At 37.4% G+C, this 1,153,433-nt stretch overlaps 3 protein-coding genes across 6 annotated transcripts; 1 reads left to right on the top strand and 2 right to left on the bottom strand.

Moving 5' to 3' along the window:
* Positions 1 to 27,079: 27,079 nt before the first annotated feature.
* On the top strand, positions 27,080 to 68,027 carry PGR (progesterone receptor). Its single transcript, XM_051609106.1, has 9 exons — positions 27,080 to 27,144; positions 27,348 to 28,683; positions 29,984 to 30,135; positions 45,545 to 45,661; positions 54,157 to 54,459; positions 56,904 to 57,048; positions 59,816 to 59,946; positions 63,212 to 63,369; positions 65,956 to 68,027. Exons 2-9 carry the CDS (start codon positions 27,500 to 27,502, stop codon positions 66,109 to 66,111), a joined length of 2,346 nt encoding a protein of 781 aa, XP_051465066.1. The 5' UTR covers positions 27,080 to 27,144; positions 27,348 to 27,499; the 3' UTR covers positions 66,112 to 68,027.
* A 13,891-nt stretch (positions 68,028 to 81,918) lies between these two features.
* Positions 81,919 to 240,220, bottom strand: ARHGAP42 (Rho GTPase activating protein 42). Of its 2 annotated transcripts, XM_051609092.1 has the most exons (25): positions 239,594 to 239,615; positions 210,979 to 211,032; positions 200,535 to 200,630; positions 180,871 to 180,932; positions 152,500 to 152,571; positions 135,463 to 135,564; positions 132,292 to 132,402; positions 126,050 to 126,154; positions 123,573 to 123,702; positions 119,442 to 119,542; positions 117,205 to 117,314; positions 114,255 to 114,333; positions 113,258 to 113,297; positions 111,261 to 111,323; positions 109,501 to 109,575; positions 108,743 to 108,827; positions 106,415 to 106,473; positions 105,494 to 105,599; positions 101,000 to 101,159; positions 98,174 to 98,318; positions 94,992 to 95,372; positions 91,533 to 91,689; positions 90,335 to 90,397; positions 87,197 to 87,276; positions 81,919 to 86,972 (listed from the first exon to the last, which is right to left on the bottom strand). In XM_051609092.1, the coding sequence occupies exons 3-25, from the start codon at positions 200,620 to 200,622 to the stop codon at positions 86,884 to 86,886; spliced, it is 2,463 nt and encodes an 820-aa protein (XP_051465052.1). In that variant the 5' UTR covers positions 200,623 to 200,630; positions 210,979 to 211,032; positions 239,594 to 239,615; the 3' UTR covers positions 81,919 to 86,883. The 2 variants fall into 2 exon arrangements, with proteins under 2 accessions (XP_051465052.1, XP_051465041.1); XM_051609081.1 differs by lacking the exon at positions 210,979 to 211,032 and having other exon boundaries at positions 239,594 to 240,220.
* Positions 240,221 to 344,906: 104,686 nt separating this feature from the next.
* Positions 344,907 to 973,647, bottom strand: CNTN5 (contactin 5). 3 transcript variants are annotated; one of them, XM_051643085.1, is made up of 25 exons: positions 973,493 to 973,647; positions 791,369 to 791,506; positions 685,536 to 685,665; positions 588,139 to 588,357; positions 581,112 to 581,235; positions 576,172 to 576,347; positions 536,301 to 536,396; positions 514,876 to 515,079; positions 497,435 to 497,537; positions 483,268 to 483,449; positions 474,208 to 474,344; positions 471,741 to 471,870; positions 469,649 to 469,799; positions 407,470 to 407,597; positions 406,370 to 406,545; positions 393,750 to 393,870; positions 378,795 to 378,953; positions 378,217 to 378,366; positions 369,352 to 369,422; positions 367,111 to 367,345; positions 358,423 to 358,532; positions 351,334 to 351,520; positions 350,420 to 350,532; positions 348,857 to 349,025; positions 344,907 to 347,759 (listed from the first exon to the last, which is right to left on the bottom strand). In XM_051643085.1, the coding sequence occupies exons 3-25, from the start codon at positions 685,591 to 685,593 to the stop codon at positions 347,656 to 347,658; spliced, it is 3,303 nt and encodes a 1,100-aa protein (XP_051499045.1). In that variant the 5' UTR covers positions 685,594 to 685,665; positions 791,369 to 791,506; positions 973,493 to 973,647; the 3' UTR covers positions 344,907 to 347,655. The 3 variants fall into 3 exon arrangements, with proteins under 3 accessions (XP_051499045.1, XP_051499065.1, XP_051499054.1); XM_051643105.1 differs by lacking the exon at positions 378,795 to 378,953; XM_051643094.1 differs by lacking the exon at positions 791,369 to 791,506.
* Between the last annotated feature and the right edge of the window lie 179,786 nt (positions 973,648 to 1,153,433).

The following is a 1,153,433-nucleotide window of genomic DNA, read 5'->3' as shown; positions in this document are numbered from 1 at the left end:
GTTTATACTGATACAAGAGGATACTATATAATTCCTGAAAGAGAAATAAGTTATTTAAGTATATATGTAAATATGGCTTAGATACAGTTAATATATCAAGAATAAGAGTATACCTGGATTGATGTATATTTGCTATTACTTCTGGAAATTGCTAGATAAATGTGCAGGAGCTCTAAATGGGATGCTGGAAAACTATAACATAAGCATAATTGCTAAAGCAAAGAGGGAATTTGATGTGTACAGCACTAAATGGTACGAACTATTAGCTTGTGATCATCAATTTCTTGTGATTGTTGCATGACTTGGAGAAGTCCCTCTGCTCTTGTGTTTAGCTCCTAGTGAAGTATTTAGCAGCAACTGTAACTAAGTGGTTTTGCTGAATTCTGTGTAGTCCTGAAGTTTTATCTTTCTACTTACCTGGCAGCCTCAATGGAATAGCAGATTCTCTTAGAAAAAAAGACAGGCTGAAGATGAGAGAAAATTACTTGGTCCTTTTGTAGAAAATAATGTTAGGGTTCCAGACTGTCTGTAAATTTTTAATGATGCTTTCAGCAATTTCTGAAGTTTCATTTCTGAACTCATCTCAAAATTAAACCATTTCCAGTGAATTTAATGTTCCATCTACAAAGCACAATTGTCCAAATACTATGTACAGCTCAATGTAAAAATGCCATCATCAATCACTTCTGTTTTAGTGATGCAAGTTGTTAGTGTTAATTACAATAAATTTAACAAGAACTGCAGAATAGAATTACAGTAAAGACAGCTACATTTACAGATGTTGAACTGAATGACAGTAAACTCCTTTTAAATTACATTTCATATGACAACAGTGGAGCACTCCTGTGGCATATTTCAGGGAACTATCATAAGAATATGAATTTTGTGCCCATGATTTTATTTTTGAGCTTTAGTATCAGCCTGTTTTTAGCTTCAAGAATTATAGTTCCCAGCAGAAAACAACATAATGAACATTTTAGAGAAGTCTGAAGTAGCTCTTAGAAATGCCAGCATGACCTCTACAACGCAATAAAAATCCTCAAACTAGGACCATTCTCCTGGAGAAAAATTCTACTCATTTCCTCACTTCTGAAGTGATAAGATGGAATAGAGAGGGGCTGGGGTATTATGCTTACAAAGAACCCTTTGTCACAGGTAATATTCTGTAATGTTAAGGGAGGAAGGAAACCTTTCTTGTTTATTGCCTCTCAGCAGTACATTTTCAGCTTGGTAGGTTTGAATTTGGTCGGAACTATGTATGCATTCTCTTGGCATAGCACAAAAATGTTATTCCAAGACACCAGTTTCTCTCACATGGGCTGCTCACCACAGAATGCTGCCCAAGACCTCAAAGGGGACCATGATGAAAGAAGATGGCATCTCAGTCTTCCTAAAAATCCTGACTAAAAATCAGAAAGCTATTTTACTACCATTTTTGGTCCAAATATTTTAACATAACTACTTCAGCTCATAAAATCATCAGTGTGGAACCGTACTAGAAATAACCATGTGGCAAGGAACAAAATTTAGAAGTTCCTGCTCAAGTCATGACACATAGGGAATCCATGGGGTGCCCAGTGCTGAGACCATTGGCTGTTTGGGCTATTTGTGGAAGGCTGTGCCTAAAGACGAAATTCTTGCAAAAGTAAAAAGAGATCTTCTTTGAATTCCTTCAATCAATCACTGAAAGCCTCTAAATCTACTTTCCTCTCTAGGCTTCAGCTTAAGAATCAGAGAAGTCTCTGAAGCTGCTCAGTTAGGTATCCCTTTGGAGGTCACTTGACAGCAGCCTTGTCCACTTGCAAAACAGAAGTGCAAAAATATACTGTTTCATTCTCTGTGTGCTGTCCAGGAAAAAACAGCTCTGCTCACACTCAGAATGAGAATTTGTTTTGATCAACTGCACGTTGACAGGAAATAGTGTGCTTACACAGTGTGGCTTCCTACCAGCTGTGTCACTGTCATGTCATCCTGAAAGTCCTCACAGTTCCCAACTACGCTGCTGGGTCATCCAAAAACAAAATAACAAATATGATTTGAAGTAATCAGATAAATGTAAACCGATAAGAACACAATCTCTTTTATTTCTTTCAGCCTAATATCTGACTCTGCTAAATGAAGCAAAATATACCACAGCATGATGCAGGACTGACATCAGGTACAGCATCAATAACTGAACTCCCCTTGCTGGTTGCTGGGGCAGGATCTCCTGACTGAACATGGTGGAATCATTGGGGGCTGATCTGCTGGAGAGTAGTGTAGGTGAAAGAGACCTGGGGGTCCTGGTAGACAGGAGGATGACCCTGAGCCAGCAATGTGCCCTTGTGGCCAAGAAGGCCAATGGCATCCTGGGGTGCATTAGAAAGGGTGTGGTTAGTAGGTCAAGAGAGGTTCTCCTCCCCCTCTATTCTGCATTGGTGAGGCCGCATCTGGAGTATTGTGTCCAGTTCTGGGCCCCTCAGTTCAAGAAGGACAGGCAACTGCTGGAAAGAGTCCAGCGCAGAGCTACTAAGATGATTAAGGGAGTGGAACATCTCCCTTATGAGGAAAGGTTGAGGGAGCTGGGTCTCTTTAGCTTGGAGAAAAGGAGGCTGAGGGGTGACCTCATCAATGTTTACAAATATGTAAGGGGTGAGTGTCAGGGAGATGGAGTTAGGCTCTTCTCAGTGATGACCAGTGATAGGACAAGGAGTAATGGGTGTAAATTGGAGCATAGGAGGTTCAAGGTGAATATCTGAAAATTTTTTTTTACTGTAAGAGTGACAGAGCACTGGAACAGGCTGCCCAGGGAGGTTGTGGAGTCTCCTTCACTGGAGACATTCAAAGCCCACCTGGATGCGTTCCTATGTGATGTACTCTAGGTCACCCTGCTCTGGCAGGGGGGGTTGGACTAGATGATCTTTTGAGGTCCCTTCCAACCCCTAGGATTCTATGATTCTATGATTCTATGATTTTTTGGGGTGAACTCCTAGCTCCGTACAGTACAAAATCCAGAGGTGGTTTTAGGGGCATTTCCCTCTGACAGCTGTTTCCCATCAAGAGTGTAGGCCAGTCTGCTTCAGATTTGGCACAGTCTGCCCCAATAGAGTCCTCCAGCATTATCCGAACACATCAGACCCCTCCATGTGTTCTCATACCACATCCCAAGACATGTAATGTGTTCTTGGGGTCAGATTATATAAAGCAACCACTCCGACGTTTTTATAACGTACTTAATACTTGCATAAGTATTTTTATTAAGTACTGTAATACTTGTATAATTACTTAATACTTGTACTGAGTACAAGCAAATAAAGATGTCTTAGACCCCCTGGTGTGCCACAAAAAAGCCAGTGACAAAGGTGAAGTGACATGGAGTATACACACACCTATCCCTGAACCGTGCGGACAAGCACCAGTTTCCACCTCTTGACCAGAGGTTAAATCTGTACCTGCAGTGGATGCTTCTGCAGTATAAGCAAAGCTTATCATACCTGGCCTATCACCACAGGCAGTTGTTTACACCTACACTAGTTTATGGCCAAAGATGATCTATTCACACAGAGTGTCAAACCTATACTCCTTTAGATCATGTTCCACAGTATGTCTTCTTCTGGCATGGCAGAACAGCAGAGACGTGTGAGATCTTGCTTTAGCAGCAGCAAGACCTGGAATTTGCTCACTGATGTCCACCTCATTACTTACCCACCAGGTGTGATTATGCTCCCCTTCACAGCATTACTTGTGTTTCCCTGCATATTAAAGATTGGGAAAACTTCCATATATAGTTCAAATTTGAGTCAGTAATGATGCTACTAGTGTGGAAGCCTACCACCTTCACCCGAGAAATTTAATTAATTTTTGGTATGTTATACTATGCTTTCTTAATTTTGGTAAATCTTGATTTTCTGATTATTTGACAGATCATGATTTTCTGATATTTTTTTTCTCTGATTTTAGGTATGTTGTTACTGCTGCTTATCTGATTTTAGGTGTGCTTTACTTCTGGGAGAACAGTGGGTGTTGTCTACCTGAACTTCATCAAGGTTAAGTTTTAGGATAATAAACATCAATTACTACTAATGAACAAATGAAAGGTAGGAGATAATTTTATCTTAATGTCTTTATTAAGAAACTATCACTGTATAGGTAAGATACATTATACATTAAAGTATAACCTTATTTCTGAAGGGACAAATACCGCAGCAGCAATATTGCTAAATCGTCTCATTGTCGGGTGGCTGGATTTTATTGCCACATTAAATGTCTATATAATCCCACTCCAGTAAAACTGTGGAACAGACTTGAAAGATTTAACTACAAATTAAAATACGCTATATGCCCTTTATCTTCCATTTTTAACACAATTCCTGGCACATGCAGTTTTGCAATCACAACTCCAATAAAAAATTACTAAGATGATAAATCCCAGCTTTTAATTAAGAAAATTGAGTATTTTTAGGGATTGTCTGTGGGGTTAGAGGGGAGGGAAAGGGCAGTACCTAGAATGTAATTTGTATTTTTTTCAATTAGTTTTCATAAATGAAAACTGATTTATAATGTTAGGAAAATACACGTATTAGATAAAAGAACATAATGCAGTACTCTCTAAGGCTTTGCCATTAATGGCAAGGTCAAATGTGGTACTTTTTGCTCCATTGATTCAGCGATTCATGACCCAAGTGAGGTCATTGCTTATGCACAGAGCACAATTAAATCAAGGTTAGACAAGCAGGATTCTTTAGTACAAGATAGTGTGCCAGCAGATTACGTGGTGCTAGAAAATTTGCATTTGAGTTATGCTTGATGAAGATTCTTTATTCATTTTCACAAGTGAAAAACCTACCTAATTTATTACTATCATTAATTCTGTTTATAGAAAACATGTTAATAACTAAAATGTCCACCTGAACCCTAAGGTGATTTTATGTGTACTTCTGTAAGCAAGAAAACAAACAGAAATTGCTTTGTTTGTTGTTCTATGTCTTGTTCACAGTCTTTCAGGATACTTTTTATGTAACAAATAAGTTGGAGTAACTTGACAAGCCATGTAAATATTCTTTCTAATCCTAATTCAGCATAAAACATAAAAGTTCCTTTTTCACACAAAAAAATTCCTGTCCTTATTCTTCACTAAGCACATAGTGTGCAGTCCTTCACATATATGCTTAAATAAATACAAGGCCGTAGCTGAAGTATGACATTAAGAGACTAGAGTAAAAGAATATAATCTGATGTCAGAAGATTACTAATACATGGTGTATTTTTTTCTAACCAAAACCAGTCTGGTTGTAATTCAAAGCTGATATTTCACTGAGTAAAATAATGAATTGGAAGCTTTCCCCCTGAATTATTTACTGAATGCTGATAACATGTTAGTGTGTTTAAGCTCCCAGAAGACTACTAAAGCACAAGGTCCGCAGATCAAAGGCGTAGTATTCAAACAATGCAGGTAGTTTCTTTCAAGTATATTAATGTTTCTTGGTTTGTGAAATCATGGAAAAAGCTAGGTTTGGGAAGTGACCTGGAAAAAAAGGAAGGAATGTCCATGAAGTACACAGGTGTGGAGGTCATGGGGAGGATGCAAAGATGTTAGAAATGTGGGCAGATTTGGAGAGAGTTAGACAAGGCACAGGAACTAGTATGTGGAAACCCAAGGCTAATACTGCAACCTGGACTCACTTTGAGAAGTTAGTACATCACATTATTTAACACTAGAAGAAAATCCAGCCAACTCAGTTGATAAGATTGTGAGGCAATATTGTACATTTTTACAACATCCTTTGCTTTTTACTATTCACAGTAGCCATTGATCCAAACATGCTGAGATGATACAAGGACAGTCTAGTAAAATCATTTATATTTACTTAAATTTATTGCACTGGGTCCCTGAGACCTCATTCAGTGCCTCAGGAACACAGTAATTGGCCTCAGAGATCAGATTACCCATTCATCGAGTTCAGAATCAAGTGTGACAATAGCTCCAGCTCTTTGAGAGGGAAACAGAAAGTCTTTCCAAACGATTCAGGGTTGAGCTTGCAAATGTCTCTGCAGTCTGGATAACAGGTTATAGTCTGAGCTAGTTTAATTATGTCCTGTCTCTTCAGTCTACTTTCACTCAGATTTGCATATAATGTCTAAAATACTACTTGAGCATCTGTACGTCTGAAATTGTCTTGTTCTGAATAGAAAATAAATCTTTTTTCAGCTTCATAATTTTGAACCCACTGCCACTATCACCTGTAAAGCCACTCCATTTTTTTTGCACTGCTTTTCTTAGGCCTGGAAGATGCTAGGTGAGGCACTGTCTCATTTGGAATATGACTATATACATACATACATGAAAAAATTGCAACAGTATTGGTGAGATTTCAGAAGAGACTTGTTCTTAAGACCATAGGATAGTTCAAGTTGGAGATCTCTAGTCTAACCTCCTGCTCAAAGCTGGTTTAACACTGTGTTCAAACCAGGTTGCTCAGGGCTTTTTCTAGTCAGGTCTTGAAAACGTTTGAGGATGCAGACAGCACAGCCTCACTGGGCCACCCATTCCAGTGCTAGCTGTTCTCACTGTGAAAGGCTTTATTTAAGCCCAGTCTGTACCTCTCCTGTCTGCATTTAGAACATTTTTCCCTCACTGTGCCTCTGAATAAAGAGGCTCGTTCTGTCTTCTTGGTAATTTCTTCTTTGATATTATCAGACTACTGTTAGATGTCCCCTAAGCTATCTCTGCTCCAGGCTGATCTAGTCCAGCTCCCCAGTGTCTCCTCATGGGGAAGGTGCTCCAGCCCCACCACCTCAGTGGCCTCTCCTGAACACTCCAACTGTTCTCATTAGTTCTCCAAAGCTTCCAGCAGTTTTTTCCCAGAAGACCAAGAAGATGTAGAAGCATAGCCCCAACTACAAAGGAAACTGCAAGCTCCAACAGCTAGCAGCAGCCCAAGCAGTGTCCCAGACAGACCCCCTGTGCATGCCCTGCCACAGACCTGCCATCTTATCTGCCAGGTCTCTGCTTGTAATCTTGTAGATAGATCACTGCACCCCCTAAGTGCCAGTAAAATAGCAAACGAATGCCAGGCATTGCACCCTGCCCTCTGCACCAGCCTTGTCCTCACCAGCAGGTCCCTTCTTCTAAGACTAGGATGCGCCTCAGGTGCCTTCAGGCCCTGGTACACCTAGCTCGCGGATGCCATCACCACCTCTGCCTAACTGCTCTCCTAGCTGTTTTATTGACTTCGTCTGACTCCAACATGGAGCAGAACTGAAGTGACTTACACTTCTGTGTGAAGAGTTTGTAGACTCTCATTCAGAGTACTGTACAAAAGTACAGGCAGCCACTACTTCTTGAGTTATTAAAATACTGATCCGGAATGGTGCTCAAAGGCTCGACACTGAATATTGGACAGTTACAAACTATGTGAGTGCAAAAGGAGATATTCTCAATACCCATTTTACCACAGAAATGAAACATTTACACTTGCTTATATTGAGTGTGACAAAGACCACATCCCAAAACATCCTGTTCTCAGACACATGAGAAAATCAACATACACAGAACAGTGACTGCTCAGTTAAGGTGAATACACACATAAAATTACTTTCCATCTAGAAAGTTACATTTTCCGAAAAGTTTTCTAGAATTTTTATAGGGTTTTTATTATATTATTTTATGTTATTATATACTGTATAAAATCATACCATGTAATATCACATCATATCATATAAAACAAGTGTTTATTATATTGTTACTTCATATTTTATTAAAGTTTCAATAGTTTTTCCCACAAACTCTCTCAACTTATAAATACACATTTCTCCTACCAGCAGTCCTTTTTGTGGTGGTAGTTTTGCATTCTGGAATGAGTGAAGATATGTGACTATGCCTAGCTCACAAAAATAAGCAATATATGAGCTAGTCATAGATTCAAAGACGCAGGTAGGTCCCCAGCCTACCTTTGACAACCCACACTGCTATTGTTTAGTGAGGAGTATCCTGTTGTTTTTAAAATATTAGCACTATATTCAATCTATTGCTGAATGAGGAAATACAACTTTATGAAAATGCTACAGTATCTAGCATTCTCCTAGAGAAACTGGCTGGTCAGGGCTTGAATGTGCACACACTTTGCTGGATAAAAAAATGGTTGGATGGCCAGGTCCAAAGAGCTGTGTTTGATGGAATTAAATCCAGTTGGTGGCCAGTCACGAGTGGTGCTCTCCAGGGCTCAGTGCTGGGGCTGCTCCTGTTTAACATGTTTAGTGATGATCTGGATGCAGGGATAGAGTGCACCCTCAGTAAGTTTGACACTAAGCTGGGTGGGAGTGTCTGCTTCAGGGTAGGGAGGGTCTGCAGAGGGATCTGGACAGGCTGGATCGATGGGCCAAGGCCAATTGCATGAGTTTCAATAAGGCCAAATGTTGGGTCCTGCACTTGGGCCACAACTATGCCAGGCAGCACAACAGGCTTGGGAAGGAGTGGCTGGAGAGCTGCCCAGCAGAGAGGGACCTGGGGATGCTGATTGACAGCCAGCTGAACATGAGCCAGCAGTGTGCCCAGGTGGCCAAGAAGGCCAACACCATCCTGGCCTGCATCAGAAACAGTGTGACCAGCAGGACCAGGGAGGTGATCCTGCCCCTCTATCAGCCTTGGTGAGGCTGCACCTCAAGCACTGTGTGCATTTTTGGGTGCCACAGTATAGGAAGGACATTGAGGTGCTGGAGAGGCTGCAGAGAAGGGCAACTAGGCTGGTGATGGGTCTGGAGAACAGCTCTTATGAGGAGAGGCTGACGGAGAACCATCCCTGGAGGTGTTCAGAAAAGGGCAGACATGATGTTTCATAAGATAGATTCGTGTTTAGGGGTTGTAGGGTGGATGGTTGGACTTGATGATCTTGAAGGTCTCTTCCAACCTAGATGATTCTATGATTCTATGATTCTATTTTATAATATGTTGTATCAGAGCCAGAACAAGTTAGCAAACACTATTCCTAAAGTTGTATTGATATTATTAATGTTGTTAATGCATAAACAAGCCCATAAATGAAACAAATCCAGCTTGGCCAGTGCTTCAGCTCACTCCTCTGCCAAGTGGAAAAATACACAAGTAATAGAGAACAAAGGTTATATTCAAGGTCCTGGGCAGACAGCAGAGCACTGCTGGCCATGAGGACAGTCCCAGTGTAGAGTTTGCATTTGTATTTATTTAGGGTGTTGGTTTGGAATTCCCTGGCAGCATCAGCTAGGCAAAAGTTATCACCTGGATGGCATGAAATATAAACGATGGGTTATATTTAGTGGGTGACAAGATGCCTGTAATCACCAATCTGTGGGCAAGGGGGAATATCAAAAAGCAGGAAAGACTGCTTGGAATAACACTGGTTTCTGTAAAAAGTGATGTGGGTTTTTTTGTGTTGTGGATGTGGTAACAATTGTCAGTTTTCCCCTGCTGCTGGCAGGTGCTAGGACCCAGGCCTTGCTTTGCTCACATTGCTCCACCATGTGTACACAAGACAGTCCCATTCCTCTCACTAGCCTGCAGTAGAGATGTCCTGAATGTGCCATTTCTTATATCATTATTGATAACACATATTTTCAGACAAGGCATAAGGAAGAATTTTTTTACTCTGAGGCTAGTGAAACACTGAAACAGGTTGCTCAGAGAGGTGTTAGAAACCCCATCCCTGGAAACTTTCAAGGTCAGGTTGGATGGGGCTCTGAGCAACTTGATCTAGTTGAAGATGTCCATGCTTATTGCAGAAGACTGGACTAAATTACCTTTAAAGGTCCCTTTCAACCCAAACCAACCACTAGAAACCAAAGAATCATAGAATCATAGAATTATAAGATGGCTTGGGTTGGAAGGGACCTTGAAGATCATTTAGTTCCAATACCCCTGTGTGAGCGGGGACACCTTCCACTGGATCAGGTTGCTCAAAGCCCCATTGGGCCTGGACTTGAACATTTCCAAGGATGGGGCTTCCACAACTTCCCTGGGTAACCTGTTCCAGTGTCTCACCACCCTCATACTAAAGAATTTCTTCCTCATGTCTAAACTAAATCTCCCCTCTTCCAGTTTAAAGCCATCCCTCCCTCATCCTATTGCTACATTCCCTTGAACAAAGTCCCTCCCCAGCTTTTCTATAGGCCCCTTGATGTACTGGAAGGCCACTATGAGGTCCCCCTGGAGCCATCTTTTCTCCAGGCTAAAAGAAAACATATTCAAGACACGCTAATATCTCAAACAGGAATATTACACCCACTCTTGAAAAAATAGATAAGCACATGTGGTCACACTTATGGGGACAGTCTGATATGGGGATGTTTGCAATGCAGGGATGTTATACAGCAATATGTGATGATGGAGTTTGCACATGGACTTAATACAATATTCTGATACTACTAAATATTTTTATCATACAAGTCTGAGTAGAGCATCAGAGTGATACTGATGTTCTAGCAGGCACAGAGATGAAGGCATGACCTGGTTAACAGCAATCATATAGTTGTGTTTCATTCTGCACCTCAAAATGGAGTGAAAATATAAGTGACCTGGACTGATTGGTGCAAAAATTGTAAAGTGGGGATGGATGATTTGATTTGTATCTGTGCAACGCTCCATTAAGAAAACAGAATGCTTCATTGTGTGTGTATTGCCTTCCCTGCTTCCAAAGCAGTCAGCATTGCTCTTACTCACAAATATGTACTTTGCAAATATTTGTAACTTCATTTCCTACCCTAGCTGTCTTAGTCAATCTCAGAGTTATCAGATCCAAAGAGTTTAGCAGACTAAGTTACCATCAAGAAACAGTGAAAACAGAAGCTCTAACGCATCAGCTGAAAATATGCAGTATCTTCTGACCCAAAAAGTACCTCACATGTTTTAGTAAATAAGGGTTGCCCAAAGAAGGCCAGTCTCCAAAATCACAAAATATAGGCTGCCAAGCTCTCCAAATCGTAAACTTATCTATACTTAACATTTATTAATATATTAATAAGACAAGGGCATATTGTTTTTCTGGTTGGTGAAAATGAACCTAGCCATGCTTTGTGCATATGTTCATATTGTACATGTGCATATGGAGATATCACTACAGCTTATGCAGGTGTAATCAAAACAGCACAAACTATACAGCTCATGGCAGCAGTACTGAAAACAAGACAGTTATGGCTGCCAAGATGGCCAAGGTTAGTTACCAGGTGGTGTTGAGTACACTGTATCTTTACTACAATGTTTGTGTGGTGTTTACACTCAAGATAACTAGATGAAGCCTGTTTTTCTCACAGTGTAGTACTAATTGCTGTATGGACTCACACACAGTGTCTGAGGAATTAAAACACAGGAGCAGACAGGGTAGAGCCTTTCCAGTTAATTCTACTGACACCCAGGAGAGAGGGATGAGTCTGTCCTGAAACCCTAAGTCTCCCTCCCTTTGCTCTGATAGTCCCCCATCTTTTCTACTCAATTGCCAAAACTATAATTCCTGTGGGGCACCAGGTAAGTCCTGGGAGGGCTTATGACCTTGGACTTCACACTGGTGGAACTGGTGGTACTCCTGCAGAACCAGTCTATTCCAGGAAGCAGAGAATTGTGTTTGCTTGGCATTGCACCTCTGTCCATGCCCGTGGACAAGTAAGCTGAATATCCCATCCTTAGAAGACCTGACAGATGGCTGTACAGAATTTTAGCTGCAGCTCATAGCACACTACACAATATGTAAGGACTAATGTAATATTTAAAAACTAAGACAGTAAAAGCGTAAGATCAGCCATAAATAGCAAACCTACATCAATAAAAAGAAAAAAAAAACAACAAAGCAGAGACGTATTTTGATCATAAAATGTCTGTCTTTGCCATGCTCAAATCTTAGCTTTTATGACTAACAAGAGATGAGGGCAAGAACACACATAAATGTTTTGTCTCACAGCAGTCTTTTTAAGATTTGTGCCCAATAAGAGACCGACTAACCAGGATCTCACTTATGAGATGAGAAGATATGAGTCAGATAATACTTATGGAAAAGATGCTAAAAGCAGCAGATCCTTAATTTGGGCATATGTACAAATGGAAAAAAAAAAAAACACCACAATTTTTTATCACTCCCAACCTACTTTTCTCAGATTCAAGCTGGAAAACTTGACAGGGTCATTTTATATTCTCAGTGTTCAAAACACCTACATATTCTCATAATTACACATATGCAGACAGACTGCAAAACCAGCTATGGTTAGCAGAACTGATGACTTCCACAGCTCCTACTGTGAGCATAATTGAGTTTGGTTTATCAGCTTTGCTTACAGTTCTAACCAGGTTATTTTTCAAGTGGCTAACAGAACAAAGGAAATAGCAGACTGCAAAAACATTTAATGTCTAGGCTTTGGAAGGTCTTACTCTTCACAAGACAAATATTTAGCAGAGGAATTTTGGAAGACAATGTGCATTAGCTGATACCACAGGTTCTGGAATCTTGAAGAGCAGACAGAATCTGGCACATTACTTTGGAGTACGTTTTGTGCAAATCTCTAGCAATAAAAGATCTTTTTGGCTACACAGGAGCTGAAGCACAGACAGTAGTTCTCAGGACTAAGCTGTCTTCTGGACAGGACTGAAGTGAATCAGTTTGCATAAAACGGAATACTCCCCTTATCTTTTTCTCTTACTCTCAGCATCTAAGTACTTACAGGTAATTCAAGATCTTATACAAGGGAAAAGACAATCTGTTCAGCAATATGTCTGCTGATCTTCTATATGTGCAGTCTCAGTCTGTGAAAAAAGTTTTTTCTGGTGGCTTCTGTTACATGCTCTTGCAAGTTAAAAGGATCTGAGTTCTCTAATGTGCAATTTGACTTAGAAAAGTGTGCAACAGCAAAAACAGATCATCAACATGAAGAAGAAGCAAAAACAGAAAAACAATTCCAACTATTTCCTTTGGCAAAAGCAGGGAAAGGAAAACTAAACTGTTCATTAAGCCACAAAAGGCTTTTTAATGTAAGCGTTAAAAAAGAATAATATATTTCACTTAGGGAAGCAATTTATAAAAAACAATTGAAAAGTGCAATAACAATACAAAAAGTCAGAGAACCTGTTACTGTAATGGTCTTATTATTTAGCAATAGTATTCAATTCTTTGGCAAAACATCAATTTTTCAATGTAGTATCTCAATCTAATATTTAAGAGGCCTTGGAATTGTCTTTGCAACTTTTTAAAAAGAAAAACAATAATGAAATATTGATATGAGGAAGAACACCCAGTATGGTTTATACCCACAAATAATTCTGCAAACTCCCAGGTTCATCAATTATAATTTTAGTTAATTCATTTGGTTGCTCAGTTCTTCCCAGGAGCTTGCTTACAGAATTTTAATTTCTTTCTTTGCCAGCACTTTTCCATTCTGGAAAAGGGAAGAGATGTGATCTTCCCTCACAGTCCATGTACTCATGTTCCCTGCACTGCATTGAAAAGTGCCATGGTATGTCTCCTAATCTCAGTTTCTTAATCATACTGTGGATCCTTCTCTGCCCACATTCCTGTTTTTTTCCAATAGAAAAAGAGGGCACAGGTGAGTCATGGGACAGACTTATCCTAACATGAACTCAGGATGTATTTAGAGTGAATGAAAGAACCTGAAAGATTATTCTGGATGCCACAGGTTAGGTGTATCTTGACTGATTATCTGATCAAACTTCCACCATAACCTGATACATTTCCCTCTACCTGATGACTTGGATGTTATGATCTATACTGTGGACTTGACACAGAAACACTTCAGCTGAAATAACAGAACTCTAATGGTATTAGAATAATTTTTTTTTTTGTATTGTATTGCAAGTCTACCTGTCCTAAAATATATATATCTGTACATGTAGCCTAAATACACATATTATATATTCATATATATACTGTGTAAATATGCTATCTACACACACACACAATATAACCTCTTTAAAGAAATAAAAGCTTTAATTTATCCCTATTCAAGTGTATCTAGCAGTTATATCCATCTCTGAGATGCTAGGGCAGTCACAGAACCACAGAACCATAGAATAATTTCAGTTGGAAGGCACATCTAGAGGCCACCTAATCCAACCCCCCTCAACTTGTCCAGTGGAGTTTTGAACACCTCCAAGGATGGAGAACCTGCAGCCTCCCAGAGCAAACTGTTCTGGTATCTGGTATCATTTCAACAAGTAGATCTTACTTAATGACTATTTGTGGTCCTGTGATACATGCAGGATTTTCCTGGAGCTTATCCTACATCTTCAACTCCCAGTATGCTCTGTTAAAAAATTTCAGACCTGCTACCAGTTTGGGCAGATCTCCTGCCTAAATGTATTTTTTCAACATGCATTGTGTTCCCTACCACATCATTGCTGGTCTGTGAGTTATGTTTCCACTAACAGGATGCTTTCCCATAGCTCAAAGTGGGTGAGCTCTAACAAAGGCTTTACACCACGAAACACTTAAAATTAAAAGGAAAATATAGCCTCCAAGAAAGGTTTGGGTGGTTTTGTTCAACTTTGAGACAATTACCTTTGACAAGAAAGTGCAGTTTCCAGTGAGATTAATTTCTTGTCTTTTTAAAATAACACAGTCAGTATAAGTAAAAAACTATGGTGACTTCCCAACTGCCATGAACTGTCACAAATTTAAAACTCAGACTATGGTCAACACAGGGCCAGCACTAGAGTGAGAGGAAAACAAGGAAAAACTTCAAGTGTGCTCTCTTCGTTGCATTTCCTTACTGTTATGATAGACCAAATTACCTCTTGATTACTTTTTCCTTGTCCTCATAATTCTTGCATTCTTGATTGTACAAGGCCTGAGAGTGTTAAATATATCTATATAAAAAAAACCTGCAAGGCTTAATCACCATTTTTAATTTTCTCCTTAAAAATGACATTTAACTATCCTCTCCTGCACAGTGTACATATCAACTGAGTCACCATGTCACATCTGTAGTATCAGTCACCATTTAAAAAAATAACAACGAGCTGCTGCTTTTGCATGGGTCAGGGCAGCAGGTCTGTTGCTGTGACCTGTTTCTTATTTGGGTAGTTCCATTCAGTACTATTTGAAAGCTTTTTAATGGTCTGATGATACGGAACATTCTTCACATCCTTTTTTAACGACTGCTAATGCTTTGGAACATTTACTGATTGAGGTTTATACCGGAGACAGAAACCTTTTCTGATGAGCGATATATCAGTCTATGAGAAGCATCTATATATAAGTCACTATCACTTTCTGGTTTAGGACTGATTTCATATTTATGCTTTGTTTAGTCAAAAACTGCTTTTGCTTTGATTTCATAATGATGCCCAAAGCACAGAACTGTGGCTTTTTGGAAGAGACATGGTGACTTTGGTAATGTTCTTTTTCCCCATTTACTTGTAAAAGGTTGGATATAAATAGACACATGACAATTAAATGGTTTTGTAAAGTACATCATATATTACCCTGGAATTTGCCACACTTAATTTTCCAGAATATGATGACTTTTTGATAACTGTCGTATCAAACACATCTTGTCATGCTTTTTGTTTTCTGTCCATCTTGATACAGCACCTTCACACAAATGCACAGTTGATCACTTTCCATTACTTAAAAATCAGGAGTGACCATGGGGTTTTGAAAGATTAGAGAATGAGGAGGGAACTCAGAAGGCAAAGACGTTAAAAGATTGAGCAAATACAGCTCATGGCAGATGGCCATCCAATATAGCTTAGGGTTGAAGACTAATTGAAAAGGCACCACTTACTGATACAAGAACAGATGTGAAGTCTAATAAGGAAAGACTGGTTTATATTTTTAAATTTAAATGTTCGTTTATTTGCTAGTAGATTTTAACATACTCGGTGTATATTGCTGAGTCTGGGATTTGGGACTAGGAGGGAATTATTCTTCTAGCTATTCTCCTATCATTCCTAGAGAGGAATGATACTGTTTGGACATCACTGGATAGAGTCAGGGTAGTAATAACACTCCTTAAATCCAAATAAATATTTTTTGGGGGGTTAATACATTTATGTAATTTATATAAACTGTTACAGAAAATATATAATAAACATATTTATGCAAAAATACAATTTATTAAAATGAATTATTAATGCAATAATAATAAAATATTAAAATATAAATAATAATAATATGTTCTAGGCAACTTCCTGTAGCTATTTCCTGTTCAATTATCTATTGTATTCTATTAGGAATCAAGCTCATACCCTATCTTCAACATAATTTATATCTAATCTGTTTATTCAAATTTGTATGCTAATGTTAGCAGATTTTGGTGGTCTATTTATTAGAAATGTTGCAGAAATCTAGCAGTTCTGTGTTACCATGAGATTTGTGAATAAGTGATGAAGAATAGGATGAACAGACTATAACAAAGCAAAGCCAGCCAGGCTTCTGTCCCTGCAGCAGAGGCTCCTACTGGTGCCCAAAGTGTAATGATGGCACTGGTGTCACTGCCACGCCTTCTCCTTTCTATTCCTCGCTCTCTTCATCCCTCCTGCCACCTGCTGCCACCACTCTGGGCATAGCTCTGGTAAAAGTTCCTACCTCCTTAATCTACTTTTCCATGACCAGTGATAATGGTGTTGGTGTTGTTGTTTTAATTTTATGGCAAACAGCACTACAGACAGCACCTCAATGTGCAAGTTTTTTGTCATTACACTTCCTTGGGAGTGACTGGCTCCTCAGAGTGAAAAAGTAACTATTATTTTTTAGCCTAAAACAAGAAGAGAGCAGAGTGAGTCATGAGAAAATCACACCCTACAATATCTCTGTAAAGATGCTTTATGGCTGGAATTTCAAAGCCAGCATATCTGGAGATTAATTTTAGAGCTGAGTGATTAACAGGTCTAGCAGGCTTCTGGGGCTGTGATTAAATGCACATCTTCCTCACATCTGTCCATATTTCTGTAGCAAACTACACCGTCACCTAATTATTTTTTGTTTTATATAAGATTAACTGAATGCCTTTTTCTGTGAGAGGTTACCAAGACACTTTTTGATCTGTTATATACTTAACATAGAACTGGGGGCTCTGCTCAGTGACAGACACCTCTAGGGATGAACGCAACACCAGCAACTACAAGTAATTACAGAACTAATGAGGATATTTGACAAAGGAACATTTTAGCCAGTTTTACAAAATCAAGGACTAGAAAGTCTGTGCTCTCTCTACTGACATTAAAACATTTGTTTCTTTAGTGTTAGGCTAAAAAAAAATAGAAAAAAAATATCCGTGTCTAGTTAAGGGACTCATCTTCAAATTGTCATTTCAGGGGAACAGAAAAATAGTTTGTGTAACTTGAAGGTTTTACTTTGTAGCAAATAATATGTCCTCAATCTGTTAAACAGCCCAGAATTTATCTTTTACAAGATTCCATTTAATTAAAGTGGTGCCACCTTATTTTTCATATTCCATACAAGTTTCACTGTTGATTTCATTTATAAAGGGCATGTGGTAATGTCAAATTTCAGTAATGAAATTTAATTTGCTCTGACTCACTTGGGAAGCTGAGCAACCACCATATCTCAGGGGTATATCGTCACTTCCTTTCTGTTAGTAAATATCCCACGTCCACATCAGTGCCTAGCAGGCTTGTGGCTTAACTCTGGCTTATTTGATTGAACAGTGAGTAATAAATTCAAATCTCCTGAGTTTTAAATGGGGTGTTTGCAAGGAAAATCTCCACTTCTGGGTTCCTTGACCATCTTTTTGCTTCTCTCAATTCTTAGTCATGCTCCCTTTCCCAATAACTTAGCCCTTTTTCATCAGCCAGATGTGAAACACTGCTTTTGTCTGACACCTTGAGGGCAGTTTACTATTTAGGTAAATATCCAGATCCAAAGGTACAAATGTGAGAGTCATTCTAGGCTTCCTGGCATTTATTATCCTTAAACAACACACTTTAAAGGAACTTTAGAACTGGGAGAATGAAAGAAAATTAGTCTCTTGACAGTTTGTAAGTTGAAATCCTTCACTGGATCTAATGCAGCTGTGCTGATTTATGGAACTGGAGTATCTGATACAAAATGCAGAGTGCAATATTTTCATTCTTTAATGCGTAGCAAATTCTGAAACAATTGGAAAAACTTTGAGTAGATTTCATTGTTATACACCATCTGGATAGAACTACACCTTTCAAAAGGTGAAGGACTTCTACCTTGGTCTTTGCTTAATTTTAACATTGCAGGGTCCCTTCCTTTGCATCCTAAGATTTCTATTGCAGAATTGCCTAAATCATGAGCACCTTTATAGCTAATCCTCATACATTGCACCCCATTCTTCACCTCATGGTTAAATTTGTCTTGTTCTCCTTGAATTAGACGATCTTTTGAGGTCCCTTCCAACCCCTATGATTCTATGATTCTATGATTCTATGAATTATGGAAAAATATTTCCTTGTCACATCACACACAGAATCACAGAATGGTAGGGGTTAGAAGGGAACTCTGGAGATCATCTAGTCCAACCCCCCTGCCAGAGCAGGATCCCCTAGAGCACATCACACAGGAACACGTCCAGGTGGTTTTGAATGTCTCCAGAGAAGGAGACTCCACAACCTCTCTGGGCAGCCTGTTCCAGTGCTCTGTCACTCTCACAGTAAAGAAGTTTTTTCTCATATTCATGTTAAATCTCCTGTGTACCAGTTTGTGACCATTACCCCTTTTTCTGTCACTGGACATCATGAGATAATAATTTGCTTTTAATTCAACCAAGTAACTCAGCCAGTTTAATCGATACACTTTCATGCTGCTGTGCAGCCATAATGCAGGCCTCCTTCCTTCCTCCTCAGATTCTCCTTATACCACATGCCCAGTGATGAAGATTGAGGAGGGTTTAACCATTAAGAAACAAATTTATTTTCTGGAAATACTAATTGAAGACAAACACTGTTTTGCCTATAATTCTTGAAATTAGAAAGCAAGCAAAGGAAATCTTCCTCTTGTTCTCCTAACTGGCTTCCTCAAATGGCACTCTAAAAAGAAAAGATTCTTTAAAATTATCTTATCCAGTGAGAAAATTGGATCCCCTAAATATAGACAGAGAACACTGTAAGACATGATCTGCAAAGGCCGGCCAAGAATGTCAACACACAGCAGAGGGGAAGATAAGAATTGTTTCAACACTGACAATAAGGTGAAGAACTATTTTTCTACAGTAATATATTTATGATGACACAAAAAATAAAAATCCATAAAAAAGGATGATTAGATGAAAGCTTGGTAGCAATGTAAAGTTACATCTCTGGTTGAAACTAGAAGATATCCACCCACCAGCGGTTCCGTATTTGAAATGCACAGTTATAAATAATTGTTTAGGAAAATGGATTTTTCATAAACATACCTGTTTTCAACAAGCAAATCATTCCTACATAGATAAGATAATAACTATTACACAATATAGTTCCTTATATACTGTCTTAACCAGTTTAAGTTCTCATAGTAATGAGTAACTATAGCACAATTTGATTTAGCTGTTTAATTCAGTGTACTTTAGTCAAGTAAACTGATGAATTCATCAGAGGAAACACTGTAAGAAGAGGAAAATACTTATCAAAATACTTTCAAGAGGCTGAGGAGAGCCTATATACACGGCCAGTATAACAGACTGGACGCAGAGTCCAGTACCTAACTCCTGTCACTGGCATCGTCTCATGTCCTCACAGCAGAAGTTTCATTAATGGAGCTCATTCATGCACAGAAAGTAGCTTGGTCTGACCTTTAGGTAGGCAGGATGACCAACAAAACACCCTAATATTTTAAACTAAGAAATGTTAATGCTGAATCTGTTAAAGGTGAGCAGACAAGGAAAATATTTATGCTATTTTAAAATGTACGTATCCATGTAGAACCTTTACTCTCACTAAGGAGTCTGAGAAAGTTTGCATCTAATGAAACAAAGATTCCCAGCTGAGATTTAATATGGTGTAACTTAATACACAAAGAATGCCCCAAAATGCTTCTGCCTTCCTCAGATTGTATGGCAGACTGATTTTATTAAAAAATTTGATCTTGCAGAATGCTAGAACAATTTTTTGAGATTTATTTCATTACATTGATTGTATAGGTTATACCATGACAAAAGGCCATATATATTCTGGAAAACTAGTTATATTTTGGAAGCTTTGAATAATTTTATTGCTGAGCCTTAATTAGGAAGTAAAATGATAAAGGAGATAATTAAAGGAAGAACCCAATGACTTTCTGATTCAGAGACAAATAAAAGAAGAAATGAAAGGAAACTTAGGATCTCAGGTTACATCAATGCAAAGCAGTGCCCTTTTTTGCTATAACTGGTATTACAGTTATCAACTTCACATGAACTTGCCTAATATAAAAGTTTAACAGAGCTTTTGGTTTTGATCCCTCTTTTGTCACCCAAGAGGAATCTAATTCAAGTCAGTTCATCTATAGAAATGTGAAAAAACAATGTGCCCACACCTGGGCACCCAGAACACTTTAATTCCAGCTAAGTCTGAATCAGGAGCTCAAGACTGCAAATGCTTTGACCAACCTCCTCTGCAGTAGTATCAAACCCTGCCTGTGCTTCTGTTTTGAGATAGAAAATTTACTATTCTCTGCCTCTTGTTGCACAGACACCTGTGCAAGAAGTGGGCAGCTAGGTACAGGTACATTGGGTTTCTCTGCTTTCTGAAGTACATCTGTGAAAAGCCACGTGCTTCAGCAGGCAGAGGTAGACAGAGCTGGACCCAGAACAACACGTAAGACAAGAGATAAAGAGTAAATAAAATTACCTGGAACTTGCTAAGAACCAAAACTCTCTGGAAATCTGTGACACAGCCGATGGAGTTTTAAGCAATGTTTTAGTCTTTACCTAGCAGTGATAGGACATAGTAAGATAATAAACTCAGATTGTTTTTTACATTCTTAACATGATGCCATTTAACTTTTTTTCAGTTAATTTTGGGATAGCTAATTATGATCCAACTGCTCAATACTGTATTTAATATAAAAATTAATATATGCCTTTAACCTGAGGTTATTAACTGATAATTTGGATGAGTCTGTAAATATTCTAAGACTGAAGGGTCAACTTTTTGAGTTCATGGGATAACCAAGACTGTGATGGGAAATTAGACTGTGAGTAGGAATAGGAAAAAAACTTGGGAATATAACAAGTAGGTGCAAGGTTAATCCTTGCTAAGACAATTCCAATTTGTATAGGAAGGATGTCTTTTATGAAATTAAAGTTGTCAGCAAAGGCTACTCAAAAGTAAGAGAAAAACATGCCTACTTCCACTTACGGTGCAGCTCAGCTTGAAGGTCAGCTGTATTCCATCCAGCTTATGAAGTGTCATAGTTCAATTCAACCCTTGCTTTTTCTTTGTGTTGAACAGCATTTTCACATCAGTTTGGATATCCAAATTTACTTTTAAGATTCCTGGGGTTCTATCCAGTTTTTATCATCTTTTCTATGATCATTTAGGACACGAAATTTAATAAGAATATTTGTTTTAAGACTTCTGAAGAGTTATCTTATTTCTGAATTTCACAGATGCTAACATCTGTTTAGTATCACTGGTTGAAAATTCCTACTCTCCAACCAGCAAACAAGACTTGTTGCAATACATTGACTATCATGAATACTAAACTGTTTGGAGTCATCTCATTCCACCTAGCACCAGGTTCAGTTGTGTGGGTACAGCCACTTTACATATTTACATGAAATATGTATTGCATGTATACAGATAACTGAATATCATATTTTATATAAGGTAACCTGTATTTCTTTGTCCTGAGGCTAAACAATATAGCCACTTTGAGGTAGATGGTGGGTGTGGGTAAAGATCTCCCAGCTAGGCTTTGAGGGATGGCATGTGTCCTTCGACACCTTGAGGTGATGGATTCATTGAAAGCCACAGGACAAAATATTCAAGAAAGTTTTTGCTGCTGTCATCCAGCAAGCAATGAGCTTAAACCCAGAAAGCATCTTTCTTCTCCTGTTTTCTTCTTGTTTCTCATGCTCCTGCTTATTTTCTCAGCTTCAAGCATCTTATGTTCTGCCAGTCAGTGAGCATTAGTCAAAGTGTAAACAAAGAATCATAAATATAATACATTACTTCTGTCCCAGGAACAGCCATCACTTTAGTGAATATAACTCAATACCCACCTATTTCCCCCATTTGGATCATTTATAAAGATAAAAGTGTCTCAGAGCCCACTTCACCTCCTGTATCAACATTATCCCTGTGGCAACTTTAGCACCTGAGAGAAATACTGTAATGTGCACTGTCATTACCTTCCTTTCCCTCATCTCCTTTAATAACTCTATTGATTACTTTCTTTGCCACATACCATCCTGTTTACAGGTCCCTTTTGCATTTACATTTCTTTTAAAACAGCCTTGTATTTAGCAAGCCAACAATTATTTTTTAATCTGATGGTTTAGTTTAAGCTAAGCAAATACCTGATAACAGACCACAGATATTAATTACATTGTGGCATGCTCTTGCTTGGGGGAAAGAAAGTATGCTTACAGTGCAGTTTCCAAAACTATGACTCCCTCTAATGCTTTTAACCATTGTAGTAGACCACATTGATACTGCATTTTAAGGATTTAGGATTCTATTCAGACCTCTTACTTTAAGTATCAATCTTAGACATCGCACTGCCAAAAAATCACGGCTCATAATAAGAGTGCTTCAGATGGAAGATGTCCTTTGTATCTTTAATAAGAAGATATTAAGTGTCTCTGAAGAGCTCCAGAAGGTAAAATGAACTGTCTCCACAGATATCTATGACTCTTACTTGACTACAGAAACCTAATAATCTGGCTCAGATGTGAACATTTGCTGACTACATCCCTCGTGTTCGGTGCTTTCATGACTTAGCTGGTACTTCAAAATTAAAATCTCTGAGAAGTGCATATTTAATGTCTGCCAGCATCCTAATTTAAGTGAAATGTAGCATGCTCAATATGGGCCTAAATCAAATAGGGATGCAATCACAGAAGTACATCTATTCAAGAACTGTAACATATCAAGACTGTGCTGTTATTTGCACAACACTACTATTTTTTTATTCTCTACACTACATGCTGAAAATGTGTGTGTGGGGGGGTTGGGTGTGTTTTGTTGTGTAGCAACTGGAAAATGCAGTTACAGAGGTCAATTTTTTTTTTTTTTTTAATATTTCTGTGATAGAAGCATAAGCCTCCAGCCCTTTCCTTCCTTGAGGTGCTTTATTATTTTTTTTTTTTTACTATGAGCTTATAAGCTCTTTGAAGCAGTCTCTCTTTTCTTTGTTTATAGAAGGTGAATCACATTTTTGGTTGTATCTTATCCTAAACAATGATAGTACAAAACTGTGAGGCATTGATTAACTGTGAAGAAAACACACATTATTTTTAACTTCTAAGCTCTTTTCTCAAAGAGCCTGTGCATAACAAATTTGTGGTCACTATAAGAAAGGTCTATGTGGACTAAGACACTAATTCAGGTTTTCTAGAATAAACAGTATAGAATCAAAGAATCACGGACAGTTTGGGTTGGAAGGGACCTTGAAGATCATCTAGTTACAATCCCCGTGCATGGGCAGGGACACCTCCCACTAAACCACTAGTGTGTCCTTCCCCAGATTTAAACATTGAGTCACAAACTTAATGGAATTGCTTATATGGAGCGTTCTAGTCACACAAAAGTAAGACTTTACTCTGAGAAATGGAACTTAGATTTTGCCAGTCTTCAGACAATGCTTCAAGATTATTTTAAGAAAAAGTGGTTGTAGAAAAGATTTGTAATTTTGAAATTTGTAGTGTTTGAGAAGGGTGTGTACTTGTCTTGTTTCTCTTACAGCAGTTTTTATTTAAACCAACAAACATGAGAAATATTTTAAATGGTCTATCAAGGAATTTTACTGCATAAAAACAATCAGTTATGGTCAAACAAATACTCAGGGACTACTTAAAAAACTAAATTCAAATCTACATCATCACAATAAGAGTTCTCAATACAATTCTATTACTATCCTGTTGGCACTTTACACAGGAATTTTGTTAAGTGCAGCTTCTACTTGTCCAGTTTTTGAACAGAGCAAGCAAAGAGACACAAAATAGTTTGAACTCTCAAGTATTATATTTTCAAGTTCTGATTGAATTTTTAAAATACAATACTGTTAATAAAACCCTGAAAAGTTTTACTGTTTGGTTCAAAATAGTACTGAAAATAGTACTCTGAGGTACAAATATATTAATGCTGTTTGTTTTTTGAAATTTTTATATTTAGTAAAAGCTTACTGAATTTTAAAAAAATGTCATTTTTTGATATGAATTGAAAAAGTCAGTTTCAGTTTTAATAGCTTGTAAATGAAAATTAGAGAGGGAAATAGCATATGAAAACCTGTTTTTCTGCAATGGTGATTGCCACAACAACAAAACGAATAATTAAAAATTACTAAATAGCAACACTATATATAGAGCATACTTTGAAATGTTCCTGTTGAAAAAAATGTGATTCCATAGCAATATCAGGGAAAACATCCAAAGTATGTGAGAAAATCTGACAGGAAAAGGAAATTAATGAATCACAGAATCATACAATGGTTTGGATTGGAAGGGATCTTTAAAGAGAGACTAGTCCCCTCCCTTCCATGGGCAGGGACACCTTTCACTAGACCAAGTTGCTCAAAGACTGATCCAACATGACTTTGAACACTTCCAAGGAGGGGGTGTGAAGGTTATTGACCAAATATTAAGAAAATAGCAAAAGTTTTCCGTGAAAGTTCATAGAAATAATCTGAAGCCAACATCAAGTCCAATAAAAGTTCTATAGATAAAGAACCCAAAATTTTTTCCTTAAACAACAACAATTCAGCAGAATATTGTTATCATTAAATAACTGAATATAGTTGGCAGGTCGTGCAAATGAAATTAGGAAGGACAACAGAAAACCTGGACAATATTTTACTGTTAACATTGAGACAAATAATGCAAGTAGTAAACATTTATAGTGAATCTACAGGTATTAGCAGTCACATGGCTTTGTTAGTGGAGAATTTTAGCAGTCAAGTCATCATCAGCAGTGAGTTGGTCTTGTCAAAATTCCTCAGTGCTTCTTTCCTTTCAGGACCCTCGCTACTCCTGCAACCTGTCGCTCTTCATCTCTCGGGGTCCTGAAGCAATAGTAAGGAAACTTAAGGAAACAAATCTTTGGAGCATATTTCTGTGAAAATGCAGGTCATAAATACTGCGTGCATTTGGGGAAGTGGAAATGAAAAAGCAAGGCAACTGCAACAAACAGGGATGACAACTAGCTGACTAAGCATGAAACCATCTGGGGAAAACCAAAACCAGCATGGATGTGAGCAGTGCTGGAAAAAAGGAAGGCTTGGCACAGGGAGAAATATTGTAGTATGAAAAACAGAAAATCAGTATCCAGAGAAGCATTTCAAATTATTTATTTTAATGTCATGTTGTAACAAAACTGGCTGGCACAGTTTGAAAGAATCTTTAAACAACAGTTCCACTGATAGGTTTTAGGCAGATACCTTCCATCTTGCCACTTGCTGGTCAAACAGCTCTTTCCCCTGCAATATCAGAAGTGTGAAACACTGATATTCAAGAAATATTCCTATGCATCATAAATATACACTGATGTGTATCATTCTGTTGAACCTCCCAAACGTGTGTAGAGATGCCTACATGACATCTAAGTGTTAAAACGTCAGCTCTTAACACAATGCCATAATTCTTTTTTTAAAAATAAAATTTAACTTTTTTTCTCCTACTTCTTAAATGAATACAAGGCAGACTTCCAGTCTATAAGCCAGTAGTATTTTGTCAAGAATAATGTAGAAAGAACACACAAGACTGAATAATAATGTGAAGCTACTGCTTCTACAAACCTGCCCTGTACAATTTCTGATGTTAGCTTTCAGAACACTGAAATAATTTCAAAAAGTTGTATTTTTCTTCCCAAGAAGCTGCCCTTTTCAGTCTGAAAATATCTGAAAGTAAAATAACAAAAGCAACTATTTTGTGAACAGTTTTTGAAAAAATATGTCTTTTCAAAGCATGTTATACTGACAGATCATAAATAATCATGTAGCAGCTCACATTTCTCTGAATCAAAGATACACTCATCCTACTCAAAGTCACAAGGACTACCCCTACACTCATTTATTTTTTCTATCTTTTAACAGAAGTTCCTTTTCTGAGACTGCTATATAATGCAAATTATATTAAGGGTTGGGTTTTTTGTTTTGTGGTTTGGTTTTGGTTTGGTTTGTTTTTGGGTTTTTTTGGGGTGTTTTTTTTTCCAGCTAGTCATTGTCTTATTGAGCTGAATGTCTCCTGCCACAAAGCTAGCATTTTACACAAAATTCCAGGCAGCAATTAGCTGGTGACAGCTTCTCGGTCAGAACTAACTTGGGCTGGATTGTAACTTGCTATATGCAGGCTGGCCAGGTAGCCCCTGTAAACCAGGTCCATTTAAAATGTCTTCTCACTCAACTTGACAAAGTAATTAAAATATTAGAAGCAAAAAATGTGTCACTTTCCAAACATTTGGTAGAAAAAATGTTGTGCTTTCTTGGTGTACAGGATACTCTGAGGTCCCTCAATGTAATGTAAAGTGCTTTAGAGTGCCTTGGTTTCTTTGCTAATGGAAAGTGGCTGTTGTATCAGGGGAGAAATAGGGACAGAGCTTAATCCCTGAAGTATTGCTGTGAACATCTTAAGGGAATGGTGGAAAACAGACAAATAGAAGACTATACTGTCGTCACTGTGAATAACTAAAGCTTGTCTTGCTCTCTGCTCTCCAAAACAGCTCCAAACCTGCTTGTAGCCTTTGCTCAGTCCAGAGTTGCACTCCTCGGTATGCTGAAGCGTGAGGATGGAGCACCTGCACAAGAGGTGGAGGGAGAGGGATGAGAAGACGGGGAGCCAGGCGGAGGGGAGAGGCCAGAAAGCGCAGACCTGAGAGACGGACGCGAAGGAAGAGGGAGAGGGATGCGGGCACGGAGAGCGATGGGAGGGACGGTCCGGGACAGGCGGAGCGGAGGAGGAGCCGGTGGAATCGCTGCTGGGGGAGCCGCGGCGCCCGGGACCGGCTGCCCCGCGGACGCAGAGAGGAGCGGCGGAAGGCGGGGGAGCCGGGAGGGGCGAGTCCGAGCGCGGCAGCAGCAGCTCAGCCCCTCGGTAAGAGCGCGGCTGGCGGCGGGGAGGGGCCGGGAGGGGCGGGGAGCCGGGGCCAGCCCGCACGGGCCGAGCAGGGACGGCGCGAAGCAGTCGAGGGAAAAGCGGAGCTCGGAGCTGGGGGGCAGCCCGCCGCCGCCGCCGGAGCCTGGCGGGGCACTCCGCTCTCCCACCCGCTCACATCACTTACCCCGGTTCCCTTTCAGCCCCGCGGGGGCCGAGGCCGAAGCCCCCCCCGAAGGCAGCGCCATGTGAGCGGGACCTGCGCCGCCGCCTCCGCGGGCACGTCCAGGATGTGAAGAGCCGCTCGGCCGCCCCCCCGGAGACCCGCCGGCGTCCAGCCCTGCCCCGAGCCAGCATGACCGAGGTGAAGGCCAAGGAGCCCCGAGCGCCTCCGCCTGCGAGAGACGGGGCGGTCCTGCTGCAGGGCCAGCCCGGCCGAGACCCTTTCTGCAGGGAAACGGACGCCATCGACATCTCCCTGGACGGGCTGCTCTACCCCAAGAGCAGTGACGAGGAGGAGGAAGAGGAGGAGGACGAGGAAGAGCCGCGACTGCAGCAGCAGCCGGAGGAGGAGGACCGGGACTCCCTTTCCTACGGGCCAGGGAGCGGCTCCGTCTCGGACAAGGACTCCCTGGACACTGTCCTCGACACCTTCCTGGCGCCCGCCGCTCATGCCAGCTCCGCCGTGGCCTCGGCGCCCTGGTCCTTCTTCGGGGCTGTTGCCGCGGAGACGTCCGAGCCCCCGATGAGCCGCGGCCCGTCTCAGAAGGCGGGCGAAGCCGCCCCGGGGGCGCCGGGACCCTCGCAGCCCCCGCCGCGGCCCGCCCCGCTCTGGCCGGCTGGCCACGCCGTGACCGTCGCCGCTAAACCGCGGCCGGCCGGGGCGGGAGACGGCGCGGAGGGGGCGGCGGCGGCAGCGGCCACCAAGGGCGAGGCCCCGGGGCTGCCGGCGGGGCCCGGCGGGGCCCGGGCGGGGCCGGGGGAGCCGGGGCAGGAGTATCTGCACGTGCCGCTGCTGCCGCTCAACTCGGCCTACCTGGCCTCGCGCACGCGGCAGCTGCTGGACGTGGCGGAGTTCGAGGCAGGCGGCGGCGCCGCGGGGCCGCGCTCCTCGCCCGCCGCCCCGGACCTGGCGGGCTACGTCTACCCGCCGGCGGAGGCCAAGGAGGGGCACTTTGCCTACGGCGACTTCTCGCCCCCTCTGAAGATCAAGGAGGAGGGGCTCGGCCTGCCCACCCCTTACTCGGGCGGCGGGGCTACCCCGGCGGCGGGCTGCGCCGACTACCCGCAGCCCCCGCGGGCCGGGCAGGAGCCTTCCTCGCTGGAGTGCGTCCTCTACAAGACGGAGCCCACCCTCCTGGCCGGGGCCTACGGGCCGACGGCAGCGGCGGCCCCCGACAGCTTGCCCTCCACCTCGGCCGCGCCCCCGGCCCTCTACCCACCGCTGGGTCTCAACGGGCACCAGCCCCTGGGCTTCCCGGCGGCGGTGCTGAAGGAAGGTTTGCCGCAGCTGTGCCCGCCCTACCTCGGATACGTTCGGTAAGGGAGGCGGCGGGTCCCTTCTTGCGGGTGCCCTCGCGGAGGGGACGGGCCGCGGGGTCGCGCTGCTCCGCGGGGTCCTCCCGCGGTTTCTCCTCAGGAGGGGCGGCTGTGCCGCGGGGGTAGGGGCTGGCACTTGGAAGGGCTCCGGGAAGGTGTCGAGAGAAAGACGGGCGAAGTTAAAAGTCCCCCCGTTTGACTTTTTAGGCTGTAACTGCAGCTGCGTTTCCATTTTCTCTGTGTTGCTTGTGGACGTCTGGGTGTCCCAGGTCGGTGTGTTAACTTTCCCAGCACAACGTGAACTTTGCAGCGGGCACCTCTCGCATCATTTTGGCACGATAAAGCTCAGGCAGAATGAAGGTTTTGTCTCTGTGGTGGTTCAGTGCTATCTGATGTCTAAGCAGGTGACCGGCTCCAGGGTGGGGGAGAAGAGCGTTCTCCAGGCTGTCCTGTCAGCGAGACAATATTCACAAATGCCTAGATATTCTGAAAAATATTATCCCCGATGTGGAAAAAAATCCAAACATCTACCAGTTTAATTTCAAACGAAAAAGAAAACTGAAACACTGGCATATTGATTAGTTAGAATAAATTGGCTTACTATGATGAACAAGATGTTATGCATTGCCTAGAAATGTATGCAAAAGTAAGTATATGCAGTGCTACAGTTTCAACATAAATAATTGATTTTTTGTAAATATAATGTTTAAGTATGTAGTTTTGCATCTTTTCGTGGAGAGAAATTTGGAAGTACTTTCTGCTTTTCTCAGTGTGCCCTTCATAGGTATCGATGAGAATACTCTTGAGTGAGAGGCAACAAATATTAAAGATTTTTCTAGCAAAGGTGAAACTTAATTACCCATGTGAAAGGGGCTATTGAAAGTCAATTGGCTTCTGTTTGATTATGTTGCTGTACCATTCTGTCTACAGGAAAAAAAGAGTATCAGTCAGTCTGACTTCACTCACATGAGTTGTTGATTGGAAGAAGATGAACATTTCAACAAAGAGTTCCTAGATTGAACCTATTTTAGATAAAATGGATTAAAATACTACTATGCTGTTTTTCCCTGCTACTTTTCTGTTTATTGACTAGTCAAATGTTACAAATGTGCCTTTCACCCCAGTGGAGATAAACCCTTAAGCAGACAGGCAATCATACTTTATTTTCTTCTTACCCTTCAGTAGCATGATTGCAAATTTAAAAAGGAAGCTTTCAGCATAAACCCAACTAATACAGGTAAGGCGTTAGTTGTTGCAAAACTGGGTATTTAATTTCTCTTAATTCTTTTTTCTTTTGAAGGCCAGATACAGAAACCAGCCAAAGTAATCAGTACGGTTTTGAATCGTTACCCCAGAAGATTTGTCTCATCTGTGGTGATGAGGCTTCTGGTTGCCACTATGGAGTACTTACCTGTGGAAGTTGTAAAGTCTTCTTTAAAAGGGCAATGGAAGGTACTATATAATGCTGTTGTTCCTAATTATCTGAAATACAAGTTCTTAGGCACTGTTAAAGACATCTCTTTCATTTATTGCTGATGTTTAATAATGCTGTTGCTCTAGTAACGTTTTTTGTTTTCACAGAATGATAGAATGGTCTGGGTTGGAAGGGGACCTTAATAATCTAGTTCCAACTCCCCTGCCATGAGCAGTTACCAGGTTTTGGTAACTGTTTAAATACTACAGTGAATGCTAACTACACTCTTTCTTAATTGATATTGCTAGTATTATTTGTTTAACTTCCATTATTTGCTGTTATTTACTGTTTATGAGTTAGTCTTTCCAAGTCAGTGGAGTTTCATAAAAATCTTGTGTATTACACAATTTGTTTTAAAATGTGTAAATGCTATTCAAAGGAAGATTTGTGGGTATGAACTAATGATAGGCAGATAAGAATTTATTTTGGCTTCATCTTGGCTTTGAAGTCTTGGGATTTTTCTTGCTTGCAAGATGCAGAATTTGTCTTCCTGAGATAATATGGAAGTATTTCAAGTTTCACTGAACTATTTCAAGTCATAATAATAATAAAAGGCTTTGACTTTTGTTCCGAATAGCCAAAAAATTGAATAACCAGTAAATTTCAAAGTCAAGTTTCACATTTAATAAATTGGCAGCAATGTCTATGGTGTTATTTTTTCTCTTTTTTGATTCTATTATATGCCTTGTCTGTAAATGCTCACAGAGATTTTAAATGAGTTGATTGCTTTATATAGTTCAACTGATAAAGAGATGAAGCAAATACTTCTACATTTTATGTTTTGTCTCCTTTTTTGTTTTTTATCTGGTTCTGTCAAAACTGGAATTCAAATTTCTGCTGCAAGTACTTAAAAAAATACTGTTGCAGTGTTTAGGGTTCCTTAAAATAAAAAAAAAGCGTAATATATTTTCTTATGATACATAGTTTATTCAGCTTTACAGAGCTTATTACTGTTCAGATGTGAAGGCAAATACTGGAAAACTAAAAGTTTAGCAAAATAATATAGCTCAATTTTTTTGTTTCAGTGTGCTGTTGTTTTTTTGTTACTATGTTCTTTAACAAACTAGTTACTTGCAAAGTGATAACAGTAGACTAGGTGGGTAGATGAACTTTTGATCTAGTGCCTCATTTTTGCTAATGTAATAGAATTAATTAGAAGGCCATTAGAAAAAAATGTGTTATGTTGCAAGGAAAACACTTGTCTCTTAAGGCATGCAGAGGAATACATTTCAATTTCACCAGCTGTGTTACCTGGTCTCTTGGTTTGGTTTTGCAGTTTTTGCTTTGGTTATTTTGGTTAATATGCCATATACTTTTAGAAAAGACAGGGAGCTAAGTTTTAAGAATGAGTCTAGTGTCATTTATGAGTGCTATATTTAAAAATAAGTTTGTTACTCACTTTTCACCCATACAGTAATATGTTAATTTTAAAATTTAATTTAATTCCAGCACTTTTGAATTTCATCTCTTTCCTAAACTAGTAACTGTTTGTGTTTGTGCAGTAGATGAACCTGCTGAAAAATATCTTATTACTGTTCAGCAAAAAAATTTTAATGGTAAATGTTAAGAAGACACATAAATGAAGAAGAATAGCTGAAGGTTGTTTTCATTGACTATTTAGTCAAAGTGTGTATTTGCAGAATCTTACCAGATTAAGAATACGGACATACAGAAAAAGAAGAGGTCTACACAATTACACAAACAAGATGCTTATGTTTTACATAACAATTTCATACTTCTCATTTTTAAATTATTCCAAAGACTGAAAGTATGGTGAGGAGGTGTGTTTAAGTTTTTTAGTAAGAATGTTCAAAGAATGGACAATGACCACAGGCTACGTGGCTGTAATAAGAAAAAATACAGGTTCTTGAGTTGTAGAGAGAAGAGTGACAGGCATGAGCAGTGTGGGCATGAGCAAAACGAACAAATACAGAAGGTGCAACTCGAAAGAGAGTTCCTTGAAGAGATGGACTTCTTATTTTAATGAGAGCATAGGACATCATTGCTGGCATTGGAATTATCCTATTTATGGGTAGATACTTGATTTAGTTTCGACTTAAAGTATTTTTGTTTATTTCTTATCAGAAATAAATGTGAAGAATTACTCTTCTGTAAGAAGAAACAGTATTTTTCTTGTAGGTGCAACAGAAAATAGTGTTTAAAAATTCATAATGGCAATTGTATACATTGATACACTTTTCTTTTGCAAGATGTGCCACTGCCCATCAGTTCTTTGAGTGAGAATGCATTATTTACCTTTTAAAATTTTTAGTACTCCTACAGATACGTGGTTTTATTTTTTTCTAAATAATAATCAATTCAAATAAGATACTGAACTTGTGAGTGCAAATTCACGATCAAACCCTACTTTTCATACACACTCCGTAAAGTACTGGTCGCTATGAGAAATTCAAACATTGGAAATAGATGGATTTTGCTACTTCTTGGATTTTGAGCTCTTTTTCATATGTTACCAGGTTTTCCAGTGTGTAGATAACAAAGTACATAATATAGTGGTATTAAATTTGTTGGAAAATTACTATTTTCTATTTTCTATTTTAATTATTTCTTTCGTCCCAGGTACCATTTTTTAATTTTTTAGAAATGTTTAGTTGCATTTAGACATTGCACCTTTTCCCTTTTTTCCTTTACAAATAACTTATTTACTAGTCCGTTGATTCACTTACTGTAACAAATTACAAGGCTTTAAAAAAGTGTTTTAAAGATTTCCTTTGAGTATAATGAAAACAACATAGCTTGTTTAAGAAATCTAAGTTGGTTATGACATTTGAAAAGACAAAACTGGACTCCGTATGCTGATGGGGTTATGCTGTTCCTCTGAGCTGTTGAGCAGTTTGGAGTGACCAGCCAAAAAAATTTCAGAAGTAGTATTTAAAAGGCTTTCAAATATGTAGAATTTCTATATTTGCAGAGTAGTTTGCTGTTGATGATCAAACATTTTTTTAAGTGCTACCAATATATCTATTTCATTGAAACAAAAATTAGGTATAATGTTTCTAATGTGGCTTTTGGAGAATGAAGATTAAGAAATGAACTCTTAGCAGAAAACTGTCAAATATTAATTAATATTGTCTTCATTAAGATGGCACATCTTACATGAAGGTGATGATACTTCCGTGTAAAACCATGCAGGGCAACCATGATCAAAAAGCTTGTGGAGCACCATGGTCAAATTTCTGTGCTGAACATTAGCCCAATGTGTAGAGTTTTAGGATTCTAGAGTTACTCTGTTGCTGATGTGGTTTATTTGTGGCTTCCATACTTGCCTTTTTCTTGAAAGCTTCTCCTTTGCAGTGGTTTTACTAATGAAAAGATAGATTTCCCTAAATCTTAAAAAAAATTGTAAGTGTGGTGTTTTACTATATGAAGTCCTATTTCTAATTTTAGTTCTATATTTATATGTATAGCATTTGCCTTCCTTTGTACTTGGTTTGTATTATTCACATTTAATGACAAGTAGTTGCCTGAACCAGAAAAATTGAACATAATAGCATCAGGGAACAGCTCAACTGTATGAAGTAGCCAACACTTAACAGACAGAGTTAAGAGAAGTTTTTGTCTCTCTGAGATCTGAATTTGGGCAAACTCAACCTGACAGGAGCAGAAATTTTCACTGTCTGTAGAGGGAAGGATACTTGCGGAGGCAAGTGGAGGAATTAAAGATGAGCTACAGCTATACAGTGAGAAGGCTGACCATGACTGCAACCAAACCTTCTGATGAAGTTTATGTGACTTCTGTGTGTAGGCAGTTTTGTGATGACAGTGCGATTCACTATGTAAGTAGTGAAATACTATGTATAAGGAAAATTCCTGGACTAAACAATTGGCATTTTCCATAGTTTAAGAATGTAAAATGGCACAGCATGCCGAATAATTTAAAAGTTGCCAACTGCTAATAGAAAGTCCTCTTTGAAAACAGAGTGAAATGCAATACTATAGAGACTATAGAGAATATAAATTTCAGCTGTGAAATTTATGAAGCAAATGTAAAAATTTCCTTTTTCTCCTAACTCTGCAGGGACTTGTAATTTTTAATCCAAATTTCCAGGATGGATTTTAGGATTAGAATTTGGTGCAGTGTAAACCCAATAGTGATGGGAGTTTCCCTAAGTACAAGACATACAAACATACAAAGCATACATATGGCAAATAAGAGAGATGAAAATGCTTTTCACTTAATATAACATTTAATATTTTTAATGCTCTCTTATTTTGCACATTATCAAAGTGTTTTCATATACAGTAAGCTAAGTGTATTTCCAAATTCATGTGTACAAATTACTTAATCGAGGGTCCTAAAATTCAAGTGCAAAATGTCAGTTTTGTGAGAACAAATAATTTGCATCATTGAAAGGGAAAGAAGAAAAATCGGTATTGATGCATAATTGTTTATTTCATCATAGTTCTGACTTCAGAAGTATTTGTTGTTCAGCCACTTGACAAACATTAATTTGATTAAGTGATTTGTATGAGGCACAACAACTGAGTGAGCTAGGATTGCATTATATCTGGTGCTTTGGCTTATTGTGATAATTCTGGGCTTCCTGCTGCTCTCATTGTGACTTTAACTGGAGTTATATACAGTGGGTGGCTGGTCATAAGTGGTGTTCTCCAGGGCCAGTAGGCAGTCTTGTTTAAATATCTTTATCAAAAACCTGGATGAGGGGATTGAGTGCATCCTCCGTAAGTATGCAGACAATACTAAGTTGATCTGCTTGAGGGTAGGAAGGCTCTACAAAGGGGGCTGAACAGGCTGGATCGATGGTCTGAGACCAGTTGCAAGAGGTTCAACAAGGCCAAGTGCTGGGTCCTGCAATGATACAGCTGCTCAGAGGAAAAGGACCTGGGGGTATTAATTGACACGCAGTTGCTAGTTGAAGAAAGCTCACTGAAAAGAAAAAAAAGGAATCAGCAAAAGAAAAACTGGCTTTATCCTGGCTCAAACCAGGACATTGCTGAAGATGAGCCAGCAGTGTGCCCAGGTGGCCAAGAAGGCCAATAGCATCCTGGCTTGTATCCGAAATAGTGTGGCCAGCAGGAGAAGGGAGGTGATCCTGCCCCTGTACACAGCACTGGTGAGGCTGCACCTCAAGTACTGTATCCAGTTCTGGGCCCCTCACTACAAGAAGGGCATTGAGGTGCTGGGGTGAGAAGAGCAAAAAAACTGGTGAAGGGTCCAGAACACAAGTCCTATGAGGAGTGACTGAGGGATCTGGGGTTGTTTAGTTTGAAGAGGAGGCTGAGGGGAGATCTTGTTGCTCTCTACAACTACCTGAAAGGAGGTTGCAGCAAGGTGGGGGTTGGTCTCTTCTCCCAAGTAACAAGTGATAGAACAAGAGAAAAGAGCCTCCATTTGCACCAGGGGAATTTCAATTTGGATGTTAGGAGGAATTTCTTCACTGAGAGTGAAGAAGCATTCAAGCATTGGAACAGGCTTCCCATGGAAGTGGTTGAGTCACCATCCCTGGAGGTATTAAAAAAATGTGCAGACATGGCACTTCAGGACATGGTTTAGTTGGCTAGGTGGTATTGGGCTGATGGTTGGACTTGGTTATCATAGAGGTCTTTTCAAACCTTAATGATTCTATGATTCTCTGATTCTGTGATTGTTACTAGTTTACTAGCAGACGTGACTTAGACCGTAATCAGCGGCAGAATTGTGAATTACTAAAATGTTTTGCTTTATGTAGTGTTTTAGAAGCTATCAAATACTGTGTTAAACATCTTTTCAGGTGAAATAGAAACTGTTTCAGATAGCATCAAACTGCATGCATTAAAGGACAGCAGCAACTGACTGCTTGGTGTTGCTGGGTACTCCTCAGTTCTAACTTTAAAGGTGCACGATGTGAGTAACCTAAGCTGCTCATCTGAAATTCACTTTACAGTGAATGGAGAAAAACAGGGACTTCTATAGAGTAATTCACTGACTTATTTTAGTTATCTCTTTCGGATGGAAATAACAGTAATATAACGGTTACTGTTTCACCACTGTTTATAAAGTAGTGTCAGGTGAGGACACACTGTCTGCATTTGGTGATATGAATTCCACCCATATCACCAAGGGAGTTAATAAATTTCTGTAGTATAGAAACTTTTTTTTTTTTTGAGTATTTAATTTTTTACAAGTATTTTAAGTATTATATAGATAATATTATATAAAAAATAGATATAAAAATACGTATACTTATTTTAACTATTAAAATACTTACAAATTATTTAATGTAAGTATATAAAAGTAAAGTGTTCATAGTCAAACTATTACCTGCTGAAAACAGACTTAGATTTGATGGTGTAAATCTCCTTACACTGTATCTGGTCAGAACTGATGGTGTACCAGTAAGAGGTGGTTCTTTAGAAACTACTGAAGGAAAGACTTAACAAATGGTCATTTGTATGATATAATCTGCCATTATGGCTGCACTTCAGAGGTTTCCTGGTTATACCTAGTCACAACTCCTGCTTTTCAAGTGGCTGTTGCTTAATATTACTTAACATCTGAGCATGTTTCAGCAACTTGGAATATTTTGTAGTTAAAAGTGTCGAGTGAGTTACGTGCAAGCATTTAGATCCAGGAGAATATTACCTTATTCGTGTCTAATTGTTACCATCTCATTTTGTCCTGGAAGGCAGTATTTTATGTGGAATTGTTGGATCAAGGTGTAGGCATTTACACTGTGGCCCATATTTTGGCCAGTTACTGTAAACATGCAGCAGACTATTAGAAAACCCAAAATTTAGACATCTCCTCAGGATAAATTGCATCCTACAGTGCCGGTTTTACTCTTGTGCCCGAGAAGGGAGTGTATGCTACTTGTTTTGCTGAATGACTACACTTTAGAATCTAGTTAGTGAAATGAATCCCCTCTTTATTATTTTTTTTGTTAGCAGTTTGCTGTCCATTGGGTCTTCTGATCAATAGGCAGCAATATCTGTTTTTTTGTATGTTGCCTTTTCCTGCTACTAATATTCCTGGGTTTCTACCTTTATTACTCTTAGAGTAAATGTGTGACCCTGTCCCACAAGTTCAGATGTAGGACAAATTAAAGAATAAGAGGAGAACATATGAAAAAGCTTATCATGGCAATGTGCTGTAGTGCTTTCACTAAAATCAGAATGACGATATGACAGAAATACAAATTAAAATGTTGCTTACATTCATAAAAGAATACAACACTCAAGGATGAGAAGAACAACAGATTGTACTTTAATTAGGTATACCTCTGAAGTAGCTGAATTACTTTGAAAGTAGGTTTTGTGTTCAAATCCCATGTTCTATGTTGATAAGAAATAGATGCCTTACTGACAAAAAATCCGTCTGTTCCATCATTTTGCGTATTTATACCACGGATGTAGTTACATTAAAATGGTGACCAAAGAGGAACTGTGACACAGTGCTATTAAAAGAACTGAAAATACTGACTTACAGAAGCCAGAATCTCCTTCTAAAAGCTATTACTGTGGAAAATCTTATACTATTTTTAGTTCCCATATTTAGACTGAATGACTTCATGCCTTTCAAGATGTCACAGTGTTTACTAAACAATCTAAGCAAACCAACTGAAAATCAATACGAAATAGTAATCCAGATTTTGCAGTTCATGATAGTTGAAATAGGAGTAGAGAGGTAATCGTGCCCCTGTACTCGGCACTGGTGAGGCCACACCTCGAGTACTGTGTCCAGGTCTGGGCCCCTCACTTCAGGAAGGACGTAGAGCTGCTGGAGTGAGTCCAGAGAAGAGCTACCAAGCTGGTGAAAGGTCTGGAAAATAAGCCCTGTGAGGAGAGGTTGAGGGAGCTGGGATTGTTTAGTTCAGAGAAGAGGAGGCTGAGCAGAGACCTTATTGCTCTCTACAACTACCTGAAAGGAGGTTTTAGGGAGGCGGGAGTGGGCCTCTTCCATCAGGTGAATAATGACAGGACCAGAGGAAATGGCCTAGAGTTGCGTCAGGGGAGGTTTAGTTTGGATATTAGAAAGAATTTCCTTACTGAAAGAGTGATTAGACAGTGGAAGGGGCTGCCCAGGGAGGTGGTGGAGTCACCATCCCTGAAAGTGTTTAAAAGAAATATAGATATAGTGCTTAGCAGCATGATTTAAGCACTGATTGGGTAGATTAGGTTATGGTAGGGGCAGTTAGGTTATGGTTGGACTAGATGATCTGGGACGATTCTGTCCAGGCTTAGGACTCTAGCATTAAGGGTCAAGGTTTGAGGGTCTAGGCGTAAGCGTCTAGATTAAATGGTCTAGGGTAAGGGTCTACAGTTAAGTGTTGAGGGTAAATGATCTAGCTGATGTGGTGTTAGGTCATAGGCTGGACTTGATGATCTCAAAGGTCTTTTCCAGCCTTGGCAATTCTGTGATTTCTGTGAAAAAGATAATGCATGGTAAGGTCAGCGGGGGATATGTTTTTTTGTTAAGTGTTTAGAGTCTTAAGTTTCAATTCAGAGACTTTTTTAGAGAAAATGTTAGCACAGAAGTTAAATTGGTATTAAATAATGATACAAACATTATATGAGGTGTGTGAAATCTTGGAGATTGTAAAGGCTTGTAATGGCACACAAGGACACAAAGGGCATGTTTTCGGTATTACAAACCGTAATACTTAAGTATTCTGAGTTCTAATAGATTCTGAGTTCTCCAAGACCAGAGCATATAAACCACATAGTAAGAAGCTAATTCAACCCACATTTGCTGTTTTGCACATTCGGACAGTGTAAATAGAAGAATGTTTGATTTAGATAACAGCGCAGGTTGTTAGCTGTGTTTCCCATTTCTGATTATGAACTTGGCTAGACTATTTGCCTGGTTATGGAAAACCTGTCAGAGCAAGAACAGAATAGTCCTTACTCTAATATATTGCCTTAGCTTCCAGAATTGACTTTTTTTTCCCTCAAAAGCTCAATCTGCACCATCATCTTTAGTATAGGTAAACAGGTCAACCTATTTCCCCTTTTGTTTATTTTGAAACAGTTTGTATTTCTGGCTTCCACAAGAACCCCTGACAAGGAGTATCCAATTTAGTTATGTTAAAAGTATAATTCCTTTGTTTTTTTAAACCTACTGATTTAGTTGGTACCTTTGAAAAATATTTTAAGAAGTAAAGCATATTGGGTAGTAGATTATTGAGCAAAACTTGGAGGTTAGCTCTTAGGAAGCAAAATGTCAATATTGAGAGATATTTGGCAATAAAAGAATTTACAAAGAGATGCAATAGGTATCTGCAGTTTTTAGACAGAAATCTAAAACTAGACTAAAGAAAACACTATCATATGTTTTGCAAAGAACAATCCTCCAGTGGTGGGGATAATCCTCCAGTGGTGGGGATAGGATGATTTTATAAGAATATATTGCCAGTTAAGAGTAATAGAGGGAGGCAGAATTGCATATGAGGGAGAGGAAAGATTTGAAAAAGTATTTTTATTTGCAGACAGCAGGAACCGAGTCTGCAAACAAGTGCTTTGCTTTTGTGCATGGTGGCAGCAGTTCAGCACAGATGCACTTAGTACAAATAACTGCTTGCATCTCATACCCCCGGGCTAGATAAAGCCTTATGTTTTCCATATTTTGCACATCTGCAAAGTCTCTGGAACTCATGTTTACTCAAGTGATTTTAAGTCACTTACAGCATGTCACTGAGAGAAAGTTAATAGTGCAGTTTTTAAAGATGCTGTGCGTGCTACTTCAAGCAGTATGTGGATTAAAACTTGTCAGTGCTAGAGTACGATCTGTGCAGCTTTAGTGGTAACACAACCTGTGATTATATTTGTGTGTGTGGACCATTGGCATTTTCACCACTTCCTGATGAAAACCTGCCAGCTTAGCAATGGTCATTACAGTACTTAAAATTGTATTTACCTGTTTGTATTAGGATTTCCACCTTTGCTAACACAATGGACTTCAATGGATGTTAAGAATAGCGCTATCTTACAGGAATCTGGAACGTATGAGTAACAGATGAAAATCCCTCTTTATTTTCTCCATATTCTCGGTCAAATCTAGGCTACAAGTTGGTAAATTTGTATGGTGAGATAGCTACAAAGTGCCATTTCAAAAAGAGATGAAAAGTAAACATGTATAGGAAATTTAGCACTGGGTGAAGACTTCTGAGATAGTGGCAGTTGCGATAAAGTTGCCAGATTCATATTTTTGTTAAAAACACAAATGCCAGGCTTTGCTTTCTTACCTGTGCTCTAACGATTAAACTGCTATCCTGTTTTTTCTCTGGTTGTGGTTGTTGTTTGTTTTTTTTGTGATTGTAATAACAGTAGTAACATAAAATATACTGAATGGCAAGTTACCAATCGATTTAACAGGAATTCAAGACAAGTTTCTTTAGATGCTTCATTAGTGTATGCATTTAATGTCACTGCAATGCTCCCATATCGAAGGCAGGGCTGAGATACGACAAATATATTTTCAAATAAATGATTTAGCATCCCATGGAAACATTCCAAACAGCTTCATCTAGCTAAATATTAACCCATAATTGTGAAATTAACCAAATACCTGGTATGTTTTCAATTTCATACATAATCTGTCCTTCAGATGGTTGCTGCCACTTAAATGTTAATGTCAAGCAAATAGCATTTTCTCAGATGCCAGTTTGGCATAGTAGTAAAAATGGTTTCAGATGAGAAAATTGACTCTGATTTATCTACAGCTATGAGATCCAATCACATGAATGAGATCATAAGAAAATCTCTGACAGATGAGACTATGAAATATACCATATAATTGAACTTAAGTGTTTTCCAAATAAGTTGCTGTTGAATCAGAATGAATGGAGTACACTTTTGGAGAGGAGCTGTTAGAAATTGGATAGAGGTGACCAGACTGAAAAAACTCAAATGAAGGTGTAATTCAGGCTCAGGATATGACTGAGATTTTTTCATAGTCTTGAAAACAAGGAAATGGTCAACAGTAAGAATCAAAAGCTGCCTGAGATTTTATCAGGATAATTTCATGGGAGGGTTGGGTTGGCAGGGTTTGGGCTTTTTAGTGCTTCTTTTTTTAATGCTAATATTGTGGAGGCTTTATAAACTTGGTGAAATCATAATAAAGATTAGGTCATTGGTCATTATTAGATATTTAAATACAATTTATGAAATGAATAGGAATGAAATAATACTCAGTTTTTGAAGATTAAAGCAAAATCTTACTGTGCCTGGATTCCAATAACAGACTTAATTTCTTCCATGATGTGCACCGGCCAGAGAGATCATTTAATCCTCTCTAATCTTAAACTATAGAACTTATTAACATAGAAGATAAGTTTTTATAGTTGTGATTAGTTTAAAAGTTGTTTTGCAGCTATTACATTTTGTTTTCTAAAAAAAACTCCAGCTGTTTCAAAAGTGAATGTTGGGCAATCAGATTTCTTTCAATAAACAGAACAAGTTCTTAAAAGTATGGGAAAAAGATACATTAATTATCTAAAAAAAAATGTTAGCACAGAAACAAATACATTGTCTGACATGGTTTAGCACTAGCTGTTTTGTTAGGACAGAATGTTCTTTCTTCTGCATTTTCATCTGAGTACTTGTTTTCAGTTTGTCTTTTTGCTGTGGAGAGAAGTTATTGGTGAACAGTGTCTCATAGAATCATAGAATGGTTTGGGTTGGAAGGGACCTTGAAGATCAACTAGTTCCAACTGCCCTGCATGGGCAGGGACACCTCCCACTACACCACATTGCTCCAAGGCCCATCCAACCTGGCCTTGAACACTTCCAGGGTGGGGGCATCCACAACATCCCTGGACAGCCTGTGCCAGTGTCTCACAATCCCTCTCAGTAAAGAATTTCTTCCTAATGTCTAACCTAAATCACCCCTCTTTCAGTTTAAAGCCATTACCCCTTGTCCCATCACTACCACACGCTGGTAAAAAGTTCCTCCCCAGCTTTCTTGTAGCCCCTTCAGGCACTGGAAGGCCACTATGAGGTTTCCCCAGAGCCTTCTCTTCTCTAGGCTGAACAGCCCCAACTCTCTCAGCCTGTCTTAATAGCAGAGGTGCTCCGGCCCTCTGATCATCTTCATTGCCCTCTCTGGGCTTGCTCCAAGAGCTCTGTGTCCTTCCTGTGTTGGCAGCTCCACAACTGAACACAGTACTCCAGGCGAGGTCCCATGAGTGCTGAGTAGAGGGGCAGAAACACTTCCCTTGACCTGCTGGTTGCACTTCTTCTGTTGCAGCCCAGGACGTGGGTGGATTTTTGGGCTGCAAGCACACATTGCTGGCTCATGTTGAGCCTTTTATCGACCAACACCCCCATGTCCTTCTCAAAGCTGTTCTCAATCCATTCTCCACCCAGCCTCTATTTATGCTTGGGGTTGCCCCAATCCAGGTACAGAGCCTTTCACTTGGCCTTGTTGAGCTTCATGAGGTTGGCATGGGCCCACCTCTGAAGCTTGTAAAGGTCCCTCTGGGTAGCATCCCTTTCCTCCAGTGTGTCATTTTACGATGTGCAGAAGTAGGACAGAATGGAGTTATAAACTAAGTTGAGTAACAGCATCTGAGTAGAATAATCATCTTGGATTTGCTTGCTCCTGATGACATCAGAAGGCTCAATTATAGTAATACTTATCTAGAAATTGGTGAAAAAGGTTTGGTATTGACGTCTGTTGTATTTAGAGGTCCACATCCACAGTATTTAATGAAGGAAGTATCTATGGTATTGGTATTTCAATAATTTGTCCATACTTTTTTTTGGTAACTTTTGTTGCTTTCAAACTAAATATTTTTTTGTTTGTTTTCATGCCAGGTACTGGTAAGAAAGTGAAAATGCAGAAATGATTAGGAGATAATGAGCACAAACAAGCAGGATGTTAAACCTTATAGGGCAAACCTGGGCTTAAAGGATAGGTGAAAATTAGCTTTGATTTCTTCTTACATATGTATTTTACTTTGTTTATTTCTTCAAAATTAAATCACAGGAATTATCAATATTATACTACAGCATAAAGGTATACTTTTTTCATTCCATTGAAGAGAACTTTGGAAGTATCATCAGTTTATGTTCAAAAGAATGTCAGGATATCAGCTGAATTTCAGTCTTCTCTGGCAAGTGCTCCAACCTCAACACAAAGGCCACAGCAGGTGAAAGCAGGGACTGGTAGAGTGAATTACCCCACACCATAGGTGTAGAGCAGGTTCGTAACCATCAAGGTCCATAAATCTATGGGACCTGATGGGATTCACCCACGGGCCCTGAGGGAGCTGGGGGATGAAATTGCTAAGCCTCTGTCCATCATATTTGAGAGGCCATGGCAGCCTGGTGAGATTCCTGCTGATTGGAAAAAAGGGTACATAGCCCCTATTTTTAAAAGGGGGAAAAAGGAAGAGCCAGGGAACTACAGGCCGGTCAGTCACACCTCTGTGTCTGGCAAGGTCATGGAGCAGATCCTTCTGGAAAGTCTGCTAGGGCATATGGAAAATAAAGAGGTGATTGGTAAGAGCCAACGTGGCTTCACTAAGGGCAGGTCATGCCTGACCAATCTGGTGGCCTTCTGCAACAAGGCTACAGACATGGTGGATGGTGGCAGAAAAACTTATGTCATCTACCTGGATTTGTGCAAGGCATTTGACACTGTTCCACATGACATCCTGGTCTCCAAACTGACAAGGCATGGATTTGTCAGATGGACCACTCGGTGGATAAGAGATTGGCTGGATGGCCACACCCAGAGAGTTGTGGTCAATGGCTCAATGTCCAAATGGAAGCAGGTGACAAGTGGTGTCCCTCAGGGGTCAGTATTGGGACCAGTGCTGTTTAACATCTTTGTTGGAGACATGGACAGTGGGATTGAGTGTCTCCTCAGCAAGTTTGCTGATGATACCAAGCTCTGTGGTGTGGTTGACACCCTAGAGGGAAGGGATGCCATCCAGAGGGGCCTTGACAAGCTGGAGAGGTGGGCTAGTGCCAACCTCATGAAGTTCAGCAAGGCCAAGTGCAAGGTCCTGCACCTGGGTCTGTTCAACCTCAGACAAAAATACAGGCTGGGGGAAGAATGGCTGGAGAGCAGTCCTGAGGAGGAGGACTTGGGGGTGCTAGTAGATGAGAAGCTCGACATGAGCCGCCAGCGTGTGCTGGAGCCCAGAGAGCAACTGCATCCTGGGCTGCATCCAAAGAAATGTGGCCAGCAGGGCCAGGGAGCTGATTCTGCCCCTCTGCTCTGGTGAGACCCCACCTGGAATACTGTTTACAGTTCTGGTGCCCTCAGCACAAGAAAGATAAGACCTGTTGGAGAGGGTCCAGTGAGGGCCACCAAGATGATCAAAGGGCTGGAGCACCTCTGCTGTGAAGGCAGGCTGAGAGAGCTGGAGCTGTTCAGCCTAGAGAAGAGAAGGCTCTGGAGAGACCTTATAGCACCTTCCAGTACTTGAAAGGGGCTACAGGAAAGCTGGGGAGGGGCTTTTCATCAGAGAAGATAGTAATAGGACAAGGGGTAATGGTTTTAAACTGAGAGAGGAAAGATTTAGGTTAGATATTGGGAATAAATGCTTCACTATAAGGGTGGTGAGGAACTGGAATGGGTTGTCTAGGGAGGTTGTTGATGCCCCATCCCTGGAGGTTTTTAAGGCCAGGTTGGATGAGGTTTTGCACAACCTGGTCTAGTGGTAGGGTTCCCTACTCATGGCAGGGGGGTTGGAACTTGATTTTTAAGATCCCTTCCTACCTTTAGTGATTCTATGATTCTGTGATTCTATGATTTAACTTTTTGCTCTGCTTGAAGCTAATGTAATTTAAAATATTCCATTTTAATGCTAGAATGGCAGGCTCTTTGGAGTCCTTTAGAATTAAAAAACCCCTTAAAATGATAAAGCCTTTTTCTGTTTGTCTGTTTTGGCTGTCGTGGCTGCATCTGTTCAGCTGGTATTTCAGCAGGTCTAGGACAGAATTGCTTCTCCATCAGAGTTTATTTATTCTGCTTAAATGGCTTTTTTGCCATTGTCCCAAACTTCTTCATTCAGTTGTCTGTCAGAAACTCCACACCAATCCAAGCAAAAATTGCTTAAATTATTTAAAATCAGGTACAATAACTTAAAAAACTAATTTTGAAAGAAATGGATCAGTCTGACTGCATGCTTGATTTACTTAAGACATGTTGTTAATATAATAATTTAAGAGTTCATCCTGCCTGCTAATTATTTTGAAATTTCATAGATGAGCAGCTTCATTCTTAAACAGGTAAAGTAGATTATTGTATTTAAATAGTAACACGTGACTATTTGAAAGTTAGCATAAAATAAAGGAGTCCTTTAATGGTTCAAGTATATCTTTTTTTAATCTGTTGTTTTTGGAACATTTGTGCACAGAAATAATTTTGTGATGTTAGAAAACATAGTGTTAATCCTGTTTTTCTCTTGTTTACAGGGCAGCACAACTATTTATGTGCTGGAAGAAATGACTGCATAGTTGATAAAATTCGTAGAAAGAACTGCCCAGCATGTCGCTTGAGGAAGTGCTGTCAAGCTGGGATGGTTCTGGGAGGTGAGCTGCTTTTCAAATCTGATGCAGAAAATAAGGCAGTAAGGAACACTACCTTCAACCTGTTGAGTTTGATCAATATTGTTTTGATACCATAAAGGAAAAAAAAATACTAAAATATTATTTCTGGAAGAATTACCTGATATTTTAACATTCCTTACGATTTTTCTTTAATGAGTCTGGAAATCTGAAACAAAAATGTCTTTCTGTAGGAATCTTTCTTTCCTGATGTGTACCCTTATACTCATTTTCTTGAATGGGTAGGAATTTTGGTATTGGTGTGTATTTATTAATAATTTTGGATCAGAAAACGTGATTTAGGTAAGATGTAAAGAAGCAAATTGAGATTGACAGTAAAATCAGGAATTATTACTGTCCCCTTTTCTTTTATCCCCTTCTCACCATCATTGATTTGAGTGCCTGTCAACAAAATCACATCCTCTGTTCCACTGAACAGGGTCAAGCAGTAGTTGCACAAACACTACAGACTTTGCATACTAGATGCTGAGAATTCCCATCTTTGTACTAGTTCTTGCTCTAAGATGATAGAATGAGTATGTTCTCAAAAGGAATTTAAAAAAAAAAAAAAAAGGAAGGACAAAAAACTTCCTTCTTTCTAATATAATCATAAAATCATGATTATATGATTCTGAACTTCCCTAGACCTTCAGATCCTGCCAGATCAGGATTGCCTAGGGCAGGTCACACTGAAACACATCCAGATGGGTCTTGAAATTCTCCTGTGAAGGAGACTCCACAACCTCTGTGGGCAGCCTGTTCCAGTGCTCTGTAACCCTCACAGTTCTTCCTCATGTTGAGGTGGAACTTCCTGTGTTCTGGTTTGAGTCCATTGCCCCATGTCCTATCTCAGGGCATAACTAAAAGGAGATTGGCCCCTCCTTCTTGACACCTACCTTTCAGATATTTATGTACATTAATAAGATCCCCTCTCAGTCTTCTCTTCTCTAGACTAAACAGCCTGGGGTCTCTCAGCCTTTCCTGGTAAGACAGGTGTTCTAGTCCCTTAATCATCCTTGTAGTCCTCCGATGGACACTATCAAGTAAATCCCTACCCTTCTTGAATTTGGGACCCCAGAATTGGACACAACACTCTAGATGTGGTCTCACCAGGGCAGAGTAGAGAACCTCCCTTGACCTGCTGGACACACTTTCCTTAATGCACCCTAGGATACCATAAGCCTTCTTGGCCAAAAGGGCACATTGCTGTCCCATGGATAGCTTGTCTACCAGGACTCCAAGGTCCTTCTCCACAGAGCTGCTTTCTAGCAGGTCAGCTCCTAATCTGTACTGGTGAAACTGGCGTTACTGTCTCTGCCTGCTCTTCCTGCACCTTGGAGGATTGTGTGCTCAGGTGAATGGAAAAGTCCTCCCAGGTTTGGAAGGGAAGAAAGCCAAGGAGACAGATGTCCAGAGTGGGCTGTGGAAAATGTGTGGTAAGAATGGAGACTCAGTAAAGGAGAAGGTGGCAGGTATAGCATCTGTGTTGTAAAGTTTGAGACAACTTGTAAGTTTGTCTAGTAAGGTTTGAGGAATTTGATATATGAAAGTGTCCCTGCACATGGCAGGAGGGGTAGACTAGATGATCTTTAAAGATCCCTTCCAACCCACACCATTCTATGATTCTAACTGGTGTAAATTAATACAGGTAAATATTCATACCTGGCTGTGAGTTTTGCAAAACCAAAATTTTGGTGATCTGACCTGTATTTCCACATATGATAGCCTGGATAGTGCCAATAACTAATTCCCAATTATTTTAACATCCCAAGCATCACAGTTTGAACAAGCAGAAAAGTGAGATGGCTCACAAGCATCATCTACTCCTTTTGCTTCAGCTTTCTTCTACATAGTAATTCTACATAGGAAAAGTAGCCAGAAGGCTTGACATTATTCTACGTTTTGCATATGTTTATGGATGCTAGTTTTCCTGTTTTTTTTTTTAATACATACATTTAGCTCTGGATGTAGGTACCTAAAATGGAAAAAGTTGGATGCTTTTGCTAGCAATGTTTATGAGATGGTGTATCCTCATTATTGTGTCCTTATATGAGGATGTTGTGTACTCATGGTTGAAACCAAACCTGAGGGTAAAGGTGCTCCTATTCTTCATTCTTTACCGTCATGTATAAAGAGAGTAAAAACTTCCTCTTTCTCTTTAGATTACCTTTTTTCTCATCTAGCACTAAGCAAGTGTGAACAATTTATTTGAATTTAGAGCTGAATTGTTCTATCTAAGCAGTTTATTGTGTTTTTGAGCCCTTTTCTCAACATGCTGATTCAAAGCTAACTTCCATTTTTTGAGGAGACTGTTTTAGTCTCATAGGTGCATGGGATCTCATCAGATCTCTGCCCTGGTATTACCACCTACTGAAAAGTACCCAGAAAAACACCAATAAATTAAATATCTACTTTATGTCATAATCAAATATAGTATGATAGGACAGAGTCCTTTGCAACCATCTTCTGGAAATGAGTGATCTGGCAGCAGATAAAAAGAAGAAAACATTGAGGCAATGGAAAAAAGGAAGTATCGAATGGAGCTAGGACTGTGGCATCTCTAGTTTGTTCTTAGCTGTATTGGGTTGAGTGTAGTATTTCAGGTGATCTTAGTGATGTCAACAGTTCTGGGAGGATTAGGAAGCTAAAAAGAGGAAACAGGAGTTGCTTTATATTATTTGCAAATGAGGATGTAAAATTCAAAAGAACAAAAATACTCAAGACAGGTTGTTTAACCACAATACTCTTTCTGCTGTTATTGTCATCTTTCTCACTTCTGTTTTGCCATTTCGTGTGCGTGCTGTATTTTATCGCATGAACAGTATTTCCTACCCATGACTTGCTGTGCTGGTAACAGAATATGATTCATATATGGGATACTACTGAGCATAGATAATTTTCTCCAGGATGTAAGTGTCCGTAACAAAAAATACCCAGTTCATGGAACAAATTACATACTTACATACATCCTTGAATTTTTAACCAATCAGAATTGATAATAATTAAAACCTTTTTGTATGTTTACAGCCTACTGTGTTTTAAGATTTTTATGCATCATCTGGTTTCTGCCATTTAGAATTTACACAGATATCCTTTATTCTTTTCATAGAATCATAGAATCATAGAATCCTAGGGGTTGGAAGGGACCTCGAAAGATCATCTAGTCCAACCCCCCTGCCAGAGCAGGGTCACCTAGAGTACATCACACAGGAAGGCGTCCAGGCGGGTTTTGAATGTCTCCAGCGAAGGAGACTCCACAACCTCTCTGGGCAGCCTGTTCCAGTGCTCTGTCACTCTTACAGTGAAAAAATTTTTCCTGATATTCATCTTAAACCTCCTATGCTCCAACTTGTATCCATTACTCCTTGTCCTATCACTGGTCATCACCGAAAAAAGCTTAACTCCATCGTCTTGACACTCACCCTTTACATATTTGTAAACATTGATGAGGTCCCCCCTCAGTCTCCTTTTCTCCAAACTAAAGAGACCCAGCTCCCTCAGCCTTTCCTCATAAGGGAGATGTTCCACTCCCTTAATCATCCTTGTGGCTCTGCGCTGGACTCTTTCAAGCACTTCCCTGTCCTTCTTGAACTGAGGGGCCCAGAACTGGACACAATATTCCAGATGTGGCCTCACCAATGCAGAATAGAGGGGGAGGAGAACCTCTCTTGACCTACTAACCACACCCTTTCTAATACACCCCAGGATGCCATTGGCCTTCTTAGCCACAAGGGCACATTGCTGGCTCATGGTCATCCTCCTGTCTACCATGACCCCCAGGTCCCTTTCACCTACACTGCTCTCCAGCAGGTCAGCCCCCAACCTGTACTGGTGCATGGCGTTTTTCTTCCCCAAATGCAAAACTCTACACTTGCTCTTGTTAAACTTCATCAGGTTTTTCCCCGCCCAAGTCTCCAGCCTGTCTAAGTCTCTCTGAATGGCAGCACAGCCTTCTGGTGTGTCAGCCACTCCTCCCAGCTTGGTGTCATCAGCAAACTTGCTGAGGGTACATTCTGTGCCCTCATCCAGGTCGTTGATGAAGATATTGAACAACATTTACTCCTGTAAATTAGTTTCTTAATGCTAGCCTTCAGTTACTAAATGTGGACCTCCAATATTGCTTCATCAAGGTGAAAAAGACAAAGATTATACAGGGTATTAACTGTTAATTACTGCTATTGCAGTGATTAAATTTACTGCTATGAGAAGTACACTTCCACTGAATGTTACTGAGTAACAACCATGTAGGTAAAGAATAATATGATAGTACATTGACAACAGTTCCATTTTCCAACCCAAATTTCAAAGTAATTAAATGAACTGGCACTGTTTTAAAATAAATTGTTAGTAGTTGTAAGTATATTATGGGATGGCTTTAGTAACTGAGTTTTACTATATGGACTGTTTCTTCTTCATATATACAAGTATACAAATATAAAAGCAAACATATATTTCATAATACCTGCATTATCATACTGTGTGGGAGTGTTAATTGTCTTCAGAGTTTTATCGTCTCATAACTGGACATGTTAATCTATCACCTTTCTAATCTTCAACCTAATAGGCTAGCAGGTAACTGTGTCAGTTCCTGGAATAAACCAATACCTGGCTTTCTAATTTCCTATCAGAGAATCTAATTTTCCCAGACTAGCTATCACAGATTCTTTGTTCTGCTGTATTTCTAAATTACTGCTTTCTTCATTGTTTCAATCAGCTTTCAGTCCATGTTGCAGTGATTATGTGGAGACAAATTTGAATTAATTTTCCAGGTAGTATTTTCTGAGGTAGCATCAAAGGGCATATTAAAACCAAGATGTATTATTTCTGCTTTGCTGTGTTGTTCCTTTATTTTGTATGCACCCTCCTATGGTGTACACAGCTTGTTCTTCTACACAAAACATGAGAGCATAGTGACCTTAAAGTCAGAGCCATCGTGTTCTGTCAAGAATAATAAATCATTGACATTTTTCACCTCATTACAGGATATGGAGAAGAATGGTGAGATGTTTTACTTTTACTGGAAACCCAGAAATTTTAATATGAAATATCTACTATCAGTACTGTCTGTTTGGCAGTATGGTTCTGTATAGGAGAAAATCATACTGTATTTGATGATGAGATTAAGTACATATTCTTTTTTTTATGTTTCCTGATGTTTTCTAGCTACATATATTACACAAACACTATACACATGCTCTTTATAGTAATCAAGGGTATGGAAACTGTGAGTATTAATAAACTGCTTGAGTAGTTGGCTATCTTAAAAAAATAATGAAAATGTAACAGAGAAAAGGTGTGCTGTCTAAATACACACAGATGGGCTTTAGTATTTAGAAGAATAGTTGCCAGAGAGGATTACTAGCAGTTACACATTATAGGACTAAGTGGAGACATTTGTTTATCTTACAGCAGGAAATTATTTAGCAGCAATTGAAAAAGAAAGTGGTCATTACATTTTTGTTGTTTTCTACATCTCCTGAAGAGTTTTAATTAATTAGACATGGTCTCCTTGTGGTGGATGGTTTCCTGTGGGTTAGTAGTCACCTCTCTGGGAGATGAGGAACAAGTGGAGTTGCTTTACTGGTGGCTGTTAAGCAACATAATTAGAAATAAACACATAAGCAATTCTGCAAGCCAGTGTGACATTAATTCTGATCCATTAAATCACTTGGAAACATGGGTACTTATTAACTACTAACATTTCCATGTGATAAGCACTCTGTTTGGTTTCTTTCTTTACTTGTTCTCTGAACTGTAAAAGTATCTGAAGCCATTATTGCAGAAAATACCTGAAATCATTATTTATGAACTATTAGATGCATTGTTCCTTCTGTTTTCCTTCATGCCTAAACAATAGTTAGTGGGAAATTCCCAGCATGTTTTTTAGGACTATGTATAGTTTGTTGTGATAGGTCTCTTATCATAATATATTGTCTATTCTTTGGGGTGGTTTTTTCAGTTCAGCTGTAGCATAAGGTGTAAATTTGTGTTTCGTTTTTTACTAATCAGAATTATTTATATTCTTACCATGCGTGATAAAATCAGCATAAGATTGTTGGGGGACTTGATGCTAAGCTAATTAAGCTCACAGTTAAGTTACTGGGGGTTCGACCCCTGACTTCGCTGGATGATTAATGTTACTGAAGAGTCCCAACACCCATATTTTTACTACCAATAAAAGTGCACTTCTTGAAATTCTATTTAGTATGAACCCTTTGGATTTTGAACACTTCTTAAATTTAAATTGAAGTTTTTCACTCTGTGTACAACTTGCTTGTTTATATGCAAAATGGATAAACATCTAATTATGATGGGGTAACACAAAATTACATTCTTTTTAAAAGCATATTTTTGCTTTTTAGAATGTATTCATCTGCTGAATCCTGTTATGTTCACAAACAAGAAGTTTGATTCTGCCTCCAGTTATGTTAATATACACTAAGAATAATTAATTGAATTTGTTCTATATAAAATACGTTGAAATAGAATAAGTTTTTCCATGTTTGACATATAATCTTGCTTAAAGTTATACTACCCACGTACTAATGAATATTTTGAAAAGGTCAATGTAATTCTCTAAAGTGTACATCCTAGCTCTTTCAAAACAGAGACACTGCATTTTCATAAAATTTGCTATTCTCTACAATACAGGAGCACCTCAAGAAAATGGAATAGTCATGTTCCTAAGTAAAGATATTTTTGTGGAACCTTCCTGGTTTAGAGCATAGTTTGGAAGACAGGGACTTTCCAAGGAATAAAGTAACAGATGAGTGTGACTATGCTAGCATCTCTCAATTCCTTCCATAAACAGCTGAGAAAGGATTCAGAGCATGTGCTGAAGTTCAGGGGGCTCCCCTAATGCAGTGTCCTAGGGCCTCTTTGGTGCCCTGGTTGCATTCTGACAGCACTTTTAACTAAAATAAGAAGGCAGTAAGAGATGGGGAAGTCTTTGCTTCCTTCAGTATGTAGTAAGTTAGTTCCCTCATGTAACGTTTCACTTGTACATACAAGTACAATTTTTCAAAAGACAATTTTATATGTATGTAATAAGCTGGATTTTATTCAACCAAATGCATATATATGTTATGCTTCTATGACCTTTCACCTCCTGTACTTACAGAGTGTTTTTTGCATATTGCCATTTTATAATGCAATTTCTTAGTGGTTCAGCAATAGGCATGGTTTTTCTTTTCATCCAGTGAAATTTGGTGCATCTCTTTTTCTATCATTGTTAAAGCATGCAAAACCTCAACAAGAAAAAATGCATCTTTTCTTGAAGCAGGACCTTCTTATAGTTTTCTTTAAGGTTGAGACATGTAAAATTTTTATTTTTCAGTGTTGGCAGAATGATTTGCTTTTTGCTGGCAGTCAGACTGCATCTCTCTTACTGTCCCACTGTCATCTAAATCAGACCATAAATACCAGTATCTTTACTAAATTTGTTGTTGTTGTTGTGACACTCTTTTTTCACTAAGCAAAACTTTTGCAGAGCTGAGGAATTTAATGATCCAACAGGGTTTCCATAATATTTGAGGGTTTATTTATAGTGCATGTGTTCCATGCAGCCACCTCCACATGGATTTGCCTTTTTATTGGTAGGTGTAGTATGGTATGTTACTGAGGCATGTGGTCTTTCCCAGTCTCTAAAGGTTAGATTTTCTGTGTCTGTATGGTACACTTCCAGATTGTTTCCATGAAAGAGACTTGAAGAGTTGCTACCTAGAGCTCTGTATGTTTGCATATCCATGACAGATGTATTACCTGTTCATTTTTTGGGAGGACAGTTAAACTATGTAGTTATTTTTCAGTTAGAGTTCTTCAAACCACTACAGTATGGAAATGAGAATTGCAAATACTAAGAAAGATAAATAATTCTCTAGAAAGTGAAGAGTTTTTTATTTGTTGACGTGTGGTTTTACAGTATTTGCTGGCTTTTCACTTGCCCCTGAATTCTATTTTCTTTCAGCTAAACAGGAGGAATTCTACATTACAGCTCATCAAAAAATAATTTAGCCATAAGTCTTTTTGGAACTAGAGGAAAGGATTTTCTGTATGTAGTAATCAATTACTAGCATTTTTGTTTCTGAATATTAGGGAGAAAAAAACAACCAGTATCCTTAATTAACTTTTAATAGAAACTGGATTGTAGACCCAGCTGGCTCAGCTGTCGACATATGATGGAACAGTGGGAACTGACCCATAAAACACTTTATGAGGTTACTGTAACCTAGAATTCATGGCAATAATTTTAATGGGTGGGTACCATTCATCTTGTGTGAAGGGAGGAGGATATGGAGGGAGAAACTCTTAAAAATTTTCCATTATTGTTTCTTAATTATATAAATAGTCAAAAATAGAAAACTCACTCTGAAGACGGTTCTAGTTTCCTTGTATAGATTAAAACTGTAATCCAGCACTACTGGAAAATGTGAATGTTTCTGGTTAATTCTTTTTAACAGATCAACAATTTTCTTCTTCAGGTCGAAAATTTAAAAAATTTAACAAAATGAAGGTTGTGAGAACATTAGATGTTGCACTCCAGCAGCCAGCAACCCTTCAAGATGAAAGCCAGTCTCTAGCCCAAAGGCTGTCCTTTTCTCCAAATCAAGAAATACAGTTTGTTCCCCCAATGATAAGTGTTCTACGAGGCATTGAGCCAGAAGTTGTCTATGCTGGTTATGACAATACAAAACCTGAAACACCAAGTTCCTTGCTGACCAGTCTAAATCATCTTTGTGAGAGGCAACTCCTTTGTGTAGTCAAGTGGTCTAAATTGCTACCAGGTAATAACACTTTTTATTTGTAGTGAATTCTAGTTAAGCAAATATGTCATAGGACTAGCAGTGAAAATACATTCTCATCTACCTGTTAATTAATTCTTAACAAATTCTAAAATATTAAACTTCCACTTCTTATCAGATATATGCACCAGTCAAATACATTTAATAAGAGGGCACTCTAAAAAATGCATTATTTAGACTCACTCCAAAAAACAGAAGCCTAAGGAGTTTCTGTACATGACTGTTACAGCAGCCTTTCAACCCTAATCCCTCCTAGTCTATTATTCATTTTTTGGTATTAAAAAAATTTATGCATATTCTTTATTCGTATTACAATTTTTTTTTGAAAGCAACAGAGAAAAATTGTTACAAATAATGCCAGTTAGGACTTACCAGCTCACAAATAGACTGGTGATGAGAAATAACTGAATTTATGAATATCCAAGACTGTTCCAGAAAAAATGCCTGTTATATATACATTACATGCTTTGTATGGTCAAAGGAATCTGATCCTGGTGTATATAAAAATCAACATATTGACCAGAAAGCCTAGAAATACAGTTTCATGTCAGCTTGGTTTGACACTTCACTGTTGCAGGAAAGGGTAATCCCTATCCCTGCTGTTCCCTATTGTAGCTTGTACTTGGTCACACCTCTTGGTTGAACTGATTCATCAAATTAAGTGATAAAGAAAACAGACTTTTTTTGCTTTCTTTACCCTCTCTAGTTTTCTCATGGCTTCATGAGCTCAACCAGTGAGTTCACTGAGGGATGGGTGGCATGAATGCCAGAGCTTACTTGAAGGAGGTAACAGGGCCAGGTAATGAAGAACTGGACCACTGATTTCAGTGGCAGGAAGCTGTTAAATTGACCCAGGTGCCTCGTAGCAATCATTGAAGTTGTCAAAGAGCAAAAGTTATCAAAGGCAAATGCACAGCTGAATACTCTTCTCTGTAGTTAAATGCAAGAAAGATCACAGAATCTTCACAGAAACTTAGGGGTTGGAAAGGACCTCGAAAGATCATCTAGTCCAACCCCTGTGCCAGAGCAGGATCACCTAGAGCACAGCACACAGGAACTTGTCCAGGTGGGTTTGGAATGTCTCCAGTGAAAGAGACTCCACAACCTCTCTGGGCAGCCTGTTCCAGTGCTCTGTCATTCTCACGGTAAAGAAGTTTTTTTCTGATGTTTATATGGAACCTCCTGTGTTCCAGTTTGCACCCATTGCCCCTTGTCCTGTCACTGGACATCACTGAAAAAAGCCTGGCTCCATCCTCCAGACACTCACCTTTAACATATTTGTAAACATGGATGAGGTCACCCCTCAGTCTCCTCCAAGCTCAAGAGACCCAGCCTTTCCTCATGAGGGACATGTTCCACTCCCTTCATCATCTTTGTGGCTCTGCACTGGACTCTTTCAAGCAGTTGCCTGTCCCCTGAGGGGCCCAGAACTGGACACAATATTCCAGATGCAGCCTCACCAAGGCAGAATAGAGGAGGAGGAGAACCTCCCTTAGCGTACTAACCACACCCTTTCTGATACATCTCAGGATGCCATTGGCCTTTTTGGCCACAAGGGCACATTGCTGGCTCATGGTCATCCTCCTGTCCACCAGGACCCTCAGGTCCCTTTCTCCTACACTGCTCTCCAGCAGGTCAGCCCCCAACCTGTACTGGTACATGGGGCTGTTCTTCCCCAGATGCAAGACTCTACACTTGCCCTTGTTGAATTTCATCAAGTTTCTCCCCACCCAACTCTCCAGCCTGTCCAGGTCTTGCTGAATGGCAGCACAGCCTTCTGGTGTGTCAGCCACTCCTCCCAGTTTAGTGTCATCAGCAAACTTGCTGAGGGCACACTCTTCCCTCATGCAGGTTGCTCATGAAGACACTGAACAGCACCGGTCCCAGTACCGACCCCTGAGGGACTCCACTAGTCACAGACCTCCAACTAGATTCTGTCCCATTGACCACAACTCTTTTACTTCTTTCGTTCAACCAGTTCATGATCCACCTCACTACCTGATCATCAAGACCACACTTCCTCAGTTTATCTACAAGGATGCTGTGGGAGATATTTATATGTGGAGATATTTATATGGGAGATATTTATATGTGGATGTTTATTGTATTACAGTTGTCTCTTGCTAAGGACACTGACGTCCAAGATACCTATATTAAATAAAGAGTTGGTTACAGAGGTCATGTTTCAAACTGCCCTATTTTTACCAAAGGAAAATGAAATGCATTAGTTTTTCCTAATATAGTCACTTCTGACTCGTAATGTTAATTTTCGTTTGACCATTTTGAAATACTGGACCAGAACAAAAAGACAAGGTTAACTGTCAGAGTTCTCAGTTTTATAGTTCAAAGTAAATCTCAGAACAACTTATTACTTCTTGTTTAAATGAGAATTATAAAGTTTTTTTAACTTTTAATTTAATTTCCAGGATTTCGGAATTTACATATTGATGATCAGATAACCCTCATCCAGTACTCCTGGATGAGTCTAATGGTTTTTGCAATGGGATGGAGATCATATAAACATGTCAGTGGCCAGATGTTATATTTTGCACCAGATCTGATTCTAAATGAGTAAGTAGACTCTGCTGTTTGCATAGCATGAATGAGATTTTCTACTTATTTGTGTCAATGAGTATGTAACTTCCTTAAGGCTAAGATTTCATTCATTGTTTGTTCTGTTTAAAATCTAAGATCAGAGGAAAATCCTCTGGTCATAATAAAGTTCAGTAACTTTTTTTAATTATCTAAGAGAAAAAAAATAAAAATGCTGTCAGAAGATTTACCTGAACTAATCTGAATAAGACATGAGTTCACATTGCATAAATGGAGCTAAGTAGTGTTTTCTTTTGTCATTGTTGTTTGGGTGTTTTTTTGCAAATAGTTTGTTTTTAGTCTAAAATAGTTGTTTTTGACATTCTCTGGTAAAATTTTTCTAAAGTGCATTTATTGTTTAAAAATTCTTAATCAGGTTTTCTTTTAAGACATGTCTGTTTCAAGTATTAAGAGGTGGATTTGCAGAAGGTACCTGAATTTGAGATCTATAGATATGCAGCTTCTTGCCAGTGAAGCTCTGTATTAAAAATATCCAGTGGATCTGGCCCTGTAGCTCCTGACCTTTTCTCTTCCAGATGACTGTAAATGACTGTGAGGTTATAGGGTAATGAATCCTTTCCTCTCACATGTGTATTAATTATGCTATACAAGTTGAAAGACTTCCAAGGAAGAAACAGAGTGAGATGACTTCAGGCAGTAATGTCAGGTCTTGGGGTATTAGCCTGTAAGTGGACCACTGCTGCCACCTCGTGAAGAAGACTTTCTGAAGAGTAGGGTTGAGATTTACAAACCCTGATTATAATCCTTCAGACGCAGCTTCTTGTTTACAGCTGTAGCCCATCTGCATTGAGAAAGAGGTGGACTGGCAAAATACCCTTCTTTTGGTTGTAGAGCACCTTCTCAGGGTCATATTAGAAACTTAAACAAAGAGTTAGGCGTGAAAAGTAACTGGCACATTAAATCATAGCTGAAACAATTTATTGGGAAATCAGTTCGCTTTTAGATCAGTAAAATGTAAGCAACTTCGATGTCCACAATGATGTCTAGTATTGTACTTTCCTGATCTCTTTAAGCAAAGGTTAAGTGCTGAACACAGCCAAAAGCTGTATCAAACAGTATCTGCCTGCACTGTCAAGCAAATAAGGAGGTTATATGCTTGAGAAATACCCCAGAAAAATACATTAATTAGCAGATAATCAGGTACTGATGCCAGAGTAGCAGGAGTGCACACCTGGAGGTGGAAAGTGATGATGGAAATTCCATCTGTGGGTCAAAATACACTTCAGTTGTTTCAAAATGACCATGAAACCACAGTCTGAACATTTTTCCACTGCCACTCTGTTATTTAGTGAACTGCAGTTGTACAGTTGTAGTGCTCCTTAGGAATTATTTGCTTGGTAGCATCAATTTTAGACCAATGAAGCCAGAAGTGTTAATTTTACAATGATTTAATCAATTAGTATTAAAACCCTACAAGGATTTACTGCTACTTATACTTTGCAGTGTCTGAAAAATATGACTAAGAACAGTATTTAAGAATACTCTGAGAGCTGCTGTCACCCTTCATAGATATCACTTAGGAACAGAGACTGCCAGAAAGGAATAGCAAGGGAGATTTCAAGTAGCTGTAGGAAAAAAACAGTAGTTTTAGATCTAACAGATCAAATTTCCACATTAAGAGCTGGTGTAAGATACCAGATGTTGAACAAAGCTGAAATAATTTTCTTTAAAGATAACACTAGCACTTTAATTAGTAGAAGAAGAAAATGAACAGTCCATTGAGAGAAGTCTTTTTCACAGAAAATACCTTGTTTTCCTTGTTGAGGGTACTATCTGGAGTCAGGTTGGAACACTGATCTGAACCTTGTAATGGGGATGGGCAAAATTTAATCTTGTAGTTGTTGTACCTGAGTCATTTAGATCAGGATGCAGCTTTGTAAAATTAGCCCATGGTGCTGGATCTTCAGGTTAACGTACAATGCATTCACTTCAGTTTACAAATGTAGAAGTTGTTTCAGTAATTTCCATTGAAAACTGCCTTCCCAGTGACTATGTGCAATAAAATATACTCAGTATACCGAAATCTCAAAGAGAAAAGAAATATTGAAGTGCCACAAAAAACTAAATAGTCTTATGTATTTCCTTGTGTGATTTGTTCTGTTTCGTTCTACAGGACTTTATAGGTAAGACCGAATTACCGTCCAAGTTTACTTAAATACTTTTGTATATATTTACATTTAACATTTTTAATTGTTTCTTTAATGGCATAAAATGCTACAAAATACTATCATTGCTGTTAGCAGTACAGTGTTAGACTTGCAACAAAGTATTTTGATGCAGACATTTTTGCAAAACCTAAGAACAAGTTTTCTATAAACTTGCAGGTTCATCTTCAATTTTATACTTTGAAATAATTTCACAGAAGGTAAAAATCTTTCAATCTCGTAAGAGAAAAATAGTTAATTATTAGGATGCTTTTAATTAATAAAATCCCTTCTTTTTTGGTGGTTAGCATTCAGCTTTGATAATCTCCAAGGTGTTTTTTTTTCTAGGCAGCAGTAACCGATTAAACTTCCAAAATAATAGCACATTCATTACTCTTAAAAAGCTAGTGTAGGTACAAAAAAATCAGAAAATTGTTTATGTGTATAACCTCTTTCTTTAATTTCTGTAATGTGGTAATTAAACGGATAACAAGTCACTTCCTCAAGCAATGAGTACTGGAGCCATTCCTTTTCTTTATTTTCATGTTTTAATTATTTTTTTTACCTTTTCTGGGTGTAAGACAGAGGATGAAAGAATCTTCGTTCTATTCCCTGTGTCTATCCATGTGGCAACTCCCACAGGAATTTGTCAGACTTCAAGTTAGCCAAGAAGAGTTCCTTTGTATGAAAGCACTGTTACTTCTCAACACAAGTAGGTTCTTTTCTTTCTGTCTAACATACCACTAGGAAAAGAGTTTTGAACCATGTTGTTTAACTTGACAATTGCTGAGCTATGCTGGCTTAAGAAATGGAAACTTATTTAGGAGGAATGATAGCATTTCAAGAACTAAAAATATTTTTTTCTAGTGTTTATATGGAACAAATAATTTGTAATTAGGAGTTTGGTTTATTCTGTTTAAAAGCACCGAGGAAATGTTGGATCCCATTTGATGTGTAGCTATACTGTGTTATGCATCCAATCAGATGTGCAGTATATCTGCCTGGAAGCTCTTCGGCTTAAATGACTCTGCACAGATTAAAAAAAAAACCTTTCAAGCATTGGAAATATATTAAAAAATATTTAATAAATTTTCAGGACTGACAGCTTTATCTTGGCCAAGAACTTAAAGCATGCTTACTCAAAATAATTCGTGAACTTGACAAGGCAAACAATACTAAAATTTATTTGACTTTTTATAGTTATAAATAGGTTGAGTTTAACACAGATTTAAACAAATGGAAATGTTTTCCTTCGGTTTGTTTCTTCAGAACAAAATCCATGGTCACTTTTAATCATACCCATTTTTAAGGAACACAGCATACAGCTGCATTGCACTTTATATGGGAAATGTGATAGTTGATGAAGTTATCTTCCAAAACCTTTTTTAAAATAATAAAATGTACATCTTTTGAGGCCATACCTGTTAGTTATGAATCCACAAATAGAAAGTTTTAAAATGGTACATTTGCTATTAGAATAAGAGTGGGTACCTGTGAGAAATAAAATTTTTAAAATGTTGAAGTTTGGTTCTCTACATACTTAGGGAGTCAGAGGAGATGGGCATGTTGCACATAACCTGCTTCTTGATTGGACAAAGTTCAGTAAAAGACAAGGAACGAAAATTTATTCCCTCTTCAGCTATGCTTGGCTAGTATTTGCGTAAGCATCAGCAGAGTATAAGCAATAAAGATTAAATTTAGCTCATATGAACATAAAATTACTAAAATAATAGCAAAATATCATACACTCTGCTGAAGCAATAAAAATAATGTGGACAAAAATCCCTCTCTGATATAACTCCAGTTGCTTTGCTGAAATTTAAACATATTCCTTTTTTAAATGCTTTCCACCTTGTTTTCATCACAAAATTAACACCCTTGTCTATTTGAAGCTTAGAGGGAAGTTTTAAATTGCAGTGAAATTCCAATATGTTTGTGATATTCCAGCTCTATTGTTGTTCCACAAGTTCAAATAGAATTCAAAAATCATTGCAGTAGTCCAATCCCTCTGATGAGTGCATCCGTTTAACAATATTCATCAAGCTACCATTCTTTATCAACTGCACAGCCCTCAGAAACTCATATTTATACATTTATATCTATATATACAATCTTTTTGTTATATATATATATATTTAGGTATTAAAAAATGAGGTAAAGAAAGTATTTCTACCTATGCTGATGAGTTTTGCTTTTTGTTGTCTGCATTTAATGTCTTATAGCCAAAAACAATTAGTCAGATCTTTGGAAAAAGATGCACACCTAGCCATAGTTGCTGAGATGTTTAGTAAATGTTTGGTACTGTGTAAATGTCATTCTGCAAAACTCTTTTCAAAAAATTATGTAACCTTATTGTTACTATGAAGTGTTTTTTAAGACTACTTTTATTTTAGTCATGGTGTTTGTCTTAATCCTCTTCAAATGTGAAAGTATGGTCACTTCAAGCTTTCATATTCTAACACTTAATCAAGTCTGAATTTTTAGTCTCTCATTCTGTCATGTATTTGGTTTATTATTTAGATGCACTGTTTTTTACTTTTTATATAATTTCATAAAACAGTACTTTGTATTAAACATAACATAACTGAATGTCAGCCTTGATACATTTCTACTTCTGAATGGAAACCCAAGTTTAAATTTTAACAATATTTTTATTTACAGTTTTTCTTTGAGTTTGCTGTGGCTTAGATGTTTTCTTTATATTGTACTTGTACTAGTTTTAAAGCTGTCTTGAAATCAGAATTAGTCTTCACAAAAAGTCAATGAACATTTTTATTTTCTGCAGTTGTTTCCATTTTACAGATCATTATGTACTGTATGTAGTATTCAGTCTTGTAGCAGTGCCCCAAAAGATCTAAATAGGGCACTATCTTGCAGAGGCCACATAGATCTAGGAATTAATACTATAAACAGTTCAGAAATACTGTGATTTAGAAGGCAGAGCTATGCAAAAAAAATGAGAGAAATAATCAAACAGCAGGTTCAGCTGTAGCTCTAACACATCCCAGGCTTTAGATTTAGAGGAATTGCACAATCCTGTTGCATAAGATTATGGTTGGGTTCTTGCCACATCCTCATTCTTTACATATGTTTAGGGGGAAGGAGCATTTGGACTACCTGTGTTCAAATTCCATTTGTGTATGTAAGACATAATTCTTCACACAAATCAATAGCTTAGTGGAACCTCCTGTGATTAGATGGCAGTGTGACTGTGCTTTTGCAGAATTCTGGGAAACAGGCCATGCATTGCTAGAAGAGAACTTTTAACTTAATTCACAAGGGAAATGTAAGGGCTTAACTGCTGTTTTGGAGATGTCAGTCGAAGAAAGTATCCACCTAACCCTAAATTCCAACAGAATATTATACTGTATCATATCAAGGGAAGCAGAGTCCAGAGCTTATGTCTGTTTCCTTTCAATGCTACCAGCACTTATCATCAGTGATCAAATATGGTCTTATCATTAGCTGTCACTGCAGGTTCATCTCTCGATGTTCTCTCTGTGTCCTCACTTTGGCCCTCATGGCTGACCATTGAGAGTGAGTTCAACCATTTATTCATATTTAAGACTCTGGTAGTGCATCTGATTTGTGAAGTTGAAGAGATCCAAACGAGAGGCCTGGGTCCTGGGTGTTTTGCTGTCTACACTGAAGAGTTGTTAGTTCGTTCCTTTACTCCATTTTGAAGCATTCCAGGTAGATCTCTCTAAACATGAAACTACTGTGAAGAGGGCTGACCTTTAGCAGTGTGAATGTGAGCTACTCTATAGTATCTTTCCTCAAGGAGAGGACTGGTTCTTTAGGCCATTTTTTCAGCAGAGAGCTATAGCTGAAGCTTAAGGCTCTTTCTGGATGACAGCAATTAGTAGAATTGTCTGATTGTCTGATTGTTGCTGGTATATCCTTCTAAAAAGTTGTTTAATTGTTTCTGTTGAACTGAAAGTAGCTGGCATATAACAATGAATTGCATTCCTTTTCAGTTCCTTTGGAAGGTCTAAGAAGCCAAAGCCAATTTGATGAGATGAGAACGAGTTACATTAGAGAACTGGTGAAGGCGATTGGTTTGCGCCAGAAGGGCGTTGTGGCCAACTCGCAACGTTTCTATCAACTTACAAAACTCATGGATTCCATGCATGATGTAAGTTTACTTGTTAGTGTGTTCTGCTTCTTATGTAAGAAGGAACTAGTATTTCTTTAAAATAATTTTGTGGAAAGTGGCTTGTCAACATTTCTAAACAACAAAAGAAACCCCCTACATATTTCCTTTAGTTTGCATATTTGTGTGAATAGATAACTATATATTCAGCATCTATAGATTGTATATATATTATATGGTATACAAGATTTGAATGCTACATTTTGCTTCGTGATTTCTCTAATGGCACTGGTACAGCTATGGTTTTTGGTAGGAGGCAGCATGTATGTGTGTGTGTGTCTGTATACATGTTAATGAAAATATTTAAATACTATAAAGAATAAGCAATTCAAGTTGCAAAGTCAGTCTTCTAAGAAGAAAGAAAACCAAGACTGCAACCTTCTTTATATGTATATTCCATGCCATTGTTTTCTGTATCTTTCTGTACTTGGAGGATGAGTAATCTTTGAGAACTCTAGTGGTGATATCATAGAGATTTGTAAGAGTCTGAAAAGATGCAGCTGAATCCATTCCACATCTCTGAGAATCCCACATGTATTCCATTGGCTTAACATCCATTAAAACTAACAAATGACATTTCATATAAACCTTTGCCCACGTGAATATAATTGTGTAATGGCTTGTGTATCTTTTCAAGAGAAGCAAAAAGCGGAGGCGCAGGGCCATACCTGGTGGTTTAGCAAGCACTGGGGAAGCGGCACTGGTAGTTTAGGAAGAGTGCTTTTGAGTTCAGTTCTAGTTGTGAGGAACTTGCAGGGAGTTCAGGGATGGATGGGATCTTTGCATGTGTGTATTCTTCTGCAGTCAGCAAATCTGTGATTTATTTTAGTTGTTCAGGAGTAATTACATTTATACATCCAAAACCTTTCATTGTTACTATTCTCTCTTTCTGATGGGAAAAAACAACCAACACCTTTTGAAGATCCCATTTATGAGAGTTAAGAATCATAGAGAGGTTTGGGTTGGAAGAGACCTTAATCATCTAGTTCCACCCCCTCTGCCATGGGCAGGGATGCCTCCCAGTAGACCAGGTTTCTCAAAGCCCCATCCAACCTGGCCTTCAACACTTCCAGGGAGGGCACATCCACAGGTTCCTTGGGCAAGCTGTTCCAGTGTCTCACCACCTTCACAAGAAATAATTTATTCCTCATGTCTAACCTAAATCTTCCCTTTTTCAGTTTTAAGCCATTACCCCTTTTTCTGTTGCTACATGCCCTTGTAAGAAGTCCCTCTCTGGCTTTCTTGTAGGCCCCCTTCAGAGGTCACAATTTGGTAATTATGTGGTTCAGCAGGTGGTCTTTTGGTCCACTGCACTGACCTCTTAATCAGCTTCTGCTAACCACACAACTCACATTAACCATTTAGCTATTACATCATCTGAGATACCAGCAAAAGGAGAATTAGACAAGTATGAAAAGCACCCTTACAGGTAAAGGTAGACATTAGGAAATTCTAAAGGGACAATATGGAGCTTAACTTTCAGTATTGCCTGGTTGTCCAACTGCAGTTGTCTCCTGGGACTGTCAGTGCTAAACTCTTCCCTGAAGTTCAGTCAGTCACCTTTTACTTGTAAAAACAAGTTCTGCCCACTATACTACTACTCATAGTAGCCCTGTCCTCAATGAACCTCTTGGATCTGTCTTGCTTGGGATAGGTCTCCCTGCCTTACATGTAGCAATAATTTGCAATCTGAGTGTAACAGTATCCAGAGGAAAACTCTTTTAAGTACTGGGCTGTAAGGTCAGTCTCTTCATTTCATATCCTTAAACAAAGTAAAATAGCCTCAGTGGAAGCAAGGGAGTGAGGCTTGCTGTGAGATACCCTGTGAAGTGATAGTTTAGGGTAGCGTTTGGTCTATAGGTTATCTTAGTTCAAGTCCCTGTTTTAGCTCAGGCTGGTAAGATGATGGCAGATAACAAGGAAAGGATAATAATGTTGGAGATGTGTGTTGTTAAAGCCTACAGTAACAGAAATAGTATGAAATTCTACAACATAAAAGCAACATTAAAGATCTTAAAGGAAAACTATATCATTATAACTTCTCAGAGAGGACAGAAGAGATGTAGTCACATACATCGAGTAGCTGCTTTGAAAGGACTGGGGCTTACGTAGCTTAATATTTTGCAGCATATCCAGACATGAGCATCATCAGAACCATGGAACAGCACACAAGGAAACAGCAAATGCTGTCATCAGAGCAGGGGTTAAATAGCATAAACTAAACAAGGCATGAAGACGTATTGAATGAGAGGATAAAATCAAAGACTGAATAATTGTTTATTAATTGCCATTATTCATGGTGCTTGTCATGAGTGAGGAGGATAACACTCTAACATTAGTGAGGCACTTTTTATGTGACATACAATTCAGCTGTATTTGTGACTTTTTGGCATGGGAGGATATTTTAATGGGGAATGACAGGTACCCACATTACTGATTCAAGAATAAGAGAGGAAGGTACGTAATTATGTCAGCTGATGGATGTATGAGATAAGTGATTGACAGCGTGTTTATCAGGCTGGATTACTGCTAGCCTGATTCATCATGTTTGTCTTTTATTAAATCCAGCTAGTGAAACAGCTCCATCTCTTCTGTCTGAACACATTTCTCCAGTCCCGTGCACTGAGTGTTGAATTCCCCGAGATGATGTCAGAGGTGATTGCTGCCCAGCTACCCAAGATTCTGGCAGGGATGGTGAAACCTCTTCTCTTTCACAAAAAGTGAAAATGTTGTTTCTCTTATCATAGAGATGATTTCTGGGTCATTTTTGTTTGTTTATTTTGGTCAAGATTTTGCAATGTCAGGACTTCAGTATATTTGTCATACTCTGCCTACTGCTTTATACTTGTAACATACAGAAGCCATTGATGCTTGATGTATATATTGTGGGTTCTGATTCCTTAATTGCAAAAATCACAAGTCATAAGAGGTGTTTTGTAAACTTGGCTAGATTGCTTTTTAGATATGCATAAGAATGACAATTACTAGAGTTTTCAGGTTTCTAAGAACAGTTATACATTTTTCTTACATATTACACACTCTCAAATTTCTGATACGATATGTTGTAAACTTGTTCCTTCAGTACGTTGTGCCTATGGGTACATGGAAGCATGTGCATTACACAAGGTTTTTGAGGAATTAAACGAAATATTGCCCACAGTTTCTCTTGGATATTTCACTTTTTATTAACTCATCTGTGTCACCGAAATATCCTTTCAAACTCAGCATCCAAAAAGAAGTAGATGTTTCTGCAAGACTTTCATGAGTAACTGAAGTTCTAGCCACAAAATATACATTCATATTCTTGTCCGTGCTTATATGGCATTGGAACTCTCAAGTTCCAGGGTACTGCTTCCTGCAGCATTCAGTGCAGCCCTCCTGCAAAAAATGGGAAAGCTTAGGGAAATTTCATTGTACTCCAGAACTAATGTGTATGCAAAGCCACTCAGCTTTGGTTTTCGTTATTTTTGGTAAAAGTTTGGCACTTTTTAAAGCTAAATCACTTAGCTGTCTTAAATTGAGTGACTTGAAAGTTCTGTTTCAGAAGCTTTAAATAGAGATGTTTTCACTGACTACAACTTTTAATAATCTTAATGTTTTGAATTCCAGTGCTGAATACTCATCAGCCATTAACATAAAATTATAGTGTGATTAAATGCAAAAATAAATGGAAAATATTACCAGAAACATTTTTATACACATCAGGCTCATTTCAGTACTACTTAGTGGAGCTACATATTTTATATTTTAAAGGCATGCCATTATAATTGGGGTAACTGTAAAATGGGAATTGGACTAAATTAGCTTTATAAATTCAAGAAGACTGAAAAATTATAGTGTGGTTCTGTTTGTGCACTTGGTATAGATATGAAGCAACCCATGCATTCAAGGCAGTAAATTGCTGATAAATTCAAACAACAGAGAAAAGGATAAAGCCCAAGAAGATTTTATTAGAATACAAGAGATTTTGCATTTCACTAAAAGTGATACACATTCTCCAGCAATGTAGGAAATGGTGAGTCTTTCTTAGGTACTTGCTGGCCATATGCTTTTTTGCTCTTCCCCAAGACACACTAGGTGCATCTGTGGTGTGATGGCAAATGTTGCTGGTGTGTAACTTGGTCTGTGTTCCTGTCACATGAGCGAAGGCTCACTGTGTGTAAGTTCAGTATCCCTGATAAAATTAGGGTGCCCCTCATTAAAAGTGTAAATGGTGTTACTTGTCCATAAAATTTAAGTCCTGAATCTTGACAAACGTGGACAACCAGCAACTAGATCTAAAGGTATCCTACTATTTGTTATTTCCTAAAGAAAATCAAGAAGAAGCTGCATGAGTACTGGGGATAAAAACATTTTTGAGGTTCCCTTATAGCAGTGCAAAACCCACAAGAGCTGGTGCAAAGATGCAGCTCTGGATAAGCAGAATTTTGTGTTAGTTGGCTAGATTTGTCATTTCTAACTGCCCAGAGACAAGCAATTTCTTTCATATCACTTCTAACTGTGATCTTTAAAGTGATTACGTTTTAATAAATAACACAAAGTTCTTTATTTCTACATTTTGAAGTTTTGTTTTCTTTATTTTACTTTGTATTTGCATTCCGTAATTGAGCTTAGTAAAAAAGTCCATTTTAGCCATTCCACTTCAGTATTTTCATGCATTCTTTGGTAATTTAAGCATTGCCACATGATTTGCAATTGAATAAACAGACTGTCTATGTTACTTTTTAGATTAAACTGTTAACAGAAACTTCCAACACTAAAATATATTCCTTGGCACCCTAATTCTGAAATTGGAAAACAGACCAGACAGTATGCTTGCCTTAGGAATGCCTGGGATCAACATACCTCTGTCTTTTACTCAATTCCTAAAGTTTGTGCTAAGTAGGCTGATGTCACTGTGTCCCATAAATATGGTGGACTAGTCTGAAGTGTCATTTCAAAGGCATAATCAAAAAGGAAAAATAGATGTATTCTGGGAATAGATAAAAAAAGTTTAAAAATTGCTTCAATTTGTATTTCTTTAATATCTCTTACTCTTACAGAAGAAAATCCCCAGAACTTCTTGGTCATGATAAATGCACTATGTAAGAGAGAACAAGTTTGGCTAAACATGGTTGCTGTATGAATTTGAAAGTGCTGTGTTCTCTACTTGATTGAAGTTTGAAAAAGCTGTTTTAATTTCAGAACTTCCAGCCTCAAGGCCAGTTCATAAAATGGACTTTAGTCTCCATTTTGATGCTGTCACATTGTTTGCTTTAGACTGCACAGACACGTGAACAGGGATCAAAACACAATATTGTTTCCTTCCCTGTGGAAAGCTCTTGTACTGTGATTTTCAACACTGCAGCAGTGTCCAGAGAGCCACCAGCAAACTAGGGGGTTTTTGTGTTTTTTTGTTTTTTGGTTTTTTTTAAGACAGCACAAGACTTTTTAGGTGCCTGTATTTCTCTGCATTTTTTATTATTTTTTTTTTTAAGATGGTGGCATTTTTTTTAACTGTGCTTTACAAATAGGTCTAAATAAAACATCTTATAGTGCTTCTCAATATGCTGGACAAGGCATAACAATGCTGGATCTTCTTATGTTGCATTTTGAAAACTAGAAAGAAGAGGATGGATTTTGTTTTCTGACATACACAATGTGCCTGATTACATTTTAAAGGTACTAGACCTGTTGTAGTAATTAGAAACCTTGCCATCTTCTGCAGAATGCAGACATAATGTTTTGTCTGAGCTGTCACTAGAAGTTCTTCATCGTACACTAAATAATGCAAGCTGTGCCTGGAGCTAAGCCTCTCCAATTCCCTACAGTTCAGGTATTTTTGACCGAAGGCCCTTAGCGTTGCCTTCTGCTGGTACTTGAGTGAAGCAAACAAACAAAACCATAAAGTCATACATTCCCTTTGAGCTCTACTGTTGTTACTCAGCTTTGTAGAGGCATCATCTTTGTAATTTTAAAGGCTCCTTTGAAGGTTGAAGTGCCTGGCTGTGGTGTCCCAGCTGCATTTGGAGAGCTGTGACAGTGCAGTGCAGAGAAGAGGAGCCCTGGCAGCCCGTCCTGCTCTTTCACACCAAGTTGCTTCCCTGTTGTATCTGCTGTGCTGAAAGAAATACAAGAGGTCAAACACTTGGCTCATGTTTTCAAATATCTTAGCTGGATCAACAGTTTTGACCAGCCTTCAGGGAAAGGGGAATTTGGGTTTTTTAAAACCTAGTCCGTGCCAGAGGGAAACATAGTCTGAGAAACTTTCCATCTATTTCATGGCACTTTGGAATGGTCTGGTCATATGTATGCATAAAAAAATGAAGCTTAGGTAAATTTGAACTCCAGCTGTTCCTCCAGCTGCATTGCAGTTACGTTTTCTTGTTTTACATCTACAGTAGAGAAGCTGAGAGTCCAGTTTGGATTTCCTGACCAGTCAATGCTTCATTAGTACCTTCTGGTTGTTTTTTTTACCTTCAAGGTACAGTACCATGTCTCTCTTACTTGTCTTTATTGGGAGGCTTTCCTGTGTTCCCATCTAAAACCAAATATTTATCTCAATTATCAGTGGCATATCAGTAGCATGGACAATAGTATCTGTAGAGATCCTTCCTCCCTGTACTCTCCTACCTGCACAGATTTAAGGTTAGTGTATTCCCAGAGTAGGAGAAGATGGGGCTGTACTTCAGCCGTGCAGCAGAGCAACTCCAAACACACATTTCTTGCCTGACATGCTGTTTGTGGCACGCTGACCTTTCTTTCCTTCCGATAAGTCAGCTTGCAGCCACAGAGCCAATATCCAAATCCCTCCCAACTTTCCAGGGTTTAAAAGCTTGTGTGCATACTGCCAGGCTAGACTGTCAGCATTGCTGGATTTATTGGTTTGTACTGCTTTGTGTCATGATGACCTGACTTGAACAGAGGGTTTGTTTTTAATTTCTTTCTCTTTTCCCCCTTGGAAGATGAAAAGGGGGAAAAAAAGTCTTTATTTTAGGTGTTTTTTATCTTAAAATTTATGAGAGCTTTTTTCAGTGAATACTAGTAATTCATTAGATTGATGTTATTTGCATGCAGAGGGTACTGTAGGTTTTCAGATGCTTGGACAGACATGTGCAGAAGAAGGCGACTGCACAGATAATAAGAACTAAGTTAAAAATTAGCTGACTGTTTACCTTAAAGAGAAAATAACCCTCAGAAAACAATCCTTCAGTTCTGTTGGAACTAATGCAGCAGTTACGTAAGTTCAAGTACATGAGCAGTGCTGCTCCCCTGGTCTGTTTTTTTTCTCACATTTAAACATGTTTTTTCCTGGGTTGGGCCCAGAGTGCTCTATACAAGGTATTTACAGAATATAAAGCATATCAAGGAGTGGTCAGCTTTCACTTAAAGTAAGTTTATAATTAAAAACTGTCAGCATTTCAGTTCATTGCCAGTGTGAAGTGTGCTCAGTGTAAAAATACTATCACAAGTCATAGATTGTGTTTTTCTGAACATGAAAACTAAATTGCCCTTTCACTTCTACAGGTACAATAGTTTCACCAATTTATCATTCAGGCATATCAGTGAGGAAGTTCTCACAGTGTCATTTAAGTAGTTTTCACTCTATTGCATTTTCCCACAGCTTAATTTAAATACCTACCCAGCTAGTTTAATACTAAAATCCCAATTTGCTATGTTGAAGGAAAAGAAATCCATAATTTACAGGAATCCAGAGCTCTGCATCAGCCAATCATAGAATTGTTCTGGTTGGAAAAGACCTTTAACATCATTGAGTCCAACCATAAGCTAACTCTACCAAACATTAATCTAACTATACCAAGTCCAGTGCTTAAACCATGTTCCTAAGCACCGCATCTACATGTATTTAAACACCTCTGGGGATGGTGATGCAACCACCTCCCTGGGCAGCCTATTCCACTGTCTTACTACTCTTTCAGTGAAGAACTTTCTTCTAATACCTAATCTAAACCTTCTCTGGCACAACTTGAGCCCATTTCCACTTGTCCTATTATTGGTTACTAGGTAGAATAGACCAATCCCCACCTTGCTACAACCTCCTTTCAGGTAGCTGTAGAAGGCTAGACAACCTCAGATCCCTCAGGCTCTCCTCATAAGATTTGTTTTCCAGACCCTTCACCAGCTTTGTTGCACTTCTCTGGACATGCTCCAGCACCTCAATGTCTTTCTTGCAGTGAGGGGTCCAGACCTGAACACAGCACTCAAGGTGCAGCCTCACCAGTGCCAAGTACAGGGGAAGAATTACATCCCTCCTCCTGCTGGCCACACTGTTCCTGAGACAAGCCTGGATGCTTTTGGCCTCTGGGCAACTGACCTGGGCAACTGCTGGCTCATGTTCAGCCAGCTGTCAACCAGCACCCCCAGGCTCTTTTCCTCTGGGCAGCTCTCCAGCCACTCCTCAAGCCTATAGTGTTGCATGGGGTTGTTGTGACCCAAGTGCAGGACCTGATACTTGGCCTTGTTGAGCCTTTGGCCTTGGCTCGTCAATCCAGCTTGTCCAGGTCCTTCTACAGAGCCTTCCTGCCTTCAGGCAGATCAGCATTTCCACCCAACTTGGTGTCATCTGCAAACTTACTGAGGGTGCACTGAATCCCCTCATCCAGATAATTGATAAAGATACTAAACAGAACTGGCCCCAACACTGAGCCCTGGGGAACACCACTTGAGACCAGCCACCAGCTGGATTTAACTGCAGTCACCACAACTCTTTGGGCCCAGCTGTCCTGCAAGTTTTTTACCCAGCAAAGTGTACATCACTCTCGGCCATATTTAGCATCTGGTGCACACAGTGTATTTCCCATCAAATCAGAAATACGTGGGCAGTCCAGTACAGACACCTTTGTGTTATCCAGGTGAGACTTGTCTGAATGTCACTGCAATTTGCTTGTTCTATCTCAGATGTACATTTTTCACATATGCCTATTTTTCTTATACTAGATGAAAATAAGAGTAATGCTTTTACACTTTATGCCCTGTATTTTTGGTTTACATCCAGTCTGACAATCTAATCTGCAAGACTTCCAGTTGAGAACAGTGTTCAAAAAACCTGTTTTATTCTGGCAGGTCCATTGAGTCTATATGGAGCGTGAATAAAGAAAGCAGCAGCCACATCCCTGGCAGTGTGTGTTCAGAAAGATGGGTGAAAGCTTTGACTAGGAGTGCTTGAAAAAGAAACACCCTGTGACCTCCAGTCACTATGCAGTTTTAAAAGTAAATTTTGTTTCAAAGAATGATAACGTTATATTATATAGTGCCTTAGTAGGGCTGATCGAATACTAAAATGTAAGAAGATCTCTAATTCATTTCCAAAAAAAGGAAACTCCAAGGAGTCTTACATAAGTTTAGAAAACCATAAATCCATAAACTACAAATTCCCCACAACGAACACATCTATTTAAAGGGTAGTTGATCGCAGCTATTACCAAACTTACCTAAAAGTAAATTTAAGTCCATCACTGCAATTTACAGTGTTTCACACAGTACTTTTTCTGACATCTAAGGAACACTGGGCATGCATAGCTGAAATACCTAGTTTAAGATTACACATATGCAGGCACACATACAGAAACGTGCAGATGCTGTTAGGCTAGCAGGCCCGTGTCCAACTAGAGCCAGTGTGTGTGAGGACAGCTTAATATATGTCATTTGTATAAATGCATTTATAAAAATATAATTCACTTTTTGCATCATCATGAATCAAAAGCTCTTTGAAAGAAATGAGTTTACACCGGTAGCTCAGAAAAAGGATCAGAACTGAAATGTTTGGTGAAGGAACTGAAAGGTCAGATTAGTGGGTGGCAGTCTTACAAGTAGGAACCTTTTTTTTTTCTACAACTGTTCAGAGATTGTGTATCTAAAATGTGGTATTGCCCTTTCAAAATAGTGACCAAAGAAATGTTCCCAACCATTTTCCCAGATCGCAGCAACATTGGTTAACAGTAAAATGTGGATTTTGCTGTTCTACATAAGCATGTTCTTGTATCAACAAAGTACAACATACTTGCTAGAAATGATACGCTATTAAATAGAAGAAACATGACAGCAGAATCTGATAAAGTTTCACAGTACCTGAAATACCCAAGGAGCTGGGGTGTGGTGGCCATAGGTTATAATCTATCATGATGTCATTATGCACAATGGATGAGAGTATCATCTTTTGGGACTGTCATCACTGCACATGAAGGGTTGGCCAGTTGAGGATGATGAGGCTTTTTACTTAAAGATTTAATTGTAGGTTTTGCATCCCAAAGCTCAGCTTGCAGTACAATCATATTGTGCACTGGCCAATTCCCATCTTACAGTCATCTACACAAAAGTGCCAGCATTGGGTTTGCTGTTATGTGCAGTCACAGCCAGTTTACGTTGTACTGGGGGACAGAAGCCACCATCCTTCCTCAAGGTTAGTAATACAGGTCATGTGTCTGTTTGCTCACAAAGCAAGGTTATAAACTTCTGACACTGAAAAAAACCCAACAAAACCAACAAAACCCTGAAATTCTGAAAACATTAGGCAGGTTTTAATTTAAATTTCCTTAAAGCCTTCCCTGAAGACAGCCATTAATTCAAGAAAAACTACATGATAGAGAAAAGCACAACCTAGGGGTTAAAAATTAGCAGGGGACTCTTGCAGCACAAGAGTCCTCTTGGAGTTTCTGAATTTCACACAAACTTTACATCCCAGTTGCCATATTTGTAGAATATTTATTCTTCCCTCCCTCCTATGCCCTTAACACACTTTCTTGCCCAAGGATTACTTTTCTGTGTAATGCATGAGCACTTTGTAGCTGGAAAATTCTGTAGAAAGCCAAATAATCCTAAACTTTGAGACATACTTGGATTGCCATTACTATTTCTCTTCATTTAATATTCAAGATCATGATGGGCATAATTTACAGTTTTGTTATGATTTTTTTATATATTTTTTTTTAAAGAGACTTGTATAAGGTTTCTGTATTTTCTGGTGAAGAGGAGCTTGCATCTATATATTTGTACATCTGAAACAATAGCTTTCAAGTATTTTTGTAAAGGTGTTGTCTACGTACATTGTGTGATGTCCAATAAATTGGAGATGTGCTTACTTTGTAGTAGTATGAGAAGTGTTTAAGTAACCACTAGATGGAAGGTAAAGGTACAGAACAGCACCGAGTGTAACTGCACATGGATGGGCAGTAACCAGGTCCAGGCTAGTAGACTCCAGAGGTGGAAGATGCAGGACTGCAGGATGTGATGTTCCCACCTTGTGATCTCCAGTCATGGGGGAGAAGGCTCTTCCCCTGTCACCACTGCACAGAGGAGTCACTCTCCACAACTACCTGAAGGGAGGTTGTAGTCAGGTGGGGGTTGGTCTCTTCTCCCAGGCAGCTAGTGGCAGGACGAGAGGGCACGGCCTGAAGCTGCACCAGGGGAGATTTAGATTGGGTGTTAGGAAGCACTTCCTCATGGAAAAGTGATCAGACTGCCCGAGCGAAGTGGTGGAGTCAACATCCCTGGAGGTGTTAAAGGAGAGACTGGATGTTGCACTTAGTGCCATGATCTAGCCAAGGTGTTAGGTCAGACATTGGACTCGACAATTTCAGAGCCCTTTTCCAGCCTCAATAATTCTGAGATTCTGTGATTCTGTGAGTCCTTGACTTGGCCTGGCACAGCCTTTTCTTGGCTGCACCAAGGGAACATCACCTCTGGATTTTGAGGAACTGCCTCCAGCACTCAGGTGATCCTTTCCTCATCCTCAACACATCCCACTTCCCACCTTGCTGCCTTCCAATGTGGTGTGTGCTGGGCAAGGAGCCAGACTTACCCCCCAGCGAGGGGCACGGCTGCCAGGCAGAGGGCTGGGTGGCATGAGAGGTTTCCTTCCACAGGAGAGACCAACTTTCCCCCCTCTTAAGGGAGCACTGGTAATTCAGGTCTGGAGCAGTGGTTTGGATGTCACCCCTTGTCATCCTTTACAGGATGCACTGTGATGTTAGTCACAGATAATGTGCTCTCAGAGAAGCATTAACCATACCAACAGAGACAGTTTTTTTCCACATTATTTCCACAGAACACAGTACATCTTGAAAGTGATATTTTAATTTCATTTCTGAGTGTTCTTGTTCTTGTGAAGTGATCTCTTAGACATTATCAGTACTCCAGGTACACATCATGAACAGTTTGACAGGGCTGGAGTTTATCACATAGATTATTTTAATTCTAAGTAATGTAGGTTTAAACATTCCATGTAGTATTAAACTATAGTGGAAGGCATTTGGTCAATTCAACAACATACATGATTTTTTGAAGTCCCATTACCAGCTAGCACACAGAAGAAAAAAAGTATTTTTTGAAGCACTGAAGAACATCAAGTTGTCAAAATTTAAGACTCTGCTCCTATTTAGGCATTCAGGTGAGGACATCTGCACTATTACCCTTGTTTAATCCCCAGTTATTTATTTATGCAATGATGTTCCTCTGGATTGTGTGGAATGCTTTCATACCAGTATGCTATGTCCAAATTCAGTCTGCATGCATTCCTCTATTGCTTTAAAATGGTTTTGAGGTGTTTTTTTTAAAGCTGTAGTAGCGGAAGGGTATAAAGACCAAAATAATGTTACTCATTACTTGAAATCTGGTGTTTGAGCTCTTTGGGGTAGAAGCCTTTGCTTTAACCTTTAGCTCATACCAACCCTGCCTAAACAAGATGGTTTTCCATTGCAACATCTCAGACTCTGTAATGATACAAGTGCTACAGAGACCGACTCATGTCTGCACAGCACAGGTGAACTTCTTAAACATAATAATGAGTTCATGCAATAATCATCTGCTGCTCTCAGGGAAGATAGCCCTGCCGTTTTGTGTTATCTAAGTGGAACAAGTAAGTGTTGTCAGAGATCCTGCCATGCAGTAATTCAGATGAAACCATCATTTCCTTTTCCATGTGTCAACAATGAAGATGCTGCGGTGCTGGACAAGGCACCAAAGCAATCCAAGGCTGAGGTCCACTGTCCAAAATCACCCACTGTGCTGTGAAAGGTTTTGTGTTACCAGTGTTACCACTGTTTACTCAAACCTGATGCATCCTACAAGGGAAGGCTGACCCAAATGAGTGTTCTGCAAAGTGTGAAAAGCCAAGAGCTGCTGCACTGAGCACATGAGCTCTTCATGAGAGATACACACAAATAACATAATGATAAAGACCCCTTCTTGATTTTCTCTCTGGATAACAACTATCCAGGAAAGCTAAATGTGTTAGCTAAAAAACTGCAACAATACTCATCTGAATTTTTCTTGCTTATGCACTTGTAGATACCTGGACATCTGGCTTTCCTAGAGCATTTAGTCAGGAAATGTTCAAAGGATCATTTAAACAAAGATGAGAAAAAATTATGAAGGAAAGGCTTCAGTGGACATAGAACCTGGAACCTCTTTGTACAACTTGGTTCTGCATTGCTCCAGAGGTGAAATGAATTGTGCTTGTTTGTTTTGCATTGTCTGAACCACAGGGGGATGGGGAGGGAGGAGAAAAGGACCCATTCCAAAACAAAATGGTGCTACAAGTCACAGCTGGAAGCTGAGTGAAGCACTTATGTGGCATTCCCTGCAGATTTCTCTAGGAAGGGCCTGGGGAGATACCTTATATGGAGCCTGTAACAGAGACAGGACATTGTGCAGAATTACTATTTTTCCCATCCAAACCAGGCACAAGTTGTCATAATTACTGAAACAAAATGATACTTTTCAGGGCCAAACCCAAGTATCCCTCAACCAACAGCAACATCAGGAAATAACAAACTTAAAATGACTATTTGAGTTGTGGTTTTATGTAAGGATATATTTGCATCACCACCGCCCAAAACAATTTGCTTGCATGTAAGTCTCTGAGGTCTTCTCTGCTTCCTTCAGGTGTCCCTGGAGGGTGCCACCACAGCCCCCAGATGCAGGTATTTTTTTCGTGGATTTTTTCCTGTGGACAGGCATCCTGCTTGTTTTGTGGTAACTCAGGGCTCAGTCATCACCGCTTTCACAGCCTGTTTCGAGTGTTTTATGTTCAGCTTCCCAGCCAGGCACACTGAAATCTAATCTTTGTTATCTTCTCGTGAGGTCTTTGCAAACAGCATTTGTTTCATTCTAGGAACCAGTTGTATCCTGTGCACCAGTTCATTTATTTGGAGGAACACTGTATAGATTGATCAAGCTCAGGTTTCTTATCTTTCTTCCGCCTGGGTTTGTAAATTGTCCTCTGAAAGGTTTCTCATGGGGCTTCCCAGTGTGCAGCCATCTCACCTGCTTATGGACTATGCTGCCTTTACCCCAGCAATGCCATAAGCATATGAACACCTCTGGACTATAGAGCCCTCAGATGAGCTTGGTTGGAGCCTGTGTCTCCTGCTCTGAGCTATGCTGTGTTGGGACACGTTACACACTCTCCATTCGTCCCCCTGAGCCCACCACCCTTCCTCAGCCCCTAGTCTGTTGGTGGGATGGAGCTCCTGGCCATTTCAAATCTTGTTTTGAAAATACCCACAATTCAGGTAAGGCTCATGATTCCCTTTGTGTTTTTTTTTTTTTTTTTTAGGAAGAAGAAAAGAGCAATGACCATTAACAAAAATAAATCGCTGATGTTTTTCATTCAGATGGGACTCTAATCCCTTCTAAGGGCATCCAAGAGCCATTAACAGTAATTTTAAATGAAATACACCCATGCTAAGTCTAACCAGCTCCTCAATTATACTGGCAGAAAGATGTATTCCAATTACCAAAGTACTTTCAAGTGAATTAAGACTCCTTTCTGTACTGGCTGTGGAGGTCACTCAATGTTCCCATGAATTGCTGCATGTTTACATTAAAAAAGCACACCATGATCTTTGGCAAAGGCACTTGCTCTAGGCTAGTTCAGCTTTTGAGCTTGTTGCCATAAATACAATAGAAAAGCAGCCAACCATTGCAAAAGAAGCCAAGAATATCTTTCAGTTCTTTTTTTTTTCCCCTATCAGTCATCAATCCAAGTCACACAGGAAAAGCTTTATAAATGTGAAATAAAACGTTTAAAGGTGAAAGTGGAGACAACTTATTTACCATAATAAGCATAATGTTGGTGTTAGAAAGGCAGGTAAGTTTTGAAGGAATGAATCATGCTCAGCTCATAAGAGAAGGTTCCCAACTGGGACCTGAACTCACTCTGCAGCCTGCTCAGTCTAGACCTACACCATGTCCGTGGATCACTGAAAAGTCTCCTCTTTACAAGCACGGGGGCTATGGCTGGTGCTGCTGCAGACCCTGCTCACGTCCTGCTGCCCCTGGGATGGGCACTGCAGGGGCCCTGCACTGCTGAGGCTCCCACCCATGTCTGTTTTACACCAGGACTTCTCCACATGTCAACTGCTCTCTAGTCCACATCGTAGGCCTGTCAAGCAATAAAGCTGCAGGCTGGGAGATCCACATGTCAACAGAGGAGAACTACGGGAGGTGCTTTAATGCAACCAAATAATGAAGCCCCTCTTTACCCTTTCTGGTAAGAAACACAGGTAGTGTCTCATCCTTGGGAGTTTTCAGTCATGATAAAGTAACACTGAGTTAGTTTAACATGAATTTATGTCTTTTTACATTTAAATGTTCACTGAAATGTCAAAACAGAGCAAGCCAGAACAATTGTATCCCAGAAATAGAGAAAAATCTTAATTATTCCATGATGCCAAGTAAAATGGCCTAACAGATCCTCGGAAACTGAGTGTTGAGATCTATTTTAGGGTGTAATTTAGACTCCAAACTCATTCACTCCTGCAGATGAGAGGATCTGAAAGCTAAGGCTGTATCCCCATGGGAAACAGCAGAGAGCTCTAAGAAAACCAACCATTTTGTTTCAGATTTTTAACATAAAGCCTGTGATGAACTATCATGTTGGGTGAACAATAAAAATGCACGTATTTTTCGTTCCCCTTATGCCTACTCACTATGCAGAGATGGGCATCTCTGGCAGCTCTTCCCACTTATTCTTGCATGGTCCTCAACAGGAGCAGAGCTGAATTCAGCACAGGCCAATATGGGTACAGGGGCAGGCTGAGAGATCTGTTCCAACCTGCTGGGCATGAGAGAGTAGTGGGACAGGGCAGGTGTCTCCTGGCATCTCTGCTCTAGTTCAGTAAACTGTAAGGGCAGTAAGTGGCAGTTCAGCTTTAACCCCCCCTTGTTGCAGCTTTTCTCCTCAGGGTTTTCCAGCAGAGCTAATACAGCCCAAAGTCACTTCATCAGCCCAGTTGTGTCCCTCAGTCCTGATAAGGAGACTTTTTCCTTCTCCCTCACCCTGTACTGTGTGGGATGCTGGGACATGAGCAAGGTACAGGTTGTGTTTGGTGACCACAGGCTGCAGGTCACTTTTTCATTCCAGAAGTTGACTCCTTATCTCTAAAATCTTAGAGCAGGGAGACCTGTGAAGTATACATTTCACTTAGAAGAAGCTGTTAGAAAGCAACACAACAGCCTGTTTCTCTGCCTGGTCTGTGTTGATTTTTGCTTCTCTATTGACATAATGTTTTATTTATGGCTACAGTATCTATGTTTTGCTTTCAGTTACATCTGAGATCACCTTGAGCAGTGACAGGTGCAGTGCCTGGGTGACAGACAGACATGCCTGGGGTGAGGCTGAGCAGGCAGGAGCAGAGATGGGCAGGAGCCTGGACCAGACAGCCAGGCCTGTGGAGCGGGACCCACCTTCCCTGGGGCTGATGGAGCAGTGTCCTGCACTGGCCCAGCCTAACCACACAGTGAACAGTTTATCAGCTGGCTCTTTTGGTTTTCCTTGTGTAAGATATGTAGTTATTTTTAGTTAACACCATAATAAAGCCTGATTGTTTCCGGGGTATAAAAGCCTCTTGGGTTTTTGGAGAGTCCCTTCAGGAGAAAGGCAGGACACCTCACAGCTCCCCTTGCCTTGGGCACAGTTGGCAATAGAAATAACACCCTTCTGAGGGCTAGAAAAGCTGCATGTCCTGAGGTGAAACACCTTGGAGAAATGCTACGAAAGGGCTGCTATTAAACTTGCAGAAACCAGTCCACTCACATTACTTCCCTCACAGGCAGCCATTTCTCAATTGGGTCACCAAACCCCCCCCTGTGAGCTGCCCACTTGCTAGTGTTTAGAGGCAAATAGCTCCCTAGTGACAATTTGGTGCACCAGAGTTGTGCTTCTTGTCACCTAACGTGCAAAGTTGCAATTTTCTTTTCCTCAAAAGCTACATCTTTGCAGACTTCTGTGTGACCAGGACCACAGGTGACATATACTATTGTCTGGTATTGACACACATGCCCATTGCTCAACCTGAGGTGCAATGTCCTCTACATAAAGCATCCTCATGGGTGAATCTTCACTGAAAAATGCAGGTATGGATGGAAGAAGCACTGAAGTGTTACTTGGAAAAAAAGAAAATGTTTAACCACAGCCCAAATTTGAAAACAACAAAGACACTGGTTTGTGTAGGAAGGCTTTTTATTTTGAAAAACAGTTTTTCAAATTTTTGAAACACAGTGTGAAGTAGAACATAGATTTAAGTCTGCAAGTCAGCTTATGCATGTCATGCCAGTTATTTACATGTAGATATATACAGAGTGCAGATAATTATTGAAACCACACTACAAAATAAACAGAGAGTTCAATAAGATAATTTAGTAGGATCTTATTAAATATATATAGTTATTGATTGTATATAATTTCCTATTAAAATATCATATAGTATCTAAAGCAACCCCAAAATTGTTATAAATATGATTGAAAATTGTGCCCTGTGCAGCTGCTTTGCCCTAGAAACTTGTAGTGCTGAGATCATGGTGCTAATGTAGTGCCAAAACTTTAATGATAATTCCCAACAGAACACTTGCAAAAAGCTCAGATGCAGAATAGCTTTCAGCTGACACATCCAAGGGTTGAATTCCTTATACTTAAAATAACAAGGATAATTCAATGGCTTATTAAATACTGCCACAGTCAGGATAGGAAAAACAATGCTATGATCATCTATGAGTGAATTACAACATGGTATAGTAGCTGTTTTGACACCATGCACCTTATTAAAACAAAACAAAGTGAACTCCCAAAGCTCATGCAAAATCTTATCCAAAAAAGAGACCTCCCAACTTGTACTGAAACAGCCTGACCAACAGTCTGACTTTCACACGAGCAGTACCTGGAAGGGCTGCCACAGCAGCAGCTGTCAGGGCTGTGTGACCACAAAGAACAAGACTGAACTTTGCCTAGAGTTTGATTTCAGTAATGGGATGATTCAGATAGGGAACTCTGCTGAAAAAAATGATAATGCCAAGCTGGATCATATGTTACCCCATTAACAGAATATTCTGTTTACTTTCTGGGGGCCTATGGCCAGCAAACCCTCACTATAAATTGCCAAAGGTCTGTCTTTGACTTCTCTGGAGCTTTGCAAGTTTCCAGCAGTGGAGAAGATCCAACCCAGGCAGGAGGATGTGCTCTCCTGCTGAGATTTCTTGCTGCTCAATCCAAAATTGCACCAACCACTGCCATAGGAAAAGAAGCATGAAGAACAATATGCTTTGTAGTTTATTTATTCTGATGCAATCTAATTAAGTAGAAAATAGGCCAGTGGAGAAATATAACCATATATTTTTTTTAATGTAATTATTGTTCTCAGCTGCTGAATTTTGCAACTTTTCCTCTCCCACCATTGCTTTCCTAAAGGCACGTTACAATTCAATCCAATTACAGGCAAAGAATAGAGATTAGCACCAGACAATATATAAAAGGAAAATAATTTACTATTACTATCACAGAATAGTGCTGGTCAGTAATTCTCTGCATGACTTTTTTCTAGAAATAATCAAACAATGAACTTTACAGATTAGTTTGGGACATAAGTGATAACTATGCCTTAATTTAAGAGTTTTGTGTGATAGAACTCTAAATGCCAAAATAAAGCAAGGACTTTTTAATACTGAATTCATAGGAATTACACCAAAAATATTTTTCATCTTAATCATCATTAATAAAAAGTGTGAATATAAAATATTACTATACTTTACATATTTATTATACAATGTATCAATCCTTCACACTATTAATTTGATTCATGTTGTGCTGCAACATTTATGAAAAGGTTTAACAAAGAAAAAACATGGCTAATTACATAAGTTGTGGGTACAGACATTATTTCCACGAGACAAACAAAAATCACAATGTGTCACCTACCTTGAGTTCTACAGTGATATTTGGGAAAAGCCTGCTGCATCCTTTTAGGAAGGATAATAATAATTACAAAAACTGCACAGTGTCTGCTTGTAGAGGGAATCTGACTTTCATAAAAAAAAAAAAAAAAAATCAATACTATGAACTAATTTAGTTCAGCTTGCCTAATTTTCTGGTAAGGCACTATCAAAATGATATATCTTCATTTAAATGTCATATGGATTTCCGATCCTTTACAATTATCAGAAGGAGTTTTTGGCCTGAGAGTCTCATAATTTGACAAGCTTTGGTGCTGTCTTCTCCCCCATTTCAGTCTTTCAACACCTAGTTACTTAACTTTCCAGTTCATTGTACAGCTTATTGTAGAGATGAACTCCCTCCTGGAAAGCCAGGGAAGAGCTGGGTCATCCACAACCCAGCACTGAGATCATACAGAAAATGCTTGTTACTTATCACAGAAGAGAGGAACAGAAAAAAACAAAACATTAAAAAAAATGACAAGCCCTACTCATTTCACTGGTAGCAGGTGCTTAACTGTAATTAAGAATGGACATAACCTTTTTTCAGATGCAATTGCCATTTTAAAGCTAAGCTGCTTTAAAATTATGTTATTGTCATGGCTGATTCAGAAGAAAGGCCTGAAAAAGTGCCAAGACTCACAGAGGAAAATAGAGATTTGTTTTGTCAGCAGCAGAATTAAAGGCATCCAGTTTCTTATGAAGTTGTCTTCTGCATTTTGTTTTTGTGTCTCGTGTGAGATGAATGCATGGGAATAGACAGAAGGCCTCTCCTCCACAGGGATTCCTCCAGGTCTTTCTACAACCTTTCCCTCAGCACTTAAAATTTCACTTACATGATCTGTAACTGAACTTTGCAAAGTTTTAACAAAGTTTTAAATGAATGCAGCATCTTTTGAGCCCTCTAGCTTGCACACCATTCAGCTGGTTTCAAAACACAATGCTGGAGAATACCCAGCCATATACACAGGCTGTGAGATTACCTAAGATTAGCCTTTCCCCCCTTCTTTTAAAATCAGGCTAAAGCAAAGGAAACAAGAGCAAGCATTTTCTGTTTCACCATTGCTCAAGAATTTCACAAATTCCTCTTAAGCATATAAGAGGTCATCAAAGGATTTTCAACAAAGGTCCTTTTGCCACTGACCCCTGTGCAACAAATAGAAGAAGTGGTTTTATTCTTCCCCAGACCACTGCATTTCTCTGCCTGTGTGAGACACGTTCAGGGCCTTCAACCTCTGCTCAAAGCTCTGTCTCCCTTTTTGCTCCTTTTTGCCTGCAGCAGCACTCCTGGGAAAGGTCACCAGAGGTAACTCTTTCAACATTCTTCAATTCTTAGATTGTGAAACACAGCAAAACCACAACCAAACCATGTTGGTCTTCTCAAGGCAGTGACAGTTTCAGGCATAGCTTACACTAAGAAATCTTGGCTTGCCTTAGAAATAAGAAAGGCTCAGTCTGATGAGAAATGACCTTCACTTCCTTTCACATCTGCTCAGGGCACATTAGACGAGCACATGTGTGTCTGCTTTCACTGCCTGTGACAATGTCTGGAACAACCCTTCATCACAATGTGCTGAACACAGTCTGGTCTTAAGGTGGAGTGAAGCATGATTTGGGACGTAAATGCAACTGATTAGAGTGAAGAAAGAACTCAGTCACTAACTCAAGGGGTCTGTCCTCAACTGCCTGCAGTCAGGTTTACCCAGACTCCCCCTCTGAAAAGCTAGAACATTTTGGTAAGATCCTCTTTCCCTCCCTGGTCACTACTTGATACTTCAAATAGCAAGAAGAATCCTGCAGGCTTTTGCCACCAGCCTGAATTCCAGCACAGAATTCCTCTGCAGAAATCACACACTACACATACAAGTAAAAAGGTTCTGATGTGCTCCTTTATGTTGACAATAAATCTTGTTTTCTAATTTAAACAAGACAAAGGCTATGGAAAGAAAAAAGAAGCAATTCAAAGATTACTGTTGTTTCTAGTTCTAACAAAAGTTCTTCCTTAAACTTTCTGGAAATATTGTACAACTTGGAAAACAACACACGTTCTATATATTGATTCCTATTACTGAAGAGAGGACTCAGCCTTGACAGGTCTATGAAACTAAGCCCAGATAGGTCTATGAAACAGTGAATTATTTCTGTAGCACTGTTAGTGTTGAAAGGTCATTAATGTGGACCTTAAATTGCTTGGTTTTCAATTGGGCATGGTAAGTAGCCAAGCAAGCAGTGCAAGTTTTCCTTCAAGGTGTGCAAGAAAGATGCTCGTATGGTTTGGGGTTGTTCTGAGGTTTGTTTTGTTGTTTTTTTGTGTTTTTTTTTCCCTCAGTCTTAGCAGGAACAATCAATGGGTCTTTAGCAAATCTCTGAAAATAAGGCCTTTTTATTCTGTGGAAGGGGAGAAATCTTTGTCAAATAGTTCAGAAGATGTCAGGAGAACTAATGCTAAACACTTCTATTGCTACATGGAGATTTCAGCATTCATAGCTTATAAAATCAGCTACCTCACAGGCCATTTGTATTATCTGCGACGAAAAAAAGTTGGAAAACGACTCAGTTACAATTCATCTCAGGTTTCATAACACACTGCTGTTTTTCACTGTTTGTTTCACATTACTTCCAATCATTCCAGGTTCAGCATTTCCTTGTTTTCTACAGATGTTGTTCTGAGATACACTAAGAATCTTGTCCTGATGATGGGTATCACAGAAATAAAAGTTATTGATAGTATCTATACTGATACAGAAAGGAGGAAATACATCTAAGAAGTATTTGAATGAAACGTGCTGTTTAACACCTTCATTGGTGACATGGACAGTGGCACTGAGTTCACCCTCAGGAAGTTTGCTGATGACACCAAACTGAGAGGTGAGGTTGACACAGTGAGGGAAGGGATGCCATCTAGAGGGACCTTGACAGGCTTGAGAGGTGGGCCTGTGCAACCTGCATGAAGTTCAGTCAACGCCAAGTGCAAGGTCCTGCGCCTGGGTCAGGGCAACCCCAAGCACAGATACAGGCTGGGTGGAGAATGGATCGAAAACAGTCCAAAGGAGAAGGACTTAAGAAGTGATGGTGGATGAGAAGCTCAACATGAGCCAGCAATGTGAGTGGCCAGCAGGTCAAGGGTCCTTTACTCAGCTCTTGTGAGACCCCACCTGGAGTACTGTGTCTAGTTCTGGAGCCCCCAACATAAGAAGAGCATTGAGCTCCTGGAGGAAGTCCAGAGGAGGACCACGAAACTGATTAAGGGCTGGAGCACCTCTGATATGCGAACAGGCTGAGAGTTGGGGATGTTCAGGCTGGAGAAGAGAAGGCTCCAGGGAGACCTTATAGCAGCCTTCCAGTGCCTGAAGGGGGCCTACAGGAAAGGTGGGGAGGAACTTTTTACAAGGGCTTGTAGTGAGAGGATGAGGGGTAATGGATTAAAACTGGAAGAGGGGAGATTTAGGTTAGACATTAGGAGGGAAGTCTTTAGTGTAAAGGTGATTAGACACTCAAAGAAGTTGTCCAGAGAAGTTGTGGATGCTCCCTCCCTGGAAGTGTTCAAGGCAAGACTGGATGGGACTCTGAGCAACCTGTTCTAGTGGTAGGTGTTCCTGCCAATACAGGGGTTAGATGTAGATGATCTTCAAGGTCTCTTCCAACTCAAACCATTCTATGATTCTATGACAGCACCTTTTGAATGAGTGCTTGATGCTCAGGCAGTGTAGAAACTGATTTCATTATCAGTTACATAAATTCGGTAACATACTGTAATCTCAGTGACTGACAGGAGTTCAAACTTATGATTCATGGAAAACTCATTTCTTACTTGAAATGATTAGAACCAATTTTTCTAAGGGAGTATTCAGATGACAACAGAAATATAACTTATATTATGAAAAAGATTTTTTTTTTTTATATTAAAAACTATAGATTGGAAGAAATATTGAGTGCATCGCTTCTAAATTTCACACTTCTGTGAGCCAAACCCTAGGACCTGAAGGTCTGCAGCTAAATGGTAACTTTTTGATTTTATTGCTGTAGTGTTCCTTACCCATAAAAGAAGAACAGAACAACCTTTTGCAAACAATGGAAGTTATTTAAACAGAGTACCGTCTTCAGCACAGGAACTGTTAACTGTTTCATTACATTCTGTTCCGTTGATAGATAGGGAGCTGCATCACCTGCAGCTGCAGTCTCTGAAGGAAATCTACTAATGGGTTGATCCCATATCTGTGTCAGATAAAAATCACAGTGCTTACTATTTGTTACCATGGATACCATGAAGATATTGCTGTCCACTAAAGATTACTAGAGGAAGACAACATAATTCTCAGGTACAAGTCCTGTTTTGCCTTCATAAGTTGCTTTTAACCAGCCTGGTTCCACTGATGGATATACTGCAAAAGAAACCAAACAAAACACACTTACAATAACTTAAAGCTATTAAAAAATCCTATATATGGTTTATATACTTATTTAGACAGTATTGATTCAAGAGCAACCAAAAAATCTGTGCAAAAAATGAGTGTTGAAAACGGAATTGCTCTCTGTTATCTTGTGGATATAGATCAGTTTTAAAATATTTTTTTAATGTAAAAAGAGAATGTAAAGCATATCTTACCATTGGAAAATATTGCTCCCTGTGGGAAAGACAGCTCGTGACTATGCTCAGCCTTACAAGAATACATGGCTTTTGCTTGTCTGAAAGGAAAAAGATACAGGCTTGCAATGAATAAGGTAACAACGAAAAACATATAAAGAAATGAAATTAAAACCTGGGAAGAGCAGGAACAATCAATTGCACAAATACAGGATGGTAATAAGTAGTAACACCGTAGTTCAGAGGAGTAGAATTACAGCAGACAATAACTTCAAGCTTACTTGGAGTTAACAAGCATGTCATTGCAGAAAAGAGACCAACATCTTACTTAGAAGTTTAAAGAAGTATATAATTTAAAACTTTGAAAAGGATTCTTTCATTCTAGTTTAATTTTTCATTCAAATGAGTACTGAATTGAGGCTATTGCTTGTCACACGTGATGGACTGCCTGGAGACAATTAAAAAACGATCATTGAAGGTCTAAAAGCATGAATTGTAAGAAAATGCAGTTGATCAGTCTACAGCAGAAAATAATACATAGAAGGTAAATATGCGCCCCAAAAAAAGGATAAATTTCTTCTCCAGAATGACTGGGAAAAGGACTTAAATAGGTTAAAATTTCAGCAAGGGAGATTCAAATCAGGTGTCTGGGGTGGGTGTCAGCTTCAGCCACCTAAATTTAGATGTCTATAAAAAACCTACATGCCAAGCTCCACAAACTCTCCAGGTCTGGCTTCTGCCATGGTAGATGCCTACTTGTGAGTGCAACAAATGGCTCTTAGTCAGGTGGGAAGGTATGGCAAGACTGAGATGTCAAAGTACTTCTGGAATCAGAAAAAGAGAGCACAGGTCTTCCCTGTCCAAACCTAAAATGTGTACTTCTCATTCTCTTTTTGCCTAAAAGAAATCTGTTCAGTCTTTTAGGGCCGTGGGGGCATGTACTCATGTATACAAGGAGAGAAAACAGCCAGGTGTAAAATTGTCCCAGCATAAAAAAAAAAAAAAAAAAAAAAAAAAAAAAAAGGGACACAGACACTCACTCATATTGGAGAAACCACATTATACAAAGTCAGAAAGCAGGACGGCAAAAGCTAGTTGGAAGAAGGAATTAAGTATGAGTGGGCCACTGTGGTGGTAAAGCAGAGCACAAAATTATCTGCTGGAATACAGAGGACAATGTGAGACTGCAAAGCCATACAGGTACTTTTGATCTGTCTACTGTACCAATGACCACAAAATGCAACATATGCTTCAAGCAAGAACGAAGCTACTTAGATACTGTAATACATAGGTAAGAAGTAGCTTAACATTCCAAAGCTAGCTATTTTTAGCAGGGTAAACTACCCCTGCACAGAGTTAGGCAGTATCTTGACTTTGATAATTCTGGTATCAAATCAGACAACTTAAAAATAGTTTCTCTGTTTTATAGTCTGTGCTGCATATATTCATTAGTCATTAGAATTTTGAACTCAGAAGGCCGTTCGGTTTGGTGGATCAAGATGTAATTACCACGATTTCTAGATACTTGAGAGCAAAAAAAAGACTATCTTAAATTTTTAAATCAGCCTTCAGGCTCATAACATGCATGAGAGGTAAATAAAAACTGTCTCTGGATTGCAAAAAACTTATTCAGACTTGAGTAGCACTATGAGAACAGCTTGAGCTACTTCTTATTTCTTCCTCAATTTGCCTGCTGACTTCTCGTTTTCCTTCCTCCTTGTTACTGCTGCTCTTCCGCTTTCTTAGGAAGGCTGGAGTAGCTATTAAGCCTTTCAACATTTTTGGCTTTGTTATCTGCTCTTCATATCCATTATCAAACTGCTACATTTTTCCTTTGTCAGATTTTTGCTTCTTACATGCTTTTCATATACAGATACATGTGGCACAGGCTCTGAGGGAACAACAGGGAGAGTTTATAAGAAAGGAGCAATACAAAATAAAAGCAGGAACAGTGGTGGAGCTGAAATGATGTGGGACTCGTGAAGCAGTCCACACACTCTGCTTAGGGCACCAGTTTAAGAACATTCCAGTCTCTTCAATCATACTTTTCTTCCTTAAATTAATGCCCTGCTGTTTCCATCTCCCCTTCCTCCCTGTCACCCTCTTTTTTGGTCTCCTTACAGTTTACATGTAACACAAAGCTAGAACAGCCTTGATTCATGCAAGCTGCTTCCCTTGAATAAATCAACGGGTCTTTGCAGGTCAGCTTTCTTTTTCTCACCGCTGCTGATCTGGCAGAGAGGACAGCCATTTTCTACTGCTGCACATCTCAGCAGACGTTGTCATCTTTGTTTACAGCTGTGCTACTTTAGTTTACTATTTGGATTCATGGATTAACATTTTTGGTTTTTTCCTATCACTTGATAGTTCCAGTAAGCTCGACAGTTCCTGGCACCAGTGAGTAAAGGGATGCACAAAAAGGTATGTTCTGTCTCAAAATGCAGGGACACTTACAAGAGAGACAAGACTTTTTCCCACATCCATTTATTTGATTATCTGCCTTAGCCTACTAAAAGTCGACTGGTTAGTAATGTATAGAAGATACTGCTTCCTAGATGAACACTTAACAGAACATTTTAACTTATAAGAATGAATCAAATCCACGACATAAATGCACGCACTTGTAAATTAAATGTAAATAATTCCTGCTACAAACTATCAAGAAGAAAGGAAAACAGTTTCTTCAGACAGATACGGAAGCATGGAAGGTATGATGGGAAGGAGAGGAATTCTGGTCAAGTTAATCTTGAACTTTCCAAAGCAGCTGGTACTCAGGACTTGTTTACATGAGCAAATTACCACAAACTAGCACTCTACTGAAAGCATGTATATCCAAACAGCTGTATGGAGTAAGTACAGCACACTCATCCTAATTTAAATCCTATTAATTTACTCTTGTAGCTGTGTCCTTAAAGCAGATCACTGACCTGAGCACCTCTAACTGCGATTCCCCCAGATGACAGGACAGATAGGCTGCTGTTCTCTCTTAGATTTAGTTTCCTTCTTGAGTAAGAATGAGTTTAATAAACCACAAAAAAATTTGCATACCAAATGCTATCAAAAAGACACAGAACAAAGCTCCAACACTTCTATTTCAGTTTTTGAAGCCAGCACAAGAGGAAAGATTTTACAAATTGCTAAACACTATGAAGCACTTACCGTCCTGAAGAAATCTGTTTAATTGAACCAGTACTTTCAAACAACTGGGCTCTTGCAGCCACTCTGTAAATAAAGCAAGACCTTCCTTTATACTTTTGCCCATTAATAAAACACACAAACTAACTTCACTTTTAATCATCTGAAGACATGGATATATTTTAAAAAGTTGTTTTAATTATTAACTTAGAGAAAAAGCTGAATTCAACTCCCTATTAAACAGAATTCTTGAGAGGATAACCTAATTGAGGCCTGACTTCCACATGCTCTAGGGCCTTGCTGAGTCAGCAAGGGAATCTCAACACCCTGTATTTAACATACTATTAATGGATGGACAATAGATATATTGGAAATGCTTTTACTGCCAGTCTGACACTATCACAATGGAGCTCTGAGCTGTGCAGGATTTTTTTTTTTTTTTTTGTGCAGACACAACAGTCTGAGAAATAACTGCAGTTCCAGTTTAAAAAGTGGAGTGGCTGAATAAAGTCATGCAGTATTTGGGGAACTTCCCAGTGCTCTGCAGATCTGGAAATCACTCTTGCTCATGGGGACAGAGAAATGCTAGGTCCAAGTCAGGACTAAAGCAAAGATCTTCTGACTCTCAATTTGTGCTAAAAGCACTGAGAAACACTGTGAACCCAGATCTCAACAATCTAAATTAAAAATCTATTACTTAGAACTATCCTCCTTTCAACACAACCCCCCTCCAAAAAAAAAACCCAAAAACAAATGTTAGAAAAACCCAAATATATCAACTATTTAACACGCAGCAACTAAAGGAATTTCAGAGCAGAAGTTTTCGGCTTTTTTTTTCCTTTCTCTAATTTTGGACTTAAATAAAATCTGATGATCTTCTTGACATAACAGCATGGAGAGTAAGCAGCATTTATGCTCCTTCAAACACTAAATTCCAGAGGAACCAGAGATAATACTACTAACTTTCCAAAGATACATTTCTTTGTTATAGACCTTATCTGCAGTCTAATTAAGTCAATGAGAGTCTTTAAACTGACTTCAACAGACTTTGTGCCATGTCTCCTTTGTTTCCAATTTCAATGAAGCTAAATAAATAAATAAAAAATACAGAAATATTCAAATAAAGTAATGATTTTTCATCAACTTATGTAGCTCTCTTGGATCACTTCATAGTAGACGATACTGTAACAACACTTATCTCCAAAGGGTCTTGATGACTTACACAGATCCTGGTCTTTGATAGCCATTACTTGATGCAGTATCTAATCTTAATCTCCTGCACATTTTGGGAGGCAAATCAGGGTTTGGTAGAGTCTTTGGTGTATCTTTGTTATCTGTTGAAGATAAGCTCTGTATAGATCCACTGCAGCTTTTGTTACCTACAGAAAGCAACCAAGTTATAGGGAATATTAGAGCTAATTTGAAGTTGTTTCTCAACAAGTGTAACATGCAAAACAATGTTTTTCTTGTTGTTGTGTGGGTTTTGTTTTGCTTTTAAGCAGCAAAATAGGTAGAGAAAGTACGTACTAAGATAGAAAAGAAAAGCCAGGAGAAAAGGACCAACATCAAGAATGAAGAAATAATATTTAAATTGTGAAGGCTAAAAAACTACATTGTACTTAAATGGCTAGACAGGACATTCAGTAAAAAGTGACAATAAAAATAACATCTTTAAAGTAGTGCACTGCATGGAATTGTAGAAAAAAATCATGTTGGATCGGATCTCAGGAAATCATCTGGTTCAAACTCCTGCTCAAAGCAGCATTCATCATGAAATCAGACTACGTTAATTTGTAAGAAATTATTTCAGTATCCACAGAAGCTTCATGCATTTGCAAAACAGAATAAACAGGAATTAATGATTGTGAGTTACCTAAAACTGAGTTACTGTGAGTTAACTGTGAGTCACCTGTGAGTTACCTGTTTTTGGAATGCTGCCTTTTTGGCATATGTATTCTGCAAGACAATAACTGCATTGCTTCTGTGTTTCTTTATTCCCAAGAACAACAGATGCTTAATAATGCTTAAAAAAGTTGGCATAATACAAAGAGATCCCAAAATATGTATTGCTAATAATGTTATTCTATATATTTGAGGGTTGGAACTAGATGATTCTTAATGCCCCTTCCAACACAAACCACACTATGATTCTATGGTATTATAAACTGTTGATAATGATTATTATTATTTTACATTATTCATACTGTTAATATGACACTAATTAATTTATGGCTGTCTTAGGCAAAATCTTTTATGTCCATGTGGGCAGAGGGGAGAGAACTTTCCTAAACTTTTAGGACTTTGCAGATAATCACATAATTGCCCTACCTGTACTTGTATTAGTTATACAGACTACTGACAACTCAGTGGCAAACTCAGTCCACTCAAGCTCATTGTTTCACTGCTGGCTGTTGATCTTCATAATTCAAAACACTTGCAAATATACTGATTTTTGAGATGTTTCTTCTAAAGTCATTTCCACATAACTGTCATAGAATCACAGAATGGTTTGGGTCGGAAGGGACCTTAAAGATCATCTAGTTCCAACCCCGCTGCATGGGCAGGGAGGCCTCCTGTTAGATCAGGTTGCTCAAGACCCCATCCAACCTGGTCTTGAAGACCTCCAGGGATGGGATATCCACAACCTCCCTGGGCAACTGTTGTGGCTTAGGACAACACGACAACAAAGGAACAGCCACATGGCCACTCACTCAACTTTCCGGCTCCCCCCCCCCCCCCCCACACACACTTTGGGATGAGGACAAAGCTCATGGGTTGAGACAAAGGACAAGGAGGGTTCTTCACCAATTAAGGTCCTGGGCAAAACAGACTGAACTTGGGGAAAAAATAATAAGTTGATTTCACACAAATCAAATGCACACAGGACATAGACAACACAAAGAGCAGGGCTTGCATATGTTACCCCACCCCTCCCTTCTTCCCGGGCACAAATCACTTTGTTCCCGATTTCTCTCCTTCCTTCCCCCCAGCAGCACAGGGGGATGGGGATGGGCTTTAGAGTCAGTTCACAGGCTGGTAGTTCTTGCTGCTCCCTCATCCTCAGGAAGAAGGATTCCTTACAGTCCTTCCCTGCTTCCCCATGGGGTCCCTCCCATGGGAGAGAGTCCTCCACGAACCTCTCCTTCATGAGTCCTTCCCATGAGGTCAGGAGCTGCTCCAGCCTGGGCTGCCCACAGAGTCACGGGCTGCTTTGGGAACAGCTGCGTCCCCTGGCATCGGGGTCTTCCAAAGCTGCATAATCAGAGTCCACAGGCAGCAAATCCTCTGGCCACAAAATCCAAGTCCACTGGCCAAGTTCACCCCTCCCGGCACCTTCAGGGAATGTTCCACCACGTTCCTCCACAAGTGCAGGGGCACAGCTGCCATCTCGCCATGGGTTGCAGGGAAACTTCTGCTTGGGAACCTTCTGCCCCTTCTTCCTCACCAAACACCAGCACCACTCTCCTCCTCCAGCACAGCTCTTCTCCTCCAGCTTCTCTGCTCCCCTAAGTGTTTCTCTGCTCAGGTGTTATAGCTGTTCTTTTGTATGTTAATCCCTGAGGTGCATCTATTGTCCCTCTAATGAACCCTTGGCTGGTTTGGGAGCAGGGGGAGCTTCTCAGCTTCTTCCCAGAGCCCCTCCTGGGGCCCTTCCCCCACTACCAAAAAACCCACCAAACCAAACTAGAATAGCAACCTCTTCCAGCATCTCACCACCCTCACAGCAAAATAACTTTTTCCTGAGTCTCCTCTCCTTAAGCTTTCAACCACTGCCCCTTGTCCTCTCACAATACACCCGTGTAAAAAGCCCTACCCCAGCTTTCTTGTAGGCCCGATATAATGCTGTATCACCTCATGTACTCACAGGGGATTCACAGGCCAACTTAGCATTTAGCAGAACTGTCTAAATTAAGAAGCTATGATTTTAAGCTTCTCTGTCTTGTAAAGGAGCATTCTGTACAGGCATATTTGGAACACAGGCTCAGGTCAGGTGTTTTGAAGCAGCATTCTTCTTGTGCACTTGTTCACTGAAATTGGATTCCTGAAGTTGGGCTTGTAAACTTATGGTTGTTCTTGGACATCATGTCCATACACAGGACCATTCAGCCATAAAATTTCATGCCAGGGATGGCCTTTTTATCCCATCTGACCAGTCCTATCACAACTAAAGGCATTGACTGTAAAATCCATAACTTAAAAAAAAAAAACCCAAAAAAACCAACAAAAAAAATCACCCAAAAGCCAGGGAGATAGACATGGAGTGACAAAACTGTTACTTATTAGACATGCTAAGCCTATTGCTTTTTAAATTTAAATGCTAGCTTTGATCATTATCAATCATGTTGCAAAAAAACACTCCTTTGACACAGTGATAAACCATAGCTACCAACTCCTCTTATAAACCAGCAATCTCCTTTACAGTGGTCTAGGTGAGGCACAGCAGGATAGAGCACTCTATATTCTGAGAAACACTGACAGCTTTTAAGCTGGGTGAACTCTGCAGTTAATAGACAATGGAAAAACATCTGAAGTAGTTTGAAAACTGAAAGACCATGCCACAAAGATAATAAAAAAATCAAACCCATAAAAGATGAATGGATATCATTAAGTTTCAGATGCAGCTCTTATTTTCTAATACCTCATAGTAAACACTGAGGTCCTAAAAGACCTTGGAAATTACCTTCAGCTGATGGAATTGATCTGAGGGAAGAAGCTGAAGACCTTTTCAACCCAGACAGACTGTAAGAACTCTTTTTGGTCAGGTCTGTTGGTGGAGAGGCATTCTCTGGTCCAGTGACAGAAGCTACACTTTGGCAGTCTGACTCCACATCTGTTTTGGTCGCATCCTCCTTTGATGAGGATTCTGGACTTGTAGTCCACAGGCCCGAACTCTTCTGGCCATTAGAAGAAGGGGGCGAGGCAATCCATGGAATCCCTCCTGACTTCTCTCTGGGCTGTGAGGGCACACACTTGCTGGTGCTGTTCTGCTCAGAGGAGTGAGAAGAGAGAGATTCAATGCTGCCCATGGGAGTGCTGTCTGGACTACTGCTGTATGAGTCACCTAGGGAGGAGCGAGAGGAGGGGAGAGGGAAACAAACAAAAAACCAATTACATTCTCTAATCATATGCATTTCTCTCATGCTACCTTCAGTGCCTTTTACCTTACCTGTCATCAAATTAATTAATCTGTGGTTTCAGAGGCAGTGATTCTTAAGACAACATATCTATTTAGTTACTCTGAATTTCACATATATTCTTATATTTAACCTGGAAGAGCTGCATTTGTGGACACTTCTTTAGAGCTGGTCAATATAATGCTCTACAGTTTAAAGTACGTGGCATTTAAAGTTTGCATTTTCCAAGAACTGCTTGCAATATAAATATGCTTAGGAATACGAACAGTTACAATTCTGCAGTATTTTTGTGGTGAGCATCTTGCTGGACTTCCATAAGAAGGTGAATATGATACTTGTCACATTTATATTCTTAAATGCATGACTGCATTGCCTGCAAGCACAAGAATTAAAATTTACTTTGGTTACCAAGGTGCTGAGCATCTCTGCAGTCTAAGACTAAGCCCTAAGTCTATCAATAGATATCCTGTTTCCTGAATTGTCACACCTATCACAAAATATCTATCCTGCAGAAGGACAACTCATTCCTTACAACTTGAATATCTGATTAATTTCTTTAATTAGATTGGTATTACAGAAATGTACCTACCTACACAACAAACTTTTGCAACAAAAAGTGGGAATGCCCTAACAAAATTATCTGATGATATAAAGGAAGGAACACTCATCAGAACTGAGGAAGATCTGGCCTATAAATACAGTGAGGGCCGAATTACCTTGAAGACTGGATTCTGTCCAGTGCGTCATACACCGGTTTACAGTAGGATTTGTTCCCAAAAGCTAGGAGATGTAATTCACAAAATTCACAAGAAGCGGAGACTATATATTCTTCAACCACACAGTAGTTTTAAGATACAAACATGATACAGCTACTTCCATCTACATGTTTCATATAATTATATAATCATAGAATCATTAAGGTTGGAAAAGACTTTAAAGATCACCAAGTCCAACCATCAGCCCTACAACCCTGTGACCACTAAACCTCCCAAGGGACCATGTCTACCCATTTTTTTTAACACCTTGGCAATAAGTGACCATAACCACACAAAATACTACAGGTAAGTCCACAAATACCAGTACCTTGTATAGTGGATCTGCCAAGAGTAGTGCCAGTGGTAGAGTAATCTGAAATATTCTGCTAATTTCTGGCCAGAATTCTTGTATTCCAGATTAGATTGTCCCCTATCTTGTCTCTTCACAGAGCATTAGTCACTTGAAAACTGCAAGACTGGCTGAAGCCTAACTTTGTCAGATAGATTTTTGATTATTCCCCACTGTTTGAAACCTCATTTGAAATCTCGTGTTGCCATGCCATACCAGATTCCTTAATTTCCTGCAATATAATTGTCTATGCTGCCTTTAAATTATGACTTAAAACCATCTAATACTTCAGAATTTGCTACTGTCAGAAGCCAAGGCTCTCTTTTGCCTTTCTCAGCCTTCCAGACATAAGTGAGATCTTAACTGGAACTTGTGTAGAAAGTGTTAAGCTTGAGCTATAAGCAAAGCACATGTGGAGAGCCCCTGGGTCAGGCCTAGTTTCAATCCAAATGCCAGTACAAGACAGCTATCTGAATAAAAAAGTGGGAGCTTGCACATGGTCTACAAAATACTTGCAGAGAAGCCCCTGGGTCAGGCCTAGTTTCAATCCAAATGCCAGTACAAGACAGCTATCTGAATAAAAAAGTGGGAGCTTGCACATGGTCTACAAAATACTTGCAGAGAAATGCCCCTTTTTTATGCTGGCATCCATGGTAGTTACACAGTGGAAAAAAAAGTTGAAACTAGCACGGTTACTCATATGGTGAATGAAACTGATGGTTCCCCTGTAACTTCTTACTCAGGATCCCACACCATTCCCACTGGCAGTTGACATGTAGACAGGCTCTCATTTAGTATTATTAAACTGTCACTGGTAGGAATCATGTAATAAAAACCTATGGAAAATTGCAGACTGAAGAATTACTACAGATCCTCAGGAACAGATGTACCTTAACTGTCGATTAATTTGGTGTACCAGTTTCACATAAATCTTGAGCAACCAAAGGACACAAGTTCTTTTGGAAGTCTGCTGCAGCAGTAAAACTATTAACAACATAATCTTTCCTACTGTTTGGTACAGCCAGTAAATAAAAAAGCAATGTCGAACTAGATGAAAATGAATGAAGTTAAAAGTTTTTAATAGACGTATTTACATTAAAATGAATAAGGACTCTAAGCAGTAAGTAATTACACACATAACTCCCTACTGTTTAACATTAAGTCATATGATAACTATACTGTTTTTCCCCAAAGTATGTAGGTGGAAAAAGCCAAGTAATGGTTTTGGTCTGCTGACATTGACTAAATTACATTTATTACAGGAGGAGATGAAAGCTTCTACTCACGGTTTCCCAAAATTAACAATTATCTTGTAAGAAGCTCCATATAACAAACTCCTTGGAGTTTTAAAGCAGATTACATTTAGATTAGAATATAAAGTCCATAAAGATTTTTGAACACTGTATGAAATACAAGACCTGCCTAAAATGGAACATTCTTCCTCATCTGAGAGCAGCCAGAAATGCAGTCACTCACCAGTGCAGCTGTGACTCACAGAGGTTAAGAAGCTGACAAAACTCCATCTGTTACACTTGTAATTGTTGGAATAAAATACTTACTGGATATTATTCAGGAAACTTAAGACATAAAAAGTAAGATAATGAATCAACAAGGACAAACTTACTGTCAGGATCTGCTAGACATGGTGTATATCTTCCTTTTGGTTTACGTGAACCTGTGGAGAGACAAATTGCTCTTGTCCTTCTTGAACCTGATCGGGACTGAGGTTGGGGAAGAGGAATATTGGGGTCTGGTGCAGTGTGAAATATCTGTATGATTAAGAAAACAGGGAAAAAACATTACATAAACAATACTCTTCTCTTACCAATACTTCCATTACTAATCCATTTGTTTTCCTCACCACTGCACCTGAAATTAATGCTGTCATAGTCTCATACATTACAAAAGAATAAATTCACAGCTTTGCTCTGATCTCATTTTACAATCCAAGAGCCACAATACTGACTTGTACTTAAAATATATACTAATTATATTAAAATATTTGTTTAAATAGCTCTATTTTTTCTAGCCCTTGTTAAGTGTGTAATGGTCTAAATTGTGAAACACACGATATGTGCTTACAACTAACTCTTGTCCAAGAAGCAATACATTTTTATAAATATTATGAAAAGATTGAATTTTTTCTCTATGTTCCTGTGAAAACTTTTGTATGTCACAGAAATTTCTTACAGTTGTAACTTATTAGAATCCATTTTTTTTATTTCAGAAAAGCACTTTATTTTGCCAAATGTGTAAAGTTTGATGAAGAATATCTTTATATTTGGAGCATCTCCTGATTTTAATCTTTTACATACCACTGCTACCACTGGTTAATTTTGGACTTCATTACTGCAGAAAAAAGTAGATTTTGGGGGTTATTTGACTACTGCAATCTGACACAGGTACACAGGAGGTTTTAAAGAACTATTTGCTGACAAGCATGGCAAGCTTGACAGCATGGACAGTACAGAAAGTTCAGTACTTTGGGTGACTTTCATTTGTATCACCTGTTCTACAATATCCAAGATGTGCAGCAGAGGTCTTTAAAGACCCCAAAAGCCCTCTTGGATACTCTAGTAAAAATGATAATTGCTTTAGAGGATGGCCAAAGCAAAAATATAACAAAAAAAAATATGCATGTTTTTCTTTCGGATGTCCTTTCTCATCTATTACTCCCAGTGTAGACTGTAAACTCTATTGAGTATGGTCTTCTGTGGAAAAAAGTAGAATTAGCTCTGAGGAGTGCAGAAGAGATTTTGCAGATGAAGACTGCCTATTCAGTCAAGCTACTGAAGGAATCAGAAGTGTCCAATCTCCAGAGTGTAGACAGGGTCAAGTGTCATAGGTTAAATACCATGCAATGCCAGAATACACTTCTGTGAGGATTTCTGGATCCCCTATCAATATGGCAGTCCCAGGGGAGGATGAAGTGAACAATGAAAAGATACCTCCATGCCACTCAAACAAGTGGAAGAAAGTAAACATACTTGTATGTTAGCAAATACTTTAACGGACATACTGAGATGCTCTTGAAGTACATTAACACTGTATTAGGCATTAGTGAGTAGTACATAAATATAAAAATATGTCTGTAGACAAAGAAATAGTCCAAGAGTTATTTTGGTTGTGTAGCCATGATCTTTGTGTTGAATGGGTTTGTAATTTTCTGGAGGGGAAATTCAGTGTTGGAAACAATGCAATATGTTTTGGAGTTACAGGCAAGGAGGCTACCTGTATCATACCAGTTGGAGGTATTTGAAATATAACTGAGGATAGCAAGCAGTACTGTCAGTACTTACTGACCAATCAGTGCAGGGGATCCTGGTACTGACCAAGAACTGCCCCTTAGGTGAGTAACATGAAATGGAAGAAACCCAAAGGTTTTTGTTTCGGTAGTCATCAGAGAAGGTGATATAAATTAAAAAAAGATCCCACAAATTAAATTTATTTTGATGACCAAGTGAAGGAGGTCTTGACTGTTTTGCTGAGTTCTGAAATAAAATGGTTTAAAATAAAATATCTGAGAAGACTTTTCAGTGAAGCTGATATCTGCAATGGTAGTGACTGGACGTGTTTCAAGATTTCATGGATTTTCCTTCTCAAGGCCTGAAACAGGTCTTATTAAATATTCCAGGAAATAGTTTGAGATGGATCTTTGCAGTCACTGGTCTCTTTGGGGAAAACAAAATAAACCAGGCAGTCACAAACATGCCTTTCTCCAAAGCAAAAGAAGTACCTAGAGAAGTTTTTATGTTCCAGACTATTCAAGAACTTTTAAAAGCTTTTAAATCACAAAGACATGATGGGCTTAAAACTTGCAAACAGGAATAAAACTTCATCTAAGATACTTTTTTTTCTTCTTTTTTTTTCTTTTTTACTTTTGATCTAATACTACACACATGAAAACTGACACAGCACACAGAAATGGGGCTTGTGCTGGAGATCCACATTCATGTTGTTCATGAAAAGAGGAACTGAAGGATAGTTGGGGTTTCATGACATTAGGTGGGACTAGGTGTCCACTGAGCCACCGATGAATCCCAAAAGGGTAGCAGTGCTCAGAAAGTCTGACGTGATGTACTCAGGGGAGAACCCATGCATTCACCCAGAGTGAACCTTCATACACTGCTAGCCAGAGAGAGACAGAGGAGCTGGGAGCAAAGTCATGACCTTTTCATTGTGTTTCTAGATATGAGAAAGACAGCAATCTTCAGAGAGCAACTGAAGATTCAGGGCAACTCCTTCAAAACACAATAGATTAAGCCTTGGATCTGTACCTTGCACAGCCACAAGACTTGCTAGGAATCCAGATCCATAGCATGGGATGAGAGGAAGGTATTCTTCTTGTCAATCACCTTCTACAAATGCTAGTTTTCTTATTTGTAAGATCTCCAGGATGGTAATGAAATTAAGATAAAGCTCTATCACAAAACAGATAATGTCTTTCTACCTTTTCATAATGCTCTATGAGAATTTCAACGACGATATTCTGAAACTTAATGTTCATCATAGCAGCCACGGTTTCTTCTTGGGCTCTCATCAGAGTTGGTCCAAAGATAACACCAAGGTTGGATACAGTCATTAGATTTTGCTGACTGTGTAACGATACCCTTTAAATGAACACAAACAATATACAATTAAATAGTTGTGCTAAATTACAACATCAACAAGCAAAAAACTTGTAAAGACTATTTCTTTAACAGGATCCTAAGTCCATGCCTGCCCTTTAAAAACCTTTTCTCAACTTTTATTAGAGTTAAAATGCAGTGCAGTACAACTACTGTATTTCTGCTATGGATCTCATTCTGCAATAATTGAATAGATAATGAGCACGTTTCCCTAGAGTGTGTATGTTTCTTATTTAATTGACAGGGAAAAGCAACTATCTTTGAAGGTGTCCACAGAGTGATCCAGACAAACTAACGTTTAGGAGTCTTAGGCAGATATATCTCTCCAGTCATTATATAGGAACTTGAATATGGGATGTCAGATTTACTGAAAATACTATGATATAATGGAGGTCAACCATATACCTTAGCTTTCATGTAAAGGCAAGAAATTTAGTCACCGACAACACATGCACTGCAATTTAATAATTCATTGAAAACACCAGAACAATGATATCCATGGAACAAGTGTTTCTGTGGTATAGATAACACTAGGTGATCGTAATGACATATTCTGGCTTTAAAATATATTAACCTTTTGCTTCTGTATATTCTGTTATCACTTACTGTATCTTTTCTTTAATTTTTCTTCTTAATGTATAACTTAAAAACTTATTTTTTCCAATAATTTATCAGGTAGTAAAATGAAAAACATCAATCAGTAATCCTCAATGCCCCTTTTGTCTTCTTATGAATATGATTTGTCAAATAAAAAAATCATATAATCATAAAGCCTTCAAAACAACTACCAGTGATTCCTCAGTTACAGCTGCCCTATTGTCTCATGTCTAAGAAATAACAGGCCAAGTAAAGGTTTGATAACTGTCATAATCCTTATATTTAATGAATCTGCTACCAAATAGTATCAGTTATTGAGGCACTTCTTCATATTTTTCTCTCCTCACTGCTGTCTGCTACTACTGTCACGCTGAGCATTTTTAGACGTTTCCTACATAAAATAACACACCTTTAAAAATTAAGAAAGAGTAAAATCTGTAAAAAACTGGAAGACCAGCAAGTAGGAGAAAAATTTTCTGGTTTTCTCTGACAGCCTTGAGCAATCAGGTTTATTCCTTATAATGAAGTAATGCTCCCTTCATATTTGGAACAGTAACGTTTTTAGCACTCCATTTACATCGAGAAACAGGAAAAATATGGGAAAGGGGTTTGTATGGGAGACAACATGATTATATACTGCAGGAAAAAAAATGCCTATCTTCTTATATGTTTCCTATGTTGCTTCATTAAGTTGTGCAAAAAAATACTTTCCAAAATTTTATTTCAGACAGACGTGGTGGCAGATACTGTTATTTAGAAGTCATATAATGGAAAATTACTACCTTGTTAAAGCGCATTTTCAGCCAATTATCTTAATCTAATTTTCTTTGTAACAGATGTTATGCTTGGCTTAGGTGACTAAGGCATGTTTGGGAAGTCCATTAGTATTCTGTTGAAAATGGAATTCTATGAGTTCTAGGTTCTAGGAGTTCTAGGCTAGATAGTAAAACCTATAAAAAGTATCTCTTTGCAATGTTACTCTGCTTTGTGCTGCACAATAACTGTTAAGGTCTCTTACAGAAACATTATAGTCTCACAGCATAAGGAAGAGCTTAGTGTTTGTCCTGTGCTTGGGTTTCCCTGGTTACAAATTTGGTAGCTTGGTTATAAAAGGAATGGTGATTTAATAACATTGTAACTAGGAAGGACTCCATACAAAGCATTTTGAAGGTTCAATTTCTTGCAAAAGAGAAAAAACCCAGGACTGTGAATGGATCATTTTGAGAAACAATTTCCCCTGACCTCGTCCTGCTGTTGCTTGGCTACTGAATACATACAGGCCGAGGTAAAACTGCATTTCAGGTAGCTGTAAGGCATTAATTAACGTGCAGTTGCTTTCTCCTTAAAATCTCTTCCTTTGATGTATCACCAGTACAGTTTTGATACTGTCCGACTGTGCTGTTAGTGTATCACACCCAAGAATAGTTTATTCATTAAAGCAGACAGGTAATTTGACTAGCTTCCTTTGACTAGGAAGCTTTAAAACAACAAAAAAATTGTTATCTATCTGAAATAACAGAATTTCCCTGTCTGCCAAGCAGCTGACTGAGCTTATACTTGTACAGTATCACCTTTCTGCAAGGTGCTTTTTAGGATATGCTAGTTTTGTTTATTTGTTTTTAGTATGATCTACATCCCACAACATGTAGCTCATATTAAATTTTGCACAGTGACACCTATCTCAAGGTAGGCAAAGACATAAAGACCTTAAGACCTAAACCAAGAAAAAATATTATTTTCCTTACTTTATAATGCATATTTAAAAGCACAGTTTATCATCTAGACACAAAAGCACACATCAAGGAATTGAGCAGCTAAAAGAAAGGATGCACATTTTGAAATTGGATTTTAAACAAAAGAATGAAGCAACAGGAGGCTGTTGTTTTTGTCCTATTTTTCCTTTTATATAAAATTAGGTACTTTATCTGCCATTTGTTCCTTGAAAAATCTCAACACAGTGGTAGGAAAAAGATGAGGAAGGAAGACAACTAATACACTCAAGGCACTAATTTTATTCAGTCTCATTAGAATTGCTAGCATAAACAACAGCTGGCAAATTATATCAGAAATTAGAAGGGGTGAATTGAATGTTGGGAAGAAGAGAACTGAAAGTTTTTAGTACAAAACTGTAAGATTAAATTTATCAGAAATGTGACAGGCAAAGAGTTAAAGAGAACAACTGAAACTGCCAGCATGCTTTTTCCTGGAAATGCATCTAAGGTAATATTGAGAATAAAAAGGCCAGGAACAGAGGTCAAGAAAGAAATGTTTGCCTATAACTAATTCTGTGTAGAAATACATCACTTCCTATGTATACGTATTTCTAATTTTGGGGTTTCCAGACTAGCAGCTTTTTCAAAATAATTAATCCCTCATTAAACAGTTAAACTCTTTAGAGAGTCAGAAAGCAGTAGATACTGTATTTTTTAGCTAATCAAACAGCTCTGTAAGGAAACCTAGGAAACTTGCTTTCACCTTGTTCTCTAGGTTACTCCGTGTGCAACAAGATGCAATGTCTCCCTAATCAGATTTTGCAATGGAAGCATTCACAGCAGCTCCCTATCATGTCAGTGCTCCAGGGGCTAAGGACAAAAAGGGCTAAAAATAACTTACTAGGTCTAAATTATTTCCTATCAAAGAAATTTTCAGAGTTCTCACATTTACAACAGGAAGCAAAACTGCATTAGGTTCCACTGTAGACTGTTTACTGCAGGCTGTAGCTCAAGCTGTGATCAAAAAAGCAAAATTGCTGGGATGTAATGAACGGAATGAAAACAATATGGATCTCTCGTGCCTTCTACATATTTCAGTCATGTGGGCCTTATATGAACAACTATTCACATTCACAGATCATTGGTAAATGTATTAAAAAGTATACAGCATCCTGATTCAGAAAGAATAATATGTATTAAAAAGTATTCAGCAAATACCAGTGAAAACTGACTGAACATTTACTAAAACTTACATGAGTGATGCTTGATGCAGAAACAGGAAAAATTACAATGTAATAAAGCTATATAGTCATAGCTACTGATACAGAGAGACAGAAGAGAATAAAAACTTCCTTGTCTCACAGCACATGCTAAGTGTAATTCAGCGAAGACAAAAGCTCAACAAAAAATGTGAATGAAATGCAAAATCTTTTCCATCTGACATTTAATTAATAGTCAGAGTAGCTGATGAAACAAGGGAGATTCAAAAGTGTGTTTGGACATTTATATAGATACCAAAAATATAAATAATAATACTTCAGATTAGTGTTTTCAAATGATGCTACACTTCAGAGCTTTTAGAGAGAAAAGTAAGATCAAACATGGACAATTATTATCACGTTAGTCTACTTTCCATTTTTGAAACAGTGTGGGACTTTGAGTCAGATTAAAAAGAGCATTTCCTATCAAGCTGAGCATAGTTCTAGACACTTCTTAAATTTAATTAGTGCCAATTCCTGTAGTAGGTAACAATGTGAATGAAAACATTGAGTGAGTTTATTTTATAAACATAGTTGGTATCTTGGTGACTCTTTATGGTGTTATTTTTTATTTTGTTTCTACAGTCAGTATTCTTCATCTATGTTGAGAACAGCATTTTAGAAAGTCAATGTAACTTCAAGTGGCATTGTTTCAACAAAGCAAATGGATTAAGCAACAGTGACAAATTTAAGGCAGAAACAATTACATCTTACAATAATGCCAAAGAGAAAAATAAAAAAGAATTACTTGACCAAGTGCTTGATAAGGATGTCCAGCATCTCTCTGTTCTTCTCTGGTAACTTATGCACAAGTGCATGCACTGCCTCAACTCTGTAATTCTGATCATCTGACTCTATTACACAGAAAACAAATATCATTGATAAATTAGAACACATGCTAAGATGTGACTACAGATAGCACCAGTGCCTCTATGTTAATACACACATGCATTGCAAGGAGCCAAACACAATGAACTTTTAATATGATAAGAACAATCTGTTTATATTTATTACAAGATTCTTAAATTTGTACTTCAAGTAACTTGCTGTAAGCAGTTACCACTGATACCAGAAACAACAAAATTTGTGACAATTATGACCCAATGTGCCACTTCAGTGAAATCCAGGATTTTACCTCTTTGTTTTTAAAGTATCTAAAATTCTCTTTTATTCTTATCAAGGCAAGAGGAAACAGGGAAATAGCTTCAAATTCTAACCTGGAGTAATTACAAAAGGAGCCTTACTATCTCTCTATCTAATTACTCCATTTGTGTAAAGGAGATAATTATCACCCCCTCAAATTTTTCAAGGCAAGCATGGAAAATAAATGTCCTTGGATGAGAAAAATGAATGCTATCAAAGATTTATCCACCCATATAAAACAAACAAATGAACATAAATCACGGCTTAAAATTTAATGCAGAGGGCAGTCCCACAGAACCTCTAAAAGGGTCAGAACCAACCACTGAACAGCTTCATCTACTGTGACATCTCTATTTTGAGGGCTTTCATGTGGCACTGGGCTGTCACATACTGTCACGTGGAAGAACTCGGATCCATGGCTGGATCACTGACTAATAGACCAAGGAGAAAAAAAGGATAATAATGGAGGAGATTAAGGGTTTAAAATAGAATTAATTTAATGAAAATGTATTATTTCTTTACTTACTGACAGCAACAATGAAATCTTTGTGCAGCTTGAAAGTCATCAGCGGTTCTGAAAGACACCTGGTTGTAAACAATATTAAAAAGAAAATTTAAACAAATGCATTACTGAAAGTCTTTTTTAAGTTTTATGGGTGTGATTATGATCGCCTTCAACGTCTGCATAATATATATTGGTATGTTGTAGGAAACTCTATTCAGCGATGAGTGCAAGTAGTATACAACTCAATCATACACATAGTCTGAAAATCTTGGAGTTGAAGCTGGTATTACCATGTAGGTTAGTAAGGGAAATACTACTGGCACTGACTTCAGCGCAGAGACTCACTGTTTTCTGGCTTCCATACTGTAGAACAGGAATAAATGCAGCTGCAATACATGGGACAGTGGGCTGCAGAAGCAATCTTTTGCCCAACGATGAAAACACGACGAAATTCAGGATTAAAATTCTGATCTGATAAATTCTACAAGAAGCATCCTCTGAAAGGCAGACTGTGAATTGCCTTACAGACACAAACACACAGCTACTGCTACATGACCTGCTAATTTCACAAATACAGTATCTTCAATGATTTGTGCTTTTGAAGATGTGTTATAAACTTCTTCAACCAACTATGGTAATTGTGGGAGTAATTAGACTTATGTGGGGAAGAAAAGAACAGTTTCCCACATAGACACATTAGCCTTACTTCGGTCACTGGGAAAGTCATGGAGCAAATCCTCCTGGGGACTATCACAAGTCAACTGAAGCACATGACTGGGAAAAGTCAACATGGATTAACCAGGGGCAAATTGTGCTTGACAAACCTGATCACCTTCTATGACAAAGTAACCTGCTAGTTTGATTCAGGGTGGGCAGTGGACATCGCCTACCTGGACTTCTCCAAGGCTTTTGATATGGTCCCCACAGCCTCCTCCTGGAGAAACTGACTCGTTACAGCCTTGACAAATGGTCTGTGTGGTGGGTGGGGAACTGGCTGACAGACCATACCCAGAGGGTGACAGTAAATAGTTACTCCTCAAACTGGAAACCAGTCACAAGTGGGGTCCCCCAGGGATCCATATTGGGCCCAAGGCTGTTTAACACCTTCATAAGTGACCTGGGTGTTGCGATCAAGAGCACCCTGATGAGGTTTGCTGACAATACCAAGATGACGGGAGAGGTTGACATTCCAGAAGAGAGAGCCACCCTCCAGGATGACCTAGACAGGCTGGATGAGTGGGCTAGCAGGAACCTTATGAAGTTCAATGGGGAGAGTGCAAGGACTTGCACCTGGAAACACATAACCCAGGAGCACAGTTCAGACTGGGATCCACCTGGCTGAAGACCAGCCCTGTGGAAAGGGACCTGGGGGTCTTGGTGGCTAACAGCCTCAACAGGAGCGAACAGTGTGCTACATTAGCAAAGAAAGCCAACAGGATGCTGGGCTGCATTGGCATAGTCTCCCAAGGGAAGTGGTAGATTCCCTTGCATTCTTTAAGTCTCAGCTTGACAGGGTGCTGAGCCATCTCATATAAAGTATAGTAGCACCTAAAAAGGTTGGATCAGATGGTCCTTGAGCTCCCTTGCAACCTGGCATTCTATGAATCTGTGATTCTATGACCAAAGCCAATCTTTTCAATGAAATTCACCTGAGCATCACACTGTAAGTCCTAGGCATATGTTTGAGAGTGAGTAGGGATGTCTGATGGTGCCTTTTGTTAGGTGACTAGTCAAGGAAATCTAGATTTTTAGGAGGCATTGAACAACCATCATCTGGGTTTAATGTTTGTTTTTTTTTTACGTTTCTTTTGACTGTTAATATACTTAGACCCAAAAAAGAGTTATCTCACAAGTCTCATAATTTTTCAAAATTCTGCCTCTTATTAGAAAAAAAAATAAGAGAGAATGATACCCTGGAAGGGATACTGTGTTTGTGAAGATACCAAGAGCCCAGGATAAAAATCTATGGCTTTGCAGAGATTTTTATTCTGCTCCAACAGTGACGCCATGAAACCTCATGGTACAAAGCTTAGAGCTATTCAGAAAAGACAGAGTGAAAAAAACATGCTTTGTGGTTTAAGGAAAAGATTTTAAATAAAAACATGCAATTACTTAAATTCTGGCAAATTTAGATTTATATATAGAAGGCATGACTATCTTAATAAGGCAGAAAGCATGTGACTCATTTTAGATTTATTATTACAGATATTCACAGGGATATTAAGCAAGATAATAATATACTCAATTATTACCACATTAATGGATATAAGAAATGTAATATGATATTAATAAGCAAAAGATTAATGGGCCAGAAAAGGAATATTGAGGTTTGTGTAGGACCAGACTTACCTGAGGTAGTTTTTTAGTCCACTTGTTATTGTTTTATTGTCCCAAAGTTCCATATCAATATCCATATCAGGAGAAGATTTAGGGGCTGGTAGAAATTTGAATTATAATTTTATTATAGTCTGACTAACACACTAACTAGAAAAGCAAATGGGAAGATAATAGATTGGTCATTCAGTTGATGTGATTACTTATCAGACATTAACTACCAATGTGATCTATATGAAACTCTACCAAAGCATTAAAAAAAAATGAATTTAGCACTCATCTTTAGTACATGTAATAATTAATGATATGCACTGTATCAAAGTGAAAGGTAAGCGCAAGTCAACCTAGAATTATGAATATATTTGGCTTAGACATTCAAACACAGGCATCAGAGAGCCAAATTAGCAAGAAAAGTGACAGATTAGAACTATTGTCTATTTAACTTAGCTATGCTGTGTTACAGAACTAAGCCTTGGAACACTTCTGAAATATGCCAAATAAATACCTACAGAGCTTCAAAGCTCAAAGAAGAAATTTTATCAGGACTTTGCTCATGTATATCAATGACTGAATGCATAAATTGAATACTAATACACACAAGGAACTAGTTAGATGGATCATTCATTTTAAGACTGCAAACTCAATTTAGGGGCAGTGAGTGCACATACAAAATTGTCAATATTATGATACACGCTTCTGAGCATAGCAGTTAAGGCAAAAGGGACCACAGCATACACGCTACACACTGACAAAGGTTCACTTCAGGTACTTACAAAATACAGTATTCATCAGCTTTTGCACCTTGGAGTTTACACCACCTATTCTGTACAGTCCCAGGATTGTAATTCCTATATTGGGAAAGCAAGTGCAATGAAAATAATGAAAATATGTTCATATCAATATATGCTGCTGCATGCTTAGGGTATGTTTTCAGAACTTCTTAATGTATTTATGGAAAATTGTACTATTACATTATTAAGTACTGCTTTGTCCTATTGAATTATCTTCTAGAATGTTAACAAACGCATTCCACTGAATCCACACCGTACTGTACAACTCAACCCTTTTGCATAGAAATCACCCATGTGAGCAAACAACAAGAAGATGGCTGAGGAAAGTGAAAAATGAGACTTGAAAGTAGTTTTAGAACATGTTTCATGTTAACAAGTTTATCTTCACTAGACTTCAGTGGAATTACAATGCATCTATTTTTGCTTAGACCATCACCTCTTCCAATTAATATCTGATTGACATTTAGGGGAGAAATGATGATTGTACACAAAATAAAAACACATACTGCTGCAACACTGCAGCTGAGAATGTGTATGTTATGCATGGATCCCCATGCAAAACAGGGACAGTGAAGTCCCAATTTACCCATAAGTTTCAATTCAATTCTGTGCAACCTGATCTAGGTGAACCTGCTTTAGCAGGCGGGTTGGACTAGATGATCTCCAGAGGTCTCTTCCAACCCCTGCTGCTCTGTGATGGTTTGTTTTTTATAATAGCACAGATACTAAAAACAAATAAATTCTGAAGTGTGACATTCACAACGCAATATTTCAGGATTCCAGCTATGATAATTTTAGTGGTTTTAACTGCCTTTTAAAATCAGCAGGAGTTAAAAGTCTCCCCTTCTCTCCACTTCAGGCCTTACCATTTAAAAATTGTCCACTTTTCCTTTGAAAACAACATTCAAAATATGATCTCACTTAGGGACAATCTAGCTGCTTTGTTCTGAAACCTCCCTCTTTACTCCCTCCCCCTGCCAAAAACCAGCAAGCTCTGAGTCAGCAGTGACTCAAAACCTACATAACACTGTCATCTGAGAAACTGAATTCAGGTTGAGCTCAATGTTGCACAGAGAGACCATATAGATTTTGAGTTAGAAGAGAGTTGCACTCCGACAGTTCAGTGCATGGAAATGGAAAGGTTACCTCTTTTAATGGCAGATGATACAGCCATACCTTTTCATTTGAAAGGAGGTAAATAAAAACTTGCTGTGAGTTGCATGATACCACCTCATTATCAGAGTGATTGTTATTTTCTTTTTACACAAAAATGGGTTTCTAAACATTTTTAAAACCATGTGTAAAATGAGTGGATAAAATTACACGAGTTATGCTGTGCAAAAACAATGTTACAACAGAGAGTACTCATGCCACTCTTGATCTTCAGATTTCACACCAGAAACCAAAGCTGGGAGCTGAGGCTCCCAACAGTTTTACCAGGAGAAAGCACAATTTGGTGCATACAGATGAAGATGTTTGCCACTGTGTATTAAGCTGTCTAAACAACACACAATTATAGAAAATGTTTTAAAAAACCCACTTAAATGATATGTTAAGAACTGCTGTCGGAACTTGTGGCAACAGTTTTAAGTGTAAAACACACAAATAATATATTTAAAGTATAAACTAGATAACACACACAAGCCAAAGCACAGCTGTAAAACATGTAGAATTGATCAAAGTAATATTTGAGAAAAAATGCTCATAATAATTTAATACATAATTTGTGATTTAATACACACCTCTTGTTTCTACAGCATGAATACATTTCCTCACAAAGTTGAAACCTGCTTCATTTAAGAACACTATAAAAATAAGAAAAAATTGTAATTATTTTCTACCTTGTCAATACACAAAATTTCCATGTTTAGCTACATTCACGTTACCCAAGAAGGCACACATCTATCCATGGGATTTTGATACTTACTTCCTAATAGTATTTTTGTAGATATATCCTTAGAACTCAAAATCCAGCTTTCTAATCATTAGTGTATCATTAGGAGCAGAATATTCTACTGTCTTTCGCAGAAATCAGTAGCCCCTCTAAACACAGAGCTGAAAGCTTTTGTTTTAAAAGGAGACTTCTTTACTCCCTTCCCTCTGCTAAGGAAAATGCTTTTAAGAGTTCACACCTACATCATGAACCAAATAAAACTATTGGTTTTAGTACAACAACATTCTTTATTCCTTGCATAACTGCTCTAAAATGGTAAAAAACAATCTTTGCTATTAACTTTAATTGTCACGCTTATTTCAAGTGAATGGTTCTCATTAACTTTTTTATCTTCAGTGCTCAGTGCTCTAATTAGCTAAATAAAGAAGATCTTAAAGCTGCGTATTTGTCATCATTAAAATAAACACCATCATATTAAAAAACTGATGTAGTGGCTTAAATTTTTTATTTCCAGTCGCAGATATACCTCCTATGAAGATATATATCCATATCTGAGACACATGTCTCTCTCCCTGAGATACATACACCCACATATATAGCTAAACTCTTTTTATGTGTTTGTGTTAATATAATGTCAATAACCTGTATGTGTTAATAATAATGTTAATACAATTATACACATAAATCTTATAGTATCTTTAAATATACTTATTTTATTACTCAGTGTATGTGTAATTGCTGCATATAAACCTAAAATCAAAAAGATGTGATGAGCTAAGGCCAGTTGTAAGAGATTCAGAAACGCCAGGTATCAAGACCTGCACTTGGGTCACAACCCCATGCAAAGCTATGGGCTTGGGGAAGAGTTCCTGGAGAGCTGCCCAGAAGAAGAGGACCTGGGGGTGCTGTCTGAAAGCTTGTTGAATATGAGCCAGCAGTGTGCCCAAGTGGCCAAGAAGGCCAACGGCATCCTGGCTTGTCTCAGGAATAGTGTGGCCAGCACAAGGGATGTAATTCTCCCCCTGTAATTGGCACTGGTGAGGCTGCATCTTGAGTGCTGTGTTCAGTTCTAGGCCCCTCACTACAAGGAAGACATTGAGGTGCTGGAGCATGTCCAGAGAAGGGCAATGAAGCTAGTGAAGGGTCTGGAGAACAAGCCTTATGATGAACGTCTAAGGGAACTGGTGATGTATAGCCTGGAGAAAAGGAGGCTGAGGGGAGACCTCACCACTCACTACAACTACCTGAAAGGAGGCTGGAGCGCAGGGGGTGTTGGTCTCCTCTTCTAAGTAACAAGTGATAAGACTAGAAGAAATGGCCCCAAGTTTTGTCAGAGGAGGTTTAGATTGGATACCAGAAAAAATCACTGAAAATATTATCAAGCATTGGAAAAGCTGTGGCAAACTGGTTCAGTTACGTTCCTTGGAGGTCTTTGAAAGACATGTAGATGTGGCACCTAGGGATGTGGTTTAGCAGGACTCGACAGTGTTAGGTTTATGGTTGGACTCAATTATCTTAAAAGTCTTTTTCAACCTAAATGATTCTATGATTCTGTATAGGGGTATTATTTCAACACAGTGGCATGTATTATATTTAGTTATACAGACTACTGATGGAAACTTCTTACAGATTTGCTAAATATATTGTAGTTTTGGAGCCAATATTTTTTTTAAGACATTCCCAGTTTGCATAGCTTAGGATATCCTTCCTGTAACCCAATCATGTAGTTCAACAAACATTTATTTCATAGCAATAGAAGGAAAACATAAAATTATTAATCTCTCTCTCAGACACATATCTAGAAACCACGACATTACAGAAATCTAGCAATATTTGGTAACTTACTTTCTTCCTTCTTGCTAATAATGGCTGGCAGTGTGTAGATCTACAAAAAAACCAAAATGATAACAGGTCAATGTTTGTGCTTTAAATTCTTTATCACCAGGTTTGTTGGTAGCTAGCAGCAACATGCTGTGTATTAGCTTGCTGCTAGAAGAAAGCCAACCTTGCCTTCCACCTGCTCTTGACATTTACCCCTGAGCACTCACCTGGGTTATCAGCCCTGTGCTAGGATATGGGCAGGTGGAGAGGGTAACAATCCACTGTTTTTATTGTGTTCACAGTTTTACTCATCTGATCATCTTCACCTCTGGGATGTGCCTATTCAGGTCAGCCTTGAGATTCTAGATTGACTAAAAATTTATTAGCATTGAATGTATAGGCACCTAAAACAGAAGTCAGATTTGCTGTCTCCAAATGGATTAAATTTCAGTGCAACTATTGATTCAATTTCTGTACTGTTTCAGTCAAGCAAGAAGCTTGTAAAAACACTTCTCTAAAACTGATCAACCATTTTTTCCCCCTTGGACACAGGTCTGGATTATCGTCGTTCAGTGACTTAGCGGGAAGAAATCTCAGACAAGCCTGTCTCAGTAGCTTTCAACACATTTTTATGCCCTCTGCAGTGCCTTTCAAGATGGTGCTAATTGTTTACTCCATGACACAGCCCAAAAGATGGTTTGTCTTTATCAGTGCAGAAACTAACACTTTACAAATGTTATCTGAACCATGAATCCTATTAGACAATATGCTATCACATTACTTAAACATTAAATATCCTATGTGACGAAACAGTAATAAATAAATGAAGGCTTAAATTCACTACTAGTTCTGCTTTCTACTTTGTACCTATCTTCACTGTGTATTTGCAATGTACCTCACAAATAACAGGAGTGTATTTGCCTCTATTGTAACAGAGTCTCTGAAATGCATAATAGCTTCTTTCTTTAATATGTGTCCCACAAAACTGTAAAAAGAAAAGAAAATTAAAAACTATCCTTACTGGTTCCTTTCCATCCATAGCTTCCAGCCAAAGTTTTCGGTTGGATTCTGAAAAAGCTTGTAGTGTGATGATTCCAGGTCTGTCAAAAACATGCACATACACTGGTTACTAATTTATTTTTCTCAAACAACATCCGAAGTCAGAATCCAAAATCATAATGACATGAAGTGAAGACACAAAAGACAGAGAGAAGCTAAAGAAAGCTGATTGCTTCTGACCGAACATAGTAACTATGGGCTAGATTAAAAAACAGGTCTATTTTTAAAAAAAGTCTGGTAATGCAACACAGTTTTAGATGCCTAGCAATAAGTGCTACAACCTTCTAATATATATTAGGCACCTCCATATTGCAAGATGAGTTATACACCTGCAAACAGGATCCCATACAACCATTTTTCAGCAGGATGATGTTTAGGTTGGAAAACTTAAGGGCAAGATACATCAGTTCAATTTTAGTAAATATGTCTATGCCTGAGATGATTATCTGTGTTGCTTTCGTAAGAAATGTAAAGAAAGAGGTACTTTTCTAAAAGTCTTCATAAACCCAAAATAGGTATCCAAAGCTGGCGAAAAGAAATGTGCCCTAAAACACTTGCCTAAAAAGAGCTCTTTGAGATAACATCTCAAGTATGGAGATAGAAAAAAAATTGACTATTGCTTAATATTTCATTTGGGAAATTGCATTTGTACTCACAGTGACCGGGTCAGCACATACAGAAAAAACAGAAATGTCTGAGTGTCATTTTAGTTCAAGCTTGGCGGTATCTGCTTTTAGCTTTAGTTTCTGATTTAACCAGTTGGCCAGGCCTGCAGTCATTGTATAGCATGTTTTAACACTGAAATATCTAAGGGTATAATCCTGAAATATTAGTAGTTTCCTAAAAAAAGAAAAAAAGAAAAAAGCCCACGCCAGCTCTACCATGTTTGAACTAATGAAATAGTTGGTAATATCTCAGAAATTAAAATTACATTCAAGGTAAAAAACAATCTTTGATGTTACCGTTTTATATAGCTCCAGTATAAACAAGATGGTACTACCTCCAGAATAATTTTTACAGGAAGTCTGAACTTAATCTAGGTGTGAAAAACACCTAAGCAAATTTTAAATTAATTATGTCAATTAGATGGGCTGGCAGTGTGTGTTCTCTATTAGTTGTTCACAAGGGTTTCTTTCAGATGATATGGCTCTTTCATGAAATGAGATGTGCATATCAGTCTGCATGGGTTTCTAATGTTTTAATAAAATACTACTACATGTAACATTTCATGCAATGCTGCATATAATAATGCAAGGAGAGAATTAGCTCTGTGGGATAACGTGATTGGAAACAGAAGTTACCCATAAAATCTTGCAACAGAATTTTGAAGACTGGTGTAGCTGCACATTTTTAAGAAAGAGTTCTTTTGTGATTACAAGTCATACCCTCACATTACTAACGAAACATCTTTTACTAATGTAAATTACTTTCAAAGTTTTCTATACTTGGCAGGTGATGTCCAACATTATACTTCAAGTAAACAATACTAAGTCTTGAATTCAAAATTATTTCAAGTGTAATCATTATCACAGTCTTTTTGAATCCTCTGTGTTCCAGCACCATGTTTATATTTACATGAACTCGCTCGTATTCCTAGTCATTACTGATATCAGTAAAGGCCACTGCATCTTCTCTCTCTTAACATGACATTCAGAAGAGATTAATGTTTCCCTTGTATATGAACTCCCGCCAAATATTTCTAGGTATTTCTTGTCAATTTATCTCTTCAGCTGACTTGAACAAAAATTCACTGCTTCCCTGCTGAATACCAAATCAATTGGAAAAATGAACCTTCTATGCACCCATGAAATGACCAAATAACTTTATTCCCCTTTCGATCATCTGAGTTTTCAGAATGTCTTTAATTTACAGGCAATGCACATTTGTAATCTATCAAAATGTCTCAAAGGAATAAAATAATATGTAAAAAATGCCCCTCTGATGAGAACTTGAAGAACTGCAGATGGAACTAGTTGTTCTGTGCAGTTTTGTTGAACTGTGGATGTTCTGGTAGAGTAAGAGAGAGAAGGGACAGCACTCACTTGGGAACATGTTACAGTGGTACTGCAACAGATGTTGTCTAATCAATTCTACTTAGAAAGAAACAACTACCAGTTTCAAACTCAACCTGACAACTCAAGCTTAAGGGCTTTCAAAAAATCAATTAGTCCCAACGTTTGTTCATACCAAGTTTCTGTTTCTTAAATCTGAACTCACTCAAAAGTCTATTTTAGAAAATAACTGAAAGCACCAAAGTAGCCTCAAAGTTATAATGTAAATACGATGGTTCTGAACGGAATGTAAAATGACATCAAGAGTCCTAACGTATTTTAAAGAGAATGACTACAAAAATCCATCTGTTTATCATATTTCAAGGGAGAAAACAATTTAAATATTTATCTGTTTTTCCAAGCATGGAACAAATACTCTTCTATTAAAGTATTGTGTATATATACTTCAAATACAGAAAAGCTGTTTTTGCCTACTTGTACAATATCCAGGAATAAGTAAAAAAAAATTGTAGAAGTAATTTTCAAAAAATGATGTGCTATCATACATTTTTTAAAGAAATATAGATTGGTACAGAATATGCTATTAGTAAGTATTTATAAAAATATTTATGATCTATTCCTAAAAGAGGTAAGTCAGTTCTGCTACAGGCTCTATAAGAATCCATCTTGTATCTGCATGCAAACACAATGTAATTTAGGCAACACATAATACAAGGTAGTAAATTTTGGTAGAAAAAGAAGCTTGAACAAACAACTAGTAAGTCTTGGATGCACAGTTTGTCTGGATGAAAGTATATTGAGAAATACGTGTCCCTGTTACAGGATCAATTATTACATATTGCAAGTGATTCTATTTTCAACTATTTTCAATTTGTTAAACAACAAAAAAAATAATCAAACCTCTCAAATACTTCAATATCGAAACAGAAACGTTTGTCAATTGAATCTGTCTTTCTTCTGATGCAAGATTTTAGCTTGAATATTTCTGGCGAGCTTGTAACAAGGCCATTCTATAAAAGAAAACAAAGCAAAATTAGCACAGGCAGTATGCTGATATACCTTGGCATCACATCTTAAATATAATTGTAGAAACAGTCCAAAGAATATGCCTTAAGATAGGGATTAAAATTATTTAAGAACATATACAACAGTGTCTCTGTATGTAAAGCAAGACTATAGTTAATAGCTTTCTGTTGCATATTTGTTATCTAATAATTACATTTCAGAACACTCTCTGAATTCAAGACTTTACAAACATCTGCATACATAAAATTATTGTCTGTCACATGTTAGAATTAATATCATAACTCTGCCAACTCTGACATGTAGAAAACAGAATAAACCTACCAACTCCTAGTTCTGGCCACCACCATTGTGAGGCCACTCTATATAAGGTTGGAGAGGGTAACAAAATAAGGGGAGCTTCTGATGAATGGGAGTAAACAAATGTCACTTCTGTCTACATTCAAGAAGAGCAGGAAGAAGGATAAAGTATGAAAAAGACCTTTAAGATCCTCCAGTCCAACCATAAACCTAACACTGCCAAGTGCGCCACTAAACTATGTCCCCAAGTGCCACATCTACGTGTCTTTTAAAGAACTTCAGGGATGGTGACTCAACCACTTCCCTGGGCAGCCTGTTCAAGTACTTTATAACCATTGCAGTGAAGTAATTTTTTCTAATATCCAATCTAAACCTCCCCTGGCAAAACTTGGGGCCATTTCCTCTCATCCTGTGGGGAACTAGAGGCTAGTCTGCATCACCTTGATCCATGGGAAGATGATGAAGTGGAAAGCATTTCCAGACATATAGAAAGACAGAAAGGTGACTTGAAGTAATGGAAGTATGGATTTAATGAAAAGGAAATCATGCAGGAGCAACTTGACAGCCTTTTACAATGTTATGGATGGTTCAGTGGATGATGGAAGAACAAAAATATCATTTATCTCTACTTTAGCCAGGTTTTCGACATGTCCTACTACAGTAGGATGTTCCATACCACATCCTCATAGACAAACTGGTGAAGTACAGGCTAGTTACGTAGATGAAGTGGTGGACTGAAAGCTGGCCAGACTGCTGAGCTCACTGCAAAAGTCCAGCTGCAGCCAGTCACTACCGGTCTCCCCAGGGTACCAACACTGGGGTCAGCACTGCTAACCACGAACAGGCATAAACCCAGGTACCAGGACAGGCTGGGACTGAAGGGATGGAAAATGGCTTGGCAGAAAAGGATGTGCAGGTCCTGGTGGGCAACAAGTTGACCATGAGCCAAAAATGTGCTCTTGCAGCAAAGAAGCCCAACAACTTCCTGGGCTCCATCAGGCAAGAGCATTGCCAGCACGTGAAGGGAGATGATCCTTCCCCTCTGTTCAGCACTGGTGAGACACATCTGGAGTTCCGTCTCCAGTGCTGGGGTCACCATCACAGGACAGAGTGATGTCTAACTAAGTGCAAGTCCAGCTAAGGGCTAGCAAAGTGATTAGGGACTTGGAGCACCTATCATATGAGGAAAGGCTGAGAGAGCTGGGACTGTTCAGCCTGAAGAAGGGGGATCATATCAGTGATTTATCTATAAACACATGGAAGGCAGTAAAAAGAACCAAGTCAGATTCTTCTCAGTGTACCCAGTGACAGGGCAAGAAGGAATGGGCACAAATTGAAATATAGGTAATGTTATATGAACTTGAGAAAAAGCTTTTTTATGGGAGTCAAACACTGAAACTGGTTGTCCACAGACATTGTGGGGTCTCTATCCTTGGAGGTGTCTAAAACCTGATTAGACACAGGCCTCACTGACCTGCTCTGATCAACCCTGCATTGAGTATGGAGATTAAACTAGTTGATTTTCAGAGCTTCCTTCCAAACTTCTTCCATTCTATTATTCTTTTCAAATGTGATTGATTTCCTATGTATTTGCAACCACCATATTAGAGCATTTATTAAAATGTGTTTTATATATCTGTTAAAATAAATATTTTTATGTAAATATGCATCTATTCTATATGGCATGCATTTCATATATGAAAACACCCTCCTGATTTGTTTACTATTTTTTTTGTCTTTTAACAGCTCCAAAATGACTTATATAGAAGACAGAATATACAATTCATGCATGCATTAATGCGTGTGCAACTCACCACTTTTCCACCAGATTTTGTTTCAGCTATACTCATTGTAAATGTTTTTGTTCCTTTATCATAAGTGCAGTAATGTTTCACCCACGTAAATCCAAGAGGTCCTAGATTAAAGAGAGATTATATTAGAAATAATTATTTCAGCATTTTATTGCTATTTTAGTTGGAGTTGGATAGAGTAGAGAAATGAAACATAAAAGCATCCACATGGAGCCTAGAAAATAAAAATCTCCTTTAATTTTTTTATGTGAACATGTTGTCCATGTATAATTTTCAAATATCGCAGCTTGATGAGGTTGCCCAACAAAATTCCAGCAGACTGATATTATTTGGCAACTGGATGGGTAACAGAATTTTGCCAGGGTAAACAGGCAAGAGACAGGCAGGATCCTGAGGATTTTTCTGCCTAGGAAAGATTTTATCCAAAGAGTGAATATTTTATCAACTTCAGTGAAGCACTAGGATTCTGTATTACATCCCTTCTCTGAGGGAGACTTATTAGATCCAGAAAATTGGACAAAGTCATGAAGTCAGAATGCTTTTAGAGTTCTGGTCAAACGTAACTTTTTGTAGTATCACTGGAACAATATTCTTCCACCTGTTTCCTTAAGGGAGTGGGTAAAACAGCATTGGCTCAGAGATAGATTCAATCTTGGACAGTTGAACGCTGGAGAGTAATTTCATTATGGAAAAGGAAAGGAAGGAAAGGAAGAGTGGACTCTAAAACAACAGTGGTTTAGACATGAAGGGTAAAACGCTGGACAGCTGAGATGGTGCCTTCAGCCAGAAACATTGGCCTTTTATGCCTTGGAAGGGCTCCTGCTGGGGAAGAGGTGGCTGTAACAGTGGTGCACAACTGACATGTCCACAAACTGACAATTGCACACACTCACAAGACCAAAGTATAATGTACTTAGGGACTTACTAGTCTTTGAGTCAAACAACCGTACATGAAATATACAGGGACCCCCAAGGGATGTATGTATGCTTTATCATGGAGAGGTCACACCGCACTACTCTTTAACCTACTGAAAGCCTAGCATTTCTGATGCAGATGATGAGAAGATGTTTTTCCTCCTTGATTACCCAGAGCTTTGCTGAGGCACTGCTATGAAACTTTATTTACTAATCTAAACACAAAACCCTCTTGAGCTTAAGTTCAATGGTATTTTAAAGTCTGGCCGCTAACCTAGCTTAGATACAGGTATTCATTATGTTTTCTTTGCTGTGAGCACACAGAGTAAATCCTCCCACCATTTCCATAATTCTCTCAACCTAGAAGTACAGCCAAGATGTCCCACAATTTTTCTGTGGAAAAAATAAATAAATTTGTTTACTGTAGCACAGAGAACAAGATAAGCTCCCAAGTTTCTTACAGATAAATCTGGAGGGCTAGTGCACCACAGTGGACAGGATAACTCAGGTTTTGCCGTGTGAGTACTCCCCCTTGAGCCAGAACACTATGGCTATAACTGCACTGGTTAATAAAACAGTCAATAGGCAACACACAGTCAACAGGCAACTTAGACAAAGCTTCTGGATTTTTGAGGATAGGAAATTTGGCATAGAGGGTGGGATGTTCTGGGCAAGCTTATCTCAGTGGCAGAGTATAGACCCATTTTTTGTACTATCATTGACACAGCTTCTGGTTACTCAGTCACAGAGACCAAACACAGTAGTTATGTGTGAAGAGATATCGAGAAGGAAGTGGTTTTTTTCTCTTGGACAGCATTATTCTTCAGATCTTGGCATTCGAACATGGTCCCTCCCTGTAGAGCCACCACAAATGTAGGTTCCAAAGTAAAATACATAAATACATAATGCAGTATTGTAAATACTGTGTAAAGTCAGAATGGGAAAGGATTAGATTACATTTTCAATGGATATGTGATTTTCCAATTCATTTCCATGGGATTTATTAATGAGGAAAATATTATATTGATTTTTCAAAGTATAGTGCATCTGGACCTTTTAATTAATTTTAAAATGAAAGACCTCTGAGTTAAAAAAATGTGTTTTAAGGGTTTTGTGTTTGCTTTTTTTTAAAAAAAAATTAAACAGGTAAATAAAAACTGAAGCTGTTAAAAACAAACCTAGTAGTTTTGCTATAGATACAATGACTTTGCCCTCCAAATGTAGCCTTCTACAAAGGTGGTGGATATACAAGAGATTGCATTGGTCATATAAGTCAGATGTCCGGCAATCCACAAATGTAGCTGAGGAAATTCACATAGTCTGTAATGCTGAATTGGAGAAAGTTCTCCCAATGCCTATGTTTTGCAGGAAAGTAATGTCATGAATTAACAAGTCAGCTGGGTAACCAGTCTCAGAAGTTTGCTGTTCAGTTCCTCTTGTTACTTAGTTTCACTTAGCAAAACAAAATCTATAGCAATGCTAAAGCACTATTTCCTTAGATGCCATTTCATTAACTTTTTTGGCCTATGTAAGAAGAATGAGAATTATTAAAGCAGTTTTGGATGAGTTTAAGGAGCAACCTGTTTTTCAGTAAAAATTGTAGCTAGACACCTACACTGGAACTTCAAGTTACTCAAGACCATCCGAAAATAATTCATAGTCTACTGCCATTTAAAAAAAAAGAAATACTCACCACTATGCATATCACGAATAAATACATACTTTTTAGTATTTAGTTTTACTCTCAAAAATAGCTACTATTTAACCCAGTTGTCAAAAAATTTACATGAGCCTATGGGATGATGATTATTGGAAAGTAACACTGCATGACAAGGAAATACACTAGTACCTTCCCCACTGACACAGAGATTACTGATCTTGTTACTCTTACTCCAGAATAAACTCATGAAAGAATTTCTTTTCAGTGAGACGATGTCAAGTTGTCCTCTCACTGTTTAATGAAGCACAGCATGTGCCCAACGCTTCACTCCTTTTCTCCCACCCCCATTAGCAGTGCTCAGTGTAATTTCCACTTCACACAGGTTTCTTTTATTATTACACAATTAAAACATAGACAGTCTTCTTAAAACTTTGAGTGCTGCCGAGGGTAAAAGTGGCTGAGGTTAACTATGATGATCATTGATGTTTACTTCTTTTAGCTTACATACAGAATAAAGATTAATTTCATGATGTTATGCAGAAAATCAGTTATCTGTGACTCCATGTAAACTCTTGAGTTATCATCTAAAAGAGGAGCAATAAGGAAGATATCCTCAAAACTGAGGTCGATTGGGGTAAAGTCTGACACCAGAACTCTATATTCAGATGCCTTCTATTTATTTTTAGAATGAGAAATCAGGCCCAGGATTTTGCATGATCCTGCCTAATGCAGCTAGTTTGGCTTGGTTTTCTACACTGGTTACAGTGTAAAGCACTGGCTGCTGACATTTCAGGTGATATATAGTTTTAAATTATCTCATTTGACTTTTCACTTATTTTCGGGTTCTGTTCTCATTTCTAACACGTTGTATTGCTAAGCTCTTCAAAGTCATTTCAGACACAACAGCTTTAGTTTTATTCCTTCATTTAGTTCAACACTTCATTCTCATGTTTCATGTAGTGAATAAAACATAGGATAGGCTTGCAGCCATTTTTAAGCTGACAGACTATATTTGGATCACTTTTCTTCTTCTTACACCTTTGTTTTCCATTGTGTGCATATTCATTTACTCTTAAGGTGGCTGGGTCAGTGGAGGTCTCTGGTAAAAGGTGAAAGTTGATCCTGCTGGGTGAATATAGGCCCTGTTCAGGCAGCAAAACTACAGGAGACAGAAAGGTTTGGCAGGCAGAGACAAGTCAGCATTCTGGGAGTTTGTAGCTTCTGCAGCAAACTGTAGGGAAGCCAGCCAGGGCAGAGCTTGCTACCAGCCAGACAAAAGGGTGGCCAATAGCAGGCACATACAAATAAGGACACAAAGGAGTTGAGTTGCTTACAAGTGTTTTGATCACCCTTCCATCTGACTGTAGCTACTCTGAGTGCTTGGTGAAAAGTTAACAGTTATTTTTCTTTTGAACCTCTCAATCACTTGGAAAACCACAGCAGAAGTCCGTAGATATTCAAACGCTGCGCTGCTGTGTTGTCCTGCTAACTAAACCATTTTCTCAACTTTGCTGTTGTGTCTTTCAAATAAAATTAAAAGGTCCATCTGTTTTACTCACTTTTCTCCTGCACATAGAGATAGCCTTCCATTGTCCATTGACTTGGTGGTCTGTAATCCTGGTTGGCTGATTTCATTCTTTGCATGAGTCTCTCCACTTCCTGCCTAGTGCTTTCAAAGTTATTCCGGGTCTAACAACCAGAAACAAACAAAACCCACATTATCTCATACAAGTACTAAAAAAATTAAGAACTAAGAACTAATTATGCCAGGGAGACTGTATCAGAGATGAAAAGAAACATTTGCCAGAGACATAAAAAGAAATCAAGAAAAGCAATAAAGAATAATACTCTTCATTACTCCAGAAGCCTAGGAGTAACTTAAGCACACAATGAGAAGCTGCTGATAGCAGAGCCCCAAACCTGAAGTATTAAGTCCCACTGAACCACTTGAAGTACAGTGCAGAAAACATGAGTTTGGGTTAATGTCATGAACATTTTTGATAGGACTATGCAAACACCACAGTTAAGTATAACATAAATAGGCTAGTTAAGAAACATTTCAGAAATGGCAGAACTGTGCCAAAAGCATGAAAGGAGTGTGTCTGTCCTAAATATCATGTGTATAACCAGGCATCTGGCCAAGCAAACAACTAGGTACACAGGTAGGTTATGAAAATTTATTAATATATATATATATGCATGGACATTTTCTCCTACTGAATACAATGAAGACCTTCACACACCTAGCACACACCTAGCACAGTATAGTAGAAGAGAATTAATTTAAGGAGTGGTTTGATAGGTTGCTACTAATATACCAGATGTTGAACACTTTGTTCCTACAGGTAACAGAAAAGAAGATTATTGTAAATTTTTTTGTGAAGTCATCTTATGGACTCTAATCCTGACTAGTCAGAAAGATACTTTCAGACTTTATAAACTGATGAATACTTTTCCCTTCCTGTGGGCCATTCACGGAGTTGCACAGTAGTACCATAATATACATGTTAAAGCTTCTTTTTGAAGACAAAAATTACTACTAGAGAGGGAGGTAAAATTCTTGTGTGAACTTTTCAGATTATATGTTTAGGATGCAGTGTCAGTTCAGACCACATTTAACAGAGATTGTATTGATACCTTCCAGAGGGACATGCCATTGAAGGGAGAAATGTCGACATTTTGAGAGCTTATCTCTATCTAGTTTGATCTAGTTTTTAATTACTACTTTTAAGCAGAACTTTCAATCAAATTCTAGAAAACAAAGCCAAATGAAAATACAAAGTATACCAATGACCAAATACCAACTGAAACAGTGAAAGTAACAATAGGTCATGGTTAGATTAGGTTAGGTTGGATATGGTTAGGTTAAGGACATGGTGACCTGCTAAGAGCTGTTGATCTGCCACTACTCTGCTACTCCTACAATTATTACTGCTCCTGCTCTAACCTGTAGGACAATTTTAAGAACAGAAACAGCAGTTCAGATCAACTGTTCTTTAAGACTTAACACACAATGCAATGGAGAGGAGTACTTTTGACAACTAACAGACAGGCTGAACACAATTTTCCCTGAACACTGTCCTTAATTTGTTTTTCCCCAAAGAAATTATTTCACTTCAGTCTGAGGTTGGATGATGCTCTGAGTGACAAGCTGGTAGACAGCCCAGCTGGCAAAAGGAAGCTGTGAATCTAGGTCTGGAGCCAGAATTTAAACTTCCTTTGCACAGCAGTGAATGATGTACTGTTTCTCAATATATCTTCATATATGTATTTATCTCATGTACAAATAGAATAAAAATATCATAATACCCTGTGCCTTCTGCCTAATATTATATTGCTCTCTACCTCTGCAGTCTGTTTACAACTTCTAGTTGTACTTCTATGATATTTAAGAAGAGATTAAGTTTAACTATTTCTTAATTGACACTGAAATTGAAAAAAAAATCCTTATATAGTTCTGTTTCTGAAGATACGAGCATAGAAAATACTAACATCTTCTGACTCAAACTGTCAGTTTTGGTCTGTGCTGTGGGTTCATCCTCCTCTTGGAACTTGTTATACTGAAGTAAATAAAATTCTAGACTTAAGTACATTTTTCACCTTTTCACAGAAATTGTGCTGTGCAACAACACTGACCCCTTGTGCCTTTATTTGAGAGAATCTTAGTAGCAAATCAAAAGTAGCAAAGTTATTTGAAAGGACAAGGGTCCAATGCACATGTTTAAACCTATCTGGACAATTGTGTTCTCTAATTAAAACTTGGCTCCTATGCTGCTTTTCTGATTCTCATTCCCAACATTTTAACCTGGAAATCACAATTTGACTATCTGAAGATTATTTTTTCCAGTTATTTGTTGACAGGTATCTTCATTACATTAACTTACCAAAAATAACTTTTGTTTATTCGTACATTAATTTTATTTCAGCTTACTAAAACATTGCAAGATTTAGAGCTCAAATAAACTACTACAAGTCTACTTTAATATCCTGAAATTAAATTAGAGAACAAACTGGTGTAAATACAAATCATCCTTACATTCTGCAAATTGAACTGCAGCTGCTGCTTGTATGGTGCAAACTCCTGAGCCAGTTCATATCCTTCATGGTAAAATGTAAATAATCCCTGAAGAAAGGCCAAGAGCTGAAAAGGTAAAATTGAGAAGCATTATATATTTTTAACATGTGCTGTTAATGCTATATAAAATGAATAGAACATACACTAAGTTATAAGAGTAGGTATCACCTGTGATAGTGAAAAATAGTTCTTAGTAACTGTTACACACTTTTTCTATTGAGGTGAATATTAAAAAGAAAAAACTAAGAACAGCTAATTTTCTATTACTTTCAGTAGGAAAATATGGCAAAACAGAAGCAAAAAACATTCTCCATTTTAGCTGCTGGAACATTTTCAGCTTTCCTTACATGCAATAACAAAACTTTGCTAAGCAAGGAATTCATGGCCATACCTTAAGAGAAAGAGGTTTGAAACAGGCTTTTGCATCATGAAACTGTCATTTCTGTAATAATTTCATTCACATAATAGTACTTTCGTTCAGCTGTAGCCTTTGATGGGGTACATTTTCCAAGTTCATACTTTCAGAGTTCAAGAGCCTTTTCTTAAATATATATATTTTTTTACTTTCTGCATAGTAATTGCTTGGGCTATGACCTATTTTCCACAAATGAAACTCCTCAAAGTATGTTTTGGACAGCTCAATACAATACAAGAAATCCAGACTACTTCTTCCTGCTCTGAACAAAATGCAAACTCTATTTGGCATGTCTGTGACTGACTCCAACAGAGCAGTTGAAGTCTGTATGTATCCAGTTGAAAATTCTTTTTAAAGGTTGCTTTAAAATAATGTTTAAGCAGTAAAAAGTGCAATTAAATTTTCTGAACATTTATTTTAGCTGTCGAATGAATGCATTCCTACCACCTATTAGTTTTAAAAGCCTTAAAACTTATTCTGTTCCAAATTTAAAAAAATGTTTTGACATTGCCGTAAGTCTTCTCATCTGCTATTAAATAAGAAGTATTTAATTTTTCATTATGGACTGTTTTCTTTGTATATATATTTTTGCTTACATACAAGTGAGAAAAGAGATATATTAACTTGGATGTATAGTAAAAAACCCTGTAAAAACAGGTCAGATTTATCTTAGTATATTACAGACATTGAAAAGCTAATAATCTAGGCTACATAGCTGGCTGTGCAGGCTGCCCAACTTAGTAAAAAACCACTGGTATTCAAGTGAGTAATTCTTTTTTCTGTTTTCAGACTTCCCTTTCAGGATGGGATGAAAGATCCAATCGAAACATTTATCTCTCTGCATCGACTACTGAAGTAGCCTAGATTCAGGCAACAAAAATGCCATTATTCATATTAAATGCACTTTTCTTTGTGTCAGTAGTACCATAGCTTACTGTAAGTGAACCAGCTTAAAAATATACCTTTTATTATGTTTATATTTTCTTTAAATTTATACTCATCCCTTCCTGAAGAAATTTAGTTAAATTGTTATGCCTCCCTCTTTCCTATTGCTCACTAAGAGACAGCTGTATTAAGGTAACACATATATATTTTAGGAGTACAGCTAAAATAGGATTTTGCAACTTGAGAGCCCCATCCATTCCAGCATCACAAGACATTCCACACGATTTAATGTGCAAAATTCCACAGCTTGAGATGAGAGATCAAGGACGAATTTCTCTGGGCAGAGGAGCTAACATGATGACTTGCAGCTACTAGCTCAAAGCATTTAACACTTTCCTGCATGACAATTGTGGCTAATGGCTTGATGTCCAAGTGGAAATCAGTGACAAGTGGTGCACCTCAGGGTGCACTGACCTCTTTGTCAGTGACAGGGACAATGAGATTGAGTGCACCCTTAGCAAGTTTGACAATGACACCAAACTGTGAGGTGTCATCAGTATGTTGGAGGGAAGGGATGAGGCCAGCCCAAGGGACCCTGGCACCCTTGAGAGGTGAGCTCGTGTAAACCACATGAAATTCAACAAGGCCAAGTGGAAGATCCTGCACCTGGGTCAGGGTAATTCCAAGTACAATTACAGGTTGGGCAGAGAATGGTTTGTGAACAGCCCGGAGGAGAAGGACCCAGGGGTGCTGGTTGATCACAAGCTCAACATGAGCCAGCAATGTATGCTTGCAGCCCAGAAAGCCAACTGGGTCCTGGACTGCATCAAAAGAAGCATGGCCACCACTGAGCCCTTCAGTGAACTCTGCCTTGGGAAGCCTGCTGTTTTGCTGCATTACTAAGTTAAAGTGGTTTGAGGTTAACTCTGTCAGTGCTGACAGAAACAGAAGCATGAAGGCATGGAAGGGAGAAGGACTTCCCCCTTGGTTTTTACTGGTACTGCAGAATCATATGAAACCCTGGCCTCAGGCAAAGGTGGTGAAAACCCATGCCTGCCCTCTAAGTCAGTCATGGAGCCTGAAGAAATGAGAAGATACTTAGGCATAAAAGCCTAAGTGGACCTCTATAAGGAGGCAAACCCGAACTTCGTCCCACAATCAAGCAAACAATGAAGGCAAAAGAGTCAAGTGAAGGGCTCCACTGCCTGTGAAATTTGTCTCAGCTTTAAATGATCATCTGTGCAGCCAAAATCATTATCTCAGCTGAGGACCCGGCTCCGCAAATCTTCCTGGTTATTCAAGTGGTTCTGAAGAGGGTCCAAATACAACAATTTATCTTAAAATCTCCAATTATATAAACAGATGGAAAGGGTTCTATAATTTTAGGGTTTATAATGTAAACCTAGGGATCTAGAAAGAATTACGTAAAAGAAAAGCAAGAACACTAATTTTCCTTTTTTATGAATAAAGTGTAAAAGAGTAAATGATAACCAAGGCTTTGCTCTGGCTCTAGATGTGCAAAGCCCTTCCCACAGGGAAGAAGCAGTTACTCATCCATGTCTCAAACTACAGCTCCTTCAGATAGAGCAGCGTAAGTACTCTTGAGCTTACACTGACTGTTTTTCAGTCAAAAGGACATGGATTAACTTAACCTATAAGCAACGTGCTGCTAAAACCACCCCTTTCAGGTAAAGAAGCACTGCAGGAGGAATATTAGCACTCAGCAGAAGTGCAGCCAGGGCATAATGCTAGAGGACAACAAAATTACAATAAAAGAGTTAGTGGGAAAAAGATTCAGTAGGTCAGCTTAGGCCTGAACTTTAAAGACCAGTTTAAAGGGCATTTCTGGCAAATGTAGTATAAACTGTTAAAATTTCAGCTTCAATGCTTAAAGAAAACAACTTTACACCACACCAAATGAATACAGGGACATGCTGAGGAAGAAAGTATTCAACACAAGATGGCAGCAAAGCTGAATTTATCAGAAAGCAAAAAAACCCTGATGAAAATGAGAATGCCTTTTAGTTAAAGGTAATTCTGTCAGGTATTCTGGCAGTTGTGCATTGCAGAGGATCTGGCCTTGAAGTTATCTTGGTGAAATACTCTCCGAGCACTTAGAAAAAAAGGAATAAAAGTAAAAATATGCTTATTTTATGCAAGTGTTAGACCAGCTTATTCAAATTCTGTGTTTAAACAACTGACACTGAGGATGGTATTTGATTCTGCGTACGTGTCACTAGTGGTGGAAGAACACAGAAAACCCCTGTACCCAAGGGGCTTGGGGCTGTTAAGGCATCTTCATAACCACTTGCATCAGGACATTTACAGACATAGGAAAGCATGGAGCCAAGGACTTTTGCCCTAGGCTTATGCTCACAGTGGGGTTTTCTTGTGGCTGGTGTTACAAGTGGCACTGCTGCTAAAGGCAGGCTCATAAATGTGAAGAGATTTTTATTAAATAATAAAGAAAAGAAAACATCTCTTCTTTCAAAATAGATTTTTGAAGTGTATTTTGAGGTGGTCTTTACATGTAAAAAGGTGATTTGTTTCACAAAACACCATGTACAATGCCTGGTGGGTTCTTAGCAACAATTGTTCATTTCAACAAGTGATTTATAGTTACTTCAATATAAGCATCTAATCAGTCACCTCAATAAAAAGCGAAGTCTGAACTTGGTAATACAATGCTGCTCACTACCCCAGCACCACAAGGATTTCAACACAAAACCTGAAACAAAATCCAACTACTTCTTGAGACTTTATTTATTTTTATGTAGAGATGGTGACCTCAAGACTGCCTGGTCATTGCATTCTCACAGGAAGAAGATTGTACTTAGGTTTCGGATAGGGGAGGAATTTAACCTTTGGCCTGTAGCACATCAGCCAGAAGTCTCTGTCTCCCTGGTTTCACTTTATTTATAAGCAGATAGCACCAGAAGGTACTTATCCATCAGATTAAAGTGAATGCAGTTAATAACGTAGAAAATCCTAGGAAGAGGAAATTGACTTTAACGTCCACAGTGAAGTCTCGCGGAACTGCATGCAATTACAGGCAGGGTTTGTTGGTTGGTGTTTTAAGGTTTTTTTTTTCTTTAAATAAACACTTCTGGGCTTTCGTGACATTTAGCGGACCACCCTCACGTTTCAGATAGTTTATTGCTTATGAGCTCTGTGCCTGGATTCCTATAGTACAAGGAAGTCCTGGTATTGCTGAGGGAAAAAGTGGAGCTCTAGGAAGGAGTTTGTATTCTAACAATTACAACATCCTCAGAAACTTGCATTGGTTTGGACTACCTTCTCTGACACAGGACAGCAACCGATCCACTCAAAAGTAAATTTTACTTACTGGATGCGTACACCTGGTGACAAAAATATCCAGGTCCACAAGACTGAGTTTATCAGTAACCTCCCCTGCTTGATGGCTCAGTATTAGCACTGACAACTGCTAAATTGCTCCTTCACTTTTTGTAATTCAGAGCTGCTGCTGTGATGGCTGACATAGTGTGGCGACAGCTCCTGGTCAAAAGGATAAAGCTCAGCATGTCCATCTAAAACCCAATTTATTTTTCTTCTTTGTCTATCACATTGGATGAAAGATGCCCTATTTTAACTACAAGCAATTGCATAATAATGTTTCCCAATGTACAGTCTTCTCAATACAGAAAGTTTCTATTACTTTAAAGTAGCATAAAGGCTACTATACAAGGGTCAACGCTAGGTCAAGATTACTAGATTTTTCCAGGAAGTAAGAGTTTTGAAGCAGACAGAGAGAGACGCTCAGGATTAATCTGTGACAGGTAGAAAAATGTTCTTATTGAGGAATACGAGCAAAGTTTTAGTCTCTAAGATTTGGCAGCTGTGTGCCGTGAAGATAGGATTTCTGTAAGTACTGCTTGCTGAATACAGCTTCATTAGTTTGCATCAATGTCAAACATTGTCTATACAATACATTCTCATCTTATGGAAAGTAGGCATCCTGAGAAGCTCTTCCTGGTGACACTGGGTGTTAGAGATGTAATTCAACCTGTTTCACAGTCAAGAGTGCTGCTTCAGTTAGTTACAAAGAAGCTGGAAGATGGTGTGGAGAGAAAGAAAAAAGTTATACCTGTCATGTTCCTCTTTCACAACTGCTGCTCTGCTATGCTCAGTATGCTTAATGGGAAGCGACAGATGACATTGCAAGTTCTCTGTCAGGGGCTACAGGTACTATCTAAATAAGGTAATCAGCATGCCAGTCTTGTATGACATGAGCAGTAGTAATATTACTAGTATGCCACAGAAATATGCTAGCACATCATACTGAAGCAGCTTTGTTATTAACTGACACAGAACATAGTTAGGAGTGGGGGGCAGAAAACAGTCTAGGAGAAAATCCCAGATCTAAATGTGGACTTTGAAACACAGCATTATCTTCCTCTTTTATAGCATGACAACATATGCTTTCTTTAATTTGTGAAGTAAACTAAAGACAAATGAGTCCATGGACCAAAAAAATAAGTCTACCAATCCTACAGAAAAACTGAATTTTTCACTTCATATTTAACTCAGAAAACCCTATGTGTACACTGCCTCCATGAAACACTTAAATAAAAAAACTCCAAAAAGATCAACATTTCAGCCAACACATTATGTGTTGCAAAGACACAAAATTACTTTTTCCCATTGAAATGTTATGCGCGTTCATCATGCAAATTCACCAGACATTTCACTTCACAGTAGATATGACACTCTTACACAAACATTTAATAAACATGGAAAGTGCCCAAGCCAAGATCTTAATGTCTGCTGGTGTACAAACAATTTGCAATCACAATTTTAAAAAAGGAGCAAAAAACAGGTATTTTAAATTCAATTTTCATCTTTAAATGCATGCATTCTAGAGAAAATAAACCATCAAACTCACAGGTTCAACAAATTCAAATTTCTTTTTCTCTTGTACTTCTTGAATTTTAAAGACATACTCTAATGATGCTTCATAAAAGTTTTGATGTTCTCTGTCGATTTGTGTATCTGCCTAAAAGACAACAGGAAATATTGACAACATTAATTTACTCTCATGGTTGCTTTAAAAACAGATTTTGTCATTAACAAATAGACCTTTCATAAGACTACTTTAGAAGCTTCACGGGGTTCAGTTTTCTTCCTGAAAATAAGAATACCTACTCAAAATAACAAACTGTAAGTTTAAGAAGCTAACATTACACATTTTAACCTCATGTCTTTTCCCCACGCCTTTTTAATTTCTTCTTCTTTTTGCACTTTAATATTCTATTTTTTAGGAGAGCCTGGAAAGAAACAAAGAAAGGTGGCAGCAGGAACACTGTCCCTGGTATATTAAAAATTTAGAAATAGAGTAAGATATGAATTAAGGAGAGACAAAAAGTTTAAAAGTTCAATTGAAATGTTAGAGTATCACATGCACTGAATTATATATCTTTCTCTGGTTCAAATACCTTCCCAATAAAGGTATTTTCTTCTTAAGTAGGCTGTCTTTAAAATGACATCTTACAACTTAATATTTCATAGTATGAGTCACGTGCTCTTGGAATATAAACATATGTAAGTCCTTAACCTCATAAATCAACTATTTTTCATGTTTTAATTTTCAAATGCAAGAACTACAAGGCAGTAATTGTCAGAAGTGCCTGAATAATACCACCTGACAGGAAGACTTGGTACCAAAACAAAGTATTCTGCCTAAACAACTAAAGAATTAATTCTTATCAGCTGATAAAGAGTAGCAGGCTTTTATCCAAAATTTAAACAAGCCATGGAGGGGGACCTAATAGAAAAACAGTGTAGCATATAGATAATGCCTACAGAAGAGATGCAGATTCCATTTTAATTCTACATAAAAAATTATCTTCTCAAGCAAATCCCTTTTGGGCTGCATTAGTTACATTTTGGTCTTAGGTCAAAAAGAAATTTTATCAAGTATTGGCAGTACGAGTAAAAACAGTGCAGTTGTTTTTTACGTATGCCAGTTAAAATGTAGCAGGATACTTTTGTATACACTCTCATTCAATTCTGGCCTTAAAAAAAACAAATTCAGGAAAAGTGGAAAAGCTAGATGTTGTCTTCCCTAACAAACATTAAAGCAGAAAAAAAATTATAAAAGAGGTTTAGTCCTTTCAGCAGTACAAGTGCAAAAAGTCAGGCAGGACTCGGTCGTCAATAGCACCATATATAATTTGATCCCTTCTTTAGTTACGGACATGCTACTATCATGATTTGGGTGCATGGGCTCTTAACAATATCGATCCACTTTCCTAGCACAGCACTCTAGCAGTACTTCAAAGCTGTGATTTCGACAATATGTTTCAAGTGATTCAGTACTAGCATTTCCTTCCCATGCCTATAAAAAAAAAAATCAGGAAATTAGGTACAAACCCTAATATTATGAAGCAAAACTCAAGCATGCACAATTCTAATAATCAAGTGCTTTAGCACAGAATTATCTGTCATGAGGCCGTTTGTACAGTGTGTTCTGCTACTGTTCTCTGATAGTCTGTGTTAATAGTCTTATTTCACAAAAATACATTTGCAAATGTAGTGCTACATAGCTGAACAGAACCAGTACAGTCAATAAGCACCTCAGCTCTCACATTTAATTGTAAGCAAATAATATAATCTAGTTTTAGAAATTAGCTCTTGCAGGCTCAGAAAACGTATTTAAACATCTAATTAAATCAATCTCTATTCTGAACAGCATTTAAGCAGATCGTAGTTGTAATGATACTTAGGACAACCAAGAGGCATCCTGAATATAGATGGGTTCTGTAAGTCAACAGCTAACACTTAGATTTCGGGACAGGAATTGGTGCTTGGCTTCCTTTTATTTATGGAGGCCATGCAGGCCAAAAGTCTCCCTGGTTGACATTTTTGGCACTCATTTGCTATTGCACCTTCTACTTAATGGTGAGTCTGTGTTGCTGGTTCAACACACCTATAGGTGCATGAAATCAGGAGAGACAGAAATGACAGCCCTAGATGCTTTCAAGTGGGGCATCCAGAAAAGCAAAAAACCTCAGCCTCTGTCTCCAGATTTTAAAATCCAGAGATGCCACTTAAGGACACAGTGGAAAAATTTATTCTGGTTTTCCATCAGTTTATATACTTGAGCCAAATCCATTGTTATTTTACCACAGTTTATTAGATTCACAGTTCTTACTTTTCACTTCAGTTGCTGTTTTTAGACTGTAATTATTCTCATGTCTCAAGAGTAAAATATTTTATTCTATTTACTTTATTTCTATTCTAGACTAAATTGGTGCTTAAGTTTCCTCTTCCACATTCTAGTAAGAAATATTTTTTTTCTCAGCTGGTGCTTAGCCTATTACAGAACTGCTTCTTCATCAATACACAGGATACTTGTCATTGATATCAAATTGGTTTTACTGTAATTTGCCTCAAAGACACACCATAATTATTTCTACCAGCACACTGAAAAGCCCTAGAATCCTCCTGTTAACTTAGGAGTCATCATGGGTTGTGTTTTGGTGGATTTTTTTGTTTGGTTGGTTGGTTTGCGTTTGTTTGGTTTGGTTTGGTTTTTTTAGGAGTTTGTTTTCTTCACAGAGAATTAGCCAGATAGTCTTCAAAATTTAAGCTGTGGATACAATTTCAGGGCATAATGCTGCAATCTCAGAATAAGAGGAAAAAAGGAACAAAATATCAAATTGTCTCAGTTCAGTCTCCCAAATTGAAATTTATGTGAAATTTAATAAATCAAACAGTAAAAAAAAAAACCCCTAAATAATTGACTGACAAATATTCCATATATACCTTATAAAAATACCTTTACTGTAGTAACAATTCTGTTATTGCAACCAATGAACTTTAGCTGTACTTGAAGTACACACAGTTGGGCATGTAGAACATTGCCTCACTAAAATATTTAACTCTCATTAGTCATATTAATCCTACTCAAGAATTAATATTCACAACAAGTGTGACTATAAGTAATCACCACAATTTCACATTCATAAACTAAGTATGTCTCAAAGACAACCATTATAATTATCATTATCTCTATGTTAATGTGATACTGGTTAAGGGTGTGTTTAGTACTTACATCTTGCAAATGAGATTCTTTCTTCTTTGCTGATAAACTTAAGTGCTTCTCTAGGATGGAATAATATTTCTCGCTTTCCTTGTCAAACTTCTTCTTCCCATCCTGAAAAACAAAACATCACTAATTAAAGTATTTGACTAAATATCACAGCTAACTTAAATTAAAAGAAAGAATAGGTACCAAAACACACCTGGTTATAAAGCCATTTTTATTGGTTCTGATGTTTTTAAGGTTTAAATCTGAGCTGGGCCTGAAGATAGTCGGATGACTGATTAAATTATTAAATGCAGCATTAAGCAGGATTTTTCCCATTAATAATAAACCTACCCAACAGACTCATATTTTCCCATAATCAATACACATGATGTTTTATGTAGGTGGTATCTTGATAAGCAGATATTTAATGCAAAATAATCTTCCCCAAGTTTTATAAATGTACCTACCTGTCACACTGCCTTTGCTGAGCAAAGTAACTGTGGAAGAGTGAGTGTTACAAATTTGATAATATAGGCCTATCCTTTGCATTTAAGACTAACATATGGTTATTTTCCACCCAGACTTAAAATATGAGGATGATGGAAAAGTACATACATGGTTGCAAAAGGAAATTGGTCCAAAAGTCTGTTTCAAATAATGTTTTGATGTGTCTGAATATTTAAGCTTCTCATTTAAAAGAGTTATCCTTTTTCCTTTCCCATTCCTTTTAACTTTTTCCCGTCATGTGCAGACAAACCTCACATTTCTACTGTAAGACTACTTTAATACATGGTAATAAAAAGAAAGCTTCTGCTATATGTAAATTAAGAAAAAAAAATATTATCTGTAATCTCATATTTAGAATTTACACTTTAAATTTTTTTACATCAGCTATTCTGAAATTTAAGAAAATGACACCTTCCTCAGAAGCTTTTCCATCTTTCAAGAAGTGTCAAATCCCAGGAAACGGGAGAAGGGATTGAAGTAAATATCCCATCAGAGTATTATTAATGATAAAAATAGATTTATATTAAATTATACATCCTCTAATTAAGAGCAACTCCCTGCCAGTGACTTTTGCAAGCTTAAGTAAGTTCTGATGATTCTTTCTAATGAATAACAAGTTGAATATTTAGAGAAAACAAAACTCAAGACAACCAATCCTACTTGCACATGTGCAAAAGCTATTAATCGTGGAAAAACTAATCACTAGACATAATGCGGTAACATCAGGTCATCTTCAGAATGTAGCAATTCTTTTCCTGACCCCTTTCTCCATAGAAATTTTTATATACAAAACTAATAACTAGCCTGCATTGTAGCACCACCCTGTTGTTCTTTGTCATATCATGGGATAGTCAGGTTAGCCAGAGAAGTAAGAAACAGAAGGAAGAAGTTCATGCCATGAATGAAAATGTATCAACCAGCTGTAACAACAACCCACTTACTGATAAGTTCCAGTGACTAAAGTTCACAATGGTAATTATATTAGATTATAAAACACGTAATATACTTTCTATCCTGCAGAATGTTCAAATATATTTAATGTGAAAAATATGCACCATTTAATGTTCTCATTGCCTCATAATAGAAATATCTTCAAAAGACATCAAAGGGAAAAGAAGACACTTGATCCAACAAAATATTGATTAACAATATAGAAAAATTTCCAATGCCTTCTATATTTAATTGCAGATATGAGGGGGGGGGAGAAATTTAAAAGGAAAAAGGAAAAAATAAAAGCTTGTATTTTGTCTAGCAAGGGAAAAGCTATGTGAATTATCTTCCACAATCTTTTCAAACACATTCTTGAAAGACAAAAGGCAGGACTCGGCAAATGACAAATTAGCCAATAAATCAGCTTCTGTGGGATTGAAATCACAGGTTGGTTTCACAGCCACAGTTTTACTGGGGAATACTCCTGTGCCAGATCTTCATGGTCAAGTAAGTGCAACCTGTGCATCTCAACATCTCCTTTGGTGAGAAACAGAAATTCAGTTCAGTTGATCATGCACCACAGATATGTATCTTTTCAAGAAAAGGTGCAGTTAGTTGCATGCTGTCTTCTGAGACAATGATGTTAAGGTGCTGAACTACAAAAATTAACTGTATTATTTTAAAAACAAAGTGACATAGGTGGCACCATCCTGAGGAAATCCATAAGCTGAGGGCAAACTCAATGGATGCAATGAAAAATGCATAGAGAATTCCTTTTCCATGTCACTGAAAGATGGGATAGGAGTCTGTCTGACTGCAATATTGAAGACCCCTGCCTCAAGCTGCTGGCCAGGAGACCACCTACTTTGGAATGTAACCTGCCACAGCCTTAGCCAATCAGACTGAAGTCTAAACTGCTTGGTGAGCGTCAAAGTGAAAGGTGTGAAAACGGGACTTGGACATCTGAAACAGCTTCTCATACAGCACATGAAATGTACGTCAATGCCAAGAAGGATCCATTCACACATCTAATGTGGCTCCCACTGTACCAAACCCAGTCACTTACATTTTGTGCTGACATCTACAACAAAACCCCTGAATTACGTGTCACATTATCTATTCTCTTTATATGTAAAAATGAAAACACAAAAAGTAACTGATCATATCTAAACAGACATAACTCCCCCAAGAACAAGCAAAAAAAAATAGTCAAATTAACTCATGGTGGTTGCAAGGCATCTTGTATCTCATGTGAGACTTCACAAAGATCTCTATGGAAGTGGACAAAGTAAGAATAAACAGAAGTAGACTGAAAATAAAGATCACTTGGAAGTTTTGACTGCATTACTGCCGTTACTTGGTCATACTTCTGGAAATAACGCTTCAGTGCCAGCAGGACAGTGTTTCTGGCAGTTTCAGACATGTTTCTGGGAAAAGCCTAAAAAATACTGGTCCCAACAGGTGAGTGAGATCCCTTTGTTTGAAACACACTCTGTTATGCCGCTAAAAAGCACGTATTTGAATGTGCTGTGGCCTCTGAAAGTTGTTTACTTCTTAAAACTAACAGAAAGATACACTCAGACGCAGGTGATTCATTTTCTGGAAGAGAAGAAACACTTCAGTTTATGCCAAGAGAGCTCTCACCTCGCACACTCAGCCGGTGACTCACAGCACATAAGCTCATCCTAAGTGGAGTCACAGACTTATCTTATTCCAGCTTTAGACTTTTCTTTTGCAACCTTTAAAACACTCTCTCATCCACAGCTGCTGCCCAAATTAATCATCTGAACCCCGGTTCCAGCCATCTGTGCCCATCAGACTGAGAATCCTGCTTTTCCACAAGCCAGGAGGCTTACAAAGATAAGTTTCCATGCAAAACTATGTCATAAAAGCTCAGAAGACAGAGGATTGCTTCTGCCTCTAGATTCCACATTGGATCAAATCCCAAGGAGAAAAGAGATGCGGCTGGGTAAGAAAGCTCATTTTGTACTGCTACCAGAAGAGACAGCACCAGCCATGACACAAAGCATAAGGCATGTGGCCATTAGGCCTGATCTCTGTGCCGTCTCCTGTTCCCTTCAGCCTCCAGCTACCTTTCCTCCTCAAACATCCTTCCTGCAAGTATTCCTCACCCTTTCTCTTTGCCTTGGAAGTGCATCAATTACTTGTGTCAAAATATCAGCTAGAACATATAAAAAGCCATGTGAGATAATTAAGAGGGTGTGATAAAAAAAAATCTAAACACAGAAAAAGACAAATCACAGAATACTAATCCTTGACATACTTTACACTGATGTGCAAGTCATCAGTGCCTTCTGTATAGATCAAGTTCTGCAGACTATAAGCACTGCAAATGTCCCTCTATCCTTGCTTAACCATTCCCAGGTGTGTCAGGTCACTAAGCCTTAGTTCAAAAATATTTACAATTTTAAATGCCTCAAATTTCTATCAACCCCATTAGGAAAGCCCTTAACCAAATGCTCAGCTTCCAGCATGTAATGGAGTCTTAATAACTTTCAGTACCCTCTTGACAGAGTCATGTAATACTGGATTACGGTTTAATTCCTGTTTGTTTTCTCTCTCTGCTTAGCTTTCTTCTACAGTTTTATTTCAAAACTGATTAGACAATAGCCAAAAGGAGAAAATTATATTTTCAAAAATAAATTTTGCTCTAGACACCACATGCGAGTTACAAGTTCAACGCAAAAGATGTTCTCCTACCTCTCTTGTTTTACAGAAATCTATGGCCATGAAAAATTAGGTATCAGTTACTAAAAAGGTGACTCGATTGAGTCAGACAATTGTTTTTCTTGTTAATAAAGATTTTAGTTCCATGCTGTAACTAATCATATCCATGCAAGAAATCACAGTCATGATTCCTAGAAATTTTAAATTCCATGTAAGACTTAGCTAAGATATGCTAATAGACAAGTGTAGCATCAAAAGCAATTGCAACTAGAAAAAAATTGAAAGAAATGGGAAGAATAGCAAAGGCTGTTACATCAGGCCCTAAATAAAATACTTCTATTCTTTGCTTGTCTAATTCATATTTAAACTTTAACACACTAATCTTTAAAACAAAAAACTCTGTGCATTTAGCCCAGATTCATCTTCAATAACAATATTCTTGTGCAACCATAAAATAAACATATTTTGTAAGAGGTGATTTTAAAAGGATCAAGAAAGGAAATTAAAATAGAAAACATTACAAAAAAACTATTTGGAGAAAAAATTCAATGAGAATCCTTTTCTTGATTAGGAAACAAGTGAACATTGTGAAACATGGCTGTGATGATTTATTTTTTCCCCCACCCAAAATTAGCACATATTTTTCTCACCAACTCAAGCTGAGATGCAGAAACTGTAGAACTGGCAAAAAATTGCAATAGTTATACTTGAATATGAATCAAGTCAGACACATTTGTCAGTGGAAGAAACTGAAGGCAACTGTGAACTTTGCTGAGATCATTAAAGCCACCCCCCTTTTTTTTCTCTCTGACAACAACTGCAAAAAATGTCCCTATAATGACAGACTAGAGATGTTTCACTGCTGGAAATTTAAACTTGAAATATATTTTTCAAAGCCATCCTTTTCATTATTTTCCAAACAAAAATTCAAAATGTATTTCTACAAAGTTATTGGAATTTTGTTTGCAGTTGTAAATTTAGGGGATCATCTCTTATTAGATAGTAGAACAAAGAAAAGTAGAACTGTAGACTAGAAAATAAACTAAACTTAGTGTTAGAAAGAATTATTTGAGCTCAGATCCTATGGATTTGCTGGAAAACGTGAAATCTCACGTCTCAAAACTTCTGAGGAGAAAACAAATAATTTCACCTTCCATTTTATTTTGCTTGAGGTTTTGCCCAGAATTCTCATGGTGGTGGCTGGTAGGTCAGGAGGCTGGTGGTTTTTGTTTGGTATTGCTGAAATTGAAATTACCATAGGCATTTGAGACCCCAGACTGCATTTTCTTAGATGTCTGGATGGAGAGATTTCTTTTTGGTAGAGATTTTGATTTGTTACGTGAACGTTCACAGTTCAAGATAAGGCCAAAAGAGATGTTCCAAAATAAAAGTGAAGAGGAGATATAAAACTCCTTCCCTCTTCCACTCAATCAGAATTTAATTTATCATGAGGGTATAGGGTTTCTCCAAATCTGTGAGAATGAAGTGGGACAAAGTTCTATTGTAGTTTATAAAGAAATTACTCATGCTCAATATAAAAGAGGGTTAATACAGTCATAAATTATGATTTATGTTCCTCATAACTGCTAGTGAAAAAATTTCAAATCGAAGCTGAATGCATTATGTAGAAAATTAAATGTCCTAACAGCTATAAATTTTTAAATCAGTTCTTTACTAAAAAAGAACAACCATATGGCAACTGTGAATATGCAGAAAAAATACGGTGTAAGACACAAATAACTATAATACAAAGAAAATAATGCACAAAACTAAGAACTTATTTTGAAAAAAACAAACCTAATTTAAGTTTAGGATGGAGTTCACATATAACAGGCTGAGGGACTTGGGATTGTTCAGCCTGAACAAGAGAAGGCTCCAGGGGGACCTCATAGTGGCCTTCCAGTAGCTGAAGGTGGCCTACAGGAAAGCTGGGGAGGGACTTTTTTCAAGGGCTCGTAGTGAGAGGAGAAGGGGTAATGGTTTTAAGCTGAAAGAAGAGTGATTTAGGTTAGAGATCAGGAGGAAATTCTTTAGTGTGAGGGTAGTGAGACAGTGGAACAGGCTGCCCAGAGAAGTTGTGGGGGCTCCATCCCTGGAAGCATTCAAGGCCAGGTTGGATGGGGCTCTGAGCAATCTGATCAAGAAGGAGGTGTCCCTGCCCATGCAGAGGGGTTGGAACTCGATGATCTTTGAGGTCCCTTCCAACTCTAACTATTCTATGATTCTATGAAAATATTTCACCTTGAAAGATATTTACTTCCAGGTTCATTAATTCTAAAGAAAATTTTCCCTTTGTAATGTACTTTTTTGAAAGTGCTTCCTGGAAGAGAAGAATCCTACAGCCATGTCCTAACACTTCCCTATTTATTCCATCAGATGTGTGCAGACAGCAGGTACTTAGCAGCGGAGACTAAAAAAACAGGTAAAAAAATTTCACTATTTCTGTAAGATCTAAAATTCTGTTCCAATTAAGAAGCAGTTACTATGAAATGAACAAATGTATTTTTAAGATGTCACTTGTTTCTCTCAATAAAATTCTCTCTTGAAATGGAAAAAAAATATTAAAAGTTCCCAGCACTATTTGAAACACATGCAAACCTGCCAATAACGGCAGGTTGCAAAGTAGGACGTAAGACTCCCTGTTACTCAGCTGAAGAGTTCTCAAGTTTATTTGGCATTTGCAGATTCCAGGAGTAGTTGCTAGATGTCTAGGAATCTGTTAAATCCAAGCCCAAAGAGCAAGACTGGTAAGTCTACACACGTAATCTAGTTTTATTGTTTTTACTGTCTACTAAAGTATTTTTGCCGGACTATCTTACTTAGGTTATTAGCATGTTACTACTTAAAGAGTATGAAGCAGCTCCCTAGAACAGTAGATACTGACTTTTTAAACTCTTCTCTGAAGCAGGCTTAGGATAAGTTTTCTGAAGTTAAAAATGTTTTAGCATACAGCAAGTGGGTCTCCTGTTCCTGTACAAAACCTGGTGACTTTTCATGTTTTAAAAAAAGAAAGTTACCTATATTCTTTACGAATTCAGAAACAAGCTTGAATTAACTCTGTATACTTAATCAAAAGTTATACAGAATAAACTGCTCATGTCATATGCTTTGTTAAGAAATCACTATAGCTACATAGGCTGAGTAGAAAGTAAATGACCACGAAAGACAGAACCTGATACTAAGTCATCACTTAAATGAGAAAAGGAAAGAAGCCAACTCATATATGGGACATGCAAGTCTCAAAAAATAAAAGTCATTTAGCAATAACACATGCTATTATTTAGAATACTTAAAAAGCTGAAGTCACTGAGCTGGCAATATTATCCATGTAAACCTGTTAACATTAACACTTAAAAAACATACAGGAGAGAAGACATTATCTACATGAGTAGTTATCGTATTTGTTTTCCCATTATCTAATTCCAGTGCAAGCTTACAGAGCTTCCTAAAGTAAATTACAAAATATATAAAATACAATGTGTTTTATTGGTTCTGCTACACTTTCATACACATCAAATTCAGTTCAGTTCTGATGACAAAGTGGGGAAAACATAAAAGAAAGTTTGCGAGAAAAGACACACAACACCATTCCATAGGTCTGGTAGGTTGTGACCAACTCCTTGATGCAAACAGTGCCACACATAGACTGCACAGACAGAAGAAAAGCAGCATCTACAGTAGGTGATACTGAAGTGGTCTGGTCTTACTCATGGGGCACAGACAGCTTCAATTTTTGTCTAATCTTCCATGTCACCACCTGGACTAAGCAGGGACAGATCTGTGAGCTTCATGCATGTTTAAACAGCTAGAAGTTGGCCTTTCAAGTTCATCTGTGTAAGCACAACACAGGGCTGGTACAAGCATGACAGATTTTGTAAAACAATCTTTGCACTTGACAGTAAGGCTCATTTTCATTGTAACAGTCAGAACAGTGAACTTCCCAATGACAAAAAGAACATCCAATTTTTAAAATTGTACTACACTAGACAACAACTTCCCTTGGTCTCCAGCATTGTCCCTTCCTGTCATTGCTGCTTCTCTCTTCCTTACTGGCCATCACTCATTTCCCAAGCAGCTGCCTTGTTGGCATCTTGCACGTGATGTTGCTGCTCTCCTCACCCATGTTCTTCCTATCAGCACTGGCTTTCTTACCTCCCCACAGAGGCACACTGCCACCTCAGGTTCTCCATGCCTCCTTTCCTATTCTAGATTCCCTCACAAATGAAGCGTATTTCAGGAACGCACCAGTACAGCAGTAAATTGAAATGTGTATGAAGAGGCCACATCATCTGCACAGGTAGCAACTATCTTCTTTCCTTTGTGCACTTAAAGCAAAGAAAATGCAAACAAGCTGCAGAGAACACAATGCCACTCAAATACAGCAATTCCAGCAGATTAGTTGTAACATCACATACTCACTGCTTTATTTCAAAAGCAGATGATAAAAATAATTTCTTTTTAAAAACACTCCTTGGGAATCTCTCTCCTTCCTATGCCAACCAATGAGCTGTCACTGCTGATTTCAGCGTGCCAGCAGCACCTTCAGCACAGCTCATGATCCCACGCCACCTTCCACGTCATTGCAACGGGACCACAAAACGGATCTGAGGAAGGACTTGAGGAGTGTTATGAGAAAGTTTTTACATTAATACACACAAGTGGAAGCTATGCTGTTTACAGATATAAAAAAAAAAAAAAAAAAAAAAAAGGAAACAGTCTGGGGTTAATGTCAGAAGTGATTTTGTTTTGTTTTGAAAGCATCTATTTTCAGAGTCCATCTTACAACACTGATAAAGGAACACAAATTACCACTTTGGGGTGAAGAGTCATACCTCCCCAGTGGCGCTGTTAAGCTCGACCAGTGCTCTCAGTTTACTTCTTAGGGAGGGATGATTTTCTCATCAAAACAACCATCTGAGACCACCCCTTCCTGGCAAGAACCACAGGAACAAATGATTCTGTGGTGGCTACTGCAGCCTGAAAGATTCTGAATAATGAACCTGGGTCATCTTGTGGAAAGATGGAGCTCTTAATCTCCTGTATCTACACCAAAAACGTTAAAGTTTCAAGTTATGATGGCCATCTTTTGTTACAGTACAGAAGTGATGCTTTCCAGCTACTATGTCCCACTACACTTTAAAACAGAGCTATTTTATACTTTGTTTGCCAAAATCAAAATTGCTACAACTGTAAGAAACTGCAAGTTTGTATATTCCCAGGACCCTGCAGAACCTGCTGCATAGATAGAACAAGATACTGGACGAAGGGAAAACTATGGTGATACAGCCAAGTGTCCCAATCATATGACTTTCCATTTAGACTGGAAAATGCAGCTCTGCCATACGTGTGGAATAAAGATCCACAGGCTCAACACTATCTGAGTAATATGAAACATAACATTATTTTTATGCTGTTAAATGCACCACAGAAGAAAAGGAAGCAATGGAGAAAGTTATTTTTGTTTTCCCCAAGGCTGCTGAAGAAAACCCCAAGATGGGGTCTAATCACCCCACAAGGGTGATTCTGATCAGAATAGGATTAACAGACTAATTTATACCCCTGTCTAAAAAGCTCATGATTTAGGTTTGGTATAGCTGTGACACTGTGCAACATCCATGAGCACAACTTTGAAGTAATCCCTGTAGGGTAAGAGAATACAGCTGCCTTTCTGAAAACGTGATGTATTTGGTTTGATAAAGGATGCCAAAATTCAGGGTGGAGTCTTACTTGGAGCACAGGCAGGGGGCAGGGGAATAGATGCCTCTGACTAGCTGAATGAAGACCGAGATCTTGTGCAAGGCACAGAATACCAAACTCTACTTCCTCTAAGGCTTGTCCTGCTCTGTGCAGTGGGCAATTGCCCACTTCCTGTCTTTCTCTTAAATCCTCCTTGAGATTCTTGAAGAGTCTCATCAACAACCTTGAAACCTCTTTTTCAGGTGTGGAATATAATCCTACGGAGACAAGCTTCCCCCTCCCCTCGAAACTGGTTTCTATTAGCCAGCTAGTTAACCACACTAACTTTAACAATTTATTAAAACAAACTTCGGACAAAATACTAATTGGTTTACTAACAAACACCTGCAGTTAATGAATTGAACCCACAGTTTTTAATCACTGCACCCATAATATTTTAGTTATGAGAGCTGAGTTTTCACTTTTAAAAAAAAAATATATAAAAAAATTCCTGTTTAACTTCTTAAAAGTTTCTCAACTTTGAATGAAACAGATACTGAACTGAAGTAAACTGCAATGAGAAAATAATTTTGCTGCATTTGTAGAATGACAAGAGCTGTCCCAAGTAGATTAGCCACTTCAAAAAAACGCTGGGTCCAGGTGCTGAGCTAGAGATACCTCCCAGCTTAGTGGTTTGGCATTCCACAGAAATAATTAAGACTGCCTGAAAAGATGAAATGTGTGCACACTGGGCTCTGCAACACTATTTTTAAAACTTCCCAAATATTTCACATAAAAATCCATAAAAGAAGCACTGGTTAGTACTAGTAGTTAGTTAGTGAGTACTGTAGCACTACAATTATTTTCTACTTTAAAAAAATAATTTTAATAGAAGCATAGAATTGTGAAGGGTGGAAGGGACCTTAAAGATCATCAGGTTCCAACCTCCCTGCTATGAGCAGGGACACCTCACACTAGACCAGGTTGCACAAAGCCTCATCCAACCTGGCCTTAAACACCTCCAGGGAGAGGGCTTTGACAACCTCCCTAGGCAATCTATTCCGGCACCTTACTACCCTCATGGTGAAGAATTTCTTCCTGATGTCTAGCCTCTTTCAGTTTAAAACTATTACCCCTTGTCCTACCACTACCCTCTCTGGTGAAAAGCCCCTCCCCAGCTTTCCTGTAGGCCCCCTTCAGGTACTGGAAGGCTGCTATACAAAAGCCTTCTCTGGGCTGAACAGCGCAACTCCCTCCCCCTGTCCTCAGAGCAGAGGTGCTCCAGCCCTTGGATCATCTTCTTGGCCCTTCTCTGGACCCTCTCCAACAGTTCCATGACTTTCCTGTGCTGAGGGCTCCAGAGCTGTACACAGTACTCCAAGTGTGACCTCACCAGAATCACCTCCCTGGCCCTCCTGGGCACACATCTTTTGATGCAGCCCAGGACATGATTGGCCCTCTGGGCTCCAGCACACACTGACGGCTCCTGTTAAGCTTCTCATCTACTACCACTCAAAAGTCCTTTTCCTCAGAACTGCTCTCTAGCAATTCTCCCCCCAGCCTGTATTTGTGTCTGGGGTTGCTCCCATCAAAGATGCAGGACCTTGTACTTGACATTGTTGAACTTGAACTTCATGAGGTTGGCGTCGGCCCACCTCTGCAGCCTGTCAAGGTCAAATAGAGATTACCAAATTGATGCAGGTATTTCACAGCTTCCTATTTCCAAAAATTTACTTAAATAGCTGTATTTTAAAGGGAAAAAAAAAGTTTAAAATCATGTTTATACTATACATTTGCATTAAATGCAAATTACCAAGGGAAAAGTAGACAGCTGCAGCAACAATCAAGCTACTCCAGGTTTTAGGATCTGAGTCAATTCACAGAAGACTGTGAACAGAAAATGAAATCCAGAGGGAAAGAGCAAAAATAAAGATAAAATAACAATCATTTTAAAGAATAATCTGAAGAAGTTTCCAAATTTTTAACTTTTCTTACAACTGTCACAAACACCATTTACCATTAAAAAACCAGTATTTTTTTTAACTTAGCCTCCTAATTTCAGTTCTTACATCTGTCAGTACTAGTTTAAATAAGATATTGGACAACACGTTCTGAATTGTTTCTCCATTTAAAATGATCTAGGACCAACACCTTGAAACTGATTGCATTTACAAATGTAATTTACAGCTCTTTCACAGTTCTAAAGCTGAATTAAAAGCCCAATAATTTAAATATGTAAAAGAAAACTTAGGACAGATTCTTTAAGACAATTCTATCTAAAGAGGTTTCCACTTTTTATTGGTAAAGCAGATTTTTTGTTGCAGCTGTAGAGTGACCACCAAGTAGCCTCAGTTCCTCCTGCTCAGTCATTTCATTTTACGCTTTATTTCCAGGCCTGCAGTTCTCCTCTTCTCTTCTGTCTTGGCAATGCCCTCAACCTATGGCAACCCCAATCTCCATCAGAACCACCAGATTTTTTTTTACCTGGTCTTTACTGAAAATAAAACAACAAAGCAACATCAATGCCCCTTGGCATCTTCTAATCAGTAACTTCTCTGTAACCAATCACTCCCATAAATAAAACTCATTTCCCTTTCCCCATTAGTCAGTTTCTTACACAGACTGAGTTTCTCATAGGAACCCCCATCTAAACTAAATTATAATGTATCATGTAGAGTGCTTTAAAGGTTTTGCTGAAATAGAAATAGGTTTGATCCACTGTGTTTCCTTGCCTACAAAACAAGTTATTTTATCAAAAAGATATATCAGGTAACTCTGGTAGTAAGTATTTTTGATGAACTGTTGCATTTTAGCTCAAAATATTGGGCCATTAATTATCCTGGCCTGGCTTTATTTCTGTTCCCTTCCCCTGGCCCATTCCTCTCTATGGTTCAGACAGACATTAAAACATTAAAAAAATAGTGTTCACAAGTACCAAGCCTTGAGTAACAGATGCTGCATATAATGAAACACCATCCACCATACCTACCAGAGCAAGGTCATTAATTTTTCTCACTTAAAGGATAGCAAATGCTGTAATTTAATTAGACCAAGAAAACCAGTTCACAAAATGGGCATTCTGGCATTTCTAACTCATTTTAGATACTTATCAAAAAGTCTGCTTTGACAGATTTCTGGCAAGAGTTTTAAAAATGAGGGTTTTTTTGTTTGTTTTATGCTCCTCAGCTTCCGGACAATACAAATAAAACACAGAGGGAGCGTGCCAGCTCCTGCATGCCTACATCATGTGAGTATGGATGTGAACATAGATGCAGGAAAATTAATCCCAGCAGTGAACATGGATTGATTTTCCAAGTAGAAAGGCATTCACAGCTCTGAATGAATGAAAGTAAATTATAATAAAAAACTAACTCCCCTGGCCAAAATAAATAATTTTATGAAACAAGTAGATGGAATTGTAAGGAGGAAAAAACTCTCTCCTTTTAAGTCTTAAAAACAAAATTGCTTCCGTTGGTTTTGATCTGATTTAAGTTGTACTAAAGGTCAACGAACATTGGAACAAATGCTTCTAAATACTGTACTCAGTGGCTAAATAGAGATATAGAAGTTTGGCTTTATTGTACGTAACACATCACACACTGATCTCACCAAAGTTACCAGCTGGGGACTCGCAAACCACATTTACCAAATAAGGCAAAATGCTTCATGCCTGAAATCCTTTCCCAGTTACCTCACCCAGCTTTTGCTCATGTTTCTACAATAATTGCAGAGGTCATTTTTTTAAAACTCAGATGGAGTAAATCAACAGGCTATCCAATGCAAAGCTGGGTTTGTCTAGTCTCTGGAGAGAACTCCACTTTATTTAAACTGAGTGTATACAGAAAAGGAAGAACTGAAATATGTGCAATAAAAACAGAAGAGCAAGTAGTATAAATTAAGAAGAGCAAGTGATGTAAAACTGTGTATTGCTGGTTTGATAACCAACACTAATGTTTTATGGGGAATGTTACTTTAATTTGTTGGGTATCTTCAGGTCTTTGAAGTGCATGTGAAGAATTGGTTTTTAGTGTTATTCTTGTGACGTTCTAAAAACACTTGAACTTTGCACTCTGGGTTTATGCTGTCCTTGTATTTGAAATACAGCTTTGTAACATTAACAGGATATAACTTATCCACCATATTGTCTTTGATTTCTGCGATCATGTTTTTTGCCTAAACTTGATATGGTTTTGAAGAAAGAATAAAATATTCTCATTATCTGTATTAAACACAACAATGTGGTTCTATGTAGTGGTCCTATGTAGTTCTTCACGGTTGTAAAAATCTCGCCAAGTTACTTATTACTAAAATAAAATTGCAATTTTCATAGTGAAATTTGTCATTTATTTATAACACTTTCATTTAAATTTTTTTTTTTAATTGCATGTGTGTGGTGGGACAGTGGAGGGGATTGTTTTTGTATCCAGCTGAATTTTATCTGGTGGTTTAGAAAAGGAAGAAAAAAGCCCAGTAAGCACTTCTAAGCACTTGTTCTCATAATCTTCCCCTCACTAAAATCTGACAGTAGTACTAAAATAATTTCCTATTATGTGTACTGGAAATACAACTATCTAACAATTTTTTTCTTCCAGAAATTTTGGGGGTTAACAGGGTACTACATTTAATAATTTCAAATCCAGCTATAAGGAAGACAATCCAACACTCACCACTGCTTATAAAATATGCTTTCAGTGTGAGAGTCTTTACCAACCAGAACAAAACTTTGATTCTGTAATACTAGGGGAATAAACAGCTCAAACCAGATTCTTTAGATAAAAAAGTAACAGCTGATACATAGTCTATACAGCCGACGTGTTTAGAGAAGACCTCAAATAAAAAGTGACATTCTCAGTTCTGTGAAACTTGCTGCTTGCTGCTGAAATCCAAGCAACAACAAAGTGTCCACATTTTTTTGCTTGACTATCAGTTCAGATGACCCTAGAGGAGCTCAGAGAGCCAAATCCCTGTAAAAACCTTCATTAACTGCAGATAAATAACTAGCAAGCTCAACTCATCCAATATTTCTAAGAGCCCATCATAAATGCTCAAGGGCTGAGCCCAGTGGACAGAAGTGGAGGTAAGTGATCTGACCTTGTTTGCTACTTTACTGAGTTTCAGAAAGCCCAAATTTCTCTGCTGCTTCATACTGGTCTCATTATTTCTAGACCGCACTTTGCTATTTTGTAATTACTAGAAAATCAGTATTAAATGTAATTAATCTCTCACTTCTTCATGTTGATTCCATTTAGTTAAAGGCCATCTGTAATTGCCTCTGTTGACAAAAATCAATTCAGAGGTGAATGTTTGTATCACAATCTGGGTTATGCAGGCAGTCTGAATCTCTAATTTTTGAGCTTGACAGTTGAACTCAATGAACAGTGCAAGTACTGCTGAGCTTATCTGACATTTTATAAAACATTGAGCTGGGAGAGCTCTCTAAATGGTATCAGTGTGTCAAGCCAGTATCCTGGACTACGCCAAACACACACAGTGCTGCCTAATTATGTACATTAGACACTGGTAAGCTGAGCCAGGCTCTCCTGAACTCACTCAGTACACTGTTGTGTGACCACAGACAAATAAAACCAATAATTTTTTCTACAATTATATAAGATGTACAAATGCCCATATTTTATCTGGAAGGGATATGGAAAGTAAACCAGCTGTTGTAACATACTGAACAGAGAGGACTCAACTTGCCTTGTTGTGCCCTGCCTTCAACATTAATGTTAATGATTAAAAAAACCAAAGGAGTCACTTTCAATTAGATCATGTGTTGACACCTATTGAGTGATATATTCAGAGATATGAATGTCCTATACTATTCTGAAGAGACCCCTGTGAACTGCCTGTGGATCATCTCTCTAATGTACCAGGACAGTCAACAGTAATAATGCAGGTTAGGCTTTCAAACACAGAGCTCTGTAAATAATGATATCCCTTAAATTAAAGGAATATGAAATGCAACAGTAACACAAAGAACTGAGCAATGCAACTAAAAACTACTGAAAACTATAAATAATATTGTGCTGGCATTCAACTCTCATTTGTGTAGCGCGATAAATAAACTCCCAGCGCTGCACCTCACAGGAGCACAGGGGTGGGACACGAGAAGAATGCAGTTGTACACAAAAACATAACAAGAGGGTAAAGAACTACCATTTCAGAGAAATCTGACCTCAAGTTCACAGTAAAAATCCTTCTTGAGCACTTACTTAGTTTCTCTGCAAAAGCAGTCCCATCTGTTTGCTACACATTCACAACAGCAGTACAAAAAGTATAAATCTTTGGTCTCTCCTTCCAATAGCTCTGTTCTTCTTCTGAGGTTGGTTGAGTACAGCAAAAGCACAACCTCAGCTGTAACATCAAAGAAAGATTTTTTTGTACCCATTTAACCTTACAAATGGAAATTTTTCAAGAAAATGTTATGAGTGCTAATACAAGATGCAAAATGCCTCAGAACTAACATATTTATGTAGACAGACAGACTGTTATTAACCATCTCTTTAATTTACTACTGCAGCCTTTATGGATCTCTCAGAGATTTTGATCAAAGCAGTCACTGATAACCACTTAAGACTCCAGGATCAGACTGAAAATAGCTCTCCTAGACTAACAGTTCATTCCAACATCTTTTTCTCAATATATCTGATTTCCTGGGCTGACTACTGAACCCTTGTATAGACAACCTGTGCTGTTTCTTTAACACAGATGTCACACCTAACACCAGAGGTCTGGCTTAAATCACCAATTGGAGCACTTCCACCATGGGAAAATCTCTGGGCAATATGAAGATGAATTATTCTGGTAATAAGAATCATTGCACTGCATCAGTTGTGTGGAGAGGGAAACCAGAGACAGAAAGAGAATATGCCTAAAGCACACTGACTTATTTTGGTTTTCATACAGAACCCATTTCAGGGCCACTGCGCCCATAACAGCTGTTTGAACCCACTGTGCAGTTCTGAGTCAACCAAAGATGCATCCTAACATAAATGCAGACATCAGAAGATAAACAGAACTCCAGATGGTAAGGCTGTGGAATAGCAGCAAGAGCTGCACCCTACTATGCACATAGTCTTAAAACTCCGTGTTTAAATCATCTCCTCTGAAGCAAATAATTTAGCATAATTCACTAGTACATTAATGAGGACGGCATCAAGTCTGTTTGAATACAAATGTCTGTTTTCAGTCCAGCCTTCAAAATGCACTGATAAACTCAAATAAACATGAGAAAGCATTGCTTCCACAGCCACTTACTTTTGCTGCTCCTATTTGCTCTTTGCGAAATTTCTCCAGCGGTGCTATCAGCACATCATTAGCATTCTGGATCTGCAAAGTTAAACATAAAGTATATCTTTTAAAGTATCTGCAAAAAGTGGAGTTCTTGTAACTCTACCAATGTGCAAGACTGAAAAAATTAATGTCCATAACCTTCTAGCAGGAGTATATGGGTAGGAGTCAAATAATTATGTCTTCTTTACATAAAACATACAACACGTGTTCACTGGTCTATTATGGAACATTTCCATTAATAACCCAAGCAATTTTAATGAACAATGTAGTAAGTTTATCTGCAATATACAGAAGGGTTTTCTGGTATTCCAATCCTATTTCTTGCATCTTGCCTAAAACCAGAATAGAAAATGAAAACTTCCAGGAACATGTTTTGGCAGAACAGAAAAGATAAACATAGTAGTACTGACAGCACTGGCTAAAAAAGCCTGTGTTTACAGAATTTGAATCTTTGACAGCTGAATCTTCTGGCTATCTCTTTGGATTATATACCTAATTATACTGAACAGAGGAGAGTAAGACAAATCTAAAAATAAAAATGGACAATTTACAAAATACTGTAGACTAGATTCTTTCACTTTTCCAGTTTTTAAACTAATTTAAGATGTCCTGCAGTTATTTTTATCACTTTAACCTAAACCACGGTTCCTAATGAATCACAGTTTTTCCCTTTTGTCCTTTGTTTATTTAGTATAAGTCCAGTCCTGGGAACCCCTCTCTGAAGATCATTCTCAGTAGCAACCACTCAAACTGGTCCCTCATCATTTGGGCTGGAAACACATATGCAGCAGAAGACAAATGCCAGCCATGCCATCGTGCCACTCATCAAAAAAAAAGGCATGACTTCACCATATGCCTTTTAGGGGCAGGCAGAATCACCAACAAATTCATTTTCATGCTGAAAAATTGTAAGAAACTGCCAACCCATCATAAATAAAGCATAACATAACAATATTCTATTATTCTAACTACAGGCAAAATTTTCAGTTTTCTGCATTAATAGCTTTTTTTCTCCTCTCCAGTCCAGTCTTTACCATACTCATCACATACCACATTTGGTCTTTGGCAGGTTTAGAGGTCTGGGCAAAGCTAACATGTATCTAAGCCAAATGTGAATGAATACAGCTCTTGTGAGTCTTCCATAACAATAATTGATAAGTTACATTGTCAGTTGAGCACGAAAACTTCCCAAAAGTCTGTAATAATAAACATATAGAATAAACCCATTGAAACACAAACACATTTTCTTTCCTCCCAAACCTAACATTGCAATTCAAAAGACCACAGAATCACCACATTTCTCTCAGAAGGGCAGTTTCAGGAAAAGTGGAGACTCTCTCCAACATCCTAATGTAACAAAGTCCAAGACAGAAAAGGCAACACTTGGCATGCTTGATGATACAGTGATCAAAATGGGCAACACTTAAAAATCAGGCGTCAATAAGAAGCTGGGTATTTTCACTGCATTAGAGATACTCCATCAGTTTGACTGATACAGACTACAAAGCTATACACTGTTCTCCAGGTGGACATTTCCCCAAAATATATAGACTTTCAGGCAACATTTAGTATCTGAGACTCAACATTTTCTACAAGGCACAGTGCATGCACTGAAAAGATAATTTCTATCCCAAGAATCACTAAGCAAAGCAGATTAAAATTAACAGAGGTACAAAACTGTTAAGTGACTTGCCCTCAAGCAGCAGTGCATACATCTGGAGGTAGAAGCTGGAAGTTTTGGTAGGTTACAGAGCATGTAACAAGGCTTTTCGCACACAGAGAAATCACAAAGGCTTGCTGGAGTCACTAGTACAGAAGTCTGGATGCGTATTTTCTTTTGTTTTCATGTACAAAATTTTTTTTCTCTGCCTTTTAGCGTCATTGTTATATACAGCAACAATATGTTAAATATGCCACAGGTTAACTAAAAGAGATGTCCATATTACTGAAAAAGTTACTATTGATATCAGCAATTGCTGCTAGTCCTGTGGATAGTCATTGCTAGTCAAATTAACTCCTTGGAGCTGAATATGGCTTTTTCCTTCACTCAACACTATCATATTTAGGCAGCCTCCACACCACACCAGGAGACCTCACTTCATATACTGTCCCCTTGACATCCTTGACAGACTGAAACACAACTACTACCAGTCTTATTCAATGCTGCTGCAAAGTAAATGAAGTATCTTGCTTCAGACATTGTGGAAGAACATATTAATAGGAGGCATATGGCACCGAGAGGAGTTCTCTGGGAATTAAGTGGCATTGCTCCACAATGTTATTCACTCCCATGGTTATATATGCAACTAGGAACGGATAGTGTGTATCAAAAACAGCTAATTAAAAGGTGTCAAACACTTCATCTAGACAGGGTCTGTGCCTTTGAAAATCTGCTGAGCCACATCAACGGAACATGAGGCAATCTCACTCCTGGACTGAAAGCTTTTACTGACAAGAGCCTTGATATGGCAATTCACATACCAGCAAAACTAGAAGCCAGGCAAATAATGAGGTTTTGCTTTGGGAAAGGGGAACACAACAGCAAAGTGCTAGAGAGAATCCCAACGAACGCATTTCAACAGCTGGTATTACAAGATGCAAAACGCTCTGCTGTGAAAACACTCCCAATGATTTCCACCAGGTTGTGCCCTGCTTTTGGAAACTGAAAAGTATAGAAAAAGAATTATTTTTGTCTTACACATGCATTTATTAATTTCCTTTGATTGCCCATTCTTATCACTGCAATGACTTTACAGTTCCCTTGTTAAGTGTTACAAATCAGCATACGGCCCTTTCCTGAACCTCTCCCTTCCCCAACTGGGAATTAAATCCTCCCACAACCATTTCTATAGAAATCTGATTGCTTTAGAAAATCTGAAATTTTCACTGTGTGGTCCTAATAGAGTAAGTTTCTTCCTGCCAAGTCGATGATCCCTCTCCTACTCAGTTTCTGTGCTAGGTTGGAATCACAGACACTTGGAACAGGCAAACAATGTCAAAAAGACAGTAATGGATTCTGTAAATAGCAATTTTAGAAATCCATGTTGTGTTTAAAATACAGATCTTATCCTTAAAAGCTTATTCAGATTAGTCACACCTTTAGAGAAGTTATACTTTCTTGATCCAACAATTATTCAGTGCCACATAGTTCCAGCTCCCAGCATGGCTAATACGTGGCAGTCAATCAAATACTGTGATCACTTCTCTTGTTTGGCAAAAGCACCAGTGCTCCTCCAGAAAAAGAATGCAGAAAGAAAATAAAAAGAATAATGCAGTTTTAACTTTGTGTTAGTCTAATAAGTTTTAATTAAATGCTAGACAAGCATTAGGCAGACATAATTGAAAAATATTGCTTTGACAATTGAGAGCTGTATTAGGTCTAGTAAAAAAGAAATATTCCTCTAAATTAAAGAACTTAATGAACATTTTAACTGTAGTATGTAGAACACTCTCTATTTAGCATAATGGATAAAATAATACTAAAATAAAGACCACAAAAATTACATTGAATTTGCAAAAATATACTTGAAAAAATAAACATTTAAAAAATTGAAAATACTTTTCCTAAGTTAGCTTTCACAAATTATGAGGCCATTCTCTGTTTGAATAACTGCAACATTTCGCTGCACTCTCACAGCCTTTGAGTCAATGTGGTGAAACACCTTAATTTGTCTTTTCTGATTCATGATTTTCCAACTTTCCAACCCACCTTCCGTTCAGAAGTTAGCTGTAAAATTGAATTAATGTACCAATAATGAGATTAAAATGTTGTTTTCACACATAGGAGAGAAACTCCACATCTAAACTTGAAGACATTTTTGGCTAGCAATTTGTTAAACCTTTCTTTTTTGCTATAAGTTTCAGTCATCAATAGAATGAAAAGAATCAATATGATCTAACATATCCTTGTGAGAATCATAATTATTACACTATGTTAAAAAGGGAAGAACAATTTTTTTTACATATCAGAATATTTCAATTTCTAGATTTTCATAAATTTAAGTCAATGTTAATTTTTCTAATGAGTTTTCCAATTAGTTTTCCAGCTCTGAATGTGGGATACTGAACATGTATAATTCTTCATCTTCTTTTACTTAGGCAGGACCAGTGGAAATAAACTGAAATTCATCTAAAATACTGATGCAGCTGCTTATTCATTATTAAATATTAACAATATAAACACAGAGAATTAAGCCCTGAAGCACTTTACACGCTTTGAGCTTCACCTGGTTATCTACACTGTTGAACTGAAGTGGCAAGAACAGGTAATACTGTTTTGAGCTTTATATTTTTACTTGAAGAGCTAAGGACTAGGTAGGTCTCAGAGAGAATAAAGTTAAAAGGATTTAGAATTTCCAGAAGACAACAAGTGAGGCACTTTTGTATTGACAGAATTAGGAATTCAATCAAGCTTATCTGAATTACAGGGAAAAATTTTAACTATGAAAAATTTTTGTTTTATAGATTGTGTCTGTATTTGTTCCAAATCTGTTATGAGTACTTTCCACTGCAACACAGTTATCACACTTGCATATGGAAAATAAAACTAATTTCCCTGAAGTACTGAATGACTGTCGAATTCCAAATGCTGACAAACACCAATTTGCTTCATGTTGGTGTAAGACTTCTAGAAAATACCAATTAAATTAATTCCATGAAGGCAACAAATCTCATAGCTAATATATTCATAGTAATGCATTTCTCATGTAGAAATATATTGCTCTGCTAGACAAAAAGAAACAATTCAATTTTAAATCCTTCTCCCAATCTGTAAAAATTCCTAACATCTGATCTGTTAGAAAAAACCCACTTCTTTCAGTCTGTGGCCTGTATCAATAGTTCCTAATCAATACAGCTTGATATACAACAGCAGAAACTAAATACAGACAACTAGGCATTTGTGTAGCTTTGTTATGTATCAGGTCTACACCCTACAAAGAATATGTCATGTTAAAACATTCATCATGTATTTAAGTCCTCAGCTTCTATTTAAGAAGTTAAAAAGTGTAAATATTACATAAAGCTAATAAAAAGAGTATCAGTGCCTGTAACTATGTGACCTCAGTAGGACAAATATTTTTATAGCTTTGTACTGAAAACACTACAGAGAAAAATCACATACTTACAAAACAAAAAAAAATAATATATTTGAAGTTTATCTTAATCCCTCTCATATTTCAAAAAAAAAAAAAAAAAATCTCAAGCAATAGACAACCTTGTGTTAATTTTCTAAAATTTTGCTACCAATGTCAGTGATTTCTGCAGAGTTTAAATTCAGATGATGTTAAAGCTGGTTCAGAAGATTACAAAGTTTTAAATACGGTCTAGTAATAGCATAGGTGGCCACTTCCATGTACAATGTATAAGGCAATATTCAGTTTCTTAGCTAAAATTTAGTGCTATATCAAAAGATCTTCTTAATGCATTATCATGAGGGGATGCTTATAAATCACATGCCATTCAGGACTGGGAGGAGTTATATATAGACAAATGAAACTGTTTTTTTTAGTTAAGTTAGAGGCAACTGCTACTAGAAAGCACACAACCTCATTTATGCAGAACTAAATTTGATCCTGAAAAGCAGATAATTGGTGAGATTTTAGGATCTGAGACAGTTTAGGATACTTTTGATGGAATTTTGACAATACCATATCCTCATCAAAACCAGATTCTCCTGAAAAGCTCAAATCTTTCTGGCACACAAAAACTTAAGGTAGGGACTGCAGGAGAGTGATCCTAACATAATCAGAGCTCTCCACTGCCACAGTCAGGTTTGCCTTAACTCCACCCGTGCAGGACTCTTGCTCAAGGCACTGGCTCACCACTCCTGTGCTCAGCCAGCCTTCACTCTTCCCCTCCAGCTATGCAGCTTTCCTCCTTCAGGACACTGAATTCCATACAAGCAGGAGATTTCCAACTCTACAGTTTATTTCACTGATATACTCAAATCCCACAACAATTAGACAAGCATTCAATCTGACCTGCTGCCCTTTCTGTGACTCGATGCTTATTCATGGTGACACTGCAGGAATTGAAAAGAAACAAAAATAATAATAATAATTAAAAAAAAAATCCAAGAGGCACGTGCTGTTGAATGAGAGACTGAAGGAAAAGAGACAATCAAGATTTAAAAGCTATTTTTTAAATCAGAGGTCAAGTTCTGTTAAACCCTTCAGTGCAAGAAAGCTGGTGCAGAAATTCATATTATTGTGCTTATTGCAACAGTGCATCTTTCACAAACATCAGGGTAATTATAATGCTCTTTAATATAAGAAGTCCCTGCGCATTTTCATAGTTTTTTCACTACTTTTTGTGAACAACATTGTTCTCCTTTTCCAGACAGAGTAAGATCCTTCACAAAATTAGTAGCCTACCACTGTGGTGTTAATTTTAACTCTGCTTTTTCCTCCACGAGTCTCCAGTACAGGTAAGCTACAAGGCAAGTTAGGTACAGAGTATCACATCAACTGTAACTGAGATAAGTACTAGCAGAAAAAAATTATTCCCAAGTTGAGAAGGAAAAGAAACATTTATTCATTCTTGAAAGCATGATGAGCACCAGGACTGCACTTGTACCATTTTGTGTGCTAATGGAACAAAGAAAAGTCATGGACCTTGCTGAGGGAAGCCAAGTCAAGGATTACTTTCAGGACTACACTTGAAGGGGATAAATAAATAAAAATAAAATAAAAAATAAATAAAATCAAAGAACAAACAGTCCCACACATGCTAAGATATTCGCTAAACAAAGTATAAAAACAAGCAAAGCTTTCAGAGAGTACTGTGACTTTGTGATTACTAACCAGATGTGAGCTTGTCTCAAAAGCTGGGGAGAACATAAAATACCAGGAGGTCCTCTTGGGCTCTCTCTCCCATTTGGTACTTTCTTTTTTTCCTCCCCAAGTATCAGGCAAGGAAGAAAATTTTACAGCTTGCAATCAATACATTTTGTGAGCTCCATGGCAGGAATGAGTGAGTACATATGATTTTAGAATCATTCCATCATACTATATTCTTTTCTTACCCCTATTTTTAAACTAAGCACAACATGCAATTTAAAAGAATTAAGCTTTAAATAGTTTCAATACATCAGTACATGAATCATTAATAAAGTGTTTATATAAAACAGATTCTATTCATTTATTGCCAACAGTCTCCGAGTTGAGGCATACGCTTTCTGAGCCGTATTCTGAAGCTCCTAAATGAGATGATCACCTCTGCTCTCCCAAATGAGGGTACAACTCAGCAACTACCTATCAAATACAGCCCAACCACACTCAAGCATATTGTCTTTTTTGTAGTATCTCCATCTCTATGCCAAACTACAACATTTATGCACTTCAGCGATCAAAGATCCCAAGGTCCAGTACAACCTTTCATAAAAAGAGCAATTTCGTTCTCCTGGAAAGAAAGGAGGCACCAATATTCTCCATGTGTATAACGACTGTGGAGCAGAAGCTCTTTTCTTCCTCCCTGAAGAAAGCCTCACGCTGAAACCTTGAACCCTTGAGACCACTCTGTTCTAACACTAGTTAATTTTCTATGGGGCCAGGTAACAACAGAGAAATATTAAATTTAAGGACTGGTATTAAAGAGAACAGAGAAAGAAAAAACAAATCAGTCCATGCACTGCCAACAGAAAGATCTGACAGAGGACATTACCAGCTCAGTAACGATACCAGGACAAGGAGTTTCAAGAACTTACCAGGCAATGAAGTCAGTCACTCAACATTAGATATCCACAGTCCCTGCACTTGATACAGTCACTTAAATTTCCCTTCCCATTCAGTAGGGAGAAGTAAGTGCATAATTCTCGTGATCTGATGCTTTTTAGACAAGATGCATCACATAATGGAATTGCCAGGTTCTCTGCCATCAAACATAAGTTTGCTCTTGTACTTCCACTAAAAAAATTCTGAGTGATGTATAAAGCCTAAATACAATGTTATTTAGACGTTTCTAAAAGCAAGTAAATGAATGTTTGGGCCACTGGGCCAGAATTCTGCTCTCACTCAAGGATACTGAAAACCCATTTAAAGTTCTGTGGTGTAACCCTAAGAAATCTGGGACTGGGCAGAAGAGCCCCTTTTCATTCAGCAGAAAGCAGCTGGATTCAACAGAGACAGCATAAACATTAAAGACATTACAGGATTCACTAATCATTACCGTGAAGGTTAACTTCACAGTCCTAAGTTACCATCACAAAGGTTTATGGAACTCCTAACATATACCCAATTAGTTGAATTACAAATGCAATCATATTCCCAAACTGAAGAATAAATGACCAAAGTACTACAGTGAAAGAAATAGGTTAACAAATGTCTTGCTTCTAATTTTAAAGGAAAAAGCAGTCAAATACATTTTAACTCTAAAGGGAGGCTAAGTAAGGAATACCTAAATTAAATTTTATTATATCAGGTGATACAGAATATGGTTTATTCTTACATGCAAAATGAAACAGTATTTTTTAACCTAGATTTCCTTTGAATTAATTTATAGCACATTTATTACAGTTATCACCAACTGATATTACATATGTGGAGTGCTGAAACAGGTACATTCAAAACTGCTCATCTGATCTAGGTTTCTTTGCCTGTTAAAACCCAAACCTCCGACTGCCTATCAGTTCCCTTTAACATGGTACTTCATTCAAAAATAAGCATTCTGCCCTACATCACAGAGTCCCATGGCAGCATGCTGCCCCTACTACTCAACCTTTCTGTCATTAATGGGTAGTAAGATACCAGATTAACCAGTTGACACTGGAACACGGCAGCTAACTGATGTATGAAAGAGACAGCTTCATCACTGAAACTGTGTATGGAAACAAACAGATAAAACAGATCTTCAGAAATCAGAAGCTCCCACCATATGACCTTATCCACTTAACAATGCTCCAGAAACATCTGAACATCATTATGCTACCTAAAAGCAAGGTCTTATAGAAGTAGAGGACAAGATCCCAGTGGAATTAACAGAACTATACAGGAAGTAACAGGTCCTACAAATTACTTCATGCATCTTATGATTACTTTTCTTCAGAAGTTGTTAATCCCCTCATTACACAACCATAACAGACAATACTTTATGACTGCCAAACTAGACTGTGATGTTAGTTATGCATTGATCAGTGACTTACAAGACACATAAGGAAAAAAATGCACTTAGATAAGAATACTTGGACCTTGAAGTCATGGCAAGTTTAAGATGCATCTCAACAGTTCTTGTCTTGCGTGACAAGGCCGATTATTTCTGGCAGAATTTATAATTGCAGACAAAAAAGAGTGAAGTTAGCCACAAAATGTTCATATATTAGAAGTTTTTAAGGATGGAAAAATGTTGTTTGGCATATTCTATTATCTACATGTTCATTTAGTATTCCTTTTAATGCTATTTCCCTTTAACTATCTTGCTCACTCAATGCATTTATTGCCTGTGACTTCTCTGGAGGGAAAAGCTAAATATTAATTCCATCTGGTTTAAATTCCACATTTGAGAATTTGCAGTAAGCTTAAAACGTTTTTGTTGCCTTATAAATATTTAAATAGAAAATATAATTATATTTATACTCCCAGAATTGTTATTTTACAGTAGTTAAGTTATAATGTTTGTATGCTAATCTGTTTTGGTCATAAACACAAGATTCCTGGGCATTGTCAGGTCACTAATACTTCAAGCACAACTTTAAACAGCAGCAAGAAGCAGCTACTCAACTCTCACTGTTTGCATGTGGAACAGAAATTGCACTTATTATAATCACGTTCTACTCAATGGTCTGGTTTGACAAACCAAATTTACTGTTAAAGATATGTCAATATCTGATGCTCAAACTGTCCTGCTGAGCTGACAAAGTGCAGTAGATACATACTCTCAGTCACTGCAACTAGCAAGCAGTAAAATCAAGGTTACAAACCTGTCACATACCCAGTGAAAAAAACTGCTTCTGATAACATGTAGTGGCAATGAGATGTCTAATACGTTTTATGGAGAGCCTTAAAAATTATTTACACCATATAATGCAATGCCATCTGTTTTTGGAGGAATATTACACCCCTTTCAAGCACTGTGAACTGCTGTAAGATATAAAAGAGTTCACATAAAGGTGCTACAAACACCTTTATGTTACCTCTATTTTACCTCTTCAAGATGCACAAAACAAAGTCTTATGAAAATGGACTATGGAAAAACAGTCATATTCCTTCTATACATGCACACATTATGTGTACATGTGTATATGTATCAAGTCAGACATTCTTATTTTCTTATAAAACTTTATTTTATTGCAAATCTTAAAAGACTGCAAGTTTTTTTTTTTTTCAGATAGGTGACTGAAGAGGTAGGTTAAGTGAAATAACTCAAATATGTGACCCAAATAAGGTCAGACCGTATCTTTTCCTGCTACTATCCTATTCAACAGTATTTTATAAAATCAGATTACAATAGGAAAATCACATGATACTAACCTCTAAAAATGTCTTTAAGGTTTTACTACAGACTTTAAAAATATCTTTACTCTATGCACAATTGAAGCTGTTATCAACTACAAATAATTAAAATACAAATAAATAGTTTTCAAGAAAGGCAATACAATTCATTTTACAATATAAACAAGGAAATGAAATGGAGAAATGAAAACCAGCAGTTTTCTAAGCAATAAAAATGAGACTGTACTAGTAGTGACTAAAGGTCTCAAGACACTGAATGCCAAAGGTTTGTATTAAGACAAAAAAAACCCAGTCGAATTAAAGGGCATGGCTAGTTTTATGAACATTAATAAACACACACTAGTTACATGTGTTAAACTGAAGGAAATCAAATCGTAGACGTGTTTGCAGAGTGAGCACGTAACTTCCTCTCCCACTCACAGCATGCAAACTGGCAAAGGAGTCTAGTGTTCGTTGAAACATTAGATACTCCCCAGAAGAAACATCTGCAGACAAAAGAGGCCCAAACAAATTCAGATAGGTTATGCTTTATAATGTAGTTGAAGTGGTAGGGTAAAAAATTCCAGTTACCATCATATGAAAAGGATTAATTTTAAAATTTGACTTCTTCCCTACATCTTCATTTATTTCTCCTCTTCTCCCCTTGGTAGCCTGAATAAAATAATAATAATTTTAAAATTGCACAGGTCTTCTCATGTGTCAACGCTCTATTCCAAATGTCAAACACTATCCCAAGCATTACAAGTACTGAATAAAGATGTAAACACTGGCATGTTGTTAATTAGGCTTCATGGGGAAATTAGGATGCAAAGAAACATATCAAGGGAATTGCCAGACATGGGTTTTAACAATGCTACTACTGCCCTCCCACAGTAATTTGTAACAAAATTGACTTTGTTCCTCTCACAGTAAGCCTTGCCAAGAAAGGGATTTGAATAAAAGGCCCTCATTAGCAATAAAAGTTTAGAGGGTGGAAGTGCTGCTTGAACTCTGCATTGCTGAAGTATAGGCAGGGAAAAGCACTTTGCTGAATTTCTGTGCAAGCCAGCCCCTGCCCTACCGTGTCAGCCACTGCTCCCAGGTTTTTAAGCAGCAACAGAAAAATAAACCTGCAGCATTCATGCACTGATAGGAAACCTGAGGATGTCAGCCTTCTCTACAATCATGGAGTTCAGACATCGTGGCTATTCAGACATCGTGGCTATTCAGACATTCTCAACTCCTACCTAGGCTCTATAATTTGCTCTGGGAGATGACATGCAAAGGCTGATAGAATTATGCACTGAGTATGGATGCTCGAACCTTTTTTACATGGTCTCTTGTTAGCTTCCGAGCAAAATTTAAGGTGTTGATGATTCTTGAGTGTAGTGGTTACGGGTAGGAAATTATCTAAGAGTTATTCAGGGTTGCTCAGAAATCTCCCTGCAGGTGTTTAGAGGACTACTACCTTAGCAACAGCGTAAAATATTTGTTTAATTACTGACAGCACCACTGAACCAATCAGAAAAGGAAGCATGTCATGTCTCCTTCAAGCAACCTGTGGATCAACAGAATTGTAAACTAAATTCCTGTAACACAACCTTTATTAAGCCACCTTTAATTCAGGTTCTAAGGCCAAAGCTGTATATCTAAAATAGGGCACCTAGATCCATTTTAGGAAACACACATTATAGTACATTCTAAGAACTGAGTTTTAAATAAACAAGAAAAGCTATAAACCTGTCAGTAATCTTTAACAGCCAGAGAGTTCATACAGCACTAATCTTCTTCTAACTAATGTAGCTTCTGTTGTGTGATAAAGGCAAAATAGCAGAACTCAAGATTCCTAATATTCAAAAAGTAATACTGAACCTAGGATGTATGAACTCATGGTGAAAATACCAAATGTGCCTAGGGAGTGCTTAGAGAGGGACTCGTGATCACTCCTGCAGCTCAGCTACAAAGAGTTAAGATTAGGAATCTGAAGGGCAAGATGTTTAAATCTGTGTCTAATTAATGTGGAGGAAGGACTCTGATGTTGCTACATAAAATTCACAGAAGGGAGAAAACACTTCAAAACAGTTGTTGGCCAATAAGGAGGTAAAGTATATTCATGGTCAGACTCTAAGATGTGTTGATCCACTAGAAAATTCTCCTATGAATACATTTCAGAAAATTCCTGTTCTAGGTACTGATAATAAAAGTTTTATGAAGCATTGAAGTGTCTCATTTTCAGTGCACTCACAAATCAGAAGCCAAAAGGCATGAACTGGTTCTTTTTCACTTACTTCCTTGATTTGGGGTTTTAAATAGACTGACTTAGCATAACACAATGTTAAACATTACCAAATACATTTTCCTGAACAGGCAGTGAAGGACCCTTCTCCCAAGTAAATAATGATGAAACAGCCTGAAGTTGTGCCAGGGGAGGTTTAAACTAGATATTATGATGAATTTCTTTACCATAAGACTAGTCAGGCACTGCAATAGGCTCCAAGGGAGCTGGTTAAGTCACCAAACCTGGAGGTAAAAAACATGTAGACGTGGCACTTCTGGACATGCTCTAATGGGCACGGTGTTTTTTTCTGGGTTGAGGTTGGACTTGGTGATCTTAAAGAGGTCTTTTCCAACTGGGACAATTCCCTGATTCTGTGACTCTGCAGTTCTGGGCACACTGACACCCAGAGACTTCACCAAAACAGTAGGAGCAGTGAGTGGAAACTACAAAGAACCTGGTTCCTTATGAAAACTTGAACACTACACACATTGAACATTGTAAAGTAAAAGTCAAATGCAGAAAGCATTGTAGATTAAGGTTCCCACCCCCCATAATTTTTAATTTATGTGAAAAATATTCACACCTACACCCTACAGGAGTTTTAAACAGATTAACAGAAGCTAATGGCCAATAAGTAAAAAAGGAAGGGGGAAAAACCCAACTGAATTATCCCTTGTAATTGATTATAAAAGCCCTCTAGAGGATAATATACTGCGACAAGTTTGCTGCACACATCTGGGGCTCCATTTTGGTATCTCCTGTGATTTCATTCCACCTCTTTTCAGGATATACTAGTGATTCTTTTTTCTTAAGCACCCTTTCACATAAAGACCATGCATCCCACCTTCTCCTTCACTGCACAAGGACACACTTAAAAAGAACTTCTCATTTCTTTGTGTCCCGTATTCCTTTTTTCCCTTGAGGTGGTAAGTGCTCATTGAGGTTTTTGTTGCTACTGTCACTTACAACATGAGCTGGAAACTCCGTAGCTTCTTTCTGCCTTAGTCTTGCTGCTTAGTTGTGTCAGCAGAATTATCTTCTACATAGATGGGACCATTTTATGACTATCTTGTGTTAAAGAAAAAAACCCCACAAAATAAACAAAAAAACTCAATTTGCTTTCTTCTTTTTTTTTCTTTAGCAAACCTCTGAAAATATTTAGAAGACAGACATAAATCAGCAATGGATACAGTCTAGGAGATGCCATTTCTTTCTCAGGCTTAGTTCATGGATTGCAACGCAGTGAACACTTTAAAAAACAAAGTAATTGCAAGCACAACCACAACAAAGGAAAAACAGTTTAGCTGTGTACTTACAAGCTTGGGTATTTATCTTTTTATCAGTACCATTAATATACAAACAGTGCATGGTTCTTGACTAGGCTGAGAGTTCAAATCATGAAAGCAAACAAGGACTCAAGTACATCATTTCAGAGAGCCACTAGTAAAAAAAACCTACCAAAAACCAAAAAACTTTTCTGGTTTTTCCTCCCTTTATGACTTTCCAAACAAACAAACAAAAATTTCAGCCTCAGTATTTATACTACATATTATCAAGGGGGAAATAGCTATATAAACACAGGAAACAGCATAATTGGAGTACAGAACTAACTAAGAAAAAACAGATCCAGAACTCAAATTTAGCTGTGTTTCAGAGTATCATTAACAATACATTATTCTTTTGAGTACTTTGATAAATGTAGATACTTTACTATGCTACAAGCATCTTTCAGGTCTTAAATTTTTATCACAAGAAAAGTAGTTCTTCCCATGAAGAAGAAGTAGAGCACAACAGAACCAAACCACCTTGTACTGGGCGGGAATCTTCAATTTAAGTGAAGGAATCTCCTTTTTTTGATGGCGAGTTTGGGTGGCTTTTTTCTTTTTACATTTTAAAAAAATTCAACATGTTAACAGTCACAAAAATTATCTAATTAAGATAAATCTTAGCAAATAAGCAACAAGATTTACTTTGAATTTTAAACCTATTTTAAACTTTCCCAGACACTTTCATTCTGGCTGTTAGACCAACTTAAGAGTCAACCTAAATCAGTTTCGTATGTTTATTACTTTGTCTCTTTGCTTTTCCAAATCCTGGTCTGTAAATTTTGCAGCCAGGCCTGTTTCTTCACTGTGCAGATGTCAACAAAACTTCTCCAGAGCGGAGTGAACGCACACCAAAGAGGCCTCCTTGTGAGGTCTGTTACAATGTAAAGGGAAAGTTGGAAATCAGTAAGGGAATAAACACTTAACTAATCAAAGTAAGAACTTCCTGATTTACTATGAAAACTAAACCCAATGTTTTTTAATTAGCACACATTATCCCTTAAGGGACATTGAGCTGTCAGATCCACCACAGCATTTATTTTTAAAAGTTTCATTTGTCAGAATTCCTGAAACTGACTTTAAATACGCTTTCCTCAAAAAAACATAAAGGCAGAGTGTGAGTGCCTTCTTCCTAAGCAGAAGCTGGAGACATTAAGACAGACTGACAAGCTGCTCTTTAGCAACAGACTTACAGAAGAGATCAGCGTTTGAGTGCTCGGATGTTACAAGCAACTTCATCTGAGTCCAAAATAAGAAAAAACACCCCCAAATTTTAACTAAAACAAACAAACAAAAATGCTCTATGGAAGTTGAACAATGAGGGATGAAAATGTTGGCAGAGTTGTTCATTAGAGCTAGGATTATTTTTTTAAATTTTACAAACTGCCAGAAATTATTATATTTTACTTAATTTTATTTTCTTTAAATAAACAAACAAAATATGGTCAGCTACAGAAGTCTCCATAGAAATTTAGGCTCCTAAATACTAAAATCAACCTATTTAGAACCTCACATAAAATAGTCTTGGGAAAATGTCATGGTTAATAAAGTTACTCTTAAATTCAACTGGTAAAGTAGATACTCATTACAGGTTATCCCCTCTTCCCTATAATCCCTCCCTCGAAAAAGGAGAGAGAGCAAGTTGTTTTAAGAAATAAATGTTGTTCTTAGCCCATTATCATGAAGGCATCTTTGAAATAAATTACTAAACAATACCTACCAACAATCTGATTAACCATGGTTCAGCCTAAGAAGGACGCATGATCACTGAGTAATACAAAATACTTACTCTGTATCTACATTACATTTTCCAACACTTTGCTTATTATCAGTTTGTGCCTTAGGCACTTCTGTTTTCCTTGGTAAAGTATTCCACAGTGTGGCTCACCCTGAGGAAGTTTTTTTGACATTCAGCCTAAATTCTCTTCCAGTTTATTCCTGTCAGATGATTGCCTCTTACTAGCTAGATGATGTAATAAGCATACACACTTCCCACACAAGAAAAAAACCCTCAAAAGTTCTGGTAATAATTAAAAATTAAAAATTCCTCTTTTCAGGAGCCCATGCAGAAAAAACCCAAATGAAACCATCTGAAAAAAACTACCAGATCCTGAGCTCACTCTTTCATCAGCTCATTGCTTTTACACTCAACAGGTTCTGAAAATAACTAAGTAACAGGATGAGTATAAATACACATAGAAGCAGGTAAAATTACACATACATCATGTACGTATATCTTTAGGTACCTACAATCTTTTGAACAATTATTCAAACTCTGTGAATGTTTACAGTAGTATTTTATCTAGAACACTAAATAGACTGCATTTTTTTTTACATTTTTTTTTAATTGAGCTAAAAAAAAAAATTTGTAGGCCTATGAAGTCATCAACAACCTCAGTTTTTCCCCGTTGCCTTCTTTACTATTTTGCAACCCCCATTCATTGAGCCCTGTTGAAAATACAGAGTGATAGCTTGACAGGCAAGGTGAACAGTTCAAACTGGAAGTGGTCTTAACTATTAGCACCCCAGACAATTACTTCTGTGTGAGGCAAAAATGCTTTATCAGTGGCTAAGTGGTGGCTATTGAAACTAAGCAACTACATATGCACTAATTTTTAGCAGTCATATAATACCTGCCTGCTGCTCTTAGTGAGGCTGAGAACAGCTTAAGCAGTCAGGTAGGGTTCTACTGGTAGTACAGGTGGCCCTGCAGTCACTATTTGTGACCAATCTGTACTACCTTCCAATATTAAAATGAATTTTCATCTTCACAGACACTGCAGGTCTGCACGGATCAATTTCAGCAACTGCAAAAGTGAGGTTAATAGCTACTAACCTTGACTATCTGTTACGATTAGGAATCACTTTGCACTGTATTGTGCAGCTGCTGTGAAATGAAACACTGAGAAAGGCAAGACTGATAGTTAAATACTGTGTTTCTGTGCCATGTCTGGTTCTTCATACAAGAGCCATGGCAGTATTCAAATGATCCAATATTTGGTATCTCCCCAGTATCAACAAGACTGACCCCTTAACAGCATTGCTTAAAAAATAAATAAATAAAATAAATAAAAAAAAGCTGGTGCTGCAGAAACAAGCTATGCTAAGACATGAATTTAATTGGAAGTTGTATTTTGTTTTAACAACTACTGCATGAATGAATATATCCAGGCATAAAGCCAAAGTCAGCCGAGCTGTTTGTAATGGTACTATGCCCAGGAACTGTTAACTCTGAGACTGGAAGTACGTATCCTCTCAGGAGACAAAAGCACATTATAAACATTGATGATACTTTCTGAAAAAACGTAGGTTAGCCATACATTTGAAATATTCAGATATAAACAAGCTTTTCTAGGCACAGGATTAACAGAAAATCCTCCTATATGTCCATGCTATTGACAACATTAACTCTGTGTGTGCAGTACTTCAGTATCCCAACTGAAATTCGAAGAGTAAATTAGGGAAGTGCTGTGTAGCTGCTCAGGCTAATTCCTTACAACCACAGGGAAAGGTCATGATGTTCCTTTAAAAAACAAGCATGATGATAAATAAGCTAATTTCAAAATGCAAAATATAAAATTACAGAAAAAATCAAACTGACATCATACTGTGAAATACATTTTTATAGCCACATACATGCGAAGCTTTACTGAGAGTTTACACGGTAAAACGTTCACAGGTTATTTACACCTCAAATTCTAAACAAAAATTATAACTTAGATGGTTCTAGCAATGTCAGTGGTGAAGGTGAAGTGGTGAACAAGCATGCTCGGAACAGCACACAAAATTAAGAAAGGGATGCAGTACAAAGGATGAAACATCAGGACAAGATATTCAGAGCAAAAAGGCTAGAAGTAGTATTAGATACAGGTTTCTTGCTCTATTTTTCAGTTCTCATGCAAATATGACAAACAACATAAACCAACTTAGAAAGTTCTCATTTAGCTTGTAAAAAGATACCAGCATAATGTAAGAGCCAGCTTAGGGGAAGTAAAAGGTCTAGCACACTTTGTAAGCGAGCAGGTTCACTTGAATAAACGTACTGGAGGAAGTGGTGGGACAAAATTGGGAGTCTTGTAATGATTACCTTAAACACGACACGTCACTCTGGACCTGATAATAGGTGGATGAACCACACTATTAACTCAGAAAAGGAATGCAGACCTCTGTGTTCAATAAATAGCCTTTTACTGAAGGACAGGTATCCAAAGAAGCAGCTCTCATAGCATTTTAATATTTAAATTTACCACACTCTGTGGCCCCATCATCGGAGTGTTTCTGCAGGACTGTGTGATACAGCTTCTAGGTTTCTGCTACAATTTCCTTATACCACCAGAAAAATAACCTCTTTCCTTGATCACAACTAGTTGTAACAGCAGGGCTGCAGCAAAAGTTGCACGAAGAGCTAGATTTGCAGGCATTTACTTTGGTGGCCATGCCAGCTTCAGCAGGATTTGCTGATCTTGTATTGCTTCTTCATGCTCTGACTTCTTCCTTTGCCCTGAACCATTGTTATGCTGAAATAGTCTGGTTTATTTTGCTTTTAGCCAGGTCAGTTTTCTGAAGTGAGTACATAATATACTGGCACTGCTGCCAAAACAATAGACAAAACAGTTAATCTGTTTCAGTCTAAACTCAAAGTAAAAGCACTTGCTCCAGGAGATGCATTTAACAAAGTTTGTCAAAATAAAAATAATTTGAGCTTCTACAGACATTTGGAAATAATAATAAAAAGCAATCTAAGTGTTCTGCAAAGCTTAAAACAACATCCTAGTAAGAACACTTCAAATAAAACATCTTTGTGTGTAGCTACGGGCCCATGCAGATTACACAGGTTCCCAAAGGGAGAATACTGAGCTGCTTTGACTTTAAAAAACATAATTTACTTGCTTTCTGGTGAAAAGGTGGTTGTTCTTTTTGTTGGTGCTTGGTGATCTTAAATAAACACTCCTTTTTTTCTACATACCCTTTGGTACATAAAGTGCTTGTGTCGATTTTAATTTGTAATCACATTTCACAGAATCACACAGAATTACACAGAATCACCAAGGCTGGAAAAGACCTTTACAATCAAGTCCAGCCTATGACCAACACCACCACATCAGCTAGACCATGGCACTAAGTGTCACATCCAGCCTTTCCTTGAACACATCCGGGGACGGTGCCTCCACCACTTCCCTGGGAAGTCCATTCCAATGTCTAATCACCCTGTCAGTGAGGAAGTACTTCCTAATATCCAACCTAAACCTCCCCTGGAGAAGCTTGAGGCCATGCCCTCTTGTCTTGTTGCTAGTTGCCTGGAAAAAGAGCCCAGCCCCCACCTGACTCATTCCAGTCATATTACTCACTGAATGCCTCTCAAAAGCACCTTTGGCAGTTCCTGTCCTATAATGCAAGATCACATGCATGAAACACAAGGAACATGAAACCAGTATATGAAATTGACAACAAATGACATTTATAAAATAAGAAGTAGAAAGCAACTGTCCATCTAACCCCTTATTTTGAACTTTTACTGAATGGATGATTTCATTACCTCTCTCTTCAAAATTGGGACTAGCAAACAATTGAATTTTGTGAATTTTCCCTCCTAACTGAAAAATGCTGCAAATGGAACCAGAAATTTTCAGAAGTTTGGCCATGAGTTACTGTTTTTACTGGTTTTCCATAATCACTTGTTATTCTTATTGCAGACACTGCTGATAAGTCAATTAAGAATTGCAAGGAATGCTGGCTGAGGCACCCAGCCAGCTCACCAGGGCACTGTAAAGATAATGGGATTGTGTACAGTGCACTGTTAAATCTTTTAACATCTGTCTACCTCTTTAAAATGCTTCATAGACCAAAGATTAAAGATTCCCTGTGATTGTTTTAAATTGTAATAAGGAGCAATCATCCCAGCACCTTCCCAGTCAGATCCACAGGGAGGTAAAGGCTAATAAAAGCACCCTGAATACATAAAGAAGGAGTAACTGTAACAGTTAAATGAACCAATTACATTAATCACACTACTACTGGTGCAACATACATTATTTTTTAAAAATCAATTTATGTTCTTCATTCCCACTCTCTGCAGAAAACTGAAAAGCAAATACTATAAGGACACTAACTAACAAAGCCTTCTTACTAAGGCTTTGTATACTGTTTGTATAAGGTGCTACCGGTATGTGAATGTTAAGAAGTACTGTAAACAAGGACCAGAGCTAGCAAAGCTCTTTATGTCCACTCCCCTTTCCTTTCCTCTTGAACACTCATCCCAGGTCCTGCTCACAGTCTCTTGGCCCCATTAAGATAGACAAGTGCTCCCAGTTTGATGTCAGCTATCCAGTTGACATAAAACAGCAGAGATGACAGATCTACACTTTAACACCTCCGACAAAAAATGAAAGGAACATAACTATGTCACAATTCAACTCTATGACAACTATATTGGAAAACAGCAAAGACTGTCTCTAAAAATGGTCAGATTGCTCTCTTCCTCCACTGGTAGGTTCATAAGGCAACAGAATTATCTAGGACCAAATGGGGAAAGGACAGTGCAAAAAAGCTTTGTGTATGCTATGGTTCTTCACTGTAGACACTCATGTCAATAAGAAACAATTCATATTTTCAAAGAAAAAAGAAAATAGCAGCAAAACACACTTCAAAACATAAACAGTAAGTTCTCTGTTGACTTCATCATCATCATCATCATCATCATCATCAAATTCTTGAGCTAATTCTGTATTAATGGCATTACTTGGTCATAGCAAAATTATTCCAGAAGTACTTTCTGCAAATTTAAAGAAAACAGAGACCTATGTTTTAAATTCCAGATGTCAACAGAAGGGCAGTAAGATGGATATGAGAGGGACTAGTTTCAACTAGCTTCTAGTGAGATCAGTTTCATATTTTAAATATTATCACAACTAAATGTCATAGGATGCCTTTGGGTTTGGTTTTTTTTTCATTTTCACAAAAAAAATATGGAACAAATTATTTTAAAGAATGAAAATTATTAAAGAAGTTAGAACTATACTTTCAACAAATTAGGAATGTGTGTAAAACTGAAAACAGTAAGAGCTTCATATGCATTCCTAGACATTATTATTTGAGAAAATAATGGAAGCTGATGTGGTGTCATCTAAAAGAGCCAGCTAATGTTCTGTACTAAAAGCACCCCAGCTTGTGTAACCTAGGATGCATTTTTCATCTGTGGGAAGTTCAGAAATGTCCATGCATACATACAGATGTCAGAAGTTAAACTACATTAATGATAACAGAACATGAGCTGTTTACTCTTATTACTTTGTTGTGGGTTGTTTTTTTAATTGAGCACAAATGCTACAAAACATTCACTGAACACGTATATTTTTCTACTGAGCAGTACAGAGAAAGACAGCAAACAGGATTCCTTCTGGCCCAAGACACAGCAAGGGGGAAAGCTGCATTGTGAGTTCTCCCCTCTACAAGAACACACCAAAGGATCACATTGCAGCTCTGCGCTCTGGGAAGTCTGCATGACAGAAATATGCCTATCGCTTCTTGATTTCATTTATCAGATACAGTGGTCACAGATAACATCTGCAGTCAAGTGAAGGCATAGTCCAAATACCTTTTTGATCGCAATTTTATAAAATAAATTCCTACCTTCTTGATAGTAATTCTGGCCTTGAGTCATTGTTCTCCTAGCGTGAGGGGAAGGCCAAAGGAATTATTTTTCCAGCTGGATCACTTCTCTAATTATGTTGATTACACAGTCACACAAACACTTGTACCAAAAAACCACAGAAGACTGGACATTTTCTTATATGGCCCATTAAATACTCTACAAATATGCAATTAATGTGAAAAAAAAAAAGACATTCTTCTAGGTGTTGCTGAACTCCTCTTGAGTTACCTCCCAACTTTATGTTGACAGTAGTTGGGACACAAAGCTGACTCCGATTAAGGAAAGAAAGCTGGTTCTGAACACCATTCATTTTAAAAACCATCAGATTTTCTATAGCAGTTACTCCAACCATTCAAGATCTAAAGCACAGCAGAAATCCATACACTGCTGCTGCCTACATCCTCTCCTGCAATACTTTCCAAGGCTAACAGGCAAAAGCCTCAGCAAGAAAGTATTACATGTTTTAAAAGGGATAATACAGATGTTATGTAATGAAAGGCCATCTTTTTCTCCAGAAGAGACAAAAGAAAAACAAGCAAAAAATAATCTATAAACTCAAATAAATTTAATAAATTAGCATCTTCCACAAAAACTTAAAGGTTCACCTTAATTAACCATCTAGAAGGTAAACACTGACACAGGTCCCAAAGAGAAACATATGACCACACTCAGTAAATTTCATTTCAAGCATCTACTTAAGGTTAATAATATTTGAAAAGTTCCCATTTCTCTCCACAGTTTTCATAATGTGAGTTTAGACTGGAAAAAATGTAGATGACTACAGTGTACAAGCAATAATAGGTTAGGCAAATTTCACTTGTATAGACAAAACTTAGGCTTCTCACAGTCTGGGCTCTGAGACAAATTCCAGGAGGATGAAAAGACAGTAGAAAGGCAGTGAGGGCAAAGATGCTCTACTAAGCTCTCCAACACTAGTCCATGCTTGTCCAAAGATTTCCAGGAGCAATTTACAGCAAAAAGTGATGAAGCAGAAACCATGAATCTCTGCACTTTAAAGCACAGCTGTTCTTAAATGTTGCACATTTGGTTTTCTTCTAGCAAACCTTCCCGGTGTCTAGCCTTCCGTGTTGCCTGTCTCACCATCTTTCCTAGTCTATATAATGCTTTCTGACCAGAAATGAGTATAGCATGTATTCAAAATGGGGGGTCACCAAAAGATTATGAAGGCATGCTATTTTTTCAGTAATTTTCACAATGATTTCTGTAACTTAGCTTGACTACCAGTGGACAGTAAGCTGACGGTATTAAAAAAAACCCACCAAACAAACAAACAAACAAACAAACAAAAAAAAAAAAACCAAAAAAAAAACCAAAAAAAACCAAAAACATTCAAACCCATTCAAATCAGTATTTTCCTGTCTTGAAGAATACAACTTACCAAAAAGATTACTTTTTTCTGCAATTAATATCTAACATGTAGCCTACTGTATCTGGAGTAGAAGGAAGTTAAAAGGGGAAGAAAATAATAAATAAATCAAAGTGAAAATAATTTTTATACAAAATAAAACAATTCCATGCTGATTTACTCCTTCTTTAATAGAAAGTGTGTTTTTCCAAATTACTAGTCTAATGCACAAATACAGGAAGTCTTTCCAAAGTTGTTAACAACACTGTACAATATACCCTGATTGCTCAACAGGATATATACAAGCCATCTTTAAGTGTAAGAAAAAAAACTAATGCCCCCAAATCAGCTTTTTTTTTTTGAGGTGCTTTTTAATTAATTTAAAACAGCAAAAAGGGAAAGCAACACAAACATATAAACAACAACAAAAAAACACACAACAAACAAACAAACAAAACCCAGTCCTAATTGCAATGAGAAGAAGCCCTCTTATTTGTGGTGTTGCTCCCTAATTTGTAGTAATATGCTTTCAGACTGTCCCCTTGCAGGCAGGTTGCTACCAAAGAGATTAATCCAAATGTCAAAATTGGTATGAGTGGTGAAGAGCACTGAAAGCAGTTACCAAGTATATCAAAACAGCATTTACACTATTTTTTTTCACGTTAAGAGAGTGTTCACTTGAAACAAAATGCCAGGTGTATGCTCTGCAGTCCCAGGGTGCTAGTATCTGTGATTTTATGATTTCTCCCCTTTATAAATAGAGTAATAAGCAGCACCTGCGGATAGAAGACTGCTTATTCTTCTGATGGAATCTGTAACCCATTTCACACTATAAAGAAAAGGTTAACTCTGCTCAAGAACATGCTGTGTCCTTCAGTATCTGATTTTATGTACCATTCCATGGATAGCTGGGTTTAATAGTTCATTTATTTTTCTTCCAGTGCAGCTTTTGAAACCGAGTATTTTGATGCTTTCCCTGGAAGCAGATAGCATCAGACCCCTTGTGTGAGAGCAAATACAGAACCACAACAAGAACATCCGTTTAATACAAAAGAAATCCTCAACAATGAGATACTTTCTGGAGCATGACTATTATGACATACAAAGAGACAGATACTAGAAAGAAAAATATCCATCAAGCATAGCAGCCAACTATCCACTTCAGAATCTTTGTACAATTCCCTGAAGTATTTAATATTGGTCAGGAATTCAAAGTAACCACACAGATCTCACTGACTCACAAAACCAGAGAGAAAAGCTTTGGGACCACTCATCACTTGCCAACAGACCATAAAAACTTGGGTAAATAGCAAGGAATGTAACACATAAGAGGCCTTTTTCAGTTTGGATTTAGTAAACTTTCAGAAATAATCAGAGAGCTACATTCAAGATCACATAACACTCATGAGAACACATCTGATGCCTCAAATTGATGAGGGACCTCAAGGAAGAGGAAATCAGTAGCATGAACCAATTCATCTGTTTTTGTGTCAACACAGCATAATGCTATGAAAGGAAAAGGAATTAGTATTTTATAATGTCTCCTACTACATTTACAGTTGTTACAAAGTTTACTAAATATTTAAAACTATAGGAAACATAAAGAATGCATGAATCTCTAAATTAAAAAAACAAAACATACCACTTATTTAACAGAAACAATGTAATTTCAGCAATAGCAGAAGGAAAATATTTTAACTAAGTTTCCTTGATAGAGACACAAATATTCACATGAAATTAAATTATATAATCTCTATTCTTCTTCATAAATCACAGGGAAATAGAGGTCATTATTTTATATTCCCTGGTGGCTTGTTACTAAAGTCACTGGGAAAGCAGTGGGGATGAAACTGACTTTTTATGCTGTTGGCATGCTTCTTGTAAAACCCCAGAGTCAGAGCTGTTTGGTTGGGAATTTTTTAATGCATCATTTACCAACAGCATCATTAAATGAACAACACCATGAAATGACAGGTATCAAACATAACGCAGTATATTGTAAAAATGAATTCTGACAAGTTACTTTTCCCTTTATTTGCTTTTTAAGAGAAAATGATTGGTGCATAACCTTTGGTTTTTCTAACACTACTACTCAATTTTTTAGAACCAGGAAAAAAAAGACAAGGATAAAAGAAACTGACTTCTAATAAACATCACATTATTACTACTGCTAAGAATAATAGCTGCAAAGCTTTACACAGCAGATTATTTATCTATGTGATACACAGTTTTATTTAACCTTACACTTCGGTGTTTTTCCCAGTGATACTGTTCACAATATCTCGTTTCATTAGCTTATTCTAAAGAAAACAAAAATGAGTTTCTTTTGGTTCTTTATGCAAGAAGGACAGAAGGTGTGCTCAGCATCTCTCAATCTACTTCCTTCACCACTGGAAGCAAATTATAAATTCAGTGGGCAAGCACTCCAACACACCTCTCTGTGTTCACAAAAAAAAAAAAAACAATTTTACTGATGAAGAATTTAATAGCCATCAGATGAGAAATAAATTGCTGATATATACTTTACACATTCAAATCTAATTCATGCGCTCATATGCACACTCATAAATTAGTAATATAAAACTCAAAGCAGGGAAACAAGACCATTAGCTGGTAAGTAGAAGTAAATCTGTCATTCCACATTCCTATACATCCGGTATTTGCTTATGTAATAACTTTTTTTTAATGTTACGCACTTCATGGCTTAAATAGAATTTTTAATGATAGATTAAATGTATCCATAGTCTCAACAGTGAGTTGCTGTTTTTCTCCAAGCCTTGTAAAAATGTCAAAAAGAACAATTTTTTTTTTTAAAACTTTTGCAGGTTTTCTCTTTTTATGCAGAAGGAAAAGAATTCCAAAAGACCTGCGTGCCCTCTCTTGAGATTTGCAGTCAACTGAGAACTTTTTTTAAAACCACCACTAATCTGCAAATTGGCTGGCTTGAAGTCTTTCTAGTGGAGGCATCAAAGTGTATGCATAATGTTCCATTCCTCAGAAATAGGCAAAGAATGTTCCGAAGATTTCATAGTTAAATCACAAGTTTGTCAGGCAGAAACCTCTTGTTGCTAGCAATCTGTTCAGCATCTAGCACAGCACACTCTGGTCCTCACAGGAAAATCTGGGTTCTAGGATGGCATGCATAAAACTGCAGTAAGAGAACTGGAGGATAAAAAAAAACCTATCTGTACAAAGGTGACACCTTTTGTATTGCTTTTTTGTTTTGTTTTCTTTTTAAGCTTCTGAGCCCTTGTATTAATGACATATACCACAAGATACAAGTAATAGATTCATTCACCAGAGATGGTAGTGATAGGACAAGGGGTAATGGTTTTAAATTGAAAGAGGGTAAACTTAGGTTAGACATTAGGAAGAAATTCTTCACCATGGGGGTAGTAAGGTGCTGGAATAGGTTGCCCACGGAGGTTGTGGAAGCCCTTTCCGTGGAGATGTTTAAGGCCAGGCTGGATGAGGCTTGTGCAGCCTGGTCTAGTGTGAGGTGTCCTTGCTCACAGCAAGGAGGTTGGAACTTGATGATCTTTAAGGTCCCTTCCACTCTTAACCATTCTATGATTCTATTATAGTACAAAAAGCTGAAAATTAATGGGTTGCAGGGGAAAAATGTCAGGAGAACTTGTCTTTTGTCTCTAAATAAAACCAGACACCATCTTTAAGTCTGTACACTGCATCAAATTCTACCAACAGACAGACGCAACTTTTTTAAAACAGAAAAATAAGTCTGCTGAATTTTCTTACTCAAATGTCACTACCGTGGTAACCGTGTGTCCTTGATGCTCCCTGCATGAACATTTAGCTTGAAGAACAAATTGAATGGGGCTATTTGAAACGCAGTAAAAAGCTGGATACAAATGTTTTCCCATCAAAAGTAGATTCTCTACACTGTGAACTTTATTGCCATTTTGTTTACAATAATTTGATTATTTCATTTTACTAAAATCACAGCCACTTGTAAAATATTTTTTTCTGTCAGACTGAAATCTCACTCAAGTCTCTGACTGCACTGTGATCCAAAAGCTCACTATACAATCCATGTATTCCCACTGAAATCACACTGAAATATAAAAAAAAGTATCTGCCTGGTCTTTGTTCACTCAATTAATAGTTTCCCCTCTTTTACTCTAATGGCCTTCCTGCAAGATACAGAGTAAAATACTATATGGAAATATGAAATTATAAACCACAGAAAGGCTCGAAACTTCCAAAAGTAAAAAAAGGAATTACTCCTTTAGCATAAAGTAAAAATCTTGTACAGGTTTAGGTAATATTAATTATGCAACTGTACCATATAAAATGTTATGATTTTGCCACTTCAAAATATTTATATAAACAGAAACAGTGGAAGACCAAATCTGTGGTTGTTTACTCCTAGGAATAAGAAGACTTTATGTAAGCCTCTTCCTGGATTAATAAATTAGCTCCAATCTGAGTCAGAAAATCCTTTTCCTCACCTCCTTAAGTACTACTAAGAGGAAGGAAAACAAGGACAGACACAGTCATTGGATGGATTTGAGCTAGTTATACTTTCACAATATTTAAACACCTCTCTAGTGTGGCTAATCCTTACTTCACTCTTTATTCATTATTAACTTCCAAAGAAGAAAAAAAGTAGTTTCATTGCTTATGTGGATTTTTTTTTTTAAAATGCTTGTACAAGAATACACTTACAACTTCTTTAACAAAGATACATCTCAATAGAAATATAAATGTAAGCATACTGCAGATTCATCTGTCTGGAAAGAAAGAGAACAAGAATACCAGAACAGAGGACATACCTGACAAATCTGATCTATAATGCATTCTGCAAGAGTTTCTCAAAGGTGATTAACCTTGGTTTCTCATCTAACTACTTATTTATCATATTATTGTATTATTAGTATACATTCACTGGGCAACACTCAGTATTTCATTAAATCTAATACTGATCCACATTTCCACTATAAATTCTCTGTCTACAGTTTACTTTATTACTCTGCCCTGTGACTCATATGACCAGATGGGGGAATGGAAAGGTACAGGAGGATTCAAAGGTTATTTTGGGGCGGGGAGTGAGGATGGAGGAGACTGTGACAAAAAAGCTTTTAAATTGATGCAAAAGTATTCTGCACATTTCTGCCTTTGTAGAACCAAGTTATTCTTATTAAATACTTAACATTTACAACACAAATAAATAAATAAATAAATTTAAAAAGCACTTCAAAAAGAGTAGAAAAAAAAGTACTATTTTATATAAAAAAGGGGCCCAACACAAACATTATTGACAGCAGACTTACCAGTCGTCTCCTCTCCTCTTCAACAGCAATGAGGAGCCGAGCAAACTCTTTCAGGGACTGGGCTGAAAAGAAAACAAAGAAAAAGAACATCCTGGTCACCATTATATTTTAAGATCAAATCAGCCTGTTATCTGGATTGAACTTGTAGTGATAAGGTATTATTCTTATATAGTGTGTCACTGAAATAAGTAGTCATTAAAGGAGGCACAGACCAAACTGAGCAGCAGGTCATGAGCTGGTAAAAAACAAAGGAAAAGAACCTGTGTCTTAAGATTCTCGTGTATTTAAAAAAAAAAAAATTTCACAAGCTGACTTTCCTGAAATGTGCAAATATCAGTCTCAAACAAAAAAATTCTTCAATCAACCACAAAATTTACTTTAGTACATGAAGCAGAAAGAAACTGCCCCCAAAAAAATATCTTGTTTCTCCTGTTTAAGTGCAACAACAAATATTTCCAAGAACTATGAAAAATATTAATGTAAAAATTTGAAAGTCAACATATTAGAAGAAATGCATTACTTATGCCAACAGGTTTAGCAGTTCCTTTGCTTTATGTTTTGCAAGGACAAGCTCTAAGGTGATGAGAAGAAATAACTGATTTCTAAGCAAGCTTTGAATTTTGTTACAACTGTGAATGAGTCTTTGCTCAAAACTGCCTTCAAATATAAGCCAAAGAAAAATATTAAGCCATATAAGAGGGAAAGAAAGGGGAAAATATTTTTTAAAATCCTAAGGCTTTATTCTTATTTAAGCAAGTGGTACAAATCTCTCAAGAAAAAGCTGTCTTTCCATTTATGTTACTTTCTCAAGGGCATATGGGTTGTTCAGAATTCAGCATCACGGTTCCACAGACAAAAATGCCAGAAAATAATCATATGGAAAGAGCTAAAGTAGTCATTTTTGCTTTCTCCTGATGCATCTAGCAGTAATTGCTGCCAATGACAGGATGCTAAATTTTGTGGTTTAAAGTTCTGCTTTCAGAATGCAGATTCATAAATGGAACAACTTCTCACAACTAACTTTGGGCAGCCTGAATAATCTTCTAAATAGGAAAAAGTCCAAGAAAGTAAACCCTGTAGAATTTATCAAAATAACAGGCTTCAAAGTCTTCACTGTAAACCAACATATGAAGGTATGCTAACAGAACTCTGGTCCTCTTAGCTATTTTTCCATCTTTCTAAGTGTTTTTACAAAGTGTCACTTTCCAATAATATGGCTTCATCCCCTCTCAACTTCCCTGAAAGTTTCGAGGAAATAAGTACATTTTATAGAGGACCTGATATGTTTTAGTATCTTCTAGAAGGCAACCAGCAGTATCTAACTTTCATTATTTTATTTCTTAGTTTCACAGTGATATCACCCGAAGCATAACAAGAAGCAATCTTTGTCTGCAGAAGACAGGACACAGCCAGTTCATCCCGTACACATGTGGCAGAGTGATTTTTTTACCCACCATTAAAAAAAAAATCAATCTTCTCAAATAAGCTAGATAAACATATTGTTTGAATATTATTACCTATTCAGGGAATTAGGATGTACTTCAGAAAAACATCTGACTTTCCAGAACAGGCAGCAAGAGAAATTGTTTCCAGATTATTTTTGTGAAGTAAATGGTCATTTTCAACTGCAGGATGATGTTGCATTACTGCAGTCACATTTTAAAACAACATCCCCCTTCCTTTTTTTTGCTTTTTTACTGTCGAGTCCCTCATAACGACAGAACTATTTCAAAGATAAATGATCATACCAAGCACTGCATCTTTGTGAGGACAGCAGATCCAGAACCTATTGAAATTTCAGTTTTCCTTACCTGCATCAAGCCTATGGCACTCTTTTCAAGTTTCTGATCACATCATTAATACCATTCTTTATACAACAAAGGCTCAAGAAGTTTCTTTTCCTCATCAGTTGCAATGAGAAAGTTCACACCATTCAGCAGCCAGGCAAAAATATGGCCCATTCCCAGCCCCAAGGTAATGACAGGACTTGATCTAAATCAAATAGAAACAGTGGGAGACAGGCAGGTAAAAGCAAAACAGCCGAAAAGGAAAAAAAAAAAAAAAAAAAATCCTCTCTGGTCAAGCAATATTCAGAATTTTAGAATGAAAAAAATAGTAAAGGAAGAACACCAGGAAACAGAAACTGGGCAGAAGGATGACTGGAAACTGTGGGGAGGAAGGAAAAAAAAAAGCAAACAGAACAAGAGACACTTTTGATTCATCTTCTTAATTTCAAGGCAGAACCAAAGGGTTATTTGGTTTCAAAATCCAAACTTTTGCTTAGGACTTAAATAAAACCAGGACAGAGAATGAACTGCAAAATTTTGTTCTCTAAGTATTCTCTAATACGTCCCCTATTCAGTGCCTCAGCTAAAGACTGTGAAGCTGCCTCTGTCTTAGCTGTTGCCTCCCCTTCTGGGGGAATTATAAAGGTCAAAGTTTCACTAAGTACAGAGAACCTACATTCTTCAGCAGCACTAAGACAAACGATTCCCCTGATCCTAGGGATACATTCCTTGCAGAGACAGCTTTGCATCAGTACTGACTATACCTGCCTCCACTGTTCACTGCCCAACACCTACACCCATCCTTTTTGTGCAGGTCAATGCCCATGAAGCCATAGAGTATCCTTTCCCAGCCTGGAAGGTAGACAGGGAGAACAAGTACTTCATGTGATTAGAACAGTCATGAAGAACGCACACCCAGTACGCAGAAAGAGCTTAGCATTATGTGTATCTCTGGTGACCCCACTGGCTCTTCTGCCCTTGCAAGGGCACCACTTATGTCAAATAAGGATTTACCATCGCCAGCTCTCCTACAATACCAAGTTACCCAAAGCCCCATCCAGCCTGGCCTTGAACACTTCCAGGGAGGGGACATCCACAACTTCCCTGGGCAACCTGTTCCTATGTCTCATCATTCTCACAGTAAAGAATTTCTTCCTAATATTGCATTTAAACCTACACTCTTTCAGTTTGAAACCTTTTCCTCATTCTACCACTACAAGCCCTTGTAAAAAGCCCCTCCCCAGCTTCCTGTAGGCCCTCTTCAGGTACTGGAAGGCCTCCCCAGAGTCTTCTCTTCTGCAGGCTGAACCATCCCAAGTCTCTCAGCCTGTCTTCATAGGAGAGGTGCTCCAGCTCTGATCATCTTCGTTAACCTCTTCTGAACTCGCTCCAACAGCTTCATGTCCTTATGTCAGGAGCCCAAGAACTGGAGACAGTAGTCAGGTGGGGTCTATCAAGAGCAAAGGGGGAGAACCACCTTCCTTGACCTGCTGGCCATCTTTTGATGCAGCCCAGGATACAGCTGGCCTTCTGGGCAACTAGTCATTGCCAGCTCATGTTGAGCTTTTCATCAACAAACATCCCCAAGGTCTTTTTCCTCAGGGCTGCTCTCAATCCATTCTCCACCCGATTTATCTATGCGTGGGATTATCCTGACCCAGGTGCAGGAATTTCCACTTGGCCTTGTAGAATTTAATGTGGCTTACACAAGTCCACCTCTCAAGCTTGCCAAGGTCCCTTTGGCTGGCCTTCCTTCCCTTCAGTGTGTTGACTGCACCTCATGTTTTGTGTCATTGTCAAACTTGCTGAGAATACACTTAATCCCATCGTCCATGTCACCTACAAAGAAGTTAAACAGAGTAGTTCCAATACCCAGCCCTGTGGATTGCCACTTCTCCCTGATCTTCACTTGGACATGAAGTTGTTGACAGTAAGTTTTTTGACTGCAACCTTCCCACTAATTCCTTATCCATCATGTGGTCCATCCATCAAGTCCAATTTAGAGTCAAGGATGTTGTGCATGACAGTGTCAAATGCTTTGCATGAGTCTAGATAGATTGTCAGTTGCTCTTCCCTTGTCTGCTGATGCTGTGACCCCATGGTAAAAAGCTATCAAATTTGTTAGGCATGATTTGCCCTTGGTGAAGACATGCTGGCTGTCACACATTATCTCCTTAATTTCAGTGTGCCTTTGCACAGTTTTCCGGAGGATCTGCCTGACCTGGGGACTGTGCTGGGCAGATGGAAGGATGTACAGCGCAGAGCTCCCCATGGGGAGTTGGGTCTCCCCAGGACAGCTGGTCCGTGGGACTAGGACACCCCACAGAGTTGGGCAGGGGTGATGCTACCCTCCACAACCAGGCCCACCAGGCCCCTCTCAGGAGTTCAGTACCTACTCAAGGCACAGGTTACACACACCAGATTGTGTATACCCAGCTCTCAACAGGAAACAAATGGATACTTCAGCCATAATAATCTGAGGTGCTCTTGCATATTTAAAACCAAAAGATTTAAAAATCAAAACCATTTGTGTCAGACGTAGCCCACTGCCCACAGCCCACTGCAGGAAGCCCGGAAATTACACACAGGCCTCACAACCTTTTCTTACTAACGCTGCAACATTTTTCTTTTGCTTCCTCTGCTCTTTTTAATCAGAAAAGACACAGAAGAATTACAGTGAACTCTGTAAATACAAAAGGGGGTGGAAGGAGGAAGGGTTAAGATTTTACAAGACGGAAATGTCATGGGAATGTGCTGATAAGAAATAAATTCTGAAAACATACCAATAATGTAAAGTACAAAATGTGACCTAGCATATTAAACATGAAGGTATTTTTAAATATTTTCAAAAAGCCCTTCTGTTTTTGCTGCATCATTTTAAGTAAAACGAAGTGCTGCCTTAATACTTTATTCTAAGTCATTAGGAGATACTAGTTTACAAAATCCACATAGTTTTACAGTCTGCTTTTTATTTAAGGGCTATTCAAAGGACTTGGCATCATGATGGAAATGATGTCTCTGAAAAGCAACACCCAACAAGTAAAAACAATTGTATATGTTCCCGGCAGTACACTTGCGGTCTTATTCATCACAATTAGAACAGGTTGCTAGCTGTCTTCTCTGGAGTGTTCCCAATCCAGCAATAATCTGCTGCAAAATTTCTCTTGTTCAGGAGAAATAGCTCCCATTACTCTATTTGAAAAAAGGAAAAAAAACCCACACACCAACAAAAAACCTCACCAAAAAGCCAAAAATAAACCCTCTTTATTAGTAAATTGTCTTTTAATTAATATGCTTCATAAGGAAGCAAACTAACCGTACCAACAGCTTAAACCTTAATGTTGTACATTGACAATGTCCTTTTTCTTTTCCTTTTTTTTTTTTTTCTTGCAAAAAGATGTGTGTGTTTCATTTGCATTTTTATTTGTGTAATTTCAAATGTACTGTATGGCTTCACAAACAGATACAGTTGCATAATCAAAAGGGAAATGAAGCTTGGTGTAGGACTAAGTGAATGAGGGAGGAATGGAAAAAGGTAAGAATTTATTTATCTGAATTTATAGAACGTATTATTAAAAAGATGCCTAATTTATGATCTAGAATTCTGGTTTACTGCATTAAAATTAACCCCTTGGTTCACAGGAAAAAACCCCACATGTACTTAATAAACTTTATGAAGTTTTTGTTATATACTTATAACAAAATCTATCACCTTAAAACAATATGCTATGGACACTATTGAAGCTACTATATCAACAATTAGCTTACTAGTAGTGTTAGCAATGGATTGCTAAATGTTACATACCTTAAGTATGATGTCATCTATATTTAAAGAAAAAAGGAAAGTAACTTGCATGAAACCTAGTAGTTTTATATGACCAATACTGAATTCAAAGACATAATGCCAAGTCTGGAAGGCAGTGTTCAAGCTGAGATAGAAAGGAAAGGTACTGTGGAAGACAGAATAAAAATACATACTCTTTTCTGTGAAATGGAGTGTTGATTTAAGATATACTAACACATATAGTAACAAGCAAACTATATTTATATAATATAAGAAAATATTCTGAAGTACACTAAACATTTTATAGTATTCTAAGCAGGTATCACCACTATCTTCAGATATGTGAATCCCAGCAAGGAAAAAAAAATATACACATAGAAACTTGATCTTACAACATCTTACTTATAAGAGGCAAACATGTGCAAGCTTGACAGATAGTTCCTTATAACTTCCAGAACTGATGGGAGGAAATGCCAGGACTGTGCTGTACATTGCTTCCAGCACATTTTGGCCAAAAGGTCAGTCAAGTATATCCTCTGTCCAGAACTGGTCATATCCAGTAAGTAATATATTACTGATTCAGAATTCAAGATGGATCTAAGACCCATAAAGAAACTTCCTCAGGATTAACACCTGCTTACTAGACTTAGGTGGCAAAGCAGAATAAATATAAGCTCCATAATTTCCAGAAGGACTGGGAGAACAAACTCTCTTTTCCAATTTTAACATTAAAGTAAATATATTATTTAATAGTTATTAATTCAGAGACTTATTTCCAGAGCTCTTAATGATTAGCACTAGTTGCAGCCACAAATGCTAATTCAAGCAGTTTTTCAAGAAACCACAATGTAAAAAAAAAAATTCCACCCTTATTTCTATAGCTTTTCTGTACTGGGAAAGTACAGAAGAAAAGGAAAATGGGAAAAGGAGGACAAGAGGAGCAACAGAAAAATTGCAGATTTCATACTAACACTGACAGGCCACAACAGGTATCTAGAATAAGGAGACCATAACCTACTTTCTCAGTACTTTCACAGAATCACGGAATCACAGGATTGTTGGATTTGGAAGGGACTTCTAGAGATCATTTAGTCCAACTCTCCCACTGAAGTAGGATAACCTAGAGCACTTTACACAGGACTATATCCAGGTGGGTTTTGAGTATCTCCAGAGATGGAGACTCCACAACCTCTCTGGGCAGCCTATTCCAGGGCTCTGTCACTCTCGCTATAAAGAAGTTTTTCCTCATATTTAAATGGAACTTCCTATGTTCCAACTTGTACCCATTGCCCTTAACAAGAATTGTAGTTGGTAACTAAACTGGATGTATCAAAATGTCACCACTATGACAAGTTTCCAACATGCCAAAATGTAAATCCAAAGATGGATCATCTTGAAATAAGGCCCTCAGAGCCTCCCATTCTCTTTATCTTTCAATATGATGGCTATGAATTAAAATATAGCCTTGCCTTAGTCAACACAGAATTCCTTTCCCTACTGTCACAACATGGACTGCCTTGTTAGCAATTCTTTTCTTCCTTTTTTCTAATGAATAAAGTCTGTAATACATTAGAAGTGTACAATTATCTACAGCTTTAAATGGAACTACGGTTTAGCCCAAAGGGAACATGCTACAGGATCAGCACCTTAGTCTGCAAACTGAAATAAAGAATAATTTGTGAAAAGCATACATAATTCATACCCAATTCTGACTGGGCTTGAGCACCACTCTAATATAATTCTTAAAACAGTAGTGCTAGACAACTGCAACTGTTCATATTCCTACAGAAAACACTATTTTTTAAAACAGATGTTCAGAAAAGCTGTATTTCAACAATTACATGTCTGCTAAATCTTCCTGATTATTACTCATGTTTCCATTTTTCATTGGCTGCTTCTATTTCCTCTACCACTTCTACTCAACATCTTTCTCTCACTTAACAATTGGCAAATTTTTTGGAGAAACTTCAGTTTGGAAGACTGATATAATAAGTAGTATACATTGGGAAAGCAGAGGAGAAGACAAAAGAAAGGGAGAGGAGCGTAGGATTTGAAACCATTGCTTGTCTTATCAATTTCATTCTATTCTGGGGTTTGCTCCCAAGATACTAGAGAAAACAGAGTAACTGCTTTCTTTTGTTCAGTTTTAAGTTAATATTGCTTAGGTATTTATGCAAATTCCAGTTACTATGCTAACAGCACATCAGGTGCACTTTAATTTGGAACTGAGTATTGGTGTCAAAAGACAAATTATATCAGAAGATTCCACTGTGGAAAAAGAAGATAGAATAACAAAATAATGGTTCATCTCTTCATGGGGTTTCAGTGTCATCTAAATTTGGAAAATTAACATTGTATACGCTGCCTTATCCTCCACTTGGTTTCTCTTACTTCCCTAATCTAGATATCAGATTTTATGGATCTGTAATACAGACTTCATGCTTTCCTTTAGTCTGTGTTTACATTTACCACAAGCTTTGCAAGAACGGGGGGGAGGGGGAAGCTATTTGTACCTTCCTATAATACAATGAAAGATACTTTTGATAGTTAAAGACACAGGCTGAAGCACAGATTCCAGTGTACAGGTTTTAAAATTACACGGAAATACCCTGTCAGACACTCTCAAATTGCCAGGGAATTCTGCCAACAGACAGTGGTTTATATTCACAGCCCTAATAACCACAAATTTCCTTGAAGAATTTCATGATGGGAAAGTACACAAAGTTAGAGGCAACTCTGTCTAGTCTGTATTGCTTGTGATAGAATCAAAACATACTCAGAACAGACAAAGTGAAGCAATTTCATACTCAATAAATGAACACTCATATCATCTGCTCCATAATTAATCTGGCAAGTAAACTCTACAAGGACTTAACCAATGCTTTTTTTATTAATATATACCATGATCTTTTGAAGCAAATTCCAGACATGGAACTTAGATTAACTAAAAATTTTTTTAAAAATCAACCAATTTCAAGGATGGTTTATCCTGACTTAACACAGACACACCCTTAAGAAAAAACAAATAGGGTCCATTGCTATAAGAGATGGACCATCCCAGAAAATACAACTGATTTTGTTTACTGTGGCAATTTCCCCTTGCACTGTGAGGAAAGGTATTATGCCATTTTTTTTCAATTCCTGAAAATACGTTATGCCATTTTTTTTCAATTCCTGAAAATAAGTGTGCTACCTTACAAAAATAAATCAAAATTTGCCAAACAAATCCATTATCATACTTTCTGACATAGACAAAGAGATAGAAAATGCCTGGTTTAAAACTTCTGCAAAGGAACTACACAAATGAGAAAGCAAGAAAAAGGACAAAATGAATACCTTTATGCCCAAATGCATGCTTCAAGGACTACATAGTATCATCTCATCTTCCATTACATACTGGCAAGCAGAGAACTTTATCACAGCACAGCTACTGGAATCTATGTAACTAAAAGTAAGCAAACAAAATCCAAGCCTTTTCTCTACTTCATTTGACCTAAAGCACTGTAAACTCACAGTAAAATTGGCAGCCTTTTGTTCTATAATTGGGAGCACACCAGCTCTTTATGGCATTAGGACAGAGAGATGGCTGGGGGAAGAAGTGCTCCCAATTCCCCATGAAGACAAAACCAGAAATTAAACTATCACAGATTCAGGAACAGTCTCCCCGCTTGACTTCCGCTGCTTTATGGCATTCAATCCTTATATTATATGTTTTTTAGGGAGTGTTCCCCATGAACAGATGTTTAAAGCCCTTCCATTGCTGGCTGTATACCAGGCACAAGCACTTCCCCTGACCAGTCTTGTCACACTATAAAGGCAAGACCAGCAGAAGAGGCCAGCAAGTTCCACAGTAACGATGGAAACTCCTGTCTGAGAACAATACACATGCCTCAAAGTGCAGATTAATATCTGAACCATATAAGGCAATAAATCAAGATCTAAGCTTAATCAAAGTCCAAAGCTTTGCATTGTGTGTTTGCATGTACAGTATAATACATACATACCATATTAGGCAGCTGGAATTTTAACTGAAGAGTATCAAATATAGCAAGGTATTTTATCAAGGTTTTTTTCCCTAAACATGTGTAAAGCATAAAAATGTAGGGCAGCCATTAGAAGTAAAAATCCTTTCCCCAATACAGTTTTTTTGAAACAAACCTTTGTCAGCTCAACTATCTAAATCCAGTTACAAACAGTAACCATACTCAAGAATTCTTTCCTATAAAAAGTAGCTATTGTGTCACAGATATTTAAACAAATACACATAAACCTTGTATAAAAGTTAAAACAATGCTTTGAGCCACAATATTTACACTTTCCACTCCACTCCTTTTCAAAAAAAATCTCCCAAAAAAGTTACAGATGTTTATACACAAATCAAGATGACTCACAGGAAAGTCAGGCTATCTAGAATTTCCAGATTCACTGTCAGCACTTGTCAAACACAACACTTGGAGACATGCAATGTCACCTCCTTGAGGTCTCACCTTAAGACATATAATCTTACACAATTTAAAGAAAACCAGTTACTTGACTTAGTAAATTGTCATCCTCTACTCAGCAGAACCTCACAAAGCAAATGCAGACAGAAAAGTCTAAATGGATTAAACAAAAGTAAAAAACCAAACCGAACAAAAAAAACCCACTCCAGACAATTATTCAAATACCACCACAATCACACCTTTAACACCTTCTTAAACAAAGAGCTTCAGTATATCAACCCTGTGTCTGTGTTGTACTCTGACTAGAAATGCAGCAACTATTTAAAAAAATACATAATTCAATTTAGAAGTTTATCTACTGTAGCATGAATTCTTCAACACAGCAATTCTTCAGCATAACACCAGTAGATCTGTGATAGAAAATGTCCATTCTGAACTGTTAGTCTATAGCACCTCTCCCGAACTGTGGCATCATGAAGCAACAGCAGAAGCATTTTAAATCACCTAAGCAATCTCTTCAATTTTTGTAGAAACATGGGAATGAATGGATCCTCCCAGATAGTCACTTGGTCTCACAAAGCACGGTATCAAAAACTTTCCATGAATTAATAAATAACTTTTCTTGTCTCTCCCCTTCCTTCTACACTTCTATGAAGGAGTGGAGGCTTTTGTGACCAGCCACAAGAAATCTTCTATTTTCACCATGTTCTCACAGAAAAAAATATAATGGTTTTAGATAAGCGGTCATTAAGGATCTCTATTTCTCTACAAAATACAATTTAAAATTATTCTATCTGCCAAAGAGAGATCAGCCTCTGTTTCCACCTGATAGAACCACGTGCATGGCAGTCCTGAGGCTGGGCTGGCTCCATATCTGCATAGCTCACTAGGGTGTGGGGAACAATATTCAATACATTATCTTCTTGCCTATCAGGTATGAAGTCATCCTAAAGTGCTTCTGGAGACCTACTTTGAAACCCTAACAGCTTGAATTGGTCCTTATTGAAACTAACAGCCTAGCTCCTACACTGTATAAATCCACTTAATCCAATTAATCTTTAACTAAATTAACTTTGCCTTGAAATAGATCAGAATTCTCCAGAGTTGACTGGCAGGCTATGCCTGCCAGAGGAAGAACTGCTTCAAAAATGATGGAATATTCAGAAATAGATAAGATCGAAGGTGGGTTTTGGTTAAATCAGAAATTCTTTCGATCTCCTCCTGTTTTCCTTTGTTCTCTTTTCCCCAAATTCCACTAGAAAGAATCCTGATATAAATTGATTATGAATACAGATCTTTCATTCTAAGAAATCAATTGTTATGTTTTTTGAACAGCTGAGTAATAGCACAATGTGGGAAATAACCACAGGACCATAGACTGACCTGCAGAAGTAATATTCAATCCTAGCATTCCATAAACAAAGACATTAGAATTATGACTACTTTTCTCACTTGCCAATCCCTGATTCTTCAGAGGCACATCCATACTTTAAATGAAGGGAAAAAAACACAGATATCTCAGTCTTTCCAGCTGTACAAACCTTGTTTGTGTGTGGCTTTTTATGAGTAAAGACAGGGTAAGTAAAAGGAAAATCAACATGTTCAGAATTCAGCTGAGAATCATTAATACTGTTATTCTGATTTGTAGAATTTAGTGCACTTGTTACCTGAATGATGAAGCACTTCAATTAGGAAAAATATCACCAAGGACTTCAACAAATGTTAGGTTTGCCATAATTGTGGGTTTTTTTAATTGAGGCCTACGAAGGGATCAAGGACTTCCTGTGCTTAGAACTCTAAACTCTATAAAGGCTTTGGATTTCAGAAAGTACAAATCCTTCATCTTACTTGCTCAAGGCTGAAGATGAGTATCTTCAAGTTGAGTTAATCAAACCACTAACTGTTTTGAAAATGAGTGGCTGTTGCTAACTAGAAGTGTATTACACACAGCCATGGTACTACCAGTTATTTTCAAACCAGTTCTAGTTCTCAGACTGTCTCCCCACGGGCATTCATACTTCCACTGGGATTCCCAACTCTAGGAATAAGAAAACTAAGTGATGAAGGAGGGAAAGAGAGGTGTGTTGAAGGCATGGAATGATGACAATGAAGTAGAACGCATCTACAAGAGTCCAGGATTTCAGACTATTAATGAGGAACACAACAGATACTTCATCTTCACCTGTGAGTGGTATGGACTGGTCTACTTGTCTACTCAGCTGTTCGCATCAAATGTTGATTCATTTAATCTCCTTAGCAGAATGCACCAGGACAACCAAAACCACTGCTGTCCATTATCTGAGTCAACTTCTTTCTGTCAACAGCATGAGCTCCAAGGCAAGCAGCAGTATGAGACAAGACAGTTGCAGTCCAATATATTAAAATGATCTAGCATTGATTTTAGACTCCTTTGGCACACCAGGATGCAAATTGCAGTGACTCAGGAGATCTACTTTGCAGCCAGCTATTCCTGCCACAGAAGGGTAGGACAGACAGGAAGGGCAGGAACTGCATCAGCCACCTCAACAGCAAGGAAAAGAGCTCTGGGCTGGACCACCAGAATGCCAACCTTCTCTTTCTGTTGCAGATGTTGTTTTGAAGCCTGTATGGGATTCTAGCACTAGCATAAAATCAATTAACTTCTTGGAGTCAATAGTGTTCTGGAAATGGGTGGCACTTATTTAAATACATAACAGGGATAAAAAAACCATAATGGTAGGAACAGATCTAACAAGTGTTAAACAAATATTTCAGGCATTTCACACCCTGATTGCACTGAGTTCCTCCCATAATTTGTTACTGTTTAACTTTTGTAGATAAAAATAATCCAACAGGAGTACCAAATAACCCTATCCCATGATTCTGATCTTAAAAGTAGCTCATGCAAAGTTGCTTTGAAGGTCATCTAAGAAGTTCAGTTGAAAAATAATTCTTTCACCTGAAATAAAAAGAGCTGGTAAATCTAGGCACGTAAATATTGTGTGAAAACAGCATAGAATCTTTCTATGCAAATTCATTCTCATTCATCAATATCTTTCTATGCTAATTCAGGACTCAGCCCTTCCCCACCCATTAAAAAAAAAAAAAAAAAAAAAAAAAAGCCTTTTGTAAATACACTTTAATATGTTCCACAAGGTCAAACAACTCAAGCACCAAGGAAGTTACTAGGATGATGCCTATACTAAAAAAATCCACCCTTGGAACTCCACCTTCAAGGAGGTAGCAAGATCCTCCTCTTTCCTTGATTTGGATAAGGCAGCAGTAGACCTGAGCCACTGGCAATCAATTTAAACTTATTTGATATTTGGTGATTACATTCAGAAACCCAATTATGTAGTAGAAACTCAGCGCAAAGTATGAAGAGTATTAGTCCTACAAAGAACTTTCTTGAACATCAAAGCTAATGCTAAGTGATTAAGGATGTCCCGTAGGTTATCCAAGTGATTTAGACTGTAGGTGGCTCAATGGTATTTAATAAATAATTCCAAAACATCCGTGCAAATTCAAGAAGCCATTGCACACCACAAACAGAAGACATATGTGGCTTGAAATTGTGACTAGCCTGACAGCTATCTTCTGAAGGTCCTGATTAAGACTGAGTGGCTCCAAAAGACACTCTTCACTTAGAGACTGTTATGTCCAGAGATTGATTTGTCAAGATTTGCCTTCTACCTCCACACATTTCAAGCAGGCATAAATCTCCTATATTTTTTTTCCATTTTAATAAAGCACTGCATGAACAGTTTGTACCATAAAAAAAAACCACCAACAACATAATTTAGTACCTCTTAATATAAATTAACCTTTTACATCTTTATAAGACATGGAGGAAGGGAATCTTCTTGGTTTTTGTCTCTTTTTTGTGCAGTTTTATAGACAAATTTCCCCAAGGTAGATCTATTTGCTGCATTGAATGACTGGATGCTTGTCCTCTGACAGACTCTCCAAGAGGGCACAGCAGCTGCTAACTCAAAAGCAATGTGCATGTGGATGCCCAGTACAACCGAAAAAGAAGACTCAGTTTCTGACATTGTTGCTCCACTGAAACAAGAGAGCCTTAACAACACAGCAGTGCACTCTAACAAACAACTGCTATAAAAGGCTTCTTTCTTTCTTTCTTTCTTTCTTTCTTTCTTTCTTTCTTTCTTTCTTTCTTTCTTTCTTTCTTTCTTTCTTTCTTTCTTTCTTTCTTTCTTTCTTTCTTTCTTTCTTTCTTTCTTTCTTTCTTTCTTTCTTTCTTTCTTTCTTTCTTTCTTTCTTTCTTTCTTTCTTTTTCTTTCTGTTCTTCTTCCCAGTTGATTTTTCAAAGTTCAACTTGAAACTAAAAGATGTGCAGAATATAATTGCCTGGTATGAGTTAACAGTTCTGTAGATGGTTAGTTGCTAGCAATTTTAATAAACCCATGAACAACTTAAGGTGTGAGTCAGCAAACATCACATGAGCCACAACTGTTCAGCAAGAGGAGAATTTAGTTCCCACGTGGAAATACATCACATTTTAGAATATCTGACCTATTCCTTATAGCTTAATTAATAATGATTTCATGGTTTCTTATCTTCCTTTTACATTCCTAGATCAAGCATCTGATGCTACCTAAAACATCTGCCACAATACAATTCTCTTCAGGAAAAAAAATTCAAAACCAGCAATGACAAGAGTAAAATACACATGCCTTTCAGTGTTTTTTTCCTAAATAGCATAAACTAATAAAAAACAGATACTAAAGTAAAATGCCAGAATATCATAATGTATTTATTTGCCTTGACCACAGTCTTACACTTCTGATATTAAATCTCACTGATATATAACTAGCCATAATACAAAATAGACAAGAATTTGTTGAAGAAACAAGACAGTTTCAAAGAAATAGGAGAAAATTTTTATTTTCATCTTTATAAGCCACAGTCCAGATAACAAAAGCAAAACATAAGAGGATAAGAGAACAGGGAGATTCCTGTGAAAAGAATCAGGTGACACAAGCTGCATATACTAGCAATAGAGGAGCTTGGCAAACCTACGCCTTGCAATACATATGCCCACACTGTGTATACTGAGGAAAAAGACACTTGTTCATTAAAAATATAGTATTTGCACCTATCCCATCTGTGTAATATGGTGTGTTATCTGTAAGGCCTGAAACAGGTTAAAATCATTAATCTACTTTGCACAAAACTCTCACAGGGCATAACAAATGTCTGATCTCCTTTACGTTCATTCAATGTCATTTTATAGTATTTCATATTTTTGCAGACAGGCCGAGATAGTTGCTGTTGTGCAGCATGGAGAAGAGAAGGCTCCAAAGAGATCTCACAGTGACCTCACAGTACCTGAAGGAGGCCTACAGAAAAGCTGGGGAGGGACTTTCTACAAGCGTTTGTAGTGAGAGGACAAGGGGTAATGGATTGAAAGTTGAAGAGGGGAGATTTACATTAGACATTAGGGGAAATTCTTTGAGCGAGAGCGGTGAGACTGGAACAGGTTTCTCAAGGAACTGTGGCTGCCCCAACCCTGGAAGTATTTAAAGTTGGATGGGGCTCTGAGAAACCTGATCTACTGGGTGGTGTCCCTGCCAATGCAGGGTGCTTGGATTTAGATGATCTTTAAGGTCCCTTCCAACCCAAACATTCTATGATTCTATGATTCAGCCAGCTGTCAACCAACATCCCCAGGCCCTTTTCCTCTGGGCAGCTTTCCAGCCACTCTTCCCCAAGCCTGAAGTGTTGCCTGGGGTTGTTGTGGCCCAAGTGCAAGTCCAGACATTTGGTGTTATTGAATCTCATACAACTGGCCTCGGCCCATCAATCCAGCCTGTCTAGGTCCTGCTGTAGAGCCCTCCTACCTTCAGGCAGATCAACATTTCTATCTAACTTGGTGTAATCTTCAAACTTACTGAGGGTGCACCCCTTGTCCAGATCACTGTTAAAGATATTAAACAAGATGGGCCTAACACTGAGCCCTGGGGAACATCACTTGTGACTGGCCACCAGCTGGACGTAGCTCCATTCACCACAACTCTTTGGGCCCAGTCCTCTAGACAGTCTTTTACCTAGCAAAGTGTACACTGGTCTAAGCCATATCAGGCAGTTCTCCAGGAGAATGCTGTGGGAAACAGTGTTGAAAGATTCACTAAGGTCCATGTAGACAACATCCACAGCTTCTCCCATCATAGTATTCCCTTCATTACTAAGCCTCCTTAGTACTAACGATTCACTGTCATTTATTGTGCTGTTTTTGCTTTAATGATGTCACTTTCAGAATAACTTTTCAATTATACAAAAAAATTACAGCTTGGCTGAATCACATGCAACTGGAGCTAATATCCATAGCTGAATATCAATTAGTATGGCCCTATCAAATCTTTTGGCCCTTGTGTTGCTATAGATCACATGCTGCCACATGCATTTCAAAACAGAGGAAGAGACAACACTGGCAATTGTTGCTAGCTGTTCATATTTAATGAGAAAAGCCAGCAAAGCAGGGGATCGTTGTTTCCCAAAACAAACTTGCTGGCAGATCTCTCAACATCTGAAAAAGTTTTTTATAGCTCGAATCCTTTGATGTTTATAGTTTTAGAAAAGAAGTTGTACATTATTTGTTTAGAGTTGGGTTATGGTTGTACTTAATGATTCTAAAGGTCTTTTCCAACTAGAACCATTCTGTGATCCTGTGAACAAGCTGGTCTGCTGTTGAAGAGAGTCAGGGGAATAGGTGACAACCCGTGCACAATGTCTGACAAAGAACTGCACATGGTGTATCTGAAAGTGGCTATGCAGGTAAGTAACTTGCAACCATAGGGAAAGATTACAGAAAATGCATTACACAGACACATACATTTTTTGTCAAAAAAGATAAAGATTTTAATGGAAGAATTAAACATTTGTAAATTAAAAAAATAATAAGTTAGAAATCAAAGCTGGAAATTTAAAGAAATTAAAACCTCTAAATAAATCACTGGATTAAATAATAGGTGGATTAAAATAAATATGAAGAACACCATCATAATTCTGTGCTTATTGAGTGTGTCATGAAGCTTAACTAAAACCACTTCTCACTTATATTGTGTAAATTGCTTATTGGAATAGATGAGAGCATTTAAAAAGGCACAGGTTAAACGAAATGCAATTAAAACTGAATGCAGTAATTAGAGCTCAGGTTGGAAAAAAAAACCCCAAAATTATGTTGTGCTTAGTTATTGAACAGAGACCTTCTACTCTAGTATTGCCTTAAAATTGTGTCTTATGAAGAATGCTTGAAGGAGCTGGGAATGTTTAGTTTGAGAAAGAGGAGGCTGAGGGGAGACCTCACCAGTCTCTACAACTACCTGAAAGGCCATTGTAGAGAGGTTGGTGCTGGTCTCTTCTCACAGGTAATTAGTGACAGAACAAGAGGGAATGGCTTCAAGCTGCAGCAGGGGAGGTTTAGACTGGACATTAGGAAAAATATTTTTACACAAAGAGTGGTTAGACACTGGAATAGGCTGCCCAGGGAGGTGGTTGAGTCACCATCTCTGGATGTGTTTAAGGGTCATTTGGATGTGGTGTTGGTGGATATGGTTTAGGGGAGAAGTTTGTAGAGTAGGGATGATGAATGGACTCGGTGATCCCAAGGGTCTTTTCCAACCTGAATAGTTCTATGGTTTTATGAAAAAAAAAAAAGGTTCATGGAGCTACCAACTCAGCTGGAAATACTTCCTGCTGGTAAGAAAAAAAAAAGAAAAAAATCATGTATATTTCAATTTTATTTTTTTTTTTTTTAACAGAAATAATCACATTTTGACAGAAGAAGCCTTAATCAGAGCATCAATTTCCAGCCTTAGGGAGATTAGGGTGGATTTCCAATGCTGAACTTGAAACAGAAATGTATTTTTAAATCTTCAGAATAGAGTCCCTGTATTAAGTCCATAAGTCAGAGTATCACTGCAGCCTGAAGTAAGACTTCCCAGTGGCCTGCACAGTCCCAGATATTTCTAAAAAAGGAGGTGAAGGCAGAATGATGCATAGAGAACAGGATTCATCTGTACAAAGCAGTCTTTGATGATAAGCAAACATCTATCTTGTTGGGGCATGTTAAAGATATGTACAAATTCTAGGTCACTGCTCAAGGGAGATAAAAAATTGAGCCTTACCCTGTAAAAGCACACAGTATCATTCAAGCTCTGTTAGATTTTAATTTGATTCCTGTCAGTTTACCTTTTACTCTTACAAGTACCTTTGATGTACATGACAATCCGTCAAGCAATGGGTGCTTTAGAAGCTAGAAATCTCTTTTTTTGAAGCTCCAAGTGAAATAAATCAGCTGTCAAGATTCATGAAGTCTGTTGTGTTTTTTTTTCCTAAATAGTTTTAAATGCCTGTTTAATGTCCAAACAATGTCTTTTCTTTGCTACATTTAGGTTACAAGTGAAATGAGAGTTATCTTTGTCCTCAGTCACCTCATTTTACATGCAAAACCTTTTAGCTTTAAGAAAGTTACTGACCAAACCTAAGAGATACAACTGAAATATTCTAGTTTAAATGCGTAAAATATGTACAAGGTAACTTTTAACAGCCAAGAAATAATAGGCAGAATGCCAAAGACCACAAACATACAATTCAGTTTTTATATCTTTCCAAGCTTGATACACCTGAAGAATGTATGCAATTCTACATCTGAACAGAAGCAGCTCAGTGTTTTCACTCCCCCACTTGTATACATCAGTAACACTAAATCTCCCCTGCCAAAGGTTAGTGGAAGACAGTGACCAAATACTATTTTTTAAAGTACTAACAAGTCCTACGATCCCTTTTGTACTGCCAAATTATTTATTTTTAGAAGCAACTACTCTAACTACCGTCTTCCTTCCTTTCAGGTGTTTTAGGAGAGAAACGGGGATCATGTGATATGCAAGACTCATGACACTTAATTTAGCCGTTCTGAAAATGGATTATAATCTAAGTTTCTCACCAATGGGAGCTAGAGCACTCCAGCTGCTGTGCTACTGCCCAAACGCATCACTGCAACCATGGCAATGCCTTGCACTAAAGAGTGCCTGAATTTCTGAAACCTGGAAATGTTTTCAGGATTAGGTATGCTGAGGGAAGAGTATTTTCAATATATGAAGGAGGCTTACATTCAAGACAAGATGAGCTGTTCAATCCTGCAAACACAGAAGCTGGGAGTGCACAGAGATGGAACATGAAGTAGCTAATAAATTTTACTGGCAAAAGCTGAGACAACTATGTACTTAGGTATGTGCAAGTTGTAAAGAAAACATTCCTGGGTTTAGACCCTTAGATACTTCCTGTGTCTTACTAGGCACTTAGGTGGTTTTTTTGCACACATACGTAATTTCATAGGAAACATCTATGTATTTTAGTATCCCAACAAAAACTGGCTGCAAATTAAAATTAGCAGCAGAATTTATAAGAATCACAGCTGACTCAATTGACAAAGTACTGTTGAATATTTTGCACTACAATGAACCAACCTATGTCATGAAGACGTTTTTTTACATGTGTATTTAGCATTGCACGATTTGCAATTTTGCTATTTTTGTTATATGCTCCATTAAAGAAAAACTGTTAACTGTCCCATTATAATTGTGATACTCTATTAAATATATAAGAAACAATATAAAATGTTACTGAAACCAGAGTACAGAATGTACTTACCAATATTAATTTCATCATCAGTTTCAGCATCTCCAATACACTCAAACTGGAAATCTTGTAGAGACTGTGAAAATTTTTGTACTGCCATGGATAAATCTGAAATTCAAAAAAAAAGAAAAGAAGAAAATCAGATTTACTACACTAAAACTTCACTGGCACAATGTTTCATGCATTTCTGTATGAAGTTCCCTTTGTAGCATCTTTTTGGACAGTTACTTTATTTAGAAATCCTCATAACCATTTAAAAATCAAAGCACCTGTGATATCTTACAAGCCAAAGAACATGTTAAATATCAGATATCACACACTATAAATAGGTATTATGTTGACAACTAAAGAACTGCTATACTTCTTGAAAAATAATAGATTAGTATAATAAATTAACATCTAGTCATAAATTGCATATGCAAGTAGACCACTGTGGCTGAAAATACTGTAAGATTATTTTACAGATTAAAAAAAAAGCTCATGACAGTTTCTTTCTTAAAAGATTATAAAAATAATTGCCTTCTAACTATTCTAATACACTAAGACATTACACAGTGTTATGTAAAAGGTTTGTAGAAAGAAACTGAAGGAAAAAAATAAACCGCAAGTGCTCACCTATCAACTAGGTTGTCATTAGATTATGACCACCATTTTCACTGAACTACAAAGAGTGACTCTTAAGCCCAAATAAATGTCAAATTAATCAAAATTTCATAGCATAAGATTTTGTTAGAATTATGCACACTCCAACAACACTACCAAAGTAATACATGCAGAATATCAATGTAACCGCAGAAACCTGTTATTTTATTTTTAGGTATATTAATGGCAAATACAGAGATGAATGTGTTAACCAGTCCAGATAAGCCCAGAAAATCAGCAACAATTCTTTATGTCCTAGAGGATGTATCTATGGTATCTATTTTGAGGCTAGGAAAATTGCAATTAAGACTCTGATATCTGCTAAATGTTATAAAAAGTCATGGTAAGGATACGTTATAAACAAAAAGCAAGTCGCAAAGTCTGTTTCAAAAGCATCATGGATCTACCTCCATCCTTGGCAATGTTTAAAAGCCATCTGGACATGGTCCTGGGCAACTGGCTCCAGGTAGCCCTGCCTGAGCAGGGAGGCTGGTTCAGACAGCCTCCAGAGCTCCCTTCCAACATCAGCCATTTTATGATTCTGTGATTTCCTTAATCCTCTGTTCTCGTAAAGCCACAAGTACTCATTTACTCAATGCTAGATGCAAAATTAGAAGGGTAATTTTTTCCTGGCAGGAATAAAACCTAGTACATAAATACACAAAGTGGCCTATGGAGTATATCATTCCAACATGAGAATCAGCAGTCTTTAGACAATATAGACATGAAGAGATTTTTTTCCTTGTATTAGTAAGAAGCTCCATATGTTTATCTGATATATAACTACTGTGCAAAGAATTGAGTAAACAAATCCTGCATCTTTTTTGATTAAATGTATAGAAAACAGGAAAGGTGCTCCCTGCACTACCTGCAGGCCACTATCTCTTTCACCATTTAATATTGCTATGACATCAAAAAAATGAACATTAAAAAATATTAAAAGTTTCCAAGGGAGATTTTAGGTATCTGCCCTAGGTAATTATTTCTTTTAGACATTTAGAAAATGTACCTCCTGTAAAAGAAAGCTGTGGAGTTTACAATTTACAATATTTGAATGTCAAAACATCAAGTAATTTCTTACATCTTTTATCTTTAAATATATATTCTTATATTATTTTTGAATATTCATTCATGTTTACACACTAAACAAAATAATACTTTTTGTATTTTCTGTAGATGAAAAAAAAAAACCTCCATGATAAAGCTTCCTTACATCCACATCCTGGAATTTTCTATATAAACTCTAATTCTATCCAAGAGACACTCTGCCCTTCACAACATACTGACACTGATAATTAAATTAGCTATCAAGCACATTCATCTGTAGTTCCTGACACTGAAGTATTCTCTCATTATCAAAATATACTGTGTTTTCCATTAAGAGACATACAGAATTAATTCATCCTTAGTGAACATCTCCGACTGTGCTGTACATGAAGATTAGATTATTAAATGTATTAACAAATCAGATGATAAACACAGTGTTTCCTACTGTTTGTATAGATGAAAACAAAATAGATCTTCATAAGCTTATAAAGCCCTCAGTTTTATGCAAATACAGCATATTTGATACCTAACTAACTTAGTGTTCTACAGCTGTCAGAAGGACCTAAACTTGAATTTATTCACAGCAGGAATGTTTGAGTTTAAAGGGAAGAAACACAAATTTATTTTTGGCTTCTACACCAACTTACTACACTGAATACTAAACCCTTCTATAAAACTCCTGCATACTAATTTATTCCAAAAAGAATAATATGGCCCTAAGGTGACTGAATGACAAACATTCTATATTGCAACTACACTGAAATTTAAAAATGAGCTATCACTAAAAGGAACACAGACTTATTCCCTTTAATAGGTACCCAATGACTAGCATCTCTGTGAACATGAAAGGAAATGAGGGAGCACGCACTCTCCCCTATCACTCTTCCCCACATGCAGAGTTCAGTGGAACAAATGTCAAGGGAAAGGAAAACATATGATAAAAATATTCAAGGTGGAGTGTCCATTTTATATCCTGGAATAGTCATACATAGATGCTGATCTCCCTTTCACTGTGTCAGCAAATCAGTGTTAGTGTTTGTATGTTTTTAACCTGAAGGTGGTATATTCAACTTCTCTCAGAAAAAGTGGGTATAAATAATGTCTTAAGAATTACAAAGCTCATTAGATAACTTGATAAAATCACTCAGAATTATATCATTTGGAGATTTCTGGCTTTATATGAGACCTATTCTAATAGCTTGAAAATATTAAAAGATACCGTATTAAGGTTGAAGCTGTCTGGAGTACCAAGGAATGAAATCAAGTTCCAAAGTCACATATTCTGTGACACTTATTACAGGTTCTGTACAAAGTTATTTTTACATAAAAATATATATAAAAAAATATTCTACAGACAATTCCAGCTTACTTGGACAGATTCTTAGAGACTGTAATAGAGAGCTTCTCTGTTAGAACTCACAGCTCAACACATCAGTTGGACCAAGGGATCCACAACTCTGGATCAAATGGTGCAATTAGCTACATTAGCTGTAACTAGCAGGTAAAATCCTCTCTTGCTCCCCTTGCCCCCCAAGTGCCTCTGAGCAACAGGTATGAGACTCTCGTTCAGAAGGACCAGTCAAATGAGGATGGGGACAACAGGCAAGCTACACCAGAGTTGTCTACACAGACAAGCCTACTGCCCATATCATCACCACATGCAAAAGGAAGAAAAGAAGGGTTCTAGCTGTAGGAGACATTGTTCTGAGGGGAATAGAGGGTCCAATATGCTGCACAGACCCTCCTCACAAGGAGGTCTGCTGTCTCCCTGGAGCCTGGGTTAAGGACATCACTAGAAAACTTCCTAGCTTAGTGAGGTCCACAGATTACTACCCACTACTTTAAGAGATACAAATACAAAAACTGAATTTAACTAAATTTAAGGGCAATTGCCTCTTCACTCAAGAACAGGCAAATGTTATCACAACCATCTGATCTTGTCCAAACAAAAAAATGAAAAGAGCAGAGAGATGGAGCAAGACCTTTTCCAGCTTTACAAGATGACATTTATGACTGTATATCCCAAAGTCTTAATGTCACAGAGACTTGAATACATCCTGCTCATTCTAGATATAAGAAACTAAATCTCCACACCAAACAAATCACCTCTTTATCATCTGCAAGTTATGTGGCATTACAGGAGTCACTCTTAAGTCAGCTTCTAACATGTACATCTTAATAGTCATTCCCTCTTTTCATGGAGTCCACATGAAACAGGATATTTCAGGATATGTCCCTCTGGGTGCCCGTGAAAGAATGAAAAAGCGCCCTGTTACCCCCCAGTTGACAGAAGGGTGAATTTCTAACTGGCCATTCTGTTGACATTTATTTTCTGACAGCACTTACCTGCACCTTTTTTTTTTTCCTGTTTTCCTCAGTTCCAAAGGAGGATTCAGCCCAATTTCACAGTGAGACATATAATCAAGAGTAGCCATCTACAGGCTGCTTACAGTCAGTGGAAGGAGATAACTGAGACAGAGTTGCCTGTTTTAGTAAGGGTTGAAGCAAGTCAACTGGCTAGCAAGACAGAGGAAGTACTAAAAGAAGCATACTGCAATGTGACGGGAAACAATAAAAGGATAATTGCAGCTTAATTACAAGAAAGTAAAATAACAACAGTATTAAATATGGTGGCACATAATACCAACTATCAGCATCACAATGCTAATGAAAGAATAATAAAAGTCATCATCCATTCAGGAAAGTCACAGACGAATCAGGAAACGTTACTCTATTGTGTTTCTTCCTGAAGTTTATAATTTTGGATCTCTGCTTAACACATATTTATCCAATAAAAATACTGGGAAAAAACTCTGCATTATCCTAGAAGTCAGGATTCTTTAAGATTGATTTTGTTTCAAATTGCCACAGAAAGGATATAATTTGAACTCAATATATTAGCTTATATTAAGCTTCAGATAGGCCCTACACACTAGATACAGGATTATATAACTACTATGCAGTCTCTTTGTATTACTAGAATTGTTTTTCAACTTTCTTATCCTAGATTTGTTAAACAGATTATAAAATACATTTCTATATAGAGCCTGAAGGAGGTGGAGAGAATAATACATTGCAACAAAGCATTGGACGCTATTACCTGAAGGATGAAATAGTGAGTATATTAGTTTTGGCACAGTCCTTCACAACAAGGATCAAGTCCCACAGATATGACAAGATTTCTACAAGTTGGTAAGCACAAAGAATTATTTTGTCTTGGGTGTAGAGGTGGTTGTTCATTTGTTCTTTGCCAGTTTGATGGCTGAATGAAGAAGAGAAAGCCCAAGCTACTAACAGGAGTCAAACAAGCTTCAAAAGTAGAAACTTGATGCACTTGCAAAAGGCCCATATTCCTACCCTAATATCAGTCTGCAAGAAACTGTTCTCAGCAAACACATCAAAGCCAAAGTCTTTCCACTTGTTTACGTACAAAGATGACTTAATTAACAAATGGAGTTCCAATAACCAACACTCATCCTGACTGATGTCAATCATACTGGAAAAGCTTGTATCATTCACTAGGTTAATAATGAAAACCAGCAGTTGAAACCTAGTGAGAAGATTAAACATGCCTAAATGAACTCCTGAGTGCCAGCTGGAATGCAGTAAATGGGACTTCAAACAACAGACGGTTCTGACTAAAATAGTAACAGCAACATATCTGGTGATCTGACACAAAGCTAGTTATTACTGTATGGCTTCAAAGACAGCAGAAGCAAAGGGGAGATGGCTGAGCTGGCAGGATATTAGAGACAATTCTTCAGTCAGCTGAATTTCACGTACATTCACCTTCAGTGTTTCAAACCTTTGGGCAGTTTGATTCCTTTTCCAGATCTGACTAGATGCATTAGTGTCATTCTTGATGAGCTATCTCATTTGGTCATGTGCTGACATATAGGTTTATTAAAACCCAAGCTATTCAACAAAACGAAACATTAAGGAATTGTAACATGCGGATAAAACACAGTAGAAACTGAACAATGTTACCAGAGTCTTGATAAAATGGCATGCTAAAATGCAGAGAACCATTTATCTAGTTCATTGACTTTTACTCCTCAGAACCTGCAAATGAGTCACTGTTGTGGTTTTGTTTTTTTTAATTGCTTTACAAATAAATTTATTTCCTTGATTTACTCAATAAGCAACCCTCATCCTATAATATTTTTTTTTTCTGGCTAAGTTATCTAAACACTTGAAAAAGGAGACTTATAACAGAGACATTACTAATGTGAAATAGCAGCTAAGAGCATGACTTGCAGCAGTTTTACTGCACCAAGTGATAGAAGTGCAGAAACATTTAAAAATTAACACAAGTTGAAAAGGGGCTTTAAGATTTACAAATATAAATCTGTAAACCACTATTCATCCAGAAAAATACCCATGAGGTACATAGCTCCTTAGATTCTTCATTACATGCCCCTTTACTGTGAAGATGAACTGGGAACTGCCTTGGTTTTGTTATTTTTAATGAAAACGAGCTTCACAGAGGAGCTATATCAACAGCCAGAAATAAGCTGAAGGAACAAGAACACCCCACTGAGAAGCACTGAACTTCAACAGCTTCTGTGTTTTCCACAGTCAATTTGATCATAACTAGAACATGTCACAGTGGGACATCTTTTTCCACATCATAGACTGTAAACACAGCAGCTGGCAATACAATTATATTTAGGCAGTATGAATGATTAAGCAGTTAAAAGCAGTGATCATACAAGACTGCTGTATTTCAAACTTCTTCCTGCCTTAAGGGCTTTCTCATTAAAAATTCCAGCTTCACAATTCTCGGTCTTAATTCAGAAAACAGCACTAAAATGCATTTTCTTCATAATTTTAACTTCTACTCTTCATCACTCATTACTGCTTTAAAATGAAAAATAAATTAAAATCTACAGCCACAGGTTAACTGTCACATATAGAAAATCTTTCCATTTCATCATGTATATGCTAGCAGATCAGCACAAGCAAGAAGACCTGTAAAAGACTTAAAAATTAGCCCAAAGCTGCAATGATGAACATGAGGATGCTGGTACTTAGTACTGCAATTAATTTCCTCAAGTGTATATTAAAAGTATTCTGGATTTTGCTGAAAGAACAGGTAACCCCATCTTAACAAAGTATTATCACCATAATACAAGGGCATGCCCATATCATCCATAGTTAGAAAGCAAATTAAAATGCATGTTAACATGCCTTTTAAACATAAACAAAAATCTGAATAGTCAGCTGATAAAGCTTCTGCCATCTTCCGTTTCAAGTGACTTTCAGACTAGAGTCTGTCCTACCACACGTGATTCACAGCTTATACCATTGCATGGAGTACTGTCCACAGCACTTCTATTTTAGAAGAGTATTTGATGAAATAATTTACATAAACACACACTTGTTACTCTTTATCCCTCAGCTGAATTAATTTGTGGATCAAACAAACTTTTCTGATTATCAGATAAAATAAATAAATAAAAGAACTCTCCACTTATTAGTGATCACATTTTTTCCCAAATTTCTACAGAATTTAATTTGGCAAAACACCAAGCAAGCTGGCACAGAGTAAAGCCTATCTGCAGGGGCAGATGGAGCTAATGCTGGCCACCTGCCATAATGACTTCTAAAGAAGCCACAAGAAAAGACCACATGGAAATACAGAATCCAGAGCCCAGTGCCAAAGATTTTGCAGCACAAGGGCTATTGCTCTGTATTAACACAGTCTTTCATCATTGCTATCAATGCACTCTTTATCCCCTTTTTTTGCTAGCTTCATGGATATGTATTCTTTGCCAGCTTGCTATTCATGGAACAATAATAACCAACCAAAATAAACAACCCCTACCCCAACAATCCTGTATTACTTTTCCACCTTATGCTCACTGTTTCGCCCTTAATTTCAGGGAAGCTAATTTCTTTCTCACACTCCCTGTGGAAAGGACAACAGCAGATATGTCAACACACAGCCCATGCATTGCTGCATTCTTCTGGGGTTAAATAAAGCACTATAGCAGTTCAACATTTTTCAGTGTTATTTTCTTACTCATTAATATTTCCATGAGAAAAGTGTCCAATTTATTTTCTCATTCTAGCAAGCACTGAGAAATTCCCTTGATCAAATGCAACAAAATCCCCACTTTCTTAACACTATGATGCAAGAGCTACTGAAAAGTCTGCACCATCAAACTTCACAGCTATTCATAACAACATTTTTAAGTTCTAACTTCCTTAATGTTAGAAACCTGTAAAAGATGTTGGATATATTTAGCATTACTCTATGGTTAAGAACTGAATTCAACACATTATTGAATAAGACACCCCAATAACAGAACAGTGATATTTTTATTAAGAAGGGGATAATTTTAGGCCACATTTTCATGCTTACTTGACAAAAATCAAACTGAAACTCACTAGAAACATAACTGTTGAACCAAATAATGTTATACAAACAAAAGACAAAGTTGGTAATATTTCATGCCTCCTTTCACTATTCCTCTCCTAACCTTAAAAATTACTTTGTAGTTGTGGAAACCTGACCTTATTCAGAGAAAAAGAGAAAGAAGTTAATTTTAGTTTAGTATGCAAAAGCTGTAAAAGACTCTATGACTATTAACTCATTTTGTCTTTGCAGTTATAAAAGAATGAAAATGCAACTAAAAATTACTGCCTTGTAACCATTGATACAGAGGACACCACACAGTATGTACTGCATATCTGCTTCTCTTAAAGGCACATTTATAGAATCATAGAATGGTTAAGGTTGGAAGGGACCTTAGAGATCACCAGGTTCCAACCTCCCTGCTAAGAGCAGAGACACCTCACACTAGACCAGGCTGCACAAAGCTTCATCCAACCTGGCCTTAAGCACCTCCATAGAGGGGGCATCAACAACCTCCCTGGGCAACCTATTCCAGCATCTTACTGTCCTCATGGCGAAGGGTTTCTTCCTGATGTCTAACCTGAGTCTATCTTCTTGCAGTTTAAAACCATTACCCCTTGTCCTATCACTACTCTGTCTGGTGAAATGCTCCTCCCCAGCTTTTCTGTAGGCCCCTTTCAAATACTGGAAAGCCACTGTAAGGTCTCGCCAGAGCCTTTTCTTCTCCAGGTTGAACAGCCCCAACTCCCTCAGCCTGTCTTCATAGCAGAGGTGCTCCAGACCTTTGATCATCTTCATGGCCCTTCTCCGGACCCTCTCCAACAGCTCCATGGCTTTTCTGTGCTGAGGGCTCCAGAGCTGTACACAGCACTCCATGTGAAGCCTCACCAGAGCAGAGGGGCAGAATCAGCTCCCTGACCCTGCTGGCCACACTTCTTTTGATGCAGCCCAGGGTGTGGTTGGTCCTCTAGGCTGCAAGTACACACTGGCGGCTCTTGTCGAGCTTCTCATCGACTACCACCCAGAAGTCCTTCTCCTCGGGACTGCTCTCCAGCCATTCTACCCCCAGCCTGTATTTATGCCTGGGGTTGTGCCGACCCAGGTGCAGGACCCTGCACTTGGCCTTGTTGAACTTCATGAGGTTGGCATTGGCCCACCTCTCCTACCTGTCTAGGTCCCTCTGGATGGCGTCCCTTCCCTCTAGGGTGTCAACTACTCCACACAGGTTGGTATCATCAGCAAATTTGCTGAGGATACACTCAATCCCACTGTCCATGTCTCCAACAAAGATGTTAAACACCACTGGTTCCAATACTGACCCCTGAGGAAAACACTCATCAGTTACCTCCACTTGGACACTGAACCATTGACCACAACTGATGGTATGACCATGCAGCCAATCTCTTATCCACCGAGTGGTCCATCTGTCAAATCCATGTCTCCTTAGTTTGGAGACCAGGATGTCATGTGGGACAATGTCAAATGTCTTGCACAAATACAGGCAAATGACGTCAGTTGCTCTGCCACCACCCACCATCTCGGTAGCTTTGTCATAGATGGCCACCAAATTGGTTAGGCATGATTTGCCCTTAGGGAGCCACGCCGGCTGTCACCAATCACCTCCTTATTTTCAATGTGCCTTACCAGATTTTCCAGGATAATCTGTTCAATGACCTTGCTGGGCACAGAGGTGAGACTGACTGGCCTGTAGTCTCCCAGGTCTTCCTTTTTCATGACTTTATAGCTCTTTGCCATATTAACTGGTGTAATTTTATTTTCTTTCAGTAGCCCCACATTCTTGTATTTTATTTCTTATTACCTTATTGCTACAAAATATTTTTTTCTTACTCAATAGCTTAGTTTATAAGAATGTTGAACAATAATGTTGCATTTGATTAGAAAACAAACTGGCTCTGCAGGGAATTACTAGGGTTTAAATCTTCCATTCATGAAGTCATATTGATAGAATTAATCTAATAACAAAACCTTTACAAGTATAACCGCATGGTTAAAAGCAGAATAGAAAATTTTCCTTCACTATCAATTGCAGTATTTTGAATATTTTTCACAAATATAGCTAAAAGTTTCAGAAAGGATTTGATTTCATTTTACTTTTGAAGTTATATAGATTTGCTGTAGGGTACAACTTACTACTATTTCTAGTATGTGGTTATGTTTTTCAAAGTTACACTCAACCGAAACATTTCTACACAATGCCAGTTTTGCAGATACTCTTATTTTACTTCAGTAAACTCTCTGGACAAGATCCATAGTAAGGATTCCAGTATTTCCAATACAGGAGTTTTCCAGTATTTTTTCTCTGTTAGAGAAGAATAAATCTGTGAAAACAAGCACATTTCCCTGCTTTTTCAATTCTCAAATAATTGAAAATAAGTACTCACTCACCTGCACTTTTTCACTGCTTCCCTGTGTTCAGTGATAACACCATTCCGTGGTTCTCTATCAGGAAGATCACAACTCTTTAGCCTAACTTTTACATTTAGTGAAGCACATGAAACATACCTGAGAAGAAGCTAACATTGTATCTGATACATACAGCAAATAATCACTCCTTAACCCCCATAGTTTAAAGATTTATGTGACATTCACGTTGCTTACTTCATGTGAGAACCATGTACCACTCTTTTATCAAGCCTCCTGCCTTTCAGTACTTTTTTCTACACTTTTCAGGGAGATGCAACTCTGGGGGTCTCCAACTTACTATATGTATCAAAAGACTCTGGGCCATGGGGGCAAACACGATGTTGTAGCTGAGCCATATGATGAATCCTTCATTTGTATAGTCTTCATCATACACTAATTCTCACATTACAAAGCAATATTAACATTAGTACACCTGAGGTCCGTGTAAACATCTCAAGTTAGCATAACTCAAGGCTGCTCTAAAAATCTCAGATGTAAGTGTACATCTTTCAGGTGTCTGTAGTGCTAATGCAGATAGCATACCAAGGCATTCAAGGACACATAGCCATGTGAAACTGCTTGGCAATATCAAAACACTGCATACATGCAGGTTCTCCTTCCTTTTTCAAAAACAATTAATCTCAAGTTTGTTTCAACAGTCATTTGAATGTCAAAAAACTTAAGTATCAGCTTTAGTGTAAGATTATGCAGAACTTCTAAAGGACTGGAAAAAGTTGGAATGTTACCTTTTTCCCCCTGCACTTTTTTTTTTCTTTTAGTTTGTTTTGTTGTGGATTTTTTTATCTTCTTCTATATAATTGTGCTTTAACTTTATGAAAATTTTCCAACACTTCATTATCCATCCTAGGTTCCTACACTTTCTTGCCTGCAATTTTGCTTTGACCCTCAACATACTTTATCTCACTCCTTCTGGGGATTTCAAATGCTCTTTTATGATCTTCCACATTCCTCCCTAACCCCATGTATGTTTATTTCCCAGAACAGTATCAGCCTTTTCCAGGGAGCTGAGTCCACAGCCCAACTTTCCACCCCCACCCCCCGTCTTTTCACTGATACATGGTTTATCAGGCTTGCTCCGTCATTTCTCTCTCCTCTTGGTACATCCCAGAAAGGGTGAGCAGTGAGCAGGCGGAGAAGCATCACAAAGAAGGGACAGAAAACTAAGAGCATATGCTGCTAGAGGCTGAAAAAGCACAGTGACTTCCTGTCTGGCAACCAAGCAGTTGCCAGAAAAAAAACACTGGAATTCCCAGATTCCTAATGCAACATAAGGTATTGGTGCATCAGATAGTCTTTTAGTCGCACTTTAAAACACAGTTTTCTCTGTTTGTTTGTAGTCTTACAATGCATCCAGATAAACGTTTAAAACTGCATGTGCCTAGTTACATGGCAGTGAAATGCAAAGCAACTATATCATTTCCCAATATAATTAAAGCCTATGCTGTAACACATTTGTTAGGAGCCACAGTTCTGACTATTTGGGCAAGATGAGTTCTGTGCTGCATACCTGCACACACAGAATAAAAATGCAATTTCCCCACTGCCACCCCCACTCAAATATCTATCCAGGGGAATAGGGTTAGCTGGTTCTGGTATGAACAGGGAGCTATTAAGAAACAGCTTTTAGGAAATCCAAGAACAAAACACTAACGAAATTATCATGCAGATCTTTCAGCAGTAAAATTGCAATATATCTTTAAATTCTTTTATGTGCCATGATTTTTACATTAAGTAGATTTCCCTGTTCTGCAAAGGGAGCTGCTTGAAGGAGGATTGGTCACACTGGCCTGTGCTGGATGGCGGGGGAGGGATGAAAGGAATGAAAGCAGTTATCAAGGCATTTGTAAGTAGTGAGCTCTTGGAACAACATTAGAGTTGAGGGTCATGGGAAACAGAAGCTTTGCTCACCCTTCTTCCTGGCAAAGTTTTCTGCACTTGGACAATAAAGTAAAATATTTTGTAAGAACAGAAGGAGAAGAGGGGGAAAAAATTAAAATGTGTATATTTAGCTCATTAAAAAAAACACAAACCAACAAACAAAAAACCCACAAAAAAAACTCCAAAAAACCTACCACTTCACTTTTAAAGGAAATGAAACACTTTCTATATGAAACTCTTTCAGTCTCTTAGAGCTCAGGAACACACCACTTGATTAGATTCCTTTGATCAGACAACTAATATCACAGTCACATGTACTTCAGTATTGCATCGATCAGGGTTGTGTGGGGTGATTTTTTCCCTAACACAGACACACAAACAAACAAACAAAAATGGAAGTAATATTCATTTAGAGTCATATAAGCACTTCCAGGCATGGTGCACATAACTGAAACCCCAAATCAAGCAGCATTTTGTCCAGTGAAGTTAAATGGCTCTAAATGTCTTTAGCAAATTTGGCCTAAAGGAGCTTCTAGTTCTCAGACAGGCTATCATAGAGCAAATTCACTACATAACTACCTCTCACTGCTTAGGGAGAATGGATACCAAGCACATCAGTTTTATACAGCAAATTAGCTTAATATGCTGGTTAAATCCTCTTCTACCTTTCAAGTATGAAAGGAATTCAGAAAACGCAGAGATGAGAGCGATGAAAGCCTTGAAGATACATTTTTGAGGGTTTAAATTCAGTCACTTGCAGCATTCTAAACTCGAAAATCTGTTACCAAAATACCTACATGTTAATAAGGAAGGGGAACGGGAGAATCAGCCAAAGTAAATACGATTCTTTAAAAAATGAAATGCTGTACCACAAATCTGCTTCAGCAGGTGAGCTCCTGTTTGCAAAGCTCAGGAATCAGTCAGAGAGGGCAAGAAATAAACCCTGTAAAAAGCAATAATCATATGAAGGTTTCTCTCTATGTACAAAACTATTTCAAAGAGCAGGCTCTTTGCATTTTACAGAAAAGAGAAATATCCCTCATATTCATTTCATTGGACTGTTTTACTTAATTAATTCCTTAGAAAAAAAAAAGAAATTTTAATGAACTTCCACTGAAGTGTGCCTAGTTTTTTTTAATTCAAATAACTTGCAAGAAGGATCAGCTGGGCTTCCACATATTTCACTCACTGTTTTTTTTTCAACTTTTGTTTATCTGGAATTTTGTTCTACTTTCCTGTCACAAAAAGATTTAGGAACATATGACAACATTTTGTTATCTTCCTGGCAGAGTGATATCCTTTACTTAATAATCTTACCATCCATTAGTACTAGTAGTGTTTATATTACAGCGTGTGTAATGAGTTCTGAACTAATTATTATCACTCACCAATGAGACTTTGTCATTTAAACAGATAACTAATAACTAGGTTGCTTTATTATTACACACTCAGGCCCAGCCAAGAAAAAAATTAAAATATTAGTAATTATTTGAAACCAGAGAGAAACACACTCAACCTGAAAAAAATAATTCAGGAGCTGTAAGGGGACTACTAATGTCACAAGCAGTGCAGAAATGGTGGCTGTCTCTTCCAAAGTAAAAACAAAAGGCTATCTAACACAGCAAGAAGCAAGCTCAAAACAAAGAAAGAAGATGCTTTTTTCATAAAATGCACACTGAAGTCACGAAGCTCCCTGCCACCGGATGTGTGGATATTAAAAATTTATGTGGGTTCAAGGAAGGACTAGACAAGCTCACAGAAGAAAAATCCACTGAGAGCTATTAAAGACATAACCCCTTGCTCAGGAAATCTTTAAACCCCAAAGCACCAGAGGCAGCAGAACCACTACATGCTGGTTGCTCTTATTCTCTACCCTAGGCAGTGTGGCAGGAGAGAAAAGTAACTCACAGCACAGCTCTTATTCTTATCTGAAGACAGGATGTAACACCAGATAAGCCTCAGGTCCATTCTTTTGCTCTTTGTAGGAAGATTTGCACATGTACATTTTGCAATAGCTTGAATGACTCAAGACACCGTTGACTGATCACCACCATCTGCTAGTATAAGATTATCACTCTCATGGTTGAGCCACGACAACATCATGGGTAAGCACTTTAGCCACCTCTCTAGGGTCACCTATTTTAGTAACAGACAACAAAAAGGAGGAGGAGCCGAGTTAATGCTGCAAAATTAAGGATCATGAAGGTGTTCTGTCTTGCTAGTCTAACCATGGGATATGTTCTTCAGGGAATCAATGATGATGGGCAGTTGAAGGCTGTATCATCTTTAACTGTTCCAGAATCAGATGGATGTAGACCATGATGCCATTAGTTGTTTTCAAAGCTAACTCTTCCAGCAAGGACGTTCTAGTGATTTGTGCTATGAGGTATGCAAAGCATATTTTTTCACAGGAAAAATAACTGCATTAATAAAAAAATAGCTGGTAAAGCTGATTTGGGATATCAAGCCCAAGTGGTTTAAATGAAGACTGATTATACAGCTTTACTCCTCTCTCACTCTTGTGCTTGCAAATGTTTAATCTTCTTTCAAAGCTTTTCCTCACTTAATTCTTAGCATGAGGGCAGTCAGTATTTTACAAGGAAGAAGAATTGTAATAAGTATGATTGCAACCCTGCACTTCCAGAGGCCAACTTTGTACTCCTCAAAGATCTACTTACAGGAATCCTGTGGGCTGAAACTGGAAGGTGGGGGGGTGGGGGGGGGTGTTGGAAGAGAGCTGCTTAATGTTCAAATATCACTTCCTCCAAGCTCAAGATAGGTGCATTCCTTTGAGTAAAAAACTGGGTAGAGAAGGAAGCACAACACGTTTTCCATGGGACAGCAACGTGCCCTCATGGCCAACAAGGGCAATGGCATCCTGGGGTGCATTAAAAAGAGTGTGTCCAGCACGTTGAGGGATGTTCTCCTCCCCTTCTACTCTGGCCTAGGGAGACTGTATCTGGAGAACTGTGTCCAGTTCTGGGCTCCCCAATTCAAGAGGGACAGGGATTTACTTGAGAGTCCAAGCGCAGGCTACAAGGATGATTAAGGGACTGAAACACCTATCTTATGACAAAAAGCTGAAAGACCTAGGGCTGATGGGATCTTACTAATGTATACAAATATCTGAAGGGTGGGTGTCAAGAAGGAGAGGCCAACGTCTTTTCAGTCATGCCCTGTGAAACGACAAGGGGCAATGGATGCAAAGTAGAGCACAGAAGTTCCACCTCAACGTGAGGAAAAACTTATTTACTGTGAGGGTTACAGAGCACTGAAACAGACTTCCCAAAGAGGTTGTGGAGTTTCCTTCTCTGGAGACTTTCGAGACTTGTCTGGATGCATTTCTGTGTGACCTGCCCTAGATGTTCCTGCTCTGGTGGGGGGTTAAACTCTATAATCTCCAGAGGTCCCCTCCAACACCTAATGTTCTGTGATTCTGTGACAGCTATTCAATACTTGCTTTTTCCTTAGAGTTCAGTATTGTTCTCTCCTCTTCTCCTCCCACTATAGCTTACTGCATACAATCTCTGTCCAGTAAATGAACACAGAATTATCTCAGCCTTCAGGCACATCAAGTCTAGAACGGCTGGAGAAAGATACTTTGACATATGTAGCACCATTACCCTATCTGACCGATGGAGATGCTGAAAGCAAGACTGCCTAAGGCTACACACTAAACTGACAATTAAGCAGACCCTGTGGGTCCCTTGCTTCATTCCCACTCTTCCAGATGCCATTCCTTCAGACCAGGAGATGCTAACCAGGGCTGGAAAGAATGCAGCTCCTCACACTTCCCTGTCACCACAAAGGCTGCAACTTTTTTCTACCAAGGCGGAATAGTTTTTTAAAATTAAGTTTTATATTGAAAGGTGAGAAGAAAACCCTAATTTCATTGGAAAAAAAAAAAATCAATACAACCTTGTTTTGATCCATTTCATGCAGCCCCTACACAATACCCAGTTACTTCAGCTGCAGCAGTTAGTGCTCTGTATCTGTCACAAGCCAGTCTCCAGGAAAATGAGGGACACACCACACACAAACATGCTTACTTAACAGTCACTTGCTAGACTTTATTTCAAGCATCTTTAAAAGAACAAAAGAAGACTGGAACAAAACAGGACAGAACAATTAAGTCTGCACAATTAAACTCTGATGTTTCTTAATTGGAACAGTCTACATTTTAATAACTTCAGTACAGGGTTTTTGCATATGAATTTTTCAGTTAGCTTTCAGGTGCTGCAAGATTTCATTTCTCTTTCACAAAAATCATGTTAATTCCCACTAGATAAGATTAATTGCCACTAAGAGTTCAATAAAACCTCATCATAGCTCAATCTCAAGAATCAATATTCAGTGGAACAACTAAGAACAAGAGAGCTTCTTTTCTTGCATACAAGTTCTAGAGGAAGCCTGGATAAATTATGTGCAAGAGAAATGGGAAAATTTCCTTCTTGGAAGATACTAATCAACACTGAAACAGCTGATAACAATGCTTTTGGAAAACATTCTCTCACCATGTTTCCACACACAGTGGAAAAATCTGTAAATCAGTAATTCACTGCAAGGATGAACAAAAAAATAGAACTGCTCTGAACTTGAACCAGTTATTTGTTATTAAGGTATTGATAAAGCAAAAGTTGGGTATTTAAACTTAGGACTGTATGTGTATCCAAAGACTGACTGCAAAATGTCCCTGACACCCGCACATCATTTTCCCTCCAGCATGCCATAAGAAGTTGCACTTGGACCACAAGCTTTACGTGGTTCATAGTTTGTTAGCTGGCTGGATTTCCATTCCAGCACAGCCTTCTCTCTCTTTTCTCTATGAAAAGCAGTTTAAAGGAGTTGTAGAGTCCATTTCAAAAGCCCAGCAGCACTTAACATACTGGCTTCTCTATCTTCCATTTAACAGAACGAGGAATATTTCCATGAAATTATACTTTTCATAAAAACATGGGAAATCTTAGCCAGATTAAAACCAAACAAGTTCTGTAATTAGATTCTGAATTCTGAAATCATCAATTATTTTTAAAACAGAACTGGAATTCTCTGTATGAAAAAGTTTCAGTCGGTCTAGGCAACATTTGTTGTTTACAGCAAGCAATATGAACCAAACTGACAGAGCACAAACATGGTAGTCTAGATTTTTAATATGAATATGAATCAATGAACAGCCTATGATATTTTAATGAGTAGCTAAGTAAAACAGCTTCTTCCCAAAACATTGATGTTGGCTTCTTTGACATAAGCAAACAGAGCATCATAAAATATCAGCTAAAAGAGGTAACAGAATAGCACTAAATACGTTATTTAATTAGTTTAAATGATTTTATTTAAAATGACAGCATGCATTAAGCAGATTGCTTTATAGCTATCTTTGGGTCTAAACTGCAGGGCAATACATAGTTTGTCCAACTAATTCTGTGTTAATTTTTTCTGAATTAAGGACCCCCAATCTACACACTGTCAAAAGAGACCATAATGACTCCTGCTGACTTGTAATAACTCACCTGTTAAGGACTGTGATACTCTGGCTCCCTAAATATACATTGTATCATAACACCTTTTATCCAGCCAATTATTCACAGACAGGCTTGCTAAATCCTTTTACAATCATCCTTCAATACAAAACAATACTCCCAGGGCTCACTCAGCACAGACAAGAACTCAGAACGCTGATACAATCAGAGCTGCCTCAATGTGGGCTGGTTATGCTCCTTACTCAGCAGCCAAAGAGCTAAGTTTAACTTTGCTATCATACCCTCAAGCTGAATATATAAATTAATCTTGTGTGTTCTGCTGTCAATTTTCATAATGGCTGGATGAGAAAATTAAAAAAGATCACTGTGGAGTATTAACTGTAAACTGGGTAAAGACTGTGCTCAGAATTAGTGTGGGAAGCAGTAACCATAAATAATATGGATCAGACAATTAGTAAGAAGTTAGACATAAATAGCCTCATTGAGCATTTTTTCCTATTAGTTTTGGAGGCCACAAAGATACATACACAGTTAGCAAGAAAAAAAGCAGCAAAGAAGTCAAACAAAATCTGTGACTGACAGTCACAGATATGGCACTCAGGTCACCTTTTTTTTTCCTTCCTTCTCATATTTTTACCATAAAAACCTAAAACTTCTCTTCCCTCAAAGAGAAACAAAACCCAATAATAACAAGTTTTGACTTAGCAGCAAAATTCATTAAAGTTTTCGGCTTAAGAAATCTTGAACTGAATTTTCCAGTCGCTAAGAGACTATGCAGCTGCTACCTTTACTAGTTGGTGTATAGCTTCCCAAAATACACCTAACAAAGTGATTTTAAAATTCATGCTTGTGCTACTGAATGAAGAACATTCCTTTTCTTTTTTCTGTGTGTGAGAAGTAGTCAAGATTCTGTCCATCATCTTCCCACACATAAATGAAGCAGAGGGGCTTGAAAGAATTTTGGCTTCTTAAGGCTTACAGGTTGAAGCTCTGATAACTTCAAAGTGTATCTGTATATTATTCCAAGAAAAATTAAATAAGAGTACATTTACTGCAATAGTCTAAAACAATAGAGTTACTAGAGTATCTCTTTATCACTATCATCTGCATGACTGCAGCACTGCCTGGTATAACTCTTCCTTATAAAGACTTATCACTGACTCAAGTTATTTTAAAAATAAGTGCAAAATGCTATGGAAGAGAGACAGCATTCAAGGTGACAAATAATAACCTGAAAAATACAAGATATAGTTTTTTCTTTCAGTAAGAACAGTACAGTAACAGAACAGACCTAACATTAACTGGAAATAACATAAAATGAAGACTGTTGTAATAAACTCAAAGATACTAGAAACACAGTATACAGTCTGCATTAAAAATTGTCAGAGAATTTATTTATTATTTGGCCTTTACAAAACAGCATTTGATCATTGATTAAGCATTGCAGGAATCTGTACACACAAGTAACAGAATGATTTTATAATAAAATTTTGTATTTATCTTGAAATTTAACTTTGCTAAATACTTCCATCCTTTGCAGAGCACATTTTCACAATGTTCTAGATCTCTTTTTATGGTGGAATTCAAGATTTTTAAAAATAAATGCAAGAGCAGAGCTAGTAAGTCTTTAGTAGTACAAGATTCTGATATCTTCAAAACAATTTCTAGTGGTACCCCTCAAGGCCATAATGGGGGAATATTTTACTAGATAACATCTCCCAGATATGGACTTCCAAACATATGGAGAAAGTCTGGCAAATTTTTTAAGTACAGAAATACTAAAACAAATTTTTATTTGCAAGGCGTAATTTATGTAATTCTTCCTCAGGACTGTATCTTGAAAAGGAGAAGTCCTTAGAATGAATTCTGACGGAGCAAGAGGAGGGAAAAAACGCTTTTGCTAAAAGCACTGAAGAAGTATGGATATTTACACATAGTGCACATTGCAATGTTGTGATTAGTATTACCTAAACTGTCAGGGTTTGGACAGCCTGGTATTCAAGACAGATTTTCCTTCTTCCCCTTTGTCTGGAACTCTAAAGACTGAATCCAGTTAATGTTTTCTGATTACTTTAGAACTGCAAATAGGAAGATCCCTCAGACAACACAGAATTATACCCCAAAATCACTTCTCCTTTCTTGTTTTCCTTTCAAATATTTGCAGGTAGCTACCAAGACACTCTAAAGCTTTTATTAAGCTACTGGGGAACAAAAAAGCAGTATTCTGTGCATCATTATTGTAGACTGAGTGTAATAGAGGAAAATGTGAAGGAGTCCAAAAGCCAAGGGCCTCAAAATCAGTTTTTAGGAGTATTTGTTTCAATATAATATTTTGACTAATAGTAAACAATGGCAAGAGATAGGAGGCTGCCTAGAGCTCTCACACTCACATTCAACAGAAGAGATGGCAAACACAGCCCCAAAATTATCCCACATAACTTTCCAAATACACTTCCTAAACTGGAACTGGTATTGTCAGGAAGTGTTTCTATTCTTTGACAAAACAAAAAAAAACAAACCCACTATATCAGAACCAGTCAAATGACTGAGGCACTAATGACGACTGTTCCCTGACACAGACATAACTCTCTTGTATATTAAAAACAACAAAACATCAAAAGGTTTTCAACAGCTTTTTGAAAACATAATTACCAGCCTACACAATCCTCCTACTATTTTATTATCCAAACAAAACTTTTCATCTAAGGTTCGAGGTAAGGCAGTAGCAGAGGTGTAGGGAGGGTAGCATAAGACTTCTCTTAAAGCTGCGCCTCTGTTAAGTACTAAACTCAGCAAAGTGCATATTCCAGCTGACTGTGAATATTCATCTCAAAAGAAACTCAAGAGGATGTGGGCTTTAAGCCAGTAAAATATTCAATGATCTGGAATCTCACAAGATCTACCAAGCTGGTTTCACAACTGCCAGTGCACAAAGACAGTAGTTAAGTACTGGACTCAGCTGCAGCTTCTCATAATGGAATCAAACTTGAGTAGGTTTTCTGCATTATCACTATGGACATTTCTTTTCCTCCCAAATAATTCCTTTCTGGATCTCAAAGGAGCCTTAACATTTATCAGAGCCATCAAAAATCTGGAGATTAGATTGGAAAAAGGATGTTAAGACTAAGTAACACATTTTGCTGCTGATAGCGATGTTTATAACCAGCTTTCATTTTTTCCTCTCTTGAAAAGCAGCAGCAGGATGTCACCATCTTAAATGTCAGGGAAGTAAGAAGATAGAGGAAAATGAAATTTAGCAAGTATGGACTAATGCACATGGAAAAAAAAAAATCTCAATTACATCCACATAGTGATGGGATTTACATCAGCTTTAATATTCTGGAAAGACCTCAGAATCACTGCAGACTGTTTTTTACAATGTCAACTCAATGATCAGTAACAGTAAAAAAAATTACAGTTTATTAAACAAAGAAAGCACAAAGCAAGAAATATCATTATTTGATGCATTAAGCCCTAAAATATTCCATGACGTTTCTTGCAATCTATCTCAGAAACAGCACAGTTACAACGAGGCACAAAGAAGGTTGACAAACTACATCCAGTGGGGCAGTTTTGATTATTTAAAAGCAGAAACTAACTGGACTAGAGCTTTTCATAGTAGCTGTGGAACAAAACCTTTAAAGAAGAGGAGAGAAAAGGAAGATTTAAAAAAATAATAAATAATCCCAACCCACATGAATGGGACCAGCAATGCATACAGGCCACAGTCACTGTCTCATGGAACAAAAATTGCCATCATCAAATAGGATCAGCAAGAAGCAAGCATACAACAAAGGAAGAATTTCTGCCCTTGCAGTGCACACAACTACCTGTTTGCTGTCACAGATAGCTGTGGAGCTTAACAGGACACCTGGTTTCAAATCCAGGTTAGATAAAGCCACTTCTGAAAAGCAGTGATTTGAGGACACTTGGGGGAACTTTAGCAGAAGGCTACTTCAATTTGGAGGTCCTCCTCATCTGAGGTGTTTCGGAAGCTTCCACATGAGTCATTGACTGGTCAGTTTTTTTCAGGAAGTCTGAAGGCACAGTGCATGGCTCTGCTGAGACTGCAGAGGTACTGACACATCTCAAAAGTAAAATAGCCTCATAAAATCTGAAATTTGTATTTCAGTAATAATAGGATTTAATTACTGAATAAATTCACTTGTTCCATGGGGAAACACTCAGGTTTTGCAGAAATGGAAAAGCTATTGTGTCTTACCCCTTTAAAGCTTTTTGTTTATTAAAAAAAAAAAATCAAACAAAAAAAACAAACCCAAAATACAACAAAAAATAAGCCAGAAAATTGACATATACTTGATACCATTTTAGGACCAGAAACCAGCTTTTGGAGAGATAAAACTCCACATAACAGCTCTGGATCTCTCAAATAGTAAAAACACTGTAAATCCCTCCTCTGGAATTTCTCAGAGAGGCACAAATATAATTCTTATATTGGAATGAGTAAGGAGTTAATGGAATATCAGACTTCATATTCAGAGAGCCAACATACTTTTAATGAAGTTTAACAAAACAGTATGACAGAATTTCTACCAGACAGCATGACATACTGCAGTCTACTGCTATGTTTACTTATGCAGTAAGTTCTACTGCACTGATAATAAGTATTATCTGAGTAATCTAGTTATCTTCAGAAAGAAACACTTTTTTAAAAAAAGTACTAATCATCCGTTTTAAGATCTCCCTTTCACCCAAAAAAAGTATTTTCTAGAAGTACACAAATAAATAAAAAATCCAACAACTTCTTAAAAGCAGTACTTAATGCACTTAAAGATAATGTTTATTTTAAACTAAAGCCACATACAGAAATTGAGATGGAAGTTTAATTCTCCATACTTAATTGCTGCTTAAATTACTTAACACCTGCATATATACAGTAAAAGACAGGGAATACAAAATCACTATCTATACAGATAAATGTGGGCAGAATTTAAAGAAGAAATATCTCTCAAAACCACAGGCTTTGTTTTACTGTGGGACAACTTAAACAAGAAGAAAGCAAGAACTGGGCATTCAACTAATCTAATTTTTATATCTGCAAAGAATCAGATTGAGGTTAGACATGAGGAAGACATTTTTAAATATGATGGTGGTGAGACACTGGAACAGGTTGCTCAGGGAAGTTGTGGATGCCCCATCCCTGGATGTGTTCAAGGCCACGCTGGATGGGGCTTTGAGCAACATGGTCTCCTGGGAGGTGTCTGTGCCATGCAGGGAGGTTGGAACTAGATGATCTTTAAGGTCCCTTCCAACCCAGGTGTATTGAAAACTGTAGCTTCTCACAGAAGACAACTCAAAAACACTCTGGAGTGCCAATGACAACAGGAATTGTTACAGTTAGCATCATGAGTTTTACTGTCAAATGATTTGGAAACTGTCTGAAAGCTGGCGGAAAAAGACACGTGACTTGCAACGTTATTTTTGTAAATGTAAGATGATTACCACTCCCAAGGAGACTTGTGATGTTACATTAAGACACAAGAGTAAAAATCCTGAATCAACAAAACAAAGAATTACATCATTGCTGTGCTGTGGCAACCCAAATAAAGTACGAATAATCACATTTTTTACCTGCTGTATTGCAGCTACTTAGAGAAGGCACTAAACAGAAAACACAGAATTAAGTACAGTTATAAATATTGTACAGCAATATAAAAATTAGAAGTTCTTCAGTTTGATGGATCCAAAGGAAGTGAATGGATACAGTGAATTTGTGAGTTAAATTTACGTAGATCAGACACAGATTTTTGTCCCTTGGGGAGAAAAATGGGGAAACTTTACATGCTAGAAAAATTTTATTTTTTTACTTCTCAGTGAAACGTGAAAAAATAAATGTTAAACAAATGACTTAAACATGGCCTTAATGTTCCCAACTTCAATCCTGCAATAAACAAAAAGTGATAAGACTTAGATGAACACCACCTCAGTTCTCTTCTCCACAGGAGAATGAGTTGCATCATACTGGCTAGGGGGCAGATAATGGCATCTTCAACAAGCTAAGCAAGAAAAGTTACAGCTTATAGTGCAAACCCAAAAATCCTGCATGACTGTATCAGGAAATCTCTCAGCATACAAAGAAGGTTTGGATATGTAAACAGGAAATGCACTGCTGTGCCTAAATCCCTCTTCATAGAATTAAATATCTTGGATTTCTCATTTGACCTTAGGCTCCCAAACAGCATTCAGATGCAGCAGCTTAAGCTCACACAGCAAAAAGTCAACCATACTAACTGTATTTGTGAGAAAACTGCATGAAGGCTATTTCCAAGCCTTACATGTATGCTTACAAGCATTTGTTTGGAGACACACTTCTGTTTCTAAATTTGTGAATCTGTTTTCCCATTAAACCACTCTTGATAATGGATGATAAAACAATGTATATACAAGAACTATGAGAATCTTAAGATGCTTGAGGTACTTCGGACAATCTATATCTCAACAGGTTAACAAAGCCAAGCTTGCCTACACATTAAGGATCATTCAAAAAACATTATTTTTACTATCTTTAGATCCCTGTAGCATAGCAACTTGAACTGAACGTATTTATTTAGTATCTATATATATGGAAATAAAGGTAGTATTAACATCTTCAACTGTTTGGTTTTGTTTCAATGTGTATTTATCCATGCATGTATAAACACTAAAATAAGCCACCCCATTACACAAACAATAAACAAGATGGTTATTACAGCATAACACCTGAATTTCAAATTACAATGATGACACCAAAGTAAGGAGAATACCAGAAGGAACCACCTGAGGACTTACTTGAAAGCATTTTAAAACATGACAAACTTAAAACTGTAAAATGTATTCTCCGGATTTCAAAGTTCCACATACACATGTACATTCAAGTAATGTAAACTTAAAACACTTGAAAGCAGACTGAAAACACTTCTTTCTAACATGAGAAGGAACCAATGCAATCAACAAGTTCAGCTACAAATGAACAGGAGTTTCAGGACTCAAGTCCAAGAGGCATAACTGAACAGGATTGTACCTCACAAAAAAAAAATATAAAAAAATAAATAAAAAAAAATCCAAACAATGTAAGAGTTTCCAGTGATGAAGAGTTCATCACAGTCTTAGTGAAGTATCTCACTAACTTTACAGTTGCACATTTCTAATGTTAATTTGCATAGCTTCTGCCAACACTTGGATCTTCACATGCCTTGATCTGTTAAACAAGCTTTTCATCAATATTCTTTTCTGTGATATAAAAAAAATCTTTAGGTTTCTCTTTGGATTAAGCAATTGCAAAAAAACATATGCTTTACGGTGTTTGTGGTTTGCAAGAAACTTGACATTTTTTCATTTGCTCTTCGTATGTTCAAAGGGTCTTCTCTGACCCTTCACAATTTTTCAGCATTCTCCTGGAAACGAGCAGCAGGACCAGAGTCAACACCATAATGCAACAAATACAGCAAATAAACATAAAACTGTTATACTTTCAGAGATGATACATTTCAGGTATATGTTAGTCTGCAAGTCCATGTCCAATTTATTAAAATACAATCATTTTCCTCCTCCACCAACTGCTTTTCATATCTAGTGTTAACTGGCCCATAGGCATGACAGGTGCCATTTCTTGACTTGTTGCAAATGTCAATAAACACATTATGCAAGGACAACAGAGAGTGACATTTGTTGTGATTCTAACAGTTTTATCTTCCAACTCTCAAAAAAGAAAAGCAAATTTTCCAACACAGAAGTCTCACTACACTTCTTAAAAACAAAATGCAGCAGCAAGAGAATTCCCTCTAAATGCTAGAACAAAGCACTGTCAGTTGTCAAGGAGAAACTATGTTGTGAAGCTTAAGTGCATTCACTTCCTTGTTGCTTCAGCTATACTGAATTACATCAACAAATCTATGAAATTCAAGTAATGTATCCTAATATCTAATCTGTAAAACATACGCAGATAGTGATTCCTAGACACAGATTTATGAGTCAAAACACATCTCTTAAGACATTGCTTATAAATCCGCTATTTTTTCCTAGTTTTACTATCAAGCTTGGACAATAAGATGCTGAAACTTCTGTGGGGCTGAGGGGGAGAGAAATGAAAAATTAGTACTAACAATATTGCATTTCAGCAAAAGTACATTCATGTAGTTAATAAAAAATGAATATTGCCAAAGTTAATTTTAACCCCACATACTTTGATGTGGCTTAAACCAAGTCCTGTTTAACCAGATCTGTTACCAATGGAAGGTACTAATTCTTTTCCTCGAGTCTGTTTTTAACTATTGGACCTCTGCCTGGCCTCCACTATCTGGATCCTCAAAGCACAAGTCAGATGGAGAATCCAGTGCATAAAATACTGTGAAAAGCCAGTCTCCAGCTCTTGAAGGTGCTCACTGACAACTATTAATAACTCTTCTATGGGAATGATACATATCACAAGACAAGATTCACAAAGGCATCTCTGGGTACACAGAGCAAACTATAATCTTTATTATAAGCTAACTATAATTTTTGTTAAGCAGAGCCTAGATCATTTTTCTTTGTCTATGCTAAAATAGACTCTTTATAGAAGTATACTAGTTAGTACAGCCTATATTAAAAGGTAAAATATTTGACAATACTTTATGAATGAAGGCAGGAACTTTTACACATACATGTTGATTTTAGCTGTGGAAGTCTCTCAAATGGTCTCACAATTTCTGCCTTTCCCCAGAATAAGGCAATATTACCTCTCCTACAATAAAGCTTAAGTCTTACTTATTTCAAAGTTTCCCAGAAGGCAAGCTCCATAGCCCTCTAACTTCCCTGTATATAGGCTAACTAGTAATTCTCAAGGGTGAAAAGGAATAATTTATATTATTTTCTTAAATTATATAGTACATCAGTCTACAGCTTGTTTTAATGGCAGCGGTAGTGCGAGACATTAAAAGATTCAAGAAAGAAACAGGTTTTTTTACTACACAAACTCAGACTTCAAGTAATCTTCCAAGCAGTAAGTTCTACCTGCATGATTCCCATAACTTGTAAGTCATTTTAGCCTTACAGGGAAGATATCACCTGTCCACAATATTCATGGCCTAAAGTAACAGTTTATACAAACAGTACAACCCAAGGAAGCAGAGTTCTTGGGTTCTCCCTCCCTCGTCTCCTCCTTGTCAATCACAAGTAAAAGGTTAAAGGCAAGTAAGGTAGGTCAGACAAGGGTGAGAAGATAGAAGGAAGAGCCATAAAGCAAAATGTAAACTTTCTGACTGGCACAGCTGCAAATTTCCGAAAGCCTTGCTTGCTCAGTTAATCCAAGATGGCTTTTGAACACCAACCTGCAAAACGAAAACATTGTAAATCTGTCTGTTCTTAATTTAAATATGACCTGCACTTATAAGAACTGCAGCTTTTAAGGACTGATCTGCACGTTTACACTGATATTTGGTCACATCTTGAAATGGACCAAAACAGTAAAGCAGAAAAAAAATAAGTAAATTCAGCTGCTTACCCTTTCTTGTGTATTTCCAATTAGCAATCAAAGACCTTAGTTGATTTTAAAAAAATAAATTATTGTTTTACCAAAAACTTGTGCTCTTTTTGTGCAGCAGTGAGACAGGGACAAGGGTGAGGCCTTGGGGAATAAAAGGGGTGACTATTTTGATACTTGATAATTTTCTAGAAGCAACCAGTTTTTTGCCCTTGTATTTTTTGTAGAAAGCAGGACATCATAAAAAACTGTATCCTTACTAAAGAAGTAAATAAGTCAGCTAAGTGCCCATCTCATCTAAAATTTATAATAAAAGTTACAAGCCTTAGCAGCTTTTAAATAATTCATTTCCCTTTTCCTTTTATTTCATAAATTCACTTCTCCCTATGAACAACAAAACAATTCTCAAACAGCCATCAAATGCCTGAATGACACCTCTTTGATGGAAGAGGAACCAAGAGGTGTCTCTTCCAAAAATGGAAGTACATGAAAAAGATGCAAGGAGGACTGCAGAGGTGGCTTCTGTGAGAAGACATCAGGTGCTGACCCCATGCTGGATACAGACAGTTATATCTGACTCCAAGTCAGACTCACTGCTGCAGAAAGCTGAGCCCATTAGCAAAACTGGCAGTGCCTCTGTGATAACATGTTTAAGAAAGGGTAAAAAACAACTGGGCAGCAGCTGGGAGCAAGGCGTGAGAAAACATGAGAGAAGCAGCCCTGCAGGCACACAAGTCAGTGAAGGAGGGGAGGAGGTGCTCCAGGTGCCAGAAAAGATATTCCCCAGCAGCCTGTGGAGAAGACCATGGGGAAGCAGACTGCCCCCCTGTAGCCCATGAAGGGCTATAATGCAGCAAATATCCACAACACTGTAGCCTCCCATGCAGGGCTATAATGCAGCAAATATCCACAACACTGTAGCCTCTCATGCAGCAAGTCAACATGCTGGGGAGGAAGCTGCAGCTAGTGGAGAGCCCACACAGGAGCAGGCTCCTGGCAGGAACTGCAGCCTACGCAAAGGAAAACACACAGGAGCAGGTTCTTCTGCAAGGGGCTGTGGCATGGGGGAAATCCACGCTAGAGCACTCCATTCCTGATGGACTGTAAACTGTGGAAATGACCCACGCTTGATAATTTAGTGAAGGACTTCATCCTCTGGGAGGGACCTCATGCGAGCATGAAGAGGAAGAGGTGCCAAAGTTTTACGGACTGACCACAACCACCATTCCCCATCCCCCTGCACCGCTCAGAGGGAGGAGGTAGAAGAGTCAGGGCTGTAGTTGAGCCTGGGAAGAAAGGAGGTGCGGGGAGAAGGTATTTTTAGTTGTGCAATAAATTAAATTAATTTCCCCAAGTCTAGTCTGTTTTGCCCACAACAGTAACTGGAGTGATTTTCCTGTATCTATCTCAACTCACAAGCTTTTAATCTTATTTTCTCCCCCCGTCCTGCTGAGGAGAGGCAGTGAGACAGCAGCTGGGTGGGTACCTAGTTGAAAGCCAGTCAATCCACAAGAGTAGAGCTCCAAAGTCACACCTCTGTAGCTTCCAAAGAATAAGGTTATTACAGAAGACAAGATAAATATGACTTAGCTGTCACTGAAAACTTGTGTGTTAACTTTGCTGTAGCTTGATGTACAATTAAGCTGTCACTGCCATCAAACAATAATTCAATGTCCTCTCCCTGTTGTTCTCCCTACCCACCAAATCCTACAATCAATTCCATTCTCAGGTCGCCAGGATGAACATTTTCACAGCTGCATAACAAACCAAATCAGGGAACAGGGACTCATCGAAAATGATTCAGCAAAGATTAGCAGTTAGTTTAGCTCCTTGATCAGGCAGAGCACACATCTGAGCAAACAGAAATGCTAATAATGTACATAGGAAGAGATGGGTGGAAGCAAGGTCTGAGAGTGGGGAAAAAAAAAAGGGCAGGCTCTGGAGGTTTTCTGTTGTTTGTTAGCAGTAGAACTGGCTTAAAACTATACAGCAAAATGCAGCTTCAGACAGATGCTTTCCAGTAGCCTCCTCTGGTCACACTCTGGGACAATTATCAGACAGCTCAACCATGTTTTAAAGGACAGGGCAGAGATAAAGATACTAAAATAGAAATATTAGAGTTAAAAAATTACAGCACAATTATGGTGACACCCAGTAGACAACACCTATGTCCACAGTTCTGAAGTAGTAAGGGGAAAAACCAAATTCACATTCGAATTCTCCTGATACACTGCTAATCTTCCTTCCTATCTGGGTTTGTTTCGGAAAGGACTAGACTGGAATGTGGCAGGTTTCTTGAATATGTAACTTGACAAAGACCAGTCTGACAAAATAACCTAAGTAATCATATGCTCATTCAGTTTAAAATTAAACAGAAGAAGAAAAGAAAGAAGTCTGTAACAAGAATTTGACATTTCAGAAAAGCAAGTTTTGAGTAAGGAGAAAGGCAACCAAGCTGGTGAAGGGGCTGGAGAACAAGCCCTATGAGGAGATGCTGAGGGAAATGGGATTGTTTAGTTTGGCAAAGAGGAGGATGAGGGGAGACCTTACTGCTCTCTATGACTACCTGAAAGGGGGTTGTAGGGAGGTGGGTGTTGGCCTCTTCTCTCTAGTCAGTAACGATAAGACTAGAGGAAATGGCCTGAAGTTATGCCACAGGAGGTTTACATTGGATATTAGGAAGAATTTATTTACTGAAAGAGTTGTCAGACACTGGAATAGGCTGCCCAGGGAGGTGGTAGTATCGCCATCCCTGGCACTTCAGGACATGCTCTAGTAGACATTATTTATTTATTAATTTGAGCAGGGGTGGGGGGTTCACTGTTCTTTTCCAACCATGGCAATTCTGTGATTCTGTGCTTCAGTAAACCTAAATTTAGATGTGACTTTATACTGAGAAACTGCACCAGGTACAACATGAGTTACTTTGAATTTCTAAGTTATTTGCAAAAACAACTGCATAAAACACACTGAAATCAGGGTTAGCTAAAGAAATGATACGAAGATGGAAGCAGAAGATCATGGGCTGGGCAGGGAGGGGGGTGGGATGGAATGAATATGCAAACATATCTACATATGGATGTAATTTAAGAAGTTAAAATAATCAGATTTGGTACCAGAAACTAGTGGAATTCCAACAACACAAGAGTTTAGTCAGCTACAAGTGTGGTGCTGTGGCACTCCTGCAGCCCCAGATAGAGCCTTTGCGCTCTCGGCAGACACCAGGTTCTTCCAGACCTTTCAGGCTATTTTCACAAACACATTAATACTTAGAAAACTAAAATTTTGTGCAGTTAAAGACAACCCAAATAATTCCATAGGTAAGGAGAAACAGCTTTTTAATCTATAAAAGCCAGAAGAAAACACAGAGCAAAGAAGGCCTATGTGCAGTAAAGATGACACAGAAACAGTCTGAAGATTAAAGTGTGATCCCAACTAAAATTAATATTCAACCTCAGTTTTCAAAAGTTCTATCAGTGTGAAAACAGCAGGAGAAATTAATATGAATAAGTACATTAAAAATTCAAAATTATCACACTATCACACAAATAAGAAAAAGAAAGAACTCCGTAAACTCAGAGGCTAGGACAAATACAATTTAACCCTAAACTCACAAGACATACTACCCAAGATTTTTAAATTGATTGGATCAAGGAGTCTGCTCTCCTAAAACAGCAAATGTATGCTTATATTTAAGAAACAAAGAAAATTATTCAACATGAATGCTCCATTAGGTTGAACTTAAAATCAAGCCATTATTTAGAATACTGTTTGAAGAAAAAAACAATTAAAAGCTTACAAAATAGAAAATAGAGTAAAGGCAACACAAGATTTATCAAAGGTAAGCTGCATCAGATCAATGGACATCTCTCTTACACAAGGCTATTCTTAAAAAAACCCAAAACCACAAAACTACAATAGATCTAATCACCAGTAAAGCACATGATACCAAGCTGCAATGGCAGTTTAATAATTAAGGTGGAGAAGATGAGAACTTATGCAGAAGCGACATTGGTAAGAAGTCACTAGGAAATGGTTTTGCTGCAACCAACCAAAAAGAGAAGTGTCATTGTTTGATATTACTGAAGGACTGATGTTGAGATCAACCTGCCTTAATATTTTCACCCTGACTAAGAGAGCTTGGCTGTTACCACAGAGCAGGGAGGCATTATAGACACAGAACACTGGACTCATCTATGAAAAAGAGGGAAAGAGAGGGGGGGAAAGGGTGGGGGGAAGGGAAAAAAATCAGGGGAAGCTAAAAAATAAGTTTCCGGTGTCCTCACCTATAGGAAACCAAAGGAAGAAAAGATTTTCCTAAAGCAGAAAGGCACAGAATAATTAAAATAAGAGGCTTGTTTGTCCTTGTAAGCCTACAGGATCAAATCTCATTGATTCTTCCTATTGTTAACTGTTTTAATTTTCATGTTTATTTGACTTACAGGCTCTTTACAGAAGAAAAATAATCCTGTTGGTGATACCTACTTTCCTTTTTGAATGAACAGAAGAGTACCTTTGCAAACAGACACTACAACGCACATCTAACACGTCTTACTCTTTTTTATCAACCTGCAAAATATGAAGTAGCTTCAGTAGTAGAACCAGCTATAAGACCCAGGCACTGCAGCACCTTGTCTTCTGCTCTGACTATCAAGTTAAAAGAAGACACACAGAATTTCTGTACTATTTTCCCATGTATAAATTATACTAAGCAAAACATCAGCCAAACAACATGTTGTTTAAGCCTTTGGTGACCTGTGAAACACAAGTTTGCATAACTCAGGACAGGGAAGTGATTTAGGTTGGTAACATCCAACTGATCTGAAAAACTATACTGTAACACAGCCCAGAGTCCATAACATGAAATATATATTTTAATGAAAGTTAATTGCCCTTCACAGGGTGCCCGTGGGAGGTTAGATTACTGCCCAATGACAGTACTTCAGTCTCCTATTAATATGGAAGAAGGTCAAGTTGTTTTTCTTCAGTTTAATATTTGCTTTACTGCTATGGCTTATAAGATTCAGAGACATTTTTATCTTTTATCATACACTTGAGCTATCTGTAGCACCACATAGTAAAAAGACCATAAACACTGATTTCATGTAATGATTGATGTTCTCACAGATTACAATGAGCAAATACCAAACCTGTGAACATTATTATACTACTTTTGTTTCCCTTACTTTTATTTCTAATCTGAACTTTTTAAAAGCAAATTCAAAAAGGCTTAGAAAAGAGCTACCAAAATGTCCAACAAACCAGAGAAGCTCTTAGGAGGATGAGAACAGCTTGTTCAGTCTAGCAAAAGGATGTGATTATTCCACAAGCAAATCCAAGTAAACAACAGTGCAGAAATGTTGAATGAAAGGAAAACGAGCATAAACAAGTTTGAGTTTCCAGATTAAGTTTATTTTTAATTAGTTACTCAACTCTCAGAGTAACAAGGCTCTAGAATGTCCTTCTAGAAACTGTAAGCATAAAAACTTTTTTTTAATGAAGTTTGAGAAGTAGAGACTTCATGACATACCACTAGCAGAAGACTGGATTTAACAAAGGAAATCCATTATACCCTTAAATACCCAGTTCTCCTATATTCCAAACTTATATATAATTACCATTTTGAGACTAAAAGAAAAATTAGAAAGGCAATGACATAGCAATGCTTTACATATTATTCAGTAGAAAGAAGGACTGTATTGTCCTCTGTATTTTTCACAGATTATGAATATAAAGTGATTTACTATTACGGTAAACTGCAAGTTGCTGTAGCACTTCTGCCCACGAAAACCCAAGAGATCTGTACAAGCTCAGTGACCACAGCATCATATTTTCCACTGTAGTAAAGACAATATTCCTGAAGCAGCTGGTCTCTTTTTAATAGAATTCATTTATGTTATTCATTGCAAATGCAGCATGTAGCAGACAAGCCAAATGGCTCATTAAAAAACAGATTAAACATGACCTTTCCAGAAATCAGTTTAAAAGTTTGGAAATCCTAACTTTAAAAATTGCACAATATTTTCTTAAAGCAGAGACATAGTTTCTTATGGCATTTTAAACTCAAATCTACTCCTTTGGTAGCCTGACATCATCCAATTACAAAATTTCTCTAATACCTTTTTCAATATTAAGGCACATGAACACCCGTGTTGAGTCATTCAAGGACTTTTTCTAACACAGCAGTCATTACTGACAATATGGGAATTCACTTGCAGGGATTATTGATTCAAAATGAAACATCACATTATGGACAAAGAATACTGCACTCTGTAACAGTCCACTACATACTAGTATTGGTATTTTCCATACATATTTGGCCAAAGATACTGTGATACAGACTGCAGCTGCTTTAAACATTAAAGGAAACAATTAAGCTCCTTCTCTGGCCAGGAACCAGCTTATCATTGTTATCTTTGTATAAAAGGCTGACCACTGTTAAAACTGGTTTTGAAATTACGTCCATAATCCATAGATAACTCAGACATTGTAAGATGTTAAGCAGGACAGACAAATGCCTACCAGGAGTTAAGAAAACAGCAAGGAAGCAGATGACTTGAGAACATTAATGCAAATCATTAAGTTTCAACTTCCTTTTAGTGGGAAACTTTTTTTCTAGTTAGTATGGGAATCATGTATTTAGAGACTAAGAAACGTAACCTGTTGTAATCACAGAATCACAAAATCTCAGGGGTTGGAAGGGACCTCGAAAGATCATCCAGTCCAACCCCCCTGCCAGAGCAGGATCACCTAGAGCACATCACACAGGAATGCATCCAGGTGGGTTTTTAATGTCTCCAGAGAAGGAGATTCCACAACCTCTCTGGGCAGCCTGTTCCAGTGCTCTGTCACTCTCACAGTAAAGAAGTTTTTTCTGATGTTTATGTGGAACCTCCTATGTTCCAGTTTGCACCCATTGCCCCTTGCTCTGTCACTAGACATCCCTGAAAAAAAGCCTGGCTCCGACCTCCAGACACTCACCCTTAATGTATTCGTAAACATTGATGAGGTTACCCCTCAGTCTCCTCTTTTCCAAGCTAAATGGAAAGCTAATGCCCCATCTCTCACCCTACTGGAAAAAGAAAGTTATGTATTTTTGTATTATAGGACTAAAACAACTAAAAGCAATCAATTTTCAAAGGCAATGTGAGTTATTTCTGAAATTCTCATTAGGAAGCTGTACTTTCAAAATTTCATGTTCACCTCACAGTATCACATAATAAAAATATGACAAGTAAGCTCGTTTACTTAAAATCTTACTTAATAAAAGATAATGATTGCTACCAAACTTCAGTGGTTATTATTCAATGAACTCAGTCCTGCTTTAGTTAGAATCTGGAAAAGACATTGTAAAGATATAATCTTAATAAAATGTGAGGTTGAGATATCTGGGAAAATGCATCTCTCTAGAAAGATACAAAGGGGAGTTTTTCACATGAAAAAAAAATTCCTGAGAGATAACAAGATCACAGGATTTTACATGGTAATTTTGTCATTTTTTTTCCAGCCAGCTAACCCCTAAAATTTCCATATATATAGCCAGGTTCATCACTGTATTTTTATACTTAGGCTTATGAAAGAACAAAATCCCTGAAAACATTATATCAAAACAGTTAAAATACAGTTTCTTTTGTGTGACATTTCTATAAAAACCTGCTAAAAAATACCCCTCACATTCCCCCACCAAAGATGATATTTCCATGTTGTACCTATTTCTCTGTTTCTCCATGGGTTAAGTAGTAAAATAAAACTACTACTGACTGCTACTAAATTACAAATTCCTGAAGTTATCTGTTAAATCTAACTTACACTACACCACAGCTCTGAATAAGTTTGCATCATATTAAAACACTTTAAAAGGTATAGCATTACTTGAAATAGCTGCAAAACCACTTAACTTTCAACTATTTAAAACAAAACTTTTGTAGTTCTTACGTTTGAATACATGAACTTGTTGCTTAAGAAGGACTTAAGATGGAGAGAGGCCTTAAAAATCAGAGGGAAAACCCAAAGGCTTTTGCATAGCAATAAGCCATGAGATCACCTGCACAAGATGCTAGTTACTTTTTTTGATTAATACCATGTTAATTAACTTCGACAGAACAGTAGGCCTATTATGAAAAGCAAAAGCATAGAAGTATTTCTATAATTACACTTCCCATATCATCTATATTACAATGCCCTATACTAGGTTGCTTTTATCACAAGGCAAATACAAAGAAATGAGAAAGTACACTACTCAAAAAAGTACAGGAAAAACAGACTTGATGTTTTAAATGAAAACAAGTTGGAATCCTTGAGAAAGAAAACATTCAGTTTTGCTTCAGGAGTCCAGCCATGTCAAACATTTAAGCATATGAACTTTCAACACACATCTGAAAGATCTATTAAATTAGATGCCTAAAGAAGTTACGAAATGAACAGTTAACTAATAACCAAGGCCAGTAGCACCAGGAGAAAAAGGCTGTGTTTTTTTCCTAATTGATAAGTTAACAACCAAGAAACCCTCCTCCAGGTGCACCAAAGAAAACTAGATGGTCCTACTTAATCACATTAAATCTCTGTTGAGAGATAACTTTTTAATGTAACAGGAGCATCCTTTCAAAAGACAGTAATATATTTAGTACCCCAGTTGATTTGAAAAAGAAAATGTAGTCCCCCACTGCAAATACTAATTGTAGGGCAAAGCTGGAAGAGGCACAGTGGCCTTACAAATGTAATGCTAACACCTAACTTAACTGGACCAAATAATTTGTGCTCTTCTAGGGTACTTGCAGCGTCTTACATATTTAGAAAGACAAGGAAAAAGTGCAAAAAAACACTAGGAGAAGGTTGCTGAGGATTTGATACCAACCCTAGCATTATTGGCTCTCACTGCACCTACAACAGTCAAATGCTGCTTCATTGAGCACAGCATTACAGCCCTACATTCTACTTTGGAAAGTAGCATTCTCCAGAACGAACACAGCAAAACCACAGTAAACTGAAGTTTGACCTTTTCTTGGGACCACTCCAACAATTAAAAGGTAAAATGTTTGCATACTACATTAAGTGTATTTGTTCTACCTTCAATTTATGTGGAAACTTCTGTCAGGTGTTTATAAACATTGCATTTTTGCTGGATTGTGCATGAACCGTATTTTGTAACTTTTGTAATAAAGAAGTTTAGTTCCATCTTAAAAGCCATGCACATACTGTAGTTTTATATAATACTTAGGCAACTTGAAAATATTATAGTATTTTCTAACTACATTCAGTCAGCTTCACTGTCTCTTCTCTAAACGTGGCCAGGAAGGATATGTTCCAAAACTCATTTCCACTGAAGCTCTGCATCACAGTCTGGATTCTTCCCCCCGCAGAACTGATCCTCCAAAATTATATATAAATTAAAAATCCTAGATCACCTAAAGATATAAAACGTGGTAAATAATGCCTGTTGTTCTCCAGGGCTTGCCGGTTATTAAATATTCAAAGACTAGATAATACTTACTCTACTGTTCCATTAGATTTTCAAGGACAACTAAACAAAAAGCCTTGCACAAGTGTTTCACACTCCACTGATTTTAAAGCAGAGTAGGAGTAGTTAGCATGCTTTAATGAGTCAAAAGTTCTCTACTTTAGGAAACATACCATAGTGCTACTTGCCGTAACGGGTATGCTACCCCTGCAGCATCTAAACCAGAGTCTGTACAATACAAACTCAGGATTTCTATTTTCTTCAGGAAAATCCAAACATTTTCCCAGATGACCTAACAGAGGGACTGAGGCAGTATTCTGTGGAAGGCATGGTCATGAAACTAAGGGTTTTGAAATTAACAAAAGGAGAAATATTTCTTACTACACCAGAGCAGACCTTATTTTCCTAAGGCTAAAAGACACTACAAGACAAAGTATTTTAAAGTTGCACACAATAAGCATTGTGTCAAACACAGTAACATCTGAACTAAAAAGTTTTACAGATCAGGAGAACTTGCAAGTTAAGTGGTCATTACTTGAGAAATATTGCTTCTCCTTGAAGAGAACTGTTAAACATGTAGATACAGGGTCTAAATCCAGCAAGGACTCAAAAGTATTCTTCACCAAAAAAATGGGATTACTCACTTCAGAATCAAGGTCTAAACTGCTTCTCAAGGACAATACACCTTCTATAGCAGTCTGTCTTTGACAACTTAAGAAGAAAGTTGTATGTGTTCAAGTTTCATCTGGAACAAAAAGCAGTCAATTTCCAGTGCTAGCCCAGGTCAAAAAAAGTACCTGTTTGTACTACCTGTACAAACCATCTTATAGGATCAAGTTTGTAATCATAAGTTTCTATTAAATGTACAGTTTAAAACAAACTCAACCTTCCTGCTTCATGGAGCAAACTTTTTAGCAGAGACAACTAAAAAGAAAACTTTGTTTGCTCTGGAAAGAAAAATGCATCATTGAGGTTTTAGCTACATAAATACATACACACATATTTTCTATTTATTTGGTGGGTGTAAATACAGGAAATTATTTAATACAAATTTACATAAGGTGCTAGATTTGTATCCAGCTACTCACTAAAACACAGATGTGTCCATGCACTTACATGAAAAAAATCTCCACAAGACAGTAGCTGCTTTATGTAAATGCAACGTTGTAAATAAACTATATACAGTTGATGCATGAACAAACTCTATTAAGATTCAATCCTACTGTGGGCCAAACACAATCTTCACAATTCCACCTCCTACTCCGGGTCAAACTGGGTTTAGACTCCAGGTTAGCAGCAGCTAGGTTTCTTATGAGCTAAGGACCTCATAGTAACACCTGTTCCCTGTCCACAGAAAAAGTAATACTGATAGCCCTCACCTTACAAAAAACAGCAAATCATGTCCATATGGCAGATATTTTTAAAGATTAAAGTGATTCTTTCCATTGAACATCACACACTGCAGCACGAGAAGCTGTGACTTCTCCACTCTAGCTGAAGGAACACTCTGGGCACCAGGCAAGAGAGATCTGAAGTGAACTAAAGTCAAGGAGCAGGTAGCAAGAAGTTGCAGTAGAGGAGGGCAAGCCGAATCTAGTACCGCTAATGGCAATTCCTAGTTTTCGCTTTCTGCTCTTCAAAGCCTGAGGGCCGTTTTCACACCCCAGGAAGCTGTCAGTGCTGAACTCCCGGACCTTTAAAGGCATGAAACTGTTCATCCTTATCTCTGCTTTCACAGCCTTCCAAACTGCATAAAAGTTAATCTACTACGTGAGACTGGGGCGGGGAGGCGGAGTAGGGAGAGGAGATATAAACCCTCTTCATACAAATTCACTTCAGTGTCTTGCTTTGCCCATTTATTACGAACACGTCCATTATCTAAAGATTCCTGATTAGCAGCCAACGTCCCAGAAACTGATCACCGGCATAACTACGCTCCTGGTCTGCACAGGGATCTACATCGCGACTTTCTGCCCGCGACCCTGAAGTTGGGCTCATCCCCAGGCGGGACCCCCTCCCCGGCCCGCTCCCCGCGGCCGCCCCGGCGCCCCGCCAGGGAGGGCGCGGCCGGGCCCGCAGGCCGGGGCTGGGCCTCGCACCGCCCCCGCTCCCCCGGGAAACCCACCCAGCTCCACCGCAGGAGAGGCGAGGCGAGGCAAAGCAGCGGGGAGGGAGCGGGGGAGAAAGTTTACGAGGCGTTTTTCAGCGGCTGCCGGCAGGGGAGCCCGCTCCCGGCGCCCATTCAAACAAAAGAAGCCCCTTCCCTTGCCCGCCGCCCCCGGCTCCGCCAAACCCACTCACTTCGCAGGGCCCCGATGAGGAGACTGCCGTCCTTAATCAGCTCCTTGATGAACTTGTTCGTCCTCTCCAGCTCGATCTCGTGACACTTCAGGCGTTCTCTGAAATCCGGGCTGTCCATGTAGGAGTCGCTGAACTCCAGCGTGGGGAGCCCCATGTCAGCGGCGGCGGCCGCAGCCCCCCGGCAGCGGCCAAGGGGCGGGTGGCTGAGGGAGGGCCGCGCCGGGAGACGGCGCTGAGGGAAGAGGGGAGAGTGGGGGACAGTAGAGGCGAGGCGCGGCTGCTGCCCCCCTCCGCCTCCCCGGAGAGGCCTCCGCGACCCGCTGCGCCGGCCCTCTCAGCGCCCGCCGGGCCGGCGGCGAGGCAGACGGCTGTTGGCGGCGGAGGCGATGCGCTCCGGGCGCTGTCACCCAGCTACATGCTGCCCGCCGGGCACCCCGAGCTCCCAGTGCCGCCGCCGCTCCGCCGCTTCCGGCAGCGCTCTCCCTTCCTCTCTCCCCAAGCCTAACTTAGTCTGAACCTCCCCCGGCCCGGCCGAGGAAGCCCTCCTCCCGGCGCGGTATGCTCACACGCCGGGGATGCGGCCCCGCCAGTGCCCGCCCCTCGCTCGCCAGCGCCCCCTCCGCGCTCTGCCCTCCGCAGAGGCGCCGGCCGGCCTGGCGCGGCGGCTGCCTGCTGAACCTGCGGCGTTGGGGGGCCCAGAGGACGGCAGGAGAGGAGGATCCGCCTCAGGGGCAGGGAGACTTGGGGGGATCTAAAGCTGTGCGCTTGGAGGAGACCAGTTTACGTCCGCAGGTAGAGCTGGAGGCAAGAGGCCACCTTTGCTAGGGGACGAGAGCTGCCAGCCCGGCATCTCCTGCCACAGCCGGAGGAGCAGCCGGTGCTCGGGTCTGAGGCCGGCAGCCCGAGCTCGCCTGCTCTGCCGGGAGATCTTCCGTGACACCGCGGGACGGGCCGTCCTGCCTGATGTGCGTGTGAGGGCCTGCGGCTGGGCACCGCTCCAAGGGAGGTGGATGGCGAGAGGAGCGAGCAGAGAAGCATAAAGAAGGAGAGGGGGAGGTTGAGGCCACGGAAGTAAAGAAAGATAGGAGCATACATGTTGTGTCTTGGCACTTAGTTGCTTCGAGGGGATACAGCTGAGCCAAACCCATTCTAAAGTGAAGCATCAAGAAACTGCAAGCTTAGTTGCTACAGCAAAGTTGTGTGTTTCCAAGTACGTGAGTGGGTTTATCTGAATAAAAAGAAGCATTTGTAGGTTATTATTGCGTGTTTATTTGGAGCAGTTTTTCAAGATACACTGTGTCAGATTGCAAGTATGTATACAGATATACGTATATTTGATGTTTGAGGAGAGCTGTATGTAATCACACCTTCAAATCATCATTTACTCTGTTGGAAACAACCATCAAGACTGGCCATCAGAATAATTGTACCTCAGGACAACTCACTGCTTGCCAAAAATAGGTTTCAAGAAGATGATGATGGTTCTGTGTTAGGTGTGCACACACCCCTGCTACCAAATCATGGACAGTGTCCATATTTATACAGTTTAACACAATTTTGAGGGAAGGCTCAAACCTGTTGCATGTTGTAGCTCCTTGATGTAGTTTGTGCTCTTCACACTTCTTAACCAGTCATCAAAAATCACTTACTTGTATTGACAATACATTTTTGTGAATGTCAAAAATCCAGAAAAGAGGCTGTGATTTCTAACCATATGGCCTGCCAAACTTGCTAAAGTGGAAAAAAAAAGTGTCTCTTTTTCCTGCCCACAGAACAATCTCTGAGCTAACTGTCAATGTTGATACTAATAGGGTCATTGAAGAATCTTGTAATTCATAGTGATCACAGAACTCTGCTCGTCAACATGTTGCCTGACTGGTTAACAAGTTTATTTCCTTGCTTTTGCAAGCAGTAGCATGTAATCTCACAGGTAAACTAATGAACTTAATGTAAAATCAAATTGAACTACTGATAGTGTATTCCAAATAGATTTTTTTCTGATTATTAAATCTATAATTAAAACCCAGTCTGTGTAATGATATAGATGGTGATATATAATTCAGCATGTATGTTCACAGAGTAATTTTTAGAGTAATTTTTTCTTTCCTCAGGGTTATCTGTATCTTTGTCTTCTACCATGTTTATTCCTTGATGTAGTTCATAGACTCAGTCATATAATGGTTTGGGTTGGAAGGGACCTTAATTAAGTTCCAAGCCCTCAGTGTGGGTAGGGACACTATCCACCAGACCACGTTGCTCAGAGCCCCATCCAACCTGGCCTTTAAGACTTCCAAAGACATCAAAAACTTCCTTGTGCAACATAGCCCAGTGTCTCACCACCCCCACAAAAAAAGAATTTATTCCTAATGTCTAACCTAAATCTCCCCTCTTCCAGTTTTAATCCATTACCCCTTGTCCTCTCACTACAAGCCCTTGTAAAAAGTCCCTCCGCAGCTTTCCTGTAGGCCACTTCAGGTACTGGAAGGCTGCTATTAGGTCTCCCTGGAGCCTTCTCTTCTCCAGGCTGAACAGCCCCAACTCTCTCAGCCTGTCTTCATAGGAGAGGTGCTCTGGCCCTCTAATCATCTTTGTGGCCCTTCTCTGGACTTGCTCCAACAGCTCCTTATGTTGGGGGCTCCAGAACTGGACACAGCACTCCACAAGAGTCTCACAAGGGGTCTCACAAGAGCCAAGTAAACAGGGATAATCACCTCCCTTAACCTGCTGGTGTCTTTTGGTGCAGTCCAGGACACAGCTGGCTTTCTGGGCTGCAAGTGCACATTGCTGGCTCATGTTGAGCTTCTCATCCACCGTCACCCCCAAGTCCTTCTCCTCAGGGCTGTTATCAATCCATTTTCCACCTAACCTGTATTTGTGCTTGGGACTACCCCGTCCCAGGTGCAGTTTTAGGATGCAATAATGTCATCTCTTGGTCTTCCATATGAGACCTAAATAAGTAAAAAACCCCTGTCATTAAATAAAAAATCAATTTCCGTTCTCATAGTTCTTATCTAGATCTCTTCAAGTTTGATTTCATCTTACTTCATTATTTACTGAAATTAGACACAAAACCTAGTTCAGCCATATTAATGACTGTGCTAGTGCACTAGAAACACCTTTGATATAGATTGTATTTGTCTTAATGGCCATTTATATCCATGCCTTTGCCTTTGCTAGGTCACTTGCATCTTCCTTTTCCTCTGTTTTCGACTAGCGGATTCCAAAGTTGCAGCAGAAATACTTGTTAGTCCCAAACCCACATACTTAGTATTTTAGTTCAAAGCAGTTTTTCTGTTAGTCAAGATTACTCATTTCTTGCTGCATCATGTTCTCATCTTCAGAAGTTCTACAGCCACATGTCTGCTTCTGGTATCAGGATCATGATAGAAATATTAATGAGACCAGTACTAGAAGTGTACTCAATATCACTTACTAAGAAGTTCCCTCCAGCCTGGTGTCCTCCCTCCAATTAACTTACCATTATCCATTTAACTGGCTCTGTATGTTTTAGAATAATCAGTGCCTTTTTTAGCTGAGCTGACAATTTCACAACATAAAGTGTCTCAAAAAACATGTACAAACCCCACTAGTTCATGTGTATTGCCATCCCTTTTCCTTAGAAAACAAACAAACAAACAAAACAAAACAAAACACACAAAAAAACCCCAAACAACCAAATCACCTTTTATTATTAGGGAAGGTAGATCTGTTAAGATTGATCTTTGTTTCATACAGCAATTTGTGAACAGATGTAAACAGAACCCTGCATTATCTTAACACCAGCAGAGAAAAGGTTTATAGCTAACCTGTGAGCCTAATGTGCATTTATGGTTGTGTCTGGAAGAGAATCTGGTAAATGAATGATTTGGCACACTGACAGAGATACTAACTGACAAAAAAGTCCTGATGAAAAGGTAAGTCTGAGTATGTGTTTTGTGTTGGAGTTAGGTGGAACCCTGTATTTTGTTGTTTTGTAAAGTAAACCAGGTATTTGAAGACACATTTGGAAAGTTTAAATGGTCCAAGCTTTACAGTGAGTGGGAAATAACCATATTTGTCTATTTATTTTTTTAGTTGCCTCCATACCCCTGAGAAAATTCTAGTAGAGGGCCCTTGTAGAAACACTAGGTTTCAGAACTTGGAAAGATGATAGAAAATGGGGAGAAGCCTAGATGTACTGGAAGGCTTCTTTCTTGAAAGCTAACAGTATGCTAGAAGAGAGTGTGCTATATACAAAGTGAGAACTCCTTTAGTCACCTAAGTAGGTAGAACCACCTTAAGTAGAAGGCTCTAGTAAATGAGTTATCCTGATGTTATCACTAGCTTTGAAGAGATAAATGAAAAGTGAGATACTTTTTTTTTTTTTTTTTTTTTTTATTAACCCTTGGGAGCTTGGTCCTGTTTTATCCACTTCTGTGTTTGTTATTCTGAGCTTGTCGTAAAATCTTACGTGTTAATAAGGTCAGATCAATTTTTTAGATTTCTCCATCTTAAATGTAAACACTGAGATCTAATTTCCAAGCAATGGCCTTACTTTGACTCTAGAGGATGCCTGCGGCATATTCTTGTCATCTTCGTATCACCTGGGTTGCCCAGGAAGAGGAAAGGAGAAGTGTGTATAGGTACTGCTCACTGCAGTGTACAGCCCCTACTCAGACCGTGAGGGAATGGCTACAGTCAAGGGAGACAGGGAACTGCTAGACAGAGTCCAGTGGAGGGCAACAAAGATGACTGGGGGACTGGAGTATCTCTCTGATGAGGAAAGGCTGAGAGCTGAGACTCTTTAGCCTGGAGAAGAGAAGGCTGGGGGGGAGACCTTATTAATGCCTACAAGTATCAAAACTGTGAGTGCAAGGAGGGTGGAGCCAGATCCTTTTCAGTAGTTCCCGGTGACAGGATGAGGGGCAATGGGCACAAGCTGGAACATAGGAAGTTTCATTTAAATATGAGGAAAACCTTCTTTACAGTGAGGTTGACAGAGCAGTGGAACAGGCTGCCCAGGGAGGTTGTGGTGTCTCCTTCTCTGGAGATACTCAAAACTCATCTGGGTGCAGTCCTGTGTAATGTGCTCTAGGGAGTCCTGCTTTAGTGGGGCAGTTGGACTAGATGGTCTCTAGAGGTCCTTTCCCACTCTAACAATTCTGTGATTCTGTGCTTTGCAGTCCTCAACATTACAGCTCTATCTAGCTATGCTACATGTTGTTAAGTTAGGAGTTAATGCAGACAATGACCAAGAAGGTCTCTTATCTAGAGGGGAATTTTTTAGAATAGAAACTCTGCCAACTCCATTGTTATTTATTCTGCCTCAATGTACGTGATTATGGGAAAATTACTTATAGAGCTGTGTGGCTTTGCTGTATTCTGAAAACTGCTACTTTCCCTTGAGAGAGTGTGGGATTATAGGCAAAAGAATGCAAGGACACTGATGCTTTTAAATCCACTTGAACTGCTCAAGGGTACTACAAGATTAGCTCTGCACCTATATAGCACAGAAAATATTAATAACATAGAAAACCCTACTCAAGCGGTTCTTTACAGAGTATTTGAATTCATTTTAGCTTCTCTAAATATGTTATTTAAGTTTCTCATTGATTTCTTCATGGGAATTGTCAAGATTCTCAGTAATTTACAAGGATAAATGCTATTAAAAGTTTTCTGTTGCTCCTTCTTAAGTTTCTAGATGCTAAGTTTATATTGGCTTGGAGGGATAAATTAAAAATAAATAAATAAATAAATAAAAATTAACCAGGGACGTAAGTCTAAGTTTCATAATTCCTTGTTCATATAAACTGAAAGTGATACTACTCTCTTTGGAATAGAACCTCTGTGTTGTTAACTGGTTGTTAACTGATATAGCTGACAATGTTTTTTTTTGTTGTTTGGGTTTGTTTTTTTTTTACTGCAAGTTAACATTGTCAGAAGAGGAGAGTAGCCAGCCAAAATCATACTTTATAAGCCAAACTATGTAATTTAGTATGTACAGATCATGCTACACTAAGATACAAGTCTCTGTGCACAAAGATATACTCACGTGCATTCCTATCAGTATTTTGGATTGTAATCAATAATTACAGATCAATAATATCTGTTGAAAAAAAGCTGCAGTTTTTGTAATGCATGAGCTAACTTCAAGTGGTTTAGAGAAGCTTCAAACAGAGTAGTTCAAAGCTGAAATTAATATTTAGCAACTCTTACTGTGTGTTTGCTTAAGCCTTCTGGGTACTTCTTTGTTGAATCTGAGTATTCTTTAACTTTCTCATATGTTCAAAATAGCATTTACCTGAAGACGTAGGTGCCTAAAACCGCGTGAGTTACAGACACTTAGACAAGCAGCTCCCAAATCCCAGGTGGGATTGATACAGTGCAAGTGACTGAGCAAATGAAGGCTACTCGGCATTTTACATTAAGCAGAAGTTGTGGCAGCTTAGACATGCAAGGTAATGAGGAATGCCAGTTTCATTTATGTATCTTAGTAGCTAAAACATTTGCCTAGAAAGTGGAAAAGCTAGATGTTAGGTTCCTGCAGTCTTGATTCACAGTGTTATCTCTAGAAAGGTGAGACTTCACACAATACTTTGCCTCACATTTCTTCTTGACAACTTTAGGGAGCTCCACTCAGCATGAAAAGTCTTTGGTTTGCTCTCTGTGTCTGTATTCTATAGAGAAGGACCCTCATGTTTTCACTCTGGAAACACAGCATCTGAGAGGCAGACGGAGCATCTTATCTGAAATGTGATTGTGTATTCTTTACTGGGATTCTGTTGTAGCCTTGTGTTTGTATTATACTGCAAGTAACTTAGATACTATATTTACTGTAGTTTATTGGTTATAAGTAAGTAAACAATGAGACTTTAAAAATCATCATAAAGGTGAAAAGCAAGAAGCAAAAAGCTTTAAAATCAATATCCAAAATTATTTGTTCATATCCAGAATTTGGTTCCATAAGTGGATGCCATCCTCACTAGCCTTGTCACTTGCATCACTTTGATCACGAAAGAAGAAGCAGGCTATAGGCAGATGTAAGCAAAATTTGGTCCTACCCTTAGTCAACTGGCTGCAAGTTGCACCAGATAAGAACTTGGTGATTATGTGGTGTTAGATAAGCTAAAAGGCAGAGTATATTCAGCTCAGCCCTCTGCTAACACCTATACACCATGTTTGGGTCAAAGTAGGTTTCTCTGGTTACTGCTGACTTTTTAGACACTGAGAGACAGGAATAACAGAATATTTCTGAAACAAGCTTAGTCACTTTGCCATGGTAGAAAGGATGCCACAGAAAGCTTAGCAAGAGAGGGAAAGCAGATGGACATCTCTGCTGTCTTCTTTATCTTATGAACCTCCACTATGTGGAAACAAGATGGCACTTGGAGCCATATTGTGTAGTGGTGACAGACATCAGGAGATGACAACTGGTAGAGCATCATGCATAAAGTCTTTGCTAAGCTTCTTGGTTTTCAGGAGCAGAACCAGATACACAAATAAATGGCAGTGAGATGGCATCATTTTCTCCAGCTTGTAATTTCATAGTATGATTTGTGGGTACATAAGATCTCTAAAGGAAAGGTCTTTATTAATTTCTGACTAATCTTCATACCTCACTAATTGTAAATCTGAAGTAGTAATTGTAAACTGCAGTCTGTTAAACCTGAGTGGGAAAAGATACTAGCTTATTCTTGCTGTGTCAGTAAGATAGGACACAGCAGTCATTAGGGCCAAGAGCTCCATGTACTGGGAGATTTACCTTCTAAGCATTCAGTAGTCTCTAGCACATAACTTGTGTGTAGATTGGCTCAGCAGATAACTGGGGGGAAAAAACTGTAAGAAAGGCTTTTTATGATACTGTGTCAGTTATTTTCTAGGACTGTTGGTATCTGCTAGGTCTGCCCTAGTAGAGCAACGGTAAGGAACAAGCTGACTCCAGTAACAGCTCTTCATAGTGGCCACTTGTAACAAGCAGGGTAGGCCCGTTGCTGCTGCTTCCTTGTGTGGACAGAACACAGTGAAATGCCCATCCAAAGGGCAAGTCTTACAGGCCTCTTGGCAGTCATAAAGCAGTGAAAGCATTTTGCCAAGTAAAAGGCTGGATTCAGTTCTGAAAGATAAATTTGCACTTGGCCAAGTTAAACACTGTGATAGAAATACTGAATGACACGTGAACTACCTGTTTACCAGAAGTGATCTCTCCCCTGAAAACTAACATTACAGAGGAGTTTACTTAGAAAGTAATGCAATTCAAGATTGAAAAAATACCTAACAAATCCCATTTTGAAGTAAATCTTTAAGAATTTTTTTTCATTGATCTAAATGTGTTTGTAGAGGTAGACAAACCAGAGTAAAGTAATAACTTGTTTACCTGAATGCCTTTGTAAGTCTATGTTACCTAAAGCTCTGCTCTTGCATGTGTCAAAGTTCCTAGGTCTTGATAGGGCTAAGTAGTTTTGGGTTTATGAATTGTGCTTGAATTTGGGTAAAAGGTATTATTTATGGCATATAAGGGCAGAATAATTTCTTTGCCTGGTGATTTAAGGCTACAAGGATATGTTCTAGTCCCATTCTTCTCTAAAAACTAGTTAAGCAATTTGTGTGAAAGCCATTGAGTAGCAGTCCTAGGGTGAAAGACACAGGCTATGACTCTGGGTGTCTAGGGTCAGGTTCAGAAAAAAATATTTGTAGTGAAATATATATTTCTTCTTACAAGTAGGGAAACTGATACAGATTGATGGGCCAGAAGCAAGTTACTTCCATAAACTTGTCTACACATAGAAGTTTACTAAAACACCTATGGTAGAATATCAGTGTCCCCTTGAGAATTTACAGCAAAATGATTGTACTAGAATAATTTAGGGGTAACTATTTCAATAAATCTCAAAATGCATGAAAGATATGTAATGCAACATTAAACTCCTCAATAATATTTTAGCAATACATAGTTTTTCGTCATGTGTGACTCTGTTTTTAGCTTTTTCTTTTTTTTTTTTTTCCATTTACTGTATAATTGATAACTGCTTTGACATGAGTTTTTCCCTTCTTCTTCTGAAGTATGTAGGTTACATTATAATTTCCAAGATATTGAAGTGTTTACTGCCAAAAAGTAGGAAAGTGTTTCTTGTTTTAGTATAAAACCAAATCAAATAGTAAGTGAATTCTGTTTTTCATGGCTCCATCTATGAATGCACAATAGATCTTCATGTGAACAAGAGCAATGTGCACTTTCTTTGAACTCTGTCCTCTTCTCATCAGTTTTTCATTTTTTGTTCAATTCATAATGTTTTCTTTACATTAAGGAAACAACAGGGTAGCCCTCCCATAGACAGTGGGATAGCTATGTTTCCTTGTGATATAATGTACAGGATAACTTGTTTTGTTTAAGTTTTGTTGGTTTTGCATTTCTTTTAAAAAATCTACACATTTTGTTGTAACTTCTTTTTCTTAGTAGCAGTTTCATAAAGCGTATAGCCAGAAGTGGGTTGATAGTAATATCAAATATGTTACAAACGTATTTCAAATAAACTAGTCACACAACAAAAAAACAATTAAATTAGGCTATTATAGCTAACCTGGAGAATTTTTCATGTAACTGATAAAGGCTCAGAATGGAAAATAGTGTGGAAGCATTGAAATTAAGTTTGCTATGATGTAAAACAATCCAGATTTCATTTGTCTTACAAGTAATGTAAAATGGAGCATTAAATCAATGATAAATCCATATTTGGGAGAAGAGGGAGGGAAGATACCTGTTTCAATCTGTCTTCCACCTATGACACACATGGCCCACAAAATTATGTGATGTTACTTGGAGCCATGGGAAATTAAGTTGCTATGAAGTAGCTGCTACTCTATGTTGCCATTCAATGTAAAGTCACTTGCACGTGGTCCTGGTCTGGTATTGTAATTATACAAAAGATACTGCCTGAAGACATCTACCTTAGAGAGCAGATGCTCCTAATCTGGAATTCTAAAATTAAATTAGACATTGATAAAGATTATGTATTTTGATACTCCTTCCTCCTAGTATTGGAAAAGGAATAGTGTATCATTTGTTTATTGTAATGACTCCCTTGTTTCTCTTCCCCACGTTTTTAATGCAGTATGTTTTCCCATAAAAATACAAAAATTTAAGCCTAGAAAGGATCAAAGGGAGCATGCAGTAAGAATTTCCTCTCTAAGGCTCAATCAAATGTACCTAAACAATCCATAAGAAAGAACTCAACAGCCTCACTGTTCTAAAAAAGGATATTTTATTAGCTTCTTCAGAGAGTATCTTGTTCTGGTGTTTCACCACTGTGCTGAAAAGCTTCTCCATTTAATCTTTGCTGTCAATAGTATTCTTTTTCTTCTCCCTTGGACATGAAAAACAATTGATTATGATCTTTTTTTCTGACATTTTTACCATGTCTCCTCCATCGTCCTTTCTAGAGCAAACAAACTTATCGCCTTTTGTTCTTTTTTTCAAAAACTCTTCCTCTTTTAAAAACTCTTGCTTTTCTTTTTTTTTTTTTTTTTTTTTTTTTCTTTAATCAGAATTCTCTCTGGTTTCTTAGACATGCAGTTCCTAAACCAGACAGAATTTCCCATGAGGACTCACTAAAGAAGGAGCAGTAGGACCAGTGATCATTCCCATTACGACCTAAGAGGAGATGGCTCTTTGGAAGGACATCACTTTATAAATGATTGTATCCCTAGCCCATTCCTGTCCCCACCCTCTAGCAAAGTATTTGCTTTCTGTATTTTCTGTGTTCTTTATGTGATTTTCACACATTGTTTCGTTTTCCTCTTTGGTTTTACAGAAAAGTCCAGGAAGACTCCTCTGCTGAGTCACAAGGTTCCAACTGAACCCTCTTGCTTTCTAAAATCTTTCTCAGAGATGAGTCTGGATGTGGCTGCATCCAGTCTTCTCCCCTGACTGTAAAGAAGAGTTCAGACCCCAAATTCTACCATAGAGTCAGTTTATTTCAGCTTGAGCTTGATGCCTCTGAAGAGGGACCCCTCTTTGTTGTTTACTTGTAGCTTTTAAGGGGTTGAAATCTATTCCATGTACCTGTCCACACAACATGCATGTGATTGCTTATCCCATCAGGTTCTGGTGATGACTGCTACTTTTTATTGATTAGATCTGTACTTCTTCCCCACGAGGGTCTCTGTTCATCCTCTGCTTCCATCTTGGTTTGTCTTCTGCTGTTCTTTGACAGCAAATGACTTCTTCATAGGCTTCTTCTTGGTTAGCCAAACTCTGTAGTATAAAAGTCCTGTTGAGTAATTTTCCATTATTTTTTCACTAGCCTTGTTGCCTTTTCATTAGGACTAAGAAAATGTTCAAAATTATTTTTTACTAGTCTCAGTGCCTTTTTCATAACGACTAAGCAAAGGTTCAGCTTATAAGTTCAGTTATGGTTTGTGGCCTAAGGCCTCAGCACTCCAGTCATGCTAAGCAAAGTCACTCATGCTAACCTAAGCAAAACAAGTTTTGATTCCACTTAATTTTAAGCGATCGCATAATTAATTCTAATATTCTATAAATAAACTATTTTAATCTTCAACATTTGGTCAAAGCTCATTAAGATGAAGATAGTTATCTTACTGATTTGTCAAATTAATTTTGAATTCTGATACTTTCAGCAACAGTATTTTCCATTTCATCATGACTGGTTTTGATAAATGAAAATTGGAATTTGGAAAGATCTCTTAGGGCATTGTGCAATGGTCCCCCAGCATCACAGGAAGCTACTGAAAACTACTTGTTTGAAATTTAGTTTGGAAATGAGTTTTTCCAACTGCTAGTATACTCTTCTGGTGCTTAGACTCCTTAGCTTTAGGATGCCAGTGCAGGAAAACATTTTAGAATTATGCTAATGTCAAAGTTTATTGCACCTTGTTATTTACTAGGTCACTTATTCTGTCAAAATAGGAAACTAAACAGGCTTAGTGTCTTTCCTGCTTGACACTTCTGTACCAGTGGTTTTGTATTCTGTCTTCTAAGCATTTTTACATTCTCGGCATCTTTCGGTTCTCAATAATGTCCTCACTCTTCCCTTTGTCTTCCTGTTACTTCCTACTTCTACAACTTTTACCTATAACCCTTTATGTCATATTACATCCCCTCATATCTTAGTTTTGTGAATATGTTCTTGGTCTGTTATGTTCATCCTGGCTTTCAGGTTTTGTATGATTCATTCTTCACTGTTTTGAGTTATTGAACAGCTCTCAATGCAGCTGTAATGGGTTCTGCCACTCCAAATATCTGTCTGTTGCTAAAGAATAGTTTGGTTTACAAAACATGCTTTTAGTAATCCTACCTGTAATCCTTTCTTCTTCAAATTATATCAGAAAATGACTTTACTTACCATCTCCCTGTTTGCTGAAATCTCTAAAATAAAATTTGTCCTGTATGTGTTCAAAGGACTTAACAGATGTATCATCCAGTTTACAAAAATAATGCACTTTTTAGTACCCTTTTAAGCAAAAGATATTTCTATTAAAGTTATAGGTGACAGTAAGGGCAAAATTCTGCACATATATAGAGAAATGGTCTGTAGTTCCAATGAAGAAGTGGTCTGGGAAAAAAAAAGGCATGGAAAAAGTTATTTATTCAATAATAACATTTCAATAATGCTATTCTACACTTACGTGCAAATACAGGATAAGGAGCAACTGTTTAAATATAAGTTTTACATACGTATCAAGTTATAGCAGATTCAGGAGCTGAACTTGAATTGACAATGCTATAACATTGCAAAAGTCACATTTTGTAGCAGCTCCATTATAACAGTAAACTCTGGACTGGACTACTTTGTCCTCTTCTCAGGTAAGGTGTTTCAAGAAGAGTATGGACTAGGTGGAGAGAGATAAACAGGGAGTGGTGATAATGGTCAGAGATCTAGGAAACAAGAGGAAATAAATGTTGCAGAAAGATAGTGTGTGTATAGAAAGGACTGATACAAGACTACTTCAAAGAGGAGGGAGTATCTCTTTTACGTGTTCAGTTTAGATAGACAAAAGGTAGTTGGTTTAAATTGCAGCATAAGAGATTCAGGTTAGACTAGAAAAAAATGGCTCATGATAAGGATACTTAAGTGTTGTAACAGTCTCATTTATTCTTAAAAGCTATAAATAGTAGAGCACTTGCTTTTTTTCACAGAAAACTTTCTAGTCCATCCTTGTCCCTAAGTAATGTCAATTGTGTGTAAAGTATACAACCTCTCAAGGTTCTGCCTAGGTCCTGTTTTTCAGGGTATGATATGTCTAGATTACATCATCTCTCTGAATTGTCCCATTTTCTCTCCTACTGATAGCTCCCAACCATAGGGAATTTACCAGCTTCACTAAGAACTGAAAACATAATTGAAATCCCAATATTTGTGATGCAAGGCTATGAGTTCTTGGGCATGTTTTCAAAAGTTAAGCATAATTAGACCTAATTGAAGCCCACTGAAATTAAGTTCTAACCATTTTCAGTGGGCTTTGAATAATAAAAAAAATAGCTTTGTTAAGCATCTGTTGATTTGATCTTGTCATTCTAACCCCAGATGCTCATTGACTATGTTGTCTGTCCAAAGATGACTTAGTTGCCATTTTGAGTTGAAATCCCTGAGTTACTGGAGTAAAAACTGTATTTGCCCCCACATATTCAGACTTTTTTTTTTTTTTTTTAATGTTTCTTTCATTTAAGTTTCTGTTGAGAAAATGCCCTCAAACTATTTCATTCAAGTACTTAAGTTGCTGTAGTTGTTGCCACTTCAAAGAGAGGTGCTTGAAGAAAAATGCTGTTTGGTATTTATCACTCAGTTTCTGCATCTCAATGTGATGCAAAGGAGTGGGAACTCTGATTTGGAAGAAATCCTGCTGAGCTTTGAGTTGTGTTCCTGGCTTAGGAGAAGAGTGGTTGAATTTTATTCAGCCAGGGAGTTTCACAATAGCAAATTATGCCTGTCTTTTCAAGAAGACATTTTGAAGCATTGCCATTATCTATGTATTTAAAAGGCTGGGAAATTATAAAGCTACAATCACATATGTAACTGAACTCTTCCCTATTATGCATGTATCTAGCAGTAAAGCTTTTAATAGTTTTAATAATTTAATTTTTTATTCTATACACTTGCAAGCTTGCAGTGTAATTACCAGCATGCCTTTGACTTACACAACACAAATACTTTTAGGGGCTCTTTTATCTTAGGCTCATGTCTGGAAATCTGTTAGAAGGTACTGTGTAAGAAGTTCAAATGTCTTTTATAAGGATCATACATCTTTAGACTCTATTTTGAAAGCTGGACTGCTGTGCTTTGATAATATCTATCATACAGGATATTAGAAAAAAGCAGAGTGACTGCAGTAGGTAGTCAGCCTACACAGTTACAGCTTTGCCTTACCAGTGCTGTGAGAAAGTAAGGTACAATTCTGGAAAACAGCTGAGGCGAGAGACTTAAATGACTTGTTCAAGGTCTTACTGGAAGACTGTGACAGAAAATGGAGCTCACTCGCATCTTTTGAGTTCAGGTGTAGAGCTACATCTTCTCAATCATGATTTTCTCTTTTTCCAATAGACAGTTCAATAGTTCTGCATTGGTGAGGCCGCATCTGGAGTATTGTGTCCAGTTCTGGGCCCCTCAGTTCAGGAAGGACAGGGAACTGCTGGAAAGAGTCCAGCGCAGAGCCACAAAGATGATTAAGGGAGTGGAACATCTCCCTTATGAGGAAAGGCTGAGAGAGCTGAGTCTCTTTAGTTTGGAGAAAAGGAGACTGAGGGGTGACCTCATCAGTGTTTACAAATACGTAAAGGGTGAGTGTCAAGAAGATGGAGTTAAGCTTTTTTCAATGATGACCAGTGGTAGGACAAGGAGTAATGGATACAAATTGGAGCATAGGAGGTTTAAGGTGAATATCAGAAAATTTTTTTTTACTGTGAGAGTGACAGAGCACTGGAACAGGCTGCCCAGAGAGGTTGTGGAGTCTTTTTCACTGGAGACATTCAAGACCCGCTTGGACGCCTTCCTGTGTGATGTACTCTAGGTGACCCTGCTCTGGCAAGGGAGGTTGGACTAGATGATCTTTCGAGGTCCCTTCCAACCCCTATGATTCTATGATTCTATGAATAAAGTTAGTGATTATGTGGACATGTTTCTGTGTTAAGTGATTAGTACGAGGGCTAGACTGTACAATTCTCACTCATCTGCTTAAATCACTGATGTAATTGCTTTTTGACAGAGAACAGATTCTATTCTGTGAAAACACAATTGCGTATAGCAAACAAAAAGAACCATAATCCTACAGTATTGTGATAATAGAAACATGGAAAACCAGTTTGAGGTTTGAGTGAAACAGTACTGCCCATGATGAAACAGCATCATCCAGGCAGTAGCAGAATCTTTCAACCACATAATTTAGGTCTTGAAAGAAGGGTGGCCTTATGGCTTTATATTGCTGAGGCAAAGACACAGGACAGAGTCCAAACAGAACTAGAGATGGACATATGCCAAAGGAACAGTATTTCTCTTCTAAAACTCAAGGAAACATGCCAATCTGCAGTGCTTCTGCAAACAGGCTATCTTCCTTGCTTAGTCCAAAGAGAAGATAAGTCTGTGCATTCTAACTGAAAGGAGATGTCCTGGACTTGGTACCTGGTGCTATGTGGTGTGGAACATAAAGTGCTGATTGGGAGCTTTTTCAGCAGAAGTAGGTCACATCATCTGCCTCTTTAACAGGAAGCTCACTAAAGGTAAGATACTTCACATTAGAAATTTTTCCTCTCCTTCCACAAACAGCTGTTTTCTTTATACTTAAACATCTTTGCCTGAGGCATGATGTCTATCCTGTCATAGGTTTTGTTAGGATTCACTGTCTGGATTGGAGGCCTTAAATGTGGGTGAGCAAAATGCTGAGTCAGCAGTATCTTCACACACCTGCAGATCTCTTGCTTTCTTGCTATTACCTTTCTCATCTCATCCCACTTCTTTGTGTATTACTGCCCCCTCTACTATTAACTTAATTTCACAACTGGATCTTTTGCTTTGGTGGATATTTTTTGTCATGTAGATTTGTGTGATAGCTGTTGTTTAAATCACATTTAAAGTATTCGGCATGATGGTATCTGGTTTTACTTAGGAGTAGATCTTCAGCTCTTCTTAGGCAAATTAAACAACATAAACTCTGTTTCCATATCTGTTTATGTCACTTGCTTATAATCTCTTTATTCTCACTTCTGCAATTTAACGTTTGCTATAAACTGTTTCAGTGAAGGATTGTCTCCTTGTTGTGAACGTGTGTGGGTTGCTTATTACAAGAGAATGATTTACAACAATACAAGCAAACAGCAACCCTGGATATAGCTCATCTGCTTTATCATATATTTTCAAAACAACTCATTCTCCTGGAATTGATTCAATCATGCTGGTGTTCATACCATGACAGATAAATTTTGTGCTTATTGAAATGGCAACTAGCATTTTAAATTCAGAAATGCTTACTTTTGCTCTGGTTAGCATTTTCTACAATAACTATGAAGGCTAAATAGTCACAAATGACCTTCCTACCCATTTTCTAAAGCTTTCAGGCTGAAGAAGAAAACCTTGGCTTTTGCTGGGATAAGAAGTTTACAGACTACATTTCAGGATGCTTCAGTCATGACATGTTAAATACAGGGAAAAAAAATGCTGCAGTGACCCTGAAAGCAGTGTACAGAACATGATGGAGAGCAGGTCAAAATCAAAACCCCTTGTGCAGGATGTCTGAAATAGTGTGTCTATGTGCCGTGGGGTCTTAATGCAGCTTCAGGAAAGTGGGAGAGTTACTGTTAGGGAGAAGGATATTTAAAAATTTAACACTCTTTTTAAGCTGTGGATGCCTTGGAAGTCTGCATACTCTTGCTTTTCAGAAAATACTCTGTCAGTTTGAACTGACATAGCCTCAGAAACGCAAAAAAAATAAAATTAAAAAATCAGCTTTTCTTATTTTGTACAGTGTGGCATCTCAGCTGAACTGCAGCTGGGGCCATGGAAAGGCCATAGCTCTTCCCATGGCTGCATGATTCTACCCTTCCCTTTGCCTTCGCTCTTTTCTGATCTCAGGGAATCCGGGAAGATACGCTGGCAGATAAGTAACCTACAAAATATCACCAGTGCCAGGAAATGGGGAAATCTAAATAACATTGGATTACTCTAATGCAGTAGTATGACTGAACTATCAATCTGTGTTGTTAAAAAAACATGACTTATTATTTCGATAAGGATTAGCAGAGAAGCCACGATAGGCCTGCTTTGCCACGCCAATTGATAGTCTGGGTATGTGCAGAAACCAAACCAGAGATCCATGGAAAGTTTTACTGAAAGAAACCTAAACACTAATTGAGGGCAAAAGTTTTGAAGACTGTGTTACAGGATTTCTGCATCAAAATACTCAGTTGGGCATTGCCTAGTTTAGCTGTATTGGGAAGTTCACTGGTAAAATGTGGGTGCTTCCTGCGTTAAGAAGCATCTAAGGTTTTAAATTAGGTTTCCTAAAACAGCATATGTAGGTACCTCTTTTATCCTGCTACTTGCAGTTTCTGGAAATTAAGCTAAAGCAGTGAGCTCTTCTTTCATAATAGTGACAGCACACACAATCCTTTGCTGTAATTTTTCAGGCAGTTATACAAAGCTGACTTATAATATCTTTATGGTTTTACTGTTTGTAGTTAATTTAATGTGTCCCAAACCCAAATAGATGAGATACTAAATTGCTTTTTGTTGTTTTAAAAAAAAACATGGAAAAAATTACAAATACTGTATTGTAAAAAGGATTACTAGAAATTACTGAATCTAATTTGGAGAACTAAATCAAGCTGTTTTCTTGCTTGTTATATAAAAAATAATGTTTTAGTGAAAAATATAGGCTGCTCGGGAAGAAGCATGTGATTTTTATCACTCTGGGGAGTTTGCTTCTTCTTTTGCCATAACAATCAGGCAAAACTATAAAGAATCTCTACACTTGAAATTAGTTTTAGTGCCATTGCTATTTTGACAGTTATCTGTGAAATCCGGAGGGGGAAAATCATTCTGATATACTAGATTTGGTGTTCTAGGTAATCATGAAAACATAAAATTGTTTGGGTTGGAAAGGACCTTGAAGATCATCGAGTTCCAACCCCCTGTAGACCTCCTACTAGACCATGTTGCTCAAAGCCCCATCCAGCGTGGCCTTGAACACATCCAGGGATGAGACATCCACAACTTCCCTGAGTAACCTGTCCCTTGTAAAAAGTCCCTCCACAGCTTTCCTGCAGGCCCTTCAGGTCATGGAAGACCACTATGAGGTCTTCTCAGAGCCTCTCTTCTCCAGGCTGAACAACTCCCACTCTCTCAGCCTGCCTTCAGAGCAGAGGTGCTTCAGGCCTCGGATCATCTTCATGACCCTCCTCTGGACTCGCTTCAGCAGCTGCATGTCCTTTTTGTGTTGGAGGCTCTAGAACTGGACACAGTACTCCAGGTGTGGTCTCATGAGAGCAGAACAGTGTGGAAGAATCACTTCTCCTGACCTGCTGGTCACGCTGCTTTGGATGCAGCCCAGGACACGGTTGGCTTTCTGGGCTGCAAGTGCACATGGCCGACTCATGTTGAGCTTCTCATCAATGAACTAACCCCAGTCCTTCTCCTCAGGACTGCTCTCCAGCCACTCTTCCCCCCAGCATGTATTTGTGCCTGGGGTTGCAACGACCCAGGTGCAGGACCTTGCACTTGGCCATATTGAACTTCATGAGGTTGGCACTGGCCCACCTCTCCAGCCCGTCAAGGTTCCTGTAGATGGCATCCCTTCCTTCTAGGGTGTCAACCACACCACACAGCTTGGTATCAGCAAACTTGCAGAGGGCACACTCAGTTTCACTGTCCGTATTGCTGACAAAGATGTTAAACAGCACTGGTAATTCCTTTCTTACAGCTCTTTGCATTTTCTCTCTTTCTTAAATTAAATTTGATAGTTCTGAAAGTGAATCAGCTTGGTCAGCACATATCAAACCAGTAATCACCTGAAAAATGCAGCAGATGAATACAAACAACAGTTCACACTATAACTGGAAAGAAAATAATTATTTTTTTATTCAAGAAAATATAAAATATGACCCTTGGGCAAGACAAATGAGGAAAATTACAGCTTCTACTGCTGTATTAAGGAACCTTGTTTGTTTAAGACTTATATACATCAATCAGCCATAATGATATGAATTTCTTTTTTGGTATAAATGCAAAATCATAACATCTGAACCTGCTTAGCTACAGCTGAATTCAGGTTTGGGTGTTTTGGGTTTTTTGGGGTTTTTTTTTGGTTGGTTTTTTTGTTTGTTTTGTTTGGAGTTTTTTTGTATGTTGTTTTTTTTAATATTTCAAGCTGCAGTCTTGTGTCTCTGATTTATTTTTAATTATATATTAAAAAAATTTACATTAATTAATTTGGACATCTATTCTCTGGCTTATTCAGATAAACTTTATGAACAAGTAAAAGTTTATATTGAGAATTAAGATTTCCCTTGTCTACTGGTAAGCATTCTCTGGCCTTTATAACAAGAAATTACAGTATTTGGGGCTATTCGGTCTTCAGAGAGATGATACAGCAGCCTTCCAGTACCTGAAGGGGCTACAGGAAAGCTGGGGAAGGACTTTTGACAAGAGCTTGTAGTGACAGGACAAGAGGTAATGGATTGAAACTGCAAGGGAGGAGATTTAGGTTAGACATCAGGAAGAAATTCTTCACCATGAGGGTATTAAGGTGCTGGAATAGGTTACTTAGGGAGGTTGTTGGTACCCCCTCCCTGGAGGTGTTCAAGGCCAGGCTGGATGAGGCTTTGTGCAGCCTGGTCTAGTGTGAGGTGCCCCTGCTCATAGCAGGAAGGTTGGAACCTGATGATCTTTAAGGTGCTTTCCAACCTTCTTAACCATTCTATGATGCTATGATTCGAAAATGTTTTGGTAATACTAACTACAAAAAGAGTGACACTAATATAGTGAATGTCACACCTTCTTGTGATGTTAACAAACAATGTGATTTTTCCATGGAGGTGTACACCACCTACCTGAAAAATACACATTTTTCCCATTTTCTGGTGGGTGAATCAGGAAAAAGGGGCCATTACGACAAAGAAATAAGTTTTCTTACTGTACTGCTCTGGTGATCTTTACCATAGAAAACCAAGAAGTTGAAACATAAAGTGAAATCACACCATAAAACAAAGCCCTATGTCTAATATGTCTATCACACGTCTTCACTAACAGATCTTTGTAGCTCTAGAAAATAAGCAATGTGGGGTAGCAAATAAGCTTTACACAGATTTACATTTCATGGGTGTCCAGCTTCAGAAAGCTCTGCTGATTCAGCCACCAAACCTGTAATATGCTGCAGTAGTTGTATGTGAAATTGCTGCTGTGCTGACATAATTTTGCTGCTTTTGGTTTACATATTTAACATTTTCTGTGCTATGTTTAATATAAAAAATTATTCCTATACAGAGGAGCAGAGTCCAACCAGAGTTCTGTGTAGTCATACAGACCTGAAGCAACACTGCCAACTTGGTGACGCTCTGTCCTTGAACCTCTGTGTACTCAATGTCTACGTGGGATATCTGCCTTCAATTTCTGTTAAACTGTGACTGGCTGCTTTTGATTGTCCCTTGCTGCCACCTCTTGTTGGGCTGTTAATGTCTTTTCATCACTTACCCAGTCTTATCTCTGTTTTGTCTCTTATAAGGTAAATAGTCTTAGACCTCATTACTTTAATGGGAGGCTGGCAAGAAGTGTGATCCATTTAAGAAATACAAGACTTTCTAGCTTGGTTTTTATGGCTTCTGTTACTGTAATAGCTTTGGAATTTCCAGCTTTTATTTCTAGTCTATGTATTGGATTGAAAACAGCCCAGAGGAGAAGGATTTGGAGGTGATGGTGGATGAGGTCAACATGAGCTGGTAATGTGTGCTTGCAGCCCAGAAAGCCAACCATGTCCTGGGCTGCATGAAAAAAAGCATGGCCAGCAGATCAAGGGAGGTGATTCTGCCCTTTTACTCAGCTCTTGTGAGACCTCACTTGGAGTACTGTGTCCGGTTCTGGAACCCCCAACATAAGAAGGACATGGAACTGTTGGAGCAAGACCAGAGGAGATAATCCGAGGGCTGGAGCATCTCTCCTACAAAGACAGGCTGAGAGAGTTGGGGTGGTTCAGCCTGGAGGAGAGAAAGCTCTGGGAAGACCTCATAGCTTCCTTCCAGCACCTGAAGAGGACCACAGGAAAGATGGAAAGGGACTTTTTTCAAGGGCTTGTAGTGAAAGGACAAGGGGTCATGGATTAAGACTTGGAGAGGATAGATTTATGTTAGACATTAGGAGGAAATTTTTCACTATGAGGATGGTGAGACACTGGAACAGGTCACCCAGGAAAGTTGTGGAAGCCCCCTTCCTGGAAGTGTTGAAAGCAAGGCTGGATGGGGCTTTGAGCAACTTGATCTAGTGGGAGGTGTCCCTGCTCATGCAAGGGGGCTGGAACTCGGTTATCTTTAAAGTTCCTTCTAACTCAAACCATTCTATCATATGAATCTATGATATGATACTTATGTCCCCACAACAATAAAGGAGTAAAGACTCTTACTTTTTTCCTCTGCCATTTGAAGATGATGCAAATTTCCTCTTAAGTAGATGGCAATTGCATGCTCTGCTGGAAGTGTTAGAATTATGAGCTACATGGTAAGAAACCTTTAGTATTTGTTCTTGAGAATGAATAATTGATTCATCTGAATGCACCCCTTTAGGGACACAATCTTTACACAGTTATTTGGCATCTTGGGTGATTTTAACTTTTCTCCTTTTATTGTGTATTCATTTATTTGATACATTCTACTTAGAGAGTAAAAAACATTTTACTTAGTGTCTTTTTCAGTACAGCTCCCAAAGGATTTGGATGTACAACTGTATGAAAATGCCCTGATAGCCCTCCAAGGTCCAGAGTTCATCCCACATCTCCAAAAACCCTCTGCAGATTTGGGAGGCCATGTACCTTGCTGAATCTAAGACCTCCAGTTCTGGTCATTTTTGCCACATGCACCCAGTGGCTGCTCCTCCTCCTTCTTGCTTGTAGTCATACCAAGAGCCTGGTGTCCACCTTCCTTACGTCCCCTGACCTTCGAACTGACATACCTCCACTCTCACACCAAAGCACTTTGAAGGTTGCAGTGAAGTCCAAGTCCTCCAAACAGTCAGTAATTGCAAAGCCAGGTGGCTGACCCTGACTGCCAAGAGGACCACAGACACCATTGTGTAGTCTGTGAAGAATGCTGGTGTGTTGTTAGAGGACCCAGGTTTTTATAAAATCTCTGTCCAGAACTAGGCACTTGAGAGGACATAAACTGTTGAGGTAGACAGATGTCTGCTGGCAGAACTGGTACATCCTGGTATTAAAGCAATTACATCAACAACATTAACAACTTAATTGCATCCTGAGACACATCAGGTGATTTGGCAGGGCTCAGTGACCCCAACACCTCTTTGACCCAGCAGCTTGAAAAAAGAATTATGACCCTGCTGATGCCTCAAGACTCAGGAGCTGGAGAGGTTCCAGTCTCCAGCAGGGACACAAAGTGCCTGCTTGCTTCATTCTCGACTCTCAGTCCTTTTCCCTCTCTATGGTAAGATGCTGGAAGAAAAGCTATGAGAAAATGTATCTTTGATAAAATTCTTGCATCCATCCCTAGCTCAGTGATTGCTATTCCCAGCAAGATGATTGCTGTGAATGCCTTAAAAAACCCTGTACATGCTGTATCCTTTACATGGAGTGAAGTAGACATCCAATTAGAAACATTGCTGCCATTTCAAGAGCGAAGTCCCATGAAGCTGAAGTTAAAGTTGTGTCCATGGCAGGCCTTGCACTCATTATGCCTCCTTTTTCATCACTCTGAATATCGTCTTTCACTGTTTTATTTTTCTTAGAGATTCACAATTCCTAGTCTTCCTCCTGAAGTTGTTTGAAAATTAAGAACCGGTGAAACGCTATGTAATCCCACTAGGCTGCCTATGAATTCCCAGATCCCTCTATTCTACCTCTAGCCTGTCTTCCTCCAGATTTACTTATGTCCAAGAATCTTAACTGTAGTACAATCATCTGTTATTTGTTTCCTTCTCAGATTAGAAGAACTTCTCTTCCCCTCAACACAAACCCAGGCAGACACACACATGCACTTTATTCCATGAAGTCCTGTGCCTGTATTTGTTTGAACAAGGACTCAGGTCCTCTCAAGCAGCCTCATATTCTTCAGGTTTAACTAAGCCGATGTTATTCTTCTACTCACTATGGGATAAAGAACAGCTGTAAACTCCTCATCCTGTTCTTAAACCACTAATGTGAGACTCCAGTGCCCAATTCTACATGGCAAGATCTGCCTGCAGATAAAAAGGACATAAACCAGTGCATTTTACCATTATTTCCCTAATGTATCATTGCCTAAAACCTGAGTGGGTGGAGTCAGGGTATCAATATTAGCTATTGTTTTCAGAAATAGGAAGCTTGGATAAGTTCATCAATTTAGTAATTTGAATTATATTTTAGTTTATATATCAGAAGTGTATTTGGTGCATGCACTGAAGAGACTAGAGCCGAGTAACCTGTACTTTTGGTTGTAAGTGTTCCTAGTGATTATGCAGCCTTCTTTAGTACTTTATTTTTCCATGATGCAAATGCCAATGCCTTGAGAGAACTAGTATGCCTTAACTGCCCTGGGCAGCCTCATCTGGGACATCACCCACAGCTGCAGCTCATTGGTCTAGGAGCTCTTTTCAAGTTCATGCCTAGGCAGTCAGTTCTTGTCTGAGTTCTGTGTTGTCTGTTGTGGCCTTGTCTCCTGGGCAGATTCAGACCTATGTTGCAGGCTGTCTCCAGTGTTGTCTTCTGGATGGACTTGAAACTTCTTAACCTTTTAGTCTTGTCTCCACTCTTGTTGTGTCTCTGCTGTTTCTGTCTGGGTCTATCTGGATGGACCATGCTGTGTGTGGGACTGCCATGTAGGCATGCCAAGACTGTACACTGGCTGGTGGGGGTGCCTGTACTGTGGTCACCTTTGGCTCCTGGCTTATTCTTTCCTGTGGAGAAGCCTGTTCTTGCTGCTCCCTGCCAGGGGTGCTTGCAGCTCACCCTTTGCCATCATGGTCACCAGATCTGACATGAAGGAAGCACAGCTAGTGCGGGCAGGAGAGAGGGACAGTCCATCTCACTGGCAGCCGGCATGGAATGTGGGATGAGCTTATACCTGAGACATCTTTTTCCCACCACAATTGCTTCTCTAGAGTTTAGTTTCAGAAAACCAGTATTTCATCCAGTTCTTTGAACTTCATGGTCCCTTGTCATTTGAAATGACTGAAAATCCATACTGAGTTTCCTGTGCTGGTGATTTAAGGACATGGTGTAGGCATAGCTTTGAAAATGTTTGGGTGAGTCTGGAGGTGACCTTAATTAAGTTCCTTGTTTAGTCAGATCACCCTGGGAGAAAAGCTTAATTGGTATGGGGTTTTTTTGTTGTTGTTTCCCCTGCCCACCTTTTTCACCTCTTCTCCAAAGTCAGGCATGTATACCTTTGAGTAGTGATTTTCCTTTTTTTATTTTTTTTTTTGTCTGTCATTATTATAGTTCTCTTTTCATTAGATCAGTATCACTCTGCTCATCTGGCTGGGAATTTCCCCCAGGAGTGTGCCTTGCCAAAAGAAGTATTATTTCATGATGATTTACATGAGAACAGGTTTTTCAGGTTCTTGATGGTAAACTGTATAGAAATAGGTAAATTGGAAAACTGTGCTTTTCAGTAGAAAACTCAGCAATGTCACAAACTCCCTTTTTTTTTTTAATTATAGCTACTTTCACCTGACCAGATAATTTCCAGCCAACAGTGCAACCCCGGACTGTGGTCATCATACAGTCCTTATGGTTCCAGAGCCTTTTGTCTCCCCAGAGGGGTGCTGCACATCTGATATTAAATAGTTGTTTACGTTACTAGGAAAATAAAACTTGCTATATTTTGTTGTTTCCCTTTTAGAGGGGGGAAAGGAGGGCAGGGAACCCAGTGGTTTTATTGATGTTGGGAAGGTTTGCAACTTGAATGCTGTCCTTCCCCAAAATAATACTTTGTGTGGGAACTTGTATTTAGTACCGTTGCTTAAACTGTGGATGATCCTGAATATGTGCTTCTGACAGGGTGGCTTGTCATGCAGTGGAAAATGACAGCCACAGAGAATTGGGTCACATTACAATTTCTATGTCTCGGATGGCTAAAAGGATACAATTAATACTTTCTTCCATGGCTAAACCTTGTCCCAGGGCCTAGTAGACAACATCCTTGTATACTAAAACCACATTTATCACTTTACTAGTGAAGTCCTTCCTCTGTCCTTCACCTGAGTTTTGTGGAAACTGCAATGAAAGCTCTGTCATTCACCATTACAAGCTAAAACTCCATAACCTGAGGAAGCAGCTAATTAGGGCACAGTTGTGGCTGACTCTGCTAAGTCTGTAACTTGAGACTCCAAACAACCTGTTTAAAGTTGCACAAGCACCAGTAGTAGAACTGCAAGCTGAAATCAAGGCATGTAACTGAATATCCATGTTTAAAATGCGCAGCTGGAATAATTGAGTCTATAGTTAGGCAAAGAGATTTGGGTGTGCACCTTTTAAAACCACCCAGTAAGGCTGCATTTCTAATATGTGTTCCCATTTGTTCAAACTTGTAGGAATTGGAGAATTAGACATTATCATATGCATTCAATTCAGATGTTCATTTGATTTTGAAGAACCACATCTTAAACTCATGAGGTTTTACTGACGAACTATATCTTTTAAAAAATATAAACTTTTGATGTGGTTTTAATCAGCCAATATATAAAACTGGTTTTAAACTGATATATAAATACTCTCACAATTTAAGTAAAGAACAGGTAATTAAATGGTTAATATTGCTGAAATAAGCTTTTTTCTAACTACAATGAAATATTTCAGCCATTGGCTTTTCCACAGATTTTTCCCCCTGCTTTGTAAGTGTACTCTAAAGTTTTAGGATGTCTATGCATTTAGCTGTCTAAATGCCAGTTTTACAGCAGTTGAGTATATGTACAATACACAATTACAAATTTGAAAACATAGCTCTTAATAAAAATAAATGTCACATGTCAAGTTTTACTTAAGCTCTATCGATCTTATTTTTATGTAAAAAACACTACAATTTATATTCAAATAGTTACTAAGCTTCTAAAGCTTTTGTGTTCACATAACTCAGTCCTAAAATGCCCTCTACTGGTCACAGTCAGCAGGCAGGCAGCAGAGCAAAAGGGGTTAAGGTTGTGAAAACTGATTTTTAATAATGGGAGTTACATCATTCAGCACAGTTTCTGGATTTTAAAGGGATTCCTTATTAAAGTTATTTAAAGTTTATTAGTGTGTCATGTGGATCAATTTAAAAGAGAAAAAAATAACTAGAGCTAATTAGATTTTAAAATGTTTCTGAAGAAAAATATATTTTCTTGTATTGGAATTAAACCACTTTTGGTTGACATAATCTCTTTCTTCCCCTCTCTGAAACACAAACAACTGAAGCTAATAGATGTGCTGGGGAAAAAAAAAAAAAAAAGACAAGTTCTAAGATACTGATATTCTGTAATCATGGAGCAAAAAAGAAGCCAAATGGATAACATAAAATTGTAGCTAGGGGAGAGTAAAGAGTTTTGCCACTGGTATTCACTGGTTTGTCAGAGTTGCCTTCCCTTCCCCCGTCTGATGGCAATGTATAAGTAGAAGGGGGAAATATAAATTGCTTTTTGTTGTACTGATGGAGTAAAAGGTGTTTACTGAGAGTAAAAATTGTTAATGCAATCAGGTCACTGACAGATGGGAAGGTGTTTTACTGGAGTATGCATGCAGTGCTTAGAAGTGTGAAAAGACATCACCAATAAAATATTTCTGAACTTTTTTTAAGTATTAAACTTAAAAATTGAAAGTGATTGATATATTTGAACTGTAAAAGATTGTGGTTTTTATTTTATGAATGCCCTCCCTTTAAAAGATATGAAGACATATTTACATGAATCTTTTTCTTGATAGTCTTATTGTCAGAACAAGGTTATGACTTTCCTTGTTAAAGAGAATATTGGCACAGGCTGAAGATAGTTTTGTAATTCTTATAATTAGAGGAAGATCCTCTTATTTAAGATAAGACAAAATTATTCAAAAAATTAAACAAATGTACAGCATATTCAGAAGTTTCCCATTTCATTAGTTCGTACCAGCAACCATGGCTTTGGGAAAGCAGACACTGTTCAGCAGTATCGAAACCTGACAAACTTGTAATATAATCAGATTTTTTAAATACTGCTTTTAGATACGTTTCTGGTTCATGTACATGCATTTATGTGATTACTTCATCTGACTGTTTTCAATGTCAGATTTGTAAGCCTCACTGATGACTGTAGAACTATGACTAGTCTTTGAACTGCCATGTAACATCAGTTTACTTTAAATGTCTGGCTGTGGCAGTGTCAAGTATATCTCTTGGTATTGTGTTTTGTTTGTTTTTGGCACAATGATACTCAACTTTGAGGCTGGTGACATGGTGGTTGTAATGACAGAACCCACATGTTCTTAGGCCCCTTAATGACATGGTGAAAGTTATGAGAGATTATAGACAGGCATCTTGGGTAGTATTCCATTCTCACATTAAGTTGCCCACCAGTTAAGTCTCAATTCCGGCATTCCAATTCTAGTGATTTGTTCCAGCCTCGTGCACCCCCTTGTATGCTCTTAATGTGGTTACTGTGTGGTTGTAGGCATATTTGAGGGGAAAAAAAAAAATGTTGTTTATATCTGACAACATCTATAAACACTGGAACGTAAGATACTTAAATTATAGTTCTATTAATGTGGACAACAGCACAGATTTCTGCACTCAGATATGAACATTGGCCTTGTCTGAATCTCCAGAGCTTTCAGGCTCCAAAACTATTGATCAACTACCATTCATATTTTCTTGAAAAAGTATGTTCTCCTCCTGTGGTTCAATTTTAAGGAGATCAATAGGACTAGAGATTCAAAAGTGTATTACTAAAGAGTGTATGTATGTCAAATGTGTGTGACAGCGATGTTGACTAATGATTGCATATGTGGAGGGAGAAAATACAATATCAAGGGTTTATTCATTTTGGAATGTTTCTTTTTTTGTTCTGTTAGCTGCCTTAGCTGTCCTCTCAAAACATCTGCAGATAGCAGCACATTTTCTTGCTGTTATGGTTGTATGTTGAATTAGTTCTACTTTAATTAGGGCACAGACTCATGTCTTTATTTTTATCAGAAAAAAACCCAAAACGTTAAGCTATCATAGTTGCATATTAGAAAGGGGAAAATGTCTCTAATAATTCAAGGAAGCTGTCTTATATCACTGAGATTTCACAAATATATGACCACCATTGTGTAAACCATATATGCTAGATAATACATTGTTCTTTCTGGATGTGTGTAATAAAACCAGAGGCATATATATTTCCCTTTTTAATCTAATCAAGAGAGCTTCAGAGTTTCTATTTTGCCTTTTGTCAACAGGATTATGTTATCTGATTATGTAGGTGCTGAGAATAGCCTGGTTTTGGTCTGCTTGATAAGCAGTTGACACTCCTCATTTTTTTGACAAGTATTGGAAAACAGTGACCTAAACAACATGCTCAGTCCTTTCCTAAGATAAATTTGTCTGTATGCATTGCTGAATGGCCTCTCATGCCATCATAACAATGGAAATTTTGCCATTCAAGGGACCCAGTATCCTCAGGGTTGAGCTCTACATCTCAATTACAAAACCTTAATGGTTAAAACTTCTTTGTATCAAAAGTTATCACAAGAATTTTCCACAGAATCAGAATCACAGAATCATCACGGTTGGAAAAGACCTCTAAGATCACCTAGTTCAACCATCCACCTGGGGAGGTGGATGGAAAGGGAACAACACAATCCACCCAACCAACAGCAACAAAAAAGCTCCACAATCACACACCCCACAAAACCTACAACACACAACCCAAAAAGACCCCACCATACCCACTAGAGTATGTCCTGAAGTGCTACATTTATATATTTTTTAATACCTCCAGGGATGGTGACTCCACCACCTCCCTGGGCAGCCTATTCCAGTGCCTAACTACTCTTTCACTAAAGAAATTCTTCCTAATATCTAGTCTAAACCTCCCCTGGCACAACTTCAGGGCATTTCCTCTAGAAATTTACTCATGCTCTGTCTCTATGTCAATGTCTTCTTTTGCTCCATGTTATCATACTATTCCCTACAGTTCCTTGTCTCCCCAAATGTCCATCCTGCATATCAACTTTTCCTCATGCCACTGTCATTTCTGATCTTCCTGGTTTACCAAAATGGAATGAAAATGAAGGATGTATGATCAATATGGAATGGGTGGCATTTAATTTTGTAAAGCTTTCTCTTCAGTTATTGGCTAGTACCATCATCTATTCAGGTGGTGGTCTGTTTATAGGACAATGAAGATGTTGCTGTCTATGGTTCCTCTTTCTGCTGCCATCTGTGCCTATGTTGAGTGGTACCAGAACAACCTGTAGGGAAGAAAGATACAAAAGGACTTGTCAGATTTATGTAAGGAATAGTTGATAAATGCTTAAGATTTTTTTGTGTGTGTCCTGTTAGAATTTTTATAGCAGCCTGTCAGTCTACCATATACCTCACAAAGACTGTATTTTTCTTCTGATAGGAAAACAGGAATTGGCAAACTTATTCCAAGATGTCCTTCCACATGGAAAGACTGATAGGTAATATTTGGGGTTTTGACAGGAAGATTGTGAAATCAGTTATCTTCTAAATAATAATTAACACCTCCCCCAACCAGTCTGAATAAAGAATGTGATTTTCAGCTTGATGTCTGAGATTTAGATGACATTTAATATTGCGATACTTGCAGTAAAATCACAGAGGCTGCCAGGAGATATTTTGTTCCTTTTTAAAAAAACCTGAACAGAAATGCAAATCCTTTGCTTTACTGCTCATCCCTACTTCAGTCAGTAGATCTAATATCATCATCTTGCTGACTGGGTAAAAGATTTGGAAATTGTATAGCTTGTGGCATAGGTTGACCTTGTCTGGCTGCCAGGTGCCATCCAAGCTGCTCTATCACCTCCCTTCCTCAACAGAACAGGGGAGAATATGAGATAGAAAAGCTTTTGGGTCAAGATAACTGTAGGGAGATTGCTCACCATTTGTAATCACAGGCAAAAGAGACTCAGCTTAGGGAAAATTAAATTAATTTACTGCCAATTAGAAATAAAACAGGATAGTAAGAAACAAAGACAAAACTAAACCCACCTTCCTCTCACCCTTCCCTTCTTCCCAGCTTCAACTTTGCTTCATTTCCCATTCTTCCACTTCTTCCTCCCTGAGCAGTGCAGGAGGATGGAGAACTGGGGTTGGGGTCAGTTCATAACAGTTCATCTCTGTTGCTTCTTCCTCCTCATGCTCTTCTGCTCCATCATGGGGTCCATTCTAAAGGATATAGCACTTCATGAATTTCTCCAGCAGTGATCCTTCAAATGGCCAGAGTTCTTCAAGAGCTGCTCCAGCATGGGCAATTTCTACAGAATGCAGTCCTTCAGGACAAGACTTCTCCTCTTTGGGTACCTCTCCTTTGGCACAATTCCTGCCAGACAACCTGCTCCTTCATTGGATCTTCTCTGCAGACTGTAGCTTATGTCAAGACTGTACTGGTATGGACTCTTCAGAGGTGGTAACTCACTTCAGGGCATCTCCAGCTGCTCTGGCTTGGGGTCATTGATGGGCTGCAGGGTGGATATCTGCTCCTCTGTGGACCTCCACGGGCTGCAGCAGGACAACCTGCATCGCCATGGTCCTCACAGATTGCAGGGGAGTCTGTACTCCAATGCCTCTAGCACCTCCTCCTTCTTCAATGACCTTGGTGTCTGCAGGGATGTTTCTCTCGCTTTTTCTCTATCCCAGCACAGCATTTTTTGCCCATTCTTAAAAATGTTATCACAAAGGTGCCACCAGCGTTAGTGATGGGCTCGGCTTTGGCCAACAGCAGGTCATCTGTAAGTTTCCTGTCAGACATGTGGGCAGCTTCTGGTATCTTCTCAACAGAGGCCAACCCCACATCCTCCACTGCCAAAACCTTGCCATAAATCCAGTACATCCTGCATCTCCTTAAACAGAAGTGCAAAACTGATGTTCCTTTTAGTTGTTTATAAAGAGCTGAATCACAACTCCTCTTCTGTATCTGTTGTTTTAAGGAAGTACTACTATTTTACCCTCCAGAACAGTATTTCTGATTAAGATAGTATTTCTGTTTTCACTGACAAAGCATTTGTATCACGTAAATAATGATGAGACTACGAACAAGTTTTTCTAGCTGAAAATAATTGCTTTTGCCACTTTGACTTTAATACTGGTAAAATTACTTCTTTGATATCTCTTCTCTCTATATTTTTTTTTAACTATATTTTTTTTCCAAATTGAGTGAAATTTCTGGTTTCACTTGAAATGATGAATAGTTTGGAACCCTCCTTAACTAGGGCTCCAAAAATCTTTGGTATAGGGATCAATGATGAATCTGAGATTTTTTCTGCATTTGTCATTTTTAAGAATTCTTGCTTTTCATTTAGGCAGAAGTTCTTTAGAAGTCATAGAAAATGGAGTCCAAGGTCTTTCTCCTGTTATGAATTTGCTATTCTAATGCACAAAAAATGTTTGATCTATTAATAATGTTTTGGAAATTTTGCTGGGTTTTGCATGGCTGTAAGTCAGCAATACTCGTGAAAATATGGAAAACTAGGAAAATGAACAGCAGATGATGTGTGCTGATCTTCATTCTATGAAATATTTCCTCCAACTTGTCCAATTTGATGTATGCCAAATCAGAAGATACTCAGTGGAACATGATACGACCTGTCCTAAGGAAAGATATTGTACAGCAGTGATTCCAATAACGAGCCTGATGGAAGCATGTCCTATGTATTACATACCTCTGTTCTCTTGTTTCTTAGTTGCTAATGCTTTGCTAAAATTTGTGCTCTCATTGTTATGGAGTTTATTTAACAGCACAAATAGCTTCTTTGCTTCTGTCAGAAGGCAAAAAAGCAAAGAAACATATTTCCACCAGTTCTGACTTTTAAAAATTAATAAGGAATGTCCTTTGTGACAACTGACTTGACTATGCCTTTATCATAGCACCTCATAATTACAGACTGTCGTAGAACACCACGGGGAAGAGTCTGTATTTGTCTTCTTTACTTTGCCCCCATCTGTTTATACACACTGATAAGACTCCCTTGAGCATTCTCTTCTCTGGACGGAACAGTCCCAGCTCCTTCAGCTATGTCTCATATGAGAGATGCACCAAGTCCTTAATCACCTTTGTGGCCTTTTGCTAGACTCAATCCAGTATGTCCATGTCTGTCTTGTGCCGGGAAGCCCAGCACTGGACACAGCACACCAGACATGTGCTTCTCTACTGCTCAGCAGTGCAGAAGGATCACCTCCCTCAGCCTGCTGTAATGCTCTTCCTAATAAAGCCCAGGAGGCTGTTGATGCTTTTGCCACAAAGGCACATCATTGGATAATGGTCAACTTGATGTCCAGCAGGACCCCAAGGTCTTCTTCTTCCAAGCTGCCTTCCAAATGATCAGCAGTGGTGCCTGGGGTTATTCCTCCCTAGGCGATGACTTGGCATTTCTCTGTGTTGAACTTCAATGAGGCTCCTTTCAGCACATTTCTGCAGCTTTTTGCCATCCCTCTGAATGACAGCACATCCCTCTGGTCTAGCGATTACACATCCCAATTTTGTATCATCTGCAGATGCCGAAGCTGCATTCTGTTCCATCATCCACATCACTGATGAAGATGTTGGACAGGACTGGCCTCAGTATTGACTCCCAAGCCACACCAGTGGTGACTGGCCTTCAGCTAGACTTCATCCTGCTGATCACAACCCTGTGAGTCCAGCAGTTCAGTTTTCAATTCAGCTCACTGTCTACTTCATCTGCTTGCCAATTAATCTTTAGTCTTAGATCATGCCAGAAGTGGAATAACAACCTCTAGAAAGTTGGCATTACTTTTACAGTGTGGTTTCCAAGTTTTCTCAATTATATAGCCATGGGCTGGGGACCCCTTTTTATTTCTGAAATATATTACTTTTCTCTTTTTTGTATTCAAAATGATCACAGTTCAAGTTCATCAAGCAAATTCTACTTTTGTTAACTTGCATTTTAACAAAGATTAAGAATGAGCCCATTCTAGAAAACTGATGTCCTTCAGGAGTAGATTTGCTGTGGGGAATAGAGGGAGATTCTTCCTTCATTCCCATTGCCACAACTTGCTGCAGCATACCTGCTCCAGGAAAATGGACAGGAACTACTCTGTGCTTGTACACCCTCTCCCCCTATTTAGATGACTTTGGCACCTCATCTGTATTTCAATAACAGATTTTGCTAAAATGCTGTCCTGCTGGTATGTCATCAGGAGGTATTTTACTTTGAAGACATGCTGAGATACATAAAAGCCCTGAGATGGCAAGAACCTCTTGTTCAGTACAGGAAAAGTTCCAACCTGTAGCTGTTGTCCTTTTTAACTCCCTTTATGTGGGATGTCCTTAAATGAAAGCTTTCATACTGGTCTTCTGCAAAGTCCTGTCCTTTTATAAAAAGCTCTATTAATATTTTCAGCAACTCTCTTCCCGTATTTGAACTTTATAAAGTTAGGAAATCTGCCTTATTAATTCAGAAGTAGTGTTTGTCTCTGGTAAGTCAAACCCACCTTTTTTTTCTTTTTTTTTTTTTTTCTGTCCCCCTTGAATGGATTTCTGGATTTCAGCTATTACTGGCAGCTGATTTCTTTTTTTCATGGCCTTTTTTTTTTTTTTTAATTTTAAAAAATATTATCTATATACTTTTGCTTTACACCTTGGAAACCTGCCTCATCCTGAAGTGGTGCTTTTAATAAAAAGTTTGTGGTCATATTTTATTTTTTTTCATTGGAAGTAGTTCACTTGGATATATTCTCCAGTGAAGGTCTAAGAACCATAGATTTCTGTCTTTGATAAGTTTGAAGCAAAATGCTTAGGGAGAAATTCATTCTGACCTTTCAATGAAGCAAGTAATCAATACTTTAATATTTCTTTTGCTTTTTGTTTGTTACTGCACTTTTCCTCTCAATCTTCATAGAATCATAGATTGGTTAAGGTTGGAAGGGACCTTAAAGACCATCAGGTTCCAAATCCCCTGCTAACCCTCCAGGGACACCTCACTAGAGCAGGCTGCACAAAGCCTCATCCAGCTTGGCCTTAAACACATCCAGGGAGGAGGCATTGACAGAGCACTGGAACAGGCTGCACAGAGAGGTTGTGGAGTCTCCTTCACTGAAGACATTCAAAACCCACCTGGACACATTCCTGTGTGATATGCTCTAGGTGATCCTGCTCTGGCAGGGGGGTTGGACTGGATGATCTTTCGAGGTCCCTTCCAAGCCCTGAGATTCTGTGATTCTCTGATTGACAGCGTCCCTGGGCAACCTGTTCCAGCACCTTACTACCCTCATGGTGAAGAATTTCTTCCTGATATCTAACCTAAATCTCCCCTCTTTCAATTTAAACCATTACCCCTTGTCCTATCACTATCCTCTCTGGTTTAAAGTCCTTCCCCAGCTTTCCTGTAGCCCCTTCAGGTACTGAAATGCTACTATAAGGTCTCCCCAGAGCCTTCTCTTCTCTAGGCTGATCAGCCCCAACTCTCTCAGCCTGTCTTCAAAGCAGAGGTGCTCCAGGCCTTCGATCATCTTCATGGCCCTTCTCTGGACCCTCTCCAACAGCTCCATGCCTTTCCTCTGATGAAGGCTCCAGAGCTGGATACATTACTCCAGATGTCGCCTCACCAGAACAGAGTAAAGGGGCAGAATCACCTCCCTGGCCCTGCTGGCCACACTTCTTTTGATACAGCCCAGGATGCGGTTGGCCCTTGTTAGTTATTAATTAGCTGTTAATAAGTGATACATTTTCTCTGCCTTTATGTATGTCATCTGCTTTGATAATTAAGGGAGCATACTGGAATAAATTGTTCACTCTGAATGATGTTATTGCTGAATAGTACTTGTATTGTAGCTAAGATTGCTGAAGATTTTCAGGTGTAATTTTTTTCTTTACAAAGGTACCCGAGTCTTACAATAATTAACATTTTTAGTTAGGAGTTCAAATTTTAAGATTATTTAGGAAAAAAAGTGGAAATGTCCAGTAAGAATCTTTTGGCACAAGAATATTTTGGTTTTCCATTTGGAATTATTTTATTTTGTGAATTATATATACAAGATTGCAATCAATACATTTATTTTATTTTCCTACCGGAAAATTATTTGGCCAAACTAAAGTCAGTAAGATTTATGGAGAATTATAACTACAATTATTTCATTATTATTTTCTTCTTATCTTTGAAATGTACCTGATGCATAACATATGGTATTGATCATCTCTGCATCTTTGAAGTAATTAGGAAAGTATCAGGTCTCTCTCCTACACAGTTGAAAGAACTGGTAGGAAAGTTGTTAGTAAAATGATTAAGAATTATGGAAATACAGACCAAGAACAAGCTTGCTTATTAATTTAAAATAAAATTTGTGAATTTCAAACAGGTTTGGAAGCATGTTCAGTACACTGAGACTGAAACAACACAAGGAGTTGGGTGGAGGGGTGCACCCAGCTGTTAATCAGTGCTCACTATTGTGGGAGAGGCTGGAGAGAAGTGGAAGTTCATTGCTTACTCAACCCAAGTTCCTCTGGTAGTAATGCCCTGCTAGGTAAAGGGCAAATTATCTTTTTAAAAAAGTAAATTAAAAGCTTTTTTAATGGTATGCTTTTATCTGCCTCCTTTTAGAATGCAGAATTAATAATTTCAAATAATGTTACCTAAGTTCAAATGGTACATACTGTAGGGACTGTCAATACAGCAGGCTGTACCAGTTATGAAAGGGCTTGAAACTAAGTACCACGGTCTATTTTTTTATAGTTTGGAGCAGTTCAGGGAGAAAGGTAAGCACACACTGACTTAACTCCTAGTTGACCTGCCCTTCCACAGTCTCCAGTTCTTCCTGTACATGAGGAAAGCAAGGAAGGAAGTTTCACTGTTGAACTTGGTGTACACCACTGAAATGGTGATCAATGCAGCTAATAATCAGATGCCAAATAAACCTATTCATCACTACTGACACTAATTTCCTATTCTAAGGTTCACATTTTTTTCCTTCTTATATGAGTTTTGGCAGAATTTTTTCCATCTAACAGTATATAACTTTATAAATTGAAAATTCCTCAGTCGTAGCCTGCTGTTTTGCTCTGAGCAACAGGGCAGTCAAATAAACAGGCAAAGCACTGGAGCACTGACAGACATGAGATTCATAAGGGTGAGTTTAAGTGCTCCTCTAAAACCAGTTTGAAAGCATCATTAATCATGCTGGGCTCTGAGCCAGTATAAGCAACTACTTACAATTGTATTCCTCATTTTAACAGAATAGATGAACTTTTCTCTGCTTCCCTCTGCATGGTTTTTTGCACTGAAAGCACAGCCAGCCTCAGCTAGAAGTCTTCCTTAATAGATCAGAAAAGGGGGACAGCAGGAGGTTTTAAAATGTTAAAATGAACCTATTTCTGTTGTTCCACCCTATCCTTCATAATCTTTGGGTTGCAAAGTTATTCTTTCCTTAGAAATATATCCCTTGCTTTGATTATGAAAACTAATGGTTTGCCTTTCTTCTGCTGAGCAATACCCTCTCTTCACACTATGCTATGCAGGCAGGCAAAAGAAAACAGAAGTAGATCTCCAGATTATCCATTCTTCTACAGCAGGTTACTAAAAGGACACACTACTTCTGCCAAAACTAAATTAAAGAACATTTCTGTGCTCCACTTGCATTAGTTTACCAGTGCCTCAAAATCTCACTAATGAAAATTGCACTGAATGCTTTCAAATAAAATTGCCAATAGAAACTTTTTGTGTGGTCTTACTGCTCTTCCCTTGCTCACTTTAAAGCAGGGAAACAATAATTTTTCAACCCTGTAATTTACTGCAGTGATCTGGGGACTCATTTATGCTGATCTAGCCTTTGAAGATGAAAAATGCAATTTCAGATGTCGATTTCAATTTTATGGATGTAGATTTAGAAACCTTCACTTCTCAAGGACTTCCACATTGCCCCATTCAGGAAATGTGCAGTTTGTGCTGTACCTGTGTTATGCTATTTTCATTCAAAGTAAGGATTAATTTTCAAGACTTGCATTTCTGTACATAAATTTAAACAAACTTGGGGTTAAATCTGGAATTCCAGAACCACATATGCCATCGTTATATCCATTGATTCTGAGTCCTGTGGTTGCATGCTTCTTTATTTCTTCAAGTACAGACAAGAGAAAAAGGTGTTAAATTTTGGTCTTGAAATAAATACCAATTTATTAAATTTAATGAAATTTTCAGTTAGCTGAAGGTGAAATTTCACTATGGACATTTATTAGATAACGAGGCATCTGTATTAAATTTTAACCTTTGCAGCAGGAAAATACATTTCATGGGAATGAGGAAGTATAACTTCAAGATAAATGATGGGAAATGCCTTGTTTGACCCCAGTAACAAAGGCACTCAGACTCTATAAGAATAACTAAAAAACCCTACTTATTAGAGTTAACACTAGTAGTGCAGTCCCTTTTTAGATGCTTGAAACCCCAAGAGGCGTAGCATTGAATGGACCTCCAAGCCTAATGCTGTGCAGACCACATCCATCAAGGACATTCTCCCTTTTTGATCCTTTGAGCTACTCCTTGTTTGGTTTTTTAATTTGTTTGTTTGGTTGGTTTTTCTATTTGTTTGTTGTTGTGGTTTGTTTTGTTTTTGTTTTGTTTTGGGTGTTTTTGTTTTGTTTTTATTTTTGTTTTGGTTTTATTTTTTGTTTTGGTTTTGTTTGTTTTGTCCCAATCTATTTATCATTTCTAGTGTTAAACTGGAGGGATGTTCTCATGAGAACTTCTTGTTGCACTGTTGGATAAAAGCAAGGCCAGGCAGGTGCTGCAGTCTGTGGTACTCAGTGGGAGCTGCTGGCAGGCTGCTCTGTCAAAGTCAGCTGGCTGTGCTCATCCTGCAGTCAACATTTGTGCTCGTCCTGCATGTACAGGGTCATGCCATGTGCAATGGCCAAGCAGTCAGGACCACTACACCACATCATAATGATATTTTACTACGTAAGGTTTTTTTTTTTAGTTACTAAGTGTGTGTTAAAGTCTCTGAACCTTAACTTCAAGCAGCTTTTTTATTTTTCTTTCTTTCAGGGATAACAGCATAAATCAGGTTCCAAATAGGAACCCCGAGGGAAGCTGCTTGAAGTCCTTGTTAAGTCCACAAACAATTTGCTATGTAAATAAAACAGAAGTGTTCTTAAATAATTTATTCAAATTCAAGGTGATTTGTAAAGTTAAAGACTGCTAATAAAATGGCATTACAGAGCTGGTAAAACACATCATGTATGACCATCTTTGGTATAACTCCTGTGGCACTAATGTAATTAATTCATTTTATATTTTGGAAGCAAAATAGAAAGAAACAGGCAAAGAAGGCAAATAAAATGAAGTTAATTAAATCTAGAGATTATTATTGCATTTTAATTTTTTTCATGTCTTTTAAAACTGTAGGAATGGGGGCTTCTGCTTTGCCCTCCAATAATAAAACATCAGAAGTAAAATTATAGTAATTAATGAAAAACAGGGGGTATGAACAAAAAATTGAGAGTTAATGGAATATTTAGGAAATAAGAAGTAGAATGCAGAAGCAGCAGTGCAACGAACAGTTGCCATTTCAGAAGGGGTGTATACTGAACACTGTAAAGATCACTTTAATTTTTCAAAGTACATTTCCTTAGTTGCTTCTTCTCTAATACCTCTATCTATGTATCTATGTACCTATGTATCTATGTCTCTCTTTCTCTGTCCATCCATCCATCCATCCATCCATCCATCCATCCATCCATCCATCCATCCATCTATCCATCCATCCATCTACTTACCTACCTACCCACCTAACTAAAATAACAGTTTATCTTGCAGGAGACCTTCTTAACCCTCTCACCAAGCCTGCTACTACTGTGAAGTTTCCCCTTAATTCCATTCTGTGAACTCTCATCTAAAATGTGTTGTATGCACAAGAATTTGTTCTTTATTTTGTAAAATAATTAGTATTATGTTTTCTCTCTCTAACACGTAATTCATGCAGAAGCAAGAGGTGTGTGGGAGACAATAATGCATTGTTGTTTTCCACCCTACTCACTGCAAGTAAATTATATTAACTTGTTATGTATTCTGCATAGAGTCCTGTATTGTGCTGCATACAGCCAACAATAAGAACAGGAGGACCACTGGTAACTAGTCCAAAGAATTTGACCTGAACATAGTGAACATTTGTTTCTTTTCTCTTCCCTTTATTCTATATATAGCTAATAAACAAATAATTGTTTTTCATTTTAATTTTGGAATTGCTTTTAGTAATATATTTAAGTACTGATCAATAAGAAATACTACTTCTAAAAGCTCTATATGCTGTAAAGAGGACTGGATCCTTCTTAATTTTTTCCATAGCAAATTGCTAAACTATGTTGTAATGTTGTTGTGTTTAAGGAAGATTTTTCAACTAAGTGGCAGTGTCAAGAAGGAAAAATATGCTCTTGACACCACTTCACAATGTGTTGAATCATTTGCTTAATACTGGACTTAGTTCGAGTATGTGATCTTAACTGGGTGTAAGATCTAAAGTCTTAGTGATATTTATTATTTATTAACATAATATTATATTTCACTGTGTTCTGCAATGAATTCTGAAATTAAGGCAAGGACATACATTTTCAAAATCTAATAAGTTTGTGATAAGATCTTTTCGCTATTTGCTTCACTCTTTGGTAACTGTGCTTAGAATTGATATCTGATAAGCATATGGTCTCCTGGGTAGGAACATTGCCTGCTACTTTAGCTACCACAGGTTCAACCTGACCTTTTTTTTTATTGCAATAAGATAAAATGTCAGTACAGTTCATCAGTCAAATTTGTTGTTAATGGTTATTAGGTTATCAATGTTTGATGGTATGTTATTCATTATTGAGTAAAACTTTTTTCCTTCATAATTTATTGAAAATTATGTTTTCTAAAAGGAGTTTTGTCATATGAGCAGTGACCATGTTTTCATCTGCAAATATCCTTTGTGTCAAGTTTGCAACTGTCACTTTGTTTAAATGATGCTGGGTATTCTAGTGTCATGTCTGTGTAATTCATTTAGACTTTTCAGCTTTTCTTGTGACTCTGGTCTTCCCATTGGTTTTATAGGTTTTTTTCATTTTCCTATTATTTCTCAAAATTAAGTTAAAAAGAAAAAAAAAAAAAAAGAAATTGACAAGTCTCTGTCTTCTCTTATTTATGCAAATTTTAAATCTTCTTGTTGGGAACACTATTAAAATTGTTGCAATCTATTATAATGTCATGCAGAAAATGAACCATATTGTGTTAATAGTGATTCCTTTCAATCCAAATGCTGTAGCTGTCTGAATTATGCTTTAGTGTCTTTGAAAATTGCTTTTGCTTTACATTAGCTTTCTATTATAGTAGAAAATTTATTTTTCTTGAGTTTGATTTTTAATCACATTGCACATAAATTAACATCACCTCCAAATATTCTGAGGGGCAGATTTAAGTTTCCTTCAAGTGTCTAGAGCCTTATAGCTTTTCCTGAGACTCCTGATTATTTTAGGGTGAACGTCTGAGAAGAATGCTCTTCCAGCTCTAAGCCTGATGCTGGACACAATTTAATTAGCTTTCTATTATTTTGATTTTGAAAATATGTATCAATTTTTCCTTCTATTTTTATTTACCTATCTTGACAAAAGTCCCTCATTGCTGGCCTTAATGTTCCTGAGAAGTTTGTCTGTCCAAGTTTATAGGCAATTGTACAATTAACCTTTGATCTCAGCCTTGTGTCATTTCTTTCTGTATAACATTTTATAATTACTGTTTTTATATAGTGTGTTTAAAACCTGTCTCAGAGCAATTGCTGTTAATTGACATTTAGTCTATCAGCAATTTTTTCTGCTTTAGAAGTCATAATTAATGCTACTTGCTTTGAGTGTTAATCCTCTGGCCTCCTTGAATATTTTATGACTGTTTTTATTCTTAAATTGCTTTTTGTCTGCTCCTGGTCATTGACATGTGCTTTTTACAGTGATTTAAAATTACATTTATCCAAATCTTTAAGCAGCAGCATTGTATGGCTGCTGTTCCAGAAATCTACTTTCACAGTTTGTTACACCTTAATAAAGAGCTTCTTGAAGCCCTGGCATTCCAATCAGCAATGTTTCCCAAGAAGAGTAGGTTGCTTGGTATGTATTATTTTGAAGGAGTACCTCGTTATATTTATTGTAGAAAGGTTTGAGTAGGAAGGAACGTTAAAGATCATTTAGTTTCAACCCCCTACCGTGGGCAGGGACACCTTCCGTTAGACCAGGTTGCTCAAAGCCCTGTCCAGCCTTGCCTTGAACACTTCCAGGGAGTGGGCAACCACAACTTCCTTGGTAAACATGTTCCAATGTCTCACCACCTTCACAGTGAAGAATTTCTTCCTAGTATCTCATCTAAATCTAGCCTCTTTCAGTTTAAGACAATTACCACTTGTAAATTGTCTCTTGCCAACTTTCCTGTAGCCCCCCCTCAGGTTATGGAAGGCTGCTATAAAAACTCCCCAGACCCTTCTCTTCTTCAAGCTAAACAACCCTAACTGTCTCAGCTTGTCCTCAGAGGAGAGGTGCTCTGGACACCAGGAAGGACAAGGGTCCAGGTTGATGTTCTTCTGGTGTTGAGGACTCAGTACTCCAGGTGTGGTCTCATGAGAGCAGAGTAGAGAGGGAGAATCACCTCTCTCAACCTGCTGGCTATGCTTCTTTTGATAAAGCCCAGGACATGGTTGGCTTTCTCAACTGTAAATGCATGCTACCTGCTCATGTTGAGCTTCTTATCAACCAGATTTTTGTAACTTCATTTTTTATTTTTTGGTACATGTGGCCTGTAGCAGAAATCCGATTTTTGTGGCCAATGGATTTTTTTAACTTAAGGTCTCTTCAGCCATATGATCAGATAGAAACTACTGTAGGCAAAAGTGTGAGTTTTATTAGGATTCCCACCAGAGTATCTCCAGAGAAGCAACTCACTATTGTATTTTGAATTTGAAAGATCATAACATTTTTTTCTTTCTTATTTTTCTACTCTTCACTGTCTTATAATTTTACTTGTAGTACACATCTTAAACTCATGAACTGATACTTCAGAATCAGTGCCTGGTGCAGCTGCACTGCCTTTTCAGCTCCCCAGCTCTGCTGCTGGCAAGGTACCACATTTGTTATCTAATTCATGCTGTTACTGACTGAGCTGTGGGGTCACAACTTCTTTGCTTCAGACTTGTCTGATACATTTTCAGAGTTCCCTATTGCTGTAATTCCCACTGCACTGAGGAAAAAAAATATTGCAAAAATAAGTAACGGTTCTGTTTTTTTACTGTATTACAAAGTGAACTGAGGGATTGAAAGCTGGTCTATATCTCATAGCCCTTGTATGTGACTAGTTAAAGTGACTAGAAAGCATTAAAAGTCCCTTATATTTTGTAACTCAGAGAAGAAGAGTTATGGTTGATTGTGGTGATCAAATCACCTGAGCTAACACACTCAGGCATATCTCTTACTAGTGTCATCTAAGGTTGTTACTCACTTAACAAGGAAAGGCTAGAAAAACAGGAAATGATAGAAAACTGGAAACATTCTATACAGATAAGAACTTTAGATACCAGATATCCTGAATTTCCTGGTTTTGGGAAAAGGAAATTGTTGTATTATCTAGTAGTTCATTTACAGTGAATGTTTTAAAATTACCTGCTATTCCATACTGATTTTCATATTGGAGGCCTGGAAAATTGTTAAACAAATTCTTCCTAAACTGTGCTGCAGAAAGGGTCTATCTTCTGTCATAGGTTTATAATAAAGTGGATGTTAATAATTCTAAAATACTTTTTCATTGTTCATTAAACTGAATATTTGAATACACTTACTAATTTAATATACATCAATCAACATATTTAAGAGGGATTAAAACAACAAATAGCTTGTCAAATACAGGGAGTTATTAACTTCCATTCTGATATAAGTGGCATAATAATGTCATATTTATACATGTATCGAGAAGCTTTGTGAGAAAAAATAAATAAATATGATAATGTTTAAATGAAATGCAGAGGAAAGAAAATAGAAAGGTTTTGAGTAATCAAAATGAAATACAATGTATAATATTTTGTCTTTTTGATAAAAAGGCAGGAGAATATAAACAATGTGATTTTTCTTTTTGCTGCTTGTTTTTCAAAGGGGAATGATGGAGAGATGTTGTCCTACATTAATATCCCATTTTGTCTGCTGGATCTGTATGTTAAGCACAGTAATATGGGACAGGCCTTTCTTTAACATATGATTTATTCAAATTTTATCTCAAGATGCACGTGCCTGCAAGCTCATGTATCTATCATCTGGTCTAGTACAGAGTTAGCAATCCTTCCCTTGACAGTCCTACTGCTCTAATTCTTCACATTGCATTGGGAATCTCAGATAGGTCCTGGATTGAACTCCAGGAAAAAGTGGCCTAAAATGGAAATGTATGTCTTAAATTCATTAATTTCATTGGATTTACCACTTTTTCATGTTTGAGTGGGAGCAAAGTCATACCCTAACAGTTTGAAAATAATGTAAAATGAGAGTTCAATAAAGGCTCTTGCCTACCAGCATTTATAAAAAACCTGTTTCTCAAGTATTTCCCATTTTGCTTGTTCATGTCTCAGGTTAGCCAAACCCAATGCTAAAACAGAAATAAAAATGTCAGTGTTTTAAAAGCCTGAGACCTTAGGAGATACATAGGTTCATATTTTGTGGTGCTAAAATGCTCAGACTGGCCAGGTAGTTTTATTGCTCTTTTCTTGGGGACAAATAAATCAATAAGGAGAGCACTTATAAAAGCACTTCAAAGTAGGTAAGATCATAAAAAGGTGGAGAGCTAGTTTTAGCATTTTATTTATTTTATGATAAACTTTGAGTGGTTTATGTTGGTTTCAGTTATTTTGAAAAATACCCATTTCACTCATCTTCCTGTTTTTTTTTTTTAGTTTAGTGACCTGATTGTATGAAGAATGGGAATACTGATTTAACAATTTTTAAGGAGAAATATGACTCAAAAAGACTAAGCATGTTCCATTTGCATGTGCACACAAAATGAAATAAAAAAAGAGAACCTTTTGAGGAAGAGAGCCCTCCATCTATTTTGTAATAAATTATATCTTTCCTGAAAAACTGCAGCAATTAGATGGGTTAATCACTTCTGATCTAGGGGCATCTACTGACATGATTAATTTGACTACATATTAGCAGTGCTGGAAAATGCATCAGGAATAAAGTATGTACATTCTGAGTGGTGTTCTTTTAGGCTGTTTACCATTTTAATCCATTAGTGGTTGGTTTTCCTAATTATCTTGTGCATAATACTAAATACTCTAATTACTTGCTGAAATAGCTAGCTGAACATTACTTCATAAAATCTAACACATGCAGTGTCTAATGTGTGTAACTGTCTTGAAGACTTAATTATATCTATCTAGAGAAGTAGAAGTTAATATTATATCTAAATATGGAAGGAGTTATAATAAAATGTGCATTCCAAACAAATGTTGCTTATGAAAAGGTAGTCATATCTTGATGTGTTGCAAACCTCCTTCTCCTGCACAGGCTCCTCAAATCTACCCATGTTGTAAGAGTTTTGAAAAAATTCTCTGTCTTGTCTTCTTTTTTTTCATACCTGTTATCAGGAAGACAAGTCTGGTGTTCAGTAGAAGTTGTTACGAGAAGACAAATAAAAAAGGCATCTCTCCTCAGGGATTCTTTTAGAATCATCACCAGTTTACAGGTTTTGAAAGTGTATTTTTTAAGCAGTGATTGACCTGAATTCTTTTCTCTGCTCAGCAGACTCTGATATCCTCAAAGAAACAAATTTTAACAACTGAATTGTGAAAACATAGGTCAGTAGTCTCTAAGAGTCAGATTTCTTATACAATATTCCAATTACTTCATGTTGTAGAGAGTTGGACCGTAATATTCAAAGTCTCAAATAATGCAATAGGATTCGTTTAGGTTCCCACTGTGAGTGTTTTGAAATGTTACCCTTGGCAACACTAATAAAGAGATTGCTTTTATTTCTTGCTCTTTGTGGCTCTATGTACTGCAGGTGTTTTAATCATGAGAGTAAATATCTTGGTAGCAATCATTGCATGGGTTCTGATTCCCTTAACCTTAAATAGAATATGACTGCAGATTGGGAATAATGATTTGCTCTTCCCCTCTTTCTAACTTAATCAGAATAACTTGGAGGATTCTGGACTTCTGTATGAATAACATTGTATCCAAGGAAGGGACCCTGAAGCCAACCCGTCCACTAGGACACAAACCATGAAAGAATTAGATCCTAGTATAATGGCAAAGCTAACAGAGGAAGATCAGACCACAACCAGTGTTTTCCATGAGTTCGCTCATTTACTCCATCTCAGGATATTTACACTAATCAGGACAAAATTAGTTCTTAGTGAACCTTGATGATCCTCAGTTTTGTCCTTGAATATTACATTGCTAATTGAGATCCAACTGTTTCTTCAACCATACAGCAAAAAGTAAGTTCATAATAAGCCAGATTTTAGGAACTGGTTCTTTCTACAGGCGATGCTCACAGACACCTGGAGGCTTATCTGCCTTTGAGAAAGAACATAGATTTTTAAAATGAAAAGCTTTTGAAGTCCAATGTTCTGCAGATCAAACAGGCTTGTTGTTCAGCTGTTGGTAGTGAATACTGAAGTTCTTTAATTATTAAGTACTAATTAATTATGATCCCTCGTCCAAATATCTTTGCCATGTACTTTAGATTTGCATGTCCCAAGAAGAGTGCCAATGTGTGCCAAAGCTATTGGCCGGTATGTGTTGCTGTGTGTTTGCAGTAAGCATGTCTTTTGACTGGCTTATAAACAGCTAATTTAAAAAATACGGATACTCTCACTATTCTTAAGATACTACAAGGTTTGTACCTACAGTCTTACTCAGTGTCCCCGCCTACTTTACACCCCTCACTTTAATAGACCGCGTTAAGTGATGTTTTTTAAAAGAATAATGTGATCAGGGATTTTATTAGCAAAACTGTTGTTTTGCTTGTTTCTAAGGGTTTTTTCCCGAGAAAAAGGAAACCTTTACATAACACATTGACATTTTATGGAGAACAAATCTGGGGCCTAGAGAGGTAACCAGGAAAACCGGATGTGAATAGCTGCCTCAAGATCATGCCTGTTGCCTGTAGGGCGCAAGCCAGCTCTTCTTCTGTCCCTAAATCTGATCTTCCCACTTTTGGCAGCCTGTTGCCACATTCTGAGATGAAGCTGAATTCCAAGCAAGGTCATCTACTTTGACTTCAGCAAAGCTTTTGACACTGTCTCCCATAACATCCTCATTAGGAAACTGAGGGAGTGTGTGCTAGATGAGTGGAAGGTGAGGTGGATTGAGAGCTGGTTGTGTGACAGAACCCAAACGGTTGTGATTAATGGAGAAGGGTTGAGTTGGAGGCCTATAACCAGTGGTGTCCCCCAGGGGTCAATACTCAGTCTGATCTTGTTCAACATATTCATCAATGGCCTGGATAAGGGGACAGAGAATATCCTCAGCAAGCTGACTGATGATATCAAACTGGAAGAAGTGGCTGACACTCCAGAGGGCTGTGCTGCCATCCAGGATGAGTTGGACAGAGAAGTACATAATGAGGTTCAACAAGGGGAAATGTAGGGTCCTGTACCAGGGAAGAAAGAACCCCATGCACCAATAAAGGTTAGGGGTGGACCATCTGGAAAGCAGTTCCAAGGAGAAGGAGCTGGGAGTCCTGGTAGGTAGTAATGTGAGCCAGAAATGTGTCCTTGCCTCCAAGAGGACCAATGGAATCCTGGAGTGCATAAGGAAGAGTGTGACCAGCAGGTCGAGAGAGGTCATTCTCCCCCTCTGCTCTGCCCTGGTGAGGCCACATGTGGAACACTGTGTCCAGTTCTGAGCTCCCCAGTTCAAGAGAGAACTACTAAAGAGAGTCTAACAGAGGGCAACAAAGATGACTGAGGGATTGGAGCACCTGCCTTATGAGGAAAGGCTGAGAGAGCTGGGACTCACCAGCCTGGAGAAGAGAAGGCTGAGGGGAGACCTTATTAATGCCTGTAAGTATCTAAAGGGTGGGTGCAAGGACGATGAAGCCAAATCCTTTTCAGTAGTTCTCAGTAATGGGACGAGGGGTAACAGGCCCAAGCTGGAGCATAGGAAGTTCTATTTAAATATGAGGAAAAACTTCTTTTTGGTGAGGGTGACAGAGCCCTGGAACAGGCTGCCCAAGGAGGTTGTGGAGTCCTCTTCTCTGGAGATATTCAAGACCCTCCTGGATTCAGTCCCATGTAATGTGCTCTAGGCTTTCCTACTGCAGTGGGGGGGCTGAAATAGAGGATCTCTAGAGGTCCCTTCTAACTCTGACAATTCTGTGATTCTGTGATTCCATAATCCGTCTTGTGCTCTACCAGAAAATTCTCCATTCCTTTTCAGTTTAACATTTAGGTCCCTCTAAGTGACATCCTTTCCTGCAAGTTTATCAACTGCACCACTCAGCTTGGTGCCATCTGCAAAGCTAGTGAGAGTGCACTCAAATGTAATAATAGCTATGTTCTATAATTAAAATTTCTCATTACCAATACACTTTAAATTTTTTTCTTTTCCCACAAAGACTATTTTTAGACTCCTTTTTTCCTATTTTATTTTGTTACAATTTCTGTTTTCATAATTGGGCAGACTTTGTGAAGCATCTTCAGGAAAAACAGTAGTTGTCTGAATATTTTTCTGAAAGCATTATGGACTGTTAGTTTAACCCTATTCACTGAATGTTTTAATTTCCTGAGTTTAATCCATTTGTCAAGCATAACACAATAACCAACATTTTTTTCTTATCAGATGTTTTGCACATCAAGTCAAAAATATAAAATTAAAGTTGCATGAAATCATGATTGTGTTTCCTATCAACCACTCAAACTGATTACAGATTCATTATTATATAAGGCCAGTCATTTTCTAGTCTAGAGTAAAAATGCAAATTTTGTATATGTAAATTGAAGTGTGAATCAATGATATTCTTCATCAGAAAGTTGGTACTGATGAAATCTAAACCTTCATTACCTATTTTGATTTTACAGAGCTTGAAAACATGCCATTGCCTCTTTCCCCTTAAGCTGGGTGATTTGTGCTTGCGTTGTGTGATGACATTATTCAGCAAAGGCAATTCAGTGCCACATTGTTAATGAAATAAAAAAACAAACTTAAAATACTAGAATAAAAAGTATGTTTTAGCTGCAATTGACTTTTGCCTTACTCAAGTGATCTTATTTTACTTTATAATGAGCTTTAATGTCATCTGATGTTACAAATAAATAGTAGAATAGCATAGAATAGCTGTTGTCTGGATAGAAATGGAAACCTGAGAGCGTGGTAAGAAATGTATGGTAATTGTTATGCTACAGTAACATAAGCTCAAATTTTAGGTTTTGGAATTTTTTAAGGTTATTTCTTAGGTGATACCTTGATTTAATAGCAAGCGTTAGTGAAATAGCTCCACTGATTTAATAAATGTGAAAGAAGGCCTGAACCAAGTTGACATCTTTTATACTTGGCTGACATTTTGTGTTAGAGAATAAAAGAAAGAACTTTTTAAAATCCCCATGTATAAATGGCAGAGAAAGTGAATGAGAAACTGTAATAATTTCCTTTGCTTCACTCTTAATCTGACAGGTAACATGGTCTGGCAGCTTCTTCAAAGATGTACTTGAAGAAAGGAAAGTTTTCATTGTATCATGTGCTGTGCATAAAAAAAAGGTTGACTAAATTCCTTTTAGCTTTCTAGCTATATTTGTTTTATTGTAAAGAAAACAAATCAGTTTTAACTGTGTGCATTATCACATTTCTATTCTTACCGTATTTTATATTCCTGATGTATTTCCATATTATCACTTCATTGAAAGGTGGAGATTGTTGCTTAAAGAGAAGGGAATGTGAATGATTCATTCAGGTATCCGGAACTGAACAGCTTTTGCTCGACTGTAGAATTTACAGTGTTTGTTTAACTATATCTATGGTAGCTGAGATGGAGCATTCCCATTTCATAACCTTTAGCAAATCAGAAGAGAAATAGGATATATTCCTCAGTTTTCTGGACCTCCTTCTTTTTCTTGGACATTTGTGGGTATCAGCTGTGGGCCGCAGGCGGCCTTGATCTCGACAAACTATAGCTGTGCCCTTGGCAGTAAGAGAAAAACATGTTTGTGGGAAAAGAAGGTATGAGAGAGATATGGATGTGTGTTGACATTCTTGTAAGAAAATGTAAGAAACTTGTAACCTATCACAAAGTAAGATTGAAAGCGTGAGCAGAAGCTGTTAACCAATGGGAAGGAAGCGTAAGGCGTGTGGACAGGAGAAAAAGGTATAAGAATGCGATGTAACCTATTGATAAAGGCTGATACTTGTGAGCATCATGGCGTCCTGGTCCCTTGCTCCGCGGCAGGCATTGGCTGCAGTGGGAATTTATGATGGAAACCATTAGGATGAGATTGCGTTTTATAAATTGCAAAGTGAGGATGCAGTGGGGACGTTCAGTATTTCCTCAGAGATACTGACTGGTCTATGGGGGAGGCCTTGGATGGATGCTGTAGGAAGCCCTGTGTTCTGCACAGACCTTAGGCCTGTGGCACAGGTCTGCAGCCTCATGTGTGGTATGGACATGACTCATAACATTGTCTCTAGGTCTTCCTCTGAGCCAGTCTGCTGCTTTTTCTCACTGGACTTTCCAGACAAACTTAGGACTATATTCAGTGTTTGTCTATGTCTGAAGTGCACTGGATTGATTAAGAAATTATTGCCATGTGTCCCTGATTAGGTCCTGTAGGTCTGTGTCCTGGTCAGCGAGAGCACAGACAACTCTGACATTCAGCTCCTGGGTTACCTTCCTTCAGGGAACAGCCACACTCTTGTTTCCTTTTGACACCACCATCCACCAAATCTATATCTGGGGACAGACATCTGACACCATGGCTGGAGCTTAAACAATATAAAGCACATTTAACACAACTCTGTTAGTCTACAGGATTAGTACAAACAGCAATTTCATAAGATATAGAAAGAAAATGAATATTCCACTGGAAGGCATTGTCCTTGATAGTTGAAGTTCAAAAGAGAAAAGAAATTGGGTGGATATCTCTGGTTTTTGGTTATTGATGTATTTGATTTCTACAGTTTGGTGTGGCTGTCCATGCCACTGTGTTGACTGGTAGTTTCGGTTTCTCTCACCAGACAAAGAAATTCACTGAAGCCCTCTAGGTGTTAGTGTAATTATCACTGTTATTTATTTCTGGCACAGGAGTGGTGTCTGGAATCCATCATTGGGGTCACAGACAAAGAAAAATTCCCTGTATCAAATATTTTATCATCTCTGTAGAGAAGGTACAGAAGTGTCCAATGTGTAGAGAATGAAAGATGCTTCCTCAAGGTCACCTCAGATTAATGTCAGATGAAAAAAGACTACAGTAATCTTTAAAGTTGCACTTCCTCTGCTGGGCCATGTTGCTTCCCTTGGAAATGCATTGCAAGTATAGTATAACTGTAGTGTGGGAAACAAGAAAATATAGCTATTCAGCTAGTAGATAGCTTTAAAGCATTTGAAATACATTATGGAGAGAACTGGGTTTAAAAGCATCAGTTTCTGTTCTACCTGCAGCATTTGCACAATCAGTGCTTGTCTGCCTGGATAATTAAAGAAGTGTTAATGGTACCAATTAAGAAGTGAGAATGTGATTTATTGTTCTTTGTTACTTTCCAGGTCAGAGGAGATGTATTAGGAAAATACATATCCAGCAAAAAGACAGTTTAAACTGAAATAGTTCTTTGCAATTTAGGCATTTAATTAAAAGCTTTAAACTTTAATTAAAAAGTTAAATCATTTGTCTATTTCTGTGAAAAAAAGAAGCAGTGCTTTTGTGTTTGGATCAATTATATAACATAAAGCACGGTGTGATAAGTATACTATTTTCTGGTCTGAAGTTATAGCATTTTTCATGCATAACAGCACAACACATAAAAGTGTATTCAGGGTACTGGAAACAAATAGATATATTGTTCTATTAAGCGTTGTGTGAGAGTAAACATTAATATAAAAGTATATTTTTTCTTTATTTTTGGGGATGGTACAAAGACAAAAAGCCTTCTTCAACACAGTGAAAATAATGAAGAGGAAAAACAAAGTCTTTTATATTATACTTCAAACTTTCAAAATAACAACCATTTGCATTTATATAGTGGTAATAAACATTCAGCCAAACATCAGGGAATAATACCGAGGAAGGAGACATCAGTGAGAACTGTTCAATTAACAGTATTTCTGAGGTCATGTTTTAAATAATATGAAGTAATAAGATTTAAAATTCAGAAATATGTGATTTCATCTCATAACCTATCCCTACCCTTTCAAAGAGCTGGCAAATAGAGTAACAGATTTATGGAAGTCTCAGAAATTCAGAAATGCTCAGAACAAATACAATCGGGAGTAGAATAAACTGTGGCTAGAAGTAAATAAATGCCTACTCAACACTGCCCTTTGAAAATAACAGGAGCTGCTAGACATTATTAAAATAATTCTGTTCTTTAAGCATATAAGTAAGAATGAAGTTCTTATAAAGTTTTTTGTCCTGTGTCAATGAGGAACTGTTCATATTGATAAATTCCCTTTCTGGTGCCACCTGGTTATGGACTTTGGACTCAAGCTGAGCAGTGTAGATTGTCTGATGGGGTGTCTAGTCATTGAATTAGTGTGTTCTAGGGACCACTCCTGGTAAGCAGCATAACATCACAGAATCTTTAAAATTGGAAAAGACCACTAAGGTCATCAAGTCCAACAGTGAATGAACAGGATTGATCCAGTTTTAGCTTCTCCTACTCTATGTAATCTTTCAGTACTATCTCAACAGGCTGCATGCTCCTGGACTGTCTTGCTGTCTCATGCCATACTCTATTGTAACGAATATGTAGCCCCGCTTTCATCTTATAGAAACACTAGTTTGATCAGTTGTAACAATCTTTTCTTAGTTCCAGACATTTTGCATTGAGACCCTCTGACCCAGACCCCAACAATAAAAATAATGTCTTCTGGTCACAGGGACTCCACAAAGAGTTCAGAAGAGACCCAGAGTTGAATGTGATGTAGCTAAGCTGTGCCACTTGTAGAGACAGAGATCAGTCCCTGGCCCCTTGTTTATAAGGATACACATAATCACTGGTGAGATTCTGGATTGCTGACCTAAAGAGTTATATCTGGTTCCTGCTATTTCCACAGTCTTTTCTACATGACACTAGAAGTTACTTCATCCCCTTCTTTCTTGCATTCTTTATTTTCTGGCTGCCCAGCTACAGTACCTTAGGACTATTTGAAAAAACCCTGTTATACCGAAAAATAAACAGATGATCCTTGAGCATCTTAAACTCAGTCTAGTGTGTTTTTTTACTAATAGATGGGGCATGCGCTAAAGTTCCCAAAGTAGGGTCTTCTTAATTTGTCTGTGCCCAATTTTTCCTTTTATAAAGTAGCATAATTCCCTTATACCATCTTCAAATCACATTATGAAAACGTAGTTTTATTTTTAAAGAACTCTGTGTAGTATCATTAAGAACTGTAGAAGCATTTGTCAGGAAATATTTTTTTTTCAGAGAGAGGCTTGAATCATCCACAGTAATATGGCAAGTCAGTGTATATATATTGATCACAGAAGTCAGGAGTGAGGAAGACTTCACCTTGATTGAAGAAGATTAGATTACAGATCAGTTAAGGAAACTGGACATCTTCATATCCCTGGGCCCTGATGGGATACGCCCATGTGTGCTGAGGGAGCTGGCAGAAGTCATTGCTAGACTGCTCTCCATCATCTTTGAAAAGTCCTGTAAAATGGGAGAGGTGCCTGAGGACAGGAGGATAGGTAATGTCACTCCAGTCTTCAAGAAGTGCAGGAAACAGGACCCAGGTAACTACAGACAGGTCAGCCTCATCTTCATCACTGGAAAGGTGATGGAGCAGCTCATTCTGGGGGTCATCTCCAAGCACATGGAAGAAAATAAGGCTATCAGGAGTAGCCAGCATGGATTCACCAAGGGGAAATCATGTCTAACTAATCTGGTAGCCTTCTATGGTGATGTAACAGAATGGATAGATGCAAGAACAGTGGATGTTGTCTTCTTTGACTTCAGTAAGGCTTTTGACACTGTCTCCCATGACATCCTTGTGGCTAAGCTCAGGAAGTGTGAGTTAGAAGAGCAGACAGTGAGATGGATCAAGAACTGGCTAAACGATAGAGCCCAGAGGGTTGTGATCAATGGTGAAGAATCCAGTCAGAGATCTGTGACTAGTGGTGTTCCCTAAGGGGCAGTACTGGGCCCAGTCTTATTCAACACATTCATCAATGACCTGGATGAGGGGATGGAGTATATCCTCAGCAAGTTTGCTGATGTTATGAATCTGGGAAGATTGGCTGATATACCTGAGGGCTGTGCAGCCATTCAGTGAGATCTAGACAGAGTGGAAAGCTGGACAAAGATAAACCTGTTGAGGTTCAACAAGAATTAATGTAGAGTCCTGCACCTGGGGAGAAAAAACACTGTGCACAGATATAGATTAGGGATTGACCTGCTAGTAAGCAGCCCCATGGAGAAGGACCTTGGGGTCCTGGTGGACAATAAGTTATCCATGGGACAGCAATGTGCCTTCATGGCCAAGAGAGCCAACAGCATCTTGGGATGCACTAAGAAGAGTGTGGCCAGCAGGTCAAGGGAGGTTTTCCTCCCCCTGTACTCCGCTCTTGTAAGACCACATCTGGAGTATTGTGTCCGATTATGGGCTCCCCAGTTCAAGAGGGACAGGGATATGCTGGAAAGAGTCCAAAGGAGAGCTATGAGGATGACTAAGGCACTGGAACATGTCATATGAGGAAAGGCTGAGAGACCTGGGGCTGTTTCATCTTGAGAAGACTAAAAGGGGACCTTATTAATGTCTATAAATGTCTGAAGGGTGGATGTCAAGAAGGAGCCGATCTCTTTTCAATGGTGCCCTGTGATAGGATGAGGGGAAATGGCACCAAGTTACAACACAGGAAGTTCCACCTCAACATGAGGAAAGACTTCTTTACTGTGAGGATGACAGAGCACTGGAACAGGCTGCCCAGAGAGGTTGTGGAGTCTCCTTCTCTGGAGACTTTCAAGACCTGTCTGGACACATTCCTGTGTGATCTTCCCTAGGTGGTCTAGCTCTAGCAGGGGGGTTGGACTTGATGATTTTCAGAGGTCTCTTCCAACCCCTATGATTCTATGATTCTAAATACACAAAATATTCAAGAACAATTCATTAAGTAATCACTGATAAATGTTGGGAGAAAAAATTGCTATATGGAAGTCTGTGCCAAAACAATGTATGTACATATATTGGCTGAATTAGGACTGCTAATGACATTAACTGTGGCGTACCCTAATTTTTAAATGAAGGTTGTTCACCATTACAACATTTACAGATGTAGCTTTGAGGACAAAATATAGGTGCCTCCTGCTTTTGTTGGAGGGTAGCACAGCTATTTTTCCATGGTCTCTATTTTTTGTGTTGCTCAGGCTCAGTGTAGAAGAAATATTATATAAATTGCATTGAGTTTGCACACATCAACTTGTAGAATATAATTATGAGGCTGTACTTCCAAATAATGATACCAGATACACTGGTGGAAATAAAAGTGTAGTATAATCAATGTCAATGATTACTTTTATATGCAAAAGAATAGAATCTACTCAGATATTGTTTACTATGAAGTGCCATAAATAGACTGTGAAATGCATATCCTAGGTGCTGGAACAATAGTTCTCTTATCTGAAGGTAGTTGTAAAAAATCTGAAACAAGTCTTACTACTTGTAAATTGAAGAATGAGATTGGATTTATCTAACAGTTCAAGAGTGCATTAATTTTATAGTTGTTAGAGCAGAAACATATATGAGGTAAAAATGAATTACTTGGTTTAATTTTATCCACTGTCAACATCAGGATTAAAGTATTGTTTTAAAATATTCATCTTCCCTGTAAAATCTGGGAGTATATGACTGGAGATATGTTTTATATATGCCTAATCCTAATTTCTCTGCCCTTTTCCAAGCAGGTTAATTATATTCATGGACCTTTGTCATATTATTCATTTGGAAGGTCTTGATTATGCATTACCCATCAGTATTTCATAACTCAACATCCAAGAGGAGCACTGTACTAAAATGTGAGACATTATTCAGTCTTAAAGCTCTAAATATGTGTAAATCGTAATGAGAGTTTTCTTAACAATAACTTATCCAGCATCAAGATTCTGATTGTGTTTGATTGCATAGCTCAAAAATTGTTTTGCATAAAGAGTGCAAAGCTGATAAAGAACAATGCTGGAGATATCAATATATAGATTATTGTCTTAGAAGTTAAATTTAGGAGAACTTGTCTCAATTTATCACCTAACAACAATCCAGGCTAAGCATGTTTGGACACAATTGTGTAGAGCATTCTACAGGTCAAACACTTTGTCTGCATGGCATTTCACTGACATTTGTAAAGACAAATTTAGTCCAAGGAAGATGAGAGTTCATTTCTCTTAGATAATAGCTAGATAAAAAATGACCATGCCTGGATCTCTCAATCTCAAACTCGAGCACAGGAAGTTCCACCTTAACATGAGGAAAAACTTCTTTACTGTGAGGGTTACAGAGCACTGGAACAGGCTCCCCAGAGAGGGAGGCTCCTTCCCTGGAGACTTTCAAGACCTGTCTGGATGCCTTTCTGAGTAATCTGCCCTACTTTTTGGTCCTGCTCTGGCAGGGGGTTTGGACTCGATGATTTTCAGAGGTCCCTTCCAATTCCTAACATTCTGTGATTCTGTAGAAAATAGGCTGGTAGTTCCATGTAACAATTTACAGACTTGTCAGGCTATATGCTAAGTGTGGGAAAAAAACCCAACTCTTGTGCAATTAGCAACTCACTGAACTTATGGCTACCAGTAGTTTCTTTACTGTGTGAAATTTTGCTGGTGTTTCATCATCTCTGGTGACCTCATGTCTTTATGTTCAGAAAGTAGTATGTATTAATTTCTCCAATTTCTTCTCTCAAAAGAAGAAGCCTTGAACTCTGCTTCTGCACTTGTAGAAATGTGTGATTATTGACACTTTAACCTATTTATTTAAGATTGGCCCTGCAATAGTTTACTTCCTATTCAATATTTTATTGATTCTTCCAAAGTTAAAATGTGATCATTTAACTTTAAACATGGAATAGAAGATTAGCCTTGTAACGAGTATCCCATTATTGGATGTATATGGCAAGTAGTTAATGTAAGTCTGCTGTACTAGAGCTATTGTGGGACTCTCTGCTTAGTAGCCCAGACTATAACACACAAATCCAAGATATATCTAATTTGTCTGTTTAGCATTTTTCTCTTAGTTATTATCTTCTGTCACATCTTTATCACTTACTTTAAAGGGCTGATTATTTTACCCATATGCTAGGTATCTTCAAATTCCAACTTCACCTGTATTTTCAATTAATGGCATAAATTCTGATGAAACTGTAACTGGATGATTCCATGTCTGCAGTGGACCTTCAGTAATCCTTGGATAGCAAAAGAAGTTCTGCTCAGTGTTGTTTAGCTGCAGATCTGCTACTTGGGTGCATTGTTGTTTCCACTTCATAGTTGAAATAGTTTGGCTGCTTTTCTCCAGGAGTGCTCCTGCCATTCTCTGCAGCTGAAGCTCAGAGTTTTCAGTGATGAAAGCAGTAGACATCAAACTTGGTCTAGAAGTAGATGCCAAATAGAGAGAAACAATTAAATCAGGCAGACTGGATTATCTCCTACTGATTTTCAGAAAAAAATCTTTAGATTCTATGCATTATCACTGAAGCTATTTTCAATGGACTGCAGTGCCCTGCTGGGGCAAAGCTATTAATATTTTCTTTAACAAAAGTACCTAAGTTAGAATGAAGGCCATAGAAATGCTTTTCTTCTAACCAAATCCAACACATAAAATCTTTATTAACATATAGTAGAGTAGTGATTCTTCATATTTAAACAAAAATATGAAATAACTTCCTTTGAGAAGGTAAGCTCCAGGGTTTACATGCATCTTGTGAATTGCTTTTTGTTGGTGGAGTTATTTGCTGTTTTTTTTCTGCATTGTGGCTCACTGTTAGAATAAATCTATGTTCTGCATGCTGTGTTCTTGATTGCGTGCTCAGCTTCCTAGTATTAAATGGTACACTAGGATAATAATGGTAATGTACCAGCCCTCTAACACATTCTGTGTAGGTGCAATTAACCCTCTATTAACTCAACACCTCTAGCACTGAGTGCAGTTTTGGGCACTGCAGTATAGGAAGGACATTGAGGTGCTGGAGAGGCTGCAGAGAAGGGCAGCTAGGCTGATTAGGGGTCTGGAGAACAGGTCTTATGAGGAGAGGCTGGGGAAAGTGGGGCTGTTCAGCCTGGAGAAGATGAGGCTGAGGGGAGACCTCATTGCCCTCTACAAATACCTCAGAGGAGGTTGTAGTGAGGAAGATGTTGGCCTCTTCTCCCTAGTGACTAGTGATAGGACAAGAGGAAATGGGCTCAAGTTGATCCAGGGGAGGTTCAGATTGGATGTTAGGAAAAATTTATTCACACAAAGAGTGGTGAAGCATTGGAACAGGCTGCCCAGGGAGGTGGTGAAGGCACTGTTCCTGGAGCTGTTCAAAAAACGGGTGGATGTGGTGATTCAGGAGATGGTTTAGTGTTTAGAGGCTGTAGGGTGGATGGTTGGACTTGATGATCTTGAAGGTCTTTTCCAACCTTGATGGCTCTATGATTCTATGGTAAGTACATCCTATGTAGACAAAGAAAAGGATGCAATGGATAGCTTTCTCAAGAATTCAGGAATTGCTTAATAAAGAACATTTTTGTGATGGATTTTCCTTTGAAATTACCAATACAGTTCTGTACTGGAGTTACAATACAGGATTAAATGGATAATTTTTTTAAATCCAGGATACTACTGCTTCTGATCTTTGAGAAGGACTACACATCATGGTTACATCTCTAAATCATTTAATAAATCTTAGGGCTTCTTTTTTACTCTCAAGAATAGGCATGAATTTTTTATATCAAGTTCAGTCTCAAACACTCTATACATAAGTTACATAGTTACTTCAAATGAAATGTGTTTTCATATCCCTGAGGTATAAAGTGAAAAAGTCAGAATCTGCAGTTCTCTTTCTTTTCAAGAGAGAACTTAGCACCACCACCCTCCTGGACTTTGCAGCTGTGAATGTCAGTTGAAGCTAGAATGTTAGCAGAATACATTTAACAGGAAGTGTTATGATGGATTTTGCATGCTTTTTTTTAATTAGAAGTTCTGACTCAGTAACATTCCTGTGTCTGTGTCCATAGCAGCTACTTTACGCTCAGCTTTTCCTTTCTAACTAAAAAAATGAAACCGAATTATAAGTAATACTTTAAATAAGCATTTTGAAATGGTTTTAGATATATATTGCAATGCTTTACTGATAATTCTAATCAATAATACATTGGGATTTCAATCCAATTAAAATATATCTCACCTTTTAGTGTTATTTCTGTGTTTTCTGTAATACCAGATACAGAGTAACAGCAACCTTTGTAAGACAGGAAAGAACAGGAATGCTCTACTGTGTCCTGCACCCAAAAGAGACCTTAATATTGCTTTAGTATTAATGAAAACAAATAGCACTGTGACTATCTTTGCTTAGGTATTCCTGGAAAGCCCCTATAAAGCTTAATATGATTTAACCCTGGTAGATAGCTAACTCCCATCCAGCCACTCTCTCACACTCCCCTGGGTGGGATGGGAAGAAAATCAGAAAGGCAAAAGTAAGAAAACTCAGGGGTTGAAATAAAGACAGTTTAATAGGTAAAGCAAAAGCCTTGTACACAAGCAAAGCAAAACAAAACATGGAATTAATTCGCGAGTTCCCATGGGCAAGCAGAAGTTTAGCCATCTCCAGGATAGCAGCACTTCATCAGATGTGATGGTTACATGGGAAGACAATCATCACCACTCCAAACATCCCCCCTTCCTCCTTCTTTCCCCAGCTTTTATTGCTAAGACATCATATGGTATGGAATATCCCCTTGGTCATCTGGGGCCACCTGTCCCAGATGTGTTCCCTCCCAAGTTCTTGTGCACCCTCAGCTTATTTGCTGGTGGGGTGGGGTGAGGAACTGAAAAGGACTTGACCCTCTGTCAGCACTGCTCAGAAACAGCTAAAACATCCCTGTGTTATCAACACTGTTTTCAGCACAAATCTGAAACATAGCCCCATATGAGTTACTATGATGAAACCATCCCAACCAAAACCAGCACAATTCTGTACATGAAAAATAGCAAAATGCCTTTTCCTCATCTCAAAGAGCAGCTTGCTGCCCTTCTTTCCTGATGCTATTCACTGAAACATACACATGATGGATGCCTTCTGCAGTAATACTACTAAAATTTCAGGCAGTGCCTCATGGCCTCCTTGAGGGACCTGGTCAGTCAGGAGCTGATAGTCTTTTCTGTTTGTAGATAAAATGTTAAGGCAATAGTATATAACATGCTTTGAACTTGTAAAGTTGTTCTGGGGAGGAAGCTGTGCCCACCTAGAATGTAGGTACATGTCTCAGAATAAGTAGCCATCTACCTGTTTAGGTTTCTCAACTACTGTACAGGTTGCAATGACATCATATAAACTGGCCTCAAAACTTTTGTTTTTTTCTGAACAAAACACATTTTTTTGCACCTTGTTTTGAATGAGTTCTTTCTCCTCCCTGATTTCCCTGAAAATATTATGGATTTCTGGAGGGAATAAGAAAGGGATTGTCTGTTACAATGGTTAACAGCCTAGTTCACAGAGAACTTATAATTGTGTGCCTGCCAGGTGCTTCACTTCATTTTAATGTTTATAATGCAAAGATTGTTGTGGAAAAATTGTGTTCATAATGATTCACTGTTTCTACTTTTACAAAATCCAGCAGTCATTCTAGGAAAGCATCTTTGTTAAAGAAAGTCTTTCAATGCCTGATTAACATTAAATTATGCTTTTTTGCCTCTTTAAGTTGTTGAAGGAAAAGTTAAAATGTGTCTTGATCGTCTATAAATAAATATGTGGGGAAAAAATTTTGTCAGTGGTAGTCTCTTTTATCTGAAAACTAGAAGTGTAACAAAATCCTCTGGCTGGAAGGTAGGTAAAGCCAAATCCTGACTTGAGATGAGTAAGGACGATTAATCACTGAAACACTTAGGGATGAGGGATTGCTCTGTCACTTGTAATCTTTAGATCAATATTGGGTATCTTTCTAAAATAAAAGCTTGAGTTTAGCTGAAAACTCTGGGTTGATGCAAGAAATCCAGTACTGTATTTCCCTTTTTTCCTTAATGTTATTAATTTAAAGGAGGTAATCAAAGCTAAATGGGTACTTAAGTATCTTTTTTTTTTGGAAGGAGTTAAGCATAAATGTTTGAGTAGGTCTTCTGAATAAAGTCTTGTTCTTCTGGTATGGACAGATAGTTATCTTTGTGCTGTTGTACAGTTGTCAAGATAACATTTTGAATCAGATAGTGATGCTAACATCACTGCCACCAGTACTCTAATGCATTTCTCTTTTGACTTTATTAACTGTGCTGATTTGCTTTTCAAACACGGGCACTGTTTTTTACAAAAGAACCAAGTGCAGACATGATTTCTGTGAAGCTTAGAGGTATCTTTCCACTTTTTACTAACTTTTTTCAATATTTTATAATTTGTTTTTATATTATATATTGAACACAATTTATAAAGATCCAACAGATAGCTACAAACTCACAGTGGCTACTTCTCATTATTTTTGTAATTTATTTGTACGTGATAACTTTGATTTTCATCAGAGCAACACTTTCTCCTTCTTTCAACACAGGATTTACCTGCGGATAGCACAACGTAATGTGTCCACACTGGAATTTTCTAATATCTTTTGCAAACTTTTAATAGGGCCTGCAATGTTTGCATGCTCTTATCTTCTATTTGCTCTTCATAGATTACAAGCACAGAATTTTTTTTTATAAGACACATTTGGAAGAGGGGAACACAGCTACCATGCAGTGGTCTTCTGATCAAATGGAATGGAGGGGGAGGAAAGAAGTGACTTAAGTTACTAAGAAATAGTCCTAGAAAAGAGAGACAGGAATCTGGAGAAAAGAAGGGAAGGGGAAGAGGAAGGAAAAGGGGAAGAGGAAGGGGAAGGGGAAAGGGAAGGGGAAGGGGAAGTGAAGGGAAGGGAAGGCAAAAGACTGACATCAAACTTATGTAGTAAATGAGATACCTGGAAATGAGAAAAGCCTTCCAATGCCATATATTTTAATTCCTCTGCTTGTGATGTGATAATATCTTCTGCAATATAATTTTAGATGTAAAATTATACTTCCAGCTTTTACTAAAAAAATTTATAAATTATGCCCTAAATATATGATTAATTTTTGCCATTTAATGACTTGCATAATGCTTACAAACCATTTAATGGCAGGATGCATAGCAGGAGTGTTTCTTGCTTGCAGTTGTCCTGTAGTAATTCTTCTCACATCTCCATCTTTATGTCTCCACCTTATGAAGTCAAAGGCAAAACAAAAAGAAATCTGTGAAAGCTGGTCTGAACTAAGTATGGTCCAGTAAGTGATATATTTTGAATTGAACTCTACTTTTATATATGTCTCCCTGTTCCTCATCTGTAAAATGAATATTGTCCGACCTCATAAAGTGAGCATTGATACATGAAAAACTGTTATACGCTCAGATGTGGCAATAATAAGAACCAGATAAATGGACAGGCTCTGATTGTGTGGACATGTGTGCTTCTATAGAGTCAAAGGATGCACTTTAATAGGATGTGCCTGAGTGCCTTTGGACATCAACTCTGAACCCATCATAGTGACAGTCTGATGACAGAATTCAGGCACTGAAATACTCCAAGGAAGAAATAAGCTGCTTCAAATGATCTCCATAGATAGATAGTCAGCCATTGCAAGGCTTTTACCTTTTGTAGCTATTTGCTTTTACAGTGCAAGTTGCTAAATACATTAAAATTATGAATTTGTGAGGTTTGGGTTTTTTTTAAATGGAAATTTTCTCTTTTATATCAGTTTATTGCAAACTTGAATTATGGATTTATTAACAATTTAGTTTTAGACAAGCTTCTAAAAATGTGAATGTTGATCCTTGAGGCATGGCCTTTTGTTTGTGATATTCATAAAGTTACAGCTGTCCTGCAGAAAGTCACACTTTTATTTGAAAACAATGTGAAAGTATCATTTTGAAGGATGTTTTAGGAATAAATTGGCACAAAAATTTTGCCTATAAAGTGAATTGTTGTAGTTCTACTTGAAAGAAAGTTCTTTGGGGGAAAAAAAAGGTCTGTACTTTGATCAAGCTGATGGTTTAATGTTTACTGTCTCCTATTCTACTTTTCTAGTGCTAAAACTGGTGAGAAAATAGTTTCGGTTTAACTTATATATGCAGTGGATGTCATCTATCTGGACTTCTGCAAGGGCTTTGACATGGTCCCCCACCACATCCTTCTCACTAAATTGGAGAGATATGGGTTTGATGGGTGGACTGTTCAGTGGATAAGGAACTGGCTAGATCGTCATGTCCAGAAGGTAGTGGTCAACAACTCTAAGTCCAGATGGAAAACAGTGACAAGTGGTGTCCCTCAGGGGTCAGTGCTGGGCCCAGTGTTTTTAAATATCTTCATTAATGATATTGACAGTGGCATTGAGAGCATCCTCAGCAAGTTTGCTGATGACACCAAGCTGGGTGATGCAGTCAATATTGCCGGAGAGACAGGATGCCAACCAGAGAAACCTGGACAAGCTAGAGAAGTGGGCCCAGGTGAACCTCATGAGGTTCAACAAGGCCAAGTGCAGGGTCCTGCACCTGGGCCGAGGTAACCCAAGATATGAATACAGGTTGGGGGAGGTTACGCTTGAGAGCAGCCCTGTGGAAAAGGACCTGGGGGTACTAATGGATCAGAAGCTGGACATGAGCCACCAATGTGCAGTTGCAGCCCAGAAGGCCAACTCCATCCTGGGCTGTAGCAAAAGAAGTGTTGCCAGCAGATCGAGAGAGGTGATTCTGCCCCTCTGCTCTGCCCTTCACCTGTGTCCAGCTCTGGTGCCCCCAGCACAAGAAAGATGTGGACCTGTTGGAAAACATCCAGAGAAGGGCCACAAAAATGATCAGAGTGCTGGAGCACCTCTCTTATGAGGACAGGCTGAGGGAGTTGGGGTTGTTCAGTCTGAAAAAGTGAAGGCTCTGGGGGGACCTCATAGTGGCCTTCCAGTACCTGAAGGGGGCCTACAGAAAAGCTGGGGAGGGTCTTTTTACAGGGGCTTGCAGTGAGAAGACAAGGGGTAATGGTTTTAAGCTGAAAGAAGAGAGGTTTAGGTTAGAGATCAGGTATAAATTCTTCAGTGTAAGGGTGGTGAGACAGTGGAACCAGCTGCCCAGAGATGTTGTGGGGGCTCCATCCCTGGAGGTGTTCAAGGGCAGGTTGGATGGGGCTCTGAGCAGCCTGTTCTAGTGGAAGGTGTTCCTGCCCATGCAGGGGAGTTGGAACTTGATGATCTTTAAGGTCCCTTTCAACACAAAAATCTCTGATTCTGTGATTCTGTGATTATAGTAACCAGTTCCATTCTAAGGGTATTTACACATTGCTACCCTGAATATTACTATGTGAAGGACAGAACAGAAAGACTTGTCCTTGATGTAAAAAGTTATTTCCCTTTGCTGAAAGTCATGTTGTTTGAATAGTTCTAGATCACATTCAGAGACTGTAACATTATGTATTATTCTATAATAAATTAAATGGAAGATTAATGATAAACATTCCCATGTCACTTAAAATTATTAAAGAATCCAAAAGTGTGTTATATTTGATTTGCCTATGAATAGTGAAAAGCATTTCCTGAAACGAAATATTCAGGTTAAGTGTTAGGAATTCATCACTCATATGTGACCCAAGGAACCAGCTTAATTTTAAGGAGTGAGCACTAGCATGGCCCATTTATTTCAGCTGTAGTAACTCTTAAATTAAGGGCAAAGATCTACTAACATCAATTAGCTTCCATTAGAAAGCTACGCTATATATTTCTGATGCTCTGATTTTATTTGAATATCAAACATCAGATCTTCACTTCCTCTTCACCTTTAACTTCTTCTTTGGTTGTTTAATCACAAATCACTCATTTGTTTTCTTGCAGAGGAAATCCTATTATCTTTCACATGAATTGTAATTTTAACAAATGGTTAGTGAAGTCTGAAACTAAGGTATTGTTTTTGAAGGAAGAGTCACTGAGTCAGGTTCATATCATGAAGCTCAACACTAATAAACAGACATCAAAAGTCTAAACATCTGTATCAGAATTAGTTGTCCAGACACACTCTATGTTCAGAAGAAGGATATAAGCAGCTTTAAAGAGACAAGACACCTGGCTAATTTCATTAATCTACTGTAACAGGAGACCATATCCTCTCTTTTTTTTTTTCACTTTGTTGCCTGCAATGGGAGTCTAGAAAATTTTCACAGCTGTAAATGTCTACAATACAAAAATACAAAGATTGGTGACAGGAATTTTGATCGTTGTATCTGAGAAATGCTACTTTCAGACAGATACATTTTCTTACAGAAAGGGTTTTAAAATTAGTTCTTTATAGAGGATAATGTTGTTTGATAGTGTTTTGAACCCAAGGAACATTATGGGTGTTCCTCAGTTGCTTGCTATGTTATTAAATACTGTGGTATTTTGGCTTAATTAGCATCTCATCACTTTAGTATTGTTCTATCTCTCAGTTATGTCTTTGCAAATTTTTCTGAGTAATGAGAACCGAGCTTAGGAGGGCAAAGTAGGAGAATGCATCGACATTATTTTTAAGAATAAAAAGAAATAAGATGGCATAGTGTCTCCAGTGGGGTGGTTACTAAACCAGTAACAGTGAGTTAGCTGTTAGCTAAAGACCTCTATATAGATTTAGGATTTGAAGATGAAGCATAGAAAATGTTGGCTTACCACTCTTCAACTAAGATGAACTAATACTGAAATATATTAGAATTTTTTGTTCTGTAATAAGTATTTCAAAACAGTTTTTGATTTACCAGAATCATGTGCATGACTCATCAAGGACAAAAAAATTTAATGCTCAGTTGCTACATCAAATCAGTGTGTGTTCCCTAGAATAACTGTACCAGCTGTCCGTGGCAAGGGGCTGCAGGGGCATCTCTGGGGAAAGCTGGTTCCACCCAGCTCAAACAGTCCCTCCACAGGACACAGCAGAGCCACTCAGACAAGATGGGGATACTTTTGGAGCGAAGTGGTAAAGCTGAGTCTGGGAAAAATGAGGTTGGGGGTGTGGGAGAGGGAAGGTGTTGTCTTAATTTCCTCTTTGTTTCTCAAAACAAAATATTTGTTCCAAACTCTATTTTAACTGTCAATAAATGGCATAATTTTTCTCAAGTTGAGTCTTTTTTGCCTGTGTTCGTAGCTGACAAGCAAACTCCCCCTCTTCATCTTGACCATGGAGTTTTTCCATCCCATTTTGTTCCCTTGTCCTTTGGGGAGGGGGAGTGAGGGAGCAGCTGAGAGGACAATTGGCCACAATGAATCCACTGCAGAGAAGATACTACTATCTCTTGGAATATGACAAAAATTAAACAAGGAAGATTTTGTGGATAAGCCAAAGGAACTAATCTAATGCAAGGACAAATATGATCAAAGGCCTGGAGCACCTCTGCTATGAAGACAGGCTAACAAAGTTGGGGCTGTTCAGCCTGGAGAAGAGAAGACTTCAGGAAGACCTTATAGTGGCCTTCCAGTATGTTAAGGGAGAGTACATGAAATACATGGAGAAACATTTCATCAGAGAGTGTAGTGATAGGACAAGGGGTAATGGTTTTAAAATGAAAGAGGGTAGTAAGGCACTGGAATAGGTTGCTCAGAGAGGTTGTAGATGTCCCCTCCCTGGAGGCGTTCAAGGCCAGGTTGGTGGAGGCTTAATGCAACCAGCTCTAGTGTGAGGTGTCCCTGCTTGTAGCAGGGAGGTTGAAACCTGATGACCTTTAAGGTCCCTTCCAACCCTAACCATTCTATGATTCTATGAGGTTCATGTTGTGTTCTTGGCATAGGACACACAGAACCTGTATTAAGGTTTGAGTGTGTTCAAAAGTCATGCCAGTCTGGTGAGGTTCCCACTGACTAGAAAAGTGGAAATATAACCCCCATTTTCAAAAAGTGAAGGAAGAAGACCCAGGGAACTACAGACCAGTCAGTCTCACCTGTGTGCCTGGTAAAGTAATGGAGCAGATCCTCCTAAAATCTCTGCTAAGGCATGTGGAAAATGTAGAGGTGGTTGGTGGTAACCAACATGGATCTCCGAAGATCAATGAGAGCAGGAACAAAAATTAGGGCACATCACCCAGAAAGGCATCTAGATAGGTCTTGAAAGTCTCCAGAGAAGGAGACTCCACAGCCTCTCTGCCCAGCCAGTGCTCTGTCACCCTCACAGTAAAGAAGTTCTTTCTCACTTTGAGGTGGAACTTCCTGTGCTCGAGATTGAATCCATTGCCATTCATCATATCACAGGGCACAAGTAAAAAGAGCTTGTCCCTACCTTCTTTACTGTGAGGGTGGTGACACTGGAACAGGATGCTCAGGGAGGGTGTGGGTGCCCACTCCTGGGAAGTGTTCAAAGCCAGCTTGGGCGGGGCTTTGAGCAACCAGGTCTAGTGGAAGGTGTCCATGCCAATGCAGGGCGGTTGGCTCTAGATGATCTTTAGGTTCCCTTTCAACCCAAAACATTCTATGATTCTATGAAAATTCTGCAAGAGGAAAGAACAATATTGATTGTGACAAAATAGAAAATTACTTCAATTGTTATGTCAGAATATGAGCTACTGGATAGGAAGGTGTTGCCAACAAAAAGGAAGAAAAGATAGAACTAGGAATAAGACAGGGCATAAAATTAGAGCTGAATTTAACAGAGAAGAACAGACTGATGAAATTTTTGCCATGCTGTAAATGACCTTGTTTACTTAAAACAGCTTGTTTGTATTACAGTATTTGTTGAGCATGAGCAGCAGTTCTGACCAGTCCTGGCTGTTCTCTGAACTACTGATATTGCCTTATTTTTGTCAGTTTATCACAGAAGGTTCATTTCAAATTGTTTCCCTATCCTTCACAATGTCTTTTTCCTCCATTGATTTGAGATCAGTATGACATTTGGTCTGCTTATTCCTGTAAGGCCAAATCTATGGCAAAAAACATTTTAATTATCTCTTTCTAATCACTGAACTGGCAGGAAGGTGTTACTTTCTGTTAGTCATCCATCTTTACTTTCCAAAGTACTGGTGTAAGTCTCTTGAGACACCTAGTCTCAAATCAGTCAATATGCTGCATCACTGCTTTCCTAAATCTACCATACACTCTGTATCTTTCAACAAGATTGATAGGGCAGGGGAGTGATAGTTTTGGATGCTGGCTGCTCTACAGAGCTATAAATAAAGGAAACAACCTATTATGTTCACTTCTTCTTTGTGTAAATACAAAGAAGCAGAAAAAGGCAAGTGTCTGCAATGAAAATGCATATGCATGTATTTCTATGTGTGGGTGGAAGTCACTTCATTCATGAGACCTAGATATCTACCTTGTGGGCTGCAGTAGGCTAGATTGTGTTATATTTAAATATCAGCAACTGATATAATGGGTTTGCTCCTTGTCCTACTGTGTATTTTCTAGGTGATCTTAGGTAAATAACTTTTGGTCTAAATTCTTGGATGTAAATAGCTAAATTAAAGGCTGACTTTAAGATGTGTTTGTTGCTTCCAGATTCAGAGGGAAATTTAATAATGTAAATGAAAAGATTACTTAAATTATGCCTAGATATCAGTTTTGAATTGTTAGTGTGCATCTCTGTGTTTCATTTTTTTAGCTGATAAATAACATAACAATAACAACAAGAATAACAATAACACCACCACAATATAAACATGAATCTTGTTTTCAGCAACATTTCTAACCTGCTTTGAATCATATAGAACAGATATGTAAAAAGAGATAAACAGAGAGCCATATCCTACAAATCATACTGGTTCCATTGCACTGGTGATGGTTACTGCCCTGATCCCTGTCCCAGTGGCTTGGTCCTGATTGTCCCACCTACTTGGTCATGGTTACCTTTTCTAGAACAAGCTGTTGAGAAAAATAACAAGGTAGCATAAAGGTTGGAAGGGACCTTAAAAATAATCTGCTATGAGCAGGGACACCTCCCACTAGACCAGGCTGCACAAAGTCTCATCCAACCTGGCCTTTAACACCTTCAGGGAGGGGGCATCCACAACCTCCCTGGGCAACCTATTCCAGCACCTTACTACCCTCATGGTGAAGAATTTCTTCCTGATGTCTAACCTAAATCTCCCCTCTTTCAATTTAAAACCATTACCCCTTGTCCTATCACTACCCTCTCTGGTGAAAAGCCCCTTCCCAGCTTTTCTGTCGGCCCCTTTAAGTACTGGAAGGCTGCTATAAAGTCTCCCCGGAGCCTTCTTTTCTCCAGGCTGAATAGCCCCAACTCCCTCAGCCTGTCTTCATAGCAGAGCTGCTCCAGGCCTTTGATCATCTTCGTGGTCCTTCTCTGGACCCACTCCAACAGCTCCATGTCTTTCCTGTGCTGAGGGCACCAGAACTGTACACAGCACTCCAGGTGGGGTCTCACCAGAGCAGAGCAGAGGGGCAGAATCCCCTCCCTGGCCCTGCTGACCACACTTTTGATGCAGCCCAGGATGCAGTTGCTCTCTGGGCTCCAGCACACACTGACGGCTCATGTCGAGCTTCTCATCTACTACCACCCCCAAGTCCTTCTCCTCAGGACTGTTCTCCAGCCATTCTCCCCCCAGCCTGTATTTGTGCCTGGGGTTGTGCTGACCCAGGTGCAGGACCCTGCACTTAGCCTTGTGGAACTTCATGAGGTTAGCACTGGCCCACCTCTCCTGCCTGTCCATGTCCCTCTGGATGGTGTCCCTTCCCTCTTGGGTGTCAATCACACCACACAGCTTGGTATCATCAGCAAACTTGCTGAGGATTCACTCAATGCCTCTGTCCATGTCTCCTGCAAATGTTTCAAACAGCACTGGTCCCAGTACTGACACCTGAGAAGGAACATCACTTGTTACCTGCCTCCACTTGGACACTGAACCATTGACCACAATTCTCTGGGTGCAGCCATCCAGCCAATCTCTTACCCACCGAGTGGTCCATCTGACAAATCCATGCCTTGTCAGTTTGGAGACCAGGATGTCATGTGGGACAGTGTCAAATGCCTTGCCCAAATCCAGATAAATGATGTCAGTATCCACCATCTCTTTAGTCTTGTCATAGAAGGCCACCAGATACATCCACAAGATAAATCTGATGATGTATAGTACTGTTCCCATGACTTAAGTGATGAAAAACATATTTAAAATTTTTACTAAAGCAAAATATTTGCTGCAGTTCTTCAGGCCAAATGGCAATGTTATTTTAGTAAGCTACTGTCTGATACCTGGCCTTGCTGATCTAAAAGACAATCCATAGCCTCATTGCCAAGCAGTTCTTAATTATGTTCTTACTCTGCTTTCTTACACATAGCTTCTATCCCAGGAACAACCAAGTAATTATTTTACTGCTCTCTACTGTCGCTTCTGTGCTGCTGTAGTAGCCAACAAGCTTCCTCTTTCTCCTCAGTGTATGGGCTTGTGTTTTGCATATTATGGAGTCCAGCGAGTAAGGAACTATGGATAGATTTGACTGTGAAAATAAGATCTAGGACCTCTCTCTGGCACCATCAAGGTTTCAGATGTCCATCTTTACAGCTCAGTATGTTCCCACATGTTCTCACACAGTTGCCGTTGAACTATGGTAACCCTGGTTCTCCTACTCTCCTATTCTTTAAAATCACCCGGATTTGCCTCCTTGCTCAACAGTATCTTCTCTCTGCTTTGGATCATGTTTTGTAGGTCAGAAGACTTAGAATCCAGCAGATTGCCCATCAGACCTTCTTTCAGGTCTATGATTTTGTTGCAAGTCAGAATGCTTTTAGCATTCTGCAGCAGGCTGAGTAAGAGGTCAGGCAGTCCTCCCCAGGGGTACAAAGGATGTTCTGTTTCTAATCCTTTCACCCCAATCCATGCTGTTCTCTGTTCTCAGAGGAAAGGAAATCTGCCAAAAAGGCTGCAGTTTCCAAACTAAGCAACTGGTTTTGGTTACTGTGATATACCTCTCTGAAAGAGAAAACAGTGATTTCTAAAACATTCAATGGATACAAAATCAGAGCTATGAAAGAAAGAGCTGTCTTAGTGAAAAAATCAGTTTATTTGAACATAGTCTTAGTTCTCTATAAACTCACAGATCTTTCTTGTATGAACCTTGTGACAACTCTGTCTCAACAACATTTTTTCAAGGCAGTAATGTGATCTCTGATAACTGATCTTGAAAAGTTTTAGGTGATACAGTGATTTAAGGTGTTATCACTACAGTTGTCCAGCTTGCCTTTCTACTAGATGAGACTATCTACACAGTAAAGCAGCAGACTGAATGGATTTAGCTTTTCTTATTCACTGCCTTAATATCTGAAGACAAACCAACTTCAGCTGCTTAAGTCTGCTCGAGCTTGCCAGTCAACATATGAGATCTTTCTTCAAATGCCATGAGAAAAATCAGCATCAATTTGGCTTTGTAGAAGAGTAAAAGTGACATGATGAGCGACCACAAACCATTAAGATGTAATTTACCTGTGAAGCAGCCCTGTAGGACTCCTGGCAGGAAGCCAATGCATGCACTGAGTTCTATGGAGATCTTGCAGGCATAAATTTTTACACCAGCAACACTTTTTGTTTGGGATGCTAAAATATTAATGTCTCCAATAGCAGTAGTTAAGGTCTACTAAACATCGTAATTGAACCACCCTAGTTTGACAATTAGACTTACAGTAAAACAATTATGTATAGAAAGTGAAAAACTAATGATATCTTAGATACCGTGCAGTAATGCGGCTACATGGACAATGAACTTTAAAAACATTGCAAAAAATTAGCTACTACACCTGGCTTAATGCTGGGCCAGTAATTAAATGAAAGACAGATTGCTCTCTATTAGGTTCCCTCCCTCCCCTTATAGGAAAGGGAGAAGGAATAAGAGAGAGAGACTTACAGGTTGGAAACTAAACTACAGAGATATCTTACAGGTTGGAAACTAAGCTAGAGAGATTTAATTTAAAAAATGATGAAAAGGAAATGAATGAAATAAGTACAAACATGTACAAACCCACTATCGTGCCCACACCTTCCTAAGCAGTAGCCTTGATTCTTCAGACCATTCTCCAGCAGTAACTATAAACATTGAACATTATCAGTCCTAGAAGCAGACATTGACTGATAAACAAGGCATTAATTTCAGCAACTACTTAGAAAGGACTTAACTGAAAAGTAAAATCACTAAGAAGAAAACTTGTTCTATTCTGGCTCAAAACATACGGACAGTGGCATTGAGTGCACCCTCAACAAGTTTGCTAACGACACCAAGCTGTGTAGTGCTTTCAACACACTGAAGAGAAAGGAGACCACCCAGAGGGACCTTGACAGGACTGCATCAAATGAAGCATCAGCAGCAGGTCAAGAGAGGTGATTCTCCCCCTCTACTCTGCACTCATGAGAACCCACTTGTAGTGCTGTGTACAGCTCTGGAGTCTCCAACATAAGAAGGAAATGGGACTGCTGCAGCATGTCCAGAGGAGGCCCAGAAAGATGATCAGAGGGCTGGAGCACCTCTGCTCTCAAGACAGGCTGAGAGAGTTGGGGCTGTTCAGCCTGATGAAGAGAAGGCTCTGGGGAGACTTCATAGCAGCCTTCCAGTACCTGAAAGGGCACTGCAGGGAAGCTTGGGAGGATTTTTTTTAGAAGGACATGTAGTGATAGGACAAGGGGTAGTGGTTTTAACCTGAGAGAGGGCAGCTTTAGATTAGACATTAAGAGGAAGTTCTTTAGTGTGAGGGTAGTGATGCACTGGCACAGGTTGTCCAGGGAAGTTGTGGATGCCCCCTCCCTGGAAGTGTTCAATGCCAGGTTGGATGGGGCTCTGAGCAACCTGATCTAGTGGGAGATGTTCCTGTCCATGTCAGGGGGGTTGGAACTAGATGGTCTTCAAGGTCCCTACGATTCTATGATTAATCACACTGACAGCACTAGTACAAAAACCCTCTTGCTATATGGAGAAATCTCTGAGCTATCATAATATGTGGGCAAATTGTGAAATTTGGTTGTTCTGATGGTGCAGCAGATGCTTGCATGGCCTGCACATCAACATATTTACTGATTTTTCTGCCATATATAGGAAAAATCTGTGAAAGTCTGTATTGGCCTGTTGGCTATCTTGCAACATCAAACCTGTTGAGTGGGCCTCAGTTCCTTCAGCAAGGCTCTGAATTAGGAAAATGAACTTCTGTTGAAAACACAAAGTTAACTTCAAAAGCATGATTAACACACAAACAGATTTGAGGAGCTGCTGATACACCAAAGCATGTCTTACATAGTAGAACACTGTGGTAGACATGATGTAATCCTGCTGTCTGAAAGCCATGTATTTTTAATATGTTTTTCAGAACATAATCTCTCACTCCATGCCATGATTTTTTTAATGCAAAGGAAGTGTTATCACATATTTTGCCTGTACCACCTGCAAGATTTGTTATTTAGCAGCAATATGAGTCATTATATGTCAAGACACTATTAAACAAAGTTAATTGTGAGGTTCCCTCCTCCATAGTCTCAATGCCTGTGATTTTCCAGGTCTCTAATTCTCATTTTCTGTCTTTAATTGTCAATTGAGAAAGCTTAATATTTGTGAGCAAAACTTGTTCAAATCTGTGTATTTTTTACTTGCACAAAAGGAAGCCTAGCACCATTTGCACATTTAGTAAGTCTCTGTTAAGCAAGTAGCTACAACTTGATTATCTTCAAGTGTTGCTTAATGATTGTTGCTTGGGGGTCATTTATACTTAAAAATTCAGGAATAGAAATTCCTGTTTTTCATTCTTGCATTTACATGACTTAACCTCATTTAAACTCTAGTGGGGAAAAATAAAGTAAATAAAATAAAGTAATATAGTGATTTATTCTTTTTAAGTGTTGCCATAAAAACTTCAGAGTTTTATTGTGGATGAGTATTAGTTGATATTGTTGGATTATTCAAGTTTGAGGTCTGTGATTAGTTTTCTGATGGGAGATTGTATTTCAGGACATCCAATAGTATAAATTAATTTAACTTTATATTCAATATGTAGTAAACCTTTCATTCAACATGTAGTAAAACTTTACTCTGCTATTGAAAGTCTCAAGTTTAGCTTGAAATCCAACTACTGGTAAGGAATTTCTTCTTTAAGTAACAAGTTTTAATTGCACTAAACTTATGCTGTGAGATTTCTATTTTAATATAAGATTATTTTGGAAAATACCACATTAATATAGTTTTCCTAGTGTGGGATGCTTTCCATCATGTGTCAGATGATTCAGTGCAGTTTGTGGAGTCCTACAAGATAGATGCAAATGCTTAGACTTCTCAGGAATGCAGTGAACTGACCTAGTAGTGACTGGAATCCTAGTATAACAAGCTTGCTTGCAAATGTTAAACTAATGTGAACCCTGACCACATTTTCATATCATGTGCTTTCATTTTGTCTGAAAAAGCCTGTGAGTGACGCGTTCAGTCTAAAGGTTTTTCTCTAGTATACAAAGAATTTATTACTGTCAGGAAGAGAAAATATTACTTTCTCACTTTTCATTCCAACAGCAGGAGATTTGTGTACAAGAAATACAGTGTGCATAGCTGTGAAGCATACTTCATTATTCCTTCTATACTTATATTTCTCCCTCTACTTCAATAAAAAATGCAGGGCCTGCCAAGGTGCACATTCTTTTTTGAGCACCTGTGTCTTTCACAGCATCATGGAAAACACTTCACACTTCCTGGAATTTACCAGAAAACAACCATCTCTCTACAGAAAACAACCATTTCATTATATCCTGATACAACAGGAAAAGAATTAAAATTTTCCTCTTGAGTTTTGACTTTTGCAAAACAAGGTGGTTGGGTAATGCCCACACAGATGGTGGTACTTCTTTGCAAAGTGCAGTCTGCATATCTGTGAGGATGCCAGAGCTGAGTATTGCATTTTATTTGGAAATCTGTGGGCTGACACCCCCTATGTTTGCCTGTGTGCCTTTTAGAAAATAGTTTATTCTGGAAGGCAGGGTTTTTCTGGTAGGGAGTTTTCGTCTGCAAAGGTTGTTTTGCAGTTGATGCAAATTAGTATCAATGTATATCACTGAGACTGAGATGCCTGCCTGAAGTATCTGGATGCAGCACATGAAAGGTTTTATTTGCACTTGTGTATTTTTGTGAAGTTGAGAATATGAATGGATATCTAATGGAAAAACCTGTTACAATCTTCACTCTCTGTTCAGTGAGGTGGAGAGGCTGTGTTTTTTATGTATCAGGAGGCAGAGGACCTTGGAGGCACCAGTGCCCCTGGAGAATAACAAGCATCACTTTTTCCTCTGTTACAAACAAATCTGAAAAAAAAGTATGCTCTCTTGAAATATAATCTCTTCCAGCCCCTAAGACGATAAAGGTTTGCTGCACCTTCATCCAGGTTGCTGTCTAAAAACTACAGTATTATTTTAAACATAAAAAAGCTGACTTTTGTTTGTTTAGTTTTCAAAACACTGAAACAGATTCACCTTAGTGTTAACAGACTAAAGTTGGCAGAGCTCCAGGCAATTTAATCAAGGCTGAATTTTTCTTCCTGGGAAATGCCAAAAATATGTTCAGGGGAACACAGCGAGTGTGAAGTGCTTATCTCTCCCTGGCTTTCCCTGGTCTTACTCAGGAAGTCTTCTTTCTGGTGTGAAAGTAGCCCAGAGGAATCTTCATACAGTGTGAGTGTGGTATATTTTGAATGTAGTATATTTATTTATGTTTTCTGAATGCCCAACAGCTGTTTTGGGCCATAAAGTGTAACTCTCATTAGAACTATGTTAGTTCTTGTTAGTTCTATGATAAGTACTTTAAAATTAATGACTTTTTTTTTTTTTTTTTCATCAGATATATATGAGGAATACTATGATGTACATACCAGCATGGGGGTAAAGAGACAGGAAAGGTTGGTTAGTAAAGTATTCTAAGTTGACCTGACATGAGCAGAAGCTCACAAATGGAAGGTATTAGCAAAGTTACAATGCTACAAAATGTGATTGGAATTAGGGCATCAACCTCAAGATTTACATTTCAAAGGACTTCAGCTTCTCAGTTGTCTGTACAGAGGTATGTAACTATCAGCAGACAGCAGTTATTTATAGTGTGTAAATGGGCTTTCTATAGAAAACAGGAAATATGAAATTTCAAGTCAGGTGCAGAAGAGATTAAGGGAACTACTTCAAATTAGTGTAATTGGTGGGATGGAGCCTAACCAACCTTGATAAAAAAAAAGCTGAGGAGAAGGGTATGACAGCCCTATCCCTATTCTGGTTTAAGGACCTTCTGAAGTGTTGCCATCCGTTGTTCACATCTACTGCAGGAATCAGTGCTCAGTGGCTATTGCAGTCATTCACAAAGTAGCAAAATTGTGTATCAAGTGCTTGCCTTTCAGAAGCAACAATTTAGACTCCTATTAGCCATGGCTCTGGTAGTCTTTGAGGGAAAATGGATAAAATCCTGATCTTCACCAGTGGGTTTGCTTCACTGAAATAAAAAAAATATCATACACTTTTCATCACTGCCAATATTCTGGTCCTGAAGCTGCAGATCTCCCCTCCCCCATGCAGTTCTGCCTAGGATGTCATGAATTTTTGCCTCTTCAGCTTCTCAAGGGCTGCCCCTGCAGCACCCCCACCTCCCACTGCCAAAACCTTGCTATGTAAACCCAATACAGTCATAGAATTGTAGAATGGTTTGGGTTGGAAGGGACTTGAAAAATCATCTAGATCCAACACCTCTGTTTTAGCAGGGACACCTCTGACTAGATCAGGTTGCTTAGAGCCCCATCCAGCCTTCCAGGGATGTGGCTTCCCTGGGCAACCTGTTCCAGTGTCTTACCACCCTAATAGTGAAGAATTTTTTCCTAATGTCTAATTTAAATCTCCCCTCTTCAAGTTTTAATCCATTCCCCCTTGTCCTATCACTAAACACTCACGTATAACGTCCCTCCCCAGCTTCCCTGTAGGCCTCCTTCTGGTACTGGGAGGCTGCTGGGTGGCTGCTGGCCATGTTTCTTTTGGTGCAGCCCAGGACACGGTTGGCTTTCTGGGCTGCTTTCTCTATCTGGATGGGAGGGGAAGGGGATAGAGAGCATTGTTACCATATGTTTAATTGCCAATCCTTAGTTGAACTGTGACACCTTCTTTCAGGTGACTGTGGAGAGCAATGAGCTCTGTGAACACTCTTTGAGTGTGACCATCCAGTCAGTTCCTTACCCAACAAGTGGTCCATCCATCAAATCTGTGTCGTTCCATTTTTGGTACCAGGGTGTCATGTGGGACAATGTCAAAGGCTTTGCATAGATCCAGGAAGATTACATTGGTTGCTCTTCCTTTGTCCACCAATGCTGTGACCCCACTGTAGAAGGCCACCAAATTATTCAGGCAAGATTTGCCCTTGGTGAAGCTGTCTTGGCTGTCACCATTCAACCCTTTGTTTTCCACATGCCTTAGCAGAACCTTCAGGAGGATCTGCTGCATGATCTTGCCAGGCACACAGGTGCGACTGACCGGTCTATAGTTCCCTGGGTCTTCTTTCATTCTCTTTTTGAAAATGGGGGTTATGTTTCCCCTTTGCCATTCAGTGGGAACTTCATCAGATGGCCAACACTTTCCAAATACGGTGGACAGAAGCTTTGCAATTTCATCAGCCAGTTCCTTGAGGAGCTGTGGATGAATCCTGTCAGGTCCCATGGACTTGTGCATCTTCAGGTCCTTCATGTCATCTTGAACCTGCTCAGGAAGTTCCACCTCAACCTGAGGAAGAACTTCTTTATTATGAGAGCTACAGAGCACTGGAACAAGCTCCCCAGAGAGGTTGTGCAGTTTCCTTCTCTGAAGTCTTTCAAGACCTGTCTGGGTGCACTTCTGATTGACCTACCCTAGTTCTTTTTAGTTTTGTTTTTGTTTTTGGTTGTCTTTTGTGTTTTTTTTGTTTGTTTGTTTGTTTTGTTTTCTGTTTGTTTTTTTTTTGGTCCTGCTCTGGCAGGGGGGTTGGACTTGATGATCTTTGGAGGTTCCTTTCAACCCCTCATATTCTGTGATTCTGTGATTCTGTGACTCTCCTACAGTGGGGGGGATCTTCCTTTTCCAAGTGTGTGCCTTTGCCTTCTATAACTTGGATGGTGTGACCAAAGCCCTTGCTGGTGAAGACTGAGGCAAAATAGTCATTGGGTACCTCAGCCTTCTCTATGTCCTGCATAGAGGAGGCTGAAGTACTCAGTGACTATACACCATACACAGAACTTTCTTTCGTACAATTTAATCAGATGAGAAACTAAGATTAAGAAGATTAGAATAAAGTAATAAATATTTTTATGATAAAATTCCCAATGTTTAGCCTCCATTAAACCCTTGAAATATTATTTTTGTTATTTTTTTAAATGATAGTTAATGTCTTTAACAGCTATTTACCATTTTTCTGCAATCGAACTTGTGAAAATATATTCCTTTGTCCATAATTTTAGGTGCTAGTTGCTCAGTGCAAACACTGTGAAACACAGAAGGTAATTTTACAGATCCACTCTTCAGTTTGTTAAAGGGATTGGCCTGATTATGAGTGGAAAGAAGGAAATTCCTCTGCTGATATAAAATGTTATCGAATGATGGTTTTTAATTTGTGGAAATCTACATTTTCATTTAATTTTCTAATGATAATAATGAATGATCATTTCACAAGTGCACAAATTTCATGTGTGAGTGGAATATCCAGAAAATGTGTCTAAGGCACATATGTACATTATAAACAAATGGATTAAAATGATACTGGGGTGATACCACTATACTTTTTGCTGGGCTTTACTTATTGGATGATTTATTTCTCAGAGGTTGCAGTGCCTATATACTTAAGCATGGGGAAAACAGGAAGAGAAGAGGCACTGAACGAATTAGAGGTACTGTAGATTCATCTTCATGGGTGATATAAATCAATCTGGGAATGCCTGTTTGAGATAAACGCATGTCATGTTACTGTAGGCTTTCTAACCTGCCAGGTCTGTGCATTTTGTTCCTGCACTAATAATTGAAACAGATTGCAACCTCTGAAATCCTGGCTACAGAAAACAACTAGTGTAAGATAAGCTACTGAGTAGATATAGCTATTAAAGGTTGTGTCCTATTGTACATGATTTTATTGCATAGAACCTTATGGCCTATGGTAACATAAATCCCTTTTATTTATGGACAAGCTCTCTGGCAGCTATTATTAGGCAACAGACTTTGTGTGAGGAACCCTCTCTCAGTGGCTGATGTCCTGTAAGTTTCCAGCTTAGATGATGTCATGTTAATGTCCTCATAAACCCACAGTAATTCCTTTGCATAACCAGATGTTTCTTCTCCAGGCTCCTTTAAGTTCAATTACCTCTCTACCTCTTCATGGTGGCATTGTTGTCTCTTCCATTTGTGTCTTCCATTTATGTCCCACAGCTACATATGTACATGCCCACTCTCTCTCTTTCTGAAAAAAAACCAACAAAACCCCCCCCACCCAAAACAAACACCAAATAAAAACAAACAAAAAAACCACCCCCAAAATCCATCATTAATTGTGCCTGGTAATTGTTTATATTTTGTAGGAGGTTGAGCAGACAATGCTTTCAAGAGAAGAACACAGAGTAATAAATTAAGAAAATAAAATGTGGAAGAAGAAGGGAAATAGTAAATCTTAACTAGCTGTTTTGGTGTTATTCTCCAGTGAATTTGACTCTGCCTGTAACAATCAATCAGAGTGCAGAATACATTCATTAGAGAATCTGTCACACAGAGTCCTCATTACTGTAATTTTTTAAAAGGATTTTCTCTGGAACAGTGTTGCTAGGAATATCACTTGCAGTGCAGTGCTGACATTAGGTTTGCCCTGATGATATGACCAAAATCACAACTCTGTATGAGCAACAAGAAGTGGCTGTTTTGATCCAAATTATGTGAGAGAGACAGGGAAAGGATAAAGTCCCTGGTAGACTTCTCTGAGAACTAGTGTCCATGGCAGACAGCACAGACTAGGATTACCATTAGTAGATGAACCCAAACCCCAACTGAGGAGTTTATTCACCTTTTCCAGCTGTCTGAAAAAAAACAAAACCAAACCAAACCAAACCAAAACAAAAAACAAACAAACAAACAAACAAACCAAAAAACAACACGTCTGTGATCATCTTATCTGGCACCATTAATAAAGGCTTTCTGAGCAAGAACACTTTGGAGTTCTATGCTCACACAACATGAAGAGTTGAGCATAAATTTGTCGGGTTTAAAGTTTCTGTGTTATATCTCTTTCTAGACTCCAGCAGGAGCTACAATCATGTGCTACAATTATGCACAGAATAATGAGTGTAATATAATTTAATCTCTGCTCAAGCATATATTTTGTCCCTAGAGATAAAGACGTACAGGAGTTCACATAGTTACAATCCTGTGTGATACAATATGTTATATAAAACAGTATGTGTAATGATTGTATATATGCTGTGTTAAAACATATTATGAAAAACATTGCTGCATATAATGGCCTTTGACAACCCAACAAACACTGATTAAATCTGTGATGTAGAAGTAAGGTTTCCCATGAAGAGCAGAAGCATTCATGTGACAGTGTTAATTAGAACTGAACATAAACTTTAGTTAAAAAATGACAGGTTCAAATATTAAGATAAAATCTGTAAGAAGTGGTAACCGATGGGGATCACACTTTGAAAGGACACACATCCTTGCTTTAAATATAAGACAATTGGCTTTTGTTCCTTGTTGTATGTATGAGTCTCTTCACTGTCACATATTTATCTTTGACTAGCTGATCTGTTTCAATTCTTTGGTGTTTCAGGTGTTTAAGTCTGCACCCTGGATGCATGTCTACATAGAAGATGGGGTTTTTTTTAATACTTTATTCCAGAGCCTGCTAAATCAATGTCTTTCATTTCACACTTCTGTGTGCTAGAAAGTCCCCTGAATGCTTCTGCATGCCCTTTTGACTTTATTTTAGGACTTACTGTTTCAGTTCGTGTTTCATCATTTTCTGCTCCACAGAGATGTTTAGTTTCTTTTCTTTCTCTGAATATCTTTGTAGTTATCAGCTTTAGTCCCTGTGGCATTTGCTACATCTGATAAGGCATTATTTTCATGGAGCTATTATATGGGATTTGGAAATGTATCACCACAAAGCACAATAATGAAGCTGAATGTGTTATATATACTCTTTACACTGACAGCAGTTGACTTCATGTTGTTTTCTATGAAATAAACCAACAGAATATTATCCTGGAAAGGAGAAAAATACAGCAGAGAATTATCAGAATGACACAGAATAAGCTGAATTTTAGATCTGTATTTCTTGGAAAGATTATTTGAAATGTGATTATAGGTAATTATTATTGTTGTTCACATGTGTGGGAACTAGTTGTAGAATCATAGGATGGCTTGGGTTAGAAAAGACCTTGAAGATCATCTAGTTCTAAATCCCTTGCCATGGGGAGGGACACTTCCCACTAGAACAGGTTGCTCAAAGCCCCATCCAACCTAGCCTTGAAGAATTCCAGGGAGGGCAACATCCACAACTCCTCTGGGCAGCCTGTTCCAGTGTCTCACCACCCTAACAGTAAAGAATTTATTTCTAATATCTAATGTAAATCTACCCTCTACCAGTTTAAAACCATTCCTCCTTGTCCAATCACTACATATCCTTGTAAACAGTCCCTCCCCAGCTTTCCTTTAGTCCCTTCAGGTACTGGAAGGCTGATGTAAGATCTCCTCAGAGCCTTCTCTTCTCCAGGCTGAACAACCCTAAGTCTCTCAGCCTGTCTTCGTAGAGGGCTGGAGCACCTCTTAGGTCTTCTCTCTTAAATTATAAGCACAATAATAGCCTAGTGACATCTCTGTTTTCCCAGTTTCCCCCTACATATCTCCTTTATTACCTCTTCAATACAGCACTTCGAAGAATCATAGCATCATTAAAGTTGGAAAAAACCTTCAAGATCAGCAAGTCCAACTGTCAGCCCTACACCCCTGTGACCACTAAACCATCTCCCGAAGAACCATGTCTACCCGTTTTTTTAACTCCACCGCCTTCATGGGCAGTATGTTCCAATGGCTCACCACTCTTTCAGTGAAGAAATTTGTCCTAACATCCAGTCTGAACCTCTCTGGGGAAACCTGACATTATTTCCTTTTGTCCTGTCACTAGTCACTCTGGAGAAGAGGCCAACACCTGCCTCACTAGAACTTCCTGTCTTGGTTTGGGCCTGGATGAAGCCAATTTTCTTTTCACTGATTCTTTTTTTTACTTCAGTGAACTTTTTAAGCAGCACACTTGCTGAAATTAGCAGCAAGTTTTCCAGTCAGTGGACTAATAGCATCCGAATGTTTATAGTCATTGCGGAGAGACCAACGGCACTTTGCTCTGCTTGTCGAATCTACTGTTTCGGACACTAAAGCAGAAGAGTTGTATCTACAACCCTCCTGTAGGTAGGAGTGGACTAGACAGATGGATAAATATTCAATCCATATGTACGCAGCTCTTGGTATAAATTCAGAGATCACAGAAGTCAAGCCCTTCTTTTTCTTCTCTTACATCCATGCTGGGCGTCCAGGGAGGACTCCAACTATCCATCGCGGTTGAACCCCAAGCTCATGTGTTCCTGACCCTCACAACTCTCCCCTCAGCTCCTGTCTGCTCTGCCACTCTCTCTGGCAGCTCTGGAACATTTCAGAACTGCTCACAGCTCAGGAGATGCCATGGGAGTTGCTGGGCATAAGGGAGGTGATAGGGGTTTCACACATTCCTGAACCTATTTGTATATATTTGTACATATTTTCTTTAATAAGTAGTATGTCATTAAAGCTGTCTAGTTTAGTTTTAAATCTGGAAGCCTCTCTCCTTATTCTCTCTCTCCTTTCTCTATCTGGAGTGGAGGGGAAGGGGATAGAGAGCACTGTTGTCATATGTTTAATTGTTGATCCTGAGTTGAACTGTGACACCTCCTTTCAGGTGACTGTAGAGAGCAATGAGGTCTCCCCTCAGCTCCCTCAACCTCTCCTCATAGCACTTGTTCTCCAGACCACTGATCAGCCTAGTTGCCCTTCTCTGTACCCTCTCCAGCACCTCAATGTCCTTCCTTTACTGCAGTGCCCAAAACTGCACACAGTGCTTGAGGTGCAGCCTCACCAAGGCCGAGTAGAGGGCCAGGATCACCTCCCTAGTCCTGTTCGTCACACTATTCCTGAAGCAGGCCAGGATGCTGTTGGCCTTCTTGGCCACCTGGGCACACTGCTGGCTCATGTTTAGCTGGTTGTCAATCAACACCCCCAGGTCCCTCTCTGCTAGGCAGCTCTCCAGCCACTCCTCCCCAAGCCTGTTGCGCTGTCAGGGGTTGTTGTGGCTGAAGTGCACGTTTGGCCTTGTTGAAACTCATACAGTTGGCCTTGGTCCATATAAAGTTAGTTCTTAATACAGTGTGGACCAGCTATTGACCCTGCAGCCTTGCAAACAAAACATTCAACATTTCATCAAATTTTTGTATTGACTGTTTCCCAGGCCTTTGTACTGAGGACCAGCTGTAGTCCTTCATCTTAAATTGTGAGAACAATCTTACAGTCTACTGGAACTCCATAAAGACCTGAAAAGTTGTCTAACTGTAACTGAATGTTATACCAATAGACATTGAGCATGCTTGCTTGAAAGGGCTTTGATTTCTCCTCAGCAGAGAAGAACATGATTCTAGTTCAATGGGATGGAATAAATAACAGTTCATTGTGTCTCTTGAAATAGCCATATATCCAGGAGTGAGCATCCTGGAAGCCTGGTGAAAAAGCAGACAAAGGGGAAGTTGATTCTGCTGGGTAAGCAGATGAAGATTAGTGTGTAGAAAATTAGGTTACAAATTTTTTGCTTTAGACTAACTCTAGTCTGGCCTCATAGACTGAATTTGTGTTAGTAGAGGGAGCATATTTGGGTCAGTCCTGGAGTGCAAATTCTGATGTAGTTACATCTGAAGGGAATTTAATTTGTGACCTTTGAGACTGCTCCAAGGTGAGAACTGAAGAACATTAAATTAGCATGATCAGGAGACTCACTTCTGAATTGCATTGCCAATACAGATTAAAATGCTAATGTAAATATACCCCTTAGGCTCCTTTATAAGGTGGTCTGAGTTGTCATGCTGGTGGCTAATTTCTGTGGGTTATAGTGCACATATTATGCATGAGACATAGACTGTCTGGGTCTGAAGATATGCCTCTAACTCTGCTTTGATACTATGAGGCAGAATAAGACTAATCCCAAAGAAAATCCTAGACCAAGTGGAATGTCAGTTCTGAATAATAACAGTAAAACAATTTTGATATGAATTATTTGAATTACAGTGTTGTAAATAAAATACAGAGTGTGAAAAATAGAACTGTAATTGAGTCTAGCCAAGCAGACATCAAAATCTGATGCTTATTCATTGTATGATGAACTGTAATTGGTGTTTTTTGTCTTTTTAATAGTGGACAAAGATATACCTCTCAAAAAACAATACAATGGGGGAAGATGGCAGTCATGTCAGTCAGTCAGAGAGCTTAACACAGAAGTTAATTTGAATAGTAAGGCCTTCTCTGCTTTCTACTTCAGCTCTGGAAATTATACCAAACTTCAATTTTAATTCTATTTTAATGATAGTCATTTGTTCAGTTCATAATTTTTAAGTAACTGAGAAATAACTTTATGAATAACTTTTTTATTGGCTATGTTTTATTCGTATGCGTGGAAAGAGGAATCTTTGGAACCCACATATACCTGCAAAAGTGGCTCTGAACAGCTTTCTCTATATTGTAAATTGTTGTAAAATATATGTTCCTATTTTATAAATATTTTGCTTTTCTAAACAGTTCTGTCCTGGAAGCTCTGGATTAAGAAAAATTAAATTAAATTGAGAAATTTAAATAGAACTAGAAGACCAATGGATTAAATTGTACAGTACAAATGTTTATACAAGAACAGCACAACACAGCAAAGCATGTGAATGTTTCTAACTTGTGTTTTTTACAGAAATACTGTCCAGGTACTGCATCTCATTGTCATGAGAAATGTTAACACTGTAAAATGCAAGTACATAATGCATTTTTATGACTATATTGTACATAATAAGTTTTTAGTTCTGTCTCCTGTGAGAAAGGGTTAGTCTATATTTGTAATAATTTTGGGTTTTTTTCTTTTTAGTCTGTCACTCCTTAGTACTGCAGGGAACATATTTGTCTTGTATGGATGATTGAAGATGATTGTCTAGTTGGACAGTAGACCTAATTAATTTCTGACACCAAGACTATTTACAGTGAATAGAAAAAGTTCAACACAAATAGACCACAGGTTTTGTTGAGGATAAGAACAATATATTTCCTGAGCCAGGGCTTAATGCTGTGAAATGGAGTTATAATATCTTGGCATTTTCCAATTATTTCCTTGAATTTTTGTTCTACAGACTCAACTTTCTTTGTGGAACTCCCTCCAGGATGCTACAGCTGGAGTATTCATGGAACAAAACATAAGGTTGAAGACTTTTTAGTTAAAGTTGAGTAAAAGTTCTTGACTGTAGGTTAAACAGGAATGAAAATGAAATGCTAAAGTAGAATTAGACATAGCAATGGAGAACTCAGTTATACAATTGCTACAGGATTTTATTTGATGCATGGTGACTCACAGACAACTATTTTATTACAGTTAGCCACAGATAAACAGACATTAAGTAAAGTGATACCTCAACATTATTTAAATATGTATGACTATCTTCCAGGCGGAATCTCTTTACTTTAGCCTTATATAAGTTTTAAATTATTTTTCGAGGGCAGAGACCCCTTGGTCAGTAATTGCTTGGTGACCTTTCTACCCATAGCTCTAGGGACTATTTTGTTGCTATCATTTTGTAAGGAAACAGATTTTTTATGATGAAGAGTAGAAATGCATAAATTCAAATATACAAGCAGATTTTATTGGAATGTTTTGCATCTTTGCCCTGTTTATTCCTAGAAGTATCAGCGATAGAACTGACGGATAGAATAGAACAAAATGCAGTTCTTTTCCATTGTTACATAGTGGTTGTTAACTAGAAGGCCATGGGCTGACCAGTCTTACCTTAAACACAGTGTACATGGTGCAATGGAACAAGTGCAGGACCAGTCCTCCCTGCTTTCTCGGTGCTGCAGTTGAAGTGTGTAGCGTCTTCTGTGTCTGCAGCACGCTGGAATTTATCTAGCAATCTATGTGCTATCAGGTTTCTTGTCAGTGACAATAAACCTGTCTTGCCTATAGAGGATTTCCTAATGAGGCACAGAAGGCAATACAGGCAAAGCCTCTATGCTTTGGTGATCATTCAATAAATCACAAACATAAAAGGTGAGGAGGTAGTTCGATTTAAACAGAGAATTCAAGATTTTTATTCTGCTGTCACTATCGCAGTAATTCCATGTGCATGCAAGGGTCCCATGATGCTTCACATTGTTAATTTAATGCTACCTTTTAATGAATAATGTAACGGTATTGTACAAAACAGTGTAAATTGCCATGCTAGGCAAATTGCTTCAGGCTGATCTGGTTTATACTTGCCAGACTTCATTAGTCTCTTTTTTTCCCCAGTCCTTAAACTTGATATATTTATGCAGGGATAGACTATTTCTCGTATTGTGATTTTTGTGGTGTATTAGTGAGGACCTCTAACCTACTTTACTTCAGAGAAATATCTCAAAACACACTGTAAATATGAGGGTACCCACATAATGCTCCTTCTGATGTCTTATGCATGGAGGCAGAGGTCTTACAATTCCTGACAGGATTTATAAAACTTAAGCAAACCCATTTCCAATACATCAGCTGAGGGCTAGCTGTGGCATTCCAATCTTTCAGTGAAGTTGAAAGTATCTTCCAAAGTCTGATGGAGTATTCTGCACAGTGCAAACAAAGCACAGTGTAGAAATGTCACAAACAACCGTTTTCCCTTCTGTCAGTTCCATGGTCACCTGCTCTGACAGATTTGCAGCCATTTTTTTTTAAACTTTCATGCCCGTTAGAAGTGAAGAGGAATGGTTACTAATTGCACTGAAATCTGATGAAAAATCTTTAAGTAGAGCAATTTCATTCTGTTTTTATAAGAAATATAAATTGAAATTCCAAATATGTAAACAATATTGGTCCTGACAGAAGATGACTGTTTCTAGATAGTACTTTCGAAAACTTCCATACTCAGAGTTTTTCAGAAAGACAAGTAATAACGGAGGATTTTTTTGTATATGCTGAGTGCTTTCCATTCTCACCTGTTCCTGGAAACCTGTACAGGACTCCTATGTAGTCTTAGCAGAATTGATAACTTGCACAGTGTGAGTCAGGATCTCAGGATTTGACCCATGGTCTGAAAGAAAGCTCATAGTTTTGTGTACTTAAGATGAAGGAAATCTTTCTAAGAACACAGTTTACCTTTGGGAATAGCAACACCATGTAGCTACTAGATTGTCTTGGGCTTGATACAAAATTGTTCTTTGTAGAGCTTAGGAAAGGATGGAGTGATTTAGAGAACAAACAGATAATACAGGCTACTTTGGATCGTCTTCAGTGCATTTTCATATGCCACACACTGTGGGACAAGAACAATGGATGTCATCGTTGCTTGTGACAACTCCTTCCTGAGATAAAATCACTAGAAGATACCTACGTCCTGTGGACAAGCACAATCCTAACACTCACCCTGTTGAGTTTATTTTACCTGCATATCTTATTTGGACTCCTGTTCTCTGTGGCAGATGCAGGTGGCCACTCTTACAACAGGGAAATTATCCTCTGCAGTGTTTTCTGTGAGCCTATACAAATCATACTTTTACCTAGTTTACTCATCAGAACAAGTGCTTTGTAAGCCACTTCAAGGGGCAATTCTCACTGCCTGTTGGGATTGCAAGTCCCAAGGAGAAGATGAACAGGATTCAGAGAAGAGATTTCAAGACTTCCAGCCTGCTGGGAGAGAAAAGAAAAGGACATTGTCTGTACATGCTTTAAAATATTTTTTTCTTGAGGCATAACTTTTTTTCTTCTTAATAACAGTAGGAGTTTTGACTCTGTCTCTCACTGAGGCTGGCAAACTCATGCTTCAAAAGCTCAGTTTTCATGTTAGCCTTTTGAATGTGTGCCACATCATCATCACCTGCTGATTTGCAAAACTTGTCTTGTCGAAATGCTTTCTTTAGTAAAAAGGAGCCTATGTTCCCTAGCAATGACCTAATGTGTAACTGTTTGCAGTTGATCATATTTATAGAAAAGGTTGAGAACCCTTAGAGAATATTGTCATACATTTTCTGTAAGTGACAGATGAGAAAATTTGCTATTTAAACAAAACTCAAGCTGTTTAAACTCATTTGAGCAAATGCCACCTAACCATCACCTCTGAGCTTGTGTATGCTCACCCATACTTATGTGTTTTGGTCATTTATTTAGACCTAATGTTACTTTTTTTGCAGGTATATCTCTTGCAGAGTGGTATTCTTGTTCTGATAACACTTGAAATAAATGAAAGCTGTTTCCTTAGCAACTGCCAGCTGAATAACCTTAAATGCAGTGGGAATAAAGAGAGTAACCAATGTTTGCTGAATGTCAGGGGTTTGTGAAATACTCTTTTTCATAAATCTAGTAAATGGGTTTCTGCTAAATAAAGGATGGCTTTAAAAATTACATGTTATTATTTTGATGTGCAGTTTAATTTGTTTACTTGGATTAGGAAGTCCTGCTGCTTTGTAGCTGAGTATACTGAGAAACATTCTGAAAACCTATTTAATTTTTCTCCCATTTATTTGTGATTTATATTTGTCTTTTAAACAGCTCCTTATACCTGAAGCATTCACTTTAGGGATAACAGCTCATTTTGCACTTACATGCAAGCTTCATTATCTTTCCTCGCTTTCTATTAATTTACATGAATATAGTTCTTACATTACTTGGAGATCAGATCCAAAAGAAAATAACTCCATTTTTTGAAGCACGGTAACTGGGACTGTGAACTATTATCTGATTTCCAAACTCTTTGGTCATGTAGGGAATCTTACCTTATTGTCTGCACAAAGGCCATGTAAAATGAAACCTTGTTTTGCTTGTTCTTTTACACTTGAGTAATGAAAATAAATAATTATTAAACAATTCACTTTAGGGAAGAGTTTTCCTCTGACTCCAGGACTGCTGATCAGCTGGATGTTACTTGGCTTTCTGCCCTCTGGGAGGGCAACAAAAAGTCTTCTGTTGTTGTGTTTTAGTTAAATGTGACCAAAGCAATGGTTGGAATGTTTATTCTTGTGTCAAAAAATTCTGACCAGAAGGGAAAAAAAGGTCAAAGCATCAAGATGCAATACAATAACTGCCATTTATTATTATTATTATTATTATTATTATTATTATTATTATTATTATTATTATTATTATTATTATATTTTTTTTTACAAAATAAGAACAAGGCACAAAATGCTTGAAAAACCTTACAGATAGAACTTCTTGGAGAATGTTTCTGAAGTGCTGAAAGACTGAAGAAAAGACAGTGGCAGTACCTCTGTGCTATATAAAACTAATGCCAGTAGTGGCTATAGAATCTCAGAATCATTAAGGCTGGAAGGGACCTCAAAGATCATCAAGTTCCAACCCCCCTGCCATGAGCAGGGAACCCTACCATAGACCAGGTTGCAAAAAACCTCTTACAACCCGGCCTTAAAAATCTCCAGGGAGAGGGCATCAACCACCTTCCTGGGCAACCCACTCCAGTTCCTCACCATTCTTACAGTGAAGAATTTCTTCCTCATATCTAACTTAAATCTCCCTTCTCTTAGTTTAAAACCATTACCCCTTGTCCTATCACTGTCTTCTCTGATGAGAAGCCCCTCTCCAGCTTTCTTGTAGGCCCCTTTAAGAACTGGAAGGCTACTATAAGTTCTCCCTGGAGCCTTCTCATCTCTTGGCTGAACAGCCCCAACTCTCAGCCTGTCTTCATACCAGAGGTGCTCCAGGCCTTTGATCATCTTGGTGGCCCTTCTCTGGACCCACTCCAACAGCTCCATACCTTTTCTTGTGCTGAGGGCACCAGAACTGTACACAGCACTCCAGGTGGGGTCTCACCAGAGCAGAGCAGAGGGGCAGAATCACCTCTCTGGCCCTGCTGGCCACACTTCTTTTGATGCAGCTCAGGATGCAGTTGCTCTCTGGGCTCCAGCACACACTGGCAGCTCATGTTGAGCTCCTCATCTACTACCACCCCCAAGTCCTTCTCCTCAGGACTGCTCTCCAGCCATTCTTCCCCCAGCCTGTATTTGTGCCTGGGGTTGTGCTGACCCGGGTGCAGGACCTTGCACTTGGCCTTGTTGAACTTCATAAGGTTAGCACTGGCCCACCTCTCCAGCCTGTCAAGGTCCCTCTGGATAGCGGCCCTTCCCTCTAGGGTGTCAACCACACCACACAGCTTGGTATCATCAGCAAATCTGCTGAGGATACGCTCAATCCCACTGTCCATGTCTCCAACAAAGATGTTAAACAGCACTGGTCCAAATACTGACTCCTGAGCAACACCACTCGTCCCCTACCTGCATTTGGACATTGAGCCGTTGATCACCTGTGCTTTAGCAGACTTTCCAGGAGGATCTGCTCCATGACCTTGCCAGACACAGAGGTGAGACTGACTGGCCTGTAGTTCCCTGGGTCTTCCTTTTTCCCCTTTTTAAAAATAGGGGCTATGTACCCTTTTTTCCAATCAGCGGGAACCTCACCAGGCTGCCATGACCTCTCAAATACGATGGACAGAGGCTTGGCAATTTCATCCCTCAGCTCCCTCAGGACCTGTGTGTGAATCCCATCAGGTCCCATAGATTTATGCACCTTCAGTTTCTTTAGATAGTCACAAACCTGCTCTACAACTACAGTGGGGGGTAATTCACTCTACCAGTCCCTGCTTTCACCTGCTGTGGCCTTTGTGTTGAGGTTGGAGCACTTGCCAGAGAAGACTGAAGCAAAGAAGTCATTGAGGACCTCAGCCTTCTCAACATTATGTGTTGCTATTGTTACCTTGCCGGTTTACTTCAGGAGAGAGCCTACGCTCTCCTTGGGTGTCCTTTTCTTCCCAACATACCTAAAGAAACTTTTTTATTGTTCTTAACATCCCTGGCAAGATTTAATTCTAGCAGGGATTTGGCTCTCCTCACCTGATCACTAGCTGCTCGGACAACCCCTCTGTACTCCTCCCAGGATACCTGCCTTAGCTTCCACCCCCTGTATGCTTCCTTCTTCAGTTTGAGCTTTTCTAGGAGTTGCTTAGTCATCCACGCTGGCCTCTTGGAGTTTCTACTTGCTAGTGGCCTAGCAATGACTTCCACCAGCTCCCTCAGCATCCACAGGTGCATCCCATCAGGATAAACTCCTCCTTTTTCTTGACTTTCTCTGGGGCGTCACGTGTCTGGGGCTCTTGAGGATAGTCTCCAGCAGTAATGATAGAGACAAAGAAGGTATTCAGTAACTCTGCCTTTTTTATATCCTCTGTCACCAGGGCACCCACCTCATTCAGCAAAGGGCCTGTATTGCCTCTAATGTTAATATTGTCTGCAATGTATTTGAAGAAGCCCTTTCTGTTGTCCTTGGCCTCTCTTGCAAGGTTTAAATCCAAGGAAGCCTTCGCTTTCCTATTTGCCTCCCCACATCCTCTGATAACACTCTTATATTCCTCCCAAGTGGCCAACCTCTCCTTCCATGATCTGTAAACTCTCTTCTTCCACGTGAGTTTGCCCAGCAGTTCCCTCTTTTACCGTGTGGGTCTCCTGGCTCCCTTTTTTGATTTCCTACCCATTGGGATGTTCTGATCTTGAGCTTGGAAGAAGTGTACCTTGAATGTTGACCAACTATCTTGGCCCCCTTTACCTTCTAGTAGCCTGTCCCATGGGATTTCCCCTGTCAATTGCTTGAAAAGGTCAAAGTTGACCCTGCTGAAGTCCAGGGTCCTGACCCTGCTTGGTATTCTGTTCCCATGCACAAGATCCTGAACTCTACCATCTCATGTTCGCTACAGCCAAGGCTGCCCTCAACCTTCACTGCTTCAACCAGGCCCTCCTTGCTAGTGAGTGTAAGGTCCAGCAGCACTCCTCTCCTAGTTGGCTCATCCACCATTTGCATCAAGAAGTTATAATCAAGGTACTGGAGGAACCTCCTGGACTGTAAATGGCTGGCTGAGTAGGCCTTCCAGCAAATATCTGGGTAGTAAAAAGTATGTTACATTCCCTGGGAACAGAATAAAAGGAAAAGTATTGTAAACTGATACTTTAGAGTGATAAAAGTTGATATGTACCAAGCTGCTCTGAGTTTATTTTTGTGAAAACTGACAAGAAATGTGTAATTAGAACAGAAACTATGAGGCTACCTGTGCTCTACTTCTTGTAGAGTTTCAACCTCTCTGTCAGAAAATTCTCAGAGGATGTCTGTCATGAGCTACAAGCTCTGATTTAATGGTAAAGAGGCTTTTTTTTTGTTTTCTTCCTGAGAAATACACCTGTTCACTATTTTCCCTCAGAATTTTTGGATGATTTTAAAAATATAAATATATACATGCACAGAGTGGAACCAGGTGATCAATCATATTGGAAAAAAGACCAAAAAAATTAAAGCAAACCTGAGATTCCAGGGAAACCTAGCATAGAATTATAAGAGCAGTTCAGATGTGCTCTCCTAAGAGTTGAGGGTTTCATGCCCATGTGTGTTGCTTTATTCCTGTCTAGGCTGAATATTATAAAGCCAGGTCCTGGATGAGACAGGTTCCCAGTCAGCTTAGTGCGGAAATTGCTTTGTGAAAGGCTCTCTGCTGGCAGGGAAGGTAAACACTCTGATGGGTCCAGATTTCCTAAAATGATATCAAATTGAGAGTTTCACAACAATAACTACTAGTATTATATTGCTGGTGGGTCTGAGTTACATGATCTGAATGTAGGCAAAACCTTTTTTATAGAAACAAACGTAAGCATTAATTTATTGTGCTCTGAAAAAGCTTTATCTTAATTAGGCTGCAAAACTCACTCCCAGTTAGAATAATTTTCAGTTATTAAATGAAAAAGTAGAAAACATTCATCCATTTGAATGACAAAATTTAAAAGCAGACTAATGCTCTTTTTAGTAAAGTGTTTCTGCTGAATACCAACAACTGTACTAACTGTGTCCATAACAATCATCTGCACTACTGATCATTAACTTCACAATGAGTAACAGTGCTGAATTATTTAATGAACCTGCAGGTAATTGTTGTTTCCTTTACTAATTACATCAGGGAAATGAGACCTGTTAGCACTGAAATGGCTTGAAATGCTTAAGCAAACCTTTTTGAAGGGTAAAATACCTAGATATTTTTCTCTTACTTTCTGCACCGAGATAAGTTTTGGTGTTTTTGGTTTTTTTTGTTGTTATTCCCCTGCTGTTCTGGTTAGTAAGAAGACTCTTTTTCATTTTTAAATAGTCGACCTTGGACTTACCATATACTTTAGTATTCTGGGAAATTCCCCTACATAATTAGAACATACTGCATATAAAAACTAAAACAATTTTACTGTGTTTACAAGGTTAAATGGTATAGGGTAACATATAAAGTCAGTCTTAACTGCTGAAATCACTGAAGTTTTATCTTCAAAAGCTTTACCTAGTGCAGTGCAGCTCTGTTGTTCCTGCTGATCAGGCAGGTCTGTGGTGAGATCTGTTGGGTTTCTCTCTCACCTCAAAGCCCTGCACATGAAATAGGGCTCTTGCAGCTTTTCTTGGTGAGAATACTGTGACCACTTAATCTTAACTTTCTGAAAAGAACAGGTCATAACATTTGATCCAGAATTTCCTGCAGAGAAAACTTAACTTCTGGCTTTACCTGCATGCATTCTGGTAGGCTTATAAGCAAACTTCTCCCTTATGGACAGACTGCAGTTGTTCTAGTATGTATTTGTGCTGTTAGCAATGTATATCTTGTTCATAATCTGATTTTGTTCAAATTCAGCTTCCAATCCAGCAAATCCTTTTATGTACTTGTCTGTTTTATCTGACATCACATATTGCATTTCCTAACAGGCCCCCTTGTACTTAATCTACTGAAGTGCCAACAAGGATACAACTGAATTTTACTTCATCCTTGTTCAGGCATAACTTATTATGAGGATAGGCTCTTCACTTCTAGTGGTTATACCAAATATGCATTAGGTCAAAGACAGGTGAACTAATTACCAGGGAGCAGGAATGACTGTGAGTTGTAATTCTGAGATTATCTGAGAAAAGGTGTGTAGAAGTGGTGCTCAGGGACATGGTTTTAGCACCGGACTCGGTTAGGTTAATGGTTGGAATCAATGATTGCAAAGGTCCTTTTTAACCTAAACAATACTGTGATTCTATATTGGTTTTGGTTCCTGCTATATCTGAAAATATATATATGTATCTATCATAGATACTTGATTCAATTGATTACTGATTGTTGGCAGGACCTAACATCATGACTTAATTCTTCCTGTCAGAACTATTAGCGTTGAGAGTCATGTAACAATAGCTTAATTCCCTTGTGAAAATGTCCTGAGTTGTACATGTTATGCAGAGGGTTTTTTTTTTAGCAAGTGCCAGCCTGTTCTGCCTAGGTTATCAGAAGGGAAAAAAGTTCTTGCAAAATTAGACATCCTCATTTTTTGTATTTCTTAACTTTACAAAGATAAGAAGTTCACAAGCAAAGGGTGGAAACCTAAGAATCAGAACATGTGTTTGAGGAGAAAAGCCAATATAATAAATTTCCAGAAAGTCTCTAATTTCAGTTGTCATTCATATGAGGGCAAATGGCAGGATCCTTTCTGGGAAGTGTCCTGGTTTGAGCCAGGATGAAGCCAATTTTCCTTTTACTGGTTTTTTTTCCCCTCAGTAAGCTTTCTTTTAACTAATCACAGAGCCTTCTGACTAAAGCTGATAAGAGAGGAATGTTTTTTGTAAGTGCTGGGGCTTCAAGGTCGCACCTTCACTGTGCCGGCTCAGACACTACGGGGAGATCTATGACCCCCCTGTAGGAGGCCGAGTTAGACAAATAGCAAAATTGGCCAGAGATATTCCATTCCACACATCTACTTAAGCTCAGAGGAAGGTCAGAGATCACAGAAGACAACTTCCTTCCTGCTGCTTCTTCCCTTCTTTCTGTCTATGGCCGGCATCTGGGGAGGGCTCCATCCATCCATCACCATTGACCCTTAGGCTCAAGCTCTCCTGACCCTCGTAACTCTCCCAGTTTTCTCCAGCATCTCTGGGATTTCTCAAGACTGTTCCAGCTCAGGGCAGTGTGGTGGGAGTTGCTGAGGGTGGGGGGAGGAGAGAGGCTTTTGCACATACCTGAACATATTTGTATATAATTGTATATATGTTTTCTTATATAATTAGTGTTTAATTAAAGCTGTGTAGTTTAGTTTTCAATCCAGCCAAGTCTCTCTTTCTCTCTCTCCTTCCCTACCTGGGTGGGAGGGTGAAGGGATTGAGAACACTGTTGTCGAACCTGAGTCAAACGGTGACAGAAGTGTCTAATGATAAAGGCTGTATTCCCTGATGTAGCTTCATAGGTCTGAAGCCAAACCACGAAAAAAAAATGTCCAGGCTCTTATTTTACAACTGTGAAATACCTGATAGTAGAGAGGAGAGCTGAAGTCATCTTCCTAAGGCAGAGTTTAATTATGAAGGAAGCTATTCTACCACATAATGAGGACCACAGCCTGGAAAAAGAGCACTGACCACAGTACTGCCAGTATTATTACTGAAACAGAGCGAGCTTCTTTCCCACATTAGTGATAGTTTTGATATGAAAAGACAGAATTATCTTAATGTTCTCTTGCAATTTATAACCATTTTAATTTGAATGAAAGGTCATCTGTTAGTCTTTTGATTTGTCCCGTTTTCTTTCCATGCTCTGAAAAAACAGTAATTTTAATTGAGTTGTTGGCTTTCATGGCTCCTTCTGTTAACCCAAGTGAACACTCTGGAATTACTCTCGCCTTGCCTTGGTCTAAAACTGCTACATTTTGCAAATGAGTTTCTTAAGGACTATAATACATCTTTTCATTTCATTATATCAGGTGTCTGGAATGCAATTTAACTTTAAAATAAGATCATTATTGAATTTAGTTTAGTTTTAACTGTGCCTTGACTTAACTGTAAGTTTTCAAGAATTACGTTTTTGAAAAAAACTTGTCTGTATACTAAATTGAACTAAAATATGTTTAACTTGAAAAGTAATTGCAGCAGAAATAAAATAAAAGATGTGAATAAGCATAAAGCTACAGAAGCAAAAAATTAAAAACGTCTGACTGCACATCTAAATTAAACAGCACGAGAGTGGCATGACTCATTTGAAGGCATCTAAGATCTAATGAGCATCATGTTCTGAGGCGAATATTAACAACTCAGCAATACTTCTGGGAATGAATAAATGTACATTATACTTTTAATCTAAAACTCTCAAACTGCATTACAAAGAAATACTTCCTCTTTTGCAAAAGTGATACACAGAAAACTATGCATATTTTTAAGAAGACAATTATTAAATGAGTCAATATTTTCTCTGGAATTCCTAAGAATAGATTGTGGACCTGATATATTAGAGTCTTACAAGGTGAAGTACTGGTCTTTTAACAGACTGTGCACTAATCACATTTGGCTAGTTCCTAAATAAGATGCCATTTTTTCCATCATTTTCATGACAGTATTCTGGAGGAGTGGTTTTACATTCTGCTGTTACTACATGAAAATATTTCCTTTCTCCATGCCCAGCCCTTATATTTGTTTTTATGTGCAATATTACTATAACTCTTTTGCTTTCTTTTATGGAAAAATCTGAAGGTGACCTCATCTGACTCTCTCAACATGGAGCTGGTCACTTCACTCAGGGGGAAGGAATAAGTTATTCCTGTGATACTCATTTAGAAACAGAGAGCTATACCAACCCAGCATGAATTTCTCAGTCTTTCATAAATTTACAAGCTAATATGTTTCATACAGTAAATAGAATTTCTATACTCCATACCTTCTCTCTGCAACCAGAATTTGACGTTACTGAAATCTATATGTTCAAAGGAGAAGTGGAAAGTACCAAAAGGCCAGGAAATAAAACCCTGTATGTTGCATTTCAAGGCTTCTGCCTTAAGCAGAATGATTGTTTTTCTAGGAAAGAAGAGGAATGAATTATTTCTTTTTAATGGAATTGAACTTAACCCTGAAATGTAAAACCAGAAAATTTCCTCTTTATTTACTTTATATGCTAGAAACCTGTTTGCTGTTACCTTTCTATCAGAATCTTTGCACTCAATTATAGAGAATATAAAGTTACGATCTTTGCGAAGTCCATCTGAAAGATGCTCTAAGAATAAGGCACATAATTTAAAATTTTCTTCTATGTGAATAATAACTTCTACCTAAAATGGATTCCTTGTTGCTTAGAATTAGGCCTTCAAAACTTTACAGAGCTCACTGACATTTCCTTTGAAGTTGAACTATTTTTCAAGTTAATAACACACTGCAGTGATACACAGATCACAGCTTATTTTACTTATCTTTTTAAATATTTCACTTTTCCAGTACAATTGTCTCTCTATACCTGGAATACACTTATAGTAGGTATTCTTATAAATGATGATCGGTATATTGCCCTATAATTTTTTTCACATTCAGCTAAATCATTAATATTTTACAAGGATAATACCATTAAAAACATACTTTCACAGAATGAAAAGGTTATGAAAATTAAATGTCACACACTATGATTTTGTCTTAAAGATCCTAGTCATTTACACAGCTCTCTACAACGGTAGTATAAAAGGGAACAGCCTTTCTTTTTGATAGGTTTCATTCAGGAGCAAGAGTTTCATATTTCATGCAGCATGTTATATATGGAAATCACTTGGAAAAGGTCGCTGTCTATCCTAGTCACTTCTTACTTAATTAGGCACTGTAATATCCTGCATTAAGCTGTACTGTTTTAAAGGAATTCAAGGAGAGACAAGAAACACTAATGAAAATGTCAACTGATATTTATTTAGGTACATCAGACTTGTGCATGTGCTTGCCTGTGTGCTTGACAATGAATGTGAATTGTCTGTACAACTACTACATCACAGAAAAGGGAGCCTTAAAATCCTGCCTTTTTTGCTGTTGTAATATAGGGTGAACCCCTGAGGTGAAATACAGACACTACAAAATGAAATGTAAAACTTCTTTTAGCTGGAATATGTCCAGATCTCAACTGAAAAAATACGATGGCAAATACGCCCAATTTGAACTTGAATACCAGAGAGAATCATCAGTCTGAAGGTGTGAGACATGCAAACTTACTACTGAGTATTGGATACAAGTATTCATTTCAGTTTAATATTTCAGTCAGTGAGCCCTATAAACGCTACAGGTTCATACAAGCTAAGTACAAAAGAGGCCATAAGTACTTTACACTGTATTCTGTAGCTTTACTTTGGAAAATTTATTTGACCTGAAACAAGCCAAACTATTCAGAATACTGCAAAGAATACTTTTTTGAAAGCCTGAAAAGAATGGCCTATTTATTTATTTATGTTTCATGTGGACAATTATTTCTTTGAACTTAAGGTACTAATACTTTTTAATATTTGCTTTTCTTTTATTCTCTTTTCAGTCTGTTGGGTTTTATACTAATCTGTGTGGGCATCAGAATGTCAGATTTATGTGATGTTGCAATACAGTTTATTTAGTTTTTAATATAATTTCAAATGTTTACTGGACCTGGAAGGTCAGTTTGAAAGACCCTTTTATGACTGTTTCATATTGGCAGAAGAAATGTTCTGGTATGTTGCCTCTTTCATGGCTTTGTCCTTGGTACACTGACTTTTCCCGTTTAAGTATATATCTCACTGTTGGATTCTTCCACTCTCTAGGTATAATTAACTTTTTTCTATCTCTGCTTCTGACTTGTCAAGAATTTTCACTTAGGTAAAAGACAAAAATTGTAGAATCAATTTTAAACTCTCAGGGAAGCTACTGTTCAAACCACACATCTGAAACTATTTCCCAGGGTTGTGATGAAGGCAAAACCTTCTAAGATATTTCTCGATTATGTAAACTGAACCCTTCAAAACAGGTTCAATATTCATAAGACTTTGAAACCTACCTTCACTGTGTGCTTTTACAGTGGGGTGGATATTTTTATTCCCAAATCAGGTTGTACAGGGCTCTACAGGACCTATACAGCTGAAATGGAAGCAGCTCCCCTCTGCAGTTGCTCAGGTTCGTACCATTATTGAGGGTCAGAATGAAGGTCAGGGTTTTGTTGTCAGTCATTTCAGAACTACCAGTGAGTGAAGAAGTCTTCACTCCTTAGGCATGGAAGAGGCCATGAAGAGGGAGAACCTGCTTATTGGCACCTCCCTCCTGTGATCAACAGTTTGGAGTACTATATCCAGGCAATCAGGGCAGGAGAGCTGGCAGGCATTTAAAATTTTGTGCTTGGGGAGAGTGGGGCTTTTAAAGTTTATTTTACTGTACTTTTCTGCATGCATTTCTCACTCTTGTTTCCACTGTATTTGTGATTAGTGAGATCTCAGTTTCCTACCTGGGTTCTCTGTACTGACAATTTACATTTATGTTCAGGTGCTGCCATGGAGATAGCCAAGTTTTTGAAAAGAACTGAATGCAATATTTTTATTTTTACAGCATGCTTCCTTTAAATTTATAGAGTAAGTTGAATATGAGTTACTTGTTTTTCCTAGTCAGTTAATTCAAGATTTTCCTATTAATTTGCAGAATTTAAATAGAATTTGCTTGCAACTCAACTCTTTAGGGCTCAAGTGAACCCCTATAGATGCAACATGGAAGATAAACTCAGTGCAGGTTTATTGACTCAGTCTGAGAGAGTGACCAAAGATTCTGCAGTCCAGGAGGAGATTTTCCCACAGTTCTGGTCACAGTGATAGGCACAGCAGCCTCTTGCAAAGCCTCTCAAATTTACTTTGCATCTGAAGGAAATTTTATCTCATATTGAAGGAGCTAATATGTTAAAAATTTCGATCAATATACTAAAGCACAGTTCTAATTGGAACTGAAGTTAAGGAATTAAAAAGAGCAGCTGAATTATCCATTTTTCACATATTGATATACAGTGCTCTGTTAGTAGCATTTCAAATTACCTCAAACATATTCCAAATATCATCATTTTTTTTAATCCAGGGGATCATCTGATGTACTTAATTTCTGGATGTCCCTACAGCCCAGTAAGTTGAAGTATATAATGGCTGTAAAAACTTCTGGATTAGAACACACAGCCTCCAAAGTCATTAGGTTGCTTAACTGTGAGTCAGCAACAGCTTTACTGAGGCTGGTTTAGCTCAGCTATAATGCTTGGAGCATCTGGGACCACTAAAAATAAATTTACTTTTTTTTTTTTTAATGGAATGAGCCAAACATATGTTTTATGTGAAAACACTCACAACAGTTTGAAAAATATTATTAATTTTCTTACAAACAGAAATGTAAAATTTTAAAATGAAAATGTCAGTAGTCAGATCTAGAAAGATGTCTTCCTATTTAGTTCAATGCAAAGCACAGCAAGGCTTGCATTCATCCTTAAACAGTGCTAGTGAGAGCTGAATGCCAAATAGCTTCCCAGGAGCCATGTTATGCTAATCACTATGGCAATCCGTTATTTATCATTCTTGGAGACATGTATTTTCCATTTACACTAACAGGGTGGTTGATTGGATTTTGTTCATTAAATGGGCAGAGTCAAAACTGGTCTTATAAACTGCTGCTCAAGTTAATTAGTGAGTATGTGTGTACTCAGAATCAGAAAACCAAGTTTTAAAATTATAACCTACGTCAATCAGGCATATTTTCTACATTACACCCAAATCATTCCACTTAGTGTATTCAGCATAAAAGAGAAAGTAAAAATGCTGCATTTTTCTTCCCCCCCATTCTCTGATGGTCTGGCAGTAAATGCGATGTTGTTATTCATTAAAGAATAAGAACAGATACCTACATTTGCTCTGCCATCTTACTTGAATTACAGTGCTTCCCACACACTGTCTAGATTAAGAGATGGTACAGGGATAGGAAGATCCTTCATAAAGTTTTGGGTTAATTCTTTTGCAGTCTTTAGTTTATTACCTATTATCAGGTAAAAAAGATGGCCTGCAAGCACTACCATGAGGTTACAACCTAAAACCAACAATTCCTGACCCCCCCCCCATAGTATGGATGGAGACTGTTATATGAGTCCCATAGTTTCACTTCGGGTTTGGCTTGTTTGCTGGTCTGTATAAGAAGACCTACTGGCTTTTAGGGCCTTTCCCCCATATTTTTCTCAGCCCCCTTTTTTTTTTTTTATATATATATATATATTTACCATATCTAACAGCTGTGCTCTTTGACCAGGAGTTCAGCTGCCATTTTAGAGCAGAAATACCTCATCACTTCACTGAAGTTCATGGAGGTAAATATTTTCTTGGTGGTGGGAAGAGTTGTGGGAGTAGTTATGCCTAGTACAAACAGTAAGTTTGCCAATGTGCTGTCACACTAAGGATTAAGGTGCTGCAGATGTCTTGTGCTGAAGGACTTTCAGTGCTGTACTCTTAGTAAATCAGAAACTTTCAAGAAATGTTTAGGTCTAATAAAAATGATCCAAAAGGAAATACCATCATTCTGCAAAGCAAACTTGAAGAGATCCAGCAATATTCAAGCCATTTATGACCCAGTAATTGATGAAATTTTTGCCAGTGCAAGCCTGTTTTTCATGTTGCAATTATACATTCATTCAGCAACCTGCCAGCTTTGTCACCTGCATTTAATGGCCAAGTCTTTTGTGAAGAGCACTAAAGACTGATCTTTTCTTTTGTGGGTACTCTCAATACTCAAATGTTTTTTTTTCAAATGAGAATTTTTGATATGAAAGATAGCAAGCCAACACAGTAGTAATCCAGCTAAAATTTTTGAGTAATCCAGTGCAGTCATTGTCAGATAGAAAAATATGCTTCCTCTGCTGTGCATTTGGAGGGGAAAAGGCTTACACTTTCAGTTGGTTTGTTGGAAGACAAATACTGCTAGGTCAAGAGGCTGGGTGAAATCCATGTCATCCTTGTGGGGAACTGTGCCTCTGAATCATCTCCTCCTTTTGTGTCTCCTCTCCCCCTACTCCACACACACGGGGCAGTAGAAGGAAGAAGGGGTTGCCCAGAGACTTGTAGGGAAGGGTGAAGTGCTATTTTTTCACTAACGGGGCAGGAGAGGTACACTCAGCTTACCCTGGATTTTTTTTTATTTTTTTTTTCCCCCAATAGAACTTAAAATAAATGCAGTATAGCCAGAAAACATCAACAATTACTTTTTAGTCTTCTCCAAGTTAGAAAATAATGTACCAGGCTTATGCATTGCCTTTACTGATCATCTGACAACCTGTGTATTACAAATTAATGGTCACAGCAGGGAGTGCATTCCTTTTTTTTCACCTAAAGCACACATGAAACTTTTTTATTTGAACAAACATACCAATAAAATCTCACCATTACCTAGAATGATGCTCTCCAAAATAATGATAGCTTTGGATGTATATATTACTTAAAAGTAGGGGATTGAGTTATACAAAGCTAAGCAATTGAATTGAGACTTCCCTTCTAAGTCAGCCAGTTGCTGCACATGGTGAAATTTCAAAGGAATACCAGAAGGGCTACCTCATTTTACTATCCTGTCTTTAAATGTCCCTTTTGTAGAAGATAAGAGATGGTATCATTATGAAATGGAAGTTATTGTTCACTCAGGCAATGTAGTTTAGAGTAAAATTGTACTCGCTAAAGCTTTGTCCCAGATATGTTTCAGATGCTCTCAGTATCTTTTTATTCACGTTTTCTGTTACTGAAAACAAATTGATGCATTTTACCATCTTATTTTCTCTATGGAAATTAAAATATGCTGATTACCTTTATTTGTGATTAACACTTATAGTGCCTGACTTGCCACTTTCAGGAAGACTTCCTTATGTTTTTATTCTTTGTTTTTTTTAGAATTGATGAGTTGGAGCTTAAAAGTGACAAAAAACCCCAACCCAAACCATATATTTCTTTGGCCAGACATATCTGTTTCATCATAGTAAAAGATGAAACAAGATGCACCACAGATTTCTTCATAATTTTTTTCTGATGACTAGATACTTTTCTTCTACAAGCTGGAATGCTTAGTTCACAGTCTGACAAGAGAAAAGGAGCACAGTAAAGAAGAACAGGTGCCCCTCTGAAAATTTATGCCAGTTGGCTTAAGCAGCTGACCCCTCTAATAAGTAGTGTGAACACTGAAATTGCTAGTGTAAGATTTTCCATAGATTTTTCTTTTAGACTTGTCAGTCATTAATATATATACACCATCACTAATTAAGAAGGTGTAACACAATAAAAGGAAAGTCAGTGCTCAGGTCTATCTTTATTAAAATTGAGAGAAAAGTCTTAGAGCAAACTCAGGGCCCATATTTTTGGAAGTAACCTGTGTGTAGTCATGCTTAGGGAAGCTGTACTAGCTTAAAGCCAGGGAACCAACTGTAATGAAATGCTGTTCTGTTTCTCTTATCCCTGGCATTATTTTGCTCAAAAGCATAGGAAGTAATTAAGAAGGAAAATGTCTTTCATCTTCTGAGGAACTGGGATGATGGCCTGGAAAGGGTAGAAGTTCAGATAGGATATGGATTTTCAATATGCAGAGTTCTCCATGTCAGCAAAAACAGGTCATTACAGTTTCCTGTGACATTCATAACTAATTTACTGGAAGTCCTGACATAATGTGCTATTTAAGCCATACTTATTTTCAAATTGAAGTCTCAGTTCAAGTGGTGACCATGGCAATCTATTTTTATTTCCAAAATGGGCTTTTTTTTGCAAAGTCATTTATCCCTATAAATATGCATTTCATAAAGAAGTGATTGGGGATTATTAAAACCTTAAATGACTATGAAGAAAGAAAAATATTTGCTATAATAGGGTCATCCATTACTACATTTTTCCCTTAAAAAATGTATGTATATTTTTGAAAGCTTTTTTTTTGTTGTGATTTATCACACAAAGCATTTAAAGTATAAGGCAAAGCAACTAAACTTTTCAATTGAACATGAAATGTCCATGCTGTGCTTTTGATCCTACACAGCCATTAGGTATTGGTGACACTTGAAAGAATATTGTACTTGTCAGAGAGGTCCCAGAAATATATAATAGGTCTGTATACAGGCTTACCAGTGGTGGTAACTGGTGGTAACACATTTCTTTTCATTATTCTTTTTTTTTAAATGTGAAGAATTTTTATGTTGAAAGCTAATTTGCAGGGTTTTTTAAGGTATAGTTCCATATTGAGAGTTCCAGCCAACCTGCATCTTTCAGTTATTTAATTATAAAATTCTATTTGACAGATGGACCACACAGTGGATAAATAATTGGATGGATGGCTGCACCCAAAGACTCATGGTCAATGATTCAGTGTCCAAGTGGAGGCAGGTGACTAGTGGTGTCCCTCAGGGGTCAGTATTGGGACCAGTGCTGTTCATCAACTTTGTTGGAGACATGGACAGAGGCATTGAGTGAATCCTCAGCAAGTTTGCTGATGATACCAAGCTGTGTGGTGTAATTGACACCCAAGAGGGAAGGGACACCATCCAGAGGGACCTTGACAGGCTGGAGAGGTGGGCCAGTGCCAGCCTCATGAAGCTCAACATGGCCAAGTGCAAGGTCCTGCATCCAGGTCAGCACAACCCCAGGCACAAATACAGGCTGGGGGAAGAATGGCTGGAGAGCAGTCCTGAGGAGAAGGACTTGGGGGTGGTAGTAGATGAGAAGCTGGACATGAGCCGTCAGTGTGTGCTGGAGCCCAGAGAGCAACTGCATCCTGAGCTGCATCAAAAGAAGTGTGGCCAGCAGGGCCAGGGAGGTGATTCTGCCCCTCTGCTCTGCTCTGGTGAGACCCCACCTGGAATATTGTGTACAGTTCTGGTGCCCTCAGCACAGGAAAGACATGGAGCTGTTGGAGTGGGTTCAGAGAAGGGCCACCAAGATGATCAAAGAGCTTGAGCACCTCTGCTATGAAGACAGGCTGAGAGAGTTGGGGCTGTTCAACCTGGAGAAGAGAAGGCTCCAGGGAGACTTTATAGCAGCCTTCCAGTACTTGAAAGGGGCTACAGGAAAGCTGGGAAAGGGCTTTCACCAGAGAGGGTAGCGATAGGACAAGGGGTAATGGTTTTAAATTGAAAGAGGGGAGATTTAGGTTAGACATCAGGAAGAAATTCTTCACCATGAGGGTAGTAAGGTGCAGGAATAGGTTGCCCAGTGAGGTTGTGGATGCCCCATCCCTGGAGGTGTTTAAGGCCAGGTTGGATGAGACTTTGCAGCCTGGTCTAGTGGGAGGTGTCCCTCCTCATAGCAGGGAGGTTGGAACCTGTTTTTCTTTAAGGTGCCTTCCAACCTTATCCATTCTATGATTCTGTGAAAAGTAATATCTACCCAGGGAAATCAACACACATATGGTATTTGCAAGATGCCAAAGCACTACTTGATTTTAATGGGTACATTCTCCACATTGACTATTGGACATTACTAATTTTCTTCTTGAAAGTAATGAAATTAAAAGGTTTTTGCTGTTGGAATTCAAAATGTTTGTGTGAATACAATTCAGGAGCTGACAGGAGATAAGATAAAAGTCAATAAAAAGAGAATTATTTATTAAAAAGATCTAATGTTACAAGAACAGTACACAGGAGCTATTGTATTACTGTGTCTTCCACATCGTATATACCATTATATATAGCATATATACAGATTGTATACAATATATCTAACATTTTGATATGGGCCATGACAGCATCTTCTTTTGGTCTGCAAAACAAAGTTTCTTTCTAATTATTTTTTTCCAAACAACTCTTGTGGCATTATACAAAAATACAGTCTCCTCAGCTATGCTAGACTGCACTATTACAATCTCTTACATGAAAAAGCTAAAAGCTCTCCATTGCAACTAAAAAATAATGTTATAAGGAAACACCTTATTCTACAAAGTAACAAATAGGTAATACATAGGTACTTAAACATTTAAAACATGTTTATTAATATATTTAAGATGCAAAATACATATTCTGTTCATGTTGAATATAAAAACGTACCCCTTTTTGTCCCTGCAATACAACTACATTACCTGATGGTATGTTCAGTATTTCTCTTTGTATCTTGACACTAGAGATCAAGATATAACTAGGTACAGCTCTATCTCCTTATCAGATTTTCATTCTTCTTTTAAAGTATAGCCATTTATTGTATTCAGAAAGTTTTTTGACCAAAACGTCACCAACTGTGACTGTAGCCTTTTTGAATACTCAAATAAACTGCACTGGCAAGGAACTGTATAAAAAAATAGAGGAAATTATGCTTAAGTAATTTATAAAATAGCCATTTTGCTTTTTGGTTCATCACTTTCTCTTGTTTATTTTAATCTTTTTTGAAGAACAACGGTTTGCAAAAGCAATGCTGCTGTTCTACAAATGACAGCAAGCAGATACTTTCTATGAGTTTGCTCTCTCAGCACGGTGCTTTCCACTTTCCTGTCTCTGATCTTAAAGGCTTTTCCAGAAGCAGAGATCTCCTTCTGTCTGTATCTACAGTCTACTACTTTTTAGAAAATCATTCATTTTAATGGATAATAAAGATTTGACTTGAACCATCTCTGAAAAGTTTGCTGATAAAATATGAAAAAGAAAAAAAAAATAGTAAACAATCAGCTTTTTACCTACTTGGTCTGTTTTGTGCTTTCTTGGCTACTTATTTTAAAGCTGCTAAGAAAGGACACAGTTAGAGTGTACCTAGTTAAACATAATTTTGCTACCAAGCTGGCAAAATAATAGCATTTTAGATGCAGAACCCATCAACCAAAATAAATTTGCATAAAAGCTTTAGAGAGATAGACAGCTAGAAAAAATAAGCTGTTAGGACTCGCCTGTTAAACTCTGTTGACTTGACTTTTCCTAGACTAAGGAATGTCTATCCTAGGTATAATCCCAGGTACAATCCCTAGACATATAGTAGAGAAACACCCTCCCTCATAACACCTTGCACACCGTAATTGTACAAACATTCACATCATGTACACTGGGGATCATTACGATTCAGGTGACAATATGCAGAAAGGCATTCCAATATAGAAAATATTGTCCAAATTGTCTACTGAGTGAAAAATTGTTTGGTACCAAAAAAATGGGGATTAAAACTGTTAGCATACAGTCCCTACAGGAATAATCTCTAGTGAGCTACAGAAATAGAGCCAATTAGCTGAATAACTGGAATGATGCTCAGTAGCACTTATACAAATATATTTATTTTTCAGACACAGCATTCTCCAAAGTACATCCCTCTGGAGTACGTAAATATATTTCACTGATTACAATTAAAAAAACCCTTGATATTGTCTCCATAATATGCTTTCATATATACTTACATTTGATTACCAAATATACGAAGTACAGAATGTTTCTAAAAATGGACCCAGAGGAAAAGAAGTTAGAACTGAGAAATGGTTGGAATGGTTGGAAAAATTACCTCCTTGCATTGCTTTATTTGTCCACTTAGCAGCCATGTTTAAATACCCAGTGGAGTTTGCATTGTCATATGCATTAGAAATTGATTTTTTCTGCTATTGAAAATAAATTTGTGATTCATTTCACATTAAACCATATGGTAGTTGATGAAAAACAAACTTGTTTCTTTGTAAATTTCTATTTAATAATTTTCCATTTACCTTGCAATAAAAAAATGGCTTATTTTTCTTGCTCCATTTTGCCACTTATAGAGTGCACTGTCTAGAATTGTACTGACAATACTTTTTGCTAATTAAATACATATTCATACATTTTCAGAACAAATTCTCTGTACTTTTGCAGTGGGCTGTCTATCTAAACTATATTTCTGTATTTTTCCCTCTTGTCAGTTGGAACAACCAGGCGTAGGGGATGCAAGAAGTGTGTTTGTCAAAGCTGTACCAAACTTTGTTCTATATTTATTTTTTTTTTTTCGAACCAAACAGATGTACTGTACTAGACATCACTGTTTAAACACCTAATGATACATGACTGGGGTCACCAAAATTGAACATCTTAAAAAAGTAAACTACGTTTGACAGAAATTACATTTCCTTACAAAAGTTTATTACATACAATCTGCATATTTTTGGGGCCAAAAACTGTCCCCTCCCCAGAGGACTTTAAAAACAAAATTGAGAGAAAAAAAACCTGATGAATTATTGAACGTGTCTCCAACACTCCTCTAAGTGCATCACAGGCACTTCTATGGGTCTTTAAGCATTAGCTTGGGTTTCCATTTTCTCCATGGTTGTAAAACTCCATCCCTTGGTGTCATCGAGCTAAAGCAAACAAATAACAACAACAAAGTCTGCAGTCTTCACCATGAGGTTGAAGGAACTATCAGTGCCAAAAGCAATGTTACAGAGGACGAGGAAGTGGTCAACACGTGTAAGGTGGATTGAGCACTCGTTACTTTCCCTCCTGAAATGAAAAGTAATGTAATTAACTAACAAACAATGCAAACAGTTCTCAGTATATTTAGGTACTAGACTTTGCCCAAAACTTGTATTCTATTATGCTCAGCACAATCTAACTTTTGGGCAATGGATTGCCCTCTGAGAACTGCCATCACGAAATAGGTTTTCTATGCAGACATGAGGAAATGTTTTTTTTATGATGATATCTACAGAAACTCACATGTTGAATCCTCATATTCTGTCTGCAAATGAGTAAGTATGTGGTTTTATGCCTTAACCCTCAAAAATAATTAGGCTTCAGTGGATACCCTGAGTCACAATCCCATATGTTCTTCCACCCGTTTCTTACCTGTGTAATACTGATACTTTAAATTCTTTCAATATATTGCAGTAACTGAAGACATAGAAGCTAGGAATCATAATTTAGTTCATGGCAATAAACTGATACTATAATACATTAATAATTTAATAAAGTGGTATCTACTCAAGGAAGTCAATGGAACCTACAGAGAAATTCAGCTTATTCTAAGGCAGGCCCATACAGAGGCTTCAGCTTCCTAAATGCATGCCATTTTAACTGTGTTAGATAGTACAGCTCTGTTTGGTGGTCCAGGATGATTTGTGTATCCTCTAAGTCCCACATCATCTCTGCCAGCTCTGTGTAAATGTTTGGGATAATTTAGGACATCTCAGATGTACTTACGTGCCTATATCTGAATACTTACATTCAGAAGATCATCTGAATGGCTGTCTAAGCTCCACTGTCTGTAGGGACTACATCTCAGCTGACTGTAATGCTATTTGAGACACCTAGTGCACATGTAGACATCTACAGCTTAGTTTTCCAGATGTTATCTTAGAAAGGTTTCTTGCAAATCCTCTGTTTTGTTCATCAGCCGCACATGGATACCTCAGATATTCTGGAGCATCTCAAATGGCACTAGACACCTTTTGTTTCAGCACAGAACTGAAGACTCAGATTAATTATTTTATCTAATAGCTGGAGAATTGTGAGAACATTTATTTTCAGGTAGACAATAATAATAGAATTAATGAGCACTGCTATAATCACCACTCTTCCAAATGTAGGTGTAACCTTACCTGAAAAAGATGGAACTCTGATCTGGGGACTCGCAGTCCCATCACCTCCTTCACTGACTGCACAGACCTCAATGATATAGACACCAACATCAGGAAGAAGTACCACTGCAGAGGTTTTCTGTGTTTCTATAACTTGACTGTTGCTCTGGCCTTCTTGCCTAAATAATACCTGTGGTCAATAAAGTAGATAGCTGTCATAGTGGTAATTCAAGTCATATACTAGGCAGTTTGTGTAGGTAATGCAGTCACTGAAATATTAACTGTTTCACGCTCTCTTTAAGGATTTCTTGACGTTAGATGTGAAGAGTTATCTGCTTTTACTGTCCCCTCCTTGCAATGGCTTCAAAACATTAATGGCAAAGTATATCAGCAATTAATGAAGTGCAAGGACACTGATTACAATCCAGAGGGAAGAATCAGCATTTGCCCACTCCAGCATTAGGCATCACACTATTTTATATTCATAATTTCTTCTGAATGCATTTTGGTTTCCATTTGATTAAAATTCTTATGCCAAAATTCATGTAGATAGCAGCATTTTTGGCTCGTGAACCAACTTAAAATGTAAAGAAAATGTCCTAAATAATGCCCTTTGTGTGTTTATCTTAGCTGGCTAAGACAACTGAGAACCGCTCAGATCTGTCCCTGCATCTCCTGCAAAACTCAGGAAAAGCTTATGGCATGTGGGAGAAAAGCAAGTGATGCATAGATGTCTATTTGGTACTTCTGTGTAAGTTTCTGTTCCCAGACAAAATTGAAAAGGTCAGAGAGGTGTAAAAAAGTAAAGTAGTCAACTGAAATTTTTCAGACTCTCAGCTATTCTGAGAAAAGTTACAGCAGTTTCTGTTTTATTAGAAACATTTTACACTTCCTTGCAGATATTTCCTGAGGTGTCAGAGGAGATATCAGATTGTAGCCTATAGAAATGATCATATATATACTTAAAAAACCCCCACCAACCACATCTCTCTAAAACCACTGAAATAGTTCTGTTTTAATTTAAAAGATTGTAGTGAATTCCACTGCTTTTTATGACTTGTTATTTAAGAGTTAACCTGGATTTTACTCTTTTAAACTTCAAAATTTCAAATGCCAGATGTTAGTGTCACTGGCTATTGGACATCACCAATATGATCACAAAACAAATCAAAATATGTGTGTTTCTGCTCCATTAAATTACTTATTTTAATGTCATTTTGATATGCCTCATTCTTCTCCATTTATCTAAATCCTACTGCAAACAAAGTTGAATTGAAATGTTAGTAGGAATTTCATTCAAAGCTCATCTTATTAATAGCCACTTCTTAGTCAGATATGATCAACTGATTCCCTGAGATGGAACTTAGTTTATAAACAGTAGTTGAAAATCATAACACAGAAAATTCTGGGACATTTCACTCTTTCCAATTTTATTTATTACTTTTCTTGGTGAAAACAGATTGTAGACAGTCTCTATAGCATGCTTCATTTACACCGAAAACTAAGAAAAGGAAAAAAGTCAACAAGGAAGAGGAGTAGTCATTTGGAAGAGAGAAAGGTGAACAAGGAAGGGGAAGCACTGACCTTGTATCCCATTACATCAGATTCGTTAGCTAGAGGTCTGACTGGCTCCCAACCAAGAGACACATGAGAACCATCCTGTATCCACATAATATTGCTTGGTGCTTGGCTTGGAGCTGAGGAGAAAAACCCCCACAAAATTACCTATAAATATACTGTATAGGTAGTTGCTTTAAAATAAAAAGTATTTCAATCTTTTATTACATCTATAATTTGTTGTTTCAGCAGGCTCCCAGCTCTAGCTGGAATTTAAAATATTTATTTTATTATTTTTTTCTTCAGAATTGTCATTTAATGGATTGCGGTTTATTTACTTATCCCACCCTTTATACTGCAAAGAGACGATGAAGTTGAATTATCTTCTTTTCCTTCTGTGACAAAAATGCCTTGTTTTCTACAAACCTTTCTACATAACCTTTGCTATGAATGCAAAGTCATAGAATCACAGAATGGCTGGGCTTGGAAGGGACCTCTGGAGATGATCAAGTCCAATCTCCCTGCTAGAGCAGGGCCACCTACAGCACGTCACACAGGAATGCATTCAGATGAGTCTTGAAAGTCTCCAGAGAAGAAGAGTCCACAACCTCTCTGGTCAGCCTTTTCCAGTGCTCCATCACCCTTACAGTAAAGAAGTTTTTCATCATGTTGAGGTGAAACTTCTTATGCTCCAGTTTCTGTCTGTTGCCCCTTGTTACAGCACAGGGCACCACTGAAAAGAGACGGGGTCACTCTTCTTGACACCCACTCTTCAGATATTTGTAAATATTAATAAGATTCCCAGTTATATGTGTTCATCTCTAATTAGCAAAGCCATTAATCAGTACTAAACATGACTCCTGAATATTGTACACTCTTATCAAAGGAAAACCCAAGAGGGCAGAGGTGGCTCCCTGAGCAAAGGTGCTGAGATAACTTACGGGACTTCTTGGTTGCTGCACGCACAGCAGCACTAGGTGGTCCGTACCCTGCAGCGTTGTATGCCCTCACTGTTAGGTGATACAATGTGTTTCCTTCTAATCCTGTCAGGAGGATGGATGAATCATTTCCCTCGGTTTTGACCTTTTCTGCTGCTTCTTCCTGCTCCATGTCCTTCCAGTAACCAATCTGCCAACAAGAGACCAAATTAATTATCAATACTGGCATGTGGGGAGCTCATGCTTCTAGATGCTCATACTTCGAGGGTCATTTTGCCATTTCTGCCATGTTTTCATTTCATTAAGACCTTTTAAACACATGGCATTTGCAGCCTAATCTCAGAGCCAAGCAATGCTCACTTCTCCAGGATGGCAAGACTCTGAGTATCATATTACCTGATGCACACTGAGTTGCTCTGTACTGGCATGAGAAAATGTGACCAAGTTTGAAGAGCAGAGGATGAACAATGGCAGGAACTCAAAAGTATTTCAGAGAATTCAAGGAGAGCTCATCCGCTGACAGGTCACCAGAATATCTACCTTCACCTTGGAAAGTTCTGACTGCATCAGTGAAGAAGTATTGTGAGCAGTATTTCCTTCCTGGCCCTGTGCAACTCAGAGCCACAAGATTTCTTATCAGTGTAATGAATAGGAAATGACAGGATACCAAAGGAAATCTTTCATTCATATGAAAACTCTTATCTGAAGAAAAAGAAGGAAGTGGATTCAATTTTAGTTCTTGGATATAAATAACTTTCTGATAAATCCAATTTTGATAGTATGTTCATATCCCTCCTTCTCAGACATAAAATCCCTACATGATCTTTGGTGGTTCTTAGTCCATATTTCTGTTTGGAGTCTATAGGTCTGAGCTAGGAATTTGACTAGTATGTTTCCTCAGGCACTGAGTATTTGCAGGGCATAACTGAAAAAAGTATTGTCTTTTTTTAAACGTATCTAGGTGATCTACACAGATAAGGCAATTCTCATGGGGTCTTACTATTCCTAACAGGAGATGTCACTAATCTGCCATTCAAAGACTTATATTCAGCCTACTGTTATTCATGCTGAGAACTACTTGCATTTATTCTACATTTTGACCTTTTCTGTGAGGTTGGTTATTTCATAATAAGTTATTCTTATTATATCTGGATAAATTTTCCTCTGGGAAAAAGATCATGGACAATACAACACTCTTGTGAATATATTCCAGAAAATGTGGAACCAAAAAAAACAATGACTTAGAAGAAAGCTAGAAACATAACTCAGCCCTTTTGATATTTTTCATGTGTTTGGAAATGCTCTCCACCACTGCTTATATGACATTACCAGTTTGGATACTAATAATATTTTGCACATGGTTTTTGCACTGCATTATTTTGCACTGTAAAAATAACAATGGCTTGTTCCCTATCACTTCAGCTGCATCACATGACAAATGTGTTCTCCCTTGGCAAAGGTGTAGTCTTGTGGGAATTTATACATGCTATTAAGCAACAAAAGCATGAGATGCAATTTGGCAGTGCTTCTATTTCAGTTTCTCCTGTACTTCAAAGCCCTTAAGTGTTTGGTCCCTGCTTTTAAAATTCCCCTTAAAGTTTTGCCAGGTGAGTTTGGACTTTGATCTCAAAATATGCTTTTCTCTTTTTTTCTTAATGAACACATCCATTTGTTGATTGCAAAGTGAACTAAAGGAAAAAGGGGCTATAAAAAAATAAAGAACTCCCATGACTGTTGACTGAGATCAATGGTGGGCAAACTTACCTCCATCTGAACCAAAATGAATGTACTGCTGATCTTTAAAAGTGCTGGACATATCTCTTCAAACAAAGGGTTTGTTTATTTACACTTCTTTGTTCTTGGTTTTTTAAAAAAACCCTGCTATATTCTGTAACCTTAATTTATCCTGCTCGGAAGGGATCTACCACACTTAAAGTAGGTTTCATTAATGAGAACTTTGAATATTCATATATCGTGAAGTGTAAATTACAAAAGAGTACCCTATATTTTAAAAGTGGAAGAAAAAAATGGGAAAAAACTCCCGCTTGGTCTGTTTAATGCATTATTGTTTGTGATGTTTAAATTTTTTGTTGGGATTTCTGTTGTTTTTCATCTGATTCTCAGATACTCATCTCTGTGCTGGATAGAAATCAATAATGGCATTTAAACAAATAGAGGAGATGCAGGAACATACAAGCTGCTTTGTTCTGATCATGGGTTAAGCAATCATTAAAAGTAAACCACCAAATTAAAAATATGTTTCCACTTAAACTTTTTTCTGTCTCTAATATTTACACACTACTTGAAGTTTCACGTTAAAAGAAGTATTAGATAATATTACTCTTTTCCCCAAATTGATTTCTAGGGTGTTGTGGGGAACGGTCCATCTTCTCTCCCCCCACATAAGACTAAACAAAATGTCTTTCAAGCCAGCAAAGCAAGAGCGGCGTCTTTTTGCTGCTTTAGCCAAGGACAGACTGGAACAGGCCTCTTGCTCTACCAGATAAGTCCACAGCAAGAAAAGAGCATAAAGGTTATGATAACTGGCAGAAAAATAGACAACAGGTTAAAGACTGCCTCGGACAGAGTATGTACCTGGCCAGTGCTAACTGGCTAATTTGAACAGTGATACTTTCTCGAACAGTGATTTCTGATCTATAAAAAGAGGGCAAGATCTGCAGGCCGGTGCTCTCTGCCTGCCCGGGACAAGACCCTGCTGCAGCACCTGCACCTGCCTGGAACGCCAGCCCCGCTGTCCGGAGGAGCCGAGAGGGAAGGGGGCCCTGCCCCGCGACCGCTGCCCGGAGAAGCGGAAAGGGGGTCCCGCCTGTACCCGCTCCGCGGGGATCGTGCCCACTCCGCGGGGACCCTGCCTGCCCAGCCTAAACCAAACCGGACCAAAGTAGGAGCTTGCCCAGCCTGCATTCGCCACGTACTTTGGGCCTAGAGCCGTGCTTGCCGCAGCTGCTGCTGCTGGGAGGGGTCGCCCCGGTTACCGGGAAGCCGGCCCCCCCACCAGACTGATAGAAACATTTATATATTTTTTCTAAATTACTTCAAGGTATACTTCACTAAATTAAAAAAAAAACCTGCATATTCCAGTACCTTGTAGACATATTATTTTGTTCCATTACAAAACCAGATAACATACACCTAAGAAACAGCAAAAACTCTTGAATATTTGTATTTGAAAAGACAGAATATAACATAAACAATGTATTATATCAAGTAATCCTCACTGAAAATTACATTCAAGATTTTCTGGTTTTCATACTGGGTTTTTTTGGTTGCAAGTTGATCTTTTGATTAAGTTAGTCAATCTCCTATCCCTTATGGGAATTCCAATGAAAAAGACATGAGTTTGTGATGTATACTTAGGAGTTAGCCTTGGTTTTCTGGACAAGAAAAATGGAAAAAAAACCCCAAACAAACCCAAAACTTTTGCCAGCCAGTAATTCTTTCCTTTTTCCTTTCCTACCAGTCATGAGTGACAAAGACAATACTACCTGGAGCTGAAGTAGATTTTATAACAATTCAGGTTATGGATTCTAAAAAGTAAGCATGAAGCGCACTATATTCTTCTACCATTCTGACAAAGTTTTCAACCTACTTCTACTTTGTCAGAGTGTAGCTCACATGTATTTAGTTAGTAAGGTCAGGTGGACAGCTGACAAATCTTGACTGAAGTCAGGGATAGTATGTGCTTTGGCAGATGCAAATTCATACAGCAAACAGTGCATAAAACTCGAGACGCAACAGTTAACACTGCCTTTTAGGGATGACAATGTGAAATTGGACAAGTTACTTGGCCTTTAATTACTCCTTAGTACAAAGTGCAAACAGGGCTTCAGTTAAAGTGGGTCACTGCAAACTTGTCTATATGTAGTAAATATCCTGTCACTTTTGTTTATTAGAGCCTGAGCACAAAAAAATAGCCTTCCTTTTATAACACTGCTGCTAAAAGGCCAGGAAATGTGAAGACCGTGTAGGTGGTTGTCACTGCTGCAGTGATCACAGGCAGAATACAAATTGAGACATGAAAACAGTGGCTATTCAGATTATTTTACACTCAATTTGAAATGAAGGCGACATTTTACTTGTGGTCCACAATAATTCTATATTAGGTAAAAATGTTAAGAAACAGACACATAATTAATCTTTTTATCAAAGTCACTGGATTTCTGTAAATTATCTGTTTGCTATTTGTAGATTAAGGGGGTGTTATGGGCTATGTTCTGCACTGCACTACATAGGACAAAATTTTCAAAATCAGTTTTTAAATTAAAATAGTATTCACAGAAGCTGAAGAAAGTGAATTATATGGAAAACATGATGCTGATCCATACTTGTGGGGTTTTTTTGGGGGGAGTTTAGCCCCAGTGTCTTCACAGAATGTTAGAATCACAGAATCACAGAATTTTAGGGGTTGGAAGGGACCTTGAAAGATCATCTAGGCCAACCCTCCTTCCAGAGCAGGATCCCCTAGAGTAGGTTGCACAGAAATGCATCCACATGGGTTTTGAATGTCTCCAGAGAAGGAGACTCCACAACCTCTCTGGGCAGCCTGTTCCAGTGCTCTGTCACTCTCACAGTAAAAAAAAATTTTCTGATATTCACCTTGAACCTCCTATGCTCCAATTTGCATCCATGAATATTGTGATGCAGTGAGTTATTATACTGATGCTGTAAGTAATTACCTCCTTTTTGGTTAAATCCCTCCCAAAATGGAACTGAAAAAATCTAGCAATGTCATCCTTGGATTTCATTCTCTCCTACTGAATTATGCGGACAGCAGCATTTACTCTTCTGTTATTGAGTAAAGGTTTCTCTGATCGTAATTCCTCCTGGGAGTAGTGAGGACAGAAAAGAGCAAACTACAACCTGTCAGAAAGCAGGCAGATAAATTCTGGGTAAATGAACAAAGAGGTGAAAGTGGAGAAAGGGAGGAAAAAGTCACCCTCATCTCCCCACATGGTCCCTCAGAAGGCTCCTCTAATTCCCTTATCGGATGAGGCACAAAGGAACAGTAAAGTATTTATAGATATTTTGTTTGTTTGTTTGTTTGTTCTGTCAACTTCAAGTCCCTGGCTTGATATATTTACTCTGTATTCTTCATGCTGGAATCCTAAAATTGATGTACAGCACACTAAGGGGCCAAATGTTATTAAGGTTTAATGTTAATAACACCTTTGGTATCAATAACTATTTCTAGATTCATACCTAAGAAGGAATGAGGCAATAGAGCAAGTAATGTTGGATTCAGAATACACTTCACTCTGAGGCACTTCCAAGACAAAAAGACCACCTCTGATACAAAGAGAGTCCACTGTCCTACCTGTAACAGCCACCTATCACTGGGACACATCTGTTGAGCTAAGGGAAGTATTATGTGACAAGCAGGTAAGCACAAAACAGAGTCAAGTTATAAAATAATAACTTTCTAGAGAAATAATTTTCACTTTTAGAAAGAAAATCTATTTTTATTTTAAAATGTGTAAAACAAATAGAATATTTTGAGAATCAATGTCATTGATGGAATGAGGATAACACTCAAAATAGCAAGTGTAACTTAAAAGACATCAAGACAACTGAGATGGTGTAACAAAACAGCCACCTTTCTGAAGAGAAAAAGACAGGGTGCAGTTATTTCAGAGAATAAAAGACTCAACTGGAAATTGAAGAGAAAGGTTATCAGCAAGTGGGACACTTTAACATGGAAAGTGATAGCATTTGCAAGGTGAATATGATCTCTATCAGACAGTTTTGTTTTCTTTATATATAGTAGTTCTAAAGGTAAAATGGTTAGATACCACATTTGCTGCATGAAGCAAGCTATCAGCAAAGAGGTAAAAACATGTTTAATGTAAGGAAGAAGTGGGGATAAAGTACAAGAGAATTTGCAAAGTTCAACACGGAGACATATATGGGAAAGACACCTAGACAAATGAGTGACCTGAGGGGGCCACAACATGGTTCACAGCCTGCTTGGACTGGAGAGCAGCACTGAACTACTTAAATATCAAGAAGCTACAGCAAATTAGGTAAATAAATACTAACTAGTTGTGTCTAAGCTGTGGGGTGAACATGCTGTCCTGGTGAAGGCCTCACAGCCTGAGGCTCTGCTGGATGGAGTGGTGGCTGTGTTGCTGCCTGGGCACCTACTTTTCCTTCCTAAGGCCATCAGCCCCCAGGTCTTTTCCAGACATGCTGGCAGGGAGACACTGTGCTAGTAGGACACAAGATGTCTTTAGACATCCATATCACTGGTATCTGCCTCAGATCTACATGTTTACTCTCATTGTTACTGTAAAGAACTGCAAGAGTCAGTTCACTCTAAGGAGGACTAAAGGAGGTCAAATAACCTGCACCCCAAAATCAGTAAATTGAGTCTAGCCGAGGTATTTCATGAAGAGCAGCATAGCCTGAACCACAAGGTTAGGACGGGTCATGTTGGCCAGCCCTAAGGATAGGTTTAGTCCTAGATCCAGTCAGTTCCTGGAGGTCTGGATTGTAACTGGATCCAAAGCTACAACTGGATTCAAAACTGTGAGAAGGTCCATTGCCAGGGCTGGATCTCTTTACCAAGTCAGGAAGGTCTGTCTCTGGGCAGAGCTTAATTTGTGGACAGTGTGGCCTCTGCTTTCCCTCCTGACATCCCACCTTTTGCAATGTGCCCAGCAGATGTACCCTGGCCACTGAGGGATGAGAGCGCAGGGACAGCGAAGGCTCCTTCCTTTCTGTGCACTTGTTGCTTTTTGAAAATAACACGTTTGAACTGGTCATTCAGAGCTGGGAACAGTCAATACCTAATCTTTCCCAGCCTGTGAAAGAGACATGCTGGGTCACTTGCAGTTCTTTCATCTCTTTTTGAAGTGTCAAAAAGATGTCGTAAGAACTAGTGTTGAACAGTTTTCAAGCACAAATAAATAAAAGATGCGCTGGTGCTACAGCTGTGACCGTTGTTCTACAGCTAGTCACAGGTATGCTAAAACAAGCATAATTTCTATTGAAGTTTCACTACTGCACATGTTAGCAGAATGCAATGCTAGCAAAAGGAACAAGACTTCACATTATGATATTCTGTGTTCATACCTCGAATCCCTGCGGTCTTCCTAGACTTTCTTTAATATGTTTCCACGCAACAAGAATCTCTGATACAGACAAACTCGTAGCTTTGACATCGATGGGAGCAGCAGTGGGCTCTGTATTAAGAAAAATCGAAACAATAAACCTCTACTGTAACAACCTGTATTTATCAAAAACACTCAATTTGAAACTGTCATTTACTTCCTTTATTCTACCTTAATACTCACAAGAAGGTAAGACATTGCGAAGAACATGAAAAACTGAACAAGATGAAGAGATTTTTATTGCTGTATTTTTTTATTTATGTAATGTTACATCAATATCTCATCACTAATGACAGGCACAGCAAAGTGTGACAGAATCTCTTGTTTATGATTTAAAATATCCCAAACTTTAATACTTGCAAAGGCCTGCCTCCCTCCACGCATCTCTTTCATACACCTTGATTAGCTTAACTTCAGCACTAAATGGAGCATTTTTCTCTTCCTGGCCTTTTGGTGCCATTCTGTCTGTTCAGGATGAGCAATACCTGGATAGGGTGCTCAGTCAGTCCTGTCCTGGCTTTATACTGAGAAAGAAGTGGTACACAGAGCTGTAGTGAACTGCTATGTAAAATAAATTTTTAGGACTATGTTATTAAGTCCTTGAAGTCACAGGCACCAGTGTTTGGGTGTTTGAGGCATGCCATCTCTCTGTTGTGAAGTATTTACTGTTTTGTGCCTGGGATTAATATTCTTTTAAAGAAGGCATTAAGATTTAGGATTTGTACCTCTGATTACCTGTGCTGTTCATTGGCCCTATATTTATGTTTCTTTCTCCGTGCTATTTATAGGACATCCTGCAGTCCTGATCTCCTGGTTATTTGGAGCAGAGGACCCTCCCTGCCCTCCAACCATTGCGGTGTCTTTTGGTGTTTCTGGTGTATGGTCAGGGTGCATGCTGGAGGCTTAGGGCTCCAGGATGCTTTATATATCACACCTGCCCAAGAGTGTTGCCACAGGCACATTTTTTTCACATATTCATATCACTGAACATTTTACAGTGGTCTCACTTCTTATAGTGGTTGGGAATTCACAGGCCACAACAAGCAATTGAGAATACCACCAATTTGTATCACCAGCGTGTGATGGAAAGTGAAGAATGTCCAAAAATTGTCACCTATCAAACTGAGACATGAGTTAAGGAAATACTTAGGATTTTTTGCTTTATTACCTAAATATTACTGAAAATTTGTTTAAGACAAGGTATGGAGACAAGGCTTGAGCACAGACAGTGAAGCACACAGTAGTGACATTTCTCCACCATTCTTGAGTTGTTCATTTGCTCAGCAAACGCTTGAGTTCACATTTGCCTGCAGTCACAGAGCCTGTGATTTCTTCCTTGGCCTAATGTCCCTCATTACATTTCTAATACGTTGATCTGCTCTTGAAGGGCAAGCAGAGGTCTTGACTTTTATGTTGTAGGGAAGCATATCAAATAACTTTCTAAAGAATGTTTTTGGGGCTCATTTAACAGGGTTACAGAAAAGAAGTTTCCTTATGGAACAGCCTGAATTAAAAAGATACGTTTTTCTCAGTGATCAAACTGCCTTGGTGAGATGCCCAATATCAGTCTTGACTCATTAACTACTCTCCTTTCTCTGATCATACTGCAGGCATTGCTCTGGCACTGCTGCTCTACACTTTTCTCTGACATGGCTTGTATGAATTCTTCATCCTTTTTGATGTCAGAGTTTTAATGTTTGCAGCTCTTTTTGATCTTCTTTTTATTTACTTCTAAAGAGAAGAAGCATATGTGATGCAAAATGAGTATCACTAATAAGTGTGAAATATATATATATATGGAACTTTTTAGGTAACTAAGAATTAAAAAAAAAATCCAAGAAAAAATGAAATACTCTTCTGAATTCAATACTTAAAGAATCGTGCGATGAAGAAATATATTCCTCATAAGATGATTTTCTGTTCAATCATTACACAGTGCTTTCTATTTTATGTACTACTGAGATTTGTGTGACAAAAGCTCTTTTCTAGTTTTTGTATTATTGCAGCAATTACCTTGTTGTCAGAAAAGATTGAAGTGGGATAAACAATTCAAGATGTAGATGAAATGTTGCTTGGCAGCCTTTACATTTTCTATAAATGTAGACATAATGTTCTCTTCATAGCATTAGCTAGGTGTGGTTTATGTGTTGCTCAGAATAGAAACAGAATATTTTCTGATGTTTTTAAAAACTGTTTTCAACAAATGGAGTCAAAATAGTTTGAATTTTTTTATGAGAAGAAAACATATTTTTTTTTTACATATCCAGAAGTTATTCGTTGCAGTTTCATTGATAGTGGATGTGGGAAACTGTTTGTGACGCTGGACATTGAGAAAATAAAATGTCAGCAAAAGAAAAGAAATTAGGTATTTAGGAATGAGGTATATTATGACTGTCTGAAAGTTTATGGAGACTAGATTCTTTTATTGATTCAGGTAAGAGGACCATACAGTTTCTGCTGATATAATACAGTTCATGGTTCACTCCAATGTTCTGTGTGTCTAAAACTAATGCTAAGTTTGACAGGTTTATCAGGTTTTTCTATAATGGTCACTGATGTTATAATAAATCGCTTTCTTAATATATTGGCATTACACTAAACCTCTTGGGGGAAAAAAAAAATAAAAGAGCCAATGTCTTTAATGATTCCTGTAATATTCCCTGATTGAATTAAAGATGCAGCACAGCAGGTTCTCAAAAGGCTGTGTGCAATGTCTGTGGAACGTTGTCTTTCCACGTGCCACAGTCACACTTTAAGGAAACATGTTCAATCTCTAGGTCCTTGGGATGGCTATAATAAAGCAGAACACTAATTGCATTGATCTGGTGTTCAATCATCTAACTGAATCCTGAATTTTCATACAGGCAAGAGAAGGAAGAGGTAGCTACTGGCCCTCATTGAGTTATCCCTATCTATGAGTGTAAATTGATATGTTTTTCTGAAATATTAATCCTTAAAGATTTCCACATGATCTACCTTAAAAAGCAAGTTCAAGGGTCTATTCATGTTTATGTTGTTTTAACTTTCCCGTGCAGCAGAGTCTCCTCATCCAATCACTTAATAACCCATTCACTTCTCATTTTGACTCCAGAAAGAAATTTTACACAGTTCTCTAATTCAAAATCTGAGCTCTTGTTTGAAGTTAAGAACCTCAGCCTGGGTAATTGCATTATGACTCCAGGCAGTTTCACATAGCTGAGACTTTGGGACTTTGGCCAGTACCCATGACTGGGATAATTCCTTCCTGTGGAAAAATCCACAAAAGAGATCTATCAGAAGGAAAATCATGAGGAGTTTCCCCTCTTGTTTCTGTCCCTGATTTGGGGACTCCAACAGATCTGTGGGGGCGTGGCTGCCTGCAGGATGAGACTTTCTCCGGAATCTTGTGTCTGATTTCCAAAATAACAAAAATGAGAAGACTCATTTTTTTCCTGGATAGGCCCTCAGACTTCTCACTTTTCCTTGAGTCCTTTCTGTTTTCACCTTCTTTCTGACCAGTGTCTGTGCAGATGACTTTAAAAGAGAGGAAAATTGGAAGGATGAGGAAAGGAGCTGGCAGTGAAGCAGTGATCAGTTCTGCAGTGCTCACCTCTTCCCCAAACCTCGTTTAGTGGTGAAATACCTTGATTTGTCAGGTAGGGCTTCTGAAGCCTACTCACATAACGCTGCTCTCCTTCATGCTTGCTCATGGCAAACATTGCCCTACAGTTCTCTTTTCTTCATGAAATAATCTGGATCTATTGCACAGTGCAGTGTCATGTGGAAATAAGGAGCTGCCTTATTCCATGGAGGCTTTACCAGCATGTTACCTACATGCAGCTCACTCAAAGCTGGACAAATGGACGGATAAAATTCAGGCTTTGTTAGATTATAACTTCAGAGGAGTGTTGCCATCTTCATTAATATAAATGGTTTATTCCTCCAAAGCGACATGGCGTGGCAGCAGGAGTTATCCTCAGCACATGAGGAGGGAACGCAGCTATTATATGGATTGCACATCTGACTTCCCATGGGGTTTAGTGGCATTAATCAAATGAATGCCTAATAAACTCTTAGATGTCAGGATTGTGATTTCGTTCTTTAAAAAAAATAAACCATGGAGACAGATCTAGCTGAACCTTTACAGAACCTAATCCAGATGAATCAGATGGCAGAAACAGGAAATAATTCACCGTAGTTTACAGCTAATATGCCACTTTATTAATTTTCAGGTTCACCTAAACCCCAAGTAACTAATAAAATGAACCGCAGGACTTTACTTCATGAATGTAAGATTTTAATTAAAGACATCAAGGCTGTATTTAAAGTGTGTAATTGCATATTCCTTCCCCTAAATGGAAAGGAAAGGGCAATTTATTTTTTTATTTAAATAAGAGCACAAGGTGAAAAGCCAGGGGAGATGGGCCCAACCAGAGTAATCTTTTGCTCTGCAGTATCTTGTTTAATATCACATCATGCACTAGCTGGCCTGATGCAAAACAACAACAAACAAAAGAAACAAAATTGCAAACCCTGTTACAGAACCTTTTGCCTTTCAGATAACTGAGGGCTTAGCCTCAATGAATTAGTACAAATCCATACAAAGCAAAACCAAAAACTATGCAGTATCATTACATCTTGTATGTGTTACAGAAGTGCACCTGGGGTCCCTCAGGGGGTTTTAAACAGCAAGACAGGATCTTCAGGCTTTACATTGCACAGCTCATGGCTCTCTTTTTTATATCTAGAAATTTTTAGTGCATTCATTACACTGTTTATCAAAATTACAGAACTTTCAATTTTTTGTGAACATAATTTCTTCCAGTGACTGAAGTAGAAGAGATACCAAAACTAACAGAACTAAACTAACTGTATCTCCTATTGTGGCAATCATTAAAAAACCCAAACCAAACCGTTATGAAAGACCTAATTAATCTTGAAGCCAGTTGGGTTCCCTCTTTCTCCAGAAGCTTATTTCTATTTCCTTTTATATGCTTATCTACTTCTATACTACATGCATTCTAAGTTGTATTTATTCTTGTGTTGATAGGCTGTGTCTATACTTGTGAACTATACAAGGGTAGGCTGACAAGACAACAGCCTGAGCATGGCCATGCAGTTGTCCATAGCATGAAATAAATAGTTAGCATGATCCGTTGTGAAGTATTGACTCAGACCAATTAGTGCTGCCTCAAAATATGCCCAGAAATCTGCTGGTGCCTGGCCAGGGATTGGTTCTCAGGAGGTTTATGGATGCAGCCACAGTCTGGAGAGCGACACTGTTCAAAGTGCATAAACTCTTTTCGGCTAGGTGGCCTCAAGGATAACAGATAAAGAATGGCTGGCTTGTTTAATTTGCTAAAATAAAATATGTTTCATCATTGTCCTTTACCTTTAAAAGCTCTTAATCCTTGTTTTTATTATTGTTGATCCATTCCTTGAATATCTTTAATATCAATACATTATTTACTTTATTTTTTTCCTGCTTTTTACACTTTCTTAATACTTAAAAAATCTTTTTTTTTTCACCTTAATTTTTGTGAATACTTGTGTTATACTTATCCTTTTCATTATTTGAATTTTATTTTGGATAATTTGTACTTATTATTAATATATTTTAGTGGTTTTAGTCTAGATCCTCAGATGTAGTGTACTGCCTTAGAAATGTACCATTTCTTGCAGTATAAAATTCAGGCAAATTTTATACTTTTGGTTCAGAGACATTCCAAAACACTTTCATTTCTAGTCTTGACTGTTAATTCTAGCTTATTGAATAATTTACTGTTATTTAATGAAGATTTGTTCCACTGTTATTTGTTATTATCAGATTTTCTATAGTGTCTTAATCATCCATCAGAACAAGACTAGAGTACCATTATTTCTTCTCAGTTAGTCAGTACTGGATAAAGAATCTGCTAATTATCACAGCCAGAACACAAGGTCATTAGTCATATTTACTATCCAAAGTACTCTCAGCAACTAATTCTCTCATAAATAACAGTGTTCTTTAATCTTTACCTAAAATTAGGAAGGTCTTTCTCAGCATCCAGATCTATCAGGGCCATCAGCAGCTGACCTCTAGTTTATATTCTAGTTTCTTTAAATGTTCTTTTTGGAAATGACATGGAAGCCAAGGGTATTCTGTTTTATCCAGACATTGGTTTGGTATTTCCTGATATGCTGTCTCATTGTCAGCGTGTTATAACATCTAACTATTTTTGCTATTTTGTCATTCCTGTGTAGTCCATACTTTGTCTTGTCAATCTTGCTAAAGCAAGCCTACTTAATCATCACTCTTATCAAAACAGCCTTCTCCATCTTCTTGCTTTCATACCTTTTCACTCTCACATTTTCTTCTCTATTGCTATATTTCTGATTTTCCCTGTTATCCTCCTCAAGAAAGGTGAGAAGCCACTTTATACAAGGGCATGTAGCATTAGGACAAGGGGAATGACTTTAAACTGAAAGAGGGGAGATTTAGGCTAGACATTAGGAAGAAATTCTTTAGTGTGAGGGTGGTGGGACACTGGCACAGGTTGGCCAGGCAAGTTGTGGATGCCCCCTCCCTGGAAGTGTTCAAGGCCAACAAGATGTTTTTTCATTGACCAGAACCTGTCCTAATGGAACTCTTGGTTTGATAGTTTGTATTTTTTTTTCATGTGCTTAGAAGAGACATCAGGATTTAGATTTCTCTCAACACATTTGTTATGCCAGTAAACAACTGTAGATCCATCTGTAGATGTAGGAAACCTTTAAATATGTAACACAAAGTTTTCCTTCACTTTTAATAATTTTATCCTAGCCTTTATGCTAGATGTTTGCAGAGCAGTGAATTGAGTGTGTGATGAATATCAGTAAGCTAAGGGTTTGCTAAATGACCTCTAGAACCATAATATATTGTGTTTTATATAATATTGCCTCTTCAGTTAAAATCCTTGACGAAGTGTGCCTTCAGTTGTTTAGCTCCAGAGGTGTATAAGCCCATGCCTCTTTCAAAACCAGTTCCCCCTTTTTTCACAGTAAGCTGAAATATCTGTTGACCTCAGTCTCCATATTGGCCAGAACTAAGCTCTAATAAACTTCTTCATTGTTCCTTTACATTTTTAGTATATCCCCCATGGTTATTCTGGAGAAAAGCTTTTTATAAATTAATTTTGCTCCGTATTGTCAGAGCATCCCATATTTTTTCCTCAAATGCAAGTCTTTTGAATTATTTAGCCTCACAGAATTCCTCTTACTAAAGGAAAATCCAATATTCAGAAACATATCGAGACTGAATTAACAAAGCTATGATGAGTAGGTACTTTCAAGTAACTGAATTATAATCAGAAAAGTTGTTTTTTAGAGGTAGTGTCTGGTAGCATAGAGAGAAAGTTAATTTTCTGTAATTCTATTCAGATCATTTGTAAAGTTCATATTTTAAAGTATGTGCTAGAAAATTGATTTATATATTACTGATGATTCCATTTCCAGTCTTGTCCAAATAACAAGCAAAGGACTACTTATTATACATTCAGCTTTTGTTAAAACAGCTTCTGCTATTAAAAGAAAAAAAAAAATCAATTAAGGTTTTATCACCCCTTGCAAAACTCTTTTTATTGAACTTTCTGATTAGAGTACAAAATTTTTAAATAAGAAAAACATTACTATTGATCCCATAGTGTAGTTTTCCATTGAAGAGAAAGCAAGTCAACTGTAAAAGTGTCCAAGTTGTACTGGGCAATTTTTATACTTTAAAATGTAATTGTTTTTATCATAATATGAATGCATGACAATGCTGATCTAAACAGTTGAACACAAACAAATTACTGGAACTGCTTTTAGTAAAAATAGCATTTCTAACCTCTATGATTACTATGAGACAGTAGCAGTAGATAATCTCTCCTACATCATGGTTCCAAAATTGCACATTTGTTGTGGGCTAATATGGAATAACTTTCAATGTTTTCCAGCTTCACATGATATACTATTATCTTCACACTACATTTTTGTAGAAATAGAATGAAATTCCTCCCATGTGTACTAGGATGGTACTTATTTTATTATTTTGATAGGAGACAGTAGGATAACTTAAAGATAGTACAGTAAAGAAGAACTGAACTACATGACTTCCAGTAATGGAGCTGCTCAAAATATTATTTTGGATAACATTTATTATGCTTTGTGTGTATGGCAATTTCCATACACTGGCTCCTGTCAATACAGAAAAACTTCATTTGATACACTCTGTGAGCCTTTAGTATTCATTAACCAGGTAACAAACATTCACAAGAGAATTTATTTAGTCTTTTAGGTGTGATTAACCCATCAAAAAAAAAGGTCATGAAACATTAGAAAATATTAGCCTTCCTTTACTCATTTTTAGAACAAAGCAGTTTAGAGTTTAGACCACACATTTAATGTTAGGGATGAATCTTCATTAAAAGAGATTTATTTTTTTTTTGTTAGGACCAATGTGACTTGAAGTCTACTCCTAAGCTTTGTCACTTGTCTTCTGGGTAAACTTGGCAAGTTAGTTCACCTTCCCTGTGAAACATGGTTACTGATACTTAGAACTTCTGCAAGGAATTTTGAAATTTAAGACTGAAAAAGCATGCTATAATAGAACACACTACATGAAAATATCTTAATATAGTTCATAACATACAAGTTAACTTCACATTGAACTCACCTCCTTCAGCCGAGCAGATGACCACAATAGGGCTGAAGGGACCATCTCCTTTGTTGTTGTAAACACCAACTTTCACCTCAAAAGGAGTCAGAGGTGGCACACTCTCATCTCTGTAGATGAACTTGGAGGCATCTGAAGATGTCACCATTTTTTCCTTCCAGCCACGTGTTCCATTGGGTCTGAAGGCTACAATGTATCCAAATCCTTCTCCACTCTGAAACTCTTCTGATACTGGCTAAAAAAATAAAGGTCAGATAATGATCAGACGTGGTTTTACAAATTTAGAAAGCAGTCACTAAGTGGCTGACCACAATCTGGCTGCTTGTATGAGGTTCATATCTTGCAGTTACTGTATAGGATTTTACTTATCATGCCTGGGAACACATAGGGACAATTTCCTGTGAAGAGAAGAAAGGAGAGTTTCTCTACATCTAATCACCATAGTTAAGTCACTGTTCTAGGATTGAACAAGCTCTTGGGGCCAGACAGATTTTTTTCTTCTGTATGTTCCACTTTGTTGTTAATGCTTTAATCAGTGGAATAGCCCCTTCCAGTGATCTTTGTTAAAAATATAGAGCAACATATTGTTAAGGCTTCTTAAAATATGATGTAAGTGAGACTACACTCACTACTAAAGTGAGACTCTCTTGGGCTTTAGGTGGCAGCCTGCCTAATTTCTTTACCCAAAAGGGATGTCAAGATTCAGGGATTTAAGTCTAGGATTCAATGTGAGACTTTAGGATATAACGCTCTAACTTGCAAACTGAGTCTTGGTGAAATAAATAAATAAATAAATAAATTTCATTTGCTTTTCTCAGAGGATCTGTGAAATTAGCCACTTAAATTAGGACACATCTGCCAGAAGTGGGCAGTCAGCAAACGGATTTTTCTGTTGAGAGGCTGAGCACTGCAAAAACTAAATCTTACACTTCCAGCTCAAGGAATGGAATTATTCATGCTAATTTACTGCCTACATTTCTTATAAAACCAATGTACCAGTTTAGGAATTAGGTTATGTTTAACTGCTGTCAGCATATTAGGCTTATGGGAAATGCCAAAAATACAGTGTCTAAAGACACTCTCTTGAAGTGTCCATCCTGGATCCGTAGCCAACAAACAGGAGAATCAGAACATGGGCACAGGGGACACCCAGTCCTCTCCCCTCCACATTGCAGGTGAATGTCTTATCAGCAGGCACCTCACTTGTAGAAACCATTTTCTACTTATCCTTCCAAAGCAGTGAACTGTGCAATCAAGAAGAAAACAACAGAACTTTCCAAGGGCAGAGGAGTCAACAAAAAGAAAAGCCTTGGAGCCTTGCATTTCTTTGCAATACTTAAGAGATTTAGCAGTAGACAGCTGTTGTAAAAAAAACAAACAACAAACAGAAATACAAGAGATGTAGCAGAACCCTTGGATTTCATGGCAAATGCTAAATACACAGTCTGTGAATTAAAGCTGTGTGAATCAAATTCTGTTTGAACCTATTGACTCTAATTCAGGAGACTTCTCAGCATTGCTTCAGACTTGAAAGAACTTTGTTGAATTCCTGTTGCTTCTCCAAGTCCAATAAGACTTTTTGAGATCCTGCAAAAGCACAGACTGACTGTTCTGGAGTTGTGCTAACTTACACTGTTCTTGTACACTGTGTTTGTATCCTATGGAAGTACAGTGGCTAAACCAGACAGCATACTAGTTTGTAGTGAGTTGTTGGAGTGTTATCCAACTTTGACCCTGGACAGAGAAGGAAATGTAACACACTCCAGTAGTTTCCCACTCCAGTCACTTAGCAAACACTGTAAACACACAATATGAATAGTACATACAAATATGCATTTTCAGCCTGGAGAAGAGAAGGCTTCAAGGAGACCTTATAGCAGCCTTCTGCTTTAAAAAGTTACAAAGCTTTCCTTCCTTTAGCTATTATTTCATCTGATATAGCTTTTACACAACATCCAGAAAAGTCAAATCAACCCAAGCTGTAGATCAGGAAGAAAAGACTGATGAATTTGTACAAATTTGGAGCTGCTGCTAGGTGGGTTAGATTTAAACATAATGCCTGCTACTCAAACCACATGAAAATGCAAATTACTTTGAAAATTTAGAGCATATTTAAAGAACAGTATTTTTTGTTCTTGTCTTGCCAAAATTTGCTGTAAGGAAACCCCAGTACAGTATTTTTTACTTTGCACTAAAAGAAGTAAAAACAAAACAAAACCTTTAATCAGAAAAGTCCCTTACCTCCCATGCTATTACTAATTCATGTCGCCTTCCACTTCTGCCACTTACATTAGCTGGGGGTGTCTTTGGAACTGTGAGTGAAAAGGAAAGAAAATAAAAACAAAACATAATGTCCAAGTTATTGAAGTTGTCCCCATAGTAGTAATTTGCTGCAGAAGAATCACAGAATCACAAGAGGCTGTTAAATCAGAATAGAAATAACAAACATAGCACTCTGTGGTAAAGAAAATTTGCTCAAGTTTCATTTCAGAGAATTTCACAGTTGGTAAATGCAAACAAAGCATAAGCTGAAAAGAAAAATAATGGAATAAGAAGCTGCTCATGCACAATGTCTTCTGCATATTAGTAAAAACTTCACTGTACAGATCAACTAAGAGATAAAATATGAAGTATCTTGGTAACATTTGTATTTTTCAAACTGAAAACTCAAAATCAAATCCCAGGGGACCTGACATATTTCAGACTTCAGATAAAGTGTTAGGACACAAGTACTGCATCTTTACTACTTCCCAGATCATTAGTGATTTCTAAGGTTTTAGTTCTTATAAATCTCTTCTCATATGCTTTACCAGAGAACCAATTCTCAGCAATTTTAAAGTAACTATCCTTAAACACCCCCTGTAATTTCCTGCAAATTGCTGGAAGCAGTACTATGCACAGTTCTTCAAAAACTGAGATCATTATTATACCTTTAATAGAACATACAAGGAGGGGATGAAATTATTTAAAAGAAATTATAACTATCATCATCAATGAGAACTGAGTTATATTTTGTAAAACTTCAGAAATCTTAATTGTTCCACTGGAATGTTATGATTTCTTTTACCTCACAGTGCATCTAAGGAAGCTTCTAAAATGACTGATGTCTTGAGCATGTAATGCCTGCATTCTTTATTTTATTAAATATGTCTTAAGATACAAACTTTCTCTTATTCTTTACAGAAGCACACAGGTCATTGGTAGAAGTGTACTGTAAGGCATTAACTCTTAAGGCCTTACAGCATGCTGTTTAGCTTCTTTATTGAGTAGCATTGTGCCTTTGAACTATACAAAGAAAAGTAAATATAAATAAATGTACACAGTCTTCTCTATTTCCCATATTGATCATTAACAGCTTAAGTTCAATGAAAGCACAGTTTTTACTAGATCCTGGAAGTTCAAATGCAATTTCAGAATTCATTTGTGTAGTGGCTTTTTGAACTCTGAATTATCCTTTAAAGAACATAAGCCCAATTCTGGTTTGCTTTTTTTTTGGTGGTTTTGGTGGTTTTTTTTTCCTCATAAATGATGCAAACCCATAAAGCTTATTAATGTCTTCTGATTTACACTTTTGGAAATGGAATAAGAGCCCTTTTATCTGTGGTTCATAGCAGACTGATAGGGGAGATTTCTAATATGTGAAACATCTATCTCCAACAAAGCTGCAGTCATGTGGCAAACATGATGACTTCATCTTTTGTCTGCCAGGCTCCTTCTCCAGTGAATGGAGAGCTTTAGAGTGGTTCATCCCATCCAAAGACAACTGTCTAAACAATGGGGAGGATTGTTTAGACTCTACTGACTAGCGACATGAGCTAGTTTAAACTAAGATCTAATCTTTACATGGCAAAAATGTTACTCAAATTTTCCTTTCAGGAACAGAATTATACAATATTGAATGGTGAGGGATTGTCCTCTGGTTAAAAAAAAAAACCAAGAACCCCAAACCAAAAAATAGTCAGTATGTGATGCTGGGATGAATGTTCTACAGTGAAAAGATGCAGATGAAGGATCATCTGCCAGTCAACTAACATGCAAATGTAATGACGCCTTCTCTAACATTAAAACGATGTTTAGCACCCATTTTTCTCTTGATTTCTAGGACAAGAGTTTGTGTTAAATTTATGTGGGGACAAATCTGCCTGCAGCAATAGGACAAGGAATAATGGTATTATACTAAAAGACAGTAGATTTAGATCAGATATAAGGAAGAATTTTCTTACGATAAGGGTAGTGAAACACTGGAACAGGTTGCTAAAGTTAAAGGTCAGGTTGGATGGGGCTCTGGGAAACCTGGTCTAGTTGAAGATGTCTTGGCTCACTGCAGCAGGGTTGAACCAGATGGATGACCTTTAAAGGTCCCTTCCAACCCAGACCGCTCTATAATTCTGTGATTCTATTTATTTTTTTGTTTTGTTTACTCTTAGACTATAATAAATGAAAATGAAGATTTTAGGTAGTTGCCACATTACTGATGAGAGAGTATGCTGTACTTCTTTGAAACATCCAAAATGATGGACTTATTTAACCAGCAGTGTTCTCTTTCTAAACTTTTCTTGTTAACAGCTTTGCAGAGTGAAGCCCTATTTAAATGAGTAAACGTTAAAAGAATAAAACTGTCAATATGAAGGACTTCTTTTCCATCAAACTATAAAGTACATTTACACAGCAAAACTATCTCAATTGAATAACCATTAAAACAATAAATATGTCAAAGGATTAAATATCCTTTGCACTGCAGCAAAGCAGAGCATACACAGAGGGGGACATTTTGAAATGACTAAATCTTAAATGAAGAAAACTATTAAAAGAATTTTTTTTTCCACGCTCCAAGATTAATTATTAGCAACCCTTTTAGCAGCATCACCTTTTTATCAGCGTTATATCTGAATTTACTTACTCATAAGCTAAATTTATTGCCATGCAATTAGTGACTTCCCAATCTCTAAGTTGTTAATTCTTGGCAGTGACACTCATGGAGATGCACTTACCCAAGGATGATGCACTTATGCAACAATGATGACTAAACTTAGTTCCTGGATACACAATCCACGTGTCTGGGGTACAAGGACATTAGAACCTCTTTTCTTTAGTGTTTATCAAAATAGAGAAATTCACCATTGTTTCTTCTAAATAAATACACTCCAAGTAGCAGCAAAGAGCTCTTTGTTGTGTTGATAGTATAATTTAACAAGAAGATAAGAGAATGCCACCTACTGGAAAATGGATCACTCCTTGGCTTAACAGTGGTCCCTAGGATCATAAAATGTGACTATACTTAGCTTGATTGTATGTCTGCAATTCTGATCAAAGCCTTCTCATTAGCCCCTTTGCCAGCTACCTATTTTCACTTGTCTCCTGGTTTATTCTTAAAACTAAACTGTTTGGGATAAGGTCAACTCTTCTTTTTATTTCTTCTTCCACTGGTAAGGTTGGGAGTTAAACACCAAGTCTCTCTGCCTTTCCAGTAACGAGAACAACAAAAAGCACTGAAAAATGTATTCTGAAAGACAAGGTAACCAGATGGGGGTTTATACATGAAGCCATGGCCATTTTTTAAATAATTCATATCTTACTATTACAAGTTAAAATGCATGAAAAGCAGTAGTTTTTGCTTAGGTTTTTATTTTAGAGTTTTAAAAATCTCTTTTGGCTACTCACTTTTGGGCAAAATATTTCATTTTGACATTATAACAAATGAAAAATAGACACTTGTTTTTAAAAAGTAAGTATAAGTTGAATTCTACTTCAGTTTTATTTAAAAATAAAAAAAATAATACCAGAAAAACAAATGACAGTATTTTGTTTCACGTTGACAGGGATTTTAAAGATTTTTTTATCCAAAATTATTGTTTTACTTCTAATTTGCTAAAGAAAACAAAGAGAATCGAAGTTTTATTTAAAATCAGTTTTATTCTCCCCAATTTTTACTTCAGTTGAGTTAACTGAAAAAATCTTTTAAAGTGCTTCATGTCTAGATTCTTTTCCTTATAGAAATGAGAATAAAATGTCACATTGAACCTGTAGAAACTGAATTTGAAAAACAGTTTATCCTCTTTTTAACATTCCAATCTTGTAAAGAAATTTGAAAAATGTTATTGAATGAATAATTAATAATTTTAAAATATTTATGTTTTGTCTTTTTTCAAGGAAATCTCAAGTGACTTTTTAAATTTCTCTGTGTTTTGTTTATTACAAAGAGAAATGACAGATTCTGAATTTTGTAGTGTCTTAATTTTTTCTGCAGAAAAAAAAAAATTAGCAGCCAAGATTATAACTGATTAGTGTATTATTGCTTTAGAAACATGTAGCTAGATTTAGACCCTATCCTTTAACTTTGCAACCTGAATAGGTGAGATAGAAGAAAGGGAAAGAGAAGAAAGAACCTTACTGACGTGTTTTTAGGGTTCAAAATGCTAACATGACCTGCCTAAATTGACAGTTTTTGATAATCAATTGAGTCCAGATTTCCTCAATCTCAGTTCTATAATTATAAGCTTTCTCTTACTCTGCTTGAATCCTGCATTAACGAAGATACTTTCCACATGGAAGTCTTCTGTATGAATTCTGAAACATCTTGTCAAATAAAGTAAAATTAAGCAAAATATTGATATTGCTATACTTTTTTGGGAGATGAATTATTAAATGTGGCTTTAGTCCTCAAGAAAATTTTTGCTCAAGATACAATTACATTTATCCATTTCTTTTAGAGCTTTCTGTATCTTTTAAGATACAGAAGTAGTTTGAAAATCAACTAACTCTTCTGAGCTGTGGAAAAGGTATGAGTGGGGGAAAAGATTTCTCACCTGCTCAAAGAACTTCTTAATGTGAGGACTAAAGCAACAACACATCCAGCAGGTTGATTTCTTTTCCTGCTTGATTGTTTTCCTCTATATGTCTATGTTGATATCTATATATCTATGTTGATATCTATATATCTACATATCTATATATCTATATCTCCTGCAGTACACATCTGGGAAACAGAGGGATGTTAAATGAAAACACTTTCACTGTGTGAAAGGGGGAGCCCTCAAGTTCTTATCATCCCAGGAAAAAAATTCACATCTCATCTGTTCAGGAATGACATGCTGTCAGAAGCATATGGGGCTCTGAGCAACCTGGTCTAGTGGGAGGTGTCCCTGCCTATGCAAGGGGCATGGAACTAGATGATCTTTAAGGTCCTTTCCAATCCAAGTCATTCTATGATTCTATGATACACCTTATTCAGCTACTGGAAAGTGAAGATGCCCCAAGTGGTCTTAGGATCTGCATTTCTGTTGTTATTATTTCCTCCATATTTTTAATATTTGTCATTTAATGGGAGAATTCAGTTCTGTTCACTGATAGTAGTGTCATGCGTGGCTGTGGGACTCCAAATTAATAGCTTACGAATCATTACACATAAGACTGAAACCTCAAACGCTGTGGCATATATGCCAGAGACCCAGTTCCTACGTCTTGTAGTAGCACGCACATTTGGATCCTTTGTCAATATATACTGCTTATTAGTTTGAGACTGCAATATTATGTGTTAGTAGCCTTTATTTCTTTATTTTTTCTAAATATACCCATGCAGTCAATGACTGCCATCTACTTTACCTTCTCTTATTTTTTTTTTTCCTATGGAAAGGCACTTTTTCTACAAAAGATTTAACAGTCCAGGTAATCATCTGCAAATGTCAAAGATACAGCAGGTTATTAATTTTTTCTAGAGCAATAGTAATGATAGTGGGAAAAGCTGAAACTTCTTTTATACAGGTCACAAACAAATAAAACAACACCATCACCAAAAGAAACCCTAAAACAAAGCCAGTCTAAACCAGGTAACTTTCTTCCTGAGAGAGAGGCATTTCTTGTTATGCTATGAAGGAATTCTGGCTGAGAATAACAGTGACTTAATGGAAAATAAGGACTTATTAAGAACAAAGCCTTTGTACAATCTGCTACTAATAGAGTGCATTATATTGTTACCTCATAAAATTAAGTTTGCATGCATGATTAGCAGGTTAAACTTTGCTTCTACTCAATTTCTCTCTCCCCATGATTCCCCATGAATAGATAATGTAATTGATGCTTTGCCCCCAGGCTTCGAATGCCCGACTGCCTTAGTGGAATGCCAGAAATGTTTAAATTCACATTACTGGCTCTTTTCACCTTGTGGACCTCTAAAATATGTATCAAGGCTAGACCTGACAGAAATGCAGCAGCTGGCTATAAGTTAGATGTGCCAGAAAATTGCAGTATTATCCATTCCAATGAAAGCAGCTATGAAAAGCAATCATGTTAACTAAATATGAACTAAGTAACAAGATTAGGGTTTAATTAGAAAATTAAAGCAAGTGAAAACCTGTTTATTATTCTGTTGATTTCCTTACACCATCCCAAGTACTGCTTCCATGGGTATTTTTAGATAATGGATTAACATAAAATGTTGTTACCATCTTGGGGAAGAAGTGATAAAATAAGTGAGGTGTGGGGAGAGAAAAAGACTTCAGTCTCTTGTTAAATTAGCTTGTGCCATTAAATTACAGATGCTGATTTCCACTTAAGTATAAAATACTGGAAGTAGAATCACACATTTGCTGTCTCTGTGGGTTGTCTACATAGCTGTCGTTCAGCCTTGTGCATCTCAGCTCTCACCTGAGATGAGCCACAGTCACTCTGTCTGCTAGGAGACTGATATTTCTGGAATTTTACCAAGTGCAGGTGGAGTCTGTTTTCAGTTGTGGGGCTCATGTGACAACACAGCAAACATCCAGGTTACTCTGCCTGGGCCATAAGTAGAGAGGCTGGTGCTTTGTTTTTCCTGAAGTATAATGTCCTTTCGCATACATGGATTAAATAATATATTAGAACTCGAGCTCACATTAATAGAGATTTTCCCTTGAAGCTTTCAGATGAAAAATAGTAATAGATTCTGAAAAATAATAGATCACTGGGTAATACACAAAGACAGATAGTAATGTGCAGATTTGGAAAACCATAGAGGAAACCCAATGAAAGTTATTGCTACCTTTCCTGTTTCTTTGGCATCTGAACATTATTGCCAAGGGTGATAATTCACACGGTTACTGTAAAAGCTGTGTCAGAGGACAGAGCTGAACAGGCTCTGGACTTCAGGAGTGTCTGGAGGCCAGGAAAAAGTTCTTAACGGAACAAAGTCTGTAGCATCTGAAACTTCAGCTATAAAGTAATCGAGCTTCACATTGTGGGGTGCTTGCAGAAGATGAGGAGGACAGATGGAAAGTTAGCATCCTACCACATGCATGAATGGGAATCAAATCACTTCAGTGCAGTTCTGTGATTGCACAGTGAAATTTAAATCAGATACACAGTTATTTAAGGAAAAAAAAAAAAAAAAGAAGAAGAAAAAAAAGAGTATGTCTTATTACAACTGTAGATAGTTTTGTTAGACTTCATCTGAAATGGCACATCCAATTCTGGTTGCCACAGCAAGAAACACACTGATCAACTACAGCAAGTTCAGTGAACGTCACTGGCATAGTAGGGCTGGAGCACTGGCCTTTTGAGGAGAGGCCTGAGGAGCTGGGCTTTTTCAGCCTGAAGCAAAATGGATTTGGGGGACCTAACAACAGCTCTTCAGTGCCTACAGGGAGGTCCCTGGGGAGACAAATCTAGACTCTTCATAGTGGTGCAGGTGGGAGGGCAAGAGACAGTGGACATAAGCTGAAATAGGGGGAGTTCTGGCTGAATATATTGAAAGATAAATTACTATAAGATTAGTTAACTGCTGGCACAGGTTGCCCAGAGGGGATGTGCAGTCTCCCTCTTGGAGGTTACAAAGTCTCAAATGTGCAAAGATCTGAGCAACCTGCTCTGAAGTCAGTTTACCCAGCACTGAGCAGGAAGCTGGACTGGAGTTCTTCGAAGACCTCCTAGAGCCCCAATTATTCAGTTGATTCTGTGGTTCTGTCTAATAAAAACAGCCTCAACATTCCCGCAGTGAGTGTTTATGGGTGGCATATATACAGAGCAATGAACTATGGAGCTGAGACACAAGATTAACACATCTTAAAAGATAACAATTTTATTTCAGAATTAGAGAGGCAGACACATTTTGACATTGCCATTTATAATTCTTATAATCTCTCTGAATCAGAAAACAAAGTGAAACAAAACTGCTATATTAATGTAGATTATTCACAACTACAAAATCAGTTATACTTTCAAATTCAAGTGGAATCTTTTAATTTTGTACTCTTCTGTATTATAATAAACCTTTTGCAAATTATTCAGCTGAAGAAACATTAAAAAAACCCAAAAACTTTCTAAGTCTCCTTAATAACAAAGAAGAATGAAGAATAACCTAGAAGTGTTTAGAGGTATAATCCTCTTCTGAGGCTTGTTAAAACCCTACATCTATCTCTTTCTGCCTCTTGAAACTTTTCTTTCTAGCAGCCTAGGAATTTTTTTCAGATTCTCAGTCCTTCTTTATCCCCCTTCATTCTGCCCAAGTTACTGGTAATGATTCCAAACTTTCCAAGACCACTGCAATTTTCAAGGGAACCCAAACAGGATACACAACATTTCTCCTGGGCTCCCACAGTACCATCCCAGTCAGAAATACAATTAATTTTTTTAAAATGTGCTAAGAATTCATGGTAGAGTGTGCATGACAAATGAGCACAGATCAAAAGTTATTTAAAACTAAGCAGTTTCCTATGGCTTTCCTATCTTGCTGTAAACACTCTATGCACCTTCAAGGAGAGACTTTATGAAAAATAAGGGGGAAAACGTTGCTTGGAAGGAGTTGTGTGGAGAGGGACAAGCAGCCTGAAGTCAAAGAGCAATGAAAGCCTGCCAAAGGGCAGACAGAAATAGCTTAAGTATAAGATGAAGAGTAAGGCAGGCTGGATTGAGTAAGATAGCAGGGAGTGGGTTTATTAGAAATTTCTCTAAATTAAACAATATTCGAGTAATGAAAACAAACTGGCTCCCCATTACAAAGAATATCACCCTGTAACAGTGATGACTGAACACACAAGATGTGTAGGCGGGAGAAATGAATAGTTATATTAACATAGTAAAGTAGTTCTTGTTTCTGATAGTCCTGGAAAATTAACCCCTTTATCCTCTTCTTACCTGCTTCATTGGTTCTGATCACTCGTGATGGTGTACTAGGGTCTCCCGTCCCGATTTTGTTGGTTGCTACAACTCTGAACTCATACTCCACCCAAGGGTTCAGTTCAACAGCCATAGCAGACTCCATGTCACCACTTATCACATCTGGAACTGCAGAAAAAGAAATGGGTAGGTCACTCAGAAGTCTGCAGCTCACATGCAGTGTCTCAATGGCAAGTAGAATTTGTGGTACAGTATGGCTCTTAGGAATGACAGGCATCAAGGATCTAATATGTCAGAAATCACAGATAGGTTTTTGGCACTGTGGTACTCCTGAAAAGACACAGGTTGAAGGGTATAGGGAAGAGCTTTCTGCTTATTCACAGATGCATCATGGTGGGTGTCTTTGTGTTGTCCTTCCAGAGCTGTTGCTAAGTAACGAAAAAGGAATGAAAAAAAGAAAAAAGAAAAAAAAATCAGTGCTTTTAATTTATCATTGTTCTCTTAAGATCATCTGTTCCTGCAGTTGCTGCTGGTTATTATTGCTATGAGTAGGAGTTTTGAATAGTCTACTTGTGCTATTTGAAAGTTTTTCTCACCTGTTTTTACGGTCTGCCAGCCAAGAGAAAATGGACTGCGTGCTTGTAGGTTGTAGAGAGAGATAGGGCTGTGATTATCTGCCCCAGGACTCCAGGAGAGTGTTGCTGTGGTGTCTGTAATTTCCTCCACTATTACAACCCCTGGGGGACCAGGAGCACCTAGAAATAAAGTGGAATAATCAAACAGAACACACCATAATTGTGGATGAGCAGCAATAATACAGGAGAGGCATTCTGTAGGGAGCCAGTGGAGTTCAATATCCATCAAATATAAAGGTTAAAATGCACACAACTACATCACAGAGATATTTAATCTTCATGATTTCTGCTGTTAAACTGTTTGTTTTTTAGTCTTTAAACGCTACACAGGCGAGTATCAACCAACATGTCAGAGTAACAGCAGAAGAACTAGAAATATAAACAATTTTTAAAAAATCTTCTGTTATAATGGTTCTGAACCTAAAATTAAAGGGAAAACAGAGAAATTTTAAGAAGCAACCAGGTTAGACTGAACAGTCACAATCACATCTGCCTCTTTATGTGAGACTTGTCACCAGGAAGGTCAAATAGTGATAAAAATGAAGCACAAGTAAATGTGCTTTTTGAAGAGCAATACTGCTACTATTAACTGAATCAAGAATACAACATTAATCCTTTTTCTCCAATTCACTCATTCAGAGAAATCACCTGGATTGCTATCCTGCTGGAAGGCCATTAATTGTTTGACTGAAAGTTATTAAAAGCAAAAAAAAACCCCTCTATCTTTACTCCTGCAGACTCTCCCCAGGAGCCCCAGATCCCTATAGCCCCAGAAGAAGTCAGGACAAAGGAGGAGTTTGCTTTGGTAGATGAGGATTGGGTTAGGAATCAGTTAAGCAATCCGGACATCCATAAATCCATGGGTCAAGATGGAACACACCTGCGGGTGCTGAGGGAACTGGCAGAGGTCATTGTTAGGCCACTCTCCATCATCTTTGATAAGTCATGAGCAACATGAGAGGTGTCTAAGGACTGGAGAATAGCAAATGTCACTCCAGTCTACAAGAAGGGCAATAAGGAGGACCTAGCTAACTACAGACCGGTCAGCCTCACCTCCATCCCTGGAAAGGTGATGGGACAACTTGTCCTTGGCACTATCTCTAAGCATATCAAGGATGAGGGTGTCATTAAGAGCAGTCAACATGATTTTACCAAGGGGAAGTCATGTTTGACCAACCTTATAGCCTTTTATGTAGAAGTAACTAGGTGAATAGATGATGGTAGAGCAATAGATGTGGTTTATCTTGATTTCAGTAAAGCATTTGACACTGTCTCCCACAGCATCCTCGTAGTTAAGCTGAGGAAGTGTGGTCTTGATGATCAGCTGGTGAGCTGGATCATGAACTGGTTGAAAGGAAGAAGTCAGAGAGTTGTGGTCAACGGGGCAGAATCTAGTTGGAGGTCTGTGACTAGTGGAGTCCCTCAGGGGTCAGTACTGGGACCGGTGCTGTTCAATATTTTCATGAGCGACCTGGATGAGGGAACAGAGTGTGTCTTCAGCAAGTTTGCTGATGACATTAAAGTGGGAAGTGTGGCTGACACACCAGAAGGCTGTGCTGCCATTCAGTGAGACCTGGACAGGCTGGAGAGTTTGATGGGGAGAAACTTGATGAATTCAACAAGAGCAAGTGTAGAGTCTTGCATCTGGGAAAGAACAACCCCGTGGAGCAGTACAGCTTGGGGGCTGACCTGCTGGAGAGCAGTGTAGGAGAAAGGGACCTGGGGGTCCTGGTGGACAGGAGGATGACCATGAGCCAGCAATGTGCCCTTGTAGCCAAGAAGACCAATGGCATCCTGGGGTGCATTAGAAAGGGTGTGGTTAGTAGGTCAAGGGAGGTTCTCCTCCCCCTCTATTCTGCCTTGGTGAGGTCACATCTGGAATATTGTGTCCAGTTCTGGCCCCTCAGTTCAAGGACAGGGAACTGTTTGAAGGAGTCCAGCGCAGAGCCACAAAGATGATTAAGGGAGTGGAACATCTCCCTTATGAGGAAAGGCTGAGGGAGCTGGGTCTCTTTAGCTTGGAGAAGAAAAAGCTTCTTTACTGTGAGAGTGACAGAGCACTGGAACAGGCTGCCCAGAGGTTGTGGAGTCTCCTTCACTGGACACATTCAAAACCCACGTGGACACGTTCCTGTGTGATGTGCTCTAGCTGATCCTGCTCTGGCAGGGGAGTTGGACTGGATGATCTTTTGAGGTCCCTTCCAACTCCTAAGATTCTTTGATTCTGTAATACTTAAAATCTTTCTATAAGTCCTGAAGGAGAGGACTTTGTACTCCTGTAAAATATTGATAATATGAATAACTATAATTAATTAGGAAAAATCTATATTTTCTTATCATCGAAGATGGTGGTTTTGTTGTTGTTGTTTTTTTGTTTGTTTGTTTCTTTGGAGGTTTTTTTGTGGGTTGTTTTTTGTTTTTTTTTTTTTGTTTTGTTTTTTTTTTTTTTTTTTGTAATTGGCAGCTGGAGACAGCTTTATGTTTCCTCTGATACACCTTCAACAAAAGCATGTTTACATTAACTGTGACAACAGTATATCAGAGTTTCATCAAAGTTGGTCTCTATAGCTTCAAAGTGAAAGACACAATACGTCCTTTTAACGAGAAGGCAAATTACACTATACACATGCCTCAGTTTGCTTGGCAACGATCTATAAGCACTGAGCAACATAAAAATATTGGAAATATATTGCATTTAGAAATATTAGCAGCAGAAAATGACATATGAATGTATGGAATTCAGGGGATTTAATTCCTTCAATTCAAGGATGTATGATGGAATAAGATTGTCTCCACAATACACTGCAATCCCCCTTGCAGGAGCCCAGGGTACTGCTCTGGGTTATGGGAAGATCAAATTTTTTCCCTTCTATGGGTGGCAAGCAGCTTCAGAGAGGGAAGACTCTCCTCTTCCCTTCCTCTTCCTGCTCAGAAGCTTGTCTTGGCTGCTAGTGCCTTTCATCAAGTGACAAACAGGGCTGGGGTAAAATGGTTCCAGCCCTTGGACACCTCATGACTCTTGACCTTCTGTACCCCACCTTCATTTGCAGTTGAAAGTTCTTGCTTTCCCTCCTAGCAGAAACATGTCAGAAAGATGTGTTCTCTGCACATCTGTCTTTCTGCCAAGTGTTTGTTGTTCTTTGATGGGAAGCACCAGGTCAGGCCTTTGTCTTAGAATATCAAGTCCTGAGGCTAATTTAATAAAATGGGGTGATCTTCAATCTCCATTATGTATTGTTTCAGGCTGTCTGTTGATGCAGGAAAATACTAGTGAAATTTTTATTTGTAGCCATGAGGGAAAGTTTAAAGGAAAGCTGGGATTTTGATACTATCATATGATTTTACTGAATTGCAGCCCTAGGCTCAGAATTACATCATTGTCTCAAGAAACAACAACAAAAAAAATTAAAGGAAAATATCTTAGTACTTTTCCTTTATGAAAATATTTCTGCCATGTTTGCTGAATGTTGATAGAGTTTACAGACCCTGTATTATAGGCAAAAGAACAAGCATCTTGATTATACACAAATATGCAAAATTTATTTATGCAGACTTCTCCCACTAAATTCTCAATATATTATGTTGTCAGAGTTCTCTCATGTTTTTTAAACCTTTTAAATGCATTCCTAGTCATGACAATGTGTCATTATGCTTTCTGAGATGTGTGCTCCTACACAGTCTGCAGGATGACTGCTAAAAAGCATTTCCATTTCCAACAGCAGGCATTCTTGAAAGAGGATTAATAAAGGACAAAAGCCTCAGTGATGACAAATGTATGACAGTTAGCCAGGACCTGAGTGCTATGCAGATGTCACTCATTTTTTGAGAAATCTCATTAAATTTTATGCTTGGATGTAATCATTCATAGTGTCAGCTGGATGACTAATGCAGAGAAGCTTTTCTCCCAAGGGCTATGTTATTGTTCAGGATTTCTAAAACAATTTTTTAGCTGAGAATAGCCAACTGAGGAAAAAATGCACACTCTGCTCAAATGCTTCTCTGGAAACTACACAGAAAATGACTGGTCATAAATGCACTGCAGTTCAGTCGGCCTTCATGAAGAAGACATTTGGGGCTGTGATAAGATCTTATGCAGCTCTAGAGCACTGGAAACCCAGGGTCAAGGATATTAGTCAGTTATCTTCTTTCAGAGCAATTCCATAGATTGATACGTCATTTTGGGACATGCATGACTACATTTTGGCAAACTGGTTTTGTGTGTCTTTTTATTGTTGGAATGATCACCCTGAGAGGTTCTTTAGATTATGTGCCATGGTACAATGTTAATATGAGAGTTCTTTAAAGACTATTAAATACAATAGCCTTAGCCATTCAGTGAGGCAGTGCCTTCCTTGTGAATCCCAGAATGTACATTGATTTACTCCACTGCAGCCTGACTAGGATAATTCTTACTTTTACCAAACAGCTAAGAAGTAGTCCATGAACACAGATTTTGCCCTCTGAATCTTGTCATTCAGTGTTCTGGCTGTTCATGAAGAAGATAAGAAGTCAAGAAAGAGGAAAAGAAAGAGGCAGTAACTACAGAATGATGGAAAAGGTGCTTGAGAAAACAGGACTTTGACTGCTTCTTGTAGCATAAATCACTTTTGCAGTCCCCATCTATGGCAGGTGAAATGTTTGCACATGGTGGGGAACAAGAAGATGGAGACAAAATTTGAGGTATAGTAAATGCAGTAGATGTCATAGCTTTAGTGGATACAACTGTATCCCCATTCCCTCCGTGTGTAGTGTACTCAAGTGATTTCTTTATGGCAGCTACATAAGGGCCCTGGGCAGATGTGAGGTTATACCACAACCAGTGGTAGAACAGGCAGGGACATTAGACTCAGGATTTGAAGATAAGAAAGAGAAGACATTGATGCTTCAGCCTGAATTGTCTTGGCTTATTCTAGGGATGAGGATCAGGAGAAATCCCTGGTGTCCTGCCTGTGAAGGCCTTTTATTGTACATAGGTCATTTTGTGCTCCTTTGCCCTGTTGAATTCTCTGCCTTGTACAAACACAAGAATAGAGGATTTGGGCAAGAACACCTTGAGAGCTCAGATGCCAGAGTGTTGTGAGCTCAGATGCCAGACTGCAGCTTGGAGCCTCTGAACTGGATCTTTGTGGTGTGGCAGCTGTGAATTGACATGACATGTACAAACAGTTTAGGGAGCATGAACTGAAATTTCACTTTAAGAGGAAAAGCAACATGAATTGAATTGAACTGTAAATGACACAACTAGAGGGTCCCAAGATCTGCGTAAGACACTGAATTTCTCTCACTGCTGTGTCCTACTGACTACCTTTAGCACTGTAGGGCACCACTTGCCAGCTATCCCAATTCTGGTCTACGTTTCCTCCTTCACTTTCTGCAGTCACAGTGCAGGCATCACCACTCCCAGAACTGCACAGGTCTCTTTCTGGCACTGGGTTCTTAAACTACACAGAATCTGATTTGTATTTTTGTACTTGTTTCTAGGTACTTGTTTTTGATTGAAGTTATAGATATGAGTTAAGCTGATGTTTGTAAAAAGATTTCTTCCACAGAATAAAGGGTCTTTTCTAAACTGTTAAAAGCCCCCAACTTTTAAAAGATACGAATCTCTTTATCACACCATTGCAGATATTGTAACAAAGGTCCTGTTATGAGACCGGATTGTTGGAAATGTTTTGGTCTGGAATCTCTCAATTAAAGCGGTGGTGCTCCATCTACAGTAATATACTGTCTTCCAATATTGTAAATGTTTCAGCTATGCTGATACACTGAAAAGGGCCAAAGCACAGATCTAAACTCTAGCACTGATCCCATGCACTATTATGTTGTCAGCAATCCCTACAGTAATTTCAACCCTGTGCGATTATGACTTTCCCAGCCAATGCCTTGGCACAAGTATTGAATTACCATGGGTTGGGGCAGATCCCAACAGGAAGTCTGTCATGCTGATCCTGTTTTGAGAATGGAGGGGAACCCAGAATGCAGATGTGTGGATGGGATCATGCTGTACCCATCGGCCTTGGGAAGCAGTTTACTATTATGGACATATTTTGTCAGTCCAATTAATGAGGTCTGTGCACAGGGCATCTTCCTGGCCTTTGCTACAGCTCAAGTGTAATTTCAAGGACCAGCAAGAATCTGCTGACCCTGTTTACATTCCATTTAATGATGTTGTGTCTGATGGCCTTTAAACCTGAGTGCTTGTCTTTAAGTTTTATTGGTAATATCACAACTGAAAGGATCAGTATGGCCAACCTAACCAGCAGTTCCTCCGCTCCAGGTCAGCGGAGTTCAGAGGAAACTTTGTTTTCTGTGAAATCATGAGAAATAGATTTCTTGCTTATATTGGTAGTTTTGCCAGTCTAGAAGATGAATAGCTTTAACCTCTTTTTTATTTTCAGACCCCAAAATATGTACTCTTAAACCACAGTTTGCAGTCACAAAGGCTTTCATCCCTTCACATTACAGGAATCGTCTCTGCCACATTTCAAGACCTTACAGCTTCCAAGTAGCTATTCGATCTTAAAGCTCATTTTACTTACAGTAGGTGTTCACAGTGCATTTCAGTAGCTTTCAGTGCACAGTTCTAAAATACATCACGCATTGTAGAAGAAAGCTGATTTTCAGCTCATTTTTAGGGAATCTTCCTGCCATGAATACTTGTATAGTTCAAATTATTTAATTAGTTTTGTATATACTAACAAGTTTCCAATGGTGCACAGCATTGATGAAAAGAATTAGGAAGACGGGACTGTTTTTTGTTTCCACTAGAAAAGCACAACAGCTATTGACATCCATAGAATAGAAAATACATTTTGAACAGTAAGAGTAAAAAAGAAAATAAAGGCAAACAACAGAGAACAAACTACCGCTAAAATACTCAGAAAGTATCTGGCATCTAAATCTATTAAAATCCTTAAGTATAGTCCAATGACATGGTACTGGAAATAAAGTTAAATTTATCAATACTTAGAGAGCACTTGTAACAGAACTGAGACCAAGACCTTATTTTTCTTTGATTATTTTTTTTTTATATATATAATGTATGTATGTAATGTATGTATGTAATATATACAAAATTAAAGTTGCTAGATGTACTGTATCAATCTTTTACGTGATCACTGATGAATACAAGAAAACATGGATAAATAATTTCTCTGCATCTTATATATTTGACTCCTTTTTGTTACAGAAGATGCTCTTTTTGCTAGTTAGCACCTCCAATTAAAAAAATTGAGCAAACTTGCCTGACTACTGGGTTGCTGTAGTTCCTTTGCAAAGAGCTAATTGTCTTTTTATTTGACGTGCTCTCTGAGACTTAGTTACCTTGTAGTGTCAATCCTTGCTACAGGGTCCAGTTTACATTGTTTACATTTCAGAAAGTTAAGCATTCAATAAGTCATTCAGGGACTAGGACCCTTTGCTCCTTTGCAAAACCAGAGAGCAAGCTGCACTCTATCTAGAACAGATAAGTGAAGAAATCTGAAAGAAAGTTTGTTAATTAGGAGATGGGCTGAATGCTCCATTGCCTGTTGTAAGACGATGTATAATCCAGCATCCAGCATCTGTCTGAATAGTTTGCAATCAATGCTACTTACTCTCCTGGGTATTACATATTGTAAACCAGCTTTGCAAGACTAATTTACAAATAAAACTTAAGTGATGGAATTTATTTGACAACTTAAAGTTACTGACCCAGTGATTTATTATGATAAAAAAGCTTAAGTTTATTAAATAAATATTAAAGTAATGGAGACATGGTACTGTTGATTAGGCCCTGAAGTTTTCACAGATGTAAAAAAAATCCCTTAATTTCACAACCTTGTATTCCTAATTTAGTCATGATGATCCTAAAAAGAAATATGATGTGAGAAAGGGTTATCCATGAAAAATAACCTACATTAGTGTTTGTGGTGTCACTATCATGGCTAACAGTGTAGAGGCTTATATAGGAAAAATCACTCACTGAATTCTAAAGCCCTCCAATTCTTTGAAGCCCTGTACGTATCCACATCAAGTAAAAGTATCATAGTAAATTTTACAGTGATCCTCTAATCTGCAAAAAACTCCCTGGTGTTCTGGAAATTGCTGCTGCACCAGTACTGCTCACCTGCACTGGCAAGAGAAGAGGATTTCTACTCCTGACTGACTATTGGGACCCTCACATTGATCTTCGTGAAAACATGTTAGACTCCTGTGATATTCCCAACTCCCAGTTTTTCTTTGCTGAACTGTACAGATGCTATTCTAAGCCAACCCTCCAAACCTGCAGAAGAAAGAGCAAGGAATACAGAATAGCTGCTTTCCATAGGAGATTTTTTTACTCATGCTTTTCCTTATTGCAGCCTAAGGCAAAGCAAGACTTCAAATGAGTTTGTTAGAGACTGTGTTTCAAGAGCAAACGGATACTTTTTGCCAAAAGTGAACATAAGACATAGCCTTTTGTTTTTAGATATGATTTCTGCTGGCATTCTTCAAAACCTCCCTGTCTATGAGTGACAGATTTAGTGCTGATGAATTTAATAAACTTAAAGTGAAAAACACTTTGACCCTTTTTAATATAACTGATTGGACCAATGTAAGGTAACAAAGGGTTAGCCTCTTCACAGTGTCAGCCTTAGGACAGAAACAGTAGGTGTTTTAAATCTTTACACTGTAACATGTTGGAAGCACAGGATCATGAAGATATCCTTTGTAATGAAAATATAAATCTACAGATTGCTTCATATTTCTACATCATAATGGAAAAATAAGAATACAACAAGCAATTTTTGGAAGACAGGCTTTAAAAACAAAATTAACTTACCAAGCATGCATTGTGCTGAGGAAACCTGACACATTGCTGGCTACAAGAGCACCTGAGACATCTGTGAGGTGCAAGTCTCCTGGCTGGTACTTGGGTGTTTGGTAACCATGTTTGTGATCATATCATTAGTGTCAGAACATGACATGCATATTTATCCCATATAAGAGCCTTCTGCTTTGGTAATCACGTCTTTGTGAAAATTTAGTATAGAGACAGCCCGTCTACTCGTGTGCCAATGACAGAGTGAAAACCAGCCAAGCTGAAACATTCTGCTATTCTAATTTTCTGCTATGTAATATTCACTGAAAGTTGAAGATCTGAGTGGATAAATAAAGGCTGGTAGCAACAAAAAGCATGTGACATGGGAAAACTCTTCTTGGACTGGTGTCAATAATGCAATTGACATTCATAAAAATAAGAAATCACTTCTGCTTCTTAAATGGTTGATGACCTCATGTCAACATTGGTTGACTGTGTAGTGAATAACTATATTCTCCTGTAAACATCCTTGTTTGCATGGCAAACAGCTATTCTGCACAAATTTTCCTTGGGTGAGCGAACAACAGAAGGCATAAATGAAGTGAAATCAGGCAATGACTTGGGTGTCAGGAATGTAAATCCACAGCTGTGATTTTTGTTGTATTAATTCATTCCAATATAACTTTAGTTGACCATCAGACATACATAATTCCTGTTATGGGATTCATCTGAAGTAGCACATTTGTGCAGGCCTGGTGCCAGAATAGTTACCACCCTATGTGAAAACCAGTTTTCTCTTCTGGATGTCCTTGAGCTGTATTAGCCTGCCCTATAATCTGCTGCTATGGACTCTGATGATTGCCTTCCAGAAAATTCTGAGAATTATTTAAGGTTTTACCACAGTATGCCTCACTGCCCTGCTGGAGGGCAAATCTGGTGTAGAGAGCACCTGCCTGTTATTTGGCTTTTCCCTTTCCCAATACACACTTCAAGAGTATTGGCTTAAGCTGTTGACAAAGGTTCCCCAGAAGACTATGTTCATTTTTGTGGCAGTAGTCAACTCAGTGAAAGAGGCAAAAATTTTGATTGCTGGAGGTACCTTAAATTGTGTACTATGCAGTCAGGTTCTTGTGTGTTTCCTGACCTCTGTGCTCCTGGCTACTTTTCCTCAGAAGGGGCTGAATACACCTTGATCCCATCTAATCTACTGTCTTCAAGTGTAGCGTGACACAGCTAAAAAGAGATCAACTAGTTTATAGATACGCACTGCAGTTACTGAACTAGATGTAACTGGTTGGCATTGTGTCTTCGGCCTTAAATCAGTCCTGACCACCCTCTCATCCTTCCCATATTCAAGAAGTAAAGGACCCCTTGGAGGACTTCCACAGTCAAATTGTCTGCTGAAGGGGAGAATTTTGTAGAATCAAACTTTGGAGAGGAAATGCTTTTGCAACTCGGATAGTAGCATACCTGCATATAAACAGATGATGTCAGATATGTCAGACCTCTGAAGTTCTCTGTTAACTATCATGAGACTACTGAAGTATTTCTCTTTCACAACCCATTTAAAGACTAAAATTCAAGAGACTTAGGCTGGAAAATGAATGTGCTGCCTGACAGGTCCAGCTGCCAGAAGAACATCTCTTCCTTGTGGAATCTGCTTCATTGGTAGCATTAGAAAAATGAAAGGGAAAAATAAATAACTTGGACTGGTAAAACAGCACTCAAGAAGCAGAGAAATTACTAGAGACTGCTATAAAGTTGTTTCTTACTTTAATATATGTAATTTAACCACATTTTCAAAGCACTTAGGAAAGTATTTAGGTTATGTTTTGAGTAGTAGGTGCTGACAGGACTTGAATCTTTGTTTTGTCCAAACATGATCTAGGATATCTTTTAATATATGGTTTTGAAGTGTTCCTGAAAGAGATTCACCAGATAAAAATAATTATGGAAAAAACATTAGACATATATTTCACTGACACTTATCTAAAACCAAAAACTGTGACATTTGAAAATGGCTCAAAAATATTTTTATAAAAACTATAACCAACTATAGAAAACTGCAGAATAGAAACTTGCTGTTGCCTTAATTTGTTTTGTTGTTCACACATACATACACAAATATATGCAGTAAATTTAGAAATCTTCTTGCACCATTTTACCTTCTGGTAAGTAATTAGACTCAAAAGAAGTAAGATTTATTTGGTAGTATTCATTCTCTGTTCTTCAGATGTCTTTCAATATTGACATTTTTGGAATTCAACTTTTGTATAAAGCAGAGCAGAGAAGAACAAGGGCAAAAACAGTGACACAGTTAGTTTCCTGGCATATAATCAAGGGATCTTCCAATATAGCAACTAGCAAGAATTGTGTTAAAAAACATAAATGTGATTTAAAGATACTCCATGCATTCTCCCCACCACAATAAGTGATAATGTAATATTGCAATTGCTTGAAAAAGCAGTGGTGAATGTCTGTCTAAGAACAGCATGTTTATTATGAGCAACAGGATGCTGGAATAAGTTTGTTTCTCTTTGCTTCATTTGAAGAAGATGCAGCAACGTATAGATGTTTAACAAAAATTATCAGAGGACTGGAGCACCTCTCTTATGAAGACAGGCTGAGGGAGCTGCGGTTGTTCAGCCTGAAGAAGAGAAGACTCTGGGGAGACTTTATAGTGACTTTCCAATACTTGAAAGGTATTGGAATATTTTGGAATATTGGAATATTTTTCACCAGAGAGGGTAGTGATAGGACAAGGGGTTATGGAGATATAAGTCAGACATTATGAAGAAATTCTTCACCATGAGAGTAGTAAGATTCTGGAAGAGAATTTCTAGGGAGGTTGTGGAAGCCCCCTCCCTGGAGGTGTTGAAGGCCAGGTTGGATGAGACTTTGTGCAGCCTGGTCTAGTGTGAGGTGTCCCTGCTCATAGCAGGGAGGTTGGAACCTGATGATCTTTAAGGGCCCTTCCAACCATTCTATGGTATTATGATTCTATGAAAGGAGACTGTAAGAAGGCTGGGGAAGACCTGTTCACAAGAGCATGTAACAACAGGACAAGGGGTAATGGTTTTAAGACAGAGAAGGGTAGATTTGCTTTGGACAGGTTGCCTAGAGAGGTGGTAGAGGTGCCATCCCTGGAGGCATTCAAGGTGAGGCTTGATGGGGCTCTGAGCAATCTGTTCTAGTGTGAAATGTCCCTGCTTATTGTAGGGGGGTTGGACTTGATGACCTTTAGAGATCCCTTCCAACTCAAGACATTCTATGATTCTATAATTATAATAAATTTCTAGAAAACTGTCCTTTGATTTAAAAATAATCCACCATTTAAACACATAATTCAGTATAAATTTAGTCAAATTGCTAATAGCAATCATTCTGATACTAATTAATATCTAAAGGAGAGAAAATTATCTTTTTTTTAATTTAATTTATTCTGTATGTCCAATTTATTCCTGTAAGCAGAACAATTTTTGAGTAAAATTTGCAATGATGTATTAGAAATACCAGATGAACCTTATAATATAATTAATGATTGAGATGATGTTGTATGCTGGTATGATGTTATCAGTGTTCAAGACTGGCATTTTCTGCAGAGGCAAAAGGAGAGAGAGTAAGGTCAGAACAAGGATGTGCTGGAACTTTGCTTCTATCAACACTTGTAAGAGTTCATAACAAAGCTTCTGCTATCTCAGTTCGGCCATGGGCTGTAACATTTAAAATACAAAGATGTTTTGTAATATATATAAAATAAAATTATTTTGCCAAGAAATATACTGGAAATAAAGAATAATACAGCTTTGAATTATAGACTTTACTGCATAGTGGCAATGGGTTTTCCTCATGAATGATGACTTCCACCATCAAGTGGAATTCTTCAGTGTTAACTGAAGGATTTATTGAAAATCTGTTGATGCTGTTCTCTTCTCCTAAGCGATGCTGGTATCTCCAAAATCTAAACCTGAAGAAGTTTCAAAGGTGCTGCAATTTGGGATCATCAGACAGTGCAAAATTGCAGACAATTGAGTGCACTCTAGAAACTGAGATGGGGGGGGGAAAAAGAATTAGAGATACTGAAATGAAAATGAAATGCCTGTAACAGTATAAGGAGAGATAGATTAGCTTTTCCAAAATATTTTGGTTTTTGAAATGCTGAAGTCCATAAACAGTAATCGTTAGCAACTCTGTACAGAATGTGCTTTAAACATTTTCTGCAATACAAAAGCATCCTACTTTTTTTTTTTTGTGAAAGAAATACTGATACTGTAGGATAATAATGTCCTTATTTGTGTAAGTATTACAGGTAAATTAAGGAAATTTACTACTTCAGCAAATCAACCATATCCTATAATTTCATGAAAACTGAATTCTACATCAGGACAAAAGCAGTTTCATGAAGTGTTTTGTGAAAGCAATGCAAACATTTCTTACTGTGTCCTGTAATCATCCATTCCAAAACAAGAAAAAGAGAATACTGTAAGCAAAGTATATTTGAATTTAAATTCCATTATAAAGCAATCATAGTTTTAATCTCATCAGCAAGGTGACGTAGTAATGAGACACCCACATACATAAATTCTTATGCTGCTGCTTACAATGCCCTTTTTTTTCATCTCAAACCAATTCCTCAGGGAAGCATTTATTTTCTACATAAAATTCAACAAACTCATTTATATAACCAGAATTCTTTAAAAAAAATAATTTTGAAGCCAGTCTGCAGTGTCCTAGATAATAGTGCTAAGAGATTTTTGTCATTAATAAATTCAATGGCATTAAAGCTCAGATTGTTTTGCCTATCCAGAGAGCCTCCAGTTTCTATCAGAGGCAGGTAAAGTTAACACATAAGGTCTTGCATAACACAGAAGGATGAATCAGATTTCATAAGGCAGCTAAAATGGCATTACATATCTGTGTTGAGGCAACTGAATACCACTATCCCAATAGTGCCATAGCTCATAGAAATCTGATGGTCCTCAAAGTGTCTTTATGGAAATATTTAACAGCTACTTTGATCAAAATGTGAAGAGCCCTGCAGTCAGCCAGAAACATTCTTTGTCATTTAAAGCATATATTTGTCGTAAAAGTGATAGATATGAACATATAAAATCTAAAGATGTGGTGGAATGTAGTAGAATAAATATTTTTGAAAGTTTATAATCTCTAAATAGTTTTGATTTCTTTTTCTCTAGATTTTTTTTCAAATGGTAATAAAATATCTATCTTGATTTATTCTTTCAGAAAACATATAATTCACAGTAAGGTTACCCAGCTGTGCTACCTAGCAGGGTAACCTTATTCATCTCTCCATCTATCTTGAGTTTGTAGGGCCCACCAATTGTAACGCCAGTAAGTGGACTGTAAGTTCTTGAGTTCCATTAGGCTCTGAACACGTGTGCACACACACAAGTGGTGCAGAATGCAGAAATGCTCTGCTTAATGGAATGCACATATGTTAACACCCTGCTTTATTTTAAGATCATTGATGCCCTAGATATCTGGAATCCTGCAGGACAATTACTCTGTGTACTAGTACGTAGTCCAGAATGTCAAATGACAAGTAAAGCAACTCAACAGACTACGGGGCTGGGTCTAAAGATGCAGTCAAAATTTGGTGGTGACAATTCCATGTGTGGAAAAAACCCAAATCCCTGTCATAGTAGGTGGTTTTTCACCGTTCATATCTATGATTTTGGAAAATGCTGCATGGTCTGTCCTCTAAGGAAGTGAATGGATATTTCTAAAACATTAAACCTGAGACAACTGCTGGACCATAAGATGAAATGGATGCATCACGTAAAAAGGCACAGAACTCGTCATACCTACCTTACGTTGGCCCGTGAATGCTAGTTGTTGACATTTCAACTAACCTGGTTTACCTTTTGTGCTATTACCTCTCTCAAGTCTGTACGTCCACTAAACAACTCTCCTTTGCTTCTCATTGCCATGACTGCAGGTCAGTTTATGTTTAGACTGTTTTCAAAGGGACTAGGTTACTCGCTAATTGTTTCCATAGCATAAAATCTGAAGAATAGCATAACACAGCTGTCCCTTAAGCCTGTATATTTAAATTCCCTGGCACAACATTTTCTGGTGATGGTGTTTTCCGTTGGCTGAGCGAGCGGACTCACCTCTAACGAGCAGCTCCGTCTCGTCTGACACAGTGTCTGCCGCCGTCTGCACCCTGCAGCCGTACCTCCCGGCGTGCATCAGGAGGATGTTTCTGATCATCAGATCTGCAGAGGACGCTTGCTGAAACAGGGATGAAGTGCCAGTTTAAAATTCAGTAAATCTGTGTTCAAGGTAGTTCATGAGGGTGTTTTGTACAATGTGAGAAACTTGTGATTGCAGCTTTCACCTTACAAAATGTATGTGCCCTAATACCCTCTTTTGAGGATTACCAGAACATTGCATTTATACAGTAATTAATAGGTATTAAATAAGAGGATTTCAGGTTTTTAATAACTTGGACTTAGCTTAAAGCACACTGTGCATGTTTGCATGCTCCAATAAAATTATTCCAAACTAGCACAAATAAATTCATTAAGGTGATGCACAGAGATATTTTGGATGCAGTCCTTGGTACTAAAAAGTCCTCTTAGAAATGGTGGGCTTTTTCTTCCCTAAAATGTCGTGATATTTGGAGTGTGTCTCACTACTGTAATGAAATTAAGATAACTTTAAGGATTATGTTGATAGATTTTTATTAATATAGACAAAATTAATAATAAATATGATTTATATAATAATATAATCATAGAATTGCTAAGGTTGGAAGGAACCTTAAAGATAATTTAGTTCCATATATACTTTTATTTATATATATATATATATATATGTTTATAAGCACATCCTTGATGTTTCACTTTAAGAAACATTATGGGAGTACAGGCATTTCCCTTCTCAGATTTTATTTACTTTGCCAACCGAGTGAAGACTGACAGTCTTCCCTTGAATTACATGTTCCCTGTGCAGTGGTTCCAATTTGAGTAATTTTGATGCTGAAGGAGGAGAATGGTACCCTGCATTCAAAATGAAGTCTTACTAGGGCTGTACATGTAGATACTTCTTCAGCTGTGCTAGAAATATGTCACTGACTTCACCTAGATTCATATTTACCTGTTTTTTTGGCACATACTTATTCTGTGCTCAGGTAGTTGCACTCAGATCTTTATCCTGCTCAGTCAGTTGCAAGTTATGAGCTACCACTGTATAGCCAGCCATCCATCCATGCATGACCTTGTGTTTTGACATATAATTCAACAAGACCAAGTGCAGGATCCTGCACTTTGGCCACAATTGACCCCAGGCAGCGCTACAGACTGGGGCAACAGTGGCTGGAGAGCAGCCTGGCAGAGAGGGACCTGGGAGTACTAGTTGATAACTGGTAGAACATGAGCCAGCAGAGTGCCCAAGTGGCCTGGAAGGCCAATGGCATCCTGGCTTGTATCAAGAATAGTGTGGCCAGCAGGAGCAGGGATGTCATTCTCCCCCTGTACACAGCACTGGTGAGGCCTCACCTCGAGTCCTGTGTAGAGTTCTGGGCCCCTCACTTCAAGAAGTGAGGTGCTGGAGCAGGTCCAGAGGAGCAGCAAGACTGGTGAACGGACTAGAGGGAAAGTCTTACAGGGATAGGCTGAGGGAGCTGGGGATGTTTAGCCTGGAGGAGACTCAGGGGGACCTTATCACTCTCTTCAACTACCTGAAGGGAGGTGGTAGTCAGGTGGGGACTGGACTCTTTTTCCAGGCAACTAGCAACAAGACAAGAGGGCACGGCCTCAAGCTGCTCCAGGGGAGGTTTAGGTTGGATATTAGGAAGTACTTCCTCACAGAGAGGGTGATTAGACATGGGAATGGACTTCCCAGGGAAGTGGTGGAGGCACCGTCCCTGGATGTATTCAAGGAAGGGCTGGATGTGGCACTTAGTGCCATGGTCTAGCTAATGTGGTGGTGTTGGTCATAGGCTGGACTTGATGATCTTAAAGGTCTTTTCCAGCCTTGGCAATTCTGTGATTCTGTGATTCTCTGATAATATTTCTTGTCTGTTCCCATGAGTTATTTTCAAGATCAGCTGTATTGGCAATATGTCCAGTTTTGTACCACACAATTGTCATTTGCATACTTTTATGTCTTATGCTAAGGTCATTAAAGCAAGCTGAAATAGGATTGGTTTCAAGATCCAATCTTCTATGATTTATTTTTTTCTTTCTAGGCAGAAGAATTCCTTTTTGGCACATCTTGGCAGATCTCCTTCAGCCAGTCTTCTCTTCATTTGCATTTCTGGAATTGAACTTGCTATAATATTCCATGTAACACCAAAGCAAAATCTTTACTAAAGCATATTCACAAGCAAAGAGAAGAGAGGTGGGACATCAAGATTGCCACTGAGACCAAAGTGAATGTGGGCATGATCTATAGCTTAATAACCCTGTGGATCTAAGAATGTGAATACAGTGGTAGTATTTTGCCTTCTGAAGTGGCCTCATTAATGATGTTGATGGAGGGAAGGCACTCAGACCAGTCATAATGTAATTTCTATATTCTTGCTCTGGCATATCAGAACTCACATCAATGGAAAAGAATATATGAGTACTCTGCACCTCTAAATGCGAAAGAAGAGCACAAATTGCTAGCAGGAGTCATCTCCAGGATACAAATTTCTTAAGTTGTGTAGCACAGCAGCATTTACTAACCATTGAACGTTAGTTGCTCAAGGTAATTAGTAATTCTGACACAAAGCCTCAGCTATTAGAAGGATAAGACCAGAATCAGTCCACAATTGTCCTCTTTTGAGGACATTACCCTCTCTTGAGGGTAACTTACATTTGATCTGTGTTTTGTTGTTAACTGAGAGGAAATGCATAATGGGTAGCAACTGCCTGGTTTCACTGCTCAGAAGCTGTTAAAAAATGTGGTCGTCACTCTAACTTCCTGAGGGTTCATGGCTGTGTGAATCCTAATATTCTTATCAGGAAAAATATATGTATTTCATCTGCACATCTGTGTAACTCGGCAGACAAGCAGCAATTGAAAGAATCATAGCTGTAAGTGGAGAACAGTGCTGTACAATAGATCCCCAAGAAACACATTTATTACAGCATAAGAGGATGTGCAGCCAGCATGGCTTAGGATGTGTGAATGGAAACAAATGAAACCCATTGTATTTAAAACAGGTGCTCAGACATTAGATTCTTGATCATGGAAAATAATGAGGCATTTTAGTTTACCTTTGGATAAGTAGAAGCTATGTTTGACCAGGACCTCTGAAAAACACATTTGCTCTTCAGGGGTATTTATTAAGTGGGTTTTTTTGTGAATTTTAGAGACTCTTCTGAGTTTTGGAAGATGGATTTGGAACAGGCTGCCCAGGAGGTGGTGGAGGCACTGTCCCTGCAGGTGTTCAAAAAACAGGTAGATGTGTTCCTTCAGGAGTTTGTTTAGTGGTCATGGGGGTATAGGGCTGACGGTTGACCCCGAAAAGCAACAAAACAAAACAGATAGGTTTAACAGCCAACTTCTACTGATCTTAAGGAAAGCTAAATGTAACCTTCAAGGCCAGCACTTACCATAGACCTGCTGTAGCACTGAACACACTCCTGGTCTTCATGAAGCAGTGAATAAATAATTCTGCAGCTGTCAGTGCTATCTGTCATGACTAATGGTTCTCTCTACGACAACAAATTATTGTAAAATTCTTACTATACTCCCAAGTATCACATTCATCAAGTTCTGGGTAGCTCCAATGCTGAGTGCTCTGTCAATCTGTTGCTCCCTCTGCTCCAGTGTGGCATGTTATAAGGTCACAGTTGTGTCTGCAATGTACCTAATTAACTTCACCTGTATAGCATTGCTTGAGGTATTTCATGAGAATTGGTGCCACCTATACATAGCACTTGCTTTTGATGTGGAGATACTTCCACAAACTCAAAACTCTCCAAGGAGCATAAAATAAGCATACTTTCCTCAATGAGAATTACTGTGATGCATTTGTCTTTTGCACCCATTGCCCTAATGTTTGGGATTTGCAGAGGGGGAGGAGGGGAAAGCCAATCTCCAGAGAACTTCCATTTGGTGAATTAATACTACTTCAGCCATCCCACATTCCCACAGAGAAGAAGTTGTATATGGATTCTTTCCTTTCCATTTCATAACTCCTAAGAGATTGTGAATTGTTTTGCAGTAAAATATATATGGTTCTTCAAGTGAAGAGAGTAATATTTATTCTTCTGTGAAGCTCATTATCTTGAGCTGGTTGCTAGGAAACCTCCCTGTTAATCTGTCCATTCATTTGCTGAGTTTTTATCTCTAAACCAAGGTGGTTTAGTATTCAGTGTCCAGCCTTTTTTTTTTAAGGCCTGTTGAAGGCTTTACACAAGAACAATCTATAATCTGCCTGCATTTGAAATAGAGCTCAGTGTTACACAAGCACTTTTAAAACATCTAGTAAATCTCTTGTTTACATCCCCCTACCTCTTTAATGGAAAAAATAGAGATTGGTTCATCTATTACACATTTTTCACATATGTTCAAACTACAGAATCATATGTAGAAAATATGCTTGAAACCTAGGAACCTTAAATTATTCGCTTGCAGTTATATCGATCCTAACTTTTATTTAATATGTTCCTAATGCTGCTCATTTTCCACATTGAATGTCATACTTCCCTTCCACATTCCAACTGCAATTCCATGAACTCAGCTCTGATTTATCTTGCAGAGAAGGACAAAAAGGCAAGGAAGTTTTAAATACTGCATAGTCAACTGATCTAATGTGGCAACTGGCAGCTCTCAGCTTCTTCTACACTGCAAAGGCCTGGGGTCTAGAAAGGCTGAACTGAAGATTAAGGTTGGGAATTCAACCTGGACAAAATGCCATAAAAATTGTCTCTCTGCTTGGGTAGAATGTGTCTAAAAAGTGTAGTCAAACTATTCTAAATTATCATGATTCAAAAAAAGATTAAACCAATGGAAAAAAAAAAAAAAATGAATGGGCAAACACTGACTGACATTTTATTCTAAACAAGTATTACCTGGGTTGTTAATGCTATCCTATTCAGCTTAAATGATTATGTAAAAATTATGGGTGTTATCACAGATAACACACAAGTTAGGTGAACTTCTGACTCATACATTATTTGATTTAGTAAAATAGCCTTTACTAATGAAATTCAGTCAGAATAAATTAAAAAAATTATTTCACATTTGCATCTTGATTGTTTGACATATTTAATTAGCAATGGAGTTTATTGTTGGTGGATTTATCTAAAGCAAACTAATGACCTCAGATAATAAAATCATGGCAATGTTTGCTTGGTACTATCAACAGCAAGTGAAAAATAGCAATACAAAAAAGTTATTTTAAATTATGCTGACAATTTATATGTACATTAAGATGGACTGTTGGCTCCATGCCAACTTCTGTTCATAGTACAGTTAGGACAATCTAAGTGCCATTTCATGTAAATTTTCAGGTTTGAACACATCAACCACTTGCCTGCTTACTGCTAATGATATTTACAAATTGCAAATATTTAATCTGTTAAAAAGCAGCAGATTTCTCTGTTGATGTAGTGATACTGGAAAATTATACTCTAAGTTCTAACTTTTAATCATTTAAGTACAAGTACTTTTGGAACAAAGAAGATGGAATTATTGTTATTGGTTTTCTTGTGATTAATGGTATGTGATAGTGTAATAATGGCAGTACAGTGGTATCCAGGCTGATGCAGATTGACTGAGGGATACCTGATACACAAGTTGCATTTTCCCCATCTAAAAGAAGTAAAAAGGATGGGTTTCAGGTTTGTGGATCCTTAAGGAGGTGTGGACCCTTCCAGTGGTGTTATTTTCAAGTAGTTTGCACAGAGAAAGCAAGAATAATGCAAACTGTTTTGGGTGAGCACTGGTGGTTGGGAGAGAAGTATTGGGATATTGAGAGTGGATGACGAGGACGTAAAAGTGCAGCTTGAATTTCTGCTAATGAGTTTGATTAATTTTATTGAGAAAAAGCAGAGGAACAGATGAAGTTCGATGAGTATCAGATGACAGGTAGCATGTTATATACTGGGATAGTTTTGTGAAATCTAGGGATTGAAGATAATGTAGAAAATGTACTGAAAATGGGGAGGAATGAAGAAAAAAAAAAAAAGGAATATGAAATGGCAGGGTTCAGGACAAAGAGGCCTGCTACACTCATGTTACAAATTCATGTTCTGTATCTGAGTTGTTATATCCATAGGAAAAAAAGAAGAAAAAAACAAACAATATGGGTACCTGTGCTCCTGTTTAAAGATGCAGCAAGAGGGAAAAGGAGAGCATGGAGCTACACCTATGATTGGAGGGGCAAGGTGATGATGGTGATGGATGAAGATAACAGAAATGAAAGCAAAAACCATCTGGGACAAGTTTTGAGATTACTTGAAAACAGGAAGCCTGAGGAGTAGGCACATGGCTGGCATTTCATTAATGGGCTGCACAAAGAATGCTGTGACAGCCTTACGTGAACAGAGACTCTTAAGAAGGATCCATAGATAATGGCATCCAACATCTCTAGCAAAGAAAGCTACGTAGGTGAGAAACAAAAAAAGTAATGGGGAGGGAGAGAGAAAAAGGAAAATGGAAAGCTCTTCCTAGTAGCCTGCCAGAAAATTTATTCTCCTCTTGAGGCTCTCACCAGCTCAGTAGGTGGTGATGAGGAAGACAAGGATTATTTTTTGCCTTTTTTCCCCCCCTCCCCTAGTGTAAAATCACATAGAAGTTGGTTCTATCCTGGCTCAAACCAGGACATAACCTTTTCTTTGGGACCTGGTCAAACTTCCTGTATGTTAATGTTGGTTGGAACATGTTAATTAACATCAGTTGTTTCACAGTGACTGATTGTTAAACTTCTTAGGATGTATATTATTGGACAGTATTTATTAATTTTTTACATTAGTATTATCTACGTTGCTACATCTTGTGGTTTATTTTACAGAAAAAGAAATAAGCAAGTGAGCAGAAGGAGAGGTGAATTTCAGGCCGGTGGGAGTGTCCTCTCAAAATACTTCACCATAGCAACATGATCAGGGTTTGCAGGTGCAAGGCCATAAGAACAAAACCAGGAGATCAGCAGTACAAGAATAGCAAAGGAACCTTCCAGGAAAGCTTTGGAAAACACTGCAGCAACAGCCCAGGAAATGGGTTGCAGAGCTGGAAGTGAAAAGCAGGCAGAGATGCAAATGGAAGGCCTTTGCATTAGGAAGGCTGATACTGATCAGGTGTTCAAACAATTAGCTGTGCTGTTATAACCCAGATTAACACCGTGCCAAGCAATTAAATGATCCCTCAGCTGCAAGTAAATGGGTAAAGAATGAACTGTCATGAAATATCATGTATTTACCTCAGGATTTTTCTCTGTAGAATATCTGTTGTAAACAACGGAAAGTGCAAAATACCTTCATAGAATAAACCACAGTAAAAATGATCTGACTGTATTTCATTACTTTTAATTGTAAAGTTTTTTAGGTTAATCAGCATTCAGGAATGTTAAGAGACTCACATTTTCCAAAATGCTCACTTACCTCCCTCATCTAAAGTAAAATTAAATACAGGAAGTGCTACTTATTATCTCACTCTGCTACTGTCTATTCATAGCCAAAGCCACAAGCCCTTGGGCACATCAGTTTACGTACTTGCTTGAATCTAGGAAATGTTTAAAATGTCCCATTCTAAAGCAGATTGGGTCATATATGTTTATAAATTCAGTCAGTTCACTGGGGCTGTTTACAATCTTGGGAACAACACCTGGTTATGTGCATTACTGGATTGTGGTCCTCATTGTGTTAAAATTTTGGTTTGTTTTTATCACTCATAAACCACATATTTCATTTTTTTTTTTTTTATTCCATTTTGTACCCTCCCTAGTTTACAAGAAATTTGTGTTATCAAAAGCCAAGTTAATTATGTTTTATCTTGAAATTGTTTCTGATCACTCAAGTACCTAACTGCTGTAGCGTGACAAATGGGCAAAACCTGGTAATGAGCATAGGGCTGGAATCTAGAGATCTGAGTTGACAGTAATGGCTGTGTTCAGCCTCTTCCATCAGCAGGAATGTATTGTGACAAACAGTGAAACAAATTGATAACAATGAGGTTAATACAGGAGCATTACCCTGAACAGAAATTCACTGTGCATGGAACACGTATCTTCTGAAAGACTTTTGACAACTATTACTCTTTTCCTCAGCATGGGGAGGAGGAAGGGTGTAAAATAAACCCCCTATTTAATTAGCTTTGTTTGTTTTTATGTTCAATAAAGAAGAAAGACATTACTATTAACAACCTGCTGTTTCGATTGATTCCATGTAGTGTAGAACTTAGTGCTGCCTATTTAGAAAATTCTTATGAAATGTTAATCTTCAAAAATATGAATAAAGTATCACACCAGAAGGAAAGGTGCAAAGTTGTGCTTTCTCACAGGATCTAAGTTATCAGATTGAAGTTTCCAGTGCTAGACAGTAGTTAATGTATTGTCCAGTCTGTATCTGCTGGCCTTTTCTAAGTGAAAGAGTAGCTTTCAATTCACTTCCATGTGAACAAATGACTACTGTAAAATATATCATGACAAGTTGTGCTTATTGCTTCCCATGGTGGCAGTTTCAGTTAAGGTCAAAGATAAAGAAGATGTTGAGACTAAATCACTTTCCCGAGTCTGAAAGGCACTAATGAAGGTCAAGCTGAGGGATACTGAGAGGACTGCTGCTGCTTACCAGTCTGTGGACAACCACAATAAATAGTTTTACTTGGCTGCCATAAAAACAGTATCACTTTTCAAATACTGAGTTGGAATGACAATATCTGGATGAAAATCTACTCTCAAAATCAGATGTCTTTAGCAAGAAAATGGATATCTCCAGGACAAAATGTCAGGGTTTATCTTAGGTAAAAAAAATTCTGAATAGAATTTTGAATAGGACTTCTAGATTTGACACAAAGGTCAGAAAATCAAAGTTACCCTAATAAACACATGTTGGTCTATATTTTCAGTGCTCAAGTGCTCACTGGTGTTGCTAGAAGGAAATCTTGGCAATTCATACATGTACACAAAATTTTTTGTATTAATTACACAGATTAAACTTCACAGAACATAATATGTTGAATCTTTTGGTAGACTAAGTAAGACTTTAATGTCAAAGGATTATGGTTATATGTACCCTTTGCATTGTTGTTCTGCTACCAAGTGTACTGTGGAGTTATGCATAGACAAGATAGGAGATGTTTTCCTTTCCTAGAGTGCATTCTGCAGCTGTCAGTCCTGTGAAGTTTGGTCTGTTTTCCTTAATATTCTCTTCACGCACAACTTGACATCCTCACCAAACTTATGCTCTTGCCAGGCAAGTCCCTTAAGTACCTACATTTCTATAGGTACTACACCTTTGATAACTTGGCAAAAACAAATTCATTTCTATAAAAATTAGTTCTCAGTGTGAAAAATGATGACACTTAGCTTTTTGGTATAAAAGCTAACAATACAATTTAAAAAAAAAAGCAAAGCAATATTTATTATTAGGGGAAGCTTTTCCTTTTAATTGTAATTGCTTGGGAGCATGCAATTTTAGTCAGTGAAAATTTATTTACAGTCCAAATAAATGTTATCTTAGTGATAGCTTTTATAAGACTGCATTAAGCATCAGAATGATCATCATACTTAACACCTGGGTTTGCCACAGGGAAAGCAGGAGCAATACTAATCTCAGTAGTGGTGAGAGGTTGGTAATGGTTTTGTTATTAGCAAAACCCATTCAGATAATGTTAATTTTGTCAGGTTTTCAAACAAATAAACAAAACCCAAAATTTGGAACCTTTTTTTTTTTTTTTTCTGATGAAGTGTCAGTGAGTGCAGAACAAAATGGATGCATAATTTTCTAAGTTCATGCACAAAAAGGATGTTATTATATTTCCTAAATGTAGTACATTCAAAAGCATTTCTTCAGGATTAATTCATGTAATTTAAAATAAATGTTCCATTCAGAAATGCAAAATAGGGGATATAGGCAGAATTCTAACAGGTTTCAAGTTTCCAAGTGCCTTTTTCTGCATTCTTAAGCCTGTATCTGTATCACATTGTGGTATCACTCATTTGAAATGGAATATGTTAAAGAAGATTACATGACAGGAAAATAAAAGAGTGTTATTTTATCTTGCTTTCCCCTAGTACCTGATCATACTTTACATTTTAACAAGGTAAAGAAATGCATTTTCATCCTTGTGATTAATTTCACATACTTATGTGGCTAACAGAAATGAGATACAATTGATAACATTCCACATACGAGTATTTACGGGAATTATAGAGCTTTTGTGTCAAACCACAAAAAAATTGCTCCACTACTACAATTGCTACTTTGGAATTTTGCAGCTCTCAACTGATTCATCTTCATTTCAGTATGATGCAAAAATCAATACATACCTTCCGGTGAATGCAGATTTACATATATTTTAACTACTACTTTCTAATAGGGAGAAGGATGTGTCATGTTATGTTTCCAAGAGCACTGAGAAAATTTCTGTGAGATTGTGCTTATAGGGTCATCTTTTGGTCTCTGTGTTCTAAAAATGAATATTCCCCCTCCATCCTGCCTGTAAGATATTAAGTATTTTTAGTCCTCCTCCAGTTGAATCAAGCCTACTCTTCCATTCTCTCTTTAGAGTGAAAACCAGAAAATAAATGTCTTGACATTTAAATGAGTTGGGAATGCAAGTAAATGAAGCAGAGCCTGACCATCTCTTGGGTAAGCAATCTTGTAAAGGCAAATTAAACTAGTCCACTCTGAAAATATCAGGCTCTTACACTTCATTTTGGTATTTCTTTAGAGCTGCATACTATTTCACTATTTCAGCACTTGTTTAAGAGTGACAAGGTAAGATTTAATTTTGTAATATTATGGAAAATATGCAATGCTTTCTTTTCAGTCTGGTATTGTTTTTTGACCAGCTGAAGTTGTCTGTTTGTAAAAAAGTAGGTTTTAAAAAAAATTAAAATGCTTGTATGCCTCTGGAAAGAAAGATGCTGTGCTTTTACTAAATAAACAACTTTTTTTTTTTTTTTTTTTTATATGATCCACCTAGTCATTTACACATTGAGCATTGAGTCCATTATGAGTGATTAATACTGTTTTCACTTAGCTGTTACTCTTTAGCCACAAAGTGAGAAGGAAGTAATAAACTCATACTTTAATAGCTGGTTAAATCTACTAGGTTTTGGCAAAATTTTAGCTGTCAGGGCAATAAAATGACTTAGTAATTTCAGTGAAATTATTGCATGAATATTTGTGTAAATAGTCCCAGTATGTCGTCTTCAAGGTTCTCACTTTTAATGAGCTTTATATGAATTTGAGGGCTTTCTCTAGTAGAAAGGAAACTAATAGAAGGAATCTTGTTGAAAGATCTACAAAATCTTGTTTACATAAAACAAATGAAATGACATTAAATTAGCTTCATTTTCACGAAAGAAATAACTTTGAAAATTTAATACTCTGATTATTTTTCCCAGTGATTTAAAATTCCATTCAGCACAAAAAGTTGCTGAAACACACTGAAGGAACCATGTAACACATTTTAAATTTTAAATTTTTGGAAACAACTTGAAGTTAAATTGTAATACTAGAATGTTTTCTTGAATAATAATTTTTTTTTAATTTGAAGAAAAAAAATAACATATATAGTTTTCCTTCCTATATATTTAATGCTGGATTTTGAGTGTTGGACTTCCTCAGATGAAGATAAGTATACTAAGAACCTTCATAATAACATCTGCCTCACTAATGGTTTTCAATTAAAAATCTTATTGAAGTAAAACTGAATTTAAAAAAGACACACAAGACATCACAAAATGAATACAGTATGACTTCCATAAAGGGAAGCAGAAAAAGATATTGATTGCAGCTGACAAGATTTTTAATGCAAAGTTAACTTCACTACATTATACTCAAATTAGATACATTAACTTTTAAAGTTTTCTGACCTCAGTGAGTTTCATTTTTCTCTGTTAACATAGGGTGGACAATAGATTTATATTTCATTAGTTGGAACATACAGGTAAATGACTGTAGATTTTATTTCCAAACTTGTTCACATTAGGAGATTTCTTTCTACTAAGAAAATTTCAAACCATTTTATATGGGACAGAATTTAATTACTTTATCATACTGATTGATCATATTAAAGTGTTTTTGAATCAAGGAGTAGTATTTGAAATCAGTTTGCAAATTTCTTGCAATATGATTCTTACTGACTTAAATAGCAGCTGCACAGCCAGAACCTACCTTAGTGCAGGGAAGCTGGAAAATAAAGTATACTCCTTTCTATTCAGATATTAAAATTTATGCTAGGCAAGTAAAAGCACTGGGAGGTGAGGGCACTCCAACAGCCATGTTACCTGTGAGAAAGACATCACTGCTTATAGCAGCAGCCTTTCTTACTAAAATCTGCAGAAGAGTATAGGGAAGATTTTATTCAAACTATTTTCTAATCCCTATCATCAGATGTTACACTAGAAATAGGATGCATGTTTGCATTCTGTATCTTCTTGACTGAAACTACCTGAAGTAATTCTAGTGACCTGCAGCTTGCATCTCCTCTAGCTAGCCTTTCTAACATTAGTGAAACGATTTATATTTCAGTTTGATCAGAATTTTATAAATGGAAGGCATTTAAAAGCATGAAAATTTCTGTCACTTCACAGTAAACAAACAACAAACACATGGTCACTTACTGCTTTGATGCTTTCAAAGTGTCCACCTTCTTTTTCAAAGTCAATTGGCTGCCCATTGAGTGTCCAATAGAAAGTGACATCTAGTGTGCTGTCATGAAGGGCTTTGCAACTGAGGACAATGCTTTCTCCAACTGTTAACTCCATCTTCTTGGGAGTCAGCTCTATTCTTGTAGGTTCTTGAAATATAAAAGTATTAGGAAAATTTAGATGCAAGTCTAGTTACTATGCATGGCCAAAATAATTTGAAGTTCTGCTTAGTCTATTCAAAGCTTACATCTACTTTTTGTTTAAAATATTTAGGCTCAAATACTAAGATATATTCATAATGCACCCAGGACATGACAGTGGTGAGCAGAAGGTACAGCCAACCTCACAGGATCAATAAGACAGGATCCTAAACAATAGTCTGTGTGACTTCTGAGAGAGATAAATGAACTAATTTTTTTAGTCTCAGAAAAAACAGTTAATTTTATTTAAGACTGCAGCTCCTGGAATCTTGTTATTACATGGAAATCTCAGTTTTTTTCATTTTTAAAACAAGGGGATGTTTCCAGGCATACTAAATACAGGAAGAAGCTTGTAAAAAGAAGTCTTGACTTGAACACCTAAAAGCAAAGCCCATGATCATATAAGAATTGAGCTGAAAAGTAACAAAAATATGGTTTAGAAATTAACTGCATCACAGTGATTTGATTATTATTACTGTTCTAAGGATACCTTAGGTTTTTTTATATTGACACAATTATTACTTTAATACTTGACCTTGTTTCCATGCAGAAGGAAGAAAGGGTGAGTGAATTCCCAAAGCTAAAAAATGTTAAAAGGGATACAGATTATTTTATTTATAGAATTATCTATAATCTGAGTGATTTCTATAAATACTATTTTTTCTGACATACATCTCTAGTATAAGAGCTGGAGTATGAAATCTGATGTAGGAAGATGATATTTGACCAGATGGACATTAGTCCCCCTAGCTTGTTGGAAATGCTTTTTCATTCTGCCTGTACAATGCTGCTGTGTTTTGTCTGGGGATTCTAAGCAATAATGAAATACTAGTAAAGAAAAATCATCAATACAATAAAAGTATTTTTTAATACCTTTAACAGATACGGATGCAACAATTTCTGCAGATCCAAATACATTTACACCTTGGCATAAGTATCGTCCTTCATCAGACTTGGTAGCATTCAGGATTCGCAGACTCCCATGTGGAAGAATAGTTACCCTGAAAAGGATAAATATATAAATATATACATATATCTCCTAGCCTAGCAGCCAAATTCCATGATAATATCTTTTAGAGCTAATAAATAGGATTAAAGACTGCTGCCTCTCTAGCAAGGGATGATGAAGATGATAATTGAATTCTCTTCTGTTTCAAAAAGGTTGTAATAAACCCATTTTACTTCCCCTTCCTTAATTCAAAAAGTTTCAGGGAGGCATCAGTGGATTACTATCCTTTGACACTTAGCAGTGTTGAATTTTAATGAACCTTTTTAAAAAGTAAAAAAGGTGATCCTTCATAATTTGTCTTTAAAGTTTCACTGCTATGTTATTGTCAAACCACATTTCAATATCAAACACAGGCTATTCCATTTAGAAAAAAACGACCTTAAAATCAAATCTGAGAAGAATGTTAAGTAAAATGTAAAAGAGGACTAGAAAAAGCATAAAATTAATTGTACGTGGTCAAAATATGGTTCATGGCATCACTACACAGTGTAGGAACTTAAATAATTTCTGCTTTTTTGCGGCTAAGCTTTTTTTTTTTTTCCCCTTTGCTTGTGTCTTGTATGATTGCAGCTCCACTATCTCAATAGGTAAGTAACCCCCCTGAAGCATACTCCAGATAAATGTTGCTCAACCATTTACATTTAGGAGTTTCAAATTTTGGCTTTGCTTACACAGTATTAATCATAAAGCCCGTGAAGCTACACAGAGGTGAAAATTAAGACACTTCTTTGCTGCTCTGAAATGGCAAAGCCCCTGAATTTATTATATGTTAAAGCTGCAGCCCTGCAAGAGCAGTAAATAATCATAGCTTCTTTCCTGACAGAGAACTACAAACCTAAATGGAACACAGCAACTCTTACATGGCACGTAAGCCAAGCCCTACTCGCAGATGTTTTATATCCTTTCCCAGGTGGGGTAGTGGTTTTGGCTCTCTCAAAGGACATGGGAGATGTTGGTTTGAAGCCCTCCAGCAGGCATGGATACTGAAAGCAGATAATCCTCAGAGAATGCTTTCAGCTATTACACAGAAGAGGAGGAGATGAAGGAGTGCTTCTTTCTCCTGTAGTTTAAATTAAAGTAAGAACTCTCTGTATTAGGGAGAGTCAAACTAAGGAGGTGGGTGCATCCTTGCCGAAGATAGTTGGATTTTCAGATATACCTCTGCAAAGAAGGCTTTCTATCTGCTAATGCAGCTGGGACTGCCCAGTCAAGGCCATGATCATGGAGGGTACAATGTTGTGGTTTATTCCTGAGAAGTATTTAAACATGAGTAAAGCATTTTGATCATCCTGATTAACAGGTCTGTTTGGGCTCTTCGGCAGATAAAAAAATTCCCTATCTAGGCTGGACATGTTAAAATGCAAAGCTGAGTTACCTTTAATTTTAACTAGAAATGATTTATTGAAGACTTAAGATTCAATAATGTGCTCAAACTAAATCACTAATGTGGGACTTTCCATCCCCACCCCCCACCCCCCCCCCCCCCCCGGAAAAAGAATAATACCCCTTCCTCTTTGATTCTCTTTGTGAAAAATGGTAGTTTATTATCTGCAGTTTATAAACATTGTGGTGGAGAAAAGAGAATTTAACTCCAATGAAAAATGTACTTATATTCACTTCAGATGTGAAACCACTCACTGATCTCAGCAGAGAGACAGAAGAAAATAATCGCTTCAAAAGTGAATGGAGCAGTGGAAGGGCATGTCAACTCTCAAATTCCCAAGTGCAACCTGCTGAGGTATCTCCCATGGTGCTCTAAACATGTATGTGTTAGTATTTCAATTACATTATTTGTTTAAGGGTAATTTTAGAGAAAACCTAATGATTTTTAAGTAAATGGCTCTGTATCAGAATTTTAAGGTTTAGAGGGTTTTTTTTCTAACAAATAAGAAGGCTTGAAATTTTGTTATAGTATGTCACATCTTTGAAAAAACAATCAGCTTTAGGAAGTGACAGGGATGTAAGCTTCTTCCTCTTCTGTGGTGTAAGATTTGTTTCCTTATCAAGATGCTGTGTGCTCACTGCTGTGAGGACATAGTATCATTAGTATGACAATAGCCTTTGCAGAACAGTAATGGTTTTCATCAATAAACTCTCAGCATAAGACAAATGAAAGGACACTCCTACAGTGTTTGCAAATCACAAAGTTTATACACAACATAAGTCCTGATAGAAAACTGTTTTTCATTCTGAGCTTAGAGGAGAAGAAAGTTATATGCATATGGAAGATTATCTAATGAATCTTATACATATTATTGGCTACGTCTCTATGTAGTTAAAAGCTCTTGGTATCCATGAAGAAAAGAGTAGCCACTCAATCAAGGCAATTGCAAACACATTTCATGGTGAATTATTTGGCTCAGAAATTAATACTTTCCTTAAAATGCCTAGCATTCATCTGTTCACCATTTTTTGTGTGTGTGTGAAAACAGCCAGGGGCTGGTTATGATGGAAACCAAGATGTTTTATTTATTAGCATAACACTTGCTGCACACAGCAGGAACATAGACTTCTCCTCCTTCCTTGCCAATATCTCTCAGTCATAGAGAGATCACCTGCATATTACGTCTACATATTTTAATAAGAAAATACCATAGCAAACTGTTTTCTAGCTTCATAAATAAAAGGGGAGCAAAGAGAGCAGAGATGACCTTGGTGAAGAGTTAAGGATAATTCAGGAACATAAAAAACTTAAATTATTAATTTTTTATAAACTGAGGGAAAGATGACTACTGATGAATGGATTGAGAAAGGATGGATGAGAGATTAAGGGATAGTTTGGAGATTCTTGTATTTAAGAAAAACTCATTGTAACCATGTAAAAGAGATAGATGTTGTCCATCCAAGGACTCTGAAAAAACTGGCACATGAGGTTAGTGTCTCTGTAGAAAAGAGTTTTCATCTGTCTAATAATATGGAGAAAAAGAGATGAGCATTAGTGTCTTGGAGACAATAAGCATGTTAGCTTAAGATGAATAGCAACAAAAATTTTAGAAGGAATTATTAGAAAAGAATAATCAAGATATGACAGGAAATGGACATGAAATAAAATTTGACATGATTTAACTGGAGTATACTAAATGAGACTAAAATGCTGTAATATTGAATAAGAAGAAATATGCTTTAGAAAAAAAAATGCAGTTTCAATCTTTCATGGGTTTCAGGAACGTTTTTCATGCTGAAAATTCACGTGACTGGCTAAACAGGTTTACTACATAAATATATTTTAAGAAACCGATTGAACGGAGGAGAAAAAAAATGTAAAAGATAAATGGTTCCTTGTGCTATTGTCTTATTTTCCATAATGACTAGTATATAAAAAGGATACTAGACCTTTGATGAAATCAACAGTTCAATGACACAGCAAGATCGGCATGTCAAACAGAAGGGCTTTCAGAATTTGAGCAAGAGACTAAGAAAATAGTACCACGCAGCAAAGGCAAATACAACCCTAGAATATATCAGATACCAACCTGCAGCTCCTTATGGAAGTATCAATACATACGGTGCAGAGGAAACATAATATGGAATAATTTTTATCATCAGTATTCAGGAAGATTAATTCTCGTTATGCTGGCACACAGCAATTTAATCAGAATGACCAGGGAGGAAAGAAATCCTTTTGTTCTGGGAGCTGTTTGTAAAACGAAAGCTAAGGTGTCTGCATATGAAATAAGTTTCTATTTTACATGTTAATTCATGGATCTTGTTAGGAGTCAGTGGAACCTCTATTAACAGTAAAAAAAAAAACCAAACAGATGTCTAACTCACATTATAGATATCTAGACTCAGATATCTCAATGTGTAAGTTCCCAGATGTAAGTGCCTGTTATGACCTGACATTGTTTGAGGGACAAAAACCCAGTTGCTGTTCACTTGAGTGTGACTTGGTAATTAATTTCCCAATTTGATGTGGCTCTGTTTTGTAAAATGAAGCAATCTGAGCACATGAACTTAGCTGTCACTAAACTGAGAGGTATGCTTGAGGAGTGCATTGCTTTTCAGCTACAAATATACATCCAGTCTGTGGAGTGGGAACTAGAACTATTCCAGAAAAACTCAGAATTAGGCAGTGTGAACAGTGTCAACTTTTTGCTGCTCCTATTGATCCATACTACCTGCTCATATAGAAATGAGTGTAAGATATCCAAGACACCTGCATAGAGCTGACAAATGTGACATGACCTGTCAGAGGATTTAACTGCTTACAACAGAGACACAGAGGTTTATAGCAGGTTTAAGTGTGCCTTTTTGAAGTCTAGTTGTGAACCAGGATGTTCAAAGGGCAGCAGTTTTTCTGGGGGTCACTGGCTCAAGCCCATAGTCTAATGGTAGAGACAGTCTAAAGAACTAAGGGATATAAAGTCTGCTAATGATGGTGGTGGTGAACACCAAGTGTGATGCTGGTCTTTGAACTTAAACACCTGCTGTCTCAGAAATCAATTAACCACAAACTTCATTGCATACTGTACGCCCATGAAGCTAACCCCACCCCCCAAACAAGAATAAAAAAATGAAAAGTTCTAAACTGAAGTTGCATGTAAATGTCAAAGAATATCTGATATATTTTGCCAATATGATTTTATCTGAAATAGTGAAGTGGTTTGATGTCCAGCTTGCAATGCCTGTGGTTTTCTTGTCTAGAATACAAGCAAGTTTGGAAATACATTTTAGTAGCACTTCTATAATGTCAGTTTTGCTAACCATAGAATCATAGAATCATAGGGGTTGGAAGGGACCTCGAAAGATCATTTAGTCCAACCCCCCCTGCCAGAGCAGGGTCACCCAGAGCACATCACACAGGAATGCGTCCAGACGGGTCTTGAATGTCTCCAGTGAAGAAGACTCCACAACCTCTCTGGGCAGCCTGTTCCAGGGCTCTCTCACTCTCACAGTAAAAAATTTTTTTCTGATATTCACCTTGAACCTCCTATGCTCCAATTTGTATCCATTACTCCTTGTCCTATCACTGGTCATCACTGAAAAAAGCTTAGCTCCATCTTCTTGACACTCACCCTTTACGTATTTGTAAACATTGATGAGGTCACCCCTCAGTCTCCTTTTCTCCAAGCTAAAGAGACCCAGCTCCCTCAGCCTTTCCTCATAAGGGAGATGTTCCACTCCCTTCATCATCTTTGTGGCTCTGCGTTGGACTCTTTCCAGCAGTTCCCTGTCCTTCCTGAACTGAGGGGCCCAGAACTGGACACAATACTCCAGATGCGGCCTCACCAATGCAGAATAGAGGGGGAGGAGAACCTCTCTTGATCTACTAACCACACCCTTTCTAATGCACCCCAGGATGCCATTGGCCTTCTTAGCCACAAGGGCACACTGCTGGCTAACGACAGCATAATGCAGTAAAGTAGGTTAGGAATTGTTACAAAACCATAGAAGCATGAATGAGAGGGCAAATTTTCTTCTTTAAGGCTTCAAGATTGGACTTTGATATTGGAAGGCTACAAAAAACTAATTATAGTTTTCAGACAGTATTTCCAAGTGATACCTTCACTGTAAAAATATCTGCTATCTATTCAAAGCTAATGTTCAGCAGTAACACTTAAGATTGGAATCATTCTTAGTGCATTTGTTTAAACAAAAATGTATTAGATCACATAGATCAGTGATTTCATCAATTTTGTTCTTCTTTTACCAATAAAGAATATACCAGGGTAAGTAAGATCCCTGAAAAACGATCGTCCTATTTTATCTAGAAGGATGAAAGTTCCTACTATTTGCATAGGGGATGTTGCTGTGAAATCAAGTGTCTGCTGAGAAGCTGATGGATGGGAATTAGGCTCATAGGAAATGCTGGATCTTTTCTTATTGATGGTGTTTGGAAGTACTTTTTTTTTTTTTTTTTTTTTTTTTAATAAATCAGAAAATCCTTTAAATCAATGTTGACTGGCAGAGACGTAAGGAAAGTACAGATAGGGATGAACAGAGTGGAAGGTCCCCACAAATATGAACGACAAAACTCAGGTTTCTTTAGGCTTCATGTGATTCAGATAGGACTGACTAGAAGATTATATGTGAGAGTTGCTCATATGGGGCGTTCGGCAGGATTAAAAAGGATTTTTATTAAAAAGTAGCCATTTTTTTCCTTTCTGCTCTCTTATGCACAGAAAACTTGTGAGATTGACCATAGCCTTTGGCCTTGTTTTAAGAGGAAAGATAAAGAAGTTGGAAATACAAACATCATTGTTTTGGTATAAAAAAAGAAGGTCTGTTCTGCCTCCTATATTGTGATTATTTTCCCTTTGATTAATTCTTAAGGATAAACGAAATGTAGTAGTAGCCCAGATACTTTTACTGCTCCATTGTCTCACAAATAAATTATTGGTCCATTAATATATGGTATGACCCACCATGGAAGGACTCAGATATTATTTACAGCCACTAGGGGGCATACTGGTTCAGATGGTGGAAATTCACAGAATCACAGGATTGTCAGAGATGGAAAGAAACTCTAGAGATCATCTAGTCCAACTCCCCTGCTAAAGCAGGATCCCCTAGAGCACATTACTCAGGACTGCATCTAGGCAGGTCTTGAATATCTCCAGAGAAGGGGACTCCACAGCCTCCCTGGGCAGGCTGTAATTTGCATCTGTCTTTATCCCCAGCGACAGTTTTACCTTGACCCACCAGGGCCAGCATTTGTTTTTCCTATCACATGTAAAATCAGTGAGCAGAGACTTCCATCAAGATTAAGATAATGTTGCATCGTTCACATGTGGGTTCTCACAAACAAATGTCTTGATGCTGTGGCTAGAAATTGCTGAAAAATTCTGCAATGGACAATAGGGTTTGGCTGCTGAAGGAGCTGAGCAGCTAAGGCAGCAAAAGTCACAATTGCTGCACAACCTTCAGGATTTTACTGAGGATTTGCAGCACAGTGATACAGTATCTCGATCTTAACAGAAATGAGTGCTAGACAGCTTACACTCAGAATTTTATATTTCTTAAAAAAAAAATTACAGAATAAAGAAACATGGAATTAATTTCATGGCTATTTCTCGTAGGGTAGGAGTTTGATTAGGATATACACATTTTTACCTTTCTCTGCTTTCAATTCCTTTTTTTTTATTTTTTATTTTTTCTTACATACTAAAGTCAATTTTACAGGACTTTAGAAAAATAATCACAACAATCAGGGAAGCATAGCAGTTAGTTTAAAGCGTTGCAAATTTTAACACCTAATAACTCGGTAAAAGAGAAGTGCAAGTTACTGAAGTGATTAGAAAGTTTTCTCTGCATTTCTCACTGGGGTCTAAAACCAGGAGTATGAAATTGGTCTGTGTGCATCTTGGAAATAAGAACTTTAAAGATACAAATGGAGAGAAGCTGCACTGACTCATTTAGCCTGTGGCCCCTCACAGTGTTCTGATCTGAGCAATCTGTCATTTCACATTAGTTTGGGAATGGGACTTGTCAGTATCCTTTAATGTAGATTGCAAGGAACCAGGACAAGTATTTGTGAGTAGTTGAAACCTTTATTTCTCCTTGAATGGCTGTGGGCTCTCTCACTGCTGTCTCTTGCTCCTTCATAATAAACGTACAATTCTCTCTCAAAGAAAATGGAAAAGAGTTGTTCCTATAGTAAAATGACTTAAGTAAGCAGAATGCCATCTACTTTATATAAATTTTTTATATTATCAGCCTAGATAGAGTCTTTTTATTTAAATATTGTTGACCTAATTAGAAACAAGACTATGTCTTGCCCAGTCCCTTGGCAAAACACAATACTATTTGGTGTTTCTTCACTTTGGATTTTCAAACATTTATGATAGTGCAATTCCTGTGTGTGATATCTTTAGGTCATTGGAATATGCTAAGCCTTATAATTTATATAATGCAAACTACTTCCAGCTCTATTTAAGCTACTCTAAGCAAACAGTCTTGAAGCAGTTTTTTCAAAGAAGCCACAACTGGACCTTTTTTGTCCTTGCTGTTTGCTGCATGGCTAACACTTGTGCATGAAAATACACAGCTCTCCCTGTGCAAATGGTGTCCACATATTTAAATGGAATTTCAAGTGGTTGTTACTTAAAGTCATTTTTGCTAACAAATGTAGCAAATAATGCTTATTTCATAAGCATAGGAATTAAGTATGATTTCCATAGTGTTTTTGAGCAGTAAAGCCTGAAAACTACCAATAAGTCAGAATTAACATGATCTCTTCCAGTGCTTTTTTCTTTGTACTAGTAGGCTGGTCATTACTGGTTTTAACAGTGCTTTGTATTGATGACTATATTCAGACCAGTACTTAAGCATGTAGCTTGCTTTAAAGACTCTGTTAAAAACATTCATGTCAGTGATGATGTAAAGGTCCTACAATCTGCTAAGACACTAAACTGAATCAGAGCCTAACTCTAAATGGAACAGAGGTTAAAATCAGTAATCTATTACCTACAGAAATTAAACAAACCAGATGACTTAAAAATTATTCTATATTTTCACTGGTACATTCAAGTAAGAGAGGTCAGTTGATACATATTTAAAACTTAGCACCACTTTGCTACTTGGCATCTTGCCATTCTGCTCAAAGTATTGTGTCTCTAAATGTGTTTGTTCTTGTGTAAAGAAGAAAAACTGGAAGAATTCTTCAGAAGATATCTCAGGGAAGTGACCCAGAGGGTTAGAAAGGCCATTTAAAGTCTTTTCTGCTCTGCATTGTGGTAAAAAAGTTATTTTAAAAACTTCTATAAAATATGTTTGGTTTAAGACAACTATGTCTAAAAATGCTGAAATAATCCTAAAAATAAAGAAAAAAAATATATTTTTGCACAATGTTTCAATGTCAGAAATATTCTGCTACTTCAAAAAAAGCTCCTGCTTTTCAGTAAAAAGACTTTTATCAAAATAATTTTTGCCATGTTCCTATCTGACAACAATGAATTATTAACTTAATCTATTCTACTCAGAAGTTTTAGAAAGAAGACAATGCTTGTATGACTTCCTAATTGCCTCAGAAAAATAAAAATACATGGGAAAACTTTAGTTATTCTAAGATATTTCAGCGTTTCACTTGTTAGCGACAAAAGCAGTATTAGCCCTCAAAGGCAGTCTTGGTATGCAAGAGGTAAAATTCAAAAAGACCAGGTGCTCAAGGGGGCAGATCTTTAGCCAGTGTAAAATGATATTTTTTCATTTAACTACATGGATCTATTTTGATTTATTCTAGAGGAAGACACAGCTCAAAACAGTAAAACTATGCTATGCTTAAAATGTTAACATTAACTTAAGCAATATAATATTAACAAAAGAAACGTAAAATTCATTGAAATGAGATTCTTGTAAATTTAAGACTGCTAATTAGATGTTTACATGGGAGTTTTTATATGCTCAGGGCAGAAGTCATCTAGCTAGAGAATTATTATTGTAAGCCCTGTTATAACATCCAGTCAGATGGAACCTGTTTTCCTACATTGATTCATGTTCTATAGCAACACTATTAGAATATTAACTGCAAGTGGTATTTCCAGCATTGAAATTTAATCTTTCCTGGCTCCCTGAAAAATTATTTTATTATAGATAATGTTACTGCTTTCATGTGGATAGAAGATTGGGGTCAACAAGACCAATTGACCACTTTTACATTCGACCTTTGCTCTGGAAAGAAAAAGAAAAAGAGGTTTGTAGTAAATTTGGTTTGTAATAAATTAACATGCATTATTTAAGACCATCCTGATGGCTTGCATACATAGACAGTCAGTTTTTTAAGTGTTGCTGGGAGCTGAATACTATAATCCCAAGCAAGATGGCAAGGTACCAGCAGCCAAAGTGGCAGCTGAATGCTTTCATGGGAGGCTGACAGATGAGAATCAAATCAGCAAGAGAGCTGTGAATCCATCCAAATTAGCCAGGATGGAGGTCTGAAAATGATTAGGACTTAAATACATGCTTTTTATATCTCATTGATATAATGCATAAAAATGCCCCCAAATGTTCATCTTCCTGCCTGTCATTTCTGGAAATAGACTCTAGAATGAGATGAATCTGCTCACAGTATGTGAGAGCTGAGATAATTTTAATAATCAACTGATAAATGCTATTAATGTATCAATCTGTTAATTTCCTACTAAATGCCTTTGAATTTGAGTGCATTTTGCAAAACTGGTTTCAACCATCTTGTATGTGTAATCTCAGTGTAGTTCAAAGATGGAACAGATGAAGATTGTAACACCTGCCACATCCTCACATCAGACTGACTCAGTTGTCAACTGAAGAGGCTCTAATTATAATTCTATCATATGGTAGGTACGACTAGATCCTGAAAGAATGAACACTGATTGCTTCCATCAGTCCCCTGCCTCTGGAGGAATGTGCAAAGTCTGAACTTACTGCATGTTTGTCCAGGTTGAAACTCTTTGGGGGGTGACTCCTTTAGAATGATGAACATTTTGCTTGGATCTTCACTAATTGTTTACATATTAATTTGTAAGATGCAATGCTCTGCAGAACTGCCGGCCTTCTAAAAATTTCTGTTGTGAAGTTATCCCTATTTTCTCCCCTTCTAATAACTATAAGGTCTCAAAGTACAGCCTAGTTTGACACACTGTTTTCATGAAAGATACAGATTTAGAGGAGACAGAATAAGAATGTAGAGTAAAAGTTTTTAGTACAAAAACAACTTCAGAAAATGGGAAAGGAATAATTTGATTATGTTAAGTTTAAAACATTTTAGTTCTTAAAATAAATTTCCTGAGATGTTTGTGGAATGTTTGTGGAATTGTCAGCACTGAGAGGCTTGGTAGACTGGATGTAACAAAAATAGCAAAGATTAGTATAGTGATAGAAATGACTGAGTAATATCATTGGTCCTGGTTTGTAGAAAGAGGTGCCTGTCAGCTCTCTGGTTATTCAAATCAGAGATCACCATGCTGTGAGCAGTAAGGACAGCCCATACTTGTTTGCTCAGTTCTGCAATAATAATTCTAAGTTTACCCTTGGAAATTCCAGCACTACTTCTGTCACCTTCATTGACAGATGTAGTGGAGAAGATCTAAATAATCTGTCACTACATTCAGAAAGAAGCAAAAAGCTGATTCATGGCTCAAATTTCTCTATGGTCTACCTTCATACCTTGAGATAGGAGCTTTTAAGTGGAGAAGTCTGTGTTATAGAACAGACTTCACAAAAAAATGTGAGAAGTGAACACTTGACAAGTTACCTTTCCCTCTCCAGTCCCAGGATGCTGCCCTAATCTAGCTCTGAGATATAGTGACATTAGCTCCAGATTTCGACATTGTTTGTATCCAGCACAATTTCTGCCAGCATCCTAGATGAGCAGTGTGCTTACAAGTCAATAGCTTTTGTGAACACCTGGTTGTTTAAGATATTGGTGCAAACAGGGATTCAGAAATCTCCATTATGAACAGCAGCAAAGACTAAAGGCAGTACTTTTTCTGCAACATATAAAAAATTACCACAGGAATATTTAATCTGGAAGATAGCTTTTCTACCTTGTTTCTTATTGACAATTCTCCCTAATTATTTTTCTCTTTTTTGATACTATACCCATGAGTTAACAATCATATTGACAGGGTCTTGCAATGTTTAAATTTTTATGAAAGCTTACAAAAATATATCTAACTAACTAAACTTTAAAGCTAAGTGAGCTACATTAGCTTTCTTACATTTTGTGAAAGAAATGGTCTGACCTGTGGATGCAGGAAGGGGAGACAATCAGTTCAGTGGAGATGCTGTTTAAAGGCATTGGCTCAGCACACAAAAGGCACTTCTAGATAGTTGAAACTGTAAATGGGATTTTCACCATAATGGACTTGGATCTCATTGACACCGGTTTTCAGATCAGTTGAGCTCATTTTGCATTCTGGAAGTGGATCTGGTACTATGGCTGGAAAACTAGGTAAAACGATCTATTTTTTTCTAGGGTTCCAAAGTGAAATACAGTCTTTTAACTGGGAAAAGGCAGTTAAAAAGACAGAGGTGTTCCCTCCAGAGAACTGTGTTGCCACAGATACTAAGGTTGAAAAGGGTACAAAGTTCTTACTGACAAACAATCTATTGATTAGGCTTGATTGAATCTTAAAAGCTTTAGTTTACTTTGGGTTACCTTGCACTTTAGCCATGACTAAAAAGAGTTTGATTACAAGTTGTAGTAACAGTTTAGTAGAAGGGGTTTATCTTTAAAAATGACATAACAACCTACAGCTGTATCACTGTGCATGAAAGATGTAATTACCTGGGTGACATAAGTTGTGTGCAATAGAGCATGAGATAAAAGAGTAATAACACACAGAAAAGAAAATTCAGTGATGTATCTGTGCTACTCTGCCAGGCTGCTCCCAAAGATGTTTCTTGTTTTAGACTTGGGTGCCCCATCATGCATAATGAGATGGTCATAGACATCTTTGGGAGAAACACTGTGTGAATAACAGGGTGCCCTCATGCTCACCTCATTTTGCTTTATGCACGAATCTTCCATGCACAGCCCCTACCTCCTGTCTCTCTATGTCTTTATTGCTTTTGCAATGATGGAAAGTCGTGATAGTCACATGCTCTTCAGAGGACTAGGGAACCAGCAAGAACCAGTGAGAAGCACTTGAGGAGAAGATGCATTTGATAATGTTGTGATGCTGGGTGCCCACACCACCTCAAGGATTGTATTGCTCTTGAATTGCTTGTGACGCTGCCAGCCACAAGCTCTCTGATGGATGGGATGTAGTGCCCAAGAGCTCATATTTATTTATCATTTTAAGTCTGGGTACATCCCACTGGTGAGACCACATACTCCCAGATGATATAGATAATCAGTTGTGGATTGCTAATTTCAAGATATAAATTGTCATGATTGTGATGCCATGTCACCAACAACAGTTGGCATTGGAGAAGATCCCATGTTTGTCTAGAGGCAGCTTTGAATTGTGGTGGCATCAGCTGTGTCACACCTACAGACTGGTGGCACAGCAGCTGTACAACCACTCTAGGGTCTCTGCTGATGTAATTGTAATGGAAAATTCTAATGACAAAACCCACCTTGCTTGCTCTTTCAGAGAGTGAAAGCATCATTGGGACATTCATGTGGCACACAATTCTAAGACTTCCTGGCTCCCTTCACACCAACAGTGTCATTAAATATGCATTTTCTCTCACCAACACTGAAATGGTAATTCTTCAGTGATATAATCTTCCTGTTTTCCTAAATTCTATGTGCTTTCTTCAGTCTTTTTTTCTTCTCAGTCTTTCTTCCCTAAATCTGATTGATACCTTTGTTAGCAACATGGACAGTGAAACGGAGTGGATCCTCAGCAAGTTTTCTGATGACACTATGCTGTGTGGTGCCATCAACATGCTGGGGGGAACGGAGGGCATCCAGAAGGACCCTGATAGGCTTGAGAAGTGGGCTCATGCCAACCTCACAAAGTTTCAAGAAGGCCAAGTGTAAGGTCCTGCACATGGGCTGGGGCAATCCCAAGCATGATTACAGTTTGGGTGGAGAATGGATTGAAAATAACCCTGAGGAGAAGGATTTGGTGGTGTTGGCTGATGAAATGCTCAACATGAGCTGGCAATGTGCACTTGCAGCATGCCCGTATCCTGGGCTGCAACAAAAGCAGTGTGGACAGTAGGCATTCCAGTACCTCAAAGGGCCCTACTGGCAGGGGGCTTGGAACTAGGTGATCTTTAAGATCTTTTCTAACCCAAACCATTCTATGATACTGTGATCTCTTTTCCTGCACAAAACAGGATGCTACAGCCTTCTTACTTTTTGCCCCATCATACGTCTTCTCTAACCTTACTTATGAAATGCATTATCAATGACTTTGTCATGGCGTGAGTAACATAGAGCATAGAAAACAGGATTAAAAAGGTACTGTGTCACTGGGGATAACTGACTGCCACACATTCAGTTATGTCAAGTAATCAGAAAGATAGACTTATTGTAAAACCCCATTTTTTAACTTTATATAACCATGGCAAGCTCCCTTCTCCAGATGGTGGAGAGAAGTACTGAATCAACAGAGACATTTCTGCTCACTATATAACTACACCCCTCTTTTGCACACAGAATTATTTTCTGTAGCCATTCAAAAGTACTTTGCTCTCTTTTTAATGACTTGACTTTATACTCTGAATCTATTAGACCCGGTGACTACTTCTCAGGGACCTGGCAAGGGTAAGCCAAATATCTGAAGCCAGTAGTGTGACTGTGTCCTTAAAGCAGATAGTGACAGATGGTATCAGTTTTGCCTGTCATTTTGTAGTTCACTATGTCAGTATCTCTCTTTCCCTCTCTTCTGAGGTCCAGGAACAGACACAAGCAGGGATCAGAGGTGATGAAAAGAAAAATATTTTTCCTAGGGATAGAGATGACTTCATACAGAGTTTCTTGAAACCTGATGAAAGATTGCTGAACTTAGTGCAAACCGGAAGGGAAGGATGAGCTTTTCAAGGACACAGTGGATGGGGATAATCTGTTTATAGTTTCACTTTTCTGTTTCCAAGTTTCCTTCATTTAAAAAATGTTCCTTGATTTTATTTCACTTCTAAAAAAACATAGCTCCTGTGGTTCAAAGAGTTTTGGTTCTTTAGGGATGCTCACTTTGATGAAAAGTTGCAGACAAAGCCTCAAAACTCTGGTTGATTCATGGTCTTGTCATACTTATGTGCATTCCTGCTAACCTGAGATTACACTTGTGAACTCATCCGTATTTTTTTCCCTAATTTTGGAGTGGTTGAACTTGGAACCTTTGCACTATCCTTCACATACTTGCTTGAGTATGATTATAGCATTATTTTGGAACTGCACAGAAGCAGAAGAATGTAAAGAGCAAATGACCTTCCTTTCAATTCCAGATTTCATAACTCCTTCCATGGAAAATCAGCAAAAGCACCTTTTTTTTTTTTTAATAGATAAGATTATTTTATTTACTGCTTTTATTGCAAGTGGAAACCTACGCTGCCATTTAGCAGCACAGCTGTATGAGAGAACACAGCAAGATGAAGTCTTCACTACAAGGGTCAGGTAAAAAGGTCACTTTGAGGGTGAGGTGTAGCGTAGAAACTAAAAAAAAAAAAAAATTACAATGAGGGTGATAAAACTGGAACAGGTTGCCTAGAGAGGTTGTAGATGTCCCATTCCCATAAAGACTCAAGGTCAGGCTTGACAGGGCTCTGAGAAACCTTACCTAGTGGAAGATAAAACCACAGAATCATTTGGGTAGGAAAAGACCTTTAAGATCACTGAGTCCAACTGTAAAAAACAGTTGGATGGTGTCCCTGCTCATTGGAGGAGGGTTGGACTAGATGACCTTTAAAGGTCCCTTCAACCCAAACCAACCTCTGAATCTATGAAAATAGGAACAGCTAGTGGAAAAGAAGAAAACAGACTTCATTTAATCACAATTAAAATGCCATGGGTTTCGTCTCATACAAAAAGAGATGCAATGAATGCAGAATCAATGCTCAGCAATTTGAGTGTAACTACTTTTGTAATTTAAGCAGGGAAGGGACATTCTATGCTTGTAGTCTGTAGCAGAACAAACGGACAGCCTGCCTCTTTAGTTGTTCAGCAGTGACACAAGCAGTAGATAAATCAGTTTGTTAATCAGTTGGTCCTACTGCCAAACATGAAGTAAGTATGGATTTGAAATAATTATCTTTGCAAAGAGGACATTAGTGATCACTATATCTGTATGAAGACTTTGGGACCTCCGAGTCATTTATGAACCATGGTCCATTGACTGCTCTTTCACAGACTGCTGTTTCTACCTAATTTGGATTTGCATCTAAAAGAGCTTTTCTTGGTCAGGCTGGAATTAGTTCTATTTATTTATTTATTTATTTATTTATTTTTTGTCTCTCCACATTTGGTATTTATTTAATCAACAAAGTAATGATTGTCTAAATTAATGAGCATGGCTTACCTTACCTCAGGGCTTGATGACTTAAACAAAGGAATTAATTAAGAAGATTATTGTCATCCTTGCAAAGATATGCAAATAACAGTGGAGGTACAAGAAAATTTTCTTATTACTTTCTAAGCAGTTTCTTGCAAGGACCAGGCTCTTTCATGAGTTTTGCATAGGTAGAACAGCAGATATTAGAAAAGAGTGTAAAAGGACTATAATGGATTGAGAAGGTGACAGAGGTTCTTTTACAGCCTGTGCTTTCTCAGAAGGAATTCCAGCTCTTTTCCAAACTACTTTAAAATTTGGGCACCGTGACTCAAAAGTCACTACAGGTTGTAAACTAAGAAGAGTATCAGTGATTAGGCAATGTGGAAATTATCAAAGGATAAAGGACTACATGTTGGAGCCCTTAGGCTATGCTATCATAAAAAAAAAACAAACAAAGGGTGAGATGAAAGTTTCATGATCTCTTTGACTGTAAAGAAACCTTATAGCTACAAGCTAATATCACATCACCTATGATTATTTTAATCTCAATATGAGCAAGTTTAGGTTGTTGATATTATACACCATCACAAAGTCAAAGCCCGAAGTTTGCCAGAATGCAAGGGGTTTTGAATCAAGATATAGGTTTCATCCCATTAGCCATTTTTCTGATCTTCTTCTGATTTTAGATCTGACAGTTTGAAGACACTGTGTTTGAGATCTTGGCCAGGCTCAGCTATGCATTAATTTTTACAATTGTGTGATCATTCAGTTTTTTCCTTCCAGTCTTTTAATTTTATGACAAAATCTTTGCTTCTGCTTTGCTTGCGTTTTGACTATAAAAACCTAACTAGACTGTAAGCAGAACAGAAGCTTAACACGCCACTGGAAACATTCATTTCCATGTTCACCTTTTGGGGTAGGTACATTATGAAGGAAAATTTTGGCTGATGCTCTGTCTGAATTTCAAACTCTGTCAGAATTCAGTAGCCCACTACTTGCTTGTTCATTGTCATGAGAAAAATGTAGACCAACAGGAAACTCTTGGATGCAACATTGGCCTTGAAGCCTATTTTTAGCTGTGAGGATACAAATGTACATGTAAAATATAAATTATACCAGTTTCTTTTCCATATGTGTGACAATTTGCATGACAGAGAAACAGTCAGTATTCTAGGATAATATTCTGGTACTAGATAACTAAGGTTTAGATGATATTCAAGTATTATATTCTATGGCTTTATTCTATTGCTGTTCTATGCTCACTGTTGGGACCAGTGCTGTTTAATACCTTTATCAATGACCTCAATGAGGACATAGAGTGCACCCTCAGAGAGTTTGCAAATGACACCAAACTGGATGGGAGTGTTGATCTGCCTGAGGGTAGGGAGGCTCTACAGAGAGACTTGGACAAATTAGATGGGCTGAGGCCACTTGTATGAGCTTCAACAAGGCCAAGTGTTGGCACCTGAGCTTGGGCCACAACTACAGGCTTGGGGAAGAGTGGCTGAAAAGCTGCCTGGCAGAAAGGGACCCTGGGGGTGCTGATTGACAGGTGGCTGAATATGAGTCAGCAGTGTGCCCAGGTGGCCAAGAATGCCAATGGCTTCCTGGCCTGTATTAGTGTTGCAAGCAGGACCAGGGAAGTGATCCTCCCCCAGGTACTGTGTTCAGTTTTGGGGTTCTCAATACAAGAAAGAGATTGAGGTGCTGGAGAGGGTGCAACTAGGCTGGTGAAAGGCCTTGAGAAAAAGTCTTATGAAGAGCAGCTGAGGGAACTGGGGCTATTTTGTTTAATGAAAAGGAGGCTGAGGGGAGACCTTATCACTCTCCACAACTACCTGAAAGGACACTTCAGAGATATAGGTGCTGGTCTTTTCTCACAACTAAATAGTGATAGGACAAAAGGGATTGATCTAAAGCTACACCAGGGATGGTTTAGGCTGCATATTAGGAGAATATTTTTCTCTGAAAGGGCTGTCAGGCTTAGGAACAGGCTTCCCAGAAAGGTGACTGAGTCACCATCTCTGGCTGTGTTTAAAAGTTGTATTGATGTGGTGCTTGGGGATATGGTTTAGGGGTAAACATGGTAGAGTAGGGTTAAAGGTTGGACTTGATAATCCTGAAGGTCTTTTCCAACCTAAATGATTCTATGAGTCTATAATTCTGTTCTAGAGATAATATCCTGGTAGCTAAATCAATAGAATTAGCCACAGTTGGGGAAGGTTCAAATTTGCTACAGGATATTTGTTTGTTGCTTTTTTTCCCCCAGATTTCCATTAGTTTTGAAAAAAAAGCCTTGAGCATATTTCAAACTGAATATGTATGAAAATTGTTTTAATATTCAACTTTCTACATCACTAGACATATAAAAATGGAAAATATCAATGTTCTGGAACACTGTAAGTTGTACAGTTTGGACGTTCAGTCAAAGTATTCACTATGAGAATAGAATAAATGGAAAAAAAAAGTTTGCGATCAATGATAGGGTATTTAAAAATTAATTAGATAGGTTTTATCTGACCAAGTTTCATAGCAAGTCACAAAACTAACTTCTAAATAAATGCCAAGCTTTACCTCCTCCCCTTTATAACTTCTATTACAGATCACTATTCTTATGTATAGAAATTTGCTTAAATAATTAGTAGCCTCTTGAATAGAAATGCTGAAGTACATTGGAGTATTATTTTAATATTCAAAAGGTTGCCTGTTGGGCAAAAATCAACATCTTTGTAAGAAAATATAAAATATTAGAAAATCTAAAGTATTCCATTTAGATTTAAAGATTTACAGATTGAGTCTTGTTTCATTCAAGGCAATATGCATCTCTCTAATTACTTTATTATAGAATTGCCATTTTCATCTTTGTAAATGCCAAATGAATTAATCACCATGTCTAAACAATTAGTATCTTGGCTATTAAATAATGACTTGCATTTCATTGTACGTTGTTACATTAGTTCTTGGTCTTCATTCTGGGACACTAGCCATAAGATTAAATTTAATTTGATTTAATTAATAGGAAACTGTTAAAATTAAATTAACAAATGTAGAAATTAAATCTGAAGTTCATATGCCTGATTGAAGACAGCTAAGACATAGATAAATGCACTTTAAAACAGATCTGCTTAAAATAGAAACAGGGTGGATTGCTACAAATATCTCGCAAAGCAAGAGTATATTTAATCCAATTTTACTATTTTAATCTTTGGAATTTATGGAACTGTGCATTTATTTTTTTTAAAAAAGCAAAGAACTGTTTCTGTTGCCTAGTGTCACTGGATCTTATTCTGTCATTCCACATTCACTGGATAATTTTCCACCATAAATTTGAGCTAGATGAAGAATTTCCATCCAATTAGCCAAAACTCAATATTAAGAGTTTATGATTTAGGAGGAGCTTCTAAAAAGCAACAAAATTTCACCAGTGTAGGGCACAGTGCTTCCACAGGGTAGGCTCTTCACTTTCCTGTGTATTTGAGAGACCTTTTAATCTTAACAGAATAGCTTTGAGCTCAATGCATGTAGGGAGTGAAATTACTCATGTATCACAGTACAGGAATTTGGATGTATACATGTATTATTTAAAATCAATATGCTAACATAAAAAGAAAAATTATTTAATTTTAACACAGTAATATAATTTTCCCCTAATGCATGTTTTTCAGGTTTGATCTAAGATTAAGAGGGAAATCTTCTCAGGAATAGCTGAAATATCTTAATTAATGAATGTAAAAACTCCTTCCAATTTTTCTTTTATCTACTTGTCTTTGACACAGACACCTCCTCAGTTTCAAATGGGTAAAACCATGATGATTAAATCACTGTCATAACATTACTTTTTCACCATTACAACAACAAGTTCAATATTACAATTCTATTATAGAAGAGCTTGATATATAAAACATCTGCCATACATACAACAAAAATGCAGTCAGAATGAAGCAGAGTGGGTAGCACCGTGGTAATGCATTTATGTGAGTGCTATGGACTGCTCTGTGTCTCTCTCTGGAACTGGACAATCACCCTGTTAATGGATATAAAAATCTAGTTCTGGGTTGCTGTCATAGTCTCTTGATTACATTTGATATTGCAGAAGGCTCTGCTTTCAACCCTCATAGTATTTCCTTTTTAGTTTAAATCTAAGAGAATTTCTCTCTACCAGACAGAGAATCTTGTGAGTGTAGCTCAAGCATTTTTTGTAATCCATCATGTGTTAACTATGGCAGCACCTGGTTCTATCTAACTTTGGCTTCTTGTAATAACTATTAATCTGAAACAATTCAACAGATGATCAATGTGCAGAAACCTATGAATCTGGAAGATGAAAAAGACAAAACGTGCAGTAGCTGGCTGAAGATTTAGAACATCTGAAGAAAGTGATCCCAAAATTTTATTTGACTTTCATCTGTATTCTTTAGTTAACAATAGAGAAAGCAAAAGTCCTTTTTCTTTCCCTTGCCTTATTTCTGTCCTTAGTTCTTCATTATGCAGCAATTCTGGATTAAGAAGTTAGTCACACAATAACTAAGAATGTCCCACAATACTTTAATAATTATTTTTCTTATTTTTTTTTTAGTTGATGTTTAAAGGTAACATACAAAGCCCTCCACTTTCTGATTTAAACAAACATGATCTTATGCATTTTATTACAAAAAGAGGAGGGTAGAGATGGGATTTTTTTATTCTTGTTTTAGAGACTTGTGATTAATGCAGATATATGGGCTGTGATCATATAAATATAAATATATTTCTACATTAAGCTTAGATTTTTTTCTACATTAAACATAAATTCAAACTCTGTAAAGCACTGGAGTGTTTTGATTCCAAAGCAACTGTGTAGTTCAAGCTCAAAATAAGAGGAAAAAAAAAAAAGAGGTTCTCCTAAATTCCAATGTCTTCAATGCACAGATGAATAAGAGCTGTACTATTGCATAAGAAATTAAAAAATTCCACTGTAAGAAACTGAAAAAATGTATGCTCAAACATAGAATTAGAAGTGTCATCCTCATTTAGTTTTTTTGAATAGCAGGAATATTTAAAGACTAAGCAACCTAATTCAAATTCCCAACAGTGATGTGTAGATGATTTTGCCAGATCCAGCTGAGTAAACTAGATAGATCATTTTGATAAAGTTAACTGAGTAACACAGAAATCTGTGGGTACAGAACAGTGTATTTGTAACTGCACAGATAATGGTGACAAATAAGTCATATACTGAAGTCAAATCAATCACTAAGCAGTAATGAACAAAGGACTCAATCTTACAGTACATTAAGGAAAATGTCCAACAAAGCGGATGAGGTACCATTATGTTAGAAGCAATTGAACTAAACCAAAATAAATTATCATGAACCCAAAAGGTTGAAATTAATAACAATATGCTGTGAGAAGAAAAAGGTGCAGAAGCATCAGGAAAAGATACCTATGACTTGTAGATTAGACCTGTAGAATACATTCATTGGCAAATGTGAATTGTTTTCTCTGCCTTCCTCACTTTCTGTAATTTCTTAATCAAGAGCTCTTAAAAAAGAGAATACCTCTCAAAATTTCATAATTAATGAAAATTCAATTATCAATCACTATAAAAAAACAAGACTCAAAGATAGGTATGTGATTATGTCTACAAAATACACAAGATCACTGACATTACTGTTTGTGCTGAAGGCTTACAAATTAGATTATATATGTTACAAATTTCTCTAGTACCTTAAATTTATCCTGATACATAGTTAAATTCCTATGGGCAGGCATTTAACCTCCCACTAGATCAGGTTGCTCAAAGCCCCATCCAACCTGTCCTTGAACACTTCCAGGGAGGAACATTCACAACTTCTCTTGGCAACCTCTGCCACTGTCTCACCACCCTCACAGTGAAGAATTTCTTCCTAATATCTAGTCTGAATCTACACTCTTTCAGTTTGAAAGCATCCCACCCTTATCCTCTCACTACAAGTCCTTGTAAAAAGTCCTGTAGTCCCCCTTCAGTACTGGAAAGCTGCTATAAGATCTCCCTAGAGCCTTTTCTTCTCTAGGCTGAACAACCCTCAACCCTCTCCACCTGTCTTCATGGGAGAGGTGCTCCAGTCCTCTGATCATCTTTGTGGCCCACCTCTTGAAGTTTTGGGAACTCACGTTCCCACCTTGGTGTAGGTTCTTCATACTTTTTCAACACCTGGACAGCCCATAACAGCTTGCTTTTCCTTTGCTGCCATCTGACTGCAAAGGAAAGTACCCCTGCCATGTGCTGTCATGTAGAAGAAGACAGAAGAGTCCAAAATCCCTTGTACCAGCAGGTAATGGTTACACTCATGAAACAGCAAATACAATAACAATCCTATATTCTTATTTTTTGTTTTATAGCTAGTTTCTATTAGCTTACTTTTTTGCATTTTACTTGTCTTCATTAATAATAAGTGATAAAATAAATCTAAAACCTGAAGCCCAGGTGTGGTTTGTTCTGTACTCAATGGGAGTGACCTGTCAAAATCTTGCACACCAGTGCAAGCTTGTGATGATATATCATTTGAAAACCGCTCCCTTAAAATTAACAATAGTATTATTAAACCTTAATATAACTGAAAATTAAGTACATTTGAGCCAGGTTTGAGTGCAGCTTTGTGTTCCAATGTCCTAACACAGCAGCAGGACAGCTGGGACAGCAGTGCAGTGGAGTATACTCTGAAGATGAAGGAAAGGAGCCTCAGTTAAAGTTTTGCTTTTCTCATGACTGCCTTATTGTTTGCCTTCTTCTTCCCATTTTAAAACATATTTCGTCTTTGGCTGACAGGGGAGTGGTGCAATTCTTTCTCTGAGTTCATGGCTATTGGTTTCTTAAGTATAAATGTCAGGTTGAAGAACTTTTCCGAAGGGAACAAAATAGACAGAAGTTCAGGAAGGAATCATGGGCTGAAATGAAGAATTTTGGAGCAAGCTAAAGACTGTTCACAGGTACCTAGAGAGACAGATGGGCAGACTGGCATTTATACCATACTATATGTATCTGTAGGTATGAAGAAGGAGAAAAAAAAATGGACTCGCTGTGAGAAGTTTCAGAAGAGCTGTCCTAATTTGGTACTCATTCATGCAACTAATATAACTGTCTCAGTGCTGACATGACTTGAATCTTTCTCTGGCTTCTGATACTAAAAAAAGATAAAGAGAAAACATAGTCTGTTATTATCTCCCTCACCATCCAGGGATGTTTGTATTAATTTTGCACCCTTTAGGTGTGAATCTTCTAAAAATAAGCAAATATTTTGTCCTGTTCTAAAAGCCTGTCTTGGACTTTCTGCCTTTGGCCAACCACCAGAAAAAAAATAATTAAAAAATGCTTAAAACCACTGAATTCAGCCCTTTTTCTTTTTATAGTGTGAAGACAATATGTATGTTTACATATTACAAAAACCTCTAACTGTGCCAGAGCTATCATTATCTAATGTTGCCAGAAACAGCACTCTGGGAAGAACATTGTTCCTTAACTTGAGACTTAGGGGAAATATATTCTTTTGGTGAGATCCACTGAGCTTATGAAGACTTTTCCCAATGACAAATCAACAAAACATGAAAAAGAGCACAGCGTCAGGCTTCAGAGAAACATATTAGAATCTCAGCCTGTAAAATTTTTAAGCTAGTTTTGAGCTATGTACATAGAATATAAACTAATGGGGAGGCCGGGGGGAGCAAGTAGTTTTAGCCTACTTTATTTGCAGTAACTTAAAAAAAGTGTCATCTATTTGGGCTAGGATTAGATGCAGAAAATGTTTATTTAAGGTGAGATAAAAAAAAAAAAAAAAAAAAAAAGCTTTTATGAAATAATTAATCAATCTGCACAAGAAAACCTGAATAATCTACACTATTTGTCACAATCAGTAATAACAATGGGAGTATAATACCCTTAGTACTAATATATGTCTCAGTCCAATCGACAAGGGAAAAATTACTTCTCTTGTAGCATGTCTAAATCCCTGATAAACAACAGATAATATCATCAGAAGTTCAACGCTAGTTGACTGTAAATAGTTCCTTGTTATTTACATCAGAGAAGCTGGAAGGACTCCCACATACAATCCTGCTGACTCCATTGCTACTAGAAGATAGAAACTGGTAGATGAGACCACAGACCTGTTTACACTAATAGTTCATCTATAATTGTAGTGCTCAATAAATACTTTAGAAGAAAAGCAAATAAATCTCTTACAGCCTGTTTCTAAAATCTGCATTAGAGATTAAGCCCCAAAGGTCTTAAAAAGTTAATAAATATAATATGGACTTACAATTTGGATATTATTCAATTAAATGTCTAATCCTTCACTGAATCTTGTTAAAACCTTAGTTTCTGTGATAGTCTATTGTGATAAACTCTACAATAAGAGTATCTGGAATAGAATTACCATGATTTATTGTATGATGAAAATGGGCATGGTTATAAACAGCTTTTTCATCACAAAAAGTCACTATATCAAGCTAAACAGCTTGGATCAGAACATTTTGGCTCTACTTTTGTAGATAAAATCAGAATGAGAAAAAGAATATTTACTCTCTTGAAATCTAAAACTACATTGTCAGTAAATTAATTTATATGTTTATCTAGGCACATTGATGTGCATGGGGATATTTTTTATAAAATTACCTTTTGAAGGAAAGAAAAATGAAATAATTCAATGTTTTTGAAAAAAAAATTATAGATCAGGACATTAGCCAGGTAGTTCCCTCAATCCTTTCCTGAATGACAGTTTAGTGCACATCCATTGTTGGCAAGAAATTTAATGCAGTGAAAATCTATACAACAGTAGTAAGCCAACTGGACAGTTAAGTGAAAAATTATGGATGTTGAGCTAAATGTTTAATTACTTCATTAGTATCTACCTATTCAATTCAGTCAAGTAATCTTTGCTGAGCATCTCTTAAGACAAAGCCATTGCCCAAGTCTGTCTGTGGTTTTAACTTTGCTTCAGTTTAGTACTGTCCATGTGAGGACAGTGAGTAGATAATCCAGTATTTTAAGGAAGAAAGGTGTGAGCTAAACTTTCTAAACAGGTTGCTCCAATTTAGATATACAAATACATGCCCAACTTCAATCCTCATTTTTTGAGATGACAGCTAGGCTTCCAATAGTACCATGTTAATTTTTTGTAGTCAATATTGTATGTCAATCCCTTAAGAACCCAATACCTCACTTCATACTGTAAAGGATAGGGGACGGAATGTGAAAAAAACTTCCACCAACCCCAAAACTTTTTATCTTAGTCCCTCAGACCAAGAAATCTATCCTATCAAATCAGTGGAGACAGTTTTGGTCAGCAAGTGAAAGAGCCTCCAAGAAGTACAATGAGTCACAAATAGTCAATAAAAAACCCCAGCCAGGCAATTTTATTAGAAAGTTGTCAAAGCCTTGGAACCTAACTCAGGTCTGTGCTATTACTTTTCATACTCAGCAAAATACTAGATTTTCTAAATTCATATGGAAATCCAATCGCCAAAGTATTAAGAACTTTTTCTTTTGAGGTAAGGCACAAAACTGGAAGGTGCCTTTTTAGAAATTAGGTTTGTAAGCTTATCCAAAAAGCAAAGGTTTTGGCTCTGATCCTGCTTGACCCTGGTGGTACTCATATTTCTGGCACCTCTCTAACTGTGAGATTCCAGCAAAAAAAACCAAACAAAACCAAAAAACCAACCAGATAAGCCAGCTGAAAAAACAGTTGGTCATCTCTGCAGTCTTCCCTGGAAGTCAAAGGACAGAAGAAATAATAGAAAATAATGCCGTAGCTTGAATTCTGGCATTCTTAGTTGGTGAAATTTTATTCTATATTCTGTGCAAAAAAAAAGTGTTCAGGACTGCTGAATCGATTCATCAACAGTCAATGTGTTTTGTGTCAGACTCAACATTGTCTGTGAAGTGGACCTCTCATCTTCCAGAGCCTCTACTTCATGTTGATGCATGATTTCTAGATCTTCAGTGTGGGACACTTTAAAACAGTATTTCCTTGGCCTTGGTTCACAGAATCACAGAATAGCAGGGGTTGGGAAGGACCTCTGGAGATCATCTAGTACAACTCCCCTGCTGGAGGAGGTTTATCTACAGCAAGTTGCTCCAGATGATGTCCAGGCAGTCTTGAATGTCTCCAAAGATGGAGACTCCACAACCACTCTGGACAGACTGTTCCAGTGTTCTGACACCTGCCAGAGCAGGATCACCTAGAGCACATCACACAGGAACGCGTCAAGGTGGGGTTTGAATGTCTCCAGAGACGGAGACACCACAACCTCTCTGGGCAGCCTGTTCCAGTGCTCTGTCACCCTCACAGTAAACAAGTTCTTTCTGATGTTTACGTGGAACCTCCTATGCTCCAGTTTGCACCCATTGCCCCTTGTCCTATCAGTAGACATCACTGAAAAAATCCTAGCTCCATCCTCTCGACACTCGCCCTTAACATATTTGTAAAATTTGATGAGGTCATCCCTCAGTCTCCTCTTCTCCAAGATAAAGAGACCCAGCTCCCTCAGCCTTTCCTCATAAGAGAGATCTTCTAGTTCTCTAGTAATCTTCATAGCCTTTTGCTGTATCCTGTCCAGCAGTTCCCTGCCCTTCCTGAACCAGGGAGCCCAGAACTGCACACAGTACTTCAGATATGCGGTGTTGAGGGGGACTACAGTCTCTTTTGACCTGCTTGCCACATTCTTCTTGATGCACCCTAGAAGGCTATTGGCCTTTTTGGCCACAAGGGCACATTGCTGGCTCATGGTCATCCTGTTGTCCACCAGGACTCCCAGGTCATTTTCCACAGAGTTGCTTTCCAGGTTCCTTAAGTTCTTGTAGTTACTTATGTTCATATCAGTGAGGCACAAAACCTACACTGCCAGTATGAATTTCAGCTCCATAGTTTTTGAAAGGTCTGGACCACAGCTTCCTTTATCTGTTATGTAGATGAACCCTTGATCTGGTTCTGTTTGTCCTGGGCATGAGTGTTTCAGGTTGTGACATTCAGGATGTATAGTGCTGTCTCGAACTATCCAAGAGATAAGTGATGTACTCAGGCACCCAGGATGTCTGTTGTTTGTCTCAAGACATGTAAGAGTTAAACAAGATTTGCTGATGGACTAAAGAGATGTCTCAGCAACCCACCAAACGGTTTTACTCAATCCCCTACCCCTGCAACGTGTGCCTGAGAACTAGGGAGTTTAGTGTGAGACATGCTGAGATTGGAGACAAAGGAGTTCTACAGCTGGTGCTGGGAGCAGAACTTCCAGTGATAACCAGGCCTTGAGATTTCACAAAAACTACTGACTTAGCAGGAAAAGATAAAGAGTGCCAGTCTCAAGCTGCCTCCTAGGGCTGAAACTCAACTGCAATAAACTAATCCTGTGGTGCCAGTTGTCTCAACCTCCTCTTTTGCAATGGCTGATCTCATTAATTAGCCAAACAAAGACTATCTGCAGGACATAGCCCTGGCATCATATCCCCCCCTCCTATCTCAGAGGAGCATGGAAAAGATAGAAGGAGTTTCTTACTTGTGGGTGCAGGGGTGCAGTGGGCAAGAACTGTATAAAATCTGGGACACTATGGGTGCAGACAAGCACTTCCCCACTGATGGTGTTGCTGGACCTTGGTCATAACTATTCTCTCACTTGCTGTCCTCTATTTCTCTGCTTTCTCCTTTCTTTTCTGTCTCTGTTTTCCTCCCTGTCCTATCTACTCTAGGGACTTTGTTGTGTTACTCCAGTAAAGATTGTTGTGCACGTGACATCTGACCTCGTTTATGTCTTAATTTCACCATTTGGGATCACCTTTAAACCTTTTCACAGGTCCTGCAGGACAACAAAGGGTGCAGCTGCTGTGGCTTATCCCAGGAGAGGGAAGGCAGAGTCCAGCTGCACCAGCCTCCCGCTGCGGTGAGGCGGGTTGGAAAGCAAGGAGGTTCTGCCGCATCTCTCATAAGACCACACACCAGCCCCAGTGCCTCTTTGTGCACCTGATATTGTGTTATCTCTGTTTTGTCCTGGCAAGATCATAAAAAATTGTCATGTATCTGAATATCGGATCGTGACACAGGTCGTCTTAAACACTCAGCCTGAGTGTGCTGACTGGCATATATTTTTTAGTTCTACACAAAGCTTCTTTTCAGACCCTTCTACTGAGCTTGGTTCCTTTATGACTGCTATTTTCCCTTTATCCCCAATATTTTATTCTGAGATAATTTTTTATTTGGTTATCTAATTGTTTTTCTCATTTAATTTAACTGTGGTTATGACTTAGGCTTTCAAATCTAACCTAATGATTTCTATGAAATAACCCAAAATCTTATATCATGCATTGTTCATTTTGACCCTGCTGTCTGCAGTACACTGGTTCATTTTTTAATCTTTAAGATCTGAATTTCTGTTAAGTGATGTAGCAAAAATCAGTGAAGAATGTAGTAATTGTCTTCATTTGAATGTGTACTTTAATGACTGACAATTTATTCTTGTTCAGCAGTAGCAAATGAGTATAGCTGACATTAAAACACTGCATTATTTCAATAAATCTGTGATTTTTCACAGAAACTCATTATATTCCTGTGTATTCCACGTAGAAGGTTTAGATTTATTATTTATGATTTTGATTCCTCCTTCAACATAAAATATTAACTGTAGTTCTATAAGCTGCTGAGGGAAATAATTATTTTTCATCAAAGATGTATACAATAGCAGAAAAAAAAAAAAGGAAAAAAAAGGAAAAAAAAAAGGAAAAAAAAAATAAATAAGGGTGGCAACATCTACTTTCTCCTTTCAGGGCTAAAAACAATCCTTATTTCTTAGCAAGAACCTTAAAAAGAAACATATTTATTTAGTATTCTCAAGCCACTAAATTTTTAAATTGCTAAAACAGACTGACAGCTAAAAGCAGCATTTTCCAAGGTTTCTCTGTTTTCCCAGTTCCATTATCAAGGTCATGGAGTGATTTTTGCTGCTGTTTGTCATGCTTCAGAAACACAGTGATTGCTTGATGAATAAAAGCAGAAGAACGACAGGTGTGTGGAGCTGGACCCTCAAAAAGGCTGTACTTCATTTAGTAAGGATATTAGCTGCTCCCAAGGTTCAGATGACTGCAATAGAATTTGACTTTGATCCAGAGTAATGAATTGAAAGAACTCAAAAACTGTGTGCTTCAGTGCTGTCTTGCTGTCTGAAACTGTCACTCTAATCCTGCACTCCCAAATTCACAGTATTGTCAAAGATTGTGCAACCGGTGTCTCCCTTCCAGTCTACAATGAAGAGAATTTAGCAGCCCGTTTGGTTAAGTATCTTCTGGTAAAATTAAAGCACATTATGGGAAAAGAAGCTCTGACTGCCTTAAAATCTATGCTGTGTGTCGAGCAGCTCCCTTTCTGCTTTATCACAATTAATTCATCTGCTCGCAGAGGTACAAAGGCTCAAGTCTTGTACAAGGATTTACATAATCATATTCAAATGGAACTCAATTATAAACTTTGGCATTTATAACCAAAAAAGTTGAAGGAAAACAAAAGTGAACAGTTAGGACTGGAGATAGCAACACTAGTTAGTATCCTTCATTTCTGCCAATATTGCTTTATGTTAGCCTCACTGGCTGCATCAGCTTAACAGGTAGTGAAGAACTAGTGAATACCTTGAACCTCTGATTATTTCTTAGAATGATTATTTAACTAGTGTCAGTGCCAATCGGATGCCTATCATGCTCATGCAGGCAGCCTCAATTCAGTCTGCCCCTGTGACACCAACCTGCTGCACTATATGGCTAAATCAGTCATTACTGTCATCCCCTGTCAGTGGGTTCTGCACCAGCCATTACAGTTCTGAAAATAAAAAAACACTACTGACAAGCAAGCACTTATGAAAGTAATTGTACATCTTTGGCTCTGTACGGAAGAGCTCAAAGTAGAAGAAAATTAGGGGACCGGCCTGATCTTGCCCTCCTTTTCACAAGCCTACAGTTCAGTGGATTTGCTGGGTAACACACCATATCTGCACCGTATCAGAGGGTTTTCAATCTAAACAGTATTAATTATGTCAAAAGTAATTATGCACATATGTAATTATGCAAGGACAGATGCAAGAAGAGTTGCAATTAGAAATACGCTTATAATAATATGTATAACAGGTTTATTAGTCTATATATTGGCACTATTAGAATTCATTTTGCCATGCAGTGCTCAAGACTAACTCTCTCTAGTTACAGAAATCAGTAGCTTGTTTAGACTTAATATACTTAGGGCCAGAAATTCAAGTTTTGTAACACCACATTTGGTTGCCTGTTGCCTAAAATTTATTTTCAGGAACATTTGAATAAAGGGTTTAAAGAACTATAATTTCAATTATAGTGATAAGACACTGTGACAAAATGGGTCTGAGAAAAAATCTAATGCCCAAAGCTGTTATGAGCTCTCTTCAGAAGAATTTATTTTTTTGTTTTTTTTTTTTTTTTCTTTCTTTCTTTTTATATAATTTTAATTGTATCCCCTCTCGTAATTGATTTCAAAAATACAGAAACAAGCTGTTCTACCTGAAGCTCCTCAACTGCTGTCAGGTAAACTTGAAAGTGATAAAATATGACATTAATGTGATTAATGCATGCATTTTGTAAACAACAAAATTAAAAAGAAAGCTGAGTATTAGTTAAAATTCATGGTAATTGCAAACCTTCATTAACGCTCCACAGCTGAGGACATTACATAAAACTCTTAAGAACTGCCTGCTTTCCAATCAAGCCTCTGCAATTGAATGTTTTGTAAATAGTAATTTATTATCAACTCAAAAGATAATTCCTTATGTCCTCAAACTGCTGAAAATTTTAATCTAGGATTTTTCTTTGTTTGTTTTTCTTTTAAATGTAAGCTCAGCAGAGGTGCTGGCTGTTGAGAAGTGCTGTATTTCAGCAGCAAAAGAGAAATGTGAAATGGACATTATTCCTAAGAAAACTGGTAATATCGAAACAGAAGCAATCTTGTTGCTACACTACTTTAGCATAATGAAAACTGGCGGAGTACCATCTGTTGTATTTTAGAGCCAGAGTAGAGAGATTTCCCTGTTACTTCTGATTGATACTGGAGATCCATCACTCAGTACAGAGGCTAAGCATGCCTAATGTATTTTACTGGTATCTTATTCCATCCTCATTTGAAAGGTGCTAATAGAAACACAGACATACGAACACAGCACAAAACTTGAAAGTATGCTTTGGGGTTTTTTTTTTGGAGTTTGTATTCTTTATCTGCCACCCCCCAGACTTTTTGATTAAGAGGGCATGATTATTTAAGATAAATAAAATAGGACAATTAAATATTTTTTAATTGATTATTTAGCCTTAAACGCTTAATATTACTCACCAGTGCACGGTGTTCTCTCCTGCATCATACGACCAGGTACACCTTCATATATGCCTCCATTCTCATTTGGAGAGCAATCACCTGTCACACTCCTTAAAGAGTAGGTAGGAGTTTGCTAGAGAAGTTGGAAGTAAAAGCATTTCTCACTCTTGAAAAAACAAGTCTGAATTTGGACAGTACTGCTGCTACAGAAAGCAGACCTCCTCCAAAATGTTGGTTAATGCTTTGCTTACTTTGGAAACATTGCTAACTATTTTTTGATTCACAGAAGCACAGAATCTTAGGGGTTGGAAGGGACCTCAAAAGATCATCCAGTCCACCCCCCCTGCCAGAGCAAGATCACCTAGAGCACATCACACAGGAATGCATCCAGATGGGTTTTGAATGTCTCCAGAGAAGGAGACTCCACAGCCTCTCTGGGCAGCCTGTTCCAGGGCTCTCTCACTCTCACAGTAAAGAAGTTTTTACTGACGTTTACATGTAACCTCCTATGTTCCAGTTTGTACCCACTGCTCCTTATCCTATCTCTGGACATCACTGAAAAAAGCCTGGCTCCATCCTCCAGACACTCGCCCTTTACATATTTGTAAACTTTGATGAGGTCGTCCCTCAGTCTCCTCTCCTCCAAGCTAAAGAGACCCAGCTCCCTCAGCCTTTCCTCATAAGGGACATGTTCCACTCCCTTCATCATCTTTGTGGCCCTGTGCTGGACTCCTTCAAACAGTTCCCTGTCCTTCTTGAACTGAGGGGCCCAGAACTGGAGACAATATTCCAGATGTGGCCTCACCAAGGCAGAATAGAGGGGGAGGAGAACCTCCCTTGACCTACTAACCACACCCTTTCTAATACACCCAAGGATGCCATTGGTCTTCTTGGCTACAAGGGCAAATTGCTGGCTCATGGTCATCCTCCTGTCCACCAGGACCCCCAGGTCCCTTTCTCCTACACTGCTCTCCAGCAGGTCAGCCCCCAAGCTGTACTGCTCCACGGGGTTGTTCTTTCCCAGATGCAAGACTCTACACTTGCCCTTGTTGAATTTCATTAAGGTTCTCCCTGTCAAACTCTCCAGCTTGTCCAGGTGTCACTGAATGGCAGCACAGCCTTCTGGTGTGTCAGCCACACTTCCCACTTTAATGTCATCAGCAAACTTGCTGAAGACACACTCTGTTCCCTCATCCAGATCGTTGATGAAAATATTGAACAGCACCGGTCCCAGTACTGACCCCTGAGGGACTCCACTAGTCACAGACCTCCAACTAGATTCTGTCCCATTGACCACAGCTCTCTGACTTCTTCCTTTCAACCAGTTCATGATCCACCTCACTACATGATCATCAAGACCACACTTCCTCAGTTTATCTGTGAGGATTCTGTGGGAGACAGAATCAAATGCTTTACTGAAATCAAGATAAACCACATCTACTGTCCTGCCATCATCTATCCACCTAGTTAATTCTTCATAGAAGGCTATAAGGTTGGTCAGACATGACTTTCCCTTGATAAAACCATGTTGACTGCTCTTATTGCTCTTGATATGCCTAGAGATAGTGCCAAGAATAAGTTGTTCCATCACCTTTCCAGGGATGGAAGTGAGGCTGACCAGTCTGTAGGTAGCCGGGTCCTCCTTCTTGCCCTTCTTGTAGACTGGAGTGACATTTGCTATTCTCCAGTCCTCAGGCACCTCTCCTGATGCCCACGACTTACCAAAGATGATGGAGAGTGGCCTAACAATGACCTCTGCCAGTTCCCTCAGCACCCGCAGGTGTGTTCCATCTGGACCCATGGATTTATGGATGTCCAGATTGCTTAACTGATCCCTAACCTAATCCTCATCTACCAAAGCAAACTCCTCCTTCATCCTGACTTCTTCTGGGGCTTTAGGGATCTGGGGCTCCTGGGGAGAGTCTGCAGAAGTAGTGACATAGGCAAAGAAGGCATTCAGTACCTCTGCTTTCTTTATATCCTCTGTCACCAGGGCACCCACCTCATTCGGCAGTGGGCCTATATTGCCTCTAGAGTTAGTTCTATCTGCAGTGTATTTGAAGAAGCCCTTTCTATTGTCTTTGACCTCACTAGCAAGGTTCAGTCCCAAGGAGGCCTTAGCTTTGCTTATTGCTTCACTACATCCTCTGACAACTGTCCTATGTTCCTCCCAAGTGGCCAGCCCCTCCTTCCATGATCTATAGGTTCTCTTTTTCCACTTGAGTTTGCCCAGCAGTTCCTTGATTAACCATGAGGGTCTCCCGGCTCCTTTACTTGATTTCCTAACCACTGGGATGCTCTGATTCTGAGCTTGCAAGAAATGGTCCTTGAACATTGACCAACTATCTTGAGCCCCTTTACCATCTAGTACCCTGTGCAATGTAACATCTCTTAATAATTGATTGAAGAAGCCAAAGTTGGCCCTGCGGAAGTCCAGGGTTCTGGTCCTGCTGGATATTCTGTTCCTTCCACACAGGATCCTGCACTCCACCATCTCGTGATCACTGCAGCCAAGGCTGCCATTGACGGTCACCGCTTCAACCAGACCCTTCTTGTTAGTGAGCACAAGATCCAGCAGCGCTCCTCTCCTAGTTGGTTTGTCCATCATTTGTATGAAGAAGTTATCATCGACGCATTGGAGGAACCTCCTAGACTGTGAATGGCTGGCTGTGCAGGCCTTCCAGCAAATATCTGGGTAGTTAAAATCCCCCATGAGGACCAAGGCTGCTTTCAGTTGCCTGTAGAAAGCCTCATCAACCCTCTCGTCCTGATCAGGAGGTCTGTAATAGACCCCTACAACTATATCTTCCATGCCAGCCTGCCCTTTAATTTGGACCCACAGACTTTGCACTTGCTCCTCATCGGCCCTGGACAGAACTCAACACATTCTAGTTGCTCTCTCACATAAAGAGCAACTCCACCGCCTCGCTTCGCTGACCTGTCTTTCCTAAAAAGGACATAGCCATCCATGATGACATTCCAGTCATGTGAGCTGTCCCACCATGTCTCTGGAACTGCCACCAGATCATAACCCTTAGACCACACATAGACTTCTAACTCTAGTTTATTCCCCACGCTGCATGCATTGGTGTACAGGCATTTCACGGAATGAGCTGAGCATGCTGGGGGCACCCTTGGGAGGCAGGAGGCCTTCTGGTCTTCATTAATACTAGAACAATGCCCCACTAGTTCAAACTCAGTTACAATCCCCCTCCCACTTTGAATCTAGTTTAAAGCTCTGTGAATGAGCCCTGCTAACTCTTGCTCTAGGACTCTTTGTCCCCTGCAAGACAGGGTCTTTCCATCCAATATCAGCAGGCTTGGTGTCCTGGAAATCAAACCATCCAGGAGTTTTGTCCCCTACCCCCATCAAGTCTAGTTTAAAGCTCTCTCAATGAGCCCCACTAACTCTAAGAATCCTTTTACTCCTTGTTGATAGCTCTATGCCATTGTTTGCTATCATATCTGGTGCCCTGTAAACATCTCCATGGTTGAAAAACCCGAAGTTCATCTGACGGCACCAGCCTCTAAGTCATACATTAATCAGTTGTGTTTTCCTTTCAGCTTTTCCTGCCACTGAAGGAACTGAGGGAAAGACCACCTGTGCTCCTGATCCCGCAAGCACTCGTCCTAGTTCTCTGAAAACCCTTTTCATCGCCCTGGGACTTGCCTTGGCAACCTCATCAGTGCCCACCTGCATGACCACTAGTGGGTAGTAATCAGAGGGCTGCACCAGGCCTGGGAGTTTCTCAGTAACATTGCTAACCCAGGCCCCAGGGAGGCAGCAGACCTCCCTGAGGGTTGGGTCTGGCTGGCATATAGGGCCCTCAGTTTCCCTCAAAAGAGAATCTCCGACAACAATTACCTTCCTTTTGTTCTTAGCAGAGGCAGCCCTAATGCATGGGGCAGACTGCCTTGCCAACTCCCTGGACGAGGCTTTGTCAGTAACCTTGGTTACCTGACTTTCCTGATCCAGGGCCATATACCTGTTCTGTAAGGGCACACGTGAAGGTGAGAGAAGCCTGAGCGGGTTCACCTGTTGCCCCAAGCAGGAACCCGCTTCCAGTTCCCCTCTTCCCTCAGGTCCCCTATCTCTGCCAGGTGACAGGAAGGCAGAGGATCCTGTACTTCTCATGAAGCCTCCATCTTAAGGTTTTGTCTCAAGGATGGTAAGGTATTACCCCACCAATCTATTTCTCTTTCACAATCTGTAATTCACAGGATATTTAGGCAAAGAAAGAAGAGAGTGGCGATTATACTTTGACAGGTCACGCTTAGAAGAATGACACTGGATTACTGCATAGATTTTATGTTTCTACATTATATTGTAAAAAATCAAATTTTTTTGGAAAGAATTCAGAAGAAAAAATTCAAGTTAATCAAGAGCTAGCGAAAGCATTATATATTGAAAAACTTGGAGTTCCATCTGCTTGGTTATTTCAAAAGAATTATTTCATAAATCTTTTTTGAGCAAACAAATGCTAGGCCCCAAAGGGCTTCATACCTAGAAGTAAAAGAGATTAAAAGTGCAAATAGCAGGAAGCTACAGGCAAACAAACTAAAATTAGAAGAATGTATTTCTAACTGTGAGAGAGATTAGTTACTGGAAGAAAATCCCCAAAACTAGCAAGGGAAGAGCCACTTCCTCATCTTTTTATGTGTTTGCGTTAAAGCTATGTTCCTTTCTAAAGAAGATGTGCTATAGTCAAACATACTTTTTGGCAGGGACTTAGGAGGCTCTGCGATATAAAGGAATTCAGAATAGATTATCTAGCTGCCTATTACAGTTCTAACTTCTATAAAACTAAGACGTATCCAGTTATTGTGTTCTTTTTGGCTCTTTTCTCTAGCTTTGACAAAGGACTATGCGCTGCGCTGCTGTTAGATGTTACACAAAAATCAGCAACACACTTCATGACAGAGAAACTTAAGGCCATTTGGTGTTAAAGGCACATCATTCCAACTATGCAGCTTCCTATTTGAAAAAGATCATCCCCTAGAAGTGATGTGAAGCATGTGAAAACACAAGTTGCTTCTTTCATGTTTCCACGAATGTGAAAGATCACTCTTGTCTGTTTGCTGCCAGTGGATTTACAATACAGAACACATTGAGCTATTGTAGAACCCGTCCTGCGGAAGCAGAAATTATGATTCCTTGGATCTAATAGTTGCTATCTACCTGTATAATAAATAGCTCCTTTGATATATTACAAAGTAGAGTACAGCAAGATTTGTTTGATGCTTTGAATTACCAGAAAAGCAGATCTGCTCTTAGCTGATAAAAGCTCTTTGTTCTGTTTCTCCTTGCAGTAAATCACAATACACTACTCAACACAGTAACTGTATTTGATGTCAGCATGTTTTGCCTTCTTTCATAAATGTATAGTATGGTAAAATTTGCTTCACATGCCAATTTTGTTTATCTAATATTTGGTTATACAGAAAAAACAGATACATCTAAAAAAAAAAAAGCCCAAGCAAACAGAAATAACATAGTATTTGATAACTAACATAATCATTTTATTCCAACAGCAAAATCAGAAACAATAAATCAAAAGGGTAAACTCATTCTTACCCTAGTTTTGAGTGAGGTAATTGAAGACTTTGGAACTGTATTTATACAGGCATGGACATAAACATTAATGCCTGTTACTACATGATGGTTTAGTGTTAGCAGTTGTAGGGGGGATAGGTGGACTTAATGATCTTGAAGGTCTTTTCCAAGCTCAGTGATTCTATGATTCTATAATAAAGCATTTGCAGGATTTTAGACTGACAGAAGGTTAATATATTTGTTGCTACTCCTGCTTCTTATAGAAATTGTGGAAGGTTCTTGAACTGAGGTAGTGAGAACTCATGCAACATTTAAAGGAAAGGCAAGATACATTTACGTATTCATGTATTTCTTCCTCATCTCAGTGGATTCGACGGTTTATCTTCTGACTGAAACCAGAACGTTTATAGGCAGGAGATGCAGTACTAGAACGCAATTTATTTGAATGTGGCCTTGTTACATGCATGGGTTTGATGCCTTGGAAGGGACATCTAATTCTTACCCATAAGCTTTTAACCTACTAATGCCTGTTCTTTAGAGACAGCTCTTTGCACTCTATGCATTTCTTGATGTAGAGGGCAACGCCTCCAAAACTCTTGTCCTCTCCTGTCCCCTTCATTTCAGCTTGTAGCCATTGATAATTAGACTCTAGTCATGGGATTTGTCCCACTAAGTTTCAGTAATGGCAGCCAGGCTGCAGCTTTCTAGTCTGGTGTTTTCCAACTCTTCCTGATTGTTGCCCTTGCTGCGTGTATTGGTGCATTTTTATTTTGATGATGCTCTCTTCCAAACTCAGTTTATTTCTGTGTGGCAATATGAACCCATACTTTTTTTCCTCTCAAATGTTTGCTATTAATATTATTATTTATTGAAAAGTAATTTTCAAAAGTGCATCAAAGTATTGTGACAGTTTGTTCTGATTCAGCATTTACTCCACCTTGATCAGGAGTGACTAGCACTACTGACCTTCCAACCTGAATGATGCTCTGATTCTATGAGTGATTCATCCTGAAAGCCTCTGCAGATAAATTAGAAACATTATTCCCAACCCACTAGTCAGATGAGGAATTCAGAGTTAAGTGACTTCAGGTAATCGCAGTCCATGCCAAAGTCAGGTTTAATTCCCAAAGTTATCTGTTTTTTCAGAGACAACAACACACACTGACACTTTAAGAATTTTTTAATGTAAAACTCACAGAAATTAAGACCATTTCAGATAAAAACCCAGAAGTTCTGTTCTCTACTGAACAGAAACTTTGGCACATGCATTGAGAAAGTAGCAATTATAAAAGATTCTTGCAAAGTCAAGGTTCCAAAAAAAGTAATTGAGACTATTCAGAAAGACAAGCAAACACAATGAGTTGACTCCTTTACTGGAGTTCTGTCCCTAAATTTAGTTGACTTTCTGTGGCAGAATCCCTAAAAGTAGTGAAAAGACACATACCTCCTCCTCTCCCTTATGAGATTATTAAACAATCTTAGTGATTCTTGCATAGGAAGTTGCTTTCTGACTGGCATGAGGCATTTCAACAATACCTAATGTAGCATATACCTGTTATATTCACCTTTTTTTTTGTTTCAATGTAAGAGTTGTTCTCTATGATCAGTGCGCAATAAACCATGAAGACAAGTAAAGGGGCATGGGATTGCCTGAAACAGGTAGCTATTCTATATTTGCTGTGTATTGCTCATTCAACTACATAGAAAGAAAAGAAAAAAACAATCTTTATGGTATTTACCAAAAATATTACATGTATCTCCTCTATTATAAGAGCAAAAAAAATAAAAAGCCCATGATTAGATGCATGTAATAACTTATGTATAGATAAAAATTAAAGTATGTATAAATTAATATGCAGAACCAGTATACATAGTTATTATATAAGTGCTATTTTTTATGATTATAAGTAGTATGGGGTATATATAGTAAACATATAAATAATATGTATGCTATAAATAATATGTATCCCATAAGTAACAGCCTAGTATTTGCCCTTTGTGATTAAGATACATTTATTTCAAGTATTTAATGTTGCAATAAACATGTATCAGGATTCCTTATATCTTAACATTTTTAATTCAAATTACTGTTTTACTTCCTGTTTTCCTCCATGTATCATGTACGAGGCTATCCTCTGTAGTTTAGGGGTTAGGCTCCTTAGAAGATTGGTTTGTGACAGTTCTAATTAGTTCTATATTTTTTGGTAATTCACTTGAATGTGGTTGACAAAGTACCAGATGCTTTCTGCTCTGTGCTTCTTCAGTAATTGTTAAAGTCAGTGATCTCACAGAAACCTTATCCTCATTACTCCACATGGGGGTCACATTACTATTTCTCTACACTACAGATCAGTTCTGTACAGCTCAAGATCTTAAAAACGCTTCTATCGTATTCTAAGTAGAAAATTTAGGAAATTAAACATATTGAGCCTGAATCTGGTAACATAGGAGGGAACTTGAAGATAATTGGAAGAAGGTAGCAGTGCAACCAAAACATTTTCATTTTAACGAATGCCAATTAAAATGAAAGATATTATAAGCTGAAAGATATTTTTTCTTTAAAGTCCATCAGCCTTTGATTCTTTGTTGGTGAACTTGGCTCAGTACCTAGAAGAAAAACAGTCTGCAAATTACAATCAAGGCATTCTGAGCCCTTAAATAAACATAATTATACTCTGTTCCAGTCTGTAGATACTCAATCCCCACTTAACTAGGATAATGGTTTTGCAAATTTTTGGCACAATTTTATCCTGTTTTTATGTGCAGTCCTTAGCATTAACAGAAGGAAGGGAATATAAACAAAAATAAGCTAAAACACCACCACCAAAATCCATTAATTCCATACTAAGGCATGTGTCCATATCCAAAGGAAAATCTGAATATGATTGAAAGCAGTGTGATAGTTGGATTGGAGTCAGGAAATTTATATAAGTGCCAAATCAATTACAGGTTGCAGGTGTCCAGAATTCATTAAAATAAATTGCTATAAATCAGGTATTAGCTACCTACCATTAGTGGAGAAAATCAGAAAAGTAAAAATAAAAATATATTTTGTTTATAGTGAAATGTTGGACAATAGCAGAAAATAAATATCAGAAATAAATTTGTACACTATTTAGCAAAGTTTTGATTCTAGAATTCAAAATCTGTTGGAAGGTCTCTTTGCAAACCACATTAAAGTGTGCTTCTTTTTTTTAGAAAGGGATTTATACCAAATTAATTATTGTATCTGATGTTTATGCTTTCAGTCTTTAAGATTAGAGCAAATATAGCTAACTGACACTAAAATAACATGAATTTTGTCTTGCAAACATGGAAGCTTCAGTGCAGGTAAAAAAAAAAGATTGATTTAAACTTGCAAGTAAAAATGAAAAAAAAAATTATATGAACAAATATTTAAGGATTCTTAATGTTAGAATGATGCATGTTTAAAAGTGATGCTATGTAAATATGTATGAACATTTTTTAGTATTATTCTTCTTTGTCATAAAAATATTTATTTGTGAAATAATATCAAACAGTTCAAAGGTCAGAGTAACTAGTGTCCTATAAAAATCCCTACAAAACCAAAAACCAGTAAGTAAAACAATGAAGTATGTTTTCCTAAATCTTAGAAAAACGATTGGTCAAAGTCAACTTCTACACCCATAAAGTTCCAAGGACAATGAAGTTGCAATGCAGAGGGGACAAGTCACATTAATGTTTTCTTCCGTTTAATGGGAGATTTTTCAAACTAACAATGTTGGTGAAATAAATCAGTTTCCAGTGGTTCAAATATATGTTTGAACATCCAATACATCAGAACCTTGCTTTTTCCTTTCTCTGAAGATAAATTAAAACTTAAGCTGTGACTAAAAAAAAAAAAAAGATAAACAGAGAGCACATAAAATTCCAGGAAGAGGGAAGAGAGAAAGAGAGAAAAAGCAGAACTCCGAAGCAAGTGTACACACTGCTATAAATACAGCAGGATGAAGAACACAGTATTAGGGAGTGAATAAATCTGATCTGTAAGCTTGCAGCCATGATAGTAAAGGTATATTTGAGAAACTGGGGCAGGTAAGTGACTACAATTTGGAACGCTCGTCAAATAGAAATATCTCAGGTCTGTGCCCAAGAATATATGGATTTACTGTCACAGAAAACTGCATTTTGTGGTGAGGTTTTGAAGATGGGATTTGTTTTATTTCAGCTACTTAAGACTGCTTGGTCTTGTCTAAACTATGTGTCTGGTTCTCTCTCCCTATAGTAAGCAGTCAGAAATAAGCATGTGAGGTGGCAATTCACATCACTAATCTGGGATAGGTATTTTGGGCTGAGTGCAGCCCTCTGACCAGATCTTGCTTTACTCCTTACCAAAATGATTTACCAGATGAGTGGCTTACAAAAAGCATCCTCCTTCTGGCTTTCTAAAGCCTGGAATGATTCAGTCTCTAAGAAAAAAAAAGTAAAACCTGTTTTGCCTGAAGCAGGGTGTGAGGCAGTGCAATAATCATGAGAATAGCAGTTCCTGTGCTGGCAGTCACACCTGCAGGAGTTGTGGTGACCATTAAGCTCAAGAGATACCTGCTCAATATAGACACTCCTTGATGCGCAGTGTCCTGCAGTCTGGGCAGAGACTGAAAGGGACGCGTTCGAGAAGCTACTGCTGCTAAATACTTGCATAAAGTACATGGAGACACTAAAATCTTTATGGTAGGGCCGCAAACCAGCTGAATGAAATGCTGGGCTGACAGTCGCTATCAAAATGAATCCAGTGCACTTTCTGATTTTCACTTTTGGCTTTGATGTTTACTAGTATTTAAATCAGGACATGGCAAAAAGTATAGATATAAGCATATAATATGTATAATTGTATGTGTGTATGTCTGTGTGTATATATATATATATATATATATAAAAATAATTGGGAGGCCTGTGACCTGCCTGGATGCAGTCCTGAGTAATGTGCTCTAGGTGATCCTTCTTGAGCAGGGGAGTTGGACTAGATGATCTCTAGAGGTCCCTTCCAACTCAGAATTCCATGATAAAAAAATTAGTCCGTGATATAAAATGCCTAACATTTTTTACTAAAACAATTGTTGTGATGTAGTTTTGGTTTTGATTGTACATGACCCAGGTGGGTACTTTATCAATAAAAACTATTGGTTTTTTTTACACCCTGTGATTTTTGGTGAAATGTCATTTTTTAATGGATAGCATTTGTGAATGCAAAAGGGACACCTACACCAGACAGGGCATTTAGTCCAAGATGCATGAAATGGAGAAAAACAACAAAAAATTGATTGAAAGGAAGGCAATTTATGTTATACATAGGAGCAGATGGTGAGAGAAAAAGACACTGGAGTCTAGGAAAATGAGGTGGCTCTAGTGAATTAGAGACTTAAGGGTTAAATTTGCCAAACCTACATAATGTTGTCGAATAGAATCTGTTAATGTTTGTTAGAGGTATTGTGTTGATCTAGGATTCCTCTCCTGAGACACCAAGAAGCAGAATTCAGCTGGGTACATTAGCCAACATGACAGAATGAAGAACAACCTGACCCAGCACAGCGAAGAAGACTACAAGCCTTCCTCCAAGAGACCCCTGCCCACAACCACCGAGAAGCAGCCCACATGTGGGAATGGGCGTAGCTTTATGCTAATGACTTTGGGCAAATGATTTAAATATTATAACGATTTTTGGAATTAATCTGAATAATCCTGCCTATTTTTTTGTTAGGTGATGCATATTTTTAAGTTAATAAATATGTACTGTTCTTGTCTGTTGGTGTGTGTGTTTGGAGGAGCGATTCCCCACGCACCCAGCGCTGCAATAAAGAATACCTGCTGTAGAGCTTCCCAGGGCTATAGAGTCTATTTCTTCAAATCACTAGCTGCAATACTACCAGTGGTCACAAAAGCATCTCAATAGACAGTGTGGAAATGTAATGTATTTCTGAATTGCATGCAAGGATGGTACAGATATGTTAACTCCCTCTGTCTTTTCCTGTGTAATACATTACACACACAGTCCCTTCTGCCTAACAGAAGAGAAAGGGTGAGAAGAAAGCATCGTAGAAAGAGATCTACCAAAAGTCTGGTCAAGAAGGTATTAACCGTGAACAACATTAATTACCTGTGCTACAAATCAAGAGCCCAACTTTTGAACTAGTTTTTCAGGTAAGTTAACCAAAACCACATTCAGATGTAAAACAAAGAGATGTGAGCCAAGAATGTGAGAAATCTTTAAAAGAGATGAGGAAGGGGAGTTTAACATGATAAAAGGGAATAACTCAACATTATAAAACGCCAGCTAGCAGAAAGATTCACTGAATCGGTGGAGACACAAAATACTAGAGAAACCTTGTGACTGGGGATGTGACTCTAGCTAGTTTAGGGGTTTGTGTACTGTAAAACATCTATGATTTTAATTTACTTCCAGGTTTCTGGTTTGAAAGAAGAAATGTTGTATGACTCAGTTCTGGCTACCACACAATCTGAGTTACAGCCTCATTTTTCTGCTAGCTGGTTTCACACAGCTCCTGTTGATACACCATCTGTGTCTCAGGGCCTAATTTGGTCTCAGATCTTGTCCACCAAATTGAAGGTTTTTATTGTTTTTTAGAGGCAACACACACAAAGACAGATAACAAACCTGCATTGTAGTTACAACCTGTGCCTGAAGATAATTAATAAAATGTTGCAGACTAAAATGACTGTTCTCGTATATCACCATTAATATGTTAAATGGCTCCCATGACCTTTTGTCCATCTATAAATCACAATCTATGAAGATATACCAGGGTGATCAGATCAGTCAGTGAATGTTTAATTAAATGCACAGTTTTTCAAGCTGCTATTTATAAACAAGCAGGAGCATTTTTTTTTCTCCTGCAGTAGAAAATTAGAGTCTAGATGAAGGTTTACAAATTAGATTAAGATATGCTTTTTCTGGATTATATGTTTAACCAAGAAATGCACTTATACTATTTCACTGAAAATACATCCAACAAATCCTACACTCTTTTTTGAACAGTATTTAGCATTTAAAGAGTATCCAACAAGAGCTTCAGCATACATCAGAAAATATTTCTATTGTTTTTGTTTGTCATATTGAATAACAGTCTCGCCAATACCAGCAACAATATGTCAAAGTATTTTATTATGCTGTGTTTGTGTCTCATGACAAGCAGCATGTCTTGGGACAGACTGCTGGTGCCAACTTTTCTACATGGAAATTATAAGCTTTTTATCTTGACTTCTGGAATTTAAATTATGAATTGCATTTCTTTCACAAAGAATGAAAACTGCTTCCATATGCATCATTAGTTGTACCAACTTGAATCCTCATCTGGGAACTGCATGTGCTTGAGCAATGTCTAGCACAATGGATGCAAGTATGTTATTTGCATGTTTTCGGTAGGTGAATTGTTATAGAAAAAAAATATTATTGGGAAAGAAAAAATGCAATTTTATTTGTTCCTTTCTATTCGTTTTCTGCCTTTGTTAGGATTATGAAATTGTTATTTCAATTCAGATGTCAGTGACAAAGTTAAAGGACTATATATATAGATCCATCACATTATGTTCCAATACCTTTTGGCTAAAAACTAACGAACCCATGAAATGACAAGCAAGGTGGCTGTTCAACATTTATGATCCTCTGATTTTACCCGAATTCAATTTGTCATCATCTTTGATCTTTCTCTCATGACTTTGAATAATTTTAATTCATTGAAATGCAACTGTTATACATACATATACATATATATACATATATGTATGTATATATGTATATATATGTCTGGGATATACATTGCCTGGGATAGTTTTTAGTGCTAAAAATAATTAGCTTGGGTAATATTCAGCCAGACATTTCAGTTTCTTCACCACGTTTTGGTCTCAGCCTATGTATCTTTTAATGGGAAACTGATATTTCCTATGAAATGAAAAAGGTGCCATTTTGCAGTGCTTTATCTGTTTCTCATTTTGGCCTTTTCTGATGGCACTTCTTTGCTCACGGTTGGTTTACTGCTAAGAATATGACAAGAAAAGCAGCTTGTAATTTGTCAAGACTCCTCGAGACTGCTTTTAGTAGCTTCAGAAAGTTTAATGCCTATCCACAGATTCCCTTGTGTAGAATCCTTGCTATTGATCAAAATCCTCCACTTGCTAAGTGCAAAATCCAACTGAACAGTACATGGATAATAACGCCGCAGAGCAATCTGCCGCAGAGCTCCATGGAGTGCTGTTAACAACCTGGGGCATTGATACTCATTTTTTCAACCACCCTGCTAGGAGACCGACAGCAGCTGCAGAGACATTTCCAAGCTTCCAGAACGTGCACTGAAGCACAGCAGGTGTTGTGTTTTTTTTTTTTCCTAGCAAGTTTTCAATATCATACTAAAGAACTTTGAGCCACAATCTAGAATAAGAAGTTCTTGTCCTCAACACTTAGGGAGAAAGCAAATGGCTTCTGAAGCCCAGAATCAAGAGCTTTAAAGCAGAGTACATTTTCCTGCAGTGAACTTTGTGTTCACTGCAGAGCCACTTCTTTTGGATGAGCTATTCTTAATCAATCTCAACATTTATTTTTTTTCCTTCCATTTTTTTGCTTGAAGTACATATTGCAGCAATGTGAATGCAAATTTTGCTCTTTACAGAATTACCAGCAAAATGCTTCAGTTGGTTCTGTAATTAAATTGTTAATTTCTTACTATAGTGAAGGCTCAGCTAGTTCAATAGATGACAACAATTTTGTCATCAAATAATTACTTTCTCGGATGCTTTTAAGGCACAATGAATTACATAGTTTTTATACCTTCTTCTAGCTTAGAAAGCATCTGCCTAATTTTCTTTTGGCTTCCACATAAAAGCTGAGCATTATCCATGTCTAAAGTATCCTTCCCTTAAAATTCTTCTCCTGTCTACCCTCCAGCCGTTCTCTTACCCAGGCACTTCCCAGATGGGAATGTCTGTCTGTCTGCAGCTTCCTTGCTGTAATAAGGTCTAACCCTACATTTCTGTCCTCACAACCTAGTGCAAACTGGTACTTTAAGAACTACAGGGAAGCTGCAAACAGAGAGAAATTTAATTTTAATGTTACATTCTGATAATACTTAAGTGCTGAAAATATTAGACATGATATTTAAAAATAATAAACTTCTCAGAATTAATTTCTTTCAGTTTGATGAATTAAGGAAGTCTGTAAGTCTGAAACAGTTGCAGAAGAGAATCAGATTTGGTTTGGGGCAGCTATCTTAAAAATATTAACAAACCTGCAAATGCCTCCTAGTTGGAGACTATAGTGTGCATTGAATATTGAATACTGATCCTAGTTAATGCAGTTACTCCTGAACAAGATAGAAAACTGACTCTTTTTTACACACTTTTTTTCACTGTCTCAAACATTCTGGATGCGAGATCTGAGAGCAAAGGCAGAAGGTCAGTGACTTGATTACAGATGAGACCTTGGGAACCTACTCACTGGGCAAAGGACCTGCATGAAGACAAAACTGATTTTTACTAAGTTAAAGGTGCAAAAATTATAAGGAATTTGTACCTCAAGCGAAGGGAAAAACTTACTTGGGAAAGGGCTCCAGAACTAAACTAGATAAATAAACAGAAATTGAAGAGGCTATGATGCAGGAAAAAAGGAATATACAGAAAGATAAACATTTTGCTACACACTGAAAACATTATATATTGCGTAGGGAAATAAAGCAAGGAGAAAGAACAGTTATTTTGATCACCTGAAAGGAAGACAAAATTAAGTCTCTAAACTATGGTACTTTCTCACTTAATGTCCTTAAATTCATGTTCAAAAGAATGAATCAAAGTATAAAAATGAGTGCTATTCTGAATAAAAGAGCCCTTGGAGTATAGGACGTAATATCCAAAGGTGTCCTTTGCCTTTTCTCAGCTGACCTCACATCAGTGATAATTTAAAAATATGTACTACTAAGGAACATGTCTGGCTCTGAACAGAAACATATTGTCCATGGAAAGAAAAGTGATTGAAGACTGGGGCTCTGAAAATGAAATCAGATGATACATCAAGGTAAACAGAAACATCTTTTTTTGTGTATTTATAGAACCAATGAGCTGAAAAGAGGAATAGGACTACGTCTCTGCAGTAACTTGAGGAGAAGCTATCAGTGAGGTAGAGCTACCTGTTGTTAGGCCTTTTGTGCAATCAAGCATTTTGAGACCAAACAGATGACAGGGTGAGAATATGGTGCCACAAGTTCAAGAGTTTTTAATACAGGAAATATGCTTTTCATGTGTTCACAAAGCCGTGTGAAAGGTAGCACAGTAAAAAACACATCACTGTCAGCAACAACAAAAAAAGGGTCACAATCATTCCCATGTGTAAATTTAAAGCCAATGGTTTTATATAAGCCTTTTTAACAAATTTAATTTTATGTTTTATTTCCTAAAATGGTACTCCATTCCCAAAAGCAAATTACCTACATTTTAAAAAGCCCCCAAAAAACAACACATGCTCACAAGCAAAAGGTTACAGATAGGGGTTAAATTAAAATGACCTTATAAAAGAATTTGAAGTTAAAAAATTGAGGATATGATCTGCAAATGAACAGTGTTCCTAGTTTTATTATCTGACCTATGTACAGCCAGTGTTATTACACAGCTCTGTACACTCTAGGGTGCTGTTGGAAATGTCTGAATTAGTTCATTACAATATAATGTTTATGCAGTGACAATTTTTTCATTAATATTATAGGGCAAATGATATTAAACAGAACAGGAAATCCCTTGCTAAGGAATAAATTAATTTTAATAAATAAAGATTAATTTACTGCTGTAGTGGCAAGTATTTCTTTTCATAGGAGTTTGTATGAGACACAAGGGATTCTCTTCAAAACAAAATCTGAATTATGCTTTCTGATATATGCTTTTATCTGAATGTCACATGAAAGTGCAGTTGAGCCATAATGCAGAAGTCAAACATCAAGCAGAAATTACATAGTAAAGAAAAAAAAGCACATGTTTAAATTCAACAGTCTGAATAGAATGAGTCTTTTAAGCTGACATTAGAGTTTAGAAACCACCATGTATTACTGGAATATCAAAGAGTATGTACAATATTTCAGAGTGGATATTCAGTGGACAACAAAGAACTACTGTATTAGCCTTGATCCTGAAAAGGGGCATGGAATGAAAACCCCAAACAAAATACGACATAACTATAATGATATTCTGTGCCTTGCATGCAAAAGTGTTGAAAACTGATTCAAGACAAAATGAGTGACCGTGGAGGGGAATATGGGGATAAAAACTTCAACTGATATGCCTATTCTGAATTATTACCATAGCTCTTAGCTCTTGAAGTACTAGGAATTTTAAGTCCCCACAAATCCTACTTCTCATTTATTCAGTACTGAGATAAATTTTATGGTGCTGTTTATGGCTAATTTCCATTAAAAACAATAATTGCCAGTGCAAAACAGAATCTCTGTTGTCATATAATCCAGGTAATGTAAACACATGAAGTCTTTTACTTCCCTTGTTTTTATCTAGGAAAAAAAAAGTGTAATTCCTATGATGAGTTTGTCAGAGCAAAATTAGTGCATGGTGTGCTCTGACACACAGATTGTTCAGAGTTTACTGACACATGAAATCCAAAGAAGGAGAAATGCTAGAGCAAGGAGACAGGCAGAGAGAGATTTGTATGTACCTGCAGAGATGTTGGTCATAAAATCGGAACTGTCTAGCATAATTTCTCCTGAATTCAGTTAAGGTCTAAGGGTAAATTAAAGCTACATTCATGTTAATAATTTTTTAGCTTTATTTATTGTAAATTTTGCTTACAGTATAAGCAATTTCAGTTTCTGAGTTGTAAAAGATTATGTATATGTCTGTGTTAAATAGCAGGCTACTTTAATATATCTGTCTTTGGCACCTCGTTTTACTTTTCCATGAGAACACAGGCTACCTTCCTTCTGTAAAGAAAACTAGAGTTATCCATTACAGATTCTAAAATACGATTTTTAACATCTAAATTATGGTTATTATTTAGATTGTTTAAACAACCACGGTAGGGTTTTTACCTCAGAGAAAACTCCTTAAAAAGAAGTCCAGTTTTCTTCAGTTCAACACCTTTAAAATTAAAAAAAGCTATTCATCAAAAGGCAAACTTTATGCAGAAGGTAAAATCTTGGGATGGAGACAAACAATTTGACACACAGCTCAACCCTAAGTGAGTCACTGACTATTAAACCATATATGTAGAGAGAAATACAGTGATGTGTGTCACTGTTGTTGCAGTGCAGGGTTTTGAGGCTTCATGCCCTACAGTCTTGTTTGGCTCTTCCATCATCCTGCTGCAGACCAGCCACTATTCTGCGCAGTCCTTAGTCCAAGATCATTTACTGCCTGATGAAGATTCAAACTTCAGGTAAAAAGGTGGTAAAGGTGGTAAACCCTCTCCAGCACTGAGCTATTGTTCACTTTACAGTAAAGGGATATCTCTCCTCTCTTACCTGATGGATTAATTAAAAAGTCTTAGTTTAGCTTGGATTTACAATGTAGGGTAATTATAAAAGCTGGTCCTGTTTTGAATGGAGTGTTGGACTAGGACTGGTTTCTAGAAATCGTACCAAATCTCAGTTATACTATAATAGCCATGCTTTCCAGGAGCACTGCAATGTAAGAGAATAATACAAAACAGAAGAAAGAAAAGGAAAACAAAACAAAAGCTAAATAATAAAAAGTAAAGTTTTGTTTATAATAACTCTTTACTAACCATCTCCTCATGGATATACATTTTGCTTTGGACTGATGATTGTGAAAGGCTTGGATTGATAGTAGATGACAGAAGAGTCCATTCCCAGAAAAAGGGTGCCAGAGATGCAGAAAGAAAACTTTGAAATGTTGCTTATATAAAGAGTAGAAATGTAAAGGTGTTTCAAAGCTGAGTATTACTATATCAAGAAAACTGAAGTTGTCAATGAGTCAAATAAATCTGTGGATGTTCATTTCTGTAGATAAACGGTTAAGGAATTATCAAGATAAACTGAGATTATTTGTAGATTTGCTTGGGCTTTTTCTAGTCTGGAACATTTTTTGCATTTTATGATGGGAGGAGGGCCATCTTTGGATTTTTACTAGACAAGAAGTTTTGAGGAAAGACTCAATAGTTTTCAAATTACAATATAACTTTCCAGCTAAGCAGCTTTCCATTATTTGTTATGGAGAAACATTTAATTTCAAGTTATTTTAAATTAACCCCTTGCCTAAAGAACATGATATTGATGTTAAAGACAAGGAATGTAACTCAAAACTAGTAATAGTGGGATACTGATTTGTGTTACTGATTGCCATATTACTTAAATAAAGAAATAATTGGCTTTCCTTATAGATAACTTGGTATAATATTTAAAAAAAAAAATACAAAGTTTCTTTTTTCACAGTGAAGCAAATCTGAACCTTGACAACCACAAAGACTGATGTTCTACAGTACTTGAAAATACGCAAAAGTGCAAACACGACAGGTATCTCTGTTCTGACCCAAAGTGTCTTCTCCTTGCTCGATAAGATGTAGTTTCATTGCCTTATTTTGCTAAGAAATACACCATTGGTACTGCTGATGGGATAGTAAGTTTATAGTTGTGTATTGAAATCTGTTCTTAAGAGTTAGACAGAGGCCTGAAAATCATTCATCTTGAGAGAGCTATTTATTTTTTTTTTCAGGACTATGTGGATTAATAGCAGTTTGCTGTTTTCTAGACTAATATATTCACTTTTTGCATAAAATTTAATTTTCTGCAAAGCATATCTAATTTTTGTAAAATATGCATATACTTATTCTTCTTTTCCGGGAGCAATTAGCATATAAATACTGACAGTCCATGGATTTTCAAGACTGACAGAGTGAAGAATGTCAGAATATAATGTGAGAAAAAATGCCAAATGATAAGAGTAGTCCCTGGGAAGATGGCTTTCTAGTGCAACATGAATTGTAGGTGATCTTTGTAGTCTCCACACAGATCATGGATTCTGACTGGTAGATCTAAAAAAATATTGAGCATCACTGAAAAAGTAGCTTAGCCCTTTAGAGTGCTATAAATTAAAATATATACTCAAAGCATATACTCGTATTTGAGAGTCTGACAAGATTTCTCAATAAAAAAAATCTGGATTCATTTAACAAATTTCCCACAGTGCCCTAGGAATTTATTGTTTAACATTCTGTTTCTTCCTAATTTAAAAATAGCACTTGCAGCTTACAGACTTTAAACATTTTATGTCTATATGGTAACATGTCACTGAGCAACAGTAATTATTATTTATCTTGTTGCTGCTTCAGTGTGACTAATTCAATGATGATGCCCAGAGATTCTGGCTGAGGTAAGACTCTCATGTGCTACACAGCTTAAACAGGGATAATTTATCTATCAGGAAAATAAATAGGCATACTGCTTCTGAATTTTGAAGCCAGCTATCACAGAACTGTTTCCATCCTACTAAATGCTGTTAGCCTTTAAAACATGATGGCAGACACAGACAGCCTAGCAAGAATGGCTTTTGGCACACACAAACTCATAAGATGGCTAAGGACTACTTGGAAACAGCTACTTGATGCATGCTAAAATCCAGCTACAGACTAACTGCTTAATAGCATAGCTGACTGCATCCCAGTGCAATCTCAGGCAACATGACAAGGCAGCTTTTAATTCACTTGTGTAGGTAAATCATCTGCCCTAACTGGTGTACAGCATAATAGGTAGGAAAATGTGAGACTGGCTTTGTGTGCTGTCCTGGACACCCCTCTGCTGAGCACATCTTGGTCCATGACCAGTCACTCCAGTCCTTCCTGGGTTGCTCTGGCACATCTGGGTGACCAGCTGACAAGGGAAATGAACTAGCAAAGAAATAGTCCAGGTGAAATAAAGGGGCTATTTATCACCTGAATCAGATCCCTAAATCTTTTTCATTGTAAAGCAAGAAGACTGAGAGGAGGGAACGACATTTCAGCAATTTAACTTTGTCACTGAAACCTGACCTGACTGTACCCATAGGTACAGAAAAACAAATCTCCTGCATAAGGTCTGCAAAGCAGGAAAGATTTCAGACATGATGGATACTGGACTGTTTCTCTGTAAGAGAATGAGTAAGGAGCAAGAGTTGTTTAGGAGCATGGCCAAAATCATTGTGTTGTCAAAACTCATATTTGTGTGCTGCTTTTGAACAAAGATCCATTTACCTATTTATTTATTTATTTATTTATTTATGGGTGAAAGGATGATCTTACTACTTGTTTTTGCTCTTTAGTCAAGTTATAATTGTTTCCCTTTTCCACTTTATACCCAGAGCTCTAATTCCAATTATGAGCCTGACACAGCTAAATTAGACAATGATTTATGGAAAAATTAAAACGAAGTGACTTGTAGAACTCTCTCAGGAAGATAAGAGTTTCTGTCATAAAGTTTCTCTTTCTTAATGTCCTCAACATTTTCTTTCTTAACTACTCTTTGATCATTAAAGTGCCACTTGGAAATCTGGAGATCAGCTGGTGGCATGAATTTAAGTTTTTAAAGTCCCAATAATTTTAGATGAAATTTCTATTAAGAACAAACTATGCTGAAAGCCCTAGTCAAAAGAGCCTTGAACAATAACAACTTTTGGGCGACTGATGACTTCGTATTCTGCCTGTGTAGTGCACAAGCAGGCAGCCATTTATAACAAAAGCAGTGAAATTAATCATAGTTAGAATTAGAATTCATTAACTTTTCTCAACTGATAATTAGCTGACTCGTATAAGCAGATATTCAAGGTATGTGCAGCAGATTGAATATCTTCCTGTTAGCAACTTAAAAAGGTTGAGCTCTTCAGCGTTTTAAGTTGGGATATGGGATATATTTATGAGATACTTACAGTTCAATATCTGAGAAAAAAGTCAAGAAATGCAATTGTATGGAAATACCAAAAAACAAGGTCATATAGGATGGGACTCATCTCCTGAAGTGTTATTCTGTCAAATGCCTGAAGAAGTACAAAACATTCACATGTACTTAGTGGATACTACAGAGCAATTACGTGAGACTTGCACTCTGCTGAGCAAGCAGCTGGAGGTAGAGGGGTTATTGTAGGGAGCTGCATATCTGTTTTTACACAATTCAATCCTATTTGAATTGATTGGTAAGATATTGTGGAACACTTCTTCAAACATCAACCCTTCAAGTGAAGAAGAAAATGTTTTTCTAAGATATGCATACTTTAGTGCACTGTTGCCCAAACATACACTTCTGTATTAGAATAAATTCTATGTTAAAATCATGCTGAAAAATTTGGTGGCCTTTTATGATGGGATCACAGCAGTGGGGCACAAGGAAAGAGCAACTGACATAATCTACCTCCATTTGTGTAAAGAGTTTCACACTGCCAAGCATAACATCCTTGTCTCTAAATTGGAAAGACATGGCTTTGATAGAAGGACCACCTGGTGGATAAGAAATTGCATGGATAGTTGCACTAAAAGAGTTGAGGTCAACAGCTTAATGTCGAAATGGAGATCAATGACAAGTGACATTCCTCAGGGGTCAGTGTTGGGAGAGGAGCTGTTTAACATCTCTGTGGATGACATGGACAGTGGAAGTGGTAGTGCACCCTCAGTAAGTTTGCTGATGAGACCAAGCTGTGTGGTGTGGTCGACATGCTGGAGGGAAGGGATGCCATCCAGAAGGCATACCAACTTCATGAATTTCAGTAAGACCAACTGCAAGATCCTGTACATGGGCTGGGGCAATCCCAAGCACAATTACAGGTTGGGTGGAGAATGGATTGAAAATAACCCTGAGGAGAAGAACTTGGGGTATTGGTTGATGAGAAGCTCAACGTGAGCTGGCAATGTGCACTTGCAGCCCAGAAAGCCAACTGTGACCTGGGCTACAACAAGAGAAGCATGGCCAACTGGTCAAGGGAGGTGATTCTCCCCCTCTACTCCACTCATGAGACCCCACCTGGAGTACTGTGCACAGTTTGGGAGCCCACAACATAAGAAGGACATGGAGCTATTGAAGTGAGGCCAGAGCAGGGCCATGAAGTTAATTAGAGGGCTGGAGCAGCTCTCCTATAAAGACAGCTGGGGTTGTTCAGTTTGGAGAAGAGAAGGCTCTGGGGAGACCTCATATCAGCCTTCCAGTACCTGAAGGGCTGACAGGAAAGCTGGGGAGGGACTTTTTATAAAGGCTTGTAGCTGTAGGATGAGGGGGGTATGGCTTTAAACTGGAAGAGGGGAGATTTAAATTAGACATTAAGAAGAAATTCTTCACTGTGAGGGTCATGAGACAAGGGCAGAGTTTGCCCAGGGAAGTTCTGGAAACCCCATTCCTGGAAGAGTTCAAGGCCAGGTTGGATGGGGCTTTTAGCAACCTGATCTAGTGGGAGGTGTCCCTGCCCATGGCAGGGAGGTTGGGACTAGGTGATGTTTACGGTCCATTCCAACTCAAACCATTGTATGAGTCTGTGATGAATCAATCATTATTTCCCTAAAAAGAGTCAGTTAGTGCCTAAATAGCTGCACAGCAGTATATGAAGTATTGTATTAAGGATAAATAATATCAAGTATTGTCCTGTACCATTCCTGGGAAGAAAGACTGATGTTTCAGTTCAGAGAAGTAATTTAGGATCTTGTAGATCACAATTTCCTCAAATATAAGGACAGAATTAATTTGGTAGCCTCTGGGAATTTGTTAAGATAATTGAAACTCATGAGAAGCCATTTTCTTTGGATATTTAAGTGGGGACAAAAAGTAAAATATTCAAACTGCTTAATAATCTCTTCCTCTAGATGGGTTTATTCTGAAGATTTTTACTACCAGGAAAAAATAAATAAATTGTGGTGTTACCACTGAAAAGTGGAAGGGTAGTAGACTGAACTGTGCTGTGTGGTTGATTCCACAGATGCAGAAAAGCTTGTGCCAGATACAGGTTGAGCCTGGTGCAACTTAGGGACCAACCGACAAACTGAAAATTACAGCTAAGGGTAATTTTCTATCCATTTTACATATATACTTTCTGTCGCCTTCAGAGCGCACAGTTTCCAGTTGCAATAAACGTTGTACACCACAGTTAGATGGAAATAAATTCCTTCAAAATTGTTATGAAGAAAGCATAAAATATAAACCACTGTGACACCTAAATACTTGTTCATACCAAAACCATAATATACCCCACACTAACCAAAGCACTTCAAAAATTTGCATATGAATTTCACCTGCAAACTCTTTTTTCCCCTTGTTTCTACTCTGAAACACCCTTCTTTTTCTTTTCTCATTTGATTTTTTTCTTAGCAATTGAGCTATAAAGCCATTAAAATAAGATCTTACAATGGAAACACTGACAGATCCTTAAATATATTAAAGTGAAAAGTAAAACTGTAATAAGAACCTGTCAAAACTGAAAATTAAGTAGACTGAGAGACCAGAAGAATATAAAAACCGGTCCGCTTCTAAATTTTTGAACTATGATATTTTTAGATTTAAGTGCTCTGTGTATTTCCACTAATTGCATAGCAGATTGTGACAGATGAAATATCTGTGTGTATGGGACAACTACTTCTGTCGTTCAAAGATCTTGGTATTAACCTGAGGGTAGGCAAAAGGTAATTGTCTCAGACTTCCCTGTATAGCAACTCTGTAGCAATCCTATATTGGTATTTGGAATTTAATGTCTCCTTAGCTCTCTTTTCTTTCTTTTCTCTGACTTTTTTCACAGCTACTGAATGTTAGAGAAACATAACTGAAAGAACAGAAAATTATGCAAACAGGTAAAGACAAAATTTCAGCAGCCTCAACACTCCCTCATGTTTTATGTTACACACAGCTTGAACACTTTGTCCTCTCCAGTGGACTTATTCTTCCTTTAGTACCTATAGATGATGATTCTCCCTTAATGGGTAGTGTTTAGTGTTTTTCTGTTCATTATAGGTCAACACGTGGCTTGACATTTTATATCCACTTAACTATGTAAGGAAGAATTTCCTCATTTCTCCATGTTTTTAGTGCCTGACATCTTCACAAATATTCATATCTCCCGATATTCAGTATCCACTAATTTTATCTGTGATACGTAAAGACTGACTGTCAGAGCACTTGCTATTAATATCCAATATTTTGTTGTTCCATGTACAGCTTCTACAGGCTTCTCTATGGCTGCAAGTCAGTACACAGTAACTGAAGACCATGTTAAGTAGACAGGAACACTGCTACCCAGCAATGCACAATGGGTAGGTTTTGTATGAGTAAGTGACATCTCAATTTCATGACTTTTGGTGGCCAGGCAGGTTTGGGGCAGATCTGAATGGAGAATTTATTGTCTCATGGAAGAAGCATTGATATTTAGTAATTATATTGCCATATTTATTAGACATCAGAGCTTCCCAGCTGACTGACCCATTGATCAATTTATATGCACACTGATGGGAGAGAGTAAGCAAACAGAGCCAGGATTTTCTCACTGGTGTCCTGTTTCAGTGGGAGAGTCCCTTCCAACTCTAACAATTCTGTGATTCTGTGATTCTGTGACAGGACAGGAGGCAATGAGCACAAACTGAAATACAGGCAACTTCATCTAAACATAAGAATATATTTCTTTTTTACTGTAAGAATGATTAACTGGAATAGGAACAAGTTTCCCAGAAAGGCTAAGTTTTCTCCATCCTTGGGCATACTCAAAACCTGACTGGACATGACCTCGAGCAACCTGTCCTAGTTGGCCCTGCTCTGATCAGGCAGTTGGACCAGGCGCTATAAGAGGTCCTTGCCACTTTCAGCTTTTCTATGACTCCCTGATACCATTCAGAGAAAATGGAATAAAAAGTTTTTACCTGCTTGTATCAATAGAAAAACCATCATGATGTGCACTGCAGGAATAGGGATGTTGAGGTTTGTGTTCTGGCCAAACCCAGACCAGTCTATTCCATTCAAACTTTCCATAATCCCTTCTGATCCTTAACCTGCCAAAATTTTTCTTCACCTTATCTGCAGATCTCCTTCAAACGGAAGTGGAATGAAGGAAACTAATTGCAACATAGGAAAAGTGGCTGAATTGAAGTGGCAAGTGGGGTATTGTTACAATTTATTTTCCTTGAAGGTCATCAGGCAAAGTTAACCTTGGTCTTCAGTGAATGAATATGAGCAATTATACAATGGCCACAGAGAGACTCACTGTTGTTCTCCTCATGGAGATCTGTTGTGAATCTGACATTCAGAAACTGTTAATGTTCTTCTGCAAAGCTTGTTTTGTCAAGTGAAGAAGAAAGTTTAGACTGTGCTATAAGAAAAGGGAGCAGCTGATAAACACAGAATTATATTTTACCTGTACATACATAACTTTTTAGACATTATTATAGATTTTTTTTTCAGATTAGATATTAATCTGCACATAAATTGAGATATACAAGAAACACTGATAAAACAAGCATCATTATTTGAGAAGCTTCAAAAGAAAGAGGAACAAAAGCCAAATAAGGCAGCACAATATCAGCACTATAAAAATCCTACTTCCTCAGTTCACAGCATCACTGTATCACAGCATCATTCTGGTTGGAAAAGATCATCAAGTCCAACCAACACCCTAACTCTGACACGTCCACCACTAAACCCTGTCCCCTGGCATCACATCTGTCTTTTTAGATGTCTCCAGGGATGGTGGCTCAACCACCTCCTTGGACAGCCTGGATCACCAAGTCCAAATCCCACCCCAGAACGGAACAACCCCAAAGTTCACACCATGTCCCTGAGGGTGTTGTCCAAATGCTTCTTGAACATTGTTGGGCTTGGTGCCATTACTGCTTCCCTGAGGAGCCTATTCCAGTGCTCCACCACTCTCTGGGTGAAGAATCTCTTCCTAATATCCAATCTAAAACTCCCTCTGCACATCTTCCTACCCCATTTTTTACTTTTATTAGTATAGTTATTATTATTATTTTTTTTATTAGTTACCCATTTATTGCTTACATTGTGCTTTTTAAAATTTCTTATGGTCTGAATGGAGAAGAAAAAACAGGGACAGAATAGAACAATTTCAGTGTTAGAGTGATTTTCAATGATTTTATTTTAGCTATAATTAGTGGATATCTAATGGAAATAACGAGCTAGAGTGAAAATTCAATATGAGTTTAATGAGAATGCTATATTAGATGTAGGAGAAAGAACAAAAATGGATGAGCAAAAACTTGCAATGCTTTTTAATACCTATGACTCCTCAAGCACATCTGCTTAAATATCAGCTGTAGTCACTACTACAGGGCAACCTAGACAAGAAAGGTAGGTGACTTTCTTGAAGTGATTAAGCAGAGATTACAGCTCAGTGATTAATGTCTTATCAAAATTTATGCAGCAGGAAAACATTAGAAAATACCTGCAATTTACGGAAGCCTGAACAAAGGAACGGAAATAATTTATTAAAAATTATTGTCCACATTTTAATAATTGACTTTATTTGCATTACTAATTATTTATATTGATCTAACTGACAGCAGATTCCAGTCTATTCTACTCTGTATTATAAAATCTACTGTCTATATAAAACAATGTTATTAAATATCACTTTGGTTCCCTTCTTGTAGCTTGGTACATAAGTTTTAAAAATGTTTAATTAGAAACAGTCTCCTGACTGGCTTCCTGATTTGAGTACCCTGCATCTGCATCTTTTTAGAAGGATGCTAAAATAGTAAATGAAGGTTTGATTACAGATTGGGAAGTATCTGATTGCAGTATTTCAGAAAATTCACAAAAATGTTTGTTGATCACTGTACTCTTGCCCAAAGACCCAATTCTTCCTATTTAGGATCTAAATCTTAGTTCTAACCAAACATTTTATTACAAATCAAAGCATAAACTAATTTTTTCAGACTTGGATCCCAATATAATCCACTTTTCTGTTAAAAAAACCCCACAAAACAAACAACAAACCCTGCTTATTAACTAAAAGATAAAAAAGTTCTTTAAAAAATTCTTATGGACCAAAAATCTCAATGTCCAAATCAATAAACAGAGCATACATTATCACAGGCTGCCTTAAATGACACACAGTGATCTATTAGCCTTAGAGACAATAAAGTCCAGAGACAAGTGGTTGGTAAAGATAGTTAACAGTTTTAATTGTTGTGAGATGCTTAATGAAAATATCCAGCTTAAAGGTGTTTACCTACCTACAAAACTCACATTGCTGTTGTTCTTAAGTGTGCTCAAGTATGTTCCAAATCCAAAACAGAAGTTTTTTTCCCCTTCTTTTAACTTCTAGGTGAAAATGCTGATGAACTTAAATTTGTTTGAATCGATCAATGACTGGGATAATAATATATGCAAAAGATTTGAATTTTACATGTAGTTCCTTTCAAAGGCTGACAGTGATTACTAAACGTCGTGTACCAGTAAGCTTTCCAGACTATGCCTTGTTCTTTGGAAGTTCTAGTCTTCTGCATAGTAAATCTGCAATATCATATATTTTATTTCATTAAAAGGTGGCCTTTGGAGCAGGTCTTGATCTTTACATCTGGTTTATAGAATGAATTATGATTACTTTGGAATCTTTATTAAATAAGTATGTTTCAGTAGAAGTAATTCCATAAAATTTAAAACATGAGATTACAACATTCACAATTACACTTTTTCTCAGCAAGTAATTGTGAATACTCTAATTTTATTACTTTATCTTGTAGAGTTACCACTTATTCAGAGCCCAGTTAAGTCATAATATATAGATCAAGTAGAATCAAATGATTCCTGATCAGGAAGAGCAAATCTAGCATAGATAAGACCGTGAATATGAAGACCTTGTGTTGGATAATTTGTTCAAAGGCAAAAACAGACCAAGAGATAGAGCTCATGAAGATTCTTTCCACAGTTATGTTGCCAAGTGAGTGGCTTTAGCTTTTTGACTGAATCTGGACCATTTTAGGCTTTCAAACTGCATTAAATTCCAGGAGCTAGAGTCAATGACTACAGCAAGAACTGCACCCAGCCATGGGTCCCACAGGAAAAAAAAAATCAGCCTTCTGCTCAGTTACAAATGGAAATGTCACTGGAGGCACTTCTGTCAACCAGTTTTTGGTTGTATGGAGGAAGACCTAAGCCGACAACACAACTTGGAAGAGGTAAATGATAGCAGATCCACAAGTCAAGCGGAATTTTTATTCTTTGTAGAGGAGAAGGTCCCTATTGTATTGAGACTTTTCTAACAGATGTGGCTAAATGGAGCAAATCCCTTTTCTGGGCTGGCAGACTTAGCAAATATACTAAATCTTAGCAAATATGCTTAGACAACATGCACTTGGTACAAGCACTCTAGAAGAAGAATAAACTGTGTCAGAAAAGAAAAAAAAATAAATAATAGAATCATAGAATCACAGGGATGGAGCTTCCACAACTTCTGTGCACAGCCTGTTCCAGTGTCTCACTACCCTCACACTAAAGAATTTCCTCCTGATCTTGAACCTAAATATTCTGCTGTTCTATCCTTGCCCTTGCTTATTATTTAATCAGAATACTTTTAAAAACTCATCACATGAAAATTTCTAATTGCTTTTAGCTGGGATTTTTATCAGCAGTGTATAAAGAGAACCCATTTCTATAGATGTGCCCATCATGTCAGATTATTCCATTTTAAAAAATGTTTTACACTGTTCCTTTCCAATGGTTCTTTCTCAGAGTGCCCAAAACATGGACACACACATGCTACCTCCAGGGATTTACTCTTCCTCTACCAAAATACGGGTGTTTCCCCTTGTCCTCTACAAATAGACTGTATTATTCTTGTTTAAAGCATACCATAAGTAGAGGAAGAACTGACTTCCCTTGAAATTGATATTCCTTTCACCCCCACCTATCTATAAACAGTAGAACTAGGGGAAATGCTCTGCATGACACAAGATACTCCTTGAACAGCTGACTAAAAATTAGGTTGAACACACCCCAAGTTCTTCAAAGATTTGAAATTGTTCAATCAGCTTTTTATGTTCCACATTTCATCATTTCCTGCTACAGGCTCTGTCAAAATAAGCAAGTATCAAAAGCTGCAAATACAAAATATGTACCTCCAGATCATATTTGTATGAGGGAGGTTTTAACTTCAGAGTTAGGTTATGTTTGGACAGACATCAAGTAATTGCCAAAATGCTTTATTGGTCTTGGATTAAAATGAGATTTACATGTGGAGATCAGAGAAACCGTAATGAGTTTTGTTGGACATAAGAGGAAAAGATCACGTAATGAAAACAGGTAGATGTGTAGCTTCAGCATAGAGGCATCAGTCTCAGAACTTTTGATATTATCAGCATCTTTGTAATATTGTTCTGTCATATCTTGTCAATAAGTACAATATAATTCACACCTGTTAGTAAAACTTGATATGTAATGCTGTTTCACTCAGCCCCAAGAACCAATATGGCATGAAAAGTTACTCATTTTTCCTTCTCAGAACAAAAGAAAAGGCATGAGAAGAAAATAAAACTCACCTGAATGAAATGGCTTCTGCAGCTAATGAGGACAGATGGTACTCTATTGCTTTCATCAGTATTGCACAAATGAACAAAAAAGGCCTTGCTTTTATCTTTTTGACTAATGCCATACAAGTCAGTTTAAGTGGTTCATTCACTTATATTAACAGAAAGAAGATAAAATTGCTCTGTGTACTTAAAGACCATTTGCAAGGTGACAAATCTATTCTAGTGTACAATCTTGTAAAGCACAATTACAGCTGGCATTTAACCTGCACTGGTTAACTATGTTTAACATACAGAGCTGGACAAAACTTGATTAATCAAACATATTCTGTTAAACAGATGTGCTGCTGAGTACAGAAATTACTTGTATAATTAAATCTTATAATGGAATATTTTTTCTTTTCATGAAACATTTAAAGCTATTCTTAGACAGATTCACATTGTGATCAAACTGCAAATCTGACTTATTAAAATTATTTCAAATAAATAAGCACATTTGATATCTTACGTGGTCCTGACTAAGCCTCTATGTTTTTAATACCCAAACACACTACATTTGTAAGATCTCTACAGTTTAACTGAAGCCTTTTTGAAACAAGTAACTGAAAATAGAGAAAAAACAAAAAGAATAACTTATTTTTAGCTGTCTGCATCTCTGAACAATTTTAAGATTTTTCAGTTCAATATCGTGGAAACAATAATGTCTCTATTGTCAGACAAATCAGCTCGACAATATAGCTATGCCATACCCATAGAAGAACAAATGCATGTTCTTGTCACTTCCTGTGTTGTAATATCATATCACAGAATCAAACATGCAAACACAGTATTTAGTTTACTGAACAGATTTCTGACCTCTTACTTTCCTTTAATGCTTTATCTCCTTTCTTCCAAGTGATAGTTGGCTTTGGAGAGGCTTCTGGCTTGCACTCAATGACAACTTCCTGGCCCTTGGTAATAATTATTGTTTTCCTCATTTGATTTAGTGGGAATGTGGGAGCTGAAGCTGTTATAAAAAATAAATAAATAAATAAAGGTACATTAACTCTACAGAGATCAATCATAGCTTCCTGTTTCGTTATGTTCCAACAGAAGATTAGAATAATATATTTGGTTTTGGGGTCAGAATCTCAATTTTTGGCTTGGAAAATATTATATGGCAGATTGGACGGAATTTTACCAAATACTTGAAATCAGCAGCCAAAACTAGTTGGCAGGTCTATAACTTAATCCAGTAATGAATTAGTGACTTTTCCTTCATGACAACATATGAAACAAAGATTGTTCATGAAATCCAACAGTTTTAGAAATTAAATGCTAATTGAGTTGATTTAGATAAACCTCTTTAAAATGTTTTTTATTTCATAGGTAACTGGCTAGAGGTAACGAGTTCAAAATGAAAAGAAGTATAAATCCTATAGCTATCCAAAATGCACTCTCTAGAGTTAATTCTTACACTGTTAATTCTTAAACCAGTTTTGCAAAACTGAAGCCCACCCCCACTTCTTAGCTACACATATAGGACCATGTTACACACCATTGCCTCAAATATATAGGAATTTCCTACCATTATTTTGGGTAATTTTCATACCAGATACATTTATCTGGACAATTTATTCTGTTCTTTTCCCTTTAATAATCCAGAAAATTAAACTCAACTGCTTCTTTAATGTAACATTATGGTTAAAATTTAACAGGGGTACAATTTCTCAAGTGACAAAATGAAAGGATTTCACTGCAGCAACATATAATGGCCATTTCAACATTAGATAACATCACAGAAAGTGTACAACTACCTGATATAATAGGTATACTTATTATGTAATAGATATAAAAAACAGAGCAGGAGAACACTGTAATCAACAGGGATCTCTTTGCTGGCTGAATCACAAATAAAGGAAAATGACGGAAAGAGCCAATCATTGTGGCTTTAAATTTATGGCTAGATAGAATTATTTTTAAGAGTTATCAGTGAAATTCTAATATTGGCCAGCCAGGAATTAGCGGAGATATAGTAGTTGGTTTATTTTTCAGAAGAACCAATAGCTCAAATGCAGTATATTATTTCAGTAACTTCTGCCTTATTATTCAACTGAGAGTTTACAAGATTGATGCCCAGGTGCAGGTTTTCAAATTTGCAAGTTTTGAGCAGTGCAGAGACCTGTAATCACTGACATGGCCATTGAATTACTTTGACAGACACCTGTCTTCCACCTGTATCATCCTCTAATAGAGATCATGGAGACCCCTATAAGTCTGTCTCACTTAAACCTCACTTTTATCACTATTGTCCTATTGTGCATAACCACAGATTGCTTTGATGAAAACTTGAGTGTTGAAAAGACATGCTTCAAGATTTTCTTCATTAACTTCAACTTCTCAATAAGGACATTTTTATTGTATTTCCTGGTAGCATTGTGTAGTACTTTTGCTTTTCTGTGGATGATACTAATTGAAACATGTAATTTCCAGTAGTCAGTCAGCTCTGGTGACTTCTTTGGAATTTTTTGCACCTTTAAAACTACGATCATGCTTAATTACCTTTGAATAATGGCCTTGGTATAAAGAATTATTTCATTAAAAAAACCCCCAAAACGAAATTTAAAAATATTTACTTTCTTTAAGTTTCTTCTGCATTTATTTTTAAAGGAGTAAAAAATATGTTTGCATGTATTTGAACTGAAGTAGCTGTATGTGAGAAATAATCACAAAATGTAATGGAGTCAGTAATTATGAAATAAAATTTTCTGTCAACCGGAGGACCTGTGCTGCTTGGGCAACAAAGGAACCAGTCACACATGAATAATAATAAGAAAAAGAAACCAGCTTTTATCTGCTCTGATAAGTCTGGACTGGTAAGAGCTGTTTCTTATCATAACAGACCAAGAACAAATGTAATTATGAAAGGGAAAAAATGAACAGCCTGCTCTTTTTTGATAATACTCACCTAAAATCTTCAGCTCAGCACTGGCATAAGTGGTGCCATACTTATTTTCTGCTAAGCACTGATACATGCCAGCATCTGAGAGATTGACACTGTGGATCATCAGAACACCATTAACCATCTCAATTCTGCTCTGTAATGGAATAATAATAAAAAAATTCTATGAAAGCAAACAGGCACTGGAAGTTTGCTGTGCTATTAGCTTAAGGCAAAGGTATAAAAGGCATTATAAAGCTGTCCTGGTTTGAGCCAGGATGAAGCCAGTTTTCCTTTTTACTGAATTTTTTTTCCTTCAGTAAGCTTTCTTTTAACTAGCAACAGTGTGCTCTAGCTAGAGTTGATAAGACAGAGGAATGTTATTGTAACTGCTGGGTCTTCAAGGTAGCACGTTCACTCTGCTGGCTCAGACACTACGGGGAGATCTGTGACTCCCCCGTAAGAGGCTGAGTTAGACAGCAAAATTGGCCAGAGATATTCCATTCCATATATCTACGTAAGCTCAGAGGAAGGTCAGAGATCACAGAAGACAACTTCCTTCCTTTTTCTTCTTCTTCCCTTCTCTTCCATCCATGGCTGGTGCCCAGAGAGGGCTCCGTCCACCCATCACCGTCAACCCTTAGGCTCGAGCTCTCCTGACCCTCATCACTCTCTGCTTTCTCCAGCAGCAGCTCCGGGATTTCTCGGGACTGTTCCAGCTGAGAGGAGTGTGGTGGGAGTTGCTGGGGGTGGGGGAAGGCGGGAGGCTTTTGTTCATACCTGAACATACCTGAACATACCTGTATATAATTGTATATATTTTCTTATATCATTAGTGTTTAATTAAAGCTGTGTAGTTTAGTTTTCAACCCAGCCAAGTCTCTCTCTTTTTCTCTCTCTCCTTCCCTACCTGGGTGGGAGGGGGAGGGGATCGAGAGCATTTTTGTCAGACCTGAGTCAAATGGTGACAAAAGCTAAAATAAAATTCAGCAACAAATATTTTTGGATTAACTTTTTCCTTGTTATACAAGGAATGGCAAGAAGGCAAAATGGCAGAGGACAGAAAAAACCCCAAAAATAGTTAAAGGTAATTTCCCCCTCCCCCACCGTTTGTCCGCTATGACCTGTACATGGTTTTTCCACCCGTTTCATCCTGGGAACTTTAATGAGGCAAGAAGTCAGTTGCTGATGTAACATACCTAATAATTTTAACATTTCTTGCAAATGTTTGGTTTCAGCCATTATATTATTTTCATAAATTAAGCTATAAAAGATTGCTTGCATGAGTAAGAGTGAAAGGGTCTAATCTCCCTCATTATCAGTGCAGATTTCTTATTTGAAAGGTCCACTAAAATAAAATAATAATCACAGCTGGAAGAGGAGGGGCATTAATAGCTGTTTATGGAAACGTGTACTTTGTGGAGCTGTATAATGACTAATTTAAACTGCTGTAAAACATCTCTAATTTTCATTGTTACAGTTGTTGTAGTTTTAATTAAAAAATCAATAAAGATTAAAGTGAAAATGCAGAAGAAATTGTGTAAAAAATGTCTCTGTTTTAAGTCCCCTGTTTAAGTTTATATTTGAAGTTTTTCAGAGCCTGGTGCAACTAATGGTTTGGAAAATCAGAAAACCAAAAAGTACAGATATTTAAATTGCTTCAATTTCAGGACTAATAGCGTCATCTAAAAAGGTAGAAATGGATAAAGTAAAAGCATATAACCTTATTTTCAATTCTTCACAGCTTAAAAAGCTGTGTTTATGTTTCCCTGATCATTGTTTGTATAGTTGGTTGATGTTCACAGATAGAGGCAACATTCAGTGACATTCCATCTTTTATTCATTCTGTGAATTCATTTACAAATGGAGACATTTTCTCTCAGAATTGAACAGCTTCAATAAAAAAAATTAAAATGCGTGAAATAAATTTAGAAGTTATTTGTACTTTAAATAATTTGAGACTACAAAAATGGAAAGGTGCTGGGCAAAAACTCACATGTGCTGGTGACTGTGTGAGAGGAAACTAACAAAGTGAAATAAAAGGCAGGTCATGTCATGAGTGGTCTTTTAAAAGGAAAAGAGAATTTTATCTAGATCTATTTAAAAAATATGTCAAGTGATTGTAGTTGAAGACAACATTCTAGGAGTCTTACACAAATCATTTTAATGGTCTTCAGGGTGAATTCTGTTACTTGCAGAGATTTAATGAAGTTAAAAACTGATGCACACTATAGTTCCGAGGCAGATGATGCTGCAGACACAGCTCAGAAGGTGCACTCTCCCATATATTTCTGAACTACAGAGAATTACTGATGAATGCAATTTTTCGCTGCTTGAGGTGGTTCAGAGGGGACGTGCATAGAAAAGCTGTCTGTATACTAACACTTCAGAAACTAACACAAAACCTAGTCATTTCTGAAGTATTTTTTTAACTGATTTTATCTGAAGGAAAGGAGAAACATGCAACATACTGGTGACTCCTCGTCTAATGTACCTGTGGCCAGAGAGGAACTCCGTTTTTTAGCCAACGATATGTGGGCCTTGGCTTTCCGGTGGCTTTGCATTCCCATCGGAGCTGATCTCCACTGTCTAATTGAGTATCATTCAGTTTCTCCACCCAATGTGGGTAGGCTGCAAGAAAAAAAATAACATGCTATATACAAAGCTTACAAACTGATAAGTCTCTACATTATGTGTAAAGACTTAACCAAGTAAAGAGCTTAAATTATGCCCCTTTCCGAGCTTAGTTTACTCTCAGAAAGAAGCACATTCTAAAAAAAATTACCAAAACCAAAAGAGAGAGTAATAAAATTAACAAAACTTCCTAACTTCATAACTGATTTAGTGGAAGGAGTTCCTGCCCATGCATGGGGTGGGAACTAGATGATCTTTAAGGTCCCTTCAAACCTAAAATATTCTATGATTCTATTTTTCCGGGATAACTTTAAAGACAATGCTGTATTGGCACTAGGCAGTGAGCAATGTCATGAGAAGGAACAAAAATCTGCGTGATTTAATAAAGTGCAAGGCACTAAAATACAGTACTATGTATGAATGCATTCATTATTACTAAATTTAAGAACATTTGCTTGTTAGACACAATAGAATACTTAGTAACTTTTCAAAACCTAAACTATTTAAATGTTAGTAAGGATTTTGATCATCAGAGACTCTCATGTAGTTTTCTCAGTTTACTAGAAAATAAAGATTTATTGAGCTAGGAATGACTGGGTATTTGGTAAGTTATTTCCACATATTTTTGTTAAAGTATCTTGAGTTTAACTGGTATTTCAAGGGAGAAAATATTTTTAACTATTTTAAGCTAGGAAACAAAAGCATTTCCAGCATTCATCAGGAACATAAAGTACACAGTAAATAAATGTTAAAACAGTCTTTTTTTAAAGGTAGACAGTTGTTAGGTGTCTATGTGATCATTAGTACCTAAATTTCATGTAATAAACTATTAAAAGCAAGGAATATTTTTTGCAGATGATCATAGAATGGTTTGGGTTGGAAGGGACCTTAAAGATCATTTAGTTCCAACACCCTTGCATGGGCAGAGAGATCTCCCACTATATCAGGTTTCTCAAAGCCCCATCCAACTTGGTCTTAAACACTTCCAGGGCAGCCGCAACTTCCCTGGGTAGCCTGTTCCAGTGTCTCACCATGCTCATGGGAAAGAATTTATTCCTAATGTCTAACCTAAATCTCAGCTCTTCTAGTTTAAATCCATTACCCCCAGCTCTCTTGCTACATGCCCTTGTAAAATTTACCTCCCCAGCTTTCCTGTAGGCCCCCTTCAGGTACTGAAAGGCTGCTATAAGGTCTCCCAAGAGCCTTCTCTTCTTCAGGCTGAACAACCCCAACTCTCTCTGTCTTCATAGGAAAGGTGCTCCAGCCTTCTGATCATCTTCGTGGCCTTCCTCTCAACTCACTCCAATGCCTCCATGTCCTTGTTTGGATACTCTAGAACTGGAGACAGTACTCCTGATGGGGTCTCACCAGAGTGGAGTAGAGGGCCAGAATCACCTCCTTTGATGCAGCTCAGGATTCAGTTGGCTTTTTGGGCTGCAAGCACATATTGCTGGCTCATGCTGAGCTGCTCATCAACCAACACTCCCAAGTCCTTTTCCTCAGGGGTATCCTCAGTCCACCGTTCTCAATTAAGCTGATGACGCCAAGTTAAGTGAGGAAGTAGACCCTTTGAAAGGGAGAGCCACCCTCCAGGAGGACCTGGACAGGCTGGAAGAGTGAGCTAACAAGAACCTTATGAAGTTCACCATGGACAAGTATAAGGTCTTACGCCCGGAAAACATAACCCAGAAGTGCAGTTCAGATTGGGACATACCCAGCTGGGGAGCAGCCCTGTGAAAAGAGACCTGGGGGTCCTGGTGGACAAGGTCAACATGATTGAACAGTGTGCTGCAGCAGCAAAGAAAGCCAACAGGATGCTGGGCTGCATCAACAAGGGCATCACCAGCAGAGATAAAGAAAGCATCATCCCACTCTACTCAGCACTTGTCAGGCCACACCTAGAATAGTGTGTTCAGTTCTGGTCCCCACCGTTAAAAACCAACAAACATGCAAGCAGCCTGGAGAGTCCAAAGAAGGGCCACAAAGATGAACAAAGGAACGGGAAGCCTGCTATATGAGGGAAGGCTAAGTTTGTTCAGCATAGAGAAAAGAAGGCTTAGGGGAGACCTTATTGCCATGATCCAGTACTTACAGTGTGGTTATCAAGAGGATGGGGACTCCTTTTTTATAAGGAATCACACAGAAAACATGAGGGGTAATTGGTGCAAGGTAATCCTGGGGAGATCCTCATGGAACATCAGAAGAAAATTTCACTATGAGAATATTTGGACTTTGGAAGTCTTGCCAGGGGAGGGGTGGATTCCTCAACACTGACTCAGCTTGAAAAGGCACTGAGACATTGCATTGAAACCATCTTAATACCTAGAAAGGTTGGATCAGATGATCCTTGAAGTCCCTTCCAACTTGGCATTCTACAATTCTCAACCTAACCTGTAATTATGCTTGGGATTGCCCCAGCCCACTTGCAGGACATTTCACTTGACTTTATTGAACAGTAGACATGGACCCATCTCTTAAGCCTGCCAAGGTCCCTCTAGATGGCTTCTAACCAGATTCTTACAATTTGGAAAACTTTGTATGACTCAGTGAGGAACTGAGCATTCATATGCAGACATAAAAATGTGTGCTTAAAAGCCAGCTTTTGGGTTTTCATACTGTAGACATATTCGTTTGCACAGCAAAGAGGATGATAGATTAAGTTAATTAAATTCATGATATCAAATATTGGTTTGTTTGGTGTTTTTTCAAATACTAGAGAATAAGTAGCTAAAAGGCCTTCACTGCTAAAGGAATATAAAATTCTGCTTGGAATGAATAGAAGTCCAGATCTGTCACAATAAAGTCTCTGCTTCAAACATCAGATAATTGATAATGTACTTAAACGTGGGGAGCTGAGTTTAAAAATACATCTTTGAACATAGCTGGTGTTTGACAAGTCACCAATCAAAGGCGCGAGAAGATATGAAAAGGCATGACAGGTGACTAACTGCTTCTTCTCATGCATGGATGATAAAGAAAGTGTACGAGGTGTCTATCATTCCTAGAGCAGAGAACAGTCTGCCTCAGAGTCCCTGACAAGACAGTTGTCAGCAGCTGGAAAGTATCAGAAAAAGAGTCACTCATTTCCCCTTTAGTAGAGGAAAAAAAGGTAAGTTTGAACCAACCTCACTCTCAAACCCAACACCAAAAACCTCTGCTCCCTTGTTCTTCTTGTTACAGTCAAGGCAATGCAAGATATGCTCCACATGTGCTCCTCTGCACTAAATCACTTGATTCTTAAGTTATATCAAAGGGTCCCATGAAATGCTCAGAAGTAGTTTACGGGAGTCCCTGCTCACTTGCTGTGTACTAATTGTCCTACGATATAATATGATTACACAGTATAGTTGATGCTGTTGGTATTTTTTAAGTGTTTTGGTAGGCACTAAGGAGGCATGCTGAGATGCAAATGTTTCTTTCCTTTGAAAATGCGTATGCTAATATGGTTTTGGAAGATGTGACAGTTAAATGTTTAACTAAAAATTAATAAAAGTTAGCCAGAGGTGACATAAAATCATGCAGTTTCAAAGAGGTGCTGAATTGTTCCTATTTATATTTCATTATTTTTATTATTTTACTTTTCTGAAAATTCTATCATGTGACCCAAAGAACACATAGTCTTATTTTCCTGTGTTGAATTTGATCTCATTGTGGACCAGTGTTCAGAATTAGAGTGTGCAGCTGTTTTCACTGAAATATTACTGTCTCCCAGTCCAGGCTGCAGAGATGTTCTCCTCAGCACACAACTTCCATTCCCTACCCTCCGTCTATGGCTGTCCTGATAGCGAAGTCATGGCACAGGTTTTCCCCTGTAACTAGGAAATCAGAGTGGTATGATCAATTGGTATTAACAAACTTTTTTCATTCATTGGGGTATTTCTACCCTAAATTTTCTCCTTATAGCCTAAACGGCCTTAGTATTCTTAATTTTCAAGTTGAACCTGCCATTAGCCAAAGCAATGACACAGATTCCCATCTCTTTAAAAACAAGGTAGCAAAGCAATAGGGAGATGTAGCAGAAACAGAGCTAAATGCATGGTTGAGAGAAGTATTTTCAATACTTTCTGGCTTCTATTCCTCTCTCTGTGTATTCCTTAGTTTGCCACAGAGAAGAAGTTTGCCTCTGCTCATTAGCAAGGATCACTCTGTTGTAATACTTGTTCTTAAACCCTGTCAATAAACTAAACAATGAAACACTTAACTGGATGCAAAACCTGAGTCAATATATTCTTTTTTATTGTGACAAGAAGGTGTTAATCTCATTCTGATGTTAATGTCATAACAGCACTTAATTTTAATTAGAAAATAGAAATCCTGAGAAGCATTTAAGAAGATCACAAAATAACAGTTGTTTTGTTTGTCTGTTTGTTTTTTTCCTTTTTATAAATGCAACATTCACCTTGGGGAAAAATGGGTCTTTGCCCAGTTTTTGTCTATCCAACAAAGAGTTTTGGGGTGAATGTAAGAATAGAAGGATGTATTTTTTAATTCAGTAGTGTTTATGTATATTGTGCTACAGCTTCATACAGTGCTTCTGAGATTTTAAAATCACCATCCAATCCCTGATCTATTTTATGCTGCATTTCTGAACGTGTTTATTCAAGGATGTAAAAATGTTTTACAAACAAAAATTGGCAATATATCTGCAAGATCACTGGGCAGTTTTTGTATCTTCAGTGTCAAATGAAATTCAGATGCAGAAAGCTTTCTCAAATTATTAAGCAACTTTTTGACTGAAATAAAATTATGGACAAAATTTTGCATAGACAAATGACTTCAGATAGTGTCCAAGAATATGAAAGATTGCAGAGTTTGGGGTGAAAAAATACATATTCTGGACTCGAGGCAATTGGGAAGTAGAGAGTTAAGAAGAAAAGGTTGCTATTGCAGTGAGAAAGCCAAGATAGCAAATTTCAAATGGAGGTGCAATTTTGACCACAAAAATCTCTTCCTCTTTAGCTGGTTTTACTACACGTATTTGGGGGTAATATGTAGTGGGACCAGCATCACACAGGTTTTATAAGGACTGGATGAAAGTGTTTTTTAAAATCAGGATGGCCTGCTACACTGCATTGTATGAGCACAGCTGCTCATGAGGGTCCCTGTGATCAGGGTCAGGGAACTGATTCAGACAAAAGGAAAACGGCACAAAGTAGGATTTTTTGGTCTGGTTTACGACACCACCCTCTGCTGAAATTGCACTAGTGAGTAGATAACACAGAAGAAAAGTCAAGAAGTTCAGAGTAAGAGAGGAGCAGGAATTGTAGGCTGCAAGCAAGGATATATGTAAGAATGTGATTACAAAAGGTTAATGCCCAACTTCTCCAAACAATTTTAGCTTTTGTGCTCTGTTCTATTAATCAATTTGAACTTGAATAAAATGTAATGTAATGTAAACTACAACATGAGCAGATCACTTAGGGGGAAAAATCACACACCTCAAGAGAGATTGCAGTGCCTTTGAGGATAACTTGCATTGTCAACATTGTGCTTTTGATCCCTTCTTCACTTCTACAGCTGAATTTCCTCTAAGGGCTGAGACTACAGGTATTTGAAATTGTCAGCATCTGAAATACCACTTTCTGCACAACATCCAAAGCGTCAGCTGCATCAGGCAGTCATGGATTCAGCATCAGGTATGAAATGAAAAATCACTAGTTTGTGATTAAATGCGACCAGACAGGCAGACAGGGTGTCCTAGGCTTACTCCAAAATACTTCGTGGTGACCTTGATCAGATGCAACTGAAGGAATGAAGAAGATTCAAAGAGTCAGAGAGTGAGTTCCTATAGAGATATGCAAATTATGAGAGAGCAGTATGAACTAGCTGGTCCTGCAGCCTGCTCTGAAATTTTACAAGAAAAACCTGGTAAGGAATGATGGCATGTATCTGACTTTCTGAGCCAAAATAATTGCTGTCTCCTGGAGGAATAACTTGTCAGTGAAAACACAAGCAACGACCCCAAATCTTGCCATATCAGCTATCGGCAAAGAAAGCTGAGAATTTTGTAAATTGTTTGCCTGAATTTCACACTGCTAAAAGCTTTCTTACCCAAACCCTCTTACACCCCTGGTAAGGGCAGCTGAAGTTTGTAGGCCAATGAGACACTAATACTATCTTCAGGAGCAGTGAAGGCTCCAGGAGGCTCACAGGGGAGTATTTAATCTTGAGGCCAAGAAAAGGCACTTGTAGGGCCTATTAACAGTTGGCTCCTCTGCTGCTGCTGTACTGGAAGTTGCTGCAGGCCTCCTCCATCTGGAAGCCCTCTGTTACCTGCTCTGACCTTGTTCCCTGCAAAACAGGTGAAACTCTGGCTCAGATTTTATTTTGAGCTACCTGTGAGATAGTCTAAAATATATTTGAATTAAAAGAAAATTAATAATACACAAGTCTTACATAACTGTTAACCAGAAGAATGAGAAAATATGGAGTAGACTCACTTTCTATAATGTTAAAGCAGTTGTTCTGATACTATTGCAAAAACTGCTGATTAGCACTGTGCTGGTTTGGTTCTGGCATGGTTTCGGTAGCAGGGGAGGGACCCCAGGGGTGACTCCTGTGAGAAGCTACTAAAAGCTCCCCCAGCTCAGGTGGCCAGGGCAGGGTCCTTAGAAGGACAATAGATGTGCCTCTACGATTACCATATGAAAGAACTGATGCAAGACCTGAGGAGACAGCAAGCAGCAGAGAAAGAGCTGTGCTGGAGAGGTGAGAGCAGTGCCCTGGGTGAAGATCCGGAGGTTGGTGAGGAAAAAGGTACCCATGCAGAAGTTTCCCTGCAGCCCATGGGGAGATGGCAGGGTGTCCCACTGCATTCATGGAGGAATATGGTAGAACATTCCCTGAAGGCGCCAGAAGGGGCGAATGCACTCGCAGACCATGGACTTGGATCTGCAGCCATGGGGGACCATGCATCAGGGAAGGTGACTGTTCCCGAAGCAGCCCGTGACTCTGTCGGAAGCCCAGGCTGGAGCAGCTCCTGACCTCGTGGCAGGGACTCATGAAGGAGAGGTTCGTGGAGGACTCTTTCCCATGGGAGGCACCCAGTGGGGAAGCAGGGATGGACTGTAAGGAATATTTCTTCCGGAAGAGGATGGCGCAGCAGGAACCACCAGCCTGTGAACTGACTCTAAACTGACACGGAATATTTTTTTCTGAGGATTTGTAGATTTGCATAACATCTTTATTTCAGCTCAAAACAAAAAAAATGTGTCCTGGCTAATGAGAGAGGCAGAGTTGTGTAGACACTGTATCACATTTGCTGTGATATAAGTTCTGTTTGTCATCCTGCCACAAGTCTCCAGGGTGCTCTTGAGGAAATAATTTTATTTTCCAGCATGTTCTTTTCTATCTTGAAGAGCAACTTCTGTATTTTTAGAAATTTGAGAGGAGAGGTAGATGTAATTGGAACTCCTTTATAAGGTGCCTTGGCATCTAAGAGTTTCACAGGTCTAGAAAACAGCTAGTTAAGTGTATAACTGGGTTATACCTTGTAACTCAAATTAAATTTTTTAGATTTCAGACATCTGAAGAAATGTTGTTGAAAAATACCAAGCATATTGCTGGGCTTTGGCTGCTGTTTTCAGTAAAAGTCTTATAAAACCATTGCTACAAATTCAGTAAGGGTGGCATGTTCAAAATGAATGTTCCAAAATGCCAACTGCCACCTTTGCTATCACACACATTTTTCCATTATATAACAAAAAACATTTGAAGACAAAAGTCTGGCTGTAGCTCTAAACGGCTGAGAATGAACAGAAAGGAGAGAAGCATCATCCAGTGATATGCCAACAGTCACTAAAAACAAAGGAGCTAAGAAAAACACATTGGAAAGCTGGAGGAGACAGGAAAATTGATTATGGGCCTAGAAATATTGGCATACGTGGAAAATGAACTAAACATATGATGCCAGTCTACTGGTATTTGATGAAAGTGTGTAACAAAGACAGAGAACTGTGTATGGTTAGTAATGGGGAGAAAGCAGTAGGAGCCATGGGCTGAAATCAAGGAGAGAATGCTTTTTAAAGTTATCTATTAGCCTGAGGACCTGCCTAAACTGCAGAAGTTGGAATTCCACTGACTGTGATATTTGAAGACAGAAACCAATTCAAAATCTGAAAGATTCATTGCATGCTCTCCTGCAACAGACCTTTCCTACCAAGTATTTAAGGTTGTAGCATTTGTGGAATGATAGCAAATGATGTAATTTAGATACAGGATAGGAATGTATGAAAAGATAAGAAGTTGGTGGGACTCAAGCATACATTCAATATATGGAAAACTTTGATGTGTAAATATTCAGACCTTTTTCTTTGCAATGTGATGCATGATTCACATCTTTATGCTGATTTAAAAAAAAAAAAAAACACACTATTAGATCAGTCTTACCAGGAAACTGTGCAGAGTTTTCTGAAAATCAGAAGATTAAGAAATGATGCGTGCTTGGATTGAGAATTTTTTACAAAAACAGAAGCTCTAATTCCTAATTTGACAAAACTGCAACTAGGCATGGCAAACTCCGATAAGAATTCCAAGATATTTCTAATATTGTTATCCGACAGATACATCATGCTCAGGTTGCATGTCATTGTTATATATTATATCAGCAGGAAAAAAATACTTTTAAAATTACAGTAATACTCTTTAAAAAACAAAACAAGATAAAAACCCACACCAAAACTCCATGAAGATCAAACATGAAATTGTATTAAAGCCAGTTCTTTAAGGGAGCCAACTTTATTTTTATTTCAGACTTTAATGCTTTACTAAGGAGTAAAAATATATAGTTTGATTCAATACTAATTTTATTTCAGAGGAAAAATATTTTGTTTCTACTGGACCTTAGCATCCTTCATATGTAGGTAAAACATTAAGTGGGGACAAAGCATTGCTGGATAATACTGTGTGCAGTTACACTTACTGTACACTTGCAGTTGTCCTCTGAAGACATTTCTTCCACGTGAGTTTTCAGCCTTACATTCATACGTCCCTGCATCCTCTAGCTGCACATTAGGTATTTCGAGCACAGCTTGGGATTTTCTCAGGCGAGCTTTACTTGGATTATGGCCATTAACTTTCCTCCAAGAGATTGTTGGAACAGGGCTGAAATATTTAGTAAAATTACTGTTAGGACTCTTCCACTATTGAGAATATAGATTCTGTTACTTTGTTGTTTAAACACTTAATAATCTAAGTAGCAATAATATATAACCACAATTAAGGTTCATATAATGCCTGATATACCTCACTTTCTGTAGGGAATCTTTAATAAATGGTTTGTTACATAGAATGTGTCTCTCATCCACAAGGGAGACCAAGATTTTACTAAGATCAAGTAAATCACTGGAAATACTCTCTCTAGAGCTTCTTTAGCACTCTGTGCTTTACTCCTGAACACTTCCACTCAATAGACAAAAGAAAATAACAACTTCAAAACCTTGAAGATTTTAGCAATTCCAACACTTCCCAATACTCTTGCAAACAAACTGCAATTCAGGACATCAGTGGTAATGTTCATCCAGGTGGGGAATTTCAGTACTGCTGTATTTTCGACAAATTAAAGTGATCAAACTTTGGAGATCTCTTCTGTTGCAATATCCTTTAAGTTAACAAAATTGGTTGTGTAAGAAGTATATATTAATGGCAGTACTGCTTCTGACTCATTACACACTTGCTCATGCTCACTTCATCTTGCTATTCCAAACAGGTCTATGTGGAAGCTGAGTCACTTACATTGATACCAAGGGAAGAAATGGATAGTGTTTGCACTTATTCAGTTTTCTTTTTAGCCCAAACACTCATCAGTCACTGTGCACAAACTGGGCTTTTTGGTACAGAGATGCATTTATCTAAATATGGCAGTGGGTGTTTAAGGGGGAAGAAAAAAACCCAACAAAACAAAACCAAGATGAAAATAAAAAAGAACTCTACTTATAAAAGCTTTCATTATGAGCTGAAAACTAGACTGCATGAGTTATTCCAAAAGAAGCTTGGAGGACATAATCAAAGAAAATGTTAACTACTACATGCTGATACTTTTAAAAAAATATTTTGTATTTATTTGAATTGTTTTCAAGCCTAGGCTTAGATATAAACAGAGTTGGATCTTGTTGCAGTTCAGATGGGGAAAAGTGCTTCATAACATAGATTCAAATTCAAAGCTTTTATTAAGTTCTGCCACCATTTGCTAACTTTCATTTATTATAACTATATGAAGCTTCATCAAATAACCACCTTTGTCTCAGTAAGTTTGAGTGTCCAATTTGAGACACAAAAAAATACAGACATGGCAACCACGTATGGGTAAAACTCAAGCTATTCTTCAGCCAGTTAAAATCAGACTGTGAGTTACTACAGTTGTACTCAGACTTCCAGACATGATGTTCTAAATTCTAGTATAGAGATTCAGAAAATTCTCAGATTTGTAGTTGGAGGTCGAAAGGTTCATCTAATCTTGTCTCCTGAATGTCACAAATCACTGGATTTCATTGATCCTGCTAGGATAATTACTTCACAAGGTTTGTTTCATGGCCAACATATAGTTCTATATGGAATAGTATCCCCCATTTATTTGGATATACCAGAAAGAGACAATAATTTTTTCCCTTAACAGTTTATTGCACTGATTAATTAACCTAACAAAGATGCTTTATTTTCAGTGTGTGTGGATTCATCTCTAAGACATAGTTTCTACAATATCACTCCATTCTTGCAAAATGGTCCTTTATCACTTTCCCTCTACTTCCCCCACAGAGTTGGGGATAATAAATATATGGAAATTACATTGCCTGTTTTTCTCTTTTCTCAGTAAACCAAACAGACTGATCTCTTTTTCTACAGCACTCCAAACCTGTATGTATTTTCTTTTTATAGATGGCTGAGGATTACATGACGGGTGTGGATCTTATAAACTCTTTCCCCCCCCCCCCCCCCCCCCCCGCTGTATCGTATTACCATAGAAACTTGATAGCTTGCTCATTATTAATCTTAAATTACTTTCTTGCTGACCAGTTTCAAATTTTGTTGTCCTGTAGGCTTGGTTTGAGGACTCTTTGTGCATCTCATTTTGTTCTAATCTATAATGTTTGCTTCCTATTAGAAGTTCTTTTACATACTTTTCAATTAGAAGGTTAAAAGAATTTTCCATTAACTGAACAAAGTAATTCAACCTGTTCAATTTTAAATATGAAGAATAACTAGGATATTTCTGTTTCTGACGCACTAATATAACTTACTGTTTTTACCCTAACACTTCTGATATTCCTTTCACATCCTTAGCTACATATTTTTATTTGTTTATATTGATAGCTCTTTGTATATATTAGAAACAGTAAAAATGACAAATTTTTTCCACTTATTGACTCTCATTTCTAATTGCACATTTGACATTTATATTCAAAGTTATACGTTTTCTTGAGTGACTTTCTGGAGGTTTTTTTAACTCTCTTGTTCTTTTTTAACTCTCTTGTTCTTTTTTTATTCATTCAGCTTGAAATGTTAACTCCTTGTATGTTTGTCCTCTTCCTATATGGAATATAATTATGTCACAATTGCTGCCTGCAAAACAGCTATCATGGCCTGGCAAGTGTTTCATTAATCATCACAGATCATAACACAGGTCTACAGTATGAATACTTTATGCTGGTACAGTGTAATCCTAGTCTGTAACTGCTGTTTTATGAATGAGATAGGTGTCCAGGTACACTTTATTTGGCACCATAAGGGTGCCATCCTTGCTGCCCATTAGTGCTTACTTGCCCTTCAGCTCTACTTCCAGTAAAATCAGTGACAAAAAAAAGTTTCTGCTCTATTGTTATGGAAGAAAATTGGTTCTGCTGAATAGAACTGGTAAGTGGGATTTTTTATTGTGTATATTTCAGAGAAACAATGAATTGATTGTAAACCATGAACATTGTCCCATACAGGTGCTATGAGATGATTATGAAATTAATGTATTTGGGAATTTCCTTTAAATTGCATTTAACTCATTTTTTAAAAAATTGCTTTTGTGTATGCTACAGAAAGCAAATGTATATAGCATGGCAAATACAGAGGAAACTTTCTGTTCTCTGCACCATTAGGAAACATTTTAAGAAACTTCACTTTACTTTCTTCACCAGTATGAGACAGTAAGCGCAGTTTTTCAAGGAGATAAAATTACTTTAGCTGTGTAGATTTAATGATTTCAAAGGAAAGTACTCCCAAACTGCAAATCACTAGTCACAGACAACTTGTAGTTCTGTTTAATGAAGCTTCTGATTTTCCTTGCATAACTTACAAGTGAGGGATGAATTTTACATCTGAAATAAAAATATGTCAATATGTATTTCTCCTCTGTGACTTTTCTGAGAATGAAATTAAAGCATGAAATATATCTGAGTGAGTATGTGAAAGAATAAAGTTACATGACTGTTCTAGAAAACTCATCAAATCCCCCATAAAAGTTAACATAAGCACATACTGTTCATCTTTTCAAATAATCCACAGCTTTTTAAAAAACAGCAATAGAAGAAGTCTCTCTAACATTAATATCATTTTAATGCATTATGCATACTTATTAAATCTTATAATCCATATTTTTTTTTGTCTCAGCAGACATCTGTGGGAATAGTTTCCTTATTTATTATAGCCCTGTTCACATTCAACTCCTATGAGTCATTATATTCAAGTTTCAGTTGCACTCAAAGATGAGATTTCTCCTCAGTTTTGGAAATAATCTGTTGAATATTACTGGTAAGTTAGCACCACCAAGAAAAAAATCCCACTTGTTTTAAAAAATACCATCATTAAACTTCTTTGTCTGAGCCAAAATTAAAGTTCTAAGAGGTCACTGGTGACTGTGATAGACATCACTGTGGGTTTGTTCAGATCAAATTTGAAAAAAATACGAGTTATAATTTTACATTCATATATAGAGGAGATTATAAAAGAGAATTTTCAGCAGTATATTATTTGGGGTAACTGTTACTGAAATTGTTGGGAATTCTTTACAGGTTTCTTTGGAAATAGACATATTTTGAAAAAATATTTAGAGGAAATTTTATCCTTTTTTTGCTCTTTCTGTTTCATCTGAAAAAGAATTTAATTAGATCTATAAAATATATCTATTTCAGGAAAAGGGTGAGGTGGGAATGACAGGAATACTAACATTTTAAAACTCCTTTTTCATGGATCTGAACTCTCAGTTTTTCAGCAGTATCTTAAATAAAATTGCATAGGATACTTTTTTACTTCTTATTGGCACAAATTGATGTGCTTTTTCAAAATATTTTACCTTCTGCTGCAAAATCAATTCTTCTACACACTGTCTCTTTACCATACCATACCAGACTCTTCTGAGCTGTCTTCAAAAGCATAGGTTCAAATCATAACATAGCTTGAAAACTTCTGCATGCCTGTGCATTTGAGACTATAAAAAAGCCTTTCCCCTTGTACGCTGTAGCCCTGCAACTGTGTTAAATTTCCAATTATTACAGGATAATTATGTAGGATTTAAATGTTGAGGAGTATCATGAAATTTCTTCAAGAGATACTTTCCAGAAACACTCATTCACCATTCACTATTCTATCTTTAGAACGTTCCATATAAATCTGTTCTAGTCAGATAGAGATTTAGGAGACAAGGTAATAGCTTGTCCTTTCATTTTATTATTACAAAGTAGTTAGTACTCATGAAATACGGCAACTGTGATTACTAGTGATTTCAGAGTAGAAATGGGATAGAAGGAAATGGTGATGAGTTTCAAACCTGTGTGCAGGAATGAGTCCAGGTCTGCAATTCACATCAACACACATCCATGACTGTACTAAAGAAGTCTGATGCATGTATCAGTGTCATAAACTAATGTCAATGTGCTGTCTACCACTGCTGACTTGGTCTTTGTAACACAGAGCCAAGGACATTGTGCCTACTTGGCTACATGTCCTGCTCCACGTCATTTTCTTCACACTGTAAATCCTAACACGTTAGAGCATCTCTAACATCCAAAATAGTGCTATGGACAATTATTTAATATCTATAGGGAATTATTATTCGTAGTGAATTATACTCCAGAGGCTTTTCTGTACTGATTGATCAGAGCCTAAACTGTTAGTTCAAACTTAATGCTTAACTCTTTGATAGGTAAAGTCAGATAACATACCTGACACTTCCGATGTTTTCAAAGATTTTTAGTAAATCTATAGAAAATCTGTAGCATGGAGGAGTTGTTGAGCTACTACAACTCTTTTGAGGACAGGAGCAAGTTCTTTTTTTTTTTTTTCCTTAGCCGTCCAGTGATCCTTTTCATCCTAGTCTCTGTATCACACCCTATCTCAGCTTTCTGGATGGGGGCACTGTGAAGCAAGGGAACATCCTACTGAAAACTGTTAAAAAAATAACAACGGGTAAATTGACACCAGCCTGTTACTTCCTCGAGGCTGTTGAGAATCAAGAATCTGAAGCAACTTGGAAAGTAAAAGACATACAACATCTTCTGTATTAGTATAGGGGATAATACATGAAGAATCCACAAATTTAAATTGGAGGAGATAAATGTTTTGAAGAAGAAAATCTTCCTGAAAAGCTGACAAGTTTTTGGCAGGTGTCTGTATGGATTCTCAGGGCTGCAGTACTACAGTACTACTGTATTTACTTGCCTTCTGTAAAACTATTTTATAACTGGACTTATTTTTCTCTGTTCCAAACTTTGTCCAGGTAGGATTTTTGTCGCTGTTACATTAATCGAGGATTTCTTGACTCTGCTGTATAGATATGGCCAATGTACATGTATAGATTGATTCCAGATAAATAGTTACAATGAGTACAGGACTTCCAGAAACAGCAGATCTGCTGCCAGTCATGACTCTAATGAGCACTACATGTAATTTCAGTGTGTCTGGGGTGCACAAGATGGCTTTGAACCTGCTGATCAGCTAGTGAGTTTGAAGACACTGAGCACGATGGCTTCTGGAAGTGCTGGATTAAAGACTTGTGCCACGTAGTATTATATACATTTATTTACTTGTAGGAAATCCTGAAGACAAATACAGCAGTGGTACCCCCGGGGCCTACTATTGGCTATTGCCAGAATTTGTTTCCTTCTGATCCTCTCAACATCTGACACAGGGAGAAAGCTCACATATGTGCTTCTGGATAGGAATTAGGAATGAAAAAATGTAGTCTTCCACCTTTGAAGCAAAAAACCACTCTGTGTAAATTACTGAATATACTTTTTAGTAGCATTTGGTGGTTGTTTTTTTGTTTGTTTGTGTGGCTTTTTTTTTTTTTTCATTTTTGTTTGGTTTTGTTGGTTGGTATTTTTTTATCCCCCCTCCCCCAATTTCCCCATGCCATATGGTAAAAACAATTAACTCTAATTTTTTAGGTGTTAGAATAAAGCATTCAGTCAGAGTGAGATAGAATGAGGCCTGGGAGTGCTCCTTGAAATCCACCAAAGAGTCTTTATTACATTACTATGAATGATCACAATATTTGTAACAGCATTATAAAGTCTATGCTAGAACAAGTCCAATTAAAGGAAGGCAGAAATCAATCCAGCCTGAAAAATCCTATCCTGATCTAGTGCCATACAACATAAATTCTTATTCAGTATGAGCTAAAAATGAATTTTAGATTGATGAAAGTCTTAGAAAGAATTATTTGACATAAGCAATATAAGATATCAAAGGGAAAAAATCCTGGATCTACTCCTGTTTAATATAAACAAACTCAGCATGAGGATGCCATGTTCACATTGAAAAAGGTTAATTCTTTTCATTGCAAGTTTATCTCTGGGGAAAGGATATCCCTGCTGATAGCACTGACAAATGCTGTTTGAGTTTTGATTTCCGTCTTGGGATTTTTTTGTTATCAGTGAACTTTAGGAGGTGCTTCCACAGCTTCCAGGTTTGGCATTTTATAGAACTAATAAAATCTGTTTCCTGAAGTGAGAAGTGGTATGAAGGGGCATGGAGGAACATTACTTTTTTTATTCTGTTTGACTTAGAAACATATATTTGTATACCAGTTTTTATCTCTGTCCTGCAGTTTGGTTATGAGCAAATAATTCAACTTTACTAACTGATGTAATGGTTTTTCCTGTTTTAGAAGGAGAAAACAGCCATTTTATGTCTCCATGACCTGTAGATGAAAAATAGAACATCACGGTAAGATTTTTTTTGAGGGTGAAGGCAAATTACTATCTGTTCACTTCCAAACAGCAAATTTGCTTTATAATTGCTGATGGTAAGATGCTAGTACTCCTTATTCTCCTAGTAATTTTCCTATTCCATTCCTGTTCCATGGAATACTCCTATTCCACTGAATATTTGAATGCTTTGTTCCAACTAAGAACTAGATGTATAACATGTAGAATGATCTACTCCTTTCAATGCAAGCTTCGGATCTTGGCATATCTTTTAATAACGACAAGCCAAAATTAGCTTTCTCTTTGTCTGCAAACTGTATATTAAATCTGGTTAGAATTTCTCAACACTCCAACCTTTATTTATTAATGGAGTGATTCATCATTAACTTTCATACTTTGCTTTGACCAGCAGTTGCTGTGTAGGGAACAGAAATGTATGTGCCACTGTCAAAGGATTCGATGGAAATGAGAGCTGTTAATGTGCTCTGAATGTCCTTAGCATAGAATCAGGTTATCTGTAAATTCAAAAGTGTTTCTATATGTAACCATTATTGTCAGAAAAGGCAAGAACTGTTTTATGTTCATGGAAAAGTACAAGGAAGCTTTTATCATTTCCAAAAGCCAGTAGCTAGAAAGGAAGAGCTTCTGGGGCTGAGTGGTTACTCCACTTCAGACATTTCAGAGCTATATCTCTTGAGTGCCACCACAAAGATCTGCTGACATATCCCAAAGAAATGGCCAGCAGAACTGTCATACTTGGCCCTAAAAACAGTGAACTTTTTAATGTAACAGATGCTAGCATCTAGTTATTCTCATGTTATATTCCCATGTTTATACCAAGTAATACTCAGCTGCTGCTTGCCACCTTGTCACCTCACTCATCCTCGTGCCCTGGGATGCACTGCAGTGCAGTTAACAGAGGCTAAATTTCAGTTTGTTTTAAACTGTAATCAGTGCATTAGGTCTGCGGCTCTTCAGCATAATACCAGAACTGGAGTGAGAGGTGGATCCATGCTTTTATATTAAGGACATTTATGTCAGAAAATAACTTGATCTCAGAATAGAAATCCTCATGAGACCTTTTGTGGTACTGGATTAGTGGGAAGGGGTCAGGAAGGTCTCTTCTGCTTCAGTTGACAGTTTACAGCAGGCGATGCCTCCTGCCACGTCTGACGCCAGGAAGAACCTTTCTACAGACTACACATGAATACCCATTATGAAACATTCTGGATGAGTGTAAGTAAGGTAATACTGGATTTGTCAAGATTAGCCAACAAAAGGATAAAAGGTAGGGGAGAAATATATGAAAGATTTCTGGAATAGTTTTAGCTGGCGAACTGAAAGGAAAAGCCATATTTTACAAATGTAAAATGCAGAGGGGTTCAAGTTTTGTCCTTTGCAGTTAAGAAACAATACAGTGCAAATCTGAAAACTTCTATTCACCTATGGTGAGGGAGGTAATAGGGGTTTCATACATTCCTACACATATTTGTATATATTTGTACATATTTTCTTTTATCATTAGTATTTCATTAATGCTGTCTAGTTTAGTTTTCAATCTGGAAGCATCTCCTTATTCTCTCTCCTTTGCCTATTGGGTGTGAGGGGGAGGGGATAGAGAGCATTATTGTCATTGGTTTAATTACCAATCCTGAGTTAAACTGTGACAGCATAGATGCCACATGCACTTATCCAAACACTTTTTTGCTTTTATTTCTACATATTGAAAAAAACTTCAGTAAGGTATCTCTACATGTATATTGTCTGTAATGAAAACATTGACAATAACATTAAAGAAATAATAGCATTTTTAAGAAAAGAAAATCAGGTCAAGGAAGTAAAATAAAATCCTATATTTTATGGATTTAATACTTGGAACACTATTTATTCATTAGAATTTATTAGGAGTTCATTATTTCAGGAAAACATTTTAGAACATTTGCTACATTTCATTCACTTGTGTGAGTTAAATATACGTAATTCCACCTTGTTTTAATTTTATTTCATTTAGAAGGAAGATTTAAAATGGACTATGAGCTGAGTTCTTGCAAGCCATATTACAGATGGGATATATGTTTATGACTGAGCTATAAATCTCTTCAAAACAAACTTTACAATAAAATTATCAAAGCAACATTAACAATAACAACATGAACAATGCTTCTATTATAACAGCCTCATCATAATTCAGCAATAAAAGGAAGTCAATATATCTATTTTATTCTTATCTTCAACTAAGAATATTTCCCAATAAAAACATAGTTTTGACATTCCTAAAGTGAACTAAGCTACCAGTTAGGAATAATACTGATACACTGTGCAGATGCTACTATCATACAGAAACAGTACAAACATAAAACACTCCCTCAACCAAGCACACGGGTTGCAAGAAAAATTGTCTATCAGCGCTGTTCTCTATTGATACTTTTGATTAAAATCTCCATGTGTTGATCTATGTGGATTAAAAATAACCATAGTGAAAAAAGGATGTACAAAACTTAATGTTTTTAGCAAAACAACCCTTGTGGCATTCTACATAGCCTAGGAATCATATTTTAAAAGCAAAGATTGAAAACTTTGGTAACCTACAAGTGCAGCAATGACCTACACCCTCTAATGTTTTCTAATGAGAACAAAATATGATTACTCACTCAAAATTGGCTGTTGGCACTGTCAGAATACAAGCTTTTTTTGCTGTCTGGAGTCAGAAAACCAATGAAGTATGAGATTTATATATGAAGAATAAAATAAAAGCTGCTGTATTTTGTGATGCATGACCAAAAGCACAAGGCAGAAAAGGCTGAAGTGTGAGGGTCAGGTAGGGTGAGTGCATTATACACAACCTGACATAAAAAAAACCACAACTATGTGAATGAGTGGGTGTAGAAAAATTATTTGAAAAGGAAAAAGAAGTCAACATAAGAGTTATATACCACAAACAAACAAACAAACAGAAAACCAAAACCCAAACAAACAAAACAGAACAACAAAAAAACAACCAAACAAATGAAAAAAAAATAATGATACATTTCTGACAATTCCTTTTTCTTGCTTTCCTCTGAGGGCAAGGGTCTGTGCTCAATGAGGTGGGTTGTAACTTGCAGCTTTTCATGCAAGCTTGGACAAACCAGTCCTATATCAATGTTTCAACTATGCAAACTTGTTCATTTTGAGGCTTAAAAAACCCCATGTGTTTCCATCTATGCCTACTTTTAAGTTCCATGTTAAAATAATAGTACTAAAATTACATAGGACACAACTGTACTCCAAAGTATGAAAGTGCTAAAGCATACTTGGATGGCCATCACTGGAAGTGATTCATTTATGAATATGTCATGTGGTGGGGACAGAACGTGAAGTCCTTCTACCCATCAGAACCATGGCTTTTGTATCTTTTTAATAGGTAGAGAAGTTAAGGAATAAGAGTTACTACTTTTTAAAAAGTACATGGAAAAAAGAAATTAAAGATCTTACCATGTGCCTCCAGATGTTCTTGAAAGCAAACCCAGTAATATTTGAGAGGAAATTAAAATATCAATGTGCTGTTTCAGAAGGCAGGGGCCTTCTATTGCATTTCTGGAGCTGAAAAAGCCAGGAATGCTGTGATCTTTCCAAGAGTTTCAGCTGGGAAAATGATAGCTTCTTCACCAGAGCATAACCAAAGAACAAGGTCATGATCTCTCTTTCTGATTTACATAATAAACAAGTTCTGGCATTGAATGATGGACTTGTTAGAAAACCAGGATTACTGGACTAGAACCAACCAGCTAATTACCAATAAGCTAATTTATTTATTTTACAGAAAAAAGAAAAGAAGCTTTTATTTTTAAATAGGAAAAGACACAAGCAGTGGTGTTTTTTTTTTACTCAAATGCAAACACTAACATAGTGCTGGTTAGATTTATTTTTTAAATGTAGACATTTTGAATTTTTCCATTCCATTCATTAAATTTTAAAGGACATTTTTTCTTTTTAGTTATTCTTTTAATGATGCTTATTGTTAAACTCAGTAAGTATTTAACAATTACATAAACTAAGAAGATGTAGTTTGTTCTAGAAGATGTTAACAGTTTGTTATTGCCAGATATATATATAGATATAGATATATATAGATATATATAAAAAATATAATCCTCTCTCTTTTTAGGAAATAAACAAAAATTCAAGTGTTCCTGATAAAAATGACATAACTGCATGAGTGGCAGAAAGCATATCTCTATGCTATACATACAGATATATATGAAACATAGATGTCATGAAAACACAAGTTGTTGTGTGGATGTGACAGTAAACATGGCTATAAAAACAACTTGTCAACAAAAGTGGGCCAGCATAAATATCCAGCACATATCATAATAAATCAGTAATTCCAAAATACATACCCTGATATATGGTAAAGTATATTTTTTGAGTCTTCTGTCTGTCATGTCTCCCAGTGTCCTTCAGCAGTAAATCATGGACATATGCAGTGATTTCTTAGCCAACACTGATGCTCATTATAAGCACCATTATCTAATGCAATAAATATAATTTTGAAGTACTTAACTCCTGTATTACTTTGAATTCTTTAGTAACAACAATAGCTACTTATAATTGGCATCAGTGACATCATATTTTCACTTGTAACTGGACCAGCTACATATTGCTTGGGTCAAAATTAAATCCTTCTCAAAGAATTTCTGTCTGACTACAATTAAGACATTTAATTTTAGTTTGGAAACAAAAGCTTCACAGCTCCAATTTATTTAATTCTTACAGCCATAGTGACTGGCAGTTCTAAATAAACACTATTAATAAATCATTAATCTGAAACCAAAGACTAGACTCTTTCTGGAATATTTACCAAATGCCTATTTCAGGAAATCTCACTGGAACGTCTATATTTCTCACAATTACAGCAGAGGGAGAAGAGTGAATGTTTCAGACAGCTAAATTAAAGCATGAGAAAAACAGCAAAACATTGGTTTTGAGACTGGAATAGCTTCTCTATTACTTACAATAAGAATTCAAAATACCAAATTTCAAAATGCTAAATAATAAAGAAGGAACTAATTAGTTGCTGATTCCGTTTGGTAATGGGGACGCATCGCAGTGTAATAAGAAAAGATCTGTACAAGTTATCAGGAATAAGATGTAAGGACAAAAAATTAGAATGATGAAAATTAACAGGAAATCTGACGCATTTCTACCTCCCACCTCAGCCTCCAGGTTTCAAATGAGGCCTGAAATGTCATTCGTGTAATTATTACCATATCAGGTTGAAAACAATTTCAACTCAGCTGATTTGATTGTTCATTAATGGCTGTGAAAAGGAGATAAGGAATGTGCATGGTAAAAATAGCTGCCCATTACAATATCAGGGAATGGGGTCAACTTACTAAATAACCTTAAATTCCTTGATGGTTCAGGTGGTTTTGTTTTTTTGTTTATTAAAGGTTAACACCAAATATGAATGTGGAAATAAGCTAATTTAAGCCTTTCCTGTCAACCTTTGCTTTCCTTGTGTGGCTGTTTGAATAGTAACTGACCCTTTGAGAGAGTTTGCTAAATCCCAAGGTGCTAATGATGGAAGGTATCAGTAGCTGCATTTCTTGCCTGTCAGTGATGGTTGCAAAGAACAACATGTGGCATTCCTCCTCTTCACTGCAAATTGACAGCTGACTTGTAATCTGGCAGCAGCTGCAATTTCATTCCAGCAAAATGAGGAAAACAGAATCTAACACATTGCTTCCTGTTTCAGCCATAGCCAAGAGTCTGAAAGATCGCCATGGCCAACTCCTGACCTGACAGAAAATGGTTAGTGTTGCTGACAGGAAAGAGCTTGGAGCCACCAGCCTTTAGACAACAGCCCTTTTCCACATATATTTCAGCATTTTAGAGAATCTCTCCATCTCTTGCTTTTCTGTCCTCTCTCCTATACATCTTTCCTTACCTTTACCATAATTTGTGTTTTACCTTGCAGAAGTTCTCCTGTCACATCTGCCTTCTAAGCTACTGCTTACATTTAAGGAGGGAATGAATTTGCAAAAGCTGATGTCACTGTCTAGTGTCTCACTGTACATGGGCTATGGTGTCCTACATTTTGTTAGGACTGGTTTGGCTGTATCCTGCCTCTCCTTCAACTTCGCTCGTCCTAAATAGATATAATTACAATATTTTTTCATAATTCCTCCATAGTTATTTACGAATACTTTCTGTTGACCTGCTTACTGAGAGAATCTGGATGTAAAACAGGCAAGAAAGGATGCTAGTTTAAGACATATCTCATCCAGCCAGTAAATAAGAACTCTTAAGAGGAAAACCTGAACAAAAAAATCCAGCGACCAATGACACATGAAGCTCAACATTACTATAAAAATACTTTGAAAGCCCTTTCAGGCAGTAGAGATAGGCTTTGAAAAGCTGTTGTGGAAAACCAGGCCTGCCGAGCAACCTCGAGTTGTGAGCCTCAGAAAAAATAAATTATTGCTTTAAATGTCCTCTCTTATGTTTTGTTTCTACTTAGGTAAACAAGTAAGAGGAATTGGTGTAATGGCAAGGTACCCCTCTAACTAACTGATTTGTGAAATTCCTCCCCAGGAGTGATAAAGACAAATCCTTCCACTATTTCTTAATGAAAGCCAGCATGTAAGAAATAAAATCCAATTTACTGATTTACAGTAAAACAGTGAATAAATGTGTGAGTCTGGTAAAATTTTCAATAAAAAACCCCTTTTCTCCTTCTGTTTACAAGAAAGTTACTTTACAATTTGACAAGGAGTCTTTTAACTTGAATGAATTGCTGTCCACAAAATGGCAGGGCAGGGAATTCATAATTGGCTACTTAGCCAGTTGGTTAATTTGACTGTGCAGTAAGGACTATCTGTGAAAATGAAATCCAGCAAAATAGTGAAACCACAAATTAGGCATGTCACATCTTAATAAACAATGATGTATAATTATGAAAGAATCTGTACTTACTTGCCAAGTGCAAAACACTCCATCTTAACAGTAGCTCCCCTTGCAGCTGTAACTGTGTAAGGAAAATGGACTTCAATTTTTGGTTCATATTCCCCCATCACACCTGGAAAAAAAGTAACGTTTAGAATATGAAATATCATCAGTTTTCCATTTGTTGAGATTATCACAGAAAGACTCTGCAGTTTCCTTTTTGAACCTGTCCAACAGTAAAGCTAGTAACTGATGGAGATAGCCTTGTTTGATCTGATGTGCTCTGCTCAGGTCCATTCTAAAATGTTTTTCAGGGTTATCAGCAGCACAACAGTGAGCATAAGAAAAAGGATTTATATTCTCAAACATGGGATAATATTTGCATTTTGAAAGATTAAACCAGGCAATCAGTTTTTAGAGGGTGAGAAACTTCATAGACTAAAACTTTGCTTACCAGTGCAGTGACAGGTATGACAAATAAATTGATGTATCATGCTGCATTCGATTTAGAACTTCTAAGCCCAGCAAGAAAAACTCAAAAGATGTAAGAGAATTTGTGTATTGAGATAGAAACACAGCTATGCAGACACATACAAAGTTCCTCATCAAGAACTGGGCATCAAGAAGGCAGGCACAACCTCTTTTCACTTGTGTCCTGTGATAGGACGAGGGGCAATGGATTCAAACTCAAGCACAGAAAGTTTCACCTCAACAAGAGGAAGAACTTCTTTACTGTGAGGGTTACAGAGCACTGGAACAGGCTGCCCAGAGAGATTGTGGAGTCTCCTTCTCTGGAGACTTTCAAGACCTCCCTGGATGCCTTTCTGAGTCATCTGCCCTAGTTTGGTGGCTTTTTTTGTTTGTTTGATTTTGTTTTTGTTTGTTTGTTTGTTTTTTAATTTTGTCCTGCTCTGGCAGGGGGGGTTAGACTCAATGATCTTTGGAGGTCCCTTCCAATCACCTTCAATTATTTTATTTTCAGCAACCCTGATATTTGGGAGATAATTAATTTTATTAGGACAAGATGCTTAGTACTCTAGCATACAACTAGAAAAAGATTCATGAATGTGAAAAATGTAAACATTGAAATAAGTAGAATGATCTGAAATTTGTAGTGGAGTGACTGACAGCTTTGTAGAATCACAAGAATTTAGGGAATGAGAAATGAGCAGGGAAAGGAAACAGATTATATAAGGTGAGGTGAGAAGTTTATATTTGATATCACTTAGAAGAAATGTCTGATCAGCAAGATCAGGAAGGACGGAGGAAAAGAAAGGAGACAAAAGAGGTATCTTATGCAAGAAAGGGAAAAGAAAGGAGTATAAGGACGAACATGGAAGCAGGGGAATCTAAGATTTACAGCTGAGAGAAGGGCAGCTGGCAGAGACAGATGGAAAACCAACTCACAACCTATTAGAACAAAACATAATATATATAAGGCTGAAATGGTAAAACATACTTCTAGCCCTTCAAAGATTCCTCATGGGACTCAGGAGTTTTCCATGGGGTTGTGCTCTCTTCCTGCTGTTGTCCCACAGGCTCCTGTGGATTTGTCTTTAGAGGAAGTCTGAACATACATGCATATAAATATGTCTTTAGGGGCTTAAGTTTAGTTAGCAAATCTAAATGTGTTTGATATGTGAATCTAAAAAAGTAGAAAGCATAAAATGCTTCTAATTCAAACAATGTAATTTCACAAATAATGTGGCTTTATAAGTAGCAGTAAATTTCTTTTAGAAAAAAACAGAAACATGCAAGTATTACATACACTAGGAATACCAGCCCATTTTTCCTAAAAAATCATTACTAAATCAATGATTTTACATTTTTTTATGAACCTGTGGAGAAATAATGCCCCTTGTATGAAAAGGCAAGTTTTGTTATTAAAGCTTAAAAATTATATTTTGAAGAAAAAAGGAGATTACTCATTGTGCCCTGGGTATTAAAATAAAGTTAGGGTATCAATATAATTGTAGTCAATTAAAATTTTCCCTAGCCTAGACTAAAATGATTCCTAGCCTAATCTGTCCTAAATATATATATATTCCCATAGATTTCTACTGTGATAATAAACTTTATACTTTTGATACATTCCTTGTGACTTTTACTGTTTTCTGGGTGTTTTTTTTTTTTGTGATTATGAATACCAGCATCTCAGCTGAGTCAGTCATGATTTTGTAAGATATCTGTCATACCCCCTTTTGTTGTGTCCTTTACAGACCGAAAAATCCCATACTATTAATCCTTCCTAACAGCCAATCTTTAATAAACTTGCAATCATTCCTAGTGCCCATGTTGCATGGTTTTAAGGTCCATTCTATCATTTTTAGATGGGCAGATGAGAACATCACAGCAATACTGAAGCCATAGATCTTTCTATCACTATATTTTGGGGGGTGGGTGCTTTGTTGTTTGTTTGCTTTTGCTTTCCTCATGATTTAGTTCTGTTTGCCTTTTTGCAGGTGAGCTGGTGTTCATCTGCAATGGCACCCTAATCTCTTTACTGACTAATAACACATAATAAAAGTATTACATTTTTAGATTCAGGTATCATATAAATTTGTACTGGGTGACATTATTTATCAGCTATCTGCTCTGTTACCACAATATCCTTTTGCAGCTCTTCACAGTTAGTTTTAATGTTAACTGTCATTAATTATTTTATATGAACAATCTTTTCTACCTCTGTGTTAATTATTTTTCCAGACGTATATGTGTTGAATCATGAAGTCCCAGTTCACTGACTCCCAGTTCTGTAACTGGTCAGATACTCCTACAACAGCTGGACTTTTTTAGAAGGGCTGTCCTTCAACCTCTCTGGCAATTTAATTTCTTTGGCAGACTTCTATGAGTGACCCTGCAAGAGCTATTTGAAATGAATGAACACAGTGTTATCTTGACCATTCCCATTCATATTCTCCCTGACTCTTCAGGGAAGTTGCATACAGATTGAAACATGACTTCTGTATTTAAAAGCTGTGTTAATGTTATATGACTGTACATGTGAGATCACTGTATTGTAATGTGATAAACACAATTATACTAATTGTACTTTTCTATGTGTTTTCTATCAAAACACTTGCCACAGATGTCAGACTTACTGGTTCCTCAGATGTTCCTGGGAGTCCCTTTTTAAAAAAAAGTGTCTTTTCTACCTACACTCCTTCTAAGCCTGAGGCCCAACAAGGGAAAATGGTACATCCCTCTTCCTTTAGGACTACCATATGAGTTTAGCCTTTGGGATTTGCTAGTATTTTAAAGGTCAATATTTCTTCTAAAAGTTATTCTATTGAAACTTTAAAGATGAGAACTTAGTCTTGGTAGGGAAAACTCCTTAAGTTCCCTCGTAGTGCACACTGCTGAAAATAGTTAATTTAGATTTTATGATGCAGCCTTACACCCCTGAGGTGTTAGTTTTAAACCTCTGGCATCTATTGACTGTGAATACTCACTGACAGGTTTTGTGGTTTGACAAATTTAAAACATGCTTTTTGCTTTTGTGTAAGACTTTGTCCCTGAAAGTCATTGTGTTGAATTGGCATATACTATCAGAAATTTGCCTTAGCCCTGAAAAAAAATGCAGCTTAAAGTAGGATTAAATTATTCTTACCTTGAAAATAGTACAGTAGTTATGAACATATCTGAGGGACAATGGTTTTTTTCATATCAAGTTTTTAACTTAAATTACCTCTCTAGCAGGTATTATCTATACAAGTATTGAACGCTCTTTGCAAGCCATGCCATAATTTCATATTCATAATAAAATGCTGATCTGCTAGTGTTTTGCACCATGTCCTGTTCTTCTCGATTATTGTTACATTAGCAAGTGACATGCCTGCAGCAACTGGTGGAAAAATGTAGAAAAATTACTGAACAATTGCTTGGTGTCCCTATGAAAATTAGGAAACAAGTCTATTATTGCAGAGGAACATTTTTCATCCTTATTGTTTATTATCTTTGAGACCAAGAAGGCCATTGCAATTGCATACATATCAAGGGATACCTTTCCATGTTACACTATAATTGCTTTGCCATAGCAGTTGTACCCCAGGCTCCTTATCTTTCCCAATTTTTAGTTTGGTCACTATGAATCAGTAGTAAAATAACTATCATTTGCATTTTCATAAAGATTTGTGTTCATTTGTATCAGGTGCTAAAAGGAACCTGAACTTTAAAAAAATATAGAGGCCTTGAGCTATATGCATTCAAATCAATCTCTCTCTATATATGAGTATCTTGAGACATTTGGTTAAGGCCATAAAAAATTTCCTCAGTCACTTTTTATTTCCAGTTATCAAATATGAAATATAACAATAAATAAAATTGAACAGCATAGAATAAAAACATAATATATGATTTTCAAACACCAACAAATCATAGAGTTCACATTGTCTGAGAACTATAAAGGAGCAGGGAGCTGTTCAAAAGGCTCCTGTGCTCAGCCTTTACATGAAAATACCTCCTTTTGGACAATCTTTTACCTTCCCAGAGACGACCTCCCTGATTCAGTCTTCCATAGGCTAATTAGTTTATTACACTCCCTGCTTCTTAAAATGTGCCTTACAGCTATGTTCAGATCTGGGGATTGAAGTGCATTTGTGATTGGCGTGAAATACACTGCTTCAAAATAAATCTAACTTTCCAGATCTTGAAATGCTGTTTGGGATTAAAAAAGGGATGAAAAGTTAAGCTTTTCTATTTGTTTAAGTAAATCTTACTCCTGGGCTATATTCTGAAATAAATCATCCCACCTTACATCTCCTAGTCTCTGGATCTCTGCCCTGTCAGTGTGTGTGAGGAGAGCACTTCCCATCTCTGTCTGATCAGGGAAGACCCTGGCCAGGTGAAGTTGAACCAAGATGAAACTCTAATAATGCTTCTGTTATAACTCCAATTACTGAAAAAGGCACCAGTTCAAATGACTGGACACATACCAGGACTAAGCACAGCTTGACCTTGCTAGAATCAATGATTTCTTAGTCACACGTGCAGAAATGGGGCTCAATATTTATAGGAAAATAATATGTTCCTATTCTCTCTTTCAGATGTTTTGCAACAATGCAGTTATCACAGAGCAATTATTAGATATTCTTCCAGCTCAGGTAAGGAAAAATGAACTTAAAATCAGGTTTAGTTTTAATAAGTTGTTTCACTTAAAAGTTCCTCTGACTTGGATACAAATCCCAGACTTGAGTTAAAAGCTCAGTTATCCAAAGTGTCCTATTAGCCTTATCTACAGTTATCTGCATTTTAGTTTTCCATAAAAAATATAGATGCCACAATTCACTAAATCACAACAATGTGATAAACACTGTTTGTGAGGTGCTCACATAGAGCAGGAATATATGTAATAAAATTTCGAACATTTACAAATATTATAACATCTAAACCTGTTTACATTATCCCCCATGGGCCATTTAATGGAAACAGAGAAGGAAATAAAGTAGCATGATCAGTTTCTGTCTGTCAGTCCTTTCAGCTACAAACAAGTGAAAGAGCTTCAGTCAGGGTATCAGTCATTACCATTTTGAAAAGGACTGCTCTACTTCATTTAATCTGCCAGTCCATGACTTTTGCAACCTCAAATAAAGCGTGTAGAAAAATTGCTGGTCTATGAGTGTATCCACACAATAGCACTTTTTGTCTTCACAGGATAAAAAAAATAAAACTGCTGAGAAATCATGAGACATCATCTTACTCCAGCTGTGTAGAGGCTATTGCTTCTGTTCCATTAGTCTCAGTCAGATATTAACTGCACTCTTGAATCTCCCAGAACACAAGCTTCCACAGTGGCTCCTTAAAACCTTTCAGCTAAAATGATTTGGGTTTGTTTCAAACTGTTTAAGTAATAGCTCTTTAGCTTACTTCAGAAATTAATTTTAAATGAAACAGGTTAGAGGGAATACTGGAGTAAGTGGCTGATAAGCTTTTAAGGTAGTAGCTAGGAAAGAATATAAGATTCCTGGCTGAACATTGTCAGAGGACTAGGGAGAAAATGAAAGCCAAAGATTTCCTATACTCAGGAGAAAGATTAGGCACAGATTTATTCTTGCCATTATTTTATTAGCAAAAGATACAAACCTTGTCAAAATATTATTAAGGGTGTTTGCCTGAGAGCTTTGGGTTAAGTCTCTGATCTTAATCAGAGAGTGTAGGAATGTTAATCTAGTTCTCTTCCAGCCTGGGTAGTGCTCTAATCACAAAATTACTGGGAGTTGTATTGGTTTGGGCGTTCCTCTCAATTTCTGGGAAACCTCTTGAGGAATGATGAACTTGTTCTGCTGCAAAAGAATTTACAGAATCACAGAATAGTTTCGGTTGGAAAAGACCTCTAAGATCACCTAGTTTACAAATTGAGTTTCCTAGTTCATAATTATGATCTGTTGTGTGAATATGTATCAAAACCCACAAAACTTTTTACTGAGGAACTATGGCAGAGATGTTTATGCATAGTTTCTCCTCTTATATCCTGCGATGGAATCTAGGGATTTTTTATCATGTGTATCTTGTTATGACAAACAAATATTTAGCATTTTCCCTAAAACTTGCACCATTGAATGTTCTCAAGTATTTATTTGGAAGGGAGAGTCCTAAATACAGCCATTTACAATGTCAGTAATTTCACAGTACAAGCCCAAATAACTCAAATACAATGATGATACTCACCATTATATCCTGACTGCAGCAGAAATATTCAGTGCATAGGGAATAATTTATTGACTTATCTGCCATTAATCTTATTCTAAATGGAATGACCAGCACCTGTTGTAAAGTCTCTAAAAATTTACTGTGGGAATTTTTTTTTATGATAACTGTCCCCAGTATTCCTTCCACTTAGAGATCTCTTAGCCAAGGTTTGAGATATAAATTTATCCTTTGAGAAGCCCCAAAAATGCTCATGTGAAGTTGCATTCTGTGATGCATTTAACACTAAAGTACCAACAGAGTTTCCATATGTTATTCAAAGAGCAAATCCTATCACATCTCACTGGATGGAACGAAGTCTTTACTGGAATCTATACTAATATCAAAGAAAATTTAATAATTCTCTTTCTGGGAAAAAAATATTTTAATGAATGTAGCACAAGAAGAGAACAAACTCTTCTTAATTTACAGCCAGGGAATAAGGTGTTTATGTATTTCTAACCATGAAGGTATAAATGTAGAAGGTCACATTTAAGAAAAAAAAAAAAAATGTTTAACTGAAGCTTAAATTCCTCCCACTTTAAAATCCATCTTTGTATTACACTCCATTCCACTAGTCCAGCAGTTAATCTCTGAACTCTGTTTAGAAAGCTCTTTCTAGAAATAAGATTCCTATCTTGAGATATTGTAAAAATTAGTTATTTATAAAGGTGTCGTACATACACAGAATCACAGAATTGTTCTGTTTGGAACAGACCTTTAAGATAATTGAGTCCAGCTATTAATCTGACTCCACCATGTCTAGTGCTAAATCATACTCCATCATACACCACATCTACACATCTTTTAAACACCTTAAGGGATGATGATTCAACCACCTCCCTGGGCAGCCTATTCCAATGTTTAATAATGCTTTCAGTGAAGAAGTTTCTTGTAGTATCTAATCTAAACCTCCCCTGGAGCAAGAGATTTCTACCTCTCTTAAATAGGGAGTACAACTAAAAGCACTTATTTTTCAGTTTTAAGTGGCTGTGTTTTGCCTGAATAAAGAGAACTGGGGCCAAACTCAAAGGGCACAAAAGCAATGAGGTAAAATCAAAATAAGCAATGAGGGGAGCCGTGGTGTTTTCTCTAGCTCTTCAGATCTTCAAGTTTACAGTTTAGGCTGCAGGGACTGCTGTTTACCTGTGTTTGGAAACATCAAGCAGTAGCTATGACCAAGAGAAGTCTTTACTGAGTCATAATCTAGACTTTAATCTATTGAATCTCTTACACATATGAATTTTAGAATCTAAACTCTTCTGCTAAGCCCAGCATCTCTGGCATCAGATCAAACCACCCTTAATCCTTTGGACATTCAGAAATTAGAGAGGTCATCTGAAAGGCTTATATATGACATTCCAGTATGAAGAATTGTGAATATATAGTTGTATGGAAACATGATAACCCAAACATTTTAACTCACTGTGTATACAGATAATTTTTCTGATCAGCCATACACATTCAGAAAAATCAGGACTCCACTATGCTAAATAATGTGCTGTCTTGCTTGAATAGGCTAAGAATATGAGTCAACAAAAAGCCAAAAGAAGTATAATTGCTTTTTTTGTTAATTTTATTTTTACAGGGGAGGAGAATGTACTGAACTTGCATCAAAAAATCTCTGGCAGATTTATTTTAGGCATTGCTGGCCAGTGTTTATTGTTCCTCATCTCCAATTGCATGCTGTTAATCCAGGTAAGCCTCACAAAAGCTACTCAGAAACTTGGCAAACATTATTTAATCTAAATTATTAGGAGGAGGATCTAATTTTCATGGGATTTTTAATTGTCTTCCTGATGGTATGTTCACAGTTCTCAAAGAACCTAATTTCTCCTGCAAAAAAATGATGTAATTGTTTGTGCTTCAAATATGACCTTAAGCTCCATTTTTCTTGCAACCTGCACTGCTCTTGTATGGGATGAAAACAAAATATATGCTTTCCAGTCAGGTACCAAAGGTGTCAAAATAGTTGGAGCATCCAGAGAGGATTTTTTTATTTGATTCTGATCAAGACACAAAGTGGTGTTTCTCTAACATTCATTGTTATCTAATTAACTGGAAAGATCTTCCTAAATGGGAAATGTTTTCCATTTGAGACTCCTTATATAACCATGCAAATACAAGTACCTATTACTTCCTCAATAAGAAAGATCAAGCTAACACTATTTCTCCTCCATTAGCAACAGCTGTTAAAATATCCATTGTTTTAGATGCAATAGCAACAAATCATTATTGTTATAAACTTACTGCAATCCTAACCTTGAGCAAAATTCCAGCTGTTGGCAATCAAATTATTTCACTATGATGACAAGAACACTAAACAGACAAGTAATTTTTAATTGAACATGATGCCATACCTAACTATTGCAAACCAAGCAGTCACATGTGAACATGTATCTAAGATCCTGAGACAGTAAATTATATAACATTAGGTAAAATCACTCCTAATAATCTGAAACCATTCACAACTATAAAGGTTATATTTGTTATCAGTTTGCACAGATTTAAATTTAGTCACAATGAGTTAAAATATTACCACTACACTTTTGTCCGAAATCTTAATAGCTGCAGTTTAATCAAACACCATTCCTAATCCTGACTTGAATTTAGAAGAAAGTTTTTTCTCTGGTTCATTTATTTTATGCTTACTATAGTCTGTGTATGGATCAGTTAACTCTTTCCTTTGTGTAATGGTTTAATAAATCATCAGGAGGAAAAGCAAAACAAGAATACATGAGGGCAGAAGATGTGCAAGATGATACATGTCTAGCATCTTATTTCCAGCAGATAGCACTTCTATAAACTAGTGGGAAAACTTGGCAATTAAACTCTTTAAATGAGATTATCATAACAGAGTTTAGAGTAAACTATATTCAGAGTAATCTAAATACAAAGCAAACCATTTCACAGTTGTATGAGTTCTTGTTCTACACTGAATGTGTGAGACTAATCTTTTCCAAACCTTTCCCAATTTTCCTACTGAAATTCATAATATTCCAGCATTAGAATATCTCAGTAAAATTTTAGGGGAGCATCAACATGTTTACTACAGGAGTAATGGCTGCCCAGGGACATTGCCATTTATCAGGCTTCAACTGGAGCAGAGGTTACATACTTTGATACCACTGTCAGTGCAATCAGTCTTTGTGTATCACCAGAGATCGAATTTGATTTTGCCCAGACAGTTTGGTTCTGCTTGAAAAAAATCAGAGTGGAATTATTTCAACTTTGAATCTGTCCTAGAGCATTAGAAGAGGTTCCTACAGTTTCCAACCAGCCTTGCATAGTTTTTATGGACTTGTATAATTCAAATATGAGATATGAATGTACACTTGAAAAATGTAAATTAATCATCTTGCAATATAACCCACAAGAAAGAGGCAGTCTGTAAGATTGTAAACTCCAGAAAACTCATCAGGATAAAGTCACAGACAGAAATATTTTTAGCTCCCATTACAACCGAGGCATGCCTTGTATCTTCTATTAATCAGCTCCATAAGAAACAGAGAATGGTATGGGTTGGAAGGGGTCCTAAAGTTCCAATCCTCCTGCCACAGGCTGCGACACCTCGCACTAGACAAGGCTTCTTAAAGCCTCATCCAACCCGGCCTTGAACACTTCCAGGTAGGGGACAGCCAAAACTTCCCCAGGCAACATGTTGCAGTGTCTCACCACCCTCACACCCTCTTCCATTTTAAAGCCATTCCCACTCATTCTATCACTCCACGCCCTTGTAACAAGTCCCTCCACAGCTTTGCTGTAGGCCCTCTTCAGGTACTGGAAAGCTGCTATAAGGTCTCCCTGGAGATTTCTCTTTTTTGAGCTGACCAACCCCAACTCCCTCTGCCTGTCTTTGTAGGAGGGGTGCTCCAGCCCATTTATGTGGCCCTTCTCTGGACTTGTTCCAAAAGCTCCATGTCCATGTCTAGTGCTGAGGGCTCCAGAACTGGACACAGTAGTCCAGGCAGGGTCTCACCAAAGCAGAGGGGGAGAATCACCTCCCTCACCCTGCTGGCCACACTTCTTTTGATGCAGCCCAGGTTGTGATTGACCCTCTGGGCTCCAAGTGCACATTGTTTGCTCATGTCTAACTTTTTGTTCACCAGTACCACCAAGTCTTTTTCTGCAGGGCTGCTCTCTATCACACCATCCCCCAGGCCTGTATTTATAATGAGGATTGCTCCTACCCAGGCACTCACGTTGGAAGAAAAAATAGTAATTTAAGCAGGAAAAAAAGTGGTTTTCTGAAGAGGAAAGCTGACATATTACAAACATTAGGTTTACACTTTAAGAAAAGACTTTCAAGTATAATTGTCAGTTAATTAACAATTATAATAATTTTTCAGGGATGGTAATAATATATGTCAAAATGTTTAGTTTTCTCAACCTTTATTTTCATGTAATACTTATTACCTTACTGTCCTATACTGGCTATTTTTATTGTTTAATTTCCACCATTGGGGAAATTATTATGACTTCTTCCAAAGTTTTCTTAATGTTGGGTGAGAGATCTTTAGATAACTCACACCTACTCAAACAACATATCCCAGAGTTCAGCCTGAATAAGTACATGCAGAACAGGTTCCATCATGTAAAAGTGGAAATTAACATCTTTAATACCTTTATAACTATACATTCTACCATTATGTGAGACTATTAATCACACAGAATTAATCAACAGAATTCAGACATACTTGATTCCATTCACAGAACTATGATGACATGGAAAAAACAATTTAAAGGTCAAGATCTGCATTCTCATTTCCTGAGAATATATCTTGTCAGCTAGACTGACCTCTTTTGAGGTATAAATTAATTCACCTTAACAGTAGAAACTACCCTCAGATGTCCAAAATTCTACAGGTTTGTTTTGTTTTGTTTTCCCCTGGAAATTTCACCGTAGCAAAGCCACTAGGCAGTATCTACACAAGAAAAAAAATGAAGAATTACTTAATTCTCTTATGTACAGTAATAAAGTTAAAGTGAACATGTTTTCAAGAGAAATAAAAAAGATTTAAAAGGAAAAAAAAAACAGTAACGAGAATGTATAAATTTGAAATAGCTGCCTTATGCTATCAAGTGTCAAATGTTTATACTCCCTAGGTTTCTGTTTCCCAAATTTGAAGAGGCTTGCTCCTGTTTTTATTAGTCAGGATAATTTACTGCTCCAAATCAGCATCCAAGCCTGCAAACATCCATTTTAACAATGCTGTTTATTTGTAAGAAGTTATTAAATAATTCCTCAAAAATTCTAATGCATTATAAAGGCAGTTAATGGAATGATGCATTTTTTTTTTTTCCTGCTAAAACTTTTTATCCTTCAGATAGAATTTTAGAGTGTTTTTATAACCCAGCTTGAAGTGAAATTGAATTGTATGAAATGACTGATTGTCAAGGACATTTGAACAAATTAGGTATTCATTTTATTCAGAATCCATTGAAGGATTTCTTGATGTTTTTATTTAATTTGCTTCATATCAAGGAGCTAAGTTACCCCTTGAGACACATCATGAAAGAAATAAAATATTAATAAAAGCCCAAGAAGTTCGTACATTCTTGCAGAGTTTGACTGAAAGCCATAATATTATTCACTCTCTTCCCCATAGATAAATAGAGACAAATCACAGGAGTATTTTTTTTCATCACAACCTGTCCAGTCACCTTGGTGCAGGTACTGTTTATATATAAAATTCTGAGAACAATGGTAAATATATCAAGCTGAATATATTTTAATCATCCCTGTGTCCAGAGAATTCAGAATAAAGAGGGCAGATTTAGATTTAATATTAGGAAGGAATTTTTTACTGTGAGGGTGGTGAGACACTGGAACAGGTTGCCCAGGGTAGTTGTGGCTGCTCAGTCCCTGAAAGAGTTCAAAGCCAGGTTGGATGGGGCTTTAAGAAACCTGGTGTAATGGAGGGTGTCCCTGCCCACGCAGGGGGATTGGAGTTAGGTTGTCTTCAAGGTCCCTTCCAACCCAAACCATTCTGTTATTCTATGATACAAAGAGTTTTATTTATATAGTGCCCTTTGAAAAAGCTGTTTACAACCACAAGTTGTAAACAGCTTCTTGTGTTTCTGACAAACATGTTGAGTAGGATGTGATGCCAACCATTAGAACTTAAAAGATGGTATGATTTTTAAGCTTAAGCAAATATTTGAAAAGTAGAAAGTGATTAAATTAATTTTCGAATCAAAAAGCTTAAAAAATAATTTGAAATCACAAAACAGAACTCCATGGCATAGTGTCAAGTAAATTTTCAGGTACTTGGGTATTTGTTTTAATGCCATTTTTAATTTCTCACTTCCTTATTAGACTCCATCCTCAGCTGTTTCTTTCTTAACAAATTACTCTAATTTTCCTTAACTCTAATGAGCACTTTTTTTCAGCAGCTATATTATCCCATATTTTGGACTATAATATACATATATTTTAAAATCTGTCATCAACCTTTACTATTTGTCAATGGACAAGGCAATATAACCTAAAGCAATTTTAATCAAAAGGAAAAAAAGTACAGTACCGTTAATGGAATATTTTAATTATGATCCCATATAGGTTTTTTGTTGCATTCTGAGGAGGAGGTAGACCAAGGCAGATGTCCTAAATAATACATGATTTAGTAACCGGAATTTTCCTGAATATTTTTTCTAGGTAGGTTTATGGAGACCACAAGGTTTGGTTGAAAGTCTGGATCACTTCTCTGAGAAACTTGCTCAGTCATGCAGGAAAATCAAGCAATTTACTAAGAAATAATGAAGAAGTCCATTACAATAAAAGGGCTTTTCCAAAATCCCAGCAGATAAACATGAAGGCACGGAAAACTAGTAGAAATTAGTGCATGTGAAAAACTGAAGCGGGAAAGTTTTGAGGAGCAACTAATCTATGTGTGAATGCTCCAGTGTGTCCAAAGGTTGGGTTATCACAGCTGTATGACAGAAACTGTGAAATCCAAATTTACTTGAGGCTGGTAAATACTACCCACTTGACATTTAAGAAAATCTGTGCAGTTTTCCTTCCCAGATTTTGTTTCTCAGTGATGCATTTTATCCTTATTCATTCTCCCAATTTCTTATCCTGTATTGTGTTCCTATGTACTGTATGGTACAGATAATAAATCTGTTGAATTTCTGCACAAAACTGGAAACCAATAAAAGCATAAAGAAATGTAATAAAAAAGCATTAGAGCAAAATATGAGTAATAAACATCAGAATTCATGTTTATCTTTTCTTGTGAAAGTTCAAACATTAAAAAGACAGTAAATGGGTTTTTTAATTTTCAAAGTTTGATACTGACAAGATCAGGTTATGTTAATTCAGTAAAGCTAAACACCTCAAACTCAATAATTAGCATAGGTACCAAACCAGGAAATGAAAACAGGAAATGATACAGTAAAGCATGCAGCTTTTTGCTGCAGAGGCTGTATGCTGAGGACAGAAATTTAAACTTGTTATGAGGAATAAAGATTAACTTAATTCAGTTCTCATCCATGAATACTTTTTTTTTTTTTCTTACTCTGTTAAAGTAATCTTTGTTTAAGTCCAGTTTTTGTAATATGCAGTAGCACAGGACTAGTCTAAGTTATAGGAAAAGCTGTCAGCAAGGCAAAAGCCTTAGAGTCTTTCTCTCTCTCTCTCTGATTTATGTAAGTATGAATTTACACATGCTGAATTGCTGAAAAGTGTTTCTGAAGAGCTAGAAAGCATCATTAAATGTGGAATAACGTGGAAAAAAATAATATATAGGCTCTTATGGAATCATTAATTCTTATTTTAAAAAATAACATTATTTTGACAGGAAGGAAAACTAAAAAGAAACGATAATGTAATAAATATCAATCTTTTTGCTGCAAAAGCTGTGTTGCCTCTGAAGGCAGATATTCCAACAGAATCAGACTTACATATCATTTGCATTGAAATGCCACACTGCTCCATAGGAAATATTACTGGAAGATGTTGTGGGGTTTTTTTATTATTATTTTTTTAAATCCTAAGTCACTTATTGATAATAAGATTTAGGTACTTACTTCCAGAAAAATTACTGCTATTAAATGCCTTAATGAAATTCAAAACTACCTGGATAATTACCACTGTAATCAAAGCAATTGTAGTCTTCTTGGTGGTACTTAGTGCACTGAATTTGAGCCTGAAAGTTTAGCAGGTCCTTAGTACAGCAACAGGTAAAGTTTTAAGCACTAAGACCACTGTTCACTTACCTAACCATGTGTGCCTTGTGTTATCTGAGTGCATGAATACATATTTCCTGGCATCCAGCTGCTGGTCTGTAAGCCCTGTGTGATATTTGCCAGTCCCCTGTGGATGTCTCAGATACCTGAGAGCATCCTAGTGGGGCAGCGGTCACCTGTGTTTAGGCAAATGAACCAAGCCTTAAAGAAACAGCCATTACTGAGAAAGAAGATCTGCTTCTCTCTGTCAGTGACAGAGCACCAGAATAGTAAGCAAGGATTTCTAAGCAAAATACATCAGGAGATGTCAGATTGCGCCTCAGCCTTTGGAAGCCTAAATATTCCCACAACTGTTAAATGTTTTAAAATAAACTGTCTCCTTGAACACTTTTCCTTTGCTTATTGCTACAATAAATGCATGTATATAGAATCATAGAATCACAGAACTATTCAGGTTGGAAAAGACCCTTGGGATCACTGAGTCCCACCATCATCCCTACTACACAAAGTTCTCCCCTAAACCATATCCACCAACATCACATCCAAATGACCCTTAAACACATCCAAGGATGGTGACTCAGCCACCTCCCTGGGCAGCCTATTCCAGTGTCTAACCACTCTTTCTGTGAAAAAAATTTTCCTAATGTCTAGTCTAAACCTTCCCTGTTGCAGCTTGAAGCCATTCCCTCTTGTTCTGTCACTAATTACCTATGAAAAGAGACCAGCACCAACCTCTCTACAATGACCTTTCAGGTAGTTGTAGAGACTGTGGTCTCCCCTCAGCCTCCTCTTCCTCAAACTAAACATTCCCAGCTTCTTCAAGCATTCTTCATAAGATTTTTTTCTCTCTGCCCTTCACCAGCTTTGTTGCCCTCCTCTGTACTCACTCCAGCACCTCAATGACAATCACCTCTCTACTTCTGCTGGTCTCACTATTTCTAATACAAGCCAGGATGCCATTGGCTCTCCTGGCCACCTGGGCACACTGCTGGCTCATATTCAGCCGCTTTTCAATTAGAACCCCCAGGTCCTTTTCTCCCAGACAGCTTTCCAGCCACACTTCCCCAAGCCTGTAGCGTTGCCTGGGGTTGTTGTGGCCCAAGTGCAGGACCCGGCACTTGGCCTTGTTGAAGCCCAGTAACATTAGCCCAATGATCCAATCTATCCAAGTCTCTCTGTAGAGCCTCCCTATCCTCATCCAGATCAACACTCCTGCCTAGCTTGGTGTCATCTGCAAACTTACTGATAATACACTCTATGTCCTTATCAAGATCATCAATAAAGATGCTAAACAGAAACAGTCCCAACACTGAGCCCTGTGGAACACCACTTGTGACTGGCCCCAGCTGGATTTGACTCCATTGACCACCACTCTTTGGACCCGACTGTCCAGCCAGTGTTTGAACCAACAGATCGTATGCTCATCCAGGCCATGAGCAGCCACTTTTTTTTTATGAGAGTTCTATGGGGAACCGTGTCAAATGCTTTTTGGAGGTCCAGATAGAACAATATCCACAGCCTTCCCTTGTCCAATAGTCGAGTCATCAGGTCACAAAAGGAGATCAGGTTCGTCAGGCAGGACCTGCCTTTCATAAACCCATGCTGACTGGGCCTGATTCCCTGGTTGTCCTCAATATGTCTCCTAATAACACTCAGGATGATCTGCTCCATGACCTTCCCTGGTACCGAGGTCAGACTGACAGATGTATAGTTTCCTGGATCCTCCTTTCTGCCTTTCTTACAGAATCATAGAATCATAGAATCATAGAATCATAGGGGTTGGAAGGGACCTCAAAAGATCATCTAGTCCAACCCCCCCTGCCAGAGTAGGGTCACCTAGAGTACATCACACAGGAATGCGTCCAGGTGGGTTTTGAATGTCTCCAGAGAAGGAGACTCCACAACCTCCCTGGGCAGCCTGTTCCAGTGCTCTGTCACTCTCACAGTAAAGAAGATTTTTCTGATATTCACTTTAAACCTCCTATGCTCCAATTTGCATCCATTACTCCTTGTCCTATCACTGGGCATCACTGAGAAAAGCTTAACTCCATCTTCTTGACACTCACTCTTTACGTATTTGTAAACATTGATGAGGTCACCCCTCAGTCTCCTTTTCTCCAAGCTAAAGAGACCCAGCTCCCTCAGCCTCTCCTCATAAGGGAGATGTTCCACTTCCTTCATCATCTTTGTGGCTCTGCGCTGGACTCTTTCAAGCAGTTCCCTGTCCTTCTTGAACTGAGGGGCCCAGAGCTGGACACAATACTCCAGATGCGGCCTCACCAATGCAGAATAGAGGGGCAGGAGAACCTCTCTTGACCGACTAACCACACCCTTTCTAATGCACCCCAGGATGCCATTGGCCTTCTTGGCCACAAGGGCACATTGCTGGCTCATGGTCATCCTCCTGTCCACCAGGACCCCCAGGTCCCTTTCACCTACACTGCTCTCCAGCAGGTCAGCCCCCATATAGATGGGTGTTATATTTGCTGCCCTCTTATATTGAAAAACAATAAAATAATGATTCTTAAATTAATTGGAGTACTTTTGGCTTAGTATTTTTGCTTTTATATGGTACCCAGAAATAATGTATTTCTTACCATCATTTCTTAGTGTCAGAGGTGTAGGAGGACTCAAAACTCTGGCATTTGTCACTGTGTTTTTTACCAGGCATATGTAGCTGCCAACATCAGATGTTTGCACCTTGGAGATGTAGAGATTGCCTGTCTCCTGAGAGATGAAGCGTCTGCTATCTTCTGCCACAAAAGATGGGAATTCGTTAAAAACCCAGCTATAGATGATCTCTGAAATCAAACAGGGGAAAAAAAAAAATAATAAGAGAAAGCAATTATGAAAACAGTATTTTGTTATGGTAGTGGATACAGTTGATGCTGTTCATTAATTTTAAATAATATAGAAAATACCTCACAAAAGCTAAAGGTTTTTAAGACTTTTTATTTATTTGTTTTAGAATTGGAGATTTTTTTTTTCTCTCTTTGGACTTTTGAAAATAGTATAAACATTGATTCCACAAGTTCCCTGGGAAGATGTATTTAGTTCCAGAAAAATATTTTTATATAATTAAATTGTTCAATATACTCAGAAAACACCCATAAAATATTAGACAATGTTCTTTTCTTGTCTTTAAGGTCAAGCCAAAAATAATATACAAAACATTCTTTTATCTACTTCATTATATTTGCAGTGAAATATAATAAGATGCTTCCTATAGAGCTAGAGATGACTTCTGCAAGTGTATGTATAAACAGGTTTTATTCTGAACATCTATTTTTAAAAACAGTATATTCTAACAACTAATTATAATAATAATAATTCTAATAATATTCAACCTACCTTGCAGGTAGTATTACTGCACTACACTTCAATCTTCTACATCTGTTTCTGAATCTTAGAACCCTTCCCATATGCATCTTAAATGGCTATGATAAATGAATAATTCCTTAAGCCAAATCTACCAGCTACTATGCCTCATAGTCTGTTGGATCAAAGACTAATCAAAATGATTTTTTTAAATGGTAATTAAAGGCAGTGCCTTGGTTCTTATTTTTTATCCCAGGAATCACACTGTTCCCCTGGAAAATATACACTTTTCCTTTTATACTAATAATAATTGACTGAGAAATAAGATTATTTTCTATTATTTGCTATGAGATTATATCTTAATGTATTAAAAGCATAGATGGATTAATGTGTCTGTGCTAGAAATGTCAGTAAAGTTGATTCTGATTGAGCAGGGAATTCCTTGCAGGGAATTAGTCATGTGGAGTTTCACCAATTCAGATTTTGAAGCCTTAACCTTATGTATACTTTTTACATCTTGTTATCCTTTCAATTGTATATTCCACAATCTTATTTTGTCTTCACTTTTTTTTTTTTTTTTTAAATATATATATATATATATTCTTCATAACTTAAACTACCACATTAGTTATGGGACAATTTCTTCTGCAATCTACTTCCATAATAGTCTTTAAAGAACTGACTCCAAAGTCAGAAAACCAAGACTTATTCAGGTATATAACATTCCTATCACTACTCCAAGATGCAAACTGCTCCCTTATAGGGACCAAGATCCAATTTTGTAGACTCAAATTTCTTAGGTGACTACTCTTGCCTTTAGAGCAATGTGAAGACAATAACTGCATGTATGTCAGTCTGGTTCCCTCACAGTTTTATCTCCACTACAAGTCAGAAAGTTTTCTTGATATAAAGTTAATTGGAGAAGGATGGGATTAAAAGGGTGAAAGGAAATGCTTCAAAATTAAAATATTTCTGGGTGCTTTTCTGCTAATTCTAGGAGAGGAAATGGTATAGCTGCTCATGGTAAGTGTGAAACACATCAACATCCCAGCTAAATATAAAACACAGCCAGGTGTGCAGTTTAACAGTATGGAACTCATCAGAAATTCTAAGTCCTCTGTCCTTTCCACCCTTGTGTTGTACCATTCCTTGACACAGTGGTTAGAAAGGAATGCAAAGGCACAATGACTGTTTTCTTTTTTTAATCAGTAAAATCCAATGGAGCATACAAGGTGTAGAGATGCAGGATGTTCTGGATTAATTTTGAAGAAGTTCAGTCTACTTTTGAAGTCACATGACAATTTTCTTATGAAATGATATTAGTAAAAAAATGTGATGTTAAAGGACTAAAACTATTTACCTGACAGCAGGGGAAGACTTCTCCAAAACAGAGAATTAAGCTGCACACAGTGGCTTTTTGCTTAAAATATTTTTCAATTCTAATTGTGATTATGAGTGCTTACACACGACCCTTCAGGATTCAGGGTTCACTGAAAGCTCTCAGAGCATTCAAAATTCTTTTCCTCTTCTATTATGTTTTAGGCAAAATACTAACTAGTCCAGATATTTCTTTCTGAAAATTTCATTGCCACATTTTGCTATGATGTCTTATCTGGCAGAAATTATTCATGGCAGCATAAAATTCTATAAAGGGATGATGAACATATAAGCTCAAGGAAAACACATAGGCTTTAATTGAAGACACCTGTTAGCAATTCAAATGGAAAGCAATCAGTCTCACTAATTGCTCTGGCTTAAAAGTAGGTCAAACCAAACATAAAACAGTCACCACTGGCAGTTCATGTAGAATAGAATTTTATCCATTTGTACCCTAAAAACACATGCAGCGAATTATTTATTAATTAGAACAACTCCTGAGGAATTAATCTCAAGCAATAAATTTTTGTGCCTCTAAGGAAACATAATACTTCGTCTTTGCTGGTGCTGAGTCTGGAGGATGGGGGTCTACTGTCTTTCTGTCACCTTATAAATTATTTTTGCTGTCAAAAATAGAGTAATACAGGAATTGGTACTGATAAAAAAAATAACAGAAGTTTTGCCAGATCTAAAACTCAAATAATTTATTATATTAAACTGCAATTAATACATTTATTTGTGCATATCTACAGCATCTGTATCCCAGCCAGCAGTCCAAACTCCAAAGCAAAGACAAAAGTGCTACCAGTTTACTTCTTGACCATTGTCAGCTGATTGACATTGAAGGAATTACTCCTATTTTTAATTTCTAAAAAGCAAAACCTTAGGAATAGACTTTCAAATACCTGAAGACTTTGCATCTGAATGCTCACATTGGAATTGAGCTGGAATTCTGAACCTTCTTTGCAGGTGAAATTCACCTTACATGCTTTTTTAAGGTTTCTTTCCTATTAGACCTGATTAATGAGTCCAGAAGATTCTTAATTCTGAGGGTTATATCCATACAGTATGCACAGGCTTCAGTGGGGATATTGCAGGGAAACTTTGCAATTTCCATTGCATGCTATGCAGAACAGTCAGAAACAACCACAGCTGGCTTGGGATCTGGGGACCCAACAGTTTTTAGCTGACAGAAATAGACAGATGATCTTGCAGAAGTTACTTTACAAAAGGATGTTAAAAGAATGACTGCAATTATAGGAAAATGGGTATACCTTGACATTGATCCATCACACAGATATCTCACATTTCTAAATTTGCAGCCATGGTGGGAGATGAATTGTGTGTTGGTGCTCATATTCTAGGACTCTGAATGCTCTCAGTTTGTATGCCAGCAAAATTAAAATTTAGGGTTCTTAAGTCACAGAATTCCTAAAGAAGGTTGTCCAAGTAAAAAAACTGGGGTTTTGTTTTGTTCTGTTTTCTTCTGGTAATATCAAGCATAAAAGAATCCTCAAATGATTGCAATGACATGTAAATATCACTAATAAAGAGAGAATGACAGAGAATCAACATTTAAATATTTCTGCCCATTTATAGACAAGTCTGTTTCCTAAATAAAGTACATGCACAGTAAAACATTCTAAACCACCAGTGCATATACATTCCACAATTCCACAGAGGTTTAGCACAGGAGCACATGAAAACTACAGGAAGAGAGGCTTGCATTTAAATATTATCTGAAATCCCACTCTTAGGAAATGGTAAATTCCTAAGTGAACTTTTTTAATTTCAGAACAAGAAGCCTAAGACCAAACAGATGACACTAGGCCTATTTGTACACAGCTCACTGCAGTTGTTAGTGAACTTCAAACCTATATTTTGTGTAGGTTTCCTTTAGGTTAAAAGATTTTAGAAGCAGTATCACTAGCTAAGCACAAAGCACAGGTGTCATTGTACTAGCTTTTTAATCTAAATAAACCAAACTATAACTGTAAAATCAGCAAGTAATAACCCTAGATATGAACCTTCAGAAGTCATCTCCTTTTGAGAAAAGTCTGAATAAATGGTTTCTCCATGCTGTGTGCATTTTGCTTTCAATAGGGAAAAAAGTTTAAGTAAAACCAGGAAACTATGAATACTGCAGTATACAGAAGTTTAGAGACTTTTGAAGAATATATGCTCAGCTTATTTTTTATTTTTATACCCATTTATTTTATTTTTAACATGACACCTATGCTAAAACAGTAAAGAAGATGTAGAGTCCTTCCTGGAAATTACAGTTAACTGCCAACACAAAAGAAACTTTGATATAGATACTGTTCATCAACACAAACAGAAACACAGAGTAAAAAGGTAAATTATGAATTATAGAGGCAGTTGTAAATTGGCATTCTCCTGTGGCTTGGGTTGGATGACTCTTCTGCTGGTAAGTTTTGTTGTATGCAAAGCCTTGCTGTGAAAATCATTTAAGCAATTTTGGTAACTGCAAAACTGCAATTTCCTTTCATGGATGACCAGCCTTGTTTACAGACAACTGTCTCCAAGGAGCTTTGTATCTGTTTTCTGAAGGTCATTTGGAAAACATTTGAAATGTCCAATTTGTTTCTATGTTTCATTAAGTACTTTTTAGTGGGTTATGTAGGTGAAAATCTGGTCACTTGGTAATAAAATAGTGAGAAGTGAGCACAAATCTCCTACGAAAATGAATTTGTTGTGTGAAATTTTGTTTGCTATATTTTCCCTAAATTAATTTTGAAGATCTATTTTTTCTGCTTTACACCACAAATTCTTAAACTGTCACAACGTGACATACTTTCCATAATGGATGAATCTGGAATACTGACACATCAGCATTTTCATTAGTGCTGGACTGTGCTTTTGGAGGTATTGTTCTGATGCAGAACATGTCAGTAGTATGGTAATGCAAAAGTCTTTCTGTCATTGTGGGTCACTAAGAAATAACCTCATAAGTATTGTAATGAGAGCTGTGCTGGAGGCATTAAAATAGCATCACATCTTCACTCCTGTGTTTGTTAGTGATTGAAGTAAATGCCAGATTCACTTCAAGGCTTTTCTCCTGAGAAATTGCTTATTTCATCCTTTTACCATGCAGTTTCTGGGCAGCCTTTTCATCAGTCCTGTCAGCCTAGTGGTATTGCTGGTGGCAAGTGAAGATGTAAGAAGAAAGTTCCCATACAAACTCTGTGAAGGCCACATAAAACCTAAATGTACAGTCCATACATTGGTTAAACATTGCATCTTCCAGGGCAATGCATGCAAACACACATCCTGTAATTGTACTTCTGTGGAGTTACGGTGTTTGTACAAGAAATAAGGGGCTTGTGTCTTCTTTCTGTGATGCAGTGGGAGATACAGTACTCTATCTCCTCTAGGATTCTGTTGGGAAAGCTTCTTTCTTTGTCCAGGATTCCCTCTGATTACTCCAATTCCACAAGGTGGCAGTACTTGATGAATAAATGGCAGTGATGCTGGATGACTGCCAAAATCTTAGATAATACGTGAGTTTTAGCAATTCTGAAACTTGTTTTTGTTGTTTTGTTTGTGGTTTTTGTTGTTGTTATGTGTTTTTTTTTAATTAATAAAAAATCAGCAAAAAGTGCACTGAAGATCACAGGCTGAGTTTGTATATATATAACTTTAAACCACAAAAATTGTATTATGGCTTTGCTGTACCATTCAGAAATATTCTGTTTAAACAAGATAAAGTGTAAGGAGAAATATATGCCTAAATCTCCTCTACTGAGAAGACAGAACTTAATTTTATCTCAAGTCCAGTTTCAGTCTTTATCATGACACTTGCTGGTTTGATAGACTCTGTATCAACCACATAATACGGGTGCAAAAATGTGGCATTATAATGATGAAGAACACTTCACATTTACAGGGCTGAAGGCTTCATTTTTAGCTAAGATGAATTATAACAATGGGTTGTTCCTTCAGCCTCCCACCACAACCAGATAAATAATTTTGATGCAGTTCTTTGTGCTGCAGAGGCTTATTATCAGGTCTCATTAATCCTCCAAGAAAATATTTAATTAAGGTAATTTATTTGTTGCATTGTAATGCACCCTCATAGAGCAAACAGATATTGTCAATTTATCAGCTAGCAATGAAATTGCTTCTTTTCTGCTCTGGGGGCTCTCTATCTACTACTCACTTACCTGAAACACAGTTCTAGAGATCACGTATTTGTCTTTGTTCAGATTTAATTACAGTGATAAATCTTCAAATATTTTCTTTTTTATAACCATTCACACAGTCAGTAACTAAAAACATAGTAGAAAGTTAAGTGTACTGTCAGGACTGATTTTGTAGTGGAGAATGCAAGTATTATATCATCATTACAAGTGTACACAGCCAATATAGTCTCATTTATACATTTGACATCTATGAAACGTAGTCAGTCAGTGAAATGTGTAAAGACCAATGAAATATATTTCTCATACATATGCTCTTTAAAGAGACCACATACCATACAAAAAAAAAAAACAATCAGAAAAAAAAAGCTTCTGGGAAAGGATGTTAGATTATTATGTGTATTTGATTGTAATTGGCATGATTTTTATATATATATATACATATATATATATACACCTGTTCCAGAAAGAATCAAACATTGTGATCAATAGGAACTCAAACACACATGTTCTTCAGGCTATTCTTTTGTCATCAGCCCAGTCTTTAAAGATGTCTAAAGTCAGATGTTAAGAATAACCTCTTTCGTTGTTCACTTAATAATGAGACAGTTTCCCTTAATAACTGTGTGTATTTCCTTTCTTCTTCTTTTTTTTTTTTTCAATACTGATTATTACTTATGTAACTTATCACACTTAAAGTGTTGAAAATGCTTTACTGATGATATATATTAACTTTTGCAATTACAATGGAAGATAATAATCCTTGTCTCATCAGGCTTGTGATCTTGAGTCTAGATCAATCAAATCTCTTGAATTTTCCTTAAAAAACATGCTTTAGAATGCTCTACTTAGTTTTATTGTTGTCATCTCTACTGCTTTTCCACATCCTACAACACAGGAACCAAAGCTGGACATGATATTCTATCTGAGACATTGACAGTATTGATGACTGGAATAATAGTCGTGCGTAATCTGTAGGTAACAGTCATCTTGGTACGTCCTAGAATTGAAGTATGCAATTTTTCATTCTATTAAGTATCCAATTTTCTGTAATGGCACTGTTTTTCCAAGGAAGAATACCATTTAATCACTTATTTCCCTTCATTCTACCTGTAAATTTGTTATCTTTCAAAGTACAGTAATCGGCATTTTGCTGAATTTTGTTACTCATTGCAAGCTGTTTCTCCAATGTACTGATATTTAGATTCTCATTCTATGCTCTGTGGTGATTGCAATCTCTTGCATCTAGGAGTCACTCGCAAATGCTAAATATGTCTTTCTTTCCACTAGGCCACTCACACTTTCAAAGAAAAAAAATAAATTTTATATGAATTTGATATGATTTGTACTTAAAAAATCTGGATTGGCTGTTTCTTAAAGATCTCATTATCATTGTATTGCCTACAAAGTCAGTGTTTAAAATTTTATCACAGTAAATTTGCAGATTTCAAAATCTGCCTAACTCTGGCCCCTCCTTGATTAAAACAAAGAAAAGAAAAAGAAAAGAAAAGAAAAGAAAAGAAAAGAAAAGAAAAGAAAAGAAAAGAAAAGAAAAGAAAAGAAAAGAAAAGAAAAGAAAAAGAAAAGAAAAGAAAAGAGAAAAGAAAAGAAAAGAAAAGAAAAGAAAAGAAAGAAAAGAAAATGTTTTATTTTCTTGACATATTTTGAAATTATTTTTGAGATATTTTTGAGACACCATATTCTCAGTAACCTTTTCATGTAAAAGACATTTACCAATAATTGTTTTGTCTTATATAAGTAAAGACAAAAGGGAAAATAGTGCAAATGGTATGAGGGGGGGAAGCTGAAGGTGGAAACAAACTTGTGGTTAGAACAGAAATAACTTTTTAAGGAAGAAAAACACTGGGAAGAGAAAACATCAATCACAAGGCAGATGAACTGCAAATAAGATGCTTTAAAAATATTTTGAAAGCAAATATAATAATTCTAACAACAGCTTTATTATTGATGCTCATCTATTATTAGGTAGGAATATAAATCAATATTTATGTAGAAAAATCCTGAATGTTCCATATAAATTGATGTCCTATGTTTTATAGTATACCAGGTAATGCAAATGTCACCGTATAATGCTATTTTCTATGAAAAGCAGTGAAGAAAGTGCATAGTAAAAAGCAATAAAATTAAACAGTCCAAGTAAGTAATAACACAGAACTTAATTTAGCAAGTAAGTATTGGCAGTGAAGCTCTTTTAATCCATACTGCTGACTATATAGAATTAGTGAAATATCTAAGACCAGCAGGACTAGGGAAGCGATTGTCCTCGTGTAGTCAGCACTGATGATGCCACACCTCGAATACTATGTTTGGTTTTGGGCCCCTCACTACAAGAAGGGCACTGAGATGCTGAAGCATGTCCAAAGAAGGGCAATGAAGCTGGTGAAGGGCTTGGATAACATGTCTTATGAGGAGTGGCTGAGGAAACAAGTTATTTAGACATGAAAGAAGTGGGGCAGGCGGGGACACCTTATCGCTCTCTGCAACTACCTGAACGGATGTTGTAAAGAAATGAGTGTTGGTCTCTTCTCCAAAGTAACAAGCAACAGAACAAGAGGAAAGGCCTGAAGTTGTGTCAGGTGAGGTTTAGATTGGGCATTAGGGAAAATTTATTCACTGAAAGGGTTGTCAGGCACTAGAACAGGCTGCCCAGGGCAGTGGTGGAGTCACCGTCCCTGGAGGTCTTTAAAAGATGTGGAGATGTGGTGCTCAGGGACATGGTTTAGTGGTGGATTTGACAATACTAGGTTAACAGTTGGACTCAATGGCCTTAAAGAGTCTTTTACAACTTACATGATTCCATGATTCTATGATTAGTAATTTTCAAAGACAAGAATTAGAGGTAAATTTGTTCCAGCATTAGAAGGGTAATCAGGAAGACCAACATTAAACTTAAATAAAACTAGTCAATGTGAGATTTTATTATTATCCAGTTTAGAACGTGAGATATAATTAAAACTATTGGAAGAAAATAAACCTAGTCAAACAAACTAAGTATATTTTTATTGTTATTTTTATTGACAAAGTTTCTGTAATGTTCTAGAATTTGTCTTTTATAAAAGCACACGCTAATAAAATAGAATTGGATAACCTCAACATTAAATAACTGTGCATTGAAAATGTTAAAAACTGACTGCAAAGCAAAAGGATCAGTCCTGGAATTCCTTGTCCTCTACTGCTGAACTTTTTAATAGTTAAAAACAAACCTTCGCAGTTGTATTTACTGATCTACAGGAGATATAAAACTTGGCAGTGTCAAATGTACAGGACAAATCACTGGTAAACTGCTTTGGATAGCTTATTAATGTTAGAGCCTTTTTTAAGATGCAAAAGTGTTGAATGTACAGTAACACAAAATTATTATTTCTTAATAATTTGAGATATTTCTTAATAGTTTCAATGAACAAGAATTCTTTATTAACACTATTGTGCTTATATGAAAAGTGTGGCATTGGAAAACAAAGAGGATGCTGTTTAATACTCAGGTAAACAGATGCAAAAATTATTTTCTCTTGCAAAACATTCAATCGAAATTAATGTAAAATATTTTTTCCTTTTCTCTCTTTCACATGTTACATCTTTCTTGTTCTCTGATTATACTGTGATACTTGAGTTTCTCTACATTTTAATGGCACCGGTGTGAGTTATTCTGACATGATCTACTTCTTCTTTACCTAAGTCTGTCACAGGGGTGAGGAAAATGAAAAATCATATTCCAGAGCAGTATTACTTTCAGCAAATCCCAGAATCCTGCACCCAAGTGGGCTGCTGCATTATATGGAAATTTCATTTTGTAACTACTGCAATGGTACAAATAGATTCTTGCATTTTGAAGGCATAACTAGGACATCCATCAAAACAAAACAAAACCCTGGAAGTAATGGTAGGATGATGATCATCCAAATGTGTGGATTATTGCTCTGTCAAGTGCAAGAGTGACATCTCTTGTTCAGCAGAGAGATGCTAAATCTCTGCATACTTCACTTTTCCTTATCATTTATCAACAGAAGCTCTCATAGGCAAATAGGGTTGTTTGGCTGAAAATACTCATTAGTAGTCCAGCTATCAGAGTATCAGTCTCTCAAGGAGTTTATATGTATGTTTCAGTTTGGCTTCTTTGTGCTTCCAAGAAAGAAAGGCACTTAAATTTGTCACTTTTTCACTCATTCACCTTGATTCCTAGTGCCAGGAAGTATTATAGTAGCAGAAAGATTTATTTAACAAGATTTAATTTCAGGCTTCAAGGTGTAGAAGTTAAAATAAAAGGCTACTGTAGTTCTAGTTTATGCTTCAAAACATGATCTTTTGTAACAGCCTTCACTACTCTTTACATGCAGTTGTTGTCATAGGAATTCTATTTGCAAAACCTGAGTACTTGAAGTCCATGGAGTTGCCTTTATATGGCCACACATACTGGACTCTTTTGCCCCCCTGCTTTATCTTCTCTTGGTCCTAGGTGTTTCAATATAACTTTAAAGGCTTTTTGTGTTTGTCTGGAGGTCAGTGTTTTGTGAAATCCACTATGACCGTGGCACCATAGGACTGATGGATCTTCCTTGGGCATGCTCCTTTGCTCCTGTGGTATTTGTTGTCCTAAGATCTCAAATCTTAGAGCAGGACCGAAAAAAACCAAACCAAAACAAAACAAAAAAACCCCACAACTAGGGCAGATCACTCAGAAAGGCATCCAGACAGGTCTTGAAATTCTCCAGAGAAGGAGATTCCGTAACCAATCTGGGCAGCCTCTTCCAGTCCTCTGTAACCCACACAGTAAAGAAGTTCTTCCTTATGTCGAGGTGGAACTTCCTGCATGCAAGTTTGAATCCATTGCCCCCCGTCCTATCACAGGGCAAAAGTGAAAAGAGCTTGTCCCTGCATTCTTCGTGCCCAGCCCTCATGTATTTATAGACATTAATTAGATCCCCTCTAAGTCTTGTCCTCTCTAGATTGAAAAGCCCCAGGTCTCTCAGCGTAAGGCAGGTGTTCCAGCCTCTGTTGGATTCTCTCAAGTAGATCCCTGTCCTTCTTGAACTGGGGAGCCCAGAACTGGACACAATACTCCAAGCGAGGTCTCACCAGGGCTGAGTAGAAGGGGAGGAGAACCTCCCTTGATCTGCTGGAGACACTCCTCCTAATGCACCCCAAGATACCATTGGCCTTCTTGGCCATAAGAGCACATTGTTGTCCCATGGATAACTTGTCTACCAGGACTCCAAGGTCCTTCTTCATGGAGCTGCTCTCTAGCAGATCACCTCCTAGGCTGTACTGATGCATTTTGTTGTTCCTTCCCAGGTGCAGGACTCTGCACCTGCTCTAAATCAAAGCAGTACCATTCCCATCATTTTTGTATGGCAAAGCTAAAGAAGAAGGAAGTGATTTTGCAGTGGTTATAATCTGGGTTATAGTCAAAATGAAATTGCCACTAATACACATTTTTTTCTCTCTTTTTGTACATCTATAAGAAATACCAAAACAATAAACGTTCTAGGCAATGAATCTTTAGGAGCTGTGTAGATTGAAGATGAATATTGGAGATGGGTAACTATTCCCTCATCCTCCCTCCAAATTTGATTTTCAAATGTTAAAAAAAAAATAATAATATGTATAAATCACATAATGCCCCATGTGCTGAAGATCTAGTGCTGATCTCCTTCATGGTATATTTTCTAAAGAATGGATTCTTCATTACATCTTCTGGAACACAATGGAACGTATGAACATATGTTTCAGAGAATAACACAAATCCAGACTTCTGGTCCCCAAAAGACAGTTTGAGCGTTAAGGCTGACAGTGACAGATTATTTTTTCACCATAATTAAAAAATAATTCAAAGTGCAGGTGAAGAAGAAGATTCATGTTACAATAACAAACTGTCCTAGAATGCTGATAATGCTGTTCAACAATGTTGTACAAATAAATCACTACAAATGACTTCAGTAACAATAAATCATCTAAAAATTAACAATGTAGAGACTGTAAGTCTTATCTGTTTCTACATATAGACAATACACAGTTGGATCCCTGTGCACCTTGTTCTGCACTACTGGAAACCCAGTGAACTGCTTCCATCCATCTTCTACTTGTCATGGAATTGTTATTTAGAGATAATCTCTAGCCTTCTGTTATCTTACCTCCAGCCTAGGGCAGTGTCCCATGCTTATCATCTCTCCTCCTCAATCCCTTAGCAATAGCAGTCCAAGTGACACCTACTGTGTCACATTATATATAAATATCACATTGAAAAAGAAGATATTTTTCCAACTCTCTTCTGATTTTGTTTTGTTCTAAAAAACCCAGCACTATATGGTTAATGCAAACTACAAGAAATTCTGCTCCCTCTTGTGTTAAGTATTTGTATATTTTTCAAAAGGGTAATTGTGTTTTTCATACCCATTTGCTTTTAGGCATAAAGTATGACGTTGTAAAGCCACAAGATCTGGACTGTAAATCAGTGCAATTTTAATCTGTCCTTGAAATTTTCTTTGTAGATTATCCTCTGAAAAATGTGTGGTGCTCCTTCCTTTCATTAGGCAGAGCTGAAATCTGACTCTTTAGATGTGAAACTACATGGTAGTTTACTAAACTCCTAAAGGATTCTGCAGGAGAAGCCAAACTGTGACAAAAGATCAGTATTACCTATATCCTTCTTTCCCCTCTTCTTGAATTTTGTAACCCTTCAGTCTCCAGTGGACTTGTTTAATTATTGAAGGAGGAAATATTGTGAAAATTAACGCTTCAATAAACCAATAAATGAAGTTAAATTTTCCCATTACAGATTCTCCGCAGCAGGTTAATAACATCAATGCAACAGGAAATGTATTAGATGGTTAATGAAGTAACCAGCAGTGATTTTAACAGTATTGGAATGTAGCATGAAAACACAGGAAATAGAAGTGGCCAAGCAAATCATCAGAACTAAGTGCGGTATTAATTGTTGCAGTGTTAAAAAGATAGAATTGGGATTGAAAAGAAGCAACTGCTCTCCTGTTACTACTCTGGAAAACATATTTTGTTGTCAGAAGATGAAGGATCCATATGTGCAACTGCACAGGAGTTTGGATTTGACTGTAATCATTCAGATGAACCCTACGATATTATGCTTATACCTATTCAGTTATTTTCTCCTTGAAAAATCCAAGCAATTACCTTTCAAGTACTTACTGTTGCTTAGATATATATTTCTAGTTTTAAAATTAAATTAAATAAAAATTAAATAAAATAAACAAATAAATAAAATAAAATAAGAAAGAAAGAAAACTAGATATCCTGACTAGAATTGTTTTCATACCACTTCATTTATTTGAAACAATATTCCGGACCTGATTAAATAAGACCATAAAGAAAACTTATGTCTCATTAAGCATTGTATCTTCTCTAATGGTTGTAAGTTGACTTTCATATTCCTTAAAAATAAGAAATAGCTGACTTTGTTATAAACAGAAACTTGTTAATGGCATCTGATAGATCTCATCTCAGTTCAGTCCAAAGCTTTGTCCTTCTGAGTCAAGACTGACTTCCTAACATTTTCAGTAGTTATTTTTACTAGAATCATAATTGAATTCAGTTATTCATGCCTAGTCCAAAAAGAGTTATCAACTGCTGTTTCTGAAAAATCCATTGTTTTCATTCTTTTTTGAAACTTAGAAAGTTCCCCACAAGGGTAATGGAGAGAAAGTTAGACTCCAGACCCTTAGAAATTAATAATTTCTCATTTTTTCTTCCTTCTTATGTCACCTTTGGTTTCAACTGTCTGATTAGCCTTAGTTACATCGATTACATTTGCACACTCTTCTCTGTTCTTTTCTGTGGTATGAAGTGGAGAGTTAACTAGAATTAATAGGGGATTTTCTGTCTTAAACAAAATGGGCTTTCTGATGTTTAACTAACTGACCTGTTTGTAAAATTATATTGTTCCAGCCAGCAGCTTAGTAAAATATAAGAACTAAGTAGCAAATTGGTTGTCATAGGAAGGTTATGATGAGAGGGTCAATCTTGTGAGACCCCTGTACCCTGTGACTGCAACTGCTGTATGTTATTCTGATATGAAATCTATTAATGTAGGTCTCTTGCTATTTTAGAAGTTACATAACCTGTACCACAGGAGAAGGTTTTACACCACCTATTTCCTAATTTAATTGGTACCTTTACAATACTAGTTACAGAAATGTGGTTGTAATACCATGAACATACATTTCTGGTAAATCTGACAGGACAATGCTGTCTTGATTAATCACTGGACTAAGAGGCTCCTCATAGTTAGGTCCATTTTTTTGGGACATCTCAGTAACAGGCTAGCAACTTATCTTTAGAGAAGAGGAGCTTGTCCGCTATGGAGACTTTTCATCATTATTCTCCCATTTGTTGAGCTGCAAATAGCTACATAAGGCAATGCCTGAACAGCAATAGAGCATGAGCCTGAGAGCCAATGGAATGCGTTTTTAAAATTAATCTCCCTTGTTTCCTCCCTCTTCTCTTTGTATCTTCGTACACATTGATTTTCCTGAACTGGCAGCTGGGGTAATATTTGTTGACAACAGTGTGGCTGTGAAACTATAGCACGCATCCCTTAAGCGGAGACTTGTCAGAGCTGCCCCTTCACCCAATGTTGTGCACTGCCTTAACCGGCCAAGGTCAAACAGCTTTCTCTCACTGCATTTTCATAGTCTCTGAGGGGAAGAACAGCTCCAGTGAGTGATCCAGTGGGTCTAGGGACATTAACCTTTCAGTTTCTAGGGTAGCGTAGTGTGTATTTTGAAATAATTATTAGTGTTTTTAAGGGAGTGGGGATGATTTTCAGCAATGATAACGTTCATGTGGAGAAGTTCGTTTTTTAAAAAAAATGCCAAATTGCAAGTTCCTTGGGAGATTTTGCTACAGTTGGGCCAGTACTGCATTTCCGTACATTTATTATTTTTCAAATTATTAAAACAAAAAAAGATACAATCAAGATCTCTATGCCAAGAAAGTTTAAATTTATAATTATTTATCCATATGCCTACTATACAGACATTGCCTAGAGTCTGGGGCACATGCAGATCATTAAAATCTAATTAAAATCTAATAACAGCACATTGGCTACAGACTGGGGGTAACTCTTCATTGGCAAACATAAACTTGCTACAATGCTACTCTACAGAAAATTCTATCATTCCCAGACTTGTAAATTTCATATCCTCAGATGCACGCCTTCAACAAGATTGAGGAAGGAAAACCTTTAAAGTGCCCAAGGGAAGTCAGCAGCAAAATTACTGGTCATGTATTGAGTAATGAAAAGACTACAGAAGAAAAAAAAAAAAGAAAAGAAGTTAATTGTGTTTGTTCATTCTGTAATGAAAACTACAGCATAGTCATCAATCAGTTGCACAGATAAAGAATATAGATTCTTATATTGAGCCATGTCAGGAGCCATGGACATTCACTTTAATTGTAAGACACATGGGAATCATCATTACTGAAAAAGAAACTTCCCAAAGCAGTCTCGTAAAAGTGATGAAGTAGGGGATGTGAGAAGGAAATAACTTTATGACTCTTCCAGGGAAAAACATGTGTGAAGAGATGAAATGACCCTATGGAATTAACCAAAATTAGGCCAGGAATATGGAATTTAGAGAAACCTGTCTTCTAACACCTTATTTTTTTTTTATTTTCTCCCATTATTGAAAAGCAAACTTCAAGCCTTGTTAGCATTCAGTTGAAGTCAAATAAACACAAACATACAGTAAAGCCTGAGGGAAGTACAGTAACCCTTCAACTCATGATAGCTAGCTCATTCAGTTAATACATGTGGCTCTCAAAACACTGTTTTTAAAATATTTTGTATGTACGTCATGACAATTTATATGTTATGGGCAAGTAATGAAGTGATAGAGAAGTTGTGCCATCGTGTCACCTATATATGGCATATTAAGGGCTTATTAAATAAACTTTGCTGTCCTGTACAGTATAGCAATCATTGTCTAATACCATTACTTAAGTGGCCTGTTTCTGCTACTCTTCATTATGTTCCCACAATGAATGAAAATGACTGAAGAACAAACTATGGCTTTCAATTATGAAAAAAACCCCAACAACAACAGAGTTAAGATGGGCATTCTGTATATCTTCATATCAATCCTCTTACTACAAGTCAACTGTTAAGTCTGGGACGGAGACTGGCTTCCAATATAACACTGATGTAAGACTTAAGAAAAACTATAAAACCAATCCAACCCCCAAACTTGGGTAATGATGATAGTTATGTCTAGTGAATGTGAAATGTTCTATTTGCCATCACCAGTTTCATAGATATTCATCTCCATGAACTACTAATAGAAGGTAATGAGTGATGAGTAAGTTCTGCTTAGTTTAAGAGACAATAATGGTTGAAGCCATGATCTGTTCAACTGTTGTTTTGTACATACTGCAAGTGGTCAGTGCTGTGATAGGAAACAGCAAAACTGTCCTCCTTGTTCTCAAGGTGTGAGGAGAAATGTGACTTTCACCCACACATTGGTCTCTCCTTGATGAAAATTGGAAGCAAATTATATAGCTTTCTATGCTAAAGACTATTTGAAAATTCATATTTGAAAAAATGTATCATAGAAAGAAACTGGATATTACCTTACTATTTAATTACATACAGAACTACATGGGTGTCACAAATCATGGTCAGGAAGAAATCTCACCTGTAGCAACAGGTTAAGCATGATCAAGTAGCATTCATTCATGTCTAGAGAGACATTGAAATTCAGAGATCTAAGTTCACCCAGGCTTCCTATGATTTTTAAGAAACTGCTAATGGTTGGATCAGCATAAAAGCTCAGGTTCTCTAACGCTGTGCACTGAAATGCCATGGTTAGTTGCCTGGATCCTTGGACTCAATCCACAGCCTTAAGATAACCTTGTGACCTTCATATACATAAAGTTAGACATCTGTGAATTGCATTCACAGCTTAGTAAACGGAGAGCTAGAGGGTGTATGGATGTCTTCAAAACAGAATTTACTGTGTCCTGCATGCAGGTACCTGAGCCAATTGCCTGTAACAAGCTAATGAGCATACTGAGAGCAGTCCAGCCCAAATATAAAAATCTTGTTATCATAACTAATTTGCTTGAAGGAACCTGTGCCTAACAATTCTGTACCTGAATGAGGTAATTTAGAGCCTGTCTCGTTATTTCTATGTATAATTTGTGCAGTATGGACCTAAGCAGGGGAATTCTAACGAGAGAGCTACTGCACTTTAGCTGGACTTGGCTTCCTACTGGCAGTGGACCTGCAGTCCAAAGCTGCAGTTTTGCTGCAAATGCAATTATTTGATTTTACTTTTGCCAATTAGTATGAGGACTAAGACAGCTGTATAGAAAACAGAAGAAGAGGACAAAACTTTCTGGGCCTTGGTAGAAAGAGGGCTTTTTTTATTAGCAGCTTGCCAGTTTAGCAATACACTGTGCAGACAACCAAAAGATGCATGGGAAGGACTATGACGCCCATAACCCTGGCATTAATAATCTTTGTTGAAGCATTTGTCATGAAAACTACAGCTTTACAACACTGAAAGGGAGGTATAAAAGATGCAGCCTGTTATACAGTTTCCAAACGGAATCATCTTTGTCCTTTAGAAAGAGATTTTTTAAAAAGTTAAACATCTGTACAGATGTTACCTGATGTGGAAAGATTACATAGCAGTGCTCCCTCCATACAGCAGTGTCCCTCTGAGGCGGGAGGGAGGAACATCTGCCTTCCCATGCCCGAATCAGCGCTGCTCTCCTAACAATGGGAATCGTCATTCCCTTTTAAGCTCATACTGAAAGCTTTGAATAAAAGTCTTAAAAAGCTGGTTGAAAGTATTAATTCTGAGGGAAACATGTAAATCTAGATGAAGTCTTCCATTAATATTTAATCTCACTATGACAAAACTTGTAATTAAGATGATTAAATGACTGAATAAAACCCTATATTTACATCCTCTAGAAAACCACAATGAAAAGCCATAATCCTGTTTACAGAAAAAAGCAATAGAGGCCTTTTAAAATGTAGACATTGAGTAAACCTTGTTATTTACACAGTTGGTGATTTATGAACCTTTTGCTTAGCAAGGGTACCTAAGAGTTCACTGCCTGGGAAACTCATCCTGGACCAAAAACAAGTGGAGGCTGAGGAAGATTTGAATGTCTTGTTTATAGAAGAAGAAGAAAAAAAGGATACAATTTTATGTTTTTGGATGAACAAATTATCTATGATTAATATATTTCACAAGGGACAACTTAAGGATTTGCAACAACAAGTATTAGTGAAAAAACTCCTATACTAGGCACATTAAGATGATACAGGACTCCAAATGAAGTCAGAGGTAGCATTTTTTTTGAGTGACGGTCCAGGAAAAACAAGAGATGAGAACCTGCTGGTGGCTGTTTGTCATAAGGAGTCTGCACAAAATAATTTTGTTGAATGTATTTTCCTTCAGCATTCTGAAAGTTCACAGTGTTTTTCCCCAAAAACTCCATTTTTCTTCTCAGTTATTTCTCAGCAAACATGACAATAACTTATGACAAACTTATTTATTAAAAACAATAAATAATTTCCTCATCTAAATCTGTACTGCAAATGTTCAGAATATATTTCAGGTATTTTTATTTTTTTTTTTAGTTTGTGTTTTTTTGTTCATTACATAACCTCTTGATAATATATCATAGCATTAATAAACAGAAATCAAGCCTGTATACACATGAAACTTGTTTTCTGATTAAATTATTTCAAAAAGGAAATATTTTTTCTGTAAGTGGTGCTTTGTAAAGACTTTCAGATTTTTCTGGAATAGAATGAAGTTATTATTAAATCTAAAGTATTTACTTCATCTTCTATATGAAAACATGTTAATAAACCTATACCTCTTTTAGAATAGTATTCTTTCACTAAGACATATTCCTTTTCCCACAATGATATGGTCATTTCCTAAAAGGACTCAATCCTGGCAATTTTATAAGTAGTTATTGACTTAAGAAATTGAGAAATGGGATTCTGTTGAAGGAAAAATTGCTTATGAGGTTCTGAAGAATGATTAAGTTTGATATTGTATCACGGGTTTATCTCCTGGGATAAGTAAGTGAAAGTTATTTCTAAAGGTGCTGATCAATGTGAATAAATCAATATAGCAGAGCTTGCAGTGTTCATCCGCAAAAATGTCTCTATCATCAAAAACACCCTCATAACTCATGGTCTAGTTAATTTTAGATGTTCACACATTTCAAACATGCTTTAAATAGTCTTTACCTTAGATATATCTACTACAATATCTTAGTATTCACTTGAATTTTGTCTCCCAGATGATTTTAAGGGTCAGCATTTCTTAGGACTATCTAGAAAGCAGAACTTTGTGGAATGATTTATTGCTGAAACCAGATGTGGAATTTTTTAGAAGGCCCATGGGGGTAACTCTCTACTTTCCTAGGAGATTCCAGCCCCTGTGCTAATAACATTTGCAGTTTCACTGCAGTACCACACGGACTTAAAACATCTCAGTATTTTGCAAGTAGGAAGATGGACAGAAATTGCACGTGGTTCTGCATTACCATGGCAAACAAAAGAAAGGGAAACCAAGTCTGCTTCCCATTCACGAGGTTGTGTTTACATCTGCATATCAACACAATTTTTCAGCTTTCAGTGATTACTCTTTCACACTGCAGAACCTTTCTTGACATAGCTATGATGACAAAATTATGCCAACAGGGGCTTAAAATATTTTTCTAGAAGTAATTTTCCTGCTGGCATATCATACCAGTGCTCAACCAATACAAACTAAACCAGCTGAACACTGCCTGTGGGCACTGTAGTTTCCACAGCAAGGGCTGGCCCACTGATTAAAATGAAAGATACCAGGTTTTCATCATCAAAGGTAATGTGTGTATTACAGTAGACCATTGCACTGGACTCTGTTTAGATATAAATTTAAATCATAATTTTAGGGAAAAAATTATGAACAATTTGATGACATATAATGTGCATTTTGTGGAATGATAGCTGTTACAAGGCATATGACTGCTTCACTCTTGGTGGCCATCTATTCTTACACTCTCAATTTGTTTGGAGAAATCAAATTCAGCTGTGGTATTGAAACTGTCTCTCACTTTTTCTTCCTATGTCTTTTCTCTGCCTGCTTACTTGTCACAATCAAGCCTTAACATCCTGCACTCAATTCCATCACTTAGATACTGCAGTGTCAACTTCAGAAGTAGATTATAAAGGCAATCATAAGAAGATAATGTAACCAGAACAGAGAAAAGCATAGATATGGCCAGATGATTAATTACATTCATAGCTGTAATACAGTAATAACAATCATTTCAGAATAAATAGAAACTGAACACATTTCTCAAACAGAAGCTCAGTGAAAGTTTTCTTTTCTGCACCTTTTCCCTCTGCAGTGTGACTTTTTCCAGGGCTCAGATTTGGACAAATTAAAAATCCTGTCAGTATAGGCCTGATTTCCCAAAGAGAAAACAATACTATACTGCATCTTTTGAAAAATAATATATTTTATCTAGCACTGCATCTCTGGGAGTTACATGGTATGCAAATATGAAGACATACTTAGCTATCTGCAGACATTGCAGAGAGGCAATTGAAAAAGCAAAAATGTAACCTCTCTGTAATATTTACACTTTCATTTGGGAATCCACAGGCATTTCATGGGATTTAAGATATTTCTGACTTCTAGCAATAATGCAGTTGTACTGGAAACTAATCTATACAGCAAGAGGAAGCAATCAAAATCATGGCTGTACTACTGAAAACAAAAGACAATTTGTATTCAACAACTGTCTCTTGACATTGACATTTGGAACAATTTCTGAAGGTTTCTTAAACTCTAAAAGAAATCTTCTGTGACCTTGAGGCAGCATATTCACCACTGGTGGCACAAAGACTATTGTTATATTCAAGTTTTATACAGGGAATAAGACAATCTTGTAACAGAAATTCTGCTGCTATTCAGTGGCATTTGCAGTGTATGAGCTTTAATTACTCCTTTGGTACTCCAAAAATAAAGCAGAATTGTGCATATTTTATTTTTTAAGTTCTGCAATTAAAAATACATTGTATGTAAAATACTGAGCATCCAATAATAAGCGTACTGTAACGGACCAGTGGGCAAACAAGCTGCATCCTTCTGTACCTGGCGAATGAAGTGGAGGGGAGCACATCAGAACCACTCCTTGACCTTCACGTACAGAGACAGCACTTCTTGTCCGACCACTAAAATTCCCCAGATCTGTCAAAAGGAGAGAGCATTTTAGTTACATATTGCAGATTTTTAATTTTGTGGCTACTGTGACTTACATTTTATTTCCTCTTGTAAAGCTGACAGTTCCTTTTTTCATGTCTTAATCTATAATAGAAAGGCCTTTAAAGATAAATCTATTTCTCTTACAAAAAATTTCAAGTTACCTCAGCATTTTGTTACCCTTTTTGGTGCATTTAGATGTAGTATCAAAGAAAAAGCAGCAGACAATATATATATATACTTTATTAAAATATTTAATAGTCCTTTCATTTCTTTTTGCCATACCCTGCTTGGCTTTTTTTTACCTGTGGAAGTGACTCATGCCCAGTGAAAAAAAGAAATAAAAGTGGAGAGAACACCTCGGCTAGTATCCAGACTGATGATTTTGCTTATTTCATCTGGACAGTGCATGGCACATTGTGAGGAGAAGAAAAGAAAATCAGCTGCATTGATTCTGAATCCAAATCTGGCCTATAGCACATTTACTCCCTTTAAATGCTTTATCTCTCATTTCTCTGATGCTGTAAACACAATCCAGCTGTGGGTTAATATATATTCCCTCCAAAAGTTTCCCTCAATCAGGTGAATAAGGAATATTTCATTTTTTGTACAAAAAACTTTTCAATGATGCTGTAAGGAAATGCTATGAACAGTTCATTGTGTTTATTTAAAGCCTCTCAAGTGGAAGATCGGATTACTCCATTTACCACAGGGAACAATGGACCTGATTTCACATTTGATGTAGCACAACAGATGTGACAGCTCAGTTTTGACATCAGACTGGTGTCTCACCCATTCCACAGTGCCAACAATGCCATCTAAAACCTCTATTCACTCACAATTTTTCTAGAGACATTTCTCTCTGGTGCAGAGGAAGAAGAAGAAAGCTGCAATAGGGGTACACAAAGATGTCTTTGAAAAGGACAGTGAAGCTTCAGCAGGCAATAAAAGAGGATCTGAAATATGAATAGCTGGAGTCAGTAGGAGCATCTCTCCTTGATGTTCAGTGACCTATAGCTGTACCTGTTCATTTCTGCATACAGACCAAGGTGCTGTTAAGAGCCAGAAAACTACAAACAGTTTGAACAGATTGAGTAGAATTATTACTTTCTTAACAGCACTCAGCTGACAGTTCTTGGTCAGATGCTGAAGCTCCACATCTTCCTCCATGCCTAGTAGTGCCATAGGCACTTATAGGAGGGCAGGTGTCAGGACGATGGGGCCAGACTCTTCTCAGTGGTGTCCAGTGACAGAGCAAGGGATAATGATCACAAACTGGTACACAGGAGATTTAACCTGAATATGAGAAAATACTTCTTTACTCTGAGGGTAACAGAGCACAGGAAAAAGCTGCCCAGGGAGGTTATGGAGTCTCGGTCCCTGGAGGCATTCCAAATCTGCCTGGATGTGTTCCTGTGTGATCTGCTCTAGGGGATCCTGCTCTAGCAGGGGGGTTGGACTAGATGACCTACAATTCAGTTATTCTGTGATCTAGAGAGTGGGACAAGGAAGCAATCTTTTCTGCTTCTAAATAAAGTCTCTGAGATTTGTTTTCACAGACTGTTCCTGCAACTCTTGTAAGCCTGAAGATGAGTAATCAGAATTTTCAGAAACATATTTATTTTTTAAAAAATTAAGAACTTCACTGTATATTGACGTATTTTTTTTAAAAAAAATCTTTAACTTTGGAAAATATTTTTTTATTTTTCGGACAAAGCTTATAATTTGTGTATTTTTCCTGGATTATAAAATATTTAAATTTTAATGTAGAATATTCTATTTCCTGGGGCTATACATTTTCAAGCTTGATATTAAGTTTTTACTATCTGTGATGCACAACCTGGAAGCTGGTCAACAAAAAAAATTGGAAATTTGCATTATCTAAATTGTACCCTCTATAATTAGATGTAAAAGTTTCATTGTTTTTTGCTGTTTTTCCCTCAGGTGATTAAATGCTATTTTTTAATTAACTATTGGCATCTTCAGGATTTTTTTTTCCCAATTTTCTGTTTTGTACATGCATTGTGATGGACAACTATTCTTTTTTTTTTTTTCTCCAAATGAAAAACACTAACCTCCTTTTTTAGTTGAACATAAAAGTACTGTGTGTAACTCAAGCTTCCATTTGTTCAAACCAATCAATTTCAAGCCTAAGAAAGAAAGTAACAAAGAGCTTTGAATTTCAGCACTTTTTCACTCTCTGTTAGGTCTGAATTGGATTTCTTGTTAGCATACAGTGAAAAAAAAAAGGATTAAGAGGTACAAAAGCAAAGATTTAGCTGTAAAACAAATAAATGTAGGAAAGCTTAAAAGGAAGAAAAGGTGAAGGATCATGCTTGCAGTTCCCCCACATTAAAATAGTAAGTCCAGTGTGGAATTATCAAATGAAAAGGAAATTTAATTAATTTTCTGCAAATCTCAGCCATTTCATATCTAGCCATATTAAAAAAAGAAGAAAGGCAGCTACTCAAAAATATTGAAAACCCTATCATTTTACTTTAGAAAATCTAATACAGTTGATCATAAAATAAAGGAGGTACAGAATCAACTTTTCAGGTGGGGACTGTAACCTCTCACACAGCAGTGCTGGCCATCGGTTCAGTATTCTTGCTGCTGTATAAACCTGTAATATGTGACATGTCACACAGCCCCACAAAGAATAAGTTTATCCCTCATATCCTGATGATGTATATGGCTGATTGATAAGAAAATGTTTTTTTGTGATCCACAGGTGTCCGTCTTATGCCCTGAAAGATTAGATTTATTTACCCTTATCTCCTTGTTAGCAGCAGAGATTATAACATCCATTATATTATTTTCTAATCCCTGGGGTTTTAGCAACATTAATTCCATGCTCTTTAATATGAGAAACAGCCTTAACCACTTTGAAAACGTATTGTTAAGTCACCATTTCTAATGTAAACATATTATTTACAATTTATATGCAAAATAACATTCTGGATGGAGTGTGTGCGGCAGGAGCAGCACAACTGTCTGCATTGTTAAAAGTAAAAAACCATAACATAAAAAAAAATACTATACAGCGTCACTAGAGAACAACCCATGGCACAGGAACAGTCTCCACTATGAAAGGGAAACAGTATAAAAATTCCAGAGTAAGCGCAGATAGAAGACGATAAATCAAATGGGCTTGGTGCAATTCTTTCTGGATGTCCTACCTATACTTCAGGTGCAATTAGCTCAATCGTTGACAGAAGTTATGAGCTTGGGAAAAGCATTCAGATCTCTGATGCAAAGCAGCTGCCAGGTAGTATGGCTGTCTCTGCAGTGGCGAACCCTATTCTGAAAGGAGCTGAAGTATGGGTTTCTCTCAGCACACATATGTACTGATGTGCCTTGTGGAAGAATGGCACTCACCACCAGAGAGTATCAGTTTAAATAAGATCCAACAGCAAACAAAACACTTCTGTGGAAGGTGAAAAGAGTAATGGAAAATAAATTAGGAAAATCTCAAGGCAGTCAAAGTAACAGAAAAGCTTTGCAGGCCACCAACAACAAATAAAGAACAAAATAAAGGGGGAAATACTGTGCCACTGTCAGAAGGACTTGTACGAAAGTTGGAGCAGTTTTTACCACTTAAGAGCCTCCCAATTTGCCTTCACTGTAATTTGCCTTTTAGGCATGCATGGAGGGATGATTCATTCTCTGTGCTTATCAACTAGCTGCAGTTGATAAGGGCAGCAGTGAAGGGGCATGTTTTTTTAGACCCTGAGAATGGTCTACTGATGATTGCTATGAATTAGGTTCAAATAAAAATTAGAATCAGATTTATTTATTTAATTATTTATAATTTTAGGCAATTACTGTTTGTTAACCTAGCATGGAACCTGTGGAAAGTTTTGTAGTTCATTATCAGTTACTTAAACCACATTCTATGTTTAACGTAGAAAGTAGACTGGTGTAGAGCAACACCTTTTGCCAGCCCAATTCCATGAGTTTAAATTATTTTACATGCAAATTTATTAAGGAGTTTAAAATTAACATCATGTGATATGTATAAAAGTGATTAAAGACATATGCTGAAGATATCTGAAGTATAAAGCAGGTGATATTCTTTCTAAAACGGTAAAAAAAGCTCTATGCAAGGTCTGTCAGACCAAGGACAAACTTATTCATTGCATTATCACTACACAGAGGGCAGCCTTACTCTCCTAGTATCTGAAACACAGGACTAAGAAATAGACTTTGAGCTGGGTTTGTAGCTCTTTAAAACAGGCAAGATTTACAGGGAAAATAATTAAATTAAAAATATGTTTTTCAAAATTCCATTATAACCTAATTAAAAAACATGGTTTGACTGTATACTACATGCAATCGAAAATATAAATGTTGTGTGTAATAGCCCATAAACACAGGCTGTACAAGAATAAAAGGTAGGTATTAAAAAATGACATGTAGAATTGTATAGGGAACTTTTAAATTGGATTAATTAAATAAAATACTCACAGAATACCAAAATGGCCAAAGAAATTAATAGATAATTTTCTATCAATGTATACTCATTTTCTAGAAATACAGATCAAATAGGTGAAGTCATATTATTACAGTCACTCATTGGACCTAAGAGTAACTTTCAATACTGAAGGTGTAAAGTAGAAAATATGTGAAAGGAAACTCTGGCAAAAAGAGTTTTGCTATGACAGAAATAGCATCTCACCATGGTTATAGGAAAAACATACATTTTGAACTTTTAAAAATCACATTACCATGTGACTTTTTGTGATGAAATAAGGGCAAGATTCAAGTACTTTAGAATGTATCATGCTTATTATCATTGGTGCTGTTAATATTTACTACTGGAAAGCTTTTGAATCTTTCATGGATCAGCAGCCTGACATGACCCAAAAAAGGTAACCCTTTTTCTCAAAGAATTTACTGTGCAAGAATATAATGAGAAACAAGTGAGAGAGTACAGAGAAGCAGAGATATATTTCATGCTTATATGCCAGCCACTCTGTGTATCTCCTGACTCTGGGCCCCTCAGTTCAAGAAGGACAGGGAAGTGCTTGAAAGAGTCCAGCGCAGAGCCACAAAGATGCTGAAGGGAGTGGAACATCTCCCTTATGAGGAAAGGCTGAGAGAGCTGGGTCTCTTTAGCTTGGAGAAAAGGAGACTGAGGGGTGACCTCATCAATGTTTACAAATACGTAAAGGGTGAGTGTCAAGAAGATGGAGTTAAGCTTTTTTCAGTGATGACCAGTGATAGGACAAGGAGTAATGGATACAAATTGGAGCATAGGAGGTTTAAGGTGAATATCAGAAAAATTTTTTTTACTGTGAGAGTGACAGAGCACTGGAACAGGCTGCCCAGAGAGGTTGTGGAGTCTCCTTCTCTGGAGACATTCAAAACCCGCCTGGACGCATTCCTGTGTGATGTGTTCTGGGTGATCCTGCTCTGGCGGGGGGGTTGGACTAGATGATCTTTTGAGGTCCCTTCCAACCCCTATGATTCTATGATTCTATGATTCACTGAGGTTTTTTAAGGAAGGCAGGTGGTTATGCAGGTGATTCTAGGGAATGTCAGCAAAAGGTGATGAGAGGCACAGGAGAAAGCTTAAACACCCCTGTCTGAAGCTGTAAAAGATGAAGAAAAGAAGACACAAGATAATGTATTTTCTTATGTTTAGATCAACTGTTTCCAAGATATTTCTCAGTTACTATAATACGTGGTTTTTTTCTCAGAAAAAAGTAGAAGTCATTAAGGAATCTTTGAACAAAGGTAGTCCTTGAGTGTGTTCTTGTATATAGAATTTCCTTTCTACCAAGCTGTCAGCATGAACTATAATGTAAACACTATTCATTCATTACCCCTGAACTAAAGTTTCACTATGAAATACTAGAGCTAAAGAAACTTTGGTTTTTTTGTGTCATTAGTGACATATTTATATATAAATATTTTTTCTATATGATAACAATTAAAAAATACATGTTCCCATGCAGTCAGTAGTATTACCCTATTTATTGTCCATTTTCATCTAGCTGTCTGTCTCTAACTGTTTTATCTTCGGAGAACATTTTTTTGTACCTTCTACATTTCCTATCATGATTCCATAAATGTGGCTAGTACCTGCTACAATAATACAATTTATTATAGTAATAATTACCTATTCTGGTGAAGATAAGAAATAAATATAAGAATTTTGTAAAAGGATGTATTTATTCTTGTATGAACATAGCATATTTTTTGTGTTCAATGTCCTTCAAAATTATTTTGCTATTTATAATTAAATTATTGATTAAAAAATTAGAACTTCTTAAAAAAAAGAGAAAAAATAGAATTTGCCTCTATTTACTATGCTATACTTGTTAAAAGGCAATGCTGTTTTTAAATTAAAATATTCATAACTTGTGATCCTCCATAGATTTTCTACAAAATATAAATTGATATGCTTATTCCACAGTTTTCTCTTGACCAGCTACTCATTTTTTATATGATGTAACTGTTCATGGAAGGGTATCCCAGGAGTTTTATTGATATTGGGAGCTTTGAATAATATTTAATTTTGTTACACCTAGTTTTGATACCCTCAGCGAACACCATCAGCATCATCAATAAACCTTAATTATTCCCAGAGCCTTGAAGAAGAAAGAGAATTTGTAGATATCAAAATCTCCCTGAACTTCAGTAGGATTTCTGCTCTCGTAAATCCTGAAGTACTGGATCAAAGAGAGTTAGAAGAAGAAATATTTACACACAGAATAAAATAACAAGATAATGCTAAAAGTTATAGAGCCTCTATATGACTCAACTTGCCATGTTAATTGCACAATATATGGGATGTTTGTGGTTACAGTTGCTGATGGTTATGATTAATTAACTACAGTCATTCTTTGTCTGTCAGATTTCATCTATTCTCACAAGAATTATTTCAGCATCCTTCTCGGCTGTCTTTCATATCTACATAATATCAAGGCAAAATACAGAACCAGGTGGAAATATTATAGTTAAGACTTCTTTGTCCTCTCATTCTGTTCATGATCTGTCATTTAGAAGCAACAGCTACAATCCAACAAAGAAACAACCAAGATTAAGTGACAAATGAAAGGAAATATTTTCAAATACAGTTGCCAACATTTAATCACCAAAATAAATTGGGTCAATAAATGGTACTATTTCGAGAGCTTCTAAGGGAATAGATTTTCAATTAAGTAATGTATGCAATGTCATTTTTTGTATACACATTGTTTTACATAATGTTATTTGCATCTTGAGAAATGCACTTTTCTATTTGGATCCTTATTAATACACCTTCCTGGCACTGAGGGGTATACCATCCTTTTTATATTCTGTATGCCTGATATTGGTAATTCTACTTTCTTACTTTTTTACTTTGCATTTCTGAGTGCTTCTCCCCTCTTTGTTGTTTGATCTTTTGGTCACTTTTTTCAATTACACTATTTCAAAAAATTCAAGGATATATTGCAAACATGATTTCATTTGTTATAACTTTCTTCAGCTAGATGTGACTTTTCCCTCCTTTAATTAGTGACTAAAGATAGCAATGCCAGTTAGGATTTTGCATGATTAAACATGGAATGATGAGCAGAGTACAGTTTCTTATCAAATGATGCCATGTAGAACTGACAGTGACTTACCTCCTCCCTACAGTTTATTGTAAAATCTTGGTAGAGGTCTTGTGGTTCACAGGAGGATGATGTGTAACAATGTTAGTTATTTTCTGACCACTCTGAACAAGTAGTTAAAGAGAAGATATTCTGTATTTAATTGAGCTAATTCATACTAGATCCTAAAACATTGCTAATATACATTTAATATTTTCATTTCCTGGGTTCTGGTCCCAAAAATAACATAAAGGCATCACTTCCCTGTGTACTGAAGGACATTGGAAAACTTTAGCCTGTAGGATCCTTTCTTCTGCATCTCTTAAGCTCCATATCTGGCATTGTCAAAGCTGGAATTTATGAGAAAAACATGATTTAAAATAGTTAAGAATTAAATTATTTTCACCAGAAAAAGATGGCAAAAGAGGTAAGCTTTCCCAGATTCAGAAGAGATGGTGCTGAGGCCACCTAAATTAAAATCTTTACAACTTCCACAGATTTTGCAATCGAGACTACCTTCCTTCTTTTATACCACACTGGCAGAATATCATCATAAATCCATGGCTTGTTTTGTCTGACCTAGTTTAGCCCTCTAATTTAAGAAGACATTAATCCTACCCAGGAATTTATTATTTTTCTTTACTGACTACAAAGGGGACCTAGATTTACAAATTCAGGGAAAGACTTTTTAAACTTTCTGGATAGTTTTATTTAGTGGCATCAATCCAGCAAAGGTGGTACAGACAAAGGCTCTGCAGAAAATAAAATAAACACCTGACCTACCAAGGTCCCTGTTCTGAAGATAACAATGTGAAGTTGTTTGATAATGTTTTGATTGTTCTTTTTTAATATATTTTTTTTCTGGCTAACTTATGTTTTGTGTAAATTGAGGTATTATTTCAGAATTGCAAGTTACATGTGCTTGAACTGCTGTTCAGATCTAGGCCTTGGAGAATGGTGTGACTGTCCACAATCCAATAAGAGCTGGAGGCTTACAGACACCATTTCCATGAGATATAACACATCCAATTCTGACTCCTCTCTAGACAAGTCATTTCACAGTGCTGACTTTTCACTGTAACAATGTGTATAAATTTCTCTATACTTTCTTTCTGGTCTGTCATAAAGAAGAAAGTAATAATCTCCCAGAAATCATTTATTTGCTCTTCTGTAAGAGTTGTGGTGTCCAATATAACCAGAAAGTCAATTGTGACAAAATAAATAAGTGCTTGGACACATTGAAGGAGTAAATCTGGAAGACCTTGATCTTAGCTGAATAGCTCAACTGGAAATGAAGGCTTGACAAGCACAGAGTGTTTCCTAGGTAGCAACTGGTTGTTACATATGATGCCAACTGTTTTTAATAAGGCAGCTTATACTGGAGCATAGTATTCTGCTTAACATCAAGGTGATACAAGTCACTGTAAATCATAGTTCAGGATATGAGCATGTAATTGAACACGTAAAGAGTCATCAAAGATAAATAAATTGCACCAGTCAGCTGAGTTACTATAAATTGTTGCGTACTTCAACCTTTTCAATCTGTAAACAAGAACGCTTCAATTAAAAGCCCTGTGAAGGTGTTTTGACCATTTATTTATTGATCTAATATGTGGCCAATGAACAGCCCATTATTTATTTATTTTTAATGTCACTAAAATTACACCTTGGCAGAAGACTTCATAATTATTATTCTATGTACAGTTATTCTTCTGTGTCACTTTTGTTCTAATTCTGCCACACGACAGAGAGGTTTAATATGCAACTTTTCCACCCTCTCCTCCCCTCTTCTTCTCTTTCCCCTCTCCTCCTCTCTCACCTCTTCCCTCTCCTCTGTTTTTTCTCAAGAATTTTATGCTTCTTATCCAAATTATATCCTACCTGAGATACCTATATAAGACATGGAAATAAACACAGATACATCAGCAGTACTATGTGGGCTAACATGGACTGACAAGGTTGTGCAAAGCAGTAATTGCAGTCTTTGTTTTAGAAATGTACAGGCAGCAATCCCTCAGCAGCTCATCTGATAATTTAAACTCCTTTATCATTTTTCACAGTTACATATTATTGCTAGTTGATCAATAGAAATAAAAGTAAAATATTTTTCCTGAACTAAGTCAGTTAGATGCTTGACAATATGGATTGATTTCTTTAAGCAATCTAATAATTGCTTCTCTTTTAACTGACCTTCTTAGGGCAAAACAAATTATCGCCAAGGATGTCCCAGCTGTGACAGTGGCACAGACCTCTGATACTGAAACTAAGCACAAGGAAAGCTGTGAAAGCTGTTTGTTTGGAAGTTATTGGTAGTTGGACAGTATTACTAATGCAGTAGGGAAGAATAGCAGAACAGCTTCTCTTCTTATATGGAGTGCTGACCATATAACAAACGAGACAATCAAATGTTTGACAATGCTTTATAAGCCTGCAGCCATACCTAACGATAGGTGCATGCAATCCTTTAAAAAAAACTAAAAGTCCTAGAAGGCAAATATTTTCATTTAAGTCAACTGAACTTGCTCACAGGAAGGTCACTACTAATGATTCAAATGGTACTTGGAAGACTTACATTCATGATTGATCACAGATCTCGAGTCATATGGACGAAATCAACTACTCAGAGGCTAAAAAGCAAAAAAAAAAATCAGTCTGGGAATGTTTGGAGTCCTGAATACTTGAATTCTCTATGTTATTCTTCTGCTAAGAGGAATCAGACCTGTTAGGGACTGGTCTTGTAGGAAGGTATCATAAAGGAGTTTTGACAGTTATTCAGAGAGAGTCAGACATAAAAGAGGACATGGGGGGGGAAATTTTTAAAAGCCATTTCAAACATATGGTGTGCTCTTGGTAGGGCAGAATAAATACATAGTATATTTCTAACCGGAAGGAAAGAACCCAAGCTTTTCCAAGTAGAGAATACAGTATATGAAGGAATTGAAAATTCAGAAAACAGAAGTGACAATGTGTTGAAAATAATGTTTGGCCTTGATACTGAAGTGGAGCAAATAATTAGAGACTGTGGAATGAAGACTGTGAAGGTTGCTGGTCTGATTTTAATATTATGAAAAGATGTAAAGAATTATTTGGATTGTAATTAATATCAAAGGGAAAACCAGGAAAAAAATCCACAGGTTAAATGCTTACAGAACAGTATTTTCTGCAGCAACATTGCCAGATGGTCACCAAAAGGCTTAGAACAAGCAGAATAGGAACCTCAGAGGTGCCCGAAAGCCTTGTTCCTGAATATAAAGTATTAATTTACAAAGGACCTGACACAGCCAAAGAGCCTTAGTACCAAAAAAATAATAGGTGAAATTATGCATATGTAATTTTACCATATTTCATGAGGAATATCTTATTCATACCTGTTGCGTTCCAGATGGTTAACATTATATATTACAAAAGTAGTTTGTTTTCCCCCACTCCACTGAGAGTTATAGTTGGTTTTACCAAAAAGGACTGAGTTTTTGCTATCTGAAAATCAGGTCTTTTGAAAATTTCTCTGTCACATCAGTATGATATGTTGTTCTGATGGCATACTTGTAAAAAGAGGCTGACAAATCCAAAAGGCTTTAGAGAAAAGTTATGAGATTAATTTGCATTACAGAAAACATCTTACAGTGATAAATGCCTAAGCCGAAGAAAAAAAAAAAAAAAAATTCTGATGAAGCTAATGGTGAGAAAAGGAAAAAGACTTTTCCACCATTTTGGCTTTTTAAAAGAACACATCTGAGCTTCTGAATCAATGTCCTAGTCAGTCTAGCTGATCTTACAAATAAATGTTTTATGTTTAAGTTCACTCCTTGGTCCCTTTGAACTCAGTGGGTATACTAAACTGATTTAAATACGGGCATAAATATTTGTATACCTTGGAATAACATTTTAAACACTAATTTCATGCATAAATTGTTTACATAAAAATAATAGCAAACCAAGAGATACTCTTAGAAAAGAAAAATAGAAAAGATAGAAAAAATGGTAAATTCTTTGTTAGTGATGTGTGGAAAATGGTACAAGGTTGCTGCAGTGGCATAATTTCATTAATGATTGATGAAATCTCATTTAAAGGACTGCCATTTTAAAATATGGTACCTAAATACTTGAGCAGAATTGCATCTATGCTATCAATATAATTTAATATAAATTATTTTGTTTCATTCATTGTAACCCATTTTGTTTCATACTCTAAGGATATGTAATGGAATTTTTATCAGCGTAATTGAAAATTATTGACAAGAACAACTACAGTGGTAGCATATATTAATTTTTTTTTTCTAAGTCAATTGTTACTAAATATTACACGCTTCCAGTTAAAAATATAAGCATGGATTGCAGATTAAAATTAACTGTGTTTAAGCTCATCCCAAGTACATTGTCATGCCAGAATATTTACAATTACTAATTCAGATAAAGTAATATAATAAATGTCTATGGCCTATGAAATATTAAACAAAGGTAACCAAAGGTAATATGAATGGTAATGTGACTAAATACTAGTGGCTTAGTCATTGAGGAGATTCATATGTGATTATACTTGAGGCTAACAGTGTAATGTTAATGCTGACAAAGTATTTTTTAAATTTATTTTTACGCAAATAACTTTCAATGTATTAGAACAACATTTTAAATAGGTATCCCTATTTTTTGGGAATTCTTTTTTGCTTGGAATATAGATGAGTTCTTTCATTCTAACATGTCACCACAAAGCCATACTTGTGTGTGCTGAATTTTATTCTCAGTGTGGGATGTAGTTGCCTGATATCAGAGCCAGTGAACCTACTCTTCCTTTAGAAACAGACACTTCAAAGTCCTGATTCATTTGACCTACTCTAGATGCCAACTTGACATGAATGAATTGCATCTTAGTAGTGCAGTGGATTAACGAGTGAATCAAAAAAATTAGTTGGGTTGCAGCTGCCTGTAGTGTAGATTTCTGACATTAAATAAGAATTATCCTTGACCTTCAGATTGTTTTATCAATATTATTTTGTCTATGATGCCCTGGTAAAACTGAGTAGAAGATGGCAAAGGATTCCTCCCATACATGTAAGAAAAGTTCAAAGGCAAGCATAAAATCCCTTAACTGTGTTGGCTCTTGATTAGTAAAAGGTGAAGCATTAATTTTTAATTTTTGTCAGTACAGAAGTGACCTAACTAGTTTTTTAAATGGTACACAGGAGATCAAGAGACTAGTGTAGTATTTTTCCAAACATTTTCCAATAAAGGAAAATTTGGCCTTTAATCTCAAGACTTTCTTGTTTTGATGCTAATTGTGTTGTAAGATACTGTTACTGACAAAGACAGTAGCATAAGATTTAAAACAACCTGGGTATACACATCTAATTTTATACCTAATGTGTTTTCTATTGTTTTGCAGTATAGAAAATCTAAAAGTTATACATATTAAAGGATTTTATATTGACTTTTCAAAGAATTCTACAGTGTGATGAACTCCTGCCTACCGGTTTGGTGATTCTTGTACCTATGCAGACTGCTAAGACTGAATAATACTTAGACAATCTCATCTTCTACACCTTGAGAAGAAACTTACTGGAGAAAACAGGGTAGCAGACACGCTACCACCATTAGATGTCCAGCTTCAGATGACTAGCAGACTGAATCCAGCATGCATTAAAGCAGCTAACATTTCATATTTATTGTTTCAGTGGAAGCAAAATGTTTTCAAAATAACAAGGAAGAAATGGAAATGACTTTGTTATGCACCAGTGTTAAATCATTGACTTTATGAAGAGTTAGGAAACTATTTCCCTTTCTAGAAACATCTGTAATGTCAAAGAAGCAAAGCCTTTGGGTGGGTATTGATTTCAGGCAGACAGCACAAAAGATAATTGCTATCATTTAAACCTGCTCCTCAACCTCACAGATGCAGCTGGAGTACTTCTGCCTGCTAAGTCCTATATTTTAAATGCCACCATTATTTTAAAACCTCCAAGTTAGTCCAGTGCTTCTTATTTCTCTTAAGTAGAGCTGAAAAGGAACTTAATAAATACATATGATGGGATATATGTACAAAAGCTATAGAAGCTTCCTAAATGAAAGTGGAAGGAGCATTGATTTTTTTTTTTTTTTCCCCTCAGAACATTAGACTCTAATGTACAAATAGTGAGAGGGATGGAAGAAAAAAGCAAGTCCTGAACTCCCAGAATAGTCATGCTCTACTGTACTGCAATTATATCAGAATTTTTTGGGACATATCCTGGCCTAATGTAGAAAATTTAGATACACTCATATATTTTAGTGTTTAGAATCTACACAAATAGCAGTGAAATCTATTGCAGATGAAAGCATCTCATTTGTGTTTAATCACTTAACCCAGCTATCTTATTATTTGATGCATGAGGTTACACTAAAGTATTGTTTATGTTCTTGATGTCTTAAATCAGTACAGTATGAAATCTCTACTACTTTGAACACACTCTTATTTCTGGTCTGTTAGAGAGAAATGGTTTTGCTCACCTGTCTGCACTTGTCCTCCTTTAAACTAGTAGGTGAATGGAACTATGATATAATCAATATGATAAAGAAAATCTAATCAGTTGAACAAACATATTTGGCAAATAAAACAGTAAACCAGTGATTTCTCTCCAATAGTCCCAGAATTATCAGTGGGTCATAAAGAGATGCTACAGAAATACGTAGCTGGTCAATAGAAGTTTATTGCTTTTACAAGAATTTAAATTAGAAACTTGAGGTTGAAGATGCAAGGTGGTCTCCAGGAACCTCTGAGAGATTGTACAGATTAATAGCCTGAAGTTTGGAAATAACTATTATAGGCAAAAAACCCCACACACCTATAATTGCAGATTCAAGACGTCAAAGGCAAAGGAAGTAGATACAATATAAAATAATGTGACAGTGGAAAATAATGCAATACAGTGACCTCTCAACAGGGAGCAGAAATCAGTTAATTCAAAAAGTTTAGTTTGAAAATAACTGATTGTAACATAACATGTATAAGGTTAAGACCATCAGCAGAGTAAACAGAACATGTTCACTGAAAATGAAGCTACACTTGTTTATGGCAAAAAATTTTTGTTCATTAGCTTGACATGACTTTTTTTTTATCCCAGCCTTGATTCAGGTTGATTGTCTTCCAGTTAACAGTTGCTCTTTTGGTCATTGGGATCACTAGGAAAATAAATGAAATTCCAGATTTTTTTTCTCTAGAGTTTTTCTTAAGTGTCATTTTGTCTTCTTATATTACTGCAGTGAAATTCTCCAGAATAATTGTGAAGCTTTCCTGAAGCATTTTGTAGGAAAAAAAAAACAATGACTGGTCAGTCTTTTTAGATATACTCTGTCTTTCAGTAGAGATGGCATAGATGCTCATGGCATGGTGCCTGCAGAGGAGGCATGTCCAATACATCTCCCATGAAGGGGATGCAAATTCCATTTGCCTCCAGCAGACTGCTCAATAGTTGTTTGGTAAAATAGGTGTTGTCCTGCCTTTTTCTTATATAATGTGAAATTATATAAGAACCACTAGAACTTCAAGTAATCTTTTGGGAAAACAATCAAAACAGAACAAAACCTAAAAGTTTAAATGTTTAAATAGATTTAGGTTAAAGGCAAGTTGCCACTGCTCAGCTGTCCTCATCTTAAGCACCTACCTTAATGCATCTCAGGTATTAAAAGTCTCAGTGAAGGTTCACAGATCCTATCATGTCCTTGCTTCTTATATTCATGTGTAAATAAGAAAAAGTAAAAAAATGATGTGTTCAAAGCTATACATATAGATCAGTTAGATAATACATCCCAAGATTGCTTTACACTGAGAGTTGACACTAGTCAACTTCAGAAATACATATGGAAAATTACAGGAATGCACTAGAACTTCTAAAAGAACAAATGGAATAGACAAATAATATTTATTAAGTTCCCCTGTATGTTCTCCTATGTCCTCAAATCTTCCCTGTGGCATTAATCTGTTCTTTTATAAGAAACAGACATGAATCTTTTGATCCAAATCGTATGTGGCACTGATGGCCAGGTGCTAAGCAGAGAACATACTCTCCCTAGATGACAGACATGAAGGTTTAGAAGGGGAAAATCAGGAGGAATCTGACAGTTTTGCATTTGTGCCTGGGTGTCCTTCAGTATCTCTAATGCTGAGCAGAGCATTTGTGCCAGATCCATGGATGACGAGATGGAACTGCTTTCATCTCTTGTCATTCTAGAAGGAAGTCTGGCTGATGAAGCTAGAGCTTTCATTGCAATTGGAACTCCAGACATCACAGTGCCACCCTAACAGATGACACAAGTCATACTTTGTAACTGTTTCTTTCCTCTTGCATCATATAAGCTTAGAAATCTGTCCTTCATTTTTTCAGGGCATGTGTAAAACCATTATTTTAAAACTAAAGATGATATTTCTTGAGGATACTTTATGTCTTCTACTCTCTAACTGTACATTTAGCTAAAATCTGTGAACCTGAAGAGACAACTTGTCATATAGATATTGTCATATCAACAAGCTCACAGTACTGGGTGGGGTGGAGAGCACTCACTGCTTTATTTCTCATGCTTTATTTTGGCATTTTTTTTCCATAAAAAAATACCCGTTGCTGAAATCTCTAAATAATAGTAAAACCCTCCTAGTAATACGTTCACAAATCTAAAGCTGGATGTTTAACTTTCTATCTTCTTTTCCTCCCGCAGAAAATAACTCAATCTTTAAATGAATTTTCTGTATTTAAATCAATATGAAGGGGTAATTATTTTTCTTCTAGTTTCTCTGTGTAATCCATATTGGTGTCATAGGGCTTTCTGTCAGCCCTGTCCCTCAGAATATGGAAATGCATGTCTTTGCTTGTCTTCTGAATAAACTGAAAATACTGCACTTCACAACCCTTCCCTGAAGTAGGTCTCATTTCAGTACAATAATATTGCACAACAAAGTCCAAATTATTTAACAGATAGTGGGGCATATAGAAGCTGTAAATTAGAAGGATTATAGTATCAGAAGACAGTTCAGGGTGGAGAGGACCTCAGGAGGTTGCTGGTCGATCTCCCATTTAAGCAAGGTCATCCACAGAGTCAGACCATGTTGATTGGAGCTTCATCCAGTTAGGCTGGAAAAGACCTTCAAGATCATTGGGTGAAACCATTAACCTCAGTCTACCAAGTCCAGCACTAAGCCATGTTCCCAAGTGCCACATCTAGATGATTTTTAAACACAGCCAGGGATGGTGACTCAACCACCTCCCTGGGCATGTTCCAATGCCTGACAACCCTTTCAGTGAAATTTTTTTTTCTCACATCTAGTCAAATAGCCCCTGGCAGAGCTTGAGTCCATTTCCTCTTGTTCTATGGCCAGATACTTGTGAGAAGAGACCAGCGCCTACCTCTTTACAGCCTCCATTCAGGCAGTTGTAGAGGGCAATGAGGTCTCCTCTCAGCCTCCTTTTCTTCGGAGTAAATAGCCCCAGTTCCCTCAGCCACTCCTCAGAAGACTTGTTCTCAAGACCCTTCACCAGCTTCATTGCCCTTCTTTAGACACTTTCCAACACCTTGATGTCTTTCTTGTATTATGGTGCCCAAAACTGAACACAGTACTCAAGGTGTGGCCTCACTAATGCTGAGTGCAGAGGGACAATCACTTCCCTGGTCCTGCTTGCCACACTATTTCTAATAAAGGCCAGGATGCCGTTGGCCTTCTTGGCCACCCGGGCACACTGCTGGCTCATATTCAGCCACCTATCAATCAGAATCCCCAGGTCCCTTTCTGCTGCATAGCTTTTCAGCCACTCTTACCCCCCAGCCTGTAATGTTGCATGGGGTTGTTGTGGCCCAAGTGCAGGACCCAGCACTTGGCCTCGTTTAACTTCATACAACTGACCTCAGCCCATTGATCTAGTCTGTCCAAGCGTCCCTGTAGAGCCTCCCTGTGCTCAGGCAGATCAACATCCCCTCCCAACTTGGTGTTGTCTGCAAACTTACTGAGGGTGCATTCTATGTCCTTATGAAGATCCTTGATAAAGGTGTTCAAAGTAAGTGGTCCCAACACTGAGCCCTGAGGAACTCCACTTGTGACCGGCTGCCAGCTGGATTTAACTCCATTCACCAACACTCTCTGGGCCCAGCTGTCCAGCCAGTGTTTTACCCAGCAGAGCATATGTCCATCCAAGCTATGAGCAGTCAGTTTATCTATCAGAATGTAATGGGAAACAGTGTCAAAGGCCTTACAGAAGTCCAGACAAAGGAATAAGTTTCTCCTTATAACTTTCACTTCAGTTTGTGCCCATTTTCTCTTTTCATCCTGTCAATTACCACTCTCTTACACTTTATACTATTAGTGCTGTCATTACTTAAAGTATCTTTAAAATATTTTTGAAATTATTATTAAAATAATTGAAAAAGAGGTCGTTCCTTGCCTTGGTATTTATAAATAGGCTGTATTTTAGGCACTGTGACAGAACCAGTCAGAGTCTCTTAGTGCTAAAAACACCAGCCTTTACAATTTCACTGTGCACCTTTTAATGTTGACAAACCTCAGGAACTCAGGGGGCAGCTGTGACATTCAGTGCACTCTGGAGACAAGTTCTGTTTTAATCAGACAAACTATTAAATATAGTCTCTGCATGGTCCCTGTTAGAGGCAGGAAGACACCATTTATCTTTGTAAGGATACATTTCTCTATCATTTACATCAGTGGGGAATTTATCAACATTATCTCCTCAGAAATCTTGCTTTGAGTAGAGCATTTATCTGGTTGTCTTGTCTTTGTCTAAATCCTTTCTGGGCATTCAACTCTTTCTACTGAATTAATATCAAGAAATCAAAAACCCCAGGTATAGTAATACCTGAATGATATATGCCCTACACATGGACCATCTTTCTAAAAGGGTTCTGACATTTTGATATGTTATTATATTATGTCTTTTATGTACCAAGTCTCTATGAACTGATTTTCTCATATATTTTGTGTTACTGGAATAAATGGAGTTATGCAAATATAAACCCACATGCAGATCAGTTTTCTTATGTGTTTGTTATCTAAATAGGTAAAGCCCAGAGGCACAGAAGGTCAACATGCGATAAAATATTTTCCAACAGCTTAATGCTGTGTAAAGCACAATCATAGAATCATAGAATCATAGAATCATAGGGGTTGGAAGGGACCTCAAAAGATCATCTAGTCCAACCCCCCTGCCAAAGCAGGGTCATCTAGAGCACATCACACAGGAACGCATCCAGGTGGGTTTTGAATGTCTCCAGAGAAGGAGACTCCACAACCTCTCTGGGCAGCCTGTTCCAGTGTACAAGATAGACAAAAATGTGTGTAATAAAAGTGAGTGATAAAGAAAATAAATCACAATTATTAATCTGTTTAATGTGTAGATGAAAGAGGTAAAATTAATCCTTTATATTATTCCATTGTGTTCACAGACGATCACAAAGGTTAAATTTAACAATTGTGTACTCGGTTGATAATTTAATTATACCTGATTTATCACTTTGAAACTCTTGTGTCAGAATCTGTATTACTGAAGAACAGCAAGAGTTTGTAAGGGGAGAAATATTTTCAGAGAATAGTAATTCACCGCAAAATACCTTTTGGATTTCAGATCTGAGTGCTAGCCAGACAAGTTACTGTGAAAGGCCTTATCTGATCACCAGTATCTGCAGTCTGCCCAGAGTCAGCTACTGTTCTTGAACACATGTAAAGCTAACCTTACTTTTTACAGCACACAATGTACAGGAACAAGTAGGTCTACAGCATACACAGGTTTTGTGCAGGGGCCTTAAAAAGCTTTCAGTAGATGTCCTGGTTGGAAAACAGTTCTGCATTATCCACTGGGTTGAAGTACACTGACAAGAAGTCAAAAGAAGTAATTTTATGAAATAACACTCTCTCAACAAAGCAAATGTTTAAAATACGTAGGTACGTAAAGGTATGTAATCAGCATTATTACAACAGAGGAAAACAGATCAGGAGCTGCTGGTCTGCATGGTAGGCACCTGTGAGACACAGCAGCTCCAGGTTTTGAGTCCCCTCAGACGCTGCAAATGGAAAAAGCTTTGCCTTATACAGAGGCATGGCTCCAGCTTCTCTTTGCACATGGCAGCATCTTCCATACCCGCATACTTTACTTACAGAAGCAATATAAAACCAACCAGTATCTACCATCCACCTTGGAAAAGGAATTATACCCACATTTTTCCCTGACTTTGACAACTGTATTTGTGTACAGTTATTAGAGGGAGATCAAGCCATTTCCATTTTTTATTGTTTTATCCTCACAGAACAGAAAAAACCCCAAAACAAAACACACACACACAAAAAAAAAACCAACAACAAAAAAACGACAAAAACTTATGCTGCGGCCAGATCTTTTGCATTTGTTTTTCTCTTTGGAGTGCAGTAAGTGTGGATGGCCAAATTTAAGTCACAGGTACCTAGCCTACTATTTAGAGCAAATTAATCTGAATTCAGTCTCTTGGAACTGAAGCCTGACTTTGGCCATGAATCTTTTCCTTCTGGTCCATAAACTTGTCATAAAATAATTCAGGCTGGAAGGTACCTCTGGAGATCACTACAACCCTCTGCTAGAGGAAGGTCCGGCTTTGATCAGGCTGTCCTATCTTTTAATCTCTCCAAGGAAGGTCTCTGCCAGAAGAGTAGAGTTAGCAAAACACCTCTTGGGGCCAGACAATTTAGAACTAAAACATTGGTTAAATTTTAAAAAATACATTTATATACAGGTATATATATATATTTGGTTACATTAATCATCACTTAGTTCATGTCTATATGTCTGAGTTTGTTTTCTGTGTTTAGACATGATAAGGTTAGAACAATGATTGTCACATAGAACAAACCAGGCATCTCATATATAGCTGACTGGAGAAAAGAAAATGTGGGAAAGTATATTTCAGAGATCCTATGAATAAAAAGATGGTATGTCAAAGTCCAGCAGCTAATCAAACTACCTACCCTGAGTTACACCAATAAATCAAGTTGTCATGAGTGCTCCTAATGAAGTTTCACCATTTGTGAAAGTTTTACCTTAACTGTTTTCAGCTATTGTTCAGCAAGTGAGTAACTGCCATGTGGCTCCCAACAGAAATTGCAAGAGAGTAAAAAATACTGAATGCAATTTTTAAACATCTCTAGGTACATTAAGAAGTGATAAATACAGAAAAGGCCACTGCCGTCATCTAGTGTGACTCCTGTGCAACATGAACTCTTGGATTTCTCTAAATGCTCTTTAAAATAGACATCTCTTCCAAGAAAAAGAAACAAACAAAGAAAGAAAGAAACAGAAAGACTTGCCCTACTTTCCTAGCCAAGTTCTTCCAGTGGTATTTTTTTCCCTTGTGAAGCTGCAGCTTTTTCCCTCTCCTCCCTCCTAGAAACTCTTTGAGTTTCAAATGCTACTTTGTTACTGTTTCATCTACTATATTGCAGAGGCCCTTGTGATTGTATGTATTAGTGCATCACTAGCCTTCCTTTGAAGAGCTAAACAAGATTAACTCCACTATTTTAGAACAAATTCTTGTTTTCTACTCAGTCCTCCAAATCCTCTCCTATTCATCAACATCCTTTTTAACCTGCAGGCTGCAGAAGGTAGAGAGGTAGGTGGGCCCAGAAGTGACAAGGTGGAGAGAAAGATCAGGAATCTTCATAGTATTAGTATGGAAAGAATACCCTTGATTTTTTATTATGAGCACCAATAAAATGGAAGCTGGAACAACTCCAAATAGTCATTGCCTTAGATGAGAAGTGTCATGGCCAAAGAAAGACATGGTAGCTGATCCATAGGGTGAATGATGAAGGAGCAAAAAGGAACACCAAAGAACATTATCCCAGGAAAGCTTCTACCACCCTAAAGCTAAAGGGTGTCAATAATAAAAGATCACTTTCATCCTGTTAAACAAAGGAGCTCAAAAATCCTAACCCTGCTAAGTTTCAGATGGGAAATACTACAGCTAGACAGAGAAAAGAAAATAAGCTGCTGCTGAAAATTTATAATCTGTTTTGTCTTGTGAATTATATATTTTTTTTCTCTCCAAATCCAAAGGAGCTCTATGGGAGTAATTTAACTCCATGGGAAGATCCGTGCTCCATTCACAGGATGTCAACTTCATGGAACAAGGCAGAAGGTATGTGTCAGTCCAGTTCCTTAATAATGTCTATAGTTTTCCTACATCAGAAAAGCAGTTGTGATGACAGGAAGAGTAAGCAGATTGCTGCTTGGCTGGAATAGGTGGATATTTCTTTGTATTGCTTTCATGGGAATCGAAAACGATCTTGCACCTACTAACACTTGGGACACTTCATATTATTCTCACTAAGATCTTCATAAAAATTTCAGCTTTTTAACTCATCTAGCTGAACCTGGTAGTGGACAGTCGATTAAATTCAACATTTTATATCTGTTTGTAAGTCTAGATTCTAAAGAAGTCAAGGATTTGTTTTCTGGCAGTAAAGAAGTTTAAGGTCAAACTTGTGTAGGAGGAACCAGTCCCTTGGAAGTTCAGAGTGACCTCAAGATGCAGCTGTAAACAATTACTAATGAGTTTCCCCTATTAATTTCTTGAGCAGGACAAGTAATTTAAGTTCACAAAAGCAAATTTGGAGACTAAGAGTAACCAATGACTGTTGCAAGGCTTTGCACATCCTGTGATTCAGATCTTTGTCACATTACACATTCTTCTGCCAAAGATCTTAATGTGTTTCTCAGCCTTGGAATCTGCCCCTATTATCTGGATCAGCTGGTGCTTTATAGAACCTTGGGCAAGTACAGTCCAACAGATGGAGCAGAAACACTCAATAGCATAAAGGGATGTCAAGTAAACCAGTCCTTTGTGGAGCAGTATTAAGTACAAATGCCTTGGAATGATGACTGACTCAGAAATCAAATATATATATTAGATGTAGATATGCATATATATGTATGTCTCTATGCATTCATATTTATCATCTAGATAAATATAAAGCATATAATTGTATTTTAAATATACATGTATGCATACATATGGCTTTTCTGACATCTATTCACTTGATAAGAGATAATGATTTCAACAGGATTGCTTGCTGTTCACAGTAATCAGAGTGCAAACTTGGACATCCAGAAATTGACTACAATACGACAGAAAAGAAAGGAAGTAAACTAGTAATTTTAGGCTATCTAAAAATTATATAACATAGCTGTAAAAGTGATGTTACACATTTGCACAAATATCTGTTACAGACAGTCTGAAAAATCTGAGTTCAGACTTTGAGGAGCCTTAGGGAAGAGAAAAAATTATACATGTGCTCTGGTTACTACAGAGAGGTGAATTATCAGCTACTTGTGTTCTTTTAAGGAGGAAATTGTGAGATACGAAGCTCAAGATCAGGGAAAATTAATCCACTGACATAAATCCAAGGAATATTAAGTTGTGCAAATTCATGCAAATGGAATGAGGGTTCACACTCCTTATGACTAGCAGAGCTTGCTTTCTCATGATGGTTATGACAACAATGCATGGAGTTCAGGATGAAAGGAAAAATATTGCAAAATACATTAGGAGATTGCCTAGTGTTACTTTAATGCTCCCAATACTGCTATATTTATTTAATACTTAGGGAAAAGAGCAGTAAGAACTGACACTGCTTGGAAGAATGAACAGCTGAAAAGTATATAAGAATAGTGCTTTTGTTGTTAATTTGGGTTATTAGAAATATTTTTTGCCTCAAGCTTCCTTTAATATTTTCTGGTGCTTCTGAATTTGAATAGAAAGAATGACAAAAGTGATGGAAAAGAATAATAATGTGGTGAAGAAATTATGCAACTTTTTTAACTCTAGTGTTATTTTTAAGGACATTGGAAGGAGAGTGTCTGCTCCTTTAAGGATATCTGGTCAAAGAAAGTGATCTAGCAAGCGGAAAAGACCTGTAGAGTCAGCAGAGGCTTCTCTACAGTAAGCCACATTCCTTGGTTTACATACACAGAGCATGTGCAAAGTGTCCCACAGCCAAAGTGTTTCTATTCTGTGGACTGTGAGAGCAAATAACTCAGCGGAAAATATTGATCAATAGTTATCCATCAACTTGACATAGCAAGCATGGTGTGACTTCCTCCTTGATTACTCCAGCATCTTTTTCCATATTTGCAAAGCTAAGGTACATCTAAAGACTATTGTGCTCATATGAGAGCTGTCATAACAATTAATTTACATGACTTCTGCTCAAATTATTACTTAACCTCTCAGTCTCAGTAGTTAAAAGCTTAAATCTTCTTCTTATGCAAAAATAGAAGAAAAAAAATATATTAAGAATGCTAAGAATGTTGCCTTATCCTATAGACACTCCAGCCCAGGATCTTTGTGCCTCGCTGCTGGAGCCCAGTCTGGTGCCCAGATGCACATAGGACACAGACACAGCTAGGACTGGCCACACAGCCTGGTACACACAAGGCAGTGCCTTCAACAGCACTTACACACAGGACTCATTTAAAACAAACACAGGCAAGTATCCTCCTCCTCCCTTCAGCTGGTAGAGACAGTGTTTCACTAGTGCAGGCACACATGGAACATTCTCCAGGTTCTCAGGGACACATTTTCCCATCCTTTAAGCACCAGCACAGGCCCTCTGTCCACCTGCCACTCCTGCCTGGATCCCAGCCCCCCTTACCTACTGTAGAAACCGTTGTATGTACTTTACTATTTTGTGTAACAATGTATACAGAGAAGACAGAAGAATCACCTAACAAGAAGTTATGTGTGAATAAACTGGAAGTACCAGATCAGACGAAACACACTGGAGAAATCTGGGATTCTTCTTCCAGTCTGACATTCCTCCAAGCAACTCTAGCTTCTGCACTTAATTGTAAAAAGTTTGCAATATTTTTCTTTAAATACAGTGTATTGCAGTGCAATCTGCTTATTGGGGCTGAGAATGTCATAGTTCTTTCACATCTTCAACCCCTTTTTGACTTACTGTGTATTCTTGAAATGAGAATGATGAGGCAACATCCACAAGAATTTCCATGAAAAAGGAATAGAAAATTATAATATATGTAAATGAAAAGTGTTCTACTTTTACCAAGTAAACTATGCAAAGAACCTGCATAAAAGTAAATAGCAGTTTTATAAATCAAACCTTAAGTGCCTAAATGCATTTCCATTTCAAGCAGTAATTTAAAAAGTTGAAGCAGAAACATTGTCTGTGCAGCCATTATAATTCAAACTCTGAAACTTGTAAACCTTTTATTATAGCCCTTTTTCAAAATGTCTGTGCTTAATGTAAGGAAAGTATTTCTGCTTTTGGCAATTTGTGTTATATCAGAGAGGTAGAAACAGTGAATGTTGCTTCCTGTAGGTACTTTACTTGTAAACTATGTCTATAAAATATAGATAAATACCATTCTTGTAATTACTTCAAACTTAGTTTAAGGTATGATATCACATAAAACTTTCCCAGACTGAGTGTTTATTCACAAACTGATGTGCCTCTCAGATAACTTATATGAAGTCAGCAAATGAGACTCTTCTAATGACAAAACAACTCACGAATGCTAACTGTAGACTGCATGTCCCATGGACATGACAACATAGATCATACTGAGATGCAAGACGTTCACTAATTATATAGTTTGGGAACCAAGTTTCAAGATGTTACCTGACTCTTGGCTTCCATCTTAAAAATCAATGTCACTAGCTTCAGCTGTCTCCATTACACAGAGACAATGATTATTACTGAAGAGAGTGAAATGTCTTTAATATACAAATTAACTGGGTTTAAATCTCCACCTGCTTATTCATTTATACCTTAGTATTCCCAAGAATTTGTGTCAGCAAATGACTTAAAAGAAGAAAAAAAAAAGAAATTAAGAGAATATGGATGTACAGATAACCACAGTGAGAGGATACTTGGAAAAGCTTTATCAAAAAGTTACTAATGGAAAACAATTTCTGTGATATCTTTTTTCTCCTGCTTAAGTTCTACAGCAATTTTATTATTTTTTTTCCAGTTCAGGATCAAAGTCCAATACTACTGTTTGACCCTCACTGATTTATGAGAATGTGCTTCCCAACTAGTCTATGACATTGTCTGATGATAGACAGGGTAAGTGTGTCTTAAGAAGGGAAAAGGATTTTAACATAAGAGTTAGAAAGGGTCATCGACAGAGCTTTAAACTAGATTAGAAGGGAGAAGGGGACAATAGATAATACTAGAGATAAACCTGAGGACAGCAAGCCAACATTTGTGGACTGCTGTGCTTAGTGAGGTCCTTTGGTCTGCTGTTTCAGTGGTGACAGGAGATGGAGAGCCATGCAGCAGCAAAGACACAAGGGTTATCGATGGGTTAGAAACCATGGAAGAGCCTGAAAATTAGCATGTAGGAATTAGGGCTTCTCACCTCAGAAAGGTGGTGGGATCAATAACCCAAGTGCAGTGCATCTACACCGAGGCATGCAGCATGGGCAACAAACAACAGGAGCTGGAAGCCATTTTGCCATAAAACTATGATATAGTTGCCATCATGGTGGGATGACTCACACAGCTGGAGTGCTGCAATCACGCTGTGGCAGGGGAGGTTTAGTTTGGATATTAGGAACAATTTCTTCACTGGAAAGGATGTCAGGCACTGCAACAGGCTGCCCAGGAAGTGGTTGAGTCACCATCCCCAGAGGTATTTAAAAGAGGCACAGATGTGGTGCTTAGAGATATAGTATACGGCTGGACATGACAGTGCTAGGTTAACAGTTGGACTTTATGAACTTAAAGGTCTTTTCCAACCAAAATAATTCTATGATTCTATGATTGTTATCGTGTCAGTCCACATGTGCCAATATCGTGGTGCTCTCAATGAGCAGTGTATCAAAACCTCACATGAGTTTGCATGCCTCAAATTGTGAATTCCCCAAGAGATGATCCAAATTGTCAAAAAAAAGCCCAATTGCCTGAACTAATTCCTGTATAAATATTTCATCTCAGGAGGTTAGATTTGAGCAAAAAACAGAAGCAGAATCCCCTGGAATGTGAAGCATTTACAAAATGAAGACTTATCTTCCATCATATTGTAGCACTGACCTAGTTTGCATGCATTTTCATAGCAGCAACAGATATATCATTAGTCTTTGTTTAAAAGATATAAATCATAATTACAACCTGGAAACATTATCTCCTAAAGTAGGTGAAAGCATTTTAAGCCCATTAATAGCAAAAGGATGGAACTATATGACAGACATTATTTTCAGATTTTTCAGCTTCTACATCATGAACAGCATTTCTTGCTCTTAGAAAGCATTTGGATTGCATTTTTACATCAGTGACTGATTTACTTGCTCTGACTGTTTTTCATTATCAGAGACAGAAATAAACAAGAACATATATGCAATGTACTAGAAAGGCCTTAATATTTTGGGATACTCAATAACATTAAAATAAAATTTAAAAAGGAATAAAACTTGGCAGCCCTGATTAACTGATTAACTATACAACACTGCCTTCATTACAATATACTGTTAAAGAGTGCTAGGCTCTAAATGTATAAAATTGAAGACAAGAATTCTTTGTAAATCATCTGGAAAGCTTGTCTTTTTAAAAACAGAAACCATGAGGTATTTTACTGATCTCCAAACATTTTTTTAGGAAGTGAAAAAACTGCAAAGCAAGCTTATTAGATAAAGTTGTGAACAATTTATTGACTGCACAAAACAACGGGTGTGATGATCCATTATTACTTTCAAACAGAATGTCTCCTAAAAAAATTAGATGAGGAACTTTAGGCACTGGAATGTGTCTAAGTGTATTACCTAGAAAAACACAAGCACTTAAAAAAAAAAATCTGTCTGATAGGGGTCTCTCCATCTTTGTCTGTATACCATGTAACTTCTTGCACAAACTCTATGTTGCATGAGAATAATATATGAATGTTTTGAAAATGAATGATAGAAGGCCTACAGAAAAGATGGGGAGTGTAGTGATAGGATGAGGGGTAATGCTTTTAAATTGAAAGAGGGCAGATTTAGATTAGATATTAGGGAGAAATTCTTCATTATGAGAATGGTGACGAACTGGAACAGGTTGCCCAGGGAATCTCTGGCTGCTCCATCCCTGGAAGTGTTCAAGGCCAGGTTGGATGGGGCTTTGAGCAACCTGGTGTAGTGGGAGGTCTCTCTGCCCATGTAGGAGAGTTGGAACAAGATAATCTTTACAGTCACTTCCAACCCAAACCATTCTATAATTGTATGATATCATTTTAGGAAGGCTTCAAAACACGTAATTTTCAGTATTTTTATTACCTCAGTTTATAGGGTCATAGAGTATCTCAAGTTCGAAGATACCCATAAGGATCATTGAGCCCAAGTTCCAGTTTTATTTTATTTAAATTTATTTCAGTCAATATTTTTTAAAAATCAGGTAAGGTTCCTATTATTCAATAAAAGTAAACATTCCCTTTCCTTCAAATTTGAAAAAAAAATCCCACATTTATAGATCTGTCACTTAAAAATACTTAGTTGAGTTTGCTCCCAGATTATGTGGGAATAATTTTATATGCTATTTTACTGTCTTTCTTAAAAGTTTTTGTAAATCATGTATCTTTCATATTATTGGTGTGATACAAAATTTACTTAAAACAGTCAGAGAATCCACAGATTTTAGGTCTGGATAGTTTTTCTATTCTCTTTCACCTTTAGTATCTCTTAATCCAGTCTTTTATGCAAATATTTTACCTGGGGAAAAATATGTATTTATGCTATGGTCATATATTTAGGAGCATATATGAAATGACAGCAAATAAAGGTAAGCTGAGCTGCGAATAAGCCTCACTTTAGGTCTTGGTGACTAGGCAGAATGTGCATGTCTTTGGTATCAGGTAGGTGCACTGAAAAAGGATGCTTTACTGGGTCTGGATCAGGTACTTTAAGGAGAAGCTATATGGAAGAGCTTGGGATGGGAGAAAGGGAGGGATTTTAGACACAATAGCACTGCCACAGTGGCAATTGCACTAAATTTCATCTGTGGCATTACCATCCTCATCAGATTATTTTCCTAGAATTGCATTTCAACAATGGAATACCAGAATTTCACTTCAAAGTAATATAGATTTCAGAAAAAAAAGAAAGTAGTCTCCAACTCAAACCATTCTATGAGTCTATTACATGATTCTATGATCATTATAATGACATTTCAATCTTGGTATTGTAGGTGTTTTTGTAATTTTACAAATTTATCACTACAGAAATATTTTGTAAGAACCGTCTTATGCATAAAAATAGTTATTTAGAGTGTTTTGGTTTTTTTTGCAGTGCTGAATCACTGTTTTCCATGTCTTAAGTACATACTACATATAAATACAAATTGCACATAATATTTTTAGTATAACAGAAAGCTAAACTTAAAGTGCTCAGAATAATGTGGTAAAAATTATTTTACTTCACTATAATAAATGTTCACAGAATCACAGAATGATGGGAAGTGGAGATCATCTAGTTCAACCCACTTGCTAAAGCAAGTTCACCTATACCAGGTCACACAGGATCATGTTCAGGTGGGTTTTGAAAATGTCCAGACAAGGAGACCCCAAGACCTCTCTCGGAAGCCTGTTCAAGTGCTCTGTTACCCTAGAAGTAAGAATTTTTTCCTCATGTTCAGATGGACCTTTCTGTGTTACAGTTTGTGTCCACTGCCCCTTGTCCTGTCACTGGGCTCCACTGAAAAGAGTCTGGCCCTATCTTCCTGACACTCACCCTTTAGATATTTGTAATCACTGATAAGCTCCCCACTCAGTCTGCTCTTCTCCAGGCTAAACAGACCTAGGCCTCAGCCTTACCTCATAGGAGAGACACTTCCATCCCCTTATCATCTTTATAGTTCTTAACTGAACTTTCTTAAGTAAATTCCTGTCCCTCTTGAACTGGGGAGCCCAGAACTGGACCCAACACTCCAGATGTGGTCTCACTAAAGCAGAGCAGAAGGGGAGGAGAACCTCCCTTGAACTGCTGTCCAGACTCTTCCTAATGCACCCCAGGATATCATTGGCCTTCTTGGACACAAGGGCACATTGTTGGCTCCTGGTTAACTTGTTGTCCACAAGGACTCTCAGATCCTTGTTCACTAAGCTGTACCGGTGCATGGGGTTATTCCTCTACAGGTGTAAGACCCTACATTTGCCTTTGTTGAACTTCATTAGGTTCCTCTCTGCCTAACACTCCAGCCTGTCCAGGTCTTCCTGGATGGCAGCACAGTCCTCTGGTGTGTCAGTCACTCCTCCCAGTTTTGTATCATCAGTGAACTTGCTAAGGATACACTCTGTCCCCTCATCCAGGTCATTGATAAATATGTTGAACAAGACTGGACCCAGTACTGATCCCTGGGGAACACCACTGGCTACAAGCCTCCACCTGGACATCACTGATCACAACCCTCTGAGGTCTGCCATTTAGCCAGTTCTTCATCCATCTCACTGTCCACTCATATAATCTACACTTCCTAAGTTTACCTATAAGGATGTTACAGGAGACAGTGTCACAAGCCTTGCTGAAGTTGAGGTAGATAACATCCACTGTTCTTCCCTCATCTACCCAGCTAGTCATGCCATCATAGAAGACTATCAGACTGGTCAAGCATGATTTCCTCTTGGCGAATCCATGTTGACTAATCCAGATTTTTTTTAACCAAGGTATACTAAACTTTTTTACATCATTAAAACATTATGTTTTGTTGAATCCAAACATATTGCTTTGGAATTATATTTTGAAAGAAATTATAAAAAAGATCAATTTTATACTAAAAAAAAGTGAAGTACTTAATTCTCCTGTGAAACTAGTATCCCAGTTTCTAAATATCCTTTGTTCATATAGTACACACCTCTCTACATTTTAGAGAGCTCTGACCAAAATATTAAGCAAAGTTCTTCATCCTGAATATGTTCCCAGTGACCCAGAGTGAACTGATGGTGATAGGATTTGCAAGATAAAGTACTTAAAGGATTGACTCCTCTGCTGAGATTGCTTCAAGGCAATCTCGAGTATATTTGGTAGCTTCTGTTCAACTAGCTACGATTTTCTTACTAATGTTCCAGTTTAACTCCTACATTCAGTTACAGATTTTAACTATGATGCTTCCACCTTTTTTAGCAGATATTATTTCAATGAGCTAATAACAGTTTTAAAAGTTAATTAAAAATCAAAAGAAGATCCACTTCTTAATATCTCATTAGTACACATTACCAGACTTTATATAACCAGCAGCGAAACAAACAAACATCTTAAAAGAGTTCTTTTCTATATTTGTGGTTTGTCATGTCTCGTGATGATAAAAAAATAAGATTTTCTGTACTTCTTCTGTTCCAATTTAAATGGAGCAGTGACCTTTCATTTGTAAAGCGTAAAGAACCATAGGAGACAAGGACAGGAAACAGAAAAGACAGTAGCACAGCAAAATGACAGTGCAATTCAGAGGATGTGACTGAAAATCTTAAAATCTCAAAATCTTGCAATCACCAACCAAAACACAGGTCATAGTTCAATAATGAGGGATGATGGAGATGGTTGAGACCTCATAGCAAAAAAACCAAAATTGAGAAATGTAAAGTATTTCAGTAGAAATCCCTTTCGAGGCAGAAATTTATACAAGGAACATCTGCTTCAACATAGTGTGTTCTGCAGTAATGATTTAAAAATTAAGAAGAGAAAGTGTCAGTTCCTGAACTACCAGTAGAACTTCCTATTTTCCTACTTGAAACATACTATAACAGTTGAACATTGAAAGTCTTGACTCACTTTGCTTATGAGAGCCAATGGAGTAGCAATTAAAGTTATTTAGCCTGAAGACCTATAGAATTTTTCTGATTAAAAATTATTAAGATGGTCAACATTTTCCATTAGAAGATCATGTTTAGTTACTCCCAGGTTTAGTTAAAAAATAACTAAATCTTCTCTTACTCTCTGAAGGATGTTGAAGGTAATTGATTGAAAAAGCAGGCTATAGAAGTTATGAGTAAGGACAGGGAAGGAAACTGGGCTTAGGAGTCTGGAAGTGGAAAATGTGAGATCAAGGAACAGCAGGCAATGAAACAAAATGAGCACAAGGAGACTAAAAGAAAGCTAGAAAGATGTTATCATTCTTTTTAGTCAAATACATGCTTTAATTAAGTAAGAAAACTACAAATGGAATCAGAGGCTTAATCGATTGTAGGAGAGAGATCAGAACCCAGATGCAGGATTGACATATGTCTGATAGAAAGGCTGAGAAAAAGATCGGTCAGAATTATGAATAGGAAAGTGATCAATTCTGGTTCTGCTAAGCACTTGGGAAAAGCATGTCCTCATGAGCTCACATACAGCTCCCCAATTTACTGGATACTTTACATTAATCTCTCACGTCTTAGTTTTCCATTGATAAAAAGGAGATAGTAATAACTACTCATTTCACAGGGACATTGTAAAAATAAATGTATTAATGTTCATGAAGCACTTGGATGCTATAATGATGAGCACCATAAAAAGCTTCTGAGGGAAGTAATTTTGTCTTCAGAGTACGTTTTGAATAGTCTGAATTAGTGATGGTGGGGGGGGCTGCACACTGAGGAGTAGAAAATAGAACACTGGTTGGTAAGTGAGCAGCAATTGTTCTGTGACCTGGAAGAGTCTAGGAGGTCTAGTGACAAATACAAACAAAAAAGTGATTGTATGACAAATGTATATTGTAGGACTCTTGCTTACAAGGCAAAATTCAGACTGCACAGACAGCAATAAATCTCCTATCTCATAGCTTGGATGTTTGACCTTACAACTCCAGTAAAATTCAATGCAATATATAATGTGTAGTTAGACACACAGTATATAAGTTTCTGACTTAATGCATTATCCTTTAATTAGTGTGTTGTATGGAGTGGGTAGGTGGGTGGGCTCAGGATTTACATATTTATTGAATCCTGAGGGCATTTTTGCATATTTCCATGCCTGATGAGATACAGGGTTGAAACCAAATTAAACCGTTTGTTTGGGGTTTTTTATTGTTTAGCTGTATGTGTGCTTGTGTGTGGAGACAGTTTACATTATGTTTTCTAGAGAGGATTTTCTCCTTACTAGATACGTACTATGTTCTCTATGTTCTATTAAATCAGTTTCTGGTATATGGCTTTTAATACCAGTACAGAAGAAATTAGGAACTTCTGGGCCCTGGTGTGCTGATCTACACAATCTGACTGAATTTATCGTGTTTGGGGGCTTGGCTATCATCATCACATGGTTGTCTTGACATTGATTGACATTAGCATCACATGGTGCTCATCAGAGGATGCTTTTGATGTGCTTTTGATGCATTGTCACCAGTGAGAAATTATTCTTGATGCTTGTTTTGATTTTATCCTCAAGATAATTACGAGAAATGCAATGCAGAATGACTGTGATATTATGATGTTTGCCACTCTGAGTGCAAGACATTATAAATGCATAATTATTAAAGTTGAGAATAGAACTTCTATGTTGACAGTGCTTCCCATCTTTTTTGCATTATACTCTGAACACTAGTGAAAATATCAAGAAAGGAAAAATTGGTCCTGGAACTGCACGCTCTTCTGAAAATATATCACTGAAGAACTAAGCTTTTTTACTAAAGCTCATGGATGTTGTAGGAGCCTCAGCTTTTATCATCTAGTATGTTTTATGGACTTTTACCATTCTTGGCTTCTTCCTTCATCCTCAAACTGAATAGCATATCTTTCTGTTTCTGGTATCTCATGCTTCATATGGAATCAGCTGTATAAGCTATTCTGTCCTTAAGGACAACCAAAGAATGGCAACTATTGAATTTAGGATGATATGTAGATTAACTTTAATTCTATCCCATCATATGTCTTTCTTTTCTTGTTAACTTTATTATTTTTTTTAAGCTAAGTAAAAAACTTATCTTTATTTTTTTTTAATTTCCTTTGTCAGAAACTCAACTTCTGATAATTCTCATTTTTAACCATGTGTTTCACAACCTTCCAGATGTATTTTTCTTTTATGATCTATCTCCTTCATTCATTATAGGCTTTTCTTAATACCTCAGCTGTAGTGTGATTAACTCAGCTAGAATTCAACTCTTTTCAAGAAGGCTTCCACTCTAAGTTCTAAAAGCATTCTCTAAAGTGATTCCACTGCTTTTGTATTCAGCACTGTGGCTGAGTAGGTCAGTTTAAATGCCCTGTCCACTTCCCTCTTCTTCCTTCCCAGCCTTGTGCTTCTCTGTCCCTCGTGCTATGACATGTGTATCTGCATTTATGAACAGAAGAATAACCTGTCATACACATTTATTTCTCAACCAGGTCAAGAGTCTGATCTTCTCAAGAAAACCACAATTACAGCTGTGTCAGCATTACAGAGGGAGCAGCCCGAGGGCAGGAATGATGTGGTAGCACTACAAATGCAATGCAAGAATTTTCAAGTCAGACTACATTTTTAATTTAAAAGAAGGTAGAGCACTGGTCTCCCCAGTCTTCAACAACTGGAAGGCTGTAAGTAGAGAGATTACATAATAATTGCCAAAAGTCAATATGAGTTAGCATTTGCAAAGGAAATTTAGAAAGTGTTGTCTGGTCTTGGCACAAAATTCTCACTTCAGCCTTCTAAAAATTCTCCTATTTAGTAATGATACTATTAATTATTGTCATCTATATTTAAATGGCAAGACTAATGATTCATTAGCATGATACATTAGACTGTGAAAGATAGGTAAGTAGGTTATAGGCAGGTTAAACATCAGCCTTCCAGTCCTACAGAGAAATGAACAATGTTAAAATGAGAAGTCAGTGGAGCTACTATGCATTTTTAAATGATTTCTGTAATTACCTTTCAAACTGTCTCCCTACATGACTGATTTCTATTAAAGCTTCTATAGAACACAAAATATAAAATGTATTGTTCAAAGTACTTTTTCAGAGTTAAAGATTGAGCAGAACTTAAACCTCAGAATACTTTTTTAGCATCAAAACTTATGTAGCAATAAATGAACTTGACAAGATTAATAAATCTCCTTTCCATTTGAATACTTTGAAATAATAATAAGTTTTTTGGTGTTTGATGGATACAAGGATCAAAGAGGTTGGAGTTACGCATATGTGAAGTTCAAATGGAATGAGATAATAAATGTTGCTCAATGGAGTACATCAAGAATTGATACTCTCTTCTGAAGCTAGTGACCTATGAGAATCAAATTTACACTGTATTGATGCTTAACCAGTGATTACAGATCTGATCTCAACTTTTTCAAGCTGCTGTCGTTCTAATACCAGCACACAAAAGAATAAATGCTTCTGAGTTGCTACTTTAGAACTAGTTTTGGCTTTCAGCTTTGTTAAAATGCCCCCCTCAGGCTGAGGTAATGTGAGATTTCACCACAGAAAAGTCAAATGAAGTGAAGGAATTAGCTAGTTGGTTTTAAGGACACACACAGAGCAATAAGCTTTCAGGAGAATAAGGAAAGTCTAATACTTTTGCCTCGCTGAATATCTCTGGAACATAGTGCTGGTTGGTACGGTCTTCTCATCTTCCTGAATGTCATCCCACAAAAAGATTTCAAGTGTAGCTGGGATTCTTCAGATGTAAAGTCTATCTTAAGATGTCTATTCCAAGTATTTTACAACTGAAACATCAAGATGAAGACTGAGGATTAAGAAATTATGGACACAGACTACACTAAAATTTGAATAGCTTTGTGTAGTGCTTTTTAGCATTAAAATATTTCTTAATTTTATTCACATAGTAAAAGTCATAAATACAACAATGACATGGCTGACTCTTGAAGATACACTGTATGCAATTCCCCTGGTATGCTGAAGACTCTTGATTCAAGATAATCAGGCTTTGTCTATACTAGTATAATGGAAAGTAGAAAAAGCACTGGACATTTGTCACAGTCACAGCACTAGAAATGTCCATGGTATTCTCTGGTGGGATCACAGACTTCTCCAAAATGATTCTTGTCATATTTTGAGTGTTAGGAGCGGTGACTAGGAGCTGTTCCCAAAAGACAGTTTAGAGGTACTCTGTGTCTTGGAAGATAAAAGAGTTTAGGAGTATGGATGTGAACCTTTCAATTTGATTTGTTCTCAGTGTAAAGGAATGTTTAATTTACTAGCATAGACACAGAACCCCTTTTGAAACTGATAAGATACTGATTCAAGGTAACAGAGAGAAGATAAAATAATTACTCCACTCTCCTCTTGTCTTCAAGCAAAGAAAACATTTTCTTTCGTAGATTGGAAAAAACTGAGGGTTTTTTCTGCTTTTTAAAGTGGTCTAATACAAGGGCAAGGCAGTTAGTTTTTTAATGCTAATGTAGCAATGGAAAACAGAAATTTACTACAACTCTTAGACAGCTTCAAAAGCAGAATTAAAGGGGTGGAAATTAACATAGCAAGTCTACCAGAGCTCTTAGGTACAGTTATGCTATTATAGACAAATCACCATAGATAAGGTTAGGACACCACTTCTGAAGACATGCTGTATGTTTTGTGTTCAAGGAAAGTTCCAGGAAAAAAGGTGTGTATTTTTTTTCCTGAAATTTTCAGTGGGTATAGCTCCTGAATATATTTGAACTTCCATAAGATTTACTGTCTGGAAATATTCATTAGTAGTTTATTTGAAATTTGAACAATGTATAAATATTAATTCAGTTTGTCATTCTGTCAGAAAGAGTAAATGATGTCTTCAGAGTCTTAGGCGACCTCTCAAGTGTTGTTCTTATTTATTTCTCCAGCCTTGCTTTCAGACTTGGATGAAAAATTCACCTATGTAAAGCAAAGTCTAAGGCCTTCATCAATGATTCACCATAGCCATAATGATGAAGTCAGATCTATCTTTTCCAACAGGAAATCTTTGCGAACTCACAGATAAAAGGAGTTTTAATGAGTTCTGCTGTTTTTAAGGCATGAAGTCTATTCTTCTAAGCTATTTATTCACTTTACGAAAGAAAAGATCAAGAAATGAGTAGCAGAAGACTTAATTAAACCTATTATGTGTCTGTCATGATGACACTATGGTAACAAATCCATACAACTCTTACTTTAGAATCTCATGTTTAACAGCAACAAAGAGTTTAAGCATGTGCTTAATTTTAAGCATGTACATAATCCAATCAGTTTCAAAAATATTATGCAAATATTTTAAGATTAAATACCTTTTGGACTAGGGCGAAAGTTCTTAGCACCTAACACCATTGAACTTAGTTGTATAAGATGAATGTTTCTATAAGCAAGAAAGTAAGTATCACTGTAACTAAAATTCAAATAACTTGGTTATCCAAAGTTGAAACTAACCAAAAAGATCTAATTTGACTCAAAGCTTAAGTTTTCACCGTGTTTATCTGAAAAAATACAAACTTATGATTTAAAACTCTTTCTGATTCTCTTAGCAAAAGAAAGTGTTGGATTTGCAGAATTGCAAAGTAAATATATGCAAGTGGCTTGAACATTTATGTGGTAAATTGTGGTTCAGATGTTTGATCTTAGGCAGGTAGATATAGTCAATTTGGAATCTGCACTTTTTTTCAATTTCTCTTTAGATTCAAGTCACTTGTATTTTAGCTCATGCACAAATTCCAAAAGTAGCCATAACTGAGAAAATAATATTAAAGTTTAATTTTTAAGCCCTCCCTATAGGTAATACAAATTTCTAACAGAAATGAGAGGAGGCAAGAGACCAAACCATCTAACTTGTGTGTTTAGTGTGCAACTTACTTCATAACACTTTTACACTTTGTGATTAGGTTTCATATTCTCAAAGCATTTTTTATGTTGCCCACCTGAAAATTAAAAGTTTTTCAACAAAGCTGTGTTTCCGCTTGCAGAACTTTTTGAAATGACTGCTTTTTTTTTTTTTTTTTTTTTTCCTCCCTTCATATATTGTCTCTTAATGCAGCAAAACCTGAAGCTAGAATAACTAGCTTTCCCTTTTCCATTTCCTTTCACTGCATAGTCTTTAAAGGTAAGTCTGAGATATCAATAACTTTTCCGTATAGCCAACCACACCCAAAAGTACAAAATTCATTAGAGGCAGGATGGGCTGAAGGCATTTAGTAATTATTCCTCTAATGTCTTTACATTTTAATTAACTGATTAGAATCATGTTAAGAAAACAACAAACTTTGTATATGAACTCCTCTTTGTGATTGTGAAGTATACATGATATTTGAAGGTGTAGCAAAATGATAGCTTTTTATCTTTTTAACAGCCTGCTAAAACTTCTGAAATGTAACTTTACCCACATGAATTTTGCAATCAAGGATTCTGACTTACTTGACATTTTGTCAGTGTTTAATCTTTTTTCCCTCAGTTTTTCTGCATAAAATACTATCGAAGGCAAAAGAAATTCCTGGAAAAAAATGTTTTTATTTACAGCATAGGGCATTTTTTTAATTATTTTTTTTTCTTACTTTCTTAAAATAGTATAAAATAGGATGACCTTGGGCATGAGACAACAGAAGAAATTTAAAGGACATAAAAAAAGATAATTTTTCCTGTGTTTAAATCTTCAAAAATATTTGCTATGACAGTTTGAAATTTCGAGAAGACCTTTAACTGCACATAAGTGGTCTTTTGGCTTTGCTCCATCAAGATAACCAATGATACAGGAGGCTATTTCAAATGTTTTATCTCTAAAAATGTCTTAAATAATGTTAATTTTCTATCTCTTTCTTTCAAATCCAAAGACATCATATAAGTATTTCAAAGTCCTATATTAATTACGCACACATTTTCAAATTATATAGTACATAAACATTTATAATTGCAATGCATCACCAGTGCTGAACTACATGAAAATAACCACAGCAACTGGGTGACTATGCAATGGCGAGAAAACTGAGCCGATGTAATAAACATGCTCTCCTTCTTCAAGTTCTGTGATATTTTGCATAGGCACATCACAGCACATGTTTCCTCAAGACATTGTCAGAGGCCTTGTTTAATGGTCCCTCTTTTTTTTCCTTTAGAGCTTTATGTCATTTCTTTCTTTAATTAGAAGAACAGGTCTTCAAGCTGCAAATGTAGCTATTTTTCACAGCAGTACAAACCATACAATCAAGCAAGTCCATGAACTTAATTTTTATTTTTTTTTTCCATGAAAGTGGTACATTTCTAAGCTTCTGGAATCCACAGATTTCAGTGAAAAAAGGGAAACAATGCCATTGTATGTGCCTCAATATTTAATAATCAGAAATGCCTTGGCTTATAAATTACCCTCCAAGCCATTAGAACCCAGTGAAATTGCAGGACACCCATTACTTCAATTACTTCAAGGTTAGTATCTTTCCTTTCAAAAACCTTTTTCAATGCCTTATTTTCTCTCTTGCTGAAAATAACTGGGGACATACCACCCTGTTGTTAACAATCAATACTATAAAATGTCCTTCTTCAACAATACGGAAATGCTATTGTACAAGCATGATGTAAAATTCTTATGTTTATTTCAGGGTACTGTAAGCTAATCTTTGTCCAGTCCATCTCTATCTATCTATATAAATCTTTAGAGCTCAACGCTCACAAGTTATTTCAGAAAGGTTGTGATTACACTGCAGAAGTTTTCCTAGATATGAAGAAGTCTCTGAAATACTATGTTTTAAATCATAAAACCATCCTTTATGCTATAAAGATCTTCCTTCTAAGTGTCTAAAAAGTACATTTCAGTTTCTTAAAACAAGGAAAGACTATTAGCACTTTGGGAATCAGTGTAAACTTTTTATCACCTGAGATATCAGGATGAAAGTATTCTATTATTTGCTTCAAAAAAAAATTACCTGAACTATCTGGTCAAATTCAAGACAATGTCTTAAATATGATTAAACTGAAATCAGAATTAAAATATTTTATTACATTTACTTTGGATCTGATTTGCTACAAAAAATTATGTGATATCAGCTTCTGACAGGTTGCTATGAGTTTACAGTATGGTGACATCAATTTATACTGCGAGTTACTTCTACTATCAGCAAGTTTGCTGACAACACCAAGTTGTGTGGTGTGGTCAACACACTGGAGAGAAGCAATGCCAGGCTTGAGAGGTCAGCCCATGACAACTTCATGAAGTTCAATAAGGTCATGTGCAAATCTTGTACCTGGGTCAGGGCAATCCCAAGCACAAATACAGGTTGAGCAGAGACTGGGCTGAGAACAGCCCTGAGAAGAAGGATTTGGGGTTGCTGGTTGATCTATGTTAAAAAAATTACTACTCACATGCAAACTGAAGAACAGCCTCTCTGCTTAAAATACTGCCAAATGTGTTGGTGGTTAAACACTGATATTGTCCAGAATCCTTCATTTCACTGGGGTTGTTGATGATCAAACTTCCTTCTATTAAACTGAAGCGATAATCACTTTCAATGTCAATTTCAGTTCCATTTCGAAGCCATCTGAGTAAAAAAGAAAGAAACTACTTGAGCATTTAAATGGCAGAAGGAAGGCATCAAGCTTAGTATACAGAATCTGGCAGCCCCAATAGGTACAAGGTTGACAGCTACTCAAAGACACTCTGTGCAGTAACCCATTGCTTTGGCAAAGCCTTCGATGGAGACATTCCACAACACATGCTTGACAAAAGCTGTTTTTCTGAAAAAGATAAAACAACAACAACAACAAAACCACAAGGAAAATAATTAATTCAACCTCTGAAAAGAAAACATGTTTTTTGTTTTGCCTGTGCTGAATCAAATGAGTAACATATTTTTTTCCCTGAAGAACATTATCATCCAGAAAGGCTTCAGACTTGAAAGCTGTGTGGCAGATGCATCCTTTATGTAAAAAAAAGGACTTTTACCATGCTTACAATAACAAAAGTTTCAACTAATATTCTATCATTAAAGCCTTAGGACCACATGAGCTTAGAGTAAGCAGAGCTGAGTCTGCTCTGCATGAGAGCAAGGAACCTTTTTTTGCTATTCTTTCAGCATGTATTCTTCTGGGCCCAAGAAATAGAGAAACATGATTTAAATATAGAAGGCAAGACCTGTGAAGATCAAGGAGGTAGATTTATGTACTTAGGCTGTTTTAAAACAAAGGTTGTTGGCAATGGACAAAGGCAAAATAATAACAGCTGGGACAGTATAAATGATCCTCAGAGAATTCTGGGACAGGAGAGGTTGAAATTAGCTGGTGGCTGGTCAAAGGTAATGCCTGGCAGCTACCAGGAAAGTGGATGCTCAGACCTGAAGAGGAGGAAGAGGAGTTAGCAGAAGGAATGGTAAGTCTGGGAGGTGTGTGGGGGTGAAAAGAAAAGCCTGAACAGGAAAGACAGGGATAGGAGTGAAGATAAGGTGGAAAAAGCCAGTCTGTAGAATACATTACAAAGTATCACACCTGAGCCAAAGCATTGAATAACTCCTGAATCAACACTTCACTTTTGAGGTTTCAGAAGTAACCTAAGAGTCTCGTAATTTTTCTGCTGCTTGAGTAAGTTTTGGGGGTGTTTTGTTTGTGGCTTTTTTTCCCTCTAGATAGTATCTGCCAAAAGGCCTCACCCCTCTCATTCTCCAGACTGAAAAAAACAAATCTTGCAATAGTCCCTTGGCTGCAAGAGAAAAGATTTCGTAGGCTCATAATAGAATCATAGAATGGTTTGGGACCTGAAAGATCATCTAGTTTGAACCCCCCTGCACGGCAAAGAAGACCTCCAAGTAAACCAGGTTGTTCAGAGACCCATTCAACCTGGCCTTGAACACTTCCAGGGAGGAAGCACCCACAACTTCCCTGGGCAACCTGTTTTAGTGTCTCACCACCCTCACAGTCAAGAATTTCTTCCTAATGTCTAACTTAAATTACCTTATTCCAGTTTAAAGCCATTGTTCCTTGTCCTATCACTACATAGCCTTGTACAAAGTCTCTCCCCAGCTTTCTTGTAGGCCCCCTTCAGGTAGAATAGAGAGGGCCTTCAGATAGATTTAACAGGCTCCAGCATTCTGGAATAACCTCTGGGGGAAGAGGAAAGAGGGATGGGTGGCTGTGCAATATCTCAATTAAAGAATAATAATCCACATAAGAAGACTTTTTAGATTTGGTTTTGTGTCAAACTGTATAGAACATGAAGTTGTTTAAAGAATGCAAAGAAGAGATAAGCAGTGTAAACAGGTGTGCATTGCTAGTTTGCAGTCACTCTGCAATTTCAAAGTTGCTTCAGGAAAATGTCAGTCATTTCTAAGCTTTGCCAGAGTTCAGCAAAGACTGGAAGAACTTGGCAATATCTAGACTCCAGAGGCAACTTCAGCAAAGCAAAATGATTATCAGTTCACACTATCTTGTTAACGTTCATGGTGAATGCGGTACTGACAGCAGAATTCAGATGCAGTAGCTCTGAATTTATCTTAACCCAAAGATCAGAAATGCCAGAATTAGGATGAACTATGCACTGTTATTTGCTTTTTTCGTGTTTGGACTTGTGATCACAGAGGACCCCTACTTCACTTAATGGAGGAAACACTGTTGACAATATCTTTAAGTTGCAAAGGGTATTAGGGAAATGCCTGTAACATGTACTATGTTTTTCAAGAGATTCATACATAGCAGAGCTAAAAAGAGTAGAAACTTTTCACCCTGAACAATTTATTAATTATTTGGGATTTTTAATTAAATAATAACAAAAAATTAACTTTTACATATATATTCATATATCTATATGAAATAAAAATTCAAAATTAATTGATACAGAAATTATGGGAGATTTAAGTAAAGGAAAAGTGAAACTTGCATGTTTGGGCATTTCCAAATGGGAACTGACACAATATGAAGTTGCTTTAATTAGCTTTCTTCACTTAAGTTTCACTTTCAGTTAAATTGAATGTAAAACTGTGTTTTCGTAGTGCTACCCAAAAACTTTGGATATTTATGGCTGTCTGCCTATATATCCTGTGGTCCATTCTGAATGATTGTATTCCCTTCATGTAATCCAAGCACTTTAGAGGAAAAACAACACTTAATTGTGGAACATGTTTTCTTCTGACTGATGTGGAAGGATAGAAACCCAAATAAGGGGTAACATTTTTCCTTGAAGACAAGTGATAGATAATATTTAAAAATATTCTGATTTGTCTTAGGCCAATTTTTTTTTCAAGGAGAAATATGATCATGAAATGATACTGACAAGAAAATTATATTCAGCTTACATGTGTCCTAAGTAAAATAGGAAACACAGTGTTTGAAAAGCAGTGAAAGCAGGGTAGTGAAGTGTCATCTCAGGGAATTCTGCATCTGCCTTTAACTCAGTAACACTGATGATCTATGAGATCCCACTGGATGCTTGTGAATGTCTGTGTTTCTCACTGAAGGCATCTTATTTATGTTCTTCATTGTACAGGTCCTGACTTGTGATTCTAAAGTATAATTTCCATAAACGCTGATGAAATTGAATCAGTTTATTGTCAGGAGTTATTCCCTGAATCAATGCATCTAGATAGATTTAGACTGGACCTCAGAAAATTAAAATTTGCTGTTTCCCCTTGAGCAAGAGGAAAAAAGCTCTTTGCAAGGAAGGAGAAAATCTGAAATGATGTGAGCATTCTCCATGCTATTAAATGAAGTAATATCCTAAAAAAAAAAAATAAAAAAAAATTGTAAACAGGTTCTGAACACCATCATAAGTTATATGTTAGTTTTGGTATTTTAGAGCTCTTTAAATGTTCTTTTAATGGAGCTTTAAAAAAAAAAAAAGTTGTACTGTATTTTGTTTTGGGGTGAAACTAATTTTTAGCAGCATGGGTCTGACAGCCCGTGTAAATAAAGATGTCTATTGTTCAGTGGTTGCAGACAACAGAACAGGGTGTTTAAGTGACATGGAAATGCTGATTCTCCTCAGTACTTCATATGCCAAACATCGGGCAGTGACATGCAACAGACCTTTGCCTATGGACAGGCTTTTTCGAGGCTGAATTCCCTCTGCTCCTGCCATAGAGAACTGCATATACCTGACACTGTAGTTTATATCTCTTTTCCCTTCCTCTGAATGGCAGTGCATATTGCATATGCTGTGCAGGCAAGTGGCAGCAACAGAAGTTAAACTGTGCTATAAGAACAGGGCCTTTAGGGTCAGAGCTTTCCTTGCATGAACAGCAGTCAGGGCAGTTTGTTTATGAGGCTGCTGACACCAATTAATCTCTGGAGAGCTGAAGGAATGGGTATAACAAAATCATAAAAAAGCCCAGGTTGGAGGGGACCTTGCAGTCCAGGCTTCCATGGGAAGGGGAGCCTAGATGAGATTATCTATCACCTTGTTCAATTGCATCTTGAAAACCTCCAGTGATGGGGACTCTGATACATGACTGAAGAGGTTATTTAAGTGAATGATTGTTCTCACAGAAAATATTCCTTTCTTATATTGAGATGAAACTTCTCTTGTTATGAAAAATCTCTTCTATCTGTTGCCCCTTGCCTTCTCCATGTGGTTCCCTGTGAAGAGAGAACCTCCATCTTCTTAGTAGCCACCCTTTTTGATACTCTGATACCTGTATTTGTTGGTTGCATTTCACTGGGAAAATGCAGAAAATGGTTGGACCATGAAAGAAAGGAAATGACATAGGTTCTCCAAAAATAAAATCTCCACAATACTGATGAGGTTGTCTGAGAGGGCTGGTAACAGGTCTTCCCTCTTTTAATGGGAATTTGTGCCTTTTTTCCATGGTCACATGCTATGTTTAATGGACTGCTAGCACTTTTAAGAGTATGTAGAACAAATGTACATTTTTTATATCAACAAAACAGAAAATACATAATTGAAATTATTTAAGGAATGCCAATAAGGAAGAATGCAACATAGCTTTCATCCCACACAGTGAGGAGTTTATGAAATTCTAGTAGCTTTACTTTGTAGCTTTATAGATGCTTAAAAAAATATATAAAAAAATTCTGATGTTAGCTGTTACAGACACGTCAAAAAAATGGGCAGAGGGGGTGCCTCAACATGGATAGATACAATGCACAGAGAACATAACTTGAAACTTCACATATTGGTTTTCCTTTATTCATTACCATTGTCCTTCCTCCTTATTCAGAATCAGAAAAAGAACATTCAGTCAGTTGTGTCACAGAGCTGTTTCTGTTATGTTGTTCTCCAAAGCACACTGACTCTCACAGTGGGATTACAATAGCTAATATTCTGAAAATGAAATTTAAAAAAAATCTGAAATAGGTACCTGTATGTGGGAGTAGGATTTCCACGAGCTTGACAATTCAGAGATACTTTCTTCTCCTCAGAATCAGTTGGAAAGATTACATCATCTGGCTCTTGTACAAACACCGGCCCATAGTCAACACTTTCTGTGGAAATAGTAGTGCTGTAGTTTAGGAAGTCTGAATAAATGTAAATGTATTGTAGCTTTTAAAAAGTGAGATTAAAGTATGCAAATTTATGTTTGTTTTCCAGATATTCATTTCACATCACTTCAGATGCTATATTAAATTGCAATAGTGTTGTTTTGTTTTTTTTTTAAATGAAGAAATATTACTAAGTTAGCAGTAAAATATGTAATATGATTTCACTTTTCATTATGCATTAGAATGACTATCTCATCAGACATATTTTGATCTGCAGCCTAATCATCAGCTCAAGAGAATTCAGAAAGCATGAGGAGCAGAGTCTGTTTATACAGTGCAAGGTAAAGAAAAATTTTCCTACTGCTTGCAGCAGTTTATTTCACAAAGACCTAAGACAAAGTTTTCCCCTTAATGTAAAGGAGTTCCTTAGAAATATCACTTTCAAAATTAAAGGCAGCAAACGGTGGCTACTGTTAAATAACATAACAAAACCTGACATTTAATTTTCCTCCACACTCTTGTTTAATTTTGGCATGTATCTATATCTTAATATGAATTTATATTTCTGAACAAGAAAAGCTGGATAAACCCATTGAACACATCTATAAAGAGGGAAGTGCTACCTTCAAAAAGTAAAAGGTTGCAATTATAGCATTCAAGATCACATAGGCCTGAATAACTAAAATGCTCACTGTGCTCTAGAAGACTATGGAATTTTAATCAACTTGGACTTGCTCAAAACTCGAATGATTTATTCCATAACACTCTTCAAATTTAGAGCTCTAGTTTAATGACTTGGGTGAGAGGAGATAGTTACATTGTCCTACTACTTGCAATGAAACACAGGGGAGAAGGGTTTTCTCTGTGAGTTTTATGGTTTCATATGTTCACGTCATAAAAGTCCTCCAGTTGATACTGAGTGGTTTATAACCTCCTGACATATTTGTTCTATTAATATCATCCTGAAATAAGAAAAGTGAACCTGAAGGCTTTGGGTTTTGGACATTGACTTATAAAAATTATGTACTGCATTCTTCTTCAAAGTGCACACAACTTCAACAACATGTTATGGGCTCACAGTTTTGGGAACTGTGACATTTTTCATACCGCTAATAGTTTGAAAAAGTTTGGATGGACAGGAAAAGGTACACACGACTATGAGTCTTGGTAAAGAGAAGAAAGTCTTAGAGTCTGAAGAAAAATGAGAAGAATTGTACATCATAGTATGCTAGTCCTGAAATGCAAACTTCCATGTCCTTAAATCCTATGACATTTTGGGTTTCTCAGTTGTATTACCATACAGTGAAAAGACCACATGAAAACCCATTATGCTATTCAGCCTTCCTTTTTAGTGACTATACACTTATTACACACTTACTTTTTTTTGTCTTTTTGCTCTGCTATTCAAATGCAGACTTTGAAAATATCTTTATTTTCAGCTTTGTATGCTTCTACTGAAATAGATTTAAATAATTAGCCTGTCAATTTGTAAAGAGAGCAAATAAGAGTGTCACCAATTAGTAGTTTGTATTTTGCATAATTTTCAATCTTATTAGCCCCTTTAGTAAGACTGTGTGGATTGTGTTCTGCATATATACACTACTTCCATGTTTAGGTACATCAGTTGGGTGTATTGGCAGAAATATATTTTATGAGGCAGTTATCTGCATTATTTAAAATAAAAACCAACCATGATAAGTGATTTATGACATGTGCTTATATTACTAAGTTAAAATAACTCCAGTACTAAGTTTTGAGCATTACAGCTGCCACAAGGGCAATGGAAACAGCTGGCAAAACTTACTTTAAGAAACAAAATTAGGTGTAAAAAACACTGTATTGATCGTTTCTTATGATTTGGCTGCCTGCTTCTTACATTGCACAAGAGAAAATACTAGTGAATGTGGACCATAAATAATCAGAGCTCTCTCACAGAAATACTGTGTTGCACTTTTCTTTCAGAAAAATAACCATAACTCTTTAGGCAGAGGCTCACATTTTTAATGGAAGTGACCTAACACTTGTGCTGTGTGGAATGAGAAGAAGGTTTTACTTCTGCCTGAAGTGAAGATAAAGGTAACAAATAAAGTTCAGTACATGAAAGTAATTTTCCTAAAAGATTAAAATATGTAGTTAAGTGCAGACAAAAGTAACCAAAAAAGTTCAATGCAGTTGAGTCAATTTCCTAAAAGATGAAAAGATGTTGTTAGCTGCTTATCTGCATTTCAAATGGAGTGTGGAGTACTGGCAGAGATTATTTGGAGACTCAGAAGCAACATAATAATGAATGAGTTGCTAATCAGTTTACAGGTAAATTGACTGAATTATTTTTTAGCTAGATCATCTGGACTGCAACAGAATAATTGAAGAAAAGGACATGTTCAGAAGAGACCAAAGCACTTGCTGAACAGACAAGACTATATGGTTATTAATTATTTGGCTCAATAAATGAATGATTTTAAAAAAATGCAATAGTGTGTGACAGGTGATTTGCAAGAAAACGTAACAGATCACCTAATGATACCATCTTAATTCCAGTGATAAAAATGAAACTGAAAATCTTACGTACTGTGCCTCCTCTCTTTATTTCAAAAGCAATGAAGGAAACACTGCAGATACAAATATTTCCTTCAAATATTAAAAAAAAACAAAACAAAACAAACACAATTTTTTCTAATTAAACACATAATGCTATAAAAGCTGAAATAAAATGAAGCTTCAGTAGTTGTATCAATGACGGGCATCTAGCTTAACTAGCTGGTACTTTACCTCCTATTAGAGGTAATGCTAAGTCCTGGACTCTTAAAAAATTGGCCTGGAACATCAGTTGGGGTCTCCTGTATTCCCTTCTAACTGGTAAGTTTAAAGCTGCATTGAAACTGTGGAACTTAAGAATATTTTCCAGAAGCCAGCACACATTCTGCTAGCTCTGCTATTTCATGGTGGGGCAAGACTGAGGGATGCAGAGGCACACAGAGAGTCATAGTGTGAGGCTGCAGATCTGCAAAACTAATCAGTTATGGAGTCAGGACTGAGGAGAGATTTGGACTGAATTGTGACCCCACAGCCTGAAATCTCTTAAACAGAGTGATAGGAATAGCCACCCTAAATTTATGTAGTTAATCCATTTGTCTAGAAAAAAATTAAAAAACCCAAACATATATGTGCATGGCATCTCCCATAATACAGGTATTTCTAACATCGCAGGATAAAATGAACTTTCAGGAAAAATTTTAATACAATTTTGGCTGCCTTTTTTCATCTTATCAACTTATCAGCTGTTATTTTAAATAGCGATTAGTTATTAGAAGTTTTTTCAAATTGAAGACACATAAGGAAGCATAACCTTAATTTATTATTAAAAACCTTCAGTTCAGTGGTAAATGAATTGTTAATATTCAGTATTGAGATAAATTACTTCAAATTTCTCCTGTAAATTCTATAATGTTCATACTACTTCACCATTTTCAATTGGTCAAATTGTTTAATTTTGATTCTTGAATGACACCATGTCTTCTTAACCTTTTATACTGTCTGTGATGTTTCTGAGGCATGCATGGCCCCTGAGACAATAATGTTTAGACAAAAACCTGAAGTACTTGGAGAAAATATATATCTAATGATCACTACGGGATTTAATCAGCCTTCTCAGGAATTGGTGATTCTCATCCACCACTGCTTTTAGGGCCTGGAGATTATAGGTATGTGGCAATGAAGTGCAACAGTTGAAAAGCAAACTTTTCGACAACTTTGGTGTCACTGCCAATCTTGGTGCAGTCATTACTTGATTCAGAAATTCCAAACTGTATCTATACTAATAACAGCAGGAAATGAACTTGATGTCATTCTGCTTGAGTATTTCCTGTCTGAAGTGGGTGATCACATGAATTTCACCTGATTACTACTGGGAGTTTCTTAATTTCTCTTTGAAGAGTATTGCATCACTTCTTAAAATATTTATTTAGTCACCATCAAAAACCTAGATACAATTTATTCAGTGTAGAGCATAACTGCATATTGATTAATATTTACAGAGATTGTACATCTGTCCTTTTACAAACTAGGCTGGAGGACTGTTCAATTATGCTAAAGAAAGCTGATTAATAAGGATTAATAAGCTTTGGTTACTAGTCCCAAGTCTAATCAGCTGCATCAGTCTGCTATTTCTGATGAGACTCTTCCTTGAAAAATTAATCTCTGGGTCTTACCACAGTTTGATCATGAATAGTTGTAACAGAATGTTCTTTGAGACCTTATGCTAATCTCATGAGTAACCATGGTGAGGGTTAGGTTTTTTAGATGACAGCAGACAGGAATGATTGCTGAGAAAAAAGAGAAAAAATGGGCCTGATTATAAAATCCACTTGAGCAACCTTACAGATACTCTATGGAATCAAACTGGTTTATGTATGTGTTCAAATTTTTACAGGATTAGAAAGACTAGATATTTGAGAACCATATAGGAGAAGTGTTCATAAACTAAAATTATCACCACTGCCACCCACATCTACAGCACCTACACTCCGACCAGTATTAATACAGTACATTTTATACTGGGGCAGGTTGATCTTGGCCAGCCTTCAGGCACCCACCAGCCACTCACTCACCCCCCCCAGGGGAGAAAATACAGTGAAAAAGCTTCCAGGCTGAGATAAAGACAGGGAGATCCCTTACAAGTTACTGTCATGGGCAAAACAGGCCCAGCTTGGGAAAACTTATTTACAGTTAAAATAGACTTTGATAGTGAGAAACAAAGACAAAAATTAAAGCAATGCCTTTCCCTCACCCCACTGCCTTTTTCCAGGCTTTCTTCTCCTCTGCCCTGACTCTTTCTGGCAATAAAGCTGACATGTGTGACACAGGAGCTACAGGAGGTCTCTGAAGTGGCCTCCAAAATAGACGTGCTCAGTCAGCTTATGAATACTGGGGAAGCAGGTATTCCTTCAGGTCTTGTCCATTTCATCTGCTCATGTCTCATTAGGAGCACTTTTTTACTGCAGATGGTGCTGGTGGATGCTTTGCTAGTGGCTCTGAAGGTGGACTAGAGAGATCTTAAGACAAACCATTTGTTTTCAGCTGACACACTGACACTGACACACTGACAAAATTTGTCCAAATGGCAGTTGGAAAAAGGGTGATGAGTAATTTAGCAACATTTTTTAAAAACTCACAAGTTTTTACAGGACTGGGAAAACAATGGTTTCTTTTCTCTCTTTTTTCTTTTGCTCATTTTTCAAAGGCCTGTTTAGCTCATGTGGAGGTGGAATAAAACTCTAAAGAAAAGCTACAAGATACTATAAAATGATAGAACTTCTAAAGCAGCCTAAAAGGAGGGGTCACTAACAGATCATTCATCTTAAAATACACATTGGATTAATACAGATCCTACCCAGAAAAATACTCATTTGACATACCATGGACCAAACCATATCCCAGTGATCTGTCTGTCCTGGGCATTATGATCAGGAGACATTCAGAAAGTCATAGCAGTTGCTGATAAGGCTTTATATGTAGCTGAAATGTGCATATCAATAGCATTTTTTTAAATGACATAAAATTGTTTAATTTTATACTAGTCCTACTAAGTGAAAGCCACCTTTTGGTAAAGATGAATCAGGTTTTAGTGCTACTCATTATCAAACTCATTTTAAAGTGTCTTTCTTTCTTGGTTTCTTTTCAGTCTGTGCTTGTTGCATGCACTTCAGGTAATGACTCTATAGGATGTTCTGATTAACTTTAGTTACTATGAAAACAAACAGTTTAATATGTTCAGTATATTCTGAAAGTATTCTGGGTTTATATATAATCTCTCTGCTTTCAAAGAAAACGTATTTCTTTATTCAACTAAAATGTAGAAACCCTCTTTTTTCAGCTTAAAAAAAAATGAAAAAAACATATTAGCTTCAGCGATAATATTGATTTTTTAAGTAGGTTCTATAAAACAACCTTTCACTTAACATCTAAGAAATAATTACTATCCATTTTAATACCCCTATAATCTGTCAAAATATAAATTCCCTTTACTATAATGAAAAAGAAGAAGCCCACTAATTCATCACAGAAAAATATGTTCCAATTATTAAATCTGTGTGTAACATATTTTAACATTAATGAAGGTGGGTGCAATTTACAATAATTATTTTGCATATATAGAAGCAGACACACACATATATATGTATGTGTATTTATACACACATGCATTTCTAAGATACATTTAATCTTAAAACTATGTTTGATTTAACTGAAAAGCTAAGGGGCTTTGTGGCATTTCCTTTAGGCAGGTAAGTTCAGGCAGATACATAAGCCCCAAGGTATGTATATTGATTCTAGTTTGTTGCATGCTGGAACAGCATACAGTGCATGTATGACTGAGTTTACACAGCAAAGGAGATAACATTATTTTCATATTTTCAGATTTATATTTTCTGAAGCAGATAAGTTTATTTGCTTATTAGGCAAGATATGGCAATTTTTTCCTGTTGCTTGAAATGTTTTCTGTTCTGTAGCCTGAAACAAATGCATCTGCTTAAAATTTAGTTTATACTATCTGAACTGCATGCCACATTAATCAATACTGTGCAGTATTTTTTTAGCAATGAAATAAACTTAGTAGTTTGTGTCTTTAATTCAGACTAGTAAATTCTGAATCTAGCATGTGGTGTGGAATCAGGAGTTGTCATTCAACAAAAAAAAGATTCAGATCTTGCACAACTCGAGATTAATTGATTCAACACTTTCAGTCGTGAACTGGGTAATATTCTGCATAGAAATCTTTAAGAAATAATGTTTTAACAGGTGATGTTTAAAAAAATTCAAAATCATATATGAGAAATACTGAAGTAAGCTGAAAAATTCTCCTGCTTTTGAAAAATCTTTCAAAGATTCAGAGAGCACAACTAGACTTACCATCCTGTTTGAAGGCTTCTGAAAAGTGGTGAAGATTTGTTGGGGAGTGATAATGTTGTGCAGCTCCTCTCCAGCCCGGTGAAGACAGACTTCCTATTGAAGGACTGCTTAAGCGAGGTCTGTTCTTTGAATTAAATGAGGCTAAAGGTGAGCTACCAGATTTAATTCTTAGGATAGCAGCATATGAAGTGGGGAGACCAGGAACAGCTTCTGAATAATCTGGAGAAAAACACAAAAAACCCCAAAAAGAAACAAGAAGTGAATACTGAATAAAAACAAAATCTATCGCTTCTCAAAAAAATACCTAGCTACACAGTAGAAAAGTTTTATCTATAGAAGGAGTGCCAGAGACACCCTGGACTCCAGAGGACTTAGCTTCTAGACAGAACTGGGTAGCACCATGGAGCTCTAAGGCAGAAAACTTCCCTGCAGTTTCAACACAATACAAAAATCAGGTGGTTATTTAATTTCTTACCTATGGTAATGAAGTTTTCAATATTTTTAATTCTATTTCTATGATCTTAACTCAATAGTAGAAGAGCGTCTGCCAAGCCACCATATTTCCTTCATAGCCTTGTATTACTTCGTGTATGCAGTTCAAAAAACACTTGCTGAAGCTAAATGTTCACTTCAATACTACTCTGCAAACCAAGTGGGCTAGCTAAAAAGCCCAAGAGACATACTTGCACAAATATCTTTCCCAAAAGCATACAAATGCCAAAGTCACCTCCTTTTCTACCTCTGCAACTTCCCTTATTTTCCTTTTCTGCCTGTACTTAAAATTTCAGTGCCTACAAACAAAGAGCAATGCCCAAGGTTTTGGTCCCTGTGTAAGGCCAAATAGAAGAGAAATAAATAAATTATATTATTATAATAGATTAAAACGATCACTCAGGATATGCAGGAACAAAGCAAACAGAAATATTGAAATCAATAGTCCTTAATATGCAACAGTTTTAACATGAGAAGAACATTTAAAAAATACATCTGTATAGATGAGCAAAGGGACTCAAACTGCATATCAAGAGAGCCTATGAAGGAACCAGTTTTGTGGGGGGACAGTGGAAGTAGCTGGCAGAGAAAAAAGATCATTGTTCTGTCATCTCTGCTGCTGACAAGTATTTATAAATTGGACATTCTTAACATTGTCATAACATGAACAGTGAAAAACTATGAGTGTTCAAAAGCTTTGAACAGCAGCACACTCAGCTGAAATACAATATATTTAAAATATTAGTTCATGGCCTTGCTGAAGAACTTTCTGAAAAACATGGTAAGCATAAACATAATTTGAACAATTTCATGTTTCACATTGTTTAAAATAAGAGAAATATGCATTTTTCTTTATTAAGATTGTGACATGGAACACTTAAGTATCTTCCAGGTGTAAGAAGATGTCGTTTCAGCACAGTATTTATTGTCTCTGATCAGATGATAAAAATGCACTTCTTCTATCATGTAGAAGAAGCTGGAATTTAGCAGACACAATATTTTAAAACTACCATTTTAAACTATGCAAGATCTAAATATACATATCTCATTTAAAATTTGGATTTAAATACAGGTTTTGGCAATCACATGGAAAAGGCACAAATAAGGAGAACTCAAAATTTTTCATCTTGGTCTTATGAACCATGTAATTTCTATTATACATCATGCTGTTTTTTGTATAATAAATGTAACGTTATCTTTCTTGGTCCACAAAGAGAGGGAGAAACAAAACATCATCATGCTAAATTAATATGTAGTGTGAAAATACATCTTACAAGACCTCTTGAAATCTTACCTTTGGAATACAAATGTGATTTCATAAAAATACCTTAGATTGTATTTTTAATACATTCAACATTTTGCAATAATGATGTATTTTAGTTCATCTAAAGTAAAATTTTTCCATAGGGGGAAAGCAAAGTAAAATCTTCCCAGTTCCAGGGGAATATTAAAAAAAAAAAAAAAAAAAAAAAGTTAAAAATTTCATAATAAAATCTATTCCCATTAAAATAACTTATTTCCATTTTGATTTATTTGAGGTCAGAATCTCAAGGTCATTGTGGTTTCTTGAATAAATTTTTATATTTTTCTCTTATTTTGGTCTCACCAAATGCTAGTTAATCTTATGAACAAAAATATTTTTGGCCTAACAAGTATACATTATTTCAGATAAATGCAGGAATGTCCATGTTTAAACTTACCACATTAAATGCTTAATGCATAATGGACATTTTTCTCATAAGCAGAGAAGGAAGATATTCCATGAGGAATATGGACACAGGAAAGGGATAAAAGTCTCCTACACAGTCTACATCAGAGGATGGAAATCCTTAGTGGTGAGCATAGCAGTCCTGGTGCAAGGAGAGCTAATTAGTTTGGCATTGGAGCTCCTCTGATCATCACAGCTCAGATCCTCTGATATCCCCTGGGTTGTTGAAACCCTCTCTAGAAATGCTGCAGGAAATGTGGAAGTGGGCAGATTGGGATGCAGTTCTGCTTTTCTCTGATGAAGTTGGGATGTGGCCAGATCGTAGCTGGTAACAAGGATGCAAGGCACCATGAAAAGGACTCTTTCTTTGAAAAGACACAACATCTGTCTTCTAAATACATATATATCCTTCTGCTTGTACTCCATTGTGAACAAATGATCTGTAATTTATTTGAGACAGACGAAGAACTAAAATTAAATGCTGGATTAGAAAGCATGGTTTCACAGAACTATTCCTGTGTATATTTTCATACGTAAGTAAACTATTACATACTTCGAACAGGGATACATGATTAGAACCCATTTCTACTGCATTAAAAAAAATAAAGTTAAGAAAAAAAAGTGGTGTGTTTTCCTGCAGTGTGCACACAGAAGAAATGCACACACTGGAAGGAATTTTCCTTTATAATAAAAAACTGCAGGCCTGCCTTTGGTCCAAACTTTACAACACAGCATAATAAACCTTAATAAGATTTCCAAAGGAAACATGATTGCAATCACATCTATAATGAATGTACTTACTGTTCCTTGAGTATTTTCTGCAGATACAGGCACTTTTCTATTTTCAGCACGGTATTTTAGCTCTATGCTATTTGCCCCATGGCAAAGGACATGAATTTGGGAAAACTTTATGTCAGTAGTTTTTCATCAAATGAAACATACATTGTGTGACTGAAATATTGTTAGACTGTTAAATGTACTATGTGCCATACACATATCAGTAATAAAACTGTAATGTCTGAAGATCTTCTAACCTATGAAGTCCGTTTGTTGACAACAGAAAATAACTCCTTAGATGATGTTCCGGAGTATATCAACTATTCTACCTTGAGAAGATTCAGATAATTATTCTTATGTCATTTCATTGGGAAAACTATGAAATAGTCTTCATTGATGTGTATATAGAAAGACTTTCTGTGCAAGCTGGAGAGTTTGACCTTTATATTGATTTTTTTTCCCAAAGAAATGGAGATTAGTAATCAGAAATTAAATACTAACACTAATAATCAGATTCTTAGACAGACAAACTATTCCATGTAGCTTCTATGTTCCTATTGCCCTGTCTTGTCAGCTCGGAAACTGGGTGAAGCAAGCACACAACTCTTCAGGCTTCTACATAAGCACACTATTTTATAATTCTTCCTTTTGTTTTACATATTACATTTTTCAGTTCAATGAAATACTGAGCACAGAATGCAGTCAGGCTCCTTCTGCTCTAGTGAGACTGCCATTTAACTCCCCTCCTTACTGTATCTCTCATTCTCTGCCATCTCCACTTTCTTCCATAAATTCTCTCTGAAGAGAAGAGGAGAGGAGGAACAGGAGAGGAACATCTTTCTATCAGGTTCCGCCAGATCATCCAGCAAACATGTTAAGACAGAGAAGCTTCCTTCCCCCCAGCTGCCCAGGCACAAAAGAAGAACAAAAAGTAGTATGTATATGTAAGGTTACAAGTAAACACATCAAGAATTACACTGAATCCATTTATCACCAAACCAAATTGCAGATTATACGCCCACGGAAGAGAAAAATAAGCATTAATCCTTTTGAAATTGTACTATGAAATATTTTTACTCTAATTGAAAGGTCATGCCAACTTACGAGACGAGGCATATTAAAGTTCCCAGTAATCCTGGACTAACAAATATTCGTGACCTAATTATTTTGAAATCAGACTTTATGTCATTTGGATGAGTGCATGGAACAGCTGCCAGGCAGAGGAACATATTTGGAAGTGAAGATATGAGGAGGTGCAGAAGACAGAAAAATGTGGAGGGCTATGCAGTAAGGGGGACTAGAAAAAGGAGAAAGTACAATTGTGAGACTGAGTGAGGCTGCCTGAATTTTGCAAATATATTATATTGCTAGACAAAAGTAAATTGAAACAATTGAAGCTTCCCTTTCTGCAAAAGTTTGAATCAAACTGCAGTTTTTGTGAATGTAATATTTCTCATTTTTAGGCTATAATTCTCTTGTTTCTTTGCATACATAAGGTAATGAACTACTCCAGGAAATAATCTTCAACAACCCTGAAATAGTTTTGACAACTTCTTTTTCCTGAAATAGTATGTGCAGGCAGCTTGGTGAAATGAAATTGTTTTGTACTGTCTCACCAAGTCCAGAAGACTGTAATTCTTTTCACACTTAAAAGAAAAAAAGATTTCAAAATTCTAATTCCCTAGTTGAATGCAGAACACTTGTTCTGCAGTGGTAAATCCAGAGCTTGCAAGAACAGAAGAATCAGCATGATCTCAGATGTTATGGTTTGAAAGGAAAGGATACAAAAGTGAAAGGATACATGGTGAAAAGGTCCTGCAGTAATGGCAGCATTATGCAAGCTGGTTTCTGACCTTTCATGGTTTTGTTTGGCTGGTATTAGTGATCAATGTGAAATTTCACCCTGACTGGTTGTTTTGTCATGCTCATGGGGATGCTGTATCTCAGAAAAGCTTCTCTTGTAAGACATAAGTGGAAATGGTTAATAAATTATATGTAAGCAAATATTCCATGTTTTGTTTACTGTATGCCTGTAGACCGTGATTAAACCGACAACTGAAGCAGAAATCACACTTACCTGAAAATAAAATCCACTTCCTAATCCAAACATTTGCCTCCAGAGATTTAGACTTCTGAACTGCCTAGTTGCAGTGGCTTAATTAGAATATATTTTTATTGCAATACTATTTACAATAAAATTATTCCTTTAATTTGTTTAAGATTAGACTTCTGAGAGTTGGGAGAATACATTTATTTTACATTATTTAAGTACATAGTTAAAATGCTGGAGAGTAGATGTTACTCTCGAATGTATTTTTTAGTTTTATTAGTCTACCCTTAAAATCCTTGAGAAATTCCTTCAAAAACCTATAGGTAGCTCTGAAAATTCAGCTTGCACTTGATTTTCACAACAAAGCTATATTTTTCTTAATCTCTTTCTTAGAAATCACTTAAGTATTTGGAATGAAATATGCAAAGGTTTTTCAGCTGCTAGTAGGCACAGATAAGAAATATATAGGCCAAAATGTCAAATATATTAAGCAACTAAAAACAAGACAATAAATGCTGTGGTTTGGATTAGCCTTCATACTTTGCACTGAAACTACCAGATTAATAGTCATCTTAACAACAGCATGACAGTTTTAAGATAGACTACAGAGTTTTATTCCAAGGGCACATTTTCTTAAATGTGCTTTCCAACAGCAAAGTATTGTTTGAATTAGTTTTTGGTAACTTTTTAATTAATCTGTGTCAACTCATTAAATTATTCATGCATCTTTTATTATTTTCAGCACATGCTGCTGTTCAGCTTTTTTTTGGTCAGATTCAACATAACCAGGAAAAACAATGCTCCATGTAATAGAGAAACTGCCTCCTACTGATTACAGAGTTTTTCTTCTTATAGAAAAAGAAAAAATATTTCAAGATAATTTGAAAAAAGTTTACTGCTATAATTTGTAGTACCTATGTCAGGTTAAATTCAACTTAATTTTATGTGTGCTGTGGGAGACCTAAGCTGACTACTTTTCTGCCAGACACTTTCCAGACACACTTCCCCAAGCCTGTAGCTTTGCCTGGGGTTGTTGTGGCCCAAGTGCAGGACCTGGCACTTGGCCTTGTTGAAGCCCATGAGCCACCACTGTGCTCTGGAGCCCAGAGAGCCAACCACATCCTGGGGTGCACCGAAATAAGTGTGGCCAGCAGGGCCAGGGAGGTGATTCCGCCCCTCTACTCTGCTCTGGTGAGAATGTGCCTGGAGCACTGCATATAGCTCTGGTGCTCTCAGCACAGGAAACACATGGAGCTGTTGGAGAGGGTCCAGAGAAGGGCCACCAAGATGGTCGTAGGGCTGGAGCACCTCTGCTATGAAGACAGGCTGAGAGAGTTGGAACTGTTCAGTCTGGAAAAGGCTTTGGGGAGACCTTATAGAGGCCTTCCACTTCTTTACTGAGAGAGTGACAGAGCACTGGAACAGGCTGCCCAGAGAGGTTGTGGAGTTTTCTTCAAAACCTGCCTGGACATGTTCCTGTGTGATGCACTCTAGGTGATCCTGCTCTGGCAGGAGGGTTGGACTAGATGATCTTTTGAGGTCCCTTCCAACCCCTAAGATTCTGTGATTCTGTGATTCCAGTACCTGAAGTACATACAGGAAAGCTGGGGAGGGACTTTTCACCAGAGAGGGTAATGACAGGACAAGGGGTAATGGTTGTAATCAGAAAGAGGGTAGATTTAGGTTAGACATTAGGAAGAAATCCTAAGTAGTAAGGGTAAGGTAATTCTAAGGGTAGTAAGGTGCTGGAATACGTTGCCCAGGGATGTTGTTTATGCCCCCTCCCTGGAGGTGCTTAAGGCCAGGTTGGATGAGGCTTTGTGCAGCCTGCTCGAGTGTGAGGTGTCCCTGCTCATACCAGAGAGGTGGGAACCTAATGATTTTGATTGTCCTTTCCAACCTTAACCATTCTATGATTCTATGATTGAAGTAGAGAAAGACAACAAGGGAAATTAAATTAATCCATCCATAAAACTGTTCTGAAAACCGTATTTGCAGTGTTTGAAATCTCTGGACAATGAAAGATTCTGACTCTTGAGCTGATGTTTTGCTTTCCTTAATGCATTTTTTTTTAAATGACTCCTGGTCAGTTACTAGCTCATTGACATTTCTCAACTATCTAGTTAAAATGTAGGCTATCTTATAATACTTGCAAATGTGACCTTCATTTGTATATTTTTGCTAGCTAGCATGTTTAATCAAATGTCACTAAGAATGCTAACCCATTTTTTTCATGGGAACTTTTAATTACAATGTTTCAGAGAAAGTGTTCAGTCTTCTAAGCTTATGAAAATATGTCTTCATTCTGTAGACTGGATTGTACCACTGTTCCTCCTGTCTTTTTCTGTGCAAGCACATCAGTTTCCTTTCAGACTGCTTAATGACACAAAGCTTGGCAATAATCTCAAGAGAGAGAAAAGAATAGTAGGAAACTCTGTTGACAAGGTGTGCATTCAGGGCATCTCTTTATGAACTAGGATCACTACTGAAACACAGCAAAATGTCAATAAATTATGTTTTCCTGATGAAATGAGATTAACTTTAAATATATATATATATATATATATATATATATAAAACACTCCAAAAACAAACCAGCCAAACAACAAATGGAACATAATAAGTAAAAAAGTGAAAGCTAGTAGATTTTCTAGAGAATTGGTTAATATATCTGATGCTCCTCTGCACACTTTACATAATTTAATGTGAAAATCTAAAATAGCCTCTCACGTTCTAAAAATGCTTTACTTCTGAAAATCTCACCATACATGGCAGCAAATTTTAGAACACGGAACACATAAGAGAGATACAAATAAAAAAAAAAAAAGATTTTTTGTTTTCCTTTAAAGTAACAAGGGGAAAATGCTTTGAAGACTTAAAGCATTGACTGAAAGATAGAAAAAAGTATTTCCAGTGGGTATTAGCAAATGAATCAGCATCTTTGAAATATTATACTGTTAGAGATAATTCAAATGTCATGAATTTTTATGAGGAATTATTTTGAATAATATAAAGATGTTTTTGTAACATTAGTCATTGTTTCCTTTCCTATTGAAGAAACAATCTATTTTCCATCTTACTTCTATTTCATATTCATAATGCAGCAAATTGATTACTCAATATACAACCCATTATTCCCACTTTGCATCCAACATAAATATCCACCAGATCAAACAAAATATACTTTAAAATAAAACATCTTTAGCTACAGAATAATTACAACTGCAGTAAAAATATTAATAAAAGTAATAATATATTCCAATTATGGAAGATAATTCATCCAAAGTAGTTTTAAGCTGAGAAAAATGTTTTGAGATTGTAATTATATTTTCCCTGTCAAAACACCTAATATTTTCTCTTTCATGACATGCTAATACAATGTAGAGATTACAACTGGTTAGGGTATGTTTCTGCCACACCATAGGCTTCAAACACATTCAGTAAGTGCTTTGCAACTTTTTCAATTCACTGAAGTAAAGCAACGACAAGTCCTTTTCAGATGTAAAAAATATAAAAGTCTTCTTTGAAAACTCTTGTCATGAACTTATTGACGAAAGATTTAACTCTAAATAATAACAACAAAACTTTATAATTTAGCATATTCCATCTAGCTCAGTATTTCTTACTTCTGTTCTGTGCACTTTTTAAGACCACATGTACCTGACACTTAACCAATGTATGGAATTTTCCTGCCTGTTTGCCTAACAAAAAGGAGTTCTAGCCCAGCGTTTTCAGAAAAATAACACTTTGAGTGAGCAGTGTAGGTAGCTGAGGGCATCACTATTTTTATGCCACTTAGGAAACAAAAAGTAGAAAATAGCTGCTTCTGCTTGTCTTGCGATCTTTGATCTGAAGGACCTGTGCTGATTACTAGGTGTAATTTGTAGGCATACATGAAGAAATGCCTTAAGACTCCAAACCAGGTTTTGTTTCTCAGTTTTTAGATATACTTCATTGTCTTACTTCAGGTATTTTTAATGAAATATTTTCAGCTCAAATGTGACATGTATTCCCCACCAGGAAACTATGGAGCGTTACTAATGTGAGATGCATAGATTAACCCACACTGCATGTTTTTAATGGAAATCTTAACTTGTTTTCCCTGTGGCTGATGATCATCAGAGTGAGATGTCAATTCTGAATGTGAAGGGAAAACCAAGTACCAAAGGTCAACTACTTCAGCAGAAATCAATTAATTAGGTGGATAGAAATCCTTATGCACAGCTTTTCTTCCTACAGCAATATGCATATCAATGTTAGGTGGATAATAATAGATCAATCCACAGCAAAGGAGTAATTTCTAATTGTCATTGTTAATATAAAACACATAATTAAATTATTAATACAAGTATGAAAACTGAAGCAGTCAAAATAATAATCAATGTGAGAAGGAAACTACCTGCTGATTTTCTTGGCAATGGAACTGTGTTTACATTTGTAAAATATTTGGGTTTTTTTAAGACATCAAATAGCTACTTGGCCAGAAAAACATAATCTAGGATGTTGCTGACTTTTCAGAAAGGTTTTGAAACACACCGTGAACTAACTTGAAAATACCAGTTTGTCTGCTACTGCTCAAACACAAGCTCTGGTACTGCCTTAAAGCTACCAGATGTTGCATTAAGAAGCAACATTTGTTCTTTCTCCTTTGTCATTTAAAAAAGGAATTAGCTTCCTATTAACATCCTTATTGATATCTAATTGTATTCCACCAAAACTACACCTGAAAACTTGCTTTGTTGTGATGCCAGTGCATCCAGACCAGCTGGATAGCTGTGACAGCTGCTATTGTTTTGTATTTTCTCATGTTTTCATCACACTTCTTCTTTAGTCTGTTTAGTCTTCCCAGGTTATGACTATGCTTCTTTGCTTGCACTTTCACCCATCAGTAACAGAGGATTCAAAAAGCACAAGAGCGAGAAATTCTAACATCACTTAATTAAAATAATAAAATAATTCACTACAAGTTTGCCAATTAACATTTTGGATTTAAAAGGATTGATTTTAGCTTGACACAGAAATTTGACAATGAGCTTTTGATTAGCACAGAGACATTTATGATTCACAGCTAATATAAAGATTTTTTTTTTACTTGCAAAGTTAATTAAATGTTACCTAGGATAGAAGTTTTTTGTTCCCTGTGATACGCATTCTTACATATTATCTCAATTATGGGTGTTTATGTGTCCGTGTCCAGTGGAAGAAGACACTCTTTCATCCTCTTTAAAATATCTGTCTCCTGGTTCAAAGCATTTCTTTATTTTTGAGGCAGCTAATTTATTCTTCCCTAAACCTCGATCTTTCTCTAGTTCTCTGTGGTTTTCTTCAGTTTGCTAAATATTTTACAGTGCACTCTCCAGACTGGCTTGCATCTTTGACACCTTTACGTGGCTTAGTCTTCCCTTAGGAATCCTAGGAATTAATCACTGAATGTGCTGTCAGAGTAAACAATTACTGCTCACAATTAAACAATCCTTACACACACTGAGTAAAATTCATTCTTGTGCTCTTCACAAATACACTGGTTGAACACATCTTAAGCATTTTTCAGTATTTAAAGTGACACATATGTCAACAGACTGTTAAGAGGATAAGATTTTATAGAATCACAGAATCATTTCATTGGAAAAGACCTTTAGGATCATTGAGTTCAACTGTCAACCTAACACTACCAACTCCATCACTAAACCATGTCCTGAAGTGTCATATCTACACGTCTTTTAAAAACTGCCAGGGATAATGACTCAACCACCTCCCTGGGCATCCTGTTCCAATGCTTGATAGCCCTCTTACTGAATACATTTTTCCTCACATTCAAGGCAAAACTCTTCCAGTACAACCTAAAGCCATTTCCTCTCATCCTACTTATGTACCTAATATTCCACGCCTTTTCAGGTGATTCTTAGTTCTTCTCTTTTGTGTTCAAAGTGGTTGTTTTTTAACCACAGAATCAGGTGCCCATTTGTGAGCATTTTCCACTATAAACCTATTCTGGTAGTGAGTCTGGTACCCTCAATGAAATATCTTCAAATTCAAAAGAAAGCCTTCAAAAGAATGCAGCCATTGAGACAGACTATCAGCTCCTTTAAGGACACAGACTTGAGGTGTTTAAACAGTCCTTTTTTAATGGCAAAAAAGAGAGGCTGTAAAGTTATCTCCAACAAGATGAGAACTATTATAAAATAGTAGTAGAAATACTGAGATAATTCACTAACTGATTGCTCTGCTATCCAGACAAAGTGAAAAATGCGGTTTAATATGGAGTTACACAGTGGTTTGTCTTAGAAAATATAAATGCAAAATAATACATTAAAATATTTTATAAGATTTTTAAAGGAATATAGTTATACAGGATTTTGTCCCATTAAAAAAAAAAAAAATCATTTAAGCGCACAGTCTCATCTTACAGTGCTGCTCTACATAGTGAGTTTTACACTCAGGGATTTCTCCATCCTAGTCACCTGGAGCCAGGCTGCAGCTGTCCTGTGATACCAGGTCCAGACATTAGCCAAGATGAGCATTTATCCACAGTACAGAAAAATACATACATACAAACTACACAGTCAATACTGAACATCAGTGGATCAGCTCAAACAGGGCAGTGCCTTTACAGGCAGCAGCTACACACCAGTAGAACTGACATTGCCCTCACCTACGAAAACACATTGGGACAGGGTTTAATGAGAAGGCAACACAGAATGACACAAACAGGGGCAGGGCATGGCAAGATGAGCCTAACAACTAACAGTTTATCTGTACCTAGCTCCCTCTTTTATCACAGAATCACAGACTAGTTGAAGTTAGAAGGCACTTCTGGAGGTCATCTGGTCCAATCCCTCTGGCACAGCCGGGCCAACTAGAGTCCATTGCTCAGGACCATGTCCAGGTGTCTTCAAGGAGGAAGACACTAGGGAACCTGTTCTTGGTCAACCTCAGAGTTAAAGCTTTTCCTGATGTTCAGAAGGATCCTCCTGTCTTTCAGTTTGTGTCCATTGCCCCTGGTTCTGCCACTGGCCACAAGGGAAGAGACCCTGGCTTCATTTACTTTGTAACCTCCTTTTAGGTTTTTGCAGATATTGATAAGATCCCCCTAAGCCTTCCTTTCTCCAGGCTGGGCAGTCTGAGCTCTCTCAGCCTTTCTTCAAAGGAGAGACACTCCAAACCCTTCATCATCTTTGTGGCCTTCATAGGCCCTTCTCTCCAGTATGTCCAAGTCCTTTGTACTGGAAAGCCCAGAACTGGACACAGGCCTTCAAATATGGCCTCAACAGTGCTGAGAAGAGGGAAAAGATCACCTCCCTCCAGCTGTTGGCAGTGCTTTGCCTTGTGCAGCCCAGGACATCAGTGGCCTTCTTTGTGGTAAGGGCACATTTGCTGGCTCATGTTCAACCTGGTGTCCACTATGACCCCTAGGTCCTTTTCTGCAAGGTTGCTTCCCAGCTGGGTGATCCCCAGTATATATGTTCCTTAATTGAAAGTCTACATTTCTCAGCTCTTCTGAGAATTCAGTAAGAACACGCAGATATATTTTAAAACTTAATCCTGGAGTGAACACATGTATACAGAATACTTTGCCACCAAAGATCAAAAGCATCAGTGTTTTGTGTAATGGGATTTAACATAACGCAGAAAGGTAGCAATATTATTTAATATTAGAAGCTCAATTAGCTGCTTAATTTATATTAGCTGCTTTCCAGCTGGGCAGCCCCCAACATATACTGGTGCCTGGGGTTGCTCATTCCCAACTGAAGGACTTTGTACTTCCCCTTGCCGAGGTTCCTGTCAGCCCATATCTCCAGTCTGGTGAGGTCCCTCTGGATGGCAGCAGGACCCTTTTGTGTTATCAGCTCCTCCTGGTTTTGTGCAATCCTCAGACTTACTGCCCCATCATCCAGATCATTCATGGTGATGCAAAACAGGACTGGACTCTATATTAACCCCCGAGGTACAATGATAGTCACTGGCTTCCAACAAGACTTTGTGCTGCTTGTGGCTACACTCAGACCCTAGCCATTAAATCAGATTTTAAGCCATCTCATTGTCTACTCATTAGCCCATGCATCAAAAATTTATCTAGGAGGACCTTATGCAACACAGTGTCAAAGTCTTCCTGGAGTCCAGCTAAACAGTGTCCATTGCTCTCTTCCCACATACAAGCCATGACCCCTGGCATTATCTCCTGTTCTCTCTATTTTCACAGGTTTGTTCCTCCCTGACCTAGCAGCATCCCTTCTGTTCTCTGCATTTGGCCCTTCTCAGAAACATCTTGTGCCAGCTGTATCTCCAAACCTGCTCAAATATCCCATAGCCTTACTCTTTCCCATGAGAACAATAACAATCTTGCTTTGCTGCTTATCAGTTATGGTGTACTGGTTGAGCCTCTCCATGGATACATCTGAGAGGTTTTTTTAGTGACTCATCAGTCAATATCTTGAGAATTTGGGTCTTTGACATAGCTTCTGTTATCTCATCTTCATTAAAGTTTGTCTATCTAGCTGTTTAATTTTATACTGTTCTTGCCTCTTGTCCTAGTGTGTTAAGGATAGACCAGGTAGCTTTACATTTCACCTATTGTTACATCTCAGTAACAGTATAGTGTATTTCCCCAGAAAGCATCTGGGACTATGTCCTGGTTTGAGCCAGGATGAAGCCAATTTTTCTTTTACTATTTGTTTTTTTGTTTTGTTTTTTTTTTCCCCCTTCGGTAAGCTTTCTTTTAACTAGCAGCAGAGTGTTCCAGCTAGGAATGATAACAAATGGTGGAATGTTTTTGTAACTGCTGGGTCTTCAAGGTCGCACCTTTACTCTGCTGGCTCAGACACTATGGGGAGGTCTGTGACCCCCCCTTTAGGAGGCTGAATTACACAGACAGCAAAACTGGCCAGAGATATTCCATTCTATTCCATTCCATATATCTACATAAGCTCAGAGGAAGGTCAGAGATCACAGAAGACAACTTCTTCTTCTTCCGTCCATGGCCGGCATCCGGGGATGACTCTGTCCATCCATCACCGTCAACCCCCAGGCTCGAGCTCTCCTGACCCTCCTCACTCTGCGCTCTCTCCAACAGCTCCGGAATTGTTCGGGAATGTTGGCAGCTAAGGAGATGCTGCGGGAGTTGCTGAGGGTGGGGAGAGGCGAGAGGCTTTTGCACATATCTGAACATATTGGTATATAATTGTATATATTTTCTTTTATCATTAGTGTTTAATTAAAGCTGTGCAGTTTAGTTTTCAATCCAGCCAAGTCTCTCTCTTTTTCTCTCTCTCCTTCCCTACCTGGGTGGGAGAGTGAAGGTATCGAGAGCATTGTTGTCAAACCTGAGTCAAACGGTGAGACAGTAATAGCCCAAGCAATGTTTTTATGGTTTCTTTTTTGCCTGGATTTCTCTCCTTCATTCAGTGTAGTGGTGTCTAGGGAGAGTAGGCTTCTTAAATATAGCTTTCGAGAGTATTACCTTTCTTTTCAGTGAAAGTCAATGGCACATATGTACCTCAACCGGGTTTAGAAGCTGGACTAATATCAGCCTCAGGCTATTAATAATCATTTTACCTTTCAAAAACCTGAAGGATCCATTTTATATGTGTAAAAAATGTCAATAGCATATAGGTGCAATATTTATAGCAATTTATCATTGTTATTTTTATTAAATATATACATATATTGGCAGTATAAAGAGGTTAGCCTCTTTGAGTAAACTAGAAAAGGCACTGTGTAGACTTTCAGTGACTGAGAATAATACTAAACAGACAGGAAGGCAAACATTAAAGAAATTAGACAAAATAGTTGGCAGGTAATAATTGCTTTTTGTACTCTACATACAAGAGAAAAGTCTCAGCATTAACAAGAGAGCTCAAAATGCTACCCAACAAGATTTTTGAAGGAGAATAAAGATCTGGGGTCTCAAATAAGGACTCACAGTCAAAATATTTGAGCCAATGAACAATTAATGTCATAATGCAGCCCAACAAGATGCCCGAGAACATCGTCCCACCCAGCAATGGGTAGTAGCAGGCTTCTTTGTAAACTAGGCAATAGCTTATTACCACTCATAAGAAATTACCAGAGTACAGTGCCTAGTCTTTTCATAATGTCATTGGGAAGAACTCCTGGTAGGAATTAAAAAGAAGAAACACATTATATGATCATTATAAAGACAGTGCCAACACATGTTTTCTTATTATTAATAGCAACAACTCTAAAGAGAAAATTCTATCAGCAAGCAACACTATTATAAATTCACACACAGGATTCCAATAAAATATATAAAGGCATTAGAGCCTTTATAATGTGTGGGAAATCAGTGTGGGAAACAAATCATCTGCAAGCATTGGCACTGTAACAGATGTAATGGGATTACAGTTGGAACCAGCACTGAAACACCATGACAGACAAACTTAGTCTCTTTATGTACATGGAGTGGATAAGCAATGAAAACATAAAATACAGCAGAGAAAAATCAGCACAATTGATTTTTAGAAGTCACCACAAAGGACTTTTCTAAGGCAATCATGGACAACAATAAGAAAAAACTTGTCTTGTCTTAAATGGTTTTGGCTTCATTGTCAATCCATTTCAAAAAGTAGTTGTCATTTACAGACATGGAATACAGTAGGATTTTTACGTAAGGAAGATTCTTCATTCAATCAAGGCTGTCTGAAATGTAGCTACTTTTCCAAAAGGATTTATAATAGTTCTTCTTGGTACAGTAATTTAGTGCTTTCATATTAGTACATTTTAAAGTATGAATAGCACCAAACAGGAAGATTTATTCTAAGTCATGTAGTTGTTATATAGAACTTTTCTGTAAATACAGTTAGTGTGACTGTTTTGAAGCCTGAGGTAATAGCTCTCATTTCAAAAACCTCTCTATAAAGAAGAGATATTGAATCAATAAGCTTTGTCATTTCAAGGGAATTTGCATTCTGTTGGTTTTATATTACCATATATGGTTTTGTATTGCTAAGTGGCAATGAATGCCAGTCATGGCATTTTTGCTTTCCTGAAATTTCGCTTACTTTGAAATAATACAGTCCATAGAACTGCTACTCTGGGAGGTTTCAGCCAGTGTAGCACAGAGTCAGACAAAATCTATCAGTCACCAGTAGGAAGGGCATCATTTGGGATACACTTCCAGGCACGTGTCTTTTGGAGCTAAAATACTTCTATCCAGTGTTGATGGAAATTTGCTTAAGGGAAAAAGGCTAAGGTACGTACTAATGAAGCATAGGGGAAATTCAAGTTTTTAATAACATGCTGAAATATTTTTATGTCCATACCTATATCTTACTTGTCTCCAAAGCAGGTTGGATTTGTGGACTTTATAGTTAAGAAAGTCAATTTCATGTTATTCTATTTTAATTGCCTTCAGACTGGAGTCCACAGATGTCTGCACACACTGGCCACCCAGGGCACCATTCTGACACTTTGACAGCCTAATTAGCAAGAAAGACCCATATTTCTGTTACATTCTTCTTGCATGTGTGTAATTTAGAATTTATGTTGTCTTCTAAAAAGACAAAGATTTCTGTTTTGAGACCTTTGAATGTTTACATAGCCCACAGATAAATTTCAGCAGTGTCACCATTGCTGTGTGTATCCAGATTTCAAATTTTTTCCATCTTAACTCAAAGGTAAAGCAATTCTTTAAATTACTAATTTAGCTTGTGCCAGGCATTCAGAGACTTCCCAGGCATACTTTAAAATTTTATTATTGTCTGAAGGAAGTATGCAATTTTGACAGTTACTACTTTAATATTTGATTCTTAAACCCTATTTGCGCTGCCAGCCCCCCTAACTGACAGAGGAATACCACAAAGAATCAGGAAAGATTAGAGTATATGTTTGGCTTGGTCTTTTTTGCACTGATTTCACACCCCTTCCATATGAATGAGCAGAGCTAGGTCCTGAGGATTGTCTCCCAACAGCATTCCATGAGGCTGAACAACAAAAACATCAAGAATTTATTATTTGTTCACATTTTTATAATCTCCTCCAGACAGAGTGAACTTGATCAGAGAAATGGCTCTAAAATTATTTTAGAGCATCTGGCTCTCTCATTGTTCCCAAAGCTGAACTTTTTGTCTCCCTTCTTCCAATTTAGCACCAACAGGCTCTCTCAAAGGAGGAAGGAGAGAAAACCTCTGATCCTTGTTGCAGTATGGGATCAGTGTGGATCAGATATTTCTATGCTTCTGCTTTTAGCTGTCTGTACAGAATATAAATTGAGTTTCTGAAAGCTATTGCAAGTGACAGCTGAAAAGGGCTGTTTCTTTCCAAAGTCTTTTGAGAATGGTGGATTTCTCCATTCTACATTGTCTTCTATGAGTGACCTTCTGGAAAGCAGAAAGTTAGTGAGAAAAACTTTGTGGGCTTATGTCCCAGGCAACAGAAGCAAGGAGGTTAATCCATTTCTTGTGCTGTTTAATGAGATTTACATTTACCCAACTTTTAGTGATCTCTGTTACTTCTTCAAAGGAAAAAGCAAAAAGACTTCTGAAAATTAAAATTGGACTTGACTCTGCTAAATCTCTACAGTTTGAAAATTCAGCTTTTTAAAATGGGAGAGTTTCTTACATTTGCACTCATTATTAGCCAGTGGAGCCACATTTGAAGGCAATTTTTCTGCAGAAAGTGTAGAAGTTTAAACTCTGATATTTCATTTTTTTATCCACGTGCATTCCCTATAGATGACTGACACCAAACAGCATTGGAACAAAGAAAAGAGAACAAATAAATACATATGCAAGAAAAACTTAAGGAGAAAACACAAGTGACTCAGTTGTATCTCTTCCCTTTGTTCTTCATGTTCACTGGCAATGGGGTACATCAGAAAATAATACTGAAGGCACTAAGAGAATCAGAAAGTCTGATATGGTGAAACCAGAGAAGTTACAACATCACATTATATTGCTGATTGTAGGCATAATGATTAAAATCTTCCTGGTTCCACTTGTAATTTTGCTATCACTGGCGCTAACAGAAACAGGAAAAAAAACACACAGTCATCAGCATAAGATTCTGGAGCTAGTAGAGGATGATATAGACAAGATTGCGTGCAGAAAAAAAATGCAATTACATGAATTGTAAAAAGGAAAAGTACAACAGCAGGTACACTGCATGTGCCTGCACTTAGTCAAAATACTTGTGGTTTTTTTTGTAGAATCAGAACTGCCCATTACATTTTTATACACACAGCAACAATAAAATAAGAGCCAGGGAGAATCTCCGTCCCTCATTGGATGCAGAAGGGAACATTGCAACCAAGGATGAGGAAAAGGCTGAGATACTTAATGCCTTCTTTGCCTCTGCCTTTAATAGACCAGCTTCCCCCAGGGTGTTCAGCCTCCTGAGCTGGAAGATAAGGACAGAGAGCAGAACAACCCCCCCATAATCCAGGAGGAAGTAGTTAATGACCTGCTTCTGCATCTAGACAAGTACAAGTCTATGGGGCTGGATGGGATTCACCCAAGAGTGCTGAGGGAGCTGGCAGGGGAGCTCGCTAAGCCTCTCTCCATCATTTATCAACAATCCTGGTCAACAGGGAAGGTCTCAGATTACTAAAGGCTGGCTAATGTGACGCCCATCTACAAGAAGGGCTGGAAGGATGATCCAGGGAACTACTGGCCTGTCAGCCTGACCCTGGCAGCAGGAAAGATCATGGAGAGGCTCATCTTGAGTGAGCTCTCACAGCAAGTGCAGGGCAGCCAGAGGATCAGGGCCAGCCACCATGGGTTTATGAAAGGGAGATCTTCCTTGACCAACCTGAGCTCTTTCTATGATCATGTGACCTGCCTTTTGGATGAGGGGAAGGCTGTGGACATTGTCTACCTGGACTTTGGAAAGGCCTTTGACACTGTCTCCCACAGCATTCTCCTGGAGAAGCTGGTGAATCATGGCATAGACAAGTGTATTCTTCACTGGTAAAAAAACTGGCTGGATGGCCAAGCCCAGAGAGTTGTGGTAAATGGGGTCAAATCTAGTTGGTGGCCAGTCCCCAGTGGTGTCCCTCAGGGCTCAGTTCTGGGGAGAGTCTTGTTTAACATCTTTATCAGTGATCTGGATGAGGGGCTTGAGTGCACCCTCAATAAGTTTGCAGAGAACACCACATTGGGTGGGAGTGTCGATCTGCAAGAGGGTTGGAAGGCTCTGCAGAGGGACCTGGACAGGCTGGATTGATGGGCCAAGACCAATTGTATGAGGTTCAATAAGGCCAAGTGCTGGGTCCTGCATTTTGGTCACAACAACCCCAGGCAATGTTACAGGCTTTGGGAAGAGTGGCTGGATAGCTGCCCAGCAGAAAAGGACCTGGAGGTACTGTCTGACAGTGGATGAACATGAGCCAGCAGAGTGTCCAGGTGGCCAAGAAGGCTGACAGCATCCTGGCCTGCATGAGGAATAGGGAAGCTATCATGCCCCTGTGTTTATGTTTGTTTGGGGTTTTGTTGTGTGGGTGTATTCTGGTTTGTTTTGGTTTAGGTTTTTTTGCTGGAATTTTTGTTTGTTTCGGTTTGTTTTTTTTATGATGATTGGACTTGGTGATCTCAGAGGTCTTTTCCAACTATGACTGTTCTGTGATTCTGTGATTCTGTTATTGATGAGCTTTCACTAACACAGCAAAAACAAATATAAGCTGCTGCTATTACTTTAACCTCTAAAAAGAGATGGGTCAGACTAAAAAAATAGCACCAACTCTCTTGTGCTTAGTCATTTAAAACATTGCTTGACCTTTGAGTGAAAACCATGCTCTAGGAGAGCTTGAAAAATCTTAAAATCTGAACACACAGAGCGATGGTGACAATTCTGAAATTTACCTATGGGCTGCATAAATGTTCAAAGGTCTTAAAACAGAAATCTCTGTTTGAAAGACAACACCAATTCTTCAGCACAGAGATTGCAGAGGAATATAATTGTATCTTATGTACTCTGCTATGTTTGTAGTAGGATTTCCTAGGTAATTCTCTTTTCAGAGTTCTACACCGTGTTACTTGTACAGTTACACTGAGATAGTTGTGATTATGGCTACTATGTGTGAAAACACAAATGACCAATGATGACTTTTCCTATTTCTGGGAAATTGTTTCTTTTGAGCTTGTAGAATAAAACTCTCTTCATCCCTTCACTTCTTGCCCTGCTATCTCCTTTCTCCACACCTAACCACTATCTGGTAATTTCTATGTCAGATGATCTTTACAGGTTCCTTCCAACCCAAACCATTCTGATTCTAGAAACAGAAGACAATCAAAGAATATTCAAGGATTTTTGATCAGATGAGCAGATCTCCAACAAGAATTGCACATGACACTATTGACTCTCTCTGACTTGTAGAAGAACCAATAATCAGTGCTAATCTTGCTGGATATTTTGGGACATATACCAGTGTCTTTTAGAGATTACATTGATCCCAGACAAAAATTGAGGGCTAGGATGACATGGAGGGAGTCTATAGAAAGCCATACCATTTTTAACAGAAGTTATTTGAAAGTATCATTAATTACTCTGAAATAACAAGTCTTTGAATTAATTAATATCAGTTGATAGCTCTTGAGGCTTTAATAGGGCATGGGAAAAACTTTTAGCTAAAAGGACAGCATAACTAAAACCTTTACTTTGCTAGTATCAATTTATTCTAGCTTCATTTTCCATTGCAATTTTTACTGTTCAAAGGCAATCAGATATTATCTTTTATAATTATGCCGTAGGTATCCAGTTCTATCTGTAGTAATCCAGATTGTTCATGGTTTAATAAATTATGTGTTTTCAGTAGTACCAACATTTGTGCAGAGTAACAGTGCAATGCATCACAGGAGATATTTTTTCATTTCCTCCATACTGTTCCTGCAAGTCAGATGCTTTAAAGAGAATGTTAAGAACTTGCTGTGGCAATAAAGGTTCAAGCTTGAAAAGATAAAATAAAGAAAAATAGTTTGAAGTAAATACATCTCAAAACATTCCCTTTTAGAGTGTGAATAGTAACTGATAGGGCTGTCGTTATGTAAGGACCTGTTAATATAAAACTGAGGTCAGCTTTTCTGTAGAAAATGTTCCTAAGAAAGGATACAAGAGACAGAAGAAAAAGCTTTCCTTTTGTATCATATTACTCAGCTTTTCCCCAAAAATTCACCTGGTTTTAGTGGTGGGTTTTTTTCCATTTGTTTCCTTTAAAAATATTGTTCTATGAATAAATATCTGCCAAAGTGAAAAAAAAAATAAAAACGCAAGAACATATCAATTTAGACTTCTTAGATACTTATTTAATCAGAGAATGGAAAATATCCTAGGATACCTAGAAGCTTAGCTGTATGTGGCACTCATATAAGATGTGGGAGATACATATTCATGCCCCTGTTATTTTCAATTTTCAGGTACATATTTAGTAAACATAAATGAAAGACTGATTCTAGAAGTCAACAGTGGGAGCATTCCCTTGTGTTGTAAAAGTCTCTGATTAAAGACCTTGCTCCAGTTTGCATTTTGTTATTTACAGAAGTGGAAGAGATAATGGGAGCTTCAAGAGTACTGAGACTCCACTTGTAAGCTACTCTGGTGTTCAGAAAACACATCTGTTATTGGCAAGATCAAGGATCACACTTGGGAAAACTGAATCTGAGTAACACATCCCTGATAAGGATTTTAAACACTAGGCTGCCGAATATTACCAGGGTGGACTTCCCACTTGGTTTTGTTCTTAGATTGCTCTTCATAGACACAGTAAGGCAGTGCATGTCCTCATCCAAATATTAATGTCTACAAAATGTTTAATTCTGTTCTTTCTTAAATGAAGATCTCTAAAGGTATGTATTCAGCTGAAACTTATTTTAAGAATAAAATAATCATATCTCAAGAAACTACTATACATGTCCATACGGAAACCCTGCACAGGATGTTGTAGATAGTGGCATAGTATCTTGAATCCACACTCACTAAGTATCAGCCTAGTGTTGACCCAAACTGTACTTTCCTTTCAGAGTATAGACTTTGATCTCATGGGGCTGATGTGTACATGCTGTGAATCTCTGAACCTCTGCAGAGCTTTCTGAACAGAATAATTTTTTTCTGCTTGCAGTTCATGTAACAGGCTTTTGGGTTATGGCACTGCTCTGGAAGGGGTTGATTCATGACAGCATGCTTCTGACTCTCATGGGTTGATAAGGTTCTCGCAGGGCAAAGAGGAATCTCCAGCCAAGGCCCAAAAGCAGCCAAAAAGGACCGGGAATTTTTCTCAGGCGTAAAGATAAGCTGAAGGTATTTGAAACATGCTGCCTTAAAATAACAGCTTGAAAACCCTAGTTAAGTATTAAAGGTATTTAATTTAAGACTCTTAGATAAATGAGGATATAATGCAAATAAGAAAATATTCTTCTCACATAAAGAATACTATTGACTATAAATTTATGAATTTTTATCTTATACATGTGTAAATACCTTAAATATATGGTTTTATGAGATAATGACCATGTAAATCATGTTACAACAGGGATAATAACATCTAACTGCTAAGCAAATATAACCACCAAAATATTATTTTCCAGCCCTGTTGTATATATGCAAAAATCTATGGTTTATTGTTGTGTGGGTTTTTTTTTGTTCAGCCCACTGTATAAAATAGAATTTTTTCAATGTCTCAGATAGTGTTTATTTCCCATTAAAGAATATTTTATTTTCCATTTTAGCATTCCATATGTACATATAATATCCTTTTCCCATCATAGTTGCAGTTCAGTCTCCAATGATTTTTAATTATTTTGAAAATAACAACTAATCACACCCAACTTCAAAACAAAAAAAAAAGTAAAGAGCATGTTTGTGTATTTTTGAGCACAAGATTTTTTACAGCACTTGGAAAAAAGACAGGAAGTAATGTACGTCTTTTAGCTGCCAAAATTAGAACCAGAAGCATTTTATGACTCATTCGCTTCTGCGATATAAAGTCAAACAAGTAGTACTGAAGTAACTGGAGACTATTTTAACTATTGTAAATGGACAAACTACACAGAAAGGACTTTCTGAGAGATTTTTTGCATAGTAGGCCTGTTTCACTAGTGCCATTATGAGAGTCTGATGTAACACACAGAATTCACAGAACCTGCTTTTCTCTTCCTGGATGCAGAACAGTTATGAGTTTTTAATGGGTTATTTGTTTGATAAAAGATTAGATGCTATGATACTATTGAAACAATTAAATACAACACTTTTCCAACTAGGTCTTGATTCAACAGGACAGAAACTGACCTTTCACCAGCCAGCAGTAATTCCAACGTGAAAACTGAAAATAGGCTTTATAACTAGAAGGCCATCTAATGCAGATGCAAATCCTTTTTAAAGTCAATGAAACAAAGCCTGGTTGTCCCTGAAGGATGCCTGTTACAGCTCTTTGGGGTGAGTCCACCCTTTCTTATGCAAAGAAGAACAGTATTCATTCAGATTGGTGCCTCATAATCCAGTAGAATCTTCATGTCTGTCCCAGAGATCTTCTAGTCACACTGTCCTTTCCTGCCCTGCTAGGGATCCTCCTACACAAACATGTTCCTTGTAATATCAGTTGAACAAGCATTATAACATATTGCTTCTCCTAAATCTAATACTATACCAGGCACTGCAGAGCCAGTCCAGAATAAATTTTTGTATTATGCTTCATTTTAAAGAAACACTCATATTTTAAGTCAATAGAAAAGGATATCCTAGACCAAGGCCAGAGGGCTCCTTATTTTATAGATACAGATCATATGGCACTACATCAGATAATAAACTAATGGTGTGTTGAATTTTTAATAATATAAATAGACAGTAATCCATTGCACTTAACAACATGAAACTGACAGAGGGTAGATTTAGGTTAGATATCAGGAAGAATTTCTTCACCATAAGAGTAGGAAGGTGCTGGAATAGGTTGCCTAGGGAGGCTGTCAATGTCCCCTCCCTGGAGGTGCTTAAGGCCAGGCTGGATGAGGATTTGTGTCGCCTGGTCTAGTGGGAGGTGTCCCTGCTCATAGCAGGTTATACAGACAAGTTTTTTTAATAAAAGTTTTCTTTCATAAGACAAACTTCACGTTTCAGAAGTATTTTTTATTCAAAACATATTGGAAGAATATATAGTGTAATAATTTAAAAATACTCTATGACTATATATAATTGTGAGAAAGCAGGACAGATCTGCAGATAAACTGTGGGTGGGCTCTCTGAGCCATTTTATGCTGAGCACCATGGACAGGAACACTGTGATCAGTTCATTTGCATCACCAGACCTGTCCTCATGTCCCCATAGGTACAGCTGCACCCCCTCACAGGCTCGCAGCAGCCAGTCCTGTCCTGAGCAGCCTCAGGCCAATATAAACATAGACAATTTTTAGCCTGGTGCTTTCAAACCAGGACGATCTGAAAGAGATTTTGAGGTTAAAAGATTGGTTGGGGTTTTTTTTGTTTGTTTTTGTGGTTTTTTTTTTTATATATATATATTCTTTGACTCGAGGGTATCAGGCTGTATTTGCAGCATTCTTAATGTAAGTGCAGTCATTCCTGTGTGTGTTTAGAGTATAGAAGACAGTGCAGAATTAACAGAAAACAATGCTAGTGGCAAGAATGTGGCTAATGCTTTGTCTTTGTTAAGTACTATAAGGCATTGCATATGTTTTCTACAGCAAAAGGATATGCTCTATGTAGACAGACAACAGTCAACAGCAGGGAATGACATCCCCAGAAAGAATGCTGAGGGGCAAACCTGAACAAGAAAAACATGCATTTCCTTTGCCTCTATCTCCCTCTTAGTTTCCTGCCATGACTCATTGGCCTAACAGTCATTCACATTCAGCAATGCAGGTAATGGGCTGCAACTTCTCCAAACTCCCCAAAAATGCCTAGACTCTACTGATTAACATAGGCAAAGTTGTTGATGATGATGATTATTCTTCTTGTTGTTGTTAATTATTTTTAATTATTTTTATTTATTTTCATGTCACCCTGCTTAAGGTAGGACCTCCATGACCCTCATGGGCATCTAATTTTTACAACAGCACGATCAGTGAACAATGAAACAACAGGAAAAGCCAATCACACAGTCAACCACCTCTAAAATATAAAGCCTCATCTTTTGCTACTCTTTTTTCCCCTACCTGATGGATCTCACACATGCACACACAGACTCCTCCTCTACACACTTCTTCCTCGCAGAGATAAAGAGGCCACCATAAAAATTTCCCTTCTTTCTGCAGGCTGGAAAGTTTATTATTTTTCTTTCTAAATTTTACCACATCACGCACATACAGAAAGTTTCTGAAAGAACCTAGAACGCCATGCAATTTAATATACAATGATTTGTGTTTTTTTCTTGACAAAATGATACACTGCCTTCAGCCTGTGCAGCCTAACCTCTCAAAGGAGGGACTATGATACTTCCAACTCTAATGGCTCTTGAGTTGATTCACTATCATGATATAAATTTGGGGAAAGCCAAATGCAATGAATCAAGCTCAATGCTAGTTAATCTGAAGCAGCTCTTTTATCTATGTTGAAATGTGAATTTCTGTGTTATAATTCTTCCTGTAGGAATTACAGTAGGAGGTAGGGTAACTCCTGACTCTGTGTGCCAGCTTGGAACGTGGAACAGCTGTTTATTGGTGGGTTTCCATCATGCTTGGTTTTCAGGTCATAATTCAGATGGACTGTCTCCGTGTTAGAAATTATTCCTCTTTTACACCAGTATTCTTCCTCTTGGAAGATTTTATAACATTTCTGACAAATGCAATGAAAAATCTTGTTTCTAAAGTGCTGAACAGAGATTGTTTCTGAAGTGGATTGTAATGACAGCTGAGTAGCATAAACCAGGACTAATGTCAAAATGTCAGGGCAGGAAGAAAAAGATGTATTGGTTCTTTATCTAAGTATAATTTTCTATATTGGAAACATTGCAGAGATGGGCAACCTTCCAGAGACTGGATTTTCGTCTCCAAAAGAAAATACCTTATGTAAATTTCACAAAAGGCTGGTATTTCAGAGAAGCAGCTTTACACAAAAAAATAATCTTCCAAAAAGAATATTTTGGCTAGACAGGCAAGTAAAGAGACATGGAAGTTTAAAATATGATGATTTTAAAATTATTAGAGCTGTTCATCAGGTGATAGTCAGTTTGTTCACTGACAATTTAAAATAGATCAGAGTTTAGTTTAGACTCTACCAAAATGTTTTCAGCACTTGTGTTTTGTTTGCAAGCCTGTTTTATGTGAAAATGTTTGCATAAACTTTACAGGGAGTAAAAATGCAAAATCAGATTGATTTAGATATAGGGACTACTTGAAAACTACTCTCAAGTCTAACATTGATCTCTTCCTGTGACACTAAGTCTCTTGACAGATTTCTGCCTCAATCTACAAAGCAAGACTGTGATACTTTAGGATCTCTGCTGATGTACTTAACCCCCAAAAAATCAGACGAGGTTTTGCCAGAGGATTAAGTAAATAAATCTTACTAATTTATAAGGTGTCCTGTCAACTGTACTTCTTTGGATGCCAATAGACGCTCTCCATACAATTTCTGTTTAAAAAAACCTTGATAAAACACATGCAGGCAGACTTTGTAGTCAACACTGAGACCTTTGTTTCTCTTTCAAGGCAAATTCTGATATATATGCAGACAAAGGTCCAAAACCAGATTTTTTTTAACTTTTAAATCTTTTTTCATTCAAACCTGCACTGAGGTCATTATGAGTCAGTATTTCATAATCACGTTTTACTAAAATCAGTAGATTTGTCAGAAATTCCTGTTTATTTTAGAGCCACAAAGATGATTAAGGGAGTGGAACATCTCCCTTATGAGGAAAGGCTGAGAGAGCTGGGTCTCTTTAGCTTGGAGAAAAGGAGACTGAGGGGTGACCTCATCAGTGTTTACAAATACGTAAAGGGTGAGTGTCAAGAAGATGAAGTTAGGCTTTTTTCAGTGATGACCAGTGATAGGACAAGGAGTAATGGATACAAATTGGAGCATAGGAGGTTTAAGGTGAATATCAGAAAATTTTTTTTTACTGTGAGAGTGACAGAGCACTGGAACAAGCTGCCCAGAGAGGTTGTGGAGTCTCCTTCTCTGGAGACATTCAAAACCCGCCTGGACGCCTTCCTGTGTGATGTGCTCTAGGTGACCCTGCTCTGGCAGGGGGGTTGGACTAGATGATCTTTCGAGGTCCCTTCCAACCCCTATGATTCTATGATTCTATGATTCTATGATTAAAGGAAGGAGTGGCATACTGTACATCACCTGTGCTCAGCAAATAGTTTATTTGAGCACTGAAACTTCTCTTTTTGACTTAGAAAACCTCCGCAAACAAATATTAATTTCCTTATGCTTATTTTTCAAGTTTTGTATTTTATGGATTTGATTAAGAGAAGGTCATTGTTTACATTCAGTCTTGAGGTTTGGGAAGTTCAGTGAGGTACTTCAGCTGGGACTATCAGATGAATCATGCATACAAGTTTTTTCCCTGGCTGGATGCAGAAATAGATTTTTTCAGAAGTCTGACAGTGCTGCCTGGATATAGAATTCTGCTTTCTGCACCGTTCACAATGTTGCATCTTGATTTTTCCTAGGGGCAAATTTCAAGGCTAGTAACAGCCAGACACTTAACTGTTCATCAACTGCCACAGCAAACTACAGTGTTACTGCAGCCTGTAAATCTCTACCTTTTGGAAATTACACTGTTAGGTTTTCATCACTTTTTTACTTTTTTTTCCCACTAAGACCATATTTTATAATAAGGCAATGGACAAACAGAAATGTATACAATTTCTTCTCAGGTATAGACTGTATTATCTATCAATATTTATGACAAAAGCACAGAGAAGAAAATAAGCAGCTTTACGAGAAGAACTAATTAATTCTCATTTCTTATATTTTTTAATCTTGTTAGTTTGGTGTTGACACATAAACCCTGAGTCTCTGTGTGTGCAGGTGTGTTGTATGCACACTCTCGTAAGTGTGACCTCAGATCCCAGCACTTCTTCTGTCAATACATGTTTGTAGCTCTTGAACTTTTACCTGGGTAACTAGTGTCACAGAGCTTGGAGGATCTCAGAAGTCTTTGAGACTTTTATTTCTCTGTCCAACCTGGCAGAAATCAGTCAACTGGTGAATCTGCTATTATGGAAACAGGCAAAACGATGGTAAACTAAATCACCAAATAATTAAAAAAAAAAAAGGAAAAAAAGAGAAAGCAACAGAGAACAAATTATTTCTTTGTTTTGTTCCTTAAGGGGTCATGCCTTAAATCCACATAGCATTGTACTTTCAGCAGGGGCACAATGGAGTTTCACAACTTTAAAAAAAAAAAAAGGAAAAAAAAAAGGATAAAAAAGAAAAGAAAAATATATCATTAGAAACTTGCTAAAGTAGTTTTTAATTTTTTTTTTTTTTTAAATCTGCTTTAAAATCTGCTTTAAAGGGATTCTTTCCCTGCTTACATCAGAGTTTTTGTATTACATGTGTAAGGCGAGTAGAAAGTTTAGCAATAGACATCCTGAATAATCAAAGTACAAAAAAAATTGCATAAATTGACCAATTTCAAAATTGACAGAAAGCAGATAAAAATGATAAATGACAGATTCTCATGAAGGTCATATGGTCAGCAGCAACACATAAAAACGTAGGCATCTTTATTATACTGCCTACTATAAATTGTAGGAATATGACAGAATGAAGACTGAAGAGAGGCCTTAAGAGAACTTATCATCTGATCATATGCTTGATATGTTTCTATTACCTACTACATATGTAACACATGAATTACTGTACAACACTGTTTTAACATAAAATAAGAAATACGGAATAAAAGCTTTAGCCTTACAACTATTTAAATAAAACACTACAAACATAATATCTGTCTTGCCTTTACACTCTCTTTATATTGCAAGAGCTCCATTCTGTAAAATTATGCCAGAAATACAGCAACTCTTCAATGTGAATTTCCAGAGTTTACCTCTCTGATCATCCCCTTGAAGAAGAGCTGCCCCATGTGTTTAATAAAGTGACATCGTTTCACCACACTGATATGTCACTTCATTTTTATTATTTTTTTCTGGGAAAGGTAATTAAAAATATATTTATTAAAACATGATCCCTGTCTTGGAAGGAACTTGAAATACAATGAAAGGTTTGAACCTCAATATGGGATGATCTGTGGAAAGAAGTAGAAAGGGGTAGAAGGGATTTCTGTGATGTTATAGTGTTTGGACTTCAGAAACTGAGGATACATCAGCAAGGGTGAAGACAACTTCTAATATAACCCATGAGCTCCCATAGATGTGAGTAAAAAAGAGTATATCTCCCCATCTCCTAAAATAGAGTATACCTCCTATACTTGGGAAAGATTTCTTATGGAATTCAATTTCAGGCAAAAATGTGCAGTGAATCTACTTCTGTGATGGTCGTGTTAGATTGTGGTGGGAAGAGGAAAGGAGGAATGTATTGTCATCCTCACTGCTCAAATGCAGACCTCAAGACTATGTGAGTGTTAAGGGTGCACATTTTATACAGTAAAAAGTAATAATTTCAGGTTGAACACATACTATTTCCTGTGTGTAGGACAGGTGCACTGAAGAGTATAAGAAGAATGAGTTTTTCAAGACTACTTAGAATGTTCAAGGAATCCAGGATGACACTTCAATATTTCGTTTAGATAATAACTTAAGGTTTTGCTAAGTTCAAGTATTTCACATCGATTATTGTTGTATTTAAAAAAATCAACAACAAAGGGCCTTCTGAAGCACTTAACAGAACTAATTATCATTATATTTCCAATGAAAAGTTTTATTAGTTCTTGTATTATATATTATGCAAACATGTACCCTGGGGCTGTGCAGATGCATTTATAAAACAGCTATTGTTTCCTATTATTTTATGTTTGTAACCTAGAGATCTGTGCAAGTTCTCAGGAATTCAGTGTTTTGTAAGAAGCTCTCTGCTTGCTTTTACTTGTGAGTTATGTAATATGAAGGCAGAAACAGTCTCTAAAAGTCTAGAACGTCTCATTAAATCTCTGTGTAGAATAAGTGTGTTTGCTGATCTGAGATTCAGTGATGAATAGTGTAGAAATTTCTGGAGGAATGAAGCTTAGAAAGTGCTTCTCCCCAACATCTGTGATTTTCAAAAGATCTCTTTGCAAGTAACCAAGCTATCTGTTTCCTAAGTGCTAATCAAACAAACTGTACAAGAGAAAAATATAATTAAACTTAAGCCCAAACAGCATATGAGGCCCAACTTCATTACTTAATGGATTTTTTACAAATATTGCCAATTGCAAAACAAAAGCAGTAATTTTGAAGTACCAACAACATTTTTAAGTCATGTTATTTTTTTGTTTGCTTTTTTAAAAAAATCCTTTTTTTTTTTTAAAGTAGACCATGAGAAAGCCTTTTTTATCAAGAATAATGTCATTCTAATGAACTAAAATGTTACAGTAATTACAAGTATGAATACATATTTATTCAGATGTTTATTATCAATACTTATGGGCATCAATAACCTACAATTTAAAATTTCATTCTGTCAACAAATATCCTGCTATGTTTAAAGTTAGTAGTTTTAAGTATGTGTGTATCAAAGATGTTGATTCTTTGAAATTACCCTTATAGCCAGTCTTAAATTTTTCAATATCTTTTTTTGTTGAATAATGAAGCATTTTATTGAATAATTCAAGTATCTATGTCATATTAAATTAGTATCACTGTGTTGAAATCTTTTAATGTTATGCATGAAGTAACATTTCTGATCTACAAAAACACAGTAACCTGAACTGCTTAATAAAAGACAAATGAGACTTAATTCCAAACATACTGCTTTCTTATCTGAGCTTGCATCCCTTTTTCCTCAAACTCTAGATGTCTGGAGAGTTGGATAAACCTTAATAGTATTATTTTAGAGATGTAGTAATGTCAATGGTCTTTGAAATATTAATGCATTTCTCCATTATGTACTCAATTATTGGAATATCTGGGGACTTCAAGGAGACCAAACGTTGCTAATGCCAAATATCCATACTTTTAGTAGCTATTGAATGAAAAGCTTGAGAAGAGAGCAAAACAAATCCTACTCAAACAGCCAATCAAGAAATAACACAAATTTACAAGTAAGAAACAAGACTTTTAAATTTTCTAAGATAGTCATACTCCATAAAAGTCTTTCTTCTTTAGTTTCCTTGTTTTTGGGGCTGGGGGTAAGATGCTAGCTCAATATTACTAAGGAGAAGAAATAGCATAAAGACTAACCTCACCGGACAAACTAAAAACAGGAAAGTACAATAAACTTCAGAGTGGTGTTGCACTCTTTCTCAAGAATTACCCACTGCTACTATACAAACATTGTCCTTGGTATTCTAGCTTTGCCTTGTAGAAATTGTCATGGCTATTTTTCCAATTTTCAGCACCAACAGTTCTTGTCAAAAAGTGTTTAAATGTACTCTATGATCAGCACTAAATACTGAAATGATGACTAGGTTTTATGGCTAATTCCAGAGACAGAAAAATCCATTAGTTGCTCTCTGCTTCAGCTTAATCATTCGTAATATTGAAATTTTAGCAAGAAAATGTATTAACTTCCATTACTCTCCAAGGAAAAACAAAATGTGTCTTTCACATAGAGAGTAAATATATGCTTAATCCTCATAACAAATACCACACACAGACCAATGTAGCTTAGTCTGATTTGGTCTCTGCTGAGAAATGTTTAAACACTGAGTGAAATACAATCCTTTGATTTCAGCCATAAACACAGCAGTTCTTAAATATCTCTTTCTCCAGTTTAGCTTCACAAAACTTCACAGTAAATTGACAGACCACACTAAATATGATGCAAAGGTTGCCTTCTATATCACAGGTGGGGTAACTTAATGTTGTTTTTGACTCACTGTGTATAGACTAGACAGGACTGGAGTGGACTCGACAAGACTAGACTAGACTAGACTAGAGTAGGTCAGTTACAAGGAACCTACATCAATCATGTAGTCCAACTGCCTGATCATTTCAGGGTTTACCATAAGTTAAATTTTGTCATTAAGGGCATTGTCCAAAAGCCTCTGAAACATTCACAAGTGTTGGGTATCAACCACCTCTTTCAGAAATATATCCCAGTGTTTGACCACCCTCTTGGTAAAGAAATGCTTCCTAATGTCCAGTCTAAACCTCCCTTGGCCCACATATGAACCTTTCCCATGCATCCTATCATTGGGTACCAGGGAGAAGAGTAGATATACATAGATATATGGAATGGAAAATCTCTGGCCAGTTTTGCTGTTTGTCTAATTCAGCCTCCTACGGGGGGGGTCACAGATCTCCCCGTAGTGTCTGAGCCAGCAGAGTAAAGGTGCGACCTTGAAGCCCCAGCAGTTAGAGAAACATTCCTCTGTCTTATCAGCCTAGCTAGAACAGAATGTTGCTAGTTAAAAGAAAGGTCACTGAAGAAAAAAAAAATCAGTAAAAAGGAAAATTGGCTTCATCCTGGCTCAAACCAGGACAGTCATGCTCAGATATCTGTCCCTGTGGTGCTGAGTTTGGGGGTCCAAACAGGAAAATTAAAGGATACTAATTTACAGCCTTAGACCACCTAAAGCAGGTGTGCAGCCTGCTGTTGAAGTTAATTACCAACCATTAACTGTGAAGTTGGCATGCTGCCACTTTTTCTAAAAGGATTTTTTTCTCATAGTGTAAGCTGAAAATACTCTTCCTTTTCATTTCAGTCTTTCTCCCATTTATGTAAGTATGTCCCAGATTTCACCTTCAAATTAATCACCTAATAACAATAAAGTCTAGATAATCATCAGTTCAGAAGGCATTCAGAAACACCAAGTGTGGTCAAAAACCCCAGTACTTTACAAATGTATTAATTTACTATCAGCAGTAGCAATAATAAACTGAACGGGTAACTAAAATATTCAAGTATGTGTAAAGTCCATTAACAGTTTTGCATACACGTGTATAAATGAAATTATAGCAGTAATATTCAGAAATCAAAATATAAACTTATTGTTTTGTTCCAGGCCCTGTTACTGTTACACTGTAACTAGCTGGCACACCTCAGTTTGAACAGAAATATGATGTTTGCAGATCAGAAATGGGCTATCATAAAATGCACAGTAAATGGATTTGGGATTTCCTATAGCATTATGGTAGATCTGGTACTGGTAGACCTTGTACCAGAGAAATATAAAAAAATCTCAAATTTTAGGGAGTAACAGTGAGCCATGGTTATCCCATAATGTTTTCTTACAGTAATGGTCAGAAAACAGACAGCTGAAATGAACTGATCAATTGAAAAATCTAATAGCTAATTAGCTGTTTTAAATTTAAATCCATTTAAATCCTCCAAATGTAGAGGTGACAAACTGTTTTGCATTACCGTTTCTTTTGTTCAAAATTCTACCCTCAAATGCATCTTCATATCTGTTTACTTTTGAGGGAGCTGTAAATGCTACCTGCAATGTGGGAATTGTAGCTAAGTGTAGAATTCAGAAAACTTCATCTCATGATTAACAGTGCATCCTCTATAATATTAGAAACACTTCAAATGACACCAAATTATTCCTATGGTAAAACAGTAATAGAATGGGATTCACACAACCAAATGCAGGTGCCTAGATTATGCAAATTATTCAGAGACATTTTATAGTGAATTAAGAAAAATAAATGTATCTCAGGTAAAGAACATAATTAATCTCCCATGATAGTGGATGAGTTCTATTCTTGAAATGGCTTTCTTTCCCAAGATTATGAGCAGAACTGAAGGTGTCTAGTCCAGAAGTGGAAACATAAAGATGGGTAAAATAAATGCTATATAACATATCTAGTTCTGAAATCAGATGTGAAACATTATTTTTGTTGTTTTCTTTTAAACATTATTTTTACTTAAAAAGTATATCTAAGCTAAGATTGTGTTTATCATATGATTTTTAAAAATACTTTCAGTTTCATTCTTTATAAACTAGCATCAGATTATGTTAAATTTAATAAAGTGATTCTTGCCAGTAACACATCCTGAAGTTTGATTATATCCTTTTAGCCGTGATAAAAACAGGAAGCCAGTTCTGAAGTTGCCTCTATCTGACTCAAAAAGGCTTTAGTAGTATTCATCAGACCAGACCAGTTTAGAGATAAATATGTTTTCACTTTTTTATGTTTCCAGAGAATATAGCATTAGGATGGTAATAGGAACCAGTAAGAACTGATATAATGCATATAACAATATGAAGATTTTAAAATATTGTTTGGATAACTTGCTAAAATACTCTTGCTAAACTTTGTGTTCTTTTTAAAAGCAAAAGGAGAGCTCAGTGTGTAATCTGACTTTTATTAAAGCCAATTGAACAGCCAGTCTAATAAAATACTACATCATTTTGACAGGTCCTGAAAGACCAAGAAAAATCTAAATAGAAAAAATATTTAAAGATGGTCTTTGGGGCTTCAGAAATGTCTATAGTATAATGCTTTCAAAATATCATTCCCTGAAGCACACAGCAGATCTTATTTCTTCATCAGTACCAAATATATAAACCATGTTACTTACCACTCTGATTAATGTTTGTGTAATATACAGAAAGCCAAATATTGTATTTATTGTTCCTAGCAAAATACAGACTGTAGGGGTACATGGAAGTTGAGAACATCTGTTTCATTAAGGTCAGCTAATGAAGGACCTTGCATGCATAAGCAGATAATGTATAAAGGAGGAAGCAATGAAGAAGAGCAGCTGGAGACACAAAACTGATTAGACACAGAATAACAGGGACGATGCCAAAGACTCCCGCCAGTAACTTGTGGGCCATTAAGAAGGTCCAGGCAGACGTTTGGACAGAGTGACCTAGACTTCATAGCTGATAAGATGGGGTAAACAAAAGGAACATGAGGACTTGTTTGCTAGCAAGCCCCAAGCTGGACTAGAAGATGAGGAGGAGACCCACTCAATGTGGCAGGTAAGAGGACTCAGGATATGGGCAGGGTTATTGAACAGACAGAAGGGCCATGCCAGTACTTGGGGATCTGCAAATGTGTGTGCTTGTGAATCCACAGTGTCGTGTGTGCATTCACCAGTGAACTTCAATCCTGACCAGCTGAACAGGAAGAACTGTGCTTGGCTGGTTGTGCTTACATCTCATGTGCATCCTGCTATTGTTGCACAAACGTGCTGGTCAAGGCAGTATCTTCTGTAACCATCCGTGTCAGCAGCCTCTGTGTTTGTGTGTGTGTCTCTGTGATACACATTCAGCCTTGCTACTGGCTAAACCTGAAAAGCGAGAAGCAACAGTCATGTCCATTGGCCTGGGATGGAGACCCCGAGGTTCCCAGGTGAGCCAGGCTGGGCTCCATTGGCCAGGCAAGGGGTATATCCCTTCTTTCGAGAGCTGCCAGAGGTCACGATCCTGTGTAACAACCTTTAACACAGAGGATCACAGTACTGTATTATCAAAACTTTTTAGCAATATTTCTCACAAAAAACCCCAAAAAAACAAACTTAAAAAAAAAGATATTCCAGAAAAATAAGTGAATCTATTTTTAAAATAGATATAAAAATATGTTGTCAGTGAAGGCAACAACCCTCCTTTATTTCAGTGAAGCTTCAATCCCTCTAAAGTATAGCCTTTGACAAAACAGCTATTGTACACTTAGACACAGAGAAGGTTTCAATGTCACGAGAGGTTCCACTAAATTGCAGGTCACTTGTATCCTATTGATGTACCTTAGACAAGGGGTAATGGGTTCAAATTACTCCTGGATATATCCTCATTGGACATCAGATGAAAATTTTTCACTATGAGAACAGCTGAACATCAGATCATCTGCCCAGGGAAATGATGGATTCCCCAGCACTGGACACTTTTAAGATTCAGTTTGACAAGGTCCCAGGTCATCTCATCTAAATTGTGTTCCTACTTAGAAAGATTGGACCACATGATCCTTGAGGTCTCTACCAACCTGATGTTCTATGGTCTGATTCTTTCTGGAGGGGCTTATTTTTATAGAATCATACAATTGGTTAAGGTTGGAAGGGACATTAAAGATCATCAGGTTCCAACCTCCCTGCTATGAGCAAGGAGACCTCACACTAGACCAGGTGACACAAAGCCTCATCCAACCTGGCCTTAAGCACCTCCAGGTAGGTGGCTTCCATAACCTCCCTGAGCAACATATTCCAGCACCTTACTACCCTCATGGTGAAGGATTTCTTCTGATGTCTAGCCTAAATCTCCCCTCTCCCTGTCAGGTACTGGAAGGCCACTACAAGGTCTCCCTGGAGCCTTCTCTTCTCCAGGCTGAATACCCCAAACTCCTTTCAATATTCCTTTTCAAATGTACAACATTCAAAGACTGATTTAGAGAACAATATTGTTCTGAGTGATAATGATAATGCAGAGAGAGAAAAGATGCCCACTTTGTTTTGCTCAGCAGGAAGGATAGAAGCCTGTGAAGCTGTAGTGCAGCAAGGGTGACATAGGGTGGCATGGAAATGGATGGTATGTTTGTGCAAATAGTTCTATTAAAGCTTGGTGAATTAAATTTATTATTCCAACATATTTGTCTAACACATTAGGTCATACTGGGCCAAATACACCCACACTTTTCCATGCGTAACAATCATGAAATAAATTGAGTCACATAATTCTGTGTGTGAAGGCTCTCTTGTTCTGTTAGTGTGCATAATTGCAAGACTAACATTTAAGTTTAATGGTGTTAAGAGATTGGTCTCAAGTTAGAGCTGCTTCAGAAACAGCAAGATCATATATTTCTTTTATCACAGCTGTTGCAAAAATGAATTGCATTTTTCACCTTTTTTAATTAGGACTGTCTTAATAGTCCATTATTTGAACTGGTTTGATTTTTAGCTCTCCAAAGTGAAGATGAAATATAGTACCCCCTCCCTTTTTTTTTTTTTTTTTTAATTCTCCACTGATGTATTTTGGTTACAAAAGCTGCTGCTGCAGATCTACAGGCTGGGGAGCAGCTCTGCAATTAAAGCTCTCGGGTAACCTTGAGCCTGCACTGTGTTCTGGTAAAGATGCCAAATGCACAATGGGCTGTAGGAGTAGTGACAGAGCTAGGAGACTGAGGGAAGTGGTTTTCCCCCTCTACACAGTTCTTGTAAGATCTCATCTAGACACTGTGTCCAGTTTTGAACCTTCCACAACAGGAAAGCCAGCAACTGGCTGGAAGGGTATCTGGAAGGTCCACCAAGATGATGGGGAGTGGAGTATTCGTCCAGTGAGGAGGAGAGGCTGGTGGAGCTGGGCTTGTTCAGCTTGGACCAGAAATGGCTTTGGGGGATCTAACAGCAGACTCAGTGCCTGTGGAAGGTACTTGGGGAGCCAGAGTCAGGCTCTTCACAGCCATGCAGGGCGGGAAGACAAGAAATTGTGTACCTGAATTGTTAAGATACAGATTCAGACTAGATACAGGGAGAAACTTTTTCCCCATGACGAAGGATGAGCAGTGATACAAGTTGCCTCAAAATTTGGCAGTGTCTACTCTTGGAAGCTGTCAAGACCTGACTGGATAAAACGTCCTGAGTAACCTGGTGTACCCCTGCAGCTGATCCTGCTGTGATTAGGAGGCTGGGCTAGAGATCTTCTCAGGTTCCTTCCAGAACCATTCTGTGATTTTATGTTGATATTTGTCTGTCTCTTGTTCACAGCATCAGCCATGCTTTTAACCAGCAAACTACCATACTTGTTTATTGTTCACTATGTTTGCATACTGTTCATGCTCATTTGCAGCCACTGACATACTTACACAAGCAGTTATTCCAATCTTCTTTTAGATCATCAAGTTGATTAAGGGTGTTGGAGAAAATACTTATTCTACTTTGTATGGGGATTGTTAAAATTTTGTTTGTTTGTTTCAATTTTATTTTTTTTAATATAGTCTCTTATTTCTGCTAGCATGTCCAAAGTTGACACTCAGTGAGATAAGTAAGTAATCCTTCCATGATCTGAAAAAGTAGAATCAAGTACAAAATTGTTTATGATACAACAATAACTTGTAAAACCAAATATCTAGATTTTCTTCCTCTGCTTATTTAGTTTTTTCTGCTCAACTAAAGGACAACATTAAAAGCTGTATATAGCAGACTGCACTTTCACTAAAGGTGTCCACATGGGTTTTGCTCCTGCAGTAAGAAAAGACAGCAGAGTACTAGGACAAGCAGGTGGAGTGAACAAAAATACAGGTGCATGGTCACCTCAGCTTTTATTGAAATAACATAGGACTGGATATTTTAATCCCAGGATGGGACAGCAACTGGCACAGCAGATCAACAGCAAGAATGATGCAGGTGTGTGTTTTATGGACTCAGCTTTTTCAGCAGCATTAGTGCTTAGCAGGCTGGCACTGAAAGGACAACAGATATTATTCAGTGATGTAAAGTACGGAGCTGATGGCATACTTTAATACAAATATTTAGGGGTTGAAGAGAAGGCAAAACTACCTGTGATTATGACATCTAGTTTCACATTTCTTGCCTTTCTGATTCAGATTCAAGACCAGAAACTGATCGTTCTATTTGGCAAGACAGCCTAAACCTGAGGCCCATATTGCTCTTGGGACTGGTTCCTTCAGGTTTTCTGGTAAAATCTTCGCTAGCTAATTAATCGAGAATTCTCCAGGCAGAAAAAACCCAACAAGATAACTTCATGATAATGGCATTAATGTGGACGTGCAAGAGCCTAGATTTTTTTCAATGCCTGGTTAAATACAAAGATTTTGTCATGCAGCTTGGTTTCTCACTTATTCAAAGAATTCTGAAGTTTTAAATTTCTCACATACGTATAATGTTTTTCATAGAAACTAACATTTTAAGAGCAAAACTTAACACTCCTTTATTCTCTCTGCAAGATTCCTGATGATGTACAGTTTCCAGGCTATTTTTATGTACAGATCTGAGTGGTAGTTTGAGTGGTGGTTTGGGAATCTAAACCTACAATTCTTTCCATTTGTTTGTTCCAAACCTTCAGGATCCTTTAGTGCACCAAATCCTCTTTTCTCTCTATCCAAGTAAAACCAGATTATCTATATTTTGAAAGCTCCAAGGTAAAACTGTTACGTGAAAGTGGTCTGTAAGGCATTAGCGAAATACTGTGGGTAAAATATTTTGTTGCTGAAGAAACAGTCTTTGAATTGATCCCTTTCATTTCAAAGATTTTCCACAGCCAATAGGATCCCCTCTGCTTGCTTAACAATTAAATACTATGTATTTAGAATTATAATTATTCTGCAGTTTGCTTAGTTTGGTTAAACTGCTTTATATGTAATTTGAAGAAAATTCATGCAATAAATTGAGGCAAGTGCTAGAAGTCTTTACATTTTTCATGCAAATTAAGGCAGTCAATGTATGAAAAGACCTTTAATAATTAAAACCCTGAAAATTTAAAACTTTTAAACCCTTTTTTTCCCTGCTTCCAACAGTGATTAACGCTGATTTGATAACAACATAATTTATCATGTCTGCAGGTAGAGTGATGTCAAACCAGAGGAAGGCTTTCTATGGTCAGACCTCAGCAACCAAACAGCCAAAAGATATTAGAAAATAAAACATCCTATTAAACACTGTCATTAAAGACAGTTAAGATTAAGTATGCGTTTAGTCACAGTATCAGTCTAGCTCTTTATGCAAATATCACCATATGCATCCAACTAGTTGGGGGTGGTGAGATACTTTGCTGTGATCTATTCAATCCAAACCCCACCACTGATTAGGTCTCTGACCACTCTTAACATCACTATGGATTATTTCAGTTTTTAAATACAAAAAAGCAATCAAATAATAATTTGATATATATATAGTACAGATAAATGGGAAGGGTTGACTAGCTGGCTGGGAAGGACATAAAATCTATATTTCATAGTAATTTGTATAAAAATTATGAAGTTGTGGTTTCACTTACCTGTGGCCAGATCTGAAGACTGTGTATAGTTATCATTCTCTATTACTTTAGACAGTTGGTCTGCTCTTCTGATGACTACAGATAAAATCCTTGTAAGAGTTATTTGTTCTGAAATTGTAAAATGCCCAGCAGAACAGGTTCCTAGGCACTCCTATATTATTGACATACAAACACATTATACACCCCCAACACCCCTTTGTATTTTATGTCAGAGAAAGCTTAAGGTTGGATGGCTTTTGCTTCCTTTATTTTTCTTGCCTAAGAGAAATTAAACCCCCAAAACAACACTTCTCTGGGGGGTTAATGTGCTTCTTAGGTAAAGCATTTGACCTCCGGACTTACAGCATATTTCTTATTCTTGTTTGTGTGCCTCTGGAGGGTGTTCAGCAGTTTCCCAGATATATGGTGTCTGATTTGTCTTGATGCATTTTCCTGCTTTCTGTGATATACTTTGAAACATTAGCAGCAATTTGTGATTGATAATGGGATATATTTCATAAGAAGGTTTGCAAAAGATAAGCAACAATAAATCCAAAAAACTGCCTCAGATTGTGATGGACTGGTAATGTAAAAATAAAATAGTGTTCAGGAAATGTTAAAAATGGACCTCTGCTGTTATACAGAATTCGCTGTACCACATAGTACAATAATGCAACTTGAAAATTTTATTGGTTACATTTCCAATATATGGCACAATCAGCTTCTATTTTTTTGACTAGGGCATATGTAATGCAAAAGTGTCATTTCCCAATATATTTTTCTTTATGTCCATCATTTCTGTATATTTAAACTGTACCTTTGAAATTATGCTGCTGAATCTATACATAATCAACTGGCACTAAATTTTTAAACATACAATTACTTTTCTGCTGTCTTGCAATAATCTCATTCTTATCCCTATAATTTCAAACCCTTAAACCAAATTTATTTTAACATAATTATTGAATTACTGATAAACCTGAAGGACAGTTGAAAGCTCTGGAAGTAGAAGCCTTCTGACTACATTTTCTGTCAGTCTGCATATACATTTGAACAAGAAAGATTTTAAAAGGAAAACTGTGCAAAAAATACGATGTTTTGAAGAGTCTATTTATACAGACTGTGTTTTTCTAATGCAAATTCACTACATGGTCCTTAACAAAACTCCAGATTACTCTTAGATCTTCTAGACCCTCTTCTTCTCCACTGTCTCCCAACTTCCTTCAGACACAAAAATTCCAAGATGTGCACATGGATATTTAAAGGTCAGTGAAGATGTCACTGAAATGCAACTTCCCTAAAGCACAGTTCTAGATGATTAGAAAGGACTGAGCAATCAGGCTGTAAATCATGAGAACAGTAGTTTCACCTTTGAAGAACTGTGAGCACCAAACTTTTCAGGAATTCACCTGACAGAAAGCTTGGAAAGTTGTGAAAGGGCGGAGACTTTGTCCATCAATATCACCAGTCAGCCACAGCTGCCTCCACCAGGCAGCTGTGAGACAAACCACTTGTTTAAATGCAGATAGACCCTGACATGCTCCCACAGGAATGAGGAATTAGATTAAGGAGCACTGCATTACGGAAATAATGAACTTGCTAACTTCTATTTCCTTTAAGTAAAGTATCATCACATTGAACAATTCTGTGCAAAGCCTATTTGCTTGCAGCTGTACACTTTTAACTCTTCTGCTGGCTCATTAAACCAAAGCCATCTTTTAAGTAAGGCTCTCAGAAAAAAAAAGTCACCTTGGTCTTTACTGCAAATCTCAGGCACTACTGCAGCAATTGCATTGAGGGCTACAGGGAGTTAAAAGAAATTCTGCCTTTTAAAAGTATGGGGCATGAAATGTAGCATTAGTTGCCTTTACAGACTCAAGAGGATTGAAACTCTTAAGATTCAGTGTCTGGTTCTTCTGTTACCGGTCTACTGATTGGATGGAAGGTATTTTATTCTAGGATGTAATTAGCAAAAGACAATGCTAAGGCAATTTCTAGGCCAACTGAGATTACTGGAGTTACCTCAGATCTAAAAAGTTTCACTAGAAAATGGAATTTAGCCTTTAATGTATGACTAATAGTATGAACATAAATTATTGCAGGTTTGCTCGCTTAAGCTTTTACTTGAAATGATAAAAAAATGAATAAAGTTAATATAATCATATTCTTTTATCAGTCCATCCAGAAGATATCATTTACCAAGTTCTGTCACATTCTGTGCTCTATAGATTTTCAGGTATACAGGAACAACGAAAAGGACCAAAGAAAAAATCACTTGCTCATAAAAAAGAAATGTAAACTAGTTTTGAATGCACATCATGCTTTTTCATCTTTGACAGCAGCAGTATTTCAGAAGATACCAGATATGAGGTATTTATGGCAGGTGCATTACTACTTAGAAACTAATCTCACACACATGGCTGTTAAAGTGAAATATGGATTTTAATAATCCAGCTTGGTGAGATATGTGAGCCTGCCTGGTGGGGATGTGATTAGCCACAGTCTGCAAGATTAATTGAGATACACAGTGCAAGATTACATTTAGTGAACTCCAAGCCAGTCTGATTATGCAAGAGACCACTTAGTTAATGCTGAATCTTTACAGATATGAAAACAGATAAATCACAAACTCTACTGTGACAGGAGAGTCAGAATGGAGACTGTTTAAGTCAGTAAGCTCAGTGAACAGATCATCAAAGTAAAATAGCTTGATATTTTGTAAGCAGGAAAAATAAACCACCAAGAACAAAACAATATCCCATGTAGTTCAAACAGAGGAAAAAACATATGGGATGAGATTTAAAATGTCTGCCATCACCATTAATTTCAACTGACGGTTTGAAATTTATTTTTCATTTAAACATGGTGATGCTCATTCAGGAGAGTACTGTTTTTAAAAGGTCATTTTACTTTCAGTTTACAGTGGAGTCTGAAATTGCATCAAAATCAGCACTACACGAGATAACAGCTTGAAGGATTAGATAACATCAGACTGGCACTCAGGAAAATTTTAAGTAGTTTTAATCCAGTATCATTAGTTTTTCTTAATGACTGCATCTTTCAACCTGTATTGTTGAAAACACCAATTTGTAATACAGAAGCCAAAAGTACAGGCAGCTATTGCAGTAAACGGTGCAGCCTGGGCTCAGTGCCTTTCTCCACAGGTTATAAGCAATTTGGATAATTTACCCACTCACCGCTTGTTTCAGTTTTCCTGACAGAGCTACTAAAGGGTAGTCAGATACTATTGTTTTACTTTTAAAAGCCATATGAGTACCACATGTGAAGAGTGCTTCCAGATAAAATTTATTGTTACACCTGGTAACAACCTATTTGTGCAATCATTCATGGAAATGTGTAGATTTTCTTTACATACTGTTTATTTTTCTAATTGGTACGTGGGCTGCTAGCTGCAAAACTAGTAACTTCTGGAGTCATCTCACAGACATTTTTTTTCTTTCTCTCAAATAACAGCAAGCCTAACACAGAGTAGTCAGTCTTCTGAAATAGAAATGAAGTAAATACACACAGTAAAAAATGCCAGAGTAAGGCACTGTGAATTGTACTTCATTCATTTACTTTGACAGGTATGGTTTAGCATAAATTATACATGGGAATACTTTGCACTTACTAGTAAATGTTGTATCTTATACATAAACCCACTCAGCTTGTAGTAATATGAGTATCAGTCAATAACTTTGCTACTAAAGCATTTTCTGAATAAGAAAGAAAACCTTTATGTGTATATGTACATGTCCCAGAGATACACTTCAGCAGTAACATACAGAGTAAATGGACACTGAACTCACTTTTACTCCAGGTCCCCACTCACACCACACCAACCTGAGATATATCAGTCCTCTACACTGTCACAGTCTGATATTCAGTGCTACAGCACAGGTTCCAATATGTCTTTATTGTTCTTGCTATTGTTCTTGTCCTCAAGCTATGTCCCTTGAAGTCCTTCAGGATACTTTCTCCTCACTTAGGGTCACTAAATAAGCTGATATAAACATAACAGAAGTGATTATCACAGGTAACACTTCCGTTCTTGTCATATGGTTTCCAGGAGGGAAAAACACTCAGAGACAGCTGTACACCAACATGTAGTTCAGAAGGGCATCCCAGTCAAACGAGATTAGACTATGACAGGTTCAGTAAGGTTTTAATATTCACAATATTTTAAGTAATAGAATCATAGAATCATAGAGTACCTAAAGTTGGAGGGGACCCATAAGGATCATGGAGTCCAACTCCAAGTATGTCAGGGGTTCTGTTACTGCCATAGATTTTCCAGAAAAATGTATTGATTTCTGTGATGCACAAAAAGTTGCACTGTTAAGACAAAAATAAGCTTGACAGTCTATTGGAGATGGACATTATCTTTGTTTTTTTTTGGTAACTGGTTAAAGAACATACATGCAGTAGAATTGGGGTAGAGACTTTAATATTACTACCACAGTGAAAAAAAACTCCCTTCCATGCTATGTTAAATCCCATTACACTGATGGTTTTGATCTTTGACAGCAAAGTATTTTGTATGTATGTGTTTATTTTAGGGTCAAGTTTGAGTATCTATCTGAATGTTCTTACTGAACACTCTCTGTGAGAGTGACAGAGCACTGGAACAGGCTGCCCAGAGAGGTTGTGGAGTCTCCTTCGCTGAAGACATTCAAAACCCGCCTGGACACGTTCCTGTGTGATGTGCTGTAGGTGATCCTGCTCTGGCAGGGGGGTTGGACTGGATAATCTTTTGAGGTCCCTTCCAGTCCCTAAGACTGTGATTCTGTGATATGGAATGACTTCTTTTTCTGCCTCCTATTCCTTGCTAGTTGTTTCCGATTTTATGTTGCATTCTAACTGATTCTGCCCATGTGTACATTTTAATACTTCTTCTAAAGTACTATGCCCATTTCCACATCATGCACACTTTCTTATTTTGCTTAAGATTACTGAAGAAAAGCTCATGGACCAGCAAGTTGACTTTTACTGCAAATCCTATTATTTCTCTGCATAAGAATATTTTTCATCTTGTGGATTTGCTTCATTACTTTACTCCTTCAAATCTTTTTCTGTTAAGACATGGACTTGATTTATTGAAGGATGCCATAGTGAAAATCAGTGTCATTCCTTTGTTGCTCTTCCTCCTTTTTCCTATCATACTAATGAATTTACCCAATTCCTGATAACCTTACCCAAGCTACCTTCTGCTCTCACACTCTAAAAAAATTCCCCTGGGTCATTATAAAGTCTAGAAGCCCTTTCCCTCTGACTACTTTCTTCACAACAAAATTCAGGAAGCGTCTGTAAAGTTTCACAGCTTTAAAAGAATTTAAATTCCCTAATACAGACTTTTTATCAGATGTCCCCCTTTACCACTAAGTCTCTTGCTTCTAACAGCTCTAGCATCTAATCACAAAACCCCCTTATTAAGCTTCCTTATAGGTATCTCTAATAAAACTCCACCATGACAAAAAAATGTTTGGTCATATCTACTTTATTATTTATAGAGTCTTTTCCTGTGTACGTTATAAACCTGAGAGCATCAACACACATCTTTCACATGCATTAAGACTGGCAGCTTCTGTTAATTCTTCATAGGTACAGCAGATGTACACACACATGCACACACAAACAGCTTCTTCCAAAACTAGTGCTGCGTTGTCACGTGTATGTGTGTTCAACAGCTGAAATTTCCTTGAAATTATGGGAATTTTGGCACTTTCTGGATTAGGTCGAAAGAGAAGAAAGGATTTGAATTGAAAGTAACAAGCTATAGAAAATTATGACAGAGAAGGTATTTAATTTGAAACATGCCTGTCTGCTGAGAATTCAATGAATTTATATATAATGCTTTCTTCAGGTGCTTCTTGTAACACAAAAAATGCAGGAGTAAAGAAGTGTGGTCCTGCATACCAGTGAAAATTTAAAGATTAATAAAAAAACCCTACATAGATTCAGTGAAGGTTTGCTTGAAAAACCAGAAGAGTAATAGGTAATGGGGAAGTTCTGCACAGAACTGGAACAGACAAGACTTAGAAATGTGCTTACGTTAAGTTTGTAAAACAAATCTACAAACGGCAAAAATCAAAGTTAATGCACATAAAATACTCAGTCTCTGGCTAGTGAAACATCAATAAGGAAGCTAAATTAAACTTAAAAGAGGAAGAAAAATACACAGGTTACTTCACTAGAGTCTGATATCCTGCTGACCTGCCACTGTACTTAGTCAGAAACTTTACAATTTTTTTTATGAAAATGAGGGTATTTATTTATTAGAAATGGAACATGGAAAGAAAAGAAGGAAAACAACAACAACAAAAACCAAGATGGGAGAAATTTTTGCTTTAGATGTCCCAGGTGTGCTGCAGTCCTGCAACCATCAGCTCAGTCAGCTGTGTCTCCAGCTCAGGGGCAATGCCTGCTAAATACAGAAGTACCCACTTGGTGCTGACTCCTGCTAAAACGAGAGACATATACTGCTGCCATGAAGTTGTTTCATTCTGCTGGATATTGCTCATCTAAACTTGAGGGTTAATGACCCGATGCAATATTGTGCAGCAGAAAGTTCAGAGAGGTTTTGCACATGCTGGACTAATAGTGTTCTCAGGGACACGCACTACAGGGAGCCATGAGAGCCTTTCCTTTCAGCAGAAGTCAGTTCAGACTCACAGAGAAATTGATAGATCTGTCTGGGGCCAAAGAAGAAAAGAAGGAAAACTGACTGTCCCTCATAGAAAGAAATTTTTGGGACTCCACGAATTAGGTACAGATTTGAGGATTTCTATGGATATGCTTATACTTCCTCAAAGAGGAGCGTCATAGAGAACTAAAGAGTTAAAGAGTGTGTTCTGTACTACAATATTAAGTCTACTTTATATGATTTTTAATCTGGCTACATTAACTCAATTTAAAGAAAGGGCAATGTAAAATTAAGAGGTATTCTATTGATTATGAATAAGATAATTTGGGAGATAATTATTTGCCTGGGCTGCTTGACAGCAATCTGTTGAAGTGGTTTCACAACGGTACTTCACTTCATAAAACATGTTTCCTATGGATAACTTTCACAATTAAAAATAAGGAGGAGTTTACTTTGGTTTTGAGTTTGGTGTTCTCTTTGGGTTTTTTGTTTTGGTAGGGAGAAAAAATAAAAGGGAAATTAATTCTCTGGATTGACTGCACCCAGGGAGTTGTGGTCAATGGTTCAGCGTCCAAGTGGAGGCAGGTGACAAGTGGAGTCCCTCAGGGGTCAGTGTTGGGACCAGTGCTGTTTAACATCTTTGTTGGGCGCATGGACAGAAGGACTGAGTGTATCCTCACCAAGTTTGCTGATGTAACCAAACAGTGTGGAGCAGTTGACACCCAAGAGGGAAGGGATGCCACCCAGAGGGACCACGACAGGCTGGAGAGGTGGGTCAACTGCAGCCTCACGAAATTCAACGAGGCCAAGTGCAAGGTCCTGCACCTCAGCTGGTGCAACCCCAGGCACAAATACAGGCTGGGGGGAGAATGGCTGGAGAGCAGTCCCATGGAAAAAGACTTGGGGGTGGTAGTAGATGAGAAGCTTGACATGAGCAGCCAGTGTGTGCTGGAGCCCCTCTGAGAGCCAAATGCATCCTGGGCTCCATCAATAAAAGTGTGGCCAGCAGGGCCAGGGAGGTGATTCTGCCCCTCTACTCTGCTCTGGTGAGATCCCACCTGGAGTGCTGTGTCCAGCTCTGGAGCCCTCAGCACAGGAAAGACATGGAGTTGTTGGAGAGGGTCCAGAGAAGGGCCACCAAGATGATCACAGGGCTGGAGCACCTCTGCTATGAAGACAGGCTGAGGGAGTTGAGGCTGTTCAGCCTGGAGAAGAGAAGGCTCCAGGGAGACCTTAGAGCTGCCTTCCAGTACCTGGAGGGGGGCTACAGGAAAACTGGGGAGGGATTTTCACCAGAGTGAGCAGTGATAGGACAAGTAGTATTACTTTTATACTGAATGAGGGTGGATTTAGGTTAGATTTTAAGAAGAAATTCTTCACCATGAGGGTAGTAAGGTGCTGGAATATGTTGCCCAGGGAGGTTGTGGATGCCCCCTCCCTGGAGGTGTTTAAGGCCAGGATGGATGAGGCTTTGTGCAGCCTGGTCTAGTGTGAGATGTACCTGCTTATAGCAGGGAGGTTGGAACCTGATGATATTTAAGGTCCCTTCCAACCTGAACCATTCTATGATGCTATGACTCTATGTTCCTGCTCAGTGCACGGGTTTGAATTAGATGATCTTTAAAGGTTCCTTCCAAACCAAACCATTTTATGATTCTATGAATTTTTCAGAGAAATTATCCAAATATTGACACATGAAAAAAAGTTATTTAAAACACTTTGAGTAATGTCACAGTTGCATAGTTCTAGTAACTATATGTCTTATTAGTTAATTGAAATTGCTGTTAGATAAGTTTGAAAACCTGTGATTATGTGTTAGGTTTTAGATCTTTCACCAAGTATTTCATAACTCTTTTTAGAAAATAAGACAATTATTTAGTTATTTCTTGCATTTATGGAAGAGATTTAGACACATGGATCACAACATCTTGTAAAGGCATTTTTCTATTAATATAATTTTTAGATAATTTCAGTATGTACACAGATGAAGAGAGACAATGTGCACCTGTGTACATACACATGAACAATAATTTACTTTATGGTCTCTAACCCAAATGACAGATCTTATAAACAGTGTGGCCTGTCTTAAATTACTACAGCATCAAAGACTTCTACAAAAATAAAAACAAATAAAATGAATTGGCAGCCTGTATAATACCATTTATGAATTTTCTTCTTTTGGTACAGAAAGAGTAAGACCTGGAAAAGGAAAAAAAAAACAAACAACACTGTACCTAAAGAAGGACAATGTTGCAGTGGTGAAACGAAGTTTTACCTTAAAATGTAGCATGAAGAAATTTGTGAAGACTATGTGATGAATGTATACCAGAGCTGCACTTTGCAAAGCCTGTGAACTTTTCTAAACTTGTCTTAGCCTGACTAACGTTTTTTTGGTTTTTTTTAGCAATAACATTATTGACTGTACTTATTTATTTCTCTCTTTTTCACAGCACTGAGATTTAACATTTATTTATTACATTGTTCAAATTTCAGTTACATTAACAATGAACTATTGATTGTACATATGAGGTGTGTTTCCTTTTGCCTTCCAGATTTTGAGGCCACATTAGATGTTAAATAGATTAAATGCTATAGTTGGATATTAGTAAACTGCTTAGAGTAATGTGATTAGCACATGACAGGGTGTCCTGGCTAGAAAATTTCTGTATGCTTTGGTAACAGATGCATTTTTAATGATAACCTGAATTTAAGAATTTCCAGTAGCTACTCAGCTGGGTGATATTTCTGAGCAGTGTGAACATGGACAACCCACACTATGTTAAGCAATATTTTCATGGTGGTGTTGTATAATATGTTTAAAATAATGTGTGTTCATAATTTTAAAAGAAAAAAATGTAATACTATCAAAAAGAAACACATAAAATCACAGAATCACAAAATCTCAAAAGATCATCTAGTCCAACCCCCCTGCCAGAGCAGGATCACCTAGAGCATATCACACAGGAACGTGTCCAGGTGGGTTTGGAATGTCTCCAGTGAAGGAGACTCCACAACCTCTCTGGGCAGCCTGTTCCAGTGCTCTGTCACTCTCTCAGTAAGGAAGTTTTTTCTGATGTTTACATGGAACCTCCTATGTTCCAGTTTGCACCCACTGCCCCTTGTCCTATCACTGGACATCACTGAAAAAAGCCTGGCTCCATCCTCTCAACACTCGCCCTTAACGTATTTGTAAACTTTTATGAGGTCGCCCCTCAGTCTCCTCTTCTCCAAGCTAAAGAGACCCAGCTCCCTCAGCCTTTCCTCGTAAGGGTTCCACTCCATCATCTTTGTGGCTCTGCCCTGGACTCTTTCAAGCAGTTCCTTGTCCTTCTTGAACTGAGGGGCCCAGAACTGGACACAATATTTCAGATGCAGCCTCACTAAGGTAGAATAGAGGGGGAGGAGAACCTTCCTTGACCTACTAACCACACCATTTCTAATACACCCCAGGATGCCATTGGCCTTCTTGGCTACAAGGGCACATTGCTGGCTCATGGTCATCCTCCTGTGTACGAGGACCCCCAGGTCCCTTTCACCTACACAGCTCTCCAGCAGGTCAGCCCCCAACCTGTGCTGGTACACGGGGTTGTTCTTCCCCAGATGCAAGACTCTACACTTGCTCTTGTTGAATTTCATCAAGTTTCTCCCCACCCAACTCTCCAGCCTGTCTAGGTCTCGTTGAATGGCAGCACAGCCCTCTGGTGTGTATGACATTTTTTTGAGGCTTCTGTAATTCAAGTGTCACAGGTAATTCAAGTCACAGGTACATTGTGGAGGCACAGAAAGAAGATCTGTCACAGACATGAGTGATTCTCTTGGCCTAATACTAGAGCCTGAATATAGCTCACTGTTATTTTCAACTTTACTGCCCTTGCATATCAACTTTCTCCTTACAGGCAGTCTTCTTGTCTGTTATACCAGTACATTAGACCATTGCATTAGCCTTTAAACAAATTACCCAGCCTACTTCAACCTTGAAAATTAGAAGAGAATGCTTGTCTTAAATCCCAAATTTTGAGTTCTTTTGGATAAAGTTCATGAATACATATAGTACTGTAAATTACATGGACATTAAGTCAAGAAGTGGAAAAGGTGAGGAAAATGTGTATCCTTAATTAATAAAACACTGTCTTGGATTGAAATTATAATGGAAATGTACTACTTAGAGAAAGAGGGAGAGTAATTTAAAGAACCAAAATGGCTATATATATATATATTTATATTTATGTTTGTATGTATGTGTGTGTATATGAACACAGATTTCTTTATACAGAGGACTAGCTAGGCAACTATGATACATGTGCAAGCATTAATTAATGAGCTAGTCCTTAGCGGACACTTTCTGCAAAACAACTGAAAACTTAGAAATGTCAATTAATTCTAGCTTAGATTGATGAGAAAGTGTAAAAAGCATTTAATAGTCCTAATGACACATGATTTGGGAGTTTGTTTTTATCACCATTTTCAGTTAATTGCTTACAGCAATTACAGTCTACAGCTTTGTTACAAAAATATGGACAACCTTAACCGCTGTCATTTTTGGTCTAATTTTTCCCATATCACCAAAATATTTTTTACATTAGGTGAATTTTTATACCTAGGTTTTTCAAACACGATAGAAATGGCACCACCTGAAGAATAAGAGGAATATGTACCATAATTATGTACCGTAATTATATCTCTATAAATAGCTTTAAGATGTAATGGATGTACCCAGACTGAGTTCATTGTCAAGTGACACATTTATTTTCAGTAGCAACAATGTGAGCACCAATCAATTGCATTCTCACTCCACTTTTTACAGGATTTATAATGAAATGGATTTCCCAGTGAGATTCAGATCTATCTGAGTGCTATTCATACAGTTATTCACTGTAAATATCTCCAGCAGCCCTATTAACTTTAATGCATTAGCTCTTCTTCTATTTATTGCAACTTAATGAATGCATAATAATTTTAGTTTAGGACACCATTAGCAAGATAGATTTTCCAAGCTCCTGTAGCTCAGCAGATGTTCTATCATAAATTACCACAAGGTTATGTGCTTTTTTTATGATGGTCATAAGACAAAATTATTAGAAAATAATTTTTTTATTCTTCTGCAGACTTGGCGTTCAGAAAGGCTACAGGTTTAGTAAAAACATCATGTCCATGTGATATAATCAGAATATGTTGCATAAGGAACCAGGATTTAAGTAGAAATAAGGATATAAAACCAGGCCCTACAGCATTCTTTGAGGTAGGGAAAGACAGGAATCCAGAGGGTATAGCACCCAACACCAGAGAGCTGCTTGTGTCTGAAAATTTGGACTATTAATTTACATTCTATTAATAACAGGAGTTCTTTCCCTTCTCTATTATTGAAACAACACTCAATAAAAATGAACTGTATCTGTGAGAGTTTGTTGAGGGTCTACATGAGCAAATGAAATTTATTTGTATCATTCACTTCAAGTCTATAAAGATAAAGCAATGAAACAGAGGGAAATTCTGATGTATAAAATGTTTCCTGAATCACTCCCACACTTGAAAGCAATGCTTGAACCCCTGGAGAGCAGTTTAAGTAACTGTAATATAAGTAACTGTAATAATCACTTTGGTGATTTGTGGAAATCCTATATATAAAGTGTTAGTATGACAAACAAATTAGCTTGCTTTCATCTAATTTTAGACTATTAAAAATACTAACTCAGCTGCATGAGCCAGATTATAAATCCTACAGACATCAAAATAAAACAAAACAAACAGTGATACCAAAGAAATCCGTCACTTCTTAGTGCAAAATGTATGGTGAGCGTCGGATGACTATTTAGGGCTTAAGAATTTGTACTATATTTGGAAGTACAAATATAAATTTAATTTAAAAATAAGTTGTTTCACATATTCAACAAAGTAAAAATGGCTAGCTGCAGCTGAAGCTCAGTTGCACCCAAGAAAGTCTTCTGGAGTTGGATGCTGCCTGGCTGAAGAAGGTACTCTTACAGATCACAGAGAAACATGCAACACTTTCCATCACAAAGGTGAATTCTGTCAGTAAAATGACCAATCTTACTTAATCTTTCAGTGTTTCAGCTCTTTCATTGATGTATTTGAAATGTATTGCCAGATAGAGCCAAATCTAAAGTCTTTAAGTTTTCACACTTTTCAGTGCTTTCTTATTCTCTATGTGGCCAATAAAAAATGTTTTATTAATCACTGTTATAGCTCTCAATGTATCCACACAATCTTTGTGATCTGTAATATTTGCCTTAGGCATAGTTCTTGACCCATGCTATTTTATGTGCGTGTAAAACCTTGCAATGTCTGAAATAAGCTCAATTATTTAAAGATGTTGACACCTATCGCTATTTCAAAATATCCTAAAAGTCTGTTTGTGCTTCTTTTTTATTCTAACTTGTCCTGGTTTGAGCCAGGACGAAGAAAATTTTCTTTTTATTGTTTTTTTTGTTTGGTTTTGTGGCTTTTCTTCTTCAGTGAAGTCTTGTTAAAGCGGCACACTTGCCAAAACTAAAAGCAGGTTTTCCAGCTAGTGGACTAATAAAGCTCAAATGTTTACAGTTACTACTGAGAGAACAAGGACATTTTGCTCCGCTTGTTTAATCTGCTGCTTTGGACGCTAAAGGAGCAGAAGAGTCGTATCTAAAACCTTCCCTTAGGGAGGCACGGACCACACAGATGACAGAATTGGTCAAATAGATTATTCCATCCGCATATATGTCACAGAGTATAAATTCAGGGATGATGGAAGTCAAGTCCCTTCTTCTTCTTCCCTCCATGGCAGGCATCCAGGAAGGACTCCATCTATCCATCTCTTTTAATTCCTACACCCATGTGTTCCTGACTCCTCATATCTCTACCTTCAGCTCTGTCTGCTCTGCACCTATCTCTAGAAGCAGTCTGGCACCTTTTTGAGACTGTCCACAGCTCAGGGGAGTGTAGTGGGAGTCGTTGGAGGTGAGGGAGCAGTGACAAGGGTTTTGTACTTTCCTGCACATATTAGTGTATATTAGTACATATTTTCTTTTATCACTACTATTTCTTTAAAGCTATCTAGTTCAGTGTTCAATGTGGAAGCCTCTATCATTGTTCTCTTCCTCCTTTCCTGTTCTGGGAGGGAGAGGGAGGGAACAGAGAGCAGAACTTGCATTAATTTAATTGCCAATCCTGAGTTAAACTGTGACAATAATTTATTGCTGCCCAACGTGGGGCTCAAGCCTGTTCTCAAACAGAAATCAGAAATCCTATGGAAATCACTACATTCAGTATAACTAAAAGTTCATGTGTGAGAAGTTATTTTAAATCTCTTTGGCTTGCATTTCACAATGAATGTGTCGTGTTAGCAGCTGGAAACTCAGAAGTGACTCATATAATGAGGCATACATATTCTATGTTACATTTAGTGAGCTATGCCAAGATGCATGGAGTAAATTTCCAAGAACTGGTACTGACATCAAGAGAGGTGTGCTACACTAAGGGTGAGGTGCTTACTTTTTTTTTAAAATAACATTTTCTCAAGGAAACCGTACTGTCCAATCATGTCAAACAAGGATCAAACTGTATTCTACTTTGTATTAAATGTAAAGTTAATCATTACAACACTTATAAATGAGAAAGGACTAAGGGAAAAGTTACCTGTAACACTTAGTCAGACTAATATGACATTTTTCCTTCACAGAACACACAATTTGAAAGTCTGTGGGTAAGAATTGAGAGTCTGTGGGTAAGAATTAAAGGGCAGGAGGTATGGGTGATACAGTTGTGGGGTCTGCTACAGACCTCCTGATCAAGATGAGGAAGTTGATGAGGCTTTCTACAGGCAGCTGAAAGCAGCCTCACAATTACAGTCCTTGGTCCTCATGGGAGATTTTAACTACCCTGATATCTGCTGGAAGACTTACACAGCCAGCCTTTCACAGTATAGGAGGTTCCTCCAGTGCATTGACGACAACTTCTTAATGCAAATGGTGGATAAGCCGACTAGAAGAGGAGCGCTGCTGGATCTTGTGCTCACCAACAAGGAGGGCCTTGTTGAAGCAGTGGTGGTCAATGGCAACCTTGGCTGCAGTGACCACGAGATGGTGGAGTTCAGGATCCTGTGTGGGAGGAAAAGAATACCCAGCAGGACCAGAACCCTGGACTTCCACAGAGCAAACTTTGGCCTCCTCAATCAATTGTTAAGGGAAGTCCCATGGGACAGAGTGCTAGAAGGTAAAGGGGCTCAAGATAGCTGGACAACATTCAAGGACCACTTCTTGCAAGCACAGGATCAGTGTGTCCCAATGGGTAGAAAATCTAGTAAGGGAGCTAGGAGACCAGCGTGGTTAAAAAAGGAACTGCTGGGCAAACTCAAATGGAAAAGGAAAATCTATAGATCACGGAAGGAGGGGCTGGTTACTTGGGAGGAATATAGGACTGTTGTCAGAGAATGTAGGGAGGCAACTAGGAAAGCTAAGGCCTCCTTGGAACTTAACCTTGCAAGTCGGGTTAAGGACAATAGAAAGGGCTTTTTCCAATACATAGCCAACAAAACTAATACCAGAGGCAATATAGGCCCACTGCTGAATGAGGTGGGTGCCCTGGTGACAGAGGATTTAAAGAAGGCAGAGGTGCTGAATGCCTTCTTTGCCTCTGTCTTTACTCCTGCAGGCTTTCCCCATGAGCCCCAGTTTCATATAGCCCCAGAAGAAGTCAAGATAAAGAAGGAGTTTGCCCAGGTAGATGAGGATTGCGTTAGGGATCAGGTGAGTAATCTAGACATCCATAAATGGATGGGTCCAGATGAAATGCATCCAAGGGTGCTGAGGGAGCTAGCGGAGGTCATTGCTAGTCCACTCTCCATCATCTTCGGTAAGTCATGGGTAACAGGAGAGGTGCCTGAGGACTGGAGGATAGCAAATGTCACACCAGTCTACAAGAAGGGCAAGAAGGAGGACCCGGGTAATTATAGACCGGTCAGCCTCACCTCCATCCCTGGAAAGGCGATGGAACAACTTGTCCTTGGCATTATCTCTAGACATATCAAGGAGATGGGGGTCATCAAGAGCAGTCAACATGGTTTTACCAAGGGTAAGTCATGTTTGACTAACCTCATAGCCTTCTATGAGGAAATTACTAGGTGGATAGATGATGGTAGAGCGGTACTGATTTCAGTAAAGATTTGACACCGTCTCCCACAGCATCCTTGTAGATAAGTTGATCAAGTATGGGTTTGATGATCAGGCAGTGAGGTGGATCAAGAACTGGTTGAAAGGAAGAAGTCAGAGAGTTGTAGTCAATGGGGCAGAATCTAGTTGGAGGCCTGTGACTAGTGGAGTCCCTCAGGGGTCGGTACTGGGACCGGTGTTGTTCAACATCTTCACCAACGACCTGGATGAGGGTACAGAATGTACCCTCAGCAAGTTTGCTGATGACACCAAGCTGGGAGGAGTGGCTGACACACCAGAAGGCTGTGCTGCCATTCAGAGAGACTTAGACAGGCTGGAGACTTGGGCGGGGAAAAAAATGATGAAGGGCAAGTGTAGAGTTTTGCATTTGGGGAAGAAAAATGTCATGCACCAGTACAGGTTGGGGGCTGACCTGCTGGAGAGCAGTGTAGGTGAAAGGGATCTGGGGGTCCTGGTAGACAGGAGGATGACCATGAGCCAGCAGTGTGCCCTTGTGGCTAAGAGGGCCAATGGCATCCTTGGGTGTGTTAGAAAGGGTGTGGTTAGTAGGTCAAGAGAGGTTCGCCTCCCCCTCTATTCTGCATTGGTGAGGCCGCATCTGGAATATTGTGTCCAGTTCTGGGCCCCTCAGTTCAAGAAGGACAGGGAACTGCTTGAAAGAGTCCAGCGCAGAGCCACAAAGATGATTAAGGGAGTGGAACATGTCCCTTATGAGGAAAGGCTGAGGGAGCTGGGTCTCTTTAGTTTGGAGAAAAGGAGACTGAGGGGTGACCTCATCAATGTTTACAAATACGTAAAGGGTGAGTGTCAAGAAGATGGAGTTAAGCTTTTTTCAGTGATGACTAGTGATAGGACAAGGAGTAATGGATACAAATTGGAGCATAGGAGGTTTAAGGTGAATATCAGAAATTTTTTTTTTACTGTGAGAGTGACAGAGCACTGGAACAGGCTGCCCAGAGAGGTTGTGGAGTCTCCTTCTCTGGAGACATTCAAAACCCGTCTGGATGCCTTCCTGTGTGATGTGCTCTGGGTGACCCTGCTCTGGCGGGGGGTTGGACTAGATGATCTTTCGAGGTCCCTTCCAACCCCTGTGATTCTATGATTCTATGATTCTATGAATTTCTGAAGTTGATAAAATAATAATAATTTAAAAAATAAAATTAAAAAAAAGCAAGAGAGCGAAACTTAACTCTTTTCCTGTCAGTTCTTCTGTCAACTTTTTTTAATTTAACAAATGCTGAGGAGAGAGGTTTTTGTATAATCAAATATGCTTTTTTAGGCAGCAATGATCAGTATAAGTAACAAGAGGAAAGTATGCAGAGTTGAGTTAATGGATTTTTTTTCTTGATAGGTAATTAAGGAATATATATATAAACTTCCTTTGCTACAAAGAGTGGGATTACAATGGCAGAGTAAATAAGGGTGATTTTACGGATCAGCACTTGACTTGAACTCCAAGCATCTGGATGGATTCCCAGGTGTTATGCATAATACTATCACAGATGTATTTATAATTTTAGCATGTATTGCCTCAGTATTCGTGGTGTACTTTGTAAACAAGAGAGTGAAGCAGGCATCCTGGTGTTGGCACCCTACTTTTACATAATATTTCCTCTGAAGTCTCCTTTACTAATGTAGATGTATTAACTGGAAATATTTACCAGAATTCACTGTCCCAGATCACTAAATATGTATTGCTCTGCACAAATGAAGTACTAGGCTATGACTGAATGTAAGAGAACATCGAATTTGCAAATTACCTTAAGTCCCCAGTATAAGCCAGTTCCCTGAAGAAGCCTCTGTTATTGAATAAATACTCATTTCTCTAAAGGTATTTATGACTGCTGTCTGATTTGATGGTGACTTAGCAAACTTTACATGACTGCTTCCCTTCAGGGAAGGTGTTCTGCTGAAACAGGCAGAATAACTCAGGCAATAGAAGCACAGAAGCAACTGAAGGACAAGGTGCTTACAATCAGATGTTGCACTGAGGCCCCAAGTAGCCTGACATAAGCCTTGACTAATGATTTAATTCAGCCCTTCAGCATGCAGGTGTATCTCTTCTATCATCTAGAGGACATGCAAATCACTGGCACATGTAAAGAAGGAGCTGATGTTACAAGATAAAGGTAATGTGCACTTGTGATTTAGAAGGCAAATCAAGGCCTCAGAATACTGGACTACATTTATTAATATAAAACCTCTCTGTTGAAATCAGGAGGCTTATTCTATACAGAATGGTAGGTTAGAGCTTATATTTGGATATCTTACCAAAGATTAAAATTTAACTATAAACAAAAATCCCCAAGCTAGCTTTTATAAACAATCCCAGCTACTCATAATTTCTGTTTGGTTTATGCACAACTGTCAAGATAATTTTGCTGGAACAGAAAAATGGGGTGATGACAACTGACAGTGGCTGACTACTTGTGTTCTTTTTCTTTGAGTTAGCATTTCAGATTTGGAAATGTCTAACTGGCTTACAGCAAAGTAAATTACTGACTGTACTTCGTGTTTTTGTCCTTTCAATCTCAGATTAATTACTTTGCAGCTACTTTACAGAATTCTGATTTGCCTATCTTTGTATGAGTGCATTCACATACAAAGAAGAATGAGGGATTGAGACTAGGAAATTGCTTTCATTTTCCTTCTGCCACTAAATAACCCGTCTTCTCAATATCAGGCTAAAAGGTCAATATCTAATTTGGGATCCTGTTTCTATAGTCCTTGAGATGAGTAAGTCTTGACTCCAGGCGAGATAACCTTGTGCTTTAATAGTTTTTTTAATGTGAGAAAAAACTGAGGAATTTGGCCCAAGCTGGTTGATAAGCTACACATTCTCTCACAACACTACAAATACATATTGAACAATATTTAAAGAATTTCAAACATTTTGTAACTGATCTACAAAAGGCTAATTTATTACACTTAGTATAAAAATAGATACTATTTCCATTTTAGTATACAAAGCAGAGCAAAAAAGGAGAATGAAAACTTTAGCAAGAGAGTGCTCAAGTACATGTTAATGGATGCAGGCACACAGCAACCTGAACTGTGGCAAAAAAGCATTGTGTACTGGACAGTTCTGTGCCATTGGCCTTGAGGAAATAAGGATGTTTTTTCATCTCTTTGTAGCTCTGTCTGACTTTATGTGATCTTTGGCAAGTCACATTAGTTGGGTGTGCAGCATCCATAAAAATTAGTAAACTATTGCTTTACTTTTCTCTTGGGGTTTCTGAGGCTTAATTAGTGAATTTTATAAATCTTTTCCAGACTCACAAACGCAAAGTGCTATAAGGACAAAGTTTTATTGTCACTATTCCTTTGGGAAATGAGTTTCTTAGAGCTGTGGGAGATAATTAGTCACACTTTGCAGGCTGTGCTGCAGTTAAAACCACCATTAACATAATCTCTTATATAATATGAACAATACTTATTCTCAGAAGTTTGGCAAAATCAGAGGTGGGCTCCATGTTTGTGACTTGGCCTTTTCTTTCCCTTCCACAATCTTAAAACTGTTAAGATGCTACGATTTGTTCCATTTCCTTCTGTTTTTAAATGGTGATAAATTTTCAGTTAACTTCTAAAAAAAACCAACGCTTATATTGAATGTTTAAGAAGTATATTCTGCCTCAAAATTCTGCTTTATGAAGGATCACATTCCCCAGTTGCTTGTAATTGTTCACAGTTGTAGTCATAGAAACTATAATAATCTTTCTCAAATACTTGGAAGAGCCACAAACTATTTTTTGTAAGAAATCTTAGAATTTCTATAAGATAAATAGTTGTGGGTTTTCTTTTACAAGTTATGACCAACAACATTGAGCCCATCACAAACTTCCTCTCAGATGGACATTTGCAAATGGACTGATTCTGCTTTTGAGCAGCCAATCTCAACTAACTTTGTTTTTGGAAGAAGAGGACATCAATTGTCTGAGAGTCAGTCCTGTTCAGTGGAATTACAGCAGCCTGCTTCCCTTTGTGATATTAGTAAAAGCATTCTGAACATTCTATATTATGGGTCAGATATTTTGAAGTAGATTCATGAAGGGACACATACACCTCTCATGATAGATACATCTTGTAATGTATCTATCTTCTTTACCAAACTTTATGGATTTTCTTCCTTAATGTTTGTCTAAGTTGCATAACAATTTCATTTTTTCAGACATACCCACTTTGTCAGAGAAAACCATCAGACAAAACTGGTTATACCTTCCCTCCACTTATTTTCATAGAATCATCTCAGAAAATCACTACCACTTAACCCACCCAAACTGCTATTAAGTGTCTTTCAACACATCTTTTACCAAGAGCCTTTGTATTTTACAAACGTTGTCTACAGAATCTTCTCTGAGAGCTCCCTCTTGAAAAACAATATATGCTGATATAGGCAGATGTTGCAGTATCAACTTCATATATCAGAAGTCAGACTCAGTTCCTGCAGACCTGGACAACTGCTGTAGTAATTACTGCAATTACTACAGTGATGTAGCAGTAACTGTAATAAATTTATACATTACAGCACTGCAACTTAATATGTATGTATTGGGTTTGTGAGGGAAGGTTTTGGTAGTGGGCTATAGGAGTAGCTCATGTGAGAAGCTGGTAGAAGCTTCCTCCATGTCCAATAGAGCCAATGAAAGCCAGCTGCAAGATGTACTCACAAAATTTGGAAAATATTTTCTGTACCTCACTCATGGACTGGGATAGAAAATCAAAACTTAAGAGTTTGAATGTAGCTGTTTTACTTATGTTACCACAGGAAGAATTATGTCAACCCACTGCACAGAACAAAGCCACTATTATAGAGAGAAATACTGTGAACCTATGTGAAAAGTGTATTTCTATAACTTTACTTTCCTCTTCTACTAAACATTCATTCATGCATCTCATCCTGGTAAGAGAAAACAAGAGGGAAGCAATTTGAAATATGCTCATCCATGTCCTGCATAATCTTCTTTTCCTTGTCCTCTGCAAGCAAAGAGTATTAAATTCCACCTAAACATGGATCCACAGAAAAACAACTTCAGGCATAGATGTAACATAGTGCTTATCTGTTCTTGGAAATACCTCAGTCAGTTTTTTGTGTTTGTTTTTTTGTTCTTTTTTTTTAGGACAATCTTTTAAACGGGAAGCAACGTAATACATCCTTTCTTCCCATTTGCTTTATAAGTGTCATCAACTCCTGACAATTCCAGTTTACCTTTCAGCACTGTAAGACAAAAACTATTTCTATACCTATCTAGCTTTGATTTGGTTTGGTTTCCTTTGGTTGCTTTTTTTCCAAAAGTATCAGGTTTTTTGGACAACATTTGGATGAAACAGTACTCCAAAGTAATATGACAGGAAGTCTAAGATGTGGGCAAATATGATTTTTTACTTCTTTTTCATCATGATGTTTCTCCTAACTTGATAATGTTAAATGCAGCAGCAGGTGCTATTTGAATCACTGCTAAACAGTTTTGACTAATGCTCTATAATTTAGGCATGGTGTTTTGAAAACATTACTGAATATGGTATGCCTGTCTAAAGTATTATATGTTATGGTTATTTGCCATCATCACCAATACAGTTAAGGTTAAGAATTAATGCAGACAGTTTATAGGTTTCCAATTCCTTTTCTTGTGTAGGAAAACCTCGGTCAAAATAGTGCTGCAAACACTGTAGCCACCTTGCTAATCAGCACCTCTCACAGTGTTGCTTTCACTGTTCTAATTGACAGACAGCATTTGTTCCCAAACAATTCTTCACATACTCAAAAGCTTGTAGCTATAAGACTGTTGGTACCTGCTACTGATAGTCATTGATAGTCCTTGTGTCTTTCATTGGTTAGGCTTTTGTTGCAGCTGTTGAGTAAAACCATCAACAAATTAAAACTGAAATGATGCACAGCAGCTTACCAGTTTTGAAAAACACACTCTTGGTAAGGTCTTTCAAATATTTTTTTTTGTTTGTTTTTTTTGTTTTCACTCTAAGATGAAACAGAGACAGATGTGGCCATTGCTACATGCAGGATATGTAGACAGGGCAAACCTGTTTTCAGTTCTCTGATCCATTTCATTCAGAGAGAGATAGTACCTCATCTTCAGGAAAGCACCATAGCTGCTAGACTATAGGATAAATATATCAGGATTTATATACCACAGTTTCTCCTGATGAGGGTTTTATATTTTGGCTAAACCTGATTACATTGGGGCAGAAAATGTAGGTATTCCAGAATGAATACTACTGAGCAGATTACTTGCCAAATCTTGTGAAACTTGAAATCAAACATATTAAATTTGTCTCCCAGAAATCATTCAATGCTTAAACAGTGTTTCACTTGCTGTTTTATTATTCACGGGCTTTTCTATTTTAAATTTAATTTTCATTCTGATCTATATTTTTCATCTCAAAACCTTGTAATTTTTTATGAACTGAGATTGTCATTTCCCCTCCCAGTAAATCTGGTTGCTAAGAAGGAAACCTTAATCTCTTCAGAATAGGCTTTTGTGCTGTCAAGCACAATGAAATAATAAAATATAGTTGTAATCATTTATTTAGATCACATGGCACTAAAGTGTTTCCAGAAATTTCTGTACAAACTTGAGGAAACTAACCTTTAAGCTGATGCCCTGAACTTTATAGAGAATGGGCAGATACTACTTTTTTTTTTTTAAAAAAAATGGATCTATAAAAGCCAGCTGACAGCCCTTTAACATAAGAAATCAAAAACTTCAGACAGAGGAACTGGCCCTTATTCTCAATGTAAGAGATTCACTGGTGCATCCAGATATAGGTATATGGTTCTGGCTTGGGATGGAGCCATTAACTGTCCTCTGAAGAGCAATGCTTAATCATCTCTCTCTTGTGAAACCAGACAATGAGCAAGAAATAGATCCCTGTCTCTAATTCATTAGGACTGATTCATACTGCTTTTTGTAATTTGAGGACACAAGAACTCCTACCACCTCTGACAGGGCTGCTCTAAACTTCACAGCAAAAGACATTCAGGATTAAGCTAAACCAGTCTCTGCTGCTAAAGGTGCCATGGGGTATTCCATTACCCCAGGAAGGATATGGAAATATTTCCTTGCTTAGTCACTGGGGATTACTCTGGTGAGGGAGGAGAACATGGAATTGTTAATTTCTGGTCTATCTTATAACAATTTTAATTACTACAGTTTTAATTTTCCTGCTTCATGTTAGGCTGGCGTTGTGTCCATCTGGGAGGTAGGTCCAAAACTCTTCCAGCTCAAGCTTCACATCAAGGGAAATACATCCCTGGAGAGTCCTTATGGGGCTGTGATGTAAGTGAGTTATTTTGTTGTTCTTTCTCACAATGTGGACTGTTGGGTGCACATCCACTGGCACAAACTTAGGCACTAACAGAAGATCTAACAGAAAGCATATGCATCCAGAGTCTAAGTATTCAGAAGTTTAGGCAAAGACTGACCTGGTATTTCGAGGGGTTTTTTTGTGGTGTTTTGTTTTTGTTTTTGTTTTGTTTTGTTGTTTTTTGTTTGTTTGGTTTTGGTTTTTTTGTTTGTTGTTTGTTTGTTTGTTTATTGGATATTAAAAAATTATTGTGACATGAATCCTGAAGTACTCCACATTCCTTAATTTGTTTTAAAAAACCTCTCAAATTTTAATTGTATAAAGATACGCACTGTCCACACTGGAATAAACAAGGCAAAGTAACTGCTTTTAGCTGCAAAAAAACCCTACACTTTTATTCTGCTGCTGTTAACCCTTTTAAGATATCAGGTGACTGATACGTAAGGAATGAGGTGAAGTTTTAGGATTTCTTTATGGTGTTTTAGCACAATTTGTTGCAAAGCTTTCAATGTCAATTTCAAAATAAAGTTTTCCATGTTCATTCCAATTGCTAGGATAAAAGATGTTTTTCATTCAAAGAAGGATTAAAGAATTTATGGCATTTGTAGGACTTGTTTCAAATACCAACAAAGGAAAATCACATTTGATCACTCAGGCATGACTTCATATTCCTTAGTGGTTTATAGATAAGAAATTTATATTTTTGGTGTATTTTATCTTCTTTTTCTCCTTTTTTTTTTTTTTTTTTTTTTTTTTTTCAATGAAATACTTTAGATGCTTTTGTTCTGCAGTTTACTGAATGATGGCTGCATTCCAAATAGATTTAGGAAAGTGATCAAACCAATACATCGTAATACAATTTTCTAAGACTGACTGATTCAAATAGGCTGCTGACTAAAAGTGCCAGAAAGCAATGAATGTTCAAGATTACTAAGAATGTTAATGTGAATTTTGCCTTCTGTCCCCTTAGCGTTAATTAAAATTAGAACAAACTCTTTCATCCCCCTTATCATTACAGCTTAAACAGCTTCTGACTGACAGCCCAACTGACTTATTTTCCTTCCTAACTTTTACATATATGCCAGCCTGGCCACAAATCTAGACAGTAATTTTTCTTCACATTATTTGCAAGTCTGAACAGTGCTGATGGATAGAAGGAACTGAGAATTCCCTCAGTTTTCAAGGATAAGCTTTTCTTTATTCATTCCTTATGCAATAGAGAACTTAGACTTTTGTGAAGAGTAGATATATATATCTCATGTGGTGACAGAGTATAAAAATAGAAGTACTAGTTTCGATATTAAAAGTATGGTAAATTGATAATACCATTAACTAAGTGCTCTCTGTTACTTCCAGATATATTTAGGAGTATACATACATTATATTTTATAATGTATTTCCTTTCCAAAATCTGCTCCTCAGCAGAAGACCTGTTGTCACTTCTTGGATGGAATCCAGCCAATACATAACATGCTAGAAGGTTTCCCTACCATTTAATTTCCATTTAATGACTAGAAATAAAGCTGAGAGGGAGGTTAACCATCAGGCATTTGCCTTTGATTCTGATAATTTTCTAGACCAGTCCCAGTGCAGATTCCTTCCAGGACTTCGTAACTATAAGCTGTTGAACTATAGCCTTTGCAGTGATTCCAGTCATGAATTTCCATAGCGCAAAGCACTATTAAAGCATGCCATCTAATTCCAAATATCGTGTTGGTGTCATCTTTTTCTTTAAGAGAGAACAAACCAAAAGCTACAAGAGTATGTCTTGAGTTCTTATGCTTCCTAACTCTCTCCTGTCTGCTCTCTCATACTATCTCCCTGAATGCCAAGACAGTTTTTCAAGCGAGACCCATAATTTGGCTGTTCTTTGAAACAGCTGCATAACAAAAACTAAGGCCTTGACACTTTTAGAAACATAGTAAAAGCTGTCCATAGAACAAGCCATTCATTCATTTTACACTGGCCACTGGAAAATAAAATGTCATTCATTGATTAGATGGGCTGGAAACAAAGCAGTGATCCCAATGTGAATTAATAAATGTTAATGTATACAGCTGCAGAAAAAGCTCACTTATATCACAAGAACAACACAGCAAGATCTTAATAGATCTTCCTCTATTTCTTTTGTGCTGTGGGATGATGAGTGGATTAGGTGCACTGGCATGTTTGTGTTGTCCCATGTCTGGGATTCCAAACATGGACAAATGCCTCCTCGCTTCAGTATCACCACAACATTTATTCATTTTCTAAAAGCAGAAACAAGTAGAAAGGGCAAAAATAACTTTAATTTAAATTCTTCATCCTTTTCTTAAGCATATTTCTCCCTTTCCATATTCTCTAGGCAAACAAAAGTTCTTTATGTAAAATAAAGATAAAAAAAAAGAGAAGACATTTTTTCAGGTTTTCATCCAAGGTACTTTTTCATCTGTAGCTTTTGTACTTCTAAAGCCCCAGTACAAATGACTGCAGTTCAGTGAAATCTTCAAGCCTCTAAGTAGCAGCTCAAGTGTAACAGCAAAACTGATGTTTGTAGAAGTTATGCACATATTCCTTCAATTAGCTGTGAGATACTTATCCTTATCAGGGACATTGTCATTTGTAGTGCTGCCTTGCCTCCTCATCTGTTCTAATAGCTACACTCAAGGCTTTTGAAACTGAAGAATGATAAATATCCAAACAGCTGTCAGTTTGCAGACTCTCCAGCCTCTGCATATGTGCTGCCACTCTGCCAAGGCCATGCCTAAATGGCAGTTATAACAAGGAGGACACGCATATTGTGTTATATTAGTTGCTACTAATTTTCCCAATTATTGTAGCTAGCACTATTGATTCTTCCATCAAAATGAACAAATTGGACAGGACAAAGCAGTGGAAAAATCTGTCTAATTATAAACACCCTCTAAACAGCACCTCCATCAGGAATAATCAGACCCTTATCATCATTGCTACACATTGAAAATCTTAAATGAGGAAAACCCCCTGTATTTTCCTTACAATTAGTGGCTTATTGTCTACTTGCTCACACCAGTTTTTAAGTTCTGCAAAGCCTGGGATGTTTTTTTGCTTCACAGTGTTCAGAACCTGAGTTTGAAGTTAGCAGGTCTCTAGATGTACAAAATCTCTCAGAATTTTCTAGAATAAGAACATCTAGGGGCCCCTAAATCACAGGAAAAAATCCAGAAAATATATACTCATATTATGCATATGACTGGGGTACCCAGTATAACGACTGGGGTAACTAGTATACCTAAGAGTTGTCTTCTCATTTTTTTCATTTTGTAAGGAACCACTCCCAGACTGTAAGACATTTCTGTAAGATACAGCCCCCTCATCTTTCTACCTCTAGCATTGCAGCTTACAGCTCAGGCATGGCAGCTGCATCTAAAGCTTTGCATTACTCTTTCTTGATAATATTAGGTCCCTCCTCCCTCACCTCACCCCAGTCTTTCCAGACATTCTGATCATCTGCCAATGTCTTCCAAACTGACAGCATTTTAATAATAGCTTGATGTTTGGAAATTAATGCAACAGAAATTGAGGTTGTGCAGCTAAAGGAAAGGAACAGCAGATTCAGAGACAGAATCAATATAGAAGGATGTGCATCTCTTGCACTGAAATGAAAACAAACAAACAAACAAACAAAAAACCAACCACAAAAAAACCCCACAAACCAAACAAACCAATAACACTTAGAAAAAGAAAATGGTGAAAAATTCTGTGAAAACCCTGTAATCCTCAGACACCCTTATATCATACAGTATTTCTTGGGTTTTGAAGTGCAAAGCAACAGTAACCGTGACATGGATGAGAATTAAAATACTCATTAAATAACTACATTAAAAAGGGAAACTGGGCATTTAGAGTGACTAGAACAGTTGAAGGAATATATTATTTTTTACTTGTACGTATATCACCATGAACTGAAAAGACAAAAATCATTATATTTCTTAATTCTTAAAGAGACAAATATAAACATAGAAATTTCCTTTCATGTATTTTGTTGCATATATAAATATGTGTTTCCAGTACCTTGGAATTAAACGTAATTCCTCTCTCTGTCTATGTCAGTTTCAGTACTGAGGCTACAGAGAGAATTTTTGTCCTTTTCCATACAAATATAGATAATATCTATTATTAGTTTCCTGAAAAAAAAATGAACAAAAAAATGGCCTATGTGTATTTAATTTCTGCCTAAACCCTTCCAAAGAAGTTTCAAGTAGAGATAGTATTGTACTCTTGCAACTGCTATTTGTCCATACTGGTCTTTACACATAGAATACAGGATTTTAGCCTACTTTCTGGTAGGAGGCTGCTATCAAACAACATCTATGGAAATTGCTGCCTGGGAAACAAGAGAAACCTGACCATGCAGGATTTGACTCCATACTCTGCTCTTCTACGTATTATTTTACAGAAAAGAGATTTGCAAACAGTTTAGCCAGTAAGCCAGTAAGGTTAAATTGGATTGTTAAATGACCTAAGACTAGGAGAGCAAGTAGAATTCCACTTTTCTTATAATGTAGTTTCATACATTTTGTGGAGGATGCTGTAATCCAAAGACAGGATCATTAGAAATACTTCAATAGACACTTAAATTCAATAAACATGTGAAGGACTGCTACATTTTAGCAGTGAATTAAGTTACCTGAGTACCTTTCATGTGAGTATTCTGAGTCTCTAAGCACATTTAGGACTCTCCATCATGAAATGCCCTATATAAATGTAAATTTATACTAACATCTACACATTATCAAAGTTATTCCATAAGCTGTAAAGTGTTAGTGGAGTAAGAACTTAATCACTGTGTATCACAAACAAAACTACTTACATACAAACAGCTTATTACAAATATTTCATGTCATATGCTTTAGCCAAGAAATAAAGAGTCAATTTGTATATGTAAACACATATGTGAATATATTGCAAACAGTGACACTGAAACACAGGCATATTGGAAATAAATGACTGAAGAAATATACTATCTTCCAGTCCATTCCATTCATAGATAAAATTTTTTATTAATGTAATACAAGGTATGGAGCACAGTACTATGGAATAGACTACCCTTCTTTTGTAAGTCTCTCATTGATTTTCAAATAGTTAATTTTTTGGGGAGTAAAGGTAAGCAAAACCAACAGAAACCCTATTTTTTTTATTTGTTCATGAAGAGAATTTTTCAAATGGTCCTTCTGGAACCAACCAAGTCTGGTCCTGCCATCCAGATTCATGCCACTTGACTTCAGCTACTTGACAGGCTTTAGAAATATAATAACTACAGTTTCCCTTTCAAGTCAGGGGTAAGAAAAAAATACTTCAGAGGGCAGCATTACTTACTGAGGCCTAACCCAAGGCAACCAAACCTGATCCTTCATATCAAAGTCTTCATATGTCTAAAACCACAGGACCTTTCAGGGTGAGGCAGGAAAGGAAGTGATTCCCAACTGATGCACAGTTGTCGAAGTGCGATGAGAACTCACCATCCCTTTTCAGCAAGGAACTGGGTTGGGTATGACCTGTGACATGGGCTAAGATCTTTCCTAGCAGGTTCCCTCCCACATCTATACATTCAGCCTAGACAAAAGCCCATCTCTTCTGTGGCACAATACAGTTCCATGTGGTAGACCAAGCAGAGGACATAAACTTATACTGCCCATTAGCCATGTGCAGACCAACTGTTTTGTCTAGCTGTGACCAAGCTTCCAGAGAGACAAGTAAGTCTGTAGAGGCTAAACACTCTCACAAATTGTTATAGTTCACCTCATCTTTTATCTATAGGCTTTAGGAAAAGTATAAAAGTAAACTGAAGTATTAAAATGTCAAGATGTTTCTTGCTCTTAACAAGGCCAAAAATAGATCTTTTAGAATGTGAAAAATAAGGCCAGCAGAATTTAATACCATTTCTGATGACCTGAAAAACGTCCATTTACAGTTCTTTTGCTATGTATATGAAAAACCAAAATAAAGCTAATTTATCACTAAAACAGCAAATTGCTTTTTAGTAAATGGCCCACGAGAGGGCAATAAAAACATTAGAGAATCTTTGACATAGTAAATAATTAAGAGACTGGTCAAAACCTTGATAGAAAGTTCCTATTGTCTGCAAATTACAAGACCTCCAGGGCACTCCTGCAGAAAAGGAAATGTACAGTAACACAGGAAATTACTGAAGTGCCAAGTCCAACACAATAGCATTAAATATTAAATATTAAGTAACAGTAAGTCCCGAAGGAAGGAAACTTTACATCATGATCTCAGTTATGCCCTGTATCATGGGAACTTATACATGTTAATAGTTGGACTGACAAATTCGAAATTAAAAAAGTGTAATAATCTACAAAAGAAAGAACATTAATAGGTCATGTATATAGTAATAACTTCTTAAATTGGCAAATTAAGTAATAAAAGACAAAATTACATACCATAATTAAGTATTCTATATGCCATTGTCTAATACTCAACATTTTCCCTTCATTGAATGAAATTTAAAGACAGTAACCCCATACTGAAATATTTTCATTTCATTAAGCTACAGTAACTCCAGAACAAGAACAATTTAGATTCTCCAAACACTATGATGACTTTCAACAAAACTACTTTGCTTTTATTAATCTAAGACTTGTGATGCTTTAATTTGGTCAAATAATCATAGAATCATAGAATCACTTAGGTTGGAAAAGACCTTCAAGATAATTGAGTGCAACCATTAACCCTACTCTACCATATTCAGCACTAAACCATATTCCCAAGCACCATGTTTAGAAAACTTTTAAACACATCCAGGGATGGTGACTCAACCACCTCCGCAGGCAGCCTGTTCCAATGCCTAACAACCCTTTCAGATAAAAAGTTCTTCCTAATGTCTAGTCTAAACCTCCCCTGGTGCAACTTGAGGCCATTTCCTCTTGTTCTATCACCACTTACTTGTGAGAAGAGACCAGAACCCACCTCTTTACAGCCTTCTTTCAGGTAGTTTTAGAGGGCAATGAGGTCTCCCCTCAGCCTCCTTTTCTTCAGAGTAAAAAGCCCCAGTTCCCTCAGCTGCTCTTCATAAGACCTGTTCTGAAGGCCCTACACCAGCTTTGCTGCCCTTCTTCGGACACACTCCAGCACTTTTATGTCTTTCTTGTACTAAGATGCCCCAAACTGGGCATTGTATTCGAGGTGTGGTCTCACCAATGCTGAGTATAGAGGGATGACCACCCTCCTAGTCCTGCTTGCCACACTATTTCTAATAAAGGCCAGCATGCCACTGATCTTCTTGGCCACCTGGGCACACTGCTGGCTCACATTCAGCCACCTATCAATCAGAACCCTCTCTGTAAAGTCTCCCTACCCTAAGGTAGATCAACATTCCCTCCCAACTTGGTGTAATCTGCAAACTTACTGAGGGTGCATTCTATTTCTTCATCAAGATTGTTGATAAAGATTTTAAAAAGAAGTGGTCCCAATATTTAGCCCTGAGGAACACCACTTGTGACCAGCTGCTAGCTGGATTTAACTCCATTCACCAGCACTCTCTGGACCTGGCTGTCCAGCCAGTGTTTTTACCTAGCAAAACAGATGCCCGTCCATAGACTCAGTCATAGAATCACAGAATCATAGGGGTTGGAAGGGACTTCTGAAGATCATCAAGTCCAATCCCCCTGCCAGACCAGGGCCACCTAAGGAAGATCACACAGGAACGTGTCCAGATGGGTCTTGAAAATCTTCAGAGGAGACTACACAACCTCTCTGGGCAGCCTGTTCCAGTGCTCCATCACCCTCACACTAAATAAGTTTTTTTCCTCACATTGAGGTGGGACTTCCTGTGTTGTAAATTGGTGCTGTTTTCCCTTGTCCTATCACAGGGCACCACTGAAAAGAGATTGGCCCATTCTTGACATCCACCCTTCAGATATTTGTAGACATTAATAAGGTGTCCTCTTGGTCTTCTCAAGACAAAACAGCCCCAGGTCTCTCCGCCTTTCCTCGTACCACAAATCCAGTCCCTTAATCATCCTCATAGCTCTCTGCTGGACTCTTTCCAGTATATCCTTGTCCCTCTTGAACTGAGGAGGCCAGAACTGGACCCAATACTCCAGATGTGGTCCTACGAGGGCAGAGTAGAGGGGGCGGAGAGCCTTCCTTGACCTGATGGCCACACTGTTCTTAATACATCCCAAGATACTATTGGCTCTCTTGGCCATGAGGGCACATTGCTGTCCCATGGATGACTTCTTGTCCACCAGGACACCAAGGTCCTTCTCCATGGGGCTGCTTTCTAGCAGGTCAACCCCTAATCTATATTGGTGCATGGTGTTTTTTCTTCCCAGGTGCAGGACTCTGCACTTACTCTTGTTGAATCTCATTAGGTTCCTCTGCCCAGCTCTGCAGTCTGTCTAGATCTCATTGAATGGCTGCAACAGCTTTCAGGTGTATCAGCCACTCGTCTTAGCTTTGTGTCATCAGCAAACTTCCTGAGGATACACTCTGTCCCCTCAACCAGGTCACTGATGAAGATGTTGAATAAGACTGGGCCCAGTACTGACCCCTGGGGAACACCACTAGTCACAGGTCTCCAGCTGGACTCTGCACCATTGATCACAACCCTCTGGGCTTTATTGTTTACCAGTTCTCGATCCATCTCACTGTCTGCTCTTCTAACTCACACTTCCTGAGCTTATCCACAAGGATGTTACGGGAGAGTGTCAAAAGCCTTACTGAAGTCGAGGAAGACCATATCCACTGTTCTCCCTGCATCTATCCATTCTATTACATCATCATAGAAGGCTATCAGATTAGTTAAACATGATTTCCCCTTGGTGAATTCATGTTGGCTACTCCTGATAACCTTCTTTTCTTCCATGTGCTTGGAGATGACCTCCAGAATGAGCTGCTCCATCACCTTTCCAGGGATGGAGGTGAGGCTGGCAGGTCTGTAGTTACCCAGGTCCTGTTTCTTGCCCTTCTTGACAACTGGAGTGACATTACCTATCCTCCAGTCCTCAGCCACCTTTCCCATTTTCCAGGAGTTTTCAAAGATGATGGAGAGTGGTCTAGCGATGCTCCCTCAGCACACATGGGTGCATCCCAATAGGGCATATGGATTTGAAGATGTCCAGTCTCCTTAACTGATCTTTAACCCAATCTTCTTCAATCAAGGTGAAATCTTCCTCAATCCTGACTTTTTTGGTGCTTTGGAAGGTTTGAGAATTCTGAGGGTCAATGCATAATGGCACGCAAGAGCATCTGCTCCATGACCTTCCCTAGCACTGACGTCAGACTGACAGGTCTGTAGTTCTCTGGATCTTCCTTTCAGCCTTTCTTGTGGATGGGTATCACATTTACAACCCTCCAGTTGACTGGAACCTCCCCAGTTAGCGAGGACTGCTGGTAAAGGATGGAAAGATGCCTGGTGAGTGCATCTGCCAAGTCCTTCAATACTCTTGGGTGCAACCCATCCAGCCCCATAGGTTTATGGGTGTTTAGGTGGTGTAGCAGGTCACTGACCATTTCCTCTTGGATTACGAAGGTCTCATTTTGCCCCACCTCCCCTTTTTCCAGTTCAGGGGACTGGGTGTCTAGCAAACAACCAGTATGACTGCTGAAGACTGAGGCAAAGAAGGCATTTAGCACCTCAGCCTTTTCCTCGTCCTTTGTCACTATCTTTCCCCATGTATCCAATAAAGGATGGAGATTCTCCCTAGTCCTCCTTTTGTTATTAATGTATTTATAGAAATTTTTTTGCTTGTCTTTGACAGCAGTAGTCAAGTTGAGTTCAAGCTGGGCTTTGGCTCTCTTAATTTTTTCCCTGCATTACCTTACTACATCTCCGTGTTCCTCATGAGAGGCCTGTCCTCTCTTCCAGAAGCCATAAACTCTCCTTTTCTTCCTGAGCTCCAAGCAAATCTTTCTATTCAGCCAGGACAGTCTTCTAACCTGACAGCTTGTCTTTCAGCACCTGGGGACAGCCTGCTCCTGTGCCTTTAAAACTTCCTTCTTGAAGTATGTCCAGCCTTCCTGGACTCCTTTACGATTCACGACATCTCCCAAGGGATGTTGTCAATCAGTCTCTTGAACAGATCAAAGTTTGCCCTCTGAAAGTCCAAGGTGGCAGTTTCACTGAGCCCCTTCCTTACTTCTCCAAGAATTGTAAACTCTATAAGCTCATGGTCACAATATATCCCTCCCAACTGCCACAGCAAACTCAAGTACTCAGCTCTCTATATAAAATGTCAGTATTGTTCTCCTGAGCTCTTCTTATTTTTATTGGGGATTATCTAGATTTGAAATTAATCTTAAACACAAAATCAATGAAAATAATTTCATAAAAATGACATACATTAGGGAAGAACAAAAGCAGATTTTCAGAATCTCAGTTACCCTACATTGTAAATGTAAAATAATATTTGAGTTAGAAAAATAAAATAAATGTAACAGAGTATAATCAGCTCTACTAGGTTAGCCTGTATCAAAATGGAAGCTCAAAATAATCTTATTACTGCACCCATTCCAGCCAATGATCCTTTTTCATTTTGTTGTTATTTCCCTCACCATTGCACTAATGTTACAGCTCTTCAAATCTACAAAGAGCTTAATGGAAATTATGAATAAAGGCATTAATTAACAGACTTTACACTAATCTTGTATCTTCAGAGAGTGCAACATACTTACACCAACAGAAAGCAGAAAAAGGTTGAAAATTATTAATACATTTGTGTCTGTTGGTATCTTGCAACCCAGCTAACATTTAAGGTTTGAGCAGCTGCTAATCTCCGCTTTATATCAAAGTGCATGACAATCTTCTTGTGTGACTGAGTACTGACCTGTGACTAAATGAAAGCTAGAGACCCTTTGACCACTTGTACCTAAGGCATGCTTGAACACTGGTCACAAATTGTGAAAAAACTTATTCTCAGCAGGCCTTGACTTTTTAAAGAGGTAGAGATGAGCATAATTGTGTGTTGTCCTAATTTTTTTTCAGATGGTGATGGTGTACTCGGCACTATTAAAAATATAGAGCTGAAAAGAATCCTTTTAAAGATGTGTGTAAAATCCAGATACGGAGAAGCATTCCTTGTGTGTGAACAGAAACATGTAGCAGGAGCACTTTGTGATAGGAACTGAAGTATCAGAACAGGAAAACAGTTTGAAGCACAGGAAAAAATATGAGTGTAAAAATAGAATTACAATACAGCAATACTATAAATTGTTATGCAAATTGCTTGAAGAAAGCAAACAAGGACCTTCATTTTTCCTAAGTCCAAAAATATCAAAATTACATGAAAACACATTTTCAGACTAATTTAGGACAATAATCGTGTATATCTTCAGGGGGAAAAAAGGGACTTACAGGTAAGTACAAGAATATCTCTCTGACCTTCTAAGTATCTCCTTGCTGTTTCAGGACTTATTAATTAAAATATTATACAGTGTATACAAAATCAACACCATTTACAGACTGCAAACAAATTTGAATCTGAAGGGATGCAAGTGATATGAGAACTATTTGTGTGTGTTTGCACACCTGTATGTGACACACAGCAGATTGTATGGAATAATGCAGGCTACAGGACAGGCTGGAAAGCATCTTGGCAGAAAAGGACCTTGAAGTCCTGGTGGTTGACAAATTGATCATGAGCCAGCAATGTGCCCTCAAGGCAAAGGCCAACAGCCTCCTGGGCTGCATTAGGCACAGAATTGCCAGCAAGTCAAGGGAGGTGGTCCTTTCTCTCTGCTCAGCCCTGGTGAGACACACCTAGAAGACTGTCCAGTTATGGGCTCCCCAGTACAAGAGAGACACTAACAGACTGAAGCAAGTTCAGAGAAGGCCCACAGAGGTGATTAAGGGCTTCAAGCTTCTCTTTGATGAGGATGAGAGCTGAAAGGTCTCCATTTGGAGAAGATTAAAAGGAAACCCTACTGCTGTCTAGAACCTATCTGATCAGAAAAGTTGAAGCCAGACTTCCCAGAGGTGTACAATGATTGGACGAGAGGCAATAGACACAAGCTAAACATGAGAAACTTGTATTGGATATAAAGAAAAAAGAAATACCATGAGAGTGGTTGAATACTGGAACATGTTTCCCAGAGAGGCTGTAGGATGTCTGTTTTTGGAAGTCTTCATGACTCTAATGGACATAGCCCTTGACTCTAATAGACATAAGCATCTTGAGATACTGATACTTCTGCTCTGAGCAGAGAGATGGACTATCTCTGGAGGTCCCTTCCAATATCAACTGCTCGATGATGCTACTGTTTTCTCCCATCTTTGCATTTTCACAGTCAAGCCTTTTTAAAAATTAAAAAAACCCCGATCAACTGGAAATCAACACATGCTGTAATATGAAAAAAAAACCAAACCAAAACAAGCCAACCCAAACCCAAAACTTTATGGCAAAATAACTGAATATCTTTGGCACATCTGAAATTGTTACTTGGGCTAATGATGTCAGTATCCAAATAACTGAACTACAGAAAAATGTAAAGCACATAATGGCCACACTTTGAAAAAAGCTTTTCTTTATGTTGGAGTTTTTCTGGTGGTCACAACTCTATGCATAACCGACATGCATTTAGCAACGACCCATCACAATCACCTGCTGAGGGGAAATAATTTCTGCAAAACTGCATTTTGGAAATGATAAAAAACAGAAGAGGAAACGTGGTTAGAACAGATCTGAATTTTGACTCCCTAGCCCTCTCTCTACATCATCTTAAGAAATAATGCAACCTCAAGGAAATAATAAAGAGTTTTTTTCAGTTGGTGTCATTTACAGTTGAACAGCATTTGCTAATACAAGTTTCTGGCAATCTCTGATTATGTTCAGTGGGGTTATACTGAGGCTTCAACAATTTTGTCTTCCGATCCTGGGGAAATTTCTTTGACAACAGATCTAGAAAACACGAAGGACTGTAGCATGAAACTTCACATGGTCTACTGTAGGAGATGGGAAAACTTTGAATACTTATTATCAATCAATACAGCACTGATATAATAGTTATGACAGTGCTTTATGTAGATTTTAGTGTAATCTAAGAGAAGATAACACTTATAAAAGAAGTGAAACTCAAAGCAAAATTATTATATATTTATAAATGTTCCTGAGTAATAGTTATTTGCTCATCGAGAGCACTCATTTTAGCTTTCTTTTTAACTATCTACTGAGGGCATGACAGTCCATCATGTGACTAGAGGCCAGAATATATTATTATTTTTGTATAAGCATAGTCAAATAAAGCTTTTAAACCTACTGTTGTCTTTTTTTTTTTTAAATCAGAATCAGAAATTATCAAGTAGAGAGGGGATGAATGAAAAATCAAAGCTGTCCTTACGACTAGGAATTATGTATTAATTAAAGGCCAAAGCACCTATATTTCTTCAGCAGCAAGACATTATTATATCAAGGTGTTATGACACTGTACAACAATGTCACTGATACATCAATCTCTTTTTGATGGATGATCATGTCATAACAAAGGTTGTGAAACACAACATCAACTAAATCAGACTCATAAATCTATGTAATTGCTGATAACTTTGTGACACCATTTATGCTGCAAGAGAGGTCTTGCTGAAGGTATAATGGGTCCATTATAAGGCAGACAGCTCAATTCTTATTTTAATGTATCTTAAATTCTTGCATGTCTGTGAAACATTGAGATAAAATATTTTATTTGAAACTTACCAAAATTTGAAAAAACATAGACAAAATATACAAAACTCCCAAGAAAAACAAACTAAATCATATGCACAACAAATACACACATATAAACACATAAATTTGAGCTAAAATATATTTATTAAAAATATATCTAAAAGATACAAAGGAAATGGATTTTTTTTCCTATGAAATAGGCTGCAGAAAAAAAAAAAAGTCTAAATTATAAACTCCTGTATTCTGTGATGAATATTGTTAATCTATAGATATGGATTATGTTTTCCTTATTATTCCTCTTACTAAAAGAGATCCATACCATCAAAATGTATTTTTACAATGTCTTCAGCAAAAGTCCAAGAACAATGGAGAAACTGTGTAAACTCAGTTTGTTCCTTCTTTCTGAACTCTATTGAATGAGTGGCAAAAATGTAAATAGAAAGGAAAGCAGCCAGAGTTCCTCTGGGTTCCGTTGGGAAGATATAGAACATGTTGCTAGTGATATTTATTGCCAACAATACCCAAATAATTTTTGTTTCACAACAGCAAACTTTTGTAAACCTCAGTGTGCTCCACATAACAGTACTTCTAAATTCATAAAAGGTTCCTCTCTGCTTTCTCAAGCTGAGCACCCAGAGACCCCAAAGCAAGACAGGGAAAAATAAGTACTGCATGTGTTAGAAAATACATTACTACAAAGCCCTAGTCTGTATAATTATTAAGCTTTTTAGTATTCTACTCTATTGTTGGTACAAGATATTTTACAAGCACTGAAGCAAACCAGTAAAATGGGTAGACTAATGTAATGGCTAACACAGAAGTATTAAGAAGAATGTTTTGTCTAATACTGAGAAAATGTATGAAAAAGAAGACAGGACACAGGAAATGTGAAAGAGAAAAGAAAATGGTAAAAAGTTGTTACTCCTAATCTATCATGTATGTAAAGGTCAGCTAACAAAAAGAATAAAGATTTTTCTGACTCTTCTTGGCAGAAGTAATTCCTCTCTGGCAAACCTAACACCTTACATCTGCCGACTTCTCTGAGAGCAGAGAAAGGCCCAGAGAAAGAAATTCACATCCACAGAAGAGAAAGATTAAACCATAGGAAGATGGTACTATTGCACTCATCCTTCTGTTAAGGAAAATGACACTGGCATATGATTGCTGCTTCTTGGCAAACTCTTTGGTGCCTACATTGATTTTTTTAAGCCTTTGACTGCCTTAACCTGCTCCAGTACTGATTAACCAGTTCACAGATTGTCTGAGGTTGGAAGGGACTTCCCTTCAGATGCTGATAAACATTGACAAGATGCCCCTGAGCCTCCTCTACTCTAGGTTCAACAGCCCCACTCTTTCAGCCTTAACACACAGGAAAGATACTCCATGGTAATTCACTGGGCTCCCTTCAGTATGTCCATGTCTCTGTTGCACTGTGGAGTCCAGAACTGAACACAGCAGCCCCGTTGGCATCACCAGCACCCTCAATGCTTTGCCTAGGGAGGCCTTTTACGTTCATTGCAGCAAGGGCCCATTGATGGCTTATGTTCAACCTGGTGTCTACCTCCAGGTCCTTTTCTGCCAAGCTGGTTTCCATGTTGTTGTCTGGGATTGTTCCTCCCTAGTTTCAGGACTCTGCACTTCTCCTTGTTAAACTTCATGAGGTTCCTATCAGCCCATTCCTCCAGCCGATCAAGGTCCTTCTATATGGCAGCATAACCCTTTCAGGCACTTGGTTTTGTGTCAACAAGAAACATGTCAAGGGTACACTCTATCCCATCATGCAAACCGTTAGTGAAGATGTAAAACAGGACTGGATTCAGTCTTGACCCCTGGGGTACACCGCTAGTTACTGGTCTCTAACTAGATGAGCATTGCTGATCACCATCCTCTGGGCCTGTCCATTCAGCTGGTTTTCAATCTATTTCACTGTCCGCTCCTCCAGCCCATACATCAATAGCTTGCCTACAAGGATCTTATATGGACGGTGCAGAAAGCCTCACTGAACTAAAGGTAAACAATACCCATTGTTTTCCCCTCATCTACCAAGCCAGTAGAAGGTTCCTATGACTTCATGATTCAAGGTTATCAAGTTGTTTAAGCATGATTTCTCCTTGGTGAATCCATGCTGACTACTCCTGATCACCTTCATGTCTGTCATTTGCCTGGAAATGGTTTCCAGAATGAGGGACTGAGGTGAGACTCACTGGCCGGTAGTTCCTTGTGTCCTTGAACTTTTTGAAGATGGCAGTAACATTTGTTTTACCTCTCCCAATCACCATGATTATTAAAACTTAAACAAAAGTGGCCCCACACATATCAGTCAGCTTACTTAGTACTCATGAGTGTATACTACCAGTTCCCATGGACTTATGTATGTTCAGTTTACTCAATTATTCTCTCACCTAACATAAGCAGTTTTCTTAAGCATTCTCTAACCTGATCCCAGTACATCTTCCTTGCTCTAGAATTTCCCTCTCATCTCTGGGTCCATGAATTTCTGAAGACCCATCTGACTAGTAAAGACTCAGTTGAAGAAAGAATTCAGGTCCTGGTTTTGAGGAATTAAGTCTTCTAAGTTCATAGCTATATTAAAAAATGAATAAAACTCATATTTCTCCTTTCCCTAAATATCCTCAATAACTGTGAAGCAGGAGTGGCAGTGCCAGTTACAATACACTGACAGGTGTTTTGATGTGCTGACTTATCACAGATCAGTGAATTGTGTGCTTGATGTATCTAAATAGTCCTGTGAAACTTTGGTATGCCAAAATTTGTTACTATATTAATACTAATTTTACTTTTTGTTAACCATTATCTACATTCTGTCTGACAGAGATATGCTGATTTATTTTTATTCTGTTTTTTATTTGTTTGTTTTTAATTGCAAATGAAACAAGTGAAATATTCACATTGTTTTGTCTGGAAAATAGCTGACAGCTAAAGAGAATACTATTTATCTAATCTTGAAAAGGAAATAAAACTGAAGTATCAACGCACTAAATATGCATTGCTAGGCACTTGCAGGTACAAAAAATTCTGTTAGCATAAGTATTATGAGACTCATTGGATTAGATGGGAAAACCTAGAAAAGTGCTCTCAGGGTTTTAACACCTCAATCACATGAGAAAGTTTGTATTTCATAACTAGGAATTGTTTGATGATGATCAAGTGTTTCTGAATGTCTCAGCTTACGTAGAGCAAGAATGCAAGACCTATGAAGAGGAGGGGTACCTAAAAAAGTAGGCACTGTAAGAATAATGGTGGACTGTTAAGAACGCTAGTAAGGAAGATAAATAAGAGTTTGGGGCCAGGAAACACGGGAGATGAAATAACAGAATCTTCTTCTATTAATTAATTTAAACTGAGGTCAAAGAAATACTCAGCAGTTATTAGTTCTACACACTAGGTATGGATAATAACAAAAAAATCAAGAGTTTTGGTATGCACATATTCCTTAAACTTAACAAGATTCTTTTCTTTGGAAAGGCTGTTTTCACAACAGGCAAGTAGCTGGAATATACGAAATTTAGTATCCTATATGTGAGATCAAGTTATGATTATCCTATAGATTAGTGACACAGCTTGGAAAAAATTGGTCAGAAAAAGCACCAATCATGCTTTCAGCCTGGATCCTAAAACAATTTATCAGGAATGTTCTTTTTGTCTTGTTGATGATACACAGAGGACAGACTCCTAATTTAATGTGTCTGAAATGGATGCATATTATTGTTAATAAAAATATATCCACTTGCTCCCAAAACTCTTAAATAAAAGGATGATATGCAAAACAAAAGTATGGATACCAGTTTAATGAAGCAACAAATATTTTAGCATATCTGCATAATTTTTCAGATACCATAATGCTTTTAAAAGTTAAATCTCAAAAACCTAATTACTCTTCATCATAATTAGAAAGCAAATAAAACCAAATCCTATAGACTTCAGAACAGTTTCTAAATAGGGCTTCTGTTTGGAAGATAGACTGATTTTGTTTGGTAGTCTACAGTTAAACATAGCAGAGATACAGTTTTACAAGGTATCTGCAAAATACCTTTTAAAAATAAAATTTCTGTATCTCCACAGATGAGATAATTAGAACTTTGTAGTTGGATGATTAACTGAGAGTATACTATTCTAAATCTTTCCTCAGTATCTTGAGAAATCAACAATACCAAGTGATCTATTTGGATTTTTGCACTTTTATCTGCTATGACTTTAGGCAAGCACCAAAAGACTTACTCTGCAGTTGTCCTCTATGGCTTTAATTTCGTTAAAGCAAATTAATTGCAAACTACTTTACTGTTAAGATAGCGGGCTGCTGTAAATTTTATTTTAGCTGTTTGGAATGTATGATCCAAGAAAATTAACAGAAAAAAACCCACCTCTTGCTGCTGTGAATGTACCTCTATTAGGTTTACTTGCTTAATCTCATGCACCAGTGCAGTAAAAGAAAGGTAAAGTAGTCAGAGCTTTAAAATGCTCAGAAAAGGACAATAGAAATTAGATTTCAGCAGTAATTGGGCACAAATCTATCATGAGGATGAATGATTTTACAGAAATCTGTACTAATGCATTTGTATAAGGTAGATGAATTTGATTTAATCTTGCAAAAAACAACACTGTGTAAATGACATGCCTAACTTACGAGACTAAACTCACTCTATTACCAATTGAAAGGGAGTGAGACATTTTCATGAGGCTACTCAACTCATCCAAGGTCTGATGCAGGCTCCATTTAAGGACCAATGACTAACAATTCTTTGGCTTCTTTTGGTCTTTTTTTAATTTTTAATGGGCAAGAAGAATACCTGAAATTCATATGCCTGCAAAATTAAGATCAATGAATAGTTGGTAGTACATGCTGGTACAAGGATCTCTTTGTTTCTACATCATTTAAAAAATAAACATAATCATTTAAGAGATAAGTATAACTGGCTGGCCCCACTTGTGAATAACAGGGATGCTCTCTGGGCCTGGCTGAGGGAATACAGAGTTTAAGCAGTTGATTTGAGTAACAGTTTTTGCAGTTACAGAAGCTACATGTCAAAATTCTCTAGCTTGTTTTAAAAGTCCAGAAAAAGCAATTTGTGATTATTTGCTCTTACATTTAAAAATCTGTGACATTTAGAGGTTCTTAAGAAGGTCATAGACATATCTTGAAACATTTTATAGCAACATCTCTAAGTAGCACAATGCTTCATTCTCTGACTCCTCTCAGTATGTAATACTTCAGTACAGTCCCTGAAATGTCATTTCTAACTTCAGTTTGAAGGAAGAATAAAGGCAATATAGACCTGCTGCTAGGAGAATGGGGTGTAACATGTGAGGAACATGCAGAAAGAGCTCTACCGGCACATCTTGACATTTGCATGATGTTTTGTTATTTTTTTTTAACAACCAATTATTTCCTAATATGACCAGGGCCTCCTGCACTTTTTTTTTTTTAACAAAAAATATAAAGCAATTGTCTAGGTCAAGCACAAAACTGATTCAATAGCATATGCACATAAATCGATACATCCCATTACAACCAATCCCTTTTTGCATTTTGGCCTGTTTGACACTGTAAGAAGAAGCTACTAATCTATTAATTCCATCAATATCTAATACTCTGAAATTAAAAATAAGAGGGACTAATTGTGAACTAATTAACAGAAATATTTGCCTGCTGGCACAATAATATGTTGTTAATCTAAAACTTGAATCTTGCTATATTATTACATCAAGAACATAGGGGCTTGTTTATTTTAGCTGCTGTATGGCCTTGAGTACTAATAATCTCTAGGTATGTGATTATTTGAATTCATAATAAAAGCTTAAGAGAGAAGTTAGCGATGTAGCCATTTTCAATTAAAATATAGGATGGAGAAAAACTGCTACTAGTATCACAGCCAGCTGTGGTCATGTCTCACCTGACACAATACAACTTTCATACTAACATCTCTGCAAGGAGTAAAACATGTTCTCTGGCTTCAACTGCAAGAACCTTTAAACAGTATGTCCAGCTCTCTATGAGCAAACCCAAACAGTTTCTAGGACATAGATTCCCAAAGGCATGACAATCCTTCCACAGCAGTGTAGTAGTCTGGGCAATCAACATAAGATGATGCCAATATGGTTTCACAACCAGAGCAAAGACAATTTTCAAGGCTCCCAACCATGAATAAACTCATCAGTTGTTATTTTTGGAGCTTTTTTTTTTTTTTTTTTTAGTTGGTTGGTTACTCTTAGATAAATTAAGATGAATGCTAGACAAATTTACTTTAAAATGAATTATGAGATTATTGTGATCAGAGACCTGGAAATCAGTTTTGATTAAATTTTTTAATTTCTCTGCAGATACATTAAAATACTTTGTGGATTTAAAAACAGGACATAGATCTATTTTTAATCCTTTACTTTTATTTCATGCTACAAAGTCTTTATTAATAGCATGCTGAGACTAGTGGTAGCTTTTTTATTTTACAATTTCTCATTTCTTAAACATCAAGAAAATATGACAAATACTGTGCTTAATTTTCTTCAGTAAGACTTATCTCCTTTGAGCCGGTATGATAAATTACTTAGTTATTTATATATTTTATAAAGATGAATAATCTCTGTTTGATACCTCCAAATATTGCAGAAATCAAGAGCTTTTTAGAATATTCTGCAATATTGCCTACAATGCTGAACAAAATAACATGGGGCTTCCCCTAACCAGCTGCTGTGGAAGGAAAACTAATAGACGCATTTAAGAAAAAGAGGGGAGAAATTTATTTAACAGTTCACAAGAACAGATATAAAAAAATGTTCCAGGAAGGCTCAGATCAGAAATGAGAAGTCTTTGAAGAAAGGCATATGCTATCTCTCTAGTTGCAAGATTAACTGGTATTTAAGAACGAACTTTTTTACTGACACGAGTAATGTAAAAATGAGGATAATCAAGAAAAGTTCATTACAGAACTATGTAATTTCTGACAAAATCTGCTTTGTCAAAGTGAAAACTATTTCTTGGAACTCAATAATTTCCTTCTTAAATTATTGCTAAGAATTAGAAATATTTTAATAATAGCTTTCTTAAATCAGAAAACATTTGTTTTAATAATTGTAAAAGTATTTTACTTCTTACAAAAAGTCCTATCACAGGTATTTTAAAACCATAGTAATTGATCAGAAAAAAGCAAAGAAGTATAAAAGAACTTTTAGTTTACTTGAAAAGGCTATTGAGCTGAATTAACATTTTTTTCGTATATCAAATACAGGTTGAAGACTAAATTTTTGCTTTAGATATCCCACTTAATTTTTCCTTAGATTTAAAAAAAAAAAAAAAAAGTAAGTAATTTATCCTCCCTTTTCACTAAAGCAGACAACTTCAAAATCCAAGTAGCTGTAATACTTGAGAGGAGCAATACAAGCTACGATAAAAATGTTATTAATACTTCCATTAATTATATCCCTTGTTAAGCTCAGTGTATTTCTTCCACTGCCAGGAGAACTGAAGCCTTGAAAATGCTACCAAGAAAAGGTAATCTGGCATGTCCACTATACTGTAATATTGCACTGCTGTACACAGTTACCCTCTGTGCAATTTAGGAGACATGCAAATTTAACCAACTTAACCAACACAGACTACAGTATAAGTTACAGCAATTATTTAAGACTATGACAAAGACAAGAGAAAACACACAGAGAGTTTTAGAGGAAATTTCTTATCTTTTTCCATTGTTTCACATCTGTTTCCAGTCCTAAACCTACTCCAACAGAGGAAATTCTAAAATGCAATGAAGCACACATAAGCTATCTTGCCAAACCAAATGTTTCTAATTTCTTTTGACATCCTTAAAGATGTATGTGAACATTTCTTAAATCTTTAATGATGATAAAACCTTAAAACTAAAGAATGCAGTAGAATTCTAGAGGTACAATCTGGTCAGCTTTTAGATTTGTTTTATTTTTTTGTCTTGTACTCTTTCTGGTTAGGCAAGCTAAAATAAACATAGACAAACTATACCAGATGTCAGACAAACTAAATCAGACACTAGATTTCACCCAATGAGATAAGCAATGCCCAAATCACTGATTAAAGTAACTTCAGGAAAGATCTGTCATAGTTTCTTCTTCATTTCACTCTGGATATTCCTGCTTGAGTTCCCTAATTTATTCATTATTTAAGTCTATCACTACTAGATAATAAAGTTTACATAATCACAGACTTTTGCACTTCCTAGTCAATTATTGTAACTCAGTTGAAGAATTAATTCATACGTTATTTAGAATGTCCAAGAGGGAATATTCTAACATTTAGAACAATGTTCTTGTATATCTAAATATCTGAGCTTACAAGTTAATATAACATCATTGAACCTGTCACATTATCAGTACTCAACATCTTTCCACAAAGCTTAAAAAAAAAACTCCTACAAGTGAAGTTTTGAAAAACAAAGAGCAAAAGGAACTAATAAAGAAAAAAAACAGTAGCACCGTAAGGGTCAAGACAGTTGGTTCTAGGTAATTTATTTCACGTGAAAGAGTAATAGCTAATGGATAAGTAAAAGTACTTGGTTATATTTTGGTGCTTCTGCACATGCAGGATTTTTTCTATAGTTCTGAAGCACTAAGATGGCATAAAATCCATTTTTCATTAATGAGTCAGATGATATTCCCTATTCTCTTTGGTGCATCTTCACTGCATTACCAAATTACAACTCAGTTCACTGGTCAAATTTTTAAATTCTTGATGTGTTAAAATAGAGATGTTATTAAAATTATTGTTCCTACACTCTATTTTAGCTTAATTATCACATGGACTTAAGTATAGCTTATTTAACATCTATTATGATTGTTAAATGTATTAAAAGTGATAAATCCAATTCAGCAGATCAGCTACTAAGAAGTGTTAAGAACTGTCCAGCAAGTGGAAAACACAAATTCTATCTAAAATTATTGCCAAGTAACAAGTATTCAGTGAAGAATAAATACACTACAAACAGCAATTTGTGCTGCTTTGAACAATAATTATATTAGACACAATTTAATATTCTACTACATTATAGAAAGCAAACTAAAGACACATATGTAAACTCTACAGAAATATAATGTTTCCTGTGGTCCCAGTTGCGTAAGGAAACCAAATCAGAAGTACAGGTACACACCACAGGGTGAAGGGGAAGTATGTGCCTGCAGATATAATTGCTTCACTTGTCCCCTTCTGCCTGTCTGTAACATCAGTAGATCTAGAATGGTTTCTCACAAATCTAATTTTATAATACTTTAGCACAAATTAGCTATTAGGCAGAAGTATTAATTTCTGTACTCCACCATTTCAATATGTTTTCATTCTACTTGCTTGATGTTGTATATTTTACTTTCTAAAATTCTTTGTGAGAGATTTTCCATTTTTAGCTTTTTGAGCAGGTTAGTGTTTCAATGGCATGGTAGTGTGTTTAACTGGTTACCTGCTAGTTCTAGTGCAAATGCAGTAATTTTAGGGTGATCAGGCACTCCCTAACCTTACCTGGAACTCTGCTGTCTGGCAAAAGTACCTGACACCACTTCTGGTTGGATCAAAAGACCAATCTGAAAGTTGCCAAAGATGACCCAATTTGAAATGTGTCCATCATGGAAAAATACTGACCAAAGTCAATTGTCTTGCAACCTCGTAAGGGTTGGTCATGAAATGAGGCCCTTAGAAGCTCTCCAGGACAGCAGAAGATTGCTACCTGTGCTTCACAAATGAAATTCATCTGTCTGAAGGAAAAGGGTGAGTAGTTCACTACTTTTCATTTTGCCACAAAAGGATCAAATTATAGTAATTTACTATAATTCAATCTCACAGTACAATTGAAAAGGTATTTCACTGCAACTTCTTTTTGTGCAGTTTGAAGATTATTAGGCACAAAAATGTATTAACATTTTAACATAAGTTAACCTCTAGATCTGTGTGTATGTAAGCAATTTAGTTTAGAATCTTTGTCAAATCTTTAATTGAACTACTGTTTTATTGTAACAAATTGTTGATTACTGAGTTAATTAAGAGTTGCTATTAATTAAGTATTGCTAGGAAATCATACAATCTAATTTTGTTATTTGTTTTAATATTGTCGTTCAACGTCAAATTGTTGTTGTTCCAAATCACTCCATACCCATAATTACCTGTCAAAGCACTACACTGAAATCTCTACACCTTCACTTTAGTCATGAACTGTTGATCAAGTCCGGTACTAGGACAGGATCCAGCTGTATCTGGACTGTGGGAAGGAGTCTAGAAAGCAAGGGGCTGTATTCTGAACCTCATGTCTCAATGGGAGGGCCTTCCTCATTCTTTTCCCTGATCCCTGTGCAGATCACTCCAACCAAATCCTGACTCAATCTCCCCAGTCCCTATATAAATAATTTCCTCTGATTCCCATGTAAACCACTCCAATAAAATTCCAACCTTTACATGTTCCTTCCACATAGTAAGAGAATTAACCTAGCTATCAAACTCTGTGAAGTTGTGCTTTCATTACTCTATATTAAATTCACCTGATCCTTAAAGTCACCTTAGTATCTTTGTTGATGAGTCTTTAAGCCCCCTTCAGACCTTCCTCCAACCATGACATGTAAGTAGTTTTCACAGGACTTAGAGAAAAGCAGTGTGTCCAGAGAGGGGTTTAGAACCACTAAGTTACACTGGTGCTCATGTCAGGAGGTATTTATGAATATACTCAACTTTTTAATCTCCAATCTGCTGACTCTGTGATACATTGTTCTTTTTTAATCACTTTAACAGTCAATGCTAAATTTCAGTGATGTCGCATCCTTTTGCAGATTATGACCCTTACTCATCTTGCTTAAACCACAAGCTCAGTCAGAATGCCTGTCTCCACATATCTTTCTGGACAAGAGGAGAATGCTATCATTCAGTGTTACCAGGAGTTTAAATACTATCACTTACAGTTCTGTGCAGAACAAAGATGATGTTAATGGCTGTGTGGTGAGCCATAGCAAACCACCTACCGCTTTGTACTGAGCTAAATTGATATTACCTATAGTGCTGTGCCTAAAACACTCCTTTTCACAGTTGCACACCATATTAAGGGCAAACACTGGAAGCACAGGCCATGGTGCACTCATCACAGGGCTTACACCCCAGTGGACATCAACATTACATGAACTGTTTAACCACTGAGCTCATGAGCTAGATCAGCTGGAGTGATGCTAAGTTTAAAAAAATAACTACACAACCCCCCTGTCCCCCAACACAGATCTACACAAAAATACCAACCAAAATCAACTCTGGTAGAGTATTAAACAAAATACTGGGTAAAGCCAAACCTGAATACCCAAAACTAAGGCAAATAAATCCAATGATATAAACTAAAACTGATACTTAAAATGGCCCCAGTAAACAGCACAACTACCCATGCTCAATAAAAGCCAAAATCACAGGATATGTTTTTCAGTATTATGAGAATTTTCACACCACTGCACTCAATAGGGAAAAACCCACCCATCAAAGCACTCCACCGAGCAAAGCAGTTACCCGTCACGGTACTATACTCAATAAACTGCCTCCTACAGTCTTAGAACTGAACAATATAGGCACATTTAATACTTTTTGACAGAAGAGATATTTATTTTTCACACTTTATTTTCATTCAGTTTAGGAATGAGATTTAGTTACACTACAGTTAAGAAATTGCTCTCACTAAAACACTAGCAGCAATTTAAAAAAAAAAAAAGACAGCTGTAGCTGACAAGTGCATTTTTAAGTTTGGAACAGCAAGAGGTTCACTCACAGCTGCCTATGTTCATGTACCTACATACATATGAAGCTTATTTATTAATTATTTTATAAGATATGTGACTTCTGCACATCAGCCAGCTTGCCTCCAATGTGGAGGAACTGACCAATTTTATTCTTACACAATTTATTAGTTTTTTACAAATATAAATTAGTTTCTCAACACCAGGTTTCATGTCTGCTTTTTTAGGGTGTCTCCAAAAAGAAGTGTTTCCAAATGGCAGTAAAACCATTTGATCAAACGATACACAAATAAACAGAGAAACAAAATCCCACAAGCTTTTTTAGCATGTGGTGACAAACTAACTTCAGATTGGGAAAGATTGCTCTGAGTTTAACCTACTGTCACTATTTAGATTGGCAAAAAAGTCTGAAAGAAAAAGTTAATAAGTAGGGAGCAGATGAGAATATCTGCAAGGAGACAGGTTAACTCATCACTACCTCAAGCACAGGTACTTATCATATATAGAGAAGCTATGGACTTAAGAAGTGGAAGGAAAATTGTATAGTTGAAGAAGGTTTATAACTTGACCAAGTACACGACTTTTCATTCCAGCACAGCAATTATTTTAGCTCCCTGGACTATTTCTGAAGGTGTTTTTTACACGTTCTTATTTTTTTTCCCAAAAAGTTAAATGAATATTTCTATCATCTATTATCTAAATTTATTCAGTCCAAGGCAGGATTTTTTTTATTAGCTCTTTTGATGTTATTTGCTATAACAAACTTTTACATTTGAATGAGCTGGGTTGTTTCATTTACTCCAAATGTGTGGTGTGTCATTTCTCAATTCAATCTCTTGTTGCCAAGTTTTTATTTGACCCTGCTAAATAAAAACTGAAGAGATCCCAATAGAGATTTTGAAGAATATCACCTGGAGAGCACTTATTGGAAAGTTTAAGCAAAAGAAAGTAAAGTCTAGAAGTCTCAAGGACAAGGGGAATTTTCCAATAATATACTTGTCTCCTAATATCAGAACTGAGCATTGAGAAATAAATACAAAAAGCCCCCTTACAGTTGTTTATTTTGTTTGGTTGGTTTTTGTTGTTTGTGGTTTTTTTCCCAAGATAGTGACATACTGTACTATAGTACACTGTAGGATTTTTTCTCAGCCATTACTGGCAAAAATTATCAGCAATTAGTAAGAAATAAGGTTTTTCATATTGCTATATTTTATTTCTATAGGTAGGAGGCAACATATAAACTAGATTATGTGAAGAGGTTTGAGCTTGGCATTTTTAGGGTTAAAAGCAGTAGGTACTGTTGCTGGTTGTGAACCAACAATCTGTTTTTTCTTCTATCTTACTCAACTGGTTGTATGAAAGTAAAGGCAGAAAGATTCTTTAATGGATCTAGCTTGACAATTTGGTGTCACATTAAGAAACTTCTGACCAGCCCTGTGGAAGAGAGTAATAGAGAGCTTGCTATGCTGTCAACAACTCCCCAAGGGGGAAAAAAAATATTTAAAAAAAATAGAGAAAGAAAGAAAAAAAAAATATAAGGCTTGATGTAATCCAAAATTATTCAGTATTATTCAGTTCCAACGCAGGCACACACACACACACATTCACTCACATCCTCCATGAAATTTCTATTAGAAATTTGATAAAACATTTAAATTTTAAAGATATTTAATTTTGCTTTCCAACTTGAAGCATTGTCATATCCACCCATTCTCCTAGTAGAGTTGTTCCAATATTGTTTTAACCTTATTAGTAGAAAATGCATCTAATTTCAAAGCTGAATTTGTCATCATTCCAAAGGTTTCACTGCTTTTTATTGCATTCTTATTAGGAAAGGCCAGGCCAATGCTTAAGAAACATTGATCTAGTTTCTAATGACTTTTTGAAATGAAGTTAATGACTTATTTTATTAGGTATTTGTCATACTGTTAGTGCTGCACTGAAACTGAAAATTATTCTGTATTATGAGCTAAGTATTCCTTGTACATGTCTGGCACTAGCAGAAAGGGAAAACAGGCTCAGCTGCTTGTTGAGACCCAGTGTTATTGTTTTCATTACTTCTGATCATGAGAAGTGGTCATCTAGAAGCACATTTTCAGCAAATGACTGTCACTTCTTAAAATGGATTACTTTTGCCAGCAAATATATTACAAATATTCCTGAAAAAAAACTTTATTGCTTTTGTAATGTGTTGCACAACTTCTGAATTCCCTCTAGTATGGATTAAAGCAGCAGAGGTTCCTGGGGATGAGGACTTCTGGTGAAATGTCACCCACTACTGAAAAAGTAAGACATGCAATATCTGGGGAAAAGAACTGCTTTGAACAGCAGTAGGAAACAGGTTTTATGAACTGAACCACTGTGTCCTGGGTGCTGCCTTTTGTTGACAAATGCCATCTTTCACTGCACTGCACAGAACTGAAAGACTGTCCACAGTCCTGTTCAGCTGCATTTTTGGCTGAAGGTAACATTTTCCACAGTAGCTGAGAGGCAGGTTTGGTGGTTTGTTCTAGTGATTACACTAAATTAGGTCTACACAGACTCTATGACCTTGTTTACAATGGCTACAAAGTTTAACATTACTCTGGTGTAAAAAAAAAAAAAAAAAAAAAAAGCAACATTTATCAAATAGAAAAGATTGACTCTCTAGTAACCAAAGTGCTCTATTAAATATTAACTGTGTGAGCCTCTTTTAGTGACACAATAGAGATGTATTGCCTTGCCACATATGGTACCCAATTGGAGATGCTGGATATAAGGATAAAAGCTCCTGAACATGCTGAGGACCAAATAGTGTCATTCACGACCTGCTGTTACTGCTAAAGACACTCACAGTAGGGAAGCTGTTTGGGGGACAGGGATCTTTTCCTGGCAGCCACCCCACAGCCAGGATGAGGAGAAAACCTGATGAAGCAGCATTCATAGTCTACCCAGAGTATTGGTACTTCTCACTGACCCAACACTCAAAACTGTTCATTTCTCCTCAGCCAAAGCTTTCACTGCTATTTTGGGATAGCTTTTTAGGTACAGTGTGTGCACTACCTTAATACAAAAGAGATATATTTTTTTGATAATGCCATTTTTATGGGCATTTAATATCTGTTCAGAAACGTGCTTTATTTCTCTGTTCTATAGTCACCCAAAAACTTTAAAGAGGTCTAACTTCATGTCCCCAGTGTTAGAAAATTAGTCTGGTTTAGTGCAGAATTCCAGAAAGTAATTCAGATTCAGATGGGTCTAGCTAGCTACCATTCACAAGTGGCTGTCTCTGTCCATTGACTGTATAGTGAAGGAGAGCAATTATTCCCTAACTCAGACATTTCAGTTTAAACATTCAAGTGAAATGAGATAAATCTGGGCCTGCATGGTTGCTGTTTTGTCCTGCTCTTTGTGACAGCTTCTTAACAGCTGTCTGTTCCCTACTAGCAGGACTTTAAAAATAAGCTTTTAAAGCTTTATTACAATCCTCAGCTTCAAATGATGGAGTTTTGAATTTAAAAGGGACTTATTCTTTAATATTTTAACTACAAATATAGAGAGGGATGAAAAAACACTTTAAACCATTATAAACTAGTAATACTGACTGACATTTCAACTTCAGGTCAAGTGGAGAGTCCAGGAGTAAAATGGGACTTAATCCCAAAAGCACATCATCTCCATATAATTAAAAAAATAGGAAAAGAAGTAGCAGAGCCATTATCCCATGTGTAATCTTGAAATAAATAGGTATTTCTGTCTAAACTGCCAGAAAAAAAAAAAAAAAAGGGTATTATATTATCTTAACCCCAAAGCATTGCTTCATTATATTTTTGTATAATTCTTTCAGTAAAAAAAAATGTGACTTAGTATCATATCTAACAGAAGATATTTTAAAAGCATCAGATTGCAACTCTAAACATTTTTTCACATGAAGGCTTATCCACTAAATAAAAGGAACAACAAAATTAAAGGCACATGTACAGGTTAAGGTTTCTCCAGATTGATGGTGACAATAGAATGACTGGAATCTATTTTTTAAGTGGGTATCACCTTTTTTTAAATATTTTCTGGAGAAAGAAGGTCTGTCATCCCCGTTCCAAAACGGAGCTACTCTAAGTACCCATTTGCTAGACAAATGTTTGTATGATTGGTTAGAGCTTATTAGGAGGTTGGAACTTTTTAATGAACAAACATGAGTCTTAACCCATAAAAGGTCTAGCACACCTATTACTTTAATCTATTACTTTACTGCGAGAAAAAGCATCTGGCGCTTCCATAACATTTGGCATCCTGCCAGTGGAAGCACCACACATCAACATATGAGCATACCATTACATAGCCCCATCTATGTATAAAAATCTAAATAATTTATTTCAGAAAGTCTTAAATGTAAGAAAAACAAACAAACCCCAAAAAGCAACAAAGCCACACATGCAAACTGGCAGAAAGGTTTCTCATTAAAAAAACTTGTTTATATGCATATTCAAAGTGCCTTTTATCATGACCACAACGTTCATATTTTTAACACTCCTCATTGCTTAACATTAAACACACTTCAGGATTCTAGGAGCAGTGAATAATTGTTATCTTTCCATTACTTTTTTGAATTAAGAATTATACAAATACAACATTCAGCAGATAAGTGCTTTCCTCCCTGATTCAATTAAGCACTGAATCCAAGAATGAGAAGATGGGTAGCAGTCTACCTTGGATTTCCACACTGAGGTGGATGGTTCTTCTCTTGCTTTGTACTGTTTGCAAAATTTAGTATTTCGAGACAGGCAGGAGAAGGGTTAAGTGTGTTCTGACTTTCCCATTTTATCTGGAAATCTGAGAACATGGAAATCCTCAGGCACTAGTACATCTCTAGAGCTCTGTCTCTGCGCTTTTATCCTCAGCTATCAAAGGTGAGAAAGTTGCATATTTGCTAAACAGTCATCTGTGAAGGGCCAGGGACTAAGGGAAGTAGGGTAACTGTATAGGCTTATAAATTACATACATTGGTCATTTGTGTGCTCCTTATTCCATTGGTAGAGAAGAAACATTTCACATACTGTCCACTCAGATACAGTGAGAATGGATTCTAGGAAAAGAAATGAGCAGTACATAAAGATATGTTTTAAGGACAAATGTTTACCCTCTTGGCTCTATGAGCACTGACCACTGGGTCTCAGAGGTAGTGCCTCTTTTAAAAACTTGATACTTTCCTTATACCCAAAATTTTGTTGATGCCATGAATTATAAGGTCTGACAGAGAAAATGAGTCTTGCTTTGACTCGATGAACATGCAGCAGGTAATAATACAGAATAAGTAAATAAATGGGCAGGGGGAAAAAAAAGACAGAAGGGATATGTGTTAGAGTAAAACAGAATCAGAACTCTACGAATGCCATTCACTCTATTATGTAATCTTTAGCATATATTTGAAATGTCTTGTCACACGCGGCAGTAATTATTAAAAAGAATTGACAGAAACCCTGCTTTCAGACTGGCTTTAGTCAAGTGTTTTACATTTACAAATATAAACCACAGCCTTATTTTTTCTATTAAAAATGATCTGATGATCTGATGTGATTTTGTTCTGTTTTAATAAGATTTCTTTTCTTCCTGAAACACAAAGACATACCTGCTTTTCTCTTTCCAGGGTTAGAGAGTGCTGGTTTAAATCAATGACTTTCAAATATATTCAATACCAGCTTTGCTGAGAAATCAGTGTAAGAAAACCTTAGCAAATCTAACAGAGAAAAGGTTCTCTGCTTAGCTGACACTAGTGTGAATCAAAACCAAATAGCCTTTACTCTACATATAAAAGTAAACTGCAAAGTGATCATAGGGAACCAGAACAGCAAAACACCAGAAACATAGCCCCAGTCCCATTGTATGTCAGTGTCATTCAAATCATAAGGTCATGATTATGCATGAGTAACACACAGGTGACCAAATCGTCCCAACAAAGTTGCTGATGCCATACTTGGTATCATTCTATGGTTTTCCACTGAAAAATCCCAATTACACCTGTTAAAATGACCTGAATATGTAATTTGTAACTATATTTATATATATAAGACCTCAAGAATGTGAAAAATTACCAACAGATAAAATTCTAATGAACCTGTCTTAAATTTAAGCTGGTCATCTCTGAACTCACTTCAGGTATTATTGTAACTGAATCAAATACAAAAGGCTGCTCTGAATTTTAGATTGACAGTTCCCCCTTGATGACCTCTTTCCTGAGGTCTTTCCCTCCAGGAAAGCTTCAGAAAGAAGAAAAAGAAAACAAACACCAAATCTAAAAAATAAATATCTTTTTCTAACTGTTAGTTTAGAAGTGAGGAAGACCCTAGGTCTAAAATGACAGCTTAATTCTTCTTCAGCTTCAGTTTGCCTTGAAGGGCAATAGTATGCCATAAAGAAAGAAGCAACACATTATCAATCTTGAGACCTTCTTTGTACCTGTTGATTATCAGTATTTCCTAAATGTTTCTGAGAGTGTAAGTGTATAACTGTGAGCTGTACACCCCGAATACTTTTTGCTTAACACTAAAATAAACTTACCCAAGAGACATAATTCAGTCCTCAGTCTTGTATTCAGAAAATAATACATTTTTCTACACTCAAAAATTTTCCACATAGCTTAAGCACACTTGAATACATTCATACATAAACAAAACCCAAAATACCAGGGTCAGCTTTAAGAACAGAAAAACAGAATTGACACAAACTAGAGAGGTCACCTATTCTCTTCTTGGATGATTTCCCTCACCATCGCAAAATCAATGCAATAACATAGTACTCTCTTCCAAACACTGGCTGCTGCTAAGAGAGATCCCACCAGCTGATGATTTAATGGATAAGTACTGAATTTTAACACAGCCCAAAACAACAGAACTGAATGAACATATATCTATTGGAATGGAACGATCAATATCTATTGCTCTATCATTAAGAACAGCACATTCAGGCATCTCACTTGCTAGGCTACCTTGAATTGTCCCAGCTCTGGGAACTATTTGCAGTTGTAAACATGTTCTTGTGAATGTTGCAATATAAAAGAAGCTCCAAAGGCAGAATGATGTAATCAAATGTGAAAGATATGGAGAAAATAAATTACTAGCTACACTGACGATCTAATTAAAGTAACTTTAAAACCAATTTTGTTTTATTTGGTTAATTTCAGCTCTTACAGCATTCAATTTTCTAATCTATAATTATTGTTATGGTTATTGCTATTATTATTATTATTATTAACTATTATTATTATTGAAATGATTACCAAATTGTCTATGAAAAAATGTTATCATATTATATTCAACAGTGTTTGAAAAAAAGTACAGCAGTTAAAAATTATTTCTTATAGGAGTCTAAATCTACTTCAGTAATACAGAACAAACCTTTAAGAATCCTAGAGAATCACAAATCAGAATGAAGTGTAAAAAGAGGAATGCTTTAGAAACCATCTAAGTTTACCATTTAAGTAACAAATTAACCGCTGAGAGGAACAGTCACATAATTTTAAACATCATGCTGAATTACTGGCAAGAGTTTTCAGGGTTTTATGTCAGTTAAATAAAATGCTTCCGTAAAAATTGACTTTCAGTTTAAATTCCATAATAGTTATATAGTTTAATGCTCTAGCAGAATTAGTCAGTGCTAATGCTCTAAAGACTGCAAGGTGTTGGTTTAATTATATGTACCTAAACAGCTGATAACTCATTCCTGTATATGCAATTTTAGTATACAGAATTGCCAGCATATGAAATGTGTCTCAGATATTTTGCAACGTGATTTTGTTGTACGGAGTTTGATAAATCTATTTGGACCAAATTCTATTACTTACAGGTGTTCTCTGGTAAAGAGATTTTAGCAATGTGAAACCAACTGCAGGCTCAGGTACCTTAATCTCACCGTGTAATAACTTCTGCCAGATGTTGACTTTTAAAGTTTGCAAAGTAGAAGTTATAATCCTTAAGAAGAAATTCTAGATTTAAATTTCTGAAATGCTCCTGAAATTAATATCAAAGTTCTCCAGAATTTTAACAATAAAAATGAAATTTTCAACTAAGAAAAGTATTACTACATTGAAAGACACTACTACTAGAATCACCCAAATACAAATGCTACCAGGGTTGATACTGTGCCTGAAAATATGAGACAAAAAAGAAAAATATTACCTGTCTGAAAGTAATAGACTTAGATAGTACAACATATTGAAGCTACGTAAGGAAAATCAGATTATATCAGACTGTTCCATGTATGCACCTAAAGCATGTACACTAATATTCACAGGCACTTCCCTTTATTCAATTTCTGAGTCTAACATCACAGTAATCTACCAAATTAAAACATTTTATTTCATTGAGTTTTACTAAATTTCATCTTGCAATGACAAAAAAACACTAAGTTTTTTAAGAATCTGAGAGGAGTAGCTTAGTAACTGTTAAGAGGCAGTATAAGGGGCAGCATTAAGAAAATAAGGCAGCCAAAAAAGATCAATATGTTATCAGATTACAGAAATTCTCATACAAGAAGACTAAATTATGATTAACTCATTTTATTACATGCAAAAGTAAAGACTAGTAAACGAATGCTGCAAAAAAATACACTTACTACACAGACGAAAAACATAATAATCAAGAAAGCATGCACAGAAAGAAGAAAAAATAAAACAAATAAATAGTTTCCAAAATCAGAACACAATGTCTAAGTGAAACATTCTCAGAAGTTAGTCTTTATGAAAGCACTGTGCTAATTAATAGTTTTCCAATGTATTTATTTTTAAATGATAAAGTTGTCATTGTCTTTTCAAAGGAGATACATTGCTGTCCTGTTTTCCAAATGTTATTCAGATTTATGTGCAAATTAAAGGCTGATAGACAGCACTTGTAAATACCTTATTGTACTTTTTACAATTTAACTATTTAGGCAAATAGTTTTAAAAATTATTTTTCTTTTCTCTGGCATGTTTTATTGTCTTGAAACAATAAACAGAGTTTTCTTGGTTGTGTTTTGATTTACCTGAAAGACAGCCAGTAAGTGACAGAAACAGAAACAGTTTCCATGACAACCACATCATTGGTCGCAAAGGTCTTCAGTCCTTCTTTGTGCAATTGTTAGCAATGCTGATGCTTCTTCATTAAAGCTTAGCCTAGAGAGACAAAGACAAATCTCTGTTAGGAAAATTAAAAATATCTTGAAATAATTTGAAAGACAAAGCTGCTCCTAATGCAATTAAAAGTCTAGTTCTAAGGAACTCTGTATGCAGAGGGGCAGGTATCATGACAGACACTCAGACGGATCTTGTTCCAGTAGTCACCTGTATTACTAGCTGCAATGTCTGTGGCACTGCTTTGGATATATGCATGGATACCATCCTGGAGTTACCTGTGCATTGAAGCTTTGAATTTCCAAAAAAACCAAACTTAGACAGAAGATAGCACTCATATCTTTCACAGCAAACATATTCAAAGCTTATAGCTTGGCATGCAGTATTCTTTTCCTGAAAGCAGTATGTTGATCTTTGGTATAAAGCATTTTTAAAAGCCCAAAACAAAATAATAATTTGATATAGAAAATTCAGACATTTTTATTACTTGAAAATTGTGTTGAAACAGATTACAGTTTTTTCCAATTCACTCATTATGTAAAGAATCTACCAATATATCTGAAACAAAAACATTGTATACAGAACAGATTTTTCACACTTATCTCCTCCTGCCGCTCCTCGGATTTTTATTTCCTATCTGTCCCATGACTTGCACATACATCTTGGTGCACTACATCTTTGATCACTCTGTTCTTAGGTATCATTTCATAATATCAGTAATATCAACACATCAAAACTTAAAGATCCTGTGTTCAAATGTCTGAAAACGCAGTCCAATATGTGAAGAGTTTCAACTAGTTATGTATAAACACAAGCGTACTTATACTCTTTGACTTGAAATTTGTCAGGTATAATCTGCCCTTGGTGAAGCCATGTTGGCTGTCACCAACCACCTTCACATTTTCCATGTGCCTTAGCAGAGCCTTCAGGAGGATCTACTCCGTGATCTTGCCAGGCACAGAGGTGAGACTGACTGGCCTGTAGGTCCTCGGGTTTTCTTTCCTTCCCTTTTTAAAATTGGGGGTTATATTTCCCCTTTTCAACTTCAACAGGCTGCCGTGACTTTCCAAATATGATGGAAAGCAGCAATGCAACTTCATCTACCAGCTCCTTCAGGATCTATGGATGGATCTTGCCAGGTCTCATGGAACTTGTGCACTTTTAGGTTCTTTGGATGGTCTCAAACCTGCTCTTCTCTTACTTTGGGCAGATCTTCCCTTTCTCAGATTCTGCCTTTGCCTTCTGTGACTTGGACTTTGTGGCCAGAGTCCTTAATGGTGAAGACCAAGGCAAAAAAGTCATTCAGTACCACAGCCTTCTGGATATCCTGTGTGACCCATTTGCCAGCTTCCTTCTGGAGAGGGCCCAGATTTTCTCTGTTCTGTCTCTTATCACTAATGCACCTGTAGAAATACTTCTTATTACCCTTGATGTCCCTGGTCAACTTTAACTCTATCTGGGCTTTAGCTTTTCTAACCTGATCCCTGGCTTCCCCAACAACTCTGTATTTCTGCCAAGCTGCCTGTCCCTGCTTACACACTCTGTAGACTTTCTTTTTTCATCTAAGAGTGTCCAGGAGCTCTTTGTCAATCTGTGTAAGTCTCCTGGCATTCTTACCTCCCTTCCTGGGATACATTGCTGTTGGGCTTGGAGGAAGCAATCTCTGAATATAGACCAGCTTTCTTAGACTCCTCTCCCATCCAGGATTTTATCCCATGATACCCTACCAAGCAGATTCCTGAAGAGGCTGAAATCTGCTTTCCTGAAATCCAGGGTAGAGAGCTTGCTGCAGACCCTCCTTGTTGCCCTACAGGTCCTGAATTCCAGTATTTCATGGTCACTGCTGCCAAGGCTGCCCTTAAATTCACATTAAGTTCACCAGGCCATCCTTGTTGGTGAAAACAAAGTCCAGCATAGCTTATTTTCTAGTTGGTTCCTCTACCATTTCAAAAAATGAAGTTGTCTTCAATTCATTCCAGGAACTTCCACTGAATCATAGAATGCCAGGTTGAAAGTAACCTCAAGAATAATCTGGTCCAACCTTTCTAGTTACTACTATAGTTTATATAAGATGGCTCAGCACTCTGAAGTTGCCTCACTACCTGGGATTCCATTATCCTTCATTCCAAGTATTCTCTTGCTGCCCTGTGATCTTTCTTCAGGCCCAGGGCATCTCTTAATCAAACAGGCTTCAAGGGAGTGGCAATGGGATGGACTGAGGATACCCTACCCTGGCAACTCTAATTTAAAGCCCTCCTGACCAGATTGGCAAGCCTGTTTCTAAAGATACTCATCCCTTTTCCTGAAAGATGAACCTCATTAGCCCCTAGAAGACCTGGTTTCTCAAAGCAAGTCCCACGGTCTAAGAGGAACGTCATAGGGCAAAACAACAATAAAAAGGTGTATTTGACTTAGACCCCTTATCAACACCCCTTTGGGGGCAATATAACTCCTTCAAATTATAATCAGCTTAGCTAAATGCCACAGTTCCTGTTTTGGGGGACCTATCCTGTATGTTAGAACATTCACAGTAGGAGAGCAGAGGCAAAGCTCAACACAGTTGTCAAAAAGTCAATTTCATAATGTTAAGAGTAGGTTCCCACTGGATTATTCCATTCCAGCTGCTCTCTGAGCATCTCTAGTTGTAACCTACTTTGACAGTCTTTCCCTCATATATAGGGACAAACAGGTATGAATGCACATATAGAGAGACAAGTGTCTTGTGTGTGAAGATAACAGCATCTGTTCAGATGTGGCTATTTATTCCTGCAACAATCTAAGGGTGTAATTTGTCAGCTTTCATTTATACAGCACAGCAGGTACAGCTTTCAACACAGATAAAAATTTCCGTTTAGGATTGTACTTCATTCCAGGTAACTCATATCAGACAAACTTAATATTGGGTGCAGATGTTAATATAAGCATCTCTGAAACAGGACATAACAATCTGGCAGTCAGGTGACTTTACACATAGTGCCTGTAGCTCATCTAAACCTCTACAGGAAACCTCAATTAATTATTAATGTCAACTGCCTTTGTTTTTCACTTCAGTGATAATCTGCTTTTCAGTCACTGTGTTCCTTTGGTTAGTGAATTATCTTGTTCAGCATTCTTTGCTGGCCAGGCCTTTGGGAAATAAGAATTTTCATTAATATTTAATTTTTTCCCTTATGGCCATATCTATTAAAGAGGGTAGAGCACATCTTTCCCCCTCCCTCAACTTTATCACTCTTACTTCTCTTTTCCTCAATTTCTTCATCTGCTTTTATAATAGTGCAACACAGAAATTATGTTAACTTGGTGATTTCTCTGTAGCATAAACAGGGAAAAATATAACAAATTTTCCATCATTGAAGTGTGAGATTGTGGGCTTTTTTGTTATTATCATTAGGTACTCTTGTGCCTATTAGAGTAGACTGTTAAAAAATAATATTAAATGTTGTGGTTGGTGGAGGAGAAACAGTATGAGGAAGTGCTGGAGCCAAGCAACGAGAACATCTTAACACAACTTATTTCTCCTTGCATTCTTGAAACACAATTGTTTTAAGCTTTCTTGGAAACTGATATATTTTTAATGAAGGTTTCATTAAGGACAAGAGAGTTATAAGAGCATTTGCCATATTAAAAGCCTATAGCTAAAAAGTTATAGCAACTTTTAAGTGACAACTCATAACAGTGAACTACATAACCTGACCCTATAAATGTAAAACAAACTTCAGTCCTGTTAGATACGAATATTAAAATGCAAAAGCAGAGTACAATGACAGGGAGATGCTCTGAATTAAGTAATGAATGAGGGACACTGACCTTCCTATTAGGATATTTAGGATATTGGTTTATCTCAGTAGTTGCTAGCTAAACAAGCAAGAGGAAAATATGTCACTGTATAACATTTAAAATCTACCTAGAAATTTTGATCATACTGAAATAGTCTTATATCTCTACTAATTTTTTTCTTTTCTATATTTCCTGTTTTTTCAGGGATATCTGGCAAATACTTTACTGGCATATGGTCAAACAGAATGGACAGCAACATGGTTATCATACATCTAAGAATAGAGGAGTACAGTCCTTAAAGTCTGACAAAGACATTAATATTGCATATATGGGGTTACCACACGTCAGTGGGTTAATCACAAAGGTGCTTTATATGCAATAATACAGGCAAGAGAATGATAACACTATATTTAATAAATATAGGCATACAGTCTCATTTCTATTTCAGATTTAATAAAAGGATGTACTAGTAGCTTTACTATCAGTGATTGTCATTTGATCTTTTGGATGACTAGGCTCTCACTCATAAAGAGTCTTGGGTGATTGAAGAATTCCTTTATGCCTAAAACAAAGTGACCAAAGCTGCACTAAATCCAGTAAGAAAAGCATCTTCTTTCTTAGGGGAAAAAAAAAAAAAAAAAAAAAAAAAAGTTACTGCTTTAAAAACAGTTAATTAATATTCTCTTAAATCTTATAAGTTCTGATTCTTAAAAGTGGCTCATTCTTAAAGTAGTTTAAGGGCATAAATCCAAGTAGTATTCAGTTGTTCTGGGTTTAAAAATCTTATTAATTTTCTGGATTTTTTTCCAGCCCTGACTGTCTTCATCCCAAAGTGAGGAACCTTTTAAAATATGCATTTACATTTTAATCTTAAGAATATAGAACAGAATATAAAGTCACTTACTATTGGAAAAGAATACAGCTAAAGATGCTGCTCAAAAGGACTTTAAAATCATTTCAGCTGAACAGTAGCTATTTTTCCCCCCAAAATATAAATTTGGACCTCATAAAAATCCCACTAGCTTGTTTGGAACAGTTTGTTGTCTTCACTGGTAATTCAGTGCATGAAAAAAAATGAAGTTATCCAGAACCTACTATGTTCTATAGAACTATTTTGCATAATAAGATTATTTGACAAAGCTCTACAGTTTAGTTTCTAAAATTAAGGATGGAATGTCTACCATTTGTTGCAGTGGTTTATTTTCCCATCCTGCTCTTATTCTGGTTTCTTCACAAAACATGCAGATTCAGTGAGCTTTCTTTATTTTTTTATATGGAGGATATGGACTTTCACTGATGGCAACTTATAAAAATCAGTGATCTAAAATACAGTTGATGTGTATAATATGCAGCAAGCAATTTTTCTAACAAACAACTTCTTGTTCTGCACAAAGAACTAGCAGATGCAGTTTTCAATTTCTGCATGGTACTATCCCCACTTCTTTTTTTTCCCCAGAGTTTCTGCAAATTGCTTTGTAATTTGTTTTCTTCTGTGTGCTGATTGTAGACAATTTATTAAAACATTCACTATCCAGTGAGTTTTAATGAATGGTTTTGGCTGGTAGTGACAGGGTGGATATTGTCTCATGGTTCTGTCTCACAAAGCAATTTGTGAATACTTGGAGCACAAGTACTTACGCAATGTTGTCAAAACCAACATGCAAGAGACTTAAATTAGATGCAGTAAAACTTTGGTCTTTTCAATAATAATAGCACCTAATACCACTAATGTTTGTTTTCTGGCACTTAGGATAAATTCATATGCAACTGCAAAGATTTCTTATTTTTTAAATTAAAATAGTTAAGAAGTGAAGCTTTTAGCATATGAACTGTGATACTGATATCAACATGCCTTCTTCCATTATCACCACCTCATTTCCCTTTTTGCATCATATGCATATGTATCAATTTATCTGTATTAACATGGGAGGGAATGATTGCTTAAATCCACATCCTCTCTCAAAGCAGTGTAACACAATTCTTTGTCTCTACAGTGACTATACTGCTAGAGGAAAAGGATATGACTTGTCACAAAAAATAATAATTCGGTGTGATATTTATTTTTCTTACATTAAATATATATTAGAGGAAAGCTCAAGTCATTGGGAAGTCAAATTATTTAGTTTTCTCTTTCCTTAAGAACAGGGAACTTGCTCACGTGTAATAAGGCAATAACACCAGTGGTAAGCAATGGGGATGTTCTATGTGGACTTAGAAAAGTAGGAACTGGAGAGAGTAAGAAATTAAGCTATTGTCACCCATATCTGAATTGAAAGAAAAAATAGCATATCCTACAAAGAACAGATATACTTAAATGATTTTAGATAGTATTTCTAGGAAGAATTTTTCTTCACATATAGCAAGTGAAGGATTTTAGCCTAAGGTGTAACTAGACTGCTAATAAGATACCTCTAGGTGGCAAATCTATGAAATCAATAAATGCAATGAGCTAAGTATCAGTGACTGGGCTTTCTATAAAAGGCTCATTATAATCTTGGAAAAAGATGAAGGTCTAGCTGATGATCCACTGCTCAGTGCCCTGAAAATAAGTCTTCTAATCAACATCAAAGTCTCTGTTGCTCCCTGCATGACCTTTACTTCAGTCAGGGCTTGGAAGATATGAATTGAATACCCACAGATCAGCGCGTTTTTCTTGCTCCCATGATTATCAGGCCTGGTAACACTTAGTCCATGGAGCATTAAGAGGCCTTAGAAAAGCAAATGCTCTAACACCATAAAGTTCATCATGAACAGAAGAGAGAGCTTGACTGGAAATTTTTTAAAAGAACTTTCCTGTTGAGAGTTCCCTGATGGTACAATGATATATTTATATATGAAGTTAACCACTAGACCATGATTGTGACAGACTGGTTATAGAGAATATAAATAACCTCTGCTGAGTTCATGTTCATGCTTACTTTCAATAAGAATTAATTTGTTCAGTCAAAAATATTTTTGACAATACTATTTACAAAATGGTTTAAATTTAATAAAAGCATATTAAGTTAATATTTGATAAAAGTAACACCATACACACTTTGAAATGTCAGTGGAATTTGTTGTAGAACAAATGAAAGTGAAATAATATTAAACCAACGTAAACAGTAAGGTGCCTTGTAGGATTGATTATCACCCCAAGGGAAGATAATTTATTTTCAAGGTTTAATAATAGTTTAACCTATTGTAAATAAAATTTAATAAAGCACAAATTTTAGCAGTTTCATAAAACAATTTCTGAGATATTTTATGAACACTTAATTTACTGCTAACAATATTAAGTTTATTCTGCAGTGGAACCTTTCCTCATCAGATCCCTCCTGGCAAACAGTTAAGACCTTCAATATGTAAATTAGTATTTTATAAAGGCTTTTTATTCGTGATGTTAATATAGCTTTCAAAGATACCAGTCAAGTTCTACAAAGAAGCATAGAATTCTACTGTACCAAAAAAACAAACTGGGTTATTTTTTAAATGTGAACAAATCACAATTTCTATATTGTTGAATGAGCATGGACTGGAAATAACATAGATTTGCTGATAACTACCACAGTTAAGCTCTCTAGTTTCCTGTATGAACTTCATAAACATTTATTTCTTAAAGTCCCACAATCCCTTATGACACTCTTCTCAAAATTTTTGTAGTTTTGTCAATATTAATCACATGTAAGTAGAAGGAAATACAGAATAAACAGGAGAATTATGTGTAATTTGACACTTCAGAAATTAGATGTATAAGCTCTCTTGTTAGTAAATGAAGAGAAATGGATAACCTGAAGGAAAATTCATTCAAACAATTTTTGACAGCTATTTTGGAGTGAGATGAACTGCCTTATTATCTTTGCTAACTGTGATAGAAAACCGATTGCAGCAGAAGCCTAGACAGCTACTCTAAGTTATTCAATTAACTTTCAGATGGCTGAAGTGAGTGACAGCATCTTCACTTTTTTCTTCAAACCTGTATGAAAGTTTTCACAAGATCTGAAAAACTGGTCATTTAACTCCTATCCCAATGGCCTTGCAATAAAATCACCCTTCCTCTATGGTGAACATTCCTCAGTATTTTTCTTTAATTATTCAGGAAATATATTCAAGTATTTTTATTAAGACCTTCAGAGAACTTGAGATGTTCAAGGAGAATTGTGCGTCATGTTAGGACCTGCCCTCAATGTGTATTATTTGTAATAAACCTTATTTATTTGCAACCAAAAACTTCAGGAAAAAAAGCTATATTCTTATGCTATTCTTTTCAGGCCCACACATTTATTTCCAGTTTCTTCTGGGAGATTGTAAGATGTGCTAGAGTAATCACATCTGGAAATTCTATTTTCTCTTGCAAGCAGGAGGATTTAGGACATCAAAAGGACCAGCGCAACACTGTTGTTTTGTATCATCTCAGCTGTACTGGGTAGATCTACCTCTAATGTATAAGAGAAGCAGCTCATCTTGGCCTCTCTTCTGCAGTGGCCAGCTAGTGCCAAGAGGGAAGATAACTGCAGTTAAATAATTATCCTTGACTGCCTCTTGCATCGGGTATTATATCAGCCATTATAAATAATAGCTAAAGACTTCCCCTTAGTGCAACTGCCAGACTAACTATATTACGCATTTTAATAACACAAACTAGCATCACCACTCAGCTCTCCACAAGAATATAAAACCCTTCAGATTGTGTGTATATCATACTCTGAAGCAGTGGCCACAATCTCTCTGTGGACTTGTACATTCAGTTCATTTCTGTGCTCACCTCCAGACAAACTAGCACTCGCATAACAGGCTGTATTGTGCACCAGGGTGTTCAATGCTACACGAGAAGGATCAACACATTTTCTGTGCCTAGGACATGAGATCCTATTCACTTTATAAAGCAGGTGCAGGGCAGGCTCTCCAAAGTTTGTTAAGGAGAAGTAAGATCCTTCAATATCCTGTTTACCTTCTGCCTATGGGCGCTACATGACGCTGCCAGCCTGTCAGGACGTTCATACAAAAAGGATGTAGGCTATGTGCAGGGAGGAGGCTGTGTCATGCCTAGAAAAGGTGGGAGATACAAAGAGAGATTCGTGTGTAAAAAGACTGTATGTGGATGATCTGCCAGTGCTACAAGACTGCCTAGATGCCAATTCACAAATTGGAAAAACCACAGTAATCTATAGAAAATTTGTCTTGATATCTAATTATTGAGGTCCAGGTCAATACCGGTGTTAGTGACTTGGGCAGATTTCACATTAGGTCAGCTCTCAGGTTTAGGTAATGAGACCAATTTTATTAAAATATTCTATTTTAACATAATATATAATCAAATAAATACCAAATTTTAGCTAAAAAAAGATCCATCTAGTAATGGAATCCATAGAATCATTCAGTTTGGAAAAGCCCTTTAAGATGGTTGAGTCCAACTGTAAATCTAACACTGCTGACTTCAATACTAAACTATGTCCCTAGGCACCACATCTACATGTCTTTTAAATACCTCTGCAGATGATGACTTAACCACTTCCCTGGACACTCAGTTCTAAGCAAAACAGTATTCCTATTTTCAAATATGAGATGTCTTTCTGTAATTTTTAAGCTGTTGTTTGAGAAAGAATAAAGCACATGTTCTCCAAGTTAAGGTGAAAAGGGTATATTACCATCATACAATGGTTTTGCACAGGCACAAAGGTTTTGTTGCTTATGTATTCAGGTAAGAGGATTCTCTGCAAAAATGAAACAGGTCAAAAGGGTTACATCTTCAGTTCAAGATAGGATTAAACTACCCTAAACTTAAGGAACACAAGTCACCTTAGACATTTTTGTAAACATGTTTAACACTGAGTGTATTTTAGAAATATATACCTAATTCAATCTCAAAGTATTCAGATTAATAAGAAAAAAAAGGAATAAAATATTATTTGTTTTATTTACATGGTTAAACTATTGCATTATATTTAGTAGTTGCCACATCTCAGGATAGCCAATAATTTATTTAATAAACAGTAAAAGGACATTATCTTTGGAACTTAGCTGTTAGAACTATGGATAAAGACGTACAATTTGAAAACGTATTCGTAAAAAAAAAAATATTAAAAAATAGTTTGGAGAAGATATTTAGAGTACTCTGTTGTTCTGAAACATTTACAGTGGTTTAAACATTAATAATTTTGTTCTTAGCTATTTTCCACTTGAAATATTGTAATACATTTTTAAACTGCCATCCTGAAGAATATTAATGATGCAACAAATTGACTGGTGCTAGAGATGCATCTGGTGGTTTTTTTATGAGCATATTTAGCTGCATGTGTTTCCTAAGTTTCTAATTACAGCCAGTACTAAAAGTGTCTAGATGTTTAAGGATGCAGTTTTATATTTAAACATACCTCATTATTACTACTTCTATAGCAGATAGCTCACTAAGATATAATGGTAGGATATTAAAGTGGATTAGAAATCTCATTATTAAAACACAATCTTGTCTGAATGGAAAGGGGAAAAATAAAGTACTCTAAATGGAATAAGCTTAATTTTCTTTCACAAATCTCATTTTATTATGAGCTAAATGTCAGAGACAAAAAGACATAACTGGTGGCACAATCCCATCAGGGAAGGTTGTATCTGTTATCATACTGTATTTAACATTATTATTCCAAAGACTGTAAATAAAGCCAGTGAACTTTACTAAGGGATCACATTTCAACCAAATGTATTTTAGCTTATCTGGAGGTGGATTGTTTCTTTTTAGAGAGTAAGATATGACTGCAGTCAAATAACATCTCTTCCAGTATTTTACCTCAGTATTAGGGCAGACACCAATTACAAAATTGTGCTGTCAGGTTACCCTGCTAAGGGCAGTCACACACTTCATGTTTTCAGTGGCAAATTGAATTTGACATTTAATTTGAAGCCCAGGATACCAGAATGTAAAAGCTCCTGCAGTATTAGTGATAAAGCAAGAAGGCAGACATCCTGGCTGCCTCTTCTAAATAGTCTTCTCTGTATTACCACTGCTTTAATTATTTTCTATGGGGATTTTTTACTTGATCTTTAAAGGAAAATGCCAGTAAGTGCTTAGAACCACAGTAGCTCACAACTAGAGCATTTCAGGCATTCAAATAAATGATCTACTTTAAATTTCATCCATACATGCTGTCCAGACACTGTTGCTTCTGAGTTTAGATCAATCCTTACATACCAGAACTCTCAGTAGCTGGTAGTGCTGACACTTTCTGATTTAATTTGGAGGATAATTTAATTTTATGTTGCACAAGAAAGTGTGCTAATAGTTGTTGCAAGCTTTTTGTTGACTGAAGATTAATTTCTTGAAGATATTTCTGTGTAAGCTGGCAGCCCTTCATTGCACTTCAGAGTAAAGTATTAGAATGCAGCATTTTCAAGAAGAAACAGAATTGCTCCTTACACCACAAAAAAGACGGATTTAGGGTCAGAAATTAAGAATACAGTAAGCTGAAAGTGTAGAGGCTGGTTTGGTGCACATGTAAACTAAATTTAAACAGAATACTCTGCTAGCCATTACCTTGGAGGTTACCATTACCTTTTCCATGTAAGCTGCCATAACACAACCACTATGGATTTAGCTGGGAAATGTATGCTAGCTCAGAATCAGGCCCAGAGCCTCCATCCACAGAATACTACATTAATTAGCAATGGATTTCTGTGTTATTTGGTATTTGTACAAATATAATAGTTGTACAAATATAATAAAGACCAAATAGGAGCATGTATCTGGAATTACCAAGCCTATACAACATATTCATGTCAAAGTCAGAATAATGCTAATTTTGCATAAACTAAAATTATCCGCTCTGCACAAAAGTCTGCAAAGACCAAGTTATTTCCCATTTTTTTCTACCATTTCTGTGTTCTGTGTCAAGTGGCTGAAGTGTTTTGAGTATCATTTTTGTATTGTTGGCATCCTAAAATAAGAGTTTACAGTCATGAAGATCAACAGCTTTAGCACTACCTACAGAGTACCCACATTTCCCTGATTATACCAAGAAGTTGTCACAGTTCTGGCAGGAGAACTGAAAGGGTATGTCCTGATTTTTTCATCATTCACTGTTTTATTTCTTCTGAAATAGTTCCTGAAATAATAGTTTCTGCAATAATTTATTCAGTTTTTCTGGGGGAAGAACAACCTCCTTAAGTAAAAGTCATGAGCCTCTTGCTGGGGTCCAAAGAGTAATGTCATTAATTGTGTTAGTGTCACTTACTTCCATTGATCTCCTCCAGTCTTATCATGTCTATCAGAACTTGTCTTGTAAAAATTTGTCACTTTTCTTTAGATTATGAGCTCCTAATGTTTGTAGGCTGTGTTCAATGACAGGACATTTTATTTTTTCTTTTCTCATTCATTAAGGCAGAGAATTTAGAAGAAAGAACACAAACTATACACAGCTTGTCGTTTTCAGCATGGCATTTTCTTCACTGTGTAAGATGCTTCACTTTGGTAAATTCATGTCTTCTATGACATAACAAACTAAGAACAACAATTCAGCAAAATGCAATGAAACCTAATGAAGGAACTATGTACCTTTTGGTGTTAGTGTGCAGAAATTCTGCTAGTACATTAGGCAAAAATCAGCCAGTTAAATACAAACCTGGGGCTACTGGATGTTTTGGTACATGCTAGATGAGTGCTGGCACTTCCTATTAATTACCTAGAGAAGGCTCTATCAGGACAATTTTCAGTCACTTGCTCGACAGGGAGTGAAGGTTCAGGCCCGTCACTGCACATACTTAAGAGGATTTTTTTGTTTTCTGGAAGTTCTGTGGAATTCTGCCTTATTTTATTAGAAGTTTTGCCATCCCTTCAAAGAGACCGAAACCCCTTGGCTCAGTCATGATTAGTGGTTATAAGGGAACCCAGGTGGAATTGAGGTAGGAACTGAAGTGCTTCTCTTCTTTCCCAGATAATGAGCTGAAATTTTAAGTGTTTTACAATTCAATTTCTAACTCCTGCTGCCAAACAAGAAAAGCAGGAAGGCTAATAGACAGAGTGACACTTAAATCTGAAAATGAATACTGTCTCTAGATGTCTTGTCACCTTCCTGTGCTTCACCAGAGGTTTAATGCAAAGCAACGGAGGGAGACAAAGCGCCAAGAGGACACAGAGCTATATAAAATAAGCGCTTAAAAATAATTTGGTAATTTCTTTTGTGAAATGTGATGTTATGCTTTGTATTCCTCTTGAGCTTTCCATTAGATTCTAGTTATATTATTTTATCCATAAAAATTAACATGATCTCTCTGTATAACTTGGCGTTGTGACAGGTCCCACTATAAAAATATCTGAGGAACTGGAAAGATAAAACAATCTGTAGCATATTCACTTCTTTTCCTTCTGTTTTCCGTGTTATATTGAAATATTTAAAAGTTATTAAAAATAAAATAATGAGGATTAATTAAGTGTGATTATATATAGATTACTACTGAAAATGGAGAGACAGGTGTTGTCTGTGCTTTGAACATTGTTTCTAAGTGTAACTAGTTCGTTACTTGCAGCTTTTCTGTTTGTATTTATTGGTCTATGTGGCTCCATAAGGTTACTGATTAAAGGGCCAAACCTTTTTATTAATTAAAGTAATAAATACATTGAATAACTAAATAAATTAATTTGATTTAAAAATAATTTGATTTTTTTTTTTTTAATTGAAGCAGACAAATAAAAAGGGACATCAGAAATAGGAACAATCCTTCATTGTTTAAATATACTGGAAAGCAGTCATGTGTTCTCTTGGCCTAATGACATTAAATCAGAGGAGAAAATTTCCTGTTGTACATCCTTCACTTTAGTACTGCAAGTATATAATAAAAGATAAGCTAAGGAAAATGCAAAGCTGAAAACACAGGTTCAGACCAAATGAGTGTGAAACACATGCATCACTATTTAAAATTTTAATTAAAGAAGACTTCATAATATATCCAGAGGAAAATAAATCTCTAATTTGAAAATAATGCCACTAGTTTTACCTCACGCTCATTTGCATCTTGTCAGTATTTTAGTAAATTTAGCTCATGGATGTACAATTTAAAATAATCTCATTTTAAACTTCACACTTTTATGTATAGATCTCTTCTGAACTTTATTCACTAAGGAGGCAGACTTTAAGAAACCAAACTAGGCTATGCTTATTCAAAGTGGTTATTGCAGAAATGAAGTAAGAAAATTAGTTAATATAAATATTACAGCTGAAAGTGGATATTATAATCTGTTTTGAGTTTATTTTCATAAATTACAGGGTGGAGAATGTTTCCTGAGTCACAGTAAATACATGACCTTCAGAAATAGCACATACACATAAAGCACTAATATCAAGATGAATTAAATTATTATATAATTAATCCTTTTAATAACACAGTTATTTCCTCACTATATTATTTGCTAAAAAAAGAAAAAACAAAACTGGAGTGAGAGGGGAGTTGTGTATCAGTATATATAGCAAGAAGAGGCAGAAGATTATGAGAAATGTAAAGTCTGGTTTCTCAGCTTACCTGAGAAGGTGGAAGATGGACTTTTTGTTTTGTCAACAAAATTAAGTCTGATTATTCTGTTATACTGGGGAATACGAGCAGGAATCTCAGCCTCCTCATGATGACTTGAGGGCTCACTAAACATAGCAAAGGTGTCACAGTTTTAAGGAGGATGATCTAGTACTTTCAGTATTGCAGAAGCAGTGGGGAATAAGGAAAACAAAAATATTGGAGATACTATGCAGTAAAAGTAACCTAAAGACCTGAGGGCAACCAATGTTACTTTTTCTTATTTGTAAACTTCAGATTCTATTTAGTTGTTTTACTCTCATTCCTTTTCATTTTACTTTAACAGTTTTCCTCAGCTGTTCTTTTACAATGTAAATTGTATGTCACTGTCAATGACTGAGGTGAACAATTAAAGACAGATCATGGCATTCTGCCCCTAAATAACTTCTGTTTCCATAGCACAAGCAAATAAAATATTACAGGCTAGCTAAAAATCCAAAAATAAATCTGCTGTGTCTCCCATTCTTATACACTCCACTGCAGCGTATCTTACCCCTAGCTGTCCTTGTTCGTTGGCCTCTACAGGCCAGTCTTCGCCCTTGCCTACTTACGTATAGTACACTAGAAATTTAATATGGTATGAGTTGCCTCACTGCTCAGTCTCTCTGCTTTTCTTTCTTCCACAAAGGAAACAGAAAATTTGAAGCAATCTTTTCCATCTTGTGAACACACAATTTCTACCATTCCCCATCACCTTTAAGAGTCTTTGGGAAGAAATACTATCAAAAAAGACAGAAAGAAAATAAAAAAGAAAAATAAACCAGTCACACCTCCTTTCTGTGGTTATTTTTACCAGTCTCTCTCTCAGATGATCAAGAACAGGACTGAAACTTCTCTCCAGTACTCCATTTCCTGCTGTTGCTTCAGCTAATTTCCCTTGGCTACTGGCCACTAACAGCAACTCAAAAAAGCCATTGGCAACAACTGCTACCAAGCTGACAAAACCAATTTTAATTTTTAATAATATTTATAAAACCAATTATGGCCTTTTCTAATCTTTGTCTATCAAAAAAAAAGAGTTGTTTTCATTGTTCATACAATTATAAGGTCCTCTTTTGACATTGCAACAGGAAATGTAAATACATTATTTCAGATATACAATGTAGCATCACCATAAATACAAACGCCTGACGTGCTGTTTCTTACAGTTTTGTTTATGCATTACTTTATAATCAGGTAAGAATAAACTAATTAAATCCAGAGACCAGACCAGTAGAGATTTTTAGCACGAATCTCTCTTATAGGCACTGCAATGTTTCTTACATTCTCCTGCATGCCTCATGAAGATAAAACAGCATGGGTCTTCCACCTTTCACCATCATGTATCCTTTCAGCTTTCCTAATGCAACTGCCATCGGGCCCAGATTTCTGGCTGTGGGGTGCATCACTGTGGCCAGTCACAATGCCAGCTGGCTGGTTCTAAGCAAGTTAGAAGACCAAAAAAAAACCTTCATAGCCTCTTTATGTCAGTTACAGAAGTGAGCATTTCTACATACATATACATAGACATGTACATATATTGTGCCTACGTTTATGTAGGGACTCGCACACATTCATTTAAAACTTACCTTATTGTCTTACACACGGACAAATTTTACATGGCAAGACTCTTATAAAAATAAACTTTTCAATATAATCTACAGATGTCCATCAAATATGCTCTTTATAAAAACATTTTGTTCCATATACTCCAAATATTCATTATTTTTTTTTCATTCTTACTTTCACCTTTTTTACCTAAACAGTAAAGACAGCAAACTGAGCAAACTGCTGTTTTTTTCAAAATTCCTTTTTTAAAAAAAATAAATCTATTGATATTATTTTTGTATATTATAACAAGATTACCTGATACTCACATCAATAAAAGCTTTGAGAGTTAAACATAATTTTTAAAGCTAAATACATTATTTCTAATTTATTAAAATTCTATGATACAAAGCCTTCCTGAAAACTGTTACATGGTCCTTTAAAATAGAATTAATATACTAAAATGCAGTATTGGTATTTACTGCAACATATTCTGTTTAGTAATTGGAGGCAAAAATACAGAACAGTAAGACCATTTTGTTTCTTATTGAAGTACAGATAATATTATCATGTACAAATAAAAGTATTTATTTTCCCTTGTGTCAAGTTAGTCGTATATTTACTTTTTTAGACAAAGTTGTCACCTAGATACATAAACTTAAAATATTGGAAAGATTAAAAAAAAGTAGAAATGTATGATATATTTGAGTACTTAGCTGTACATCAGTGCTTTGGCATATGGAATTATAAAGTAAACAGTAGGTAATTCTGGAAGGCTTTGGCATAAAAACACAACTATAAGAAGCAAGAAAACAAGAAATATGTCATTATAAAAGAAGGCACTTAAAACACAATTACATATATTTGAATCTTATGTAACTTTAATAGAGGTTCAAATAGTCAGTCGTGACCTTCAGCTATGCAAATTCCTCTGTGTACCAGTGTAGCCTTTTTAAAAATCATAGAATCACATATTCATTTAATGGTTTGAGTTGGAAGCAACCTGAATGAACATCTAGTTCCAATCCCCCTGCCATGGGCAGGGATACCTCCCATTAGATCAGGTTGCTCAAAATCCCATCCAACCTCGCCTTGAACAATTCCAGGGAGGGGGCATCCACAGCTTCCACGGGAAACCTGTTCCAGTGTCTCAACACCTTCGCAGTCAAGAATTTCTTCCTCATGTCTAACCTAAATCTCCCCTCTTCCAGTTTAAAACCATTTTCCCCTTGTCTTATCACTATATGCCCTTATAAAAAGTCTCTCTCCACCATTCCTGTAGGCCCCTTTTAGGTACTGGAAGGCCACTATAAGGTGTCCCTGGAGCCTTCTCTTCTCCAGGCTCAACAACCCCAGCTCCCTCAGCTTCTCTTCACAAGAGAGGTACTCCATCCCTTGGACTCTTTTTCAAACACAGACTTTCTCTGAGCCCACAACGAAATTACTGGAAATATAGGTGGACTATAAAAAGATCAGTTTAATATTAAATTAACTAAATGCGAACAGATAAACTGAACTTACACAAACAAACAAACAAAAAATCTTACAGTAATTTCTTCTTCAGCTGCTAAAAACTTGTGTGAGCAAAAACATATTTCTTCCCTTTAAAATAAAACGTTAGTTTAGCTTGGTAAGTTGTTGAGAAAAATTAATCCAACATAATTCAAGATAACGTTGCCCATTTAAGTGCATCCACAAAACAGTATAAAGTTGTTTAAACTGACTAGTTTAAAAATTAATTTAATTATCTCAGTGAAACCTACAAAGGAGCTCTAATAATTAATGCAATCAAGGACATATACAGTCTACATTTAATTGGTGACTATATGGACAGTTAATGGCTCAATGTCCAAATGGAGGCAGGTGACAGTGGTGTCCCTCAGGGGTCAGTGTTGGGACCAGTGCCGTTTAACATCTTTGTTGGAGACATGGACAGTGGGATTGAGTGTATCCTCAGCAAGTTTGCTGATGATACCAAGCTGTGTGGTGTGGTTGACACCCTAGAGGGAAGGGATGCCATCCAGAGGGACCTTGACAGGCTGGAGAGGTGGGCCAGTGCCAACCTCACGAAGCTCAACAAGGACAAGTGCAAGGCCCTGCACCTCAGCTGGCACAACGCCAGGCACAAATACAGGCTGGGGAATGAATGGCTGGAGAGCAGTCCTGAGAAGGACTTGGGGGTGGTAGTTGATGAGAAGCTCAACATGAGCCACCAGTGTGTGCTGGAGTCCAGAGAGTCAACTGCATCCTGGGTTGCATCAAAAGAAGTGTGGCCAGCAGGGCCAGAGAGGTGATTCTGCCCCTCTACTCTGCTTTGGTGAGACCTTGAATACTGTGTACAGTTCTGGTGCCCTCAGCATAAGAAAGATACGGACCTGTTGGAGAGGGTCCAGAGAAGGGCCACCAAGGTGATCAAAGGCCTGGATCACTTCTGGTATGAAGACAGGCTGAGAGAGTTGGGGCTGTTCAGCTTAGAGAACAGAAGGCTCTGGGGAGACCTTATAGTGGCCTTCCAGTACCTGAAAGAGGCCTACAGGAAAGCTGGGCAGGGGCTTTTCATCAGAGAAGATAGTGATAGGACAAGGAGTAATGGTTTTAAACTGAGAGAGGGAAAATTTAGGTTAGATATTAGGAAGAAATTATTCACTATAAGGCTGGTGAGGAACTGGAATGGGTTGCCCAGGGAGGTTGTTGATGCCCCATCCCTGGAGGTTTTTAAGGCCAGGTTGGATGAGGTTTTGTGCAACCTGATCTAGTGGTAGGGTTCCCTGCTCATGGCAGGAGGGGTTGGAACTTGATCATCTTTAAGGTCCCTTCCAACCTTAACGATTCTATTATTCTATATCACAGTCAGGTTTTGTGATCAGTGTGATAATCACCAGAGTATTGAATTCTAGTACTGGAACTCACACAATATTTAATGTTTCACAATATTTTGTTTTGCCAGAAGCTGAACAGAGCTTGTTCTTCCTGTCATAAAACATGAGGAGACAGTAACCACTTAGTGAACTTCTAATTCCTGACTTCTCTGTTAATCTTTAGGCTATTTTGATTCTCTTTTGAAGAATGACAACATTGACTTGTCATAAGCAGTGTTAAAATAAATCAAATTATGACCTAAATAACATTGCTAAACAGTGCAAGTTAGTTCCAGTAAAAAAAAATAATAATAAAACAAAGAGAGATGGGGGGAAAAAAAGCAATTTTAAAAATGAAATGATGGGAGAGATGAAATATTTCACTGGGTGCCAGCTCCAAAATCTGCTCTCTTCATTATGCATAATATAATTTACTTTTTCATTCATTAATTATTATAGTAATATTGAAGTACTTATTGTATTTATTATCTTCACTAACACTTAATGGTGCCAAACTGACATTGAAACATGTATAAAAGTGTGAGAGAGACAGGAACTAATATTTTGCTATCTTCACTACCCACTCATATCACCATGTCTGAACAACATGTATTAAGAATGTCAAGGCCTGTCTTTGCATTGGGTCAAAACAAATTCTTGCTTAAAAACATTCCAGCCTTTTAAATAAGTTTGGTTTTCTTTTTGTTTTGGGTTTGGTTTGGTGTTTTTTTTCATTTACTTGAATATTTCATTCCTCAAGTGAGTTTCTAACTTTTCTACTTCTTTCCTACAAATCCTTAAATCGTATCCATTTCATCAAATACTTGAGCTTTACTTGTGCTCTCAAATGGAGGTGTTGAGATCAGTAAGCCTTACTGGTTTTATGGCTGTTATAGCTAGTTTTTTCCATTCTTAGCCAGAAGAGAGTCTAATCTGGGCACCTTCTATTCTCTACTATCTATAATAACTCTTACATAATTCTTATAAAAACTAATACCTGCTATTAATGGGAGTATCACAAGCTCCTACTTTGAAAAGCATTTCATAAACCACATACCTCAACAATAACAACTATAGACAGACGAGAATGAAATTATAATTTTGTTCTGTCTTCTGTTCTTATTAGTATAATAACAATTTTTTTTTTCCTAATTGAGATGGAGTGATAGACAGATTTTTTAATCACACCACTCAGTTTTTTCCCCTCTGTTAATCCTTCAGTGATATATTACTATAAATACAGAAAGATAAAAATCACATTAAATTAGAAAAGCGTTACAAACTGACGAGAATCTGAAAAGGCTCTATTAAAAGAAAAAAAAAAAGCACCATTAAATGTTTGGGGGTATTTTTGCCAACAGTTATATATGGCCTTTTGTTCACTAAAAAGCACAAGGTGACCAGCTGCAAATGTAGCTTCTGGAAGGAAAAAAAAAACAAACATGATGAATCTTGAGTTATTCTGCCCACCACTGTTGAGTAACAGAAAAGAGTTTTCAGGACTGCCTTCACACACAATTCCGTCTGTGAACAAATACTTCAACATGCCTTCCACTGCAGGCACCCTCACTGGCAGGTGGCAGGAGTTGCGCAGGTACCCTGGTGTCTGGGTTTGGGCCCAACATGACAACAAAGGAACAGCCCACTCAACTCCCCACACATACAGTCTGGGATGAGAAGGACCAAGCTCATGGGTCGAGATAAAGGGCAAGGAGGGTTTTTCACCAATTAAGGTTCTGGGGAAAACACACTTAACTTGGGCAAAAAATAATAATTTAATTTCACAATAATCAAACACACACAGGACATAGACAACATGCAGAGTAGTGATTACATATGTTATCCCCACCTCTCCCTCTTTCCAGGCACATCCTACTTTGTTCCCAGTTTTTCTCCCTTCTTCCCTCCAGTGGCACAGGGGCACAGGGGTTGGGGTTTAGAGTCTCTTCACAGTTTGGTGGTTCTTGCCACGCCATCCTCCTCAGGAAGAAGGATTCCTTACAGTCCTTCCCTGCTTCCCCACGGGGTCCCTTCCATGGGAGAGAGTCCCCCATGAACCACTTCTTCATGAGTCCTTCCCACAAGGTCCGGAGCAAACTGCTCCAGCCTGGGCTTCCCACAGAGCCGTTCGGGAACAAACTCTCCTGGTGCCGGGGTCTTCTAAAGCTGCATAAGCAGAGTCCACTAGCAGCAAAACAGAATCCACTGGCCACAAAATCCAAGAAGGCTGATTTTTAACTTGAGAAAATCCTGGGGGGGTGGGGGGGGGGAGGAGGTGGGGTGTTTGTGGTTACCTCAAATGGACATCATACTGTATTTCATATTAGAGGGACAATAAAAGTAATTTATCTACTGCACTTTGCCATCGATATTCTGGACTTTACAATCCAGTTGTGAGAAGAAGCCCTGAGCAATCAGATATGTAACTGGACCCAACTAGCAAAATTAGCATTGCAGAAAGTCATTCAGCAACATCTTCCAGGATTATAGGTTAACTGAACATCTCTAATACATCTTTTCTCATGAGACACATTATTTTCTCTCTAAAGTATCAAAAATAGCTGTACGGATTTTCAAGATACACATACAGTTCTCTGATATTAAGTTTGAGAAGCTGCAGTCCAGCGTCAATTTATGGAGAAGTCATAAACTACTAAAAAACATGACATGAAATGAAAATATTGCTCAGTAGCCTTAAAGAGGGATCAGCAGCAAAAACTAGAGAGAATTGCAGTTTCAGTCTAGTAAGAGATAGAAAGCATAGATCCAGATTGTAAGCAAACTGTTTAATCCTTAAATGATGTATTCATCCACAGGCATTATATTTTGTTCTCAAAACAGGTTACCAGATTATAATTTGAAAAAGCCAAAATGTCCATTGAAAGAAGAAAAGCTAGCTGACTGCTACCAGACCTGGATATTTACTATTATCTTAACATAGTACAGATAACATATTGGAAAACACTTCTTGGAAAGCTGTCTTAAATGCACAATTTTCCAAATGGAACGAGAAATTCCTTATTTTTGCAGTTGTGACACTGTTAATGCATATAATATTCTAGTTTTCGGACTCTTTTCTGTTACCTAAAATTAAATAGAAAACCCTAATCTCATTATAGTACTTAACTGAAGATCTGCTCAAAAGGTCTATTAAATGAATATAAATAAGGTATACGAACAACTAGAACTACCTCCCATTTGCAATAGGACCCATTAGTTGGTATTTGATTTGTGAATGAACAATAGAGGAGGCCAGAAACCTGACCAGTCAGCATCCCAGTCTGAGAAAACTAAGATGCTGAATTAGGGCTTTCTGGAGGAATTTAATAGCCTTCATTATGCTGATTACTAAGAGAGAGGACTAAACAGCCATCTTTATATAATTACAGAAGTTAAGTATCTCTTCAAGGAAGTAGGAACAGATGAATTAACTTTTCATGTACTAACATTTGTCTGCAGAGTGATGCAAGAAGACTGAGACAAATTTATTCTCTTTCTCTGAGAAAATGTAAAAAAGCAGCCATGCTTTACAGGAGATAGTGTTTTCATTTTTGTAATCAACTTGAATACTGTATCATGAAAAAAGCAAAGTTATAAGCCTGAAATGTTATTAAAAAATAATTATTACAAGAAAAAAAAGTGTAAGAAGTTCATAGCACATTTTCATGAACTTTTTTTGATTGATCAAGGAAGTTTTAATAACTTTATATCATCATTATTTTATACAGATTTGAATGGCAGAATTCTCATAGATGAATCTCCCAGTATCCTAAAATGGAGAGACTCCACTTTTTCAAAGTAAAATGAATATAAAACATTAAAAAATATTTTAAAGAAGTAAGAGCAGGTAGTAAAGCTGTAGGGAAAAAATCTATGTACAGGACAACATTATACCCACAGGAAAATCTATGCTCTAAACACTTTTTCTAATGAGTGGATTCTGTTGTCAAAGAACAAGATAAATGTTATTAAGAACTGAGAAAGCAAAGCAAAATCATGAAGTATTTGGTTTTGAAAAAAAATGTGTATTTTCATTTAAAGATAATTTAATATCAGTAGATTCTTTGAATATTAAAAAGATTAAAAATTACTAAAATAGAACATGCAAATTATAGGTTTTCTAATTCAAAATTCTATATTCCCTTGGAAGGTGCTGTAGTATATTCCTTAGTAAGCAAAGAGATGAAGAGTTTATTTGAATGACAATGCAAATAAGATTTTTCTAGTGTAGTTACTTTCAAGACAGTAAGGCGTTGAGCAACACATCGATGAAGTTGCTATCAGTAAGTGCCCAGATGATAATGGTGGAAGAAGAAGAGCTACAATATCTGGAGCAGTACAGATTTCTCCAATCTCAGAAAATATATTACCAGAAATGCCTTTTTAAGATAGAAAATGAGGGATTTATAAAAACACTTATGAAACTACTTTTTAATGGATACAGCTGGCACAGATATATTACTGGCAACTAGCAAAACAACAGACTGATGCTAATAGTTTCTAAATCTATCTGAAAAAAAAAAAAAAATTCAATAAGCTGAATACTTTCTATGAAAGCTTGTACAGTACAAACATTCAATAATGAGTGGAGTTTAAAGAAAGGGACATCAAATAGTCTGCTACAGTAATAGTAACCAGGAGAAGGGTTTAATATATTTGCATTTAGGTCAATGGTGGCTTCATAGAATCATAGGTCATCATAGAATGTTTTGGTTTGGAAAGAACATTAAAGTTCAGCTAGTCAAATCCTCACTGCCACGGAAAGGGACACCTCCCACTAACTAGATCAGGTTGCTTAGAGCCCAATCCAACCTGGCCTTGAATACTTCCAGGGAGGGACACCCACAACTTCCCTGGGCAACCTGTGCCAGATCCTTACCACCTTCAAAATCAGGAAATTCCTCCTAATGTCTAACTTAAATCACTTCTCTTCCAGTTTTCATCTGTTACACCTTACCCTCTTGCTACAAGCCCTTGTAAAAAGTCCCTTCCCAGCTCTCCCGTAGGTCCTTCAGGTACTGAAAGGCCACTATGAGGTTTCCCAGGAGCCTTCTCCTTTTCCTTAAAAAAAATTAGTTACTGAAAGTTTGAAAAAAACTTTAAACAACTTAGACATTTTAGAATGCCAATGTTGGAGTGTGTTCAAGCTAGTAAAATTGTTATTATAAAAGTCTGGCACTTTATTAATTTTCTGTCTATTCCTATATTACATTTTACTACATTTACAATAAAATACCTACATATTTAACATTTAAAAATTAGCAGTTGTGTTGTCTGTATTGTTAGGATCTCAACTGTCAAGATTAAAAATATGTCTAAAAAGTGTATTCCATCTATTTTATTCCATTTTTAAATCTTCCAAAACAGAACCACATTGGAATAATGTTCTCTGTGAAGGCAAGATGAGATGGTAGAAGAAGCAGAGTAGATTATAAACTAGAGTTTCTGATGAGCATGGAGGAGAATGTTTCATAATAATCAATTTTTTCTCATTTATTAGTTCATTCTTTTTTCATGTTCACAACACATGCTTAGTTCTCCAATATATGCTTTGCAAGTGCCATGGGTTTAAATATCAACATTATTAGAGATGCAGAAATTCCCCAAGAGAGTGCTAAATAGTTATTTTGTTGTTGTTGAGAGTTAAATGATAAGGAAAATAAATATTTATTTCCTATTACCAATATAAATATTTTTTGCCTACACGTGTCAGCAGCAAATACTTACAATGCAGGCTTCCAAAGGAAAGTTTGACAGCACAGAACTTCCTTTTGGATGGACTGTCAGCTAAAAAGATCACTTGAACAGAAAGGTAAAGCTAGCCATTTGAATTTGTTTGCAGACAAGCAATAATTTTTTTAAAGAGTTTGGACTTGAAATATTTTGCTGCTGTATTCTAAATTAGATTTTGTTTTTAAGTGCTTACTAAAATTATACTAAGTTTTTGGTATACAGCTAACTATACAAAAATGTTTCATTTATATTCCTTCACACTGTTTTTTTGGTGCACAAAAGTCATATTGTTCCCTGAAAAATGAGTTAATTTAAATTTTAATCTAGATTGATATCAAACACATTTCAAGCACTAAAATGAATTGTCTGAATTGTAAGTTTTATATAATTCAAGATTATCTCAACTATAGGCAGAGGCAATACTTCACAGCCCTGGAAACATGAAATTTAATACTAGAGCCATGCAAGCAATTGCAGTCGCAGAAAGCTGTAGGGTCCTATTAACAAGCACTTTATGTTAGCACAATGAGCAAGGTGCCCGGTAGTATATCAAAAGAAGAAACATCTATAGAATTCCTGTATTATATGCATGTGGAGCAGCAATTTTAAAAATATGATATTGCAAGGTACATAACATGCACTGAAATGGATTAGGGTTAGTCCATGATTAGGGCTTGTGCATTTAGCAAAAGATAACATGATTACCTAATTTGTAAAGCACAGTAAGAGGTGCCACTTACTAAAAGAACATAGGATATATTGTTATAAGCATTTATAGTATAAATACATATCCTAATTTGAGACCATGGACTCTACTGCTTCAAGATTAAATCCCACTTTGTGTTACACATCACATGACTAGAGAATTTAACTTGTTGCTGTATTGCATCACCCTAAATAAAAAACAACTGCGGAGTCAGCATCTGAGCATAGAAAAGTCTGAGTGAATTCAGACTTTGATAGAACTGAAGTTTGAAAGACTGGTTGAATTAGAAGCAGCTACGTGCTGAGCACCCTTGTTTCTATATGCCAGTGCTGGGCACTCAAGGTAGCAGTCCCAGCTGTGGTTTAACTCTATGCTTGTCTTTCTACACAATTGTTGCCAGCATTATTTGAGGTAATGAATTTTCAGTCTCTATAAAATTGACTTCATTGTCTCTATGATGAAAAAGTGTTCTCTGAAACTTGTAAGCTCCTTAATATCACCTGATGTTGAGCATTTACTTTTTTTAATTTATTGTTTTGTTTGTATTTAAGGTAGTGTATTTGAGGAAGGTCTGTGACATTGGCTGAGATTTCAAGTGTGTTCTGCTCCATACAGACCTTAAAAATCTTGTGAAGCATTTTTTATGCCTTGGGGAAAGGCTGAAATTAAATATTGTTATAATCTTCATCCGTTCATCTTTCTTGCCATGGATGATGTATCAGGTTTTCAAGTGAAAGATGTGTTCTGATAAATAGCAGTGTTACACCTGTATTTTTTGGAAGAAATCTACAAAGCGTGATAGCAGAAAAAAACTAGCTCTGCAGAGTAATGGAAATACAATGATACAGAAGTATTTGAGGCCTTGGAAGTTAGGGTTGGAAAAAGTAAACTACTGCTTTTCAACACTTCCCCCCCCCCCCCCCCCCATTGGAAACTGCCATGTGAGCTGCACATAGTGTCCCTTTGGGCAGGAATTCAGATTAAACTATAATGTGGTTTAAACTCTAAGAGCAGTAAACAGGGAAAATGTTGAAAGATGTCACTGAAAGGTTAAGATTGCTTTTAGAGTACTGAATTTCATTTGAAGAGATACCTCAATAATTTTTTAACTCTTATGACCAGCCATACAGGCTGAAAATAAATGGAAATATTTTTCTTTAGTTAGTGTATACATGGTTTCAGAGGTCCAGTATAATCTCTTGAATTCTCAGTTTAATCTGTGGCTTGTGATATTGTCTTCTTTATTTCTCCATCTGTTTTCTAGAACTGTAGGTGGTTGAACCTAACTGAAACCAGGGAGGTCTTGCCTTTCCATATGTAGTCATCAGATCCTCTCCCCCCTTTAACTGCTTGGAAAAAGAAAAATGTGCATTGAGTTTAAATAAAGTGTTTGCCCATTTCTAGAATTACATGCTCTACTCTAAGGGAGTGAAAATCATGAACTAATCTCTAGATATATTTTCCAATTTAGGTTTCAAAGGAGATTCCAAATTACATAGAATCTAGGAAAAAGCTGTTGTTCTAGACATTTACTATATATACCAAAAATTCAGAGACAGGTATAATGAAAAAATAAAGAAGTTGGCAAATGAAAAGTCAAAATATAAAAGACTTAAGTGTCACACACTGATTTTCAGTCTTTTGCATAATATAACTTTAAAAGCTTAAAGTAATGGTGCTTTCAAATTAAAAAATTATCTTTCTGTGAATAATGATTTCTATGGTGCTTTCTAAATTATGAAGGAAAAAGTAAAAATGAATTAATGAAACTAATTATATTCGAAGACATTATTACTCGTCTTGATATTTTAAACTTTGAATTACTTCTCTCACAGATGGTTGTTTAGCCTCCCAATACTTTTGTATTTGCACTGTAATTCAGTGATACAGACTAGCAAATTCAAATGCTGGTTGTGGCATATTATTACAGCAAGAATTTCATAACAAGGTTTGATCTTGAGTAAATACCCTTAGGTCAAAGAAGCCATCCATTCTGAACTCTGTGCTGGTGCTGATAACTCTTTTTGCCTTACTACTATTTTAGGGTTTGTATGAGAGTGTCTAGCTGTCAACATACCCCTAAATTGCTATAATAATTTCTAACACTTCAAAGAATTACCTTTCTTGAACTGCTCCTCTTTGGTCACACTAGTCATTTTCTAGTGGTAAAGTTTCTGGTTTTGTACCTTTCTATTTTTCTGCATTTATAGTGAAGTACAAAGATCTTTACGTGGTGCTCAAAATACTCCCCTTCTGTCTGGGGTGTAAGACTTTCACAGATACAATTGATCCATTTCTAAAATGAGACCCAGCACTGTACTAAATTTCCTCAAACTGTATTAAATTGCATTCTTTACTTGTAATTTGCCGTCCAAAATGAGACCTCCCAATGAAATTGTTTAGATCAGACAGATGTGAAAAAATAGATGTGACAGACTTCTTCCTGTAGGTTTCTGTTCCCTCCATAGTTTATGGAGTTAGTAATTTTCAGCTGCCCTTCTACAGTAGCTCAAAGAAGGCTGGAGGTGACATGGGGCAGAAGAACAAAGGTGAATTCTAATGTCAGGTAGTGCAGAGACACACTTCTCTGAAGGATTGCCTGTAGGTAACTGAAAGCTGTTACAGCAAAAAGACATGGAAGCAGCTAACTAAAGGAAATTCCAATAAGCAGGAAATAGTGAGGATTTCCTCATGCTGCTTTTTCCATGCTCTTACACATTTAATACAAACAGCAACACAGGGAGTGATTCAGTGTTGTTAATTGCTGTTCCCTGAAATTGTCCACTGGCGCAGGTTTGAGATTTCTGTATCTAAGCAGTAAAGATCAGACCTGATCTTTGTTGTTCACCCATCAGACTGTGGTGGGAAGCAAATCACTTTGAGCCCTCTAGAAATTTTTTGAGTTTTAGAAGTAATAACATTGTAGGTTTGCTTTAAAATAAACTGTACTGGTCTTAGCAAAGAGCTTTGGAGGTGCCACGAGGAATGCTTTCATTCTCATCACTGAGAAAGTAATTTGAGAAGTTCTGTAAGTGACTCACATGGCTTATTGCCTACAACATCTGCAAAAGCATTGATAAGAACAATACCTAAATTAAACTGGCACTACTGCATCTGAGAGGTTTTACTGAGTTGCACATGGGTAAGAAGCAGCCTTACAAAGTGGGAACACAAATGCCTTTCTTCTAAATGGCAGAGGATGGAAAAAAAAAATTGTCCAAATATCATTAATTGCTTCCTATGCTTGTGATAGGTATGATGCACAAAACCTGTCTTGCAGTTCATGATTTTGGAAGGGAAAAGGGTACTGGGGTAAAAGTTAGTCAAACACTGCCTACCTCAACTCATGTTTGCTTTCCCTCTTGTTTCTGGAGCTGTGAATTTCTTTTAAAATATGCACACAACAAAACTCACCAATTTCTACTGATATCAAGCCACCACATCTTGTCACTTTATCTTGTACATGGAAAAATCTTAGTTATACAACACTGACAATTTTAACATTACAGTTTTTTGCTTCTTAAGAGGAATTGAGGGTACCATAATATGTGATGCTTCATATTTCTTCCTGAGTCAATATTCAATAATCAATAATTCCAGATCAGAAACCTATGAAAGGCTTTATTTTCAGCTTTTTATAGTCTTGAATACCTGGATTTTCTGTGCCTTGCAGATCTCCAAATCCTTGAATTTAGCATGGACAAGTACATAAAACATACCCCCCGTCCCCCCTCCCCCAAAAAGCCTAATCATCTTTTTTCCAGTTTTTTTTTTTACTCACCATCAAGCAAGAGCAATACTATATTTGAGCAATACAACTGTTTAAAACAGCTCACTACAGCTTCTGCACATCCATAAACTTTTGTTTCAAGCACTATCAGCCTCTTCTGAATCCTATTGTTTCTCTAAGTGACTTAATGGTATTAGACCCTAGAACTTAAGATATGAAGATTATTAGTTCATATTGATCAGATTTTTTCAATTAAACAAAGGATAAACTGTTGAAGTATAAAATATCATAACTAGAACTTTTATGCAAATAACTATGATTAAGAGCTAAATATACCTAATCTTCAGTTGTGCTTTACAATCTGATGCAACAGAAATGCAAAAAGGGAAGGAAACTCATTTACTTGCTTAGGTTAATTCATAGGGTGATGGCCTGTTCCACTAAGTCAGTTGTAGGCATGCCGTATATACCAAGTCCTTGTAACAGTAAAGCTAAAGATTAAATCACTGAAACATTTCCAAGAACAGAGAATAATTAACTAAACCTTACAAGCATTAACACTATGCTGTTATTGCTTTCATCCTTAAGCATAAAATAACTGTTTCTTTTTCACATCTGTCTCCTGCAGACTTCAGTTTTCTTTTTACAAGCTGAAATGAAAGTTGACAGTGCTAAATTTACAAGTACACTAATGTATGTGTATCACTGCTGTTCTAAGCATGACTTTGAACCTTAAATATCTTTAAGTTGTCCAAGAAATCAATAGCATTTTGAAAATTTTACTACTAATAAAAAATTATTTATGGAAGGAACCCAATGTCTTAATTAAGTGATGAGTGAAAAGAATTCAACTGGGAAATGAAAGAACTTCCTGAGTCTTTTTTCCCAAAGCAACCTTCTGAAAACTGAAGTGATTTCCTTCCATAAAAGTTTAGCTGATAGTCAACCTCATCAAAACCTTTTATTACTAACACAGAACAATCAGTCACAACAATTTTTCTAATAAGAACCTGAAAGAAAATAAAGATTAACAATTTAAATTACCTGAAAGAAACATTAGGCTGTATATATCGAATAACTGCCTGAAATAAATGAAGTGCATCACATATAGCATGCATTGCTTTAGGATTTGTAATCTTGCTTTGTGGGAATGGAAAATTAGGACTACAAAGATGGCATAAAAAATTACAGCTTCTGGAACCAAGTACCTGTCAAAAAAGTACTGCCCACCTACCTGCCAGCTGCTTATTTAAATACTTAAAATTAATTCTCTTGCATTATTGTTCCAGAATAATTATTTCAGAGAATAAATACTTCCTTAATCATAACTGACAACTTCAGGAAATAAGGTATACATTCTCCTTACAAAAGATTCAGGATTTCTTTGAGCCACAAACTAAGGAGATCAGCATTATAAGAGAGAACATGGGGAAGCACGTATGTTCTTTTACAACCACAGTAACATAACCTTTCCAACTAGTTACGCAATCGCAGAATCACAGAATTGTCAGAGTTGGAAGAGTCCTCTACAGATCATCTAGCCCAACTCCCCTGCTAAAGCAGGATCCCCTAGAGCACATTAGTCAGGACTGCTTTCAGGCAGGTCTCGATTATCTCCAGAGAAGGGGACTTCACAACCACCCTGGGCTGCCTGTTCTGGTGCTTTGTCACCCTTACAGTAAAGAAGATTTTCCTCATATTTAAATGGAACTTCCTATATCTCAGCTTGTGTCTGTTGCCCCTTGTTCTGTCACAGGGGACTACTGATAAGAGTCTGGCTCCGTGCTACTTACACCCACCTTTTGGATACTCATAGGAATTAATAAGGTCTCCCGTCAGTCTTTTCTTCTCTGGGCTAAAAAGTCCCAGCCTTTCCTCATAAGGAAGATTCTCCAATCCCCCAGTCATCTTTGTTGCCCTCCTCTGGACTATCTCTAGTAGTTCCCAGTCTCTCTTGAAGTGGCGAGCCCAGAACTGGACACAGCATTCCAGATATGGCTTTAATGTTAGAACTAAGAATCACAAAACTGCTAATTAAGAGATTAGGCTCTATTACTCAGGGTTTTCTGGGTTGAAGTGCATACTAAGTGAAAGTTTCATTCATGAAATACTAAAGTTTTATATTGTGAATGTGAACAAAATCTTTACATTATCTTACAGACATTCTACAAACATGAATAGAATCAAGCATTGTTCAGTATCGCAAATGAAGCAATACTTAAGGTAATTTTGTCTGTTAGACCATGAGTATCACAGAAACATGTATTGTACAGGATTAGATGAGAAGGTTGTAATAAACATTTTAAAATGCAGTCATAATCGAAAGTTGAAAATGTATCTTTCTTCTGTCGCAGGGTAAGAAAACCTAGCTAGAGTTACCAAGGTATGCGAAATTGTCATCCTCCAGTAGCACAGGTTTTTTCCAAAGAATAATCTAAGATGCCTCTCAGATATTAAATTCCTGCAAGAATGGGAAAAAACATAATCTCCCTTTCAGATAAATATGAATACTATTAGAATAAAATAGAAGATTTTAGCACTCGATATGTAGTGAAATTACTTTTTTCTCAAAGTAGTAAAAAATGTGATTATTATTATTAAACCTATGACACCTAAAATATTATTACTCTGCTAAACTAGAAGTGCCTATTGCCTAAGAACTTCCTTGAGGTATGTGCTAGAGGATAAGCCAAGGAACTATGTCTTGGGTAGAGACCTGTCAACAGTTGAAAAAGAGGTGATTGCTTCCTCTACGTGAAGTATGACTACACCAGCAGGTGATGATGGATAGGAATTTAGTCACTTCTAGTGTATCTAGCAGTCACACTACATAACATGAAATAATCCTAAATTTTCTTCTTAGATAATCAGGGCCATATAACTTTCTCTGCATCCAGATGTTTAAGCTTGCCATTTTCCTCACAGGCTTTTTTGTATTGAACATCATATTACGCTATCAATAGTACACATGTCATAAAAGTTTATTTGCAGAGGCAGAGCCTCAAAAGAGGAAGAAACATAAGACAAAATCAATACCAAAGCAAAATCAATTAAATAAATCAGATCTACTCTATTGTTCATCCTATTTGTGTTTATATTTTATTTGCAAACCCCTCAATTTTTTTTTTTATTGTAAATTAAGTTTTTGCAATTCCTCCACTGTCCTATGTGCAGTTTGACAGAAAACAGATCTCACTGTAAGAGGGTACATAAGCCTTACTACTTTGCCCATGAAAAAAAAAAATAAATTAAAAATTATATGAAAGTATATATGCTCATCTTGAAGGGTAATCAACAGCAGAAACTTAAGGATGGCTTCGGAGTAGGGCATGGAAAGGGTGGTCCAAAAGCTGGTGTGAACAATTAAGGCAATGCTGGTCTTTTGCTAGCAACAAACAGTACTAACGTTCCTAAGCACCAGACTAGATGACTAAGTAGGATCTCTAGAATACATTTAACTTGAACGTGGCACAGGTGAAAAACAGAATAAAGAACAAAATGTATCAGAAGAAGTAGGAGGATATTCAAACTTGAAGAAAATTAAATTGTCACCTTGATCTATGCAGTAAGTGCTCCTACGAGCACGTTCCTGTAGCATTACCTGATCCTTTCTAGATGTACTTTTAGAGCTGTATCGATTCTATCCTGTGGATATCCCTAGCATCAATGGAAACTCCCATATTTTTATTTTAAACTATATTTAAGTTTTCGCTATATGTAAGTTTTCACTTATATTATATGTAAGACAGGAAGTGTAGCTGTCTAGAACAAAAGAAATTTATGCTTGTCTTCTGATGTAACAAAAAAACATATAACAAAAGAAAGCACTAGTGGTGACTCACCAGTATTGCTTGCATGACATTTCAGGTTAAAAATAATTGTATTAAAAAAACCTAAATCACCCAAACTCCCCAGCATCCCTGGTGTGTGTTTGAAATTGGCATCAGAAAGAGCTCAGTTCACGTTTTCAGGCTAAACCTTCCCAAAAGCGATACAGAGTTTTAACTTACTTTTCACAGTCAGATTTAGCTTTGTTAATGTAGCTGAAATAGCCTTCATTTGTAGGAGTTATGTACTTTAGAATAACAATGCATGTGCAAATCTTGAAAATGTTACAGTATAGTGGCTACACGGAGGAGAAAATAAACTCATTAGCTGTGTCACTCTAAAGCGATCCATTCCTTATTTCAAGTTATGTACTTGAGGCCACAATGAGCCAAACATAACCCTAGGAGAATGATCAGTATTTACTTCACTACAATAAATAAGTCAAAAAACCCAATGTAATATACAAGTATGATTTTGTCACACTATCTGCTTTCTCTGCTTACTATCTGCAACATTTTCAGCAACTCTAGCACTAGGTTACTACAATCTGATTTTTAGAGTTTAGACCTGTCTTCTCTTGTCTGTTTGTACAGTTATTTGAAGTGTTGCTGTTGCACCAAGAAGTCTACAAAGTTGTCAGCTTCTCTTAGAACCTTTCCTTGACAGTTAACATTTTTTTAAGTGAGTGCACCTCGATACTGTGTGCACACATATGTGCATGTCCCAAGTTGATTATACAGTCAGTTTGGAAATAATACTTAAGATCATTTTTATTCAAATTCTATCCTGATTAGGTATAAAAAAACCTTTAAGAAAAAAAAAAAACAAAACATTCAGAGGTTTCTTTTACTATCTCTGTTAGTCCTTCTTCAGAGCTCTCTCATTCACATCTCAAAGGCTCAAAAGCTATACAGTTATATAAATGTTACAGGGGTTTTCTCCAGACTCAACAATATGGTCAGCTTCATTTCCACATCCATTTGCAATCTCAGTTTCCCAACTTAAGGCACTACAACCACAGAGTAAAGACAACTCTCCATTTGCCCTTATATAGAAGGAAAACTATCCCTAAGGTCAACTTATTGCAAGCTTTATACATCTCATCTTTTGAAGTTACTATCCAAATAGTTTATACTAGACCTGTCAATTAAATGCTTATTCCTTCATCGGCCGTGCCTATTTCCATGCCTGACTATATCACTAAATATTTCTTCCCTTTTCTTTAGAAAGTGTGGCTCTGTTTCCTTGAGAAAAATATGTTCTTTGTATTGAGACAAGATAAAATATCTTCCTTTAAAAAAAAATAATAATTGCATATATTTATTGTTTCTGCTCTTACTGTTAGGCTTCTTAATCCATATTTAATAAATTCCAAAGCAAGAATTCTGAACACAATTTTTCTTCTATCTCTGCATTTTTTGGGAAGTATGCCTACTACCACCTATATATAATTGCCAAACACAATCCCTACTTCTAACATTACTTTGTTGGCATTCCTATTGTTTCCTACTCTAGTGCTGTAGTCACTGCATTATTTATGATTTCCATGTATTCCTACTTCAGGGAACAACAAAGTGATACAGCCTGATTATCATTCTACTCCAAGGCAGTATCAAAATCTTGAAAGAAATGGAGTAAAAGTAAAGGAAATAAATACCTATGGAATAGGTAAATGACAACTAAAGGGAAGTACATTAAATACCAAGTAATTTAAAAGTTAAAGATAAAAGTATTGAGTTAATAAACTGTTTATTATCGTTGCTGACAGAATATAAAATGCAAGCTAAATATAATGAAAATGAGATTTCAGAATGTCATCTGACCTCATTGCTTTTTAAAAGATATTTTAAATTACAACTTTCTGCATTTAGGTATAAGACACTCACTCCATATATCTTCTTATGTTTATATTCATGACTATCTGAGGCAAACCAGTTTAGGGAAGAATAGAGTAAAATACGTTTCAACACAATCTTTAAGAGCCCCGAACCAAGTAATTCCTTTTAGGTTGGTACCTAGGAAGCCAGAGAGGTTGTCTTTAAGCAGCTTTAAAGTGCACCCAAGCAGAAAATAAATATTTTAGTCTAGTTTGAAGGTGATAAGCCATTTTTCCACTATCATAAATTTATACGTTTATATGTAAGGGATAGAATCATTCTGTCAACTATCTGTCCAGCAAAGAGAAGATGCTATTCAAAATATCTTCTTCAGATATCCTGTTGAGATAAGGCACTTCTGTGTGTCAGGGATTCATAGAAGGTCAGTATCCTACAGAAAGCAGAGTACCAGTGTGGTTCAAAGCACACTCACACAGAGCTATCCTAAAGAAAATATCAAGCAGAGAGGTATCTCTGAATTCTCATTTTGTTCTGATATTGAAGCATGACACTCAAGATTGTGCCTCTGTCCATGCAAACTTAGGATGCTAAGCACTTTCCTGATGAAAGACTTCTATGTAGAACCCTCCCCAAACCTCACTCTGTTTAGGAGTGTCAAGGTGAGGAAATATCCAGGTTTTACATTTATTTTTAAAACACTGGCAAAGGAAATGGTTTCCTATCTCGATTCATCTTCAAAAACTCAATGCTATGTTTCCTAGCTTCCAGTTCCAAAAATGCCAGAACAAAAAATAGTACACATTATTCTGATTCCTCATGGTGAAGCCAGTTTTGAAGTACAAAATTATCAGCCTGGACAGAAGGAAAAAATGAAATAATTTGATCTCTTCAGTCATTGGTAAACCTGCATTCCAGTTCCTGGTCTAAGAATTGTTTGTGGATTGAACTCAATGGATGTTTAATATAAAAATATTCTAGTACTCTGTAATGCAGAAATGGGAATGGTGTCTCCTCACTGCCAAAAAATGCAACAGGAGAAGCTCCTATTCAGATCTGTGTTTAATGGCAGAAGAGAAGCATACCAAGATGCTACCAGCATAATGACCATATCTGAGTTTTGATGAAAGACAGCTGAGGAGAAGGGAGGAGAGCTGTAGCTTACAAGCAAACAAACAAAAAAGTCCATATATTCATCAGATGTCACTATGGTCTTGAAGGCTGTTTTAATTGGATTGTGGCCATATTTGATGCTGTAGTATCCCAAGAAGAATTGTCTCAAAACAGCTGCCCTGAAAAACTGGACATTGTGCTCGGGTGAGGGCCTTATTTGATAACTCCGTTCTCACAAGGGCATTGTAACCTGTTGTTTGAGAGTACAGTTTTCCTAAGTTCTCTTGGTTATAACCTGTTGTTTTGAGAGCACCATTTTGCTAAATTCTGCTAGTTGTAATCTGCTGCTTCGAGAGTGATATTGTTGATTTTTTTTTTCTTTAACAAGCTTCATAATCTTACTCAATTTTAAGTAATGTTTTGTATAAGCCTCCTGGGTAGTGGTCTTACTCTTAGAATACTCTGCAGAGAATTCCAGAGGTTAATCTTGCTGGCTGTGTTGGTAAAAGAGATTATTTAAGAGAGGACGATTGGATCTGAATCTCCCTGGGTCTAACCCCACCTCTGGGGAACTCTACCCATGCCCACTTAGTGGGACAACACTGTAACCACTTTGTGGGATGTGATAGTTAGTTTGGGCCTCCACCTCTGGGGAGCCATGCCCACCTAGTGGGACTTGACAGGTGCATACATAGCAATCAAGTCTTTTACATTTTTTTAGGTCACGACAATAACTTCTGAGATTGTTTTCTATAGAAACTGAGAGGTAAGTGCTAAAGGAGCAGCAAAGTCCAATATGTGATGCCTTTAACTTTCAAATAAGCTTTCTGACCTGCCCTGGAATTTAAGCACCTAAATTGTTCTTTAAATCCTAAAAGTCCCACATACACACTACAGCAGTCTGCTTTTACATTACAGCTCATTCTGCTTTTTCTCTCCTCTCCCAGACTGTATAGCTAAACCAGACCTTTCTAACAGAAAATTTGTACTTAGGAATTTGTTGATAGCAATCCAGCTATTTCTTTCTATGTATATATATATAAACATCTTTTCACAAAAGCAGTCACGCAAACTATTCTTTTTTCTAATATTTTTTACAGAAAACAGTTATGTTATATGCATGTTATCTAGTATTTGATATGGTACACTATGAATTTCACATTGTGCTGCCACTAAAATGTGAATGGTTTCAGTGCTGCTTTCTTAAGAGTATATTTCTAAATAGTAATTTAAGGCCAATAGAATAATTTTAGCACTTTCCTTTCAAAATAAAACTATAGGCAGCTATTCTTTGTGAAAATTCAGTGACAATTTTTTGTAAAAACTTAACCAAAACAATTTGAATTAGAATTTAGTACAACTAAGTTTTTGCTCTTTGAACAATTGGACATCAGAGTATCTTTGGATAGAGGGAGGGGTTTGTTGTTTTTTTGTTTTGTTTTGTTTTCTTCTTTTTTTTTTTTTGGTGAACAAATGTAGTAACTTTTGGTCTATGCTATACACTCTAGTAAATGACTTGGAGCTAGAAATAGTTTCACATTATCCAAATAAAATGTGAATGCTAGATGTGTATTTTCTTGTACAAGCATAGATACTTTTATTTTAAACAAGACTTGTACTGGTTTGCTACCCAGTCTCATTTGCTGTTTTTATTTTTTACCCCAAGTCTTGTTTTTCGTGCCTGCTTCAGCCTCATGCAAGCCTCAGCCATTCTCAAAGGATTTATCCTCTAACCCACTGATCTTAATTTTCCCTTTTGTCCTGACTTCCTTGAATCATTATATTCTCCCTTTGTAGAAACAGAAGGCTCTGTGGCCCACACTAAGAAATCTGCAGAAGAGAAAGTCAGGCTTAGTGCATGAAAAGGATTCTTACTCATTCTGTGGGATTTTGCAGTTGCTAACATGCGTCTTTCTGTCCTCAGAGCTATACTGAGCTTTTGCTAGTGCACTAAGGTGATAAAACCCCTTTTCTCTGGGAATATGTCCTTCAACAGTAATTGCTCAAAAACTATGGCTTTTCTCTGTCCTCCTTACTGGAACTCTACCCTACAAGGTATCCTTCTCTCATGGTAAAGTTAGTCTCTGGAAACAAGAATGAATTTATACACTGGATGATGTAGCAACACCCAAGTGCTGTAGTTGCAGCGTGATACAGGAAGGAGAACTCTGCATGGGAGCCAAATCCAGCCAAGAGCCTCATCACTCCTCCTCCATCTGCAAATGTGTGAAAAATGCTGGTGAAAGAATGAAGGCTCTACTTGGCCACAGGAGAACAAAAGCTGGACAGCTACAGGATGCCATAACCCAGTGAGTCCTATGCACCAATATTTTGCTTTTTCCAGTCTCTGCCTGTTTTTCCTTCAGCCTTCTCTGTTATTTCCAGTTCCTCTTTCTTTCTACAGTTTTTTCTCTTTCGTTCTTTCCCAGCTCTTTTCCCTTAACTTTTGCCCCACAGTACAATCTGTTATCCTAAAATAACATCTATTATCCTGTTCTCTAAGAAAAGCTTCCTCAGCTTTACTAGACTATCTGTATAGTCAGCTTATAAATCAGTCAGATTATAAACAGTTCCCTTACTATTTTTCAAGTTTAATCTCCAAATGGCACTGATGAATATACCATACTCCTTGTTATCACAAAAATGTTTGCTTCTTTACACATATTTGAGTTATAGTTTATGGAAAATATATGTACTTCCACTTACACAGGCAATCATTGGCATTTATTGACTCATCAGCAAGTTGCCAAAATTGTTTGTGAATGCCTTTCTCAAGGGTTCACAATGTACTTTTGAATATCTAAAGTCAATATTGTCACAGACAGTATTTTGTTAGACAGCTCTTCTAAGATGATAAATGGATCTGATTAATTATGAAGGCTGAGAATTTTAGGAACCCTCCAGTGAGCAGGAGCAGTCAATGGGAATCACAGTGACTGGCAACAAGTGGAGGAGACCTCCCAGGAGACAATGCTTGCTATCAAGTCTGTTGTACATACTACACTGCTAGTAATGTTAAAATAAATAGCTCTTGAATAATTTAAATTATTTGCATCTCTTCTCAGTATTAATAATGAGTCCCAGTTAATGTCTTGTTAGAATAAACAGGTGTTTCCTTTTCCATTAAATTTTACCCAGACCAGTCTGGCAAGTACCAGTAATACTAGTCCTAGAGGACTTGAGAATCCCAAAATCACAGAATATTAGGGGTTGGAAGGGACCTCCAAAGATCATCGAGTCCAAGCCCCTGCCAGAGCAGGACCAAAAAACCATACACAACTAAGGCGGGTCACTCAGAATGCATCCAGAGAAGGAGACTCCACAACCTCTCTGGGCAGCCTGTTCCAGTGCTCTGTAACCCACACAGTAAAGAAGTTCTTCCTTATGTAAAGGTGGAACTTCCTGTGCTTGAGTTTGAGTCCATTGCCCCTCGTCCTATCACAGGGCACAAGTGAAAAGAACTTGTCCCTGCCTTCTTGATGCCCAGCCCTCATGTATTTGTAGACATTAATTAGATCCCCCCTCAGCCTTCTTCTCTCTAGACTGAAAAGCCCCAGGTCTCTTAGCCTTTCCTCGTAAAGCAGGTGTTCCAGTCCCTTAATCATCCTCATAGCCCTCCCTTGGACTCTCTCAAGTAGATCCCTGCCTCTCTTGAACTGGGGAGCCCAGAACTGGACACAATACTCCAAGTGAGGTCTCACCAGGGCCGAGTGTAGGTGTAGGAGAACTTCCCTCGATCTGCTGGAGAGACTCCTCTTAATGCACCCCAAGATACCATTGGCCTTCCTGGCCATAAGGGCACATTTTTGTCCCATGGATAACTTGTTGTCTACCAGGACTCCAAAGTCCTTCTTGACAGAGCACGTCTTTAGCAGATCACCTCCTAGCCTATACTGGTGCATTTTGTTGATCCTTCCAAAGAAAATCACTGCTACGACACTCTCGGAGTTTCATGTATTTCATCCAGTCTATCAGGATAAACAGGGAGCTCCTCCATCAGAGTAAAGCCATAGAGAGTGTTGATTCAGAGTATTTCCTCTGTTTTGGGAAATATTATGAAGAGAGATACCTATGAAGATTTTATTAATAAAATTGCTTGGTCAGAGATTTGACTGCTGGTAGAACACATTAAAACGTCATCCATGTATATCTTTGAAAAAATATCTCATTAACCTTCTTTAAAATCTAACATCTTGCCCTTGATGCAATTGTAAAGTAACTAGAACAAGTATTAATAAAAAAGGAAATTTTCCCCTAAAGTGATGATGTATCCTATGGTCAGTTTAAGGATAGTACTCATCAGGGTATAGACCTTTCCTTTCAAAGGATTATAGAGGCTTTAGTCTTAGTATTAAAGCCTTAGTATTAAAGAGTGTTAGTATTAAAACAGATTGACAGGAGTGTCCAGTGATATTCTTTTCCTAATCCCTCAATTTGTATGAATCTGTTAACAAAGTGTGCAGTGTGCACTGAATGCAAAACTAGCTAATTACAATTAAAACAAATATGTCAAAGAGATAATATCTATTCAAAATAGAAGAGATTATTTATCAAAAAGAATTCATAAGTTGTCGTTAATGTCATGATTCCCCTCAAACTTAGCTTTAAATCCTGATTTGGATTTATAGTGGGTAGATTACAGCTTTAGAGTCTCCAGTTCAAAAATGTGGAAGGCATGGTGCAATGTTCCAAGAATCCCAACCCAAACAATAATGGGCTTTAAGATGTTAATCTTAAAGCTCTGCAGAAAAATCACAAGTTCTCCGCTTGGTTTTCTGTGTTTGGTGTTACCAGTAGGCTAGAATGCTTAATAATAAATGCAAAATCCAAATGTATGTCAGCTACTTTTTGTATATTGATTTTAAACAGTTTTAGATAAAACCTATTTCCATAATCTAATTTTGAGGTGACAAAAGGAGATGAGATTCAGTGATTAAAAGTGCAAGATAATGCCTGTTTCAAAGGTATGAAGTCACTTACTCATATTGAATGTCAATTTCTAAATGAACAATTAAAGAAACAAATCTGAATGTAATTTGGCAAAATCAAGAAAAAAATCTGGTCTGTTTGTAGCAAGTGTCTCCACAAATTACCTGAAGCTTATATTCTATAAATGACTAGGTAATAACATTCCAACACTAATACTTTTTGGAACTGACTAGGTATTATCACAATTAAATCTTGTTTTACTTTTCCAGCTTGAAGTTATATTTTTTTTCCTTTATGTGTTTCCCTCAACTTTATTGCAGAAAACAAATTACTGTCATTCCATGTATCATCTCTCAAGACTGAAAAAATATCCACTTTTGATCTGAAGTACAATCTGTTGCTTGCAATTTTAACAAGCAGACACTAATGCCTGTTTCTTTACCTTGCGTTGTTGCTCATAGGACAAGTGTTAGGACAAATGCCTGGCAGATAAACATCTATGCTGTATGTTTTGGGTTTTTTCCCAAAACGCTCCTCAAACTCCTTAAACAATGATCTCTACTGACAACATGACAACAGTTAGGTTGCCATGAGGCCATTCCTCATGTTAGGAATGGCTGTCTGCCTCCACCAATCTGTGTGTCTTGTCTTATGCTCCACTTTCTGCCCAAGAATGAAATGATCTTATTTTGACTTCATACACTGTTTTTTATCTTTAAGACTCTTAAGTGCTGGCAGTATGAATATAGACAGTTATTGCCTGCCACAAAAAAAAAATAAATTAACCTAGTAAATTCAGGTTTTCCAACAGCTAGCTTTGTACAAAATTATTCATTTGTAGTAGCAATTTTTACAAGAGTAATGGATAAAAATTAATTTCAGTAAACTGATATTCCTCTGTCTCCTTGACATATTAAGACTAGTTGTCTAGAATGTCAGGTATTTTGATTATTAAAGAGTCTTGCTTTCTGATTCCTGTCTTTCCTAATGAGCTGTCAAGTCATCTGTTCTGCCCGTGATCATGATTTACTAACCATAACTGATGGTGATATTTTATGACATGCATTTGCCTAATATGGGTGCCATTTCCAGGCAGCAATTTTACCAGTGTGAACTTTATGCTACTGGTAGTCCAACAAAGATTTTGTAGTTTTAAATCAGTTTTTAAAATCCATTTGAAAAATCTGCATTTCATTAAAAAACAACCAACCAAGCAAAAAAAACCCCCACCCAACCAAACCAAACCAAAATGAAACAACAACAACAAAAAACCCCAAACAACAAAAAAACAACCTTCTTCTGTAACTATACACAAGAATATTCAAAGTTGTGTTTTTCCACTAGAAAATCTGTGCAGACACATCACATAAACTCCCTGAGAAGGAAGACAATATCAAGAAATCAGTCATCTATGGGAACTAAGAATATAGGTGAATCCTCTTGATTCTTAAACACTAATCTTAGTTGTAAACAACAGCAAACAATCTCTCACATTTCAGTGATCATTTTTAATATCAATACTCTTTCTGTACAAGGGCAGTTCATAAATCAAATTATTGATGATGTATGATATGATGGTGATGCCCCCAGTTGCCTTACTGATGCTTACTGGTGTGAACTGGAGCTTACTGGGGGCATAGGAGGGTTACTGGGAGATACTGGAAGGTGCTGAGAGTTACTGGGAACCCCTTAGGGTTACTGGGCTGGCACTGAGGGTTACTAGGAGCCCCCTGGGCAGGCTGGTGATTAAAAACTGTTGTTAAATTCTTTCAAATAACTTAAAATATTTTGTTTTTCTCTTGATGTGTAAGATTTGATAAATTTTACTTTATATTCTTATTATTATTTGAAGTCTACTTCTCTACATTTAACCTATGTTCTTTGTTTAACCAATATTACAGTTAAATACATTAGAAATACATTAATTCTTTTTGATGGGTCAAACACCATGTATGAACTAGAGACTGTCACTATAAAACAATAAATATCTGTGTGTGTGTGTGTTCATGCACATGTGTGAATGTGTATTCAAGATTGAGAGAATGCATCTTTAATTTGGTGAAATTTGGAGAACTTTGTAGAATAGGGATGATGGTTGGACTTGGTGATCCCACAGGTCTTTTCTAGCCTGAATAGTTCTACGATTCTATGAAAAGTCACTAAGAGTCATGACAAGTTTTCAACCTTCAGTTATTCTATGCTTACACTACTTTCACACAGTACAGATCAAAGCATTGTGAGCGTAGTATTTCATAGATGGCTTAAATTAAAACCTTTAAAATTAGTTTGATAAAAATTAAAAGCTGTCCTAACTTTCTTTTCATTTTAGGGGTTTATATTGAATGCTTTTATTACTACTTAATGGTTTATCAAATGATAATGTCAACAAAAAGTAAAAGTCGTGTTTGAGACCTCTTCTATCTTTCTAACATGTAGAGTTTGACAAAAAGAGATTGACTCCCAAATATGCTAATATTTTTGCCTAGTTCTGAATATATTTTACTTAAAAATCAACACAGATTATGAAAAAAACAATAATATTATGTATCACCACACCAATGACAGCAAAAAGCCATTACTTCTGCTAACAAGTTTTCTCTTACAGTGAAATCTGTGATGATAGGACACTTAGAAATGCTAGCAATTTCAAATCGCAGCACCTTGATCAACACGAAGATACTCTCACTCTGCTTCCATAGTGTCATAAAAAAAATCTGCAAATGACCAGCAACTGTAAAAAAAATAATTATATAAAATAAATATAACTGACATTTGCTGCTCAGAATACTTTAGCCTTATAACTGGAATTTGAAAGACATATTCTAAGCAAAAATGCTGCTGAGTTAGCATTTTATTAGAGTCTTGTGGGAAATAAGAGGTTTATCAATGACATGCATCATCACTTCAAATGAACTGTGGAATCCAATAAAATAAGTGTGCAGATTCCACATACTTAGAAGTGGGCACAAAAAAATTGTAATTTCTTGTAATTTCATGCCATGCCTTTTCATTATTATGTCGGTTTTTGGCACTTCAGACATTGAAAATCTAATAACTAAATAGACTAAAGCTTAAAATAGCTTAGGAGGGGAAAATTACTGGGGGCTGAGGGTTAGACCTGACGTATTGGACCATGAAGTTCTGTTTTAAATGGTAGAAGTACCTTCACAGCCTACCACGCCAATATGTAGAACCCTTCCAATGTACAGGAAAGCACATAGGGCAAAATCAAAGAGCTCTGCCAAACATCCTCTTCTAGGAGTGGTCTAGCATATTCCTGCCCTGATGTGAATGCCATATGTAATGCCGGAAACTTTCAGCCTTGTAAGAGAGAACTGAATGTTCTGTTCTAGTAAAATCATAACCCCCCCATCTTTTCACTAACAGTTTAAATTAATGCATCAGAATGTAAACTGAAAGTGCTAGAACATGTCTTTTAATCACCTCCTCCATAAGGACACTGAACTTTGCTAGGGAAAGGCAGGGGAGCCGGAAATAGGTGTGTCACATTAGCCTAACCATGATTTTGTCTCAGGTTTTGCAGCTTAAACATACAGGTATTGTTCTCTTGTGATCTAAATATCAGTTTTTATGATCAGGCAGCCCAAGATAATAGTAGAAGTATCCATATTCCTTCTATAGTTTTATTTAAATCTAATTCAAATGCAGACCTTAAGTGTCTTTTCACCTTAATCTGATCAAGAGGTATCGGATGCTCGAGCATTTCCTCAGAACGTGACATTTTAATCATTTTACCTTGAAGGGCCAGGTCTGAGACAAAGATTGGATCCAACCGCACCTGGGCTCCTCTCTGACAAGGAGTTTAGAAAGCAAGGGGGTCCGATTTGCATCTCCTTGGGTTGCCCTACCCAGGTTGTGACAAGTATTCAGCGGAATAAAGAAACAGAAATTGAAAACACTGCATTTTAACACCTGAGGCCAATAACTTGATTTAGGGCACACCACATCCAAGCACCCTGACAGGTTGCTTCAGTACTCTCAGTTGACTCAGCAGCCATCCTTATCAAACTCTTAACTGTAGATAAGGGCTAATATGAAAGTAAGAATATCTTATGAAAACAAAACAAAAAAAAACAACCAAAAACATCTTCTTTCATCAGAATATTCAAATGAGGTTTCTTGGTTTTCCTATTATCTCTGTATCCCTCCATGGAAGAACAGAAAAGGGAAGGATTTCAAGCAGAGTTCACATGATCAGTTTTAAGTATAGTAACTGGCAGCATTTTTGAGAGATGGTCCTTGTCACAATGTTATATTAGATGTGTCATTCTAAGTCTCTGGAAAATTATGCTTAGAAACATGATAGAAAAGGCTTCAGATTGAATAAATTGCAATAATTATCTGCATAAGGGAGTAATTTGTTAATATAATAATCTTATTTTCTCTTAATGTTTAACCCCTCAAATAATTGTCATATTTAGAATACGTCTTCAATATTGACAGTTAAGATTAAATACAAATATTTTATATTTTTAAAATATGTCTAGTATACCAAATACATCAGTTCAAAAGTCCTAAGATTAGGTGTATTTTTGCCTTCTGAATTAATTATGGCTATATCAAATTATTTAAAGCCCTTAGTGGGTGCCTTTTCTTAAAAGACTTTTTTTTTTCTTGGTAGAACTGCTTTATTACCAAGCTGTTCTTTATATAGGCATTAAGAAAGCCATTTCAATATAATTTCCATTTTCACTGAATTAGTTATACCTTTTGTGTAGAAAGCATGATACGTGAGAGTAAAAAGGAACTCTAGTCAATTCCCCCAATACTACAGAGAAGTATATTATAGTATCACTTTCCTGAACTTGACGGGACCATTTATCATATATGAACTTTTGTTCACACCATTCTTATTGGAAAAACTTGCCATTCATTACGCCTAAGGAGCATTGCATGTCTTGCATTACTTTAGAGAAGGCATCCTTTTTATTGTATTTTTTAAACTCTGTCAAGTATTTCTCCCTATAGTAAGTGCTCTCTGTACCTATTCCTTTTCTGAATATAAGCACCCACTCTTATATAGTTTTCCAGACAAAGTTTTCACAGTATCTGACTACATTGAATAAACATCACTGCTAATTAAAATATTTGGCTTAATACATATAATCATACTATTCTTTTTTTCAGCCACATCATATCAATATCCACAGCCAATTTCTGTACTAACACGCACAGATAATTTCTTCTTTTGTTTCCAAGACCTGAGTTCTAAATTTTAAGATAATTCTCTTCTTTTTATGAATTCTTCTGAGTTTTCTCTCTTTCCTGAAACTAGATAATATTAAGAACTTGAATGTCTATATGATTTAATCAAACAAAATTGTCCGTGATATTCAAAGCACAACTGGACTTTCAGCTATCATTCACAAAAGCTAGAGCATAAATAATTCAAGAGTTTCTACTGTGTGGAAAAAGTGTTGCAGATATATCTAACTTTACTAGCCAATACTAAAAAGGCTGTTTTTAACTTACAGCAGTTTGTGGTTTTTAAACCTCTTCTCTAGGCTGAACAGCCCCAACTTCATCAGCCAGTCCTCATAGGGGAGGTGCTCCAACCCTCTGATCATCTTCATGGCTCTCCTCTGGAAACATTAGAGGAGTTCTATGTCCTTCTTATGTTGGGGACTCCAGAACTGGACACAGTACTCCAGGTGGGATCTCACCAGAGTAAAGCGGGAGAATTACCTTTTTCGACCAGCTGGCCACGCTCCTTTTCATGCAGCCCAGGATACAGTTGGCTTTCTGGGTTGCAAGAGCACATTGACAGTTCATGTTAAACTTCTGGTCTACCACTAACCCCAAGTCCTGCTTCTCTGGGCTGTCCTCAATCCTTACTCCTCCCAACCTGTATTTGTGCATGGGATTGCCTTGACCCAGGTGCAGGACCTTGCACTTGGCCTTACTGAACTTCATGCAGTTTTCATGAGCCCACTTCTCGAGCCTGTCAAGGTCTCTCTGGATGGCATCCCTTCCCTCTAGCATGTTGACTTCACCACAGTTTTGCTGAGGGTGCACTTGATTCCACCGTCCATGTCACCAACAAAGTTGTTCAATAACACTGGTCCAAGTACCAATCCTTGAGGAACACCACTCGTCACACACCTCCATTTGGACACCAAGCCATTGATCACAACTCTTTGGGTATGATCGGTCAGCCAGTGCCTTATCCAATGAGCGGTCCATCCATCAAATCCACCATTTTCCAGTTTCGAGACCAGAAAGGTCAGGCGGAATAGTGTCAAAAGCTTTGGAGAGATTCAGGTAGATGGCTGATAATTGCTAAATTTACAAAATCTCAGAGATGCCTTTGTATTAAGAAGGCTACACAGCATTTTCTAATATTAATATTAAATTCCATTTCCACATATTTCTGGTGTGATTTTTGGCTAGGAAAGCTTAAGGCTCTATTCCTCAGAAGTTAATTTTTTTTGAGGATATTGTAACCCAGATATATGCAACAGGGAAAAAAAAGTCCCTTGTAATTTAGAGCAAGCATCCTGAACCAACAACTTGTCAACTTGCAATCAAGTAAAGATATTTAAAGTTATAATAAATAAAGTAGCTTACAAATTACTAAAAACAAACAAACCAAAACAAAACCAAACAATAATCAAAAACCAAACAAAAAACCCGCAACCAAACAAAACCAAAACCAAACCAAAACACCCTCCACAAAAAAATACACACAACAGGGAAAATTCTGTTCTGGTAGTAAGAACTGAAAGAATAACCAATGTATTTGTCTGCCACACCTACAGTCTCTACCAATCTAAAGAAGAAAATATTGTATTGGCAAGTTAAATGTCCCAACATCATCAGAAAAAGGTTGAAATGAGGCTTCATGCTAATTTAACTGAGGTAGTGTTTAGCTAATTCAGTTCTACATTGCAAAAAGTCTCTGTACAGAGCAAACACCTTAGACCTGGTGTGCTTCCTAAGGTAGTCTGATTTTCTGCATAATTTCAAGACCATTCCTATTGCAGCCATTCTGTATCAATTGCCAGAGATAATTTCTCATCCTTAAGTAAGTTAATTTTCATTCCTGGTACATTAGGTACAGTTTCAACCTCAATCTGAATTGCTGTTTAATAAGATAAATTATCATAAGAAGTAATTAACCAACATTTAAGCTGATCTGTAGCTGTGAGGCTGCAAGATTATCAGGAATATTAGGTACACATTTCTGTTCCTTTGTCTTCCATCTCAGAGAACGAAGTTGTCTAAACTTGGACTGAGACAGAAAATTGCAAAATTTCTCACATAGTTTTAAATTCAAATACTTCATTTATCCTTATGAAAACAGTCCAGTATTTCTTGTTCAGTGCTCTCATCTATTAATATCTATTTACATTGCCTGATTAAACTATCAAAAAAGCTGAGTGAATCCCTAGAGCCAGTTACCCTGCCTCAATACAGCATTGATTCCACCTACATAATCTTTTACAAGCATGTGTGTAATCTCATGTCATTCTCAGTCTTCAGTAACTGAAACTGCCTCATGTAATTTGCTGAATCTGCAATTAGAAGCTTCTGCTTTTTGGACTATCTACATTTACTCATTGCTTTCTCTGGACTGCCTCATAGCTCTAGGTATTTATTAAATTGTCACACATGAAACACTAGGGATTTTTTTAGCTGTGACTTGCTATTGTACAGTTTAGCAGAAGGATAATTTTAATTATTTTTCTATATGCCTGTCCTGTCCTGGCAGGTATTCCTACCAGGACAATGCTGTTTGGACAGTAAGATGACATTTATGTTTCCTTTCACCATCTGATCTCTTGTTCGCTTTCTAGACAGCCCCTACAAAAGCAATTGCCCCCAAAAACCTGTGAATTCATTATTTTTATGCAAAATAGTATTTAAAGCTTATACATGTTGATTTATCATAGAATCATAGAATGGTTTGGGTCAGAACAGACCTTAAAGATTGTCTAGTTCCAAGCCTCTTGCCATGACCATGGACACCTTCCACTAGACTAGGTTGCTCAAAGCCAAATCCAAACTGGTCTTGAACACATCCAGGGAGGAGGCATCCACAACTTCCATGGAAAACCTGTGCCAGGGTCTCACTATCCTCACAAGAAAGAATTTCTTCCTAATATCTGTCTTCTTCCAGTTAGAAGCCATTACCCTTCTTCTGTCACTACATGCCTTTGTAAAAAGTCCCTCTCCAGCATTTCTGTAGGCCCCCTTCAGGTCCTGGGAGGCTGCTACAAAGTCTCCCCAGAGCCTTCTGTTCTCCAGGCTGAACAACCCCAACTCTCTCAGCCTGCCTTCAGAGCAGAGGTTCTCTAGCCCTCTGATCATCTTCATGGCTCTCCTCTGGACTCGCTCCAAGAGCTTAAAGATCATAATCCTGTAGCTGGGGGCTCCAGAACTGGACACAATACTCTGGGTGGGGTCTCATGAGGGGGAAGTAGAGGGGGAGAATCACTTTCCTTGACCAGTTGACCATGCTTCTTTTGATGCAGCCCAGGACAAAATTGGCTTTCTGGGCTGCAAGCATATTTCTCGTTCATGTTGAGCTTCTCATCAACCAACCTCCCCAAGTCCTTCTCCTCAGGGGTGTTATCAATCCATTCTCTGCTGAACTTGTAGCTGTGTTTGGGATTGCCTGGACCCAGGTGCAGGACCTTGCACTTGGCCTTATTGAACTTCATGCAGTTTGCATGGGAACTTTCCTCAAGCCTGTCAAGGTCCCTCTGGGTAGCTTACCCCCTCCAGTATGTTGATGGCACCACATAGCTTGTTATCATCAGCAAACTCGCTGAGAGTACACTCAATTGCACTGCCTGTGTAACAGGCAAAGATGTTAAACAGCACCTGTCCTAAAAATGACCTCTTGAGGAATGTCACCCACCACTGATCTCCGCTTGAACATCAAGCCATTGACTGCAACTCTTTGCATGTGACCATCCAGCCAATTCCTTATCCACCAAGTGGTCTATTCATCAAGTCCATGTCTCTCCAATTCAGAGATGTATGTCATGTGGGACAGTGTCAAAGCCTAGGGTGCTCTTCCCTTATCCACTAACATTGCAACTATGTCATAGAAGGCCACCAGATTTGTCTGGCAAGATTTGACCTTAGTGAAGCATTTTTGGCTGTCACAAATAATCTCTTTAATTTCCATGCACCTTCAGGTTACTTCAATGGTTCTGAACATTATCTACCCTTACTACGGGTTGTTCTGAATTCTCCTAGTTCCTAGGTCTTTTCCAATCAAAATGATTCTGTGATTTTATGAAGGCCATGTAGAAGCATTATATATCTCTTTCAAAATATAAACCCGAAGTTCCAAAATGTAACCAGCAGGAATAAGGTCAAAAAGCAAATAAAGGATAGTGCTTTTTCCAGGCAGCGTGCCTATGTTTGCCAGAGGATGTTGCAGATCTTCAGTGTTTATATGGAACAAGGGAAGGGCTGGAATAGATCTGTAGAGTTGCTAAATGCATAAGAATTTCCTGGGATAACTGTGATTTCTGAGTTGAAAGTGATTGGTGGCAAAAGATTTTAGGGAAAATATCTATCTGCCCTGACTTAATCCTTCTCTAGGCATGCACTTTGATCAATGTTAGGGGACAATGTAAAGAGTAATGTTTTACGTGTCCCAATGCTTTGTCTTTTGCTCACTCCAATAACTTCCTGGACCACTGTTATAAAGTGAAGTTAAGCAAGTGTTTGCTGTTGAAGAAATGTAAAATCATTTACTGGATTATTAGATTTTGTTAAATACTAAATTAAGGATTTATTATTTTTTAATTAATAAGAATATCTGTTTCCAGTTATTGACTCAAAGAAGAAAAATATTTGTATTAAGAGCAAATGCAAGTCTGTGGGGAAAAAAACCCAAAACAACAAACAAACAAAACAAACAAAAAGAAAAACCCCTAACTTAAAGTTCTAGCAACTAGCTTCCCTCCCCAACAGTATTTTGTACTAATCATAGTAATGTAATGTGCCATAACACAGTTGAAAAACTGCCCAGGACTAAAGATCAATATTAGTAAGAAATCATGCTACTGTTGCGCGATGGAGATCTTGAACATCACCATGCTCTGTATTCATTAAATAATGCTGGAAGAAAGTGCCTCCAGAAGTAACAACCAGACAAGAAGTTTGGTTTTCTAAGTGTGCATCTGTTTTTCAGCACTATTACATAATTTTGTTTCCTTTCTTTCTGAAGGCTTCAGATTTGCTTGAAAGACAGTTGGCATCTGTGCAGGCTAGACTAAGTATGATATCATAGAAACTGACAGAGGGAATTTTCTCAGGTTTTGGATAAGTCTGCAGGATCCGTCTCTATTAAGGGAGTTTGTTAGTTTCTTAAAAGAGTTCACTACTGGAGTCCCTAATTAGGTCAAATATTGTTACTGGCTTTTCAGATTGTACCATGGAAAGAAACATTTTTCATCAGATATTAACCATTGGATTATAGTCTACTGTACTAGAGGAAAATCCCTTCACAGGAATGCTCTGATTTAGTGAGGAGTATTCAGAAAGCACAGGAGTGCAGGAGGCATTAAAATGAAACAGACTCCTGATAATTTTGTACTCCCCAAACACTTTAGCTGGATGTTGAACTTCATTTCAATACCTACTTTTATACAAGCTCAGATGTCACTTCCTGCCATCAGGGTCTGGATCAGCTCTGCTTCCGCTACATATGAAGTTAATGGAAATCACCTACTTGGAGATCTGTATCTCAATGGGAAGATGATTTAGAATCCTGAAGAGTTTATAGTTTCTAAAAATGCCTCTCAAACCAAGTTAGATTAAATAACAGCCTTTCAGAATAGTTTCTTATAGAATTCAAAGGTTTAGACATTCAACTAGGATTGGTGAGAGCTAGTTCAAATCTGTTTTCCCAAATGTTGTTCTGAGAAGCGTAGTAGGTTTCTTTCTTTCACAGTTTTACCACTCCACTGGTACCACTCTGGTTCTATTGTTAAACATCTGATAAAGGCACAAGAGAACTCTTAACAAAGTATGAAGTATACTTCCTACAACCATTGTGTGTCCTAAGTCTCCAAATTTTAGGAAGAAATTCTTTAGTGTGAGGGTGGTAAGACACTGGAACAGGCTGCCCAGGGTGGTAGTGGATGCCTCATCCCCCGCAGGGTTCAAAGACAGATTGGATGGGACTTTGATCAACCTGGTGTAGCGGGGGGTGTCCCTGCCCATTCAGGGGGGTTGGAACTAGATGATCTTTAAGGTCCCTTCCAACCCAAACTATTCTATGACTCTATGAAATTTTGGCCCATAGTGCAGAATTAAGGTTAATAAACTGCTATAATTTGCGTAAGGATGTAGTTAATCAATATCTCAGTTCAGGAATAAACAAAAGTTGAAAAGTTATGTGAACAGCTGTAAAGTTATGTGAACAAGAGAGAATCTCTGGCCATCTGGACTCTGAGGAGGTAAGAGTAGAACTTCTCTATCAGAGCTGCATTTGCCCTGAGTACTCTTCCTATCTCACTTTCATCTTCCCAGTCTCAAAGGCAGACACAAAAACCATGGGCTTCTTTCAGCATCTTATTCTTGGGATAAGAATTATTACTGACAAGAAATCTTAACGAATTCTATCCCAATATATTTCTTAGCAGCAAAAGTCAACAAGATAATTTATTCTGTTTAATAGTACTAGACTGTTTTTTTAAATATCATTCCCTGATTCTTTTTATGGTCAAGTAAAAAGATGTACATATTTCAAAGTTTTTCCAGAATGTACTCTGGTATGTATCATCTTTTATGAAAATGTATAACAAATCCTCTTATGGTTCTCATTAACCGAGTTATTTGCACTATGCCTACATTTTTTGAGGTTTGTATCCAATTTTATTACATACTCCAAATGAGAACAAAAATAATATATTTCAGGCTTTTACTGGATATAAATATTTGTACAAAAGATGGAAAGTATTTAAAAGTTAAATGATTCTATGGAGATAACAGCAAATGTTATCATTATGTGGTATTAAAAAAACACAACAACAATCAACAAACAGGAAATACTGATTTACAAGCAAGTACATTGAATGAATCCTGCATACAAAATTTTTGGCCCTGAACCCATAGTAATTGTATCTACCATTCTCATTCTTTGTTTTAGCTGGCTGACCCTTAGAACACAGTCTAATAACAACAGTAAATTTGTATTTGACCTAGATTTATTAAATATTTATAAGTTCATAAAGCTCAGCACTTTGAAAATAAGAATTCTCTTTCATTTGCATATCTTTTCATATTTCTGAGATTTTATGGCTGTCAGCTATGGCTAAGCATCTTGTATTAGGACAAGATCAGGGGACAGAATAAGATGTCCAGCATTTACCTTTTTATCTAATAAAACGTCAGAACAGCTCAACTGCTCATGGATTGTCTTCAGTCATTTAATTCACTTTCTATCTTCACTCAAGAAAAAGGATAACAACATTTTTGGCCACTCTATCAAGTAATTCACCTCAGTCTGTGAGGGATTAAGACTTAAGGCAGTTTCATGTCCTCAGTTTTCGATTTCTTTCTATAAAAAAGTGCTGAGAGCAGTTTTTACATACACATTTTCAGCTCATGATCAAAGCTTCATTTCTATTGGATAAGAAAAATGCATCTCTATACACAGCCTTTCAAGTTTAAGTTCTTAATAATAAAAAAGAAAAATAAAAAAATAGGAGTACAATTTACAGTTATATTGCCATTACACTAAAGCTTTTAAGTCAAAGTCTTCTTCTTCTCTGTACACCCTCTGATTACTATTCTAGCAGAACTCTCACAGAAGCATTGCCACAGTTGTGCTGTACACTGTTCAGAGACACTCATTGCTGTTCCAAAGAGCTCACAGTTCAATTTCAAGCAAGAAAATTGAACAGTAATGAGAGAGACCGGGGGAGACCAATAAATTAAGCTCAAGCAGCTATTGAGTGAGGCATGGAGTAATTTATTCCTTGGGAGGCCATAAAAGAAATTTTTCTCCTGTCTCATGCAAGCACCGATCAATACATATTTCTCATTTTATTTTTCTAAAACCTTTATGTTTTCCACATGTAAATGACAGCACCATGCACACACTGTGATGGTCTTATAATAGTGGTTCATCCATTTGAACAAAAAGTGACTAACACTAGCTGCCTCCAAGGAGCGGCAATAAACCTCTTTTAGCAGCCAACTGTGCATCCTGTGCTTTCAGCCACAGTTAGTGTTTACCAGTAACAGTTTCCTTTCAGTTATATGCAGAGCTTTGGTGAACCTACCTCATTTCCACACCATTAACTTTCAAACACTTTTTTCCTACCACTGTCACTCACCATGATCTCTTCTGTGTTTTTCTGTCAAATCCAATAGCTTCAGCAACAATCTCACTCTGCCTATCTCAGAAAAACCTTGCTTCTTGAAAAGAGCCTTTCTCTCACTCACATCTGTCTTTCTGAGTAGTTTGGGCAGTACCTTGGAGACTGCTCACCATCATTATTTTGTGTTCACCCCAAAAGTATGACATGTTTCATGATCCCAAGTGTGATAGGCAGAGCCAATTTAACTAGGTTGCTTAAAGGAGCAAGACACTATGCTTCACTTCCCCAGGCAGCAGTTTTATTGTGCCAAACACCAAGCAGTCATGGTTGGCAGTGCTCTGAAGCATGGGGCTTTATCTCCTGTAAATAGGATTAGCAAATGAAAATGCATATTCTCGTTTCATACAGCAGGATTATCAGCAAACCAATGCATTTCTGTGATGTTCCTTTTAGCTGTTTTCAGATGGGTACTAAGACAGCTTTTGTTAACCTCTTCTGTGAAAAAATATGCACATATTCTAACATGTCTAGCATGTTAGATTGCTGATTTAGACTATACATTTTAGACCATCTCTTTAGTAAAAATAATAGAAATTTACTAGTCATAAAATTTCCTACTAGAAGAGAAGAAGTTGGGTCATAGAATCACTACAAATAAGAGAGCAGCTTAATGCATCAAATATATAGCCACTCATTACACCATTTGGAATACTGTGTGCTTCCAGTTTTAAGACATCCATTTTATATAAGCACATACTTAAAACCAAAAGGAAATACCGCTGCACAGGTTTTCTTCATGACTCTCAAAAGCAGATTCTGATAATTAACTATTTTTGAGACATTACGGAAAATTTTAAATCACCTGCTCATGGTAATTTAATGTTAATTCAAGAACATGATGTTTATCATCTGAAGCTTCGTAGTATGCCTCCAAAACAGGCTCATGAAAATGTATCATGTAGTTTCATACTGAAGCTATGTAAGAACAACTTCCCTGAATTGTTTCTGTATTTACTGTAAGCCCATTCTCATTACAAATTACTTAGCTTTATTTGCAATTTAAAATGGAATTTAATATACTTATGCACAAAAAAATGTAACCTTACGAACTTTCATTGAACAGCAAAAGTAAATTTACCAGCCTGAGCACGGATTATCTGAGTTGATTCTACATGACAGCTGAAATATCCAGAGACTTACTTTCCAAAGAATGGATGGCATTTGCTGACTGTGACACACACTTCTTAAATGTATGAGGGAAATAACAGCACAGCCAAAATTTGTGTTTCCCTCTATAGCAGTCAGAAATAAAGACAGCAGGCTGCAAAGGAACTCCCATTTATGTTTCCAAAGAGTAAATTCAGGACCCTGAAATTTAGGAAAGCAAAATTCCAGCTCTTCAAGACACCATGAAAGGAAGTCAAGAGACCAGTATAGCTGAGTCACAACCTGCTGGCCAAAAGCTAAAGGGCAAGAAGGAAAGGCACAGGCAGTGGAAGCAGGGACAGGTATCCTGGGAAGAGTACAGGGACACTGCCTGGTTGTGTATGGATAGGATCAGGAAGGCCAAGGTGCATCGGGAGCTGAATTTGGCAAGGGATGCAAAGAACAATAAGGGCTTCTTCAGGTATGTTAACCAGAAAAGGGAAGTTAAAAAAGCATACTCCTCCTGAGGAGCAAGATTGGCAAACTGGTAATAAATGAGGAAAAGGCTGAGGTATCAGAAAACTTTTTCACCTTGATCTTCAATGGCAGTCTCTCTTCCCACACCTCTCAAGTGGATGGATCACAGGCAGGAAATGGGGGAGCAAAGTGTCCTCCCACTGTAAGAGAAGATCAGGTTCGTGACCATCTGGAGAACCTGAATATACATAAACCAATGGGACCTGACAAGATACATCCCAGAGTCCTGAGGGAATAGGCTGATGTAGTTGCCAAGACACTCTCCATCATACTTGAAAATTAATGGCAGTCAAGTGAAGCCCCCAGAGACTAGAATAAAGAAAACACTGAACTTGTTTTTTAAAAGGGTAGTAAGTAGGACCCTGGGAAATACTGACCTGTCAGTCTTACCTCCACACCTGGGAAGATTATGGAACAGATCCTCCTTTGCTATGCTAAGGCACATGGAGGACAGGGAGATGATTTGAGACAGCCAGCATGACTTCACAAAGGGCAAGTCCTGCCTGGCCAAACTAGTGGACTTCTATGATGGAGTGATGACAGCAGTTGACAAAAGTAGAGTTATGGATGTCATCTATCTGGACTTCTGTAAGGCCTTTTACATGGTGAGCCACAACATCCTTCTCTCTAAATTGGAAAAATACAGTGGATGAGGAATTGGTTGAATGGTAGCATCCAGAGGGTAATGGTCAATGATTCAATGTTCAGACGGAGATCAGCGAGAAGTGATGTCCCCCAGGCTCCAGGGAGACCTAGTAGCACCCTTCCATAACTTAGAGGGAGACAATAAAAAAGATGAAGACAAACTTTTTAGCAGGGTCTGTAGTGATAGGATAAGAAGAAGAGGTTTTAAACTAAAGGAAGTAAGATTTAGACTAGGTATAAAGAAGAGTGGTGGTAGAAGCCCCATCCCTGGAAACATTCAGGTTGGATGGGCCTCTGAGAAACCTGATCTAGCTGATGGTGTCCTTGTTACTGCAGGATTTGGACTAGAGAACCTTTAAGGGGCCCTTCAAACCCAAACCATTTGCTTATTCTATTTCATTATTTACTTAAGAACAAATATTCTTTAAAATGGATACTATTTATTTATTTATTTATTTATTTATGTATTTATTTATACCACTTAATGCAACAGTTTCTCCTCCATAGCAAATTAACATTAGTCACCCTGATGATTTTTCTCCATTGACAAAATTAAGTCCTGTATATCTGGATAGCAACGTAAATCTTTATTATGTACAGAACTCATAAACATTTGTACTCATGATGCAAAACATAAGCATATTTTAAAGCAACAGAGTGCTTCCCTGCCTGCTTCAATAGTGTTGTAAACGGAAGAAATAATATTGCAAATCAGTATATTTTAATCACAGAATGGCAGGTGTTGGAAAGGGCCTCTAGAGATCATCTAGGCCAACTCCTCTGCTACAGCAGGAACCCCTAAAGCACATCACTCAGGGCTGTATCCAGGAGAGTCCTGAATATCTCCAGAGAAGGAAACTCCACAGCCTCCTTGGGCAGCCTGTTCCAGTGCTCTGTCACCCTCACTGTAAATAAGTTTTCCCTCATATTTAAATGCAACTTCCTATGTTCCAGCTTGTGCCCATTGCCCCTCGTCCTGTCACTAGGAACTACTGAAAAGAGTCTGGCTCCATCCTCCTTGCACCCACCCTTTAGATACTTGTAGGCATTCATAAGGTCTCCCCTCAGCCTTCTCTTTTCCAGGCTGAAGAGTCCCAGTTCTCTCAATCTTTCCTCATAAGGGAGATGCTCCAATCCCCCAGTCAACTTTGTTGCACTCTACTGGACTCTCTCTAGTAGTTCCCTATATCTGTTGAACTGGGAGTGCAGAACTGGACACAGCCTTCCAGATGTGGCCTCACCAGGGCAGAGCAGAGGGGGAGAATGACATCTCTTGGTCTACTGGCCACACTCTTCCTTATGCACCCCAGAATTCCATTGCCCTTCTTGGTGGCAAGGGCACATTGCTGGCTCATGGGTAATTTACTATCTGCCAGGATTTCCAGATCCTTCTCCTCAGAACTGCTTTCCAGATGGTCCACCCCAAAACCATATTGGTGCATGAGGTTCTTCCTTCCCAAGTGCAGGACCCTACACTTGCCCTTGTTGAACCTCATTAGGTTCCTCTCTGTCCAACTCTCCAGCCTGTCCAGGTTATGCTGGATGGCAGCACAGCCCTCTGGAGTGTCAGCCACCCCTCCCAGTTTGGTATCATCAGCAAACTTGCTGAGGATACTCTCTGTCCCTTTGTCCAGGTCATTGATGAATATGTTGAACAAGACTGGACTGAGTATTGACCCCTGGGGGACACCACTGGTTATAGGCCTCCAACTCATAACCCTCTAAGTTCTGTCACACAACCAGCTCTCAATCGACCTTACTGTCCACTCATCTAGCCCACTCTCCCTCAGTTTCCTAATGAGGATGTTTTGGGAGACAGTGTCAAAAGCCTAGTCCAACCGCCCTGTCAGAGCAGGTTGACCTGCAGCATGTTGTCCAGGTAGTTTTCCAATGTCTTTCCCCATAATCTGTATAGCATTCCTTTTCAGTATAACTGAGGGATACATTGGTGAAATTGTAAACTAATAGGTTAGACAATTGCCTTCATTGTGGACAATGCTGGATTAACAAAACAACTAGAAATTTTTATATTAGAATGAAAAATGGTTTTCTAAGCTGTATCCCTGTCCAGTCATTAACCAGGTGAAACCAATCTCCATTACTGACAAAGACTAGGATCTACAGACCCAGGGCAAAAATCCAAGCTACCAAATTAATGGGTTTAAACAATTAACATACTCAGGGGAAGAAAAACAATTTTAAAAAAATAAAAATAAGAATTGAGCTCCAAACCAATGCAGACATTCACAAAGGGAAAAATGTTTTCCAAGCTTGCAATTAGAAAATTCTCTGTTCAAGAACTGACGCAATAACACTTTTCTTTTGGAGGAAAAATAATAAGGAGACATGGGCTTTAGCATATTTTACAGTCATCTAATTTCACATAATCACATCATTTGAAATATCGCTACAAACAAAGAAGCAGCAAAATACATGGAAATTCTCTTTATTATTCTCCCTTCTAAAATATCTGTTGTTGTCACTACCCTCCTCCCTCTTCTTTCTTTACCCTAGCAATGATTTCTGCCTCTCACAGATTTGATTGCTCTGATGACCTCAATCAAAAGGCAATTATCCAGTGAGGATGGAATGTAATTATTCCCATCAAGCAGAGATTGAATGCACCTGAATAGACAGCTGCAGTTCTTCCAGGGATTACATTATTACTATAGAAATTGCTCCATTAATTTGTGATGCATGTCAAATTTATGATAAAAAGTTGATTTGTTTGCAGGACAACTGCTTTGCCCATTTCACTCAACACTCACTCTAAGGCATGAGCAACAGTCAATTGTAAGTTACTTTAGTACATAAGTGACAACAGTCAGCATGCAAGCATCTGCTCAGGAGTGAATCAGGAAAGAGAATCAAAGCTCCAGATAGATATACATCATATAATTCACAGATACATCCAAAAGCATGAACACGTCAGCCTAAGCTTGTCAAAATCCTGCTGTAGGGACAAAGTGTAGGGACAAACTACAAGCACAACATAAATGAGTAAAAGAAAAATGGTAAGCCTGAGCAAGAAAATAACTACTCAACTTATTTACTTTTAACTCTAGAAGGAAAAATATTTAATTCTAGAAGAGAAAGAATCTAAAACCTGTACTACAAAAGATGTATATGTCAATATTTACAATTATGTCCTATTTTTAAAAGATGCTGTCATGGTTTGACAACCTACCTGCTCTCAGACTGCTGAGGACTTGTAAATCCTTGGGTTTACAAGGTACATCTTAAACATTGAGCATTTTTCTGGAAATTCTGGGTAAGGATTCTTATCACTGTAATCACTCCACATGCTAAAATTCTGCCTTCCTTAGACAGAGATACATGATTGAGAAACACGATTTCTAACAGAAAAATTCAAATTTAAGTAGACTTGGATATACCTTTGTAAGTAATCTAGAACAGAACAGATGTTTCAGAATCACAGTAGATAAACTGGTCCCCCATAAAGCTAGTGCTTGCCATGAATTAAAAGGGATCTTTTCCTTTAGCAATACTTGCCTTCTAAAAGGCATAAAACACAGAAGGCTGAATCACAAAGCCCTTTACTCACTTACTACCGAACTACAAGAAATGTTAATAAAATAGGAGCTAATAAGCATGTTGTTACATTTTATTAGAAGTTATATTTCTGTATTTTTTACATCTGTACATCTTGTATTTTAATGCAGGCAAAATATGTAAAACTTACCATTCTAATGCTAATAAATTGTCATAAAACTCAAGACAGGAGTAAGGTCATACAATGTAGTGTTAATTAGGTACATACACAGCATGTTAAATTTAGAAACAGGGAATTTTCTATTACAATCCTACAATCTTTCATTCTTAGAATCTAGTTCCATTGACTTACTAATCCTAAATTTGTCTTTTTTTTCCTTTTTTTTCCTATAACCTTCTGGGACACAAAGTCTCCAAACCCATCTACATTCAGATTATTTCAAAAGTATATCACACAACACTTTTAGCGTATAGTCCAAAAGAACCAAGTACATTTATCAGCATGTTCAGCTTTTCACCATCATCTCCATCTTCTCTCTGTAGTATGAAAGAAATAGTAGAGAAGGGAGCAAAGTGTGAAACAAATAAGCAAAGCAAGACAAAACAAAACAACAAAAAAACGAAACAACCCCCCCCCCCCAATAAACCAACAAACAAACCCAAAAACTGACAAAAAAGAAAGAAACAAACCAAAAAAACCCCCAACAAACCAACAGCTGAAACAGAAGGGGGCAACTATTTGTCCTGCCTATTTCAAAATTCTTTTTTTACTTTCCAAAGTAAAAACACAGCTCCAACCTCCAACTGTTCAGTTCAACTGGCTTTGCCACTGCAACATGTTTTTCTTCTTTCCTGTTTTTTTCTTTGCATGTTACAGAAAGTTTAAAGTACAATCAGAGTTCTCTTCCTCAATCCTATTTTACCATTGACTAAACATACAAGTCCTGGTTTGGCTTCATTTCTTTTTTTATCACTAGAGTTGTCTGGTTGTCTCTATAAATTTCAGTTCATACATAAAACAACTTCTCTTTTTCCATGAAGTAAACAGCAGATATCTTTACTGACCAGTGCTTTACTAATTTTTTGTGCATCTGATACGGATTAAAGAGAACTGTTGATGCATGTATAACTTCTATTCAAGCTATCTTTAGATTATTAATTACTGTGGTTAAAGCTAGCTATTGCAAGTTGCTAAATAACCTTCAGCCCATACATTTTTAAAAGATTGTCAGTTTCTGATTTAATTATGGTCAAAATGCTTCCAGATATTGTGATACACTAGTTAAAGACCCTAAAAATTCAGGCATGCTTTCCTATATCTTTACTAGATGCCTTCTGGTAGACACTTTTCTATTTGGTCTTGGTCCATGTAACACAAGCTCCTCACCTGGATCTCACATTTTTTTGCACAAAAGCTCTCCAATTCCTTTAGCGTGCTTCAGGCAATATGGGGAACAGGGCACTTCAGATTTCTGGATTTTCCTTGCTCTTCAGTGAGTAACATGTTATTGTTGGGTTATCTTAAGATCATTCTTATCTGAAGCTCAGTTAAGAAAAATGCAAATAAAATAAGTTAAATCTAAACTTACAAAATTATTGACAAAGTTACAAAAAAAGAAGAGGTAATCAGTGCTTAATCTGCTTACACTATGACTGAATAAAAATCCCTTTATCTAGTAGGTGTGATGTGGACTTCAGTATCTCTGGGTTTATTTTTGTCCATGCCTTACAACCCAGGTGTGATCCCTGAAAATAAATATTGCCTTGGAAACACAGACTTGGTTTTAGAATTAATTTCCACTTTGGAGCACTTCAAAGGGTCTGGAGAGATTGAATCTGCTTTTCTAGAATTACTTTACTTCTCTTTCATTTCAGTGATAGTCTGACTATGCATCTGAATAAAAATAAGCTTTCTTTCACTTCCTTAGAAATGCAAATTTCTTCTTAGACCAAATCAGTTCTTATACCTGACAGACAAATTACCCATTCCTTACAAAGTGAAAATATAAACTCTCTGTCTCTTTCTGTTTTCGTGACTCAGGGTGACTTTTTACATCACACAAACTGCAGCTAAATTCAGGCCCTCAGTTGAAAGCAATACAATAGATTCTTAGAATTAAACAATTACAAAATGGTTTGGGTTGGAAGGGACCTCGAAGATCATCTAGCTCCAACACTCCTGCATGGGAAGGGACACCTCCCACTAGATCAGAGTGCTCAAAACTCCATCCAGCCTGTCTCTGAACACTTCCAGGGATAGGGCATGCACAGCTTCCCTGGGAAACCTCTTCCAGTGTCTCACCACCTGCACCATATGGAATTTGTCCCTAATGGCTAACCTAAATCTACCCTCTTCCAGTTTAAAGTCATTACTCCTTGTCATATCACTACAAGCCCTTGTAAAAGGTCCGTCTCCAGATTTCTTGTAGCCTCTTCAAGTACTGGAAGACCGCTATAAGGTCTCCCTGGAGCCTTCTCTTCTCCAGGCTGAACAGCCCCAACTCTCTCAGCCTGTCTTCAGAGCAGAGGTGCTCCAGCCCTCTGATCATCTTGGTGGCCCTCCTCTGGACTCGCTCCAATAGCTCCATGTCCTTTTTGTGTTGGGGGCTCCAGAACTGGACACAGTATTCCAGGTGGGGTCTCATGAGAGTGGAGTAGAGGGGGAGAATCACCTTCCTTGACCTGTTGGTCATGCTTCTTTTGATGCAGCCTAAGACACGATTGGCTGCAAGTACACAGCCAACCTCCCCGGGTCCTTCTCTTCAGGGGTGTTATCAATCCATTCTCTGCTGAACTTGTAGTTGTGTTTGGGATTGCCCCGACCCAGGTGCAGGACCTTGCACTTGGCCTTATTGAATTTCATGCAGTTTGCATGGGCCCTCCTCTCAAGCCTGTCAAGGTCTGTCTAGATGCCCTCCCTTCCTTCTAGCATGTTCATGGCACCACACAGCTTGTCATCAGCAGACTTGCTGAGGGTGCACTCAATGCCATTGTCCATGTTGCTGACATGATAAACAATGCTGGTGTCCCTCTCCCTTCCTGGCATCATATGGAAGTGAGACCTAAGGTCACCTGAAGAGAAGCTTTTATTTTGGGTTGGTAGAGGTCCTTTTCCAATTTGCTGGTTGAACTGACCTGTGAATAAATTATTATTAAATCTCAGGGAAAGGAGACAACAACGTCTGTCTGGGAGGAAGTGGAAAAGAGTTGGAATGATTCTTCATGGCAGCAGCCTGCTATTTGTAGGACTACGCACAATGATTACACCCCCAGTACAAATACTGTTGTATGAGGTACCTTCTCCATGGGTGCTTGCTTGTCTACATTGATGAGTATATTGGAAACCAACGCCTAAATGGGACATGTGGTTCATTACTGGTTCTTCACAAAGATACTGACTTGAGTATAAATAGCCTTCCTGGCATGAAAACGAATCTGGGAATATCAAAGTTCAGCCCCAGCATCACTCCTAGGAGGATGCTATAAAACACAGCCTTTTTATTCCAATCTCTCCTAAGCTCTTGCAGTTTGCCAGTGAGGATCTCGTCTTTCCTTATCACTCTTAAGCACAGAGGGAAGCTAGTTTGCAATCAGAGAGTAATAGGAATAGCTGCTGCAGCAAATAAGCCTTTTGAGAAATAGTACAGGCAGAGGTTGTCAATTTGGAGCAAACAGATAAATTGTACCCTGCCCTGGGCCTCTGGATATATCTGCTACTGCATCCAGTATTGCATTGATTCACAAACTTGAATATTCAGCTTGTGGCTGCAAAACAGTAATCTAGGTGTTTTGGGTAATCTAAACAACTGAATTAGCCATGGTTATCCTCTACTAATCATGGTTATGAATGAACTGCTTGTGATTCACCAATGAGTTTGTTAATAAAGTCCAGAGTACAACACCCTTCTTGCAGAGACTAGCTTAAGGGTAAATCAGAATAAGGTGACTTTCAGGAAAAACTACATTACTTGGTAGCACCAAACATATAAATTTTATATTGGCAAGAACTGCTGATAAGAAAATTTTATGTCAGCTTTAAATTATGATGTTACCACTCATATATGCCTTACAAGAGATTTATCTGCATATTTAAAAGTTTATATAGTTATATTTTCCTTTAAGTATCTATACAAAATGTACAATACTTTAAAATATATGCATCTAGATATCAGAGAAGCTCATAAATAATTTTAAGTGAAAGCATGTGTTGTGGTTTGGGCCGAACATGACAACACAGAAACAGCCCCATGCCTGCTTGCTCAGGTCCCTCCCCTAACACACACTCTGGGATGAGGACAAAGCTTATAGGTTGAGACAAAGGGCAAGGAGGGTTCTTCACCCATTAAGGTCCTGGGCAAAACAGACTCAACTTGGGGAAAAAAAAAATAAATTAAAAATTTAATTTCACACTAGTCAAACACACACAGGACACAGACAACACAAAGCTGGGCTTGCATATGTTACCCCATCCCTCCCTTCTTCCTGGGCCCAAATAACTTTGTTCCCAGTTTCTCTCCCTCCTTCCCCCCAGCATTACAGGGGGACAGGGATGAGGTTTAGAGTCAGTTCACAGGCTGGTGGTTCTTGCTGCTCCATCCTCCTCAGGAAGAAGGATTCCTTACATTCTTTCTCTGCTTCCCCATGGGGTCCCTTCCATGGAAGAGAGCCCTCCACAAACCACACTGCCAAAAAACCCACCAAAGCAAACCAGAACAGCATGTGAATATAAAAAGAAGCAAAAATTAATAATTAATCACACTACCAGCAGACAAAGCCCAAATTACCATTTTTAGAATCCAGTTGCATTAATTCTGGTCTTGATGCGACTCTTTGCAACTTCATTCCTTGTGCTACCTCAGAGAAAATTCACTGTCAAGTGAGTAGCTTTCTGCAAGGTTAGTGTGCTGAAATGCCTCAGAAAAAGGGCTGAGGAGTTGAAAATGAGGTGGCAGGACTGCCCAAAATCAGGGAAGGAGAAGGGATGGCAAGTAGCCGCAAGCAGAGTTTAGGCTGCAGGGGAGCCCCAGGCTCCAGCGCTATATATCTGCAGAGAAGAGGACACATGTAGGATAAAAAGCATCTTACTTTTCTATGGCTGTGTTGAAAATGAACTTGAATTACATGGCTAAAGAGACTTAGATGGCTAACAGACTGATATGTGTTGTGGATGCTAATTTTCTCTAGGGTTTCCTTTCATCTTTCAAAACCCAAATGTGCTTTCTAGTATCGATCTATTGCATCTTGCCTCTAACATCTAGACTTGATAAATATGCACTGATCTCAAAACTACTCCCTGCCACATAACCTTAGTGTAGCAACAGGAGTCACCAAAGTTATGGATATAGGGTATGCTAGATGTCAGCAGCAGAGACAGCTTGTTTACAGTATTAGAAAACTCAGCATGCCCTGAGCACAGGGTGACCCACACTGAAGGACACTTAGCTTCAGAAAATGCAGCATCAGGGCATGATAATTCTCACATTTTACAACAGGATGAAATACATATAATGCCTCTAAGACAGATGTATGGATGTCATCTTGCATCACAAAGGTTTTACCCATATCTTTTGTTTTTAATTTCTCCACTGAAAATTCAGTAGAAATCAGGTATAAGTAATGAACTTCCTTACCACAATTTCTGATTCATCATTGTGTACATTTCAACATAGAATCGTAGAATCATAGAATGTCTTGGGTTGGAAGGGACCTCTAAAGGTCATCTAGTCCAGCCCCCCTACCATAAGCAGGGACATCTCACACTAAAACAGATTGCTCAGAGCCCCATCAGGCATGACCTTGAATGTCCCCAGGGATGGGGCCTCCACCACCTCTCTAGGCAACCGATGCCAATGAACAATAATCCTCATATTAAAGAACTTTTTCCTAATGTCCAACCTAAATCTACCCTTCTCTAACTTGAAACCATTACCCCTTGTCCTGTTGTCACATTCTTTTGTGAACAGGTCTTCCCCAGCCTTCTTATAGGCTCCCATCATGTATTAGAAGGTTGCTATAAGGTCCCCCAGAGTCTTTTGTTCTTCAGGCTGAACAACCCCAACACCCTCAGCCTGTCTTCATAAGAGAGGTGCTCCAGCCCTCTGATCATTTTCACTGCCCTCCTCTGGACACACTTCGTCAGGTCCACATCTTGTGTTAGGAGCTCCAGAGCTGAACACAGTATTCCAGGTGAGGTCCAACCAGGGCAGGCTAGAGGGGCAGAATCACCTCTCTTGATCTGCTGGGCACACTTCTTTGGATGCAGCCCAGTATGTGGTTGGCCTTCTGGGCTGCAATTGCACATCTTAAAGAAGACTTTCTCCTAAATCATTAATTTATTTCTGTGGACTGATACCTTTATTTAGAGAAATTGGAAGTTCTACAAATACTTTAATGGCACAACTTTTTTTTTTTTTCCTGACAAACATTTTAAAAATGAACAAAAAATTCACATTGTATCTGTATCCATAGACACAGAAACTGTATTCAGAATAAAGTTTGTATATTTTCTCTCCCAATACCTGCAAACTTGATGTGGTAAATTACTGATATATTCCACAAGACATCATTAAGAAAAAAGACCGATGTAACTGCAGAATTGTGTGCAAACTCAAAAAATACTTAGATCACACCAATTTCATGTATACCAAATGGTTTAAAGAATGTTAGCTTTAGACAAAACAACACAGAAAAAATGCAACAAAAATAATTGTCTGCATTGAATGCAATTAAGAAAAAATAGTTAATTACTGCTACCCAAAAAACTACTTAGGAACAGCACATTTAATTATTCTGAGGGAAAAAACGAACCAAAACAGAAAATTCAATCGCTGAAAAAATAATTTTGTTCTTCAGAAATAAAAGTGACTAAGGCCTATTTATCTACAGCTCTTTTGTCCTCAGTCTATGCGTCCACAAATATAGTACCATCATCTTCTTGTGGCACACCTATCATATCAGTGCAAGTTAAGAGAAAGCACAGTCTGTCCACAGTCTATCACCGTGCATGGCAGCTTGCTTACCAGATGTATTGAACTGAACGTGGAAAATCCACATTCTACCTAAATTTATCCCAGTAAAGTATTTGGAGGGATTTTTTCTCTGCTGAGATTTTTCACTAAATTTTTACAAACATCAACTTTAAATACTTTTTTTCAGATTTCTCTGGAACCGGCTAATGAGTTCTCCTGTTACTGAGATGGAAAAGAAAAAAATGACAAAAATTTGTCACAGACAAATGACAAAATTACACAAAACTTTTGTCCTGTGGAAATTCTCTAAGGAATGTTACCAAGGCTACATATTCATTGGCTCTCTTTATATAATATCATATGTATTCTACATTACTCTCACACCTTTCCACCCTATAATGATGTTTCTTTGTGGTTCACACCCTTCAATAGTATTTGGGAAAAGAAACATGAGACTGCTTTTCTTCCCACCTGAGAGAAAACAAAGAAAACAAACACCCACTATCTGCACTAAGCCTGGGGTAATGGCTTTAAACTGTAAGAAGGGAGACTTAGGTTAGACATCAGGAAAAAAATATTGACCATGAGGGTGGTGAGATACTGGCACAGATTGCGCAGGGAAGCAGTGGATGCCCCATTCCTGGAAGTGTTCAAGGCCAGGTTGGATGGGGCATGGAGCAACCTGGTCTAGTGGGAGGTGTCCATGCCCATGGCAAGAGGGTTGGAACTAGGTTATCTTCAAGGTCCCTTGTAACTCAAACCATTCTATGATTCTATGACTCTATGATCATAAACAAGAATACATTGGATAAGAGATAAAATAAATACTCTTTTTGAATAGTGATACATATTCAGAGATGACAAATGTGGAGGACTCCAAGACATGAAGATTGCTCCTGGCTTGGCCAAACAGAGTAAGGACCAGCAATATGCTTACACAGAACTGGCCACTTTCAGCTCCCTCCTCTTTATTTTCCCAAACCTATTCCTCTCCATTTACTCTGATCCCCACCTTGTGTGTCCTCATCCCCTCCCCTCACCCTTTTAGCCCTTCCCCTAGACATCATATAGGTTTTATTTTTTCTACAATTCCTTTAAAACTTCCCTCTTCAGCCTTGGCCTTCAGCTGCTGATGTCTCTCTCTAACAATATCTGCTGCCCTAATTCATCACATCACTTCAATTCCTTGTCTTAAGGCCTCTCAAGGTAGAGACCCTAACTTTCTATAGCTAGTATATGAAGGTTAATCTCAACTAGGCCACCATGAAGCAAATCATAAAACCCAAGAATAATGAAAATATAATTTTTCCTTTTTCTGGCAGGACCACATGTCACGTCTTGGAAAAATGTCAGAGTTTCTACAGGCCACAGTATTGATATTGATGTTGTTTATATTGCACAGTAAACACATAAATTCAGAGTTTAATGATTTTACAATGTTTTCTAGATGAATGCAGAAAATGCTATGCCTAATGGTGATGTGAAAAAAAAAAGCTTGAGTTTTCAACATGGCACAACATTCTGATTTTTTATATAAAGATAACATTTCATCATCAGTTCATAATGTAATTTTAAAAAACACAATACTTGATTCCAAGCTCTGTAAGGCAAATCCATCTCTTACTTGCATTAAATCTGAGACATTCTGAGCAACAAGTAGACAAAATATTTGAGGGTGTTCAAGGACAGCTCTAAGGAGACCTTGTTGCAATATTCTAGCCCCAAAGCACAGGACATTATGGGCACATTTATACCCATTATCATCTTTGAATATTTCAGAAAATGGTTATATAAATGTGATGTCTGAACTATTTCACTATGAGGCATTACTAATCTATACTTTGATATTATTGATTTTACTAGAGACATCATCTCTAAGTGAAATAAAGGAAAAAATTGCCTGTATTCTTAAATTGAATTTGATGCAGAGAGAGTTTCTGTAGCAATTGTAGAGGTGGAAAGAGGAAAAGCAATCAAAATCAAGAGGAAGAAAGGAAAAAAGGAATAATAGACAAGGAAACTTATTTGATGCTGTTATAAGACATGCATAACTCTGACAAGCAAATCAATTCAAAAGGTGCTCTACACTTCAGGTTGTACCTTCTGAAGTTGTTTTGGGGTTATTTATTCCATGGCAATAGAGTACAAATTCAGTGTAAGTAATTTACATATATATAATCAATTATTTACACAGCCAGGTGTATCTATGTAATTCAATTACAATACAAAGGCTTTATTTGTTTCAAACTTTCTCAAAGTTTATTTCAATAACTTAGATCTTTGGGTGTTTATAGATGTGGATGTTCATTCTAGTGAATACGATGCCTAACAACTAAATCATAGAATCATAGAATGGTTTCTGTTGAAAAGGATCATTTAATTTCAGCACCCCTGCCAAGGACAGAGACACATTACATTCCTCCAGGTTGCTCCAAGCCCCATCCAACCTGGTCTTGAACATTCACGGGGGCTGGGAGCGGTGCTGTGTGAATCCACAGCTTCTCTGGGCAACCTGTGCCAGTGTCTCACCACCTGCAGAATACACAATTTCTTCCTAATGAAGACTAGTGATGGACTGAACCCCATCATAACTTCAATTAATTTTTAGGCATTTATATGTCTCTCTTATATAAAGGGCCACCCCACCACTTCTTCTTCCTCACCTATCTCTTTTGAAGAGTTGGTAGCCATTGATTGCAGCACTCCAGTTGTGTGAGTCATTCCACCAGGTTTCCATGTTGGCAACTATGTCATAGTTTTCTTGCTGCACAATGGCCTCCAGCTCCTCCTGTTTACTGACCATACTGCATGCATTGCTGTAGATGCACTTCAGGGCTAATAATCCTGCCACCACTTTGGGGAGAGAAGCCCTAATTGCTGTCTGATGATTCTCACCCACTTCTATGGCTACTAAGTTATTAGTGAGCCCTGTGTTTTCATTGCCACATGTATCACCATCTCCCACCTCAACTGAGATTGCAGACTGAAGACCATCCTTAGGCTCATCTTTAGTAAGCCTGGTTTTATCCCTTTCCCCCTTCGAGTGTAGTTTAAAGCCATTTCAAAGAGCTCTGCCAACTCATGCCAACTCCAATTCACTACAATTCTCTGGGCTTGGCCATCGAACCAGGTTTTTACCCAGTGAAGTTTACACCAGTCTAAGCCATATCTAGCCAGCTTCTCAACGAGAATGATGTGGGAAACAGTGTCAAAGGCTTTCCTAAGGTCCAGGTAAACAACATCCACAGCCCTTCCCTCATCCACTAAGTGGGTCACCTTGTCATAGAAGGAGATTAGGTTTGTTAAGCAGGACCTGCCTTTAATGAAGCCATGCTGACTGGGCCTGATCACCTGGTTGCCTGCACATGCTGCATGATGACGCTCAAGATTATCTGCTCTGTGACCTTCTCTGGTACTGAGCTCAGACTGACAGGCCTGTGGTTCCCTCAATCCTCCTTTCAGCCTTTCTTGTAGATGGGGTCAGATTTTCCAATCTCCAGTCTACTGGGACCTCCCCAGTTAGCCAGGGATGCTGGTAAATGATGGAAAATGGCTTGGTGAGCACTTCTGCCAGCTCACTTAATAACCTTGTGTGGATTCCACCTGGCCCCATAGACTTGTATATTAAGTAATGCAACAGGTTGCTAACCATTTCATCTTGGATTATAGGGGCTTCAAACTGCTCCCCATCCCTGTCTTCCAGCTCTCCCTGTCTTCCAGCTCTCCCTGTCTTCCAGCTCAGGGGACTGAGTACCCAGGAAGCAATTGGACCTGCCACTGAAGACTGAGGCAAAGAAGACATTAGGTACCTCAGCCTTCTCATCACTGATCATTGTGTTTTCTATACTATTAATAAATAATACAGGAATTAATGAGATGTTAACATCAGGGAAAAAAAAAATAAATAAATTAAAGAAGCCAGGCTTTTAGACAATTTTAAATATTTCTGCTTTTTTGGTAGATAGTTATTGACACCAATCCTTTTTAATGAAGGAAAAATAATCCTTAATATTCCACTTTGACACTATGCTACATACATAACCAATTATGCAATTTAAATCATTTCTCTAAAACACGCTATTTCAGCTGTCCTCTCTTTCAGCACAGCAGTCTGCTCAGATGCATGCATGTGATGCAAACACCTATTTATGTCATCTAATTCTAATCAGATTGTGTACAAACGTTTTATCTATAGAATTTCTCAGGGGTAAACTTGTTAACTTGAAATTTGACACAGTCTGCTTAAGAAACAGGTTAGGAAAAGCATATGAAGTATAACAATAAGAAAAGACACACCATCAAACCCATACTGAAATGAATGAGAGAGAAAGCTGTTTCTGGCTTAACTGCAAGGGGAACATAACTCAGAAACAGTTGTAACAGAGCTTCCTTTCCCATTTCTTTATTTAATAGTGCATTGAGAGTTAACATTACTTAGCATATGACAGTGAATATCTTCAGCCCTTTGTACTATGTACAAAAACTTACGTCTTTCATTGCACATTGTAAAGCAGCAATTATAAGTAAAAAAGACATGCAGGAGAATAACCAACTTAGTTTTTTAAGGACTCTGAGGATTTAATTTTTTTTCTCCCTGAGTACTTTACAAACTCAGGCAATGCTGAGATACCCTGAAAAATCAATGTAAAAGAGTGGGTTTGTCTGTTATTAGAAAAAACAACTCTTGTAAAATAATGGTTGCAAAAGATTCACTAGGTAATTCAACAGTTTCAAGCAGTTTGGTTAACTATCAAATACTTCATTAAATGCAACTCTAAACTTTAGTAGAATCCACTTTTCTGAGATTTCAGTAGCATTCAAAATATACCCCAACACAAATCAAATGTAGTGATTTTTATTTTTTTTTAATGGCTGTTACCTCTGGAGAAGACCTGGGTTTGGCTTTACAGATTTGTTAGTGTTACGAAATGTTTATAAGGATTCTTATTTTGCAAAAATAATTGTCACAAAGTGAAAAACCTGTCAATTGCCTTTTGTCATTACTTTCATATTTCCCTGCCATAGCTAGCTGCAGGTTTTTCCTGACCTGTTTAATTATCAAGTGACATTTTTGCTCAGAGCCCTTTTGAAATAAAAATAATCAATCAATGGAACTTGACTTACTAGAGGTTAAACAGCATTATAACAACTATTTATGAAATTAAACTGTTATTTTTTTTCAAAAGTAAACAGACTTTTGGGCTGGATTAAGGAATAGTATTGTTCTTATAAATGTGATTATTAATTAATAAATCATTAAGGAATCATTAAGTGAAACCCTGCATCATAAGTAGCAAAAAGTAATTTCAGTTTCTAATCATAATCTGTTTACAATCCTAGGGATAAAAAATAGTTTGTGATTTATATCTTCTTGCATTTTAACATAACTGAGAAACATCTCACTTCTACAGACTTCTTTTAGATATGTCCTGTTTCTGATCTTTCAGATGCTTCCAGCAGAAAATTAATTTATTAAAATTAAAATTAAATTAAATTGATTGATTGACGGATGGCCATTTTTAATTATTAGTATTAAATTTATCCTTCTGAAGTACTTTAGATTTCATGAGATTTTATCAAAGAACTAGAGAAAGTTGCTATTGAATTGCACACATAATTCAACAATTTTTTATGACTACAGCCAGAAAATAAGTAGCAAAAGTTAAGGAATTTCCAGAGATCTGACAAACTTACCTAGCTTCTACAGGAAAGATTATTCAGTGGTATCTATAATTAAAACCTAAGACTGGCAAGATCTTGAAACATTGCTTTTCTCGGCTTATTTCCTCAGAAGTTCTTACCTCATAGCTGGTAAATTCCTGTTAATGTTGACTACTCCACTCAGGCAACAAAACAAAAAGTTTAAGTGAAATATTTGCATGAGCATCAGAGGTCAGATTTGTCGAGGACACTCTCATCACTGTCACTGAGCTGCAATATATAGTTTAGTCTCTACACATATCCATTTTTATCTAACAATTTTTCTGCTAGCATGTGGAATATGATCTTTATGTCCTTATTCTTTATACAGTTTTATGAAGTATTTAGTTCACTACTATTTATTAATAAATTAATCATTCATTGTTCTGTAGACTTCTGAACTAAACCTCCAGTCTGTTGACTGGAGTTTGCAGTGATCTTGTGTTTCTCTTTTCAGTTCTATATTTCTGTGATTTAAGTCTTTCTGGTTTAAAATTAAATACTATCCTCATACTTAAAGCTGAAGGAGGACAGAGTCTCCTGAACCTATCAAAACAAAACAAAACTAGGAAAAGTGATAGATAATGCTGAAGTGTTGTTGATGAGACTATTGTTGATGAAATAATAATAAAATAATAGTATAGTGATGGTGTTTCAGCTTGTTTTTACCAAACCCACCACAAGTTTGAAGCTAGAAAATCAGCAAAATGGTCTTTAGCTTCCTCCTATTTCCCAGCCATCCTATAAACACAGGCAGTGCACAAACACTTGTCATCATGTCTTGCAATCATGACCATCTCTTCAGCTAATATAATTCAGTTTACATCCAAATCATAAAATAAACCAATATTCTGCAGGAAAATAACAAACAAAAAAAACCAAAATTTAAAACCCCACACACTATTATAGGATATTTTTTTCTCTCTTTTCCCCCTTAAATATAAGGTTATGACACTAAATTGCTTCATAAGCTTTTTATCTCTGCATAAATGTGTGCCTAAATACCTTTTCAACTTTATCCCTAAATATCCTATCCCAAACTTCAGGGATCACTTGATGTTTGGCTATCCAAGTGTTGCCTACTTTCAAGAAGATAACTCAGCTTTTGTTTCCTGGATTTCCTGTGAACATCTAAGTCAAGGTGGTCTCAACAATAAAAAGATTAGAAGCAGCCTCCTCAATGCTGTGAGATTCTACTAATGTAGTACTTGCACTGAGTAAAACTCTTTGTTTTGTTATCAGCTCTGCCAAAGTAGTTGAATACACTTGGAATACTTTCCTACTAAGAAAGATTCACAGCAACCAGATCATTAATCCTTTGCTACTCTCTTTTCAACTCTCCTCAAAATGCTGCAAAGGTACAAGCTTCCAGAGCATATTATAATTAAAACTAAAGCTGGAATTGAGAGGCAGAATGACATGTTTCCCTACACTCATTCTCTAAACAGCCAGAACAAATTCAGCCCTCTGGTGCAGATCACCCACATAGCATACTGTGCAGAAAAGGATTTCAGCCTCAGCATGAATGACCTCTACCCTAACTTAGGCAGCTTTAAGGATACAAGTTACAAAAGCAATCCTGTCATTAACTGTAAAACAGGGTTTGATGTGTAGGTCTGTACTTTAACAATGCTTTGCGAGAAGCTCTGGACAAGTGATCCGCAGAGGACATCTTGCATAGTTTCACCTATGAAATTATCATGATGCTTCTCACCTGCTTTACATCTGAAATTTACTTTGATAGGATTGTTTACTATGTAGTAATATCTCCAGGATCATTTGGAGTTTAACAATAAATAAGTAGGACACTTGCATTTAATCATTACCTATTCATCTCAAAGATGCAGTTCCTGTCCTGAAACAGAGATTTTAATAAATCTTACAAAGCCAAATAAAAAAACCTTCTACCCTTTTGAGATTAAGAAGGACATACTGTCTCAGTTTTATATATTAATAATTTTTTCAGGCACGATAACTGAATAACTAGAAAACCATATTATCTAGCAATATACCACTAACTTGCTAGGATAAAGCCAAGTTCTCCCTTGCTGCTTCAATACTGTTTCCTGAAGAATTAATTTATGCATTTCACTTTTTCATATAAGGAATGAACATATATGATAAAGGATCAGGGGCAGCACCTGGGAACTGTGGTATTTATGGAGGTCTCCAAGGTCTCCAGAATCATACTTTTCACTCCTAGATACATCCTCGTCGCCAAGATATCCTCTGGAAAAGTGTGCCTGAGTAAAATTAGTGTTTTAAAACTACCTGAATTAAATATTTGAGAAACTACAGATAATTGAATTAAAATTTGAAGAAGTTACTGCTACAAAAGTGTACAGCATTAAACACAGTGCTCTTGAAGCACTCTTTTTTTTTTTTTTTTTCCTTTAAGAAAGCCTTCCATTCAGTGATTACCTACTTTGGGAAATTGTAATTTCCAGTAATTATTTCATTGCCATTGGTGAACTTACTGTCACTTTGGCATTAGCAGTGCTACGTGCTCTTTTAAAGGGTCACCATTGCCAATTACAGTCCAGGCTGGATAGACTGACATGACAATAATCAGGAGGGGAAGGTTACTTCTTAAACATATTAGCCATGACACACAGCACCATCTAACTCAAATGAAATTTGACAGGTGTTGGTGTGGAATTCCTCCAGTTTTAAAAATGGACTAATGATCTAATTAATTAATATTTCTGAGAAACCTCGTAGTTTCAACAGTGATAACTCTTTAATGGTTTTATATCCTAACAGTTCCATAAATATTTTAAGAAATACCTTAAGAAAAAATTAAAAAAAAAAAGCTAAGTGCATTTTAAACCTATGGGACTGAACCAGTGACTTGTGAGGACGGTAGTCAATGTATACTTCCACATGAACTGTTTCCCTTTTGGAAAATGTCCCACTGAATGCATTCTACCAGCTCTGGAAATGATCCATCAAAAGATGTTACTACAGAAGTTTCCATTTGAGAGTACCTTGGGAAAGAAGCAGAAGGAGAGGCACATTTCCTCCCAAAATGCCTGTCAGTCTTGTGCAAGAGCAGATGCAGAAACTAAAATTTATACCCTTTGGCAGCAGAAGCTGAAATATTTTTAAAACAAGGTTTTTAAAGAAGACATATTCTATAAGTTGTCATAGTACTAGTGAAAGAATAAGGATACACTCACTCAGAAAGCTTAATTTAATTTTTTTACCTTTCAGATTCTATTTTCACAGGAGTATGGCATAAATATGTCACAATTTTTTGAGCAGAACCTTCCAAGTGTTTTGTTTATATAGCACTTAGCAGTAAGCAGAGTGGGAACACTGTAATTACTTTGCAGATTATTAATATGATTTCTGCAGGTTCTCCTGTAACTCTTCACATTAATCTACACCTAAGAAGCCATGTACGATTACATTATTTTCAGAATCTTATAAATGGATTATTATTTCTGAATTGGGTACCAGAGTACAGGGTACTATTTATATTAATACTATCAAGATGTAAGGGCAATATGAAGACATACCTAGGCTGCCAAAAAAAAAAATTAAAAAAAAAAAATCAACTGTCAGGAATCAGGAAATAAAATATTTCCACCTAATGGAAAGCAGAGTTCTTGATTAAGATTAAATAGCACGTTAGTCACCTTAAGTATCAGTTCTGGAGCCCCTGACACAAGAAGGAAATGGAGCTGTTTGAGTGAGTCTAGAGAAGGGCTACAGAGGTGATCAGAGGGCTGGAGCACCTGTTTTATGAAGAGAGGCTGAGAGAATTGGGATTGTTTGGCCTGGAGAAGAAAAGCTCTGGGGAGATCTTATAGTGGCTTTGCAGTACCTGAAGGGGGACTATGGAAAGCTGAGGAGGGATTTCTTACAAGGGCATGTAGTAAGAGGACAAGGGGGAATGGTTTAAAGCTGAAAAAGTGTAGATTTAGCTTCAACATTAGGAAGAAACTCTTCACTGTGAGGATGGTGAGACCCTGGAACAGGCTGCCCAGAGAAGCTGTGGATGCCTCATCCCTGGAAGTGTACAAGGCTAGATTAGACGGGGCTTTGAGCAACTTGGTGTAGAGGAATGTGTTTCTGTCCATGGCAGTGTGTTGGAACTAGATGATCTCCAAGATCCCTTCTAATCAAAACCATTCTATTATTCTGTGAAAATATTATTCTTGGCTAGCAGAAAAGGCAAAGTACACTTTCAGTTACAACTGACATAATATTAAGAGAAAATCCTAGGAGGGAACCATGAAAAGTCATTTCAGACAGTAGAAGTTATCCATGGAGAGACTCTGTGTAGCTTGTTGAGTCATACAAATTTCATTAAACTAACTGTGATATCAGAGAGATGAGAAACATTTGAAATTTTTAACTTTAAAATATTTGAATTCAGTTCCCAAGAGCTAGATGAAAAATTCACCTTTCTTAGTTTATGAAGAAGTATTTCCTATACTAAGAGTCAGCCAAGGAGCAATCTAGTCTTCTGATGTCTTTTTTGAAGCCTTGAAACACTGGAAAATTCAGGGCCATGGAACAAAGTTGACGCTGTGACAATAAAAAGTTTCATCTGGATTAACAAAGTAATTACCAATCTATCAACCACATGCCAATCTGTTGAAAAATAACAGGTAGGACTCAACAAAGAAGGATAAAGCCGTGTTAACTGGCATGAATTATACAAAAGCACTGACAGTGTACTTAATAATTCAAGGAAGGCAATTAATCCTAATCAGCATGGATTTACAGAAAGTAGATCTTAACTTAGGTCTTAGATAAGGATCTTTCTTTTTTTAATGCAGTTATAAATTTGGCTGATGAAAAACCAAGTGCTGATCCACAGAATCACAGAATTATAATATGTTAGGGATTGGAAGGGACCTCTGAAGTCCAATTCCCCTGCCAGAGCAGGACCAAAAAACTAGGGCAGATCGCTCAGAAAGGCATCCAGACAGGTCTTGAAAGTCTACAGAGAAGGAGACTCCACAACCTCTCTGGGGAGCCTGTTCCAGTGCTCTGTAACCCTCACAGTAAAGAAATTCTTCCTCATGTTGAGGTGGAACTTCCTATGCTCGAGTTTAAATCCATAGCCCCTTGTCCTATCATAGGGCACAAGTGAAAAGAGGTTGTCCCTGCCTTCTTGACACTCAGCACTAAGACAGAATGCTTAGGTTTTAAAAATACATTTATTTTTATACCAAAGCTATTCAAATTAAATTGTTCTAATTTCTTATTCAAAATGTACAGTAACTTAAATACTGAAATCAATGAAACACTGATTTGTTTGCTAGGATGGTTGTCTGCTGGGGTCCCACCTACATAGTTGTGCCTAGTAACTATTTCAAATAATTTAAGAAATCTAAAAAAACCTCTAGTCCTAACAAACAGGATTTGTAAATGACACAATAATCAGACCACTAATCCTGGATTACCTGGTGAGTCAGATAAAAAAAGGAACAACATCCTTCCTGCACATGTGGTTTTCAGTGTCACTAAAGGCAACATAGCTTTACTAAGTACCAAGAAAATGGGTCATTTTTCTAGCATAAGAGACTCTGATTAACTTCAAATTGCTACAAGTGAATGTCAAATGCAAAAACAAAAACAAAAACAAAACCCTCTGGTTGGTAAAATAATAAATATTTTGTATATATGTTGGTTCTCTTACACAACTCCTACTCAAGTACCATGCTTATAGTTCACAAAGGATGTAGAGGAGCTGGAGACGGCTCAGTGAAGTGCTATTAGCGATTTAAAAGGGTGGAAATTAAGCCTTCTAGTGAAAAATTCAAGTCCTATATTAATGGAAATGTTAAAGATGGCGGGCCCAGGAGTAAATGAGATTTAGAATACAGAATAGCAAATGGAGTGTTTTATACATTAACAGCATGCTATCACAAAATTAAAGCCTGAAAATTAAAGCTGCAAAGTCTAAGTCTGAAATCAGCATGTATTTAATACTCTAAGACATTAAGCTCTGGATCAAGCTTTTGCACTGTCTTTATCAATAAATGTGGTTTTGTTTTGAAATTTGATTTTTTGGTCCTCAAATATTTGCTATAGTTACAAAGAGTTTATAAAGTCTATTGTTTGATTGAGAGATTCTAGACTAGGTAATTGCAAAAATTCATTTTGTGTTACTTATGAATATTAGCTCATTCAAATACTTAAGCTTAGTTCTCATTGGTATTTTCTCTGACACAGCAAAAGGTGAATATCTTATAACAGGAGGATAGTATTCCTGATGATATTTTACTATATGGAATACAGATATTTACAGGGTAAGCAGAATAGCTTATCTGCAGCAAAGATTAATGTTGTTTTCAGTTTGCTTTCTTATAAAAATTACATCTGTTCTTACAGCCTCATTTATTGCACTGAAAGAATGAAAAAAACTAACAAATTACACTTAACTGTAATAAATTCTACTAAAGCATGACTGATTGGCTTGAGGTTTCGCTAGAGATACTGATCACTAGGCACCAGGAAAAAGTGCAAGTTTAAGAAATTCCAAGCACCACGTAGGAGATGTTTTTTCAGTTTTCCCTATTTACAGATCCAAGTCAAAGAGCTGTGAAGTACACGCAATTTCTGGAATGTATTTGTGTTTTGCCTATTGTGTAAATATTATGGATTCTCAAAAGCATTACTATTGAGAAAATACAGAGATCCAAAAAAAATTATGTTTGGAAACATGCGGCATGTAACCAGTGTCTTACATTCATTCAATGTACAGGCAGTATTAAGTTTTGTCTGAAATCCTGCTCTTCTGGGAAGACAGTTACTTGAATCTGACATCTCCAAAAATCCCTGACATGGAAGCAAAATCTTACAGGCTCCTACTTACAGTGTTTGGATTGTCAGTTTCTTAAAGGAGACATTAAATAGGCACTTATACTAATAAGTTATTATTATAATTGTATGGAACAGTTCAAGATCTGTTTTGAGTATGTCTTAAGATAAAGCTGCAGAAACCTTCTCAGCAGGCTGAAAATTGTTGACCTGATTTCTAGTTTCATAATCCTTTAAAGGCCAATACATTTTGTCGATATCCCCTGAGCCACATTCATTACAATTCTTTGTATCCATTCATATCTGCACTGCAGGATCATCTCTGGAAAGATGTATTTTGATCTTCACAAAATAAGTAAAATTATTCATAAAGCTTTGAAGTAATTACTTTGCAATTACTCATATTTATATTACATTTTCACTTAGCCAGTTGAGATCATTCACCTAGCTACATTAATGCACATATTTCTGTATGAACAAAAGAATCAAGATGTTAATTAAATGTGGTGGAATACAGTGCTTCCTGTCCTAGTGTTAGATTAGAAGAATTCAAGGACAGTGACATCATTTTGAAATTGTGGATGTAGACCCTTTAGACTGGATAAAAATAAGGCGTTCTTTCATATCACATTTGAAAATTTTGAGTTACAGGTGAAGTTATGATTTACAAGCACTTCAACATTGATTTTGCTCTAACTATCATTAAATACAAAGCTATTTAATATCAGAACATTCATATATGTTTGCCTTTGGGACTAAACCTTTAAGTTCTAAGTCCAGAAAAAAATATCCCTACTTTTTTTTTTTTTTTTTTTTTTCCCAGAGTTACTCCTGACATAATTCAGAAAGTATTAAGTTTTTCTTATTATTTAAACTGTGAAAACACATTACCTTCAAAATATTTGTTTATTTATTTATTTATTTATTTGTTAATGTGAAGGTAACTTTTACCAAAAAATAAGATGTAATATGATAGTTGGTTAATGTTTACTTTTGTTTTGTTCCATCTTTGGTGCATATATACAGACAAAAATATTTTACCATAACTAGATGCTGGCTTCCCCATAAGACTATCGAAGTCAAACCTAAATGAAGTCTAGAGAATCTAATTATTTCACCTCACCCTTAATTCATCCAAACTCTGCATAAGGTTCCCTTGTTATTTTTTGAATCAGGAGAAAATAACAGGCTTTGAATTCCTACGTGGAAGAGCGAATAATTCCTGAAATCCACTGTATTTATCTATTCACCATCAGACAGAGAATACAGAAAATATTCCTTCTCTTTCAAATATTTCCTTGGCAATATATCCAGATCTCTTCAAGGCTATATAATGCCCAGCTCCACCTTTACTTCCAAGTTGTCAAGCCAACATCATTTTAGCACCAACACTGCTTATTCTGCAATGGATTACAATTGAAATGAAGTTTAATATCCATGCCAATGCAATTTATACCAAACATTTTACTTCTATCATCTTACAGCAGTAATCGTAGTCCAAGGCAATCAATACAGAGCTCTTGCTCTGCACCCCAGGAAATAAACCTCAAATATGTAGTCCTCCAGAGCGCACATAGTATCTGCCAGAGCTAATCTTTAAAACTGAGGTGCCCATAAATTTATCAATTAGTTCAGGCCAATCGTAATAAACTAACAGTGCAATCCCCTTCTCCCTCTTTCTGAATTCACCAAAATAAAAAAGAATCATGTAAGGGTTTTACAACCCTTACATATCTTACATATCTTTACATACCCCGTATCTTTGAAGTATAACCACTTTCATTTATTTGTTACTGTAGAATACCCCTTTGACACTGTCTCCCACAGCATCCTTGTAGATAAACTGAGGAAATGTGGTCTTGATGATCAGGTAGTGAGGTGGATCATGAACTGGTTGAAAGGAAGAAGTCAGAGAGTTGTGGTCAAAGGAACAGAATCTAGTTGGAGGTCTGTGACTAGTGGAGTCCCTCAGGGGTTGGTAATGGGACCAGTGCTGTTCAGTATTTTCATCAATGTCCTGGACGAGGGAACAGAGTGTGCCCTCAGCAAGTTTGCTGATGACACTAAACTGGGAGGAGTGGCTGACACACCAGAGGGTTGTGCTGCAATTCAGTGAGACCTAGACAGGCTGGAGAGTTAGGCAGGGAGAAACTTGATGAAATTCAAAAAGGGCAAGTGTAGAGTCTTGCGTCTGGGGAAGAACAACCCCATGTACCAATACAGGCTGGGGGCTGCCCTGCTGGAGAGCAGTGTAGGAGAAAGGGACCTGGGGGTCCTGGTAGACAGGAGGATGACCGTGAGCCAGCAATGTGCTCTTGTAGCCAAGAAGGCCAATGGCATCCTGGGGTGCATTAGAAAGGGTGTGGTTAGTAGGTCAAGGGAGGTTCTCCTCCCCCTCTATTCTGCCTTGGTGAGGACACATCTGGCTATTGTGTCCAGTTCTGGGCCCCTCAGCTCAGGAAGGACAGGGAACTACTTGAAAGAGTCCAGGGCAGAGCCACAAAGATGATTAAGGGAGTGGAACATCTCCCTTATGAGGAAAGGCTGAGGGAGCTGGGTCTCTTTAGCTTGGAGAAGAGGAGACTTAGGGGTGACCTCATCAAAGTTTACAAATATGTAAAGGGTGGGTGTCTGGAGGACAGAGCCAGGCTTTTTTCAGTGACGTCTACTGATAGGACAAGGGGCAGTGGGTGCACCCTGGAACATAGGAGGTTCCACGTAAACATCAGAAAGAACTTTTTTCCTGTGAGAGTGACAGAGCACTGGAACAGGCTGCCCAGAGAGGTTGTGGAGTCTCCTTCACTGGAGACATTCAAAACCACTTGGACGTGTTCCTGTGTGATGTGCTCTAGGTGACCCTGCTCTGGCAGGGGGGTTGGACTAGATGATCTTTCGAGGTCCCTTCCAACGCCCAAGATTCTGTGATTCTGTGAACCCTCACCAGCTCTGTCCCTTTTCTTGACTGAATTCTGCTAACCCCAGGTGGCACATGAACAATGATGTAAATTAAATTTGACATCTCTATTGACTGAGTCATTGAATGACAAAAGGCAAGCACCACTGATTTCCTAAATGTTAGTTTTATATGGAAAAAAATAAACTCTTATTTTTCTAACAAATACAATTATATTCAGAAGAAATTATTTCCTTTTATGATAAAAAGAATTACAATAGAGGTTGCTCAGGTGCTGCTTACTCTCAAAGTGGATGATTACTTTGTATAAACATTCTTTTGTTGCAGTTGCTCATAGTATTTGACCTTTCAGGCCACAATTTTACATGTTTGTGATGTCGTTACGTCCTTTTGTCGTTCTTCTGAAGTTTCTCCTATTCAGCAGTATTGCTGAAATTAAAATAAAAGTTTGTTCTGCCTGTGCTAAATACCAAGCTATTAAATAATGAAAATCAGAATTTCTAGCACATCTATCTCATGTATCATTTTTGAGAAGTGTGTTGTCCAGATGCCATACGTGTTCTTTGTTCATTCTTCTGAAAACATCTATAAACTTTACCTTTTATAAATCTCTATAGTGTCAATCCACACATAGTCAGATCTTTTAAGTCAGCAACTTAAATTTCTGGGGACTCATCATATTTCACCTTGGAGAAAGAAACGGGGTTTTTTTCTCCATATGCTTCTTCCAGGTCTAAGGACTGTATGGAACTTGGCAAAAAAGCAAATAAGGAAGACCACTGTATTTTTCTACAGTCAATAAGAAAAGAAGAAACAACTTTCTGAAATATGAAAAGAACAAAACAAAACAAATAAATAAATAAACAAACAAAAAGGTAAAAGCAGAGGATTGTCAAAGGGACAAACACAAGCAGCAGAAAGAGGAAAAAGAAAACATTTCTTGCAGCCTGTCAAAACCTCCTAAAAATGAGAGTGAACTACAAAGCTTCCCTGGAGGTAAGAAAAAACAAATTATTGCTTCCACTGTGTGCCACTTACACGCATCCCTTGGTAAAGTACTTTTGAAAATCCCAGGCTGAAAATGAACAGGAAATGAACAGATAACAGGAAATTAGCTGTAAAAAATAAAAAATATAATCTCCAACTTATTAAAAACTAGACCCCTCCACCCTCTTCTAGTCCCTACCTCCTGCCAATCAAACAAAAAGCATCACAAGTATGGCAGGCTGTAAAGAAACTCTGAAAAAATAGAATGTGCCTGACCATATGTAACCTAAAATCAGCCAGACATATGTAGCCATTCTCATATAATTTTTAGTTACATGATCACATAGTATTTCCTTCAGGATCCCTACCTCATTTAGGTATCACAGACTGGAAATTGACAGGACTATATGTTTAGACAGATGAAGTTCAGCTTTCAGGGGTCCTAAATATTGACTGTCAAAACCAAAATCTGTGAGAGCTCTGCTCTGAACTCAAGTTCTGTGAGTGTGCTAAGAAAACAAAAACAAAACAAAACAAAACAAAACAAAACAAAACAAAAATCAGCTCCTTAGCTTCTTGAGTAAGGCATAAAAACTCGTCAGGACTTTTGGAGATTTATGACCAAGTTCCCTGGTGAAGTGGAGATAGCATAATGTCGCCTCAGAAAATCACCAAGGATAAACTTGCTGACAGTGTGAAAGAGTGAAAATATTATGAATGAGGACTTAAGAATCAAGCTCTTCAGAAAACAAATACTACTTTGTTTGCTAAAGATTTGCTTGGTATAGAACAGAAGAGAGTAGGTATGACTGGTTTAGAGCAGGTAGGACTATATAAGGCTTCACAAATAATTAAATAAATAACTTTTTTTTTTAGAAAAGCCCTAAATATTTCTTTTTCAGCATTACACAGAAATTACTGCGGTCAGTCATGCTGGACACAGACTTCAGCAATTCCATCAGTAGCCTTCTGTTTATATGATACATGGTCACTACCCTTTTAGAGCTAAGCATAGATCCAGCAATCATTTTCTCCATAGATATAATGGTAACTGTTCAGGTACTAGATAATGATGTCATAGAATCACAGATTCACAATGGTTTGGATTGGAAAAGACCTTTTATGATTGACTTGTTCAACCCTGCTGTCTTGGGCAGGGGCATCTTTTGCTAGATTCAGCTGCTCAAATCCACATCCAGTCTGGTCTTGAGTACTTTCAGGGACGGAGAATCCACAACTTCTCTGGGCAACCTGTTTCAGAGTCTCCCCATATTAAAGATTTTCTTCCTTATATCTTATTTAAATCTCCCCTCTTTCTGTTTAAAGATGTTCCTTCTCTCTGATAAGCCTCCTCTAAGTATAGAAAGACCTCAATAAAGTCTCCCCAGAGCCTTGTATTATCCAGGCTGAACAACCTCAATTCTCTCAGTGATTCTTCATAGGACAGGTCCTCTAGACCTCTGATCAATTTCATGACCCTCCTCTGGACCTGCTCTAACACAGCCATGTGTCATGTACTGGAGACCCCATAAAATGATGCAGTACTACAGGTGGGGCCTCATGAGGGCAAAGTATAAGGGGAAAATCACCTCCTTCAGTCTACTGACCATACTTCTTACGCATCCGTGGGCACAACTGGCTTTCTGGGCTGCAAATGCACAACGTCATGTCATGTCCATTTTTATATCTATCAATATCCCCAAGTTCTTCTCCACAGAGCTGCTCTCAATCCATTCATCACTTACTGTGTGTAGATACTGATCCAGATGAAGGACCTTGCACACAGACTTGTTGAACATCATGAGGCTCATATGGGTCTACTCCTCAAGCCAGTACAAGTCCCTCTGGATGGCATTCCTCCCATGAAGTGTGTCAAGCATATGACCCAGCTTGGTGTCATCTAAAACCTTGCTGAGGATGCAATTAATCCCACAGTCTATGCCTTTAATAAAGATATTGAACAGTATCAGCCACAATATGGATACAGACCTCCACATATACCTTGAGGACTGCGAGTTTTTGGATAACATCCATCCAATCTCTTATCCATCATACAGAGCATCCACCAAACTTGTATCTCTCCAATTTAGAGAGAAGGATGTTGTGGGGGCCATGTCAAAGGTCTTAGAGAAGTCAAGAAAGATGACATCAGTTGCTCTCTTCTTATACACCAATGCAGTCACTCCACAGTAGAAGGCCACCAGGTTGGTCCAGTAGAATTTACCATTTAATTTATTTATTTATAATCCTACAGAACCACAGTCATTCATTGACACTAATACGAAATACCATTTTTTTCAACTTCTATGTGCTCTAAATACAAAATAAATTATCCAATCTTAAATTCTGCAAGAATTCTAGAGAAGTTAAAACTTAGGCCATTTTTCAGCATCATTTTTGCCAAGGAAATCTATGCAAATGCAAATAAATATCTAGATTTGTTTGGTATAGATAATAAAACAGATAGCAGACTGATTTGAAAAGGAGTACTACTTTTTAAAAATTATTAATTATTTAATTAATACAAGGGCTGCAGAGTGTCTATTGTATAAGCCATAACGTGTGTCTGTTTATCTTTGTCTTTACATAGGAAGGGCAGCACTAACTTCAAATAAGCAAAAAACTTCTGTAGACTCCTCAAATTAATTTTGCCTACCTGATGGTCTGAGAAAGATGAAAAAAATACTAAAAATTCCTTCAGGCCTCTGTCAGTTTTGGTCCAAGGCAAAAATAAAAATAAAAAATATTATCCAACCTAAGGTAAACTGTCAGACTTTTAGCACTTCTAAAAACACCTGCAAGTGCACCTACAAGTACAGTAGAGAGAAGGAGAACAGGGTAGTGACAATGAGCTTTGTTAAGTTTTTGGCAAATATTATAATGAAGGAAGATGAGGGTACGGAGCCAGTATCTTGCCTCTCATTCCATCTGGTAACTAAGGCAAAGAGACTCCATGCTATGAAGTGGCTTCTCCTTCATTTTCACATGATTTTCTCTCTTTTGTTTTTTGCACACTGTTCTCTATCTCTAATTTGGTAATTTCCACCATCTGTTGTATTCAACAGAATGGTGGTAACATCTGATCAACAACTTCCCTGTGGCTTCCAGCTAGATATAACTTGCACAGACAAAACAAGTTCAAATATTTTTTTCAAGCAATGACAATTAATTTGGCTAGTTGTTTGTTTCAACTGAACCCAATTTATAGATTTTTTTTTCAGATTTTAACACTATAAATCATAACTATGTACTCAATTTTTATATCAGAGTAACCAAAATTTTGAAAAGCATATTAGATTTCGAAACACTACATTAATATATTAGCTCCTTATAAACACTTATTACAGACTGTTTATTCAAATTCCACTAGTGAAAGAGAATTATCAAATAAATAAGAACTAAATTGTGTCTCTTCAGCAAAGATCTACACAGAAGATACCCTAATTTCAAACTACATTTATTTAAATCTATACTGTGATGTAGTAAATTTAATTGATTTCTCTGAAATTTTTGCCTTTTCAGAGAAAAAGGAGAATGAACCTCAGAGTCTAGGCAAAAAAAGCAAGTGACAATCATCTGGAAAAAGGTTCCAGAGACTGCAACTTCACAATTTTTTATTTAAGACAAAGTAAAAAATCCCACTGCCACCAAACTAAAGAAATGTCAAGGGGGATAGTGGAACCAAACATTTTTTTCCTGCTTCAATAGATCTAGTAAATTATATGTTTGTTTGCACACATACAGATTCTTACTCTTGAACTCAACCTGCATACTTGCAAGCATCCCTTGACTTGCTATGTGAATACCTTTTCAATTTTTGCTTTTTGAAGAGTTAATTTGAGAGTTAAATTTGGAGTTAAATTCCTCAATACAAGGAAAGATCCATTTAATTGCACAGACGTTACACCTTGAACTGGAATTTGCTTTCATATTCTCAGGATTTGCAAAGTACTGAGGTAGAAAGGACAGGACTAGCAAAGGAATCTACTGTCTGTATATTCAACTAATAGCAAATTTCAAGTAAATGGTAGGAGAAATAAGATAAAAACCTGAAAGCTCAATTTGCAACCTATGTGTTATCTAATTTTCAACAGACTTTTTTGCTATGGAGACTGACAATGTTCTCTAACCGTCTGCAAACTGATCAAGCTGTCCAGTAAATCTACGGGACTTACTAAAAACTTAGGATATTCATTGTTTATCACAGTTATTCTTACTTTCTTATATGCCATAATTTCAAAGTATGCCAATCTGGAAATCATGTACTTCTCAGTTATGTACTGACACATGATATGCCTTTCTGCTATGTTTCTCTAGTGCTTCAAAGATATTTAATTTAAAATAGTACAAACACAACTAATATTAAACATTATATATACATTTTAATATTAATTTTAACATAAGCATTATAAATCAATTTACTAGGCCAATAATTAAGCATTATAAATTCAGACGGCATTTCATCCCACTTCCATTTACTGACCAGACAGGTGTTTTGCTATTTAAAATATCAAGAAAACTTAATTCAGGTTCTTTATCAATCTAAAGTGGTTATGTATCACGTGAATAAATCCTTAAAACACATTTCTGAACTAGATTATTTACTTTTGCCAAGTAATTTTAAAATGCTCCCTACATAAGCCGTCAAAAATTTTAATATCACTGATTTTATTTATATATTTTTCAGATATCCTAAATACTGTCTTCCTCCAAATGGCATCTGTCAATAACACAACAGAATAACATTCAAACATTTTTTCTCTGCAAATGCAAAACATCTGCTATTTTGTCACTTAGCAACACTGTGCAATAATTTTGTTCTTTCCACCCCTCTATTATTTTGCAAAATATGTTCAGGACAAGAAATGCTTAGAGACAAATTATTCCTGCAGTGAGATATTTTGACAAAAAAAATCTTTTCTCATCAAAGATGAAAAGCACCTTGTCATTAATTTCTAATTACAGTTTCCATTCTGTCAGTACAGAAAGATGCCAACTCCCTGTGGTGATGTCATACACTGACATTTACAAAACTACCTTGGACTTTGTCTACTCTTGGTATTTGCCAAGATCAGTCTGTGTCAGCACTGATAGACACCGATAAGGGGAATTTATGATTACAAGTGTTAATTGTGTTTAAAGTCAAGAAAAGGACATTATGCCTTCTGACATCAATAGTTGCTGAGTCATCTTCTAAAACAATAGAAAAAGCTTAATTTCATATTCCTATTCTAAGATGCTAAGAAATTAAATTGCAATGACAACAGAGATTTCACACTCAAAGAATCAATTTGAAAATATGTAAACTTATTCAAGATTAAAATGAATTATTTAGTTTCTGCAATTAGTGTTAAAAACCAAGACTAAAACTACTGGAGGAGAAATAGCTGAATGGAAGTGGTAACCAGAATGCAAAACCTTTGAGAAATCTAATCCTGGCCAAAGAAGCATTAGACAGTCTAATTCAAACTACAGATGCACTCACATTAGCATACATCTGGAGAAGGGATAAATCCCTCTTATTAATTCTACTTAACATAATGGCTCTTATTAATTTTCTGAAAGTAATCGAAAATACTTGCAATTGTATGAGTATAAGCTAGAAGTTTATTTTGCATAATTTTAGGAGTTATTAATAGCTGTCAAGATAATAGCAAGACAATAGCAAGAATTTTGGAGCTCTTGACATAATTGTCCAATAGGTTTTCTTGGTAATTTCAAGATGCTGTGATTTATAAGTCCAGTTATGAAATTATTATAGGTTCTCCAATTTATTAATGAACTCAGCACAGATATGAAACATTACTGAGTTACTTGTGTTCCATAACATCTTGCCTTCTTTCACCTCAAGGGAGAAACTCTTCTCAAGGAAAGCATGATATCCTATTTTCCTTCTGAACTTGTTCTGAACTAAGAATTTTCTTCCTCTTGAGGTAAGACTGTTCTTAGTCTTATTTTAGCAATGTATGTTCCTTCTTTTAAAAACTGCCCTTGGGAAAAAACTGTCCTGAAAGGTTATGAAAGCATAACCTTGAAAGAAAAATACAAGTGGAACAAAAGTAGATGCTTATTGAAGGATCACATTTTTAAGAGAGAGTTCCTATGACTTATTATTCTACTTTCTATATAGATACTCTTACTCCAACAAGAAAATTGAACAAAAATATACCTCATAACATGGATATCAGACTCTATGATATGCTTATAATGTAGTATGTAATCAGTATGGAACAACATATGGTTGCAGCTGCTAATCTGTATGTGGGGGACAATTGTATATAATCCCAGGGTCTTTTTTTTTCTTTTTTGTACTTTTTTCTTTTTTCTTTTTCCTTTTTTCCTTCTTTCTTTTTTATTTTTTTCTTTTTATTTTTCCTTTTTATCTTTTTTTCTGTTTTATTTTTCTTCTTTTTTTCTTCTTTTTCTTTTTATTTTTTTATTTTTTTCTCTTTTTTTCTTTTAATTAGCATACTGCATTTTTATTACACTAGTTTCACAAACAATTCCTTTGGTGAGGATTCAAGGTGAAGCCACACTCCCAGTGCACATATGAATCTGCAGTGCAGGAGGGCGTCCTTGTCGAACAGTCACCTCTAGAGTGGTAGACAGCAGATTGAGATAGGGGTGATCAATAGACTCTTACTGTGAATCTCTTATTTTGAAATCCATTGCAGTGCTCTCATCCCTGCTGTTGGTTTTCTGGTGCTTTGAAGCTGTCCAGTTCGTAGCTTCAGTAAAGCATATATTGTTGATAGATGCAGGGGACCCAATGTAGACATCTATTTATCAATAATTAAAATATATACAGTAGAATATTTGCTACGGTAGTTATCTTAGGTTGTATCTTTATTATAGAGGTTAAATGCTACGAAACCAGTGCTTATGTCTGATAAAGAATCAAAGGCATTTTTGCAGAGTGGAATTTTAAAAGCAGCCTGTGCAAGTTTTTTGTCTGGACCTGGCTGGACAAAAGAGTCTAACAGCAACAGAAAAGAGCAACTCCTCTTCCAAAAAAAAAACCTAGTACTGGAAAAGTTCAGGCCAGATGTTCCAAATAAACCAGAAACAATTGCAAGAAACTTTATTTCTCAAAGAGTTTCCTAATTTATAGCAGTGACAAAGTGGCAATACACACCACCAGGAAACACTATGAATGTCACTCGCTGATGTTTCTACTGAGCAATATATATCCAGACCTAAGCAAAATCAGGCACACAAACAGTTCCTAATCCAGATTTCATTCTTCACATAGCCGTTGAAAATAAATGACTGCTTTATGTCACCCATTGCAGATACCTCTGGAGATACTCTGAAACTTGTTTGTAATTATGGCTTTGAAATCAGGGGATGGAAAATTTGAATGTAGCCTTGAATTTAATATTTTAAATTTGTAACTACACAAATAATAAAAACAAAACTTGAGGAAGGAAGTGGAAGAAGAAGTTTCCACAGACACAGATCAGTCTACAATTTTCACATATACCTGAGGCACCTATAAATGAAAATCTTTGCTGAAATTCACACAGACTGTAGTAGTGATAAACAAACAACACCTCAGTTACCATGACTGCATTCTCTTGGTGCAAATAGCAGTGAAAATACCAGAGTGAAGATAAAAAAAAAAAAAATGCAATAAAGTTTTGCTATCTCACAACACCAATTCTGTTTTGTGAATATAAGTGCAGTATATTGATTTTTCAAATCTTTGCAAACAAGCAATTCAGATGAGTTACAAGATATTTCATTTTAAAAATAAACACAATTATCACCTTAATTAAAGTCTTAAGCTATCCTAAGCACTTCTACCAGTGCTAACCAACTGGGAAGCTATAGTAAATATAGTTAAATATATTTATAATATATATATATAATTTTTAAATTTCTAATAAATGTCCATAAGTCACTAAATACTAGAACTTCTTAAATAAAAGTATAATGATTTTTTAATTACTTCTGTTAAAAAGAAAACTCCCAGAAGAGATGTATATTGCATCTCTACCTCAGTTGTGGAAACAAATGCCAAGAAATACATATCTATTTTACTTCTCTTCCAAAATAATCAATAATGACCATATATCCCAGCTTAGACATTCTTTTTTTGTAGTCACCCTCTACAACTACCTGAAAGGAGGCTGTAAAGAGTTAGACACGGGTGTCTTCTCACAAGTAAGTGGTGATAGAACAAGAGGAAATGGCCTCAAGCTGCACCAGGGGAGGTTTAGACTAGACATTATGAAGAACTTTTTCACTGAAGGGGTTGTCAGATGTTAGAACATGCTGCCTGGGGAGGTGGTTGAGTCACCATCCCTGGATGTGTTTAAAAGTCATCTAGATCTGGTGCTTGGAGATATGGCTTAGTGCTGGGCTTGGTAGAGTGGGGCTAATGGTTGAACTCAATGATCTTAAAGGTGTTTTCTAACCTAAGTGATTCTGTGATTCTGTTAGAAGTAAATAAAATATTGCAAACACTTGCTATTCCAAACGCTGTCAGATTAAAAGCTTTTACATAACGCTGCAAATATAGAAGACCCTGAAGACATTACTTCTTCAGTGCTCTTAGTAACATTAACATATTACAATTTTAGCTTATCGTTTAAAAAAGAAATATATTTGATGAAGCTTATTAATGCTTCATTCTTTTCTAAAAAGCAATTTTAGACATAAAGAGTTGAAAGTTTTTAACACAGTTAATCTAAAGTCAATTGCAGTGTTCTAATGGTGCTGTTAAGTCTGTAACTTCTTAAAAAAAGTTTTTGTTTTTAATAAAAGCAATGATTTCCACAATCTTAAAGACATGTAAATATAGAAAAGTTCTGTGTCAATTTAGTATGGCCAGTAGAGTGGACCACCTGCCTACTATCTAGCTTTTTTAAAAAATGGAACTACAATCTCTCTTTGAAAAATAGAATTTAAATTTCAACCAGCCATATTTTATTTCTGGTAAGGTCAGAATCTCCAAAACCCTTTTCAAACACACTATCAACACTTACTCAAGAAACAGTGTACATACTAAATCATGTTCAGAATTTATTTTATTCTTGAAAAGAAAACAATTGCTACAAATGTATTACTCTATTCTTGAGCTACATCCAATTACTTCTACAATGTATGGCATGTTTCAGTATTCGACAGAAAAATAAATTACCAAAAATAAACAAAAACCAAATAAAATGTGCTCTCAAATCATAACTGACATTAAATACCTATTCCATTCCACAGTAAATACATTAGATTGGCACAGTGACTTAAAGGAATGATTTTTGTACACAACATGCAGTAAATCTGGCATTTATTCAAATATTGGTAATCATTCTAGTTGAGTTTAATAAAAAACATAGGAATCAGAGGAAAGATAAACAAATGCATATTGGTTATCACAAGGTAAATACACTAGAATTAATTATCTGTCCTATGGAAGCAGCATCATTCCCAGCAGCCAACTTTGTTGTTAAACCAGTGAATTTTTATACAGAGATGCTTATGACTGACTTTAAGTCAAAACATTTACAGAACAGGCTTTTAAGCTTCTCCTGTGTGGTTGTAAGAGATTCTATAGCATTCAAATCAACACACACTGCTTATTATTTCTTAACTATGGTGCTCAGATTTCCATCAAGCTTACTTTCAGCAGCTTCAAAACCACCTGAAGCCGAGTGACTTTCTATGCTCTTCTTTCCCTTGCAGGGTAGAAAGAAAATTTTGTTACGGAAGTAGCAGAAGACAATAACAGGCAAGTGGGATTGCTCCCGAGTGGGGTGCTCACATGCTGCCCTTGCCATAGAAAACAGTAGCTGAGAGAGGGAGTGAGACTGCATGCCATGTGAATGGATTACCCAGTCTGAGAGACTGTTTGTCCAAATGCTTGACAACCCTAGAGAGGAAGATGCCAATGACTGCTAGGTTAAACAGCAAGCAGGGGATTACCAATAGATTTTGGGGAAAAAAAAAAAAAAGGAAGTTACAAGAAGTACAAAAAGACCATGGCAGTTTGAAAATGCCAGTCGCCTTGCTGTCATTGAGATCTTTGCCTATGGCTGACAGAGCATCTTCACCACTGGGGCCCACAGGGAGCTACATGCAGTCCGGGCACCAGCAGTGCAGGTTGTAACACAGGACCCATGCACATCTCAAGGGTGCACCTGTGGGGGCTGTCTCACCAGTGGGTGGTGGGTGGTCTGATACAGGTGCAGGCAAAGCCAAAGCATGTAGGCAACTCTGCAAGTGTGTACAGTTCACACTTCTGGGGAATTAATTATAAAGGGCTGTTTAGAAATTTAAAGGTGTTTCTTACAATTTTATGTATATCTAGCATTGTGGTTTATCTTCTTATTGATTTAAACCACCATGAGTTGGGCAGTTTTTCTGTCTAGCATTATTATAGATATACTTCATGCTCAAAGAATATGTCTTCAAACAAGCTCTAAACACACATGGCAGAGAAAGAACATCCAGGAGTCAGAAAAGGGGAACACATTCTAGACTGAAGTGTCTAGCAGAAGCTCTCAATAGTGGACTGAATTGGGGTAAGAGAATGAAGGACACTGAAATCAGGATATTGCAATAAAAGTGGAAAATAAAACTAGGCATTAGTAGAAATATATGGTATGTATGGGTCTACAGAAGGTGACTACAGCGTTGATCATATAGGCATTGTCCCTTAATGTAGATGAAGACTCTTAACAGTTAAACAAGATTAGGCCAGTTAATTGAAATGTGTCAGTTGGGAGTAACTGCTCTTTGAAGTAAAGCCAAATGATGAGACCCCACTGGAGTACTGTGTCCAATTCTGGAGCCCCCAATATAAGAAGGATATGGAGCTCCTGGAGAAAGTCCAGAGGAGGGCCATTAGGACTATCCGAGGGCTGGAGCACCTCTGCTATGAAGACAGGCTGAGAGAGTTGGGGCTGTTCAACCTGGAGAAGAGAAGGCTGCAAGGAGACCTCATAGCATCCTTCCAGTACCTGAAGGGGGCCTACAGGAAAGCTGGGGATGGAATTTTTACAAGGGATCATAGTGAAAGAACAGGAGGTTATGGATAAAAACTGGAAGAGGGTAGATTTAGGTTAGACATTAGGAGGAAATTCTTCAGTGTGAGGGTAGTGAGACATTGGAAAAGGTTGCCCAAAGAAGCTGTTGAAGCCCCATCCCTGAAAGTGTTGAAGGCCAGGTTGGATGGAGCTTTGAGCAACCAGGTCTAGTAGGAGGTGTCCCTGCCCATGGCAGGGAGGTTGGAACCAGATGATCTTTAAGGTCCCTTCAAACCCACACCATTCTATGATTCTCTGCTCTCTAATTCATGCATGCCTTTCTAATCTTGTAAAACTGGAACAGAAAAATGCACACTTGTTTGTAAAACAGTGTATTTTAGCTACATACAACTTGCAGTGTGTATGTTATCATCTAAATAAACACTACTGCAACTGCATCTGTTAATTCAGTTGCTAAGATCAGTACAGTTGCATTTATTTTAATATGCAAGTTCCAGACTCTTGTTTAACTGAACCTTCATTTGTCTGGAAGACTGAATTTATCTGGGCAATAATTTGTTATAGAAAATAAATGCACTATGCAAGAAAAACACACATTTCTTCTTCATTGTCCAAATTATTTTTAAATTTAGCAACATGACCAATTGTTTATGTATGACAATTACCACATTTTCAAACAGGGCCATTTCATCATTACTTATACTGAGGTCTTAAGAATTCCCGTGATTTTTATTTATTTTTACTCTGAAAATCTATAGATAAAAAAATAAATTATATTGATAGATTTCATAAAAGCATAAAATATTAAATTAAAACATTTTATTTTAAAATTGAGTCATTCTTCATCCCTAGTTGAATTATTATTCTTTTGTTATGTTCATAAACAAATCTCTTAAGCAAATTATGATCTACATATTGGAGTTTTAATAATGCTGATGACTTGGTAGAAACTCAGTAGGATAAAGAGACATTTGTTTTCTATGAAAGGGAAAATAAAAATAAGTACTAAAACTAATGTTTAAAAATCTCCTTCCACTCCTCTGCTACTCAATTATATCTTCTTTAGGGAAAAGCAAAGACAGAAGTTGAAAATCAAGCTTACTTAAGTGTTAAAACAGAGATGCAGACAATGTTGGCCCCTTGAAGTTGTTCAGCTACAATATGTCTCTCACTAGGCTTTTTCTATAACAATTTTTTTTTTTTTTAAGATGATGCAACTTTATGTAATAAATATTTTTGATTGTCCTGTTTCTTTTTCTCTTTCATTTTCTTATTTTATTTATTTTTTCTCTTTGTGAGAAGAGAATGGTTTGTGAGATTATTTGACTGGCACAACTGCCCATCTTTTTCACTTTATCTTCACATAATTTTATACTGTGTCATTTGTTTCTCTTTTGACATGAGTTTGTCATTAATTCTAGGAGCTCTGTTGGGTTTGTCTTCAGAAAATGAATTATTCATTTATCAACTGATACTGCTTTATTTAGATCCTCTTCTGAGGGTTTTCTCCCACTTTCTCTTCCCTACTCCATTCTCAAATTCTAGAATGTATCTTAGCTATGAAAGAGAAATTCTAATTGTAGCTGCTCGGCAGTGATAATTTGTGAATGAGGAATGACGTGGCATGGAGGACAAGAAGGCCCAACTGCAAGAAAGGTTAAATTAGCTGGAAGTAGGAATGCCAGAGACAGAAAGACTCCTTGTAAGGGAGTGAAATTTCTTTTGGTGGTAAGGTAAGAAACAGCCTCCGCATTCTCTTGTAGACATCCTGAAATAGGATCACTCAGGGGCCCAAGCTCAGGGGTAACCTTTGGGTGTCAGGGCTGGGGATGGGACTCATGGCCTGAACTACCCCATGAAACTGCTCTTGGGATGGGTCCTGGAGCAAGGGTGTATGAGAAATGTGCTTGTGACTCATTTTGCAGACTCCACGTAGAACCATGTATTGTGGTAGAACTAAGTCTCATCCATTTTTATTTATTTATTTATTTTTAATATTTAAGCACAAACATGTTAAATTTGCCTAAAGGGATACCACAGAATTTCCTTAACAGCTACCAAACTGATTAGCCACTGCAGAGTTTTAAAGAATTTTGGTTTTTTGTTTGCTAGCTTTTAAAATTTTGTTTGTTTTGTTCTTTTAATAATCTGATACAGAAACATAAGAAATGATATACTGCATCTTTTAGTTCCATACTACCCCACATTTTCTAGCTTTCCATGAATCCATAGCTCCACTCAGTTACTGTTCCATTAAGTTGGAATTAATTTGTGCTTTTTTACTGAATGTTAATATGCTCACTCCATATTCCCTGTATTATCAATAGATATTTTTTATTTGGAAAGAACGTATACATACATTTTTAATAGAATTCTACTTCCCAGACAGAATGCATGCTGTTCAATTTTTATAAATTTCATGGACTTGGCAATACTGGAAGCATTGCTATTACGTACAGTGGAATTTGAACTAGGTTTTTAGCTGATTGTTTTATAGACTTTCTACTTTCAAGGTCTTTTTAAATATTGTTACAGTTTGAGGGAACATAGGGTAATTTTACTATATCAACAGGAGGACCTAGAGAGAGGGTGTTTAGGACCCTGACGGATCCAGGGGGCAGAACAGAGAGAGGTCAGTATTCAGGAGGTTGGGAAGTTTTATTTTGTCAAATCACTCACAGAATGTTAATTTCTACCAGTTTCTTAAATAGTTCCTCATCATGCTCACTGTCTTGCAAGTTGCTGCTCTGATGACTGTCCTGTTCCTGGTATGAGAACAAGGCTGGTTTCCTGAGAAAGCAGAGGTATGCATGAGCACCTGGTTGTTGCATGACTGGAGCAGCCCCATTCAACTATTTGTATTCAGACTAGGAACCGGGACTGTTCCTACCCATTTTAAAACAAGTCAACAGGGATATCTTTCACAACAGTTAAAAGTGTTCTTTCTTGAATGGATAGTGTGATGTTTACAGGAAATTGCAGGTGTGCAAATATCAACAAAAAAAGCAACTGAAGAATTTTTCCACAAAATCCAATTAGATGAGTGTGGTTCTTACCTCCTTCTGATCTTTCTGAAATCAGAAATTTTTAAGAGGAGTTACATAAGATTGTCTTTTTAGATAAATTTTGCATCCCTTTGGATGCACGTATCAGAAGGCCAAATTCTGGTTTTGGTACATATCACGTGTCTGATTCATGTTACTGTAAATTAAAATTGGTCTTTAAACAGAAAAAAAGTGTCAGTTCAGTCATGTTTCTGAATCTTGGCTTATGAGGGTAAAGAATGTCTTATTTCCTACTTCTCTGAGAACTTCCATATCTAGAATACTGCATTCAGTTTTGGACAACTCCGTACAAGAAAGACAGAGAGCACCAAGATGGTGGGGGCTTGAGCACTTGCTTCATGAGTCAAGTCTGGGGAGCAGGGTTTGTTCAGCGTGGAGCAGAGCTGGCTTTGAGAGAACCTAACAGCAGCCTCTAGTGACTGTGGGGAGATCATTGAGAAGACAAAGCCAGACTCTCCACAACAGCCCAAGTTGGAAAGATGAGAGAAAACAGGGTTAAACTGAAATGAGAAAGATACAACTTGAACTTAAGGAGACGTTGTTCACCGTAAGAACTGTCAGGCGATGTCACAAGCTGAGAGAGGCTGTACAGTCTCCATCCTTGGATGATTTTAAGACCGAAGTGAATGAAGACCTAAGCAGCCTGGTCTGACCTCAGAGCTGACCTGCTATGAGCAGGAAGTTTGACTGGACACTGCTCAAGGTCCTTTTTCTATCTGAATACTGTAATTTTATGAACTTTGTTTTTCATATGGAATTACTTCATTTTGCCAAATTTGGTAGTTATCTGATTTTATGTGATAGAAAATCCAAGCAAACATTTATTAAAGTAAGTGGCTTTACAATCGCACAAGCAATAAATCCGGAGTCTGTGCTTTCAAAAAGCCCCCACGCTTTCCCCCAAAAAGACATGAAAACCAAGGTAAGAGCTAATTATGTGTGACTGCCAATCTAATTAAAATTAACTAACAAGACTGTTGACTTCTAAAATTGCTTGTGTCAGGTGGCAATGAGAAACTAGATAAGAAAGTACTTGCAAAGTATCATTAAATATTTTGCAGCTCATTTCTATCAGTGCCAAAAATTAGATTAAAACAATAACAATGTTCATATGAATTTGAAATAATTAATTACAAAACTTCTTTAGAAACCCCACTGAATGTGATTAAAAGGATGAAAACAGCCTTCATTCTGAGGACTTGAAACAGGAGAAATATTCCTGCTATAACAAGGAAGCACCAATAATTAATATAATGACAACAAATAATACTGAGCTTTTGTTCTCATCCTGTCAAAGTAGGTGTAATTATTTTTCCCCTGAAATTGCTGATAAAAGAGTTGTGTTGCATATTAGGAATGTTTAATGTTTATTTCTATAGTGGGTCTGTTATACTACATAGTGTTCTAGTTTTTGTGTGAGGCTATGGATTTTCTATTAGTTTCTTAAAAGTATTGCAAAACCCAGAAATATATCCCATGTTTCAAGACCTCTTTTCCAATTCGCAGTCCATAAAAGTAATCTTTTAAATAAGTTTTTTATTGTGTTATTTGTAGCCTAAAATCCTTCTAAAAAAGTCCATGTAGACATTTTGCAAACAAAACTTATTTTAATTTATGTGGATATTTTTCAGACTTGAGATATGAATGTGGATTCAGGTTCAAAAACCTGAGAGAAATTTGGTGTGTTGACAGCCTCTTTATCTCTCCTTCTACTCATGTAAAAAGACAGCATGGTGTAAGCATCTTTATGGCATTTCAACATATTTTTTGTTCAAACCTAGAGGTATAAAACAAAACAACAATTATAAACGTATGTTTTACAATTACTTCTGAAAACTTGAAATTTATATGAATGTAATACAAAACCTGTACAAAGTTATTTGTCCTGAAATGCTGTGCTTGTATAAATAAACTGTATAATGAAAAACCTGTGCAAGACTTCACTCTCTGAATGGCTTTTTATTATCAATTTTGGGTCATCAGTTTTCTGTAGTGAAAAAAAAAGTCATTAAAAATATAGGCATCTTCTGAAACTACCTCTGGCTCAGGGATTTCTGCAGCTGGTTGTTAACCAAATACCTGAATTCCATATAAAATTGTAATAATTATGGAATATCTGAAAAAACATGGTCAATGAACTGTCTTCAAGATTCAGATGCTCATCACTTTGAACGTTTTCATTAATTACTCACAAAGTACATATGATTAGCATAAGTCTTTCTCCTGCTCATTTCTTAGGAAAGGATGGGTGACTGTGAAACATCTTCCCCAATATTCTTCTGCCTGCATCTATCCCATCATGCATGAAGAGCTGCCTTGTGGCTAATCTCAGCCTGGCTGCTGGGAGGCAGTGGTACAATGGGCCAAGCTGGACTTGTCAAAGCCAAATCTGAGACTGGGCTTTCACATTCACTATCTGGAAATAAAGCATATTTGGTCTTCATGAAAATTTTAGAGCTGTTCTTAACAAACACCTGGAGCCTGCTTGGACTTTAATGGCTTTATAGGCTTGACCTTTTGCTGCTTTCTTAGCAAGCATGGTGCCTCCTAAAATCAGACAAGAGGTGGGGGTGAGGCCCTATCCTGCTTAATTTTGCAAAAGTAGTTAGCATTCATCAGTGGCAAGTGGCATCTGCAGTGGAGTGGCTGTGCATGCAGTTCACTTTGGTTCACACTGGGATTTCTGATGCAGTATCAGTGCAGGGACCTTCCTTGCTTCAGAAACTATTGCATGCTTTGTGGCCTAGTGTGGTAGCAAAGACAAGATGCCACAGCAAGTGGAAGTTTTGTGCCTTGAAATTTCTCTTAGATCCAATGTACTGGTTTAGCCACAAAGCAAAATGAAACAAAAAATTTTTCCACAATTATGTATTGGCTATGCAATACACAGATCTGCTACAGGGAAGAGAGGGTAGCAAGGAGACAACTGAGCCACATAATTTGCAGTGAATTTTCATTGGTTAGGCTTCATTGACTGAGCTTAAGTAACTTTCAGGATAAAATCTTTAGATCACATTGAGTTGTATAAAACATGGGTTCTTCTAGAGAGAGAGATTTATAGCAGATCTGACACCTGAATACATGCAATTACTTAAAATATTATTTCTATTTTCCCTGTTCTGCTATAGCAGAAGTCAGTGAACTACTATCAATATGTTAGACATTAGATTCTCATTAGTCTGCAGTGAACTGTAAACATATCTATCACAATATATACACAATATATCTATACAATATATAAAATTATCCTAATATTTGTATACTTCAGGACTATAGTCTAATAAGACTTCAGAAACTAATCTGAAGACTTAAAAAAAATATATATATTGACATCAAGTATTCTTGTTATAGCATTGTCATTCATTTAAATGCTGGTCCTGTGTTAAACTGTGCTCTCTATCCCCGCCCCCCCCTGACAGGGAAAAGAGAGAGATTAAGGAGAGAGGCTTCCAAATTGAAAACTAAACTAGGGAGCTTTAATTAAATAGTAGTGATAAAAGGAAATATGTACAAATACATGCAAGTACATGCAGGACTGTACAAGTCCCCTATCATCCCCCTCCACCCTCAGCAACTCCCACAGCACTCTCCTGAGCCACAGAAAAGTCCTGGACCACTTCTGGAGCTAGCGGCACAGCAGACAGGAGCTGAGTGTGGAGATACAAGGGGCCAGGAATGCACAGGCCTAGGGATCAAAGGACAGATGGAGTCCTCCTTGGATGCCAGCCATGGATGAAAGAGAGCTTGACTTCTGTGATCCCTGAATTTATACCGAGTATGACGCATATGGGAATCGAATACTCCATTTTGCCAATTTAGTCAGCTGTTTAGTTTGCTCCTCCCTACAGGAGGGTTGTAGATACAATCTTTCTGCTCCTTTAGTGCCCAAAGCAGCAGATTCAACAAGAGCAAAGTGGCCTTGGTCTCTTCAGCAGTAACTATAAATATTAGAGTGTTATCAGTCCACCAGTTGGAAAACTTGCTGCTAGTTTCAGCAAGTGTGCTGCCTAAAAGAGAGTTCAGTGAAGGAAAAAAAATCAGCAGAAAAAAAAATTGGCTTCATCCTCACTCAAACAAGGACAAGCATTTTAAGCTTTGCAGACCTATGCTGCAGCAGAATAGAAAAGCTCATTACAAAATTCAAATTAAGCAATCTTGTGTAACAAACTTGAAGTCTAACAGTAAGTGGGTTCAAGGTCTAAGCCCTCTGGTATTCTAGTTATTCCTGTTGCAAACACATAGGTAGGAAAGTGGGGAACCATTATAACCAGTTCAGGCATTGAAAACATGAATCTTCTCAGAATACAAGCATGCCCATTGGCAACAAGATACCAGGTATACAAGTCAGAAACCTTTTAAACCTTCTTTTTAAAATTAGCATGACGCAATTAACTCTACCTGTGATAACTCTCATGATTCCAAAGATTGTGTTGCTCTCCCTACCTTGAGAAGGAAGTTGTCAGTCATGTGAGATGATTCAGCTGCTAGCAAAGTAGCTGCTGAACTGTCCCATGTTACATCCAGCAGGCAAAACTCTTTATGCAATATTGAAACTTGAGCTCTTCATGTGTAAAACAGACCACAAAAGAAACATTTTCCACCTCTAGAATTTCTGTTTCTACAGGGAACTAGGGAAGGTTATGCAGGTGATTTACACGCTCACCACAAGATTGAACATCAGTCCTAAATTAGAAAACAAAGACTTCTACATGCAAACCAAACTGAATCATTTATATATAATAAGTAACCTCTGGTATTACTCTTAACCTGATTTTTGCATTGATATGGTACAAGTATGATGTATGTAGTGTTTTGTAGGGAAGTAAAGGTTGTTTAAAAAAAGAAAGAAAGAAAAAAATATTTCAAAATGTCTTCAAAGGTCCAAGGTTAGGAATCAATTTGAATAAACAGGAATATTTGAACTTTTAGATCCCTCTAGCTCTTCAAAATTAGGCAGAGGTAACACGCGAGAGCAAAGTATCTCTAAAGTAGAACTCCCAGGAATAATCTCTTTTACAAAATTATTTTGTTCTGATTTGAATGGAGAAACACTGAATATTCAAGTAGCCAATGGGCAGATTTCTAGAAATTTATTTAAATAAATTCATTACTTAAACACAGGCTTTTTTTCATGATTTCTTCACATGGTGTATCTGATTTCAGGCTTCCTGGTTCTCAGTAAGTTAGAAAAAAATCTAAAGTATCAATGTCTGAGACTGAATGCCACCTTGTGCACAGGTGGTGAGACTTTCTCCTTTCCACATTTCTGAGCTCATGCACCACAAAAGCAATCACAATTCCCAGGAAAAATACCACATTCATCACCTTCAGAGCCACAGCTATTTCTCTTTTAGCAGGGACAGAGTTAGGGTGGATAGCTTTAGCTGGATATATGCTGAATAAAAAACCTTGTTAGACTGGGGGAATTATCCCCATGGAAAAAGAACTGGCAGATCGCCAGAGTTTGCAAAGGAAATTCAAAACCAGCTGCAGCAGAGCAGCTACCCAGATTTAAAGTGTCAATTTTCAAAATAATAAAATAATTACTTAACACATGAAGTACTCAATAATACAATATATCATTTTATTTGCCCTGAAGACTTTATAATAACCATTATAAGTGAATTCAGTAAACACTTTTTTTCACACATAGTTTTGAGTGAGTAGAATTTCTGGCAGCTACCCAAACAGGTCACCATGAACAGGATAATGTGGCAATCTGTTATCATTAACTCTGTTGGAAAGGTTCTGAAGACACTAGAGAGAATTAAATGACCTGGAAAACTCAGTCTATGGAAAAGTCTATTGTACTCATCTCTGTTATTTCCACCTCTGTGCATCACTGAAACAGTGGAACAACATGATTTGCAGTGGTGACAAAGATAAAGGTCATTTTCCTGTTTTTCTTTTATCCAGCGCAGGCCATTTAAGGATTGTTAAATTCCACATATAGAAAAAATTACTATTTCATTTCAGGTCCTTCCACTCTCTCAGTATGTTAATATATTAAAATGTTCATATTTGGAAGAAAATACAGAATTGTATTTTTGAAAATCACTGCTACTATTGTTCCTGTCCATCACTGTAACAACTGTCAAAATTTCAGATCGTATAAATTAACAATATATAAACCCCCTATATAGCCCATTTTAGCAACTGTTTTTCCTAACTGCTGCAATTTTTTTCCAGCAAAATTTGAAAGAAAGAGTAGTTCTGAAATATTTATTAAATGCAGACACTATGCCAAGGACCACATGGCAAAGACAGATGCTATAAGAGACTGACATCGACTTTTCAGAAATACACATCAGAGAGATTTCTTTTGTTTATTTAAATCTTACCACTGTTCTACATTTATATGAGTGAATAACTTAAAATGAAGAATTAGATTTGACATGCATCTGATTACACACTTGTGTATGTAAGCCCTATTCCTGGGAAATGCAACAGAAGGTAAAGCCACAGAAATAAAAAAAGAGAAACAGAATCTTCAGCAAAAAACTGAAGAACTTATGCATTTGGGGGAAGGAGGGATGAAAGTATTCCTGGATCTTAGGGCTAGGAAAAAATTCAGGGGACCATATTTAGAGGAGCTGAGTGTTTTCCCTAAATCTTTTATTTGACACCGTGCACTTACTGAGAGATTGAGGGCATGGAGTACCAACAATATTGTTCTGAGGGCATATTCTTCACTAGCAAAGAAGCAGTTCCTGCTAAGGCACAAAAGTTTCCCAAAATAACCTTCTGTCTTTATATAAACGGAACAAAACACAGTGTGACTTGTATTCCACTGAAAATTTATGTTATTTTTTTACACAAAAATTTCTATAAAGCCATACTTTAACATTACTTAGGAATGAACTACAGGGATTTAAGAAATAGACACAAGACTCAGTTCTTCTCTATTGCAACAGAAGATGGAGTTAACATCATGCACAAAGGCTGACAGGCCAGAAGTTAGTTCCATCACCTGTTAGATTTATGCAGAAAGAATATCTACATAAATGATTTTCACATGTTTGTCAAAATTGGACCAGAAAAGCCTTCAGCCTAGAGACTAGTAATTATCACATAGTGTACACAATAATTCAGCCTATAATTAGTATTTTGAGAAACAGAAATCTGTAGAAAGTTAAATTTTCAAACAAAAATATGGCTTAAACTTATCTTTGCTGTTCTTTGGCAAGAAAGAGAATGATTCTGTCCTCCTATCACCTCCTACCACCTCCTCAAGTACAGTAAAGACACCTCTTAGATGCCAGAATGCCAGAATGCTTTCCATGCACTCAGAGGCAAAATGCCTTTTTATATAAAGAATCTCTTTCCAGACATCTGCCACTCTAATGAGGCTCATACAGAGAAAACAAGTTAAAATTCACCCACCAATCTTTCATATGCATTTAGTGGTTGCCATACATTGTCAAGAGCAGGAAAGTGCGTTAAACTGTGCTATATTTAAAACGACACTGTGAATCTACTCTTATCAAGTTCATCAATTCTAATTCAGCTATGTCTGTTTGGAGGTCACTGTCTGTCTCATTCATTGCATTGGCTTTCTGGGTTTCTGATATGATTCTCAATTAGCTGGGTAGGCAGGCAAAACATCTGACATCCAACAATGAACTATGTGCTTCCAAATGTGTTTGCACAGCCACATATTACACTTGAGCAAGCTCTTTATGTTGACCTATTAATAAAGCATACTTTAAGGTTGAGAATAAGGACTCATCTCAAAAACTAATTAGAGGTGTTCTGAACTACATGATCGTAAGTCATTTTGCTACTAAATGATGAAGCACACCAGTTAACACATAACTGCAGACGCTTATTCCATTTTATTTCCATCTGTAGTTGCATTCATCATAGATTTAAAGTGAATATCCATCATTCATCTGGATAATGAGTACCAGATTCAAATGACTCATACCTACAGCTGCTAAATCACACTGGTTTATATCACAATATGCTCTTAATGAGCACGCCACTTTTGACATTCACCTGCTTCATTAATACAGATTTGTATTTATTCACACTTTCTAATAGAACATGCACTGAGTTACACAAACCACTTAATAATATTTGAGAACAAACCCTGACTGCCTGACAGGGAGCATTACCCTTGACCTTTAGGCTTACCTTCATGAGAACTTGCTGGTGATTTCATATTCTAGTAACAAACCCACCATATTCTAGAACTAGACCAAACCACATTGAAATACCTAGGAAGTCAGAAGTGCAATATAGACTTTTTCTTTAAAACTTGTCTGCTGAGTTTTCCAGATTGAATCAGATGCTTTTAAACATGAGACAAAATTGCTTTTTATAAAATTACTCAGTGCAACCAGGTTAAGAGTATTGTACAGTGATTATTTGAAAACATTCATAAGGAGTGGTAAATGCATTCAAAACAGAACCTTCTACAAACCCATGATAAGAAACACAGCAATATTATCCAGAAAACTGGATTTATTTTTTAAATTTATGTTTGATTTGTGAGTTTATTTAGGTAAAAATCCTGGTGAGAACTTCTGTGTTTGATTTAAATTTTATACACTAATAATTGCAAGCAAAAGTGCTTATAAACATGTTCCAAAAAGAGTTTAGTTTAAATATCCAGTACCTCAACTCTCCTGCTAGCTGTACAGAAGCTGTCCTTCAAAACAAATGATCTCCACGGAACAGTGCTTGTATGACTGAAAACTGATGATGCTCAGGGGCTGAACTGCATCAAAATGTATTAGGAGTCCCTTCTGGCAATCTGTGGGGGGAAAAAAAAAAAAAAAAAAAAAATTATACGTATGTGTAGACCTGTATTTGAAGCCTTAGATAACTCAAACCTTCTTGTATGTGGAGATCTATTCATTTGACTCTCATGCTTCATTCTTGTATGTTGCATGACATGGCAACATTGGTTGGCTGCATGAATTAAATCTCAGATACCTTTCTGGTTTCAGAATGGATACAGGAGTCAAAAGTCCTTTGTTTCATACTGTTAGGGAAAAAAATTGCATTTCTTACAAAACCAAAAACAACAGAAATTAAGAGTTCTTTTTTTATCTGCTACCGTATCAAGAAAGGATCATACTAAGAAGAATGAAAAAGTTACTCATTTATATTATTAGCCTTCTATGATTATGTATACTAATCTATCATGGAAGGAATATAAAATAATTTCTGTTGTTAGAATTTAAACCACCTCATGAACATTTTTATAGAGATGCTTAGTCATTATTATTTTTTTTAAGGTGACCTTTACCAAATAACATAAAAACATCTCTATATGAGTCTTCGATAAGGAGGAATAAATCGTCCACACAGGTCCCAGGGAAGGACGCAGGATGCTGACAACTAGCTGTACTCACTCCCCAAACTGAAGCCAATGTTTGGATCCATAAGGTGTTGGAAAATTAAGCTTAACACCATAAAAATGGTAAATATTAGAAGTGTGTGTATGGCAGTTCTTCAATGGTATTATTTTCTTCATTTTCTTTCTTTCTTACTTTTATTTTTTGTCTTGTTTTTTTGGTTGGTTGGTTGGTTTTTGTTTGTTTGTTTGTTTTTAATAAGAACTAATAATAACTAATATAACTAATAATAACTGAACTAAGAAAGATCCCTTTAGTAGACAGTTAGGATTTAAAATATACTGATGATAAATTATTGAATTTACATACAAGGTGTGTTTCTTTTTTGGCAATAAAAATATTCTGAGCATAAAAATTCCACTCCAGTGCAGCACTTTTTAGAACTAATTCCTGGATGTTATTAAGCTGATCAATCATTTGCCTGCAGGGTCTGCAACAACACCTGGAAAAGGAAGACACTGCCATTAAGAATCTTGTCATCCTGTGATATTTCACATATATATTTATATACACACATATGTGTATATACATATGTTGAGAGGTTGTTTGTAGCCAAAATGAGAAACAAAGATAGAAATACTAAATAACTTATCTTAGGTATGATTTGCACTTAACATTTCTGTTTCCTTTAGTTTATTTCTCTTGCATAAGTCACAAAGGCATATATTTGTGGCCTGTGTGAGTTCATGTACATACAAACTGTTACTGTGTGCTTGTACAAATCCATACACCTCGATATTAATATTTTTCATTTTTAGACTGATTTAACATGAAGTAACAGGAATAACTTATGTGGGGTTTTTTTACTACTAGTGGTCACAGATTTAATTTTGTAAAACAAGTTATGCTTTTAAAATAAAAATAAACCTTATTTTCAGCTTTGAACTGAATGCCAAAAAATAATTGGGTAAAAATGTTGTGCAATAACATGTGAATGTGATGCATTAAAAAGAAAACCACTATTTATTCAAAATTCTTATTAGATAGAAACATCTGTTGATCATTGAATTCCACAGAAGGTGGGCTATCCATTAGGTTTCAGTAACTGGAAGAAACAATAAATTACAGCTTTTGCTTTTACAGGCCATTACACCCAAAGGTCTAAAACCTTTCTGTGGTTATTTGCAAAGCTCAGAGATCTCCAGCTGCAGAGTCTTATACTTCCCAACTTCCTGTGACTAATAGATGCTATACTATAGAGTGAACAGGAAATTAGAGAAGAAAGGTGTAAAATCTGTATCCACAGAAAGTCTATGCAGGGAGACTGTGAAGAATAGCTCACAGTAGGGCTATGCAGTCTCCCAGTGAACCTGAGACAAGACAGATTATGTTCTCATTAATGACTGTTTAAGAATCAGTGTTAGAAAGGGGAAGCAGTGATAAAATTATTAAATATTGTGAAAGAGCAAGGAAAGAGAGGAAAACAGACAGGTAATAGCTTTGGGGAGATATTTGATTGAGATCTTCTGTAGTTAGCTAGGAAAAAATATCCTGAGAGACATATAAATCTTTTTCCCACTTTTGAGCTCTCACAGGAAGTGATGCCCTTTTGTAGAAACAAAATATTGTCCATGTTTCCTTAAAATATCCTGGCAATTGACTGCATTAAACAAATCTACTGCTTCTGATGCAGTATTGTTCAGAAAAATAGTTACCTTTTGCTTACCTTCCTATTCAGTAATTCTACTTTTCCTCTTGAAATGGCTAAATGGGATCTTCCTCGCATTCATTTAGCCTTCTATCCTATTATGTCCAATGGGCCCATAGTTCCTAGCTAATTTGAAAATGTGTCAGGGAAACATCAGCTTTATGGCAGAAAGAAGCTTGTCTAAGAAAGGTAATGCCTTACACATTGAACTGGAGGAAACTCCAAGGCATATTTCAACAGTTGAAGCAGCTCTTGCTATCTGTGTCTATACTACACACAAGAGGTTCCTGCTGTGCAACCAGGCTACCTGGTAACTGCAAGGTAGACAATACCACACTCAGCAAACATATTTTACATTAAAATAAAAGACAAATGTCTTCTTAAGTGCCCTTTGGGAGGCATTGTCCTCTAGGTTGAACTGAAGAATATCCTTGCTATAAAAGAACCAAGTATTTCCACTGTGTATATGTGTTTCAAGACTGCTTTTGAATTCTTCATGCAATGTTTTCAATTTAGCACCTTTCCCTTCTGCTTTTCTGCTTCAATCTATTTCTGATACTGTACAGTTTTCGCAGGTGACTTTTAAAAGAGAATATGAGAAGACACACAGGGGGTTGATATACCAGGAAATCTTAAAGGCACGAAATAGCGCCTCCAGCTCATTATAAACTGTACTGATAATTTTGAAGATTGTCACATTTCAGCCCAAGCCTTTCAAAATATATTTTAAAATAGAACTTAAACACTTACAACTACTCCTTAAGTTTCTTCCATCTCATATTACCCTTTAATTTCTGCTTCTAATTTTTTCCATATACTGTAAAGGAACACAAGCAAGGATTTCTAGTGATTTATTTGGAAGTGTGAAAGCACTTTTGTACTTGTGTGATGGGCAATACTTGGGTCAGCTCAAGGGAAGCTGAGTCTTACTGCAAACTTGAAGAAAATTATTCCACTTAAAAACTAAAAGCCAAATCCTGCAGCTGTGATGAATTGTTATTCACAGGCAAAAGGCAAGCAGACACAAGGGAATTATACATAACATATATTGAGTGGCAGGTTATGATCCTCAGAGCGATTTTTAGCCTGTTCATTACAGTTAATAGACTCAACTTATAGGAAAAAATGTACCAAGTCCATGAATCTAAGAATCTCTTTCAAAAGTATCCATGTTCTCCAGAGCTCAATAATTAAAAAACAATAATTTAATAATAATTTTTTAGTCTGGCAGAAAGAGATGAGGGGTGTTACTCAAGCCTTTAAATATAAAGCACAGGTCCATCTTTAAACTTTGAGAATGTCTTGATATTCACAAGTACTGTTGTACTGACTACTGACACGTTCCTTCCACAAGCTTCAGAAACAGTAGGCGTGATCCCAGAGTAGTCCTTCTTCCCCCCTGCATTATAATAACAAGAATAATAATGGTGACTGTAATATATGTAACACCTAGCACTGATGTTGTCTGCAGTGTATCACAGTTTTTTTCACAATAGAAACAAATGTCCACTTTCCAGAAGGGGAAATGTGGAGAGATTAATTGGCAAGTTAAAGGTCAGCAGTGGCCAATAAAGTGGAAGGTTATAATGAGCACTTCCAGTAGGCCACAGAGTTCAGTTATGTAAGAAGCCAATTGCTTAGATGCAGATTTTGACAAAGCAAAAGTCTATGGCAGGAGATAATTCCCAGCCTCATGCATGAAACTTCGAAGATACACATTCAGCTCCAAAAGAAGATCATTTGCCCCAGTGAGCAAATTGCATCAGCAGAAAAGCCTGTAAAAGGTGAATAACACAGTGCTGTGTGCTTTGGTTTGGGATTTTACTCTAAATCATAACTAATAGTGTAACTTTGTGATATAAGTACCCCAAAAAGGTAGTGGTTAGAAAGGGAAAAGCACTAATAAAATAAAATGGCTGATGGTCTGGGGGTCATCAGCCTGGGAACTAGGCCTTTGGACCAGAAATATCCTTGAAAAGTGCTGCTGGCCTCTCTGAAGTACAGGTGGGACACCAAGAGAGAGGTGACAACCTGAAACAGCATCAGTAAGCACAAACTCAAGAAACTGTAATAACAGCTTACTGTTTGAAAAAACAGAAGCAGCCTAGGAAAATGAAATTGAGCTGGAAGAACAGAAATGTTATCACCTATTGGCTGCTTCAGCTGACTAAATATTCATAGCATCTATTGGCTGCTCAGAGTGGTAGTGTTGTAGGTCTTTACAACACACTAAGGACTTTTCATACAAAAAATGGAGCCTCTCTCTCTGAGAACTTCCTATACTGTACTTTTACTTTTCTGAAAAAGTTGAATTTCACAGAAACTTTCTATGAGAACTTGAACTCTCACTAGGGTTGCCTGGCTCCAGACTCCATGACATGAGTAAGTTTTAAAGTAAGACTCTGCTAACTTATTGATCCCCTTTTTGGGCTTACTTTTGGTGTTGGATCAGTTTGCCCTCTCACCTATGGGATGGTTAGGTCCTTCTTGGTGATTGGTTTGTCCTCCTGTTTTGGATGGTTTGGCACTTTCTGTAATCTTTCTAATTGACTTGACACCAGTATTATATATCCATGTAAGTATTCTATCATAAGTGTATCTGCTGTTGTACTGGTGATAAATTGCTTCACTAATGATAAATTTGTAGTAACCAGTAATAGTTATTTTTTGTTATTACATTGATTGTTGCTATACAATTGATTGTTGCTATTATTGACTGCTGCCCTCCTATTGATCGGTACTATATTATTGATTGCTGTCAGTATTTTGTAATACCTGTATATACTCACTTTATTAATCATAGGTATATTTGCTAATGGTGATTATCTGTAATCAAGCAGAGAAAGTTGGAGCATAAAACTCTCCATCACATATTGATACCATAAAATTAGCCTGTAGCACCTCAAACCATAGCATTAACCAATAATGTGGATCAGTGTGCAGTGAAGAATGATTGAATCTTTCTTATCAGATGTCTTGGTGAATAGTCACAGTCTAACAAACTGAGTTGAAGCTTCATGTGTGTTATTTCCACCTGATCTTGTTTTTAATGCTTTCAGTATGTGCAACTTAATAATACTAATATAGCTGAATAAATGTCTCATTCTTCAATACAAGGAATCCTAAAAAATTTCATAAACATTTCCAATCAACAGACCTTGTTAAGGCTATTATTTTCTATTTGCAGATAGGGAAATGAAGGAACAGTATTTTTCAAGGAAACCTTAAAAATGAGTTTGAAATTACTTTTTGGTTTTAAGAAGTTGACTTTGAAACACCTTAATACTATCCTGATTTTTTAATATGTCAAGCACCTGCAGCTTTAAGTATGGTTCTCTGTGTTGAGTCCTCTCAGAACAAAGTTCTCTGGTAGGTAACAAAATGAAAACACCCAAACACACAGTGGTAAATTTGGGCCTCCTAAGGGACTTGTACGAAGTCAAACAGTGAGAGGCAGCCTAAACAGTAAAAGAAATTAAGTCTCCTGCCTGTTGCTGTACTTTACTTTGAAAACATCCTGCTTCTCAGACAGCAGAGTTCCTTCAATTAGAAAAGAGTGGTCTTTTCAAGCTGCAAGGATAATAACATTAACTAATAAGTCACTGCAAGAGAATAGGTAATGCAGAAGTAAAGACCAAACAACACAGAGTTCCCGTAACTAAAAAAAAGTAAGGACAAAAGGCAACTGAACTGTTTTCTTATCCAGACAAAGGTACTGAGGTATAACACCATGATGACTGTAGAGTGAAGAGGGCTCAGCTGCTGTGGCTTTGCCTTAGTAAGAGTAAGTGACACATAGATGCCATGGTCCTGTGCGAATTAAGTGTACACAGAGTACACATTGCTTCCTTAATGGAGACACAGCTGTCTGGACTAATGATTGAAGCCCTTTCCATCTCCCCGAGACCATTAAGTGTCCACAGTTGTCCTTTTGCTCGTCTTTCGACTTTGGCTTGTGCTTCAAATTCCAGTTAGGTTGCAGCTAGTGCACTTGTCTGTCCCAGACAACCCATTAGATCTTTTCTTCTCATACCTGGTGTTCCGAATATCCCTCTTCCTAGGGCTGAGAACAACCCCAGGCACCAACATGGGCTGGAGGCCATGCCACTGGAAAACATCTTGGCAGAAAAAAAATCTGGGAGTTCTGGTAGACACCAGATTGAACCAGTAACCAGCAATGGGCTCTTACCACAAAGAAGGCAAATGGTATCCTGGGCTTGTAGACCCACAGCCTGCACTTACACTGGCAGGGCAGTCTGAGAAGTAGAATAGGCCTTGACCCTGTGTAAACGCTGCTCAGCAATAGCTAAAAATCCCTGTGCTAGCAACACTGTTTTCAGTATGAATCTAAAACATTGCTCCATACCAGCTAGCATAAAGAAAGTTAACTCTATCACAACCCCAAATCAGTACGATCAGTTAGCACAATTTGGTTTTTTAGGCTTCCGTATGGCTAAAAAAGCTAAAGTAGGGAATAACTTACATTAGGAACTAGTTCAGCATAGCAGGACCAGATCACTACATAAAAGAGTTAGCTGAGTTCCCTCCATGAATATGAGTAACTACATATGGCCCATGGGGTTTACTATGGCACAGGCTAGTACGTACTGAACAACCCTACCATGCATTTGGATTGAAGCTCACCAAAGGACTGGCTACCGGCCCTTGTATCCCCATTAGTGGCTGGAGAGCCTTTGCTGCAATCCTGGAGTGGAACTTACCATTTTAGGTCCTTAAAAAGAAATCTGCTTTATCAAAATTGCACTGTAAACCAAATACAGACACAGAGAAGAAGTTTTTACATCAAAACTGCTTTGAATCAAGATAGTGATGTCTTCCCTTTCTCTCCCTTCCTCTTTGTTCTTCCATTTCCCATTCTTTACCCTTCCCCTCCCCTCCCCTCTCATGATTAATTGACATTTCCCAATGAAGAGAATTATCTCCTGAGTAGCTGAGCTGCTAACATGGAACACTATATCATGTTTAACAATTACCATCAATATTTATTACACTTTTATGCACAGCAAGTTGAGTTACACTAGCAGATAGGAATGAAACCTGCATAGATTCCTTATAAGAATTGTGAAGCAGCAGCAGTAGGTCACCTGCTTAAAATTCAAGTTGCATCCCTCTTGAAAGGAATTGCCTCTTTAACCAGTTTCTCTTTTTTGAATGACAGACTCACTGGCTTTTTAAAATGTCAAAATCTTACTCTGGATACACTGATGCAAAATTTTCAAAATTTTAATTTTGACTTTGATAAGGAAGGAGAATGGAGAAGTTAGTTCAGTTTGGTTTTGAATATGGTCAAGGGTGGGGTATGGGAGCTGGTACTTAATGTATATGATTATTTGAGTTGAGCAATTTTCTAGTTAAGTTTGCCATAAGAACGCTAAAGAAAATGCTAGAAAGAAAAGACTTGCAATTGTATGAAAGGACTCTTAAAGATGCAACAATTAATACTTATGTAAGCAATATAAATACCTTCAGCATGTAAAACTGGAACATACCCACCCCCAGACAAAACTGCCAGGAGCCACATTAGCAAATTACTGTTCGTTAACTTTTCAAAAGATATACCTCATTTTCCATAGGATGAGCACACACCTCTTTTTGAAGAAGCAATTTGTTGTGAAAAATTGAAATAATTTGAATTTATTTTGACAACACATAATAACAAAGTGAGCAGATATATGCATTTGTTTAAGTGTGTGCACATGCAGGAATAATACTAAAACGATTGCTATAGCTATTTCTCAACTGAAAATCACTAATAATGGGGGGGGGGAAAAGGAAAAAGCTACAACAGAGGATTTTCTGTCTTTCTACAAACCCCAGAATAACCATTAATCACTAGAAAAATGAATCTGTTCCTGGGAACACATTTTATCTAAACATATTGTTCTATCTAGCCATGATTTCCTGTATTAATGAGTATGTTTCTAAAATCAGTACTATTTAAATAAACATGCTGTTTATTAAGACAAAAAATATAGTAGCTGAATTTTCATTGTTGCAACAACCAGGACATAAAGCATACTACCACACAGGTTGCAAGATAGCTAATAGCTTTGGGCTGAGTCAATGAATGATCCGTGTTCACAAAAGGATGACCTTTTTCTTATCTTAAGAATGCACTTTAGTTATGGATTTTAGCAAATTAAACAATTGAATATGTACATATGAAGTCATATGGAAAAATGTAAGACTTTCAGATACATTCTAAAAGGGTGTTTTGAGCCAATGCTGTCACAGAGGCCACTGGCTGTCAGGATGCTTCTGTGACTCCCCCCCCAAAGAGGGGGAATTGATTTTAGTATTCCTTTAAAAGCAATCTAAATTTTTTACTATTCTGTTCTGTTAACCTTGCCTGAATTAGGATCTTTTCATTAGACTGGAGCTGAAGCTGTAGAAGGACTATTTTGGGATGAAATATAACATAAAGTAGCACTAATACTTGGATGAAGACATGATTTGCTCAAAATTACCCCCATAAATCTATACGAAGATTACTCTGACCTTTGTAATGTGTGAAGAATTACTCTTTTTTTCTACTTACTATACTTGTATAAATAGAACTAACAGGGATTTGGGTATCATCCATATGCAGCATTGAATAAGTGCCTTGGATCTAATAAAAAACCCTACAAGATTCAAAGTATATATGTTCTTTTGACCAAGCCAGTTCTAATTTGAAAGCAGACTTGTTTTGCCTTGTCACATATATTGATCACCCTTCACTCCATCAATTGCTTTATGAAATTCTCTGAATTCATAACAATTTTCATTCCTTAAATTCATTTTGGAGAGAGATGTCAGAATATATATAGTAGCAAAAAATTCTTTTTTGGTTTAAATTTTAAATATGCACCATGTGCCAGTTATCTGTATTTTTCTCTTTCAGAAATTTGCTGAGATTATCTGAATGTTAAATAATAGTTTTCTTCAATGGCAGAATACTAAGAATGAGCCTCAAAACACTTCAGATAAAAGGGGAAAGTCTTCAGAAATTCATTTTCCACTTAGCCAAAAAACTCAGACTTCATTATTTTTATGGGAAGTTTTAGAGCTTAATATATATGTAACGTTGGTGGCAGTATTATATCCTGCCAGATTATCATCTTTCAGCTCCAATGATGAACTGGTCATATGATCATTTTTAGTCCCTAAAAGGATATGCACTTAGACCAGGCTCAATGCTGACAGTTAACTGTAATATAAATTTCGAGGTTGAAGCCTACAGAAAATATAGAAAATATGTAGAAAATAACTTCTGAGTTTAAAGAAATTTTAAGAATATTAACTAAACTCAGTTTTACAATTAGGATCAATCTTAATAGCCTGTAATACTTATTTTCTTCAATTTTCTTGAAACTTTGCAAATCTTTGCCTACTGTAATAAATGTGCCAATTATGATGTCAAAGGAATTTTGAAAGACAAAGAAAATGCAAGTAAAGGCAGACACTAACAGTGTTTAAAACTGGCAATTGTGAAAATCTAAATATAGACCCAGTGCATTTCTGTATTAATGCTAAAATTTTATAGAAAAAACAGGTATATTTATCATACAATTATATAGTCATCTATTTATTCATCCAGTTATCCTCTCTCCCACTTTCACTATCTGTCTTGTAAGACTCTGAACCAGTGTTCATTGCTTAATAAAATGAATGTACTGTAAATTTTTTTATGGAGTCAGCTAATTAACCGATTCCTGAGGAATTGTAATTCCTTTTTCAGGAATAACCTAGAATTCCACTGTAATATGTGCTTTCAGACAAAAATGCTGTTGAGGAAAACCTCAAGGATATTATATATAAACTGAATAATGATATCACAAACCAATGTAAAAAAAAAAAAAAAAAAAAAAAAGGGACTTAGAAACATTTTAAACAAAAGAATTTTGCTAAATTCTGAAAGATATTTCAGTGTAATTCCTAAGAAATCTAAGCCAAGCAAAGCTGAAATTTTAAATGCAAATTATGAGCTTTGGAAATCAAAGCCTTTGGGCTGAGAACTACATCTTAAATTTCCTGTTCTATCAGGGAAGTCCTATGTAACCTTGGGCAAATCAAGACAAACCTGACAAACCCTATTTGTGTTTTCTCCTTACTTTATTCCCTTACTAGTTTGCTGAGCCATCAGCTGCCTTTTACTGAATTTCTTAGATGTGTAGTACACAAGCCATAACTCATAACTTAATCCCGTTACACATGTAATAAAAAAATCAGGAGGGTATGTTACTGTGATGTTATTACATGACTTCAAATTTGTTTCTTTCTTTTAAATGTGACTATACATCTGGCATCTGCAATAAATTAATATAATTCTTCTAAAAATTATGGTTGCTATGTTAAATTATACCTTAAGCTGCATGAAAAGAAGAGGTTCCTAAAAGTCTTTTACACCCAACCATTTATAGTGACATGTTTAGGAAACATGTGCTGTGGTATTCGAAGTTATGTGAGGAAAAGTTGCCCTTGAGTTTCAGATAGTTAATTCGTCAGCTCTGTCAGATATGTGTCAACAGCTCTGAACATCATATGCGTGTTTTAATTCATGTTATATTATACTGAAGTGAACTGGTTCTTGAATGATAAAGCAGAGGCCAGTTGAAACTGGAATGTTTGTTTAAAAATGTATTGTGATTGGGATTCCCAAAAAGTAACCACAAATGGAGTCTGGGAATGTAACTGAAAAAACTAATTTGTAACAAATCTGTCTTGAATATTTAAATTCAAGAAAAAATAGAACACCAGGTTCCATACACAGTGGACTGTTAGTGATCCTGATTCCAGTTTTAATATAATCTATAAAAACAGTAATTAAATTTAGTGCATATATCTCCGTATCTATTCACTTCATTTTATTTTTAATGTGTATGGAAAGATTCCTTTTGCTTGTAATGAAAAATATGGGAGTGCGTTATTTTCTTTAATTACAAAGTCTGATGCACAAATTTGGCCTCCAACTTTGCAGTTCTGTCTCTTAGAATCAGTGGTTAGACTCAAGGGCACCAGCTTGGTCATCAAGATCAGTATTAAATAAAATATAGCTTGGCCAGACCTCTTGGCCCTTAATTGATTCAAACAGGGTACTACAGAGAATATAATAATGATGTTACAGATGTTGACCGACAAACAGAAGCTTCTTTCATTGATCTCAGTGGAGGCAGACGAATAACACAAACCCACCATTACCCTAGACACTGTAGTAAGACCTGTTACAGATCTTTCAAAGCGAGCATTTGGGAGGTGTGGTGGTTGCATGGAAGAACTTCCAGACAGAATAAACTGGATTGATGTTTAATGAATGGAAATTGCTGAAACTGACTCAAGAGAAAGATTTTTACATTCCCTTAAAAAAGTATGCCTCATGTTGGCAACCTGGGCAAAACCCCCTAGCTTTTCAAAGACTACATGAAGGGTTTTTTTGGTGTGAAGGTGATTCTCTCCCACATTTTTATCCCAATGTAATGTAATTTTAAAAAAGAAGACACTTTTTAAAAGATCCCCATTTTTAAAAGCAACCCTTTCTTGCAATGCCCCCTTCTCAAATTGAAAATGTCAGGTATCATTCCAATACTGTAGTTTTTAAAAAAATAAATCCTGGGCATTTACTTCAACTCACTGGGAAAGGTAATCTATTGAGTCCTTTGTAAATAACAAAATGTTTTACAAAGCCTAGGAAGGACTGAGTTCTTCATTTACCTTTAGTTCTTAGAAAGTGCTGGGATATAAATTCACCCTGGGTTCAGACAGCACTTCAAAAATAATACAGATCACTCATAGGATCTATTTTTATTTGAAATTTACTCTTTAGGGGTTTTTTTATTATAATAGTTTAAGAGGAATTAGTTAACATTGGCAGTGAGTAGTTAAAAAGGATCTTCTTTAACTCACTGAAGGAAATGGGAAAAATCCTGCATCTTGGTGTATCACTCTGTCATTTTCACAGATGATTACCTCCAGCTTTATTTCCCTGGTATTATAACAAATGGAAATTTGGAAGGCTTGAGAATGCTTTCCCAGTATTTTAAAACTATGAATATGTATAGTACTTTAATTGAGCAATTGTAATAATTGAAAACAGAATCATAAACAGTGCTATAAAATAATGGAAAATAATTATATTTGCTGAAGGCCTGCTATGACACATGAAAAATTCTGCACCATAAAAGAGATAAGGACACAAGCAGAGGCTAAATCCCAGAATTTTTCTAGGTTTCCTAGAAAAAATCCTTCCATCTCAGAAGCTGATATTGTGTAACAAAGTTTTCTATTGTTTTAAAGCAATAAACAAACAGCCACATATTCATATCAGTGACCTTGTGGATGGAAACATATGTTACTAGTTCTCTTCTAGTGAATCCATTCTCTGTCCCCTTAGCAAAAGCAATAAATTTCTAAGGAGATGAATTTCCCCTCGTCCCATGCAGAGACCAAAATATTAAAAGCAGCAGAAGTTAAGATCCAGACAGGCAAAGGAAGACGTCATATAGTCCTGTCAGTGCCTATATGCACACTGCAATCAGAACATTCCTGCAAGCCCTCTAATGCTCTAATCACTAGTGTGTGGACTGGAACCAAAGCTGAAACATGCTCACGGGGAGACTTTACTCTCACAGTGCTCATGCTCTTGCCAAACATTTATGTTTAGAAGCAAACTCGACACACTTTCAACTCCATGTTGAAGTTAGTTTTGGTTTGTCTATTTTTTATTACGCCACCTTTTTGTTACACTGACAAGGTATGAGAAAATAGCTGTATGGCTAATGACTGCTTAGATTATTCAAGCATTTGCTTTGTTTAATAAGCTATAATAAGTTACTGTAACTCAGAGTCATATGTGTTATAAACAGCAATTTGTATTTAATTTAGCCACACAGAACTGAGAAACCATTGGGATACCTGGTTCAACATAGCTCAATCTTACTGAAAAAACTCACCTAACGAAAAGACTAATTATAAGAATGTGTCTTTCACTCTTCTCCTTTCAGTTGCACCTGAAAAAGCAGCAGTGTTTTCTGGCCAGCTACTGAACCTGACACTTCAATGTCCCTGATGAATCAATTCTCTTCTATAGGAATTTACTTCTTGCTTTGCTACCTGTGACTGTAAATTCAAGGTCTTCTCTTACCTCTCTCTACCTTTTATGTCTATTACTCTTTTAAGACATTATTATTGCCTCACGTACCTGGAGAGTGAAACAGCAGTAAGGCCTTCATTACACTTAGCATTATGACATCCAGTAAGGATGGTGTTAGATGAATCAAAAGAACCTGAAGGTGTACAAGTCTGTGATCCATCCACTGGTCCTGAAGGAGCTGGTGGATGCAATTGCTAAGCCTCTGTCCATCATATTTGAGAAGTCATGGCAGACTGATGAGGTTCCCGGCAATTGGAAAAAAAGGAAACATAGCCCCTATTTTTAAAAAGAGGAAAAAGGAAGACCCCAGAAAAGAAAGGCTGGTCAGCCTCACCTCTGTGCCTGGCAAGATCGTGGAACAGATCCTCCTGGAAAATCTGCTAAAACACATGGAAAATAAGGAGGTAATTGATGACAGCCAACATGGCTTCGCTAAAGGCAAATCATGCCTGACCAATTTGGTGCCCTTCTACGATAGGGTGAATAATGGCAGAGCAACTGACATCATCATCTATTTGTGCAAGGCATTTGACACTGTCCCACATAACATCCTGGTCTCCAAACTGACAAGACATTAATTTGACAAATGGACCACTTGGTAGATAAGAGATTGGCTGGATGGCCCCACCCAGAGAGTTGTGGTCAATGGCTCAATGTCCAAATGGAGGCAGGTGACAAGCGGTGTCCCTCAGGGGTCACTGTTGGGACCAGTGCTGTTCAACATCTTTGTTGGAGATGTGGACAGAGAGACTGATTGTATCCTCAGCAAGTTTGCTGACAATATCAAGCTGTGCGGAATAGTGGAACATGCTAGAAGGAAGGGACGCCATCCAGAGGGAACTTGACGGTCTGGAGAGGTGGGCCAATGCCAGTCTCATGAAGTTCAACAAGGCCAAGTGCAAGGTCCTACACCTGGGTCACTGCAACCCCAGGCACAAATGCAGGCTGGGGACAGAATGGCTAGAGAGCAGTCACAGGGAGAAGGACTTGGGGATGGTAGTAGATGAAAAGCTCAACGTGAGTCACCAGTGTGCACTTGCAGCCCTGTCAGAAATGCAGATGTCATTTCAGCATTAAGAAAAAAGAGACAAAGCAGGACTTAACAAGAACAAAAAATTATTAAAGACTAAGGAACAAGTCTAGATGAAAAATATTTGGAAATATTTGAATCTTGATTTTTCTTTCACAACTTATTGTCTTTAATTTATTACTTACAGTGTGTGGCAGATTAATGAGAAGTCATGTGGTAAGGGTTGGACTTGATAATCTTGAAGGTCTTTCCCAACCAAGGTAATTCTATGATTCTCTGATTCCGATATTGTGGCTAAGTTACAACTTAATGTACAGGGCAGATGTAATACTAAGAAAAAACCTAGGACCAGAAAAGTTCAGCAGTAATTTGTTTTCTATGTCATGGAAGAAGCTAAAACTGAGAGGAAAATATGAAATTACAAAAATTGAATCACACATTAAATATTAGGGAAGACATTTTTCCAAGCATTAAATATTTTTCATTATGGAATAATCAGTACCTCCTGGGAAGTTAAATGCTTCTTTGAAGCATTTACATATTGCTGGAAAGTGGTGTAAAAGAATATAGATAATTATGCTGCAGTCATGGGTAAATCAATGAAAAAAACTAAGAAATTAAATATGTATTTCATCTGGTGAACTTGAATGTGACATTCTGAATGCTACAGACACCAGGAAGAAAAGTGGAAGATATTTTACAAATATATCAGCTAAGACATGCTAATAAACATATTCTGAAATACTGTTTAATATTAATGGCTGAAGATCAACATCAGAAATCCCAGAGAAATCTAATCTAGTTTTAATCACCATTACTTTTGTAATGGGTACTAATTAGTCTTAAAAATGGTCAATTATTTGTTAGCAAAGCCATCTGTATCTCATTAAAAACTATTTCATTACAACCAATAAAAGCCCACAGATTTTGGACTGACCTGACCGACTGGAGCTGTCTGTCTTTGGTTTTCATGAGCTGATTTAACCTTGTTTTAGCTATTACACAGATTTTCTAGTAGTCAGGTTACTCTTGTCCAATTTCTTTAATCGTGAGGATCACATACCATGAAGCTATAACAAACTCATATAATGAATGAATAAAAAACATTAGCCCAAGGAAACATAATTACACTGATGTTAATCAGTGCTGGGGAAGCCTATTATGTAACTTCACTAGATAATGGCTGAAAACAGCTAAACTTAAGATGGAAATGAATGGAGATCAAGCCAAGTAATCTATGTTGTAGGAGAATATTAAAAAAAAAATGTAAATGGAATCAAGACTGTGTAGGAAGATATTCTCATCAGAATCCAGATCCTTTAGATAGAAATTTAAGATGCTGATGAACTGATTGAGTTCTTTTTCAAGAAAGACTGAAGCTGTCAAACTTTGGATACAGAGAAAAATTGGAAGGGTGACCATCATACTAGAAAAACAGGATAGGTACTAGGAAATTTATTAGTATCATTCTTAACTATGCTATTAATTACAAATGTTTATCATTGCAAGTAAACAAACAATAAAGCCTGTTTCTGTATTAATATTATTACCCGATGATCTTTAAGGTCCCTTCTAGCCTTAACCTTTCTATGATTCTATCATTCTATGATTAGATTGCTAAAACTTCAGATAGATTAAAAATAAATTCTTACATGCATATATGAGTATTCCATTTTCATCTGTATTAAGATTTTTATTAGAACATATTTCCTAAACATGCAATTATACTTGTGAAGACATGGAGCTAATTTCTACCTCACGTCACACATATATAAAGAATTATGAATCCACAGCTCATGGGATCTATCACAATATGAAAGGATACCTTTTTTCTTCTATGTCAGTACATACTGTTAGATCCCACAGGTGCTAAGGAAAAAACAAGAGCTTAGAAAAACCTTTTTTGTTTGTTTTTTTTTGTTTGTTTGGTTTTTTTTTAATATAGTAGTTTAAACAAAATATAGACTTTTAAACAAAACTTTTTTTTAGCAGCTTGTCACCTATGCAAATGTATAGGTAACATGTCAAACTCTGCTTTGGCTTCCTTACCTCAGAAATAGATAGAACTTGCTACATATAATTTAAGATAGCAAATCCATACTGAAAGCTTTTGTTTCAACATATATGGTTATTACAGTCTCTGAATAGTTACTGATGGATTACTGGTTTTTGCATGTCTCTGTTTTTAAGTATTTTTATGTTGGAACATTTGTTATATGTGTGCAATGACACTCATCTCTGTAATTTTTCCATCTCTCATGATCCTCTACATGCTCCTTTGCATCCAATAAATATTTTACTATCGTTCCTCTAAAAAGACTCAAAAGACTAGCACAGCATTTTAATTAATGATATGGTGTTCTCTCTTTTTACTGGAGCATAGAATTGTAATCTGTTATGGTTTAACCCCAGCAGGCAGGTGAGCCCCACACAGCCAGTTGCTCATTAGCCCATCAATTTAATGGGGGACACAATCTGAGGGGTAAAAGTGAGAAAACTGGTGGGTTGAGATAAAGACAGTTTAATGGGTAAAGTAAAAGCTGCTCATGCAAGCAAAACAAAATAAGGTATTCATTTGCTCCTTCCCATTAGCAAGGAAGTATTCAGCCATCTCCAGTAAAGCAGGATGTCACCACACTGTTTCTTGGGAAGACTAAACATAATTCCAAATGTCCACTCCTTCCTCTTTCTTCCCCCAGCTTTTATTGTTGAGTAAGACACCATATGGTATGGGACATCCCTTTTGTCAGTTAGGGCCAGCTGACCCAGCTGTGTCCCCTCTCAGATTCTCGTGCACCCCCAGCCTACTTTCTGGTCAGCATAACCAACAGAAAAGGCCTTGACACTGTGTAAGCATGGCTGAGCAATAACTAAAACATCCTGCCTTATCAACACTGTTTTGGTCATAAATCCAAAACATACTACCATATGAGCTACTCTGAAGAAAATTAACAATATCCCAGCCCAAACCAGTACATGATCAAGTAAAATTCAGGAAATTGGTTATGCTGAATGCCATATAAAAATTCTGGACTCTTGAGTTTTGGCCTTATAGTTCGCCAAAGGAACTGATATACAGGATGAGACCAAAGCTCTACCTAGCCCAGTAAACTGTAGGAAAATTACTTAATAATACAGATGTAGAAATATGGGAAATCTCTTATGAAATCTTCACAACTTCCAGGAATCTTTGATGCAGAGATCTTTCATCAGAATTTGTCCTTACATTTTACTGCTTATGAAAGACTAAAAAATATACAAATATTTCAATAATATTATACATAATATGGGATGAATGTCTGAAGACAGTGTGGTAATCATTACTTGCCTAAAAACAGGTCTTCTGCAAAATATCTTCAATATTTTGCCCCTCAAGACCACAAAATACCATATGAAGAGGCCATTTTAGTGATAGCAATTGCCTGCATATTAGTGTTAATGCTAAACCCATTTGCACAATCACAGCCTAATTCAGCGTGCATCCACTGCTATTTATCTCCCTTCTGTAGTTTCACCTGCCTTTTTGTTAGTATGAATAAATCATTAGAACAGATGGCAAAAGCTTACCCATAAAAGGCACTGTCATTCTCAGCACAAATTCAACATATTAAGGCAACATATCTTTGCTAAAGCAAAACAGCACTTCTGTGTTTTGGGAATGTATCTGTTAGAATTGCTGATCATACTATTTTAACAATTAACAATTTAACAATTTAACAACCTAAAAGGGAACTATTCACTCATTCCATTGAAAGAGATCCTTTCAGTACAATCTTACTTAATTACAGATGTCTTGTTCTGATTATGTCCACCTCTTTGAAGGCTATGTACACACAAAACACACACACATCATTTCATATCCTGTGGTGAGAGAACAGGATTCATTGTAAAGTAGCCAGATCTTGAAGATGAAAAATTATTGAAATGTGGTGAGACTATTGGTCAAATAAATTACTGATACACAATTTTTTATTAAAGTGTTTAGTTGCAGCTCAGACTGGTGACCTTGCAATTGTTAAAACTTCCTGCCAGCATAGGGAAGTCAAGAGTCAATGAAAGCACTTCCTGCAATGCTTTTTTTCTGTAAGTAATGTGAATGGTGTAGCTTCACCACTGAACTAAGTAATGATTTTTTGTCACATTTTTTTTACTAGCACTCACACTATAACCACCAATATAGTATTAAAATATACACATTAAAATTGAATAAATATAAAAATAGCATAAACAAAAATAAAGATTAAAATGGTAGCCTTTGATTTATCCCTAATACACCTCTGAAATGTTAGATTTAATTTCCATTCTTTGCATCTTTTTTTTTATGATTGCTGTTTCAGATTATCTTAAGACTAACTTGGATAAGTATTTTTTATTTAGAATTAATATTCTGTTTGCATTCAAGTCATCCTATACCCATTCAAGTCACCAGCTGAATATTATCCATAAGTCATATTGTGTTAGTGAAACACTACAAACTGATCTTGTTTTATACTGATTTGCACCCTGCACAATAACGCATTTTTCTACAACACTAATAGATGACTTGTAAGTCAAAACTATAAGAACAGCCCATAAGAAAAAAGGTCTGGGAATTTATCCTTAATCCTACTTTGCCACAAAGAGAAAGGAATACAAAATTTGCATAGCTTGCTTTCAGGTTTGTGGGGTTTTTTATATCTGATGTGGTGTGGAATTACATTTAACTTCTGTGATTTTCTGATTAATATATTCTATAAAAACTCAGAGCACCCATTGAAGGCTAACCATCCTAGGTCCTCATAACTGATATTATAATGAATTAGGCATTGTTTAATTTTCTCCAAGTGACGAATTTCTGAAATTTGTGAACTGCATAAAAAACTTTTGACTAGTAATAATGACACAACTGGAAAACAAAACAAAACAAAACAAAATAACTTGATAAATTGAAAATGCTTTAATGGAACTTTTAGAAGGCTTTTGAAGTGAATTTAGTGAAGATCAAAGAGATTTTACAGTCCGAAAGCCCAAATTGAAAAAAAATAATCCTAATTAACATTCATCACTGATTGAGGTTCCCCATTTCCACAGCCCCTGGTATTAAGATTCTCTTAACTGAAATGAAATTGATACACTTGTAGGAGCCAAAAATGTATAACAAGAAAGTAAGTATCCCTTGTGCAGGGATACAAACAAACACTGATGATGAAAATATCTAAGCAAAACAGAGTACAAAAATTGAAAGCTCTTTTATTAATACATTAAATAAGTAGCTGTTATTTATTGCATCCACAGACATTCCGCCACTGTATTGCTTGGTAGTTAAAAACCTTTTAAAGTGTCTAAGTGCTACAGAAAGTTTCATCTTAAAACCAGTAGGAATAATTAGATTATAGTCTGATCTCTTCTATAACACATTCTAATTTAATCCATTTACTCTTACAGTGAATGCAATAGTTTGTATTGTTTGAAGCAAGACTTTCCTTCAAGATGTGAATAATCTATCGCTCCCAATATCTGATTAATTATTAAAGTGTTATGCTATATTTATGACTGGAATTACTCTGGACTTAAATTCCAGATATTTGCTCTCACTACACCTTTCTTAGCTAAATTAAAGAGTCCATGGTATTCATTATTTTCTCTCCATGAAACCATGGCTCTAGGAAATGTTGAAAAATGTGCTTGGCTAAATTGCACTCAGACTTTTAATACACTATAAATGTGGTTTAATGATAGTATAATCTTGCACAAAATGCTTATGAGTACTGAACATTTACTTGCAGATAACTGATCAGTTAATTACCCATAATAATTTGGCTCATTTACTTACATAGAAATACTTGTATTTTAAGCAGATATATAAAAAGACAAAAGACGAAATCTTCTTCGTCTAACCATTCGAACATCCACCTTTACCTGTGTGGAAGGTTTTGGTATGGAATCCTATGAATATAAAAATTAGGATTTACAAAGTGCAGAATCTGGAATCAGGTGAAAAAAGAAGAAGGAAATTTGGGTTCATAAGATCTAAGTTAAATTAATGCAGTGTAATGCTTATGCATCAACGCCAAAACACCTTTGATATTCATAATTTTTGCTGTAATCAGATTATGAGTTATAAGACTGTATCTATACTTAAAACTTAAATCAAATGAGTAACCAAAACAATCTGAGCCTAAATACCATAAAAAATACTCTGAATATTATTTCAAATGCTAAGATTCACACAGAAGGAAAGAACTACTCCAGAGGATTTTCAGTGTAAGTTTCAGATGACCACAGACTATTTTTCTGATGCCTTATATAAAATTATAAATTATCTTTGACTGTGAGCATAACATGTCCTGGGGTAAGTGTCTTAGCATGCTTTTCTTACTAAAAGATCCATAGTTCATGAGTGTGTGTGTTTCTGAATGGGGCTGCTTAATTCATATTCATATGACTGTTTTCTCTCCCTTCCATCCCATGGTCAATATCTATCAAACATGACAACTACATAGAAATCCCTGTGTTCCTAAGAAGTCATGCATTTTGTCATAATCTGAGTTCATTAGGTGAAAAGAGAGGAGAGCCTTGTCAGTGACTTTAATGAGATACCCTATGGAGGAAATGTGTAGTGTGAGATTTTTCTTGACTGGTCATCAAATAATCCTGTGGTGCAATGATGTTCTAAATATTTCAGCAGCAAGCAGTGGTCAGCCTCAGTCATGTGTAAGTCTGTACAGGACCCAAACCCAAATCAGACTTCATTGATTCTGCTGCTCAAAGAATACTTTTCCTTTGGAATTCCTTTTCTCTCCTGATTTGTATTCTTAGGAATTCCTTATGTGGAGACAACATCAGATGGCAGCACCAGGTTTTCTAGTTGAATTCTACACTTTAGCCATTCTAGAGAGTGGCTTTTTCAGCATTCCTTTTTCTTTCCAAGGCAGCAAAAGCTAAGACAGCAGAGAGATTATGCAGTGTGCAGTGTCTGGGGACTACAACAGTTGAGCTAGGAATATCCTTTCATTCCTGTTGTGCATAGTGCTCATAAGCAGTTGCACTGTGGAACACAGTGTTTTAGTCCAGCCTTGTGTTGCAAAGATGTGACTTCTGGTTCCTGATTCATTCTAACATAAACATATGTGGCACAAGGCCTATATGTCATACCTGTTGCATTTACAAGAGCTGGAATTAAATTCCTGTCCTCACCTTGGAGATGAATATGGTAAAACATTGTAAAGAATTATTGATGAGGGAATTTAGGTGAATAAGGATGGGTTCATTACAGTTTGCTAATGTTTCTTGTTGTTTGGTTGTTGACTTTTCACTTGACTCTGCACATACTGAAATTGATGATCTTATTTAAAGAGACTGAGAGTTTGAGCACAGGTGAGGTTCTTCAGAAAAAAAAAAAATAAAATTCTGCTACTAAGATGACAGAAACAAACTGTTGTTGAACTCCTTGGGCCAGGAAAAGATATTCAGCAGGAAACACCTGCATCATGGCACTTCCTTGCCTTTCCCCAACCTACTCACCCCTTTGATTTTTGCTATTTTGCTTTATAATCTTTGCTAGGAATGTGTTTTTCATTGTGTGTTTCACAGCAAGGCTCTCACTGGCAATTCCAACTGGTCAATATTTGTGTTTCTCAAGCAGTCCAAGAGCCATACTACAAAATCACCTTTTTTTTTAATTAAATAATTACTTTTTAAATGGAAACCATTCACTGAAATAAATATTGGAGTGCAATTTCTCACTTGGAAGACAGGGCAAAATGGGATATAAAGATTGCCTATTATGCTGAGTCATTATTTCTTTGCATATCCATTCCAGTCTGTCCATCTCCTGGCTTTACTGGCTTTACTCTTTTACAATTTAAGGTTATATATATATATATATTTACCCACAAAAAGCTATATTATGTTCCTATTTTGAATGGTTATATTAATACTCTTTTTCCATATCTGTGAATACATTTCATAAAGGCTTTTTTTGTTTCACTACATAAACATAAAAACATGCAAAACCATAATACAGAGGCCAACCCTTTATATCTGTTTCTTTTGTTTACAAAATCATAGCACCTATTCAGCTTTGGAATACAATTTAAGATGTATATGTGTAATAGAGAGAATTCACAACAGTAGTGTAAGCAACTTACTTAAAAGTGATAGACAGTAACATGAATAGTAAAAAAAGAAAGATTAAAAAGTTAAATTAAGTAAGTTTCAGTAGATTCCTCTTTTTGTTACCATCTGTGACTTATGTAGAAAGGTCACTGACAAAAAATGAGGGCAGAGGGAGAATTTCACACATTATGAAATGCACGGCTTGTTCCACAGGTTCAAAGAATGTTTTATATGACAATATAAGAAATAAAGCAAGTAAGTTGTGAACTTTCATGAGTTTTGTGTTTGTTTGGGGTTTTTTTTGTTAGGTTTATTTTTTGTTAGTTGGGGTTTTTTTGTTTGGTTTGTTTGGTTTTTTTGTAGTGTTGCAGTCATGAGTCCTTTCAGAGCGTTATTTTTATCTGCTTTTTAAATGAAAAACAGAATCCTGTTTCTATCAATAAAAGTCTACTATGTTCTTAGCGATCAATTTGTGCAATAGTATCAAGAAAATACTAGGAAAAACCTTTCAAACAGTGCTGTGAGTGTGTTTCACGTTCTCCTCTGTGTTTGGAATCTGGCATAAAACAGGTTTTTCTTTTTTTCAGCCTATCACCAGGATATCCATGCTCTGTGTGTTATATAGATGTCATGAAAGTACCCACTGCCATGAAAGTATCTGGCATCACACACTCAAAACCACATACATCAAAACACTGGAAGATCAGCATAAACATTAATGAAGTTTATGAGTAACTAAAATTTCAATAAAAGTCCAAAGATTAAAAGTAATAATTTCATTAGTGAAATGCAATTGTCCCCCCCGCCCAACAAAAAAGTCCTGCTGTAATGGAAACTCATTTCAGAAACACTGCCTCTGTTGTCAGTCTCTTGTTTTGTCTCACAGATTACCTTTTCTATGCTGGTTTACACTTTTATAGACTAGAACGTTATGTTTTGGTCATCTGTTTTCTTGCTTTTTCAAATCACAGACTGTACTAGGCTACATAATTTTTCATTATTATTTTGCTTGTCCCTGCATTTATTAAATCCCTCTTTGCACTCCATTTCATTAAAATGTAGTTCTTAAAAGTATATATAACTGACAAAAAGGAGGCAGTGATCAGAGATTTTATTTTTCTGGCAGAAGTTTATTTCTATTAAGGCTTTTGCATTGCAGTTTACTTACATCTTTCTCAAGTTCTTCCATCTAGCTCATGCCTGCTCTGAGCTTCCAGCCAAGCTGTTATCCATTATTTACTGTCATCATTCCTGTGCCAAATTGTTATTTTTTTAATTACATCACATCTCCATTACTTAAATAAATGAGGGTTATATTGATAGCATATTATCCAGCGCAAAAATATTCTCAGTGCAAAATAAAATCAGCACAGTTTCCCTGGAAGAAGGTTAACTTATTAACTTGTTTAGGTCTTTAAGGCTCTGAGGCAGCCACATTTTAGGTAACAATAAAGATCCAAGTGTAAAAACAGATATCTTGACTTGATATCTTTAAAATAAAAATTCCTAATAAAAAGTAAGTTTTCTGTAACTATAGACAATTGTTTTGTCTAAAGGTCAGCTTTGCTATCAACTGAGATTTTAACTTGCTGCATTTGTGCTTCACAGTGTCACATCATCATATTTTCATGAAAGACAGAAATTTCTATTTCAGAAGAGCCAATAGATCTAAAGTTAAGATACTGAAACTAGTAAGTTAAACATGGATTGCCATAATTTAGGGTGTTGGCTGTAAGTAAAGAAAGCAAGAACTATCTTTTAAAATTCAGGTTTAGAAAAAAAAGAAATTAAACACAAGGTCCATTTTCATGCAGAAGAAAAATAAAAGACAAAAGCTCATAATTGTTAATGAAATTTGTTCTGAGTTTTATCCGGGAACAGAATAACGTACTATGATTTATAATGACTGATACGAGACTGAGATGTGCTTCAAAATTAGACCAGAAGCCATATATCATGAATATGGAATTTTTGAGCATTTTTAGCAATTTCAAGTGAATGGATTAACATCAAACGTCCTGCCATAAGTTGGCATGCATTATCAGAGCACCAATAAATATAATAATGTTTTTCCAGATTTAACCTGTCTGAAGACCTAGCCAAAGGTTTTGCACATTACACATATGTTGAAGTGCTTTGTTGAATTTCTGTTTTTCAGCACAATTCTTTAAGATTAAAGTAATGAAAAAGAATTAGGAATGTATTTGATTTAACCTAGAATTGCCATTAGGATATATTATTCACAAAATTATATCTTCAAAGAAGTAATTTTAACATGAAATTTAAAAATGAAAGAAATGCTCAATTCTATTAATACAAGTATGACCATGGCACTTGGAAGCCTTGACATGTATTTCTGTAAATCCAGAATTAAAGGTTCAGAAATTTAGTCCATTTATTAGTTAACAAGTAGATATTTCAAACATAGATCTTCTACAATAATTACATACTCTAAACTTTACATACTACAGAACTCTTTTACTATATAATATATGCAGAGTTACTGTATGATAATGAGGTGAAACTTTGATAAATGGGAAGGAGATATTAAAAAGAGCCAATGTTTCAGTCACTTAATGGAAACTAATTTTTTAATAAGTTTGTGTATGGGGAAGGTATGTAGAATGTCATCATAAAGACGGTTTTTGGGAGCGGAGTATCTCCTCTTGGCATGCCCCAGGTCAGTTCAGCTGAACACAGTCAAAACTGAGCTTCTGAGATTTCTTTTAGAACCTTCTCTATTTTCAGACTGTTGTCATCTTTGTCATTAAAACACAGGCATTGCAAAAGCAAAAGGCTGTGGGGAACCTTAGAGCTCATCTAGTGAATCCCCCTCATTTACTTTCATCTTACATTAAATACCAAGCATTTACACCTTGCAGTGGTCTAAGTCTGCTCTTTAGTCTCTTGTCCCCTGAGAGCAATGTATTTCTTTATTTTATCTACTTACTTTGATATGTCTGTCTTTACAAAAGGTATGTAATTTTTCCAACTTCACTTCCTTTTGTATTAGCACTTAATAATAACACCAACATTACTTTCTCTTTTATTAGCATATAATAATAACAGCCAATAACAGCACAGACAGTAACACTTTCAAGAAGTACTATAATACCATGAAGGATGGAAAGAAAGACAAATTGAAGTAAAGATAAGAGCAATCAATCACAGGGATTTTCACATCATTAAAAGATGTAAGATACTACCTTTTGAAAGACATCAGAACGTGATCATTTTCAGTTCAATAATTCAAGAAAATAATAATCTAATGCTGCAGAATACATGGCAATTCTTGAAGTGTGTCTAAAATAAAGTAGAAGAGTTTTGGTGGAGTTTTGTAATCCATTGTTTTAATAATTACTCCTGTAGATTCACTGGATATTCATTTGCTTATATCAAGAAAAAGAAATCGAGACTGGTTAAGTACCAGAGAAACATTAATATAGTGAAGAACACAAATATGAAAAAAAAGAAAAGGAGAGAAAAACAATTATTAGAGAGTAGCAGGGGTTCAAGGGACTGTCTCTTCATTCTTTTATTTCTGAGGACAAGAAAGAAGAAAAAGAGCATACACTCATTCTTTGAGTGTAGGAAAACCTCTCTTCATAAGAGATGCAACACATCATCACGTGCTGTTTCCAAGTGCCTATTTCAATAAAAAAGAATTTATAAAAATATATTAACTAGTATTTCAGGCACACTGCCTGTTATCAGACCTCCTGGGAGAAGTAATAAATGCTCTTCTCAAACAGTGATCAATTTTTTCCTTCTTGTACTGATGTTAGATCCTGCTCATAAGATCTTGTGGACCATTACCACTAAAAAATCCACTTTAACCCCTTGAGTTGAAGTAGCCTTCTTATTAACTCCTCATCATGGAAAATCTTCAACTAATTTTAACCAACAGCAACACTTCTTCAATGAATTAACTGCTGAAGCTATGTATACTGACAGACTGAATTAGCCTGTGCCTCATACTGAGATTGACTTCTTGCTAGTCATAGATACATCATTGTTAAAACTGAACAATCAAGAATTATCTATGCCTACATAAGCTTTCTACAACCTTTCATTCTTATGAAGCACAGGGAATAAAGAGGCAGGAAAATAATAAGGAATTGACAACATATTTCTGTAGCCCCAAATTGTGGTTTTACATTATTCTTGCCAGTGCATTTAGCAGTAGGGGACAATGTCCCCAGTCTTCACAGTGTCCCTTTTCTATGGTCTATCTATTGCAGATGCCACAGTGAGTGTTAGCACTGATCATGGAGCTGATCGTGTCTCTCTTTTCCCTCTGGGAAGGAATATATTAATGTATTAAAGTTCTACTGCACAGACATACATAAAAAATAATACATAACCTTCTTTACAGTACTATTCTGTTGGTTTTGCAGACTCTCAACCAGTCCCATTTTTAAATAGCAACTTGTCCCCAAACTTTGGATTAGAATAAAGTGTTACCTCAAATATCTCTAAAACTCTTCAGCACACTGCATTTTTTTTCCTTCCCAATTAATTGAAAAGACTATGTATGATTTGAAGGGTTTTCTAGCTGTTCCACAAACTGTTGTTAAACAAAATATTGCAATTTCAGACTGCTGAATCTAGACAGTGAAACTTGGCAGTATCTTGCTAACTTTATCCTGAAATAATCACAGACAGAAAGAGAAATTGTAATTATCTTTAAGCAAATCCTGTTTACCTGTCTAGTCTGAAATATACAGATCTCTATGCTACTACCTGTCGGTATGACCTATATGTATATAGGTTTTGTGTTGCAGATATCAGATATTCGCACACATACCCTGTGAATTAATTAACAAATTAGTGAGTACTAATCATCACCTTCATCACTTCAAATGCAAAGAATTTCCTGTTTATAATTGCCCTTTTAAAACACAGAACATCATGAGTCTATGTTATTAATCTGCAGAAGATGCATCGACTCGATGCAGGGCGAGTGGTGGACATCGTCTACCTGGACTTCTCCAAGGCTTTTGATACAGTCCCCCACAGCCTCCTCCTGGAGAAACAAACTCATTAAGGCCTTGACAGGTGGTCTGTGTGGTGAGTGGGGAACTGGCTGACAGACCATACCCGGAGTGCGAGAATAAATAGTCCCTCCTCAAACTGGCAACCAGTCACAAGTGGGGTCTGCCGGGGACCAATATTGGGCCCAAGGCTGTTTAACACCTTCCTAAGTGTCCTGGATGTTGGGATCAAGGGCACCCTGATGAGGTTTGCTGACACCAAGATTAGTGGAGAGGCTGACACTCCAATAGGGAAAGGCACCCTCCAGGATGACTTAGACTGGAGTAGTGGGCTAGCAGGAACCTTATGAAGTTCAACAGGGAGTAGTGTAAGGTCTTGCACCTGGGAACACATAACTCAGGAGTGCAGTCCAGACTGGGATCCACCTGGCTGAAGAGCAGCCCTATGGAAAGGGGCCTGGGGGTCTTGGTGGATAACAGCCTCAACAGGAGTGAACACTGTGCTGCAGCAGCAAAGAAAGCCAACAGGATGCTGGGCTGTATCAACAAGGGCATTGTCAATAGAGATAAGTCATCATTCCGCTCTACTCGGTGCTTGTCAGACCACACCTGGAGTATTGCATTCAGATTTGGTCCCTGCTCTACAAAAAGGATGCAGACAGGCTGGAGAGGGTCCAGAGAAGGGCCACAAGGATGATCAGAGGAGGACCTGCTATGTGAAGAGATGCTGAGAAAACTGGGTTTGTTCAGCCTTGAGAAAAGAAGGCTTCAGGGAGACTTCATTACCATGTTCCAGTCCTAAAAAGGTAGCTACTAAGAAGATGGAGACTCCCTATTTACAAAGAGTCATATAGAAAAGACAAGCGGTAATGGGCACAAGTTGCTCCTGGGGAGATTCTGATTGGACACAACAGGTAAATTTTTCACCATGAGGACAATCAAACATTGGAATAGTTTCTCAAGGGAAGTGGTGGATTCCCTTTTGGATGGACTTATCTCAGCTTGACAGGGTACTGAGCCATCTTGTATAAACTATAGTATTACCTAAAAAGTTTGGACCAGATGATCCTTGAGATCCCTTCCAACCTGGCATTCTCTGATTCTAGCATAAAGAACCTGTCAACTTCAGAAGCCCTCAGGAATACAGAAAAAAAACCCCAAGGTGCCTCACTACAAGTAATTTTTAAGCTCCCAGAACTTGATCTCCAAACAGGCCATACTTTGAACACTGTTGTGTTATTGGTGCTGATGGATCAAGGAGATGGGGGTCATCAATAGCAGTCAACATGGTTTTACCAAGGGTAAGTCATGTTTGACTAACCTCATAGCCTTCTATGAGGAAATTACTAGGTGGATAGATGATGGTAGAGCGGTGGATGTGGTCTATCTTGATTTCAGTAAAGCATTTGACACCGTCTCCCACAGCATCCTTGTAGATAAGTTGATCAAGTATGGGATTTGATGATCAGGCAGTGAGGTGGATCAAGAACTGGTTGAAAGGAAGAAGCCAGAGAGTTGTAGTCAATGGGGAAAAATCTAGTTGGAAGCCTGTGACTAGTGGAGTCCCTCAGGGGTCGGTACTGGGACCAGTGTTGTTCAACATCTTCATCAACGACCTGGATGAGGGTACAGAATGTACCCGCAGCAAGTTTGCTGATGACACCAAGCTGGGAGGAGTGGCTGACACACCAGAAGGCTGTGCTGCCATTCAGAGAGACTTAGACAGGCTGGAGACTTGGGCAGGGAAAAACCTGATGAAGTTTAACAAGGGCAAGTGTAGAGTTTTGCATTTGGGGAAGAAAAATGTCATGCACCAGTACAGGTTGGGGGCTGACCTGCTAGAGAGCAGTGTAGGTGAAAGGGATCTGGGGGTCCTGGTAGACAAGAGGATGACCATGAGCCAGCAATGTGCCCTTGTGGCCAAGAAGGCCAATGGCATCCTGGGGTGTGTTAGAAAGGCTGTGGTTAGTAGGTCAAGAGAGGTTCTCCTCCCCCTCTGTTCTGCATTGGTGAGGCCGCATCTGGAGTATTGTGTCCAGTTCTGGGCCCCTCAGTTCAAGAAGGACAGGGAACTGCTTGAAAGAGTCCAGTGCAGAGCCACAGAGATGATTAAGGGAGTGGAACATCTCCCTTATGAGGAAAGGCTGAGGGAGCTGGGTCTCTTTAGTTTGGAGAAAAGGAGACTGAGGGGTGACCTCATCAATGTTTACAAATACGTAAAGGGTGAGTGTCAAGAAGATGAAGTTAAGCTTTTTTCAGTGATGACCAGTGATAGGACAAGGAGTAATGGATACAAATTGGAGCATAGGAGGCTTAAGGTGAATATCAGAAAAAAAATTTTTACTGTAAGAGTGACAGAGCACTGGAACAGGCTGCCCAGAGAGGTTGTGGAGTCTCCTTCTCTGGAGACATTCAAAACCCGCCTGGACGCCTTCCTGTGTGATGTACTCTAGGTGACCCTGCTCTGGCGGGGGGGTTGGACTAGATGATCTTTCGAGGTCCCTTCCAACCCCTATGATTCTATGATTCTATGATTGATGAGTGTGAATGTGTGAGACAAGATTAAATTTGTTGCACTGATTGCAGAAACTGGTTTACTCTAATTTCAGTGCTTGAATGGGATAAGAGTAAAATAAGAAGCTTCAGTGTCAAGCTGAAGAGTATCAGTTTTTTGGAGATTTGTTTAATAAAGCAAAATTTTCAGGCCATTGAAATGTAGATGACAAACATTGTTTAGACTCACATCATTAGAAGATCCCTGGTTATGGGATGGCTGATACACTAAACCTGCTACCATGGAAAAATAAACCTGAGACTGTAACAGTAGGATCTAAAAAAGACATTGTTCAAAGTATTGATTATTCCAGAGTCAATTATTTATATATAAATATAAGATTAATATAGTGAATCTAAATATGTTATCTCTCTGAAACTTTGAGGAGGGAAGGTAAGGAATGTATTCAGGGGAAGAAAAGTCCAGTGGTCCTATCTAACAACAAAAGCTGAAAAAAAATTGCACCCAAAAATATTTATATATGAAGGTAAGAACTGAAAGCCTTTGCATGTCTCAAAGTTATTTATTTTTAAGAGCCTTAACATTGCCTAAGAAAAAAGAAATTACAATTGGAGACTATTATGTGCGTTGCATACATGAAAATTTGTTTATAACTCTGGGAATTATGGTATGTAAGTATTCATTTCTGGTTTAGAATGCCTGCTCTACTGTACAACTGGCAGCTGCATGATATTTATGGAAATAAACACAAGAGAATGGATCTTTCCTTCTCACACAGGGGAGACAGGAAAGCAGAAAAAATTAAGCAGAATATTATTTAAAGACAATAAGGCAGATGTGTGGATTTTCAAACTATTTTAGTGTACTGGAACAATACAGTGAAAGCTTGAATTTCCTTACTGTGATCTTTTTCAATTTCTACAAGAAACAGCAAGAGGGAGAAAAAAACACTGAAAATGGTATAAATAATTAGTTTCACGATCCAAGTAATATAGTTTCATTCAAGACAGAAAACTCCCCTTGCCATGATGAGAAAGCTAACAAGTCTCCCCTGGTTTTGGTTCTGTTTTCAAGTATTTTGTTTAATTGCATATTTTTAAATGTAAAAGTGATGTATCATATGCCAACTTAATACCTTCGTTATTAGTCAAAATATGTTGAGAAGTTCAGAATTGAAATAACCTATTTTACCAGTTACATTAACAAAAAAGTAGACAAGAAACCAAAGTCTGTGGTTTAGCTTATGTAAGAAAGATAACTCAGAAGGCTCTAGCAAATATAGATTTGATCTGAGTTTTATGATGACCACCTGTCATTTTAGTCTCTGATAGATATCTAGCAAGGAGATGCAAATAAAAAAGAAAAAATCAGATTGTGGGTGAGATACTAGCCAGCTACTGAAAGTTCATGGCTTTGTACAATGTTGCATAATTGAAAGTTTAGGGCTTTGCTTTAGAGTACAGAGACAACTTGGATAAGCACCTCATTTTTTTTTTTTTTGGTAGTCCTATTTATTAAAAAGATTAAAATTAAAATCAAATATTCCTCTTCTTTGTCTGGCCTTCTCAGCTAGTATTTGAGCATGTAATCACTATTGCTACAGATGCACAGGATAACAATAACTACTAAGACGCTGATTTTGGCTAGGGTTTGCCATAGATTTTACTACAGTAGGAAAAACTGAAAACTGACTGAAAACTCATTAAAACCTCATAAATAGATGGATAGTGATGGTGAGATTGATAGAAAGACAGGCAGTGTCAAACACTTTTTAATTCTAGACAGGATTAGATCATGTTTTGAATGAAAGGGAGGAGTTGGCTATTACATTATAACTGAATACCGTATCTCCCACAACTGTTTCAATTTGATGTATTCTTAATTTGCTGTATCACATGGTGTATCAACTATTTCCTACTGAACCTGGCAGCATTCTTGGAAAAGGAGGTGATATAGGTCAGAGAAATGGATGGATATAATCCTGTTTTATTTCTGTCATTCAGCTCTACAACAAGGCTCATGAGACAGTACTTCTGACAGCAAATCCTGTCAAAATAAGACTCCTGAATAAACAAGATTAAGTCTGTTCTTTGAGATCTTGCCCAGGCAGAAATAAAATTCCCAATAAATGCAATTTACTCTTTGATTGCATTATACACTCATGATATCAAGATGACCGTGCAGATGGTCACTGTACTGGCAAAAGTTAAAAAGAATACTTGTAAATCGTAATCTCAAAACTCTCTCATAAAGAAAATTGCAGGCAATTGGATATGGCCATTAGCCTGTTAAATAAATCAGAAAAAATAGTATTCTTAAGGCAAATCAATTGACAGTTGGCAGTAAAAAACGCACTGTTTCAGAGTAATTTTCCCTCTGGTTTATTACCTTCATTGTAAATAAAATAAAACATTATAAAACCAGAACTGTTCAGACTTGGGGTTTATACTTATAACAATTAAATACGTATTTCATTACTCAACTGAATCAAAGAATCCTAGAATAATTTAGGTTGGAAAAAACCTTTAAGATCATCAAATCCAATCTTGAACCCTACTCTGCCATGTTGACCCCTAAACCGTAGCCCCAAGCACCAGATCTAGATGACTTTTAAATGCATCCAGGGATGGTGACTCAACCACTTCCTCAGGCAGCATGTTCCAATGTCTGACAATCATTTCAGTGAAAAAGTTTATCCTGACATCTAGCCTAAACCTCCCATGGCACATCTTGAGGCCATTTCCTCTTGTTCTGCCACCAGTTACTTGTGAGAAGAGACCAGTGTCTACCTCTTTACAGCCTCCTTTCAGGTAGTTGTAGAGAGCAATGGGGTCTCCCCTCAGCCTCCTTTTCTTCAGAGTAAATAGGCCCAGTTCCCTCAGCTTCTCCTCATAAGACTTGTTCTCAAGGCCCTTCACCAGCTTCATTGCCCTTCTTTGGACATGCTCCAGCACCTCATTGTCTTTCTTGTATTGATGTGCTCAAAACTGAACACAGTACTTGAGGTGTGGCCTCACCAATGCTGAGTACAGAGAGACGATCACCTGGTGTCCTGCTGGCCACACTATTTCTAATACAGGCCAGGATGCCATTGGCCTTCTTGGCCACCTGGGCACACTGCTGGCTCATATTCAGCTGCCTGTTAATCACAAGTGTCAGGTCCCTTGCTGCAGGACAGCTTTCCAGCCACTCTTCCGCAAGCCTGTAGCATTGCATAGGTTGTTGTGGCCCAAGTGCAGGACCCAATACTTGGTCTTGTAGAACTTCATACAACTGATATTGGTCCATCGACCTAATCTGTCCAAGTCTCCCTGTAGAGCCTCCCTACCGCAAGCAGATGAATGCTCCCTCCCAGCTTGGTCTTGTCTGCAAACTTACTGAGGTTGCATTCTACCTCCTCCTCAAGATTGTTGATAAAGATGTTAAAAATAATTGGTCCCAATATTAGCCCTGAAGAACCCCACTTGTGTCTGGCTACCAGCTGGATTTAGCCCCATGCCCCACCACTCTCTGGGCCCAGTCGTCCAGCCAGAGTTTTACCCAGCAGAGCGGACACTCATCCAGGCCATGAGCAGCCAGTTTTGTCATCAGAATGCAGTGGGAGATGGTGTCAAAGGTCTTAACGGAAGTCCAGGTAGACAGCATCCACAGCCTGTCTCTCACTGACCAGACAGATCATTTTGTCATAGAAAGAGACCACGTTCGTCAAGCAGGACCTTCCTTTCATAAACCCATGCTGACTGGACCTGATCATCTGGTTGTTCTATATATGGTGCATAATGGCTCTCAGGATGATCTGCTCCATGTCCTTCCCTGGTACTGAGGTCTGTAGTTCCCTGGATCCACTTTTCAGCCTTTCTTGTGGATGAGTACCACATTTGCTAGCTTCCAGTCCACTGGGACCTCCCCAGTTAGCCAGGACTGCTCGTAAAAGACGGAAAGATGCTTGACTCCAACTCCGCCAACTCCTTCAGAACTCTTGGGTGCAACCCATCTGGACCCATAGAATTATGGATGTTTAGGTGGTGTAGCAGGTCACTGACCTTGGATTAAGAAAGTCTCATTCTGCTCTACCTCCCCTTTTTCCAGTTTAGGAGACAGACTGTCAAGGGAACAACCAGTTTAACTGCTAAAGACTGAGGCAAAAAAGGCATTTAGCACCTCAGCCTTTTCCTCGTCCTTTGTTACTGTGTTTCTCCCTGCATCCAATAAAGGATGGAGATTCTCCCTAGTCCTCCTTTTGTTATTAATGTATTTATAGAGAGATTTTGTATTGTCTCTGACAGCTGTAGCCAAGCTGAGTTCAAGCTGGGCTTTGGCTCTCCTAGTTTTCTCCCTGTGTTACCTTACTACATCTCCGTATTCCTCATGAGGGGCCTGTCCTCTCTTCCAGAGCCACAAACTTTTCTCTTCTTCCTGAGCTCCACGCAAATCTTCCTATTCAGCCAGGCTGGTCTTCTAACCCGACAGCTTGTTTTTTAGCACTTGGGGACAGCCTGCTCCTGGGCCTTTAAGACTTCCTTCTTGAAGTACATCCAGCCCTCCTGGACTCCTTTACTCTTCATTACATTCTCCTAAGGGATTTTTTCAGTCAGTCTCCAGAAGAGATCAAAGTTTGCCCTCTGGAATTCCAAGGTGGCAGTTTTACTGACCCCCCTCCTTACTTCTCCAAGAAAAGAAAGCGCTATATTTTATTTCCAGCGGACATCTGAGAGGTTGAAGTCCCCCATTAGAATAAGGGATAGCAATTGTGAAACCTCTCCCAATGGTTTATAGAATATTAATTCCACCTCCTCATGCTGCCTGGGTGGTCTGTAACAGACTCCAACCACTGTATCACCCTTGTTGGCCTTTCCCTTGATTCTTACCCATAGGATTTCAACCCTGTCATCACTTCAATTAATTTTTAGGCATGCATATGTGTCTATAATATAGAGGGCCACCCCACCACCTCTTCTTCCTCATCTATCACTTTTGAAGAGTTGGTAGCCATTGATTGCAGCACTGCAGTTGTGGCAGTCATTCCACCAGGTTTCCATATCGGCAACTATGTCATAGTTTTCTTGCTGCACAATGGACCTTGGAAGGGCAAAAATATCACTCAAATTAAATGTAAATACTAGAATTTGAAAAGGAAAAAAATAATTATAAACCACATTTTTTTCCCATTATTTTTTTCTTTTTCAAAAGAAAGGTTTAGGCATGAGGGCTTTTCCATTGTTATATGTGTATTTTTATTTTATTTTGTAACACCAAATGTCATCCAGGAGCTTTCATTCCAAATCCAGCATAGTGGAGTTTCACAAGAGAATGCATTTGCACAAGAAGAATGTTGTCAGAAATTCAAATGTATGTGAGAATAAAACAAATTGCTCTTGTGAGAGATTCTATTCTAGAAATACAGATTGATTTTGACCTAAAATTTCTATTTGTACTAGCATAGGATTCAGGTCTGTAGGAAATGGCTTTAGGTTACTAAAACTTGGTGCAAATTTTCTTTGTTTGGGGCTTTTTATTAATTTTATTTTTCAGATCAATATTGTATTCTAGTCTATTTAGGATTTCAAACTGTGCACATCACGGTAATCATCTGAACCTGGTCCCCAAAGCCAAAAACGCTTGTAGTCTCCTCAATCATAATCACTAAGGTATAGCTGTGGAATTACGAGAGCTTTGCTTTTATGAGCTACATTTCTTGTTCTAACAAACCTCAGTGGCAATTCTCATCTCAATCTTGTGAAAGCAGAAGAAACACAGTGCTGAGAAAAATTTTTATTTTCTCTTTTACGGTCTACTCTGTTTCCTACTACAAGTTTTTTAAGGGCAAAATGCATTTAAAAAAATGTACTGCATTGCCACATAAGGCCCAGTGACACTGACTCTACAATCAGAAGCTAGGGGCTGTACACTCAGTTAAAATGAACTGGTGTTACTCTAGTTGCTTCACTGGGCTGGCATAATTTCATACCAGATATGAAACCTCAGGTATCACTGACCTGTTTTCCCTTAAAAAAACTGCAGGCATGAAACAAGTATTTTAGGTTTAAAAGGATTATTTTAATATAGTAATTTCCCTGACTGCAACTCATTAGCGCACACACAATTTAAAATGACATTATCAAAATATCTTCAATAAAGAAATAATATAGACCACTGCAGTGACTTAATGCACTTGAGCAAGAAATATGCTGCTGCCTGCTGCACAGAACAACAGTTGGATTTGGCTGTATATGTCAGATTGAATACTAGTTACTAAAAACATTCACTTCTCTGATATGAACACAGCGGACAAAGAAACCTTCTTGGAGAACATGTTTACCCCAAGGATAAATGGAGCTAGAGATTAGGACACTGAGGAGCAGGATACCATTGAGCAGATGCTAGGTGATGGCAAGAATTAGGGACAGCCATGGCAGAAGGCCTATTGCCAGCTGCAGCCACCCTAATCACTGTAAGATATGGTTTCAGAAACATGGGAAAATGTAAACAGGGCTAATCAGGAGTGAGAAACAGTTGGCTGTGATTTGCTATATTGAAATGGGTTGTTAGGAATGACTGTCAGATTTAGAGCAGAAAGAAATGATCAGAAGTCACTGAGAATTATAAAAAATACTTCATCTTAAAAGGACAAAGTTCTGGATTCTTGAAAACACTGTGACAGGATATAGAAAACGATTCTTCATTGAATTACGAAGGTTTGTAAAAGGATGTAACACCAACGACTGTATCATTTCTCAGACCATATCTTCCAAATCTCATCTAAAATATAAAGACAAGTCTGCTTATACTGTAGTTTTGACACTTCAACTATTTCTGCTTCAATTTACATTTGAATTTAAGCTAAAAATCCTGTTTGATATATCTGTTATGAATAGCCACAAATAAATCACTCAGTAAAAAACTGAAGATGCATATTTAGGCCAATGTTTGCATAAGTGGATTTTGCTGAAGAACTTGATAATAGAATTGGAGCCTGGTTCTTCTAAAGAGCATGAGTATCTGTGGGAGGGAAGACATCCATCAGGAGACTGCTTCCATTGATTCCTACTACACAATTAAATTAAGATACACAATTCCATGAAGACACACCTTTTTGTCTCCCACATTCATTTCCAGTGCAGCACTGTGCCTATTTGTGGATCTATAAAGAGGGATGCCATTGCACTGTGCTGCCACTAGCTAGGTGAATCCCACTGTGAGACAGCACCTACATGCAGTGTTCCTGCCCTAGTTCCTTTCAGCTTCAATTCAGTAATCAGAAGGACGTATAGCTGTTTGAGACTTCCTGCAGTGTCTGAAACATCTCTACTCTGCTGACAAGTTTCTGCAACTCTAATGGTGGAATTCAGGTCCAGCTCTAGGTGCCTACATGTAGGTATCTGCATGTACAGTAGATGTCTAGGTCCCTAATAACAGCCAGCATAGCCTTGAGAATGATTTAGCTCTTCTGCAGACAAGTGGCAGTACTGGTTAGCCAAGTGTTTAAGCATCATGTAAGCCAGTGCTTTATTGCCTTGGGAATGTTTCTGCTCCTAACCTTTGGGTACCTGGTCTCATCTGAGACTCTCTAGTGAATCCCACCCAGCCTCCAGACACCTCACCCAGCAGGCATTTGGATGCAACTCCCTGAATCAGATTTGCCACTTCCACAGATCTCTGCAGTGAATATCTGCGTAACCTGGGTGTGTCAAATGACAGTAGACACATCTGTCTGGGCAGTCATGCTCTAGATTTGCATTATTTTTAACACAAGGTAAACATATAATGCTCACTTGGAGGTCTCATTTTAGGTATCTTGATCATTAACCAAATCCCAGTCCTGGAACTAAGCACATCAGAATCCAAGTAAGCCTGAGGTCCAAGGGATGTCAACAGGAAAAGAAAATATAGAGCATGAATATATTAAATCTTCAACTATTCCTTCCATTAAGGAAGGTGTCTAAAATCAAATACATACTATATAGCTCAAGCTCAGTAGTTAGAGCACTTTTAGATATTTTTCAGGAAGTGTCAGCAGGTCTAATTTTAAAAGGGCAGGTCAGGATGTAATGGTACATATAAGCTTTTATTTCCTTCATAAGAAGGTTAATATAGTTTTAAAAGGTAAGGAAAGAAAGAACATGATGTAACCTTTTATCCTTGTCTTTAATCTGACAGTAAGAAAAACTGAGGAAATGCAGCCTGCCACCTCCTCTCACATCACCACACTCTGCTGTGTGCCTGGAGTTTCCAGAAAATGGTATCAGTTGCAGACACATGCAGATGGGTGGACAGATGCTCCCAGGAGACAGGCATACACACCAGTCCCCTCACACTATACAGGAAATAAGACATTAACTCTTGAGAAAGCAGTGACATGGGAAGAAAGAAAAAAATGTTGGCCTTCCATGATTGAAATACCCATTGATACTGTCATTGCTGTTAATGGTTCAACAATTTGAACTGAAGTCTTCATTGTGCCCAAAAAATCCTACTTAGAGCAACTGCAGAGTTCTGCTGCTCCAGTGATTATATTGCCAGCATGATCCAACTTGTATCTCTTCATGAAAATTATCCCATCTGCATGGTGACGTAGAAGATAAGCATGTTTCTCTTGTGGAGACATCACTGCTGGGCTAGGTGTGGGGAGAGAAAACCTGGCATGGAGAAGAAAGAAGCCACTTTTCATTGGCAAAATTATTGTTTCTGTAGGCCATTCGGTATATATTGGGAACAGAAGTTCTGGCAGGATGAAACTATCAGATAAAAAAGAGAAAAAAATAAAAAGCTCTTCAAATGGTTTAAGGCCAGAAAAGGTTTGCTATGTCTGAAGTAGCTCCCTTTAATTCAAACCATACTGGTGGTTACAGCAGGAGTCCTGGGAGGGAATAGAATGGCTTTATGGGGTTTGAAGGCAGTCATAAATTGCAGGCAAAGCAGCAAGGAGAGATCTAACTCGCAGAGAACTATTGCTTCTTATAGTTTTTTTTTTTGTTTTTGTGGGTTTTTTTACCATGTTGAGTGCTTTTAAAAAAAAATAAAATATTGCCACAAATTTCAATGATTATTGTAGACAAATTCTAACCTTATTACATCCTTAGTTAAATAGCAATTATAAGACTATATATAGTAACGCAACCTGCTGACTGGACTCCTGCCCTGCTAACCCACACTTGGAGGAAGAAAAAGTAGACAGAGATACTGCTATCCACATGGGGAAGTATTAGCAGGTACATTTGTAGGGAAAAAAAACATGAAGTTGTCTCCCACCATTCTTATTAGCATGTTCTCTACTTCTTCCCTATGAGAGAGCAGTAGTTTTTTATTGATGCCTACTGGGCCTGAGCATATCTGCATTTAAAAAAATATAACTAGAGACTGATACTACTAAGAAATAAAAAAGAAGAAAAGATTCAACTAGGAGACTCCAGGAATATTTGGAAAACTTTACTATATAGTATTTATTTGGCCTGTTTAACCTCCGTTCATTTAAATAAATGCTAGCTGAAATATAGAAAGCTCATGAATATGTAGGAGGCATTCATTCCAAGAAAAAATATTTTCACACAACTATCTTATTGAGACTTGTCTGTACTTACTCAACAGGACAATGGGGAAAAAAAGTCCATCTTATCAAAGATTTTGGCAATTTCATCTCTTCTGGTGAGAAAGATCTCAACTGACTAACTGCAATACAGCATTTGTGTAATATTTTAAATGCTGTAGTTCCTACCAACACAGGCACTAAAAAGAAGCACTTTACAGTATGAACAATATTAGAGCTAAGAAAGTCTATTTTTAATTTCTATAATCATCTTGAGGATTGTGAAAATCAGAAAGAGCAAATAAAATCAGCACATTTCAGCCGTTACTATTCCAGAATTCCAAATGGGGACATAAGGCAAAAAGGGATGAAGTAACTGCTTAGAGAGAACAAATAATTTATTACAGTATCTGAAAAGTTTTCCATTTTTTAAAGCCTAAAAGTTTAACATGTGTTAACATTAAAATGTAGCTGGTTCCTTTTACCAAAGCATAATACATATTTTATATCCCAGACAATTGCAACTAGACCATACACAGTAAACTTAAAATATCAGACCATACTTTCTCCCATAAGCTGTAAAATTATTTTACACAAACCAAATGATTATGCTATCATGTATTAACAATCAGATCACTATGAATAATATTAGCTACTTTCATTGCTTCTCAGCATCCTAAGATAATATGAAATGAAATTAAAGAAATAAAAGAGAATAAAATAAAATAATAGAATGAGTTTCTATAGGATTGCCAATGTGATGTTCATGTCTAAAAATGTCATTACAAACAGCTAAGGCCATCCCCAGTCACATTCTTGTGATTGCACACACTTGAAGGAGAGTAACCAAAGACATAACCATCAATGCCACGGAAACAGAATAATTAAGTTCTGTTTTTTTTCTATAATATAAACTGTGTGAAAAAGACATATGTTTTCCAGAAGTCCCTAATAAACTGACTGCAGTGTATTTGAGCAGGTAAACAATATGTCACAAATTCTCAACTACAAGAAGGAGTGTATTGACATTTCAAGGACATAACAAATAAACATCAATTATTATTTTTATGTTTCTCATTCCATTATCTGTATATAACTCTTAAAAACTAACTTCATAACAGACAGATGTAGAAGCAAATGAAAGGATATGTAACTGGCAACAAAAAGAGTGCTCCAGTCCGGCAGAGCTTCCAGTCTCAGATCTGAAATTATTGCCAACAAAGTTCAAAGTTCTGGCACCCTTCTCTCAGATTTATTTATGTATTTGTCTGCATTGGATTTACATGGCAATATTTCAGCAGTAAGAGGGCTGCAGGGATGGCCTCTGTGAGAAGATATGAGTAGCTGCCCTCATGTCAGATGCAGCTGGTTCCAGCCATCTCCAGTGGAGCGACCACTGGCCAAAGCTGAGCCCATCATTGATGCTGGTTGTGTCTCTGTGGTAACATACTGAAGCAAGGGCAAAAAATGCTGCACAGAAACCGTGAGAGACAGGAGTGAGAGAACATGATAGAAACAGCCCTGAAGACACCAAGGTTGATCAAGAAGGATGGGGGGTGGTGCCCCAGGCATTGGAGCAGACTCACCTGCAGCCTGTGGAAAAGATGATAGGGAAGCAGTTTGTACCCCTGCAGCCCATGGAGGAACACTTCAGAGACCACTGAGAAAATATCTCAGTGGGAAGTATCACAGTACATGTGCTGTTTCTTACATTGAACTTCTGAAGATTCATTGCCTATTGCTGGAGACAGCGTACAGACTTACATGGAACATAGGAGTAACAGTGTTCACTGTGATCTTACTCTGCTAGGGAAAGTGAGTTCTCATAAGTTTTAGTATCTTTGTATTTTCAGAAGTCTTAGAAACACATATCAGACCTCAAACAGAAGTTAAAGTCTAAAGGTAGAAATTTTCATGCAAGTTTTGTTCTGATGCTCTATGTGGAAGGTGTGGGGAAAACATTTCTTGCCGTAAGAACTGCTAAAACAGCAAGTAATTAGGGCTGATTTCTGAAAGATGCCATTAAAATATTTTTTAAACTTTTAAGTAAGCAGTAACTCTGAAGTGCTCAACACATTTAACAGACTTTGATGTCCACTATGAGAACTAAAAGCACACAGTACAGGCTCAGATCTATAAATGCTTATTTGAAACAGTTTTTACACCAGAATATACTAAGGATTTTTTATATGACTCTCTAGGTTTAAATAGATGGATGTTAGAGTCCTTAATGTAGAAGAATATGATAATAAAACAAGATGGGTACTATTATAAATATCCATTAACTCATTTGCTAATGACCAACATCAGACATAAGGACAGCTGCCAGCAGTTTCATGTCCTTTCATCAAAAGAGAGACAGAGCCTATTTAAATGTTTTAATTGTTGGGAAAGAAATGGATTTGCTTTTATCCAATCAATATTACTTTGACCAAGAATTAATTAAACTGACAAGACTTCTCTTCTTGAAGCAACTAAGGGCTTTAATTAAAATCCATTCTATAGTTTCAGAAAGGCATATAAAGAGCAAGAGCTTGTAAAGGCTACCTTTTATTTGGTGTGTATATTTGTGGCGTGGTTTTAGGAGCAAATAATAAATTAAACTGCAGATACATTAACATTTTACTTTATAACAGACCAAAAGAAAACCACAGGTCTATACTGCTCCCACCTATTACAATATGTATTTCTATTTTGAATTAACACAAAGTGGAACACTTTGCATGATCTTTCATATTACAGTGACACAGTATGTAAAAGGGCATCCTTCTCCTATTTCCTCAGAAACCATCATTAGTACTAAACAGACTCTCTTTGCCTATTTCTTTAGAAGATCACTGCACAAAAATGAGACACTGCAGAATAACAATGGGATTCATTTAATTGGTTCAATCCTTCCCCCTGCCTATCAGCAGCACAACTCAATATTCACTCTGAGGCAAAGGAGTTATTAAAGCATTTCAAGTGATATTTTCAAAGGGAAGCTACCGTTTTTCTTATTACCTCTTCAAATCTGAATCACTGGGTGAGAAGGGAGGCCAAGGAGATGAAAAAAGAAAAGGCTTAATTCCTGTGAAATTATTGAAAATAATGTCATGAAATCAAACAGTGTTGTGATGTAAGAAATCTTTAGAAGAGAAAATACACTTCAAGCAAAGGACCTAGAATACAAAGTCTTTCTGCAAATGGCACCACCTCTGATCACTTAGCCTAGAGCTTCTATCATTTCAGTCTCCTGGTGTGATACTATTCTAGTTTATTTTCCTCAGGCTGCTTTGTTCACTAGGGTAAGTAATTAGAGTAGCAAATGATACAGCAAGACTCCCAAATTAACTTTCAATATTATCATCTTGTTGCTAGGGGCTAAAACAATACTAACATTCATAAATCTGTATACCTTTCTGCTAAACAGCTATTAAAATAAATGATTTAGTAAAAATAATATTCAGCCTCTGTGTTCTAAAATATGGCCTTTTTGTGCAAACTAAACGGCATACTAAGTAATTAGAAGGTTCTTCTGGTTAAATATCCTTCTTAATTGCTCAGTGGTTCAGTTGACACATGTCTAACCTACATCGCTTACGTCGTCGTGTCTCCAACTTGTGGCATGGTGGCAAGTTTGCATTTGACATTAATAGTTTTCAGAGATTACCTGGTTAATCTTAAAATGCTGAACACATGAGACAAAAATAAGATCCTTTTTTACTTAAAGTGTATATCCTTTTCCTCAAAGTGTGATGGAAATTACAGCCCTCGGGAACTGATTCAGTGTTTTCCACCATAGGAGTTTTTTTCTGCTTCTATATGGATTTTATAAAAATCAAGATGATATTCACTGGTTGGATAAAGAACTCCATCTATATAACTGTATATAATTTTTAATGTTCTATATGGTACCACTGTATACAATATACTATTTCTCATATACAAATTATTTAAGCTGAACCAAAAATGCTATCCACATGATTTTTGTTTTCTGCTTCATGTTTGAGTTGAAACTTTCATTTTTATTCTGCATTACAGCATCTACAAATTCTGAAGTGTTGAAATTTCCCACAGAGGAATGACATTTACTGTATATAGAATCACAGAATCATCGAATGGTTTGGGCTGGAAGGGACCTTAAAGGTCATCTAGCACACCTCTGCATGGGCACCACCATTACACCAGGTTGCTCAAAGATCCATTGAACCTGGCTCTGAACACTTCCAAGGAGGGGGTATCCACAACTTCCCTGGGCAGATTTTGCCAGTGTCTCACCACCTTCACAATGACAAATTTCTTCCTAATGTCTAACCTAAATCTACTCTCTTCTAATGTAAAATAATTTCTCCTTGTCCTATCACTACACTACACTGTGAAAAATCCCTCTCCAGCTTTACTGTAGGCCTCCCTCAGGTACAGGAAGGCCTCTGTAAGGTCTCCCTGGAGTCTTCCCTCCTGCAGGCTCAACAAGCCCAACTTGTTTGCCTGCTTCATAGAAGAGGCATTCTAGCCCTCTGATCATCTTCATACCCTCCTCTGGACTAACTGCAAGAGCTCCGTGTCCTTCTTATGTTGTAGGCTCCAGAACTGGACAAAGTACTCCAGGTAACATCTTTAAGTGATTGCAATAACTGTGGGTAATTGTTCAAATTATGCTGGTATTTATGGCCAAGGTATAATCCTTCTATACTTTCAAAGCAACAAATAATCTGGACAAATATAAGGGCAAAAAACACCCTAAACCTGTAAAAATAGACCTCATGCTTACCTCAGCTCTGTTCACAAAATTATAGCAATGTAACACCAATGCGACTGGGTATAGTATTCATGGTCTATGGTAATGTTAAACTTCTGAAATTCTCTTTCAAAATTAGTTTTAAATTTGGATACACTCCTGATTTTTTACCATGACTATGAAAAGTTTCTTTTGTGCCTCAACAGTTTTGATAAAGGTTTGCATGAGATTTATTAATATGAAGCTTCTAAATGTCTTTCTATTACTGTCTGCATGTTATGTAAGACTCATATTACCTACTTCATCTAATTGATGGAGAATTTCACACAGCTACTAATTCATGGTGATATAAAGGACTATGCAAAAATGTTCATGAACTTCTGCATAAACCCCATATAAGCTATAGAGTTTCTTATGAAGACTCAAATACTTTGTAAATAATCACAATGGCCATGTAATGTTTTAAACCCAGAAGTCATCATTACATAGAGTAGTCTATAATGTATTTTCAAAAGGAATAATCTGTCCTGCCCTAAACAGATTTGGTAAAAATCTGGTCAATTCTGAGTATCTTGTTTTGAATTTATAACTTGTCAGTTAGTTCTCAAAGCCATGATGGAGCACTTCTGTTTACAGAATCTTTTGCTGGCAGCAAAAGCAGCTTCTTTGGCACCTTTTAAAAGATTTTATGACTTATTTGATGTACACACATCATAACCTGTTTTGAAAAACATGACATTTTAGGATTTATGGTGAATTTAACTGCTTTTTAGTACCTTTATTGAGTGCATTAACACAACAGTATGTCGGTTCTAAAAGCAGCCTGAGTGCTCTCTGGTGTATATCCATTTTCTAGGCTATTTTCTAGATAATAGACCAAAAGGAAGCATTGTTGTGCATGTATCATAGAGCTCATGATAGAGAAAATATTTTTAAAGTGAGTTTTTTAATCTTCAGTGTTGTAGAAAACCAACTCTATTCCAACAAAACTGCAACAAAGTGCTTACAAATTACTGAAGCTGCCTTCCACATTTTTTTCTGTTTGAAGGAAATTGTTTTGAACATATAGTTCTCTCTTTCAGAACTAAAACCAGAATGAATAAGTAAATAGTTTTGTTTTATAATAAAAAAACCTCTCTGTTTTGATCATCTTGCCAAATATGTTTTTTATAACTGCTTTATAGGAAAGGTAAAAATTTTGAGTGTTATTTCAGAACTAAACATTTCATAACTGTAGCTTTTTTCACATAATTAACAACTTTTGTTCCAAAATTCTATTCCTTTAATATTATAGGAAATTGCTTCCTTCCTACAAAAATTTGTACTTATGCTGAATAAGAAAAAATTTCAAAAATCTTATGATATTGTGTAACAACAGCATGATCGTTTTCTTTTTCCCTCAAAGATGTCATAAGATGTCACTATAATGCAAAAGGAAATTCCTTTGGTTTCCCGGTGTACAAATTTCATAAGACAATACTCATCGTTTGCTGCCTCTCCCTCCAACAACAACCTGCAATATCCAGTTTATGGTCTTAGGCTCATGTATTAAAGGGCAGTTTTTACCAGCCAGAGCCATAACACAGCTGTATGGTCAGTTCTGGGTTTCAGAGTAGGTTTCCTTCCAGACTCTTCCTTTGCAAAGGAGGAAACGATCAACCAACAAAGTCAGCTCCACCAACTGCACCTATTTTAAAAAGGGTCAGGGCCACTGTCAAGACAGGATCAGTACAAGTGAGCACAGATTTTAATAATTTTTTTTTTTGTTTTTCTTCTTGTGTCTGTTTAATAACACCAGTTCTACAAAGAAGTTTGCAAGGAAAAATAGAATCATAGAATAGTTTGGGTTAGAAGGGATTTTTAAAGGTGATCTAGTTTGATCCTCCTGCAATGAGCAGGGGCATCTTCAACTAGGTCAGAATGCTGAGTCCAGTCCAACAAAAAAAAGTCCTGTTTGGCTAGTACTCTGTGACATTGCATTTAATTAACATCATGTTACACTTATTCTGGAGCAGTCATAATTCATTTTAGTAATCAGAGGATCAAGATTTCATGCTCTTATTTGACTGCTACTTACATTTCAATAACTCATTTAAATCCATTGCCAGCCATAACAGACAGAACTTGCCCAGGAGATGCCATACTGACGACTGACTGTCGTACTGATGATATCACGGACTTTACAAAGGTCAGACAGCCAAGGCACTGCTCTCCTTATACATCAGAGAGATTTTGGAGACCTGGGGAATTGTGAAGGCTGGATTACCTGTCATGCAACCTGGTACTATTAGGCAGAAGATTGGAATACAGGCCTTTTTAAAAATTACCCAGTGCATATATACTTTTCTGTCTAACTCAGCTCACTAGAGATGAGTGCACCAACAGAAGAAAGACCTGTTGGAGCAAGTCCAGAGAAGGGCCACAAAGATGATCAGAGAGCTGGAGCACCTCTCCTATGAAAACAGGCTGAGAGAGTTGGGGTTGTTCAGCCTGGAGAAGAGAAGGCTCCAGGGGGACTTGATAGCAGAATTCCAGTTCCCACTGTCTAGAGCAGGTCACATCTCATTCGTATTTTCTGATTTCCGTTCCCTAGTTTGTTTTTTTTTTTTGGTCATGATTTAATTATACTGATAGATGTCTTTAAAGTTTCTAGAGCAATAAGCATATTTAAGAGGGTTGAAGAATATACCAACTTTCTTTCTGAGAAGGGAGACTTTGGAATCAACCTAATACTTTCAGATTCCAGGTTAGCTAAGACCACGCAGTGCAGCTTTAGCACAGTTGATAGCCTGTATTTTTTGCATGTGGGAAAAAAAACCACAGATACAGGTATTACATGAAATTTAGCTGGATATTCATTTGAGAAAAAGAGTGTTGCAGCATACCATACTAAAACTAAAATATCAATATTACACACACAAAAACAACCTATTTTTTTTCTCACCAATGTCCACTAGAACATAATCTGCTCACCCGATTTATCCCCATTCAAGCACTAATATCATAGACCAAATTTTAAACTTCCCCATTTTCTCAGACACTATATGACATATGGTTTTCCCCATCATTAGCATTGAGTTTGATAGCTTACTAGATTGCATCATGATGTTCTTTTAATTGGATGATTACGTATATACCCCAGGCAAGTTAATATGCTAACATCTGATGATTTAGCAAACTGATCTGATGTTATTTATTTATTTTACTTCTGGCTGAAACGGTTTCTAATTTCAATATTCAAAGCATAATGCCTTTGTGAAAACAGCCTAGATTCAAAACTTCTGGGTGTTTATGTTAGTGGTAATGAGGGATGCCTTGAGCCATGGGAAAACAATATGAATTTTGTCTAATGTATGTGCTTAACTGCTGTGCTAAGTCCCCAACTTGAAAAAGAGCAGCTTAAATATTTATGACACGTCAGCGTTAATTTTGAATTGAGTAATGATTGATTATCTTTTATAGAGAAATCCTCAAGATCTATGATGAGTTGCAGGGTTGCAGACGTTGGTTCGGTTCTGCTGCAATAAAGTTTTCCGATTACATTGAATTTTCAAAATGAAAATATGGGGGATAGTTCAAATTGCGGGATAGTAAAAATTGAGATAGTACACTATAATAAAAAAGTTATTTAGGATGATGGGTTCAGAGCTTGTAATAAACACTAATTTTTCTGTGGCATTTGCTTGTAAAATCTACAGGTCTCCACCTCCAGACTGTGCCTTGTATTGAATGTGCCTTTTTACCTTTTAGCTCCGAAGACATAGGATACTCCAAACCAAGTCTACTGCCAGGCTTCCTCCCCACTGACCTTTTAAAAAGGAATTTCTACATTAAAGAGTGAAGGCAATGCAATGGGTATAGATGTATAAAGAGACTTAATGTCATGCTACAATGAAAAAAGTGTTATTGTTTCCACATTTCAAATTGTGACATGAATATTCTGTGAACATAATCTTTGACATGAGCACTAATTTTCAGTAGTATCAGCCAAAAATTAATCTGTAACCTTTTGGCTATAAGAAAAATTCCACTACCTCAGTCCCTGTGAGGATAAAAATTATTAGATTAATAATATTAAGTTTTGTTTTATTTAAATGAATAATAATTTTATACCAATGTTTTACTGCTTATGTAGGTGTTTCACTTATGCTTTATTTTATTTGATCAGAACTGTTTCCCCATAGACAAACTTGTCTATGAAGTAAATATGCTTGATTGAATAGTAACGAATATTTAAATAAGCTACCACTGGCTGGAGGGCAACTGCAATATATCAGCAATTATACGTACAATGCACTGTGCCCCATTGGGATTCCTGCTGAGTATGTGCTTTGCATTGTGTGGAAACAATGAAGGACAGAAAAGAGCCACAAATTTTCATATTTGGAAGTTTAATATTGAAGACTATTTCACAGGATTGGTTTAAAATAATAGATACCAGTAGAGTAAGAATGCTGGAAAACACCTGAGACAGCTATTTCCTGAGGAACAGAAACCTTTCGATGCAATTAATGACATCTGTTACTTCTGCTCTGCTGGTTCCATATTGTTTCCTCTCCCTAGACCTGAAGGAGAAAAATAAAGACTTTCCAGCCAGAATTAAAAAAAAAAACAAACACCCTTTTGCTTAAGTCAATAATAGAAATCCTGCTTATTCCAAGTTCCACTGTGGTTACTTGGCCCTCTGCTATAGCACTATAGTACTATAATAAGTAGCACATTTTCAAGGGACAACCTTGTATCCAGGCCATGCAGAGTGAAGCATCAAGGAAATGACAGAAAGATTTTAGTCATCTGGGTTAAAGAGAAAATTAATCCCTTGAAAAAGGCTTGTCTGGACTTTATTATTGCTGTTATGAAGGGCACATTTAGTGAAAGAAATAAATTGGTTATTACTTGTACATTAGTGGTCAGCACAGACTCAACATAAAACACAGTTTCTAAACAGAAAGCAAGTTCTGCAGAGGGTATTGGGTGGATGACCCCATTATAGCTGTGACCTTGGACATCATTCAGACTTAGTTTAACACTGAAAAACCTGTTAGGCACTGCTGTTTGGTTTTTTATTTAATTAACTCTCAACATTCTCCTAAGAATGTTGAATAAAAACAAGAATAAGTATATCAAGGCTGCTTAAATTTAAACAGCCTTAATTTTTTTAAATTTATGTTATGGACATTGGATTTATAAATCTCAGCTATTTGAAATACCCTTATGAAATGGAATATTTAATGTTATGATGAGACAGAATTAATTTTGAAGGCAAAGTGATTGCTTACAGTTTAATAAATATCCCAGCATCTCTGTATGATTAAGGTTATGGTTACCTGTGAACATTTTTCCTTGTTTGCTTGCAAATTCTTTTCTGTCTGCTATCTATTTTTTCCTTTTAAAGTTCTGCCTTCTCTGCAGTTTCAGCTAAAAGTTTTGCTCTGGAGTACCCTTAATCTGGCTCCCAAACACACCCCAAAATGCTAGCTTGAATTCCATAATAGCTGCAGTTTATGTGAGCTTGACTGTCATAGGAGCTGGGCTGAATCTTTAGTGCTGCACTGAAAAGCAGGAGCTGAAATTACAATTCCTGGGGTGCCGAAACTAATAATTTTGTTCTGCTCATTCAGCCAAGCTCTATTCATGCAACCTGACTGCATAGTGCAGCTGACAAAGTGGCAGCCTAGATCTCTCCCATGGGATGAGTTAACCTGCGTCCCTGCAACACAAGAGCAAAACTTGCAAGTCAGAAGTAGAAGAGGAGATCAGAATTCCTACACTGTTGAAATTGCTCCAAAGAAAGAGGAAAAACAAAGCAAGTGAAGAGATAGTACAGTGGCAGTACTGGAATCTAAACCGGAAGGAAGAGGAAGAGGAAGGAAGGAAGGAAGGAAGGAAGGAAGGAAGGAAGGAAGGAAGGAAGGAAGGAAGGAAGGAAGGAAGGAAGGAAGGAAGGAAGGAAGGAAGGAAGGAAGGAAGGAAGGAAGGAAGGAAGGAAGGAAGGAAGGAAAAGACATAAAAACCTGTAGACAGACAGGTGCAGTGTATTAACTATGGTCAATACAGAACAATCACAAAGTATTAGACTTCATTACCATTATGTTCATATCTAAATAGAAAGTTGTGCTGCTTTAAAGCAGGACGATACCCCCAGTTGTAAGTGTATACATACTGGTATAAGGAAGCTAACAGAAATATACCTACAGGAAGAATCTGTAATAAACACTCTTCTCTGAAGAGTATATAAGTGCATGTTAAAGATTTTACTATTAGGAAGAGGGCCAAAGGGTGGGAATTGGTCTGGCTGGAACAAGATTATGGAGAGCATATATTAATGGGCTTACATTTTGTGTAGAGATATTGGGGAAACGTAAGGGGAGATGGGTGCCTGGACTGAGGGCCAAGGGGCATAAAGAAATAAAGGAAACATAATGTGAAAATAAGGGATATCGTAGAGGAGTAGGACAAAGGAATAAAGAATGCTGGTAGAATGAACATAGTTATAGGAAGACGGATTTAATGGACCTCTATAGCTCCTCCTCCACTCAGTAACATTAGTAACTCCAAGTCATCAACCATGACTTTGTCTGGATTGCAACTTAGGATGAATCCTTAGGATACTAAGGATGAAAAAAACAGTCAATACAAATGCTTGCAAGGTTTAAGAGCTGACAGGAATAATGTATGATGCCAGATGAACACAGACATGTGACTTTCCAAGGCCAAATCTTAATCTAGAGAGGATAAGTTTGCATGGAACCAATCTGGGTTTTTGTTTTGCTGATGCATGATGGCAGAGATATACTCATACACTTGAATATCTTCTCATACTCTGTTATGAATATTTTTCCTTTTATGGTTCTAGCACAGACTACCTTTGACCAAATAATACAGTATAGATTATTTCCTATACCCCGGTATATGTTTCTTTCTCTTAAGTAGCCAGCTTGGAAAAAACATCCCTCAAGAATCCTGAAATTGGCAAGCACTTTTAAACAGCTGTATTTCACAGTGTAGCTGAATTCTCTTTCAGTTTTAGATATGAGCTGCTTAAATAAGAGGAAACAGGACTTTTCCAAAGGGAAGAATGATCATGCCAGTTGAGGCAGCTACCTTCTCAAGATGCCACCAATAGACATCTCTCTGTGTTGCATGAAATCAAGAAAGCTACAGTACAAAGGCAAAAATTATTTTACCTTAATTTTGACAGTAGTCCTTTTTAAACTGGTTTGAGTGAGCTGGGACCTTAGGCTGCAGCCATATTATTTTTATCTCCAAGCAAGACATATTAACTACCTAGGCAGTAAACACAAATGAGCAGAAAGTTCAAGCTTCATCTTATTCAAAGCAAATTATTAGCTCCATGATTTTAGCGAAATTTTTATGACAACATGAAGTACTGTCACATGTAAATATCAAGTAGTGACATTAGTTTGTACTGGCTCAACTTAAAGGAAAACGGTCAATTTAAAATCTCTCTTCTGTGTGATGCCTTAGTCTCCTATTTTTACATGCAACTTCTTACATTGCTAGTACTTCATGAGATTGGAATGGGAAAAACTATTCAGCTTTGTTGCAGACTGTACAAACTCCTTTTATTATATAGTTATTGTCAGAACTGCTTTCTGTCTATGGTTTTCTCTATTGTTTGTGTGGATCTTTAAAAAGACAGAAAAACACATGAAAATGAAACACCAAAACTGTATGAGCTATCTGTCTGCTTATGGTTCCTGACTCTAATAGAGTTTGCATCTGATAGTAGTAAACCTCAAGTCTGGCATCATTTCCATGGCTGGTTTGTGCATATTTATATTAGATTACTTGGTAAAACAAGAGCTGATGTTGAGACCAATATTTTGGTCTGCTGTCTGCTAGCTGACTGCCTTTACCACTTAGCTAGAGTCAAGTTTCCAGCTGTTTGTCCTCCTTTTGTCCTCCAGGCTCTTCTGTTACCTTCAATACAGAGGTTCAGAATGAAGAAAAGATGAAACAGGTGCTATTTTACCATTCAGGGTAAGAAAAGCCAGAAGCCTCAAGTCTCCTACGTTGTCTTTCAGAGATTTTTATAGTTGGACTTTAAGCAAAAAGTAAACAGTGGTATCAATGCCTCCTCCTTTTCTGGTACTTTTAATTAAATTTATGATGACACTATATCAGATAGAGAGCTTAATTATGTCCGTATGAGATAGGTGTGTAAAACCTGTCAAAGACCTTTACATAAAGGCCTTGTAACATATATTGCATTTATCAAAGGACTTAAAATTTGAGATTCCTGGGAATGAGCTTTGAAGGAAATATATGCAAAAAAATTAACTTGTCAGATTCTACAGTAGCAGAACTTTCAGCAAATGCTATAGCAGCAATTTAAAAACTGCAAAGTCTCAGTTACACAAAATTCTACGAATTTTTTGTCTTGGAATTAATTGGCAAAATCTTAACTAAATATCACACTCCAGTTCATAGTTTTCTGTAAGTCCCAGCCTTAAACTCTGTGTCTGTATTGAAAACTTCTTTTTAGCTTTTTGATCAGCTTCAGCTGGATAGGTATTTTTCTGGACTAAATGTATAGCTGCATTGTCTGGACTGCTTTCACTTATTTTTTGTGGTCAGGTGTTCTGACATTATAGGAAAATATTTATCTGTGTAGATGTCATAGGCCATATAAGCTGCACATTGGTTCTCAAGATTTTAAGAATCAGTCTAGAATTAATTACACTTGATTTGATTATCCAGGACTTGACTTTATATATAAACTACTTGGTGTAATTATTGCAAATGAATCATAGGATCATAGAATATGCTGAGTTGGAAGGGACCTATGAAGACCATTGAGTCCAACTCCTGTCTCTGTGTAGGGCACCCCAAGAATCACACCATGTGCCTGAGAGCATAATGCAAACACTTCTTGAACTCAGGCAGGCTTGGTGCTGGGACCACTTCCCTGGGGAGCTTGTTCCAGTGCTCAGCCACCCTCTGGGTGAAAAACCTTTTCCTGATATCCAGTCTAAACCTCCCGTGATTCAGCTTCCTGACATTTCCATGACTCCTGTCATTGGTCACAGGAGTGAAGAGACCAGTACCTGCCGCATCTCTTCCCCTCGTGAGGAAGACATAGACTGCAATGAGGTCACCCCTCAGTCTCCTCTTCTCCAAGCTGAATAATCCAAGTGACCTCAAATGATCCTCATAAGACATCCCATCCAGCCCCTTCACTATAAGTCGATAAGAGAGAAAATGGATGAGATCTTCTTTGGACGTAAACAATAAATAAGATAGATGATAGATAGATAGATAGATAGATAGATAGATAGATAGATAGATAGATAGATAGATAGAGAGAGAGAGAGAGAGAGAGAGAGAGAGAGAGAGATAGATAGATAGATAGATAGATAGATAGATAGATAGATAGATAGATAGATAGATAGATAGATAGACATAAACTTTTCTGGATCCATTGCAAAGATGGTTCTGTAATTTTGCAAGAAGCATTAATGAAGAGTTGTGACTCCAGCCTATTTGTATGGGCAAAGCTCAGGAAACAGTTTTGGTCAACTGTTGCGGTAGTACATTGCAGATGGGAGTTCATTTTCCATAAATAAGACAATCTGCTACGGTCAGCCTGATCAGAGTTTTGGAATAGGAAACGGAACTTTGATATAACCTCTGTAGAATCAGAAACTATGGACAGAGCAAAAAGGGACTGTTAGCTCCTGAATGAATGATGGCAAGAGTCTCCCTACAGACTTTTGGTTCGTATACACAAATAATATTGTGAAGCATTTGAGTGCCTGGACACACGTAAATGGGATATAAATAAAGATGACCTTAATAGTCCAGTTCACATACCAATTTATGTTCATTAGAATATTATCCTAAAATGCCATGAAGAGCTGTGTGATGGGAGCTTCATTTGGAAAAAGTGTTAAGGTGAATTTGCCTACATGTTGCTGCTGAATGATGGTGACACAATGGGAGAACAAAGTTTCTGAACAGATCTCCAGGGTGACACAATAATAAAAAAAGTGAATGAGCAAATCTCCCCACTGTATCAATCTAGATCCCTAGGAGGAAACTTTTTTTCCTCCCTTGGTAAGACCTTAGTGCACAACTGTCTCCTGGCTTTCTCCGGGGTTACCCTGTGGCTGCCTATGTAGTCTCTCTGTGCTCATTCTACATTTTCACTGTGCTCTTTTCTCCTTCCTGCATATCTCACCTTGAATTTGAGAAGTCTCTCTAAGCCACTTATGAAATGAAAGGAACAATCCCTACCTGCTTTAGTTGTGTTTCATTTCACCCTGGTAGCAGGCTGCCTTCCACTTCACAGACCACCCTCTCTTAGTAGAACAAAATAGAGCACACACTACCACATACTAGATAGCAAACACATAAATAAATCACTCACTGTAAGCTACTACAGTGGCTGGCCTTCACTGGGCCGTGTTTATTCCCTGATTCAAAGAGCAAGAATTTGCCCTCTGCAAATAAAATGCTTGCAATAAGGGAACTCTTATTTTCTACCTTAGCAAGACAATGGCAAACTCAAAGACCTTTGAAGGCTGAACTGCTGATCTCTAGGCTTTCAAAGAGAGGATTCTTGTACCCACAAATCCATAATTTCCCCAGCACACTAGAAGACCATTGCTTTTAAGAAAATTCTCTACTCTGCAGATTTTTTGCAACAAGGCTTTTTGAGCTAAGTGTCACTAATTTTCCTTTCCTCCCTTTCCTCTGCCAACCCTTGGCTTTACACGTCCAAATACTTAATTTTCTCTCTTTTTTTTTTTTTTTTTTTTTTTTCCCTAAAACTAAACCATGATCATTTTCTTACATTTAAAATGACCAAATTTAGGAACAAATTATCTCCTCTTTGAATTTCACTGCCTTTATTCATTTGCAGTACAAGGGCATTTAAGTGCATGTCTTTGATGTATTACTTAATGCCAGAGCTATTATTATTTCCTTCCCTTTCAGCTGATGTACATGTTCAGTTAAAAATCAATTGTGTGCCACATCCACAAACATACCTCCAGTCTTATTTCCTTTCCTTTATATTTTCCACTCTTTGCTTGCATAGTTAAACTTCCATTAATACCACTCAAGACAACTCAGCATTTTTGTAAAAGTTCCATCGTTTCACAGTCCAATTGTCATCTGTAGCAAGATGACCTCCTTCATAACATTTATAGAGCTATTTATCCTACAAAGCTATAACCTCAGTCTATAATCTCCCTTCACTCTTAATTTCATAAATAGATTTTGATAGCTGTTTCAAGTGCTGTTCCAAGTACTTTTTCTTTGAAAGGTATTTTAAGAGTTGACGGTTTCTGAATAAATTATAAGTTTTAGCAGATTTGGAATCTATATTTAAGCCTATGTTTATTCATGTACAAGATGCTGACAGTTGTCACAAGAAGTATTAAAATACAATGTTGAATCTCAATGTCAAGAAAATTTGGTAAGAAGGAGATCTGGATTTTGTAAGCAGCCATAATCTGTTAAATCAAAGGCAGATATTAACATCTGCTCTGTTCCTGGTGATCAAATGGTATTTATTGAATAAAAAATAGTAGAAGTACAGATGAATTCCTGCTCCCTGTGGTGAATTTATGTTGTGTTACATATGCAGCTACAGTGCAAGGCAAACACATTCAGCTAATTGCTGATGTGTCACAAATGCAAGAGGACAGGTAAACTGGAGTCTATATGCATTTTTGGTGACAAATGACAAGATTTAAGCTTGCTGTTAAGTTGGGGTTCTTCTGTTAAATACTTTTTCTTGTAGTTCATCTTCAAAAATACAGTACCTTCTTACCCTTTAATGTGAATATCCCAGGTTTAGTTGTCAAAGTAGATTGCATTTAAGCCCATGTTTTTGCATTTTTCTTTCTGTGAATGACTATTTATATACATATTTTATCTAATGTTTATACATAGCCATTTTACCTATCCTTAAACAGCTGCTCATATATGCCAAATTTAGCTGTGTTATACAGCTTATCACCATTTCAAGTGTGTACTCTTTATCTCCTTTACCCAGGAAAGTACTTTACATTTTTATATGCCTGCCTTTCTCCTTCATCTGGTGCAATGCCATTCATATGCTTTTCCCCTTAAATGTAAATATAATCTTATCTTTATTTATTCTGTTTGTCTTAATAATCATAATTGACTCATACCTGGTTCTTATGTATCCCAAGTGCTTTTTGTCTTGCCTGGCATGTGGCAATACAAGCAACTGAGTTTCTCTTACTTTGAAAGCAATAAATAAAATACACAGAATAATTTATTAGGTAGAGCTTCATATCAATGTTTGTTGTTTTTTTTTTCCATCCAAGTGTGTTATAACCTTTATTCTCTGTATCAGTTCAAAACTTAAAAGGTCCTTGATAAATCAAGTAGCAGGATAATTATTTACTTTTCTTTGCTTCCTTGTTATATGGAATGCATATAGTTAGCAGCGATTGCAAGTTCTGGTATTGCAACATCTTACAAATATTTATATATTTATGTTACAAAATCCTTCAAATTTATGTGAAGTAATTATTGTGAAATTGCTATTAAAAATTTAGATACCAAAATCTGATTCCATACACTATCAAAGCCCATTTTTTGTCTTTTAACATGTTTTCTGTTGGTTCTTGAAGTTAGTTCCCTGAAGGTGAATAACAGTCCTTAGTACAACTCTGATTTCAATTAAAATGACCTGTTCATTCTCCAGTGAATAGACATGCTGTTGTCACAGAAAGTCCTGCCTGGATTTTCTTTGGATAATCTTTCAAAAATATGCATCATTCCTCTTACTTCAGTTGCACCACTGGAGGGAACTGGGCACCTCTAGAGGTACTCCAATTAGGGAGGCAGAACTGGAATTCTCTGTTGATGATTATAGAGTCCAAGGGAACTGCAATTCTAAGTTAAAGGTCTCTGTGAATAGCTGAAAGCTGACAGCTGAGTAAGATGAATCTCAAGACAAAGTCCAAACCCAGCTCACAAGGTGAATACATTCACAGATAGTCTCTGCTGAAGAGCAGATGTCTTCTGGTGCATTCATGCAGAGGAAAGAAACAAGGAATATGGAAACTTCTTTTCCTTCTCCACCAGTAACTCCCCTAGTAACTTCTCCACCAGTAACTTCTCCACCATTCCTTCCTCCTCCACCAGTAACTCCATATCCTCATAACTCATGATTGCCTATTATTTGTTTACAGTTTAATTGCCATAAGGCAGTTATGTTTAAGGCATAAACTATATTAAGAAAGGCTGTGAATTTTCAGTTCCAGTGGTTAACAGTAAAACCATCTAAGCACTATATATCTGGCATTGAGTATTAACATGCTTATTATGTGACTAAAATGTGGGAAATTGTTTCTAACTATAATTAAGTTTTGGGAACTTCTGTTTTTATTTCAGACCTGGAGAAGAAAGACCAACTGTGCTTGAAGTTCTATTTAGTTGTTTTAAACTAGACTGGCTGATGTAGTAAAAATATTACCTCCTTTTACAAACATTGTTCTATGTATGTGCTGAGACCACAATGGTTACAGCAAAGCACAGCTGAAGTGCTACAACAACTTTAATTTTATTTCCTTGGCTTTTTCACCTTCAACATGTACAAGATCAAATTAAGAGCAAAGGACAAGTTCGTGTCTGGTGTGCCTTTTTAATTTCCATCTCGTTGCCTGGTTTTCTTCTGAGAAGAGAGAAATAACTGCTGTATTAGATTTGTCTTAGGCAAGGTGATCGTTGATCACTTTTTTAGCAAGTATATATACCAATATTTCTAAGTTACACTGCTTTTCCTAGATTTACAATATCAGTACTTATACATATGAGAAGGTATCTTTGGCTTTATTAGCCAAATAATTCGATGCTGACTCCTAAAGTTACAAATTCTACACAGTGGTATCTGACTACCCTCTTTTGAACATCTCAGGAATACCCTAGTCTACACAGGGGTAAACATCCACAGTCAATGTACTCAAACGAAAAGAGATTTTTTTTTTCCCCCTTAAATAGCATTGTTTAGGGCTTTTTACTATTATTATCACTGATGTTGTTTTAAAATTATTTTCTGAAATGGTAACAAAATTCAATAATTGAAGAAATGCTGTGATTTTGCTTAGTGTTATATATGTTCCGTTTTACCTTAGAATATATAAACAACTTTAATTTCCTCTAGGAAACAGAAAAGAAGCCATTTACAGCTGCATTCAAAGCAAATATAACCTACAATTTCTTATTTCTATGACTTGCCAAACAAGCAAACTAAAAGTTTTAATAATTTCACATTCAACAAAATTCTTATGTCTTTACCTAAGTATGGCTGACCTCTCTCTGTCTCTCTTACATCCCTGACTTTAATGAAGCTCAACCATACCCAGGGGCAACTATTCCTCAGTTACCGTGTTCTGAGTAAGAAGAATCCTGTGCAACTTCAGCAAATAGTCTGTCAGATATTTATACTCCCAGAAATAGCCACAGTTTCTTTCATAGTAGGTAAAGCAAAGATTACTTTAAAAACCACAGGATTCTAGATGCAGTCAGTGGAGATTAGGAAGCCATGCATATGTGGGAAATCAAATTGAAAAAAAACCCAACCATATTATTTTGAAAAAATTCTTATTAAGAATTATTAAGAGATATCCAGGATACAAGGGAATTTCTGTGATGAAAGGATTGCTGTTTGCACCATTAACAAATTACCTTTATTTTAATAATTTTGCAACATTGATAGTTACAGTAAAATGAGGAGTCTGGAAAAAAACGCCTAGCAAGGCATCTGGGTTTTTGGTTTGTAATAGCTGTTTAATTAATAGAGACTGGAGTTTTCCCAGTAGTCCAGAAAAATCAATTCAAATTAATAAAAAAGAGAGGAGGATAGATTGAGCCTGTGTTTGAAGAACAACATATCCTTGTAGCATCCTAAAATTCCGAATTTGAAACAGGATTAGAGGGAGACTCATATGACTGACTAGTTTTATATATTGGCAAGGCTGGCCCTTACCTCAAAGCATGGTTAGTGGAGCGTTTTATTCTGTTCAGAAAACTAAAGAGCAAAACAAAACAAACAAAACAAAACAAACAAACAAAAAAGGAAACAAAAAAGTATCAAATTTCACTAAGAAAAATATTTCTAAAAGTTATCCACATATTTTTAAGCCATGAGGTATTAATTGCAAAAATAGAAATGTCTGCCTAAAAAATTGTTTTGCAGGCAGAGAGTAAAACTGATCCTAGACCCTGAGAGAGGAAGTGGGCATCATTCATCATTACTTTGTAGGGAGAGTTTTAACCCAAAAATTTCTTCTTTTAGAAATATTCTTTTCTAAACTGAAAACCTCCCGAAGATAGTACCTTTTTCAATTGTGTAATTACATAAGTTTTCTTGTGCAACAGATATTTTACACTAGAAGAACAAAATTACATTTTCTTTGGAGAAAGATTTTCCTTTTTTTCTGAAAAAGTTATTTATTTGTTGTCATTCCATAAGGTATTCTCTGCCTAAAGAACCTTCAGAAGTAAGAAGTACCCCAAATTAAGTATAATGCATCTCTTAAAAATTTAAAAGGCATAAGATAATGGTTTTCAACTCAAAGAGCAGAATAGATATTTACCTATTTCAGACTACATATTAGGAAGAAAATTGTTCTACTATTTCCTTGAATAAGACCTAAAATAATATGGTCAGACTCACTCAAATCCATGAATAGGTTTGTTTTCTTTGTTAGACATCAGCAATGTAGTTGTCCCCATCTGTTAAAATGACTTCTACATTATGTTATTGATAAAAATACTTACTGAACAGGTTATTAACTACACTATGATTTTGAAATTATGATAGAGGTAGGTGGTGGAAAGGTTGAGCTTAGACAAACGTCTGCCATGGAATTGCTTCCACTCTGGTAAACACTCCTTCCCTGTTCCGTAACACTTCAGAATAGGTACAGACTATGCTTCGTCCTGCCTTTATTTCTTCGTATTCGCATGACTCAGTGACTGACAGAAAAAGAGGGGTTTGACTGTGTCACTTTAAGTTTCCACTTCTTTAAATTAAAGGCGAACCTTTCAGTTGCCTGATATTTCTAACTGTGATATCGTACAAGGCACTGAATACCCAGTTGTTAAGGAAACAGACATTGCCCTTCTGATGCAATGAATTTCAAAATAGACCATCTAGTGCTTGACTAAACACAGTTATTTTGTTATGCCATACTAGTGGATAGTTTCTATATGAAATAAAAGCAAGATCTTGACTGTATATCTCTCTGATGTCATAAAGTATGTCATAAGCTCCAGTGACATCACACTCACTCCTTGCTTTTAATGGTGGTGGCACATCTGAAAGAAAGTGGGTGGATAATGGCATTTAGATTTTTCACTAAAGCATAATTCCTTGCTAGCGATTTTGTAGCCTGGGGACACCAGTGATGGTTGCAGTTTAGAACAGGTTTGTCCTTGCTCTAATACTGACTATGAAAACAGTACTCTACACAGCTGGCCCATTGTGAGTTCAAAGATAACTTTACTCACTAGATACTCACTCCACCCTACATTAAAGTCACAAACTGGGCTGCGGCACATGTTATACACCAAATTTGCTAGTTGTGCATTCTGGGGTTACACAGGCCTCTCCTGCCCCATTTTTGCAACAGCTAAAATGAGAGCTAGAGAAAGCATTGGCTTACAAATTTGGGACAAAATAATTTATACTTTTTAGAAGTTTCTGGTTCTTTCTTTGCTATTATTTGAATAGGTGGGAGTTGTTGCTATGTGTATCTATAGAACAGAAACAGCTGAACTTGGTAATTCCAAGACTGAGTGCTGTTCACAGTGTACACCTAAGCTGAAATTACACAATGCCTGAGCACCCGAGTTCACCTTCATTACTCTGTTGCACTGTGTAATATCTGTTTTTTGTTTGCATCTGTTAGATAGCTGCTGATACCTCTGAAAAAGTCAACTAATTAAATTTCAAAGAGGGACATGATTTTGAATCAGATAATTTTTAATATGGTTACGTGAATTTCATTACTTCTAAAGCCTGCTACTAGCTTAGGTCAATGTTGCCTTCTTCTGGTTTAACCAGGGTTCATACTACAATTCTAACTACAGCAATGAAAACAAAAGCAACAGCTGTTCTCTGTGATTCCACTCAGGACCAGTTGACAGGGGTGACTGGTGTGGATTAATACAACAAACAGCCATCCTTCATCAGAGGTATTTACACAGAGGTATTTTAAGGTATAGTTCTATTATCTAGACTGCAACACATCTTTTATTCTTAACCTCAATCATTAAAGCTGGCAGATTTCATTGCATGGAGCCACAGGGTGGCTTTTTTTGCAGTACAAATTTGGCAGACAATGTTAGATTATAGCAACTCAACATATTGAGAGGAACTTGAATCTTGTATCTCTTAGAGCCAAATTTAAAATCTGAAGGCTTACTTTAGTAAAGACTTTATGGAGAAAAACACACTAACAAGCAAAAAGAAGGTAATGTTCATATTAAGATGTTTCTTTTTTGTTATAGTGTGAAAGAAGTAGATTTTACTGTTGGAAAAAAATACAGAGCCTTGACACTAGTTCCTTTTATATAACTCCTCAGTGAAACCTGCTTTAACAATACACACGTCAAGTCTTATTAAAACACTGAAGTAAGAAAAAACCACCAGTGTTTAAAGTTCCTAGGTCATAAAAGCTTGTGTGACACTTTTAGAGCAAAATTCAATTTAGATAATGAAACGCTGTATATCTAAAATTCTCTTTGCTATATTAGTCAGCTAAGACTAAGTTCACATATTATGAAAACTGTTGTCTACTGTTGTACTGTGAAATAGCTGCTCAGTAAAAAGAACAACAAAAAAAGACTCTATGCGGCTTTATTTTGTTTAGTGGAGGCTTCTGCTAAATGCAGACGTACTATGTGTGTATATATATTAATACATATTCAAAGCTGCCATCAGTGATAAAATTCTTAAGATCAATATTATAACTAGTGTTGATTTTATCAAAGGGTAAAAGATTTATTTTTCTATTATTTCTGCTCAAGGAATGAGTAAATGTGTAGTTATAGTCTCAGAAGAAACAGTCCATATTACTGTTTCAAATACCCTTGTATTGTCAAAAAACTTGCCAAAGTTTTAAAAAATTACTGTCAACTTAGTTGTGGCTCATGTTTTCATTATCTTTGTTTGGAATATAAACTGATCTTGTAATTAGGCACTGTGTTGCTGTTTAGGTAATGTAAATGTGTTAATGTAAGCAAATAAATAAATAACAATAAAGAAAAAAACCAAACCAACATCAAAAAACCTGTCTTATTCCCCAGGTCTCCTGTTGGTTACTACAATGTTCATAATGATTTGTGACACTGGTGGATAATACTACATACTAGATATTGTTCTCTCTCACTTAAAATCAGAAGCTGGGATTGCTTCATATCAAAATATCTGTTGGTCCCATACTATATGCTGAATTATACCAGATAGACTAAAGCATGAAGACCATATTGAATATTGTTATTTGTGAATCACAGTAACTGTCTAAGAGACTTCTATGTCTAAAACCATTCATTCCTTAATTCTGTATGACACAAAGCATTGTGCATCACAATCATTTTTGGGAAAACCTACTTCAACCAAAAAATTAAGCTGGAATTTGCCTTGCAGTGATTTTTTCATTTTGGAAGTTGGGGTCCTCTGAAACAAAAGTTGTATTTGGAGAGTGGAGAAAGCCATATCAAGAATGGATGGAAAGCAGTCCTGAGGAAAAGGACTTGGGGATGGTAATAGGTGAGAAGCTCGACCTGAGCCTCCAGTGTGCACTCACAGCCCAGAGGGCCAATCACATCCTGGGCTGCATCAAAAGAAGTGTGGCCAGCAGGGCCAGGGAGGTGGTTCTTCCCCTCTGCTCTGCTCTGGTGAGGCCAAACCTGGAATACTGACTATGTCCAGCTCTGGAGACTTCATTACAGGAAATACATGGACCTGTCAGAGAGGGTCCAGATACGGGCCAGCAAGATGATCAAAGGGCTGGAGCACCTCTGCTATGAAGACAGGCTGAGAGAGCTGGGGCTGTTCAGCCTGGAAAAGAGAAGGCTTCAGGGAGACCTTATAGCACCTTCCAGTACCTGAAGGGGCCTACAGGAAAGCTGGGGAGGGGTTTTTCACCAGAGAGGGTAGTGATAGGACAGGGGCTAATGGTTTTAAGCTGAAAGAGGGTAGATCTAGTTTAGACATCAGGAAGAAACACTTCACTGTGAGGGTAGTAAGGCTCTGGAATAGGTTGCTCAGGTGTTGATGCCCCCTCCCTGGAGGTTTTTAAGGCCAGGTTGGATGAGGTTTTGTGTAGCTTGGTCTAGTGTGATGTGTCCCCACTCATAGCAGGGAGCTTAGAACCTGATGATCTTTAAGGTCCCTTCCAACTTTAATCATTCTGTGATTCTATGATCCTCTATGTATTAGGACAGTGTTGAGCAAAACTGAGATCATTAGTGTGTTGCTGAGTATTTCTCCCAATGCAAAACTAGTGTTAATTATAGTTCCTGTTTATGAATTAAAATAAATTCTGTTTAGAAATCAGAAGAATACTTAATTCACCGACTCAGAGGAACACTCATCAACTTTTTAACTTTGAAGTGTCAGATTGGAGTTTGGCTCATTTGTCCTCATATATAATCTGTTTAATCAAGTTTTGCCAAAACGAAGACCGCAAAAGCCTTAATAACACAAAGTAAAAATAATGGTAATACAGCCAATTTCACAGATTATAGGGAAGCCCAAGATGATGAGACGCAAACCCTGGGAATTAAAAAAAAAATAAAATAATAATACCACTATAATTACTGTTAAATTACTAAATTGCTATCTTCTGTATTGTATTATTTATTCTATGAATCATATTATGCAGAGAAGTGTACATCTTTCACTTAACTAAATACTTGGCCTCATTTTATTTCCAAGTAAACCAAATGTGATTTTGAATTTTTCTGATCATAATGAGAATAATATTTATTGTGCTAGATCAAATTCTAATCACATTAAGGAAAATTTGGAAAAATATCTTTTTTTTTTTTTACTTTCTGAAGATTTCCAAAGAAACCCAATATTAATTCAGAATTACTATCTCTTCCCTTTCCTTTCTCTACCTTCCCTCAGATTTTTACATTTTGAGAGTGTACAATTGTACACTCTAAATATGTACAATTAGGTGAGATAAATTATGCATATCGACCATCTGAGAACTTGGCAGTTTAGCAATGTCTAGATGACAGAATATTATATCTTATACAATCCTATTAAAAATCTGTTCAAGTTCTCAACATGCTGATGTAATTTCCATCTTCAGTCATGTCAGACAGTGTAACCAATGTCAAAAACAAGTTGGAACACTCACTAGTAGACTTTTCATGGCTTCCTGAACAGAAGCCTGAATCTTGACCAAGAATTTAGAAACCACATCATCCTTGGGAAGCCACTGAGATAATGAATTCATTCTCCAGTACACTTTTGGTGATCTTCAAGGCTCAGACCAGCAAAAGTCCTAGAAATCTTTAGATATTACATATCCAGTGTATTCCTTCCCTCTTTACTTAGTTTTCCAAGAGCTGTGTTTGAGGTCCTTGGTGAAGTCCACAGATCAAGCTGTGTGAGCCAGAAAGGATGGATACTAATGTCATAACTTCCACCCTTAGCAAAAACATCGTTAGAGCTAGCAGTGCTGGCTTATCTACCTGTTTTCCAGCTAGTGATGGTATTTGTGTTATGGAAGTAGCCACATCTGTATTACTGAAACAGCATGAGGTTCCATACTCATATACTGGTTCCCATGCATTTGAACTGTTTCTGAGCATCCTCCTGGGCCAGCTTTGGCCAGTATTAGTATTCTACAAGATAACACCCACTTGCAAGGCCCATTCTTGGTTGGCTACCCTGTACTGGAGGAAAGTGAGTTGGGTCAGAGTGTTAGTGCCAATGGACCTTGGCCATTCTATTTATAATAACACAGAACTCTCTGGAAGTAAAAATAAATGTTAATTTTAATTAGTACTATGCCTGAAAGTGCTAAATTCAGCTAAAAGAACAAAGAAAAGATGGATATTATGATCTAAGATAGAAGAGTAATCCAGTAACTTTGACAAATATTCAGAAAACATTAACAATGGAAAACACGTGTAAATGCATGATGTTGCAGTGTATTTTCAATAGGAGCACCCAAGTATCTGTATTTGCCAAACATATACAAATGGATTTGCAGGGAATTGCATGAGCAAAACATATAATTACATAACATTTTTTCACTTGTAGCTTGTTTGTTTTCCATTTACTTGGAGTTCACCAAGTCACACAAGTGGCATTTGGTTCACATAGTAATATTTTTTGTACTTTATGAGAAATCAATTAAATTATGATTTAGACTTTGCAGGGAGTTAATGAATAGCAATTTAAATGACTATTGCTGTACTTCAAGTAACATCAAGCATATTACTCTGACTGCATTATTTTTTTGTTCCTACTGCTGAAGCAGATACTAGAAAGTGCTCCTAACACTGTCTTATGCTCTGTATCTGCAGAATTCCACCCCATTGCTTCTGATCCAGATGTTTTATATTGGTTACCATAGCATTTAAGAGACAAGATAAGGCCATTACACAGAGGTAGTGTAGCTGCATTTGTTTAGGAAAAAAAAAAAAAAAAAATCAACCCCAATACAACAGATTCTAAACTGAAAATCTATGAAAATCAGGACTAAAAAAATAATTAGATTTTCTCAGTAAATCTTAGGAACCACATTCAGTCAAACTCAGCCTAGAATAATTCTGTATCTGAAGGTATTCAATATGCTAAAAGCAGCTGGGATCTAAATGGATGTGTAAGCTATATGGAAAAAATTGCTTATGATTAGCCGCAAGTAGTAAAAGAGTGCAATAAGCAGCACATGCCATGCAGCAGGGCAGGGATACTGAGGTGTTATAGCTGCAAAGCACTGCTTTGGTGACTCAAAGCAGCTGTAAACCTCACAGATGGCTTCATCAGCCTGAACATACCAGGGAGTCTGATCTTTTTGAATATGAACTGTTGCACATTACAGTCTAACTGCTATTTAAACTTATTTGTTAGAAATTAAGCATTTGGTGTGATTTGCACTTTCTTCCCTTGAATTGGTATTGACTTTATTTTGATCTACTGCAACAAATGCAAAGCAGGAACAACAGAACAAAGGCACCTGATGCTTGTTTGCTTAATATGAATGCAAACCCAGTTTGAGGAACAAAATAGTCGTCTTACAACTGAGCGCTTTTAGGAGTACATCATGAAGGAGATTATTAACTTTTCTCATTAAGAAATTCGTCCTTATGTCATGACTGGCAATGTGAACACTCCAGAGAGACTATGAAGGCAGAGACCCTGATTAGATGTCTGGCATTTCTTCCACTGCTACATGATTGCTGTTGTCCACTTTGCAAGTCTATTTCTTATTGGCACTGCACGTGGCTGTTATTTTTTCATAGGGTTATAGTCAGCTGCTTGCTTACTTTGATCTTTTGCTTTCAAAAAACTCAATCATGATGTTTAGCTTCTATAGCTGTAACAAAAATTCATATGTTATGTATACAAATATTCTGGTTTACGATGCTTTCAAAATTAATGTGCTCTTTAAAATTTAAAAAAAAAAATCTAGCATTTGGGCATGAGAATTGGCTTTGCTTTGTCGTGCCTGTGCACAAGCTGAAAGTATGAGATCAAAACCAAGTCTTTTGAGTCCTAGTTAAAAATGCAAGTGGAAATGGGAAATCCATGAGCAGCAGCTATCCTTGGTTTCCATAGGACAACACAAACAAAACTAATGATTCACAGCTCACTCCCTCATTGTCTGGAGTAAAGATAAAAATACACTGTTTTGGAAACATGAATTTATCTAAAATGTACCAATAAAAACAGCCTTTCAAGGATTCTTGACTGTCTCCAAATGTTTAGTTTTGTACTCTGTTGTTCTGAGTAATAATTATTTAACTGCTCTGTGAGAAGAGGACCTTTTACTAATAGGCTTCACACTGTATACTGACATTTCAGGAGGCTGCTATATTCTATCATTCAGAGCCATGAATTATTGATTCAGCTATTCTCCTTCAGATTACTGAACTACTCACCATTGTACTGATGCAAATAGGTAATAAACAAGCAGAAAGCAAAATTACTTTACTCAGCTTTAAAAGAATATCATACAGTTTTTAGTGGAGTCTGTACTATTACTAGTGCTAGCTAGGTAGTAAATTTTGTTTGTAGCTTTCAGGCTTTATACACCAGTCTGCCATCTCCAAATTAGTTTCAGCTTCATATTTCATGGAGATTATACATTTGTGAGGTCAAAACGCTGCTACTTTTCCAGCAGTTCTTTACCACCTTTGCATTCTCAAGCCTCAACGTGCCGCTCCAGGGCTCAGAGCTGTCCTTCACTCTCTGTTATTTACAACAGAATCTAATTCTTCCCTAAGATACATTTGTGCAAATCAGGAAAGATTGTGGCAATATATGGAGTTACACCATGGAGAGAAGTATGTGGTACTGTTTATTTTTCAGGAAAGCTTTTGTTATTAAGAGGAATAGCTTATACTGACAAAGTGAGATAATAATAAACATTTTAAAGCACAGGCCCTGACATTAGCATTTAAGGAAATGTACTGCTGTAAAGACTGGGAACATTGAACCAAGTACTTTAGCTATTGAACAAGTGTTGTATGTTATTCTGTAAGGGTAGCTTCAAAATAAAGATAACCTAAAAAATTGATTGTAAAGCATCCTACTATAGTAGGTTTGTGGGCTTTTTAAACTAAAACCACAGAACAGGTTTGGGTGAGCTCATCCTGTTTGGTTTTGTTTACCAAGCACAAAAATTTTATTTTTTTCTTTTGCTGCAGGAATAGATTGACTACTGAGATACTGATACAGTGTGTGCAATAGAAAGATAATCACAAGAATAGAAGGCAGGACTGGAATATGTCTGTGCTGTCCAACCTCATGTGGAAAAACACAGCAAGAACAGTGATTAGTTAAACCTGGACTATTTTCTCTGAAGGTAGTCATTATGCTACAGCACACATTTAAGATATCTTTTGATGAAAAAGTTTGTTTTTCAGTCTCTTTAGATCCTTCATACGCTTTTTTTATTTGAGAAGTTTTGAATTTGCTCTTAGACCAACTAGACCTTTTACTAAAAAGTACCAACGTAAAATATTTTATTTTCTGCCTAAAATTCTCCCAAAATCCTAACCCCACTGTGGTTTTATAGGAAATAATGTTTTATGAAAAAAAAAAAAAAAAAAAATTCAATCTCTTTTATTTTCTGTAGCTCCCAGTGACAGGACAAGGGGGAGTGGGTGCAAGCTGGAACACATGAAGTTCCATTTAAATATGAGGAAAAACTGAGCACTGGGGCAGGCTTCCCAGGGAGGTTGTGGAGTCTCCTTCTCTGGAGATATTCAGAACACACCTGGATGCAGTCCTGAGTAATGTGCTCTGAACAATCCTGCTTTAGCAGGGGAGTTGGACTGGATGATCTCTAGAGGTCTCACCTGACACTTCCGTGATTCCATAAAAATGATCGCTTGCCTATTTTGATAAATAAAAACAAAATTACTGTAGCAACCATGATCAGATCTTTTGTACTCTGAAAATATTAAGGTTCTTAAATAGAAAACATCTAGCTGAGTTTCTGAAAATCAAATGAGTACAGACATACCCACCTACTTGATAATTTGGAAACATCTGCATGGAAACACCTAGAAAACATTTAGAATTTCGTTGTTCTGACTTCTGGGAAAGTGTGTTTCCCACAGAACTCAGCTCAGCAATGCTTGGCACTATGGGGATGTCAAGTTCAGGATAGAATGAGCACTCAGAGATGACTACAAGTCTCTGGAGAGCATGCAGATTTAGAGTAATCCTCTCATTTTGCCTTGCTCTGGGGTATGTCAGGCCTGAAGTAATAGAGTGTGTGCAAATTTACACAAAGTGGGTTTTATAGCAGTCCTTGTGGCTTCACGGGGTGGCTATAATACCTGAAATAGTCACTTCAGAGCAAGCTCAAGTGCATCTGCAGCATACTTAAGCCATTTCTGTGACCGCAGTGCTGAAGTACTTTTATTTTTAAGCATTGCGCCAAGCTTTTATGCTTTGCTTGTAACTAGCAGGGTAAAAAAACAAAACAAAACAAAACAAACCTCATCCATAGCTGTTAGGTGCTCTAATTACTTACTTCAAATTACATTATTCTTCCAGAAAACATTTAGAATAGCTGTAAAAAGTCTCAACAGTTTCCAGTTGGAAGCCAAATGTATAGGTTATAATATATTCACCTGGAAGTAAAATACTTGCTATTAGTTAGGTTGTATATAATGAGATTTCAAATACGTGTTTGAAATTTGTATACAGGCCTTCACTAAAAATAGTCCTTGGGGAAAATAAAATAATCTTTACCTTTTTCACTAATGAATTAAAAATCTAGAAATATTCCTCCTAGTAAGTTATGAGAATGCAACATTTAATAATTTTTGGTGTACCTGAGAAGAAGAACATTTTAAGGCTTATCATTATATTTTCTCTGTAAGTTTAGAGGTGACTGTATATTTTTTCTATTTTTTTACGTTCAGTTACTCATCCATCAATGAAAACATGTTTCATATACATTTTAGGCTGCTGCTTCTCAATATTGTATCACAGATTTTCTAGACCTGTCTGCAGCACATTTTACAAGGTTATTATGTGAATTTCTCAATACTTTTTACATATAATGAGTTCTATAGTGCATTATCCAACATCCTCAGGTAGCAGTCATATGTTTACAGGGAAAGCTACTCAAATCCAATCACCCTTTCTTTTTTAAACACGCCAAGGGAGTTGACCCAGTGTCACCTTATTGACTTCAGTGGGCTCATAACCACAGCAGAAGCCAACATCTCCTATAATAATTCACAAAGAAGAATTACTTAAATCAAGGATCATTTTGAAACATTGTAATTCCTTATGGTAGAAGCAATGCTTTTCAGAATGTCACTTTCTTGGTGTACAGTTGGCACCAGAATTTGAGTTCTGCTTTTGTTAACAAAGTACTGATGAAGAAGAATATAAATGTTACAGGATAGTGACTAAATAATTTCAGAAAATGAGAATAAAAACAAAAAACAAGTGAAAAAAAACACTAAACAAACAAGCAGCACTCCACTGAAATTGTTAAAACCGTTATAACAGAGGTAAAAAGATGCTGAGTTTGAATTGGTATTTTATTCATGTTGCTCTGGAAGTGTTTTTCTCCCCAACTCAGCCTGCACCCCACTACTGGCAACCTGTTAGGTGGAATAATGTTTCAAAGAGCATTTAATAGCAATTTCTAAAATACTAATCAGTACACTCCATGCTGAAGGTTAATCCTTTGGGTATTAATTTAGCTTTATTACAAAGCAGAATGTCTGTATTCATCTCACTGCTCTTACCACATTACCAAAATTAAGGTCTCTATAGGCAAAAATTGCTTTATTTCAAAACAGTGAAACTTAGTTGATGTAAAAGTAAATGCAGTGTTTATTGCAACTGCTTCAGTATACAGCACAAGAACGTGCATTTAGTACTTAAAGAAAGTGAACAATTTGAATAATTTGAAGAGTTCAGACTCTCCAGCTCTGCTGTTTATTCACATGTCTTTAATTCCGCAAATTTCTCTTGGCATACAAAAAGTTTTGCTTCATACTAAAATAGCCTCTGCTACTCGGTCTTTTTAAAATGGCAGTAAAATCCTGTTAAAGCATAAATCTTTATATAGCATATTAAATTTCAAAAAGCCATCTACTTTACTGACTAAAAACATTTTCTCAACTGTATTAAGATTATTCTACAACTTTAAAGAGACCATTCCTGCTATTAAAAATAAAATATATAAAAAATTAGCCACACTCACTAAAACAAACTTATTTTTAGTAATAAATTTAGCAGTGTGGAACATTGTCCTTATTTAAACATATTTCAACACATGTTGCTCACTGTGAAAGTAAGGATTTACACAGTCATATTCAACTATGGATTATTACAAAGTGTAAACATATACAAGATGATCAATGTCATAGTCGTGTTACTTTCCTCAGATTCACTGGATACATTGCCTGAAATCACCATGAAACACTGAATGAATAGCTAAAAAAAATGCCAGTGTTTATATGGAAAATTATAATGTGACAGGCTTATCATGTCATTATCTATTACTAAGCATTCACAGGCTTGTGAGGCTTTTCATCAACATGTCCACAGCAAGAGTGATACAAAACGATAAAGCAATATACAAAATGAGATGCTGATATCATGATTAGTTACCTGTGTTAACGTGGTCACTTGGAATACAGTCAAATGCTAGACCTGCCTCAGCTCCTCCATAGCAGACAGTATCCCTGTTAGCAATCCAGTAGAGCAGGACTGTGACAGTTTAGCTGGGTAAAATTCAGTGTCTATGATACAATTATTGAGCTACTGATTACTTCAGACTTTGGCGAGTTAATCCTTGGGGTATTAATTTACTGCTCTGACTATACGAAACAGATCCTAGTGCTTTACCCCTTGAGGGCTGTCACTGTAATTATTCCATATGGTACCACCAGTATGGTTTTCCTGCTCACCTTTCCCAGTAAACAGATTTTAGGATATTTTCAAGGCAGTTAAATAACAAAAGAACTTTATGCTGCTTTAGAGCTCTGCAAAATACAGCAATCTTCTTTTGACAAGAATTTCAGTGTTTCAAACTCTTGATGTATTTCAGTTAGGAAGAATCTTGCTCATTTCAAAAAGTCTTTCTATAATAAAGTTCTAAATATTATTCTGATTCTGATATTATTCTAAAGCAGAATTCTGGTTTTATATATACCAATAGAAGTTCAGGCTTATCAATATGTATTATGAATAAAAATAAAATTTAAAATATTTTATTAAAAATATTGAATCAGGCTATATCAAAATGTTTGAATGATCCAATATTTAAAAAAAAAATAAAATTAGGAAAAAACAAACAAAACAATTCCACTTTGGTAAATAAAATGTACTGATTCCACCACTGTTTTATTTCCTAGTGTCAAAGTTTTTCATAACAATTGATATCAACTTGGATTTAATTGCAACTTCAAAAGTAAAAAATACTATCAATCATGATTTAAAACAATCAGTGTAAGAAATTCAGTCTCCAAAGCTGGAAATTCCAGGGCAATTATGATACCTACTGAATATGTAGTAAAACTCAAATTTGACACGTAATCAATTTCTTTCTCTCTTACAGTGTCTTAATTCAATGTTACATTTCTTTGTGTGTAAGGGGAAAGTGAAAACCAGAAGAAACACTTTCAAGAGGTCTTTGTCAAAATGTTTCCTAAGAGAGTCCTAAATGAGCTAATTAAACTCGGAAGATTGGGCAGTATTGTCATGGATTAAAGGCTGTCTAGGAGCTAAACGTCAAAGTCTGCAGCTGAACAACCCCTTCTTTTCCTTCCGATAAAGGTTAACAGTTTGCATCTTACAGTCTCAGGAAGAGCATATTCATTTTAAATTATTTATATTATCTTAAAAGAGGGCTAAGAAGCAAAATTTTGCGAAGAGACAGCCTTAGATTTTAGGAGGGCTGGTAAAGATTTCACATCTCCACAAAATTAGGCAAAGTAAATATTTCAGACTAAATGTTAAACTAAAGAAATTGACCTGAACATACAGAGTATTTACATTGTAATTTTTTAATATTTTTATAAGTTTATAATTATTATAACATTGATTGAATTACACAACTGTGCTTGTTACTGTTATTACCACTGAAATAAGTTTGTGGAAGTCACTTTATGACAGTACATATATAAGCCTGGATGGAATTTCATAGCATCTTGCCTGACCATGCTGAAAGATTTGTGCTGCTTTTTTTTTTGAGACTGCAAACTAGATCCTTCAGGTTTAGCCACTGCTAACAAGCTTTTGATAATACTGCTCATTTGTTCTTTGTAGCTCATCAGATCTGTTCCTTCCTTTTACACATCAGAACATTGTTGTGTTGATGAATGAAAGCAGCCCCTTTGATCTGTGGGCATTTTTTAAAGCAGTCAATAAAAGACTGCATAGCAGCAGATCATAAATGTTAGAGATTTGGGTTTTTTTCAATTTTTTCTTCTTTAAAAGCAAAACAGTGCTTTACAGAAGGAATCTCTCCTGATTTTTTGCTTTAATTACAATTTAGAGGTATACCTCAGCATCATCACTGTATCTTTCCAACAGCATTGGACTGTCATTTTTTAAAAGTCATTAATTTATCTGCAAACTAATTTGTTCTTGCCATTGTTTGCACTGTTTTGAAGTGACATTTATTTAACCAAACATAGCTATCTACATGTCTGCATCTAAGCTAGCGATTTTTGTATCCCTTTGTAGTCAAGGAAAAGAAATAGACATTTATTGGGAATTGTATCATCCCAAAGAAGACATCCAAGTTTCATCGAATGCATCCAGCTATAAAAGTAGCTGCTTCTCTCCCTTGACTATAAAGAGAATCTGTTTAACAATGTCTGATTGGCTCAGACACTGATATCTACACTGGATACGTCTAAAATGAGGTGAGATAAATCCCTGGTTTCTGCTTTCCTTTCACCTCTGGGCTCTTTCATTTGCGTATCATTTCAATACATTGCCTGTACCTCTGGAAAGATTTCAAAGCCCTGGTATTCCTTCCTGAATTTCATATTACTGTCATTTCAAGCACTGTTTTAAGAAGCTGTTAAAAACCAACTTTGACCTTAAGGAATAAAAAATAATTTCCCAGTATTCACTAAAGAAAATGAAAGCCACATACAAATTCCAATAGTGATAAATTTTGATGTGATAGAAACAATACAGGGCTGCCTGGTCAGCGATGAGCTCACTCTTACAAGACACTGAGATAGAGCTTTAGTAATCAGAAAAAAAACACCTTTTCATGCCTGAGTGACATTACTTTGCTGCATTTACCCTTCAAGTCCTTTGAAAGAAATAAAGTTCTCAATTCCTTCAAGCTATGATTGGAATCAAAATTTATATGATAATAAAAAGTATGTGATCATTCCACTTCAGGAAATTAATCTTAAAAACCACTAGATGCACTTAAATACACTGCTGTGTGTCAGCCATCTGCCTAGCTGCAAACAAAACTAACTGTTGCAATTTTCAAATCTTCAGTTTAAAATCAGTGAATGAACTATTTAGACAAAACAAGATGAACATTCCTCAAATATGCTAATGTGATACATTGCAAACTGAAGCAGGCTATATTTTGTTAAGCTAAATAAGGCCAAAGTCAAACACTGTTGTGCTAGATGCACAAAGTCTGTGTCTGCCACTAATTAAGTTTCTACAGAGCACACCTCAGCTTTCTTTAAGGGGACTCAAGAGAGGAATACAATCAGAAAGGCAATTCATTCATTACTGTAGTTTAAAAACTTTACTAGAAACTACTCAATACTTAGGTTCTTATTTTCTCTTTTTGTATGGAGAAATTGAACCTTCAGCAGGTATTAATATAATTTTTATTATAGATAGATGTGGATGCAATCTGTAGCTTAAGTGCATTCAGTAACACTCAGGAATGGTGTATATTCCAAAGCTTTGTGAGGTTTTAAGATGAAAAAACAGAGAAGGGTGAATATTATTATTAGTTGCACAGGAAAAGAAATCTCCAGATTCAAAATCTGGCAAATCCCAATATCTAGTATGTGACATTAACTGCAAGAAGGAGCATAAGAAAATAATCAGACTGTGATAGTTTCTTCCCCAGTGGGAACAGATTATCACTCACACCCAGGGTGGCCTGTTTTTTAACTGGTTTAATGGAAGTCTAAGCATGTTTCCCATCTGAATGCCAAGTAAAGGCTGTCAAATTTGCATGAGTTTACTAAAGTGAGTGGATTAAAAATAGCAAAGATGGAAGAATGGGAAGGAGGAGAGTGGAAAGAACATGGAAAACTATTATAAGAATTTCAGCATAATTTATCTATAAACAAACTCTCAAATGCTTCTGAAGCTCCAAAGTGTTTCAGGGAATTTCCTTTAAATTAAAAAGGGATAATAATTTAAATACAGATTTCAAGCCTGGGGATAACAGAATCACAGACGTACATACACAGCATGTGAGGGAAATATTGGAACTTTGGGGAAAAAAAGAAACGTACTTTTGTAGGTTCTTCCTGATGCTCATAAAAAATATTTTAAAACATGTCTTACTAATTGATAAGCAGAGAAAAAGTGTACAAAATGCACTCCTCCTGTTCAGTCTTCAATATCCAACAATTTTCAATGCATAGTCATTCTGGACAGTTTGTACTATGCATACGGTTACCACTATGAACGACTGTGAGGGGTGTGAACAGGAAGTTTCTGTTATACTGGTTCTGACACTTCTCCTAAGATCACTTTATACAGACTGCTTGTTTTTATCCATTTCTATATAACATTTATGGGTTACTTTTGCCGATAGAGCAACATCGTTCATCTCAAATACTGCCAGGTCACAATTCCTCATCTTATGCAAAAAACAGACAAAAAACAACAACAAACAAAACAAAACAAAAAACCAAAAACGGTCAAAAAAATTTTATAGTGATGAGAAAATGTTAATGTTATTTCAATGCCTGACCTGGAAAGGCTCTACTAAGCTGCCAATGCTCTGGTTGTAGCTTGTGCTGGCCATGAGCCAGCTCCGATATAGAAACTGCATGACTGTGTTAGTGAAACACTAAGTCCCAGTTAATATACTCTCACTGTCCTCAAGAATCAACAACTCAAGCCTGATGATCTAACTGGCATAACCACATAGCATTTTGTTAGCTTGAGACATTGGTAGATTACATCCATTTTTCTCCTTAATTGACATTATTATTAGTAATTTCTGGTTCCTAAGACTATGTAAAGTACTGAAGAAGATTAATGGGTAAATTGGGTTATTTCAACCAAAGCTAAAGTAAATCAACAAAGAAAAAAACATATCTTCTGCAGTGTTCTTTTTCTTTATAGAGGAGTAATATTTTAACTTTCTTACTGAAGCCTGTGCTTCCTAATCCAAGTGTTTCTGCCATCTATAGTATAGCTCAATTGAGAATACAAGTTCCAGTTTTGCCAATAGGGCTCCTTTTCAACAGGAAAAGGGCTGAGAAGGTATTAATTTCCTACCATCCTGCATATTTCTTCCACAAACAAACAAACAAAAACAAACCCAACAAAAAAAAACAAACAAGCAAACAAAAAGTAAATGAAACACAGTGGTAGAGGCGATTTGTTCATTTGAGTTTAGCAGAATATTTCTGCAGCTTGTTGATGTGCCTCCACAAGACCAGGCAGGTGGGGACAGCTTTTACCTCTAACACCTTAAATGAAGACAAAAGGAAAAAACTAGCAGTTGAAAAGCTGGAGATTTTTTAGAGAAGAGAAAGGAGCGAACTTCGTCTTGAATTCCCAGTTACATTAATACCCTGCAGGAATTAATCTGAGTGGTTACATTGCCTGTGTTTTTAAGGCTTCCTCTGCGTCATGACTTTTCTTGACACTATTGCAGAGCACACATGCATTAACTCATTAACTGTCAGCATGCTTTACTTTTTGCCTTTCAAAACCATCTAGATTCTGCAGTAGCAGAATCTCTAAAAGCTTTGAAGACCAATTCTTCTCTGATAAGTAACTCCAACAAAAAGCATCTCAGTATTCCAGCCATCCCTTGATGATACACCCATCAGCTCTGCTCCATTTACAAGCAAAATAACCTATCTCAGAAAAAAAACCCACAACCTAATATTCCCCAAAACTTACTTGATACCAAACAGGATTTGCATATGACTAGATCTTTATAATCCTACCAGACTGTTGTCACCTTTTTGTGGTTGTGCTCTCCCTCAGAGGTGTTTTGTTTTCTCACTTAAGCTAAGAGTTTAGATTTTGCAGTATTGGATCAGGTAGAGGAGTCATCAAGCTTAATACCCTTCCTTCAACAGCACGGAGTAGCAAATGCTTTAGAAAGTGAAAAAGCTCCTCACTTTGATACAAGATGATGTAGCTCTCATCCTGAGCTGATATGACCAGTAACCTGTTGAAATTTGGAAGTATGACCTCATAAATTCCTCCTGAAACTTATATAGAGTTTTGATAACATCAAATGTTCTTTTATTCAGTGTCAGTCCCTTTTTAATACCTTTAAAAATTACGGGCCTTCAAAGGCTGTTGTTTTCAAAGACTTATTATTCATGTTTTATTGAGAAAGCATAGTAACAGTTCGAGGCATCTTTTTTTTAAAAAAAACAACAACAACAACAACAACAACAACAACTATAGATTACACTGATTAAAGTGCATTAAAATACTTTGTAGATGAGATGAGAGATAAGAATTTGTAAGCACTCTGTAGGACAGAACAGGATTTCAGCATGATTTTAATAAATTGAAGAATGGCTCAAAAACAAGAAGACAAAATTCAGTAAAGAAAATTGCAAAGCATTGCTGCTACAAAGGAGAAGGAAAAAAAAGCAAAAAAAAGCAGAGATTAAAAGAATAACTGGTTAGCAGAGATATGAGACAAAAAGATGTGGGAGTTGTGATGTATCATAAACTGAATATGAGTCAGTAATGTCCCACAGTTACATACACACAAAAAACCCAACAACTCAATCTGGTTTGTCGTAACAGAAATTACTTATACAATAAGGCAGAGAAATAATAATGTAAATTCTAGTTGACTCTTTTGAGGCCCCAGATTTAGGACTATTTCAGATTGTGGGGACATCACACTTTAATAAAGGTGTGAAAAATGAGGAGAAGGATAGACAAAACCAAGCAGGTTAAAACCAGGCTTAGAAAATGTGTCTGGTAGAAAAGCTTGAAGAAAATTATTTCTTTAAAAATAAAAAAGGTTAAATGCGACATTAAAAAAATTCCAATTTCTAAAATACTGTCAAGAAATGAATACTGAAAAAAGTATATATATTTTTACCTGTGGTGGGCAAATAACCTAAGAAAATGTTGCTTACATTTTCAGCAAAGATTAACAATTAGTGTATGAAAGAAAATTCTATGGTGACTTGAGTGCTTGAACAGGACTCTTACATTTTAAAAAATATCTTATACATTTTAAAGATGAGAATATATATATTGAAAATATGCATTCCTTCTCTATTTGATTAAGACAGCCAATAAAGACACGATAATGCAATAAACAGGTAAATTTTAGCAAGTTGGAAATTACTGCATATATTTTTAACATGTAAGATATCAACCTGAGCTCTGTAAGAGCCAAAGATAATTGCAAAAATAAAACCCTCAAAGATGACAAATTCTATTTAAAGCAGTCACTATGGTAGTATCAGCCCCTGATAAAACCAGCAGTACTTCTCCAGATACATGAAATCTTCAGACTCCTACCTTACCTTACTTTCAGTGCAAGCAAGGCTTCATTGACAGGTTCTCCAAGGGCAACAGATGGACTCTGTCAATCACTATATTTTATTATTTTGTATTATGCTAATATAAAGATGCATCATAAGTAAGCAATTATTTCCATGATCACAAGTGACAGGACAAGAATAAATTATCTTAACAGAGAAGATTTGTTTTGATATTAGGAAAATACGTATAATTATACAGATAGTTAAATGTTGAAGGCAGTGATTCAGGGATGTCCTTTCCACTTGAGCAAAGGGACAAGAAGTCACGCTCTGGATGGTGAAGTTTATGGGGTTTCCATGCTTTTGCTGTATGCCCAAACTTTGTTTCCATGAATAATCTAGAAATCCTGGAATCATAGGATTAGAGAAAAATAGAGCTGGCAAATAATGTGACTTTCACAGGAGAATAAACTGCAGTTGTATTTTTTTTTGTTTATATAAATTGTTCTTAAAAACCTCCAGCAATGGCAATCCTGAAATCTCCTCAAGCGAGATTCTTGTGTTCATGCTCTTAAACCAGCATAGGGTACAAGTGCCTACAGAAACAGATTAAAACAATATCCAAAGCTAAGATAAGCAAACCAGAAACATAGGTTGGGGAAAATACTGCTATCAGCAACTTCTGGTGTTTGTTTGTTTGTCTGTTTGTTGTATTTTTTTGCTGTTGGTGTTTTGGAAATGTTACTGATAACAGAAATTATTGGCATATTATTCCTCAATCATTGTTTTACTAAATTATTAATCCCACATAAGGCAATAATTTACCCTGCACAAAACTGTAGAAAGTTTACAGTCTGATTAAGCTCATTACAACAGAGAACAAGGGTTCATAGCAAGTGGGCAGAGTGTCCAGGATGTGAATAGAAGATTGGCCATTATCTGATACCCCGCAAATCAAGCCTTCTAAAAGAAACAGAGAAATGTAACTTTCTGCAAGAATGCACAAATTTTAAAAGCTTACTGTTCTTCCAATGCTTCTGCCACTTGAGAGCTATTTAGTCCCATTAGTGGGAAATAAAAAAAAAAAATAACACTAAGATACAAGAGCAGAAATCCATTTGTTTTTAAAATATGCTAAGTTAGCTAAATGTATTTTATATTACACAAGTGACAATAATAATTGTCAGTAGCATATGGATATGGTCATTTATGCTGGTGTTTGTTTTTTTGTGCTGATGGCAAAAAACATATATCAGCTTGAAACAGATGGACTGTAATACTGCCTTTAACTAAATTCCAGTGTATGTCTGCGGATGGTAAAGCCAAAAAAGCAAAACCGCCCATTTTAAGTTTTCATAGTACCAAGGGAAAGTTCTTTCCAGAGCGTGAATTTTTTGAATCTGTAAAGTTCAATGCTGTGACTGACATTGATTTTACAACTTACTACACACAAAGCATTAATACAATATGTGCTAATACAAAGCTGAATGTTTACTGCACACACATGTAACTGGGTTTTAATAATCACATTTTAATTGATATTCAATTCAGTGAACAAAATACATAATTTTTAAAACCCAACCACAACATCTAATTACTTAAAAGAAGAATCAGAATTAATACCCTGTGGTCTTTCTTTCTTTCTTTCTTTCTTTCTTTCTTTCTTTCTTTCTTTCTTTCTTTCTTTCTTTCTTTCTTTCTTTCTTTCTTTCTTTCTTTCTTTCTTTCTTTCTTTCTTTCTTTCTTTCTTTCTTTCTTTCTTTCTTTCTTTCTTTCTTTCTTTCTTTCTTTCTTTCTTTCTTTCTTTCTTTCTTTCTTTCTTTCTTTCTTTCTTTCTTTCTTTCTTTCTTTCTTTCTTTCTTTCTTTCTTTCTTTCTTTCTTTCTTTCTTTCTTTCTTTCTTTCTTTCTTTCTTTCTTTCTTTCTTTCTTTCTTTCTTTCTTTCTTTCTCTCTCTCTCTCTCTCTCTCTCTCTTTCTCCCTTCCTTCCTTCCTTCCTTCCTTCCTTCCTTCCTTCCTTCCTTCCTTCCTTCCTTCCTTCCTTCCTTCCTTCCTTCCTTCCTTCCTTCCTTCCTTCCTTCCTTCCTTCCTTCCTTCCTTCCTTCCTTCCTTTCCTTTCCTTTCCTTTCCTTTACTTTACTTTACTTTACTTTACTTTCCATTAATATTTCAGCATTGTCATGCAAACATTCATTGTACACAAATATGATGTATCTTTCAAAACTATTTGGTAACCAAGGACAACATTCCTGCTGAAGCTTATTAGTCACTAGTAATACTTGCAAGTTCCAGCACAAACTCATTTTAGTAAAAGAACACTGGATATTATTAAATAGTTCAGAACTTTAAAACCAGACTGTTTTCATGGGCTGATATTAAAATTGCAGTATTTTTCTAATCCTCAATTATGCTGAATCTAGTGCTACCATTTCTGGCAACTCAGGAAATTTCTACTGCAAATCAAGTGTTATTTGAAAGACAAAAGAGAATTATTGGATTTTTCTGCTGAATTTGCTACTATTTTTGTCAATTGCAGCTAATAGCTAAGGTGCTGTTATCTGTTACACTAACAAATACTTCAGAATTATTTATACTTTCTAAAAGCTGTAGAGCAAGGTCCTGATATACGAGAAGTCCTGAACACACACACACACACACACACAGAGTATGCTGCTGGCCAGTGTGACTACTAATGCCATCAGATTCACATCAGTGGAATTAAACTATTTTTTCTCAGGCTAAAAAGCGAATGTGTTCTGAAGCACAAATAATTCTGATGAATGGACACAAGACCCCCCACAGTTTGATCTGGAAATGTATATATTAGGTACAACTTTTTTTGTGCCTAAAAATATTGAAGTATCTGAATATAAAATAGGATATAATTAATGCAGTACATATATATATATATATATACACGTACGCATATATATATTTATAAAAATAACTAAAAAAAAAGAAAATGAAAAAGAAAAAAGAAAATAAAATAAGAAAGACACAAGTGCTCCTGGGCTTCCTCTGTATCCTCTATTTTTTAAAGCAGTTAGGTGTTTTATTTTCAGGTAACAATAGTCCAGATTTACTTTATTAACATCTTCTAGAACCCATTTCAAGTATCTGAAGTTTGATTCTATGCATTTATTTTTGATCCTTCTCCTTCCAAAGGAATAACTGAGACTTTAAGAACAGAGAGAATTACTTAAGTTGACCGAGTGTTTACAAGGCCACTAATTTCACAATCTGCTTTATGACGTCTAAAGAAATCAAAATGCCTTAGAAGTCTTGAATAGTGAGATTATTAGATGATGTAAATCTAGATTATTGTAATAGCAATTTTTAACTTAAAGAGTGTAGACAAAGATAAACTTCTGTATTCTGGACATATGTAACAAAATAGAGCAAACAAGCACCCAAGGGGCATGTTCTTCAGTGTTTCATCCTTTACTATATCCTTAAACTGTAGATGACAATGTTTTAATTTATTTTGGAAGAAAGAGAACACAAGAAATAGAGGACATAGCGAATTTTGCATCTGTTAAAAAAGAAAGTAAGCAAACAATAAATAAACCCTTCCGTGAAGATCTGAAAAATGTGCTTGTCTATGTTAAAATCAAAAGAGTATAATATCATTTCAAGGAAACCTTGTCCACAACTCAGGGAAAGTTAAACACCTGTAGTAATATGAGAAATTATTTTTTATTTGTGGGAATGAACTTACTGTTTTTTAAAAAATGTAGTGTAGTCTTGTTTTTCCTTAATTAAAAAAAATTATCTTAGTGATAGATTACAGAATTAATAATGATAGCTAAAATATTAATTTCTGCCATAAATGATTAATGTTACAAGTACTTGAAGAACAGGTTAAATGTCATCAAGGTCTTTTATAATTTATGAATGAACTAAATGAATGGTCAGAGTCTTTATGTCACTGACATGAGAAATTTAGACTGACACTGTATTTGTACATTTGATAATTCATGACATCAAAAGATATAAATGCAAGATTTATTTTAAATATATGTGAATAGATAATCTATCTTCTGTGTGTAAAATAAAAAAAAATGTTATGTTGGGTCAGTTGCAGAGTGGTTTAGTTGAAGTGGTATTAAAAGGGATTAATTTTGGGGCAAACATGAAATTTCATACAAAATAAATATCATGTTCATAAATGGTTTTGGAATGTAAATATAAATGGTGATTTATAACCATGTTAGCTACTACAGTTTTGATCATGTGGTAGACTACGCTTGTGTCACAAGCACAAACTTTCCTAGAAAAGATGAGATCATGGCCAGTAGCTAGAAGGCTACTATCTTGGACCACAATTTAAACACATATTTGATGACAACATAGTTTACTCATGTTGCCATTAAAAAGGTGAGACTTTGGGTGAGGAATCATGCACAAAAAATGTGGCTAAATGCTCATTAGGACTATCTCCTAATAATCTCTGAATGTGCAGTTATACAATAAAATTTGGGGTACTTGAAATAGCTAAAGAAGTTCCTGATCCTAATTCCCTCTCTCTTCTCTGCTGTTTCTGGGGCAGGGGGATACGGTGGGGCAGGGGGCCTATTAGCTTATTAACCCTGGATTCAGGGTTAGTATATGCAGAACATTTCTGGTTGGCAACATAACTGCATTGAAAAGTTTGGCTCTGATAAGGTGAGTGAGCATGTCTGTGCTGAGGGCACAGGAATGTGAAAGTTTTTCCATAAAAAATAATGCATAATAGTTACTATATTCTCTATTTCTAATTTGACTGGCTTTGAATGTCTTATTTCCTGTTCCAGTATATAAAATAGAATTTTGTAATTCAGTCCTTTGGAAGGGCTTATTATGTGTTTTCTTCTTTTTAATAAGTCTAACAGACCTAAATACTTAAGACACTGAATTTCACTTAATACCAGGAGCTAGGAGTATGGCCCCAAGTTTTGTTGTCTGATTGCTTCATGTTCTGTCTCTAGAAGGTTACTTTTTTTCTCATGCTTGCACTTTCTAGCTGTATTCTAGACTATAGCTATTAACATTTGTTTACAGGCAAGCTCTCAGAAATGTTAGCTTATGATTGGTGTAGACTACTAAACATTTTTTAATTCCATATTTGTTGCTCCGGGATACTGGTTAACAAGTTATTTCATTAGTTGATTCCAGCATGGCACAATATTTAAATGAACAAAAAATGGTTGCCAAACCCTATTTAGTTCTCAATAAGAATTTCTGAACCTGAAATGTCTGGAGTTGACTAAGATATAACCTACAAGGCTGGCAGATTGCCCACTGTTATATAGCTGCCTTTTCTACTTGCCCCATGCCACTCCCTGGTAAAGCTGCTTCTACATTTAGAAGCTAATTCTCCCTTCTATTTCCCATTTCTATCTTTGCAATTGCATTTACTTTTCTTATAATAAATGTGATAGTGATGAATAACAGAACTGTGCCAATACCTATGAATACCCACTTGGACAGAAAATAAGTGAAATGAAGGCTGCTGCATTGAATGCCTTATCCATCAAAAATAAACTATAACATATAGAAAATGTCTGTCCTATCCTTTATAAAATATTTATCTTATTAACTTGAATGTATCTGCTGTTACTCTGCATAGAAACCAGTGATAGTAAGGATCTTGTTAGGTAAAATTAAAAAATGGCATTTTAGTGTTTCCTGGTTATCTTCAGTGAATTATGCTAAATAGAGACATTTAAATCAATTGATCTATTAAACTTACGTCTGTGCCAGTTGGCCTCACAGGCTGTGTGGTGGGACAGGTCATGTAGCCATCTGCATTTAACTCAGTTTTAAAGTTTGCTTTGACATTTACTTTTATGTTTCAAGTGTTGTGAATAAATAGAAATGACGAATGAGTGCTCTAAATGAGTACTCAATTGTCTAGGATACAGTGTTACCTCTTTTCTGGCATGACCTTAAATTAATTTCCTCTATCAATTTCTCTCCTAATTTATTCAGAGTAGTCATTTCTGACCCCCAGATATTTCTAAATCCCACATTTTTCTCTTTGTTGAGCTATTGCTCCCTCCCTGCAGGGTTTCCATTCACTTTTTTCAATCAGAAAATGTAATTCTGAAAGGTGTCATCAGTTCCTACAACCATTGATACTGAGACATTACCTGGGTGGAGAATGGGTTGAGAACAGCCCTGAACCTGGGGGTGCTGCTTGATGAGAAGCTCAATGTGAGCTGGCAATGTGTGCTTGCCAACCAGAAAGCCAACTGAGTCCTCAACTGCATCAAAAGCAGCATGGCCAGTAGGTCAAGGGAGGTGATTCTACCCCTCTACTCTGCTCTCATGAGACCTCACCTGCAGTGCTGTATCCACTTCTGTAGCCCTAAATACAGGAAGGACATGGAGCTCTTGGAGTGAGTTCAGAGGACGGCCACAAAGATGTTCAGAGGGCTAGAGCACCTCTCCTACAAAGACAGGCTGAGAGAGTTGAGCTGGGTTTGTTGAGCCTAGAAAAGAGGAAGCTCTGGGGAGACCTTATAGCAGCCTTCTAGGAAAGCTGGGGGGAGACTTTTTACAAGGGCACATAGTCAGAGGACAAGGGGTAACGTTTTCAAACTGGAAGAGAGTAGATTTAGATTGGCTGTTAGGTGAGACACTGGAACATGTTGACCAGAGAAGATGTGGCTCCCTGGAAGTGTTCAAGGCCAGGCTGGATGGGGTTTTGAGCAACTGGGTATGAAGAACCAGCCCTCAGGACCCATACTTGCTGGAATAGGTGTCCAAAGCCCATTGTAACCCCTCTTATTTGCATCCCAAAAGGCCTGCCTGAGAGGATGGAGACAACACTGATGGCTGCATATGGCCTGGCCTGCATATACAGAGATTAAGGACAATGATCGAGGGACGGAGGCGGCAGAGGTCCACTCCAGCTGCTCAGGCTTATGACTCAAACACACTTGCTCATCCTTGTGAAACAAGGAAACTAGGCCTATAAAACATGGGGCTTCAATGGTGGGCTTTGAGAGCCTCACTGACACCACCTCTTCCCTGTTGGCTGGCCCAACACTGGATCCAGGACTGGTTATCTTCTGTTATCTATCTCTCTAAACTCTTCTTCTCCTACTCTCTCTTTCTTCCTAAAACAATTAAGTAACACAAGGCCTAACCATGATTTTTTTCTCAGGTCGTGCAGCTTAAATGTATATATATTGTACTCTTGTGATCTAATTAGCCAAAGATAATAATTGAAGTATCCATATCCTTCTAAACTTTTAATTAAACTTAATTCAAATACAGACCTTGAGTGTCTTTTCACCTTAATCTGATCAAGAGGTATCAGACAGTCAAGCATTTCCTCAGACCGTGACATTTTAATCATTCTCCCTGGAAGTGCCAGGTCTGAGACAAAGGTTGGATTCAGCTGCACCTGGGCTCCTCTCTGAGGAATTTAGAAAACAAGCAGGTCCGATCTGAATCTCCCTGGATTGCCCCACCCAGGTTGAGACACTGGGTCTAGTGGAAGATGTCCCTGCCCATGGCAGGAGTGTTGGAACTAGATAATCCTCAAGGTCCCTTCCAACACAAACCATTCTGATTAAAATTTTTCAGCTTACCCTAGACATACATAGGTTAGATGTCTACAGCAGAGCTACTCATCTGAGCTTCTCTTATAGTCAAGAGAAGGAAACAATCACTTTTTGATATAGTATGTCTTATTTCAGACTGAGATGAATTGTGATCTACAAATGCTTATTTCTTATAAGTGACTCTCAGGGGAACAAAAAAATATTAGATTGGGGATAATTGTTAAACTTCAGTGATGTGACCTAATGTATATGTTTGCCTGGTTAGAGAATAAGATAATGTTACTATTTCCAGATTCTAAGAGATCTAAAATATTAGTAATTATATGGCCTGGATAGATTTCAGATTAGTTTAGTTCCCTTTAAAAAGACAAAAGGAAGACAAGACAAAATATCAAAGTGATTAAGATTCCGTAATTGACAAATACAGGAAACAAACAAGAGCTTCACAGTCAATTATAGACCCACTGCACAATTTTCCTGCCATTCATATTTTCTTTTTGGTAGGACTAAAATTTACTTGATATCAGTTCCACTGATACATCCAAGCCAGATGTCTAAGTTATGTCCACAGTGTTCAAGCCAGGCATTGAAAATGGTACTATATAGGGATGCCCTGAAGCTAGAGTTTGTGGACAAGCTGACTATGTTTGGTATTCTACTCAATCTGAACTCATCCAGATTTTGTGACTCACAACATCCTAATGGTCTAATGAGTAACTTCAGATGCTTTCAGGATAAGACCCAGCTTTTTGCAGCTCTACGGCATCAAAAGCATGAAAAAGAAAATATATTTAAACTTTGGGAACGTTCTATATTACACCTAAAAGTGACTCTTTCCCTCTGTTAATTGTAGCAGGGCCATCACAGGAGCAGTTCTTATATGTTCTCACATCAGGCAGCAAAGGTGAAGGCTGCAAACATGGGGGGTGAGGGAGGTGTGGCTGCTCCATATGGCACTGAAAATACAGCCAGGCAGTTAGGATTTTTATGAAGAAAAAAGTCCAGGAGTGTAAACTACAAACAGTCACTTTGTAGAGAAGTGAGGAAGCCTTCCTGCCTAGAACTGAAACACGATCTGGAAAGTTTAAAGAAAAGACTGCAGAAGTGAGGAAAATGAGCACACTGGATTCAATGTCTATGTAATAATCACTAAGAGATTCTTCATTCTGCAACTCTCTACTTTTTCTCTTTCAGAAAATGAGTGATTATTTCTTCATTTGCAACCGAATTTATCTTCTGATTTATGTAAATAAAACTAGAGCTCTTGATGGAGTATTGAAAATCCTTGAATAACAAATTATGATGTATTTTTACTTTTTATTTTCTAAATAATCTCCAAAATTTGACTGTAATTTGAATCCAATGATTGGTTTTGAGTCATTACCTTCCACTGTGCAGTCAGTAAACATTTTAGGTTATGTTTAAGGTGTAAATACACACTTAAGAATTAATTCTGGAAGACAAACATGGAAATGACCATTTTAAATGATGTTCTGAATGACTACATTATTACAATGTACAGTAATTTCTTAAGACCACTCTTAAAAATTGAGTTGTGAGAAGAAACTATTCAGTGTTAAACAATATTTCATTTCCTATGCTATCGCCTTTTTTGTTTCCTTCTAGTATATGTTCTGCTGATTATATGAAGTTCGTGATTGCCAATAAACTTTAAAGTAATTAAAGAGAAAAGAGATATCATCAATGGATTAAACATTCAAATATTGCTGGGACATTTTTGTTTGACAGTGTGACTTATGTATTGGATTTGACAGTTGAACATATTTTACAAAATCAATATATCATTTTGCACTTCCTGACTAGTTGGGCCTCTGGCCTCTAGGTAGAGACCACTATTCCATATTTCTGTATTCTGGACAGAAGTCTTCCAACTTCGTTTTGAGACAGGAATGACTTCTATTCCATATCTCTTAGTATTCAAAAGAAGTTGGTCTTCAAACAGAAAGCTGTAATTAACAAGGAAAAATATATTTGAGGAATATGACAAATTCCAGATTAATTAATTAATTAATGCACAGTAGATTATATGGGTCAAAGACAGTTACCTTTGTCAATATTACTTTGTCTTATGAGCAACAACATAGTCAAATCTAATCAGAATTTTTGCATTTTGAGGTACTTATATTGCTCAGAAGAGCTGAATACCATATACATTACAAAGCAAGGACATGGGAAGATTCTAGCTTTTAGCTTCCAATAAAGCCTTCATCTAAGCATTGTATTTCCATACTAGCAAAATCCGGAGCCTACAAAGACCCTGTGATCCAAGCGCCGGTATCTAGCATGTGTCTAGCACAGATGGCTAGTAGGGTGGCTCCAGTAGTTTGATTAGATCAGGCAAAAAAAAATTCCAAATATAGCTTTTAGGGAAGTATCTACAGTCTTACATTCTGTTTAGACTATTGCATTTATCCACATAATCGTTTGCCAAAGCTGTTGATATGACCTAGTTTTGCACTTTCATCCTTTCAGCTGGATATTGTTAGTAATACATTCTTAATCCGATTCTTAATCCGTGGTAAATGGTTAGAATTAAATTCTCTTTTAAATGTAAAGGACTTATTTGAGTTTTATGGAGTGTGTTTGTCTTCTCACATAAAAAGGTTGATGTGAATAAGAGAGTTGTATACTCTGAGGGAAACTGCAGAACCTTTGTTGGATTTCTGTTTGATACCCACTTCTCAGCACTGTAAATGGCTTTTAGTGAAAAGTGCATGTATAGTTCTGCTAACCTATTCTAAGTACATTTTATGACTTTTGCCTCTTCTATCTGTAGAGGATCTGCATAACCTTGATGTAAAATCAGCAGATTTTTTTTTTTTTTAATTTTTAAAATGTTGTGCTCAGAGCAGATTAAATCTCTACTGATAATAATTTTGGTGCCACTTTCAGTGGTCAAGCATGAGCATTCTGGGGGGAGTAAAACACCAAAAGGGAGATGTTTCATTGGAATTTCTCCCTCAAGAGGTCAAAATAGAAAAGAGCTTAGAAAATCTTTGATTAGAGCAACATTTTGGATCTTACTTCCCCCTTCCTCCCTGCTTCAGCAAGAGTTAGGTGGTCAAAAATGTAAAGAAGCAATTCTAAGTATTTCTTTACATATCATATCTGTATTTAGTGTTTCTTGTGAGGTAGAAGTGATCCTGTATCATCTTTCCTCCAACTGCTAACACATATCTAGTTGTTACCTGCTACGTGTCTTTACTCCTTTAGACCTATGAAAACTTTGAGGAAATTTCTTATTTATTTCATCTTTATGTACCTCTTCCTTAAGTTTAAGTCACTGGTATTTGGCTGGTGCTGTATTTTCACAGGCAATGACAATCTGGATGACACTGTTTTCTGTTTCCTGATGCACCAAAATGTACAGCTGTGCACCATGAGCATATGGCAGGAATTTAAGCCTGTAGCATTTTATAATGCTGCTTGACTGGTTTAGCATGTGTTGAACGAGGAAGAGGAAAAGATACATCCTTTTGAACCTGTAAAAGAAAAAGGTTTCTCACTGTTGACAGTATTGCCATACCTGAGATTTACCTAAGAGAAAGGAGTATCATCATGAGCAAACTGTTCTTTCAATTCTACTGAATTTTGTAGATAATATTATAGCATCCCATGGAGGGATTAAAACAATTAGTAGATACATGAGGAACAGTGTGGATGCCTTTGCCGTGTCTTTGGCTAGGAAGAGATTATGTGTCAGGAAGAATGGTTCTATCTCTGTAGCAAAAGTTAAATGTAAAACCTGATTCTGAATGTGTGAAAGTGGTGTAAGGCAAATGCTAAAGGAAATAGGTAGTAACTATTGTCAGTAGATGTAGGCACCACCAGACATGAAAGTAGAATAACTATGCACCAGCTCCAGTGAGTGCAGTGTCTGTGCTGGCACACTGAAGTATCTTTTTAAGTGCAGTGACTGCTAATCTATTTTTAGTTTCCTGACAAACTGCAGGCATCTAAAAAAATATTCTAATCCAAACCAACCCTCTGCCCCCTAACAAAAAGGAACAAATCTTCCCAAGCTATGCATTTGTCATTCTGAAGCCTGAATTTATTTGTGACAGTGTCACAGCCACTTGACTGTTTCTGGAGGACCTTAAAACATATTTTATTATGTTCACAACATAAATCCCCCAAAGTCAACAACAAAATGAAATGCTTAACTCCTCCTTTTGATATGTTTCAGCTACACTGTTTCATACCTGTAACCAAATGTTTTGATCCCATGATGCAACTTGCTATAATAATAATGAGATAATGGAGATCAGCGGAGCAACTATTAAACAATTTTACAACTTTTCTGGTAATATTAAAACATAACAATGAGAAAATTGTATTCTATATCTAATGAACTTTTCGAACAGTTCAACTTGTTTTCTTCCATCTCCAGGAGCTCAGACAGACCCCCCGAATTATCTTTGTTATGCTCCTGAGACATTATGCTGCCTCACCTTGCAGAGGTAAGCCTCACCTGAGGCTCCCATGACTCACAGGAGCAATGGCTCTCATTGAGAGGCTCACTGCACAAAGGCCAGAGGTGACCACGTGTCCCTGCAGCTCTTTCTGTATAATCCTTCATAAAACAGAATATTCATGTCAGGCTCACAAGAAGGTCCTTGACTTGAATTAGATACTTTTTACACATTTTGTTATACAGTTTCATCACCAGAAGTAAGAGATAACAGCTTGGAAATATTAAGGAGAAACAATGTCTACAGTGCTGCCAGTAGCCCCAATGGGTGCAAGCACATGGCCAGAACCCAAACATTGCTGCTCCTGAAAGATGTAAGAGTCAAATTGAAATGTGTGGGGAAAAAACAAACTAGGAAGTACTTTTAGAAGTTGTAGTTGGACATCATGATTTGTGTATTTGTCAGCTTATTGTTTCTCATACTGAAGTATAGAAAAATTACATTAATACAAAGTATGAACTAAAAATTTCTGCTGTATAAGGCATCATCTGTGATCATAAGCCTATAGTTGTGAGATAGGTCGCAGGACAGAAAATAAATGTGCAATTCACAGTACTGCATTATAATGCAGTTGTAAAAAGAGACGTGCTACATTGCTATCTTCAGTTTCCATTAAGTAACTCTGAAAGTCAATTCATTTGAGAAATACAACTTGTTGTGGTTAACTAGTTAGGCCTCCAGAATTCAAGGTGCTGGAAAAAACATTCCTCATGCCCACTTTGTATTTATCCTATTAAGAGATGTGCTCAGTTTTTGATGTGACATCTGGAGGCCTAGAAAACAGCACAATTACAGAGGGACAAACAAAGGAATCAGATCCCAGTGTTTCTGATCTCCTGCTTTTTAGTTTTGATGGCAATCAGCTAATTGTGGCATTAGCCTTTATTATAATAATAATACGATACATTTATGATGATGATGATGATGATGATGATGATGATGATACTTGCAGAAGGTAAAAAAAAATTAAAAATCATCCATTAGCTAAAAGCTACTGACTTCCACTTTTTTGTGCCTAGAAAATCCTAGACATAAAGGAACATCTAAAAAGTAGAAAGTGGTGCTGGCATCATATCCTTGTTTAGCTACTATGTGTTTATATAAACTATTTTCTGGCATATCAATATGCCATCCCCTTTGTTGAAATTCCAAATCACGGTGAAGAACAGGACACAAATTTTGCATTCATTTCAGAGTCAGTAATGGGGAGAACTTTTAAAGCAATATTGAAGACTGCAACTCATTCCTCCACCTCTGACAAGCCATGTTATTTAGAGCTTTGAAATAAAAAAATAGACTTTAAGTCACAATGCACATAATTTATGTCCGAATTTTTTATGACTTTGGGTAATAATTGGACCTGTGAGCTCAAAATACAATGCTTGCATTTCAACCAATTACTTAGATGACATGAAATGGGAGCAGGCACCTGTTTCATGTCAGTGAACTTTCATGTTTATTCAGAGAAGTTGCTGCTGCTTGAATACTGCTTCATGGTTATAGAAACAAAAAAACTAGCCTGTTACTTTGAAACCTATTATTCAAATGTTGTCACCTTTATTTTTTTTAATTTTTTTTTTCCTTCTTTTTTTCTCCCTGCCTTCCATTACTCCCCTCTGCTCTGATACTACTTCTTTGCTCATTTCTCTGATCTTAAACTTTAAAGGTTGGGAGCAGAGGTATTTTTACTGTTATTATTTTAGTGCAATATTATTTTAGGGAAAAAAAAAAAAAAAAAAAAAAAGCGCCTTTTTTAATCCTTTTTAAATTATGCTTTAAATTACCAGAATGGCCAAGTCAGATTTCTTCTGGGGAAAATACTTTCTCATCTGAGTCCATCAGCAAGCATCATCCCAATGGAAGGAGAGAGGGGAAGAACAGAGGGAAGGAACAGATGGGGTGTAGGAAATAGGGGGAGACAAAGCTGTGCCATAGTGCAGCATGCCAAGCAGCAATTTGGTCTGCTCACTGAACTGCTAATTAGCAAACAATTAAAACAACAATATACACAGTGGTGTCAGTAATCTCACAGTTATGGGAATCATCCCATGATCTAGTAAGATTAAATGAGATTTTTGCTGTTAACTATTTTATCATCTTTGAAGAAAATGTTCTTATGTTACTACTTTGTTCAGTAAATCTTTCAAGATGTTGCTTTTATTGTTTTTTGCTTAGATTGAAGTGTAAGTGTACACATCACTTTTCAAAACGTGCTGAATGACTAATGTCTGCCTCAAAAAATTTGCAGTGGAAATAAAAGAGACATCAAGAACAGAAAACAGATGAGGTAATGTCAGGGGAAAAAGAAAAAAAAAAAAGACAAAGAGAATGGTTAGGCAAAGAAGAGGACTCTAAGTATTTGATAATGAGTTATTGTAGAGTATCAACAGTAGGTTGTACAATGACATTGCTGAGGCAGCTCTGCTGCATTGTAGGGCTGCTGTGGCAAGCAGCACATGTGGAAATGGGGCGGATGGGTGCCTGCATGTGTCTCACACCTTTCCCCTGTGCCCAGGCTCACTAACAAGAAAAAAACGAGGAAAACATTTTTTAAATTAAATATATCCTTCAGATATCACAGCTGTGCTGTGCTATTGCCACACGTGTCAATTCCTTAACTATTAATTGCAGCTCTGAAATTGCTGGGGCAAGGCTTTCCAACAGCCCTGCCCTGATGACTGTCCCCAGACACAAATCCCTACAGCTTCTGCCAGAAATTCCCTTTATGAACTGGAAGTTCCAAGATTTGTGGTTTTCTCAGACTGCTTGTATTCCCTGCCGTGGAAATAAAAACTTGCATCTACTTTGAACTTTTGTTTCTGGTGGCTTCAAAGTTCACCTCTACATGGTAAGAAATGCAATATGCTCTAGAGCCAGCTGCTCTGGAGTTGTTGCCTCAGCATCTCTGGCACATTCCCCTTGGCAGATAGGTGTTCATACTTCAGACACTCACACAAAGAACTAGGTTAGGCTTTCAATATTTTGTTCTTGCACTTAGTGGGAGCTCCATTTCTGCAGATCCAGAGCTTCCAGGCATTCTGGCCCCATACCTTTTCAAGCAATACTAGTTACTCCTCCTTGAGTGTTTGGCTATTTTACATTTATCCAACCTTGCAAAATACTTATCAGTATATCAGAAATAGCAAAGTAACATCGGTTTTGCACGAAATGTGAAAGTTATAATCAGAATCTGATCTTGTTCAATCCCTTCTGACTCAGTATAAATACTCTTTTAAACATCCGTTAGCTTCTGATTACTTTGGGTCTATGTCATGGTTTGGGCCCAACATGACCACAAAGGAACAGCCACATGGCCACTCACTCAACTCATCCACACACACACACACTCTGGGATGAGGAGGACAAAGCTCATGGGTCAAAACAAGGAGGTTTCTTCACCAATTAAGGTCCTGGGCAAAACAGACTCAACTTGGGGGGGAAAAAAATATTTTAATCTCATACTAATCAAACACACAAAAGACACAGACAACACAAAGAGCAGTGCTTAAATACGTTACCCCCACCCGTCCCTTTTTCCCAGGCCCAACTGACTTTGTTCCCGGTTTCTGTCCCTCCTTCCCCCCAGCAGCACAGGGGGACAAGGGATGGGGTTTAGAGTCAGTTCACAGGCTGTTGTTTCCTGCTGCTCCTTCCTCCTCAGGATGAAGGATTCCTTACAGTCCTTCCCTGCTTCTCCATGGGGTCCCTCCCATGGAAGAAGAGTCCTCCACATACCTCTCCTTCATGAGTCCTTCCGTTGAGGTCCAGAGCAAGCTGCTCCAGCCTGGGCTTCTCAGAGAGTCACGGGCTGCTGGTGCCAGGGTCTTCCAAAGCTGCATAATCAGGGTCCACTGGCAGCAAATCCTCTGGCCACAAAATCCAAGTCCACTGGCCAAGTTCACTCCTCCTGGCTCCTTGAGGGAATGTTCCACCACGTTCCTCCATGAGTGCAGGGGCACAGCTGTCATCTCACCATGTGTTGCAGGGAAACCTCTGCTTGGGAACCTTCTGCCTCTTCTTCCTCACCAACAACCAACACTGCTCTCCTTCTCTAGCACAGCTCTTCTTCTTTAGCACAGCTCTTCTTTTTCTCTTTAAGTGCTTGCTCTGCCCAGCTCTTGTCTCAGTTCTTTTGTATGTTAATGGTAGAGGCTCATCTATTGTCCCTCTCATGGCTACTTGGCTGGTTTTGGAGCAGGGGGAGCTTCTCAGCTTTTTACCTGAGCCACTCCTGTGGCCCTTTCCCCCGCAATCAAAAACCCCACCAAACCAAACCAGAACAGTCTAATTAAGCAAAAGTGTAGATATTGTTTTTGCAGTGAAAATAGAAGTATCTGTTTATCTGTTATGCAGCAATAGTTGTAGGAATTTGTAGTTTTTAAAAGGTGTTTACGTTTTTAATATGAAAGACACCAGATGAAAAAGAAATAGACCTTCTGCTTATTTTTGTGAATGTGGTATTTTATGCTAGATGTAGTTATTGCTATGTATACATACTACATTTTGGCTCCAATTTAAACTGAGAAGGGGGAAAGAGAGGAAGTACATCTCCAGTGCTGTTTAGTATTTCTGTATTTTAATATAAATGTTGGTACTAATAGGTACAAATCTAACACAAACCCATTTATTCAATATGAAACACATATATTTCCGTAAATTAGGCAGCAATTTCATGTTTTAATTTAATACATAGTGAAGTCTTTTGGGGCAGCATTACTGCTCTGCAGTACCTCTTTAGCAAAGCAGGACAGCTTGCTTTAAGCACTCAGGAATTGTGTCTCTGTGCTAACCATAACAGGAAATTGTGGGAGTTGATTAGTATTAAATGCTAATTATTAAATAATATTGAAGAAAAATAATCTGTGGTACTTAAGCTTGTTAGTTATGTAAAACTCATAAAGGAGGTCTACTTATTAAAAGATTTAATTAAGCAAACAGGTCTTATGCCTAGGTCAGCTTTCCAGTCTTACGGAACAAGTCCACTGATTCTGCTGGCTGTATTTTGTTTGTTGTGCAGTTTTAAGTCCCTGTTCAGTAAAGAAGTCAAGAATATGCCTGCACACCAAAGAGATTAAATCTAACTTATTAAGAATTAAATTTAGGTGAATACTAAATATCCTGCAAAAGCCAGAACTAAATGGTGTAACCGTTGGGATTTTTCACAGTTGTGGGTGCAATTCAGCCTTAATTTTAAGCAGTTGCTTGAATCATATATACTTCAAATTTGAAACAGGACTTGCTATAAGGCCTTCAGCATGGCTCTTCATGACCTCTTTATAAATTGATTCGATGGTGGTATTCAGAAGGTAGTGGTCAACTGCTTAGTGTCCAGATCAGTGATGAGTGGTGCCCGCCAGGGTCCATATTGGGACCAGTACTGTTTATTATCTTCATCAATCACATAGCTGGATCAGCTGCACCCTTAGCAAGTTTGCAGATGACACCAAGCTGAGTGGTGCAGTTGATATGCCTGAGGGTCAGGATGCTTTCCAGAGGGACATGGACAAACTCAAAAAATGGACCTGTGTGAAAGTCATGAGGTTCAATGAGGCCAAGTTCAAGGTCCTGATTCTTGTTTACATTTCCACACAAAAAGTTACCAGCTGGGGAGACTAGATATGATAAAACTATTAAATAATAAAACTACTAGACAAGTAAATATTCCTTAGAGAGTTTCATAATACAAAACAGTATCATTAGTTGTATTTGCACATTTCTTTCATCAGTAATACTCTTCTATTTCAGAAAGGAAAGCTTATTCTATCTGGCTTGTATATAGTAGCAGAAAACTGAACTTTATTAGTGTCTGTGGTTTTGTCTTGGAAGTTAAGCCAAACCATGTCACATGCACAGTATAGACAATGCCACCTGCATACTAAAAGATTCTGCATTTGAGGCTTAATCAGAAAAACTAACTTCATGCTGCCCTGATTTATATCCAACAAACTTTTTCAGTCCTGCTTCTGTTATATTCAAGATTACATTCCCGATACCTGTATATTTTCCTTGAACAGTTAAAAATGTTAAGTGAATGAACATTCTGTTGTTTCCTTTATAGTTATAAAACAATATATAATAACCATATTTGAAGTATTTTAACTTATTTTAAATAACTCTTTTCATAGTTTGATGATACCAAGAATGTGTTCATTTCAGCTTTGAAATATATGAATGTGAGATTCCTTACTTCCTTACTCTTGCACGTTACTGATGCTGAGGATTTGTATCAGTGTTGCTACTGGTACCCTTACATCTTCCAGTCGTGCAGTCATTTTCTCTGGTTTCTCTCAGGGATAGCCTCTCACTCATCCACAAACCGACAACTTGTACAACACTAGTCTGTCCTACTCTAGGCCTGACATTCTGTCATGTTAGTGTTCATTTTTCCAGTGACTTCCTTTTAATTTTCAAAACATACACTACATTGTTGAACTACTTGGAAATATGTTCCAGTATCAAGGAAAGAGGTTGCCTAAATGCCTTTATACTAAATATTAAAGATACTCTATCACTTCTGTCTTATTGCCTGCAGTCAGAATAATTGAGACACAGTGCTGACATATTTTTTTCATTTATGCTTTATAGGGATTTTTATGTTTTCTTCCATAAATTTCACCATTTTTCCTCCTACTTTCACTTGTAAATTATATCAGAAAATACTTTTAATATTTGAACTAATATTTGCTATTAACCTTTAACTCTCAGGACATTAATAATACCATATGAATACTTTCTTTTTCAACTATACATATCCTTTATATTTTCATTAAGAATATTCACACACATGAAAATCAGTGTAAATAATTTAAATACTATTTATTTAAATGCTAGAACTATCATGAATAAATGCTAGAACTATCATGTTCATCTCTATTCTGAGGGGATAAACAGGAGGAGTTGCATGTCTCAGTGGAGATAAGGGATGATAGGCCGGCAACTGTGGAAGCATCTGAGAACTGTCTGGTGGGAATTAGGGCTTCTCCCTTCAAAAAGGTGGCAAGACCATTAACACAGCTGAAGTGCATTTATACCAATGCATGCAGATATTCAAGATACACCTGGATGCAGTCCTGAGTAATGTATTCTAGGCAATCCTGCTTTATCAGGGGAGTTGGACTAGATGATCTCTAGAGGTCCCTTCCACTCTGACAATTCTGTGATTCTGCAAATACTGACATTGGGACAGAAAAAATGTATGACATTGGGAAGTCAGTATCCCTGGAACTATATGACTATAGCAATTAAATTAAATAATCCCCTTGCAGAAAGATTAAATACAGCAAAAATGTGTTGTTTAGTAATCTCTCCTGATCTTTACTTTCACTTATTGAACTACAAATGAAAATCTGTATATAAGGTTAGTTGAAAACAGTTAGGTGAATCTTTTCAAACTATTATGCTGCTTTAGATATTTTACTCTGGATATCTCAGTAGCACTTCTTCAAGGCAGGGATTGATATTTATATCTTAAGAATGGAAAGAGTGAAGATCAGAAAGGTGAAAAGCCTGCCTTAGGTAGTAGAGCTGGTCGATAGCAGATCTGGGATTAGAAACTATAGATCATAGTTGCCATCCCTGTACACCATTTACTGCTGGAAGACATCTTTGAACTGGAAAGAATCCTGAATCCGCCCCTCCCCAAACCCCATCTAAAATCATCAATACCTCCTCCCCCACCCCAATCCTACAAATCTCGATATATATTTTCTACTCCTAGGTTTGGTTTATCTCAGGTCTATAAAAATGAACAAATGAAGGAATTTGTAAAACAAGTATGAATCTTAGCTTAGAACTTGAAATGGACTGATAAATAGTAACAAATATTTATGAGCACTTTGATTAAGAATAAGAAACTGCTGGGAATGTAGAAACATAAAAAAAAGGAGGGAAGAAGATGAAATATAATTAGGAGACCTCTCTACTTGCTCTAAGAGAGTAAAGACAGAAAAATTGTTGAAGGAAAGAACTGCATCGGGAAAAGAGTCCGAATAAAATGCTGAGGATGAAGAAAGCACATAACAAAGCAGTACAAAGAGAAGAAAAAAAACCAAAAAGTTCTGTTGAATTTGTTTCCTCATAGAACCTAAATAAAATATTTTGAAGTTCCCATTGCATTCCCAGTGGGGAGTTTTTACAGGAACTCTGTGCTGAAGCAGTGTGGTTTCGTGGCTTGCATGGGTAGCACAACCATCTCCAAGATTTTTTGGACCCAGAAAATTCAGTGAGCTCATACTGACCTCTAGTGACTATTGGTAGTGTCCTCCAATGACTGTAGCCCAAGGGGTATGTGTCCATATTGTAAGCTTCACCTTCAAGCAGTGATCTACATTACTTGGTCATGCTGTTCTCATGCTTGTGATAGTTTCCTGTATTACAGATATTCAAATAGCTCTAAATGGGTACTACAGGTATTGCCATGAGACAATTTTATGCAGCATCTTGTTGTCTTTTACATTCTCTTCTACACCTGAAGTGAGAAAGTGAAAACTCTGAGACCTTTGCCTGCAAATGCCAGGAGTTAGATGAATCACGGTGTCACAGAACTGTCACATCAGTATCACATCTGCAGGTGACGGCATCAGTATTCAAACCTGTATCTAAACTATACAGCTGTAGAGTTCAACATACTAAGTAAATAATTCCTTGCAGCAAAGGAGATAGTGTGGTTGAATATGGAGTTCTAGTGTCTATATTGATGCTCATTCAGTCCTTTCAGTGATTGTGATGAAAACACTTTTCCAGTTCAGTCTTATTCCAAAAAGATATTTATCTTGTGCTATTCACTTCATCACACTTCCATGCTCCTCACATTGCATCTTTGACATATATGTCATACTCCTATTTGGATTTCCTGACAATTTCCATCAGTATATAATGAAACCACTTTTAATGGCGATATGATGAAAAATTGCACAGGAAATTAACTAATGTATTATATTTAACACTAGAACCTAAGATATATTTGAAGGACATGTAGATTCAGAGATATCTGGTTTAGTATAATAATTTAAATATTTTAATAATTTCATAAGCAATTTTAGCATATAATAATATCAATCAGAAAAAATGTACTAGGACATATATTTATAGCATGTCACTTCCAAGAAGTCCTGCAGTACAGAAGGTGAAGAATAAAGCAGCATGTTTTTAAGGCACACTAAGTAAATACAACTGCCACTATATATCACTACTTGGGAGTGTACTACAGATAACAATAATGCTTTTCTGAACTAATCTGAGATAATAATTCCTGTGATTATCTGATAGGTATCACTACTGTGATTACCTGAGTAATATATTAGTGTAAATTCTTAACATTCAGGTAGATTTTTATGGTCAATTTGTTAAATTGCTTATTCTGATTTCATATGCACAGATTTGTTTTAAAAAATCAAAATCAAAATCAATTAGGTGAGATTTTACCCAACACTTCTAATTCCTACTGCTTCTTATTTGACAGGACACTGATAGAATAGTGGCTTTTACTTTATTAGACTTTTCAGTCATGAAATCAGCAAGAAAGAGGAAATTGAGTAGAATTCAAAACACTTTTACTATTTCCATAAAATCTTTCAATTATAAAACATAAATTTGTATTGCATCAGTGTCTTGATTCTGTTTAGTCACTTCTGGTGATCTTTTAGGTGAACCTTCTCTTTTCTATTTCTGTATTTCTGAGTACTGTACTTTATTCACAATACATGTATTATACTTAGATGTTGATCATAAAAAGCTTATGGTGATAAAGCTACCAATTAATATATAGGTGTGCTCAAAATCAACGTCGTAATTATCATACCAGAGAAACCTATACAGAACATAAAGAAAAATAACATGTAATCAGTGTTTTGAGGAAACCATTTATGAAAGCCCTTTACCTGGGTACTGAGAACTAGAAATTGACACACATTGTATGTAAATCATTGACCTTACTGTACCTCTATTCAAGACATCCTTACCATAACATGCAGCTAGTCTCTTCCAGGATCTGTTATGCTCTGCAGGACCAGGAGATACAAGAGGCTGTTCAGGCCAACAGGATCTGCCTATGAGCACAAAACCTTAGAGCTGTATGCTTAATGGCTTACCTAAGATTATATCTTATATCTAAATGAGTAAGTTTTCAGATTCATAAGGAACAGTCCTTAGCAATCACCTTTTTGGAAATGGAGAGCCCTACAGTGTAATATTACACTAGAAATTAAATGACGTGGGTGCTCAATTTTCAAACCTGTCAGTGTTCTCATACGACCTCAGATCAGATATAACCTAAAATAATGGTAGATTTTCTGAGACCAGACATAGAAACCCCTCTCTTAGCCTTAGAATACAGTTAATAGAGAACAGGTGCTTTTAGTAAGTAATTAATTTAATTCTAATGCAAAATGTTAAATATGGGGGTCTGATATAATGCCTTTCACAGATTTATAGTCAGTCTTTTTCTAAAAAGAATTAAAATAACCAATAGCAACAACCTTGCTGTGTGTACCTACATTATATGTAAAAATAGGTAAGAGATTAATTGTGTTTTTTTAATTTAGTTTTGTTTTGCTTTTCTGTGAAATGGACGATAATATTCCCTTCCTGCTTTTCTTTGTCCTCTACAATTTATTTATGCAAAACTGCCATTTTATGTGTATGTTCACAGCATCCCACACAAGGTATTACTAACATTGACTGTTTTTTTCAGAAATTACTGCAAGGCAGGTAACTATTCAGGCCTGCTCAGAGTCTCCTATTATATGAAAGTAAAACATGGAAACACAAGTTTGAAAATAATTCAAACCCTGTTTTGTTCACAATTTATTTTAGCCTGTATGTTTTAAAATGTAAGGGAAATTTTCAAAAGGCCTAGGTTGTGATATAAAGTATTATTTCACCATTTGCACATTGAGAAAGACAAGTTATGTAGATTATATTCAGCAGTGTTAAGCTCTACATTTTGTTTATTTTGACAATAACAATTGGGAAGCTATGCCTGTAAAATTATTTTATGCATTCATTTTGCATGAATTATATTGTGTAATAATTTCTGATAAAATTACCAAATTACCATATGACTACCCTACAATTTCAGATAGACTTTTGCTGTCTTTATAATGCAACTTCTCACAAAGATTGCATACAGAATGAAAAACAAATATTAGTATTACTAATGCAAGTGGTCAGAAATCCTCATTAGGAATGGGGAAAATGCGAACCAGGTAGACATCTCTACACCTTTTCATACAGTGATCTTTAAAGAAAGAAAAAATAAAGCACAGGCTTACTCATGGGTTTTACAAATTCTTCTTATTGCTCTGTAAAAAAGAAATTACAGCACCCTGTGAGGTATCCTGAGCAATTTTCACTGCCCAAATGTAAAAAAAATAAGGCCCTTGTTTTTCTTCCAACACCTTTCCTATTACCATCTTCTTTTTCATATCAGAAGCAATGCTTTCTTCCCAGCTAATTGGACACATCAGTATGTTTTCTCACACTTTCCATAGTTTCCTGCTTCCTTCAACAATAAGCTTGACCAAGCAACACATCTGCTTTCAAGGGCCTGTTAATTTGATGCTTTATTCTATTGGTTTTTTATGGCTCCAGCTGTTGGGGTCTTGAGATAGTTTTAGTCTCTCGATTTAGTGAGCTAAGTATGTTTAGTACTAGCCTAAATCAATATGAAGATGGCAGGAATTACAGATTGTTGTTAACTCAGGGTATCAAACTGAAACCAATCTAAGAAAAATGGCTTTGGTAGCAATGAACTGTGCTCTGTACTGTGATAATCCTTTTTGCATGTAAAAAACTAGAGTCAATCCGAGACTTGCTGTGCAGATACTGTCTCTTGGTCTGTAAGGATGCACTTACAAATACTGTTATTAGCATTGCTCAAGATAATATGAGTGACCTCATCACTTGTAATCAATAGAGAGATAAGGAGCTCTTGTCCTAAACTGAGTGTCAAAGAGCAGGAGCCCATCTGTCTCCCACAGTCAGATGACATCTGTACATTACATGCACACATTTTAGATTACAAGTATTTTCAATGAAGCTCATCTAGAAAGATAAATATATATATTGCAGTAATTCACTATTTCCCTCTAGTGTATAATCTTTTCTAGTACTAACCTGCTGTTTTATATTTCTAACTTGATGATTCTATGAGGAGAACCACAGGTGTATGTTAGTAAGAAGGGAATTAGGGTAAGCAAAAACCTTTTAATCCTTCAGACATATTATTTAAATTCATTATTAAATGCTCTTTACTCTTCATTGCATGATTAAACATATCTGCACAGAAGGGTGGTTATTTTTTTCCTACCATGACAGATTTATTTCCAATGGAGTCCTCACTTCATGGGCTTGCTTAAGACCAGTTTACAGAATCATCTTAAAGAAAGGGAATTCCAGAAAAATTCTCAAGCAAAGGCTTTGAAGAACTATTTCATTCTACCAAAAATATTTTGAAAAACCCAAATCTGATGTGAAATTAAATACATCATTTGTGTCTTTTGCTTATTTGGGAGAAATAAGTTTTCATAGAATTGAATGCAGCAACAGAATATTTTTACGTATACTACATGTAACTACGTAAAATTGTACAATTAAGCTTTATTAATTGCATTTTTTCATTAATACTGTGTATTTCAACAAAATGGACACCATGTGATGAAGCTGTGGAAAATGGATACTTAAGTCCCATGTCTCATTTAAGCAAAATACAGACTAGTGAGATAGTAATTAAAGCAGGATTTTGTTGTCATTTTCTCTCCTATAACATTTTTTAGGGAACTAGTAGCCAGGATGATTATTTCTCGTGTTCTGAATTTTGTTATGGTTACTTCCAAAAAAGTTCTAGGCTTAAATTTTAGTAAAAAACCTGGAGGGTTGCATTCTTGCAATGCTGATGTATCTTGGGAAACTCAAATTACTGCAGTTGTAGCTCGGAGTCATTTTATATCTACTGCTATCATCTAGCTAGTAAGGAACACAACCTGAAATGACAGACCTACTGGATTCAATCTTAATCCCAAATCATGGTCAAGTAAGGAACACAAGCATGTGCTAAACTGTTACCATGTGGACAATTCCCTTGAAGTCAGTGAGACATATGTTCTAAAATTTATATATACAGCTAAAATATCTTGTTAAATGAGGGCTTAAACATGGAGGGTTTTTTAGTGTATTATAAGTTTTACCATGTAGCCAAATGTACCGCCTCACAATACAAACTTCCTGATGCAATTAATGGAGAAAACAGATCTGTTGTCATAAGTTTTGCAATATTCTGTGACAGACTTGCAAGAATTGAAACAAGTTATATATGGTTTGTCTTTGGAAATTACCAAAGATAATTTAATTTAATATATACATTAATATACTCTAAATTATCCTTGAACTCTAACTGCAATTCTTTCAAGAATACTTTTACAGTTTCATGAACAGTAAACAAGACAGGCATAATTGCAGGAAAGAAAACTAGATTAATTCTGCTGAATATGTGACGAGTCAGCTTGCATTTGCAGGTCTCTGTCATATAGAAAATAAAGCCTTTCAAAATCCTGTTTTTTTTTTCAGTTTCACACACAGCCCTGAGGAATATTCAACCAATCTAAATCTATTAAGTAGTTAAGTGCTGCTGGCTCAAAACATATCAATGTGAGCAATAAGGTGGGCACAACGATGTCCAAGCCAGCTGTGTAATTACAGATTTGTACAATACTTTACACTTTATGTTGTTAAAATATGTCTAGGATACAAACTGTATACCAAAATAAATAATTCTACATGTTTTCCAGTTTACTTAAAGGTAATCTAAATATCACCATCTACTGGCAGAAGAAAATAAGTAGTAGTGTTCTCAAGTTTGTAGGATCAATAAAGTTAAAGGCACAAATGGATTCCAGCTTACAAAGCTCTTAAAAATCTGCAGAAATAGTATTAACTTTGCTGCTTGGCAATGTCCAAATGTCTTTCCCAATTTGCTACATGGACCTAAAAGTGGCTTGCTGTGCAGCTTCAGGCTCTTCAATAAAATTATCCTCTGTGATTAAGATGTTCATCCTCATTTAAGAATTTTTTTTTTTTTTTTTTTTACAGTAAGCTGTTTCATACTTATTGTGCTCTCTGATCTATATGAAAAGAACTGTATTTTATCATAGGGGTTTATTTTTATAGTGATGGTGGTTGCAAGAATTCCTCATATTAGTGCAAATTTTTCTTATTTTCTGTTTTTTTCACAGGTAAGTCTATCTTAAACTTTGATGGGGAAATATTGTTCAGGAAGGAATTTTCTTATTTTCTCAAATGTGAGGCTAGTTTGCTTGGTAATGGAAATAGGGGTAAAATGTTATAAAAGGGACAGCCTGGCTTTTTATTTGCCTTTTTGTATCTGAGTCTTTAATATACTCCTTTGTGTGTTCAGGCTTTTGTGTAATCCTGAAGGCTAAGCTTTTAGTAATGTTGATAAAAGCTTAGAGTTTCTCGTTCTCAGTTGCCTTCAGGAACTGAAGCTTCAAGTAAAATATTAAATAGCACAGGACTTGTTGTCAAATTGTGAGGGTTTGAAGGCTGAGATTGCAGAAATAAAATCTTGACCTGACTTGAGCTGAGACAAGTAAAATAGTTGTGAATAGAAAAATATCAAGAGAAAAATAAATACTAGAACATTATCCTAGTTTGGTTAACAGGAAATGAGAAAGAAACAAAGGAAAAAAAAAACACAAAACCAAAACCAACAACAACAACAACAACAACAAAACACCAAACCTAAAATTGAGCACCTAGCAATAAGGGAATGGAAATAACCTATATGGAAAACAGAGATGGTGAAGTAGGCTTTAGAGGAATGATCGATAACCTAGGAGACATAAAAATGTCCTCTCTGGAAGGACGAAAGGAAAACCAGGGATGGCAATGTCATGATAGTCAAGAAAGAACAAGGTTTTGAGATAAAAGTATTGATGGGCCAAGAAAGACTGAGAAGGGTAAAGACAAGGCAGAGGATAAGAATTTTGGACAGAATCTCCAGATCACTGTGGATTTGAGCAAGGTTTCCCTAAATAGGGGAGGCAGCTGAGAAGGCATATGTAAAATAATACAGGAGCAAGAAAACCATAGAATAATAGAATCACAGAATCATAGAATGTCTTGGGTTGGAAGGTACCTCTTAAGGTCATCTAGTCCAACCTCCTACAATAGGCAGGGACATCTCACACTAGACCTGATTGCTCAGTGTCCCACCAAGTCCGACCTTGAATGTCTCCAAGGATGGGGCCTCCACCACCTCTCTAGGCAACCTGTTCCACCACCCTTGTATTAAAGAACTTTTTCCTAATGTCCAACCAAAATCTACCCTTTTCTAGCTTAAGTACAACAGGTCAACAGGAAGACTGGCATCTTCCAACTGTTTTAATACCATAAACTAATTGTTTCATACTAGAAGACATCCAAGCAAAGAGCAGGAACTGCTGTTGCTAACTATACCTCTTTGCCACCGTGCTGCTGACCATGTAGCACTACTGGAATCATCGAGTCATAGAATCTTCAGGGTTGGAAAAGACCATCAAGATCATCAAGTCCAACCATCCACCCTACAACCACTAACCACTGAACCATCTTATGAAACACCATGTCTACCCCTTTTTTTGAACATCTCCAGGGATGGTGCCTCCACCACCTCCCTGGGCAGCCTGTTCCAATGTCTCACACTCTTTCTGTGAAGAATTTTTTTTCTAATATCCAGATAGGTGATCAGCAAAATCTCTTGTTTCAGATGGAGATAATTATATAGGAGACCTGAGGTGGCATCTTCAAGGACAGTAACACAAGCAGAAGTTCTTTTCACTGTGGGTGCATGGTCTGTAGATAATAGGTAAAGGTGTAAGCTGAAAGTAAAAGCTTAACAAGATGTCAGCAGTTCAGAAGGGCTGAGGGAATGAGAAATAACAAGGCTTTTCTTTTTATGCCATTAATCACCCTTAAATTGCAAGGTCACTTTTCTGCAGATTTGAACCTTGCCTTTAATGCTTTCAAACACAGAGCACACAGCCTATTTCCAAGGAAGATAATAGGCAGAGCAAGATGCGTGTGCCTGGAATTTGTCTTAAGGTGATGTCTTAAGGCATTGGTACAGATTTCTGAGGCTTTAAGACATCACTTACTTTTCTATGCTTTAGGATACACGTTGTTGTATTCTACTTTCCCCTTCCTCTCCCCTGCCCTCCCATTATTCTGGCAACCATTTCTGGTTTTGCTTCTTTAGCCAGAGGAGCACTTTGAAACAACATCAGAGCATGTAACAGATTCTTCTTGACAACTGCATTAGTACTAAATGGCCCAAGATCAGGATGTCTAATGGGACTGACAGACTCATCACTAGTCTTATTGGCAAAGAGGTCAGCAGATGATTTCACAACACTCAATAAAAATACACAAAAATAACTACCCTATCTAGAAAAGAAAGAAAGAAAAAATATCTCTGGTCTATACTACACAAAATTTAAGTTCATAATCTTTCTGTCAGTTAGGTACTGATGCTGTCTAATTTTATTTACAAAACTGTCTTTGATAAAATAAGAATGTCAAAAGACTCACTAGAATCCCAGCTGAGTGCCTAAGGTAACTGGCATATAAAATATTATTCCTTACAAAGCAAGATAGGGAAAAAGAATTCAGCATCTCATGCATTAAAAGTCACCTTTTCCTTGTTTCAAAGAAAGGGTATTCGACATAGAAATCAAAAGAAAGGACTCTAGAAATCTGAGTTCTTACTTTTCCAAGATATGTAGTGAAAACTTAATAAAAACTACTTATATGTTCAGGACAAAATTAAGCATAATGCCAGCAGACTCCCAGGGTCTTACTCTGACTCCTTAAGGATAAGCCCTACTTTCTGTAGCACATGAAGCACTACTCCTAGCATATTTTCCTACTACCCCTAATGATAGGCTGGCATGAAGCACAGAAATTATGAACATTACTTTGAATTCATATTGCAAACCATGATTCTTTATGTTTCTTTACCCTATATCCTGCTTCATACTCTCATTGAAATTTGGAATGAATCAGTTCGTTCTTCAGACAGAGAAATCCAGGTGCAGATGGGAGAGATCCACACTTGAATTTTACCTTGACAGTAGGTTTGGACATAAGTTGTTTAAGCTATTTATCTCTAAGAAATTGATCCACAACCAGGTAGTTCAGACATTTAGCTGTTTGACTTTATAGGTCAGTAATATAGCCAGGGATATCTCAGACTGTCACCCTAGAATTCCTCTCTAGAGAGTGGAGACAAATACTCTCTTTTAGGGTTTAATTAATCTGAACCATTAGAGATTTGTAAGTCATGATGAGATTAATTGTGTCCCACAAGTGGCTGTTTCTCTTCCTTGACTATAAAAAGTCACCATGCTGCCTATCTCAGACAAATCCATCCATATTAAGGAAGGATGCTTCGAGTTAGGTGAGATTAATCTCACATATAGTGGCTAAAGATGAGCTTTAAAAGTATGTAAGTGGTTTACAATGCAGACAGGCATCCTACTGTGATTTTCCAATATATTTAAATGCTTTGGCACTTCTCAAATCCCCACTAGCTGCCTATCGGCAATCTTCAGTAATTACATACCTCTACCAAGTTTCCTCCTGGAAATTCCCCACGGAAATATTATCACAGAAAAGTTGAATGTAGTTAATTATCCTTAAAACCAAAGCAAAGTAAAGCAAACCCCATCTTCACACATACAAACACACAAAATAAGTATCTTAAGATCAGGACTTCCAATCCAGTCCAAGATCAGGAATTCCAATTTTCCAATGTGCTCCCTGAGCAAGGTTTCCTACAAGCATTTCTTGTGTCCACAATTACCCAAACCTAAGAGTAACCAAAAACAGTCCAACAAAATCTGGGAGAAATCTGACAAAGGCAACATGATGTATTTCATATGACAACATACTTATCTTTTCTAATACAGCACAGAAATGCAAATAATTGAAAAATAAATAGATTATGCAATCTAAACAGTATGTTTCAGGTGATATAAAAATACTTGACAAGCACATAACATTTGAATAGCAGCTTACAAGTACCCTATATCAGCCACTAACATGCTCTAGCAATTACAGCACCTTTTTTTTTTTTTTTTTTTTTTTTTTTTTTTTTTTTTTTTTTTTTTTTGTTGGTTTGGTTTTAAAGACTGAAACTTCTTGTTGTCTTACCAGGTAAAATCCAATACCACCTAAACCAGGAAAATATAATATTTCTGCAGTATTCCAGAAAGACACTTTTCTTTAGTACGTCTAGCAAACAAGCAAATAGATATGTCAAGCAGCTGCCTTCCGTGTTTTCTAATGCTGGGTTCTCTGGAAGCTCCTTAAATGTTGTAGACTTTCAGACTCTTTTGCCAATGTTAATTGACCAATATGATTGGAAGTCACAGTAAATGGCTATTCTAGATGATTCTATTGACCATAACACACAGTCATAATCATGTCATTCATAGTACTTAAAGTTCAAAATAAATTTGTAAATGTGACATTGTTCTGCTCATTCTTCTAACTGCAGTCATAGTAAATTAATCATACAGTGTGTAATGGAAAATATTAGCTAATGTCCAAACATTGACAACTTGACATTACTGTCAGCTGTGTGTCATTAATATTGTTATTAAGTGCTATGAAAGGTTGGTTGAATGGTCACTAATGGCCTTTAAAGATGCAGATGAAAAAAATGGGTGCTTGTACACAGTTCTTCCAGTAGAGAATGTGTATTTTTACAGCAGAAAGCTCATCATTTATCTGCAAGGGAGAGCAGGAATTATCAAAAGGAACATATCACTGTTATACTGGGGGATATAACATGAAATTTTCTATACTTTTAAATTGAATTACGTCTATAAATCTTGTGATAGAAATAAATGGCTTTACTGCAATTAGCACATGTATATATGCACACACATTGGGATCCTATAAAATCTTAAGATAAGAGTTTCAATATTTGACACCATTTTCTGTAAAGGCTTAGCTATTTCTGTCAGATTCTCTGAACACTTGTGGGCTTTACAGGTTATGACTCTTGCACAGTGTTAAAAAGCTCCTCTCTTATAAAAAGAATAAAGATTTTGATGATTAATTGCCAGTAGTCACCTGCTGTATTACTATCTGGATGAGAACATTAACATGGCAATCATCACTGCAGTCTTCTGAATACAATAGCCATAAAATGCATGCAATCACACATGCACAGAGTGAATCACCAGTGGAAACAGACGTCTATTGGCTCTGTGAGGCATATGATCAAAAGGATGATCTAGCCAGGGCCACCAACTCAGCAGAGCATGAAAGCTGGAAAAGTGAAAAAACCAGATGTACACATATCCAAGAATGACAAAGGAGCTAAACCTGCAGAGACAGAAGGACATAAGATTCTCATAAAGGTCTAACTACCTGTCAATCAAGGTTTGCCGAGATTGCTTCAAAGACTCTAAAGAATCAACCAAAACTGGTCAAAATGAGCTGATGTGTTAATTGCTGTGGGGATTAAGGCTGAAGCTACAGTAATTGCAGAGAAGGCTAAGAAACAACCTTTGTAGCTAATAGAGATCTGTGCAATTGTTTTGTTGAGCTCCAAGACACCTAATAACTAAATACTGAATTCTGGCCCCTAGGCTACAGAAATGGTTTCTCTTGGCTGATGCATTTCTCTCTAGCTGAGTTGAAAATAATTTAAACTTTGCTATTTCTTGTGCATCAATACGTTTCCAGAGATATTTTGCAGATGGGAAAAAAGTAGCAGATAATCACAGCCACTGTGTTGAAAATTGGTCATATGAGCAAAGTCTTCTGCTATGAGTGCCAGGAGCTGAAAAAGTGGGCAGAGTGAGAGGAGGGAGAGCTGAGCTGAGGGAGAACCTGCTCATGATACACCTCTCTTTTGACTGGATTGGGCAAAGCATGACATCTTTCAGAGGGAAGTTTCACAATTAGCATGAATGAAGAGTGTTTAAAAGGATCAGAAAACATTTATTTTGCTACTTCACAAAACTAAGACAGTCATCACAGAAAACATAACACTTTAAAAGTCACAAAGGCAAATTTTTAGAATGAAGAAAGTGTATTTTTTCCTCTGTTCAAACACATGCTGGTGCAGTTGTTTGTTTGTTTGTTTGTTTTGTTGTGGGTTTTTTTCTTTTTTCCACAAACTTTGCTTTATTCAACAGATGGAATGGATAGGACATAGGGAATAACCAGCTGTTCCCTTTTTCTTTATATCCTCTTATGCTCATCACTCATTCTATGACCTTTACCTTACATACCAAAGGTCATCCAAACCATGCACAGAGCTCTGAATAAATATTTGCTTCCCAAGTCTTATACTACAGTCATAATATCTCTGACTGTCCAGAATATATGGCAAGTTATCTAGTCTATCATCACATAGAATCATGGAATCTCCCTTACAAAAACAAAAAAACAACACTTTTTTGATCATTATATTTTGCTTGGGGAGCCTGAGAAAAAGAAGCTTGGCAGGAGTCACAAGAGGAAACAGTGATGAGGCCAAAATTTCAAAAAAGGAACTGAAAATATTTCTGCTATTTTATGAAATGTCAAAAATATTTTCATTCCTTCACTGAAACATTTTTTTGTGATTTCTCAAAGTTAATTCAAGGGATTGGGTCAAGAAGAGATTTTGAGAGACGGAGATAAAATTAGTAATCAGCAAAACTTCATTACTAACCTCACTTCAGATACAGAGGGGACAAGTTTAACCCCTCGCATCTTCTGAGTTTCCAAATAAGAAATAGTTAATATGTTAAGTAACAATTAAGTATTCATGTATGGTGTGGAAGACCAAAGTTAAAGACACTGTGTTCCTATGATCTGCTATTTCCCTTCATGTCTCTTGTGGACATCCCTCTCTTGTACCTGAGGAAATTCAAAAGCTGTACTGAAACCTACACATTCTTACAAAAAGTTTCATCCTAAGAAAAAAAATTCATAAAAGTTTCCTAGAAAACTCTGCTTGTGACAAGTACCTCATGGAGCTGTTCAACTATTCACCCAGCCCTACCGGAGGTGTTGAGCAGAAGAGCTCAACTGGCAACCGAAATACCTTGAACAAAGACACTTTGCATGTGACAGTACATAAAATATTCACCAGTGGCTAACATGGAATTATTAGATTGCTTTATGGTTGCCTGTGAAGTTGTAATAATTATGATTGGTGTGAATTGTGTAGGACACAACAGAGCCAGATTAGAAACAGGCAGTAGCACCATGTGGCAAATGCCAAATACTGCCTTAGCCTACATGCTTGAAACCAGAATTGTTACTTTTTCCCATTGTCTGAGCAATATGTGGCTTCAATAACCAGCTCAGGATTCAGGCAATTTTCTTCTGCCTTTCAGGAAAACAGGTGTACTCTGATATCCTTATATATTCCCCCCTCGTTAATAAACATTTTGAATCTTACTTTCAGCTTTTGTATAGAAAGTACGTATAGTGTTGTTCCTGTTTAATAATAGCTTAAAATTAACAAAAAAACTACTTTAAGATTTGGTGTGCAAGATCTACAAAAAAAATCTCACTGAACAGGGATCTAAATAGCAAGACTTGTATCCGCAGTTTTGACAGTAAATCTATGCTGAACACTGACAAAACAGATTGGGTAGGTCTTGTTCAACTCTTCTTCTTACGTCCAGATCCCCAGCTGCTTACACAGGTTTGAGTTTTTGGTAAATTGGCATTTAATTTAATTCTTGGTAGGTTTGCATCTCCTAAGAATTCTTCCATGAAGTACTAAGCACATGCTTAATTTTGGAATCTAGCCATCTTCAGCAAAACAGTGCAGTGATAACTGGATTTGAGCTCAGGCTTAAAATCAAGCATATACTGAAACAACCCATATGAGAATTATGCTACAGAGCACTGTCTGAAAGCACCAAAAGCAATTACAAATTAGTGGCTAATTCTTGCGCAACCATTTTCTTGGTTTCCAAGTGACTTAGGGCAAGATCCCAGTGTGGTACAATTGAAAAAAGTGTTTAGTCAAAATTACTCCTTCTCCATGATAATCTAATAGAATTTTGCAATTTAGACATGAGTCTACAAATAGATGTCTGTATATTGATCCTACAATCAATCACGTTTTAGCAGAAATCACAAAGTGTGCCAGTCCATAATATATACTTACATAAAAGTATACATAAATAAATACATGCTAAAACTGTATAGTATAAACAGACACTGCCCCAAGCATTCATCCATATGATCAACTGCCCCATTTCCTTGTCTCCACAGCAAAGTGTTAGTACCAGAAGCCAAGATATGTCTAAGCCACAGAGACAAAATTTGGATCCTCTGCATTATGAGAGGCAGTGGACCATCATTCCATTTCTCAGCAGAGACATCAAAGCAGAAAGCATAGTATTTTAGCACCTCAGAAATTAATGGAGCTATATATAAGTGGAAGAATCTAGGTCGGTTTCCTAGACGTAAGGTTTACAATAGAACAAGACCAAGATTTGCATTGTCTTTAGCCATTTTGTCACAGAAATGAGAAAAAAGAGGTTTGGGAGGCTGCAAAAGGTGATGCAGAGCCATGCTCTCATCACTTACAGTCATGATTACTTCAAAGGAGTAAAACATTTGTATTCAGAAAAGAGTAGGTTTCAATTTGATTTTGTTTTGTTTTGTTCCCTCCTGCCAAGATATACATTTTTGCTTTGGATACAGGTGGGATGAGCGGGATGTTCTGGGATTTTCTGAATAAATTTGCCTTTACAAAAGAAAAATATTTTTTATGGTCAAACTAACATGTTCACACAATCATCCTCTTAGTCTCTCTGCTGACAGAGCCTGTATCTCTGAAGTCCTATATTAATCTCCCATCAGCATCTTCCACATAGATTATTCTGAATTCTTTTGAGGTTATTCTATATTATAGAGCAATAACTAACTGTGCAACTTGATGCGTGATAAATTCACTCTGAATAGCGTGTGGCTAGTTGAAATATTAAGCTAATTGTACAATCAATGATTAAAATAAGGCATTGTGACATTACTGTAAGACATGAAATTAAGGTGATTGCCAATTAAGTATGTGAAGTTGAGAAGGAGAAACAAAATTGATTAAAATCAATTCATCAATGAAGAGTTTAAAAATCAAAATATTCACTGACATTTCAAAAGATGACCTACCAAAGTACCAAACAATGCATAGTCAAGTACTGGAATATCAGATTAGAAGGACAGTGTTAGAATAAACTTGCATTTAGCTGTCCTAAGCTTCACATTGTTCATACAGCTAAGGTTAAATACTGACTTCCATACATAGTCCTGTTTCCATTTTCTGTCAGTCTCTTGAATCTAGTGACTGGGACGTAATCACAATGTCAACTCCAAATTCAAAGAGTGATAACTAGGAACTCAGAGAGTATGTGGAAAAAATGTAAGGGCATATTTTAAAACACATTTTGATTTTACAGGGTTCATACCCTTTAGACTTTGTGTGCTATAGCTATTCTTGTATTTGAAGTTTATATGTTTAAGAGAAGATAGTGACCATATCCAAAGCTCAAGTAGGGAGTGAAAAAAATTTCAACTTGCATAGTCAAGTCATATGGCTGAAAGGCAGCATTTTGTTAGCTTACATATGACATTGATTTTGCTCTCTTATAGACTGTCTCTTCACTAATTAATATATTTATCTGACTGATTTACAGAGACCTTTGACTGCACACATTTATTTATGTGCTTAGATAACTATATAAATAGTTCTTTCACAATAATTTGGACTTAAACCTAGAATTAAACACAAAGTGTTCACAGAATCAAAACATTTTTATGACTTATTTATGAGAATAAAACAGCGGAAATTGTAAATAAAGATTATTTACATTAAAAGCATTTGAACCAAAATGGTGGCAGATTTTTGTCTACAAACAACTCAGTAGAGAACTTAAATTGTAATCTTAAAATATCTTGAAGACTTGCTGATCTGTTTGCAGTTAGCATGGTACTAGTACAAATTTTAACCATAAGGATGAATTATTGTGCAGAACTTATTTTTCAGTCTTATCAGAATATATCATGGAACTTACAGGTATAAACATCTAGCACAGAATGTATTCATTGCTTTGTAAAGCAATTATGAATACAAATTTTATTCTATAAGTTTTTAATTAAAACACCTTCATTTCTTCATAAATCTTCTGGGGAAAGAAAAACTAACATAATTGGTCATAAACATTTATTGCCAGGATAAAGCTTTCAGAGCAAGTAAAACCAAGAAAGTTGAATTTGGAAATTCTACCTTTTTTCTCTGCTTGGAAAACTTTAACGGAGGGGAAATTCTTAAAAGGTACAAATTTCTAGAGCTGTGAAATTACGTAAGCTGTTATGAATGACAACATTTTTTTCACCCCAAATTAAACTATGCAAGTAGATTATTGATTAATTAGTTTTACCATGGACAGTGGTTCTCAAATCTTTCTTTTACAGGATAAAAATGAAGATAGTTAATTTCAATCAAGAGGGCTACAGCTGTGAGTCGGGGCAATCCCAATTGCAGGTTGGGTGGAGAATGGATTGAGAACAGCCCTGAGGAGAAGAAGCCTTGGACATGTTGGTTGATGAGAAGCTCAGCATGAGCCATCAATATGTGCTTGCAGCCCAGAAAGCCAACTGTGTCCTGGGCAGCATCAAAAGCAGCATGGCCAGCAGGTCAAGGGAGGTGATTCTCCCCCTCTACTCCACTCTCGTGAGACCCTACCTGTAGTACTGTGTCCAGTTCTGTAGCTCCCAACATAGAAAGGACATGGAGTTATTGGAAGGAGTCCAGAGGAAGGCCACAAAGATAATCAGAGGGCTGGAGCACCTCAACTCTGAACACAGGCTGAGAGAGTTGGGGTTGTTGAGCCTGGGGAAGAGAAGGCTCTGGGAAGACCTTATAATGGCCTTCCAGTACCTGAAGGGGTCCTATAAGAAAGCTGGAGAGGGACTTTATACAAGGGCATGTAGTGGTAGGACAGGGGGAGAATGGTTTTAAGCTGAAAGAGTGCAGATTTAGGTTAGATATTAGTGAGAAATTCTGTGCTGTGTGAGTGATGAGACACTGGGACATGTTGCCCAGAGAAGTTGTGGATGCCCGCTCTTGACAGTGTTCAAGGCCAGGTTGGATGGGGCTCTGTGCAACCTGGTCTAGAGGGAGGTGTCCTTGACCCTGGCAGGGGGGGTTGAACTAGATCATCTTTAATGTTACCTCCAACCCAAACCATTCTATGATTTTTCTAGCAATTCTCACTGTCACTTTTAGCAAACGCAAGCTTATGCTCAGCCAAATTCACAACTAGAGCAAAGAAACAAGCATGTGTAAGTATATGCATATGTGGGTGGATGCATCTCAGAGCTTTAGCTTTTACACAGCCAGCCTGAAGCACTTAAAGGGAACATAACTTTGACTTCCTGAAGTTCAAGAGGCTTTAAACATTTGTTAAATTAGGCAGCCAAAATCATTAGTCTCCTTAGAAAACCTTGGCAAAAAACTGAATTCATATTGACACAAGGACGAGGAGGTAGCACAGTCAATTAATGAAACCATTTCCCTCCTCTGATGGCTTTGTTCTTTCTCTCTGAAATCACCAGGGTAACACTGATTTTATCGCAAGCACAGAGAAATAGCTAATGTTTTAGGATGGAAACAAGCAGGTATTGATAAAATAAGCACTGAATCAAGCCTGAATCCAAACATGAACTCAGCCTGCTTTCCAGGTTCAGGTAAGCTGAAGTGCTGCTCCTAAAAATTTTAGCATCGATACTCCAGTGCTGATTGCTTGAGACAGCGGTTAGCCCAGATTGCAGCATTTGGTGCATCACTGCAGACACAGACCCTGCTGTGGCAGTGGAACAGGTTAATGGCCTCACCTGCTCATAGCTATCCCTTTACTAAGATAAGAGTTGTTTCCTAAGAGAAGCAAGGATTGTGATACCAATTAGCAGGGAGGAGACTGTGTGGCACTGCTTTGACTTTAAGTGCCTTGAAGACACAGCAGACAGCTTGCTTATTAATGGCATTGTTAATGGCCCTATGGAGATCAGTGATTATAATGCACCTGCTATTCATCAGATATTACTTGTGCCAAAATGCTCACAGATCAAAAAAGAAAAAGGATCCTTTTCACCATCTACTTTTTAGGCTATAGGAAAAAATTGGACAGGACAAATATAATTTGGTTTCTACAGATACATTCAGGACCTTTTTTCACTGACAATACAAATGATTCTCACTTCTATTTACTGAGAAACTTCTTTCTGCAAATCAACCCAGCAGGAAAATTAAGCTTCTATTGACTCAGCAAAAGAAAGAATAGCCATATTTGACCATTTTTCATATTGTTACATCACCAATTTTATGGTCTATAACCTTCATAGCATTTTGCTTTCACACTATACCTATTTCAAACACAACCTGAACAAACACTTCAGCCCTGAGATTCAGTAAAGTTTATATGCTATTTGATACATTGCATCATTAAAACATTAAATCAGGTAAACTGTTCCCTAATGGGTATATTCTCAATACATATTTTCCTCAAAAGTTCCTTGTCTTTAGCTTTTGAGCCCTCCTAATGACTGAAGCACTTATAAAGTAAATAAAGTGATGCAACCTGTACCCTGCCACAATGGGTCATATTTTGTATACTGTACCTGTCTGATCCAAACAATTGGATGTAAGAAGAAATAAATTTATTGGGAGAAAATACTGAAAAGAAGAAAAAAATTGGAAAATGTTTAAGAGATAACAAAACCTCTTTTTTATTGCTATAAAGGTGTCTCATTGGCATGGTTGTCCTGAGCCATACCTCCCTTGTTATTCTTTATTTGTTGCTTCAGTTTACCAAAGTATCCCCCCTCAAATGCCGAGAACCAAAAAAACAGCCATTTTAAAAGCTGATCAAAATGACCAATGAAGATCAGGTTAACTTTGATTCACTGCCTTTCTCCTGGTCATATCTACATAAACTCGGAGAGCAACACTTGGTGAAAAGCAACATCGACATATTAAGCTTAACTATGAATAATTAAGTTTTTCAAACACAAAGGCTTTATAAAGGTTTAGCAATCTGGATGAGGTCTATTCATTATTATTAAGCAAGGCATGGATTTTCTGGATTGGTATGTGGTCTTTCTTCCTCTCCCTACAAGATTCTGGGGAACACAGAGTGCAAGTGGACAGCAGAGTTATGAACTCCATCCTTCCTCTGCCTTCTACTTGTGCTGTAATCCATCACTGTGTACCTGTACAAATTAGCAGATGTTAAACTAGCTATCAGAGAGCTTCCATTAATGAAATAAAGCATGCCGTATCTTACTGAACAAAAATAAATAAAAATCAACACAAAGGTGACAGAATTCAAAGATAGGCAGTGTTAAACTCTCATTGCAATCTATGTATAATTAAAAAGTCCCTTAAGATACGTCTCTAACACATAGAAAGTAATACAACTACAATATTAAAATAAAGACATCTAATATTTGATTCAGATATGTTAATTTTTCTTGTGGTTTTTTTTACAGATTCTCATGTTTTCAAAAACAAGCTTGAATTTCTGAAGTGACTCATGCAATTTCTTCCTGATTTGTTTTTAAGCTTCATCTCCATATTCATTGGATGATCACAAAAAGATATTTAGCAAGTCAGAAAATGAAAATTAAGCCATACACTTAGGTATGGGTCTGTGTTGGGTTGATGTGGCATGGTTTTGGTAGTGAGGGAGAGGTCACAGGGTAGGCTCCTGTGAGAAGCTGCTGAAAACTCCCCTAGCTCAAAAAATCCGGCCACACCTCTGGCTAAGGCCAAGCCCATCAGTGACAAGGGATGCACCTCTGTGATGAACATATTCAAGAAGGGGAAATGAACTGTTACAAGATCCGAGAGCAGAGGAAAAGGGAAGGTGAGAGCAATGCTGGAGCAGAGATACCAAGGTTAGTAAGGAGGGAGGGGAAGGAGGTGCCCGAGCAGAGGTTCCCCTGTAGCTCATGGTGAGATGGCAGGCTGTCCCCCTGCAATCTGTGCAGGAGCATGGTGGATCAGCCCGTGAAGGACTGAAGGACCACAGTGGAACAGATGTGGACCTGCAGCCATGGAGGACTGCACAAGGGGAGGTGACTGTTCCTGAAGCAGGCTGTGACTCTGTGGGAACCCCTCACTGGAGCAGTCTGTTCTGAGGGGCTGCATCTCTTGGAGGGACTCATGTCAGAGACTCTCTCCCATGGGAGGCACTTGGCAGTGCAGCAGCAGAAGCAGCAGAAGACTGTGAGAAATCCTTTTCATGGAGGAGGAAGTAGTGGCAGAAAACATTAAGTGATGAACTGGCTGTAAACCCCATTCCCTGTCCCCCTGCACCACTGGGGGGAAGGAGGTAGAAAAATGAGGAACAAAGTAATTTCTGCCTGGAAAGAAAGAAGGGGTGGGGTGAGGTATTTAAGATCCGTTTTTCGTTTTGTCTTCATCCTGTTTTCATTTGATTAGTGATAAATTATATTTATTTTTTTCCCCAAGCTGAGTCTGTTTTGCCTGTGACCATAACTGGTGAGTGAACCCCCTTTGTCCTTGTCTCAACCCATGAGTTTCTATTTGGATTTTCTCCTCTCCATCTCATAGTGTGGGAAGGGGTGAATGAGTGGCCATGTGGCTCTTCATTGTTGGCTAGGCCAACAGGGGCTAATACTAAATATTAGATAATGAATTAGGAAAATGTAGGCCACTCTCGATGAATAGCTGTATCTATATTGTCATGTATTTAATTTATTTGTGAGCATGTGTAGGTATTTGTGTATGTATGTAATCAGCTCCTCCAACTGCAAAGTGGGGATAATTATTCTTTCTTTACAAGTATCATGAGGTTTAGCTCAATAATTTCTGGCAATTGGTGTGAGGTACTCTTAATGAATAACTACATATGGTAAGTGGTAAGGTTAATTATTCCTCTATGACAGAAATCAATCACTATTAAATCCGTTCTAGCTAGATAATGAGGCAATCTTATTTTTTTTTATTTGGCTAAACTGACTTGACAGAGTCACATTGCTACCATATGTTGGAAACCCAGGAGACTCTCATGGAGATTGCAGTGTAGCTCACAGAAAGTCCCTGTGCAGGGTCCAAAGGACTGAAAGAAATTATAAAATAAACTATGCCAATTTTTTATTCTGTTTTTTGGTGTTCTTCCATTGGAATCAGTAGTATTACTGTAGAAAATTATTTTACACCCTAACCATGGCACAGAATAAGCCCACAGCTTTCCTCATGAAGTGCTGTTGCAATATTAAAAATAATTATAGAAGCACTAGCTTGAAATAACCACAACAACAAATTCTGATTTTGTATCCCCAACCTTTATATTTTACTAAAACATTCCATTTGAATTATTAAGTTTCAGAACTTATTAAGTTGGGGGTTTTTTTATCCATTATTCATCACATTTGGTTTTGATATTGAAGTAGGTATGCTAGAAAGGACATTTAAGCTGATATGTGAGGAAGGCTAACAAATGAAGAGTGGTTTCTGGGGCCAAAAAACCCATATATAATCAAATGCTTACATGTCTCATACACAGACAATATACTATGAGATGTCTATTATCCAAAATTCAATTTACTGATTTTACCACTCTTTGTTAATGACATGAAACATGCAAGAGTATTGTGTGGTGTTCATGGATGGCTGAATAATCAAGTCACTTCCAGTGCTGGAACACAGACTTTCATAAAATGGGAGGTTCAAGCATTCACCTCATTACTGGAGTTTTAGACCATATGCTGCCAAGCTCAAAGGTAGCTAGACTGAGCTTTCTGTGTCAAACTCATTATCTGTCAAAACAATCTACTCTTATGCCTTCTGCAAACACGAGATAAAAGTCTTGGCTTTCAGTCAAGGTCAGGTTTGTTCATAATTAGGATCTATAACAATGTGGAACACTGTCTTTTGTTTTAAAACTATTTTTTTTCCCTATTGAATCATGGATTTTTCAATTTTCTCTCTCATTCTTGATATTTTATTGCCAGTAGCTATATGTGTACAACAACTGTAACAGGAAGGAGAAACCTCACTAGAAGGTGTTTTTTTAATCTGATTTGTCATTATGCAGTGTTTGAATTTCTCCCTGCATGCTCTCAGCACAAAATAGTTATAAATTAATGAAAAATTTCGGTGTGCACTGTTGGTTGAATGTCTTCATAGGAAAATGTGATGGCCCGGGAGATGGAGGATAACCTGCTTCAAAACTGGGCATTTCTTCCTTGCTAGCTCTTCTATTGCTTTCTACTCTATCACTTGTTGTTGTTTTTTTTAATTATTATTATTGCTTCTGATCCTCCTTACCTTTCCTTGTAGTTGTTTTATCTCTTACTTTATTAATCATGCTATATTAACTTCATAACTAAGGTCAGTTCCATCTCAACAGGCCAGAGACAAACCTAGCTCTGCAACAGTGTTCCCCATAGGAACCATAAACAGTTTTCAAGGCTGTGAATGTTTGTGTACATAGCTAAACAACCAAATATTTCTTGCTGATAAGCTCTGAGCATTTCTTGGCATGTTTGTCTAATTTCGGCTGCCATCCTTAGCAGTGTAAGTCATCATTAATCAGCAGTAACTGGAAATTCCTCATAGTATGACTAAGTGGGCTAGCATAATCTGCTCAGGATTTTATCATATAATTTTACTGTTTTTATTTTTAAGAAGCCATATCTTTAGCCCCAAAATGTTATAGAGCACTCCAAACTGTATTAAAAAATGATTTAATGAGACATAAGCTTCTAAGTATCTGAGCCATCAAAGAAAAGTCTTAGGAGCTTAAGTATTTCAGTACTACAAGAGTTGAATGATACATAACTAACTTTAGAATAATAAAATTAACCTTATATTCACCAGTCTTTCACAGGAAGCCTGGGACAGAGTTGAACTTGACCTTCACAGTCCCAGTCAAGGACCTGATGCTACTTGCTCGACATATTCTAACTAAACATTTCCTTAATCCAGTCCAGACCATGCCCACTATTTGCAAAGAACCTCAAGTTCATGCATAAGCAAATTCTGTGCTAACCACGTATGGGTCATCTCCTTATGCTTAGCAGAGTCTTTATAATTCAGAGTCAGAGTAGGTTATAAAATGTGTTGGCATTTTTTTAAAGGGATGTCTGTGAATAATTTAATTTGTGAATATAAATGGATGCTGGTGTTTGTAAAGGCTAAGTTTAGCCAAGACTGGATAATCTCCTCAAGCTCTTACTGTAATCAGTGAAGAGAAAAGCTCCTCCAAAGGATGTCAGAATAGGCACTTTTATCTGCGCTAACTCCAGAAGTTGCCAGGGAAAATTAGGTTTACAAGGACAAAATATGTCTCATGAACAATTAAGACTAACTCTAAGATGAACTTTAAAATGCCAAGACAGAGACAGAGTTCTTGTGCATGTCTAGTACTTAACTAGTGCAATAGCAGAATGACAGACAGGGCTGGATAAATATAGCTTTAACTACATTGCAAAACAAATTCCAGTGTTTAAAGACAAACTTTAACTTGATGTGAAGCCTTCAAGGATACTGGATGCCTTCACATTTTCTAGATGCAGTCTCTCTGGAAGTCTGAGAGTAGTTTCTCCCTAAAAATCATATATTTTATAAACATTATCTACTTTGTTCAAGAATGTTGAGGTTTTTTTCTTGGAGAATTCAACACTCAAAATAGTTGTTATCTCAGGGAATTACCATTTTCACCACATGGGTTTTCCACCTCTTGCTAGTCCAATCAGCTGTCCTGACAGAAACCCATGCTGAAAAGTAACAGAAACAAAACATTTTGTTTTGGTTGCTTGCTGGATAAAGAATCCTGCATTGTAAATGCAATACGTACTTTGTTTCAGTTTAATAAGTGGAGCAGAAAAAAGATATTTTTTTAGAAAATAACCAGAAAAACAGCAGAATGAAGGAGAGGGATTGTCTGTGCAAAAAGAGGGAAAAGTGACCTTTAGTGACTTCTGAAAACAGGGTGATCTTCTTACACAGGCAGTGGTCTCCAGTGAAGTTGGAGTCATAGTGACACTAACTGCTTCCTGTCCAGCTGCTCTCCAGTACACCAGTCCACAGCCCCACAGCAGCTGAGACACCAGCAGAAGAACACTCTCAGAGCTGATGTCAGAACCCATAGTCAAGGGTGCCATAAAAATAGCTGGAAGTGTTGATTTGACTGTGGGAGCAGTTTTCTCAATTCCTGGTTCACATTCACGCTCCTTGGATGGAAAAAATTGGCCTAAGCAGAGGTTTTCCTGAGTCCTAAGAGTCTGGACTCCTGCATACTGGGTTGAAATAGTGAAGAGTGTCAGGTGTGGCTTGTTGGCTGAATTAGATAATAACAGTAAACCCTTTCTAGCAGTAAGAAGACTAGCAATCTGTCTGGTGAAATTTGTCTCCAGTTACTCAAACCTAATAATTTACACTCATATAATAATTTTGGTTGAAATGGACCTCTGGAGATGACCTGATCCAACTCTTCCACTCAGAGAAGGGCCAACTTCAAAGTCTGAGCAGGTTTTTCAGTGTTACAGCCACTCAGGTCTTGAGTATCTCCACTGACAGAGATTCTAGAACTTTTCTAAGGAACCTGCTCCAATGCTCAGCCATGCACACTATGAACAGTATTTTCCTTTACATTGAATCAGAATGTCTCTTGTTGCAACATACACCCATTGTCTCTTGCCCTTTTGCTGTAAAACTCTGAGAAGATTCTATCATGTCTATAGCCACCATGAGTAGGTTGAAGGCAGTAACTTCATTGCCTCCATTTAGCCTTCTCTAAGCTGAACAAAACCCTGTTCTCTCATTTTTTCATCATATGCTGAATTTTGGCTTTTCAGTGGACAGGAAATCTTTTTTTGCAGAGTCTTCCTGAATTTCATCAATAATTTCTTCCATATATGCACCAGCACTAGAAGAGATCTGTACAGAATCCCTTTCTTCAAGAGTCTCATTTTAGTCATCCATACTTTGTATACAAGAATTATATTTGCATGAAAAACTAGCTTTTCATTCAAGCTATAAAACAAACAACTCTCTTGCTTCTTAGGAAAAAGTACCCATAGAAGTTGCAAACTGTAGTAGTTACAACCCTTCCACCACATAGATAAAGATTTTTGAAACTTTCTTTTATGTTGTAAAACTATTGTACAAAATTCCACTGTGTGACTAGTAGAACAAAGGTAAAATTAGCATGGTTTTAACATAACATGTAGCGATGCTTAGTTTGTTGTTTCCAAAAGCAGTTATTCTAGCTGTGTGTAAGTGCAGCAGACAGCTTGACACTTAGGATTTGGATATTTGTGGAGGATAAATAACTAGTGAGGAGGGCGACCATTTTGTCAGCATTCTTAATTTTATTTACATATTTTGCATCAACTTAATAACATCAGCTTCATAACTTTAGAAGCTTATTTAATCAAGATAAAGTTTTCTCCAAAAATTTCAGCCTTCTAGGAAGTTGCACAGTGAGTGTCTATAAATATAGAGCTTTAGGGATAAAGATTGTTCTCTGTTATCTGTTACAGTGTCTCTTAAAAGCTTTGATCTAAAAGGCCTTTGCTTTTATGGTTAAGAAAAAAAAAAAGAGTTTGCAATGAAATGCTACCATTTGATGATCTCTGACACATAAATGTTGTTTCATAGAGGCTTTGTATAGAAAACAAAAATACTCTAAAATGCCACTTCTAACTGGCTTCTGAAAGAGCACATATTTCAGGTTTGAAGAACAAAATTGTTTTTCCACATATAAACATTCATTTAGGTCCTACTCCCACACAGCACTTACTCCTCCAGTAAAGCATGACTCATATCATTGCTGCTGAAGGATATTGACTTTTCTTCCCTGTACTAAACATTAGACAGGCATCAGAACTACAAAGTTATTTACTAAGATATATCGCAAACTAGTGTCCACTGACCCGGAATAGCTGCAGTTCAGTAATTACTGAGTTCTCCACATCCTTTCTGAGTGTAAGACTATTTTTTATTATTGTAGTAAACTCACTAGTGCAATTTCCTACCTCAAAAGACACATTTAAGTCACCTATATTGTCTACTCTAAAAAAATTATTTACCAATTAAATGAAAATCAGGCAAAAATTACCAAATATTTTCTTTCTTAGGTGACTTCCAGAAAGTTCTGTATTTCTTTTTCATCTTTTCTGATACAAGCGTACTTCTAATGCTAACACTCTTTGCTCCCTGAATCACAGATATGTCCCTCCCTTTTTCACGCTATTCTGCTTACTGGCTTTTCAACTCAATATCCATACTACCTCCAAAAGAGTAGGATACTGAGACACCTCTTTCTGTTCCCATAACAACTTGACTCATATTCTCTGTTTTGCTTTACTGTCAATGTCACAAACACTTCTATAATGATCTCACATGTAATCAATCAGGAAACAGCACATAGCAAAGTGGATTTTTTTGCTTGCAAGGCACCAAACCCAACTGATGTATAAATAAGCAGTTGTAACTTTCAGGCAAACTTTCAGAGATCAAAGACAAAATATATAGTTATGTATAGTAGCTTAGCCATATTTGCAAGAAAAACATTCCTAGAACAGTGCACTTGCCCTACAAAAAAGTTGAATTAATGTGTCAGTGCTACTACTCTCACAGGCATCCAGATCTCTATTTATAGTGCTAAAAAGGGAAAAAAACAAAACAAAACAAACAAAGAAACACAAAAAACCAACAACAAACAAATAGCCAACAAACATGTACAATCATTTCCAGAGATGTAGAAAGCCAGTCACAGGTGCTCTGAGGACTAGGAGTGCCACAGCTGTTAGTTTGTCAAGGGTAAGGTTTACTAATGAAACTGAATTCCTGGCTTACGGCAAATGAGCATTGCATGTGAATAAACTGACAGTAGTACATCAGTGGCTGAAAACCAACAATATGGCAGAAAAAATGTTAGATAGAAAACACTGACCTGGGGGACTCAGATGGAGGGTTACGCCTAATTAAAGCAAGTAGAGTCAAACACACAATTCAAGCAACAACATCTGTTAGGAAACAAAGCAATTCAAAAAGCATTTGTTATTACACTGAATTTTAGGAATAATCCATTTCAGGCAGGTTAACTGCATTTTCACATAACTCCCAGGTATTCTTCCATGCTCTGATAGTAGCAAGGCATCTATGGGATACTTAAATACAAAATGCCTTGAAACAAAGGCATTTAATCCCTTTCTGGAGAGCTAGCTGTGGATATTCCTGTGTTTTTAGCACAGAAGTTCAGATCAGAAAAGGAAAAGGTCATATTTCCCCTGAATCCTGCTGCCTCCCTTCCTTCATTAAAGTTTGTTACATCTATAATGGGAAAAGGACTACAACCATCCTACTATAGCCAGCTGAGAGAATCATAAAGTTCAAGTCATTCTTTGAAAGTCCCATATCGAGGGTAGGACATTCACTGTTCAGGTTTTTTTCTTATTTCTTTTACAGTTGTTTTTATATTTTTTCCTTCCTCACAGGTACATTGATGCAAACTAGAGCAAGTCAGACTTCAGCCCCATAGCCATGTAAATAGCTGATCACCTGAGGTACAGTGAAGTCACTCCATTGACTTCAACAAGCTTCCAAACATGTAAGATACTTCCTCTTTGTGACAATTTCCTCCTTTTAGATATGCAAAAGCAATATAGAGGAGGAAGGGAAGAGGCAGGGAATGTGTGATGGTTTCCATCTGGAATCTTATAATTGCATTATTTATATTCTTTTTTATTAAAATAAATTGAGAAATATTCCCCTCCTTTTTTTCTCTGTGATTGATGCTCGAGAGCGTTGCAAAAGCATATTTAACAACACTGGGGTATTAGATTTGCTTATAAAAGGCTGAATGATGGTAAGTGCTTATATCCTAATTAACTCTTCAGCCTTGGTTACGTAACTAGGAAGTACCAGATGACTACAGTTGCTTAGTTATTGAAAAGCTCAATAAAAACAATGCCAAGTTCATACGGTTAATCATTTTTAGATTAGCCTGAATAGAAGTACATCTGCAAGCAAATTATTAAATGTGAGACAAGCTCAAGTCATCTTAATTTATGGTAACAGGATGCTAATAGGTTATATACCTGTAAAGCTATTTGTGTGATCTTTGTGGCAGTTTATTTCCTTCCAAAGACACTAGAACATTTCTTATTTCTATGAATCAGGATACTTTCTTTTTTTCTTTTACCGATGTTGGCCACAGAGTTAGTCACATATCTGTTCAATATTACATGCACAAAAATTAAAAGACACTCAAGAATAAAAGTGATTTGTTTTTTACAGCTTACTGAACAAAGAAGAACAAAGGCCTGAATTACTTACAAGATTTTTGCTTTATAAGGCGGGGGGTGGGGGGGAAGTTGTTTGTTTCTAATGCAGTTTGAGAAGATTTTGGTCATGGTTCTTTATCCTCTTTTACAAAATTGCGAAATCTTTTTTATTGGCCTAAAATAACTTTCTCATCTGGCAGTATTAAGACAGTCTTCCACACTATATTTTTATCAGTGGTCTTTTCTCCTAGTTTTAAAAGATATCTGGATAGAAATTTTGAATATTTTTGTATAATCCACTTTACAAATATCCTGTGTGTCCATATCACAGGACCTGGAGAAAATCTATACTTTAGTTGTGCTGCTATTTTGAGAATATTTTTTGCTTATCTACAAGCTCCTCCTAAGTTCTCCCTGTAGTTCTAAGTTATACATGATTAGAGATTTGCAGAGAGTATAAAAAATTCTCCTAAATCACACTGATGTAGCAAGAATGCAGTGAAGTTCAGAGAATCCAAAATGTTTTCATCCCAATTCTCTGTAAAATTCTAAAATTCTGGGTTGTTTTTTTTTGTTTTGGTTTGGTTTTTTTTCCCCAGAAATTATAACTATAAATAAATTTACTTCAAATGAAGCAAAGTATTTCGTTAAGATACCTTTAATAATTTCATAGTTCTCTGAATCTAATTAAATAAACAATCCTGCTAGGCTTAATTTAAAACCAACTCTAATTGTAAGCTATATTTTGAGTTTCACACTGCTAAGAGAAATGTCCCCATTGATGTTCCTGATATCCCTATGTTTCATCTTCTCTAATATGTTCAGAGTTCTATTTCTCATTAAATGGTGTTGAAGTCTATCAGAGGGAGATCTGCATCTTGTTGTTCAGAGATACAGAATTTCTGCTAACCATATGAGATAAAACAATGAAAAAACATTCTGAAAACACCTCAAAACTGCAAGTGACTCACAGTTTTCATACAGCAGAGCACTGATAAGAAAATTCAGTCTTAAAATTGTTGGTATTCTGAAAACCAAATACTTTGCACTAGTTAAAAAACCCAAGATGTTATTGTGTTGAACTGATCAGATTATGACATTTGGATTTTTCTCAGACTTTTTTCCTCATTAACAATTTGCTTTTTATAAAACTGCAGCTTCCTTTAGGTAAACAAAAAAGCTGTTTGTGATAGTTGATTCTTAGGTAGTTACCTTGGGAGCATTTTACTTCTGTTTAGTGTTAACTAGCACAGGCTGGCAGAGGAGTATATGTACGCAAGTAACAATCTATCTCTGTTAATAAGAACATAAATTATAGTAGGAATGCCAAGTAGCAAGCTTCGTTTCTACAACAGGCTATTATGTTATGGAAATGTGTTTTCTAGCTGTTGTGCCTGTCTAGACTGCTATCAGCAGCTTATATTCGTTATGAAAGCCTGCAGCTGTCCTTGCAAAGTTTGCTGTTTTGCAGCCCATCTGCTCAGAAGAGATCTGTAACACTGCCCAGTTTGGAGTAACGCTCCCTTATTGTTGTAGCTGCAGTTTGTAAATAGAACTCTCAGATAATAATGGGTACTTTCTACTTTGAGCTCCCAGTAAATTAACTCCTGTCTGGGCAGATGGCTATCCGACTGGAGAAACGAGAGACAACTGAGAATCAAGCAAAACAGGATGGGGAATAGCATCCTTTCATTTCTGTGGCCTGTTTAATCCCTGTAGTCCCACCAGAACTGTGATGCTGAATGTTCTCAGGAGATGAAAAGGTGGCAATGAGGCTAAGTAAAGTGTGAACAAATTGCGGTGTTAAATGCAGAAGACAAAAATAGAAGTCTATGCTTGGAACTACATGCACTATACATAGTTAATATGCTATGACAGCAGTATGCCCAGGTGGCTGAGAAGGACAACAGCATCCTGGCCTGCATCTGGAGTAGTGTGGTCAGCAGGAGTAGGGAGGTGATGATACACTCGGAACTGGTGAGGCCACACCTTGAGTACTGTGTTCAGTTCTGGACCCCTCAATACAAGAAAGACCTTGAGATGCTGGAGTGTGTCCAGAGAAGAGCCACCAAGCTGGTGAAGGTTCTAGAGAACAAGTCATACAAGGAGTGGCTGAGGGAAGTACAGATATTTAATTTGGAGAAGAGGAGGCTGAGGGGAGACCTGCTCACCCTCTACAACTACCTGAAAGGATGTTGTAATCAGGTAGGTGCTGGTCTCTTCTCACAAGTTAACTGGTGACAGAACACCTCAAGCTATACCAGTGGAGATTTAGACTAGACATTATTAAGAACTTTTTCACTGAAAGGGTTGTCGGACATTGAAACATGCTGCCTAGGCAGGTGGTTGAGGGACCATCCCTGGATGTGTTTAAAAGTTGTCTAGATGTGGCACTTGGGGATATGGCTTAGTGCTGGACTTGGTAGAGTGGGGTTAATGGTTGGACTCAATCATCTTAAAGGTCTTTTCCAACCTAAGTGATTCTGTGACATTTCCAGGATTTCCTGAGCAAGACCTGAACTTGATCTTCACTTTAGGCAAAATTTAAGTAAAGAAGTCCAACACAGTTTTTAGCAGGAGTCAATAGCTGTGTCATTAGTAGAAGTACACTGTCGTTATTTTTATCTGATAGTAATATAATTCTTTTCCATTATCTACTTATAATTTAATATTCTGAAGGAAAAAATTCTACTGCAGCTCATTTAGTTTAATTCTTTCCTGATACACAACAGTTAAGAAGCCACTTTCTGAATGACAACATCAGCAAACCAGTGAATTTTGTTTCAGATTTAACTTGTCTTGAGATCCCAACTTGATATCAATTACTACTGACTTAAAAAGGAACAGGGAAATATTGAATCTATATAACAGATGTTTTTAATGAAAATGTTTTATGGTACAGGTTCAGTAATAGGGTCTGCAGTGGACCACCTGTTCTTATTCAAACTCTTGCTGACCTGAGATACTAAGATGCTGGTAGAGCCAGCAGAAATAGTGTAATATTGACAAGGAAGACTGATTAGTGTCCCTTAGCAGCATCTATGAGTCCCTTGTAAGGATTATTCTTTGGTACTTTTTTGTGTCACTGTGGGTTTTTCCTTTGTTCTGTATCTCCCTTGCTTATCTTATTTCTGGCTCCTGCTCTGCCTTCTTGTCCATTTACCATTTGTTTTTTTTTGCTATAAATCTCTCTGATCCCATTCTTTACACACATTCTTAGCCTGGGAGAGCTCTAAAAGTTCTCTGTCTCATGACTTGTGAATTCATCTCTCCACTTCTGGTTCTAGCCTCATGTGCATCAGGACCTATCATTCAGGATTCTAGTATGATGAACCTGATACAAACAGGTTATGGTGTACAACAATCAAACAGCAGAAGAAGACAGGCAAAGCAAGAGATTTCAAATATAGGAATATATGCAGAAACCTCATTAAATATTCCTAGATATAGATCTTAAAGTAAGGTACCATTAGATTTTCCCTTAATCAAGTTTGCATGGAAAATATGTGCATTATTCTCTCAAGAACTGTATCAGTAAACCAGATGGTCTCTCTACACTGCCTGCATGTTCTACATAGAACATGACCTGGGCAAACTCTGCTCCTAAGTAATGTATTCCTGGGGTCTGTTGATGGAACTATGATTTTGTATGTGTATGTTTTCAAAGTGTCTGAGAAGCAGCAAAGGCTAAGTTGTGACCTGCAAAAACATTGCTTCTGTAGCACGATGCTAAATGGATGTTTCATGCCCTGGGACAGGATAGGTTTACATATATGAAAATAAGTGAACAGTATGAGTAGTATTGAAACGTGTTGGAAGATCAATGCAGGGATGAGGGCTAAAAGCAGAAACATTGAATACTTGTTTAGAAAATAATAAAGTGACAGTTGGCTAACCATAGTAAAGTCAGAAGAGGAAACATATCTGGCCTTCTTTCTACCACTTTCAGTAATATGCACTGGGGAAATTAGGAAAAAAAGCAAACCCTCTTCTCTTCTAGTAAAAGAACTTATGTTTGTTCTGACCTTTGCTATTCTGTGAAAAGAAGGAAAGGAAGAGAAGGTATCTCCAAGACTTTCTGATTATTTACATGCCCTAGACAGGCAGGATCTGCTCTTTAATTTGGCTAGATGTACATTGATTAGCACTGAATCTCATTAAGACACAATATACTGGGGGTGGTGCAAGAGAAAATATGATATTGATTAAAAAATAAAATAATTCTCCCCATTCTCTCCCTCCTGACTACCTTAGTTCATAATTGGCCTTCCCATCTAGATTTCCTCTTACATGTTATGTAAATGTCAGTCTGACAGGAAGCAAGATCATAAGAATGCAATTAGAAATTTCAAATTAGCAGTCAAGCACCGAAAAGGGATAGGGGGACCTACATAATGTCCAGTATGTGGTTTGACTGAAGCTTGATTGCAGTAATGTGAGTTAAAGATTTTTAATTCAGCATAAAAATGTGACTGTTATTATGATTATGCTACAGCTGGGGAATTGCACTGCATTTTTCTTGTGCAGGATGACTATGAGAACCAGCTGATATGCAGCAGCACAAAGAGGGTCATTTTTCCCCTAAAATGTAAGACTGAGAGGACTACTTCTGTCCACTGTGGGAGTGCTTTATAGAGAAAACCTTAAAAGGAAAACTTGAACAACAATGGCTCTCTATTAGAACAGTGTAAAGGACTTGAATCAGAAGGGGTAACATTCTTCTCCCTCTTCATGATCTTTTATAAAGGGTATTCAGTACCATGATAAAGCATCAGACAGTAATGAGACAATACCAGGATCTTCCCAAGGAAAGCCAGGCTTTTTAAAATGTGACTGCAGCATTGACTATTTTTTTTAATTATTTTTTTTTCATTTTAACAAAGGATCAGCAGTTCAAATTCTACTTTATCAGGAAGTATTTGAAATTATTTACTCAGTGGTATCAGCAGACAAGATGCAAAGTGTTAACAGGAGCAGAGTCTCCTTCTCTGAAGGTATTCAGGACCTTCCTGGACATGATCCTGAGCAACCCACTGTAGGTGAACCTGCTTTAGCAGGGGAGTAGGGCTTGATAATCTCAAGAGATTCCTTCCAACCCCTACAATTCAGTATATAAGTCTAGGGAAAGACCAGTTCCATGAGTTTGGATTAGCTATGCTTAAATTTTATGTGAGACTATCAGCATCTGGTTTAGGATTTATGAAATTTTAAAGTTCTAATTTAACAATTAACATCATGTGTATTCTGGTTGTTACTTAATTGTAGGTAAATTTCATGAGAAGGGCTCTTCAGAGAAAAAAAAAAAAACACAACACAAATTTGGTTCATTAGCAAGGTAATTTTCTTTCTGAGAGAAAAATATATTTGAGCTGGCCTATTAAAAGCATGACTGATTTAGTGTTTGGTCTCTTCACAATAATCGTTCATTGAGTAATGAGCACAGAAAGCCACAGTAAGCATCTTCAGCTGGCACATATCACCACAGCACCACTGAGCTCATTGTAGTGATGTTTTATCCTCTCTGCCAAGATCTAGGTCAAGCTAAAAGTTCAATAAGCTTTATTTCTAATGACCATATAATATATTGCTGTGTTTCCATGTTTGTAACCAAGGGTTTCAAAGGAGTTGTTCATTGTTATGTGGTCTTCCTAAAGACTTAAAGCAAAGCCAACAGCTCACCTTCAGTTTAGTAAAAGAGAAGAATTCACCTTTGTCTGACAGGAAATGGTACTCGAGGCAAACTAGATAGGAGGTAAAATAATGGAGTCTGGGAGAAGAATATGAATTTCAGAGCCTCTGCTGGGGCTTACATGTTGGCACTGTGAAAACAAGAAAAATTCTTTCGTCATCCTGAAAGCTCTGTTTCAGACATGTAAGTTTTTTTCCTCATGTTGGGAAGCAAAAGAACAGAAGAAGAAGAAAACAGAAGGACAAAAGAAAAAAAAGAAAAAAAGAAGATGATAAAAAGACAAGAAAGAAAATAATTAATGTAGTGAAGCTAAAAAAAAGGTTTTCTTTGCTCTTCACAATATTCTTTCTGTCCGACATTTGTCCAAACAGTAACGAATAAAATCACATAACAATAGCTGCCCAACTTTTCTGTTCCTTTAGTCAAAAATGTTGAGTCTTTCTTAAAACTAGTATGACAACAAACAGTGAGAATCTCCTTTGAGGGGCAGATAATAAAATCAACTATCAAATTCACATGAAAAATCTCCTAAAGATTGTTATATGCTTCACTTAGCAATGTTGTTAGCATGTCATTAGTTAGATAACCTTTATCTTTGAGGTTAGTGGATAACCTTCCTTATGAAAATTATGAAATTAGCTAAAAACCCCTCACTTATATCTAGAAAATATGGGACGGCAAGATCAGCAGGTGGGAACAGTGAGTATTACATAGCATTGCAACTACTTTCTGGAAAAGTCCAACAGAATAATACACATCTGTAAGATATGAGAAAAGAAAGACGTAGGTGAGTACTGTTACTGAAGATCTAATTAACAAAATAATCTTTGGCTTGTATACAGACTATGACACAAATCCTGAAAAAGCATACAGAAGAATAACATTAAATGTAGTAAGCACAAACATTACCCTGAGGAGAGACTGAAAACTTCTAAATTAGTTTACAAATCAAACATAAAGCAATATCTTATGTTAGAATTTTATTTTTATTAAAGCAGCAGCTGAAAAAAAGAGCCCCAGTAACAAAGAAAGGAGAAAAATGCTGATCTTAACACATGTTTAGATATTTTTGAATGCTCACACTGACAATTTTCAGGAGCCACCAAAACAGAAAAGTCCCTCCCTCTGTTTTCTCATTTTTTTTTAGTTTACAAGAGGATTACAAGGTTTATATGCAGTTAATAATTTATCACACGTAATAATTTTGTATCAAATGTGTATTTCCATACTTGGAAATGCTTATGGGCTTGAAGTTATGCTCACATATTCCCAAAGAGCTTCAGGGAAAGAAGCCAAATATGAGATTTAGATAGCTCATTTATTTCAAGAAGGTGCATTAGTCAAATAATTTGTTCTTTGGTGTAATCCACACTTATAAATGTAGACATACATCTATAACTATTAGGATACATGAATGAGAATGAGAATTTGGTATTTCTGGCACTAGCTTGGGTTTACTTAGGAGATCTCCTTACAGATTTACTTATTATCTCTAGTAATTTATCAGCTTGTCAAACCTTTTAATTTAAAGATTTTTAGGTGCCAGCCTAAAAATTTAGTGGCTGAAGTAGCTCTGTCACTGACTGGGCTGACAATCGCAGCAGCTCCTAGTTTTGTGGGACTGATGCATCTCTGTGGTTCCTTGGACATATCCTGTTCTTCTGAACAACAGTATTTTCTGCCTGCATTTCAGTATTTTCATATTTGTCCATTTGCCCTATTATCTGGAGCAAATCTCGTTTTCTGATGTTGCAGATACATCTCACAGTTCCAACGACTGTACTACATCCTGCTTCCATTTTCTGATTGAGAAACACAGGCTGGTTGGATTATTATTGGAGCAATTATAATGCTCTTCTCATTTCCATTTATAAATGTTATGTATACCACCAGTAAGACTTTGCAAACAATGCCCTGAATCTTCTTTCATTTTATGCCTTAGAAATAATGCGACTGTTGAAATGATCTGTATATTTTATATATGATTGCCTCAATCCCAGATATTCATTCAGAATCCATGAAGAACATCTAATTAGGAGGAAATATTTCTGCCTTTCATTTCATAGCTGCCTGTGGAATGGGACTATCATTTCAATATTTTAAAATAATCTGGGTATTAAACAGTAACTATGCCCCCATAATCCAAAATGGGTTTTATTCCAATACTCCAGATTTCCTGAGAATCTTCTATCTGATATTAGACATCAGATATCTCCAGAGAACTTCTTTATATTACCAGAACATGAGAAGGAAAATAAAACCATTTGGCCTGTAGAATTTGGCTAATTGGCTTATGAATAATCTGTTCATCTTGTTTGATGCTCTATCAATTTAAACCTGTTCAAATCCACAGCCTTTATAGGAGTTAATACACATTTAAAATGACAAGAATTCAGAATATATGTTAAATCAATCAACTCTATTTTAAGGAATTGAAACTTATTTTTAAATAATTGTTCCTATTTATTCTATTAATCTAATGATTATTTTAGAAGTAATATGTAATGATACACTCAGTATATTTTGGAATACTTTTTTTTTTTTTTTTTCAGCGTAACTTGAAATGACTGTACAAATGAGCAACAAATAGCAATGAAAAAGGATGTTTCTCATAAAATTTGAAGATTAAGAATTTTTTCTTATTTTTTTTTCAGAAAACTGAAATATTTGCGGAGCCTGAAATAGACATTTTATATACCTTTCCCAAATATATGCCCTGCCACTGAAATCAGAGAATTTGTATGATAAGCAACATATTTGAACGGAAATTATCATATTTCTGTTCAGAGCAGCATATTTCTGCTAATTGCTATAGCTCTTATCGGAACCTAAATATTTTTCAAAACCAGTGTGCTTTAAGATATATCAAGACGCTTTTTATCACATTCTTCATTTTGCAGTCTGATACATTCAACTAAACAAGCAGGTATTATTTTTTGAAACAAGTGAACTCGCACTAAAACCACTGAAACCTAATTTAAATGTATGCAGTTTCTTTTAGCAAATTATGTAAACTAAAAAGAAGATGAATTTTTATATGTTTTAGAGTACAGTTACATTAATGTCTTATCCTCAGAAGATATTAGGTCATTTTTAATGACTCTGTATTTACTAGTAATAGTCACAGTTATAGTCATCACAAACATACACCTAAGAGTTGGGTGGAAAAAACTACACTATTTCATTAAAACAAGAAAAAGCAAAAGAAATAAGTTTAAACAGGATAATTTTCGTTTTATTCTCTTTTCGTTGTAGAATTGTAATTTATCTTGAAATTGCCTATAAAATAAGCAGATACTAAGCAGGATTCAGCTCAAAATGAGTCAGAAATGTAACTTTTTTCAAGCAACTACTTGCTTACTCAGAGTAGAGCGAGTGTTTTTCCTATATCATAGACTAATCATATAAGATAATTCAGGTCCAAAGGGTCTTCTGATGATCTCCAGTATAACTTCCTTCTCAGAGTATGGCCGCCCATGAGATCTGACCATGTTGTTCTGGGCTTCATCCTGTCAGCTTTTGAAAAACCTGCAAGAACAGAGACTGTGCAACTTCTCTGGGCAACCTGTGCTACTGCCCTGCTGCCCTTATGGGGAAAGAGTTCTCCTTATAGGCTCCATATGCATCTCAAATTTAGTTTTATTTCCTTTATGTCTTGTCCTCCTGCTCTGCACAGCTGAGAAAATCCCAGCTTTTTCTCCTCAATGACCAATGACTTCTGCTTAGTCTCTAGCAGGTGCAGATATGTCTCTCCTGAGATGTCTGTTCCAGGTTGAGCAAATCCAACTCGTGCAGCTTCTCCTCACAAGTCAAGAGCTCCAGCCCCTGCAGTTTTGGCTTGATTTTCTGCTCCCTCTCTCCTATTTAAGTCTGCAACAAGCTCACCCACTTTCCATATTGCACAGCTCCAGATGCAAAGCTGGAACACTGAATAGATTGTGGTTTCTACAAGCAACAGTTTTAAACAAGCCAAAATTATATAAAGAGTTTTCTGGGCAAGAGATGAATATTTAGGAAAAAAAGCCTGTATTTAGTGCCTGGATGCTTTAGATAAATAAAAGCAATGCTTCTACACACTGCATTCAGCTCATGTACTCAGATTCTCTGACTGACATACAGACTAACATTTGACCACACATGGATAATTCATTGCTTAATACCATTTTTTCTTAATCTTTGTGCTTGTTTTGACATTGCTGAGTATATGCTTGTCTTTCCTCAGATTTAATATTATTATCTACTCTTTCTTCCTCTTTCTGATCTCCTCCTTGATCCTGTTTGACGTGTTCCTCTGACCATTTCTCTTTGCACTACAGCAGAGCAGGATCCTGCTCCTGTCCTCCCTCCCTGCAGGCCCATCTCATCTTTTCACCTTACGCAAATACCATATCTACTCTGACAATATCTCCTAATCTTCAGATTTTTGACATTTGTGCTCCAGTCAGTCTCACATTACATTCTCTGCAACACCTTCTTTGTAGGTACATTTGTCACAACTAGTCTGAACCCCTGCTATTATTTTTGCCAGTGACATTTTTAAACTTAATTTATTTTCATCTGCTGCATTTAGCTGACAACCAGAAAGCTAATACAGAATCAATCTCTACTCCTTTGCACATCTTTGTAAGATTATTACTAGCATCACTACTGCTAAGCCAAGAAACTGCCATTGTATGACTTCCTTCTTGTATTTAAAATTATACAAATGTATACTTTGCATCCAAGCATTGTAATCTTTCTGAGATTCAGAAATACCTTAGTCCTTATTTTTCTTATTTGTGGTTCTGTAAACAGTTTGATTAGCAGGTTGTTGTAGGTCCCTTCCAACTGAGCTATTCTATTCTAGTCTAGTATAGTCTAGTCTTTTTCTATTTCCATTCCATTCTGTAACACATTCTAGCTACCTCCCTCAGATTCTGAAATTGAAAATTTGTTCATATTTCTGACTAGTTAGTTATCTGCTGGTCACAGCTATCTTTTCAACCTGTTCTGGTATCTCCCTCTTCCACATCTGCATTTTAAGTCAATATAATTATATATAAAAAACAATTACATTCCTGAAGCTCATTTCATATGTACTTACTGCATGAGAGAACTCTTAAAAAAGTAGTAGAAATATTAAAGTGAAATTTTAAACACATTCCACACTTGTATACATCAGTCTCATATGATATCTCAAGTAAAGTGGAACAGATTCTAGAATTACTTAATTTCTGCAGATTTAAAAAAATATTTTCATTATAGTCTGCTTCTATTAATCACTTCATCAAATGATAATTCAAATGTAGCTTTTCAGGTAATTCTGACAGTCCCCTGTGTGGATGTTATAATGGCAGTGATGGTAAACAATGTTTTAAACATGTATGGCTACAGTGAAAACTACATTATTTACAATTATTATCTATGACTTGATCCTGCAAGCCCTTCAGCACGGCAGCAGCTTTCTCCAGCTAGTAGTCTGAGCGTACTCAAAGGAACTATTCATGTGAACAGTCTTTATACGTTTCAGACACAGAAAGCAATTATAGCATCACATGACCTCTTGCTTTACACCAGCCAAAGAACTTTACACAAAGATGATCATATCAAGCAGATACCTTCATTACTGGTGAGGAGGCTTAAAACAGCAGATACCAATGTTACTTCATTACTTTTGCTCCATCTATCCCATTTTTCTCTTTAACCCCCAAAACATGCAAATTAAATCAAATGCTTTGGAGATTACATGAAATTTGGACTGCACCTACCTTAGCATCCTAACTTGGATCAAAAACTGATTTTGAAGCAGATGTCTTGATTGTTCCAATATATCTGGATTTGGTTTGCATTGTGTAGTGTCCTCAGGGCATGCAAACTGGTGTTTTTTTTTAATTCAACTACATTAGGAGATAAACTCCAGGAGTGCACCTGAGGCATTGCCACCACTAGTGGTAGCTCAGTTCACAGGCTGCACCACATCCAGTCCAAAGTCACACTCCCCAGAATGGCTATAGCGTAGACATCAGGTCATCATTACAATCTGTTTTATAGTAGCAGTAATAGTTGCTACTGTTGAAGCAAGCTGCTTGCTACTGAAGACAGTCTTGCACTACTTACTTGAGGCAGACTGAAAAAAATAGCACAGCAAAAAATGCATGCTTTATTTCTTATTTATATAAGTTAAGCTTCGATTTCCATCTCCTAGATTATATAGGGGCTTTTTGGTTGTTTTTTTGGGGGGTTTTATGTTAGTTGTTTTGTTTTTTTCCTAGGTAGCAACTCTTTTAGCACCATTATGAGATACTTAGCATACCCTCATTTGTTGAAAAGTGCTCAGTGAACTTTTTATTGTCATTCCCACTTTAAAAAATATTTATAAATTAGATTGATGCTGTCATCTACTGCAGAATGATTTCACTGATATTATACAATGGTCTTCCCTGATATAATGGAGATGAAGAGTGAATCCTGGCATTATTTTAATATGTAGAAAAAAGCAGAAATTAGGGGCAGATTTTCTGGAGTAAAAAGAAAGTTCAGTGATTCACTGTGTATCTTATTCTCATTCCACAATAAACACAAATAGAGCCACTTTATATCTTCAGGAAAACAGAGAGGCAACTAATCTAAAAACAAATATTTCAAAGTTTAAATAATCTGAAAAAAGAAAAACAATATGTAATACAGTTTGAGTTCCTTTAAGAATGTTTTTTTACCATTAAAGTCCATATAGATAAAACTCTTGTCTCCTCTTGGCAATAGCTGCATTTTTGCATCAATAAAACTATTTGATAAACAACTGCATTTCAGGGAAGATGCCAGGTAATCAGACTTGGATATACTGTCAACAGCCATAAGAGATAGATTAGTTGTCTGTGATAAAATTTACCCCAAAAAAAAGGATTTTAATTCATTGCAACTGCTAAAAGCGTTTTTAATCCATGGAAGTGTAGGTAGATAAAAAAAAATTAGTCATAAATGTGCCAAGTGCATGTAATTCTATCTGAATTACATTTTACAGGCACTTACCTGTGATTGTAAGACATTTGTCAAAAGGACTTCCACATAAAAAGTTTCATCTGTACTTCCTTGTTGAAAACTCATGACAAATGTCAGTAGTGCTAGAGCCTACAGTCACACAGCTTTAATAATCCAAACCATGACCATGAAGACATACTCATGAGGGAAAAAAAAAAAAAAAAAAGAAGAAAAGAAAAGAAGCTAATCTGTAAAATTCCTTCAGTGCAAGCTAAAATTTTAGAAATAAAACCCTGACTGTTGGAAAATGTCTTTAAAGAATAGAGATATAGAGTGTAATAATTAAGAGAAATATATAATAAAGTGAGACTTCACTAGAATGAAAAGGAGCAATTTAATAAGTAGGCTTTTACCACTCTTGCTCAGAGATTTTCTTTCTTTTGTTTTCAACTCCATTCATGAAAACTTATAACTGAATATATGTAATAAAAGTTGAAGTTGACATGATCCATTATAGTAACACAGTTTTACATGGTGAAGGGTATTGTGTTCATTTGGGAATGAGAGAAAATGGAAAGAACTGTAACATCTGACAAATTCTAACTGGAAACACTTTGACTAAAGGACAAGGATTCAAAAAGTACTTGCATTTCATTAAGAACATCTCCTTTCCTTTATGGTAGAGACCTCTGAAGAAGGAGAAGTATAATAATCACTGGACTATCTGTAAATGGTCTCACATAAAGAACACTGAGGGGTTTTTTTCCTATATTGGGGCCCACAGGAAAGCTGGAGAGGGACTTTTCATCAGAGAGGGTAGTGTTAGGAAAAGGAGTAATAGTTTTAAGCTGAAAGAGGGGAGATTTAGGTTGGACATCAGGAAGAAATTCTTCACCATGAGGGTAGGAAGGTGCTGGAATAGGTTGCCCAGGGAGATTGTCGATGTCCCCTCCCTGGAGATGTTCAAGGCCAGATTGGATGAGACTTTGTGCAGCCTGGTCTAGTGGAAGGTGTCCCTGGTCATAGCAGGGAGACTGGAACCTGATGATCTTTAAGGTCCCTTCCAACCTTAACCATTCTATGACTCTTTGATCTTGAATTTCTACCTAATTTTCTACATTTCCTAACTGTCCTGTATTGAAGGTCCAAGATAAGAAGACCTTATTAGTAGAGATTTCTAATACAGAATTCAAGTTGTGTCATACTGTTTAGCCTCCCTTAAACACTTTTTATGTTTTGTGATAGGTTTTATTTTGATAAACTGGATAATTGGCCAGCTTATCACCATTCACAGTCAAATTCTGATTTTTCTGATTCCAAATCTGAACAAAATGTCCAAATGCTTTCTTTCTCAGTGCAGCATAGCAAAACACAAGAGATAATGTATTCCATTCCAAAGTTTGTTCAAGTGATGCTGGGTACATATGCTCTTCTCAGGTTTAATCAGAGGGTCCCAAAAGATACCACATTACTTATGTGGAAACTGGTGATGATGTTGGTGACAATTATGATACTGAAATGCATATATATACCCACATGGAAGTTATAATAGATGATCTCATAGAATCATACAGTCATAGAATCATTAAGGTTGGAAGAGACCTCCAGGATCATTGAGTCCAACCATAATCCAACTACCACAACCATTAGACTATATCCTGACGTGCCACATCTAAACACTTCTTCAACACCTCCAGGGATAGTGACTCCACCACCTCCCTAAGCAGCCCATTCCAATGCCTCATCACACTTTCAGCAAATAATTTTTTCCTAATATCCAACCTAAACTTCCCCTGGCACAACTCATCCTATTGCTAGTTACCTGGGAGAAGACATCAACACCAGCCTCTCTACAACCTCCCTTCAGGTAGTTGCAGAGAGCAGTAAGATCTCCCCTGAGCCTTCTCCAGACTAAACAACCCCAGTTCATTCAGCCGCTTCTTGGATGACATGCCCTCCAAACCTGACACCAGCCTTGTTGCTCTTCTCTGGATGTGCTCCATAACCTCAATGTCTTTCTTACACCGCGGCTTCCTGAACTGAACACAGTACTCAAGGTGTGGCCTCACCAGTGCTGAGTACAAAGGCATGATCACTTCCCTACTCCTGCTGGACACACTGTTTTTGATACAGGCCAGAATGCCATTGGCCTTCTTGGCCACCTGGGTACACTGCTGGCTCACGGTCATCTGGCTGTCCACCAGCACTCCCAGATCCTTTTTCACCGGGCAGCTTTCCAGCCACTCTTCCCCAAGCCTGTAGCATTGCTTGGGGTTATTGTGACCAAAGTGCAGAATCTGGTACTTGGTCTTGTTAAAACTCATCCCGTTTACCTCAGGCCATTGATCTAACCTGTCCAGATCTTTCTGCAGTGCCTTCCTACCCTCAAGAAGATCAACATCCCTGCTCAATTTAGTGTTGTCTGCAAACTTGCTGAGGGTGCACTTGATCCCCTCATCCAAATAATTGATAAAAGTATTAAACAGAATTGGCCCCAGCACCGAGACCCGGGGCACACCACTTGTGTCTGGCCATCAGATGGATTTAACTTCATTTATCACAAGTCTTGAGCCCAGCCATTCAGCCAGTTTTAATCCACCAAAAATCCACCTGTCTATGCCATGGGCCACTAGTTTCTCAAGGAGAATGCTGTGGGAGATGGTGTCAAAGGCCTTACTAAAGTCCAGGTATACAAAATCCACAGCCTTTCCCTTATCCAATAGGCGGGTCACCTGGTCATAAAAGGAGATCAAGTTGGTCAAGCAGGACCTGCCTTTCATGAATCCATGCTGGCTGGGCCTGATCTCACCATTATCCTGCACTTGCTGTATGAGCACACCCCAGATGAACCACTCCATCATCTTCCCCAGTGCTGAGGTCAGGCCTGCAGGCCTGTAGTTCTCCAGATCCTCCTTTCGGCCCATTCTGTAGACGGGTGTCATGTTGGCAAGCTTCCAATTGTCTGGCACCTCCCCTGTTAACCAGGACTGCTGATAGATGATGGACAGCCGACTCCTGAGGTCTCTTCCAGCTTAATTGTCTTGAGATCCTATAATTACTTTCTTTTTTAAAAATAGAAAAACATACAGAAATACTGTGCCACATCACCAACATCTGACTTCATTATTATGCCCAGTACCTTACAAGAGTGTGCCTCCCACCTCAAAATAATAATAAAACACGTTCAAAACCCAGCACCTTTTCTTGATGACATTTTTGTCTCATGTTCAAAGAGAAGAGCAGTATGTATTTAGGTGAATGTCCTCAGGTCTGTGCAGTGATTTTGTCAGAAAATGTCAAGGTAAACAAGTAGATGAAGCCTGAGAAATTAATCATTATAGCAAACTCTGCATTTTTCATTAATTGAACTAGGATTCCCTACAGTTACTCTACTGTGTTCGTTGTTTCACAGTTAACTCTAAATTGTTATACTTCTTAAGAAATTCTAAAGGGGCGTAGAACATTATGGACAGTAAAAGGATTTATTTTCCTGACAGGATATCTTTTTATTCCCCTCCTGTTCAACAGGAATGGCAAAAACATACTAGTCCATTCATTAATATTACAAAAGCTTTAAAAAAAAAATTAAAATGTAGGTAGCAACATATTTTTTCCATTTGTAATTCACTCGTTAGATATTTATAGTTAATGACATAAGGTAGAATGCTGTGGTGTTTTCTGTCTGTATACTTTTCTCTTATTCCACCTGTTTCCCTCCAGCATACACAGAAAATACTATCAGTGTTTTTTTCACAGCTGCCAGGAGGAAGTGATGGAGAGGAAAGCCAGATCATGTTCTCTTTGTGAGCTTTTTCACATATTCTTAATGCAGGAGTGACAGGTGCAATGAAATCCAGGTGGGGTGAAGTTTGTTCCACCTCTTCCTCTCCATCATGCTCAAAGAGTCCTCACTTGAGCCCCAGCTCCAGGTCACTATCTTGGTCGTCAGTGGTAGGGTTAGTCTTCAGACAGCTCTTGGTGTAGGCATTGCAACTTTTTCTTCTTTGTATGACAGACAACACTGTTCAATAGGAATCTACTTCTGATTTTCCAGCAACATGGAAAATCTACTGTGTTGTGATTACATGGACAAATGCTACTAGTCCAATATAGGATATATTGGACCTATTACTATTGATTCTACCAAAACTAATAAAATGTTGTGCCAGAGGTAAGGTGTGTCAGAAATGGATTCTCTCCTTTAAACCAGAAAAAAATGGAAGGTGGTCTATGCAATGAAAATGCACTTGTAGTGGGAGACAAGATCCCCAATAACAGTATTGTTTAATTGCGGTGAATGCATGAAATTATGCAGGATGGCTGAAGCTTATTTCTTCACACTGGCAACACAAATGGAAGGTTTGGAGGTTTCAGAATATATACATATTTTATAGAAATAAAAAGATACTAACAAAATATTTGCAGACCTGGCACGTTTTTCTTAACGGCATATTTTCCTTAACAAGCAAAATGCATTGGCATCAAATGTATCAGTATTGCTATCTAAACACTTGTACAAGTCTCGTGCTTGCAGATGACTGGTAAGACCAGCTCCAGTTTCAAATGAAATCAATGAAAAAATCATGGTAGCTTCAGTGGGATATGGATCATGTCCATGGTGCATCATGTCATGCAACTTTCTATTATAATTCCATGCCCTTTGTTAAGTTAAAATACATAACTTCTAAAAATGCAAGCTGCAGCAAAGTATCCATCTTGGTCTCTCTAAAAATGTTACCATTTGCCTTTAGGCACACCATGGATACTCTAAGCTGAGTAAAGTCATTTTGTTTCACATGATAAAAATTACTGATAGCTATGCTCGGGTCTCCAGAGTGTGAAACAAAAGTAAATTACAAGAAGCTCTGTAACTGCCTTGACAGCATTCAAGTTCTTACTTGCAACATCTGTAAAAAAAAACTATTATTGGATCTGTGGAATAAAGGAAAATAAATAAAAGAAATAACTTTCTCATGAGAATGCAGAGAAAAGACTAGTACAATATACAAAAACACAAAGGCTAAGAAGGGTAAAGAACTACATTAGAGGATAAAAGAGTTCCTGAGCTTCGAAAATGCACATCTGGTTGCATTGTATCTGTATGTGTATGGAACAGATCTTTGTTTTCATTTATCAGGTACCTGTGTTACCTGTGTTAGAAATTTGTCCTTAAAAGTATTATCAGGGATGAGAAAAGTCTGATCTTTTATGTCTTTTATGTGCTTGCTCTACTCAGTGGATATATATTCCCATTTCATAATAAGGTATAAAGTAACAATTGGTATATTCTATAGCAGCAAGAACAGTTAAGGTAACAGAGCCCTTCAGATTTCCACAGTTATGGTATAAATATAAACATTTTTTAGGGGTAAACAAATGAATTCAAATCTATGTCATAAATCAGAAAAAAAAACAACCCACAAACAACTTTCTCGGTGTTGTTAGTTTTGCTCTCAAATAGACATAGTTGAAAAATTCTTGGTAGAACAGTTTTTTTCTCCAAATGTAATTTTATTTAAATTAAAATTGAATAATGTTGATTTTGATAAAATCTTAATCTGGTGAAAAGTTAAAAAGAAACACTTAAGCTTTACTGGTTTGTTCTTAAAATACTGAACAACTTTGGTATGTTAATGTACGTTTAGGTTTTGGGGGTTTTTTTCTTCATTTCAACCTTTACAGCAATGTGTTACTTTTTTTGGTGACTTTATGTATACAATATTATGCAGATTACAGAAGTATCAGAATGTCCTCTGATACTAAACCAGAACACTTGACTTTACTGAAACACAAAACCATCAAAAGTTCCGTATTTTAAAGACACTGTGGAAAAATCTGACTTCTGTTGTGGTGAAGAACTTTATCTCACGTGAAAATGTCACATTTTTCCATTAAATTAAAATTCCAAACATAAAGCTGGTAGAGCTTCCAGAAAACTCATTATATGACTGAGTTCACAGCATGACTTCTGTGATTCTCTTAAATGTAAAAAAATGTAAAGGATTTGACAAAGTGACACATTGTGTTGCTCTTGAACAAAGTGACATGCTCTTAAGATATTAATAAGTGAGATTACACACACACTGGAAAAAAGCATAAGAATATGAGGCAGGAAAAGTGCCCAAGGAAATCGCCAATGGGTTAAAATAACTGGCCAAGAAGATGCTTATTTTAAGATATTCTTGGATCTTTTTCTCTTCTTAGTGAAGACAAATACATTGGCTTAGAAAATAGATGTGAACTAGTAGGTAGCAGCAGCATCACTTACAACTCATGGTACCACTTTTGTAATACCCTCTGCACTACAAATCACAAATCCCCAGTCACTGTTTGAGGGAAATTTTAGAAGCCTCTACAAATTAGGTTACATATGGGAGAAAATACATATTCATTAATGCCTACCAGCTGTTACACTGCATTAGATGTGCTCCTGGAGCACAAGTTTAGTTCATCCATGAGGAACCTCGTTCATGCTCTCCCAGCCTTTTTTCTGTGGTCGGAACCAAAGCAGAGTTAAGGGGGATGATAAGAACATTAATTTCAAAAGTGAACTCCTGTTTTGAATGAAAATGTTGCTGTAGACACATTCCCCACTTCTGGGTCTGGAGCAATCCACACAGAGAAAGCTCAGCAATTGTCTGAAAGAAGTTAAAGCTTTGGCCATGTTTTGTCTCTCAACACATGCACAGAAAGAGTGACAGGGCTGCCCAGTTTCTAGAAAAGGTGAGTTAAGCTTACATGCTACCAAAAGAAAAAACATCAGCTTTTTTGCATACTGAACATATAAAAATCTTGTGAAAGTCTTTCTATACTTCCCTCTGCTTGAGGAATCAATTACTGGTGAAATACCTGTTTATCAAAATGAAACAAATTGAGCAGAGTGAGATAAGGCATCATCAACTGACAGAGCACCGAATTGGCCTGAATTCACATAATACTGGGATTTTAATAATAGTCATGAAGCACATCTGCATCCAGATGAGAGCATTTGCTCAATTTCTTGTGGTATCTAAACCAGACAGGTTAGGCATATGAAGTTTTACATCTATGTACAGCGGATATATAAAATATTAACAAGATTAGTTGTGTTAAATACAAACTAATTAGAAGTATCCATTTTCTTAATGACAGACCTTATTTTTTGTTGTTATTGTTATGCTGCCTGACTTAATAAGATTTCAGTAGTCTAGATTATAATTTAGTTTATATTTTCCTTCCAGTTGTATTCACAGTTAATGAAAAGTTGCTGATCATTCACTGAAAATTCTTATCACAGGAGATGGGTAGTTAAATCTTGATTTTTTTTTTCTAATCTGTAAAGAATGCATACTAACATTTTAAAAAGATGCACATTAATTCAATTATGTTGTAAAAATATCTTTCTCCAAGGCTGCACCATCTTGTAAAAGCAACCAAAATATTGTATTATTTTTAAAGTTATAGATATATGTGCATATATGTAAGTAACAAAATATGTAACTATAAACATATATATTTCAGGTATCACTCAATTGCCATAAAGGAGGAAGGATTTTCAATAAAGTTTTGGGGAAACTTAGAAAAAAATCTCTTCAGTTTATTGATGTGTTACTGGAGATGCTGTTCAGAATGAGAATTATTCATAACTTACAACTGTCAGAAGTTAACTTTAAATACCTGAGGGGATATCTAGTCAAAGCAGATAGTTTTGGGGTGTTTGCATTTCAGCATGACATTACCTAGAATCATATTTTTGAATAGTAAGTTGCCAATGATGCTAAATTTGGTGCAGAAGAATATGGAAGTGTTTTTCTTAAAGAAAAAGTTTGACTAGAATAAGAGAGAAAAAGTAGTGCTTCTGTCACTTTCACAGATAAAAGATAATGAAGACAGATGTAGAAAGAGAATGTTGGTGTGAGACTTCATAGTTAGATAGGCTGGTTGATCTATCAAAATGTTATTTCGCCATTCTAACATTAATACAAATATACAGTAATATACAAATCCCAGATAATTCTGCTATGGTCAACTATCTTATTATTTTTTAAACTGAAAATTTAATTTCATTATGTTTCTGGAAAAATACTTATTAATTGGGGGGGGGGGAAAAAGAAAAAGTGATGAGGCATTAATAAATTGCCTTGACAAATTTGAAAGACACTATCCAAGAAGCGTATTTTTATTACGATATTGATAATGTTGTATTTTGTTTGTTCATAGTGGGGTTTTGTTTCAAAATGTATGTTTAATAAAGCACATTCAAAAACACTAAGATATAAAATGTTCTATTAAAGTTGAATAAAAAATAAAACGTATGGAAATTCTGATAATTTAACCTCTATTTTTCTTCATGTTTTTTGTTATGACTAATCATTTCAGGTAAGCATTCAAAAGAATTCTTTAATCCTTCAGAGGATTAGCTTTTGTTTTTTTCCTCCTAGTTCAATACAGATTTTAATTTTATAGGGACCATCAATCTCAAAGGATAAATTACAGTGGAGTGAGACTAATATACAGCAAAGCCCTTCTCCCAGAGGCATTCCAATGTAAACTGCTGTGATAGAAAGAAGTAAAAGACAAAATGAATGGTCTGTTTTGCAGATAAACGCATGCCATAGGAAGGAAGTTTAGACCCCTTTAAAAGAGAAGGCATGAAGAAAGCCTGTGATATTTAATATGCAGAGTGTTGCAAGTCTGCCCTCTGAGGATGGCAATTTACATTCAGCACAGAAATGAGAAAATCAGCTCAAGGTAGTTGTGGATTAGAAAAGACAGAATGGAAATCCTTGCCTCCACTACCAAAGTCTCTGATAAGGTTTAAAAGGGAATGGTACAGTCAGGAGTCTAGCTCAATCTTAATATCCATGCTTACACTTCCTAATCATTCCAACTTCTGTTAAAAAAACTGTATGGCAAAATGTGTCATACAACCCATTTATTTGAGCTTATTTGTCCATGGTCATTTAAGGACTGTAAAAAGATTTGGTCAAAAATCATATCTTCCCTTCCTTCTTCATTTGTATAACCAACAGCTTTGCTTTATTTTAATTTACAGTACTTATATCTAGTAATCTTTCAACAAGCACTTCACACAAGTAGTATGGATATTCATCACACCTAACTGCATATATCTAAACTTATTCATCTTTACCTATGCAAGTCACCCCAGGCTCCCTTTATAGAGAACAAGATAAAAAACACAACCAGTCACTTTTAGGACACAACTAATCTACTGTGGTTTCAATATCTACTTTAAGAGACTGATGATGCTCTAGAAATACATGTAAGGGAGGTCTGAGGTGAATAGATTAGAATAAGATATCCACATTGTACATATCATATTTCATTAGATTTTTTTTCTAGATATATTACTTCATTATATATTTTGTTTATATTCTTATAGCAAGGAATGTGCTGGGTCTTTGTAAAAAGAGAAAAATGCACAGTTTATCTTTTTTGTCCAAGTTTAGACAAACCACAAGTGCTACAATGAGAAGTTGATGCCACTTTGAAACAAAGTAGACTAACCAGTTTTGAGTCCAGGTGCTTATCACCTGAGCTTTATACTTTGATCTCATGCAATCAAGAGACAGAATTAAATGACCTCTGTTTTCTATTACTCTTCCATCACAGCTAGCATTTGTAAATGTAATGCACATGGATTCTGTTGTGCTAAACCTTAGAAAGACTGCTGTTTTCATAGAATCACAGAATCATAGAATGGTTAGAGTTGGAAGGGACCTTAAAGATCATCGCATTCCAACTCCCCTGCATGGGCAGGGACACCTCACACTAGATCAGGCTGCTCAGAGCCCCATCAAACCTGGCTTTGAATGCTTCTAGGGATGGAGCTTCCACAACTTCTCTGGGAAGCCTGTTCCAGCGTCTCACTACCCTCACACTAAAGAAATTCCTCCTGATCTCTAAATCTCTCTTTGTTCAGTTTCAAACCATTACCCCTTGTCCTCTCACTGCAAGTCCTTGTAATAAGTCCCTCCCCAGCTTTCCTCTAGGCCCCTTCAGGTACTGGAAGGCCGCTATGAGGTCCCCCTGGAGCCTTCTCTTCTTCAGGCTGAACATCCCTAACTCCCTCAGCCTGTCCTCATAAGAGAGCTGCTCCAGCCCTCAGTTTTCTTATACAGTATTGAGAAAAGAATGTATTTAGTTTACACATTGCTTACTTATCATGCAGAACTTCACTCCTAGATCTCAGTGTTGGCACCGGTTTTAATGAAAATCTACCACTTCTACCTCAAGCTCCCTTTCCTAGAGAAGAATCTATGCTTTGTTCCAGTACCTATTCCTTAAGAAAGATTGCTTCTGTGAAACATAAAATAGCTTTTTCTGCCTAGAGATGGTGCAGAAGTAAACAGACAATCCTGTTTCTGACTACAGTATGTCATGTTCTATTATCACAACAGAGTAAAGCCTGACCTATTTGAGAATGGAGAGTGAAAATACATAGCATTCTAGAAAACAAAAAGAGGAAAATGAAAAGGAAAAAAGGAAATATATAGGTGCACCAGCAGCATATGACCAAGCAATTCCTTAGCTTTGGTATAGGGCAGCAAAGACTTAATTTGCTCCTTTAAACAGGCCATGGTGGAGACTAAGGTAGCCATAACTGCACTCTTTATACTCACCATGAAGATCCAAAGCAGAAAAGAAGTGTGTAACTAGAGAACTCTATCATAATATTGGCCTGAGGGACCATCATGTGACCACTAGTGTTTTCCTTGTCTCAAGGAAATACTGAAGCTGCATGTCATGTGCCTGTCCTGTGTCAATGCTTGAGTGGGTTTCATAAAATCATAGAACGATTTGGGTTGGAAGGGACCTTACAGATCATATACATCCACGCACCCTGCTATAGTGGGGTTGGAACCATCTTCCTTAGTTTTAAACATCTAAAAGACCCAAGTCTAACCTTGTTCCTTAGGTTTCTTCTCTAATTAATGGAAAGGAAGAGGCAATGTTCAAAAGTAAACTGTTTCACTGCTCTCAGAACCTGAGGCATTGGGGTAGCATGGACAAATGATATGGAGATGCTGTAAGACCACTTTCCTTTTTTTACTGTTTGACTCATTATTACACTGATAGCTTTTGCTCCAGTTCTTTTGAGCTGACCATGCCTGTGGCTTACTTGATACTCAAACCACAGTGTAATGTGAGCCCTCACAATGTGGAGAGGGTGGATGAGCTTTCTTTAGCCTGAGCTATTATGAGATTTTTAACTTACGTTTTGGAGTTCTTAGAATCTGTTCTTTACTTATTTAAGTCTGAATCAGCAGTCGTGTTTTAAGAGATAATTATCAGTGGAAAATTTTAGTAACTAGAATACATTCAAATGCAGTAATGGTGGCTTAAACCATCATTCCTGAGTCATATATAACATCTGTTAATTGATTCTGAAAGAAACATCACATTGCATTAAGAAGAATCTGTGCTCTCTGGTTCAAATTATTAATTACCAAATTAATATTAACCAAGGGAAAAGATGTCCCATTCTACTGTGTCCTAACTGCAGTCCATATTGTTCCTCCTGGTGCTACTATTTCTGAAACATTAGACAATTCACAGGTAAAATTATGATTTTATATGTCATCTGCAGTTCTGTTAAAAACTCTACTAGTATCTCCTCCAAGACCTTTATACGTATTACAGCTTAATGGTCTTAAAATTACCAGCCTTATAGCTTTGTATTTCAATTTAACCATCGTTATTTTATGGTCATTGGATCAATTAATTATACTGGTTTTCTGTTGACCAGTCAAACACAGAATTTCACTCTTACTGCTAGACAACACTTAAAAAGTGTTTCCCCCTGAAATGTGTAACAAAGACTGTCATACTTTATAATTCATCACTGAATAGATGAACTTATTGGTGTAATTTAAAGAGGTCCACAAAGGCAGCCTTTTCAAATTTGTTTGACTTCACTGTAAGAATGAAATTAAATTATAAAAAGTATCCAAAGGATGATTTTCCAGAAGTATAACATAACAGTAAATAATAGATTTCAAGAAAGTATATTGTCGCTACTGACTGGCTTTGATTGTCACCTTTTTGAGTTTATGCACCAAGAAAACAATTATTTTGCAGGATTCTTAGTGGAGCAATAGCACAATGAAATAATTGAAGCTATAACATCATCTGATTGCTCAACAACATTGAATCCGACACCATCACAGAGTATCCTTAAGTGTGCCATATCTAAATAGCAATAAAATATTAAAGATTACTGCTGCAGTTCCTAGTATATATAAAAAAATTAATAATTACATACCATAAATGAAATGTGACAGGTCTAAATCTGTGTGTTATTTCCATACAAAGTGATTTAGTTTCTCTGCAGTCATATGCATGCATATTAGCAGTGGTAAGGGACTTAAACAGGAGGTGCACTCCAGCTGCTCAGGCAAAACAGGAAACTACGCCTATAAAACATAGGGCTGCAATGATGGGCTTTGGGAGCCTCACTGACACCAACTCTCCTCTGTTGGCTGGCCCAACACTGGATCCAGGACTGGTGAACATACATTAGCTGCTTTTTAAAAAGGGATTGTGGATTTCTCAAAAGAGAAGTCTTGTTTTAATTTGGAAGCAATTTATATGAACTTGTTGCAAAAGATTTCTCACAGAACACATTTTGGGAAAAAGACTGTTGAAATTTGCTATGTACTCAATCAGGAAAATAAAATCAGCTTAATATATGCCAGCAAGCAAACATTTATTTTAGGAATTTTTCAAGGTTGGTATTTTTTCCATGGTCTTGCACTATTCACTTCTGTTGAAAATGAGGATAAACAAGACTTTCCACACATACATGATTGGGAGTCTAAATTCCATTTTAAAAAATGAAAAGATACTGTAAGTTAACAAATAACTGCATCTCTGCTAGTCAATGTTACTTTTTGTGTGCCTTTCCTTGTCCTACAGCATCTCACAGAATACATGATGTAAAGTGATGTAGCTTACCTTAATAAGAAAGACAGTAAGCTTTTAATGGGCAATATCAATCATATTTCCATGGAAACATCCTGTGCAATACATAATGTATAATGACTATTTACTGTCTGGTAACCACTGATATTTCTAAACTCCTAGCTTCCTAAATGCCTACATCCCATGGCCTTTCTAAAATACTTACAGTAAAATATGTAAATGCAAGCCTAGAAATTATTAAAAAAAAAACAAACCAACAAAAAAACCCCACAAACAAACAAACAAAACAACAACAAACAAACAAACAAAAACAAAACAAAAACAAAACAGGTCAGGAATTTAAAAGCCTGGCTCATCCTTATTTCAATGGAAGAATGACAAAGTGATCACAACAAAGGGAAATGAAAGAAACAGACCAGAATTAATCATTCATGCACCAAAGGGCTGTTTGGAATGGTCTTAAACCCATAAGAAACAACCCTTCTGTTATTGTAGGATAGATGCAAATGTAGTGTTAGGTTTACAAAGTTTGGGTTGTTGATATATCAAGCAAGTGTAAAGGGGGACAGAAAGAAATGCATTCTGGAGGTGGCTAAGTGCACACTATGTCTTGTCTCCTGTAGGAGGCTATCCCTGGAGTTTTAAAAACTTAGGAGGAAGAGTCCAAAAGGCCTTATGTGTTTGGCATACACAATATAGATGTATTAATTTTGAATAATATTAAAGATTCATGCTCTGGACCATGCTCTGCATCCTGATTCTCCTGTCTTCACCCTGTGCAGTCCTTCCAGCTACTGAACATCAGCTTGGAGAAACGAAGTTATGCAAGTGATAACTACAAAGCAGTTTAAGATCCTATTAACATCTTCAGTGACTTGATAAATCTGCCCCGTATAAACCTTTGTCCTACTTATTAAATATTTCAGTGGGCTTTTTGTAACTGGAGTTGATAGTTACATAGAGCCTGAGTTAAATTGCCTCTGAAGACACATACCTGCATTCAAGTGTGTAAATAGCAGTTCTTTGTTGAGGGGAACAAAGACAAGTATCTTTACATTTTGAAGCATCCAGACACGTAAGTTACTTCGGGGAAAACAAACAAGCAAACAAATCCTCCTTCTGAATAGATTGTATGTGTTCATATTCACTTTTACACTAGTTTATTTCTGAGACACTGGTTTGATCTGGTTTAATATTGAGCTTGTGCATCTGTAAGAAGGAAAGGCTATACCACAGTATATCCTTTGTACCCTCTCTGTGTGTTTCCAGTGAACATAGCAGATACAATGGACTGAAATAACTGTGTTCTTAACTTACAAAAACTATGCTATAAAGTCCATTAAAGGACAAGAGGCAATGGGCAAAAAAACAGAAATACAACAATGCCATTTAAACCTAAAACTCCACTTTTTTTTTACTGTGAGGGTAGTCAAATAAGGCAACAGGTTCCCCAGAGGGGCTGTGGAGACTTTATCCCTGAAGATGCTTAAAACTTGACTAGGCACAGCCTGGGCAACCTGCTGCAGGTTAACCTGCTCTGAGCAGGGAGCTGGATCAGGCAGTCTCCTGAGACACCTTCCCTGCTCAGTTGCTCCATGATTCTGTGGTTCTGTGCAGGAGTTACACATAATCATACCTTAGCTTCTTCCTGCCCCAGTGCAGTTTGGCCTTGACAGGATTACAGCATGCATGAAATTATGAAGGACAAGGAGCCAGTGGAAAAAATTAACTGTTTTTCTGGAAAATCTCTAGGGTTAAACCAATCAAGCGCACTGAAAGTAACATATGGGAGGAGTGAGCAGTGCTGTGTAGAAGCGTATGAAAATTATAGTCATCATCCCAAACATCTGCACACATGCCATCAACTTTTGGCAATTCAGAGGCACCTTTAAACATAATACCATCATGGAAAGTTCAGTCCTGAAGACTTGTCTTTTGGAGCGGAAGACTTGTCAAAGTTTGACTCAGGATCAGCAATTAAACCAATGACAACAATGCTCTCTATCGCCTCTCCCTCCACCCGTGTAGGGAAAGAAGAGAGAGAGTAAGGAGAGAGGCTTCTGGATTGAAAACTAAGCTAGACAGCTTTAATGAAATACTAATGATCAATCAATCAGTCAATCAATCAATAAAAATGTACAGTATATAAAAATGTGTTCAGGAATGTACAAAACCCCATTGCCTTTCCTCACCCCCAGCAAATCCCACAGCACCTCTTGAGCTGTGAGCAGTCCTGAAATGTCCCAGAGCTGGCAGAAAGAGGGCAGAGCAGACAGGAGCTGAGGGGAGAGTTGTGAGGGTCAGGAATGCACGGGCCTAGGGATCAATGCTGATGGATGGACGGAGTCCCCCCCAGACACTGGCCATGGACAGAAGAAGAAACAAAAGAGAGCTTGACTTCTGTGATCCCTGAATTTATACGAAATGTGACCTACATATATGGATGGAATATTTTGGTTAGCCAATTTTGCTGTCTAGTCCACTCCTCCCTACAGGTGGTGGGTTGTAGATAAGACTCTTCTGCTCTGATGATGTTCGTAGCTGAAAATCCAAAAAGTAAAGCAACGTGTCCTTGGTCTCTCAGTAGTAAATATAAACATTCAGACATTATCAGTCCAGGCTGGAAAACTTGTTGCTACTTTCAGCAAGTGTGCAGCTTAAAAGACAGTTCACTGAAGAAAAAAAAATAATAAAAAAAAAAATCAGAAAAAGAAAATTGGCTTCATCCAGGCTCAAATCAGGACAAGACTCCATTAAGCATTAGCGGGTATCACTGTATAAAGAGATGGACAAATCCTATGATGTTATGTGGCATTCTTAAAATTTCAAAGAAAGCACTGGCACTTCTTCACAGAACAGAACGCATACTATCTATCCATTACAGTTTTCATGTTCAAATACAAGAACAGCTTGTAAGTGATTTCAAGAAATTCCTAAATAATCAGCAACGATTCTTACCATGATGCAACACAGAATGAGAGTAGAAGAGGAACAATAAAAAAGTCTTGAACAAACCAACCAAGTGCATACTGAAAATGTAAAAAGGGAACCATCACCAATGAGAGCAATACCACTGCATCTAATTGAAACATGACACAAGAAAATAGGAAAACAGAAAGTCTTTTAAAAGTATTGGGTCTTTAAACCCTAATACTGAAACTGAAAGATGAAAATCTGAGGGCAGCAAGAGCTTCAGTTCTGAAACTGAAACTGAAAAGAGACAACCCAGCAGCAACATTAATTCAAATCCTGATGATCAGTCTGAAAGAATAGAGCCTGAGGGCAAAAAACATTCAGATCCTGGCAATAAATCTAAAAGGAGAGAGCTCTAGGGCAGGAATTGCTCAGGCCTTAACAATGAGATGGGATGGACAGATCTTCAGGACAGCCCCCACTAAGGACCTGGGACTGGAAAGCTAAGGAGTTAGCAGGGGACTGTGTGCATCCTACAGCCTCTGATAAGGAGCCTCACTAAACTTCTGTAATATTCTAGCCATTACCAAATACTGAATTTAAATTAATGCCTTGCACTGCATACTAAACGGTCTGGAATTAGAATGAAGATATGTGAAAAACTGGAGGGGCAACACAGCTAGTCCAAGAGTGATGCTACAGCCTTCATTATGCAAATCCAAGCTATCACTTTACATTAACAAAACTGAATTGTCAAGGAGCTTGCCTAATGTGAGATACATCTAATCGAATGGCATTATCTTTTTTCAGGACCTACAAAAACTGCAGTAAAACTTAGCAAAAGTGACCTTCTCTACACAGTACATCGGTTATAGTTTTGTCATGGTATTATAGTAATCATACCCAGACTATCTTAAGATAGATATCATGGTGTCTGAGAGATGTTTCTTCCCCATTGTGCAATCCTGATTTCCTACATCAGGATCCTAAAATTCATGGGAAAGGCAGCTGATTGAGAGAAGCACTCCAGAGCTCTCCAGAGAGTGAGTCCCAACAGTGGACAAATGCTGTGAAGGCTCAGATGAATAAAGGAGATTTTGGAGTTGGGCTCCCTGAAATTCATCCATGTTCAGCCAATTAGCATGTCATGTCACAAATAACCAAAGCACAAGCATGGAATAAACCTAAAGAACCACAAAATGGAATTATATCTCTTTAAATACATAATTTCTTCCACTGCATGTACCATTCTATTACATACTGAATCCGGTTTCCTTTTTCTTTTTCCTTTCTTAAAAAACACCTCCAGTTAAAACCATGCCCACTTTTCAGAGGCCAATTGCAACTGGTATTAAGCTATACAGGGGTCTGTCATAATATTTCAACCATTTCAAGTGGATGCTATGTGCTTTCCTTTACAGGAAGTAATAACCTTCCAAACCTTTATTCTCATTGACCTGTAGATTCTTCCCATGTCCACAGAATCTCTTTCTTCCTTTAATGAGGTAGCAGTTGATGCTTCTTACTGGGGATGTCTGACTGTTCTGCTTCACAGCAATTCTTATATATTCAAGAATTATGGAAGTAATCATGCTCTGTAGGAATATGTCCCACTAAGCTAGTGATATGGTTCTCAGATTTCCAATTTACATGTTTTAAATTAATGATGGTTTACTCTGCTGTATAATAAAAAGGGTAGTTATCACTGAAGCTAATTCATTACATAGTACTTTATTTCTGAGATTCACAGTCTTTACATGTACAGGACACAAACTAAGCAATTACAATAAGCATATATCTGTCAGAGAAAAGGAAACGTTTAGAGTACCAAAGACAGTCTTTGAAAATACACTTATCACCTTGCCATTTAAAATAATGTATTTGTCATCTGAAACTGATTACAAAAAAAAAGTAAACCGGGAGAAACTAAGGGAAAGAGTTTAAGCACTGACAGTTTAATTTTTAATATAATATAGATTTCTTTCACTAGTAGTTTTGTTTATAGAATTTGTTCAGCATTGTCTTCAGCATTTAAGGGAAGGTCATACTAAATGATGTTGCCTGCTCTCCAACATATTACTCCGTAACTATCCTTGAACATACATTTCATCACTTTTTCTTCTTACTCTGTGAAAAATCTGAGCATCTAAAACCTTCAGAAAAGTTAAGATTTGGTCTTTTGTCTTTGGAGTCTTACCAGGTTAGATGTAAGCAGTACAGCCAATGTAAATAACCTACCAGAAGAAAAAAAACAACATCCAGAATGGGAACTATCACCTACCTGGTGTTTTCTCCAGCTTGCAGTGCTGTCTTAAATTAAGGATGGGGATCACAGGCACTGCTCAGAAATATTAAGATAAGCATTTGAAATTTAAAAAAAAAAAAAAAAAAAAAAAAAAGACTCCCAAATGAAGATGGTTACAGTTGCTTAGTAGATGCTACTATACAGGACAAAACTTAAATATGGTCAAAGAAAATAATCACCTTAAATGTCACCTGCCTTGTTATTTTCATCATTATTTGCGATTACTAAAAATGCATAAATACTACAGCTAGAATATAGGATGAGGGAAATCACTACTACTGAAAAACTGGTAGCATTCATTTGATTCATGAGTGTATGGCTGCAATGCTGAAAGAGCAACACAAATGGAGAGCACTGCCCACAGGTGAAGAGTTGTGAATTACAAAGCTGTCTGTCTTTCTCAAAATTGTTGATAGTGTTCACCTTTACAGTATTCACGTCCCTAGATGAAGTCAGTGGAGTTGGGCTTTGCTGTACAGAACAAGAATGGCTTTAATACTGTTAGGAGACTTTTTGCAGAGTTTATATGTATTTTAATATGGATTTTCTTAATTGCTATTCTCATTACTATTTTCAATTTAAATTAAGTTAGACTTCAGAACTCACTGATAAAACATCTGGAAAAGTAATTAATAAAAAAAAAAAAAAAGTAATTCCTAATTTTTCATGTATTTATCTCCTACAGTATTCTGGACTACTGAACTCCTAGAAATATTTATTAAGATTTTTTTATATATATATTTCTAAGTATGATTTTTTTTTTAAATGTCTGGTGTAAATTACATGATCATCTCTTTTTCTCTTGTTAAAGGCAAATAAAGAATGTGCTATATAAAGTGGACATTCTGAATGGCAGATTATACTGCCATTAAAACTCAGTAACTAAAAAGCCACTGATACATTACAGAAATATTGAAAATAGCTGATTATTATATAACAAAGGAAAAAGTGTTTCTGAGTGTGAGCAACTTTGTGGTATTTTACAAAAGAATTGGATCTAGTAAGACTTTATAGCTTTAGCATTATTGTTTGAGAAATGTTATGCTTACTGCTTTAGCCAACAAAGCAAAATAATAATAGAACACTCAAATCCTTTACTGTGATGCAAAACATTTTCAAGAGACAGTAATTTATTTTTCAGTTCAAAGTCTGAGAAAATGTTATTGAAATTGTGATTTATCAAAGTATTTGAAGAAATAGATGTTCTAAAGTTGCACAACTAATACCCAGTGGCCAAAACTATGCTGTATTAAACATTAACATGAACATCTGAATCGAGGAATCATATTAGTGGAAGAATTTATCAAGATGTTGTCTCAGACACTGAATTAAGGTTTTGGCTAAATATCAGACTCATAGTCATAATTCCCTAATTCAGCTTGTATAGCTAAATGCATTTGACTCCAACATAAAATTACGTATGTGAAACGCATCTCAGTATCTGGTCCTTGTTGTAGTTTAGGTCATCTTCCATTCGATCTATGAACCAGGATGAACAGTTTGACAACTGGGGTTGTACAGGCTACAGGCTATAGTTGGGCATTGATTGCAAAAAAACAAAAAAACTTTAGGCAAAATGAAAGACTTGAAGAGAGTTATTCTGAAAATGTCTTTACATACATAATTTTATCATGCTTCTAAATTAAAGATATGCCAGTTAATTGCTATGTCATTCATGAGCCTGCCATTGTAAGCAAAAATAAAAAAGCGTATGTTTTTATATGTACTTTAAAATATAGATGCATATAAATGTATACCCACACACTTATTAAAACCTGTACAGAACTTCTTCCTAAATACATCTCTTTAGTAATCTAAATCTAAAACTTTAAATACAGATTTAAATGCTGATTTAGTTCAACTGGATATGACAAGTAAATTTGGAAGAAGACTTATGAAGAAGGTTATATGAAGATTTAAATGTGATATTTTGTTTTCCTTAAGTTTTTTTATTATGTTTAAGTAATTAATACCTGGGTAGTCACAAATAAAAAATAAATAATGTATTTTTCATTTCATTGAATAAGATATATAATCTTTAATTTGGCATTAGTTTGCATACAGGGGTACCTTCTCTGCAAACATCTCAGAGCACAGGAGATTTCAGTTAGGAAGATTTACATTGTTGAAGTATTCACTTCAAAATTTTAAATAAAAAATCAAATACAATAGGACAGGAAAAATATGAAAAAGGTTTTTTTTTTCAATGGGTCATTTTTCAAACACTGAATTCAACCCTTTAGAGTCAACACAGAAATCCACATATTAAAATTTAAAACCTAATATGCACAACATATTGAAAAAGGTTTACCACCCTTAACAGGAACATTCTCTGCTTTTGTCAAACACTTCTCTGCTGCTTTTCAGAAAATAGATCTGTATACAACACACTGCACTGCCTTGACAAACAAAGCAACGATCAACATGAATTCATGAATAACAAGCAGCGTTAGTGCCAACGTTCACAATGCAGCACATGCTAACATTCAGCATTAATATCTTGAATGAAAGCCTAATTAGCTAACTGGGAGTGTTTCCACTGAGCTCAGTGAGCTATGGATCTAGCCCGTGGTGCCCATGTTGGTTTGCTTGACAGGCATGACTGAGAAAACATGTGATAAGACTGCACATACATTTGAACATGACCAGCTTGAGCTCAGTAATCACAGTATCATAGAATCATAGAATCACAGAAACACACAATGGTTTGGGTTGGGTTGGAAACTAGAAGATCATCTAATTCCCAGCCCCTGGCAAGGGCAGGGACATCTTCCACTAGACCAGGACCAGGCTGCACAAACCCCTGTCCAACCTGGCCTTGAACATCTCCAGGGAGGGGGCTTCCACAATTTCCCTGGGCAACCTGTTCCTAATGTTGCTAATGAAAACTTCATAGAATCATAAACTCATAGAACAGTGTGGGTGGGAATGGACCCTAAATATCATCTAGTACCAACCCCCCGTATGGGCAGGGACACCTCCCACTAGATTAGGTTGTTTGGAGCCCCATCTACCTTGCCCTTAAACACTTCCATTTGAGAATGACTTTCCTCTAGCTGTATTCAGTGGAGATTTGATAGACAGGTAACCATCACATCTGCTTCACAGGCAGTGAGGCGAAGGCTCACAGGCTCTCCAAACTGCCACAGCAAGTGGCTTGTAGATTACATCTTTCCTTCATCTGTATAGTGTGTTCCTTCTTCCCTTGCTACAGAGTTTCCACTGTAACATTGGAAAATTAATGACTTAATTTGCAATTAAAAAAAAATCCTCTGAGGGTGCAAGGAACTACCAAAAATTGTTTATTTTGACCTTAGAGCAATGCATCTCATTTATTTTCCTTTCTCACAAAAATGTCCTTGGAAATAAGGATAGAGTCTGACGAAACCATGCAACCGCTTTCCACAGATCTGCTCTACAAGCAGAAATTCCACTCTTGATTAATTGTTTAAAAATTAAATAACATAAAGCATGAGATTTTTCTGAAGGTGGGATCAAACAAGTGGGCGGATGGAGATGGCTACGAAGGACAGGGTTAAGTGGTGGACTTGGTAGTATGCTAGGTTAACAGCTGGACTTGATATTAAGGTCTTTTCCAACAAAAATAATTCTATGATTCTACATACAGATGCTGGGGTTTACCACGTGTATATGAAAAGTTAAAGGGAAGCACCAATATAAAAAAGATGGACATAAGACATATGAAATGGACTGCATTCCTTTTCAATTTATTATACATGTTGCAGTAAAATATCAAAACTGATATAGCAATTGGCTATATTTGGCCAAGTAAATATTTCCCGTATCCTTGCCAGCCTAACTGATCATTAGATTTAATTCAGTATCTTCCTGTCTGCATTTTTAGAAATAAAATTTAGATGAAGCACACATGCTGGGACACAGCATCCCTTCTCACACTCTAGGTTAAGTTAAATACTGTAATAAAAATGCAATAAATTATGTAAGATTTTCAGAAACGTATTGGTTTATGCTGTTTCAACTAATCCCATTTCAAACTTAAAGCAGAAAGACATCAATCTTCCACTGAAGGAAAACAAGGAAAGCTGCTGGTATCTTAGACTTTTTGAAAGCCAGTCCACTTATATTTGGGATCTGAATTTGATTTTGGGAACCTAGATATACCTTTTCACCAAATATCCTTAGATTTTCCAGAATTCCCATTTTCTTTGATAAAGGAATAACAAGTCACATGGACTATCTAGAGACTTGAGTGACGGATCTCAATGCTGAAAGTACAGCTAAGAAACCACCCACCTAAAAAAGGGGCATATGCAAGGAAGCCTTCTGCCATTCCTCAGGCCTCCTGCCTTTTCCCACAGCTCTCTAACAGCATATTTACTGAAGAATATCATCACTCATTTTCCTTCCGTATCCAGCTTCCTCCTTCCACCCTGCCCCACTATGCACATGCAGTATAAAGAAGAAGGCCTTCAACCTTGATTCAAGGTTAAGGCTGTTAGAATTTTCCCTCCTTCTTCCATGAAATATAGTAATTTCTGAGCAAAAGTCCATGGGGAACATTCTCACATTGCCACAAAGAAAAACTCAATCATCCAAATAAAATAATATTACTTAGTGAATAACATAGTGTGCATACCTCATCCTTAAAGAGTTACTTAGTGCTGTTCCTCCTATTGAGCATTTTTTCCTTTAATCCAAAGCAATTTATTTATTTATTTATTTATTTTTATTTACAGTCCAATTTAGTTACTGTGGAATCAGTGCATAGTGAATGTACCTAGCGCCTCATAAAAATAATGTTGCATCCAGCAGGATGTAATGTTTTATGCCAGTCCAACTTCTCGGAGTGTTTTCATTGACGTACAGTATTTTTTTAGCATTCAGCTATGACGGGAGGAGTGCTAAAGTAGAGTGTTTGCAAATTAAATGGAAAAACCTAAGGAACAGCTATCTTCTCTTGAAACATTCTTATGTGTGTGGAAATGAAGAAAGAAATAACTGGGCAGAGGATAATATCATGAATTTTAAAGCTTTCAGATACCCACATTTCTAACCGTTTTAGTCCAATTGCTTTGTAGAATATGCACTATGCTTAACTCTTACTGGAACACCTGCTTCATAATGCTCTATCTTGACATTAGAAAATTAATTAAAATATATTAAACTCATAATACTCCATCATTCTGTGTAATGCAGCATTTAGTGCTAAAGAGCAGCTATTGAATGACACTTCTGGTGAATGGAGCCAGAATGTCTGGTCATTAGATGACAGAAGCAATATTTTAGGTAGTAAACAGATGTCAAATGAATTCATCAATACAAATAAAAATGTGCTTAACGGGATCTAAACTCAATCTTTTAAAGCTTCAGTAATTGAATTATGCTTTCCATACACAAAGAATAAACTTATATTTTTTACTTAGAATGACCTTTAGAGGGCTACAAAAACAAAGCAAGAAGGAAGGAAAACAAACATTCAGGAAAGCCTCCAACACAGTTCCTCCTTCCCTTGTGATGGGCTGCAGGACCTTCTTATAACTCATTGGTCATCACGTTCTGGACCAGCAATACACAGAAAACAATACTGCTACTATGACATCCAGTACAAACACACACAACCCATTTCCCTCATGATAATGCTCATAGAAGAAGACTGGATGGAATTAACTAGAATCTCTCTATAACTGAAGAAACATAATGTAATTAGACTACTCTGTCACATTCTCCATGTTGTGCTTTTTTTACTCTCACCCATCCTATCTGAATAATTTTTTTAGAGAAATAAAAATAAACTGAAAGCTCATGCTTGTTTGAATCTGTGTACATCTGTTGCATTGTTCCAGGTTTTTTTGCTCTGTCTTTGGCACTCAGTAGTAATTAGGGAAAGCAGTCCTGAATTTGGAAGCCAAATTTTCTACAAAGAATACAGAGTTCTGGATTACACAGAGAAAACAGAGTTCAGCAGAATTAAGTGTGTAGTCTGAAATACCATGTACTCTTTTCTTGTACTTCTGCTGAAAAAAAAAAAAAAAGTCATATAGTCTTTTTGTCTTCTCCTAATGTATTTTCCAATCTGCTTGGGCTTCTGAACATAGCGCTGTCTTTCCTCAACATGCTTTCAGAGGCAGAAGGAACAAATTTAACATCTCTGTATAAATTAAAGACCTACTACTCATGTAATTTTCTCCCGACTACCCTACAGACTTTTTTTTATATAAAGTACATCTGATTTAACTTCTAGGGCCACACAAAGCTCTGGAGTTCTTTGTTTAACACACTTCCTCTTCAGCCATCTCCCATCATCCAGTTCTTCACTGATTTTCAGGTGGAATCAGATGAAATAGTGACTGAAAAATACTTGTTGACAGCAAATGTTGGTTTAGAAAAAAAGAGAATATTTGCAGGAAGGGTTGTAATTTGATTAACTTGTGGCCTAAAAAGAAGATTTTTTTTTTTTTTTTTTTTTTTTAATTCTATTTTAAATACATAACTAAAACCTAAACCAGTCTGTCTAAACTGACTTGAGACCTATGTATTTTTAGTTTTAGATCACTAGTGACTGTTCAAAGTGCAGCCTTTTATATGTAAAAGGGTAAGAATGTAGCTTTGATATTTCAGATTTGTGGAGAAATGGAGGAAGGTTTCCCTTTCTCATCTACTAATTATTTTATTTATTGTTATTCCTTTCATAGATACCCAGAGGTACCAACTGGAGAACAGATAAACTGCTACATCCCAGTGAAGGCAATCCAAATATTACCTCACCATCTTGTCTGGCTAGGTTAACAAACTAGTATTGAGATATCATGGAGCTCTGTCTTTATTTTTCTTCTCTCCATGCTCTTTGAGGTGATTTGTACTCTTCAAGGAAAAATATCTACACAGTGACCAATTTTGCCTTATCCTTTTGCAGAACATGGCAGAACAGAATATATTCCTTTGATCCCCCAATACTCTCAGTGTAACTAGTCGGAAACTTGCCCAGAGAAAATTATACAGATCTTTTTCTTTCCCTTCTTTCCTTCTTTTTCTTCTTCTCTCTGGATTCACTTGGTATTCTCTTGCTATATAATAGGCTGACCTACTTCTTTCCATTTAACATACTTTTAATACTTTCATCATGTATAGTCAAATAATTCTTGATGTCAAGTCTATCAGTGTTGCTTTTCATCAATGTAAAAATCTCTTTGGCTCTTCTATAATCATGCTTTTTCTGCCTTCTTGTATACAGCTCTTCAGACTACTTAAATATCACCTGCATTATCTGGTTTATAATTTATATTTGCTTTAATATTGTAAAGCAAGATAATTTATACTTTATCAGTTTGAACTTCCTGGTGTATTTAATGTTTATTGTGTAATTCTGAACAAATTGCCTGCAGCGTAAGGGGGACAGACTGTCACTAAAAGGGGACACTTCTAGCTGTAGTTCTCCAGTGATGACTGTGCTATCTGCAACCATGCTTTACAGCAGAGTGCAGGCAGGCTGGCAAGGGACGAGCTGATCTGCAAGAGGCTAATTTGTTAGAGGACAGAACTGCAGTTTTTAATGTCTTTCCTTATTAGTTCTAAAGTGAATGGAGCAGGAACTGCAGATAAACTGAAGCAAACAGAGTGAGACTATAGAGACTTAAGGTTTAGGATGGAGTGCTAGGATCCACTGCTGGCTGTTTCATTATTTTCTATTTAGCAGATGTGGTCCTTGCAGCAGAACTGAGGACTCCTTGATGATTCAACTATTAGCAGTACTGAAGCTTCCTCTAGCATGTGCTCTGTCTCCATCCAGCAAGCAGCAGGCACCTAATTCCTTTCTGCACCATCAGGGAGTACTAACCACGCTACACCAACACCCTGTGCATTTGCATCCCGCCCAACTCCTGATGAAACTGAACCCACAACTCAGATTTGGGGAATGCCTCTAACTGAGGCAGTCCGGTAATGAAATTCACCTTCTTACGTTTTAACCAAATGAATGTTAATTTTAAAAAACACCACTCTCTAAAGGAGTGGTTCATTGATATGCATTGTGAATGATGGCATAAAATTCTGGTGCCCCTGGTGAGATACAGGGCTTCTCCCTGTCAACACCATTTGCCTTTGGCATGCTCTAGGCACCTGCAAGCTGAACATACAGATTTTAATTGGCTCTCGCTGGTTCTTAATTCTCTTCCTCCTCCACACATAGAGTCTAAGTGCTAGAAAAGGTTTCTAGATCCTATTCCGGTAGTCAAAAATGCTGATAGTGATATGATACCTTTAATGAACTTATTAATTAGTCCATTCTTCCACAGGTTCATGTTCCAGTACAGATAACATACAGCTTGCTATGAAAAATAGTAAAACAAAAAGAGGCCCAGTGTGCTATTTCATCACACTCATACCCTGGGCTGTCTCTGCAGTAGTTATCCTCTGAATTTTAAAATACACTTTTAATTTTCACCTCTAATTTCACTACAAGCAAGTATTTTAAAAGTAGAAACCATGTTGCTAATATTCTCCTATTTTTTATCCCTGTTGATTTCTGAAATGACCAAGATGTGAAGGATATGTTAACTAAACTAGCAATCACATTTTAGTGACTGTGTCTGTGGCCAACATCTGGCACTCTGGTACTGAGGTTTGCATAGCTTTTCACATTCCCAGAACCCTTTTGAATATTAAGAGCTGATGTCTTGAATTATTCTTACTCCTGCAGCTGGGTCCAGACTTGTTGAAATATTCAAAATGGATGAAGTAACCACAGTTTTCATATGATCCACATGCATTGTAGTTACTGCAGTTACTCTGTATGTCTCTTGTCGACATGTAGATGTTGGCCCTATTTAGAGACAGCGACTTATGCATAATGATTCGAAAAATTCCCTAGCACACATCACCAAAATTCACTGCTGTGTGCAGGAAGGGTATGCATGGGTGTGAACAAGTGCATGTGAGAGTAAATAAATCCCTTCCTGGCCCCTGTAGTGATGTAGTGGCCCTGTAGCTGATGCTGTGAAGCAGGAAATCCAATTATGCCTAACTTAGCATGCATAACTAAAAATGTTATTATTGGTCATAAAATTATCCAGCCCTTTTAAAGCCCAAATCTATGAACTATGTGAGTGTATTCCTCAGGCTGACTTCACGCTGTGTAAGGAACTGCTCCTTTTAATTTGTTTTAACTTTGCCTGCATTATGCAGCCTTCATTTCAGTGTGAGAGAAGGCTCATGGAAAGAGGCTAATTTTCATTGTGAAGTGTCTGGGAATTTGAGCTCAGGCAAACTTCTGCCACTCCTGTGACTGTGCACAGCTTTTGCATACACTATATGCCATTTCCCAAGTCAAAGCACCACAACAGAAATACCCATTTTCCAAATGTGTCCTAAAATGAAATGCCACCACCCTGATAAACAGCTTCTGTAGCAAAATAGCGTGTGTGTGACCAAATGGCAACACATCAATGTTTACACAAAAAATGAGCATAATAAAATAAAATTACAGCAAAATTACATGTTAATAAGAAAAAAAAAAAATCCTCATTAGAGCCAATAGCAAACCACATTGTCTTATAAAACCTTGATCATATACAGATTCACCATCCAGACAATCAAGGTAAAATGAGAGTTAACAAAGATAATCTCTATTTACTATTCTGTGAATTCCTCTCCTAAAACTTCATTTCCAAGGGGCAAACTCACTCACAGCCCCACTGTGGACAGGCCGCAAACCACAGAGGTTTCAATGGCAAAGAATGTGGATTTAGCCCAAAGCTCAGGGGTATCTCCTTTCTCTGGCTGGAGGGTTATTTTGTGTGCACTAAAATAATTCTTTTCCCTCCAAATTCAGCACCTTGGTAATATGAGCCCTGACATGACTTATTTCAATTTTCCCAGAAATATTCCCTGAACATTAACTTCCATAAATGCATTGCAGGACGCAAGTCCTTGAGGATGCCTGCACAAACTAGTCTATTTACATTTAGAGAGTGGAAAAAAATGCTGTATTTGTGAATTTCCCCATGCTGCTAGTAAACTAGACAAGCTTAATGATGCAGTAAAAAAAAATATTAATCAAAAGTTCAAGTCAGATTTTTATACACTGGTAGCAGAAGTTACAAATAATACAAATAAAATCCCAATTGAGACTGTTTGCCTGCCTTACTGAGGACAGTAAGACATACCTCAGAAGTCACAGGTGGCAGACACAGTTCAGAGTCTTTCCAGTTTTACTCACAATTCTGCAAAAAACATCAGCTTTCCCTGAGTACTCATACACACATACATTTGAAATTACTGTCTGGGATACAAATGCATTCGGCTGGGCCATTTTGGGTACTTAGAGATAATTTTCTCCTGTCTCTGGCCCACAAATCATCTAGTACAGGCTCTGCAAATTGCCCAAATCTTGTGAATTGCTATTGCAAAAGGTGTGCACCTTATCTGTTACAAAAAGCTGTCACCTTTTTTTCTTAGTCAGCCATAAATATTAAATATCATACAAAAATCTGCTTATTCTGAAAGCTCATGGATTTTATTACCTTGGCAACAAAGTGATCTGTTCAAACTATGTTTTGCTGCCAGTTTTAGAGGTTTCTGTGTCACAGAAAAAGCCATGAAGTGTAGATGAATAGATTAACTGACCCCTTCTCCTATGCTTGCATTGGTTTTCACAGATAGGAAAATGGACATATTGTCAAAATTGCTCAGAACCAGTGGTAGCTACAGATGAACTGGATTAAAAATAGATTTTTAGTTTTCTAACAATCAGTAATAAAATCCCAGTTGGGAATGGAATGTTATTTTCAATATACCAAGAGAATATTTTTAACATGGAGAAAAAAAGCAATGAGAAACAAATTACTTGAATGAAATAAAGTTTATTTTTATGTCAATCTCTGGATTTTGATTAACAAATAAGCATCCAAATACTGTTACCAATGCTCATTATAAATAAAAATAAAATATAAATCAAATCACTTTGCATGGAAGCTCCTGTAACTCTTTTTTCTCAGATGATTGTAGAGCTTGGTTGTCTCCAAAGTAGAAAAAATCAGTGACAGTGAAACATAAATCTGATGTTTCAGTGCTGTTGTACTGGTGTGTCATTGGCAGATGAAAAGCTCCCCACCCCAGCATCAGGATGACATGGAGCCAGTTTCCCACACATTATACCCCTGCCCAGACAAAGCCTCTCATCACTCAAGAGTACACTTCCAGGAAACTTCTCCCACTCCAATGGCAAGAGACTTGCAGCAAGGTCTTTAAAATGATAAAAGCAGCAAGCTCTGCTGAAAAATATGACCGAAGCTTGATCTTTCTCTGGAAAACAGCCATACACAAATGGCACGGGGCAGGGATCCATATTAATGATTGAGCAGTGGCTTTTGTACCAAACACAATAGGTTAGGAGATATTTTTGTGGGTTTTCTGTCAACACTGCAAATTCACTCTGAAATGTGAAAATCAGGAAAGGCTCTCTCCTAAGTATGACCATGATTAATAAAATAGTTGGAGGGGCAAACTACCCTGAGTTACAGCTCAAGAGCATCGTGGGCTGCATTAATACAGCTAATTGAATGAAATGGGCAAAGTGGGTGAACCTTATGGATATTTTTTTCTGAGCGATGCATCACAAAATAATATTATTCATCAGCCTCACATGGCACTGGTTAGATCATCATCCAGTCTCCAGGGGAAAAAAAAAAAAACAAAACAAAAAACTAGGAACATGATTTTCTGAATATTTTATGTTGTTGAAAGGAAACTACATTTGATTGAATTAAACAGCTTAAAAAAATTATTATGCATTTATCATATATTTGATATTTTTGTGATTCTGAAAATAAGAAAGAAAAAAATAATAGAAAATAAGTATTTGGGCTTACAAGAAATAAACCACAAAAGTGAAGATATTATTAAGGTTAAAGAATATGTTTTTATTTTATTTTTTTTATGTTTCAGATAGAAATACAACATAATTGTAATTCCAAAAGTACTAGTCCATGTCGGGAAGTAAAGATGAGGTGTAATTATTATTCTCTTCTTAACGACTTCACCAAAGATTAACTAAATGGCAGTCAAGGTTAAGTCTACGTTCAGTTTAAGACTGTGTATGATGTTGCTCAGAACATGCATATGCATTCCCAAAGTCAAAGCTGTAATCACTGCTAGTTTTCAGCACACTCTGAAATCAAAGCACATAAGCTTTGTCTGCTGTGTGGGCAGGGAGGGTGTGGGTTTTCTCTTCACCAGACAATCAATATTTATGAGAAAAAGTCAGTAAATTTGACTAAGAGGGATATAGTTTAGTTTTTCTTGCCCTTAATATACAAAGGAATGAGAATAAGTTACCACCTGAGATGTGAATGTATATGAGACCCTTGTCTCCTATAGGATCTTAAATGGGAATCTAACTAATCATTTAGTTGCAGAGCTGCATTAAACTGTTTTCTATCAGCTCCCCCTCCTGTCTGTTTGGGGTTTTTTATAGATTATTTTCCAACAACTTCTACATTTCCATACTCTCCTTTATAACACTATTTTTATGTCTTCTTCCACCTCCTGGTGCCCTTGCCATTCAGAGGCCATTATGGGAGCTTACCTTTGCTCACAGATCAGCTTTCTTGCCCAGGTTGTAGCTGTAACCTGGCACCTTGCAAGAATTGATTGGTCACTCAGATCAAATCATTAAATATTTAAAGCGGCACCACACCATTCATAAAGTGAAATGTAAAGTGTTTGTTTACTCTCTGCTAATTATTTTAGTTCAAGCAGGCAGACTCAACTGTCTACATTATTAATTAAACCTCTAAAAATTATCTAAGGACAGGAAATGTTCTTCTCTGCTGGTAACAGTGCTAAAGAACAAGCTGTAACTTTCATTAGCTATCTGATAACATGAAAAACTTTTTTTCCCAAAATTGTGCCACTACACAGCTAAGCATATAATACCAGTCCGTATTTCCAAATGGTTTGGATAAAAACCTACTAGTCATGAAACCTCAGATGTTAACCATCTTTGGGATGTGTAACAAGTTTTAATAATTTACTGTTGTTGAGGCTATCTGTGGACTCAAGCATAAAAGCTTCATGGTCTCTAATGGGCTACAAAACATTATTTTTAAGCTTATCTTAAAGGAAAAACAAAGTTTTCCCTACAGATCATACAACAGTGATATTTAATAATACACACACAACTTCTACCAGTGATCTATTTTTTTAAACTATATTTATATTTGCTTTAGGAACATTATATAAATACTCTTCAGTGGGATTTGTGATCAGGAATACTGTACAGTGATGAATATCACAACAAAAATTCACACTGATACTGAACTGTACCAAAACTCCTACGAGTTTGTGCTGGTTTGGTTTGGTGGTTTATTTGGTAGCGGGGGAATAAGAAGCTAAGAAGCTCCCCCTGTTCCAAAACCAGACAAGGAGCCATTAGAGGGGCAATAGATGTGCCTCTACAATTAATTTAAGAAAGAACTGAGGTAAGAGCTGGGCAGAGCGAGCACTTAAGAGAGAAAGAAGAAAACCTGTGCTGGAGAAGGAGAGCAGTACTGGTGGTTGGTGAGAAAGACAGGGAAGAAGGTGCCCAAGCAGAAGTTTCCCTGCAACCCATGGCGAGATGGCAGCTGTGCCCCTGCACTCGTAGAGGAATGTGGTGGAACATTCCCTGAAGGAGCCAGGAGGGGTGAACTTGGACAGCGGACTTGGATTTTACTGCCAGTGGACTCAGATTTGCTGCCAGTGGACTCTGATTATGCAGTTGTGGAAGAGCCCGGTGCCAGGGGAGGTGGCTGTTCCTGAAGCAGCCGTGACTCTGTGAGAATCCCACGCTGGAGCAGCTCTGGACCTGGTGGGAAGGACTCATGAAGGAGAGGTTCGTGGAGGACTCTCTCCCATGGGAGGGACCCCGTGGGGAACCAGGGAAGGACTGTAAGGAATCCTTTCTCCTGAGGAGGATGGCACAGCAAGAACCACCGGCCTGTGAACTGACTCTAAACCCCATCCCCACCCCCCTGTGCTGCTGGGGAGAAGGAGGGAGAGAAACCAGGAACAAAGTGTCTTGGGCCCGGGAAGAAGGGAGGGGTGGGGCTAAGGTGTGTAAGCACTGCTTTTTGTGTTGTCTGTGTCCTGTGATTAGTGTGAAATTAGATTGCTATTTTTTTCCCCCCAAGTTGAGTCTGTTTTGCCCGGGACCTTAATTGGTGAAGGACCCTCCTTGTCCTTTGTCTCGGCCTGTAAGTTTTGTCCTCCTCACCCTAGAGTGTGTGTGTGTGGGTGAGTTGAGTGAGCGGCCATGGGGCTGTTCCTTTGTTGTCGTGTCGGGCCCAAACCACGACATTATTGGTGAGCCAGCTAGATGAGAGACAAGGAACCACGACAGAGTTACATGTTTTGGTACGAAGTTGAACAGTTTCATTGCACAACCTGAAGCAATGCAAAATTCCTGAGCTGGGATTTTCAATGACGACCCAAAACTGTTTCATTCTGTCTAACGTTTCACACAGTGGACAGGTGCTGATTTGCAGTTTAGGACCAGAAACACTCAAAATTCTGATTTTTGTTAGACACAGGACGATGGGTCCAAAGGGAATAGAAAAGACTAGTTATAGCATGCAAAGAGGTGGGAAAGATGTAAGTGCACACATCTATGAACTGCAGCTTTTGAGTGTTGCAGAATATAAAGCCTACTACTCTGCTGTATGTCTCCACAGGACTCTGGAGCCTAATTATAGAGCTGTATGAAAAAGTTCTGCTTGTCAGCAGAACCAGCAGGGGAAAAAAAAACCAACAAATTTTTGCACATTCACAGAAGAATAAAATATTTGGGCAGAAAATCATCATGCTGCAGATGGACACTTACAGAACAAAAATGGGTAATTTTTGTGCAGCTCTGCTTGTCGCTAGCATAGCCAAAATATATTTGGTACCAGATTTATAATCCAGCCTAGAATTCCTCTGTCACTGTCAGTGGCAAAATACACTTCATAGGGTAGTAGGGGTTTAGGGTTGCAGGTAAATTCAAAGTGGGGGAGCCATCCTAAAATAAGCAGGCAGTTCTCCACCAAATTTAGTGTTGCTGCACTTGCTTATGCCAGTATTGAATTTGGTTCTGGATAGTTCTGAATTCTTCTGAACAGGGATTAGCCACAAAAGCCTGATCAAGATTACAAGGCAAAATGTGAGGACATGACCATGTTGTGGCAATGAGGAAAGAGAAGCATTAAGAGATAAGTACAAATTGTTGAAGAAAACAGCAGTCAGCAGTTGCTAGTGGCAAATGGACTTCAATTGCCTGCTTTCATTATACTTAAGGACACAATCTAAATGCATGCGTCAGTTGAAAAGAAATATGCCTATAAAAGAGCAACTCTATGCCCAGAACATGTTGTAGGAATCACTAAGGTATTTTTAGGGAGAAATATAACTTGACCGGATAGTAAGCACAATGCCTCCAACTCCCAATGGTGTGCAGGTGACAGGCTCTAACCAGTACAGAAGAAAAACCCAGATCAGGGTTCTGTGTGTGTGTTGTGTGACCTTCCATAATTCCAACAGAGGGAATGCCCATTTGCAGGTGCAGGTCCATGACACAGAAGAGGAATCCTTTATGTGGACTTTCCCTTTCTTCCCCACATTTACTATTGAGCAGAGAAGGATGGATTAATCACTGTATGGTCCCCACCATTTCTTTATTACCCATCCTATGTTTACAGCCTCTCAGTGGAAAGCCTGGCTTTTAAACTCAAGATGTAGTGACCTGTGCTTTCAGCTTTGGATAAGTGTTTTTTCTTTTAAGCTTGTTAAATGTAGTGTGAATTTTATGTGAAAGTGCTTTTTTCTTTCTTTTTTTTATTTTGTTTCTTTTTATTTATTTTCCCTCAGCATCATCTAATTTGACAGTCCTTGGAGTGCTAGAGAGTCTCTTTAGTGTATCACAAGCCACAAAATACATTTATTTGCTGCCTTTATACATGGCAATGGGCATGATGAAGGGTTGTCTTCTCAATCCTTTTCTCATCTCCTTCTTATTTGTCTGACATTGGCAATAAAATCCAAATTAAAGAAAAGGCAAATCAAGCATACAAATTAAGAAAACTAATTTCATGCCAGCCAACATGTGGGAAAATCTCAGGTGATGAGGAAATAAAAGGAAAATGGCAATAAAATAGACTGCATTAGGGAAAAAAATTATATAACTAAAGTCACAAAATCCAATCATATTTTTATACACTTGTAACTAATAAATTCAAAATAAAAATTAGTAGAAAGCAACAAAATTCTCATGTGATAGGACCTCCTGTCCATAGTCTGCTGAAGTTTCTATTCATGTAACAGTTGGATTGTTTTTGTAAAACAATTGATTTCTTCCTTCTTTGAGGTGTCTTAAAATCTGTCATATGCCATTAAGAAGTAAAATAACTCTATGTCCAATGTGCCTGATCCTGGAAGTTCCTTCTGATTGGTTTAATTTTTATTTTCAAGTTAATGGATGGAATTTTTCTTAGCCACTTAAAAGAGCAACATTACTCTGTATTTGCTTTGCTCTGTTATCTCATCAGAATACTACAATAAAACCAGAAATAATTACAAAAAGCCCAAAATCATTGCCTTGAATATAGCTGTTTAGTGTTTCTTCCACTGACAAAATATTTCAGATCTTATTATACCACCTACAGGTAGTTTTTAGCGGAATACTTGGGATCCTCTAAGCTGCTTAGTTACACTCCTGGAGGCTGCAAAAAGCAAGCCTGACCATAATGTTTTTTCGGAGAGGTTTTTCATAACCCACATTCTTTTGATTTTAAGCCAGTCCCCACAAAATAGCCTGCTGTCTTTTCTGAAGTGTTAGATAACACATATAACTAGCATGCAGTTGTTTAATATTTACTAAAAATATTGTCTAATTCAAGTCATTCAACTCATCATACTATCTTATAGGCCAGCTTTTATTTGATACAGAATGTCACATATGAAGTTGTGTAATAATTTTCTTTTGAAGCAAAAATTACAAAAAATTATGATACAATTTTTTCTCTCATACTGCATTTTTGTTTACAGATCTTGTAATCCTATATAAACATGCACACGTTGTTTATGATTTCAACATATTTTTATAAGCTTTGAAAGAAATCCTTAGCAAATCCCTTTACATTTCTTTATTAATTGCCCTTACAACTAAGTCGTGTCATATTGTTCCAGGAACAATTTTGCAAAACTTGACAGAGAAGAAATTGAGATAATAATTTATGGATATTTAATGAAAAGTTACAGACATAACAAATTTTAAACAAGTAGCTTCTGGTGGTAAATTACCTTTTAAAGGTATAATCTTTAGTAGCCCCATACACTTAATGCTTCTCAACTTACTCAACCTTTCTTATGTAGAAAAGGGCTTTGCTTTTTGCAGGGCTTGATCAACCAGTTTATCCATCTTGCTTTTACTTTTCAGAAAGTATGTAACAATTTATTCCAAATTTAACTGAATTATGCTACTTTGATGCTGCTTATTTTCTCCTGTTAATATGTCCCTTGTGCAAACATCATCCTCCTACCTGACGCCTTCAGTAATGTCTGAATTAATTGCTGATGACATTCCACTTTTCTCCAGAGATACGTTCTGAAGTCACAAACAGAGGATTATGCCCATCAGTGAATGACTCAGGCACAAAGTGATTGATAAGGCAAATAAATACTTAGGTGTTAGCAATCAGTCAGTTGTGATATGCAAGGGGAAAACAAGACTGCAGACATTTCAGCTATATATCATGTTTTCTAAATTTATCTTTGTGTACCAATGGTCCCCATAATAAATTATACTCCCTTGTTATCTGATCTGTTCTATGTTTTCAATTATGCCTCTTCTCAAAATCATGTAACAGACAGTCCTTCTCAGCCTGAAGCTATTTTGGTCTCCAACCTGCATCGCCAAAGTCTAGACCAAGAAAACACTACACAACTGGTTTTGAGTCAAGAAGCTGTGCATACACACATCAAAGACATGTTATGGCAACACAAAAGTCACAGCTTTGTTCCCCAATTCCCTGTGCTGAGTTTTATGTAAGCAAGAATACATGACACTGCATATGTTACAGTGGAGTAAGAATATTTTTAGCATCTTGCCTAGCACGAGATTGAGAATTCAAGAGCTTTTATGACCTCAGAAGTGCAGAAATAAAAAAAAACAACAAAAAACAAACAAACAAACAAACAAACAAACAAAAAAAAACAACAAAAAAACAACAAAGAAAAAGGTCATGGCACAGGAGTGAGTAGACTATATGGTTTATTCAACTTATGATTATTGGATTGACAAAACAAATTTTTTTAAAGGTGAACTTAACTTCTAATAGAATATCATGTGAAAGTCCATATACTTGTTTCTAGTGAGATTTCATGTGCATGAGATTCTGGAAAGCTGTCTTAAGAAGAGACAGCTAAAATGTACACATCTCAGAAATAATTGTGGACTGCTGGTACAGTCGACAAATCTGCAAGACATTTCATGGCAAGTATGTGTGCTCATTACACATACCATAGAGTTGCAGATTGTATCTTGTTTTTTTCCTGGTGTGGGAGGTGATCTTGAAGAAATCTGTACATGATCATGGTAGCATGGCTATGAAACACAGATGTCTTCCCTTAAATGTAAGCTTTTCAAAGTTCACAAGTAACAGCAAAAAGGGAAGAGCTCCTGAGTTAAGCCATACGTTCTTTGATTCGCGGACCATTTTGTGTTTATAGCTTGTAAGACAATGCAATCTTGATTTATTATTATAGTGCCAAGTAGCTACAGTGAATATAATAATGATAAGGTTTATAATGGAAGCAGAGGACCTTGCTAATAAAACAACACATCTTCTATGGCAATCAGAATTCTAAACTAAATACTATCTAGCTTGGACTTGTGAATTACACAGTTGGGTCAACTGCATTTTAAACTGGCATCTGCATTTTTCTGAATATATGTAAATAGATGTACCTACAAGATATGCCACAACTGGAAAATCTCCAATTTATATATGCAGTTGGTGAACTGAATATCAAAGTAACCGAAATAGTAGATACAGAACTGTATCTGCCTTTTTTTTCTTTTTTTTTTTTTTGTTTCTCCCAGCTGTGAAAGTGTGTCAATGCAACCTTAGATGCAAAGTTTCATATCATTGATTTTGTTCAGAAACTGGGATGTATAATATTCTAGGCAGTGAATGTTCATGGAAAAGAAATTAGTAAGTATAGAAAAACCAAAGTGAATGGAATTTGAATTTGTTTCTATGTCCAGAACTTCAACGCTTGTTTAGAATACAACCATATTTTTGTAGATGGCATATAAAAGTTTGTGGAATAAGCTTCTCACAGGTAATTAGCAACAGAACAAGAGGGAATGGCTTCAAGCTGCAACAGGGGAGGTTTAGACTAGACATCAGGAAATATTTTTTCACAGGAAGAGTGGTTAGACACTGGAATAGGCTACCCAGGGAAGTGGTTGAGTCACCATCCCTGGATGTGTTTAATGGTCATTTGGATGTGGTGTTGGTGGATATGGTTTAGGGGAGAACTTTGTGTAGTAGGGATGATGGTTGGACTCGGTGATCCCAAGGTACTTTTCCAACCTGAATAGTTTTGTGATTCTATGATTCTATGATATTCTGCATCTCTTTTTATAGCTAAGCAAGAATTACAACTTTCAAGTTTAGTGTATGAATGTCTTTTCAAAATAGTATTATGAGTAGGTTATGCTGTTAGATTAGCTTCTTTGGATACTATGACCACAAAGTCTTTTTCATTTACCTGCCCACTTCTGTAGCTACTACTCTTGGTGGAATGCATTGCTGTAACAGGTTGGTTACAACCATTAGCAGGAATGTGACAGCAATGTCTCTCACATACTTAATGTATAATATAAAACCAATTTTAAAAAAAATGAGTTCATGAATTCTTGCAAAGTGATGCTATTTGGTGAGGGAAGACACAAAAAACAGCTGATACTATGTCTACATCAATTACAAAGCTTAGTCTTCATCAAAATGATTTGCAAGCTAGGAGTCCCACTGGATATATAGTAAATCTTAAAACGTCTAGCTATTCAAACCTGAGCACTTCTTACTTACAAGAAGGCTGAAGTCATGCTCCCTGTATGTTGAATGGAAAGTTGCCATCCCCTATCCAGCTCAGTAACTGTGATGAACTTCCTTCAGTGTTTGTCTGCTTTTAATTCCAGCAGTAGAATGTTCTCCAAAGATGGTATCATGGTTTAATGCCATTTACAATAAAACCTTTAAGAGCACACTGCAAAAAGGAAACTCCTAAAAGAGGTGTCTGATGGATGGAAAGAGTTTGATGTGTTTTCTGTTTCTAGGTATGGGAATGGAGGATAGTTATCAGTTTTTCCCCGAGACTGACATGTAAATTCGGTCCTGAAGGAGATGTAAAGAGGTGAACTATGGTGTTGGTAACTACTACATGACAGCATGAATTACTCTGTAATTGCCACATAACCTAGTGACTCTGTAAGCTTGAGAGCTAGTCTAAATGCATGTGGATGACTACACAAAGTATAAGCATGTGTGATCAAGAACATCATTGCTAATGCGGATGGTAATGTGTGGTTTTTTCAGAGCATACAGAATCTGGAATCATATTCCCTTATTATACATCCACTTGCAACACCTAAAACTTAATTTGTGGCCCTTAGGAAGCACAGTGAGATGAAATCATCCCAAAGTCACTTTTAGAAGGCAGCATATAAGCAAAGATCACATTTTCTTATGATTCATACATTTGGGAATATTTTCATATATCAGCCAAGAAATTAATTATAAAAACAAACAGATTACATTTCCTTCCACTAACCAGGAAATGTTATTGTTGCTTCCAATCTAGTTTGCAAAGACATAGAATAATTACTCTAATATAGAGTACACGTATAAACACAAATATACGGATATATAAACACATTATGAGGCTGTGAAATATTAAATTTAAGTAAAATCAGGATGTATTTACCTTGTTAAGTTTTAATAATTTTGTAATTTTTTAAAAGGCACAGATCCTACTGTGTTGTTACTGATCAAAATTGCTCAGAAGATAAAACTCTGTGAGGACTCCATCACTTACAGACAGAGTATTTTTCCCTCCTAAAGTGCTAAGAAGTTGATAATACATGGTGTAACAGACCCTGAAAAAAGCATCAGAGAAGCTGTGCACAGATGGAAGAAAATTAATTCCGTTAAACACCTTTCAGTATAATATTCGCAACTGAATGTCTATTTGACATTGATTCACAGGAATTAAGGATGCAGTATAGACCATGGTGGATTTCAGTTACGTATTTAAGAGTACAATAAGTTGTTTAAATGATTGAGGTGGTTTTGAAACTGATAGAAAGTGCACTGCAGAAGCAGTTAGCAGAGCATATGGAGGGAGCAGACCAACAGTGGCTAATTATGCAGCAAATTCAGAGGACTAAAATCTTTGTTGCAGGCTACATCCAGAAAGACAAAATCATTCAGAAGAACCATTTTTTTCAGTGCCACTGAACCAATCACCTTAGTGGCTCAATGCCAGCCCTGTGGCATGTACATTCTAACATATAGTTTCTGATGCCTTTAGACTTGCATTGATTACTTTAAAAATATTCCTATTGTTAATCTAATAAAAAAACTTTATGTTTTAAATCTGTTCAGTGAAACAGATTTTTCTGCACCACTAGCCAATCATATTTATTTTTTAACATGCTAGCTTTATAGGAATGAAGAAAGAAAACTGGATCTCAAACTGTCACTTAAAGCTTCGTACTTTTAACCTCCTCCTTTCATCGAGAGCTCTTTACCTTTACTGACACCCTCTGGTCCCTGTCTCTAAGTCAGGTTTGAATCCATTCAAGCACTCCTTCCAAAATTTGCTTTCTGAATCAATATTTTATGGAGCACAGAACTGGACATTTTCTGAAACCCCCATAAATCATATCACTGATTCCCCAATAGTTTACCATGTCAGCAACTTAAGCAGAGGGCTCAAGAAAATTTGCCAGTCATGACCTTCCTGTAATGAAGCCATGCTGACAGTTCTCTAAGTTATGCATTACTTTAAGTTGCCCCTTATTATTTCCTAACATCAGAGTTTTAAATTGTACCTTTTACCTTAGCTGCTAGGATATTTTTCCTCTAAATATGCTGTCAAAGCTGTTTTCTCCCAAGTTCACAGCTGTAATTCAGCCAGATATTTCATATTTTGTTTTCAGTCTTAGCATAATTGCACTTGTTCTAAAATGTAATTAAGATCCTCATCCCTGACATTTTAATCTAGAATTCAAAGTATGACTTTCAGCTCCATACTGATGAACAAAACTAAAATCTATGCTCTTAATCTCCAGACCATCCATAGCTATCTTCATACTTTTATGTCACGCTGCTAGTTCTGACTTTTAGCACAGGTATCTGCTATGTAAGTGCATGAAACAAGACAACTGCATGTTGAAGAGTCCACTTTTAAAACTATGTAGCTCTTACCACCTTAAAGAATTCTTAACACTTCATCCTCCTTCCTTTATATATTTATTGTCTTCCAAGACTTTGACATCTTAACCACATCTTTTAATCATTCACATAGTTAAAGGTATATTGTCACAGAGAGCCACTGTACTTGAAATATTCCTCAGTTACTATAGTTCCCATCTCAGTTTTCTGTCTTCCTTTTAGTATAACACACACTAATGAACAAGTGTCTTCCCTCACAACAAGATATATATTGAAAGGGTTTGGGGTTTTTTTGGTTTGTTTTTCTTACTTGAAACTTTGCAGATAAATGCTATAGTAATTAAAGAGAATTTATGAAAAAATATTTTTACAAATTATAATAGATCTTTTACAGCACTTTAAATTAATTGTCTAATTATTGCTAAATCTTTTGATATCCACTGCAATAATATTAAACACTATGAACTGATTTTGCATTAATATTCGTTGCCATAAAGTACTTACGAACTAGTTCTACTTTAAGTCAGCAATAATTAACTGCACTTTTATTAATTGGAAAATATCATCTACATTTTAATTATCAGGAATCCCCCTAAGCTTTTGGCTGACAGCGAGCATGTAATTTGTTTGTAGTTTCGAACTTTATGGTCTGACCCAAAGCTCACTGAAGACTGGGGGAATCCTATTACTCCTTAGAAAAATCTGGCATTGGGTCCTTCGTTAAAAAACATTACTGAAAATGCATCACTCGTGCAAAGTATTACTTTTGAAATTAAAATAAATAAATAAATAAATAAAAACCCCACGTTGAAAATATGTTATGTAAAATTTCTGGAATATTGCAACACATAGAATACTTAAGTCCTAAATAGTCACATTAGCCTATCTTGTGTTACTTTTGTTTTATTAAGTTTCAGTGCTCAACAGGAATGAAACTAAACATGCAAAATAGCAGAGATAGAATAATCTGTATCCATAAATCTTAAAAAGACAGCTACATACTCTTTGTTACAGAAGTACATCTCAGTTCATTTTCTAGCCAGCTCACAGACATTCTATATCATCTTATGTGCTCAGAGAGGAAAACATATGAGCATCTTTATGTAATTCCATCTCGTCTGCCTGTCAGCAAAGTCCAGGCACTGTACTTTTCTAATTCAGGAGATGATTGTTTATCCCAAGCCAAGTATCAGTCTGAACTTCATAACAACACAACTTTTAGTGCATCACTAGAAACGCAATATGCTACGTTATTTTTCTGTTTCGACTGCAAGCATTAGCACAATAGCTTTCCCAAACATAAAAATTTAGCATATTAAAATAGGCATTCTTTTTCTGGAGTATGTATTTTTTTTTTTCTGAAAAGCTTACATCTCTCTTCACAACTCATTCACTGCAGTAGTTTGCTAACTAGTTAAATGACAGGAAGCATACAGCAGATCACAGTAATTTTCGCTTCAACTTTTCAGCTCAATTATGACAACAATTTCAACGTAACATTTAAAACAAAAAGCAAAACACAGAAATCTGGAGTAGAATCCCAAAAACGGGATCTCTCACCATTGCTGGCTTCACAGCAGAGTGCTCACAGAGATGCCGCCGTGGATATTACAACAAATAATCTGCACACACTCCGAAGTCTAACCAGGGAAATCAGTGCCCGGCTGGGGGAATGGCAAAGACACTTACCGCTGCTGAGGCACCGTTTCTCTCTCTCGCCCTGACTCTCAGTGTCTCTCTCCCATCCTCCTGACAGCCTGAAATATAGCAGTCCCTTATGGTGCTGAGCCTGGGGGGGAGCAGAGGATTGCAGAGTTGGGTTTTTTCCTTTTTTCTTTTTCTTTTTTTTTTTTTTTATTTAAACCATCCAGAGGTAGTTCTCCAGACCCGACCGCCTCTCCTCTCCTCTCTCACTGATGAACAGATCCAGGTGAAGGCATCCGCCGGCAGCTCCCGCCAGCCCCTCCCGGCCCCGCCGTGCCCCCTCCCCGGCGGGGGGACCGAGGCACCTCCCCCGGCTGCTCCCGCGGGAGGGCGGGGGAGGCTCTTCCCACCCCTGGCTGGACGTGGGTGTACGTATATATGTGTGCGTGTGGATATGTGTGTGCCAGCTCACACCGCCGCCCGCGGTTGCGTTCTATGCTTAAGCGCACAAGGACGCCCCGGCTTCTTCCTTTCCTCCTCCTCGCCGCCTTCCTCCCCGATTTTCTCCTCTTCTCCACTCCTTTGCCCCGGAGCGTGAAAGCAAAAGGGAGACTTGGCGAGCGCTCTCCTCTGATCTGCTGGTTCTCTTAAGCCAAGACACCAGCTTTCCCCGGAAAACACTTTCTGCCCCATCCATCTCTTTCCTACCTCCTTCTCCATCCTCCTCCCAGTTAGATGTCTTTGGGTGTGTGGTTTTTTATTTGTTTGTTTGTTTGTTTTTTCTTAAATGTATTTTATTCGCTGCTAGCGGTGATGACCCGGCATCACCGCCCTGCATCCGCGGCTGCCGCCCGCTCCGCACCGCTCCGCACCCTTGCTGTCTCCCGCTTTATACAACGGTGGCTGTGAGTGGAAACACCCCAGGGGCAGCAAGTCCGAAGCCGGCAGCTGTAGCGCGGCAGCTCCGGCTGCCCCTACCCTCCCTGTTCGGATCCCCACCGTCCCTCCGCCTTTAATCCTGTAATCGCAGCCCGCTTCAACAGATCGCAGCGCCCCGCCCCATCTCCGCCGGTGCGTTCCGCTCCGCGCCGCTGTTCCAGCCGTCAGCCCCCACCTGCGCGCCGGCACTGCGCGGGTCGCGCAGCTGCGCCTCCCTGCGGCACCGCCGCTGCGGCCGCTGCGCGCCTGGCTCCGCGCAGGTAGCGCGGGCCCGCGGCAGGGTGGGCAGCGCTGCGTGCCGCTCCTCCGCTCGTTCAAATTGGGCTTTTCCGCGTTCCTCGGCCGCTTCGTACTTATCCGCGTCTGTCGTGCCCGCTCCCACCCTGCGCCTTTAATGGCTGCCCTCAGGATTTAGGCTGATTTTAATCCTTCTTTTCTTTTTTCTTTTATTTTGTTTGTTTCCTGTGGCAATGACAACTTTCTGCTTTTAACATTTTATGCCTCTCTGTCCTTCAGTACTTTTATTTCCTTGCTCTATTTTTTGTTTGTTTGTTTATTTGTTTTGTTTTGGCCTTCCACTAGTAATTAGGTATCTTTTATTAATTTAGGCATTAGGTTCCTGTTCTCAGAGATTTTTTTTCTGCTTCAGTGACTCCAGTTTAGTGGCTTATGCTCTCCGAACCTGTGTGGTGTGCAGATATATCTGTGTGTGCATTTTTCCTTTACTAATTTGGCTTTATTTGTATGTATTTATTTTTTCTATCCCAAGTACTTTCTGATTATTATTTTTTTTAGAAATTGTCCTCTATGTGTTTCAGATTCATGGGGAAGAGGAGTTGTTTAATTTTGGATTTGCTGAGGTGTTTTACACAACTCTAGTCTTAAATCTTACCAATACTAATAGAAGTTTTTTCTCCATGACTTCTGCTTTTCTTTTATATTGAAGCTTCTGGCAAGATAAGTTATCAGTGATGAGTGACACAGTTTTATACACTTTTGTCGTCTTGTATACTACATGGAAGTCTGTCAGGATTTACAGCTCAACGACATGTTGAATGAATACTGTCCTTTAATATCAGTGAGGATGAGCTGAATAAAACCCCTCACTTTCAATTCTTTTTTTCATTATTCTAAGATTGTAAATTTCTGTTTCTTCATCACCATCTACCACTGTCTTAACTATCATATCGAAAGAGTGAGAATGAACCCATAACTAGAAAGAGACTTTGTCTGCATACACTGTCCCATATAAACACATAAGTACATTGTTTCCACAACTGTGGATGGGTCTCTAGGCATCTTTCTCTTGGGCAAGTAAGATTGCAACTTGTCATATCAAAGCTTCTCTTCATTGGCTCAGATCACAGATTATCATCTGGTCATTATTTCCAGTGTTACTAGGTTACAAGACAGCATTTAATCAGAAACCAGGAATAGTGACTACATTAATTCTGTTTTTATGAATAACTTATGAGGCTCCATTTCTCAATGTTTTCAAAGTGAATGTTAAAGCCAGAAGCATTTTTGCTAATAAATGTATTTTTTTTAACATACTGTCATTATTTATTAGAATAGTGAGGAATTACTTATGAAGAGGTGACTTTCATTGGTTACTTGTTTTTACAGGTAGAGGTGGAATTAAAAGACACAGATTTTTTTAAAGTAGTAAAGGCTTTATGGCCTTTATCTTCCCTTGTGCAGTTTATATGTCAGATTTATCTTAAAGACTACTGAAAGGCACACATGCCATACACACTGGGCTACATTATTTTTGCTTTTAGCTCACTTTTACTTAGAGTTCATGTCAAGGTACACATTCATTTTGAATGGGAACTTTTTGTGTTTACTTCCTTCTTTTTAACTTCACATCAGCAATATTTCTACAAGGACATATTTTTACCTTTTAAGTTAATATAATCAGGAATAGACTGTATATGTATGAGCACCAGTTTTATCTTTCTTTGAAAGCAAAGTAGAATGCAGCTTTTAAACAGGTTAAAATTTTATTTGATTTTGTGTGTCCTTTGCAAGGTCATTTCTGGTTTTACTCCATCACTGTAAGATCATGAGCTGGTTTGTGACATGTATGTTTAATATCTAATACATTGAAAATGAATTATATTCACCCCTTTGTTACAGTAATATTGTTGTTACAGACTTTAAGTCAACCTCGCTGCATGTTGCATATCTGATCTAGTTGTTTAACCATCTCCATATGAATGCCTTAATCTCTCTATCTCAGTGTCCCCAGTGGGCAAGCAAACAGATGCAGCACATCTGCAGTCTGAGTTCTTTCTGAGCTCTTATTTGTTTTGTACATTTTCCCTTTTCATTCAGTCTCTCTTCTCTTAAGCAGTGCATAGTGTATTCTTTTCCTTTGACATGTGTAGAGCTATCTGAGCAATACCATTATTATTGGGATATTTCATGATTCTTTCTTAGCCCATTGCAGAATAGAAGTAAAAGATAGGGAGTACATTTTGAAGAAAATAATTGACTGAACAAGTTTCTACACAACCTTTGCAACAGCACTAGGGGTGTAGCTTTAGAGTAGCGTGAGAGCTTCTCTCTTGCTTGCTCTCCCCACTTGTATTGAGAAGTTCCTTCAGGCACCTGGAGGACAACATTTGACAGATAATGCTTCTCCAAAGATTTGCATTGGTCCTGTTCCAGTACATAGCTGTATAATTTTAGTGGCAACCACTACATTTTGTCCTCTCCTAGAACATCTGGATAGACTCATTCAGCTCCTCATGACTGCATAATTAGTGGTATGTGGGGGCATAGGCAGAATTATGTGTAAATGTGACACATTTCTTCAGGCCTGCGGCAAACAGCAGAAGATTCAAAGGCTACTATGCAAGCTTTCAGTTATCACAGATAATTAACAAACTGGAGACATTAGCAATGGGAAGAAGTTGCTGCATAAAATAAACAAAAAAGGCCAACCTCTGGGGACTTAAGCTTCCTAAATTTTCAGGAATGCAGACATATGACAGCTGATTCAACATAAAGACTGGGAGAAAGTGTACCTATTTGAAAAAGTTGTGAAGCAGCAGAAGGACACATGTTCCATTTCACAGCTTTATGTTATGGCACAATAGTCTTTCTGATTCTGCAAGGGAAACTTGTAAGTGGAATGTACTGTTTGACTGGACCATGGCCTAAGTAAGGGAGGATGACAGAGCTGTAACACAGTTAGTCAAGCACCTCAAGGATGGTAAAGCCGTTCTGGTCCTTGGTGGACAACTCCAGTGTAAATTTCCACTGCTGCCTGGTTTACATACTGGCTACGTACTATGTATTTTGTATGTTAATTGCCAAAATACTGGTCATCAAAAAGCAAACTGACAATGCTATGGTATTTAGTTACTAATAGAAGGGGACAGGCTGGAAGTTCTCCTGTCTGTAGAAGCAACAGGTGCTGGGAGAACCATGGGGAAGAGACAGATGTTACTATCTTAGCGTTATATACTTATTCTCCACTGAGTGTTACTGGCTTTGTGAGGAACTGGTTCAAAGGAAACCAGAGGGACAGGTTCTTAAAAATCAGTCTTCTGGCTACTGACAGAAGAAGGATAAACTGACCATCACAGAGGGTTCCTCTTACTTTTCTGTGCATGCTTTGTGCAAATACAATATGTTTTTTTAAGTTTCAGAGGCAGAATAAAGATAAGGTGGGATTTGTAGATTCATGTTCTCTCCTGGCTATTCTAACCTTGTGAGAGACATACCTGGAACATCTGTTATGAGATACAATACATTGCTTTTGATGCTGTGATACAACTGCACTAGTTAGTATGCTAGGAAAAGCAAAACCAAAATTGTCCTCATTCCTTCCAGCTTGATCTTCACCATATGCACAGGAAGGATCTAGTGTCCCTGGAGACTGATAGTACCTTCTACAAACATAGAGTAAAGCTTCTACTGCACACGGGAGTAAAATGCTCAAAAGGATAAAAAAGGTGGAAAAGAGAAAGAAGAGATCTGTTTACCACTACAACTATCCCATGGTAATGTGAGCTGTTCAGATAGAAAACTAGTTAGGGAACGTGGTGAGTCAAAATCCTCAAAATAGGTTAAAAAAAAAATAAAAAGGAAATGAGAGAGTCTCTGAGCACTACAGATTTTTAAACAGCCCATAATTACACCTGAATGTTCCAGCAGCAAAGAAAACTGGATATTAACAAGGAGAAATTTCAGTATCTTCCTAACCTAATTCTCAAAAGAGCCAAGAGCACGAAGGATGAGAAGACTGTCCGCTATTCAATTAAGGAATGGTCAGAGTCCATGACTTTCGAATGCAGATGGGTAGATACTGAATTTAGGTTCTTAACTCATATTTCAATACCTAAATATAACTGGCCTGATTTTTTCAAAAACATTGAACAATTCCAAATTCCTCTGTTTTGTTGGGTTTTTTGTTTGGTTGGTTTTGTTTGTTTGGGTTTTTTTGTTTGGTTGTTTTTTTGTGCTTCAGAAAAAAAGGCACTTTTGTTTAAATATCTAACAACAGTACAAAGAATTCTGCCCATATCTAGACCAGAGCATTACAATCTACTTTTTAAAATATTTGAAGATAATATTGTGCTTCCCAAAGACGGAGAATGCTGCAAAAGGATAGAATTTCTGTGTCTTCCTGATAATGAAGCAGAATGAGAAGCAGAATTCCCATGGTTTTAAGTGTGCAGTAACAAATATTTTGTTTGTGGTTTGTTTGTTTGTTTTTCTTCTCCAACCCAAATTCAACAGAAATACACTAAAAGAGGAGGCTTGGTGTGATCCTTGTCACTAAAAGACTTCCTAGAAGTAAAGGTTTTAATTACTTTTAAACAATGGGCCTTTGGTCCTAGGTGATTTTCCTGTTGAGGGAAATAACAAAAAGCTGGAATTTATTACATAAGCAATTTATGTAACCTAGAGTATATGCTGCTATCTTTCTTTCCAGAAGATTTGTGACTCTCTGAAGGAAGCATGGGAAGACAAAATTCCTATAGTTTTCAGACCCCCATTGCCTTCTGAATAGTCTCTTGAGCATTTCAGGGTCACACAAGGAAAGAAAACGGGGAATTCTGATATATAACAAAATGTACAAGACAATGCAATAAATAATGTAATGCATAAATAAAGCTGGATCAAGTTATCCTCGAGAGACCTAAGTGACAGTATTGGAAAATCCTCATTTGACTGTGTATAACTGCATTTGTAAGCTCTCATTTGAAATGAAAATGCAAGCAAATCAACCAACCTCCTTTCCATTTGCCATTATGAAAATAGAAAAAGCAAGGAAGAAGGTAGGAAGGAAGACTGTATGTATAAATCATTTCCTTGAGTCTGAGAAGATCTCAGATTATTCTGTTAATCTCAGAGTCTCTCAGAAGAGTTGATGGTTCTCCTTTGTTGAGTTCCCTGTCATTAAGTTACCTCACAGAAGAAAACATTTGACTGAGAATGTCTGAAACTGAGGGAGTTCAAATTAGCTGCAAATAAAATAGCAGAAATCAACATTCCCTAGTTTACCTACCTGCATGTCCAAGCGGATTAGATTCAACATTTGACTTTTTGATATCTTATCCTTCATATGAAAATGTCCTAGGAATGGCAAATTTGGTACACCCTATCTGAAAATAATACAAAATAAAGCTAGAGTGAGGTTATTTCTTGAAGTACAACTAGAACAGACTGCTTGACTCCGGTATTAACATGCTGAGTGTCTGATAAATCTAGGTATGTAAATATGGCATTAATTTACTAAAATAAATTTATTTAATCTATTAATAAACTTTATTGATGATGACTTGGCAAGTGAAAGCACAAATGAAGATTACTTTGAAACCTTTACAAGTTTTCTGAAGGAAGTACAATTATCTGATGATCTTTCACCTTAAGAACCAATAACTAAATAAACTGAAGTTATAACATAATTTATAAAATATATACATAATTTCAGTGTAACCCACAGAACATTAATTATAGCACTTATTTCACAGCTGTTGTATGAAAGCTCAAATAAAATGTGTCTACAATTAAAACTGAATATATACTGACTTCATTAACTTAACAGCTGCACCAATAACCAATACCAAGGAAGATACTCTACTTGGTTAATGTCTTGGTAACATCTGCAACAATCAAAACCATTGGGTTTTAAAGCGGATGGTGTCTTACTAGTATTGTGATCACAGCTACCACAATATGTTTACACATTCTACTGAAGTGAATTGATCTAGTTCAAGGGAACTTCAAGGGTTATGTGTGTGCTGCAAGACAATTTTCTAAACACATGTGTTTGCCACAAAGTCAGAAAAAGATATTCCTGTTGACTTTTTCCTGTTTCTTAGGTGCACTAACACAAATTTCTTATGTATCCAAACATGCAAAAAAATCAACTTTGGAGCAAAAATAGGGTATGAGATTGAAATAGCATAGGAAACGTGCTAACAATTACTTTTTGATGCTTTGACATTGCAAATTTGTCATTTTAACAGATATTTCGAAGTGTAACTTCCAGTTTTGAAAAGAAAAAAAAGAAAGACAAAAAACCAAACCCCAACCATTCAAACAAACAAAAAAAATTAAACACACAAAGAATTCAGAACTCCCATCATCTAGAATCACAAAGATATTCAAGCATATATATTAGAATTTTTTATCTTCTTTACAAACTCTTCTAACATCAAAGTCATAACAGATAACAAGAGGCATAAAATCATTTCCCAGCGAGGCATAATTCCATAACATTTATACAGCAGTGTGTCTTCAGTGGTGGGTTCTCCCGTTGGCCCTGGTTTGGGGTGTGAACTGAATCCCATCTGCTCCTCTGAGATTTGACTAGCGATATCCCAGGTATTGCAATCAATCTGTCACTGCAAATGCTTAAGTTAAATCCTTATACAGTTGTGTCCTCTCTGTCTCTGTAATTCTTCTAGATTTCCAGTAAAAGTAATAGTTTTTCATTATTGCCTTTCCTGCCTTGTATCCTCAGTTCTGTTCTTCCACACTCATCTTTTGGTCACAATTTATGGCTTGTGTAACTTTCACAGCTCTAATTACTGTGTTCCTTAGGTTCCTCCTTCCAGACTCCATTTCCTTCCTTATTAATTACTGTCTTTTTACTGTCTTCAACCATCTTACACTTACTCTCTCACGTTCATTGTCCCAATCTGTACCTTCTGTAAAGAACTCTTGCCAAACTCCTGCACCTTTTGTCTTTACCTCAAATGTCATTAAACTGTTTTCATGTTTTCTACATTGCCATGTCACTTAAGCACCGACAAACTACTCCTTTAAAACTCTAAGAAAATAATTCTGAATGTTAGTCCACAGGTTCACACCCTGTGGCCCACATGAACTGTTACTGAAATTCAGGAAAAGTCTTCCTTGGCCTTTGTAATTTTGGTCTTGAGTGTGCTTAGTCACTCTCCAGGAGTCAAACTTGTGCAGACAAGTCAAAGCTCTAAGTTGCAAGGCAGAAACTATGAGGAATGTATCTCTTAAACTTTTAAGACTTCCCAAGCAACTGTGGAGGGATATTTTTCAGGGGTTTCCAGCATGGAAAAATGCAGTTTTATTGCTCGTATGGTATCAGACACATCTCTGACTTAAAAATAAATTCTGCTAAAAGGTTAAGCTCTTGTTCTAAAGTGTTCTTAAAGTAACTGCTGAAATTATAATAATTTAACAGCAGTGAAACAGAGTATTTTTATGTTAGATTTTGTTCAGAAATGGCAGAATCATTTTTGCTGAAACATTCATAAAAATATTAAAATAAATAATCTGCCTGACAGACACCCAGTGGAGAAAATTTCCATTCAAATGTAAAATTTTACCAAAGTTAAAAGGAGCTTCAATCAGAATGTTCTGATGAGGAGTATCAAGCAAGAATAACTCCAAAGACACTACCAGCTCCATCTATAATAAAATCTTTTTGTATTGAATTATCAGCTGTATTATTAATAATGAAAGTGAATATTAAGCATCTATCTGTTTTGCTTTCAAAGTATTGACATAAAGGCTTTTAAAAAGTTTTCTTATGTTAGTCTTTTTTAAAAAAGATGTGACAGGCTGGATAAGGGTTTAATTTTTTCATGCATGGCCATATATATTCCTTTAATCAGGAATAGCCACCCAGCTGGATAAATAGCTGCTTTACTGCTTGTCCACGGAGACCAGAGGTTGTTAGGTGACATCCCCTGAAGACAAGAATTGCAGGTGTCCAGGAGTGGTCAGACTGCTGGGGAAGAAAAAATTGTGGAAAATTTCATTTTTCTCTCCAAGTCAAATGAGGAGGGATGGACAGACAGAGACAGCTGGAATGGTGTCTGCAGTGTGGTAGAGGCTTCTGAGAGCAAGCTCACAATGGGACCTCAGGGATAGAGAAATTAGCTTTTATAGCCAGCATGGGATTTGTTGTTGAAAAGGCAGCACTCTGCAAGGACATCACAGGAAATGAGGAGGTTTTTGTTATGTTTTGGCTTGTGTGTTTTTGGCGTTTGTCTGTGTGTGTGTCTGTTTGGGGTTTTTTTGTTTTGTTTTGTTTCAATTTTGTTTTATTTATTTTTTTACCTTGTTTTCAGTTTGCATTTTTGAAAAAGGCTATTTTCTAGTTTATGTTTCAATAAAAAAACATATTTTGAGATTCAGGGTGCATTGGTGCTTTTGGGGGGCCTCTCTTGCTGTAAGGAGCTGAGCAAACATACCCACCTCAGAGCTCTGTTGTAAGGTTCCACCTCAGAAGATTTATTAATAAAAAGAAGATACTCTGTACTGAACTACTTCTGAATGATTAGGCACAGGATGCACTAAGTATTTAGTAGGATTTCAGTTATTGTTCTGAAACATCAGTGAATTAGTGGAAAGCACCTTTACTATAGGAGAGATTGAAAATAATGTTATAAAATTAACGTAACTCTGTTCTTGAGAATTTATATTAGCATAGGATTAAGGTTTTGACAAATACTTTTCTGATTTTAATTGAACAGACTGAAAGCAAAACTGTTTATGTCTGAAAGACATTTTGGCGGATGTATAGCCAAGTACCATTTAGTGAAATTTAAAGAGTGATGACAACATGCAAGACTTTTTTTTTAGCATACTAATAACTTAATTTAAAAGCAGAAGCAATTTGTTAAGAATTAAATTGCATACTCTACATGTGCTGTAAAACTGTTTTGTGCCCCTCTAAAGGTTTTATTTTCTTAGGGAGAATATATATGCTAATTGAATAATAAACTTAGAAATGGTGTTTTTTAAAGCATTCTGGTCTGTTGTCTGCATAACAGATTCAAAACACGGATAGATTAATCCTGCTCAGATTAGGTACATAATGCATGTTACATAAATGGCATAATTATATTTTTACTGTCACAGATTCTCACATGCACTTTAAATGTCTTAATGCTACAAGAAGCAGCTGTAAAAAACACCATCTTGGTGTTTCATATTTATGTCCTTGTCACAGTCTTCCATTTCAGTTTTGAAAGTCTGAAGGAGTGTTGACTACCCTATAGCCATCTCAGGATGGTGTGTGAATATCATAGGATCACAGAATGCTTCAGGTTGGAAGGGACCTTAAAGATCATCTAGTTCCTAGTTCCCTGCCATTGGCAGAAACACCTCCCACTAGATCAGGTTGATCAGAGCCCCATCCAACCTGGCCTTGAACACTTCCAAAGAGGGGCCAGCCACAACTTCGTTGGGCAACCTGTTCCAGTGCCTTACCTCCTCCACCAATGCCAACTCAAACTGACATGGTCTCCAGGGATTACTGACAGTTTCTTTGATGATCTCGGAGAGTTGCCATTGCCTCCTTAGAATGAATCTACAACACAGAGTGACTAAAAGTTGTGTGTCTTGGCTGTTGAATGTATTTAATAACAGCATGCTATTTTGTGTCTTTTAGTCTACCTTGAGAAGAGCCATATTTTCTCCATATGTCCGTTCATGGCTGCTTTCTGAGTGTCAATGTGACCGAAGGTTTGTGGTTCCAACAGTGGGTCCACGTTGTCCACTTATATCTGCATATGTGTAACAGGAGCAGTGAAATGTATAGGACTGCTAATTGTGTTTGCAGTGTGCATGCCAGGAATTAAATGATATTGATCAGGATTACCAAAGTGTCAATAAAAAACAAACCTCTGGTAGACAGAGAGGAATTAGTCACACTTTTAAAGTCAAACTTTTAGTTCTTTTTTTAAATCACAGTGCTGAATCTAGTTTGATTATATTATGAAATAAATAATAATAAATGCAGTCTGGAATATATATATATATAATCATTAGTGATTCAAATGGGGAGAGGGTTGATTTCAGGCATTTACATTGGGTTTTGCAAAGAGCAGTATTAATAGTTCTGAAGAGTATTAATATTTCTGAAATCATGTAAGATGTCATGGAAATCAGCCAAGTACACAGCTATGGCAGATGCACCTATCAAAGACCTTACCAAAATTTCCTTATTGTTAAAGATGACTCATATTAATTTTCCTAGCTTTTAAATAACACTTCTAATGCTCTTACAAGTCACTTGGTAAAGTTTAGATATATTGTCAAACATTTATACTTGCTGTATGGGAAAAAGAGTACTTCATTGTGTATTGGTATCCTTATACCAGTATTGGTCATGACAACATGGTCTTAAGAGGACTAAAACAAATAAGAACTGCAGGTTTTCAGGATAGCTTTAATTCTCTGAATTCCATGAGCCACCTTCTCCAATTTCTGTAGTTTAATGCAGAGAAGCAGCTTAAATTACACTCTGACACTGCTGCATATTTAAAGTCTCTATAAAGTCTCAATGACTGATCAGTTGTATGTCTAATGTCTTGTAGTTAAAGCACTGAACCAGTTTTCCTGAGATCTGGACTCAATTTCTCACCCTTGGACAGCCCTGGACTAATGATTTATTTTTTTTGGTTCTTCATATTTACTTTTCCTGACTTTATCAGAATATAGCATGTATTTTCTGAACTGGAAGACTATGTCGTAATAATTCCTATTATTTATTCATAGGAGTGTTCAGTGTAACAGTCTGATTTTGGTTATTAGTTAGGGATAGGGTCTCTAGATGACTATTTCATGCATGTTGTTTTTTTTGTTTTAACTTTCATGTTGAGTTGCATATTTCTTTGTTAATTCATACATAGGAATAATACCTTAGTTCTGGAAATAACTGCAATAAACTGATTTTAATTATATTTCTACACATGAAAGTTAATTAAAATTAATGGCTGCTGATAATAACATTATTAACTTCTATACAGTGCACAGGTACAGAAACAGAAGTAGAAAAAATTAGTGGAATTAGGTGTTTTTTCTACAGAGAAAGAATATCCTAAATGGTGTTTTTTAATTTTCATATATTCTCTGCAGATATTACTAATAGCATCATTAAATCAATATAATTCCACCTTAGGAACACTACACAAATATAGTGATTGGGAACTTCCACTGTTTTGTTGTTTGGGTTTTTTTTCAATTGTGTGTGTCTGTCAATAGAGTTGGACATTTTTGAGTGGCAGTCATGACCTGACTGTGTTACATCACAGAAGGCAAATGAATGCGTATAGAAGTCTGTTGCTGCTAAGTTTTTGATTCGCAGGTACTTTTGAAGCATCTCTTTTCTTATGAAGTGACAACTGTGTAAGTATGTATGTTCATGTAAATATTCTCACCTGTTTTCTTAGAAATATAATTTTACACCACTGGAATTATTGTGGTACCAGTGTGTCCCATTATTATGCTGAGTTTGGTATCTTGTCTGGGTGCTAGAAACTCTTGCAAGAATAGGTAAGTGAGGAGAACAATCTTGTATTTTTCCTAGAAGTTCAAGTGAAACCAACAATAAATGAAATTAGTATTTAGCCCTTCTCTGTCTGTTCTGTACTGGGGAGGGCTTGAGGGACTTTGGTGGCTGTGAATGCTCCTGAGGTGCCTTAGTTTCACACTGTTATGTACACTGGGGGACTATGTAACCCGTAGTCCTCTCCATCCACTGTATGGTGCAATGATACCAAAACACCTGGAATTCCCAATCTTTCTCTTTTCTTTTAGTGATATCCTGACTACAACTTTACAAGGATTAACTCTCTAGACACTTCCATGAGACAGATATAATACATAAGTTTACAGAGGGAAATGCCATGACAGGAGAATTAAAAGGTTTCCTCAGAGGTGTTACAGTTTGAGACAATTTACAGATTAGCAAACCTGACTGCCAAGCCCTGCACTCAAACCACAAGTCCAAAAGACTCCTTGAAATTTAGCTGCTTATTTTAAATAATGTAAATAGTGTATTATTGCAATGATGTTGAATTATCTTGGTTATCGTATTGTGGACAGAAAGATGAAGGAGGTATGTGCTGTATAAATGCTTTTGTGGATAATCTGGAGTAAAAATCAATGCTGGAAAAATTAGGTGTATGTGATTAGGGAAGCTAAACATTGCATTGTGTCACACAAATGGTCACCTTGTACAGATGGAGCAAGTTGACAGATTGAAGTCAATGTTAGGCAGACACTGTGCTAACACAAAGAGGAAACTAGAATTAATACTGAAATTACTGAAATTTATATATTAACAATACACCTTCATATATGCCTGAGAGTTGTATTACTGGAAGAACAATGAAAGATGCTGAGAAGTCTTTACTTTTAAATTTAAAAGGCCAGCATGCATTTTGGACACAGGTTGACAGTGGCTGGAGAAGTGTCTGCCAATATTGTTGCTATGAGAAGCTGCTGTTCTCTATTTATGCCATTAAACAGTTTTGCAGGGGCATCCAGCAAGCATTGGTAAAATAAGATTACTAAACAGCAACAAAGGGTGTGGGGAATGGAAGAAAGCATTATATGTAAACAACATGAGGTGAACTGAAATAGAGTTTAAAATGCAGACAGAGAATGTGGTGTCAGGCAGAAAATGTGGAAAATTACGGTAAAAAAAATCTCAATAATTTACATGCAATGTGCAGCCTCTCAGCTGTTTCCTTTTTTTGCCTCCTCAGATGCCATTGCTATGATTTATTGACAATGGAAATCCTGTCTATGCCATTTCAAAAATCTGCTTTCAGAGGAGAGAGTGGCATAGACACATGCATCATTTCAGGAGGTAATTCCCTTCCCAGAGGTCAGTGCATGGCTGACTGTTCAAAACCCTCATCTCTACAACCAGGAAAGTGAAAAAGTAGCTGGGGATTCAAACAGAAATGCTCAGCTGCAACTGAGGCACAAGGCTTGGCTGGAGTCTCATAGTCACAAAAAGTTTGTAGCAAAACCAATTCCTCATGGAACAAAGTGTCTGAGAATATGAGAAAATACAGCAGAAACGGTCCTTTTATGCATGACCAACAGAGAGTGTATTGCACAGAGCATTGAGAGGAGCAATAAATGTACTAACTGGGTCTGGAAGATTAAATCTTCCTCTGTATGGACTGTTCTTTTGGGAAATCTGAGTATATTTTGCCCACAGATTATTTTCCCTAATCCCTTTGTGAGAAGTGAGAGGGTTAGTTGTGATAAAGCCTATAATTCTCAGGTTTGGAATAGGGCTACCTGTGTGATACCTGTTGCTGGCGGCCTGCAGAAAAACTATGTTGAGACATACCTACTGTTGCTTTCATTCACATTGGCCTATATTTTATTTTATTACTGGTTTATATAGATTTATTACTCATATATATAGATTAATCACACAGACCTTTCTAAAGGACATTTCAATTAAATCACATTAAGTTACTTCTGAATATACAATATTATGAACTCAAAGCTTTTTTACGCACCCTCATTTTTAACCTACAAGAAAGTTTGAATAGTGTATTTAAAGCCACACCTTGGAGTTAATTTAAAAATAAATTAAAAAAAAAAATATCCTCACTAATCCATCAGTACTTTATCTTATGGAGAGCAAGGCTGAAAATAGTTACAGCTTGTCTGAAATACCTTCTAAAGAAAGAACAGAATATTTAAAAATTAAATAACTGTATTCTTACATGAGGAACCTGGAGAAAAAAAACCTGTAGAGTACTGGAATATTTTTAATACTTTTAATGTAATTGTAATTGTATAATTAATGATACATTTCTAACAGGCAAAGTAGTGTCTCTACATAGAAAAGTTTAAAATATCTTCCTGTTACACTCTACCTAGCTGTTGCCTGTTCTGATATCTGAAAACATTGCGGTGTAATAAAATGTGACATTTTACAGTATCTATTGTTAATTTTTAAACAATGTGCAAAGAATGTTAAAGAATACAGCCACAAACCAAATACTAAATCTCATTTGTTACATATCTATGCCTACTTTGTTTCTGATTAAACATGTTGTGATTAAATAAATAGGAAGGCTTACTTGCAATCTTGTACCATTAATGTTGTTGTATTAATACATTTAAAGATGATTTTTTGGATGACAACGCATCTCTATTCTCATCAGTCTCATTCCTACCACCACAGGTCTGTCACATAATGGATGGCGTATGGGCAAACAGCTGAAGTGTAACTGGGTGCGTCAGGATGCCCCAGGGCTGCCAACTGCAGGATGGGGACAGTGGTTTATACTAGTTCAGTAAGTTGGGAGTGTATACAGTGTGCTGGCACTGAGCCTGGTTCCATGGCAAGTGCAATCCAAGCACCCTGCCATGGACACAGTGTTCTGGGAATATGCTGTCAGAACTGTCATATTTCTCAATCACAGGAAAATATCCATCTCCAAAATGCACAACTATGTGTGGAAGGTAACACTTTTGCAAAAGTGTGTCTGATGCCAATGCATTACCAGTTGTCAAGCCATGCATACATTATTTATGGTCAAAGAAAGATGAATGAGTGGGGAAAAAATAGTGTGAAAATCTGGAAGCTGAATACCAGGGAAAGTATACTGATTAAAAAAATAAAAAAAGAATCTATTCTCTCCCAGTCCTCCAGAGGCAGACAGTACACAGGTACAGTGATGATCTTGTCTGCTTGTGCAGGCATTCGGTGTCTTAACTGTCTGTCTGTCAAAAATTATTTACCATGTAACAATTAAAAAAAAAAATTAAAAAATCATGCTTTATTTCCAGCATTTTATGTTCATTTTATTTGCCATGGTTTATTTCTATAATCTACTCCTTATTTCTCGCCTCTGTGAAAATATAGTCTTCTAAAACTGGCATTCCTTTCCCTTACTTTCATTCCCAGAGAATATTAATCCTTCTTCCATCTACTGTCACATCAGCAGACAGTTCTTGCACCCTACGGTGTGATCAAAACTGGATGGGAGCTGGTTTTCCCAGGCTATCCTTGTCCCTTTCTTCTGTGTATTGGTGCCATCTGCCTGGCACCTGGAGCTCAGCACTGGGGAGGGCTCCTGAGTCGCATTCTTGTCCCTGACACTGACTTGTTTTGTGATGTTCAGAGACGACAGAGAAATGCAAAAAAAAAATTTGTTCTTTCAATAAATAATTCAAACATTCATACTGGAATTCAAGCACTCATGAATCTGCTGAAAAATACCCTAATACACTATTCCACAAAAAATGGAAAAATGCTGTATTTGATTATAGCAAGAGAGTCAGCTTTTGTATTAGTGTTTAGGTAAGTGCTGGAAGTCTCAGTTCTCACCCTCCAGCTGCTGTGAGTAGGAAGCTGCCTCTTTTCCTAGAACAGTCCTTTTAACGTATTTAGTTTTGCCTAGGTTTTTCCATCCGTAAAATGAATTTACCTGTCCAGCAGGGCTATGAATTTAGCAGTTACATAATAAAATAGATGTATGTGTTTATACAAAGAGGAAACATTCTTACCCTCGTAATCATCCCAGTCCCTATCAATTTACTCATCCTTATCCTAATTCATATAATTATTATTAATCTCTTCTTTCTGTTTTATTGTGCAAGGATATTAATTCTTCCTTCCTGTGAATTTACAACCCTTTTTTCCCCCTGCACACAGATTCCTTCTTTTGCTGTCTATGAGAGAGTTACAATAAACTCCTATGTAACAAGTTATCTTGTCATTTTATTTCTTGCTATAAAGCCTTTTGAGAGGCTTGATATGAAAGATGCTATATGAAAATGAATTGGATTTTACTTTTTTAGCCTGAAGCAGGTGTTCCTCTAGCTGTTAATTCCCTTCCTCTCTCCCTTCTAGACTTTGCTTGTCATCTTTTAAAACAGATTTTACATTTTTGTTGTTTTTTAAAAATGTTTTTTTATCAATACAGTACACAAACCAACTTGCATTTAGCAGTTTTCAAAAACTTTTTGGTGAGGTATTTTGGTAAGGTCCTACTGTCACAAAATAAAAGAAAAAAATAAATCAAAACAAACCCCTTAGAATAATGAATCTACAGAATCCAGTTGCCTCAACAAAGATCTAACGATGAGAATGTTTTTCACATGAAAAAGGCCAGATTAAGAAAAGTCCCTACACAGGACCATTCTCTTTGGTACAATGCTCTCTACAGTTTGATTTTAAATTTTCACCTCTGTGACTTCATATAAACTGGTGACAGATTCTAACATTAAGTAAATTGATGTTTTATATCTCTCTCTAAATTTATGTTTATGAGGCAGTAATTGTGTCAGAGACTTGCATGGGACCACCTGAGTAAACTAATATCAGTATGGGGACCTCTGTATACAACTGTATTACTCTGAATCTCTGTACTGGCTTAGGGAAAATGGATAAGAATGCTTAAGTCACAGAATCACAGAATCACAGAATCCTAGGGGTTGGAAGGGGCCTCGAAAGATCATCCAGTCCACCCCCCTGCCAGAGCAGGATCACCTAGAGCACATCACACAGGAACTTGTCCACGCAGGTTTTGAATGTCTCCAGCAAAGGAGACTCCACAACCTCTCTGGGCAGCCTGTTCCAGTGCTCTGTCACTCTCACAGTAAAGAAGTTTTTTCTGATGTTTTCGTGGAACCTCCTATGCTCCAGTTTGCACCCATTGCCCCTTGTCCTGTCACTAGGCACCACCGAAAAAAGCCTGGCTCCATCCTCCTGACACTTGCCCTTAACGTATTTGTAAACATTGATGAGGTCATCCCTCAGACTCCTCTTCTTCAAGCTCCAGAGACCCAGCTCCCTCAGCCTCTCCTCATAAGGGAGGTGTTCCACTCCATCATTTTTGTGGCTCTGCACTAGACTCTTTCAAGCAGTTGCCTTTCTTTCTTTCTTGAACTGAGGGGCCCAGAACTGGACACATTATTCCAGATGTGGCCTCACCAAGGCAGAATAGAGGGGGAAGAGAACCTCCCTTGACCTACTAACCACACCCTTTCTAATGCACCCCAGGATGCCACTGGCCTTCTTGGCTACAAGGACACATTGCTGGCTCATGGTCATCCTCCTGTCCACCAGGACCCCCAGGTCTCTTTCTCCTACACTGCTCTCCAGCAGGTCAGTCCCCAGCCTGTACTGCTACATGGGGTTGTTCTTCCCCAGATGCAAGACTCTACACCTGTCCTTGTTGAATTTAATCAAGTTTCTCCCCGCCCAATTCTCCAGCCTGTCTAGGTCTCACTTAATGGCAGCACAGCCTTCTGGTGTGTCAGCCACTCCTCCCAGTTTAGTGTCATCAGCAAACTTGCTGAGGGTACGCTCTGTTTCCTCATCCAGGTTGTTGATGAAAACACTGAGCAGCACCGGTCCCAGTACCGACCTCTGAGGGACTCCACTAGTCACAGGCATCCAACTAGATTCTATCCCATTGACCACAACTCTCTGATTTCTTCCTTTCAACCAGTTCAAGTGCCCACAGCACCATCTCTTCTCACTAATGGACAGCTTCTGGTCTGCAAGTTACCTAGCCAAAAACCTCCTAGAAGACGCTGCTTAACCGTGTGTTCACATCATAGGTTGGATTCTAACATATGGAAATACAAGGTTTGAAGCTCACATGGTGATTACTCAGACTAAACTTGTTGCATGGATGAAAGACTGTAATCGGATACAGGTAAGTATGACTTCACTGCAGTCAGTATTAATTTAACCACTGAATTCAGTGGAGAAAGTATTTCATCCCTGCTTATTAGTGCTTTCACAAGTAAAAGTACTCACAGAATAAAGAGGGATTCCATACAATAAAATCCAACAAACAGTTCTGCTTCTTCTTGCCTCTTCATTCACAGGTCAATGGAAAAGTGGGTAACTGAAAAATCAGTAGGAATCTCAGCCTTTTAAGGGATTAATAGCAAGACAAATTCCAGAGAATCATTCAAGGAAAATGAATCAGTGACACTTATGGAAGAAAGCTGACAATTCTGGATACACGCTGTCTCTCTGCTAAATTAATCTTCTCCCTTGCCCCTACTCTTTAAAGACTGTGTTTTCCTCCTTTAAAAAAATCCCATCTCTTGCCATATGTTTCTCACTCAGAATCCTAATACACTGTAATAATATCAATGTTTTACCATGTTAAATAATTATGTGATCACAAATGCAGGATTATCGTTTTGGGGAGGCAGTGTGATGATTAACTCTTATAGTAATCTAATATACAAACATGAGACAACATGTACTGACTGGTCTCTGCAAAACTATGCAAGATATCAATTGTCAAACAAAGCCATCATGGGGTTTTACTTATCCCTTTGAAATTCCTGTGAATAATTTATTTTATTATTATGTATGTTAGGTAAAATTGCAGTCTGCAGAATAACAGAACCTTGAAATTACCCAGTTTACTGGGTAACTACCACCATTACCCATTATATTTTGGTCCCACTTAGTCTCTCGTAGGGACTATACTGTGTTGTGGGTGTGAAAGACTGTTTTGCTGCTGGCAGTTACCTGCTCTTGCTAAAGATTTTCTTCCTTCCCTCAGGATTTCACTCTATATAGTTTCTGTCATTTGACACAACATCCTTGTCTCTAAATTGGAGAGACATCGACTTGAGGGGTAGACCACTTGGTGGATAAGGAACTGGCTGGATGGTTGCATTCCAAGAATGTGGTCAACAGCTCAGTGTCCAGGTGGAGACCAGTGATGAGTGGCGTTCTTCAAGGGTTGATACTGGGTCTGCTGCTGTTTAACATCTTTGTTGGAAACATGGACAGTGGCATTGAGTGCACCCTCAGCAAGTTTGCTGATGACAGCCAGCTGTGTGGTTGACACGCTGGAGACATGGAGGGCAGGGAGGCCATCCAGAGGGACCTTGACAGGCTTGAGAGGTTGTCTTATGCAAACTGCATGAAGTTCAACAGGGGTAAGTGCTTGTTTCTGCATCTGGGTCAGGGCAATCTCAAGCACAATTACAGGCTGAGTGGGGAATGGATTGAGAACAGCCCTGAGGAAATGGACTTGGGGGTGCTGGTTGATGAGAAGCTCAGCATGAGCCAGCAATGTGTGCTTGCAACCCAGAAAGCAAATCACATCCTGGGCCGCATCAAAAGAAGTGTGGCCAACAGATCAAGAGACGTAATTCTCCCCCCCTGCTTTGCTGTCATGACACCCTATCAGCAATACAGTGTCCAGTTCTGGAGCTTCCAGAAAAAGGGGATGCAAAGAGGGATCTGTTCAAATAATTTTTCCAAATTTTGGTGTTCAGTTAGATCTTATATCTCCATAGCTCTCTACATAGAGGACAAATAGAGAGAAATTCCACAAAATGCTCTCAGTAATTCCTCCTTTCTCCTGTACCTTCTAAGTGAGATCACAGACATCATCTTCCATTTTTTTGGAGCGAAAGGATCTTCTTACAAAGTTGATATTAACAAGAAAGCAAAGATAAATGTATCACCACTGTGAGACACTCATAACATGAGTCTTATACTTTTAACTTTAACCCTCTGAATCAGCACCTCTTGGCTGTCGTCATCTCTTCTGAAACCCTGAAAGGAAAATATCTGTTACTGGGATGGAGAAGGCAGGAATTATTTAGCTATCCATCTTTTGATTTCAGTTAGTAGGTCAATATAGTCAGAAGCTTCTGGGATCAGTCCTCTCTGTTCTCTCTTCTGTATTTCCCACCAATAAGAGAAAATCTTCCATTCCTTCAAGGACAAAAGCTTCCCCTTTGAGGAAAAGTGGTTTTTAGGCTCAACACATCAAAAAAGTTTAAATTAAGTCTGAACAAGCTGCAATTCCATGTCTCAGCTGAGACTGCTCTTGCTGCTTATTTGAAACTCTTAAATCATTACTGAACTGTTTAACATGGCTTGTCTGAAAGCCTGCTGATGTCAGCATCTGCAGTTGTCAAGGAGTTTGTCCCACTATTTACAAGTAAAAGGTTCTGGGAAACATAGATCTGAACAGTTTTCCTCATTTTCCCCTGACATCAGTTGCAAAGAATTTCTATAGCACTTCCAAGAGCAAGCTCTGGCTTCTTAAAAGACACAATATTACTTTAATTCATATAACAATAAGGTATCCAGCATTACAAGGGTAAAGAGCAACAGGTCTTACCATTTGGTCAGTGATCAAAACTATGAAAGGGGTGGAAGGTCACTGGCATCTCTATTATACCTATTAGGGAGATAAACAATGTTGTTATTCCTAGCATCATTCTGCATCTTCTTAGATTAAAGCACTCAATGAAGCCTTAAGGGAATTATGTGGAAAACTGCAAGGGTAACAACCTCTTCTCCTCCATTGGTTCAAGAAAAAGAGAATTATGGAAGAGACAAAACTTAGAGTGAATTATCTCAAATGTAGTTAAAGCAAATGCTGCTTTAAAATTATATGAGGAAGACAGATGGAGAGACAGAATGCATGACAGATCTATAGATACTTGGATGTATGCCAGGTGTCTGTCCAGCAGTTGCATGTCTGTATGAGAAAACTTGGAATATGCATTGTAAGAATGAGCTGAACTCTCACATGCTGGTGCCATTCTTCCTTGGGAATAGACTGAACAAATCTGTGTAAATTTGGCACATTCTATTTACTCCAGTTTGACTTTATTACATTTTTGGTGAAAAATCAGCAATGTTCTTCAGGAAGGATCTTTAGGAGAAGGATTGCTCACTCTTCTAGTAAGTGTGAGAATAACAGAGTAAAAAAAACAACAATTAAACACACAAATAAATAGAGCATAAAGATTACTCTAAGCAGATAGATGGTGTTAGTTGTTAATGGTCCAGTTATTAACCTAAGAAACATAGCACTTTAGTTTGTCACACAACTGAATTATTTTATTTTGACCTCTGCTTTCAGTGGAAAATAGAGACAATCATGGGTACCAAGGCTGGGTCAATCCAGGAATCCTTTAGTCAATAGTCTGTTAGAGAATTTTGATGTTTTGATTTTTTGTTGTTGTTGTGGTGTCTTTTTCCCCACTTAACAAAGGAAAATCGTTATGCATTCTCGAATTATCCTGTTTTATTACAAAAAATATATGTTTGAATTTCTGATCATAGGCCCTTGGCCACAACATATGTATTTTCTTTTTAAATTTGTGAGAATGGTTACTTTTTAAGAAGTTACTGTTATCAGTAAAGAAAGCAGAGGAAGATTAATGTATTTCCTGCATTTATTTTAAGTATCACTATTGCAAAATGCAGGTCAGAAGGCCCAATCCTACAAGATAACAATTGTACCAAAGGTGAGAAAGTTGCTTCAGGAGCAAAAAGTTGTTTTGTGTGTGTGTGTTCACTCTCTGTATTTATGGCACCCGTTCTTTCCAGGATTACAAATAGAGCACATGATAAAATGAGACTCCAGAAGTGCCTCTGAGCTTTCTGTCTTGGCTCATATGTCAATAGTTGCCCTCTCATCCCTTCCTTCCATAATGTGGTTTTCATAGAAAGGAAAATTCAGACATACAGGTCAGTTGGGAGCTGATCATATCCTGAGTATTTGTGTTTTGGTGACAAGAAGCCACTGCAGCCTACACCTGCAGGTCAGTTTAGAAGTGGCCAAAGGGAGCACTGACAGTTCTGGAGTCATTTTACAAGACTAGAGGACTGCAGGTGCTAGCTTGTCCTTGCTGTGGCAAATGTTTTGGAGCTGACTAAGACTCCAGAGGTCACTTATAGTTTGCCCTCAAAATATGAGTTGTTAGAAAATTGTTTCACCTGCATTCTAAGCCATTTTCAGAAAGATTTATGCTACAAATCAACTCTTTACAGAATGGCCTCTTATGTTAGAAAACCTAAAAACACTAAAAGTACACATTTTAGTTCATTTAGTTTTCTCTCTCAGATTTAAACCAAAGAAAAACCTTATTGCTTTACAAAGCTTTTTTGGGTTTGGAGTTTCGGTTTGTTGTTTTCTTTGTTTGTTGTTTTTTGTTTGTTTGTTTTAGTTTGGTTTGGTTTTGTTTAGTTTTCTTTTTTGTTTGTTTGTTTGTTTACTGGTTTAAAATGACAGATTTCAACATTAGCATAAATAAACACCAAACAAATTAAACTTACAGACTGAAGAGAAGCAGGAAGAAACAATTGTTCCAACATTTTTCTCATTCAGCTTAGCAGTGCTTTAGAATCCATACCTGCATATATGCTTATGCGTATATATATATATATGTGCATATGCATATGTATACAATGTAGAAAAGTCAAATTCTGGAATTGGATAATTTATTCTGGAAGGTTTATTTTTTAATGAAAATTTTGTGAAGTCTGTAGGTCATCCCACTGCACACTACTCAAGGTTTTGAAATTTCAGAATCTTCCAGAGGTTGGAAAATCCCTTTCCTACTCCTGTTGTATTTGATAGCATAGTGTCAGATGTTCTTTAGCACCCCTACCATTAACAGAACATGTGAGATTTTCATATCTTTATGTTCACATCTCAACTGAATAAGGACAGAGATTTTAATTAAGACATGCTTTGAAATGTCCTATTAAAAAGACAAAATTAAATATACACAAAACATCTCAGAAAGTGTATGAAAATAAAGAAGATTGATTCAGATGAGTGCATCAGTCCAAGAGCCAAACCAGGAGTATGTCAGCCTTCTAATTTGAAGGGAGATCAAAGGTTCACAGTCATGGTTGCTCAAAATGCACCCATTGCATTTGCAATGCAGAAGAGTGTGGCCAGTAGGTCAAGGGAGGTCATTCTCCCCCTCTACTCTGTCCTGGTGTGGCCACAGCTGGAATACTGCATCCAGTTCTGGGCTCCACAGTTCAAGAGAGACAGGGAGCTACTGGAGAGAGAGGATGATGAAGATGATAGGGTGATTGGGGCATCTTTCTTATGAGGAAAGGCTGAAAGAGCTGGAAGTCTTTAGCCTAGAGATGAGAAGGCTGAGGGGAGACTTTATTAATGCCTGTAAATATCTACTGGTGGGCCCAAGGAAGATGGAGACAGGATCTTCTCGGTAGTACCCAGTGTCAGAACAAGAAGCAGTGGGTACAAGTTCGAACATCTAAATCTAAATATGAGGAAAAACTTCTTTACAGTGAGGGTGACAGAACACTGAAACAGGCTGCCCAGGGAAGCTGTTGAGTCTCCATCTCTGGAGATATTCAAAACCCGCCTGGATGTAGTCCTGTTTAAAGTGCTCTAGGTTATCCTACTTCAGTGGGAGAGTTGGACTAGATGATCTCTAGAAGTCCCGTCCAACTCTAGCAATTCTGTGATTCTGTGATTCTATGAAGTTTGCTCTCCTTACCAACTTTACATGGAAGCTATCCTTAGGAGACACTTGGAAAACAGCCCTGCGGCTTTGTAATGGCATTTTTTTTTTCTGCAGCTGGATGTCAGTATCAGATAGAAACATGCTTTGCCTATGAGTTTTTATCAAGGCCATGATGTCACCTGCAGTGACTGTGGCATAGTTGCAAACATCAGTGGAATGTGAAATGTGTGGCCTTAAGGGTGTATGCTTATGAACACAGGCATGGCTGTTCTGAACATATGCTGCGTATCAAAAGGACATCTGTGATTAATATCTCCCAGGTGATAATTGTATAAAAGACCTATGCTCTGGAAGGAGCAACTTCATCACTGAAGCCAAAGAGTATGAAAGTTTGTTAATACATAGCAACTTATCGAAGGGTACCTGACATTTTACTCATGTCAATGAGGTTGTCTGAACATCATTTCCTTGGAAAACTTCATAGTCAAGAACCTAGCAGAGAAAGAGGTTTAGCACGATTCATCTAGCTGTTACATTGCCCAGGAGGCTTTGAATGCCCTTCCCCTCGTAGGGGAACCATTGTAGGCTTTTATTAATAGATTTTCAGGCTACCTCTCTGATTGTGGCTTTCTGAAATCATGCCTTTCAGGTACTTTGTAATGCTCATGTCCTCTACTCTAAAAGATGTAAGAATATTTCCTGAGAAAAGCATATACTGAAACATTACCCTGGAGCTTTAGACAAATTTTTCCCATGCTGCCTGAATAACGCAATGCTGTACCAGACCTGAGTCTGTGTCCAAGACATCATTGAAAAATCTCCATGGGATGTCAGAAAACTATATTGAGTTTGAAAATAATTATTAGACATGGACATGTTGCCCACTTTACTTTCTCACAGGATTGGATGGCAAGGGGAAATGTATGTCCTTTTACAGGTTGACTGAAGTATTCTGTAAATTCAGTGTTATCAGCAGTCATATTATGTTTTTTCCTATATGCTTTCTTTTTTTCTAGGCACAGTTTGTGTAGCTGTATGCTTACCTAAAATTATCAGCATTGTTTTTAAAAAGGAAAAGCCTGATAATGTGACTCAAATGTATGTTATAATCTCAGAATTCATGATGGGAGAGCATAAAAATCCAATTTATATTACCATCTTACTTCTTAACCTCTTTATTGTTCTGGGAGGATGTTGGCTTTAGGTGATTAAAATAGCATTGCCGCAGAGATATGTAGAGATAAAATGAGACCTCTAAAGATACAATCTAATCCCCTACTCCCATTCTGCAAAGAATATAGAATTGGTCCCTTTCTGACATAGAATGTGAGACTGATCCATCCTTGATCGGGTGTAGTAACTACCATGTCCCTGCAGTGTTTGCTGCAGGGAAGACCCCACAAAGGTCCCAGGAAATACAAAGAAAGAGTTTCTATTTTCCTTCCTGCCTTCCACCTTCTCACTCAATCCCCTTCCCCTTCCATTTTCAGGCAGTGCCTTAAATTGATTGCTGGGGTGAAAGTTTAGCAAGATGTTTATTTAATTGTCACTACTGCACACTCAGCTCTGGCTCTGCCCTATTCCACTCCTCAACCCACTCCTAATTTCTGTAATTGTCCACAGTTCTCTGTCCCCCACAGCTGTCACAGCCAAGACAAAGGCTCCATTTTCAACCCAGCACAAACCAGTTGAGTGTAAGGGAAACAGCACTACCTAAATTAGTGCTGCTGCAATATTATTTTCAGAGAGCTTTCAGAAGCTGAGATATCTTGTCTGTACCTGAGGTTTCTACCCATAGTGATTACCTTAAGAGTGAGACTAAACAAATAAGCTTAATTTTTTCACTACACTTAGTATTATTTACTTTTTTTAAACGGGTGCTTGGGGCTTTCAGGAGTTCATTTATTCACATTCTTGACAGAGAACTGGCTTTGCTCAGTGTTCAAAAAATGAAATGACAGAACCCAAAGAAACCCACTCCCACTCTAAAACCCAGCTACCATCCTTTTGTATTATTTTCAGACTTAGAATGTGGGGAGACTATAGGCCATTTGAAAAAGAGAAGCTTGCCTTACTTTTAAAAGCATGTTGGTGCTTGAGCTATTGTTAGGATGTGGAAACACCATGTTTGAGTCCTTCTCTATTCTGAATCAAACTGGTTACATGTGTCTCCCCTGTTACAGGTGATGCTTGGATCACAGGACAGTTTTTTTTCCTCCTTGTTCCCTCCTCACTTATCTACAAATTTTCTCTATCCTCCCCTGCACATTCTTCTTCTGCACAATGGCCAAATATCTGATGTCTGCAGTGATTTCAGACATAGGGGAAAACATAATATCTAATACAGTTTTTCTTGTGGTTACTGCCTGTTAAGGTGGTTTACATGCCAAAATTCTTGAGAATTTGCCTTCACCCCCCTCACCCCCCCAACTCTGTTAAGCAATAGTGAAGTTCACAAAGGCTTTCTGAGAATTCTTAAAAAAAAAAATAAAATGTAGTTTTCCTATGGTTATTTTTAGTATTGACAGATTTTAACTTAACTGTTCAACAGGATATGATTTTGTGGACCTTTGTCTTATCTTCCAGACAGAGTATCCTTGATAGATGCTGAAGTTTTGAGGTTTACTATTAGTTGCATTGTTTTTCTCCTTTCAATATTTCAGCCTTGAAAGTTTTCACACACCCTTTCAAGACAAAAAAAAAAAGGCTCATTCAGTTTTTAAAATATAAATAAAGTAACAGACATTTTCTACATAGTCTTTTAAAGAAAACAACTATTAAATTACCCTGTGACTTTCTTCCAAGGCTTCTGATAAACTGTCAAACTCTTTTTAGGCTTTTTGTCATACTTTTTCCACTCAGTGTTCTTTGTGTGTGAAAGAAATAGATTATTAACATTTTAGGGGGAAAATAAAAAAACAAACCAAGCACAAAAAACCTTTGAGAGTACAATGTAAACGTACTAGTGTGATAGCAGGATCTCAAATTGTAACCTTGCCAGAGTCCACTACCTGAAAGTTTCTAGTTTCCCATGATAAACCCCAAGTTCTGCTGTCTCAGAGGTTTCTGAGTAACACCTGCACAGAGTTACATCAAGTACTGCTCCACTTGTGAAACTGTTCTTCCAGGTGCTGCCTGGCTAGCAAAAAGGGTTCAGACTGTTCCTGTAATTTATTAAAACTTTTGCACAATCAACTGTGTTGATACTGTAGGTTTGTTACACAGTTTTGATAAGAAACTAGCTCTTCTGTGAAATCCTTATATATCTGTTGTTGGAGTTGGCTAATGTTCTCTTTGAGTCAGAGCTCTACATAGGGGTAGCTGGAGGTGAAGTCCAATAATTCAGGAGAAAATGGGAAACTAGTGTGGATGGGGGCTGGGATCCAGTATTGTAATGGAAGAGTCCAGAATAACACCTGAGCATAACTCTTGTTTATCATGAATTATACTTCATCTGGGAGTATAGCCCTCACTGTCTTTGAAAAGTATAAATGAATACCTTTGAAAAGAATATTGGAAAGAACAAAGTACTATGGGGGTAAATATACTTCTGGTTCTTTTTTTTTGTTGTTTGTTTTGTTGTTGTTTCGGTTTGGGTTTTTAATACTATTAATCATAGGGTATTTCTAATAAAATTTTATCTTATAGAAACACACTTAAGACAGTGGGAGGAGAAGCAGAAGGAGAATTTCAAGTTGGTTGAGGAAAAATCTTCCATCCTGGTAAAAACAAATCAATTTTAGAGCTGAAGAAAAAATCCAGTGAAAACCAGTGATTTGGCAACAACAACAAAATTACAAATATGTGTCTGTGTCTGCAGGACTGTTTAAATAAGGGGGAAGATATAAACTTGAAAAGGTTAAAATGTTGCCAATTTCAGAGAAAATCTCCTTTGTTTCAATTTTTCTTTCTTTTTTTTAATACAGTAAAATGTATTTGAAAAAAAAAATTATTATTATTTTTAATCTGAATTATTTAGTTGTTCAAAGCATGTTTTTATGGACCTAGCTGTGTAGAGCACAATGCGTTATTCACCACTTGGTGTTGTATTTCAAAACTAGGCTTATGTTGGGATTTCACAAGATCTGCTTGAAAAATAAAGACCAATTTGAGAAGGATTTTTTTAAAAAAGATGCACAGCAACAGGCAGGATAACCTTTGGTGACATGCAGTTAATTTTCTTTCAGTATTTGAAATACTCAGGATACCTTGTTCAGGGTACCAAAATACAGCAGAAAAGCTGTAAAACTTGCTTAAACCCTGATGGGGGCTTTGTCAGAAGGTTGGTACTATGGAAATAATATATTTTTCAAACAGATTTGAATGGTAATTAACTTTCAGCTCTTTATGGTTCATCATTTTTTCTCATACAAGTGTCATTCATGTGTTTATTCTCACAGACCTCAATAGGCTGAAGCTGGCACAAAAATGAATTTTCATGTGCTACATTAAGAGTATAGAGTTTATGATGACATTATCAAGTGCACTTGCTGAAGTGACTGACAAAAGTCAGAGTTCACAACTGGAAACTACCCCCTCAGTCCTAAGACTGGTACTTTCAGATCAGAAATGGTTGGGGCTTCTCTATCCTTACTCTCATGTTTACATGAGACATAGTCCTTAGTTTCCTAGAACCAGAAAATGAAGTAGAAACCAAGTAAGAAGGCAATCATAACACTGCTGCAAAATCAATGTTAATTTTATTAATAGGGTCATGCCCTTACTACTTCAAAATATTGAATTACAAAAATCAAAGCTTAGATGCATTTTTCATCTGAAAGTTTCAGAGTTCTATGCCAATAAGTTAAACATGGAATTAAACTTATCCTTTTTTTACAGATTGTTTTAATAAGAGCTATTTTTTTTTTTTTTTTTTATGTTAAAAGTACTTTTTAGGTACCTGGAAAGACTTAAAGGCAGCTATAGTACTATAAAAAATAAACACCATTAACCATAAATTACGTATAAAGCTGCCCTCATCAAGCTGCTTATTGAATAACAATTTGCCATGCAGCAGTACTGTGCTGCCCTATTTTTGCCTTTTCTAAGAAAAGCCTGGATAATGTAATCTGTCTTTTAACTTTTATCAGCCTTAAAGGAAGCCAGCATTTGGCATTTTTCAGGCTGCTCCTAATGTACCATGGCTTTCTTTCATAGTGAGTCAGGCTAAATCTTCGTCCAGCTGAAATTATTTAACAGACATCAAAACTGAAGCTCAAGTGCTATTATGAATTTGCTGACACTTCAACACATTCAGCAACTGCAGACAGTCTGTCCAGATCAACCACTTTAATCCCATCACATCTAATGACTCCTCATTAAGAAATTAAAAGGAGAAGTCTCTTCTTCTAGAGACAAGGCTCTGAAACATGCTTCATTATTAAATATGTATGTGTATAAATATATATATATAATGTATATATTGTATGTATATATGTAAAAACAAGAAACCTGTAGATACAAAGTGCAACCTATAAATACAACCAAAGACTATTTCATTAATGAATGACTTTCAGGCTTAGGAAATCAAGTCAGAAATTTGTAATAGCTGTAAGATCTTTCTTTGACTGTTTCAAAGGTCGCTGAATGATGGAAAATGGTTACTGTTGTGTTGATTGCTATTCTCCCTTCAGCTGCCCATTTAAATTCAGTAATACTATATCTGCCTATACTTGCTACCTGAAATAAGAACATCTCTATTCTGCTTTGCCTCTTATTGCTTTGCCTCATTGCTTTCCAGTATTCTGGTAGAGCCGAGAATTCTCAACTGACAAGTCCCATTGTGCTCAGTTCCACATAGGCTTCCAGTAAGGCACATCTCTCCCCACTTAAAAGTTCATAGACTAAATGACAACCTGATTAAAAAAAATAGGTTGAATAAAATATATTCCATGTTTTATTGATAGGGGGAAAGGCTATAAGAAGGAAATGTGACTTGCTCCTCAGTTCACACACAGACAAAGCAAGCACAGACTTTAGATCTCCTGTTTTCCTAGTGCCATCACTATGAGACCTTCAATCCTACCTTTGATTTACCTTTCTTTTATACTTTCCCCATGCACCTGCTGTTCAATATCAGGGGTTCAGATTCTACAGAATGACAATGTGAGCATACAAATGTGCAAGGTTGTAGATGCAACCAAGATAATTAACATGAAGAGGCATGCTCAGCATATTTTTACTTTTTTTTCTTCACAGATAATGACTTTCTTGCCTTTGAATTTAAGAAGTACCATGTAGTATTCCTACTGCAATTAATTGATGAATACATTCTCCCCTCAAGAGTTTCTTCTTTGCCTAGAAACCTTCCACTATGCAACCTATATATGTATATTCAAAATAAGGAAAATAATAAAGAGACAGAGAGAAGGGGGCAAAAGAAAAAGAGGCACGAGCTGATGTGTGTCAGTTACAGTATTTGTATTCTGAATTTATTCTAAACTCGTCTGAAATCCTAGAGAAATTGGGTGCTTCAGTTAAAACTGACCTTAGGTGGTTCCAACTCACACATTTATTACTTGCTCAGAAGTTCACTAAAGGTCTATTTGACTGTGGCAGTATTACAAGAGGTCATATTTTTTCAAAGCTGAACTATTCTTGAACAATTTTTGCAATTTATAGGTCAGAAGTAGGCTCACCATCAATATCAACCATATACCTTCTTTTTTTCACATATTTATCTTGAATTTGTTTCTGTTGTTTTTTTCATCACTATTTCTTGAACATTTTATAAGAAAATGCCACATTTTTCTAAATAAAAGAGTTCTCCATGTCTTCTGTTGCATTACAGTAAAAGTGTGATAGAGTATAATATTTTACAACATTCTCAGATTTTTAATTTTACATTATAAAAATCTGGGACCAAGCAGATCAAAAAGTAGTTATTGTTTTCAAATTAACTGGAAACTTTAAGTAAGTTAAACTATATGCCCATTGTGCTGGAACCTGAAAACATGAGATAACCATCCAAAGAATTAAACTATGCAAGAAATTTTTTAAGGAAAAAAAAAAAAAAGAGAGAGAGAAAAAAAAAGTTTTTTTAAAAAGAAAGAAGAGGGGAAAAAAAAAGAAAATTTAATCCTAATTAAGAAGAATACTTTAGCTCTTTTTTTGGCAACAGCTGAGAGATTGTTCTGATCAGGCATTTTCAATTCCACAAATAGTACTTTCTTCTTTTGTTTGTCAAGACTGTAAAGTGATACAGAGGTATGAAATATATGCAATATAAGCATCAGTAAGTTGAAATCTAAAGACTTTTCATAGCTAGCCTCTGAGGTTACTCCATCAAGCCAGGAAAGATACTCTGTCATGTTATTATGACAAAAATAAACATATTACATGTAGAATATTATTTCTTTTTTTCTTTTTTCTTTTTTTTTTTTCCTTCATTTTTTTGGGTGTCATTCTCATTTTACAATAAGATCTTTATTTTTCAAAATTCTCTGTGACAAAGTCCTTGGAAACAGTTTCTGCATCAAAAGCATAACAGTGGTTTGGGTGAGCTTCTTAGGAATTAGGGGGGGAAATAAAACCTGAATTCTACTGGTACTTTGACCAAAGAGAACTGTTACTGTGCAATATTTTAAATTTTAAGAACCACTGGCTAGTTAAAAAAGTTTCATTATAATTTCTCGAATGAATCCTGCTACTTAGGGGTTTTTTTTAATAGGAAAACAAACAAAACAAAAGCTTCTTTCCTTAAAGAAATCTACATAAAAAAAGAAATGGCCAGAAAAAGTAATATCCATTTTTTCTAACATCCTGATGAAGCACTCTGAAAACCTATGTATGTTTGTTATTGGGTCTAATTTAACATCATTATAGAAAGGACATTTAAAGAATTATAAGCAATCATGTTTGGAAGGATTTTTTAGTCATCAACAACAACATACAGATTTCAATGGGAAAAATTGCATTAAACCAAACTTTCAGCTACATAGTAAAAAATTCTGCCTCTGGCAGAATTTATTTTTTATTCCAGAAATTTTAAACCAAGGGAAACACAAGATCCATGCAGCAAGATTTCTGGACATACTTCCTTTAAAAATGTACTAAGACAAACAAGTGAGACAAATAGATTAAGTCATACATTGTTAAAGAAATGGAAAGTGCTCTATACTGCAATAGAGAAATGAGAAAACATACAACAAAAGAGAAAAAAAATCACAATGACATAAATTATTTTCAACACCTAAGACATGACTGTGGAGATCATTACTGAGAGAGGTTAGTGGGATTCCAAAGGAGGTGAGAAATGTATACAAACTAGAAGAAGAAACATTGTCAGTGATTATTATCTTTGAAAAGAACAGAATCAAATTCTTCAGGAGTCAAAATTGAACTGGCATTAGAAAAAGGGACCTTTCCTGGTAGTGATTAGCCTCTAATTGTCTATTACAGGTATTTCCTGAAATTGCTCAGTGACACAGCAAGCTAATGGACAACATAAAACTACAGACATTACCCAGAATTGTATCTAGTGTTGCCATATTTTAAAGACTCCAATTTTTCCTGATTTTTGTCAGTTGACACTATGTGGTTGAAATCTTGATGTGTAAATAAATTATAGGCACTAAGATTTTGTATTTTATTGCTAACAAAGCTCTTTGGATTGCAGAGATTGTTCTTACTGGTAAGTATTGGCTGGATTAAGAAAGGGGAAAGACAACTATGATAAATGCAATGCTTCTTTCCTCTTCATCATCAGAAAGAATAAATGGAAATATTTGTGCCACTTCTGCTGGCCTACCTGCAGTTTTTTACACTTTCATCAAGTCCTCTTATATTTTTTGTCTTTCTTGTGTAAACAATCCAAGACTTCAATCTCTCCCTGCAGAAGCTGTAATGCCTCTCTCACATTCATCTATTGGGAATAGGATGATATAGCAGAAAATGCTAGTCCTCACCTGTTTCTTTTGTGTAATTGAAATGTAATCTTTTTTATATAATTCCCTACCAATGTTCCTTTTTAATCGTAGTGTTTTGTTTGTCTTTCAGCTGCTACTGAAACCTAAGTCTGCGAAATGGCAAAAAGCATAGGCAGTGGGATTGGCTGTGGGAAAGGGTGCTTAGAAAGATGAGTTTAAAGAAGAGATTCTAATGGAACAGAAAAAAAGTTATTTGGTACATGCCACCACATGTTTTACACGTGTTTATATGTGAGTATATCTATGCCTACAAAGGTATAACTTAAATGACAAATGCCAGATTCTGCACTTGGGGTGGTGTAATCCTGGATATACATCTGGACTTGGGAGGCAAGAGACTAGTGTACAGCCCCTTTGTCAATGAACTGATAGTAGAATCATAGAATGGTTTAGGTTGAAAGGGACCTTACAGATCATCTATTTCCCACTACCTTCCACTATATCAGGTTGCTCCGAGCCCCGTCCAATATATCCCTGAACACTTCCAGGGATGGGGCATCCACATCTTCCCTGGACAACTTATGCTAGTGTCTTGCACCCTCACAGCACAGAATTTCTTCCTAAGGTCTGTGATGTAGGGGTTTTTGGTTGATGGTAAGTTCAATATGAATAAAAAATGTGTGCTGCTGGCCAGAGGACTAGTCATATCCTGGGGTGCATTAAGCACAGTGTAGCTAACTGATGGAAAGAAATTATTGTCCCACTAGACTGAGCATCGCTGCAGTCCCACCTCAAGTACTATTTGCAGTTTTGGACTCCACAATAGAAGGATATAAAAATATTAGTGTGTGTCTAAAAGAGGGCAAAGAAGATGGTGAAAGGGCTAGAGGATTTGACTTATGAGGAGTGGCTGAAGATACAAAGTTTGTTCAATTTACAGAAGAGGAGACTGAGGGGTCACCTTGTTGCTGATCCCTTCTCTCTGATGTGAGGGGATTGCTTAAAGCTGTGTTGGGGAAAGTCCATATTGGATATTGGAAAAAATGGTCCCACTAATGGTGGCCTAGGTCTGGGACAAGCTCCCTATGAATATGTTCCATGGTTCCCATGCCAGTCAGTGTTCAAAAACTTTTGGAAACATACGCAACATTTTGGGCAATGCTCTTAGACATATGGTTTCACTCTTTGGTTGCCCTGTATGGAGTCAGGAACTAACCTCAACGATCCTTGTGGGTGTCTTCTGACTCAGGTTACTCTATGGTTCTATGATTCTATTGTATGATGCAGTGTTTTCTGAACTAAGTTCACTAGAGTGAAAGCTGAATGGAAAAAAAGACTGGAAAGATTGGAGCCTAAATAGGTAACTTATCTTAGTAATACATTCAAGGTGTTTATCAAACCCTTTCTATTCATGATGAGGAGAAAGATTTAAAATGTATACATTTGAACCCTATTGAGAGTAATTAGCATTCTTGTATCAAACTTCACCTCCTGTTCTCTTTTCCAAATAACACCTGTTTTTTTGTGAGGTAAGCTTTATAATAGTCATTGCTTTCAGATAGTAGCAGCAGAAATTCATCTGTTTATCTTCAGCCTCCATTTCATGCTTTACTTAATATGAATAACATAGCACTATTTTTATTCCTGAATTCCCATATAATTCTTTCTTCTGCAGCAAAGATCAATAAATTGGTATTGCATTACTCTTGATACTGATACTATATCATTCTTAAAAAAATAATCAGCTTTGAAGAAGGCCATAAGTCCTCTTGTTCAATTAGTTCCACAGAGATAATGGTTAATGAGATCAGGAAATGCTTGTGCAAAGGAATGGCTCCAGGGAGCTACTAATTTGAACAGAGTAAGGGGCATATCTAGGGCTACTGAATACTCCTTTCAAGGCAACCTCTTCTTTCTTTTTGAAGATGGAGACATGCTTTGCTTTGAAATCTTTGAAGAAAAATGTCTTACAGAGGCTGTGGACAGGAAATCCCTACCTGTCATATTTGTATTTTGTTGCATGAATTGTAGTTATTACAAGCCATAACAGATTTAATTTTACAGTATTTTTCTTACTCTTCAGAGTAAGCGTATCTGTGTGCTCAGTAGGCTCATGTTGTGATTTATGTTGGAAGGGATCTCAGAAGATCTGTATTCCAATTTCCTGCTCACAGAAGGGTCTGCTATGTGGTTGGACCAGTTTGTATCCAGTCATGTCCTGAAAAGCTCAAAGGATGGAGAGACTACACTACATCTCTTGGCAATTGGTGCCATGGCTTGGCCATGCTCACGGGGAAACAAACCTTTTCTATATACCCAGTTTGAATGTCTAATTTTTATACTAGTGTCCACTGTCTTTTCTGAAAAGCATGGCTGCTGTTAGGTCCCCTGAAGCTGTCCAGCTCCTGGCTGACCAAATTCAGCTCCCCTTACAGCTATCCTCATAGGAGTACTCTGGCCCCCACAATCCTGGTGGTATCCCCTGAACTCCCTCCTGTTTATCAATGTCTTTCATATACTGAGGACCCAAACCAGTACCCAGCTGTGTTCTAACATGTGCTGAGTTATGGGCTTATTACCACACAGAAGACACTAGTTATTTGATTTCAGTTAAAATACAACAGTGTAACTTGCCACCCTCCTCAGATACTTGTGTATCCACAGATTATCTTGGTTTATAGATACTCGTAGCTGCATCATCAGGTCATGGCATACTCTGCTGGCCTGTTTTCCATCCTTAATACACTGGCACCACGCCTTCACAGCCTTTAATAAGAAATCTCAAACTTGTGGATTAGGGGTTTCTCTTGGTTTTGGTTTTGTTTTTAAAGAAAAAACCCAAAACAAGCCAAAACCAAAACAAACCAACCAAACAAAAACATAAACAAAAAAATTAAAATATTTAATATACATCTCTACTGTCATTTGCCTGATGCTCATCTAAGGTGCTTTTAAAATTCTGTTCTGCATAAATAAGTGGAGGCATAGGAGTACAGTTATGGCTACTATTTTCCAGAGAGCCAAACATAATTAAGTATCTACCTGTGACAGGACCAGGGCTCTAAAGTTCTTGTCATATGTTGAAAAATTTCCAACATAGTTCTTTACTGTGTTGCCCCCCACACAAACCTTTTTTTGTCATACCAAATCTATGTATTTGGAAATTTATTATAATTTTCAGATGGGGTATCTATTTGCCACCAACCTTTGAAGTTAATGAAACAGAATTTTAAGGAAAGGGAATATACTCTTCTTAAGGGAAAAGAATATTCACTAAGGATTAAATTTTGCATTCCACTGGATCCTTATGTTGCAATTAGCTGGATACTAGAATGTATCATGACTTGAGGGCAGTCATTGTCTTCACAAATTATGTTTTCACCTGTAGAAATGCATGAAGAAAAAATATAGTCTTAATCATCTAGTATTTATATAAAAGAAAAAGTTGTAAAAATTATTATTTTTTTTTTCTTTTTAGCAAACTAGGAGAAATACTTAGCAGATACAATGAGAAAATGAATTATTTTTTTTTTTTTACTCACAGGAATGGCAGAAATGTAAACAATTGCACTGTGGGCTCAATTTCTCTTTGTATCATTTTTTACATTAACATTAATCTAATGGATTGCTCTTGATTTAGCATTTACTGCAGAGATTGCTACCATGGCCAGAAGGTATTATTTAAATTCTCAAAAAGGTAGTTTGCAGTAAGGAAAAAAAGTGGCAATTGTAATCATTTGGCAAATGATATGTATACACATTTTTTCTTCTTCAAATCAAATATATTTAATCTATCTTTTACTTAATAAATAATCTATAGTGCACATTCCAATTTTTAAAAATTAACACTAACAAAGCTTGGTAGCTTGAAAAATAAACCAGTTTGGTTTTTGAGACAATTACTTTTGTCCATGTTTTTAAATACTTGCCAAAACCAGGCTTCTTCTTAGGAAAAAAATAATTCAATTCCTTATAATCCAAATGGCCAACAAATTTATATTGAATGCAGCATTTTAGAATCAGCATTTTGTATGTTATTTAATATTTTTAATATCCACGGAGCACCTAGTATCAGCACATTGAATCTTTGCCTATAATAAATGATAATAAAGAGAACCTGAGCCTCCACTTGTTTTGTCATGCTTTGCAGCACAGTCAAGTCAGACTAATGCAAACATTCATTTCTGCTCCGTGGTGCTTGGTGTCCAGACAGGCAGAATACAAAGCAGTTGAGAAGTGTTTGAATAGATCTTATCATGACAGCTGTTTAAGAGCACAAGATACAGTGGGGACATTAGTTATAATACATGCAGAATAATCATAATAAAAAAAACTATCACAAAGCATCTAAGAAACATGAACCACCAATGTTAGTCCCTTTTAAAACACCTGAAAACTTAAAGCAATATTGATTTATTAGTTGATAACCATAAATATAATTCTGTGCTTCCAAAATAATTTGTTTGGTACACTTAACAGAGGAAGCAGTAGCCTGCAAATTGTTACCAATAATGTTGATTCTTTTAAAACCTTTGACATCTAAAAAAGAATAATAAAAAAAATCATAGTTTTAAAACACAAGTTGGACATCAGGACACTAATCACCATTTTTAGAGCCCGTCATACATGTTTGATATGCAGCTTAACTGGTGAACCTTACAACTCCTGAACTTGCTGTAAACATACACTGTTATAACTTTAAATAAGATTAAATATTGTAAGTTTTTCCTAGTTTGTTGCTATTAAAAAATGAACAACACACTTTTCTTAATGAAATACATATTCTAATACTGTTTTTGTTAATTAGGTATTAACAAAAGAAGTATTGTATCTAATTTACGTGGTTGCTCATCACAAGGATTTTTCTGCTTACATAGTGAAAACATTTAGAATAAGTGTGACAGATTTCCTTTCATTAATAAAAAAGAAACTTCTGTAATACTCTCTAGCCATGAAAGTTTATACCTTTATGACTGATCTCCTAGCCATAATTTTTCTATTTCAGCTCAGAAAGTAGATATGATTTTGACTAGAAGGGTGTTAAATATAGTTCACTCCTCTGGAACTTATACACTGTTGCTAATATGTTATTCATGTTATAATTTTTTCACCTTTCACAGAATCACAGAATCATCCTGGTTGGAAAGGACATCATAAGATTCTGTGATTCTATGACTTTGAAGATCATCAAGTCCAACCATAACCTAAATCCACCAACCGTAACCTAATCTACCCATTCAGTGCTTAAATCATGTCCCTAAGCACTACATCTGTATTTCTTTTAAACACTTCCAGGGATGGTGATCACAGAGTCCAACCATAAACACACACACACACAAAACAAAACCAAGAATAAACACACAAACCCCCCCACGAACACACACCCACCAGAAAACTACAAAAAGTACCCCACAACCAACAACCTTGGCCACTAGAGCATTTCCTAAAGTTCCTCATCTACGTGCTTCCTGAATATCTCCAAGGATGGTGACTACACCACCTCCCTGAGCAGTCTGTTCCAGTGTCTGACCACTCTTTCAGTATAGAAATACTTCCTAATATCAAATCTAAACCGCCTCTGCTGCAACTTCAGGCCATTTCCTCTGGTCTTATTATTATTTACTTGGGGGAAGAGGCCAACACTCACCTCCCTATAACCTCCTTTCAGGTAGTTGTAGAGGGCAATGAGGTCTCCTCTCAGCTTCCTTTTCTTCAAATTAAGCAACCCCAGCTCCTGCAGCCTCTCCTCATAGGACTTGTTCTGCAGACCCTTCACCAGCTTGGTAGGTCTCCTCTGGACATGGTCCAGCATCTCAATGTCTTTCTTTTAGGGAGGGGCCCAGAACTGAACACAGTACTAAAGGTACAGCCTCACCTGTGCCAAGTTCAGGGCCATGATCACTTCCCTACTCCTGCTGGTCACACTATTCCTGATACAGGCCAGGATGCTGTTGGCCTTCTTGGCCACCTGGGCACACTGTTGGCTCATGTTCATCCAGCTGTCAGCCAGCACCCCCAGGTCCTTTTTTGTCGGGCAGCTTTCCAATAAGTCTTATCCAAGCCCATATTGTTGCGTTGGGTTGTTTTGACCAAAACTCAGGACCTGTCACTTGGCCTTATTGAATCTCATACAATTGATCTTGGGCCATCAATCCAGCCTGTCCAGGTCCCTCTGCAGTGCCTTTCTACCCTTAAGCAGATCAGCACTCCCATCCAATTGGTGCTGTTGGCAAACTTACTGAGGGTCCACTGAATCCTCTCACCTAGATCATAGATATAGATATTGAACAAGACTGTCCCCAAAACTGAGCCCTGAGGGACACCACTGGGGACTGGCCACCAACTAGATTTGACCCCATTTACCACAACTCTCTGGGATTGGCTATCCAGCCAGTTTTTTAACCAGTGAAGAGTACATTTGTCTTTGCCATGATGTGCCATCTTCTCGAGGAGAATGCTGTGGGAGCCAGTGTCAAAGGCCTTACCAAAGTCCAGGTAGACAACGTCCACAGCCTTCACCTCATCCAAAAGGCAGGTCACATGATCATAGAATGATATCAGGTTGGTCAAGTAAGACCTCCCATTCATAAACCCATGCTGGCTGGCCCTGATCCCCTGGCTGCCCTGCACTTGCTGTGTGAGCTCACTTAAGATGAGCCTCTCCATGGTCTTTCCTGGTACTGAGGTCAGGCTGACAGGCCGGTAGTTCCCTGGATCCTCCTTCCGGCCCTTCTTGTAAATGGACGTCACATTAGCCACCCTTCAGTCATCTGGGACCTCCCCTGTTGACCAGGATTGTTGATAAATGATGGAGAGAGGCTTAGTGAGCTCCCCTGACAGCTCCCTCTGCAGTCTGTGGTAGATCCCATCTGGCCCCATAGACTTGTACTTGTCTAGGTGCAGAAGCAGGTCAGTAACTACTTCCTCTGGATTATGGGGGTTTGTTCTGCTCTCCGTCCTTATCTTCCAGCTCAGAAGGCTGAACACCCTGGAGGAAGCTGGTCTGACAATTAATGACAGAGGCAAAGAAGGCATTAAGTATCTCAGCCTTTTCCTCATCCTTGGTTGCAATGTTCCCTTCCACATCCAATAAAGGATGGAGATTCTCCCTGGCTCTTTTTTTTTTTTTTTTATGTAGTTGTAAAAACTTTTTTTTTTGTTGTTCCTTATGTCAGTGGCCAGACTGAGCTCTAGTTAGGCTTTCTAATTTTCTTTCTGTATGACCTTATGAGATCTCTTTACTCCTCTTAAGTTGCCTGTCCCTTCTTCCAAAGGTGGTAAACCCTCCTTTTTTCCCAAGTTCCAACAAAAGCTCCTTGTTCAGCCAAGTTGGCCATCTTCCCTGACCTTTAATCTTATGACACATGGGGACAGCCTGTTTCTGGGCCTTTAGGATTTCCTTCTTGAAGAGCAACCAGCCTTCCTGGACTCTTTTGCCTTTCAAGACTGTCTCCTAAGAGACTCTCTCAACCAATGTCCCGAACAGTCTTTGTTTACATCTCCACAGTTTGCCACAAATAACTATTTAACTTCTATATTGCCATTAAAATAAAAATTTCAGATTTCAGAAATAACAATGGGTGCTAATGCTGTAATAGCAGTTACCTTTTTCATGCTTGTTTTTTTTTTCTTGGTTTTGTTTGTTTCTTTCTTTCTTTTCTTTTTAACAGTCTCCATACCTCCTGATGTCCATTTGTGTTCAATTAAAAACCAATTCCTTTCAAAATATATTTAAATTGTCGCATTTTTCAGTGAAACATTTTTTCTTAAGGGGGAACTCCCCTGACACCTTTTCAATTTAGTCCATTTAGAGAAGATATTAAGAATTAACAATCTGATTTTGTGCTATTAACTAATGTCCTATTTGAAAGTTGTTAAATTTCAAGTATTGAAAGAAAAAAATAATGAAAAAAAAAAGGAGCAGAAATATAAGCACAGTTTTCCACCATTTATTATTACTGAAAAATACCCCTTTGTGATAGCTGAAGTGGATCAAATTTTTTGAATTACCAGCCTTGTAAAAATCTGATCTTGTTTTGTCATGAGAATGTTCATATAATCTTGAGCCAAAAGCTTTGGACGATTGACCAATTGTTTTGGAGACTAAGCTCACTGAAGATTGTCTCAAGTCTCTGGTCAATTTTTCATGAATTGCCTCCCAGAATTCCAGATGGTTGTATATAGCATGATTCATAGTTTAATTACTTGAGCACGATGAAGCAAGAAAAAGTTACAAAATCCAAGAGTTTGTAAGGGAATTATAAAATCATCCATTTTGCTGTGTGACAGCAGAAGCAAACTACAGATTTATGCAAACCAATAAAAAACGTTTTTATTAAATATCACTCAGAATTGAAGAGGCTTTTGGATTTTCTTTGTCCAGGTTTTTTTAATTTTAAGCAGTCGTTGTAAGATGACCTTCTACATGAAATAGCTATAAAAAAATTTATCAGTGCAGTTCTTCCTGAGCTGGAATAATGCTGCTGCTGTGCATAGGTGGCCTGATCCCACACTTCCAGTGGAGTCCTGTGCATCTCTCTGGTTGGATGCTCCCATACAAGCATCACAGCTAACCCAGCTTGTTGCTGGCTGTGCTGTGTCTTTCCTACACAGGACATTTGCTACCTTTCTTTATGGAAAGCCTTCATTTGGGAACTTGAGTTCCAGTCATAGCAAGCTTGTATGCATTACAGTTACTTCACAGGCAACTTTCTACACCAGAAAAAGCAGGTATTGGCATCTATCTATCTATCTATCTATCTATCTATCTATCTATCTATCTATCTATCTATCTATCTATTTATTGTAGGAAGGTTTTCTCCCAGGTTGGAAATCACTGCTCTTTCTCTTTGTGATATGACAGAGAACAAATACTGCAAAGAGAAAGAACAGTAATCACACAATGAAAGGTATATCCACCTACTAAATGGGAGCAGGAAGCAATGGAAGCAGTTACAATAAACCTTTTTTGTACAAATTCAGAATGAAATTCTTTAACTGATACAGAGTTATTGCAAAATTATTATAATCTGCTTAGCATCAAGAACTACTGCTTATCTGAAATCAGCCAGGCTAGTGGCTTATATGTTTATATTCCCTTGGACAGGCAATCCTTTTATGCCAGAATATTCTGACAGTTATCGTAGAGTCATATCTCACCATGTGCAAATTCTGAAATGTGCTAAAAATGAAAACAATGTAGAATTTGCAAAACTGGCAGTGGATGTTGGAATCTTACCAAAAGTGGCAGCTTTTATAACAGAGTTGGAAGCCTTTTCTGGGCATAATAAATATCTGCCCCCTGGATTTAGAAAAGATCATGGTTCTGTAAAGGGCTTTTGCAAAGAGTACCCTCTTTATATAACTACTACATCTCTTTGGACTTTTATGATCTGGAAACTTATGAATACTATTAATACAGAATAAAAACTGGAATGTACATGGGAACTTTATAGAATCATAGAATCATAGAATCATAGAACTATTCAGGTTGGAAAAGACCCATGGGATCACCGAGTCCAACCATCATCCCTACTCTACAAAGTTCTCCCTTCAGAGGTTTAGTTCACAATTCTACAAGTTAACAAAATACATCTTTATGTGTAAGCTAACAGATTGACACACTGAACAAAATCCTGTAGATCTCACCAATAGACCTACTGGAAAAAAAGACCACAAAATATATATATTTTTTTCATTTTCATTATAAATCAATGTTTTTTTACAGCAGGGGAAAAATATATGTAAGACAGACGATTTCAAAGCCCTGAGAGTAAAAATGTGATTAAACTGGATTGTAAGCATATGGAGATCTAGGTGATACTTCTAGAGGTGAGTAGGTTCGATGAATGAGTGTGAGTTCTCATCTGGTCCTAGGGAGGTCTGTGAAAAGCGGAAAAGATTCATCAGGAAAAGCAGAGGACTAACCCCAAGTCCTTCTGCCTCTGTGAGATCCAGAATCTCACATTTTCTATCAAGATCTAAGCCTTATATTTGATCTGTTGAAACAGAAAGTCTGGGACTGAGCACAGAACCAGGATCCGATATATAAAGCTTAGTTTTTTCCCCATTGAGTCATTCTTCTTTTTGTTTTCCAGGCATATTCAAGTTTGAAAATTTTCTTCTACAGTGTCTATGGGGTATGCTTTGTTTTGCAATTCACAACTCTGCTTGTGAAGTAAATACCAATAATCATAGAATCATAGAATCATAGAATCATAGGGGTTGGAAGGGACCTCGAAAGATCATCTAGTCCAACCCCCCCTGCCAGAGCAGGGTCACCTAGAGTACATCACATAGGAACGCATCCAGGTGGGTTTTGAATGTCTCCCGTGAAGGAGACTCCACAACCTCCCTGGGTAGCAAAGTCCTACACCAAGCATATAAAACCTTTGCCGGGCAGCTCATAGAACAGCTTTGTTGCTTCCCTGCACTGCTCTGTTTTCTAACCCTCACCCACCATTTCTAGAAATATGAGGCTGGTTTGATCATCATCTGCATTCAATCTGCTCTTATTGTGAGCTGAGAAGGAATCACAAAGGGTCGCTGGCTATTGTATGCCTTTTGTGAAAGGGACAGATACCTACTGAGGATTAAGCCAAACTTGTTTAAAATGATTAAATACTTTTTTCACTTAGTCCTGTGACTAAATCTGAGCATGGGACTTTGTATATGTACCTCAAAAAGATGGAACTTTATTTTTTATAATTATTTGTTTTTTTCCAAGGAAAATAATGAAACTGTTTAACATTTTATAATTACTATAATTTACTTTGAGATTTTATCTCATTTTAGCCTTTGGTTATGTAATTAGCATTTAAGCAAAATTATTCCTTTTTTCTATTTCATATAGAAACGAAGAAATAAAAGGATGAAGAGCTGGCCTCTCTTTATCAAGATCCTTTTCCTCTGTACCTTTCATTTCTTGGTGATTGATCTTTCTTTTGCCATCAGACACTCCTCTGATTAATTTCTTTGGTCTGTCTCCTCCTACTGTGTATATTTGCATTTAAAAACCCTAAAATCACAATTAAGAAAAAAAAACAGTTTTCTAAGGCTATCTTGTTTTTCTTACATATGTAAAAGGTAAACTAAAATGATGAGTTGCTTTGTGTCAGTGTTTCATAATAGTCTGCAATATTTGTTGCTATTTTGAACTAAATTCTTTAAATAGTCACTCGCTTGAAGAAACACAAAATAAGAAAAAATATATGTAGATGCTAAGAGAGTGTAGCACATGAAAGAAATGAAAAACTTATTATGTAACCCTGCCCAATCCATACTCTGCTGTTATTCTCCTGAGAGAATTCTCCCTTATTGTTCTCTATTTTGCTATAATAAGATTATATGGGGATTCAGGGTACATATTTCTTCAGTGTCTTTGTCATTTTCCCTCTGGGGTTGTCACTCATGTCAGTATATTTAAATCATTGCAGACATATTTGGTTATAAGTATATTTGGATATGTATGCATGCATATGTGTTTATATGCAGGGAGAAAATCGTGAGAAGTACAGATATTAGAGACTGAAGAAAACATAGAATTTAAAATTATACCTTCTTCTTGTTTTAATCTGACAAAAACATTCTTAAATTATGAATGGTTGCAATTCTTCCTGAAAGCCATCCTGCTTACAGTTACCTCCTTGCCGACTGCAGGAAGTCACATCCTCAGCAGGCTAAATTGGCATCTCTCTGGCAGTAGCCATAGAGTTACACCAGAGGACAATCTGTCCCTGTACAAGTATAAATCATATAAGCACTAATATTCCATTGCCTTGAACCTGGTATAGTACATAGCATGTAAGGGAGCAACTATAAAAAATGAGTAAAACTCTCACTGACATTGTAATGGCCAATGTTTGCAGATAGAAAGAAATAGGCCTGATGCATGATTCTGTAGAATTAGGATTAAATTAAATAGAAACAGATACGAGTCAAAACAGACAGAATTGTAAAATAAATTATAAAAAAATACGAAATCCTGAAACCACAAAATAACAAGTTTTTATTTCCAGCAATTTGTTTGTAGACAAATGTTTAGGACAGAATTACCAGGAAAAGATAGTACATGGTTACTTTCCTGCCATATATCTAGAACTCACTTAAGTGGCAGAAAAAACCATTAATTTCTACAAAAAAGACTTAATGTGTTATGAATACTATATGTGAGTTCAAAACATTACAGAAGTCAGAAATGTTTTAAAGGAATGGTGGACTTGTGGTTTTATAATGAAACTCTACCTAGCTAGGCATTTATATTACTAACTACCTTTTTCCAAAACTCTCTCATCTGAAAGAAGGCTAAGCTCATAAACTTTAGGATAGATTTGAATAGAAATCAGAAGTTTTAGTTTCAAGTGGATTTTGACTCCACACCAAATGCCGTGTGCATTTTGGTTGAGTTTCATATTGATGCAAAACAAAAAACAAAACAAAGTCCTCCCAGTGACCAGAAACAAATCTGAAGCAGCCTATGAGTTACATTTTGTACAAAGCTGCACACATAAAGCTTTATTTGAAGCTCTGAAATATAATTATAGTTAAGACTTCAAAACACCTTTTTCATTACATTCAGAGCTTAAATTGTGTAACTTATTTGCATTTAAGATAAAAAGAGATGCATATTTTGCATGTAGAAATTAGACTTACAGAAGCATAAACTCATTCCCAGTGGCAAGTATTACTAACTCCAATTCCAGTTATGAAACACTAAATTGTTTTTTAAGTGGGAGCCAGCTCTCTTAATAGGCTTTCAATATTAATCCTCTAATGCTCATTGTTGCTTTACTTTCTAGAGGTTATGCTAGAATGGATAAACCAGGAAAGTCTGAATTAGATTAAAAATTGAATTTAGGGTTTAGAATTAGAAATACCTGACATGAGATATGCAGTTTAGATTTAATAATATTAAAAATGTGGCCACATTTTTAGCCATATTTTAAAAAATTTCTAGAGATTCCTATAGTTTAGATGAGCTTGCAAGTCTGAGACTATCTTTAATATAAAACTTCTCAATATCAAACTATTTTTGAAAAATTTTAGTGTGGTAATATTCAGAAGATACCTGTGCTCACACATTCTCATTGAATTGAACAATTAGAGGATCTCATTGCATACATTGAGAACATTTTGCATTTTATAATCTTACCTTTGACAGGGGAATCAAAATTATAAATAAATTATATATTCTTGACTTGGTTTATGTGGAAATGGCAGACACAAGAATATCTATGGAGTTCAGAGACAACAATGTAATGTAATGCAGCAGTGCCCAGCTGCATGGCGTAAATGGCAAGGAGGCTTTTATCCTCAAATCCTTCAAAAATGTGCTGGTATTAAGTGGATGCTTTAGGAATATGAATGCTTTGCTGCACTAAACTTCTCTAAGGACAAGCTGTCTGTCTCTGGCATTTCTTGTTGATAATTTGTGTCAATAATGATGCTAATTCAGACTAGGACTTCTTCACAAGAGGTAGCAGAATGTATTGAAAGCTTTCAAAATTTAGTACAATAACTTTAACAGCTTTGTTAATTCAATATTCACAAGTACTTGCCAATTAAATAATCTGAAAAAGGAAAAAGGTCAATAAAAATGCAGCTCCCAAATGTATTACTTTCACTTGTGATACTGAGTATCATGCTCTTTAAATGGGTCATATAAACTGCCTATAGCAGACAAGCGTTCTGCATTCTGGAATACTCCAGGCTTTCCAGGGGCACCTTCAGAAACATGACTGATAAACCTCCATGAACCTTGAAGCATTAGTGTGGAATGACCTTTCAGGGTGTTTTTGCAATTCTCACCATGTACTTGCCCTAAAACTTTTCCACCTTTTGCAAAAGAGTGGTGGAACTTCAGTTACCTATTTCTAATAGACCTTCACATGCAAGCTACGTGCAGAGCAAAGAAGTACGTGCATGCTCTTCACTGACTTCCATTTCCATATGCCATCATCACATTTTCCAGAAATATGGATACATGATCTAGTCACTGAATTTTTGCTCTTCCTTTTTTGCTTCAATGCCTAATTGAATGTGACTGTCTGTTTTGGATATTGTTCCACATTTAGGGGACACATAAGAGAATATGGATTGAAACAGGAGCTGAAAACTAGGTTTCTCAAATACAGGCTACCACCCAAGCCATAGTGTCTACAGAAACAAGAAAACTAGAAACCATATCACTTAAAGGTGCATATTCTCATCCTCCATCCTTACTTGACTGTCTTTCCTAAGAAAGAGATAGCTTTCCACTGCTAGGAGTACTCCTTATTTTAAGTCTATATTGTGTAAATGCCAGTTTCAGTGCTTTTTCACACTCTTCTTCTAGACTTTCTGGTAAATTTTATCCAGTTCCATTGGTTTATTACAGCTGAATTTCCAAATTACTCTATAATTTCTTTATGGATTTCAATCTCTGTAGAGGCTACATATGTGAAAAGCCATCAGAAGTTGAATCTTCCTGCCATCCAGGTTAATAAACACCAATGCCAAAAAAAGCAGTTATTCAGCTTCTCTCATACCTGAACTTTTTGATTGAAATGTCAAATTGCTGCTTACGTTTACACCTATAAGCAATAAAAAAAAAAAAAAAAAAAAAAAAAAAAAAAAGCTAGAATCTCCAATACACTTTATTTCTTACTGTTGTAATGTCACCTTTTCATGAGAGTAAAAAGAGAAGCCAGCGCACAGGCCATATGGTTTTGGCATTCTTGAACCACAAAAATTATAATAATAGAATCAAACCCTCATTGTTTTTGTTGTAAATTTCACAGCTTCAGTTTTAATGGACTCAAATATTAAATCCAGAATGTATGTAATTTAAAACAGAGTAAAGGACAATGAATTCACCAGGCAGTTTTACAGAAGAATAGAACTAGAAAATCAGATGCAGCCATTGAAAGAGTAGAGTGGAGTAATGTGTGCTGCTTCTTGGAACCATTTGAAACCTATTTTGATCAGTTGTTGGTCCAGCAGCTCCTTGTTGCCAGGACACAAACTAGCTAATTGCAAAATAGGTTGAATATAATAAAAAATGCTATTGTTATGTATGTATATACCTGCAAGTTTTTATACTCAATCACTTTTTTTGCACTGGGTCTCCTCCAGGGTGCTAAACTGCTTTCTCTGTTTCATAATTTCTATGGATCTTACAGCTAGGGTGTGGTGAGGCTGAGGCATATAATACACAACAAAGGATAAAGTCAACACCTCGAAATGTGAGGTGTTTTCATTACCTGGGAAAGACACCACATTGATCTGGAAATTAAGAAGTAACTCTTTGCTTTGTAACTCAGAAAACTGGATGTTTATTTGAAGTTTGACTGTGTCTTTGGAAGGGAAGTTAATAAAAGCACATGTGAAGAGATTAAAGTATATTTGCATTTGTTTAGGAAAAAAGACATCTAGTTCATCTGAAGAAAAGGAATCTGCCCAATAGGGAAGTCTTTCTGAACTCTGTGACAATTTTAAGAGTATGATTCCTACAATGAAAAGGCTAAGCCTAGATTTGTCTTAACTAAGACAACTGGGATTTTACTTTAGTTACTAACTCTGTCTTTCTCTCTATACCTTCCATAGCAAAATTTCTTCTGATACCAGTACTAAATCTGATGGTGGGCCCAGGATGGGTGTTTAGATATAGCTCTGTGAGAAAGCATAGACAAATGGTATCAGTCTTTCCATTTCTCTCTTTTCTGCCTGCACACCTTCTTCTGTCTTTTCTCTTTGTGCTGGTTTGGTGGGATTTTTGGTAGATGGGGAAGGGGCCCAGGAGTGGTTCTGGTAAGAAGCTGAGAAGCTCCCCCTGCTCCAAAACCAGACAAGGAGCCGTTAGAGGGACAATAGATGTGCCTCTGTGGTTAACATACGAAATAACTGAGATAAGAGCTGAGCAGACCAAGCACTTAAATAAAAAGAAGAGCTGTGCAGGAGAGGCAGAAAGGTGCTGGTGGTTGGTGGAGAAGAAGGGGAAGAAGCTGCTCCAGCAAAAGTTTCCCTGAAACCTGTGGCAAAACGGCAGGCTGTCCCCTTGCACTCATGGAAGAACATGGTGGAACATTCCCTGGGGGTGCCAGGAGGGGTGAGCTTGGCCAGTGGACATGGATTTTGTGGCCAGTGGACTCTGATTATGCAGCTTTGGAAGACCCCAGCACCAGGGGAGTTGGCTGTTCCCAAAGGAGCCTGTGACTCTGTGAGAAGCCCACGCTCGAGCAGCTTGCTCCAGACCTCGTGGGAAGGACTTCTGGAGGAGAAGTTCATGGAGGACTCTCTCCCATGGGAGGGACCCAGTGGGGAAGCAGGGGAGGACCATAAGGAATCCTTCCTTCTGAGGAGCATGAAGCGTCAGGAACCACCAGCCTGTGACTGTGATTCCGTAATTGTTTTTTTCTGAGGAAGTGAAAGGCCATTTTTGCACCTGTTCCATGCTTTGCCCACATGTTTGGGAGCAATGGCCTTCTTGTCTTTTCCCTTGAGTCCTACCCTATACAAAGATATCTAGAGGTAATACAGATGGATGTAGGGAAACATCTGTAACAGCATTTTCTCTCCCTGGGAGGGCCCATTCTCATTTTCTGTAGCAAGGCAGAAAAGTTTAAATGTCAGGTGATTTTGCAGGCAGTTCTTGGCACACATGGGAGAGGGATGGAAAAGGGTCAGAACAGTGATGCGAAGGTCCTGGAAATCAGTAAAAAATGGAGACAGAGACTGAATTTTTTTAGAATGTCTGACCCAGAACTTTTCATTATTCACTTCTCACTCATCTTTCGCTGTATTTTTAAATGAAGTATTCTATATATCATCTGGGTAGCAGCAGATACCAACAAGCATGAGATTAGACAGAGACATTAAAAGACTATTTCTTGGATTGCCAATTAGAATCAGCAAATGCTGACTATCTAGTTTGTAAATTACAAAAAATAAATTTAAAAATACAGTGGTCTAAAGAGGAGTGAGTGAAATTCTTTTGCCAATTCACTTGACATAGAGATAGTTGAAAAGGACCTTTTTCTATTTTTAACAGCTATAATTCACTAATACATAGAAACTCCACACTGAAGCCAAATAAAAAAAGCCATAAAAAAAGAAAAAAAACCCCTAAAATCAGTATAATTGAGTTGATAATTTATTTTTTTTAGTTTCTTGATGATTAGTACAAAATAAAAATAGCATTTAAGTTCTTTTTGAAGAGAGCAAGTGATACGATGTGATACCTGATGAGGAAAAAAGAAATCTAAACTCTAGATCCTCCCAAGGATCTAGTTTAAAGATCATTCATCTGAGTTGCAGATACATGGAATACACTGAAAGGATTTATTATTGCAACAATGGCTGATAAAGAGCTTCCTAGTGGAAACAATAAAAAAGTCAATGCAGGAGGCAGATGTGGCTGTTCTACAGATCATATTAAACTAACGGTTGATGAAGTTCATTATGTTCTGTATGTTCCTTTGCATGACATATGAAGGTTTTTTCCAATGATAAAATACTATTTTCAATACTTTTCCTTCTTAACTGGTCTGTGAGCTGCTTGTTAAGATATGATGATTCTACATGCTTTTACTCTCTTTAGCAGAATCTATGATGATTTTCCCACTATTTTGGAAAACTCTTTGTAGGTGTCATAGGTGGTAGCTGCTACTGAAGTAGCATGGCAGATGCAATGAAAAAAGCAGACTCATGTATGAAACAAAAATTTCTGTTACCAACTAATGAAGTCTTACATCCTATGAATACGGATCTCACGGTTTACTGCCTATATTACCGGATGAAACTAAACTGCCACTGGAATCCACATCTTATTCACATCAGAGAATGGTGATGTAGTGGGGGAGATGATGGCTTTATAAATGTAGTATAAATGTAGTATAAATGTAGTCAGTAGTATTGAAGAATAGGAGTCTATACCTTCTTTTGACAGTCGAAATGACACATGACAGAAGAATCTGGAATTAGGAAGAGATGTTCAAATTTCTAGTAAGGTGTGAGATCTACCCGAGTATTTCTCCAAAGTTAGCTCATTTGTAATAGAGATTATCTGTATTTATTCTACAATATCTTACATATTGTGCTCATGTACAATCCTTTCTTCCCAAGGAGACACTGAGTATCCATTTTCATGAGCTGTGTAAGCACACAATGCATTTGAACATGAACTCAGCTGAAGTTGACAATGGGTAAAAAGCTTACTAAGAACTTACAGATGTACAGGTATACATATAGGAATAGCATGATCATAATACTGTTATTCCCACAGGAATAAAAAATACGAAATAATTGTGTTTGAAAATGAAATAACTATCTAGGGAAGATATAGGATAATGTGTTAGGAATTAACATGTATGTAGCTTGTGGAAGTATCTACTAAATATTTTTGTTAAAGTAGAGATTATATGAGTCTTCTTTTCCTTGTGCCATTCCTGCTATTCATGAACCAAATAATACTTGTATTTTGGCAACCACCCTAGCATATATTACATTGCAAAGCAATAATTGTTCTTAAGTTTACATATCTAACATCTCAAATTAATTGTCATAATAGAAGTCTGTTAAATTATATAAAAGCATATGATGAGTAAACATATTCTTTTGTGGATTTGCAACCATTCCCTAGGCATTTTCATTTCTTTATTAAGACTGAATACAGAAAATCCCTTGGTGTAGTTGCATTAAAACATCTTTAATGATGATTATTTTTCACACAGAATTTGAAATCTCCCAGTATGAAGAAAGATCTAGTTTTTCCTGAGTCAGCTATATGAATTGTTCCTTTTGGTCTTTCTCTATTAATAAAAGGCCTCTGGCATATTTTCTGTGCTAAAGAATATAAGAAATAAAATAAATACAGTGAAGAGTAAGGAAAGGGTCTTTTTTTGTTCTTTGCAGAACTGTTGTATTTCTAAAACTAAAAGTTATTTTCTTACAAGGTCTTTGCAGCCTCCATTAATAATTTCTTTAGCTAAATCTGCCTCATAGTGTATTTCTAGCTGCCACTGTATACTCCTAGCAGTTTCTTTAAGCAGTCCATGCATTTGATTTTGACAGGAGTTGGCCTTAAGACAAAATCATCCATTCAAATCAATAACCATCATGCAACAATTGTTGACTAAGCCAATGTCTTCTCCTTCTGAACAAAAATCCAGTGGGAGTACTGTATAATTTTAAATTTACTTTCCTATCAGAAGTCATCTATGTAATCCTGCTCTGTCTCTCACCACCTTGTGGTTGTTTTGTATTGTTGCAGTCAATTATTTCAGAGCTCAAGCCGAACATTTATTGTTTTCCTGTGCATAAATCAAATATTCAAGGACATTATATTTTCTATTCAGTTATCTATCTGCTAGCTGATAGAGATGAAATATTTATCTGCAAACCTACTTTAAATGGAATCACTTTTTCTGTCTTGTTCAGGAAGGGAATAGCTGTTGATTATTACATGCTTTGAGCTTTCTATTTTGTGTCAGATATGCTTTTTCTGTGATGCCTTGCCTTGAGATGTCATCTAAGAGCTCTTTAAAAACATGATGGGTGATCATAAAGAAGCCTTCAGTGGATTTTCTGTAAATTATTTTTTTTATATATTTAAATAGAGGGGGGTGTGGGAAATTCAATTCTGCAATCAAATCCGAAAGACACTTGTCTCTCCGTTTTTTTCCAAAGTTCAAACTGGAGTAGTTCAACAGAAGTCCAGTTCTTCTTATTATTGTGCTTCCTTTTAAAGATAAGAGCTTAGTGACAGCTCAGGTTTAGGTGTTTTGGCTGCTTCTGTAGCTCGCAGGCAGCTCATACTGTGAGTTAGTCATCTAAATGCTGGGGAAACCAAGAGGTTTATCACCTACATCACAGCTAGCACTTGAAACAGTAGTACGTCCTTAATCCCGTCTGCAAGTGCAAGTGCTACATCTTTGGCTGGAAGCAAGATTTTGCCTTCAATTTGGAGTCACACTTATTTCTGGACCCTCTCATGTGCTTAAATCTCAAATAGTATTAAAAAAATTTTAAAATCAAGATGATTAATTTTATTCCATTTAGGAGTAATTAGATGATAAGAGACTGAAGCCCAGCCTCTGTCATTCACAAGACTCTTCAGATCTGAGGGATGAAGAAGAATTCACCTTATTCCATGGAGTTAAAATGTTTTCTTGTTTTGACTTATAAACTAGAAATTTGAACCTCACTCTAGAGCTTAGTAGTTAAAGTATTTGGGAAGGAGAAGAGAGACCTGGAGGCCCTTCATTAATATAATCAATACTGAATATTAAATTATTCACAAAGCGGAGCACCTGGTCATTTTTGTGTCCCAGATGAATGCATCAACCATTATAATCACACTCATTCTGTCTTCAGTGCCAAATGAATTTTCATCGATCCCACTCAAAGTGGAATGATTTTAGCTAAAGAAAAAAAATAAAAAATGAAAGCACTTCCTAGACTCGATCTCAGCGTGGTGATTAGGATGCCTCCATAGGAAACATATATTTAAGAACCAGAACAGGCTCAAACTTACCATGATTCACCTCAGGTTGGTGGCTGGTTTTTAGAGGTAAACCTTCTCTGAGCATCTTCAGTAGCAAATAGTCAACTATTTCAACATGCTTTTGAATGCTATTATGCAAGAAACTTACTTAATCATTATGTAGTTTTATCCTTGATTAGAATTTCAGGTATTTCTTCCTATGCTTGTAATTTGGGGCTGTTTTTCTTCCCAAATGAAAGCTTCAGAAAGCTATCGGTCTTGTGGGTTTCTAGCAGGTGAGTAATTAATTATTAATTTTGATGAGTGTGGTCACTGCTGTGAAACAACCCCAGGAGGATTTCCAAAAGACCATTTGGTAATAAATATTCAACAATTTGTAATGTTTAGTTCTGATTCATGTCCCAGTACCCGTCAATGACTTGAACGTGTCCACTGTCCATGCATAATATCTCCTTTCACCATAATTTAATTACATCAAAATCATGCATTACACCATCTTGAAACAGAAAATCAACAGATTTTTAAAGTCACCTTGTCAAGTCTATGACTACACTTCAGCCTTGTAAGCCCATAAACTCTCTTTAAATGCTTGGTAAAGCTTATAAATGATGCTTCTACTTCAGTGGAGCTGCTCTCATTTACAGTGTAAGATGATTTGGTTCATTATTTGCAAGTGGAAGTGAGGCAGAACAGAAAAATGTGAGGAAAAATGACAATGGCAGGAGACAGTGTACTCTTAAAAGGATAAGAATGATAGTTGGGAGGTATTTCTAAAGCCAACCACACAATGAGTAATCAAATAAGGTGCATTTAGAATCCAGTGATGTGGGTTGTTTTTTTTCTTACCAGGCAAATGTATGCAGTTCTGCATATTTTTTCTAAGTAATAAAACCAAGAAAACAGTACTTATACCAAATATGTGTGAGGATACGAATCATCATTACTAACTGTTTTGATATGTCACTTTTTATATGTTCTAATCAATCCATGATTCCTGAGAAAGAGTTGAAAACTGAATGAACATTGACAATGTCTTTCTCATTTTAAACAAGCCCACACAGGTAGAGGAATAAAACTTTTGACTGTCAGGTGCTTCTTCAATAAATGCCAATGCTGATGATATGATAACAACAAAATGCCAGATTGAACGGAGTTTGGCATCAGGAGGCTCATGGAGAAGAATATAAAATTCAGTAAGAGGTAATAATTATTACAAATGAGTAAATCTTGGTAAAAATCAAGGAACTTAGGTTTCTCCTTCAACCTTCTTTATTCCTTCTTTTTATTATATGATAGGAAAAATGTAAGAGTTTTCAAATGAGGTTGACAAGCATGAAGAATAGGAAAGAGTGAAGGTAAGGAAATGGGTGTTAAACTTGACAGTATATGGAGCAAGAACAAAATTACCTTGGATGTCTCTGATACTGAGATTAGGAATAGTTATACTCTAATTTACACGTTCAGTAACACCACTAATACCAATACTAATACCATGATGCACTCAACTCTGAAAACAGTGTGAACTGAAGTAAAAGAGATTCCTCATATTAAGGATTTTAAATTTGTCAAAATTCAAAAGTATTTATTACACCTTAAAAATCTTAACTGGATAAAACATTCATATTGATAGGTTAAACAAATTAATTACCTTGACTATTAATAATATTTAAAAATTAGCCTCTCTGCTATCTAAAATTTCTCAATAGCTAAAGTAATCCAGTAATTTTTTTAAAAAGTTAGACTGTTAGTCACAAAGAGTGGATCAATTTTACCTAACTTTAACTTTCTGAAAATTAAGCATCTCATCTAGGCTAGTTGAGAAGACTCCATCTATATCCCATGTGGGGAGAGAGACACTCCCAGGAATTAATTTATCAACTGTTAAGATACTGTCTGAGATAGATAGGTCAGCATGTTCTCAAGACATGCCTGTCTCCCTTGGCAATAAGGATTCCACAAGTCACTTAGGTGTGATGTCTAATGTTTGGATAATTAATATCAGGTTAGCTGAATCACTGAATCATTTCATAGAATGGTTTGAGCTGGAAGGGAACTGAAAGATCATCTAGTTCCAATCTGCCTGCTCTGGGCAGGGACACCTCTCACTAGACCAGGTTGCTAAAAGCTCCATCCATCCTGACCTTAAACACTTCCAGGGAGGAGGCATCCATAACTTCTCTGGGCAACTTGTTCTAGTGTCTCAGCACGCTCCCAGGAAATTATTTCTTCCTAATGTCTAACCTAAATCCACCCTCTTCCAGTATGAAACCATTCCCTTATTCCTATCACTACATGACCTTGTAAAAAGTTCCTCTCCACCTTTCATGTAGACCCCCTTTGGGGGTACTGGAAGGCTGCTAGGTGGCTATCCATAACACAGCATAAGACCTTCTAAATATTGTTTTAAGACTCTCATTTAAGATTCTTTCACACTTCCAGTGCATAATGAATCAAAGGAGTTGTAGAGTTTGGACTCCAGAAATCACAAATGTAGAACTAATGTCTTTGTATTGAATCTTCATTGCCTATAGATTTTTGACAGAAATCTATTTTTTATCAAGAAGCAAATGACTATATTCTGAAACAGTTTACTGAGAAGAACAGAATCTCAGAATCATTTAAGGTAGGAAAAGAGCCTTAAGATGATTGAGTCCAACCATTAACCTAATACTCCATGTCCACCACTAAACCATGTCCCTAAGCACCAAGTCTACGTGTCTTTTTAATACCTCAAGAGACGGTTGCTCAAAGTTGCCTAATGAGATGCCAAAGAAGATGCTTAAGTAGGCATTATAGCTTTCTATGGCACCTCATTAATTCCCGAGTGAGCTGCATCTTAACTGCATGACCCAGTCAGTGTACGAGCAGGGAGCTGTGCTAAACTCTCCTATACCCGTTTTTCCTTCTATATAGTGCTTCACAAGGCCCTAAAATTTCTTCATAGAATCTTATGTCCCCACAAAATATGCAGCAAAAAGGAGTAAAATAATGAAAGCACATTTTGGTATTTCTCAGAGGACAGGGTGCTGAAGAGAACATAGATTCTGATTAGTTGACAGTGATGGATGAAGTTACATAGTTTATATCTGCTCATTTTGGTCTGTCTTCAGTCTGAGAAACCATGTCCTAGTGATAAGTGGTATTTATCAAAGCCCTCTTCTGACATACTACTATCTCTCTTTATTCTATTTATTTCCAGTGCTTGAAATATTTTCATTTATCTAGTAGAGTTACTCAAAATAGGGGTTGGCGCATCCTGAAGCAGTATGACTCTTAGTGAGAAATAAGTAGGAAAGAAATTAAAAGATGGTCCACATAAAGTTCTTAAAGGTATTTTAAAGGTCGTAAAGGTGTTAGCTAACCATGTATCTGTGATAGCCCAGAGATTTATTAAAATAACAAAATAGATTGTGAATAAATAAAGAAAATTAGTTAGATATTTAAGTACTTTTAATAAAAAAACCAAGTTGTCTTGCACCAAATCTTCAAAAATAGATCTTATTTATTGATGGTCTTTAATAACATCACATTAAATGATACTAAGTCTTAATTAGTTGAACAAACAATGTCCTTATGGAAAGAAAGTTGATCATGCAACCATCGCATAGCCAGGAATCAAAAAATAAGATCCTGAAGAACTAGTATCTCTGGCATTATATTAATACAAAGATATAAGTTAAAAAACTTGTGGATAACTGGCATTGAAGGACATCTGGCTTATAAGGATATCACATTAACAGACATTCAACACAAACAAACAAACAAGCCTCCCATGTGACAGAGGAAAAATAATACATGAAATATCTAGATACAAGAAATTTAACTAATGGGAGAAAACAAAAGCAATATGAAAGACCAGAGCTCCCAGGTCACTAAAACACCACTGGAGACCACGAGCCTCAAAGAGCTTAGAAAACAGTAACAGGGAGGAGACAAGCTCATCATAGGTCTTCTGGGAAATGTAAAAGTTTTAGGCTATTCAAAGGAATGATGGAAATGTGAAACCTTTAATGAGAGGCTTAAAGGAAGGGCTGAAGGTTGGGAAAGGAGAGATCAAAGTGGATGAGAAAATCTATCCAAAATGGGTGTGGGAAAATGGAAAGGAGGTTCTAAAAGAAGCCAGTCCCATGTCAGCAGGCTCTTTGTCCATATGTTCATCTGTTTGTGGTGGGTTGACCTTGTCTGGATGCTGTATGTTCACCAAGCAGCTCTGTCACTCCTCAACAGGGCAGGATGAGAAAAAATATAATGGAAAGCTCTTGGGTTTAGATAAGGACAGGGATATCACTCACCACTTACCATCACAGGCAAAGGCTTTACTCAGGGAAATTAATTTAATTTATTGCCAATCAAGTCAGAGTGGGATAATAAGAAACAAAACCAAATCTTAGAACACTTTCCCCTCATTCCTCCCTTCTCCCGGGGCTTTACTTAAGTCCCAATTTCTCTCCCTCCTCTCCTCAAATGTCACAGGAGTACAGGGAATGGGGGTTGTGGTTAATTCATTATGCGCTGTCTCTGCCGCTCCTTCCTTCCCACTCCCTTCCCTTGGTACAGTGTGGGGTCCCTCTTCATAAACTTTCCCAACATTAGTCCTTCCTACAGGCTGCAGTCCTTCATGTACTACCATGTACTTCTCTCTCCATATGTCCTGACAGGAGCCTGCTCAAACTCACTCTTCCCACAGGGTCACAGCATCCTTCATGTGCATCCACCTGCTCTGATGTAGGGTCCTCCATTGGCTGCAGGTGGATATCTCCTGCAAAATTAACCTTTGTGGGCTGCAGGAGGACAGCTTGCCTCACCATGGTCTTCACAATTGCCTGCAGGGGAAGTTCTGCTCCAACACCTGGAGCTCCTCCTGTCCCTTCTTCTTCACTGACTTTGGTGTCTTTTTCTCTCACATATTCTCACTCCTCTCTCCTGGCTGCTGTTGCACAGCTATTTCTTTCTCCTTCTGAAATATGTTACCACAGAGGTGCTACCATCGTTGCTGATGGGCTCAGCCTTGACTAGCAGCAGGCCCATCTTAGAGCCAGTTGGCAGTGGCTTTGTTGGACATGGGGGAAGCTTCTATCTGCTTCTCACAGAAGCCAACCCTGTAGCCCTCTACCACCAAAACCCAGCAATGGAAGCTCAATGCACTGACCAAGCTATGCATCTAATTGCTGCAGTATGTCCTGTCTTGATAAATTGTTCCTGTCTCTTCTCTCTGTGCCCTTGCTCTCCATTGCATGTGATTTACTCACAAACTCAAGCAGGACTATCCCATGAGCAGGCTGAATCTGGCCAGACCCAAGGCTGGGTCTGTTTATTCTGGACATGCACACAGAGCCAGGGCTCAAGAGACCTGCAGATGTGCCTGTGCCTGAGCCTATGGGTTGGGAAAGTGAAGGCAGCTGTATGTTTGCAAGTGAGCTCTAAACCTGATCACCTGAAAAGGAAACACAGGATCAGCCTCAGTGCTGTTCAGTTATGGAAGTGTTTCTGGTATATTTGTGTCTGCCAATAAAGACACTAGTGTCTTACTACTCTTAGAAAATTCAATATCTTCTATAAGCAGAGCATTCAATGATTTGTGAAAAATTTTATGTGCTCTGGCTGTTAAAGTGACACAAAAATTTACAAGTGGATTTTAAAATCTACATTTAAGTTATTATTTTTTAAAATCTTGATTTGGAAAGAATAATTATAGGAATATATTAAACCAGTTAATATTAAGGTAAGTTCAATACATTTGTATTGTGTACTCAGAGAAGCAGACAAAATCTAGGAGGCATTTGTGATTAAAAAACACATGGAAAATAGGTGATTTCCCTAAAGGATGACAAAGGACAAAGACTGTACCGGTTTTTAAAAAGGGGTAAGAGGGAAGACCTAGGTCCATCAGCTTAGCCTTAATACCAAAAACATTCTGGAACAGCTTGTTAATTAGCTTAGATGTACCCTGCGGATAAGGTGATAGGGAATAGCTGACATGGATTTGTCAAGAAAAAAAAAGTCATATCAAATCAATCCAAGTTATTTCTGTGACAGGGTAATTGCCTAGTGGACAAGGGAGAAGCAGTAGGCTTTATATATCTTGACATTATCAAGCATTTTCACACAGTTCTGTTTGGCACTGTCATACACAAGCTAGAGAGGAACACATTCTAGCAGTAGTTGTCACATGGAGGGTGCACAATGGTTTGAAAAGCTGAACTCAGTTGCTACCCAATGGAGACCATAAAATTTGGAGGATTTTCCAGTAAAATTAACCTACAATACCTACCTATAATACTAATTACTAAATAAGTAGCAAAAGCCAGTACCAGTATAATTAATTGACTGAGCAAGTAATTAATTGATAGTACAAGGAAGGCTTTCTAGGGAGTCTGTTGAATCCTTGCAATTGAAGACATTTTAAAGTGAGTTGGACTACAGTATGCTGGGGATAGGATTTTGTAAGTTTGATGGATAGATTTGACTAGACAGATGTTAGATGCTCCCAGTGGTTTTATGATGTCTTCACTACTTCCTTTCTCCTTAGCTCTGTCACATCTTCTGACATTGTTTTGGGGTGGTCACTTGCTTGTTTCTTACCTCAAGCCTTATAAAATCTTGAACATCTTTTGCAGTATCTAAAATAGAGGCACTTCTTGACACAGTTCAGAAAGGTTTTGAAACGACATCACTGTATAAGCATAAAGTTTTCTCATTATGCGTCAAGGAAGAAGTTATTTGTGCTGTAATTTTCTAGTGATAGTGAGAAGTTAGAGTTATCAGGCTGCCTATTGTGTGTGTGCATATACAGATGTATTAAACAGAAAGATTGTATATAATTTCCTTTAATTATATCTTTGCCTATTAAAATCCAACTGAATGCATTTAGTACCACATGATCAATGGTGTTAAATCACTTGCATTTCATTGCTGAAAATTTATTTTTGAGATTCAGTACTTGAGGCTATAATAGATTTCTTAATTGTAAATCTCAAAATTATGTTCTGCCTAAATTACAGTGTAACTTGCAGCAGAACATACTATGTATCCAAATATAGGGTTTCATGTTTTGTGTGAACTGGAAAAGCATTCTGTTAAAGATGGTTTTGCATAAACTTGCATTTGTTTTACTGTATTCAGTGTGTTTATAGAATAAACTATATTTATGCAATGTCTTTCTTTCCCACCACACACACACATGAACACACTGAGAGCTTTGAAATTGTAAAGTTAAATATTTTGATTCAGGAAACCACAGAGTGCTGAAATTCTGTGGGTTTGGTGGGTTTTTTTGTTGGGTTTTTTTGTTTTGTTTTGTTTGTAGTGGCTTTTGGGGGGGTTTTGTTGGGTTTTTTTTATCAAGCCATCTGCTAGATGAACATCATCAGGCAGTGCTTGATTACACAGTCTCATAATATTCTTTGTGTATTCTGCACTTGTGTGGTCTTGAAGCTGTTCTTATCTGACAGATAAATAGACTTGGCAAACCATGCCAACTGTGGAGAAAGATTTGTTTCCTTGTAATGAAAAGAAAAGCAAATTATGTCTGTAGCTAATGGCAGCCAAAATGCTCTCAAAAAAACCCGTCTTCATTTCCTCCTTTTACCAACAGACACTAACCTCAAAAAAGAAAACTGCAGTGTGAGAACTCAGAGGAGTCTACTAGGAAGCTTTGAGCATGGCACCTATTCAGACTCATTCCTCATGATTTGTGTGCTGAGATGGCTGCTTCTAAGCAGCTTCCCACCTAGCCTGCAGACACCCAGAATAATCTTTCCCCTAACATAAAGTGATTAGGTTACCACTATAGTTAAGGAAGACTCTCAGTGTAACCTGTCAAAATATCTCTGCAGATACTTTCAGAATACCCCATGCTTCTGGGTTTTCTTCCATAGACGAAAGGTAGAAAAGGAAAGGTATGTGAGGTAAAGACATTCTGGATTTTATCCCAGCATTGAGTTAAAAATAAGGCATTTTGCCATGATGTGTAGTTATCTCATAAAACAACTCTCAGCACTGTAACTCAGAATGAGTCACTTCACAAACTCCTCACTAGTTTTAGTTGATTGATCAGGATGAATTTGATTGAAATAAAAATAAATGAAAAAAAAACCCACCCAAAACTTTTCAAGGAAACAATTTCCAGCCATTTTTAAATGCTCTCATTTGTTCCATTTGAGCTTCTAGATGTACAAAGTCATTTTCAGTTAAATTAAACTGGTCCTCAAAATGTCAAGTGAAAGCAGTTTTAGAGGCAGGATCATAAACACTTGAATCTTTGGACCATAAGCTATCTTAGCATAATTACTTCATTTATGAGTATAATACACATGAGCATAGCACAGGGAATCCAGGTTAGTAGTACAATTCATTTAAAGTCAATATTATATGACAGATATTTGTCCTTCAGATAGCTTCAGTCTTCCACCTCACCTAGTAACTTTGTTCCATTTTCTTTTAATTTTCTCCATGCCTCCCTAATTAACAGGATTCCTATTTGCCCCCAAACGGTATGTATGCCCTTCAGTTGTCTTCTTTATCTCTCTGTGCCTTGGTTCATAATCTTCGTGGAAGACAGTCTTTGCATGGGTTAGCCACCGTTAACATCTGAGCTTCTGGTGGATGATATGGCCTTTGGTTCAAATCCTGTTCGAGTTCCTAAACTAAAGCCAATGCTTATGCATATGTTTCTGTCTTGCACATAATGCTGAGGCTGGAAAACCTACATAAAAGTGAAACTTTGAGACTTACTCCCATCTGTGTTTTTCCAGTCTGGGTAGCCAAAGAACTGACTCATACAACAAAAGTAACCTTAAGACCAGGATTTTAGTTCTAATGGAGAGATATTTTCTGATTAAAAAAAAAAAAGTTCAAAAATCAGTGTAGCTAAAGACTCAGTTTTGATGAAAGGCCTAAGAAGCCAGTCTCGTGGCTGGTTATATTGAGTTCAGTGAGGACACAGTGAGGAGGCAACTGGAAAATTCGTATCTCAGATAAGTGTCATCAATAGATTCAGGATCAGCTATACATAAAAGAGGAACCACAGTCGTACTGCTGTGTCTCGTTTTGCACACTTTTTTCTATTCAATTTGTCACCGCTGCTTAAGCCCTGATTCAACTCACCTATAGAATCATAGAGTCACAGGATATGTTGAATTGGAAGGGACCCATCAGGATCATCAGTCCAACTCCTGTCTCTGTGTAGGGCACCCCAAGAATCACACCATGTGCCTGAGAGCATCATCCAAACAATTCTTGAACTCAGGCTGGCTTGGTGCTGTGACCACTTCCCTGGGGAGCTTGTTCCAGTGCTCAACCACCCTCTGCGTGAAAAACCTTTTCCTGATATCCAAGCTAAACCTCCCTTGATTCAGCTTCCTGCCATTTCCCTGAGTCCTGTCATTGGTCACAGGAGAAAAAGGCAAGTACGTCCCCCTTTTCTCCCCCTTGTGAGGAAGCCATAGATTGCAATGAGGTCACCCCTCAACTTTCTCTTCTCCAAGCTGAATAATCCAAGTGACCTCAGCTGCTCCTCTTAAGTCATCCCTTCCAGACCCTTCACCATCCTCTCCTTTGGATACTCCCCAGTTGCTTGATCGTCTTTTTATATTATGGTGCCCAAAACTGCAGGCAGTACTCAAGGTGAAGCCACATCAGGGCAGAGTAGAGCAGAACAATCACCTCCCTTGACTGGCTGGCAACGTTGTGCTTGATGCACCTCAGGACACAGGTGGCCCTCCTGGTTGCCAGGGCACACTGCTGGCTCATACTCAGTTTACCATCAACGAGGATGTTTATGTACCTAACAGAGGCACTAAAGTTGAAAGTATAAGCAAACTTAACTAAGGAGAGAGAAAGGCACCTCCACAGGAAATTCACTCAACTCCCAATAGAGATGCTTGTCTCTCTCCTGTGACAGCAATCACGCTCCCAAATTAGGTCCTTCAGTTAACTAGGTCATTCAGGATCCGTCTGAGGTATTGTCTTAAATTAGAATAAGCATTGCTGCTCTCTTTCTTTGTACTTATTTTACAGTACCTGAACAATAACATTTTATACTTGATTAGTTTTTGCTCCATGCTACAATCTAATATAATAACATAGGGTAAACAAATAGCTAGTTGATATTATGCTCTGTTCCTGGCAAACTTTCTAAGGCAATTAGGGTCAATGTAGATCAGTTTTATGCCTGCAGGGAGTAGCCGTAGCCATACACTAAATGATTTAGAGAAGCAGCAGAGAGTATGGTAGCAGGAAAAATAAGACTGCCTTGGGTCTTTGTATTAATTTGAAAAAAATATAGTGGAGGAAAATGCATGAATGAATTTGTAAGAATAGCTTCCTGACCTGGATGGAAATGCTGGTTTCTACTTGTAATATCCCTAGTGGCAATAGCTATCCAGAGGGCGTAATCTTATCTGCTGGACAGCTGTATATCTGCAAATGCTGACTGTACTCAGTATATTGGCAGGGACTATGGGGATGGAGGCCAGAAGTTACACATGTGGTTGTTAAATTCCTAAGCTGAACCCTACAGCAAATACTGTAACCATATCTTCAACACAGCAGGAAAATTCTACATGAGCGTTATGCTTTTTTTTCCAGGAGGGATGTTGACTCTAATTTTTCTAAAAAAGGAATGAGCACAGGGAGTCTGTTGACTACAGTGTAGCTGAAATGGGTAAATGAATGACATCCTATTGCTGCAGGATGGAGGAGTCAGACAGTAATGATATGACAGTAAGCACTAATCCCAACATTTCTGAGAAGACAAAAAACAAGAGTTAAATCACAGATAAGGCAGTTCATCTTCCTTCCTTACACATCACATGTCAGGTGTCTCACTCAAATGCCAGACAGAAGAGAAACTGTACAAGGAGGCATGCAGGTGACCTCTATAAAACCAAATGCTTTATATATGTATTTTAAAGGGTGAACTTGAGTTCTGTTACATGGCAGAAAAAAATTGCATTTGTTGAACTAAAGAAAAATAATCTGTAATGCATCTGTAGCCTTCTTCCCTCATCTGTAAAATAAGAATAATAATGTCACCCTGCTGCCCACTCTCTACACAGTGAGGTTCCCATTCAGAGATTTTAAGGCCAGAGACTCAACTAGTTCATCATGTCTGATATGCTGTAATTAATAAAATTTCACTAATTGTTCCAGTATTTAGCCTCATAATTTACATTTGAATAAAAACTAGTGTCTTTTGTAAAGGGTCTGAGATTTTTTGGAAAGTTATGTAGCTTATCTTCCCTGATAACTTTTGATTAAAAATATGTCTTGTTTCCAGATTGAATTGATCTAGCTGCAGCCACTGTTTCTTGAATGTGTTTCTTTCCTAGTCTGTAAATCTCATAGGGTGCGCACAGTGGGCCTTGAACTCAATACCACTGATATCCATGTAATAAGGACAAGAATAGTTCTTCATTTTACTCAACTGCAGTAATAGTATTTGATGTGGAGAAATGTGAGGGAAGGGTTTGATCTAAAGGCATTTGAGTTACCAGCAGTTCTCCTCAGACTGCCTTAAATTTTTTAACGTACCCACTTTCAGTTGGTAAAGGAGGAAATAATGATAAGTGTCACATTACAGGGCAATTTGAGCCTGTTCATTTTAAGTCTATGGGAGATATTTTCTCAGCAGTGCTAGCTCTAGAACACAATGCAAGTCCAAGAGCAACAAATCACTGCAATAACCCAATCATCAAAGAAATTAATTCAGATAAAGAATAAGAAAGTCCAACAGTTTTAATTTATTGTTATCCTTTCAAACATTATAATGACACTTATTACACTGTGCTTTTCACCTGGAAAAGAAACAAATCCCTGCTAACATTTTTTTTAGCTCTTCCTTTGTGATAGTTGAGCTAGTTTATGTTCATTCTTCTTCCTGATGTTTTGTTGAGAATCAAATAATATGGTAGTCTTACAGCTCCAGCCCTGTGCATTTAAATATGGGTATGTTTAGAAAGGTGGATTAATGTCCACGTTTGGCACAATACCTCTATGCTGTATGAAGACACATGCTTTAAAAGCAAAAAAAAACAAACCAACAAAAACCACAAACACACAAAAAAACTCAAACCAAAACCAACAAAACAAAACTAAATTAAACTGCTGCAGCTTTTAAAGCATACTCTTCTGTAAATACTATTAGGCTACTTTGTGAAAGAAGGAACAGGATTGAAACATGGCATTATTTACATGAGTAAATATCCCTGTAGAGGTAAGAACACCTGAAATTTATTAGCCTCTACTTGATCTTTCTGGTCCTGTATTGCTGGATGGATTTGGTGAAAGGAAAGGAGATACAATTTTGTAGTTCTTTACACAGAAGAACAGAGATAAGTGATGCATCTATAAGGTGCATCCTCTCTTCCTGGAGAAGAGGACGCTGAGGGAAGACCTCGTTGCTGTCTACAACTACCTGAAAGAAGGTTGTAGTGAGGTGGGTTGGCCTCTTCTCCCTATTGACTAGTGATAGGACAAGAGGAAATGGGGTCAAGTTGCAGCAGGGGAGGTTCAGATTGAATATTAAGAAAAATTTCTTCATAGAGTGATGAGCTATTGGACAGGCTGCCCAGGGAGGTGGTGGAGGCATCATCCCTGGAGTTTAAAAAACTGGTAGACGTGGTGTTTTGGGAGATGGTTTAGTGGTTAGAGGTTGTAGGGCAAACGGTTGAACTTGTTGATCTTGAAGGTCTTTTCCAACCTTGATGATTCTATGAGACTAGGGCACACCTTCCCTTGCTGTGGAACATATTTCATGGTTTGGAGTAGTGATGTATTTGTGGACAGAGTAAAAGAAAACCCAAACAAACCCAAAAAGCTCTTTAAAGGTTTTCCTTTAAGGTTGTTGCAAAGGGAAAATATTGCTGGTTATCAGCATGGTCATACACAGCTGAATTAAGAAGGCTTCTCTCCTGGTTCTGTTAATTTGTACCACAAATTATAGTATGATAGTATAATATATACTACAGCACACCACACTATCCTACTTTATATATTTCTCTTTTGGGTGACAAATGCATCCCTTATGATGACTAAGTCATGTAACATGGCTGTAGAAGACAGAGTCCACAGAGCTCAGCTTTTCTAAGAATTCAAAGAGGTATCTGAGAATTAAAGAACAGCAAGTCATTTTAGTCACAGAATGAGTTTAACTGATGTTTGGGTTTGGAAGCAGACTACTTATACTGAGCATTTTGTTTGTGACAATTGTAAGATACACTATTTTACGCTTTCTGTTTCCTCTTTTAGATGTTTTTGGCATTTGTAAGTATTTTCTTTTCTTTTGCTATGGAAATCATTTCACAAAAAGTAAAACTCTCAGCACAGATGTAAAGATTTTTTTAGACAGCTGAATTTGGAATAATTACTGTTTTTTAGAAATGTTTGGAATTGTTTTTCTGTGTTGTTTTAAGCCTTAATATTAAAAAAATCATTGTAAGACTAATTACTAATCTTTATTGATAAGTGTTTAAAAATGTGGAAAATCAAAGCTAGGGTTTTAGAAAACAAAAGCTCTCAGCGAACTGCATAACAACAGTTCAGCAGCTTGTACAACATGCTTGCTGACATGTCTATAATATCAAGGAACTACTTTTTTATCAAAATAAAAAAATCAACAGCCTTTTGGTAAAGGAAAAAAGGAAAAAAATAATTTTAAAATCAAGCACTTAAAGGCCTGCTCTTAGTAATCCAGATATTTTCTTATTGACTAGTAAAATTCAACTTTTTAAATAGTATTTTGTGTGTTTACTGCCTTGCAACTGTAACTCTAACTGTAAACCTTTTTGTTTATCAGGTGCAATAATAAAGCATTATCTAAGAGTATGGTTACTCTACTTTTGTGACCATTTGTATTTGCAGACTGACATTCCAGAAAGGTACCAGAGATACAAGAGTGCAAACAGTTTATCGTCATATCATAGAATCAATAGAACGGTTTGGGTTAGTAATTAATTCACACTACAATTTTCAGAAAAGATTTTCCATAATTTTCACAAATTATGGGTCTATTCCTCATAAGAACTAAACTGTCCCTTTTGAACTTATCAAAAAACTTGTCTTTCTTGAGATTAAGTTACCAAGGATTTATTTTGTGAGCTGCTGTAGTAGAGTACTCTGATGTTTGCTGCATACCGTCTGTCAGTTATTTGTCTTTAACAAACCCAGGATGATCTCTGTTTATAAAAATTATGTTACATTTTATGAAGCCTCTTATTCAGAGCTGTAGTTAGGATTTTTGGTCTGTGTTTAACAGTAAAAGAGATCTGCAGGATTAACATAACATTAAGACTTTTCCAGGTGTAGGCAATAATGTGATAATAACATCACAGAAATAAAAGGCTCTTCCCCATTTTGCAGTCCATTAAATATATAAGTATCATTAGTAGTAGTATTAAAATTGTGATTTTTATCATAGTCTTCATTGACGGTACTAAGACCTGTACTTTTTCTTCTTTTTTACATGCTTAGAATCTTTGCATCATGTTATGGTAAATCTCTGCTATCACTGAATCAAAGACCAAAACTAAGATAGATGTATACAATTAAAATTGTTGGAAATCTATTTTTTTAGCTGTATAAAAATAAGACTGGTTGGGCCTTGAGGCTCCACCCGCACTCAAAGAAATGTAGGAAGTCACTTGATAAGTGACTTAAGATAAATTAGGAACTGTGATTACACTAAAGTTGTAGCGGTCATGTAAAGGCAGAAGACTGGAGTGAACATTTGGAAATAATAAAATACAGTGACTTCTTGCCAACCATAACCCATATAGCATTTTACACTGGTTACAAATTCAGAAGATCTGACTCTCTGGCTCTGTATTCTTCTCTAAGAGAGCAGAATTAATCTTGAACTCCTCAGTTACAGACTCTCCAACCAGGGAGAATATCCAGAGAAAGGAGAAATACTTATCTCCTAAGTTTCTTCTCCATATATCCTGGTACAAATGTAAAGAAGGACATTTTCATGCAATATACAGTAGACTCCAAGGGTTGCCTAAAGTAGGATTGAAATAATACTCAGAGATCTAATTAGTGACTTTCCAAATAATTGTCTCTACTTAAACCTTGACTCATATGCATAAGAGTGTTCTCATTTTCCCTCCTAACAATGTTGTCCATTTTGTATGATAGCATAAATGCTTATGGCCCTCTTGAAACTGTTTCAAGTCTGTTCTATATAGGAGCTACAAAGAGATTGTGGAGACAGATCTTTCTTACAATTTTTCAAGTCTCAGGAAATCTTATGCAGCTAGTGACATTACTTACATGGAGCAAAAGAGATTACATTTATTTTACTGGCTGCTGAGTCATGTGGGGAAAAGAATCATTGGAATAAAAACAAAACACATATTTTGGGATTCATAAATATTTTCAAGCTACAAGGAATCAACTACTGCTCTTTGAGTGATTTTTTGCAGAAACTCCCTATGTTCTTTTTTACAAACAAATTTGTGATAAAAATGTTAAATTCAGTAAGCGTATGGTAAAGATGATTCATTTAACTCTGATTTTATTTCTTTTCATATTATTCCCTATTCACGGTCTTTTCAAGGTTTAATCTCTTTTACATTATTGGTCTTTAAATCATCTATAGTTCTGCCACTTAATTTATTTACTCTTTGTTCTTCAGATGATGGTAATGGGAGATGAGGATGAGGTGGGAAGACTCCTGAGGTCCAAAAACAAGCTAATGACACTGCTATATTCAAGAAGATAAAGGGGATCTATGGTACTACAGGCTGGTCAACTTCACATCACAGGAATGGGCCTGGGAGAAGCCAGAATGGATTTTTGATGTGGAAATAACACACCAACTTAGAAGTTTTCTAGAATGAGATGACTTGCTCATTAGAGAGCAGTAGGTGTGTTTTATGCTGTATTTTGTAAGGCTTTTACAATGTCTTACACCATATTCACATGGCAAAATTAAAGAATATAGTAGATAAATGATCAGTGAAGTGTACTGAAACCTGTTTGAACTGTTGGCTCAAAGGGTTGTGATGAGAGACACAAAGTCCACCTGGAGGTCAGTCACTGGTGCTTTGTCCCAAGGGTCTGTGGCCAGTAACATTGAACATTTTCAGTGATGACCTATATGATGGGATAGAGTACACCCTCAGCAATTTTGCAGATGAGAAAACTGGGACCAGTGGCTGATACACCAGAAATTTTTGTGATATTCACAGGGACCTTGACAAGTTAGATAAATTGACAGGCTAGAACCTCATGAAGTTCAGCAAAGGGAAATACCAAGTGCTTCCCCTGAGGAGGAAAAATCCAGGTACCAGGACTGGCTGGGGTCAATCAGTTGAAAAACACCTTGGCAAGGAAGGACCTCAGGTCCTGGTGAACATCAAGCTGACCATGAGCCAGCAATGTGCTCCTGAGGCAAAAAAAGGCCAGCAGGGTCCTGGACTTCATTGGGTGGTGTTATTAGTAGGTCAGGGGAAGTGAGTGATCTTTCCTCTCTATATAGCCCAGGTGAGACACATCTGGAGTGCTGTGTCCAATCCTGAGCTACACAGTACAAAAGAGACATGGACATTTTAAGGAAGCATTGATAGAGAATCCTAGAATCATAGAATGTCTTGGGTTGCAAGGGACATCTAAAGGTTATCTAGTCCAACCCCCTACCATAAGCAGGGGCATCTCACACTACAACAGATTGCTCAGAGCCCCATCAAGCCTGACCTTGAATGTCTCCAAGGATAGGGCCTCCACCACCTCTCTAGGCAGCCTTTTCCAGGGTGAGTGTCAGAAGGATGGAGCCAAGCTCTTCTCAGTGATGTCCAGTGGTAGGACAAGGGGCAATGGGTGCAAACTGGAGTGTATGAGGTTCCACGTAAACATGAGAAAAATCTTCTTTACTGTGAGAGTGACAGAGCACTGGAACAGGCTGCCCAGAGAGGTTGTGGAGTCTCCTTCACTGGAGACATTCAAAATCCGCCTGGAAAAGCTCCGGTGTGATGTGCTCTAGGTGATCCTACTCTGTGAGGGGGGTTGGACTTGATCTTTCGAGGTCCCTTCCAACCCCTAGGATTCTGTGATTCTGTGATCTACCACCCTCATATTTAAATATTTTTTTCCTAATGTCCATATATATATAATAATATATATATATTATATATAATAAGAGCATGTTAACAAACTATAGAAAATTAAAATATGTAGCCTTTGTCATCAAAAAGCATGTGACTTCTCTTCTTGAGAGGTACTTCTAATCTCTGGTTATAGTGAAATAGGTACAGAACAGCTTTCTCTTTTTTAAAGATGGTGAAAGAATGGCCCAGACAGAAAAAAAAAAAAAAGGACAACAATTTTTATCTGGGAAGCTGAGTAGTTTAAGAGAGCTCAGAATTTGTCATGCTTGGCTCAGATGGCACACTTATAGAAATAGATTACACTGGTCATGTTCAGGCACTTGATTATTTTGAACATCAAGCAGCTGGGCAAGAGCTGTTTTTTTTTTGCTATCATGTTGAATACATCATCAACACAGAAACATATACATTTCAGCAAAGTTAATTATCTTCCAGTGACTGAAGAAGCACGATCAATGCTTGGTTATCAAGTGGTGTGGGAGGCACCCAAAATAAGTCCAGAATTCAGCTTTGAATTATTTTGATTCCTGTTTGTTTTTTCAGACAGCAAACCCTGTTTATAGGAGGTGCTGTGGTAGTGGGGTTTTTTTATGTTGTTCGTTTTTTTTATTTGTTTGTTTGTTGTTCTGTTGTTGTTGTTGTTATTGTTTCCCTAGGTTTTTTGTTTTCTTTTTTTTTTAAGTGAAAACTACTGAATGTTGCCCATATAAGTCACCTTGTAAATATTAATCTCAAACTTCTATGCCAAAATGAATCCAAAATTCAGAGTCAAGCAAGTTCCATAAAGCATGATTGCTCTCACAGAATGATTAATTCACTTGTCTGTGTAATTTAGGCAGAGAGTAAACCATTTCTCTTCTCTTATAGCACCTTTTTATTCCTGGCAGCATGTTCGTACATCTAAACCCATCATACATTTACATGCTATTTCCTTCTCATCTACTTCCTGTCTACCTTCTCTGTATTCATAGCTTTAATTCCAGCAGTTCCTTTCTAGTTCTCCTGTGATAGCCAAAGTGTATCTGTAAATCCTGCTGTAAAACTCCATGTTCCAGTAGGTGCTGGCTGCCCTCTGTGGAAGGATGGCAACTATTCACAAATTGAAGGACTGACTTTTTTTTTTCTGTCTGAAATAGAAAACAACAACCTTTAAAGGCTGGAAGAAACAAAGCCAGTTTATGACTCTGGACAGAGTGATTTGCAAATGCTGCCAGCCTAGTGATGTTCTGCTGCCTCATTGGCCCTGCATCCTCTTGGCATTGCATTTAAATAAATGAATACAACCAGGATTACTGCCTTCAGCCAGGTGAGGCTACAAGAGTATTACAAAGAAAAATAGGTGAAAAGAAACTCTAGGTGAAACTAATGAAAAAATGAAACTGCATAAGTCTTTTATTGACTGCCACATTGACTTTACCTGGTTCTGGCTCTAGGGAAATTCTCTGGTCTTTTCAGACACTTTTCTTTGCAAAGAAGTGGAAGTGCTAAGCCTTAGAAAAATACAGAGGCAATACCTGTAGTGGTATCCTGCAGCTGTTCTCTTTCCAAAGCTGGGATATTTGGTAACTCCTAGGCATTGGAACATGATGTTCTGTAAAAGGCAGCTATCTGGTGGGAGAAACGTGGAGAGAGGAGTAGTTTTATATACCATTAGGGAGCCTTACGCCCTGGATTTCGGCCCATCAAATCACAGCAGGAAAATTACCTGTCAAACCTTCCAACTATTGCTTACCTGTGCCTTCACCACAGAGAAACAAATTGGCCTCCTTAATGTTGCACAGACCAAAGACCTCTTAGAAAAAGGGTCTCTGATTCAATATTCAGCACCTGCCAGTGCAGGGGCCTTGACTGGCTCATGTTGTGGTTAACTTCTGTGTCTTTATAGCAGTGATCAGAGCTGCTGAGTGATCAGGTCCATAAGACAACAAGCATTTCACTGCATTCACTGCACTGTAACAGCATTACTGTTAATAGTACAGGAAGAGCTGTGTGTCTTCCTATTTGCTGCTGAAATATCTAAGGTCACTGCAAGCAAAGATGTGTATTAAACAGACTCATCTGATGAAACCTGCAGAATTTCTGAAACAGAATGCTGAATAGGAAATTATTTCCCAGATTTGAAATTATAAGCAGTGCTCCAGAACTTCTGCATGAGCTGACACATCCATATGGACTTTGTCTCCTTGACCCTGGTGCCTCCAGTGTATGTGGAGAAGCCAGCACTTGTGAGGGAATGGGTCACGTTCCTTCCCTGGAAACTGGCCACCTCTCATTGTCACAAGTAGGTGCTAATCATTTTGACATCAGAAAAGCAACTGCCTGCTTGGCAGTGCTGGAGGACTGTCATGCTCTATTGGGAATTGTTTTCCTGCCATTTGAGAGAGGAAGAATATGCCAGGAATACTATTTTTCCCAGAGAGGAGGGAGATGGGGACTGAGGGCACCACAATACAAGGCATCACGGAGCACCAGGGGCAGCTGTAGCCCTAGGCTTCAGGCACCTTCCCAGGGCCAGGGATGATCTAAAGCCAGGCCAGGACACTGGACTATAAGTGTCCCAGCTTGGTGGGCAGGGCTGGGCTGCGTGGAACTGGAGACCAATATCCCACAGTGTGGCTGGGGCACGGACTGGACTGAAGTGGGGTCCTGGCCATGTGCAGGGTTGGGGGGGCCCAGGGGACAACAGGGCAGAGCTGTTGCTGCCCGCAGGGTCCTGACAGCTTTGTTGTGCAGAAAATGAGATTTCCAAGCTGAGCTAGAGCCTTTGGTGTCCCACTTGGGCTGTCTGCACCATCCTGCCCCTGGAGATGTAGTTTATTATCAATCTTTCTTGGTCTGAAGGAGCAGTAAACCCTTCATCAGAAAAAAAATTGAATATTTCATCTTTGCCATCTGTTTTATGAAGGTGGCTCTATTTGTTTCTTACTGAAACTGTTTTCTTGATAGTCTAAAGATTCAGGAAATTAGTCTTTAATTTACCTTTCATTTCCATTCCTGTATATGTGGTTACGGAGTTACTGTTCTCAAACTCTCTGATCATTAACATGGAGCAGATACATTTGAACAAGCACAAGAAAATAATTTCCAGTTAAAGTCTGATAAAATATTTTTTAAAAAGTTATTTCTCAATTATGAGAACTCTCTCAAAGCAAAACAAAATTTAATTTTATAATTTAACTAGGTATTCAAAATAATTTTTACTTGTACCTTAAATTTAATGCCATAGTTTTACAAGTTCCCATACAGAACTGAAGACTAAGACTTGAAACAGAAAGTTGAGTGAGGTAAATCACAGAAAGTCTTGTTTCAAACGCCATCTTCTGCCACCTTTATTCAAGAACTCTACCTGTTTTAAAGAGAAAGCAGAAGAACTGATATTATTTGGAAGGCAACAGTGATGAACCTACACTGTCATGCTATTTTTTTGAAATGTGAAAATTGTAGCTTGATTTTTTTTGGCAAAGCGAAAGTTTGCAGTGTGTAGAACTACCAAGGAAAGCTAATTCAACTGCTTTTATTGTAGTTATGTGAAATTCTATACTCAATTTGATCTCAAGTTAGCCACCAGTCTAGAAAACTTGTATTCATAGGAGTATACATTGATTATAAAGGGAGCCTTGAGGGAAAAGAAATATATAAGGATGCTTTTGTGATAGATTTCTAGTATTATATGTCATTAATCCAACCCCACAATCGATCTCCTAACAAGCAGCAATGACAAGCATGACTGCAAAAACTTGTCATATTTTTAGAGGAAGGGACAGGGAGAACTGAATTTGAAGGAAAATTAATGATTAGCTAATTATTGTAATCAAGATGTAAAGTACGAGTGTTTGTCATGAATCAGTTTCAGCAAAAGTAAAAGATAAAGTTATACCTCATTAACTGAATTAGTTGGAAATAAAAAACAGGACAACCCAAAATGTTGTCCGAATATTCAGCATTTCAGAGCCGTATGTTTGATTTTGATTCACAGTCTTTCTCTGTCCACTGGCATCATAACATCCCTTGTGAGTTATACTGCAGGACCAATCAGCACAAACTATAATTTTGTATGAATAAATATAAGCACTGCTTCTCTCAACTTTAGCAATTTGATTTCCATAGTGAAAAAAAAAAAAAAAAAAAAAAAAAAAAAAATACACTTCAGTAGATTTTAAATAGAACGTTATGGAACTTCAGTAAATAATTTCTACTGAAATTATACACAGAACAGTATAACAGATGCAAAGTGACTGATACTTGCAAAAGTAAAGCTATTGCTAAACATTATCTGAAATAGTTTCGCTAAGCCAATGTAGAGAAACTAGTACATTATACTCCAATAAACTACTGTAGTGGGGCATAACTAATTTTCTGCTTCTCTGCAAATGAGTTGAACAAGTAGCTATATTTGAAAGATGAATACGAATAAACAACATCTGCAGAATTAGAATGAAGATATTAGTCCTGAAGTAGTTGGAAAAAATTAGTAATAACAAAGAGCTAGGAAGAATATAAATAAAGTTGTTGGATCCTTAAAGAAGAAACAGTGATCTCAGCTGTGACTGTTGCTCAATCAGTTAGTTTACTAAGTGGGGAGCTTAGCAAGAGAATGAACAAAAATTAGAGCTCCAAATCAGATTATTTTTCCTAGCTAAGCTTATACTTGGCACTGATAATTACAATTTCTCTTTTTGTTTTCCATCGTATTTGCTTATGATTGATTCTTCTATTACAGCAACAGCCTCCAGGGTATAATGGCTTACACTAGAATCAAGTTAAAAGATAGTGGTCTCTGTACATTTTTGTTAATAAAAGAATAAAGCAAGTTATAGCAAAATGCTGGTGCATAAATGAGTCTTCTGAGAAAAGCACTGGCCCCTAAAGCAAACCGTCCTATTGTATCAAAGGTTTTGGAGACTATGTTTTTTGTAAGCAAACAGAAAATGTCCTCTGATCATAGAGCTTTCAATACTTTGAGTATTAGACAACTACAGATATTGGTGTGTGAAATCACAGAATGGCTGAGGTTGGCAGGCACCCCTGGAGATGGTCTAGTCCAACACCCCTGCTCAAGAAAAGTCACCTAGATCAGGTTGCTCAAGACTGTGTCAAATCAGGTTTTAATTGCCTCTAAGGATGGAGACAGCACAACCTCTATAGAAAACCTGCTTCAATAGCCAGTCACTCATACAAAAAAAGTTTTTGTGTATATTTAATTGAAATTTCCTGTGTTTATTTTGTGCCCATTGCCTCTGGTTCTGTCCCTGTGCACCACTGAGACATGTCTGATTCCATCCTGCATACTCTCCATGTCCCGCAAGTATTTATACACAATGCTATGATACCCCTGAGCCTTCACTTCTCCAGGCTGATTGGTCCGAGCTCTCTCCTTGTAGGACACATGTTCCAGGCCATCAGTCATCTTTGCAGCCCTGTACTTTCATTTCTCCCTTATACTAGTTCGCCCAACTCTGGACACCATAATCCAGATGTTTCTCACCAGGGCTGAGTAAAGCACTGGGGAAGTTCATCTCCCTCAGTCTGCTGGCAACACTCTGCCTAATGTAGCCCTGGAGGCTGTTGGCCTTCTTTGCTGCAATACTGCAGAACAGAGCAGGTGGACATGCCCTCCATGTTCTCAGTAGCCTTAACTAAATCAGGAAGTAGAAGCAGAATACAGTAATAGTAGAGAATCACAGTGTCACCAAATGTTTGAGGTTGGAAAGGACCTGTGGAGGGTGATTCTTTTGTCCAGCTCCCATGCTTATGATGAGTAGATTACAACAAGCTGCCCAGGACTATGTCCAGATGGCGTTTGAGTACTTTCAAGTATGGAGACACTGCAGCCTCTCTGAGAAACTTGTTCAAATTTTCAGTCATCCTCACAGTATAAAAAAACAAACAAACAAACAAAAAAACAAACACAAAAAATACAGCAAAGGGTGAAAATTCTGATGCATGTGTCATGCCAAACTTTTCTACTATAAAAAAGCATATATTGGATGAACAAAACTCGGAGAACTTGAACTGCTCTGATACCATACAAATTACACTTGCTTCCAATGTGTTCAATGTATTGGAAAAAGCCATCAGAGTCAATATGGAAAATGCTTTGCAAATGTTCAAGTGTGGAATCGCAATAAAAAGGCATAGCATGCTTCTTAGGCTGTACCACAAGTACAACACGTTGTTAATTATCTTATCTTGAGGGACAGGATCTGACCTCTTTATGCCCCTCGTAATTTAGACCTGCATAATATAAAATGGGAATCAGTATTCTCTGCAGTTGAAAATAAATAATTTTACCTTCAAAGATATGTGTTCTCAGGGAACTTTCTCAGGTCTACACATTCAGGGTCAAGAGATGTGTATTTTCTCCAGATATAAAATAGACAAAAGAAACACATTTGGTTCAGATGCCCTTGTACGTTATAACTTATAGAGTGCCTTCATCCTGGGGAATCAAAGCACTTAGGTTGGACAAATGGTATCCATATTTAAACAGAAACAATAATTCCAGAATTCCATAGAAAAAGAATGCTACAACTTGTTATTGATTTTTACACTCAACATCCCATTATTTGTTTATTTAACAATTTTAAAACCTTTTTTCCTAGAAGTTATTAACTTAATTTTGAGTATATCACTTGATGGGATGCTCTGCAGCTTGTTTGTTTTCCACCATGTGTTCCTGAGAACAGTCCTTAAAATAGAACTACAGTGTCCCTAAATTCTGTGTTAACATCAGCCACTTCCCTACTTCTGTTAGAGATAAAAGTGGAGTATGTTTAAGAATTCAAAGAAAATAATATTTTTTGTGGTGGGTTTGTTTGTTCGTGATGTTTTTCTTCCTGACTCTTATTAGTGCTGTAGGAGCTCTGCCTCAAAGGTTTAAGAACAGAACAAACAGAATTGTGCTTCTTCTGCAATATAGGAGAGGACTAAATCTAAATGTCCATATTTTTCACACTTAATCAGCTGTGTGTATTCCTGCCCAAATGATTCCTAGAGATTGTGTAGAGAGGCTGTTAGACCAATATCCTGTAGTAAGTGACATCCAAACTCAAAATGGCACAGGGTCAGTAAACAATTTAGTTCAGATAAGCAGAAGATACAGAAAGAAATTTCGAAATGGATTTTAATTCCACAAGAGATGGCACAATTTGTGAGTAGGTATATTTCAATTTGAACAAAATTATCTCACTACATCACAAATCTCAGCTTTCTGTAACTTGTATCTTTGTTATGATAGTGAAAAACGGTAATAGCACATTTTTTCTTTTCTTACATGAATGACCACACTAAGCCTTCATGAGTGTCAGGGTCTTCCCAAGGCTCAAGATCATCTTCCTTAATGAAGAACAGAATCCATGGCAGAGTATATGCTATAGAGTACGTAAAACTTTAATCCCATATTACTGTTTCCTCTGCTGAAGAAACACAGAATATACATCAAGATTAAGCTCATGAACCACTTAGTTGCTGCATGACTTAAACATACACAAGTCCATAGGGCCAGATGGGATACACCCGAGGGTACTGAGGCAGCTGGCAAAAGTTCTCACCAAGCTGTTTTTCATCCTTTATCAGCAGTCCTGGCTAACTGGGGAGATCCCAATAGACTGGAGATTGACAAATGTGACCCCTGTCTATAAAAAGGGCCAAAATGAAGAACTACAGACCTGTCAGTCTGATCTTGGTGCCAGGGAAGGTTATGGGGCAGATCATGTTGAGTGCCATTATGCAGCACATGCAGGACAACTAGGTGATCAGGCCCATTCAGCATGGGTCCATAAAAGACAGGTCCTGTTTAACAAACCTAATCTTCTAGGACTAGGTGATCCATTTAGTGGATGAGGGAAATGCTGTGGATATTGTGTACCTGGACCTCAGTAAAGCTTTTGACACTGTTTCCCACAGCATTCTCCTGGAGAAACTGGCTACATATGGATTAGACTGGTGTACACTTCACTGGGTAAAACACTAGCTGGATGGCTGGGCTCAAAGTGTTGTGGTGAATGGAATTAAATCCAGCTGGTGGGCAATTACAGGTGGTGTTCTCCAGGGTTCTGTGTTGGAGCCAGTTTTGTTGAAAATCTTCATCAATTATCTGGATGAGGGGATCAAGTGCACTCACAGTAAGTTTGCAGATGACACCAAGTTGGGCAGCAGTGTTGATCTGCCTGAGTGTGGGAATGTTCTGTACAGGGACCTGGACAAGCTGAATCAATGGGCTGAGACCAACTGTATTAGGTTCAACAAGGCCTGCACTTGGGCCACAGAAACCCTGTGCAATGCTACAGGCTTGGGGAAGAGTGGCTGAAAAACTGTCTGGCAGAAAGGGACCTGGGGTTGGTTATTGACAGCTTGCTGAATATGAGGCAGCAGGGTGTGCAGGTGGCCAAGAAGGCTGACAGCATCATGGCTTGTATCAGAAATAGTGTGGCCAGCAGGACTAGGGAAGTGATTGTTTCCCTATACTTGGCATTGGTGAGGCAGTGTCTCAAGTCTTGTGTTCAGTTTTGTGTACATCGCTGGAAGAAAGACATCCAGGTGCTGGAATGAGTCCAGAGAAGAGCAACAAAGCTGGTGAAGGGTCTGGAAAACAAGCTCTGTGAGAAACACCTGAGGGAACTGGGGTTGTTTATCCTGAAGAAAAGAAGGCTGAGGGGAGACCTTCCTGCCCTCTACAACTCCCTGAAAGGAGGTTGTAGTGAGGTGGGGGCTGGTCTCTTCTCCCTAGTATGAAGCAATGGGACAAGAGGAATCACAAACTCACAGAATCACAGAATCCTAGGGGTTGGAAGGGACCTCAAAAGATCAAGTCCAACCCCCCTCACAGAGTAGGATCACCTAGAGCACATCACACCGGAGCTTTTCCAGGCGGGTTTTGAATGTCTTCAGTGAAGGAGACTCCACAACCTCTCTGGGCAGCCTGTTCCAGTGCTCTGTCACTCTCACAGGAAAGAAGTTTTTTTCTGATATTTACATGGAATCTCCTATGTTCCAGTTTGCACCCATTGCCCCTTGTCTTATCACTGGACATCACTGAAAAAAGCCTGTGTCCATCCTCCTGACACTCTCATAGAATCATAGAATCATAGAATCATAGAATCCTAGGGGTTGGAAGGGACCTCGAAAGATCATCTAGTCCAACCCCCCTGCCAGAGCAGGGTCACCTAGAGTACATCACACAGGAAGGCATCCAGGCGGGTTTTGAATGTCTCCAGCGAAGGAGACTCCACAACCTCTCTGGGCAGCCTGTTCCAGTGCTCTGTCACTCTTACAGTAAAAAAATTTTTCCTGATATTCATCTTAAACCTCCTATGCTCCAACTTGTATCCATTACTCCTTGTCCTATCACTGGTCTTCACTGAAAAAAGCTTAACTCCATCGTCTTGACACTCACCCTTTACATATTTGTAAACATTGATGAGGTCCCCCCTCAGTCTCCTTTTCTCCAAACTAAAGAGACCCAGCTCCCTCAGCCTTTCCTCATAAGGGAGATGTTCCACTCCCTTAATCATCCTTGTGGCTCTGCGCTGGACTCTTTCAAGCACTTCCCTGTCCTTCTTGAACTGAGGGGCCCAGAACTGGACACAATATTCCAGATGTGGCCTCACCAATGCAGAATAGAGGGGGAGGAGAACCTCTCTTGACCTACTAACCACACCCTTTCTAATACACCCCAGGATGCCATTGGCCTTCTTAGCCACAAGGGCACACTGCTGACTCATGGTCATCCACTCTCCCTTAACGTATTTGTAAACTTTGATGAGGTTGCTCCTCAGTCTCCTCCAAGCTAAAGAGACCTAACTACCTCAGCCTTTCCTCATAAGGGAGATGTTCCACTCCCTTCATCATCTTTGTGGCTCTGCGCTGGACTCTTTCAAGCAGTTCCCTGTCCTTCTTGAACTGAGGGGCCCAGAACTGGACACAATATTCCAGATGTGGCCTCACCAAGACAGAATAGAGGGGGAGGAGAACCTCTCTTGGCCTACTAACCACACCCTTTCTAACACACCCCAGGATGCCATTGGCCTTCTTGTCTACAAGGGCACACTGCTGGCTCATGGTCATCCTCCTGTCCACCAGGACCCTCAGGTCTCTTTCTCCTACACTGCTCTCCAGCAGGTCAGCTCCCAACCTGTATTGGTATATGGGGTTCTTCTTCCCCAGATGCAAGAGTCTACACTTGCCCTTGTTGAATTTCATCAAGTTTCTCCCTGCCCAACTCTCCAGCCTGTCTAGGTTTTACTGAACGGCAGCACAGCCTTCTGGTGTGTCAGCCACTCCTCCCAGTTTAGTGTTATCAGCAAACTTGCTGAGGGCACACTCTCATGGACTCAAGTTGTGTCAGGGAATGTTTAGGTTAGATATCGGAAGTTTCTTCACAGAGAGGGTAATTAAACACTAGAATAAGCTGCCCAGAAAAGCAGTTGAGTCACCATCCCTGGAGGCATTTAAGACATGTAGCTGTGGTGCTTAGGAACATGGTTCAAGCACCAGATTTGGTAGAGATAGGTTAATGGTTGATAGAGTTAGGTTATGGTTGGACTCAATGATCTTAAAGATCTTTTCCAAGCAGGACAGTTCTGTGATTCTATTAAATTTCTCTTTGAGTGTTTTTAAATTTGAACTTGGACCCACAAAAGCTTTTAAAGTAGGAAAAATATTTCTTGAAAAATGTCAGCTATAACTTACTGAGCTTTTTTCACTTAACTGTTGGACAATCATTTAAACTTGCTCTGTAGCTTGCTTTCATTTTCTAGTCCGTCTTTTAAGAACAATGTCCCTCCAGCACTACATAATTTTCTGTGAATTCATTATATAATAATCCTTTGCTGTCTACCATAATTCCATAGTATATCTTCAATTAAACCAAGTCATCAAGTGTGACATTAAGGTGCCTTACCATGTTCCACATCAACTGAGATTTTCTGCACCAGTATACTAGAAAGCTATGATTTTGTGGGACAACCTTCATTGTAGAAGGTGAAGTAGTATTTGAGGGTCTTTCTGTTGTCCAAGAGGGGAATGTGGAACAATAAATATGAAAACTCTGCACTACATTTTCATTTTAAAATGTGAAGTTCACTGCTAATTCTTTGTTTAATTTATTTAACAATCATTAAACAAAACATAGAAATAAAAATATTTGTCTCCAAAAGTTGATTTTCTTAAAATCCAATATCTGCATGAACTCTGAGTTAAATTTTAGTTCCTGTTAAAAGAGTACTTAGATTCCAACAAGTAGGTGCTTGACAGTGGTCCTGATTTACTAAGATACAAACTGGGGACATAAGAGAATAGTAAAATTCTGAGGGGAAGTTTGGTAAATGTGTGTGGAAAGCTCCGTCCAGAGAGTATGGATCAATCTATAGTGCCTCAGGGAGAAAAAAGATCTAGCTGAAAAGAAAAGGTAAAATAAAACAAAATTTATTTTTAAGAGACAAAGCTACAGACTTAGGTGAGACACTGCTTTTATGACAAGTGTGGTGTTTTTAATCCAGTTTCTAAAGATCATTAAATAGAAAAGGATTAAAGGGAAAAGGAGTAAATGTTAATGATAAAATATTTTTTTTAAACTTGTACACTGTCACACAGGATGAGATTTCATGTATTCAGGCACAGTACCAACCCAAAATAAAGATATCCTATTTTCTTTGTATTGACTGTCTGGAAGCACTTGTTTAAAAAATCTTCTCAGAAATTTCTTTACCTGCTTGGATTGTTTCATCCATTGTGTGATGTTCTGGTTGGAACCCTTGATATACAGATCTTTAAGGACACTTACAACAATACTCAGTGACAGGATAAGAGGCAATGAGCACAAACTGAAATACAAAACTTCTTTTTATTTAAATGTAAGAAAAAAAATAATTACTGTGAGGGTGACTGAAGACTAGAACAGTTTACTCAGAATGGTTGTGGAGCCTTCACCCTTTGAGATACATCTAAATCTGTGTTTGAAGTAACCTCTAGATGAGTCTGCTTTGAGCAAGGAGTTGGACTTGACACTCTCAAGAGGTGTTTTCAAACCTCAACTCTTTTGTGACAGTGTGGTTAAATGAATCTGTGAAATACCACTGTTTTTGTAAGATTTCTAAATTCCCAAAAGAGACAATTTTAATGTTAAAAGAAGTACAGACATTTTTCTACATAATTTGCCCCTTTGCCCAGTGAGTAAGACACTATTTATTTTTAAATCCTAGATTGATGGGAATAAAATAGTTGTTTAAATTTGGATCTAAAATTTCCACAAATGTGTAGGGGAAAAGAAAGCTCATATTTTGCAGTGTTATCAGTAAGGTAATGAAATATTGTAAATAATATTTGTTTGTGTGATATGTACCAGCTTTTTCCAAATTTTAATTTAAGGCTACTGTCAAGCCAACCCAAGGAATCAGGAATACACTTGCCTTTTTGAATAATTCAACAAAAAATATTGCCAAAAGACAAATTATCACACAAGTTTGAAAAGTTGCAAAAATTTAAAAGACAAAAAGCCCCAAGAAAACGTAACTTCCCACATATATCTGTGATCCACTTCCAGGAGAGAAGAAAGCAGACAGGTGGATGACAGGAGACTAATGACAAGCCAAGAAGAGGAAATTTTTCACCATATTAATCAGAGTTTGTCTTGCTTTTAAGTTTAACGTTATGCAGCTAAATTTAATCTGATTTTCAGATGCAATAAGTGCTGCAGCTTCATTAACTTCAATATGGATGCTCAGCCTCCTACAAGAGTAAGGTCACCTTTCGTTAGGTGCTTAAGTATGTGTTTCATGGCCTGACATTATAGAGGTACAGCAGACCCATAACATCCACTGAACTCTGAGGAATTTCAACACCTGTGAAAAATAGGATGCTAATATCTACTTCTAAGCATGGAACTTTGTGATTGATTCTGTTTAAAGAAATTACTAACACTGTTGTGGAAGAACTGATTTGACTGTATGCAAGAACTGCACTTCTAGAAAATTTTATATTCTCATTTTACTGTGAAAAAAGGAAATTATAATTTTCAAGACAATTTGTTATTTCAAGTGAAATTAAATTTCTCTGATTAGTCACACCTCTTCCAAGAAACTTCGTAAATTTTGTATTTTTCTTATATTTTAAACTTAGCATAACATACTGAAGAAATATTGAAAAAAGTTGTTACTCAGTTTGGGCTTAAAAGACGAATATTCATACCTGCACAAGTTACCAAAGTTCATGAGCTGCACAGAAAAGTTAGCAAAGAAGTTTCTATTACTCAGTGAAACTGATGGCAGATTGCAGATCTTGGTAAAGTATTTATATATAAAGAATATTATATATTAATATAGTTATATTACTGATTTCATAGGTACTAGTGATGTCTTCAGAAAAAAATACATTACCAGTTTTGAAGACTTCTCTGTTTTGAATAGCTTTCAACTAAAGACTTAAAACTTTATTTAATGGGAAGGACTTTATTTGAACTGAGAGAGTTCTGTCCTAGTGGGAAATAAAGTAACAAAAGGAAAGAGAGTGATATTTGAGAACCATTTTACCATTTGTGGTCATGTATTGCCATACTGGAGCTCAAATATAATTATTAATTTGGGTAGGACAATCTCCTTCATAATTGTCTCTATATAATGTAGACCATTAAAAATGCTTGTACTTAAGCTGGCAAAAGAAAAATCATAATATAAAAAGTTTAAAAATATCAATCTTATTTATCAACTATTACAGGATTTCATCGAGTTTTGAGTATACATCAAAAAGTACTTATCTTACCTATAGTATTGTAAATTATCACAGGATACATACTGTTAAGGGGAATAATAGCAGATCACTTTCAAATTTCATTTTATCATTCAGGTGGGACTCACTTTCTGACTTAAAAATTTATATATCAGTGCCAACATATATGGGTAGGAGTGTAAGTTCCCATTATGTAGGCAGTGGAGATGTAGCTAATTCTGAGCTGGAGCTAGAATGAAGTTGTGGAGTGATTTGACTCATGCTAAAGAAAATGGTTAGGAATCAATGAATTTGTTAACATGTGTCCAGTGCCATTTGAGAGGTTGTAGAGGATTCAAGAAATCTGCAAAGGAATGGTAAATATGATACAAGATACTTGAAAGGTCTGTAAAAGTCCAGACTGCAAGCTGAAGGCCAGATAGGATACCCCACAGACACAAAAATGGGTCTACATGTAATTTTTTGGCCAACTGAATTAATATTTTTTCCAGGAGAGTATTCAGTTACCTAAACATAGCTGTCTAACATGTAAGGTATAATTTGTCCACCATACCTGCTAGTTCTGAGCAGATGTATCAGATACCATGGGGAGTTGGGGAGTTGTCCGCGGCATTACTCAATCTATTCACAGGTAACTTAATTTTCTCCCCATGGTCAGCTAAATAGCCACGAAGGCACCAGTGACTATATTGACTAAATATTTTTGGCCATATGCATCTACATTTTTTTCTCTTCATCTGAAAATGGGTCATGCCTCCTTTACTGGATGTTGTTCAAACTCACTGATATAAATGAAAAACAGCAGAGATTCTAATGAAAAACTTAAACACAGACTAATTGTTTGAAGATTTGTCATGTAACAATATAAACACACAACTGATCATTAAATGGCTGTTCTTATTGCCTACAAGCAATATGAATACAACTCCTAATAGAAGTTCTGCCAAGTTCTAATAATTTTACACTACTACTTAAGACCTTTTGCAATTCCTGTAAAGATGCAGTATTTTGTTAAACACAATATTATGTTCAACTTTTATGTTCAAAAATTACTTCCTCAAGTGAGCTTTGCTTTGCTATATGAAAATATTCCTAAGACTGTTCAGCAATACTCTTGAAAAAGGTATTTATTACTTCTTTGAAATGGTAAGTCAGAAGCTGCACCAGCATTTTGCTCTCAAGCCTGCAATGCTGTTTTACTCAGTTATTGACTAGTCATGCATTTAGTATTTGCCACTGATGCTTACTTTTAAAGAAACAAAATTGTTTTTAGAGCAAACCTATTCAAGACAATGAAGTTCTTCAGTGATCAATGCCCAGAACACTTAGCTTTCCTAAGCAGAGTAATAAATACATTGTCATAAAAAGACAGCTTGCATGCAATAGCATTTACTTCATTAGATATGCAGTATTTATTGCATGCACTTTTGCAAATACATTTTAACATTGGCATAATTCTGCAGTAATTTATGTGTGACTCATAGCAAGACTACTTCTTTATGATAGAGTTTCCAAGAAAATACTCTAATGTTTTCTTGTAATTCCTGAAATGGCTTATGGCTTCATATTCCAGTAGAGCATAGAAATGGGAATCTTTATTTATACAAATTATTTATCTTTCTTTAATGGCGTTTATAGGAAATGGATGCTAGAAAGAAATATTCCTCTTGATGCATATCATAACAGATAGACAAAGAACAGAAATCCACCAAAAGTTCTTCTTTAATGCCCTCTTTCCCCTAATTACTGCTTGTTTGTCTTTTCCTTTTTTTCCAAGTATTGTTTTGTTCATATGCATATAAATTGGCTAATGCAGAAACTTAAAAAGAAGAAATTTGTAACAAAATTACTTACTAAAACTTAATCATTTCCAAGGGCTTACAAATTCTTGTAGTAAAAATAACTTATTTGTGTAGATATGCAAACATCATGGTTCTCAGAATCTATAGACAATCAGAGGAAGGTTATATACAGACATCCCTTCTAAAACTAGATGACCTTTGACACTTGTAAACTGCTAGAGTAACAGCTTGATTAGATACCAACTGAAAAGATTTTGTATATCAGCTGTCTTCAGAAGGGAACTGAAAATATCCTGATTCAAAGGGCAATTGTGAACATACAAAAAAAAATAAAATTAATTTACATGGTACCAAGCACCACTGAGATTATTCATATCTATCAGCCTCTCACAGGCACAAAAGAATTCCAGTCCTGAATGATCCATGGTTGCTTATGTTACAACCTTAAGAGTTAATTTTATATTCCTGCAAACTGACAAGCTAGGATTACAAAAATAAGGAGACACAATTATCTGAATATGGATGTATCTGTAGAGCAGGAAATACAGCATAGGAGCAAGGGAACTACAGACCAGTCAGTCGCACATCTGTGCCTGGCAAGATCATGGAACAGATTCTCCTGAAAAGTCTGCTAAGGCACATGGAAAATAAAGAGGTGATTGATAACAGCCAACATGGCTTCACTAAGGGCAGGTCATGCCTGACCAATCTGGTGGCCTTCTACAACAAGGCTACGGAGATGGTGGATGGTGGCAGAGCAACTGACATCATCTACCTGGATTTGTGCAAGGCATTTGGCACTGTCCCACATGACATCCTGGTCTCCAAACTGACAAGACATTAATTTGACAAATTCCTCAACATGAGGAAAACCTTCTTTACTGTGAGGGTGACAGAGCACTGGAACAGGCTGCCCAGAGAGTTTGTGGAGTCTCCTTCTCTGGACACTTTCAAGAACTGTCTGAATGCATTCCTGTGTGACCTGCCCTAGGTGTTCCTGCTGCAGCAGAGGGGTTGGACTTGATGATCTTCAAAGGTCCCTTCCAACTCCTATGATTCTATGATTCTATGGCTTGAAGTATAAGAATGGTTTTTTTAACAAGCTTCTGTATTTAATATTTTTTTACAGCTTATTTTGAGAAGTGTCTCCAAAATTCAGTGAGCAGAAGAGGAGAAGGTGTTAAAGAATGAGGCTGGACTAATGAGTGGTACAGTTTACTTCTAAGGATGCATGCTGTGTGATAATTGTCGAAGGAAAGCTGTATCTAGTGAATTCTTGATGTTTAGGAAATTCACAGCCTGTGAATTAACAGCTGGATAAAAAGGAGGATACATGCCAGTAGCATTAATAGTAGGGTTGCTAAATGATGGGTTTTTAACCACCTCACATACAGATCATCAGAGCTGTTAAACACGTTTACCCTAACCTTCACGTACATCATCTTCATGTACAAGTTCCTGAGGCAGTTTTAAACTTCCCTGTAATTCTTGCTTCAGAGAGGAAAAACATTTTGTTCTTATGCTAAGGATGAAAGCCACCTTATACCTTTTGTAGAACTCTACATTTTCATTGAAATCACATTACTTTCTCCATTAAAGGCATTCCTTAAGGGTTGGTACTGGGATCAGTGCTGTTGGACATGTCTGTTGTCAACAGGGATGGTGGAATTGAGTGCACACTCAGCAAATCTGAGGACAACACCAGCATGCTGGATGGACTTTGAAAGGCTTGAAAGCTGGTGTCATGACAACCTGATGAAGTTCAACAAGGCTAAGTGCAAGGTCCTGCATCTGGATAAGGCCAATTCCAAGCACAGTTTCAGGCTGGACAGAGATTTAATTGAGAATAGCCCTGAAGAGAAAGACTTGTGGGTCTTGGTTGATGAGAAGCTCAAAATGAGCCAGCAACATGTGCTTGCAAACCAGAAAGCCTACCATGTCCTGGGCTATGTCAAAAGCAGTGTGGCCACCAGGTCAAGGGAGGTGATTCTTCCCCTCTACTCCACTCTCATGAGACCCCACCTGGAGTACTTTGTCCAGCTCTGGAGCCCCCAACATAAGAGAGACATGGAGTTGTTGGAGCAAGTCCAGAGGAGTGCCATGATGGGATGCTCAGAGGGCTGAAGCACCTCTCCTCTGAAAACAGGCTGAGAGTTGGGGTTATTCAGGCTGGAGAAGAGAAGGCTCTGGGAAGACCTTAGAGTGGTCTTCCAGTGCCTGAAGGGGGCCTACAAGGAAGCTGGAGAGCGACGTGTTGCAAGGCCATGTAGTCATAGGAAGAGGGGTAACTATTTCAAACTGGAAGAGGGTAGTATTTTTAGGTTAGATATTAGGAAGAAATTCTTTAATGTGAGGATGGTGAGATACTGCCACAGGCTGCCTAGGGAAGTTGTGGACGGCCCCTCCCTGGAGGTGTTCAAGGCCAGGTTTGACGGGGCTTTGGGCAATCAGTCTAGCAGGAGGTGTCCCTGCCCATGCAGGAGCGTTGCAACTAGGTGTTCTTCTAGGTGCCTTCCAACCCAAACTGTTCTATGTTTCTATGAATTGATCTGAGAAAAAAACCACAAATACAAGCAGTGTTGATTTTTTAAGTGCTTGATCTAAATCTAAACTTTGGACCTTTCACATACAGCCTGAGCATTTCCAGATATTCCAGGCCTAACTGAGCTTGACTGGGACAGAATTTATAGAATAAATCCTCTGACTGTTGCTGGAGGTGGTCTATCTGAAATTTTAAAGTGAGGCATGTAACTTGCACTCAACCAAAACTTCATCTGAACTGAAAGACATAATTGTAGTTTAATTAAATGGGAAAAAAAGAAAAACAAAACATAATAAATGTATCTATGAATGACACTCAACTGTAACATTATTTTTAAGAAGTCAAAGTAACTAGATTATGTACCTGTCACATTAAGATCTTTTATCTAATATTTCTGTTGCTTACCTTATTTTATTAACAACATAGTATTTCAGAATACTGCTTTGATGTTGACAAGACATTGAAAGGTTTTATGTTTACTTTTTAAAGATAAATTGGAACATTTTTCATGTTTACCATAACTACAACATGTATTTAAAAGTTACAGCATGTTATTTTAGTCAAGTTTACTAGTTTTGTAGTCTAGATTACTTAGGAAGTTTTTTCCTGTTCAAAAAAGGAAAAAAGCTGTAAAATTCTTCATTAAAAATCTTGGCATCTCTTCCTCAAGGTAGACTTCTTAAATTAGTTGTCCAAATCTTCTGTTTATTAGAAGTGTCTTAGTGCAATTCCATACATTTTGTTGTGAAGTAAATTTCAGTACTTATGAGTTACATTTTTTAAAAATTATGGTTTATATTAATGAGGGTTTTTAAAATAAATTACTTATTTTTCTTAATTTATATATATATATACACATATATATATATATGGATATTTCCCAGAAATTCCTGACCTTAAAGAACACAATCTTTTGTCTGCCTATTTTTGTACAGCAGTTTCATGTTCCTGAATGACAGTCTATCCATAAAAGAGAAGTTGCTATGCCTTCTGAAACTTCAAACACATCTACTCATACACAGCCAGAGTCTTTCACTCAGAACCTTTGATCAAACAGTCCTGTGATTAATTTCACTCCTTGGTTTATAAAAAAAAATAAATGGGATTCATTCTTCTTATTAGGAGATATATTTTGTATAGATCATGCTAGAGTAGAATACTCTGAATAATAGAAGACAGAAAGATTTTACACTGTAGTTATTTTTAGTGTAATATTGCTCATTTATCAAAGAAGTTCTCAGAAAATATTTTGTGTGTTTGTCCTCTCCATTGAGGAAACTCAGAACCAAATATCAGGTTTTATATGACTTCTCAGGGTTTTTGTTCAATAACAGTAATCCCAAATGAAAATAATAAAAGGAAGAGAAAAAAGAAACCAGGTTTAGAAATACCATTTCTAGAACCTTTACTATGTTCATTAATTAGAATGAAGATTGAGAATGTGTTTTCTTTGTTTGTCTTATTAATTTTGAACTTTTATACTACATTTCATTCCCATTTTAAAATGGTTATTGAGACTGATTTTTTGAAAAGGTGAGGATATTAACACAATATCCAAAGCTAAAAAACCTGTCTTGAAAGGGCACATGAAATACTTTTACTGAATTCAAGTTCATAATTCTTCAAAATATCTTATTACTGAAAAATCCACTCCAGTGAATGATTCCAACCAGAATGTATTTATAGAAAATGATTGCTTTTTTATTTACTACCATTGAGATATACTTACATTGCTTCCACAGTGTATAATGGTTTTGTACTGATGGAGGAAATTAAAAAGAAGTTTGAATGTCAGCCTTGAAATTACTCTTAGTTTCTACATAACAGAGAACAAGAGAAATGTTTCTATGCAGAAAATTCACTATTTGCCTAAATTCTGCCATGATCAGGGTTTTTTTCTAGCATTTAAATTATTGAAAGAGAATTCAAAATCTGATTAGTGCTGTGAATGCATGTATACTAGGAGTAACAGCTCTTAGAGGTTTTGCTTTTACTTCCTTTCTTTTTCCTGCAGAAACATTCTCTTTTCACAGTGTAATGTTACCACAGACCATTAAGCACAATTTTTGTGTTTCTTCATGGCATCAGAAGTAGCAATTTTTTTCTCTGTTTAAATGTGTTTAAGAAGACCTCAGAATAAAAAAAAAAAAAAAATAGGTATTATAGATATTGTAAAACTGGAGACCCAGATTAGGTTTATTAGCATTATTTTTTTCTCAGTAAGGGTTTGATGATTTTGTTATACATGAAGAAACATTATCTGTGACATCAAAAAACATCTAACATAAAGTCCAAATGTTTATGAACAGACATATGCTTAATCAATTATGTGTTTTTTTCTGTATGGACTAGTTTCAGTATACAAAAATATTCAGCAGGAAAAAAGCATCTGTGAGGGAGAGGCTGTTAGAAATATCTTAATGCTTTTTGATTTCAGTGAAGTCCCAGGCTCCATTTAGGAGTATTTATGACAATGCAAACATGAAAGCTTGAAGTTTTGAGGGCAATTAATCAATGATTGGATTACCCTGACTCTTCCTTTCATAAACAACATTAAATATACAACAGGAAGTCCAAAAACTGAGTGTGCTGCCTTATGGAATTGCTCTGTAGCTGTCTAAATATAACTTACAAAATATAAATAATATTGTGACATTTTTCATTTTCATGGAAAGATTTTTAAATTATCCCCATACAAAATACTTTGAGCAATTCTAGATGAAAAATACATTTGGTTACTGAATTCTAACTTCCCTAAGGAAGCTTTAACAACAATATGAACAGAAAACAAATAAATTAGATTTTGTACACAGCTGTACCATTAGGTGAGCACAGAAGCAGAGGAGACCATAGCCTTTTAGAATGCTGTTGCCGAAGAGAAGTAGTTCAGCCACAGAGGAGTTAAAGAAGGCAGAATCATTTATAAATGCTATGGCAATGACAGAGAACAGCTATGCTTGACGAACATTTTAAAAACTGAATCAGTACAAGGAGTAAAGATTATTTCTAAATAGCCTCCTAAATAAATAACTTGGTTGTCAGAAATATTTAGCACTCAAAAACTCTCATTGTTGTTAATAGTTCCTTTCAAAATGCACATGGGGAAGCAGAATTTAAAAAAAATCATAATTACTTTCTGAACTTTTATTTATTGTGTACTCTTTTCTTAATTTTCTGAATTCTGCTCCCTTTAAGTCTCTAAGAATTTCATTAAGAATATTCATATGATCATTTATAAAATCTTTTGTAAGATTTATTTTTAATGGCTATATTGTACTAATATAATTATCTGTCTTATGAGGAAAGGCTGAGACACTTGGGTCTTTTTAGGGTGGAGAAGAGAAAACTGAGTGAGATCTTATCAGTGTGTTCAGTGGAGTTAAATCCAGTCGATGGCCAGTCACAAGTGGTGTTCCCCAGGGCTCAGTGCTGAGGCTGCTCCTGTTTAACATCTATATTGATGATTTGGATGAAGGGATAGAGTGCACCCTCAGTAAGTCTGTAGATTATACTAAGCTGGGTGGGAATGTCAATCTGCTTGAAGGCAGGGAGGGTCTACAGAGGGATCTGAACAGGCTGGATCAATGGGCTGAAGCCAGTTGTATGAGTTTCAATAAGACCAGACGTTGGGTCCTGAACTTTGGCCACAACAACCTCCAGCAGTGTTACAGGTCTGGGCAGGAGTGGCTGGAGAGCTGTCAAGCAGAGAGGGACCTGAGGATTGACAGCTGGCTGAACATAAGCCAGTAGTGTGCCCAGGTGGCCAAGAAAGCCAACACCATCCTGGCCTGCATCAGGGAGCTGATCCTGCCACTCTACTCGGCCTTAGTGAGGCTTCACCTTGAGCACTGTGTGCAGTTTTGGGCACCACAGTATAGGAAGGACATTGAGGTGCTTGAGAGGGTACAGACAAGGGCAACTAGGCTGATTAGGAGTCTGGAGAACAGGTTTTATGAGGAGAGGCTGAGGGAGATGGGGTTGTTCAGCCTGGAGAAGAGGAGACAGAGGGGAGACCTCATTGCTCTCTACAACTTCCTGAAAGGAGGTTGTAGTGAGGTGTGTGTTGGCCTCTTCTCCCTAGTGACTAGCAATAGAACAAGAGTAAATGGGGTTGAGCTGCACCAGGGGAGGTTCAGATTAGATATTAGGAAAAATTTCTTCACAGAAAGAGTGGTGAGACATTGGAACAGGCTGCCCAGGGAGGTGGTGGAGGCACTGTCCGTGGAAGTGTTCAAAAAACTGGTGGATGTGGTGTTTTGGTAGATGATTTAGTGGTTAGTGGTTGTATGGTGGATGGTTGGACTTGATGACCTTGAAGGTCTTTTCCAAACTTTATGATTCTATGATGACATGTTTCTATGCTTATAAATAGTTAAAGGATGGGTGTCAGGATGATGGGGCCAGACTTTTTCAGTGCTGCCCAGGGACAGACAAGAAGTAATGGGCACAAACTTGAACACAGGAAATTCCATCTAAACATGAGGAGGAACTTATGTATTTGGAAGGTGATGGAGCACTGGAACAGACTGCCCAGAGAAGTTTTGGAGTCTCCATCTGTGGAGACATTCAAAAGCCACCTGGACACCAACCTGTGCAGCCTGCTGTAGGTGAACCTGTTTGGCAGGGGAGTGGGACTAGATGATCTCGACTTCCCTTCCAACCCCTACCATTCTGTGATTCTGTCATTCTGTGATCTGAACTGCATATATCTCTCTGTTTGGCACCTATAAAACCATTTGCTGCTTTGAATCAGAGTTGGCTAATTTTAGAGCTCCCTGGAGACTGGAGCTCTCATCAAGGACCTCATGGCAATGCAAAGTTTCAAGAAGAAAGCATGAGAGTTTTGTCTTGTCTAACTATAGATGCTGAAATAACATAGTTCATATCCAGAAAGTGCCAACTTTTATATATATTTTAAGGGGATCTGAGATATATTGCTCCAATCCATATACCTGCATTAATCATACAATTTTTGTGTATATTGTTTTATTTCAAGTTTTTTTGTGGTTTGCTTGTTTGTTTGTTTGTTTGTTTCCAGTCGCTATATTCTAGTAATGAAATAGGAATAAAAAATCATCATAGGTATTGTTTTTCATACTATTCATAGTTTACACAAGTTCCAAAACCTTCTTAAATGGATGAAGAAACTTCATTTTTAAAGAGATGCTAACTTTCATAGATATGTATGTGCCAGATATGTTACTTGAAAGGATATTCACAAACGCAGAGACACAAGCTGAAGATGCCACTGGCCCTGGAAGCATTCCATTTGCTTTGAGAAAGCTTCTTGTATTTCATTGCTAGCCAGATTGCACCTTTTCCTTCAATAGGAAATATGATTATTGGCTGCCTTCCCAAGTTCCCTCAGTGCCCTTCCTAATAATTTTTATGTTAACAAGTGTTATTCTTAATAATACATTCCCTTTGTCAAGAATGTACCAGCTTAATAACTCTCCTGGTGTTCCTCTGCATATTCCACTGAGGTTAAGCTAGGCCATGGAAACTCACAAATATGATTCCTGACCATGATAATTTAAATATTGACTATTGCATCAGACAACTGAAATTCCAAATACTAGTGAACAGCATTATTTCCATGTAATATTAAAATAAATGTAAGCATGATTCTCTCTGTTTTATCTTTACCATATTCCATTGCAAATACAAAATATGCTTTTGCAGTGCCAACTTTGAAGACACTCTCATCTGAGGGTGAAACTTTGCCAGATGCAAGTTTTAGTGAAGACATGGACGTGTTTGTTTCTTTTAATTGATCTGGTCTGTGACATAAAAAAGATCCTTCCTAAGTGTTTACACAGCTTTAACCACTGAAGTTTCCAGATGCCTTGCAATCAGTAATGTTTTTTTAATTACCTTTTTTATATCTTCTAAGACAGAAAAAAGTTTTCTATAATTTGATTTATTGAGAAGGCTGTCAAAACAGAACATAAATAGGTTACAAAATTTGCATTAGATCTGTAAAGTCTCTGCTTGAATTAGGAACTGACTTCCAGGGTGATGTTCAGTTGCTTAAATTTAAACACTTGCTGCTATTTGAAATATCTGATTGTAGCAGAGGTACAAGGGCTGCAAGGGCCCAGAAGGTGTGACAGAAGATCTCCTGGAGACAGACAACCTTTTGAACTGGCTGCAGAAAGAAAAGATGTCCCAAAGTATCTGAAAAGGCACTAAGATGCTCAAGTTTAGGTCATTGAGTCAACTAAGAAACTATTCTTTTTATTCAGGCTTAAAGTTTCTGTGCTTGGACAACTGAATCAAGTACATAGTACCTTAAGTTACTAATGAGGACTGTATTCCCTAGACAACATGTTTCAAAATTATGCAGTGCTAGAATGTCTTATACCACACTAAGATGTACACCTAGTGACCTTGAAAAAGAAAAACTATTTAATCGAACAAAGGAGACTGGACTGCCTTGAATGTTAGATACTGTGACAATATATATCTGGTGACAATTAACAACCTGAGGAAGATTATATTTTTTCCAAAACTTGGAAATGATCACAAACTAAGCTCTTGTGCCAAATGAGGATTGTAAAGGAAGAGCAGCTTTTTGTAATGAAGAAAACTCAAGAAGTGAGTATGTCAGTTTGGGCTGCTTTGTGTTGTAGTGTAAAAATGAGAAGCTTGAAAAAGTCACAACACAAACTGTTGAAAATCAAATGTGATTATTTTAAACTGTTAACACCTTAAATCAACCAAGATTTCTAAGAATTACCTGTAAGAAAGGTTATTAATTATATTGCTTAGTTTTTCAGAATTTTAGCAATGTGACAGATGCAAACATAACACTTATTTTCTCATCCAGTTTTCATGTTAAAGTTCCCAGAAAGCTTAAGTCAACCTATACTGAAACCATTTTTCTTCTAGTGAAAAGTGATTGAAGATAAAATTTTACCGGACTAATCTGAACTGCAAATTACAGATGTTTCTATATTTTGTTGTTTTGATGGTTTAAATACTTAAAACTCTATGCAATTGACCTTATTCTGATGTTGAGAAGTGGCCTGGTGGCAATACTAGATGGTTTCTCAATTGCCTATTTGGTACAGTAAGGCTAAAAGCCTTAGGATTTTGGTTTTTCTCTCCAAGTATTCAAATGTGTGAAACCAGTTTAGAGTAAGGTATTGTAAGGATGAGAGCAGCTGCTTTTAGTAATTGCAGATGATTGGAAAACCCTAAAATTGCATCACGAAGGTACCAATGAGTTGTGAGGTAGTGGTGTCATTTCCTTGGAGTAAAAATAACTGAAATCAAGCTGCAACAAGAGAAAAAGCTTTGGACTGAAGTAAAGACAGTGAACAAAACAGTAGTTATTCTTACAGAGATAATAGGTTTATCATCTTTATTATATAAGCATTGACCTCTCTTTCTTTTTGATTTTCTTCAAAACCCCATGTTTCGGAAGGTTGTTTTTTTAGAAAGCATGTCAGGATCCATGAGAGATATGAAAAAGCTATGAAATATGAGGCTGAGATTCTAAAAAAAACATCCCCAAAATAAACAAAACTCATCAAATGAAGGAATGTTACCTAATCCAAGTGACCTTCTTTTAAGTGTAGGCTTTGTGAAAGCAATCTCCTTCTTTGGAAACTTCAGAGTGTGTTACGGTAATACAATACACATTAACAAACACATCACATTTTTAGCCCATGCACAATATAGCTTTGTGCTAGCTCAGTGGAATTTAAGGAGTAAGTGTAGATTTCACCCATGGTCATGTTACATGTTAGGCTTCCATTCTGGTGTTCTGTTTCAAATCCAGGTGCTGATTTTACTATTAAATGTTCCATTTTCTAATATAAATATCATCTGGTTTTATCTTTGTACTTTAACAAAGGAGTTGGATGAGATGCTAAGACTGTCTCTTCCTAAATTTTCATAATAAGATTTATTTATTTATTTATGATTTACATCATGTAGGAATTCAGGTTGAGGTAGTGGCAAAAACAGAACCACTTCACTGAGTGGTATAAATTTTAGATTTTTGTTTACTAGTCTGCATGAGCATAGAAGGTAGATAACTTTCTATTTCAAGGTTTCTGTACTGTGACACACTCACTCTGTATAGAACATAATCACATTAATCGAGGTCCTTGCTCATTTGACCCAGCTGTGATCATACCATAAACTCAGAGTACAGATAATTCATTTAAGCGGGTCAGTGTGTCTGAGTCCCAGAAGGCTTACACATGTAGTGGTTCCTCCTTGGGTTCAGCCTTTCACATGGTGTGGGATGCCCATGAATTTGTTCCCCTTGAATGAGCTAGTATTTTCATTATTTATTTCTTTTGGATTTAGACAGTTGGTAAAACCTCACAAAGGACTCACTGGCCACATCACCCAAACCAGTTGCTTTACCTTTGTCCATAACTAAAGCCAGGAGCTGTTTCCACTGAGTTTGCACTCATGATTTCGTCTCCAGCACCAAATGTGTTAAAAGTTAATGTTATTTGGAGTTCACCTGTCCTTCAATCCTTCTCAGCAGACACCTAAAAAATTAGCAGGGCAGATGAAGACCAAGCATTTGGAATAACTTCCTCCATAGCTGTTATGTGTGCTTAGTTTTATTTTTTTAGCACTGCTAGAGGTAGAGGTAGAGTTGTGCAGATGTGGTTAGAATCTTACTCACCTGAGCAGTACTTTTGGTCAGACTTCACTCTATGGCATGGTAACATATAGAGGAAAAGTTGGTTTGAACTAGACTTTTCCCTCCACATCATCTAAGAGGGAACCCATAAATTATTAGTTCAGAATATTTGAGTGTATTTGGATGTCTAACTTCAGATTTTTTAGTTTAAATGTCAAACTTGAGTTTCAGGAATTAAGAGCAAACTGCAAAAATCACGTCCCAAATGAAAAACACACCACCCCTTCAATGAAGGATGCTGTCTTTTGAATAGTCAACCAGAAGCCTTCCAAAATGAAATACTAATGCCTTGAACAAAAAAATATGACAGGTGGTCAATGCTTTTGTATTTTCATACATCTAATTCCTATTCCTAGGAACTACTAAAAACACACCAGGCAACCCTATCAGCATGGCATCACTGGCACGGTAGTCTTTTCTTATGGATGTGAAAAATCTCCAGTGTAGTATACAGAATCATCTTTTGCTTTCATTCTTAGGAGTGCAGTTATGTTTATTCTTTCCACAACAAAGATCTTAATCACTTGCCAGCATAAGGCAATTTCCGTGTTTTAATTACACCCTGTTTTCCCTGTGCTGTTTTTAGTATTATATAGCTGACTACATTGTTTCACTTTTTCACTAGCAGTAGGGAAAATCAGTAACTGAGAGCATGAAAGGAACAGTATATGTTAGGGACAGCAGAGTCACTGAAAGAGAGCTAAAATTTACAGATACTGTGACTCACTTAGAAACTTGCGATCATTATATCAGTTGAAATATCAAAGTTAAAAGCTACAGCATATTTATCAGTATTGTTAAAATTAATATTGAAACATACCTGAAAATACTTTAGAAAATGTAATAATAATTTAGTGCTTTCTCAAAACCTCTATGTATTCAAAGCCGATCTTTATGTACATAACAGATTTAATGTGTTCTAGAAACATGAGGATCCTTGTGCATGCAAAGACAATGATTATAACTAATATACAAGCATATGTGAAACAAACATTTTTTCTTGGAGTCATGGATTATGCCTGGCTTTGCGATATTCCCAAGACATAAAAAGAAGTTGTACTCAGCCTGGTAATTCACTGAAATCAGCACTAGAGTAGCAGATTGATGAAAAAGGCAGAATTCAAAATCTTTGCTTATAGTTTACAGAAAAGCCATGGGTGTCACAGTGTGTGTAATCATCTGCTAACTATTAAGATAGAAAAAAACACAAGTGTCCCATCAATTCCATTATTGTTTCTTTAGATGCAGTTCTTAATATATTGCTTTTAATAAGTTAGGCTTGATGTAGGTGTTTTTGGAAGTTCAAATGTTTCTAAACTCCTTGTGGAAGGTGAAAAGGCATATATAAAAAGGGAAGAACTTGTTTTGGACTCTCATATTTAGTGTAACAGGACTCTTGGGGGTAAGAGAGTATAATCCTGCCCTCTGGTATTTTGTTCACCCTGACCACTAAACAAAGGCAGAACATTTTCAACACAGTGTGGAGCTGAGACGAGGATAATACTGAGGAGAGGTAATAGGAAAAACATGGACTGAAGTATGATCATGAGGAAATTTGGTTGTTACAACTCTGGTGAAGGGATGAGGGGTGGATTTTGTGTAAATTATCCATTTCCGTTTGGTATTGTGATCCTGCTTTAACAGGGGATTTGGACTCAATGATCTCTAGAGATCCCTTCCAACTCTGCCAATTCTGTTATTCTGTGACTCTGTGTTTTTTACTTTGGTGTGGGGGTCTTAGCTCTGTGAATGAAGTTTGTGAAAATTTTGTTACTAATGTGGATTCTAATATTGATTCTTGAATATGTGATTTGCAGAGGCGAGGAGCGGAATGTGTTGATATGTTGAGGCACCATTTTGGTAGCTGGGGAGGTGCCCCAGATGTGGCTCCTTTAAGACGTTGCTGAAAGCTCTCCGGGCTCCAAAAATTCCAGCCACATATTTGGCCAGGCAAAGCCCCTTAGAAACAATGGATGCAGCTCTATGATTAACATCTGAAAGAAGGGGAAATAAAACTGATATAAAACCTGAAAGCAGAAAAGGAGGGGAGGTGTAGAGCAGAGGTGACAGCAATGCTGGGGCAGAGATACCAAGGTTGGTGAGCATGGAGAAGGAGGAGGTCCCCAAGCAGAGGTCCCCCTGCAGCCTGTGCTGAGACAGCAGCTGTCCCCCTGCAGGGACCATTGTCGAGCAGACCGTGAAGGACCACAGTGGAGCAGATGTGGACATACAGCTGTGCAGGATCCTGTGACAAGGGCAGTGACTGCTCCTGAAGCAGCCTATGACTCTGGGAAGCCTGCACTGGAACAGCCTGCTCCTAAAGGACCCAACCTCGTAGGAGAGACTCATGTTGGAGAGGTTCATGAAGGACTCTCTCCCATGGGAGGGACCCTGAGGTGAAGGAGGAGAATATTGTGAAGAATCCTTCTTCCTGAGGAGGAACCAGTGGCAGAAAACATGGAGTGATGAACTGGCCTTAAACCCCATTCCCTTAATCCAGTAGGTCAATATCTTCTAATATTTTTTTTCCATAGACCATTACTGTAATGTGAACTTTCAGTATAACCAGCATCACAAGCATCATCACTATTGAGTAATTTCCTTGTTTACACATGTAAAAAATATTGCATTGAGCTCTCTTAGTAGCTACTGATTACTGGTATTACGTTTGGTGATGATTTGCTATAAAAAAATGTTTAGAGGTTTTTCATTAGGGCACCTTGCTGACATTTTGTTCCCTCTTCAGTCCTGTAAGAGCACCTCTGAAGTACTCCAGGATCAATCAAGTACTCCAGAGCAAGCCTTCAAGCTTGTTTGTAAATATGCTCTTCAAAATATTGCCTTCTGTAAACAAACTGGGAGGAATATGCAACTTGATTCTAGCCTTGCAGCATAAACTTGTGTGAGACTGAAAGTAAGACAAGGTCCATACACAAAACTGTTTACATACTTTTTATCATGAACCACATATAATTATTTGAACTAATTGTCTTGGAAAGTCACTTCTTTCCTTTGATTTCTGTATAATATTAAAATAATTTTATTTTATGCAGGTGAATGTGCCAATACCCTACATATTTAAAATAAATAAATAAATAAATAAAACACTGTGGCTGGAAGGGATTCTAGTATTCTAGTGATCTCTAATCCAACCTGCCAACTCAAAACTACATTAGATCAAGCTGTTCCATCAGTGCCATGTCCAGTGAGGTTTTGAATATCACAAGGGATGGAGGCTTAATAACATCTCTGAACAACCTGTTCCAGTGTTTGACTACTCTCACAAAGTTTTTCTTATGTTTAAGTGCAATTTCCAATGTAAATGTGTTATACTATATTACTATACCTATTACTATATATATATATATATCTATGTATGTCTTGAATTGCTATTTTACTGTGTGTGTTATTATAACTATGCTGATGTGCACTACTTAACCACTATGGAAAACAGAAGTGATGAGATGGCAGTTTCAGTGTCAAGATTTTAAGCCTGATGAAAGCGTAAGTTCTATACTGATACTATTGCATGTAAGTTAAATAAGATAAAAGCTGCAAATGCTCGCTCTGTATACACAGTTAGCCCTTAGTTGGAAACATCCAGAATAGTTTCTTTCAATGCCTGAGTCTGGATTCTCTTTAAAATTTGTGTATTGTGTATAAATCTAAAGATATAGCTCTATTTGAAGTGCAGAGTATTGATAACTACACAATAATGAAAATCTTGTTGAGTTTTGTAGTAAAAACTTATAACAGAAACCAAATACACAACAAAATTGGGTTTGTTTTCTTAATAAGGCAGTGGCAAATAAATTCATTCCCAAACAACTGCACTGAGTTCTCCATCTCTTTAGTAGTAGTAGGCATGTATTTTATTCATCAAAAATCTAGCTTAAGTTTAACTTTGTATTTCTATTAAGTAATATTATACAGATGTTAAATTACAATTGTAGGCTGAAAAAAATACATGTGATGTCCTTATAAACGTCAAATGAATACTTGATGATCAGTGCTATTATAATTAATACAAAATAATTCCAGTATAATTAGTGCTATTACAATGAAAACCAGAAGAATTCATGATAACTAACTGCAGTAGGCTGAATAAAGTGAGCTCAAAATGAGAGACTGGATAAGTCTTTTGAAAAAAAAGCTTTCAACTTCCTGGGATTTAGTACAATTTTATGGTTATTTAAGAGTGAAAGGATGACAGCATTTGAAATGCTGTCTTCAAAGCATTGTGATCTGTTTCACCCAGGCAAGAGATGTGACTTTGCATTGGACAGATTTTTAGTGATGCTTCTTGGAGAGGACATAGACAGATGACAAGAAAGGTTCTTCAGGCGTCTCTGTGGTCTCATGACAGGCCACGCTATACTCCAGTGGAAAGAGAACTACTATGTATATGTGTTAAAATCTTTTTAGCTGCTTGGAGGAATAGGGAAACAAGGGAATATGTGTTACAGTGCTCTGTTTGCCTCTTGGTAATGCAAATAATGAGTTGTTTAATTAGACATGTGGAAGACAGTAACATCTAGCACTCATAGGTACTAAATTCAGTGTGTTGTCAATCCTAGATAATGCAGTACTACTCATGTTGTTCCTTAAAAACTAAGGTAATAGTTGCCAGTTTGACCAAGGAAATGAAGTTTTCATTTGCATGCAATTTTCACTTTTAATACAGTGACTGTAGTAGGATCTGTCATGTAAAATGCAGTTTCTTAGCGTTTGGGGTTTTTTAATGGTAATAGAAATTAATTTATTTAAACAAAACTCTCCCATGGTTTTGGATAATAATGGATTATTATTTTTTTTTCCTAAGGGATAAAGAATGTGTACGATCACTGACAGGCTTATCGGTATTTGACAAAGAAACATTGTAAGGTTTCTAAAATAATTCCCCTCCACAGTGTTCTGTCTTTCAACGATGTTTGATGTTCCCCTTTGCTTCTGTGGATTTCATTTTCCTAAAGAGAATTGAAAATACTTTACATGTTGCCTTTAGTTTAGCTACAGCAGAGAAAATAATTGTCTGTTCTGTACAGTTTTGGCTGTTATTCCTTAGCTACAGTTCTTATTATTCTATAGAAATTATTTATTTCCATTATATCTGTGGCTAAAGTGGCACTTTCTTGTAGATCCTGTAGATAATTAAACTCCCATACAAAGTAGTAGTTGTTCATCAAATGCTTATTTATTGCACATATTCTTATTATGGTTCTTTACAACCAGACAACTGCTATACTTTGTTTAATCAACATTAAAACATGTTATAAAAGAAACAAATCAGTATGTCTCACATTTTATAAAATGAGATTTCAGAAGAAAATGGAGAATGCAAAGACAAATGGATTACAGTTGGATTCCTTATTTTTTTAAAGAAAACTTGTGTAACTGCATTTTTATTTATATCTTCATTATTCCAGCTGGCTTTTCTGAGAATTGATTTACAAATAAAACTTAGAAGTACTCAGAATTTTCCTTCCTCACTCCTACATGTATTTGAAATCTTTCATTCTTAAAGGAATTCAGTTAAATAAAAAAATCACATAACATTTGTAAGATGTAATTTACAAGATTACATGAGTCCTATTAATAGTCACTTGATTAAGATCTTAATTGAAGTAGCATAACACATCCCTCCTGGCAGTATAAAATGAGGGAAAACATCACGCACAAAGGGAACTGAGCAGGCAAGACCTTTAGATTGACTTTTATCAAACAGAAGGCTTAATCTGCACTGTGACATATCTTAACAATTCCCATGAGTTTCATCATGAGTCCAAAGGTCTAATTTTCCCTCTGAAGAAGAATATGTCATTCCTGCCAAAAGAGAAAACAAAAGACATTGAAATATTGGTAGGACAAGAAATCGTCTTTGTGTAAAGGTCAGTTACCAAAGCCGTTGTACCTTCAGCTTGTGCCAGAGTAGAAGTAGAGCAGAACCTAACTAGTGAAAAATCAAAATAAACCAAAAACCCACAAAATCCCTCAACCTAAAAAACAAAACCAGAACTATGAAGCATTTGACTGACCTGAAGTTTAGTTGCATAATTTTTGCAGGAGAAATGGGGTTGATAGCTTTTCATAAAATTGCTAAGTCTGAAATAGTACCCTAAGCTTTTATGGAATTTTAACGAAGATCTCAGGACTTTTGGAAGCTAGTTTAAAGCTAGAATTAAATACTGCTTAATGATTGCCTCTTTTTAAGGTAACTGACAGGAAAATTTGAAGTCAGTGTTGAAGAAAGGTGAAACAACTTACATGTTTTGGTGCAAAAGTATTTTACTGCAAAGGGAGGTGAACATTTTGAGAACTTCTAACTAACGGGATAGGAGTAGCTGTATGTGGGAGGTGAAATACTCTAAAATAAAAGTTATTGGAAATTTCTTATATCCTGGGAAACTTATGTTTCTTAAATGTACATAATAACAAAAATGTTAAATGCCAATAGCTCTAAGCCAAGGGAATGGTTTCAATAGTAGATCTGTGCCTTGTGCATTCTGCGTAACTTCTGTATTTCTGTTGCTCTTACCAAATTTAAAAATAGGGCACATGGACCTTTTGTTCCTGTCATTGTCCTTGACAAGTGAAGAGGGGCTTAGAATTACATAATGTTTCCTTTCTTTTTCCTAAGTCAATGGAATTTCTCTCTATATTCAGACAAGTGTAAGTACACGTTGGATCAGTATGGGCCTGGGATCCCAGGAAAGAATTGTTTAATGATTATTTTATCCACCTGTGAGTTTCTTTTTGTTGAAATTTCCACCAGTGGATGACAGCTACCTAGGGTAGGCTCAGTCTGAGGAATAAGGAATTACCTGTCCTCACAGACCCTTTGAAACTGTGCCATAGTTCATGACACTTCTTCAATGATTGTACCATGTTTTCCTCAAATTATAATGCTCTGACATTGCCATCTTTTCTACCAGTCACTATCTACCATCCCATTGGAAAGAAGATGGTTTAACTTCTCTTGGTACTGCTTAGAAAAAACCTAAGCCAACAAATTAAAAAAAATAATTAAATAAAAATTAAAATTGAAAAAAAGCCCAGATAATTCTTCCTGCATAACTGTATTGGATCACGAATTAACTGATTCACACTGCATAGAATGTGATCTAGCCTTATTTTGAATCATAGAATGTTTTGGGTTGGAAGAGAATTTACAGTTTTATATTTTCTAGTAATTGTGGTCAAAAAAGTGATCTTTACCTCAGTAGGACATTTATTTTTCTGAAGAGAAATTCTGTCTGAGGTAACAGTAATCATTTATTTATTAAGAAAACTCCCACATGGAAAAAAAATAGAGTAATAAAAAAAACAAAAATGTCTATCAACTGTAAAGCCCAATAAGCTCAATCACATAATCATCAGAGTTGGAAAGGACCTGTAGAGATCGTCTAGTTCAACCCTCCTACTAAATCAGGATTGCCTAGAGCACATTACACACGACTGCATCCAAATAGCTTTTTCAATATCTCCAAAGAAAGAGACACCACAACCACTCTGCACAGATTGTTACAGTGTTTTGTCACCCTCAAAATAAAGAAATTTTTCCTCATGTTCACCTTCACTAAAAAAAAAAATCTTTCTTCAAATTTGAGAACAAATTATGCTTTTTTTTTCCTCTTGTATCAAGTCACATTCATAAAAGTAATGGCTTAGCTACAGATCTCAGAATTTTTAAAGTGTGTCAAAATCCTAGTAGATTTTTCTTTATCCTTGTATCCAGTGGAAAAAAAATTACCCAGTAATTACAGTTCTTATTTGCACAAAATTGTCAGTCTGTTAAGGGTATTTCCCAATTCCAGAGCAGTGATTTCATTATCTACTATTTCCTCAAAAAGTCTCTCACTTTAGTGAATAGTTTCAGTTGAAAAGGATATTTAAAAAAAAAAAAAGGTCAGAGAAATTTTTGAAAGTTAAGACAGATAATGTCAAAGTTTTCAAACCAAACAATTCTAGTTTTATATTTCAAAATCAATTTCATTTCAGCTAAATTATTTCTTGTTTAGTGAACAGAGGTTTGAGAAATGTTGCATGAAATATTTGTGCAGGCCAATGTGTGTATGAGGTTTTATATTATATTAAGGAAAGGGGAAAAATATGCTTCATATACATCCAGATTGCTAGTGATAGGTATGCTTGAATACTCTTAAAAGATGTTCAATAAATGAGAGGAATAAGAATAAAAAAGTAAGCTGACAAGGAGGTGGGACACAATCTGTGTTAGTTTGTGTAGGTTTAGGCACTGAGATCTAAAATATGCATCAATGAATATGCCTACCTTTACAGAAGTCTCAGTATAGCAAAAGATTCAATATATATATTAAAAAACAGCTTTCCTAAACTAGTCCCTGGCAATTCCTACATTTTTTCTGCATTTCTCCCCTACTGTCCTTGTTTCCACACTCTGTACGCTTCCTTTTTGTTCCTGAGTTTGTAGAGGAGCTCCTTGTTCATCCATGCCCACCTCCTGGCCTTTCTGCCTGACTTTGCATTTGTTGGGATGCATTGCTCCTGGGCTTGAAGGAGGTGATTCTTGAATACTAACCAGCTTTCTTAGGCTGCTTTTCCTTCCAGGACTTTATGCTGTGGCACTTTTCCAACCAGGTCCCTGAAGAGGCCAAAGTCTGCTCTCCTGAAGTCCTGGAGAGCAAGCTTGCTGTGTGACCTCCTTGCTGCCCTCAGGATCTTGTACTCCACCATTTCATGGTCACTGAAGCCATGGTTACCTTCTAGCCTAATACTCCCTACTAGGGCCTCCTTGTTGGTGAGAATAAGCTTCTCTCCTTGTTGGCTCCTCCATCACTCAGAGAAGGAAGTTGTCATCAGTGCATTCCAGAAACCTCTTGGATTGCTGATCCCCTGCTGTGTTGTCCTTCCAGCAGATGTCAGGGTGGTTGAAGTCCCCCATGAGAACCACAGCTTGTGAACGTAAGACTCCTACTCTCTGTCTACAGAGGGCCTCATACACTCCACCTTTCTGGTTGGGTGGCCTGTGGCTGACCCGCACTGTAATGTCCCCTGTCCCTGCCCTCTCTTTAATGCTGACTCAAAGTGTCTTGGATAAATCTTCACATGTGTTCTTTTTCTCACATTACAAGCTTCTGAATGTAATGAAAAAATAGGAGAGTCTAGATTTAGTTGTTCATGTGTAGGCACATCAGCCTGCTACAGTCTGAGATTGTCTGGGTGTTCTACCTGGCCCTTGAATGCTACTGAAGGACTTGCGTTTCCCATAGATTCCATCTGCAGCATCTGTATGTCAAATCTACCAGCCCACTCCAGATACTTCAGACACCCTGGAGTGCCAAAAATGGCATTCCTGTCATGAATGTTTATGAAATGAAACAGTCCTCAGGTGATTGTATAGCTCCATTATCACAGAAGCATAGAAGTATTTAGGTTGGAAAAGACCTTTAAGACCATCAGGTCCAACCTTTAATCCTGCTCTACCATGTTCACCTTTAAATTATATCCCCAAGCACCACAACTATACAACTTTAAAAACATCCAGGGATGGTGACTCAATCAGCTCTCTGGGCAGCCTGTATGTCTTTATAATCCACAACTCAGCCTTCAGAAAACTCAAAAACTCAAATCTAGTTTCTCCTTTCCCAAAGTGTGCTGTACAGTTTACAAGTTATTATTTATTTATGACAAATAAGAAAACCCCCTGTTGTTTCAGCAGACCTACAAAAAAGATGCTATGTCCAGAAAAACTGTGTGTTTGTTGTATATAATTTTTCACTACTACGCTGTTACTTTAAAGCAAATGATTAGGAATACTGTCCATTGAATACTTGGTGACTGCTGTATACCTAAATTTGCTATGAAAAAGTTTACCAACAGACATAATGACTGCTAGACCCCAGTCATCACTGGTACTCTATAATAGAAATTGAGCTAATATCTAGAAATTATGTCTTAAGACACCACAAGAGAATTTGTTGTTTACCTGCTCTATAGCCAATTTCAATTTCTGGGTCTGTCAAAAGCATCACTAAAAAAAAGTCAAACGTAACTAAATACCTAAATATCCCGTTGATGGTAGGGCCTAGATTCAGTTGCTTACATATGGCATCTAGTGACACTCTGCATGCTTCATGCTGACTTGCAGGACACGGGTCTCATATGGTCATATCTGCCAGTCTTCTTAGGGCATTTTAGACATGTGCAGTCATCTCATATGATACTAGACAAACTGATAGATCCCTAGATCTCCACTGCCTATGCTGAAAATTAAGACATTCAGCACATAAACATATTTTAATTTATGTTTCTGAGCTTGGGACTGAATCCCATTCCTTGCTGTGTATGAGAGAGGTATGGTGTTCACATCCCCAGTGTGAGGAACTGGATATCTTTCATGTCAAAGGGGACACAATATGAATGCACATGATCTGTTTGAGGTTTGCTTTTAACAATGTAGGTTTGTCCAACACACACTCATTACCTTAGTAAGCAGTGCTCAAGTCCTAACACAAAGATAATACAGACATATGTACTAAACTAAGTGAGAACTGCACCAGAATTTCACCTCGAAGGGAATGTACTAATCTTCTTAAAATTACATGTTTTTTGCTGATTGCAGCCAAAAGAATAGAACTGAGCTTGTAATGTGTGACAGAGTTTTATAAAGTTACACCTGTCAGAACTGTATATAATAAATGGATTAGTTTGCAAGTATCACAAGAGGAATTTAAGTAGAGCAGAAGACTGCTTTCTTTTTTTTTTTTTTTTCCTTCCCATCTAGTACTAAACAAATGTTTGTACCTGTGAATACTGTGTCTGTCTGGGATGAAGTTAACTTACTTCATAGCAGCCCGAATGATGCTGTGCTTTGGGTTTGTGACTAGGACAGAGTAGAAAACTCACCAATGTTTTGGCTATTGATGAATAATGCTTGTCCAGTATCAAGGTTTTGTTTTTTTCTCACTCTGCCCTGCCTTTGCCGTCTTCATGATATATAGACTGGGGGTGGGGAAAAATTTTGCAAGGAGACACAGCCAGGACAGCTGACCTGAACTGACCAAAGGGATATCTCATACCACATGACACCAAGCTCAGCAATAAAAGCTATGGGAAAGGAAGAAACATGATGAGTATTTGTAGTTATGGTGTTTGCCTTCCCAACCAACTGTCACATGCGTTGAGGTCCTGCTTGCCAGGACATGGCTGGACATCTCTGCTGATGGGAAATAGTAAATTAATTATTTATTTTGCTTTGCTTTTGCACACAGCGCTTGCTTCATTTATTAAATTGTCTTCATCTTGATCCATGAGTTTTCTTGCCTTTGTTGCATTTTCTCACTGTCCTTCAGGAGAGAAGAGCAAGCCTGCAGTTGTGTGGTTGCTTGGCTGCTGGCTGGGTTCAACCCAATAAAGCCTGAGACTCTTTGCCATAATGCTATCTTTAGTTGGACTTCTCTCTTGAACTGTAATTTTGTTGCTTTTTAGTGTGTTATCATCAGAAGGAGATTTTTCAGAAAAAGCATACACTAACATGACTTTAGTTGAGCCACTGGCAAGAAATATTTAATAAAGTTCTGTATTTTTCTTAGCTTAATTATTATTTCATAACCAGCTCTCATTGCACCAGTCTTACACTCAGCAAAACAACTGTCACCTTGGTAAGAGCAAACATACAGTTCTTCCTAGTAGCTATTTCTATCCATGCAAACATTTCCCTCATGACATCTCTTGGAATTATGAAACTTGCTCACATGGTGTGTCTTTGCACCTCTGTAGTCAGAACACCAGTTATGGCACTTTCAGAAATCAGTAACTGAATTAGTTTAAGAAGTGTGGGATCAGCTGCAGAACCATGTAGGGAAAATAGTTCAATTCTCCATTTATTGCCTTCAATCCTTCATCTTCTCAGGATGGATTCCAAACGCGAACACTGAGAGCTGCTGAATTCCTGCCAGCTGGAGCACAGCAGAAGACAATATTTGCAAAGTGCAAAAGGAAACCAGTGAAAAGCAGTCCAGATATTGGTGGGAGTGGAGATGGGGGGATGGGGCAGAAAGAAAAAAAAACAACATTGTCACTTCAGCCACTAATAAAGCAGTGCTGTCTTTTTCTGAGCTGAGCTAAATACGCTTTTGTGGATGTAGCTGTGAAAACAACTTCATAGGTCACTAAGTCTCTCTTGTTGCAATGAGTTTTGAAATGAGCTTGGTTCAATTCATTAGCCTTATGTCACATTTAAGCTGTCACAAATCCTTCTATTAGGTGAGAAATTAGTTTACCCACTGGTGAACCAGAGAGATGAAACATAGGAAATATATAACTAGAAGTTGGACTCTGCAGAAAAACTGACAGGATTGCTTGATAAAATAGGTGAACTTCTCTGGGGGTTTGTAAATCCTTCATTCAATTCATGCCCCCGAGCAGGAGCAGATGCACTGTTCTGACATGAAACAAAATTTCAAAGGTTTAGTGGCTGAATGGGAGATTAGGCCTCAGTACATTTCTAGCCCAATGAAATTCCATTACTAATAATCTTCCCTCTAGAATACTTTAACATTTGTAATGACTAGAAAGAAGGATATACTCCAAAGTCTGATTAGCATATCAGGCAATTGATACAGTGGAGGACCACCCAGCAGATAATTAATAAGTCTTCACAGTTATTTCTCTGAAATATTCTCAGTCCTCTCCTCCAGCTGCTGTTGTGAAGCTTTTTAGCATGTTTACAATAACCATCTCAGCTATTCTTTGAAAAGTTCTCCATTTTGAACCTGTGTAATAATTTCATTGTATGTATCCTGTTCTTGTAGTAGAAAAGAAGTTAGGCAATTGCTCCTTCTTCACCTCTCATAATTTTATACATACTAATATGTTATTTTTCCTTTGTTTGCCTATTAAATCTCTTGTTACATGAAAATTTTTATCTATCTTTGATTGCCTGTGTCACTTTTCTTTGAAGCTTTTAAAGTATTAATGCATTTTTTTTGCACTGGAGTGGTATGGTTTCCATGCAGTTATCAAAATGGAGTGCACCATGAATTTCTGTAATGTCAGAATGATGCTCTCTTCCTAGTTTCCTAATTCTTTCCTGAATATTCTGAATATTTAATTTTCCTTTTTGGCTTCTGAGGTGACATTTGCATTGAACTCTTTCTCATAACAACAATGTTTTCTGCATAAGTTTCCTGACTATGTCTGTGAAAAAAGGATTCTTTATCTTACATGCAGAACTTGAACTGTATATACTTTTTTTTTTCATAATCCATAGATTGCTTAAGAATCACAGTGTCTCACAATGTTCTCAGAAAGCTACTGGCTTTGCTCTTCGACATTGAGCAAACTTTCTCATTACAGTATTCATTCCTGCTTTCAACTTCTGACATTGATCTCAAAGAGAATAGATACCACATAGTGCAGTTCTCCAGTGTGATTGCCTGTCCTTTGACCTTTCCTTTTTCCTGTGGAAACAAACACTGTTTTTTATTACTTATTTCAAGTCAAAGAGGAATAAAAAGGAAATAAAGGCACACATATTTATCTGCAACACCTATCTGTCCATGGCCATATATTCATATTCCCTGTAGTCCCACTGATTTCTGTCTCTTTCTCCAAACATATACTTCTGAAAATATAATGATTCATTAAAATACAGATGTGATTCAGCTCAGGAATACTTTTTTTTCAGTAAGCGAAGGCTATCAACTCTCACACACTTCAGTAAGTGATGCTTAGACTTCACCATTAATAGCTACATTTTGCTTAAAACAAAGTTAATGTCAGCTGCCTTAAACATCTGATTTTTTTTCACATTTTTAAGAAAACTTCAGAAAAAGTTTTATTGTTCCATATATGCTTTCCAGCCTTCCTACTCTGAAAGAAGTGAAATTACTTGTATATTTCTGTTCGATATTCCTGAACAAAAAGTTTAATAAGAAAGAGGAAAGTGGTCTCTCACGGCTACAAGCTAGGAATCAAGGCTCATAGATACCTCAGTTCAATAGAGATAATGTTAAAATAGCTTCTCAAAATAGTGGATCTGGATTTCAGCCTCTCATAAAATAAATGATGAAAGATAAGCAATTCTGAAGTTAAGAAAGGACTATATATCTCCTGTGACATTAAAAATAAATATTAAAAAATCTTTTAATCTAAAAAAGAGGAAAGGTAGTACTTCTACCTAATATTTTTTTTTATTCAGTGGCCAATAGAACTTTATTTCAAATTTCTCCTTTATTTCTACATACCAGAACTTATTTCTCCAGAAATAGAAACATAACTATTGTGATAGTCACAGCTCACGACAGTCTTCAGTCTCTTGTCAACATGGATGAAATATGGTTTTACATTTGATAGTGTAATTTTCTTCTGAACAGATGGTGGAAGGCAGATTTGTCCTCTCATTCCTCAAAATGGAAATCCTTAAGCAAGAAGTAAGCTCTCTGTAACTTTTTACATTAAATGGAGCCACTGCTTCAGGAGGGATCAAGAGGTATCTCAGCAGTTTCTCAGTTTCTGATAGAATGCAGTATGGAGTGGTAATTTAAGTTTAGTTAGTTAGAAAGAAGTTCAAACAAGCTCAAGCAGAGCATCATTGAGCCTTTTCTCCCGACATACTTTGTCAATGAACTGAATGCAGAATCATAGAATCATAGGATGGTCCAACTACCTTGCATAGGCAGGGACACCTTCCACTACAACAGGTTGCCCAAAGCCCCATCCAACCTGGCCTTCAACCATTTCAGGGAGGGGCCATCCACAACTTTGCTGGACAATGTCTCACCACCCTCACAGGAAATAATTGTTTTCCTCATATCTAATCTATTCTAATTTGAAACCTTTCAAATTGCCCTTGTATAAAATCTTATTGGAGGAATGGCATTGGCTCAAGAGGATCAAATTCTCCTTTAGTTTCACGTTGCACTATGGATCCCAACAAATGATAAGAAGAAGATAGCCCAGTGTCTCTATTTGCCATGCACGGACTATGATACTGAATTTCTTGGTCTTTTACTGCTGAAAACAATGCAAAAGTACAAACAGTGTTATTAATTCTATGATGCCAATTAATATTACACAATTAGTTTACCAAATCCTGCTATGTGCTGTGATGCAAATTCTTCTTAATGGAAAAATAGACAACTGAGCTTTGTGCAGCAATTAGCAGATTTTCAGAATAGTAAATTGAGGATTAGTTGCTACTTTTCACATTCAACTTCTTTTTTGATATTTCTTGCTGCCTAAGAGTCTTGTGAATGGAAAAATAAGTGCACTCCTCGGGACTGTCAAAAACAAAACAAAAAACCCCAAAGGACTTCATGTCCCCTTAGGATTAATTAGGAGCAATGCCAAGAACATTTCTGTATCTGCTTAAAAACAGGGTAAATGAGAGGTGACATGGATTTACCAGAGAAATTCTGTCTTAAGTGACTCAAAGGGGAGGGTTATTACTAACTCAGTGGTTCTGGAATTTCTGCTGCAGAAAGATATAGAAATGTATTTTCTCTTGCTATAAAGATTTACTAGGTCTTGTGTACAACAACTTATGGTTGTATCTTTGAATTGCAGATATTTTAATTTGTCATTTTATTAAAAACTGTGAATTTCCAAGGTTTCCAGCTGGGAGTTACAAAGGATCACAACAACTCACAAAATGGTAAATTTCTAAACATGTACAAAAATAATAAAACTAAGGACACTCAAGATCACTTAAAAAAAAAAGAATATCCTAGGAAGGTTTTCCAAAGAGTAATGCAAAAAATAGACAGGGAACATACTGCAGTATGGCAATATTGTTTAGAATTCACTGTATGTGATAGAATTCACTATGTGACAATATGCATTGCATAGCAAAATCCAAAATTTGAAATAACATTGATTGATTTGGGTTTTTTTTGGTTTTTAATCCTTAGCCCACAATGATGAGACTTGGATTCCATTTTATGTTATATGACATCATTTCAACATATGCAAATAAACACTTAGTAATAATAGCAATGATTGAAAGGCAAGAATCTGTAGCAAGATGATTTCCACTACCCCTCAATTAACTGCTCTTCAGGCTTCTTCAGAGAGGAAGTTTCACTTGATGAGTACAGAAAATGAAGTAATCAGAGACCAACTTGTTGCTTTCCAATTTTTAAGAGGTTTTGTGTCTGTATGAGGTGTTATTGCTTTATATCATAGAAACAGAGAACCATAGAATCATGAAATCATTAAGATTGGAAGGGACCTTAAAGATGATCAAGTTCCAACCCCCCTGCCATGAGCAGGGAACCCTACCACTAGACCAGATGGGACAAAACCTCATCCAACCTGGCCTTAAAAACCACCAGGGATGGGGCATCCACAACCTCCCTGGACAATCCATTCCAGTTCCTCACCACCTTTATCGTGAAAAATTTCTTCCTAACAGCTAACTTAAATCTCCCTTCTCTCAGTTGAAAACCATTACCCCTTGTCCTATCACTATCTTCTCTGATGAAAAGCCCCTCCCCAGATTTCCTGTAGGCCCCTTCAAATACCGGAAGGCCACTATAAGGTCACTCCAGAACCTTCTCTTCTCTAGGCTGAACAGCCCCAGCTCTCTTGACCTGTCTTCATAGCAGAGCTGTTCCAGGCCTTTGATCATCTTGGTGGCCCTTCTCTGGACCCTTTCCAACAGCTCTATATCTTTCTTGTGCTGAGGGCACCAGAACTGTACACAGTATTCCAGGTGGGGTCTCACCAGAGTAGAGCACAGGGGCAGAAGCACTTCCCTGGCCCTGCTGGCCACACTTCATTTGATGCAGCCCAGGATGTGATTGCCTCTCTGGGCTGCAAGTGCACATTGGCAGCTCATGTCAAGCTTCTCATCAACTACCACCCCCAAGTCCTTCTCCTCAGGACTGCTCTGCAGCCATTCTTCCCCCAGCCTGTATTTGTGCCTGCGGTTGTGCTGACCCAGGTGTAGCACCCTGCACTTGGCCTTGTTGAACTTCATGAAGTTGGCACTGGCCTACCTCTCCAGCCTGTCAAATCCATGCCTTGTCAGTTTGGAGACCAGGATGTCATGTGGGACAATGTCAAACGTCTTGCACAAATCCAGATGGATGACATCAGCTGCTTTGCCACCATCTCTATAGCTTTGTTGTAGAAGACCACCAGATTGGTCAGGCATGACTTGCCCTTAGTGGAGCCATGTTGGCTGTCACCAATCACCTCTTTATTTTCCATGTGCCTTAGCAGATTTTCCCGGAGGATGTGCTCTATGCCCCTTCCTATTGATGCCACTGCCTGACATAAGAAATTTACAACATGTGGATTCATAGAATCATAGAATAGTTAAGTTTGGAAGGGACTTTAAAGATCATAAGTTTCCAAACGCCCAGTTATGTACAGGGACACCTCACATCAGACCAGGATGGACAAAGCCTCATCCAACCTGACCTTACCTCCAGGGAGGGAACATCAACAACCTCCCTAGGCAACCTATTCCAGCACTTTACTACCATCGTGGTGAAGAACTTTTTCCTGATGTCTAACCTAATTCTACCTTCTTTCAGTTTAAGACCGTTACCCCTTTTCCTTTCACTACGCTCTCCGCTAAAAAGCCAGATAAAAGGATTATGCACAGAGACACTATCACTGAAAGGAATATCATGGGAGAACTCTCCCATTCTCTATTGGCTGCAAAAGCAATGCTTTATCTTTTCTTTTTGTCCTTATTTTATTATATTACTAGAAATCCCAATAAACTAGCAGGGGATCATCCACAGCTGAGTTAATTAACACGCTGCCAGTGCTGATGAACTAAGTCTGACAGAAAGCACATACAACCCTGAGAGAATCACTGTAGGAATCCCTTTTAGCTCATGGCGATTCAATATTTAAAACCAAAACAACAAAAAAACCAAAAAAACACAAAAAATATTTTAAATGGGGAATTTAGTAGAAAATCAAATATCTCAATGAATAATAATTAATAATTGAATGAATTGTCAATAAAATATTGGACCATTTGCCTATTTCAGTTTTATGATGTTTAACTAAATTTGTGGTTGCTTCTTCAGGATACTCGTAAGTTGTAAACAAAAACTATCTGGAAGATGAAACACATGTAGACACAACCAAGCAAAATATGTTTCTACTTGGAAAAATTGTTTCATTAGAGTTCCACAGTGTGAAGGCTTGATGCATTCTTTACAAAATATGTACCAATCTAAAAGTATTATATTTTTTTTAAAGTTGTCCACTTTTCTCCCAACATAGGTCTTGATCTAACAGTCAAATGATTTTTTTTGTGTGTGTGTGTCATCACAGGCAAAACATGGCCTTCTGGGAGCAACCAAACAACTTTATTGCCTGGTGTTTACACACTGCATGAGACTTGAAAAGTAGCTTTGCCGAGGGAGAATACTCCAGCTCACTAATCCTGGAAATGCTGACTCCGAGTGCTGCTCTGAAAAAGATGGGAATAAAAGATTAATTTTTCTTGCTCAAGGACACTGAGAACAGAAGGGACCAGCTCTCCCTTTTGAAGGGACCATCTGGCCCTGTGCTCTGCCTGTAGAGATTGCAGATTTTTTTTTCCAGAAACTGAATTAAAATATATTTCTCAAAGTACTATCTGATCTTTTTTGAAGACTCCAAACAATAGCAAGTCCATGACTTATTCTGGTAGGTAGTTAAAATGGTTAATTAGTTTGTTACTACATCTTATTTCAAGACTGAATAAGTTTAACTTTAGTTCCCAGGACTTCTTAGGTTCTCATCTGGAAGATTAAGACATTGTCCTATATTAAATATCATTTATATGATTCAGCATCTCTGCAGCATGATCAAGTAACTTCATTTTCTTTTCAATAAACTAATAGATGGAATTCCTTAAGCATCCCACTTCAGGAAGTGGTTTCTAGTACATCTGGGTCATTTTCTGGGCTCTTCTGAATTCTCTTAATTAAATTCATGTCTGCCATGAAGTGCAGACCTCAAACAGGATGAAGAATTCTTCGAACTCTTACAAATGCTGTGTACAGAGGTTATGTGGTTCCTTTCTTGATATTCTTTTATGTATTCAATGACAACATTCGCTGATCATTATACTGAGCTTCTACATTGACACTGTTCTCTGATAATAGTTTTTATTGAGTTATTGCTTTCGAGGAAGAAATATCTCATTCTGCTGCTGAAGTCCGCAGTGCTTCCCACATCTAACAACTCGCACTTTTAATACTGTGTGCTGAAACATATTTTGCTGAATTATGACTTTGCACTCCAGAGATTTGGAACATTGTGTAACAATACCCTCTTGTCCTTATTCAGTGCTTCCATTGATCTATGCAACATACTAGCAAAGACCTTACATGATCATCTAAATACACACAATATGACTATGGATTAAAACATTGAGTAATATCAGTTCCTGAATAATTCCCAGTGGTCCCAGCTGTCATAAACCCTAGCACTGATTTCTTCCCCCTTAAACTCTATTTATGTTAAACTGTAACGCCCCAACACAAGAAAGATGTGGATCTGTCAGAACGTGTCTAGAGGAGGGCCATGAAAATTATCTGAGGGCTGGAGCACCTCTCTTGTGAGGACAGGCTGAGAGAGTTGGAGTTGTTCAGTCTGAAGAAGGGAAGGCTCGGGGGGGACCTCATAGTGGCCTTCCAGTACCTGAAGGGAACCTACAGGAAAGCTGGGGAGGGACTTGTTACAAGGGCTTGTAGTGAGAGAACAAGGGGTAATGGTTTTAAACTGAACAAAGAGAGATTTAGGCTAGAGATCAGGAGGAAATTCTCCAGTGTGAGGGTGTTGAGACACTGGAACAAGCTTCCCAGAGAGGTTGTGGAAGCTCCATCCTTGGAAGTGTTGAAGGCGAGGTTGGATGGGGCTCTGAGCAGCCTGATCTAGTGTGAGGTGTGTCCCTGCCCATGTAGGGAAGCTGGAACTCGATGATCTTTAATGTCCCTTCCAACTCTAACCATTCTATGATTCTATGATTCTATTTGCTGACTTGAATACATCATATTTTAACCAACTAAATCATATGACAAATTGATCATATGTATTACATGCCTTGTCAGAATAAGGTACTATATAATGTCCTATAAAAACTTTGAAATATTCCAAGTTTGTAATTGCTTTTATCAGGTTGCTTTAGCACCTGTTCAAAGAGTAACACAACACTTTCATGCTCTCTATATTCTCTAACCAAACATGGCAATTGTATTTTTGTACTAATGTCTGTTGATACATCACATGTGCTCTGAACATAAATATTTAATGAAGAAAGAGAAACAGTGAAATTTCCAATATTATGTTAAGAGTCCTAACTTAAATAAAGTTTTTAAGATCCAGATCCTGCTATATAGGACATAATTAGAACACGAAAATGATGAAATTTCTCTCCTCTCTTCAGGAAGAAACATACAATGACCTTTAAAGATTAAAACACAGAAAGGATCAGTGATGTAATTATCCTATCAAACAACACCATAAGTGATGAAACATACTATTGTCTTCCTGTAATGATTGTATTGATAATGTATGAATACCAGTCTATAAGCTGTATTTAAAAAAAAAAATAATAAAAAAAATTGTTTCTGTAAGTGATGATGAGTATTTTCATTATCTTTTGCTGTGTGGTCTGCATTTTATCATTCACATGACATTGGCTCACCAGACCCTTCATTTTTGTCCTCACCCATTGTACTGGGTTTGTCTGGGATAGTGTTTAGCTATGTAGATATGGAGGTAGTAGCTATGTTTTGAATTTGTGATAAAAGCATTGTTAATAACTCAGGGATGTATTTAGGGCAGTCACCAACCACATGAAGTTTAACAAGGGTAAGTGCTGGATCCTGCACCTGGGACAGGGCAACCCTGGTGATGAGTACAGACTAGGGAATGAGTGGCTGGAGAGCAGAGTGGTGGGCAGGGACCTGGGCTTCCTGGTTGATGACAAACTGAACATAAGCCAGCAAAGTGCCCTGGCAGCCAGGAGGTCCACCCATGTCCTGGGGTGCATCAAGCACCGCTTTGCCAGCTGGTCAAGGGAGGTGACTGTTCCACTCTGTTCTGCGCACGTGAGGCTTCACCTTGAGTACTACCTGCAGTTCTGGGCACCACAACATAAAAAGGACATCAAGCTACTGGAGAGTGTCCAACGGAGAGCTATGAGGATGGTGAAGGGTCTGGAAGGAATGTCTTATGAGGAACGGCTGAGGTCACTTGGATTATGAGGAGGCTGAGGGGTGACCTCATTGCAGTCTATGGCTTCTTCACAAGGGAAAGAGATGGGGCAGGTACTGGTCTCATTACTCCTGTGATCAATGACAGGAGTTGGGGAAATGTCAGGAAGCTGAATCAGGGGAGGTTTAGGTTGGATATCAGGAAAAGGTTTTTCACGCAGAGGGTGGCTGAGCACTGGAACAAGCTCTCCAGGGAAGTGGTCCCAACACCAAGCCTGCCTGAGTTCAAGAAGTGTTTGGAAGATGCTCTCAGCACATGGTGTGATTCTTGGGGTGCCCTACACAGAGACAGGAGTTGGACTGATGATCTTGATGGGTTCCTTCCAACTCAGCATATTCTATGATTCTGTGATTCCAGTTATTGTTGAGCAGTGCTTGCTCAGAGTCAAGGCCTTTCCTGCTCCTCACCCCACCCCATCAGCAAGCAGTCTGAGGGTGCACAAGGAGCTGGAAGGGCACACAGCTGGGACAGCTGACCCCAGCTAACGAAAAGCATATTCCATACCATATGATGTTATGCTCAGCAACATAAATCTGGGGGAAGAATGAGGAGGCAGAGTAATGGAGTTTGTCTTCCCAAGTAGTTGTTATGCATGATGGAACCCTGCTGTCCTGGAGGTGGCTGAACACCTGCCTGCCCACTGTATTGAACAAATTCCTTGTTTTGTTTTGCTTGTGTACATGACTTTCACTTATTAAAGTGTCTTTATCTCAGCCTATGAGCTTTCCTACTTTTACCTTTCCAATTCTCTTCTCCCATTACACCATGGAAGAATGAGCAAGCAGCTGGAGGTGCTTAGCTGCCCACTGAGGTTAAATGATGACACTTATGACAGTGGACTGCTATAGCAGCTCTGGCTTTCTGGTTAAAATAATGTACTTCAAAAATGTTTTTTAGAAAGTGTTTTTTTTCTTGACATTGTTTTACCTCTTTAAAGTTCCAGTTGTTATTGCTGTGCTCTTGGGAGGCATATAGGGCTTCTCCTGTGGTGTCTGCAGCTACTGACAGGATGATGAATATGAGCAGCTGAAAAATTATTTTATATAGTTTGTTCTCAGATCCTCTGTGGTCCCTGCTTTGAAAATTGAACGTAACTGACTTGACTGAGGGGTTTTCATTCTATGCTACCATCAGGTTGAAGACTTCTTTCTTGTGCCATTTTTGTTATATAATATTTGGACAAGTAAAGTACGTTTATCTCCATTTTTTTCTTGTATACATATCAAAACTATAGTAAATTCAATGAAAGCATTTTGGAACTGTATAAAATGTATTTCTAAAGTACTGTCCTCCAAAGCAGCTCTGTAAATTTAGGCATACTGATAAAACTTTATACATGCAAACACTATTGCAAAAATTTGTTTTCTGTTTGCCAATAGTCATTCTAATGGCAACAATGACCATGATTTAAGTTGTTTCTTGTTTTTCTTTCTCAGGAAGATGCACAAGCCTTCTCACAGACATTATTTTTGTAATCTACAATTTGCAGATGACAGATGCTGAAGATAACATGCTGAAGCAATTAAGGTAACTTCTATCTTTCTCCAAGGCTTTTCTGCATTGGAAAAGCAACAGCAGAAATGCACAGAAATTTTGTAAGGCTTTATACTCTCTAAAATGTAAATCTATGTATGGTATATACAGCTTTACATGTTGAGAGTCAGATCATAGCTTTTGGGTGACCTGCCAGAATACCCTGTCTGGTCCTGTGCTTGTCATGTTTTTATAGAATTTCATCTTTATCTCCTGATTCCATTTTAACAGAGATATGAGTCGTGTTCATAATCTCCCACAGCATTGACAATGCTGTGTCTGCATCCACACACCAGAATGACATTGAAACCTGCAGACTCTGTCAGTATGCTTTGCCACTGATTTTTCTTCTGCAGGTTTATTCCCTGCTAACATTTTTAAACTATACCTACCTGCTGGCATGCCAGATGTGGTGGGATACTTTCTTTCACTTTTTCCATGGAATGTGCCAATACACATTTTTTGCATCAAATACAATTTCTCTTTATGAAATCCATTAATTTTTATTTATCTGAAAATTTGTTAATAAGAGTTTATCGTATGTTTTTTATTTGGTTTTGTGGGGGTTTATTTGTTTGTTTGCTAGGGTTTTTTTGTCAATTTTGTTTGTGGTTTTTTAGAAGAACTGGCACTGTGAACTTCAGAAAATTATCATGCATTTCATCTGCAATCAATCTAATTATTCAATCAATGAGTTCAGTGGAATTATTTCACTTCTCATTTGCTTTCTTGTTTTTTTTTTTCTGGCAATGTGGTAAGAATGCTACATGAGAGTAATGATTTCAGCATGCAAGAGGAACTGTGTGCTCATAACTTTGGGAGTAAGTTAGTATTATAAAATATTATTAAGTATTATTTTTAAAATTCTCAAATAAATTCTGGATAAATATAAACAGTAATATTAGTAAATAGTCACAATTGTGGAAAATGGACCAGAATTATGGAATTATTTGAGCACTTAGTAACTGTGAACAAGTCTATACCTTTAATTACTCTGTTGTGAGAAATATAATAAAGCCAATATTATAGCTAAGTATCTGGTAAAGCACTGTGAAATAAAATTTTTGCTTCTCTTGATAGAAAACATACATCCAGGCAGAAGAATTACTTTTTTGGGGAGCAAATTAAAAGAGCATTATTACAGGGTATGAAACAATCTAATAAATAAAAAATGGCAATGCTTTGACCACAAAATAGTAATTTAAAAATTTCATAGTAAAACTGAGCTGGATAATCATAGAATCATAGAATCACAGAACTATTCAGGTTGGAAAAGACCCTTGGGATCACCGAGTCCAACCATCATCCCTACTTTATAAAGTTGTCCCCTAAACCATATCCACCAACACCACATCCAAATGACCCTTAAACACATCCATGGATGGTGACTCAATCACCACCCTGGGCAGCCTATTCCAGTGTCTAACCACTCTTTCTGTGAAAAGAAAAAATCCTAATGTCTAGTCTAAACGTCCCCTGTTGCAGCTTGAAGCCATTCCCTCTTGTTCTATCACTAATTACCTGTGAGAAGAGACCAGCACCAACCTCTTCTTTCCAATGGCCTTTCAGGTAGTTGTAGAGAGTGATGACATCTCCCCTCAGCCTTCTCTTCCTCAGACTAAACATTCCCAGCTCTTTCAAGTGTTTTTCACAAGATTTTTTTTCTCTAGGCCTTTCACCAGCTTCATTGCCCTCCTCTGTGCTCGCTCCAGCACCTCGATATCTCTCTTGAATTGAGATGCCCAAAACTGGCCACAATACTCCAGGTGTGGCCTCACCAATGCTGAGTACAGGGGGACAAACACCTCTCTACTTCTGTTGGTCTCACTATGAAGAAATCAAAGCTGGCTTGATTAAACTAATTGCCAAAGTGGCAGCAGGTTTGTGCAGCAACACTACTTTCCACACTCTGCTCTGTTCCTTTCCTACTGTGTTCATTCCTCTCTTTCTCACAGTCATCAGGTGGCCTTTAATTCAGTATTATGTGCTCTGCTGTAAACACTTCTCTTTTCCACAGTCTGACCTCCCTTCCTTCCCTAAACTGTATTCCATTAGATGAACAACCAGTGCTACACTTCAAGTATGTTATTTTCAGCTACATGAACTGTCTGAAGGTGCAAATTTTAAAGAGATCTAGGAGACAAACTCTAAGTAACAATGCATGAGATGTTGTAATGGTGATTTAGTAAAGAATGAACAGTTAACTTATAAACTGTACAAAATTTTTTCATTCACAAGAGGAATTAAAAGAATACAAGAAAATGAGGAAATTACATGTTCTATTTTGGAAAAAGGAAGCCTCTACAGTATAATGTAAGAATGTGAAGTACCTCTTGCAATTATTATGCTCGTGCAGTATTTTGCATTTGCATTCAGAAAGTCTGCTGCTTATGATTTCAGTGTAGGAATAAAGCCATGAAATGAATTATCTACAGAACTTACTGATGTGAGTAAGGAAGAGGAAATTGCAACAGGAAACACGTTCATATAGTAGTGATTTGACTTAATACCGAAAGAACTGAGCATAGAGTTATAAAGATGGTCAGAAAAATGGAAAGAATAACAGGAAAGATTGTGCTCAAAATTGTTAGTGATAAAGCCAGATATATGGAAAACATATTGGGTCAGAAAGCAGATCTGAATGTGTTTTTATACTCAGTTTGAATACCTAGGAACAATCTCTCACCACCTTCAAGGAGGAACTGGAGAACTGGCCAGAGAGAGAACAAACTGATATTAAGTGTGTCGAGACCAGCCATCTGTCTTAGACAGCAGCTTGGTGTGCCTAAAAAAACAAATTCATAATGGTGAACAATGACATCTGGTGCAAATTGAGACAGTGACCCCCACCTCCACCCCAAAAAAAAGAAAAATAAATTTAAAAAAGAGAAAGCCACTTGTTATTTTGAAGAAGTCAGGAAACTAACATTAAAAAGTTGTAACATTTACTTCTGCCTAATGCAAAACCGAGATGGCCCAACACAGAAATGCTGCATTTTCTTCTGTAGGGATTCCTCAGTGAGAAGGTGGAGTTTTCAGTTTACAGTTCCTGTCATCATGGTTGATATTTTTTTATATAGATGTGAGCTCTGGGATCTTATTACTGAGAAGTAAGATAGACAACTAAATACTTCTGACACTAAAATACTATGACAAATTATAGGGCCAGGAAAACGAAAGCAAGAACTAACAAAGAAGCATCCAAATAAAACACAATGAGATCTCAACAATGTGAATAGGTACAATACATGATGATAGTGAAAAGGATAGACTAATTACTTGTCTTTTGAATGAAAAAGAAGAAAAATAAAAGAAGGATGATAAGAAATCTCAACACTCTAAATGTGAAAGTTTAACAAGAGAAAGAACAATCTTAACAGAATGTGGTGAATAAAACTGAGAGTAGTAATGTGTTTAAACAGGCAGGGAAGTAATAATTGCAGTACTTCATGAGACAGGTGAAGTACAGGGTAAATAAGATAGTTTATTCAACCATGTAATAGGAGGTTAGGACCCAGATGTTCAAGCAATCTGCAAGCCTGCAGAAAATTATTTGGATTCCTTGGACATCTGGATTCTATCCTCCTATTACTATTACTATCCTCTTGTTACTTTTTTGTGCAATCAACTCTTTGAATTTTTTGCTTCAGGTAATAGATCCCTCATTCTTGCATTAACTAATTCTAGTGAAAAGTAGAGGCTTCTGACTTTTACACAGTTCTTCCATGCCTGGCCTATGCATTGCTCCCTGGAATCTGGGTTGTAAATTATACTGCTGTGGTCACAGTAAGATCACACTAAGTTGCCATTTCTCTTTTTCCTCTACAAAATCAAAAGGAAGGTGTATCAGCACTTCACCGATTCCCCTGTAATATCAATTTGGTGCCCAGTGTTTTGTTTCTGGGCTGCAGTCTAGTCTTTACATCTTGTAATAACCTGAACTATACAAGTAATTATTTTAGTATTTTTTCATTGCATTACAATAAATTATGAAAAATCTTAGCCTCTGATCCACAGAGGCTGCCTGGCCTTGCCTTGTGTTCCTCTCCTTTCCCTTCATTTTCTTTTTTATTATCGTTTGCTATCTTTAGCATCATTTATTTCTTCCCATAATTATTGCATGATAACCTAGGAAAATGGTATTATCTGCCACAGTTTTCCTTTTAGTGCCCATAGATCATACCTGGTCTTTTATCTCATCTGTTATAATTTATTTATTTATTTATTTATTTTCCTTGAATTATAGTGTTTATATATTGAAGTGAGGCAGTCATACATTTTTAGTGTCAATGTATTACAATTTCAGATTTGTCGTATATGGGTCTTTAACTTCCTAATTCTTTTAATTTAGGAACTTAAGAAGCTTTTTTTATTATTATTCCAAAAAATGTTACTGTAAAGTTATGTTTAATTTCTGGATTAATTTTAGCATTTTTTGACATAAACAATATTTAAGTCTGAAGCAAAAACATAAAGAACAAAAAGAAAAAGCTTGAGTTGTAAGGCTTTTTTAAATCCGCTGACAGTGTTAAGGACAGTAGTGTTAATGCCTTCCTTAACCTTAAAAAGTGAAAACATGAGTTCGAATCAACTGCCAGAAGTCTCCTAACCAGTGGTTTTCAGGACAGAAGAAGAAGGAAAAATTATAATTTAAAACCTTTTCATTACTGCAGGTTAACTTTTCTTCACCTTGAAACACTGTACCATGGATAAAATGGACTCAGAATAACTTTCCTGTATATCAGGATGTTCTCCATTATTTTCTAAGATTGTCACACTTTTACTGACATGGAGGTGAGACTGCTTTTTGTTTTGCTCTTCGTTTATTGACTTCTTTTTCTTTCTGACAGCTCAATTGTGACATGTTCAATATCGAGTGGCAGTTACATTTGGCAGTTTGCTTCTTCCCCATAGCTGGTTCTGAAAGTGAACAATATACCAGTATTATTTAATCAGACTCATTATCAGTTTAACACATTAATAGTTTTTACTGCCACCATCCTCTTTACAAGATGATACATCATCTTTGTCTTGAACTGAACCCTAACCCATTATTAGTAGAATTCCTAAATCTAAAATAGGGAAAATGCAGTATTCAATCCAGTCTTCAGCTGCATCTCCAGACCTTCCAGCTACATGTCTCACATTTGCATAGCCCTACAAAGTGCTTTAGGGGACTTCAGATAGCACAATAGTAATAAATGTTTGCGACTGAATTCTACAGCATATATGTAAATGCTAATTATCCCTTCAGTGCAAAGATCCTGTATAAAGGAGCTTCTGTCACTTCTAGATTAGCAGATATAAGGCCAGAAAGATGCACAGATTTCTACATGTGTGCTTGAATAGAGAAAAATCAGGCAATTCCAATTGGCAAGGAGCCTGATATTTATGATCTTCCTAAAATGTATCTTCAAAAAAAAAGACCCTATCTCATATTGATCTCAAGACCCCAAGAGACAGAGAACGCATTACATTCACTATGAGTTGTTTTAGGTGTCAAATGAATAGTACAAACAGCTTTGAGTTTTAAAATATTTATATTTGTTTGACTTAGCCCTTAACTTACTTTAAAGAAATTTACTAATATAGTTTTTCCTAATATGTCTTGGCAGGATGCTTCAAACATTACACTTAACTAAGCATACATAAACCACCTGTTCCTGAGACTTGGATTATAGATTTTTTTCTAAATCTTGTAATTTTTGAAGTGTTAATAATCTTTTAAAGTGAAGATGGAAGAATGAAGAAGCTGATGTTAAGCTTACTCATCACTGATTAAGTGTACTTTCAATTAAGATAAAAACTGACCCACCACAAAAGCTGCAGTGCAAATTCTGAAAGTTACATAGAGCTTGGAGGAAGGAGAGAACTTATTTACAAGGAATAGGTCAGGGGCTCAGATTACTTTAATTGTATCTTGCTTCATTCTACCAATCTTTTCTTTAAAGTTAATGGTAAAAATTCCAGAGTCAGCATGCACTGGACCTTCTTGTATAATAATGAAATTTTTGTACAATCTAGAAATTCTGTTTTGTATTAGAGAAACATTCATACTTAACAAATTAAATTATATATTTGCAAAGCAAGCTGCTGAACATTCTGTAAAGGTTTTTATTCTGATTATTTCTTTTATCACTAAGCATATTCATTTCTGCATATAAAGATTCCCTTCCAGTTCTTTAACATGTTATTCACCTGTCATTAGACTTCATTTTCTTTGTCCTTCTTATAAATAATGTAGCCAATTTTTTTATATTATTTTTTAGTGATTGTATACAGAATGTTTTACAGCATACAGGAATTGTTTTTTTGTGTGACTTTGCAACTAAAGAGCACTGACAGATGCCAGGAAAGCTATATGCCAAATGAAGAGCATTGTTTTTTCTTCATCTGTTATCATCAGATAGTATGGTATGTTGCTGATATGTCACATAACAAAAAAATGGGCACAAAACATACCATATGTTGATTTCTTTTTAAAGGCAGGAAATGCTATCAACTTATACAATATGATCCTCATTAACCCTGAAAGTCTACATCTGTCTGGCCAAGCTTATTACACTTAAGGTTTTCCTCTCCTAATTGGCAAGATCAGGTCACAAGTTATGTGACTTCTGCTTATCGAACTTTGAAAACTCTCTTTAACTACTACAGCAATGGGAATAAAACCTGTCATTCAATTCTAAGGGACCACAATCTTCTGCTCATAGCCTGCCATCTGGTCCTATGTCCAATGTCAGCCTAACGAGGCTTCATCTCTGGTGGAGAGCGTGCAGCCCACCCTCATTGCCATTTTCTGCATGCATGTCATTTCGGGGAGAGAATGGTGCAAAGTGTTAATGCCATTCGAGTTCCTCACTACTATTAATATACTTTCATTAAAAAAGGACACAAGAAGATGAAAATAAGCTCTAACTGCAACCTAATCATGAGGATCCTAATTGTTTAGTTTTCAGCCACACCCAATCATTTTCTGCTCAATACTGCAGGTAAATTTTGACTGCAGTAACTTCCAGGGACTCTGTTCAGAAGCTAAAGCTACATTTTACAAGGCAGTAAGAAGTCAACTAGCTATTAAGGCAGTTCATTCGACAGAGTGCTGGGACTTTATGAACATTTTTATGTAGCACAGTGGTGTACCATGTAAGAGATTATCAATTTGCCTTTGAGCTAGCTGAGATATATAGGTTCATGGGACACAACATGGGGCTGTGATTCCTAAAGTCACAGAAGCAATATTAATTCCTAGGCATTCAGAGGCTAAGAACTGATTCTCTAAGCAGAGCTTCTTAGGTAAAGTGCAGCTTTGTGGCAAACTGCTTGTTCCGGAACTGGTTTCTCTTGTTCAGTTACTGCTAGGGTAGCTCCACTTATACCTTATATAAATGGATCCAAAGTGACACAGATGCAGCCTTGCCATTATTTGACAATCTAAACCTAACTGAATACCAGCTTGGTTGTGCATATTTAGTATTACATATAGTAAGAAATCGTAGTCATATAATATTTTTCAAGAAAAAGTACAGGGAAAGTCTTAAAGGAGCTTGAAACCAGAGGCAAGTGCAACAGCGGTTGCTGCTTAATGCACATTTTACACTTTTCTAAACTCAATTTCAATACATTTTAAAGTGCTATTTTGGTCAAGAATTTCAAGAAGAACTTATTTATCCTTAACCTTGAATCTTGCTGTACCATAATTAGGCACAATTTTGTTTTCAAATCAGCATCTGTAGAAGTTAAAGCGCTTTGTGTTTATCCAAAGAATTGACTGTTCCTGTTAGGCTCATACTTTCAGTAGTTTTGCAGATTTCACATAATAAAATAACTTATGGCAATGGGAAATTTTATTCCTAAATTTTCCTCTTATTGTTAGTAGAAAGTACTCATAATTTGCATTATCTGTAAAACTTATCACATCATCATTTACCTCCTTTTCCAGATAATTTACTGAGTATTCTATAACATCTTCTACATGACCTACATCCCAGCACCTATGGTATCATACCAAAGGTCTTTTCCTGCTGTGAAAATTTTGCAGAAACTTCTCTTCTTTATCTTTTCAGCCACTCACTCACTTACAAAACCCATTCTTCATAGTCATTCAGTTCCCTTAGGAGCCTTTGGCGAAGGTCTGAAATAATTTCTCATTAAAATTTTCTGAAAAATCCAAGTACATTTTTTTGCCTATCTACTTTCTCATAACCTGTTAAAAAAACTGCTAATATTACTTACCTCCAGAAAAAAACAAACAAACAAACCAACACAAAACAAAACAAAACAAAAACCAAAACAAAAAAAAACCCTCAACAACCAACCAACCAAACAGAAAAAACAACTATCACTTTCATGTCAGTAGTGCTTGCTGTTCTTATCTTATTATTTTGATGGGAGTGTTAGCAAGCCAATACATGAGTCAAAACAAAGGAAGAAGAAGCCGAAATTAAATCATCAGCCACAATGACATTTGAAAGTTCACTAACCTGCTCATAATAGCCTGTTCTCACAGATCTTGTTATGTCTAATTTATCCATTGTTTCCTCTTGGCTTTTTTTAAAAAAGGATTAGATCTTTGAGAACATGGCTGAGAGGCAGTAAGTCCTCTGGGTACAGTGAAATGGTATAAACTACTACAGAATAAGAAGCACATGAAGAAATTGACCTGTGAGCAAAGAATCAATATAGAACAGGGATGTAGCAGGAGACAGAGTGGAAATGAATAGGGACAATTTGTCAAATTGACTTTCTCCCATACACAGTTTGCCCTTTAATATAAACACGATCATCTGATATAAGGACCAGGTAAGCTTAATCACAGACTGTGTGTGAGTGAATATGATTTCTCCATTAAAAGATGAAATCAAGATTTAAGGAAAAAATTGCACACCAACCTCTGTGACATGGAAGAAGGAAAGACATTATTTGATTACACTAAAAGACAGAAAAGAATCAGAATGCAGGAATAGTAATGAATTACTGAAATATCCACAGTCGGAGAAAACAGATGAAGTGGAGGTTTTAAGGCCAGGTTGGATGAGGTTTTGCGCAACCTGGTCTAGTGGTAGGGTTCCCTGCTTATGGCAGGGGGGTTGGAACTTGATGATCTTTAAGGTCCCTTCCAACCTTCATGATTCTATGATAAACCACAGATACTTGAATATAAGTGAATGAAAAGTCACCTTTTTTTTTTATTATACCATCGAAGACAAGTTCTTGCTTCTGGGCTTTTTCTATTATTTACCAGAATTTTTGAGTACCAGAAGCATTACCTCTGATTCTCAGGAAGTGCTCTCTGTTCCCTTTGTGGTATGTCTATGGCACGTGTGTGGCCTGCATTTAGTTTTATCCACTGATATAATTTTGGGAGCTGAAAGGGACATAGTGCTATATGCAGTAAAAATCTATCAAGTTTGTATTCTTCTCCCTTGTTACTGTCATTTGAAACATTTTGTTGGTGCTGAATAATTTGTGGCATTCCAGTTTTTAAGAGTAGATGATTTAAAATAATTGCTTCAACATTAATCTAAAGATCCAGGGAGCTTCTGTTGGGCAACAGTTTCACCCTTGGGCTCATTTAGTCTTTTCACACTGCCCCACTGCCATTTTTTAGTTATTCTCTTGTTTCCTTTACCAGACTCCTTCCCATTTTTCAGACTTCTGTGACAAGATTATGTTCATTTCAATTAGTCTTCTGTCTTATTTCACAAAATCACAGAATCATTATGTTGGAAGGGACTTCTTGAGATTACTTACACCAGGGTCACCTACATCAGGTTAACCAGGACCAATGCTTTTAAATATTTCATGAATGGAATCTTTCCAATCTCCATGGGCAGCCTCTGCCAGTGTTTGACCACCCTCACAGGAAAACATGTTTTATTGTGTTCAGATGGAATTTCACCCATTGTCTCCTGTTTTGTGATTGGATGCTGCTAAAAAAAAGTGTCTTTTTTACACACCCCACCAGATATTTATACACACAGATGAACTCCTCCCTGAACTTTCTCAAGGCTGAGTGTTCTCAGCTCTCTTAACTCTTTTATCTGTCATCACATAACAGATGCTTCAGTCCCTTAATAACCACATGCTATAAATGCTTCAGTATGTCCATGTTTCTCATGTACTGGGCTGTCCAGCACTGGACATTGCACTCCAGGTTTATCTCACCAGGGCTGAACAGGGGGGAAGGATCACCTCCCTAGACTTGCTGACAATACTCTTCTTAATACAGCCCAGGATGCTGCTGGTCCTCTTTGCCACAAGATCACATTGCTGGCTTCCAGTCAACTTGTTGTCTACCAGACTTCCAAGTTCTTCTCTGCCATACTTTTGTCCAAATGGTAAATCCCAGTCTGTCCAGTTGCTTTGGGGTTGGACATTTAGAGGTCCCTTCCAACCCAAACAATACTATGATTCTATGATTTATTCATCCCCAAGAGATGGACTTGGTATTGTCCCTTGCTGAACTTCATGAGATTCCTCTCTGCCCATTTCTTTATACTGTCCATCCATCTGGTCTATAAATCAGACCTCCCGTTTTGTTTTTTTTTCATCTGTGAACTTGCTGAGGGTGCACTCCATCCCATTAAACAGGTCATGAAGGAAGATGTTAAACACTATTGCTGCAGTATTGACCTTTGGGATAAACCACTAATGACTGGTCTTTAGCTGGGCTTCATGCTACTGATACAGGATTTTGTGTGACATTTGTGTCCATGTCAGTTTTATAATGGTTTCAATTAAAGAACAGCAGGATACTATTTTCCTAGATGCTTGCCAAATACTTTGTGAATCCCCCATAAAATCAGTTATTTTTTTAGGTTGCCTCAAGACAGCTATGGATCAGTTAGAGAAAATCTGCAGAAGTTTATACTGAACTTAAGGGAAAACTTTCTAATGGTTATAATTTCAGTCTTCAGAAAATGTTAGAAAAACATTTTAGGGGAATGGCCTAGATATTTGGGGCAGATATACTGTCCTGAGAATGGATTTGGCTTTAATTCCTATGAATTTATGGCTGTATGATTCCATTTGTTGCTCATGGGTTATCACTTCTTTTAATTTTTGAGAATCTAAGTGTCAGGAGTAGTCTTAGAAAAAAATGACTGGAAAGTTAGAGCAAAAATCAGCTGAGCCATTTTTAGAGTAAACCTATTTTTGACAGACTTGGCTTTGTATCTCCATCATCAACATTATTCAGTCTAGTAGGTGACTATTCCATATAAACAGATAGAAATTTATGTCCCTCTCCCAGTCAGGACAGGGAGAAAGACTAGAAATTATAGTTCACAAATTTACCATACCTGCTGCTTTTCTAATGCTAAGCATATTTCTGCCTCCACTAATCACCTTTTAACATTCTGAATGAAACAGGTTGCACAGAGAGCTACGTAGTAAAAAAAGTAGACATCAGCTACATGTTGAAATGGTCATGTAGTGGCAGAATGTAGATAGTAGCAGCTAGCAACCCAAACTAAAACATACAAGGTCAGAAGAAATATTCTTATATTAAATAGGATTTGAGGACTATGCAAATAATCTGAAATTTTAGAAGAATCAGTAGAGAAATTAATTTCTGTGAAAAAGAGATAAATAAGAAAAATTAGGATAGTGAAAACACTGCTTGAACTGCAAGCTATTTACTAATAACAGACAAATCTGAAAATGAGATAAGTAAGTTAACTGTCTACTGTTCATGCAACAGTTTTATTCCTGGAGTGTTTTCTCAGATAAATAATATTTTTATACATGACAGTTCAGGGATCTACAGGTTGTTTAGTCTCACCTCTGTCCCTGGGAAGGTGATGGAGTGACTCGCTCTGGATGTCATCTCTAGATATGTTGATGAACAGGAAGTTATTGGGACTGGTCAACATGGCTTTACCAAGGGTAAAATCATGCTTGACCAATATACTAACTTCTGTGATGACATAACTGTTTGGGTGGATGAGGGGAGAGCAGGAGATGTCATCCACCTTGATTTCAGCAAGGCTTTTGACACTGTCTCCCACAACATCCTCATTAGGAAACTGAGGGAATGTGGGCTAAATGAGTGGACAGTGAGGTGGATTGAGAGCTGATTGTGTGACAGAACTCAGAGGGCTGTGATTGGTTGTTGGGTTGGAAGCCTATAACCAGTGGCATCCCCCAGGGGTCAATACTCAGTCAGGTATTGTTCAACATATTCATCAATGACCTGGACAAAGGGACAGAGAGTATCCTCAGGAAGTTCGCTGATGATTCAAAACTGGGAGGGGTGGCTGACACTCCAGAGGGCTGTGCTGCCATGCAGCATGACCTGTAGAGGCTGGAGAGTTTATAAGAGAGGAACCTAATGAGGTTCAACAAGGGCAAGTGTAGGGTCCTGCACCTGGGGAGAAAGAACCCCATGCACCAATATAGGTTAGGGATGGACCTACTGGAAAACAGGAGAAGAGGTATCTGGGAGTTCTGGTAAATAGTAGAGCCAGCCTTGCAGGTAGATCCATGTGTCCTTGTTGCCAAGAGGACCAATGGAATCCTAGGTTGCATAAGAGTGTGGCCAGTAGGTCGAGAGAGGTCATTCTCCTCCTCTACTTTGCCCTGGTGAGGCCATGTCTGGAATACTGTGTCCAGTTCTGGGCTCCCCAGTTCAAGAAAGACAGGAATTTACTAGAGAGAGTCCAGTAGAAGGCAAAAACAGTGATTGGGGGATTGAAACATCTCCCTTATGAGGAAAGGTTGAGAGAGGTGGGTCTCTTTAGCCTGGAGAAAGGAAGGCTGAGAAGAGACCCTTATCAATGCCTATGAGTATCTAAAGGATGGGTGCAAGGAGGATGGAGCCAGACTCTTTTCAGTAGTTCCCAGCGACAGAGTGAGGGGCAACACGCCCAAGTTGGAACATGGGAAGTTCCATTTAAATATGAGGAAAAACTTTATGGTGAGGGTGACAGAGCCCTGAAGCAGACTGGCCAGGGAGACTGTGGAGTTCCTTTTTCTAGAGATATTCAAGACTTGCCTGGAAGCAGTCCTGAGTAATGTGCTCTAGATCCTGCTTTAGCACGGTGAGTTGTACTAGATGATCTCTAGAGGTCCCTTCCAACTCTGACAATTCTGTGATTCTGTGTTCCCCAGGTCTCCGTGTTGGGGCCAGTTCTGTTTAATATCTTCATCAATGATCTGGATGAGGGGATCGAGTGCACCCACTTAAGTTTGCAGATGACGCCAAGTTGGACAAGAGTGTTGATCTGTCTGAGAGTAAGAAGGTTCTGTAGAGGGACTTGGACAGGCTAGATCAATGGGCCAAGGTCACTTGTATGAGGTTCAAGAATTCCAAGTGTCAAGTCCTACACTTGAGCCACAACAGCCCCAAGCAACCCTACAGACTTGGGGAAGAGCGGCTGGAGAGCTGACCAGAGGAAAGGGACCTGGGGGTGCTGGTTAACAGGCAGATGAACATGAGCTGGCAGTGTGCCCAGATGGCCCAGAAGGCCAGTGGCATCCTGGCCTGTATCAGGAATAGTTTGACTAGCAAAACTAAGGAAGTTATTGTCCCCCTGTACTTGGCACTGGTGAGTCTATTACTTGAATCTTGTGCTCAGTTTTGGGACCCTCACTACAAAAAGACATCAGGGTGCTGGAGTGAGTCTAAAGAAGGGCACCAAAGCTGGTGAAGGATCTGGAGAACAAATCTTATAAAGAGTGACTGAAGGAACAGGTGGTTTAGACTGGAGAAAAGGAGGCTGGGGGGATACCTTATTGCTCCCTACAGCTACCTGAAAGGAGGTTGTAGCAAGGTGGTGGTTGATCTCTTTTCCCTAATAACAAATGATAGAATGAGAGGAAATTGTCTCAAGTTGCTCTGAGGGAAGTTGAGAGTGGACATTAGGAGAAAATTCTTCACTGAAAGGGTAATTAAACACCTGAATAGGCTGCTCAGGTAGGTGGTTGAGTCACTAACCCTGGAGGTGTTTAAAAGACACTTATATGTGGTGCTCAGGATTATAGTTTAGTGCTGGACTCAGTAGAGGTAGGTTAATGGTTGGACTTGATGTTTCTAAAGGTCTTTTCCAACCAGAACAATCCTATGACATTCAAAGAAATTCCACTTAGTTTGGTATGCTCTTCTCAGGTGCGAACATCAGGTAATTCACTCATCTTTGCCCAGAGTGGAAAAACTGCTAGTCTATGATGCTTGACTTTGCATCTCCTGTGGGTTAGCAGTGGATGTGCAGTGAGTTACCATGCTTTCACTGACGGCTGTTAACTTTCTGTTTGCATTGGAAAGGAATGTGTGTTTCAATACCATTCCAAATAATGTCATTGGGATAAAAATTGATTAATATTGTCCCCCCATTTTGGTGGAAGGAGAATTAAAAGAGAAAAATGAGCTCAGCAGTGGTGATCAGATTCCTAATTCTGAGCTCAGTCTTGTATGACATAGCATAGTGACATCCAAAATATTACTCTTCTTTGGGATTGACCTCTTGACCTTTCACGCTAATCAAACACTTCCTTCTTTCAAATCTTTCCTTTAAGTTTATAGTATTTATAATCTGATTATAATCCCAGAAACAGCTATAATCTATGATGGTATGATAAATGTTAACATTTCTATTCCTATTTTACATTAATCTACATCTTCTAGTTCTATTAAATGTGATTAAAGTTTTGTCAGTTACCAAAACAGGGGACCTCCTTTGGTTGTAAAATTTGAACACCAGATGCTTTTCAGCCATGACTATCTGCAGGAATGTATGCAGAAAAAATGCAGTGTAAGATAGAATTGAGAAGTAAGTTTTTTGTAAGTAGTTTCATCTGCATAAACATTAGCTCAGAAATTAAAAACTTTGCAATTAGGCCCCAGGAATTTTTAACCTGCTTTTTATTAGAAAAATTCTACTCCTTTCCTAAGGAGTGCATCCTTACTTGATGTTGCACACTTCTTAAGGTTTTTTATAATTTAAGTTTCTTCAAGTAAGAATGTGTTTTTTAAGGCAAACAATGAGATTACTTTTTTAGAACATACTTGAAGCTTGCTAGCCCAGCTCAAGACGTTGGTTTTAATAAAGCGCTGTTTGGAAATCAGTATGTGAGATATATTCCCATTATACTTTAGTTCTATGAGTGCATGAAACAACCTATACTGGTAGATGGCATTTTTCTTCCTCAAATGCAAAACATTTGCAATTTGCTAGCTTCTAATACCCCCCATCTGTTATTCTTACCCATAGCCTCATTATCTTTACTTTGAAATTTTACTCAAGGGATGACACGATAAATTCGGAACCCTAATTCAACGAGTATTTTTAGGTTATTAACTCCATGACCTACTCAGGATTAGTTTACCTTTCTGCTTAACACTTTTCATTAAATGATGCAGTGTTAACTATAACACCTTTGATTTAAATAAGTGGCCTGTAGACAGTAGATGTGACTTTGCACTTGTTAGAAGTCATAAAATATGACAGTCAAATAGTAAAGAGGATAAAGCCTTTCATTAGAATAGGCTCTCTTACAAAGACAGATTCTGTTCCTATAAGGTCAAATTCTTCCAAGGAATATACATAAAGTTTCCAGGGATTTGGTGCCAGTCCTCCAGTTGAAAATTGTTAGAATCTTCAGAGTTCTAAGGCTGTATTTTATTTGACTTAGATATGTGTGTCCTGGATATAAATCTTGAATTTGACTTACATTATATTGATCTGAGTCTACAGAAGACAACCTCCTCCTGACTATCAGTCTTTTCTGTTTATACTGTGCTATTCATGAACACCCACAGTTCACAACATAAATAGCACTTCAGGATATCCTTTTCTTTTTTTTTTTCACATAATGCTTTTGTGAATATTTTTGTCCAGAGTAGCTTGGCCTTCTTTCTATCCTCCTTTTGCCCATAGTTCAAGCTGTCTCTCCTGGCTCACACTTACTTCAGCATTTCTATTTTCTTGCATTCTGGACACCAAGCTGATGTAGTACCAGAAGGTCAGGAGGGAGAGGGCTTCTGCAGTTGCTGCTGATACTTTGTTGCACAAGATCATGGATTCTGAAAAAGAAAAAAGAAATGTCAAGAGAGACAGGAGGCCTGGCATAGGGTCAGATCAATCACTCTAAGAATAAACTATTATTCAATGAATTACTCAATTAATTTGGTGACAAAACAGTGAGGATGTGAATATGTAGAGTGAGAGCTTTCAGAAACTTAAACCTTACACAAAGTTTTGCAGGTTTTTGGTGACACTGAAGAAACACCCTCTCAAATACTGTTGCTTGAATTTGAAGCCAAGAGGTATATTCTTTTGAAAAGGAGAGGAACTGGTTCTTAACATGAAGTTTTGGGTTGTTTTTTATTTTGTTTTATTTTTGTCTATAGTTGACTTCAGGAGTGACAAATCCATGAAATGTTTCATTAGATACATTAAATGAAATATGTAAATGGTTTTGCAAGGAGATGTTGGAATCCATTCTGTATTTCTGCCACTCTCTTCCTCTTCTCCTTTCTCTTGTCACAGGCATATCAAGTCAGATTTACTCTTTCTTACTATTGATCTTATTAATATTTAACACATTCTATAAAATATTATGGTCGAAGCAAGATAAATGCATCCTCTCCTTAACTCTACATCTACTATTGCACACACATACAGTTTTGAATTGTAAGTGGCTAAATGGCAGATGGGGAAGGAGGTGAGTTAAAATCCTCATAGGAAGGAGATGAACCCAGGTCTCTAACATTCATGGCAATACTTTTAATTAAAAATATGAGATTGTTGTCCTTCCCTAGTTACACCAGTGTTTTCAAAGCGAAGCATGATCTTTGTTTCCATTTCTGAAAGAAAGATTCATATATCTATCAGACAGTGTGTTTCAGAGCTGCAAATTCCAGACAAAGATGTCAAGTGACTTTCCACAGCCTAAAGTCTGATTTTAAGCCTCAGGGGAAGCTGGATCCTAATACATATCTTTGTCATCAGCATTCTTTATTTGTTAGTTTGATGATCTATGACTTCCACCCTGTGCACTGGCTATTATTAAATTTTATTCTCTACCTTAACATCCCCCTGGTTCATGTAAAGCATGGGGAGTCTAATCAGCTAACTCAGAATTCTATCCCAGATCAGGAGCCTTCAAGTTAGGCACTGCAATATCCAAATACCTCAGTGAATCTATCTCTAAGTTAAGTGCTTAAGATGCTGTGGTAAATTTATAGCAGACTAGATAATTAAACTCAGCTTCTGAATTCCAGGCTGAATTCAGCCCACCAGCTGAATAAATAAGAGGTGCAAAGTATAATAGAAATAGAGATAAAATAGCTGGGAGTTCTGGTCAGAAATACAATTTCAGAAATAGTTCTAAAGTGAGTGTTGTAGTAAGCAAGCAAGCAAACAACTTCACCTGACTGCTTTTCCAGCCCCTCACCTTATCTTTAACAGTAGAAGATATTTCTTTCTCTATGCCCTAGAAAGAAAAATCTGATTTCTGGCCAGTTTCGCAACTATTCACAGATGCTTCTGTGTTACTGCTTAACCATCTGTGGTGCAGACTACATTGCCAGATCTATTACTCCCACAGGGCTAGTAGCAGAAACCATTTAAGTAGGGTGATCTAATGCAAACTCAAGACTTGAGGTCAGAATCACTGTGAGGGAGACTATTACTTTTAAGCAGGGAATCTAACTAAGAAAAGAAATGATCACCATAAAGAGGAAGAAAGCAAGCCAAAACTCTGAGAAACAGGCTTCATTTTATGCAGCTCTTACTACTCTTAGACAAAAGGGAAAGGGTGCTCTGGAAGATTAAAATAAGGAGAGGGAGGATATGATTTCTGTATAAAAAAATGAGAGATTAATTATTATCAGTGGAACATTAAATACAAATACACACAGTCATAAATACAGCCATACATACACAGCCAGGTTGCATATAAGTATCATGAATAGAGCAAGATATTTTCTATAGCTTTCCTTCTGTAATTCACAGAACTGGACACAACTCTGCTATCTAAAATCCTCGTTACATTTTGGTTACAGATTTAAGAATTATTGGTTCATTCTATCATGATCATGGAAGTGGAACACAAACATTTTTGTTTTCTTTATTTATTGTCTTGTTTATCTGTTTTGTAGGTAAACTGAGGAAGTGTGGTCTTGATGATCAGGTAGTAAGGTGGATCATGAACTAGTTGAAAGGAAGAAGTCAGAGAGTTGTGGCCAAAGGAACAGAATCTAGTTGGAGGTCTGTGACTAGTGGAGTCCCTCAGGGGTCAGTACTGAGACTTGTACTATTCAATATTTTCATCAATGACCTATGTGAGGGAACAGAGTGTGCTCTCAGCAAGTTTGCTGATGACACTAAACTGGGAGGAGTGGCTGACACACCAGAAGGCTGTGCTGCCATTCAGTGAGACCTCCACATGTTGGAGAGTTGGGCGGGCAGAAACTTGATGAAATTCAACAAGGGCAAGTGTAGACTCTTGCATCTGGGGAAGAACAATCCCATGCACCAGTACAGGTTGGGGGCTGACCTGCTGGAGAGCAGTGTAGGAGAAAGGGACCTGGGGGTCCTGGTGGACAGGAAGATGACCATGAGCCAGCAATGTGCTCTTGTAGCCAAGAAGGCCAATGTCATCCTGAGGTGCATTAGAAAGGGTGTGGTTAGTAGGCCAAGAGAGGTTCTCCTCCCCCTCTATTCTGCCTTGGTGAGGCTGCATCTGGAATATTGTGTCCAGTTCTGGGCCCCTCAGTTCAAGGACAGGGAACTGCTTGAAAGAGTCCAGCACGGAACCACAAAGATGATGAAGGGAGTGGAACATCTCCCTTATGAGGAAAGGCTGAGGGAGCTGGGTCTCTTTAGCTTGGAGGAGACTGAGGAGCAACCTCATCAAAGTTTACAAATACGTCAAGGGTGAGTGTCAGGAGGATGGAGCCAGGCTTTTTTCAGCGATGTCCAGTGATAGGACAAGGAGCAATGAGTGCAAACTGGAGCATAGGAGGTTCCATGTAAACATCAGAAAAAGCCTCTTTACTGTGAGGGTGACAGAGCACTGGAACAGGCTGCCCAGAGAGGTTGTGGAGTCTCCTTTGCTTGAGACATTCAAAACCCACCTCGACAAGTTCCTTTGTGATGTGCTCTAGGTGATCCTGCTCTGGCAGGAGGGCTGGACTAGATGATCTTTTGAGGTCCCTTCCAACCCCTAGGATTCTGTGATTTATATTAGATATTAGGAATAAATTATTTAGCATGAGGGTGGTGAGACATTAGAACATGTTGCCCAGGAATGTTGTGGAAGCCCCATCCTTGGAAGTGTTCAAGGCCAGGCTGGATGGGTCTTAAGACAACTTGTTCTAGTGGGAGGTGTCTCTGCCAGGTTGGAACTAGATGATCTTTTAGGTTCCTTCCAACTCAAATAGTTCTGTGGTTCTATGATTTCCCAACTTTTTACCTGATAAAAATTAACACAGCTTCATGTGCCGTACTTTTGCAAAAGCAATACGCATCCTGAGTCTCATGGTATAAAAATATCTGTGTAGTACAACTTATTATTTCAGAGCCACACATTGGAAATAAAAAATCATACCAATAAAAATAAATAAATAAATAAATAAATAAATAAATAAATAAATAAATAGAAAGGCTGGGCAGGAGGTACTGCATGTGTTAAAGTTTCAGGGTCAAGTGCTATGTGGCTCTGGCCCACCTGCCCTGAAGGCATCTGGTTCTATGTGATGTGTGTGTGAACAACTGCCTCTGTTCACTAAGGAACAAAAATCACTGAGTGTCATAGATTTATTTAGCAGTGTAAGTATATATTTTCCTTGGAAAGTTTGATACAAAACAGACCAAACTTTAAGATGCTGGAATTTCAAATAAACCACAGTTAACAGTGAAAACTGCTTATGTATACAGTAACAGTACACTCCAAAAGAATCATAGAATCATAAAATCATAGGGGTTGGAAGGGACCTCGAAAGATCATCTAGTCCAACCCCCCTGCCAGAGCCGGGTCACCTAGAGTACATCACACAAGAATGCGTCCAGGCAGGTTTTGAATGTCTCCAGCGAAGGAGACTCCACAACCTCTCTGGGCAGCCTGTTCCAGTGCTCTGTCACTCTCACAGTAAAAAATTTTTTTCTGATATTCACCTTAAACCTCCTATGCTCTTTCTAATGCACCCCAGGATGCCATTGGCCTTCTTAGCCACAAGGGCATACTGCTGGCTCATGGTCATCCTCCTGTCTACCAGGACCCCCAGATCCCTTTCACCCACACTGCTCTCCAGCAGGTCAGCCCCCAACCTGTACTGGTACATGGCATTTTTCTTCCCCAAATGCAAAACTCTACACTTGCCCTTGTTGAACTTCATCAGGTTTTTCCCCGCCCAAGTCTCCAGCCTGTCTAGGTCTCTCTGAATGGCAGCACAGCTTTCTGGTGTGTCAGCCACTCCTCCCAGCTTGGTGTCATCAGCAAACTTGCTGAGGGTACATTCTGTACCCTCATCCAGGTCGTTGATGAAGATGTTGAACAACACCGGTCCCAGTACTGACCCCTGAGGGACTCCACTAGTCACAGGCTTTCAACTAGATTCTGCCCCATTGACTACAACTCTCTGACTTCTTCCTTTCAACCATTTCTTGATCCACCTCACTGCCTGATCATCAAACCCATACTTGATCAACTTATCTACAAGGATGTTGTGGGAGATGGTGTCAAATGCTTTACTGAAATCAAGATAGACCACATCTACCGCTCTACTATCATCTATCCACCTAGTAATTTCCTCATAGAAGGCTATGAGGTTAGTCAAACATGACTTACCCTTGGTAAAACCATGTTGACTGCTCTTGATGACCCCCATGTCCTTGATATGTCTAGAGATAGTGCCAAGGACAAGTTGTTCCATCACCTTTCCAGGGATGGAGGTGAGGCTGACCGGTCTATAGTTACCCGGGTCCTCCTTCTTGCCCTTCTTGTAGACTGGAGTGACGTTTGCTATCCTCCAGTCCTCAGGCACCTCTCCAGTTACCCATGACTTACCGAAGATGATGGAGAGTGGACTAGCAATGACCTCCGCCAGCTCCCTCAGCACCCTTGGGTGCATTTCATCCGGACCCATCGATTTATGGATGTCCAGATTACGCAACTGATCCCTAACCCAATCCTCATCTACCTGGGCAAACTCCTCCTCTATCTTGACTTCTACTGGGGCTATATGAAACTGGGGCTCATGGGGAAAGCCTGCAGGAGTAAAGACAGAGGCAAAGAAGGCATTTAGCACCTCTGCCTTCTTTAAATCCCCTGTAACCCGGCACCCACCTCATTCAGCAGTGGGCCTATATTGCCTCTGGTATTAGATTTGTCGGTTACGTATTTGAAAAAGCCCTTTCTATTGTCCTTAACCCGACTTGCAAGGTTAAGTTCCAAGGAGGCCTTAGCTTTCCTAGTTGCCTCCCTACATTCTCTGACAACATTCCTATATTCCTCCCAAGTAACCAGCCCCTCCTTCCATGATCTATAGATTTTCCTTTTCCATTTGAGTTTGCCCAGCAGTTCCTTTTTTAACCACGCTGGTCTCCTAGCTCCCTTACTAGATTTTCTACCCATTGGGACACCAAAGCTAATGGGAAAATATGCTACTATCTGTGGCATGGTGCCAGATACAGGACCTCTTATTGCAATAGGTTCATAAAAAGTCCTTTGAAGCCAAGATTTTTCAAATGAATACATAGGACCCAGAGGATTGAAACTAGTCATGCGTACAAGTTCACCAGAAGGATCTATCAACTGAGATGAAAGACCTCTAATGACACTAAGATTTTATTAATCTGGGACATTAAATGCCAAACACTCATCCTTTATGTTTCTGATAAGTGCCATACTCGGTATGCACTGCTGAATCTTCTTCTTCTTTCTATTTGGATTAATATGATAGTAGAGAATAGAGTTCCAATGTACCTGGAATAGAGTACTCCTTTCACAGTTTTCCTTTATGGTTCTCCAGCTGAAGAAAGGGGGCAGGAGAGTGCTTTTGCAGCTTTTAGCATTTTGTAGCTCAGAATGGCAATCACATACTCTCCCATTATTACTCTTTCCTGTTTATTTACTTTTCTGAAATTATTATATTGAATATCAAACCATTTCCTCTACTCAGATGAAGCAGTAACAGACCTTTGTGTAGCAGATGCACCAACCCATTTTACTTGATGGGCACAAACCATATTGATGCACAGAATAGCTCTAAAACAGCTGTGACTAAAGTAATGTTTGTTGCACTTCCTTCCATGAGACCCTGTCGCCTTTTAGGGATTTTGCTTTTTTTTTGCTTACAGGAAAGACCTCAGACACCACACTGATAAACAGCAACAGAAAATCCTGAGGCAGATAGGAAGAGAAAACACTGCACGCAGATTTTGTTCTGAGAACATGTCAGTGGTTGTATGATATTTTAAAGGCCAAATGGAGAAATCATAGAATCATTATAGAACCATACAACAGTTTGGGTTGAAAGGGACCTTAAAGATCACCTAGTTCCAACCCCCCTGCATAGGCCGAGACACCTCCCACTAGATAAGGTTACTCAGAGCCCCATCCAACCCTGAACACTTCCAGGGATAGGGATTCCACGACTTCCCTGGGTAACCTATCCCAGTACCTCTCCACCCTCACAGCGAAGAATTTCCTCTTAATGTCTAATCTAAATCTCCCCTCTTCCAGTTTTGGTCCATTACCCCCTGTCCTATCACTACAAGCCCATGAAAAAAGGTCCTCCCCAGATTTCTCATAGGCCCCCTTCAGATACTGGAAAGCTGCTATGACGTCCCCCTAGAACCTTCTCTTCTCCAGGCTGAACAACTCTCCCAGCCTGTCTTCACACGGGAGGTGCTCCAGCCCTCAGATCATCTTTGTGGCCCCCTGCTGGACTTTGTCCAGGAACTTTCTCTCTATGTATGTAATATTGGTGGGCTCAACATTAGTTTAACCCTCCTCTTGCTGAAAGAAGTGATAAAAGCTTTTGTAGGCACTGTTAATCTCCTGTAGACCTTCCAGCCATAAATTTCATCCTATGGAATAAATGTTGATTCAAAAACAAACAAAAAATAAAAATAAAAATAAAAACTAATGAAAAAAAAATTAAATAACACAGAAAAACAACCCCAGGAAACCCAAAAACCAGCCAGATCTCTGGCCAGTTTACATGAACTGAGATTCTTTCCCCTCAAATGTTGCAAGATTAAATAAGAGTATTTTCCTCTGCACAGCTGAGGTCTGTTGAGTTTCTCTCAGAAGCCTTAACTTGTGAGTACCAAACACAGTGTAAATTCAGAGGTAACCAGCAGTAAAAGGAAGCTAACATGAATGTAATCCATCCTTTTTCCCTTTTGATGGGAAAAAAACAGATCTCTACTTTGTTCATGAAAACTCAGCATTCACGGCTCAGCAGTCAGTCTTTGATTTGGAGCTGGTTTGCACCAGGGGTGCCATGACATTGATTTTTTATGGGGAAAAAAATGAGGATAACAAGACACTTAATAAGATTAAGTGATTTGAGATGCATCTGTAAAGCATAGTTTAAAAACATCAGATGTATTCTTTTTCTTTCTTTCCCTCCCTTTTCATCTCCAGATGAAAATTCAGAATTCTGATTTGCTGTGTTTGGTTGTGGTTTTTGTTTGTTTGTTTGGTTGGGTTTTTTTGAGTTTTTTTCCGCCTCTCAAACATCGTATCTTTATTTAAACAATAAGAATAAATATTTGGCAACTAGTTGAAATATTTTTTATTAGAATCACAAAAAGCAAATTAAAAAAGGTATCGAGAGAAATAGTGAAAGAGTGAACAATTTTTAATAACAATTAAGAACTACAAACATAGGAAAAATAATGGTTGAGTTGTTCCTGAGAAGGCTAGAATTAATGGCACATAATTGTCCACAGATTGTTTCCAGCATCCTGTGACTTATTATCTCCCTCTCTGTGTCCACCCCCTCCTGTTCTTAGCTCCTTTCTGTGTCTCTATACTTTAAAAATTTGTTGTTTTCTCAAATCTCCTGTTTACTTTTCTGGGTCAGAGGCAGCCTATGCTCTTTAATCAGAAGGTAAATCTTCACTCTTAGATTGGTCAGGCTGCTGCTACCTCCTTGAGCAGCTGAGGGGATAAGCTAGAACTACTGCTCTCGCTTTATCAGGTAGTAATGATTGAAGAAATAGCAATCTCTTAGTAATTATATTCATGAAGCCTGAAGACATTTTGTCTCTTTAAGACCTCATATGTTACTTTCAATGCACCTGAAAGCTGGTTTACGATTTCAGCATTATTAGAGGGGAACTGAGAAATAGACATGGTGTAATCATAAAAAAACTTTTTGCCTTAGAAGAACATGCTAAAGGATACAAAGCTTATTTCTGGCTAGATATGGCTTAGTGTTGCTTCCAGAAGGATTTAACCTTTAACAATAATTCAACTCCAAGATTCCCACTGTAAGAAAATGTTAAATTTCTTTACAGAAATTGCATTCTGGCGATTTCAACTCATAAGAAGTCCTCAAAAGAATTTATTTTCAGTTTTCTTTCAGATGGATAGAAGATAAATATAAAACATAACCACTCCTGAAAAACATTACTTCCAGTTTTTTTTACAAATATGAATTAAAATGTAGAAAGTTAAAAGCAGAACCATGGAAGAAAACTTCTGGGAAATATGGTTCAGAGAAGTTATATTTTTTGAGACCAATTTTTAGTCCTGAAACAGCAGGTGCTCCTTCTAACATCTGGAATCCCAACACTCCCCTGCACCAGTAGACAAGGTCATAGGTCCAACCTGTGATGGAAAGAGCCTAAAACTGGAAAGAAACTATGCTAATAATTAATGAAACTGAGATCTATTAGGAAAATAAGGTCTGGTGAGCACAACTGCATTAAGATGATGGTTTCTATTCTGAGGATACTTAGGCAGTCTAAGCTGGTTTAGTCACAAACCTTGGCATTTTTAAGGCAAGGCAAGGCAAGGCAAAAAAAAAAAAAAAAAAAAGATCCTTTTTTGACTACAAACTGAGTCGAAATAGCTTTCTCCCTTCAAAGGAATAAAAACTGCATTTTAATTTAGAGATTAATTGAAAAAAAATTAGTGGAAATAACTGTTCCAAGACATGTTGAATTCAAACTTTGTTCATCTTCCTTTTTTTGTTTGTTTCTTTTTTTTTGTTTGTTTCTTAGAGTCACCAGCGCTATATATATATGGACTCGTGTAATCACAGAACAGTAGAAGTTGGAAGGGATCTAGGGATTTCTGGAGTTAACCTTGTCCAACCCCCCTTCTACAGCTTTCACAGCTCCAACAAGCCCTTCCTTGTTGGTGTGTATGAGGCCCAGAAGAGCACCTCTCCTTTTTTATGTCCTCTAACACTTGGAAGAGTAAGTTGTTACTAAAGGACTCCAGGATTACTTAAAGCTGTAGAGAAATAAGGTCTCCTCTAAGGCTGCTTTTCTTCAGGCTAAACAACCCCAGTTCCCTCAGAAGCTCCTCATAAGATTTGTTCTCCAGACCCCTTACCTTCTCCTTCTATTTGAACATTATGTTTCCCCCTGCATCCAACAAAGGACAGAAATTCTCCTTAGTCCTCCTTTCGATGCTAATGTACTTGTTTAGGCATTTCTTTTTATCTTTGACAGCTTCAGTGAGATTAATTTCAAGCTGGGCTTCGACCCTTCTAATTTTATCCCTGCATAGCCCCATGGTATCTTTGTAGCCCTCCTGAGTGATTTGCCCCTTTTCCCAAAGGCCATAAACTGCTTTTTTTCAGAGCTGTTGTCAGATCTTTCTATACAGCCAGGCTAGTGGTTTTCCCTGCCAGCTTGTCCCTTGGCACAGAGAGACAGCCAGCTCCTGTGCCTTTAAGACTTCCTTCTTGAAGAATGTACAGCCTTTCAGGACTCCTTTGCCCTTTAGGACTGGCTCCCAGGGGACTCTGTCAAACAGTTACCAAAACAGGTCAAAGCCTGCCCGCTGGAAATCCATGGTGGCTGTTCTGCTCACCCTCTCCTTACTTCTCCAAGCATAATTTTGTCATTGAAACTCCTCTTCCAGATGTGGGCAACCAGAAGAGAAGAGACAGATGACCCTAGTCCATTAATACATGGATCTGTGTCTGGTGGCACCACCACAGTTTTGGGTTTTTTGATAGTGCCATGGCCTTCATGGCACAAAGCTTTCTGGTGCTGGATATGATTCACCTTTCTCAAGAGGGGAAGAGGGCCTTTGCTCAGGAGTTTGCAGGGCTCATTGTCAGAGCTTTAAACCCAACTTGAAGGGGCAGTTGAATAATATCAGGCTTCTCTGTGACGAGCTGTGAGATGAAATACCAAGGTTAGAGGGATGGGGTCCTAGTGGGGGTCCTCATTCAGTTGCTCTGTAATGCACTGGATACACTGTAGCACAGCTGAGGTGTTATGGAGATGAACCAGGGGCTTCTGAGGTAATAGGACCCAACAGGAAAACACCAGTGAAATACCTCTAAGGAACTAAGGGGTTTTCCTTTAAAAAGGTGACATGGCTGACAGCCCAGCTGAAGTGTCTTTACACCAATACATGTAGCATGGGCGACAAACAGTAGGAGTTGGAAGCCACTGTGATGCTAGAACGCCATGACCTGGTTGCCATTAGTGAAACTTGGTGGATCAAATCCCACTCCCACTGGAGTGCAGCTACTGATAGCTACAAGCTGTTCAGAATGGACAGGCAAGGAAGGGGTGGTGGAGGCATTGCCCTCAACATCAATAAATAGATAAAGTCTGAAGAGCTGTCTCTAAAGAATCCTCATGAGCATGTTGAAAGCTTATGCATACGAATAAGGGAGTGCATCAAGGGTGACTTCTTAAGCCAGGTGATAGACAGTTGTACCAGAGGAGATGAGAGATTGCACCTGACAGTCATCAATGCAAGTGAACTAATCGGTGACATCAAGATTGGAGACAGCCTGGACTGCAGTGATCTGTACTGCTGGAGTTCACTGTCCTGAGGGACACGGGTCAGGAAAAGAGTAAAGTAAGGACCCTGAATTTTAGGAAAAACAAAATTCCAGCTCTTCAAGGAGTTAATCAATAGGACCTTTGGGAAACTGCCCCTACAGACAAGGGAGCAGAACAGAGCTGGCAGATCTTTAAGGACATTTTCCATGGAGTGCAAGAGCTCTCAACCCACAGGTGTAAGAAATCAGGCAAGGAAGGCAAGGGACCAGCATGGTTGAGTCAAGACCTGCTGGTCAACATAAAGCGCAAGAAGAAAATGCACAAGCAATGGAGCTATCCTGGGAAGAGAACAGGGACATTGGTCAGTTGGTTGGGATAGTGTTAGGAAGGCCAAGATGCAGATGTAGCTGAACTTGGCAAGGGATGCAAGGAATAATAGGAAGGGCTTCTACAGGTATGTCAGTCAGAAAAGGAAGGTAAAAAAAAATGTATCCTCCCCACCCTGATGAGCAAGACTGGCAAACTGGTAATGACAGATGAGGAGAAAGATGAGGTACTCAAGAATTTCTTCACCTCACTTTTCTCTAACAACCTCTTTTCCCACATCTCTTGAGTCAATGGACCACAGCCAGGAACTGGGAGGAGCAAAGTCCCTCCTACTGTAAGAGAAGTTTGGGTTTGTGGCCATCTGAGGAACATAAGTAAACCTCAGCCTATAGAATCTGACATCCCGGATGCATCCCATAGTCTTGAGGGAATTTGCTGATGTAGTGGCAAAGCCATTCTCCATCATATTTGAAAAGTCATGGCAGTCAGGTGAAGTCTTCAGTGACTGGAGGAACACTGACAAAAGGAAGCATTGCATCCATTTTTAAAAATGGTAAAAAGAAGGACCCTGGGAACAACTGACCTGTCAGTGTCACCTCTGTGCCTGGGAATGTCATTGAACAGATCCTCCTAGAAGTTATGCTAAAGCACATGGAGGACAGGGAATTTATTTCAGACAGACAACAAGGCTTCACAAAGGGCAGGTCCTGCCTGATCAACCCAGTAACCTTCTATGATGGAGTGACTACATCAGTGGACAATGGAAGAGCTATAGATGTCATCTATAACATCCTTGTCAATGACATGGACAGTGGGATTGAGTCCACCCTCAGCAAAGTTTGCTGATGACATCAAGTTGTGTGGTGTGGTTTACACGTGGGAGGGAAGAGATTCCATCCAGAGGGACCTTGACAGCCTTGAGAGGTAGGACCATGCCAGCCTCATGAAGTTCAACAAGGCCAAGTGCAAGGCCCTACACCTGGGCTGGGGCAATCCCAAACACAAATACAGGTTGGGCAGAGAATGGATTGAGAACAGCCTTGAGGAGAAGGACCTGGGGGCGTTGGTAGATGAAAAGCTCAGTGGGAGTCAACAATGTGCACTTGTAGCCCAGAAAGCCAACTGTGTCCTGGCCTGCATCAAAAGAAGTGCAGCGAACAGGTCTAGTGAGGTGATTCTGCCCTTATACTGTGCTTTCCTCAGACCCCACCTGGAGTATTGTGTCCAGTTCTGGAGCCCTAAACCCAGGAAGGACATAGAGCTCTTGGAACAAGTCCAGTGGGACACGAAGATGATCTGAGGGCTGAAGCACCAACATTGCCAGGCATTTGATGTTCCCCATACTGCTGCACAGAGCCCTTGACAATGTTTAAGGACTTCGCAAAGCTCACAGTTTTCAGGAAGACTGATGGCAGTCTTGCGATGAGGGGAGCCAGCACAGTGTTGTGTGCCAGGGAGAAGCAGCATGGTGCCAGTTGTCATGGACATCTGGTGCAGAGACATGTGCCATCCACCAATCAATGTAGAGTTCCCCCTCACTTCAGGAGTTGCCCCTCCCTTCAGGAAGGATGTAGAGCTGCTGGAGCGAGCCTAGAGAAGAGCAACCAAGCTGGTGAAAGGTCTGGAGAATGAGCCCTATGAGGAGAGTCTGAGGGAACTGGGATTGTTTAGTTTAGAGAAGAGGAGGCAGAGAGGAGACCTTATTGCTACCTACAGCTACCTGAAAGGAGGTTGTAGGGAGGCGGGCCTCTTCCATCAGGTGAATAATGACAGGACCAGATAATGGCCTGAAGTTACACCAGGGGAGGTTTAGATTGGATATTAGAAAGAATTTCTTTACTGAAAGAGTGATTAGACAGTGGAACAGGCTGCCCATGGAGGTGGTGGAGTCACCATCCCAGGAAATATTTAAGAGAAGTATAGATATAGTGCTTAGCAGCATGATTTAAGCACTGATTGGGTAGACTAGGTTATAGTGGGGGGGGTTAGGTTATGGTTGGACTAGATGATCTTCTGGGAACATTCTGTCCAGGGTTAAGACTCTAGCATTAAGGGTCACGGTTTAAGGGTCTAGGCTTAAGTGTCTAAATTAAATGGTCTAGGGTAAGGGTCTACTGTTATAGGTCTATGGTTAAGCATAAAGGGTAAATGATCTAGCTGATGTGCTGGTGTTAGGTGATAGGCTGGACTTGATGATCTCAAAGGTCTTTTCCACCCTTGGCAATTCTGTGATTCTGTGATTGTCCTGAAGGAGACTTGGCTGTGTAGAAGTGTTCGGCAGACAGTTGCAGACAATAGTTGTTGTTGATTCTGCCTCTCTTCTCTGGTGAGACCCCACCTGGAATACTGTGTCCAGTTCTGGAGCCCTCAACACAAGATTGACATCAATCTTTTGGAGCAGATCCAGAAGAGGGTCATGAAAAAGATAAGAGTGATGGAACACTTCACCTGTAAAGAAAGGCTGAGAAAGCTGGGGTTGTTCAGCCTGGAAAAGAAAAACATTTGGGGAAGACATTATAGCAGCCTTTTGGTACTTAAAGGGGGCTTATAAGAAAGATGGGAACACACTTTTTAGCAGGGCATGAAGTGATAGGATAATGGTTTTAAACTAAAAGAGAGTAGATTTAGACTAGATATAAGGAAAATATTTTTTACAAGTGGAGTGTCCCATTGAGACACTGGGACAACTTTCCAAGGGAGGTGGTAGATGGCCCATCCCTGGAAACATTCAAGGTTAGGTTGGATAGAACTCTGAGCAACCTAATCTAATTGAAGATGATCCTGCTCCCTGCAGGGTCATAGGACCTTTAGAGGTCTTTTCCAAGGTAACTCTTCAATCATTTCATGATTCTGTGATCTTCCCTTCTTGTCCTTCTTAATGAGCTTGTATCTCTCCATTTCAACATTCCAATCATGGGAGCCATTGCACCTCATCTCCATGACCCCAACAATATCACAGAGCTGCAACTGCATGCATGTATCTAACTAAATACCTTTACTCCTTATGCTGTGTGCATTGGTGTACTGTCACTTTAGAGAAGCATCCCAGCATGTTGAAATTATTTTGGAGGATTTACCTATAATGCTGCCTTTCAGGCTCTTCCTCGTTGAGATGCAAGTCACGGAGGTGACCTCAGTTAGGCCCCATTTTGTTAGTTTTGTGATCCCTTCCTGTCATATAATCTCATGCTCTTTGCTCATTGATCCCATTAAAATCATGCCCTTTGCTCATACAGATATAAGAAAGAAATAATTTTACAGTGAGAACAATCATTCACTGGAACAACCTTTTAAGGGATGTGACAAGGTCTCCATCACTTCAGGTTTTCAAGATGCAACTGAACAGGGGTAATCTCATCTAGGGTTCCTTTTCCATGAACAGTTAGGCCAGATGATTTTTCAAGGTTCAACTCAGGTTCGACAACTATGTTCTTGATCCCCTCCCACCCAGGTAGGGAAGGGGAGAGAGAGAAAAAGAGAGAGACTTCGATGGATTGAAAACTAAACTACACAGCTTTAATTAAACACTAATGATAAAAGAATATATATATAATTATATACAAATATGTTCAGATATGTGCAAAAACCTCTCGCCCCCATCCCCAGCAATTCCCACAGCATCTCCTTAGCTGTGAAGAGTCCTGAAAAATTCCTGACTGCTGCTGGAGAAAGCAGAGAGTGAGGAGGGTCAGGAGAGCTCAAGCCTGGGGGTTGATGGTGATGGATGGACGGAGTCCTCCCAGGATGCCGGCCATGGACAGAAGAGAAGGGAAGAAGAAGCAGGAAGGAAGTTGTCTCCTGTGATCTCTGACCTTCCTCTGAGCTTATGTAGATATATAGAATGGAATATCTCTGGCCAGTTTTGCTGTCTGTCTAATTCAGTCTCCTACGGGGCGGTCATAGATCTCCCTGTAGTGTCTGAGCTGGCAGAGTAAAGGTGCGACCTTGAAGACTCAGCAATTAGAAAAACATTCTTAGTTGGAACGCTCTAGTACTAGTTAAAAGAAAGCTTACTGAAGGAAAAAAAAAAACAGTAAAAGGAAAATTGGCGTTATCCTGGCTCAAACCAGGACAGCTGGTTACTCTCCCTCCCCTGTTATTCTCAGTTCAAAGCCCTTCCAATGGGGTCAGACATCCTATTGGCAAAAATAACTCTGCTCTGCTAAGGGAGACAGATTCCACCTCTCCCAAGCAGACACTGATCTGCATATGGGATCCCATGATCGCAGAACCCAAAACCAACACCAGTTCTGCAGCCACCCATGAGTGCAGTCCAGCCTTACAGTGATATATTTTTAATAGTGGCAACCTGACTCCAGGAATGGTCTGGGGATGTCTCATAAACAAAATTAAGTCTTTCTTATTGATGTTTGTGAAGTTTTTAAGAACTTCCTTTGGTTCATTAGAAGAAGATTTAGATAGTTTTGGACTGTAATAAGCAGGGAACAATTAAAATCACAGAGCAAAAATGTTAACACCTGTGCATTTTGCAGCCTGAAAGGATTTGTAAGAGTAGGACTGGCAGGTGATATTACAAAAGCTGAAATAAATGCACAAAATATGCAGATCCAAACCTTAATTTGTTTGCTTTTATGTCACATTTGGAGCTATTATTGAGTAATGTAACATTTCTTAAAATTAAAATATTTCTAAAACCTATAAAACAGCTTGCACTCTGAATGTGTTGTTCTTTATAAACTGCCTTAAAAAAACCCCAAACATGTGGATATGACTCTTTTACAATATCATTTACTGAGCCAGGTTGTCTTTAACCAAGAATTAGAACAACTATAACAAGAAATGCTGTCAGTATTTTAAATGTTTTCACCCAAAAACATTTGTCATTGATATATGTGATGTATTATATACCAGACAAGCATTGAATTTATCCCTTCATCTTAGAGTTCTGCTTATCTTTTGCCAGCACACTTCTTACATTTTTGTGAAAAATATGCACCTTCTAGGAGATTAAGAGTAAAGAGGAAGAAAAATTCTTGGATTATCACTCAGTTGCTGTCATTTTTTAATTTAAAGTTAATTAACTGTGAATAAAATGAAGTGTCTCTTTGTTACTTTCTAAAAAACGTAACACTTAGGTTTAGAAGGTCTGATTTCATTGCAAAAACAAAGAACAAAACTGCTGATTATTCAACTGGCAGTGTTTTAACGTAACCGTAACTGAAAAGGTGATAATTGAAAACATGTCAGAATAAATTCGAAACCCAATTACCAAGTAAAATTATGGATAATTGATGAAGTATTTTACATCCAAGTTAAAATGTACCTTCTCTATAGTGAAACAGCAACTTTGCTAGTGGTTAGAACAAGGCAGGACTTCGTCCTGACATGTTACAGAATCACAAAATTACAAAATCATTCTAGTTGGAAAAGACCTTTAAAATCGAGTCCAACTATAACCTGAGTACCTCTGTGATGTCTTCACATGTCCACTTCTCCAATATTATTTTTTACAACATATAGCTTAAAAACATCACCTATCCTATCTAAAAATCACCATATCTATCTAAAATGTAGGCACCAGTTTAGATATTGTTACCCTCTGCTTCTATCAACTGGATTTTTCTCAACTTGTTTTCTGCATATGCTTGTATCCAGATTTGTAAAGACATTTTTTCTTATCTTAAAATTCAAAGCTACTTCCTTATGTGCCTTCTTTGTTACAAGTGGGTGTTGTAGAGGATTGTCATGTGCTTTATGATCCTGCACCGTGCTGCACAATACCCTGCTGAAGATGAGGCTTAAGGAAACTGAGTTAAAATCCCTGATACTGCTTTGGAGAGCTATCACCAAGATATAAATGAGGGAGATACTGATATACCTGCATATTCCTTCTAAACAGAGTCATGGGACTTACTTTGCAGAGCCTAATACGAATCAGCTATAGAGAAAATAAATATGGGTCTGAAGTAAATAATGTTTCCTATAAAGAGTTACAGGTTGCATAAAAGCTGAGTTATGCATTTTGAATTTTGTCTGAAAACACACATTGTTTCTATTTCAGTCACAGAGACAACTTAGCAGTGGTAAACTCTCTTCTCATCAGAATTCATTTTCTGTCTCTTTTGTGGTGGAGCCTCCACTGCCATCTGGTAGATTTTATTTTCTTCCACTTTAGACCTGTATCCTTAAGAGCCAGTTGCTAAACAGCCCTCAGTCTCAACATCTTTGTCCAATAGTTCCACACTTGAGTTACAACACATATGCTGTTCACTGCCGAGAAGTCTTTAACTTACATTGGTTCTCAGAGCCCAATATCACTGGTTGTAACCTGGATGAAATTACAAGTTTTTAAGCCTCATACTGTTCAAGCTAAACATGAGCCAGGTAAGTGAGCAGTAGTCAAGACTCAGAGATTCATAAAAGAGTTGATAGAACTTAATTCGATTTTTTTTTTAATCCATCTCTTATTAGTTCTGCTTGAATACTGGAATGATCTTAGTAGAATTTCAAAAAAATACATTTGAGACCATATAGTTCTACCCAGAGTATTTTTGGATGTTCAGTGGTTGGAAGAATTTATATTGTCAAATACAGTATCAAATTAATTTCAATTGATTTACCATGCCAATGGAAAATCAGAAGGTGTCTAAAAGTAACTTCTTTGGGACTCGGTTTGGGCCCTTGTCTTCTCCCTTCTCCTTGATACACATGCATTTTACAGTAGTGATAACAGTAGCAGAAGCAGTTCCAGTCTGGATACTAGAGGTCATCTATACGTTGATGACACTACATAATAGGCTTGGCCCAACACTTCATGAATTTGGATCACCTTTGCAAACTGACTTTGTGGTATTTCAGAAGTGCTTGATGAGTAATAAATTAGTGCTAAACTTCGAGGAAATGTTATAAAATTCACCTTTGATTCCAAATTAACACATTACTAGCTCAGTTTCTGTTAGGTAATGAATATATTAATGATTTTTTTTTCTTTAGAACTATTCAATTTATTTGAATACCCTGTTATTTGCCCATCTAAATTACTTTTTCCTGGCCTGAAGTAAAGAATTTCAGCATAGTCCCCTGAAATTTTATTTGAATACATTATCTCTCAAGAACAACTGTCACTGTCCTTCATGTAATCCCTAGAAACTGTTTTTCTGAGCAAATTCAAATAAAAATCTCCAGATCTAGAAATAACATAATCAGAGAGAGAATATGCTCACTGCCTGAAAGCTATTTTAGCAGGTACAAGACCTTTTAAACTAGCCCCCACTGCACACCAAAAGTTGTTTTGCAATTTTAAAGATCTGTGACATGGCTGGATCATTTGTATTTTCCTTCAAATGATGACATATGAAACCCTTACAGGTGTCCTCATCTATGGCAAAGGTCTGTTTTATCCTGCTTCATTTTCAGTGCAGTACATGCAGAGCTTCTTAGCCTCTGTTTTAGAACTTTACTTATCAGCTTGGAGGAGGGGAAGTTTGTAATGACTATTCCAATTTTGCTAAAATACTTTTGAATTGTTTTACTGGACATGCTAGGTAAAACTTTTTTTGTTGGATATAAGTCTGCATCTTGTATTATAACTTAATGGCTTACATATGTCCAGGACAAATGTATGCTCAGTTCATGGGGTCTTCAATGAAGTAGTGGTAAAATTCCAGGAAGTTTATGAATGCTTATAAATTTTCTGCAGTGTCACAAAATATTACAATCTAGAATTATAATCTAATACTATAGAATTCTATAAAATATAAGCATTAATGTCGTTAAAGAACATAGCTTTTTATTCTATTGTTTTATTGCTAGGCACTTTCTCTGAGTGCCTGTTGATTTCAAATATATTGCATTCACTAAATATTTTTAAATTACATTTGTGATGTTAAAATTCTCCATTGAATACTCAATTTTGTTGTTACAGTTACACTACCTGGGCTCACTCAGTCCCCCAGTTTTATGTGTTTCTGAAATAGCCTTAATTCAAAGCTAATTCTTTTGGGAGTGTTGAAAAGTTGTACACCAGTTAACAAATATTACTAATTAGGGAGGTATGTTTGTTATTATGGAAAATATATTAAATGCCTCATCTAGCTGTATTAACTTTTATATTTGGTTTACTGTTTTCTTTTGGGGGAGGGGAATTTCTTAGGTATTTTTAAGAAGTGGTATAAAAATGGTTCAGCACAAATGATGAAGGTTGTTCTGTCTGTCCCGGTTAGCTATCAGGAGAGTGCTGATGAATAGCACAATAGTATTTCTAGGAGACAATTTGATGCAATCCTCTAATAGCTGTTACAGAAGTTTATCTGGATGCAAGTTCCTAGTCAGAATAGATCTTCTGTCTATCAAATAAGTTCCAAACCAGCTCTTTCAAGAATCATTAATTCTCACAGCATTCAGGCTTTCAGACATAGTTCACCAAGCACTGAATTAAAAGCCTTTTATAAAACTGACCAGTATTGTACCATCCTGAAGCTTTTGTCAGTAATTAAACAGACACATACAGGCTAAAGGTTCTCATGAGTGCTTGGGTTATGATTTTCTTCCCCCTCACACATTTTTATTTCATTTTTCTTTTATTGTTGTTTTTTTTCTTTCTTCTCTTTTATGGGTAAATATAACTCTTCAGTATGACAAGTAAATTGCTGGGCATGTCAAATTTTCTTATCTTGACTGCTGCAGCCACTTACTTATAACCTTTTGTCTCTGTTATTGCACCTCTCATCTTCATCCAGCAACTGTCACTAAAATAACATTCCTTTGTTTGTGCTCAGATCATACCATTCCACTGCTCTGTAGCTCCCTGCATTTCTGTCTCATCTTCTTCTGAATCAAAGCTGAATGTTTTATCTCACCTGACAAGGCCTTCTAGAAACCTTCTTACTTTTCAATTTTAGGTAATAATTAGGTCTCTGATTCAAGTTTATTTTTGTCTGCGTCACCTGTACAGGACATAGTTATGATGAACTCAGTTCCAAATAACTGGGAGATAGAAGCACATGGTGTATCTTTACTATTTTCTCTACCCCGTGCTTTGCCCTGTGAAGCAGAAAACATTCCAGGAGTTGAGGTAATGAGTAAGTTGTTTCTTTTTTTCTTTTTCTTTGTTTTCTTTTTTTTTCCTTTTTTTTTTTTTTTTTCCTAATTGTAGGACCATTTCACCAGAAATCCATTTAAAAAAAACATAATCACATTCTAATTTTTTACTTTTAAGCATTTTTTTAATATATTTTCTGACTACAACATTGCAACACTCAACAAGAATTTGCCATTAGTCACATTTTTTGTTAAGACAGCTAAAAAACAAATCCAGTGCATCTATTTGGTAGTCTCAATCCGTACGACATTTTTTTCATGAGGATCTGACTGTGTGTGAAAATCTTCCTACTAGTAATAATACATAACATCCCTGTGCAGCAAGGGATACTGGTCCATCTCCTAAGACCAGTGCTATTTAATCTGCTCTTAAAATACTGTGTTTTACAGGTCCAAGTGAGCTCAGCAGTTTCAGACAGACATAAGCACTGTGTTTAGAGTTTCATTTACTCCTCTCTCAGCAATGCCTAATCTTAGAAAGTAAATTACAAAGGAATCCAAGATGACACACATGAATTGATTTTCATACAGTGATATCAGCATGGGAATTTAGCCCAGTGATAACATCAGAAATTAATTTATTACTTTAAAAAATACTTTTCTTGATAGTAACACACCTGAGGTTTAGGAGTTAAGTGAGGTGAGCCAAGCAGAGGTGAGAGGATTTTCTTCTCTTTTTTTTTGAGGTTTTATTTCTTTTTTTTTTAACTTTTTACAATGTAGAAAAAATCTAGAAGGTTCAAAATCAAAATGAATCTGATAGTCTTTCCCAACAGTATTTGAAATACTAAAACAAATATGTAAGAGCAAGCAAATTCTACCATATAACTGGGAGATTATGGAGAAAAAAACAACTTCAAAAAACCCACAATTTTTTATATTCCCAGATAAACAAATTGTTGACATAGTAACTTAAAACCTAACTAAGGTCAAGGATGGCTGCTTCTGGGCCAAGTCATGCCAATAAGTCACTATTCGAGCTGCTCACCCCAAAAGCCCTGCTGGAAATTACTGCCACCAGTGATCTGTTAGGAGCTTAGTTCACATACATACCTTGTAACACATTTCAGGCAAGAACCTGGAGCCACCATTATACACTGTTTAGGGAAACCTGGCTGAATTTTGCCTGAAGCAGATGAAAGGGACTTGATTCTTCTTGTGGCAATAATAAAGAACTGGAAGTGATCACTTCCACTGGGACACCTGGGTCGACTGAGAAAACATTTGTCCAGGCTGTTGGATACAACTTAATTCTGCTTCCTTCACTTTAGCCAGAAAATACCATCCTATACAAACATTGTCATGGATTGAGATGGTATTGTGATATTAGACATTTTGCATAACTGTTACTCTACAAACAATCCCAAAGGTGTCAGTTATCAGAAACCTATCCCCTTCAGTACTAAGGCCAAAATTATTATTCAGAGGCATAAACAAAAAAAATAAATCTAGGGAATTTGCAAATATTAAAGAAGTAGTATGGTAGAGGAAAAAGGGGAAGAAGGTGCCTAAGCAGAAGTTTAGCCCATGGTGAGATGGCAGGCTGTCCCTCTGCGCTCACGGAGGAACGTGGTGGAACATTCCCTGGAGGAGCCAGGAGGGGTGAACTTGGCCAGTGGACTTGTAACACATATTTGTGATATGCGTGTAGGGTTACTGAGAATAAATACTCAGCTTCACTACTGGTTGGACTTGAGGGCATGGGGTTGGGACACCTCACCTCTCAGGCTGTTGCATTCAGACTGATTTCCCCTAATATTAAACTTTAAATCAAAGTTCTTAGGAGAAGTGATGAACATTGTTTGCCTTATTGAGAACATATGACTGGCATCGATCTTGCTATGTCAGGAACGTGATTCAATACCATAATCAGCTGTTGCATAAAGCCACAATAATTATGTTTTGTGCAATAAGTTGCATTTATAATTGTGATTTGTATTTCCAGATTTATTTATTTTTTTTAGAAGAGGAAAAAGATCTACTTGATCAGAGAAAAATTATGCATCAGTTCATATGTTGATATAAATCAACACAGCTCTCTAAAAACCATAAATACATTAGATAAAATTGTGCTTTAATGGCATTTTTAATAATGTGATCTTTTATTGGACACAGGAAGATGGAAGTATGAGGATAAGAAAATGTGTTATGATTTTGTAGGTGGACAAATGGTTTGCACTTCTCCCATGGTTTCTAATTTTAAAGAATTGAAAGGGAGCTCAGAGAACTGCAATTGTTGATTTTTAGGTATTCTCTCTCACAAAGAATGGATCTAAAAATATATACACTAAGAAAAGAATACAAGATTACTGAATACCATGCCCTCTAAATTCTTCATGTTCACTCTACCATGAAGACAGTGAAAGGGATTCTTTCAATGCTTGCTTTTAATAGTAGACTGTATTCTGGCATTTGAAGTGCATTTTGGCAACACAGGAAACTTAAGCTGCAACAAATTAAATTGTACCCCCAAATCAAATACTACTAACCTAATTAACAAGTTGAATTAGGAACCAATAAGTATTCAACATGAAGTTTTCCCTTTTCATTAATCTCTCAAATCATATAATCCTCAGAGTATCAAACAAGTTGCTTGGTCACATCAAATATTATGAGGATAATTAAACTAAAGAGAGAACTGAAATTCCTTTTAGTGTTCATTCATTCTGAAGTGATAAAAACTAGTAGTACCATTATTTTATAGTAAAAGGGTTTCTGAATTTCCTAGTAAATCTTATGGGCCAAAAACTGGATGTGTCCAGAATTCAATTTCCTCCACTATTTGACAGAGGCATTAGAACCTCCCAGCTGATAGATATGAACTTTGCCTGGGCAATAAGACTATGCATGTCCTCTAATAACTGAAAAGTGTCTTACTGCCTGAGTAAGATGAAATCTCTTGCTTACAATCTTTTTTATTAGTTGTAATTATATTGGTTATTTGCATTCAGACTTACACATGCCTTTCATTCTTAGAGCCAGCAATCATATGTGAGTTTCAAGGTTCCATAAATTGCATGAAAAATATTTCTTTAGCCTTCTTCTAGTAGCCAGAATTTTTTCAAACATATTCATCTGTGTACTCAGGAAAACCAATATACATACACGATTTATGAGAGAAATCAGAAGCTAATTAGAGAAAAATAAATTCTACAATGAGCCTCTTCTTTCCAAGTCCTCAAAGGACCTGGACATCAGTGAAAACCTTCCTACTTTATTGTGACAACTGTATTTCTAAATACAAGATTTATTGGCTCATGGATTTACATGAGGGCACCCGTACCATATGTCATACTGGTTACATTACGTAAAAGAATTTCAGTCACTTCATTCTGACCTTAGATCAGATAAACATATTCTTCAGAGTCACAGATTCATCATATTAGATACATGTGAACCCATTTGAAATCACATTTTTGTCTTTATCATCTTTAATTGCACACATGAAGCTTCTCATGTAAGTCTAAATGTAAGGTTTTCCATGCAATTTTAAGTTAAAAAATATAAATAAATCAAGATCTCATTAAGAAAAGTTATTCTGAATAGTGTTTAGAAAGCTATATAATGAGTTTTACTATTCTAGTTTCTCTAAATCATAGGAAAATAATTTATGCATGATTTATGACAGAGACAAACCTCTGGGCTGTCAGTGAAAGAAGTGTGTGTCTCACTTTTGAGGGACTTCATTTTCATCCTAGGTGTACCTACTCGGCAAATTTAGAGCATGTTTTGCAGCATGTTTGACTGTGATCTAAACTTAACCTCTTTACAAGTTGTTTTGGAGAACTTACTTGAAATGCTTTTAGAAAACTTTTAGACCTTGACTTGGGTAACACTGGCCTGGGATACCCTTCTGAGTACTTCAAAATCAAATAATTGTCATTTTCAAGATCTCTCACCTCATCTTATGGCTTCCATATCTTTTCTTTTTGGTTTTCACCTACTTCTTGACTCTTTCTTTTTCTCTTTGCCTTTTCTTTCTTGTTTAAAGTTGTACCAGCAGAAAGTGGCAGTGCTCTTCAAACTGCCATGGCCAAGGTATTATTTGCACAAGCCCAGATAGATTATATCAGTTGCCCTTCCCTTAACCACCAATGCTGTAACCCTGTCATAGAAGACCACCAGATTTGTTAGGTAAGATTTGCCCTTAGTGAAGCCTTGTTGTCTCTCACTAATCACCTCCTTATTTTCCATGTGCCTTAGCATAGAATGCAGGAGGATCTGCTGCACGATATTATCAGGCACAGAGGTGAGTCTGACTGGGTCTTCCTTTTTTCCTTTTTAAAAAATGAAGGTTATGTTTCCCCTTCTCCAATCAGAGAGAACTTTACCTAGACTGCCACGATTTCTCCATGTGCTCACATGACAAGTGCAAGACAGGATCAGGCCCAGCCAGCATAGGTTCAGGACAGGCAGGTCCTGTTTGACCAGCCTGATCTCCTTCTGTGATCAGGTGACTGGCCTGGTGGATGAGGGAAGAGCTGCTGTGGATGTCTATATAGACTTTGATAAAGTCTTTGACACTGTCTTCCACAGCATTCTCCCAGAGAAGCTGGTGATAAACGGCATAGACAGGTTCACTCTCCACTGGGTAAAAAACTGGCTGGCTGGCCAAGCCCAGAGCGTTATAGTGAATGGGGCTGTACCCAGGTGGTGGCTGGTCCCCAGTGGTGATCCCCAGGACTCAGTTTTGGGTCCAGTCTGGTTCAAGAACTTTATTAATGATCTGGATGAGAGAAATGAGTGTTTTCTTAGTAAGTTTGCAGATGACGCTAAGCTGGGAGGAAGTGTCGATTTGCTTGAGGGTAGGAAGGGTCTGCAGAGAGGCCTGGACAGACTGGTTGATGGGACAAGGCCAATTATATGGGGTTTAACACGGCCAAGTGCCAGCAAGTGCCAAGTGCAGCTTTGGAAGATCCGAGCCCCAGGTGAGTTGGCTGTTCCCAAAGCAGCCCATGACTCTGTGAGAAGCCCACGCTGGAGCAGCTCCTGACCTCGTGGGAAAGACTCATGAAGAGGTTTGTGGCGGAGTCTCTCCCATGGGAGGGGAACCCCATGGGGAAGCAGGGAAGGACTGTAAGTAATCCTTCTTCCAGAGGAGGAAGGATCAACAAGAAACAACAAACTGGACTCTAAACCCCATCCCCTGTCCCCCTGTGCTGCTGAGGGGAAGGAAGTAGAGAAATCAGGAACAAAGTAATTTGGGCCGGGGAAGAAGGGAGGGGTGGGAGTAAAGCATGTAAGCACTGCTCTTTGCTTTGTCTGTGTTCTGTGTGCATTTGATTAGTGTTAAATGAAATTACTGTTTTTCCCCCAGGTTAAGTCTGTTTTGCCTGGAACTTAATCAGTGAAGAACCTTCTTTGTCCTTTGTCTCGACCCATGAACTTCTAGTTGGCCTTTGTCCACCCCATTGCAGCATGTGTGTCGAGTTAGCAGCCACATGCCTGTTTCTTTGTTCTCGTGTTAGGCCAAAACCACAGCACTCAAATATGATGAGTAGAGGCTTAGCAACATCATCCATCAGTTCCCTCAGGAACTGTGATTCCATCTCATCATGTCCTATGGTCTTGTGCACCTTTAGATTTCTTAGATGGTCCCAAACCTGATACTCTCCTACAGTGGGGAGTTCTTCATTCTCCTAGTCCCTGTCTTTGTCATCTGTGACTTGGCAACAGACCATTTGAAAATGTTTTAAAAGGCAACAGCAGCACCCAGAGAGAAAGAATTCCTTACCTTCAGTATCATACTACTCCCACTGAAGGACCTGGGATTTTTTGTTTTCATAACAACACATAGGAAAGGTGAATACATGAGAAAGGGGTTGATACTAAAAAGGTTATGCATTTGCCTCTTAACTGGATTTTAATAACAATTAGAAGTAATGGTTGAGGGTTTTTTCCCTCTAAATTTTCCTATCATAACTGGGTTAAGAACAGGTTGGTTTTTTTTCTATTTTCATTAGATCTCTAAGACATCAATTAGACAAGTAGTGAGTATTGAATCTGCATATAAAATGTTCTTGTTTTTTAGAGCTTTTTTGTTGTTGCTGGTTTTGTTTTTTTTTTTCCTAAAAAATTTAAATATAACATTATAAAGTAGTCCTCTCTGATGAAGGTTAATCATAAGCACAGTAATAGTTTGAGCATCGTTTTCCAAAACTGTGTTTTATGTTGGCTATCCTCTTTGAAACTATCTAGAACCCATTATTAGAAATCCTGACCTTCCCTAAGTCGTTGAAAAAATAGTCTAAGAGAGGCCAAGGACCTCTAAATCTCTGGTCTAAAATCTGTGACATTGATCTTTGATCATAATTTCTGAAAATATGACCAACTGCTTTTCTAGCTTTTGCTGTTTGTTTAGTAAACATTAATTCTATTACTTTACCAGAGCCTGATGTGACATAGGGCAAACATCATTTTTTCACCATGGTTAGAGGACGAGATCATCATAGGGGGCTACAAACTTCCTAAGAAATGCAAGGAAAAAAATTACTTTTCATCCTAACCATGAAGAGAGGTTGGCTAAGATAGCAAGCTAAAATGACAGTACTGAAACATCATTGCTCTTCTTTTGCTAATACTACCCCTCTCCTTTGCCTGCCATAATGACAGCTGCACAGACCCAGCTCTTGCCTCATTAGCAGCAGCCTCCGAAACTCTGGGTTTTCAGGACTCCGGCATAAATAAATGATACAGCAGGCTTGAGGCTGCTTTCCTGCTTTTGATTTTATGTTGTTCTCCACATCTGCTTACTTTTCTTGTGCCAGTGGAGAGCTCTGGATATTTCTCATACACATCCCTCCTGCCACCTCCCCACCCCACCTCCTGCTACGCCCATCTTTGGCAGTTTCTGACTTCTTCCTGACTTTTCTGTAAGGGTTGTCACTTGAAGCATGCTACAGTGCTTATCAAACATCCTGAATTAATCAATTTTCATCAGATATCCAGATGACCATAGCTCTGTATCAGTCTCAACTTCTGCTTTGTTGCTGTCTGTGCACTGCTTTTATTTGTTTTTCCATCCCTGTGAAATCTTCTCCTTGTATGCCTCTTTTAGTAATTCTATGTCTTTTAATACTCTCAGGATGAAACCATACCAAGCTATGTGATCAACACATGCTTCCAAACAAATAGGTAGAGATTCCTTCTTTTTATGCTATTACTATAGGTGGGTAGTCCCTTTGTATGTGCTGAGAAGATAGTTGTGTTCTACAGTTCTTTCCTCCTTTGTAAACATTTATTCATAAACTTGTCTTCTGAACTGTCAGGTCACAATTCTGAGAAGATAATTAAACAGAAGATTGTGGAATGTAGATGAAAAGGTTTAATAATTTAAAATAAAGGAAACATGACTTTCATGCTTCTTGAACACCATCTTCTTTTAAGATTTCTCTGTCTACACAGAAAACATGCGGCCCTCGAGTGGTCCCCAACTCCCAGGTTTGGTTGTACAGCTTGGCCACCTGTTAGTATGAGCTATATATGTAGGCCACTTCTCTCCTAGTTCTTCCCTGGCCCCATGACGATGGGTAAGCGGTGGGCTACAGTGTGCTTCAGGAAAACCCCAAGTCTGAGCAAGTAGAAGAGGGCCACAAAAAACACATAGTAATTTATGGTCTTGCTCAATCTCTTGGACTGTAATCTGGGGCACATGATATTGGTTTATGAATGTGCACACTCATCTCTGTGTTGCTGTTACACTGAAAGAAAATGTTATGGCACATTTTTTATACCATTACTATTTGTCCTTACTACTTTTATTAAAAAGATGAATCAAACCAAAAAGAAACACTAGTTGAGAAGTAGCAGTTTTGGGTCATCAGTCCTATGAAACTACATCTTTATTTCATCCAATTCAACACTTTGGGCCAAGTGTGGGGGTTTTGTGTGAGCATATGTGCGATAGGAAATGAATATCAGGAGTTAGTAGAGAGGCTGTTATCATTAAATGCAAAAATGACTTGTGCAATCCTTGATCCAGAAGTATTATAAAACCAGGCTGACATATCTTGCTCTAAGTATGAAGCAGTCATCTGCATCTTCCACATAAATACAGAAAGGACGGATCTGAGTCTTCTTATGCTCACCTTCAAAAAAAAGTTACAGACCTGGAGCGTGTTCACTGTTTGAAGTACTCCAGAAAATAGTCACTGTATTAGAATTCTGTAAAATAAAACTTAAAAAAAAAAATAAAAATAATCTCATTTCCCTCTCCTAGGACAAATGGGAAAGGCAAACTTTTCAGTGTCTGGATATTTGATTTGTTTCTTTTCCGGTAACAGTTAAGTTTTAAAGAATCTGTGCAATCTAATTAATGAATGACCCATAGAGTCATAAAACCTAAAAATGCCAAAAGTTATTTCTTCATCAGGATTGTTTCCAACTGGACATTATTTCAGGATTTTATTTTTATTTTTTAATTTTATAAAATAGCAGAGTACCCTGTACTGTCTCAGAAATATTGTACATAGCATGGTGTATTTTATGATATGGACATTAACATTTTGCAATCTGTATTTTCTGTTTATTCATGTAAAGAATGAAGATGGTACAGAAAGTGTTTGTTCTCACTCTCTCTGCACAATATCTTTCTTTTGGAAAGTTTTGCTGAAATGTCCTGGGAAGTGAGTACTATGGTGAAACAATAAAGCAGATGGTTACCTTTTAAAAAGAGGGGGGATGTTATTTTACTTTTTAATAAAAGTTGATGTTAAACTTACTGCCTGAAGAGATAAAGGTTTAAATTTGAACAGTAATGGTTTTTTGCTGTCAAGAATTTCTGATTTCTTCCTTATCTTGAAACTCTGAAGAGAAAAGGACACGTTTATAAGAACTGGTCATTAGTTTATTGTTTTTAATAAAAACCAGATTTAATTCTCATAAAGTTATTTCTTAAATATAGCAACATCATTATAATGAAATATTGTCAATATTTTCTTTTTTCCCTGCCAAGCAGTTGAAAAGAAGGGAAAAACTAAAAATAACAAAATGGCTTTGGTTTCTTTGTATAGGAAAATAGTTCTGTTGAAAAACACTTTCCAGTGGTCCTTCCTTGAATATTCCTAAAATCTAAGTAAAGCATTTTTATTAGCCAATTCTTCTAAAGACAAATATGTACACAATTAGGATTAATTCTTGGTATTTTAAAAATATTTTACATCTTTATTTTTATTACTGTATTTCTGTGCTATTGGAATCACATACAGTATTAAAATCAAAAGAAGAAAATACGCACTTTCACACCAAGTCCTTAAAAATCTACATAGCTTTTCAGTGATGGGCAAAACAGGAGACATCTACTTTAATAGTAATGATGTAAATCAACTGTTGCAATCAGAATTTTTAGAAAGAGCTGAAGTACCACCAAAATGGTTCAGATTGCTTGATAGTATTTAAATTTCCATAAACTTGTAGCCTGCTCTTCCCTTTGCTTTTACTAGTTTGAATACATTTGTTTTCAGATGGTTTAAATTAGATACTTACATTAATGCATTATCAATTTGTTCTTTGGCAAAATAAAATTAAAGTAGGAAACATAAATGTGGGGTAATGATAATATAATTTTAAAGATGCTCCTACATGCCAAAAATACACATTGTCACTAGCCAAATAAACTTAATGACAATCACAAAAGTGTACTGATGAAGGCTGTTAACAAGATGTTCTCTTAGAAGTTAAATTGTTGTTCAAAAAGAAAGTATATTATTAAATGTAACTGTCTGAATGCACACTTATTACTTTTGTAAGTACTTTAGCTATGGCAAACACAAGAACAAAACATAATAGTATCAATTACTGTTGCCACATGCTCAAACATTTCTTTCTTTGATATTTACTTTTAACGTTCTTGAGATAAAAACTGGAAAATCCTAGAACACAAATATAGTGTTTAAACATTTATTTAATTTAACTGGAAGGAAATCAGTAGGCAAGCAACAGGAAGCTCAAAATTTAAAGTGTCACATTTTTATGTCACATTTTTATTTCCAAAGAGCATTTTATAATAGCCTATCTGATAACCTCTTGCTAACGCCAAAGAGCTCTGTCCACAGCCACTGGCAGCCATGCTTAGATATCAGGGTATCAGGCATCACTGCTTGTCTGGTAAGAACTCTTGCTCTTCACTGGCGAACTGCTACCTTACAATGAACTGTCAAAGTTATACAGTAAAGAGGAGGGCTTTTTGCAAGTGGTGTCTTCCTTATCTTAAAACCTTCATGGACTATTGACAGCACATAGTAAAGAACTACTTGGACTTTATACTAATTTTTAAATTTTGACTTTCCAGATTTTCCTTTTTGAAGCATTATAGAGATAGTCATGTATCTGATAACTATAGGATTTCAGGCTGCTCTTCAATTTCTCATCTATAAGGTTGCCATTCAAATTTTTTGAGCGTAATAGCAACTGAGCCAGGACAGAACCAATTTTATTTTTAGCAATTTTAAGTTGAGTGTCTTCTAAGCAATTGCACTTTCTAAAATTAATGGTGTGTTTTTCAGTCAGTGTCTGTTTCTAGAACTGATAGTGCTTGATGTTTATATTCATTACTGGAGAATCAAGAACCAAGGCTACCACTTAGTCATGCAAAATTTCTTGTTAGCTGGAAATGGAAGGGAGGAAAAGAGGTCACACTTGCTACACTACTGTGGGAAGGAGTAAACAGGACAGGTGGCTCAAAACTGACCACATGATGTATTCCACCCCATATGTGTCATATTCAATATAAATTTGAAGAATCACGAGGGTCAAGCTCTCTTATTCTATGGCTGGAGGCCTGGAAGGACTGCATGTGTTTTTTTCTGCCTTTGATATCAATTTTTATGTTCCTAATTTCATGTGTTCCTTCATCCAGCTCCCATCTGCTGCTGAGTCCAGGAGCCCAGTCCAGGAATTTTCCAGGGCCTGCCCTGTAGCCTTGGCGATGATGTGTTACTGGGGGTGGGGCAGGGGGGAGCAGGGAGCATGGTATTGGTTTTGTGTATATTTGTATGTATCTGTACATATTTCACTACTTTATTTTTCAAAATTCTTGTTTTTATTAAAGTTGAGTATTTTAATGTCCAACCTGTAACTCTTTCTCCCTTATTCTCTTTCTCCTTCTGATGTAATGGTGGGGTTAATGGCATCTGTCATCTGTTTAGTTGCTGGCCTGGTGTTAAACCTTGACAGTTACAGACCATTTATAGTCCATTCCTTTATGTTTGAGAGCATAAACACTTTCTTGTGGCTGTTGTGCCTGTTTGTGTCAACAGAGAAAAAACTGCCAACCTAACTGAATTCAGTGACAGCAAAGCTGTTAACTGTGTGGTGCCAAAGCCCTGGAGTAAGAGGGGCAAAACCAGCTGGGGTCTTGGCACATCCTCTGGTTTGATTGTGCCCTGATGCACATGCTTGGTAAGTGCTGACGGTGTCCTTTTTGCATACATCTTGGAGTAGGCAACCTGGCATCGCCTTTTCAAATCCTGTCCCAATTTTGCTACAAAAGTAAAAAAGAATTTAAAAAAAACAACCCAAAGATTTCAAACTTGTATTTTTAAAAATAGCTCTGAATTGCTCAATTTCTGGAGTATCTCTCTTGAGAACTTTAAAAGGCTTTAGGGTTCTGGGGGCTGGTTGAATTACTGCTTTGCACTTTTGCAGAGAATATACTTTGGAGTCACGGTTTTGGCATCAGCAGTACAATAAAGATCTTGTGTTGTCTCAGATCAGTAAGTCAGTGGACAAAACAAAACCCTGGAAGCATGCTTTCACCTATTCTTATCAACAGAGAGTGAAACATACTGGCTAAGTATTGTGGCATATTTTTGCTTAGTGACTCAGCTATGCAACTTCTTATTCCTCTTTTCCTCTTTAGGAGGTAGAGTTGACAATGTACTGTCTCTGTAGTTTGAAAGCTGTTTATATTTGAATGTCACCATGCACTATGCACTCTTTCAAATTCAAATTTACTGGAGTTAATCCATTTAACTACAGAGCATCATCTTCCTCTGTAGATTAGTGGGAGAGGTCACTTCTTCCACATCAGACATTTCAATCATTGTGATCAAGCTTGTCTCCAGTGCTTGCTACTAAGAATGTGTCATTTATTCTTTGATACTTTATGAGAATTTTGTTGCCACTATATTTTTATATTTCAGGGTTGGGGTCTTTCTCTTTCTTTCTTTCTTTCTTTCTTTCTTTCTTTCTTTCTTTCTTTCTTTCTTTCTTTCTTTCTTTCTTTCTTTCTTTCTTTCTTTCTTTCTTTCTTTCTTTCTTTCTTTCTTTCTTTCTTTCTTTCTTTCTTTCTTTCTTTCTTTCTTTCTTTCTTTCTTTCTTTCTTTCTTTCTTCACACACTGTTACTCACAAGCAGTTAATTATATACATTGAAGTCAAGAAGTTATACTACAATACCTAAAAAGAAAAGGTATACCTTTCTAAAGGTAGTGAAGTTGGAGTAATTGTCTTGTCATTTTGAAATTGTAGATAAATCAATCTAAACCTTTTCTACCAACTGAGGCAGAAAAAAACCCATAAATTTTGAATGAACTTCTGCTGTGATATGAATAACAAGAATCAGTGATGCTGAAAGATGCATTTCTTACTACAGATACTAAAAGTCTTAACATGAAGCTGAAAATCAATAATGCTCTTCAACTTTATTTTTATTTCTTATTTACCCATGAGAAAAATATTTTTAACATTAGGTGTACTTATGGTGTTAGATCAATATTACACATGAACATGTAATCAATGTATGATGTCCAAACCACATATAAACCTCTTCATTGTATTTGTTCTACACAAATACATTTAAAACAGAACAAGCATCTGATGTTATACAAAGATGAGTAAGAAAAACGTGACCTAATTTTAGGAAAATATTAAAGCAGGTCTATTTGAAGCACTATGCTAGAGTGCTGTAGTAGCATGATCTGGCATTTCTAAATAACACAGCCTGCATGATTTCCAGTAGTACTGTAGTAATTTTAGTTAGATCTGGAAGAAGCTGAATATTTACCATGGGTATTGTTCTATACTATGTAACTTCTGGCCCCAGGGCTAGTTGGTGTGATAGAAGTTTAGGGTTCTGCACTGTACTGCAGTTTGTGATATGGGTAGGCCCCAGAAGAGTCTGACTTATTTATTCTGGCAAAACAGGGATATGATTGCAGCTATAAATATATGAGGGAGATAAATTCCAGAGAAGAAAAAAAAACAACATCAAAACCCAACAAAAACTATTTCAGCTAAAGGACAATGCTGGCACAAGAAAAAAACTTGTTCAAATATCCCTGAATTAATTTAGGCTCAAAATTAGAACAGGATTCCCAGCCAGAAGGTCAGTCCAGAATAGCTTTCAAACAGCTATAAGCAGACATAGAGAATAGAGTTAACTAGAGTACAATCCATTTATGAACAAGATTGGTTTATGCAGTTTCCTGAAACAGTAAGAAAGGGATAAACTATAGTGGACTTCATAGAACCATTCAGGTTGGAAAAGACCCTTGGGATCACTGAGTCCAACCATCATCCCTCCTCTACAAAGTTCTCCCCTAAACCATATCCACCACATCCAAATGACCTTTAAACACATCCAGGGATGGTGACTCTGCCACCTCTCTTGGCAGCCTATTCCCATGTCTAACCACTCTTTCTGTGAAAAATGTTTTCCTAATGTCCAGTTTAAACTTACCCTGTTGCAGCTTGAAGCTATTCCCTCTTGTTCTATTGCTAATTACCTATGAAAGGAGACTAGCACCAACCTCTATACAATGGCCTTTCAGGAAGTTGTAGATGGAGATTGATGAGGTCTCCCCTCAGCCTCCTCTTCCTCAGACTAAACATTCCCAGCTTCTTCAAGCATTCTTCATAAGATTTATTCTCTATGCCCTTCACCAGCTTCATTGCCCTCTTCTGTACTCACTCCAGCACCTCGATATCTCTCTTGAACTGAGGTGCCCAAAACTGGTCACAATACTCCAGGTGTGGCCTCACCACTGCTGAGTACAGGGGGACAATCATCTCTCTACTTCTACTGGTCACACTATTTCTAACACAAGCCAGGATGCCATTGGCTTTCTTGGCCACCTGGGCACACTGCTGGCTCATATTCAGCCTCTTGTCAGTTGGAACCCCCAGGTCCTTTTCTCCCAGACAGCTTTCCAGCCACACTTCCCCAAGCCTGTAGCATTGTCTGGGGTTGTTGTGGCCCAAGTGCAGGACCCGGCACTTGGCCTTGTTGAAGTCCACACAATTAACATTAGTCCAACAGTCCAATCTATCCAAGTCTCTCTGTAGATCTTCCCTATCCTCATGCACATCAACATGCTCACCTAGCTTGGTGTCACCTACAAACTTACTGATAATACACTCTATGTCCTTATCAAGATCATCAATAAATATGTTAAACAGAAACAGTCCCAACACTGAGCCCTGAGGAACACCACTTGTGACTGGCCCCAGCTGGATTTGACTCCATTGACCACCACTCTTTGGACCCGACTGTCCAGCCAGTGATTGATCCAACAGATCGTATGCTCATCCAGGCCATGAGCAGCCAGTTTTTTTATGAGAGTTCTATGGGGAACCGTGTCAAATGCTTTTTGGAGGTCCAGATAGACAATACCCACAGCCTTTCCCTTGTTCAATAGTTGGGCCATCAGGTCAAAGAAGATCATGTTCGTCAGGCAGGACCTGCCTTTCATAAACCCATGCTGACTGGGCCTGATCCCCTGACTTCCCCAGTTCTAATACGATCTCCCACCCCCTTCCCTACTAAATGACAAGTTGTGACACTACATTCACCAAGCCTAACCTTCAGTATCTAATAGAATCAAGTCTGTGTAGCTCATTGCACTGTCAGTGCATTGAGAAAAGCCCTGAGAAGAAGAACTTAGGGGTGTTGGTAAATTAAAAGCTCAACATTAGCTGCCAATGTGTACTTGCAGCAAAAAAGCCAATTGTGTCCTGGGCTGCATCAAGAGAAGTGATTCTGCCCCCTGTACTCTGCGTTAATGAAACCATACTTGGCATACTGGACGAGGGTAGATTTAGATTAGATATTAGGAAGAAATTCTTCATTGTGAGTGTGGTGAGACACTGGAACAAGCTGTCCAGGGAGGCTGTGGTTGCCCCATCCCTGGAAGTGTTGAAGGCCAGGTTGAATGGGGCTTGGAGCAATCCGATTTAGCAGGATATGTCCCTGCCTGTGATAGGGGGATTTGATGATTTAATGATGAAAGAAGATACAACTTTCCTAAGCTTGTTTATGGTTGAGGAAACTATTTATCACAGTGCATCAGCCAGGAACTAGCAATTTTCAGACTTGTGTGCATAGTTGCATTACTTCATATCCCTCTGCAGTATGTATTCCTCTCTAGAAACACCATTTACAGAGGCTCCATCTTCTCTGGACAGTGGCCTCTGAAGAGGAGAGTCACAAAATCCTCCCCACTAAAACTCTGAGTAGCAGTAAAGCCACTTCTCAGCTTGCTGAGTTCAGCTCTTTGAGGAATTTTCAAGCACTGTGGTGTTTGGCTGCAGTGTTTGCCATTGCTGCGCACTACTCCCACTGAAGCCGCTCTGAGTTTGTCCTACAACACCATGAAACTTGTTTCTTAATTTAAAACATATTTGCTTTCAAGGTACCATGCTACTTATCCTAGCTAGTCAAAGACACTGTGATACCACTGTGGAAAGATCATGCTGGGAGCACAGAGACACTGCTGAAGTGTTTACTGCAGCCAAAGAGCTGGGATATACAGAGGTCTGTATTTTCATGGATCTGGATTGTGATCAGATATAACCAGACACTGTGTCTTAGACTTCTTAAACTGCTCTAAGAGGAATTCAAATACTGGTCTGACCCTGCCCAAAATCAGGCCAACGGGGATATGTCTCAAGTAGGAAAAGATATTAGGACTTCACATCACACACTGAGTTTTTTACTAATCTCTTTAATAATAATAATACAGTATCATCTGGCCATGCTCCAGTAATATTGGTAATAGCTATAGGTGAAGATTTCCCTAGCCTCCCCCAAGACAGAGACTCATTTTCTTATTGCTGCAGAATGAAAAGTTTGTAAAACCTCTGGGAGAAAAAAAGTCTTATTTTATTCTAATGAATCTTCCATCTGACTGAACATACACTACATTTTTAAAACAATAATTAGCTTACCGTCATCAGGAAGAAAAGAACAAGCTCAGAGTATCAGTGCTCTAAGAAACAGAAACAGCAGATCTTGGAACTGACTTTGCAGGTCTCCAAAATATGAAATGTAATTAGCCACCGAGAATTTGAGCTTAATATATTATTAAAGCTTGAAGCTGAAAATTAATTATTGCTATCACGATTAATTTGAACCTAGGGAAAAAAAAAAAGGTGAGCTATAATCTAATAAATTCAAACAAATATACTCTTCTTCATATATTTTTGCAAATTCATAGAATCATAGAATAAGTTGACCACAGCTCTTTGGGTGCAACCATCAAGCCAATTACCTATCCACCGAGTGGTCTCTCTGTAAAATCCATGTCTTGCCAGTTTGCAGACCAGGTTGTCATGTGGAACATTGTTAAATGCCTTCACAAATCCAGAGAGATGACATCCATTGCTCTGCCTTTATCCACCATCTCTGTAGCCTTGCCATAGAAGGACACCAAATTGGTCAAGCATGATTTGCTCAGGAGGATCTGTTCCATGACCTTGCTGGGCACAGAGGTATGACTGACCGACCTGTAGTTCCCCAGGTCTTCCTTTTTCCCCTTTTTAAAAATAGTAGCTATGTTCCCTTTTTTCCAATCAGTGGGAACCTCACCAGACTGCCATGACCTCTCAAATATGAGGGACAGAGGCTTAGCAATTGCATCCACCAACTCCCTCAGGACCCGTGGAAGAACCCCATCAGGTCCCATAGACCTGTGCACCTTCAGGTTCTTTAGATGGTCATGAACCTGTTCTTCTCACTTGGAGTATTGTGCTCAGTTCTGGGCTCCCCAGTGCAAGAGGGACAGGGTTCTACTTGAGAGAGTCCAATGGATGCTAAGAGGATGATTAAGGGACTGGAACACCTGCCTTACAAGGAAAGGCTAAGAGACCTAGGACTTTTCAGTCTAGAGAGGAGAAGACGTAGAAGGGATCTGATTAATGTCTATACATACATGAGGGCTGGGCATCAAGAAGGCAGGGGCAACCTCTTTTAAATTGTACCCTGTGATAGGACAAGGGACAATGGATTCAAACTCGAGCATAGGAAGTTCCACCTCAACATGAGGTGAACTTCTTTACTGTGAGGGTGACGGAGTACTGGAACAGACTCCCCAGAGAGGTTGTTGAGTCTCCTTCTCTGGAGACTTTCAAGACCTGTCTGGATGCCTTTCTGAGTGATCTGCCGTAGTTTTTCTTGGTTGTCCTTTTATCCCCAAAATACCTATATAAGCTTTTCTTATTGCTCTTTCCATCCCTAGCAAGATTTAATTCCATCTGGGATTTGGCTCTCCTTACCTGATCCTTAACTTCTTGGACAACCTCCCTGTAATCCTTCCAGGGTACCTGCCCTAGCTTCCACCCTCTGCCTGATTCCTTCTTAAGATTGAGCTTTTTGAGGAGCTGCTTGCTTATCCACACCAGCCTCTTGGAGTTTTTTACCTGACTTTCTCTTAGTTGGGTTCCATTGTTCTTGGGCCTGGAGAAGGTGAACTTTAAATATCAGCCAGCTTTCACGGGCCCCTTTTTCCTCCAGGGTGTTATGTCACCACATTCTCTTGAGCAGATCCCTGAAGAGGCTGTGAAATTACTGTGAAGAATTTCTTGCCTTCATTACCTGTGCAGGCAAAATACATTGGCAGTTATTCAAATGTATGAAAATTTTTCAGAAAAAAAACCCTTGTATTGACATGTGTGATATGAGCTCAATGTAAAGAGAACGTGTTTTAGAGTGGCAGAATAGTAACCTGATGGACTGAAAGCTTCATTGAATTTTTTGCTCTTACAAATTAAACCCAAGGTGGCAGAAAAAATCTAGGCATCTTTCATTATTATAAACACTATTTTCAAGGCAGCTGAGGCTAGAGGCTCTGTTTTGCCTTCTACCACTGAAAGGCAAATTCATCCAAGACTCATATTTTACTGTGGTTGCTAGCTTTGGGATACACTTTATCAATTTTGTCCTATATTCCTTTTGCATTTGTCTCCCTCTGTCATCTCCTACCTGTCTATAGAGGGCCTCATCCTCTTGTTAAGTGGCCTGTAACAGACCTCCATTGTGTTATCACCTACCCCTGGCTTCCCTTTAATCCTGTCCCATAAACCCTCAGACAGTTTCTCATCCATCCCCAGGCAGAGTTCTATGGACTCCAGCTCATCACTGAAGCCCTCTTCTCCCCTACCTGTTTCTCCTAAGTAACTTGTATCCATGCTTTCCCGTACTCCAGTTAGAGGAGTCATCCCACCATGTCTTTGTGATACAGATAAAAAGGTAACCCTGCAGGCAGTCAAGCATCTGTAGCTCGTCTTGTTCATTCCCTATGTTATGTGCAACGGTGTAGAAGCATTTAAGCTGGGCCCCTATTGAAGCAGTCTTGCTGGCTGGGATATGCCTAAAAATATAAATTCTTATAAATATCAATATAAATTATTTCAGAAGATACACACAGCATATTCACAGAAATAAAAAGACTCACAAATATTAATATAATTTTTTAGCTAAATTTAACCATTGTCTTCTGTTTTTTTTAATCTGCATGCATCAGCTAGGAAAGTGTAGAAGAGTACTTTTAGCTTCATTATATAAAAAAAAATGCTGAACCAAAGTCAGATATTCATTGGCATACAGCCCATTTTTTAGGAAATTCAGGGTGCCTGTTTCCTCTTCAACTGCTCTGCTCATCACTCTACTTCAAAAGAACAGCAACCCATTTTAGATTTTTTTTCATAAAATCATAGAATGTGTCAAGTTGGAAGGCACCTTTAAAGGTCATATACTCCAGCTCCCCCTGCTGTGCACAGAGACCTTTTTGACTGGAACAGGTTGCTCAGTGCCCTTTCAAGCCTGACCTTGAATATCTGTGGGGATGGGGCCTCCACATCTCTGGACAACATGTTCCAGTGCCTCACCACCTTCATAGTAAAGAACTTCTTAATATCCAATCTAAATCTACCCTCTTCCAGTTAAAGGCCATTGACCTTCATCCAATCACTACACATCCTTTAAAACAGCCCCTCCCCAGCTTTTCTGTAGGCCCCCTTCGGGTACTGAAGGGCCACTATAAAGGCTCCCCTAGACTTATTTCCTCTCAAGGCTGATCAACCCCAAGTCTCTCAACCTGTCTCCATAGGAGAGGTGCTCCAGCCCTCTAATAACTTTGTGACTCTTCTCTGTACTTGCTCTGACAGGTCCATGCCCCTCTTGTGCTGAGGGCCCCAGAATTGGACACAGTGCTCCAGGTGGACCTCCCTTGACCTTCTGATCAAGCTTCTTTTAATGCAGTCCAGGATGCAATTGACCCTCTGGGCTGTGAATGTACATTGTTTGCTCATGTCCAACTTTTTGTCCACTACCACTCCTAAGTCCCTTTTCACAGGGCTGCTCTCTATCACATCATCCCATAGCCTGTATTGATAACTAGGATTACTCCTACCCAGGTGCAGGACCTTGCACTTGTTGAACCTCATGATGTTCACATGGTCCCACTTCTGTAGCTTGTCTAAGTCCCTCTGGATAATATCTCGTCCTTCTGGCATATCGACTGCACCAGGCAGCTTGGTGCCATCATTTTGGTACTCTCATTCTTTTGCACAGCGAATACCAATACTTTGGTACTCAAAATATTTTCATTTTATGGCATTTAAGTTATTCCTAATTTTTGCAATCCCTCCCCAGGAAAGACAAAAATTTTAAATTAGGCATACTCTCTCGTTTTTCTTATTTTCTTTTCCAAGTCACCTTTGATCTAGGAAAGAAATGCAATCTGTTTCCATGAGTGATCCCTTTAGCTTTCAGAGTATTTAAGGTGGCATGTGCTAAAGCTAGCTGGAAGACCAGATCTTTGGAGTAAAAATCAACCCTTTATGTCCAGGCATTGATTATGAGCCACATTGAAAGTCACTTCAGTATATACAGCAGTATTTGAATATCTGAGTCTAGGATGAACACAATCTTTAGATATTTTGAGGTATACACATGAGACAAAAGGATCAGGAAATCTGATCTTTTGAGCTTTTATAGTGGATAAATCCTTACTGATCTGTCTTAAAAGAAGAGGGAAAACCATGTTCTTAATTTAGCATGGAAAATTAAATGGCCTGAGACATGAACTGTTTGTTATTTATCAATCTTTAGGATCTTGTCTAGACTACACTGTTCATCACAGATTACTGGGCCACTGAGCATAATGGTAAATATTCCATGAAAAAATCTAAGTTAGGTTAACATTATGTTTCATTATGTCATGGAGGGAACAGAGCATCAGATAACATGACAATGAGATGTTCCATTTAGTAAAATGACCAAATGATGGACAGCCTGTGTCAGCAAAGGATTTTCATACATTCCCACCCAAACACATACACACAATGGACAGAGACATGCACCAATCAGCACTCCAGTGAGTTGGTACAGTAAAGCCAAGGGGACTGCCAGACTCTCTCCAGGCTTGGACTCCCTCTAACTAGTCTCCATGTCAGGTTCTTGGGTTAAGAACAACCCCTAACATCTTCCTGTGGGCAACACGGGCAAGGCATGCATTGAGAAAAGTTAAGAGAAGACATCTGCATATTTCACAGCTTAGACTTACAGAAGACTCTATAATGATCTGTTATTCCTTTGCAGAGCACTGCTCCTAGGTAGCTTATTGACATCATTCTTCTAGCACTACTGCCTTGCTTTTCCCTATGCTAGGGAACATGCAGGACGGCCTTACTTACATGGGAATACTTACTGGTCACATGGTATAACCTTATCAGGGGAACGACACCTGAATTTCTTGAGGGGTTGAATGTTGAACATTCACATTTTTTCTCTTTGTTGCTGTTGTAGAATGGAATACAGAAAACCAAGTAATGGACAAGCAAAAAGCTCTGGTTATCTGTCATCTATAATTTTTCACTCAGTAATCTGATCCTAGGTCTTTGTTCTGCTGTCCTTCCTCTACCACCTTACTTGCTGGAATTTCTCATAGTGAGGTAATGGGAAAGAGCCTCAATCAAATGCATTCTCTCTGTTCTCTCAGAGGTGCTTTCATCTCATTTGTGCCCAGTTCTGCTTTAGTGTGGACCTAGAACTTTAATGACTAATTGTTTTTTTCTGAACAGACATTTATTCACATTAACAGGTTTGTTCTGTGTGAACGACAGACTTTTACTGTGCAAGCTATTATCCTACCTGCAGGATGCTGGAAAAGATAACACACATTGCTAATGTGCATTAGTTGATAAGGCAGAAACAGATCATTGGCATGATAGGCACAATAAATTTTAGTTCCCCAATGCACTGCAATACAAGGTGAAAGGTGAGCGATTCTATCTGGCTGTCCCCAGGTGTGAAGATGGAAGTAAACAGCAAGCTTACAGCTGCACAGCACAGACCAAATTATCTGCCGCAGAATCTCTCTCTTGAGCATTGATTTCACCTCAAAAAAATTCAAGCATGTAACAAGGAGCCTAAATTAGGAATGCAATCCTATAAGACTATGTTATGGTTTTAATTGCTTTGATTTAGTAGCAGAGGAAACATAAAGAGACTACACTCTTAGGTGTTTCTTTTCAGAAAAAAATGTGGCTGGTATGAATCTAGGACTGGGTTTACAGCATATCCATATAGGACTGGAAGAAATTCTTCATGATAAGGGTGGTGAGGAACTGGAATGGGTTGTCCAGGGAGATGGTTGGTGTCCCATCCCTAGAGATTTTTAAGGCCAGTTTGAACGAGGTTTTGTGCAACCTGATCTAGCGGAAAGGTGTCCTGCTCATGGCAGGGGGATTTGGAACTTGATGATCTTTAAGTTCCTTTCCCTTAATGATTGTATGATTCTATGATTTTCATGTTGAACCGTCTTTGTGCTTTGTTTTCTTTTTGTTACAAGTCTAGAAAAATATTTATTTTCTATGAAGCTCTTTTTCCTGTATGGTGGAATAATTTGGCTTTCATTATTAACAATGTTTTGAATGGGAAACAATAGTAATGTTAAAATCATCCACTCGGTACAGTTATGTCAGATTGCTCATAATAACTAATTTTAAGACACACCGATTTATCCATTATCTCTATGCTGTGTGACCAGCCCTGGAAAAAGGCCTAATTAAGAAGAGGAAATCTTATTGCAAACTCAGTCTCACAGTTTTGTAACATCACAATTTACAGGTTGGTAAAACATAGCAACTACAGTTTGAGTAAGTGTAAAAAATAACCTTATCTTCTGTGTAGTGTTTTCCCTTCTTTGCAATTAAATAGTTGATTGATGGCACTTCTTTCCTTCTTTTTTTTCTTCTTTTTTTTTTTTAAGTTGTAAAAAATAGTTTTAATTGACCATTAAAAAAAAAACTTAAAAAAAAAAAAATTTAAAACTATCTTTTTCTAAGTCCACTAGAAGGGCTTGCAAGTGTAAATAGGTTGAAACACCATTGCTTTAGCTTCCTTCTGTGCTTTTAGAATCCTTGGCAAAATTTTTATAGTGTGCTATAACACCTGAATCATGTACCACCTTAAGATTATTATTCTTAAACTGTATTGCTGTCCTGGCTTTTTAATATCAAGCATCATATTTTCAACGTCCAAAAGTGATTGGCAGGATCACTATGGAAGGTACAAAATTCTATGTACAAATAATAAAGCAAGAGTGCTCATTTATATTGAACATTTCCATAGTGCCAGAGAAAATTTGAACTGAGACTTCAGATCATGAGTGAAATTTACAGTACACTGAAAAACATGTAAACATATATTAGTGGAAAAAAAAAAAAGGGCATCAAACAAAATGTAACAGAAATTTCTACAGTACTGTACACCATCTTGCATGCTCAGTAAGATAATCTTCTGTTTTTATATTACTGCAGACATGTTTTTGGTAAGCTAGAGAAGTATTTTCCTCAGCTGTTTACACACAAGAGTCTCATGGCAGAAATATGAGTGTGAAGTACCTTCTAACCATTAACTATGTTGCTCACAATATGGTGCCTGTCCTGTCAACCTGTTCAGTGAAGAAGCAGGTAGGGGAGGTGCTATTTGTTTGTAAATAAGTTTTGCAGTTTTCTTCAGATTTCGACTTCAAAATGGAGGTGTAAATACTAGGCATATTGG

This window comes from Apus apus, chromosome 1 (genome assembly GCF_020740795.1).
Source record: "Apus apus isolate bApuApu2 chromosome 1, bApuApu2.pri.cur, whole genome shotgun sequence".
Lineage (NCBI taxonomy): Eukaryota > Metazoa > Chordata > Aves > Apodiformes > Apodidae > Apus > Apus apus.
This window is presented reverse-complemented; position numbering and strand designations above follow the sequence as displayed.

Coding starts and splice junctions, on each gene's coding strand:
- PGR (XM_051609106.1), top strand. CDS start 27,500: ATGACCGAGGTGAAGGCCAAGGAGCCCCGAGCGCCTCCGCCTGCGAGA. Junction 28,684..29,983: donor CCCTACCTCGGATACGTTCG/GTAAGGGAGGCG, acceptor TTTCTTTTGAAG/GCCAGATACAGAAACCAGCC. Junction 57,049..59,815: donor CCAGATCTGATTCTAAATGA/GTAAGTAGACTC, acceptor TCTGGGTGTAAG/ACAGAGGATGAAAGAATCTT.
- ARHGAP42 (XM_051609081.1), bottom strand. CDS start 239,747: ATGGGGCTCCCCACGCTGGAGTTCAGCGACTCCTACATGGACAGCCCG. Junction 152,572..180,870: donor AAGAGGAGAGGAGACGACTG/GTAAGTCTGCTG, acceptor TTAACTTTGCAG/ATCCAGAATGCTAATGATGT. Junction 111,324..113,257: donor TATTAGCAAGAAGGAAGAAA/GTAAGTTACCAA, acceptor TTATTTTTATAG/TGTTCTTAAATGAAGCAGGT.
- CNTN5 (XM_051643085.1), bottom strand. CDS start 685,593: ATGATGTGGTTGTCATGGAAACTGTTTCTGTTTCTGTCACTTACTGGC. Junction 497,538..514,875: donor TCTGACACTAAGAAATGATG/GTAAGAAATACA, acceptor CTTTTTTTCCAG/GTGTGATGGGGGAATATGAA. Junction 407,598..469,648: donor GCATTAAAGGAAAGTAAGAG/GTCAGAAATCTG, acceptor TATCCTTTTCAG/GGTAACTATTCTTCCACATG.